The 864,909-nt window shown below is 41.7% G+C and overlaps 10 protein-coding genes and 5 long non-coding RNA genes across 55 annotated transcripts; 9 read left to right on the top strand and 6 right to left on the bottom strand.

Moving 5' to 3' along the window:
- Positions 1-16,030: 16,030 nt before the first annotated feature.
- Positions 16,031-80,502, bottom strand: LOC309339379. 2 transcript variants are annotated; one of them, XR_014155266.1, is made up of 8 exons: positions 80,335-80,502; positions 79,959-80,050; positions 78,439-78,570; positions 29,309-29,418; positions 25,178-25,359; positions 21,771-21,873; positions 21,425-21,588; positions 16,031-17,702 (listed from the first exon to the last, which is right to left on the bottom strand). It is a non-coding gene; the product is annotated as an uncharacterized lncRNA (long non-coding RNA). The 2 variants fall into 2 exon arrangements; XR_014155267.1 differs by lacking the exon at positions 79,959-80,050.
- An 11,296-nt stretch (positions 80,503-91,798) lies between these two features.
- PRIM2 (DNA primase subunit 2) lies at positions 91,799-156,036 on the bottom strand. The gene is given in 16 exon segments (XM_081857054.1): positions 91,799-92,718; positions 97,245-97,313; positions 105,616-105,698; positions 107,493-107,619; positions 113,686-113,871; positions 115,158-115,230; positions 116,583-116,650; positions 138,747-138,884; positions 139,758-139,853; positions 145,127-145,247; positions 147,527-147,606; positions 148,668-148,771; positions 149,063-149,231; positions 155,551-155,699; positions 155,702-155,779; positions 155,782-156,036. Coding segments are annotated over 16 exon segments (2,022 nt in total). The 5' UTR covers positions 156,035-156,036; the 3' UTR covers positions 91,799-92,490.
- Positions 155,678-169,977, top strand: RAB23 (RAB23, member RAS oncogene family). Of its 2 annotated transcripts, none has more exons than XM_081857453.1 (7): positions 155,678-155,803; positions 159,340-159,553; positions 160,652-160,737; positions 161,914-162,070; positions 163,572-163,654; positions 165,058-165,150; positions 166,315-169,977. In XM_081857453.1, exons 2-7 carry the CDS (start codon positions 159,399-159,401, stop codon positions 166,452-166,454), a joined length of 714 nt encoding a protein of 237 aa, XP_081713579.1. In that variant the 5' UTR covers positions 155,678-155,803; positions 159,340-159,398; the 3' UTR covers positions 166,455-169,977. The 2 variants fall into 2 exon arrangements, with proteins under 2 accessions (XP_081713579.1, XP_081713580.1); XM_081857454.1 differs by lacking the exon at positions 155,678-155,803 and adding an exon at positions 156,028-156,150.
- A 799-nt stretch (positions 169,978-170,776) lies between these two features.
- Positions 170,777-177,651, bottom strand: BAG2 (BAG cochaperone 2). Of its 2 annotated transcripts, none has more exons than XM_081857460.1 (3): positions 177,386-177,651; positions 172,588-172,697; positions 170,777-171,979 (listed from the first exon to the last, which is right to left on the bottom strand). In XM_081857460.1, exons 1-3 carry the CDS (start codon positions 177,550-177,552, stop codon positions 171,579-171,581), a joined length of 678 nt encoding a protein of 225 aa, XP_081713586.1. In that variant the 5' UTR covers positions 177,553-177,651; the 3' UTR covers positions 170,777-171,578. The 2 variants fall into 2 exon arrangements, with proteins under 2 accessions (XP_081713586.1, XP_081713587.1); XM_081857461.1 differs by lacking the exon at positions 177,386-177,651 and adding an exon at positions 176,059-176,232.
- A 3,947-nt stretch (positions 177,652-181,598) lies between these two features.
- LOC309339504 lies at positions 181,599-182,689 on the top strand. Its single transcript, XR_014155422.1, has 2 exons — positions 181,599-182,051; positions 182,084-182,689. It is a non-coding gene; the product is annotated as an uncharacterized lncRNA (long non-coding RNA).
- A 306-nt stretch (positions 182,690-182,995) lies between these two features.
- ZNF451 (zinc finger protein 451) lies at positions 182,996-235,911 on the bottom strand. Of its 4 annotated transcripts, none has more exons than XM_081856880.1 (15): positions 235,876-235,911; positions 203,532-203,618; positions 200,921-200,995; positions 198,412-198,537; positions 196,418-196,529; positions 194,984-195,134; positions 194,575-194,701; positions 194,068-194,221; positions 192,179-192,326; positions 188,500-190,151; positions 187,498-187,635; positions 186,365-186,495; positions 185,900-186,086; positions 184,062-184,127; positions 182,996-183,157 (listed from the first exon to the last, which is right to left on the bottom strand). In XM_081856880.1, the coding sequence occupies exons 2-15, from the start codon at positions 203,613-203,615 to the stop codon at positions 183,099-183,101; spliced, it is 3,210 nt and encodes a 1,069-aa protein (XP_081713006.1). In that variant the 5' UTR covers positions 203,616-203,618; positions 235,876-235,911; the 3' UTR covers positions 182,996-183,098. The 4 variants fall into 4 exon arrangements, with proteins under 4 accessions (XP_081713006.1, XP_081713008.1, XP_081713005.1 ...); XM_081856882.1 differs by lacking the exon at positions 235,876-235,911 and adding an exon at positions 206,376-206,537; XM_081856879.1 differs by lacking the exon at positions 235,876-235,911 and adding an exon at positions 206,155-206,305.
- On the top strand, positions 202,773-203,714 carry LOC309339395. The gene is made up of 2 exons (XR_014155296.1): positions 202,773-202,955; positions 203,573-203,714. It is a non-coding gene; the product is annotated as an uncharacterized lncRNA (long non-coding RNA).
- LOC309339319 (uncharacterized protein) lies at positions 209,273-219,762 on the top strand. The gene is made up of 4 exons (XM_081857535.1): positions 209,273-209,480; positions 209,897-210,097; positions 215,348-215,430; positions 218,693-219,762. The coding sequence occupies exons 2-4, from the start codon at positions 209,940-209,942 to the stop codon at positions 218,896-218,898; spliced, it is 447 nt and encodes a 148-aa protein (XP_081713661.1). The 5' UTR covers positions 209,273-209,480; positions 209,897-209,939; the 3' UTR covers positions 218,899-219,762.
- On the top strand, positions 220,481-533,798 carry DST (dystonin). 33 transcript variants are annotated; one of them, XM_081856627.1, is made up of 104 exons: positions 220,481-220,785; positions 221,320-221,354; positions 240,841-241,029; positions 248,590-248,797; positions 307,183-307,244; positions 320,758-320,847; positions 321,327-321,425; positions 326,346-326,423; positions 330,175-330,267; positions 345,451-345,617; positions 359,484-359,596; positions 359,707-359,813; positions 360,940-361,059; positions 362,153-362,248; positions 362,335-362,462; positions 366,522-366,615; positions 368,632-368,786; positions 371,322-371,784; positions 371,891-372,019; positions 372,191-372,268; positions 372,365-372,526; positions 372,630-372,734; positions 374,926-375,021; positions 375,902-376,027; positions 376,928-377,080; positions 377,351-377,505; positions 377,683-377,809; positions 378,461-378,644; positions 381,165-381,322; positions 382,310-382,488; positions 382,807-382,945; positions 384,015-384,208; positions 387,109-387,271; positions 387,737-387,820; positions 389,301-389,408; positions 390,793-390,891; positions 400,755-400,889; positions 405,268-405,356; positions 405,831-405,966; positions 407,070-412,748; positions 413,051-413,185; positions 414,111-414,326; positions 415,272-415,418; positions 416,251-416,484; positions 417,933-418,085; positions 420,961-421,194; positions 421,991-422,275; positions 423,061-423,606; positions 425,639-425,815; positions 428,067-428,190; positions 431,699-431,907; positions 432,855-433,172; positions 433,349-433,515; positions 434,666-434,822; positions 435,630-435,753; positions 440,294-440,362; positions 441,634-441,869; positions 442,197-442,326; positions 443,074-443,273; positions 444,631-445,126; positions 446,304-447,778; positions 463,784-463,945; positions 465,013-465,183; positions 467,631-467,797; positions 468,206-468,365; positions 468,595-468,921; positions 469,167-469,251; positions 471,877-472,118; positions 472,698-472,904; positions 475,957-476,076; positions 476,222-476,329; positions 477,170-477,388; positions 479,243-479,446; positions 480,483-480,714; positions 480,810-481,036; positions 482,789-482,911; positions 483,415-483,516; positions 487,726-487,827; positions 490,704-490,877; positions 492,619-492,774; positions 494,636-494,833; positions 495,560-495,688; positions 497,087-497,257; positions 499,068-499,223; positions 499,483-499,689; positions 501,367-501,486; positions 505,680-505,849; positions 506,887-507,046; positions 508,043-508,237; positions 509,402-509,530; positions 512,835-512,978; positions 513,641-513,829; positions 514,958-515,087; positions 515,398-515,561; positions 516,225-516,387; positions 516,530-516,684; positions 517,099-517,173; positions 518,306-518,323; positions 525,095-525,212; positions 528,102-528,170; positions 528,967-529,166; positions 529,613-529,723; positions 531,846-531,969; positions 532,743-533,798. In XM_081856627.1, exons 1-104 carry the CDS (start codon positions 220,605-220,607, stop codon positions 533,006-533,008), a joined length of 23,637 nt encoding a protein of 7,878 aa, XP_081712753.1. In that variant the 5' UTR covers positions 220,481-220,604; the 3' UTR covers positions 533,009-533,798. The 33 variants fall into 33 exon arrangements, with proteins under 33 accessions (XP_081712753.1, XP_081712754.1, XP_081712737.1 ...); XM_081856628.1 differs by having other exon boundaries at positions 221,320-221,381; positions 321,327-321,362; XM_081856611.1 differs by having other exon boundaries at positions 221,320-221,381; positions 413,054-413,185.
- Positions 236,023-248,102, bottom strand: LOC309339419. Its single transcript, XR_014155325.1, has 3 exons — positions 247,960-248,102; positions 240,808-240,924; positions 236,023-236,272 (listed from the first exon to the last, which is right to left on the bottom strand). It is a non-coding gene; the product is annotated as an uncharacterized lncRNA (long non-coding RNA).
- Positions 396,206-400,668, top strand: LOC309339143 (desmoplakin-like). Its single transcript, XM_081857121.1, has one exon. It carries the CDS (start codon positions 397,261-397,263, stop codon positions 399,073-399,075), a length of 1,815 nt encoding a protein of 604 aa, XP_081713247.1. The 5' UTR covers positions 396,206-397,260; the 3' UTR covers positions 399,076-400,668.
- Positions 443,319-458,225, bottom strand: LOC309339398. Of its 2 annotated transcripts, XR_014155300.1 has the most exons (4): positions 457,541-458,225; positions 455,026-455,152; positions 454,399-454,596; positions 443,319-443,400 (listed from the first exon to the last, which is right to left on the bottom strand). It is a non-coding gene; the product is annotated as an uncharacterized lncRNA (long non-coding RNA). The 2 variants fall into 2 exon arrangements; XR_014155301.1 differs by lacking the exon at positions 443,319-443,400 and having other exon boundaries at positions 454,009-454,596.
- A 23,615-nt stretch (positions 533,799-557,413) lies between the features above and the next one.
- COL21A1 (collagen type XXI alpha 1 chain) lies at positions 557,414-670,530 on the top strand. Its single transcript, XM_081857570.1, has 30 exons — positions 557,414-557,503; positions 602,463-602,588; positions 606,628-607,179; positions 612,449-612,617; positions 612,766-612,982; positions 613,949-614,122; positions 614,991-615,068; positions 616,258-616,266; positions 616,952-617,035; positions 619,784-619,846; positions 628,851-628,904; positions 629,012-629,065; positions 630,326-630,379; positions 631,932-631,985; positions 633,409-633,462; positions 633,555-633,608; positions 637,637-637,690; positions 649,295-649,339; positions 649,721-649,774; positions 653,735-653,788; positions 655,547-655,600; positions 656,909-656,980; positions 658,239-658,274; positions 659,509-659,553; positions 659,953-659,985; positions 663,426-663,572; positions 663,670-663,724; positions 664,554-664,754; positions 667,856-667,933; positions 669,167-670,530. The coding sequence occupies exons 2-30, from the start codon at positions 602,501-602,503 to the stop codon at positions 669,352-669,354; spliced, it is 2,874 nt and encodes a 957-aa protein (XP_081713696.1). The 5' UTR covers positions 557,414-557,503; positions 602,463-602,500; the 3' UTR covers positions 669,355-670,530.
- Positions 670,531-714,548: 44,018 nt separating this feature from the next.
- BMP5 (bone morphogenetic protein 5) lies at positions 714,549-769,494 on the top strand. Of its 2 annotated transcripts, XM_081857253.1 has the most exons (8): positions 714,549-715,189; positions 715,455-715,822; positions 741,213-741,405; positions 745,396-745,544; positions 759,825-760,022; positions 762,989-763,065; positions 764,003-764,113; positions 767,742-769,494. In XM_081857253.1, the coding sequence occupies exons 1-8, from the start codon at positions 715,179-715,181 to the stop codon at positions 767,889-767,891; spliced, it is 1,257 nt and encodes a 418-aa protein (XP_081713379.1). In that variant the 5' UTR covers positions 714,549-715,178; the 3' UTR covers positions 767,892-769,494. The 2 variants fall into 2 exon arrangements, with proteins under 2 accessions (XP_081713379.1, XP_081713378.1); XM_081857252.1 differs by having other exon boundaries at positions 714,549-715,822.
- A 39,273-nt stretch (positions 769,495-808,767) lies between these two features.
- On the top strand, positions 808,768-864,683 carry HMGCLL1 (3-hydroxy-3-methylglutaryl-CoA lyase like 1). Its single transcript, XM_081857288.1, has 9 exons — positions 808,768-809,006; positions 817,877-817,954; positions 818,513-818,620; positions 825,706-825,801; positions 828,164-828,312; positions 837,983-838,046; positions 841,609-841,797; positions 857,001-857,126; positions 862,565-864,683. Exons 1-9 carry the CDS (start codon positions 808,890-808,892, stop codon positions 862,664-862,666), a joined length of 1,029 nt encoding a protein of 342 aa, XP_081713414.1. The 5' UTR covers positions 808,768-808,889; the 3' UTR covers positions 862,667-864,683.
- Positions 864,684-864,909: the final 226 nt, after the last annotated feature.

Raw genomic sequence — 864,909 nt, 5'->3', positions numbered from 1 at the left:
GGGAAACAAGAACTATGAAAATAATGAAATTTCAATGTACCACTAAACCATAACATGTGTAATGCCATAAACAGCCATTAAATACTTCCCAGTCCATTTCTTTTTATCTCCGTCATCTCTTATCTGTCAATTATTCCTAAGGATCTTTTCTTCTCTTGCTAAGCCTAAGGAAGCAAATTTAATTTGAGTGACTTCTTCCCTGTTATCTCTAAAATGACTGATGGCATTTTTAGATTTAGTAGAAGTTTTATAGCATAACAAAGAAATTAAAATGCAACCATTCTTTCTAAAACTACATTAGCCATTTTAGTTTTCATGGGGATTGGTGCCTTGTTAGCCATCATCAAGTGGTATAATTAGAAGTTAAATAAACACATTTAACATGGGGTAAGTATTTAGCATGGGGTAAGCATGTCAACTTTGTCCTCACATGGTTGTTCCCGTCATCCTCCAAATTATAGAGACTGATCTTCTGAAGCAAAAAGACTTCTGTCCTAAGGGAGACTTCCTACATGTTTTAGAATCCTGGGAAACCAGGATTCTAAAATGTTCAGGGAAACTCCTTGAGCGCAGAAAGATCACCCTATCAAAGGGTAGAGCTTGTGTGCTCATCCCCACTGCTCCACCAAGTGTTTATTTACCATATTTTTTTCCGTGTATAAGACGTCCCCATGTATAAGACGACCCCTATGTTTCTGAACCCAAAATTAAGAAATCAATATTTCTTGAGCTTATTATTATTATTATTTGCTTTTTTTTGCAGAGGTCAGTCTTCAATTGTTGAGGTTTTGAGAGGGAAGTTAGCCAAAGTTATTGAGCTTTCTGGAAGGAGGTTGCAACCAATCGCCCACCCGCCCACTGCTGCCAATCACCCACTCACCACAGCCCCCCCCCTCTGCATTCACTATCCGTGTATAAGACGACCCCCAATTTTTGCCTTTTTTAATAGCAAAAAACATCGTCTTACACACGGAAAAATACAGTAACTTATAGTAGTAACATCTGAAGTTTTTCAACTATCGAGAAAACACTTGAGTTCCTACTGCAACTCCTAATATGAAAGCAGTTTGTAAGCCTAAAACTTATTCTAGCAGGAGTATTTTCGTATGGAACAGTGTATATCCTAATCAGAAATGGTTTTCCACTTTCAAACTCTGCTATCCACTAAAAAAGGAAGGAAATTTAAAGGCTGTGGCAGTTCAGCTGCAAATATATTTGGAATGTAATATCAGTACTGAGAAATTCCAGATGAGGTTCCAATGACCTTTGGAATAGACAACACAGTTGTCAGAATGATGGATGATAAACTGATGTTAGATCTAGGACCGCTGGTTGTTTTAGTCACTCTGGACTTGTATAGCAGCATTTGATACAATTGACTATAGGAGGCTGGTTAGGCAGCTGGCTGTTGCTTCTGCTGTGTCAAGAACTGCCAAACTGGTCATCTCAGTCATAAAAGTGAAGTCACCTGGTAATGGTGGACAAGTTATGTATCATCTTTAAGTTAAGTTGAAACTGGCATCCATCAAGGTTCCATTCTATTACCCACATTATTTGGCATTTATACAAACATACCCTTGGGCATGTAATGGCTAAATGTAGGGATGAGTGCCATTTTATAGGCTAATTATGCACATAGTTAAGTCATTGCACAAGTGGTGGCACTTCCGCCTCTTCTCTGGAAGCAATCCTGAATGAAAACAAGCCACTAACACGTCAAAGCTACCTTGTACTGAGCACAATTTATTCACTCAGTCAGAAGGAGGCTGAGGTGCTGCTAGTAAGGCAATGTAGCAAGTAATGGGGTTGTCTTCTACATCCATGAGCCCTGCATGTTGAAGAGGTCCAAGCGTAGCTAGTGAATTTCGGCGCAATCTTTGCTTCAGAAATGTACAGGCTCACAATATAAATTCATATTTGTCATAGACTGACCTTAATACTGTTCTGTCTGGGAGCGTGAGGAACAGAAAACACTGGGAGGCATTCTCTAGCTACAGCTACCTGTAGCAGCTGTCAAAAATGATAGCTGCATGAGACTCAGACAGCCTTTAGTACATGTGCTGCTTGATTTAGAAGCTATGTTGTAAACCAAATTACCACTACTGGGGTGTGTTTTTATAATGAAAATGCTCTGCGTCTGTCAATAAGAGTTCCCATTAAAGGTTAGGCCACATAGCTTCTATGTTGTTGTCTTTTATTAGTCTGATGTTAAGTGATCCAAATTGCTTTCCCTGCCCCACCTAGCAAAAAGAAAAGTACTGAAATGGGGAAGGACTGGGAAATTATATCCTCAATTAAGGAATGAATAAAGAAAAACTATGGGTCTGTGCAATAATTGTTGGAGAGGCTGGGGGTGGGGAATCTCCTAGCAGAATTAGCACAATGGTGATTGCTACAAAGCACATTAAATTTTGGTCAGATTTTATAGCATCCACACTACATTAAGAAGCTTCAGGGAGACTCCTGGGGACATTTAGAGACTGACTGAAAAGGGGCAATCTCAGGGCTTTTTCTCAGCCAGAACTCACCGGGACTCAGTTCCGGCACCTCTCAGATGGGTGCCATTGCCATTATAAGGGAATGAGGGAGGTGTTCATGATGAGTTTGGGCACCTCTTTTTCTATAAAAATAGCACTGGGCAACCTCATGGAAATAATTAGCCCCTTGTCTGGTTACAACAGTTCTTTACAGAGGGAGAGGGGGCTGAGCAGAGGGGTACAGTCGGCACAAGACCAAGGGTGTCTGGGAGGTAGCCGTCATAATTACATTTATATACCCTTCATGGATCACTGCTTTGTAGTGGCGAAGGGGCTTGAATAACTCAGAGAGGCTATGAGCTATACCGTGCAGCACCACCCAAGATGGATATGTCATAGTGGAGAGTTTTGACTAAATGTGATCCACCTGGAGCAGGAACTGGCAAGCCACTCCAGTATCCCTGCCAAGAAAACTCCATGGACTAAGACAACAAGCATATAAAAGTTACGACGCTGGAAGATGAGCCCCTCAGGTCGGAAGGTGTCCAACATGCTACTGAGGAAGAACAAAGGACAAGTACAAGTAGATTCAGAGCTGATGAAGCGGCTGGGCCAAAGCCAAAAGGACGCTCAGTTGCGGATATGCCTGGAAGCGAAAGAAAAGTCCAATGCTGTAAAGAAAAATATTGCATAGGAGCCTGGAATGTAAGAACCATGAACCTTGGTAAGCTGGATGTGGTCAAAAATGAGATGGCAAGAATAAATATTGACATTCAGGGCATCAGTGAACTAAAATGGACGGGAATGGGGGAATTCAGTTCGGATGACCATCATATCTACTACTGTGGGCAAGAATCCTGTAAAAGAAATGGAGTGGCCCTCATAGTCAACAAAAGAGTGGCGAAAGCTGTACTAGGATGCAATCTCAAAAATGACAGAATGATCTTGATACGAATCCAAGGCAGGCCTTTTAACATCACAGTAATCCAAGTTTATGCACCAACTACCGGTGCTGAAGAAACTGAAATTGACCAGTTCTATGAAGACTTACAACACCTTCTAGAAATGACACCAAAGAAGGATGTTCTTCTCATTATAGTGGATTGGAATGCTAAGGTAGGGAGTCAAGAAATAAAAGGAACAACTGGCAAGTTTGGCCTTGGAGTTCAAAACTAAGCAGGGCAAAGGCTAATAGAGTTCTGTCTGCAACACCAAAATTTGACGCACACACACCACACCTCTCTCGCTGCATTCTAAAGAATAGTTGCAGCATCCCCTGCGGTGCCCCCAAGATTGTGGGGGTGGGACTTCTTGGCAAGTCCACACAAGCTTCATATTAACTCACTGTTTATTAGTGTAAACATGTTCCTTACTTTGATTCTATAAAATCTGCAGGTTGACAATTACATTTTAGAACAAAATTAAATGTACCAAAACCCCTGAGAGGACTTGGGTGTTTTAAATGATACTAGGACTATGAAAGTATTTTGGATGTTGTTATATCTCTGGACAGCATCTTAAAAAGCAGAGACATTACCTTGCCAACAAAGGTTCATATAGTTAAAGCTATGGTTTTCCCAGTAGTGATGTATGGAAGTGAGAGCTGGACCATAAAGAAGGCTGATCGCCGAAGAATTGATGCTTCTGAATTATGGTGCTGGAGGAGACTCATGGACTACAAGGAAATCAGCTCTGAGTGCTCACTGGAATGACAGATCCTGAAGCTGAGGCTTTAATACTTTGGCCACCTCATGAGAAGAGAAGACTCCCTGGAAAAGACCCTGATGCTGGGAAAGATTGAGGGCACAAGGAGAAGGGGACAACACAGGAAGAGATGGTCGGACAGTGTTCTCAAAGCTACCAGCATGAGTTTGACCAAACTGCAGGAGGCAGTGGAAGACAGGAGTGCCTGGCGTGCTCTGGTCCATGGGGTCATGAAGAGTCGGACACGACTAAACAACTAAACAACAACAATCATGTTTTCTCCAAAGAGCTCAAGGTGACATACACACTTCTGCAACTAGCCACAGATTTGAATCCTGATCCACCATATGCTAATCGAGCACTTTAACCACTGCACCACATTGGCTGTAGTCTATAAACTTGATGGTGCAGCTATCCTGCCTCTGCTGAATCCTGTAATTTGAATAATTTAATATTGAGAGAGAGAATAAAACATTAGGTTTATCAACGGAGGAGAAACAGTCACATAGAACCACCTTTGCTCAATCCACTTAAAATGGGGGGTGGGGGGATATTGTGCTGCTAGCATTTTACATGTAGTTATTTCTGGTAGAAGGGTATCAGAACCACTTTTCAGGTTCTATATGAAAAATTAATGGTCCCAGTAATATACCCTAAATGTTAAATGATCTATTTTCCTCCTAATAAAAATTCAGATTGCTTGGCATTGCAATTTAAAGCTAGGTTTCATGTGTTTCCTTCTTACATATACATTCTGGTTATATTCTCCTCCCTACAAAATCAGACCCCAAAATGCATGTGCAAAATGCTTTTCCATTTCCCCTCAGCATAGCTGTCAACTTTTCCCTTTTCTTGCGAGGAATCCTATTCGGAATAAGGGAATTTCCGTTAAAAAAAGGGAAACGTTAACAGCTATGCTCCTCAGGCCCTTTAGTAACAAAACAGAACAAGATATATCTCTTCACTGTAACCTTATTCCTTTGTGAGTCTTCAACATGCTTACACCTACTAGAAGTCACCACAACAACAGAGAGCAGCAGAGGTGAGTTGTTGAAAGTAAAGATTTCTCTTCCAGTCAACTGGATGCTCCCTGGTAATTATTAATGCAATCCTCAAAAGTTTTTTTAAAAAGAAAATAGTTCAAAAAGGTAAGAAGCAAAAAAAAAAAAAAAAAAAGTTGAGTAAAACATTAGGAGAAAAATCAGATCAGTTAAAGAGATTGTGAGTATCAGCAAAGTAGTAGAAACTGAAGCCCCCACTGATCTGTTATCTGTTGCAAGCTTTTTCTTGAGGGCTATCTGGATATATATTGGTGAGACAGAAATGAATAAACAAACTACATATTACAAGCAAATGTGTGTAATGAATTTTATAGCTACTTTGGAGCAGGTGATTTGGATAAATGAGAGGTGTGGAAATGCTTAACATTTTGTCCTCCCAGCACCTCTCTGTTCCAAACTATATGACTGTATTCAAGCATATTATTGGGCCACAAGTGTGGCCCTATGTTATGAATGAGTCTGTTGAAAAACACTTATTATCTTAAGAATTTGGAGCAGGGGCAGGGGCAGGGGCAGTGGGAGTTAGCTCTATGCCTTAGTTAGAAAATGGTTTTAGAAAAAGCATGTGGTGGTTTTAATTTGACCCTCAGATAGCATAATACATGGAATGGGAGCTGCATTTGTACCTTCAAAATGGCTATTCCCTCCCTCTTCTTAAATACTGCAGCATTTTCTTCTTAAAGCAAATAAGGAGAGGGCATGCTTCCTACTCTACGCAACTGTACACTAATAGATTATTATGTCAGCAACAGCACAATCCTGTAGATGTCTACCTGGGAGTAAATCTCATTGAGTTCAATGGGGGTTGCTCCCAGGTAAGTGGGCATATCAAATAGGATTGCAACCTATGAGTTAGAGTGGCAACTAATGAGATTAAATGGACTTTGCAAAAGGCAGTATAATTGTTGCCAGGCTTTAGGAGAGTGTGTTAATTGATAATAATGAACTACCTCAGCCAAAGTGAGTCAGCAGCACAAATGGATGATCCATAGTTCATTTGCTTCAGGGTGGTTGTTTTCTTTAAAAAAAATTGAAATGGGCTAGTCAAAGTGATTTATTTGTCTAACTTGAGATGGTTGAAAAGGCTAATTCCAATTTATGGACTACACCTATTTTGATCAAACTATGCCTTCAGGCCGGTGCATAGGTATTATGTTGCACAATTCCTTCCACCTCCTGCACAAAATTATAAATTGTACTACATTCTAAGCAACAGCAATTATATTTCCTTATGGGTGAACCATACAGCAAGCACATTCACATCTTAATATTTAATCTAATCCATTTCATAGCCACCTATTCCCACCTGTCAACTCAGCAGTTCTTGCTGGTCTGCTCTAACAGACATCTTCATATATCATATTTTTCAACAATTCACAGATAGATAGATAGATAGATGATAGATAAACGAATTGTAACACCTCAGTTCCCGAACTATGAATCACTGTCCACAACATGACATCGCTGAAGGCTCTACGCAACATTTTGGATACTGTGTTTTTATTCTGCACCCCGTGTTTCACCCCTTTAAAAGCTAGAAGGAGATTTACTCATTTGGGTAAAGATAAAATAGGAAAACACATCTGTCCATTGTTCAAAATATACCTCAGCAACTGTGCCCTCAGCTGCACTAGACATTTAAAGTAGTATCATACCACTTTAACAACCATGGCTTCCCCTCAAGAATCCTGTAGTTTGTTATGCATGCTGAGTCTTGCTGGAAGACCCTGTCTGTGACATAATAAATAAATAAAGAAATAAATTAGGTGTCGCCTAACCAGAAAAAAGGTGCCGGAATTCACCATGAACACCTCCCTTGTTCTCTTAGAATGGCAATGGTGCCCACCTGAGAGCTGCTAGAATTGAGTTCCAGAGAGTTCCGACAGAAAAAAGCCCTGCTCCCAATTCTTCTTAACAAACTACATTTCCCATGATTCTTTGGGTGTGAGCCATGACTGGTATAATACTGCTTTAAATATATAGTGCAGATAGGGCCTGTCTCTGTGTAAAACGGGAGGTTCTGCCCTGCACAGGGCATCATAGTTCATCAGTGAACTTTAGAGATGGTGTGTCTGCTCCTCACTGCCAAGATTTAACTTCTAGACCAGCCTTCTTCAACCTGATGCCCTCCTTATGTTTTTTGGGCTACAATTCTAATCACCCACAGCTAGCCTGGGCTGGAGGGCACCAGTTTCAGGAATTAAGGTTTAGAAAACCATAGGAACAGGTGAGGGAGCTGGAACACAAACCCTGAAGACTAACAACTCTAGTAGGAACCCATGCTAAAGAAACAGCAAAAACTAGTGTGATAATTTACTGTGCACAGATACTGGGAAGCAGAGACTGTTCCTGACAAACAGGACTAATTGACAACCGTCATTTTAAACCATCAACTTAACACATAGGAGTGAGAACCTGTAGTGTGTGTGTGTGTGTGTGTGTGTGTGTAGAAACCAGCCAGCCATATTCTAATCCAAGCTACAATGCTGCACCTAATGAAGCTCAAGCATTTTTATGGCCCTCATTCTGGTAGCCAAGATCCTACTTTCAGCCATAGAACCTTCCAGAGGGAAAATAATTTATCCCTCCAAATCTCTAGCTCAAACCCTGGCTCACTTTGAAGTGAGCGTTGGGGAGTGTTTCTTTTTCATGTATTTTCCTTCTTTAGAGTAAAACAGCTGCTATATGTGGATTTGTATTTTTGGCTGATAAAATTCAAGTGGAGTGGGGAATGTGAGAAGAAAACCCGCTGCTTTGCTCCTAACTCATTCACAAGCTTTGCCCCATTGTTCTTGTCGTCGTGGTGGCTCCTGAGAATGAGCCCCGCAAATTAGGTACAGGGGATTCCTTATATGGGCCCGACATAGGTTTGAAATGCATACCTTCTTCCAACGTCTAGTTTTCACGTTTTCACTGTCACATTGTTTCTCAAACACTGGGCCTTGAGCCACTTTCAAGTGGGCCTCAGTGCCACTGCCTGCCCGGTGCCTTCTTACTTCCCCACCCTGCCCCCAAAGCTGTGCCCTAGTTTCTTGGTTGGACTGATGCCAGTGCCATGGATGCTGAGTACAGCTAGCCAGGAGGCAAAAAAGCTTAGAGGAAGGAGTAGGAAGGTCTCCCTCCTCTGAGAGGGAAATGGCCAGAGCAGATGTTGAAGGAATCAGAACCTGAGAAAAAAGGATCATTATTTATTTATTTACTGAAATAAATGCTGAAATACTGAAAAACTGCAGATGAGAGAGGAAATTTTAAAGGAACGGGGAATAGGGATGAGAAAACAAAATAAAACTGGCATTTGGCAGTGTGGGGATAAGGTAAAAGTTGAGTATGAAAGGAGAATGGGAACAAGAAACTAGGAACCAAAAATATATAATAAATATATATATAATAAATATATATATGAAAAATAGATAAGAAAAATATATAAGAAATATATATAAGAAATACACACACACACACACACACACACATGAGAAAATGTCTTAGAGTCTGTGAAACAGTCAATTCTGCCTAAAATGGGGAAGGTGAGTCACAATACCTCCACAGCAAATGTCTGTACTTAATTTGAGGAAAGCTCAGCTGTGGAACCCCTTGCCATGAGGAAAACACTGTGGCAGAGAATTTAGCTATTTCCAAAGATGGATTGGGTACATGGTGTCAGTATTTGCCAACTGTTTATGCCAAACCCAGCCTCCATCTGCAACTGTTTTGTAACTGGTTCTGCCTGCACACCACCATTATGTACTGGTAGATTGCAATAGTTTTCTGTGGGCCTTTTCTGCCATTGTCCTCATTTAGGGAATGCTTTCCCCAGGGAGTCTTGCATGGTGCCATCATTACATATCTTTAGGCACCAAGCAAAAACTTTCATCTGTATCAAGGCCTTTGGCCTTTAACTATTTGTGCCTTTAAGAAGTGGGTGGGATGTTTTTCATATATTTCTTTTTCCTCCTGGTTTTAATGTATCTATGGCAGAAGAGCTGTTTGTCTGTTTTTTGTTGTAATTTGCAATACAAAGTGAATTACAAATTTATAAAATAGTAATTATTATTATTTCACCCTTCTCAAGTGGGCCAGGGGGCAGAAAGTCGGAGAACCCCTGCATTTACAGAAATGAATACATTGTGCCAAAGCAACCAGCATGCATTAACCTAATAGAGAACTGTATGACGATTCAATATCTGTTATAATGTCTTCATCTGTGGATTAAACACTGAACTACAAAACCAGAGCTACCCAAAAACATTTCACCATGCCCTCCTGGGCCTTTGACAGCTGTTCCAGGCATCAGCCGATGAAAATACTTGTGCACATGATACATATATAAAAGGTTTGCCTACTGAATTCAAGAGATGAAGCTTATTCAAGTCTCAACAGCAGATCAAGCTGGATTTTTTTTTAAAAAATCTGTTGGCAACCTTACTGAAACTCTATAAAGGATGTCAAAGGATGACACAATATGAACTTATTTCCTATTCGGAGATCCATGCATAATCGTGCTTGTTTCCATGAAAACGTGCATGCAATCTGAACCCACAAAGTGGTTCAAATGGGTCTGAACTCTCTTGTGAAATGCATGGAGAAGCCCTCATAGGCAGGGGATCTCCATAGAGTTCCTAGGGTCATAACAATTCTATCCCCATTGAGCAGGGGTAGCCAATGTGGTGTTCTCCAGGTGTTGTTGGGTTACATCAACCCTGACACTTGGGACCATGCTAACTGAGGCTGGTGGGAATTGGAGCCAAATAACATTTGTAGGGCACCATGTTGGCTATCCCTGCCATAGGACTGGGTCTTTCTTGGGAATATAGGCTCACTGTAGCGTAAGGAGAAAGAAATACTAAAAGAATCGAAAGTGAAAAGTGTGTTGGCTGTTAACCTTATTGAGAGTAATGTCATTATGCATGAATTCAACAGTAATGTAATCATGGACCATGGAAAGACATGATTCAATTACAAGGACTCATCTCAGACAAACATCTGGAAGTAGTTTGGTCATTTTCACACCTTTTAGTGGCTCGGCTCATCCTTTCCATCCAGATCCAAAATGATACCAAATTCTTTAGGCATATAATTTTCCCCCTGAAAAGATTAAATAGAGCAGGGAAGTATAGGTGGCTTGCTATTCTAATCTACAAGTTAGTTGTATAAAAACAGATAATTAGTACAGATAATTCATAGCTAAAGAGCTGGTTCTGCTGTGGGTCCAGAAGCCTAAACAGAACGCACATTTGTACTGAACATATTGTCCACTTGCTCACACCAATGGCTGTGGAAGTCTGTCATTGCACCAGTCTATCTTCCAGCAACCTTATTCAGGTAGGATGCTACCATTACATCCTGCATGGCAGATCCTTCACTGAACAATTGGGGTGGGGGTGGGGGGTTGAGATCAAAGTAAAATTACAGAACAGAATGCATTTTAACATACGTGAACCATAGAACAGAGGCAGGAGTAACAAAATGTTTCCAGAAAGCAAACCGTGCTTTCTGATGTGAAGAAGGATAAAGAGGTGGCTATTTTATTGAAAAACTGAAAGGAGTATGTCACAACTTTTGAGAAATATTAAATAGTCCAACATTAATAAGCTTAAGGATTAATTCTCCTAACAAAGATGGACATAATTCAATAAGGGCCTGTTGTTAGATTTGGTCTAGTGTCACTGAATGCAGTGCCTAATGAGGATTGGTGGGGGGGTGGAAAGCAGCCTGATTTTGAAGGAAGAATTGTGTCACATTAAAGTAACTATGTCATGCTGAGGTTTTAAACAACTGGAGAGCATAAATCCCACTGTGTGATTTTTATTTTTTACCTTCTGTGCTAGCCTTAACAAAACTTCCCAGCATATTCCCCACCCCCCCTTTACCAAGCAGTTTAATTTTTCAATTTGAAGAGCTATTGGTATAAAGTACGCCTCATTAGCTTGTGGGAGGTAGCCGGTCTTCATTAATTCAGTTCTTCTCACTTCATTTGCTTTGCACACAGTCATAATTAGCTTCAAAATAACTTGGGTAACTTCGATAGATTTACTGCTACAATTTTACTCTGCGGTCCCGCTTTGCCTCCTGTTGTTCCAATGTTTTCCATAAAAAGTGAAGGTGGGGGATTAAAACGGCAAAGATAGCTGTAGAGAGTCATTTAGTGCTGTGCTCTTGAAAAGGGCAACATTCTGCCTTTATCCTTCAAGAGCTCCACAAATGCGATCAAGTAATACTTTGTGTTTGATCCACCTTGTGGCACATAGATAAATGTTCCTCACACTTACAGAACCACAATCTATGTTCTCTTATGCTTGCATGTGATAATAGGAGCCTCTTCTCAACTCCCCCCAGCCGCCCTGCTTCCCAAAAGGCATGGCGTCAGACTGGCATGTGGGATATCGTGCATCAGGGCTGCCCAGATTCTTTCCTCTCTCACCTCCGCTGTTTCATTTCCCCCAGTGAGAGACGACACACCAGAAGTCATTTGTGGTGCTGATATCACACAAATAATCTCTAATGGGCTTAGACAGTAACATAGGAAGCTGCCTTATATTGAGTCAGACCATTTGTCTGACTCAGTATAAGGCAGATACATAGGGGTTATCATATTTTATCTTCACAACAAAGCTGTGAGCTGGCTGTGTAACTGCCCTCTCATCCACCCCAATCCCTGAGTGGTCTTCATTATGAATGGGGCTTCAAACACAGTTTTCCTGGTCCAAACCATACACACTAACCATTGCACCGTATTGCTGCTCATTGCCATTCAACTTCACCACGTAATCTAAAAACAAGCCCAAACCTCAGACAAAGCTTTGGCATGTTCTTTTGGAACCAAGGCTGCACATTTCTGCAAACAGCAGCAGTTGATTGGCTAATTAATTCTTCTGAAGAATTCTTCTGAAGAATTCTTCTGAAGAATTCTTCTTCTGACGAAAGCTCATACCTAGAAAAAACTTAGTTGGTCTCTAAGGTGCTACTAGACTATTTTTTTAAAAAAAAACTTTTTAAATTATTTCGACTTCGTCAGACCAACACAGCTACCTACCTGAAAGTAGGCTGGCTGTGAGGGAATAACAGTATATTATATAAGATTTTATGTAATGCGGCAACATGTACCATGGTATAGTTCTGAAGGGCAGGCATGCTCAGAAGAAATGCTGTCAACATGCCCAACATAATAATAATAATATTTATACCACACCCATCTGGCTAGGTTTCCCCAGCCACTCTGTGCAGCTTACAGAATATATATAAAACATAATAATAAACTCATGCTTCAAACCGCTGTTTTCATGATCGTGTGCATTTAAAAAGGACAGTTAATTAGTTTCCCTCCTTGGTAAATACATTCTTCTGTGACCGGAACCCTAATGTGTGTTGTGTGATTTTTTTTGCTGGAAATCCCTGTGTTTGTCAGGAATACATGGTGTCATTCAGATGTTGTCTGAGTCCAGTGCTGAACAGCACGACCAATTGTCAGGGATGGTAGAAGTTGTAATATGATAATCTGGACGGCACCGTGTTGGCTGCCCCTGCTATAATATATCCCAAGAGATGACCTATTGCTAGTATTACGAAAAGTTATTTCCAGAAAATAATCCCTACAATAATTGTATGATTTCACACTTTGGCCAAATAATCCGTGGCTACTTTATCTCCAACAGAGCAAACTATCTTTACCCACCTGCATGCCCCTTCTTCACAGTCATTATAAAGTATCTGGGTAAGTAATAGAATACTATTGAGACAATTTCAACAAGTGGAATAGAAGAAAGGAAGGATGGAACCACAGGCAAAGTCTGAAGAGGAGGAGTCCACCTCCATCATCACCTTATAATTGGAAAACATTTATTTTTTTTGACTGTTCACAGATAAGCAGGGAGCACAGCTACTAGTTTATGACTTACAGGTCCTAGACAATTCAGTGTATTTTGTGCAAAAATAAGGCATTCAGATATGCCAACAGCTTGGGAAAGGGATAGTGACAATAAAGGAGAAATTATCTGCTTAGAATTTACAAGCACGTGGGTAAGAATCATAACTTTGTAGAGTTGGAAGAGACTCGAAGGGTCATCTAGTCCAAACCCTTGCCATGTAGGATGAGACTGTTGAGATACTAGGCAATATTCAACTAAGTTTTACTCAGAGTAAGTCCATTAGTCATGTCCATGCATTTAAATGGGTCTACTCTGAGTAACACTGAACTGAACACCAACCACTATGCTGAGACAATGGAATAACTTATGAATCACTTTAGTTCCAACTGCCTAATTCCTTGCTTCAATCAGGAAGGCTCTGATTTCAGCGGCTCATTATCCTGCTACAATAAGCTGACTTTAAAGGAGCAGTTGAACAACATTCTCCCATTTATGACTTCTGCAGCCTGTCTGCCAAGCACAGATCCAACAACCAACCTGAAATAATACAAATTTCTTTCAAATAAATTGTGCTTTACATGTGCATGCACATCCACACGCATCCAGACATTTCATTTTTCTTAGAAATAATACAGCTGCACAAATCTGGATAAAGCATCTCACTGTGACAGATGGAGCTGAGCAAAACAATTCACAATGAATATTTCCCCCCACAAATACATTTTCTGCTGCTGGCTTGCTCACAAGCTGATCTTAGCAATCTTTTTCTGTGACCCCACAAGCCATTTTACTTCCTCTGATGTCCATGAAACCAAGTTCCCTTAAATCCTAGCTTACATAGTTTGTCTGCATGGTACACCTAATCAAGAATGGATACTTGATGCATCAGATTAAAATGGGCAAAGGCGCACCTGACTGTAGCTTCCAGGTGAAAAGCTGAGTTCAGAAGCATCCCCCAACTGTGAACTTATTTCTTCAAGGATTCCTATTCCAGAGTCCATCTGTTTCCAGGCAAGCACCTCTATCTTGTCTGGATTAGGTTTCAATTTATTAGTTCTCATCTAGCCCACTACCACTTTCAGGCACCAATTCAGAACACCAACAGCTAGTAGATGAAAATAGCACATCACAATCCTTGGAGAATCTTTCTCAGTTTTCCCCCCTGTAGGTTTTAAATCACATGGGACACAAGACTGAACCCAGAGAAATATCATAACCAATGGACCTGGGGAAGAACAAAAGTCCCCCCAACTTCAGCTTCTGAAACCAACTCCCAAGAAGGACTGGAAGCGTCTTAATATGGTACTCTCTTAATCCCATTCCTACCAGATGGTCCAGGATGATACCATGGTTGATGGTAATGAGTTCTGCTAAGAAGTCCCAAAAAAACCAACAGAGATGTACTCCCACTATCAAGCTTCTGGTATAGATTCTCACAGCAACTGAAGCGGTCTCAGTGTCAAAGTCAGTGACTTAAAACTGGATGAATGAGTCAATATCAAGGGTGAGGAACCACCAGGCCATACAGTTGGTCCATATGGCTGTTTTTGGTCAGCCATGCCCACCAAACACTCACCTGACATATGATGTTAGGTGTGGGACAGGTAAAGCCTGTTTCAGACAGCCACAGCCAGGGCTGTCTTTAGCAGATGTGGTGCCAGGGTACTAATATCCACCCAGTGCCCCCAAATTACCATGGATAGTGTTGGGGTGGCCATAGCTGCGCACTGCCAGCCATCCGGTGGGGGGTGCAACTCTCCCCCATGCCGGTGCGGGAGAGCGATCCCCGCAGAGGCTTGGGAGTGAAGTTGCACCCCTCCCAAGCCTCCGTGGGAGGAAAGCGGTCGCCGCAGAGGCTTGGGAGGGAAGCTGCATGCCCACCAGCTATATGGTTGGCAGGGCACAGCTTCCATCCTAAGACTCTGTGGGGATCACTCTCCTCTCAAGGAGGCTTGGGAGGGAAGCTGCATGACCACCAGCCTTATGGTTGGCGGGGCGCAGCTGGCAGGGGTGCAGGGAAAGGGGAGGTCGCCGGCAAAGCTGCGCAGCTCCCCCACTTGCTGGGGTGCCCCTGAAAGGCTGGCACCCTGGTGCAACGCACCACTAAGCCCTATGGGAAAGACAGCTCTGGCCACAGCTTCCAAGGAATAATCAGGAGTGCACAGTTTAGAGTGTACTTACAACTGTTCCTTTGCAATAATGCATGCATTCAGAGCTGTTTACAGTACTCCCAAGGTTCAATCCTGCCAGGTGGTGCAGAAGAATACCATGGTTAATGGCATCACCAGCTGCCAATATGTTCAGAACTAATAGGATTGCACTGATCTGCTCCAGTTCCTGGCATAGAGCATTGACCAAGGTGACCAAAGCAAGTCACCACTTTTCAATCACCGTACCCCAAAATGGTACATTTGAGACTGCCCCCATTCCATAACTGAGTCCTAACATCTGATCAGGATTTGGGCCATAGCATCTAGTAATTGTTCAAGGGTAACAAATAAATGGGACACAGGTGGCGCTGTGGGTAAAACCTCAGTGCCTAGGACTTGCCGATCGTATGGTCGGCGGTTCGAATCCCCGCGGCGGGGTGAGCTCCCATCTTTCAGTCCCAGCTCCTGCCCACCTAGCAGTTTGAAAGCACCCCTAAGTGCAAGTAGATAAATAGGTACCGCTTTATAGCGGGAAGGTAAACGGCGTTTCCGTGTGCTGCACTGGTGCTGGCTCGCCAGAGCAACTTCGTCACGCTGGCCACGTGACCTGGAAGTGTCTGCGGACAGCGCTGGCTCCCGGCATCTTAAGTGAGATGAGCGCACAACCCTAGAGTCGGACACGACTGGCCCGTACGGGCAGGGGTACCTTTACCTTTACCTAACAAATAAATAGTGCACCTTTTAAGAAAACCAAGTGCTAGTTTCCAAATTCCACAAGAAAGAGTCCCCATTTTCAAGTCTGGAGGAGTTAACAAGTTTAGTCATATGCCCCACTTGAGTGTGAAAATAAGAAGTGGCTCATCACAGGAAGCCTTTTAAATTTTTTGCTATCTTGCCACTTCCTGATTCTTTCTGACGCCCAGGGAGAGCCAAAATATCTGCAGAGTAACTACACAAAGTAGTAGCTGGACACAACAGGGAAGTTTCCCCTTTGCAGTTTGTACATCTGTATTTTCAGAGCATCTTTATCTGTGAAACGCATTTCTACTTGGCTGAATGTTGGGAGCTCAATGGGTTGAAAACTAAAGATAGATAGATAGATGATAGATAGATAGATAGATGCGCGCCCGATGCTTTGAGAAGTCTGAGAATCCATCTGCCGTGCAGCTACAAAGCTGTAGGATGCATTCTTTGCCAGAACCATGGCTTTGTGAATGCTTTATCAGCCATGCTCATAACAAAGATGACTCTTGCCTGCTTTGCTTGCTTGTGAAAACATACCGTTAGCATTCTTTTGCAATGACACAACTGATTCTGCGGATGAATTTTGCAGCAAAAAGAAAAGAAAAAGCCCTAGCTCCTTTTGATTTTCACCTTAAAACCTAACTGCAAAGTAATTAACTTCACAGCAGTTGCCATTTGGCAAAGCAATGCCGTGTATAGAATGAAATATTCATTAATAATTGACTCTACAAAAACTGTAGTTATACTATGTTCAGCCAATTTAATAGCTCACAGCTATAAGGATGTAGAGGGTAAAGATCTTTGTGTGACACCGCCCCCAACCCCTGGAAAAAAAAAAGCACTTTCAGTCTGTTCGGCTTTGAGAGTTGGGTTTTGTGCAAAAGTGCTGAAGTAAAATTTGAAAGACTCTTCTACAATGAAGACATAAAAGGGTGAATATGGGAAATGGAGCCAGAGGCTGCTGGGATTTTTTTTTTTACACACATCACTACTTACCTCTGAAGAGAAGATGATTGATAATATTCTCCAAATCCAAGTAATTTATTTTTACTTTGAAGGTGTACATTGAGAACAGTCAGTGAGAAATCAAATTCTAGCAGGTCTGGATGGGTGGGTGTGGAAGAATGCATTATAAGTAACAAAATCTGATAGCATCCTATGATGGAATATCCAATTAAGCAATTCTAACTGTGCATCGAATCAAGGCCTTTGTTTCTGCAGTAAAGCTCAGGTCTTATCCTTTTACTGTTGTCTCTCCACAGGGCTCTCTAATTGAATTTACTCTTTCTTAACGAGAAGCAAATTTAATGCTCTTTACAATGCCTGGTTGATCGTGATGCGGCTGCCCATTCTCTCCACCCCCACTCCCGCCCCTCCCAGTTTGCATGCATCAAAACCTGCTAAGTGATTTTTGTCTGAATGCAAAGGCAAAGCTCAAAGGAGTTCCTGTCTAGCATCCTACCTTTCATCTGCAAAATGTCTCAAAATACTTTTTTTTGTGCAGAAAAGGAAACAAAAAACGGAGGAGGATGTTTCCTTCCAAGGTGATGATTTGCCACTGTGCCTTCGCAGCTTTGATGGCTATGGTGCCAACGTCAACTGCTTCCTCCGGGGGGGGGGGGGCAAGGAAAAACTCAGGTGTCGATTTTTATTTATTTTTATTTTCAGTGATGATAGCATGTGAGAACCAAAGGATGAAAACACCTAATTGGAAAAACAAATAAAAGGAAACTGGCGGAGTATGGCTTCAGTAAAACAGCTGGAATGTTCACATATTCATCTGCCTTGTTCCCAAGAAACAAAGCAATGCTTTTATTTATCACTAAAAACCATGCATAAAAATATAATAACTACTATTTTTGGTCAGCCATCTGTATCCTGATACCCCCACCCAGGTCCCTCCAGATGTTTTGGGTTACAACTCCCATCGGCCACTATGAGCAGGCCCAATGGTCAAGGGTGGTGGTGGTTGGAATCCCAAACATCTGGAAGGTTGGAGAGGTAGCTCTCCTTGTGAGGGCACCAACATGGCATCCTCCAAACATTGTGGACTATCATTGTCATGGATTGCCTGGGGCTGTTGGATGTTACAGTTCACAACATCTGGAAAGGACTCCATTAGCTACCCCTGCTCCAGTCGGTTATCCATACTCTTCCCACAGTTGCCTGCCCTTTCACAAGATCATCATTCTCCTTTCTATGACCATCCTGTGACCAGAAATCATGCTATATTCAACATAAAGCAAATCATAATGGCAAGTGGGAGAAAGCTGGCTAGGTCCTCCTAGGTCCTAGGTCCTCCATTACTGAAAGTAATGAGGCACAGATAGGAAGCTCCTTTAAAAAGGGGGGGGGCGCACAGCAATTTTTAATCAAGTTATGTTGTTCTTTAACCCACAATTTTATACCTAAAAGGTAAAGGGACCCCTGACCGTTAGGTCCAGTCGTGACCGACTCTGGAGTTGCGGCGCTCATCTTGCTTTATTGGCCGAGGGAGCCGGCATACAGCTTCCGGGTCATGTGGCCAGCATGACTAAGCCACTTCTGGCGAACCAGAGCAGCGCACGGAAACGCTGTTTACCTTCCTGCCGGAGCGGTACCTATTTATCTACTTGCACTTTGACATGCTTTCAAACTGCTAGGTTGGCAGGAGCAGGGACCGAGCAACGGGAGCTCACCCTGTGGCAGGGATTCGAACCACCGACCTTCTGATCGGCAAGCCCTAGGCTCTGTGGTTTAACCCACAGCACCACCCTCATCCCAATTTTATACCTACTACATGCTTAATCAAAGGTCACTTCCACACCATACAATTGAAGTGTATTAACCATCTTTTTCCTCTCCAAAGAATCTTGGCAACAGTAGTTTACGCTTCGCAGATCTACAACTCCCAGCACCTTAACAAACTACAGTTCCCAGCATTCTTTGGAGGAAGTCATGTGTTTAAAACATATGGTGTGTATGTGACAAAGTTACATGAATCAGGAGTATACAGCAGTTTAATGAAAAACACATGTGTTAATTCATCCTTAGGCAAATCCAAATGGGTTATATTTCTCCACAGGCATGAGGAGAAACACACACACACATTTTAACAAACAACAATGAAAATGCAGTATCTGACAGCGAAAGCATAAACATCAATTTCAGCAGTACAAAGCATTTTCATATAACTTTGGAGCCATATAAATACCTACATGGCTGGTTAGTTCTCCAGTATTAAATATAAATGTACAGAATCATCTACAATTCAAATCTCATGGGAGAAAGCCTATGAATGAAAGAAACCATCCAGAGACGGAGGGGGGGGGAGAAAGCCTTTGATTTCAACAAAGCATTACAAATAACTTGGGGGCAGAAATGACCCTCTGGAATTTTTAAAGAATACAGGCAGGTGGGCTAGAGTGGTTCACCAAACCCATAAAGTATGACCAATTATCTCACATAGTATCCTTTCAGGGTTGAAGAAGATAGGGAACTTCAGGGTGCCAGTGCCTACAGGCTATGCTGTTAACAGGGCAAAATACAAAAAAGGTGATACTCCAACATCAGGTCCAGCCACCAAGGTCGTTTACGGTTTAAAATCTTCACACAAACAAATGGTACAAAATATTCAGGCTAACTCCAGAATTGATGGCTCTGATCCCTGGCCTGGGTTTGTTCTCTTCCACCTTTCCTCAGAGAAGTTTCAGGGAAGATGGGTGAGGAACTGCCCCTACAGTTCTCTCAGACCACTGATGGTCCCTTTACAAGTTGATTGTTATTTATGGACACTTCCATAAATAAGAATTTGAAAAACAAATACAGAGGCTTTGTGTGTCCGAGATCAAGACATGTGGCCACATTCGGCCAAGTATGATGAGCTGTTCACTTTTTTTTTTTTTTTTTTGTAAATGTCACTATGGTCATTACTGACCAGCAATTAAATCTCGCCACACAATGAGGCAATCAAAAGAGCTTACCTAGTGTGCATCCACTTCAGAAAATAGCTGGATACTGAACCAAAGTGGGCCACTTTGGAAGTACCCAGACTTGCTCCAAAATGAAGTGGGATTTGTCCAAAGTGGTCCAAAACAAAGCAAGCTGCTCCAAAGCATCATGGACATTTTGGAAGGGTATTTGTATCCTTCCACTCAGTTCTCCTGACTGATCCAGCCCCTCACTGGCTGCCAAATGTACAAATGAGCAGGTGTGTCTGTGATGGACTACCTGTTGGCAGCAGGCAGCAGAAGGTCCCCAAACAGGGTGTTTGCACGGCAGGGAGGTTGTTTTGCTGAGTTGGCCTGGCATCTTCTGAATTCCAAGCTGTCACATAATGGCATTGGGCCCGATCTGGGTCTGAATGATGCACCTGCCCTGTCCCACACCTTTCGCCACAGCTGCCACGAGCAGCAGGGCTGCAGATGCAGCAGTGGCACCACCAAACCCTGCCCCTACTTGCATTTAAGTTCAGTGTTGAATATTTTGTTGGTCTGTGTCTCAATGAATAATAGTGTAATATAGAGCTATTCTGTATATTGGTCCAAGTACTACTTTAGTGCACACTTCCAAATTTTTATAAATAAAATGTTGTCTACTCCATCAAGAACGCAGCAGGAATGTGAAACTCGTGCTGTGGATTGGGGTGTGTGGGTGGTTGTGTGGGTGTGTGGGTGTGGATGGAATTAGATACTCATTGATCCACATTACAGTCAAGGAGGGGCCATACAAAGCTTCAGAAAAGTGAACCAAGGCCCCACTTTAGATGTGAAGTCTAATCCAAAGTGTTTGGAATCAAGCATCTCCTTGTCTGTAACACTAAATCACTTTCTAAAGCAATAAGTAAATAAATTCTGTCCACACTCATATCACATATCCTGTGCTATGGGCAGTTCATGTACCTGGGAACCAGACAGGTCTGTTGTCCAGTTATAACACCTGAAGGCCCCACATGCCAATCAGCTGTGCAAAGTTTTGTTTAGTAATCAAAGCAGGAGTTACTCCAAAGGGGGGGGGGACAACAACAGGAAGTCAACACAGCTTTTCAGCGGCACTTGACATGAATAGCTGAAAGGAACCCGCAACAGGAAGAATCTGTTCAAAGTAGTGTTGAACAAAGCCAAAAGGAAAGGCGATGATTCAAATTCTAATGTGACCTTGTCACAAGAGTAAGCATTTTTGCAATGAAATCACCCCAAATGGAGATTTAGGATCATTTCCTTATCAGCATGTTGCCTGACCTTCCTTTTGGCTGGTTTCTGACTATTCGTGCATGAAGTCAAATGCGACTAAAGCCATTACAAAGCACTGAGACTGCACTGCCTGGCTCATTAGCTAAAATTGCAACCCAGCCACTACAAAAGCCTATCCAGCAGCTCAGATCCAAGAGGGGGACCTTTTTAACAACAAAAGGAATTGACTTGGCTAAATAGTGAAATAATACTTACTCAGCATTGGCCAAAAAAGGGGCTGTTTCTGGCATGAGTCGTCTTTTTTTTTTTTTTTTTAAATATTACGGTTCATAATTCTCCTTTGTGGAACCTAAGCCATCTGAGTAAATTATCCTTCTGAGGAATTCTGCATGATAATTATTTGATAGGATATCAAAGATCTGGAATAAAGGAAGATCACACTTTAAGCGACTTCTTTTCTGAAACCTTTCAAAGACTTCAGTGACCTTTTATCTCAGCATTCTTACCGCTGTCAAGGTTTGATCTTACAGTCACTGCAAGCAAAGTTCCCTCGGTTTCACAGAGATGTCATTGTCAATACATCAATCTTATGCCCACTCACCTGGGAGCAGGCGCCATTGAACTCAACAGCAGTAGACATGGGTAGGGTTACAACCAGATGTCTGGCTGACATCTGGAGAGATTGTGGAAACCAACAACATTTTCTAAATGGAAAGAGATGGAGCAAAAGTTAGTTGACTGAGAGAAAATAAATAAAGTAAACTAAAACATAGCTTCACACCTACCAACCAGGACTGGCCCAGAGGAGATACTGAGTGCATTCCTTAGCTATACAAATCTCTTGGGTAGCAAACCACTTTGGGGAAGAAGCAGAAGCAGATTGGCCGTTCATCAGCTGGGTTGATATTTACCAGGGAAATGAAGGTTATTTCTCTTTGAGTCCGTTTCAGTCCCCCAACCTGGAATTAGTGTCCATTTCCCTAATATAAGAAAGCTTTGCAATGGAGAATCAATACTTTGCAACAAAGCAGCTCAGACTGAGAGTTTATAATGGAAGCTGGAGGTTTCCTTCCTGGTTCTCTGCAGGGCCTTGATAAAGGCAGGTGCTTACATGTGCCTCTCCCATGTTCCGAATAGCTGCACATGCAGCAACTGGGCATTTCACTGGTGGCCCTGAAGCTTCTGTGTAGCTCACCATCCCTTCAGTTCCTGTGGTCCTGGAGGTGATGGGAGAGACAGGGGGACGTGTCAGACAGGAATCCAGGTAATATGTAAGGAGACCTCTGATTCTGCAGGAGAGATTGTGATTATGAGGACACCTTTCCTTTAAGTAGCTCAAGGTGGCATCCATAGTTATCCTCCTCCTCCTTCTCCATATATTATCATCAAAACAACCCTGTGAGCTATGTTAGGTTAAGAGACAGTGACTAGCCCAAGGTTAGCCAGTAAGTCTCATGGCTGAGTGAGGATGCAAACCCTGGTTTCCCAGGTCCCAGTCCAACACTCTAAACACTACACTAAACTGGCTATTCAGAGCTGCTGGCACAGTGGAGATCTTCTCCAAAGAATCCCCTGGTTCCATATCTGGGCATGGCTGAACCCTGACAAGCAGATGCCTGAAACAGGGACTATTCTGCTTTGAGCCTCAATATTTAGAACAGTCTCATCAGGAAGGACCTCTTGGCCTAACTGCTGCTTGCTTTCAGATTGGCGATTAATAATGTTTTGTTTCAGTGAGACTTTGCAGAAATTTCTTTAAAAGTTGATTTCATGCTGCTTCTGCCTTTAAGCAGGAATTCTAATATGTTTGCATCAATGTGCATTGTCTTATCTTTCTGGGTTGTAAACTGCCATTAATCTTTTGTATAAAGTTAGGATATGCATTTTGACAGATAAATAAATACATATTTGGAAGAAGGCGTCTTCTGAGCCTCAAAAAGATTCAAATATATAGTGCAATTCTCTAAGTGCAAGTTGAAAACCCAAGTTGAAGTTATCAGACATCTAGTCTCTTTCAGAACCTCTGATGTCCAGTTTCGCTATCAAGCCACAATTTCAGCTGGGCTTCAACTGATCAAACCTATTTGGAATGCCAAGCTTCAACCATGGAATATGTGATATAGAATATATGTGTGGGAAACATATATAATTATTATATTGGAAAGTGAACCTTTGAACAAATGCAGAACTCGTTTTCTCTCACCACTGTATATCCATATATAAACTTGGGAAGCTGCCTAAACCTTTTCCATACCTAAAATATTGTTGACGCCGACTACAGGGTTTCAGACAGGAAATTTTTCTTAGCCATTATCTTGAGATGCCTGGGGCTGAATGTGGAACCCATTTTTTCATGAAAAGCATATGCTCTGGCTCTGCGCTACAGTCCATCTCTGCACTGGAAATATGCATGTGGGATTAGAGGCAATTAGATTCATGTCAGGAACTGTGACATGTGTTATGTACTGAAGTTCTCATCCTGGGCCAGCAGGGGGATACTGTAGATAGTTTTCACTCAGGTCCACATATGCAAATAAGGGATTGAAAATGACGTTCAGAAAATGGTTACTGTTGCATTCTAGTGGAGCTCTGTATAAGCAGGCTGGCTGAACCCTTCAGTTCAGTTCTGTTCTGGCCTGTGAATAAAAACAAGAGCTGTTTGAAGAATCGCTGTGTTGTCTGATATGTTCACCCACAACTTAACAACATGCAAGAAATGCAATCCTTGTGCCATGTGCCAGGGGCGGGCAGGAAGAGAAGTGAGCAGAGCAAAGGACATAAATGTTACAGTAGGGTAGTTTCTACACATGCCCCAGTCTATTCCTCCACCCACAGAAGCAGGAAGAATTATCAGAGTTCCAGGGCACATTCATTCCAGATTGGCAAAAACACTCCAGGAGGACGAGGAGCAGGGCCTGTGGGGGTGTGACTTGTGGAGAACGGACGTGGCCTGGGGACAGATCTGAGGTTCAGATAGTGGGGTCTGGAGGGCCACATCTCCCCACCAGATGTGAGATTCCCCATCCCTGCGGTAGAGCATTCTCACAACATTGGGTGAGTTAAATCTGTGCATGACTAAAGCTATGCTGCAATAGTAAACCTCCAGTTCTACACAGGCTTACATACCTTCCTCATGGAGTGTTTCCTGCACATCAGTATGTTCAAGGTTGAGACCTCCCATCTGATTTCGCCCTTAGTTTCAAATAAATATGTCTCTGCAGGCTGCTGCAGCTCCCTTTTATTCAAGCAAAATACAGCCCAGTGCCAACACCTTTCCAAAGTTTCAAAGCAAATTATATATATATATATATATATATATATATATATATATATAGTATTTTTAAAACACCTTTTCACTTGAGCGGTTGCTGGGAACAAATGTCGGCTCCCAGCATGCAGGCTGGATGGTAAAATGACAAGGCCCAGGGTGCTGATTTACTGTTCTCACAGCCATCTTTTCCAACTGATTTATGGCAGTGCAGTGGAAAAGCCTTTGTAAGAAGTCAATTCACCTTAACAAGTAAAAATCACCCATCTGCCAGTTGATAAAGTGAGAATGAGCAGGGGAAAGGAAGAGCCTTAAGTTGTTATTGTTTTAAAGGCTAATATAGGGACATCTGAAAGGTTACGTTCTGTGGTCTGTACTAGATGTATCCCATCACATTACTTTAGTCAACCCAAAACTCTAATTGACTTAAATGAAGCCTGCATTTCAGGTAAGCTGCCAGATAATTCACTCTCAGCAAATACAAACTGCCTTTCAAAATTTCACATATTTCCCTTTTGTGAGAACCTTGGTTCCCCTCCAGATACTGAGCACGAGGAGATCAGAGCAGAAGTACTGTACGGGTCATATAAAAAATGCCAACTTTAAGAATGTCAGGCTGCTGTAGAATCCACAAGATGCAGCAAATTGTACTGTATTGTTGTTGGCATCCGTCTGTCTCGGGAGATGATGGAGCAGTGTGCCTTTTGGGGTAAATTTAATCTGTTGGAGAGTTATAGTACCTGCTCTGACTGTAGAGACTGATATGGGAGAGACATGTTTTGTTGCAGCTGGGGCAGATGAAGGCATCCAGTTATGCTGCTGCAGATACACCGGGGCGTTTATTCTCTCTGCACTCCTTCGCAGCAGTCATTTCTCCTCTGGTAATGTATCATATAGCCACAAGGAAATAAGCTGTGCTTTCCTTAGCAAAACAACAACAATCACAGAATAAACAAAAATAAGGGTAAAATGCTCAATAAGAAGTTACAAACATAGCAATAGATATTTAATATTCAATAAAATCCAAACTACAAACACATATTTATAAAGCATTCCTACACTCTATTTATAAAGCACATGCCAATTGAAAACAGGTGCTCCTTGGCCAGACTTGTTTCAGCTTTTAGCCTTCATCAGTGGCCAAGTATAGATGATCTACTACAAAATTAATAAAAGTAATAATGGTTAGTACCTCTGATAGGGGGGAAACTATCTATAAATCTGTAAATTACTGTATGATAGTAACACCCGCCCTTAGGCTTTTGAGTAATAAATTCCTAACTATGCCATGAATGAAACTCATCCAGATGCAGGGTTCTATCAATCCCACACAAGAAATAAAAATACACATTCTTGAATTACAGAGATAATATATAATGTTTTGCTCTACATCCAGGTATGTCTGCCAGTAGTTCCAGTGTTTAAGTATGGCTCCCTGTATTGGGCCATTATACCTGTCAAAAGTCAATGGCACCAACTTCCAAGGTTCTCACTGTTCCCCACCCCTTAGGTTTAAACTATTTTTCCGTTCCATCCTCCTAACCTTATACATGGTTTCAAAATTCTTCTTCTAGGGTATTGACAGGTCTGAAGTTGTCCAAATATAATTTTAGACAGTTTAGCAAAATTGAATATTCCCAAACGATCAGCCTAAGTAGGAATTGCAATACTTTCATATGTCTTATGAAGGAGGAAAGGGGAATATAAAAATGAAGGCTTTTCCCAATGTCTTAAACAACTGATGTTAAAATGTCATTGCATGATGAGGCTGGCGCCCTACAGTGATTGACTAGGGCAGCATTCGAAGGGGTCAACAAGCCTGCTGCCACAGGAGATAAAAAGTGCAACATATGAAAATGACCAAAGACCACTGAGATATTATTTAAAGTTCCATTCACAGAAGTCTCTGTCTGATTTCATCAAGGGCATGCATTAAACTAGTAGGGTTTTTTCACCTGTTAATTTTCACTGAAAATAAGTTTTCCATTCTGACATTGGAGGGGGGAGAGGTATATACTTCAAATGTTTTTACAATGTATTTTCCCCCCATTGTGCGCTGCAGGAAAGTCTTATGTGGAGCTGACTGTCAGTTCCCTAGCAGCCTTCTTGTTTTATGAGGTCTGTGCCATAAATATCCCACAAATGTAGAAAGAGTATCCCCTCTTCTGTAGGATTAGTTCACAGACAGGCCTTGCTAGGCTACAGTTCAGCTTTTCCATGATAACCATTGGATTTATGGCCTAGTCCTCTTCTCAGGTCACATCCACACATACGTTTAAAGCACATTTAACACACATTCAAAAGTACATGCCTTTCTACAAAAAATGCTGGTAACTGTGGTTTGTTAAGGGTATTGGGAATTCTAGTTCCATGAGGGGTTAATGGCAGTTTCCAGAATTCTATGGGGGAAGCCATGGAATCATAGAGATGGAAGGAACCCTGAGGGTCATCTGGTCCAACCCCCAGCAATGCAGGAATCTCCAATAAAGCATTCATGACAGATGGCCATCCAACTTCTGCTTAAAAACCTCCATTGAGGGAAAGTCTACCACCTTCTAAGGGAGTCTGTTCCACTGTCGAACTGCTCTTACTGTCAGAAAGTTCTTCCAAATGTTCAATAGGAATCTTCTTTCTTGTAACTTGAATCAGGTCTCCTGCACCATTCAGTGCAGAAGAAAACAAGCTTGCTCCATCTTCCATGTGACAGCCCTTTAGATATTGGAAGATGGCTATTGTATCTTCTCTCAGTTTCCTCTTATCCCAGCTAAACATGCCCAACTCCCTCAACTGTTCCTCAGAAGGCTTGGTTCCCAGATCCTTAATCATCCTGGTCACTGTCCTTGACACATGTTCCAGCTTGTCAATATCCTTCTTAAACCGTGGCACCCAGAACTGGACACAGGTGTGGTCTGGCCAAGGAAGAATGGAATGGGACTATTACTTCCTTTGAGCTGGACACCATGCTTCCGCTGATGTAGCCTAGAATAGCATTAGCTTTCTACTGCAGTTTCATCACACTGTTGCAGCAAAAAAAATGCTAATGCTATAATCATATGCCTTTAAATGTGCATTAGATGTGCTTTTAAAGTATGCTGTAGATGTAACCTCAGATTAGTAGCCAAACATGTAGCAAAATAATTTGACAGGCCCAGATTAATTGCAATGCAAAACCAAAGGAATTTCAGCAACCGTGTTATGCTTCCGCCCGGCTCACTTTCTCGCCATTTAAACAACCTCCTACTTCAAATCCATATTAACTATAAGTGGTTAGATATTGTTTCATTCCTTTTCAGAGCACATGCGACAATATTCATTCTTCTCTCCATTGTTGCATTCTGTGACATGAGCCAAAAGGAAGATCGAAACTCAGCAGCTCTGTGTCAAGGTGCACAGAGTATGAGAGCAAAAAGCAGAAACTCTTCTGCTTCCCTTGAGTTCAAAATAAGTGAATTCCCTCATTCTTCTCTGCTTGAGATTTGTTCCTGAACACCCACAGCACTATTCCAATGCATTTGCACCAAAAATAAAAGCTTTTATTTATTCTCACCTTCAGCAGAGCAAAGAACATGAAAGAGCTATTTAGATAAAAACTAAAAAGCCTACTAAGAATATTTGTGTTACCAGAGAGATAACAGATACACTTCAAAGTTCTATTCCATGCCATATATATTTTCTATTATTGGGCTCTATGTAACTGTGCAAGCATGCTTACATAGAACAGGAGGGAATCCATCACTTAATACTAATTACACAATATATGGAAGATTTCTACCATCAGCTATCTAACGATTACTGTGCATTCAATAACTTTTATTTGATTAACTCCCTTGGCTGTAAATGGGACTTATTGCTCCTCTGTTGGGCACAAATGTTATAATTTGGAGAATAACATATTGCAGTCCAAAGTATCACTGGGTTTGTTCCCTTTGAGATATCTCAGGCAGACTAATGATTTTCATTTCAGATTTTCATTTCAGTCTCTACTTTTCATTGCTATGAGGCTTTTGTGGCAACCACAAAATGCTAACCAAAGCAAAATGCAGTTTTAATACTGGGTGAATCAAATATAACAAGGCCTGGAAGGTATACAGTTTTGAAAAATCATGCTATTAGGGGAGCCTCAGCAAATTATAAAATAATGCATTTGTGAGTAAACCTATACTTTTTTTCATCCTTCAGCCTCTGGTTGCACTACAAAACAACTTCTGAGGTGGTAGAGTTTTTTTGTTTTTTGTTTACTTAAACAAACATAATTATTTATTCTTTAATGGTGTAAAAACAGCCTATGAAGGAAGAACTGGGCCAAATTCCTTATCTACCTGTGGAAAGAAGAGGTAAGACCAGCTTATTGTTTCTGCCCCCACCCCACCACACAAGACACACTGCATCTTTGCCAAATGAAATATACTCCGAGTCCTGCAGTGATTTCATGCTCTTTATTGCAGCTTGTAAAACAGTGATTGAATTTCCCCCCAAAACCTCAGGCTTTTATATACATTATTTACACAATGAGTCCCATCTGATTGGCTGATTCAGCTTCCCTCCTGGAGCCTGATTGGTCTTCTCCTGCAGGCCAATCAGTTGTAGCATTCTACGATCCTACCAGCCTAACAGGCTGATTAACTTCCTCCTAGAGCCTGATTGGTCTTCTCCTGCAAGCCAATCAGTTGCTGCATTCTAGGATCCTACCTGCCTATTGTTCTAGGCTCCAAGCTTAGTACATAACACCAACCCTAATTACAATGGTAATTCCAGACCTCTCTGTGGTAGGAATTCAAACACATGCCAGAAATTAAGATCAATAATTTAGTATGATATCATTCATATAATATTTTTATAACAATTCTCTTGGTTGATTTTTACAAACTCACTTTTCATCACTGATCTCCATCTTAAATTCCTTCTCCCAGTTTTCTTTTAATTGGCTATATATGTTTGTGCATTTCTCCACCAAGATTTTATACACTTTGGAGATCAGATCCTTTTGTCCAAATAGAAAAAGAAAAGAAAAAGAAAAAAACTTTCACATATTGTTAGATCTCTACTTATCTTGTGACATTTTTTTTATTTAACACAATTTATAGGCTATTTATTTATTCTAAATCTAAGTTTACCTAAAACACTATAAAATACTTACTCAAAAATACAAAAAACACACAACAAACTTTAAAAACAAGTAGACATAATAAAACAATCAGAATACAGATAAAATCAGCAAAATTTAAAAATATGGCTGGCTAGGAACGTTTGCTGAAACAATTCAGTGTTTAGCAGGCATTGAACAGTCGAGGGCACTGGGACTGCCACCCTAAAAAAATTATTTCTGACAAGCTATATATACTATATATAACGTCTAATTTGTATATATGGCGGGGGGAGACTTAATGGTTGTGTTTTTTCACCTATCTGATCATATAATAAAATGATCCCATGTGATAGAAAATCCTTATATTTAGCAAATCTATATTTAAAACAACTAGAATAACCGCTTAGTTATGTTGCGGACCAGAAACACCCATTATTAACAGGAGCCAGTGGAGGGATGATCGGAGCTGTTGTCCAGATTTCCATCCCTATTTTGGGAGGTTCACCAATGCCAGGTTCAAAATGGGAAAACACAGCTTCTGAGAGGAAATTAAGCAGCTGCATATGTTCCTGTCCATTCCCCCATCCCTATCTCAGTCATCTAACATCCCACAACCTGATGCAAATGGTCAGAGCTCCTCCAGGTATGTAAAGAACAAGCAGGGTAGGAAGGTGGATGTCAAGATCAAGGAGGTAATGGGCTGGGGAAACTATATCCATCTTATATTTTGCCACATTTGGGATATTTAGAGGTGCCTATAAACATTATCCTGCTTTGAATCCAAAATCCTAGCCTGTTGAAATTTTGTGTGTTTGTGTGTGTGTGTGTGTGTGTGTGTGTGTGTATGTGATTTCACAGAAGCATTCATCTCTTGGGGGGGGGGCTCTGTCCTTTTAATAACTTCTGCTTGCTGGTTTCATTCTCTCCTTCAAATGTGTTTTCTAACTCTAACCAAGGAAGGCCAGGTGACCTATACACAGCAATTTCACCTATACAAACAGGAGATATAAAATGTTGACATAGCAATATCACAGGTGTCAATAACTGTGTCAGGCAACTGAGTCACAAGTTAAATCTAACAAGATTTATCTTTATAATGAAAACATGCACAACTACTGCATCACTCAGTAAGGCCAAATTCCATCCCGTTCCTGTTTCCTGTGCTGTCTGTCATACTTTATCTCTCAGCAAGAAGTGTTCCAATGCTATTGTTTATGGGTGTTACTATATCTAATAACCACACTTAGGCAACCTATGGACTTTTGGCAATCTAGGAGAGCACTGGGCATCTTTCTTTCAGTTGAGAAAATGTCACCCTGACAAACTAGAATATCTAAAGTTGGTGAGAGATAGGCATGTCTGGCGCACCAGTGATAAGTCAGATCAGGCACTACTGAGGGCCTCAGGTCCAGAAGGGCCCTTCATTTGCCTGATCTGCCTGTTTACTCACCACCTGGCCTGGGTGATGATGTGTGGGTACCATTTGGAAGTCCAACTCAACCTCCACCCACAGATGTCATGTAACCATCCACCTCCACTGTCCATCTCCATGCTGCCTTGCATGGAGGCCAAAGGCTTCTCGGAGCAAAGCATTCTGAACAAGGAGTCTATATCAGTTTGACTTCTTTTGGTCAAGATGAAAGACTTTACCTCTAGCCACTAATAACTTCGGGTTGAATGTTGTAAAATACATACTATTAATTTCCATTTTCATCAGCTGTCGTGTGACCCAGCAAACAAAAAAGCAGAGGGATAGCTGGCACTTGAAGTCTTATGACTGAAATACGCTTCAAAGATAGTTTTTTCAAAAAAATTTTTAAAAAACATGCAGGTCCTGTTATCCAAACACAATGAATTCTCAGGAAATCATTTATTAGTTAAGCGTTCACATAGCAAATCAGCAATTTCCAGTGATTCCTACGAGGAAATTTCAAATGTGTTTGCGACCATGGAATTTTGACTCCAAAACAATGGAAAAACCCGGGAGAACCCAGGAAATGAAAGCTTGCAAAAGCAAATAAATAAAGAAAAAACGGTTCTCTATTTGTCCAATCTCTCCCTCTTCCTTCCAGCTCCTTCCTACCATGGTTTTCAGAGAAGCGGCTGCGGCTGACCAGCAAAACACAAAAAGCAAGGCTTGTTTAAGGTTGCTTACTTGTTTACAGTGGGGGGAAAAGGATAACAGGTGGTTAAGTCCAGTCCAAGGCAACTATGGGGTGCGGCCCTCATGTTGCTTCAGGCCGAGGGAGCCAGCTGTTTGTCCACAGACAGCTTTCTGGGTGATGTGGCCAGCATGAATAAACCGCTTCTGGTGCAAAGGACCACCGTGATGGAAGCCAGAGCGCACGGAAATGCTGTTTACCTTCCCACCACAGCAGTACCTATTTATCTACCAGCGCTGGTATGCTTCTGAACTGCTAGGTTGGCAGGAGCTGGGACAGAGCAATGGGAGCTCACCCCGTCTGTGGATTCAAACCACTGACCTTCCGATTGGCAAGCCCAAGAGGCTCAGTGGTTTAGACCACAGTGCCACCCGGTACCTGCGTGTAGTTGTTTCTATATTTCCCAGTGTAAAACAGTTTAAGGAAACATATTCTAAATTAGATAGTATATTAATTAGAGGTGTGTCACCACATTCTGTCATCAGCAACATAGTGAATCATTTGCATGTAAAGTTCACTGTCTATAAGGGTGAAACCTAAGACCAGACTTTCAAAAAACTGTCTTCCTTTCACATGAAGCCACAGGCAGATGCCTTAGATTATCTAGCTGTTTTTCCATCATAGATATGCTTTCATTGTTCCTGCATAATACTTGTGCAAGTGTCCATCTGCATAGTCAATAAACCAACACACATTTTTTCTTTTCTTCTCAGATTGCCAAACCACAGTCCTAAAAGTATACTGAAAAGTCATTTAGCCCAATCATATGAATCATTGCAGGGTCCACTGTAGCTAAACCATGTCAGCCAGTGATGTTCAGCCTCATCTTAAAAACATCAAAAGCTGATTTTAAAATTCCCCAGGTAAGCTTGTCCCATTGGTCAACTTGTATCACTGCTGAGAATTTCTTATATAATCTAATCTAAATCTGCCTTCCAGCAGGGAAAATCTCCGGCTTCCTTCTGGTAGGCTGCTGTAGAAGCTATAGAGAGCAATTATTCTCCATCTTATTTGAGGCAATCTGAGTATCTGGGGGTTTTTCACCAAAAATATACCCACCAGTCAACATTTCTCTACTTTATAATCAAAAATAAATCAATGTGCAATCACAACTTATTGCAAAACTTTTCTGATATGGAAAGGAAAATAAAAATAAAAATCAGTAACCATAAAATAAGAATGGTTTCCCCAGATATCCAGGTCACACTAACTTGGCCTTATTACCCTGATCCCTATTGTCCTCGCTCTCAATAAGCCCCATGTTTCTGCATTCTGTAGTCACTGACTCCTGAATTCTTTAGCACCTGTGGGTGTGATGCATCAAATCCTGCTGATTACAATTCATTCCATTTGGACAAATTATACAGTATTCATTGGCTGTTCTTTTTCCTGTCTGTGAAATAGAGGCACATTAACAGTGAAATCCTAAGCTCACTTACTAGAGAGCAACCTCCAATTAGCTTAGTGAGGCTTACTTCTGAGTAAGCAAGCTTAGGCTGTCACTGTACTTGTCATTTTGAACTGCTTGTTAAAACATGGTGTAGCCATCCTCTCTCGTTTTGTCATTTATTGACGAGTTCAGCTTATTTTCTTCTGTCTACTTCCCCCCACTTCTACAGCATACTCGCAGAACATATTTGTCACATGCCAAGCATCCTCTGCTGACTCCAATTCCTTCTGTGGATTTTCTACATTGCTGGCATTTTCCTCCCTATTAATAAGTCATTTCGTATATGGAGAGACTTGTATGATAGCCTGATTTCTAGAAAGCATTTTATATATGCAAAGAAAATTGGGTTCTTCATGGCCTTGTCAAACAACATGGAGCTCAAGCTGAACAAAGACTTGCTTAACATTTCTATCCTACTTTCTGCTAATGTTACTTGACCTTTCTGGAGCTAAATCTAAGGTCCTATTTGACATTGTCTTTCTACTCCGTCAGCCTGGGCCTTCAGTGCTGTCAGTCATTCAGAGCTCCTTGACTCCCTCTTCTCTTTGGGCTTTAATTGACAACATCCTCTTTTCCGACTATCTAGCTTCTCTTTATTTCTACCATTTTCTAGTAATCCTACAAAGCTCTGTCCTTCAGCTCTTGTTTTTCTCCTGAGTACCCACATTCACATTCATGGATTTAACTATCAACTTTGAAAAATAATAGATACATCAGCAAGTGCCCTTTTCCTATCAAGTTGGCATAATCCCAAGACATTTAGGAATATAAAGAAAAGCCAGCCGGGAGCTCTGAACAACAATTCTTTTCTGTGCGCTTGCAATAAATGCAGGCACTGAATAGATGCAAAATAGTAGGCAGGTGTTCCGAAGTAGGAAGAGACAATAGAATCACTGGGGAACATTCAACATGATAAAACATTTATACCAGGGGGAGCCAATGTGGTGGCCTCCAGATATTTTTGGACTACAAGTCCCTTCATCCCCGATCATAGGTCATGTTGTGGCTAATGGCCAATTGGCTGTGGCTAATAGGAGATCGAGTCCAACAACATCTAGAGTGTGCATGTGGGTGTGCCGTGTGATCCTCCCTGACATTAGTCACCTACAGTGCTGGAGCAGATGGAGGACTTGTTAATGATGCCAACTGCAACTCACTGTTGGATGACTGAGAGTTGCCCTTGGTACATTTTTCTGCTTTGCTGATTCCTGGAGGTATGCAAGCAAGGCTCACCAAAACTATTTAGAAGCTGATCACCCAAGCAATTCAGAATCTTATAGAGTGCTTTGCCTAGTGAGTCCTTGATTATAGCAATTGCCTAAAGCTTTTTGTATGCATTTGGTTTGAAGTAATCTGAAAATACCAAGCATTTATATGAGAACATAAATGCAAGACAGAGTATTTATTCATTATTCAGTACAGTGGTACCTTCTCATTACAAACTTAATTAGTTCCGGAAGTCCATTCTTAACCTAAAACTGTTCTTAACCTGAGGTACCACTTTAGCTAAAGGGGCCTCCCGCTGCTGCCAATGCGCAATTTCTGTTCTCATCCTGGGGCAAAGTTCTTAACCTGAGGTACTACTTCCGGGTTAGTGGAGTCTGTAACCCCAAGTGGTTGTAACCCGAGGTGTTTGTAACCCAAGGTACAACTGTATTCAGGTCTTTCAAATAAAAATTGAAAGACTTCTGTGTTTACCAACTCTCTTTAATTAAATTAAGACACAGCAGCTTGGTTCAAAAAGAACCACTTGATCAAACCATAGTCATGTATTGAAGCTGGTTTGCAATCCTAGGTTTAGAGGGCAAGTACAAACCAGAATTTATCAGTTTGGATGCAACTAACTGAAGCAGAGCATAGGATAAGAGGCAGGCATAGGGCTCCTTTTCATTGTATCAAACTATACCACCCCTAAGCCACTGTGGTTCCTAGCAGTTGGTGTTCAATAGCATACTGCCATGGATCATTTAAATATATTTTGCATGTTACTTTTATGTGATGTAGAACAAGTTCTAGATTGGTTCAACATGAGGAGTCCATGGGCTAACAATGTTACTCCAAAGCCAGGCCATGTCATTTCTCAGAGAGGGTAGATGTAACGCCAAGGTAATTGCATTTTACTCTTTCATGTGAGCTGACTTGAGGTTCCTTCTAGTTCAAAAAGCACATATAAATCAGAACAATAAGTAACCTCAAAAAGATGCAAGCCCTGCCTAAAACAGTATTGCAAAACTTCTGCGGAGACGGGACTAGAGGAGGTGAAGAGAATTAACCAATTTCTCTCTTTTTGAGAACCTTGGGTAATTTACATAGCAAAGCACAGCTGTTCAGTGCAAACCTCTTTATCCTGAATGCATCTTAAGAAAACTGTAGCAATACATCAATGTTGTGTCCACCTAATACTAATGGAAGAAGTACAAATCATCAATTATATATGATTTACTGCATAAATCATAAAACTACTGAGACTCAGAGAGTATTTTTGAACAGGAAATCTGTTCTCTATTAAAGCAATGTTCTTTCCCTAGATAAAAGCAGACAGAAGACCCTTACTGAGATCATGGAGAGTAGCTGCATCAAGTCAGAATAGGTAGCATCGAGCTAAAAATATACATAAATAAATTTCATATGTTCAAAATCAGAACTGCTACAATTTGTGAAATTGCTTCGGTTTCCTTAGATAAATGTGATTTTTAAAGTGACGAAGGTTGCAATCCTATGGTCCTTATGAGGGCATGCCAGGGGCCATATGCTTCATTTAATTCCCCTTCTCAAGGGTGGATAAAGAGGATCAAACTTCATTTGTGTCTTCTCCATGAGCCTGCAGAAAGCTGCAGAGGCTGGGAGAGACCCCCTGTCTGTCTAAATCCTGGGCAGCTGCTGCCAGCCAGTGCAGAAAATAGTTGGTTAGATGGACCAAGGGCCTGAGTCAGTATAAGGTAGCTTCCTATGTTCTTACATTAGTGCAGGTTTCAGAATATGAAATCATAAAAACTCATTATTCCATGTATGTTTGAAATTTGATTGTGTGCTCTCTTTCCCTAAGATAGTTTAAAATGAAAACTGCTAACCTTCAAAATAAATAATATATAGAAACATAAGATGCAAATCACCCAATCTTGAATGATATATGAAATTGATAAATGAAATCAGATCCACTTTTCATTCAAAGGTAACCAACCCTAGAAATGTCCTTCTGAAATCAAATCGAGTAGCGTTTCGAAGTGGAAAGTTGGTCTATTTTCTGATAAGTATGTTATCAGAAAAACAAGCTAAGTATATCTTGTTTCCCCCCCAAAAAATAACATATGAAGAAAACTTAACCAATATGGGTTTGATACAAGGACTGCAGAGGTCATTGTAAGCTCCACATGTAGGCATGTAATGTACACTTATCAAAATAGCTGATCTCTATATGGCAATTAATCAGTCCATCAGTCATCACAAAGATGTGACTGAATAGGCATATGGCCTTACCTTAGGGCAGATTGCCAATGCTGAGACATGGGTTGCTTTCAGCTATGTGACTGTGATGCTATGATCTGCATCACACTGAAAACTATAGAATAAGGAAGAAGCAACAAATTGATGTGGAATATTACAAGACATCTGCCTGAAACCTTTAAAACATAATGATTATACTATAAAAATTGGCCATTCTAGCTAGGTCTGGTGGGAGCTGGAAGTCCCATAAGATTACCCTTCCTTGGCTTAGACATCAGAAACACAGACTGGTTCTATACAGTCTTCTTGGATAGCATGTTTTCTGTGCTTAACTGCCAGCAAATAGGGTTTGTGGTTTACTTGTAGTTTGGAAATGTGTTCCTTTAACTATAATCTGTTTCTTTGGCAGTGTCAGCGTATTTCATTTACTTCTACTCATAGCATTTTGTGCTGTTGTGGGGGGGAGGGAAACAAATATGCAATGCAGGAGTCAAAATAAAACTCACTCTCTCTTGTTAAATCTGATGTAATTCCTTTGCTTTGACATAGCAGCTAGTGCTTCCTAGGTTTCCAAAGATTCTGCAATGAATAAAGCAACATAGACAGGGATTATATATTACACAGCAGCACATATCGTGCTCCAATTCACTAATAGTTATGCCACCAAGGCAGGCTGGTAAGTAGCAAGTGCTTATTGCCCAGTAACACCAAGTGTGGCTGGACAGACAAATATATTGCATTTGTAAAATAAAAATTTTAAAAATTGGAATATGGCAAATGCACATTGTTTATTGGAAACAGGAACCACCAGTAGCTTAGGTCCAAGATACTACTTTATTCATTACGCACTACAGTGTAATGAGGTGTTTACAGACTGGCCTGCGCAGGTGTATAACTGTATATAGAAAGTGTCAAATCTCACTGTAATTTATCTTCTCTGTTGATGAGATGTGGCATGCAATTTTGTACACTGACAGCTCAGTTAGCTAAATGTCATTGGCCTGCATAAAAATTGAAACAAGAAGGGTTAACACCCACAATATCAATCACTTGCGTTTCTGCAAGGCGATGGCTCATATGCATACTTCACTTCTGCTTTACCAATGTGAACATGCCAAGGAAAGAAATAATGAGCAAACAGGGATGCAACCTCCAGAGACTGAATTGTCTGATGGATAGATAGATAGCTAGATAGCTAGATAGATGATAAATAGATGTGGACTTAACCCACAAAAAATAAGTGGAACTCTGATAACAGAGTTAGAATTGTGCTCTCCACTCCACAGGAGGAAAAAAAACACCCAGCTGTGATTACCAATATAACATTCATGCTATCACTTAACATCAAACCTAATAATACCAGAATATTTTTTTAAAACACTTTTGGAATGGAGTATTTTCCATTATATCTGCAATTACAATCCATCTCCTTTCTCCAATTCCTGCCTTATCTTTGGACACAGAATTAGGCTCCACCCTGCACCACAGAGAACTGGTAGGCTTCTGACTGATTGCATGATTAGCGATAGCTCACCAATGGAAGAACCAGATTGAAATAACACTGAATATAGCAGAATGCAATTATCACTAATAGGGAGAATCTCAGCAATAAAAATGACTATTTCCCCCAAAATGCTATTTTTATTCCAAATGATCCCAATACTTAATGATACATGATGTCTGAAAGACTGGCGAAAAGATCTGTCTATGTTTATTTGGAGGGAGAAGAAACCTAGGATAAAACACAAGATTCTCATTGATATAAAAGATAGAGGAGGTTTTGCACTTCCAGACTTAGAATTGTATTTCGAAGGTGCCTGCTTGTGTCGGATAAAATAATGTGTAAAGCTTCGCTGATTAAAACTAACACCTCAAGTAAGGACTTTAGTTATTTAAAAGATTTGTAGGGTTCAGGTATGCTGAATCAGAGTATCCAGTCTCCAACACAGAGAGAGGTTGATAATCTCTTGCTAGTTCATATGGCAGACTGATGTTGATGAAGTTGTACAACACCGGCATGGTTGACCAGGCTGGCACCCTGCAGTGATTGCCCATGGCAGTATTTTGAGGGGTCGACATAGCAGTTGCAACAGATGAAAGGTGCATGTGGCATAAGGACACATCAAGGACTTCAAGGTGAATGACTGATGTTTTGTTTAAATATGCAATCACATGGCCTTGGTCTGTGGCAATTTTTTACACAGCAATCTGAGCATCATCTCACCAGCAATGCATGTTGGTCTGCAGAATTTTTGAGTGGGTGGGTGTAATTTAAATGTATGGTATATACACAGCTAGGAGCACCCCTTGTACAGCCAGCTAGCCAGTTTCCTCTGTAAGTCTCACATGCAATAAAGTTGCCAGTTGGGTATGCAATGCACCTCTGTCTGACTTCCTCTTCGTGATACTTAATACACATTACTCCACTGCTGGAACACCACACAATATACTGCAATATCATAACTAGGTACTGGACAGTCCATGTATTGCCTAAAGCACCAAGAAAAAAATACTGCTAGCCTGTTTTACAGTGTCTTTGAATTTTGCTTGTTCCTGATTCACTTCACAGCTAGCAAGTGTCTCCATGCTGAATTTGAAATGGTTTACGAATGTAACATAACAGCAAAATAACTGGGGAGGGGGATAAACCAAACCAACAACAACAGAGCAACAAGTAGGAATCAAAAGCACCTTATTATGTATAATTCTCACACAAGTCCTCTGTAATTGTAGACACCAAACCTGAAGGACACTCTTGAATATCCTTTTCACAGCTCTTGCGGTAAACAGAGGCTTCCCCTTGTTATTACAATGCAGCTCCATTTGTTATTATTCCCTGTTCATGTGAAATCTAAAAGCCAACAGGGGAATTTAGAAAGACAAATGTGACATTCAGGAAGAAAATCCAATGTAATTTTATTTGGGGAGTTTCTCGCATAATGCATTCAACTCCCCAGGTACATCAAGTAATTTAGACAGAAGATGTAAGTAAATTCTAACAAATGTACAGGTACTTTCGAAAACGGGTGCTTTCATGCCATATCCCCAGGTTTTATTATTAGCATGACTCTTGTCCTAATTGCAGGGTATAAAAACAAGGCATGCCATAGACCTGCTGAGGAGCAGCGTAGTGCCTACAGGCTGCATTATAAGGGCAGGCCTTCACATTTGTGCAACATGTGATCTTTTTATCACTCTCCTGGCAATGGGGGGGGGGGAATCAGTAGTAAATCAATTAAAAGTGTTAGCGCTATTGGCAGGCTAACAAGTAAATACTGACAGTGTGGTAAATTGAAAAAGCTCCTCCTGGCATGAAAGTGAGAGCGATGGCGTAATTTAAGGGTAGCAGGAGGTTGAAAGCCACAGTACAAAGAGACCAGGGTAGAGTTGCCATTTGTGCAGAGTTTAACAGGATGTTAATTGTGCATTAAGAGTACATAAATAGGCAGGAGCGTGACAGGGGCATTTTGTTCTTGAAACAAAGAACAACCTCCACTGCAGAGTTGGAAAGAAGGACGGGATGGATGCCAGGATGTTCTCTTTTAGATAAGGTGGGATTCTATAGCATCTTAGACTTAAGAAAGACTTAAGAAATCTGGGGCAAAAGCAAGTATCCTGGCAGAGGCATCTGTTACTAGAAGAGAAAGTATATGTTCCAGTGACTTATTCCAACTGGAGTGCCAAAATAAGACATATGAAGGTGCTAAGGAAAGACTTTTGGCCGAAACTCACAGGGCAGTCTTCAGATGATAAGTTGCTACTTTCAGGAACCAACATGAGGCTGGCATCTCCTTTTACTCTTCTGGTCACTGTTGGCCACAGAATGCCAGGCTAGATTACAGAATCATAGAGTTGGGCTGGACTTCAGAGGTAATCTAGGCCATCCTCTTGCCAACGTAGGAAGTCCACGTCTACAGCATCTTCAGAAAGAATCCCTGATACACCTTTGCTTTGAGCCGAAAGCATTCTCTCTGTGTTCTTGATTCACCAAGCAGCATTCTTTCACTTTACTCTTCCTGTTCTAGTAAGTTAACTAGAAAGTTAAAGCAGGATAAAGCAAACCTGTAGGTGAGTCATTATGTCTCTCCCTCCTCAGACCAAATAAATAAAGTAAGAAGAATATTGCATTTTGTTACATTCAACCTATTTATCTACTTGCACTGGTATGCTTTCGAATGGCTAGGTTGGCCGAAGCTGGGACAGAGCAATGGGAGCTCACCCCGTCATGGGGATTCAAACTGCCGACATTCCGATTGGCAAGCCCAAGAGGCTCAGTGGTTAGACCACAGTGCCAACTTTGTCCATTACAACCTCTATGGATAGTGATGTGCTATGAGTTGGGGAGGAAATGAAGGCTATCCAGCATACTGGTATTCACAATTCCTAACATCATGTATTTTCAGAATAAGATTCATTCAGGCTGCTTTGCCCTCTGAATTATAGGCTCTCCTTCACTCTAATGTGTTGTGCTTCTCAGTTGCTGGCAAGTTGGCAAGTGACTATATCATTATTTCTTTAAACATAAGCAACAAAGTCCTGTTACTAGAGCCAGCAATTACCAGTGAATCACATTGTTTGAATTCACTGTTAATTGAAGTCTTGCCATCTGCTATTGCACGGAATAGGATGGGATACCTTCTTAGAACCAATTCCAACATAATATGAGAAGTGTATGCGGTGAATTTATGAAGCAATCCCATGAGAACATATAGGTGAAAAGATGACCCTGAGATAGATTAAGCTTTTCTGGGGGGTGGCTTAAAAAGCAATATCTTAGTTTCTTGTTGGAGCTTGCTCATAGGATTATGCCTGGCAAGTTACAAGAACAGATAGTCTGTGTGTGCATATTCATAGAATCATTGCAAAGAATTATTGTTTGAGTTAAATCAATAGCCTTGAGACCATTTGGTGGAAACAGAGCAGACAAATTTCACAAGCAACCAAACAATAATAGCCAAATTTTCCAAAAAGTGTGCTGCACGTAAAATCCAAAAATTGTGCCACTGTAGTATGCACTTATGCTACAGAGAAAGAGAGAAACCGGTGCCTACATGTAGTTTTGCTTCCAGCCTGCTAAGCCCAAGAGTAGACAGATTTGTGGCATGGAGTGCAAACAGAAGGGTGCCCCTGAAGATATGCTTTAATTAAGTGCATGCATTCCAACATTTGACAGATGAAAACAGGAGTATCTCTGTGCCTGAGTCTAGGAACAGAGTCTAGCCGTCCAGTGGAAAGCCTGTTGCCTAATGGTGGGTCCACACAATCCAGACTCAAATGAACCAGAAGCAAAAAGTATATATTAAAACTGCAGGCAAGCTCAGGCCTCTAGGTAAGAAATGCTTGTGAGACATACCACCGAGGACAAAGACATGTAACATATATAAATGCAACTCTTGAGTTAGAACCAAAGTCCAGGTTCAAAGTGCCCAAAACATAGGAGATAAAACTGGCAATGCTCAGAACCCTAAGTCCTAAATAGATAGCACATCTAAACACCATCCACCCCCAAAATAGACAAAGGAATCAGACAACCTGCACCCCACCCATAATTAAAATAAATAAATAGGGAGGAACAGGGTGCCAAGGATATTGTGCTGCCCACAGCATTCTGGAATTCCAAGTCCATGAGCTATTTTCCTTCTTTTACTCTGTTTTGACTTGAGTCTCCAGGCAGAAAGACTTTGAATCCCTAATCTCAATGCCTGGTAGTCATTTCATCCAATCATAGTGCTATGAGTTAGGATGGCTAAACTGTATACATGAGACCCCTTCAAATTCCTGGATCCAGAACAGATTCAGTTCCTGAAATAGTCAGGCTAGCTTCCTGGTGAGGTAATGGCCCTCTAAGTAAGGGCCATTAAGGTAACAAAGGAAGTGGCTCTGTACCAGTTGTAAAATGGGTGGGGTGCCCTCCCTCAACTCACTGGTAGTTAGAGAGACAAAGGCCAGAGTTGAGAGGTGAGTTATGTGAGCTAGAAGGTGCGTGCTGGGCAGCTGGAGACAGCACGATGCCTGATTTCTGTTGGAATCCAAAGCCTCTTGGGGTGTTAATGCTGTGAACCCCCTCCCTTCATTGTAGACTCAGGTTGTGTATATGTGAAACCCTGGAATCTCACACCATTCAAAGATTGGGGTGACAAGCAACAATGCAAATGTGTGAGATGCAGACAGGCAATAGTATTCACTGAAATTAACAACAATACTCCTGATTAACTGGTTAGTCCAGTTAATCAGGACAGCTGAAGGGTAAACCATCTTATGACCCTGGTGCAGCTGCCCAGCTGTGCTACTTATGGCACACATGCCACACACCGACCATGTGACAGTTGCATCTTACACACACTAGTTCCGTATCTCACCAATCAATTCAGTACAGAGACACCAAAACTAAACACAAGCTCTATTCAGGCATTAGGCTTGAACAGGGAATGTAAACACAAGGAAGGGTGTAGAGTGACATTCTGTGCATGCAAGCCCTCTCCCCATGTCCCCACATGCAATGGCCTTTATGCACTCCACCCTTAAGTTTCTTGCATCGAGCTAGAAAGGTCCCAAGGGATCTTCTAAATGCACTTGGGTGAAAACATTTAAAAGCTTCCTTTGACCTTCCTACTCAATGTGGAAAGGCATGGGAAACTGGGTGTGCAAAGGTATGCTGGGGGTGACCGGCATGCAGACACTTACATACAGCCCTACTTACATACTCTAGTCAAACACAGCACCTGAATAAGGGAACAGATATGAACAGTAAATACCTATCTAGCTATAGGGTGCTATGATGCTTTGGGCTAGCACCCTGGAAGAGGCAGCTAGCATCTCATCAGCAGGGACGCTGTGGTTCTGTAAGTACATTAACATACATTTGACTATTTGCAACTGCTACATTTCTGCTGATGTCCTATCACAACTGTCACCACTTCTGGCAAATTGTTGCTTCCTGCTGTCTCTGAAGAGAGAGACTTTGCTTGTTCAAAATGGCCCTCCTCTGCCCCTTACAGGCCTAATACTAGCATTGCTACTGCCATGTATGGATATCTCAGCATCACGATTAGCCTAAATAAATGCACACGCGCACATTTACAAACACAGACACATAGTATCTTCCAAGGCGTCTATGAATTGCATTGCTAGATCCATTATTCAACAGCAAACACAATGGAGTACCCTTCATTTCCATAGTAATTATGTAAATGAGTTCACCTTTGTAGCAATCTGTGTAAAGTTTATGGAAATCATCCACAGTTGAGTTATAGGATGTCCTTGAAACTGCAGGATATGGGGAGATACGTATGTACAGGAGGAGGGCAGCCACTTTGGGTCTTAGCCTCACTTGTCCTCTACGGTTGCTCAGCAACTTCCATTTATGGAATCTCAGGGAGCACACCGTGCTTAGAGATTTTTGAAATATTAAGCGGTGCATAAGTGCTTTTAAATAAGAGAGTGCACAATCATGTATTTCAGAGAACAGGTGTCTGAATCCCTTGCAACAACTGAGCAAGAACAGCACATTACTGTGCAACAAAATTATTACATGGTGTAGCCCTTAGTCCACCTCATTCACTCACCCTCAGTACAATACCTAAAACAATTCTTTAGCCGTTCGTCTTGTCTGTTTATCAAAAGCACTTTTCTGTGTTTGAAAGGACTGGGAGCATCTGCTCACTGCGATCCACTTTGCTTGTCACCAGCCCACAATATTTTAAAAAGATTATTAATCAATCATTAAACAGTAAACAAAAGCATGTGGCAAAATGGTGGGAGGGCAGTGATCATTTAGCTCATGGTGCCATGGCTCTCTGCTTCGGATAGCAATCACTCAGGTGGCCAGATGGCATAACACTGCTGCTACTGCTGCTGACATAAGCACAATGAACTGTGCAAGGGCATACGGAGGTATAAATACTCCAGTACTGTTTAAGTGGGATGGTGGCAGACTAGCCACGGTCTTCCCATATTCCACTCCTGGATATGAATTCATCTGACTGGAAGGAATTAGTTTATTTTGAATTTGTCATTGGAGGCTTTCCTAAATTCAGACTAACCATGCCTGCCTACAAAAAAGCAAAGATCACATCTAATGGCAGCCTTGCCTGAACAAGTGCTACCAGATTAATAAAAAGAAAGACCACAAGGTTCCACCGCCTTCCCGAAAGGTCCTGAACAATAGGACCTGTGCTCTCAGCTGTTCTCAGGGAAGGAACAGTTTGACCAAATAGATGCCAGGATTACAATGATTACAAAGGAGTGAGAATTAAAAAAAAAACAAAAACAAAAAACTGCATAATAATAAAGGCTTGACAAACAATTATGGGCAAAAGGGGTGACATTCAGTCCCAGCTAAAGACCTGGAAACGGGTGGTGCTGTGGTCTAAACCACTGAGCCTTGGGCTTGCCAATCAGAAGGTCAGAGGTTTGAATCCCCGTGACTGGGTGAGCTCCCGTTGCTCGATCCCTGCTCCTGCCAACCTAGCAGTTCAAAAGCACATCAAAGTGCAAGTAGATAAATAGGTACCACTCCGGCGAGAAGGTAAACGGCGTTTCCGTGCGCTGCTCTGGTTTCACCAGAAGTGGCTTAGTCATGCTGGCCACATGACCCAGAAAAACTGTCTGCGAACAAACGTAGGCTCCCTCGGCCAGTAAAGCAAGATGAGCACCGCAACCCCAGAGTTGTTCGCAACTGGACTTAACTGTCAGGGGTCTCTTTACCTTTACCTTTAAAGACCTGAAAGACTTCTTCTGATCAGCCGATGCACAAGATAAGGTGGACATGGCGGAGAAAAGCTGCTGATAGCAGAGGTGACATGCCTAAAGTGAGATTTGAGCCTTGGATTTGCAGATTGAGTCTAACTATCATATTACATGCCTCCACTAAAACATACACCAAAAGTCCTACAAATTTACATCAACCAAGAGTTAGAGTTAGCAACCTTCAAAAAACAGACGTGGAACTTTCTCCACCCTATACTTTTGTTTTCTGCTTGGAACTTCAACATTATTTCTAATGAGTCCCCCAGGATCTGAAAGCAATACTTATTGATTAAGGGTAGTTACACAGGAAAGTCATTAATTCTTGACTGTTAGTGAAAGAACATGTATATGCAACTTTACACTTTTATGGCTTATTAAATATTCTAAATTGGGGATGGGGGGAAATTAAAGGCGAATCTACCTATACTTGAATACCACAACCATCATTTAAAATTTATACTTCTCTGAATTTTGCAATGCAATTTTCTATATACAAAAATATACATAAAAATATGGATATTAGTGAAAATAATGTACAAAATGCATTATATATGGGGAAATTGCTTTGTAAACATGTAAATTAGGCAAAAATTGCATACAAAAATACTATATTAGGAATTTGCCATTTAAATGGCGAATAATTTTCATGGGTACCTTTTAAAAATGCAAATGGCCATGGAAATGTAGGGAATTAGATTTAACATTAGAAAAATAAGAAACTGAGAGAAATAAATTTATATATTCACTGATTCCTACTCCCACTTCATACCCTTTAAACATCAAACCACAGGAATTTGATTTTTTTTTTTTTTTAGATGACAACTCTATAAGTAATTTGTACTATAGATCAAATGTAATCTGGAGAGAAGAGGGGAGAAGAGGGCACATAAAAGTAAACTTAAACTTTTGTTTTATCACACACAAAAGTCTTTTGCTCACCCCTATTGATTTTAGCCTGATCAAATGGGAAATAAATCTTTAAAAAAAACAAGAACCCACCCATGGCTGTCTTTTCAGTCTCTCAGATCTTTTGAGAAGTGGGAAGGCCCTTAAAACTTAAAAGTGTTGTTTTATCGTTCGTACATCTCTCCATTCCCCCTCCCACACCCCAGTATCGTGGAGACTGGAGGGAAGAGTTATCAGAAAAAGGAAAGACAAAGCAGTCTGATTTTTCAACACATCTGTGGAGTTAAATCAAGGCAAGCTTGAAGACGTTGACAGAAATAGCAGGAAGAAGCCTTGTCATGGCAGTTCAGTCTTTTCATTTTTGCACCATGGTAGAAATACACACAGGGTGGTACCAGAAAGTCCAGAAGCCCCATTCTTTCTTCAGTGACACAAAAGAGAAAAGGCATGGAAGCTGGGGAGGGGGGAGGAACCAGCTGGCAGAAGACTTACACACATAAGATTGTGCCAATGTCAAAACAACTGGACAAGTCTTGCCTCTCCTTATCTTATTGCATTTGACACAGAGGAGAAATTAAGTCTTCAGACCAAAGGAGAATATACCCATGTGATGATTGGGATAATCATTTGGATAATCAATGATTGGGATAATCACTGATGGATCTCCAGAAATGCCCATTTTAACAATCAGATGTGCTCATTTAGTGCTTTCAGCCTCTAAATGATACTAGGCAACAACGGCCTCTTGCCTATCTAGTTTTATTATTTCTGTATATAGTGCCAGTTAGAATTCCTGCTCCATGATTGCAGTCATGGGATTTTTGTCTATCACATGACGATGTATGTTTTGACTCCACAGTGGGAAGTGACGGAGACAGGATGTTTGTGTTACTGTGTTCTGTGAAGTGGGATTATTGTCCTTTATTCTTTTTCTCTTTGCTGTCTGATGCTAGAGAGGGGGAGCTATGTTACAGTGCTCTGTGTGTGTTTATATGTAAATAAAGTAGATTAGCCAAAATGCTGAGCTGCTGAGGTCTGTTACGCAAGCTGTGAAGACTCTGCCGATGTCTGCTGGCCGAAGTGTGCCGATGTCTGTTGGTATCGGTTGCTGTGATGTTCAGGCAGAAGAAAGCTTTTGAAGCTCCCGAACGAACGACCAGGAGGGAGAGAACATGCCAGTCAGGCATGTGTCTCTGTCAGGGTCCTACTTGAGTGTAGGATGAGCTCCTGACAGTACCATCAGTATCCCCAGTGCTTACCATGAAGTGTAGCAAACAAAAAGGACACATTACTCACCTGAGCGGCTTTACAATCCAAACTTCAACATGGAAAAGCAGAGGGAGCATGAGGAAAACAAGGGATGATGATGAACAAATGCACTGGTATCTACATAGGATGTAATACCTGATATACATCTACTTGGAGCCAAGTCCCGTTGAACAAAATAAGGCCACGTTCACACCACACAGTTAAAGCACTATGATTCTACTTTAAACAGCCATGACCTTCCTCAAAGGATTCTGGAACTGTAGTTTGTTAAAGGTGCTAAACATTGTTAGGAGCCCCTTATTCCCCTCCTAGAGCTACAATTCTCAGAGCTGCCTGTAAAGAGGGATTGACTGTTATACCACTCTAGGAATTGTAGGAAGGGATGAGGAAGGGCATGAGAAGCCCAGGTAGATATTTGAAGCAGAGAACCATATAGTCTGAGAAACGAAGAGGCAAATGAACTACCTGTTTAATACTGAACTACAGTACTGAATCAGATGTATGGAAAGCTTCTATGTAGAAAAAGCCCAGGGGAAACCTAGCAAACAAAATGTTACTCCTATGAGAAAGATTAGGAGGACATCTAAGCTGCTTTTACCTCAGGCCAAAACAAAACATTTCAACTGAAGGCACCACAGGGCATGTCAACCAATCCCACACTTTCATATTCACCATCTCTCTCAGGTAATTGTATGCTGAAACAAATTGTACAAGCTCATATAAAAACTGTGAAAGGAAACAGATAAGAGAAAGAAAAACAGTGGCACCTATAATATACTTCCCTAGAAAAGTACCCAGGAAAAAAGCAGCTATTCCTTCTTCCTGTCATTGTTGTCCTTAAATGCTGATTTTAATAGGTTTTTTTATGGTCTTTCTCACAGCGAGCACTAAAAGAAAAATGTGCTGCATTGAACAGCACACAAAAACACACCTAAGGCCAGAGACAGCTTTTTAAATGTTCATCTCTCTAGTGTCCAGCTAAATAATAGTAAAAAATGTAAAGGACCCCATGACGGTAAAGTCCAGTCAAAGGCAACTATGGGTTATGGCGCTCATCTTGCTTTCAGGCTGAGGGAGCCGGCATTTGTCCGCTGACAGCTTTCCAAGTCATGTGGCCAGCATGACTAAACAGCTTCTGGTGCAAAAGAACACCGTGATGGAAGCCAGAGTGCAAGGAAACACCATTTACCTTCCTGCCACAGCGGTACCTATTTATCTACTAGCGCTGGTATGCTTTTGAACTGCTAGGTTGGCAGGAGCTGGGACAGAGCAACGAGAGCTTACTCCGTTTCAGGGATTCAAACTGGTGACCTTCCAATCAGCATTTTTTTCAGAATAAATCCATTGAAGTTAAGGAACATGACCAAGTTAGGTCTGTTTATGTCAACAGGTCTACTTTAAGTAAAACTTAGTTGAACACCATCCTCTTATTTTTTTCAACAGAAGTACCCTTGTTATGGAACCTCATTCCCAAAAAGGCTCCTCGACTTTTCAATGTTTCAGCAAGCTGTCCAAAGCTATATTATTACAGTGGTTCCTTGGCTTAAGAACAGCTTAGTTTATGAACAACTTGGATTAAGAATGCTGCAAACCCAGAAGTAGGTGTTTTGGTTTGTGAACTTTGTCTTGGAATAAGAACATGTTCCGCTTCCTGTTGAGTGTGTTCCATTTGTAAATTGAGTCCCCTGATGCAATGGGAAAGCATGCCTTGGTTTAAGAATGCTTTGGTTTAAGAATGGACTTCCGGAACGAATTAAGTTTGTAAAACAAGGTACCACTGTATTATTATTATTATTATTATTATTATTATTATTATTATTATTATTATTCCTCAAGGTTTTGGAGGTGGAAAATAGGTAAATGCTTTAAAAATAATATTGGCCACCTGCTATATTTTAATTGTGGTTTAGATTTATTGTATTTCCCTACCATTTGTCTTTGTTTAAATTGTGTGGCTTTTTTATTGCACTGTTTATTTCCCCCCACATTGCCTTAAGGACCAGTTTGGTCCAAAAGTGCCACAGAAATTTAACACATCAATGAGACGCTCAAACAAAGCCAGTTGACTGCGCTGCAGGGCCTTAAGCTGCACAAGTAACCAGAATGACACAGCATTTTAAAATTGACTGGGTCACCAGCTGTGCTACTAGGAGGCTGGGCACACTGTAAAACCTGTGCAGAAGCGTATTACACTGTGATGTGCAGCGGGGGAGCCAGAAAAGACAGCCAGGGAAGGAAGACGCTGAGGCATCCAACAGAGAGAAGGAGCTCCCTCCCTATCATTAATGGCTTTTATCATTCTAGCCACTTTGGGGTGGGGGGGGAGGGAAGGAGAGAGGAGGCAAGTAAGAAGAAGAGGGCGCAGTGTCAGATCTGTGTCCAAAGTACTCCACTAGGGTAGAAAAATCACAGTCCATCAGTAAATTTAGTCCAACATGGATTGGCCTCTCAAACTTATTCCTGCATCCCAGAGTGGTCCATACACTGTTCAGTCATACATGAACAGTGCTAGGGGGACTCCTCCCAGCCAGTTGCTCCTGTATTACAGCTGCATAGATCTGCAGTAACTTCAAGTGGACATAAAAACCAGATTGATATGTTAATTGCTGGACATCAGTGTTTTCTGAGGCCTTTACTTACAAGACGGTATTTCTCACATGAGCACAGAAATCGGTGTTTAGTCTCAGGCTTGGCAGCAGAAAAAGCCTCAGCTTCCCAGGGTCATAACAGAAAATTTGGTGTCAAGATAAATACATAGCTTTTGCAGAAATAAGACATTGAGCAGACACTTCAGGCAGACAATCTCAGCTGAGTTTCAAAGGAACTTATGCTCTTCGGTTCAGTCTGAAAGCCTTTATACAACTAACAGGCAATTCCTAAGTGAATCACACAAGCCGTCTTAAACTGCTAGATTCTCACAATATGCACTCTGGTTGTTTATTTACAATTTGTGGTTTTTTTAAAAAAATGAATGCTTTAGTTAAATTTCTTATTAGGCAGTTTTTCAAAGACTGTTAAAACTTATTATTCAAAACTGAATTTTCTCTAGAACAATCCTGCACCTCTTTTGATCCACCAAGACAAATGCAAGCTAAATATCGCCAAATATCCTGGCTTTGCTACCTTTCTGTGACTACAAAACCAGGTGAGCTGTCAAGCTTTGCACAAGGCAGAATATATTGCTGTTGTGCTCAGCTTGCTGGGATACAAACTGTGCAGGCCTGATTCAGGCAGAGGTTTTCAAACATTTTATCTCCAGAGGATGCTTTCCACAGATCCTCTGTGAGTCACAGAAGATTCAGAGGCATATTTTAAGACAGAGACTCTACTTTACACAGCAGGTTGGCCAAACCACCTGGAGCCCCACTGAGAAGATAGAGGTTTCTATGGAATATTGGACAGCAGGACAGGTAACATAGTATTTGGTATGAACAGAACTGCAGAAGAATAGAACCAGCACTGATTGTAATGAATAAAAGTTGAAACAGAAATCACTGTCTTCCTACATCTGGGAATTCAAACTTTCTCAAGTAAAGCATAGTCCCACCCTAAGAAATCAAGAATATTTTCTGCAGAGGAGAAAAATAGTTTTAAAAGTAACTCACCTTTCATGTAGTGAGATATATTATTTATCATAACAAGGATTTTTTGTGTACATATATGAAATATGATAAATATCATCATATCAAATAGGATAAGTATCAACATTAACTATGTGGGCTGCATAATCTTAATCCTTGGAGGGTTTAGCACATAAACATGAATTCCCTGGTGTGTGGTTTATTCATTTGTTTGCAGATTTACAACAGAAAGCTTCCAAAGCAATAAAATGAAGTAAGATCAAATATAAAATACAAAAAAATTACAAACTCAGTAAACTAAAGGCAATAAAACAATTGCTACAATTATACAGTTATTATTCTATAAAATGCCTGGGTCACACTTCAGGGAAAGCCTTCCTGGTAAAGGCTGTTATAACCAACTTCTGAAATCGAAACCATCCTGCCACTGTATTTCATATCCCCTTAGTCCTTTTTTACTCAAAACCAGGAAAACTGAAATGGCCAATATATATAACATTATCCACTCTTCACAATGGTCCTTTCCTGATATAGTGCAGTTATTCTTTCAACACGCACAATCATGCTGTACCCTCAGTGCTTTCAAGGACATTTCTGGCAGCAGAATTGGCCTTTAAATGACTGTTTAGATTGCAGGCTATTTGCCTGAGATCACAGCTTTACCCATGGTGCATGCTGTCATACGTGAAATGCTTTAGTTGTCTTTGCATAACTCAAAAAGTTTGCCTGCTGGCTATTCCTAGCAAAGAGTACACTGCAATATTCTTATTACCCTCAAAACTGGTAGGATTGGTGGGGCAGTCAATACCTACCCATCTTGGACATAAGCCTGAGGGGGGTGTATTGACTTGCTGTGATTATAGTGTGACTTTTCTTGTCAAGAACATCAAGGTTGCTTTGCTCCATGCTGTCTGGTTATTCTGCAATGGTAAATATATGCACCTAGTAAGAATTGGCATTTCAGTTTATTCTTCTTAGAGACTTAGCCAAGAAAGACAGGAATTAAAATTTTGTGCGTGGTTTATTTTATAATCCTACGTCAGCTCTTGGAAACTGGATTTTATGGCAGCAATCTACCAGCTACCAGTTAGGGATAACTTTACTATGAAGTAGCATAAATGAGATTCCAATAGGGGACCATTTTTGCTGCCTCAACTTATTTTTTTTTTTCTCTCTCTCTCTCTCTCTCTCTCTCACGCACACACACACACACACACACACACACATGCACTGCGACTCAACCTCACCACCCCAAATTTGGTGCATAAACACTGTTGGACCAATGTTTTTCAACTAGCCCACACACACATGAGTCTCATAGGAGCCTTTCCCTATGCAACAGTGGTAGCTGTGAGAATACTAGAGCCATGTGGCTGTGTCTAGTTGTCCCCACCCATGTATTTTCAGTATTTCTTCCTGTGGCCACTTTGGATTGCAACATGTGAAACTGTCTTCCATGCTCTCAAGGGGACTACAGAGTTGTAGTTTTCGAAGGGTGTATTGTGGGGGAGAGTCAGCAGCACAGCCCGGTATGGCATCTTAGCAAGCTATACACTGGATCCAGAGCTGGGACCAGCAGACATTTTCTTGCAAACAGGACAGAGCAAAACATCACTGCCCTGCTTGTCATTTATAGTTGCACTTTTCACTGCAGGGGCATAATCTGCTGGTTTCATTTCAGCAATAAAAGCTGATTAAATTATGTTATTATGCAAAGCCTGCATGCCGACTGGACTCCCATCTATAGTATATATACTGTGGTAAGGAAACTTTACCAGTCTTAGTTCTTCCATTGTGATGCATGGGTTTACAAATACAGTTGTACCTTGGAAGTCAAACAGCCTACTTCTCAAATGTTTTGGCTCTCGAACGCAGCAAACCCAGAAGTGATTGTTACGGTTTGCAAACAATTTTTGGAAGCCGAACATCCGTTGGGGCTTCCGCGGCTTCCGGTTGGCTGCAGGACCTTCCTGCAGCCAATCAGAAGCCGTGCTTTGGTTTTTGAATGTTTTCAAAGTCAAATGGACTAACGGAATGGATTCTGTTCAACTTCCAAGGTACGACTGTATCCCAAATATTTTTAGTTATTAGATCAAATGTAATTTACACTTCATGGTCCCAGTAGCATATTCCATAGTAAACTCCAGCTCTTAAATATAACTCTGCAGAGTAGGAGCTTATATGGGAATTATGCTGACTCCTTGTTTCTTTTGTATTCATTTTACTTTTCTGCTGATAAACTCATTAGGAAGGAAGGAAGGAAGGATCAAATTGAGGCTTTCTGTTGCAACTTTCCATACTGTTCATTATTCTGTAAATTGGAATAGCAATCCTTGTTGAAAAGAAATTAGTGGTGTTCAACATTATGAATTTCCTGAGAGCCTTTAATAGAACGCTACAATTGCTGCAGGTGGTTAGGCCAAAATAATATGGATTATTTCATAATTTTTAAAGTCCCTTTGCAACATTCCAGTGGATGATTCAGCGCTGAGAGTGGGTACAGAACAAATACAATCAGTAACAGAGTATGTCCCCTTTCGACCCTATATTCTGTAGCTACAGCTGTTCTCTTTTGACCCATGATGAAATAATGCACCACCAGGCTACTTGGGTCCGTTGTGCACAAAACAATCAGTGTGTGTGTGTGTTTTCCTACAGAAAGAGCAATATAGTCTTTAAGTGCAAAGAGCACATAAGCCATAGTTAATTGAGCACATAACGATTCCTGAGCCATAAGGTTAAGTATAAAAAAATAATAATACAAAGACAAACAAATCCCAGACAGTGCATGACTTATATTAACTGATGCAATACCCTGTTCAGTATTTCCTTGGGATGAAAGAATGCCAGGAAGTGAAGTGTAGCAAATAATGCAATATGCTACATGAAACAGGAGTGGGTGCTTTAATTTGATAAAGTACACTTGCAACAGCAGGCATCCTTTCCAGTGAGCAAAATAGCTAGCACAGAATTAATACATGAAACTGAAAACAATTGGCTTTACACAAGCACTACAGTACTACAAATAATAATTCTGCATGGAGGTGTCCATTTCTGCACTGAACTTTGGGATATGTTTTCTTTGTTTTTGTTTTCCTAGTACTGTAATGAGAATGAGAGAGAGAGAATCATAGAGAATAAGGACATCACCTCTCCCTCACTATACCAGAAGTCCTTTTGTGTACAAGACAAGGCTTAGTGCAGCTGGGAGAGCATCATCATGCTGTGGTTAGCCTCACTCATGTGCTCCCAGGCCTGCAGCATACCAAAGGAGTACGTACTGCTATTATTGAACTAGAGTACTGCTACAATGAACTCTGCTCATTGTATCAGAGGAAGCTGAACATGGGAGATGGGTGCAGTGCAGTTCAGGAACACCACCAGTCGTGCTATGCCAACTTTCCTTTTAACTTCTACAAGAGGTCCCAGAACCCGTCCAAACTGAACAAACCCTGAGCCCATTCCAGAACTGCTTCCACCCTGATTAGAACCCATAATTCTGTCCCAGATCCTGGATGGGCTAAAACCTCACCCTATCCCTAGGAAGAATACACATTTTCTATAAAATTAACGCATAATATTATTACATTTATCATATCTACATTTTCTCTCAAGCTACTGATTCTACATGGAATCTAATACGCATTATCCCACCCTTTTGGCATTGTTCACTTAGCTGCAAGATGAAACTAATTAGACATGCTTCTCAGAAATATTGCAATAAATTAACTGGAGCCTGCCTTCAGGTTGTGTAGAGCAACTAAGCATCTTCTGACAAACGGCATACTAATTTATTAATTTCAGTACACACACACCTTTGAACTTAGAAAAGACAACAACATCTTCTTAAAATTAAGAAAGATAGCCACAACAATTATTGAAACATAAACATTAGAAATTAGTGCCTCATCTGTCCAGATGCATGTTGCTTATTCACTTAACTTTCAAACCATGATTGAAGGAGGATCTGTGCTAGAGAGGATGTAAACTGAAAGGGACATTTTTTCACATGTGATGGGAATGTGAGAACAGTTTACTAAATTACATTTAATTTACCATCCAGAGTACTGTACAGGAATTATCTCCCTCCCCAGTTTTCTATATTGTATCAGTGGAGTAGCACTCAGCTCTAGCTTCTCTCTTCTTGGTGATTCTTGGCAGCAATAATAAACTAGCTGTGATAATGCAACTGACAGGCATTTGTTGTTGTTGTGGTTGTTGTTCTGTAAATAGCCATAGGGGAGCCTGAATAGCATTGGGACCACAACGAGTGAGGAGAGAAAATTTAATATTTCTCCACCACCACTCTCCAGGGTCCCAATGAAAATCCCTCCCCTGACTGCTGTTTGCCTCAAGAAGGAAGCCTCCATTGGTGCCTGGAAACAAAGAGAAGGAAAGGATTCTGATTTCATAGTAAAGCACTTTCTCCTGCCCCACTACTCACAGCTAAAAATTAATCCCCATTCAAGAATTCAGCTAACCTATAATTAATATGCTAACTGAGGTTAACGTATTATCATTCTCTGTACTGAATGATCCCACTTCTGAGCACATGCTCAATGAAGAATGCTTACAAATGCTTACATATTATCAACCCCATAAGCAGTATCAATGTCCCATCTATCTTACTTGTGCTTTCTGCTTACTATCAGCAAGCAACCTTCCTTTTTTATGGAGTGGTACAGATTACGATTACCAAGAAACGAAACAAATAACAGTTGAACCACTCCATCAAAGTGTACAGTGTTTTAGCTGATACAGCTGTAGCACCAATAACAACAGCAGCAACAACAAAAATGCGATAGGGCCTGCAACTGGAGCAAAATGTATTTGCAAGACAATACCCAGCCTCCTGCATGCTAAAGTACTCACTTGAAGCAGATAACGGGTGTGCATGATTATTGCTTGGAGCATGTCACTGGTGAGAAGGTATTACTGGGACCTCAACCCTAGATAGTAATTGAAAATGCCTGACTCATTCATAGTCTCCTTTGAGAGAGCCCAGCTGTGATATGCGTTCCAGTTATGCCCTTCGGAGCCAAGTCATTCTTCTCATTAGCTTCTCTAAACACCACCTGCCCTTGCTGAGAAATTATTCTGGAACAACCAAAACCGAAAAGTATCATGTGGAAAACTCTGGTTTAAAGGGTAGAGAAAAGCGGTAAGTGTGAGAAAAGCTAGTGGCATTTCACAGCAGGATTATTTATTTATTTATTTATTTATTTATTTATTTATTTATTATTTGTTGTTGTTGTTGTTGCTATTACTACGACTACGACTACTATTGCTATTACATGCTTGCCATCCTGTCGTCTACTACCAGCTGAAACCCGACACAGTAGAAACAAACAGGTCATATAGTCAATTGCGTTCGCAGGACACTTTGAAGACCACCACAATAATAGATGAATAAAGTCTTTCCCAGAGCAGAAGCAAACCTCAGTGGGGTTTTTCTTGCACTGCACAGGAAAAAGGAAAGTGTTGCTAGCTTATTTCATGCCACTGATACATTCTGCACAGTGTCTCAATGCTCCCGAACAATGGTTTCTCTTTTCTTACTTCAAATCACACATTCATACAGAAAACAGCTACACCAGAGTTAAGTTGTAAGTCAAGTGGCCTACCAGTTGGCACAAAGTAAGAAATATAGGGATGTACAAAGAACAAGGAACTCAAAAAAAAACAACCACCACCAACCCAGTAGCCTGGAATACAACTAAATTTAGAATGACCGCTTTTCCCACATCACCTCAGTAAGAACTGTGGCATCACCTTCCAGCTATATATAATTGTATAATTATAAAACTTTATATAATTGTAGCTCTCTGTCTTCATTCCAACGTGAGAGCAATTATTGTCTGAGAGGAAGTTTGTGAAAGATATGTTTAAAAATAAGCTGAAAGGAATAATCAAGGGATTATATAAAATCAAAGTAAGCAAAGGATATTAGAACAAATAACATTTAGAGCAGTGGGTTACCTCATACGTTTCCAGGCGCATGCAAATAAAATGCTGCTTTGAACAACTCAGGAGCAGTTGTGGTATAGTACTTGGGATGAACCTTGTTGACTGGCCACTTCATCCACCAAAGTAACATATTGCCATTTGTAAGTAAACAAAAATGCATGTGGTCTCACAGTGCCACCAGTACCACATTCTCCCCTCCTCCCATTATTTGTTTTCATTCGTTTCCCCCCCAAAAATGAAACTCAGAGTAACTTACAACAAATGAACATTAACAAGGATAAAACACAAAAATATACAATTTTAAAAAAAAAAATTAAAATAGACCCAACTCTTCCCCACCTTGCTAAATTTATGTTCCAAAGGCTTAGGTGAATAATATTGTTTTTGCCTCACAATGGTGCCTCCCTGGGGAGAGCATTCCATAAACAGGAGGCCACCACTCAGAGGGGGAACATGGAGTGAGAAGTAACTTTCTACTCAGTTGCATTCTTCTGTGGAACTATACTTAGTGATCTAGTTATTGAGCCAATTCCAAAAATAAATGTGAAGGTGGAGACATGCAACTTATGAACCTCCATTATCAAAGGGAATATATCTGTGAACATTAATGAGGGACAAAAATCAGGGGAGGGCTATTGCCTTCATGTCTTGGTTGCTGCCAGAATACAGTGGTACCTCGGGTTAAGTACTTAATTCGTTCCGGAGGTCCGTTCTAACCTGAAACTGTTCTTAACCTGAAGCACCACTTTAGCTAATGGGGCCTCCTGCTGCCGCTGTGCCACCGCTGCACGATTTCTGTTCTCATCCTGAAGCAAAGTTCTTAACACAGGTAATATTTCTGGGTTAGTGGAGTCTGTAACCTGAAGCATATGTAACCTGAAGTGTATGTAACCCAAGGTACCACTGTAATGTGTCCGGCGACTGCTGGAAAACAGGATGTTGGATTAAGATGGGCTCTTTCTCTGAGGCAGTAAAGGCCACGCTTATGTGCTCTCTGAAAGTTAATGTCACTTTAACTTTTGCAGACACTGGGGTTACCAAATTAACACTGCAATGCTATCTGTAAAATATTCTTCCTGCAAAGAAAAGAGGCATCTTTCCATTGCCTGTTCTATCCCTATCAACTGATAGAAATGCAAAGTTAAACAACAGAACCCTCCTTTAATTTCACAGTCTGTGATTCCTTCATGAAACTTTTAAAGATCAATTATGTCCTATCAGTGTTGGATCCAGGCTGAACTAAGTGATTTATGCATAAATAGCCTCAACACACTACCCTACTGTAGATTGAGTAACTTATCTATATTAAATGTGAACTCAAAGGATTGTTATTTTTGGCACTGTTTAAACCTTCGTAGTTTCTGCCCATTTTTCTTTCCAACATCCTACAGTTTCTTCCATTAAAGGCAGGTCGTAATATATGGCAGATGTGTGGTATTGTGAGACTTTCATAAAGAAAATGTGGCTAGAATCAATCTCTTTAATGATGGGACCACTGCTACCTGATGGGGTTAGTGAGGTAAGAGAAGAGAAGAGGATGAAACTGCATTTTCTAAACCAGGCTCTGGTCACAATACTGAACTCAAGATCCACTTGCTTATTAAGAGGATGTAGGATTTGGCAGAAGGCATGCTACATTGGCATAATTCAGGATACGCCTCCACTAAGAAAGGAACACTGGTGGGGCGGCTAAAACAGGGTGGAGTTGTGGGCAGAAGAGGTGAGGGGCACACCTAGTACATCCCTTGCTGTTCACGACTGGGGATGGCCAACATGATACCCTCCAGATGTTGATGGACTACAACTCCCATCACCCCTGACCCCTGATCACGTGGGCTGGGCTGATGGGAGTTGGAGTTCAACATGTGAAGAGCCACAGGTTTCCCTCTCATGCTGTAGGCTTTCTCAGGCACAGTCTTTCACATTATATACTATCCAATCCCTGATTTTGACTATGTCTAAGGCTGTGCAACTTTACACCAGAGCCAAACCCAACACAATAAATTTCTCCCTAAATGACTTCAGGTAAAGGAGGGGATTACATCAACAACCTCTCCACCCACGTCACCATGACAGGGCATAAGACAAAATGTAATTCAACACCTCACTCACCACACACCACCACTAGTATATAAACTCCTCACAGTCAACCATAGCTCAGTATGATAGTGTTGCAGTAACCAGATATGAAAAGGGGTTACCGTATTTTTTGCTCCATAAGACTCACTTTTTCCCTCCTAAAAAGTAAGGGGGAATGTGTGTGCGTCTTATGGAGTGAATGCAGGCTGTGCAGCTATCCCAGAAGCCAGAACAGCAAGAGGGATCGCTGCTTTCACTGCACAGTGATCCTTCTTGCTGTTCTGGCTTCTGAGATTCATAATATTTTTTTTCTTGTTTTCCTCCTACAAAAACTAGGTGCGTCTTGTGGTCTGGTGCGTCTTATAGAGCGAAAAATATGGTAATTTCCTTCATGAGTGTAAATCACCCCGTGGTTGAACTAATTGCAAGTGCAATTCAGCCAAGCCAGTTGCCATGGTAACAACCTTGTGCCCCGACTATATCTGTGATTCAAGCAAGTTCGCTCAGGGTGAGTGACTGTTAGCCTGCAGTTAGTACGTCAGTTAGCCATTCAGTGCTACTTGTCCAGTGTTATGTCTTGAATTGCTGAACTTATTTAGAGCAGCAATGTACTTGTAAGTATCTGAATACAGTGGAACCTTGGTTTTTGAACGTATTCTGTTCCGGAAGACTGTTCGACTTCCGAAACGTTCAAAAACCGAAAACTGAAAGTGGAAGCCTCAATACAATAGGGAAACTCAAAACAGAAGCCATGTAGCACGTTTGACTTCCAAAAATTGTTCAAAAACCGGAGCAGTTACTTCCGGGTTTTCAGCGTTCAAAAGCCGAAACGTATGACTATGGATGTGTTTGACAACCGAGGTTCCAATGCAAAAACCTACAAGCTGTATATATCTACATCAAGAACTGCTTTACTGAACCTTATCTTCTGCAACAGTAAACTATCTGAACCTTTCTCTGCTTCTGTGTGGTGACTGGTATAGAGAGCAACTTCCACTGTGTGGGTATCTCACCTGAAATTCCAAATTAATAGGGGATCTGTTCTACCTCTATGCTACCCTTCAATAAAGCAACAAGGCAATAAAACAATAACAGTGTATAACAATAACAACATAAAATATCCTTAAGACACACAAGATCAGCAGATGACGAACAATTTCAAATTGAGCAACTCATTACAGTTCACACACACACACACACACACACACACACACACAGAGTAGAGGGTGTGTCAACATAGAATTTTGTTAGGCAATCTCCTACTTAAAAGGTTATTGGGAACCAGTCCAAATAATTTTGTATCTCTTTATTTCATGTGTAACAAGGTCCACATAGAAGCTGAAGCTGTTTGTCTGAACAGATCTGATGGGGAGCAGTTTCCCCTGCAATCACAAATCTGCCTTGCCTCTTGTGCTACAGCCCATCTTATATGAATTCTATTCATAGTGTAGAGCAATGGCTATGATTCACAAACTGTTTACTTGTGAATAATCCTTTCTGAAATCAAAACATATATTCATAAATATTTGCAGTGCTGAAGGAGAAGAAAAAACATTAAGTATTTTTTCCCCTTTGCCATTGTCAGTCCTAACTCAAAGCAGCACACAGTAGAAGGAAAAACCTTAAGCAACGTAGAGAAATCGCATTAAAGCCAAGACGGATTGGGAAACAGCTAGCTAGCCAACAACCAGCACTGTACGACATCTACATTCTTAAATCCTCCTAGAACTTAGCCCTGCTGTCATCCAGTGGCATAAATGACTTGAAGTATATCTCTAAAATCCTTGTGTAGAGACAAATCAGATTACCGAGAATGTACTGCTGGAGCACACAGCAGCAATAAGCTTACTGTTCATCTCCCCCTATTATCTGCAAGCACAAGGAGAAGCAGAAACAGCATAGCAGCAATGAATAAAGCCACTCAGGAAGAGATGCAAAGTGGATAATGCCACCAGCTTTTAGGTGAGGTCACTGGTGACAGAAAGGCAAAAAAATAATTCCATTGCCATCAGACACCGGCCCTTATTCCTTGCCACAAGTTTTCACGCAGAGTGAAAATACACATCTGCGTTACTACTTGTTATTTTATTTGGTCCATATTCTAGTTCATTATTGCCTAGGCTAGCTGCCTCTCCAGAATTTTGGACAGATCTGTTTTCCCTGGTGTACCTGGAGATGCCTAGGATTAAACCAGATTTTTAAATTTTTATTATTGTATGCAAAGTATCTGTTCTGCCACAGTGACAGGTTCATTGCTCCCATTTTATTTCACTCAGTTCTTCCATCTAAACAGTTGTATCACTAGCACACATGACGCTTTATAGCAGGGAGCCTTCTTGTCTTTGTAAAGGAATAGAACACTAACCACCTCCTGAGGATTAAAAAAGAAAAAGAAAACTTTTAAACCCCTGAATTGAAAGGACCTCTGGGCCAGCTGCTTGGCTGCTGCAGGCAGCAAAAGATTTGGTGCTATTGAATCACAATCTACTGTGGCTGAGGGAGGCAGCAAGGGAAATGCCAAACTTGCAAGCTGATACCGCAAGTTGCTGAAACATCCCTTTGCAGGTCTTTCATATCAACTCCCTCCTTCCCTCACACATTGAGAAAATTATAGCTAAATTAAGTACTGTAGATCAGTTTTTTTTTTAAAAAAAATGCTTATTACATATATTATATTAACTTTATCTTAACTGGCATGTTGACCCTGGAAGGAATTGTGTATTTTAATTATGTGTGCTTACACTAATTGATTTTACACTCGGGAAGCAACACAGAAGCCACCTTGGTAATTAAAGTGTGTGTGTGTGTGTGTGTGTGTGTGTGTGTGTGTGTAAATAAATAAATAAATGTTTACAACAAAGTATTATGGATGTGGTACATAGTTCCCCATTCCCAAAATGGAACATATACAGTGATAGCTCGGGTTACATACGCTTCAGGTTACAGACTCTGCTAACCCAGAAATAGTGCTTCAGGTTAAGAACTTTGCTTCAGGATAAGAACAGAAATCGGGCTCCAGCGGCATGTCAGCAGCAGGAGGCCCCATTAGCTAAAGTGGTGCTTCAGGTTAAGAACGGATCTCCGGAACGAATTAAGTACTTAACCTGAGGTACCACTGTACTTGTGGAAAATTGTAAATAGACTGTGCCTAGGTGCAAGATGCATATTTGCTTAGTGACCATTTTAACTGCTAGTAGCACTAGAAATTTGTAGGCAGCAGGCACAGAGGGGGCAAAATGCATTTCTGGGTAGGCAACCTATGTGCCACATTAGTTCCCAAAAGAGAAATAGATAAGTAAGAATGTGAGTGACCGGCCCAAATGCGTGGGAATCTGAACCCTGGTCTCTCAGGTCGTAGTCAGACACCCTGTCCATTACATAAAACAACAGATTTGTAGAACCGGTGATGAAATCTATACTTTTACCCAACTTCTTGGTAAAAAAAAAATACCAGGGGTATTTCAAGTTCAAATCTTTCATCGTTGTGAGCAAACCAAAATGATAATTACAGCTTCAGAATAGCAATAGCGCATTGTGGGAGGAGCTTCATGACTCATTAACAATGGACATTCTGCTTATGTAATGTTGGAAGGAAGGGTCTGAACTCTTAACTGCTCCTGTATTTGAGGATTTGTTCATTTGGTTTCCCTCACCAATCAGTGTCAATCTCAGCAACAGTGGGAGGCCTTTGCCCCTTCCTGTGCTATCTGAACTTTGCAATCATAAGCTGGCTGCAGCAACCTTTGCATTTTTCTTACCATGGTGCATTTGAGCAGCCAGAGCTTAAATAAAGAATGTGAAGTAGGGAAACTTGTGTTTTGCTGAGCCTGCATTAAAGTCCTCCTATGTAATCAATCTACTTTTGTGTGCCTCAGTAACTTTGCTTTTCTCCAGCATTCCAAATTCATATTTCCCCCCTCACTCTCTCTTTATTTGCTCTGTATCTTTTGGCTTTAATAACAGCACATTTTTAATCTTTCCACTATCCCATTTTGTGAGGGCTGTTTAAAAATCAAGTAAACCTATTGTTAACCTGTGGACTCCATTGGTCACCAGTTCTGAGGACTCTCTCATTCTGCCTGTAAGAGACTTTACAAAACTGATGACTCTCCTATGTTTATTACACGGAGGGTTAGAGTCACTGAGTTAAGATCCAGATGGAGAAATATGAAGGTATCCATAGCAAGTCAGAAGAGAGGAGAGGAGGAGGAGGAAGAAAGCATTTAGCAGAAGCAGTGGCAAACTTTGAGCTTTAAAATTTCAGCAGTGCCCTGTGCAATGCCAAAATTGGCTGCCAACCTCTCACCTTCCACTGTTTGTCATTGTTGCAGTGTCCCCTACAATGCCTTCTTGACTCGGTGCCCAGTGCAAGTGAACCAGTCACTCTCCCCTAAATCCACCTCTGAACACAAGTAGGAGAAGAGAAAGGAAAATGAAAGTTCATGCTACCACAAAGGGCTGTATCAGCTCCACAGTGGGTGACACGTAACTTCACTATCTGATATATATTTCCAGTGCCTGTTGATATTGCATTAGAGTAGAATTGTGAGAACTAAAATAAAAATAATTATTAGGAAGTGGTTTCTCTCCCACTTTCTTTTCAAAAGCAAGGAACTTACACACACACACACACACACACACACACACACACACACACACACCCTTTGTGGTGTGGTCAGGCATTTTAGATTTAATGCAGAAAATAGTGCTTTTAGTCCATATTGTGTGGAACCATCATTTTAATTCAGTTTCCAACACATCATGGGACAGGAATTTATTTTCAGTGCTAAAATGTCCAGTTATGGAGCCAGCCTAAGCTTTTGCTTTTCAAATTGCTAAGGTAGAAAGGTTTTTAGAATGAATGTAGCTTTTGCTCCGTTTGCTAATTACACACATACACTTACATTGTATACTTTATTACTGAAAATTGTGTTCTTACTACGCTGCATACCACATTGAACAAGCATCAAAGAATGAGCTAGAAACTTAATCAATAAAGCAGAAAACATTCCCATCAAACAGATGTCCAGGTTCACAGAGTCCTTTATAGCTGTCAGTAGAAGGTGTCTGCAGACCAGAGACCTCCCTAATGCCAACCATCAAAATTACTCACACAGTAGCAACTTCAATTTAAGCTCCTATTTTTATTATAAGGTTAAGTGGGGAAACTGCAGCTTCGCTACGGTTAAGTACAACCATTTATTCAGTAGTTTGATCTATACACGATTCTCATACGCACAGGTGATCCTTTTACAAAGGACAAGTTCTTGAAATGATGTCACTCTTATACAATTAAACCGTGCATTTCACAACATGTCTCCCCCTCCCCTCCTTAAAATTTTAATGCTGTCTGTTGTATGCATAATATTATTTCGTTGTGTTAAGATGTCGGTGTTTCTTCTATTTAGATCTGTAAGCCACTCTAACTGGATGGAAAAGATGCAGAACACAAGTGATATATTATATAATTGATAAACAAAACCTCTGGTAAATGCCACTTATATATATATATATATTGTTACTGACCAACCCACCTCTACTGAGTGGTGCACGAGATTGCAAGGGGTCTTGGCACTTAACTAGGGTCTGTGTTCCTTTGGGGGAACACAAGGCACAGTGGAGTATGCAGTGTCTTTGAAATATGATTTATTTACACATATCGATTTTCACAGCATTCACATCTCAGAGGGAGCCCGTCCTTCACAGCAGCCCAGCATTAGATTCTCCCCCTCCTTCCCCAACCTCTAAATTTCCAAAGGATACATCCCCCCTCCCATGTGATATCCCCTTCCCAACTCTTCTATTTACCCCATGCTTAGGCAGAGTGTCAACAACTGGCCATTGTCCGGTAATTACACCATGGTGGCCCGCTTCTCCAGGCGATTTCCTGCTTTAGCCTGCATTTTAAATCTAACGCCTTGCATCTTTCCTTCAATACTTCAAATACTATCTAAATTCTACCATTTATTCATTTCTAACATTCCCCAACTTTAGCAGTTATGGGTGCCCTTGCACTCCTAAACTCTGTTACCCTAGATCTGCAATATTATATTGCCAAGCTCCCACTGCACCTTTGGTGCCAAAATACTCCTTTCATTTCTATACCACTTCATATTTTAAAGAAACATCGCAAAGTGGTTTATGACACATTGAAACATCAAATAAAACTTGATTTATATTGCTGCCCCATAGCAGGAGAAAGACAGTGTGGTGCAGTGGTTAGAGCAGGCTTCCTCGACCTCGGCCCTCCAGAAGTTTTTGGCCTACAACTCCCATGATCCCTAGCTAGCAGGACCAGTGGTCAGGGATGATGGGAATTGTGGTTTCAAAATATCTGGAGGGCCGAGGTTAAGGAAGCCTGGTTTAGGGTCAGACTAGGACCTGGGAGATCTGGGTTTAATTACTGGACTAACGCTTCAGCCAGCTGGCTGAATATGCCACCTTATTTAAAACACTCCCTATACATATAATATTAGCACACCAGGAGGAAGGTTCTAGGGTAGCCTTCTCCTGGCATGTTAATTTTTCTGTGTGCAGAGGGGCTTGCTTAAGACACACACACACAAACTATGGAACAAAGTATTCAAATACAGTGGTGCCTCGCAAGACGAAAAGAATCTGTTCCGCGAGTCTCTTCGTCTAGCGGTTTTTTCGTCTTGCGAAGCAAGCCCATTGACGGCTTAGCAGATTAGCGCTATTAGTGGTTTAGCGGCTTTTAGCGGCTTAGCGGATAAGCGGCTTAGAAAAAGGGGGGGGAACCGCAGGAACTCGCAAGACATTTTCGTCTTGCGAAGCAAGCCCATAGGAAATTCGTTTTGCGAAGCACCTCCAAAATGGAAAACTCTTTTGTCTAGCGAGTTTTCCGTCTTGCGAGGCATTCGTCTTGCGGGGCACCACTGTATTAAAACTTCCCAACCTGCTCTCACAAATAGCATAGTCCTATCAAATTTGTTTGCTGGTCATGTGTTTCAGCAATAAAGTTTTTTATGTAGACATGCCCTTAAGAGCAGATTTGGTAAATGCAGAGTGGGAAAAAGCATTGCTGCTCCCAGAACTAAGTTCCAGCCCTAGTTCAACAGAGCAATAAAGAAATTCCTGTATCGCCTGCCAATGAATTAAGTTAAAGTCTGTACTGAGCACAGTTAAGAGGCACCAGAAACAAGCAAAAAAAATGGCTGTTAAGTTTTAAGAACGTAACAGAGTTCTCTGCTACCCAGCCAACTGTGCTGCAGTGAATGAGGCAGCCACCCTCCCACCCTGGCTGTTCTTCCCCAAAAGGGTGGGCTTCTTTGTCCTCAGATCCCATCCCTGCAAACAGATCCAGCACTTCTGGCTCTAATGCCAGCTCCACTGCCCAGTTTTGTGAAGCGAGACACTTAATCCCTCCACCACTGTAATAAAGAACCCATCAAATACAGCCTGGCACATTCAAAGCACTGCACAGAGTATTTTATTTGCCTCTGCACTGCCATCTAGTGTACTACTGAAAAGCACTGAAGATTTCAAGAACCAACAATCATTTAAAAAATATATATTTCTGAGCTGTCAGGAGATTAGAAGTTTCTTTTCACTGATTTTCTCTTTGTAAGGAGTTGGGAATCTTCAGCCTTGCAGGTGTCATTGGAGTGTTGGCTCCAGACAATGCTACAAAATACCTAATGTTATGTTCCGTTATTGAAGAAGACCCAGTGGTGATTTGTGCAGCCTGAAAGCTTGAAATCATACACACACACACACACACACACACACACACACTACTTTGCCAGTGTCATAACAGCCATTTCTATGCAGGGTCGGGAAGCAAACCTCCCATCTTGAAAAGTTCCAAGATGGCGGCACGTTCATACGCTGTGGCTCTGAGCTCCCAATACCTCACCTACTCACCCACTCACTTGTATATAGAATCATAGAATTATAGAGCTGGAACAGACCCCAAAGATCACCTGGCCCAACTGCCTGCAATGCAGGAATATGCAGCTGTCCCTTACGGGGATCAAACCTGCAACCTTGGTGTTATCAGAACCACGCTCTAACCAACTGAGCTATCCAGACTCTTTAGCATACACACCATGTTAAAACTAGAGAGTTGGGTATAACCCTTTCAGGACACTGCTACTTAAATTCAGAAAGTCCTATCACTCTTCAGATAAACAGTTCCTCTTCAAATGGTCCCTGCACAAAGCAAAGGCAAAAACAAAACAAAAAAAACCCTCACCCCTGATTTGTCATTCTATATTTCTGATGTTGGTCTGTGTTTGGAGTAGGGAGGAAGAGTTTATGTAAAAGCGGACTAACGTTGAGAAAGAAGGAGGGCTTTACATTTGCGTTTGAGGTCTGTGGATTCACTGATTTTCCTTCAACCTCTAAAATGCTTCAAATGTATTTTATATGTAATTCCTTTACCATATGCTGCATGTGTCTGTGAGACTTGCCCTGCAGCCTACAGCATGGTTCATTTTCTTGAGCTATCTGCTCTATGTAGACTTCTAGTTCTGTCTTTCTGATTGTAGCAGAGTTGTAGACCAGATTGTGTCATGATCTGGGGGCAGGAGGAGGGGGCCGATAACATATGAAGGTGGTTTTGCTTAATGCCAAAGGACTTTAAAAGAAGATACAACACTATGCAGATTAGGTGAATAAACACACTTTTGTGCTAGGTTCTGAACCTCCTAGAAAATCACAGAGCTCTGCTCACCTACCAACATTTTTTTATTTCAAGTGTTAGTAATCTTCTAGTCAGCTTATCCTGCTATATGCCCTTACTTTGCAAAACAATACTATATACTCTAGTACTTTATGAATACATATAAATCCCATCCAAGATTTGTCTCTACTGGTGGAGCACTTTCTCCTCCTACTATTACAGTGGTACCTCGGGTTAAGTACTTAATTCGTTCCGGAGGTCCATCCTTAACCTGAAACTGTTCTTAACCTGAAGCACCACTTTAGTTAGCTAATGGGGCCTCCTGCTGCTGCCACGCTGCCGGAGCATGATTTCTGTTCTTATCCTGAAGCAAAGTTCTTAACCTGAAGCACTATTTCTGGGTTAGCAGAGTCTGTAACCTGAAGCATATGTAACCTGAAGCATATGTAACCCGAGGTACCACTGTACTTTAGACCCAAATTTATCATGCCATATACATCTGCTCAGCAGCGAGTTGTGTGGGGAGAGACCACATTGCCTATGAGAAACTGGACTATGCCTTTGCTAATTGAGAGAGCCCCTTCAGGCATTTGTTCACTGTTAGAAAGTCTGAAATCTTTAGCAAAGAAAATCCATGATTATTCCACAGACTACGTGGAAGGTGCGAGCAATGGTTACCTAAAGGAGATGTGGGGAACTTGCAGCCCTCCAGGTGTTTTCTGGATTCCAGCTTCCATCATCCCCAGTCAACATGGGTAATAGTCAGAGATGATCGGAGCTGGAGTTCAGCAACATATAGAGATTGGACAGTCACCTCTAAGGGATGCTGTAGTATTCGGTTAATCCTATTCCTGTATCACAGGAGGTTACATTAGAGGACCTTTGGGGTCTCCTTGCAATGCTATGCTTCTTTGCTGACATGTTTTTCTTATACAATGGTACCTCAGGTTACAGACGCTTCAGGTTACAGATTCCGCTAACCCAGAAATAGTACCTCAGGTTAAGAACTTTACCTCAGGATGAGAACAGAAATTGTGTGGCGGAGGCGTGGGAGGCCCCATTAGCTAAAGTGGTACCTCAGGTTAAGAACAGTTTTCGGTTAAGAACGGACCTCCAGAACGAATTAAGTTCTTAACCCGAGGTACCACTGTAGTTCCATCCTATATACCAGGTTTGCAGGTGGGATGTGGGGCTAAATATATGAGCACACAGCTTCCTGGGGATGAACTCGTCATTCTTCCCTCTAATAGCATTGATTTCCTATTCATTCTCACTATTGAAGAAAAAGAGGGAACGGTAAATAAGAGAATAAATGCTACTTCTACATTGGCACACAGTGATGAGTGGTCCGATAAAACATGAATGAAAAGCAAAGAGATTCTATTTTTAGAAAAACAGTAGCCAGCATGCCAAAGTGACTGCACTTAACTTAGGAAGTTCAGATTCTCCTTTGCTTTGTCCCACAGTGCACTGCGGCCATCAGCTTGTGACACAAGACCCATAAGCAGCCAGCAAGTCTTTGTTCCTCACTTCCAGGCCAGGAGAGGACATAGATCCATTCTGGAGACAGAATTCCAGGGACTCACTGACTTGGTGAACGGGCAAAGTGTCAACACTCATAGCAGCTTATTAATAATTTGTGTTGTTTTGGTGCTTGTTTTACAGATCTAGAAACTAACGGAAATAAGCTTCCACGTTTTTTAAAAATTGATTTTTTTTCCCCCATACGGAGAAAGGTTTGAAAATGCTAGTTGCATGTCCACACATGCACAAACAGTCCCACTTCACAACATTCAAGTTATTGGCATTACACAAACAGTTGTAGTCCAGCAATACAGACTCCCCAACCCTATTTTAAAGAGAAATTAGTTTCATGACTTGCCTGTCATCAAATATTAGTCATGATAGTTGAATTAAACCTTTCTGTACAGAAGCAATACCCCTCTGAAGATCAAATGCTGGAAATCAACTACAGAGATTTTCCATTGTAGTAAGTGCATCTAAGTTATACTGTATGATAAACAAAGAATGCCCAGAACCTTTGTCCCTTGTTTATGAGCTTCTAAAGACATCTGGCTGGCTTAAACTGCCCTAGAGTCATATTGCAAAAGGGTCAGAAGGCACAGTTTGGTCACCCCTATACTATAAAGCTGATCAAGGCAAATACATGTAAAACAAGGTGAAGACAGCTACATTTTTTTTGTTCATTTTGCCTGGCACAGTTTCAAAATAATTTTTAGCACCCAGGAAGAAAGGGGCATTGGCAAGATAAACCTGTGATTGTATATAATGCTAGAGCCCCCAAATAGCGGGAGAAAGAAAAATTAAAATACTATACCTTTTCTTGGGGAAAATATTAACTTTCATGTCTCAGAAGGAAACTTCTAGTTTTAGAAGAGTCCCGAAAAACTTAATAATGAGTTTTTTGAATGTACAGGGAGAGTCTTTTACAGACAGATATATGTTTTGAAGTCTGGCAGAATTCCCACCCCCCGCAGTACTAACTGTGAAGAAATTCTTAACAAACACTTCTTCGTTCCATAATAAAACAAAGAAAATCTTAAAAGGCTGCAAAAACCCAAGGCAAATTTCTATCTTTCTTTTTTTGCTTTATTGAACCCAGCTGAAAATCTATTTGGATAAGTGGTGCAGAAGCCAATTGTTTCTCTTTTTTAATAAAGTAATTGCCTTCCCAACCTTCTGAACAGTTGTTGCTAGTTACTTGTCATAAATTGTTTGTTCTCTGTGAAGACATCTTAATGGGATTTTTGAGTTGTGATAAATAAATAAAAAATGTTCCGACGAGGACTGAAGTATTTTTTGGCCTGCATAACAGCCAGAGCACTGTTATAGTCATGTTTTGCGAGTATTACCTCAGCGGTTCCCCAAGCTAGATTGTTGTGAAGTAGACGGACAATGAGGCTCAGTCTGTGTCTGATGTAGGGGCTGGCCCAAGACATTTTGGCACCTGAAGAGGACACCAAAATGGCATCCTCCCTCCCCACCAGGGAAGATGGGGTAAGGGAAGATCTACATCAGGAACAAAGGGGGGGACAAAGATCAGCATGGGGATCTGCTGCCTCGCTGGATCGTGGTGCCTGAGGCAGTCGTCTCACTTGTCTCATGGGTGGATCGGCCCTGAGACCAGGGTGGGAAACCATTTTTCTCGGGGGCATTCACACCGGTAGTGGGAAGAACTAGAGGTAAAAGTGTTGGGGACTTAATAATTCAGAATAAAGTCTGTCTTGTTTCAGTCTTCAACATATCGACCTTGGGATTAGAATATACCAGCCCTATGCATGACTACTCTGAAGTAAGCTCCAACAAAGAGGACTTTTTCTTTTTCTTTAGTACAACAGACCAATACACCTACTGTTCTGGAAAGCAAATAAAATTCCTTTCTGATTTAAGTGTCCTGCACACAGACAAGTATTTCAACTTACACTGTTAATTTATTTTATTTTAATTTATTAGATTTATACACCGCCTCTCATCATAAGATCTCAGGGTAGTTCACAGAATAAATAAAAAGGTAAAGGGACCCCTGACCATTAGGTCCAGTCGTGACCGACTCTAGGGTTGCGGCACACATCTCACTTTATTGGCCGAGGGAGCCAGTGTACAGCTTCCGGGTCATGTGGCCAGCATGACTAAGCCACTTCTGGCGAACCAGAGCAGCGCACGGAAATGCCGTTTACCTTCCCGCCGAAGCGGTACCTATTTATTTACTTGCACTGGCATGCTTTCAAACTGCTAGGTTGGAAGCTGGGACCAAGCAATGGGAGCTCACCCCATCGCGGGGATTCGAACCGCCGAGCTTCTGATCAGCAATTCCTAGGCTCTGTGGTTTAACCCACAGCGCCACCCGCGTCCCTAAATACAGGATTAAAAACAAGTAAATAATTAAAAACAAAACAGCAAAACAGGAGTTTTTGGCTTGGCTGGTTAGTATATTTGGGTGTTCCTGGTGCTGTTAAATCTGTGTTTTCTGTATTATTTAAGTTTTGTTTTGAAGTATTAACTCAAGACACCTCAAACCTTGGAAAATCAGCAAATAAAAGCCTTTCATAATACTTCCTTGGTTATATTCAGTACAAAAGGCATCAATGTAAAATATCCTACCACTGGGTGTGGAAGTAATAGAAGCATGATTGAAGACTGATATATAAACATATATTGAAATCAAACATTTTTATACTCAGAAATCATGACGACAATATTAAAATAATAATTGTTTCTATTTAACATTCAGGGAGCCAGATGTTCAAATTCATTTCTTTACCAGCAGGCTTTCCTGCATACATTCTTATAACAGGGAGATGAGAATGTAAGTTGGGTAGTGAATGTGCATGCATAGCAACTGACCACAGGCCACTAGGCAGAGCTGACCCCAAGAGGAACATCTCCTTCTGAAATGAGTGGATGCAACAACCTTTTCTTTACCTGGAGAAGGCTCTGGTGGACAACACTGCAGGGATGCAATGGTGGAGGCAAAAAAGTAACCTCCTTGCCACCAACACTAGAGTAGACTTTAAAACTTTATTTTCCCCATAAACATTCTAAAATACATGTTACGAGTCAGTTCTGGCCTATGAAACCAATAATCAAATTGTCCGATAATCAGTACCACTTGGGAGGCTCTGAAACAGAAATGCTTTATCAACTCGGGAGGAAAAATCACCTGCTTCCAAAAGGGAAACACTAAGATGTTTGCTTCCACTTGTACAAAGGGCAAAGATATTGGACCATAAAACCGTGACATTTTAGGTATCCCACCAAAAATCCATTTTAGATCATTTTTAGATTAGTTCACCATTCCATCTGAAGTTAACTCTAAACAGGAGCGAGATGAAAAATAAACTGTCTTATGCTGCTAAACTAGTTTGACTGGAAATCAACAAATGCTGGCCCCAGATGAAGAAGTAGTTTTAGAGACCTGTGTTTTATACGTATTAAAAAATAGAATTTAATGAACTGTTTCTCAAGACAGCTTCAAACCAATCCATAGTCCTCAAACCATTCTTAATCCCATCTCTAGCCAAGGTGCAAACACCTTTCCAAAAGCCTTCGCTTAAGCTGGAGGTGGTCCTACGTGGGTGATACCAACACGGATGTGCCTCTATAGCTAGTTTTATTGTTTTTCTTTCCCTTGTTGAGCCTGCTTTGCTTGAACCCTGATTGGAGCTCAATTAACTCTGACTGCCTCCGCTGTCAGTTTACTGGTAATCAGTGTTTGACCAATCAGATTAATTTATTTCCAACAGTGATTGTCTGCTATTAACCAAGTCCCTTGCATTTACTACCTGATGCCATTTGAGTTGGGTAGGGGACCTACATTTTCTGCAATTCATTTACTTGGCCCCTGCTTAATTACCTGTGTTTTGAGCCATAAAGATTACCTGAAACCTGCCTCATTGATTAATAGACATGGCACCAATGCGGCCACATTGCCCCAAACAATTCAGTGCATCTTTCATGACTGCAGATTTACCCATAAAAAAGGAAACATTTTGTAGTGGGATATATATATATATATATATATATATATATATATATATATATATGAATGAGACAATACTTTAATCAAATAACCAGATGGTGAACATCCTCACAGCATGAATAAAAAGCTGTCACGTTAAGTGATCTACGTCACAGGGGCCTTCTATTACTACTACTTTTGATCCACAGGCTCCTGCAACAGTAAAAAGCATGTTTGAAGTCAGAGTTTCTTTTGCTGTGGGAAAATAAGAGGTCTGAATTATTTAGCATACAAGACTGAAAGGGGAGCAGTGCAAAAGGCCAGCAAATGAGATCAATTACAATATTAAGCTGCAACACAAGCTGTCAAGGATCCCTCGTCCCTGGGGGCATGAATAAATCCGGTGGTCTCTTAGTTCATCAGGAATAAAGCTGCCTATGGTGTTGCTCTCCCGTTCTCACACCTAAATGCAGTGCTAGAAATAATCAAAAAGCGCAGGCAGTCATATTATAAAAAAGATGTATGTCTCCCCCACAGTTTGAACACTTAATTCTGATCAAATGGTATTTCCTAAAAATGAGGGGCTTCAACAACATGGCCTTTCTGGACAAAGCCCCCTCTATGTATTCTAAGTCACTCTTGTATGAATGAAATTGGCATTCCCCTTTCTGTTGTAGGATTCAATTTTCAGAGAGAAACAATAGAGGAGGAATTCAACATCTCGCTCTTCTGATTGTTCCAAGAGGGCAAGCGTTTTTGACTTGCCAGGCAGCATGACCTCCCCCCCCCCCCATGAACTATGGAGGGGATGTCCTCCTGATCCCCTCCACAGCCAATTTTAGGAGTCCGGGGGTGGGGGAGAAAGAAGTGAAGAGCCCTGTTGCACAAGCAGCAATATTTGCACAAAGCTTCCGTTGACAGAATTCTACATTTGAATCTCCAGCTATGGAAATTATCATCATCATCGTCATCATTAACCAGCCCTTCACCCTAAGGTCCCAGAGAAGGTCACAACATCAAAACACAATATTGAAAACAGTTTAAAACACCTTAAAATCACAGATTGTGAGGTTTTATACACAGAATGTAATTGTTCCAACCAAATCAAACTTTACTGGCATGTCTTGCATCAAACACCTGCTTACATCCAAGCTGCTTGAATGCTCTGGGACTCTGGTTTGTTTGTTTTAAGCCTGACTAATTGTATGCAAAATTGTATGCAGAAATATACATGTGTTGTACATTTAAAAGGAGTGTACACCATGTGGTACTATATTTCTGCAGCAGAATGTATAAATATCTGTTTAAGAAATCTGGTGTGTATATGCATCTAATATGGATAAATGTGCATATGATGTTATACTGATAATAATACGTGCCTAATAAAGTGTATAAAATGCAGAATTCAAGCACACTTTCAATGAAATTAGTAAAATAAAATATGCTTCTGACCAAGATCAAGGAGTGAGATGAGCAGGCTGGATCCATCAGCCCAGGAGCACTGTAGACAGATCAGTGTCAAGGACACTGTCCTGAGCAACAGTCTAGGCTCCGACTCAAGAGGGACCAGTCCAATCCATCCATCGAACATCAATGAAGGGCAATCCAGTAGCAAAGTCTGAGAAAGTATGGCCAGCCCTGAGCTCTTGAGCCTAGTGCCTCTGTGAGTTTTATGAATTGGCATGCTGCTCTTAAAAAAAACCCGAAAACTTAATTGTGTTTGTTGCTTGTAATCACCGTAATTTGAATATATTTTCATGCGAGTAAAAACAACAGCTCTAAAGGAAAACAAATCAAAGCATAGATGATGCTTGCATGCATTATAACAGGGCACCCTCAAATAAGAGACATTCCTTCCTGTATGAGACAGAAAGGGTAACGCCTTTTAAGACGGTGCTTTCCATCTATGCCAGGGTTTTTCTGGATGGTTGGCAACAGTGAGAACGGTATGCCTTGCCCAGGGTTTATCGCACGATGGGGGCTCTGTGTCCCTCTAGATTTTGCTGGACTACTGCTCCCATCATCCCCTGACCACTGAGTCATGCTGGCTATAGTTAAGGGGACTTGGATTCCAACAACATATGGATGGTCACAGGTTCGCTGCCCATGCTTTAGTGGGTTTTTGCTGATCCTTTAACCTTACAGCCAGTTGCAAATGTAGACTGGTATAGCTAAGCATCGGAAAAGATGTCAGCATGAGGAAAAAGTGTAGGTTTTATCACCTAAATTTCACCTTGAAGTGTTTAACTTTTCAAAACAATAAAAGTACAGATGGAGCTGATCTTTTTGTACAGCACAGCATAAGGCCAGTGCTCTGGGAAGAAGAAAGGATAACTTGCACTCAATACAGATCAATATTCAACTGAACAATAAAAAGGGGGGAAACTGTAAAGGGGGGGAGAGTGTGACATTTTACAGCATCAAATAAGTTAGCTGTAGAACAGTGGATATCGGTGGAAGAGTGATGTTGTAACCCACTACTCAAACTAGAAAGGTCACAGAATAGCTGTAGAGAATATTCAAGGGGAACCTTGATTAATTATACTAATTAGGCATACTGAAAATCCTAATTTAATATAAATATAAATAAATCGAGCCATAAAGCACTCTCTTTTTCAATTTTGAACTACTTTGCTTAGGGAATGTGAAAGCCCTATTGTTTCTAAATTGCGATTAAAAGCCTCAGAGGAATGAGGGAACTGATAAACCCTTGGACAGAGAGGAAAAAGTGGAATATCCTTGTGGAAGGTTTCCCAATCACAAATACTAAACATTAGCTGCTTTAGTTTTTCTGGAATTCTTAAGAGTGGCTGCTGACAATGCTATTCATTTGATCTGTGCCCTAATTCAGCACTGTTTTTAAAATAATAAAAACACAATATGAAGAGATTCCCACACAGCCCCAGGGGGGGAAATTTGGAAATGTAAGAAACGTACAAACAGTAACACCTTGACATGCACAAAAAGCTGTAATCCCCCACACACATATTCAGTGGGGCTCACTTGAGGGTAGGCACACATGTGTAAGACTTGCAGGAAGGAACACTGGTGCAGCCAAACCCTGGGAATGACTGATGGACCACATCATAATTACCCTTTCATGTCTGGTAGATTTTCTTGTGAATCATCCAATATTGTTCATAGACAGACGAAGGAATACAGCTTAGGGAGTCATTCATCTGACAGATTTACGGGACATTCTCCTCTCTGGTGTGTAAGTGGAAAGCCAGACCTGTTTTCTGCTTCTCTGTTCATTTTAAGTTAAACTGTTATAATTCTCATTCACAAAGGAATAATAGCTTCTCATGCTTTGCTTAAAATGCATCCGCGCAAGGGAGCGGGTGAAGGAAGCAGCACAGCTACCAATATCATAGCACAGGGCGGCTCCATTATCACCCTCAATGCACACCACTTTGCACTAGCCTATGTACAAGAGATTTTCATTGATTTGTCACTGAATACTCCCAGGAGCCCAATGAACGCACATATATTGTAACCATATGTTTCAGGCTTGCCCTTGGTTGGATAGCAAGTGACATTTTTCCTGTGCAAGCTTTGGAATACAGACACACACACACACACACACACACACACACACACACACACACTGTAGATGTCTCAAAGCCATAAATTGATTTAAAGTAATTGACTGAGATGGTCTCTGTCATTAAGGAAAGGTGTGCTCTGCATATGTAGTCAGCCATAAACTAATGACATGTAAACACCTTTTTTTTTTTAAAACACTGCAATGGTAATATGCTATGAAATAGTGACTCTGTTATTATGACAAAGGAACAGAAGCAATGCATGTAAAGTAATTCTCTTTGAAACCATTTTACTTTGCTAATTAATTCCCACATCTTTGATCCTGCACTTTCTAAATCCAGAAAAAGGCAGAGATTTGCAGATCATGGGCAAGTATCTGAATTTATTCTGTTACAGTCTGAAAAGCTGATCTCTTTTTCCTGTTGCATCAAATGTCATATCAAAAACTTGGATAAGCAGAGCAAAGCCACTGGAATTTCTTAACTCACTGAAATACATTAACGTTTCTCTTTACCCTTTATAGTTTTTTTGATGCAAACAGTATCAAGTTTCTTTTCCTAAGACTGTACCAATTCAGATGGGAGGCGAGGCTGGTGTTTACTGCTCACCAAGGTAGTAAATTTGTATGTGGACTGTACTTTAGACTGCAAATTAGACCTCTTCTCCAAAGCATTCATTTTCTGTATATATGTATGTTTTTCTGAGGAAGCATTTCAGACTTTGAGCTTCCATCTGCAGTCTGAAGTGATAAAGCAACCTGATTTCACTGTCCAAATAGAAATGGTTATCCAAATCTTTCACTAGTCCAATGTGGCATCTGTGGCTGCAAGATCATGCTAGTGTACATCACTCTCTCCCAGAAAATAAATATAGATGCATAAGAGCTAGCTCTGAGGGCCTTCTAGCATTACCCTCACTGCAAGAAGTGAGGTTATAGGGAACCTGGCAGAGGGCCTCCTTGGTAGTGCTACCCACCCTGTAGAATGCCCTCCCATCAGATGTCAAGGAGATAAATAACTATACAACCTTTAGAAGACATCTGAAGGCAGCCCTGGATCAGGTAGTTTTTTAATGTGCAATGTTTTATTATGTTTTTATATATGCTGGAACCCACCCAGAGTAGCTGGGGCAACCCAGTAAGATGAGCAGGGTACAAATATTTGATGTTGTTGTTGTTGTTGTTGTTGTAATGCTGCCTTATACCGAGTTAAACCATTAGTTATCTAGCTCAGTATTGACTGGCAGCAATACCCAACATCTTGTGAATGCAAAGCATATGTTCTGCCAATGAGCTATGACCCTTCCCTAGATATACCCCCCAAAATGTTCATGTTGCCATAGACAAAACAAAATGTAATATGGCATGCCTGCTGGTGGTGAGGCAAAACACTAGCAGATTCAACATAAACCAAGCACAAACTTGTACATGCCACAATCGACTGGGGTCCTCAGCATTTAGTATATTACTGAACACCTTGCCTAGAGCAAGTGACCCAGATTCTAAATTGTACATCCTCTCTAGGCAGGATAGAAAATGATTCTGTTCAAGATAGGACATTTAATTCTATGCAAGGACTTTAAAATAAATAAGTAATAACACTCTCAATGTAAGATGGAAAAAGGTGACTTTTTTTTTTTACCTCCATCTCCTCCAGCTGAGAATCTGTTTTGGAACGAAAGAAGACGCTGTCAAAGGAGATCACTGATGCTCACACAAAAGTTTGCCAGTGTGCACAGGAATTGCTATCCTGCAGAGTCAAAATTGCATTGTTCTGGAAAATATAGGGCAGCAATATTAAAGCAGCTCACCTGGAAACAGCATATCTGGATGTAGCCTGGATACTAGCTAGAGAGTACTTCAACCTTCCTCTAAGAGGGTCACATGAACCATTTTAGGTGGTGATAAGTGCACTGATCAAATGCCATTTAGAGATTTCTCCGCTCCCACCTCCCGGCACACTGTGATATGGTGGCAACTTATCATTTCACGATCGCGTTTTACCATGCCACCCACCCAACCCATATTCCAGATACTTCTTTTGGCAATGCAAGTCAAAGCCTGCTGTGTTGTTGTTTTTTAATTTAAAAAAAAAACCACACAGGCAGAGAGAAAGCTCTCTGCAGTTAGCCATAATAGTTCTCATCACCTAAAAAGAGCTAGATAGCTAAGATCTGAGAAATGCATTTCAAAACAAGCATACCAAGGGCCTATTTGTTTATTAGACTAGAGGCTGTCCCCCACCCACCTGCTCTGCTTGCCAGCCCTGCCATCGCTCCTTCGCTTACACCTCTGTTAACACATTTTATGTTCCAAGCCTCACAGTTCACCACAACACCCACCTTATTTTAAAGGGAGGAGGAGGATGGAGCATAGTTTGCCTGAGAGTGTAATGGCGGCCTAGTGTCAAGGCTCTGCTTACCCACAGGACAACTAAAAGATAAATGGCCCCAAACTATCTTTTTTCACCACAACAATTGCTAAGAGAGCACATTTCTGGAACTCTGCTAAAATCCCTAGGTTTCTGAGTTTTCTGACAGTGAATTTCCAACCCAGCCAAGGCGGCAGGCAGAGGCCTCCTGAGTATCCAACAAAGAGTTGCATACAATACTCGGGAATAATTTACCATTGGTTTGATCCTTTATTGGACAGAGTCACTAAGAAACCTTGAATGGTTCATTATTAAGGTAGCAAATAATATAGAACAAAACAGTAAAGAATCTGCATTGTTTTACATGGGATTTGGTGGGTGAAACAAGTGGCGAAGAGAGTATGGGAATAGTGTTCCTTCTCTCAAGACAGTGGTTCCCAGAAGTATTCCAAGGTAAAATGACACATTTATCTTTGTTTAGGGCTCACCCACCCACATCTGGCACCACTTTTGGTGCCTCACTGCCCCTGTACTACTTCCTGCCAACCTAGCAGTTCGAAAGAACGCCAGTGCAAGTAGATAAAATAGGTACTGCTGGGGCAGGAAGGTAAATGGCGTTTCTGCACGCTCTGGTTTCCGCCACTGTGTCCTGTAGCGGTTTAGTCATGCTGGCCACATGCCCCTGAAAGCTGTCTGCAGACAAACGCCAGCTCCCTTGGCCTGAAAGTGGTGATGAGCGCCACACCCCATAGTCGCCTTTGACTGGACTTAACCATCCAGGGGTCCTTTACCTTTTTTTACTTTACTGCTTCTTAAGCTTGCAACTCCCAGTGGCACTAATGCACACCCAATTGCATACGTACATGCATGCTCGAGGTTGATCCTGTGGAAGATGGATTTGAGGATTAAATTTGTAGATTTAGCTCTAAACCTCCTACCCCACATTGTGTGGGAGAGATACAAAAGTAATCTGACTGCGAAGCCTTTTTAGCAGAGTAAAGCGATTACAAGTTTTGCAGCTTATTAAAGGTAAGGAATTAGGCAATTGCAACCTTCTACCCCTTTCATTTGTGGCCCACTGACCTCCCCCCTCTTCACCCCCAGTGCAGAGAACGAACTACACGTTTTTAGTGAAATAAATAAAGGGGGGGAGGGGAGTTTGCTTACATTTTGAGGCAGGAAGCAAATATAGCAAGGTAGTGTGCATAAAAATACTTCTAAGTTACAGTAAAATAAAAGTTGGTAGTCTTGGCTAACATGGCTGAAGACGATGGTGAAGAGTGCCTTCCTCACAGGCAGAAGGACTTAAAAAGTTTTGCTGCCTTTGTTACACAGTTCTTGACTAGAGGTGGCAAAGGAAGTGACCTCACAGAGTCCTCTCTAGGAAGTTCAAGAATTCTCTGTGTACTAGTCATGCGTTTAGCTAAGCAAAACATGTGTTTGTGATTTTGGCTGCAAACCTCACAGATCTAAGTATCAGAATGTATCTGTAGTGGGACCTGTGCTTTTAAAGTTCTTCCTAAACAATCTGGAAATAGGGGTGAGCAGTGACTTTGCCAAATATGTTGATGACGTCAAATTGCTGAAGGTGGTAAAAATGTAAGGGGTTTGTGAGGAGCTATAAAAGGAGCTTACCCTAAAACTAGTGAGGTTGCCATATTTCAAAAGGTAAGATTCCTGACACCCACAAAGAGTGAGCTTTTTGTGCTTTTTTTTCAGGAAACCGCCAAAATTGTTGAGCTTTTTTGGTGGAACAAACCCAAATTCTTTGGGAGGAAAACCCAAAATAGTGATGTTAATCTTTTGGAGCTGTTTCCGCCGCATTGACATACATCCAGGTTTCCCCGAAAACCAGGACATGTCAGGAATTTTCCTGACGTATGGAAAGCCTAAAACTGGAAAATGCAATTTAATGATATAAAGAAGTGTAAAGTGAGGCACTTGCAGCAAAAATATTAATGACATATGTGCCAATGGGATTTGAAATGGCAGGAATCTGGTGGATGTTGGCGTAGTGTTTGGTAGCTGAAAAAAGAATGAATCCCATGTTAGAGATAATTAGGAGAGGGATTGAAAATAAAACTGCCAGAACCACCATTCTGTTATACAAATAAATGGTGCAGCCACACTTGGATACTGTGTACAGATTCTGGTTGCTGCACCTCCAAAAAGAATACTACTGAGCTGCAAATGGTGCAGAAATAAAGGCAACTGAAATGATAAAGGGGTTGCAACTCCCCTATGGGGAAAGGTTGCAATATTTGGGACTTTTCAGTTCAGGGGGTGGGGGAAATCAATTTCTTGTTTCTTTTCCCTTTGATTTCATTGTTAAAGATTCTCTCTATGCAATGTAGAGAACATGAGAAGGAATAATTAAAATGAATGTGCCCCTGTGTGTCTGCAGAGTTGCCTTCCTTGACAATGGACACCTTCCAGGCAGACCTGAGTCCTCCCACTACCTCTCATTTTGGCAATTAACATGGATTTTAGGCACCCGGATGACAAGTTTACAGGATATGTTTAGCATACAATTTTAAAGAAAACGAGGCTCCTGCAAGAAAGCAAATCACAGCTGAGAAACATTTCATTGCTCAGCTTTTCCTCTGCTTCCAAATTTAAGATTTCTATTTCACTTCCCATTATATAGCATCCAGTATTGCTGAATACAAAACAAAAGGGATAGGAACACATACATACACCAAAAGAAAAAAAAGGGGGGGGGGAGCTTGCATATAGCAATCTTGAAGGCCAACATCTGACCACCACTTATCAAAGCATCAACCCAATGGGGCTTAATGATAGCAATACAGAAATATTACAGAGAGCAGAGGCCAATTGCTTCACTTTCATTCTGGAACAATTTGCAAATATTAGACATTGCATTTCACTTGCACTTGAAGCTTTCACATCTTCAATAAATAAAGAACATCGCAGCTAAGAAATCCCCCCTGCCTTTTTCCCCTTTTGTAAAACACTGTAATTTCGACGTAAGGAAAAGAATTGTGTGGCCATTTGGAAGCGGGCCATTGTATAAAGCTGTTAGCTTTCCCTGCAGCCCATCAAATTGCATGCTGCCCTAGAAAAAGTGTTTAACATTGAGCCAGTCCCGTATTATCTCCTGCTTTCAAAGGCAGATGCTGAACTGGAATCATTTGTCAAACATTAAGAGACTCAGTTAAACTATCAGACGTCAAGGGCTTCCTTACAATGTCAGCACAATATGTTCCTTTTTTTAAACACACACAGTCTTTGCAATAAAGTTAAGGTGTTCATTGTGTATGCACTGGAGTGTCATGACCCATCTACGACATTTGTAAAAAGATTTGTTTGCATTTGAAAGCGGTGGGGGGAGGGAGGGCTGGCCATAAGGAATAATTGCTCTTCAGAGAGAACAGCCCACTGAACTTCAGAAGGGCAGCACCTGATATCCTTCAGCTTGGCCGATTTTTCTGTCTTACATGCATACCAACATCTTGCGGGATTCCTAGAACAGGTGGTTCATCATGGGCTCTGGGAATTAAACTGTTCGGTGGGAGGCAGATGTCTTAATGAAACACAACTGAGTATAATGCAAAAGACCTCAGAGGTGCATCCCCTTGGGCCAATGTTGGATGCATATGGCCAACATTTTGACCTAGTAATATGGTGCAAACAGGGCCCCAAGAACATTAGAGCCCTTCTGGGTCACACCAAAGGCTGATCTAAGTCCAGCATGCTGTTCTTATAGTGGTAAGCCACATGCCTATGGGAAGCTCACAAGCAGGACCTGAAAATGCAACACTGCTCTCCTCACTTGTGATACTCAGCAGCTGGTATCCTGACGCATACTGCTCCCAACAGTGGAGGTAGCAGATTTTCATTAAATGCACAACATGGTTCTGTTGCTGAAGGTAAGAAGGTCTGACTCTGTAAAGCTTTCTGGGTGGGAATCACATGACAGTTCTCTGAAGTTGAAAGCATAGACTTGGATCCAAAAGTGTTTTGCATGAGCAGAAAGGCTGTTCCTCTAGTGCAGGCAACCATATCACATTCTTCCAGGTTCCCCATCTCGTCCTCAGCAGTGGCTTTTGGAGGACACAGGAGACTGTAGTCATGGGGAGGAATTGAGTGAACTCCACCACAAGTAGATAGATATAGATAGAGATAGAGATAGAGATAGAGATAGAGATAGAGATAGAGATAGAGATAGAGATAGAGATAGAGATAGAGATAGAGATAGAGATAGAGATAGAGATAGAGATAGAGATAGAGACAGAGATATAGATATAGATATAGATGATATAGATATGGTCATCCAGTTCTGTAGGTTTTTGTCTACTTGAACAGAGAAGCTTCAGCTATGAAGGACACATACTGGCTACAGGGCACCAAGCCAATGTGCACAGGCATCAGTGTGCACCCCACCCCCGGTGTCCCCAAAATGTTTGCATAAATATCCTACAAAATTGACAATGCATGATAGACTCTTTGATCTTTCTGCTTAGTTCCTGTTTGCATTGGTTCAGCCTCACCGATATTGAATATGCCCCTTAAAACATACACACGTTTCACTGGATGCCAGGATTGGGCAGCCACCCTCCCTTCAATTCTGAGCCGAGGAGAGGAGCAAAGAGCTGCTCTCTTTGAGCAAACACAGCAGTGGTTGATGTAGATGCCTTTTTTGTGTTACACCACCCCAACTGCGGCAGCCATTTTGTGAGTGGTGCCCACAGCACTCCAATTCCAATGGTGCCCCTGAACCCAAAAAGATTGGTATCTCCTAGAGTGCCTGTGTGATCATCAACACTCATTTTCTCCCTCCCTCCCACCCCCAGCAATTTTGCAGTTGGTGTGTGTGCATTAGGGGTGGGGATAGGGTAAGGCAAAGCATAAATAGGCACATAAACAAATGTATGTTGCTTTAAGAATGTAGGCTTTGTTTCACAAGGTAGAAAGTCTGCCAAATGCAGAAAGGGAGAAGCGGTACTGAAGGAGTGGGTTTCTGTGTAGCAAGTTTAAAACTGACTCAACCCTCCCCCTTTTGTTCTTTCAAAAGAGAGCACTTTTAAATGCGTAAAACTGTTGAGCAAAACCATAATAAGGACACAACTGCATAAACAGTTCTGTCCTTTATCAGGACAGGCAAGGGATGGCCTTGGCTCCCCAGGGGAACAATGAAAACACATCAAGAATTTTATCTTATGTGCTGACCACAAAATATGCGCAAGACCAATGTCCGGGGAAAACGCCAAAAGCGTGTTCCCGGAGATTATGACGTCTTCCCAGATAAGAGTAGAAAGAGGAAGATCCTTTTATGGTCAGAAGTACAGGAAGGAAGATCCTTTTATGGTTGAGAGTACCAGAGCAGGAACATATGTGATGTCAACCTGCGTATACTAGTTGACGTGGCTGGGGAAGCGGGAGAGGATGCCTGGAGGATATATATACTGCATGAAACTTGTCATTTCTTTGTACTTGCTGTGGACTCACCACGCAGGTGCCTTCTGCTATCCGGAGAGCAGAATAAACTCTTTCTTTGAAGCAACCTCGGTGTCATTTTGACTTCCTTCCTCCTGTCCCGGAGCAACGCAGACCCAATCGGTGAACTCCAGTAAGGCTACAGTACAGCATATTGGGAGCCTGTCGAATACAAGCCACAAAGCTCAGCTTCTCTTAGGGATGACAAACTGGCTGGGAATACTTTTTAACATTTCACATCCTCTGAGGAGGAGCTGAGGGTGAAGAGCGTAGAAGCATAACATATATTTTACTGGACTAATGTCATTGGCAGTTTGGGATGGGGGGGGGTGAGCGGAGCGGAGCTCATTCAGAAAGGTTCGAGCAAGGTTGTGAGAATGATGGGCAAACTGATTCCAAGACAGACACAGAATCCAGAAGGGAGAGGGCAGAGCAAGTCACTGGACAGCCAAGGCAACACAACAATTGACCCAAAAGCAAAGAGCAGGCAAGGAATCCCTGTTCGTCCTCCCAGCAGCTTCTTCCATGTGCATTAATGTTCCACTGACACTGAGACCAAAACAAAAAACCACCACCAAATGATGACTGTGTACATTACTGTGTGGGGAATTGCAGGCATTAGAGAAGCATTCCAAATGCAGTAATTTCCCCTGTGCCATACCACCGTAATCAATGAACGTGCTCAAGAAAACACAGATTCTAACTTTTTCAGGTTTTAAGTGCAGTTTTCAAGCGTTTCTTCTTCTTTTCCCCCTGAAACTAAGAACAAAAACAAAAATATGGCTCAAAGCTGGTTCCGGATTTCTTCATTTTGGTACCTAATAAAATGTTGTCAGTAGGGATTGGGGGGTGGGGCGTTCATTCATCTTATTCAAGAGGAAAAGCTGCTTCTTGCTGTATGCAGGCAAGCAGAAGTTAAACACACTTTCTTCGGTTGGAGGGAGCCTGTGCTGTACTCAGGTTTCTAATTACAGCGGCTGGTTTACATCTATAATACAGTACAGGAATTCGCCCCCTCGGTGGCCAATTCAAGATGACACATTCCACTAAACTGCAGCTTGGCATCTCAAACCAGTTCACAGGCGGCTGGCTGCTTAAAATTGCTGACCCCAAGCTACTTTTCTCCTTAATCGATAAAAGACAAATATCTTTTATTCTCAAGGAAGAAAGCAGCTTTGGGGGTGTGTGGAAAGAAATGGGTTAAATAGTCTCTTTCATCCACACACACCAAGTCTTCAGCTCAAACTGAAGCCATCCAGTTACTTTCCATGGTAAAATAAAACCATGAGAGAAGGCCTAACATGGTACTGTTCCTAATGGGTGGTGCCAGCCTTGAGGGCAGTGGAGGCCGGTGGCACCTAGGTGGTCACTTGGGTGAGACTTTGCCTGAAAGAGGGGCCTCCCCTGCTTCAGGCATTCATTTTCATCAACCCTCCCACAGATGAGAACACAGAATCCAAGGGGAGCTCCAGACTATATTCTGAGGGACGGATTCAAATGCAGAAGGAACATTTAGGTTTCAGGAATTATAACGGAGCAAAGCACTCGGTTGCCCCAACACAACAAATTCCAAAAGATCAGACTTTTTTTGCGGTTTGGTTAAGTGACAGGGAAATGTGTGGGGAAAACAAGAGGTGGACAAATGACTAACTGGAAAATGTACAAACGCCCCTCAAGCAAATCAGGACACATGGCCACTGTCCTGTAAGCTCCCCACAATCAATCAGTAGGAATGCTCAGCTAGCTAGAATCTCACCTCCATGTAAACTTTGTGTGCAAGCAAATCAGGATGAATGTCCCAAGTGCCTGGCAGCAAATTTCTTCTTAGAAAGCTTGCCCGCGCCATCCAAACTAAGCACTGCAGAGGATGAAGCAGCTTGTGAACCAAGAATCCATTTAAGCACATTCTGATTTTTAACTAAAATCTAAATGAAGAAAATAAATCAGCCAGCAACGAGATGTGCAAGTTAGGAGAACCACCAAAATGTCAATACTGAGCTTTGTTCTTCCAGGAGGGGCAATTAATCTCCTCCTCTAAAAACATGTCCCTCTAACAATAATGGAGAAAATTCTATTGTAATCTCTCTCTCTCAGTAAACTGCAGAGGTGACTGCAAGTTGCTGTAACTGGACTTAGCCTCCAAAAGGAGAAACCATTTGCAGCACAAAAGAACCAAGAGGGGAAATTGCACTGAAGCTACTGGAAATACCCCAGTTCCTGCACTGATGTAACAGTTCTAATTCAAGAGGTTGAGATGGCACTGCTTCCCTTTATCTTCTTTTCATACTACAAATGTCAAGGGTGCTTCAGCCGATGGTGGTTCTCCAGCCACCCATACAATTGACAGAGAATGCTGATCTTTTTTAAAAAAGTTATTAAAAATCGAGAACACTCAAAGAACGCCATTTACAACGAAGAGCACATTCTATATGGTAACATGTCAGTTTCAGCCCGCTTATGTCCCCAGCAAAATAGAGCCTTGCCTTTTCCAGGGGTGGTTCCTGCACTCCTGGATGTGTGCTTTGTTCTCACTAGTTTGGCACGATTAGATTTCTCACAGCAGAACAACAATCCCTCCAGGATCACAGCAGCTGTTTGGAGCGGTACAATCGGCAATTTCAGGGCAAGGCTGAAAAGTTGTTGCTATCAGAAGTTTCAAAATAGCATAATAGTAGCGGGAAGTGCACACCAAACACTTTAAGGAGCTCAGGCAAAATTGGCCAAATCGCACTCCCCATTCATCAAAGCTCCTGTAGTTTTCCATTAGGAAAAGATGGATGATGATGAATGTTGTGCAAACCCATTACATGCTGTTCAGGCCCTTTCCACCAGAGGGATCTGTGCTGACTTCATAGGAAAATGCAATATCTGTTTAAAGCGGGGGGGGGGGGGGGGGGGAGAGAGAGACCTTTTCCAGTTCCAATAATTACAGTACACATGGGGGACTGATCAGGGAAAGTTAGACACAGAATGCACTGGGATTTAAGTTCACAGCCATTTCTGGATAGCACCCATTATGAATATTCTGCCGCTGAAGCGCTGAAAGACATACTTTATGCAATTAACTACACTCAGAAGTTTAGAGCTAGCCTTTCCCTGTGGATCTGTGCTAAATCCAACAAATTTGAACTTCTGTTGTATAGCTTGTGGAGCTGCCTGGGCAACTTCCTAGACTCTACATAACAGAGCAGGGATAGGGAACCTCTATTGGCACCTTGTGGGTTAGCTCTGGCAGGGTGAGAGGACCACTCACCTGCCAGTCACATGCAATCATTAAGGTGTCACTTGACTGGCAGGTTCACTGTCCCCACCGACCTGTCATAATCCTAGGGTTCCCAAGCACCCTGCAGCCACTTGGGAACCACAGAGCAAGGGGCAAAAAACACAGGACTAGAAAAGTGATTCTTCTTCCACCACCACCCCACCCCGAATCAGCTGGTGGGAATGGGAGAAAGAAGCCTGTGTTTTCCAAGCATTTGGTTGTGCATGGGAGGAACCCACTTGTCACTGATGTTTGCAAAAAACAAAACACCTCGGGGCTGCTTGCTTTGGCTGCATGCTCCTGCACAACTGGATTTCACACATGCACACACTCATCAGATGAAAAGCAGGAGTTAAAATCCTGTTTTGGCTGCAAGCACCAGCTCCCTCACGGGAATAGGCAACTGCGGCCAAAGTAAAACTGATATGTGCCCTCCCACCCATCAGCTGACACTACACATGATGCCAACTGATTTACAGGTGTCCATGGTTTGGGGGAAGACAGCCTCATGGGCCAAGTTGGACCTCTTGGTGGGCCAAGATTGGTCCTCGGGCCAGAAGTTCTCCACCCCTATTGTAGAGTAAGATTCTGCCACAATTTTGTGTGGCAATCTTTTTTTTCCCCAGCCCAAGAATTTCATTCCTTTCTGGGTGATCTTCTGAGAGCCACATGTCAGCAGTGTGTGTGGCCAGAGGTAAAGGAGCAGAATAACACACAATCCCACATCCCTCTGAATCTTTTATTCTCCCTCTTGAAGAACCAAGAGGCATTATCAGAATTCAAAGACTCATTCCAGCTAGGCAAAAATGCTTGTGGCCTGAGACAATTCCAGGGAAGCATGGGGCCTGGGGAGCATTCCAGGGGCCAGACACAGAACCCTAAAGGGTCACATTCGGCTCTGAAGCCTGAGCTCCCCCTGCCTTTAATCAACTGAATCCTAGCTTATGGTTTCGATGCTGCTTTTTACATGTTTGAAAAGTTCAGCTATTTTTATTCTGTTTTGACTTTGCAGAAGGGGCGCAGAGCACTGTGGGAAACTTGCTTGAAAGGCAATTGTTAATAACTTTTAAAAAAAGATATTGTTAAAAATAGCATTCGACTGACAATTAACCAGGAGTATAATGCTGCAGTTCGTTAATTTGTGGTGTGTTATAATTGTTTTTGTTGTTGTCTACAACCCAGAATGAGAGAGAGAGAGAGAGAGAGAGAGAGAGAGAGAGAATATGCAACAGCCTAATGTCAACACATCCACCCTTGTTATATCTTGGCTTATAAGCAGTAGAAATAAATTCCAGGTGGAACTTTTGTCTTCAAGGCAAGGGGTGGAGCTGGATGGGGAGTGACAGCCTCAGAGGATCGGTCAACGCTCCAGAGTTGCAGCCCAGACTTACCTATCAACCGATCGGCATTCTGTTGTAGGTAAGAAGTGCCAAGCAAGCCTTCTCTCGGGAGCAATTAACCTCAGGCTCTTCTATTTCCCCAAACACTGTTCTTCTAGTATCTCTCCTTCAGCTAATGGCTGCACAAGCATGAAATGTTAAGAGCCCAGACAAAAGGTAATGCCATTCCCAGCGTAACCATAGCAGTTCCTCTTCAGCCGCCCGGCTGAAGTACAGCCAAAGACAAAAGATGCTCCTAAGGCAGCTCGTCAACAGAAAAGCTGAAAACACGACAAGCCTTATCATCCCACTGTTTTCCTACTACATAGGCATCAAGGATGAGGAACAAGTGAGCTAACTACTCGAAGAGACAGCCAGGCAGCCCAAACCGTTCTCTAAAATTAGAAATTCTGTCAAGCATCTGGAGCTGTAGGAGTTTTGATTTTACAGGGACCAGAGGATGAGAAACAAGAAAGCCAACACTTTGAAGAATTGGACTTGCTTAACATGGCATTGAATTAAATATGGCAAGTGTTAAATGCAGTGTGGTACTGCAAGAAAAGTAGTTTTTACACGAATGAAAGGGGACAGGCCCCTGCCCAAAGAACTTACACTGTAGAATTCGACAGTAGAGCATCCCGTGTCAGAAATAAGCTTCAAAATCAAACATAACAATAAACAGCTTAAAACCTTAAGACATCGACAGCAACCAAAACATACAAGATCCTCTATACATCTTACCTTTCCTCAAAGGCCTGAGCAACGAGATACACCTGCACCTCCCCGTTGCCATAAGTGGATTTGCGGCTTCTGTTGCTTTTAGGGAAGCATCATCATTGTGCTGCCTTATGATTGGTGGGAGTCAGAGGTGTTTCCCTTGTAGTTGTGAGTGTCATTGTGTTCTGTGAACATAAGAATAGCCTGATAGATCAGGCCATTGGCCCATCTAGTCCAGCATCCTGTTCTCACAGTAGCCAACCAGATGCCTGTGGGAATCCTGCAAGGAGAACATGAGTACAAGAGCACTCTGCTATGGTTTCCAGCAACTGGTACCTGGAGTGATTTTTCCCCCTTTGGTGCTTCAAGTATATACGATGCTAATAGGAGTTTCACCAACACAGCAGTGTTGCAAGTGACCAACTAGCATAATGGGGCCAAGGACAATATGGGGACATCCCTAACTGAAGGATTGCAGTCCAAATTAATAGATTTTCTTAAGATGTGTGTACTTTACGCTAAAGGGTAAAAGGTAAAGGGACCCCTGACCATTAGGTCTAGTCGTGACCGACTCTGGGGTTGCGGCACTCATCTCGCTTTATTGGCTGAGGGAGCCATGTGGCCAGCATGACTAAGCCGCTTCTGGTGAACCAGAGCAGCACACAGAAATGCCGTTTACCTTCCCGCCAGAGCGGTACCTATTTATCTACTTGCACTTTGACGTGCTTTCGAACTGCTAGGTTGCCAGGAGCAGGGACCAAGCAACAGGAGCTCACCCCGTTACGGGGATTCGAACTGCCGACCCACAGCGCCACCCGCGTCCCTATTACACTAAAGGGAAAGGGTAACTAAAAGGAGAATGATAAAGGACTCAGGCAGAGGGTACACAGAAGGGGGTTAATTCTATTAAGTTTGCCTACCAAATCCACACTTTCTGAAGCAATTTGTGAACACAGCCATCCTTCAGAATCCAAATTTAGCAATGCAGTTCTCCAGCCGAATAATGTGCACACGAACATTTAACTTGGGTAAAGTGTGTATAAAAAATGAACACATTAGTGAAAGCAACATACAAAATGTAGGAAACGAAACCATTCTAACTAAACTTAAGAATGGAAACAGAAGAAACCAAAATTGGTGGATTTGGTCATCCCTAATAGAAGATCACACACCCTTGTTTGACTGAGCTTAACTACCAGCCCAAGTGAGCTGCAGTAGACTTTGGAGTTGCTGTACATGATGAGTCCTCTTACCGTAGTTCCTGTCTTTTCTGAGTGGCAGTAACAACTGCAGCTTAAACCAGGACTTCACCCAGCCTACCTATGTTGGGCCCAGCTAGAAGCGGATATGAGAACTGAAAAATAACAGCAGTATCAAAACATAACAGGCCTAATGAGTTCTATAAATAAGCAAAATAAGCCAAATTTTGCATTAAGAAACAAAGAAAAATCTGTACGATATGTTGTAAGAAAGTATTAGAAAGCACGTTAAAAGTAAGGTAATAATTAAAAGTACATTCAAAATCATAAATGTCAACTATATGGGGAAATGATGGGAAGTCCACAATTCTTTTATCATTTTATTTTATTTTGATATATGTTATTTTATTTTATGTAATATTATTTTATTTTAGCTTAGCTGAAATCTAAGCAGAATTTGAAGTTTAAATTAACATCTTATAGAAATTCAACTTAATAATTTTTTTTCTTTGTATTTATGTGTATGTGTGAAGTTAAATTTGTAATGCTATTAATGAATTTCAATAAAGGAGATGAAAGCAAAAAAAAAAAAAAGCGCTCTGGCTCAAATTCAGTTCTCTTTTTACACTCTCTGATTTTTTTATTAAACAATTTGTTCTGTCAAAATACACAGACACAGAAATTGTCCCTCCATGAAGCTGAGAGGCGATGGAAGCCCATGATGTGAATGGATGTGAAGCTCTTCATTTTAATTATGGTGGCTATGACCAATCCACCCATTTAAGTGTAAATATATTTGGCACTATGCAGTTAAAACCTAGTTTCATTTTCAAACAGCAGTCTTTGCTACTTCAGATCACAGCAAGACAGCTTTTGTATATTTCTACAAGCCATTCATAACCTGTTATGAATTGCATGTAATGCTATCTAGCAGTTATCACCTAAAAACCGGAAGCAATGCATCCACTCATCTACATTTCAGAATCCGCTTTATTAAGAAAAATAGAGAAGGAAATAAGCTGCATGGTAACAGAGAGCTCAGGGAGGAGGTGGGAGGTTTAGCAACACAGAGGGCTTTGCTCACAGAAATGGAAATGAACCGTCGTTCGATCTTGCCAACGACGTTGCAGTTTTCTTTTCAAAACTGATGCACAAGCTGGATGCTTGACAATGTGTTTTCCTTTTTTCTGTTTAAGGCAGCATTCAAGAGGCCTATGTATACCATGATGCCAGTTCCTGACCGTCAAAAGAGCTACTTCAAAATACAGAGATGGTAAAAAGTATGTTGCAGAATGGAAACAGATGCTTCTTAATCTTCAGCAAAGTAGTCATCGAGTCCCTCCAGTTCCATTTCCTCTGTTGCATTTACAGAAGAGGAAGTGGAGGTTTTATTTATACTTGTCTGGTTGCTGTGCTTTGGTTGGGAGCTTTCGGGCTGCCTTTGTTCTTTCTTGATATCCTTGATGCCACCGAGTAGCTGCTGACTCTCTGCAAAATACTGATTTGGGTGGTTCAAAGAAAACCCAGTATCATTGACCTGTGCAAAAAAAGAAGAAGGGAAAAACATGTTCTGTCACTGTACTTCACACACCCTTGAGTTGAAATGCACACTAAAATTTTCACTTTGTTCAAGCTTTGAGATAGCCAGCGTTGAGAGGAAAGCTATACATTAGTTCAGCCTCCGTGAAACATTGCTCGATAAAAGCTGCTAAGAGCCAAAACATGTTTTGATACTCAGTTTCCCTGTCTTGTTGCAACAGCAACCTAAGAGGACAGGTTTGTTTGTTGTTGTTTTTTAAGAGACAAATACACAGGCCACAATCCGAAGGGTCAATTGCATAATAAACTGCAGGTAATGCTGAAGTTTCAGTTAGCTTTTTGGCTATGGGAGCCACAAACATTCATTCCAGCTGTAAATAAAACAACAAGTATTTGCTCAGGTGAAGTAGCACACCAATGAAAGAAAAAGGAAAATTCCTAACTGCACACTCACAGCATAAGCCTATGCATGTCTACTCAAAAGTAAGTCCCACTGGAATCAATGTGTCCTACTCCCAGGTAAGAGGATATAAGGTTGTAGAGTGGCACATCCAGAGAATGGCCCGTTAAGAGAACAACTGCTCTCAGTGTTAGGCTTGCATCGTCTTTCTACTCAATTGTATTTGAGCATGTCCAGGTTCAAATTCTACACTTCTGTGTGGGGAGACAAGTAAATCGCTGATAGTTTTACAGATCAAAACAGAGAATTCTTACCAACAAGTCAAATGTGGAAGCCGTTGCAAACATCAGAGCCACCAAAATCTCACGGAAATAAATCTATCTTCAGAACAGATTTTACACACACACAAAAACACACACATTCAAACTATGATTAAATTAGCTATCATTAAAGGCAAGCCCTAGCTGTTTTATTCAGAGAAGGCTACTTCCTCTGTGGAGAACGTATTTTCAAAATTTCAAAATATATATATTTTTTTTAAAAAAATTCACTGCATTTCCGAATAGCTTCCTTTGAAACCTCTTGGTGATTTAACAAGTAGCAATAAAAATAAACTTCTGTTTATAACATGCTGCATAAAGCATTAGTGCTAAGATATTAAGTAAAAGCTCTACTTTAAAGATGACGGGTGCTTGGGGGTTTTTTTGGGTGCGGGAACGAAGTTTGCTAATGTATCCTACATACTTTTCAAAAACATTTTGACCTTAATTCCTCTCGAAAGAAAAACCTGAAAAGACATTTAGTTTTAAATGGCTCCTTCCCCCTGCCCTAGTCTAGCTGAGGTAGGAGGGAGGGAGGCCCCACATCATTTATCGTGCCCTGTAAAAAAAACACAAAAAACACAGCAAAGCTTGTAATCTAAACTGACATGAGGTAAAGGACACTGGATTTAAAAACAAGTCTCTCTATTTCATCTGCTCTGTATTTCATCTACTAAGGCCTCAAATCTTTTCTCAGATTCTGATCATTCTAAGCAGTGTCCTTCCATAACACAAAGCCTGGGTTCCTTTTGGTGTCGTATTGTGTGGTTTTACTAAGGATCTGAAGCAATGGTGTTGAACCTGTGCGTTCTTGGGGTTTTAATCAAGAAGCTACAAAGTGGCAAGTGATAATGAGGCAAGCTGCTATTACAAAAAAATACACAACACAAAAAATACAAAGCCATATGGAATTATTTCAGATACTGTATGCTGCCTTGCTATTTACACGCTTTCTCTCTTTCTAACTTGCTCTTAACTAAATTTTGACCACCAAGAAATAAAAAAAGCAAATCAATCCTTTTGTCTATAAACATAAACAAGATGCATATTTCCTGGAAAAGGAAAGCCATTAGAAAGACAACAATAACCACAATATCAAATGCATTGGTCTTTGCAAAGCTACATTTGCAAGTGGCAGTTTCCTTTTAGCCAGGGATATAAGCATTGCCCATTTAAACGGAGCCGCTCTAATTATATTGCTTGCAACCAAATGAGCTTGACAGCTTAGTAAAAAAAAAATGCTTCAGCACATCTGTTTTATTATCCTTATTAATAATATTGGCTCAGCCAAATCACTCATGATAGCAAAACATTTGTAGCTATCAAAGCACAAAGAGCACATTTATTTAGATATAAAAAGGCGCCAGTTTATTAGTTAGGACAAAGAAATAATTGACACACAAACAAACAAAAACCTGAATGGGAACAATTCCAGCAGTTTGCCATAAGTAAGAATAACAATTCATTCCCTCCATTTGCCCCTATGAAAACTATGAATCTATTGGTCTCTGTGACTCAGAGGGCTCTAGAATTGCAATGCCACCAATATCTTTTCCTTAACCATGGACTAAACTATAAATTTAATCACTTATATTTTGTGTTGGTTATATAATTGTTCTGTCTCCTTTTAAGAACACCATATTGTTATAGCTGTAACAATACAACTGATAACTTAAGTATTTTTCCTTACAGTCTGACTTTTGGGGCTCAATTTTAAGATTTTGGCACCAGAAAGTAATTTCATTATATTTAAATAAAACTTGAAGTTCAATGTGGCACCAACACTCCCAATTTCTCGATACATTTCTAAGTAAAATAATAATATGCAAGTACAGTGGTGCCTCGCAAGACGAAATTAATCCGTTCCACGAGTCTCTTCGTCTTGCGGTTTTTTCATCTTGCGAAGCACGGCTATTAGCGGCTTAGCGGCTATTAGCGGCTTAGCGGCTATTAACGGCTTAGCAGCTTTAAGAAAAAGGAAACAAACTCGCAAGAACTCGCAAGACGTTTTGTCTTGCGAAGCAAGCCCATAGGGAAATTTGTCTTGCGAAGCACCTCAAAAAACTGAAAACTCTTTCGTCTAGCGAGTTTTTCGTCTTGCGAGGCATTCGTCTTGCAGAGCACCACTGTAACAAAGAATATCTTCTACATTAGAAAGCGTAACCTTGAATTTCAATGCTTTGCTCAGCATTCTTCTATATTTAAATTCATTTTTTCCTCTTACTGTATTCATAAATATTTTCATTCATCACCAAGGGCGACATATGACTGATTGGTTTTTGTGGGACAGGGCAACAGAAAAAGCCATCAAATTCTGGCATCCAGTGGACAGGAAGATGTAGCAGCATGTTTAGAATGTCTTCCTTTTCAGTAAGACCAAAAATAGCAGGTCTAATCAGGCCCATGGGCTAGAGGTTCCCTACAACTGCTCTACGTGGATGAACTGACCATGGTTCAAATGCAAATGCAAAACCTACCAAGAAAGGCAGCAAACCTAAATCCAAAATGGCCTCCAAAATGTTTGCTAACAAGGACAGCACTATTATCGAGATAGCAATTGGGGGTGGGGTGGGACTAACATACACACACACACACACACACACACACACACACACACCACCCTTTCATGGAGGACAAGGCTATTAGTGATTACAAGTCATGATGGCTTTATGGTACCCTCCAGGTTCAGATACAGGAAGCCTCTGAATACCAGTTGCTATGGGAGGACGATTGCCATTATGCCCTGTTTGTGAGCTTCCTAAGAAACAGCTTGTAAGCCACTGTGGAGAACAGGATGTAGGATTATATAAGTCTTTGGTATTGCCCAGCAAGATGGAGAAGTTATTAGGTTTTTCACAATATGTTCTGCATCTTTAACATACAGAAATAAACTGATCAGAAACATATTCAAAGGCCCTTGCCCCCGGGGCAAATGGAGACAGACAAACACGTGAAATCATCCCATTTTATAGTTTCTCCCAATTGATGGGAAAGGGGCAGAGACAACTATCCAATCAAAAGCAGGGAAATGGTGTGCAGGGTTTTTACCCCTTAGTTGGAGATGGGCCCTTGCTACTTGTCCTTCAATAGAAATAGGAAGAGAGGTGCAAATTACAAGTAACTCCCCTTGGTTATGGTCAGGCAAATTGGAAACACCACTATGGACATTTGAGAGGAGGTGTATGACTTTTAAAATATGTAAACAGATATGTAATATGTAAATAGATATGGGGTTTTTTTTTTCTTCAGTCTATGTGGAATAATGCAAACCACTCTAAATATACAAGAACTGGAATTAAGACATGTGGATTGATGGTGTCTTTGGACAAAGGTGGAGTTTGGGTGCGGGGGGGAGAAAGGTTTTCTGTTAGCAATATATTTAATCAATCTTTATGTACTTTTTTTAATGCAACTTGGAACTGTGTCTTCTTCCATCCTGTAAGAGGGAAAAACTGGAAGGAAAAAATGTAGAAATCAAGTGTTATTGCTTTATCTACATTTCGTTTGCTAGGACCAGTGAAACACCACTCCATAAATGTAAACAGTTTTGCTACAAAATAAAACAGCATAACCTCATAACATATTTGTTGATTATGTATGCACTAAACAGTTAGCAAATGCGGAGTGTCAATCCATACATGAAATGAAAGACATCTGCTATATACTCATTAACTCAGCGTAATTAACAAGGATGGTGGCACGTGGTGAATGTGAACAGAATGTCTGAAGTTTCGCACAGGGTTTCTGCCACCAGTCTTTCCAATAATGAGACACATTATCGCCTGATAAATAAGAACCACTTACATCATGGGTCAGCTCAAAGTACTTCTGACAGGCCAACTGATAGTGCATGCCCTTCACCAGTTCCAAAATCTAGAAAAAGGAAAGTGATCGATATATTTAAAGGGTCTTTAAAACAGCTGAAATGTTCTGCAATGTGAACATATGACCTTTACAATTTATGGCAGGGTTTGACGTAATACAAGAATCTGTAGTCTTATAAGATACAATGTTGCTGACATTTTCCTCCCACTTAGAATTGAAGTCAGATTATCCATAGACAGAGAAGAGGTTCTGCCTTCTCAACCAGAAATCAACAGTTTTACTTCACAAATGACATAGAAAAATGAGGAACGATGTGTACTGTCAGAACATATTGCGCTGCAAAATCTCTTGCATTATTTCAAATAAGTATCCACCATTTGAGCAACTGAAATATGAACTAATCAAGTATGCGGCTATAATTTATTTTGGATAAAACTTGCTCAGATGTGTACAACAACTGTGCTCCCAACTACAAATTGTGGTGGAAGTAATTCAGAAAAGAAGTTGCAGAAAGCACTACATTTCTACCCTCTCTAAGATCAGCTCTCAAAGTTAAGTTGTTTCTAGCAATGCTCCTCAGAACACGAAAGGGAAATCATCTGTTTTGAATTCCTATTAGAAACATCTCTCTATCTCTTGTAAATACAATTTGCTTTCCAATTCTACCTCATGTAATCTCTTCTGTCCTGCATAAAACATTCATTCTTATCAGCAGAATGCAACACCATTTGAAAATTTAAGTTGTCTGTCATTTTCCCCCTCTGCTGCTATATAATTAAACTGTATATTCCCTGCTTATCAAGCTCAGGAAACCGCTGGAACTGAGAGATAGCCTCAGCCGAGAGAAAATTCTTGAGAAATGCAAATTCACACTCCTTTTCAAAAGGCTGACCTTTCCATGTCAAGCACAGAAATAAACTCCAGCACAAATCCCTACTGCCCTCATTATTGGAGGATGCCTTATAGTTATTGACAGATGTACAAATATTTGCTGAATATATCAAGCTACAATGCTGCCAAAGAAGTGCTTACTGGGTTTGTTTTGCTGCTACAAGTGCAACTGATTAAATGTCTGCCTTTCTTGTCATATCCTGTTACATATGTTGTGAAAAACAAATCAACTTGCCAGAAGAGGCTAAAGTCTGGCACCGTCTATGTGCTTTTGAAATGGAACAGATAATAAAATGTAATATATAAAAAACTTGGCTTTGCTAATTAAAAGTGTTAATGCTGCTTTGAATGATACTGAAATGGTACCCAGCAGCAGCACATTTTGTATCAGTGCATCAAGTTTATGTAGTACATTTGATGATGTAAAAAACTTATTTTGGCTAAAGGATGGATGGATGGAACAGCACCTTTTGCTTTTTGTGGAATATTGTATTAAAATAACACTGATCAATTCCAATAAAACTTGTAGAGTGTTGCATGCTTACATCAGTTACATCTGAGAAGAAAAACTGAGCAGGGATGCTGTCAAATAACTGAATCATTGAATGCACTGCCAAAGCTTCAAATATCTGTGACACAGCCTCTCTGTAAGTAAGCACAAGTGTCTGGAGGTCTAACATTAACACTACAGTCGTACCTTGGAAGTTGAATGGAATCCGTTCTGGAAGTCGGTTCGACTTCCAAAATGTTTAGAAACCAAAGTGCGGCTTCTGATTGGCTGCAGGAAACTCCTGCAGCCAATCGGAAGCCCCGTCGGACATTCGGCTTCCAAAAATAGTTCGCAAACCAGAACAGTCACTTCCGGGTTTGTGGCATTCGGGAGCCAAAATGTTCAAGAACTAAGCTGTTCGAAAACCAAAGTATGACTGTACTTCTATTTTCATAGCTGATATATGGGGACCATACCTTGTCAAAACGATCATGCCAAGCTTGGCATCTGACCAACCCTTCTTGTTGCCGCAGATACCCAGAAAAGGCCAGACCCCAAACCATTCCATTACAGCTGTACCTGTCTCGCCAGAGTGGTGCATGCTCTAGTTATCTCTCGCTTGGACTATTGCAATGCACTCTATGTGGGGCTACCTTTGAAGGTGACCCGGAAACTACATCCAGAATGCAGCAGCTAGACTGGTGACTGGGAGCGGCCGCTGAGGCCAGATAACACCGGTCTTGAAAGACCTACACTGACTCCCAGTACGTTTCCAAGCACAATTCAAAGTGCTCCAGTATACCTGAAGGAGCGTCTCCATCCCCATCATTCTCTCGGACACTGAGGTCCAGCGCCAAGGGCCTTCTGGCTGTTCCCTCACTGCGAGATGCCAAGTTACAGGGAACCAGGCAGAAGGCCTTCTCGGTAGTGGCGCCCGCCCTGTGGAACGCCCTCCCACCAGATGTCAAAGAGAAAAACAACTACCAGACTTTTAGAAGACATCTGAAGGCAGCCCTGTTCAGGGAAGCTTTTAATGTTTAATAGACTATTGTATTTTAATATTCTGTTGGAAGCCACCCAGAGTGGCTGGGGAAACCCAGCCAGACAGGCAGGGTATAAATAATAAATTATCGTTATTATTATTATTATTATTATTATTATTATTATTATTATTATTATTAAACAGGTGGCGATCAGTGCTTATCTTCTAGGAAAGAAAGGTGCTGACACTCAGCATGAAGTTGTTATAGTAAGTGCCACACTTAAAACCAGCGCTTTTCTCCTAGAAGAAAAGGTGCCTACCTTTGAGTACCCACAGAAGAAAGCACTGCTGGTGATCATAGTATTCATTATTTCTATTTATTAAATTTGTATGCTCCCCTTCACCTGTAGATCTCAGGCTGGTGCGCATCATAAAATTACAATATTAAAAAACACCACACAGCATACATAGTAAAAATAAGAACGAAAACAAACCAATAATCCCCCCCCCTCCCACAACACATTTAAAAGGGCATTGGATGTCAATCAGTCAAAGGCCTGGATGAAGCGGAACATTTCTGCCTGGCACCTAAAGGTGTATAATGAAGACTCCAGGCAACCCTAACTGGGGAGAGCATTCCACAAATGGGGAGCCACTGCAGAAAAGGCTTGTTCTCATGTTGCCGGACCTCTCATGGAGGAGGCACATTAAGAAGGGCCTCAGAGGATGAATGTGGGGTCCGGGTAGGTTCATAAACAGCAGGACAGTTGGGCCATTCTGTATAAGGAGAGGGTCTAGATTGGTGTTTATTGGCTTAAGGGTCAAAGCAGGGATTGGGTTCAATGGTTGACCAATAATATTAAAAACGATACCAAAAATACTGTGCCCATACTCACACCATGAATGTATGAGGGTTCCTCTCTTGTTACAATCCTGGCAGCATTGGGATGAAGTCACACAGGTGATACGAAATTTAAGCTATAGTCCCAAGTGGCATGGGGCTTGTTTTACGTGTAGTACGTTTTGTTTGGTTTTACCAAGAGCAGCCCACTCACTCCTTTCCATCTGCTTTAGATGCCAACTCAGATGCTCAAGAGAATTTAAAATATAAAAATCAGCCTGGGAGGACACTGTTAGGAAATCCCCCCAACCCTCCAAAAAAAAGAGAAAGAAAAGAATACAGGATGCTGCTTTGCATGTGCAAATCCTTAAAGGGCTCTTTGCCTAGCAGCCTGGGACACCATCCTCAGCGCAAAATGATTGCCAGGTTTCCCCAGTCCCCTTAGTAAGCATCACAGCATAGGCCGAGTTCCCTGTGGAAGATTTAACCATGAAATTGGAAACCTCTCTAGCCAAACAAAACTTTTGTGATTACTGGCTTAGCTATGCAACAACCCTGAATCCTACCAAGGTTCATGTGCTTTTCATAATTAACACTGGTCAGCAATGCTTTGAAATGTGCCTAATCCCATGGCCCAATTTTGTTGCAATGGCAGCTATGATTCTGGGAATCCCCAGGTGTAGGAAGTGTGGTGACAGATATTCACACTGCAGGGTGGAACAAACTGGTCTTCAATCCTCCGAAAAAGATTTGACAGCTGACCTGTTAAATGTTGCCTTTTATTTAATCACTGTATGATGCATTCTAGCCAAGGAAACTGTCTGTACCCAAGCAAATATAAAACCACTTTTAATTTGTTGGCAAATGAAAATAATGCTATAAATCCCACCCACCCCGTCCCTTTACTTTCTGAAGCATTGCATATTATTTCTCTTGTAGCAAAGGAAGCCAAGGCTCCTGTACCTTTAACAACTGCTGAGAAATTTGGCAAGTGCATCTTGTCAAGGAAGGAGAAAAGATACACGTACTAAAATTGTCTCTTCTAAAAAGCTAACAGAAGTGCTGGAACCCTCACCTTTCCATTACTTGAGAGACTATTAAACAGTTCCTTAGCGCTGTAACTCAAAAGATATTGAGATCAGATGACGGGGCACTGCTGTCACACACAAGCTTAAAATAGTTAATTGGCTTCACCTTCCTAATCACTGATATTTTCGGGTACGCAAGGTCAGTTTGAAGCCATTTTCAAATAAAATAGTTACTTCTGTTCTTAAAAGACTCAATCTTTCCAGCAAAGAATTTGTTGCATTTTATCTATTTCTAACCTTCATTTTTATTTCAAAGGTGACTTAAAATGTGATTGAGGTGCAGCTACTGGAACATGCTTAGCAATATTCCCCTAGTTCCAGGTCAATTCTGCAACACCTCAGCTTATTCTCTTAGGGCTTTGCAAAAACCTTCGTTTATTTGCTTATGTGAAGCAAACCGCTAGTATCTTTCTTTGTGCATTTTATTTCTAACATTTAACATGAAAAATCTACAGGAGCTCCACTTTTGATAGCCTATAGGGATTCAACTCAATTTTTTACAAAAAAAAAACCCCACCCCAAAATAAACTCATTTCTGACAAGCACTGAACAAAATTTATACATGCCTGGCTTCACACTCCAAAGGTACATAAAGGAAATAGAAGTTTTGGAGCTTAGTTTTAGAGCAAGTGTTGTGAAATACTACATTACTCCATAGTCAAAGATACTAAAATAGCTCTCCTGCAAATAAACCTGTAACCTTACCCAACCCCCAAAGATCTGCTTTTCAAGCTCCTTCTGGCAGCAAGAATCATGAGGTCAATGAAATGTAGAGAAAGTATCATAGCTTCTTATACGGACTGAATTAATAAAATCTGGGTAATTATATTTACTTAGAAACCTCAATGTGTTCAATCAGACTTACTTCCTATAAAGGCAGGCATAGGCAAACTCGGCCCTCCATGTTTTGGGACTACAACTCCCATCATCCCTGGGCACTGGTCCTGTTAGCTAGGGATGATAGGAGTTGTAGTCCCAAAACATCTGGAGGGCTGAGTTTGCCTATGCCTGTTATAAGGCACTTTTAGGAGGCCCATAAACAGCATTAGTTAACACAGAATTGTTGTGCCTGTTGAGAGTCTAAGTATTCGCACTTGCTTTGCATCACACACACACTACTTGCACATATTATATGTACAATTTATATTTATATTACAAATATATTATATGTACAATACTTGTACATTTTATACATACGTATATTACTTATCTGCAATATGCACATATTACATATTATCAAGTTGGTATACAATAAGCTTGCCATGTATAAATATTTTTTATAAAGACTTATAGAGAAAACCAACAAGGAGACTTGCTGACAGCTGCAGAACTTTCTTTTTTGCAGAAAGAATGCTGCAAAAAAAGTCAATCAGTAATTCAAAGCAATAGTAGCAGAGAAATATGAGTCAACATTATTTTTTTTAGGTACGTTGAAGCGAGGCGACATATATTCCAATGTATGGGAATTCAACGTAGCACTATGACAATTGTTCTGTCAGCGCAAACACCAAACCTGTATTTAGGGGGCAAGCCCTGTTACATTAGCAATTATTTAGCAGGACTAATTAGCTGAATCTATCAGTGTAGCTTTCTTGTGCTTAGTTTAGGGGGCTGCACTTTTTTCGGATGTTTTAGGGTTACCTTGAAGAAGAAGTTTCAGCTAACCTAACTGGGTTCATTTGGAAGCGAAGAAATTTGAAGGTTTTCTACAGAATATGTACAAGATTATTCTAGCATTTCATTAGCAGCTGTTAATGCCAACCACCGTAGTTAATGACTTGAACCACCCAAAAGAACTAGATATACACCAACACTGGATATTTTTATTTGACTACTAGAAATTATCTTATCTCGAACTACAACTGTTGCTTACTGTGATGAAACTTGGCCTACAATGTGGAATCTCAGGAAAATACTTGTCAAGCCAAATTGTCTATATCCTGGAGAAACCTAGCATGAAAATGGGCTGGATGCAAGCAAATTGCTATCACTGCCAGTGTGAGAGAACTTAAAACATTTAAACGTCTTAAATGTTTCATGCAGAAATGCTTTCCTGACAAACTGTGGCACTCGGCATTAAGTCAAAAGACAAACAGGCCACCCACTCACTTTAAAGCAATTTACATCTCTTATATGCAACTACTGTGTAAAAAGACCGAGAAATTATTAGTTTATAAGGTAAAGCTGCAAAGGAATATGAGCTTCATCACTTTATCCCCAGGAACATTTACATACTTGGGAACAGATCTGAAAAGTAACCCACTCCAACGCTCATGCCTAGATTCAATTCTTCCAGCCACCATGGGCTGTGGCCAAGGTCCTCAGAGGAAGTGAAGGTAGCAGCCAGACATCTCTCCATCACACCCTCATCTATCTTCAGCTGAGGATTCACTCCTTAGAAGCATTCTGTTTGTTTTGCATTTTAATTGCTGTTTGCATTGGGATCTGAAGTACTGACAGCCGCTTATAGAAGCCAAGGTTTTTGGCTGAAAAGCAGCTATACGATATAATAAACAAAAGACATATCAGAGTTAGCTCACAAAACTATGAACATATTCAACAGGGGAATCCCTGACCCTAATTTCCTACTGTACAGAATTGAATAGTTAAAGTGAAGTATTTCCTCTGGATGAAAGCAGCTGATCCAGAGATTAATGCAAAGTTTTGGGGCACAAAATCCAAAGAGTCAGATTTTCCCGCACTGTGATATCAGCATTTTGCTTCTAATACATACAGAAGCAATATAGTTTAGGAAAGGTTGCAGCAGTTGTGAGAATCAAAACACCCTGATGGCAAGCCTTAGAGAAGTATACTGATAAATCTCACAGCCTTCTGGGTTTACATGACTGGGTGCTGCTGGAAATTAGATCAACACTGCAATTTTAAAATGAAACAAGAGCTCCTTGAATTAAGCATGGTTTAGGGCAGTGGTTTTCAAGCAGTATGTCGGGATGGTCAGGGGTGCCATGGGCAACACTGGTCTCTGTCCTTCTTTCCTTCCCTCCCTCCTCTGATGCCCTCTTGTGTCTCTACCTCCCAAAGGCTTGCACGGCTGTAAGAAGCAATAGCAGTAATGGTCCCGCTCTATTCTGCTTTGGTCAGACCACAACTGAAGTACTGCATCCAGTTTGGGGTGCCACAATTTAAGAAGAATATTGACAAGCTGGAACGTGTGCAAAAGAGGCCAACTAAGATGATCAAGGGTCTGGAAACCAAGCCCTGTGAGGAACAGTTGAGGAAGTTTGGTATGTTTAGCCTGATAAAGAGGAGATTAAGAGGAGATATGCTATCCATCTTCAAATAACTAAAGAGCTGTCATTACATGGAGAATGTAGCAAACTTGTTTTCTCCTGCTCCGGAACTAATAATAATAATAATAATAATAATAATAATAATAATAATAATAATTTATGTATACCCCACCCATCTGGCTGCTCTGGGTGGCTTACAGCACATAAAAATGCTAGTAACTGAACCAATGGATACAAGTTACAAGAAAGGAGATTCCGACTAAATATCAGGAAGTACTTTCTGACAGTAAGAGTTGTCTGACAGGGAAATGGACTCCCTCAGAAGGTGGTGGAATCTCCTTCCTTGGAAGTTTTTAAGCAGAGGTTGGATGGCCATCTGTCATGGATGCTTTAGTTGAGATTCCTGCATTGCAGGAGGTTGGACTAGATGATCCTTAGGGTCAATTCCAACTCTACGATTCTATGGTTCTATGGTTCTAAGCTGCAGTAAACCAGACTGCTCAACGTCCTTGATAAAATACAAGGGGGGGGGATGGATTACAGTAATTAGTTTTTCATTACTGTAATCCATCCCCCCCCCCTTGTATTTTATCAAGGACGTTGATAAAACTATCAATCTGCTTGTCAGCATTGTGAAAAGAACACTTTGGGGGTGGGGGAGAACATCATTGAAGCAAATACTACAACCTGATTTAAAAGGCATTTTGCATGCATTGTCAGTCACATATTATACATCAGTATTAAACTAAACTGAAAGGAAATGCCTGGTGCCACATTGCTGCTGTAACTGAAGAAAATATTCCCTACCTGAGCAATCCCAGAGGGAGGGATTTTATATGACTGCAGCTTCTGCTTCAGCAGCTCAGGATCACTGTGACGGAATGGGCACCCTAACAACAAAGAAGAGAGGCAAGCACACAAACAAGACTATTTACTCAGAAGTTAGTACAACAGCACACTTGAGAGCCTGGCTAAGCAGTCCTTAATTGTCTAGCAGCAGCTTATTAATACAAAAGCTAATTGCCCATGTGTGCAATAGCTTTACGCTTCTTCCAAACGGCTAGTTCACTATATGGTATCATAGCACTAATAGGCACAAAAGTTATATAATGTGTTACAGAAAAGTAGGCCAAGATTCTTATTCACTTGAACAGAAAACTGCTTTAATTAGGTTCCACACTAAATGAGTTTGAAAATTCACCCAAATATTATAGTATAGCTATAATACAAACAGAAAAAGCTGCATGAGTTTAGCTGTAACAATTAATTTTAAAAAACCCACAGATAACATGTGAGCTATATTATTAAACAGCATGAGAATGTCAACTTGAGGGTCAATTGGGGGGGGCAGGGAGGGAGAGAAATGCTGCTTACGAAAATAATTATGCTGTAGTGTTTGCATCTAAGTGTATTTTATTTCATTGATTTCACTGGGCCTAACTACAGTGGTTTAATACCCAAGTATTGTAGCTTAGCTAGTATACGAAATAACAGCCACAGTTAAATTACTGGTGGTTAAATCACCAGGTACATTTTAAGTAAATGCATAATCATTAGTGTGTAAAGAGATCTCATTTTTATTGCATGTCCTTAGTTTTTCAAAAGAATTGTCTCCTGAACAATGCAGTACTCTGTCTGGAGGTGTCCAAGCTGCGCATTCCAACATAAATGGCATTGCAGAATATGCATTGCAATTAAGATGGAGCTAGGGAATTGTTTATTTACCTTCTTTACCACACAGAAAGTGCGCTCTCTCTCTCTCTCTCTCACACACACACACCTTCACTTTAACACAATTAACAAGGAACCTTCCACACAGAAGATCCATACTTTAGGGTATTGGACTTAATTGACTGGGAAGAATTGGAGGTGAGAGTAAACAAGTCTCCGTAATTGGCTGGTGACTTCTCTTGGAGCAGATTTCCCACCAGCCACTGTCCAGGAGCGGGGAAGGGGGGATGTCTCTTAATTTGACCTTGTCTACCAATTTTAAGGTCCCATTCCTCCAAAAGAGTCCCAGAGACCTTTGTGTGTGCAGAGACTGGGGGCAACATTATTATTTTTAAATGAAACCAAAGGTTTCTGTGGAACATTACTTTGCTGTTACATTACTTTTGATTCCTGCTTAAGAGGGAAAGCTGAATATGTGTAAAGAAACCTGTTTCAATGCCAAGTAACTTTTAGGCAAGTCATAGAAATATGCTGCTTACCCAATTAGTGTTTTATTCTAGGGAGATCATAAGATTTGAAATATTTCATACTATCCCAGAGAGTGTTAAGCTATTAGAAAAAGCCTATAATTTATTACTGTTTTAGAGCAAAGCAAGAGCATTGATTGCAAGCAAAGCAAAAGCACTGAGGAACTTTGTTGTTTGTCGAGAGACATGTTTTTTTGGGGGGGCTGGGGAATAGAAAAGCAGCAGCAGAACCAAGAAGAGAAATAAAAAACTAAACAGCTTGGTGGATTTCATGTTGAAACCCTGCTGAATGAATCTCTCTTGCTTGACCTAGTTCTGTAATAAGACAAATCACCAGAAGAGTAACCGCACACTAGGCTTGACAGTGATGACTGCCATAAGCCACAGAAAACTAGCTTCTGCCAGTAATACGGCCAGCCAATCAGCTGGCTTCCAAAGCAGTTTGGGTTTCCATGCATTGTGAACATGTCAGGTGCAAGCACTTACCGTGATAATCCCCTTGGCCTGGTGGGTTGGACATTATAATTTTCATGCAGCTGAATGGAGTATAGTCAGTTCTCTTGCCTTCTTTTCCATAGGAATGTCGGATGCTGTAAGCATATCCTTTGTCAAACTAAATAGAAATAAAAATTGGGTGGTGTCAAGAGATTTCAGCTACTACAAAGGATGAAACAATGGGATTTTATAATAAATAATAATAATAATAATTTTTTATTTATACCCCGCCCTCCCCAGCCAAGGCCGGGCTCAGAGCGGCTTACAAGCAATAATAAAAACAAGATGAATGTTTACAACTTAAAAACAAAAATAAAATACAACATTAAAATAATGGAACATTAAAATATTAAAATGTAGCCTCATCGCAGGAGAAGGAAAAGAAAAAAGAAAGAGAGGGAGGGAGGGAATCAAATTGGCTCCAAGCCAAAGGCCAGGCGGAACAACTCTGTCTTACAGGCCCTGCGGAAAGAAATCAGATCCTGCAGGGCCCTGGTCTCATGAGGCAGAGCGTTCCACCAGGCCGGAGCCAGAGTTGAAAAGGCCCTGGCTCTGGTTGAAGCCAATCTAACTTCCTTAGGGCCCGGGACCACTAGGGTGTTGCTATTTATGGACCTTGAGGCTCTCCGTGGGGCATACCAGGAGAGGCGGTCCCGTAGGTACGAGGGTCCTAGGCCGTGAAGGGCTTTAAAAGTCAAAAGCAGCACCTTAAATCTGACCCTGTACTCCACCAGGAGCCAGTGCAGCTTGAAAAGCACTGGGTGAATATGCTCCCATGGCAGAGACCCCGTGAGGAGCCTCGCTGCAGCATTCTGTACCCGCTGGAGTTTCTGGGACAGCTTCAAGGGCAGCCCTGCGTAGAGCGAATTACAGTAGTCAAGCCTGGAGATGACCGTCACATGGATCACTGTGGCCAGGTTGGGGCGGGAAAGGTAAGGGACCAACTGCTTGATGCGGCAAAGGTGCAAAAATGTCGCCTTGGCTGTTGCTGTAACTTGCGCCTCCATGGAAAGGTTGAGTGGTTGTATTTGATTATATCTCCTTGCTAAGCAATTTTAAAGTTAAAATTGAAACGATGTTATCAGCCAGCCATGTTGTAGCAGTTACAGAAGACTCTTTTCATGGCACGATAGGACTTGGAAATCATTTCTGAGTATGGCAAGTTGGTCCTGCAGATTTATTCCTCAATTTTCTACAATAATTACCTCTTCTGCTGGGCTTATTAAAAATAATCAAATTAATCAAAGCTAAACTGACAGCCAATTTGAGAACAAGCTTTTAAAACATTATAACTCTTACTCACAAACTGTGAGTTTTTAAAGTCTAAGCTCAGGGCAATCCAGAAGGACCGCTGTACCAAAATGACTGTTGCAACGGAGAGGCAGGTATGAACTTCAACCTAAAAGTGCACAAATATTTTAATGCAAAGCAAACAAATAATTGTTGAGCAATGGTGGGCTATGGGATAATCAATGTAAGTCTGCATTAGTCACACTGAAAAAACAGGTCAGAAGATTGGTGCTTTTTAAAAAATAATCATGCCATAGACATGATTGACTCCTGTCACATCCACATCAAAAGCCAATCACAGGAGAGATGGGTAAAGGACCACATAGCCTATTTTTAGCAGCTAGTGTTAGACATTTTGGACACCTTCTGCTTGCCACTAGAGATAAGAGAGGAATTTGGTTTGATTAGCATCTTAATGCAAAGCTACCCAATTAACACTCCCAGCAACAATGCATGAACCAAAAGGATATTATCCTTCAATAATTAAGCACATGCCACTAACAATCCAATTCTGAAAGTAAAATAAATCCCCACTGCTTCTCCTAAAAATATAAAGAAAGGGTTTTGCCATCTTGTTCAACTCTCATTATTCTTTCCTACCAGCACAACAGTTCAGTCCAAGGAAGAGGGAACAGGCCCTTCAAGGATCAGATTGGCTGCTACGTCAATCATGCAGTTAATGAACCTGTCTATCAAACTGACAGACAGGACATCTCAAAATACTAACAGCCCATGACACAAACCATCTACTCAAACCTTGCTACACCAGCACCTATTTTTCGACTGCATTTCCATGATACAGAGGTTTTACATGAGGCAGAAGATGGAGTGTTCTAAAGAACTTTGCTTTATTCTATAGTTAACTAAGAGGTGAAAATGGTGCAATGGCTTTTATATTTAATGGCATATTTTACAATACATGTTCTTTCTCTAAGCAAAACAGTGGGAGAAGAAAGTGAACAAATCACACAGAATTTTCAAAAAATCATGGTACTTGCATTAAAATACTTTGTAGACTGCCTCACAGCCTAGTTCTTACAGAGAGCAACTATTCAAATTTTGGAAATGAAAATTATACCTCTCAAGCAATTAATCAACAGAACAGTGGTGCCTCTCACTACCTTAAATCAGATGAATATCAGATACACATGGCAGAAAATTCTAATTAATTCTGATGGAAATGCTTTATTGCTTTAAATGGCAGTTTCCACAGTGTGCATTCAAACACACATTCGGATACATGCAATGTTTGTTACAAACTATTCAGAAGGGAACATACAGCAGTGTGCTTTGTTATGTAAGACAAGGAAAACTGATATTTTCATAACAGACACTTTTTCTTTAAAGTAATTGAACTCAGGCTACAATGACACAATTATAAGCTTGCAAAACAGGCATTAATAAAAATTACAATGTTATCTATGTAATATTTCAGATATCTAGCAGCAATAAAAGTTGGCATTCTAGATTAAGGGTATGAAAATGTTACATTTCAGGAAATACATAACATTATGAATAACTTTTGACACACATTTGTGCTTAAATCAAATCTGATATTTTCTGGAAATACTTTAAGTTTGCAAAAGTGCGAGTTCAAGACTGGACAAGAGGCTGACAGACTAATTAGCCAAACATCTTGAAAAGGATAAGACTCCAATGGAATAATAAGAGTATTAAGGGCAGAGTCAAATGGATACATCAATGAAGGGTGACATCTCAAAATGAAATACAAAGAAAAAACAAGGAAGTTTCCTATCTTGCTCTTTGGTACTTTGAAACCAACAGTTAAAGCAGAAAAAAAGACTGCAGTCTGTATTAATTTTAGCACAACTAAATTTTGTAACAAATGACTTGCACCTGAGAGAAAACCCTGCATTTCATTTATTTGAAGTTACATACCTCAATAAGGCATTTAAATAATCCAGTATTTTCATATTCTACAGAAGTGTATTGTGCTGACATCATATAATTGCCTGGGGGAACTAAGCTTTATTCAAAACTGTGTTCCGCCAAGACCATTAAGTTCACCAACTGATAGGACATCTTAGAAACACAACATAAAATCTGATCTGCCACTATTCCTCTAGTTTACTTAACCTTGGTGTGCACCAACGAGCTGATAACTAATTTAAGACCTGAGAAAAAAAAGAAATTTCAGAGGGAAATGCAGAGAGGCATGATTTAGTTTAATATGCATCTACATTAGCTACAGGGCATAATTAAAAGTACATCACTTCTTTAAATCTACATAATTATATCCCAAAGACATTCTCATTAGTATCTTCTACTTTGCAGCTAAACCAGAAGAGGCCTCAGGTCTGCAAGGTCAGACTTCTTTATTTTAAATGTAATAATATAATGTTGAAAATAAAACGGCTGATGCAAAGTGGTGAGGCTGGCCTTTATCATCTATGCATTATTATTGTGAACACAAGAATTCCCAGACATCCATAAAAAAATAATCAAGTAGCCGAAATCTGGTTTTAAAAAAAGCTGAAATCAATCACTGATTAATGATCAGGGCTAATTCTGAATATATGAAGCAAACTGACTAGCTTTATTAATTTATGCATTATTTCATGGTAATAGAACTGCAATATTTATTCAAAATAATTTTCTTTAACCAGCAACTTGGCTCTTAATTCCGTTAACAGATGGATGTTCTAGTTCCAACAGTACAAAACAATCCTTCATATTAATTACTGCATCGTCCTGAGAGTAAGTATGCAATACAAAGACAAAGGGAGGTGTCTTTTGAGTCAAATGCCTACAGACTAAAAACTGCTATGACCAATTCCACAATCTGCGGTATGGTCTAAAGGCTCTTAATGTGAAACATGATTAGAGCTACACTCACTTGACCTAGTCCCTGGTATCTGGAATCAAGGGAAATAACCTCCACTTACTAAGCTTGCTCCCAGAGTTAATTGAAAGCTTCTACCAAACTGAAAGCTATGTTGTAATAGGAAGCCTTTTTGAACAGGGGTGGATCACTTGTCTTGTGGACTGCATGACCATCGGGGTATTTATGAATGGTTGCAGCAGAAAAGTGACACGGCGAATGAGGAACACTTATTCCACACCATCAAAATTCTTTCCCGAAGCTGAAAAATATTTATCAAAAACCTTGGTATAGAATATGCCAAAAATAAAATACAACAAACAATATTTCTACTTAAACTAATGTATATAATCAGGGGCAACCATTTCATTTTAACAACTGACCTATCTGAAACATAATTTAATCAAACCGATGCTTTAATCAAACACATGACTTGCTAGACTCTTGGCGACTTGTGCAAAGAGGAACGATCTGTTCCATCGAAATTTAAATACTAATTGCCATTCTAGGGTATTGTGGATTATTCTTCCTCTTTCCATAAATTTCACAGTAATAAAAATTAGCACTTTGGATATGCAGTACATTTAAAAGCTTAAGGAGAAAGAAAGCAGCTTTATATAAGGTGCCCCAAATTTCAGGGGTGGTGGTGGCAGGGGTAGGTTTAGTGAGTAGAGGGACTGACCACCACCTGGGATGGAGGCCTAGCTGTTTGGTCCCTGCTTCCAGTTTCAAACCTCCCATTCTTTCGGAAGTCTCTTAGAAGCCAATCCCGCACCTGGTGTTGGGCCAAAGAGACAAACTGATGATGCTGCTGGTTTATTGACCCCTCTGCTGACCAGCAACATCCCTGGCCAAGCTGGCTGGAGTGGTCTATGGCATGGTGTTGGAGAACAGCACTATTATAGGCACCACGTAACGCTCATTCTGCGTTGTTTTCTAAGCATGGCAGCATTTAAACTTTGGAAGTCCCTGTCTATTTTTGGCACCGGCTTAAAGCATGCCTTTAGGAGGCACTGGAAATGTAAAAGAAAAACCGGTGCACATTGGCATGCAGTTGCTACTGCACCACAATATAGCATTTGTGTAGAAGACCTCCTTCTATGCCTTTCTGGCATTAGCATCAAGGCTCAGAGAAACGGCAAGATGATCTGTTCTCTTATCCCATGACTTCTACATATACTTAGAAGCCTTTTGCAAAGGACTTTGAGTGCCTGTCGGATTTCCCCTGTTTTACATGCTTCTCAGCACTCTCAAGAATTCCAAAGAATCTGCTCTTCTTGGTGGCAAATTGTTGTTCTGCAAAACTTTTTATTCAGTACAGTAGTCCTTTAGGGACTACTGGTATCTGTGCAGGGGCCTCAGGACTGTGAAAGTCAGCTCTGACCACTCCAACCTGGCTTTCCCACGCAACTTGGGAATGACAGGGCCTGCTTGCATGGTTCTACACCCCTTTCCAAGCACACATTTTATAATGCCCAAAGTGGGTATGTAAGTTTAAACAGACTTTCTACCCAATTATGAAGCACAGACAGGCCTATATGGCCTTTCCTCCCTCCCTGGGGTCCCCATCAATCCCTCTTTTAAAATTAGTGTTATGTTGGCTACCTTTCAGTTGGTAAGGAGACAGAACAAGGACTTCATTCAACCATCCTCTAAACAGAAATAGTTTGGAAAATATTAAGGTTAAGGACTGGAGGACAATGTATGGAAATATTTGTAGTGGAACTTGGTCCTTTTATTGATTTTGAAAGCAAATATTGATATCACTATATATAAGTGTTTATCAATATTGTAAGTAAGTTTTCTGACTTCCTTCTGTGATTTCTGCAAACAACAAAGTTAGGCAATATAAATGTATGCTGAGAGCAGAGTTGAGATGTATATCCGCTGTGAGGAAAGGATGGGAAAGCAGGTGTTTTTTGCTATTGCTATTTATGTTAGACTTGTTTTAGTCTAAGCAGCTGTCCACAGTGCACATGGACGTCTGCAGACTTCGCAAATGTTCAAAGAGAACTATTAAGAACTGAATGGTGCTCCAAACAAGTAATTTACCTTGTCTGCATCCACTTTTCCTCTGATGAATTCAGATTTCCAGAACTGTAGAGCTTGTTCTAGTGTTAAACCGATGCCTTTTAGGAACAAACCATATTGCATACGGCCTCCATGACGGAGATGATGGTTATCACGCAGAGCTTTGTGCAGTTGGCGCATGCAGGGAGGAAATGATTTAACAGAAAGCTGCAACAGGAAAACATATTATTGAATAGATTGACTTACAGGCTGCATTTTGATCACCAATTAAATCTATTTAGAAAGGTGAACAGCTTGAGGAGAGAAGGATATGCAGGGGCTATAGGGACTATGCGTAAATCTATTTTACGACTTCAATATGCCTGTAAGCATTTGAATCTAATATTTTGTTCTATACAAGAGAAAAGAATAAATGCAGCACAGAAATACAGTTATTAAAAAAAGAAATGGTCTTTACTAATTCTAGCCAAAAGCATTAATCAGTATGGTTAATTAGGTACCAGTTAAAAATATGGATTCTGATTGTATATTAATAGTGGTTTTGTTCTCACCCCCCCAAAAAAAAGTATACTCTACTTGATGGCATTGATATCATTTATAGGTATATCTTGAATTTGTTTAAAACATTTTATACTGCCCTTCATCCTATCACAATTTAGGTCAGTGTATAACAGGCTTACCCAACCTGGTGCTGTTGAACTACAACTCCCATCATTCCTGACAACTGGCTATGCTGGTTGGAGCTGATGGGAATTGCAGTGCAAGCGATCTGGAGGGCACTGTGCCGGGGAAGGCTGGTGCATTAACAGATACAGAAAAACAGCAGAGCAGGGGTCAGATAATGCATTTAAAACAGATTTAAATATTTTCAGATACATTGCTGGATGAACTTTAATTAAGTTTATTTTCCCAACTATTACTTGCTTTCATTTCTTGGATACGATATGCCCACTATAATAATAATCATAATCATAATCAGCAGTACAGGCAGTGACCATTTTGCCCACATCTAACTGACATGTGGGCATGGAAGCGCGGGTCATTTTGGACCTGCAAGAGGACAGAATTGGGACAGAACAGGGCAGGCTTATACGTGTGTGGGGGCCAGGAACAGAGCCCCCCCCCTGTAAAATGGTCATTGCCTGTATTAAGCTACCGTATTTGGTTAACAATAAGGTGTTAATAGTTACAGCAAACCTCTAGACCGACTCCTTTATATCACTTTTAAAAAGCAAACAGGACTTCTATGCCACTGGTTTCCTTGAGGATAAATATATTGGAACGGATTCAAATGAGGTTAGTTGTGCATTAGTGCATCACTGATTTCATGTTAATCATAACCTTGTCTCATTGATTTCAACAGGACTAATGCATGGCCAACTTCCTCTGGATCCAACCTGTTATTATACGTAAAGGGCAGTCAGTTTCTTCACACAAACTGCATGCTGGACAAGGGCAATACGGGGTACAGTTTAAAAGCATAAAATACTCACAGTGTCAATCTGTTCTAATGAAATTTTCCCAATGTTTCTTTCAATGCTGTAATCTGGACCAACATATGCATGACTGTGGGGTAGAGACGAAAGAAAGTTTTTTATGGTATATGAAATCTTCAACAATTCACTTCTTGTTACAATGGGAACTTAAATACACAATTGTTTTTATGGATTTTAGGAGGAAATCATTCCAACGTAACAATTCAGCAAATATGACTTGAATACACTAAAGCACTTTGAAACTTTTTTTTATCCAACACAGTTCTGACATTTCACCACACGAGCACTTTGACAGATTTATTTTGTGGCATTTCTTCCTGAGAAACAAGATCAGAATCATAGTCTGGGATGAACATTATGTTCCAAGTATGAGCAAAATACCTGAAACTTGTCAAAGCAGCTGCCCAAAGAAAGTAGTTCTAGACTTCAGTTCTAGATCCTTTATATTTTTCACATTAAAGGAACTGCTAGTAAAAGTGTGTCTTCTTAAAATTTATCAGAAAATTGTGACAACATTTCTATTGAAATACTACAGAGCTCCATGAGGAGACAACCCCAGAAAGTAATAAAATCATGATTGTGGTTTTAAAAAGGGTCTGAGGGAAGGAGAATATTCTGCATGAATTTCAAGTGCAGTCATACCTCATGTTAAGTCGCTTCATGTTATGCTCTTTCAGGTTACGTCCCACGGCGACCCGGAAGTACCAGAAAGGGTTACTTCTGGGTTTTGCCACTTGCGCATGCACAAAAGTGCAAAATGACGTCATGCGCATGCGCAGAAGCGTCAAATTGCAACCCACACGTGTGCAGACGCGCCGCTGCGGGTTGCGCTCTTTTCATGTTGCAAACGGGCCTCCGGAACAGATCCCGTTCGCAATCAGAGGTACCACTGTAGACGGGCTCTTTTTCCCCCCAAAGGACAAAACATGTTTGTTTGTTTGAAATCTAACCTAAGGGATGAGCTTGATGTGTTGACTGAGATGGCGCAGGTGAAATCATGGTAAGAACAGCAGCTCTCTACTACCCACTTGAACCTACCATCTGCAGTGAAAGAAGCTGAGTTTGAGAAGGGAGGGTCCACATGGCTCTCCTGTTCAAATCTCTGGGGAAGTGCAAGGAACAGCCCCTCAATGGGCTGGTTGGGCCCTTTTACTTTTTTTCTTCTGGCACAGACAGGTCCACAAGTTAGCAGTCAGAATGCCAGTGGTCCCACCTGCAATGTAGCACTGCTTAGGAGCTTCGCCATTAAGGCAAATCTTAAAGAGTTGCTTGCTGTAGGCTGCAGTAGCAGCTGCCTGGGCACACCTCAGGGGGATGCTCCATACCTATTCACCATCCGCAACCATTTCCTGCTGCTCACTGGACCACCCAGTAATACTGCTCCCCGAGAACTATTATAGGAAAAATATACTGATACATTACCTGAGATGACTGAGCAGAGGCTGGAGTCTCTCATCTGTTTGTACAATGGGCAATGACCGTGCTGTGAGCTAAAAGGGATTGGGGAGGGGTGGGGAAACAAGTCACAAAGAGCCAATGAAATGCTGCTCTCTTTTTTTTTTAAGTACAAACTACAGTTACTAATAATGCAAATAAAATTAACTTATTCACCCAAAAACTTATTCTTCAAAAAAACCACTGGAACGTTTGTTGTCTCTCACACAATCACACTCTCTTGTTGAGTCAAATCTCCAGAAACCAACAACTCTTCTTTCAGCTTTCTCAAAGATGTCCATTTGTTTATCATCTTTCTACCTCTTCCTATTAAGCTTATAATTTTATCAGCCTTCCACATAAGCTTTAAATCTATTGATTCAATCTATTATTAGATCAACGCAATGTCGTTATTTCAACAAGTTCTTCTCCAGACCCATTAACCATTGCATTTAAACTATTTAAGTTCTGTTGATGGGAAGTAGCATTAATCCACTCCTCTGCCAAATCCACTCCTGATGAAGAGCAGAGGAAATCAATGTTTCAGTAACTGTTTCCACAGAAGGCTCCACTACGAGCTCTCCGTATAGTTAAGTCTTACAAAACAGATTCCTTTCCATCAATTACAGTTGTTTCCTTAGATGAACATCTTATTTTTCTTCTGTGCTGCTGAAGCATATTAGCTAAGGTTTAGCCACGGATCGAGGAAGTGCCCAGTTCAAACCTAACTTCTGCCACTAAATACAGGTAGGTAGCTGTGTTGGTCTGCCATAGTTGAAACAAAATATTAAAAAAATCCTTCCAGTAGCACCTTAGAGACCAACTAAGTTTGTCATTGGTATGAGCTTTTCTGTGCATGGTGTCCAATGAAGTGTGTTTGTTTCTGCCACTAAAATCAACAAATGGCTTTAGATAAGCCATTTTCAGACTCAAGTCTTGCTGGACCACCTCTAATACGGACCTAACAGTATCAACCTACCTTAAAGGGCTGCTACAAGGATTATAAGGTAATATATTTAATTTATTTGCCACTTACTAGAACAAAAGTGCTCCCAGCTACTTACTACTGACAGTCTAAAGTATTAATTAAGAATACCAGTAAAAACAAGTTACATTGAAAAAAAGGAAGAAAAAATGTTAGTAATTCTAAAATATCTGTGCTTGCTAAAATCGCACGTCAAAATTACATCCTTGGGTATGTAATAATACTCATCATCATGCCTAGCAATGTCAGTGAGTAACTTATACCTCCTTTACCCACTGGCTGCTTCTCATTCAGTCTTCATGGTCTCTCACACACATACCTTCCCAGCATCCATCTCTGCCTGCCTAACAATGGGAAACCCTCATGGCTGCCTCAAGCCTACATCAGATTGGAGGAGAGGAATGGAAAAGGGACTCCGAGAACATAAACCCTTTAACAGAGGCTCTCCATGAATGTTGAACATTCTAAGCGTTAAGCATTATTACACTAATCTCAGTTATTCACCCATCTTGCAGTTCGTTGTGCAAATTATTGTTGTTGTTAGCCATAACAAGCAGGAAAGGACGGAGCAGGGAATTCTACTTCACTGTCTTTGGAAAAGCTAACAACCGCCTCCCATTCATACTGTTTCATTCTCCAGATCATACGCTAAGCCCATCTCTGGATATTGCTCCCTAGACAAGTATGATGATTCAGTTGCCAAAGTATGAGAGCAGGGAAGCAACACAGGACGTTTGCACCACATACAGAAACATGAAGCTGCCTTCTAGGGAGTCAAATAATTTGTACATCCAGCTCTGGACTGTCTAGTCCGACTGTCAGCAGCTCCCTAAGGTATGAAGAAGAGCTTTCTTTCCCAGTCTGCTGCCCAAAGATCTTTTAAACAGAAATGCCAGGTACTGGACTGAGGACCTTACATTATGCATGCAAAGCATGCGTCCTACGCCTATGTTTTGGTCATCCCATATGTTCAGAGAACTGGGAGGGAAAGAGGGATTTCTACAGCTGTGAAAAATACCTAGGCAGCTACTTTAAACTTGATCAGAAACTAGCTTGACGGGTGTCAGGGATGCTATAGTAGTCCATTTCCTGCATTAGCAGAGGGCTGGACTAGACAATCTTTGAGGTCCTTTGCAGTTCCATGACTTTTAGGGTTCTATAATAGATAAGATTCCAAAATAGAGATTATAATCAGCAAAACCATAAATGATACGGTTAAATCTGTGCGCCACCAAAAAGATGAAGAAAATGTATATTGTTTTTAACAATCACATCTTTATTTCCATGCAATACCTTTTTGTAAGAAAATAACACAGGTACTCATGCTTAGGTATTGGCACATAATTGCATATCTATTAGGAGCTCCTTCCAACTCATCGCTGCTCTAAAGATAGATCTGGGACATGCATTTGATTGATTGGCTTTCAATGTAAGTATTTCATGCTTTTTGGTGCAGTGATAGCACCAAAAAGTCTGGTTTGATTAATAACCAGACAAGCAACGCACAAGCTTAAAGCAGCGGTCACCATCTTTTACGATTGACAATTCTATGCTTTATTATGGATTTTCTTCCAAAGAGAAGCAAAAATGTAGTATGTTGTAACAACATTCCACAATTTTGCATTGTTCATACCAAGAGAATACTCGTCTGAATTATAAGGGTCACAGAGTTTCACCTTATCATCACCAAACAGCAGCATCTTGTTGAATGTAACATGTGAACACCTCTATAATTGGAACAGATCCATGTTGGAGGTCAAAGGCTGCTACTAGGCTAGTTTGGACCTTAAACTGGGGAGATACAGATTCAACCAGGACTCTTATTGAGAGACACTGGCCCAGTCATTATCTCAAGTCTCATGTAAACTGCAGGATTGTTGCAAGGATTAAACAGTGGGAAGGAAAACAATCACATACACCTGTCTGAACTCCTGGGAGGAACAATGGTGTGTGTGTGTGTGTGTGTGTGTGTGTGTGTGTAATGTCTACTTATTCCTCATATCAGAAAGTCTAATAGGCAAGTTACTGGTAAGTCTTGTTTTACACAATATGTTAGATCGGGGGTAGGAGAGGCAAAAAAATTCAATAAAAAAGGACCAGTATACTGAATCTCTAATACAGCACACACAATTTTATTTATTTAATTAATTAATTACTTTTATATACTGCCCTTCATCAGAGGGTCATAGGGCAGTTTACAGTATAAAAACACAAAAATACATAATGTATCATCAGACAAAACAATATAACAGTATAACAATATTATATATATACTGAATGCAATAAACAGGATTTCATTCAATATATAGGATTGCACTGTCAATGATGCTTTGCCTAGGTACTGTATTTGGTAGTTAACATAACAGCAGTTTTATATAATGTAAGAACTATGCTTGCAAACAGCATCTCTTTTAACACAGCACAATTCCTGCTCCGGGCTTACATTTATATGCACACATACCCATACTTTTTCTGGGTTGTTAATATGTAATTCCAAATAGGTCACGTTGAGTACAGCTGTATGGTGTGTACTACCGAAAGCGATTGATCAAGAAACAACCACTTCGCTAATGTTGCAGCAAAATGTCACAATGCAAATGTTATGCAGCCAGGGAAATCAATATTAGACCAGTGTTTGCATGCTGGTATGTTGCCACAACTAGACAGCTGACATTTCAATGCTGATCAATTTTGAAAAAAGTTTGGTTTTAACCTTTAACACATTGCAATTCTGAAGAAATACTCAAAGTATGCAATCTTAGCAAAGATGTAGTTATTATATTTTAGCACTATGGACATCCAGAGACACTTTTAAAAAACACCTATCAAAAGCACTAATTTCATGTGAAGAATTAGCTCCCCCACCCCATTAACAGCTATCCAGCATTTCTTCACGTTAAAATATATCAGGTGGTTGCTTACCACTGAGTATTCGCATGGATTTCTATCCCTGGGGGGTGGGGGGTTTGCAAGAAAACATTTTGTGATAGATTTCTTGTATTTGGAGCCTGCCCTTTTCCGTAGAAAAAAATCAAAGCAAGTAATAAAGAGCAATACAGTGGTACCTCGGGTTACATACGCTTCAGGTTACACACTCCGCTAACCCAGAAATATTACCTCGGGTTAAGAACTTTGCTTCAGGATGAGAACAGAAATCATGCTCTGGTGGCGCGGCGGCAGCAGGAGGCCCCATTAGCTAAAGTGGTGCTTCAGGTTAAGAACAGTTTCAGGTTAAGAACGGACCTCCGGAACAAATTAAATACTTAACCCGAGGTACCACTGTACACAAAGAGGTCAACCAAGGAAACCCACAGAAAGGACCTTGAGCTCCCCCATCCCACCCTACACACCACAAAGCTTCAACAGTTTAAGAGAGGAGAGGCCATGAGCCAAAGAAGGAAACATTCTTACAAATAGGAATGAGCATATAAAAGTAGCTTTGCTTGCTGTTTTTTGCCACACTGCTTCATGGCACTGTTTAGAAAGCAAAGCTCTGTCTGCACATATTGTTTGATCCTGCCTACATGTGCCCCTTGGGGACGCGGGTGGCGCTGTGGGTTAAACCACAGAGCCTAGAACTTGCCGATCAGAAGGTTGGCAGTTCAAATCCCTGCGACTGGGTGAGCTCCCGTTGCTCGGTCCCTGCTCCTGCCAACCTAGCAGTTCGAAAGCACGTCAAAGTACAAGTAGATAAATAGGTACCCCTCTGGCAGGAAGGTAAATGGCATTTCCGTGTGCTGCTCTGGTTCGCCAGAAGTGGCTTAGTCATGCTGGCCACATGACCCGGAAGCTGTATGCCGGCTCCCTCGGCCAGTAAAGCGAGATGAGTGCCGCAATCCCAGAGTCGGTCACAACTGGACCTAATGTTCAGGGGTCCCTTTACCTTTACATGTGCCCCTTCTTTGATCTCCCCCATTACGTTGGGAAAATTAATCACTTGATATCTTTTGCAAATCCCATGTCTCATTTGTTTCAACACAACGTACTTGCACAGTACTTCATACATTAAGCACCAGGGGGTTGGGCCATTTCTAGTAGGTTACTATCATTAGATGGAAAATGCTCTCCGCAAGAGAATCATCTCATAGCTTAACATTTGAGAGAGAAATAGGGCACGCAACAAAATGTTACGGTGGATTCCCAAGTGGATGAGCACAACTGTAGCATATCTGATAGCGAAGGTTTCTCCCCATTGCTAGGTCAGATGGCCATGTTGTGCTAGATGAAAAAGTGAAGGGGGTTTGTTGGGAGATGCCAGAGAAGGGAAAGGTGCTAGCATTAGAAAGGAGTAATCTGTAGGCCCTTGAATATATATAATGGGCAGTGTGATACACTAAGCAGGTTATAAGTCAAGAATACTTTGATTTAGGATGCAACCCCCATGCAGAGTAGGTCTTATTTCCAAGTAAACATGGGTAGGTTTAGGTTGCACATTTGATATTAAGCCTGACTGCATCAACTGTTACTCCAAATGCTAAAGCGTTTAAGTTTGGATGTAAAACATTCCACTTCACTGTTCAATGATGATTCATGAAATAAATCAATAAAAGAAGCTATTTCAGTTTTCCCTCGGGTCATAATCTCACACACATTTTCAGGTCACACTGAACTAAGTTGACCCACGTTATGTTCGGGCTGCGAGGTAAATTTTCAGAATCTAGGCCTTCTTTTAATTCAACTTACAAGCCTCTACTTTACCTCCTTGCCAATCAGGAAATCTTCAACATTGGCCTGCAGTCCCCAAAGGCTTTTGGGGGAGGGGTTGTTGTTTACGACATTCTTTCTCTCTCAGGGAGCTCTCTAACCCACATCATCACTCCATGTGCATGCTTGCATGTGCCCTTGATTTACTTTGCAATTTAACATTTCAATCTGGTAGTTTTTAGTCAGGAGAGTTCTTTAAAGTGTTGATTCTTTAAACTATTTTAACCTAAAGAGAAATGTGCAGGAACACTCCCCTCTTACCAGATCTTTATATGACTGTCATATTCCTAAAGTGAGGAGTGGGAAGCACAAGTTACCTTAAAATGTGCATCTCAACCAGTCTTTCACTGACTGGCATGGCTAGAAGATACAGCACAACCCTTTGGGCCTTGGTGCCATATTATGACAACATTATAGCTCAAGGTCTTCCAGAATTTAAACAGTGGTGTGCTATTATATACAACCTTAGCGGTTTTAAAATTCTCAGCTCCAGTGGGAGGAACTGAAAGAGCAGTGGGCACAGTTCAATGCATACAATGGGGCTTTCCCACCACTTCCTGTTGCAACCCTTAGTTCCCCCACCCCCCACGGTCACTCCTAAATATTTCAGGCCGTCTGCAACAGTGTAGAATATGGAGAAGCAGGCAAGACGATGGGCTGAACTGGTGGAAGCTGGGTGGGCCTCTCTTTGCTTGAGTGGAAGCACATTTCACTCATGTAAGGGGTTTTCTGCTACATCTTACTCTGCACTAGAACACAGCTGCTACTGAAAACCCAGCTGACTGGGTCGGCGATAGCAGAGAGGGAAGGCTAAACAAAGCTCTCTTAGTGGCTAGGTAAAGGTAAAGGCACCCCTGACCATTAGGTCCAGTAGTGGCCGACTCTGGGGTTGGGGCGCTCATCTCGTTTTATTGGCCGAGGGAGCTGGCGTACAGTTTTCCAGGTCATGTGGCCAGCATAACTAAGCCACTTCTGGCGAACCAGAGCAGCGCACGGAAACGCTGTTTACCTTCCCGCTGGAGCAGTACCTATTTATGTACTTGCACTTTGACGTGCTTTTGAACTGCTAGGTTGGCAGGAGCAGGGACCGAGCAACAGGAGCTCACCCCGTCGCGGGGATTCGAACTGCCGACCTTCTGATCAGCAAGTCCTAGGCTGTGGTTTAACCCATAGCGCCACCCGCATCCCTTCTTAGTGGCTATAACAGCTGGGAAAAAATGTTACACAGTTGTGTAGGTGCTGCAGTCACCTGAAGTCCTTTGCCACCTGAAGGCTTATTGATGGTCCAGAATGGCCCTGTAACCACCTTGGTTCTTGAATTTAATCTGTTCTGGGAGTCTGCTCGACACCCAAAATGGTTCAAAAACCCAAGGCCCAGCTTCCGATTGGCTGCAGGAGCTTCCTGCACTCAATCGGAAGCCGTGGAAGGTGTGTCAGACGTTTGGCTTGTGAAAAATGTTTCCAAACACTTACTTCTGGGTTTGCAGCATTCTGGAGCCGATTTGTTCGGGAGCCAAGCCGTTTGAATACCAAGGTACCATTATATTAAAGAAAACCAATTTGCTTCTGCGACTTTTCCTATTATAATGTCCTCTTTTCCCCTCAATTGTTATGTACGCCACCAATTTTTCTTCTTCAGTTGCAGCAATCCTAAGTGACTTCCAAACAAGTATAAACAATGTAGCAACACAACTCCTTCCTCTTCCAGAAGCCTTTTAAAAATGTTGTGATATTTAAAAACTAAACAAGAATTGAAATCCATAGATGGTGACTGTACTCATTAAAGCGTGTTTGAAAGCTTTTGAGTGCAGTTTGTCACAACTTTTTAGCGCTTTTTGTACTAAACGCACCACTTGCGTGATGGACAGTGAAGCAACACAATTTCCATTTAATTGATTTAAATAAGGCTGAATAAATCTTCACCTTTATGTGACAAGCAGTCAAGACTGACAAGTGATGGTAGGCAGGTAAAAGTAAATGAACAGAAGTCTGAATTGCCCTTGCCATTTATCTTGGTCTTATGTGTCGTAAATCCAGTTTGGGAGAGAGACATTCTGAATTTCACTATTCAAGCACTAAATGAAACTGTCTCCTTCAAAATGATAGTTCCACTACAGCAGTGATACATATCCCCGTTTTAATTAACCTAATGGTCTATTCACCCACCATACTTGGAGGCCTATTTCATTACCCTAAATTAACATTTTCTTTCCATTAAACATCAGATAAAAGATACCAATTGCATGCCTGGTTTACAATACATTCAATCAGTAGCATTCCTTTGCTTAGTGGTAGCAACGTAAAAAAAGAATAGAAGTACCAAAATACACGTTGACCAGATTACTAATAAAGAAGACTATAAGTAATAAGACACAGATATTACACTCTTATACTTCAGAACACCTGTTCATTAGCTAACCCAATATGGCCCTAGATCCTTTGTTGATACTCTAAACTTTTTCTAACTTTGGTGACATTGACAGAGTAAAAGTGTCACCCAAAGTACCTATTGGCTCTTGAGTTATTGTTTAAGAAGGATAAAACTGAACTTGTTTTAAAGGTCTAGGGTTTTCACAGCATTATCCTCTCACCAGATCCACTACCTCACAATGTGATACGCTTTCCAAATCCTACAGTTGGATGAAAAACGACCCAAGGATGCATCTTCTTTTTCTCCTCCTCTTTGTCTTTATTGCTCCCCCCCAAATATCTACTGTTCTTTTCCACTGATAAGTTTCCACCAGAGATACAGCTGATATGTACCAAATAAAGCACTTTTTTGGCGGTAGTTATGGAATGCCCTCATGGGGAAGGCCTGATAGGCTCCTTCCCTTCCAAGTTTTACACACTGTAAAGACTTTTCTTCTCAGGCCTGCGTTTGATTCATGTTCTCTCTCCTAACTTCATTAATTATTATTATTATTATTATTATTATTATTATTATTATTATGTGCTTTACTGCTGCTTTGGTTTTATTCGTTTTCTTACTTTTTTGTATTTGCACTCCTGTTTTTACTCTATGCTGCTTTGCATTTTTATGTAGAAAAGCAGAATACAAATAACATGAAACTAGTTACCGGTAAGTAAGTTTCCTTGCAGGAGATGTAACAATACAGAATTAAATCCAGCAATGTCTGCTAATGGAATGAACACCATTAAGAGAATGGGCTCTTCCCCTCACCCCACAGTTCCCTACACCAATAGTAGAAACTCAGGTATATAAGCTAGGCACCTAATGGCACCTTAAATTAGGGTTACAGTCACCAAAACGGAATGTCTAGTTGACATTTTTGGGCAAGGCAGGTCTAAAGACTTATTTTTCAAATGGTGGGCTGACTGTGATTGATTCTCAGTTAAACGACAATCTTGAGATAGGTTAAGAGCTTTGACAACTTAAATAAGGAAAGTCACTTGATCCAGGGACAGTCCACATATATATTAGCCTATTCTGACCTCTTTTTCTTAATGCTGACTACTCCTGCTCAGGCTGCACAGAAAAAGCATTTTGGTTTCAGAAATTCATTCCAATTTCAGAAATTCATTCTGATAAAATATAACTGGTGGAATTCTACAGGATGGGGTCTTAGTGTGTGAAAACAGTCCAGATCCAATGATCTTCTTCAGGCATGCACCTCCATATGCTGGAGATCTCAGGAGCCATCCTGGCACCAGGCATCTTCACCTGGTTGCAAGTAGTCAAAAGCAAGGTGCAAAATGAGCCTGGCACCTGGCTAATTTTTAACACTGCCCCACACACAGCCCTAATCTGCTCTGAGGGACACTTGGAAGAGCAGGTTTGCAGGGGAGCTACAGTGGAGAGAAAGCAAAGCCTGCTCACACAACAATGGGTGTCAGCCATGGAAGACAGCTTCAATAATGTAAGAGGTACATGAATAACAGGCTTGTGTTTTAGAAGTTATGAGAGCAAAATGTAGTTCTTGGGAGATGCTGAAAAAGGAGGCGTGACAGGAGCTGTCAACTCCGTGGGTGCAGGAAAATGTAAGATGGCCCATGACCCAGATGGAAGGACCATCTCAGACAAACAAAAGGTACACAATTTTTGTACAGCTTCATATTCACATTTTCCATAAGCATGACAATAAAAAGATCTTCCAAACATGTCAGAGATCTTAAATCATTTTTTTTCCTGATGACTGAAAACCCACTGTACCAGTGTTGAATAAAAAGAGCTTGCTAAACAGTCTGAAGAACAAAGCCAAGAGCCATTTATTTCAACTTCCTAGACCTAAAAAGTTCCCTCACATAGAAAAGTAAGCTTAAATTATGCTAGAGCTACAAATTAGACATATTCTTGGAAATCAGAGAAGTAATTCTGTCTCTGTGCGTAAGTTATGAGACTAACCAAGGTGCTAACTCACTTGATATAGTTCAAGAAATGATTATTACAACCCAGTAAGTAATTTGTCTCTTTGCAGTAGGATGCAATAAGGCCATTTCTCTTGTATATATTTTTTAAAAAGGCCAGAAAAGACAAGGATTGCCAGCCCTCTTAATTTCATTTATAATCTGCTTCAAGGAATGGACTTTTTAAATTAAACACCAGAAAAGAGATATTTAGAATAGGCATTAGAGTAATTTGTCATGAGGAACATTAAAAGATTATTGGTTTTATAACATCTTATATCACTGATACCAAGAAATTAAGTCACTCATTACAGTACAGCAGATGTGTACTTTTGGTATTTGCAAAGTCTTTACTAAGTAATTTACCATAACCCAGTCATGTCCATGCAAACTGTGCAGCACAATCCTATGCCTATTTACTCAGAAGTCCCACAAAGGTGCATATGATGGCAGCCTTCAAAATATTATTTAAAACATTCTCTAGCCACTCCATAAAGTGCTTTTAATTTGAGTGTCTAGAAACCTCCGAAATAGTCAAATTAAAATACAGGGAGAAATACAAGAGATAATGGCTACATTCACATGTAACACCAAACCAGGGTTTAGCACTGCATAGGCATGCCTATATAAGCCTGAGAGAAGCATTGGGGGGGGGGTCACACATTCCCCCCTCCCACACAACTTAGGAGAAAGTCAGAGTTTAATTTCACTTTTACAGAATCCCAATTTACTGTTGCATTTGAACCAACCAGGGATCCTGATTTAAAACAAACTCTGGTACGTTTTTATAAGCTGGCTTGCTATGAACACTTGAGTTTGTTTTAAACCAAGTATCATGCTCCAGTGAGTCTCCTGAGAGGCTAGAGCCCCAAATCCTAAGGAGATTTAAGCCTCTTAGCAAAACACTCACCAAACAGGGCAGGGTTACAGGTGCAGCACCATCAAAACAAACCATGTTCAAGCATGGAGAATCAGTCTAGCTCTAAAGTGTGATCCAGAGACAAACAGTCCAAGGTCAGTATGACAGGGAGCTCAGACAAGGTACAGTGGTACATCGGGTTAAGAACTTAATTTGTTCTGGAGGTCCGTTCTTAACCTCAGGTACCACTTTAGCTAATGAGGCCTCCCACCGCGCGATTTCTATTCTCAAAGTTCTTAACCCGAGGTACTATTTCTGGGTTAGTGGAGTCTGTAACCTGAAGCGCCTGTAACCTGAAATGTCTGTAACCCGAGGTACCACTGTACAACATAGCAAGGAGGGAGAACAAGGAGCCAGAGACCTGTGTTGTTTCCAGCAACCAGGCGGTTCAGGATACGTTTGCCTCCTAGACCATACTCAAACCACAGCTACTGGTAGTGAAGGACTTTCAGAGATTGTTAACTCACAACAACCCCTTACTCATGACCTTTGCGAAGAATCTGGGTATGTAGACATGTTATATATTGTAACTTTTCAGCCCGGACAGATCCAAGGGTTCTTTAGCAGGTCTCCTCCTGCAAGGGATCCTCAACACTGGTTCCAGGGAACGCTGCCTGCTTCAAGGTCTCCAACCTATAGGGTGCCTGGTTCATCATCTGAAGACTCCATGTGGGCTAAACATGACACAAAGCCACTCTGCCTAAGTCTTCCTCCAGGCAACGGGGAGGAGGAGAGTTAAACACTCGGGGTTATTCTGACAGTGTTAAATCATGCTTCACTGTTACATGAAAACATGGATATTGAGAAATGTCCAGGCAAAAGGAATAAATGGAATGTTTATACCACACCCGGGAGACTTGAGAGAGATCGTATGTTGGCAGCACTCTTAAGAGAAATCCAATGGGACACATCACTCCATTGCAAAATCAGGAGAGACTTCTCGCCTATTGGGAATATTCAGGCCTGCAGTCTAATTCAAGCAACTACCTCAAGTAAAGAATTCCCAGACCGAGTGAAAAATACTTGTTTTTGTTGTTCAGCAAAGACCTGGATTCCCAGATCAGCATCCAGCAAATACAAGGCAAGAACAACTACAGTGGTACCTTGGGTTAAGTACTTAATTCGTTCCAGAGGTCCGTTCTTAACCTGAAACTGTTTTTAACCTGAAGCACCACTTTAGCTAATGGGGCCTTCTGCTGCCACCGCAGCACGATTTCTGTTCTCATCCTGAAGCAAAGTTCTTAACCCGAGGTACTATTTCTGGGTTAGAGGAGTCTGTAACCTGAAGCGTATGTAACCTAAAGCATATGTAACCCGAGGTATCACTGTACTAATAGTCCAAGGGACTGCACAGAGATATTTCTGCCTTTTTAAAGAAAAGCCCCTAACAGGAACTCCATGCACCACTTGACAAACTATTTTTGAAACTATAATGAAATTTCCTAATAGCTTTCACAGTACGGTGCAAAGAGTCACTGCTAGGCAAAATGGAGTCAAAAGCTCTGTGGATACACAACCCCGGTCTTTGCATACCATTAAAGGTACACTTTGGTTGACAGCCACTCTACACATATGCACATAATACAATCTTCAATGATGGGATGAAGAAGCCAGTTTATATCCCTAAGTTTACGTTACTGAACCAACAGCAGATCAGCCACTGAGTTCTGGCAGACAAGTAAACCTTCTCTTCCCAGTAATAGTTTGCATCTAGTAATAAAGAAACTTGACAAAATTGAAAATATGCTTCTCATTGTCATTCTGCATAACTAAGGTTAGAGGAGGAAGTGGGGGCAGGAGGAACAGAGGCATGCTGCAAAACAGAAATTAATTTAACGTTTTAAAATTGCTATGCTGGAGGTTCACCTTTAGAACAAAGTAGCTCTCAAGCAGTAAAGCTTTAAGTAGCAGAATCCACTCGTGCAATATTACATACAAAGCCTTCTATAAAGCCTCTTTCAATAGCATGGCTGTTTCTCAATAATAGGAAAGCCTTGAAAATGAGAGGAGAAATCACTTGCACACCTCCCATATTGGCTCTAATATATATATTTTTTTGCATTCAGTAACATCAAATACACAAAGCACTAGTAAATCACTGAACCAATGTAGTGTAAAATATAACCGAGGTACTTCCATTTACATGACATTAGAATGGAAATAGGATGATATAAAAGTGTACAAACATCAATTCTTTAAGCAGAGCATGATTTAGAACAAAATTGACTTGGCTAAAGAAAATAGTCCCGTCCCCGTCCCCCCCAATATAAGAATTCTGGTTTCATTTCACAAACCCATTTACCTGCTCTCTTTGATCTCTCTTGAAAGGTACTTAACTGACAGTTTCATGTCAGGATTTTAATAATATCTGTATGCTAGAAGCAATTGCAAAATTAACCTAAGGAACATGATCTTGGAAAAGTTGAAGAGATAATGGCAAGGGGAGAAAAAGTTTTGAAACTGAGAGCTACTGCAGTTAGACAAAGGAAGTTGTAGCAGCAGCAGCAGTAACTGTGATGAGCCTCTAGATTCTAGAACCTCATCACAGTTATTGCTGCAGAGCCTTGAATAAAAGACCATTTCCCTAAAACCAATTTGTGGAATGGCACAAGTAGCAGGCTACTTACTACAAGCTCAAAAAGTATTGTGTGGCTGAGGGGCCTGAAGACATTCAATAGCCAATTTTACAACGCAATCCTATATTCACCTACTTTAAGTCCTATTTAGTTCAATCAGCTTACTTCCAGGTAAGTAGGTGCAGGCTTGTATACAGTTTTTTGCCTTACTCAGAGTAAATCCACCGAAATTAAGGAACATGGCTATCTTAGGTTTATAAATTTCAACGGGTCTATTTTGAACATTTGATGGATTTTTGTTTGTGGTACCTAACAAGAGCCTCTTTTGCTATTCAGGATGGTAATTAATCTCCGCTTTTGAAACCAAAGCAAACTAACACTATAGGAAAACTGAAACACTGAACTGCTCTTTTTATTTTCAAGTTGTATGAATTATTCAAGATGTATGAATTAATGCTAAAATGTGTTTCTTCCCTAACAAGACACTCTTTTCATAGTGGCACATTTATACTAAGTGTGAATATTGCCTAGTTCACAAAGTCTTCTAAAGATTGGTACAAAGGGATCTAGAACCTTCCACCCAGAACTCTAAGGGCTATTTTTGCTTCATTTTACCCTTTGGGAATTACATGTTCCTGCTTCTCAGAATGTCAAAGCACATCTTAATATAACCCCAAACAAAGTCCCCCCCCCCCACTTTAGACATGCTTTTATAGCAAATGTGCTGCCCTCCAAATGTTGAACTCCATTGCCATTGGCCATGTTGGCTGAGTGTTAGAACCATAGAAACTTAAGAGCTGGAAGGGACCCTGAGGGTCATCTAGTCCAACCCCCTGCAATGCAGGAATCTCAGCTAAAGCATCCATGACAAATGACCATCCAACCTCTGCTTAAAAACCTCTCAGGAAGGAGAGTCCACCACCTCTCATGGGAGTCTGTTCCACTAACAAGATTTCCACTACAACATCTACCGGGCACCACTTTTACTATCCCTGCATGGAGTGTTTATTTTCCTTCTAACTTTTCTATCTTACCTTGCAATGAGAAATAATGAAGTGCCTATGTATATTGCTGCGATGTTATGGCAACCCCCTCCCCACAACTCCAGTTCCGACCCCTTCTTTCAGTGGTTTCACTTCAGTAAATCGTCAAAACTTTACCACTAAGTTTAGATTTTGAAACTGAACCAGTACGAAGCTAAAACAGACAATAAAAAAGCCCAAAGAGTTATGCGGCAAACAAAAGTACTTTGTCCTTTTTAACAACTTGCCATCTGTGAACATTTTTACCAGTTAAAAATAGATGGTTAACTCAAATGAATCCATTGGAATTGGAATACGTTGTGCACAACAGATGGCTTGTTTATACAACAGTTCTGGGGAACATATTTGTTACAGCTTCTTCTTGGTTGTTTCTTGCGCCTATAGTCCAACAAAATATCTGAAACACCTCATCATTGCTATATTAGCTCTTTAACCACCAGGGGGGTGAGGGATGGGAAGCCCGAAGGCAATGAGAATCTAGAACATATGGTTGCAGCCTTTAGGATGTCACAAAAGGCTATGCTTCAGCAACTTGAATGTGTGTTTTACAAAAGACATAAAGCACCATTTCTACTGCTGCAGCACAAGAGAAAAAATACTGCTGATTTTTGGGTGTGAAGGTCATTTTATCAGATCTCCATCTTTGCTTTTTAAATACATTGCATTTTAATATATTTAGATATGTATTTCAATATATTGTATTGTATTCAATTTCAATTGCTGTAAGCCTCCCTGAGTAGTGGGTTGGCACCAGAAGGAAAGGGTAGCATGTGTGTGAATCTTAAAATAAACCACCTTTTCATTTTAGCAAAAATCTAGTACTAGGAGATCTATTACTTATCCCATATTTGCTAACAGGTAAATTTTGAAATAAGCGTGAGAGATGCATCAGTATCTCTGATAAAACTTAAAGAAATATACAACACCAACAAGGTCACAAAACTGGCCTTGTATTTAAGCACTCACTGGCATCAAAGAATTGCACACAGGCAAGTGAATGAGCTGGTGGAAGAAGATTGGAGGGATCCATCCCTTCTCCATGCCTTGTGGAAACTAAAGGGGTTGCCATAGGAGAGAAGTCCCCTGAAAAGAAATGTACAGGATGCTGAAGAAGGATGAAATTGTGAGTCTACTAGTATTGGGATAGGAGAGCGGGGGGGGGGGGCAATCACATCTGGCAACCAATGCCAGTTTCAGATAGTAGATGGATAAAGGTAGAGGGACCCCTGACCATTAGGTCCAGTCGTGACTGACTCTGGGGTTGCGGCGCTCATCTCGCTTTATTGGCCGAGGGAGCCGGTGTACAGTTTCCGAGTCATGTGGCCAGCATGACTAAGCCGCTTTCAGACCAGCGCACGGAAACGCCGTTTACCTTCCCGCCACAGCGGTACCTATTTATTTACTTGCACTTTGACGTGTTTTCAAACTGCTAGGTTGGCAGGAGCAGGGACCGAGTAACGGGAGCTCACCCCGTCGTGGGGATTTGAACCGCCAACCTTCTGATCGGAAAGTCCTAGGCTCTGTGGTTTAACCCACAGTAGATGGATAGATAAGTGTAAAAAGTCCAGGACACAAATTCTCAGAGCCCTCTAGTGGCTATGGTGGCTCATCTACCAGAAGTAATGTATTTAGCGTTAACTCTGGAAGCGTATACTTGATCTAACCAAACTAAGCCTCCGAGAGCAAAATATACATCAGTTTTATTAATGTATCATTAAGGCTAATTGCATGCTGTCATCTGCCAGGAGAAGTAAATGCAAACTGATATACTATTGCTAGCAATCGAGATCAAATGAAACTTAGACCTTCCATTTTCCAGCTCAATTCCTATGCACTGAAATACTACAGGGATCCATATAAGCCCTGAATTCTTGGTTCACGGCGGTGACGAAGAATAAACTTGTGGGATTACATCACCACAGTGATTCTCGGTCTACTTGAGTTCCTGGGCCAAACCCTTGAAACTCAAAACACACCATAATAAGATAAACATTACTTTCCTTCAAACAATTCCCATACATTCCCAGCCAGCATGCAATTGATTCTCACTTCTACTGGATTCTAACAGCATCACTATGTGAAAAACAGCACACTAAAACCTTATTGGAGTTCAACACAAAGCGATAAGGCATCAGAGACACAACAGCCTGAATTATGAATATGCAGCTTGTACTTAAAGCACTCTCAATCAGAGGGGAGGGGCACTCATAATTTCCAGATGTGGCCAGAACCACAGCTGGTTCCCAGTGAAGGAATCCAGGAGAAGGGGAAAGTCTGGGTAGAAATGACCACAAATGCTTATGGGTAATTTCGGTCCATCTTTGAGTGCCTTCTCTGTAAAAACAACAATTCTCCTCTAAACCTATTTTGACTTTGTTTTGACTTATTCACTGGCAGAAGCATACCTCAGACAATGGCCTTGCAAGAAATAATATTTATGCACTTCACTGCACAGTGACTGAAACTGTTAAAAAATATTTCAGGAAAATATTGCAAGTACCTTGAACTCACAAGCAATGCCAGACATCTTCTAACTGCTCTGTAGTATCACAAATGGGAAAAAATAATAAATGGCACAGAAATAATAGAAAGGCATTAAACGAAATTATACTAAAATGAAAGCACTTTTCTGCTGCACTTCAGCACGAAGCATCCAGAGGACAAAGTCATTTTAATCATGTTTTATACTGCACTGTCAAAGTTATTACCTTACTAACCTTGTATATGCATATTATAAAAATCATCCATTTATGTTACAGTGAATTACTTTGGGTTAACACTCAAAACTCAATACCTGAAACGAATCTCAAGTGACAAGACCTTCATTAATCATAATTTTCTGATATTAATGCCACAACACAAAGCCTTCTTCTTCACAGTTTGAAACTTCAGGTGATCAAATATTATTGAACACCATCTGTATCAAATTGCATACTCCCTCTCTCATTCCCAAACAGAAATTACTGCTAGGAGCTACATGAAAAATGGTGTTTACAGATTTGAGTAGTGGAGGAAAGGTGAATCCTTGACCAAAAGGTGTAAAGAAGCATGGTTCCATATGTAGCATTTCCACCTATAAGCATCAAAACTAGAAGGCTGATCCCTTCCCACTTGGCGCAACAGAAATACACTTGTGAATATCTCCACCCCCCTCCAGCCCCATCACATGGCCTCAAAGTCTGTTCTGGATGGGTCTCCAACCTTCCAGAGCACATTTATTTTTTAGAAGGTGGGGCAGGGAAACTGAAGCTGCAAACTGGGGGAGAAAGAGAAGCCCCACTGAACAAGCAGACACCTGCTCTGCTTGCGTAATGGAGCTCATCCAGAGACTTTTGAATCATTTTGTCTGGATGGATCAGAACAACCACTCAATGAGTTAATCAGCTCCCAGCTCCATGTTATAATCAGGAAGCGAGAGTGCCAACCAAACTGAAATCTATTCTGGAATTTAAATCCAAACATTCTAGAAGTATATATTATACATCAAAATATTTTTGCATAATGCAGGCTATGAAGCTTTCTGGAATGAACACAAACATGTTAACCAGTGGCAACTGTCCCTCCCTGTGGATGACACACACCCATTCATAAAACAAAGATATTGTCTTATCTTCAAGATCCCAATGAGAAAGGAAAGGGACCAACCTTCCCTTCCTGCCCACTTCACCCAATACTTCAAATTATCTGTCAATGTAAATATGTAGAGCAATGGTGTAAATAAATGCAAGGTCAGATTGGGCAGTGTATCTAGAAAGAAGTGCGAAGTGTTTTCTTGAACTTCTTTTTCTTGCCTCTCGAGACACTGACGGATGCCAAAGAAAACAACAATACCTTTGAGGGACTAGGAAAGTTATGGTACCAGAACAGATCTGCACAACTTACGACAACCCCTAGATATGATTTCTGCTCCTGAAAAAGACCTTTTCAAAACAGTATTTCAACCACTTTTTGAATCAGAGCCCAGCTTAACCATGGATTTTCACCAGGGGTTTAACCCATGACTTTGGTGCCCCTCCCTCAAAAAACCCTATGTTTTCCAATGACTATGCCACCTTTCCCCATGACCCGATTCTTGTTCCTGACCTTCTGCTGTACCTCCAAAATGCAGCATTAGGTGCAGTACAACTTTCTGCTATCCTCCCCATCTCCATGCTTGGGAAGGGGAAGCAAGATTCCATTTTACGTAATGTGGAAACATGCCTCTGCTCACCCCTCCAGGGAGGGCAAACACCAACAAGCATGAAGTCAAGTCATCGCACCTTCCTCTCCCCAGCCCAAGTCAGAGTGCAGTGGGGAGGCACATTTGGTTCTTGATTTGGCTCTGCACTGAACAGGTGCTCCAAGTGCCCCCAACAGCAAAAGATGTGCTAAAACCTCTTTGGTTTAAGGCTTCTTCTCAGCTATGGGAAAACCCCTCCCCTGCAGCTGGTCACCCTCCACAGAAGATGGCAAGAGAACTTGTCATTTCAGCTGTGGTGAGCAGAACTGTGGACCCATGAATTTAAAATATCCCTTCACACTTAGTCTGCATGGTGCATTATCATGGTGGCACCAGAAGCGGTTTAGTCATGCTGGCCACATGACTCTGAAATTTGTATGTGGACAAACACCGGCTCCCTCGGCCTGAAAGTGAGATGAGCGCCGCAACCCCATAGTCGCCTTTTGTTATGTACTGAAGTTCTCACCCTGGGCCAGCAGGGGGATACTGTAGATAGTTTTCACTCAGGTCCACATATGCAAATACGGGATTGAAAGTGACATTCAGTGATTGGATAGTTACAGAAAGTGGTTACTGTTGCGTTGTAGTGGAGCTCTATATAAGCAGGCTGGCTGAACCCTTCAATTCAGTTCTGTTCTGGCCTGTGAATAAACAAGAGCTGTTTGAAGAATCGCTGTGTCGTCTGATATGTTCACCCACAACTTAACACTTTTGACTGGACTTAACAGTCCAGGGGTCCTTTACCTTTACCTTTTGTAGCATAGGCTTGGTGGTCAGAACACACATAGCACCCTGTGGCCTCAGTTTAGCACACTGAACAATCATTTTATCAATATATTAAAAAGCTTCTTAATTGGAGCTTATCCGCATTTAGTTGCATCTGATAAAATCAACTTTAAAACCAAACTATCCAAACTTTAGCTACCGTGAAATGTTTCCCAAACCTAAATAAATAAACATTCAAAATAATGATTGCAGGTTACACTGCAAAATCTTAAAGTGAAAGTTCATAAGGATTTCTGTAGTCTCCAAGAACGGTTTTATTATACAAAACTGCAAAAAAATAAAAAAAAAACCTTTACAAGTACGAAAGAAGCTATTTCAGTGTTCTGCTGTCTCCTAGCAACTAGGATCTGCTGGTGTCTTCTCATCACAAGTAGGCCATTTGTATAAAATCTGTTGTGTTTCGGGGCAGTCATGTGTCAAGCAAAGCAATGGTATGCACAGCAAGAAGCTTCCAGCGATAAATAAAATAGCAATGATAGTATTTTTATTAGGAACCTAAGAAGCTGTCTTACACCAAATCAGACCATTGGTCCATCTAGCGCCATATTCTCAACACTGACTAGCAACAGCTCTCCAAGGTTTCAGGCTGGGAACATACACAAACCTAGAAGGAAATTCAGAGGACTGAACTTGAGGCCTCCTGCTTACTGAGTAGATGCTCTACCACCAAGCAACAGACCTTCCCCAAACAGGTAATGCAACACTGAAGAAAGGTTATTCAGTTCGATCACAAAATAAGCTGGAGCAGAATCATGCTACTTAACAGAAACAGGAGGGGTCAGTGGAAATGCCATCTGTGCAACAGCACCAACCGACCCAAACCATTTGCATGTTATCTGTACAAATAACCTTGTAAAAACCTTGCAAAACTACAGGCGTCCCAGTTCACGTCTCAGCCTTTTAAGTCGCTGTGATACACTAGCGCTGTAAAAAACATCAAGTCTTATGCCTGAAGGAACGAGTTAATTCTGAAGCACAAAGAAACCTTGGCCATGAGCAGAGAAACAAAGAATAAGATCCTCTTCAAAGCCACTTCCATTAATGCAGACACAGGAGAACCGTTATATTGATTTGAACTTTCCACTATAGCTCCTTATGTTTCAGAAACTATCTCACCTACTTCTTACAGTGTTTGGAATTTCTTTTTTAAAAGCTATTAATACATGATGAACAAGCAAGAAAGTGGCTAAGCTGCAGAAACTACTTTTTTAAAGGTTAAATGCTAGCAATCATTAATATATGATGGCTTGAAAAACTGCACTTAAAAAAAGACAGAAGCAGTCAAATTTGCAGATGATAGAAAGATGGGAAGGACCAGCTGAAAATTGGACAACTAGGATAATGGCAAAATGAAAACTCTGGACGAACTGTGGACTGCAACTCTCTCCTACATGAAGATTACAGAATTAATGACCAGATAGCCAACACTTTTGAGAATGGCAAACTAAGCAAGAGTCAACACTGATGTGTCACAGAAATAGCAGATTTCATTTTTTTTACTTGTAGTAACAACCATGTTTTCAAGACACACACAAAAAACAGTTATACTCAGCATCACTCCAACCTTGGTTAGAAGTTCTGGACACTACATTTCAGGATTGCATTAATAAGTTGTTGTTGGCATCCGTCTGTCTCAAGAGACGATGGAATGAGCCTCTGGGGATGAAGTCAAACAGCTGCATCAGCAGCACTAAAGTGACTTGTCCAGATGAGAACTATACGGATTTTTATTTTTTTAAAGAGTGTGCTGGCAACAAATCCTTCCCCAAGCAACAATATTTATTCTGTCTCTAAGAGTAATACAGCTGACTGAATAGCAAGCAAGTTGAAAAACAAGCATCACTATTTAGTATTACAGTGGTACCTCGGGTTAAGAACTTAATTCGTTTCGGAGGTCCGTTCTTAACCTGAAACTGTTCTTAACCTGAGGTACCACTTTAGCTAATGGGGCCTCCCACCACCGCCGCGTGATTTCCGTTCTCATCCTGAGGTAAAGTTCTAAACCCGAGATACTACTTCCGGGTTAGCGGAGTCTGTAACCTGAAGTATCTGCAACCCAAAGTGTCTGTAACCCGAAGTACCACTGTATTGTTATTTATTAAATTTGTATACCGCCCTATACCTGCAAGTCTCAGGGTGGTTCACAGAATAAAATTACAATATAAAAATATATATATTTCTGCCCCTGTTCCTCTACCTGTTCCTAACATTATTCTGAAGTTTGCTGAAATGGAGCAAGCGGAAAACTGCTTGTCGATAAGAATTGCCGTATAAAACCACTGTGTATTACTAATGCCATCTCAAGCAGAAAGGCTCCAATTTTACAATGTACAGTAAGGTGAAGTCTTACATAATGAGAATGAGAAGCTTTTTAAAAAAAAGAAAGAAAGAAAAAAAGCCGAAGCAGTTGAAGTACTTCTCAAATCCTGAAAGACAAATCCCCATGCCCTATCCCAATCACCTTTCGCAGGCTGAATGGAATGTTACCATTTATAAAAATGAAAACCGAAAAGGGAGTGTAAAACACAGAGCAAATTAGGAAGAAAAATACTTACTGCCAGGGCTTTTGACAGTTTGGTTCTGTAATTGTTCAGAACAATGGTAACAAAATCTTGCTGAGGTACATAGGCATAGCCGCCATGCAGGTAAACTTTTCTCACACGGACTAAATCCACAGCATCACAGAAAGGAACCTGAAAGACAGAAATGGCAGATGTAATCTCTGAAAGGGACAAGCTAGGCCATTTTTGATAAACACCTCTATTTATTTTTTCTGTGCACACTCACTGGTCCTGAGAAGCCTAAGGTGAAACAAGAGTGCTTCCAAGTCTAAATTTGGGAAGATTTCTTTAGCAATCATTTCACAGAAATTACTTTCCTTCTGGGTATAATGGGTGAAATTCAACTTAGCACTAAGGAGATTGCTTGCCTTCTTCCTCCCGATTCACATGTTGTTCTGGAAGTTCTCTCAAGCCTCTAGAGTGGATCTGAGGGAGGTACGAGGGGCACAGGAGGAAAGACCCATTGCATTAGGAGGAACCCTTGTGCCAGCTTCTACTAAGAGAACAGCGTAGTTGAATGCAGCCCAGTATTTGTTTTACCCAACTTCCACCCAGGGAAATACATCATCTGCTTAACTGCATAGATATTTGCAGTGTAGGATTACTATATACACTGGCAAATCATTTCCTTTAAGGCAAGTCATATACATAAGAACTGTAGGCAGAAGCAATTAGAAAATGAAGTAGTAACACTATTCGCCCAAATGGGTTGGGAAATTGAGGTTATGAGAATGAAAATATAGTGGTACCTTGGGTTACAGACGCTTCAGGTTACAGACTCCGCTAACCCAGAAATAGTACTTGGGGTTGAAAACTTTGCTTCAGGATGAGAACAGAAATCGCACGACGGCGTGGCGGCAGCGGGAGGCCCCATTAGCTAAAGTGGTACCTCAGGTTAAGAACAGTTTCAGGTTAAGAACGAATTAAGTTCTTAACCCGAGGTACCACTGTACAGATTTTTTTATTTATACAAAATGCTGCCACCACCTCAGCCTGCTCACTTACCTTATAAAAGACAAACTCTTCTATTTTAACGCCACCCAAACCAGGAGTTGAGTTTCGCAGCTTCTCTCCAATGTTCACCTTTTCGGATTTTGGAATCTAAAACAAAAGTCATTGACTTTGAAAATCACTGAAAACATAATGTTACAATGTTAAAATAAATGAGGCATCTAAGCTAAGCCTTGCAAAAATGTGGAACTCAGGTGTACTATTAAAGGAAAAGGAATACAAAAGAATGACAAAGGAAGACTCATCCGAATGAGGTAGTAACTATTTGAATTAGTTCCAAAAATGGAACTAGCATTAAGAAGTTGTGTTCTATTTCCCTCCCCCCTTCAACATCCTCTATCCTCAAAACTAAGCCTTTGAGTAGTAAAAGCAGAAACCGAGTCTACCTTCCCATGGTTCCCATGGTTTTACAATAAGGAGCCTTATGCACCATTAAGCAAGCTGAATGGAATAGAGCCCCATAAGGAAGGCCTTTAGAAGTTCTTCCATAGTTGCTTCCCAAGGCTCCTGGATATTCCACAATTAGCAGTCCTGCCATCACCCCAAAATCATTTCAACCAACCCAACATCATAAGAAGATATGTTTAAGATCTTCAGACGATGCCCTGTTGACTGTGCTGCAGCCTAAGGAACTCTACCTTGTGATAGCACAGAGGTGAATATTCTCCACACTGGCATCTTTTTTTCGTGGAATAAATTCCCCTCACCCCCACCGCCAATACCTGCAGGTGAGGTTTCCATCATTTATTAAAACTCAGCTTTTCACTCAAGCATTGCCTGACCATCGATACCAGTTTTAAACTGCCTTCTAGAGCGTCTTGATAGTTGGATAAGTTATTTTGAAATGAAGCACTTTCCAAAGAAAAACAAGAAACTAGCATGGACACCAACTTTCTTTTTAAATGTTCCAACAAATTTCAAGAACCTGGTGTCTAAAATCCTAATAATAATTCTTGTAATTAAACTCATAATTTTGTTTTCTAATCACATTTCCATTTTTGTAGGGCTGCAAGCTTAAATCAACTAATTGGTGCAGACTACGACTAAACCATTAATCTAGGATTAGACGTTTCTCACCATCATTCAATGGGGATGTTAATTATAGTACTTCAGGGCCTCTCTTTATTGCCCATGACATTTCTAGGGCTGCTTGGACAACTGTCACTATTACTCTTTATCATTCGTCTTCCTTCTAATTAACATTTATTTCCCCCATCCTTTAAAATTCACTGGGGGTTGGTAAATGCTTACAGAGAGGAGCCCCAAGAGGAATGGCGGGCTAGCAGCCACCACTGTTGGTGAGCAGAGTTCAAATGGAAGGTTGCTAGGCAGCTCACAAATGAAGCTGCGTATTGGGCTGCAGCGGGTGGCAAACAAGGGGAAGGTGATTGTCATTCCTTTCAACCCCTGCCTGTTTGCTTGCTTTTTAAAAGAAACAAGCCAAAAGGGAATGAAGACATGGCTGCAGTATGCTGGGCAGGTAGCAACTGCCACCGCTGATGAATCAAAAAGTGAAGTCCAATGGCCCTTAATGAATCTTATGGCCCTTGGTTAGTCAGCAGAGCGTAATAAAGATAAGATGAAGCATTGCAAAACGTAGACCACTAAGATTGCTTCCAGAAGGTTGGTGGCTTAAGCCCATGCAGGGATAGATGCGGGTAGGATTTTTGCATTGCAAGGAGCAGGACCAGTTTTTGGGTCCCTTCCAACTTACAATTTTGTGATTCTGTGTGATTCTTTTTTACCTGGACTCCATCTTCAAGATATGCTGTAAGCTGTGCAGAGTGGTTGGGGAAACCCAACCAGATGGGTGGGGTATTAATAATAACTATTATTATTATTATTATTATTAAGATCAAAAACTTTCTTCTTTGGCTTTCTGGCCTATGTTTTCCCATGGGAATCAATAGAACTCAATAGAACTCAATTTAGTTTCTGGGCTGGGAACTGGTTCACCACAAGAGGTTTAAGGCAACTCCTTTTCTATGCCTCTGGCTGGGCTTGCCCAACCTGTCTGCAACACCTGGCCAAAAAAATATGGGTAGGGAATCTTGCTGAAAATAAAGTTTTCTAGCTCAAGTTCCCACTGAATTGCTGGAAGTGAATACTAACAGCTGCCATTTTTAGAAATGTATTATGTAGACACTAATCTCCAAAACAAAAGCAAAAAAACCCACCATCATAAAAACCAAGTGGTTTTGATCCAACTACTGGAATTCAAATAGGTTAGAAGCCACGCTTCAGCTAGGCAAATCAAAGCACAGGAGATACCAGGCACTTTAAGCTTTTAATTAACTGCTGTCAAAGCACAGTTACCCTTTTGTTGCTTTCACAGAAAGTCAAGAACATTCCATTCACTGAGATGCTGAATTATCAGTGTGCACTTATATCCCTCTACTGCTCAATTAGAAAGGTTTGAAAGTGAAATAAAATGAAAGATGACTGCTCTTTTCAGAACTATTCAGTGATAAAAACAGGAAACTGAAGAACTGCCATTTGCACTACTTAACAAACCTCTCCAAAGACTTTTTGTTGAAAATCACAACAAAATCAAAGAGCAGCTACCTGGGGAAAAACTGAACTTTACTGACTTCTGCTACCCACCCTTATTTTTTGGCACAGCCGGCCGGTAACTGCATTGTAGAGCATTAGCTCCTCCATCTGACTATTCCAGGACACCATTTTTCCTCCCTCGATAGCGCACTGCAATGTACTCTTAACAAAAATTTTGTGTGTGTGTGTGCGCGCGCTTAAATACAGGTGTATTTAAATACAAATTCAGGAGTCAGTAAAGTTCAAGCAGTGGACTGCCTTATGGAAGACATCCAGTCAATAATATCTCAGAAACAATATTAGTATGAACAGAACTATAAACTTCAGTTGTACTGTACCTTGCCATTTTCACTAGCTACAATCATAACTGCAAAAGTTTTAAAATGAAAAAAGGAGTATCCATGTTTAATAACAACAACAACAAAAATAGTATTTTTAAGTCTAGTTAACGGTCTAGGGTCAGTCAAACCACAAGCAGCCAACAGCCTTCCTGGAGTGCTGAAACACTCTGAAGCACTTCTAGGAACTGAAAGTGGATTGGCAAAAAGGTGGGAAAAGGAGCAAGATAACCTTTTGACACCTTGTGCATTTAGGCTCGGTGGCAACCCATGCAGGCAGTGGGAAAGGCTTCCTTCCCCTTTTCTCACCTTTATTGAACAAGTCTAAAAAGTTTAAAAGAAAGGTTAGAAAATGGGAAGGGTCCCTTCCCCATTGCCTGGTAAAAAGAGAGAGGGAATTAGTCTCTCTTCTGTTGAGTGAAAGAGAAAGGGGCCCATTTTCCCTCCATTTCTTAGTTAAGTCCGGGTAGGCCCTTAGAGAGCACCTTGTCTGGGTTGCTCTGAAAATAGTGATACTACAAATACTGTTCCAGCTTCCCAGGATGCAACTCAAAAAGATAAACTGCAATACGGTTTCTACTACCCCAAAGGGTTTTTTAAAAAATGAATGTATTCCGCCATTTGTCAAAGGATTTGAACTGAAGGCTCTCACATATTGTTTATCGGGTTGGTTGCTGTTGGGAGGGTTAACCTTTCCTTAAGAAACACAAGTATAACCAAAGAGAAACCTTCGTACAGATCTTGTTAACCTTCACCATTCCCTTGTACAATTCTGTAGCAACTTTGTCAGCCAAACTGACCTTCGCAAACTTCATTTTAACCCATCCCCTTGACACAACCTTTCTCAAGTGCTTTTTTGGGGGTGGGGAATGATTTCTACTTGGGGAGGAATTCAACGGTTTGCTTTGTTGACCATTCCATCAGTCTCCCTGCATGCTGCTCAGGGGGCTCTGCTGACACACCCCCTGAACTAATTGGGCTTGCAGGAAGAAGAGCCCCACTGAACAAGCTGAAGTCCTTGTTCAGGCTTCCACTGATAGGACTCATGAGCTAAATCTCACCCTTAGTATGCAAGGATCAGGTGTTAGAGTACAGGCTAATTCACACGTCACACTAAGCCAAACCATGGCCTAGTGCTAACACATGACCATACAGGCAGCAGCCACTTTGCTCCTCCCCAGTCCTTTCTTACTATCGTGCCATGCTGAGCTAAGCCAAGGTTTGGCTTAGTGTGACATCCCAAATTGGGCTTGTGGATAAGCTCACTCCTCATTGAGTACAAGCTGTGTGATGTGGCTGGACCCAACTGCCATCAACTCTTTTAAAAATAATAATAATAATTTTTTAATTGGTTTTCTTTTTTAAAGCACAAAATATAGCAACTTTTCGCATACATATCAAATACATTTCCCTCCATCCCTTCAACTGGTTTTCCAATTTCCAGTAAATTGTATGTGTATTTTAACTGTCAGTTTCTGTCCTTCTATTTATATCGAGTCCCTTTTTGTCCATAGTCAGATACCATTTTTACATTACGTTACAAGATTTATTTCAGTCTTCGCATTTTTACATTGACCTTTCAAATACTCAATAAATTTACTCCATTCTCTTTGGAATTTCTGGTCGCCCTGGTTCCGGATCCTAACAGTCAATTTGGCTAACTCCGCATAGTCCATCATCTTCATCTGCCACTCCTAACTGCCATCAACTCTTGACCACTGGTCATGATGGCTGGAGATGCTGGAAGCTGGAGTCCAGTCAAGTCCATAAGGCCAGAGGTCCCCCCACCCCTAATCTAAACTATCTCCAAGACACCCATCACTCCTGTAAAATGATGGCAGCCTGTCAATGTGGTACACACACTAATCAGTAAAATTAATTAATTAGGTGCATCATCTCTATCATTCCCTTCACAGGTTAAGATTATGAATTAGGTATATCATCTCTACCATTCCCTTCATAGGTGTCGCCTATTAGCGCAGATTTTTTCAGTGAGAGCATTACATCTTAAGAAAAATACATCTAGTAAATTCAAAAACCCCAGATAAAGCTGTTGACAGTGTGTATTTTACAACCTAACATGAATGTGTTTTTCACCCAAAAACAAAGCTTGCCCGTAGAAATGAGTCAATCTGTTTGGGATGCATCTTCATAGATGGAACATCAGTTTGTAAAACTCAGAGCCAGAATATGGATTTGGACAGCTGTATAGCATTTGGTCTGCGTACTACATAGTCACATCTTTCCTGCTGTCGTATCAGGAAGAACCATACTCAAGATCCTCAGAAAAGCAATATAAGATTACTTATGAGGCATGGCTGGAGATCAAGTGGCTTTCTACTGACAAGCACAGCAGCCCAAACATGCATTATGGTCAAAAAGGAATGGCGGGGGTGAGATTACAAACTTTGTTCAGATATTAAGCATTTCAACACTACCACGTACACCGTAATTCAAAGTTGTGAAACTTACAACAACATATGACAAGCTGACATTTTCAAGGAACTTTTTAGTCAATTCTCCACTTAGCTGAGTGAATCTGTAGCGGAAAAGATCCATTTCTTGCTGGATAAACCACCGCCTAAGCTCCTCCCTGCGATGGAACATGAAACACGTGTTTTAATTGTTTTTAAAAACACATAACCACAGTTCTCTACATAGTTTTCCTTTGAAAGTCAAATGAACAAAAATGTAACCTGAAATCTTCCTACAACATTCCAATTTCTACTTTTGGATCAGCGTTTCCTATATAATTTATTTCTTAACAAAATAGTTTTCATTGCTCTTTATTATGCTATTTGCTTCTGTTACGTTCTTTTACCTGGACAAAAGAAGTCTCTTCCACTCCATAATGAGTGGCTCCTACAACATTTGAGAACATCCAAGCGCATGTTCACTTAGAATGGTGGCAGTGTGTGTGTGTGTGTGTTAAAAAGTCTTGTGGCTGTGGTTGGCCAGGTCAGGCACTGGCTGAGGGATCCATGGATGTTCATGAGTTCCTCACTAGCCTGACCCAGCTGCATCACTACTCACTGACTTCCACAATGGACCCCTGGGTTAACCACTGCTACACTGGTTGGGTGCTGGTGCAGCTTTTAAATAGCATATTCATATATACTGAATATATATATAGAGAGAGAGAGCACGCACACAAGTTGGGTAAATTAATACAGCAGCAACCACCAAGGATATATGGTTTGTTCCTATTCAAAAGTGGCATCAGTGCCCACCCATCACTAAAATGCTGTTCAGATGCAGCTCTAGGAAGAGAAGAAAAAGAAGAGGAGGAGTTTGGATTTGATATCCCGCTTTATCACTACCCAAAGGAGTCTCAAAGCGGCTAACATTCTCCTTTCCCTTCCTCCCCCACAACAAACACTCTGTGAGGTGAGTGGGGCTGAGAGACTTCAGAGAAGTGTGACTAGCCCAAGGTCACCCAGCAGCTGCATGTGGAGGAGCGGGGACACGAACCCGGTTCACCAGATTACAAGTCTACCGGTTTTAACCACTACACCACAGGGATGTGCCGCTGTTGTTCCTGCAGCAATGGTGACAGCAGAAAAAATACTGCACAGTTGTGGCTGGGTTGGGAAGGGGGGTGTTTAAGCAGCGTGTGTGGAAATTTAGCAAAGACTCCATGGGTTCTGAAAAACGTAAGAGGGCAATGTGTTCTGACAGAGCAAAGAGATAAGAGATAAAAGAGATAAAAAGACATCAGCAATGCTTCTCTTCTAAGCTCTCCTGTTGTTGAGATGCCCTTGGCTCATGCCACGCGCAGAAACTTTGATATGTTGAGAACTGTACATTTTAGAAAACTGGAAAATAGTGAGGGGCCGGGGAGAGAAAAACCCTGGAAAATATTTGTGAATAAAAGCAGTGACAATGCAAGCTTTTGCCTCTTGGTGGCACTATTGGACTACTAAAATCCAGCTTTATTTTTCATTACCATCATGCCACCAGATTCACTGAAAAATAATGTCCAAAGTTACCTCACCAACTTGATACAGGATGAGACAGGATATGTGGCTTTTAAAATAAAGATCATTTTAATGCTTTTAAATAAAGACTTCAAACTTTTGCAGAAAAGTCCAAGGCTAATGCAGCTAACATCATTTAAAATATAATAAACTTGCATCTTAAAAGACCTAGATGGTCACTGATTAAACTGGAAATGGTTACCTGCTTCCTAGAAAGAGTCTCTTTAAGAAGTCTGAATGCCTCCCTCTTTATAATAGTTTTCAGTATTTAATTGTAACACCATATTAACGGGTAAGTTTATTTTATTGATAAGTTGTGTTGCTGTTTTTTTCCTTAAAAGGCACACACACAACACTATACAAATATATGTCCTTTTTAACACACTGCAATTTACACTTACCTCTCCCCACAAGCAATGCCGAGAAACAGGCTCAATTCAGACAGCTCAACAAGTCATGGCTTTCGCTAACAATAATTTAGAACCCAACTCATGGTGTGAACTTCCAAATGAACAAGAAAACCATGGTTTGGATTTGCTTATCTGCTTGGTTTTCCAGTCTTTTAACGTTCAGGTTCCTAAGCTTACTCCCTTCTCCATGGTGCACCTGCCTCCGGAGATGAAGTGATAGCTTTAATTATAGCTTGTTAATTTGGACAACATGCCAAACCATTGTGAATCATTCGTAACAATAATTGGATGGGATGTTTCAACTCGGCCATTATGATTTTCATTCTGAAATTAGCAGTGTTTCCCAAATAAGATTAATCCTAAAAGATCTTGGAATGTGGATCAACAAATGGTTAAAAATACACTTTCTCAAATCTTAAAACCCACAACATGATGTTTGTGCTTATTACATTCAATTAAACAGCAACTGGACAAACAATACCTACGACTGGCAGTAGGCAAGGCGCAATATGAAATGAGAAATGTGATCTTTCCTTCTTGCATCATAATCCTCTTCAGCCAAAGCCTAAATTACAAAAAAGCATGTTAAGAACAATCATATAATATACTGTAACAACCACAAAAAATACTTTAATATAAATAACTTTTAAAATAAATAGACTTGCAGCACAATCTTATGCATATCTACTTAGAAGTAAGTCCACTGAGTTTACATCCAGGCATAAGGATTGCTACCTCAATTCTACAGGTCAGTAGTGGGCACATTGCAGGCTTCCGGAATCTATGCTGGGGTTTTTTACTACCAGCCAAGATCCATCAACTTGATCAGGGACAAAATCACGGCCAGATGCAAAATTACAGGAAAGCATACAAGGCATTCTTCATTATGGGACATAGCTTTAGAACGCTCTGCCCAGAAAGATTTATTCCTTCGCCTTTGTCACTTGAATTTCAGTAGGCATTTCATCTGTTTGATACTATCTGGCTTTTTCAACATCTGATTTTTTTTTCCTTCAACCGAGATTTTTATCTGCCACTCTGCCCATTTCATTTTATTTAGTATGTTATTTCTATGTTATCACTTTTTATATGCAAGTTATTAGACACCTTTGGTGGTCTTTTGTACAGGAAAGCCTATACTGGACATCAAGAGCATCTCCACCCCCATTGTTCACCCCACTGAGGTCCAGCACCGAGGGCCTTCTGGTGGTTCCCTCACTGCGAGAAGTGAGGTTACAGGGAACCAGGCTGAGGGCCTTCTCGGTAGTGGTGCCTGCCCTGCGGAATGCCCTCCCATCAGATGTCAAGGAAATAAGCAACTATCTGACTTTTAGAAGACATCTGAAGGCAACCCTGTATCAGGAAATTTTTTATGTGTTGTAAGCTGTCCAGAGTGGCTAGGGAAACCAAATCAGATGGGCGAGGTATAAATAATAAAAGATTAATATTATCATCATCACCACCACCACCATCATACATGTCACGGGCAAGGGGCCCCTGAAAGACCTAGTGCAACCATTTTAATCTACCAACACTACTATATCTCTAAAATTATTTCTTCCAGTGGCCACAACTACACAGAAATATAAAGTTTATACTCAGTGTTAATTATTCAGTTTTACTTACCTTGTACGGAAATTTAAGAGCCCGAATTTCGGATGCCAGCTTTCTATTATAATCATCTGAACCTTTCACATAACTGACACCCAAGTTCTCTACTACTTTGAGTACTGCAAAGAACAAGACAACGACAGATTTGAAATGTAGCACTGAGTATCTAAGATGTGTCTGAAAACACATATCTGAAAAATGGTTGGGGGGAAATAATTTGTCAACTGATTATAACAAACTTACATAAAAGTATAACTGATAGCCATACTGAAAATAACTCTTTAATGTCTTAACTCTATGATCCTGAAAATGTTGAGGGTGAGTAAGTGTCACATAAGAAAATTTCACAGAAACACATAATCAACCATTCTGAAAATTCAAGGTTTGTTCTAGTCTACACGTTTACTCACATTTGAGTCTGTCCACAGCAAAACTTTCAAATTCTATTAGAGATATATTTTCAGTGGGAGGCTGCAGGTAGAACTGAAGGCTAAGAGGGTATTGATCCTGTCTACCAGCCACCACCTTCAACAACTTCCGTCTGCTGCTTCCAGAAAACAGCATTTTCTCCCTGTAAACCTGTAAGAGGACAAACAGAATCACAGCAGTTTAGGATATAACTAAACAGTAATAAAAGCTGGTCCAAATGTTAACCACACTTCAGAACACAGATTCCAATGGTACACTAAAAAAAACAACACTTTCTTTTATTTATTTTAGGTCTATAGACAAAGTCAGAAGAATTTCAAGATTCAATATTTAAAGATGTATTAGCTGCATCACGTGCACTGATTGCAGGTTGTGGTGGGAGAGGCAGAAGCAAGATAACATATACAGTGGTACCTCGGGTTAAGTACTTAATTCGTTCTGGAGGTCCGTTCTTAACCTGAAACTGTTCTTAACCTGAAGCACCACTTTAGCTAATGGGGCGTCCCGCTACTGCCGCGCCACCGTAGCACAATTTCTGTTCTCATCCTGAAGCAAAGTTCTTAACCCAAGGTATTATGTCTGGGTTAGTGGAGTCTGTAACCTGAAGCGTATGTAACCTGAAGTGTATGTAACCCGAGGTACCAGTGTAGATCAGAGGCAGGAGGACCATGGACTGGATTTAGACTACAATCCTTATGCGTACCTGCCTCAGAGTAAATCCCACAAAGAAGTCAATGCGGCTTGCTTCCTTTTTTATAATTTTTTTTTATTTCGACAAAGTAACAGTCGTAAATAAATAAGAATAAAAACGTGACCCCACCCCTGATACCATTCCACTGTAACTAATCCAACCTCCCAAAAATTCAACATTTCTTGCGATGGTTTGACCCCTTTTATGTTTTAACAGTGCAAATTCTACAGACAACTTCCCTATCTCCTCAAAATCATTCCCCCTGCATATTCCGCGCCTTACCTTAATAGCACATGTTAATTTATCATTAATAGCTACATCCCAGGCTTACTTCTGAGTAAATGCGCTCAGAAGTGAACTGTTGGGGCCTGGGGACACTGGGCGAAAAAAAAATCGAAGAGGGGGAGCGAAAGAGATAAATAATCCTCTCGCACACATACATACCAGAAACCCGCACCTCCAAAGCCACCTGCCACTCACCGCGCGGCCCCTTCAGATCAACACCCAGCAGAACCCAATTTCCCGCGCGAAAAGAAACGCTCGTCCCGCCCCCCGCCCTGACGTCGCCGCCTCGCTTCTTTCCTTCTTCCGCTCGTTCTGATACCGCCCCTCTGAGCTCGCTCCTTCCGCCGGCTTCCCGTGGTTGCCATGGAGGCGGCGACGCCCCGCCTTTTTTTTTTTTTTACTCCTTCACTTCCGGAGCCGGAAGTAGGAGGAACACATCTCCGTCCCGCGGAGAAAAGGCCGCTCTACCCTGTCTTTCAACCCCTTATTCGGCCAAAGCCGTAGAGATAAAGCAAACGCGAGAGTCCAAGCGCAGCTACCGAAGTCCGGTTTCCTAGCGCCACAGCTCCGGCGTCTGAAGATGTGGAGGTGGCATGGTCACTTCCGGCACAATTCGGCCCGCGTTCCGTGTCCATTTTTCCCCGTCTCTCTCTTCTGCCTGCCCTTTCCCCGACCCGAAAAAGATGCAAGCTTGTGCTCCGATTTCTTGTCTTTTTGCGTGCGGAGAGAGACGGGGGGAGGGGGAAAATGTTAATTATTAGCCCAGAGCATCACCTTTGACATCTCCGTAAAAGGCTTGAGTCCTCCGAAGTCACTTAAAAGAGGCTGCAGACATTGCTCTTTTCCAGCATCCAAATTTTATGCGTCTTTAGCTGTTTCTATTTTAGTTGTAAGCCGCCTCGAGTCCAGTTAGGGGGGAAAGGCGGGATATAAATAAATACAATAAAATATAACAATTTATGTTGTCTTCATGTAACATTTTTATAACTGCATTTTTGTAATATTTTGTTTAAGCTGTCAATAATTGTTTAACATCGTTTACAATTGTTGCTTCGGTTTTTTGTACGCAGCTTAGCAATATTTTTAATACATTAAGCAGTACAGAAATTAGATAAGCAAGCAAGTGACAAGCCAAACGTATGAGTGGTATGGCTTCTGCAACATCCACAGTCCCACTGCTTGCACTGGGGAAGAAAAAAAATCCTCTTTCCAGCATTTGGATTGGATCTGTCTGGATTGAATCCATTATCTTCATGGATAGCAAGCAGCAGGGCAGGTTCAAGATCCAGTGGAGGGACCCCTCCACCTCATTACAAAAAAAGAGGCCATGTCTGTAACTATTGCAAGTGAAAACAAGCATGCAAGAGAAGAGCATGCTCCCATCCTATTACCAACCTGATGGTCAGTGCATCTGACTCAAATCACTATATTTAAGATGCTGACAAAAGGCCCAGAATACCTTCAGGATTATATGAAATTGGAACTGGCAGAAGGATGGGGGAAGAGACTGAGCGAGCGTTAATTTCTGAATTAATAGAACTGGGAACAGAAGATTCATACTGACAGATGGTCTTTAATAAATCATTAACTAAAGTGTTTTACTGCATTTTGAATATCTTCTTGTATACAGTGTAGGTAGGCTGTATTCTTAATGCGGGAATGTAGGCACAAGGTTGCTCAGTGCATAATGCCATCTGGTATTATACTTTGCAAATTTGTAGCGAGTGTATCCTTGTTGATTTTTATTTAAGTGTGCATTTAATGGGTTTTAACACAAAGGGGCAGGAGCACTATTCTCATTTTCAGCTTGTTACCTTTCCTCCTCTCCCAGAAATCAAGAGACTCCTATGGCTGTGTAACAGTTTTTACTCTGCTGTAGCAGCAGAAAACTCTGGTGAAAATCAGGCTGCTTGACAAATTACAGTTCTACTCACTGCTTGAAATAGTATTTTGGGAACAGGCACATACTGTAACCTGAGATTATTGTCTTTAGATAGGAAAATATCTTCTCTGCTTCAATCAATAGAAATAATTACACTGTGAAACGGTAAAATCAGCAATGATTAAGTGGGCGCAAGATGTAGGTCATGATATTATGTTTGCTGACTGGGAACAGTTATGGACCACCGGCATGAAATTTACGGCATGTTCTGCCTTGAAAGAAAACATAATGAAAATGATCTATAGGTGGTACATGACCCCAGTCAAGCTGGCTAAGATCTATCATCTGCCTGACAATAAATGTTGGAAATGTAAAGAGTCTGAAGGAACCTTTTATCACCTTTGGTGGACCTGCCCAAAGATTAAGGCCTACTGGGAAATGATCTATAATGAAATTAAGAAAGTCCTTAAGTGGACATTTCCTAAGAAACCAGAGGCCTTTCTCTTGGGTATGGTGGGCCAATTGGTATCAAAGAAGGATAGGACTTTTTTTATGTACGCCACTACAGCAGCAAGAATACTACTAGCAAAGTATTGGAAGTTGCAAGAACTACCCACTCTGGAAGAATGGCAAACGAAGGTGATTGAATATATGGGACTGGCAGAGATGACCGGCAGAATCCGTGACCAGAGGAAGGAGGCGGTGGAGGAGGACTGGAAGAAATTTAAAGTGTATCTTGAGAATTGTTGTCAAATTAAGGACTGAAAAGATGTCGAGGGGTAAGAAATAAAGATTTACAGCTGTAAACTATAAACCATAGGGAAGAAGTTTTAAGGAGGTGATATGTAAAAATTGACTGAAGGGTTGCTAGAGAGAATTGTGAAATAAGGGTGCAGAACAGGAGAGGTATGGGGAAGTCTTCAAGTTTGTATGATTTGTGTTTTTTCTTTTCTTTTATGTTGTATTGTTATTTTTTCTTGTTATGTTTATGTTGTTATGTTTATGTTGTGAAAACTTAATAAAAATTATTATAAAAAAAAAAGAAATAATTACACTGGATATGCAGAAGTTAATTACTACTGCTAAAAAATTAAGCAAGTCCTGTTCTCTCTGGAATTCCCTTCATATAACTGATATTGCATATGAGTCATGGAAGTACTCTCCAGTGCACAAGCTCAATAATTACTGTTTGAAGTAATTGCAGTTGCACATAGCTAGGTTAACACTAATGACCTTTTTCCAATTGTAATAATAGCAAATGTATTCATTTTTAATAAATAGTGCCATGTGTACAAAGATCTTTTTTATCATGAAATAAATAGATCAAATGCTCCCCCCCAACACTAATGACCCCGCTTCAGAATTAGAATTAGTCCTCTTCTGTGGCAACTGTGTACCGTCAAGTTCTCATACAATAATTTTGAATAATGCTTTTTATTATAATTATATATCAAAACACAACGGTGCTGCCCCCTCCCTACTAGTGTGGCTTCCTTACCAGTTCCTATTGCCAAACTCTGTGTAGGTCCTGGGACATACAGTGAAATTGGCTGTAAGTAGGCAGAGTCTCTGGAGCTCCATCACAGTGGCATTCAAGTTTGTTCCACACAGCAGTGAACCTTGGTGGTCTAACCACAACCCCAGTTTGCCAAGTCTCCATCATGTCCTTGCTGCCCTAGCAGAAGGGGATATCAGAGGTGGAAACAGTTCTCTGGCTTCGCCCTCAGCCCATTTCTTGTTCTTGGCTTCCTTTTCCATCTGCTCCCTTCACACATGGTGGCTACTACAGTGTGCCAGCATGAATAAGGCACCAAGTTTGAACTCAGCTGGGAGGACAGTGCATGGACCCTGGCCTACTTCATGGCAGGAACTCCAACCACTCGTAGCCCCTCAAAGGCCAGCTGTTGCCTACGTTTTGAGGCTAGGAGGAATTCTGAGCATCTCCCACAGGAACCCACAACTGCATCAATGGCATTAAAAATAATAATCAATGGCATTAAAAAATGGCTACAGAAGCCCCTTCATTTCTAGGCAGGGTGAGTTACTTTAGCTGTGTGCTGCTTTAAGGCGAAGCAACACTGCGGCTGGCAAAAATTCGCACATCTACCTAAGTTCTCTGATGTTGTCTTTTCTTCTTTGAAAAGGGAAAGTAATTTTTGGTGGTCTTTTTATGTAGGAGGGCAGATGTTGAACACAATAGTGCTTTCATAATGCAAAAAGGAATCCACTATATCAGTCGACACCTGAAATGGTTATTATGCAATGGCATTAAAAGCTAAATAAATTATGATAAACCAGCATTGTGGTCAACAGAGAATGAATGCCACAGTTTGGATGGAAGGAATGTTATCTGCATTTTTTTTTTTCATTTTTGCTACTATATTTGACTTTCACAAAAATGCCCAGATATGTTTCAGTTTGAATGCAACATGAGAAGCTTTTTTATTTCTTTGTGTGACCTGCCACTGGATTTGAATCCTGGCATACATGGTTACCAGGCAATGTCTTTATACATTGCGTGCATATGCTTCCCCAAGTTCCTCGAACAAACTTCTGACATAATATCGACCAGTTATGTAACATCTAAAACCTAAAGGCTAAAAGCAATGGTTGCAATCCCTGTTTGCATCTGCTCCAGCACTTGTCTGCCCATCCTACTTTCAGATTCTAAAACCATAAAGGGCCTCACAATTCAATTCTGCGCATAAGGAGCTCTATCCTAAGCACCCTGGAGCAAAGCTGGGTAACTCCAGCAACTCCAAACTGTGAATCTGATTTTCAAGGGGAATGCAACTAAATCCATATACGGTATGCTAACACACTATACCTAGTTCAACCCTTCTGTCTTTCCAGGAATTAATTTCAGTTTGTTTACCTCCATCCAGTCCATCATTGACCCCAGACCCCTATTCAGAATCTCTCCCCCCCTTCCCAATTTGTGAGGGTAAGGAGAAATAGAGCACATAACCAATGACAACCACCTCTGCACCTCCATACTTTCCTAGCAGCTTCATGCACAAGGTCAAACCCTGCAGGACACCATAGTTAGGCCAAAGAACAAGGTGTGTAATAGGAGACCTGTAAATGCATATAACAATACTGTACCTGCAATGAATTGCTTGCTCCTCCAAACAATCACCCCCCTTACCTCTGACAACTAATCTGTAATGGAAGTCAGTCACACTGAACTCCGTAATCTTTCACCCCAAAAGCATGATGTTTTCAGAAGTCCAGCTAAGTGAGGATTTGAACTCTCATCTTCTTGGCTGAAGTAACAAGGCTTTAAACCAGTGGGGATGCCCGGCCCCTGGTTAGGACCCACAGATCCTTCATTCTTGCCTTAACCCTTCTATTGCCCTAAAACCCGCAACCCTATACGCACTTACCTGGGAGTAAGTCCTGGTGGACTTACACCTCGGTAGGCGTGCACAGAATTGCACTGTAAAACCCTTGATCCTTACTAGGATGGGCGGAGGGGAGAGTTATTGGCGCCCTGGGCGCTGTAGCAAGCGAAACCACCACCATGCAAGGGCTTGCTGCTACCTAGGCGCCAACCGCGCTTGTTTAGGAGCAATAATACCCCGTTCATCTCCGCGGGGTTTTTTTCCTACGTCAGCCTGGGCTTGCATAAGGATCTGGTTGCACATCCAGGACGGAGAGCCGCCAGGCCAGGGCGCTTCGCCTGCTTCGCCCGGGCCGAGCTGCTGGTGGCGGGGGCTGCTGCTCCTCGTCGCATGTGGCGTTTCTCCTCCTCCTCCTTTCCTCCTCCTCTTGCAATCTCCCACCCGGGCCAGCAAGGCTGTTCCCGCCCACCGAGAGCAGAAGCGGGCGGCGGAGCCGGGGACTCGGCGCTTGCTCGGGGCGGTAAGCGCCTCTCGCCTCTGGAGGAAAGCGGAGCCCGGGAAGGGCGGCGGCCCGGGATGTGTTTGCCATTGGGAGGAGGTGGCGGGTGGCGGGGAGAAGCCGGGATGATGGTGATGGGCGTAAGCTGCTGGGAAGGGCCGGCCCTCCGCTTCTCCCGGCTGCCCGTCGCCGTGGAGGCGCCTTCCACGCGCGCTGCCGCCGGTTAGCGAGGCGCCGCTGCTGGAGTGGCATCGGGGAGCCGGCCGGCCAGAGCCTGCGGCCCCGGGCGGGAAGCTGTGAAGCGGGCTGGCTGCTGTGGGAAGGCAGGAGCCGGGCGCCTCCGCCACCGGGGCTGCCTGGAGGTGCTGGTAAGGTCGTGGAGGGAACGGCCTGCGCAGGCGACTTGGTGTTGGCTTGGGAGGCTGCAGGGAGAGAGGTGGAGCGGCCGAGGCGCGCAGCCTGTGCGTAATGTGCGCGCGTGTGTGGTTGGAATTGCAAAAATGTCCCGTCCCCCCACCCCGGTCCGAGTCTCCGAGCGAGCCTTTCTCCCTGCCTGAACTCTCCGCCCTCTATTATTATTATTATTTACATTTGTGTACATTTCCTCCAGAGAGCTCAGGATGGCAAATCTTGGTTATCCTTTTCCCCATTTTAACCGTCACAACAAACCTGTGGGGTAGGTTTGGGCTAGGAGACGGGGACTGACCAAGCAAGGTGAGCTTCATGACAGAGTGAGGCTCGTCTGACTCCACTACACCCGCTTCCCTTGACAGAAACAATGTTCTTTCAGCTGGGTAAAGGTAAAGGGACCCCTGACCGGTAGGTCCAGTCAGGGACGACTCTGGGGTTGCAGTGCTCTGCTGGCCGAGGGAGCCAATATATGTCCACAGACATTTTTCCAGGTCATGTGGCCAGCATCACTAAGCCGCTTCTGGCGAACCAGAGCAGCACACAGAAATGCCGTTTACCTTCCTGCCAGAGTGGTACCTATTTATCTACTTGCACTTTGATGTGCTTTCGAACTGCTAGGTTGGCAGGATTCAGCTGGGTACCTACCCTATAAAAGGTTATTACAATTATTTATTAAATTGGTATACCATCCTCAGATGGTGGAGAAGCTGAAACCGGCTTCAAAATCCTTGGCTATGAGCTCACATTTCAGAGAGTTGTGATGACATGGCACTCAGCACGTACTCTGGGTTTCTGATATTTTTATTGCTCTCCGATGGTCCAAGACAGAGTTCTCAGTCAGATTTATACTTTGTCCTTCCACATTGCGGAGATTTTGCAACCACGGGGTGTCCTGCATTACGAAGCAGGCCCTTGTAGTTATATTGCTTGAAGTTCTGCACTTATGTGCCTGCCTTCATGTACCTGTCACTTGGCAGGCCTAGTATACTCCTTATCTTAGATGGTGATGCTGTGCATTTTGTCTGAATAGCTAACTGCTCTGTTAGTTACGTTTAGGGTGAGACTTGCTACATACAAAATGATGTCCTATGAAAACCACTTGTCTGATATATTTGTTAAGTGTCAGGATGGCTTCTTTTTTTGAAGAATACTAAAAGCCATGTGAACAGGTCTGTAAAAACGAGTTACCCTGAATCTAATATGTAAATGTTGCTTGGGGGAGTGGTAACTCAAGGTGGAGGTACCAACAAGTTTAGGGACCCTGTGGTACAATCACTGATCTGAGCTGGGCTGTACAGTGGTACCTCGGGTTAAGTACTTAATTCGTTCCAGAGGTCCATTCTTAACCTGAAATTGTTCTTAACCTGAAGCATCACTTTAGCTAATAGGGCCAGGCCGCCGGAACACGATTTCTGTTCTCATCCTGAAGCAAAGTTCTTAACCCGAAGTAATATTTCTGGGTTAGCGGAGTCTGTAACCTGAAGCGTATGTAACCCGAGGTACCACTGTACATGCTTAGTCTGCTGCAGTGGCTGTATGTCTTGGAGGGCCTTGCAGAATTCAGGTGTGCAAATTTACAAAATCCTCCAGAAGTGACCTCCGGTCTTAGAATCATAGAATCATAGAGTTGGAAGAGACCACAAGGGCCATCGAGTCCAACCCCCTGCCAAGCAGGAAACACCATCAGAGCACTCCTGACATATGGTTGTCAAGCCTCTGCTTAAATACCTCCAAAGAAGGAGACTCCACCACACTCCTTGGCAGCAAATTCCACTGTCGAACAGTTTACAAATTCTTCACCAGGTGACTTCCTCAAGCAGTGACTATTGTATACTGCACCATTGGCCAGTTGAGCCCAAGCCCCACATACTGCATATACAGTCACACTAGTATTGCACATTCCTGGTGGTGAGTTAGGGGGCTTCAGAAATACAATGAAGACATGCTCTGGTGAATGCTACATGTCACAGCCCCAGGTGGAGCTACCACCTTTGGAAATGTCTTGGTGTCCCATTGTTCCTCTCCCCCCTCTAATTATGGCCTCTAATTAACAGTGTAATGTCAGAATAGTTGCTCACCTAGGGAACTTATATAAGGCCAACCCAGAGAACAGATACTCTAATTATATTAGGAGTAGAATTTGACCTGGCAGGCTGCTTCCCATGGCAGCCAATGTGTATGATGTAGGAAGGAGCTGAATAGTTTTTTGTGTGTAGTTTTTTCTCTCTGTGTGTCTGTGTGTGTTGGAGATTTATGAGATGAACTTGTGGCTGGAAGGAACATTACACAGGGTGGGGAAGGAAACAAGCAACAGATCATACTGAATGGAATGAGGCTAAATCCTCAGAGAGTTTGCACACTGACATCTGACTTAAACCTGGGTGTGTGTATCTTTGGAAAGGCGCTGGTGTAGACATGAAATGCCTCGGAAACAGCAGCCTCGGGTAGCAATTAAGACGTGAAGGGACTGTAGTGTGATAATGTGCAGCCGTAAGATATGTATTGCTGCCGACATTGTAATTCTGAAACAATTAGAGTAACTCTCTTTCAGTTGTTGTATTTGTATGGGCTACTTAACCAATCTTGATTTTACCCTCTTTTCAAATAAGAAACAAATACTTTATGGGGCACTGTTAAGAGGATAAATTTCTGTTGTGCATGTCTCGTAAGAAAACAAGCCACCCTACTTAAAAGAGCACTTGTCGTAACTTGTTACAATTCAAATAGGTATTTTTTAAACTTTCGCTTTCATTTTTTTCATACAGTACTGTTGGCCTTGGAATTTGAGAGTTAATGATGGTGTTAGGTTGATGCAGCTTGGTAAGAGCAATGAGCTAGAAAGAATAGACATTCTGTATGCATCTTCCTCCTCAGGCAGCAAAATTCTGCAGCAGGGTCTTTGGGCATGTGTTAGTATCTGATGCAATTGACCCTGACTATCCTAGTTGTCCTTGGGTTCAAGGTGTATGTGCTGACACTGAATAGTCAACTTGAGTGCATTCAGCTGTACAGTAAGATATTATGCCTTGGGGAAAAGACAAAGACAGGGTCTACAAGCCACTTATCTCCCGTATACACTGTAGATCATAGAAGCTGGAATCTTTGATAGTACTATCTTTAATAGTATTTTTACTCTTTCTCTTCAGATACGGGGAAGATCTAGCTAAGACTGTGAAGTAATTGCAGACTTTGGGGATTTGCCAAGATGTTGGAGGAAGATCTGGAAGTGGCCATCAAAGTGGTGGTGGTTGGAAACGGAGCTGTTGGGAAGTCCAGTATGATCCAGAGATATTGCAAAGGAATTTTCACGAAAGATTACAAGAAAACTATTGGAGTTGATTTCCTGGAAAGAGAAATGCAGTATGTGTTTTAATATATGGGGGCACAGTTCCTTCTTGCCACTCTTTGTATGTCTCTCTCTCCCTCCCTCCCTGTGTGTAATGCTTTTTGTAAGGGCTGAGCTAATGTTTTCTTGGAGAAAAGTGTTGTGACACTATTCTTCCTTTCTTTAACAGAGCTGAAAGTGAGGCATTTATATGCTAATTGTATTCTGCAGACTTCCCATAGAAGTGCCACATTTGCAGACTTGAATAATAAATGCAAAAAAATGCACACAGACTGTGTAAAAGACCAGCCCTTTTAAGGAAAGGTCTCATTTGTCAGATGAGATAGAAATTCAGTTGTGTGAATGAGTGAAAAAGTGGGGAACATTTCTGACAGGGAATAGCAGTATGTTATATAGGGGACAAGAACATCACAGTAAAAGTAAGCTGGAATTTTAAAATTTCACTGACACACAGTAGTGAAGTCATTTTCACAAAGTAAGAGGGGGAAAGTAAGATGCAGGATGGTTTTCAGTTGAAATCAAGCCAGTATTGTGTAGCAGTTACAGCAGTTATTTCTCAACCTTAGGTCCCCATATGCTGTTAAACTGCTGTTCCCATCATCCCTAGTCAGTATGGTTCGTTGTGGGGTGAGGGAAGTTGTAGTCCCACAGCCTTGGGTCTCCATATAATGATAAACTACAGCTCCTGTCATCCTTAATAATCAGCCATTCTGCTTGGTAATAATGGCGATTGTAGTCAAACCAGAATCTGGGGACCTAAGGTTTGACAGGCTGTGTTGGATTAGAACTCAGGAAACCTGGGTTCAATCTCCATTCAGCCATGAAGCCTACTAGGTTACCTTTGGCCAGTCACACTCTTTTCATTCTCACATACCATGCAGGGTTGTTGTGAGATAAAAGGCAAGGGGCAAGAGCTATTGTGATAAAAAAAAAATTGAAATTTTTAGAAAAGGCATAAATAATTTGCAAGGAAGTAGGATGGATTTAGGTGTTCCTGAAAAGATGTGGGGTATAAATGCTACTGCCACAAATGTACTTTAAATAACAAATTTATTTTGCCTTTCATAGTATGATTAAATATTGAGAATGTATGCTGGTGTGTTTTTTTTAAGGGTCAACAATGAAGATGTCCGACTGATGCTGTGGGACACAGCAGGTCAAGAAGAATTTGATGCAATTACGAAAGCTTATTACAGAGGTAAATAGAATTACTAGCATACTGATATGTCCTATAGGAAACTGGCCATGGTTCTAGGCTGTGTTACTTTTGATGTCTCCTAAACAACGTGCATTGTTAGATTCCAGCCAGAGAGGATAAGAGGAGATGATCAGTTTTAATTGTGAAACTTTTTAAGGTGGTTTTCCACATGGTAGCTATAAAGAAAGAAAGTCTGGTGTATTAAAGGCAGCCCTTAATAAAATAAAATTTAAGAACCACTCGTCTAGTTCCTTCTGCACACCTATTTTGTTCATCCACACCTATTTTTATTTTATTTTTTGTATTCCACCTCTCCAAAGTTTGACAGGGATTAATTAAAATTAAAACATAAAACAATATAACTGCACAAAGAAGCAAGTAATATCCTTTAAAGTAAAGCCAGGACTACTTCAAAACTTGAAATAGCTGAGTCTGGCATATTGCCCTTTGAAAATTAATGTAGAAAAGGCCCAACATATTTGATGCTGCCATAAATATTTAAGCTATGGGGTAAAGTCTACAATGTTAATTACACTGTTTTGATAACTGACATTCCAGCTAAATGAGAGAGGACCAATTCATTGGCATATCTCAGGTGTGACCTAGCAGGTATACTCTACAACCCCAGCATCTAAGAACTTTGGCTAAGGCATAGACTATTGGGTTTCATTAAGTACACAATGTTTCGTACTGCTTACAGTACAGGAGTGACTGATCAGAATTCAGGTAAAATGCTTGCCAGTGTATATACTATTACCTTCCATTCACTGTCGGCAGTGGGGAGCTAGATAGAATATCACAAGTAACTAGTTCTTATAATAACAAGCAGTGGTGTTTTTTGTTCAGATCCAAGTATTTGACTCCTGATAAGGGGCTCATTACATGGTTCTTTTGAAAGTGTAGTATAAACAACCCTAAAGCGTGATTTTGATAACTAAGACACCTGTTTACTGTGCAGCCCTTAAGACCTGAGTCAAATGTAAGAACAAAGTCTTTGGGACAATAAGCCATGTTTACTCTGGTATAAGTCCCACTGTGCTCAACACAAACTACCTGGAAAATGCTTGCTTTATTTGAATAAAGTAGGAAGAAACAGTCCTGTTCCAGCTTCTTAATAGGTTTGATGTGGTTAACCAAATTTATCAAAAAAAAAAGGTGCTTAATTGTGACTTTTAGGAGCCCAAGCGTGCGTGCTTGTGTTTTCGACTGTGGACAGAGAGTCTTTTGAAGCAATCCCTACTTGGAAGGAGAAAGTAGTATCTGAAGTCGGAGACATCCCTACAGTGCTTGTTCAGAATAAAATTGACCTCCTAGATGAATCTTGTATAAAGAAGTAAGTGCTGTTGCCATGCTTCATGAAATCAGTTTTCAAATCGCTTAAATGACTTTGTAACGGTCACACAAAAATGCAAACAATTCAAAGAAGCGGCAAGTATTCAGTTTGATAATGGGCATGGATATGTATGGTCCGTTGCTAGCTACCAGCATGCGGGCCACAAACTAAACAAATATAGCTACATGTAACTAAAATACATAGTAAAACAATCTCATCCAAACAACAAAGCACCAATAATTAAAATGTATAATAAACAAGCCCATTAAAACAACATAATAATTAAAGCAGGATTTAGAGAGTATGTAGTGAGTACAAATGCAAATGAGGTGTATAGTTAGGTGTTGGTTAACTCTCCCCATCCCACTGGCCCCTGCAATCTTATCGCTCCTGTTCTAACTCCAGTGGTTATTTTTCTTGTACTGGAAGTGAGCGTGGCTTGGGCAGGCTGGGGGGTTAAGAGGAGTAGCTCAGCACCTCTAGTCCATTCCCAATTCCACTTTAAAATAATTCGTGCCCCGTTCTCCAGTTCACACACTGGTAGGAAAGACCTGTGTCTCACGACATGGGCCTGGCACTCTAGGGTAAGGTTTGGCCACAGGCTGTATTGAAATGAATGGCTCGTTTCCAAGCAGTGACTTTTAAGTCCGGAATACCTATTAAACTTGGGTGGTGTAGGGGTTTGAGTGTCAGACAAGGGCTTGGATGATGAGGGTTGAAAATCCCCACTCAACCATGAAGCTCACTGAGTGACTTTGGGACATTCACTGTCTCTCAGCCAAACCCTCTCCACAGGCTTATTTTGGGGAGTGCCCCTCTGAGCTCCTTGGATGAAAGATGGAATATAAATTTAATAAACAAATGAAGGAGATTTAGTTTAACCTGGTTTATGTATGCAAGAATTATGTTTTCCCTGTTATGGCAGATAACAGATGAACTCTGAATATCTTGATTGATTGCATATATTTCATAAGGTGCTGTGATGGTTTATAACAGGCTACTGTATATACAGTGGACGCTCAGGTTGCGAACATGATCCGTGTGGGAAGCACGTTTGCAACCCGCAGCATTCACAACCCGCAGCACCACGTGTGCACACTCGCCGCGTGTGCTCGTGTGATTCGGCGCTTCTGTGCATGTGCAAAGCGTGATTTAGTGCTTCTGCGCATGCGCAAGCACCAAAACTCAGAAGTAACCTATTCTGGTACTTCCGGGTTCGGCATGGTGCGCAATCCAAAGTGTCTGTACAGGTATGACTGTAGTTTTAGTTACGTTTGCCCGCCCACCATCTGTTAGCTCCACCTCTTCAGTCCTTGTAGCAAATAAACCTAAAGCTACAATATTGTCAACAGCAATCATCTGCTGCTCTTGCATACAGTTACCTTTCAGTAATCTAATCTACTATTGATTAAATATAATCTAAATTAATTGTGTCTGTTGTACTGGGGGGTGGGTGTGGAAAGAACCAGTGTCTGAAACAATTTTCTGCTCCGGTAAACAGTGAAGAAGCAGAAGCGTTGGCAAAAAAGCTAAAATTAAGATTCTACCGAGCATCTGTAAAGGAGGACCTAAACGTAACAGAAGGTAAGAGTTCGCTGTAACTTTTCCAGAAGGGAATTTCAAATGTTGTCTGCTTATTTCAGTGATGGCCAAACTTGGCCCTCCAACTGTTTTTGGGACTACAATTCCCATCATCCCTGACCACTGGTCCTGTTAGCTAGGGATGATGGGAGTTGTAATCCCAAAACAGTCGGAGGGCCAAGTTTGGCCACCACTGGCTTATTTTCTTATTTTCCAACACTAATGTCAAGCCTAGTTCTCACTGAAGTGATCAACCTGTATCAATGCTTGTCTGCAACACCTAATTTTTAAGATACAGGGAATCTCTTGTGGATGGACTGAAGAGCATTTGGTCATGCAAATCTCCATTTGCAGTCTAAAGTGGTACATCCCAGTGTTTGCCACTTCAGTGAGAGCTAGGCCCAAGTAAAGTAACTTCTCAAGCTAAATTCAAATTTCAAAGGGAATGATTGAAAAACTAAGAGCTCTAAGGCTGGCAGCAGAGATGTATGGGAGCTACCATACCTTGGTAGTAGAGCACAGGCTATGCAGGCAGAGGGTCCCTGATATTGCCAGGTAAGTGTAGGAAAGACTCCTGTCTGACACCATTGGTGTGACTTGATAAAAGGCAGCTATTTACATTCCTATAATCATGATGAAAAAGAGATTGGTTTTAATGTCGTAAAGCAGGGTTGGGCAGCTTGTTCAGCACAGAACAAACTGGGTGTACATATTTAGCTGTAGGTCATTCTTATAAATATACCAGGTGTTGGTTGTCCAAATTGTTCTGAAGTGGTTTTTTTTCAAATCAGCCCTTGACAAATAAGGTGCTAGCTTAATAATAATAATAATAATAATAATAATAATAATAATAATTTATACATACATACATACCCTGCCCATCTGGCTGGGTTTCCCCAGCCACTCTGGGCAGCTTCCAGCAGAATATTAAAATGCAATGATTCATCAGATATTAAAAGCTGCCCTAAACAGGGCTGCCTTCAGTTGTCTTCTAAAAGTCCAATGGTTTTTTATTTCTTTGACATCTGATGGGAGGGTGTTCCACAGGGCGGGCACCGATATCAGTGCTACCGATAAGGCACTGTGCCTGGTTCCCTGTAACTTGACTTCTCGCAGTGAGGGAATCACCAGAAGGCCCTTGGCGCTGGACCTCAGTGTCCGGGTAGAACGATGGGGGTAGAGACGCTCCTTCAGGTATACATGTGATTCATCCTGACCTGCAATATGTGTCTTATCTTGCATGTGACCACCTTCGGAGACATTTATGTGGTTGGATTTTTCTTTTTCTATGGTCGGTAGGAGTTTTGTTACTTTGAAATCAGACCTGGATTAGTAGCTAGAATATGTAAAACTATGCTTGTCTCTTTTTCTTAATGCCTGAAAGTTTCTTTATATATATTCTGCAGTTTTTAAGTATTTGGCTGAGAAGTATCTTCAAAAACTCAAACAAAGAATAGTTGAAGATCCAGAAGTAGTACACACAAGTAGTAACAAAATTGGTATGTATGCCGCCAGACAGTATTGCCTGCTGATAAAATGTACTGTTAACTATGGGGTGCCTGTTCTGTTCCTAGTGCATATCAATGAAAGTGAAATAAATAAAAAACACTTAATTTGCCAAATACCTGTAGGGAAAATGTGCTCTGTGTGTGTAGCTATGATTTCTATTCTAGAATGTCAAACTACGGTACTAATGACACGAGGGCATTTCAGCCACTTTTCTTAAAATCTTGTGCACTGAAGTTATGCAAAGAATGGACAGTGCAGAATTCCCTGCATATTGACATTGTTTGAAAATATATAGCTGCCATTAATGGTAATTATGCCGGCGAAGATGTACAAGAGATGGCTGTTTTTGTTTTGTTTTGTTTTTAAAGAAAAAACTGGCACCTGATGAAAATAGCTTTGTAAACTGTCGTTTGTACATAGACACTGAACTTTTGTATGTAGCTCTTCTTTAAAGTATTTCACAGTCGGTTCAACTCTGCTCCCCCCCCCCACCTTCGCCATTTCTTGTGTCTAAAAGTAAGATTTGTTGTGGCAGGGTTATGCCTCTGCTGTGCTTTAGTTGCCAAGTGATGAGTGTGAGTGCCAATGTCCAATAACTGAGGGTGAAATTCAACATAGCATTAACTGGAGTATGTGAGAAACGAGCTTTCCTCGCACAATGGGACTCCCGGCCCTGCACCCCCTAAACTTGGGGCTTCCCCTGACCCTTTAAGGGGAGAAGAGAAAGGAAGGAAATTCCATTGCATGAGCAGATCTCATTCCAAGCAACAACTTAGTTGAATCCTGCCCTTAGGTTTCGTCTTTCCCCCCCCTTTTTTTTTTGCAAAAAGATATATTAAAGAATTGACAGTAGCATACATTAATTTTATTTAATTGTCTCTGGGATCTCGGCTTATAAAGTCATTATTTGATCAGGCACACATTTCTAAAATGGAAAAACTAAGGATAAATTGTGCATTATCCATGCTTTTACATTAAGTTGTATTTCTTTCTATCTATCTATCATCTATCTATCTATCTATCTGTATATAGGACACATCTCACAATGTTCAAGATGCTTACAATTAAAATTTTTAAATCTCTCATATATTTCAAAGATGGTCAGTTTGCATGTATGTAACTCCGTTTTTGTGCCTGTGCTTGATTTCAAATAGGTGTTTTCAACACAGCAGGTGGAAGTCATTCTGGGCAGAATTCTAACTTGCTTAATGGTGGTGATGTCATCAACCTAAGGCCAAACAAACAAAGGACCAAGAAAAACAGAAGCCCTTTTAGCAACTGCAGCATTCCCTAACACTCCCGCATAGAGAAGAAAAGATGGTCTGACACAGCTCCTCGGCTGAAACCCATAAGGGACACAACTGGCTGTAGAGGTGTTTTACCAGTGCTTTAGCAGATGTTGCACGCATTGGATCTTGCATTGATAGTGGATATTCCTGTTGCAATCAATTATTATCAGTACATAATGAGACCCCCGGCAGCACAAAAATAGAACCGTTGCCCCCATGCATTTGTTTTACATTCAATAGGACAACTTTCCAGGCGAAAGATGTGTTGTATTAAAATATACAATAGGTTTCACTTTATTAAAAAGAAAAAGAAAAAGTTCAGCTGAAATGCTTAAGTATTGGTACCGTTCAAGAGAAAATGCCTTTTCCTACTTATTTGACCACATAGCTCAGTTGGGATTAATAGTTTGTTAAACTACCCTATGCACATTCTGGCAATATTGGCGGTGCAATATTTATATAGCTTATGAATTCTAGCTGCAATGTGTGTATATAAAAACTTGGTCAGAGATTCAGGATAATAAATCAGGTACTGGGCCCAATGATAGGTTCCTGATAATTTCTGAACTGGCATCCTAAAGATGACTTTCATTTAAAAAAAAATTGGAACAAACCTTTCCCAAATAGTGTTGTGCATGCTTACATTCTCCCTACTCTGTGGGCCTTAACTTTTCTTTTAAAAAATGGTACGGTGCCAAAGGCAAATACTTCTGCTGCTACACCTAGATGTTTTAGTTAATTTAGTGTCATATGTATATACATATATATTCTAAATTTTAATGAGGCAAGCAGGTGATAAATGGTACAGCCTGGTAGTTCTATTTTCAATCAGCTCTGTTTTTGAAAAAATAGAACCCTATAGCTTATATATTAATGGAAAAACATGGCAAAATATAGAGATTTTTTATCAAAGTGCTTTTGAGGACTCTTTCTAGTGCTTGTTGTAATATCTATTGAGCATCCCAGGTTCAGGGTAATAAGCCCCCCCCCCTTTTTTTTTGTTACTTTAAATACACACTTGTTCTTAATCATGCCGTTGTGGCTCTTATGCATAGTCTTAGAGCAAGACCTTCCAGGTTCATGGGACATGCTTTAAATAAACATGCATAGGATTAAATTGTTGGCCCATTAATGGTGTACCCCAGTAAAGTGGGTTGGAGCCAGAGCTAAGAGTACATATTGGGACTTGGGGAAAACTGACTTCCACATCCCTTCCTCTCCACAACAACCCCCCTGAACATGGTCCACTAACTTTTTGGAAGCTGAATGTGATAGGGTTATGAAGGCTCTCTCTGTGAATTCTCCCTCAGCACTCCTATGTCACAGCCCACCCCATTCATCAGGATGGCAGCATTTTCAGGGCACTTGGATTGAGGGCATTAGTTGTTTTTAAAAAATCTCAAGCTGCAAGATCATTGGTAAAACTTTAACCCTAGTTTTCTTTGTTGAAGCATGCATTTATAAGATTGCTTTCTGTTTACATGTTGTTTAATATTTCTACAGTATTTCTGTAACTAAGTTCTGTCACTACCAAATTACTCTGATTCTAAACTTTGGATATTAGTAGCTGAGGAACGTAATTATATCCAAGGGTGAATAACATGACCTGGAGCTCTGGCAGCTGAATTGTACAGTTCTTTGAATATTGATCTCGTTTCATGAATGTTACTTTTCAGCTACCCGATAGATTTAAAACTATATCCATCAACCTTGAAATATTGCATTGTCCGTCCTAAGAGAACATCCCACAGTAAGTGTTATATTTTGAGAGAGGGCTTCTGAAATTCCATGAACATGCATATGCTAAAACTAACATACTTTTTTCTTCGATGGGAGTCTTTGCCTAGCTATCGAGTAACATGGAATGAAAAGTATATAGTTATACATACATAATGAATAGCATAGGATTCCTTTTGCTTTCATAACCGTTCCCATTGCTGGCAATGAGTTGGGCATTGCAGTAATCAATCCCTTACTTCATTATGAATTGTTGGATTAAGTACCTTATTTTTAAAACAAGTGCATTTACTCACTGGATGGCTGTAGATGTATGGGTCCAAACTGTATTAAGTCTTGCTTTGTTTTGACAAATGCAAGAGCATATCAACAAGTTACCAATTGTCCACTGTAAACTCAATCTTACTTAAGTATCTATGGCTCTGTGTGCACATTATTTTTATATGAAAATTTTTACATTAAACTAGTAGCCTTACATGTTTTGTACTTGTGAACAGAAGGAATCTGATCTCAGTGATTTTTTTACTTGTTTGCCTTTGTATAAAATAGTGCAAATGTAATGTGTGTTTATAACATGTACTTGTGCTGCTGTACGTTGAGGTTTGAGCGCATACTGTTTTCAGAATTTAAAGCTTGAGTCGAGTGCCTTTAGTAGGCTAAAAATTGATAACTGACCATCCTAGATATCTCTAGGATATCTTTTCTTAACGCCAGAAAATTATTACAGAAGTCATCTGTAATGCATTTCCAATGTAGATGTATTAAGTATAGAAGGAAGATGCACTACCAGTCATTTTTGTATCATGTTCAACTATGAGTCCTGTTGGCAGAAGCCCTGCACCAGGATTTCTGTTTGCACAAGGGGGTTCCCCCACTTTTCCTCCCCGCATGCACCCCAGAGCAGCACATAAGAGAAGGAATTGTTCCATCTGGCAAGCCAACATACTTGCACTGAGGAATCAGTCAGTGTTGAATTCCTGCCTAATGAGCAACTGCGTTAATTGAAAGTCATTGCTAGATGTCTAAGCGAGAAGACTTTTCATGCAAAAAACAACAACTTTGCATATGTTGCTAAATGTATGGGTAACACTGCCAGCTTTGATAGTTGTGATAGCTGGCCCATTTTGAAGGAGGGAAGTTGCGCTGTTAACCAGCTATCTACCTTGCTCTTTGTCTACAGTCCCAGGCTAGAAAACATCATTTTTCATGCAGCGCTGGATACTGGAAGTGTATCTCTCTCTGCTTGTTCCTTTATATGCACAAAATAGACTCCATTGGTATTGTCTGTGTGCCAAAGCCTATTTCCATACCCCTGTGCCCCTTAGGTGAATTGGAACCTAAGGATTTTAACCGAAAGCTGATTTTCCATAAAACTGGCATGCAGTCAACTGGTATTTACTAACATTCTTTTCCTAAATCATAATATGCCTTGGATACAATGCAGTGTCTGCCGGGCATTCACCTATTCTCAAATTTTTAAAGGTGCCAGTTATGTTGTAGTGTGCCTGATTCTGACTTATGTTTCAAGTCTTAACTATTGTAGGATAACAAAAGTGACTGGTATTCTGTCTGTTTACTGCATTTATTAATAAGTTGTAGGCAGATTTTCATTTTTTAAAAAAACAGAAAACCTCCAGAGCTGTTTACAGTAGTAAAAACTATGCTAATGAAGTAATAAACATCCCTCAAACAGCAAAATATCATTGCAGTGTTGGAATTATTAAATCAGCATCAGTGGACAAGGGAAATGTCTAAGTGAGGAAGTATGTTTTAAATAAACATTTGAAACAATTGCGCCTGCTATATTGCAGAGGGGAGCTTGTTCTAAGGGGCCTGCCTCTGTTGTTCCCAGGTGGAGTTCCACTGGTCATAGCATAGCCCTTTAATGGTACTTCTCTCACATTATGATGCATCAACCTCCCCCCAGACCCACCTGCATAACCCTAGGCATCTGGCTTGAATGAGCCATGGTGAATAATGGTCAAAAAACATATTGTGATTGGACTACACAAGCATCTTGTCCATGTTTGTAAGATGAACAAAACTGAAACTGCTGCCACCAAGCCAGGCATTGGACACCTCACCTGGACCTGGAAATAATGGCAGGACTCAAGTTCCTATGAAGGCAAGCCATATGCACCTAGCATTGTCACAGCAGGTTTCCGAGAGTTCCACCATCTCATTTGCAGTGGTAGATGCCAATAAACCCCACTGGATGGGCAGGTCAAAGATGCATTGGAGGCGACTATGCAACCTTCATTGCTTCCACAACAACATGGTGCACAGCACATGTTTGGTCAGCTTCACAGTGAGTCTTAACTCCATTTGTGCACCAGCTATCATTTGACCTTCCTCACTACCCAGAGCGTTGCAGAAAACTGGGAAGCAATTTCCACAGCCATAACAGAGATGTAGCAACTGGCAACCAAATTGATACCTACACGTTAAGATTTCTGAGCAGGTAGAATAATAGAGGGAGTGTGACTAGAATATAAAGTTTCTCACAATTTGCCTTGGTCCAGCAATTTGTAGCTCTATAGATAAAAAATAATAATATAACCTTTACAAAAAAAAAAAAAGGCTATGGAAGTGTTTACAGTGTAGAGTGCAATCTACTTTTATTAATTTTCAGCAAGAAAAAAGTGCACATCGTTTTCTTTGCATCTACTGCAGCAATCCGCTTACCCCAGAATCCTCTCCCTATGCAATGTTCATTTACCTGCCGTGTGTGTGTGTGTGAGAGAGAGAGAGAGAGAGAGAGGGAAGGAAGTGTGCGATGTGACATTTTTGCAGATGATGGTAGACACTGAAGCTTTCTAGAGAACAGAGCAAAACAGGGCTTGAGGAGCTTCTGGAATTCAGCAGCAGATATTTTTTATAACAGAGGTATCAAAATACTAAAACAGTTAACTGTATGGGAGCAAACCAAATACAGCTTATGAAAAGTTAAATCATTGGCACATCATCAGATGCCTACATTTTAATACTGATATCAAATATGGCTATAGCTACCTATTTTAATATATCCAGGACGCTACTATTCCCCACACAGAGTAAAATAGGCTGGGTAACTCTGGGGGAAGAAAAGCAATGGATTGAAAACTGCTTGGTGTTCATGTGCTTCTACAGTCCTATAGCTGCTTAATCCTGTATCTGCCGCAGAGTGAGGAAGCGCTTCATATGAGTCCATTTTTTAATTGGTAGTCGTCTCACTGAGGGTAAAGTAAGGGAATTTTGCCAAGCTTCTTCCCTTTTAGCTATGCCTCTGTGCTCTGAACGCCCAAGAGTTGGTTTAAGGGCTACATAGACATGCAAGGTCTATGTAGTGTTGCTTTTTTTTATTCTTCAAATTCCAGGGAAGCAGCAATTCTTTGATTTATTTGATTTCGCTTTTAATCTTTCCCGTTGTTGCAGAGGTGCCTTGCGGTGGATTTCTGGTGCTCCAACAGCATGATGGATTTTTCAGAGTTTTCTATGTTTCTGAGAAGAGTCTCTAGCCGTCTTTTGATTTTCTTCTGATCTTCTATCGCACATCCAATTACAACAGACTGGAATTTTTGGTTAACAGGTCCAGCAGGCACCTCAGATGTACAAGCACCATAAAGCGACATTAAGCGGCTCTTGGAGTCTTCCAAATCATCCAATAGTTTGCCAACTATTTCATCGATCATCCGTGTGGCATGTAATAGGGACTCTTGCTGCTGGGGATTTCGGATGGTTTCTACTGAAACCTCCACCGTGAGGGTTCTGCCCATCAAACGTTTAGCAGTCAGACTGAGTTCTTCTCTTTCACCTGCATTTTGAAAGTGAAAACGTTTTGGATTTAAAGCTTTACATCAAACCAATGTGCTGTACTAAGTTAGAAAAGTCAAGCTAAACTAGTAGTATTATTTGTATAATTGCCTCTTCTACCGCACGACATAGAAGCTGGGAGTGCAGTCATAGTTCTAGTGGGCTTGCAGAGAAATTTTCTCTCTTAGGAGAGGATTTTGACTTGGCCAATATTGCAGCTATCCAAGCAAAATAACAAGTGTTTCACCTATCAGGCGAAGGGGCTCAAACATTGTATGGTGTGTTTTCCAAGAATGTGAAATTATGAGTTTTATGAATGGTATACAGCTAGTGTCGCTCCACAGATGGAAGGCACCCATTAACAATAACAGTGAAGGGAATAATTTTGGGTGATTTCTCCTGCCTCACTGCAACCTTCTATTCCTCACCCCAATAGGACTGGGATATCCACACGCCCATGGCACTTTGGAGTGAATTTTGGGAGCTACAGGGAGTAAGGGAAATTGCAAAAATAGCCTCCTTCCACCAATTGGCTACTACCCTATACGGTAAATCTTTTTTTCATTTGCCCAAAGTGAGTGAGTGATTCAAGAACTGCTGGACTCTTACCTTCACTAATGTTCCTCATATCCTGGCTGTTTTGTATGCCATGAATCATTTCTAGAAGTGATTCCTTTTCCTGCTCCATTGAAGATGCTGTATCGCGCAAAGCTTCAACCCTGGGAAGAGGAAAAACCAAATAGGAAGAGAGTTTGTAAACAATCAAATGTTACCCCTAGTGACGTTCTCTAGCAAATAACTGAAAATAATTGCTCATTCATGGCAGTACCAATTCATTTTACAGTGGTACTTCAGGTTAAGTACTTAATTCGTTCTGGAGGTCTGTTCTTAACCTGAAACTGTTCTTAACCTGAGGCACCACTTTAGCTAATGGGGCCTCCCGCTGCCACCGTGCCGCCAGAGCACGATTTCTGTTCTTATCCTGAAGCAATGTTCTTAACCTGAAGCACTATTTCTGGGTTAGCAGAGTCGGTAACATGAAGCATATGTAACCTGAAGCATATGTAACCCGAGGTACCACTGTACATTTAGAGTAGATAACTAAATTACTTGTGCTGCCCATATTTTTTCCTACCATGCAAATAAGGGCGGAAGAAGGCCATTGCTACTGAGAAAATGGCACAGTGAAGAGATTGATCCGCTTGTGGAAATTGCTGCTTTGGCCTTTTTGAATGGAATTCAACTATTCACACACACACACACACACACACACACACCTGCAATTGTGTTCCTGCAGGAAGGTTTAAAAACATTTTCTTGAAATTGATTTGGGGTTTGCTTTATTGTGGAACGAGGGCCAATTGGGGTAATCTCTCTCAGAAAAGTGATGCGGGGAAGGGGTTTAAACATGGCATGGTTCTTTTATAAAACCTTTGAGACTGCTGCTCATGGATCTGCTGAGTCATGTCTGTTCGATCCTCTGTTTCAGCTTCAGGAGAAGTGATGTATTCAGTCATGAATGTCTACAGAAAGACATTTGCGCTAGAAAAACTCACAGTGTTATGAGAACTGTGTTCCCTGCTCTACAATGTATGAAGAGCTTTTATGGGTCAAATCAATGCTGTGCTTGGTGTGTGTGTGTGTGTGTGTGTGTTTAACTGCCATGCCCACTGTTACATTCATTCACATATCTCATTAGAAATCCCATTAAAATATTCAAAACCAACCTTACCAGCAGGACTAGAATTCCTAAAAGTATGGTTTTCTGCTTCTACAGAAGTAACTTGTTATGTTGGAGTTAAAATTAATTTCACTATCTTGCCGATCACCTACATTCATTCTACACCGACAGTATGGTTGTGTTATCTCAGTGGAGTTTTATGTTTGAAAACAGAGAAGTCCGTATTGTTTTACACCTGTCTTTTTCCAAACTAAGGTAACAGAAAAGCCTTGAGCTTAGTTCTGTGTTTGCCTAGTGCCTCTTCAAACTGCTGATGGGTGCGCACATGATGGGGTGCTTTTTCGTACAAAACAATTATTCATTAATTAATAATATTACATTTATATCCCACCTTTCCTCCAAAGAGCTCAAGATTCCTCTCCAACCCATTTTATGCTCACAACTACCCTGTGAGGTAGGTTAGACTGAGAGACACTGACTGGTCCAAGGACACCTAATGAGCTGCTTTCTGCTCACAGAAAATTAGCGTAGTGGAAAGAAAATTAGGCTAGAACTCCTCTCAGATCTCTAGCTCTGTGTGCAGGGTTTGTTCTGTCAGGAAGAGTGTTTTATCAAGCGTGCAGCCACCTCGTTGAACGCTAGGCCTCCATCAACTAGCTGAACTTCCACAGCCAAACTGTTTACCTCGGCCCAGTCCAGTTCTAGGATATCCTCTCTTATTTTTCTAAGCTCTCTAGCTTCCTTTTTTGGAGATGGAATATATGTTATGAAAGGCAACAGCAGGAGCAGCAAGCTATTTCAGCTTCAGCAGGATTTGAAGGAGATAGCTTTAATGCTCTAATGTAGTATAAGATAGTTTTCTATTTCTACTAAGCAGCAAACTAGTACTGTAGCATTGTCTCTTATTCAACAGGTTACAGCTCTGGCGGGGTTTGTTTGTTTGCTACCAGTGCCTTTAGCAGCAAGCTAACGATGCAAAAATTAAGTATGTGAACCCTTCACTTTATCACAGGAAAAGCTTCCTCGGCTAAGTTCCTTCAGGTCACACACTTTTTAAGGCCCGAAATAGGACAGCTGGGGCGGGGAGGGGGGAGGCTTAATTGTGTGCCCTCGTTTGTTCCCAGGTTTTATTTTGTAGAGTCTATTTTTAAAAGGTGTCCTGTGAATTCTTCAAATGGTAAGAGCTTATTTCCCACCACCTATGCACACACCTGGATGTTAGCAATCAGGCAACTCAACTGTGTGGCTTAAGCTCTGGGGAATGGAAAAGGATTGATAATGTTTCTGATATAAATATTTCCCTGCCTTAAGGAAGTGGAGATGGGATGGAAGGTTCTCATTTTGAATCATATATTCCTGACAAATTAAAACCCTAAGCATATTTAGCATTGAGCAAATCCCATTGAACCGAGTGGGGCTTAGAATCCTTAGGGCCCAGGCATTGCCAACAAAAAAAAAGGTGCTCAGACTCCATATGGTTTGTGGAATGACAGCTGGGGCTCCCAGGTCCCTCCTAGTTTGGAACTATATATAGGCCTCTCCCACCATGGCACCTGTGTACGTCACTCATAAAGCTGGACCATCTTGCAGCAGCAAATTTCTTCCTCATTCTTACACAGATACTGAGGAAAAGTGTGAGGCAGCTGCAACCGGCTATGAAGTTAAAATGCCCCAACATCCTGCACGAGGTTGTAGCTCTTGGAGCTACACATGCACTCAGTTACCGAAGCATAAAATAATTGCTTGCATGAGGGGAAAAGCCATTTCAAAATAAACATGTATGTACATATATCCAATCATATAGCACTATTCAGATAAAGCGACCAGGAGCAGCAAACAAATATTTAAAACAAACATTTAAATATTCAAATCAGCCATCAATCATATCTGTAAAACTCAATAAAAAAGGAACAGCAGGGAATAACAAAGGTCACACTGAACTAAAACAGTTGAGAAAACACAGAAGAAAAGAGCCTAAGCAACTTTTGTTTATTTTATTTGTTTATTTTATTTTGACAAAGTAATAATCATATATAAATAAGAATAAAAATAGCATTTTTTAAATCTGTTGCTGAAATGACATTAGAGAGAGAGAGAATTCCAAAGTTGGGGTGACGCAAATGAAAAGGCTCCATCACAGTCCACCTCACTTCTGCATACAAAGGGGACTCAGTGATGAGGACTCAAGGGAAGATATTAATAAACAAGGATGTATTTGTCGTCTTCAAGGTACCCTGATTCCAAGCTATTTAAACTTTAAAACTGAATCCTGAAATGAACCAGGGGAAATGTGTTTCTATACATCCAGTTTCACTTAATGTTCTATTATTAACCGTATTCTGTTAACAGCCCCACGGACAGCGAGCACCTTGCAGTAAGTTGCAGTAATATGTTATCACCTCCATTCCCTTTGATATATGGCAGCAGAAGACCCATATCTTCCGCAGCCTCCTATCTGACCTAACCAACTCTCCTGCATGCACCACCAGAGCACCTCATCAGATGTCGAGGAGTCCTTAGATTCAAATGGCAACTCAGCTAACAATTCCCTGCGAAAGCTTTCAGCAAATCACTTCCAATCAACCTCTGTTATTATACATCCTGATCACTGGCCAGGATGGGGGTAATAGGTAAATCACCCCATCAAGAGCACTGATTTCAAAATGCTGGCTTCTATTTAAGCAACAAGGCCTTGTTTTTAAAGTAGGAAAGTATCTTGTATGTGTGTATTAGCAACTATAGGACCTCTCCCCAATTAGTAATGACAAAGGTCAAAGTGCCTTCTGGTGGACCCAGTCTTACACAGATAGGTCCCCTCAGGCATATCCAGCAGTTGTGCATGGGGGGGGGGGCAGAGAGATGGCATTTTAATTCTTCACAGTGCCCCAGAGTGCCAAACTCATGTCACTCTGGAAAATATAAATGGTGGCTTGCAGTGACATGCTGGGTGAGCCCTGACAGCTGCCCCAGGGTGTCAGGTGCTGATGCCTGCATTCAACTTAACATGTCTCTTGACACAATACACAGATATTAAAATGCACACAAGAGGTTTGGCGACAGAAGCACCCTTCACATATTAGGCTGAAAGTGGGAGAGCAGGACTGGGTGATCCATCTCACCTCAACTTTCATAAATTCAGCTCAAGGAGAACAAATATTCTCCTCTTCCCCCCGACCCCAACGTCAACCTTGCTTTTCCAACTGCAGAGAAAAAAATAAATTTAAAAGTAATAATCCTATGTGCAAAGGATCTAAAGACATAATGGCTAGCAGTAAGAATGGCACACACGATCCTGTGCCCCCCTCATTCCAGTCAGTATGTGAAAAGTGCTAGGATTTCAGACATCACTTTGGATTGCGAAGGAATAATCGCTGCTTTCCCATGCCTGACACCACTGAAACCATACCTGAACAACAAAAGGAAATCTAGATAGATTAGTCAACATCCCTCGCACGGGGCTTAACAGGGCGCCTGGCAAGCAACAAAAGCCAGCCCCATAAGGAAACCCTTCAAAAGGAAGAACCCCAACGGGGAGAAGAAGTCGTCATACTATGATTTGACTCTGCTTTTTAATGCCCATTGCAGGAGAGCAGTTCTCTCCCTCTCTCTGCCTCCCTACTTTTTGCAAAGCTGCTAAACTCCATCCCTCTCTCTCTCTATATATCAAGCCAAGCCAAGCCAGACCACTGTCCGCCCCGTTCCCTAGCCGAGCCCGGCGGGTGTTACCTCCTCTCCAGCTGGTCCAGGCACTCGAGCAGGCGGCTGGATCGGTCCGCCATGGAGGTGGAGCGGAAGAAGCGGCCCCGCAGCTGCCCCCCACCCGCTTGCTGCTGGCCGCCGGCTTCGGCGACGCTGGAGTTGCTCCTGGAGCTGCTGAGCTTGGCCTGAGCCATGGCGGGCCGCGAGAGCCAAGACGTCGCTGCCTCCACCGCCCGGTGCTCTGCTTCCCTGCCCGCCGCTTGCCTGGAGAGCGTCCCCGCAGGCAGGCAGGCAGGCAGGCAGGCAGGCAGGCAGGCAGGGACTGCAGCAGGGCTGACACCCGACGCGCCGCCCCCTCCCTTAGGAGAAGAGGGGCCCACCCCGCCCCTGCCCGCAGGAAGCGCTCTGCACATGTTCAGAGGCGCTGCCGCCTCCCGGAACCCATCGCATTCTATCCTTGCTTGCTGGTCGCCGCACTGGAAACGGGGTCTGTGGCTTAAGCTGCGCCCTAGGGGTGAGGGGAGCCCAGTGGTGTGTCATTCGTATTTGTTTAAATGAAGCCCTTTAAAGATAATTCCAGCCTTGGTGAGAGAGGTGGCTCCAAATGAATGCCTTAGCAGAAGGGTCATTTGTCTTCGTAATGGGCAAAGGGACCTTGTGTTGGATCAGCAACCCTCCTCCTTCCCGCCCTCTTTCGCGCCTTGCAGTGGGAGCGTCATGGGGCGCCATCCCTGCTTCCCATTAAGGACATGCTTCTCGGTGCTTTCCTTTCGCAGCTCAGCTAAACGTGTCCCTCTTGCTGAGAAAGTGGCTAACCTTTTTTCTCTCCATCATCCTGACGCATATCCTAAAGTGGAGAGGCTGTAGGGTTTTTTTTATTTTTAAGGGGGGGGGGGCACTGCAGTCCCTGCAGTCTCTTGAGCTGGAGCCAAAAGTTTGACAGCAACTTTACTCCCATTAACTGTACTGCAGTTGTTTCTCAACTCTTTCCCCTCCTCTTCCTTAAAAAAAGAAAAGGCAAATGGGGGGGGGGAGAGAACCCCCTGAAGATTTATTACAAACTTCAGCAGGACCAAAGCAATTTTAAAAAATATATGTATTTTAAACAAAACACAAAACCTTACATTAAAAACACATGACACAATGAAAAGGACCTAAAGGCAAGGCCACAGATAAAAGTCTGCTGTATAGTTTCAGGGTACAAAGTAAATTACACTGACAGGAGCCAGAATCTAGTACTAAAAGGGTTTTAGACTTAATTCAAGAATTTGGTCAAGTGGCAGGATTTAAATTGAACAAGTTAAAAACTAAGGTTTTAGAGAAAAATTTAACATTAATTGAAAAAGAAAGGTTTCAGAATGAGACTGGTTTGACTGTGGTTAAGAAAGTGAAATATTTGGGGATTAATATGACAGCAAAAAATGTGAACTTATTTAAAGATAATTATGAAAAATGTTGGACGGAAGTGAAAAAAGATCTAGAAACCTGGTCAAATTTGAAACTTTCCTTGTTGGGTCGAATTGCAGTTATAAAGATGAATGTATTGCCTAGAATGTTGTTTTTGTTTCAAACATTGCAAATTGTGGACAAGATGGACTGTTTCAAGAAGTGGCAGAAAGATATTTCTAGATTTGTCTGGCAGGGCAAGAAGCCCAGAATAAAATTTAAGATATTAACTGATGTAAAGGAAAGGGGTGGATTTGCCCTGCCAGACCTAAAACTCTATTATGAATCAGCAGCATTCTGCTGGTTGAAAGACTGGCTGCTTCTTGAGAACACAGACATTTTGGACCTAGAAGGATTTAATAACACTTTTGGGTGGCATGCATATTTGTGGTATGACAAGGTTAAAGTACATAAAGCATTTAAGAACCATATTGTCAGGAAAGCATTGTTTAATGTTTGGATAAGATACAAAGACTTATTGGAAAATAAAACCCCAAGGTGGTTGTCACCAATGGAAGCAAAAGCTTTTAAAAGACTCAGTATGGAGTACAAATTTCATTAAGATTAATCTGCTTTCAAAATATTCCTTTTATTTATCAACCTACCTCTTAAACATGAAGCTGCTCCTGCAAGATGGCAGAAAACAATACTAAGCATTACTCAGTTCAGTGTGGGAAACTCCACGAGTAACAAAAAGGAATTTGAAGCGGGTGCAGGAGTTGACTGGCATTGGTAGGATTCTTTCTGATAAAGCAACTACAGCAGAACAGGAAGAAATCCAGGTAAATTTAGCTAACCTCTTGTAGTTTCGAAATAATGACAAACACGCAGCTGTCCCATACAGGGATTGAACCTGCAACCTTGGTATGGTTCTTGGCTGTTTTTATTACTTGGAGTAACATTGAACGTTTCCTGAGAAGGGTACTTGTGTAAAAGGTATATATAAAAAAACATGCCACCATACTCGTTTTGGCTGGTGTGAAAAGAACAGAAAGCAAGCTAGCAGCAACTAAGTGAATGGAGTGTTTTGAGGACCATCCTACATATTGCGCTCATCAGAAACATTTTGAGAGATGAATGTGCCCTCGCTGCATATCAACCTTGCAATTCATCCTACAGAAGCTACAAGATCACTCCCCCCCACAGCCTAAATTTCTAATCATGTCATTAATTTTTGGGCTAAAAACTGGAAGAAACAGACCAATGTTTACAAAACTTCCTGAACTGGTTTGCTTTGAGAAATCTTTTACTCCGACAACTTGATGAGTAACTCTGTACAACCTTATCTTATGTACAGATTCACACCCCGTATGTGCATGAGTACATGTGAAGGAGACTTCATGTGATGATCTGCACCTTTGGTAGAGCCTCAGCATCTTTGGAGAGGCTTGCATAGGCTTCTTCGCTGAAGATATCCACCACTGGGGCTGCTCCTCAGTCACCATGTGAAAAGGCTGCCATACCAAGTTTAGCATATATTGCAGGATTTAAAACAGATTTGTTGATTATCATAGAACTGATTACTGAACCAGATCTTTGCTCTTCCTACAATATAGTACGTTGCAAATTTCCTAAGAGCGTTCCGCACTGGAGTCAAAAGGTGGGAAATGGGAATCCTGCTGCCTCTCCCTCTAATGCATGAATACCATGAACAAGCAACAGATTCTTCGTACTTTGGGCTGCTCCTTTGAAATGAGGGTTTTTTGTTTCGCCTTAGAATTCCGAGGATGAAAAGTGTGTTAAGCACACCAAGTGCATTTGATCTCTTCCTGAAGAACAGATAGCCAGCATGCATATAAGAATTAAAGGTAAGGCGACCCCTGACCATTAGGTCCAGTCGTAGCCGACTCTGGGGTTGCGGCACTCATCTCGCTTTTCTGGCTGAGGGTGCCGGTGTACAGCTTCCAGGTCATGTGGCCAGCATGACTAAGCCGCTTCTGGTGAACCAGAGCAGCGCACGGAAACACTGTTTACCTTCCCACCGGAGTGGTACCTATTTATTTACTTGTACTTTGACGTTCTTTCAAACTGCTAGGTTGGCAGCAGCAGGGACCGAGCAATGGGAGCTCACCCCGTCACAGGGATTCGAACCGCCGACCTTCTGATTGGCAAGTCCTAGGCTCTGTGGTTTAACCCACAGCGCCACCCGCGAATTGCAGCCCACCAACCTCTGGCTGGGAGGCGACCACCAAACTTTACCGAAGTGCCATTGTCATGGAAGTTATATACTGTATCCAAGAGCTGTTTCTGCTTTAACCAGTGTAGACTCCAAGAAACATGCCAATATTATCGTCAACAGATTAGGAGTAAAAATTGTATGTTGTGATTTTTGAAGGAAGTTGTATTATAATCCATTCTCCTAATAAAGAGCTTCAAAACAGGATCCAACTGGCAGCCTAGTACATCAGCTTGGTGGCAGCATGGCCTGCAGCTTATCGAGGGAGCCCGTAGCTAACTGGCTAGCTACAGAGGAATGCAGAAGTGGGAATAGGGAAAGTTATTCACCAGGAATAGTACAAGCTACTACTGTTCCAGATCCAACAGCCCAGAAAAGTGATCCTTACCAAACCAAGGCATAACCCTTTCAACCTTAAAGAGATAGGAAACTGTTATGAGACATTCTGAGCACCTTCATTAATAAATGTTCAAGTTTTCCCATTAGAGTGTAGGTTAAAGGTAAAGGGACCCCTGACAGTTGCGAACAACTCTGGGGTTGCGGCGCTCATCCCACTTTACAAGCCTCGGGAGCCATTGTTTGTCCATTCTGCAGTTTTTCCGGGTCATGTGGCCAGCATGACTAATCCGCTTCTGGTGCAACAGAACACCAACACCAGAGCAGTGCATGGAAACACTCTTTACCTTCCCGTCGGAGAGGTACCTATTAATCTACTTGCAGTTTTTGGCGTGCTTTCAAACTGCTAGGTTGGCAGGAGCTGGGACCGAGCAATGGAAGCTCACCCCGTCACAGGGATTCAAACCACCAACCTTTTGATCAGCAAGCCCAAGGCTCAGTGGTTTAGACCACAGCGCCACCCACATCCCCTACAGAGTGTAGGTTACATACTTCTAAAGGTAGGTCACTTTTTTTTAGGTGGGAACCTAGGAAACTAATGAAAACAGTGTGCCTCTATATGGAATACCTTCTTAGCAAGGGTGAGCCTTCCCAATCAGGATAATTTACTAAAGGTTCCTGACATTTTTTAAATGTATTCATGGGTTGATATATAGTGTGTGTGTGTGTGTGTGTGTGTGTGTGTGTGTGTGTGTGTGTGTTCGCAGTTTACTGCCGCAACACAAAGTTAGATGGTCACTCCAAAGCAGTCTTTCAAGAAGCCTGCACTAGAAACAGTGATTTAAAATTACCACCTTTTGCATTCAACACGTCTATGCATGAGTCAAATGGCATTTGACTGAAATGAGGACATACTGCAAAAAGTAACCAATATTTTAATTATGCACAAACGCAAAATTATGTTCCAAAAAATAACCACAATAAATTAACCATGTAGGAATGTAGAAAGGGTTTGCCTTTCTGAATTAAGATGATTTAAAACATGAGGGGGGGGGGAGAAAATAATTTGCTGTACTATTAGTAAGGCAGGAAGCATAATATATACCTATAGCCCAGTCAGTTTGGTGCCACGTTCGCTCTCAAAATATATAAAGTTCATACAAAGATAAAGGTGAAAGAAAATAACTAGGTCCTCAAACTTTTGTTTCACTTCTTAAAGTCACAGTGGAGACCCATCACAAGTTTGCCAGAGCACTGGAGATTGCAGTACTACTTAATTTTCCCCTTAAGGTAAGACAGTAAAAGAAAATGAGGATTCAGTACGTATCTGTTGCAATGTTTATGCTAGAAATGCATGTACAACAGGAAAGAAACATTAACATCCAAAAATGAAAGCCAGGGAGAGGAAGAGAAAGAATAAAACAAAAAAGGCAAGCCTAGTTTACAAATCAGATAGTTTTAAGAAACTAAAGCTTAAGCCATCCTGTCACACAGTGGAACTACGTTTTTGAGCCTCTTAAATATGCTGTTCCATACCACACCGGTATACTGCATATCACCGAGACAAATATGTGGGATAATTGAAATCCAGTTAAGGGTACTCAAGTTCCATTGCAGTTTATGATGCTTAGATGTGTCAGTAGAGCTCAGTTCTTAAAGTGCATTGAGACTGTGAAATGTTAACCTGTACTTTTTTTTTTAATCGTTGTAATAGAACAAACAAATTTCAACTACTTGGGAGCCAGCTTAGATGTTTTTTCGTGCACTGATACCAAGCCATCTTCACATCTCTTCCAAGCTTCGCTTGATGGCCTCTTGAAAAGCTGCATCTTCCTCTGCATCTGCATTAAAGAAGCAGGACTTAAAATTGCAAAACAAATGCATAGCTGAAATACTGACTCAAGCAAGAAATGGCTACCGCTTCCTAATCAGCGGTTGCAGAAAGGTCAGGTCCTGGGTCCGTCTAGCTCAGTTGTGGTTACAAACTGACTGCAGTGGCTCCTCCAGGGTTTCACAAAGGAGTCTCCCCCAAATTTACGTTGAGAAGGCAGCAACTGACCCTGGAAACTTCTGCATGCAAACCAAGTGCTCTACCACTTTTATTCGTTTATTTATTTATTAAATTTGTATGCCGCCATGTAGATCTCAGACACCACCAAGCTATGCTCCTTCCTAAAGCAAGTTCTAACTTTTGTAAATGTTTGTTCACATAGCTGGCAGCTACCAGATGTTAGCCTCTGGGGGTATGCGGGATGGCTAGCAGGCACAAATGGTTTATACAACCTGTATAAAACAGTATCTCCTCCGCTAGGAACTATACACAAGGCTGTCACAATGTGCACGATCCCAACAGCTATAGAAAGACAGCTCACACCATTGCGGGGGGCCACATATATGCCCCCCCCACAAAGCTGCTAGTACATACAACCATTGCCTCCATAAGATCCTCGGTTGTATCATGACTCTGCCAACAACCCGGCTCACTCCTCTGAAGGCCAGCATGCAAGCACTGTATTAACTGGACCTAAATCCATGTCTCAAATGGTAAGCAAAGGCCCATTTTATGGATAGTCCTTTCTCTTGCTATAGCCACTTTTCTCTGTCACAGTGCCTGTACAGGAATATGCACATATGGTGGGGAAAAATGCTTTCTAGGCTCTTCCCTTGTTTGATAATATTGCCAAATCTAATTTTCTACGGCCACTTCATCTCTTGAATAAGCATCTTGTAGCGAAATTAACATACCGTTTTGGTCCTTTGTTACTTCTGAAACCTGCTCCACTGCCATTCGAGTATCTACCACTTCATTTTCTGTAAAAAGACAACACAGAACTAACTATGCAATACCACAGCTCTCACAACTAGCTTTCCTCTTCAGAGTTTTGTTGATTGCTAAAACCTGGCTGTCATAACTTTTCCTTCCTCGCTTCAATACCCAGTACCCTCAAACAGTGTGCAACATATAACCAAAACAGAGGTTTATCTTCACACCCACACTGAGCTAGTTTAGCAATATGGATGGTAAAGAAATTGGGAATGCATTCCCATTAGTGCAATGTCCTTTGAAAGCCACCATTCAACTTGATTTCCATGTAGTTAAAGAACATGAGATCCATGCCAACACTCAACTGCAAGTTCATATTATTTTACAGAACTGAACATGCCACAAAATAGATGAAACCGGCATGTGGCTTTCATACTTTAACCCCCATAACAATTGCACAGAACGGAAAACAGGGAGGACTCAAGTTATAAGCTTTTCAACAACAGTGATGCATTTTGACAAAGTACATCAACACCAGAGATGTATATCATAAAGAGACCCCTGAACCCTCTAAAATCTCAATTCAAGATATTCTGTACAGGCAGGACTAGCATAATTTGATCTCTAGGGTGCTGCACCTGAACTCAAAAAAATTGTTTAAATGAAGCTCCTGTTGGCTTTGTGTGAACCATAACTAAATTCCTAAACATAAGATCTTGCAGTGCACACCTTTAGACTTTTCCTTTGCAGGTTAGGAATGAGCTATGCTGCAGCAACTTCCATGCTGCAACAGGGGGATGCAACTGTCTTGACTTTCCACTGATCTTCCAAGACAAAACTGCTTCAGAACAAGTGATTAAATAATAAGGAGCATCAAAGACAATGTTGAGGTTGGTGTGCCACTGCTTCAAATCTAAAATGAGGCAAGTGACTTATTTTGCACAGTAAGCCATTGTAGGAAGAAGCGGGATTAGCTCTAGCTCCTAAATTTACCCCGACCTCAGGAACCGTTTCTCAGAGTAAAATATGAGCCAAAATCTTACGCGTTATGTAACGAATTGTGAACTTTGCATTGGTTTGCTCTGCATAGCAATACCCAAAGCCCAACAACCATCTGGTGCTTCAGAAGTGCTGTGCAAAGTACATTGAAATTCCTGTGCTCAGAACTTTCCAAGTGCCAAGTAGAGGGCTTTCAAAGCCCTTGTGCTGTGCCTTCTACAGCAATGGCAACATGATGTTTGTCGAATATTGGGAAGCACTGCACTGTGACGGGTGCCAATCACAGGACGTCATCGTGTCACATGATTTGACTGGCAGGTGAGGGGTCCAGTACACCTGTCCATGATGACTCGCCAGTAGTGGGGCAAGATAAAAGATCTGGCCTGCTGGGTCAAAAGCCTTCCCCATCCCTGTCATAGGCTGTTCCTTACACAGAGCATAAACACATTGCTCACTAACGGGCTTTATATTCTTTATTTTGCCTCCATTACTCTTTTTCTTCCTAGTGGCTGGCCCATACTGTAGAGCCCCTGCAAACTAGTTCAACTAAACTAAGTTACAAGTGGACTTTAGAATGATTTTAGAATGTTGTATTATTTTACTGTTGTTAGCCACTCTGAGCCCGGCTTCGGCTGGGGAGGGCGGAATATAAATAATATTTTATTTTATTATTTTTTATTATGTGATCTATTGATGGGGAATTATTCTTAAAGCAGTACAGTACGTAAACAGGTTGCCTCTCCTCACCTCAATCCTGGAAGTAGCTTCCACCAGGCAATGCATACCTAGGCTGTATATATAAATGTATTAGAAAGGATACCTTTGGCTGTATCAGAAATGCTGTTCAATAAGGCATACATCATATCGGCATCAATCTTATGAGGATCTAGAATGCGAGTTGTCCGCTGAGTCATCTTAAGCTGATCCTCAAGCTCTAGAAAGCTTTTGTCTCCCGAAAGAATAGTGAAAGGAATATGCTTTGGTAGATGCTCATCCAGGCGGCCCACCTATGGAACAAAACATGAATTATGCGAGGCAGAGAGACAATGGGCATACAATTTCTTTAGTGAGAGGATTTCAGATTGTGTAGGTAGACAAGATTGAACATTCTAAAACACATTGTTGTGTATGTGTTTTTTTACAATCAAGAGGTATATACGTTTTATGAAAAAAAAAATTATATATTTGCACTGTGATAGGATTCTTGGTGAATGCCAGCAACTGACACCCTAACGCAAAATATTTCCTTTGCATCTTATCACAGCACAGGTGCGTGAAAACTTACATGCACACAGATTGCAAAGTCAGCAGCCTCTCTCCTTGTACCACAGTGTGGATGGAGGAAGAAACACCCGATCTTGTTAAGGTAGTTAAAAATCTTGCAGTTCACAGGTGGCTTCCAGTTGTTGTGCCCACCTAAGCAGTAAACCAGAAGACAGCCACTGTTAAGAAATTCGAGGGACTAGACAAGGGAATAGACAGCTACTTTTTAAAAGTGTGTGTGTGTATATATATATAAAAACCAAACCCTGTGAAATACTAATTATGTTTCTGAGAAGCGGGTAATCTAAATTGCACATGGTTGATATATGCAATGTACATGCTCCAGCTTTGTAACTTTTGCTAATTTGTGCGCCAAAACATGCTCCCATAGTAATGGGCAAAGGACTGAGCTACGCCTAACATCATAAAAGGTGGTCGATCCTCATTTCAACTGTTTTCAGGTAGACATCACTTACAACATTTTTACTACAGTTATACCTTGGGATGAATACGCTTCGGTTTAAGCATTTTCGGGTTGCACTCTGCGGTGACCCAGAAGTAACGGAGCGCGTTACTTCTGGGTTTTGCCGCGCGCGCAGACCATCAAAATGACGTCACGTGCATGCGCAGAAGCGCCAAAACGTGACCTGCACACGCGCAGACACAGGTTACGTTTGCTTCGGGATGCGAATGGGGCTCCGGAATGGATCCCGTTTGCATCCCGAGGTACCACTGTAAATGCAGACAAATGCAGCATCCAGTGGGTGTTAAACTGATACCTAAATTAACACAATGTGGGGGACCATTGGATCTGTGCTGGGAAGTGGTTCAACAGACAAGGTGCTGCTATTAAGGTGACCCTGCTGTGTGCAGGGACCTCTTGAATCATACGCATTGGAGGGGTTATAGCAAACAGGGCGTCCGCCACAGATCTCAAGAACTTGGGTTTGACCGATTCTGGGGGAAGCACTTCAAGTACATGTCAACTATGTCCTTCAGGGCTTAATACCCCAGTATTAGCACACCTTGCCTGAAATAGGAATGCTATATGCCATGAACTTGTGTAAATGTATGCTGCTACATTTGTAGATTACCTGACTCACATGTGCTATACAGTATGCATCAAGGGAAAGTTTGCACTGCCGAGTTCCTTACCTTGAAAACCCCAGATAAAAGTTCCTTGGTTAAGGGTAGCAGGCAACTGATGGAAAAGGTTTCCCCAGTTATCCAAATCCATCATAATAATATGAGTCATGGTACACAAGTAATCAAGATCAGGTAGATCTTTGTCATCTAGATAGTCGGGTGGAAGGGAAGAAGGAGGAAGCATAACAAACATTATACGGATTCCTCAGCTGTAGAAATCTGTACTTCAGAAAAATTCAAAACAAAGCACATCAAATTCTTTAAAAATTCATTGCAATTTAAGTAATTCATACATACTCAATAGGGTACCACCTTCAGCAAATTTATACTAACTTCAACATTTTTCATTATGAGGTTCTGCTTGCTTTTATGCAGCTTGCATTTGGATTTAGATGATTACTTACCCAAACGTAATTGTAAACAGTGAGGAGGAATACAGACAGACACAGAAGGGCTCTCAGGTGCTGGGGAAATTATTTACAAAACAATGCCATGATGAAAGTCTACTGAAAAAATGAATTTCCACACAGCGCCTGAGATTTTACTGTCCTGTAGCCATTTCACAATTACAGTATCAACAAACGCATTCTTTTCCTTCAAAAACAACTACCAAAAATCTCCTAAGCCTTTCTTATTCACATGGCTAGAAAAATTGTCATTGATGACGTAGAATGGGTGAAAGACTAAATACGTGTACCACTATGGAAACAATTATATAAGCAGAGTTTGCCGAGGCTATGAAATACTACATGTTCAGTTTAACCAAGGGCTCGCCAACATTTCTGTTTCCCCCCACCCAGAAAACCTGTGGTTTACTGCTGAATCAAACCAAACAGCAATCGGGTTTTGTGAGCGACAAGTGGAAAACCTCCTGGACCCGTGCTTTCCAGGCACAGGGCAAGCAAATTGTTGACAAGCCCCAGCTGTTCTGCAAGGTTCTCTCAGCAGCCATATTTGTTTGGGCAGCCATATTTGTTTGGGCATCCAAAGTATACCATGGTTTCTACCTACCTACGCCAAACCCTTCAGAATGTGGCTTCTTAACTTGCTCCTTGGGTAGCTCTCCTGGCCACCTCTTCTCTGAAGCACTTGCTGCAGTCTTGTCTTCCGAAAGCATTAAGTTTTCAGGCTTTTTGTCTACACAGGATCCACCGGGGGAAATCTGGAAGACGTCACTTCCTGCTTGAGTTGGGGCTAGCTGGGGCTTTTGTGGAAAGCAGTGCTTGCTGTGAAAGTGCTGGTGGGCAACTCCAATATCGTTGAAGTTTTTGTTGCATGCTCCACACCTCACAATGTACAATTCTTGGTCAGGTTTTTGCTCCGAGTGTGTCATGAGATGAGCCATCACGTCAGGAAAGCTCTGCACTGTTGAGGAGCACAAGGTGCAACGGAACCACAAGTTGCCCTTCTCCAGCAAGGCCTTCTGACACCTCTTGTAATCTGCCTTCCTGTTCTCTTTGCTAAAGTATTTCTCCCGACAACCACAGTTCAGACGATTGCTCTCTTCTACTATTTCGGTACTCTTGATCGATGTCCCCGCTTCCTCAGACACGCATATGTAATCTGTGCTATGGAAGCCCTTGAAGTGAAGCAAGAACTCCTCCTCGGCGTCAAAAAACAGGTCGCCACAAAAGCCACAGAAGTATTTGACCTTTATGACACCGTTATGCTTATCCTGACAGTGTCGATGGAAAGTTTCGTTCTTCCGGAATGTCATTTTGCACAAGTCACAGCTGTACCTGTGGAAGTGGTGGCTCTCTAATGACACACAGTGCTGCTTCACGCTGTCTTCAGAGTCAAAGAGCTCCTCGCACATGCAGCACTGCCATTGGTGAGACGTTGACACATCCATGGGGCTCGAAGGTGGAGACTGCTCCATAGGGCTAGGAGTTCGGTCTTTCTGTTCAAGTGAACTACCGTACAGTGCACCAGAAGATGCTGTAGCATCCTCAGCTGTAGCATCCTCAGCACCAGCACCAGCAGCAGCAGCAGCAGCATCCTCACGGTAAAAGCTGTGCACACCATGATATTCTGTCACATGGGCCTTAACGTCATCTACTTTCTGAAGAGCTACACTGCAGACCTGACACCAGAAGACGAAATTAGTCAAGTGAGCTCCTCCATGGAACCGGCTCATGTGCAAACGGATGACGCTTGCATTTTCCGCAAGCTTGCCGCACACTGCACATTTGCGGCAGATTCTGTTCTCGGAAAAAATGTGGTTTTCTACCAGCTCCTCAGAAGGAAATGCCAGCTCACACTGACACACCCAGGTTTTGATGGCTGGAGCACTGCTAACCTCTTGGCTTCTGCCTTCCGAATCCTTTATTCGTTTTGAAACTGTTTTCCTCTCATCACCAACGGATTCAATCGAGTCCGAAGGTCTCTTCAGAGGAGAAGATTTTAAAAAGCTGCTATTCTTCTGTAGATGAGAGGCACTTTTATTCCTTTCATTGACATGGCATACTGTCAAGATGGATTCTTCCATCGTGGTGAATACTTTAACCTTGTGTAGGGTTTTGGAAATATGCTGACGGATATGGGTGTCATTGATAAACAGCTCGCTACAGGTGTGACAGAAACCTTTGGCTTTAAATACTTCAGCGACTTGGCAGATGCGCTTCTTTGACAGAGTCACTGGGCCAGCATCACGACAACGAGTTCTAAAATGGGAAAGGACATTGTAATACCTACTTAGCTGTGCATTACCAAAAATCAAAAAATCAGTATGGTCTAAAAAACACCATTCTGTTAGGGTGTGAAACCTAAGACGCTGGCAAGTTAGCAACGTCATGTGACTTTAAGTAGTCAAGCTCGTTAAGTTGTTAAGTTGCTCAGTATATAAAGAGTGTTTGTTTTCTCTGCCTGTGGGGCGTGAAGCAAAAATGTCTGAAAGCTCCGGAGGTGTTTCTGTTATCTTTCTGCAATAAACCTGTCTTTGGAAAGACAGGCTTCCCTGTGTCGTTATTTCTTTGCTGCTGAGACTCTGAAGCTTGTACTGCAACGAGAATCTCTGCACTGGACTTAATTAATGCTCTGCAAAGAGAACTGTTGCTGGTTGCGCAGCGGAAGCGTTTACTGGACCAGTACACAAACTCTCTTACATTCACACGCTAAACATTATTTTTGGATATTTGCTTAGTTGGGCCCAGATAAGTTTCCAAGGTTAGCAGCCTTCCAAACAAACAGGGGATGAATGACACTAGGCCACTGCCAGTCATTGCGTCCTAAATCTGCCCCAGATACCAGACAGAGCCCTTTAAAACCAAGGCTGGCAGCTGGTAGAAGCACAGGATTCTGTCTTCTCAGCCCAGGGGTAAGGGGTATCTTAGGCCCTTCAGGCTTCACTACCTGGCCCCTGGGACTCTCCCCAGGCCACATGCCTGACCAGCAGTGCTTCAGACCCTACTGGGGTGTTTTTGCCCCGCTTGAATGTGTCATTGAACTCTGATCAGGCCTCTTGGTTGCCTGGCTAGAGAAGGATGTGTGAGCGTGGGTAGGAACAAGTTCACTGTACAAGCGTAATGCTTGATATCCATTCATCTGCTCACTTTTGCCTCTGGCTCCACTTGCTATTGGCATGTTGCCTCGAGAAGGGAAGGTTGCTCTTGGGCTGAAAGATTCCCTACCTCTTTTCTAGGCCTTTAAGGACAGGAATGTGCAGATAACAACTTAGGGACATTGCTATTTTCCCAGCAGCGAAGACAGTTCAGCACTACAGTTAACATTATTTATCTTATTTATTAAATTTGTGTGCCGTCCTTCACCTGTAGATCTCAGGGATGGTTCGCAACATAAAAATACTATATATGTGTGTGTGTGTGTGTGTGTGTTGTGTGTGTGTATGTATGTATGTATGTATGTGTGTATATATATATATGTGTGTGTGTGTATATATATAGATATATGTATGTGTGTGTGTGTATACACACACGCAAAACAAAAAGCAAACCAATAACATCCTCTCCCACAACACATTCAGAAGGGAATCAGATGTCAATCAGCCAAAGGCCCGGGAGAAGAGAAATATTTTTTGCCTGATGCCTAAAGATATGTAATGAAGGCACCAGGCAACACTCCCTGGGGAGAGCATTCTACAAGTGGGAAGCCACAATAGAAAGGCCTGTTTTTATGTTGCTGCTCCCCAGACCTCTCACTGAGGAGGCACACGAAGAAGGGCCTCAGATGATGACCTCAGGGTCTGGGTAGGCTCATATGGAGAAAGGTGGTCCTTGAGGTCTTGAGCCGTTTAAGGCTTTATATGTCAAAACCAGCACTCTGAACTGGGCCCAGAAACTAATGGCAGCCAGTGCAGTCAGGCCAGGGCTGATGTAATGTGCTCAAACCAGTGAGCAACCTGGCCGCCAAATTCTGCACCGGCTGAAGTTTCCCAACCATCTTCAGAGGCAGCCCTACATATGACATGTTGCAGTGATCTAACCTGGAGGTTACCAGAGCATAGGCGACAGTAGTTAGGCTGTCCCTGTCCAGCTGGGCCATCAGCCAAAGTTGATGGAAGGGACTCTGGGCCACTGAGGCCACTTTTTTAGTCTTCGTTCCCATGTTTAACATGCATGGAGAAAGAGCGCATACATGTCAGAACTGAAAGTAGGCTTGTTGCCCAACAAATGTTTAAAGGAGAAACAGAGAAAGGAGTCCCATTCTACAAGCAGGAAGGCTCTCAACAGACCTGAAGTGTGCTGTTAGCTCCACATGAGAACGCAACACCTGATGGCAGGATGTGCACTTCACTTGGAACGGGATTTCTTTGCACAAGGCGATCAGAAGATTCTTTGCATAAGTTGGGAATGGCAAAGGTTGTGGTTGTGTTGCTTTATCTGCAACGGAATGCACAGAGTTATTTGTATCACTGAGTCAGAAAGGACTAGACATTATTCACTTCCCAAAAGGAAGGCCACCCACATGCTGGTGTCCCCCTCCTCCAACGTAGACACAAGTGCAGCACCAGAGAAGGGTGGCGCACAGCAAGCATGGCCCGGTGGCATCTAGGCCACATCACACTCGAGCACTGATGCTCCACCAATCCTAACCATCTGCAGACTAGAGTTGGGAATCCAACAACATAGATTCTAATGGCCACAGGTTGCCCGTCCCTTGACTTAAGGGTTTGTTGCAACCTGTTGTCCATTTCCAGTCAGTCAACATACAAAACTTACTTCGAGGGACAACTAGGTGGTACAAGGAAAAGAATCAAAGGTTACAAATGAGTCAAGTAAGAGAATCATGTCAACCATGCACCAAGACCAGGAAGTTAAGAACAAGCTAACAAACACCACTTGGTTCCTGAGAAATGTCACACACTCAAGAGTCAAATCTGAGCATTTTTCAGAAGTGTTGTGTCAGGGAACTGCCATCGGAGCTTCAGGTGGTGGAGGGGCTCCAGGATGCTAGGAGACCCTCGGATGCTGAGGAGGGAACCAGCAGGGGGAGAGGGAGAGTTTCAGAGGAAGCCGAGTCGGAGGAACGGCTCCGAGACGCTTCCAGTGAGAACAGCGGGGAGAGCTCAGGACCTCCCCTTGGGACGCCTACTCTACGCAGGAAGCTGTCACGTAGAGAATCAAGGCGTAGAGTTTCTGTCAAAGAACTCTTATGTTGGAAGAAATTCCGGAAACGCCCACTGACGGATTCTGCCAGCGATTAAGGCAGCCATGCACCGATGGCTCCGCGGAGAGGGGGAGTTTTGAAACTGACTACAAAACTCTGAGAGTCTAAGCGCTTACGCACAAGCAGCCCCATATCTCATTACATGTTGCAAGAGTGATGTTTTTGGTCCTACTATGCTGAGACTGGTCAGGACAGGCGTGCAGGGACAGTTTTTTTTAAGCTGTTTAGTTACTTTGAACTCGTTTCAAAATTTTTTAGCTGCCAGGAAGAAGGGCAAAACTAATATACTTTGATATAACCTGAGAAACCAAATTACAGAAAGGCACCCATCATATGGCTGTACCCAGAAATATCCTAAATTTTAAGCAGTACCATATATATTTTATGGACCTTGCATACTAGAGGGAACAATACCATACACCTCAGCCACGCTATAGAGGACAGTCATTGCTCCGGGAAAAAATCTTTCCCTGGCAACATTCTCAATATATATATATTTCCTTATTTTATCAGACTAGTAAAAGTAGCTAAATCAAATTGTGCTGTTCTATATATTAGCTTCAGGTTCTTTTCTGTCCAACATAAGCCACATTATGTTTTACATTTTTGTTATCTTGCATAAGCAACACAGGAAATTGTTTATAACCTTGAAAGTCTTATCTGACCTGCCAAATCTTTTTACTTGAAATATTCAGGAAGGACAAAACCCATCTTAGCTTACAGAGTCTGGGAAGAATTTGCATCGGTGGCAATGCACAAGGAAGTGGGGAATGAAGGCATTCTAGAAAGCAGATTCAGCATACTTGGCATGGAGCTAAGGACACTTCCTTAAAGTAACATTATCATCTTGATCAGTGATGTAAATTTCAATGTATTTTACCACATTCTCCCTCAAACCATGCAGTATCCAGTCATTTCAGATGGAAAAATATATACATTTCAAAAGAGACATACCACTGAATTTAAAAGCCTGAGAGAAGTGATTCTTTTCAGACATATGCTGCAGACACTCATCTCTCATGCTAAAAAGGAGAAAGCAACATGGACATGCAAAGCACTGAATATGCTGAGGAGGGTATTTCTTTTCATGGCCATCACCTTCACTTGCCTTGAGGGGGTGGGAAGAAACAAAACAATAACTCAGTTTTAGACAAACAGATAACGTTTGTTTTCCAACATTATGAAGAACATTTTCTATAAGATGCTATGGAAATTTGCTCTTAATACTAAAAGCATATCTCAAAATATATCAACTAATACCTGCTCCATTTATGAGCCACAACCACCTACAAGCAGCAGATTTTTCCCCCCTCTGGATTTGAAAAAATATCAAAAGCCAAACCTGAGCAGTAAAATCCCTGCAAAGATTCGCGTACGAGTTTATGAAATGGGACTCTTCTCAGGGGAAATATTTTTTTTCCTGCTACTTTTGTGAAAATATGCATTTCCTTAAATTCTTGCCTTAGAAGAAACGTGCTCATTATATAGCTGAGACGTGGGGAATCTTCTGTTGCAGACTATGCAGGCAAATGCATCAGCTGGACATCCATGTAGTGTAATTGATGGATCGCATGGAGAATGATCAAACCTAAGGAAATAAATTTGCAGGATTAAATAATAGATATGAATGATAAGAAAACCTTTAGAGGTTGCCCATTACAACAGGTTTAGGAAAAAAAACATGTTTACTAAAACATATGTGAAGTCTGAATATACTTGCAAAACTGAACATTTCCTGGCATCTAGAAGCATAAAATTTCTGCAGAGCAACTATCAGTGCACTGCACATTTGAGACTACCTGTAAGATTCCGTGTCCCATGTTCAGGCAGTCTAGCAACCTATTTCCTGATCAAACTAAAAAACTCGTACCTCTGAAGGTGGCCCAGGAGAAGATGCCTGTTGTCAAATTTTCTGTAGCAATGCATTATTGGGCATAAAATGGATTTACTGTCAGATTGTATTTGGTCTGATCTCTGAGGTAATGCTCTCCTTCCAGAGTTTACAGTGCCTGGCTTGAGACCTATAACGTAAAACAAAAATACTTAATACATCATGTAATTGATGCTCGAAGACAGGTTAGAAAATAGATGTATTTGTCACACCGCTTCTTTTGTTTAAAACGCATGAGACTGACTATACTGCCCTCACTAAAGCTTTCCCTCGTTTCTCATCCAGCACAAAACTCGACTTGTGAATATGTGAACCTCAAGGAAAGAACACAGCAACACACCCATTCTTGACACTGGGCTAAGAGGAGGCCTGCCACCCCAATCCAAGGGAATCTGCCGGCACAGATGAATGAGGTGAGTGGTGGCTGAGTGGTTCACGTAAGATGTGGCTATGAATGCCTCATGGTGACATCCTGGAGAGCCCGGTCACAGCAAGTGAAGTAATTCTGCATTCTTAGCTTGGCTTGTTCCACATGATGAAACTTACCAGAGCTAAGACAGACTAGGGTGGGTAGGCAGGACTACACAGGGGAAAGAGGCTCTGAAGAACAAGCCTGCCAACACACACACACACACACACACCTCAGCCCTGCTGCTAACAATTCTTTAGCTGAAGACACAGTGAGTGGAGCTTGGGCTCCTCATCTGCAGTGCTTCGCACATCCAGAAAGTGCTATGTAAGTATTTAGCTGCCCCAGGCTCTTCTAGGAGGAAAGATAGGACATACCGTATTTTTTGCTCTATAAGACGCACCAGACCACAAGACGCACCTAGTTTTTGGAGGAGGAAAACAAGAAAAAAAATATTCTGAATCTCAGAAGCCAGAACAGCAAGAGGGATCGCTGCACAGCGAAAGCAGCAATCCCTCTTGCTGTTCTGGCTTCTGGGATAGCTGCGCAGCCTGCATTCGCTCCATAAGACGCATACACATTTCCCCTTACTTTTTAGGAGGGAAAAAGTGAGTCTTATAGAGCAAAAAATACAGTATTTCTTAATATATCAAATGTACTAAGCTACAGCATCTCCTTAAAGCAGTGATGGGGAACTTGCAACTCTCCAGTTGTTGGGCAATAACTTCCGCTATCCCCAGCCAGAATAGGCAACAGTCAGGGAGACAATGGGAACTGCAGTCTAGCAACAGCTAGAGAGCCAAAACTTCCCCATCACTGTATGGAAGAAAAGGCTGAAGCTCAAACACCTCCCATGTTTCTCCTGTGAAGGCTACCCGTACCTTGCTGACTCCTCTACATGTGTCTGAAAGGGAGAAGCGACCGACTGTAACTAAGGTAGAACTATTCACCCGGAAGAACTGTGCATCCCTCTGAATGGTGAAACAACGGTACCAATACATTACCTGGCATTTTCAGCCACTGGTTCACGCACTGCCTTGCTGCTTCTGTGTCACTATGTCCCTGGATAAATTCCAGCTCTTGCAGTCCGTGAGCATGTTGCAAATCCAGTTTTTCCTAATGGTACCAGCAGTCGGAAGATAGTGTGTGCAATTAGTTGCACTGATTTACCGCCAATACGAAAAGCATATATACACATACAAGCTCAAAGCATTCGCTGTACTGACTGGCAGTGGCTCTCCAGAGTTTCAGACAAGGTGCCTCTCTCAGCCCCACCTAGAGATGCCCAAGACTGTATCTGGCACTTTCTGCATGGAAAGCAGATCCACCACTGAACTACAGCGTTGCCAGTTCCTCAACAAGGTACTGTATTTTTCTGTGTATAACATGCCCCCGTGTATAAGACAACCCCTATTTTGGGGGGATTCCAAATTAAGAAAATGGGGGGGTTGCCCACAGTTGTTGAACTTTTTTGGGGGATGGTTTGTGATAATCGCTCACCCACCTGACCAACGCTGCCAGTCACACACATCGACAAAGCCAACAATTGTCTGCCTGCTCGCCGCCAACTGCCCGCCATATTGATGCAGCGGCAGCCAATCAACAGCAGCCCTTGACACAGCCACCAATCACCCTCCAAATCACCGCTTACAATCTCCTGCTCGCGGCTGCAATCAAACGCTCGTCCCCCCTCTGCACTATCCGTGTATAGGACAACCCCCAATTTGGAACATTATTTTTTTTTTAAATAAAAAAACATCAACAGCATCTTATACATGGAAAACTATGGTATATGTTTTGTACTCCTTGAATGCTCTTTTTATAACAATCTTAGAAACAACTACATCCACCCATTGTTAAGATCACAGAAGGGAAGGCCATCTCTTGCAAAGACCTGTTTTGTTTTGTCTGATGTAAAGAAGTATTATACATCCTTCGGAACACCCGCATTTCTTACTAAGGCTCTACAAACTCATGTAACAAAATCTGAAGGGGGGCATGGGAAATAATTTGTCCTCTAAAGGTTGGGTAGTAGCATTATTATTATTATTATTATTATTATTATTATTATTATTATTATTAGTGTAATGGCTGTTTGCAAAAACACAGTAAACTAAATTGAACTGAACTGAACTACTTCTTTGGTCCAGGCTTAAAATCACAGTTTGGCCTCTGCAGTTATTTGTGAGATGAGTAGTTTTACGTATTATAACCACTATCTATTTGCAGAATCCCCAATAGCCTGTGCTGGCTGAATTTCAATTGTTAGAGAGGGGTCAACACTTGTTTGCCAGAACCTGACCCTAGAACAATAAGTCATTTGGAAAAGGCTACCTTAACAGGCTAGGAAGCCTGCATGCTCTATTTACCACAATGATTAACAGCAAAAAAACATGGACAGATTTACCCGAGGCAAACGGATACAGTCATATATTCCTAAGCATGCCAACTTCCCATCTCTAAAGCCTCAGGCTTCATAGGTGCAGAGGAAATGCTGGAAAACAGGACCAGAAGGTCCACCCTCATTAGCGCTTTCTGCCACAGCCATCACGACCGCACATGAACCATAGCATGTGGTCATTAAAATAATAAAAAAGAGTAACTGATCCAAGTGACTATAAAGTTTCAGAAAGAGTAGAGCACTGAGGGAAACGTGGAAGAGCACAACCTGGCAATGTACTACATAAACAAATGTACAGTAGTTACTGAGAGGCTAAACTCATGGGAAGGACTAATGAGTACCGGTGGACACAATGTTCTAGACTGGACACAATGGCAGTATGAAACCAGGTTCAAGGATTAATGAGGGAGGGTGCTTACCAAGATATTTTGGAACCAGAAGAGAAAAATCTAGCTGGAAACATTACCCAACATAGGCCATTTAATCTTTTTTAAAAAACAAACAAGCTCTGCTTTGGAAATAACAGCTGAAGCCAAACAGTGGTTTGAAACCTAGATGATAATCCCTCGCTGTTTTTTGTAAAAATAAAAATCATACCTTGAAAGCTTTATTTTTCTCTTCTTTCAGTTGTTTCTCTACCTCTACATGGCGTGCCAAGCGGTCTAGTGTGGAAGCAACCTTTTCCTTCTGGTAATCGACGTAGTCTTTGCGTTTTGCATTTACCTACAAATGAAGAGAAGTTCTCCCATATTACCATCTGCCACAAACTGCCAGACAATTCAATAGCAACATCTTTTCATCCACTACAAAGGGCTGGGGGTGGGGGCAATTATTTCAGTCTGCCGCCATTTGGAGCTTGGGATAAGTGTCTTGGGGGAAATGCATGCTTAAAAGCATCTGAGGCTCAGAGGCATTTTCTAGACACCAGTCAAGAGAACTCTTCAAAGCCCTCAGTAAGAGGATGCATACTTTAAGACCATTGCTACACCATCTTCTAACAGACGCAAAAATGGGTTCAGATATTATTATTATTTAAAAAAAAAAAAACTCTCATTGCACTATTTTTTAAAAAGTATTTATATGCTGTGTTCTGTACTGTTCACATGGCACCTGTCAGGAATACTGGTTTCTTCAACCTCTATATAAAGTGAGGTTTATACAAACACAGGTTTACGGCATCTATGCTTCTTTAACTTTCAGATGCCATTAATTAAGTCACAATGCTTTCGAAAACCTCCTAGCAGCTGTTATAAGTGGTTTAGGTGTAAGATGGATGCAAGCATTAGAGACAGTATGACCATTTAATTAAGACAGCTGATTTATTAGAGGGTGTGTGTGTGTGTGTGTGTGTGTGTGTGTGTACACACATAGAGAGAGAGAGAAATATTGGGATCTTAACAGTGTTTGTTGACAATTTCTGAAGATTCAACAAACACCTTTGCTGACATCAGCTTCTAAGTGGCTTTAACCTCAAGCCAAATTGCCTAAACTTCCACCCCAGCCAAATGCTCTCACAACCCAGTACTATTACTGAGGACAATCCCTAAAACTCCTCTGGTTGTATTCTTGGCTGCTTGGACAGTTTAACCAACTATTAAAATCCACACGAGTTGTGATCTTCTGGTAAGATCTATCCAGAGGACAGCCTTTTACACCAACTCAAGACACTGGCTCCCTTCCTCTGAAAGGTATTAATAACACAGCATAAATATCCAGTTCCACCCTCAGTTTTTCTTTAGTCAGAATAAATCTAGCTGATCCAGGCCCAGCCTAATAAATTCTCAAAGTGATCATCTGTCTCTCAGAAACTTACATCTGCCATCTGAAGGAAGCCCGCTGTTTTCCTTCAGCCCTTCTTTACTTGGGCTTCCCCAGCTTCTGAGGTTTTACTCCTAGGCAGATGACAACTTACCCTTACATCACAAAAGCTGTTGCTTAATGCTTTGTTCCCTCAGATGTTGAGGAGGTTAAGGATGTCATACTCAACTTAGTTGCTATGTGTCAGAAGGCTCAAGTACGATGCAATGTAAACTGCACAGCATTGTTAGGTGTTTGAGGGATGGGCCTGATTTAACAACAGCCACTAAGTGTACTTCACAACACCAGTTGCCGGTGACGCTGCTGGCACAGGTTCAGTACTGAATTAGACATCATGGTTGGGATTCAGCTAATGAGTCCTGTCAGTAGAAAGTGTAGGCTTTCTACTCGCTCATCCCTAGTTTTTCCAGGGGTCTGGAGAACCCCCAAACAATGTACCAGGGGAGGGGAGAATAATTCTTTAGCAAAAGGTTGCCAAGGATAAAAACATTCACAAGGATAAAAATCCATTCACAAGGGTTCAATACAAGCCATCAAAGACCCACATGGAATAAACGTATAAAAACAAAAAGCACAGAGAATGCAAGAAGCTGCCCTTAGTTTCCTCAGGATCTGCAGCTTGAATTTAAATACTGTTTAAAAATTGGATACAATACAGACATATAAAATATTTGTAGTGGTGATAAAGGAACATTTTTTCCAAGCCTTTGCTTCAAATCTTCCAAGTGAGCAGCTAGCTACCAGCAAGAAAGTCTTTTTGGAGACGGCCCCCTGCTTACAGAATACCTTCCCAGACAACCTTATCTGGCACCTACACTATGATAATTTATGCACCAGGTAGATTTCCATGTTGTCTCAAGCCTTCTTATCGCAATCTACTGGATGCTTCAGTTTTTACATCAGTTTTTTTCCTTGCTGTGGTTTATGCTGGTTTTAATTGTTTCAGCTGTTGTGTTCCATTCTGATCTTACATAGAGGGGGTTGTTTTTTTGTGTTGTTGGGCTTTCTGCTTTTGTAAGTTATTTAGCTTTTAGTGTTTTTACTTCAAGTTTAAGTTTGTGTTTCATTGCTTCTGTAAACTCCCCAGAGAATTGGTTAGATGTGCAGTATACAAATATAACAGGTTAAGAATAATAAAATCATCTCAAGAGCTCTTTTTATAGATAAAATAAGAATATATTTGAACCATATGTACTCCCTTTCAAGTGATACAAACTTAGACAGACAGAATGGAGTAATTCCAAAGAAAACTCTTGTCCAACAATTTTAAACGGCAGGGAACACTCACATTAGAAGAACTGCTACCGTCTTCGTCACTGCTGCTAAGTTCAATGCAGTCTAAGACTGGTCTCAACACAGCTTCCTATGGAAGAGAAAACACAGAATCACAGAATTATAAGGTGGAAGGGACCTAGAGGGTCATCTAGTCCAACCCACTGCAATGCAGGAATCTTGCCCACAGCTATCCCTGGATGGGCTTGAACCACCAACCTTCTGGTTAACAGCCAGACCCACTGAAGATAATGTGTTTACCTTTAACAGTGCCCCCCCGCCCTTCTACACATGTCTGCAAAAGTTACAAGATCTAGGAACACAACAAATTGATTGTATATTCAGAAGCATTGCGTTTATAAGTATTATTATTATTCTTGCCCAATTCAGATTATCATTTGTTGCCATACACAACTGAACAAAGTCCAGCTCTAAAACAGACTGCCTACTAACAGACGGTGGCGAAACATCCAACAATCCAGTAACGCTCTTCTGTTGATGGAAGCCCACCTTCAGAGAAGGACCCAGGCAACAAGTCCTTTATCTCTAGGAACTGCCAATTCAAAACAGGCAGTGGGGAAAACAAAAGAGGGACGGAAGGAAGGGGGAAAATGACATTTATTAATTATATGCATTTACAGATAACCAATCACCCCAGGTGATCCATTACGTGATGGCTAGTGTTCAGCTAGTCAAACTGAAGTGTGTCACAGAACAACATTACCAACACTTCCACCAACATTAACATTTTTGCTTTGGGCAGGGGGGAGGCTGAACCACCAAGAGAGATAAGAGAAATTATTTTCATGTAATTGTTAGAATTCCTGCTCCGTAATTGCAGTCATGGGATTGTTGTCTATCACATGACGGTATATGTTTTGACTCCACAGAGTGGGAAGTGATGGAGGAAGGATGTTTGTGTTACTGTGTTCTGTGAAGTGGGATTATTGTCCTTTGTTCTTTTTGCTGTCTGATGCTAGAGAGAGAGGGAGCCCTGTTGCAGTGCTCCGTGTGTGTTTATATGTAAATAGATTAGCCCAAATGCTGAGTTGCTGAGGTCTGTTACGCAAGTTGTGCAAACTCTGTGGATCCTTAAGTGTGCCGATGTCTGTTGGCATTGGTCGCTGTGATGTTCGGGCTGAAGAAAGCTTATAAAGCTCCCGAACGATCGACCAGGAGGGAGGGAACATGCCAGTCGGGCATGTGTCTCTGCCAGGGTCCTACTCGAGTATAGGCTGAACTCCTAACAGTAATGGCTCTCACCGGTAAGCCTTCCCACCGTGGCTTTTTACATGAAGAGCCAATTTGGTGTAACAGATCTGGACTATGACTGGGGAGACCCAGGTTAAAATTCCCACTTAATCACTAAGCTCCCCAGGTGATCTTAGACCAGTCACTATCTAAGCTCTAGTGCATCTCATAAGGTTGCTACACAGATTTAAGCGGGGGAAAGCAAAATAAAAACTTAAAATTAAAGTACTAACAGAAGGGAACTTTATAAATTGCTTAGCCTTTGTACAAGAAGGAACACATGCCACACACTTTTTCAGAATTCCTCATGTTTTCCTAATGGGAAAAAACAACACATATGGACATGGGTCACAAAAATAAATTTATCTGTATTTGGGCACTGAAGGACTCTGAATGCACTGCCACATAATTCAGGTTAACTATAAAACGAGACACATGAAACAGATTTATAAGGACATCTCATTTTTCCCCACATTCCTCGGATATGTGGACAGTGTGCTAAAAAAAAGTTTAGTTTCAAATCCTTTGTACTTTATTTTAAAGATTCACACCCTACCTATCAAATTATCTCCAAAACAATTCAGAACAGATAAAAGCCTTATATCACCATACCTAGCAGCCCTCTGGCCAGTGTTAAAGGCCAGCCTGTTCTTTGGTCTGCTTGTACTCTGCAGTCCCAGGCCACTGACAGTTGGAGCAGAGTGTTCTGCCTGGTAGGGAGGGGGAAGCAAGTTCTCTGCTGCTTTGGCCAATGCCTGGGGCTACATTGGTTTCCCTCACAATAGCATTCTTCATGGAAGGTATCACAACACATTTTGATTCATTATTTTACATATTTACTAATTATAGACTACTTTTCAGACATAGCTCTCCAGGATCAGGTTGGGGTAACCAACAATGTGCTCTCCAGATATTGTGGGCTGGAAACATTTGCACGGTCCCAATAAGCCATAGTTTGACTTGTCGTGATGTGAAAACCAGGCCATTATCTCAACTGCTTTGAGTTATGGATTTAACTGAATAACTTCTTCTGTCCGCCTGATGTTTCTTTACACCATTTCCCTCTTCTCTCTATGAGTTCAATTGCCACAAGCATTCCTTATCTCCTTGTTGGGCATTTCAAGGGTTGAAAAAAAGTATTTTAATTTACAAGCTTATACAATGCACATCCAAGGAGTTGCCTGTGTCTGTAGAAACCACTATCCGTTTAGTTTCCAAAATGATATGCACTCAATTGCCCAAGTTTGCTATTAGAGGGAACTATGGTGTTGCTTATAGATTTAAAATAGATATTGTTTACATGCCGGTTTTGTAACTAGGTTTGTAATGGCTTTTAGTCAAATATAATGAATGATTGATTGATACTGTTTACATACCCCAACAAACTCAACGTCATCTTCACTTTCCTCTTGTTCAGACGATGCATTCTCAGCTCTTTTAGAAGACACAAGACACTCCATTATCTGAAAAGGGAAGGGAGAGGAAAACACCTTTACATGTCAGCAATTTGCATAATGATGCAATAAATCAGACCCATCGCTTTGACACTTTATTATTAATAGTGACTGTAGAGAATCTCATATACATGATGCTAAGAAACAGAGTACAAATAATTTATTAAAAAGTTTAATATCAATATTTTGCTTTATATCAATAGCCTGTATTTTGAGCAGAGAACTAAAATAAAATGATAAGTTACTTATATGCTACCTAATTATCAAAGTCTCTAATTATCATAACAAAGGGCAACAAGCTACACTATGAGAAAACGCTGCAAACATATTTTGGTTTTGAAGATTACAGGCATATTTTGCAACAAGTTCTTGAAAGAATAATAGTGCGTTAGTAGTGGATTTATTCTGCTTTGTTAGTTGTTCTGTGATGCTTCCCCAATACTTTAACATTATTTCTGTTCAGGGAGACTATAGTGCAGCTACAGTATGTAACTTTTCTCAATCTCAGGTATGTCTTTTATATTATACCAATTTTTTGGGAGGGGGAATAGAGGGGCTGCTAATAAATGTCTTCTATATTGTATACAGGCTCTCTATATCAATGTTTCATTTAAAAAATCTGGATGATGTCCATGGGGAGCTCTGATTTTACCAAAGCCACAAAGGTTATCCATCAATGATGCATCCTGGCATCTCTGCTTTTCAACTTATATATAAATGATGTGGTTGCACAACTGTCTGGCTTTCACTGTTGCCCCTGGAAAAAGGGTACTGTGTGTGATAAAAAATATGTCACCCCTTCTATACACAGGGGACACAATACTGATGTCTTTAACCCTGATCGGGTCATATCTCCTTCAGCCTTTTGGTAATTACTGTAAAAATGAAGATCTGCAGCCTATCAAAAGACCAAACTGATTGACCTCACAAACATATGCAGCCGTTAGATGAGGTGAAAATTGAGCAAGTACTGTACAGTACAGTGGTACCTCAGGTTACATACGCTTCAGGTTACATACGCTTCAGGTTACAGACTCCGCTAACCCAGAAATATTACCTCGGGTTAAGAACTTTGCTTCAGGATGAGAACAGAAATTGTGCTCCAGTGGTGCGGCAGCAGCAGGAGGCCCCATTAGCTAAAGTGGTGCTTCAGGTTAAGAACAGTTGCAGGTTAAGAACAGACCTCCGGAACAAATTAAGTACTTAACCCAAGGTACCACTGTACTCTGTTTCAGATATTTGGTGGTGCCGCTTTCTCAAACAGAAAACGGGACACACCTTCCTTGTAGAGTTTGCTAAGCGGAAAGTGAACAGGATTAGTTTCATTCCTATGGGCGACATTAGGCTTTTCTGAACTAGCATGAGACTCTTATTCTCAGAGTGGTGGGTTCGAGCCCTACATTGGGCAAAACATTCCAGCATTGAAGGGTTCGATTAGATGACCCCTGTGGCCCTTTCTATTTGTAAAAAGTTTTAAACAGAGATTGATATCTCTCTTCAGATGGACAGAGCAACTGCATCAATCTCTGAAATTGCACCATTGTATAAGAATCTTCTATACACGCTTTCTATACTACCTTGCTATTTTAAAGATCTGCAGAAAGAGTGAAAGGATGGCCTTTACTGGAGTCCAGTTAAATCTAATGCCTTCAGCTGTTTTAGGAAGGTTCAGAAATATGCCATACTCTGAAAACACCTGTCCCTGTGGTTTAAACCAGGTTGAATATCTCACATATTATGTACCTTATATACGGCATATAGAGGACAATACTTAGTACAAATTTTAGGGAGAGGCCTGCCCGTGAGTCTGCAACTTATCTACTGGGTTGAGAAGATATAAAATGTGCAGTCTTGACCATTGTATATATTTGCAGTAACTCATGAGGATAAAATTGGTAAAAGGGTATGCTGTGCCATAGAATCGTGGAGATACAGAATTTTATGTTTGTGTTACATTTCAGTTAGGTTTTACATAGTTTTATTCAGATATATTCATGTTAGCGTTGCATTTTAGTATTTGTTAAAGGGTATTTGTTAAAGGAAGTTTTCCTCGACCTTTTAAAAGGGCCACGCTATGATCCAACAAGCAATTTTAGCATTGTAAGCTTGTTTATGATGTAACTTATCTTTAACTCAAGAATTAAACTTCTACTGAGGTCAAACATTCGCTTTGCAGTAGGGTCTGAAGACTAGATGCAAATAAAACACATCTGAACAGAACGGGATATATGCACCGATTGCACCTGAAGCAGACCACCACGAAACCTTTGCATGAGCGAACAGTACTAAAAGCGGACTCATCTATGGCCCAGCGCGGGAAGCATGAACCAGGAAGCACAAACCACGAACGTGCCATTTAGAAAAGGACATCTAGAGGGGACGCTAAAAAAAGATACATTATCTGACTGGGGGGGGGGGGGGAATAGCAGCGGTGACCCAAGGAAATGCTCCAAGTGGGGAGTTATCCGAGTAGCAAGAATATCAGCGAACCAAGGAAACGGTTAGTCAGGAAAACACCACGTTTTCGGGACTAGCATTTTCTGACCCGCGAGGGCTCACTGAAAGAACCGCAGTACTAGGGTGGGTGGCTATGCAAAAGGCCTCCATTCAATGCAACGAAAGCCGACGATGCAAGTGTGGGGAAGAGGCGATTTGCAGGAGAGGGAACAGGCCGGAGCGGCAGCAGGAGGGGCGGGTTACCGAGGGGCAGCCCCAGTGCGCGCAATGCTCACCATCAGGGCACGCGATGACGCCGGCGACGCCTACCTTGCACGCCCGGGCATGCCCAGGCAAGCGACTTGGAGGAAGAGGGCAGGCGCTTCGGAGATCCTCCGCAGACGAGAGGCAGCCCCGCGAACGCCTCCTCGCGCTCTCCAACCGAGCATCTGCGCGGGAACTAGCCCATCGCGCGCACCCTTCCTCCCGGCTTCAAACTTTTGCTGGGGGGGCGGGGCGGGGCGGGGCGGGGCTGGGTCGCGAAAGGGCTGCTGGGAATTGTAGTCCGCTGGTGCTGGTTGGGTGCAGACTCTGAGGATCAGCTGACGACGTGACGCTTGGAATGGTTTCCTCTGGAAAATACTGTACAGATATTCTGGGAGAGTATCCATGCAGAACTGCAAAAAATGCTAAAGATCTCTTTCAATAAAAAACCAGAGGCCTACCTCCTGGGAATAACAGATTTGGATATTCCGCAAAAGAGGAAGGGTATATTTTTATATGCGACCGCAGTAGCAAGAGTTCTGATCGCGGCAAAATGGAAGAGTAATGAAATCCCCTCTATACAAGATTGGATCCAAAAGCTGACAGAATATGCCGAATTAGATGGTCTATCAGAAAAAATAAAGAATAAATCAAAACAGGAATTTGTTTCAAAATGGGAGGTTTTCAAAGAATATCTGAAAAATAAATATAGTAGTTTAAATTCTGTTGCAGCATTCGGGGAACTTCAGTAATAGTTGCAAGGTAGATATAATAAATTAGATATATTAAGAAAAAGTTTAATTATGATAAAAGTGTGTATTGGATAAAAGTAATATCAAATCGAAATATGGAATAGACAGGAGGTCGGGTCTTTAGTGTTAAGACCAATATATGTTTTATTGTTTGCCCAGAAAATTATGTGCCTATGGTTATTCCTGTGTGTAATTTGGTATTTGTGTTTTTGTTTTTTTCCCTTGCTGTATCAATAAAAATCTTTTAAAAAAATAATAATTAATGGTTTCCTCTGCTGTTGCAATAGCAGCGTTTCCCTCCCCTGAAGGAAGCGCCTACTAATCGCCCTAAAGCATAAAGGAGGCTTGCCATCTTGTACAGTATCTTGAACTAAGGGATTTCTTAAGGGCATGAGCTTTTAAGTGCGGTCATCAAAGCCGGTGCACGAAGCGGCAGGAAAAGGAGGGTGGCGCTTCACCTGATGAAGTGGACTCGATGCGTTTGCGAAAGTTTGCCATGCTGTAATCAATTTCTGATACAGGCTCGGGTTAAGGACCTAAGGCTAATAGGAATTCATAACCTTGGGCTAGTCACAGTCTCTAAGCCTAACCTACCTCGCAGGGTTGTGGTGAAGTTGCAATGAAGAGGGGAACCATTTGAGCTCCTTAGAGGAAAGGGGCGGGAATGGATGAAATAATAATAGTATGTCTGCATATTTGCATTGGGGTTTGTGTGTGTGTGCCATGCAACTAAAAATCGGAAAGTCCTCAGATTGTTAGAATTTAAACAAGTGTATGAGAAGATAGAATCCGCAAACAAAAATATCTCACTATATTCGTGTGCGCGCACAGATAGCCTTTTTTTCTGGCTTTGACTACGTACTACAGTGCTGAAAAAAATGTCATTCCTTCAAAATGTCATTCCTTCAATGGGCTCAAGATGGCGCACATAGAAATATTTTCCTCCCTGCACCTCTCCTCATTAAAGGGTTTGGGACCAGGTTATCTTAAAGATTGCCTGCATCCGTAGCAGGTTCGCAATACCCTAAGATCTACGTTGAAGACCCAGTTGAGGTGTCCATGAGGAAACCTATTAGGCTGCTGGGTACAAAAAAATGGGGTTTTCTTTGCAGTTGCCTCTCCTGCTTATGCAATTCAGTCATGGGAAAAGTTATGCAGATGCTCTCTCTGATCTCAAACAAATTTTGAAGGCATATATTTGGAGTTTTAATTGTGATTCTGGATACTGCGAGCAATTTGCACAGGGCTGGTTTTAGTAAGTTTTGACTTACTAAAATGGAATTTAAATGGAATGGTGTTTTTATTGTCATGTTAATTCTTTTGATGTGTCTTATTTATACACTGCTTGGTGAGGCAATTGTCCTAAAAAGTGATAGAGGAGTCTCTTAAATGAATGAATATCCTCATAACAACAACCTTGTAAGAAGCCTTGTGGCAGAAGTGGAAAACTAAAGACTATGGGTTTATTTGCTGCCCTATAGTTAATGCATCATTGAATAAGTGTTTAAGGTTCCTCAAACTTCCATATTTTTGCTCTTATTGACTGAAACTACTGTCTTTCTGGAAACTGAATTCAGTGCCATCATTTTTGTGACATGCGTGGATATTTGTGTACTTAACAAGCTTTAGGCAAAATGGAAACCAGTAAAGGAAGACTTCTATCCACTACGGGACATTTTTAAACATATAAAGTATGGGGGAATTCCCCCCCCCCACTCGTGAATCTTTCCCACCCTGTGATTTCAGCAAGTGCCCTTTTAATTCTGTTTGGCCATTATTATTATTATTATTATTATTATTATTATTATTATTATTATTATTATTTCACTAAATGTAAAACAAACAAAACACGAAGATTGAGACCCTGTTCCAGTTCTTTGCTAGACACTGCCATTTAGGATTTTTCATCCTTTAAGGAAACCTGTGCTTGTGTAACTCCTTGATTAGACTTGTTTCTGTAAGGAGATTCATTTAAGTTTTCAAGCTCTTCTCTGCAGATTGGGCTGAGGAGAAGGGCAGACAAAGGTTTTTTTCCCCTTTCTTTCTGGGTTTTGGAAGCCATCTTGACTAACAGCTGCAGGACTGGAGTACAGGCCTACCTCATTATTTTAAAGAATGAACCCTACCCACCGCAAGTTGTAGTTATGGTATATTGGGGTCTTTCAAATCCACAAGGAGGAAGGAGCATATTAAAAAAACAAACACCTGTGAACCTTTGTAATTAGAATTTCTATACTATAATAGAACTGTGAGTTAGGCTGCCCTGCTGAGAATCTTCCCTGGCCATCTTGCCTTTTAGGGTAGAAAGATTGGAGACAAATGTGTGAGGGAAGGGATCATGTACAACCCCTTCAAGAGATAAATGGAGCAAAATAAAAATGTGGCTGTAAGCTGCATTGAATCCCTGTCAGAGGAAAAGGTGGGGGTTAATAATAATAATAAATAAAAATACTTGAGAGAATGGTCTGAGAGTAAATCCTATTGAAATCAGTAGGACTTGCTACTGAGTAAAAATGCTTAGGATTGCAGTGTAAGGCTGTGTAGTCTTTACCCAATTCCCTGGGAGTAAGCTCCGTTGAATACAACAGGACTTAAGTCTGAGTAGACACATAAAGGCTTGCAGCGTAAGGCTCAATTTACAATAAATGAATAAACACACCGCATGTTTCCTAAAATGGCTACTGAAGCATTGCAATTAAAGAATTTAAAGTGGATTGGTTGCATTTCCCTTCAGCATTATAGGAAGGGATTCGTATGTCAGCTTCACTTCCTTCATTTGGTGCAGGTATTTTATTTTCAGTGTAAACAGGACTCCATCTTTGTACCTATACACAGAAAAAGAGACAGACAGAGGAATGGTTCCTGTTTCCAAAAAGGAATGAAGGCTGAGGGGTCTGATCTCTCCACCACTTTTAATTGTTCTATGAGACGTGGAGGGGAGGAAAAAGGAAAACCAGGGTATTCTAGGATCAAATCAGAAACTGGGATGGCTGCTGTAATTCTGGACTGTCCCTCGAAAATTGGGATTCTTGGAAGGTATGTTCTCCTCACATTAGGCCCGTAATACATTGTGAGGAACTTCAAGTTGAGATGTAGTGAGTAATCCTATGTAGTGAGTAAGACCTATTGCAGTCGTTAAGAGTCGTCAACAGGCTCATCACAGCTATCTGCCAATCACCCATTCCCACCACCCTTCTGAGTAATACCCCTCCCCACCTTCTCACTATATAGAAGGGTCTGGAAACTTCTGTTTCAGTGTATCTGAAGAACTGTGCATGCACACGAAAGCTCATACCAAGAACTGACTTAGTTGGTCTTTAAGGTGCTACTGGAAGGAATTTGTTTTGTTTTGACTATGGCAGACCAACACGGCTACCTATCTGTAACCAAAATCATCTAGTGGGGTTTATGACTGAGTTGGCCATAATTTGACTCTTATCCTGTACTTAAGATTGACTTTCAGTTAAAAAAAACCCTCACAGATATTATAGCCAGAAAGACATGAATCTTGGGGAGTCAATGCCAGGCAGTACTGAGCTAAATGGAGTAATCACCTTGTTCTGTTTAAGGTAGTGGCTTCAGTATTAGGTAGTTTCATATAGTCATATTTTAACTTAAAACCATTGTATGTATGTAAGTTCCAGTTATTCCAATGCATTACGGTCATAAGTTGAATTGCTGAAACAGTTGTCACATTAATGTGGATTGTAGAAAGGAATATAAAAGTGTTTGTTTGTTTGAAAAAACTGCCTATTCCAGAATAGCCCTTTACTGAGGTATATGAAAATTGTTTCATAGATTCATGGCTTCTAGCCTTTTGCTATTTTTTTACAAAGTAAATAACTGGGTTGGCATTGCTTGCTGGACTATGTAATTTACTTCTAATTGTCAGAAGGCTTTGCTTTTGTAACATACTGTACTTCTGATGGAAAAATACAAAAAGCAGTGCATGATAAGTTTTGAAAATTCAGTTCACCAAGTCATGTTTGGTGAAACTGGAAGATCATAAGACACAGCTGGACCCAAGGGCTTCACTAGAGATTATCAATTATTCTTTCTAGGATAGTTATGCATGCATACTGAAAGAAAATAATGAACTGGTGTAGTTATGGAGCAATTGATATGTCCTCTCTCTTTTTTTTCTTTTCAGTCCTTTAATTTTACAGACTAAACATGCTCAGATTACTTTACCTCCATGCTGAGAAAAACATCAGCCAACAGTGTATGTGGAAAACCACACAAGTATAATCATTATCTGTGTCATGAACACTGTCCAGTAAAGCAACACATAACCATACTTCAATTTGCAATGCTTCAGAGGCAAGAATAAAATCCTGCCTTGTTGTGGGAATGTGTTGTTATTTTTCAACTGCTGGGGATTAAAGTTCAGTTTTTGTTACACTTGAAATACAGTACGTACTCAAAAATATTTTTGACCTTAATACATAAAAATGTTAAAATGCAAATTCTGCATCCCTGCTTTTCTGGTTGGTGTCATTATCTAGATTAGTCATTAGGTGGCCCTGCACTTAATTTTGCTACTCTGTTCTTGTTGAGGCCAAAGTTCTTGCCTAACTTGTATACCCTCTTAAATTTCCTATGACACCACCCACAGAAAGGTGTGCTTGTGCCTTCAACAATGTAGGTGAATCCCAGAAATGCTTGAATCACGCCACTTTGTCATAGAGTTAATTTCTCAACCAAGAGACACTCTGAGGATTTAAATTCCTCCACTGAACATTGCCAACAGCTCCTTATTGTTGCTGTCACCATTGTTCTGTTGGCAGGTTTGCTCTGTTTTGGCTTCTTTTAAACAGCCTGTGAACATAGACTCAAGAAATACAGACTCAAAATTTCTTTTCCAGCCTTTTAATAACATTTTAGTTTAATATCTATAGTAAATTGCAGAATTAATTAAAAAATAGCATAAGCAAATAACCACATGCAGCTAATGATAATTATAATAGTAATGGAAATAATTAATTAGTAAATAAAAAGGAAGAGAAGAGAAAGCGAGAACAAAAATACATTTAAGTATTTATTGTTCATTTAAATAGTCCAATCCAATATTTAACAAACCTATATAAGATTGAATATTATCTTTTATGTTATTACAACAATAAACGCCTTCCATTTCCCATAAATAATTCACTATTAAATTGCCTGCTTTCCCTCACCCTGATTATATTAATTTAACCATATTTCCTACTTTTCACATTCTCATAATCCATCTATGTGGCTGCCAACAAATTAGTTTTCATTTCTATATCCCCTGGCAATTCCAAATCATTTATATTTTCTAAAGATGCCTAAGGCTAGGTAAGTTACGGAACAATCTTCCTCAAAGAGGCATTCAAGACAAAATCAGTGATGTTTTAGGTCAGATAAGGGGAACTTGTGGCTCCATATACTCTTGAACTAGAGGTTCCATACACCCTGACCACTGGCCATGCTTGCAGATATGTACAGTGGTATCTCGGGTTAAGAACTTAATTTGTTCTGGAGGTCCGTTCTTAATCTAAAACTGTTCTTAAGCTGAGGTACCACTTTAGCTAATGGGGCCTCCCGCTGCCGCTGCGTGATTTCTGTTCTCATCCTGAAGCAAAGTTAACCCGAGGTACTGTTTCTGTGCTAGCGGAGTCAGTAACCTGAAGCATCTGTAACCTGAAGCGTCTGTAACCCGAGGTACCACTGTAAACCTGTCCTTAAAATCATTTCCAAGTTAGCTTCATCATCCCCCGGTCTATTCCACTCACACATTTTTGTCAGTGACTTTGGTAGTTGAGGACCAGACAACCATGTTGCACCTTCACTATATGTGAGGTAGAGCTTCTACACAAAAGCCAGTTAACCTCTGAGTAACCAGTTGCTGTTGGAGGGCTGCCTCCTTCATGCCCTGTGTGTGGACTTCTAGGAGCATCTGGCATTCCCTGTGTTGGACTAAACAGCTGGTTTCTTCTAACAATCTCTGTGTTGAAAGAGAGGACTGAAATAATGTGGAAAGGACTTCAGTGTGATCAAGCATTAGTGTGATGGTTTGGAGAGGGGACATGGCCTAGGGAGTTCCCACTGGCCAGATAGGGTGGCTGGAGGACCACATATAGCCCCTTGACTTGAGGTTTCCTACTTGTGGTCTAGAAGACCACTGTCTGCTGTAAGAGGAAGAGAATAGGCAAAATTGCTATTCATTTTCATACTTGTGCAAGTGCACCCATGTGGAATGTGGTCACAGAAGCAGATGTGAATTGCTCATCTGTAAAGCTGAGCAATTTTCTTCTGTCTTGCACCAGAGCAATACACATTCATGCAAGCACTCATTACTGCTCTCCTTCCTTCCTTGTTCCAGGGTAAAGTTCCAGTTTGTAGACTCTAATAACCCTTTTGGAATTTTATTTTTAAACCCAATATTGTACAGTACATAAATATGCTTCTGTGCTATATAAACAAAAGTTTTTTTGTCTGCTAGAAATGGGAATGTAAATACGTATCTTGAAATCCAGTTGACATCTGCTTGCTTGCCCACAAATGACTGTGACCTGACCTTATCCTAGAAGGAGTCATAGCCATGTGCGCATAATGTGCTGGGTGGAGATCTGGTGACTCCTCGTCTTGTTGCTAGTTTTCTGGGCTTCTCAGAGCGGTAGATAAAAGTGTTCTGAGCACTAAAAGAACACAACTGATAAATAAACCAGAAAACAGTTTTATAACTTGCTCTTAATTCAGGTTTCACAGCACTGAAGCTTAATTACATTTTAGGGCAATTCATCACATTTTCACAGTGCAATCCTATACATGTTTGCTCAGAAACAAACCTCTATGTTGATTGGGATTACTCCCAGTAAAAGTGCATCATATAGCAGATCCCACACCCCAAACCAAAATCCTATTCATTTATGTCCTTTCTTAATACTACTGTGTTTTTAATTGTATTTTCCTTCCCACCATAGCAATTTATACTTTACAGGCATTATTCCATCAATCCGCACCCTATTTAGAACCTAAAGGTATATTGTCCTTTATTTGTGTTAGCAACAACAACAAAACAATAAACATTTAGGAAATTATTTTTCACTTAATATATATATAAATATCACACATACATACACACAGAACATTAAATGGACTACAGCAGACTCTAGAATGTCTGAGATTGTTTTTGTTGCATGTTTGTTTAGCTTGCACTTTGTCCAGCATGCTTATTAATAATATGCAAGGAGCCACAATTTGATATAATTAGTTGGTTGTCTATATTATTGGGGGGGGGGGGCTACCTTCTTCATCTGTTAGGATTTCATACCTGCATAGCACACCATACAATCAAGGAAATACCAGTGTTTCTGTTCCTTCTATACAAGTAGCTTTCCCGCCTTTATGGAGATAAAGTGAAGAAGGAGTTTAATTTTTAAAGCATGCAACCCAATGAAGGGTGCATCACTTGTGACGCTTTATTTGTGATCACCGCTGCACTTGACTGATGGCAACTTCCACTTTAGATTTATACATAATACTACATTTAAAAGGACTTGTAACCTTGTGATGACTAGAGTTAGCATGATATATGTTCACTTTGATTTGAAGCCATAGAAGACATGTGATGCTTCCTGGCAATATTAGATTTGATTTCTATATGATATGACACACCCATGAGCAGTTGAGGTGAAACCTTAATTCTATTCAACCTCATAACAAAAGAGCTTGATTTGAGCCTTCACTCCAATGCTTATGGACCTTTTGGAATATGCACAATAGATAATGTTATGAGAATCAACTTGATGTACTTTCTCCTTTCATTTTATGTATCAAGTGAATCCTTAATACAGTGCTTGTTAAAGTATCCCTGGCCCACTGCACACACCAATTAAAACCCAACCATTAAATAGTCTATCTGCAATAAAATCCCCCATGTCGAATCAATTGCCAACCAGTTTTTGAGTTTCTAAAAAGATTAGCCAGGAGAAATTGATGTAGACACTCAACGCCTAAGTCTCTTTGGTTCAGAATCTTGTACTCAGCCTGTTTGAAAAAAAAAAAGTTCAGCGGAAGGCAGTGCTTAATTACCAAGGAACATGCAGTGATAATAGTATGCTATGCAAACTGCAACAACCTCTCTGTGCTTCTGGACAGAAGTCAAGAACCTACATGGCTGCTCTATGGGTGTTTGTATGGTGCCAATGAACCTGCTGCTTGTGCGGAGGCTGAGGTGAAAAGCAGTGCTGGCAATGGGACAGCGATGCTTCTGAAGGCTTAGAACAGCTTTTGCTCTCCCCCCCCCTCTCTTTTTGCCAGATTGAAGACGTGGAATAAAATGGATGCAAAATCAAGGACGTGGAATAAAATGGAAGCAAAATCAAGGATGTGGAATGAAACGGGTACACGCCTTTCTTTCCTTCTTATGTGTTTCCCATTATGAATGACTTTGGCTTTCCCCTCACTTCTATTGGTGCTCCGTTCCCTGTAATCTATTGTGACAAACCACTGGCCCTTAGGATAATACCTACCTGTCTTATGGCATCTTCCCTAGTGAGTGATTTAAAAGGGATGGAAGGATGGAACAAAATGTCTGAGATGCAGGAAAAGGACAAGCTGGGAAGCATTGCCTGTCAAGCCAGCCCATCCTTCACACATACACAGATAGGAATGGAAACTGACCAAAGAGCACCTGAAGGGTTTCTGTATCTCTATATTGGATTATGTTCTTTTCCAAAACAAATAAAAGAGAGGGATTTCTTATAACATCATAAAAAGGCAAAAAACCTCTGTGCATATGAGGGCCTTGCAGATCATGTTTTTTATGAAACTTCTGCAAAATAGGTGTTTTACACTATCACTTTCTGTCATAGATTAGTGTTTTATTTCAATAGATTAGTTTTGTGTGTGTGTGTGTATATATATGTATATATATGTGTTTCATGTATCTTAGCTACAAGTTTTGTTGTATACTGCTTCGAGAGTTATTTGATTAAGGATCAGAGTCAAAAAGTGCACTACAACCACAGAACCACCTTAGGGACGTATTACCTTGGCTTAATGTGACCTACCTATGTGTTTCCAGTCTCAAACTTGATATGTTGCTTTAAAACCTTAAAAGGCTTGAGACCTGGATATGTGAGACACTACCTCTCCCCCATCCCACCCATATGTACTCTCCTTGGCACTCCATTCACCATCAGGTGTTGCTTCAGGTGCCTCTGCCAAAAGAAGCGCAACAGACAGACCCTTTGTGGGAGTGGCCTCTGTATTGCAGTACTTGAATGCCCTGTAGCTATAAACAGCACACAAAAAACTTTTCTTTTTAGCTAACCTAGTTGATGAGCTGGTGCAGTTATTGCCTAGCGCTTTTAATTTTCTGGCTCCACACTCTTGATTGCTGAATCCTTGTCAATTGTTTATATTTGTTGATTTTATATGTACCGGTAAGTTGGTTCAGATTTTGTTTTATACAATGTATTTTTTTTTTAACCTATGGATAGTTAGCCACTCTGGAGTGTCCTCAGACAAAAATGGTGCGGGTATACAATTTTAAAATGAATACATGCCTTAGTTTGTTTTTTTGTTTGTTTTATGTCAGCTTTAATGTAAATAAGTTGCTTTGAGTTACTTTTTGGGTGGCGGGGACCCACAAAAACCTATTAAGTTAACCCAGTAAGTTTAATAAGTAATAAAACACAATCCACTTTTTAAAACAGGGAGGAGGGGGAACCCCAGGCCAAACACAGACCTCCATTCTTCTCTATCAGGCATTCATAACTCTCCCCAGGCCACACTCCTTGCCCTCATGCCATACCCCTCACTGCTTTGCACCTTCCTTGAATTTTTGTGCCTGGCTAGAATATGTCATTGAACTCTTAAAATGTGCCTTTCATGCCCAGATAGAAGTTATATGGGGTGTACAAACACACTGTACAAACATACTGTACAGTACAAAAGTAAAATTCACATTAATTGCTGTGCCCAATTTTGCAGCTGGCCCCACCCACCGCAGCCATTTACCTTCATTCTCTGAAATACACGTTTTAGTTGACACAACTCATCATTCCAAAAATTTAGTATAAATACCAATTGTATGCAGGTAAATCTTTTACAACTTCTCATCTTCCAATATAATCAAAGATGGGAGAGAAAGAGAACGGAAAAGTCACTTGATCCTGCAATATATTGCAGCAAAGCACTGCAGGAAGGCAGAGTACAGGAGGCAGACATAATCTGCCTCACCTTGAAGAAATGGCAATCGTATTAACCATCTCAGAGGGATATTCACACATTCACAGAGAGTGACTGCAGTATGCTGCGGTGTTCAGAAACCTTGTATTTGTCACATCATGCAATGTACCCTTAATGTATCTTCAGAAACCAAGCCATAAATCCACAATGTGAGATATACCAGTGACCATTTATAATACAATCCTGCTGCAACATACTAGGTGAAACAGCCGAGCTGTGTAAAATGCTAGGTGACTGAACAGCACTATTCTGTACACATCTACTCAGAAGCAGGTGCAACTGAATTCAAAGGGGCTTACCTGCAGGTAGGTGTAGGAGTAAGATTGCTAAGGCTGCAATCTTAAATACACTTATAAAGGAGTGAACCCTACTAAACATAGTGGACCTCAATTCTGTGCAAAAGTGCACTGAATTGTATCAAATGCTACAGTCTCTCCCTCCCCACTAACTTGCAATGAACTTCCACTGAGCAATGTGACATGTAACTTGTCCGTAAATGTGCACAGGAACAGGGTGCAATGCAGGTACTACCAACAAGAAGTAAGAGTTATTTAGCTCTAGCATTTCAATCCAAATATACTTGACTGCTATTGTATGTAATACTGTTTCCTAATCTACTTTGATATGGAGTTATGTGCTATAAATATGTACTGTCTGCAGCATAAACACACTTTGTATTTGCTCTGTCCCTATCAGATAAAAAAATGAAACTGGGGTTGCACAGCAGGTTTTATTATTTCTAAGGACTTACAAATAGATGCTTCCCTATGTATATGTGGCCACGAAGTCAGTGAAAAACCCAACAACCCCGATTATCAAACCACAAAGTAGGGATCAAATGGACAAAAAAAATATTTCTGTGTTGCATTTTCTTGTCAGCAAGGATATGGCAAAATCTGTAATATCTAAAATATATTTGCTGTTGAGAAACTTATGAGGAAAGAACAATTGCATCATAAATATTCCATCACATATGACCCATTCAAGGGTGGTGGCAGCTGCTAGTAGATTCAGGAAGTTGCAATTCCCTACAGGATGATAGTGTAGCAGCAAGATAAAGCGTAACATGTCTGATGTTGCTGCAGCAACAAGGGAGAACTAGGAACTTCCCCTGTCAGTACGGTATTTAAAATTGCCTAAATATGAATATTACTGATCTTTATCAAGCATGCAGTGTGTGTCACTATGTGGAAATACTGTAACATAAATGGGTCCTGCAACAAAATGTTGCAGCTTTAAATTCTGCTGTTCCATTCCTCCTTTCTGTTCTTCTCCCTTTCTGATAGTATTTCAAGGCCAATGAGCATGCTTAATCCTCATTGGGCTGTTGCAGTGTTCCCTCCCTCTCTGTCTGTGTGCTTCCCCCCTAAATGGTGTTTGTTTGTTTTTTGTTTTTTTGCACTTCTGCAGATCTTGGGAGTTCCTTCAAGCCTGCTGGCAACTCCTTGAGCATGGGTGGTGCTGTTAACTACATAAGCAGTAGCACTCCACACCTGAACCTCAGAAACAGGAGGGACAATTCTTTGCTAGGGACACCTATAAAGGCTCTTTTGCACCCAGAGCTTTTTGACAGGAAGCTGCAACCTGAGCCTGAAGCCAAAAGAAACAGTGCCTGACAAACACTTTGCTCATGATGTGCCATAACCCAAATCACCTCTTCACGAAACTGGGTCTTAAATAGTATGTCCTGCCTTTGAGCTGTAAAAGCAGGCTTGCAGGCCAAAATCCTGTTAACTGGCACGATCACGAAGAGCCATTATATAAGGAAGAGCCATTCCTTAATAAACTGACAGCTTGGTGCCCTTGCAAGGCAAGCAAGCCCCTCTGATCATAGTGGGGCTTACGCGAGATTGCACTGCCAAATCCACAAACAGGCTCAAGCATATAGGCACTGCGTTTTTAACGGCGCACGCCTACCCAGAAGCACGTTCCCTTCAACTCAATTTATCCTCGGAATTCTGGAAGGATCACAGGCTAAAAATCAGCTCGACTTCCAAATGCATCCTAAGAGAAGAGACGCCTGCCTGCCTCTCCACACGTGCAACGTTTAGAGCCCTGGGGAGCAAAAAAGCATGACGTTCATTTGCCAAATCACTGAACTTGAAGGGAGGAAATGTCCACCTGATTCTTCCCCTGCCTGACTCTCCGCTTGCCCTTGCTTCCCAGCTCCTCGCCGCCGTTGCCTCCTTTTCAGAAGCTGCAAGATCTGCAGGGGGGGGGGAGGGAGGGAATCGCCTCTCTTAATCCTCGAAGAAGTGAACAGCAGCAAACCGGGGAGGGCAGCGGATCAGGATGACTGCGACGACGTGCCTGCCCAGCTCAGCCTCTTTCGCCAAGTCTGCTCGCTCGCCTGCTGCGGTGGATGATGCCTTCCTCTCAAGACCCAGCAGTGATCCTCTCCTCCAGCAGCAAGGCTGCCTCTCCCCTTGCTCGCACCTTAAAGCAGCCATTTTTCACTCTGCAGCAGCCTGTGATGTCATCAACCCCCGGGCAGCCAAGTTCTGCTCCCCCCCCAGCACCGCAACACCCCCCCCCACAAATCCCCCTCACTCGTGACAGCCAGTAGTAACAGCAGCAGCAGCAGCAGGAGCGGCGGTGGCGGCAGCAAACTTTAGGAATCGCCCCTTTCTTTCTCTCCTCCCTCCCCTTCTGCAAATCGGTTTCCTGATGGGCAGCGGCGGCGGCAGCAGCCATCTATCCTCCGCCTCAGCAGCGTTCTTGCTACAGGGCATGGCTGAGATGCAAGAGCTGGAGGCGCACAGCAGCAATACCGGGCTGCAAAATCAGCTCCGGAGGGGTGCCCTCTCCCTGTCTCCAGGCAGGACTGCAGCTTAGGTGTTGTTGCTGCTGCTGCTGCTGCTGCTGCTGATCCATCTGCACTTGCTCTGTCCCTCTCTCCCTCTCTCTCTCCCCCTCTCCCTCACGCGTGGAAGGAAAAAAAAAGCAAAGCAAAGCCAGAGGAAAAAAAATCCCCTGCTGTGTGAGCTGCTGCTGCTGTTGCTGCCGCCTTCTTGTCTGCTGAGTCATGGATTGAGGGTCCCTCTCTCCTCGCGGAAATCACTGACACGTCTCAGAACTGGGTCTGCTGCAGCCATTGAGGAGCCCTGATTCCGGGGCCACAAGGACCAAGCCAGGATGATGCTCCTCCTCCTCCTGCTCCAGCCGTCTACATAGGCAAGCTTGCCCTTTGCAGCGTTTTCTCGCCAAGGCTCCTGTCCTTCCTCCAGGCTCATTCGTCCTCAGCAGCTTTTCCTTAACAACACTCCCCCCACCTCAAATTCTCCCTGGAAAAGAAAGCAACCCCCCAACATACTCTTGAACCATGATCGCCGCCGCTTTTTTAGTTCTGCTGAGACCTTACAGCATCCAATGTGCCCTCTTCTTGCTTCTTCTGCTGCTGGGCACCGTCGCCACGATTTTATTCTTCTGCTGCTGGCACCGCAAGCTCCAGAAAGGGAGGCATCCGATCAAATCGGTCTTTTCCGGGCGCTCAAGGAGCCGAGGTAAGAGACGCAGTGCCTGGCTGGCTGGCAGCCTTTTGCCAAAGGGGGACGGAGGAATCCAGCTTCTTCAGAGGGAAGGAGGGAGCATGGGGAGGGAAAGGGAATCCCCCGTCGCCTGCCCAAGCTGTGATAGTTAACGACTTGCTGCTAATGGGAGAGCTCGCCCACTCTCCGGATCTCCCCGGATTATTTGGGGGGAAAGGGCTTTTAAGAGACTGCGGCAGCCTAGTCTCCACCCCATCCCTTAACGAGATCATAAGATGCTGGGTGGGAACCCCTCTCGCTGCTCAAGTACGTTAGAACTTTCCCATCCAACTTCTAGAGAGGAGGAGGGAGAATTAAGATATACATGATGGCTTCTCAACACAGAGACTTCACATCATTTCAGTGGTGCCTGTAGTGATGAGGATTAGCAAGAATAGGAACACTGAGCAGGCAGACGTGTACAAGAACTTAAATTACTTTGAAGTGCAGACAGATGCAGTTCTGCCTTTTTTTAAAACAACAACACACAATTCTCCTTTTCATTTCCAGATGCTGCAATGAGAAGCCACCACTTTCGCTCCGAGGTAATTTATTTAGCGCGCAATCTAAAGGTCAGAACAAGTTTTGTTACCAAAATATAAATCACTGAATATCTGTCTATATATAAGAGCACTTGCCGCTTTAAAATAAAAGTTTTGCAATGTTTTGTATTCATTGAACATACCATTTCGCTTAAATGGTTGCATAGCCTAATGCATTTGTTTAATGCTGTTTTCTTGTTAACTAATACAGTATATTGATTCTTTCAGTACCTGTGTCTGTAAGAATGGCTTTATATTAGAAGATAATTCAATAAATGCAGCTATTAATAGTAGCAACATGGAGGCAAAAGGGTTGGCATCACATCCATGCCTAAATCAGCTTTTGCTTGTTTCATCATCAGTCATTAGCTATATATTGCCACCCTACAGTTTTGAGTTTCAAACTTCATGTGAAAACTCAAGTAAAAGGAGCACTGAAAATGTTTAAGGAACTAGTACTAACTGTTTGTAAGAAAGAGGATTGGTAGCCTTTCTATTTATGGCTGCCACCATGCCAAAATTATAGAGGGTCTCCAAGCTTTCAATGACCACTTGATTTCAGAAAGTTTTTTTCTTTTGCTAAGGAGGAGCAAGGAATGGAGACAATTCTACAGTCTGTCTCCTTTGTTCATTTTCTGTTAATACTTCTTGCATTAAAAATAAAATAAAAAAACTTAGTCATTCCAGGCTTCCTGCTACAGATTTAAGGAAGCAGAGCACATCTAATCTTCTCACAACCTCTCAAGGTTATTTGGTGCTTCTGGCACTTAATAATTCTTTTTTCCAGTGATTTATTTTTCTTTTTGCATTTGTACATTTAAGAACATCCTTTCAAAGCAATCTGCTGGGGGATCCTATTCTAGAGGGACCTCTCCTTTGTAGAACTGCCCCTTTCTTATACAAGAATGTTCAAGGACAATTGATTCTCTATTAAAATTGCCCCCAAATCCCACTAGAAAATTAAAACATTTATCAAGTAACTTTTTTCCTCTGTGTAAAGTGACTGATTTGCATATCTAAAGCTAAATCTGGAGATTTGAGTTGGGGCTTCATTTAACATTTTCAGTTCAATTATTAATAGTTAAATAACAACTCATTTCTTTCATGCAGCCCAGTCCTAGGCATGTTTACTCAGAAGTAAATTCCAATGCATTCTTACTTCCTGGTAAATGCACTAGCCTCACAGCCTGTGATAATAAGCACATTAACCCTCTGTTTTAAATGGGATTTAGTCCCATTCAAGTGTGGCTACACTTCCAGCCTTACCTTCTTAACGTACCGTCTTAGCCACACTTCCTTGGGAGCAAGGTCTGTTGGACTTATGCCTGAGTAAACATACATAGGATTGGGTTGCACAGGATCAGTCTGCTAAAAGTTAAGCACAAATCCCATTCATTTCAGTGGTAGAGCTAATCAACTGAGGGAATTTCCCCCATTGAAATCAGTGGGACTGAAATGTATTTTGACTGGCTGGGTCTTAGTACCAGCAATTTGATGTAGTCCTATTGATCACTAATGATCAATAAGTGATGTGAAATGTTCAGAGGTGCTGGACTGCGCTGACCTTACTGCCCCTAAGCCACCCACCTGCAGGGCAGCCCACCCACGAGACAGTGTGAGACAACTGCCTCAGGTGGCAAGATCCACAGGGGCAGCAGATCCAGCCTCTAAGGAATGCAGCAGCTGTGGTGTGCTCCTTGGAGGCCGGATCTGCCGCCTCCTGGGAACCAGTTGGTGAATAGGAGAGGCTGGTGCTCTTCTCCCACCCTTGTTCCCGATGTAGATCTTCATTCCCCCCCCCCTTGTACCTGATGTAGATCTTCACTCACCCCTTCTCCCCGGGTGGTGGGGTGGGTGGCACCATTTTGTCCTTTGCCTCAGGCGCTTGGGCTGGTCCCACCCACCTGCCAGGAAGCTAGCTTGTTTCCTCTGCCCCTCCTCACAAGCCACTTCTGGAGAGGCAACGTCTAATATGCGAATTTCCAGAGGACGTCTTGCCCTGCTTTGCTGAACCTTACATTTCCATATGTAATTTGTTGTATGTAGAGGATACGGTTCTATGCACAGCTACTTATAACTAAGCCCTCGCAGAACTCGTGACTTACTTTTGCTTAAATTTTTATAGCAAGGGTTTTTTTCCAGCCCAAGGGTCCCATTCCTTTCTGGACAACCTTCTATGGGCAGAACAGCAATTTTTTACCTTTATACAGGTAGGCTGGATTTCACACACACTCAGAACTGCCCCCCCCATTCTCCATTGAGGCAAGCAAGAGGCATTATCAGAGTTCAAGGACCCATTCCAGCCAGGAGAAAACAGTGGGGGGGGGTGAAGCAGGACCAGTGAGGGGTGTGGCTTGGGGAGCATTCTGGGGGCCTGATGGAGAGGTCAGGAGGGCCGCATTCACCCTGAGGTTCCCCACTCATGTTTCAGAATTGGACTACTAGGGATACACTAACAAAAGGACATGGAAACTTATGGCATTGCTAATTTATATTATTAAATCAAAAGTCAGGCTGATTCTGCCTTATCTCAAATTAACTGACTTGGAACACAGAGGCTTCCACATTGTCACTTCTAAGGAGTGGGTTTATTTAATGTTTAATTGCTTTACTTTAAAGTGTGCATAACATTATTTTCCTACATTGAAAGTCCTTGAATAATTGAGCAGCTTTTTTTAAAAAAAACCCTTTCAACAAAAAAGCACATTCAATTTTTACTAATCCTGTCACCACCTTCTTTATTCAAAATTAATAATTTTGCAATCACACACAGATATTCTATATCCGTACGTCAGTGTTTCTGCTGTTCTATTGTTTAGCTGTACCATAGTCTGCATTTTTATATTTTATTGTCAAGTGTTGGTTTTTATTGGCGATTATAAGCTGGTTTGCATGGGAAGTTCCTCAAAAAAGCAGAGTATCTAGGAAACAACATGGTGGTTTTGAGCATTAACTATTAATCATTTGAATTTTATCATGTATCACATGCATATATTTAATGGATTCTCATCTCCAAAGGATAATAATCAATATTACAAAACTACTGGCAAATGTTGAATGATGAGGGTTTTGTTATAATAAGAAAATTAGTATTAGAGTCCAAAGTCCATTCCTTTCAGTGGAATAAGTGAACTGGGCACCACACCCTTTATGACCTCATAGGTTATGATGTCACCTGGAGGCCACAATTTTGAAATTACAAACTTCCTCCCCTTCCCTGCTGGCACCGGGAGGCAGCAGAACAGGATGGAAAATCTATTTTAGTGAGGCGTGGGTTAAGATGTTGGATCTCCAGGCCTTCCTTGCTTATCCAAGTGGCTTTTTAAGGAAAGCTAGTTGCTGGCCAGGACCATAATGTCTGTTCTGGCTCTTACAGCCAAATAACCACAGTCAAAATTGTACTCTGCATGATGTTTGATGTACTGTAGTCAATTGTGAGTGAGTCAGTTAGCGCTCGTTTCTTTTTTAGTGGAACTTGCTTCCTGATAAATTTGCTTGGGGTTTCTGCTTTAGCCTATAGTTTCCAAATATCAGGTATTACAAGATCTGGTAATTTCAGTGGGATGTGGTCTTTTTAGAAGGACCGGGCACCAGCCATGACTTTCTTTGATGTCTAGTTATGATTTTCCTTAAACTGATAAGCTAAACTTTGAAACTGCTGCAGCAGCACAATTCTCAGGAAAGGTAAGCTGCTTGAAGATTGCAGCCTTAGGCTATAATGCTGCACACAGGGCTGCTCAAATCCCATTGACTTCAGTGGGATTTAAAAGCAGTCGAATTGTGTATGGGAGGGCAGCTGTAGGCGGTTGGGAGTACAAGTCCCATTGACTTTCAATGAGACTTAGCTTCCTAAGTGCCTTGGGAAATAGATTTTTCAAAGGAAAGAATTGCAAATGAGGCCAACTCCCCCTCCTCCAGCTTTTACAATGGTTGAAATGTATGCATCTGTGTAAACATAATTAGAACTCAATATCCAGCGCAAAATTCTGAGGCTCCCATAAGATAAGAGTTGCCCATGATGCTGGTTTGAACATGGATGCAGCAGAGCACATACTGCTGTTTAAACACACACACACACATGTCCAGTGAAGTGATTAAACATCCCTTAGCACCATATATCATACCACGGAGTATTCAAGATGACATCAAGAAGATGGCACTCATCAATCAAAGGTTGCATGGAGGTGTGCTTGTCTTGAATTGACTATGAGGAGTAAATGAAATGGCTAAGGGAAACCAGTAAAAGGCCTCTAGGTCATTTATAGCCTGCCATGGTTTTCTATTGTACACTTCTGGCTCTCAGTCAAATAAACCTGTTGAATCCAATCAATGATTAGGGGTGTGCACAGACCCCCGATCCACCCTGTGGCCCAGATTGGGTAGATTTCATCCTGTGATGTCCTAATTCAGTAGCGGAGGTAGCTGGGCACGGTGGGGGCGGTCCGCACCAGGAGGGAGGGCATAGGGCACCATAGGTATCTTTAGGGACAGCACGAGACTCTGCAGTGCAGCACACTGGCTGTTGTGTGTTGGGGGTTGTAATTCTGGGCAGCAGGGGTGCTTGCGGTCAGCAAGGTGGTTCCTGGGCATTTCGGGGGGGGGCACAGCTTAAATCGAGCCTACCAAGTGGCAATGGCGACGGCGAAGAGGGCCTTCTTCACCGCCTCCATTGCATCTGCAGAAAACAATAGCAGGAGACTTTTTCAGGTGGTTCGCAATCTATCAGAACCACCTGTACCACCGGGGCCTGGTAGGGACCCCAAGATCTCCTGCAATGCTTTTGCAAAGTTTTTTGCAGATAAAATCGCTCAGATTCAGAAGGAGGTAGACTCCACCGTGGGAGCAGGGCCAGGGCGGGAGAGTGCTAGAGTTCTGTCTGGTCCTGTTACATGGGATCAATTCCAATCTGTTACCTCCGAGGATGTGGACAGGCTGCTTGGACGAGTGAAACCGACCACCTGTCTCTTTGATCCTTGCCCATCCTGGCTGATAAAAGCGAGCCGGGAAGGGCTGGGCGATGGGATCTGCGGGGTGGTGAATGCTTCCCTCTGTGAGGGAGCCTTCCCAGACCCGCTGAAAGAGGCGGTCATTAAACCGCTTCTTAAAAAAACATCTTTAGACCCAGCCAATTTGGCCAACTATCGCCCAGTCTCAAATCTGCCATTCTTGGGCAAGGTGATTGAGCGGGTGGTTGCTGAACAACTCCAAGCACGCCTGGAAGAAACGGACCATTTGGATCCCTTCCAATCGGGATTCAGGCCTCACCATGGGACTGAAACTGCCTTGGTCGCGCTGGTTGATGATCTCCGGCGGGCTAGGGACAAAGGTGAGAGCTGTTTCCTAGTTCTGCTGGATCTCTCAGCGGCCTTTGACACCATCGACCATAACATCCTTCTGGACCGTCTAGAGGGGCTGGGAGCTGGGGGCACTGTTATACAGTGGTTCCGCTCCTTCCTCCTGGGCCGTGTCCAGAAGGTGGTGGGGGGGGTGAGTGTTCAGACCCCTGGGCTCTCACTTGTGGGGTGCCTCAGGGTTCTGTCCTCTCCCCCATGCTTTTTAATATCTATATGAAGCCGCTGGGAGAGATCATCAGGGGGTTTGGACTGGGCGTTCATCAGTATGCAGATGACACCCAGCTCTACCTCTCCTTTAAATCAGAACCAGTGAAGGCGGTGAAGGTCCTGTGTGAGTGCCTGGAGGCGGTTGGAGGTTGGATGGCGGCTAACAGATTGAGGTTGAATCCTGACAAGACAGAAGTACTGTTTTTGGGGGACAGGAGGCGGGCAGGTGTGGAGGATTCCCTGGTCCTGAATGGGGTAACTGTGCCCCTGAAGGACCAGGTGCGCAGCCTGGGAGTCATTTTGGACTCACAGCTGTCCATGGAGGCGCAGATTAACTCTGTGTCCAGGGCAGCTGTCTACCAGCTCCACCTGGTACGCAGGCTAAGACCCTACCTCCCCGCGGACTGTCTCGCCAGAGTGGTGCATGCTCTAGTTATCTCACGCTTGGACTACTGCAATGCGCTCTACGTGGGGCTACCTTTGAAGGTGACCCGGAAACTGCAATTAATCCAGAATGCGGCAGCTAGACTGGTGACTGGGAGTGGCCGCCGGGACCACATAACACCGGTTCTGAGAGATCTGCATTGGCTCCCAGTACGTTTCCGAGCACGATTCAAAGTGTTGGTGCTGACCTTTAAAGCCCTAAACGGCCTCGGTCCTGTATACCTGAAGGAGCGTCTCCACCCCCATCGTTCAGCCCGGACACTGAGATCCAGCGCCGAGGGCCTTCTGGCGGTTCCCTCATTGCGAGAAGTGAGGCTACAGGGAACCAGACAGAGGGCCTTCTCGGTAGTGGCGCCCGCCCTGTGGAACGCCCTCCCATCAGATGTCAAAGAGATAAAGAATTACCTGACGTTCAGAAGACATCTTAAGGCAGCCCTGTTCAGGGATGTTTTTAATATGTAATGCTGTATTGTTTTTAATACTGATTGGGAGCCGCCCAGAGTGGCTGGGGAAACTCAGCCAGATGGGCGGGGTATAAATAATAAATTATTATTATTATTATTATTATTATAAATCGGTAGCTGCCCTAAACAAAGCTCAACAACTTTGGTCCAACTTTGGGGGTTGGTACGCCTGAATCCATCCCCAAGGTAATTTTAAAATCCTATTTTAATACATTTGATTTTGAAAAGGGCCAAGGAGTTGTACCAGTACTCTGCAGGATTGGACCCTACCAGCTGTTAAGTGGGAGGACGCATTCCTGTTGAGTTCTGGTCACTGCTCCATTGCTAGTCGTTTCCCTGCACATGAAGGAAAACGCTTGTGAAGGAGGAGGACCCAGCACACTGCAGAGGCTCAGATTCTCCTGTCTATCAAGTGGTCAGCAGGAGGGTTTGATCCTGTGAGGTACTGCTTCACAAGTGGCGTTTCTGCATGAAAGCCCCTTACAAAGCAGCACCTACACCTGCAAGATTGATGTGGAGTGCAGGCATTGATCTTGTGGGGTAGGGTGAAAGCCACGGTGTTAGGTCTGCCTCCTCTTGGGAAGAGGCACCCACCAGTTGGGTAGGACTTGACCCTTTTCCTGTGGTTTTCCCACCTTGCCCTCCTCTCCTTTCTCTCCTGCCCCCTGACAGCCACAGATCGTTCTGGGCCTATCAAACCTGACTCGCAGTGGCTTGTGCCTGTCCCTTCCTGACTCGCCCAAAGTCCTCCTAATATGTCTGATTTGGCTTGGGGATTTGGCCTTGGCTGAATCTGGTGCACAGCTCTGACAGTGATAAGGTGTGGAGGGCAACCAGAGATCTAGTATCACAAACCTTGAGCACATTGTATGACTGCATAAGCATTATCCTAACTTAATCAGAGTCTGCTCTGTTAAAGTCAGCAATCCATGGACTCAAACAGCAGCAGGACAAAGAAGCTTGTGTGCAAATTTTTTCCTCAGACAAGGTCCTGGCACTGCTGACTTTATCAGTGTCCATGATACTGCTTATTATATATCTAATGATTAGTACAATGTAGCACAATGCAAACACAATTCATCAAACTAAATTGGCCAATGTTTGATTACCACCAAAGCCCCTATATATACTGGAACTAAATTCAAATGGTCTTCTATGTTGCATAATTAGCAAAATGATGCAATCAGTAGGTCTTAGCCATGAGCCTGGGAACATCAGAGTTGCTTGGTTTGGGTGCATGGTTTAGTGCCTGAGCTTTAAAACAGTAAGTAACAAGTGGCGCCTGAAACAAAATATTACAGTGCAGAGTGTTCCTGTTCAGGATTTCCATTCCCCTCCCTTCACAACAGACACTTTCAATCAAGCATTCAGTGGCCTCTCATCACACTCATTCCTCACTGAGCTGTTTTGGGGTTCCACCTCCTGCAAGAGCAGTTAAACCCTCCCTTAATGGGTGGGTATGAATTGGGTGGAGGTATCCCTCTGCTGAGCTCTGCTGGCTAAGCATCACTCTGCTGGCATGGCCACTCAGCTAGATGAGTGTCCCATTGATGGGATGCCCACTGACAACAGGCATCAGGGCCCCCAAAATGGGGAATTCTGGAGGCGAGGAGGGGCTGAACAGGTCTGGTCCCATTGCTGTCAAGCAACAGCACCAGTCTTGATCATGCCCCCACCCAACCTCTGCTATTACTGCTTGGCCCTACCACTCTGCAAAGGCCCACTGGCTGAATCTGGATTGAGTCCCAAGTGTTATTTTTCCAAAAATATTTTTTGTACCTCTGTAAACTTTGTGGTTGTCCCAAAGCCTGTTGATGCCTTCTTCTTGATAATGCCATTTTGAAGAACTGATTTCACCGTGGATATATAGTATGATGGTGGTGGTGGTGATATTATTATTATTATTATCATCATCATCATCATCTTCATTAGTGACAACCACCATAATTTCTATGATCTTACATTGTATGTCTTTCCCCAAGGAGAAGTCAGAACCAGATCCCCTACCTTTGGCTTGGAGGGAAAACAGTTTCTATGCAGGATTGAGCCACAGCACCTCCCCTTTTAGAAATTAGGATTTGGGTGTGAATTCATGTAACATACACTTGAAAAGGATTGTAAGGAAGTTGTGTTATAAATTAAGTATTGGTATTCTTAAAGTGACTGCCCTACAGATATATATTACCTATTTGAATTGCTTTAATCTACTACTTTGGAAGTTACTTGATTATATCCATAGTGAAAAACTCTTCTGGAGCTGCTAACCTCTTTGGGAACCAAACTAACTTCTAAAGTGTGATCCCAGTTCATAGGTCACTAGACAGCCATTAATCTCTCAGTGAACATGTGGGGGGGTGATGTGCGAAAACAGGCTTTTTAATAAACTCAGATCAAGCCATAGAAGATCTGATCCTACATCCCGTGCAAAACTGTCAATACATTTCAACTGGATTTATTATTCAAAGGGAGAGAAGTGTTCCGTTTTGTAGCCTAAAACATTTTGTACCATACAGCAGTGCCCAAGATGAGTTATTCGTGGCAATTGACCTGGTTCAGCTGTCACTTAAGGGCTTTTTGATTTAGCAGAATTGCTAGTGACAGGATTTTGCTCCCTGCGTAATGGAACCAAATTTGTATTTATTATTATCCTGCTTGCAGGGAGATGACTGCGCATATTTAGTTTTATACTGAAGAAATGCATTTTGGTAGCATTTGCATTTCACAGACTTTACATCTGCTGCTTAGCCTGCTGAAAAGTTACTGTCACTACAGGAGATGACATTTATGTATTCAGTTGTCATGTAGATAAGATGCTTATGCATGTCTGGTGCAAAAAATAGGTCACCCGGGGAAGCAAACGGAAATAAAAAAAAATCCTATTGGTAATGTTGATAACAGAAAACTCCAACTGCTGAATGTTTAGCTCAATATATTCTTCCCCACAACCTCTTCATTTTTGACAAACATTTCCTTCTTGCCTCGTACAAAAAAGCCATCTTCCGTGTGTGACCCATTATCACAGTCAACCCACTTTCTGCTTAACAGGCCAACCAGCTAAAAATATCATTCTTGTTGCCACTATAGAATGATAATGAATAGCCTTGGAAGTCTTCTGCTATAATTCAGTAGAAGAATCCCAGGGTTATTTATAAGCTTCTGAGTGTACGACTAACTCAGATGAAAAGGAAAATCAGAAAAGCCTCTAAGCTGAATTTATAGTTCTGTGTCTGATTTGGGGAAAGTGCATTCAAGGAGAGACACAGACAAATGCAAGCTTCTGTCTATTCAAAGGATTTATTTTTTCAGTAGATGGAATCAATTGTATTTGGACACATTTCTGCCTTAGGGTGTTGGAAATGCATTCCATTAAGCACGGAAGGTTCAAGGAACAAGGTCAAGGGAGGAAATGTTTTTGAATATGAAAATATAAGGTTTCCCTGCAATAATTAGAATAAATCCTGCTGTAGGTAGGAATTAATGTGTAATATAGAGAAGTACTGTATTCTCAGTCCCACATAAAGTTTTATCTCTTATGATGGACATAATTTCAGCTAGTGATGCTGTGCAAATGGCTAGCAAGATACCAAGATGGAGTGGGGAATCTGTGAACTTGGAGATGTTTCTGGAATTTTAACACCCAGCCACTTTGACTAATGGTCAGGGGTGATGGGAGCTGTTGTCCAGCAGTATCTAGAGGTTCACAGGTTCCCCATCCTGACACATGGATTAAATTTAAAATACAAGAAATAATTGTTTTGTCAATTGGTCATTCACTTTAGCTCTTATGGTAGATGTGATTGGAAACGGCTAGCAAGGGAGAGAGAGAGAGTTAGAAACAAATAAAAAGGGAGATGGAAATAGTAATGGACTGATAGATAGAAATGTATAAAAATATATATGAGAGAGAGAACTAGATAGATATAGAGAAAGTGTGTTCCTTACATTACAAAAACTTTTCAATAGGAACTTAGCCTGCATTGAAGACCAGTCAGACCATCTGGTAAGCAGTTGGTGGAAACATGCACAAAATTGCGCAGAGAATGGTGCTTCTTTCTCCCAACTCAAGCAAAATGGGGGGGGGGGTACCTTTTTATAGCTCTGCAAGCTTATATGCAGTGATGATATAGGCTTAGTGTATCTTTTGTGAACAAGGATTGCCTGCCTCTGCAGATAGGGGAGTTCACTTTCTGTGCAGATGGCATAATCCAGAAACTTGACACAAATGTTTTAAGGATCTGTGAACTGAAGGGGAGTAATGACTCAAGTGCCTTCAATGCTACAGGAACTGCCTAAAACTGACACAACAGACAGATACTCTATCCCTCCCCCCCCCCCCCCGCAAATTGCGTCTCTGTCTTGGTTTATCACTCCAGCACAGTCTCTACTTACACACAGCAGTTATCTTCACAATTACTGTCTGGATAAAGGCAGAAAATATTAAAGCTGGCCTCCCTTGGCAATGATTGAGCAGGGGACAGAGAAAACATTCAAACAGATGATTGTTGGAGATCTGGTATAGTAGAGTGAGCAAGGCTGCAATCCTATATCTCCCCCCACCCCAAATCAACAACTCTGTGAGGTAAAGTAGAGAGTTAGGTACTGACTGAAGGTCATCCAGTGGGCTTCCTGGATAAGAGGGGGGAATTGGAATTTGGGTCTGCTTAATCCTAATCTGAAGGGATGCCAGGGGCACTGTGAGTTAAACCACAGAGCCTAGGACTTGCCGATCAGAAGTTCGAAAGCACGTCAGAGTGCAAGTAGATAAATAGGTACCGCTTTGGCAGGAAGGTAAATGGCATTTCCGTGCGCTGCTCTGGTTCACCAGAAGCGGCTTAGTCATGCTGGCCACATGACCCGGAAGCTGTACGCCGGCTCCCTCGGCCAATAAAGCGAGATGAGCCCCGCAACCCCAGAGTCGGCCACAACTGGACCTAATGGTCAGGGCTCCCTTTACCTTTACTAATCCTAATCTAGTACTCTTTTACTAATAGAACACTGTGCTCCTGAGCCATGGCACTATGCTACTCTTATTGGGGGGGAAACCCATAGCCGTATTTATGATGCATTGTTGCATGCCGAGTCAAAGGAAAACCAATCTACAAAACAGAACTAATACCCAATAGTGTTCATCTTCTTTAGGTTCTGCATTGATTGTTGATATCCTGTTCATTCAGACAGCTACTATATAGTACAGTGCTGGGAAGCAGCATACCTCCTTCGAAATGGTTTTCTCATCAGACCTTGTGACCCTGACGTCCTCACAGTGAAATCCACTGAGAGCAGAGCACTAATGGGGAAACAATGTTGAATCATAGTTCAATTAATGCATTATGTCACTGATGCTTTGGCCTTGGCTAATGGGCGCTGGAAGAGCGTATATCCCCTAGCGGGTTATATCTGAACCTCAACCATCTTTCGTTATGAGATGCTGAATCTTTGCTTTCCCTTTCTCTTGAAGTTGGCACAGGTTGCTCCCGGAAGAACGATAAGATTGCTATATGGCAGAGGTAGCCCAGGCAGGACCCTTAGCAAGACTGTTCTCCCTCCACTCAGCTGCACTGATTTATGCAATGGTGGCAAAAAAGGGAGAAAAATAAATTTAAAACATAGCACTATAGTGCACAGAGAGGTTTGTGCATGTCTCCTGTATGTGTGTGTGTGTGAGAGAGAGAGAGAGAGTGTACGAGATAGGCATACCCCTTTATTTGGGAATGTTCAGGGTGGCAGGAGAGGATATTTTGTTTACTAATATCCTTCCTAACTTGCACTAGCAAGTTCCTTATGTAGCAGAGTTACATTCCCCTTCTCACACACAGTAGAAAGCTGGTTGCAGGCTCGTTAGAACCCCTTACTATTATGCAATTCAGTCTGCCTCAGATTGAATTGTACGTTCCTGGTAAATTCACTTGAATCCCTCTTAAAAGAATAAAAACACCACAATCCTATTCATAGTCAACAAAAAGTAAGTTTACTCACGTTAAGGCAGTACACAGTATCAATCCTGAAGGCAGGCTTAAAGACTTAAAGTTGCAAATAGCAACATGTGGATTTACCCCATATGGGGGGCAATCCCTGTGCTGCTGTTGACTGCAAGCCAACAGAGCAGTCCTAGCTGGAAGTAGATGAAACAAGAAAGAGAAAAAAGGGAGGGAGTGCTGCGTGACCTGTCCTTTTGTTACCTGGACAGGTAAAGTCACACCCACCTCTGGTCACATGCAAGGGGAAGGATGCTCCAGGTCAGGAGGAACAGGAGGTTTCGACTGGCTGGAGTCGGAGCAAACATTCCCTTGCATGTCCACTCTAGCATTACAAGGAATGTTGTACTTGTCTGCTACCTGTGGATCACATCCCACACTTTATAGCCACAGTCACCACTGGCATGGGGTCCCAGGAGGATGTGGTCCTCGGACTTTGGTTCACTACTTCTGCCGTATGATGTTGCATTAAGCAGTCTGCATCAGGGAAGAGGTGGTTTTTCATTCAGAGCAGTGGTGGGAAACCTTTGGCCCTCCAGATGTTGTGCAATTCCCATCATCCCCAACCACTGGCCATTCAGCAACATCTGGAGAGCCAAAGCCAGTCACAGAGGGAGCATACAGTCTGTTCTAGCACCTCAAGACTCTACTGTCCCCATTCTTATCTCTTTTGGCTATAATTGGAAGCAGAGGCTTAATTAAGATGGATTGGGAATGCCAGTTATATTTGCTGAATTTAGTATAGGGCAGGGTTAGGATGTGATTAACTGTGGAACCAAAGGGCTAACCTTTGTGCAGGAGAAGCTAATCCCCTTGCAACAGCACTGTGCTGGGAGAACCTATAGTTGCCAACATTCTCCTTTCTATATAGCTATTAAAGTCACAGAATTCCCCAGCCTGAGGAATGCTGAGCTATGGAACTCCTTGCCACAAGGAAAACACTGTGGCAAAGAATTTACCAACTAGAGATGGGTTAGAGCTCAGCAGAAAATGTTATCAGGAATTTCCAAGTAATTATGCCAAACTCTGCCTCCATCTGCCACCATTTTGTGACTAGAAGGCCTCAGTCATTTTTAGCTGTCTCAAATTTTTAGTGCTACCTGCACTCCTTTGCAGGTATATTCTCCAGTAATGTATGTATACTCAGTAGTGAAAACTTTGTTAATGAATTTTTAAAAGTGCTTATCAGATGTTAATATTACAAATCCTCAAAATGGGAGACAGCCAAAATCCTTGCTTAAACAGCCACTCAGACAACCTTAACTTTGGCCTGTAATACGAGCTATAAAAAAGGTAACTCCTCAGATATTATCAAGGTTGTCAAAAGCATGTTTTAGATGTAAGCTAACTTAATTTTGTAGAAAAGTTGTCTTTTTATTAAAGTGTTACGTCTGACAGTTTTAGGATTAGCCAAACTTTGCATTTATGGAAAAAATGAAGCATTGTTATTTTGCTGTCCATAAAGTTTGGACTTTGGTTCTTTAATTATTTTAATAGCAATTCTGTAATAATTCCAATAGTCTTTCAGTAGTCAGTAAATGAAGGCCCGTGCAATTTGTGTACTATATATAAATATGCACAGGCATTGCCAATAACCTTTAAAAAAAGAAACAATGAACTATTGTGTCTTCCAAAATTGTGTTCAAAACAATAGAAAAATTGTTGCAATGCTTAGATTCATATGCAACTTTTAGCTGCTAGACTGGGTAATCTGAGGTAGAGTTGAAAAATAAAAATACTATGTTAGAGGAACAGGCTATACAATAACTGGTAACTTGCTAGTATTTTTTATTTTGCTTCTTTTGGAAGAATTAGAATAATATATTTGGAAAGAAAAATGTGTCCATGAGAGAAACAAAAGACATAGTGCCTGTTCTCTGTCTGTTGGTCAGAAATAATTCATGTGGAGAATACCAGTTTTAGAGAATATTAAGTTAGACATTTCCCCCCTATGCTGCCTTTTGAAAAAAAGGCATTTCAAAAATATTTCCTTTTCCTTTGATTCACTCACAGTGTGGGGGCTTGGGACTAGGTTTACTTGCAAGTGGTATCATTTGTGCAAACAATACACTTCGCTTACCTTATCTACATGACAGAATTTCCCCGGGGAACTTGTGGAGATATAGTTCTCTAGTGGGTGAGCTAGAAAATTCTAACAAATTATTTTCACCACCCTCACTAAACCACAATTCCCAGGATTGTTTGGCAGACGCCATGACAGGTAAACTAGTATAAAACTAATAGGTGTTTATTATAATGTAATCGTACATTACATTATAATGTTTTGCTAGTTCATATATTTAGAATCTTCTCAGCTGTAGTTTCTATCCATGGGACTCTTCCCATATAAAGCTGTAAGAGGTTTGCTTACTTCTGGATATTTGTGATTGCTGAGTTTCTAGTTGGCAGATGCTGTGCCTAATACAGTACTCCTTTTGGTTGATGGTGGTCCTTTTGGAGACAAAACAGCACCATTCCTGCAGAAGAGAGAGGTATCAGCAGGTTTGGGGAGCCCCAAGGTTTGTAGAAGTAAAAAAAGAAAAAAAGTTTAGAAATAAGAGCTGGGCATAATGTCATTTATGTATGTATTCAATACATGTCCACCTTTTAAAAATCCTAGAGAAATGTGCTGTCCACACCTATGACCAGCATACCTCTGTTTCTGACTAGAATGACTTGTGGGGGAACAAATTGGCTGTACCAAAACCTCATTTTTGTTTTCAAAATGCAGGGATATTCTAGAGTAGAGTAACATGACTCAGCATGCTTTAGAAAAACCGAAAGGGTGGCATCAGAACTCTTCATGTTGAAAAACCAAAACAAAGTAAGGCAGCTTTGGGTTGGAAGTAGACCATTTAAACTAAACTATATTAGCAGGCATTCTGCAGAATTATTCGGACCCTGTATTGACTTTAAATATAACGTTTTCCACCTAGGCTTATACCTTGCCAAAGCCAGTGACTGAAATAATGCATGATCCTCAAATTTAAATTATTCTGTGTTAAGGTAACATTGATTCAGTTCAAAGAGGCTGGGATTCTTTCAGACAGTGAAATCAAGCTCCACTTCCTAAAACTTGAGGCAGTATAGATATGCACTGTAGTTTTTGAAAATCAAAACTTAGAGAAATTAGTAATCATTTCCAGTCTTGCAGCCAGCCCATAAAATCTCTAGTTGCAGCCTAATTTGATTAGAAGCAACCCTCACGATATTTCTAAAATGCAGAAAAGGTTGTGTTGGAAAAGATACTGGCTTTAGAGTTAAGATGGAAATACACTGGCATCTGGCACTATGATAATCTCATACTCAAATTCTCAGGGATAGAATGTGTATTTTCTTGAACTGAGCCAGAAACTAAGATCAGTTTTGTTTCCATATAAATAGCAGGTGGAAACATGAGTGTAGGGGGGCAGCTCCCCCTAAATAAGTAAAAATAAATACAAATCAATACAAATCTGAGGTTCTGCCCCCCAAAACAAAAGCCTGCGCCCTAACAAAAATCGTGGCTACGCCCATGGATGGAAATGTTAGAAATTTAGCTTTATACTGATGTTAGTTTGGGCCTTGGTTATAGATGTTGCTTTTAATATGTAAATAGGTATTTTAAAAATAGAAGCATAAAGATGGGTGTCCCTATTTTACACTCTTGCAGTGCAATCCTATACATGATTACTCAGAAATAAGTCCCATTGTGCTCAGCAATACTTACTGCTGGATTGAAACCTTAGGTTCATGGTAGGGGCTTTCATGAGCCCAGTGTGATTCTTTTTCTTGGAACAGCTGGTCCTTGTTCCACATGGCAAGTACTTTGGTACCTGGTCTCAGGTTCAAAGCAGTTTGCTATGTAGCATGGGAGCAAGGTAGCTGAGCTGCTATTCAAAGGTTCAAAGAGTTAGTTTAATTGGATCCTGTCATAATTTTATGTGAATTTTGGTACATTGCAGCAGAATGCAAACACAGCATTTTACAGATATAGAATTTGCTTCCAGGAAAATTTCTCTTTTGTGGGTACTTGCATAGCTTCATGTTCTGCATTTTATTCAGTTGAATCAAGCATCACGTATCTCTTGCTATTTCAGGCTGTGGTTTAAGTAGTTTGTGTTGTGCAAGAGAAAATCCCTTACAGGAGGTCAGAGCTTCCTTTTGATGTTTCCTAGTGCCAAAGAGGCGAATTTTTGCTCAGCTCAAAAAGCAACTTGTCCTTTCAGTAGTTGGAGTACTAAAAACATGTTTTTCAAAAAGCTCTTTTTGTGCAGATAGGTCTCCTATGCATGTATATATGACTTAAGGGTGTTTCAAGACATCTGCTTTTCCCAGCTACAGTAGTGCTTTTGTAGGTAACTGACATTCTGATATGCAAGTATTCACATGCTGGGTGACAGCTGTGCCAACCCCTGGGTGGATTACTGCTAGTCAAAAAGTTACTAGCTGGATCAGCACCCATGTCAGGGGACAGCAACCATTGTATTAAAGCTCCTCTGTGTGGTTTTTCCCGTTTTGCTTCCGGGTTTGTGACTACTGCTGTGGGGAGATCTGACATATGATACCTCAAGGCTACACCCTACGGATTGGTGTACCACCTATGCTACACTGATTACAGGCACTAATTGTGGATAATTATGTACAGGCATGTCTGCGTAAATTAATAGTTTTGCAGCACAGATTGATACAGAAATAAGCTCCACAGAGGTTAAGGCAACCTTCTGCCAGGCAAGTGTGTTTAGGACTGCAGCCATAATTTTGCATATCTTAAATTTTTACTATTTAGGGTTCTGCAGTACAAGCTGCAACTGGTGAGAAAGGTATCCTATGTTGTTGAGTACATGGCACATATTGCTGTTCCACTTGCCTATAACAAGCCCTAACCATCCTTGCTGCTGTAAATCACCAACATAATGTGATGGTTTTAGAGAAACAATGCCAGTGTAATTGTTCTTAGGATATGACAGCTTTTTCCCCCTCTTCAGACATATACATGCACACCCAAATCATCTTGCATTAAAAAAATATTGTTATTATTTATTGCACTTATTAGTTTCTTTTTTTTAAAAAAAGTAACTCAAAGTGATTTACAAAATAGTACAAATATTAGAACCAGTATAAAGCTAAAACAAAATAAAAACATGAAAAACAGGCAGATCTATCACATTCTACCCATAGAAAGAGGCCACAGATATCTAAAATTCTTCAAATGAAGGGCCAAAATCCTGGGCAAAAAGAAATGTTCTTGCCTGGTGTCTACAAGTAGATAGTGAAGATACCAGGCATGCTTCTCTGGGGACAGCATTCTATATGTGGGTTGCTACCACTGAAAAGGTCTGTTCTCATGTCGCTACCCTTAGGGCCTCCCTCAGAGGGGATATACAGAGAAGGGCCTCAGATACCAAATTCAGGGTCTAGGTTGCTTCATGTGAGGAGAGGCAGTCCTTGAGAGATGGGAGTCCTGAGCCACAAATGCTCATAGGCTTCATCAAGAGTGTTGGCATATTAGCTTTGATGGCTGCTGCTGTCGTAACTCAGCGGCTGCTAGACAACATTGAGCAGCCTGCTGTACTAGCGTTCGGATCCTGTGTTTTTCTGATGCAATTACAGGCCATTTCTATGTCTGCATCATCTCAAACCTATTGCTGAAGCCATCGTTTTCCATTCAGGCAGAAAATTCACTACACAAATGAGTCAGGGCATAAACATTTAGGATCCAATATACTGTACCGAGTTAGCTGGGAGTAAACCCCATTAAACTGAATGGGACTTAGGTTTGTGTAAACATGTACAGAGTTGTCCTGTAAGTAGGCTAAAGTCAATTGCATTATGCTGTTAGCTTGCTTCATCCTCATGTGTACTACTCACTTGAAACCAGGACCTTATTCCTCGTAGCACATCATAATCCTATCCAATTGTGAAGTCATAAGTAGAAGATTATGACTTTGAGTGAAGAGCAAGAGTCAGCATTAGAAGCAGATGAAGTCTTAAAGCTACAACGATCTTTCCCGTTGTCATATATATTTGTCCACTAAGAAATGGGAAGTCCACACCTGTATAATTTTCTGTGTTACAGTATTTAAAGCACAGTACTTTGCCAATTATTTTCTGAGGGACATCCATTCATTTTTTAAAATGAAAATAGTAAATTGTTAGCCTGGAAACTTGGAGGCTAAATTATTCCTTAAAGATTCATCCACACACTTAAATCCCTCTTTGGCACGTATCTCTAAGCACTTTGAGAGCTGCTTAGCTACTTACAGATGCTCTGTCTGATGTTCTATCTCAGGGGTAGGGAACCTCAGGTCCAAATGCCAAATATGGCCATCTACCCCCCTCTAGCCCTTCTTTGCACCCTGAGTGAGTGTTTTTGCCTGGCTGGAATAATGCTTTTTGCTTGTCTGGATGTAGGATATAGAGGGGTGTCTGAGTATATTCAGGCTCATCTACTCAGTAGTGACAAGGTATAATTTATATTTGTTGCTGTGCCCATTTTTGCCTACCTATGGCATGTCGCTTTGGAAGGTTGTCTAGAAAGGAATGTGTCCCTTTACTTTTCTTTCCCATTAGGAATTTCCTTACTAACATTCATCCGAGTGAAATGATGCTTAAAAATAAATAATTCAATTACAGTCCTACCTTGGTTGTTAAACACCTTGGTACTTGTCTGTTTTGGCTCCTGAACACCGCAAAGTGTTCCAGTTAGCGAACATATTTAGGAAGCCGAATGCCCAACGCGGCTTCCGTGGCTTCCGTTTGAGTGCAGGAAGCTCCTGCAGCCAATCGGAAGCCGCGCCTTGGTTTTTGGACGTTTTTGGAAGTCAGATGGACTTCCAGAAAGTATTCCGTTGGACAACCAAAGTACGACTGTACATGAAAAGAAACAGCTTGAAAAGGGGGAAATAAAGGGTTTAATGAGAATACTTGTCAGTAATTTGCCAATATTTAAAATGCTGATAGAACCAATAGTTCTACCTTGTATAAATAATATTTCTGTGACATAGAAGAGCAGAAGAAGCATCACACACACCCTATTAACATACTTTCGTGTTTTTTCTGACAGGGTTTTAGACCAAGTCCCCGCCACATTAGAAGACGTGTCGTGCCTCGCCTTGAAGAAACGCAGCCCCTGGTAGAAGTGCATCAGCTGAGTGAGCAGGAAACATCGGTTAAGAAAAGGAAGATCAAGAAAAGCAGCAGAGTCCAGCCAGAATTCTACCATTCTGTTCAAGTCACACCAACTCGAAAGCCAGTAAGTTTTCTTTCCGTTCTCAGTGCAGTGATCTTCAAAATACATTGTGCAGACTGCAGTTAGCCTGGATCTGTCAGATTTAGGCAGTGCAGGAATAAGAAGCCCTAAACCTGATAGCATCTCAGGTTGGATCCTCTTCCCAGCAACATGCAGTCTTGGAACCCTACAGCTAAGTCCCTGTGGCAGCAGAGTAGGTCAGTGAAACAGGGGAGGCATCAGAGAGGTGCATTCCAGGATAAACAGGTGCCCCCAGTTCCCTGTACAAAAGCCAGGCTGCCAATATGTGCATGCACGGACATAGGAAGCTGCCTTATATTGAGTCAGACGGTCAGTCCACCTAGCTCTACACTTGCTGAGGGAAGGCAGACCAAAAAAGTGGAGGCATTTTTCAAGAATGATAAAAGTGAAAATAAAACAAAGAGGTCTTGGGGGCGGTTAGCTCAGCTCTAGGCGTTACACTGCACTGGATTAGCAGTTTAGTTTCATTTTCAAATTGAGATTAGCAATTCAAAATAAAAAAAAGATAAACTTTCGAGAAAGAAAGGATGTTTTTATGAAGGCTTGTAAAGAGCCACTCACCTCCTTACCTGCTGTGAATAGGATCTGCTAGACTAGTTAAGCATTCTGTTTCCCACAGAGGCAAGCCAGCTAGATGCTCTATTTTGTTTTTTATCCATTTTTCAATATCCCTTTAAAAAATTCTGTTCTCATCCCACTGGCCTCTGCTGGGGATAAAGAAACCCTGACCTTGCATGGAAAGAACTATTGATTAGCTACCCCTGATTGCCAGCACAAGGAGCAAAGTAAACTGAGATGTCGAATGAAGGGTCTAACAATATGAAATCTGTGCAAATAGCTTTCATGCGCTACAGACAAGGGTCAGCTGAGTCACTCCAGTGCTGCACAGCTTGTGACTGAAGGGGCACAACAGTGAAATGAAACACGCAGGTGGTAATCTTATTGTGTACGTCAGTGCTTTTTAGTCATCCTTCCTTGACACTTTACGTAAAACATGCTGTTAAGACCTGGTTTATGAGAGCAGGGTCCTTGGACATTGTCAAATGCCTCAAATTATATTTTTGTGTGTGGGACTGCTGCAGCAACCAGCAATTTTTTTAATATCGTAAACTCCTTTAAATTGGGCCAGAATCTTGCTTCCTAAATTCCATGTGCCAAAACCTTGCTTCCCGAAGGCCATGCATTGTGCATGTGGTATAAGAAATATATATAAAAAGCTTGAGATTCAGTCTGAATTTTCATTCCTTTTATTTTAATTTAGTACTCCTTTTTTGTGTGGGGGGGGGTAGTTTTTAAAATGTAGGATTTAGAAACTCCTTTACTTTATAACACCTATATGGAAACCAACATCTAGTTAAATTTGCTGTTTTACAAGAACAAATCAGTTATCCCTTGTCTCCCCACCACACACCTATCCTTATAGCAACATTTATGTAGGTTGCAATCCAAAAGCCCTTTTACACTAGGTTGTGGAGGGGGGAGTTGGACTGGGTGGCAATGTCCTTTCACCCAGCCCTCTCAGCCTCTGCCAGCAAAGAGCTCTCTATTCTGTCTGCAGAATGTGTGTGCAGGTTGTGAAATATCTGCAGGTGATAGTGCTCCTGTTGTGATCCTCCTTAGATCAGGCCGTGATCTTCTGGTGGCTTCCAGAAGAGTTTGGATTTGATATCCCGCTTTATCACTACCTGAAGGAGTCTCAAAGCGGCTAACATTCTCCTTTCCCTTCCTCCCCCACAACAAACACTCTGTGAGGTGAGTGGGGCTGAGAGACTTCAGAGAAGTGGGACTAGCCCAAGGTCACCCAGCAGCTGCATGTGGAGGAGCGGAGACGCGAACCCGGTTCACCAGATTACGAGTCCACCGCTCTTAACCACTACACCACACACCAAACCACCAGTTGAAGACCAGTGGTGTAGGCAGTGCTGAGTCAGATTGACTGTAGGTCTGACTTTATATAAGGCAACTCCCTCTGTTCCTCCATGAGTAGCAGATACTTTCCGGTAGTGTAGGAACAACAGAGTACAAAAATCAAACATCAGCTAAGCGCCTACTGTTATGATGATTCTTCATCACATACTCAACAAGTCTTTGTCTCATAAATGCAAAAAGCTTGGAGCTCAGTCACAGATGTTTCCCTTTCCTGCATAACTCCTTGAAGTAATGGGTGGATAGTATAATATTCTATTATGTCACGTAAACAGTTTCTATCAAAACAGGAAGAGGAGCCCTTTATATTTAGTCACAATATACAGTAACCATGCATATAAACGATTTTACAGACAAAAATACTCTAGGGCCTAATTGTTGGAAATGTTCTTTCTCAGTGTTGAACTTTGAACTATTATTATTCAACAAATGGAAATGTTTTCAGGACTAATTTCATATTTTGTAACAATTTTTCACCACAATTTAAAAAGTGGTGGTGGTGGGGGAAATCAAGATTAAATATGTGAAGCCCAGTTTTCAGGAAAGTCTTTAGCATGTACTTTGGAGTATTGAGTAATGAAAATGATGTTACTAAAAATCAGTAAATGATAAATACATTTTGCTTCCTGAAACATTCAACTATAGAACCCTACATAATAAATATTTCTTTTTAGGAGAATGGAGAATAACTGGAGAAAAACAATTTATTAGTTTTCCTCCTGTATTCAAAATAAGGGGTTATGAGACGGTTTGCTTCATATACAGTTAGGAGGACACTTTCAGATATCTCTCTCTTTCTTTATACTTGGAAATATCACTGATGTAGACATTAGATTACTTATTAACTTCTGAAAACCTGACTGATCCCTCAACTTCTTTCTTTCTGAAAGCAAACTAGCTCAACTTAGTAACAAAACAGGAAAACAAATAACGGTGATTCCACTGAAAATCAGTGGTTGTCATGCTACCTGGCTTTTGTCTTCTGGGTTTCTGGGGGTTTTCCTGTTGTTGTTCTGTCTCTCACAGCTACATTAAGCCTACCATTACAATTATGGACTGGTCATTTCTTCGTCAGAGGGCAAACAGGCAAATTTAGCAGGGGATCAAATACTTTCCCCCCTCACTGTATTTAAATGTAAGAGACATTCAGTGATAGTTATTAAAAATATAACATGAGAGATACTACACTTACTACTCCTTAACTGGGGTGCTAACTCTTTTCAGATGAAGAATTATGGAATGAGCTGGACCAGCCATTTGCATAATGATCCAATAAATAAATATTCAATGAAAAGTATTTTATGCAGACATGACTCTAGGCTTCTGTAGCTTAACAGCTGTTTTACTATAGTCTTTTATTTCTCTGTTCAGCTTTCTAGCCACCAGAGGATGTTGTTTGTACTAAAGAATAAATAGCTGAGGTCAGATATATCCAGTAGAGGGAAGTGGTACACCAGCTACTGCAATATACTATCAGTTCTGTTCATTCCTGGATTTCTTTAATCTTTTCATGTATTCCTCTTGTCTGAATGATTTATTGCTGAGTCTGAAAATAAGCCCCGTGGTGCCATGATCAAAGCTGTGATGCTATCTTTATTTTGCCTTGAAATGATGAAAATGTACAATATTATGATTAGGGAATGGAAATGAATATTTAAGATTAGTATAGGAAATAAGTGACATTTACAGCTGAGCCCTTAAAATCCTAAACCTAATACACAAACACACATACATGCGTGCCAAAACTCAGCTGAAAATGCTTAATAAATTTGACAACGAAATAGAAAGGAATATGCAGAGGGAAAGAACTACAAAAAGAAAACATCTACACAATGTCTACCAAGATGATAAGGTATTTTATTTTAACAATCCATATAATTAAAAAAAGGATAGTGGAACTATATACAGTACAATAGTCTTAATAGTCTATAAATACCAGGAATATTTATAAAAATACAAATTTGTTACTATCATTATTATAGTATTAATAGCTTCTAAAAATAATATGGATCCTCCCATGCTGTGGTTTCTCCCACCATGTTTTCTATTTCATTTCAGAGGAAAAGGTTTTTGGTAGAGGCTCTCCAGTTTGTTTTTAGGAACATCAAACTAAATCTATTAATGGGTTTCTATGGAGCCATCTCAACATAACTTGCCTTTCCCCTCCCTTCCCTAGAGGTTGTTTGGCAGACAAGTTCCTTTAGTTTCCTTGCATATGAGCCAGGAGAGGAAATTCCTAAGTCATCTAATTCCTATGTTACATTTTGAATACTGAAACCCCATGCAAGATGGCCCAATAGTATCACAGAATAAAGCATAAATTCCATTTATTTCTTGTACGGCATTTAATGACTACTAAGACTATTACTACTTCTGATTTATTTATTTAATTTTAAGTGTGGGAGACACACCTGTGGCCGACAATATGTTGTTGGACCACATCTACTGTCATCTCTGACTTGGCAATGCTAGCTGGGGCTGCTGGGAACGGAACTGGAGTCCAATATCATCTAGAGGGTCACTGGTTCCTCACTAAATATTACAAATTTCTACAGCCCATGAAGCAGTCATAACAGATTATAAATGCAGCTTACTAAATTTAAAACAATAAAATCCCATAAAGCCACTGCTGAAACTAATTTAAAAAAAGAGAGAGTAACTTTGTTCATCAAAAGCCTGGCCAAGCAAAACTGTCATAAATTGACCTCTAATGTGTGGGTGTCGAACAAATATTTCTAGATTGCATGTTCTGTTTTGTGATTAGGGCATGATCATGGAAAAAGGCCTTAGCTCTAGTTTTCAGCCACCTAACATTTGAAAGCAGATCTTCTGAAGACAATAATAATAATTTTATTATTTATATCCCACCCATCTGGCTGGGTTTTCCCAGCCACTCTGGGCGGCTTCCGGTACCTTTCAAACATAATAAAACGTCAAACATTAAAACTACCTGATACAGGGCTGCCTTCAGATGTCTTCTAAAAGTTGTGTAGTTCTTTATCTCCTTGACATCTGATGGGGAGGGTGTTCCACAGGGAGGACACCACTGCCAAGAAGGCCCTCTGCCTGGTTCCCTATAACTTCACTTCTTACAGTGAGAAACTCTCCAAGTGTCCCTGTTTTCCCGGGACATCCCTGATTTAGAGGAGCTGTCCCGGTTTCTGATTCAATCTCAATCTCAAAATGTCCTGCTTTTCCTTAGGATGTCCCAATTTTCATTGGAGAAATGTTGGAGGGTATGGAGTTATTTGACTCCTGAGCTGTCTGAAGGCAATCCTGTACATGGAAGGGTTGCTTTTTAAAAATGTTTAATGTTTTATGATGTTTATATATATTTGTTAGAAGCTGCCCAGAGTGGCTGGAACAACCCAGTAAGATGTGTGGGGTATAAATTGCAAAATCATCATTATGGAATGTGATGTCCCTATTTTCATCAGAGAAATACTGGAGGGCATGCAGTAAGGGAACCACCAGAAGACCCTAGGAGGAAGACCTCAGTGTTCGGGCTGAACAATGGGGGTGGAGACGCTCCTTCATGTATACTGGGCTGAGGGCCTTTAGGGCTTTAAAGATCAGTACCAACACTTTTGAATTGTGCTCAGAAACATACTGGAAGCCAATGTAGGTCTTTCAGGACCAGTGTTATATGGTCTCGGCAGCCACTCCCAGTCACCAGTCTAGCTGCCTCATTCTGGATTAATTGTAGTTTCCAAGTCACCTTCAAAGGTAGCCCCACGTAGAGCGAGTTGCATGTAGATTAGTCCAAGCAGGAGATAACCAGAGCATGCACCACTCAGGTGAGACAGTCTGCAGGCAAGCATGGCCTCAGCTGGTGTACTAGATGGAACTGGTAGACTGCATCCCTGCACACAGAATTGACCTGTACCTTCATGGACAGCCATCAGTCCAAAATGATTCCCAGACTGCGCACCTGGTCCTTCAGGGGCACAGTTACCCATTCAGGACCAGGGGGTCCCCCCTCACATGCTCACCCCACCCCTGGTCCCCCCAAAACAGTACTTCTGTCTCATCAGGATTAAACCTCAATCCATTAGTCACCAACCATCCTCCAACCACCTCCAGGCACTCACACAGGACATTCACTGCCTTCACTGGTTCTGATTTAAATGAAAGGTAGAGCTAGGTATAATATTAGAGAAGGTGAACCTGTATGGTAAATATTGTTTTAGCCCTTTTAATTGGCTTTACTGCACTGTATAATTTCTGTTGTGGCTTCCTATTAGGTCATCATTTTATGATGATGTCAGGGTAAGCCGTCATGCTGCAAAAGCTGTTTGAAAGGGGAAATACATAGATGTGATAGACATTTTCTAGCCATTTAAGAAATAGCTGCTATTTAGAGAATTTATATTGCAAACCATACTGGGAAGAACAACACAGGATCAGTAATCATATATCTCAAGCTTGGTACTTCTAAGATGACACAGCAGCCGCCGCCAAGATGACACAGCACAGGGGACCTGGAAGTAGCCTCTCTTTGATCGGCAAATGTAGGCATTGTTTGCCTATCAGGTGACAACACATATCAGCGCCTCATAGTCACTTGTTTTGAAACTGATCCCCAAATAAAAAAATTCAGTTTGTCTCTCAGCCCTTGTCAGAGGGCTCTCCCCCCCCCCCATTTCCACAGTTCTTTGTGCCTGCACTGCATCATTTCTTGTTTACATTCCTGGCTGGCTGGTTTGGAGCCCGTGGGCAGCTGCTGCTACCTGCTCTGGCGACTGGAAAGTCTCTCGTCCAGCCTTTAAGGACAGTGTGTTTACTGAAGCGGCCTCTCGCCCAGTGAGCTTGTGCAACCCGCCCTTTGTGCTTTCCCTTGAGGAAAAGAGCAAATCTACATTTCCTGTCTCCCAAAGTCAGAGCGCTTTAGGAAGCCGGGAGCCCTCCAAACAAAACTGGGGAGCTCCGGAAAGAAGTTGATCCACCACACAAGGAAGGAAGAAGGAAAAAGAAAGAGAGACTTACCAGGGTGTGGTTTCAGGAATATGAGCGCAACAGCAAAGCCCCAGCATCCTGGGTTTGCGATGGGGGTTGAATTTTCCTCACCCCACATTAATGATTGAACCAGCAGCCTAGGGGTGGTACATCTTTTCTTTTGCCTGGTGGGGGAGCCAAATGCTATTGATTTGTAGCCGGGAAGCGTGCTCTCTTTTTTTCAAAATCCATCTCTTCCCTGCTCCCCCCTCCTTTCTGGCTTTATTGTTGGGCAACTCCAGAGGAGCATTGTAAGCTGGTTGCCAGAACGCCAGGCCACTCGTCTCCTTGCCTAAATCTTTCCACATATGGGTTTTCACTAAGCCACCTCTCCAGATCTACCTGTGTGTTGCCGCTGTCTGTGAGATTTAAATACACGAGCAGCAATATAGACAACAATGGTGAGCAAGCTATTCATTCGTGTATTAAAAATATAGATGTATCGACTGATCGGTGGGGTGGGAGGGAGGGAGGTTTCAGTTCCATCTGTTTCTACTGATTTTCCTAGAGGGCGATCTAAACAGCAAAAGGATGCATTGCTTTATTTTGAGAGCAAAAATTGATTCTCTAGTCTCAGGTTTTTATTTTGCTTTTAATCTTCTTCCCCCCACCCTTCTCTAGAGCTCAGGAAACGCTTCCTACAGATGCTCCATGTCATCCTCTGCGGATTTTTCAGACGACGATGATTTCAGCCAGAAATCTGGTTCCCTGTCCCCGGCTCCGGGTGACACCCTGCCCTGGAACCTACCTAAACATGAGAGATCCAAGAGGAAAATTCAAGGAGGCTCTGTGTTGGATCCAGCTGAGAGAGCTGTGCTCAGAATCGCCGGTAAGACCAGGATGGAAATACATCGGAGATGGGGGGGGGGGAGAGAGGGAGGGAGGGGGAGAGAGAGAGAGACTTGCATAGTACAGTAACTGTGCTCACGTGTCCATATTATTGTGGGTTTATTTGTGTATTACAGAGAGCATAAACTGAGAGCCTTGTTTATTGCTTCTGTTATTTGCGTTTTTAAAAGCACACACACGAAACTCATGGTCCTCCATGCTGTATTTTCTAGTGTTGGTAGTGACTAAGCTATTTGGCCTTGTATTTTTTTCTGGCTGGGTGGATTACTGCATGTGTATGGAAGAAAATGCAGCTGCAATACATGCAGGTGCGGGTGTTAAAATTGCATTGGAGGGTTGTGTAAGAGTGAAGAATATGACCATTTCGTATGGTGTATGTAGCATAGCAAGGCTGCTGGTGAGATACAGGAACTTGAAGCATGCTTTAGGAAGGGTGCCATCCTCTGTACCCAGCAGTAAATGCACTTACTTCTGAGTAAACGTACAGAGCGAGGTTTGTTTGTTTTTTATAATGGCTGGGTTTGCTTGAAAGTTGCTGAACTGATGTGGGATCAGCAGAAGTCGGGATTCTCTGACTGGTCTTGTTGTGTTTGACGCTAGCAGGGGTCACCGGGCTCCTGAATAATATAGGAGAGGCCCTGCTGGATGCTTTGTATAAGACAGAAGAGCATTTGATCTTCATTGGTTTTGAAATAGGTCAGGGAGTTTGCTTGGCCAACCCGGCTGCAAATTGAGAAGGAAGAGTAATATGATCCGGGAGAGAAAACGCGGTGGTTGTTGTGTCAGTGCTATTCGTAAAACCTCTCACAGGAATGAAAGCAGCAGCTCGTACATGCAGATACAGAGCAGTTGTTTTGCAAAGACAAATCTACTTTGCAGCACTCGCTAATGGGGTACGCTGGGAAGGGGCCACTTCAGACTGGCTATTTTATTTATCAGAAAAGGGGGGGGGACCGGGCTCACACCAGTGTGGAAGCCCCACCCGGGAAGTTCTGCTGTCTTAGCCCAAGATATATGGGTGGCCTGAGACTGTATGTGGTGTGAACAAAATGCACTTTGCACATGCACACGCGTCCACCCACAGTTTAGGGCTGAGCTTTGGGAAACGCTTCCGGTGCTTGCCACCATGACTGGACGAAGCCGGCGGGGACGCGGTGGCGCATTTTGGAGCCCTCCCTCCTCGCTGCTCCTGTCTTGGCGATCGCGGGAGCCGGGTTTTCGCCCGAGAGTTGTGCGCGTCTGCTTTCTGTGTTCGTGCGTGTTTGGTGCCTGGTTGCAGCTGGCGCTAAGGGAATCGCCGCATGATGCAGATCGAATCCTATTCCCATAGCAATCGAGCCGAACCCTTCTCCACTAGATTCTCAGTAACACCGTGCGGGGCGCAGAGGGTAGGATGGTTAAAAATGACAACGGGGAGCAGAACCTGAGACCGGCCGCGCCACGTGCCCCCGCTCGGAAGTGATTGCGCCGTTTCCTCCCGTTCAGCCCCCCCCCTTTTTTTGCTGCATGTCGCCTGTTTTGGTGTTGGGAGAGAAGGGGTGGGGGCATGGAAAAGCCCCACTTGCCTCATCTCTAAGACACTACAGAGAGAGAGAGGGAGGAAGGGAGGGTGTGGGGCGAGGCAGAAAGGACCCATCCCGGTCTGCTGCGAGGCCGGAATGAAAAGGCTGGGTCGGCGAGCAAGCGGAGCGGGGAACAAAACACACACACATACATATATATATATATATATATATGTATGCCTGGCGCGCACGCGCAGCGATGGCTGCCGGCGGCAACAAAAACAGGGTGACCGGCGGTGACACCTGCAGCGACGGAGCGCCGCCCCTTGGCCTCTCGCCACCCCCCAGCTCTGGCGCAGTTGACTCTTGTTGCCCTTCGCCAGGCAGCCGAAAGCGCGCCGAAGGGGAGGAGGAATGGGGCACCGGTAGTGGCCACTCCATTCCTGCTGAGGAGCCTTCTTTCTGGGATGGGGAGGGATAGGGGGAGCGGTGGGGCTTTGCGTCGCCGCCACCCCCCGGCCCTTCCTTGGGAAGCCAAGAGCTGTTCCTAGCGGCAGTGGCAACGTGCAACGCGCGTCTGCAGAGCGGGAGGAGGCTCTCCTCTCGCAGGTGATCCCGCCGCCGCTGCCGCTGCTGCAATGAGGCTGTCTGGGCTCGGAAAGCGCCGGCTATGGGGGCGAAAGCCCCTTTGAGACGAAACCGCGGCCAAGCAGCCTCCTTGCTTTATTGTGCAGACAAAGCCGAGCAGGGAGTGGGGAGCGCAGCCAGGGAAGGCTATTCAGGAAGGTCACCAGACCAAGTGTTGGGGCGGAAGCCTCTCCTCCAACAAGGAGACAACCTCCAGAGCGGGAGCAGCCGCGTTGTAAGGGTCCGTTGTTGCTGCAGAAGCAGCAACAAAGGGACTTGTGGCACCTTGAAAAGTCAGATTTCGTGGGCTGAAAGCCCGGTCCAGAAGGGGAACAGAGAGTACTGTACCTCCTTCCAATGAAGTTGTAGCCTTCGAAAATGAGAGAGGGGGCGCGATTTCGAAAGCGCGGTCACTCTACAATGTGTGGGGCAATTTAGGGGAGGGGAGAAGAAAGGGTCAACGGTAAAGGGGCTACTTTACAAAAGCTTCCCCCCCCAAGCCAAGAACCTGGTGTCAAACGCTTGAACCGCATGGAGCAACGCAGGTTAATAAAGCTCACCAACACAGCCACGAGCTAGCTGGGAACCGCTAGCTTGCAGCCCTGCATAACACGATGAAGCCGGGTCGATTGTAGTATTTTCCGTGAGTTTCCACTCCAGACCAGCAGAAACTCTCGAAACATAAGAATCGCAGCGAAGGGCCGGCGCTGATTTCAGGGGTGCTTTTTGATAGGACTTACTATAAAGGGGGACTTCAAAGGGAGAGCTCCGCAAAGCCCCTTACTTTTTAAAAGGTTAAATCGATCTTGCACACACACTGACTTGACAGCAAGCCCCATTGAACTCAGTGGCACTTACTTCTGAGTAGGCACGCGTATGGTGGCACTGTGATTTCCCCCGCCCCCAGGAAAAGAGTGTGTTCCCGGCAGTTGAGGTAGACAAACGATTTACAGCGCAACTCTACGCGTCGTTTGCTCAGAAATGCAATGCTCCCGGTTGGCTCGCTCTCCGCTGGGTGCATAGGATTGCCTGAAAAAAGCAGGAGGGAAGGAGGCGAAAAGGTCCCGCGACTGAAAGGAGAATTTGGGAAGGGGGTGGGCGCGAAGACCCAGGAGCCCGTCCTAAGGGAGGGGAGGAAAGAAAAGCAGCCGGCGCCGGAGGTCACCTCCAGGGCCGGGTCTGTGGCATCCATGCCTTGCCTCCTTCCTCCGGTTCTCTTTCTCCGGCTGCTAGCTGGGAGCGCAGAGATTTGCTGCTAATGAAATCCGAGAGGGAGGAAGCCCTTTCTATTGGAGGGACACACGTGCTCCCACACCGCTCGGGGAGGGGGCAGGGGCGTTTCCTCGGACAGCTTGCACGGCAACAGCCCCCTCCCTCCCTCCAGCCTTTTTGTGCCGCTCCCCAAGGCTGCCTCGCTGCCCGGCTCCTTGGAGGGAACTGATCAAGGCAGTGTCAAAAACTTCAACCATGGCTGGTTATCTCTCCCCTGCTGCTCACTTCTATACGGAGGAACAGGAGTACCTGCAGGCTTATGAAGATGTGCTGGAGAGATACAAAGGTACAGTGAAGCTTAAGTTGTGCCCCGGGGTAACCCGGGAGAGGGATTTACCGGTTGCAGTGCTGATGATCTGGAGCTTTGCCTTAAAATAGCTACTGGTGGCTGCGGTGGAACAGGTGGCAGAATCAGGTCCCTAAGACGTTTGGCTATTCAAGCCCATTAAATGGGGCTGTTAAAAGACAGTATGCAGGCAGGGGAGGGGTATAGGAATGCATTGAAGTCCGTTGTATTATTGGGGGGGGGGCACTTATCCTGAAGCAAGGCTTTCTTTCTCTCTCTCCTGTTAAAGCGCTTTCCTCTCTGGGTGTGAGAATGCTGCTGATACCTCAATGAGATTACTGTATTCTAAGACCCTGCTGCCTGATGTTTTTGTGTAGGGCAAGATGTTTCACTCTTCATTTTGCGGCATAGGGCTACATTCTGGATTGCTAAGAAACGACAGCAAAATATGGCTTGGAATATTTTGTTTCAAATAGCAGCTCAAAAATAAAAAAGACGCATCAAAACTATTTCCTTTGCAGTATATATCTGTGCTGAGAATTCCATCCTGTTACGTCTCTCTGTCAACTGCTGTTAGGAGGATGACTTTGCATCTAGGCTAGGAGAACAGTATGAGGCCTTTACCTCTATTTACTCAATGGAGACAGAAGTTTCTAGCCTCCATAAAATCCCAGTGGCTTCTTGTATCACATTAAAAATAAGTTTTATTATTATCTTATCGTGGGTGATATGGAAATGTACCTAAATCAGATTAGGCATCCATTTGGAATAAGGATTTCTTCATAGTAATGACTACAGCAGTTAGTAACTATTGAATGTATTTGTAGCTATAGCTTGGTTTTTACTGTGAAATCCAACATTTTGGCCACGAAATATATGTTGCATGTTTGCCACTTACTGTTGTTTGAGGAACAAGAGGATGTTATGAATTAGTGTTGGTCTTATTTGCATAATTATTTGATTTAAATATTTGAAGTGATAACATGTCCCAGAGTTGACAATGTTTTAGCTGATCTGTACCTGGGTTTTAATGGGGATGGCATAGTTACAATTCTTTTTATTTAATAATCTCATTCATTTCCACCTTTGGCGTTACAGAAAAATACCTTGCAATGTGATATTGCAGATTCTGTCTTATCCAGTTATTGTAGCTTGCACTGAATCTGCCTTGCTTATAATTTATGTATCATTAAAAGGAATTTAATGATTCTTTTGTGTCAATAGCCAATTGCATAATTGCAGCTATGGAGCATGTGCAATGTCCAGCAGTTAAAAAGCAACTATTAGCTGAGGCAACTATTAGCTGAGAACTGGTAGGCTGCCTTAAAGATGCTTATAGAAAGGAAGAAGAACAATTCTATTGTTGTGGCACTTCATTACAAGTACTTTTAAAATAAAATTATTGGCTATTTTTAAGACTGCTGGGATGAAGCTTTAAATCAAACCCGCTCTGCATTACCTATTTCTTCTAAACTTACACTACTACGCTTGCTTATTTTTTAAGGTTTCCTTCCAACTCCAACCAATTTTCAGTAATGCCCAAATTCATAAAAATACTCCATGCCTGACCTCTTTTCAGTTATTCTAATTTTTCTAGGTTTATGTTTTTAGGACCTGTGTTGACAGGATTGACACCCTGTGTAGTCTAACCATGTTCATTTGCATGTTTACTTAGAAGTAAGGATTCATTGTTTTCAATGAGACCTATCGCCAGATAAATTTGTATAGGATTCCAGTCTTGGTTGTGTAATCATAGTCCTATGGAAATGTGGAGTAGCCTTTAAACCCCCCAGTCTTGGAAAGCTTGAAACTGAGACTTGAACATACGCCAAGACACCATAGTGGACACAAGCTCTTGGCACATATCCACTACATGTCTAGAAATGCACCTTTTTTCTTCATGTTTACTATGAGAAACATTGCTGGAGCTTGCTGGTCCTGATGCAGCTGTAGTCATAGCAAACCAGTCACGCTGTAACCCTGCTTTGCGGACCCTAAATACACATTATAATTAATATCAAAAGGCACATCCAACCAGTTCAATAGGAACTGGGTGAGTATTACAGTGTAGTTGGTTATATGTACCCCAATGCACAGTCACACTGGATTTGGTAGTCTGGGCTCCAGATGTCCACTTGCACTGGGTCCAACCTAGTGTACCCAGTCTGTACACTGTGAAGTTGCTCTTAGATTTGAAAATTACCTGCTTTTATTTATCTGGATGTGCTCTGAAGGTGTTGCGATGTCCAAGGGGTACTTGGACTAGGTGCATTAAATCTGAAATGTGAAATACAACAGAAGTTTTATGGTTATAGCATTGGAAAGAGCAAGAAGTATCTAATCCAAATCTCAGTATATCACATTCAGTTTCTTTTTCCTTATGCCTGGCCTGCATAGCTCTTCAATTACTTTATTTGAGGACTTCTGAAGTGTTATATCCAGTCGCTGGGAAAAGAAACAACCTTTTGGACTTGTCACAGAGTATGGAAAAACTGGCAAATTCATTGCAGAATAATATGTCCTTAAGCCAGTTAAGCTTTCCCATCAGAATATCAGTAGTATGACTTCACTACAGTGGCTTATCCTGATGACTTGTTTATGGGAGCTGATCTAATCTGAAAAGAATGACTACAATATATGCGGGGAATAGGGAGTGACATTTTGCATAGCTAGGGAATAAAGCCACGCTTGTGCTAACTTTCCTCATCAAATATTATATGCAGCTTCTGCATTGCAAGATGTAATCAGTTTTCTAAATTCCAACATTTCCCCCTTGGTTACAAAACACTCTTGGTTATTATCAGGGTGCCAAGTTATCTATGGCCCAGCTGTTGAATACTGTAACTAGCAGAGTCAGCTGTAGAAAATTCATTGCCGGTCTTGTGGGTGGGAATCACATGATGCTATGTATGATTAGTAGATCACAAGTGTTTTATTTAAAAACTTGTATATTAAAAAAGTATAAATTAGATCAATATTTTACCAAGGCAGGCAAATAAGATTTTGGATCAGCAACTTAGTTTAAGAGGCATCCACTGTGTGCAAACACATGCCTGTTAAGCATATCTCTAGCTGTGACCATAAATAAAGAAATGGCAACTGCTCAGCAAATATGAGAGCACAGAAGAGTTGTGAGCTACTGGAGAAGAGAGATGTGTTCTAATTTGTGCATAAGACTGAGCTATTTGTTTTTGATTATTGTCTTGATCCTTTTGAAACTTCCATACACAGAAAATTTCTAAAGCTCTCAAATGCACTAACTCAGCTGATACAGAAATAATTATGAATGCAACCACTTATTCATGGATGAAAATCGCTTCTTTGTTGTTGTTTTTGCTCCTTCAGAAATGATCCACTGAGCTGCTTTCTGTGCGATGAAATGTCTTTTATATTATAAATCTGTGACTTTAATTTTGTTTGTGATCTAACATGAAAGTCACTGGCCAAGACTATACATACCTCGTGGTGTTCAACAAAGTCTTACTCAAAGTAAACTTATTGAAATTAATGGATTTAGCTTTGTCATGTTCATTGATTTCAGATAATACTCTTGAGTAAAACTTAGCTGAATACCAGCCAACACAATGTAACAAAATAATGTTGGAATACATTTCACTTAGTATCCCATTGATCTCAGCTAATAGAAGACCGTTGGCAAATCCTATTTGGGAAGTATACCCCTGTGAAAATGAGTAGACATGCATTTTTTAAAAGAATAAATATAATGCATTTGCTGTACCCAATTCCCATTCATACTGTCTTACTATATATACGCCTTACTATATGCACACCATCAGAGTAGTTTTTGTGCGCGTGAAATACATGCTACCGTCGTACGTTGGCTCTCGAACGCCTTGGTGTGCTCGTACGTTTCGGCTCCCAAAAGCCGCAAACCCGGAAGTGTTCCAGTTTGCAAACTTTCTTTGGAAGCCTAATGTCCTATGCGGCTTCCGATTGAGTGCAGGAAGCTCCTGCAGCCAATTGGAAGCTGTGCCTTGGTTTTCGAACGCTTTTGGAAGTTGAACGGACTTCCAGAATGGATTCCATTTGAGAACCAAGGTACAACTGTATAGGTAAACTGTATCAACCCACATGCCCCAATGTTGTTATTTTTACTTGTAACTTAACACTTTCATGTGCATTCCCAGGAAATAAACCATAGAAAGAAGCTACACTTGCTTGCTAATGGTGCCTGTGAATGAGCTAGGTAAAGACCTTTTAAATGAATCTCTTGAAATCCTGACTCATGGAGTTTGACAGGCCATTTATTCACTTTTCTGCACTCTATTCTGCCAGTAGCATACAAGCCTTTCTGCTCTAGAGTTTTTGTTGGGTGCTTTAACTTGCTAACTGTTAGAATGTTTGTGAGAAAGTTCCATGACATCACAGCCTCTCAACCAATGGCTATTTTTGTGCAAATACATGTATTCTGTCCTTGAATTTGACACTACATTGACATCCATGGTCTGAAATGTGTTTATGATCTTAGTCTTAGCTACTGTGTCATTTCAATCATAATAACATTTTTTTAGATAATGGGAAAAGTGTAATTGGCAGTGTAGATTTTTCTGGTTTATTGGTTATTTCCCCCAAAATTGCTTTATAAACGGTTCTGCTCACAGACTAGCAAATGTTAGTAGTGACAAAAATGCATTTCATTGTTTTAGGTGGGACAGCAGGTCACAGCTGACTTCTGCTGAATCACTGTGCTTTTCAGCTCTATTTTATTCCTCACAGGTGGTTAACTTGAATTCTAATAAAGGGACACTCAGAATTAATTCAGTGACTAGAAATATCCTAACCTCTTAAATTCATTTTATTGTAATAATAATAATAAAGCAAAACATCTGGTTAAAAATTTAATGCATAAATTATACATTGGTCTGCAAGCTTTAATATTGTCACAACGTAGTGACTAAAACTTTAATTGCTGGATTTATCCTCCATTAGTACCTGGAGTTTTCAAAGAAACGGAGGTTCCTAAAGCCTTTCATGCTTTTTAAGTATTATATTGATGTACAAGTTAAAGATAGCTGTTCCTTCCAATGAACAATTTTTGCTTACTCAAGTATATGTTCTTTTAAGTACCCTTAAAAGACATTGTCCCCCTCCTTCATGGATCTAAAGATGGTTGATATTTTGTACTAGGTAGATGTAGTTTCATATAATAAATAAATTTGGCAAGCCCTGGGTTCAAATTATAGCTCAGCTGCGACTGCTTGATCCCTCAACTCCACATCTCCATTTGCAGTAACAGCATGATCATATTGGCCTCTCTTATATGGTTGTTATGAGGATTACTCAGATGCTTTTCCATTGCTTTGAGTGTTAGGAAAAGCACTGCATATGTAATTATTTGAATAATGATTTTTAAGTCAATCCTAATTGTACTGATTTTAAATGTGTATTGTGCAGTGAACCATAGTATTTAATTGAAATGCATACCTTTCTGGTTTATATAGATTAAAAGTGACATAAATACTGATCATTAAGATAGCTATTTGATCTCCCACTTCCAAATTATTTTCTCACTACTTAAACGGTTTGTTAAAATTTACTATAAGGGTAACACTAGGTTGTTGTTGTTGTTGTTGTTGTTGTTGTTGTTGTTGTTTACTCATGTCTGACTCTTCGTGACCCCATGGACCAGAACACGCCAGGCACTCCTGTCTTCAACTGCCTCCCGCAGTTTGGTCAAACTCATGCTGGTAGCTTTGAGAACACTGTCCAACCATCTCTGTTGGACATCCCTGTCGTCCCCTTCTCCTTGTGCCCTCCATCTTTCCCAACATCAGGGTCTTTTCCAGGGAGTCTTCTCTTCTCATGAGGTGGCCAAAGTATTGGAGTCTCAGCTTCAGGATCTGTCCTTCCAGTGAGCACTCAGGGCTGATTTCCTTAAGAATGGATAGGTTTACCTATCACTGATTTGGACATGCGCCCGTATCTAAAATGCCAGCAGCCAGGTTAAATTTGTGCATAGTTACAATGCCAAGTGAGGCAGGAAAAAGCAGTCTCATGCTGTCTTCTGTATAGCTTAGCCACAGCCCAAAGAGTGCAGAAGTGTATCTTGTCTGTCCCTTTTCATCCCCCCTGCCAAAATAGATACGTTCTTAAAGTCACAGAATCACAAGGCATTAGAGACAGAAAAGAACAAGTTCAGAAAGCCCGTCATTCTTTTGCCAAAGCTGGATTTCATTCCATAATTGTTATGTAATTAATGTAATATAAAACATTGTTTACATTAGTTTTATGATGAGCCAGAAAAGGACAGCTTTTGGACATCACTTTTCAGTCAGTACTACTGAAAGAAAAAGCTGGTAACTGGTGCCACCTCTCACGACAGTGACAGGTACGAAGACACATCTTAAACATGATTTCAACCTTGCAATGTGCCGTTTCCCTGGCGAAAGTAGCAGTTCCACTGTTACCGATAAGCTGTGTTCAGCTGGAACTCTGTACATGTTGTGATACTCTTTAGCTTTTGAAAATGGAAAAAAATGAATTAATTGGGCATTTACTTATTTATTTATTCATTAGCACACCACTTAAAATTAATTCCAATCTTCCTTAGTATTAAGGCTGCCTACTTTCTCCACCTATCAAGGAATCTGTGTGCTTCACCTAGCGATGTAGATAGACCTGGGTAACATTGTAGCTCTGGAAATACAAAAGCTATCTGCTATTGTCATCTTTCCTCTTTCAAATTGGTCTTGGTACAACCAGATTGCTGCATAGCAACCAATCTTTCGTGGCATTTTCTGATAATTTCTGTTGGCTTAATAAAAGAATTACCTTAATAATGGATTTTGTCTCCAACCCATTTAAACTGGCTGTGCCTGCTTCCCACTGTGTAGTGAAGAACATACATCCTACTTACCCTGCATGTTTTGGCCCTACCCAAAAGTAAATAGGCAGTACATGTGTAGGACCAGGCTGTGGAGTTACCTGGTTGCCGTATTTGCCCACAGACACATTGGGCTGGTTTGTAGGTTTTGCCTATCTCACAGCAATTGTCACAACTTGCTGGCAGTAAAAGGCATTGGGTTGGATCCTTAGTGTAGTCAGATGGGGTAGGGAGGAGCCTTACCCACCCCTCCAGATGAAAGTATCAGGGTACCCCAATAAAGAGGTCCAAGGGAAAGGATTCTGTCCATATCCCCAGATGGGAGCTAACAGGCATAGAACTCCCCAGGTGGCGTCCTAGAAGGGTCACCTGTATTTGATGTGCATCATGTGGGGATCCTTAACCCAGGGTTGACCCTTATGAAATACATCAGCCAGCAATTGGCCATACCCAATGCCTATGCCAAAACCCACTGACAGCCGTAATAAAAAATGTGGCCATTTCGAGCCCAGAGTGTTGTCATGTCATTTATTGTTTCCTGTGCCCTTATTCCAGCGACCTCAGGCTCAGTGTTACTGAGTCTGCAAAATGAGTGCAACATTTGCTGCAGCTTGCTCTCCTAGTGCTAAAGCGTAATTGTTATTATGCAAAAAAACTGCCCATTATCCCTGCACTATACAGTGGTACCTCTGGATGCAAATGGGATCCATTCCGGAGCCCCGTTCGCATCCAGAAGCGAACACAACCCGCATCCGTGCATCTGTGCGCGTGGGGGTTGCGATTCGCTGCTTCCACGCATGCCCGTGACGTCATTTTGACTGTCTGCACATGCGCAAGCAGCAAAACCCAGAAGTAACGCGCTCCGTTACTTCCGGGTCGCCGCAGCACGCAACCTGAAAATACTTATCCTGAAGCTACTTCAACCTGAGGTATGACTGTATTGGAATGATCAGTTTTTAGTTTGCCTAACTTTCAGCCACAGATAGGTAGCCGTGTTGGTCTGCCATGGTCAAAACAAAATAAAAAAAATTCCTTCCAGTAGCACCTTAAAGACCAACTGAGTTAGTTCTAGGTATGAGCTTTCGTGTGCATGCACACTTCTTCAGATACACTGAAACAGAAGTCACCGGACCTTTCTATGGTGAGGTTGATGGACTTCCATTTCATGCGGCTCAATGTGGTGCCTTCCATAGTTCCAGTTACAGATAGGTAGCCGTGTTGGTCTGCCATGGTCAAAACAAAATAAAAAAATTCCTTCCAGTAGCACCTTAAAGACCAACTGAGTTAGTTCTAGGTATGACTATAGGATTAAGTAACCGCTTAGAAATAAAATGTTACATTGAAAGTTAAAAATGTGCATCATGATTCAGCTAGAATTAAGCACTTAACTTAATTGTAGTTAAGACCGGTTGAAATCAATGGGAGAATGAAGAATGTGTTTAACCCTCTTCCCTTAAATCAATGGGACATATAGTAGTTATTCCTGTTTGCTTAAAGCAAGACCTGTACCTATAATACCTTTAATGTTCTTGGAGCTAAGTGTGCTTTTAAGAACTGCTGTTCAGAAGAACATTCTGTAAATGTCAGATACGAATGCAGCCTTATTGCATGCCTGAAATATTTCTTGAAAGACAACGCCTTGATTTTCTGACATTCAAGTAAATATTCCATGTGATGAATTATCACAATCAAATTTCAAAAGGATAATAATACTTGTGCATTTTAAAGTAAGTTAAAATATTGAAGAAGTGATTTTAAAGTGTCCTCACCCTGCATTTTCTTGCTGTCAAATGCGATATAGTGTTGCTGTTGTACAAGTAAAATTATGTATGTAAACTTCATACGCATAAAGTTTTGGGATACCAATATCGCTGAGGTTGGATTGTGGCATACCATGTACAATATCTGCACCCAAGAATCCTTTCAGACTCTATCCAGTCCAATGATGCATAGTGAATAATCTTCTAGGATAAGGGCTCCTCCCTTCTTGAATGAGCTCTCATCTTGGAGAGCTTAATATTAAGCTTTTAAAATCAATAAACACCAGATCTGTAGTGGGTGATGTTGTTACAATCAAAATGGGCTTGATTCAGTGAATACTTGCAAGCCAAGTGAGCATGCAGAGATGCCTTGTCTTCTTGAGATTTATTCCAGTGTGCAACACAGCTCTCGGTTTGCAAAGAGATGCATGCATGGACTGAATCTGCTCATAGATATTTTGCTGCTTGAAACAAGATATTGAGGTACATGTCTGGAACTGGATTTACACATGGGTAATAAACACCCTTCTGCCATTTGCAGCAGCGAACTTAGCAGCAGGACAATGATCCCTGCTATATCTGTTTATACTTCATTAGTATGCTTCCAGGAAAAGTAAATTTCTCATTACTGAGGTACTTTAAAGTGCAAAAAAACTGTAAGTAGAACTATGATCTGGAACATAATCTTAAATGTGGACTGGACTGCACAAGATATTCATGGAACATAACATGGACAAAACTGCTGATTCAAATGTACAGTGAGTCAAAACAAGCAAGCCTAGACCTTGAGACCTACATCTCAAGTTTCACATATCAGTTCATTACATGGGACAGAAGCTTCTTTGCTCTGAGTTGAACTAGCAGTACAGTACTGAGTTATCTGTCGATTCCAACATTTTTTACCACTGGAACTAAAATTAGTCGTGTTCTGCTTCCCTCTCTATCAGAAGCTGGCAGAAGTATGTGTGGCAGGGTGTCTCTCTCTCTCTCTCTGTGGTTTTATAGTATACAAACCATACAAAATTGAAACTCATACACAAATGACTAAAGGAGTGAAAGCACTGTGTAACCATTATTATTATTGACAATAATTTATATAGCCCCACAAAGTGCAAGAAAATAATGTATAGAACTACAATAGAAGTGAGGAGACTTCCATTACCTTTGCTCTGTTCTGCACTGTCATCATAGCCCCTCGTGATGATCACTTTGTAGAGTAAAAATAGCTAAAATGATGACAAATGCCCATAGCAGACACAGCCCTGAGAAGAATAATCCACCCCGCAAAGATCTCCTGTGACAATCGTAGCGAAACAAATGTTAGATGGGTCTATTTTCAGGCAGAGCGCCCACAGACTTCGGTGATGGTAACCGCAAGATAGGACTGCAGGATTAGTGTTCAGATTCTTCTGTAGTTAAACAATTTCATACGGGAGATAAAGCGATTCACCATGCTAAAATTTAGAAAGCTTAGTACAGCTTCATCTGTCTGAAGATACTTGGTGGGATTAGAGATGAGAATTCCTTGTTTGGGGGTGCAGGGACACACGCACGCACAGAGGGAAAATATTTAAAAAGTTTTTTTCTCATTTTCCACAGCCACTCACTAATATTTGATTATGGCACATTGTAACTTAGGGGAAATACTGGAAAAACCACCGCCACTGCCCTCACATAAAATATATTTGGTGTCAAAATGATAGTGTTCTCCTTTCACCACATCCACCCAAATTAAGAGGTTTTCCTCTTTTAAAAAAAGTTTCTTCTGTTTCAGCTTGATAAAATGCAGTTTATAATCTGTTTCTAAGCCCACATTGTTCCTTTTATGTTTACCACAATGTCAGTAATTTCTATTTTCATATTTCATTCCCCCTACTATACTTGTCAAATAGTAAAGACATGATTGGGTACTGTAGAGTACAGCAGTATGCACTCTGTCTCTAATGGGTATATTTAGTAATTTTTTGTTTGTACTAAACATTTTATTTTTTATTTTTTGTTCAGTTTGGTATTCTTATAAAATAAAAAAGGATTTTTTTAAAAGATGGGAAACTTGTTGCATTAATAAGTCACAGAGTACTGCATATATTCCAATGGCCAAATGCCTAGCATCATGCAAACCCATGGCATCATAGTGTTATGTGAGAACCAGACCACTGAGAGACTGTGCATTATACATACACTGAACTCACTGACCTGGTTGTTCAGGTTTTGGAGTCAGTTCAAGGTTCAGGAACTTGCTTTCTGCCATACCCCCCCCTGCTTTGTCCCCTTTCCCTGCACTAGCCCCTTTCCTGGGTTTCTCGCCTAGCTTTGACCAGAATGGACATTTATTTAGGGAGGGGGAGAACCCTTAGGTAGACTCAATGCAGCTTTCATTGCAGCAAAATACAATTATGGATGCAAGATGTTTCTGGTATAAATTGTGACATTCGAACTCACACTCTTTCTAGAGCTCCACATGCCCTTTTGCAGTGTCTCTTGTGACGATCACCAGTTTCCTTGGGTTTTGCTTGAGGCATCTACAGACTCCCATTTGGCAATTTCAAGTGAGTGTATGGTTGTTATATCATGAATCATAAAGACCTTGAGGATCTCCATTGCCACGACAACTGCAGCAGATGGGTGGAATCAATAGATAGCATTCAAACGCTCCCTAAATTCCCAGTGCCTAGAAGAAGCTCCCTTTTGTGCATCAGTCACTTCAGATGGAGTTGAGGCTGGCTGGGAGAGTTAGATCTGTTGCTGAAATCTCTGTCAGATGAGCGTAGATAGCAATCCCTTGCAATTAAGATGTAGACTTCCAACACCGACTTGTTGGCTTTGAAGGCAGGAAATATTTTTCTGTATTGGCAATGAGCTACTCTTGCAAGTGAAATAAAACTGCAACCCTGAAGGCCCTGGATTAGGGATGCTAAATCCTACCTTATTGCCTCTGTGATAGGCAGTAAATCGTTGCTATAAAGCTGTCAAGTAGCACATTTAAGTTGATCAGGACAAAACAGGGGCAATTGGCTATTTCTGCTTCCCCACAGCATCACGTCTATCCATCTCTTGCCTCATCTGTACTTTTGCCATCTGAGCTCATGTAGAAGCTTTGGCTATTGACCCCTGCTTTTGCCTGGCTTGCTTGTATGTATTTCTAGTGTGCCTCTACATTCCAGTGCTTTGTTTGCATTGACGTTAGATTCTTGGCAGCCTCAAGCATAGTGATTCTGAAATATTCCATTCCAACCTGGCCCTTGCATCAAGTCAGAGGTGTTGGCATGCTGTCTTGTTTTTGTGATGGTTTAAGTGCAAAGGGAGAGGACTGAAGCCAGTTGCAATGTTCTAGTGTGGTAGCCTCACACATGCGAATAGTGTTTCCGCAGCCCCCACAGCCTCGCATGCCATAGCAGATAGTGGGAGTCCTGTGTGCATGCTGCGTTCTGGGTCACAGGGACTGTGGGATTGCAATTCAGCTGAATAGTTAATAGTTACTTTATGTATTGAGACCCTCTTCATGCATTTTTAAAGACTACATTAGCATGTTGAAACAATGCGTAGCTTATGTTTTGACATTTAGAGTGTGAAGCTGTGGTTTTGTTTTGTTTTTTTAAAAATAGTAACCATGTAATGCCCAAGGGTGCATACGAAATGCATTTTTTTGAAATAGGGAGTAGCTCTCTTTCTCTCTCCTTGTTTTTTATATTGATTTGCTGTCAAAATCCAGATGTGAGATTTGCAAGAAAAGCAGTAGGATTCAACTGTCTGGATCTGGTGGGATTATTATTAAAAATGCTACTATAGTGTAAGCTTTAGAGGCAGACATGGCTGGTTTTGAGCATTGTATTTAAAACATTTGGGGGGAGGGGTAGACTCTCTTCTTGCAAACTAAATTCTGCATAAATCCACAACAATCTCTTTCCTCTCTTTTCTGTGAACTAGAGTGGCCAGTTGGCCATTTAACTCAGTATTGTTGACAATGAAATCCTGGAAAGCCATTTTGAATCAGAGGGGTCATTTTGGACAGGGGACATTCCCAGCTCTAACAGGACATGCTAAGGAATGAACCTGGAGCCTTTTTGCATGCAGAACAAGTGAGGAGACTTAAGATGGTATAATTACACCAGAATTTAACTGATCCTTCCTTGGTGAAATTAAACAATGTAGGAATCAATCTTAAAATCTGCAGGTTTTCTGACTCTATACTGTACATTGACACTGGTGGATAATTTAATACTGTTGCTTTAGACAGTTGAATGTCTAGTCCCATTTGCATCTGGAAAGTAGTGACTTGCCCGGAATGACTTTCACTCACCCATTAATCTTAGTATGGCCCTAAAATATGGAATAGGACAGATGGAATAGCACAGAACGAACAGGGGCCACATGGGTCTCCAGGCAGACAGTTGTAAGACTGCTTGTGTGTGTTTTCTCTCATGAGTTGTAAAAACAGCCCCAACAAGCAGAGCATGGATACGATTTCTACACTGCTATCCTTTTTCCTAACTCAGGACCTTTTCAGACATTATAATCTCTGTAGAATCAACACTTGTTGGCGGCAGGGGGGATTGGAATTGAGGTAGCAGTCTCCATCCTTAATCTGCACACTTTGATCAGCTCTGTAGTCACAGAGCCTGCGTGTATTTAAGTTGTGTATGCATAGGGTTGTACCCAGTGAAGCTGTCACATTCATGCAAGGACTTCAGTTTGTACAATGGAGTTTCCACTCACTTACCTTGCCTTGCAAACCCACCACACACCCCAGATTTGCTCTGGAAGGATGAGGGAAACTCCAGAGCAGATTTGGGGTGTGTACATGGGGAAAGTAGAAAGAGGGAAACTTCAGCTGCACAAGTGAAAGTTCATATATGAACAGGATGACTTGGTTTGCTACAACTCATAGGCCCTTAAGGAAGCTCATCATAGTAACAGAGAGCTTTAAGGAAGAAATTGAACTGTTAGAAAAAGGTAGTAACTATATTAGCACATTCTCCTGCCTGCTCTTCAATACTCTGTGTATATATTTGCAAATAAACATATGATAAGAGCACCATAAATGTCCACTTTTTCCTCCAAAAGAACCTGAAGCTGTAAGCGGCTCTTTCTCAAATTTCCTACCAATCATTAAAGTTGGGAGCATGAATTGACGCATTCACTAAGTTCATCTAGCTTAAATCATACTCTTTATACATAACCCAAAATTTTAAAAGTTGGCTGTAGTCCTCTGGCTCTTACGATTGCCATCATCTTTCCTGTAAGAGGTCCTTCTGTGCTAGGCAAAAATTTGTACCCAGGAGACTTTTAACAAATGCAGCTTATTCTAGCATGCATCTGCAGTGGCAGAAAATGGTGCATCTATTTAACACACCTATTGCACTTTGCAACATATACTTGTCAACAATCTAAAATGATTTATTGTTCCCCATACTGGACTGCAGAACCTCTTTTAGGTTAACTGGCTACTTTAACCAGGCTAGGAAGGCGTTAGCAAGACTGTTGAATTTGTTCACCTGGCCAGAGAGGCTTGGAACAATAGCATGCAGGATGAGAAAGAAGTTGATCCCTGTCCGTTCATAGAATTGTTAAGCAAAACATCTTCCCAAGATGAGTCAGCTCTTCCAAAGTCAACAACATCAAGAACTGCTGCAGTAGCGGGAAAAGCTCTTTAAATAATAGGAGGCCAGAAATCTGAAGTTGATACAAGAGCACTTAAGCAAAGAGCAGTTGAATAAATGAAGTCTGTAGGTAACTGCAGCTCTCTGATCCACTTGGAAGCTCAAGGAGAGGTAGCAATTTGCAAGTAATAAGGAAGTGCTAATTGCTAAAAGCACTACCCCTGTAGCATTAGAACTGTCATAGACCTATCCCTCTAATTAAAAAGGATATTTCCCAGTTGTGTTCTACTTTGTATTCAGTAGGCTTTCCAGCCCTGTGCTCTTGCTCTGAAGCCCTTAACTATGAGAAGTACTGCTGGAAAGGCCTGTGTTGTTTGTGAAATTATTCAGAATGCGGAAGAAATGTATAATTAATTTTGTTAACATCAGAGACGGGCAACCCATGGCCCTCCAGAAATTGTTAGACTCTGGCTCCCATCAGCACCAGCCAGCATGGATGATAGTCAGGGATGATGGGAATTGTAGTTCAACAGCACTTGGAGGATCACAGGTTCCCCATCCCTGACTTACATTGTATTTCCTTTCCAACAATGGGACCTTGTTGTTCCATTATTTACACAGAAACTCTGTGGGTGCCTCTGTTCCTCAAGGGTTCCTCAAGGAAGGTCACCAGGTCTTTCAATCATATGATATCAACATTATCCTTTATAAAATGCATTTGACTAGCATAATTGCTTATAACCTTTTGGGGGCAGTGCTTGCTTTTAGGATTTTGGTATTCAGTATTTGCTTTAGATGTGTTTTATGTTAATAAGCTGCCACAAGAGTTTGATTCCAAGCCAAAATGTGGGGGGTATAAATTACGCTAATGAAATAATAGATTGCCATGCGAGATCAAATAACGGGTCCATGCAGTCCAACATTCTGTCACTAATGTTCATGATCCAAGCTGATGAAAAAGGCACGGTGAATATATAGTTGTCTCCGCCTGTTAGTCATTAGTACAGGGTAATTAAAGGTAGAGGGACCCGTGACAGTTACCGTAAGTCCAGTTGCGGATGACTCTGGGGTTCGGTGCTCATCTCACTTTACTGGCTGAGGGAGCTGGCGTTTGTCCGCAGACAGTTTTTCTGGGTCATGTGGCCAGCATGACTAAGCTGCTTCTGGCGAAACCAGAGCAGCGCACGGAAACGCCGTTTACCTTCCCGTTGGAGCAGTACCTATTTATCTACTTACACTCTGACGTGCTTTTGAACCGCTAGGTTGGCAGGAGCAGGGACCGAGCAACGGGAGCTCATCCCTTCATGGGGATTTGAACCGCTGATCCTGATCAGCAAGCCCAAGGGGCTCAGTGGTTTAGACCACAGCAACACCCGCGTCCTAGACAGGGTAATTAGAAACCTTCTAACCAGTGATGTTGAGTTGGAGGATTTTCCGAAAATGTTTCTGCTACTCTAAAGCAATAGAGAGTAGATTATGATGTTTATTTGATTTACATTTAGTAAACAAAGCGTATCATGGTTGTTGTTGCTTTACCTGTTATATAAGTGTATATAACATTTCCCCAATAAATAACTTAACTGAAATATTTGGCTAAAGTGAAAAAACAATAAGAACAACATGCACTTGGGGTGGTTAAATGTTTTATACTCAAACAAATACAAAGCTTTATGTGGAAGTTATTTTATTGGGAATGCTTATATGATTGTTTTAAGACTTGTTTGTTCAGTAGTATACTCTTTCCTTACACTATTTAAATTAAAGAGGGAATGAAGGCACTGCAAACTGTTAGCATACTAATGTGTTGGAAGTGTTTTTGCTTCCTAAGTCATCTGAAAAAAGGTAATTCCAGTTTTGCTAGATTTAACTAGCACTTGTCTTTATTCAGTTTCCAGTTTCTGAATTTTGTTCATTGTGTTAATCCATTGGAAGTTACTAATTAGTTTTATTGCCAACAAAGGTCCGTATACTTAAAGCCATGGTTTTCCCAGTAGTGATGTATGGAAGTGAGAGCTGGACCATCAAGAAGGCTGATCGCCGAAGAATTGATGCTTTTGGATTATGGTGCTGGAGGAGACTCTTGAGAGTCCCATGGACTGCAAGAAGATCAAACGTATCCATTCTTAAGGAAATCAGCCCTGAGTGCTCACTGGAAGGACAGATCGTGAAGCTGAGGCTCCAATTCTTTGGCCACCTCATGAGAAGAGAAGACTCCCTGGAAAAGACCCTGATGTTGGGAAAGATGGAGGGCACAAGGAGAAGGGGACGAAAGAAGACGAGATGGTTGGACAGTGTTCTCGAAGCTACAAACATGAGTCTGACCAAACTGCGGGAGGCAGTGGAAGACAGGAGTGCCTGGCGTGCTCTGGTCCATGGGGTCATGAAGAGTCAGACACGACTAAACGACTAAACAACAACAACAATTAGTTTTATAAAAGAATGCATTTTGAAAAATGGACACTGCAATTTTCTGTTGCACATCACTGGGTCGTATCCAAGGGAGGCATAAAATGATTCTTTTAGCAAAAGTCAGGGCACCATTTTTTTGCCAATCCTTCGTAACTACTGAAATTCTGTGTGCTGTGGAAGTGAGTAAGAAGGATAAGTGGAAACTAGCTGCAAGTGGAAGTGCTTGCTTCTAAGGCAGGGGTCAGCAAACTTTTTCAGCAGGGGGCCGGTCCACTGTCCCTCAGACCTTGTTGAGGGCTGGACTATATTTTGGGGAGGGGAAATGAACAAATTCCTATGCCCCACAAATAACCCAGCGATGCATTTTAAATAAAAGCACACATTCTACTCATGTAAAAACACGCTGATTCCCAGACCGTCCACGGGCCTAATTTAGAAGGTGATTGAGCTGGATCCAGCCCCTGGGCCTTAGTTTGCCTACCCATGTTCTAAGGCAAAGCCACCATTGAACACAACCCACTGTGTTCAACCTGTAATCCTGGAAGCGCTCATCATCAATATTTAAACATTTCCCAGCTGCTGTAGTGCGGGCATTGAGACAAATGATTTCAATCTGCCATATGCTAGTTATTGGTAAAAATTAGCGACAATGGGAACTGCAAGGATTCCTGAAGCATCTAATGGACATTGAAATAAAATATATCTGACATTTCGTATTTCCACTTGAATTATGCATGTCTTAACAACAACTATAGTTCTGATGAGAGGGGAAAGGGTCAAAGCGCTGTTAAAACATTGATAAAGTTAGTATATATACTAAATTTCTATTCAACCCTTCCTCCCAGGGAGGCAACAAGGCAAGTGGCAAAGCAATGCAATTAACAATAACAAGAAAACTTTGGAAACGTCTTGAAATGTAAAAAAAAGTTTAAAATCATTAAATGTTACTGCATTATTTTTTTTTGCCTCTGCTCTTTTATCTTTAAAGGTATGAAGTGTTGCTCATCACTTCACCTTCATGCCAGAAAAGCTTCACATGCTGCATTTCTGTGCATTAGATATTGCTGTAGCTTGGGCATCTGTCAGGGGCTATGGAACAAAATCAGTAAAATAAATAAAATAGCAATAATGCATTTGCTGTATAGTTTGATTATGCACCAACAAGCATTTGAGGCAGAAGCAACTGAATGAATGTTGCAAGCTGTGAACGTATCATGTGTCAGTTGTTGGATTGCTTTACATCTAATGCAGAAGCTGCTTGAGGAGTCAGTGGACAGCAAGTGTGAGAGAAGTAACTGCTCACAGTTTGGGTCTAATGACATGTAGCTTATATATGGTAACTCTTTATGGTAGTAACTTAATTTGGGACACAGAAGTAAGATCTGCATCATCCAGCTATGTACCCCCAACAGCCATTTTAAATGTACATTACAAGTGTTCCATAAGATAAGCTCTATAATTAATTTGGGCATATTTGTTAAATGAGAGGTAACAGAGTAACTAGATAAAATAAAACACACATATCCAGTCATAACAAGGAGCTTGGGAAACACAAGAGATGCCTTGGTTTTCTTCCTTAATCTTAGCATCTTTGGACTTGATTAAATGACACTTGAAGCGGTAGAATAAGATGTGTGAAAGAGCACGGATGAAATTTGTTTGAGTGAAAGATATAGCGGTACCTCGGGTTAAGTACTTAATTCGTTCTGGAGGTCCGTTCTTAACCTGAAACTGTTCTTAACCTGAAGCACTACTTTAGCTAATGGGGCCTCCTGTTGCCGCTGGAGCACGATTTCTTTTCTCATCCTGAAGCAAAGTTCTTAACCTAAAGCACTATTTCTGGTTTAGCACAGTCTGTAACCTGAAGCATATGTAATCTGAAGCATATGTAACCTGAGGTACCACTGTACAGTGGTGCCCCGCAAGACGAATGCCTCACAAGACGAAAAACTCGCTAGACGAAAGAGTTTGCCGTTTTTTTAGTCGTTCCGCAAGACGAATTTCCCTATGGGCTTGCTTTGCAAGACGAAACGTCTTGCGAGTTCTTGCGAGTTTCCCCCCTTTTTTTTAAAGCCGCTAATAGCCGTGCTTCGTAAGACGAAAAAACCGCAAGACGAAGAGACTCGCGGAACGGATTAATTTCGTCTTGCGAGGCACCACTGTAGTTCTAAATAGATGCAGTGCTACACTTTTGGAAGATATATACAGTGGTACCTTGGTTTACAACCATAATCTGTTCTGGAGGTCCAGTTGTAAACCAAAACAGGTTGTAACCCAAGGCGCACTTTTGCCAATGGGGCCTCCAAAAATAAATATGGGTTGTAATCCAAAAAAGGGCACGGGTTTGACGGGGTTGTAATCCAAAACGGTTGCAAAGCAAGGTACCACTATACATGGAAGCAGAGGTTCAAAAGAGAAGAATGCATGTTAGATGGCTAGTAAAACAGAGATGCAAATAAAAAACGTGATGCGTTACACCTGAGCTTAGAGTGCCATGCCTCAGGAAAGGAAGGCAGACCATATTTGAGTATGTTTCATGTTAGGGTTTACAGAGAGGATTAATTAGGGTTTAATCAGGGTTTACAGAGAGCATTCTGTGCTTGCTCCTACTCCTTTCCCTGTCTTCAGCATTATGTGGTGGTTGCCTATCTGTGTTTACACTAAACAAGTAAAGCAGCCAGTGTTACTTGCCTAGTCTGCTGCTGTGCCTTCAATAGCAACTTGCTCTGTAGATAATAGGAGATGGTACTTCATGCTGTGAATAGTTTTGTCTGATATCTGAAAAGCGTTCTGCTGTTAAAGGAGATGCAGGCTAGGGTGTGTGTTTCTAGTTCTTTGGTAATTCTGGAACTCTAGATCACTCTGAAACTTAGTTGTAGAAATTTTAGTTGTACAGATGAGGGGATTCTAATAAGCATAATATTTCCCCCCTCCTTCTTTCTGTACACCAATCTGCACTGCTGAAATCCCCTTTACCACACAGAATGGAACTGTCTCTCTTAATTTGCTTTGAGCAGCATTATACTGTATTACTCACCGGCTCTCACCAGTTTAAGGGCTGGTGAAAATCTTAGCATCTCTCCAGTTGTGATGCCTTGGAAAGAAAGGGAGCAGAATGTATTTGGAGCAAATGGTATCATGAGCTACTTAATAGTATTTAGCTCACAGGATGGCGGTCATGGAACAGTAGAATAGATAGAGACCAGATGTCTACACAATTCATCACCCCAGATTCAGGAATCTAAAGAGTCGGACTCCAGAGACGGGATGATAAATTTAGAGCTGAAGAAGTAGCAGATGTCCATTAAGCATCTAGTTATTTATTACAGAAATATTGTATATAAGAGGAAGCAAATGGTCGTCATCATCATTTGAACACCTGGCCTCTGCTCTTGAAACCTCAGAAAATGATCTTTTGGATCTTCTTCCAAAGGGGAACTAGTCAGTAGTTTCCATTTTCTCATTTGCTTTTATAGTTGCTGTTTAATTGTCCATCATCTTTGCACAGCCTGCTTCAAACGCCTTCATTTTTTCCTTAGATTCGGTTTCTGGCAGATGATCCTATAGGTTGTCAGGCAGTCAGCCAGGATGCACACAAAAGTGTTATTATTTCGGGTCCCCCCCCCCCCGCTTTCTCACTGCTATTTGGAAAGTTAGAAAAGAGGTATAAATCTTTCTGGCTACGTCAGATTCTCTCCTTTGGAACATATCCCATCCTCCTGAATTAGGTTTCCTTTTCTCATCATTATACAGTATTATCCATTTTAGTTCCTTATAAACAACCTCTCTGCAGTAAGTCAGATATTCACTGCTATTAGCCATGTACCCATGGAATGCCGTGTGCAGGATAGCAGATAAGAGGTGGCCCTTCTTACTTCTCCCTTTTTTTGTTTGTGTGTGGTTGCCCCTGATGCATATGCATTCTCCCTAGCGTATTCCCACTCATTTACACTGCCATGGACCATGTAATGTGCATTGCCCATACTTTACACAGTGCTGCTTTTGCACAAGCAGTTAGAATTTAGACATGCTAAATCCCCCAATTTAGTAGAAGGTGAGGCAGCCACAGCCTTCCCATTTTACTAGCCCTGGGGGTCCAATCATCCTATCTTCCACCCTGCTGTGGTTAGAATTGTCAATAGAACAGAAGAAACCAGATTGGCTGGAGGTTTGCTGTGTGGCTTTGGGGCTATTTAGGGATGTAGGAAGTGGTCTTCTGTTGAGTGAGGACCATCAGTGCTGCATTCTCAGCATTGCCTTTGCTGGCTAGCAGTTGCTCTCTTGGATGTTGGGCAGGAGTCTTTCACAGCCCTACCTGCACCTGGACCTTTTGCATGTAGAGCATGTTCTCCCCCCTCTCCCAAAACACACACAGAGAGGCCAGTTCCCTATTTTTGTTAAAGCGAGAAGTAGGAAACAATAAATAAATAAATAAATAAATAAATCCAAACAAACAAACACGAACAATAAATAATAAACAAACAAACAAATCTGCTTTTCACATTTCAGCAGACCTCCAAAAAAATAAATAAATGCTGAACCTCAGCTCCAACTCGATATCAGAATTTTTATTTTATTTATATAGTTGGCTACCCTATCTTTAGCGAGCAGAAGAACTCCAGGTTGCAACCCTGCAGCAATGGCTGGTTTTTTATTTCCACAATTTGCCCCAGAAGCATTTACAACAATATGGTGTGTTTTTTTAAAAAACAAATCATGCAAATTGTTGTGCGTATGCAAAATATAAGGACAATAGACTGCCTGGTATCGTTTAACAGACTTCTTCAGCCTGTTGTGCTCTAGCAGTGCTGGCTGGGGGTAATGGGAGTTGTAGTCCAAAACATCTGGGAGGTATCGAGGAAGGATAATTTAAGATAATCTAGTAAAAGGGCAAAAATAAAGTAAAATGGGGAAACTGCACAGGGTTTTGAAAATGGACTGCCATGGGAAACTACAGTGTGAGTGACATTGCTCAGACACTTGCTCATGGTTTCTGACTTGCTAAACAGCAGTAGACCTTTTAGCAACCTGTCATGTGTAATTTAAGATGACGCTCAGTCAGCAATCAAGCAAGCAAGCAGTAATGTGGCCTGTACTTGGCTCCAGTTCGAGCTGGTAGCTGGCATTCATTTTTTAAACGTATTATTGCTATTATTATAAGCAGTTCAATTAAAAGTTGTCAGCAGCAGCTCTCACACTGTTTATATATCTGAAGTGTCTGCTTGACAGGCGACAGGCACCCCAATGAATAAACTCCCTTTTGGAATTCTGGAGAAATGAAAGAAGCAAACGGTCAGACTCTGTTTTGTGTAAAATTAGAAGCCAAATATTTACTTAAATATTGCCTATAAAAATGCTGCTGAAAGACTGCAGTGCTAGACTGTGTTAGATTGCACCAAGTTACTGGCAGAACAACCACAGAGGCATTACTGGCAGCATTGAAGATGCAACACATCACTTAATAGACACTGAGTGCCTGATTGTCATCGTATTTTTAAGTTGGGTATGGCCTTGCTTGCTTCCTGTAAAGCCATTGCAAGCAGGAGCTGATTCTTGTTTGTGCATGTATGTGTAGATGTATCTCATGAGAGAGAAGGCTGGAGCAGGGGGAGAAGTTGAAGAAATGACAAATACCACACCCCGAGTCACCTCCACTTAAGCCTTAACAACCTTCAGGTTTCAAACTGTGACACATGCAGCACAGTCCTAAGCATATCAACTCACGAATAAGCCCCACTCAGTACATTGGAGATTATTCTCTGCTTAGTTTGTTTAGGATTGCAGCCCTATGTGTAGTTTTGACACCAATCAGTTATGTCAGAGCTCTTGCATTAGGGATCAGCAACTGGACACCTTAAGAGTAAGCCAAGCTTCGTGAAAAGCACCAAATAGCTCCTCCTACCTCACTTCCACCCCAGGGAGGCATGAGGAGAGAATGGTGGCAGTAGGACTTAATCCGGTAGTTCACAGGAGTTGGTAGCAGGTGAGCATCCCACCATTCTCAAAGGGACCTTCTTGATGGCTGACCCAGAGCTATGTACCTTTTAAAGGCACCATTAAATGGAGGATGCAAGGTACTTTGTTTTAACCTTACTTTGCTACTGCAGGAGCCCAGTTGGTTGCTGATCTCCTCAGCGCACAATCCTATACATGTATACTCAGAAACCCTGTTTTTTTTATACCTGTCCCTCGCAGATCACTGCCTTTTGGGGGATAGTTAAAGTCCATTGATTTCAATGGGTGTATTTTGAATGAAACCCAATATTATTTATTAGTAATCTTACACAGAAAGTCCCGATGTGATATACAACACTAATGTAAAACGAAATTTACATTAAAATACAAACAAATGAAATATGTTTTATTTTTATTTTATTTTATTTTATGATGTGGCTAACTTCACTGTACAATCCCAGTATCAAATACTGATATGAAGCTCTTGTGTTTTCTTTATTCATATACAGCAAGCTTCTCTCATTGGGGGTGGGGAAGCATTTTGATGTTTAGAATCTAGGTATAGGATGTACTGTGAAAAAAAAAAAGCAGTCTTACGAGGAGCAGTGAACAGGCAGACCAAAAATAAAAATAAAAATAAGGGCATAGGGAGAGAAGTAAAATGTATGTCTTGAGCATTGCAAAAAGAAAAAAAGATATTGGGGATTACACTGAGAAATAGTTATTTTGTTCAAATAACTCTGTGGCTAGAGACGTAGCTGCTGGGAAATAAACATCATATACTTGATAAGAGGAACAAGAAGTAAGCACACTCAGCAGAGTACTGTATTGTAGTGTACTCCCATTGACTTCAACACTTGTTCTGGGACTAAAGATGCCTCCACTGTAGCTTTCCACCAGAGGTGCTCACACTATAGCTTTTCCAGCTGGCAATATGAAAAAAATTACATTAATTCATGCTTCATTACAAAGCAGGGCTGGGGACTCTGTTGTCCTCCATATGGGACTGCAGCTCCCATAATCCCTGAGCATTGGACATACCAACAGAGAATGATGGGAGTTTGATCTGAAGGGGCACATGTTCCGCTGCTCTGCTTCAAGGGGTGGTTGAGATATGGATTAGCAAGTCTGTGCCCAGGCACAGAAGTATGGGGCAGTTGGGGGGGGGGTGTGGCAGGAATATAGACATGATTCCTGTTTTTGTTTTTTCTTTGAACTAAGTTGTTCTACATTTTATACCTGATGAAGACATCCCTGTGCGGATATGGGTTTCAAGGAGCTTCCATATGGCAATTACAATGTGCAGACTGGCCCTGGAGCATTTTAAAATCAACCCAGGGAAGCTGCTTGCAGGTAGGAATGAGCTCATCTAGTATTCTTGGAAGATGTCCTAGGTTTAAATTGATGCAAGACGGAAAAGTCATGGCATCTGGAAATTCATATACGGCTTATTACAACAGGTCTCATCTCTGGTAGCTGATTTATGCTCCATCTATGGTTCAGTAATGAAAGTCCTATAGAATCAATAGCCATTTTCATTATTGCTCTATTTTTAACAACTGCAGATGCAATGTGCAACATTATCTTCCAATCTCAGTACTGTGGTGCTCAGTGCTGAGATGGGAAGATAAAGCCCCTGCCTGCTGTTTAGAGATAAAGCTCTCTGCTTGCTCTTTTAGAGAGGTAATATCTCAGTGCTGTGGTGGCTGACCCCATGCAGTTGTGGGGGGAAGACTGGAAACATACCGTATTTTTCGCCCCAGCAGCTGTGCGAAGCCCGGGCGCGCTGAGGCTTCCTAATTCAGGCAGCTCTGTGCAACCCTCTGGAACCCGGCGCAGCTTGGCGCCGGGCTCCAGAGGGTCGCGCAGAGCTGCGCGGACCCCGGGAGGGCAGGCAGCTCTGCGCGACCGTCCGGAGCCCGGCGTGGCTTCACGCCGGGCTCCGGAGGGTTGCACAGAGCTTCCTGAAGCCTGGAGAGCGAGAGCCTCTTGCTCTCCAGGCTTCAGCGAAAGCCTGTATTCGCCCCATAGGACGCACCCACATTTCCCCTTCATTTTTGGAGGGGAAAAATTGCGTCCTATAGGGCGAAAAATACGGTAAACTTAAAGCTATTGGTGGGAGTCACCCAGAAGCAGCCTTCCCTAGCCTGGTGCTCTCCAAATGTTTTTGACTACAACTGGTGAGGCAGGTATCACTACCATTTTACAGGGGATAAATGAATGCATATGGATACGTTGGTACAAATTTTGATGCCTACCTGTGAAACAATGTGTTTTCGTTTGTTTCTAAAGATCAGAAAAGGTTGCCTAATAGCTCTGTGGTGAAGCTGGGATTTGAGTATCCTAAGTCCCAAACAATTACTCCATCCTTAAGGTCACACAGCTGGCTATATCTTACAATATACTATCAGCTTTGTATTATCACATGGATATGCAAGTATGGATTTTTATAGTTGCCTATGAAATGCTGTCCTCCATCCCTTCCCATCACAATGAAAGAGTTCAGAGGAGGAGATAGTAATGAGCACACTTACTCTGGAATGTCTGGGGGTTGTTAGCTGGACATTCCTGCTGAATTTTGGATCTGGCTTGGCTTCCTGTATTAAGAGATCCAGGGTTGTTTGACCTTCAGACTATGGTATAAAAACTATTCTCTTAATTCTAGGCTTTTTTCCAAAGGGATACGGACAGCTTATATTTGAGTAAATGTTAAAGTATATACCATAGTGAACTCTTCTTTCTCGTTATCCTTGCTGTGTTTAATTTTGGAATTCTTTCAGTATTCACCGGGAGTGGTGTTTGATGTTATTGTTTGCAAAACTCCTGAATTCTATCTTAAGATATTATAAACTGCAGACCTTATGAGCAACTGCACTACTCTCAGTCTCACCCTTTTTCATCTTTCCTTTGAATTTTGTTTAACATCCTGCGTGATTAAGAGTTCTAGAACTCAAATGCTTTCTCACTATTTTTTTTACTTTAAAATACCGTATTTTTCGGCCCATAGGACGCACCGGCCCATAGGATGCACCAAGTTTTTTTGGGGGGGGGGGAATAAAGAAAAAAAATTTATTTCCCCCCCAGACGCTTGTGGGGCCGGCAGCAGAGAGAAGCGCTCTTCTCCCCACCGCCCGCCTGCAGACCAGGTCCGGGGACAGCGGGAAGACATGCTGCGCCTCCCAGCTGTCCCCGGAGCTTGCGGGGCTGGCAGCGGGGATAAGCGCTCTTCTCCCCGCCGCCCGCCTGCAGACCAGGTCCGGGGACAGCGGGAATACGCGCTGCGCCTCCCAGCTGTCCCCAGAGCTTGCGGGGCAGGCAGCGGGGAGAAGCGCTTTTCTCCCCGTCGCCTGCCGGCAGACCAGGTCCAGGGACAGCAGGAAGACGCGCTGCGCCTTCCCGCTGTCCCCGGAGCTTGCAGGGTTGGCGGCGGGGAGAAGCACGCGTCTCCCCGCCGTCAGCCTCCAAACCACAGCGGGAGACAGCGGGATGGCGGCGTTCCGCCTCCCCGCTCTCCCCCGACCTTGTGGGGCTGGCGCTGCGGCTCTCCTGAAGCCTGGAGAGCGAGAGGGGTCGGTGCGCACCGACCCCTCTCGCTCTCCAGGCTTCAGCGAAAGCCTGCATTCGCCCCATAGGACGCACACACATTTCCCCTTCATTTTTGGAGGGGAAAAAGTGCGTCCTATAGGGCAAAAAATACGGTACCTAAAAATGCATAAAACTGGTATTGTACTATGGTACTTTGGGTTCTGGATTGTTATTAATGAATGACCATATTTGTTAATGGAAACCTGCAAATATCTCTATCTATCTATCTATCTATCTATCATCATCATCATCTATCTATCATCTATCTATCATCTATCTATCTATCTATCTATCTATCTATCTATCTATCTATCATCATCATCATATACCGCACACACACTTTTTCAGAGGTGACTGGTATGAGCAACAATACAAATAATGCAATACAAATAATGAGCCCTCATCTCTACATGCAGTGAGATTAGGAGTAAGCTACCATCCTTACTCCCCCAGGCACAGAAGTCAATTCCCAAGCAAGGAGATCATTTTTCTGAATTTCCCTGAAAGCCAGAACATGTTTAGGTTTTAACTGATTTGTGATTTTATTGTTTTGATCTTATTGTATTTTGGATTATTTTATTGTAAGCCATTTTGATTATAAGATTTTAATAGAAAAGTCGGGTGTAATTATAAACTAAATTTGTGTGGAAATGTGTTTTCAGATACTTTGATCATCCCTCTCTCAGATTATCAGTATTGTTTGAGACCATCACTGACATACAGTATGTCCCCAGAAATAAATGAATGTGGAAAACGTTGGGCTTACTTCAATAGTTTAATTAGGTTTCAGACTGAAAAATGGCATGCATTTATTCCCATTTCCAAAGATGTACTTTTTGAATATTTTTACACATTACCTAATTTTATTTGGTTGCAATTGGAGCATTAATATTAGCTTTTAGTATTAAGTAGCAGACGTGATTGCTGTTTAAGGCTCACATAAGTAGACTTCATGCAGCTGTTATGTGTGGGATTTGGGGAGACGATATCCATCACATCATCAGGGACCACATGTCCCAGAAAACCAGGAATACCCGAGTGTAATAAACAGTACAAATATATGTCCTTGACTGCAAAGCTACTTGTAGTTGCTTAGATTCCTTCAGGCTCTTTTGGGAGATGCTAAGTTTTTCGTACTGGTAGCTGGTTGAGTCCTGTCTCAAGAGTTTTGTGAGAGTGTCAACAAGCATATACATAGAGATGATGTGGTTGACGTACTGTGCTTTTGACAAAGTATCTCACCAAAGACTCCTGAGCAATCTTAGCAGTCAAGGAATAAGAGGAGAACTCTTACGGACCACAAATGGTTTATGTTGCAGGAAGCAAAGGGTAGGAATAAATGGACAGTTCTCTGAATGGAGAGATCATAGATCGTAGTATGATGTAGAAAGTTAAGTCCTCTAAGGATCAGTTTTGGGACCTGTGCTTTTGAACTTACTGATAAACAATCTTGAGCTTGAGATGTCCCAAGTTTGCTGATGATACTAAATTGTTCTGGGTCATTAACAAAAAAAGAGATTGTTAAGAGCTCTGAAAAGGACCTCTCCAAACTTAGTGAATGGGTGGTGAGATGGAAAAAGCAATTCAGTGTAAGCAAGTGTACAGTGATGCATGTCAGGGCAAAACAATCTTAATTTCACATACACACACTCATGCGTTCTGAACTAGAGGTGACTGAACAGGAATGAGACCAGGGGGTCATAGCAGAGATAGCAGGCTGAAGATGTCAACCCAGTTTGTGGCAGCTGTGGGAAAAGGCAGATTCCATACTAGGGATCGTTAGGAAAGGAATTGAAAATAAAACTGCCAGCATCATAATGCTATTATACAAATCTATGGAGCAATCTGCATTTGGAATACTGTATACAGTTCTGGTTGCTGCATCACAGAAAGAATATTGTAGAGTTGGAAAAGATTGAGAAAAGGGCAACCAAAATGATCAAGGGAATGGAGAAAGGTTGCAGTATTTGGGATTTTTTTTTAGTGTAGAGAAAAGGTGAACAAGAAATGAAATGATAGAAGTTTATAAAATTATGCATGGAGAAAGTGGATAGGGAAGAGTGTCCCGTCCCCCATAATACTAAAACACGTGGGCATCCAATGAAGCTGAAGGTTGGAAGATCCAGGACAGAAAAATGAAAGTGCTTCTTCACGCAGTGAAGAAACTACCTCTCACAGGTAGTGATGGCCACCAACATAGATGGCTTTAAAAGAGGATTAAACAAATTCAAGGAGGAGAGGGTTGTTGAAGCCCACAACAGTCAGATGCAATAATGCTTCTGAAAACCACATGAATGAAAACACAGGAGGGGAGAGCGCTCTTGTGCTCAAACCCTGCTTGTAAGTTTCCTGCATGCATCTGGTTGGCTACTTTGACAACATGCAGAAATCAAGATAGGGCTGTGCCATTTTCTGTGATTGCCCCATGTTTTCTGCTTTGGGTAGCTCTACCCTAAAAGAGATGCAGGTGGCGCTGTGGGTTAAGCCACAGAGCTTAGGACTTGCTGATCAGAAGGTTGGCGGTTCAAATCCCCGCGACGGGGTGAGCTCCCGTTGCTCGGTCCCTGCTCCTGCCAACCTAGCAGTTTGAAAGCACGTCAAAATGCAAGTAGATAAATAGGTACCACTCTGGCAGGAAGGTAAACGGCATTTCTGTGTGCTTCTCTGGTTCACCAGAAGTGGCTTAGTCATGCTGGTGACATGACCCGGAAGCTGTATGCCGGCTCCCTCGGCCAATAAAGTGAGATGAGCACCGCAACCCCAGAGTCGGCCACGACTGGACCTAATGGTTAGGGGTCCCTTTACCTTTACCTTTACCCTGATATTTCTAGGTTTGACCTACAAGTTAGGTAAATAACAGTGAGAAATTATTACAATAAATATACATGGTGTAAATTAATATGAACCCAAGCATATTTAAGCAGTGATATTGGATACTATTTGTTAGAATGCCATATAAAATTTGAATGTTAAATCCACAGGGTTGACAAATACTTGCACTAACTAAATAAGAATAATATTTGTTTCTGTTGTGCTAAGGAAGAATTTTTAAAATGTGTTTTGTAAACAGAATCGGTGTTGGATTACCATGGATTATTCAACTAATGAAAATTCCTTTAGGCTGTAGCCTAACGTTAATCCCATTCCCACTGGAATTCCATGGGCAGTTTGCCATGCTTTCAGGGGAAGTATGACCTGTGTTTATCAAAGTTTTCCTTAAGTCCACATAAGTGACTCTGTCAGTTCAATGTGGCAGTGCACTTGTATTTGCGTCAGCTAAAAATATACTCTTTGCTTGGACAGGGATTCATTTTTAAAAAAAGAAAAGAAGAAAAGTTGGCAGCCATGCTTCTAGTAATCAATCCCTGTGCCTGAAATAGATTACTTGCTTGATGTGAGCGAATCTGAACCTGTGACTTTTAGTCTGTCTCCATCACAGTCTCTACGTGCTTTTGAGGCATGGTTTAGAAGGGCCATGTTTCATATTCACACAACAGATTAATGATTGTGATGTATTCTTACATAGACTAGGGCCCGCTCTGTCAAGACGCATGAAGTGCGGCTTGCAGTTGACATGCCATGTACACACCCAAATACAGAGGCAGGGTGTGTGTGTAAGCAGTGTGGCCCAAAGGCCATGCAATGAAACCTACCAAGCTAGGTCTGTGATACTTCTATGCAAAGCCAAAATGTACACAGAATCAGTAATTGGTGATATGCCAATTTAATACCTGGACCAGGAAAGAAGCCCATGATCCTGCTTAAATTTAAAATGAAGAGAATCAAACTTGCTGATAAATTATGAATTGGCAGTTCAGCACTGCAGCTTCTGTTTAAGGTTGGTGTTTTTTCCTTTTTTTATTTTTAAGTATAGTGATATGGAGGTCAGCTGGAGGAGAGTGTCCTTAGAGACTGAAATGTTATCTCAATGGGATCTGAATGTTGCCGGTTTTAAAAACCAGATATTCCTGCACCCATTTATTCTCTTGCTTAGAGACTGATTTCTTTGTCCTATATAGGGCATTGTTGGCAGCTGAAGACACTTTGGCAGGTGAGTAAGGTTGGAATCCTAAATGGACTTCCTCGGGCGTTAGTCCCACCATACTCACAGAGACATAATTCTGAGTATAAATGTATATAGAAGTCTTCTGAAAACCCTGATAGTAGCTTGATGTACAAAAAATCAGCAGCTGAGTTAACATGGAGATAAAATAATCACTAGCTGATGTTTGTATAAAGAATGGTAAAAGATGCAGCAGCGTTGAGTAGTTCAGAAGTTTGCAGTCCTACAGTTCACACACTTTTAAAAATCATGTTATTGTCAGCCACATGTCACCATATCTAAAATTTGACTCAAGGCTACTTTGTTTTGAACACTAGAAATTTTATTTATGGAAGCTTTAAATATTTGAAATGCATAACATTCATCTTTTCTTACTATAATTTTACTGTGGTGGAATAATTCATATTTTACAATAAAATGAATGTACCGATTTTTCGTCCCATAGGGCGCACTGGCCCATAGGACGCACCTAGTTTTTTGGGGGGGAAATAAAGGAATTTTCCCCCCTTTATTTCCCCCCCAAAACCAGGTCGGGGAATCCAAACCAGGTCGGGGAACAGCGGGATGGCGGCGCTCCGCCTCCCCGCTGACCCCCAAGTTTGTGGGCTGCAGGCTGCTGCCTGCAAGCCTTGCGAGCCCACAGGAACTCCCACCAGGCTTGCAAGGCTTGCGGATAGCTTCCTGAAGCCTGGAGAACGAGAGGGGTCGGTGCGCACCGACCCCTCTCGCTTTCCAGGCTTCAGCGAAAGCCTGCATTCGCCCCATAGGACGCACACACATTTCCCCTTCATTTTTGGAGGGGAAAAAGTGCGTCCTATAGGGCGGAAAATACGGTAAATAGTTTATTTCCTTCGCCTTTCCCATAATGGTTTAAGTTTTAAGTTTGTGGAAACGGAAGATTATTATAAGTAGTTTATGCCCCTACTGAAACGTTAAAATATTAAGAGTAACATATGCCTTGCTTATATTATTAGTTCTTCTGAAACAACAATAAAATCCATTTGTCAGATTGGTTGTATAATCACAGCATGAAGACAAGGTCAATTTATCTGAAAGAAGGGAAGAAAATTGACATTTAGGAGCACTTGTTTGCTTTTTCTTTTGGGGATAACTGACTGATCAAGTAATGGCACAAAATGGAAAGAGAGGATTGTATGCTTGTTGCTCCACAAAAAAAGAATGGAAAACGCCCAGACAAACACAAATGACACCCACACTACGACTCCAAACCCCAGCAGCATAGTTGTTTTTGGGTATGTGCAGAACTGTATTGAGTTCTCAGTTTGAGCACACAGTGACCTGTGTGTGACCTAAAAAAGCCCCAGAAGGAGGAGGGACCACTAGGGGCACATCAGAAGATGGCTGACAATAACATCTCTCCGACCCACACGAGGTAAATTGGAGGCTGTGATGGGAGTAAATAGCCTCCTTACTGTTGGAATTCAGGCTCGGTCAGAGGGATGTGCCTATCTGCAGGCACCGGCTGAATTCCTTTGACCTCTCTCCGGCGAGGTCCGTTCCGGCGATTTTCCTCAGGCTGTGAGAAAAACACACCAACTGCTTCTCCTCCTCCTCCTCCTCCCTGCATATCCCCAGGGAGGGGAATCAGACACAGACAGAAATGTTTCTACATTCTTTATTCCTGTCTATAGCAGTCATACAGTCAAAGATGTCAGCTCTCTTCAACAAAACAGAGAGAAACTCCAAACTCCACCCATGTACATCCTGTACAGGTCATATGACACACACTGAGCTCATATCCTGTGCTCAATAAGGATGGACTGCCCCTTTGTTTCCATGGCAGCAGTCACACACATCCTGACTGGCTTTACAGCCACTAGCAGCTGTCTGAGCTGTTTGAGCCTTTGCTTGCTGCAGCATTGCTGCTTTAGAATAACATACTCCCCCTAAAGTATCAATGCGTGCTGCGAGCAAAGCGTCATCTAGAGAAGAAAACAAACAGTTGTTATACTTATAACACTCCTCTGTTGTTTCAGTTCCACCCTTGGAACTACCCGCCACTGGTTTTACCAATGTACCTCTCTGGTTGTGTGTCTTCCAAGGAATGAGTGCATCTGCATTACCTTGGTTAACAACTCTTTGTTGTGCCTTTGTCTCTGACTCAGACACAGCTTCAATTTGACCTTGGTCATTTACAATAGCAACAGCTAGGTTAGCAAACTCCTTTGAATACCTCTTGGGTGGTACACCCTTCGTTGCTCTCTCAGACCTACGTAAGAAGTGCTGCTCTTCTATGCTTTCTGGTTCAGCCTTTGGACTCACTGGTGAACCAGTACCAATTGTAAACAGTGGTTCGTCTTCCTCTTCTGTGGGTCTAGTCATTACGTGATATTTCCTCTCAATTACTGTGACAACTGAGCTGTCTGAGCTATCGCTGTCATCAGTACTACTGAACTCAACAAAATCAACATCATCATCATCATCATCAGAATCATCATTACCTGTGGGAAATGTGTGAACTATCACTCTCTCCTGTTCAGGAGCACTCTCTAGAAATTTTGTGAGAATCACCTTACCAGATTCAGACAAAATTACTCTGTAGAGACCCTTTTCATAACCCACAAAAATGCCTCTGGCATTCTTTACTCCACCCGGAGCTTCTGTCCTCACATGAGACCCAAAAACCTTGAAATGGGCAACAGAAGGTTTTCTGTGGAACAGTTTCTCAAAAGGAGAACTTCCCAACTCTTTTGAAAACTTTCTCAACCACGTATAACAATATGACGTTAGCGATTCAGCCCAGTACTCATGTGGCAGATGTGAACTAAGCAATTGCGCTTCCATTCCCTTTTGCAATTCTTTGTTCACCCTAACACAGACACATCTGTTCCAAGCTTCTTCTGAAGCTGCAATTTTGTGTCTTATCCCTTTCTTCTTCAGGAACCTCTGGAAATCCTGTAAAAGAAAAATTGGCTTCTCATCTGTGCAAAGACAATCTATGTCAGCATCATGCATATTTTTAACCTTGTCACAAAACTCTTTAAACCTTTCTAAGGCTTCTTTCGGTCTTTCCAAAAGATAAATCCAGACAAAACCTGTAAAAGAACCAACACATATTAGGTAATACTTTGCATTTCCTCTAGATGGTGCTAAAGGACCAATCACATCAGCATACACCCGCTGAAATGCCTTGTCGACCCTCGAGGTGACCTGGTTGGCGTTCTTCTTGGATACACCTGCAAAAGAAATCATGTTAGAATCACAAGAATTACAATCCATGTAATCACTTTGATCAAAAGTCAACAAATATAGTCCATCTTTCTCTTTGGCAGAAAGATACAACTCTCCATCTTTGTAGATCTCGCAGTGTTGATCATCATAGGACAGTTTTAGTCCCTTCTTGGCAATCTGCGATACGCTGAGCAGATTGTACTTCAACTCTGGAACCAAATAAACATTGTTTATAGTCAAGTTCTGACTTTTAAGATACACAGTCCCAATTCCGGTGGCTTCCAGCTCTTGACCGTTGGCTTGTTGTACAACGAAGCTTTGCTTCTTAAACGACGAAAACAAATCCCTACGATGGGTCATGTGAAATGTCGCTCCCGTGTCTATGATAAAAACGTTCTCCACATCTGGCTTGGTTCCTTTCGACATCAAAGCCTTTGCAGGCTTCGTCTGTGACTTGGTATGACTTCTGCCTGACGCCTCAGACTTCGTGGAGCTTCCCTTGGCTCCCTTGTTCTGACGTGGCTTCCTGCAGTACTGCTGAAGATGCCCAGTCTGTCCACAATTGAAGCATTGGACAACGTTCATAGCTACGGCATTTTCTCCAGTAGCTGTAGCAGTGGGGGTGTCAGAACTCCGTTCTTGTCTCCCCCTGTCCTTCACTTCCAGGGCGGCAAGTCTGTCATGTTCACAAAGAACCACGGCAAAGACCCTCTCTGACGTTAGATCTTGCGCTGGGAGAGACCCCAGCTGACTGGCAACTGTTTTGTAAGTCCGATTCAGACTGTTGATGACCATGAAGCAAAACACTTCCTCCTGCAGACGGAAATTGCGTTCCACCATCTGTTGACGCAGAAATTTCATTTCCGTCAGGTGCGCTTGAACATCTCCATCAGGCGCAAGCCTCAGGTTGGTCAGCTTCTCAAAATACAGCAACGCTGAAGAACCTGCATCTCTCAGATGTGTCCTTCTCAGCGTGTCCCAAACATCTTTCGCGTGCTGTAAATCTTGTATATGGATAAGCTCAGAGTCTGACACGCACAGAATTATAGCAGTTCTGGCCTTCACATCCTGTGACTCCCAAGCACGCGTTGGTGCTGCTGGGATGGGGTTCTCAATCACCCCAAACAGTCTCTGATTCTGCAGCAGGGCCTTCATCTTAATAGACCAAGATGCGTAATTGTCACTGGTCAAAAGGGGCGGAGAAGGCAGGGCTCCCCCCTTCTTAGCATCCATTTTGAGTCCTTGCATTGACTCTCAAACACAAGCCTCTAAAATCCAATAGCTGGCTTGTTTACACTCTGTGCACCTGGCAGCTTTAACGCTGGCTGCTTGCAGAGTCGTTTTCAAGAGTTTTTTTCTAAGGGCCTAGTCAAAACTAACTTGTTTTCGCCTCTCCGAGGCATTGTGTGACTTACAGCCCTTATCTTGAAACTGGCCTGTGTTGCTAAGCAACTGCATTCTTTTCCTTGGACAGGAAAACCACAGGAATGTTTGGAATGCAGAGTTCTCCTCTCTCGGAGCTGTTTTTCCCAAACGCGGCTCCCTCGAAGCAGAGAATGAATCAATCTGCATTCACACTTCTAAGCCCGAAAATCTCATACCTGGGCTCCGTTGCTTGGCTTTCAGCTTCTTCTGGTCAGCTCCTGGCTGCAGAGAATCAGCCCCATTTCAGGCTTCCATGGAGAGGGATGAAAACAGCAGGTCTGCCACTCCTTGATGCAGAGGTCGATGGATCGAAGAAACCATCTGGCTCTTGCTACCACTGTTGGAATTCAGGCTCGGTCAGAGGGATGTGCCTATCTGCAGGCACCGGCTGAATTCCTTTGACGTCCCTCCGGCGAGGTCCGTTCCGGCGATTTTCCTCAGGCTGTGAGAAAAACACACCAACTGCTTCTCCTCCTCCTCCTCCTCCCTGCATATCCCCAGGGAGGGGAATCAGACACAGACAGAAATGTTTCTACATTCTTTATTCCTGTCTATAGCAGTCATACAGTCAAAGATGTCAGCTCTCTTCAACAAAACAGAGAGAAACTCCAAACTCCACCCATGTACATCCTGTACAGGTCATATGACACACACTGAGCTCATATCCTGTGCTCAATAAGGATGGACTGCCCCTTTGTTTCCATGGCAGCAGTCACACACATCCTGACTGGCTTTACAGCCACTAGCAGCTGTCTGAGCTGTTTGAGCCTTTGCTTGCTGCAGCATTGCTGCTTTAGAATAACACTTACCCCCCCCCCCAGGATTGTGGTGGGGGACTGCCCTTGCCTGCTGTGCCCTATACCACCCCCAAATTTGTGGGGATGGGGGCACTAGGCACAATGCCCTCCTGTGGGATTTCGGCGCTCCTGGATGCCGTCTCTGATCCACGCCACTAGCTGCAAGAACTTCAAAAGAAACAATTTGGATGAAGCGAATGCACATATCTCAAGGAAGAAGGGGGAGTAAAGACTGCTAACAGAAGAGATCTCTGATAAAACAAGACGAGTCGGAGGAACAAGTATAAATCATGAGAAGATACGCCAAGACTCGGTATGGCAAAGGGACTGATGGGGGAGGGGAAAAAAACCTTTCCTTTCTTTCCTTTATGTGATTAAACAAGAATCCCCCCCCCTTCACAAGTCAGAAATGCCGTTTTAAGGACTTAAGCTGTGGATTTAAGGCTGTGTGGAGATAAACTTTCGAACCAAAGCATGTTTTAAGAAGTGCGTGGAATGTATAAGGGCTTTGGAATGACGCAGTTAAAAATTCCGTCGCCATATTGGGAAGTTCTGTCGGAGGACTTAAGTCTGAGAGGAGAAATAGAGAAATAGAGCTGTTTTTATATTGTGGGTGAAATTCCTCAGTGGGACTTAAGAACGACAGTTCTGTAATTAATGATGGAAAGAGTGCTGTTATCTATGAAGGTGATGATATATGGAAACCATCTCGATTTGAGGATTGGAGGAACGGAAAAATTCACACAGGATTATTATTGGTGTTTATCGGCTTAAGGAGACTATCAGAAGAGATCATAAAGAAAAAAGAGAAAATATATGAACAAGATGTGATGTGGAAACAGCAAGATAAGACTGGATAGAATTATGAACTTTGTTTGGACTGATTTGGACATTAACGCAGTGGCAAGAAGATGATCAGAATCCCCCTTCGGATCTTGAAATATGGGTTCCCTCAACAAAATTTAAAATTCGGCTTTGTAATTCGGAATTTATGTGATGTGATTTGATTTGATTTGATTGGCCAGTTAATAATTTTTTTTTTTATTATTTTAAAAAAAGCCCCAGAAGAGTTATCCTGGGACTTGCTGCCTGCATAAACAAGTGGCATTGATTTACAGGGGTAGCAACTAAACTGGGTGTCACTGATTCTGCAAGCAGGTCCCGCTCAGTTATAGCCAATTTAGAAAGTTGACTCAATGACATACCCTAGGTAATACAATATGTCTTAATAGTGTGGAACATGTCCCACTGAGTTAAAGCCAGTTTAGAAAGTAGAATCAAGGGCATATGTTAGGGAAGACATTAGGTCCTAATAGTATGGGCCTCTAATTGTAAAGGCTCCTTAACAGCAGTTCTGGTAAAGGCTGTCCTCCTCAGTCACCCTTACTCTTTTACCTTTACTTGTGTCTGGTAAACAAGGCTAACTAATGCCAAGGGTGCCTAATATGTGTTCGCAATTGTCATCCATTCGTTGTCACTAATGAATTTATGAAATTCTTCCATGAAAGATGAAATAGAAAAAAATTCTGCCCCATATGACTGATGGTGACACAATTCACTCACTTGTCTCCACTCATCAAATCTAGATGGTATTTAGTGCCATTTTCCATGTGTCTAGAAAACAAAAATTGTAACCCTGTTAACACAGAGAATCACAGGAGTTTTGTTTGTAATTTCACATGATGAAATTTGGAGTGGTATCCTGGCATATAGTTATTCCTCCCATTTAAAATTTAGTGCAAATCTTTCAATAGCTGTCTCAGTTCTGTATTCTACTGTCCTCTGATCATCAGAAAAGTAAGAGGACTCAGTGTGATTTCCGGTTATAGGCCAGCATCCAGCACTAATTTAGATACTGATGGAAATAAATAAGCTTAAGTATGACTAACATTGTGTTAGATCAAGACAGTAACGCTTCTTACAGCACAATATAGCCTAAGTTAGCTTCCTGAAGTCCCATTTATTAATGTTTTGTCGGCAGACACCATAGTTGTGTAGGACAAGAATACTTTCAGTGTGAACCAAAATAAATTAAATCCAAAGATTTAACATGGTTTTAGGCTGTAGCAGTTTCCGTCTGTATGTGCTCTTTGTATCAGTTTGACATCCAGAAAGTCCTTTTGTTTATTTTTCTACATTTCTTTGTTGCTGAGCAGAATCTTTTGATTGTTCTTCTTCCAACTTCACCAACAAAGGATGGCAGTGTGTTTGTTGGATATTAGTGCAATAGGAATAATAAAATGTGTGTTTGTGGTGTAAACATCAGCTGATGCATTTATATGTCCAGTGACTGGGACTTTTGACTTAATTAACTATTGGTTTGTTTAACTACTCCCTTAGGAGTAGTTGCCTTTTCGCATATTGGCATATAGGAGACCAGGCAAAGAAAAATTCTTGACTTACTGATTCATTATAAATACAGAGTGGTAGTATTATGGTCTTTTCACTCAGTGTTATTTACTTGAAATCTTTGACTACTTAGATATATTGTATTCATGTATTTCCTTTCTTCTGTCATGGAACAAAAAGATGGGATATGTGGGATAACTAGCTTTATATAACCAATAACTTTAAGTCTAATTAGTGGTGCAGCAATAAAACTGCTAGCACATTTCCAAAGCTAAGCAGGGTCCACTATGATTTCAGATTGGATGGGGAGCCGTGTGTTGAGATTCCTGCATTGCAGGGAGTTCTGCTGGACTTTCAGGGTCCCTTCCAATCAACTCTATGATTCTATGAAGGGATTAATGCCATAGAGTAAGCTGTCCTGCCAGACTTAGGCTTGAGAGACTTACCTTGAAAGGAAGGTAATCAAGGCTGTTATTCACCTTCAGTCTACCAGAGAAGCTCAACATGTGACAAGGTTCTGAGCTGGTTGTTGCAGCTTAGACCACATGGCTCTAACAAGCCTTTCTTGTGTTCCTTTACCAATAATTTAGAAACTTTCACCACTGTAACTAAGCCAGGTTTTACTGCCTGTTCTTTCTGACTGATGTATGGAAAAGCACACAGACCTTTAGTATTTTTTTCCTGGAAAGATGGTCATTTCAGACCCCAAGCAAGCCAACAAAAGGCACTTAGTGATGTTCAAAGAGAACGTGGCAAACTTAACAGTGAGAGCATCCACATTTGTACATCGAACCATACCTCCATTTTCCATCTTATGAGATTCAACATCCTTTGTAATGAATTGGCAAGAAGATAGGGATGCAGCTGGAAAGATTCTGTGCTCAGAGAATCGCATGTGGGGAGACCCACACATGCACACACAAAGTTTCAAAGAGCTATAATTTGGCTGCAAACAACTGTTGCGGTTTTTAATCAGAAAGTTGTTGAATCACTTGATGTCTCTCTTGTGCAGTAAGAACCAGATCTAACAAGCAGAGAAATTCAATTGAAAATAAGTGGATTCCTTTCTGACTGTTGTTTTCAAAGCCCCTGTGTTCCTCTGATATTTACACTTCTCTGACTCCTTCAAGTCCATGGCTGCCGCAAGCCTTTGGTAACAGGAGGGAAGAGAGCAAATCTGATTGTATCAAGGAAAGAAGGATGTGAGCAAATACAAGAGGATGCCATTGAGGGTTATTGCACTTGAGGAATTTTGTTTAGAGAATATTGTAGTCATATAACAGTTATGTAGGAGGAGGAGCTTGCCAGTGTCAGAAGTTCATTACAGGAATTTAAAGCTGAAAAACTATCAATCAGTTGTTTTAAAATAACTTACCAAATACCCCTACAGTCTATTTTATGGCACTTGTTAGACCCCTATTAACACATTCTCTAAGCATAGCTGTAAAGGTTTCTAAGGGGTTGCTCGTGGGTAAGCAGGCAACTATCTCCCTGGCTGGGTGCGAACACCTGGCCTGACTGCCTAAGTAAACCTTATCTGTCCGGACGCTACTCACCCATGGCTGATTCAGTCGCTGGCAGAATCCATCAGTGGGCCTTTCTTAAACTTCTTCCAGCAAAGAAGCTCCTTGACGCCTAGTTTCCGCCTACCCTCTCTGCGCGAAAGCCTTCTGCGCAAGGAGGGCGTGGGCAACGGAGGACCCCTACTCTCCCCGCTGGTCCCAGGCAAGGAGTCATGGGACCGCCTCGCTGCTTCCCCCATCTACCCCCCTTCTCCTGGTGCTACGCTGATTCTCTTCCCCAGAAGATGGGCTGCTTCTCGCGATCCCTGGACGCTCTCTGGAATCCCTCTGGCTTTTGCTCTCTCCCTCCGGCACTGATGGCAGTTCCCTGACAATAGCACATTAGGTTTAAATACATACATACACACACACACACACACACACACACTAAAAATACACAACAAGGCATAAAATCCAAGTAGACATCATCATCATCTTAAGTGTTTCCACCATTAATATACTGTGTAAAGATCATTTAGGGCAGAGATAAGACTGCTTTTACTATTTCAGCACAATTAGTATTTATTTGCCTAAAACTACAAAGAAGGCAACATCAATTAAAGCAAAGCTGCAGATATTCCCCATTATGGTTGGTGTGGGAGTTGTCATCCTCACAAATTTATTTCTTTGAAAAAAAAAAAAGTTTTTCCAATGTTGCCAGTGGATACAAAATATCTTTTTAGTCATGGGCCTTTTACTCACTACAGAAGCCTAATCTCGTTGATCCTGAGAAACCTACTTACACATTAAACAATTGTTTTGATGCAATGCCTCTGCAGTACAGTACAGGACAGTAATATGGTTTATGATAACTATGCTGCTCAGTCATTGGTAAAATCTGTTCCAAGTAATCTTTAGCATTTCCAAGAAATGAAAGAGAGACAAGTTGCCAGATAGCCGCTGCTAATTCCTATTTATCCTATGTTTCTTTCTCTTCCCTGTTATGATACCAATTTATCCTAATTTTATTTACCCCTCATCATGTAGCTTCTCGTAAGTCTTAAAGCTTTAAGATACTTACTTTGTAGAACACCACTTTTGGCAGTAATGTCTGGCTCATACAGGTGAACTTGCAGCTTATTTTCACTATGTAGACTCTTCTGTAAGCAGTAGCCAGAACAATTTCAGTCACTATCGTAGCATTATTTTCACCCACTTCATTATCCAAAATGTCTACTGGGAGTTATATTCCCATACACGAGGAGGGGTGTGTGAAGAAAATGTGTCTTGTTCACATGTGAATTGTCTCTCTAGAAAAAATAAGTGTTATATTACTAACAGGCAATAGTCTAGAGGATGATAATAGCTAGATTCACGTGGTACAAATCCATTCCTTTTTCACTACTGACAATATATAGGATGCTTCACACTATAGAGATGCAAATTTGTACAGAACCCTTCAGTACTTGCCACTTCTGTATTTCAGTGCTGAATTGATCCATGGGATTGTGGAACCATTGACAGAGGCAAATCAGTTACATCTGCCAAAAATAAGTAAGAATTGTAAAATAACTAAGTGGTTAGATATGCTGTCTTGCAAAGTAAGCTGTCAGAACTTTCATGGCTGCACTTGCTTTGCCAGAAGCTACTGAATGCAGTCATTATGCTCCAGAAAGGAAGAAGAGAATGCAGACCCTAAATAAAAGATTGCTGCAAGGCTAAGACCTCTAGTGATTTTCTGCAGCTGTTTCATTCCAGTTGATCTCATTGAAAGGTCCAACAAAAGGAAGGGCAGCAGAATAGAGAACATAATACAGAATGATTCAACCAGAACCCTTTTTTCCTTTTTCTTTCAGCCCACACATTCTCCTTGAATTCTGTTTTCTAAGCACTGCACCTAAAGCCCAGTGGGTGGACAGCAAGCTTTCATTCACCCACTCTTTTAAAATACTGTTCAAACTTCAAGAGAAACAACTTGTTTGGTTTGAGAGGCTGGTATATGGATTGCGGTTTAACATTCGTCTTATCTTATCGCTAGGGTTGCAGTTCCTGATCTTGAGAAGCACAATAGTACTGCCTTTCTCCTTCTTTTAGATGCAATGATTTGGCAGTCCATACACTTCCTTCGTTTGTTGTGGTACTGTACAGAACTCAGCCTCACATATTACAACAGGTTGCAGAGGCAGGTGGATTCTTGTTGCATGGTAGTATGAAGCCAGACCATTTCTGGGTTTTGTCATGGAAATGTTAAAGGAATTTTAAAGGAAATGTTGAATTTGGGTGTGGTAATCTCTTTTCTCTTCTAATGAAATTTTCTGAAAAGGGCCACAAGGCACAGAAAATGTTCATTGTTACGGTGGTCAGGGTGTATGTAGTCTGTAGTACAATTCTGTGCAGTATGCATGCAAATACACATTGCTCCCCCTCCTTGCATTCCCAGTGTACAATCTGGAGATGTACCCTTGCCTTTTAAACACCTTGATGCAGCAAAGATACGTAAGCCTTAGCTTCTTTGACTTGTTCCTCCCCAGACCCCATCATTGACCCATTGGTGATGTTATCACCTAGCCTTGGGTGGAAGCATTGTAGCTCATGCATAAGGTTGCAGATTCAAACTCTGGCATCTTTAGGTAGTTCAGCATTTGGAAGTGCCCTGTGACTATGGCGATCCTTCCTGTTTGCCCTACCTGCTTTGAACCATATGCCTCTATGTTCTTACAGCCTGTAGAATACGTGAAACATTGGAACCTGTCAATGACAGGGTATACTGAACAGGAATGTGAAGCTGTGCCTCCTTATCTCCAGTTGCACTAGAGAATTTAAAGGAACAGTGGTGATCTCTCTCTCTCTGGGTTGTAACCTGGCAAATCAAACATGCCTCCCCACATGTAGTTTGGTCAGTGAGGGTCTGGGGTGAAGGGCAGGTTTTTCCTCAAGCACAACAACTCTCTGAAGCACTATGCTCTAATTTCTTTCCTAAGAGCACATTGCAACCATTCACTTAATTGAGAGCCAGTAAAGAGCTCCAGTCAGAATCACTATGCTCAGGTATCCCGGACACTGATATTTAAGCTTACTCATTTCTTCCTCATTCTTGTTCATGCCAAGAGTGTATTGGGACCTGTTCTTTATATATGCTGGTTAACTCCATGCAGTCCGAAAGCAGGGAGACATCTGTTGCATACACAGAAGTCTGTTGTGTGAGCAGGGATACAGCTTCAATATGGAATTTATTAATTTTGCTTGATGTGCAGCTTTTGTTGGCAGAAAAGAGGAAACTCATTATTGAGGTGCTTTCCAAACAAAGCTTCTCCATGGGGAGATGGCAGGGGAAGGGGAAATGCTTGGTTCTCCTGTAAAATATGGTTGTATATGTTAAGCTTTAGGTATTCAGTCCTTTTGTCTCAAACAGCTTTAAACAGCCTAACTGTAGACTTCACCTCTTGAAACCCTGTAGACAGTCTCAAAGATTAGAACAGTGAATATAGCATGACCGCCCTTCTCTATGCGACTGTTCAGAATAATGCCGGAAGAAACTTTTAAAAACACAGCTGTAGAGAGGGCTGGTGCCCACTTAGTAGTGGAGAAAATACATGCCTGAAATACCTTTCTTGGAAGAGCATATGCCGGCTCCTGGCATTTGCCAAATAAGCCCTGTTTATGTTGGTAGCAGTTGACTCTGGTGCTTGAGTTGAGGTTAGGCTGTAATTTGAGAGGAGCCCATATGTTTAAATAGAAAGGGTAGATATTTGTGGTTTTTGTTACTTTAGTTAGTCTTTCTACTTTCCAGTGAATGTTCTTAATCCAGTGCACACTTTTAATGTTACATCAGCTGTCATTTTAGACATTTCGCAAATCAGAGTAATCTGTGACCTAGTTGCTTTTTTCTTTCTTATTCGACCAGACTACGCTTTCCATCATCATTGTCTTATTTGTCATGCTGGTTGGGGCTGATGGGACTTGTATTCCAAGCAGTCTGAAGGGCACCAGGTTGTGGAAGTCTGATAAAGATGTTGAGCAGGAGAAAAGGCTACAGTGCACCCTATGACTTATAATAGGGAAGGTGCTGGAATGATTAGGAAAAATCACCCACCCCTACATTTTAGAACTACCAGAACTGAGGCCTGGTCTTCCCATGAAGCAAATGAGATGGTAGCATGGAGAGCATCAGAATCTCACATTTTTAATACTTACTTTTAGCACTCTGCTAAAAAGAAAGCCAATACAACAGTTAAGGGGGTGGGCTGGAACTTTTCTCCACGATTAGCTAGTTTTCTGCTGAGAACTTTTCACTTTTCTTTTGGGGACGAGAGAGAAATCAAAAGTAATATGCTCTCCCTGTACTCCAAAGTGCCACAGTCTTTCGTACCACCTCAGTCAGTTGCATGTGTAGTTTTAGCTTGAGTGAAATCACTTAAAGGAGGGGCAGTGAATGTCCATTGAATGATATAATGGGCATATGTCTGCTGAGGATAAAAATCAGTATTAATATGTTGGGCCTATATTACACATTAGGTTGGAAACAGGGGAAATATGACAATCCTAGCTGGAATTCTGCACATTCCCCCACCCTTCTAATTAGGTAGGGCAAATCTTTCAGTATGACTGTAAGAAGGATATACCAGAAAAAGCACCCAGTCTATATAAAGATAAAACTAAAAATTGTAACTCTTGCAATAGTTGTGTTTTGAAATACAATGTAAAAGACCATTATCTGGCTGGCTGTAGCAGGCATGTGATTGCTAATGTTTACTTAAAAAGGGGAGTGTGATGGGATAATGAGCTGCTTGTGCGTAAAAGCTTGATCCCTCTGGGGTTTGGCTGGTCATCCAAACCGATGCACTAACGGAGCCCCCAAAGCATGACTCCGTCAGTCGCTGGTAGAATCTGACAGTGGGCGTCTACGGAATTTACGCCAACATAAAAGCTGTTTGACAGACATGCGCTTTCGTGACTCTCTGCGTGACAGTTTCCGGCAAAGGGTGGGCGTTCCCAACGGGGGTCCCGTTACCTCTCCACTACTCTCACTGGAAGCATCCCAGAGCCTCCCCTCCGCTGTGACTCCTGCACTCCCCCTGCTGGTTCCCTCTTCTGCTGCAGATTCTCTCCTATTCTCCTGGAGCCTGTCCACCACCTGTCTCTCCGATGGCAGTTCCCTGACATCCACCTCCCCCCCAGGGCCCCCTTCACCCCCTCCCGCCTCCTCTCCCACTGGCGGTGAGGGCGGAAAGCCCCTGAAGGAACTCTCCTCGTCGTCCGAGGATTCTAACACTTCCAGCCACGGCGTACCGTCTCTCTCCCCGTCTTCCTCTTCTTCGTCGGAGTCGGCTTCTTCACCCACCCCTGACTCTGGGAACCCTTCAAACTCCCCTTCCTCATCGGTGGTCCCAAAGTGTTCCCTTCTAAATCGAGCCACGGGTTGCGGTTTTCTAGGGAAACGCTGATGAAATGTTTCTATTAAAACCTCGTCATTGACTACCTCTGCTGGTACCCAAGTGTTTTCCGACTCTGCTTCCCCCTCCCATTCTACCAGATATTCCACCTGATTCCCCTTCCACCTGGAATCAATGATTCCTGCCACGTTCATGTCGCGCTCTCTCTCTTCTATCACGGGCGTTTGGGTGGCCTCTCTCTCACGCTCCCCCCACTCGCGTCCCTCTCGGTACGGCGACAGTAATGACCTGTGAAATACTGGGTGTAATTTCATGTGACTGGGCAGCCTGAGTTTGAATGCCACTGGGTTGACCTGCTGTGTGACCTCAAAGGGTCCCAATCTTTTGGGCCTCAATTTCTTACTCCCGCCCTTGAACGGTAGCCCTTGGGTGGACAACCACACCCGGTCCCCCACCCTTATAGTTTCACCCTCCCTCCTATTTCTGTCTGCTTGCTTCTTATATTCTTCCTTGGCTTTCTCTAAGTTAAGTTGAAGCTGACGGTGGATCGCCTCCATCTCTTCAAAAAAATATTCCGCCGCCGGCACGCTCCACCTCTCCCCTCCCTCTCCTGGGAATGCCCGGGGGTGACACCCATAATTTGCCAGGAAGGGACTCATCCCTGTGGACACGTTCTCCGCGTTGTTGTAGGCAAATTCTGCTAGAGGTAACTTATCCACCCAATCATTTTCTCTGTCTTTTACATAACACCTCAGGTATTGTTGTAAAACCCCATTTGCCCTTTCCGCTTGCCCATTGGTTTCTGGGTGCCGGGCAGTTGAGAAATTGAGTTCTACGTGCAGTAAGCTCATAAGTTTCCTCCAGAACCTGGAAGTAAATTGTTTCCCTCTGTCGCTCAAAACCCTCAAGGGGGCGCCATGCAACTTAAAAATATGTTCTACAAACAACTTGGCGGTTTCCTCCGCTGTGACTGCATGTGAACAGGCTATAAAATGACACATCTTGGTTAATTGATCTACCACCACCATGACAGCTGTTTTGCCTTTGGATTTTGGAAGGTCCGTCATAAAATCTATGGATACTGCCTCCCATGGCCTTTCGGGCGTGGGTAAGGGTTGTAATAGCCCCGCTGGCGCCACCCTCTCTCCTTTCGCTCGCTGGCACCTGTCGCAACCCCTGACATATTCCCGTACGTCCTCCCTCACCTTGGGCCACCAAAACTCCCTGGTAACCAACCACATGGTTTTGTGCTGTCCAAAATGTCCCGCTGTGGGGCTGTCATGCAACTGCTTGAGTACTCTGCCCCTCAGTTCCCCGTCGGGTATGTACAGTGCCCCTTTGTAATACAACGCCCCGTTCTTTTCTTCGAACCCCCCTGTGTTCTCCTCTGTCCTCCGGAGCTCTCTGAGTTTCTCTTGGGCGTATTCATCGTTCTCCGTACCCTCTATCAGTTCCCTCTGCCCCACCAATGCCGCCCCACACACCCAGCGGTCTTCAGGGATTACATGCCTTGCCTCAGGCGCTCCCTCCCCCTCTAAGTACTCAGGTTTCCTGGAAAGAGCGTCCGCCCTCACATTCTCGGAGCCGGGCACGTAACGAATCTCAAAGTGGAATTTGGAGAACTCCTGGGCCCATCTCACTTGTCTCTGGTTCAGCACTCGGGCTGTTCTCCAGTATTCCAGATTTTTGTGGTCAGTTCGGACTTGAACCTTGTGCTGCGCCCCAATCAGTAAGTGCCGCCATTTCCGGAATGCTTCATGAATGGCGAGCAGTTCTCGGTCGTACACTGTGTAGTTCCTCTCGGATTTGTTCAACTTCCGCGAGAAGAATGCACACGGTCTCCATTCAGACGTATCTTTTCCCGGCTGGAGAAGAACGGCCCCCACCGCTCGGTCTGACGCGTCAGTCTCCACTCTCATTGGTTGTTGTAGATCCACGTGCAAAAGTTGCTCTTCCGACGCAAACGCCTGCTTTAAGCGTTCGAACGCCCTCTGCGCTTCTCCCGTCCAAACAAATTTCTTTTTGCTACTAAGACAATCCGTGATGGGCGCTGTTAAATGGGCAAAGTTTTTGATGAACTTCCTATAGAAGTTTCCGAAGCCCAGGAACCTTTGCACGTCCTTCTTGGTCTTTGGTGTTTTCCATTCCAGTACCGCTTGAACCTTGCTGGGATCCATGGCCAATCCCTTGTCAGACAACCGGTACCCCAGGAATTCCACCTCCTTGGTATGAAACTGACACTTCTCCAGTTTCACCCACAGCCGGTTTTCTCGCAGCTTGCTCAGTACCTCTCTTACATCTCGCACATGCTGCTCCTCGTTGTCTGAGTACACCAGGACGTCATCTAAGAACGCTACGCAGTTCTTGTAGAGCAGTGGCCCCAGGACGTGATTCATGAATGATTGAAAACAGGCGGAGCCCGCTTGTAATGCGAAAGGCATAACCAAGTACTCAAAGGCCCCCAAGGGGGTGAACATAGTGGTCTTCCACTCATCCCCCTTTCTCACACGTATCAAGTTATATGCCCCCCTAAGGTCCAGCTTGGTAAAAATTTTCCCTTTTCTCACCCGTGTTAGAATGTCATCAATTCTGGGCATAGGGAAAGTCACTGGTTCTGACACTGCATTTAGGGCCCTGAAATCACATACAAGCCTGGGCTTGCCCGTGTTTTTTTTGTCCACAAAGAACACTGGGCTGCCCCCCACCGCTCGTGACTCTCTGATGAAACCTCGCTTGAGATTCTTGTCAATGAACTCCCTTAACTCCTGCATCTCACTGTCTGACATTGCATACAGCTTGCCCACTGGCAATTGTGCTCCTGGGAGTAAGGTAATTTGACAATCAAAGGGTCTGTGCGGGGGCAGCTTATCTGCTTCTTTTTCGCTGAATACGTCAATCAAGTCAGCGTATTGTGGTGGCACCCTCCCCTTGTCCATCATTTCCATCCCTGCTAGAGTGGCCCTGGCGCCTGCCTGAGCCTCTCCCTCCTTGCAGTGTTCTAGGCAATGTGCTGATCCAAAGGAAACCACTCTCTGATGCCAGCCTACTAGCGGATCGTGTAGCGCCAGCCAGCTCATACCCAAGATAATAGGAGCTCCTCCCAAGGTGGCTACGTTAAATGCTATCAGTTCGGTGTGTCGTGCCACCCTCATTATCATTGGTACAGTCTGTTGGCTCACTTCTCCTCCCAACAGCTCCCTCCCATCAATCGTGGTAACCTGCAAAGGCTTACTCAATGGGATAGTCTGTATCTGGTGTGCAGCTGCAAACTCTTTGCTCATGAAATTACATGAGCTACCTGAATCCAATAGCGCCTTTATCTTCAGTGGGTGTCCGTTTGCCAGTTCCAGCAACACCTCTATCACAAGCGCTGGTCTTGGAGGTTCCGGCGTGGGCACATTCATTACTCCCTGGCCTGGCTGCTGTGCCCTGATGTTGGCAACCAGGCGTTGGCTTTTACTTGCTCCGTGATTTCTTCTTCCTCCTTCCCCCCAACAGTTCCCGCCATCCCTTGCCATTCCTTCCTTTGCGGACAGACTCTGGCAAAGTGCCCTGGCTGTTGGCAGAGATAGCATCTCTTGCCGCTCTTTCCCTCCTTCTTCCGCCCTTCACTGGTGTTTGAAACTGCGCACGCGCGCGCACTGTTCCAAGTTCCATCGGCTCTGCTGGCGGGAAAGGCTGCTCCGGAATCTCTGGAATGCGGAAGTCCTTCCAACGTTCCCCCTTTCCTTCCCGCTTTTCCATAGCTCTAGCTTCCTGGCGTGCCCCAATGGACAGCGCTGATTTAGTCAGCTGATCCATAGACTCCGCCCTAGGCGCCCGGGAAAGTTCATCTTTCACTGCCGGAGAGAGACCTTCTTCAAACAGCATTTGAATAGGTTCACTAGCAAGGTCCCACCCAAGTCTATGAATCAGCATGGTGAACTCAGTCCAGTACTCACGTACAGATCGGCTCCCCTGTTTACACGCCATTAACTGCCTGCGCACCACTCCCTGCTCGATCTCGCTGGAAAACATCAAGTCCATGGCGCGGAAAAACTTCATTGTGTCCTTTAAGATTTCATTATTGGCTGCCATCAGGGGCCGAACCCAGTCCCTCGCCCCTCCCTCTAGATGGCCAATCACGTACGCCACTCTAGAGTTCTCGTCGGGGAAGTCATCAAACAGCAGATTGAGAGCATATTGCATCTCTGTCCTAAAGGCTTGATAGTTCCGGGGATCCCCCCCAAATTTCTGCACCAGTCCAGGCACCCGTCTGGCAAGTGGGGTGGTCTTCCCCTTATCTGCATCTTGAGCCCTCCTCTCCTCGAGCCTCGCCGTTTGCAGTGCCAGCTGGACCTCCAACGCCCTGTACCTTTGTTCCAGGCTTGGATCTGCCCCGGCTCCTGCTCCCCCGGTTCCGGCTGGTTCGCTCATGATGCCTTCTGCTTGCACAAGCTGCTTTCAAAGACTGTCAGATTGCTGTGATGGGATAATGAGCTGCTTGTGCATAAAAGCTTGATCCCTCTGGGGTTTGGCTGGTCATCCAAACCGATGCACTAACGGAGCCCCCAAAGCATGACTCCGTCAGTCGCTGGTAGAATCTGACAGTGGGCGTCTACGGAATTTGCGCCAACATAAAAGCTGTTTGACAGACATGCGCTTTCGTGACTCTCTGCGTGACAGTTTCCGGCGAAGGGTGGGCGTTCCCAACGGGGGTCCCGTTACCTCTCCACTACTCTCACTGGAAGCATCCCAGAGCCTCCCCTCCGCTGTGACTCCTGCACTCCCCCTGCTGGTTCCCTCTTCTGCTGCAGATTCTCTCCTATTCTCCTGGAGCCTGTCCACCACCTGTCTCTCCGATGGCAGTTCCCTGACAGGGAGTTCCTACTTTCCCCCCTTCTATCAGAAGGAGCCATTCTGTCAACAAAGGTATTTCATTTTCTACACACACACACAAACAAACACACACACGCAAAAGGAAAAACTAGTTTATAGCCTGAAGTTGAAGAGTTTAAGAAAATTAACAGCACCTCACTCCCCTGGAATGATGGGACAGCCCCCTACATGTAAGCAGGAATGGAATACAAAATTGGTGGAACTAATGTGCTGTACGGGTTAGTACAAACTGTGCCATGTTTTATGCTTGTTTTACCAGTTTTGCTTTGGAAAGAAAATGCGCAAAACTAGTCTTTGGAATTGCAAACATATTTTGCTTTCTTGTGGATTAGTTCAGTTATCCGAGGTGTTTTTTTTAAAAAAAACTTTGTTTTCCAAAGCTTCTGGTTTGAAAGACTTGCTGTAAAAGGCTCTGAACTTTAGTCCTGTTGTTTGTGAATGTGCTGGACACTGTCAAAGTTATATGTTTACAACTTGGTTTTTATGTGTCTACATCTGACTTTACTCCCTTTTACTGCTTGTAATCATAGTAAATTTGCGAAGCATTAATGCATGGTTACCTTCCAAGTTCCAGTATTCTCCCAAAGTAAGGATATTATATATTGTGAGATCCAGTCTTTTTGCATTCTGGCCATATTTTCTGGTAGGGCTTTAGTTGGAATTATGGTGGTAAGTAGACATTTGGTTAACAGAGCAATCCTTTACATGCATACACGGAAGTAAGTCCCACTGTGTTCAGTGAAGCTTACTCTAAATAAGTGTGTGCCTAGGATTTACAGCCCAAAGTGTCCTAGCGTGCTCCAAAGACCCAAAATAATGTCTTTGGCTGGTATCCAACATTATTTAATAAATAAAAAATGCTGCAGTGTTTTGTTTTGTTTTGTTTGTTATTGTGTTTTGTATTTCTGTGTTGTTATATTGTAAGATGCCTGGTGATCCTTGGATGAAGGGTGGTATATAAATTAAACAAAAAAACTGTAAAACTTCAAGTCCATTTATTTCTGTGGATCTATTCTGTGACTATCACTATTAGCTTTTTACTGTTGTCATGGCAGTGCTGTTCTAAGTATAACACAATTGCAGTAAGAGGCTTACAGGAGTGGGTGCTAGGAGCCGGTCATCAATAACTCAATAAGAATTCAGTGAAATTAACTCTTTGTTCAAAGAGACAAGACAGCTCAGGAGGCCAGGCCTAGAGAGCACAGCAACTCTTCCCAGTAGAACTTAACCCTATGAGGCAGTTGTGAAGACTGAAGGTCCCTGCCTTCCCACAGCTCCCTAAGTCTCCTCCTCCCCTGGTTGGTTCCCAAGCAATCTGAGACTCTGTTGTCTTGCCTGTCTTTGCTCCACTCTCTTCATACCCCTTCTGGTTCTGGAAGACCAAATGGGAGGGGAGCTAGTCACAGCAGGAAGGGGAAACACCCTGGCTTCTTCATCCATCTCTGCCAAGGCCTCTCCAGCCTCTGCTTCTGCCTCTGCTTCTGGACCACTCTCTGCCACAGAGGCTTCCTGCTCACTAAGCCCTGTTACCTCTTCAGCTTCTGATACCTCCTCCTCCCAGTCTACTTCCTCTTCTCCCTCTGACCACTCATTGTTGTCCCACCACTAATACCCTGGCTCTGGTCCTTCTTCCCTTGGGGGTTCCCCAGCTGGTGCCTCCTATCACTCATCAGCAACTAGCAAGTTCAAAACGGAGGCATATATTAAAACTGAAATTGGAATACAGTGGTGCCCCGCAAGACGAACGCCTCGCAAGACGGAAAACCCGCTAGACGAAAGGGTTTTCTGTTTTGGAGGCGCTTCGCAAAACGAATTTCCCAATGGGCTTGCTTCGCAAAACGAAAATGTCTTGTGAGTTCCTGCGGGGTTTTTCCCCTCCCCCCCCTTTTCCTAAGCCCTAAGCTGATCCGCTGATAAGCCGCTTAACAGCTGATCGCTAAAAGCCGCTAAACCGCTAATAGCGTTAATCCGCTAAGCTGTCAATGGGCTTGCTTCGCAAGACGAAAAAACTGCTATACGAAGAGCCTCACGGAACGGATTAATTTCGTCTTGCGAGGCACCACTGTAAATGGCATAAGCTGGAAGAATCAAAATTTATTTTTACAGCAAATGTTAATATGACTTCTAATATCAAAAACATTTGAGGACTGAGTGAAAATGGCGCTTCTTTTATCTTTTCTTTGTTTGAGGGTAGTGTAATGGGAAGATTTTTTTAACAGATTTTTTTCCAGTGTGAAGTTGATGAAATTCTCCAAAAAAATATTGAGAAAGGGACTTAATATTAGAAATGCCAGCAGCACGGGCTCTTTCCACTTGCTTTTGGTTTTTGCTGCAGTAGCAAGCAACAGCGGTGGCAATGTAGCAGGCTTCCTTTGTTGGTGGCCTAGCCGCCAATATGTATCCCCCACAATGCCCCATACATTGCATAATTCCAGGGCCAAGTGGGGGAGGGGAATAGCTGCTTCTACCAGATAATAATAGTATTACTACTGAGAATGTTTACAGATATTCTGTTTTAAAAAACCACCTTTTTCTCCTGGAGGAGTTTCAAAAATAAAAATTCATTACCTGGTTTTCACAGGCATTTCAGCTCTGTTCTAAAAAATACTTTTGCTTCCCCTTCGTTCTTGAGTTATTCTGTCATCCTGCGCATTGCCTTTCCCAACACAGCAGTGCTTGCTTACCTTGTGAAATAGAGGACAAGAGGAAAAATTTATACATGTGTTGCGATCATCTTAATTAAAATGGAAAAACCTACTCCTTTGCTTCTTTGTCTTCGTTATGTCCAGAGAGACATTGCATACCTTAAAGGTTAGCATCAATTAAGCCTTACTCTGTTAGCAAATCCAGGAAAGGGGGAATCTGCAGATGAGGCAACTCCCACTTGTCCCTCTCCCTTTGTCCTCCCAGAGTCCACTCCTGCTCTGAAATCCTGCTTGTAACAGCAAGCTGGAGGAGGAAGATAATAGGATTTAGAAGGGCAGGGGGTTACGACCGCCTCCTCTCCCAACTGATCAGCAGGTTTAAAAGAAGAGGGGGAATCTTTGGGTTACAGCCTGACAGCCCTACTGGAGATGTTGATTGGTTTCCAAAGTTGCATAGAATTAAAATTCACAGAACTGCTCCATATTTTAGGGATATGTGGAGGTGTTTATGGCTGTCTGTTCTGGCAACTGATCCCATTCACTTTAGAGCTATATTCTTCCACTTTCAATCCCAGGACACACCTTTAGCCCAAACATTCATTTAGGGACCCACTTCCTTTTCTTAGCCCATATAGTTGTATTTCAGTAATTCTGCTGAGATCAGTTTGTGACCTGGTAGTGAGTCCCAACCCACCAACTGAAAGCCAGCGTTTTAGAGGCAGGGGGCAGCAAGACCTGCAAATGGACATGAGTGCTGAAACTGTCCACAAACGTAACCTTCTGGTGTCCTGTAAGCACCTAAAGAAAGTGAACACTGCTTAACAGACAGCAAGTGGGAAAGAGCAGTATGGAAGAATAAAGTGAGTTTGGGACCAGGTGTGAAATGTGGACTGGTGAAAATTAGCAGCTTAAGAGAGTTTTGTGCACTTGTGTTTGTGGTATAATGCCCTAAGCTTTTGACAGGAGCTGGGTGGATGGAGGCTATCATTGCAATATTTCATTTACGTTTAATTGGGCTGAGAAGCAAAGTTGTAGTCAGAGTGCAATTCTGATCTCCTAAGCCACAAGTAGCCTCAGGAGAGGTTACCTTAAGTGAAGGTGACCCACCCTGTTCCCTTTGTGAACGTGCACATTTTGTTCCTTAGCAGAGGTCCTGCTTTGTGTCTGTTCACCCTCTGTTGGTTTGTTAGATGGGTATGTGAGATTGGACTTTCAAAAAATATATGTATTTTTTTCATTTTTGAAACATGGACATGCATACCAGACAAATCCACACCCCCCCACTAGAACTGCACAACAAATGGCGATATAAAATATTGACTCTTTTCTAATGTCCTCTTTTTTCAGTTTATAAGTCCTCACCATAATGTTCCATGGGCATATGACAGTAGACGCAACCAATCAGTCCTGCTAATATATGCAAAAAAGCAATACCAACCTTCACTAATAGTCTTTTTCCTTTTTTGGCTTCTGCTCACCTTCACCCAAGCCATCAGTTTATCCATCAGAACAACATGCCGCAATCTCCCATACTTCTCCCAACATGCGTGTTCCATTCAGTCGCCGCACCTCATCTGTAGGGCAGCAAGGTGGCTTACCAAGTCCTTTCAGCATATGGCTAAGACCATTTTGTTGATGGTTGCAAGCTGGCAGTGTTGCAAAAGTATCTCAACAATGTTTTTTGGGGGAGGTGAGAAGTTTGGGTCTTTTTATTATTTTTGTATTTGTATTTTATTGTTTATGCTGTTTGCCGCCTTGAGTATCCGAAGAGATAGAAAAGGATAGACATTATTTTAATAATATACAAATCAGGGATAACCACTGTGGTGCTCTTCAGATGTTGTTAAACTACAGGCTGCATCATCTCTAACCATTGACTGTGCCAACTTAGGCTTGATGGGCTTTGGAGTCCAACAACATCTGGAACGCAGCATGTTGACAAGCCCTGATATAAATAATCTGGAATGTGTATTTGTTGGTATCCTTCTCTGTAGAACACAGTGCCCCTCCCTATTTAATCAATTTTTTTCTTTTAAAAAAAAATCTGTTTAAATTAGTTTTCAGCATTTTTGGTTCTTAATTTCACCTCCTCTCTCCTGTTCGACTTTGTAAGTGGTTCTCTTGTAGTTTGTTGTAACAGATGTTTCAAACCAGCGTGCGATGATTAATTGAATCGTCACCTTATCTTTTCAAGCAGTGTGAAATTTTTTAACATAACACTCCCAGACGTTAGTAAGTACTATTTTTAGAATTAATGCAATCTCTTTTTTTCCCTCCTCAGATGAGCGGGACAAAGTACAAAAGAAAACATTCACAAAATGGATAAACCAGCACCTTATGAAGGTCAGTTCACAAGCATGCTTAATGGGATCATAATATCTGTGTAGCTGCGTAGCAATCCTGTGAGTGTAAACTTGGCATGGTTTTCCACTGAATATCCTATAGACATTTCCTTTGTTTGTTTGTTTGTTTGTTTTTCTTTAAATGATAGAAAAGTCATGCTTTGTGTCTGCAACTATTTCTTGGTGCTAATGGATGAATGGTCTTAATCATAGTGGTCCAATCCTAAGCATGTTTACTTGGAAGCAAATTCCACTGATTTTGTTAGTAGGATTTACTTCTTCATAAGTATTTTTAGGTTTCCAAACCTAAGTGTGTGAATACAGTGGTACCTTGGTTTAAGAACAGCCCAATTTATGAACAACTTGGATTAAGACCGCTGCAAACCCAGAAGTAGGTGTTTTGGTTTGTGAACTTTGCCTTGGAATAAGAACATGTTCCGCTTCCTATTGAGTGTGTTCCGTTTGTAAATTGAGTCCTCCTCTGCTATGGAAAAGCATGCCTTGGTTTAAAAACACTTTGGTTTAAGAACCGACTTCCAGAATGGATTAAGTTTGTAAACCTCTGGTTATGAACTTGATCAGTTCCGGAGGTCTGTTTGTAACCAGAAACCGCTCATAACATGAAGCACGCTTTTGCTAATTGATGGCTGCCGTGCTGCCGGAGCGCAACTTCCACTCGCATCCCGGGGCAAAGTTTGCAACAAGGGGCATCTACTTCCAGGTTAGCGGAGCGTGTAACCCGAAGCATTTGTAAGGGGAGCGGTACGCAACACAAGGTACCACTGTATGAGATATGTTGTAGGTGATTTGTTTTAACATCAGAGAAGAAGAGAACTGTTTCATTTGAAGCACTCTCTGGGGCTACCATGCCTCCTTATTGGGGCTACTGTTTATACGAAGACTCTGCATCTAAAGATTCCTTTTTCGGGGCTGTGACAGTGTGAGGTAGTCAAAGGGAAGAGTAAGTGAGGGAGAAGAAGAGATATCGCCACCTGAATGCTCCTCCAGTGCTGATGTCTTAGCCTTAGACTGCATTGAGCAGTGCAGTAGACACCATGTGTGGCGACAGCTTATTATGTTCCTTAAATCTGAATTGTGAATCCTGCAAGCAAAGCGTGCTCATAGGTTTTTAGGCAGCTGTTGCAATGACTGCAGTGTTTTGCCTGGCCTTTGCAAACACAAAGCTTACTATTGTTGTTAGCCGCCCTGAGCCCGGCTTTGGCTGGGGAGGGCGGGATATAAATAAAATTTATTATTATTATTATTATTATTATTATTATTATTATGTGTGTGGATAAGTGCCTCCCTTGTTTCTGGAGGGTACTGTTCCACACTACGGGGAAGTAAGGGTGTTAGAGCAATACGGTTCAGACAGTGCACATTATTCACATATATATTATTTGGCCACTCTTCCCCTGCTTACTTGGCTGGGGTACTCTGCCCTGGAACCCCCAGCTGTTGGAGCAGAGTGTGGGTTGATATTAGATGTATCTGCCTGAATTCCTGAGGCACAGTTATTAGTAGGGTTCTCCGAGGACCCTAGTGCAAACAGTGTAAGCAGTATATGCAGGGTCTTCACTACATAATAGGAGAACAAGACAGTAATGAGGGTGGGGGTGGAGCAACAGCAAGCACAGAGTAAGAATTAGATAAAGCCAAATATACTTTTCTGTATTGATGCATTGTAGCACGCTAACATATTTATAGGAAACAGAAAAACACAACTTTAACAGTGCAATGTTATATATGCCTACTCAGAAGTAAGTCATACTTGGTTCATTGGGACTTACTCCTAGGTGCCATATATACTTGTGTATAAGCTGACTTTTTCAGCACATTTTTAATGCTGAAAAAGCCCCCCTCGGCTTATACTCAAGTGAGGGTATAACAGGCTGCTGTTGGCGGCGGAGGAGAAAGGAGCAGCCCAAAAGCAGCCATTTTGGGCTGCTTGTTCTTCCTCCGTCCCTGCCGCCACCAGCCTCTGCTTCTCCGCAGCACCCTAGGTAGGCAGGGGGACGGGAGGGGCTGGGTGGGGAGAGAGAAGCCCCCTTTGCTGTGCGCGCGCACACACATGCACTCCGGCCCACCAGGAGGTTTGTGGTGTAGTGAACTGGCTTATACTCAAGTCAATAAGCTTTCCCAGGTTTTTTTTTGGTAAAAGTAGATGCCTCAGCTTATATTCAGGACGGCTTATGCTCGAGTATATACGGTAAGTATGTAGATGATTGCAACATAATAGCATGGCCCCAACCATGTCCACTGAGAATTAAGTCCTGTTGATTTCACAGGGGAGGTAAGATTGCAGCCTAAGTGTGCTTGCACTAGAGAGCAGTGAACTCTGGAACAATTCCATCCCCGTTTTATGGTTTCTAGAGGTGAAATGGTATTCCATGTCCCAAAACTGTGGGTCAATGAGTAAGGCAGAAAACTATATATGGTAGCATTCAAATTAATGATGTTAAAGTAAATTAATTATTCCTCCGGATTAATAACTTAACAGGCTAATATTGTTAATATATTAATTCATTCTCTTTGGTATGGATTGTTTGCAATTAACACTTGATTAGCATAAACTTTGATTAATATTTTATTATTTGTCCTTGCAAGGTATTAACATGCAGGGTTATTTTACCAGCTAAAACCAGCTGAAGGCTTTAAAATTAATTGATACATTATTCAGCAAGCTGTTTCTTGTTATCTGTACAATATTGCTGTATGCAGATTAGGGTTTGAAAAAATATTGGCTTGTTCCCCGCTTCAATTGTGAACTGTGCCATTTATCCTGAGGGGAGTGATTGGATCTTATACTAGCCCACATGCAGAAAATTGTAGAGATTGGCCAGTATTTATTATGCCACATACAGTGCCCCCCCCATTATTTCCCCTCATTTATAATTTGTGGTTACAGTTGTGACTTTTTGCAAATGAGGACAAAAAAGGTGTCCAAGTAAACAAGCCACCATTTTTTTTATTTGTATAGTAGTTTTGATCTTTAACAATACTTGCTCTAACAGTAATATGTAGCAGCAATCGTGAAAGTACAGCGTCCATAAAGTGATAATGAGTTCTGTTTGTTTTTTTAAAAAACCAACCAACCCAATAATACTGTTGAGCTTTTTAAAATCAAATTTGAAGCCTTCTCTGTCCACTTTTAAGCAAAGATAATGTTATGGATTGCCCATGCAATATGTAGCTTAGACCTCAAAGCAGTCTATGGTTATAAACTGACAGAAATGTAAAGTGATACCAAAGTTAATGCTAACTGCGGAAGGAAGAGGGAGGTGCTCATGAGCCCATGAAGCCCTCCCAATCTCCTAACCATTGCTGCATCACACAGTCTTACCTCTGAATTGGGTCATTGATCCCATATTTCAGTACAGAGTTTAAGGCTATTATTTGGGGCTATTTTGAGCCTTGTCATCCAGAGATGAATCAATACAGATGCCCAAACTACCATGAAGTAAGCTCTCTCACCATGCAGTAGAAATATTTTTACCACTCCTCATGAGGTTAAAACTGACATGCAGCACTCAATGGACGTGCTGCACAAATATATGAGGGTTATTTCTCAACCTGGCATCCCCCCTTCCTTCCACTGCATTCTGTCACAGGATCTCACCCAGGGTCCAATGAGGTAAAGAAATCCACATCCAGTTATGATAGCTGTCTCTTTATGGTTCTGCTTCCTGAGTCTTCCAAGGGAAAACCTGTCCTCCATTGCTGTTTTCCCAGTACTCAGGTTGGGTTTCAAAGCCAGTATTTATATCGGATTCTCTCTTGGCTGTGGATTTTATCCAACTCAGTCATACCCAGTGTAAAAAGGTAAAGGGACCCCTGATCGTTAGGTTCAGTCATGGCCGACTCTCGGGTTGCGGCGCTCATCTCGCTTTATTGGCCGAGGGAGCTGGCGTACAGCTTCCGGGTCATGTGGCCAGCATGTCTAAGCCGCTTCTGGTGAACCAGAGCAGCGCACAGAAACGCCGTTTACCTTCCCGCCGGAGCGGTACCTGTTTATCTACTTGCACTTTGACATGCTTTTGAACTGCTAGGTTGGCAAGAGCTGGGACCGAGCAACGGGAGCTCACCCCATCGCGGGGATTCGAACCGCCGACCTTCTGATCAGCAAGCCCTAGGCTCTGTGGTTTAACCCACAGCACCACCTGCGTCCCTCATATCCAGTGTAGACCTACTGAAATCAAGGGACTTAAAGTTAGTCATGACCCAGTGTGATTCCATGGTCATCTGGGGTGTACTAACGCCGACCAGAGAAACTTCAAACCCAACCCACAGTCTCACACAGTTATTGGCATTTTAAAAGGCTCTCTCTGTTTTGGTTGTTGCAAATGTTATTTCAGGAGGGAGCAGAAGTGTACCTCTTCATCAGTTCTGTAGTCCTTTAAAAAGCGGGTAAGGGAAAAGCTGGGCCTTTCCCTCAAAATAATCCCCCACGTCATAAAAAAAGTTTTATCTTCCTGAAGCAAAGTGCACCTTCCTGTGTTTTGAAAAAAATAAATAAAATAAAAGCGGGGGGGGGGGGAGGAGCAGGCACACCAGCAGCTTTTCCCTACACCAAAATTCCTCCCCTATACTCTGAGGCTTCAATCTCCATTAATTTGATTGTAAGCTGTATTACTTCTAGGAGGCTTGGTACAGAGAGTGGAAATGACACTTGGGGGCTCTTTTTGACTTAGCTATTTTATGCTTCTAGGATTCCTTTAATCAGTGTGCTCTTTTCTGTGGCGAGGTTTTTGGTTGTTGTTTTTTAAAAACCTGTTCCAATCTTAATTATTGTGTGTGCCTGAAGCCAGAATAAAACATGAAAGCCTTTCTAATGTGCATTCTGGATTTATTTATTTATCTACTCATTTCTAGCATTTTGGAATAAGACTGTTTCAGAGCAGTAAAATCAGTTCCACAAGCCTGCCTTTGAACCCAATGATCGTATCACATTCCCTACAGTTGCTGATGTCTTCAGCTATTCAGTACACTAATTATGCATGACTAAGGGAATTGGGGGGCATTTATGAAATATACAGGCAGTTAAGGCACACATCTGTGCTGGCTAGAAATTACTATTATTGGTTGAAATGAGGTTTCATATAGCATGATTATGATTTTGTTAAATAAAATATTTAATAAAATATCCTTGGAGATGGGAGTGAATGTAAGCCCATGGTTATTTAATAATTAGGCACCAATGGAACTATTCCATCTCATCTACAGAAAGGAATAGTAATACATGAGACTTTGGAGTATTGTGCCAGAATATGTACAAAAGAAATAAACAGTGCTGTCAGAATGCCTGGAAATAATGCAGATGATTTTGCACTTAATGTGTCACCTGGGGGATGTAGTACAAAACACGAGAAGGTCTGTGCTGCAAACTCAGATGTATGGTGATAAACACCACATAATTCCTAAACGGATACTTTATATGGCATGACAGAAGAGTGTTTGTGGTAGTTTGGGGGGGGGGAGAGGGAGTGTTACTGGAAGTGACAAACCCAAGTAAACAAGTGAAATGGAATTATAATTTCAGACAGCACAGTGACAGGTTTTAGAGGTCAGTAAGAAGGAAGAGCATTGAACTGTCAGCACTAAGTATGATCTGGGTGATATGCAAATGCCAAAGAAGTTTTATTCGGGAACTTTGGTTGAAAGGTGGTTTAAAATATGTTGTTGTTGAAAGATCCTTGCAATCGAGAACTTTCTACTACAATGTAATTTCAAAGCAACTGAATTTGTAGGAATTATTTAGAGAACATTTGTCAAACATCTTTGAGGTAGCAATAGATACCATTAACTTAAACCTGGGGGTATAGTCATACATATGGTGGGCAGAATTTAATCTTGCCACTGGGCAGCTGCTGCTGCTGCTGCTGCTGCTTCTTCTTCTTCTTCTTCTTCTTCTTCTTCTTCTTCTTCTTCTTCTTTCATCACTTGTAGCCAAGTAAGATTGTCTTTCATGAACATGGTCTTAACAGTGAGTTTGTAAGTGACCGTGGTGGTCAATTCTGGATCCACACAACCTTCCACCGTGGGGGCATAGCTTTCCAGGTGGGAATTGATCAAGGTGAAGGTTTGCCAAACGTACCCTCCTCTTAGCATGTTTCTCTCTTTTGTCCTGAGTTGGAGTGCCTTCAACGTCCATGACACCTTCATGGGGAGATTGCCATCTGCAACACAGGACAAATAGCCCTTTGTGGGGTGGGAGGTCTCTGTGTAGCTCCTCTATCCTCATATAGACATTCCTCTCTGCACAGTGCTGGTTGCCATTTTTTTGTACTCTGGAAGAAGTTGACAAGAAAAAGAAAAAGAAAGTGAATAGATGTTAAAAGATACTGTGAAAAAAGAACAGCCTCATTGTGTTTAGCTTCCCAACTTTTCTGCCTCTTTTGTTGAGAAACAGAATTGATGCCTGTTTTAGCACCTAACTGCTTTTGACAAGAAGACTGAACAAGAGTGAGAGAATAGCGCCATCTGCACAAAGGTCCTTGTATCATGTAGCTGCTATTACATGGACTAACAATGTAATACTTGGGGAACCATACACAGTTTGGGTATGTTGCCATAGGAGTCGCTTAGCAGCTTAACTCAGATGCAAATTTTCTTTGGGGTAGGAGGAGTCAGAAAGATTTACCTTGTAAACAAGAAGACAAATCTGAATAAAAATATGCAATGTTTTAAAATGCAGCAGCGTCCCTCCAAGAGGCAACATATATTGAGAGTTTCAGAAAGGATCAAAGGAAACACTGCCAAGACAGGGAGGACACGGCCATGTGCCCTCCTGCTGTGGCTTGTTCTTGCCTCGGGTCTTAGATAGCAACAGAACACAGCAGGGACCCCAGATGTGGTATCACTCAATTAAAATGGAAGCTAAAAGGTGCTTTGGGAAGCCTTTCAAGTGCACACACCAGCTAGAGCTACAAGTTAGTATTTATCTGGCAACCAGAAGGATATGTTATAGAAAGAAGAAAACAGGGGAGGAGTTGCTGTGTTTTCCTTATCATGTGTGATCCCTCTCCTCCTATGGGTATATATTAATAATGCACTCAGGCTCTCTTTTCCATTTCCAGTGCTAACTGACAAAGTCCAGAAAATGTTGACACCCCACATTATAAAATCTGTGAAAGAGGAGAGAGGGACAGTCCTCATTCCTATAAAAGGGAACTCTATGGCTTTCCAGATGTTGGAAGCAGTGGTCCAGTGGTAAGGGATGATGGATTTGGAGTCCAGCAACATCTGGAGCGACACAGCTTCTATGCTATAGGGACACTTCTTACTCCTCAACAGAATTTTATCTAGTGACAAAATAGAAGTAAAAGATTTTCATACTCCTTCAGCATAACTTCTGTACAGGCAGAGCCACTTACAGTCAGTTGAAAAAGGATATTGTCCTGGTTGGCACTATAGAAATAATAATCAGAATCCTGCTGATAACTGGTGCATAAGATGTATGCATGTACATGCTTACATGCATTCATATATGTAAACCAATCATATATATAAGCACTTTCTATTTTAGGGAGACTTTTTTAAATGGCTTTGCCTTTTGGGGCGCTCTGCATGTTGACCGTAGAATTCCTTGACATTGCAAAGGGTTCTGGGGTGTTTTCTTGGTTTGTGCATTACCAGCTTGACCATTGAGGAATTCCTGAGATCTCCAATGATCTCCAATGAATACTGCTTATAAGCCAGCAATTCAATCCATTGTTTTCCTGGAAATAGGAGATGGGGCAGGCTAGGCAATCATCTCTCCGAGGAGCCGCCAGTACTCAGCCCAGGTCTCTTGGACCAGTTTTGGTCTTCACACAAATGCCTGAGGATGAAGGAAATGTATACGGCACCTGCATCAACCACATTCAGATGTTTCTTCTTTTTTTAGAAATCTCAGTTATGCTGTGGTCAGCTCAAGTGTCATTGAAACTGGCCAAGGCAGAAGAATAGTGAGGTCAGTGAACAGACAGAAGCATGCCAGGAGCCATATAAGCACATGGGCAGGCAAAGTCTATATTTACAGTGTGCAAAGTAGACATTGGGAGCAGGATTATTTAGAGGTGAACAATATAGGAATGATGGCATTCCGGGTGGGGGTGTTGCTTTGTTTTTCAATTGGTATATCACACTAAATCCAGATTATTTTTTATAAAATGTTGTGTAGGGTAAACTAGGTATTTGAAACAAATACAGTGGTACCTTGGGTTAAGAACTTAATTCGTTCTGGAGGTCCGTTCTTAACCTGAAACTGTTCTTAACCTGAGGTACCACTTTAGCTAATGGGGCCTCCTACTGCCGCCACACATTTCTGTTCTCCTCCTGAAGCAAAGTTCTTAACCCAAGGTACTATTTTTGGGTTAGCGGAGTCTGTAACCTGAAACATCTGTAACCTGAAGCATCTGTAACCCGAGGTACCACTGTAGTATGGTGTAGTGGTTAAAGTGTTTGGTTAGGTCCTAGGACACCAGAGGTCAAATCCCCACTTAGCCGTGAAGTTCACTGGGTTACCTTGGATGGTGGTGGTGGTTGTTGTTGTTACTACTACTACTGCCTTGGGCCAGGCACCCTCTATCAGCCTGGCCTACATCATAGAATTATTGAGATGAAACCGTGGAGAGAGGCGCAGAGAAACATGTATTCCACCACGAGCTCCTTGTAGAAAAGATGGTAAAGGTAAAGGGACCCCTGACCATTAGGTCCAGTCGTGGGCGACTCTGGGGTTGCGGCACTCATCTCGCTTTATTGGCCGAGGGAGCCGGCATACAGCTTCCGGGTCATGTGCCAGCATGACTAAACTGCTTCTGGCAAACCAGAGCAGTGCACAGAAACACTGTTTACCTTCCCGCCGGAGCGGTACCTATTTATCTACTTGCACTTTGATGCGCTTTCCAACTGCTAGGTTGGCAGGAGCAGGGACCGAGCAATGGGAGCTCACCCCGTCCCGGGGATTCGAACCGCCGACCTTCTGATTGGCAAGTCCTAGGCTCTGTGGTTTAACCCACAGCGCCACCCGCGTCAGAAAAGATGGTATATAAATGTAATTGATCAATCTACGTCTAATTTACTCCGTGGAAAATATGGGTGGGGGAGGGAGAAGAAACACCCCCCAGTATGCTCAAAAACTATATTTCTTGCTTAGTGAACTCACCCAATTCTGTGAACTGCCATTATTGTTTTATGTACCATTTTAGCTGGTTAAATGCTTCTGCTTTAATCTTGGCAAACACTCTTTTTGCCTTTCCTCCAGTTATGGAATTAAATGACAGTCTCTCTCTTCTCCCCTTCCCCAAGGCTGGCTGGCATTCTTGTTCCAGCTAAGCTGCCAAGCCTCCCACACCCAGCTGTGCTATGAATGTTGCCCAAGTCTGCCTGCCTGAGGCAGCACATAGCTTAGTTCCCAGATTCTCACAGTAAATCGTGGAGGATCTAACAAATTCCCGCAGCCTGCCCTGGAGATCCCAGGGATTTCACTGGCAGCTTAGTTGCCAAGCTTGCTTTGCCTTCCAGTTCAAATCGGTATGCATGCTGAGTCTGAAACGAAACGTTAAGAAGCAGCAATAAAGTATTTTTGCACATATGTGTCCAATAGGCATTAGCATATGAATACGCATTATCGATTTAGTGGCCTTTAAAACCAAATTATTCATCTATATTTGGGTGGCAATAAAACTTCTGTTCACATTTTGGAAAACTTGAAGAGAAAACCAAGAGAGGAATTTGTCTGAAGTATGAGAGAAGGCAAAGGATTGCCAATCTTTTCTTGCCCAGAAAATTGCCAGAGAGGAAAGCCACAGAGGGGGTGGGGTGGGGTGAGGCATCATTAATTGTGAGGGGAAGAACCACATTCCAAATATGCAAATATGCTTTGACTTTACTCATTTGCTTTGTGGGCAAAGTGTACTTGGTATATTTTGGCTCTTTTTTCCCAGCCTTTTAGCTCAATTTCTATCACACATACCTTTTCTATTGTGTAGCCTGCCCACTTTTAGATTTGATAGATTTGTCCTTAACATCTCAGTTTGAAAGTGAGTGCATGCTGAGTGGGCTTTTCATTTTGTGGTTTTGACATCCAACATGAATGGGCCTCGGGGAGGTCACAGAACCTGGGCAGCTGCTAGGGCCAACTTCCTGGGGCCTGACTTTAGTGTGATTGGTCTTTCCTGGTGGTCTCTCTGTTTTTACTGGCCTGGATCATCCACGGCAGTGTGTGGGGCTGCAAACAGGCTTGTAACCTGAAGTGGGATTGTGTAGAGGGAGCAGTTTTACAAACTGGTCCCTCCTCCACATGGGTCTATAAGATGGGTACACAAACTACGGCCCGGGGGCTGGATCCGGCCCAGTTGCCTTCTAAATCCGGCCCACGGATGGTCTGGGAATCAGCCTGCTTTTACATGAGTACAATGTGTGCTTTTATTTAAAATGCATCTCTGGGTTAATTGTGGGGCATAGGAATTCGTTCATTATTATTTTTCAAAATATAGTCCGGCCCCCCACAAGGTCTGAGGGACAGTGGACCGGCCCCCTGCTGAAAAAGTTTGCTGACCCCGGTCTATAATGTATACTGCTTCTTTGATTTCCACACTTGATATGCCCCCTCCCCCTTTTAGCTGTCCGCTGAGAGCCTGAACTAGACTGGCGCTTGTCTTTGGGTATTGATTATTTAAAAAAACAGCTCCTATTGATAAACATCTTTGTTACTTTGGTCTTCAATTATTGCTTAGTGTGTAGTATCTAAAACATCTTCTTTTCACAACCCTCTTTGAATTCTGACAGTTTAGAAGCCAAAATACACACTTGGAGAATACTGCTAAGACTTTTATACCCCCCATCACATAGTTACCTGAACAAATAAACAGCTCCAACTCCAAACTGTAAACTATTAGGGCAATTAGACAAACAATTCCAAACTATACTTGATAATGCTTCAGTATGCACAGTATAGTTATCTGGAAAATAAGATTGCTTTGTAGGAAATTATCAAAATAGGTGGCTGTTTGGTTTGGGTGGATAGATACTGCATATTCATTAGGTTATTATCAGGAGTAATCATTATTCAATGAGATTCAAATTGCCAAGGGGTTGTCACAGTTAATTTAAGATATCCCACTCCTCTTTTTTTTTTAGTAAAAAATGCAAATAGAAAATATATTTTAGCTTGCTGGCCTATAATAAATTGGTTTTAAATGTTATTCACAACATTTTAATTCAATATAATCTGTAACTCTGAGCCCAATCTGCAGTTTCCCCAACCAATAGAATTTATGCTTTGTCTGGATTAAATTTCAGTGTGTTTTCCTTTTCACAGTCTCCAGATAATGGTTCAGGGTTTCCACTGCCTCCTTAGGATCAGATGAAAATGAGAGAAAGAGAGATTGATGGGTGGTATCAGTATACAGACGACCCCTTGGCTCCAAAATATAGATGACCCCAGCCAAAACTGCCTCTGTCAGTTAACCTACGCAGCAAGCGTAGACAGCATGCCAGCTCTGTGATGCTCCTTCATTCCCTTTTAATTTAACACAGGTATTTTGGGGGGCAGTTCCTTTGAAACGCAGCTTCTTCTGGAACCCACAATAAACGTAAACAGAAGGACAAGAAATTAAATAATACTAATTTGCATTTACTGTAAGAGCCCTGTGGTTGAGGGAGCTGTAGAAATTATCGTCAGGGGTAATTAGGGAGCTTGTTCTGATTTATTATCAACACAATCATAATGTACTTCTGATACTATTATTCCCCGTTAAAATGCTAACTCGGTTTGTAACATCGTTTACAAACTCACATAATCATTAAAAGAACACACCTTTGTGCAGAGGTGGTGTGCTTCCAAGCTGTCTTGGGAGATGGTTCGCGCTCTCTCTTTTTGGAAACGCACATTTGAGAATCTTCCCTTCCATTCCAAATATGCAGTACAAAACCACATCTTGGCAGATTTGAGCAGCTGCTTTGGAGGGTCCTCCCTACTTTCAACATACATATATCTATTAATGTGCACACATTTTAATAATTAAGGCATTTGCTGGCAGATGTCCCCTCTTAATGGGAATGCAGTGAGTAGCAATTTAGGCAATTTTATAAATATACGTTTCCACACCACCTATGAAGTATAGAGCTATTTATTTTAGATACCACAAATCAGAATATTCAGAGCTACTGTTTATATAATAATAATAATAATCATTATTCAACCAGATTCATATATGGGTTTCACTTCTGCGGTACATTAGTTACTGATGCATGTTGCGTTAAATGGACCGTGTGTGTTGGATGATTCACAGGGCCATGTTTCAAGGATGTGGTTCCCACTGAATTAGACCAGCCTTCCCTCAAGTAGTGTCCTCCAGATGTTTTAGACTTCAGTTTCCACCAGCCCTGGCCAACATGGCCATTTTTGGCATTATATGCAGTTCTTTTGTTTCTTAAAAAATGTTTAGAGGTACTCTCATTTTCCTACTCATATTGAAATACTGCCCCTCAATGAGGGCAAACTTAGATTCAAAAAATGTTTAGGGGTATGCGCACCTCTGCGTCCCCCCAGAAAAAAACACTGATTTTATATGTCTGTCTGTCTGTCTGTCTGTCTGTCTGTCTTTCTGTGTGTGTGTGTGTGTGTGTGTGTGTGTGTGTGTGTGTGTGTTGTTTTCTCCCATAGCTTTTCATTTTCTTACTCGTAAAGTCTTTATGGAATAAAATGCCAAATTATAGGTGGTGATGGGGAGATACTTCTGCTAACTGGGGTTGAGCTCACTAAGCATTTATGCACTCTGCTGAACAGCCTTACTAATTTATCACTCTCAGGGCCAGTGCAAGACATACTGTTGGCTGAAACAAAGCCACCATCACATCCCCGTGCATCACCCACATGCACTGACCTCTTCCTGCGCACGTGTGCTGAGATTCTCCAGGACCTCCTATGTAACAATGCCTCATTTTGAGGAAGGAGCCTCTGAAACACAGGTCCCTTCCAGAGTGAGACATTGCAGTTGAGGCTGCAGAGCTACTTTGCCACGCTGGCAACAGATACGTTTTGAAGTTGGAGAGTAGTAATTAGGATTTTAGACTTTAAAGTTTCACAATTTGCTCCAGTTACACTGTGAACTTGTTTGGTGTGGCAAAACAGCAAGGCGCTCTTCAATGCTGCCTTACCCAGAATGCCTTGCTCCAAGACAAGACCTTTCTCAGAGCAAGGAGTCATGGCATGAGTGCCACCAGATAGCCCTGTGGGAATGCTGCTGACCTCATTGCTGCAGTGGCAAAGCAGTGGCAGAAGCCCCAGTGTGGTAAATAGCAGTGGATTGCCAGGATTAGGGTTCAGAAATTCTCTGCCCTTCCCATTGCAGCAGCTGAGACAGAGGTGGCTAAGCCTGAGGCTGCAATCTTTGATGTATTCTTATCAGGGCATAAGCCCCATTTAACTCGATGGAACTTGCTTTGAAGTAAATATGCATAGGTTTCGGCTGCACCTCTGCTTGAAAGAGACAGCATCTTAACTTCTGTATTTCATTTTTCTCCTTTAGGTTCGCAAGCATGTGAATGACCTCTATGAAGACCTGAGAGATGGACATAACTTGATTTCTCTTTTAGAAGTTCTTTCAGGAGACACCCTGGTAAGCTTTCAAATCTTTTTCAACAGCCTTAGGCCTCAATGCGGTTGCAGATTCAATTGACCTTTGTTGTTGGGGTTTCTCTCTTAATTCATTGTTTCCATAACTGGGGGAACTAAGAGCAAGTTTCAGAACAGACTACTGAATAGTTCTGAATAGCTTAGCAATATTGTTTGCTATTGTAAGACTTCTTATTATGACCTTTTCTTTTCTATCTTCACATTTAATAAAAGTAATCTGGCAAATGTTGGATGCTAAATATTATTTCTCATTTTTATACTGCAATCTGCAAATAATAACGGGGGCGGAACGTTCCCACCTGTAATTGTCTAACATTTCCTTCTGGTGTCATTTTCTTTTCTCGTGAGCATTACTTTCCTTGCTCGGCACTTGTTCCCTTCATTATATTCTTCTGTTCATATTCTACTCTTCATTTGTGGTCTGTCTTTGCTGTCCTGTCTCCTGTCTGTTATATTCATTAGCCAAGGGAGCGAGATTTTTTGAAGACCTTACGGTTGGTGAGTTCAACAGAAGCATGCGCGTATGAACAGCATGAGGATGAGGAGGATGAGGATAAGGGGGTAGGTGCCGACCCCCATAACTCTACTAATGTAGTATTTGAAGAGTGGTGACTGCTAACTTGGAAGTAACTTGTTAGTTTGGTGCTGTGCAGTAGTTTTATTAGAAAGAATTGATTGGGAAACTGGAATTGTGGGGAATGTGTCTAATGTAGAATAATACTAGCAGTGCTAATGATTTTGGGCAATCCATCAGGACCCTCTGAAACGACTGCAAATGTTAACAGAAAGCCTTTTGCCCAGCTCCCTTTCTGCTGCTGGCGGATTTTCCTTTTTTATCAATCTGGCTCGAAATGGCAGCAATTTAACGTATTTTGTTTCTTTCCTTGCAGCAATAATCATTTATGCTACAACTATGCAGCTAAATGCTCTTAAAGAGGCTCGAACGATGCCACACATTTAGTGAAGCAATTCGTAATTGTATATGTCAACGTGGTTGTGTTACATGACTGGCAACCTGATCTGCAGCCCTTTGAAGCTGGAACAATAAATGTTCCATGTCCCAAGGAGCTTTCAATGAAATTGTCAGTAGTTGGGTAGACAACCAATAGAAGGGGGGGAAACAGAGAGAGAGAAATACATCAAGGGGGGGAATGTGATCAAATGCAGTTTGTCCGGAGGAGTTCAGTTGGTTTTGTGGATTGCTTAACTCATTGGCTGAATATGTAATAACTTTTCCCAAATAGATGTAGTATAGAAATAGCTGAAAGATAGTTGAATGATGCTTCACTAAGTAAATATGTTCCCTTTTCACAGGATTTATTTTTTATAGCAGCAAATGCTGAGGTAGCATTTTTAATGATGCCTTTTGTCTTCCAGATGCGAAATAATCTACTTATAAACAGTACGGCAATGCATTAAGTATTGATTTGTCCCAAAGGGGTTGCGTCATTTTTACAAGAAACTGGCTTTTTTTTATTATTATACTAAAGTCAAGGTCCTTTTGAGATCACTTCTGTTCCTAGATGCACAGATATGTGTTGCCCATGTTCCATACTTATGAAACCTTTGGGTATTTTACCAAGGGTCCGGAAAAAAAAAATCTCAAAACCATCCTGGCTTTATTATGTGTTGAGATATTACAAGGGAAATATCTTTTGTTCTTTCACTTTCTGAAAAGCTTAGATTTATTTATTTGGCTATTTTATATTCTGCATTCAAACCATTTCCCAAATTCTGTGTGTGTGTGTGTGTGTCTGTGCGCGCATTCCATTCATTAGCACTTAAGGCTGCAATCCTATGCTTACCTGAGGCTAAGTCCCATTGAACTCAGCGAAGTTTAATTCTCATACTTTAAAAAGGCACATTTGGGCAGCATCCTTGAAGCACTTACTCCAGAATAGCTTGTTGTAAGGAATGCTGCCTTTGGCAGTGCTTCACTTTCTACGTCCCCAGGATGAATACTTTTGGATAGCACCACATAATGCTAACCACATAATGATTTGGTTGAGAGGCTTGGATGCTGAGTTTTCTTCTGCTGATGAGAGTGTCTTATGAACAGAATTCTATTCATTGGATGATCCTGGCAGCAGAACAGACGGGGTTGGGTGGGGGCAACAGTTACTGATCCCTCACCTGCTACTCCTTGTGTACCCTGATACTCCAGAGTAGCGGGAGGGAGGGAGAACTGCAGGGGGAGGGGGTATTGGTGAAAACTTGCCAGTGGAATTTTCCACTTGATTGAAAATCTTTGATTCGCAAAAGGGATACGTAGTCTCCAAGCTACAGGAATCAATGGAGTTATGCACGTTTGTGCCTTACAGATGTTACGGCTCTCCAGCTACAATGCTCAGTTAATGTAAAGTCCAGAACATGAGCGATATAATGTCATTTCAGTTGGTTTATGCCTTCTGCTGGGCAGCCAGGTCTCAAACTCTTTACTATGCCAGTGGTGCAGGAGTTCCTTTTTAATGCCGCTGCTTCTGGAAGTAGAGGTGAAATCACTATGGGGAGGAACTGTGAGCTTTTCCCATGTGGCCCAGGGTATCTCTCATTATGTGAGAACAAACTGCATTGAAGCAGCTTCTGCACTTCTGGTATAACATGAGCACCGAGTCCATGAAAATTTGTGATTGTGTAGTTGCCTTCCACCAGTGCCATGACAGCACTGAAATTTGGGGGCTTGGGCAAATCTAGGGCCTGCCTCAGCACTTGGTATCATTGGACAGTTGCCAGGGTCCATTGCTGATGCTTTTAACACCCCCTCCCTTTAAACATTTTTAAGAGGAGCACCACATGTCTGGGTGTATTCATTTTCATTTCCCACAATGCCCTTCTAAAACACCTTTACGTGGGAAGTTAAAACGGCACCTTAACCCATATGTCCATGCTCCTTGGAGCACTGCTTGGCATGCAGTTGCTGCCTGTCACCCCCAGATTTGCCCCAGAGCAGCTCCCAAGAGAAGGACCTCCCCCACTAAGTAAACTTTTGCTTAGGGGCTCCTCAAACCTGGATCTGCCCCAGATTCAGGCCCCAGGCAAACCCGTAACAGCAGTGAAATGCAAGCTTCACTGCAAATCTCTGACTAAACAGATGCACCATCAGCAGTAGTGGACAGCATGGTGGAACTCTATGATTTATGTGACCTCTGGTTGTTTGCCTCACTACTGCTTGCTGGGAGGTGGATGAGCAGGGGCAGGTGGTGGCAAGGATGGCATAGAGCATGGTACATTTTCATTGTGCCAACCTCGCCTCACCCCTCTCTGCTGCGCTACTATGCTGTCCGCTACTGACTACAAACAAGAGACTCCCAAGAGATGAGGGTTGCTGTTGGCTTATCATTGGTCTTCCGTCTTTTTTTCCTTTTTGCTTGGTTTTATCAACAGCGTATGTGTGTCTCCAGACCATTTACTGGGCTGTGGCTTATGGGGGAATGGCTCTCAATACCCAGAGCTGTAGGACAGAGCCTAAAGCTCCATGAAAAGGAGGACTCATTGGTTCTTGGTCTTTCTGAAAGCACATGAGAAGCAAATAGCTGGTCCTCTTGGGCTGTGGGTATTGGGGAGCAACTGCCAGTGCTCAGTAGCAGGGAGAGGAGCTTGTTATTGCCTTGGGTAGAAAGCAGCTTGAGGGCTCTTGCAGTCATATATGCAGATAAGTCCTTGTTTTCTTGGCTGAGGAAATACTCATTGCTGAGCTGTAGAAGTTGCTGTGGTGTAGCATGCTTCAGTCCATTACTGCAAAGGTTTGTGGAAAATCTAAAGTCAGGAAGAAGGCATTATTTTTGGGGGAATTATACAGTCACATAAATGTTTACTTCCCTCCACCCCATAGCTGTTCCTTGATAGCTAGCGAATGATTCCTTTTCTGGTGTAATTCTTCCTCTTTGTGATTTTACACTAACTGCTTGCCTTCTGCCATATTATCATCAATCTGCTATATATAATTTGTTTTCCTTGGTAACTTGTGTAGCTTTATCCATGCATGTTGCGTTTTGTAAGCATTTCTAAGGAATAGTTTGTAATTTTCTGAGATAACCCTTGAAATTCTACTAAAAAAGAGAAAAAAGGATGGGAATCATTTTTAAAGAACTTACTCCAGTGTATACTTGCTGCTAATATAGACAGTATGCAGATTGTATATCTTTCTTGAAAAATCGATGTGCTTTTCTAGTTCTGATGCAACACTTTTTATGCACGAATATTTCCTAGAAACTGACCATGTGGACCACTTCACGCATCATGTATGTTTTAAATGTACACCTAAAAATGCAAAATGTGAATGTGGCAAAACATGTGTTTACAGATCAAACTGGTACACTTGTCAGCCGCATTGGATCAAATTCTGCATAATGTGTGAAATGATTCTTAGGCTTTACCCTGTACGTTACGTAGAGGAAAAATAAATAATAGGATGCATTGCAAATAAAAATACATGGTATATTCTACTGGTGCTTAGTAAAATGCACTCTATTAACCAAGAATGTGCCCCTTGCTACATTCCTGGTGCATCCTAACAAGCACTACTGTTCCTTTAAACTCCATTCATTTCAGTGATGTCATAGCAGAAGCATTTGGACAATTGTCACAAAAGGGTGTGATCCAGAGATGTATGTTACAGTTGAAATCACTTGCTATATTCTGATGCTAGCCTTTAGGGCTAGCTTTTATTCCTCCAGTTATTGCTGCGCTCCCAACTACCATCAGCCTGAGCCAGTGCAGCAAGTGGTCTGGGATGATAGGAGTTGTAGTACAGCACAGCAACAACTGGAAGTTAGTCACTCATGTTCTAAAACCTTGTCAAAGAACACTGGTGAGAATGTGGATGGTGGGCACATGTCATCTGGATCCTAATTTGTGCTTTCTAACAGCTAATAGAAGGCATGCATCCAGCCCAAGTGAAGCATTGTTAAGGACCATTGATTTCCATGGGAAAGAAGTTTAACTCTCCTGTTGTCATTAAGGGGCCTTTACAGTGCTTCACTTCGGCTAAACTGTGCCCAAAAGTAGATCACACCTGCGCCACAAGGTAAGTTTTACAGCAGCATTGTGATGTTATCTTCTAAATAAATAACCCTCCATATGCATCCCACAACATCCCCAAGTATGCTCCGTAGGGTTGGGTGATCATATTTAGAGGGATGCAATGAAGAAGGGCTTAGAACCCTCCATTGCGCAAGTGGAAATCCTTGTGCTGATGAGATGTTCACATATGGGTTCTACATTAAAGCCTACTTTATTGTGTCCAAATGAATAAAAAGAGACTACAGGGGTGAAGACAGGGCCTCTTTAACATTTAAAGCAGTGTGGTTTTATCCAGAGTCATTAGGTTTTAAATAAACTTTTTCACATACCCCCCAAATATTCTGACATGAATGTTTTAGAACTTTTTAAAAATGTCGATCATTCTAAAGGAGTATTACTTGCCTTGTAAGTCACATTTGTTGTATAGAAAGCCTCACAGTCTTCATTTTCTGTTTTTAGCCCAGAGAGAAAGGTCGGATGCGTTTTCACAGACTGCAGAATGTACAAATTGCACTTGATTATTTGAAAAGACGGCAGGTAAGATACCACAATTAACTAACCTAGTTAAAAGTTAGAAAGGTGGGATAGCTCAGTCGGTAGAGCATGAGACTATTAATCTCAGTGTAGTGGGTTTGTGCCTCACATTGGGTAAAAAGATTCCTGCATTGTAGGAGGTTGGACTAGATGACCCCTGTGGGCCCTTTCAACTCTCTATGGAAACATACTAATTATTGACAAAGGAAAAATTACAGTTTGTATTTTTATGCTGTTTGTTGATTTTTTTAAAAAAATAAGATTTCTTAGCCATGTTATTTGGACTGAACCAGAGAAGTGGGGTTGATTGATACCCTCATTGGCAGATCCTAAGAAATAGAAGAGTATATATCTTTTTTTTAAAAAAAATCTCATGAACTACAGTATTCATCTCTCCAAGTCAACAGATACACTCACCTTGTTTTCCAATTTCCCCCCCTCTGCCGAAGCAAAAGAAAATCAAAACTGCTAATGTTCCTGAATTGCATGTCCCCTGGGGGCGAAAGAGAGAAAGTGTATCAGAACAATAGCATTCTGATTGATTTAGCATACTTGTGCCCATCAGATCTCGAGGCAGAAAGATGGGACATGTCCATGCATCATTCCCAGTGGATTGCGCTATTTGTGCTAGAACACAGCCTACAGTCGAGTCTTGCTATGTATTCATTTCATCCACATCTTTCCCCATTGCAACCCATTACTACCTGTGCTCTGGCAGCTCTGATGGGGACCGATGAAGGTCAAAACCAGATGGAATAAATGGGCAAGCAATAGGGACTGCTTCCAGTAATATAAGCAGTTATGATCTGGGTCCTGCATTTGTGATATAGAAGATTTAAGCAGCTGCATTCTTACATGTTAGGGCTACATCTAGGGAGGCTTGAGGAATTCATTATTGGCAAAACAATGTGAGCTGACCTGATTGGCATCTCCCAGACTAATGTGTGCATCAGAATGGAGTTGTTGCTTTGATTTTTCACTGTAAGTTTTATTCTGCGGCTCTCAGCTCAAAATATGCACCAAAAATGTAAATAAAAAAAGTATTTTAAAATAAATTACTTTTATGCATCTGTATTTTGTGAGAAAATAATATTTAATGTTTTGGTGAATTTTCATGCAGTATTTTTTTAAATCTGCAAATTAATGTAGAATTGAAATAGAATGGATTTATGAATGAATACATGCATTAATTGACACAGGCTGGCTATAAACTGATCCATCAACCCCTGGCTAGCATCTGATCTTATTTTGGCTGCAAAAAATTGGATACACAATTTGTTGGTTACCTGGTCCAAATGTGCTTTTTCCTCTGGTTCTGCTGCTGCCACTCTGCTATGAATCTAGAACAATCGTGAGGAACCTGTAGCCGTCCAGATGTTACTGAACTTCAACTCCCATCAGCCCCAACAGTCTTAGCTCATGGGCAGGGATGATGGGCGTTGTAGCAACATCTGGAGGACCAAAAGTTCCTCAAACCTACCCTAGAAACTTTGGCTTCAGCTTGTGATTTCTCTAGAGCAAGATAGACCATGAGCCAGGGTTTGATGTACTACTAAGCCAAGCCATGGCTTAACTCAAGCATCCATAAACTTAGCCCTCCAGCTGTTTTGGGACTACAGTTCCCATCATCCCTGACCACTGGTGCTGTTAGCTAGGGATGATGGGAGTTGTAGTCCCAAAACATCTTGAGGGCCGAGTATGGGGATGCCTGAGCCTTAACTCATAACAGTACAGCAGCGGCAGGACTGGAGGAGGAGCGAAGAGGCCACAGTCTTCTTTCCAGGAACCCACATGTTTGTGCTAAGTAATTGGCTTTTTAAAATTTACTTAAATCGTATCCATACCTTTATAGACCTATTAATTTCTAGGGATCTTTGAGGGTTTTCTCTTCTCTTCATTTCATGTACTGCAGCCTCCCTCCCCTTTTCTTTAGGTAGAAAACCCCATAGCAAAATATATTATGCCATTTTGTTAGAAAAGAACAACTTCTTTTACATCTTAGAGATTTATAATTAGGCTTTCCATCTTTCTTAATTGCTTTAAGTGTAGAGTATATTTCTTGTGAAATGTAGTTTTAATAATATGAACAGGTCGGAAAACAACAGGATGCTTGAGTTTAACTGGCTACTAAACAATATCCCCAAATACATTTTTATCAGGATAAGCACCACATACCTCTCTTTAACCAGAGTATTCTTATTCCAACTTAATAAGCAAATAATTGTGTGACAGCAGCATTATAATAGGGCTCCCAAAATACATTGAAAGTATTGCATAAATTAGGAGATATAGAAGTCTCAAATACAACTGAAGTTTATTCCAAAACTGCAGGACTATTATATTGTTAAATAGTCAGTGTGTGTGCTGCTTTTTGAATAGTTGAAGAGCTGTTAGGATAATAAAAATATTACTGCTGCTGTTGGTGCTACTAGTGTAAATATTAATGCAATTTGCTTTCTTTTGTTTTAATTGGCCAGGCTCTCCCTTACAGGCTTTTTTATGCAGCTAAACACTTCCCAGTATAGAGTAGGGGAAGTAGCTGTAGCCTAGGAAAGCTTAATGTGATGTGATCCTGGACAGAATCCAAGATCCTCCATGTTTTCTCTTTGCTATTTCCCTGTGCTTTTGTGTTAGGAAGACTGTCCATTCCTTCTTAGCCATCTAAGCTTGAACAGAAATTGGCAGAAGAGTGTGTACTCAGACACAGGGAGGCAATCTTTTGCTTTGCCTGAAAAGCATCAAGAGGAGAAACCAAAATTGGAAATGCAGCCCACTATGTTTATTATTATGTTTATTATTGAGAATGCAAGTATTCTTTATTGCAATCACGCAGAAGAGTCAGAAGGAATGTTTTTATCTCCAGTTGTTTAACTATCTACTAGCAGTAACAATAATAATAATGTTGTTTAGTCGTTTAGTCGTGTCCGACTCTTCGTGACCCCATGGACCAGAGCATGCCAGGCACTCCTGTCTTCCACTGCCTCCCGCAGTTTGGTCAGACTCATGCTGGTAGCTTCAAGAACACTGTCCAACCATCTCATCCTCTGTCGTCCCCTTCTCCTTGTGCCTTCCATCTTTCCCAACATCAGGGTCTTTTCCAGGGAGTCTTCTCTTCCCATGAGGTAGCCAAAGTATTGGAGCCTCAGGTTCACGATCTGTCCTTCCAGTGAGCACTCAGGGCTGATTTCCTTAAGAATGGAGAGGTTTGATCTTCTTGCAGTCCATGGGACTCTCAAGAGTCTCCTCCAGCACCGTAATTCAAAAGCATCAGTTCTTTGGCGATCAGCCTTCTTTATGGTCCACCTGGAGCAGGAACCGGCAAGCCACTCCAGTATCCCTGCCAAGAAAACTCCATGGACAAAGACAACAGGCATAATAACAATAATAATTTATTATTTATACCCCACCCATCTGGCCGAGTCTCCCCAGCCACTCTGGGTGGCTCCCAATCAAGTATTAAAAACAGTACAGCGTTAAATATTAAAAACTTCCCTAAACAGGGCTGCCTTAAGATGCCTTCTGAATGTCAGGTAGTTGTTTATCTCTTTGACATCTGATGTCAAACTATGTTCTGCCTCCACAGCCAAGGTTTCTGGAAACCTCAGGAAGTAAGAGTGTTCTTGCGCTCAAGTCCTGTTTGCCTGTTTTCCATCTGGTTGGCCCCTGTGAAAGCAGAATGTGGGACTAATGGGCCCTAGATCTGATCCAGCAGGCTCATTCTATGTTCTTATAGTTCTTTTCCTCCTCTCGACAGGTGAAACTGGTGAACATTAGGAACGATGACATTACGGACGGGAATCCCAAATTGACTTTGGGATTGATATGGACCATAATTTTGCACTTTCAGGTAAGATGACTAGTCAGTTTCAGTGCACTTCCAATTTGAAACTCCTCCCCTTGTCAGATGTGATTGGATAGGGATGCTATCTGTGGGTGCTACTACTGTTGCCTCCTTCAGTAACTTACCTTGAAGCTCCAGGAGGAAACAGGCAGTAGTGGGTTCTATTCCCCAGTAGACCAGAGCTCTCCAAACTCTGCGTTGCCACATGTTAGTGTGTCTGTTGCAGCGTTCAGACGTGTTGCACGAACACTCCCTGCACTCCTCCCAGGGCTGAAAAGGGGTTAGTAAGTTTAACCCTCTGTTTGCTAGTAACCAAATTACTGTGTCATGATATGATGCATGTCTAAATAGTGTGTCACCAACATGAAAAGTTTGGAAAGCTCTGCGCTAGACCAGGCATAGGCAAACTTGGCCCTCAAGATGTTTTGGGACTACAACTCCCATGATCCCTAGCTAACAGGACCAGTGGTCAGGGATGATGGGAATTGTAGCCTCAAAAAAATTTGGAGGGCTAAGTTTGCCTATGCCTGCCCTAGACCCTTGTGGAGCACCCTTCCCCATTGGGGATGGGAGTGGGACTTAATGGTCTTAGAACCCCTCATGAGAAATTATAATAGTTTCATAGAATAGTTTCATAGAATCGTGGAGTTGGAAGGGACCCATTGACACTGTGGATGTCATTTCCATCATGTGTTTGAAAATTTAATGTCTCTGTTTTCAGTTCACAGTGTCCTTTCTACAGGTCAGTTGCATTTGCTATAAGACATTGCTATCATAGGCCATTCATTTTATTTGTATGCCGCTTTCCCATACAAATCATGTTTAAAGCAGCTTGCGACAAAGGAAGCAATATACCATCTTTTTCCGTGTATAAGACGCCCCCGTGTATAAGACGCCCCCTGTTTTTTGGGACTCAAAATCAAGAAAATGCACTATGCACTATCTGTGTATAAGACGACCCCTTATTTTAAACTTCAGAAATTTAGGAAAAAATATAGTCTTACACATGGAAAAATACGGTATTTCAAAATCAAACAGTGCAAAAAGAATTTTCTAAGAACATAGCAAAACTACATAGTAGCAACTATAACAACATATAAAAAAGCAACATTTCAGAACTATAAATATAACAAATAACAATATAATATAACAACTTAACAATAACAAAAATAACAAGGGAGCTTTACAGTTTCACCTTCGTCCTAGAAACACCCCACCGAAAGTCCCTCTCCTATACCTGCATCTTGTGATCATTGAAAAGATATACTCACCACAGTAAATTATTTGTGTTGTCAAAACATAGAACCCTCCACAAATTCCATGCAATAGAATGAGAAATCATTACCCTCTCTCTCCCCCTCCCCTCCCTTTCCCTCCAACCGCATGTCTATGAAGAACACTCTATGAATTGAAAGTGGAGACGCTATAAGTGCTTTGTTGTCAAACAATATTTTTTTTTAAATAAAAATCAGTAATAAAAAGAAACTTTTTAAAAAAAGAATAGAATGTGCTGGAATATTGGGTATTTATCAACTTGAACTCTGTTGATTACAAATTTTGTTTAATTTGGCAACTCATCTCCGGCAAGGAGGGGAAATAAGATTTTTCTGAATGGCTGTGAAGTGTTTCTTTGAAAACCCTGAAGCCATTTCGGCTAGAGCTCTTGTACTTAAGCCAATAAAGTCCTGTCCAGCTTTATTTCATACAGTTTATTTTAAGCAGTTTGTATTCTGTCTAGTTATTCTGTCTTTATTTAAACTTTTAATACGTTCTACAGCATATTACAAGTGTGCTCAGCAGTTGTTGTTGTTTATAAAAGAGCTGTTATTTCTTGTTGTAAATGTTGAGTGTGTTGGTTATGGTTGATCACACTAGATGGCACTAGAATTATGGTACTGACTGTACTTAAAGAATTTCTGTAATGTATCCTTCTGGTTCTTATGATATGCAACACTGGTATTGTTGCTTCTCGACTTCAGTGCTTGAGAGTTGCATCTTGTTTGTAAATTCTGTGGCCCATGTGATTCTTAATCAACATTTACCATAAATACCATGTCATTAGGAACTGTGGTGCAGAATTTTAAATGTTATCTGCCATTTAAGAATAGGCAGAGCATTTAAAGCTATGCTGTTCGCATTTATTTGTACTTTGATTTAGAAATTTCAAAAGCAGCACCTACTTGGAGAACTTACATATATTCCTAATTACAAAATCTAAGCAGGAATAGTTAGATGTGCAAATAGTGAAAGGTTTATGGAACAGAAATCGGTATGAAGCGCATGAATTTATCCTGAGCGATTGTTCCTGTATCATTGCTGCTTTCGGGAACCATTTGGATTTTAATTGATGATTCTAATTCCCACCTGGATTCCACACACTCATGAGCAGGTTATGAATTCTTTTACTATCAGTAAGCCAACTTGTGTGTGTTTTCAGCATGCTAGCAAAGCCACTAAGGTACCTCCTTCCTAGTTACAGTTGCTTATGATTGAAAAACAGTGTTATTATGCATGAGGTCATTCAAATATTGCATGAGAGTAAGTAGTACTTTTGCTTTCAATGATGCTTCTCTGATAATGTATATATGAACTTTTGGATGTCACACACCCTAAATGACCTTTGGAATCTGAAAACCTCATTTAATTACAACAGATTGAATTGCATTTCTGCTTTCCCTGCAGTATTAGAACCTTCTCTTGTATTATTGATGTTTTAAATCCAAATTCAGCATTCCCCAACCTGATGTCCTCCACATGCTTGAACTACAACTCCCACAATCCTTGATCATGTGGCCATGCAGGCTGGGGCTGATGGGAGTTTTAGTTCAAAGCATCTACAGGGCATCAGACTGGAGAAAGCCATCCTAAGCTATAGGATGTCTTCTGAAGGGAGGCAAGGCCTATTTGGCTCCCTCAGTTTTTGTGGCAAAAACCTGTGAGGTGACAAAAACATAACAAACAAACCCAACCCCCACACCCTTTGTTTCAGCAAGCATTTGGCTTTATATAAACTGGAATTAGTTTTTTGTTTTTTAGGCTGTCCTGTTCATTTTCCTTTATTTTTCCTTTTATTTACTTATTTCGTTATGAACCAAAATGGAGTTAAAACTGGGTTTTTTTAAAAATGTATGTAGGTATTTGTCCTAAGCTGAAGAAGCTACATCTGCAGAGCAATTAATCATAATAATAACAGCATAGTGAATTAGGATAAACATTATTTTGATCCATTATCTACTCATGTTGTATGTGGTGAAACATAACCCTGTTTTTCCCCCTCCTTTCCAAATCACCATAATATACTTATGCAGTTATTTATTTATTGCAGAAGTCACTAACAAAATATTGAGGGGTTTTTGTTTTTTGAGCCAGGCCCACATCACAACAGTTAAGTTGTCCACACAACCACTAACATCACAAAACTAAGTTCATGCTGTAATGTGGGGTACTCAAACCTCCTTTTGAGCACAAAGTCCACTACAAATTTCATTTAGTTGCTTCTGAGAAGCAATGTGTCTTTTCAAGGGTAGCTCTTCTGTTTATTTCCCCAAGGGAGCATGTGTACAAGCTACCACATGCTCGAGATGTAAAAATTTATCTCAATAAAATGTTCTTGGAGCCCCCCTGCAGTGGAGAGAGACATTTTTCACCACTGCTTCACCTGTAAATGCTTGATGCTGCAGGAATTAATCCCTTAAAGCAGAACCAGCTGGCTTTCCTGCACATTAAGTGAGTTGTTTTATCTTGGGAATACAAAAGATGTTGAGACTGGGAAAGGGGTACCACACCATTAGTGCAGCAGGGCTCTTAAAAGCTTATTCTCTTGTTAGGGCCTGCTACTGGCTGTGTAGCAGCATGTGGTTGGGTAGAAACATCTTCCTCTGAAGCATACCTCTGGACTGTCTCCAGACATTGAAACCTTTCTCCAACTTTTAATCTGCTCATGATTTAAAACCGGCAGGCAAGAGGTCAATGACTGATCCTCTCGGAGATCTAAACACGGAGTTATTTAATGTCTGCAATTTAATCCGTAGCTATAGGAGGTAAACAGTTACCCTTTTCTTTGTGGCTCCTATTAGATATATTATGGACTGTCATTTGTAATAAGAGAGCTTTTAAAGGCCATGTTCTCTTTTTTATATTTATCCATTAAAAAAAATTGATTACTTTGTCTGATATGCCCCCCTTGTTGTGGATAAAATGTTCCCGCTTGGTCTTTTCAGCTGAATTTCACAGCCAGGTTAAGATTGGGTTAACTGCATGTGCAGCAGTTAATGGAAGTACATACCTGGCAAGCAGCTCCATCCCATCAATGCTTCAGCTGCTGCAGCACACGCAGGAGCTTGTGATAAAAAATGACTATAGCAAATTCCTGTGTGAGCCAAATGTTCTAGGAAGCCAGTGTGGTGTATTGTCAGACCAGGACCTGGGAGATCAGGGTTAAAATCCCCACTCAGTCATGAAGTTCACTGCGTGACCTTGGGCCAGTCACATCCTCTTAACCTATCAAGGTTATTGTAGGGATTAACTAAGGAGGGGAAGGGTGAACCATGTACTCCTTGGAGGAAAAGGTGGGATATAAATGCAAAAAATAAGCTCTTCTGCTTACCTGCTTAAGAAAGTGCGTAGTGTCTGGGGCCTGCCATAGTATTAAATCTTTTCCCGCTTCCCTTGTGGAATGATTGCAAAATGATGTAATGGCACACCGTAGGAGATAACTGAGTGTTTCTGGCAGACTTGTCTTTACCGCATCGTGATGTCACCTCGCATTAATGATTTTAGATGGAATAGCAGACGTGCCCAGGAAGGCCTCAAGCCAGCGTTTGTTCTGGGCCTTCACTTTTCCCCTGAGGAGGACTGATTAAAATGACACAGGCTAGGTGATGGTGAAACTTGGAAGCCTTCTTCTTTACATGATAGTGGGAAATCGCATTTCATGGTACAAAATACTGGTAGCATGGAGAGAGACTTGCTCAGAGAACACACTTAAGTTATAAGGCAAGACATGGGGCAAGTGAGAGTTACACCTGGCACTGAGTGCCTGGCCATGATTGGCTCACCACAGGAAGGAAGCAGTCATGCAGCAAACTTTAAGTAGCACCTGGGGTACCATGTTTGTTTGCCCTAAGGAGCTGTGGAGACCTTTGACTCTGCAGAAGTTACTGAGCTACAAGTGCTATCAGCTCCGGCAAGATGACCAATGGCCAGAGATGGTGGGAGTTTTAGTTCAGCAACATCTGGAGGACTAAAGGTACCTCATACCTGACCTAAAGGTACTGTGGCCAATGCCACATTGCTACCTCTAGCTTTTCCTGCCTGTATCTGTGGCAAATTAAGTTGACCAAAAAATCCACAGCGAGCACGGCTTGTGGTTTGGAACACCACTGTTCAGTCCAAAGAGGAGGACTTTGTGGTGTAAGCCCCAAATCAGATGGCTAGCAATGGCCACTCAGGATTCACATGGGATTCCATATACAGTGGTACCTCGGGTTACATATGCTTCAGGTTACATACGCTTCAGGTTAAAGACTCCGCTAATCCAGAAATAGTGCTTCAAGTTAAGAACTTTGCTTCAGGATTAGAACAGAAATTGTGCTCCGGCGGTGTGGCAGCAGCAGGAGGTCCCATTAGCTAAAATGGTGCTTCAGGTTAAGAACAGTTTCAGGTTAAGTACGGACCTCCGGAACGAATTAAATACTTAACCCGGGGTACCACTGTAGGGACTTGTTTGCTGCAACAATGTGTGGCACATCTTAATTCCTGCTGCCGATAATTAAGGCTGCGGTTCTGACCCCACTCATCTCAGAGAAAGCCCCAATGAATTCAGTAGGTCTTACTTCTGAGTAGGGATGGTTAGGGTTGCTTTGTAATTCTAGGTAGAATTGTAAAAAAATATAAATATATAGACTCGTTGGAGGAGAGAAAACAAAAACTTTCCTGCTGAAACCAAAGAAGCTTATAAGATTATACCCTAGTACCAAGTAATCCCCAGTTTGCAAGAATTTTATTCATAGCTTTCTACATAAATTCACCCACTGTGTTTTAGTTTTCTTCGCTTTTCCTGCTATTCAAAGATCTCCAGCTAAATATCAATTTATGGGGCATGTTGCTCTCACTTGCAGGTGCTTGGACCATGGTCAAATGTTTAAGTCTATTAATTTCTGGTATTTTCTTAGTAGTTAGTCTGGAGCATTGACCTGGAAAGAGTAATCTTATATTTTCCCGTGTATTCTTCGTAACCAGATTTTTAAAAACTGACTTCGAAAGGAACATATTTCTTGCCTTGTTGGTGTTGGCTCTCTATCTGTAGTGCTGGTTTAGGGCTTTGTTTTATTGTATTACTTTCTCTTTCAGTTGTCAGGCATATAAAGTCACATCTGCACGAGGCTTTTCTGTTTCTGATAGATGCTATGTCATCGGTGCAAAAAGGCCATTGGCATTACAGTTTAATGCTGAGGCAGTGATGTTTGCTTAAGAGGATTGGTGTCCAGAAATAAGCCTCAGTGTCTAATCAGACACAGGCCCTGCCTGGGCACAATGCCACAACATTTATTGCGTATGCATTTCTCATAAGCAAAATGGCTACGTCCTGAGGACCGGGAGTTCAGCCTGAAAGATATTAGGGATATAAGCTGGAGGTTTTAGCTCAATCTGAAAATGATTTCTGCTCATGTAAACTTAGTAAAATTACAGAGTCTGTGTGGCTTTGATACACTCTGAGCCAAATGGGGAATGTCTGTGGATGTGTGAGGGCTGACAAAGACGAACAGTGTTTGGATCCAGCCAGAGCTCCCTTAAGTCCTGCAAAACATTCCCCAGGAAGAAAATACTTCAGGAGGAAATCAAGAAGGAAACAAGCTGAAGATGAGAGAGAGCCAGAGAAGACTAAGGAAAGTGAGGGGAAAATTCAATTCAAAGCAAATCGTTCTAAAGAGACAGCAACAGCAACTCATCCCGGGGAGCTGGCAATTCATGAGTCCGTTATACAGAAGGCTCTGCTGGACAGAACTGATCTGATTGTGAGTACCGATGTTAACACTGATCTTGTTAAAGCAAAACTGGTGAGTGGGGCAAGCTGTGATTCAAGCAGTGGGAATGGTGCTTGTGCTAAAGGCAGAAGAGCTAGTAAGTCTGAAGAAAAAGAGAGACTGTTAACTGAAGATCTGGAAAAGAGTCCCAAAAAACGCAAGCCCAGTTGCAGCACACAGGACAAGAAATCTTCTCACAACGGGATCCAAGGAGAATTCACATTCCAGAAAAACAGGGGAGTAAATTTTGAAAAGGAATCTGGCTCAAATTGTGTGCTAAACAAGCAGTGTGAAGAAAATGCACTATCCAAGGCTCTTTCTGGAATCGCTGATGATTCCCCCAAATGGGAAAACAGTTATAACCGGCATCCGGCTAAACTTCAAAATCAAACCCACCTGCAGCAAGGATTTCCGAAATCTGTGTCTCTGCCTCTTTCCCAGGAAAATGAAGCTCATAGCATTTTACCAAACAGGAGCAAGGTAAATATACCGTAGCGCTAGAATAGTATATAGTTTTCAAAAATATATATATATTAAAATCCTTGAGCAATATTTGATTTTTGCATGCTGGGTATTTCATAACTACTTCATAACTACTGTGTATCTGAAGAAGTGTGCATGCACACGAAAGCTCATACCAAGAACTGACTTAGTTGGTCTTTAAGGTGCTACTGGAAGGAATTTGTTTTGTTTTGACTATGGCAGACCAACACGGCTACCTATCTGTTACTTCAATAACTGTTGCTGAACTCCTGTTGGTTTTGAGGTTAGCTGCTCTTGCATTGAAAAATAACTTTATAAATTAAAATAAAAAACACAGACCCCCCCCAATGAATGATTTTTCAGAAGAGTTAATTTTAAAATGTTTGTACCCGTTGTACCTAGCATGTGTTTCAGTTAATTTTTGCCATCCAGTTTGTCTACTGGATATAACATTTTGAGTAAGGCGCCAAATAAGTTGCAACATATGGCCATTCTCTAGTGTGTATCCGCAGACTATGTTGCTGTCATCATTTCCATAAAACTAGCCCTAGCGATAGTGATAATGGGCAGGGCTTGCTATCGTAAGTAGGCGGGATCTAAGAGGTACATTCAATACATGGCTCAGATATATAAGGTGGGAACTTGCCACTTTTCACATTACTGCGCTTCTTGCTTCCACATGGAATGCTGTGTTAAGGATACAACATGCAACCATTCAATTGTATATGATTTGAATGAGTGAAATTCCCCCAGTTCTTGAAATGAGAAACAAGCTGTCTCTGTCGCTGGTTAAGGTACACACTGATGTATACATTTTTTTTGTAAGCTACGATCTACCTAAACCCATTATTAATAATTATTATTTTCTGTTTTGTTTTTCAAAATCACTAGGACCTATGTATTCATAAAGGCATAAATCTTTCTTAATTTAAAATGAGAGATGTTTAGCCACATAAGGTGTCTGGTTCATTCAGTTTGGTTTGTGAAATCCTCTGTCTACACCTGTATTACTCTTTGGCCTCCATGTTGCCTTGGATTTTTGAACCATGATCCATTCCTTACTTCTCCAAATTTCACTTGGATATCAATTTCTCCCTTGCTCATACTGTATAACTTTTCCTTTACCAAGGTCATGGATGTGTCCCACCCACCCCCAGCTTGCCCCCTTTCCCCCCTTGACACTTTTCATTTTCAGCTCCTTTTCTCCTCCTTCCCTAACTCTGATTCCTTCATTTCTCTTACACCTTCATCCTTAGATTCTGGCACCTTAGCCCACTGCTGGTGCTGTCTTCTTTCTTGAATCCACCCTGCCCTTGGCAAGAGCCGCTCACCCAGTGGGGCGGAACCACAGCAATAGCCTCCCAAATGTGGTGTTGGTGCCACATACTAGGAGGGGTAGGGACAAGATGGCAGTGAGTTTGGGAATGTGTGGACACAGTGGTGGAGTTCATGGCTTTTGGGCCTCCTGCCTCAGTTCCACTGTTTGCTCCCATTCAAGTTCCCAGCTTTCTGCAGCTCTGATTCTTTCTTTGCTGAAAGCTCATGGACCCACTTATGCTGCTGGGTGTTTCCACTCTTCGAAAAGGCTTTTGTCTTATTGTTTTTGTAGGAGAGCTGATCTTAGCAAACATGATCTTGTTTTATTTATTTATTAAATAGAAGAACTGCTCAATTTGCAGCTGTCCCGAGTCCTCTGATATAGAAAACTCTACCTCTTAGTCCCAGGCATTTGTGACCGGGCCATAATAATTCAGTGGTCTGGTTCACACATAAGTTGTGATTTGTTTAGCAAATCTTAAATTATTCCAAGTAGTCCCACAGATGATTACACAAACCATGGCTTGTTTCTCTGAAGTTTGTTTAGTTTCCCAGCTCCTTTTGTCTCATGCCTTTGTAGTTTGTTGACTGTTCGGTACCGTAGTGAAGAAAGCGTGTTGGGTTTGCATATAACACCAAGCCATAGTTAAAACAACCCAAGGATAATAAGCCAGCAACAAACCATGGCTTCAAATCATGGTTTGTTGGCAGTAAACAAGCCATAGTTAAGCCAGTGGGAAGAGTTTATACATAACACTAAGCCATGGTTTAATAAGCTATAGTTTAGTTAGCCATGGCTTAGTATTTTGTGTGAAGTGGCAAGGGGAATGCATTGTGTACAGTGGTACCTCTAGTTATGAATTTAATTTGTTCCGGAGGTCCGTTCTTAACCTGAAACTGTTCTTAAGTAGAGGCGTGCTTTTGCTAATGGCGCCTCTTGCTGCCACTGCGCCGCTGGCACACGATTTCCGTTCTCATCCTGGGGCAAAGTTCTCAATTCGAGGTAACTCTTCCAGGTTAGCGGAGTTTGTAACCTGAAGCGTTTGTAACCTGAGGCGTTTGTAACTTGAGGTACCACTGTACATTGATCAGAAGTATGCAGAGCTTCACCAGGCATGAACCATTAGCATTGTCAGCAGGTTCCAGTTGGAGCTGAACCCTGGCTCAAATTCTAGCTAGGGTTTGAAGTAGCAACCAGTGCCTCTTTTATAACATCCAGGTTGGTTCTCATACATTTATTGCCCGGCTTAACCTATATTCAGACTATCTCTGAGTGATTGTACAATCATGTCAGCTTCTGTTATCAGCATACACAGCACTTTATTGCAAATGTGGAAAGGGTGTCTCTGTTTGCCCTCCTGCCTCAGAATACATAATCCAGGGCAGAGTATAAAATTGGCTGATTATTGCTGTTGATATAAGGTGTAAGATGTGGCACTTCTGAAGAGAGCCCTTCACGCAAACCTTTGGGTTGTATGCGCTAGCCTCATGATCACACGTATAGTCACATGCACTCTAGATTTCCATGTGAAAAGTCTGATTACTTGAAGTAGCTTATAAGGCATTATACTATTAAAGACAAGCTGGTTTCCTTTTCAATTTGCTGTTAGGCCAAGTTGCTGAGTACGTTAGGCGTCTGGTAATTTGAATGAATAAAGAATGAGGCAAAAAAGAAAGAAAAAAGGATCACACCAACAGCAGAATTAATTTACAATTTTATTATTACTTTTGAATTTAAGGAGTTGGAGAGGGGAGGGATTTAGCTCAGGCAGTACTATTCATCAGACCAAAAGTAGGGACTTTATTTTTTTTTTAAAAAAAGGTTATAGTATGACTAACCAATGTCTGTTAAATCCTTGATGGACAGATTTGCTTCCCTCCTTTCCTTTCCACTGTGAATTTTGTTCTGGTGTCAGGGATCAGAAAGGAAGCAAAAAAGACATGGCCATTTTTTCTCTTCTCCACAACACCTCCAAGCTTGGCCTGGAGCCTAGCGCAAATAAATAAGATGGAGAAGGGAAAGGGTCATGGCTTCCCTCAACCTGGTGTAGTGTGGGTCTTCCCCCATTTTGCATCTGCTCTGTTGCCTCACTGAGGTAGAAAACCTGTGTCTGGCTGTTTGGGCTTCACAGGGTTACATGTTTCTTTGTCCAGCAAGAAGAGAAAAGAAATTCTCAGGTGTCAGGAAGAAGACTGGGGTAGAAATGTTTCCCCTGAGGTCTTTGTGTAGAAAGGGGGGGGGGGCGTGTGTGTGTGTGTGCGCGCGCAACCCAGAAGCAGGTTTCCTCAGGATTTTTAGGGCTCACTCCACTGTCTTGAGGATTGGGCCCTCCTGCCAACTCTCAAAAGTGGACACGGATTTGCATAACATGTCCATGTGCTTTGTGTCATATGCAAATCCGTGTCCACTTTTGCAGGCTAAGGGCCCATTAATAAATCTGTAGCCACACAGGTAATAAAATGTTTCACTTTTGGTTTCAATGGGAAATGTCATGTTCATTGAATTTAATGGGAATTAGAAGAGGTCCTGATCCTGCAGCACGATCCTATGCATATTTATTTACTCAGAGGTTAAATTCCTCTGTGTTCAATAGGGATGGCTGCTGGATCAGTGTATATAGGATTGCAGCCCTAAAGTTTGAGAAACAATGATTTTTCTGTATACTTTTTGGTTCTTTTCAATAATCTTTTCACTTCAATTCTATATAAAGAGAATGAACTTATGCTGATTACTGAATCTCTATGTGATAATTACTAATTAGTGAGTTGCAAGGGATTACCGTATTTTTTGCCCCATTGGGTGCACTGACCCATAGGACGCACCTAGGCTTTTGGGGGGGGGGGATAAAGAAAAAAAAAAATTTTCCCCCCAGGCGTGGGGCTGGGGCGGGGGAAGCTCAGGCTTCCCCCGACCCCAGCCCCCAGAACAGGCAGCTCTCCGCAAGCCTTGGGAGACCGGTGCAACTTCCCGCCGGGCTCCCACGCCTTGCGGATATCTGCCTGAAGCCCAAACCAGGTCGGGGGACAGCAGGATGGCGGCGTTCCGCCTCCCTGCTATCCCCCGAACTTGTGGGGCTGGCGGCAGGGAGAAGCGCGCTTCTCCCCACCGCCAGCCTCAAAACCAGGTCAGGGAACCGAAGCCCGGGCCGCGCTGTGCAGTGCGCCCCAGGCTTCGAGATGCAGGCTGCTATCTGCAAGCCTAGGGAGCCCAACGGGAACTTCCGCGGGCTCCCAAGGCTTGCGGAGAGCTTCCTGAAGCCTGGAGAGCGAGAGGGGTCGGTGCACACCAACCCCTCTCGCTCTCCAGGCTTCAGGAAGCTATCTGCAAGCCTTGCAAGCCCGGCGGGAGTTGCCGCGGGCTCACAAGGCTTGCAGGCAGCAGCCTGCAGCCCTGGCGAGCGTCCGCAAGCCTTGCGCGCCCGGTGGGAGGTCCTGCCGGGCGCGCGAGGCTTGGGGCGGCAGCCTGCCGCCTGAAGCACAGGGAGCCCTCCGGAGGGCTCCCCGTGCTTCGGGCGAGCATCCGCAAGCCTTGCGAGGCTTGGGGTGGCAGCCTGCAGCACGTGGAGCCCTCCGGAGGGTGCCCCGTGCTTCGGGCAGGTGTGCGCAAGGCTTGGGGCGGCAGCCGCGGCTGGGGGGGGGGAATAATTTTTTTTATTCATTCCCCCCCAAAAAAACGCAAGCTCCGGGGACAGCTGGGAGGCGCAGCGCGTCTTCCCGCTGTCCCCGGACCTGGTCTGAAGGCGGGGAGAAGAGCGCTTCTCCCCACTGTCGGCCCCACAAGCGCCTGGGGGGGAAATAAATTTTTTCCCCTTTATTTCCCCCCAAAAAAACTTGGTGCGTCCTATGGGCCGATGCGTCCTATGGGGCGAAAAATACGGTATTTTCTTTTTCTAACTGTAGTGATGTGCATCTAGCTTTTGAAATTATCGTTTGTATCTTAAATGGGCCCATTAATGTAAACGAGTAATTCTTTGAAATTTGGTTTTCTGATCCTGAAAGTTTCTAAAACAGCATTTCTAATTCATGATATTTCATTATTCACACCACTCCCTGTCTTCCACTTTCATTTGAGCCACATTGTAAGGTTGTCAGACAGACTCAGGCAATGCTCCTAGGCACTCTGTAGCATCTCAAGCTGCAGTGAGTGATAAGTTGTTCAGACAAATTGCTGAGGAGCCAGGCTAGAGACAACAGCTATAATTTGAGGCCAGGTGGGAGCTTATTGATGCCTCATGTCATCTGATCCTGCTCGCCATCTGCAGAGGTGGCACTTTAGGGAAGCAGAGATTAGGCTGGCAGTTTTCCTCTGCCTGCAAAGTGCCTTGATGGTATCAGGGAATAAAATGTCTGAGCCTGCCTTCATAGCCACCCAGTCTGAGACCCTAACACCACACAGACTTTCTGGTGGGCCATTTACATTTATCCGATTTTCTTCTCTATATGTTGCTAAAACTGTGGAGATAGGAGCTTGAAGGAAGGTTGGGGCTCTAGAGTTGTCAAATAATAAAAAAAATACCCCTTAGTTTATTCATTAAACCAGGATTTTATTTTATTTTCAAGTCATTTTCTTGACTATAGCAATACTTCTGCAAATGGTGTTTTGCGATATGTTGGTATATAAGTGAGAACAATTGTAACTCACATACTCATTTCAGATCTTCAGTTGAGCTGAAAACAAGAGCATTTAGCAACCGCTGTTTAAAATAGGACTTTGTTCTTGGTTTTGTATCCTAGCTGGTACATGCCATTTGCATGAGTCATGATGGATATAACTGACACTTGGAGATTGTTCTGCTGCCTGCAAATAGTCACTTATGGGAAATGGAATCTGAAGTGCTGTTTCCGATATACACAGTTGTTGAAACTGTGGGTGAAAGGTCTAGAGTCCACTTGGAATCTCCTGTGCTGTAAAAATTACTCTGCACTTCCTTCCACGCTTGAAATAGTCCATAACATTTTAAGTGGGGTGCAAGGGAGGGAAGCATAATTTAAATAAAATAAAGAAAAATTAACAGAAGAAAATTTAGGCTGGTTCTCCTCCCCACCAAAATGCATACCTGGCCCTTCTGGTTGACACCAGCATTTTAATAAACTCTCCCAAATAACATGGCACATGTTTTATTTGCTGTATATGATGGGTCTGGATATTTTGTCATGCATAGAAACTGAGACGACTAGGAAAGATACTTGGCATAATTGCCCTTAAATGTACCAGAACAAAGTAGCTCCTTAAGGGAGAGAGATCATGTCGACACGCCTCTAATTTGGGGTTGGGATTGATGTTTCAGTTTCCCATGGTTCACGTGGCTGACAGGGCCAGGCATGAGACCAGCATAGGCCTTGCAGTCTGCATAGCTGTCTTCCTTTGAATGGGGCCTTGCTAGGAGTGTGAAAAACTGGCTTCCAGAACTACAGCCAGGTCCAAATGTGCTGTTCCTGACAGTTCTGCTGTGTACTGTGTAAAATACAATTTGTGAGGGGAGAGGGGAAGCAGGGAGTGGGAGAAGGCATTTCTCGTGAACAAGCAGCCATCTAATTACATTTTTCTATGCATTTGTAAAGACAACACATCAGAGAGAAGGTGCTTATGCTACCCCCCCAACCTGTTGGCCATCCACTTACAGAAATACTTTGATGTGCTTTCATTTTCAAACAAGCAATCCCCATGTGCATTATTTGCACTCAGCTGTGTATCTGAGTATCACTGGTTCCAGAGTTCCAGCCATCTAGAAATTAATGGGATTTTCCCAGCTGCCTTCTGAAGGTTCAGTGAAAACCTTGATGGTGGCACTGGCCGATTCTAGTTTCTTAAACAGAAGACTTCAAGAAAATTGCTCCCTAGCTTGATCAGACATTTCCTTTTTACTTATTGATGAAGTTGTCACTATTTCTATTCCCATTGCCTCATACAGGATCACTTGCTGAGTGCGTCCCTTGTTATCTTCTTCCGTTGGCCATCCATTGTTTGCTATTATGCTCTGTTTCGTTTCTCTTCATTGCCCTCTTTTAAATTTAGGATCCTTGGAGAAGGATTTTATTGTGCCCCCCACCACTCTGTAATGTCCTGTACTTCCTGTGTGGAGGCGTCAGACTCGGTTCCGTGCACTCGTGATGGGAGAGGCCAGCCAGGGACATGCTTGAATTAGTGGAACTGGGATTCATGCCAAGTTATCTGTGCCACTTTGGGACTTTGCCCAAAAGAGCCAGGGCTGTGATTGAGCTCCCTACCCCCCACCCCATAATAATGATGGACCATAATGAGATGGGTGGGGGAGGGTTTGAGGCACTACTGATATTTGATGGCATTCTTAATAGTGATCTTAATCTATTTTAATTTGGCTGTTTTTATTTTATTTTGATACAGATTTCTGACATCCATGTTACTGGAGAGTCAGAGGACATGTCTGCTAAAGAGAGATTGCTCCTGTGGACACAGCAGACAACTGAGGGTTATGCTGGTATTCGTTGTGAAAATTTCACTACCTGCTGGCGAGATGGGAAATTATTTAATGCCATCATTCATAAATACAGGTAAGCACACACTTGTTTAGATTTTGTAAAGAGTGCTTATGGAAATAACCTGAGTAAAAAGACCGTATGTATCAAGGGCCCTATCTCTTACAATATGTCCTGCTGCTTTCTGTTGGTTGGAGTCCTACAGTTTTTTGACTGCTTGCTTCGCAGCTGATTGGACGATGCTGTTCCTTCTAAACCAGGGATGGTCAGCTTCTTAAGCATTGGAGGCTCAGACTGCCTGGGAAATCAGACTTCCTGGGCCTTGATATAGTTGTCCAAACTGCTGTCAAAAAGAGCACTCATGTAGCTTTACAATAGCCAGGGAATAGATACAAGATTTTGTTTCTGTAGGGACTGCAGGAAAACAACAACATAATATGGAATTGGGCACAGAAGTTTATTTCTCGAAAAACTCAGTTTTTATTTTTAAAAACTTCCTGCCCTTTGAAGATATGCTTGAAAATGCTTGTTAAATATCTGCTGAAATCTTGGAATCCAGAAAACAGACTGAGCGTATGGTCCATAGTTGGGTACAATGAGGCATATGTGCACTGGAAAGTTCCTTGCCGCTCCTGATCTAGTAAAGCCAAGGCAAATTATGTGAAATGAAAAATCAATCATGAAGAGAAATGATGCAATACGCTTTCTCTGACCAGAGATTTTGTTTTTCTCAGCACAGAATTTGGGTTGCTTAGATGCGCTCTCTCTTTCTATATATATGAGAGAGACAGGAATAACACACAGCTTATGGGAAAAGAACATTCCCTTGCAGCGCTGAACTTAGTTGCTGTTTCCTCATCAGATGACAGGATCTAACAGAGATCATGTTCCCAGAAGAGAGAAATTTTAAGATACCGGTAGCCTGCCCAGCATGAGGAACTGAATGAGTATGTGCTTTATGTTGCTATCATGTGTAGAAGGGGCAGGATAGGTTAAAGGTGTCAGCTTGTGTGGATGCCTATGTTACTTCCTGTCTGCCTCTTGTAAACACGGCAGTGGAACATAGTGGTTTGGAGAACTGCAAGACTTCCATACTCTGCTGCTCCAGAAACAGGACACTTAATTATAGATGGATTTGAACTACAGTGGTACCTCAGGTTACATATGCTTCAGGTTACATACACTTCAGGTTACAGACTCCGCTAACCCAGAAATAGTGCTTCAGGTTAAGAACTTTGCTTCAGGATAAGAACAGAAATTGTGCTCCTGCGGTGTGGCAGCAGCAGGAGGCCCCATTAGCTAAAGTGGTGCTTCAGGTTAAGAACAGACCTCCGGAACGAATTAAATACTTAACCTGAGGTACCACTGTATAGACTATGAAAAACAGCTACATTTGGGTTACATAAGTATTAAATGAAATATACGTTGGACCCAGCAATGTTGGAACTGGGTTGCCAACAATGGGAAGTCACCGCGAGGAAAGCAGTTGAGGTTGCTTGGGGATGTTTATGCACACTAGTATTCCAGTCCTGATCTTGCAAGATCTTTTGAGGTATGTAGCAGCCAATCAGAAATGGTGTTAGAACAGGGGTAGGCAACATAAGGCTCGTGGGCTGGATTGCCAACAATGGGAAGTCACCACGAGGAAAACAGTTAAGGTTGCTTGGGGATATTTATGCCTTCTCAATCAATCTGGCCCACGGATGGTCCGGGAATCAGCGTGTTTTTACATGAGTAGAATGTGTCCCTTTATTTAAAATGCATCTCTGGGTTATTTGTGGGACATAGGAATCGGTTCATTATTTTTTTCAAAATATAGTCCGGCCCACCACATGGTCTGAGGGACGGTGGACCGGCCCATGGCTGAAAAAGATTGCTGATCCCTGTGTTAGAACCAGGGAGTGAAGCAGGGAGAGTGATTGTACAATAAACTCTAGCTATACTTTGAGAGACTGAGAGAGGTGTCTTGCCCTGTGTGACATGTGATGAACTCCAAGTCCCCGAGTTCTGTAGTTCGTGGCCGGTTTTCCTTCTTCAAAGGAGCTACAAGATGTGGCAGCCAACTGGAACAAGTGTCATAGTAATTAGGGGCATTGAGATCTATCTCTGGGATAGTGGGACACAGTGGTGCTGTTAGAATTTGCAGCCCTAGAATATCCATGTGTAAATGTGTTAGGCCTCTGGTTCCCAGACAATAGGCTCCAGAGACAGATCTTTCAGCCCCTCCTTGTTTTCATGTATAATGCATTACTTAGCCTTTTTGGCGTGTTGGGGAGGAAGCTGCATGTAATAGACAGCAGCATTCCAAGTCAGTGAATCAGAGAGGTTTGCTTTGGGAGTGGAATTCGAAAAAGTAGTGTGAGAATGAGAGAAAAGGACAAAGATGGAGAGGCTTCTCAGCTGTTTAAAGACCTACGAGTGTTTTTTGTTGTTCACGTGTTATAAGGATTATTGACTAATAAAATAATGGCTCTTTATTATGTAATTCTTCAACAACATTGTACAAGAAGAATTGTGTCTGCCTGTTCCATGTACCTGAAGTAGAACAGCTCTCTGAATATCTTTTGGGGGTCTTCATGACATATGCTTCTCAAGAAGATCTGGGAGAGTGTTTCTTTGTTTTTTGTTGCTTTCTTTCCACTAACTGCACATAGGAATAAATAATCTGTACTTGCTTTCTAAGTGCTGTCTCCCTCTTGTGTTAGCTCATGCTCATTTCACCACAGTGGCGTAGCGTGGGGGGTGCAGGGGGGGCCGGCCGCACCGGGCGCAACATCTGGGGTTAGGGCAAATCCACGGGTTAGGGGGCGCAAATCCACGGGTTAGGGGGCGCAAATCCACGGGTTAGGGGGCGCAAATTACTTGCCTTGCCCCGGGTGCTGACAACCCACGCTACGCCACTGTTTCACCACCCCAGGTAACTGAGCAGTTGCCTTGTGATGGAGATTCACACGGATCTCAAACAGCCATGCCTATAACCTACATTAAGGCAGGGCAAACACATCAGAAGGTGAGTGAGAAGGTCACAGTGAGAGACATAAACCAGCAGAGAGAGGGAAGAGATGGGGAGAGGCAAGGCTAGGGAGGGCACAACGCAAGCAAATGCATATTTAGACTTCATTTAAATTGTGCATGGGCACTAAGGAGTCCTTGTGCAGCAGAGGTCAAGATGTTTTGTGTACATTGCAAAGGTGCATATGTGAGATGTAATTATAAAAGGGTCCTTTGTCTTGTTCAACCAACATGCATTTCCCCACTTTATTTTCCTACTGCTCACTCATTTCATACAATCTGGTGAATGCCAATAAATTGGATTATCTGGTAGCAGCCAGGAGGACAGAAATTTGGGGAGGAGGTGTGCATAGGAAAATCGTTCCTATAACAGAGACCTTAGTGAAGAGCGCACCTGGACTATTGTGTACTGTTCTTGGCATAACATTATAGGAAGGATATTGAAAAGGTTGGGAATTATTACCCAGAAGGGCAAATAAATGGTAAAGATATTTACTGGCTGCATCTCTGAACAGATGCTAGGATAGGTTTACTATTACATTAGAAAGGGAATGTTAAGAGCCCAATTCAGTGCCTTTTGAAAGTGCTAGGAAGGCTTCCTTTGACTTGAATGGGCTATTTAAAAGCTTTAGCGGTATGAGGAGGTGTGGAACAGTAGCCCTCCCTACAAAGAACAGGAAGAAAAGCCAACAAAAGGCCATATGCAGAAGCAGAAATTTAGCCCTGCAGATGATTTCATGCAACAGACACAGCCATGTGAGTTGCCAGATGTTTACAAATGTGGCAGAAGAACAGGAAAAGAATTCTAGGTGGGGAAAGTTTTCAAAAGTCTGAACCCTCCTTCAAGGCAAACCAGCCATATGCAGCGGAGCTTTGGTTTGGAACTTCTGTTTCATGCCAGGCTGCAGGACAAATGCTGGCACACGCCGTACCATAGTGATGTTCAAACATGTTGCAGGCGATCAGGATCTAACTTGAGTACATTCCTTGAGGATAGGAGAAGCGGTGATGCCAACATCTGCCACAACTTGTTGACTGCCTCCAGCTACAAATCAGAAAGAAACAAAACATTACTAAGTGTCAAGCCTTGGATTGCTATGAGATGCGTTTGAAAGGAAGACAAAAGATTTTTATTTAGTTTCTGCTTGCCATTTTCTAAAGAATAGCTTACCATTGCCTTATCTTTTGAAGGGAAAATAAAAGCTCTACTAAGAGGGGGGAGAAGGAAGGAATGTGGTAAGCCTCATTTTATTGAATAGAGACGTTTTGTGAGGACCCTACATGCCTTGGCTACAATGAAGCCCTCAAGACTAAGGATTTTCAGACTGAGAAAGAGAACTAAGCTTCCAGGTTGAGTCAAATGTCTTTAATTTACTCTACAGGCATACTTTTCCATAGTGGATCTTAGCACTAAATCACTTTATATATTTACACTTAAAGAAATGGAGCCTAAGCCAGCAATCGCTACGCATGTTTAACATCCGTTGGATCATGCCACATTTCAGAATGCTAAGGTGTCTGAAACTTTATTAATAATTGTGCAGGCCATTTCATTCTAATGTTTCTTAGGCTTAAGCACAAGCAAAATATTATATTAGGGTGGCCTGTGCCATGCCTCTGATTCTTTCAGATCTTATTAAGCTAGGTTCATTTAGTACTTTGAAGAGGGATTAGGGTGCATTGCCTTGCCAAAGTGGCAGATCTTTCCTTCTGGTGCTGCATTGTGGAATTTTGGGAAGATGCCACTACCCTTTAGATGGAGAAAATTTTGAGACATCCCCTTTTCTTAAAGCGCAGTAGCTGTATAGCTCAGATACCGTACCGGTTGGAAGTTGTTCTTTTCCATTTTTTTTTATTCCCCCCCCCCCAAAAAAAATTAACAAACAAATAAACAAACATAAATCTCAACCATATTTAAACCAAACTTAGTAACTTTGTTAAATGACTTCCTCGTATCCCCCTGGTTGAATTTCAGTCGATATCATTCTAACGGTTTTCCAAAACCAATATTCTTATAAAATTAACTTAATCACTTAAGATCTTTCTTTCTTTCAAATTCCGCATTAAACATATTAATTCATCATATTACCTATTTCAATCCTAAGCCTATCTGTTTTTTGTAAACATCTCCAATTAATTTAACTTAACATATTTAACTAAATAGTCTTTAAATTTCGTCCATTCTTCCTGGTACTCCTCCTCCTTCTGGTCGCAGACTCTTCCGGTCAGATTGGCCAGCTCCGAAAAATCCATCATTTTCATCTGCCAATACCTGTTGGAAGTTATTAATTAATTTTACTTCTCCACAAATGTTAATTTGTTCATTCAAACCTAGCTGGGGACAAGGCTTAGAAGGAATAAATCCTGGTGGTTACATTCCTTCAGTTCCAGTGTCCCCCACCCCCCAAAAAAAGTTCATTCAGCTCTTTGATTGCATGACTCCCTTTTTCTTAGCATAGGAAAGCTGTGCTATATTTCCCTTTCAAGGCAGTCATTGCCTAATTGTCCAAGTGGTTTTTTAACTTCACAGTGATAAAATACTGTGCCCATCAGGGCAAAAATTTGAATTTGAAGTGTGCTGAGATTTCTTTACTACTATCTTAAGCAAACTTACTTTGTCACCATCTTCCATTCCTTATGTTGCTGTATGTGTGAACAGTTGGTGAGAGATCTAAACTGGGGGTTAGAATTTTGAGAGGACTTTGTTGATAAGATTTTTCATTACTTATTTACTTACTCTGAGTAAATATACCCTGCTAATCAATCAAATGATTCTCAATGTGAATTACAGTACAAACAGCAGGTTGTAATAATACAAAAACAAAGCCAAAACTGTTTCTTTACACACATACAGAGAGAGAGAGAGCACAGCAGTAGCACCAGTCCTTAGTCCTTTGGCCTATATAGCTTTGCTAGAGCATGGGACGCGGGTGGCGATGTGGGTTAAACCACAGAGCCTAGGACTTGCCGATCAGAAGGTTGGCAGTTCGAATCCCTGCGACGGGGTGAGCTCCTGTTGCTTGGTCCCTGCTCCTGCCAACCTAGCAGTTCGAAAGCACGTCAAAGTGCAAGTAGATAAATAGGTACCGCTTCGGCGGGAAAGCAACGGCATTTCCATGCACTGCTCTGGTTCACCACAAGCGGCTTAGTCATGCTGGCCACATGACCTGGGAGCTGTACGCCGGCTCCCTTGGCCAATAAAGTGAGATGAGCACCGCAACCCCAGAGTTGGGTCCCTTTACCTTTACCTTAGAGCATAGTCTTCCTTTGGTTCTGCAGCCCCAGAACAACAGGCAGGGAGGGAGAAGCTGCTCCTTTCTCTGCTGGATGGATGGGGCCAGGTTGGCCTTGCACTTGCTGCAGTGTTATTTCTACAAGGCTATGGATGCAGCCTCCCAGTGGCCCTGAGTTTCCAAGCAGTAGAGGCTGGAATGTGCTTCCCATTCAACTCTGCTTCCAAGGCAACGTGGATAGATTATATGGATGGAATTCTTTATCACGCTCTTCCAGTTATTCTCTCTGAGCAAGCATTTGAGCTTGCCAAATGGAACATTCCCCTCTTTTCTCTCCCCCTGTGTTTTTCTAGGGATTATTCTGCCTCCAGCACGCACGTCCCCGCCAATTTGGGGGGAGAGGAGGGGGAAAGCCCCATTGTTCAAGTGGAAGTCCTTGCACAGGGCTTCTGTTGATGGGGCTCATTAGGTGAATCCTGTACATAAAAATATTTTCTAGAGAACAGATTAGCTGGATCTTTCCCGTTGTGTTTAGTGAATGTGAAGATATGAAGGAGAAAGTCCTTCTGCTAGATCAGGGGTCGGCAAGGCTTACCGGGCATAGGCCGGATCACTCCTGCGGAGATCTTCCGTGAGCAGGGCTGGCGCAGCACGACGCCGGAAATCGCATCTGTGCGTCTGTGGAACTGGAAATCTCTTCTGCGCATGCCCAGATGCCGAAAATGGCGCCTGCGCAGAAGCGATTTTCGGTATATGGGCATGCGCAGAAGCGATTTCCAGTGCCACAGACTTGCGCAGCCGCAATTTCCGGCATCTGGGCATGTGCAGAAGTGATTTCCGGAGCCACGGAAGAGAGGCACTGCGTTGTGCCACGCCGCTTTAGCGAATCGCGCGGGGGCTCACCAAGCAGGTGGCTCGGTTTGGGGGCAGCTCGTGGGCTGGTTAAACGGTCTCCGTGGGCTCCTTCTGGTCCATGGGCCGCAGGTTGGGGACCCCTGTGCTAGATGGAGGAAGAAGCCACCACTGCTGTGAAATAATAGCTAAGAGTGTGAATGAAGGGTCTGAAATTTATTCTGTTCAGATCTTCTTGTTTATCAGTAGGCTAGCTGACTTCAGGCAGGCCAAAGTTTGCTCAGCTCCACCCACAACCCCAGTCTGCATTATGGCAATGATCAAGCAGGCCTAACTTACAGTTAATGTTTAAAGGGTTACTGAGGAAATGTATGCACTTGGCTTTGAACAATTGAAATGCACTCTTATTTCCTCATGAATGAGGTATAGTCACTAATAAGGCTAAAGGTGGGTTGTGGAAGTGAGGTAATATGTCAAAATGCAAAGGTGCACACCAAATTGAGCTAAACTTGCATCTAAAGCATTTAATATGTCAACCCTGACTTTTGCATAATTTATTTCATTTTAGACTGAATATGGTCTAATGGAATCACAACAGTTTCTGTAAGTGAAGCCTTTTCAATGAGAAGGTGTGACAGGCGTTGTCTAAATCAGAAATCTTTCCATTCCTTCTTCAGTCACGTGCATTATTTTTAATGAGCAGCACATGTCCTGGCGTGGTCTATGATGGCTTTTAGCAATTCCCTCGTGCAGAGAAATGTATGGCTGTCTCACGCACCTGTCCATTATTATCCTTTATGAGTATGGAGGCTAGGAATTTTTCATATGTGCATGCATTACCTAATTACAGCAATTAAAAAAACAAACAAGATTATACTTGGGTGTTCACTTAATTTTACACTTCCAGCCCTGGCTCCTCTGCTGATAGATAGTAATACTCACAGAATATGAGACCTACCTTTATGTGGACTAAGAAATATCACCATACCATTTGTTTTTCTTCAGTCAAAGATTAATCACACAGCATTCTAAGCACAGCATTAAACCTGCTTCTTGGGAGATTAAAACTGTTTTGGCTAATTGCCTGTCCCGAAAACGCTTGTGCATATTTACTGCTTAAAGGCAGCTTTTTTTCTTTTTTCTTTTTTTTTTGAACTGAATAGCATCAGTCATGCATTGTTGCTCATGTGTTTATTGTACCAATTCCTTGGATCTAACTGTTGGCAAGCAAATGTGAGGCCAATTCATATGGCTGTATGAATTGGCCTTTATTTTTGCCTGCTTGGTAGTCATGCCCAAGTCTAGATAACGTTATTATGTCATCATAATCACCCTGACCAGGTATCATAATCCCATGGTTACAACTAGAGTTGTATACATTTTGTTTGAAAAATACTGTGGGGCCAGGAAGTGGAGCAGAGTATAACCTAGAGAAGTCGAGCGGTTTGGGGTAGAGAAGATGGAATCACGAAGGTACGTTGTAGAGCATTTTCTGGGTGAATCTGGCAAGTGATAGGATTGAGTCTGACAGAATCTAGGGCAGGTATGGGGAATATGTGGCAATCCAGTTGTTGTATTCCCAAATTCCACCACCGCCGCCCCCCCCCCCAGCATGGCCAGTGTTCAAGGATTACAGGAATATTATACAACAGCATCTAGAGGGCCACAGGTTCCCCAAATCCAATCTTGAGTTTACTCGCTTTTCAAGAATTAATTAACAGTGACCTGCAGCAGCATAATTTTACTGTTAAGGCGGTTTGTTATGCCCCTTAAACCCAATTAAGACATACTTTGTGGGGTGCAGTGTTTTGAAGTGCTGCTTCTGAATATTCTGGACTATATGCCTGCAAATCTGTGATGGTGAAACTTTAGTTCAGAGCTTTCTAAACTTTTCATGTTGGTGTTGCACTTTTTAGACATGCATCACTTTGTGAAATGGTAATTCAGTTTTACTAGCAAACCGGAGGCTAAACTAACCCCTTATAATATATATGGACACACGTCGCGTGACACACCTACACACCACAGCCAACACAATAACGTGTTGTGACTCACAGTTTGGAAAGCTCTGCTTTAATGGAAGTTATAAGAAGATAAGAGGAGACATGGCAGCACCATCCTGCTTCCTACAGTGGCCAACAAAACACACCTGGGAAGGTCAGAGCATAGCTTGAAGACAATAACCTCTGTTGCTCACCAGCAACTGGTTTTCTGTAGCCCACTGCCTAAGAACTTGGGAGTTCCATATAGCCATCATGGCTAGCATCTCATTCAAAAACTATCTAAGCTTGTGGCCAGTACCACGTATTGGTAAATTCAATACATCAGATATGTCTTGTGTGAAGAATTACTTTATTTTTTTCCCCATCCTACAATTGCTGCCCGTAAGTTTCATTTGTTGAAGTGGCAGAAAAACTTATTTCTATATGGTTGTATGAATTATCCCCCCCCCCCCTTTTGGTCTCTGATTGTCATGTCCAAGCATCCACCAAGTGTGAGATGAGGTCATAATCACCCTGCCCAGATACCATAATCCCATAGGCACAACTAGGGTTGTTAACCAAAAAATAGTTTGATACCAGCAGGTGGAACCAGGGCAGAACCTGAAGAAGTTTAGCTGTTTGAGGTAGACACAGAATGGAATTGGTAAGGTAAAGTGTACAGCCAAGGGCATTGTCTGGGTGTAATCATTGTCTGGTTATGAGGTTGATGGTTTTTTTCTAGCAGCTAGTACAGGTTACCTGGTAGAAAATAATGGTCAGAGCAATAAAATACCAGCTGGTTTGCAAACCCAGTCGCAACCCTAATTTAAACAGGTTGGGCTGCTTGAGAATATTCTGGGGTTATATGCCAGCAAATCCGTGATGGTCAAACTCTGTAAACATCCCCAGCTTTTTTTCCTGCTGTGGTTGTCCTGTGTTTGCTGTGAATTTGTCCTTAGATTTGTGATCCAGCTGTTAATCTATTGTAATTCTCCCTTATTTTTTATGTGAATTTGGGTTTGTATATGCACAGAATGTGTACCTTTCTTTCTGAACAACTCCCTCTTACAGTGCTATATTGTAAGTGGCTTATTAAATTTGAGGGAGTTTAGAAGTAGCACCCAGGTTTGGGAGAAGCTGCACTTCAGGGTGGGGGAATGAAAAATATGAGAATTTTTTAGCCTGGTTTGCACATCATAACAAAGCAAACCACAGTTTACCGGAACTGTACAAAAATAGGTTACTCCTGGAGAAGAACTTGCAGTTGCAGTGCTTTTCTTTTTAGCTTGGTGCAGCACAGCAGCTAAGACATGTTTTCCGATCCCAGACATGAGTTAAGCTTTTCTCTTCCTTAACCACAAGACCAGAAGAAACATGTTATATATTTATAGAAACAGGGCCTTAAGTTTGCTTGCTTATGTGCATAAGAAATTTTGTGCCTCCTTTGCACAGCAACCTCTAGCTTGGTTCTGCCGCAAGACCATTGTTTTATTTTATTGTTAGATGTGTTGCAGTTTTACAACCTCCACCCCCCCCCCCTTTGTAGTACATTCTAAGCAAAATCTTGTAAGAACAAAATATATTTAGGGAGCACCACTGATTTGTGCAGCTCTGTTCTCTGGTGTCTGTCTTAAAGTTGCATTATATCCTCTGTTTTTGTGCCTGGATCTTCTATAGCTCATGCACACATACTTCTGTGCGTTGAAATGTTGTTGCCCAGTTTCATTTCCATCCCCTTCTGTTTTTTTTTTTTTTTTTATAAATATTTATTAAAGTTTTTAAATATAAATGCACAAATACTAAACAATCTTACTTCTATCACAGACATAATTTCATCACTTCTTTGGACTCCCTCGCGTCTCCCGCTCCCATTTACATCGTTAAAAGTTTTTTCCAAACAAATTATCAACTTGTTTACAATCTCATGTCCACACATTCAAATATGATCTAGCACTTCTTCCAAAAAATTTTATATTTTCTTTAGTCTCACTTATCGTCAAATTTCAAATCTAATTTAGTGGTGGCCAATTTTTTATAATCTAGCATCCTTTTTAACATTCAACCAAATTACAATGTTTTTGTAAATACTTCTTGAATTTCTCCCAGTCTTCCTCCATCTTCTCTTCTCCCAGGTCACGGATTCTGCCAGTCATCTCGGCCAGTTGCATATAGTCCATCAGTTGCATCTGCCACTCTTCCAGTGTGGGTAGATCTTGAGTTTTCCAGTTTTTTGCGATGAGTATCCTTGCTGCCGTTGTTGCATACATAAAGAATGTTCGGTCCTTCTTTAACACCTTCTGGCCGACAATACCCATTTCCATCCCCTTCTGCTCCCCTTCTGCTCCATTAGATTCCACTACGGAAGGCCTCCCAAACGTCAGGGGTGGCTTTTTGGAGTGGGGAGAACAAGGGTGATTATGGAAAGCAGCCTAAAAAATCTCAGAGAATATCTGAAAGAGTTTTCTGTGCTGCCCATCATAATTAAATTAATTAACACATTATCTCCATATTGTTTAGAGGTCTGACAGAAGAAGGTCCTTTTCAGAAGTAAAAAGGGAAAAAAAACACATCATGTATTTGGAAAGTGAGCGGTTTATTTTGGGTGTGGTGCATGTAGTGCTGAGAATTTTTCAAGTGAATTATTCTCTCTCTTTCTGAGTTATTCGTGTGTTTCCTTCGGTGGCAAATACCCAGCTTCTCTGAAATCCCTGCCATAGAATGACTCACAGTGTTATGACTAAAGGCTGGGTCATTTATCCCTTGAGGCACACTGTAGAGTATAATATTCCTATTATATGCATGATGTCACAATTTGAAAGATTTTAGAATTTGCACAAGGTAGCATTTTTCTGTAAACGTTGAATATGGGGATATATATACATACACATATGTACTCAGGCTTGGTGCAGACATAGTGCCAGTGATAGCTTGGTTTCAATCTCTTGTTTAAGAACTATGTTAAAAGCTGCTTGGCAAAGCATTTTTTAGAATTGCTTTAACCAACTTTTACTGAGAGTGGTTACCTCTGGTGCATATGCAATGCTGCACCATGAGTAAGAAATATTAGTTTGAAATCTGTGACAAGTACTTAACGGTACCTTTGCAGTTAATAGCATTATTTTGTTGTGAAGAAAATCCAATCTTGCCCCCTCTTGGATGAAAACTTTGTTAGCTGCCCGTTTTCAGCCAGATAATTGTTGCTTCTGTTTTGTTGTTTTTTCTTTTCCCATGAACAGGCAAGGCTTGCATAACAACTTGCCCTTTCTTGTCCTGAAAAGCCAGCAGCTGAACAGGCATCATTTTGTGTTTTTCATCTCACGTTTTGCTTCATTACTATCGGCATGTATGAAATGTCGTGGATATCAGCAAAATGAAAACAGCAGGCATATGCTTTCAGTTATAAATGTTGTTGTTTTTCCAATTCACTTAGTATATGCTATGATGTGAAATCCTCCTTAATCTTTCCTCTGCATTACTGTGACATAAAATATTAGTGCTTTTCAAGTTCACTCTTCTAACAATTCTTTGTAGTTCTTTGTGTGCATATTAAATCTGTAGAAAATGTTACTGTTTTTCCTTTTCAGTTGAAGGAATTAATTTCACTTTAGACAATAACTTTAGACTGAAGTCATGGGCATAGCTTATCGATATTAAAGTCCTGAGTTTTTGTTGCATCTTTTGCTTGAAATCCATCTTCTGTTTTAAGGAATTGGAATAGGTCTTCTACACAAAGGGAAACTTGACAAAACGTGAACCCAAAATTGGGGAGCAAAATAAATTCAGGTTTACTCTGTGAATAATTTCAATGGTCGCTAGAATTTGTACCGTATCTCATTAATTCTGTCAGCAGGGAAATGAATAAGTCCTTTTGTCCCCTGTTGTTCCCTGAAATTACCTGTTTACTTACCTCTTTTTATGTTCACTTCTCTTTCTTAACATCAAGTACTTTATTTTGCCGCTTAAAAAGTAATTGTATATAATATCATCTACACTGATGCACCATCTCTTAGGTAATGATTGAATTATGGGTCACATTTTCATTCAGATAGAGTACTGCATCTACTTCTGCTTTGCAGGGTCTACTAGGTGCTCACTGGAGACACTATACATCCTTAGGTTTTTCTTAATTTTCTGGTTGCTGCTGCTGCTATGCTACTTATACCACTGGGGATGGGCTTTGCTGAGTCAGTCTAGCCAGACATCAGTCTTTAAAGAATTTAAAGCCTTATAGTGCTATTGATGGAGTAACTGATTGAGAGGTGGTATTAATGGACCTTGTCAAAATTGAGAGATGCAGACAGTATGTGGACCTCTAGAAGAGATGTTCCTCTAATCGTGAATGTTAAAAAGAGACTGTGTGAAGACCAGACAATGTAAGATCTAAGGAATAATTTAACTTTTGGTCCAGCGTTATACAGACCTCGTGGAAGTAAGCTGCTGGACTAGATGGGTCATTGGCATGATCCAGCGGCCTTCTCTTATGTTATTATTGAGGGCAGTTAGCCCAACCCTTTACAGGATCTCAACACATTTAACTCCCTTTCATTTCATAAAATATCCCCATGAGATTTGCCCTATCCCTAGCAGAGAGATGAGACTGCACAGTTAGGGTTTAGAAAAGAACTGAAATGACTCTGATCAAGGTATCCACTATTTTTCGCAAATAATATGATTTGAGGGAAAATTCCTTCCTGAAGCTGAATATTGAAACAGGTTGCATCCTAGGTACGGAGGAAAAACCCCTCTTCTAACTCAACGAAAGAGTCATATCCTTCATAAATGCATCCATTGAAATTAATGAAGATCTTACCTACCACAATATTTTCCAAAATCAAACTTAAATGATTGTTTTTGTCTTGCAGGCCGGACCTGATAGACATGAATACCGTTGCTGTTCAAAGCAACCTTGCAAATTTAGAGCATGCTTTTTTTGTAGCAGAAAAACTTGGTGTTGCCAGACTTCTGGACCCCGAAGGTGAGTTAGTGAATGGGATCCTTAGTAGATCGTAGCATCAGACTGCATTGGAATTGTAACACTCTAATGTATGTATGGTAGACATTAGCTGTGTCGTGTCTTTTTTTTAGATGTTGATGTCTCCTCGCCTGATGAGAAGTCAGTAATCACTTATGTGTCATCACTTTATGATGCATTTCCCAAAGTACCAGAAGGTGGTGAAGGCATCAGTGCACATGTAAGTAAGATATTAGCAATTATAAACTATGTTAACATACAAAACAAGCTTGTCATGGAGAAGGGTTAATTTCACTGGCAATTGAAAAGAAAAGAGGATATTATCTGATTGTTGGGATTTGGACATTCGAATCTGGCTTGGTAGTATGTGAGTAGTCTGTGCAGCTGATTTTACAATTGTGTCACCTTTTGTCGGTCATGTGCCTCCATCAGAAATCTGACCACCACATTCTGCACCAGCTGGAGCTCCAAAACCAGGCTCAAGGGAAGCCCTACATAGACTCCATTGCAATCGCGCCCTGAGGTTACCAAGTACATAGACTACAGTGGTCAAACTATCCCAGGCTAGGAACCGCCACAACTGGTCGATGTGATAAAGCTAAGGTGTTGCAGTGGGTCAGTGTATCCGGCTGTTAAACCACCGGATGGTGGTTTGAGCCTACCCAGGGACAGTTGTGGGCCGGATTCCTGTATCTTAGGGAGTTGGAATAGCTGACCTTTTGATTCTATGGTAAAAGGCACACCTAGTCACATGGGACACTTGTGTCTCTAGTGATAGAGATCTATCCAGGAGTACTTATTCACTTCTCCTTTAGAGGGAGTGTGACTCTGTCCAGAATGAGCATGTTGCCCCATCTCTTAGACATGGGACCTACGCACCCAAAGGACAGTTTATTGACCCCAAAACACAGGTGCCAGTGGGCCACGGAGCACTGCCATGGTTGGTAGGGGCATGAAATGAATAGAAGCAAAGGAGAAATTACGGCTGGGCCCAAACATTGTATTCAGTGCAGCGATGGGAAGGAGATGGATATACAGATAAGGGAGTTATGAAGAACTGGGGGTTGTGGGACCAAGAGCTAAAGAAGCATATGGCTGATGTAGAATCTGAATACTAAGAGTTGCAAAGAAAGTGGATTGCGCTAGTTTTGAATTGTGGGCTTGTTCTATCGCTGCAGCATTATGAGCAGGGAACTCAGTAGGAGCACGAAGGGCCAAGAGAGGGAGATGGCTATAGGAGTCACTATCCTATTCTGAGTTGGCGTAGCGGCCCGTCAGATCTGTTGCTGTAGGCTTCCAGTGCTACAAAATGCTTTGATAGAACTTTATTCCTACTTGTTTGCTAGGATGTTGAAGTCAAGTGGGTTGAATACCAGAATATGGTGAACTACCTCATCCAGTGGATCAGGCACCATGCCACGATGATGACTGACAGAGCGTTTCCAAACAATCCTGTGGAACTCAAGGTAATGTTTACATTATCAAGATACAGAATAAGGTGCATTCTGTATTAATTCTTTTAGAGGGATCACCTACCTATTTAGAGGATGATTTACAAACTCCTATACAAATTAGCAACAGCCTACTCATATTCCCTTGTGTGCCACTGCTGGAGCACATAATATTGGGCTCAAAAATTCTCGACTCTTTCCCTCAGATGCAGCCTCTCTCCTGTCCAGCTACAGCACTGATTCTTAGTCCAACATCACTTATAACTAGGAAACAATCCATACATTCAGAAGAAAAGCATTGGTAGGGCTTTCTTGGGAGTGTGGGTGGTAGTGCAAGTTGCATAATTGAATGCTTCCCAGAATAAAAACATTCTGTTGATGGGAAGCTAGCATGTCAGAAAGAAGGCTACGCCTTCTATTGGTCATGTTAGTTTTATTAATTAAATGTATATATCCCCCTTCTTCCTAGAGGAGCTCAAATAAAGTGTGCCATAAACAGAGTTTTTACACAATGGGTAGTCAACAATACAGCTATCTTCTGACCTTGTAGATTTTGACCCTCAGTCACCCCATGCAGGTAAAAAGCTCGCCAGGTCTTGGCTAGTTACACATTGTGGCCTTTGGGTTCCTAGAAATTTGGGAAGAAGACACAGTCCAGTTGTACAGCTCCCATGTCAGTATTGAGCAGCACAGGGGATTCCCCTGGCTTGGAGGCACTGGGATAAAATTTTAACTGAGGTTGCGTGAACCATTGCCCCATCTAACTCAAAGTTTGGGGTATGCACTGTTAAGTCACATTCTGAAGAAAGAAATTGAACAGAATTCTTTGCCAACTGCTGTTTTCTGGATTGAAACCATGAATGCCAGTGCTCGGGACAGTCAGTATTACATTTGAATTTAAGGCATGCGGATGCCAAGTCAAGGTTGAATTAGGCACTTGACAGTTTAATTCTCCTCTTCCCATTTTAAATCTAAGAAGGGGTTTGATTAGGATAGTGAGTAAACCCACACAAACTGGTTCCACACTTATGGGCATGAAAAGTTTTTCAAAAGCTTCAGTAGACCAACAATTCTGACATGACAGCAATGCTTGTTTGTTTTTCTTTAGGCACTTTATAACCAATATTTACAATTTAAAGAAACAGAAATTCCACCAAAGGAGATAGAGAAATCAAAAATCAAACACCTATATAAATTACTGGAGGTAAGCCATTTTTTTTTAATGTATTTTCGAATGCTGGTCTTGTTTCCTTTTATCTTGGCTTTATGTAATCATTCCTTGTTTTGAAGGTTTGGATAGAATTTGGGCGTATCAAGCTTCCTCAAGGTTACCACCCAAATGACATAGAGAAAGAGTGGGGGAAGCTAATTATTGCTATGTTGGAAAGAGAAAAAACACTTCGACCAGAAGTTGAAAGGTATGTTGGTATTTTTGTTTTACAAGCTTGCTTCTCTGCCTGCTCGTTTGAAAATGGCCAGTGCGGTATTTTGCAAAATGGACAAGGGCACTTTTATTAGAATACTTAAAATCAACTTTAGGTACATTGGCAAGTTAGGATCTGATTTGATAGGCTCAACCATTTATTATAAGAAATCCATCCAAACCTAAGCTTAATTTTATTACTAGGGTCTGCACCCCTGCTTGCTCTGCTTGCCAGCCCCACTGCCACTTTCCCCCCATTAACTTCCAAATCCACACAGCTGCTAAGCTTCCTATTCACCTTCCCAACCCCATTTCTGGAGCCAATTTTTTTCTTCTCTTCTGCAGTCCCTCTTGGCACGCCTCTTTTCACCTTTGCCCCCATGCCCATGTCTCCTCTCACCCTTTTGTGCAAGCCCCCTTGCACACAAAGTACCCCCCCAATAATCTCCTGCATTTCCTCTTCCCACACATTACTGCTAAGCACCCTTTCCACCTTCTGGACAACTATGAAGCCAGTGTCCTCTCCTGCTCTGCAGATTCTTTCATGCCCCTGTTTACCTCTTCGCCCCATTCCGATGCCTCCTATTCCCTTCTTTTTTTTGCAGCTTCTTGTGCATTCCCATTTTCACCTTCACTCTGTTTTTTTCTTCCACCCTCTTTCTGTTTTTCAGTTCTTCTTTGCGCACAGATCAGCCCCCCAACATAGCCATGCCCTCTCTGAATTCCTATTCTGCAGTCCCTTTGCACATACCCACACCACTTTCACCTTCACCTTCTTTTTCCTCCATCCTTTTTTCAACTCTCACTTGCACACAGACTACCTCTCTTTCCGTGTCTCTTTCTCTCTTATTTGACAGCCCTTTTTGCACACACGACCCATCATGATATATGTTGCTGTATCTTTAGATGAGTAGATTAATAAGAGCAATCCTATCAACTATTGAGATCAGATGCCTTCACTGTACTCTTTTCGGCGCCTGCTGAAAACATGGTTGTTCAGACAAGCTTACCCAGATGCGTAGAAAGTTGAGGTGATTTTGATCCATTTTAGTATTTTGCATGTTTTAAAGTTTGGGCGTGAGTTTTGATTTTCTTGTTTTATATTTTTGTAAACCGTTTTGAGGCTTTTTGCAATCAAGCAGTGCATACATTTTACGAAATTAAATAAATAAATAAACTTGTTTTGTTAGGCAGCCTTTCTCAGCCTTAGGTCTCTACATTGTTGGACTACAACTCCCATCATTCCTAACCACCATGAGCAGTGTTCAGGGATGATGGTAGTTGTAGTTCAAGAACATCTGAGGACCGAAAGTTGAGAAAGGCTGAGTTAGAGGATGCTAAGTTCAGTTGGTGGGTGTTGTACATACATATATGTGTGTTTTCTGGAAATAAAAAGCATTTCTTAATTACTACATTGAATCTGGAACTTCATGTTAAAGATAGCATGGTTGCAGGAGTGAAATGCATGACAGTAAGATTGCGCTTTGTAATATTTGAGGGTTCCGCATCCTTCCTTCCTTCCTTCCTATCTATCTATCTATCTATCTATCTATCTATCTATCTATCTATATCTGTCTATCATCTCTATCATCTATCTATCACATGAGGCAATGGAGGAATGGAAGAGGGAGAAGGTTGCAAGTTCATTTCCCCCCCTTTCAGTAACCTTCTAGCTCTGTTCTAACAACCATAGAGGTTTGAGTAAAGTGGTTGTGGAGAGACACTGAGATGACAATTGTGGATTTAAACCAGGCATAGGCAAACTCGGCCCTCCAGATGTTTTGAGACTACAGTTCCCATCATCCCTGACCATTGGTCCTGTTAGCTAAGGATGATGGGAGTTGTAGTCCCAAAACAGCTGGAGGGCTGAGTTTGCCTATGCCTGATTTAAACTATGGTAGAGGTTTAAGTAAAGCAAGCTTTTGTAGTAGGAGCTAAGCAGGGCTTTGCTCACGAGGATTTGCTGTGCAAGGGGTGAAAGCAACATGGGAATGAAAGAACTAAGCCCTTCCCATCTCTTCTCAGTTGCAGCTTTCATCCTCCACTTGCTTTACAGAGGTTTCAGTGGTGATGGAGAGAAGAAGGACTTGCACTTAAGAAAGATGAGGCTGTGTGTTAAGAGAACTGTATTTGCCTTTGTGTGTGGGAGAGGATAAAATGCCAGTCCCTAAGAGTAGGGATCTAGTCTTATAAATGATGGAGGATGTGCATGTATGCTCTACTTGCTAAGTCAATTTCAATTATAAATGGGCTTCCCAAATGATCAACTGCTTCCCATTGTTCATATAAGCAGTTTGGGATCCCATTTTCCAAATGGTTTTTCGTTGTGATAAAGCCCTTTCATGGTGACTTGAACACAATTGTTTTCACATTATATAAATATTAGGTCTCTTTCACAAATCTTCTTGACCTCACAAAAGTAGTGCTGAAGTCAATAGATAGGGAGCTGACATGTCACAGGATCATATAGCAGTAAGTTCGTAGTATACTTTAATACAGACATGGATCACAGGCACCCATGCACCCGGAGTTAACACGTGTAGTTACATGCTATTCAGCAGTCAGTATGATTTTTTTCCGCCAAGCATGCAAGGGCCAAATAGCAAGCCAGCACAGTCTTTTAAGGAAAAGCTCAACTTGTTTATAGCTTCAAGCAGCAATGGCGTGATATGGGTGGGGTTTTATAGAACATGAAATGATTGAATAATAGGAGTAAGAGAAGATAGTGTGCAGGCATCATCCTTGAGGATCAACAGAGGAAGATCCCAGCTGCTCATTTACCATTTGAAACAAGAATAAGAATTGAGATTTTCTGTGAGCTGAAAGCTAAAGAATGCCATTGGATTTCATTTTTGACATTAACATGATTACTGATTGCCAGGATGAGGTAAAATACATATACCAACTTTGGCAAACATTCTGAATTACACACCCACACCCACACCCACCCACACCCCATAGTGATGAAACAGTCCAAATAATTGATTCACTGTCACATTTTAAACCACAGTATCTCCATTAAATTCAACAAAGTGGCATCAATATGGCAAGGCAGGCACTAATTTTCCTATTTAGAAGATAAATATTAATCTTAATATTTTGAATTGATTTTTTTAAATTAATTAATGCATGTTGTATGTACTTAAAGTGAACAAACCACACATACTTAATTTTAGTTCTTTCCAACGAGGGCTATGTATAGTTTTAAGAGGGACACAGCCAGAGCATAAGCTTTAATACTGTTTATAGCAAATGTCTAGACTGCTGTGTATGGGGCCAATGCATGTTTTGGGAGCAGTATTTCTGAAGCAACATTTCTGAAGCAAAGTGGGTATGGACCTGGATGAGAAACTACTGAAAAACCTATGCTAAGTGTAGGGAGACTAAAGGTTGTGAAACTGTTGAAGGGGAGTTCCCTTCCCACTCCTCAAATTGTTTAGTTTGTTGAAATTGGATGAGACTTACATAAAATATTTGGCATCCCTCTTTCCGAGTGAACACCCTAATCATTCTGATTAGTCCATACTTGCACAGGCAATTCAAGCTACAGAAGCCAAGCCCACATTGGCATATATAGCTGAAGGCGAAGTCTTCTGAAGAGGAATGAGAATGTTACTTGCAGGGCTTTGAATATGCATGCTGAGACCTATTTAAGGATGCAGAGCTTGGTTTTTGTCCTTAAAGCCATCTAGTCGCTGGAAGCTGTATGTTTTTGCAGGCATTTTGTCTTCTCGACTTTTTAAATGACCAGCGGGATAGCTTTCTGGCTGTAAAAAAATGAATGCGAACAGTTACGGCTACCACAGCAGTGACTCTGTATTTAGTAACAGCACTAGCACCCGGACCAGCATTGATTCCAATGAAAACTTCTTGTCTGTTAACTGTGGTCCAACCCTTGTTAATTCTTGTATAAGCTTTGGCAATGGTCCCAAGGAAGGAACCAGGTAAGTGCTGGTATTATTCTGCAGAATGTGGTGCGTTTTTATCTGGTAGCAGAATCGAGATGTTAATGACCAGCCCCATGTGATTTGTCTTAACTTCTGACTTCTTTTAGGTTAGAAATGCTGCAGCAGATTGCAAACAGAATTCAGCGAGACAGCCTGGGCTGCGAAGACAAACTAATGCTTGCTCGAAATGCTGTGCAATCAGTAAGTGTATTTGGATAGCTAGTTTCTTGTCTCTTTATCTGTATAAAAAAGCCCCAGCATAGACCACTGGATAAAGGGGTGGAGTTGAAGCTGCAAAATCTGGATTAAAATTCTTGCACAGACATGTACTTCCTGGGTGACCAGTACCAAATCACCATCTGTTGGCTTGATGTCTTCTGTTTGTATAACTGGAATTACCACAATGTCTCTTGGAATTATGAGGACAAGAAGAATACCTCTTTGTTGGTTGGCAGGGGCTAGAACATACTGGGATATCCTAGAAAAGCATGCAAATTATTTCCTCAGTCGTGTAAAATGGAGGTGGAAGCTGATGTTAATAAGTGGCAGACAAAATGGACAGGCTTAAAGAATGTTAAATGTTTTAAATTCATATACTTGTTGGATTCCAAGGTGGTTTGTTTTTAGGGTGGAGAATGTATGTTCACAGCCTCACTTGAGAATAGGATCTGTTTCCACCCTGCAAATGCTAAGGGTGGAGACAATTCTTAGAAAGAAGACAGATGCTATAATTTTGCAAGCAAGGTTTGTGAAAATGATTAAAAGTGCATGTATGCTTTTAGGCAATATTCTCCAAGTCCAAGGTTTTAGAGGGGTCGGTCTGTAAATCCAGGAGTTCTCTGTTCCTTACAGTATCCAAGAATTGGATGGTGTGTTTTTTATAGAGTTTGTAAGAATGTGGTCGTCTGCGTGGAAATGTCATGCGGCAGGTTAATCAAGCTTGTGGTTGTGGTGGAGGACGACTTACAATTTCTAGAACGGGTGCAAAGGTTATGTCCCAAACAATGCTGCCTATGGCTTAGACCCTAGGATTTTACTTGAAGATATGAAAAAGGAACTCCACAACCCTGTCATGATATAATTTTATCCAGCTACCACCTTGCAGTTAAAGACATCTACCTCTTGATAGCCAAGTTATAATACCATTTAAAAGCCACCAGCAAATCTCCTATCACTCCTTTCCTCCAGCCTCCAAACCTACAAAATGCTATCAGTCCTTTGTTACATTATTGTGACTCCAACCATTGCATCAGCTGTAGTTATCTTAGGGCAAATGCCATCAGCAAAAACAGACTGTCTGGCGAACCTGTTCAGTAAAAAAGAATATTGCCTGCAAGTCTTTGCAATGTCGTATGTTAGAAAGGTGTGTAGCAAGGCAACTACACATTTGTAACCATTTTTGAAAGCACTTCAGCCATAACAAAGAGAAAGCTTAATCAACCTTTTGGAAGGCATTTTAATTTAGAAAGTTGCAACCACTCAGAATGGGAAATTTTTCCAACAGAAAAGAAGTCTGATCCAGGGACACTTGAAGTCTTGCACTTTGCTGTAAATTCTCTCGATTCACATCATTCTTTAAGACTATCACCTTATTTTCCAATGACTGACTTGAAAACTAGTGGTGTTAACTGATGAAAGCAAAAGCTAAAATGTTTAATATTTTAAGTGTCACAATCTTCACACACACACACACACACACACACACACACACACACACACAGAGCGCACAATGGGTTAAGGAAGTGGCAGGTTATGGGTTTTTACACATGAACGTTGGTTTAGCTGTCTAAATATCATTGTCACCTTATTTTGCTACACACACTGGACGAAGCATGCTGTTTTATGTATATATAAAAATGTGGATTGCTATCCAAAAAAACCCAAGTTCTGGGAGGTATCTGACTGTCATACTCAGATTAGATCCATTGAAACAATGGACTAACTTAAGTCTGCTGATCTTAATGAGTTTATTCTGAATATGATTTAGTTGGTCATCACCGTGATAATGTGACTTTCACCTTGGGTTTATCTTACCATGTATGTTAATCCACAGATAAACATTGTAAAGCATGTCTGAATAAAGATAACTATTGTAAACTATTGTAACTATTATAATTTTCAGAATATGATAATGGTACAAAATATTCCTTGTATATTATATAAAGTTTCTTCTCCAGTTAAATGCATGATTAAATTCAATTTGTATTTTTAACACAGGATGCAAAGCGATTAGAATCAGGTCTGCAGTTCCAGAATGAAGCTGAGATCGCAGGTTATCTACTTGAATGTGAGAATCTGCTGCGTCAACAAGTCTTGGATGCCCAGATTCTTATTGATGGAAAATATTATCAGGCAGATCAGCTGGTCCAGAGGTTTGTGCATTTATGTTATGTAGAAATATGAGCTTATGTGAATATATGCTTAAGAATTTATTCTCTAGCCCATGAAAGCCCCTTTTCTTTCTTTTTTTGATGCAGAGTAAGCTGTGTAGGCAGATGACAATACTTAGTTGTAACAAGCTCTACCCTCACCTGAGTTATATATTTTTCTTTTCTTTTACTAGTTTATTTTGGGGTTTTTTTTCCTTTTCAGAATTGAAAATTAATGAGATGATGCTATTATGCTATTGATAAATTAAATAACATGTAAAAAGAAAGAAATCGGAGCATTCATCTTACTTCCTATCAGTAGCTATGCAAAAGCATAATGAAGGCTGCAGCTGGTAATATCTGCAATTTTAACAGAAATACACGAAAAGTAAAAGTATGCCCACATACACCAGAAATTTCAGTCTCCCAGATGTAACTAAAATTGTCCTGAACTAGATAACTTAAATGGCATGGCAACATGGCAAAACCTTTTTCCTCTGTAGATTGTGGCTTGGCTGCCTGGACGGCTTATTGGATTTTGCAAGCATCTCTGACATGTAGTGTATGTCTAAGCTTTATTTTCATTTTCGCTTAACTGTAGCTTGCCATGTTGTCCAACCTGAACTGCAGCTAAGCTTAAATCCAGCTAGTGGAAACAAGCCAATTTCAAACCACACATTTTTTTCCCCCCTAGCCATAGTTAAGATTAACCACAGTTTGGTCACACACTAAACTGCAGTTAATCCAAAACTGGAAGTGGAAGCTTCCAGTCTGCTATTCATGACCAAGCTGGAAAGAAGAGAGAAAAGGGAGAGTGCATAAGCCCAGGGGGAGACTAGCCTTGTTATCGTGGAACAGCAGCCCATGGTTTAGCATTATGTTTCAATATAGCCATAGTGTGCAACTTCTTAGTACACTAGCATGATCTCCTATATCCTATATCCTTGGCTATATTTATACAGTGCTGATGCTTTGAGATATTGCCAGTTGTTCTCCCCACACCCCACATTAATATCTATGCACATAAATGATTGTCAAACACAGGCATTTAAGTATCTGTCTCTTTAAAGTGGTGTAGTGGTTAAGAACGGTAGACTTGTAATCTGGTGAACCGGGTTCGCGTCTCCGCTCCTCCACATGCAGCTGCTGGGTGACCTTGGGCTAGTCACACTTCTCTGAAGTCTCTCAGCCCCGCTCACCTCACAGTGTTTGTTGTGGGAGAGGAAGGGAAAGGAGAATGTTAGCCGCTTTGAGACTCCTTCGGGTAGTGATAAAGCGGGATATCAAATCCAAACTACTACTACTACTACTACTACTACTCTTCTTCTTCTTCTTCTTCTTCTTCTTCTTCTTCTTCTTCTTCTTCTTCTTCTTCTTCCTGCTAATGCACAGAAAAAACTTTTCCAAAGCTGAATTTTCTCTGAATTTGTCCCATTGAGCTCAATGTGATCGAGCAAGTTTTTACACTTCTTTGGTCCATCTGCTCCCACGGATACATTCATATGAAAAAATGTATTGTAGAAACTGCATTCCCCAAAGATACAGCCCATGGGTTGAGGCGAGGCAGTTGCAGATCAGGTGGCAGATCTGGGGCCTGAGGAGTGCGCTGTGCCCCTACCTCTGCCACTGCCATGCCCCTACGGCTGGTGCGTGCTGCTGCAGTGGCTGTCTTTCCTGCTGCTGTTTGTTAAGGTTGCTGTGAAGTAGGTGCACTTAGAGCAAAGGGCCTAACTTGGCAACAATGGCAGCAGTGTAGGGCATGCCCAGCAGTGGGGTGTGTGACAGCAGTGTGGTATGCCCATGGAGGAAGAGGAGGGGGCATGGCATGCCCGTGGCAGAGGAGGTTGAGGGGCGGTGGTTGTTTGTTTGGGGTTGGTTTTTTTTTGCCTCAAGCACCAATACCTCCTGGGTCAGCCCTGACACCCACAGCTTCTCTGGGAAGAGTGTTGCTACTGTTATAGACTGAGCACTTTCCATCTTGATTGTGGAAATCACTACTGATTGAGGAGGATCCATAAAGAATCCAGTGCACAACAGATATTCTTTTTGTGCCAAGTTTACAGAGATGCTTGGGAAGCATCACACAGAGACAAAATGGATCCCTTCAATTTTCTCTTACCTTATTATAGTTGTGTTTGGGGCTACAGTTGTTACAACAGTACTGTGTATTACTTTAATCCTTACATTCTATTCTTAAAGAGAAGGATGAGTTTGATCCTGTCTCTGCCTTTCCCAGAGGCACTACTTTTCATTATGATGGCTTTATTATGCCCAGACACACACTATTACTTGGCACATTACCATCTAGCTCCATTTCACTTTAAAATTCCTAATATATCTATCAGTTTATCACCAAGGTTTACTGGAATGTGTGGATTGAACTCTTAATAAACAACCCCCTCCTTTTTTATTTTACACAAAATACAAGATAGTTTCATTATTTTTTGTTTTTGAAATGATGGGAATTCATGAAAATCCCAAGACGATATCCAGATCTTTTCACTTCTATAGTAAATGCTTTTCTGGTTTTTGAAACAGGGTTGCAAAACTGCGAGATGACCTTATGGCCTTAAGAGCAGAGTGCTCCTCAATATACAGCAAGGGGAGGACACTGACTACAGAACAGACCAAGATGATGATATCAGGAATAACACAAAGCTTAAACTCAGGATTTGCACCAAACTTCAGCCCCAGCTTAAACTCTGGACTGAGCCAGGGCTTATCACCCTCCTTGACATCATCGAGTCTAACATCAGGTTTATCATCGGGTCTTTCTTCAAGAATGACTCCAGCCATCACCCCAGCATACACCCCAGGTTTCCCACCACAGTTAATTCAAAGCTACATAACAGGAGTTGACACGGGTGCACTGCAATCACTCAAATTGATGCAGATCCGAAAACCTCTGATGAAATCGGCATTTATCGATCAGAATTTAACAGAGGAGGAAGTCAACATGAAGTTTGTTCAGGATCTTCTCAGATGGGTAGATGAAATGCAGGTAACATCTTTACATGTACATTTTTTTAAAAAAATTCGGTCTGTGCTTGATCATTTTCCTCACGCGCTTGAGGGCTCGACTTTCATTTTCAACTTCTGCTTTCAAGGTGCAACTTGATCGAGCTGAATGGGGTTCGGATTTGCCAAGCGTTGAAAGCCATTTAGAAAATCACAAGAATGTCCACAAAGCTATTGAAGAATTTGAGTCAAGCCTTAAAGAAGCAAAAATCAGTGAGGTACAGCTTTTTTGGGGAGGAGTGTTGTGGTTATATTAAGTGTGCAGGGATTTTGTATATTAAGCAGCATATAAAAATTAGGAATATCCCCCACACATACACATGTGTGCAATGTGCTTCATTTTAAATATATATATATATATATACTTTGAACCAATTTGTTCTTTACAGATCCAGATGACTGCTCCCCTTAAACTCAGCTATGCAGACAAATTGCACAAACTGGAGAGCCAATATGCAAAACTCTTGGTAAGATTGCAGTCCCACCTTTTATTTGGATGCCACTTTGATGACAAAAGGTTTAAAGTAAAAAAAATATGGATTTCTTTTACTATCTTTTTCAAGAACACCTCAAGAAATCAGGAAAGACACCTTGATACCCTTCACAATTTTGTATCTCGCGCTACCAGAGAACTCATATGGTTGAATGAGAAAGAAGAGGAGGAGGTTGCATATGACTGGAGTGAGAGAAATACAAATATAGCACGGAAAAAGGACTACCATGCAGTAAGCATTGTTAAAATAGTCAAAAATAAGTATTGAATGTGACCTTTCCCCCCCCCTTTTTTTTCTCCTGGCTTCTAAAGCTAATTGTCTTTTTATTTGGAAGGAACTGATGAGAGAACTTGATCAGAAGGAAGAAATTATCAAATCTGTTCAGGAAATAGCAGAACAATTGTTATTTGAAAACCACCCTGCAAGGCTAACTATTGAGGTAGGTTGTTAAGCATAACTTAGAAATAGAAACAGAGTCTCTCAAGGCTCTTTTTATGGGCTGTTGAAACAGAATATAGACTTGTTTTCTGGGTGCAGTCTGTAATCCCCATGCTTCATTTCCAGAAAATGTTCAGTAAAATAAGACTATTTGATTTCACAGTCAGGCTCTACATAGACATGTCATAAACCCACTGCCCAACTGTACAGCGGGGAGAGGGTTATTGGTTGGTTGGCTTTCCTCTTGTTTTTGATCATGTATTTTGTACTTTTATATTGAAGTGTGGTATACTGTGCAACATTAATAATAATAATAATAATAATAATAATAATAATAATAATAATAATACTGGAAAAATGAGAAATTGACAGAAACTGAAACAGACAGATTCATCAATCCCTACGTGCATTTGTTGCAGTGTATTGTAGTTCACAAAAGCTTATGTCAGAACAAATGTGTTTATCTTTAAAGTGCAACAGCATACACTTAATTTTGACATGACATGACAATGACATGAAATAAATGGGACCACAACAAAATGTAGCATTTGTGGAGGGCTGCTATTCCAAGGGCTAGCCAGCCAGACATTCTTGCCAGTTCCAGTGTCCAGCCAGCCTACCATACCCTGTTGCAAGATACTCCATTACTTTCCATTCCTATCCTTCTCCTTGGCCCCATCCCAGATTTCTGTTGTTAATGCTTTTGTCCATCAGATGCTCAGCCTTAGACACTTTACTGAGAGCTATGTTACATCAGTTCCCATCAATATTCCAGTGAGGCTGAGTTTTGTAACCTGTGACAGGGCAGTGGTTCTGTGTTTTCATTTGACAGGGAACTTCTGGGCCTTTCTTACGTGCAAAGGTTTCATTGCTTCCATTTAAGGTGTGAAGTTGAGGCACTTGCTGTTGCTCATAAACTCCAGATATTGTTTGGACATTGAATTTATTTCAGACTGGCATCATGTTGTGTGCCTACACAGTGTGACTTGATTCTAGTCCAAAATGCATCAAACGTCCAAACAACACCTGGAAATTTATGAGTGCTTCTGTTTTGGTTTTAAAATGCATGCTAACTGCCACAGGTGCCTTCAGACTTCCAAATGTGATCACGCGGTTGTCAGTTAGGAAACTAGGTTGTGTACAAAGCAGATAGTCATGCAGGGTTTGTGCTCTGAAGCAATAAGGCTTTTATGCAAGCAGATAAGCTCTATGATATTTCCAGGCTATTAAGCAGTACTGTTGGGGCTGATGTTGGAGGGGGTGTTTCTATGTAAATTAATACTAGATATATCCTATTGGTATCTCTTTAAAAGTTTGTATTTATAGACTAATTCAGACTGCATTCAGATGTCACAATGCACCATCATTTATCTAGAGAAGGAACTAGCTGGAACAAATCTTGGACCCACACACTTCCTCTTCCACCTCTGGTGCAGCTGTGAGGAGATTGGAAACTTTCTCTTTTGATTAACCACAATTTAATCTGATGTCTGAGCCCTAGACGGAAGTTAACTTTTAACTATGGTTTGATGAAATAAGGTAGCTTGATGACTCCATGGTTTGTGCTCGACTTGTTTCAAACAAGCCATAGGAAAGCTTAGCTCCAGGTGGAACGTCAAGCTGCAAGTAATCAAAAAAAGAAGCGAAAGCTTTCAGAAACCTTCTTGCAGGTGCAGCAGAGGGGGGGAGCATGTGAGTCTGAGTCTTTACGGTGGCTTGTTTTCATAATGATAGAACAGATCAATTTCACTATCTGTAGGGTATTTAGCAAATTGAGTTGAAATGCGTCTTCTAACAGAGAACAAGGCACCCACTGGTTTCCATGGGAGATGCTTGAGGAGAATTCTAAATCTACAGTATTTAGAGCAGCCTCTGCTGGCCAACAATATTACTGTTCTACCATAGCAGGGATAGAACAAATACTGCATTCAAGAAATTCAAGTTATAAATGACAGTTATTTTAATAAGTAAATTGTTCAGAGAGTTTTATTGCTTTTTGTAGAGAACTTGATATTTTGAGAGGCTGGTGTGATTTCTTTTCCTACTGTTATAACAAGTCGAAGGCATTTGAGTAGGAAAATTGGTCAGGGCAGGGGCTTCAATTCCTCAAATCTCCCCCCCCCCTTTCCTCATTTGAATTGCTTCTGTTGCACAGCGAAACATGACTTGTTTCCTCTGCTTGTATCCCTAAGGCCTACCGAGCTGCAATGCAAACACAGTGGAGCTGGATTTTGCAGCTTTGCCAATGTGTTGAACAGCATCTGAGAGAAAACACTGCATATTTTGAGGTACGTAACACATGGGTATTATTGTAGAGTAACCACAGATTTAACTCTTAACAGCAGCATTAAGAAAAAGATTTTTAAATGCTTTTTTGTGCCAAATAATAGCATATTGACCCTGCAATAAATCTAAACCAGAATTTTCACATTTCACAGGACTTCCTATTTTACTGCTGCAGATGTCTGTAAAAAGTGCTGTGTTGTTTTTATTATGAGTTTTGTTGCATATTTTTTCAGAGTGGATGTGAACTAAAGGGCTTAAGCTACTTTTTTTCACACCAATATTTTCATGTGGTTCAAATGGGCCAAGAAATTGAGTAACCTTTCCCACTTGATTTTGGAAGCAATTATTATTTTGCTGCATGTTCTGAATTCTCTATTCAAACAATACAAACCACACCACAATCATCAATGAGGAAAAACATCTGTGAGTGGCGGGAGAGGGACAGGAAGGGGAAGAAGAAACTTACCCAGGTTGCGCTGGAAAGAAAGTCCCTGTACAGGAATTATTATTTTTCCCAACTGCAAAGAAGTAATGCATATACAGATCATTAAAAGGGTACCCAGTTAACTTCATAAGTATCTAGGCATTGCAGAGTGTTGTAAGCAGCAAGTTTGAAGGCAGAGAGAGTTGTTAACTTTGCAGCCCAGTGGGTAAAGAGGACTGGTGGTTTTATCCCCTTTGGTACTGGAGACCCTGGGGTGAACGGGCTCATTTAGTTTTCTAATTGATTTTAGAAACTTATGTCTCCTTTATCTAATAAGAAAGTATACCACACTTTTGGATTATCAGCCTGGGCTTCAGACTGCTGTACTGACTACTCTCTTGAGGACAGAGCTTGCAATGGTGTGTTTTTTAAATCAAAAGGTGTTTTTTTCATTCTAGTTTTTCAATGACGCCAAAGAGGCCATAGATTACTTGAAGAATTTAAGAGATGCTGTTCATCGAAAATACAGCTGTGATAGGTCCAGCAGTATTCATAAACTGGAAGATCTGATCCAAGAGTCAATGGTAGGTATCATCCATACATACTCAGCTAAAGCCATTTGTGCTCTGCTAGCAGAGTACTAAAGGTAGACAGTGAACCCAAAAGTAAAGGAAGTCTCATCACAAATTGTTCTTTCTTAAGGGGAACTAATCTTATCACCATTGTTTTCACAATTCTAGCTTCAAAAATAATAGTTCAAGAAGCTCATTATCTTAAACAATGTCAGTGAAATATATGGATGAGATGTTTCTCATAATTCCTGATGACCATTTTTGGCAGTATTCTGTACCTTTCTGTTTCCACCGCTGAAGAAGAGCAGTAATTGCAGCTCTTGGCTGATTTGGGGCTTTTGGACAACCTATAGACTGGCTTTTAGTGTCAACAGATTGCACAGTGGCCACAAGCCAGTAAACTGATTAGGACATGCCCAGATATAGAAACTATCCTGTTCTTTTTATTATTATTATTAGTCACTGGCTAACAGCCAGGGAACATCTTCAGCTTGCAGAGCATGAAGTTACATAAAATAAAAATTTAATCCTCTTCACAAACAGAATCTTAGGTCAGGGACATGAATTTTTACCACTATTTCTCAATGTGATTGGTAAGCAGTGCACAGGAATTAAGCTCTGCCCCTCATAGCCCTTACTATTGAAAATGGGACATAAATGGCTGCCCCCAACTATTTCGTGGTGAATTACACAAATGGACCATCGCCGTCTAGGGCTGTTGACCTAATAAACAGTGGTGGTTAGAGAGTACTAATAGCACCATAGATACCATTCTGGTTTATGTGAACAATGCTTTGTAAGATACCACAAATAGCAGAAAATATATTTTAAGTTTCAAAGAAGAACACATTTAATTTGCAGCTGCTTCTAATGTTTCCCCTCCTCTTGTTTTCTTTATAAATTGGCTTTTAGGAAGAGAAAGAACAGCTCCTGCAGTACAAGAACACAGTGGCTGGCCTTGTGGGGAGAGCAAAGACAATAGTTCAGCTGAAGCCGAGGAATCCAGATAATCCACTGAAAACATCCATCCCAATCAAAGCCATCTGTGACTATAGACAAATTGAGGTTGGAACCTTAGATTTCTTCAAATCAATTATGGGCAGTTAATGAAGACAGTTAATGGCATGTTCTTGGAATTCTCTTCCCTACCAAACGAAACAAGTCCCTGCCTTCCCAATTGGGGCTTAAGTTGTTGGGTCCTGCCCACCCCCCCCAGCCCCCAGTTTTGCTCCCCTGTCACTTTCCTAGTGGCACATGTTCAAGGGAGTGTGCTGTAAGAACAATATAAGAATATTACGCTGATTCAGATTTTCTGATCTTTCTGTTGAAAACCAGATAACCATTTACAGAGATGATGAATGTGTACTGGCAAGCAACTCCCATCGGGCAAAATGGAAAGTGATTAGTCCAAGCGGTAATGAGGCCATGGTTCCCTCCGTCTGTTTTACTGTTCCTCCACCCAACAAAGAAGCAATAGACACTGCAAACAGGTAAGCGCTGGCATAGCGTGCACACAACATGGAAATCCTTATTGATCTTATTTGCCTTCCAGGAGCTTTTCTATGCACAGCGTACAGGAAATTTATAACATGTACCCTTTTGACTGCCACTTGACAAATCATTAATTTAGACTCTGTCATTCCCCACCCCCTCTTTGTGCATTTCAGAATTGAACAGCAATATCAGAATGTCCTGGCCCTGTGGCATGAATCACATGTAAACATGAAGAGCGTGGTCTCCTGGCACTATTTGACAAATGAAATTGAAACTGTTCGAGCCAGTAATGTTGCTTCGGTAAGTTCTGTGCCTGTTCCAGCACTCATAACAAAACATACCTAGCTTAATATTCCATGATTTGGAAGCAGTTATCTATAGTGGCTAAAGCTGAGTGTAGCCACACACAGTTCCCGAATATTTGGTTCTGTAACGTGCCGTATTCCTGTGTTATATCTGTGCAACAACAGTTTGCTGCTTGCATCCAGAAGCTACAAACCTCCCTTTATATCATGATAGGCTAAGATTGTGGGAATCTCCATGTTTTCCATAGTAGGCATCATTGCTGAAGGTATGTCAGTGTTGTATTGGTGTTTCTTATACTAAGCACTTAAAATGTGCATATGTCAATGTCTGTAAACACCCAGCATATGTTGTCTGGTCTCATTGGAGTGTCCAGGACATTTATGTGGGTTTTTAACTTGTATGTATTTGAAAGTTGCTGTATGCATTTCATTGAAATGAGTCATTGCAATTGACTTTTCTTCTAGTTACTAAAGAGCAGTTCCTCTACAGGCATCTTCCAATGTGTTGCCCTCACAAAGCAACATGTGTATTACCTTTTTGGAACATTAAAACACTGCCTAAAGAAACTGACAAAACAGTATGTGGTTTATAAAATGGCGTCCAGCGTTAGGAAGACTTTAATTACCCCTCCTGATTATTTCCTAGATAAAGACACTCTTGCCAGGTGAACACCAGCAGGTTTTAAGCAACTTGCAGTCCCGCTTTGATGACTTCCTTGAAGACAGCCAGGAGTCCAAAGCCTTTTCAGTTGCTGACATTGCTCAGCTGGAAAGGGAGGTGAATGTGTGCAAGCAGTACTACCAAGAGCTCCTTAAGTCTGCAGAGAGAGGTAAATATAGCACATCAACTGTGCAGAAGTCTCCCATACAAGATGCTTATGATATTGACCACCCTTTCAATGTTACATGTGTGAACTATACTTCTGTGGCTCTTTCACGGCGGTGCTCATTTCAGAAGCAGAGAGGGAGATAGATACCAGTGGAAGACGTGAGTTGGGAAAGTCCAAAGGCTCATTCTTTTTTACAGTGTCAAATGGAAAAAATGAGCAGCTTGCATGAGTATTTGTTATTTTTTTCTACAGTTGCTGCTGCAGTGTTCTCAAAACAGACACACTCTTTGGCATGTATGCTTTTGGCATGCATATGTAGTACATGTCAGCAATTACATAGGTCTAACAGGGAAGTTCTTAATATGTAATGCTGTACTGTTTTTAACACTTGATTGGGAACTGCCCAGAGTGGCTGGGGAAACTCAGCCAGATGGGCGGGGTATAAATAAATTGTTATTATTATTATTATTATTATTATTATTATTATTAACAACAACAGTGAGCACTCAGAGTCAGTTCAGACATTAAGATGTTGCTTTTCAAATAGCAGAAGAGGAAGTGCGATATTCTGTGTCCCACGTCCCACATGGTATAGGTCAGCTGACTGTAACTCTCTATACTTGTTTTGTGTCTGTTTGAAATCAGTGAGCTGTCATTAACACAGATGCTCCTGAGAAAATCACTTATGAAATGGGAAGGAAAAAGAAGAGCTGATCTCCCCATGACTCCCCTTCTGTTTGTTTTGTTGTTCATAACACACAGAACTGATTCAAATATTGAAATGTTATATTGCAGATAAAAGAACTTGTGCCCCTGCATAATTGCTGAAAATGTAATGTGCATTTTCTGGCACACAGTCTAAGATCTCAATTGGGTTCCTAAAATGAGCTGGTAATAATTTGTGTGAGTAAATAGAACAATTATTTTGGCAGGTTGCACAATAAGAGGAAGAACATCTGTTACTGTTACACACAAATGTACAAGGAACATATTTTCCCTGTCAAAATAAAATACCAGGAGTATCATACCACATCACTTACATTTGTTTACTAACTCTCCTTAAAAAATAAATAAATCTGCAAGTATGTCATAAATGGACCCTATATCCTTTGGAAAAACAGTAAGAGTATCTGCTTAAAAAAAAGTCTTTGAAGTTCTTCCTTGCTGTTGTAGATATTCCATCTCCATTCTGAAAATATATGATATCACTGAGCTTTAAATGCTTCCATAAAGCTGAATAGATGTATTATATTATGCATTCAGGCTGATGCTGATATAGAAAGGAATGCAATAACAGATGAAAGCTGATTAAAGTAAATATATAAGTATGGAGCAGAGATATACTGTGCTCGACTGTGTATCTGGAGAAAATGATAAGGGACTCATTTCTATAGATTTAATACCATCTTATTATGAAATCATCTCTGGACGAACCATAAACAATCCAATTAATCACTGTGCATACACAAATGGGATGATAATACCTATGACTAAAGTGATGTGCATATTAGTTTTTGGGGGGATGCCCATATATAGACATGATGATGATGATACATGGCAAGTAAGAAGCTGATTTTGTGTCCTGCTGTTATGATGCTTACATTTCTCCACTTGAGAAGATGCTCAAGGTGACCTCAATTTGTGAACTTCCACATCTCCCCTTGGGGAGAAAATCTATTTGAAATGGGGAGGCGGGTGGTTTGCTAGATTTGTTTATGCTTGTTATTGCAAATTTACAGAGGTACTTTTGAAATATGATTGGCTGGGGAAATTGTGGGTCTAAATTAACAGCAATCTGAAAATTTTCAAATACATTCAAACTTGTTACTAAAATAGATTTTTTGGGGGTAAAGAGCATTCTTTACTGGCTTTTGACCAATTTGAATGGTGAAACGCCACAGAGTGGGCAATATTCTGCCGGTTTAAAATGTATATTATTTTATGGAAAGGTGGTTTTTATATTATTTATTTATTGAATTTATATACTGCCCTACACCTGCAGGTCTCAGTATACGTGGAGTGTAAGTTTCAGTTTCTGTATATTTTAATAGTTGTAGCAAACATATTAGCTTTAAAAAAGAGAGAGATAGAGAGCCATGGAAACAAGAATTTGAAGACATGTTTCCTTTTCTCCCTACATTGTTAGCACATTCCTTTCTCCTCTTGACCACTTCCCATTAAAGTTAATTGCACATTTCCTTTAGATGAAGCAGAGACACTGCAGACAAGTTACAGATAGGTAGCCGTGTTGGTCTGCCATAGTCAAAACAAAAAATTCCTTCCAGTAGCACCTTAAAGACCAACTAAGTTAGTTCTAGGTATGAGCTTTCGTGTGCATGCACACGAAAGCTCATACCTAGAACTAACTTAGTTGGTCTTTAAGGTGCTACTGGAAGGAATTTTTTGTTTTGACTGCAGACAAGGTTATAGCACTGTGACTTTAGAATATCTGTTGTGTGGTGGCAGAAGAACATTAAATATACTTGGTCTTACTTGCATTCTTCCATTTCCTTCCAACAGAGGAGCATGAAGAATCCATTTACAACCTATACATCTCAGAAGTTCGAAATATGAGACTTCGTTTGGAGAATTGTGAAGATCGTTTGATTAGGCAGATTCGAACCCCACTGGAGAGAGATGACTTACATGAAAGTGTATTTCGGATCTCTGAACAAGAGGTGAGTCTTCTGAGCTTCTCTGTGGGCTCTCCAAAGCTCATGAAATGTAACAGTCGTGTAATGATGAGCTCATAAAGAGCTTATTCAGAAGGGACTGCTACAATTACCTGCATGGCTGCATCTACAAATTAAAACGAGTAATGTGCACTTGTAGAGCTAATTAAAGTGAAGTAAACATTTGAGCCACCAGTTGGTTTGGGGGCAGTCTGTTTACAAATGCCTTCATTTATTGGTTTTTTGAAGATAAAAGTGAGCAAGGATCTTATCAAAGAAGTCTTTTGGTTTTGTGTGGCAGTGGTTACGACTTTGGAGTTCTAGCTTGGATTAACTAGTTTTGCTTTTACTGGCTTGAACCCTAGCTAGTCCTCAGCAAATGGAAGGGCAAACAAACAATGGAAGGACACAACCCCCCTACACTAAGAATAGGTAATAGAATGAAAGAATGATATCCCCATCTCTCTCCCCACCTCCCCTTTCCCCCAACAGCAAGATGTCTATGACAAAAATGTCTCTCAACAAACGTAAACGAACTGTGAAAAAGACAAAGAATTGAAAGTGGAGACAATAGATGCACCGTTCACTGTTTATCTGTTTGTTTTGTAACACAAAAACCCCAATAAAAAGTAATTTAGAAAAATGGAAGGGCTCATTTCAATTTCAGAAGCATAACTGTCAACTTTTCCCTTTTCTTGTAAGGAATCCTATTTGGAATAAGAGAATTTCCCTTGAAAAAGGGAAACGTTGACAGCTATGTTCAGAAGGAACTGAGATTCAGTGGAGGTTCCCCACAGGGGTACAAAGGCAGGGCAGTTTTTGTGATTTCCTCTTTCCCCTGTAGCCTCTCATGCTGCTCCAAAGGGTCCTATAACCCTTTGCTCATATTATCTTCTATAGTGTTAGTGTTTCTTGACCTAAGGATGCTTATTATGATTGTTTGAGAACTGCTGCTTGCTATGGGAGAAAAACATTTCATCTTTGGTTCTGTAGAAACTGAAGAAGGATTTGGATCGACTCAAGGAGGACTTGGAAACAATCACAGACAAATGCGATGATTTTTTCAGTCAAGCTGCTGGTTCGCCCTCAGTTCCTACTCTGCGGTCGGAGCTTAACCTTGTAATTCAAAATATGAATCAGGTTTACTCCATGTCTTCCATTTACATAGAAAAGTAAGTAAGCCATCAAGTCATTCACATTTTGTAACACTTTTTCATCATCATCATTTGATAGGATGATGTAGCGTGTGCTTGGAGGGGAAGCTGAGTATATTCACAGTTTTGAATATTTTGTTGAATTGAATAATAGATACAGAATTTCATATGGCCACCTTGAAAGTGTTTATAAAGTTGAAAGGCCAGAAATAAATTTGCACAAACAAACAAATAGAAGAATGATCTTAGTCGTATAGTCTTCATGTACTAAAACAAGTTTTAAAACTTTAGAACTATTTGGAAATTATGAATGACAATTGATCCCTTTTGTTTCAGGTTAAAAACTATAAATTTGGTGCTGAAAAACACTCAAGGAGCTGAAGCACTGGTAAAACTCTATGAGACTAAACTATGTGAGGAAGAACCATTAACTGCTGACAAGAGCAATATTGAGAACCTTATGGCTACGTTGAAGGTATTCTTATGATGTACAGAAAAATAATAATGAGAAATAGGTGTGCTTTTAAGTAATATATATATCCTATGGTTTTCAGAAACTGGTATTCAGAAGCATTACTGTCTCTGACCTTGGAGACAGAGCATTGCCATCAATAGGCTTCTCTTCCATGAATTTGTCTAAACTTCCTGTATCCAAGTTGGTGGCCCTCATTGCTTCCTGTGGGAGCAAATTCGATAGTTTAACAAGGTAGTACTTTAGAAGAAGTACTTTATTTTATCTGTCTTGAATCACCTGCCTTCTGTTTGGCCTTAAGAAGAATGAAAATGAAGTAACATGAGTGGCATTGAGATGTGGCCAGTTGACTGGTCAAATATTGAGAATTAGAATGAATGTTGATTATTATGTCATTTCCCAGTAACACTTAGCTAAGAGCTGAGCTGCATATTACACCATCTTGTGGAAAGAAGACCAGAAGTTTAGAATCCTGAGGTTTCCCTCGCATCCCTATAGGGCAGGGATTAGGAACCTGTCCTCCTCCCGATGTTGCTGGACTCGTAACTCTCATCAGCCTCAGCCTGCATGGCCAATGGTCAGGGATGATGATGGGTGTTATAGTCCAACAACATTTGGAGGTTCTTTATCCCTGTTATAGGCAACAAAAGATGGAGGATCCTGAAGCAGTCACTGGTCCCTTTCCTTCCCATATGGTTCTTCAGAAAAGAAAAACACAGCCAAATTATACGAGGAAAGAATGCAGCCTTTTCCCTTCCTTCTTATGCAGCTAATTTTCCTTAGCTGCTGAGAAGAGGAAGACCAGGGAAGATTAGCCGCATGAGAGATAATCTTAGCTATGCTTATAATTAGCAAAGTATTCCTCTTCGTTATAGTTACAGAAGCAGTAATGGTGCAAATACAAAACCATTTTTTATAGCATTTCACTGAAAATTCGGGTGCTTTGTTTGTTTCCTGCATGGATACCCTATTACTAATTAGTAATATGATGCATTAGTTAGTAATGATGCATATTGATTTGAAACAGCAGCATTAGGATCTGTATTGAGATGTCACATGTTTTGTGTACCAGCAATGGAGATCTGAGGTTGATGTAAAAAGAGAAGTATTCCATGCTCTAGAAGACGAACTCCAGAAAGCTAAAGCAATTAGTGATCAGATGTTTAAAACACACAAGGAACGTGATCTCGACTTTGACTGGCACAAAGAGAAAGCAGATCAGCTGACTGAGAGATGGCAGAATGTTCATTCTCAGATTGAGAACAGGTTAGTACTCCTACTTTCTTTTCAGAAACTTCAGAGTGAAACCTTTCTTTTGGTGCGTGTGGGGTTACCTTATGCTGGTCTTGGAGTTTTGGCAGAGTGTCTAAATGTTAATTTTAGGTGTTTTCAGGTAATTTCCTTCAGGAAGTCTCAACCATCATGTATAGCATAACTGAGGAGAGAAAGAAATAAAGAAGATAAAACTTCTCTGGTTTGGTCATGCCCATTTTGACAGGAGGGCGGGTGCTGCTTTCTTGAGACTTCTTCCAAAACAGCTCCCATAACATATATATGAAGGAACACTGAGCAGTGAATATGGTTCCTTCATGCACACGCAAGGCCGTCCCTAGGGAAGTGTGTGGAGCCGGACAAATCTTACTGTTTGGGCTCCTTGTTGCCTTCACCTACCCCCTGCCTGGCCCAGTAGTGGCCGTGGCTCCTCTTCAGTCTCCCTGTGGAGAGTCGCCATTTAATATGTGGAGAAACCAGCTGCTGATTCACCAAGCATGTGGAAGTGTTCCTGTTTTACACTGAATTCCACCATTGTACAAATCCATCCAACTGCTACCAGTGCATTGACAGTAAACTTACACATTGCATATGAAAAAACCCTCAGTAAACACATTTCTCTGCATCTCCTCCTAAGGCTTACTTTTTGTTGTTTTGCAGCTGCTGTTAGTAGCAATAGTCTCTCCCCTCCGCCCGCCCCCCCACCGCTTGATTTTTTTTCTTTCTTTTGCTGCGTCTTTAGTATTGGCACTGGGATTCTTTGCCTCCACCTCCCTGCTTTTCTCTAAGAGCGAAGGAGATGGAGAGCTTTTCCTGGTGGGCAAGAGGCTGCAGGGCCAACTAGGCTCATGGCTGTCACCTCCGTGTGGACCCCTCAGTGGCCCTGCCAGGCACATGTTACTGCTGCGATGTGGAAAGAAGCCACAGGGAAGCAACTTTCACACTGTGGCTTCTGCAAGATACATACTGCACGTCTGTGATTCCCTTGGTTCAATCCTTGCTATCTTCAGGAAAGCATGCCTGTCTTAGAAGCACTGTGTGGGTAGTCTTCTGTCCTGACAGTTTAAGGTACCCTTATTTATGGCAAATGAGAATGCTCCTGCGTGCTTGTGAGATAAACATGAAGCAAATGCTGCCTATCTCGGACAGCTTAATTGACTGTGCTGGCAGTTCATCATCAACACTTAGGCACTCTGAGCACAAGAGGTAACAGATTTTGTGTCGACTGCCACTTGTAACTGTAAACAGACTGTTCCCTACAAATGTTCACCCTCCTGTTATATATATATATAATAAAAATAAAACCCTGGCTAGTTATCAGTATAATTTTTCTTCAGCTGTATAAAACTTAGCCATTTTAACTATTGCCCAAATTATTTACTAATTGCTACTCACAGAACAAGAGGGGCCATAGAGAGGTATGGAGATGTGGGTTCTACTACCCCACAGCCTCAGCCAGCCCAGGCCAAGCCGGAAGGTTGGTGAAGGAGCGTTTGCTTTTGCTTTTTCTTCTTCCTGCTGCACCAGTATCAGGCTGGCCCAGGCTGGGGAAATGGACTGAGGTAGGACTGAGCAGGTCCATGGCCCCAGCTCTCAAAATGCTCTGTTTCAGTGTCTTACACTGGGTACTGCTGTTGGGAGCACTGATGGCAACAGTATTTCCACTGCCTCACTTTCCATAGTTTCAGCTTTCTGTGGGGGTGTCCCAAGTGGTAGACAACAGTGGACAGGGGAATCCCTTCAATCTTAACCCCCTCCAGCACCACAGGTCAGTTTTTAGGATTGCAGTTATCGTAATTACCACATAATGTTTCGCTTTCCTTCTTCTCTTTCTCCCTCAAGCTTGAAAACTGCAGGGAAAAAAGTTTATTATTATTATTATTATTATTATTATTATTATTATTATTATTCCTGTAGATTGCAAGGCCCTTTTCTATAAAGACTTTTGTAATAGACTAGGTACCTGTTTTTCCCTAACGACCATGGATTTAGTCAGCATATGAAGAATTGGGTATTTATTCTAAAGTGAGTCTTTTCTCCACATTCTAATCCTGAGGTTTTGCAACTGAGGAATACTGTTTCAGGACATGGAACGTGACTGCTCCATTTTTCCTTTTGTTTTTTAAGCTTCTGCTGAATTCTACATAACTTCCCTCTAGTGGTCACCCTGAGTAGCTTTTTATGTCTAAAATACACTGGTACATGTAAGCATCCTTGTCTGAATCTGGAGGTTATCGTGGCAGGGGATTCACTTATTTTTCAATGCCTGGCATTTGAAATGAGGAACTTGTAGATAGAGACAGAGAGAGACAAAACCCTTTGAAATAAGGAACACAGGGTGTTCCATCTGGCTTCCTATAAAGATGAAGGGATGTTTGATAGAGAGATAGAAGGCTGCCTGGAGCTTTATGAACCTAGGAATGTGTGTTCTTTGGCATGTATTCCTCAGAACTAATACATTTCTTGATAACTGTGAGCTCCTCAAAAAAGGCATGGAAATTAAAAAGAACTCAGAGAGTTCCTTTTTTATGAAATTGGCAAAGCCTTTCATTCTGAAGGTTTGCAGGAGAAACCCTGAGAAAAGGACTTCTAGCTGAATGATGCCTTCTGACAGCCAGCTGTTTATGAAGTGGTGTAGCCTAGCACTGAGCTACAAACCAGGAATTTCTAATTTCACCTTTGCCCTGAACTTACTGTGTAGCCTTAGGCAATCTCTGTTCTGTTTCAGACTTAGCATCCACCCCAAAGATCTTTATTATGCGGGGAATAATAATACTGACTTGCCCTTACAAGGTTATTGTAAGGTTGCTGGTGGTGATGATAGTTAGTTCTTTATTGTCATTGCTACTAGTTTGTTCTTCCTCACTGAAACAGCTTGCTTTTTACTCAACCAGGTTGCGTGACTTAGAAGCTATCAATAAATCCCTAAAGTACTACAGGGATACATATGGTGCCCTGGATAACTGGATCAAGCAAGTCGAAGAAACTCAGCAGAGGTTCCAGGAAAACCCACCTCAAAACAGTAAAGCTCTGGCCAAACAGCTAAACCAGCAAAAGGTAAACGCTTGATCGATTGATTTAATTTGTTTATATGCCACCTTTCTGTAGTGAGCTGATAACAAATATCCACTTATAACATGCAGGTTTTGTTCTAGGGCTTAGATGTAAAGAATTAATAACTAACCTAAAGACAGCCAGTTTCAGTTCAGCTCATAAGAATTTTTCCCTTTTAAGCAGTGTACTGGATATACCTCTGTATCTTACATTATTAATAATCTAGTATGTTTCTGCATATGTTGGTTGAGGGGCAACGTCCCCCCCTTCCATTTTTCTTGTAGAGCCAAAGGTAATTTATAAAGAGGACCACAGGGAAACAGCCTTTCACGTTTTTATACATAAACACAACTTTCACGTTTTCAGTCTAGTATGTTTTAAAAACAAGTAGAACACTAGCCTTTAGGATGGGGAAAGTTGCATAGGTTGATACTGTTAGATACTAAAATTCTCTTGTTTATTTTACAGATGCTAGTGTCGGAAATAGAGACGAAACAAAACAAGCTAGATGAATGCCAGAAGCACTCAGAGCAGTATTCAGCTGCAGTAAAGGTAAAACTATAACTTCTGTGCACAATCATTATTCTTTTTTAATTCTTTGTGGAAATGTGAGCATTGCTCAGCATCCAGAATGACGACAGTGATGCTGCTGCTCCTGCACCTGGAAGTCTGGCTATGGAAATGTGGAAGCTGCCGTGTCTTCTGAGAGATACACTTTACACATTGCTTCACATGTTGCTGTTACTGCCACAGCTGCTGCTCCAATCCACATTATTAGGCTGCATTGTGTCAGTGGGCGCTGGCAGCAGTAGTGGGCTGGGGTGGCGGCTCTCAGCTGACCTCTAGCATAGGGAATCCGGTGCTCCTTCCAGTGCATTTGCAAAATGCTGACTTTGCTGCCACCTCACCTCACCTTGCCCCTCTACCTTGTAGTGGCGCTGTGGTCTAAACCACTGAGCCTCTTAGGCTTGCCGATCAGAAGGTCGGCGGTTCAAATCCCTGTGACGGGGTGGGCTCCCATTGCTCTGTTCCAGCTCCTGCCAACCTAGCAGTTTGAAAGCATGCCAGTGCAAGTAGATAAATATGTACCTTTGCGGTGGGAAGGTAAAAGGCGTTTCTGTGCACTCTAGTTTCCATCACAGTGTTCCGTTGCGCCAGAAGCAGTTTAGTCATGCTGGTCACATGACCTGAAAAAGCTGTCTGTGGACACACACCAGCTCCCTCGGTCTGAAAGTGAGATGAACGCTGCACCCCATAGTTGCCTTTGACTGGACTTAGCCATCATGGGAGCCTTTACCTTTTTTTATCTTAAACTGCAGCAGCACCACGGACCAGAGGTCAGGTGAACAGTGCCACCCCACCACCCATCCTCTCCTGTGCTGCCGGGTGTAGTCTGTAATCAGACAATCCAACCTACCCACTTGAGTGGCAGCTTTACCTGTCACCAAAGCAACAGAGAAAAGCCAAGAGAAATCTCCTGTAGTCCTGTTCAGCTGTGTGCAGGCATTCTTCCTATCTCTACCTCTGTTTCCAGAGTGACAGGTTTTGTATGGAAAACCATCAATGAAACCTGCCAGTTGAGCTGAGGGAAGTTGCTGTTTCCCAGTCCAGTTATAATGTGAGTTCCATAGCAGCTGCATTGTCTTCTTTTACACTCCAGCTTCACTGCCCTAGTGTCACAAGATATCCAGGATATCTTCTGGTGACTGTCAGCTGACAGGAGGTAATCTTTCCCTCCCAATACCTTGCATCCCCTCCCCTTCAAAATCTGTTCTGGAAGGTGTTCCCCACCTTCCAACTGTCCAGATCTAGAGGGTGATCTAGAACTGTCCAGATCGTATGCTATAGGGGGATTGCCTACAATTGCCCCCTTCCCAGTTCTCCTGACAGATTCCCTTCTGTCAGCAGACCAGTCGCCATTGGATATCACCCATAGTCTTTAGTACTCAGATGAATTTATGCAGCACTTGAAAGACTCCTAGTGTGGAACAAGTAGCTTACAGGTTTACCTATTTCCATTTATTTTCTACAGGACTACGAGTTGCAAACGATGACATACAGAGCCATGGTTGACTCCCAGCAAAAATCTCCAGTGAAACGCCGAAGAATGCAGAGCTCCTCTGATTTCATTATCCAAGAGGTAGTTGGACGTGCCTTAATATTATAATGCTTTATAATGACCCACATTCCACTTCTGCATTGTGAAAGCTTTTGAGCTACATTCATGAAATACTTTCAGTCTAAATATACAAAGCTAGTAATTGATCATGTTACACCCTGCTGCTTCATTTTGGGTGCAGCTAGTCTGGCTACAGCTACTATATCCAGTCAGAGAGCCCAATGTGGCAAACCTTAGTCATCTGACGTTGCCAGGGTTACATAGATTAGTTTACCACATTATTCCAGGGTATAGTTTCACCACTTTCCATATCATCAACTTCAGTGTAATGTGCAAATGTACAGTGGACTGTGGCCAGTGCCTGTGATTCAGAAGAGAGGTGGTTGCTCAGAGGTAGAGTACATGATTTGCATGAAGAAGGTTCCCGGTTCAACTACTGGCATCTCTAGCAAGAGGAATCACAGGTTGCATGACAAGGAACATCTGGTGGATGATACTTTGGAGAGCTTTTACTCATCAGCATAGATAGTACCAAACTGGCTGGAACAGTTGGTCTGATTCGGTATAAGGTAGATTAATGTGTTCAAAAGAGTTAATAAGGATTTGTAAACAAAAAACCCGAAAACACTGCAATTTAGAAGTTCAGTGTAGGTAGGGAGTTCTTTAGAGTTAAAGGATCTAAAGAACTTAGATTAAAATGTGGATACTGGTGACCATAGGGTAAAAGTACAACAAACTGGCCAGCGTTTGGAACCTATCCCTGGCTGTTAATGAAATGAGGATGCAAATAGACATTTCTTTGTTCAAGAGTTTGCAAGCTCCTCCATCAGCAAGATAGAGATTAAGTGCAATCGAGACTGAATATAATCGCAGACTCTGTGAATGATAGCCAGAACACAAAGAGTTACAGAATGATATATGAAGGGTTACGTTCCTTTATATGGCTGTAACCCTCATGTCTTTTTGGGACCCTGAAGCATCCTTTTCTAATATAACATACTGAATGATGTCCCTGCCCTGCTTCATACAGAAAAATGTGTTGGGATTCATTGCATTCAATAATTCATAAAATAAATGATTTAAGGCATGAGGGGTTAGGAGGTTAATCCCATGATGAATTTGCTCCTTCATCTTTCATTCTTAAGAGCACCTCCACATCTGCTCCCTCCAAAGCAGACAGAAGTCAACTCCTCTCAACACTCTGTTTGTTACACTGATTCTTCTAAGAATCTGTTGGACTCAGGGTCATCTTTCTAATGTGTTTTGTATATTATGATTTAGGAAGACGCAGTGCATTTTTATTTTAGAAATCATATTGTAACTTTATTTGTTCTATATAAAAGTAAATAAATTTAAGACACTCCATTTCAGCACGAATCAGGACTGTTCCTCTGTTTCATTGCAGTTTATGGACTTACGAACACGCTACACAGCTTTGGTGACCTTGATGACTCAGTATATAAAGTTTGCTGGTGACTCTCTCAAAAGGCTGGAGGAGGAAGAGGTAAGTCAGCAGATAACTTTCAAAGGGATGGTAAAACCACTATGACAGCTATACTTTTTTAAGTATAAGGATAGATGATGTGAACTCCTTATGTACTCTCTAGATATAAAATGAAGGTTGACATCACGTATCTAGTGAACACCAAGACTGACCTGAAATTATCCGCTCTCATTGTCCTTACTATTTTTACTACTTTAGTTTGCTAAAATTCTATTGCAGGATATTGGTTCTATATGAGAATTTCCCTAAGGTACTGATAAACTTGTAAAATACCTTTATATTTATTGGCTCATAAGCTCTCTCACACTGCCGTGCTTTCAACTTAGCAGTTGGATTTTATAGTAGTCTAAGTAGTGATGACAGGATGGACAGGATTGGAAAGTATAGCGAAGGGAGGCATCTGCATGCAAGCAAAGATATTTCAGTAGTTCCTGTGATGTATAGTATTGAACAAGACCAATTCAGAAAAGAGTTTTCTATTCAGTCTGCAAATAAAAATGGCAGGCAGGCAAAGCTGCCAGTGGAGGCAGTGCATGTTGCTGATGAAAGGGAGGAGAAATTTAAATGGTCTATTTCACTGAAGGAGAGAGCAAGAGTACATGGAAAAACTAATTCCGAGCCTGTCTGAAGGCAGGACATTATCCCACGGGAATCAGCCCAATTGAACAACCCACTTGCCCTTCAGAAAGGTTGCACCCTGAGAACCTGAATAAAGGCTTTGAAAAATATTCTCACAGAGTACTGATAAAAGTGGAAGAGAATAGCCTAACAGCTGAATTGTTAGCAATTGTTGCAAAACTGCCCTAAGCAATTTAAAACCAAGGAAGGAGTCAGTAAGACAGTGCAGCAACAATTAAAACATGTGTCCTTCTGATAGGTGAATACTAATACATTACATAATATGTCTCTAGATAGCAGCAATTTTAGAACAGCTACCCCACAAGAAAGACTGTACATGCTCCAAGGAAAATAAATGTTGAAGGCCAAGGAAGCACAACTTGTTTCTGTGCTGTTTCAAAGGTTTACACAGTAGAAAACACAGTTATACAGCATAGTCTAAAAGTGTATGAACTAAATTATGGTATGATGCAAAGCAACATCAACCAAAATATGAATTCAGTATTGTTACATTATTAAAATAAATAGTGATGTAGTGCTGGCCAGTTCCTGAAGCAAAGTAATTTTGAGGAAGGATAATTTGGACATGAACCAAGAAAGGAAAAAATTGAAGATACCCTTTCTTGCAATCTGCTAACGCTGAGAGTTTGACACAGAATGTTGTCTGTGGTTTGACCACTCTATTCACTGGTGTTCACAAAGAAAATGTAGAGATGGAAGTGGATATGTTTTAAAAAAAAGGAAGGATTTTTTTCTAGCTGAGTCAGTGCTGCATAAAGATGTACATGACCATTCATAGCTACTCGAAGAAGACAAAAATCCTAAACTGAGAGAGGATGTCAGGAGAACAAAGTATGGAAACACAGGAAACGAACAGCCAGTTTTTGAATCAAGAATGTGCAGAGAAAGCATAGGCCAAAAGGAAGAAATAAAAAAGAAAGAGGTACATAGTTATAGTAAAAATCAGAGGCAATCATAATGAATATAATAGTATTATAGCAATAAATACAACTTCAAAATCATTCCTAATCATCACTTGAAACTTAAATATGTCTTTGTGTGGTGGGAAAATTGATTTAAAACTGATTCAATGGAGTTGCAATATTTAAACAAACTGCTAAGCTGTTGATTTGCATAATCATTCCTTTTATTCATTTATGTAGCAACATCAGCTACAGAAACCTCCCAGCTGACAACTTGCTTTGCGATCAGGATTAGTGGGCGGGGAGATAATTAAATTATTACATTTTAATGATCTTTAGCATTGGTGTTTCCAAGTATCTTGTGGTTTGTGTTATATACCAGTAGATGTCGCATTTATTGGTGTAATGGGGCATCTACTGGAAAATAAAATCTCATTTAACAGCAATATTTAGAAAGAATTAAATTCAACCCAGAAGGAAATAAAGCTGCCTTTGCATTAGTATGTCTTGGTGAGTTAATGATACTGTAACGTTGTGCTAGTCTTTTGTTAAAAGAAAGAGCATTATGTTCAGAGCCTGAATAACTATTGTTGAAGGACATGGCTAATTAAATGTGGTTTCTTGCTAATTGTATCATGTTTTACACTAAAACGCTCTCCTCTTCTTATTCAACTAACCATCAAATGAGGAAGTGCTTTTTTCTTGCATGGTGTGTTTTGCTGAGAAGTTGCTCTGTAGCTTTTAAGCAAGGACTCATGCAAGTGAGCTTCTGGGCATCACATTCAACCTATGAAACAACTCTTATCCTGAAAGCAAAGGGATTCTTCTTGAGGACTTCAGCTGGTGGATTCCTTCATGCAGCTTTCTCTTTACTCTAACTAACGGTCCCTTTCTGATGGTGACAGTGGTGGTGGGAATCCCTCAGTCTGTGCTGCTGACATGCTGTAGTTGAAGTTTGTAAGTATTTGCAACTGTGCATTTTAACATTACAACATTACCTAACGTTTTAAAAGAATGGATTTCAATGTTTCTTGTTACCTTATCTTTTTTTTGGCAGATCCTGAAGAATAAGGAGGCACTAGTACGTGGTGAATATTCTGATCTGGAGCAGCAGCAAAAAGAAATAATGAGTGAGAACAGAAAACTTATGGAGAGGATAAACGAGCTTGAGGAGATGTTGGATGAGTTGAGGAAACAGAAGTTCCAGTTGGAAGTAGAACTTCCAAAAGCAAAGGCCGATGCAGAGAAAGAAATGAAGAAGCAGCAGACAAAAATGGAGGAGATTTCTCTCCAGAAAGCCAAGGCTGAGCAAGAAGCAAAGCGCTATCGCATGGAACTAGAGGATGCTCTTAAAGAGAAAGAAGACGCAGAGCAGGAGTTGGAGCGTGTGAAGCAGCTCGCTTTGAAGACTGAGGCTCAGAGAAGTATGGTTGAGGAAAAGTTCAGAGCTTTCAGAATGCAGCTAGAGGAAACTGCTGTGGCTAGAGATGCTCTTGAAGATAAGTTAAGAAGGAAGGACACCAGTCTTCAAGATTTAGAGCAGCAAAAGAAAGCACTGATGGAGGAGCTGAGGAAGAAGACTGCTGAAGAAGAGAAGCTTGTGAAACTCATTAAGGAAATGGAACAAGACATGGAGTTTCAAGGTAGTCTGGTGAAAAGCAAGTGCAGAGAAAAGGAAATAACTGAAGTCAGAAGGCAAATTACTATAATAGGACAAGAAACTCTGTTGCCAACAGGTTCAGACATTTTCAGAGAAAAGCAAGAACTGAAAAACATTGAGGAATTCCAGCAACTGGTGGATGAGCTAACATTTGCCAACAAAAAGTCCGAGAAAACCATCAAAGACCTAAAATATGAACTGTGTGAACTTGAACTGCAGAATGCGTCTGCTGAAGAAAAGGCTCGCTTACTAAAAGAAAAACTGGATGATGCCAATAATTCTCTCAGGCGCCTTAAAGTAGAGCTGGATCAGAAAGAGCTGGTAGAGCAAGGATACTTGGAGCAGCTGAAGGAGCTTGACAGGCAGCTGCAGAAAACCACAGGCAAAGCTGAAGAGGTAATGCAAGAAGCCATGGATCTGAAGAAAATAAATATGAAGTATCAAGAAGAGCTGAGGTCACTTCAGAAGGAAAAGGCACTGTTAAAGATGGAGCTGGAGGAGTTGGCTAGGACACACACACACACTGGGATTACTATTCAGCAATTGCATTCCCAAATCACTTCTCTTCAGCAAGAAAAAATGGCAGCTGAACATAGAACTGTTTCATGCAGAGGGGAAACAACCAGCCTACAAGAACAGTTAAAAAAAATGCAGGAACAATTCCTTCAAAAGACAAGAGAAGAAAAAGAAAACCAGCTGAAGATTCAAAGACTGAAGGATGATTTAGCAGATAGCAATCACTTAGTGGAAAAGTTAAAACAGAAGGTTGAAGAGCTTTCTAGATGGAACAGCGAGACCAAAATAATGATGACTGAAGTCCGGACCGATTCAGAGAAGATAATTCTTGAAAGACAAATTATTGACAGAAAAAATGATGAATTAAAAGCCCTGGCTGAAGGTTTCAAAGAGCAACTACGTATCACAAACGAACAACTGCACAAACAGATAATACTTGAGCAGGAGCACTTGGATCACATCAAGAGATTAGAAGATGAGCTAATAAAAGCAAAAGAATTAGCTGGTGAATTTAAGCAGAAATGTGACAGGGACAATGCTTATAACATGAATGCAGAGATGGAAATAAGAAACCTACGTACTCAGATGAGCACATTCACTATGGAAATGAAGATGAACGAGCAGAAGGTCCAGCAGCAGCAGTCCCATATTCATGAGCTCAATAGCAAGATGAAGAAGCTGCAAGATGACTTGCATCAGAAGACCTTGGAGGAACAAATGGCGCGCCAAAATGTGGCTTTACTTCAGGAAGAATCAATTGCGTTCAAGCATTCTGCAGAAGAGTTTAGGAAGAAATTTGAAAAACTCTTGGAAACTCACAACATAGCGGAAAATGACATATCTGGTATCAGGATGGAATGCATCACCCTGCAGCAAGAAAACCACATGGCTCAAGACAACATTAGAATGTATAAACTTCAAATTGAAGACCTGCAAGACAGACTTCAGAAATCCCGTGAGCAGCTTCAGCAAGGCAAGCATGCAGAAATGGAGTATGTGCAGAAATACCGCAAAATGGAAGAAGAGTTGCAAATGCAGAGGCGGACAGTAGAGAACTTGAAGCACCAAATAGACCTGCAGAAAAGAGATCACGGCAATCAGCTGCGTTGGTTTCAGAATGAGATCAACAAAAGGAACATCCAGTTAGACTTTGGGTGGAAGGGAAATGGGTTTAGTTACTTGGGAGACACTTCCCCAAGAGATTTTGAACATATTAACCTCTGTACGACCACATCTCCTTTATTAAGAAGGAGACACCTAAGTGGCTCAAGTTGCAAATCTGAACCGCTGGTTGCACAGAAGTTGCAAACAGTTGCCACTGATTCATTGCAACGAGAGAAGCCATTCCAGTTGTCCGGAGTAACCCACCAACTGGAAAATGGAATAAGTCAACAGTCCTATGCCGAATATGTTTCCCAGACAAGCACAGAGTTTGAGATAACGGTTGATAAGAGCAACCCTATCACAAGAATTTCAGAAATAGATAAATTGAGAGACGGCAAACTCCTCAGTTCCAGGCTTGAAGAGAGTTATGAAGTGGGCTTAGGGAAGCGCCTGCATCCATTGGAGGTACATGGCACATTTGATGGCATTTGATATGGCTTGGATGTTGCTGTTACAGTTTTCTGTTCTCCTGTAATCTTCCTTGCTTTTCTGTTCTATGTTTCATCTTATTTGATACCAAACACTTTCTTACATCTGGCATGCATCAGTCCACCTTATAACCCCAAGACATTTGTGCAGGTGCAGATGTTGCTTGCATGTGTGGAAGCAAAAGTTTCACCCACCAACACCCACTGAAATATTCCCCCTTTATTTAAAAGAGGGGGCCCTACATACCGAAGAGCACACTTCTCTGCAAAATGGTGTGTGCCGGATAAAAGCAGCAGGCAGAATGATGTGTCTTTGCACCATTCTCTGCCCACAGTTGTCCCCACACCCTATGATTTCAACAAGACATGAGGTGAAGCCAAAAAGTGCAGTTCTAACCTTAAAAGCTCGCCATCCAACTGCTGAATGATTATTTGTGGCCTACAGAAGTCCAAGAGCTCTCTTTAGATTTGTACTGCACATACAACAGGCCTGGCTTCCTAGAATGAAGAAAGAAATTCACAAATCCAAGTTGTTCACATCCGCATTAGATTTTTTAAAGTGGCACTTGGAGCAAGAAGGTGCAGTCTCTCATTTCTCCCAAAGGAGCGACCCTGTTTAGGGTTCTCTCAGCAGTTCCCTCCAAACTGGCCATTCCACTCTTCCCACGCTGTGTTTTGTTTTTCTTTTCCAGCTGCACTCTGTATTCCATAGCTACTGAGCATGCTCTGAGCATTGTCTCCTTTGAGGGTTTGTTTGGTTTTGCCCCCTTAGGTTTTAATATATAGTGCTTCTGTGAATCTTGGGGATTTCCTGCCTTCATTCACCACCTGAGTTTGCAATTAGAAGGGTGATGATATTGCTAAGAGATAGTTTCTCTTTTTACACTTTGCTGTCATTCCATCCCACTTTCCTTCTCAAACCAAATTCCATATTGCCAGGGTTAATAAAGTTTGCTGATTCTTAGTGTTTGCTGTTCATATTCTGCATCTCTCCCCCTCTCCCTGTTTATGGGCTAGATTAATAACTTGATGCTATTTTCTAAGTACAGTATCCTTCATTATGTCAAACAATTCCTATTTACAGAATCTCCAAAATGAAGATTTATCAAAGATCAGTGACATCTTAGAGGAAAAGCAAGCCAAGGAGGTTGCTCTGATCCCCTCTGAATATGATAATATCAAATTTCAAGGTCTCCGGCATGATGTAACTGCCAAGCAGTTGATTGAAGTTAAACTTCTAGACCTGAGCACAGCTGAACAGCTTCATTCAGGAAAGAAGGCCATTGCTGAGGTTCAAAAAAATCTTGAGAATTTTTTGACTAAGCCTACTGCAATAGCTGGGTTGTATATTGAATCTAGTAAAGGGAAGGTCTCATTTGCTTCTGCAGCTAAGCAGAGAATAATTGAAAAAGCATCCATATTAGCACTGCTTGAAGCCCAGGCCGCCACTGGTTTTATCATTGACCCCACAGCAGGTCAGAAATACTCTGTTGATGATTCAGTTGCCAAGGGACTTGTAGATCATGAATACAAAAGCAGGCTTCTTGAGGCAGAAAAGGCAGTTTTAGGATATCTATTTTCTGGGAAAAAGCTGTCTGTTTATCAAGCAATTGAAACCAGAATCCTTGAAAGGCAGAAAGGCAAAAGTTTTATTGAAGCTCAGATAGCAAGTGGAGGTATTATTGACCCTGTGAGAAGTGTCCGTGTGTGTCCTGAAGTTGCGGTCCAGCTGGGCTTGCTGAACAACACCGTTCTGAAATTTATATATGAACATTCCAGTAATAAAAAAGTCTTCCAGAATCCAAATAATAGGCAAGCCATGTATTATAATGATTTGCTGAAGCTGTGTTTACTTGATATCGGAAGCAAATGCTTCCTGCTCCCTGTTGGGGAGAGAAAAATAACCACTCCATCTGCAGAAAAAATTCATAAAATATCTGTGGTAGATATTACAACTGGAGCAGAAATGACCTCCTATGAGGCTTATAAGAAGTCCCTGATAGACAAAAGTACCTACCTCCAGCTGTCAGGGCAAGAATTTCAGTGGAAAGAATCCACATGCTTTGATCAGCATGGAAATTCTTACCTTGTGCTGACAGACCTAAAAACTGGAATGCAGTTCAACATTGACGAGGCATTAACTGATGGCAAAGTTGATAGAATGCTGGTCAGTCAATACAAGGAAGGGCAAATCACAGCCAGCGAGCTTGCGGATGTTTTGCTGAGCAATTCTAAACCGCGCACAGATGTCAACAGCCCCATTGCTGGTGTCTGGCTGCCCGAGACAAATGAGAGAATGCCTCTTCTGAAAGCTGCTCGCAAAAACCTAGTGGAGAGAACCACAGCACTGAGGTGCCTTGAAGCACAAGCAAGTACGGGAGGTATAATTGATCCCTTTACTGGGAAGAGATATAGTGTGGCAGAGGCCTTGCAAAGGGAGCTGATTGATGAGGCGTCTGCTAAGCACATCCAGCAGTGTGAACTGGTCTTTACTGGGATTATTCACCCTGTAACAAACAGTGTCTTGTCAGCCGTTGAAGCAATGAATACAAATGTCCTAGAGAAAGAAATGGGCACTCGCTGCCTAGAGTATCAACATCTGACTGGTGGATTGATAGATCCCAAGTCTCATTGCAGATTATCGATGGAAGAAGCTATTAAAAGGGGCATTATTGATGCCGTCACTGCTACAAAGATGAAAAATGACAAATTCTACTTAAAAGGTATTATGTGTCCCAAGACAAAGAAGAAATTGACGTATAAAGAAGCCCTTGATAATGCAGTTTTTGACTGCCACACAGGGCTACGATTGCTAGAAGCAGCTGAGCTCATTTCCTCAGGAATTTCTAGTCTGTATTTTTCCTCACAGTCATAATTTAACAATGGAAGTTATTAAATTGGCCTGCAGTAATTTAAACCATCTGGCTCAGGGAAATGATTCCCTATGATTTAATTGGGTTGTAAAATAGGGTTCCTGGCTGATTTCTAAGCAGAACAAAGCATTTTGAGTTTGCTTATGTATAGTTTTCAGCGTACAGTAGATTTAACGTTGCTCCATGCTTGTAATTATGATGCACAATTTGATAAGAGTTAAGCACTTCTATGCCCCATTGATTTTGGTGGAAATTTAAGCTAATGCTTTAGTTCTCCTTGAAATCATTAGGACCTGAATGTACTTAAAACTATCCCTGAATTGTTCCTCTATGCTGTATAAATGGTATTAGCAGCTTGCTAACTGGGATCATTGTGGTAGCAATGTGTTGCAGAGTTGTTGTTGTTTTTGCCATTCCAGCTGCTCTTGGGAAATTTTCAGAAGTGAAACAATATGCCCTGTTGCATTGATATCAGTGTATGATGCAATACTGTCCTGCAAAATAAAAAAAAATCTAGAGTTGGAAGGGACCACAAGTGTCATCTAGTCGAACCCCCTGCAATGCAGGAATATTTTGCCCAACGTGGGGCTCAGACCCATGACTCTGAGGTTAAGAGTCTCATGCTCCACTGACTGCGCTATCTCCATTGATTCAGCCAAAGTTAAACAGGGAGCTAAGTATGTAAACCCTCCCATTGAAGTCAATGGCACTTAAATATTTGTGTAGAACTTAATATGCAATATCATAAATAGATTTGACAGGATGCTTGCTTGCCGGTGCAAAGTTTACTGTGGTGTGGGTTCTGTCATAAAGACTGGATATTCTTCTAACGGCATGTTTACATGGAAGCAAGCCTCTCTGTGTTAGGTGGCGGTTACGCCTTTGTAACAGCACAGTGCTCCCCATGTCTACTCAGAAGAAAGTCCTGCTGAATTTAATGGGTTGTAGTCCTTAAGTGGGGATAGTATTGCAGCCCAAGTTACATGGAGATAAGATTCTCAGTGACACTGGAAATTTCAGAGAAAATGATAGACTTCTGTTACATGATTATTATTTTTCTGGTTTTCCTTCTACTACATGATTCTTTACATTAAAAAAAACACCATATTAAACTTAAACCTGAAATCGGCAATAAAGTTGGCTACAAAATTAGTAATTTTCCTTCTCAGGAGAAACATGTAAGATGCTATGTTAATTGCACAGGATTGAAGTATGTTATTGAATTTCATTGTCTTCTTCAACAACATGATAATCTAGAACTGGGTGTACATCTAATGCAAAGGCTGAGATTTAGAGTGTTTTTCCTGGCAAACCCTTGCTTAGATTTGGCTTGTGCAGTGGTGGCTGGGAGGTTTCTGTAATGTGAGTTCCATCATCTATGTATATGAATGTGTTTATATGTATCATAATGGCTATCTTAGTTTTTTCAGATGTTTGAATTAATTACTTCAATTACTTTTTTATTATTGTTTACCTTTTTTTAAAAAAAAAAAACATGCATAAGAATGACTGTGGTAATGGGGATAAAAAAGAAAGAAAGTAAAAATAAAGCTCATTATCTGGCATCTTCCACAATAAAATTTTTGACGGTGTAACTGTTTTTCGGGTTGGCTGTAACCTTAATATACCTACAATTTTAAATATATATATATATATATTTGCAATGCACATTGTTCATCAGAAGTCAGTGGAAGAGGAGAAGAAAGAACACGTCGAAAAAGCTGGGGACTTACTGAAATGGGTTTCAAACATCACCAAGAGCCTCGGCAAAGGCGGAGGAGAAAAGTCTGAAAAAGCAGATTCTCCTAAGAAACAGGTATTAAAACACTGCTTGAGAATAGATGCTACCAGATGCATGACACAGTGTTGTTTTGTCTTTAAAGTGCCAAATGTGGCACAAGAACATTTCATTGTATTCAGCTTATATTTTACTCAAAGAAAACCCATTGAACTTCCTGGACCTAAGTTAGTCATGCCTATTGATATCAATGGGTCTGCTCTGAGTAGGGCTGGCATTGGATACAACCTTCACTTTAAAGTGCTTAAGAACAAATATAATTTACATACTAGTGTTTTTATTTAAATTCACCAGACTACATAACTGATACATGGGTGTTTTTTCCTGAAAGACTACATTCAAGACAAAAAGGAGAAACAGTGTTTGGACAATAATATTCCTTACTTATGATGGGAAATGATAATACCTTCATTCCTTTCCCACCAGGTGTTCCTGGCTAGTCCTCTGGATGTTAATATGGAGGTGTAATTTTTTTATAAGTTACAGGAGTTGTCAACCTTTGAGGCCCATTCAGAATTCATAGAGTGTGTACTATGGGTATGATCCATTTGGTTTTTTAATCTCTTCCAGGTCAGCACATGCTAACCCCCCCCCCAAGTTCTTTTACATGGGTTCTAGGTAAAAGTTTGTCTGGTAGAATAGAAACAATCCTCTTGAATTTGCATGAGTTTACATGGGATGCTGCCCACAAAAACCTATCAGATTAAAGCTTACCGTAATAGACTATATTAAAAATCACAAATCTGGCCTTTGCTAATATCACAGAAATCTGGATCCAAAGCACTGCTCTTCATATATTTTCACAGTTTTTACAGAGGATCACAGCAAAACTATCAGAGTAGACGAAGAGGTGGCACACGATTTAGTGATGGTTTAGCAGGGATCTCCTGCAGTCGGCAGCCACAAAGCTCTGTTGTTTGCATCCATCACAAATGGCACCATATCCATGATTTTCATGGTTTAGTCAATGGCAACAGATGTGACATGTGATTTGATGGTGGTTAGGTAGGAGAAATTTAAAAACAGTTTGGAAGGGATCATTCCCTCACTTCCTGACTCCTGTAGCCTCCCCACTTTTTCCCACTGGCCACTTCCATTTTCTTTCTTTCTTTGTCATCCCCGTTTCCCACCTAATCAGGGGCTGAACTGAGCCTGTAGAACTAAACAGAGGAAATGGGAAAGAGCAGCGGCGTAGCGTGGGTTGTCAGCACCCAGGGCAAGTAATTTGCGCCCCTAACCTGCCGCCGCTGCCAGCTTCTTCTTGCTGCTGCTTGGGCTGGGGTATTTACGGTAAGGTAGCCACGGCGGTGGCGGTGGGTCCGTGTCAGGTGATCTGAGGCGAGTTGCCGCTGGCGCTGCTGCCCAAACGACGCCGCTTGCCCGGAGGAGGAGGAGGGCAGAGAGGCGAGGAAAATGCAACATGGCCCAGCAGCTGCAGCAGCAGCGGCGGCGGGGCGGCTGTGAGGAGGGGCTGCGTGGCGCGCCCTCCGCGGCCAGCGCTGAGAGCCGCTGCCTGCCAGACGCCTTCAGCCCGGAGGCGCGCACAGCTCGTCGGTTCCGCGAGACATGGGGCTCTGCTACAGCCTGCGCCCGAGGCTCTTCGGCGACTCCGGAGGCGGCGAGCGCGCCCCCCCCCAGATGTTGCGCCCGGTGCGGCCGGCCCCCCCTGCACTCCCCACGCTACGCCACTGGGAAAGAGAATGACTCTTCTTGTTTCCTCCTTCAACTCCATTGATGTTTCAAGAGGGAACCTCATGATGAAGGGGGCAGTGAGACAGGGTGTGTATCAGATTCTTCATGGGCACAAGGGGGCATTCTCAAGGCCACCACTACCTTGGAAACTCCAGGGACCTCATAAAACCCAATGATTATAGGCCCAAATCACATTGCTTTCCCCAATTTATTAGGGAGTATCAATCACACAATTTAAGTTTATTATATTTTACCCTACACACACACACACCCCATTTCCAAATGTTACACTGTATTCAAAGAAGGGGTGGAGGTGGGGGGGATATTGGAGGCTGAGTAGAACCTGAAATCTCACATCCGCCAAGCACGTAAGAGTAACTCCCGAACCAAACCCATGAAATCTGCAGTCCTGTACCAGCAAGTAATTTGAAGAACTTAAATGATACAATATTTTACTGGTCCCATTGCATGATACCGAGAAACTCTTCAGTCTTTCATACTTGTGTTGTGCCTAATATAACTGGAAATGCATGTGTCCACATGCATATTAAACACATGGAGAAAATGCTACACATGACATTACTCAGCGTAGTTTGTCCTTGAGTGCAAGCTGCTGCTTCCAAAAAATGCCAGGACAATCGGTGGGCAATCTAGATCTGGAACCCTGGCTGTGGGTGGAGTTTAATCTGTTGCCCCTCCTATGTTCCTGATTTTGGGGGACCCCCAGTATGTGGAATTTGCATTGGAGGAAAAGATCTCCCATTGTTACGGACAGATGTCCCCCCCCCCCCTGCAAATTGCAGACACATGGTAAGATCCAAATCATGGTCCCAGCATGAGGCAAAAGGTTAAATACTGCTCCCCCCATCCACCTCACCACGGTCCCATTCTGAATTGGGCTTCCTGTCCTGGCAATTTGTGAAAGAAAAAGTTGCAGACAAGTACAAACTGCCTCGTAAATTGACACGTATCTTTTGGTGCATTTAATTGTATGATTTCCAGAGAAAATCAGCACCATACAACGAAACACTTTTATATTTTCATTAGAAAAGCCCTTGCTTGCAGCTTTTTATAGATACAAAAAAGCCACTTACTGAAATCCGCCTCATTGTCATAACATACAGTGACCAAGAAGCAGTTTTAAACCCCTGGGTTTGCATTCCCTCTTAACCATTAGGTTAAAATGGGCCACCTGTATCACACGGCAGTCTTTTTCTTTCTCTCTAGTTCCTGTAAATTGTGGCTTACCCAGTATGCTAAATAGCAATTGTAAGGGGAGTATCTTGAATATCTGTATCCATTGTAGGATAGAGTAGCTCCAAGGTGCAGAGATTGTGTGCACCAGCAGAACATTTTCACGTGACTTCTGTGAGCAGTTATTGGGTGGTGCTCACAATGAGTAAGACTTCCTTCTTCCGGTACTCGGAACAATTTTGGAATTATTACAACAAAGTGACTGTTGCATTTTAATTTAGTATATGAAAGCATGGTTCCATGCCCTGTATCCATATACTATGTACCCCATGTAGCACTTTAAAGAAAGAAATCTGAAATAGACTAGACCAGAATTGATCTGATTAGTTTCACTTCTGTCAGTTTCAGCTCTGGTTAGAGTTGGCAAGCTATAACTTTTATCCTTGATTTATGGAGAGTTGCATTTAATATTGTTTGAGAACTCCTGGTTTGGAAATACTTGAGAATAAAAGATCAGTATCCTGGGTAACTATACCATTCACATAAAATCCACAAAGGAAGTTAAGTGAGGTAGTTGATTTAACTTATTAAAATACTGAAAACGATAGCTTGGAAATTGCATAGACATCTTTGGTTGCAAGACATCCTATGAGGGAGTAATGTCAGAGCATTTGACTTCACGCATCAAGGCTGTTCTTAATCTAGTAGCTGATTACAAGTTGTCTAAAGCAACTTGGTAAGCATTTGGTCCTCCCATATGTTCCTTACTACAACCTCCACTATCCATGGCCATTAGCCATTCCTACTGGAGCTGATGGGAGTTGCAGTTCAGCAACATCTGGCCGGAAACAAAGACCAGAACAGCTTAGACAAAAGTTTTGAAGAAGGTCATCTAACAAATGTTTTTTAGTAGTGGGTGTCCATATTTATACCCGAAGTTAATTACGGTTCTCGTGTTCCCAGTAATCTATAAACACAACCTTAGTGTTTCATAACCAAGCATGTATTTATGGCTCATTAATAAGGGACAAGTTGGCTAAAAATGGATTTGAAATATAGGCTATTGCTGTTATTAAAGAGACATTGGGTTGTAGCTGATGCTGCTGTCACACGTGTTCAAAAGACTTCCCTTTGTACAATAGACTATTTTGTGTTTTTATCTTGTATTTTCATACTGTGAACTGCCCTGAGATCTATGGATGGAGGGTGGTATACAAAAGGATAAATAGACTTGCCACCCCCTTTCCCCTGCAACTCCCTGTACACCCTCAAAATCTGTTTCAGAGGGTTGGGGGACCATGCAAGGTGAGGAAAGGGAAGTCTGCTTGCACAAGCAGAACACTGTTCATACATCGCTGGATATCACCCATTATGCCCTTGATAATGTTCCTGAAATACTCACTCCTTTCTCATCTTTTTGCTTTATCTTTTATGTACATTTCTTACCCCCACCCCTTTTTAATTTTATTTCTAGAATGGAGTTGTGAACATATTTTGCTCCTTTTTTCAGATATCTTCTGACGAACTGTTAACCAAGAAAGAACAGATATCAGAAGCTTTGCAAACAACACAGACGTTTTTAGCGAAACATGGTGATAAGTAGGTTCATTGGGATTATTGCATTTTAAAATTAGTCATGCCCTTTCAGAATTTGTGTTGAGGACGAGTTTCAGCCATTCCATATATAAAATCAGTATGCAGGCAGCAGATATCCTCTAGCTTCAGGAGTTCTTATACGAAATCTGAAACAATGGGGTATGGGTGGGTACTGCCCCTTCTACCTTATAAATGGCACCTTACTTAATTCAACTAAAGCAGTTTGCATTAATTAATGGTGGTACTAATAATTGCACAGCTTGTTACCAGTGTATCCCTGGGAATAACTGCCCATATGACTTGCCACCACTGTCAAGTTAACAGCTTACAAAGTAAACCTTGTCTCCAGGTCTGCTGGAACATATCTTCATAGCATGATGTTGAATTCCACCCTGTATGTTTATTTCTTGAGAGAACAACTAATGTTTAGAAATTGCTAGCACTTCCATTCACATATTCTATTCCCCCTCCCAAAAGAATGACAGATGAAGAGAAAAATGAAATGGAAAACCACGTGAGGTCCCTGCAAGAAGGTTATAAACTGTTGTCCAGTGAAGATTTGAAGCAGTTGCAGCAGGAACAAGATGCAGATAATGAAAACGTGGATGAAAAGGTAGTCAACAGTTTGAGTTATGTTGCTGGCTATAGTATATATGCTTTTCTGAATCTGATCCATTGCATGGTTTTGGAATTCTGTATGAATACTAAAATCAAAAACCTGCACCAAATTGTGTGTATCACACAAACAAAATCAGAACTAAAAGAATGACAGCTTTCGATCGGTTTGTGGAATTAGAATTATAGCTGAATGTCTATAAACGGACAAGTGGAAAGTTGTACATGGACAGGCTTTTATACCTTGTGTCTTGCATGAACTAAGAGCATAGAATCATACATCACTTAACCCTTCTTTTTAAAAGCCATACTTTGAATTCTGTCAAACGTCTGTACTTCAGAAACATGACACCACGTGGAAGTTCCATAGCCTCTCTACTCTTCTATATGCTCTCCGATAAGTATTTCAGGAAGTATGCCATATTTCCGAAGTTCATTAAATTTCAACTGGGTACATCGTTTGGAGTTTATAGTCACATTAACTGTGAGATAATACTTTAAGATCTATTACATTTCGCACTGCCTTTGGAAGGCATTACAAAATGCCTGGGAGTATATGCAAAGGAAGACTATTCTGCACATACTTCTTAAATGTTGTTCCTAATGGATGACTTTTAATACAGCACAGCTGCAGTGCATTTAAGTAGCTACAATACTTGATCCTTATGTGTTTGGGTGTCTATGTAAAAGTGCTGTATGCTGTAAACATGAATAGCATGTGTGTTTTTGTACCACATACTGTTTTCTCAATATATGCTAACTTCTCACAAAGCACATAGATAGCATGACAGTTTGCCTTTCAGGTACGTGTCTTTTTTGCTCACTATGCGATCATCTACTATTTTATCTTCCACTAACCCTCTTGATGTATGCAGAGCATAGGCTTTTGGTTTACCGATGCATGTTGTGTTTCAATCTTTTATCACACCGTGTGCTGTTGAATCACTGACATCACTTCTGCATTGAACTGCTAACATTCACAGTTTGGGTGGAACTCTGGTAAGTAAGTGACTTTATATTGTACATATATTAAAATTCAAAGTATTAATCATTTACCATTCATAAAATGCTGACAATTCATATTTTTATACTCACTTTTAGGAGGATAAAGTCATAGCTGGCATTATTGATCAAACAACTGGAGAGATGTTTTCAGTCTTGCAGTCAATTTATAAAGGCCTTATTGACTATGACACCGGAATTCACTTACTTCAGAGCCAGCTCATTTTATCAGATATAATTTCACCAGCCCTGGGAAGAAGTTTTGACCTTGAAGAAGCCAAAGCCCATGAACTTGTCGATGACCAAGCTGTATTGCAACTACAAGGTTTACAGCATGCTAAAATGGTCATTTCAGAATTGCAATCAGCAGCACTCCCAGTTGTAGCTGCTTTGGAACAGGGTTTAATTTCAGAACCTCTTGCTATTAAAATTCTTGAGATTCAGCTTTCCAGAGGACACCTAATGATACCAGCCACGGGAGAACAGCTGTCTTTGCACAGAGCTTTTCAGAAAAATCTGATCTCTGCAGCGTTATATACTAAACTCCTGGAAAGACGTGACATGAGCAAAGACCTTATTGACCCCAACACTGCAGAGAAGATAACCCTCGAGGAATTACTTGAAAGAACTGTAGTACATAGAGAAACAGGCTTGAGGCTCTTGGCTGTGACCCCTCAAGAAAGAGGCAAAATAACACTAAAATGTGGAAGGAAGATAACTATTTTGAGAGCAGCTCATGAAGGACTCATAGAGAGGGAGACCATGTTCAGGCTCTTAGGTGCCCAGCTGCTTTCTGGTGGCATAATTCATCCTGATACAGGACACAGAATGACTGTTGAAGAAGCAATGAGAGAAGGGGTTATTGACCAGGATGCTGCTTGTGCTATTTTGACTCATCAGCTTCAGACAGGTGGGATCTTGTGTCAAAATTCATCAAAACGTTTGTCTGTAGATGAAGCTGTGCAGTGCAACCTGATCTCTTCTAGTAGTGCCTTGCTGGTACTACAGGCACAACGAGGCTTCATTGGACTCATCTGGCCACATAGTGGGGAAATATTTCCTGTATCTACATCTTTGCATCAAGGCATGATCACTAATGAGCAGGCCTGCAAAATTCTAAAGGGGCGGCAAAAAATAGCAGCACTCTATATTCCAGAAACTTGTGAAGTGATCAGCCTGGATGATGCAGCCCAGCAGGGAGTCATAGAAAGCAACACTTCATCAATTTTGAATAGTGTTACCCTACCTGATGAAATGCCTAATGTGGAAGATATACCATTGCCTTTGAAAAAAGCTGCAAGATGGCTCTCGTCTTGTGAACTCCAGGCATCCAACCAACATGCTGATGGAAAGGATGTAAACACTTCTGGCACCAGTGAGCCCATACCTTGCCACTCAGAACAAACTCAAAAGCTATTCATGTCTTACCTAATGATAAATAGTTGTATGGATGCGAACACCGGTCAGAGGCTTTTGTTGCATTGTGGTGACTTAAATGAAACAGTCAACCTGTTAATGGATGGCAGTCGTTCTGAAAATAATACAAATGAGACTGAAGGGCAATTGTGTTTAAACACAAAAGCACAACATATTGAGCAACAGCCCAAAGGGGCAATGTTTAGTGATATCACTAGCAATGTTTCAGAACAAGATACAAGTATTCAAAATATGTCCAGCAGCAATAAGAGGGAGGCATTTTGTAAAGATCACCAGAATGACGTAGTCTCAGGGAGAAATGGTTTTCATATTGTGGGTGGTGCTTCAGAGCAGTCAGAACGTGTCACGAATAGATCTGGAAAGGAAATCAATCAAGGTCAAAATCTTGAAAAAGAAAATGCACTTGGAAGTTTACTGAAACTTCCAGAACAAGTGCCAGTGGAAGTGTTTGAAAATTTAACTGACCAAGCAAATGGTGAAAATGGTGAAATGAAAGCATGTCTTTCAAACTGTTCAGAAGGACACCTTCCTCCAATAGTAAATGAAGATAATATTTGCATAGTAGAGGGGGAGAACATTAAGGGGAGTGAAAATGACTCCCCAGGCATCTTCAATAGTGTTTTGGATGCAAATTATTCTTCAGCTGTTAAAAAAGATGAGAAAGCTCAAGCGAACACTAACGTTTCACATCTCATGGACAACAGCCCGCAAAAAAGCATGCCTCAGGTTTTGCAGATTGAAGAAGGCATTATGCTAATGAAGAACGATGAGGTGAAAGATGAGGTAAAAGATGACTTTCAGGATAGTTTATACACTAGTATAGAACCTGACCAAAAATGTTTAAATGAACGCACTAAGAAAGAATTAGAGACTTGTAATGAGAGTGGGGTATTGCAAGCGGAAACGAATGTCACCCCAGTATTGCATAACAATGATGATAGGAATGGCAAGTTGCCATTAGAAGACCACTCCATAATGCATGGTGCATGTCTTCATATGAATGATAGGCCACCACGAGAAGACGTTACAAATAGCTATGGCAATTCACAATTGGAAGACCATGCTAATACATTTGCTGGCTGTCTATTGGAAAATTACACCAGCATGCAAGATCAATTACCATTGGAAACTAGAGTGCATACACATGACAGTCAGTTACTGGAAGATTGCACCAATAACTATAGCATGTCAGTCCTAGAAAATACTTCTAATGGTGATTCACTTCTGGAAGACACCGTAAATTTGATCCATGGATTATTACAGGAAGAACAGACTGAAAGTGGGCAACCTGTAGAAAATCAGATGAATATCAGTGATGGAGAACAACCCATAGATAAGGCTAATATATGTAGTGTATCTTTGCTTGATGACCATACCAGTTCTGATGGCATTGCACTGTTGGAATATCATACTGAAGATAAATATATTGGACCAATTCAGAGAAACGGTGCTATTACTCATGCTGGATGTCCACTCAAGGATTCCATTGATACAAATGCTGGGCTCCCAGTAGGAGTCACTACTGACACTCTTGATGGATCATCCATTAAAATCAATACTGATAGTGAGTCCACATCACCTCTGGAAGTCAGTACTAGTATGAAGCATGATGAACCACCTGTGAATGACAGCAAGTCAACATTTGAATGTGGCTCGCTAGTTCTGGAAGGCAATAACAGCAAGCAATCTGAGCTGTTGCCTAAAAGACAACATGGTACTCAGTCAGAAGATCCTTGTGATCCAACTCAACATAAAGATTGCAGTGAAGCCTGTGATGCTCCACAAATTGATCATAACAATGGTACAGTTTATAGCTCAGACAGAATAAACAAGGGTGACTCCTCTGTTGCTAAAGAAGATGCTACTCCAGAACTCGTCCACAGTGCAGTAGCTATCAATGGAGTAGCAGATAAGCTGCAAGAAAAAGCAAAATCTTCCACGGGCAACCTAAGTAAGGAAGAAGAATGCATTCTGTGCTTTAGTGAAACAAGTGACTCTGATACACTTGAAATTATAAATATGGCAGCATTCAATGCAAGGCTACTAGGCACAATTCTAGAAGACAAGGCAGAAAGCAGTAGAGATATAGAAGATAATGGTCAGAAAAAAGAAAGGGAAGAAAGTGAAGAGATTGACAGCTCCCTGGAAAAGTTGGATGAAGCTAAAATGCAAAGAGGTGAGCACAAGGGCATTAAAATGAAAGACGATGACTCTGAGAGTGAACATGAAAGCATATGTATGGATGACAGTGATGATGATGGCAGTAGCAATAGTGATGATAATGGCAGTAGCGATAATGGTGACAGTGACAGTGGGGATGATTTTGAAGGTTATGATTATGTGGATTTTGATTATGATACTTATGATGAGACAGATTATGAAGATGAAGAGGTATTGGAAATGCATTACTCTCAGTGCCATGATAAAAACATTGGGGTCCAGGTGTCTGCACTTTCAGAGGCAACAGGAAACAATGGTTTACGGTGCCCTGAAAGCTACAGTGCTGATGAATATCAAAATTTAGCTGATGTTGTTAAAGAAAACATTCAGGACCTACCATGTAAAAGTAAAGAGGGAAGCCAGCAAGAAACAGAACAGGCTTCTGACCCTTTCATGCAAGACAATCTTGCATTACAGAACAGTCAAACCTCCCAATTAAGCTTAAGCAATGGTGCAACATCAGAAGACGCAATTGGAACAGAAAATATTAGTGCCAAGTCTGATATACCTTCTCAAAGAAACTTACATGCTGAACACAGGGAAGCTAAAATTCTTGATGATATATCAATGCCATGTTTGAATTGTGAGAAAAGACAAGAAGTAGATAATGGAAAACAAGCATCTACCAGTATGCCACATAGTCAAGTAGAAATTGGTGTGCTGAAACAAAATAAAAATGGAGTGTGCATTCTGAAGGAAGATCATATCCAGGAATCAAGTGGAAGCCTTAGGGAGCCTCATTCATCAGTTATTAAAAATGGTTATGAAATTACTGCCTCATATGATGGAAAAATAAGTATTGATCAAACTTCAAATAAGCCCACATTGGTTACAGACTCCAATGACATTGCTAAAGATGAATCAGTGGACTATGTAGAGGGGTTTGACCTCTCTACATATTTAAAGCAAAGTGCGAAAGATATAATGGCCAAGGATATCTTGGCGATGAGAGAGAATGGTTCATCTTGCCTAAAGGAAGGTGAAAGAGACAGTGAAGAGAATAGAGAGGAGCTTGTGGTATCAGGAAGTGGAAACTGCGAAGGAAAACAGCACCTAAAAGAATTGCACCCCAAACAACAGCTTTTTCCTGCATCAGTTGTATCAGAGCCTACAAGAGATAAAGTTAGCAAAGAGGCTAGTGCTCATTCCAAGGTGTATCATGATGAAAGCTACAGATGTGACTTCAACAATATGGAGCATGTTGAAGCTATTGGAAAAGTAGGGAGCAAGGCTGATGAAACAGCTTCTGGAGAAGATCCATGGGTAATTGGATCTTCTTCTAGTACTTTAGGCACCAGAGATGATAGCCAGAATAGCTCTGAGCAGAAAGCACATGAAGCAGTGGTCACTCAAAACAGTAGTGTGGGGAAGCCTGCAGAAGATGACATTCTAGACCATGAGCCTACTTTCTCTCAAAATGGCATCCAGACAAAAATGCGACAATCACTAAAAGATGTGATGCTTTCTAATTCTGCCCCAGTCAATGATCAGGAAGTTGTTTTTTCTGAAGTGCCTCCTACATTACCTGAAAGCTTAACAAAAATACTTAAAGGAAAAATAAAAGATGTTTACTGCAAGCAGGAAGAGGAACCTTTAAGTTATATTGGCACAAAAGCTTTAATGCAAAATTTACTTAAAATGGTTGATAGCACACACTGGGAAAACGAGGACCCTACCAAATCTGATGTCCAGCATACAAGTGAGGATACTAGAAGTGCCTCAATGGCTGCTTCGTTGTGCATACATGCAAACGAACCTACTTCTACCCCACCTATTTGGCTTGATAATAGAAGTCCTGATCTCCTCCTTGATATACTGAAACAAGACCACTGCAGTCAAAGAAATGAGAGCACCCGTGAGACAATGGACATGAAAGCCCAGACAGAAAGAGAGCAGGAGAAAAACGCTTCTCAGCATGACCATGCCTTTCCCATCTCAAGAGAAACTACAAGTTCATCGGGATTAGAAGCAGAAACTGCTGGAGAGAGTACTGAAGCATGCAGTAAGGCTCTTGGTTTGAAAGGATACCCTCCGCCTGAGAAGCCATACCAGCAACCAAAATGCTTCTCTGAAACCTTGGAAACAGAGGAATCTGGACCAAGACCTGATTCAAAGAGCATGGTGAGTAGCAACTTACAATTTTTGTCTTAAGCAAAGACACGTAAAACAAATGAAAAACATCTTTGGTTCATTTTGGTGCTTGCGCTTGTTAGCATAATCAAAACATGGCACCTATATCGCCTATCACAAGGAATTGAATGTCCCCTGGTTAACATCATAGTAGAATCACAGATGAACATTTAAATTGCATCTCCAGGCATTTGTTTTTAAAAACACACACCCTCCTTTTTGTTTTTAAAAGTGTTTTTCTGCTACTGTGTTGATAAGTTCTAGTTACACTAAAATGACAATAATATTTTCAGAAGCAATGCTCTTGGTACTTGGAGAATATGAGGAGACATTTGACAGTGGTTCAAGATATGAAATTTCTCTTGGATGATCTGCAGCCCATCAGTAATGACCTCGAAGACCTAAAAATACAACTTGAGCAGTTAGAGGTAAGCTTCTTATCTGTACATAGAAGGCGAGGTTAAATAGTGAGGTCAAATGTCATTATTACTAAGTCTCTTTATATGCTGATCTTCCATGCAAAATAATATATTCAAGGTAGCTCATAAGACCCTCAAAACACAAGTCATCAGAATAAGAGTATAATTAAATATGTATTATCTTTCATAAATATGCTAAATCTATTTGACAAATCATTAAAAATATACTTAACGCTAGCCAGTGATCATCACCCTACATTTCTCTCACCCAAAGGCACAGAAATGTGCACCCATTTGTCATCTAATACAAATCAATGGAACAGCACACTCTTGAGTCCTTTCCCCACTGATCCCATTTACGGGCTTGGGCTACACATTACACTCTCTCCATAGGTGATTCCCTCTCTATGGTGCGTGCATTTTGTAGTCCATTCCTGCTAATTTGTAGGAGGAAGAGAGAAGAGAGCATGATGAGCCTGGCCACAATGTCTAAAGTTAAGGTATCCATGGATAGATGGATGCTGAGATGAAGGAAAGGGGTGGTGCAGCAGTGGTGGGAGGAAGAGCTATTGCCGTAGTATGGAAAATTATATGAGCAGTGTGACAGGTGAGTGGGGAATGAGAGATAGCAAAATAAAGAGATGTGTATCTTGGGTTAATTTATCTCATTTGTGTGGCCATTTCCCAAGGTTCTCAGGGCAATTCTACGTGGGGTGACCCCATTTTATTCTTGCATCAGCCCTGTGAGGTGGCTAGTGACTTGTTGAGTGCCCATGAATATCATGACTGGCTGGGGATTTCAGGTCTCCCAGCCATCTCTAGGAATAATGGTACTTCTCCCTAAAATGCAAAGTTTCTTTTTCTGTCTTGCACGCAGTGCTACTAATTTTAGGCAAGACCTTAATGCACCTCATCTGTATTTATTTTTTTGTAGTCATTTGAAGCAGGGCTTGCTGGCTTTGCTGTTACTCTGCGAAAAGATATGAAGTTAGCAGAAGAGTTTCTAAAATTTCAGCACAAGGATGTTCCCAGAGCACAGCTTGTGGATCTAAAAGAAAGCTATGAATGTTTGGAGAAGGATTTCTTTGGGGTCTGCGAAATGTCTTCAAATCGAGCAAAGCAAATAGTCTTGGCAGTAGACTCTGAAATGGTAGGTTCATAGCCCACATCTATTTTACTTCTATAGATTTTTAACCTATCCAACTCCAAACTTAGATTTAGTTCAACCATTTTAAACAAAACCAAGTGTAAAATGCAAAAAAGTATTGTAAAATGGTTTTGCATACGTGGTGACAAATTTATAGCCTGATACTAGCTAGCTGAAACCCATGCTCTAAAAGTTTGTTCACAATGAATGATCACTTGCAGCACAATTCTGTGCGTGCCTTCTGTGTTCATTGGGGCTTATTTGTAGGAAAGTGTGTGTAGGATTGCAGTTGCATTCCTTCTGAATCACAGTGAATACAAAAACTTGTGCATCCTTTGATTGCTTGAACATCAAATGATGATGTGCATGTGTGATTCAGTGATCATAGATCAGCACCGCAGACAAGAGCTTTCTAAAACAATTCATTTTAATGTTTTCATGTTCAGTTGTGTATCATCCATTGATTGTGGTGGTGGTGGTAGTAGTAGTAGACTTATAACCCACCCTGCACTAAATGATCTCAGAGCACGTTACAAAAATACCAACCTAAATTGATAAGCATGTGTACATGAATTTGTTCTTAGTCTCATTATTTAGTGAGTTTTGAAAGAAAAGGAGTTCCATTATTGTGAAATGGTAACTGGGATTGGAAAGAATTTGCTCTCTCCTAAAGAATTTTTGTTTGATAAGTGATACAAACCCTTTTGCCCATTGTTGAAGTGTCAGAATTAAATAGACTTTGCGTATGCAAATGGTATCGTCAGCAAAGTGTTCTTGTAGATCTAAAATATGCCACATGTATATAGTGGAAAAAGTATCTTCTTATTTTTCCAATTATGTCAGTAGCTTTGTTTCACTGTCATCTAACTGAAATCTTTTGGTTTGGTTTTCATTTTAGTTTGGTTTAGATGTTGTCGGATAAATATCTTATTTGAACTACTTTTCTAGGCTAAACTTTCAGTGCTTCATCAGAAACATCTAGTCAAGCTTCAGGAGTTTACAGGTTGGATTGAGGAGAAGAGTGAAATAATGAATAATTTCAAAGTGGATACATGTGATATAGAAGATGTGAAGCAAAGGTTTCAGTTACTCAAGGCATGTATCACTTGGTGCCTAATCTGTCAGTGACTGTTAACTTCTAGATATGATGTTTTGTAGGTGATCTCCACTCTGATTCATACTAGTTACTGATAACCTACATGTTCAAAAGTAGTGGTGGTTTGGGTGATTATTGTTAGTTCAGATAGGTAGTCAGGTTTTGGGCAAGTAACACTCCTATAGTTTTAACAGAATGGTTACAGAAGTTCTAAATCTCAATAGTAGAAAGTAATTCTTCCTTGAGGTTGGTGCTAGGCTCAGCATCAGAAAATGCTGTCAGTAAGTTTATGATTTAACTCATTATCAGTCACATATTTTGCATATATGTCCACCAAGACTGTAGCAAACACAGCCTCAGTGTAATTCCCTTCAGTGCAATGATTCAAAAATAAAGGGTGGTGTCAGCAGAAGACTTGAACAACAACTTCTGCTGACACAATGGGGTTTCCCCCCTCTCCTCCCCAACATTACACTTAACATTATGTAGATCTGATGTTGCGAGTCAATGAATTTGAGGAATGCTCAACAAACCTAAACATCTAGTAATATTCTTTAATAGATTCTGGATTATGAACTGATACAGAGTGAATTCCAGATCAGATATTTGAATGATTTAAAAAAATCAGTGAGTGAGCTTAACCTTTTATTAAATGATAGGGCAGGCTTCCTCAGTCTGGTGATAGATGATTTGTAACAATTCTTATTGGCCCAATAACCATGGTGACTGAGACTTATGGAAGCTGCATGCCAAAACATCTTGAGAGCACCAGGTTGGGAAAAGCTGTTGCAGGGTTTTTTATGCTAACTATTTTTATTACTTAATTTGCAGGACCTGGAAAAAGAGTTTGAATGTACAAAAATGCAGTTGGAATCCACAGCACTTGATATTCAGTTCTTCATTTCTGAGCATGCTCAAGATCTTTCCCCAAACCAGAGCAAGCAGCTCTTGAGGCTCTTGAATACCACACAGAAGCGCTTCCAGGAAATGCAAGAGACAATAAGATCCCAAGTCGACCATTTTGAAACTCTCTTACAGACAGAACAAGTTCTTGTTGACCAGAAGGTTTGCTTCTGTGTGTGATTGTGTGCTTAGCATGACACCGAACCCAAGTGGAGACGTGACAAAATGTTGAAGTGCAGAAATTGTACTCTAGCTGAGATCGAAAGCAAAAGAATCCACTGTACCTATCCTTCAGAATTCTAGAGCCACATGATAAATGTTTGAGGGACCAGTTGTGTGCTTCCTTCAACAGCAAGTTTTGTTTCAACAGCAATATATAGAAATGATAAAATGCTTTACCCAACAGTGGGTAATGATTTGACTTTGACTTTAAAGCTGAGTCATAAATAAACTAATAAAGCTGAGGCAGCAGACCTGGGACTGCACATTAGACTTTGGGTATCTGTTGAAGAAGGATGCTTTGTCATCTAGTTCAGGAATCTAACCAGCTCCCTGTCCCAGGAAGCAACAATGGATGCTTCTGTGATTTGGGGGAATCACTCTGCCACTTGCGTGCTGCCCTTTTGTGGGTGAAATAGCCACAGGTGCTTGTTCTGCATTGAGGGCATTCTAAGAGGTCTGGTCACTCTAGCACAGGTGTGGGGAACCTTTGGCCTCCAGATATTGATGAACTAAAACTGCTGGAGTTCAGCAACATCTGGAGGGCCAAAGGTTCCCTACATCTGCTCTAGTGTATAGAAGGTAATGTACTCAAGAGCATTGGGAATTTGTCAGCAGTAGGGCTAACAGGGAAAAAGAAGAAGCAGAGTTCTACAGTAAGAGCTGTTTGACAGTGGAACAAACTCCTTTGGGAGGTTGTGGACTCTCCTTCCTTGGAGGTTTTTAAACAGAGGTTTAGTTGAGATTCCTGCATGGCAGGGGGTAGGACTAGATGTTCCTTGTGGTCCCTTCCAAACTCTGTGATTCTATTAGTCTGCAAGCACCGAACAAGATTAACTTTGAAGGACAATTTCTTTTTTAATCAGTTGAGGGAGAAGGGAGAGTCTTCAGGCCAGGAAATGCAGGATTTTAAAAATATACTTAATAGGGGTGAAAGTGCCGTTAAGAACAGTGAGTGCCATTGCATGTCTGCTTCTGTATTGCTTAAAACACAATAGCATTTTATATGCGGGTAATATTACATGTACCAACTGATCTAACACATAGTTTTCGACTAACCTTTGTTTTGCCATCCCCTTTTCAGAATTAATACCTGTCTGTTACAGGTTTAAAGCCATTCAGAGATTTGGATTTTCACACGCATAATGCATGGCCAGACTTCTGCTGGGCGGTTCCATCCAAAACCTGGTCTCTTTACTTACAGCATTTGTGAGGTTTATCTCATACCTTCTATATTCAGCTTCTTTAAACTGTGTGCACCTGCTATCATGTTTACAGCATACTCTCAGAAATAGTGTCTGGTGAAAGCTTTGAAATTTGGTTGTTTGAACATTAACCTCTATGAGAGCCTCTGAGCATTTCTATTCAGGTTTCTTCTTATTCTAAATTAGGACTTGGCAGACCAGCACCAGGATTTCACAGAAAAATTACAGGATATATGCGACCTTCTCACACAGACGGAAAACCAGCTGATCGGCCACAAAGAAGCACTTGCTATTGAAGATACCAAGGCAGAGTTGCAGCAATACCAGACCAAACAAGAGGTACAATGCTTGACTAATTGGCAGCAGCAGAGCCAGACTGCAATCCTTACAAATCACATTGGAGTTACTTGTAAATATTTCTGAGTAAATTGCGCTTGGGAGCATTTTGCAAGCCCTGTAAATATATTTTGGACCAGCTGTTTGCACCTCACCCAAAGTCCAGTTGAGTTTATAGTGTGAAAGTTGGTAGGTCATCAATGAGGTGCTAGCAATATCCCTTGTGTACCCTTCCAGCAGTGCCCCTTATGTAGCCTGCACAAACATCTTGGAATGGCTCTCAGGAATGTGGGGCAAAATGAATCCGCTGAACAGCAGAAGAGGAGAGCTAAAATCATCCCTAGTTTAGAGGTTTGTTAGTATGCTTATGCAAAATTGTTAGATATCGCCCTTCATTTCCTCAATTCCAAAGCATTATAAATGAGTTAAAATCACCAAAACAAACAAAAAAATGTTCCTGCAAAAACCCTACAATTTTATTTATTCGTTTTTATTTATTTAACAAGATTTCTATACCACCTTATCAGCAAAAATCTCCTAAGTGGCTCACAAAAAAACATTAATTAAAACATACTGACGAAATCAAACTTTAAAAACAAATTGACACCAAATTTATCAAAATACAGCCAGCGGCTTTAAAACAGGTATTCTTCATGGATTTTTTTTTTAAAAAAAACCTTTGTGTCTGTTTCTATATATTTTATTAACTTCTTTAAGTGAATCCTTTTTGGAGCGGAAGGATGTGAAACAGTTTTGGGGTATTAAAAAAAGAATACTTAAAAAACATAAACAAGCAGTTCCAGTCAATATTCTCAGCCTCTGTAAAGAAGTACCTCTTTGCGTTTGGCTTCCAAATGCTCCAATTCATGCAGTTTTTTGTTTATGCCAGTAAACGGTTCAGGCGAATGTTCACTGCTTAAGTGATACAAGGAGCTAAGTCAGTTGATTCATTTAGTTATTTAGTTATTTTATTGTTATTTATTTATTTATTTTGCCCTCTCAGTTAAACAACCATCACGGCAAGCTTGCAAGTGATTGAAATAACAATTCCTTACACAACCCATCAGCTTCATGTCCCTTGGATGGAGTCAGAGTTTGCTTCCTTTCTGACCTGAAGTTCCTGGATAATTAGCAGTTGGAGCCAAGTGTTCTTTCTTGCAGGGAGAGGGAGAAGCAAATGCCCCACAGCTGCCCCATTTCAGGCTTTTGCATAATGTCAGGGTGGACTTCCCTTGTGGTGGTGTCCCTCCTGTGGCGGGCGGAGGCAGGAGATGAAGCCTTCCAGAAGCCCTTTGTTCCCTGGTCAGTGGCAAAGGCCAGAGTGTGTTTACCTTGACTTCCCAGGGCATCTTGTGATGACGTGAGCCATGCAGTTAGATGTGATGCATGTGTCAGTTTGACCGGTCCATTAGATTTCTAAAACATGCAGAGAATTGTGTATACAGTGGTACCTCGGGTTACATACGCTTCAGGTTACAGACTCTGCTAACCCAGAAATAGTACCTCAGGTTAAGAACTTTGCTTCAGGATAAGAACAGAAATCGTGCTCCGGCGGCGCGGCGGCAGCAGGAGGCCCCATTAGCTAAAGTGGTGCTTCAGGTTAAGAACAGTTTCAGGTTAAGAATGGACCTCCAGAACGAATTAAATACTTAACCCGAGGTACCACTGTATTAGCTTTTTGCAGTGCAAGACGTTAGTAAACAAAATTATTTCTGAATAATTCCAAAAGGTTAAACTTGCTAGCTTGTGCTGTGGTGGCAGGGCCATCTAGTATGCTTGGCTGCTGGAGGCAAAGGACAAGATAGCAAACATAAACACACACACACCATTCCACGTACAGATGCCAACCAGATTAGCAGTTGAATCATACTTCAACTGTGCCAGTGAGATGGCATTCTCCTATTAGAGGTTACCGCTCACACACTTGCACTGCGCTTTTCTGCTAGTGTAGCGGCACCTCGGTAAAACCACTTCTTACTGTTTGTAGCAGAGTTTTCCCCGGAGGCAGAGGACAAGAACAAGAGTCATACTCAGATTCACAGTCAAGAGCTTTTTATTGCTTGGCTGGTTGCACAAGCATTTCTGTTACTATTATATACAAGCTATTTCTTTCTTTATCTCTCCAGCATGGTATAATCTCAGTCCAGTAATTAACAATCCCGACACAGCAAAACTCACAGTATCAGCAGCACACATTGTCTTACTTCCAACCTTGTTGGCAGCTTGCGTGCTGACAGCGTGTGTGTGTGTGTGTGCGTGCGCTTTTGTCGTGCTGAAATTGCAGCCTGCAACTTCCTCCCTTTACTTGCACCTCTAGCTGACACCAGTCAAGCCTAGAGTGCCACTTCTACACACTAAAGTAAATTCTGGAACCCTCTTTAAAGCTTCCAGGAACTTTTATCTGTTTCTTTAAGAATGTTTTCCTAACATCTCCACCATACCTTCGGTCAGCAGGCTAGCTTGGGGATACAGGGCAGGCCCTGTGGCACATGCTACCTTGTCCTCCCACAGAGGGGGATGCCCGAGTGGCTCAAATGGAATGATATTGTGTAATATGAAAGATCTACCCTCTGCATCTGCTGCTTGAGGCGACTGCCTCACATTGCCTCATGGTAGGGTTGGCCCCTGAGTAGTGTGTCAGTTAGCTTCTAATTATCAGGGAAGAAGTTGTGTTTCAGGAAGTTCCACTCTTTTCCAGTATGGAGCAGAGGTCTCAATCTCAGGCTTGTAGAAATTTAGCAATTGTTACTCTCTTGTTGCCATTTTCATGAAACGTGAAGGCAAATCCAGCGTGTACCTTAGAAAAGGGGCTTTCAAAGTGAAAAATAAATGGATAACTCTTCCTTCTGATTTTTTTATTGTTGATTCCACCCCCCAGGAGCTACAGAAAGATATGCAAGCAAATACACAGGCACTGGCAGAAATTGTGAAAAATACGGAGATGTTTTTGAAAGAAAATGGAGAAAAGCTGCGACAAGAAGACAAGACTGCTCTTGAAAAGAAGCTTAATGAAGCCAAGACCAAGTGTTTGCTGCTTAGCCAGAAGGCAGAGGAGTCCAGGAAACAGCTGGATAAAGCTGTGACAACAGCTATTAAGCAAGAAACAGAAAAGGTTCTTTGGCAGCCATTTAATATTTATTTTAAAATGGCTCATTGCTATAATTTTTCCTTGCATGTGAATGCTGACCATCCCAGACAATGTCTGACAATGTTTGTGAATGTCTGAAAACTCAAGGAATTGATTGTCAGTATTATTATTATTATTATTATTATTATTATTATTATTATTATTATTTCACTGTGTGTATTAAATGTAGGGAAATGCATTTATCTATTTTCAGACATTCACCAAATGCATCTGGAATTGTCAGTATTTGCTTCCCCAAAGAAAGGAACATATAGAGCAATTCAGTGTAGCACTCAGTAGATAGTTGCTTCAGCAAAAACAGTTCTGCTTGCCAGATGTCCCCCCCCCCCCCCGTATTCTGTTCTGAGGGTTCTCCCAACTGCCCCTAGCCATTTTTTTCCTTTTTGGGGGGCAGAGTGCAGAGAAGGAAAGTCCCATTGCACTAGCTAAAATCCTTGTGCAGACTTTCACTAATGTGAATGTGGCCTGTAAACATCTGGTTCCATAAGTCTTTCCTCCCAATGGAGGATCCTTTAAACAATAGCCATACCACGGAATAATAATTCATTTTAGTTTTTCCTCATTTTTCCTAAGCATACAGAAGTGCAGGCACACTGCATCATTCTGCAGATGTTTGCACACGACCAGTAGGAGAAAAAGTCCCATTAATTCCCTCCCCCCCAAAAATGTGTTAGTATACTCTTGTTTGCAGTATCACGAATATCTGCATTTGAACTTTTCATGACTGCATAAGATTTGAGCTTGAACTTTAATTGTGCAGGTTGCAGCTAGAGAACAGCTAGAGGAGAGTAAAACCACAATAGAGAACCTTCTGGACTGGTTGTCAAAGGTCGACAAGGATGCTGAACATGGGGGCAAGAAAGACAAGCCAGCAATTAAACAGAATGGCAACCATTTCCAAGAAGGAGAGGTGGAAGAGTTGGCTGGAGAAGACGATGAAGTCAATGGCAACTTGATGGAAATCCAACAACAGAATGAAACACACGTGGATGGACAACTGAAGCCCTCAGAAGATAATCTCAACATGCAATATCAGAAAGCCAAGGTACTACAGGTGTATAATACTAATTGCTTTATCAATTCACACTTATCCTGGAAAAGAAATGAGGGTTGATATAAACCCACCTCATGTGCTGTGGAGCCAGCATTGCCAGCTGTTGTGGTGGCCTTGAAAAGGTACAAAGCAAAAGCCAAGTGCAGCCAGGAGACATAATCTGGTCCACCTCCAGATCTCTGCTTTTCATACCAAGGAATCTCTAGAACGATTTTGTGGGAGGTGATTTCACCACCTCTCACTGCACTACAAGCCTCAGAGCATATTTATTTCCTAACTCTTATCTAATGAACCAATAGAACATTTTCATCTCTAGCTTCTGTGTTGAAAATGCTCAAAGCTGTGGAAAATAAAGGCAGGCCAAAGTAGGAAGTATTGACAAGCACACCCAAACAGCCCAGCCTTAGCACATCTTACATCCACTGGAATGCCAGTGGCCGCACACAGCTCCCTTTAAGCACAAGGTCTCTCTCAAAAGCCTCAGTGTTCTGGATAGCTCCATGCAGGCACGTCCATGCATAAATGGAACTACCCCTAACATGAAGCCATTGAAGAAGCCTTTGTGTGTGTATTGGGATATTTTAATGCTGGTGATTTGTTCTTGCGATTGGGAAGTAGGAATGTAGTTGGTTGGTACATCTGCAGCACACAGCATTTTGATTTGTTTAATGTTTCTGAACCATCGTTAAGTACATTTCCTAAGTATCGGACACATTACAGATTGCACTGCTAATTATATATGTATGTTTTGATTCCCTGCCGCTTTCCCCACCCAGGCTCAGCATGAGAAAATTATTTCCCAGCAGCAAGCTGTCATAATAGCTACACAGTCAACCCAAGCCCTGCTTGAGAAGCAAGGACATCATCTTTCTCCAGAGGAAAAGGAGAAGATTCAAAGGAATATGAAGGAACTGAAGGTGCAGTATGAAACTGCCTTAGCGGAGTCGGAGCAGAAGCTGAAGTTGACCCGCTCTTTGCAGGAGGAGCTTGAGAAGTTTGATGCAGACTATGGCGAGTTTGAAAGCTGGCTCCAGCAGGGAGAACAAGAGCTTGATAACCTGGAGACAGGTGCATCAGACTTTAATGGGATTATCATCAAACTGAAAAGGCAGAAGAGTTTTTCGGAAGATGTCATTTCTCACAAAGGGGACTTGCGGTACATCACCATTTCTGGACAGAGAGTATTGGATGCTGCTAAATCGTGTAATAAAAGAGAAGGTGTCAAATACGACAAGGACGGTATTGATACTTCTTCAACTTACATTGAGGTACAGAATAAGCTGGATAGTGCAACTGGTCGCTTCAAATCGCTCTACTCAAAGGTAAATTGAGTGTTAATTCATGTGGAATGTGTGTCCATGGGATAAACCTTTTAGTTCTCCTAACTGTTACATGAAATTAAAAGCAGAGTGCTTTCTGTAGAGGAGGAGCCTGTCTAAGGGTATTTTGTTGCTGCATCTCTCTGTATCTTATGTTTTCCCTGTATCAGGCAAAATGTATAACTGAATTGAGGAAGCAGGATTAGGGTTTAGGTTTCTCCCTTTCACTCTTAGTTTGTGAGTTTCTACAGTCTCTTGTTCCCACTTTTTGTTGTTACTCACTTCATTTTTATCTTACGCTTTCTCCCTGAGCTCAGGGTGGCAAGCATAGTCTCCACCCCCACCCCACCCCAGTTTATTCTCACAAGCTGTAAAGTAGGTTAGGCTGTGAGTGAGTGGGACTGGCCCAGGGTCACCCACTGAGCTTCATGGCTAAGCAGGGATTTCAGCCAGATTCTCTCCTGTCCTAGCCTGACATTCCCATGCATCACTTGGGAGCATTGACAAGCCAATTTACAGTGGAACCAGATATGATCCTAAAATCACATTCAAAACCTGGATATAATCGGTTCTCACAATGAATTTGTGAGTGTAACTGCTGTCATGTTAATTACGCTTGGAAGTATTCCTCATCATCCCTAAACCATGTTTATATCTGAACCAAATCTTGCAGCGCAATTCATTGCATGCGTCTTCAGAAGGAAGTCCCGTTGTGTTTAATGGAACTTGCTCCCTAGTAAGTTTGCTTAGGATTGCAGCTTTAATGTTAGTGTACTGGCTTTATTTAATGATATATGGTGGGGGTGGTGTTATGTGAAATACTAAATTGCCCTATATATTTTTCTGTATTGTACAATATTTGATCTTTTCAGGGAATCCCATTTGTTTTCTTACCATTGAAGCTTTTAAACGTGTGCTCTGAGACAACTTAGAACTGAATTTGGTCTCTGTAGCTATTTAAACAGCCCTTTTCGTGTGTTAAAAAGAGTGTCTTTAAGTGCCTGAACACATGAATGCAGAAAGTGGGTGGGAGCAGGGACACACACACACACACACACTCCATCCCCAATGTCCTCAGTTGTTGAGCTTTCCTGTGATGTGCTAATAAGCATTCTGCAGGTGACTTCTACTCATGTTCACCAGAATCCAAGTAGAACTCTTATAAAGAGTTGAACTCTGATAAAGCAGTGTCCTCAGTTGCATGGAGGAGTCTTTTTGTGTGCAAGTGAGCAGAAGTAGAAGCCCCTGGCACACTTCCTCTGTGCAACGTGGAAGGCTGGGGACTGCAGTAGTCTGATGTATGTGAGGACATTGGGGAGTGGGGCTTGTGTCTGCACCCCTGTCCACACATTTAACAGTCCACATGTTCAGGTGAATGCCTGAACACCCCTAAGGCAGCAGTCTGATTGCTTCACTATGTGCCCAAAGCACAAATCAAAGCTTTGCCACTCAGGTGACATTCTGTGGTGGTGTGGTAATCAGAAATCTGGGTGATGCCATAAGATTACCACGTAGCCACAGGTTCAGCTCTTGCCACAAGTCAGGTAGCTTCCACTTATTTTGTTCATTTAACTCAAACTTCTAAAACTGAGGTCTCAGGATATACAAACTTCCAGGTTATGATTTTGTCTGCAAATCCTACTTGTCTGGCTTTTCAAATTTGACCACTAGATGGAGCCAGTTGCAATAAAAACCTTTCACATGAATGTCAGAAGTTAGTGAGGAGGGAAATTTAAACAAAAGCCTTGATTCGCGCAACACACTCTAAGCCAAACCTTTGCTTTGCTTGATGCAGTGCGGCAGGAAAGGGGTTTGGTTTAGGGTGTCAGACAAAGCAGGCTTGTGTGTGCTTTCCATGTTCAGCCGTTACTGGAGCAGTATGAAAAGGCATTGTTATCGCTGCATAAATATCTTGCAGTACGAGCTAAGCAGAGTATGTTTTCAAATCACATAAGTCTTTTAGCTAGTAATATATACAAATGCTTTAAAGTATATTTCCATTCTTGAATACCATTTTCTCTCTGTGCACTTCTAGTGCAGTATCCTTGGAAATAACCTCAAAGATCTGGTAGATAAATACCAGAATTATGAGGACACCTCATCTGGGCTTCTGACAGGACTTCAGGCCTCTGAAGAAGCTGTGAATAAACAGTTGTCTGAGGCAGTTGCTGTAGATCCAAAAAATCTCCAGAGACAACTGGAAGAAACCAAGGTAAACCAAGTGAAAAAATACCCAGAGCTGTTGTATTTTAAGAAAAAGCAGTTTATATAATAAAGGAAGGCCATGTTCCCCTTTGGTGCATGTGTGTTTGGCGGAGGGGGGGGGTAACATTAGTTGAACATGTCAGATAGAGAAAATAATAATGCTGATTGTTACAAGGGAAACCTGGAAGTGTCCTGTCAATGACACTTTTTTGATCATTATCTCTTTGGCTTGTTCATGGGACCCCAAGTGCTTATTGAACATTGTGGCTATATGTCAGGGGTCCCAAACCTTTTTGAGCCTGGGTTCATATTTGGAAAGCTAAGGAACAATTGTGGGCCAAAACATCCATCTTACATGGTGCCGGGGGGGGGGGGGACCCACCACTCACACTTGGATCTGATCCAACCACCACACAAATAAAACGGAAAAAAGTGTAAGCAATCCCCCAACCCACCCCCCAAAAACCCTCTCAACAAAACCCAGTAAATTCAGAAAGGACATTGAAAGGGCAAGTGGCCTCATCAGGGACCAACAGTGTCTGTCTAAGAGAACCAGAAGTAGAATCAGGACAATGTATATGTTTTTTTCTCCTTTTTAACCTCACCACACCCCTACAAGGTAGATTATATTGAGAGATAACAAGTGACTCAATATAACCTAGAGGATATCATAGTTTAGCATGGTGCTTTTTTTCTAGACAAAAAGGTGTCAGAATACACCTCCCTCAGAAGGCCCACCCCAGAGCCCAAAGAGGACCTCTTTGGACTTGTGGGGGGTGTCTCCTCATGAGCCAGAGGCTTGTTGAGGATGCTTATCGGAGGTGAGTCTTCCTCGCCTCAGCTGAGCAGCTTAATGAGTCCCTGCCCCCACCTCTCTGGCTCTCATGAGCAATGGGGCTTGCTCAGCTGAGGTGCAGCTTTCCCACATGTTAGCTGGCAGGGGAAAGAGACTCAGCAAAGCCTCTATGCGCCTCCGGCTCTCAAGGAAACCCTTTCTGGAGCATGAAGCAGACGTCCCCTTCAGGCTCTGGGGAGAGTCTCCTAATGAGCCAGAGGTGTAGCGGGGCTTTGCTGAGGCTGGTCTGATTCCTCCCCACCCTCCCAGAGCCCAGCTAAGAGGTGCCGGAACAGCGTTCCAGAATGTTCTGACTGAAAAAAGGCATAGTTTAAGCAAAGATTTGGCCTCGGGCTCCTCGGTCCAAGCCCAGCACTCCTACTCAGAGTCACTACATCACGCTGGCAATGGGGGGGGGGATCACAAGTCAAGTGCAGTGGTACCTCGGGTTACAAACACTTTGGGTTATAGACTCCACTAACCCAGAAGTAGTACCTCAGGTTAAGAACTTTACCTCATGATGAGAACAGAAATCATGCAGCCACGGCAACGGCATCAGTGGTAGGCCCCATTAGCTAAAGTTGTACCTTAGGTTAAGAATGGTTTCAAGTTAAGAACGGACCTCCAGAACCAATTGAGTTCTTAACCAGAGGTACCACTGTATTTGTGTGGAGAGAGGAAACAACAACAACATGGACACTTCTTCATAAGAAGTTTTTTTTGTTTTTTTAAAAAAGAAAACTGGATTAAGGTAGATGAAACATTCTCTTTATCAGGAGGTCTTTCCTCCAAATCCTCCTGGTTCCCGACAAATGTTATCTCTTGTGACATAAAGCAGAAGTAGCGCTATAGGCAGAACAGAGAGGGCTCTCCATCTGCAGCCTGCCCACTTTACCACCCCAAAGGCCGACTGACATCACAGATTGTGTTTTTAATGACAAAACTCTCTTCCCATGGATGGGTAACTGCTTTTATGTGACAGGGAAGCTCTGTTTATGGCAGTTGGTTAGGAGAGCCTGATTTTTTTTTTAATGAAATGCTTATCAGAGTGGTAGCCAAGTTGCAATTTTAATGTATAGCATGAAAAGAATAGTCATTGCGTTAGTCCCATTGTAGTAAGCAGGAGCTATGCAAAAAAAGGGCAATAAGCAAAATATCTTGGGCTGCAATTTGCGTTTGCTCGTGTCAAGATAAGAAGTGCCTATTTTGGATCAGCTCATGGTTTCATTTAGTGTACCTTTCTATCATCCCGAGTAGCCAACTGGATTCTGCTCAGAAGTTCCCCAGCAGAGCAAGATATGTATTGTCATCTGTATGATGTTTAATGGTGTCTACCAAACCGATCTTACTGTTATTGTGTGCCTGTGTGTACATAAACACACGTTAGCAAGCAGTAGAATTGAAAAATTGTACATTTTTACAGGTGCTTCAGGGGCAGGTGTCCGGTCACCAGGTTGCTGTAGAGAAACTGAAAAAAGCTGCCGAAGTGCTTTTTGACACCAGAGGAGAGTTACTGCCAGACAAAGATGAAATCCAGAATACCCTGGGTAAGATGAGTAACTGTGTTCTCCATTTCCTTCTTCCATTGCTCATATTTGTAGACTGGAGAAGATACTAAGTGGTGGTTGCCTCCTGGCCTCCTACAACTCAGCTATTTTTACCATTATTATTTTTTAAGGCGAAGGGCATAATTCACTGAATCAGGTGGAGCAGTTGTTTAGCTCTCAGCCCATGAAAATCAGCAGGACTTAGTAGTGCTCAGGTTTGGCTGGGTCATGTCCCTATAATGTAGCGCCAAACCGTACATGACAGTGACAGGCCCATGTCTAAATGCAGGTCTGCTCCAGTCGCATGTTACAAATGGGATGAGTGAGCCATTTTCAAGGGCAAAAAGGTGGAGGGGAGATGTGTTGAAGTTGCTTACGTGAGACTCCCAGTAGCCTTCCCGTGAGGCACTGATCAGGTTTCCACCTGCTTAGCTTCAATAGCTTCAGGTGATCCTAGGGCAGCATTGGGGTACCTGGGCCCTCCAGGTGCCATCGAATTCCAGCTCCCATCAGTCCCACCCAGTGGTCAGGGATGATGGGCATTGTGGTCCAGCAACATTTGGAGGACCACGGGTTCCCCATGTCCGTTCTAGGACATTTATGAAGCACTTGGGTTTATCAGAACTTAGACCACATGACAAATGGCTTTTGAAACTTGCAGAACTTTCCAAATCCATTAGTGACAAGTCATAGTGTTGGTGTCGGTGGTAGTGTGTCCTGTTGCTCCAAGGCAAAAAGTCACCTTGTGCACATGGAAGCCCCAAAGTCATTGTGGAAATAAGTTTCAATGTAACTACCGTAGCACTAATCATATGTAAACATTTATAGTTAAGAGTAATATCGCTTTCCAGTTCATCACATCTATATTTCTTTATACAAGTATTTATTTACCACTATACCATTTTTAAAAAAATCAAATTAGTTTACTATACACACACAAACACACACACACATTAAAAAGTTAAGATCAGAGGTCATCAACTATCTATTATTCAAAGGCCAGCATAGGCATTAACTGTGCATGTTCAGAATTTGTTTTCCTGTTTCAAGCCGGAAAAGAATTAGGGGAAATGACACACAGTTCAGTGATATTTCTACTTGTAATAATAATCAAATATGCTGAAACAGTGAAACTGTTACCAAGAAGTGCAGAGGTAATGACGGGTTAAACTAAACTTTGGATTCAGGGGTGATCTTGTGGTTTCAGTGAGTTAAAAAGACACACATCCTAAGAGTCTGGAGAAGAGGATATCTGAGCTGATTGAGGTTTCTTTTAAAATTATAACTGTTCTGCCCTAGCAGCCATATGAGATTACTGGAATATGTATAAAGGCCTGCAAGAGAAAGCTGGCTATGCAGACTTAAGCCTTTAATTCCCTGGTTCCAACCGTCAAGTATGCGAAGTCCATCTGTTTAACATCCTGCTGTTACAAGTTAATGTATTAAAATATTGCAATACCTCTTTTCATACTCATGCCTGGCACTGCTTAACCTGCTAAATTTTTGGTGGTTTGTTTTTCAGTGCTCCGTCTGATATTTTTCTAGCTGCTTTTCTAGCTAGATATTTGATGAATAAAGAATGTGTAAAAAAAAAAGCGGGAAACACGACACTACATAATTTCTGGGGAACCCCCCCCCATTTCAGATTCCCTCACCAGCTACACCCCTTCCTCGCTTTGCACCCTCCTTGAGGATAGAAAAGCGTATGGGAGTGTGTGTAGAGACTAGCCTATTGTACAAAGACAAAATTTACATTCATTACTCTGCCTGCTTTTGCCTCTGTTACAGCGCACCACTGGCATGTTGTCCCTGGAAACTTGCCCAGAAAATAATGCTGCCCACAGGCTGAAAAGGGTTCCCCATTTCTGCTGTAAAGAATAAAAGCCAGGTTGTATTTACCTGGCTTGGAGATGTAGGGTAGTTCTGAGCAACTGATAGAATTGTCCCCTTTATGAGACAGTGATAATCAGTTGCTAAAACCAATCAGCAGGAAAAACAGATGAAATCCTTCTTTTGTAGAATATTGCCCTTTGACTTTGGGCCTCAGCAGTCTTTTGAGACATTTGCTTTTTATATAACCTCTCTCTTTTAGATATTTTGTAATCTGCCTTTTTAAAACCTGTGTCAAGCCACCTGAATCGATTTAACTGTTCTATCCAACTGTTTTATCCACAAGCCCGTCTTCTGTGGGCATGCACTTCAGGCATAGAAGGAATCACATGTTCCCAACTCCCTTGTAAAAGGGAACTACGTGTTCCCAACCCTTTGTTGTTCTCAGAGTCGAATATGTCTGACTCCAGTCAGCATACTGATGAAGAATCCATAGTACGCTCTCAGAAAAAAATAACTTTTATCTATGGGTCCCCTATGCTGTGAACTTTTAAGGTTCAGTTTCTAAGGTACAGTTTCACTTGAGAGAACCTCAAATAGAAAATTCTGCATCCTTCTGGGGCTGCTCAGAGAGCCAAGCATTGTTCGCTACTGTGTGCGGCTTGTGTTAACTGGCCTCTTTCCTATATTGTGTGCTGTGCTCCTTGTCACAGCTAGTTATTGGTCATATTGGCTAGCTGTTTGCAAATACTAAATTCTGAAGAATACTCCTTAGGCAAATCTTGAGGTGTGGATTGGGAAAGTGAGTTAGAAGAACCTTTTTGGGGGTGGGGACTGTTCCTTAAGAGGAGAGAGAGTGTGTTATTTCCCAGGAGTGTTCCAGAACATGTGGGATACAGGCAGCTACAGGGATTATTTTTAAAAAGTTGAAACTGGGAGGGGGGGGAGACACCCCCACCACTTTGTCTAGTTGCCTGTCCTGCTCCAAAACTTAGGGGGAATTTCTCCTGCCTGTTTTCAAAGGGATTATGTTTTCAACTTTCTATCTTGTGCATGGTTGAAAGAAGCTTGGCCGAAAATAGCGACCCAGCAATACTTTGAATGTGTGTTTTACATGCAAAGTATTGCTTTGCTGGTATTTTTGGCTAACCTTTCAGCGTTAAGGCTCTTGTAAAATTGACACTTGCGTAGATAAGAGAATATTGTCAGGTGCAGCTTTTCAAACTCCTGCTGCAGTGTGCCAAGGCAAGCTACACTTTACAGATTAGCTTCTCTTCTTCCCCAATAACTTGTTTAAGGTACAGGAGCTATCTTTGATGTATTACAAAATTTGAGGTTCAGTTCCATCGACTCCAGTCATAGGGTGTTAGGGAGCAGCGTTGGCAAAGACTTGTGCCTGAGACCCCGTAATGCTGTTCCCAATTGCAGTAAATTATGTTGTGTTAGCCCTGGGGTAGTGAACCTGTGGCCCTCCAGATGTTGTTTGATTCCAATTTCAGCCCCCGTGGCCAATGGTACCAGGGTGATGGGAATTTTTTTCCAACCACATCTGGGTGGCTATGGGTTCCCCATCCCTGATTTAGCTGGACTATTGGCATAACTCTGCCAAAGGCAGTTGCTTGTATTCTAAAATGGTTGTTAACTTATAAACTATCCTTTATCTACTTGTTTCTTTCAGATACTATTGTGGATAAGTATAATCACTTATCCAAAGCAGTGAATGACCGGAATGAGAAACTTCAGATCACTCTGACACGTTCATTAAGCGTCCAGGATGGATTGGATGAAATGCTTGATTGGATGAATGGTGTTGAGAAGAGTCTTGAGGAGCAAGGTCAAGTGCCTTTGAATTCTTCTGTAATTCAGGATGTCATTAGTAAAAGTATGGTGAGTTAGTTTTTAGCAGAGCAAATTTTCCTCCTAATGCCAGGAACTTAAAGCTCAAAGTGGGGGCAGGGGAAATCAAGATACTGAAAATAGGTTTTCATTAATACATTCAGGTATCTGAAGAAAATTCAGTCTTAAAACAGCATTTCATTAGAGTGCATCTAGACGGTGACTTTCTCTAGTGCGCATAGTGCATTTGTGGGTGAGATGCATACTAATATTGTATGTTCGTATGCCAGACAACCCAAAAGTGCATGTCAGCTGTCCCAGTCTCTGTGCAGACTGCCACAAATCCAAAAATACTACCAGGGTCAGCACAGGGGGCTGCACAAAACCATTGGTCATCACTTCTGCAGCTATTGAGTAATGACTACCTTTTCTAAGAATAGCAATAAACAAATCTGTCTCTTTTAATTTCATATTTTTCCAATAAGTTCCGTTTGTTACATTTCTGCGTCAGTTCGATTTTTTTTAACAAAGTCATCACAACAGTTCATTAGCATTTTTGTGTGCCTTTCTCCTAAATGTACACATATATGTGTCCAATTTTGCCCAGTATACACGTTTTTGTAGGCAATTTTTGCCTGTTATGCAGTTTTGTGTGCTACATTCATTAAATTTTTATAAATATTTCATGCTAATATACGCAGTTTTGTATAGTTTTTTTTAGTTTGAGAACTGTATTGGTAAATTTGGAGACTTGCAAAGGATAGCTGTGCTTTTGCTTCACATATTCTTTCATGCTCACCTTTAAATGCAGTTCAAGTTTCTTCCGCATCTTTATCTTCGGGGTTCTTCCTCATTGCCACTTCTTGTTTGTGGATTCCATTGCTTTAGAAACTGACTACAGGAAGTGCAGTTATTTACATCAGCTTGCAATCACTTCATTCACATAGAGATGCACCCATGAGTATGGCTGTCTTCTCAGACTTATCTATTTATCCCAGGCTCTAGAACAAGACATTGTGGGTCGGCAAAGTAGCCTAAATGCCATGAAAGAAAAGTTGAACAAATTCATGGAAACAACAGACCCTTCCACTGCATCCTCTTTACAAGCTAAAATGAACGAACTTTCTCAGCGGTTTTGTGAAGCAAATAATAAACACAGGAAAAAACTTGAAAAGTTGGAGGGATTGAAGACTAAAGTGGAGCTGTTTGAGTGCCTCACTGATAAACTCCAGTCATTCTTGGACAAGAAAACTCAGGCCCTCGGCGAGGCTGACATCCCAGGAAAAGACGTTACTGAGATGTCCTTATATGTGCAGGTACTGTAGATTTTTACTGATGTGAGCCCTACATAGCCCCTTACTGAGCAATACAATGGCTGGCGTAACTATGCCACCCACAATTATAAGAGAACCTGCTGAGTCCAAGGGATAAATTTTGAACACCGTGCAGTGTGTTCAGGTGTGAAGCAATTACTTTCTTGTCCATTTTAAAGGAAACCAACACTGAACTGATGGAGCAGAAAAAAGATCTTGAAAATTTGCAACACCTCATTGAAGAACTCTCTCCTCATGCTCTTCCTGGAGACAGGTCATTAGTGTTAGAAAAAGTAAATGCCTTGTCAAAGAAATTCAAGGAAATGGAAGAGACTATACGAGAAAAGTGAGTATAATCATCAAATTTTAGAATAGTGTGTGCTGGTGGTGGAGGTGATGAAAATAATCAGGGTTGTCAATGAGTAAATAATTTCTGCTGATTATCTGTCTTGTGACTGATTTATTTTTACTTAATTACAATAGTTTCCATGTGCATATTTCAAACACTTCATTATAGGTGCCTTTTTGAGGTAACTTAGAATTTGATAAATAAAATATCCCACTTAATACTAGAAGTTAATCTTTAATATTCCCCCCATAGTGTACAGCAGAATCAAAATAGGCTCAGCAAAGAAATGCATGCCTTGAACTTGTAATCTTGCCAATTCATCAGTCAATCAACCAACCAACCAACTAAAGGGTTACCAATTACACATATTAAATGCAACTATAAAAGTGAGAGTTCCAAATAATGTGATGCACAGACCTATAAGATGGTTGTGGTGTGTTTTGCAGTTTCATAAAGTGAAGGAGAAGTTACTTGCTTGTAACAATATTGCAGAATTAAGAAACACTCATCACGCTAAGCCAAACCATAGCTTTGCATAGATGCACAAGTGTGTGGACTCCTAGAGAAGAGAACCCAACCACCATACTCATTTCTAGTTCTTTTGCTGCTTGCACCATGCTGAGCTGAGCCATAGTTTGGTGCGACATGTTTTCCAGACCTGAGCTTATTGTTACAGCTCATAGTTTGTCTGGAGAAAACTAAATCATGAGTCCAATTCTAGATGATATGATAAGCAAATATGTGGCTTAGCTCAGCATGGCACAGGGAGGAGTGAAGTGGCTAGGATTTCATCTCCAGGAACTTGTGTGTTTGCACCAACCAGACAACAGTAAAAATACAGTAATAATATATAAGGAAATGCCACTAGTTGGGCTGAGATCTAAAGGGCCAGGTGTGATGGTTTGCATGTACATTGTGACAAGCCCCTATTAGTCCATCAAGACTCTCACTTTGGAGCAGCATTTGAAATGTGAGATGTGGTATGAGGGGCTGAAGTCTGAAAGGAGTGCTTTCAGTCCCAGCTATACATACTGGTTGTTAATACAGCCCATATTATAGTTTTATCTAGAAGAAGGATTTGCCTACATTATCCCGAGAACAAGGAGTCTGCCTCTCCCATATCCCTTCCTTGTTTTCAATTGTGCAGAGAAGAGGATGTGTCCTCTTGCCAAAAGCAGATGGATGAGTTCAATCTTCATGTAGAATCTTTGAAGAAATGGGTAGATGAGATGACGGAAAGAATTCCAGCTATCCAGCCCTCTTTGAACGTGGAGAATTTAAACAAACATTTGCAGAACACCAAGGTGAGAGACTTCTTATCATTTCTGACAATAATTTCATTAATTGGATTTGTATGTCAGTTGATCTGTCAACTGATTGTGTTCTTTTGGTCTCAAAGAATTAAGTAGGAACGCTGTAGATCTTTTGAATTATATCTTTCATTGGTATTCAACTGGGTTTTACTCAGTGTAGATCCATGGAAATTAATGACTAAGTTAGGTCCGTTATTTCAATGGGTGTACATCTAGTAAAACTTAGTTGACCACTGACCATAATGACACAGCTCCAAGGGACAAACGATGCACTTGCAAGAACTTACCAACTCACTTCAAAGCAAAAGACACCTCTGTGTGTGCAAAAGGATGTATGTGCGCAGCCGCACGCATTAGTGAATAGGGAAATTCTTGCAAGTGCGGAGAACTTGGCTTTCAACTAATTGCTAGACTGAGACAGATACCTTTGGTTCCATTTTTTAGCTAGGTTTTTTAGGTTTCAACACAAACTATTGCTGTATATGATTCAAATTTTATAAGAAGAAACTGGGCATGGTTTAAATATGAGTAAAGTACTTACAGTATTTTAGTACCAGTACATCTTCCCAGCCCTATTTCGTTTGAGAGTTCTGCTATCTCACTTTTTAAAAAATGTTCACTCCAGTTTTTGGGTCATAAATGAGAAATGGCAGGGCACAGTTTGATGATAGAGCAAGTGGGATGTGTGGCATGATGAGATAATTTCTGGCCATGTCCAGCCCATCTAGAGTGGAATGTTTTTTGTTACGCTTACAAATATAGTCAGTAGTTGAAAATAACATCTTGTTCATTTCTTAGCATTTGGAGGAGGAATGGAGTTCGAAGGCACCTGACATTCAGAAAATGATTAGCAGAGGAACAGCATTATGCAACCTAATTAGTGCTGTGACTTCCCCTGCAAGGTCAAGGGGAGTAAAATCAGGTATGTTCAATGGACATTTCTACATATTTAAAAGTACATGTGAATGAAACTAAATAGCTAATACAGAACACACACACACACACACACGTCTTTATTAGCTCCCTAGATCAATAGTTGGGGAAACATGCCAGATTGCTTGATAGACATGAATTTTAAGGTTATCATTATCATTTCAATATTTGGCAGTACATTAGGTCACAGGTGGTATAAGAAAAGCCTGAGCCATTGGTACACAGCTTGAACCCATGACCCTGAGATTCAGAGTTTCATGCTGTACCGACTGAGCTATTTCAGTTTAGAAAAATACTTCTCTCTGTCACTCAATAGCATTTTTCTGTTTTCTTCACACAAGGGCCCTATTACTTGATTGTTCTTGCTTCTTGCTTCGAACATAGCTGAATAAGCTTTTAAAGTTATTTTTAACCTCTCTTGCAAACCTGACTTCATTCTGAGCTTTGGCCTGCCTGACCTCCTTGCAACTGTTGGATACTTGTATCTACCCTTCCTTTGTGATTTCTCCTTTCTTCCATTTATAATACATTCCCTTCGTACATCTCAGCTAATCTGTCAGCTCCTTATGCAGCCACACCAGTTTCTTTAGCTACCTCCTGCTTTTCTTTCTTGTTGGAATTATTGGCATTTGGGCCTTTAATATTTCACCTATAATAAACTCCCATCTATCTGGGGCTCACTTATCTTTTGAATATTTCTGACCATGGGATTTCTCCCAGTAGCTCCTTAAACTTTTTGAAATTGAGCTTCTTAAAGTCCAGAGTGCATCTCTTGACTACACTCAGCTTTCCCTTCTCCTCTGTATCATGAAACCAGGAGGGCATGATCACTTCCTCTTAGGTTTCTGAGTATTTCCACCTTTTTGATCAGCTCCTCCCTGTTGGTGAGGACCAGGTCCAATATAGATGACCCTCTTGTTGCTTCTTCTACCTTTTGGGAAATGAAATGGTCAGAGAGCCAATTGTGGGATTTGTTGGACCTTAAATTCTTGGCTAAGGGACGCGGGTGGTGCTGTGGGTTAAACCACAGAGCCTAGCACTTGCCGATCAGAAGATCGGCAGTTCGAATCCCCGCGACGGGGTGAGCTCCCGTTGCTCGGTCCCTGCTCCTGCCAACCTAGCAGTTCGAAAGAACGTCAAAGTGCAAGTAGATAAATAGGTACCGCTCTGGTGGGAAGGTAAACGGCGTTTCCGTGCGCTACTTTGGTTCGCCAGAAGCGGCTTAGTCATGCTGGCCACATGACCCGGAAGCTGTACGCCGGCTCCCTCGGCCAGTAAAGTGAGATGGGCGTCGCAACCCCAGAGTCGGTCACGACTGGACCTAATGGTCAGGGGTCCCTTTACCTTTACCTAAATTCTTGGCAGAGTTTGAGTTCCAACAGATATTGGGGTAGTTGAAGTCTCCCATGACTACTATATCTTTCCTTTTTGAATGTTTGACAATCAGCTCTAGGAAGGCTTCATCCAAGTCTTCAGTCCAAAGTCACTGCTGTTCCTTCTCCTACCATTTTTACCCATATAGTCTCATGGATCTCTTCACAAGTGTACACTTCTTTTACATGTAATGCTATTTCTCCCCCTTCTTGTTTGATCTATTCCTTTTGAATGAGTCATACCCCTCAATTCCTTCATTCCAGTCTCATTCCACCAGGTTCCAGTAATGCCTATTAGATAATATTTGCCATCCTGTATTCTGAGCTCAAGTTTTTCTTGCTTGTTTCCCGTACTCTGTGCATTTGTATAGAGAAAACTGAAACCATGAGTCATTTTTTGGCACACTGCTGCCTCTGTCCTCTGTAGAGAGTCACCTGATACCACCACACAATTCCCTCTTCTTTGGGGAGGAGCATGAATTGTTTTGTATGCTGTACCTTCTACTACCACCTCAGTGTGTTCTGAGGTCTGCAACCACTGTACTTGCTCCTCTGGCTGAGAATTTCCAAACCTCTTCATCTTATGATTAAAATTCTGCCTCCAGTCCCTTCTTAGAGTGTTCCCAGATGCTAGCTTTCCATGCTCCTGACTCAGCTCTCAATGCACAGTTCAGAGTTCAGGTAGTGTCCTGTGAAAATGCAGGTAGCATGAGTACCATATGACCCATGCAGGTTGTGCCACTTCCTGCTAGCTGTATGGGTTATCGGAACAGCATAGACTGAAAACCTCGGTTTGTGTGCACTTTGGAGATCAGATCCTCTTTTTCAAAAAGAAGTGTAGCTTATCCTCCTAAATCAGAACAATTTCCATTTTTTAGTATGGACTAATGAATCCAGCAGTAAAGGGCAACTAAATTCAGGGCAAGTACTGCTCTAATTTAGAAAATTTATATGCTGCTTGTTCAAAAAAAATAAAATAAAAAAGCAAATCATGTGTCTGGAGAGGCTTCCTACAACAGAAAAGTTTTCAGTAGGTACATAAAACAGTATTGTGAAGGAACCTGCTTAATGCCAACAGACAGAGAGTTTCAGAAGACAAGTGCTGCTATGCTAAAGGAATGACTTCTCTCAAATGTGGAATGAACATTGTGTGGCACTTGTAAATGTGAAGTAAGCAAATAGGCACATTTGGTGTAGGGCAATTCTTTAAGTATACTGGTCTCAAGTTGTTAAGCCGCAGACAGTAATTTTTAGTATTCGTACCAACAGAACTTTGTGTACTTGAAATAATGTTATTTTAAAAGGGTAAAATATCTGTTCAGAATTTGTTTACTAAATGTGTTAATCATTTCTTTATTGGGTTCATTATGAGTGAGTTCAAGTACCCTGAGTTTTGTGCCAATGATAAATGTTTCCCTCATGGGAAATATAGAAAAGTCTCAGTATCTTAGTATGTGAACATCTCACTTACTTGGCTGACTTACTTGCTCTCACCATTTCCCAGCTGCCATTAGGCTAGCACTCACTTTCCAGCTGGTGGTGAGGGGTGAATGCTTGGCCTTCTCCAAGGCAACCATTAATTCTACTCCATTAAATAATCATCTTCAGGCTCTCTACTTACATAGACATACAGTAGATTCTACTTAGCGCTCTTATTCCCTTCATAAATAATGGGTACTCATGAAATTGCCTGTGGAACAGCTAAAAGGGGGGCAGGGTTTTTGAAGTTAATTTCACAGTGTGGAAAATCTGTAAACACAAAACAAAGTTTTACACCAAAATTTAACTTTGGAAACCCTCTCATTCCGCATTTTGTCTGTTCTAAATCAGTGTACCACAAATGTTTTGGGGTCTTTGTTCCACAATGCATGGAATCACAGAACTGCAATTACATGGAATATTGTGAGCTGATGACTTAAGGCATGTTTCATTCAAGATTTTAGACATGGGTACTGATAACAGCTCAGAACAAGTTCTGTATATACCAATTCAGTTATGCTGGGTACAAATATGTATTATATTTTGCTTTAAAATGTTTAGAACAGGCAATCTGCAATCAGAGAGTGATTGGGCTCCAAATTCCAAGCTGCAAATAATGGATACATGTGGCTTTCACAATTAGTCTGCAGCAGTGTTATTTTATGCTTAGGACAGCTTCTCACAGAAGGCTTTGTACACAAGTATTTCTGCCAAAGTTATAATGTCATGATGATATTAGCATGTATCTTTATGTTTACAGTTATGACAGCACTTGGGTTGAGCTGATTTGGGACTGATTTTGTAAAAATATCCTTAAAATTTTGTTGTTATGAAGATCCCACTTATAACTAGTCTACTCTTAAACCACTAAGACCAGTGTGACACACATAATAGTCTTAGACCTTGGTTTTACATTATTGTTGAAAATCTCTCTCTCAGTATGCAGTATACAAATATTTTTATAAATAAGAATAAAAAAAAGAATTGGCTTCAACACACTGCTTATCCATTAACTCACTGGGTGCTTTAGGCAAGTCATGCTATGACTGCATTCACATGTCACACTAAACCATAATTTACCATAACATAAATGAGCCTAGGTGAGCCTTGTTCTCACATGCTCCCCTTTCTCCACAATTTATTGTATTGTCTGGACCTAAACATTTGGTTAGCATTAACTATGAGTGATGGTATCTGAACATTACCCCCCATGGAGCAAATAGCATCTTCAATGGGGGTGATTTTCATGGGGAAAATGGCACTGGGGAAAGGGTTAAACCATTACTTCCTAGCACCATGATTCCAGTGAGACACACATATCTCCGAGGCTGTTCTTCTAAATGCAGTGGGAGAGCTGTTCACCTGCCTATGCTACATCTAGTTTGGCCCTTAAATTGGTTTGAAATGGGATCAAATACTTCCATAGTGTCTGAACAATGAGGGAAGAACCCAACATTGCATTATGGTGATTGCTCCATCAGGACAAGCTTGCCAGATGGAATGATCCCTCCTCTCCCCTGCTTACTGTTCCAGGGATTCTCTTGACCTGCCCTGAGCCAGTTGGGGAACATGTGTGGGGGAGACTCCATAATACAAGTGGAAGTCCTTGCTCGGGGCTTCTGCTGACTGAATTCCTTAGTTGAATCCTGCTCTAAATCTCTAATCTCTCTCTTTCAGCTGTAAGCGGAACAGTATTAAATGGTGAAGGAGCAGCTACAGATACCCAGGGATTCCTAACAAACAAAGGTGACTAATAATGGCTCACCTAAATACATAAATCTTGTGAGCAAGCATAAGATGTTTATAATTTGTCCCATTTTAATAGAATTTTCTAAATAACAGTCAAGACCCCCTATTTAGCTGGAGTCTTCTACACTTTGACATATATATGTATATGTCTATGTATATGCATGCATCCGCTTAATTCAACTTCTGTCTGGTTTCAGTGGGTGAACTAGTGATTGTGGTTAATTGAGAGCCAAGACAAGATAAGCAGTTATTTCTTGGCTTTTTAATCCATTAAGAAGTAATCATGAGTAGCAACAGTAGCAAGGTTGTTATCTCTACTAGGTGGAGTTCACTGTTTTTAAGAAGTGACTTGACTATCAAGTGACCCAAGATAACATATGAATATAAGAAGCTGCTTATACTGGAGAGCCAAAGTAGATGTGACATTGGAGATATGTGGAGTCTCTCACACCATTCATTTGAACTTTACTTCAGCTAAAAGGGAGGAGGGAAGCAGCGGGGTGTGTGTGTGTGATGTTCATTGAAAAAGGACAGATTCCCCCTTTCCTACTAACTATTCCAGTCCAATTTGGAGTTCCACAGCTGTCCTTAAGGGGAAAATAAAAGATACTCCATGTATCTCCCATTTTGCCTCTACTTTGGCCTTGAGTTAGAACATTGCAACCATCCAAACAGGGGTGGAATTCAGAAAGGCCCCAAACAGACTAACCTCTTATATTATTGTGTTTGGCCTGCCTAGCTGTTATCATCCTGAGCCTCATTCTTGAATCTTTTGCATGTGTTAACAGAAAACAACAGCAGTATATATTTAAAATTAACAGGCATGGTTTTTAAGGTTTGTTTTAATCAAAAATTAGCATGCACACATCGTACTCTAACAGGCTCTGGAACACCTTGGTTTTCCTAAGAAATCAGATGTTGAAATTAGGATGGTGATAACTAGCTGTGTTCCAAAACCCTTAAATTAGAAACCAAAATAATGCTTGTCTTCATGCAGAATTTTCTTTCAGAAGTCCTTATACAATACAGTATTTCTGTACAAAAGAATTAAAAAATCCACTTTCATCAGCCTGGTAACTGGTTCATTCTTAATCTACTCATATTGGGGTATCAGCTTTGTAAGAAAGAAATGACTGTAACCAATTATTCTGCTTATTATTTCATGGAAGGATTAAAAACTTTTAATGTATAGTATTTGCATCCTTTCTTGCTGTCACGACTGGTAAAATAATAATAAAAATAACAATGTATGTCCACCTCTCTTGCAGAAGTGACCACTGTCCAACACAACATGTCAACTGTAAGCCATAGTTATGATGATTTGGGAGCTGTACTGAAGGAAAAAAGATCGGAACTGGAATCCACTCTTTCAAATATGCAAAACATTCAAAGAGAATCAAATTCAATGATGGAATGGTTACAGAATATGGACACTGCTGCAGCCAAATGGGAAGCAACTCTTATTGACAATGAGGCTGTTAAAGAGCACGTCGATCAACACAAGGTAGTTTCTGTCTCCCCCTCTGTTCAAAACTATCAATTAAGCATAATTAATTTTTAAAGTGAGCTTCCTGTTCATATTAATGGACAGGGTCTGTTTAATAATATATGTAACAGTACAGCAATATATTAGCACTTTGCACTGATTCCTTATGGAAACACCATTAAAAATGTCTTATCAGGCATAGGATCAGAAGTTAGATTGCATACCTGTGATAAAATGTATCAGAGCTGCCTAAACAGATTAAGAGATCATCTCAATGAATCACCGCTTCTGCCAAACACTTTGGTTTTTATGTATTCTCAAGACTACAATGTTCATTCTTCATAGCTATTTGAAACAGAATTGAAACAGAATGAGAATAAAGTGCAAGAACTGAAGGATAGAGTGACAGAGCTATTGGAGAAGAACCCAGACTCTCCTGAGGCACCGAAATGGAAACAGATGTTGGATAAAATAGGTATGGCAAGTTTTATTCTGCAGTGTAGGAGAAGGACAACAATCTAACATTTGGCAAAACAAACCACAGATTGAATGTCTGTGAGCTTTGGAGAGAAGCATTGCACCTCATCCACATGACATACTAGAAACCTCTTCTGGACATGCTTTTGTTCATACATGACTACTGGCTTATGAGGTTTGGTCTATCCTATCAGATCTTATATTTTAAAAGGCACTGGCCACAGCCACATGTCAGAATAAAACAGCTCATGGGAACTATAATCTATCATCCATGGCTTAACGTTGCGTCCAACCCAGGGATCTTGGTTTGCTTAACTCAAACAAACCACAATTCGGAAGTCAAGCATAAACCTTGGCTTTTCATTGTGGTTTGTTTGGACTGAAACAAACGCACCGTTATATAATACTAAGCCAGGGCTTGTGGTTTGTTCCTCCCACTTGCAAAATCAGAATCCCCAGCTTGGCATTTGAAAACAAGCCCTGCTTTTCGTTTGCCAAAGCTTGTTCTCGGTTTCTTGATTGTGGCCTGTGTGAGCAAACCAAACCAAGATCCCCAGGTTGGGTGTAAAGTTAAGCCCAGGGATCATGGTTTGTTCCTCCCCCTTGTTCTAGTAGAGAAGTACAGCAGGAACCATCTGCATGTCCACAGCAAACCACTGCCATTGTTTATTTGTTTGACTATTTCAAGTTAAATTACTACGATTATCATGCAATTTTACAAAATATTCCATTCATTTTTTCACAGATTCCAAATGGAGGGAACTCAGCCAGGTAACAGCTGACAGACAGAAAAAACTGGAAGAGTCATCAAATTACCTGACCCAGTTCCAGGCAACCGAGGCTCAGTTAAAACAGTGGCTGGTAGAAAAAGAATTAATGGTCAGCGTGCTTGGACCACTGTCAATTGACCCAAATATGTTGAACACGCAGAAGCAGCAAGTTCAGGTGAACATTTGGTCCCATTGCATATTATTTGCATATTATTTGTTTGCTTGTGCTTCCTGGATTGAAAACACTGCTATTGTAGACCCATCACCAATTTGGTTTATCCTTTTTTTGGTGGAGTGTAGTTCTGAAAACAAATATGAAAGCACCAAACAACAATCAGTTTTCTAAAAAATAAATAAAAATGGAACTAATAATGTTAATAATGACAAAAAAGGGCTTCTGTGTGGTGAGAGAAGTGCAGCTAGAGGTTAAAGTTTTCAGCAGGGGAAAATGAATGGCAGCGCCTTTCTTCTATGACTCTGTGCATATATAAGCAAGTATCAATCACACGTGAATTACAAAATATTCCACACTCACGACCAGTATAGGTATTGGAAAGGAAATATGGAGTCTCACTGTCATCTTTCCCTCCTAATGCTGTTGCATGGTATGTGATGACACTTGGAAGTGTAGTAGGAGGTGCTTAATCTTTGCCCACTCACTGATTCTTCCTTCCAAATATTCCCACATAAGTGTATAATTTCCCCCTTCAGCACACACCGGCTTCCAAAATCAGGAGTTAGCTTTGACTGGGGGAAACAACAACCTGGATTTGTTTGCCTTTTGCAGAGGAGAATGAGGACATGTGGGAGAGGTTGAGCACCCCTACCCACCACTCCTCCCCACCCAGTACCCACCCCTACCCACTTCCCATTATTTTGACAGACATGGGACCGGAAGCATTCATTTGATGGTCTTCTGCTCTTAGAACTGTCTTCTAAGAAGTTTTCTTCTTCTTTTAGAAGTCAAGCAGGAAAGCTAACAACTAGACATAGTAAACCCTTGGAGCAGTGATCTGTATGGGCTTGTTTGGCCCTCAACATTCATGGTTCCATAAATTGCAGTGAAACGAACATGTGCACTTTAATTGAGAAGTATTGTTTGAGGTGATGTCCGATGAGATTAAAACCACGGTGACTGCTTCATCCACACGTGTCAATGCTCAGGTTGATTCATTTAACATGTGTCTCAAAGCAGGAGACTGGGGCATGCAGATCAGGTGTTTTCCAAGGTGCCTCTTTATCCTTAGTGATAGTATATGCATGGTGGAGTTCACGCAGGGTGCACCTGCTCTTCCACATCATGGGTTGCAGTACTGGATCAGCAGGTTGTCTGAACCAGCCGTAAGGGATAAATATGAATATATTAACCTACCTTAAAGCTATACTGGCAGAATGAATTTATTTTTACGACAAAGAGCTACCGGTATTTCATGTACTCATCAGCCTAGGATGCTACACTAGGTAAATGGCTAGTAACAGTTTGTGATATCTGTGTTTCCTTACACTTTCCTGAAATTACTTTCTCACATCAGATTCTGCTCAATGAGTTTGACACTCGAAAACCCCAATATGAGCAGCTGAACACAGCTGGACAAGGGATAATGAAGAGACCAGGTGAACACCCACCTTCTCACGAAATGGTGAAGCAGCAACTGGCCGCTGTGGCGCAGAAATGGGATGGCTTAACAGGACAGCTGAGTGACCGATGCAACCGAATCGACCAAGCCATTGTTAAAAGCACAGAATATCAAAGCTGCCTGAAAAGCCTTTCTGAGAAGCTTAGTGTCTTGGATGATAAACTCAACAGCAGCCTGGCTATAAGTACAGACCCTGATTCTGTGAAGCGGCAACTGGAAGTGGCCAGAGAAGTGAAAGAAGAAATTGAACAGGAAATGCCAAAGAGAAAGGCTGCTCAAGCTCTGTGCAAGGAATTGTCCGCACTGGTGGCAGAAGATTACTTGAAAGCTGAACTAGCTAGGCAATTGGATGGTATCTTAAAACCCTTTCATGATATGGAACAAAAAGCAGGTTTGTTATCATCATCATCATCATTTTTTATTTGTATGTCACCTTTCCACAGTTAAAAAAACAATGCTCAAGGCGGCTTACAGCATGACAAGATTTACATAATTAGAAAAGTCATAAACAATAAATAAACCACATCAAATGAGATGAGATGATATTGAGGGCCTAGATTCTATGAATGGGTGGGTGAGAATAGCTGCATATTTCTAGACTATGCCAGTTATTTGAATTTTTTAAGGTATCAAATGACATGTGATTGACAGTAGATTGTATATGTATTTACCATATGTATTTACATATTGTATATGTATTTACACATTGTAAATTAATGCTTCTATGTGAAATTTATGTAGGGAAAATACATATATTTCTCCAACCTTTATGTATTTGTCTTGACCATGCCACAGTTTCAGATAGGCTTAGGGTTCATCCACACTTCTATATGCCCCTGGAGAAATTGGCGGTTTAGTGCTGAATCAGAGCACACGGCAAAACCTGATTGCTATTTGTTCCGTTTAGCACTAAAGGGCGGGTTTTCCAGGGGAAAGTGACAGGGCAAAGCCGCTTGGACCCGTGCTTTCCAGGCAAGGAAACTGAATTAGCTAGGCAAGCAGAAAACTGCTTGGACCTGTGCTTTCTAGGCACAGGACAAGTATGGATGAGCCCTTCCTTTGGGGAGGGTGTGTTTCAGACTCAACAAGGGAGTCCCAACAGGAGTTCTGTAATCTTGTAACAGGACTGGCAGTGATCTTTGGAAGCATTTTATCTCAATGACTGTTGAGGGATTACTGCAAGCTTTACTGTTCATAGTGCATGTTGTTTATGTTTGTGATGTTTAAAGTGGCACTAGTGATCATACTATCCTGGTTACCTGATTAGTTCCCCACCCTCAAGAATCCCTTGTTGTCAAGGGATTATTATTATTATCCAAGGGGTTATTATTTTAGGCTGCAATACTATTATTTTCCAATCTGGTGGTCTTCAATAAACTCATCAGCTAACAAGCTCCAATGAAGAATAATGTTTAATAAAACATCTCAAATTGCAATAGGGTGCATTTTCCTATAACATAATGTTTCTTTGATTAAATTAAAATCAACCAAAATCCTAGTTAGAAGCCACTCAAAGACACGGATTTTAAGAACTTTTGTTTGTTTGTTTGTTTGTTTGTCTTCTGCAGGCAATCACATTGAGCAACTTCAGTCAACTTACGTTAGTTCTCATCAGTTCCAGCAAATGTCTAAGGACTTTCAGGCCTGGTTGGACAAAAAGAAGGAAGAACAGAATCAGCCTTGTCCCATCTCTACCAAGCTGGAGTCTCTGTGGACATTAATTGATGATCAGAAAGAGTTCAAGGCTGCCTTGTCTGACCAGACTGGTTCTTATGAAAAAATCATCGCAGAAGGCGAAAGTTTACTCCAGAAGACTCAGGGAGCGGAAAAGGCTGAGCTGCAGGCCCAGCTGAACTTGCTCAGAGGTAACTGGGATGAAATGAACAAGCAAGTTAAAGAAAGGCAAGATAAATTAAATGATTGTTTGGAAAAAGCCCTTAGATACAGAGAGCATGTAGAAAACCTACAACCCTGGATAGCGAAATGCCAAAGCAATATCTCTCAAATAGAAATGAGCATAGATCCTGCTCGACTAGAGAATTCCATCACTCAGGTGAAGAGCTGGCAGAAGGACCTAGACAAACACCAAGGGTTGGTGGAGCTATTATGTAATGCAGCTGAAACATTACTCAGTGCCTGTCAGACAGACAAAGACATTATTGAAGAGGAGAAGACACTGCTGATCCAGAACATGGATATAGTCACAGAACAACTGCATGCTAAGAGAGATGGTCTGGAAAAGATGTCTCAGAGACTGAAAGAGTTTCAAGAGTCATCAAAGGATGTTGAAGAGCAGCTGAAGAATGTCAGAGAACAGCTGGAAACACACGATTCTCTCAAACCCCAGACTTACAGTAACAAACACTTGACGATTATGCAGGCTCAGCAGAAAACACTCCAGGCTGTGAAGGCTCAAGTGGACCTTACAAAAAAGCTTGCCCAAGAACTGGTGGCAGATGCTTCAGATTCATCAGGTGTCTCTGACCTCTTGTTGCAGGCAGAAACATTAGAAGAAGAATTCAGCACCATCAGTCAGCAGGTTGAAGATAAATGTTCATTCCTGGAGACTAAACTCCAGGGAATTGGCCATTTCCAAAACAGCATCCGAGAGATGTTTTCTCAGTTTGCAGAGTTCGACGATGAATTGGACAGCATGGATTCTGTGGGTAGGGATCTTGTCACACTGCAGTCACAGCGAAAGGATATAAAAACTTTCCTGAAAAAGTTGGAGGAACTCATAACCAGTAATGAAAATGCAAATAATACCTGCAAAATGATGCTAGCAAATGAAGCTGAAGCTTCTCCAGATCTTGCAGGTATAAAAAGGGACTTGGAGGCTTTAAATAAGCAGTGCAACAAGTTGCTAGATAGAGCAAAAGCCAGAGATGAACAGATTGAAGGGACTATTAGCCGCGTTGAAGAGTTCTACAGTAAACTAAAGGGGTTTTCTAAACTGCTTGGGGAAGTTGAAGAGCATGAAGAGTCCCAGGGGTCTGTTGGAATGGAAATTGAGACGATAAATCAGCAGCTGAACGTATTTAAGGTAAGAAGGACCTTTCTGAGTTTTTAGAATTCTGTATTGTAAAATGAAAACTAACTGTAAGAATATTGTGACGCGAGCTCCTTAGTAGTCTAGACCCCCAAGGAAAAGTGATTGGGTTGGCCTTCCTTTTTCAGCTTATAGATCATGTGTTGTAAGCCAGTCAGTTTCTTAAGAATTGCGTTCAAAGTCATTTTTCATGTTTCCCAACAGAGGGTGCTTTTTGCCTATTTTAAGACGAGTGAGATCTAACATAACATACATCCCACCCAATGCATTCCCGTCTTGAGATCTAAAGCTTTATTAATAAGCAAGTTTTGTTTGTTTGTTTGTTTATGAATTCAAATGCTTCCTCTAATTTCAACGGATAAACATAATTGCTGCAAAATAGTTACATCATAACATTTTTATTTGCCTTGTAATGAATAAGACTTAAGTTGTCCAACAGGAAGTGATATCACATGCTCCTTTGGTTTGGGGGTCCTTGGAATTTACAAGTAATTTGAGGGTTGTGGTCTGAAGTTGTATGAAGTGTTCTCAGCTCAGTGTTCTCATGAAGCAATTTAGAAACTGAGAAGATGGTCTTCTCTTTGGTCAAAAGTTATTAGAGAAGCATTCTTAAGTTGTTTTAAAACAGAATGTCCTGCATTTTGCTTTGAAGATCTCCAGCAAAGCTGAGCTTCTTGTGTTCTCCTCTCCTCTCCTCTCCCACAGCTGACATTATTAATGGTAATTTTAAAACTGGCTGGGTGCAAATAGACTAAATCATGGTTCCATTCAAGCACGCAGAAGGGTTGTCAACTGCAGCTTTTGTTATTCTAGAGCAAGGCTTCCCAAACTTGGATCTCCAGCTATTGTTAAACTACAATTCCTATCATCCCTGACCACCAATCCTGCTAGCTAGAGATGATGGGAACTATAGTCCAACAACAGCTAGAGACCCAAGTTTGGGAAACACTGCCCTAGAGCTTAACTAACACAGTTCAATTTACTAAAAAAGTTGGGATTCTTTAAGAATCTTTATATTTCCTTTGCTTCCCATTGTTACTATACTGCCCGGCTGAGGAAGCTCAGCGCTTCTGTGGCAAGAGAGCCTTCTCAATGAACAGATTGCTGAATGATGGGATAGAATGAGGGCAGAAGCAGCCCTGAACTTTCCCCACCTCCACACCCTTTCAGAATATAGCCATAATCTTTCCCAGAGAGCAAGACAAAGCACAATGAACACAGCCTCCAGCATCCCACGCCCCAGAGGCATTGCACAGGCATGCAGGAAGAAATAGATCCTGCTCTGAGTAGTGTGTTTATATCAAACAATTCCAAATAAAAGACAATGGGGAGAGGAACTGAAGAAGCTGCAATTCAACTGTCTTCTCTGACAGCTGGTGCTTATATATGTATTAGCAGCAGATATTTATTTCATTTACTATGTGCACCATATGAAGAGCCAGCCCTCCTGTGACAGAGTGAAGGTGAGGTCAAGCAGAGTCCTGGGCGAGGTCCAAAAAGGCTGAGATTAGCTTTCATTCCTGGGGGTTGTCCCAAGAGTCATGACCTGGGATCATGCCAGGCATTATGCAGTCAAGAGGTTTCATCCAAACATGGTTCCCAGGATCAAGAAAAGTACTGATCAATCAGTCAGGGCAAAACAAAGAAGTGTGGAGGTGAGCTAAGGCAAGGGCAACAGGCCACTGGCTGTGCATTTGTTCTGCTGAAGCATAGTTCTGGTTTCTGTCTTGTAACCCCGGCCCTCATCCAAGAAAGCTGTCTGGCAGAATTTATTTTAATATCCAGTGTGCCTAAGATAAACTCAGTGGCTGAAAGCAAAAAAACAACCCTGCTTTGGGCACTAGGTGTTAACTTCTATGCCATAATGAACTTTCATTTCCTAAGATGGCACAGAAGGGAAGCACAACACTAGGTCCTCTTGCCTGCTCAACACCAGAATCAGTAGAATAAAGGCATATAAAGGCCTGAGCAAATGAGACATCATTTACCTGGCATACAAAAAATAACAGAAGGAGCCCTTCTGAGCCAAAGATAGGGCTCCCCTGATGAAAAAGCCCTCTTTCAGGTTATCAGACAATAGGACCTGAAGAGATATAACAGTGGGCAGTGGAAGAAACCACTTTTTAAGGTACACTTGCTTCCAAGATGGGTTTTTTAAACTTGAAAGTCATAAAAAGTACTTAAAGGATTGCTTTTTCCTATGTATTTCCTTCAGTGTGACCAAGCAACGTCAGAGGTCTTGCTTTGCATTTCCCCAACAGCAGATATGCAGTGGGTGAGAACAATGAACAGGGCAATATCAGTTACGGCACCAGTGCTCTGGACTGCCCTCCCCAGGAAAGCATGTCTGGACCCACCATTGCGTACATTTCACAAGCTCTTTAAGAGCTCTTTTGCAAACCCTGTGATGGCTCTTAGCAGATCTCTCTGCTACTGTGATGATAGTGGTTGTGCTACTACCATTTGTTTTTCTATATTGTTTTACTGCCTTTCTTTTCTTTTATGGCTTTCCTTGCCATATAACAATGCAAGGTATCCCCCAGATAAATATGGGATGAGCAGACGTTTGAGAATTTCCCCTGTCTTTCTCCACCACATCCTTGAAAGGGGATCAATGATATCCCTGAGGAGCTGTAGTCTATGCAATCTACTGGCCTGTTCAGGCTTTCTTTTTGTAATTTGCAGTAAGAATTGGAACAATTATGTTACCTCTTTGGGTAAAGTTTGTAATTATTACTTCATTTTATAATGTATATGGAAGTTAGAACAAGAGACAAAAAATAAAATATGAAAAACAAAACTATAAAATAGGAATGTAGAATGAGTTAAAATAACAAAGTAAAGACTTTCAACTTTACCAGATCATCTATAGTTGCAGATTTGCCAGGCACGTGACAAAGGTTGTCTTGAAAATTATGGTGCCGCGGTATATGTCATAAAGCAATGCCAAATCATATCAAAAGTGTAAGATTTGGGCTGTTTTCTCTTGAGTTGCAGTTACTATTCATGCTGTCAAGATCATATATAAGACTAGTTCTTTTGACAATATATATTTACATTGGTATCATCAAAAATATTCAGTAACATTAATTTTGGACAACAAACAATATTTTCTTTAGTGATATTTATCATTTCTCTCAAAATTAAATTAAATTTTGCACCAACTGACATTCCCGTTATAAATGATAATATGTGCCAAGTTTATTGCAAACCCTCTAACAGTCAGGTGATATAGAATAAAATATTTTTGACATTTGCAAAGGCTTGCAACACCATCTGTATAACATTTTAAAGTTTTCCCTAAGGAAAACAGAAACAGATTTTTAGGGTCATGATGCCCAGGTTTTATTCCAGTCCTTGGGAATAATTTGTGTGCCAATATCCAGTTCCCATATCTTGTTAAGGGGTGACATAGATCCATAAGTTACATTGAGCAACGTAGAGTACAGTTTAGAAACTAATCCTTTCTCCCCTCTACCCATTGTGCTTAATAATTTTTCAGATGGTGTTAAGGGTCTTAGAGCTTGTGTTTTTACATGTTCTTTTAAAAATAAAACTATGAATTTAATTAAAATAAATCCACTTTGTGTTAAGATAAGCCTTCTTTCTCTCTGACAGTTTTCAAAATTTTTTCTTAATGTTGCAAGTAAACGCTGCACTTTTTGGGTTTAGACTGCAACAAGCTCTTTCTGTGTCTGATTGTGTTTTGGGAACTTCTGACTTGGAGAACTGGTGTTTCAATACGTGTGTGTGTATTGGGATAAAGGTAAAGGTAAAGGGACCCCTGACCATTAGGTCCAGTTGTGGCCAACTCTGGGGTTGCGGCGCTCATCTCGCTTTATTGGCCGAGGGAGCCAGCGTACAGCTTCCGGGACATGTGGCCAGCATGACTAAGCTGTTTCTGACGAACCAGAGCAGTGCACAGAAACACCGTTTACCTTCCCACCGGAGTGGTACCTATTTATCTACTTGCATTTTTGACGTGCTTTCGAACTACTAAGTTGGCAGGAGCAGGGACCAAGCAATGGGAGCTCACCCCGTCACGGGGATTCGAACCGCCGACCTTCTGATCGGCAAGTCCTAGGCTCTGTGGTTTAACCCACAGTGCCACCCGCATCCCCTGTATTGGGGTACTGTATATTTATTTATTATTTATTACATTGTATATCCCACCTTGCCTCCAAAGAGATCAAGGCAGCATAAAGCTCCCCCCCCTCCATTACCCTCACAACAGCCCTGTAGGCTAGCCTGAGAACTGGTGACTAGCCCAAGGTCACCCAGTGAGCTTCATGACCAAGTGGGGATTTGAAGCTTGTTCTCCCATGGCCTAGCATGACACTCTGATTTATTTGTTTATTTATGAAAACACTCAGCATGTTCATTCCATGTACATTTTATCTAGAACATCTTTGGGTTGTATTCACTTAGTCATGCTTAGAGTAGACCCACTGGAAATGAACGGGACTTAAATCAGTTCTAAAGCCCTGTTGATTTCAATGGATCTACTCGTAAGCACGACTCAGTCTGGATCCAATTTGCTTGGCAGAATGTGTTCATCCCATGCAACAATGCATTTTGGCAACAGTTGCACACAGAGCTTCACAAATCCCTGTTGTTGGACTACATAGATTAGTCTCTTTCTTTGTCTTTAGCATCCGATTCAGGTTATGTGAGGGCAACTTGAATGGGTTTACTAGCACACTTCTGAAGCTCCTTTCAGAAGGACCTCTCTATTTCTTGAAGATATGCACCTATGTTTGCAAAAAGAAGAAAAACAGAGCTTTGTATTATTATTTCTATGAACCATTCTATGAATGGTTACAATGGGGGGGGGGACCAAGGGCTAAAATGTTTTGATTTGAAAGATAGCTAAATTGATCTTTTAATCTACTCCTTAACGATACCTGATGGGTATTTTTATATGTTTTATTACAAATACTGTGTGTTTTAAATTTTGTTTTCCCTCTCTGATTATTTTTTTGGGGGGGTTATTGGGTTGTTCTTGTGTTTATTTTGATTATGTATTTTGTGTTTTTATATTGTGATTTTATCCCTGAGACCTGTGGGTATAGGGCGTTTGTTTAATTAATTAATTAATTAATTAATTATATCATTCCTAATAATCTGTATTATCTATTTTTATATATTTAAATGAGTTTTAAACCATGCTTCATTTACAAATAAGAATATGAAAAGTGGTTCACATTATCCACTTTATCCATTAATAAGCCAACAGTCAACCACAAAAGTGCGGGCTTCTTTCAGACAGTGACCTGGTTTTCACGCCACACTAAGACAAACCACGTCTTAGTGCAAGTGTGCAGCTCCCGGAGAGGAGATAATGGTCATCTTGCTGCTCCACATTTTTTTTGCTGCTGCACCAGACTGAGCTAAACCATGGTTTGACTTAGCCTGTCATCTTAATTTGGGCTTGTGGCATGTCTCTCTCCAGCATAATCATGATCTGTAACCAAGGTGTTTCCTGTGGACGACCACCATTTGAGGCAGAGACCTAGCTTTTTGGTCTCCATTCCTTGTTTTAGCAGTAGTCTCCAGTGAGGGGTTGAGGGTATGTGTATTGCTGTTGTCCATAAATGCACCATCTCCTGGGACACGCTATCAGAGGGTCTGTACCTGGTGCTTGGCCAAAGAAGCAGACTGGGGATGCTGCTGGTCTATCAACTACCCTGTTGCCCAGCAGCATGCTTGATCAAGCTAGTCAAGGTAGTCTCTGGACTACTTCAATATCCATTAGAGGCTGCCACTGTATTGGCTGAACTCAAGACTTAAGGCCTTCATTACAACCATGCAGCTCTCTCAAATGGTCATTGGTCCAACGGAGACACCCTTGATGGTAGTCTTTGCCCCAAATGACCTGAGGGATGGACTGAGGTTGGGTGTGGAAGTGCACTGCTTTGTCATGGTCCGATCATTTCCTGGTATAGTTTAGATTGGTAGCAACAATTTCCTGACTGGGAGTTGCCATTAGAAGTTTTGCGGCCAGGTACCATAAGTATGCTGGTGTCACTCAGCCATAACATCTGAATTAGGAGCAGTTGTGCATGCCTTGGAACAGTGCCTGGACCCAGTTTTAGCTTATTGATGTTTTTACTTGTTTTGAATGTTATAAATACTTGTTTTTAGTGATTTTTTTTTTACTGTTATTGTTACTGGTTTATTCTTTTTGTAAACCGCTCTGAGGTTTTATTATGATCAGTGGTATATAAATGTTGTGAAATAAACAAACGAATATACAACATGACGTGCAAAGCAGACCACTAAGTAATAGTAAAGTAATAAAGGTCAAGTGGTAGTCCCAAGCTCATTGGAGGAAGGGAATAGCAAATTGGAATTGCGACTAGTGACTCTGCTTTGAAATCATTACCAAGAACGGTGGTCCATAAGCATATATTTTTACAATTAACAGTAGTCAGTCCACTTTTAACGAGTATTGCTTTTGGGTAGCTGAGAAGAAGATTGTCTGCTTGTAGTTCTTATATCTTATCTATCGGTATTTACATAAAGAAAAGAGGATTTTGTTTTGTATTCAGAAATCCTACCCAAGAACAAATCTTCCAGTGTTTCCAATCAAAGCTACATTTTCAGTTACTTACAGTAGCTGGCATATTGTATTTCATGGTGTTTCTCTTTCATTCTCTCACTTTCATTCAGTTTTATTGTAGACCTTTGTGCTTTAAAGAAAGTACGCATTGAATGAACGTGGGCAAAAGAAAAATTCAGCAGATGAACTTGCTTTACTTGGGTTACACCATGCCCGTTTCCTCACAAAGAGCCAACCAGCTAAGATGATCCTGAAAAACAAAAGCCCTTGTTTAGTTTGTATTTTGCTGAACATTTTAATGAGCTACTTCATGCTAGGGTGGGGTTGTGGGGACGCAGCATTCAATCTCTGCCACGTAATTACAATCCTTGAAATGTCTGCAAAATATTTCAGCCATAAACCTGCTACACTCTTTATTTATTCTTTTATTTATTAAAGCACATGGAATTTATGTCAGTTTCTATCACTGAATGGCTCATTAAATCCCCTCCCCCATTTAGACCATTACTAGATGCGGAAAGGGTCGTTTCAGTATATTTCCAGTGTTCAGATATATGTCAAGAGGTTCCTTCTAATTGCGCTTCATAGGAGCTCTGGGCCTGGATGAATATTCCAGTTGATGAGCTTGAACTAATATTTAAATTGGTTTAGGTTGGTGTCGTAGATGGTGGCCTCTTACCTTGTTGATTGAATCAGTGCAATGTGTTAAGTCTTCCCTGAAGTATGTGGTTTCTTCACAGGCGCCTTCAAAAGTAAAATTATATTTTGTTGCTGCATCAACTTCAATATTTGCATCTGTTTTGCAGCTTAAATATAAAATTAAAAAAGAATAATAATTTATTATCACTACATTAAAGAAAAAACTCAACATACATTTGGGGTGGCTACCTGCATACAGACCTTATCCTTTGTCCAGAGCCCTCTGTATATTCTAATGCTCACATGGAGCTCCTTTACAGATGGTCTTCCCCATTCTTTTAAATGGAAGGAGTAGCTGCGTGTTCAGGTGCTGCCTTGGACATGTACAGTGCCTGTTCAACAAATCCATGCTCAGCTGACTATAAATACATTCTGGGTTGGGAGTGACAGACTTCCTTCAAAGGAGGGTCTTAAGGTTCATTGTCATTCCAGTACTGACCCATTTTGCTGCTTGAAGCAGAGCCCAGATAGTGTCTCCTGCCCCCCATCCAGGGCCACTGCTTTGAAAACACTTGCTGCACTTTATTTGGGAATATCCTTCGTGGCACACAATAAGATTTAGTTTGGAGTAGTGAATATGTATGACAGTGGACTGTCAGAAACTTCATTCCTATCTTCAACTATCCCTTCTTATAGTGCTGCCTTCCCAAGGGAGTGGATCCTTTTCTGCTGTAGTTTTTGTATATGGTTTGTTGTGACTGCATCTTGTGGTATGAAACATTGTCTTTTTAGTGGGACATGATGGTTGTTAACAACGTGGGCATTTTTATATGTAGATATGCTGGTATACATATGGCAAATAAATTAACAATACACCAGCTTTAAGAAATGAGCTGCTCTCCTTGCTCTGTATTATTTTTACTCTCTTCAGTGCTTTAGCTATTTATTTTATTAAAAATATAATATGCCTTCCATCTAAAGAGATCCAGAAACAAATAAGTAAAACCACTCATGCTATTACCTCAATAGAGTGCGGTTTTTAGGAGTACTGGGTGAAATTTCTGAAAAGTTGCAGCACTTCTTTGCATGTTAGGATTTGCAGTTGTCTGAGAGCTAGGAAGTGTAAAAAAATATCAAGCAAATCCCTTTTCATTGGATTAACTGGATTGTGAATGAAGAATGCATTCTGTAGTCATTCAGAGAGACCAATTTGCTGGCTAAATCCCTAATTATAGAATATAATGTACATGTGTTACAAATATAGAGTGAAGGATGCAATCCTATGGAGATTTTTCATGGGGCTTGCTAAGAAGTAAGATCTGGCTGTTAATTAAAATTGATTTATGGTGATGGTGGAAAGTAATTCAATTTGATTGAATTCTTATTATACAGCTGGTTAGTTTAGTTTAAAATGCTACATACCATTAAAAGTGACCATCCACTATATTCAGATTCCTGTTAATCTGCATGATTTGTAAGTACTGGATTATTATTTTTGTTATGAAGCAGAAAAAGTGCAGTTTGTCAGTGTTTTAGAAGGGTCCTGGGTAGTCTGGTCCCTATTTGTATGGTGTCAGGTTACCCGGTTAAGCAATATGTACTAAATTTTTGACATTTTGAACTAATTAGCACCGGTTTTTCCATTCTGCTTGTGAGCCACCACCCACCCACCCTCTTTTCCTCCAGAATTACAGAGCACAGACTCCGATATGCAGGAGTGCTGCAGACAGGAACTTGCTCCTTTGTGCACCTCCCCCTGAAAAGGCTCAGCCTCGTTCAGAGACAAGACAAACAGTAAAAGTGAAAGATGGCTAAGTAAAGTCATGTGGGGCAGGAAGCGTAAGGGGGAAGAGCTAAGAGGTCAGGCACCTCCTAATGCTCGGTTGGAATAATACTCAGGGAACGAATGCGATAGGAGCAGATGTTGCCTAAAGAATAGCAAAGGGCGTTTCTTTTAAGCTCACTATTGGGAGGGATGCCTGTCAGACCATAAGAAACCAGGGAGAGCCGGAAAGCTTATCAGCTGCGCTGGGCAGGACATGTGAGCGTTTATTGTTGTGAGCTCTTTTTAATGCCTTCTTCGCTACAGCTGCGCTTCAAGACGGAGATGAAAACAGTGACCACGCTCTTTTAGCCACCGTTTATGCAAAAAAAGAAAAAAAAAGAAAAAAAGTCCTGCTGAATTTAAACAGAATGTGAATCTGTTGTGCCTTTGTGCCGGAGTGGAGGAAGAAACGCTCTAGTTTCCTGCTGTGTTGCCTTAAAACAGGACAACAACTTTCAAGGAATGTGTTCTGCGAGTGAAACTGGGGGGAAAGTTTCTTTTTCTACTAATTCTGTTCCGTTGCTTTTTTGTATTATTATTTCATTGGTCTGGCTCCTCAGAAAACTGTTGTGTTTCCCATGGAACTTCTGAACGCGCCACAGAGAAGCTTTAAGGAAGCAAGGAATAAACTGCCTTTTGAATCGAGGTTATTTATAGCTGCTGCCAAAAAAGGGGGAGAAAGCTTCTTCTTTTATTATTATTATTATTATTATTACAACTCTGGATATACCTTTGTTTTTCCTGAAGCCTTTCTCTGTGCCTTGGTCTCCACAGTCCACAGCTCTTCTGGTTTGTTTTTCTTCAAAAGCGTCCACAACATGGCTTATTTATAAAGGAGATGGAATTCTGCAAGCCATTTAAATGGATTACAGTTAATCTGTCACCTCCTGAATATAGCGTGCTGCCTGCTATAATGCTGATTCATTTTGAAGACTTAATCTGGAGATTTAAGACACACATTTTGACCTAAAAATTGAAATGGAATGCTATGTGGGAAGTTCTGAGTCTTTTGAGCCACTTAAAGATTTTCCTGAGGTTTGGGGGTTTGTACATTTTGTTGATGTCTTTGTGCATTGAGTTAGTATTTTAAAATATTAAAAGGTGTGGGGGTTTTTTGTTTCCCCTCTCCCCACCCCCTTAAGCTCAAGCACTTTATATTTTAGGGGCAGGGGGAGAAATGTTTTAAATCACAGCCAGGTAAACTTACACAGATGCACTGATTACGACCTTAACCGCCTCATAAATTATTTCCTGTGTTTTAGTATGTAAGCATCTTTCTGCTGAGGGCAAGTTTACTGTACTTTTTAAAAACTGCTTTTCTATTACTTTATTTTAATTTTTACTTTATGTGTGTTGCGTGTCTCCAATAAGATAGCCTAGCAGCAGTGCTAGACCTGTTAATTCCTGCAGAAATGGGGAAGCCGCTGAGCAGGCCAGACTGTTTACGCCAGAATCCTCCTTGTGTAGGAAAAGGTGATGAAGAAGAAGAGGATATAAATATTGAGGACTGTTATGTTCCCCAGAGGTCAATCTATGACACAGTGCGGCTGAATGAACAGATTGACTCAGGTTCTAAAGGCAGCCTCTCCTCCAGGCATTTCTCAGATCGGACTTTGCCGTATAGTCATAGAACACTGGACCTTAGTACATTGTGCTCCAATGGTGCCCTCTCCTCTTCTAGTGTCTTTGAACTCAGAGGACGGGAAGCCAATAAGCTAGATGAAAAAATGATCTTTGATGCCCTTAAGCTGAACAGTGACATCATTCGAACAGCTGGCTTGCCCAAAGCAAAGTATCACACAGAAAAGAAAGAACATAGGAGATCCTGGAGGATGCTTGTTCCACCAAACTTTGCAGACTATGCAAATAAAAGTGAGTGTTCACTTGCTGGGACTGTTGATGTGTCCGACTTAGCAGCAACAGGCCAGGTCAAATGTGGGACTAGTTCTCTAACTTCCGAAGAAGACGACTCTGGTCTGTGCAGTCCTCCAGCAGAAAGAGAAGAAAAACAAGATGTGCTAGAAGGGGAACAAACTCAATTTAGGAGCATATCTTCCATAGACGATAATCAGTTTGTAGGTAAATTTGGATCATTTTCTCCTATCATTTCTAGTAGTGAACATCAAATTTCATTGCTTACCTCCAGAAGTGCCCCTACCAGTGGACACTGTCAAGTAAAATTGCAGAATGCTTCACATATAGAGCAAGACCCTTTCTGGAACTATGAGGGCAACCAAGGGGAAGGAGATGGACGTTGCAGTCCACTGACATATTTGAAAGAAGACCTCTTAGCACATCCCCAATGGCTCCTGGATGGTGAGAGGGAACATGATTTCACTTTAGACAAAGAGGAAGTGAGGAACAGCGCTAAAGTTAATGAGCCATTAGACACCCAAGACAGGATGATTGAAAAGGACCTCCTGGATATTGCAACTCAGGATATAGATATTTATGATGATGATGCAGCTTTACATGCTAGTGAAACGGACTTAGTAAAATATGTGATTTTGCATGAAACTGAGGAAAGTAATATGGCCCATACAAGTGCAATAGAATTGTCCTGTCAGGCTTTAGAGGCTAATAATACCACATGCTGTCAAAAAGCAAATCCAATCAGCGCTGAATTCAGCTTTTGGACTACAGGCATGCAAATAGAACAAACCTTGGATACAGTGTGCAATGGCATGTTGTCTTATAAGGTAATTCCAAACTTAAATGCATTCTTTTCATGCTGCAGGGTGGGTTATTTTTTAAATATTTTTTTTAAATTTTTCTTCTGTAATTGCATCATGAATGCTTATGTTTAGATTTTGCTAATCTACCCAAAGAATTCCTTTAGAATCATTTGCCCAACAAGTTATTAGAAGGCAGAAATTGGCGAGATGGTCACTTCAGTAAATTGATTAAGGGCAGTTTGTGACAGGGTTGATTGCTTCCAGCTGTTTGGTTGCATGGCTATTTATTGTCCAGATGGTGCCTGTTACCCTTTATTTGGAATGCTTCCACTAGGCATTGATGTTCAGCACCCCCTCCTCCCCTCCCCTCAAATTATGTTTCAAGCAGCCAATGCCATTCAAGGGCAGATAGGCCTTCCCTATTCAGATTTAACCAGATTTCAGCTGCAGCCATATACTGTACACACTTTCATGGGAGTAAGGCCCATGAAACCCGATGGGCATGCTTCTTCTGAGTTGACACGTATAGGATTGCACCGTTCATCATAAAGGTATACACAACGATGCTCAGATTGCTGCGGTTTCCAAAGTACACAGATTAAAGGCTTGTTGCACGTACTGAAATTATTTCCTTGCATCTTCATGCCAAAAAGTAGTCCTAAAGTTGTAGGGGATTTTTTTTACAAGGGATCTTGTAACATTTACTGAGCGGTGAATGAAGTAAGGAAGTAGAAAACAGCTTTGTAATAAGCATGGGGAGCTTGTGAAGTCTTTAATTTAATTTTGTTCTTTTTGTTTTTGGTCACTCTGATCTGGTTGTGTCTTGAGTTATTTTAGGACTTGTTGCTAAGCTGTTCTGGCAAACTCTAGCCTCAAGTCCTACTTTTGTGAGTAGGTATGTGTATCTAAACAACAAATCAAGGGGAACAACTCAGTTTGGATTGCTATGGAATTATCTTAAAAATACTGTATATGAACATCTGAAATAGAAGAGAGTTGGATTGAAGTACTGAATTACTAGTTCCATGGGCCTAAACTGGAGCAGGACTTGTGTTTCTCACACAGCAACCTCAAACACAGGAAGCTTCTTTTGAAAGAGAGGGGAATTTCAAAAGTAGTTTATGGAACCTGGGGTGTGTACATGTGCCTGCCTGTTTGATTGCCAAAGATACTACTGAGCTAACACTTGGGTATGTGTAAATTAGCTTTTGCATCCCAGCCCTTGTTTATTTCTCTAAAGTAAAGAGAACTTGCCCATATTATATATTATTTTGTGGGAAAGGTAAGACCTGTTTGCTGTTTTCAACTACTTGGTTCCTCAGAACTCTGCTTTAACAAATCCCACAATGTCCTGCAAATAGGTAGTGCTATTGAGTGCATCAAAAACAGCATTGTGTGTGTATGTGTGTGTGTGTGTGTGTGTGTGTGTGTGTGTGTTCCTGGTTGCTACTATGTAACACACCACTGTGTCTGAGGATTATTGCATGTAGTGTCAAATGTGTGTGAGCTGTCCATGTTCGGACTTAAGTTCCTTGCTGCCTCTGCGAAACCCCCTTCTCCCGGTTATTTGTGTGGATTCAAGGCCTTGAGGAGAGATGGGTCACACACTGTCCTGTGTGTCAAATGTGCTTGCTGTCTGTTGAAGTGCTGGCCGCTGTTATGACGTAAACTTAGGTGTGAAAATGTGCTGTTTGCAGACTATCCTAGAAAATCTGGGTTTCTTACACTATGTACATAGCAAGTTTCTGCTTTCCTATTAGTGTTGTGCTTGACCATTTTGGTGTACAATTTATGTATCCCAACTTGGGGAGGCTTCTTATCATTTTTGTTTTCAATTATGTGAGCATAAAAATTACTTAAAGCTGATATTGAGGTACATCAACTATAAACACGCTTTATTTTCAGACTGTTCTAGGAATTTGGGTGTCCTGGGCTACTTGAGTGTCTAGCTTCATAGGTTCTGAGAAATAACTTTAGCCATACTGAGGTACACTTGTAGTATCCCCATAACATTGCTTGTATTCAGGGAATGATATTACTAGTGGCAGCTGAAATATATATTCAGGATGTGGACTATATTTGCTAGTAAAGCTATAATAATAAAGCTCAGTACAGTATTGCAGTACAATGGCTTCACAATATTTTGCTGACTATAGTGAAATTGCTGCCAAGGGACAGTGTCTTAGTAGTAGTAGAAGAAGAAGAAAAAGAAGATTTGGGGGGAGGGGAGGGAGTATTTCAAAGGTAAGAAGCTTTAAGACCACAGTTTGTATAGCCTGGGTTCATAACCCACCAACAGCATTTGATGCCTGTGGAATATTTTCTGTCACTAGCCTTTGCAAGTCCTCAAATGAACATCACTTAGGTTGGTGGGTTGAGTTAACCTGCATTATGATATCATTGTGTGAAGCATGCTTGAATTTCTTGCCAATGAAGACCACCTGGGAAATAAAGGGACATGGTCCCCACTGTTTTTCAGTATCTTCTAAAACAATATAACCATTACTAGTCTTATCTAGAAGGTGAATGCTGGTGTAGTTCCTTAGTCACATGATCAGCTCATTCCCCCAGGCCATTCCTGAGGTCCAGGCTCACCATACTATAGTGGCCCCCAAATCGTTGGATAGCGCTTGCATTTCTCCATTGTGCAGTTAGGACTGGGGCAGGTCCCTTCCTGCATGTGCCCAGCATCTCACTGCTCACTTGGTCTGTAGGAGCCACGTTGCCCAACACCAGCTCCTCCTATTAGAACTAAGAGCACTGCATCATCCTTAAATGGCTATGCAAATCATTATGCACCACAGAAACATATGCTGAGCATATTCAGATGATTAATTTCCTCAACAAACTTTAAGCATTTCCCTTGTCCACCAACAAACTTTCCCTTGTCCTCAACAAACTTTAAGCATTTCCCTTGTATCTGAAGAAGTGTGCATGCACACAAAAGCTCATACCAAGAACTGACTTAGTTGGTCTTTAAGGTGCTACTGGAAGGAATTTGTTTTGTTTTGACTATGGCAGACCAACACGGCTACCTATCTGTAACCCTTGTCCACCGTTACTACTCATACTTTCAAACTCTACTATATAGACTCTGGGCACTGTGTATTTGGTCTTTCAGAAAGGGTTTGACAAAGTACTTCACAACAGACTCCTTAGTAAGCTTAATTGTGGAATAAAAGGAGAGGTCCTCCTACTGTTCTGCAATTAATTAAGGAACAGGAAGCAGACAGTAGGAATAAATGGGCAGTTCTCCCAATTAAGGGATCAGCATTGGGACATGGACTTTTAAACTTGATTATAAATTATAAAAGTGATCAGCATCGTAGCTGAGGTTGCTGATGGTACCAAGTTGTTCAGGGTGGTTAGAACAAAAAGATTGCAAGGAAATCCAAAGTGATCTATCCAAATTGGCTGAATCATACTAGTACCCAGGACCATTGTATGAAGCTAAATGTTGGAAGATTCAGGACAGTACTGAAGAAAGAACTTCTTCATGCAGTGAATAGTGGCAAAGAAGTAGTGGTGACCATTACTGTGATTGTCTTAAAAAAAGAAATAGACAAATTCACCGAAGATAGAGCTGTCAGTGGCTGCTAGCTATGATGTCTATGCTCTCTGTTGGAAGAAGTATGCTTCTGTACGCCAGAGTCACAAGTCCTTTTTGCTCTCAAGTCCTGCTTTCAAGCTTCCTACAGGCATCTGGTTGGCCACTGTGAGAAAAAGATGTTGGTCTAGATGGGCATTTGGCATGATCCATCAGGGCTCTTATGTTTTTATGGGCTACTTGTGTCTGCTGGCCATACGCAAAGGATAACTGTTTGCACAGAGTTGCATAGCCCCAAGAAGAATGGGCTATTGTGAACAGATATCTGAACAATTACTACCCACAATATGTCATCCTCTTTAGTTTGACATAGGTGTCCACAACGTGTACCTTTTGCTTTAAATATTGTTTGAGCATCTATATTAGGAAGATTCAGTATGGGGCACTATGTTTGTCTCTTCCTTTTAAATACAGTGCTTGGTTTTTTTTTATGTAATAGCAGTTTCTTAACTCCTGTTTGGGTTAATGTGTATATAATTTACTCTGAGTTGTTTTGTGTTTACAACATTAAGAGCAATTTTACATGTACACTCTGTAGCTAAATACTGTCTTTCAACACTATGTTCATGACATGCTGTGTGATTTTACTACTGATATCTGCTCTGGTCGTTACTTATGCTCAGCATGTTCCAGACTTAATAATCTAAATGTGCCTTTGCCTTTCTTTCTTTCTTTTCCTTTTGATCTGAAGGTATTCGAGAAGGAAAAGATTGAACCACTGCAGGTTAAGCAACAGGAGGTAAATTGGTTGGGTCAAGGCCTTATTCAGAGTGCTGCTAAAAATGCTAGTACTGATAACCTTGAGCGTGATCTTGAGGATGTTAACACAAGATGGAAAACTCTCAACAAAAAGGTATGTTAGTTGTATTTGCACTGTTGTTTACCTTTTTAGTTTGCTGTTGTTTTTGTTTTGCTCTTATTTCTGATTTTCACTACAAAGTAGTACTATACATTATTGTAGTAGACTGCATAATAAAATGCACAAAATCCCCAGTCCAGAACTCCATGTGTGCTCTGGTGCTTATGTAGAGCTCCTACAGAAGCAGACTACCCTTTGTCACATGGGTACCCTGTCATTTTAATGTCCATGGAAAGAAACCTGTAGAAAGTCAAAAGCCTAAAGGAAATAGAGGATTGCAAAACATAATTCATGGTGCTTTCTGTGTCATGCTGATTGAAACAAAATGCCTACTCAACTGTCTTCAGCCCTGTTTAGGGAAGTTTTTAATAACTGATGTTTCAATGTATTTTTAATCTTTCGTTGGAAGCTGCCCAGAGTGGCTGGGGAAACCCAGCCAGATGGGCGGGGTATAAATAAAAAATTATATTATATTATATTATATTATATTATATTATATTATATTATATTATATTATATTATATTAATTATATTATATTATATTATATTATATTATATTATATTATATTATATTATATTATATTATATTATATTATATTATATTATATTATATTATATTATATTATATTATATTATATTATATTATATTATATTATATTATATTATATTTCCAAATAAAGATGCATGCATTCAAGAGGCACATGAAGTACTTAGGCTTCCCTGGGGATTATCCCTAGGCAGGTCTACCTCACACTTTGTTCACCTATGACCTACTGCTACAAAACATTGTATTGTTCATACCTGTATTAAGACAATTTTAATTATTTGCCGAAGTGCACAGAATGTCACTCAAGTCAGTGAAGAGCTTCATAGTTTAGGAGTTGCTAGCCTTAAATTGTTCTTATTTTCCCTAGGGGTTGTTTGATTGACTGGGAAGATGGAAAGAGGTATTGTGGGAAAAGGATAATATTTACAATGTTTTGTTTTGTTTTGTTTTGTTTTGTTTTGTTTTGTTTTGTTTTGTTTTGTTTTGTTTTGTTTTGTTTTGTTTTGTTTGTTAGGTTGCTCAAAGAGCAGCCCAGTTGCAAGAGGCACTGCTCCACTGTGGGAGGTTTCAAGATGCTGTCGAATCTATCCTTAGCTGGCTTATTGACACAGAAGACCTTGTGGCTAATCAGAAGCCTCCATCTGCTGAGTTCAAAGTTGTGAAGGCCCAAATACAGGAGCAGAAAGTGAGTGGAAGTTATTTATCTATCTTTAGATTAATTATATTTTCTCTGTCACCTGCTCAGTGGGGTATTTTAAACTGTTTTTAAAGCTGTGTGTTAATGTTGTAACCCACCCGGGGCCTTAGGATGAATAGTGGGCAATTAATAACAGTAATAACATGTGACGGCCTGGATAACAGTGTGGCTGAGTGTGTATTAGACGTGCGCTATAAGAGGTGCAATTGCAAAAGAACCTGAAAAAAAATACCTTTCCATAGTCTCTGTCATCCCATCACTTAGGATGGTTGTCATGGATGCTTCTGTGGGGGATGTGTTTGGCTTTTTTCAGGGGAAGGGCAAATTTTCTCAACCCAATCTGTGAAATTCTCTTTAAAGATTTGCCCTTTGATACTTTCATTTTGGAATTCTCCACTCATTTTAACAGAGGCATCCAGACTGTAGCATATTAGTGGGACAGGATCTGTTAGTCCTGCCTTTTACTTGTATGGCTCGGATTCAGTGGTAGACAGCGGGTTTTCCTGGGGGAAAGTGGCTAGGCAAGCAGAAGTGTGGGATGAGCCCTAAATTGCTTTGGTTCATTCAATGAGAAAAGTGACCAAGAAATATAACAAATAGTTGGTATGTAAATTTATATCCAGCTCTTCTTTCACCATGGAACTCAATGGTGTTCCCAGGCAGCCTCCCATCCAGGCATTGATTGCATCCTTTGTCCGGGGAAATGTGGTTTTCTTCACTTCTTTGGGAAATGTGGGGAGCTGGTGCAGACTGGGAGGGACAGATGCCATGTATAGCACAAACAATCATTTCATTGGACCAGTTTTCTGTATATATTGCAAGGAAAACTCTGGAATATCTGTGCTGGTTCTTGGCATCATTTCATGCACGTGTACATTTCACTGGATGCACATCAAAAACAATTATTTCAAGGATCAAAAGCAATCTGATGTTTGAAAAGACATCACTGATATTGTGAAAAGGGGCAGGGGGAAGAACATTGTAGAGCTACTCCCTTAAGTTGAAATAAAGTTCAAAATTTTGTCAGGGCTTCAATCCTCCTTCATCATTTTGACAACCCTCCACCCCACCCCTTCTCAGCTAATCTCTTTTTCCCATATATGCCATTCAGTGTGGATTTATACGAGTTGCCTATACATATGGGTTAGCAAGGGATGAAATCTGTACCTGATGTCAGCTTCTGCTCCACCCCTTACTTCCTGACTTCCGTCTCTAGAGTTTTGTAGAATCTGTTTTGATTTAGGGTAACATCTTGGTGTGCCTGTATCTTCAGTTAATAATGTCAAACACCCCTGCTTCAGATTGTTCAACAATTGTTTGTAACACAGTTGCTGATGGATTGTTAGACCCTCACTTAAAAAAAGGGGGGGGGGAGAAGGTTCATATTAAATATTGAATTGGCAGTTGTGGAGTAAATACAGCACAACAAACTCTGTAAACCAGATCCATAATTACTTTCCTGTTCAAAATAAATGTATGAGCAAGGGAAGAGCAGGTCACAGCATGCACAGCATCAGAGAGAAGTTGTGCTCTCTGAGCAGTCTTAACAAAAGGCAGTAGGAGAGAGAAGGGGGGATTTTTGGCTGAAACATAGAAGGCAACCCTCAGGGAAGAGCACTGCATGAAGCTTAGTGAATAAAGTCCTCAGGTTGTCTGGCCAAAGTGAGTATCCAAAGTTGCAGCTGCGCGCAACATAATAATCTCCAAAATGATCATATGTTTGTACTGAAAATTTGGGACAGAATCCAGAGAATGTTATAACATGTTTGATTCCCTATTAAAATAATTTGGTCTTAGGCGCATCATTAAGCCCTGAATTGTGTTCATCTTATTGAATGCGGCCACAAGTGTTTCGAAAGGTGAGCACTATATAAACAAACAGATATTTCTCTGGATTGCAGTGGATAGTTGCAAACATCACCAGCGTATTGAAAAGATGGGGAGGGTTCTTAGGTGAAGTGCAAAATTTCCCATCTTTTCTTTTTCCAAAATGGAAAAGCTTCCCCAAAAGTTCCCAGCACTGTCATGTGTTATAAAATGTCCCACTTGATTCCCCCCTCTCCCTTCACATGTCAACATCATACCTCATATAAGTCATATATATCTGTAGCCCTTCCAGAGCTTCCAGGATAGCATTGAAAAGAAATCTGAATGAAAACATTTGGAAGGATGCTAGACCTTTACAACTGATGCTAAGATTGGCACAGTTTGCTCGCTCTCATAATGAAATTACTTATTTATGCAATTTATGGCACTTGCATTGTAATACTGCTGGCACCCTCACAATTTCCTGCCATCTCAGAAAATTGTTCCCTTAAGCCTGCCTCTTTTTGCCAGTAAACAAGACCTTGAAGAATCTGCCTCCTAATCTTTTTACAGCCTTGTAGTGAACAGTCATTTCCTGGCAATTTGATTTTTGATTATTTTGTCTCCAGCTTCTCCAGAGATTGCTGGATGACCGCAGACCCACTGTTGAACTAATCAAGCGTGAAGGGGAGAAAATTGCAGAGTCAGCAGAGCCCGCTGATAAAGAGAAGATCTTGAAACAGCTGAGCCTCCTGGATAGCAGATGGGATGCACTGCTTGATAAAGCAGAAACAAGGTACCTGAAATGTTTGCATTCACTTAGGGGTACAGTAGGGTGTACTCCTTGATACAGCATTAGAAACTAATGTGGAGCTATAGCAACATTTTCATCCAGTTTCAGATTCGCATTTGAAGCTAAATGAGAAAATGGCTCTGAGTATATTACAAGTTTTATTTTTAGAAATTTCAGTGAAATAATATCGGGAAATCAGTATCACATAATCACCCGTTCTTGTAGTAAAGTGGATGTCTCCCATAATCTTCCATTTATGGGAACTACTTTTAGGTGTAGTTCAGAGATTTTCAAAGTAATTCATTGAACATAATTAAACCGAAGTAGTTCTTTCCAAGCGCTGGTTTTAACTTTTTAGTATTTCATACATCCCTCATGCCACAAAATGTGCTTTGTTTTCACATATTGTAGGAATCGTCAGTTGGAAGGTATCTCAGCTGTAGCACAGCAATTCCATGAAACTTTAGAACCACTGGTTGAGTGGCTAACCATCACTGAAAAGAAGCTTTCAAATTCAGAACCCATTGGAACACAGGCTTCCAAACTACAACAGCAGATTTCTCAACATAAAGTAAGATCTTAATGTGCCTTTCATTGCGGCAATTATTTTATGATTTGTAAACCAAAAGTGGAGTATTCCCCCCAACACATTTTTTTATTACTTTGTTTATATTCTTCTTTTACCATCAAAGTTATATTCTTTTGGTTGTTCTTGAGTTGTCTTCATATTTGGTTTTATGGTTTCTTTTGTTTGCTTGTTTTTCTTTTCTTTTTCTTACTACTTTGAAAACTTCATTTAGGCCTTTGAGGAAGACATCGCCACTCGCAACAAAAATTTGGAGCAAGCTATTAATATTGGTCAGGCTTTAAAGGCATTGAGCTCCAAGGAAGATAAGGAAATGGTGCAGGAGAAACTAGATTCTTCAGAAGCCCAATACATTGAGATTCGAGAGAAAAGTGGCAGTAGAGCTCAGCTTCTACAGCAAGCCTATTGCAATGCTCAGATTTTTGGAGAGGATGAAGTTGAATTGATGAATTGGCTGAATGAAGTACATGAGAAACTGAGCAAACTGGCAGTCCAAGACTACAATACTGACTTGCTTGTGAAACAACAAACTGAAATGCTGGTATTTCCATTTATTTTCTGTTGATTTTATTTTACCATTTTAAGCACTATTTCATATTCTCATTTTTTTGTATTGTTATAGTCGTTTAATTCTGTATCCTATTCATTTATTTTTAAGCCTTTATCCTCCCCGCACCCTGCTCCAATTCTCACTCTGAGAGAATAAGTGGCTGCTTATAGACTTTCAGCTTTATAGATTTTAAATGATGACTTCTCTGATGATAAAAGCATTCTGAAATTTTCTAGGCTCTCCAAGAAGAGATTCTGCTCAGAAAGCAAAATGTTGATCAGGCTATACAAAATGGTTTGGAGCTTCTCAAACAAACAACAGGTGAGAAAGCCATGAGGAAATTAATGATTTATGACAACAAAGACAAGTAAAATAGAAACTTTTGGGGGCTCACTGACTCCTACTGGAACCTTTTTAAAGCTTTTTTTAAAAAAAAAAAACAAAACTTTTTTGTTCATAAGTAATGGGATAAGTAATTATGGGTGCAGTGTGTAATAACATTTCACACCGTAATACTATACCTGTCCACTCAGAGGTAAGCATGGCTGAGCTCAGCAGAGCTTACTCCCAGGTATGTGAAAAGAAAGCAGTAATGAGAGTTGGTGTAGCATAGTGGTGAGAGCATGAGTTGGGAGTCCTCAGTTCAAATTTAACCACAGCCATGAACTTCCTAGGTGACATTAGGCAAACCATTAACTCAGCCTCAGCCTTCCTGCTGTAATATTCTACTGGTCTACTGTGCAGAGCTATTGGGAAAATTTAGGGCTGATAGAAAATTTCTCAGAAGAAAATTTCTTAACATACGTTTGAACACTTGGAGAATTTCACTCTGCTGCTGGGGACTATATGGTGAAATAGCCTTCCATATTTCATCCATTTTGAGCACACACTGGATCCAGTTTTAATATTGTTGTGGGGAGCAATAGTCTCTGCTCCTTCCCATTCTCCTCTCTTAGTCCATTGCTTCCTTGATCAGCCGAGAGGCCATGGGGTAAGGTGATGTCATGAGCCAGCACAAGTGGTTAGCTGCTACTGTTCTGGAGTGGAGCGTTTTCAAAATCCCGGGGCAATACTGCAGGTACTGACCCAGTGTTTTTTGGCATGAGCTCAGGACTATGGCTAGTGATCCCGCAGTGAAGGTAAGAGTTGTTGTCCCATAGAACAGAAACTTCAATTTGGGAAAGGGAGAGAATGTGAAAAAATGCTACCAGCCCTTGACAGAGCATATTTTCCTGCTGAAAATTGGGACTACAAATCCCAGAATGCCTTACAGGAAACTAACTTTTCATGTGTCGTTTCTGTCAGGGAGAGGGAAGGCCTTATCCTTTATGGAAATGGCATATAGATCATTGCTTTGCCTCTGGAAATTATTTCTCTTAGAGTTCCCATTCCAGGTCTCATCACGAAATGTTCTGCTAGGGACAAGACCCCCAAATTTTGGGGAGTCTTAGGGTTCAGGGATTTGTAAATGAAGTACAGTGGAGGGTGGTAAAGAAGCTTCTTAAAATTTTGAACTTAACACTAAAAGCGGCTTGATACTTTTTTTATAGTATTCAGTTGAAACTCTTGAAAAGTTTGGACACCTTTTGGAGCAAACAACAGTGTGATCATTCACTCCTAACTTGAATATGCATGGTTCTGGAAGAATTTGATTATAGTTTGAATAGTTCCTGATTTTATGATTTTTGAGTAGCACTTCAGCATTTTAAAGCAGTTTGTAATGTGTGGTATCATGATGCATGTCCATTTGGATCTCAGCCAGTAGATGTAAAGAAGGAGTAAATAGACTGCTTAAACAGCTGTATAGAAGAATGTTGTAGTAAATGTTTAAAAAAGAGTTTTTTTAAAAAATGGACTGAGTAATTAGTCTACCTATTGCTGTGAGAGAGGCTGCTTTCCCCACAGTGGACCTAGTACTGTGGGAAAGTTGCATTCCAATTGCACACAGCATGTCTGGCTTGTAGACCAACATCTTCTAAATTTTCCAGTCTCTAACTCCATGAACTCTCCAAGATATACATAGTTTGGGGCTGGGAAGAAGGGAGGGAGGAGAGAAGGAGATGAATTACAGAATTAGAACCTGAATTGTTCACTGAAAGGTAAACATATAGTATAACGAACAGTGCAGTTTCAATTCTGACTTTTACTCTCTGTATAACGGCAATTGCATGGACATAGCCACTCAAAGAGGAAAATGTTCTTAATTGTAATTAGCGCTGTCAGTTGATTCATTACCTGCCTTATTTTAATGGATTAAATTTAATTACTGTACATACAACAAAATCTCAATATTTCATGTATATTGGAGAAAAGACATAGTTGGTTTTTTTTTTTAAGATATAGTCAAATAAAGTTGTCATGCGGTGTTAGAAGGAAAGGCCATCCATCTGCTCCTTAGCTTGGAATGCTAGCACGTTATTCCCATATTCAGAGAGACCGATTCTGAACTTCAGAGCAGGCAAAACCCTGAGCCATGAATACTGAGCTCTGCCTACCATACTGCCTGTCACCTACTCAGAAGTCATTAGGGCTCCCAGCTTGTACTGATGACTTAATTGGCGTGAGCCAGTGCATAGAACAGGGATAGGGAGTCCAGATGCTGTTGGACTCCATCTCCCATCAGAGCCAGCCAATAATCATGCAAAGATGGGAGTTGTGGTCCAACAACATCTGGATGGCCACAGTTTCCTCATTCCTGACCTAGAGAATCCTGATTGGCTGAGGCTTGACCTAGATTTATTTTGGTGGAGCCCAATCTAAAATAAGACAGGGATGGGGTGGGGTGGGCTAAAGTTGCATGTGCACAGCGAAGCTTCCATGCTTAGAAGGAAAACTAGCTTGATCAGGATGAAATATTTGTTCTATTTTCACCTGTGGACTTAAACACTAAAAACATCCTGGTCGCTTTAGATGATTAGTGTGTTAAATACCCCTTTCACATTGCAGGTGATGAAGTTGTCATAATTCAAGATAAATTGGAAGGCATTAAAACAAGGTACAAGGACATAACGAAGCTGAGTTCTGATGTGTCCAAGACTTTAGAACAGGCTCTACAGCTTTCTGGTCAGCTGCAGTCAGCTCATGAGAAACTCTGCACTTGGCTGGATAAAGTTGAGGTGGAATTACAGTCGTATGAAGCGCAGGTCCCCAAAGGTGAAGAGTTAAGTCAAGCGCAAGAAAGACAAAAGGTGAGCGTAAAATGCTGTGTTTGCTTGTGGACAGCCTTCCGGGGGCCACATGCCAGTGGGTGGAGCAACAAGCGTGACACTTCCCTTTGTAAAGCTACACAGAAGTTGGGACATTTTTGCATATATTTACACCTCATGCACATCCCTTCACCAGCTAAGCAAGAAGCAGCATCATATTTCAAGAATGCATTTCAGAGTAGGGGAGGGAGGTGGAGAGAGAGAGAGATGGGGTATTGTTCTTTTGCACTATCACCTTTTATTAGTTTAGAGGTATGTGCCAGCATCATGTAGGTAGGTCCTTTGTTTATTTATTTATATTGATAGTGTGAGAGGTTAGGGGGTCCCAAGCATGATTGTAACAAAAGCAAAGGTAGCCAAGTTGAAAAGAGCGATGTTTATAGCTTTGGCTTGCAGCTGTAGCATTTCAACTATGTACTCTTAAACTAAATAAAAAAAACTGAAGATGGGAGAAGGAGAAAACCAAAAAAGCCCCATGAGTGGAACCTTTGAGCTGTGCAGATTTTGTTTCTGTGCCAATGTGTTATTTTTAATTTGTTTACCTTAAATATTCCTTTTTAGGCACTGCAAAAAGAAGCAAAAGATAATAAAAGTTTACTGGACACTCTTAACGAAGTCAGCAGTGCTTTGCTTGAACTGGTGCCATGGAGAGCAAGGGAAGGGATAGACAAAATGATCACAGAAGACAACGAACGGTACAGATTAGTGAGCGACACTATAACTCAGAAAGTGGAAGAAATTGATGCTGCCATTTTCAGATCGCAGCAGGTAAAAATGTCCCTAATTCTCATTTCAGTCTATGTGTGATAGGGAAAAAAATATGTATATTTATCTGTTCTAGGAATACATCCAGGTGTATATCTGGGAATCCTTAACAAAATAAAAGGCTGCTGTTCATATTATTGGCACATGCATGCTACATCTTTGCAAGAACTGGGGCCAAACTTGAAAAGAGCTTGGTCATAGTTGTCAGACATGAGTCCTAGACCAAAGCAAATCCAGTCATTGTTGTAGCCATCTGTCTTCTAGTTGACACAGAAATTACAGATCAGTCTCATACTGAGAGGCATTACGAGTGGCATCATGCAGTGATCTCAGTGGGAATTTCAGTACAGAAAGAATTGTAAACTCAAACCCTGTAACTTATTATTTATGCTGCTATGTAGGTCATATATCAGCTTGTGTAAATGAATGGTTGAAGTAAAGATGTGTACAGTAGCCAGTGGATGCAGTTTTGCAGGAAATATAAACATTATTTGCAGTTGTGGGCAGCATTAAAATGGGCTTAATATACACATCAGTGTTTTGTTCGAAGGTTTTCTTTTTCTTTTTTAGAGCTTCTAATTTGTTGGCCCTTTAATTTAGTATGACTCAGTTTATATGCCTCTCTTTCAAAACAGAATGTTCAGGCCAAAAGTACCTTCTCTGATTATAAATGTGAGATGACAGCAAATGTTTGTGGCTTGTTTCAAATAGATTAAACTGTGATAAAGAATTACTCATGAAAAACATGGAGAAACCTCAGCCCACGTAACTTGCTATTCAGTCATGATTCATAATTAAAGAATAAGATATGACAGCTTATCCATTAAATTTCACCTTCAGTTGGAAGTGACTCTGTCACCACAAACATGTAAATTATCAACTTTCTCAAGCAGCTTAATAGGATTATTTCTTGTTCAACCAGCATATGTTGAAAGCATCAGACATAATGAAGAATTCTGATGACCTCCAAAGGTCGCATGTGCTCCCACCATCATGAGTGGGTCCAATAAAAGTTATCCACCTTATCAGTTTCTCTACCGCTTTCTTTTAGGAACATGATTCACATTGAAACTTGTTGTGTATATTTATTTGTCTGTTTAAACTAGACCATTCAAGTATTGTGCTTCACGAGCATACCATTGCTCTACAGTAGACTTCTCTAACTTGGTGCCCTCAATATAATTTGGACTCCAGATCGCAGCAGCCCCAGTTAGTATGGCCAGTGATGGAAACTGTATTTCAAAGCGTTTGGAAAGAACCAGGATGGGGAAGGCTCTCAAAGTTCTCCAAAGCTCTTGAGTTCAGTTGAGAACTGGTCGGTGAGCCCAGGGGAAAAAACAAAGTTGAGGATGGAACATTTGCATATGACAGCAGTGCCTAGTGGGATAATAGACCCTGGCTTCCCTTCCCCTGCGCCATCCACATGTTGAAGGGGAAGGTCTTAAATGAGGAGTCTGCTTTGTGTGTAGGCTCTGCCTCTGTCAGAACCCTTTGTGATCAGGGTGCTAATATAGGTTTATGCAGTGGGCTCTCTTTTCTTTGGAACCTTCTCCCAGAGTGTGGAAGTCAGGGTACAGCCAGTAGTATTGTCATGGTGGGGGAAACTCAGTGGGCATGAACTTGCTCTCTTCTCCCATGCATGTTCGGAAAATGATATTTGAAAGAAATCCACTAGTGGTCTCTGAAAGGATAAGATTTTCGGGGGGGGGGGGATATGTGTATTCTATAGATACTCACGACTTGCGTTCGCACAACTGGACTGTCAACTTCTACCAAGAAGCAATTCCTAGTTTGCTGCCCATTGATTTTAATGCCATTGATCTAGTCTAACTAAAAAATAATCTCTCTATTGAGGCAGGGAAATAATCTTAAAGATGGACAAGAGCAAGAGGTGTTTAAAGAAAAGCAAGTATTAATATTACCTTTGATGTTTGTGAGAATTTTGACAGAGAATTCTGGTTGAAGTATAAAGTATAATGTGGCTCTGACATTTCCTGCTTTCTCTTTGTAACACTTCTGAAATAAGCTGATTTTGATATACTCCTCAGTGTCACAGAGAGCCCTAGAATTTATTAAAATAAGAATAAACTGTGTGGGTATTATAAGAAGCTGCATTATGTTCAATCACAGCAACGAGTCACCTAGCCTCACACTCTTAACTACTAGCACTGATTCCAGGATGCTGTACTGCTGACCTGAAAGTCATTATTCTTCAACAAAATAACTTCAAAGGGAAACTTTAGCAAGCAGCTGCTGAACAAAAATTAATCAGCAAGCTTGAAGCTACTTGTTTCAATTTCATTCAAGGTGAAGTTTTTTTCTCCTATTACATTAAATTATCATAGCAAAGGGAGGAAAATTATATTGTTGCATATAATTTGTGAATGATCACTGTGTTTATTTCGTATACTTTTGAGCTTTGCACAGAGACATCGCACTTGCTGTTCAAAGATATTTGGCCCACTGCTTACAATCTTTACCTTTCTGACTCTGTAAGTGTTTGACAAATGCCACTGAAGCATGTTGCACTATTCTGCCTTGCCTTATCTGCCCTTTAAGAATACCCAGATTTCTCTCATCCTCCATCATATCTCTTAAGTGAAGAGGCCACATCTCCTTTTCCAGGTCTAAATGCACAAACTGTGGAAAGCTTATGGTCTAGCAGGGAAGTTAACGGGCACTATCTTGTTGCCATTGACACCTTGATCGCTTCATCCTCTATCCCCTCCTGAAGGTGTTGCAACACACGTTCTTAGCTATGTGCAACTCCCTTAGCATTGCAGCTTAAAATACCCACCATTCTAGAACTGGCCTAGAGGCAGCTTTGCAATTTAGGGTTTTACTGGTTCTGATATCCAAAATATAAACAGGTTCTCATAAACTTGGGGCTGTGTAAATGTAACCAGTGCAGTCTTACCACTGAGCTATGATCCCCACCTCTCAATTTTACCAAATGTCTTTTCTGAAATATCTTTTCCATTTAAATCCTCTACCTATCCAGTTGGAGTTATTTGTTTTATGAATTGCTGTTTTATTTTTTCTGTGTTTTCTTTAGTTTGATCAAGCAGCCGACACTGAATTAGCCTGGGTTGAGGAAACAGAAAATAAACTGATGTCTCTGGGTGACATTAGGCTTGAACGTGACCAGACCATTGCTCAGCTACAAGTTCAAAAGGTGAACAAATGTGATTCCATCTGTAATGCAATAATTAATGGCCATTACTTTTTCTGCCATGATTTAATTTTCAAACCATTATAGTGCAGGCTTTTGCTCTATGTCCTCATATTCCTAATACCAGAGTATTGTATTATGTAATTAGGCATTTACCATGGAGATTTTGAAACACAAGGATACAATAGAAGAGCTTGTTGCATCTGGGGATGAGATTATGAAGACATGCACGGAAGAGGACAAACAAACCATGAAGGTAATGGAGCATGACTTGCACTTGCTTACCAATAACTTTGAAAATCTGCACGCATAAGGGATTCCTAAGCCATGTTGCTGGAGCCACTAAGATTATGTAAGAGGGGCTGAAATGTGCCTTGAAAGCTTAAGCTGCCTCGAGTTGGCTGCATCATGCAGCGCATGGTTAAACTATGGAACTTGCAGGAGGCAGTGATGGCCTCTAACTTGCATGGCTTTAAAAGAGGATTAGACAAATTCATAGAGGATAAAGCTATCAATGGCTTTTAGCCATAATGGCTATGCTCTGCGCAGTTGGAGGCAGCGATGCTTCTGAATACCAGTTGCTGGAAACCAGAGGAGGGGAAAGTGCTCTTGTGCTTGAATCTTGCATGCTGGTTTTCCACAGGTCATTGTGAGAATAGGATGGGGGACTAGATCTACCATTGGCCTGATCCAGCAGGTTCATCTTATGTTCTTAAAACTTACTTGAAATGCCTGTTGAAATTTTAAAAGGATTGGATTGGATTGGATTGATCTTTATTACGGCCATTGGCCCGTTACATGACAGTTTCCCATACCAACATATTATACTTAGACCTCCAGAGGTCTTCAGTAGACACTCAAAATTCAACTGGAAAGAGGGCCTGCCTGATATCAACCAGGAAGGAGTTCCATAGAATTGGACCCAGAATGCTGAATCCATAACTCCTTGGTGGATATGCCTTCCCCAAGCACCTGCCTACTTGCCCCCTAAGGAGCTAAAAGATTGCCCACCGTGTTATATAGCAAGACTAGTCACCTGCCACAATGTAAATTTCTCCAACCAAATGCTGGTGTTTGTTGGTAATTTCTTTAATAGAAGAAGCTGGAAGACCTCTTGCAGAAGTATAATACACTCTGTCAAATGAACTCTAAGAGGAATCTGCAGCTTGAAAGAGCTCAGTCTCTAGCCAGTCAGTTCTGGGAGACTTATGAAGAGATTTGGCCATGGCTAACGGAAACAAAAACAGTAATATCACAGCTTCCAGCACCAGCTCTTGAATATGAAACCCTAAAGCAACAACAAGAAGAGCACCGGGTAAGTTTGCAGTCGTCTTACAAAATGCTGTTAATTGCAAAGGTCAACAGAAGTGTAGCTCTCTCTTTAGCATGTCACATTCACCAAACCAACCAATATCAGATTTTACATATTTTTTACTCGCTGTTAACAACAACAATTCAAAATCCATTTTTTATGAAACAAAATTTTACTATTTTAATATAACCACAAGTTTAAGATTATTCTCAAGGCAGAGCAGTCATTGTGAAAAGCGGATTAGTGAATTAATTCACTAATTAATTCTATTATTTATTTATTTATTTATTTATTTTATTACATTTTTTTAAAGGAATGAAAATGTTGAACAGTATCCAAAATAGTTGGAATGCAAAGCAAGCTGTGGTGTTCCCTAAGGGGAAAAAAAATCAAAAATCCACAGTTGGGAAACACCTTAATTTGGACCAGCCAAAATATCACAATCTTTTGAGTTCTCCAGAACTCTTAATCAGTCAGGATGTTATGCAAAGCAGAGAATAGGGGAAAGGGGGCAGGGGACAGCAACAAACAACAAAAATGGTTGCAGCCACTATGTCTGCCTTTAGATTCAGTTTTAAGAGAGATTGCAGGCTGGATTGGATTAGGTGCTGCAGACTCAGTCTGTATCCAGGATTTTGGGGAAAGAGGTGATGGCTGACCCAAATTTTGGAAACATAAAATCCAGCAGTTACAGTGGTGCCCCGCAAGACGAACGCCTCGCAAGACGGAAAACCCGCTAGACGAAAGGGTTTTCCGTTTTGGAGGCGCTTCACTAAACGAATTTCTCTATGGGGTTGCTTCGCAAGACGAAAAAATCTTGCGAGTTCCCGCGGGGTTTTTTCGCTCCCCCCCCCTTTCCTAAGCCGCTAAGCCGCTTATCAGCTGTTCCGCTGATAAGCCGCCTCTCAGCTGATCGCTAAAAGCCGCTAGACCGCTAATAGCGCTAATCTGCTAAGCCGCCAATGGGCTTGCTTCGCAAGACGAAAAAACCGCTAGATGAAGAGAATCGCGGAACGGATTAATTTCGTCTTACGAGGCACCACTGTACTCAGTTCTGCCTCCAGCCTTAACAAACGACAGAGGTTCCTGATTAGGCAGAGTGCAGCAATAAAGAGAAACATGGCTGTCTTCATATTAGCAAAGTTGGAGATTAATTATAGAGAGTGTTCTGGGTAGAAAATTCAGCTAAAGTCTTATTGAGTAGTAGTGAAGGCACACTGAATACAACAGAAACTGGAGACAAACAAAAGAAAAAGTACCCAGAAGCACCTTCTAAAAGTGAACTTTAAAACTGTAACAGTTTGTTCCGTTAAGTTATGCTTTAAAAGGAGCTGAACAAAGTGCAACAGTGTGTTGCTTCCATTTTAAAGCACAGCATTTTCTTCAAGTCTCAAAAATATTGGATGATCTTAATATGATTCCTTGATGTAACCTTGGAGGTTTGATTTGCTTGCTTTTGTTACAGCACTCGAGCCCTAGCGAGCTATTTATAATCATATTTAAACAATTTGGCATCTTCTGGAATGCCATTACTTAATAAATCATTTAGAGTGCCGGACAACTGGCTGAATACTTTTGACTAGTTATATTGTTTTGCTTCCCAGATTCTGTGCTTTTAAATATCTTGGTTGACTAAAATGCTGTTTTTCTAGTATAAAGGAAACATTATATGCTTAGAGCTGAAAACACAACAATAAGGCTAAATGGATATATCCAGTATGAGTTATACTTTGTCTTAGCATGCAGATGGGATTGTTTATTTAGACCACCTTGCCAGCTGAACGTGTTGGACGCACAGACAGCTGGAATGTGGCGATGTAAGGGTTAGATACTGATAAGTGTTTTGCTTTGCTATAGCAACTGCGAGAGTTGATTGCTGAACACAAGCCTCATATAGATAAGATGAATAAAACTGGACCTCAGCTTCTGGAGTTGAGCCCGCGAGAAGGTTTTTCAATCCAAGAGAAGTATGTAGCAGCTGATGCCCTTTATAGTCGAATTAAAGAAGATGTCAAAAAGCGAGCTCAGGCATTGGACGAAGCCATTTCTCAGTCTACCCAGGTAACATTATTTATTAGAAGAGCAATTAGATTCCAACTGCAGGATGTTGTTATCTTAAATCAATAGACTTTAGGTACATAGTGGACTTGCCAAGAGACTACGTCACCAAATATGTGAATACCCCCATCATTGCACATAAATTTGCTCTTCCTATCTGTTAAAGAATTAAGGGCATTGTATTTTCGTGAATCAAACCTTCCCCGTGTGCCATCAAGTTCCTTGAAGGAAAGGCATGATTAAAAAATGGAAATATTCTTATTCTATTTGGGAATTACAAAATTGTTTTTCCCTGAATAATAGGGCCAGTATCCTACATAATAGTGATTTGTTCATGCATGCACACAATCAAAGAGGCGAATTGGTGTCAAGACAGCCCAGGGTTTCTCCTGGTGTCTTTGCCAAAAATAGTGGTGGTGGGACAGTGACTGACTGTCGGTCAGACTAGGCATGAAGCAACTTCCAACTTTCCAATGTAATGCTACTGCATTATAGTTTTCTGACCTGACCTACCTAGGAGCTAGATGCTTACGTTCATACCATGTCTATTAATCACTGCCACATAATGTTAACAGTAATTAACCAATGCAGTAGGATATTTATTAGAAAAAACTTATTAATAATGTGAATTGCTGACATTTTTTAAACGACATAACACATTGTGGCTAAGGATAGGTGAAAGTAAAAATGTGTTATTCCCTCTGTGTTCTAAAACCATGTTCAGGAAACTGTTAATACATGGTATTAATACATGGTGATGATGAGACAGTTAACAATTGGTCTGTACTGTAAAGCTGCCTAGTTCACTAACAAGCAGATATGATTTGGACACCTTGATTGGGAAGCATAAATTTTGCTTAAACTAAGATCATAAATCTGTTGAGAAAGACAAAAAATGTCTCAAAAATAGTTAAGGATGCTTTAAGCATGTTCATTCAGCTATAACTGGGTTTTTTCTGGTTTGACCCAATTCCTTTTAAATGTTACTAATCTGTAACTCACCCAGTCTTCTCTCCCTCCTCCCCATTTGTCTGCATAGTTCCATGACAAGATAGATTCGACCACTGAGAGCCTAGAACGCATTGTTGAACGTTTGAGGCAACCGCCTTCCATCTCAGCTGAGGTTGAGAAGATTAAAGAACAGATCGGTGAAAATAAGAACGTGTCTGTCGACCTTGAAAAACTTCAGCCAGTCTATGAAACCCTCAAGCAGCGCGGGGAGGAGATGATTGCCCGTTCGGAAGGCGCTGATAAGGACATATCTGCTAAAGGTAGACTTCAGAATTTTACATTTCAAAATAAATGCATGAACAAGTTTCCACAAGCAGAACTTTATATACCTGCCCGTGTATATTTTGCTTCCTAGTGGTTCAGGATAAGTTGGATCAAATGGTCTTTATGTGGGAAGACATCCATACCCTGGCTGAAGAAAGGGAGGCCAAATTGCTTGATGCAATGGAATTAGCAGAGAAGTTCTGGTGTGATCACATGGCTCTCATAGCCACTATTAAGGATACGCAGGATTTTATCAGAGAACTAGAAGGAGCTGGAATTGATCCTTCAGTGGTAAAGCAACAGCAAGAAGCAGCAGAGGTAGGTGAAATGTAACTGTTGGGCTTAGACTACTGTCCTGCTCCCATATATTTCTTAGCAATCATCTATAAGCGTGTTGGTGGTTTGGACTATATTGTTATGCTATGTTTAGTGGAAATTCCTTTACAAATCATCATGGCTGGTTCAGATGTAACAGGAAACCATTGTTTCCAGCTATGTGAATGGGCCACACTGAACCACCTCCTCCCGTCTCCAGTGCAAGGTTCTTCACAGCTCATTCACATTGTGGGAACTCCTAATTACCCATTATATATGGACAGGACTAGATATAGAGTCCAGCACCATCTGTGTGGATTTATTTTGCTTCTTTAAGAAACATAAATCCCTGTGTGTAACAAATGCATAGCTACAGGTAATCATGGCCTGCATTTTTTTTTGCCTTCCTGCACTAGTCAGTAATGCCCTTTTTTCTCTTCAGAGTCTATGCACTGCTAAAAGAAAAGACTTGCATGGGGAAAAATGCATTTGAAGTAATAATGAAAGGTGATGGCTGTGTTCTACTTCCTATGTCAAAGGCAGTTTGCCTCTGAATATCAGCTCCTGGGTATCACAAGTGCTGTTGTGCACAGGTCCTTGTGGGCATCTGGTTGACCACTGTGAGAACATGGTGCTGGACTAGATAAGCCTTTGGCCTCAACCCAGCGTTCTTTCTAATGACTATTGTGTCCTTATAAGCCATTTAATGATGATTCAAGCATTGGGCCGGATTCAGTTAACCCAGTTTGTTTATGGAAGCCAGCACAATAACTTCTACTAGCTCAATAGAGATTCACCCCTCTTCTCCCCCTTCACCGCAAATCTGCTCTGGAGGGTCAGGGGAACCCCCAGAACAGCATGGAGAGGGAGGAAAAGGGAGATAGTTGCATCTGACAAGCAGAAATGCCTTTGCTGATGGAATATTGGCATAGTGTGATGTTGAATTCCACCCATTGAGTGGGGGGGGAAATCATGCATTAATCACCCTTAAAAGACCATCCGTTCTCACCCAGGTCAATCTCCCTCCCAACTTGGTGTTCAAATGACTGCACAAGTTTGATCTTTTGGTTTACGTTTCTAATAGGCACTCACATCCCCAGTATTGCCTGTTGAAGTGAGAGACTTTCCTAAGTCATTTGTGATTTGCTGTGGTAGGATGTGTGTGGGATAAAGTGGAAGAGAGGGAATAAAATAATCTCACTGCCATTGGACATGCCTAAAACAGCTCTGGTTTCCAACCTTTATTCACAAAAGTCATAAACATTCATTACAGGGAAATAATAGCAGCCTGGGACCATGTGACATTGAGACATTGCATTTTTATTTGATAATATTCAGAAGCAAGACCTACTAATTTGTTTAAAAGGAGGCTAGTATTCACCTTATTTTCTTAGCATTATGGTGTAATTTTCCCACACTGTATGGCTACAGTGTTAGCTTATTGAATTTGAAAGCTGTTTTTCTAAGCAGGTGGATATGTCAGTCCCTGTAATGTTCTGGATACAGAGGAATTGTTAAGCTCCTGCCACAACAACCATCTGCTCAATGGGTGAAGAAAAACCTACTCTTAAACTCCCTCCTTCATGTTGTCATCTTCTTTATAAATCAATATATTTTTAAAATTTAAGGTCAGCATGGCCTTATGCTATGCTAGTTAAACACTAATGAATAGCAAATAATGTTTGCCACTCTGAATTAATCTTAAATATTAAATTTAATTTATGGAAAGTTTAACATTTTGTTTCTCTTTTCTAGACCATTAAAGAAGAGATAGATGGGTTACAAGAAGACTTAGATGTAGTGGTAAGCCTTGGCTCTGAACTGATAGCAGCATGTGGAGAACCTGACAAACCATTAGTCAACAAGAGCATAGATGAGGTATGAGTCATGTAATTGTTTGGCATTTTATGCCCATATGAAATGGATAGAAAGGTGTTTCATTTTTTTTAACTGATGTATGGTGCCTAATTTAAATACTTGGCAAACAAACAGGGTTCTTTGGGGAGTCAAAAGTAAAATTCACCACACCGGCTTCTGGTTTGATTTTGAAACCTTCAAGGCACTTTGCAGAACTGAAATAAACCTATGAAGCTCATAGTTTAACTTGCACTGATAAGTGGAACCATCCACATATTTAACTATGGTATGGTAATAAGCCACCAAAAACTTGGGTGGATGGAATCCTGGTCCTTGATAGAGACATATCCACCTAGATTTAGTGATGTTCCTTGCTCTTATTATAATATTAGGGAAGCTCTTGCATAATTTTTATATTGCAGATAGAGAAACCTTAATCTAATGTCAATCCTAAATTTTAATATATAGGTTATAGACATTGCCTTCCAGTTTTTTATTCAACTGAATCTCCATTTAAAATGCAGCTAAATTCTGCTTGGGATGCTTTAAACAAAGCATGGAAAGAACGTGTTGACAAGCTTGAGGAAGCAATGCAAGCGGCTGTTCAGTATCAAGATGGATTGCAGGTAAGGTTATTTTAATCTTTAAAATTTACAAGCATTATCTAATATTATTTTTTTCTTTTTTAAGGGTAACATTTTTAATCAGCCAGAGACCCCTGATTTGATTCTGAATTGTTGGTCAAGAACAATTGAAAATGTTGGTTTTCATTTAACCTATAAAGCACTTAACGGTTGTATACTATTATGACCTCATCTTCATCCTCCTGCAAGTTCTTTGATCGTCAACTTTTGAATTTGCTTGGGAACAGCACCCCAAATTTTTCTATTACTATACCAAGTTTGTATGATGAGGAATTCTCAGGCAAAATGCAAGCCTATATTCTTCTTTCTGGCAGCACAAGACAACCTGGTTGTTCGGGCTGGCTTTTGGTGGAATTGGGTATTTTAATTTGATGTTAGTGGATATTCTGTTGGTTTTACTGATCCTGATTTTATAATAATGTTGCATTCCCCTAAAACGGAGGTTGGGGGAACCTGTTGTCCTCCAGATGTTGTTGAACTTCACTTCTCATCAGTGCCAGCCAACACTCAAGGATTATGAGAACTGTAGTCCCAGTAACACCTGGAGGGCCCCAGGTTCTCCATCTCTGCCCTAAAACACAGGGTGGGGCAGCTAAATTTCTAAATGAGCAATAAATAAATATGTATATTAGAGCATGAACCATCCAAAGTTATGGGTCATGCAATGTGCTACATTATGCATGTTATGGGTCATGCAATGTGCTACATTGGAGATGTGTGATTGGATCTCCTAGCATATTATTCTTCTCCTAAAAGTGTGTGTGTGTGTGTGTGTGTGTGTGAGAGAGAGAGAGAGAGAGAGAGAGAGAGAGAGAGAGAGAGAACACCACAGCACAGGGGACATTTTTAAAATTAACCCCCCTCCCCTTTTTTCTTTCCACCCTGAGCTGCTGTAGAAGGAAAATCATATGGGCATGATACTGACCTATGCATAGATATTTTTCCTTGTGACTAGTTCAGATGTAGAGACAAATCTTGGTTTGCTGTTACGTGTACCAGGGCAGTCATCAAACTCACATGTTTTCCCCTCTTCCATTTCCCTCCCCTTTATGCATTGGAGGAGCAAATGTAAAGCTTTAGTTGTGGTTTGCAACAAACGGGTTAGCGCAAATTATTAAATGCTGGTTTGGATGCCTCACGTTCTCAGATTTTGATGGAAGAGGAAACTATGGTTTGTTACAAACCGGTAATGAAAGTTTCACATTTCTACCACTTCATGTTTGAAGTGGGGGAAAGGAGATGAGGAGCACATGATCCTGAGACTTGCTGGTCATTCACATAATGAAAAACCATGACTTTTTGTTGTATCTGTTCAAGACCTATATGCCAGTAAAATGAGGATGCATCAGTAGATCAAGAGAACCTCCGCTGAAAGAGTTTGGTCACTATGATACATTTAGCTCAGACAAAATGTGAGATGGTGACATTCAAACCAAAAGGGGGGGGTAAGCTTTTTTTGGCAAGGTCCTTTGTAGTTTGGACAAAAGATTCACTTGGTAGATTCTATACATTTTAATTTGCTGGTATGTCATGGTAGTTGACATGAAATTTGTCTCCAATAGAAGCATGTCTATAACTGAATATCTTCACATTTTATGGCTGCTAGCTTCCTAACCATCTATTGATAAGGTTCAGGTTATAGTTCAGGTACACTGGGTGTGTAATAGGAGTGCTAAAATTAGCTGATGATTTTTCAAGCGTGTTTTTTAAAAGAAAAGTGGTTAAACAGTGCTAGGAATAGAAATGTTAAAAGTAGTTTATCTAAATTTTTAACATATCTTTTTTCCTCACCACTGTACAATATAAGCATTACATGTCGGTTTTTGACCAACAGATCAATTGTAGAAAGATTACTAATTGCTTATTTCAATAAAGATAGCTTTTCCATATCACAAGGTTTGAAGGTCAATTTTATAGCATTTACCTATGTGATTGTAACTGATCCTATAACCAGGTTTTAATCTGAACATATTCCTGTTGATTTGTTGTTGTTGTTGTTAGAATTTATGTACCGCCCCATACCTCTGGATCTCAGGGTAGTTCACAGAACAAAATCAAAATATAAAACCACAAAATAATATAATCAAAATAAAAACGACAACCCAATAACCCCCTCCCCAAAGAACCACATTTTAAAAGGGCTTGGATGTTAATTAAATCAAACAAAGGCCTGGTTAAAAAGGAACGTTTTTGCCTGGCACCTAAAATGTGTATAATGAAGGCGCCAGGCGAACCTCCCTGGGGAGAGCATTCCACAGATGGGGTGCCACTGCAGAGAAGGCCTGTTCTCATGTTGCCATCCATAACTTATCTGATGGTGATTTGATTCTATTCAGTGAGCAACATCCCACATATTCCAAAATTATCATATTTTATCACTGGCCTTGCTAAATTTTATCTGCTCAGCAGATCTTTGGATCATTTGTAAATTGTAAATGAGGTTCCTGTTTCACTGCTTTGGATCACATACATTGTTTTAAAGACAGAATAACTAACTACCTGTTGGAACAAGGATGAAGACCCTCATGCCTGGGCAGGGGAGACCAAATAAGCCCTCTAGCCCTCTCTGCCTGGCCCTTTGCACTCACCCCAGGCCACCTACCTTCAACTGTACCCACTTCCCCCAGGTCACAGTCAACCTTACTTTATACCCACTTTGAGTGTTTTTGCCTGGCTGGATTATGTTCTTGAACTCTGATAGTGCCTCTTAGTAACCTGGATGAGAGTATGGAGTGGAGTGTGTAAGTGTGTGTAGAATCAAGCCTGCTATATGAAGGTAAACTGTACATTAGTTGCTTTACCCACTTTGCCTCTGGGCTTGTTCACTATTGTGGACTATAGTCTGGAAAAAGGGTTCCCCATCTCTGCATTAGAAACTGCATTGCATGTTGGACCGTGGTAAAATGTTAAGAGGCAGGACAACATCGTAACATCATGCCCAATTACTTTTTAGACTCTGTTTTTTTTATTTAAAAAGACTGTATTTGACCAGAGGGTCCCAGCAATGCTTATTTCTATATTTCAGCTTTCTTGGCTTTAATTCCTAACCTAAAAGCCATCAGTTTCTTAGTCTTTATCCTGCATTGTCTCCAGTATGACATTATGCCAGAAGACACTTGCAGAAGCAGTGTGCGCTCCAAAAAGATGTGGATATTTCCCACCAAATGGAACTAAGCAGGCTAGTTCCTAGATTTTATTGGGGTAGGAGAGGTGCTCTTTGATATATTGACATGCACATGTATGCATGCTCTTAAATGGAATACCTGCTGCCAAATTGGAGGTGAAGTGTGAACACAACTGCTCAGGCATAGCTGATGCATGATCCCCGGTAGTAGTTCACACCTCATTAATGGGGAGTGAAGTGGCCTTTGCTATCCAATGTTATGAAATGTCCTTGAATATTATGAAAATCTAGCTCCCTCTGCTGCATTTTTACCCATCTTGAGTCATAGATATGGCACCGGAAGAGTGTTTGAATATCACCCTCTGAGCTTCCTCTAAAGACCTTCAGATATCTTGAGAATTTTAATAAATGATTTGACTCATACATTCCAGAAGTATAGCCAGATCACACTATCTGTTACCTCAAAAACAACAAAAAGATTTGTGGCACTTTAAAGACTAACAGCTCAATTCTAGGCATGACCCAATGAAACTTATTCGCAGGTAGGTATTAGAGGATTGCAACAAATACGTGACAATAATTTGGTTAGTTCTTAAGATGCCACAAGATTCTCCGTTGATGCCCCAATTGTAGGTTTTATGGGGATAAAAATATGTGACAACTCTTATATTCAGAAATGGAGAAGTGTACAAAAAGTTATCACAGTGGAAAAACCCAGCAGAAATACTTTGAACAGGCAACAACTGTTTTGTGTGGGGGTTATGTTCCTGACCCCCGTGCACATCAGTGGAGTGTGCATAAGCCCACTTTGCCCCATTATGCCTCTGCCCCCCCTTCAGGTCATGTCCAGGTTGTGGTGATGCGCATGTTCACAGTTATGCACATATTAGACAAGCATGAAACAGTTGTTGCCTGTAATACAGTTTTATTCAGTAGCAAATATACAGTACTTAGTAGCATTCACAGATCAATTATTATTATGTTGCACCTACTATGAGGCTATGCTATAGCATTACTTGGACTACTATTTTACCTGATTTTCTTATTCTTATTCAATATGTTTACAGGCCATATTTGACTGGGTGGATATCGCTGGTAGTAAATTAGCTGCGATGTCACCAGTTGGAACAGACCTAGAAACAGTAAAACAACAGACAGAAGAAATGAAGGTATGAAACAGTAACTTCTTATGAATGTACATCTTTCTGTTAGTGTTAGTGTTCCAAATCGCTTTGCATTCAGTCTGTAACAAAAAGTAAATTATTTTCGTATGGGCATGTTGTTTAAAAATCTACAGCCTTTCTGAGTCTGAAAGTAATATGACATCAGTTTCCTCTCCGAGTTAATTGTGGATTTTTTTCAAGAGCGGTTATTTTTTCATCACTGCATCAATTACTTTTACGACACCCAGCTTCCCTTTTAGAATGTGCACAAGTTCCTGCAAAGCCTGTCATTCTTCATACCATGGATTAGTCCTAAACATTCATAGATCTCTTCATTTCCACCGCAGCCCACTGGACTATAAAGCAAAATCCCCAGCCAACTCTAAAAGCAATATTTGGAATGGAAATATGACTCATTCTTTTCATAATACCTGGATGCTGCTGTGTGCTTTGCACAGGAAGCAGAGATGGTATAGGATATCCTGTTTTAGGGCACAGGATTAGACTGGATGAATCCACTCCAGCCCTGTTATTGTACGTGGAAAGCAGGGCTTGAATATGTTGGGAAATTAAACAGGAAATGTAACAGCCAATATTTAAGCCCTGTCTCTCAGCAGGGGTTGAAGATTGAAAATTAGGGTTAAGAAATTACTTCTAAAAATGAAAGTGGGGATTAAGAGATCATCAAAACAGGGCAGAGTGGTGATGGTGACGCATCATCTTGACCCAGGGGTATACAGTAACAGGGGCGAGGGGGAAGCCCTTCTACATTTCTCACTTCTCTCTTATTGAATCAGTGTGTATCTTTGGTAAAAGATGTTAGGCTAGATAGGGAATAGGATTTTGTGAATGGATCACAGCAGGGAGGCTTCAGGGAGTGTTGGCTGGCCGCCCAATGACTTACAGAGTGTGCTGAGGGCAGAAAGAAGTTATTGATGAATCCTTCTTCCTTGGATCTTCAACAAGCTTCGGGTGTGCAAAGGATTCCCTTCCTCTTCTGTGCTTGGCTCATCTGGTTTTGCATAGCTGCTCTTGGTCTGTGGGTCCCTGTACTTAACAGGTTTAACAGCCTTCTCAATAAGCATGCTTTTAAAGAAATGCCTTTTGACAAAAGAGAAAGCATTTGTTAACATCAACCACTGATATTCAAAACTCATGATATAGAGTTTGTCTTTTCCACAACCAAAATTAATATCGGATAAAAAAAATTCTCCGTTGGGTTGTTTTTCTTCCTCCATGCCTTTTGAAAACACTGTAGGGATATTTTGAATAAGGATGTATTATGGACATGTCCACATGGGCATCTGCCTTGAGCTCTATGCTGCTGTGTGCATTTGGAAACCGGGATATGACCCCTGGAACGGCTGTTGCCATTTCCTCTAAGGCTAGCAACGTTCCTCTAGCAACAGAAATTCTGTGTATCCCATAAGTCATGCAGTTGGTGGGGAAACTAATGTCGCTCGAGCACATTCTCACATTGGCGATTGGTTGCTGAAGTGTCATTCTTCCACATCTCTGCATTTATTTATAATTACATCTAATTCAGAAATGTGAAGATGTTAACAAAAGGCATGCCCAGAACTGTGACATGTAAAAATACAAGGGATAGTGTCAGGGAACTGCCATTGGTTCAGGAGGGAGAGAGGAAAAGCCGAATGGATTACAGAGAGCCTCCAAGGATCGTGGGAAGCAGCTCCTCCTCAGCAGAGGAGAGTAACCACGTCTCCAGTGGAGAGGAGCTGCAGGGCTCAGAGGAGGTGAGGCGGAGCCAGGACACCTTGCCTGGGCAAAGCAGGGAGGAGAGGGGTCCTCCGTTACCCACGCCCTCCTTGCGCAGTAAGCTTCCGCACAGAGAGGGGAGGCGCAGACTGGGCATCAAGAAATTGCTTTGCTGGGGAAAGTTTAAGGACCGCCCACTCACAGCTTCTGCCAGTGAATGAGCCAGCCACGGGAGATTGGCGCTCTGGACAGATAAAGTTTATTTTTGAAGCTAAAGCAAGGCTTTACAGCCGAGCAGGCAGGTATTTGCCTGCTTGCTCTCGAGCAACCACTTGGAACCTTTACAGATAGACTCTTCTGGATTCAGCTAATTTATTTATTACATTGATTAGTTACTCCATAACCACATGAGTGTCAAACAATTAAAAGAATTTAAAGTATAAATTTAATAAAACATGAAATAACACTACCAAAAATTGTAGAAAACAACAGCCATGCCAGAGCAGACTGGGTCAACAGTCAGGTTAATATAACAACAAACAAGAGAGAGCCACAAAATATTGTTGTACAGGTAAAACTATATCCTAACCCTCAATGAATGCAGACAGTAATATCTCTCTCTCTGTGTGTGTGCATTGTCGCAGCCAACAAGCTGTGTTTCTCACCTCTCTTTCCAATGCCATACTGCTTACCAAGAGGGGTAGGGTGAACGCAACAAGAGCTCAACATGGCACAGGAGCAGTGGTGGACCCAGTCTGATGCTCCCACTGCTATACTCACACCTGTTGCCTTGGCTCTGCTACTATCCCTCTTGGTAAGCAGCAGCAATGGATGGCATTGGGAAGACAGGAAACAAACACTCAGGTGCAACAGCTGCTACTGCATGCACATGCGCACACGCACACACACAAACTGATTTTTAAATTTGTTTTAAAAGTTCCTGCTTTTGCATGCTGGATGCGTTTTCTTTTCCGGTGCAAGAGTGAAGCGTGCCTTCTGTGTTAATTTGGAGAAAACACATGCCTTGGTTATTGGAAATCCAGAGGCAGAAATATCCGGTGTGACCTATTTGGCAATTTTGAAATAAGGACAGAGCATCCTACTAAGCACTCTTCTCTGGGTGATATTCATTGTTGACTTATTGTCTTCCTTGGTTTCCACAGCAATTTAAGAAAGAAGCCTATCAGCAGCAGATTGAAATGGAACGGCTGAACCACCAAGCAGAGCTGTTGTTGAAGAAGGTGACAGAGGAGAGTGATAAGCACACCGTACAAGACCCCTTGTCTGAACTTAAGCTGTTGTGGGAAAGTCTGGAGGATAAAATTGTTAGCCGCCAGGTAAATGGGAACTAAAAGGGTAATATTCTGCCTTATGTTGCCATGAAATGCATGTTCTCTGACACTCGTGCTCTGAAATTTCAATAGCAACAGTTTCAACATGGAAACTCACTTGTGTGTCAAAGTTTATTACGTGAGCTAGGGAAGGAGTTCTCAAAACTGTGGCTTTTCATTCAGGTAATCCATATCAGGTTGGCATCAAATACTCATAATACTTTTTAACAGTTTTTTTATTTATTATTTTCAGTTAACATATTGCATCGTATTTTTAGTGTAGTACAATTTGAATTGATTGAAATGCAAATTGTAATACAGCAAAATACAATACATTGGAAATAACTTTCTGACAGTAAGAGCTGTTCAACAATGAAACGGACTCCCTCAGAAGGTGGTGGACTCTCCTTCCTTGGAGGTTTTTAAACAGAGGTTGGATGGCCCTCTGTCATGGATGCTTTAGCTGAGATTCCTGATTTGCACAAGGTTGGACTAGATGACCCTTAGGTTCCCTTCCACCTCTACAGCAATAAAAAGGCAATAAAAATGTCACTTAGAATCATACAGCATCTAGCGTGTTACATTACAGTTGCTATAACAGACAGAAAAATCATGGAATGGCCCACCAAGGCCATCAACATTTTTTAGAGGTCATGCGGGGAAGAGGGATTGGAAACCCTGAGCTTAGGGGATTTTCTGCACTGCTATGGAAATGCAATGCAAACTTTAAATTGGGCTATATTTTAGGCTAGCATGGTCAAAATCTTCCGATCCACAAATTGAGCCACTACAGAAGAGCAATTTGACCCAAGGAGACAGCTGCCACATGGAGCAGTTTCCAATAAGCTTCCAGGCAGCAGATGTTTCCTGCAAATCAGGCTGTTGTTGTTGTAGCTATGAAGCTAGAAGCTGTACACCATAGTTATTTTTATTTATTTCTATGGGTTCACCAAAGTGCATTAGCAAAAAATATGCTAGTCCCTGCCCCAAGCAGATGGCAGGAGAACATATTCCAGTGTGTTTAGGGTCAGTGGTTTATTGTAAGTTGCTACACCACAATATTACATCAGACATATGAGGTACATGGGGAGAGATTGTTGGGTTTCGATGGTGGAGCTCCATCTTCAAATTCTGACCCAAACACGAAGCTCAGTAGTTGGTGTTGAGCAACTCTGTCTCTTTGACTAACTATCCAAGTTCCTTGGATGATAAAATGATGCCTTTTATATCACAGCTCATCCTAGGATGGATTTCTAAAAATAAATAATTGCAAAAGAACTTTAGCTTTGTGTCATCTGCCTAAAATTGTTTTCAGATAATGTTGCTGCATTCAAGCGCATTACATAAAATTTAGATGGCATATCTTATTCCAGGAGCAGTTGGTGACAAGGGGGAGGGGGCGGCGCTTTGCCTTTGGCATCCTGGGAGTGGGGTCGCTCCTGCTCACCAAGAGGGTGCAGGACAAGGTGGTGGGGAGGTTGAGTGTTGGGTGGACATGTTGGTGGGAGTGCTAGGTAGGCTCTGCTGTTCAACCTGCACAGTGTCAAACTGCTGGCTGCCTCACCTCTCAATAGTTGGCAGCGACTCCACTGCCAGGAGGCCAGGTGCATGGTGACGCACCTCCTCGCTGACCACTCTTGCCTTATTGCAACCATTCATTTGAGGTTTGATGCAACTAAGGACATTTTAAGTCGCTTGCGGCCTTAACATAAAGTAATAATTCCATCCATTCCCCCTTTTTTTACAGCATAAGCTGGAAGGCGCTTTGTTGGCTTTGGGGCAGTTCCAACATGCCCTGGATGAGTTGCTCGCATGGCTCACCCATACAGAGGACCTGCTGAATGAACAGAAACCTGTGGGTGGTGACCCCAAGGCTATTGAAATTGAGCTGGCCAAACATCATGTACGTAACTGAGAATTCTGAGATTCACTGTTTTAGATATATCTGGATCCTTTTTATGGCAACATTTGCAAAGAGCATTTTCGTACATCACCAAATCATGATTTCAAAGGATCAAGCCCAAAGATAAATTTGTATTACAAAACTTAATTGCTAACATACAGATATTGCTGTTTTCTCCCTTTTTTACGTTTCCCAGTCATGGATGGTTCAGAACATCTCATTGGTAAAAACAACAACGTATTCTTGGCAAAGCATCACATACCTGTCGTGGCTTAATAAATGAATTGCAGGTACAGAAAGGGTTCAGCAAACACTCACTCTTAGGTACTTCCTGCTCATTTAAGTCTTCCATGCTAGAGAGTACTTCCTCTTTGATCATCAAAAAATTCAGGAACTTGGCAAGCAGTTGCCATTGTCCTAAAAGAGTGGAGGGGAGAAAAAGTGGCACCTGTTTCTGTAATAGAAGTTTGACTTTTTCAAATTGATGGACATTTATTTAAAACAATGAATAATAAATCTTTTTCCATGTTCGACTTGTAACACAGAAGTGAGAGTGTATTCAAACATAGTTCTCACTTCACTAAATCACATCATACACAGTAAGTTTCCCTTTCCTGCACTATGAAGACCATTACGGTGATATAATTTCATTTCTCTTACCCCAAATCTGAATGTTACACATAGGATCAATCCACTTAATGATTCCTGCAACAAACATCCATTTCCGTTATTTTCATATGGCAAATTCTCTTTATTTGCCCATTGGCTTAAATACCATTTTCTTCAAACTCCCTACAAATGTTTCTCTTGATTTGGCAGCCATCCCTGGGATGCAATGTCCATTCTCACAGGGTTTGGCATATAGGAAGATTTGGATAGCTTGGCATAACTTTATGAAGAAATTAGCAGAATGTCACATAACACCCCTGAACCCATATACTTTGAGCCTTGATGCACTCCCCATGCTTTGGCCACTTAGCCATACTTAGAAGTCCTAAATAGGAGGAGCTATCCATGGGGACAGGCAATTGCACCTCTCGACTGAACCATAATCCTCAAACTCAGAGCTTTCATTTTTTTAAATAGCAGGTTTCTATAATGAATAGGATAATAGGAGGAGCATAATAGGAGACGAAATATGTGGACAGTATTCTACTACATGGAGAGAAATTAGGCTGCTCCCCCACCTTCATTGTTGGCTGCCAACCAAGATGGCTTTAAAATAGGATTAGAAAAAAATGCATGGAGAAGAGGCCTATCGATTGCTACTAACCATGAACAATATGCCTGCACAATTGAAGTCATCAGTGCTTCGGAATACCAGTTGCTGGAAAGCACAGGATATTGGGAGTGTTCTCATGCTCAGGTCCTGCTTGTGCATTTCCCAGAAGCATTTGGTTGGCCACTGTGAAAACAGGATGCTGGACTAGATGCCCACCCCCCCCAAAAAATAATTCTTGTGAATGCCCATGCCTCCTAGTTAAGTTAATGGGATGCTATCATGTCTGGATTCCCTTTGTATCAACCATTACAGTAATGTTGTAAGAAATACTTTCCTATTAGGAGAGTATAAACAGTTATGATAGTAAAGAAAAATGGTCATAGCTTCTTTTATAAATAGAGCACACTAAAATATGTAATGATTTTTTGGTAGTAAAGATAATGCTGTTAGGTCAGGGATAATTGTAAACTATTAATGATAGCCCCATTCCCTTGAGGCAGACTCTGAATCCTGTATGTGCTATTCTTAAATACTGTCTGCAAAGTTTTTTACTGATATTATTATGTTGCTACTTTAGTACAACTGAGTGAAATTAGCATTTTTAAAATACGGCGAGGCATGACATGTTTGTAACTGCAGGTGCTGCAAAATGATGTCTTGGCTCACCAGTCCACTGTGGAAACAGTTAAGAAAGCAGGAAATGACCTTATTCAGTCAAGTGCTGTTGAAGAAGCGAGCAATCTGCAAAGCAAGCTGGAACTTCTGAATCAGCGATGGCAAAATGTCTTGGAAAAAACAGAAAAGAGGAAGCTGCAGCTGGACAGTGCTTTGATCCAGGTGTGTATGAGAAACTGAACAAAAGGGAAATAAACTTGCATTGAATTAATATATTTGAGCACATTTCAGCCAAGGTTAGGTTCTTTTACAGTCCTACTGATTTCCACAGGAGAATTGGGAACCCAGTTAGTTAGCTCTCTGTCACTGAAATTGTAGGACTCAGAAATGGATAACTTTGGCTGGATTGTACCCTTGGAGAACTAGCAATAATTTGAAGTATCAAGCTATAGATCATAACTATCACTGAGCCTGAGTTTGTGTGCTTAAGTACCCATTTGTACAGCAGTTTTTCTCTGTCTGTGCCTAACTGTACTGTAATTAATATTTGCAGTCGTATTTACTGTATGGATGATTTTAGAAAATGCATTTAAAATTGGAATTATTTGAAATTTCAAATAAAATTATCAAACACCCACATCTATATATCTCCATTAAAAGTTTCATACAATTGATGAAATGTTTGTGGGTCCCTCCTTCCTTCCTTCCTTCCTTCCTTCCTTCCTTCCTTCCTCCTTCTTTCTTTCACATTTTACCCTGTTTCATTATACGGACAACAATTTGCAGTTTTTACTCCAGAGGATATCTCTGGTTTAGTAGCATTTCTTTTTAGAGGTTTTTTTTTCTTAAGTCTGATTTCATAGGCTCAACATTTACAACCCCTTAGCTGATGTAGCATGTTAGGTTATTGAAATATGTTCTGAAATGCTGTGGTGATGTATCGCTTAGGCCCAAGGTTTCCATGGTGAAGTTGAAGATCTGCAACAATGGCTGACAGAAACGGAGCGTCAGCTTTTGGCATCGAAACCAGTTGGTGGTTTACCAGAGACTGCAAGAGAACAGCTTAATATCCATATGGTAAGGATCTCAATATTGCAGATGGTCCCAATTTGGAAGCTAAACTTTTGTGGCCGTTTGTAGTGAAACATTTGCAAAGTGAAATGCCTGTAAGTTTTAATGAGAACACTCTCTTATTTTTTTGGTAATTTACTAAGTAGCAAAACTGATTGAGCAGTACATGTGTATGTCTGAGCAGTTCTCAGCATTATTTTACGGGGAAGAAAAAGACTTTAAGGGTATCGTTGATGACTCTGTTACTCAGCTATAAAGTTTAGCTGAGTACTAGAGTCATCAAGAATACCCTTAAAGTCTTTTTCTTCCCCGTAAAATAATGCTGAGAACTGCTCAGACAGTTGAATTTTTATTTTTTCCTTTTCTGTATATCCTCATCTTTAAACCAGATTGTTTTTGAATTTACTTGCAGTCTCAAATTTGAGAGCTTATTCTATTGTTCCTTAGCTTTTGTTAGAACATTTTTTAAAAAGCTAGCCAATGATTGCAGAACATTCTCCATTTATTATTTCCTGCCTCATCAATACAACTCATGTTACCAGTACACAGAGGCAAAGACTACTCTAAGTTACCAGACAGCACAATGGTGTTCTTCTTTTCAGTGTCTGAATGAAGTAGTTCAGAGCCAAAACCTCATTAACAGTTGCCTGCCCTCTTGTACTTAGAATATAAGATTAAGTTCTTAACTGCAACTAGGTTCAGATTTAGGTTGTCATTCAGTGGTGCTGCAAGCATGTGCAGCATTGCAACCAAGGTCTGGAATGTAAAGAAATGGCACTCACATGTGGGAGAGAGCTTTTCTACTTCCTTCTTAAATGAAACAGCTTTTAAATAGAACAGCCAGCCCCAGGCAAACCAGGCACACAAACTGCCTTTCTTTGCACCCCAGCCTTGGTGTATATTTCTTAGAAAAGCTAACTTAGACGATAAGTACATATTTGACGGAGATGCAAAGCGCAGCTGGTGGGTTTTTCTGTATGCAGCTTCACAATCTTCTGTGGTTATGCCTTTGATCAGCTTTGATCACCATTGCCTGGTAAGATGGTTCATTTCACGCAGAAATTTAAGGGCACAGGCCAAAGCTTATGACTGTCACACACACAAGTAGTAAATCAGATTTTACTGGGCTATTTCTTGTGTTCTGAACAGCCCTTGTTTTAGCCTCTCTTTTGAACCTGGAGAGGGAAGGGAGAAGTGGCATATCCATGCCCCTGGAAATAAGTTGTGGGCTGCAGACTGCCCAGGCCTGGAAATGCACAGTGGCACCTCCTTTGTTCAACTCACATTAACTCCCCAAAATATAGCTAGCATGTTTAAAGTAATATGTGAAACTTTTAAGGGGGTATCATTTTCGAATAAATGTTTATGCATTAACGATTTGCAATACTTTCCCTCTTTGTTTAGGAACTCTGTGCTGCCTTTGAAGCTAAAGAAGAAACATACAAGTGTCTGATGCAAAAGGGCCTACAGATGCTTGCAAGATGCCTAGAGACTATTGAAACAAATGTTGAGCAGGACATAAATAATCTTAAAGAGAAATGGGAATCGGTGGAAACAAAGCTGAGTGAAAGAAAAGTATGTTGCATATCGAACATGGGGATATTCTCTGAAATGTGTCTTAATATTAGAATATTGCAAATACAGAATTTTCCTTTTAGCAGGCGCTAGGGATCCATGCAATTAAACCTGTAAATGATGTCACACACCATGATTCATCTGGAAAAGCTGATCAATAAATTACATGGCAGCAGACCAATGTTTGTAAATGAAAACACCCCCTATTGTAGTCTATAGGTCGCAGACCTAAGGAATGAATAAATCCTTTCTACCCACCCAGTCCATCATCCTGTCAGCTTGGAACTGATGCTTTAATTTTATTGCTGGCATTTGAACATAGCAGTTCTTAAAAGTTTTAAGTGATGAGGCCTCTCTCATGCCCTCTGGGAGGCGACCTCATATTCCTGGATAAGCATCTTACTCATAGCTATGGTTTTCCATGGGGGTGGACATTCTTTTGTAAAAAAATAAAAATAAAAAAATAGTCCAAACATAGATAAACAGTTTACTCTGAGCCAGACTATAAATTACATCTTGAAACAGCTGAAATACAAATGTGTTCATAAGAAACAGAAATGATTAAACAAACAAATGAAGCCATTCTTGGAAAAAGGAGTATTTGCATTCTCATATAATGTAAATTTAAAGGATTGTTTCAATTGTATTAGATGGCCTGGGCCAGCAAAACCTTTGGGTAGTCAGTACGGTTACATATGATATTGTGGACAAACCATGTTGACACCCAACACATTATATTCTTCAGCTGTATGAGAAAGGGGCTCAGTTCACATTATATCACTAAACCATTGTTTAGCATTGGGGGATAAGTCACAGCTAGCCTCAGACTAGCCTCTAGACACATCAAAGAAGTGTTTCAGTTAAATGCGTTGTAAATTTAAACAGGGGAAACAGGTAGAGAAAAACGGGACTCCACAGCACCATCTGGTAGACACTGTTATATCACATATACAATCTAGCTGAGTCCTTGTTCACTCCCCTCTCCTCCAGTGCAGCCCTGAGGGGAAGATCGAAAGCTTCCACTTCTGTTTTGGATAAACCACTGTTTAGCACTGCATCTGAACCATAAACTGCATAAACAAGACAGCTTATTAAACTATGGCTCCCCCCCCTTCATTTCAGCAAGCCATAGTTAAGATTAAACACATGGGTTTGGATGCTATGAAAGGCTATAGTTAATAAATAAAAATGAAACCTATTGAATTTCTCCTTCTGATTGTGCCATAGTGGGGAGGACAGGAGCTTAAGACTTACTCTCATAACATCTGAAACAGCAGTAGTCTATATGGTGGAAGAGAGGGGGGTAGCTTCTGTTCTGCACAAAGACTTGCCAGCCCCAAAGTTGTCTGAACTAGACCTGCATTCGGCAAAAAAGGATAGTCTCCACAGTGCAAATTATCTTCCTAATCCTTCATGCAATGCAACTGCATATTATCCCCTTTTCATGCAAGCAGAATCAAAGCTGAAATGATGTTCCTGGATTACTGTCTGAATACTTGTAAGGCTCATCATTTAGCACTGTGGCAGGAATCTGTATGTGGCATTGGATGCTCTTCTACCTGCTCAGTCCTTGTAGGTTCTCTGTTTTGTCAGTTTCTGCTGAAATATTTTTAGAAATATATTTCTTTGTATGCCGTTTAAATATTCAGAGCATACCAGTATTAAACTGGGGGGGGGGGGTAGGCAAGAGGACAAGAGTAGCCTTTTTCCAAATTACATTCAGACATGATTTGGTTTATTTCTCTATAAAGTTTATATGGTTTCTAGTATAAACTGTCCACTGCTGCTAATTTATGGTGTGTTCTTACAGATCAAACTGGAAGAAGCTCTCAATTTGGCAATGGAGTTCCACAACTCACTGCAGGACTTCATCAACTGGCTTACTCAAGCTGAGCAAACCTTGACAGTAGCTTCTCGGCCAAGTCTTATCTTGGATACTGTCTTATTTCAAATTGATGAACACAAGGTATGTACAGAAACAACAACAGATGTGCAACTTTCTTCTTCCCGTTGCTTGGACCCACAGGCTGGCTGGCTTGTATTAATGTTTAAAACAAGCCAGCACCATTAAAATCCAAAGACGTTTTACAGTTTTTTAAAGTGACATTTTATAGTGTCTCTGACCAATAAAGCAGTGCATAACACCATCAGTTCTTAGGTATATATCTGCTTGCTAGAAGACTCTGAAGCTTTTCAAATACTATCTTTTTTCTTTCTTTCACAAGGTCTTTGCCAATGAAGTGAATGCCCACCGTGACCAGATTATTGAGCTGGACAAAACTGGAACACATTTGAAATACTTCAGCCAGAAACAGGACGTTGTCCTCATTAAAAATCTGCTGATCAGTGTCCAGAGTAGATGGGAAAAAGTAGTTCAGCGCTTAGTGGAAAGAGGAAGAGCTTTGGATGATGCAAGGAAGCGTGCCAAGCAGGTAATGTGGCAAGTCTTCCATAACAATTTGAGCGTAACCTTGCTGTAACTAAACCCATGTTTAAATGAACAGTGTGATGACTTTAAGTCATCTGAAGGAAACTGGAATATTAGATCAACAGGTTTGGCAAGTAGTGGGAACCAGAATGGCTGTTTCTTCAGGCCAGACACCAAAAGTGAAAGTAGAATCTTTACTTTCCAACCAAGCAACAGAGTGGTATATGGATGTAGTGTTCCTGTTTTGCATGGGAAGTTCATCCTTATTTTATTTTTCACAATCATCTTCATTAATCCACCATTTTCTGAAACAAATTGCAACCTCTCTACATGGGTGCTTCTAGCCTTCTCAACATTTTTGTAGTGTCAACTTAGGCTGAGGCTCATTATCAAAGGGATATGACTGTGTAGGGATCATGTCATTTCAGGGTTCTATGTATGTGTAGAGGAGGTGGATGAAAATCAGAGCCCATATTTTGGTGGGACAGAGAGATGGCTACATGAGGCAGGCAACTCAAACTTTTGATTATGTGTGTTAGTTTTTCATGTGGGCTGCAGTTGTCATGTGTGCTATTTTTAAACAAAACAACATCCCATATAAAAAATAAGGAAGTACTGTCTCTGCATGATTGCAATACCCTCAAAACAACACTTTATCATATGTGTGAATCATCCCAACAAGATAGTGTGTCTAAGGAAAGAGTGGCAAACCCATGGATCACATGGGACCCATGAGGCTATGTCAGGCAACTTACTTGCCCCCAGAAAATTTGGGACCTCTTCCTCCACTTAATAGCAAAGGTGCCTCTTCTCCTTCTGCTGTGATGCCAGAGGTAGGACACTGAACTCAAGAGAGACAGAAGCACTTCCTTCTGTTTCCTGAGCTCCAGGTCCTGCTTTCAATGTTTCCTTGCCAAAAGGAGAAGAGGCACATTGGCAGGGTAACTGGGGGCCTCTTGTTCTCATTCCATCCCTGGGCTAGGAGGAAAGGATCCCCTCTTCCTAGTCCAGCACTGATGTTGGCAGAAAAACAGTATGCATGTTCTATTGACCTCTAGGTATGTTGTGTGTATGTATAGTGTATGTTTCTACATGTGGGTGCATGGGTGGCAGCATGTTATTTGCATTTGTGCTGAGCGTATGTGGCCCTTGAAGGGTTCAGCAACCCTCAGAGTGGCCCTTGGGCCAGAAAGGACCACTCCTGGTCAAGTAGATATGTCACTGTGTCAATAGAGGTTGGGAGTCTTGGATTTTCCCAGCATGGGGCTTGAACCTTATACTCTGCTGACTGAGCAATCCCAGAGAAATTTCAAATAATTTGCATCACTCTAAAAGGGAAATTGTCCTTTGGTCCAACATTTATTTGTGTGAGTCCAGTCTGGATTGCCTGGCTTTTAATATTGTGGGCCTTATTCAACTAAGTTGTTGCACCAGTGGAAGCCAGCACCCTGAGTTCTGCCAATGCAACTTGGCTTCCCGTCCTCGCCTACCCTGCACCCTCCCCATTTAAATTAGTAGACATGACTGACTTAGACCCATTAATTTCAGTGCATACACTCTGAGTGAAACCTAACTGAATGCAACCCTTAATATTTTTTCAAAGCTAAATGTGCGTTGAATGTTTTGAATGCATAATCTATGCCTATCAATGTATGTAATTGAAAATCTTGCTTTTCCACAGTTCCATGAAGCCTGGAACAAACTTACTGAATGGCTGGATGATTCAGAAAAGACTCTGGATGCAGAGCTTGAAATTGCAAATGATCCAGACAAAATTAAGATGCAGCTTGCCCAGCATAAGGTGAGTCACTGGTAATGGAATGTAGAGGCTGTCCAATCAGACGGCAGGAAAGCCAGTGAACCAAGCACTGTGTAATTAGCAGGAGGAGGGAGATTTATTGGTCACTAGGTTGGAATGTTTGCCACCATCAAATTCAAACACTGGCAGTTTTCCAGCTTGTAAAATAAATAGAAGCTGGGAGGTTTCTCTGCAGGGTTCCATCTTCTGAAACTACATGTGGAAAGGAAAAGCACAATAATAAAGAATCATAGGACGAAGATATAGGGCACTATGCTATTTTTTCCTGTGTGCAATGTTATAGGACAATAGGATCTGCTAGAGTTTAACTACACTCAAGACGGGCTCAGAGATTGTGTGGATCACCATTTGTAACATGTTTTTTTTAAAAAAAAACAAAAAACAACCCAGCTTATCTCAAAAAAATAAGCAAAGTACAGTTTGATGGACAAATCCTTAATCGCTTTAGTGAAACAATTCCCCACCACCACTTGGAAATGCATTAGATGCAGTGGGGCTGTCAACAACACAAATGAACGTTGCAGAAGGAAAAAAGAGAGTTTTTCTGTTAAGGGTCCACAGCTGTCAAGCGCCTTTCCATAAATCTGGTGATGTGCAGATGAAAAGTAATCTTTAAAACCTGGGCCTCTTCTGAATGGATATAGGGAAAGGGACACGCTGTGCACAGGGATTATATGCTCCGCAAAACTACTTGTATGCTGAAGTTCAAGAATTACTGTTACTTTGGTCTGCCTAGTACTCTCAATATCTTGGTTGTCAATCGCATTTTAGCACCTTACTCTTAAAAAAGCAAAACACTCTTTCTTAATGCTTTGTTTGCTTTGCACATCCACTGCTAGTTTTTGTCGTTGTTGTTGTTGTTTTGCCTTCCACTGTGTTTCTTGTTAGGAGGTTTGATCCTTTTGTAAGAAACCATTGTTTCCATGTGGCAGCATCTATACTTTCGAACTCCCTGTCTGCCTGCATCAGGCAGGTACCTTTACTGTACTCTTTCTGCCATCCCTTAAAACGGGCTTCCTCAAACTCGGCCCTCCCAGATATTTTTGGCCTACAACTCCCAAGATCCTTAGCTAGCAGGACCAGTGGCCAGGGATGATGGGAATTGTAGTCTCAAAACATCTGGAGTTTAAGGAAGCCTGCCTCAAAACATTTTTGTTTAGGCAAGCCTATCCAGAAAGGTAGATGTGTGTTTTAGCCTCTTTTACCTATCTCTAATTCTTAATTGGGACGCGGGTGGCGCTGTGGGTTAAACCACAGAGCCTAGGGCTTGCTGATCAGAAGGTCGGCAGTTCGAATCCCAGCGACGGAGTGAGCTCCCATCGCTCAGTCCCTGCTCCTGCCAACCTAGCAGTTCAAAAGCACGTCAAAGTGCAAGTAGATAAATAGGTACTGCTCTGGTGGGAAGGTAATCGGTGTTTCCGTGCGCTGCTCTGGTTCACCAGAAGCGGCTTAGTCATGCTGGCCACATGACCCAGAAGCTGTACACCGGCTCCCTCAGCCAGTAAAGCAAGATGAGCGCCGCAACCCCAGAGTCATCCGCGACTAGACCTAATGGTCAGGGGTCCCTTTACCTTTAATTCTTATTTATTGTTTTTGCTGTTTTTATTGATATTTTTAATATTCCTTGTTTTATTACAATCAAACAGTGTGTGAATAAAATTGACTGTTGAGGCCTTTGAATTAGCTTTCAGCACTTTCCCCTTCATTATACACAGTTTACTGAGTCCTAGTGCCAAAGACTCTATATGGATGTACAGGGTGTTAAAACTTGTCTTGACTAGATGAATGGATAAGATCATTACTATAAATAAAAGATAACGCGCAAGTAGATTCATATCAACCAGCAGCTCTGCTTAATTATGATAATTATGATAATTATGATAATTAATTATCAGCCTTTTCTGAACACCAGAAGCTGCCTTATACCAAACTGGATGTGATTTCACACAGATTTCACACAGGAATATTCTATACCTGGAGGTGTCAGGAACTGAACCTTCTATATGCATAGGATGGGTCTTACCACTGATCTGCAGACCTCGCCCCTGATCAGATGATAATCCCATCAGTATGTGCATTCTGGAAGGATTTTGAGTTTTAAAAGAGCTCAGAATGGCCACCAGTCTACTTCTGGGACTGGATTTTTACACTCAGCTGGCAACTAGTATGTTTAGAAATGGGTCTTTTGTGGGAAAACATTTTTAGAAATTCAAATTTTCATGTTGTTTTTAAATTCAAAAATGCAGATTAATTCAGAAAAGGAGTGGAATGGATTTATGAATGCACATTTGGTAAACTGACACACACTGGAAACATACTGACTTGTCCACCTCTATTAACCTCTCATTCCCCCAATACATGGACAGTCATAAAATAGCCTCAAAAAATCCTAGCTACTCCTCTTAGCAAATATTTGTATGTTGCATGCCTTTGGTTGCTGTATGTTTTCAATCTTCCTTTTATAAAGTAAACCATTGAGCCATTGTTGAAGGTTTTAATGCTTTTAGTATCTAAGGCTAAAGACCGTAGACTAGGCTCTATTTGATATATGGAATAACTTGGCTTCGTTCTTTGGGAGTTTTCAAGAAATGAAGATTCTAAAAATGAGCTGTCTCATATTTGTTACATATTGCCAAAGATTTGAAGGAGTATTCTTTGGCTTTTTATCAGTCCCCAACCACCACCAAGCTCTTTGCATGTTATATTTAGAAGTCAGTGAAGAAAGAATGGGCCGTGTAGTTTGTCTTAATCCCTTTTTCAAGGATTTTTTTTTAAAAAAAGAATATTGATATATTTTAAGGCAGGGGTATCCTTCAAAAAATTGCTGGACTACACACCCATCATCCCTGACCATTTGTCATGTTGGCTGGGGCTATTGGAGGTCCAAATCATATTTAGGTCACCACATCAGCTACCCCCTCCCCATTTTTAGGTTAATATGCACCTCATTACAAGTCAACCTCCATTTACTTTACAGAAGTGACATTGGTAGGATAAATCTTTTTTATTCAATGACTGTAATTGCTTGTGAGTTTCATTCTAGAGAATATTTGTAAATGATATAGCCACCAAAGAATTCACAAAATTGAGTCTTGCGTTTCTACTGACCAACATTTCTTTGGCAGATTCCTTATTTGTGCCTTCTTGCAAAAGCATGATAGATGTACATCTTGATAATCTTAGCACAGCCCTACTCCAGAGAAAATAGCAATACAGAAATAATCAAGCATTTTATTGTTTACATGGGGGGCACTCACTCTCTGTAGTATTTAGCATTTAATACTTTGTTAAGTAGTGTACTGAATGCAAGTTAACCTAAGGTTTGTCATGTTCCTTTTTTAATGGTAAAGAATGGAATAATATTTTCCAGTGTAGCTTCTTTATTCTAGTCCATAAGTCAGTAAATCTAAGGTATTGGGTTTCAGATGATTTAACATGAACTTCTACATTGATTTGAATGCTAGTGATTTGGTGTAAATGCTTTGTAGAAGACAGTCCAAACTTGTGGACTATCACTTCAAGCTGAGCACCAATGCCTTGCTACCATTTCTCTTGCATAACTTATTTTAATTGCTCAATTAAAGTCATTTGATTGATAGTCTTATTGATCCCAGGGACACGAGGTATATTCTGGAATAAATGCCAGCGGGTTCTGGAATCTAAATATCCCGGTGACATTTCATGATATTTCCTTGCTAAATGTAGTTTGTATGAAAATCTCATTCATTGTGTTTGGCCCTGTTCACACATCTGATAAATCATAGATAATGATTGACCATGAACATGCCTAGCTGGGCTGTTTATTTCCTCCCTACTAATACACAGAAGACTCAAACCCTGATCCTTTGCTTTGGGATCATGCTTTATTTCACTGTCAACAAGCCATGACTGCTAAGCCAAAAGCGGAGCTTTGCTAGAAATTGTGGTTTGTTGGGAGAGAAACAAACCACGATCCCTGGTTCAGATGTAACACTAAGCCAGGGATCGTAGCTGATTCATTTCCTCTGCACATGAGATGGGAAGAGTGAAGTGGGCATAATTCAGCCATGCATTATAAGCCATGCTTTATGGATTACCATGATGCGTGAGTGTGGTCTTCGTCTCCAAACGGCACAAAATACGTTGTGTAGGTTATGTGTGTTGTGCGCTTCATATTGAGTCTCTTTCTTGAACAGGAGTTCCAGAAGGCTCTTGGAGCTAAACATTCTGTGTATGACACTACAAATAGAAGTGGACGTGCTTTGAAAGAAAAAACTTCCCTAGCTGATGACAATCTGAAACTGGATGATATGCTGAGTGAACTCAGAGACAAATGGGATACAGTATGTGGGAAATCTGTAGAAAGGTAAGACAAAAACGCTTTGCATCTTACTTAAAAGAGGCTCTGTAAAGCAGTAGCTAGGTCACTGTCTCCTTTTCATCCCATTTTCCTTTCCCCAGCTGGTCTTCAGTGAATGTCCCTGGTCAGAATAAAATTATGAGTGTCTCACTTTGAGCAGAGGATGTAGGTTCTTGGCTCCACTTCCCCATCCCTTAGAGTGTTTAAGACTGTGTACCCATTATTCGCTTAAGATTAAGCTGATTGGGGAGGGGAGAAGGCATCAGAAATGCAGCATTTAATAAGGAATGGCAGGCTAGATAAAGGATAGGTGTGGATTATCTCTAGCATCATGTGTACACTGTTTCTCAAACCAGCATTGGAAATGCACTGGATGCAGAGTAAATGGGAGCCAAAATCTCAGAATAAGCCAGCTGCAGAATAGGTATTGGTTTGTTCTTCCAAGGGTTTCTGGAGGCAGAGGAGACCCATTTCGTATTCAGCGAAAGTCTCTGGGGTGGTTTAGAGCTCCATTTCAGAAGAGTCCTGTGAAATGGAAAGTGCATGGTCCATCTCCTACGCACTTTTCTTTATGTTGTATATTCCTTTAGTTCTAGGTTTGAGCTCAAATCTTGTCTCCTGAATATATGAACAATATATTCATTTGGCTCCTCCACTTGGTCTTGATAGAGAGGTGTATAAAGCCAGAACATTTTGTTTTGTTTATTGTTACCTCTGAAAACTCCCCCAGCCCAGTTGGAAGAGAGGAAGGGGTGGTGGTAAAACTGGAAGAGCATGTAGCCCCTAGAATAGCGACTGATTGGAGGCAGGGCGAGGGGTCTAGGAAGTAGGAACTAGTAGTTGGCAAGATAGAAGCAGAAATGTCGTCACTGTGGAGAGGCTGTAAATGAAGGAAGCTGCAGGAGGTAGGAGGAATTCTAAAAGACCTAGATTTATGGTGTTAGAGTCATATTGCTGAGTGCATGGGCATAGGGTGCATGTAGATCTGCAATCACTCCCCCCTCCCTTTTTTTCACTGTGTCTGTCTTGTTTTCCCACTTCAGACAAAACAAACTGGAAGAAGCGCTGCTGTTTTCTGGGCAATTTACTGATGCTCTTCAGGCTCTCATAGATTGGCTGTACAAAGTGGAACCGCAGCTGGCCGAAGATCAGCCTGTGCACGGAGACATTGATTTAGTGATGAACTTAATAGATAATCACAAAGTAATGGCCACAAAATTACAGTCATTTTCATATTATTTTGAATCAAGCTGTTCAAAGCATTTTGAGTAAATGCCTTTTGGGTCAATTTGTAACTTTTAAGAAAGATTGATGAGCCCATTCAATAGGTTAAAAACCTTGGCCTGTGGTATAAAAACTGGCTGGAGAGGGAAAAGAGCTTGCTGACTGCAACGATCAAGATTTATCTGAAACTTGCCTTCAATGCTAAAGTTGATCTGCTACATTTTTCTTCATGCAGATTTTAATTTGGATTATTAGAACTAAAAACACTCTTGAAAGTTTCTCAGAAACAGTGGGTAATAGCATTAGCAGCCTTAGCTTTTTAGTCCAATCCATTTATAAGAGATGCAGAAACTACTGCTCACATGTTCCACCATCTGCAAGGGCTGCCCCTTGTCTTTTAAAGGAAGCAAGAGATTTGTGGGCACATGCTTTTGCACATATTGAACTGCTGACACAAAAAGAAACTGTCTCAGCAAAATATTGCAGAAGATGTGGAGCCCTGGATCAGAGTGTAGGAGTATAAGAGAGGCAGGGAGAGTGAAGGAGCCCCATGTTATCAAAGCTTGCACTAGTTTTCAGTTCCTTGTGTGCCTAGAGATTCCTAGTGAAAGTTTCAGGGGTTTTCAATATGTTGTCTTCTTTTTTAATTGGCAGTGTTCACGTGATCCGACATTGCATAAGGAAGATATTGTTGACCTAATGGTTTCTTTCGGAATATATGTAGAACTACTGATTTGTAAGAAGTGAGGGGGACATTCAAATACGGTAGAGTAGCAAGGATTGAATAAAACAAAGCCAGACAGGGGGATGAAGATATTTACGGGACTCACATTACAAAACAAAATAATGTTCAGTTAAGTTTAATTTCTTTAAAAATTAAGTCTATAAAAATGAACTTTCTCCATAGTTGTGATAGCTGTGTTATTCTGTTATTTGGGGAAATAATAGAAGGAACCATTTATTTCCTTTTCTTAGGCCTTCCAGAAGGAACTGGGAAAAAGGACAGGCAGCGTCCAGGCACTGAAACGCTCTGCTCGTGAACTGATAGAAGGTAGTCGTGATGACTCCTCCTGGGTTAAGGTCCAAATGCAGGAGCTGGGCACTCGGTGGGAGACGGTGTGTGCATTGTCCGTCTCCAAGCAAACACGACTGGAACAAGCCCTCCACCAGGTGAAGAATGAACCAATTACACTTATTTCAATCAGATGCAGCCTATGCATGGGTTGGGATTGCAATTATTGCGTATATTGCCGCATAGGAAGCGATGAGACAAGGAGGGCCTCGTCTGTGCCATGCCTGTGCCACCAGGTTCTGCATAAGTTAAGGAGTCCACAGTGAAGCAATGGATAGATAAGCACAAAGCAGCTTTTATGCAAAAGACATTAAAGTTGAAACAGGAGTCCTGATTGCTAATTGCAGCTGTTTCACCAGGCCATGTCAATGGAGTGGTGCTCTTGACTAGACTGAATTGCAAATAGCCTGCCCTACAGGAAACCTTTTAAAAAGTTATTGAATCATGAGGAGAAAGATAGGCCGGTGCTACATTTTTTTTTACTTCATTCTGTTTTTCCTTTGTAGAGAGTTACATGTGCAGAAGCCTTGCTGCTTTCATATACTAAAAAATATAGGGAAAATAATTTCAAAACAATTTCCAAACTCCTCCAGACACACCTGAGGGAGAATAATGTGGTGGTTATGGGCATTGTCCATTAGGTATCTGCAGTAAGTGCACACATAGATACCGCACTAACTCATGTTGCGCCACTTGAAGCTGGAGGCTCAGCCTTTTTCTGACACTTCTTAAAGCACTACCAAAATCTGAAAAACCATTTTGATCAAAGACCATTGCAAGACACACACACACACACACAATGAAAGGCTGTAACTGGCAGCGACAACTCTATAGTGATACTGCTTTCAGCTCTTCTATATACAGTCTCAGTTAGCTCCCCCCACTCCACAGAGTAATTAACATCATTCACTAGCATGACTCCACCTGATAATTTGTCAGTGTGAAGGCAGGTTGCTCTGAATTCCACTTTCACATATGCTATCAATCATATATTTAAAAGCGTGCACAAACAGGCCTATGGGCTTTATTAAATCCTTTTTTAAAAGCATGTGACATTTTTACAGCCATGATATCAGAGTGCTGTATGTCAGATTCCTTAATGGAAAGTTAATGTACCTCCATTGCTGAATGATAAACGATTCCACCAATCTGGGCACAGGTTCATTGTTCATGGTAGGAATCCAACATTGTACTCTTTCAGTCCAGATCCCTTTTACAGCATTCTCTCCCCCCCCCTTTCTTTTCCACTTTCATTTATACAGGCGGAAGAATTCCACTCAGTTGTGCACGTTCTTCTGGAATGGCTGGCTGAGGCTGAACAGGCCCTTCGTTTCCATGGCAATCTCCCAGATGATGAAGAGTCTCTGCGTACTCTAATAGATCAGCATCGGGTGAGTGAGATAATTGAGACAGTGCTGGCTCTTGAGACTAGATTTATGAAAAGGTTGGAATAAAATAAAACTATTTATGACTTATTTGTATCTGGCAATGAAAATTAGTTTCTTTCCTAGAAATAAGGGCTCGTGGAAAACTTTTGATGGGTAATTGATAACTCAATCAGCTAAAGCACCTTAAAATCAGTATACTTACTTTAAATGTTTCCTTCCCAAACCATAATACAATTCTTGATATTCATAGCAACACAGTTATTAAACTGCAGTAGAACCTCTCCTACCCCTTGAAGTCTGGCATAGACCATGTCCCAGGCCATCAATCCTCTCTATCGCAAGAAGTCAGATTCAGCAGAATTCTTGTAGCAAATTCATTCTCTTCCTATTACTCCCAGTCTTTACATACATACTTTGTAGGCCACTTTCCCAGTGGGTTGAGCCTTCTCTTCCAGAAAAGAAAAAAATGCTAGCAGGAAAGACTTCAGGACAAAGGCATAAGAAGGTGGATAATTGGCTAAATATTTATAGTGCCCGTCATACAGGTCAGGTGGTAAGAATGAAGCCATTATACCCCTCTGTTGAACAAGGCCTGCAAAATTTATGACCCATCAGGCTAGCACACCACTAGCAGTTCATTTATAGTGCAAGACATGCAGAAGGTGCAGATCATTACTTGTTTACACTAGTCTAGGAAAGATCTGCATGCTAAGGGAGATTGTGATTATGGTAAATGAAGTGGAGTAGGGAAATTCGCAGTGAAACAACATCATCATGTCATGTGGTCTGTTTTACTATGTATTTTTGAGATGTGTAGCTGCTGCTTTTGTCTCTTGTAACATGTAGTTCTTCCCATAGTTTTACCACTTTCAGTTGGATTGTCATTCCCCACTCCCAACCCACTTTCTCCCCCCCCCACCTTCTTTTCTCTTTTCTTTTGTTTTGGTAACGGTCTACACTATGAGTCAGGCCATTTGTGCAGTTACTCCTCCAGCTCCACCATTCCCCCCCCCCCAGCTAGTCTTTATGTATCTGTTACCATACAATGAGATCATTGAAAGGCTGCCAGACACAATGGTAATGAAGAAGAGAATATCTTGTTTACTGTCATTCCCTCTGAACAGGCTCCAGATGGTTCTCTTTGGATTTTCTCTCACCAAAGAAAAGGCAAATTCTCTCTCTCTCTCCCTCTCCCTCTCTCCCTCTCCCTCTCCCTCTCCCTCTCTCTCTTTCTCATTCTCCCTCTCCCTCTCTCTCTTTCTCATTCTCTCTCTCTCTCTCTCATTCTCTCTCACTCACTCTCTCATTCTCTCTCTCTCTCTCTCTCTCTCTCTCTCCTCACACGCACAGTTCTCTAGGCAAAGCAAGCAATACGTAAACACAGGATAACAACGTACAATAACGGCAGCTAAAATGTAAACCACACTTTAAAAATTTACAAGCTGTAGAAGTTGTGAGTGAAGACGCATTTTAATACAATGTGAAGTTTGGAGTATCTTCAAACATACTTTTATCTAAACCTAAATATATCGCATACTTTAGTTCTGCTGCTTTCCCCCTTGTTTTTGTGAAGGAAATGTCTAATAGGAATCTTTTTGTGTACCACCCTACTCTGGTGGGGCTACTTGATTGCCGGTCTATCAAGGAAGGCATTTCAGCCCTTTATTTTATATTGAAAAGCTCAGTTTCACAACCAATTACCCTTTAAAAAAAAATGCACTTGCTTTAATAGAGGTTAGGTCTCCCAGATAATTTAGATTTTACCTCTCCTTGTGGGCTTTGGGGCTGATAGGCACAGTGGGTAAATGCATTAAACTAGGTATGAATGGAAAGACATTTATGCTCTTGCTCTCTCTACCCTAGTCCACCTCCTACACCACTCAAAAGTCTCATAAATCTTTTCTCTTGTAAAAATGTTATATATCCTTAATTCACTTTCTGATTTTCCCTATCAGCATAGGATGACTTAGGGCCTATAACTTACAATGTGGACACTAAAAACAACAACAATAAAATATAGAAGATAGTCTAAAACAACAGCAGAGAACACAGCAGCCAAAATATCCAGGAGCGCTCAAAACCTGATTAAAAGGGAAAAATAATAACTTTGCATATCCCAGCAGAGGAATTTCGGCGGGGCGGGGGGGGGGGGAACCATCACAGTAAAGGCTGTATTGTGTTTTTTCACCTTACAAATAGAAGGGCATTTGTGGGAGATCTGAATTCTCAGGCATCTTTGAGATGAGCATTTCAAACAAAATTTTCAAGAAGAGGACTGTTCTTTTGTTATCTGAACCCCAGTGAAAATGGGCCACAGACGCTTGCATCCCCTATTCCTTATCCACAGGAAGCAGGAAACAAGTGCAGCAGGGAAGTTGGCATTAGTTTGTAACCCAGATAGATAGGTCCTGATTTCTTCCTGGTTCAGGGCGCCATCCTCCCACATGTGGGGCTTTGTGGAGCAGCAAGGCCACTGCCATATCCGTAAGTCCTGCTACTCAGGGTGACGATACTGGAAGATGCGTGGAGGGTAAAGGATGTTCGGGTCCAGTCCAGACCTGATGCTGTCACACAATAGCAGTGAAACTGGCTTGGGATCCAGTGAATCTCAAGTCAGCACAGCCCTGCCCACTCCCTCCATTAGGACCCCCCACTGTCCCTGGATGATTCAGCAGGCAGCAGGAGGCTGTCTCAGCCAGGAGAGCTGAGTGAAGGGACACTCTTGCCTGATCCAACACACAGTCTGGCCTAAAGGAGGTTTTGATAGCTCAGTAGGTCGGTTGCTTCTGCAGTCGACATGTTAGCATCCTGTAGTCCAAGAATTCAGTGAATGGTCCCTAGAGGTCTGCATCAATATATGCTGGCCCAGTTATACAACTGAGCAGAGGTGCTCTGAGTAGAGAGTGTGGTTTGATTAAATAATCAATCCACTGGGTTTCCTGAAACATGTCCAAAAGTAATTAACTTGCTATGACATCTAAGTAGTGCTATCTCACAAAGTTGTGTGTGTGTGTGTGTGTGCGTGCACATAAATATTGCAGTATTGAATTGCAGACTCCAGCATGCATTTTGTCTCTTCAATTAGCCCTTAGTCTACAGTGGATCTTAAAACATTCTTAATAAGTAAATCACTTTCCTCATGCTTTGCTTCTCTTCTTCCTTCCCTGCCACTGGATCAATTCAGATGCCGAGTGATTCAGTGTAGGCATCTGCGCTTTTTGGCTAAACCAGCAAAGTCTGAAATCACTTGGATTTTACCTTTGAAGCACTGCCAGCACCTAATTGAAATCACTGTTTTTTGCCTTAGGAATTCATGAGAAAACTGGAAGAAAAAAAGGCTGAGCTAACGAAAGCCACAGGTATGGGAGAAGCCATCCTGGCTATCTGCCACCCAGACTCCATCACTACCATCAAGCACTGGATAACAATCATCAGAGCAAGGTTTGAAGAGGTCAGTCCATCTCTAGCAGGTTCTCTCTGGTAATAATAATCAGTCTTTGATAGCTTGGAACACAACTGACAATTAGCAAGGCACTTATATTGTGAGGAAACGATCCAGCTGTCGAGAGCAAAATGTTTAACATACTCATGCTGTCATGTGTAATAGGCTGGTTTTGGCTCTTCCTTTGCAAACGTCTCTTGAGGAAGAAGTAAAACACTCCCCAGATCAGTTCATGTTCAAGATAATCACAATGAATTAGAAGTTAAGCTTTGAAAAAGGGATAGGGAACCTGTGGTTCTACAGACATTGTTGGACTCCAACTCCCATCAGCACCAACCACTATGGTCATTTGTCAAGGATTAAGGAGTATTGTGTGATAATTCTCAAAATGTTACCACATACTAAATATCCAATCGTTAAACCCAGCAGTGCTTTCCAACACTTCTGTGCTGCTAGAAACCTTTGGATCACAGTAAAAAGGCAGTGACTTTTCTTTTTGTACTTCTCTTCATGGGGTGCAAAGAGTTCCATCTTCTACTCACAGAGCTCACTAATGTGGTTGCTCAGCAGTCCTTTGATAATTCAGCCAAATTTGTTCATGTGAAAGTAATGGAGCACCCAAAGCCCTGGGTTGTGTGAATGTGAATATCATGCATAGTTTTCTTTTCAAGGTGTTAGCATGGGCAAAGCAACATCAGCAGAGATTGGCAGGGGCCCTGGCTGCACTTATTGCTAATCAAGAGCTGTTGGAAGCATTATTGACCTGGTTGCAGTGGGCAGAGACGACACTTAGTGAAAAAGACAAGGAAGTCATTCCTCAGGAGATTGATGATGTTAAGGCACTCATAGCTGAGCATCAGGTAAGAGGGCCGTTGCTATGATTATGATCAAACTAGTCAGCTTCAATGTACTTATGTGCATATGCATATTCTGGAAGTTCAGGTGGAACAGAGGTTTTTAAATAAACAATTAAAAAAACATGCTTTGGCCAAGGGTTCTGGTTCACGTAGCCTTCTGTTTTTATTTATGTTGTTTTATTGTATTGTACGGCATTGTTCTGGTAAAAGGTGAAGAAAGGCAATATTAAGGAAAACTGCTCTGTTCTTGTACACAGTAAACCAGTGCACCAATTCACCGTGCAAATGATTTCTCCTTTAAAATAAAGAGACAGAACAGCAAAGAAAAAGAAATTGAAAACAATAAATAAGCTGGACTGTAACATAATACTGTATTGCTTGTGTTCAACTTTACATTCTACAATATGCCTTAGAATTGTTCTGGGACCACATAGTTCCTTCATAAAGTCAAAGTTGAGTATTTTCCTTGTTGGTAAGCCAGTTAGGAGAACTTTGTCATTACTATTTGGGACATGAGATCAATATCCTTATTGTGGGAGAAACATGCACTTTGGAACACTTGGATGTTGGTGGAAGTGCTTTCTTTTAATCTGAGCATGTAGCTCAAGAAGCCACAGCCCATATTGTTGTTCTCATCCATGTGCTCATGGCAGACAAGGTACCGTATTTTTTGCTCTGTAAGACGCACCAGACCACAAGACGCACCTAGTTTTTGGAGGAGGAAAACAAGAAAAAAAATATTCTGAATCTCAGATGCCAGAACAGCAAGAGGGATCACTGCGTAGTGAAAGCAGCAATCCCTCTTGCTGTTCTGGCTTCTGGGATAGCTGCGCAGCCTGCATTCTCTCCATAAGACGCACACACATTTCCCCTTTTTGGGAGGAATAAAGTGAGTCTTATAGAGCAAAAAATACGGTAGTTGTGCAGGCATTCAGCTGTTAGCAAGGAGATGCTGTATCCAATGTAGATGCTAATCTAGATATGAGAGAAATCAGCATGTGAAGTAGGAGTTCTGTGCATACATGGGAGATCCCACAGCCATCTGGATCAGAACCTTTGTACCCCCAAACAGGGTATGTTGCAAATTATTGTTGTGCATTGTTAGCCAAAGCAACCACCCTTTAATTGCAGACATTCATGGAGGAAATGACTAGAAAACAGCCTGATGTGGATAAGGTTACTAAGACGCATAAAAGGAAAGCAGCTGAATCTGGTCCAATTCATTCTCATATTCCTGTACTGGATAAAGGAAGAGGAGGAAGTAAGTAATGATCTCACATATATATATGTGGTATCACATATATCATTGCCTTTAGTCATTAACTGATTATTTAAAAGCTGTCAGAATTTAACTTACTATTTCTAATTTATGAAGTGGACAGGATTGTCTACAGGGTCAGGAACCTGTGGCCCTAAAGCCAAACCTACCTTTCTGTTAGATGCCACCTGGAATCACAGGCATGTTAGGCCTCTCCCTTCTTCCTATAGAAACAGGCATGTATGCTGTGTTACCTTTTGTTTACACTGCCTTGAGAAGCAGAAGTACAGTACATTTTTCTGTATTTTAACAGGAAAGCGTTCCCCAACACCAAGCATGTATCCCTCAGGTGCACAGGCTCAGATTGAAACCAAGAATCCACGGGTGAACCTCTTGGTCAGCAAATGGCAGCAAGTCTGGCTTCTGGCTCTGGAAAGAAGAAGGAAACTTAATGATGCTTTAGACCGATTAGAAGAGGTCAGTAAACAGCAGATTTGTTTGCTATAACTAAGCCTTGGTTCATGTCTTATTGGCCACTCCTCTTCATATGGTGGAGGACCAGGAAGATACCCTTCCTTTGACAGGCAGAAGTAGCTTATGTGTTGGTCAGTGCGTACCAACACCCAATTATGTGAAAGCCCTGCTCGTGCACCATTATTATTATTATTATTCACTTTTATTACAAAGGTAATTCAAAGTGATTTACATTAACTATATCTAAAGCAATTTACATTAATTATGTTAATTTCTCCCTTGCTTTTTTGTGACGGAGATATATCACATAAGCAGACATCAGCATGGAGTGCCATTGGTGTTGTGTAGACATAATATTGGGATGTATGCTCCTTCTGCTTTCCCTGTACTCCCTTCAGAACAAATTCACCACTTTCCTTGTTAGAGTTTGCCATGGTTTAGAGTTACTTGAATGGTGATCATAGTGATGATTAAAGATTTGTAAGCCCCCTTCATACTTTAGTTTCAAAAAAGGGGAATGGGGTTTGGGGGAGGGCAAGGGAAAGACTCCTAAGGTTGACTTCCAGTTTGCACATTAACATCTGCTCTGAACTTTAGCATCATGATTATATGTATATCTCACAAGACAGTTCACCTCTTTTTTTCCATTTTTCCTTTTGTCTCAAGCTGAAAGAATTTGCCAACTTTGATTTTGATATTTGGCGGAAGAAGTATATGCGTTGGATGAACCATAAGAAATCTCGAGTCATGGACTTCTTTAGGAGGATAGATAAAGATCAGGATGGAAAGATAACCAGACAGGAATTTATTGATGGGATTCTTTCTTCAAGTAAGTTTTGAAGCAAAGTTCGATCATTTGCATATTACATTTAATTCCTCAGAGTTTTGGAATGCTAGTAAGTCATCAGTTTCCCGAAAGGTTATTGGTAAGAGTTGTTCATTTTAACTTGAACTGTTATTTTCATCTGCAGAATTTCCTACTAGTCGATTGGAAATGAGTGCAGTAGCGGATATCTTTGACAGAGATGGTGATGGCTATATTGACTACTATGAGTTTGTAGCAGCACTTCATCCGAACAAAGATGCATACAAGCCTCTGACAGATGCTGACAAAATTGAAGATGAGGTGCTCTTCTCCCTTCCCCCCTCCCCCTCCCCGCCCCTCAGCCTCTTTCTTAAAGTATCTTTCTCTGGAATTGCATGTTGAACTTATACAGTGGTACCTCGGTTTACGAACAGCCCTGTTTATGAACTATTCAGTTTACAAACTCTGCAAAACCAGAAGTAGTGTTCCAGTTTGTGAACTTTACCTCAGTCTACAAACGGAAGCCGAACAGTAGAAGGGCACTGGCAGCGGGAGGCCTCATTAGGGAAAGCGCACCTCAGTTTAAGAACAGATTTGGTTTAAGAACGGACTTCAGGAACGGATTAAGTTCGTAAACCGAGGTACCACTGTAGTCCCATTGTTTTCTTGACCTGATTGCACAATTTACCATAAATGGCAATTAATATGATTTGCTTCTGATTGTTGTTTTGACAGGTGACAAGGCAGGTAGCAAAATGTAAATGCGCAAAGCGATTCCAAGTGGAGCAGATTGGTGATAACAAGTACAGAGTAAGTATAGAAAACAGTCATGTTATCTGTTGGATTTAGACTCCCCTATTCTGCAAAGGAGTAATTTAACTAAATTAATAATCTAGTGTGAATTTGATGTCTTTTCTCTTTTTAAAAAACAACACCATCATTATCATCGTTTTGGACCCTATTGCATTTTTCACCAGCCACAGTGCATAAAGTGAGATGCCGCTGTTGCGTCACCCTCTTGGTTACAGGTGCTATCGCTCTCTGGGGTGAGGTGGCAACAGAGTAGTCGTGGTAGGTGCAGATGATTGCGCCCCTGTGGCCACCACTGTTGTCAACCCAGTGGTCTCCTGCCCTCATCTCTTCTCTGGCCCCCCATCGCATCCCAGCAAGCGGCAGCACCACTGCAGCCAACAGGGTACCGCAGTGGCAGGACCCCACCTCATGCACCACAGCTGTTCTTTAATCACCCCATCTGATCTTTTAGCTTGTGATTGAAGAAGAAAAGCTAGTATTATACCACCGAAGTCACAATAAATCTTTTCTTGCATTGGAATTGTAAATAACTTTCCAAAGGAGCCTGGGTTTTGATGAAACTTCCAAGTGTTAGAGCTTAATTCCTGTTACAAATATTCCATGCGTGCACCAAGTTATACCTACAGCTTTCAAGGTTTTATAGTGGAACATTCATTAACTTCCGAATTAGAATTATTATTATTTTTCCAACAGAGCAAACAGTTGGGAGTGTATTTGAATAAAGTTGTACTCTGTCATCACCATCCTGTCTTTTCTTTTTGTTTGATTTTGATTTCATTGAAGCATGCTTTCCTTTCTCTAGATAGAAAATGTGCCAGAAAAACCAGCAAGTAGATATCAAGGGGGGATCTACCAAATTGTCGCCCCCTTCTTTCATTTCAATTCAGCAATATCAATTTCCATGGAGAATTTGGCGGAAGGAAATCAGATTATACAGCAAGCAATAGATAGGTGTCATAGGAGTCAGGTCTGACAGCATTAACAGCCCAGACAGCTGATGTTATCAGCACATCTCTAAGCTACATACTAAATTGGAAGATTTAGAATGTGTATGTGCTGTTAGAGTGTGTTCTAGAGGATTTCCTGTTACACTAATTATGTCTTTCTCCCATTTTCCATCTCTTGTCAGTTCTTCCTGGGAAATCAGGTATAAACAGTGGAATGTGTTATGGAGTTCCTAATATTCTTTTAATATGTCGTCATTTCAGCTTGCAGTGGTTTGTCCTCCCCTCCCCTTTCACCCTAAGCTAATTCATTGTTGGTCAGCTACGATGCCTCTCTGGAAGTGCTTAACTGGTTTTCTTGTTTTGGGAATTGCCTTTTTGCCTGCTGCTGCCTCATTAATGAGATTACTTTTAAGGGAACCAGATAATAGACTGCATTAATTGTTAGTGCAAATGCCTTTGGGCATTCTTCCTGTGGTTTACACACTGGAATTGCTGTTAAGATTTTACTGTGATTCATATATGGAGTATCCTTTAAATTTCCATGCTGCATTCCACTGTAAGATGATCCAGGACCTTGCACTTTTTAAAGCTTTTGCCAAAAACAAAAAGGGACATTCAATTAGAAATTGAATAGGGAAATTGCATTTCTATAAATACCATCACTGCAAATTGGGCACCATGCAGACTGCATCCCAGGTAAAGACTGCCTATTTCTGTTTTGTTTCGTGTGCAGTCCATCATTCTTCTTGCTTCTTAGAGGTTAGTACAGTGGAACCTCGGTTGTTGAATGCCTCCGTTGTCATACATTTCTGCTTCCGAACGCCGAAAACCTGGAAGTAACTGCTCCGGTTTTTGAACGATTTTCGGAAGCTGAACGTGCTATGCGGCTTCCGTTTTGAGTTTCCCTATTGTATTGAGGGTTCAGTTTTCGGTTTTCGAACGTTTTGGACGTCGAATGGTCTTCTGGAACGGATTATGTTCGAAAACCGAGGTTCTGCTGTGTCATCCTTTCTTAGAATCTATTCCCTGTGAAACCTAATAGTAAAGGAAGATTATATAGATTTTTAGAATGAGATTACTCAACATTATGCAGTGTAAAAAAATCCCATTTGTGATTTAAAGTTTCACCTACTCTGACATGAGTACAATAAACTAAATTTTCCTTCTCATGCCATCCATGCTAATACATTATATAATCTTAACTTTTCCCTTTGTTTAGCCCACTTTGCTCCCAATTCTAAAGCCACTCTCATTTTGCATGATACGATGTTCTTGATTTCCTAGATGATGTAGTGAAGGGAGTTTGTTCTCCTGCTTTCTTCAGGAGGGTGGGTGTGGCTTTGCCTCAGCACCATTAAATGAATGAGACAGGAAGCACTGGAGCTGCAAGTGGCAATGTTGAAGCATTGTGCCGTCTGGAAAATGGGGAGAGAAATGTTCCACTCCCAAATGGGAGTTGGGGGACTGGGGCAGGTTGCTTACTCCTGACCGCAGCAGAGTGACACCTGAGATTAGGGATCATTTGGCACAACAGTAGTAGAAGTTAATTACCTAAATGAGCTTGGGGAAAGAAGAACTGGGGGGGTGGTGGTAAGCGCCCCAAAATATCATAATGGTGACAGATGGGGTTTCCCAAAACAAGATTTCCCAGGAAATCTCCCCAGACTTATTCAGGAGCTGCCATATACAATGGAACGCATTCCCACCCTCCACCCCCAAAGGACCATCAGAAAATACAGTTGGTGCAGCATAAAATCTTGTGAGTAAAAAAAGAAAGAAAGAAAATCTTCAGCCACTAATTACTTTATGTATTTTCGATTTGTTAACTTTATATGCTTTCCTCTTGTTTGGTTCCCAAAAGTAACATGCCTTTCCCCCTTTGCTTAAGCTGTGTTTCAGTAAGGTACATGAAAAATTAATCTCAGTTACATGATTTGGCTGTAAAACAAGTAGTGCTTACCTTAGCTTTTTTCCAAGGATGAAATCCGGCATTTTATTCTAGTGTGATCTTTGGGAAGAACTCCCCATAGGTACCCACATGAAGAATCTGGTCTTACATATCACAATAATCTGAGCTAAGAAGTGCTGAATCCCTCGTGACTATTTTTTTCTTCCAGGCAGCAGGGTGGCTCTGAGATCCTACCTGTAATGGAGGATTAGTTGGAGGTGGACAAGATATTTGGATGTGTTGGATTGATAATATGGAAGAGTGAGGTCTTTTGCATTGGTTGGGATTTAAAGGTTGTAACCCTGCAGACTGCCAGTGCACTTTTCAGATTTCACAGTACAGTTAGAAGTGAGGCAGCCATGGCTTGTCCCGCCCTTTCTCCCCTGGTCCTGTTGTCCTTCCCTTCCTCCACTTGCTGTAATGGTCAGGCCTGCAGGTGTGCTGTGCAGCAGTTTGGGGTGAATCCCAATGGTAGGAAAAGAAAAGAGCAGAACACGTTCCTATTACACTGGGAAATGTAAATGAGGAGAGAAGCAGGTTTGAGATATTTCCCCCCTGCAGCCAACCCTCCTTTAAATCTGCTGCACAGGGTTGGACCCTCCATGGCAGATTTAGTGAGACGGGGGGGGGGTCTGCAGCGGGGAAGGGGGAAATATCCCAAACCTGCTTCTCTCCTCATTCTGCTGATGGAAACCTTACTGCCAGCTGAGTCAGGTCTCTCAGTTACAGTCTGACAACATCAGCTACGATTCATAGCCTTTTTGCAATGGTAGTGTAAGGCTTCCACTGGAATTATTGGAGACACTTTATGTATTAGTGATTTAACACTAATGTCATGGAAAGGAGATTTGAAATGTGCATATAAAGAGTGAAGGAGAAACTCAGGTGGCCATCCTTATACTACATTTTAGTACCCTATTGGCCTGGGTCAGATCATTCTATAGCAGCTTATTGAACTAAAGTATGCATGAGCCTTGTTGCCCATACACTCTGTCCTCGCATTGCTCTTCCCTCCTCTCTTCTCTGCATGCTGCAATAATCCTTCAGTTAAACATACTTTCCCACTACGTCCAAACTGGGAAGCTATGGCTGCAATGTTCAGAACAAGCTAGAATCTTAAACCAGCTTCAGACCATAGTTTAAGATCCTGGGTTGTTCTGAACATTGTTAACCATAGTTTCCCATTTTGGACATAACAGGAAATTATGGTTAATTGAAGACTTATTGGCTTATTGCAGTATTTTAAAGAGGGAAGCGTCTGTGTGCTCTGCCAGAAGGCTCATTCATATCTCAGATTAAGGCTAAACATGTTGCCCCAAATGCAAACATGTGTTTACATTCATGGATTGGGAGAAGTAGGCTTTAAGCCACTTGAATGAGCCTGAAAATTATGCTATAATGGTGCAGAGATTTTCACCATGTGTACTAATATACGAAGCAACAGAGTGTAATGAGTCCTTTAGATCACCAACGAATTTTGCTAAGGCTCCAGAATATTTGGGAGGGGAATCAGTTGTTTTTCTTTCTTTATTTCACATTTCAGTAAGTGATTGTTTACTTGTACATATTAAAGGGCCCTCAGACTTGGTGTGTGGTGTGTGCGCTGTAACATTTGGAAAGAATGTTGTTTGAGCACCCCTTTTCAGGTACTTTCTGCATAACTGGCACATTAATGCTTTAAAACCAAAACCAGTTATAAAACCAATGTGGAGAGAGGAAATATGTGTTAAAAGGGAGTACGTCTGGAATGCATGTTACATTCAAAGAGCGGAGCTATGCTTTCAAACTACTTGCATAAGAACATGTGAACAGGCTATAAGAGACCTAAGGGATTTTGCAGCATTTCCAGATCACTAAATTGAAGGACCAGCATTTACGTACTTCCTAAAACTTTGCTTTTGACAAAGTACAGCAGAAGTACAATTTTGCACACTTGTTCTCCTTAGACCAGTGGTGGCGAACCTATGGCACGCGTGCCAGAGTGGGCACTCAGAACCCTCTCTGATAGCATGCGCGCAAGATGGCATGCAGGGCCATTACTGGGGGCTGGCAAAGGGACAGCCGCTCCCCCCATGCCATTGCGGGTGGGAAACGCTCCCTAAGGTGGTTGGCAGATGTGCAGCTCCCCCTCCCCCCCCTCCCACCAATTTGGGCAGGAAATGCTCCCTAGAGTGCACGCTGCCCACAGTAGCATGGGGGAGAGTTGTGTGCTAGCCAACCAGCTCCCCCCCCCAAAAAATGCTGCAATTTAAGACAGACAGGGTGCTGGGTAAGGAAGCATGGAGACAGTGGGTTGTGATGGTGTGGGTTTGGATCCGAAGCAGGTTTGGATTTTTATTTTGGCGGGGAGCGACAGCTCAGCTAGCCATCGATTAACAGAAGGGTCTGTCTCTTACCCCTGAGGACAAACAGCAGGCTCGGGCTGTGCTGCTGTTTTCAAGATCCAAGATGCAGAGCGGGGTGGGGGTGGAGAAGGAGCCTGCCAGGGAGCCTCCCATGCCAGGGAGGGGAGCGCTACGCTGGGCCACGCTTGTGCAAAGCAAAACACACGGAAGAGGGGGCAGCTTTGCAATGTGCCACATCGGGATGCTTCTGCCTGGCTTTTGCATAAGCCTGATTTCCCTGCCTTTCCCTCCTCCTTTTTTTGAACTCAGAAGGAGGTTGCTCTTTCTCCTGTTCTGGAGAGTGCAGACCGGGTGGGGAAGAGGGAGAGCCAGTGAGAGGGTGGGTGAGGTGTAGAAGGAGTGAATGTTATGAAGAGCGGCTGAGAGAAGTGAAGGGGGTGGAGGCGAGCTGCTCCTTGAAGACACCTCACAACAGGAGACCTTGGTGCCTGCATGCTGCGAAACCAGTGAGCCTCAGTTCTCTTTCCTGCCCACCCCAACATAGCAACTCCAGCTTCCCTGATGAAAGGGTCAGTCGCTTGCCAGCTGCGGGTTTCCCCAAGTCCCATGCTGAGTCCTCTGTCTGTCTCTGTCTCTCTGTTTCCTTTCTGCTTCTCTCTTGTTCTCCGATGCACAGGAGAGAAGCGCCAAAGGGGCCACAGAGAGAGAAACAGACAGACATCTATACACATCCACACACCCACATGCAGGGAAAGTATTCTGAGTGCGCTCTGCCTAACAGCCTGCTTCGCAACACACACAAGTGCTGAGGCTGCTGGGTTGCCAGTAACAAAAAGAGCAAATAATAATAATAATAATAATAATAATAATAATAATATTATATTAATAATACCCCATCCATCTGGCTGGGTTTATTTATTTATTTATATTTATTTGTATGCGTGCATGCAGAAAATCATTATTATCCCATATTAAATCGCCGTGTTGGCACTTTGCGATAAATAAGTGGGTTTTGGGTTGCAGTTTGGGCACTCAGTCTCTAAAAGGTTCGCCACCACTGCCTTAGATCCTTGGAGCTCCTGCCCCCACCATGCGAGGGTTTTTTTGTTTGCCCCCCCCAACTCTAAACTGATACTTGTGCTAGTGAAGCTGCATATTTGCAACTGAAAATTACCACATCATTAAAGTTGGGGAGACTATCCTTCTGGAAGGAGATGTGAGCTCTAGCATTGGGGAGAGGGAGTCTGCAGCCTTCAAGCTGTTGTTTTTTTAGGTGTTTTTTTACAAATATAAAGTATTCACAGAATTGCAGCATTATTACTTTGAGTTCAAAGGATAGTCTTGCTGGTGCTGGCCTGTTATTGGTTTACTTTAAAATGCTGCGTGTTGGGGTAGTATAATGGAGTTCAGCCAGCATCTAACAAAATAAGAAAAATGAAACTTAAAAGAATAAAATAGACAGTAAAAACATTTACTGGAAAAGTGGAGACATGCCACTAATGATTCAATAGCTACCTAATTTATGACACTCAAACCCTTGGCCATCCAATGAGGCTGAATGTTGGAGGATTCAGGGCTGATAAAAGAAAGTTACTTCTTCATGCAACTCATAAACTGTGGAACTTACTCCCACAGGAGGCAGCGATAGTTTACCAACCCAGATGGATTTAAAAGAGGATTGGACAAATTCATGGAGGAGAGGGCTGTTTAAGGCTGCTAGCCATGATGGCTATGTCCTGCCTCCACAGTTGGAGGCAGCAATGATTATGAAAACCAGTTGCTGCAAACCACAGGAGGGGAGAGTGCTCTTGTACTTGAATTCTACTTGTGGGTTTCCTGCAAGCACGTTGTTTGGCCACTGTAAGAGCAGGATGGCCTAGATGGGCCATTGCCCTAATCCAGCTTATTCTTTCTTACTTCTCACACTGGCTATAGAAATACACATAATGTGTGGGTGAATGGTCACAAAATGCTAAAAAAAATAGCACCCCTTGAAGAAGGGCATCCCTGAAGAAAGATAACTGGATCCCTCATAAAAACTCTTTTTGTTACATGATACAACACTTGCCTAGAAAAGCCCTTAGTGGCTATTCTAAGGGGCAGCTTTCCAGAAGGCAAGAGGGTGAAAAAGAAATTCTGAAATAACAATAAAAGTTTGTTTTTCTGACTTATTCAGTGGTCATCACTGTAATATTTGTTCTGTGGATCAGTGTCCTCATAATGATGTCTAATCCATATTTTGATGGAAATATTCTTATCATTTTTTCAAGGAGAGATCAGTGAAGGTTTTAGTATTGACAGTACAATTCCATGATACAATAGCTTCCTGTATTACATGACTAATTTTTCTCCTTTGAAAAGATCTGAGAAACATCCATGTGGCTCTCAAGAATCGGGGGGGGGGGGGCAATCAAACCTAGCAGCATTATACCCTTGTGTGCTCTGCCTCCCTCCCCTTCCCCACCAATCTCATTGCTACCTTTTGGGTTAATGCAGTTGCATTCAACTTAAAAACAACCTTTACCATATGCATAATGCAAAACTCTTTGGTGATTTTTCTACTAATGATTTAGGAGCTTATTGTGCGTGGCTAATTTTAACCCTCTTGGCTTGGAGCGCACTGTGCTGTTTAGAACTTGTAGGAAACCTTGAGCTTGATTTCCTGTCTTCCTGCACAGTTTGGTGACTCCCAGCAACTCCGTCTTGTCCGCATTCTGCGGAGCACTGTTATGGTTCGAGTTGGAGGCGGATGGATGGCACTTGATGAGTTCTTAGTGAAAAATGATCCTTGCAGAGGTATGTAGGAAGACTTCTTTACATATGACTATTAAACCCATTAATAGTGTATATTAAACTGCTGTCATGGATTAACTAGGGTAGAAGAGGTTAGAAGGATGAAATGTAAACTGTATAAATCCCTGGTTTAGTTAAACACTGATTCATATGCCCTACTTATATACATCTTGCTATTTTTAAGGGCTACCTACTGAAGATACTGTAGACCAGAGCTTTCCAAACTCTTTGTCGCGACACGTTAATGTGTTGGCTGCAGTGTGTAGGTGTGTCACACAAACGCTCCCCACGCTCCTCCCAGAGCTGGAAAGGGGTTAGTTTAACCTCTGGTTTGCTAGTAAAACTGAATTACTGTGTCGTGGAATGATGCAAAACTGAATTACTGTTCCGAAATGATGCATGTTTAAAAAGTGTCTCACCAACATGAAAAGTTTGGAAAGCTCTGCTGTATACTCTGGCTATGCATTGCATTCACCATGTGAGAGCTTGACTTGCAAGGAATTTCTTTGGCTCTCTCACACCAACAGAATGAAAAGCTGTCAGGAACGCAGAAACCACACATACAGGAAAGGAGGAAGTGCTGGTTTCCCTTTCCTGTCCATTGGTTATCTCCCCTTTTCTCTGTTGTTAGCTAATTTTCCCTCAGAGTTGGGAGGGGGGAAGAGCAGAAACTGTGGTGGGACCACTCTTATGGTGAGTGTAACATGTAGCCTGGCTCATGGTGAACAGCTGGAGGGGAAAATGGCTCACTGGTTTGTGGCCTAGATCTTCCAAGGATTCTAATCTATTGAGCCCAGATTTGTAAGCAGATTTCACTGTAGCATCTTAACAGCCTTATAAGCCTAAAACCTGATTCACAGAAGAGGGTAGCCTGGGTTTAGTTGAAATCATTTCTGGGTCCTAGGTCTGCGTGCTGTGTGTGTTGATAGAATGCAGTAGGCATGGGATTGGTTGGGCTAGGCTCACCAAGAGGTGAAGTGAAGCAATCACTTTGGGGGGCAAAATTCCAGAAGTTCAGTGGAAATGGTAAGTAAAATAGTGACTACTTGCTAATCCCAGAGGGAATAATATAAAGGGCATCACCCAGTTTTATGTTGTGAATGTACAAAGGAATGTTAAGATGGGGTGGTGAACGTAGTGTTGTATTTCTCAAAAATGAAAAGTAGCTACAGAAAACATTATTGGGCATATATTAGATTATTTTTCTCTGTAGTTAAAACTGTGAATTCTATACGTAATGCTGCAAGTTCAGACTGAAAAGTAAACATTGTGGTGGTATACATGCTTCTTTGGGCTATATATTTCTTTTTCCTAATGCTTACTTATCCAGCCACCATTTTATCAGATACAATTGAAACTACAATTTAAAATTCCTTCTGTTTAGTAAAGGATCATATGACTGGATGTTATCTGTAGTGTTGAAAAAAAGAGTGAACTGTGCCTCAGGTGGAAAACTTGCTTCAATTCTGTTTTAATTACATTATGCTTGAGTCACATTTTACATTCCTGCTGTACAGGAATACATGAGATAGTTACACAGCCTACATTGATCCACCTGATTCCATCATCCCATCTCATACTCTACTCTGAAGAATCTTAACAGGACAAAAGTGGAATGTAGCATTCTGACTGAATATAATTGACTCCTATAATAACACATTACATGTGCTATTTTATTCCTACATTGTGAGATGCCTACAATCCACCCATGTTCCACCTAAGTCAGGTGAACAGTACTTGATTTGACATATTGTTGCTGCTTTTAAAAAACAACAACAGCTGGTATCTCCAGCTGATAATCACCAAGCTTCCCGTTACAGGAATTGGGTTCTTCAACACCAGTGTATACAAATATGGAAGATGTGATGGCTGCTACTGTAGTTTATGCCTTTCCCTTCCTCCTCCCGCACAACTACGAGGAGGCATTAACTTCTGTTTTAAATTAACCACAGCTTTTTATCATCTGGATCTGGACAAAATGTGGTTAATCTTAACCACTTATTTAAATAAGCCAACTTCAGACCATAGTTTAAGAAGATGACTTGTTTCAATAAACCATAGTTAAGGTTAATTTGGACATCTAGGTTTGGACATCATGCAAAACTGTAGTTGCTTAAAGCGGAAGCAGAAGCTTCTTATCCTTTCTCACGGTCACACCAGAGGAGGACAAGGCAGGGGAGAAGTCCAGAGCTCACTACAGCTCATCACTAACATAAACCATGGTTTAGCGTTATGTGTAAATTGAGTCAATATGGAGAGATTTTTTTTTTTCTGAAACAGGTTTTCAGCAAGGATAGTTCATTTGTGATTTTCAGTATTACTGAATATGAGTCTGAATTTTTTTGTTTTCCATTTGTGGGGTACTTCACCCACAAAATCCCTTTCAAAGGGCAACATAATTTCAGAGATAAACCTGTCTCAAAAGGATGGAACGTAAGATTGCATTCTTCATCAGATTTGCCATGGAAACACTAGCTCTTATGTGGAAACTAAATCATATACAAACCTGTTGGGTGTCTTAATGGTGACTAGGTTTCATTCTATTAAAGCACTGTGTGATATGTTGTGTCCTCATTTCATGCAATCTTAAGAAGTATGAAGATAGAACATCCCTTTTTGAAGATGGCAAAGAAACTACTTGCTTTCTTTTTTTTACCTACATGATGACATTGGGACTGTCTGCAGCTGAGCTTACACCAAGAGTGGTTTCTTTTGCTGAAGAAAACTCCACGATCTTGCTTAGGAACACTTAGCGAGAACTTTAAATCACTTAAGATCTGTCCTTGGCCTGCAGCTTTGAATCTTCTTGCATATGCAACTGCTGTAATTGATTTCTTCTCCTGCTAACAATTTTCTTTTAATATGACCCATATCCTGTGTCATTTTTTCTAGTTCATCATCATGGGAGTAAAATGTTACGTTCGGAATCAAACTCTTCAATTACCACTCAGCCTACTATAGGTTGGCAAACCCCTCTCTTTGTCTCTCCTGTTCTTAATGTTCTTTTCCATTTCCTACCCACTCTGCTTTGATATATACAAATATATATTTAACACAACGCTTCACGTTTCACATTTTTTAGCCTTAACACTTATTGCACTGGCTGGTGCTTGAGAGCTTGCTTCTAAATTTCCTTTGACACGCTCGGAAAGAGTGTTTCAAAAGCAATTGCCATTAAGACAGAGAAAACCAAATGCTAACCTGTTCACGCATCTGAACCTTGTGGGAAGTTCTCACCTTTGCCTCTATACCTGCGTTTGTCTGTGCCCAGCATCCCATCACTTCTTTACAGTTTGGGAGTTTCTGTTTGTCATTGCATGTTGCCCAACTGCATTACTATATAGCTTAGAATTAATATGGTTTTATGCTTTTCTCTCCATGTTTATTCATCGTAGCCAGCATCTGTTTCTGAATCATCCAAACAGTGGTAGCATTAGTCAAATGGGTCTTCAGGTTGAGTCTGTGCATTGGTAACCAAATAGCATGTTGAGCCATTCCATTATCATGCTGATTTATGTTGACAGCAGTTCATCTCTGCTAGCATAAAATGTTAAATGCGCAGTTCATCTTTTGCTAGCGTAAAATGTTAGATGCGCATATTCTGCAAATGAACTTTTTTTGTCTCAAACAAATGCATTACTCACTAATGTGTTTGAATTGTTTGGCCTGTTTGTTTAGCTCTAGCAAAGCCAGCGATATGGACAGGCAGCCGGGGAAATAATCAGACTTCTCAATTTCTCTCTTTCGCATCCTCTAGCTAAAGGGAGGACGAACATGGAGCTACGTGAGAAATTTATTTTGGCAGATGGAGCTAGCCAAAGCATGGCTGCCTTCCGACAAAGGGGACGCAGATCACGACCTTCTTCAAGGGGTGCTTCACCCAACAGATCCATGTCTGTGTCAAATCCACCTGCTCAAGGAGCTCCAACATCAGCTCTTGCTGCCAGCACACCCAAGGTATGACTGGAGTGGTGCAGATGAAATTTAATGCAGTTAATAAAATCAGGCCAAGCTTGCTACAGTTCGCCATAATGCTACCCTAAAACAAATAGGGGAGATATTGGTTATTTTATTTTTCAAAGAAAGCTAACAAAAATTTTTTATTGTTTCCTCCCTTACAATTGCAGCGGTCGTGCAAGCCTGGGAAAAAACATGTAAGCTAATTAGAAAAGTGGAAAAAAACAATAATGAAAAAACCATTAACCCACCATTGCATTTTAAAAAGCACACATACATTCTCTTTTGTATAGAATGCTTGTCAACTGTTCCTGCTTTGTTTTGGTGTTATTTTGTTTTTGACTTTTACTGTGAGATTCAGTATTCATAATCTGAATATTCCTCTCCATGACATTGTTTTCCATCGCCTGTTCTTCACCCTTGTGATTTGCCATTGTTCCATACAGACACCCCATCATTTAACACGCAACTATGGTAAACCATGGTTGATAAACAGCAAAACATCATCTCCTTGTAAACCTCCAGAGTGCTCTGAATATCAAGTGTCATCCACAGAGGTACAGTAATGGATGGATATTCTAGTCTAACATTCACTAAAACTATCCTGTTAGCTAACATTCACTACAGTTCCTTGCCCAGCTATGCTGTACCTTCCTTACATATTAATGCACTCCGTTTGTTTTCAATCTTCTATCCAACAATTTTACTTTCTCTCTTTTTAAATCTATAAATTGATCAGTCATTTGAGTTTGTTTGGGTCTTGATGAGCATGTCTTTAAATTCTATATAACGATGGTCAAACTAGGAATCAGCACTGTACATGTGGAGTCTAAGATATTTATAACTGAAATCATCTAGTTTGCTCTAGATAAGCAGTTAGATAAATATGAGATCCTGGTGCATTACCATTCTGCCTAATGAAAAGTTATGTGAAATGCAAGAAGTTTCAGATTGCTGCACTAACATTAAGTCAGTCCAATATTATTTTACCTAATAGTATGCCATTGGTGTTCTGGCTCTGTTTGACCCCATTTAGTACTTAGGCCTCTCAGAGCTAAGCACACCAAAATCAATAAACTAAAACACTTTCTATTCCATGCTGAACTATGGCCTGAGTTTAGTTTCAAGCCCATCCCTTCCCAACAGCTCAGAGCAAGAAATGGCATTAAAATAGAAACTATAAATACTATGCCTAGGAAACCTAGATAAAATTGTGAGATTGCATTGCAACTATCCCATATCTGCTTTACTCTGGCCATTAAAAATGAGTGAAAATAAAAATATCTTAGAGTGTATCTGGCTCGGTCCTCCAAGAGAAAGAAGTTCCATATATCTCAAGGAGCCACCAAGAATGTCTCACTTCGTGCCCTCATGGTACAAACACGCATTAAAATTAATTATCTGGTGATTGTGGAACACTGCGTAGGTGGCAGCCACCAGAATATTTAGGATCTGAAGTATCTTTCAGTGCCAATACTGGGGAAACAACCCAAGCTATAATTTCTCAGTTCTCATAGGGAAATGGTTGTTTGTTTAGAACAAGGGAATATTGAGAACTGAAATACATAAAAGATTGAAAGAGTCTACTATGGATTAAGGAGCCAAAGATTAAATCAGTAGACTGTCTCCTGCTGACATAATACTGCTGTCTTCTCACATAATACAAAATTATATTAGGGTATGCAGTACATCAATGGTTAGCCCTGAGAAGAATGTGTTATTACTGCTCTTGCTTGTGGCGGCTACCACTTCTGCTACTTTCCCTCCAGCTTTTTCTACAACTAACTTCTGAGATTTTTGTATGGCTTTGCTTACTAGGTAGCGAAACACCTACTTAGCTATCCTTCCCATAAAATACATTTATTACATGTACAGAATTATTACTCCTAAATATCCACAGGATTTAAAACACAATATAGAATATGAATTTCTGACAGTTTCTAATATTATGCTTTCTTTTTCTCCATACTTCAGCAGATAGCATAGCCTCAATGTAAACTTCCTATTTGCATTTAGCTATTAGTAGCAAACCAAAGAAGTGTCAGCGCAGCAATTTAATTGTCCTCCCTGGTCAGAATTAATTCCATATTGCCTTGATGACTAAACAGTGATCCTTCAGACTAGTCACACTGGTGCATTTTTCAGAAGCATAGGCATGTTGCAGAAAAAATAGCAAAATGTCTTGTCATAGAGTAAACTCATGATTTTGTAGTTTAGAGTTGACTTCATCAGATACATGAAGTGTGATCCTAAGTTGGCAGGTATATTACATCTTGACATGTAAATATAAAAAGCCATTCTTTTTGTTTGTTTGTTTGTATGTTCGTTTATACAATGTCATCAGTGTACAAAGCACCTTACCAAGTTATGTAAGCAAAACCAGACAGGTTCTTGCTCTCAAGAAGTTTATAAACTAAAATTTGATAACTGGGAAACATTGAGGGAGGGAAGGAAGAGATACAGTGACAGGTAAAGTGCTTTACATACTAGATATTATTACCATTTGGTTCCCTTTCCAACTCATTAACTAAATATTCCTATGTCATCACTTTTTGGAATAGCTTTTTCTTTGCCATGCATGTTCCGAAGAAGGTGATATGGATGGAGTCCTAAATTCAGCTCTTGTTTGTTGCAGAACATAATGGGTTTGTTTCATTCAGTTCTCCTTGTGTCCTACAGGGGACTCCAATACAAGGGAGTAAACTTAGATTGCCAGGATATCTGTCTGGGAAGGGTTTCCATTCTGGAGAAGACAGCAGCCTCATTTCAACAGCAGCTACAAGAGTCAGGGCACATTTTGCAGGTGAGCACTGGAGAGCTTGGAATAAATGTCTCTGGGATGCTAGTACCTAATACAAAGAGTCAAAAGTAGACTACTGCATGTACACACATTGCGTTGGATCTGCTTCTTTGGGAGGCTGAAATGTGGCAGATCCTGCTTTGAATCAAGGCCTTGGTACTGATGAAATTCTGGTTCACTGAAGGTGGGATGTAAAATTGGAACTGCATATTGATATCATGTCTAACTTGTGAGTTTCATGATACCAGAGCAGAAGAAGCTAGAGTGAAAAGTTCCACTTGTGATACAAAGCACTTTAAAAGGGAAATAATTGGCATTGAAAACAGTAGATTGCTTTGACTCATATCCACCAGCTGCACATAACAGAGGGGCTCTGATGTACCCATGTAGGATTGAAACAGGGCATACTTGATGTGCCCAGTGGGTAGCATCCAGAACGTCCCTGCTGAATGTGATGAAAGGACCATCCAGTCCAGCATCATGTTTTCACAATGGCCAATCAGGATGGGAAGCCCACAATCAGGATGTGAGTGTAGCAGCAGCCTCCTTACCAGTGAAACCCAACCACTAGTGTTCAGAGATAGAAGCTGCCATGACCAGTAGCTACGGTTAGCTTTATCCTCTGGTTTGTAATGAAAGAGCAGCACTCGCTTGAGTAGACTTCTGGATGCCTATAATGGAGCACCATGAAGCTCTTGATGATGCCAGTACAAAATCAGCCTTCGTTATCCCTGCTCACTCTAATTGCAATGGGTGTATTTCTCCTCCTCATGCAGACACCAGAAAAACACCAAGCAGACCTGGAAGTCGAGCAGGAAGCAAGGCTGGCAGCAGAGCAAGCAGCCGCCGGGGCAGTGACGCATCTGATTTTGACATTTCAGAAATTCAGTCTGTGTGCTCAGATGTATCAGAGACTGTTCATACCCCAATTAGGCCAACACCCCGACCCAATTCTCGCTCAGCATCTGGAAAACCTTCCAAAATTCCAACTCCACAAAGAAAGTCGCCGGCCAGCAAATTAGACAAGTCCTCCAAGAGATAGTGTGGTCGGTTCTGTCAAGACCACCTTTTTCCTGTGCATTAAATATTTAAGTTTTTAAGATGTAAAATATTCTGTAGAAATTATTGTGAAATATTACGAGAGTTGGATTTTTAATTTTGCAGATGGCCTTATTTGTGTATTTGTCTTGTTTATTTTATGTGTATGATTTTTGTCAAATTTTGTTTCGTTTATGCCATATCATATGTGAAAAGGAGAAAGTTTTTTTTTCAATGTAACTAACGGTTGTTTGCAGTAATGTGTAGAGAGATCACTAAAAGCAATTACTGAATGTACAATTGTCTTTGTGTCCTAAGTCAACAAGGCCTGTCACTTCATCATTAGATTTACAGTAAAGGATACCTCATAACTTTGTCTTAAGACAAATGAAAAAGACAACAGTCAACATTATGCATTTTGAACTAACGCAGTGGACTCGAAGAGGCATGTGGCAGGGATACTAAGAAACAGAAGACACAGTTCATACTGCAGTTAATCAAACATTATCCTACAGAGAATTCAGTTACTTAAAGAGCACTTGCCAGTACTTCAGTACTCCAATATTTTGCAGCATTTTCTGTGCCATTGCTTTAAAGGCCAGACACCATCTGGAATCTAGAATTATTACACTTGTATCAGAATGCCAGTATAATCTGCATTCACGTCAGCGTGAGGTTTTCTTTTGCTTGAGTGGATGATAGCACTGTATCATTGGACTCATTTTATATCAAAGCAGTTTTGCTTGCAGAAAGAAAAGGGAAAAAAAATTATGAAATAAAGCTTGTCCCTTCTCTTTGTTGCTACTGTATTCCTTATATCCCATGGAGGTGTGTGTTCTGTGTCAACTTTACTTCGTACATGATTTGCAAGATTCAGATCATTACTTTCAGAACAACCCTTATTTTTTCCCATTTCTCCATCACATTTCATGCAATCATTGGATTCCTTCAGTATACCAATTTTTGCACGTCATAAGGCACAATACACCATTCATGCCTTCAACAAGAATTCCATACTGTTGACTGGTGAATAAAATAATACTGAGTGAATCAGTGTGGAGAAAGACTAGATGAATTGAGGCAGAGCATGGTTTCATTTGCAAGCAGAAAAAATGCACTAGGAAACATCTACATTTCTTCCATGGAATTCTGGTAATTGTATCTCTTCAAGAGACTACAAATCTCCAGTCTTTAAAAAATGGTATGTTTCCATGGTTTTGAGGGAAAACTGTGAGAGTTAAGCTCCCATTTCACACACATCCAGTGGTGCAGGAGTGGGTCCCAAGTAGAGCAATCCCATACAGTGGTACATTGGTTCTCAAACTTAATCCATTCTAGAAGTCTGTTCCAAAACCAAAGTGTTCCAAAACCAAGGCGCGCTTTCCCATAGACAGTAATGCAAAACAGATTAATCCATTCCAGATTAATCCATTCTTTTAAAAACAACCCCTAAAACGGCAATTTAACATGAATTTTACTATCTAACGAGACCACTGATCCATAAAATGAAAGCAATAATCAATGTACTGTACTATAAAATAAATAAGACAGTATTGTAGATGATAAAAATTAAAATTATTATTTTTTCTTACCTGCACTGATGTTAGTCATTGTTTGGATGGGGGGAGTGCTTTTATCCATTTCCACAGTGACACAATCAGTAGCTAAACTGGGTTCCACACAGTCACAAAAACAAATTAACCAAAAAAGCCTAAAAAACAAAAAATGCAAAATAAATAGCAAAACCAAAAGCGCCAATCTTAATCCGTTCTGGAAGTCCATTTGACTTCCAAAATGTTCAAAAACCAAGGCGCGGCTTCTGATGGGTGCAGGCACCCCGGAAACAATAGCCGACAACCACATAGGACGTTCGGCTTCCAAAAAAGATTTGAAAACCAGAACACTTCCAGGTTTTCGGCGTTTGGGAACCAAGGTACTACTGTATTACATGGGTCAGTGTAGTGTTGCAGTTAGAGTCAGACTGGGACCTGGAAGTCCCAGGTTCAGTTCTCTACTTGGCCATGAAGCTAATTGGGAGATCTTGGGCCAATCCGTTTCTCTCAGCCTAGCTTACCAGTTTGTGGTGATAAAATAGGGGAACAGAGAACCATGTGCACCACCCTGGGTTCCTTGGAGGAAACGTCAGAGATATAAATGTATGCGTTTGCTTATTTAACCACATAGGCTGGATCAACAACCACTGCAAGGAATACAAGGTCAAACAGGATTACAAATTATTTATATTGTGAAGGGGTGAAGAACAGTTCTTGATTATTTTTATTACAGGTTTAAAAAAGATACTTTTACTCCTCAGTATTGACCCACTTTCCCCTCTGCTTTTATTACATTACATATTTCCCTTACACTTATGAAATGACAGAGTCTTATGGACTCCCGCTGCTAAGCATTCCTATAGCACTTTTATTTTTAAAGTGCTTTCAAAATCTTTAAAGATTTAGATTTAAAGTTGGGTTGTAAATTAGGTTGCTCTTGCTGTTGTTTCCCATTTATACATGGGAGAGTGAGGCTGATTTGCTCAAGATCACACAACCATTATGGCAGAGGGACTTTAACTCAGCCTTTCTGGATCCATGTTCTTCATCTTGGTCCCAGGAACTCCCAGCAATATTGCAGCAGGGCACAGAGAGTGGTAAAAATTAGGTGTGATCATTCTATATTACACTTAATACCTCTGAGAATATTTGCTTCTAACACCAGAACACAATGCTTTCCGCAGCAGAAATGCCTATTTTTGGTTTTGGATACATTCTCATTATTTTTGTGTGCCTTTTACTTCTTTGGAGCATATGTGTTTAAATTAGAGATTTAATACTCCATTTGGATTTTGCCTAGCAGCAAAATAACAAGCCATACTTGCCACTAAACAGATGGTTACTTGTGGTTCCTGAACTACTGATGAACTTGGTAAGCTTTAAATGGCTTTGTTTTCCTTGTCAAAGTTAGTCTGAGCAACTGCCCACAATTCCAGTACTGGCAAAGCATGAGAGGTGCTCATTTGTGAGATACTAATTATTCTTTATTCTAATAATCCTCAGAAGGATTCATAGTTTGACTACAACTTGTGGGTTTGACTAGTTCAATGGATTGGTTTTTGGGGGCCCTTGCAGAAGTACATTTTATGGTGCATTCATTATGATATGTGATCATTATGTTATCGGAGCAGTCATACACAGTCCCACTTTCGATATTGTTTGCACCTGCAAGGGTTTGGAGGCAGTCACGCTTTCCATTTCCAATCAGTGTGTATCCCTTAACTTCCTGCTAAAATCCTGTAACTTTCTCTACCACAGATATTCTGGTTTATTTTTTGTCGTGCTATAGCTTTTCCAGACAGTAATAATGTGGTAGCATTGGAGCAGCATTGCAGAACCAAACTAAAGCAGAATAAATTCACCTCTAATGCTCTATTACAGTGCCAAGAACATGTTGCAGAATAAGCCCACAATAAAATAGTCTACAAGGTCCCTTACTCAGTTCTTACTGAAGCATGCATGGCATGGCCTATACAGTTTCTTTTTACAATATAGTGGTTTGTGAAATATTGGTGTCACCTCTGCTCATATCGCAGGCAAGGATATGCAACAAAGGGGGGGGTACCTCAGTTTGATCATATTTGTATACTGTTCCCATTTAATGTGGAGATCTGAACCACTTAACACATTACAATTTACTGTCATAGAGATCATGTTATTCCAGGCAAATCAGGGAACTTGTATTACGAAAAACACTTGCAGCCCACTTTTGCACATTGCAGTGAAAATGTGCTTTCATATCCAGAAATTTTCTACGTGCCAGTATGTTGTTTATAATGAAGCACACATTTGATCTGCTTGCCTTTTTAAAAGTCTCACCCAATCCTCAAGGGCAGCTGCATTAGAACTGAAATTAATGGCTGCCTTTAAGTCAAAAGAAGTTACATCCGCGCCACTTAGTCATTTGTCCATTGTTCTAGCTGGTAAGTTATTCTGTTCTCTTTATTTAAGGTGCTTAAATTAACACCGTATTAACACTGTTGAAAAAACGTAGTTTGCTTTATTCTAACATGGCAGTCAAAAGAATGCCTGGCCAGAGAGAGGCTTTATTTTACAGAGAAACAATGAAGTGCAGTGATAAGAAACTAACTTTCATTAAATGTGACCTTTATAACTCTGGACATTATTTCTGCTTCTAATATTTATTTGACACAGTCCAAGAGTGAAAATGCAAAGCAGTTTCACCAATATGATCCCTAAATATTTCAGAGTGTGGCCTGGCAAATCACCAGAAAACTGTAGGCCTCTGAATGTGGTGCCCTCCTAGTCAGCCTCGGTTTACCTCAGAAATGCTTTGATGATTTTTTGCGCTTCCAGCAAACGACTATAACAAACACGATTCTGTTTTCATGCCTTTCATGGTGGAAATGTCCCAAATTTGATTTTCATTTGTAATGCCTCATCCTTACGTCTGGCCATTTTCACTAAATCCTGCTGCAGGTTATATGTTGAGAAATGAATGGCAAATAGGGCATTTTGAAGTGTCAGCATTTTTTTTACAATCGTTAAGAAGAGTTCAGGTTTTCTTATTACATCTTTGATTCTGGCTGAGGCAGAAATAGCCTTTGAAATGAATTTTCAGAGGCTTCTGTGTATTGTCATGAGTAAATGCAAGAAGTGAAGTGACAAGTGAAGAAGCAAAAATAAATATACGTTAATCAAGCCTCTTCAAACCAAAGAGAAGCACTTGTGCAGTTCATACTTCTAAACTGAGGTGATCTTGGAATGCGGAGATGACATTGTACTTCCCCCTCTAGCTTTCTCACAAGCCAAAAATTGTGATATTAATGGGAAAACTTTTCTTTAAACTAAATAGCTGTTTGCGTGTCGAGACCCCAAAGCCACCCCTTTCTTTAGACTAAATAACTGTTTATTGCAGCTTTTGAGCAAAACACAATCTATAGAAGGAGTTAAAATAAGGGGGGTGAAAGGATATATGGGAGATGGGTTAAGGTGTTTTCATCATACAGTAGTACCTCGGGTTAAGAACTTAATTCGTTCTGGAGGTCCGTTCTTAACCAGAAACTGTTCTTAACCTGAGGTACCACTTTAGCTAATGGGGTCTCCCGCTGCCGCCGCGCGATTTCTGTTCTTATCCTGAAGCAAAGTTCTTAACCCAAGGTACTACTTCTGGGTTAGCAGAGTCTGTAACCTGAAGCGTCTGTAACCTGAAGCGTCTGTAACCCGAGGTACCACTGTATAAGTTGTTGGAAATATGAATATACCAAACTGTCAGTTGTGATGCATAGAACATAATAGAAGGTGCCCAAATGTTCTCAGTTTTGTACGGAAGGTGATGGCTGCTCCTTCCATTATTGAAGCACCATGCATTTGTCTATCCATCATGCATGCATGACCCAATGGTGAATTTCGAGTAGGGGGAACATAATTCGACCAATTGTAGAGAGGTTGCTAGTACTCAAGACATATTCACACCATACGTTTAAAGCACTCTGCCCCCACTTTAAACAGTCATGGCTTCCCCAAAGAATTCTGTGAGCTATCATTCATTAAGGGTGCTGAGAGTTGCTGAGAGATCCCCCTAGTCCCTTCACAGAGCTACAATTTACAGAGTTTCCATAGAAGAAGTGTGGATTGTTAAACTACTGTGGGGAATTGTAGCTCTAAATGAATATCAGGACTTCATCCAAAAGGGGGCTTACAGCTGGGCAGCTCCACATTACGTGGTAAGGGGACCTGATTTCTGTCTCGCATGCTGTCACCTGGGGGTTGGATATAACTATTTGCAGCAGAGCCTCTGTGGTCTCCAGTAAGTCTGGAACACTAGTTTTTTCCTTGATGAGACATACCCTTAGTTCAAAGGAGGCATTCATGGAGAAGAACCACTGATATAAACAGGCTGATGGCCCTGCTGAGTACAGTAACCCAGTCAGATCTTCCAGGAGCTCTGGCAACATAGATGCTGGCTAGGCAGTCATTTCAAAAGTGCATGTGACGTGTTTTTAAGTTGGGAGAAACTGCCAATTGTAATTTTTTCTTTTAATGCATGAAATAATTTGAATTCATCCTCCCTATCCAAAGGTTGGTTGAATATCATAACCTGCCAAGGCCTAACACAGAAAGGCTTATTTTTAAAATCTGAGCTGTGTCATAAAGTGAGTCTGCTCTGACTCCAGTGATGAGTGCCTGTCCGGTGTATTGAGCGATGCCTGGTGAATCTCAGGAAGAAAGGTGGAGCATGACCTGGGGGCAAAGGGCTGGATGTTTCCCATCTCTGATTTAAATGATCTCTCTCCCCCCCACCCACCCCGTTTCTAACATTGCTTAGCATGGCACCCTAATTCAGCCTCCTTTCATGATAATCCAAATGACTGCAGAAATCTATTCCCTCATCATGTCCTTTAATTATTATTTTTGTGTGTGAGAATAGCTGGTTGCCATTTGGATTGGCCTCACTTTTTTGTTAGTTGTAAGCTTATGTAAAGAGCCTTTTACTCTTTGTACTAAACTACTTCAAAGAACAGTGGTACCTTGGTTCTCGAACTTAATCCGTTCCAGGAGTCCATTCGACTCCCGAAACAGTTCGAAAACCAAGACGCGGCTTCCAATTGGCTGTAGAAGCTTCCTGCACTCAGTTGGAAGCTATGGAAGCTGCTTTGGACATCCAGCTTCTGAAAAACATTTGCAAACCGGAACACTCGCTTTCTGGTTTGTGGTGTTCGGGAGCCTATTTGTTTGGGAGCCAAGCCATTTGAGTACCAAGGTACCACTGTAGTTAACACATAAGCTGTGTACACATTACCATTTACTGTGGCTCCAGAGCACTCTCACTGCTGATATTTGAAGCCAAGCACGTACATTAGCCACAGTCCATATCTATCCTGAGTTTTCTTGAGATATATTGCTGTTTATTGCACTTTCCCCCAAACTGGCTTCCATCTGATTTGAAAAAGTAAGCTGCAGTAAAGCTGAGCTGTGTGCATTAGAAACACATGTTGTGCATGTACAAATGATAACACATGTGCAGACGACAGCTTAACTGAGCAAGGGTTCGGAGGGGTTGAAGATGTGGAGAAACCAAACAGGTAATGCTCATCAGGGGAAGACATTCCGCTCCCTCCCTGGTGTGTACAACAATGTAAAAATGCAGTGAGAGGGAAACAACTGTGCTGAGTTTTAAACTGCTAATGTGTACGTAGCCAATGCCATCGTCTATCAACATGCTGTTTTTCAGCATGAAACCTCAGCATGCGTCTGGCTGAAAGTCTAAACATTCAGAACTCTGCTTTTTCCCATCAGAGCTATAAATAGCTGGCACATGAATTTGTTTTATACTTGGCGGTCAGCAGTCTGATGATAGCGAAGGAGAAAAAACCCTCATCAGAACACTGAGCACCAAAGAAATGCAGCCCATTCAAGTCCATTTTTATTTCCTCCTTGGTTTTTACAGTTTGTTTTGTTTTTATTGGGTTTGGCCAATCTCTGCTAGAAAAAGAGCAATGCTTAGATGAAGTTCTGCTCATAAACTCGGGAAAAAGTTCAGCAGAAATGACTGAGGTTCCTTTCCAAATTTCATGATGCACAGGAATATATATGGTGGAAGAAAGAAGCTGTCTTGCACAAGCGATAAATCTCATCAGGGTTGCCTGAATAAAAGGACATGACTTTCGGAGGCCCAGAGGGAAAGCTTCTTTTAGGTTCTCCCTATGGGAAAAAAGCTGGAGACACCATCTGCTGACAATGTCATTTGCATAACCATAATTCCCCAGTGTGCACCAGATGGCATTTTGTTAGCCACGTTTGTTTGGACACAATGTTCAATTTTGTTTGGTTAACCTTTAGGGAGTTGGACAGTTTTCCCATAGTTAAGGGATTTTGTGCAAAGGTAAGTTACCCCAACCCACAAGGCATTCTGTTGCAAAGTGCTTATGATTGTTTTTCAGGAAGCCTGGCTAGCATTTCGACAGTGGAACAGGATTAGAATTAGTCACTTGGTTCATGTTGGATGGACACATTACATTTTTGCAGTATTTGGTCTGGGGTTATTTCACACCCAAGGTGTCAACTCCCTGTGATGTTAGTGACAGATTCATTGTTCTGACCCAGCCAGTATTTCAGAATGCCCCTGGTTTAGCCACTGATAAGCCTATGCCAGGTCTTATACTAGGCTGGGAAGACAAGGTGGTGTCTAGAATAGGAGCTGGAAATAAGCCCAAACATTGTAAGTCTCTTCAGATCATTAGGCATCCAGATTCTTTTTTCCAAGAGAGTCCTAGGCCCTCTGATTACAACACTCACCTCAGAATATCATAGGGAAGTTTTTAATATCTAATGCTGCATTGTTTTTAATACTTGATTGGGAGCCACCCAGGGTGGCTGGGGAAACTCAGCCAGATGGGCGGGGTATAAATAATAAATGTTGTTGTTGTTGTTGTTGTTGTTGTTGTTGTTGTTGTTGTTGTTGTTGTTGTTGTAGCAATGCTTGTTTATTAACTGATTCCCCCTGCTGCTGCAGCTGCTGCCCTTAGCAGGAAAATTATAGACATCTCCATCTTTCAGTAATGTCCATTGAGTGAATGGAAGACAAAACTGGGTAAACAGAGCCTTCCAGTGCCTCTACACAAGTCTCAGTTTTGCATGCCAAGACCACATCTAAATTGAGGGTGATTTCTAACTTACTCTGGACCAACCTGCCATTGACCAACAGACCAAAGCGCTGACTGACAGGCTCCACTAAATTCTGACTATCAATGGGGAAACCAGAGGGTGGGAGCGCTCAAATATAACTCACCCTCTTTCTACTCTCCACAACACTCTGTCCACCTGTGCAACACCTTCTTTTTCCTGGAAGTAATGGAAGTAATGTCACCATGGAAATAATTGTTCACCATCACCTGTCTTCCTCTGGACCAAAAACATCATTTCTGTTCTATACAGAACACCCACCTATTGGGGACTAAGTGCACAGAATACAAAAACAAAATCAAATAGGAGAGGAAAAAATGTTGATTCTAACACTGCAGTTAAGGGAATAAACGAACAACAACAAAATGTGCTAAGATCTAAAGTGCTTATAATTTTAAAGGGCTTATATTTAAAGTGCTAATGTATAACATATAAGAGAAAATATTGAGAGAGAAAGCGGTGAGTGCTAATAGATCTACAATCAAGTTATGATATTTCACCCCATCCTCCTCCCAGCCTAACCTTACTATACAAATCAGCCATCTCCATCTGGCTACCACCCAGGTCAGCACACTTCTTCTCCCTGGTTCTCACCCAGGACGTTAATCTCCAGTAAGGTAAAGGTAAAGGTACCCCTGACCATTAGGTCCAGTCGTGACTGACTCTGGGGTTGCGGCGCTCATCTCGCTTTACTGGCCGAGGGAACCAGCGTACAGCTTCCAGGTGATGTGGCCAGCATGACTAAGCCACTTCTGGCGAACCAGAGCAGCGCACGGAAACACCGTTTACCTTCCCGCCAGAGCGGTACCTATTTATCTACTTGCACTTCATTTTTTTGAACTGCTAGGTAGGCAGGAGCAGGGACTGAGAAACGGGAGCTCACCCTGTCACAGGGATTCGAACCGCCTATGGTGGGACTGTTGAATGTGTACAAAGGTCTGGTTGGTTTCGTGAGTCAGGATGTTGCCGGCCTGGTGTATCATGTGAACCAGTCCACACATGAGGGGAGGAACACCTGACACTACAGCAAAGAAGATTCTTGTTGTCTGCCATGATGGAATTCCTCTGTTCAGGACAGACATGCTCAATCTGACATCTTGCTTTTCCCTGCCAAGGAAAACATTGGCCTCTCTGAGCCTTGAGTTACAAGGAACAAGTTAGAGGAGCTAAATTAATGGCACCTCCTGTTTTCTCTTCTACTTATTAGAACCACGACAACAAAATATGCAAATAAAGAACATGTTATAGCTGTCTCCATAGCACTGACATAAAGAGACAGAGAGAGAGGAAGATATCTCCCTCTGCCTTCTGCTCCTCTAATTCAGAAATCTAGCATTTAGCACAAGGATGAGAAAAGTCACATCCAAATAAGGTAAGATGGAAAAACTTTGGCACAGCCCGCAACAGAAAGTCTGAAATGTAATGTGGGGTAATCTATAGAAACATGAAGAGAAGTTTGTGCATCAAAGGGAAAAGATATAAATCAGAAGCTTGCTCTGGAACAAACAAATAGAGTTAAATAAGCCAAGGATAATAATAACAAAGGTTCTGGAAAGTCATTTTGGAGAATTAGATGAAAAGCAGAATAGTCAGAAGTGGGGACTTCAGGGCCTTGGTCAGAATTCCAGTATTAGATACAAAGGAGAGCTAGACACCAGATTCATCCAGAAAAGGTGAAAGAAAATGGTGTGCAGGAATCTAGCTTTCTTTGTACAATCAAATGGCTGGTATACTCTACCTTAGAGCAGTCACTATGTACATTTAAGCGTTTGAACAGAATATATTTTTGAGTTGCCGTTTTTGCTTGTTCATTTACATGTTTGCTTTTATGGCATTTCTATCCCACTTAACCTTATGGTTTAAGGTCAGGAATATTGTAAAAATAAGAACAAATGACACTAAATCAATTTTATATAAATATAAAATTAAAATAATCATTAAAATAACCAGTGTTAAAACACTATACAAATGCAAGTGAATTAGAGCCCCAAAGATATGGGCACACACATGGTCATTCCAAGGATGGAGCAGCATTGCAAAGAAGGCTCTTTCATGTACTGCCACACACCCCTGTTGGTGGAATCACAAGTAGGACCTCCCCTGCAGAACTTCATGCACAGCATAGGAGGAGATAGATTTCACATGTATAATAATATTGATAGTATGAAGGAAATAAACACAGAGAAGGAATGATTCACGTGTGCAGCCAATGATACTCATCTGGTTCCCATTTAATGTGATGGATGCATCTGAGGAGATACACATAAGTTTGGGACAGATGAATCCATGGATTTGGGTTTCTCTATTTTTCCATAATTCTTCATGAGTTTGAAATATGTTGTTTTTTTTTTTTAAAAAAAGTCCTCATGAACATTCACCAGCATTTTAGGGCAAATTTCCCCTGAGTTCAGCATGATCCTCCACATTGTGTGTCCCAGAGCAACCTCACTCAATGTGAACAAAGCAAAGCTACAATACAGTATTTGCTGCTCCTTTCAGTCCCAGTTTTTATTTTCATTGGCAGCTTTACATGCTTTGCCATGGGAAAAGTTTACACCATTCCTATTCAATAGATGTGGAAGAAAACCTTACAGATGTCAAGCACTGTTTTGAAATGTATTCAGCTTGTTGCAAGCATTCTGTATGGACCATCCTTCTTTTAACTTTCCCACTGGCCTGTCAGCTGCTCTACAAATGTTTTGCCACTGTCTTAAATGATGGTTTTTTTAGAAGGAACATGCATGCTTTCTCTCTAAAGGAATAGCCACACAATACAGGAGTCTCCTGCTCATGTATTGCCTTAGGTGATTCGGGACCATGCATAAACAATCACTTATGGGTGCATATGGGGATGAAAGGCATCTAGTACAATCCACACACAACACCACTGTTTGAATGTGGATGTGAATTCTTATTTGGGCTATTCTAGATGCAAAAAAATTGCTGACTGCAGCTACATTTGGTGTTTTGAATATTGCCCATCCAACTAATCCAAATTTTGCATTGAAAAGAATGCTGAATACTCTTATACTGCACAATTCTACTTCTGCTGCCCAGTAGCCTCTCTAACTACTAGATTGCCTGGCTAAATACTTTCTGAGTCTGGTATTTCAGCAGTCATTGCCATGCATTTTCACATATATCTTTGCAGTAATAAGGAATAGGAACTTTATTTTTTTTAAAGGGAAATGAAATTCTTGGGATGCTGAAGCCATTGTGTGTGTGCTGTTTATGTTCCCACTTCCATGTTGAAAATTATTCAGGATACAACAGAGCTTTGAGAATGAAAAGGCAAGGATCATTTTTCTGCTTGAGTAGTATATTTTTTTGTGTCCTGTGAATATGACCTTTTCTTTGTGTAATGGAAGAAACTGATGTAATGGTGCTACATCTAGTACAATGAAGTGCATTGGGATCAGAGCCAGCAGAATATTTCCTTCCAGCGTCTGCTTCTCCAATCAGCTTAATTATGAGCAATTGTTTGGGTTGTTCTGCAAAGAAATATTAGAGAATGGAAAAAAGAAGCATACCTCAAACCATTATTTTGCAACTGATTCATGCTTTGGCAGGAACCACAAAATTTTCTGCTTTACAGCTCTGTGATAGTATCGTTGTGGATCAGCCTTGCCATATAAGCACAAATCCACCCTTTATTTTGACAAGGTTCTAGTCAAGGCATTTGAAAAATGAAGAAATCACATGAGCCATTGGCTGGATTTCTTTACTAATCACAGGCATCCTCATCTCCAAGAGATCCAAGACTTGCTATTGTTAGCACCTCCAACATTCAGCTGCCATGCCCAATTTTAGTGATGATCTTTCCCTCCCTCCTCCTAGACTTTAACAAAAAAATCTCATTAGTGTCTGCCTGGAGAGCAAGCCGCTTGTTGTGAAAAGGAGTTAGAAGAACAGTTGCTGGCATATAGCAATTGCTTACTACTTTTTTGAAACTTGTAGCCTAAATTGAACAAAAGTATTTCCTCCATGCTCTGCATGTGACTTTTTCTCTACAGGTTTAAGGTAGAGAAGCACATTCTCACCCCATGGAATTGCCAAGGAGTGAATAGGAAAACCTCTGAAGATATGTTAACAGCTTGTTTGTTTTAAAGCACTTTTATTGTCTTCTCTCACAATGTCTTGTCCTTCTCACAGATGTTCAAGAAATAAAAAGAACTACATTCATAACCAATGAACCAAACAATATCTCATATGTGTTTTGAGTTCCAAGAGAGCAATTACACATTTACAGGGTTTCATCATATCTAAGATCACACTGAGGAAAGTATATGTCATAAAGATCTTTCCAAAAGAGACATTACAGCCAGGTATATTGCCAGATATGCCAGACTTGATTTGCAGGTCACCTTGTAAAAAAAGATCCTTTTGACACAAATTCAATAAAGGAATGGCAAATCGCAAAAGACTCTGGTGTTCTTCAGTTGATTTGTCTCTCTCTCTCTCTCTCACACACACACGCACCCCCCCCCCCATGACTGCTATGTTGCACAACAAGTGGTCTAAGAACAGATCTTGGTGTGTTTTCTATTGGCTCCCTAGAACAAAATGTGTTGCTGACACTATATAAACTGTCAGTTAATAGTCTTAATGATGTACCTTAGGATCCCTCAAATTTCCTCAGATGTTTTGGCTGAAGAGAGCCCACTATTGATTCTGATTTTGTTTTTGGCTGAAAGGACGATAGCCTTTAGGTTCGCATTTTTGGGAGGTTTGCCTTTGGCAAACTGAATTGACATTCTCCCTGGTTCCTGCTTAAGCCCCCTCACAGCAGATTTTCTGCCTTTGGACCTGGTTCAATGAGGTCATTGTGGCCCATTTCAAGGAGAAAAGAAACTTAAAAGTGCCCTTTGTCCCTGGCACTGTATTTTACTGTCCAGGCCTATGTATGCCCACCTGGAACCAAGTCTCATTGAGTTCAATGGTATTTCCTCTCAGGTAAAGTGTTCCTTTGATAGAGAAGTCCCCTAGCTGAAATTAAATCTAGCCTTTATATGAGGAAATGCGAGATGAATCATGTGAGAGCCGGAGGCATAGCTGTGCCAGAAGACGGAAGAAAAAAAAAGAGTTTGTAGGCTTTGGCAAAGGACTCTGATAACTGGGTTTGATGCTATATCAAGCCCTAGATAATTGCTAATTGAAAAGTTGCTGGCCATAGAGCTGTTCATATTTTGAGAGTGTATTTTGAAAATAATATGCTGGGAATTGATGAGCAGCTGCACATAAGAGACTTCCACTGCTTAATAAGAAAATATATCCCACTGCAATATTGTGCCAACAAGGACAAGAGTGTTCCTTGCAAAGCTGTCTTGCAAAAACTCTTAGCTAAAGGATATTATACAGTTTCATAATCCTTTACTCGGGTGTAGTTATTCCTTGCAGTGGGTTGTTCGAGTCACACAGCAGAGAGGCTCCTTGCCCTCTGAATATAGAAGCTGGTTGGTGTTTATTCTAAGATTATTCATCTAGAGCCTTTTTTATTGATGCTTGTGAGAAGGCAAGGGGAAATGTCTCTCTTCCCCCCCCCCCACATCCCTGCTCCTCTCAGAACAGAAGAGGCTCCACCTAATGCTGAAAAGAATTAGCTTTAAAACCTACTGCCTGGAGCTGCTTTTGAGATGAAGATTTGTGGGCAGTTTGACCTGCCTGCAATTTCTGGGGTTCTATTTGGAGGTTTTGTTGACTTGGTCGTAGACTAAAATAGCAGCTGGCGTACAAATATTTGGCAATTGAGGTCTTCTCTGTTAGAACGCTGGGTTTTGTCCAGACGGCATTCTCCTGTATGTCGGCTGCTTCTAGCGTGCACCAGTAAACCTACAGTTGTTAACTATGAAGGCTGTGACCTATACCTTTTTAAGATGAAACAGCTGAAGCCTGGTAGAGTATGGCAAATGTATTTGGTGCAACTCATGGCATCTCCACTTAAAAGGCTCTCAGGCAGCATAGCTGACAGGGACCTCTGCTTTAATTTGCCAAATCTTTACGTCCTGTGCTTTTAAAGTCACTTCAAACCATGGGTTATGAATCAGACTAGCTTAAACAGACCACAGTTAGCACTTAAGCACAAAGCCTGGTGCCCATGACATGGCAAGCTGACATTAAGGAAAAGGAAAACCAAATCCTTTCAAAATCTTCCTCATGACCATGCAGGAGGATTGCTGAGAAGGAGGGGAAGAGGCATATTCCTGCTTTTGTACATCGGGCTAAATCATGGCTTAGCATGATCTGAAAACATGGCCATAGAAAAGCAGTATATCAGGGCAAAATCAAGGATAGAAACATTTCCCCTTGACACCTATTGCAGGTATTTTATTTTTTGTTTGGGCTCCCAACTGAATCTCACCTACTATGTGAGAGAACCAATTCATATAGTTCTCACTGTTTAGGTACATAGAATTGTAGAATTGTAGAACTGTAAAGCTGGAAGGAACCCTCTAGAATGTTTTGTTATATTATGGTATTCCTAGCACATAGTCCATTGAATGAGTACTACTTGGCAAAACCTTACAAACAATTCACACCAAAGAGTCTCTTCTCTTTGTGAGCCCCCCCCCCAAAAGTGCTTTGGTGTTTTCACATTATTTTTTGAGGTGGGTTGCTGTTCTTTTGCTTCCCCAGAAACTTTTCCCATTTGCACGGAGCTCCTCTGTTTCTTTCAATGGCGATTTGAAGTTGAGCAGTGGGGGCTTCATTTCCAAAAACTGGTGGGAACCAAGCATCTGTCTCCCCACTGCGTTGCCAAGGGTGAATTTGGTGATGAGAAACAGTTTCAGTGCATAGAATGAACAGGCAGGGCAGGGGGCAATAATGCAAACATCCTTTATTTATGCATATTCCATTTATTTAGATTTTTTTCCTCCGCTTTACAACTAGCTGAAGTCCTCAAGGCAGCTAATGACATTTATAAAACACAAGAGATGCACCAAGGACTGGGAGCTCAAAAAACAGCCACACTGTTCCTTCCCTCAGGGCAGTTAATGACAGTTGGCCCTGGGTGGGGGAAGGGGCGGGATCAGCCTAACGATTTTCCACCTTCCCTGACTCCTTTATGTCATTACTTTTGTATAATTTCCTACTACATTATGCGTTACTGTCCCCACAGAAATCTGCTGGAAATCCTGTTTCCTGGACAGTAGGAAAAAAACATGTTTGACAAGGAGTTGTTGTTTTTTTTTTTTAAGGGCTATAAAACATGTGGCAAGCTTTTGGTTGGACCTCATTTCCCTCACTTTAAGAACAAGTGAGATCTCATGGGCGGGGCGGGCGACATTGATAGATAAGGATAATGATCTCTGAGGAAATGTGTTCTCTGGGAGCCCACATCCTCCTCTAGAGCCCAGGCTGAAACAACACAAAGGAAATGTACCCTGAGGAGAGGGGTGGTAGCCAAGGATGAGAGTCAAAACCACACATTTATACTGAACATGTAGTTCGGCAGTTGTGTTTTCTTTCAACAGCTGGGGGGAAGGATCAGGGCCACAGAGAGGAGTTTGATCCTTTCCACTCTGCTCTGGCCCCAGTGAAAACTACCCTCCTTGCTGCAATTTGCCTCAGGGGGGGAAGCTGACATTGTTCTCTTCTTTTAGGTCTCAGGCTGAAGGAAGGTGAGGACAGGTGACCTCACCTAGGCCCGAAGTCACCCCCCACCAAAGCAGGCTCAAAGCTTCTCAGAGCTTTTCAAAATCATTTTTCTCAGCAGCTAAAAGGCATTAGCTAAACATCAGAAACATTCCACTTGCTGTAACTAAAAAGATTGCAACAAAGGTAGGGAACACAGTCCATTGTTTCTCAGGCCTTTCTGATGCCTTCTGGCCTTGCTAAAGAACCACATTGCAACTTACTTTCTGTCCAGGAACCATGCCAGAACAAGAGATTGAAACATATCTGAACACTCTGAAACCCCTTTCCTGGGAAGGGTGCCAAGAGTCCAATAGTCCCAAGACAGCTTTCTGTTCATGCTCAGTGGAACTCATGGGGCAGGACTCTGGAAGGAGGAGAAAGGGGGAGGGATCTGGAATGGGTATATATGCTTGTGCACATGATTGTGAACTCGTGCATGCTTTTTGTGACTTATCACACTTGCTCCTTCCACCAGTTCATGGATGGTAGAAATAAAAGCCTTTTCTCCAAAACTATTCCTTGAGTGTCTGTTGACTCCCACTTCCCTTTCCCAGGCGCAATATTTTTCCCACCCGAGGGCAAAGCCTCATAAGGCTACAAGGCTGCCAGGAAGCATGGGGCAAACACTGTTGTCTAACTCCCAGCACCAAGGATCAAGTCTTTTCTTCTCTGTATCTGAGGAATAAGGAATCAAAGTCATGCTGTGCCTGCAAGATTGCTCAGCAATGGATATAAACCCCTGCTGAGTGAGCAGCAAGATTTCCTCAAGAGAACATTTTTAAAATTAGCATTTGGGTGCTCCTATACCCTGCCACAAATGAAATATTGATGTCATTTATAAAGAATGCCACAAGTCTCACTGCAGAACTATTTGCACAGAAACCATTGCAGTTTATAAGGGGAAATCTCTACTTTTATCATTACAACCAGTTTAGGAACACCACAAACCAGAATAAATTGTTCCAATCTGACTGTGTTTGTGTCCTGGCCCTCCCCGTCTGATGGAGAACTTGAACTCACAACCCTATTTCTGCCAAAGGCTTTAATGTGTGGATAAGGCAAGCTACAATTTACAAGGGTAAGCAGGTTTATGACAGACTAAATGCAGGGCTAGGTGCGAGCTCAGACGTTGAGCCAACAAGCGCCACTCTGCAGTTTACTTTTGAAGGAAGGAAGGGTGCCCAGGGTGGGCAGCTGAAGTCCTGAGACTGGGCAAAAAAAGGCATCCATTTGAGTGGGTTGGCTATACTAAATTTGATTGCTCTGTGCTGGCATCTCCATGGAGATGGAGGCAGGGTTACTCTCAACCGCCTCTCCAGAGGGAGAAGGCTTGTGAGTGACAGGAGGTGGCACAAAAGGCAAACAAAAGGCGTATTTGGAAGGAGAGTGCTGGGACCCTCTTCTGCTAGCTCACTTGAGCCTTCCCTGGGGTCTAACTCTCCACCCTTACCCCCTGCCAGAAGACTGGTTTCCTCCTGAGGGATCAGACACCTCTTGAGACCTGGAATCATCAACCTGCAGCCAACTGGGTCCCTCCAATACAAATTCTTAGAGTTCCTCCTATTCTTTTTCTGTGACACCTCAAAGGAGTTTGAGACTCAAGGGAAAGCCAGCTACATTTAAATATGTTGCAATGCCATTAGTTTCAATGGGACAGATTTAAGCACACACTTAACATTCCAATATAAATTAATAAGCTGGGTTTGGGTTCAATAACACCCCTATTAATGAATCCATTGCCCATTATCCCAATATGGTCTTTTCGCAAATATGTAATACTTTGATGCCCTCTAATGGGCTACTATTAAAAAGCATCCTGGGGGGAAAAAATCATCTGACTTTTTAAAAACAAAACAAAACGAAAACCCTGTGGTGTCCAGGCAACTTTCTTTAACAGTGCGCACACACGGAAAAGTTGTTTCACAAGCTCAGCTCTGTCCTCTCCCATGTCGGCAGAAACATGCCTTTGTGTATGTGTAAAAAGCAAACTGTTTCTACTTGTGTGTGGGTATGTGTGTAAGCTATGCAGAGTTCTGATTCATGCAGGCAAAGAGGATGCCACTCCAGCCTGCAAGTCTCAGCTCTCAAGCATAACTAATTCTCTTCAAATGTGCATTGCCGTCAAATGGCGGCAGGCAATACTGGTTGTATTAAGATTGTTTTCAAGTGTACATATCTCTGGACCAAGCCGTTATTCTGTTTACCATAGCTTCTGTCAGGGCCGTCTTTATACAGGGGTGCAAGGGGTGCAGGGCACCCAGGCGCCGAATTCTGGTGGGTGCCAAAAGTATATCTACTGTATACCAGTCCCTCTTGATTGGCGGCAGCGAAAAGCAATGGAATGAAAGTTCCTGCCCCCCTCCTCTGTAGCGTCAAATATTCCTGATGAGTCAGGAAACAAAAGCAGTTATTTCTGCTGTGTCGTCGTTACTGGTGAGTGATTTCCCTCCCCCTGAAAAAGCTCAACAACTGAGTTTGCACCCACCCCCCCAAAAAATTGGGGGCAGCTGAACTAAATTTGGGGACGCTGGGTGGATCTTTGCACCCCATCAATGCATATGCTAAAGATGGCCCTGGCTTCTGTAGTCCAACTCTTTAAATGTGAATAATCATTGGCCAAGATTTTGACATGTTTTCTAATATTGCTACTGTCTCTGAAATCAAATAAGAAGAACACTGTCCAACTTGCAGTGACCAATATTACAGAAATATACTTTCTCTATCAGCATGCCTGATTCACCAGTCAGGCAGTCAGAAACCAAGTTGCATAAATCAGCAGGCTTTTTCATATAGACTTCATCCCCAAACTGGTAATCGTTCTTTATTATCTCCATTTCATTCTTCTCTGATTCAGCTGCAGATAACTCTTAATAATAAGACTGAGATCGTATCAAGTTATGTTTGGTCAGAGGTGTTCAGAAGACATTATGTTTTCTAGACAAAAATACCCACTCGTAATGAAGGGCTTAAGAAAAGCAAAGTGTCATTGGGAATACAGAGGCCTCCTTTCATTGATTATGGGTCAAAGTGGCTGGTGGTGATTGATGAAACAAAGGGGATTGATAAAGCAGTAATGGTAGAAAGTGACATGCGTTGTGGAATGGGACTGTTTTGAACAGAGTTGCATGGAATAAAAGAGTTGTTTATCACGTTGCTCCCAGGGATGTCTGGCAGCAGCTACTCTTACATGTGGTGTACTACCGGGGCTTTTCAACTTTTGAACAATGGATGAAAAGGAGATGCCTTCATCTTTTCAGGTATTGAGATCAGATGTTTTCTTCCTGAAAAGTACTTGTGATTAAAGCTGCAAACCCTTAATCCAAAGGGGAGTCTAACAGTTTAAGCTTAGAACCAAACCTCGGGGGGGGGGTGTCTTTAAAAGTTGCCCACAAGGCAGCATATCATCAGTTACTCTGAGGGTCTCCACAAGTTATCAGTGGCTGCCATTTGCAATTCTCTTGCTATTACACACACACACACATTCTGAACAGTAAAAATGAGCACATTTGATCTCACACAGCTTACAATGCTATCTCTGAGGAAATGCACAAAAGTTGCACTGTGCCTGGAATGCCTTCCCTCCTACCATGGGATCTTTATCTTGGACCTAGTGAGTGCTTATCAATTCTAACACTCTTTCACTCACAGCCATTTGCTGTAACAAGGGTTTACTTTGTGGATGAAACTGAAATTTTCATACAAGTTTGGGCTCAACATTGACTGCTAGTGTCGAACCACTAACTGTACAACAGGCATAGGCAAACTCTGCCCTCCAGATGTTTTGGGACTACAACTCCCATCATCCCTAGCTAATAGGTCAGGGATGATGGGAGTTGTAGTCCCAAAACATCTGGAGAGCAGAGTTTGCCTATGCCTGCTCTACAATAGCCCCATCAGTTTCAATGTTGTTTCTAGAGGTGGGTTGACCAGTTAATTTTGGTTTCTCTCCGTTTCTCACTTTTTCCAATCTGAGGTTCAGTTGTCCACATTTCCCAATCAGTTGTGTCCTCATAAAAATTAATCTGCAAATTCATACGAATTTCTCCTAACATCTTCATTTTGATATGCAATTATGCCTTACATGATGCATGTTTGTATGTTATTTTCATTAATATATGCATTTTTGTGCACATTACTTTGCTGGAGAACTGCATGGCATAATTCAGAGAAGCGCACATTTTGAAGAATGCCTAAGTTTCATTTTGCATATGGTTTCAGGAAGGACAAATGAAGTTGCTTCACCTTAAATATGAGCTGAATTGAATTTCTTCTCCATCCCTAGCACACTTTAGTTCCAAGTTAGCTAGCATAAGACCAATTAATTTGGATCCTTCATACTAATTTACACACCTATTGTTTCATTTACTAGGCTTGCACAATGTTAGGATGGAGCAGGAAGTACTCATAGGGTCATGGAGGATGGCAAGGGGATGGAGGTCAGTGCACAGGAACCAGAGCAGTAGGACCCATCACCAGAGGGGCCTCTGTCTCTACCAACATGGTGGGCTCTGAGACATAGGGAGCAGCAAGAGTTCTAGGAGGCTGAGGCAGACAAAGGCCCACAGCCCATCTCCCTAGCTGGCCAGGTGGGGCTCGCTAGCTCTGGGAGGAGGGGTGTGATTCCTCAGCTGGATTAGGCTTGAAACAGGTGAGGGTCACATGCCTCATCAAGCCCAGGTGCTGCCATCAGCAGGCAAAGTACAAAAGGGAAGTAGAGCTCAACTGCCCATGTTGATGGACCTTGTCTTGATGAGAATGTGCTAGAACCTCTACAGGACTGTGCTTTTGGTTTGATTCTGGACTGTGTTCTGACTGCTGGACTTCAGACTTGATTACTTGAATTGACCCTGGACTTTGTCTCCTGGCCTTTGGACTTTGCTTGTGTGGCTTGACACCCAGACGTTGGACTAGACATACTGACTTGCTGCTAGGTAGGTCAGGGGTTCTGAACAATTGTTCAACCAGGCTTTTTCAGGGGTGCATTTTCAGGGGCGTATTATCATTTAAATAACATTGTACACCTACATGTGTCTGCCTGTGACAGTTAGCTCAGACTTCAGGCTTTTGGACCTATTGCCAGAGAAACATGGCCAAGTCCAGCCTTGCACCATAGCTGTGTTTTACCTATATACCTAGGCAAACAGATGGATTTTGCATCCCTAGAACTACCAAATAATGCAGAGTTCCACTCCCTTGGACACACTAAAATTGTTTGGCTTTGCCTGAGGTAAAAAAACAGCAACGTCAGAGAAAGAGAGTGACTAATTTTATTTTTGGTGTTGTTAAAGTGAGTGGTTGTATCAGAAGCTCTTTAAATTACCTGTTTGCCCATCCTTGTAACAAAGATGTCACATTTGTATGGAAAAAAGAGTTCATGGGGAAGGGATATTGACAATGCATGGCTCTCAGCAAGGACTTCCCAGACCCTTTATTTGGGAAGCATTTCTCCCAACTGGGGCTGAATTGTAGCACACATAGAGCAAAAAGGAAGTTTTCTAAATGAGCCTGAACAGTGAACTACCTCAGGCCATCTGTGGCTCTAATTTCTGCCCAGCACCCATGCAGACATGGTCTGATAGCCCACCTGAATGTTTCTGATATTTCTACTGGGCCAGTTCTGCTTTTCCTTTTCCTTTTGCTTCAGCTGGGCATGATCCCCCTCCCCTATTTTTTGTGGTTTTAAATGTTTGCTACCTTCAAAAGTATTGCTGCTTGAAACACCATCCTTCAATACAAAACCAAATGGAACACTGATTTAAATTATTATGCATTTTGTATTTCCGCTGCTGATATATCCTTAAATTTATAATCTCTGCAATATGTCTCCTCTTTAAGAAATTGCTCTATTGACATGTGTGTAAAGAATCAATGTTTCTTATAAAATTTTGCAGTGAGGTTAACTATTGATCTAGGATTAATCCTTAATTAATTTCAAAGACAGCAACAGTAGGAGGTGGAATGACCTATTGAAGCGTGTTTCACTTAGAATTGCCAACTGACTTTTTTTTTAATAGAGCAAGTAAAAAACCAGCTAAGTCAGCATATTTATATATACGCTAGCCTGCAGAGTGCTGGATGATAACACTGGGCTGATTAGATGTCTTGATTTTAAGCAACTAATTAGATTAATTGCACAATGATGAAATATAAAAGAAACACACACATATCACAGCATTGTACAAGTTTTTACTAAAAAAAGGTAGCATGAAATAAGGTGCTGCTCTAAGTAATACAATGTTTTATTTTAGGGGGTCAACTTAGATTCAGCAGCATTTAGTTCAACCCCCTGAAATGCTGAAGTACATTTTTTAAAAAGGAAAACCAGAACCTAAGGTGACAAAACCCCCACAAAAACCCACGTTCAAATAAGACCATGAAATATTGTATCCCTTATTGAGGAGGAGAATGGACTACTAAGGGGGAGAAGGGGAAATGGAATAGAGTATCCTGGAAATAGGCATGGCTCGTTGACTGGAATAAAGGTAAAAGGTAAAGGACCCTTGGATGATTAAGTCAGTCAAAGGTGACTATGGGGTTGCGGCGCTCATCTCGCTTTCAGGCTGAGGGAGCTGGTGTTTGTCCACAGACAGCTTTCTGGGTCATGTGGCCAGCATGACTAAACTGCTTCTGGCACAACAGAACACAGTGACAGAAACCAGAGCGCACAGAAACACCATTCACCTTCCTGCCACAGCAGTACTTATTTATCTACATGCACTGGTGTGCTTTTGAACCGCTAGGTTGGCAGGAGCTGGGACACAGCAATGGGAGCTCACTCGGTTGCAGGGATTCGAACCGCCGACCTTCCAACTGGCAAGCCCAAGAGGTTCAGTGGTTTAGACCACAGCACCATATTGAACAGAACATCACACTGCTACACGCAAAGGGGATGACAATGGGTATCTTCTCCCAAAAGTTGACTATTGTATCAAATCCTCTAATTGCATGAGGTTTTTAGCCTCTACTCAACCCAACATGCATTGCATTGCATTGTTGTGGAGTTTTGGACTACAACTACTTTCTCAGTCAAATTAGATCAGACATTGATTGAAAATTATGTTTAATAGTGAACACATTTTTTTAAAAAAGCACAGATTAATATCAAACTTAATATACATCAATTGTCACTGTTGCTAAGAATTTATGCTGGTATATCAATATTGGCTCAAGGCTCCAGTGTAGAAATCCTGTGATGCTGCTGTGTTGCCCTAATTCATTGTGACTTATGGCAGACACCACCCTAAACAGCTATGCAACTCACCCAGAAAAGTGTTTCAGAAAACACCATTTAATTCTGATTTATTAGTTAATCTACCACACAAGTTAATCAGTTTCATGTTTTACGCTTCAGTGATGCTGTAATTGTGCAAGTCTAGCCTTGTTCCAAACAAGACCAGCAACTTCTGTAGCATTACCTGACATGATAACGAAACAGAACATTTTTAGTATCCATTGTAAGGCAGTAATTATATAGATTTCAAAAATTACCACTCGCCCTCCTTTACAAGGATCCTCATAGATCAGGATAGTGGTGGAGAACAAGAATGTATTACTCATTTTTGTTTATATTTCCAAAGTGAGTATTCTCCCTGCCGCTTTTTACTGCACTGTCCCAAGAGAGAGCTTGTGTGTAACTTGAAATCTCGGAATGTCAGCCATGGCCTCTTGATAGCCTCATTAATCAAGTGCTTGCCACACTTCATCTTGCAGATGTTACAGAGCTGGACTAACACCCTGAATGCCGACTCAGTGACATAGTTTTAATACCTATTCCCTCGCTCCCTGTGGTAATCCAGTTTGGAGAAGGGCTCTATGTGACTTCCAAGAAGAAATAATCTACCTTCCTGGGTTATTTTTAGAACCACAGTCTGATTTGGGGAAGTCCCACCAGCCCACAATGCCCCATCTCCTCTTAACCTCTCAGAGGATTCTTTTTGGAAGTTGCATGCAGGGGTGAAGATGAGCATGAGAAACATGTCTTCCAGGAACGTCCACAAACTAACTGAAATTTGGGTCCAATTGTTGATTAATGGCATCAATACCAACCAGTATTATTAACTATGCATTGAATCTCCTTTTAGGTGCATCTGTTCAGTGTTAAACAATGAAAGTTCCAGTCCTTGTTCCTCTGATGAGTCTCTAGAGTGCTTCATTGTCTGAAGAAGGTATGTGGATATCCTCTACTGGAGATATATAATCATTGCAAACCAGCTTTTGTCTGCACCAAGTATTTTTTTAACCTGTCCTTTGATGACTTCTTGCTGTGGATCCAGTTTGCATCTGAGCTCCCAAAATTAAAAACAGCTGGCGTTCTTCTTGAGCAGCAACTCACTTCTGAGACATGTCCTGATGCATAGTGGGGGAATTGAAAGAAAACTAGAGCTTCCATTTAGTTATACAGTGCTCAAAACACATCTCATTCATTAGGCCTGAATACAGGTCAGTGTCATGAGTCAGAATTTTATTTCACTAGATTTAGAACAGAAGACTAAGGTTCTTGGTCCTCATTGACCCATATAAAAAAAGATCAAGAGCTGGAATTCAAAGTAGGGCTTGCCTGATGGAATGATGACCCCCTCTCTCCTCCTCACATATGTTGTGTTCTGGAGATTTCTCCTGATGCCCGGAGCAAATTGAGGAGAGTGGGGAAAGCCACATTGCAGTAGTGGGTGTCCTGGCGCTGGTTTATGCTAATGCAACTATTTAGTTGAATCTGGTCCAAGGTTTGAAGGCTGCATGGTATGGCTTCAATTAAGTTTCGTAGATTCCTTCTTAAAAAGTCCAGAGTGTCCTGGTCTGGAGTTCTGTGTACTCAGAAGTGCTCAATGTGCATGTAAACCTGCCAGTTAGCTCAGCACTGTCAGTTCCAACACAGCTTGCTGTATTCACACTCTACATTATTAGGTGCACAGATATAACATCCTAAGTGTGCACCTAAAGAAACATTGCGTGGAGAGGCATTTAGGGTGGACTACATATCCTGTCTCTATTGTGTATCTTCAAAGTCCAGCTGCTGCTTTTTCTTTGCAAAAAGGGTGGTAGGTAGGAACAGTTCTCAGCAGAGAGCAGCAGATGGGAGGGGCAGGGGTATCAACTTGAATAAAATATTGGGGGCATGCCCATCAACTTTGGGGGCCTTGGCCCCCTCAAATATTTTATGGGGAGAGTAGAGCCCATAGGAATTAACTCCTATGGAGAAGGGAATCCTTCCACCTTCCCACACCCACCACTCCCTCCTAATTTCCCCATACTAGTAATTTTTCTCTCTCCCCATCACCTGAATCTGTTAACTGGGGCTTGGGAAAATCTTCTGGGAGTGACAGCAAGAGACAGAAGGGAATGGCTGAGGGATAAGGAACCTGTTGCCCTTCAGATCTTGTTGTATTCCAAATCTCATTGGCCCCAGCTAGCAAGGACAATAGTCAGGAGTGATAGGGGCTATATTCTAACGATATCTGAATGGCCAGGGGTTCCCCACCCCTGGATTAAGCACTCTCCTTTCCCCCCACTGCTTCTCCACTGAAAGCTATTCCCTCTACTCCCCTGCTTTGCAAGGGAGAAAGTCTGGGCTTTGAAGAGATGCAGTGGAGGAAGTACATGCTGTTCTGCATTAAACCCACCCAAAAATGTGAGCAAGAATTTGGTGCTGTGTTTTGGTTTATCCACTCCCTTCCTTCAGGACTCAGCACAACTTGTGCACAAGCTGGGGACCTTACAAGTGCTATATTAGAGGATCTGAAGTTGAGGTGTTATCAACTCTTAAAATTATACCAGTTTCAGGGCCTTTTTGTAAAACTGGGATTTCACTATGGGGCCAATTGAGTCAAATGAATGGTAATCTTGACTTGGTGCTCAGCCTTTCCTGGCTCACAGCATTGTTTAAATTACCAGTCTTTCCTTGCACTTATGGCTTGAAGTGGCTTTATTTGAGCAAAAGGGAAAGCAGACTAGAACTGGGAGAGGGGGGAATGATAAATGGTGCCCATGTTGTGCACACGTGTGTTCCCTTTACTGCAGTCCAATAAATGTCCTGATAACTTACAACAGAGCCACAGGGTCACACATCTGTTAATTAAAGCTTTCCATCTGCACCATCTGATGATCATTGAGCCTGATCCGTCTCACTCATGCAAAACACCCATCATTTATCAGTAGACTTTTAGTGTGCATGAATACAAAATTCACAATTAATCCATCTATGAGAAGCTTGTCCGCTGTCTGTCTGGGGCTATTAGTTTGCAACTTCATTAATGGAGTCTTCTGTGGATCAACCCATTCATTGCATGGCTGCATTCTACCACAAGTATGAGGATTTTTGGCCTCATCTCCATATATGACAGGAGATAGGTAGGTCTGGATTGCAGCTACAAAATAGGGGGGGGGGGTCTCTCTCCCCATCTCCTTTCCCCCTCAAACCCTGGTTTCTGTTTTCCTTTGGCTAGGATTCTAAATACTTTTGCTGGTTAAAGGGATTTGTATTTCTGCCTGGCCTTTTGCCATCATCCAATAGACCATATATATTTGGTCCTACACTTGTTTTTAGTGGCATGGCAGAACAGTAAGGTCTGTATAAATCAGGTGTGAAGTTTCAAAGGAACATGGTGAGAGTTTATCCCTTGCTCCATTGTACTGTTATTGGATAGAGGGGTTGGAGAGAATGGTGTCTGAGGAAAAATGTAGACTGCATAGTTCTAGTTACAGGTAGGTAGCCGTGTTGGTCTGCCATAGTCGAAACAAAATAAAAAATAAAAAAAATCCTTCCAGTAGCACCTTAGAGACCAACTAAGTTTGTAATAGGTATGAGCTTTCGTGTGCTTCTGGAAGGAATTTTTTTGTTTGTTTGTTTCAACTGCATAAAAAGGTAAAGGGGACCCCTGACCATTAGCTTCAGTCGTGACCGACGCTGGGGTTGCGGCGCTCATCTCACTTTACTGGCCAAGGGAGCCGGCGTAGAGCTTCTGGGTCATGTGGCCAGCATGACTAGGCCACTTCTGGCGAACCAGAGCAGCGCACAGAAATACCGTTTACCTTCCCACCAGAGTGGTACCTATTTATCTACTTGCACTTTGACGTGCTTTTGAACTGCTAGGTTGGCAGGAGCAGGGACTGAGCAATGGGAGCTCACCCCGTCGCGGGGATTCAAACCGCCGACCTTCTGATCGGCAAGTCCTAGGCTCTGTGGTTTAACCCACAGTGCCACCTGCGTTAACTGCTTTCCATTTAAAGCACACACACTTTCCATTTAAAGCACATCCCACCCACCCACCCAAGAGAATCATAGTACCTCCACAGAGCTACATTTCCCTGGAGCCTTAAACTACAGTTCCTAGGATTCTTTGGGGAAAGTAATGCGCTTTAAATGGATGGCGTGTATGCTTTAAAAGTGTGGGTATGTTGTGAAGATCTACATATGTGTGGGAATGTATATTAATGCCTGCATCTATTACTGGACCACTGTAATTGCTTTTTGTGTTTCTGATACGGTCCATAGTGAACAACTCCAGATAGCATGTACATAATACATTGTCCAGCCAATGAATGTCAAACTGGTTGAGTGTTAAAACCTTTACTGATATTCACTGAACTTGGCAAATATAACCCTGGCCAGATACTAAACAGTTCAGAGACATACATGTCATGAAAAATTACAGGGTTGCTGCAGAAATTAGCATTCCTGTGCCAAAATCCCGCCCCCCCATAAAAAGCAGTAATACTTAACTGCCATTAACTTGTGACCTCACTTCACTGTGTGTTTCTTCATACTTGCTCTACATAATAGGCTGCTGATGAAGGGAGAAAGGATTCATATAAGATTATGGACACAGAATCGGGGTTAGTACATTTATAGAGAGGATTTGGAGAACCCAACAGGGGGTGCTGGTTTGGGAGGCAACTCTGTGCTTTCCATAACATGTCGCTTTGCAGTATGAAACATGAATAAAAAGTAATAAAGACCATGTGTGTGTATGTGTGATCCTGAGAGAAATTCTGCCTTTCAGAGGCAAACCAGTGGTCCAAAGTGCTTAATGTGTACCCTACCTGGAAAGAAATGTTCCCACTTACACAACCAAGTTACCAAAACATTATACAAATATAACTTGAATGTATTGATAAAGCATTTCTGATAAACTATATTGATATAACTTGAATGGATTATTGATCATGTTCACGTCACACTGAAGATGGGTACAAGCAGTCTCTACAAATACACTGTACAAATGGGTTTTTTGTGAGTGTACGCTAGTTGATTTTTTTCTTCAGCTCACCTATTGCATACACAGGTTACACTGGTACATGAACGGTACGCTATTTGTGAACACCCCTTACTTTTAACAAAAGCAAACTTGAGTCTCATTTACCAAACTAACGGTGATTTTGAGAATTTGTACTGTAGTTCCTTTCATCCAGATGGAATTTATTCAGGTGGTATTCCTTCAGAATGTTCCATCATAATTACCTTTAAGATGTCAGCACATGCGCGCGCGCACACACACACACAACCTATGGCACTGGTGGCAAGTTAATGACTCTGAAGGCGATGCCAAAATAAGCAGAACATAAGAAAACCAGAACATAAGAAAACCATGGATGCTCTGTATGCCTTGCTTGATAGCAGTCCCATAAGCGGGGCGTTCACCAACATTGGCCAGATTTTCAGTGGTTCGTGGCACAAATAGGCTTTTAGTCTGACTGCTGGAGATAATGTGCAGTTATTGATTGTCATGAGATTAGTGCCAGTTCCAGGGAAGGAAGAGGCTGGTGTTTACTGAAATGGATGCTCTTCAATTGGAGAAAGGTCCATTGATGAATCTGACATTTTGGTAAGTAGGGTTTTTGAGTTCAAGTAATAGTTAATATAATCATCTCTTGGGGGTGGGGAAAAAGCCATCTGGGAAGGCTAGCACACCTTGATAGAGTTTATTGATTTTCTTTTAATCAATTTTCTTAATAGGTTTACAGCTGCAGCTCTTGCTATCTTTGGGAATCCATCCCACATATTATTTATGCTTTGTAAAACGTGGCATAGACAAGCCCATTCCTATTGCATTATTAATTTCCCTAAGTGTTTTATGCTGTGATCTTTCTCAGGAGGGTGTTTCCTGTTCGTTAGCTATCCTTTATGCTACAATCTGTAGCTAAAAGAGAACAGTCTCAGCCCTCGTTATCTTACTGAATTGGAGCCCCCTCTTGTGGTGATAATACAGCTCTAAAAACCTTGATGAGAAATATTTAGGTCTGGCCTGCATAGAGTAAGCATGTGGACTGATTAGGGCCCCCTACTGACTGTGGGACAAGAAGCTACGGAACAACTGATTGGTTCAAAATTGGAAAAGGAGTACAACAAGGCTGTATATTGTCTCCCTGTTTATTTAACTTATATGCAGAATTCATCATGCAAAAGGCTGGGCTGGATGAATCCCAAGCCGGAATTAAGATTGCCGGAAGAAATGTCAACAACCTCAGATATGCAGATGACACAACCTTGATGGCAGAAAGTAAGGAGGAATTAAAGAACCTTTTAATGAGGGTGAAAGAGCAGAGCGCAAAATATGGTCTGAAGCTCAACATAAAAAAAACTAAGATCATGGCACCTGGTCCCATCACCTCCTGGCAAACAGAAGGGGAAGAAATGGAGGCAGTGAGAGATTTTACTTTCTTGGGCTCCTTGATCACTGCAGATGGTGACAGCAGTCACGAAATTAAAAGATGCCTGCTTCTTGGGAGAAAAGCAATGACAAACCTAGAAAGCATCTTAAAAAGCAGAGACATCACCTTGCTGCATAGCTGTCAACTTTCAGATTTGAAAATAAGGGATCAGCAGCCTCACCTGTCCCGGGGACAGTCTATGGGATATCTAACAATCCGGGATAGCAGCAGGAAGCAGCGGGAAGCGGCGCTGGAATAAGGGAATTTCCTGCAAAAAAAGGGAAGGTTGACAGCTATGACTTGCTGACAAAGGTCCGTATAGTTAAAGCTATGGTTTTCCCACTAGTGATATATGAAAGTGAGAGCTGGACCATAAAGAAGGCTAATCACTGAAGAATTGATGCTTTTGAATTATGGTGCTGGAGGAGACTCTTGAGAGTGCCATGGACTGCAAAAAGATCAAACCTATACATTCTTAAGGAAATCAGCCCTAAGTGCTCACTAGAAGGACAGATCCTGAAGCTGAGGCTCCAATTCTTTGGCCACCTCATGAGAAGAGAAGACTCCCTGGAAAAGACCCTGATGTTAGGAAAGATGGAGGGCACAAGGAGAAGGGGACGATAGAGGACAAGATGGTTGGACAGTGTTCTCAAAGCTATGAACATGAGTTTGACCAAGCTGCGGGAGGCAGTGGAAGACGTGCCTGGCATGCTCTGGTCCATTGGTCACGAAGAGTCGGACATGACTAAATGACTAAACAACAATAACAACTGACTGTTTTGTGCTTATTGTTCAGTTTCTGTTAATTGATTCTCATGAAAACTTGCAGATTCTGGCTTCACACAATTAACTCAAGGCAGTGTCAATTTACTCTTGGCAGAAAGCCAAGGTCTGCTTGACCTAGAAACTACTCACTCCGATTGGTTAACGACCAGCACTCAACTCTGTTATCTAGGAATGCTAGTACGTTTGGGGTGTGGTGTGTTAGGAGTAGGAGTGCTGTGTAAGGTTGAGAGAGAGAGAGAAAGAAAGGATTTATTTTACTTTGTTTTGTATGCAGAAACTCTGCTGGTTTCTTTTTCCTTTTAATAAATCCTGTAAATAGTTATTCTGAGTCTAGCTGACTAGTCATTTCCACCTCAACCAGCTTCTTCGCTGTGCAGGAAAACTCTGCTACGTTTGGGCTAAAGCCATTAGAGCTATGCCTGACACTTCAAAGTTCCAAGAGGTTATGGGTATTGTGCTGCCAGCCTGAGTTGTGGTGGTGTCAGCATCAACGGTGTTGGTTCCAGTAGTTCCGGAAGTTTTTGTTCCTGTTGGTGCAGCAGATGGACACTGGTTGGTTCCTGACTGTTGTGAGCTGGTGACGCAGTGGACACAAGGACAACAGTTGCAGCGTGTGAGTGCTGGGTTGCTGTGGTTCCTGTTCTCTCTCTCGGTGGTCGTGAGTAGCTGGTTCCGGGTTCCAGGGACATCGCTCTCAAGATGGCCTCTCAACCAGTTCAGATGGCTTTTGAGCGTCTGAATGACTCCAATTACTTGCTGTGGTCGGAACGCATGCAGGCAGTGCTGCAGAGGGATCGTCTCTGGCAAGTGGTGAGTAAGTTTCCTGCGAAGCCTGATGATGAAGACCTCGATAAAGACCAAAGAGCAAGGGCCACAATTGTTTTGGGGCTAGAAGATTCCCAGTTGCCGTATGTGAGGGGAATCAAGACAGCTAGAGGTGTGTGGCAAGCACTTAAAGAACTTCATGTGCGTGAGACAGCGGTTTCCAAGCTGTTCATTCGCAGGGCATTGTACAAGGCAATGTTACAGCCTGGGGTTACAATGCAGGAACACCTACACAATTTACAGTTAAAGTTTGCTGCTCTACAGGAAAGAGACTGTGCGTTAGACCAGCAGGAGAAGGTGGCTATTATTTTGAGTTCTCTCCCGGAAAGCTGGGATAATTTAGTTTTGTCTCTAGAAGGCATACAGGAGCATGATTTATCAGTCAGTTACGTTACTGGGCGTTTGATTGAAGAATGGCAGAAGAGGCAAGAAAGGTCGTTTGCTGCAGAGGCTTCTACAGGCAGGCGGTTTGAAAGGAGTTCTCATGCCGTGCCAGAGTTGAAGCAAAAGCAGCGTACCAGTGAGGAGTCAGCGTTTGCTGTTAGGCGTTGTTTCCGATGTGGGTCTTCGGCGCATCTAAAACGGCAATGTCCAGAGTTGGTCAAGTCTCAGTGGCCGGTGCAAGAGCAGAGACGAGATCAGCAGCAGCAGCAGCAGCGTAAAAAGAAATTCTTCAAACGAAAACAGTCGGCTCAGCTGGTGACCGCCGAGGTCAAGATTGCTGATGAGAAACAAACTGTCTGGGTGGTCGATTCGGGCGCGTCTCGGCACATCGTAAATTCAGATGAATTGTTTGTTTCCAAGAACTCAGCACAGCGCAGCCAGGTAGCCCTAGCAGACGGAAGTACTTCCGAAGTGATTTCGGGGGGTGCAGTTTTTGTTCCTTGTCTTCGTGAATGCCTGCAAAATGTACTTTGTGTGCCTTCATTAAGGAGCAATCTGATGTCTGTAGATTGTTTGCTAAAAGCTGGGTTTAAAGTGTATTTTGAAGGAGACAGTTGCATTATTAAGAAGGCTGGTGAGATTTTAGGCACTGCTAAGTCAGAGGGAGGCTTGTTTTGGCTTAAAGCAGGATCTCAAGTTGCAGCAGTAGTCAGTAAATCTCAGCCTGCAGTGAATAACAAAGCTATACATGACAACTGTGTGCACTTATTGCATAGGAAAATGGGGCATGCTTGCTGGAAAAGTGTACTAAAAATGTCTGAATTGGCTGATGGGGGTAATTTAAAGAGTTGTAACAAGTACCTTGATTGTAATGTCTGTAAAAAGGTTAAAACCCACAGAGTCTCTTACCCCAGAAGTGACAGAGTTAGTGAGTCACCGCTACAGCTGGTTCACATGGACGTAATTGGTCCATTTGCTGTAAGCAGGGGTGGATCGCGTTTTTCATTAACAATTGTGGATGACGCCACACGTTACTCTTGGGTTTTTCCCATGAAGAATAAGGGTGACGTGTTCACTAAGTTTAAAGGCTGGGTGGCATCTGTGGAAAGATTTCTGTCCATTAAACTCAGAAGGATTCAGACGGACAGAGGTGGCAAATTTATGTCAAATGCTTTTAGAGATTGGTTACAAAAGCGTGGCATTGGGCATAGAAAAACGAACGCTTTTTCCCCAGAGGAGAATGGCGTTGCAGAGCGAAAACACAGATCTTTACAAAATATGATGTTTGCCATGCTTGATGATGCTGATTTGCCCATGTCTTATTGGGGGGAGAGCATGCTCACCGCGTGTTATCTCCAAAATAGGCTCTTTCATCAAACAATAGGTACAACCCCGTACTTTAAATTGTTTCAGAAAAAACCCAAAATTGACCATTTGCATGTGTTTGGATCAAAAGCCTGGGTACTAATTCCAAAACAAATGAGAAAGAAGGGAGATCCTAAGACCAAACAGTTAGTGTTTGTGGGTTACCAGGAGCTGGGAAAAGGTTTCCGCTTTGCTGAAGGGACAAATGGCATTGTGATCTCCAGGAATGCCAGTTTTTGTGAACATAGTGGCTGGGAGAGACTACATGCCAATACTGAGGTTTGGTTTGAACCTTCCCAGGAGCTTCATGACTCTGAAGGTAAATATAGAGAATCAGAGTCTGAGGGGGAGGAAAGTTCAGATAAGAGCTCTCAAGAAAGTGGAATTAGCCAGAGACCAGTTGCTACGCAACAAAAGAGAGGTCGTAGTTCTGAGGAGGAAAGTGGGTCAGAAGAAAAATTTTCTCCCAGAAGATCTAAAAGACAAAACAAAGGAGTGCCTCCGGTGCGTTTTTCTCCAGATACTGCAAACGTGTTTAGTGTAATTGCAGAGCCCAAGAGTTTTCAGGAGGTGTTAAAGTTACCAAAAGAGGAGGCAGAGCTCTGGAAACAGGCAGTGATCAAGAGTTTTGTCTGATTTATGTAGATGATGTATTGTATGCTTGCAAAACAGATAAACAAACTAAAAGGTTTGCCAAGCAATTGTCCAGCAAGTTCAAAATGAAGGACTTAGGCCCGGTTAGAACATATCTAGGGTTGGAAGTGTGCTGGGCCCAAGATGGCAGCTGCCTAATTAGTCAGCAGAACAAAGTTAAACAACTACTGACTACATACAGGATGCAGGATTGCAAAGGGGCAGTGGTGCCTATGGATCCAGGTTTCATAAAAACACTTCATATAGATGAGAGTCCTGAATTTGAACATCCTGATATATATCATTCTGCAATTGGAAGTTTATTGTATCTAGCACAGTGGTCCAGACCTGATATTAGCTATGCAGTAGGCATATTGAGTAGATTGGTCTCAAAACCCACACTAAATGCCTGGAAAGGGGTAAAACAAGTTCTGAGATACCTCAAACAGACAATTGGCTATATGTTACAATTAAATTCTTCAGAGGATGAAATGTTGAGTTGCTTCTGTGACAGTGACTGGGGAAATTTGCCAGATAGAAAATCTGTCACAGGACTAGTCATAATGGTCGGTGGAGCTTTAATCAGCTGGCGGTCACGCAAACAAGACGTTGTAAGTGTGTCATCAACAGAATCCGAGTACGCCGCATTGAGTGAATTGTGCAACGAGGTGATTTATTTCAAGCATTTGTTAGCAGATTTAAATGTAAATTGTGGAGAACCAGTACGAGTTTACATTGATAATCAGGCTTGTATAACCTTAAGTAAAACAGAGGGTTTCAAATCACGTTCCAAACATATCTCTGTAAAATACCAAAATGTACGTTGCTGTGTACAAGACAATATAATCACATGTACTTATGTACCAAGTGAAGAAAATGTAGCAGATGTATTAACTAAACCATTGGCAAAGATAAAGAACAAGCAAATGTGCAAGGGTTTAGGTTTGCTGGAAAAACAATCTCCTACATAGGTGTTATTTGATGTTAATTGTCCAGCAGAATCTGTGAGGGGGTGTTCAGTTTCTGTTAATTGATTCTCATGAAAACTTGCAGATTCTGGCTTCACACAATTAACTCAAGGCAGTGTCAATTTACTCTTGGCAGAAAGCCAAGGTCTGCTTGACCTAGAAACTACTCACTCCGATTGGTTAACGACCAGCACTCAACTCTGTTATCTAGGAATGCTAGTACGTTTGGGGTGTGGTGTGTTAGGAGTAGGAGTGCTGTGTAAGGTTGAGAGAGAGAGAGAAAGAAAGGATTTATTTTACTTTGTTTTGTATGCAGAAACTCTGCTGGTTTCTTTTTCCTTTTAATAAATCCTGTAAATAGTTATTCTGAGTCTAGCTGACTAGTCATTTCCACCTCAACCAGCTTCTTCGCTGTGCAGGAAAACTCTGCTACGTTTGGGCTAAAGCCATTAGAGCTATGCCTGACACTTCAAAGTTCCAAGACTTATTTGGGGACTTTCCAAACATGTGTTGTTTGCAGTCTATTCTTGGCTTTTTCTGGGAATATCTGGAGCCCACACTGGACCATCAACAGCAGGGGGTGGGTTGGAGAAAGCCTGCATTGTATTCAGTGCTGCTTTCCCTCTCCTTGGATTCAAAGGCATGTAGTGAGATACTTGCTTATTATTTATTCTCTCTGTTCCCCTCATGCACCCCATATCACCACCAGATATGCTCTGCAGGGTTGGGGGAATACTATAACAGATTTAAGGGATGCACGGGGGAGGAGAGGGGGAGAATGTTTCATTGCACAAGGAGAATATTTGCCTGAACACTTCATTGAATTCCACCCTTAGAATTAAGCACAGTAAACCATAATTGCTGAAAATAAGCCAAATGCATCTCCTTTCTGGGAAACTGCCCAAAGCAGTATCCAGGAACATCAAGATTACCAAGCAGCTTGAAAGGCCACTGATCATCTTGTCACCAGGTGGTTGGTGTCAGGTTTCCACCGGCTTACAACCACTTCTTGGATTGACTTGCATCTAGATTCATACCTGGCTCCTCTGTGTGCATGTAGGCTGTGCAGCACCTTCACTGCATCTTGACTAATGCCATTCAAAACAACCATAGTTGCTTCTATCACAAGCTTGTGGAACCTGTGGTCCTGCTGAACTATGACATTGACTGTACTTGCTGTGGCTGCTGGAAGAAGTTGGACTTCAACAGCATCTGGAGGACTGCAGATTCCCAACTTCTGTTGCAGCACCTGTTTTATAACTTGTCCTCCTGTCTGCCATGGGAAACAAAGCATGCATCACTTGCTCTTCCACTTTGCCTCATTTCAGCATAACAGGATGTGAACCAGCCAACCTGCAGCTTCAGAGTTATTTTGCTAAATTCATTTGTGGATATATTGTGGGAGAGAGGGACATTAGTACCTATTAAAGAAGTTTCTGAATTATAGGAGGACAATTAAAGGATGACCCCACTTTCTTGGGGTCTTACACATATTTATTATCAACTGTCTCTACCTTAACTCACCCAGAAGCCACATCTCATGATATACTCTTGAAACACTTTAGGTCCCTTCAGACATTACTCATGTGAAAGTGGGGCATGCATAGGATGGTAAGTGGGACTGCTCTTCCTTACAGATATCTTCAGCTGAGAGGCCTATTTGTATGTGCTCAACAGTGATCATGTAGTGCCCAAGATGACATGGATGCCTGTGTGTGTGTGTGTGTGTGTGTGAGAGAGAGAGAGAGAGAGAGAGAGAGAGAGATAGCACGCACTGTACAGATAATTCACAAGAACAAAAAGCATTTTATTCTTGACCCCAGCCCTAAGAAGCATTCATGGAATCCACTAATGGCTCCCACAGCAGCCTAACTGAAATGAAGTGTGTAGCATTGGTGTGTGTGTGTGTGTGTGTGTGTGTGTGTGTGTGTGTGTGTGTGTTTTACCGACATTGTTATGCAATTCCAAGATCTCTTAACTTTGAAGAGAACCATGCAAAGCCATTTTAAACTGCGTTCAAACAAAGTACAATGCATCCCTGAGAGACACTTTTTACAGATGTTCTTTGTTCCAAATGCTCCACAGATATGAAAAATTATTCCTCAATGTTTATTCTGCTACATCATGTCAGTAGTTAAAATTGTTTTCTGTGCTCACAGTTTCAAAAGAAACTTTGCAGACCGGGGTGGGGGGTGGGGGCGGTGGTCATTAAGTCTTAGGTCTGTTTCACCCATTAGGAGACAGCAAGCCTGGGGTTGCCATCATGCATGTACATACTTTCAGCAGGGAGTGGCACCCAATCCCCGCTACCTAACAAATGCATGTGTAGGTTAATGCGCATGTTTCAAAAGATTTGTCGAATTCACACTTTATGCTCTACCTTATATCTTAAAATATAATCTTGAAACATACTGGGTACATACCTAAAATGTGTTAACTGTGAAACAGCCCTCAGAGCATATTGACAAGAGGAATGTAAAGTTGCCTTAAATGTATGGAGAGAAAAATTGCACAGCCAGAAATATTTCACTTTGTATGTATGGGTTATCCCTTGTCTTATTTTTCAGGGTGAAAAGGCTTCTCTGGAGCAGATAGCTCACATGGTCAGAAAGGCCCATGGGTAATACAGTCAAACCTAGGTTCCCGAATGCTGAAAACCTGGAAGTAACTGCTCTGGGTTTTGAACGATTTTCAGAAGCCAAATGTGCTATGTGGCTTCCGTTTTCAGTTTCCCTATTGTATTGAGGCTTCCACTTTCAGTTTTCAGTTGTCGAATGTTTCAGAAGTTGAACAGTCTTCCGGAATGGATTACATTCAACAACCGAGGTTTGACTGTACTGGCAAAATGTTAATTTTGAAACACTTTCTATAAGCTAAGTATTTGCCATTTCTAACAATTCGTTGAGATGGGTGGGATTGATCAAATTTGTCATAATCTGGCATTCAAGACTTGATTTTACTGCACTACAGCTCCAAACACCCCTGACCGCTGGCCATGCTGGCTGGGGCTCATTTGAGTTGGAGTCCAACAACATTTAGAGGGCCACAGGTTCCCAATCAGTTTTATTTGGGTAGCTGTAAAGTAGAATAGTACCTGAACGACACCTACTCCCATATCAATCTGCTGGAATGTTCACATGGAAGCCTGCCTCTGCGTGCTTCATTTTCTTAGGTGAAGTGGGTGGCTATCAGAGAAGGAACCTTCTCAGCAGTCCCTCACTTGTTGAACCCTTTCCTTTCCTTTATCTGGCACTGAATCTGCTGGCTTTTAGGTCCCAGGTAAAAAACATTTCATTTGTCCAGGCTTTTCATGGCTTCTTGGTGTCTTTTGATGACTCCTGTGGTTTTACTGGTGTTTTAAATCCATGTTGTGCTCTTTTAGTGCACTTTTATTGTTAGCTGGATTTTACTGTTATTAAGGGCAATGTTCTAGGTCTCATAAAGAGACAACCAGAAACCAATGAAATATAGCAAAATGTGTTTATTGAGACGGTTTTATTTTGAATGGCCAACGGCCATAATCGTACCATGCGTGTTTAGTTTAAACTGGCTATTGTTGTTGATACAGAAAAAATCAATAAAACATTTTGGGAGGAATTCAACATCACTTTTCTGCTTGTTCTGTCAGAGCAAGCATTTCAGCTTGACAGAGGGAATGATCCCCCTCTCCTCCCCCTGTGTGCTGTTTTGGGGGTTCTCCCTACCCCCTGCCAATTTTGGGGATGCAGGGACAGAATGTGGGGAAGAGAGGGGAAAGCACCATTTTGCAGGCAGAAGTCCTTGCACAGTTCACAAAACCATCTTGCCCATTTATTCTATTTTTTAATGAGCAATTAAGTAGCAAGTATACAGTGGTACCTCAGGTTAAGTACTTAATTTGTTCCCGAGGTCCGTTCTTAACCTGAAACGGTTCTTAACCTGAAGTACCACTTTAGCTAATGGGGCCTTCTGCTGCCACTGCGCCGCCACTGCGTGATTTCTGTTCTCATCCTGAAGCAAAGTTCTTAACCCGAGGTAATATTTCTGGGTTAGCGGAGTCTGTAACCTGAAGCGTATGTAACCTGAGGTACCACTGTACTAAGAATCAAAACTTCCTTTTACCGGGCCATATAGGGCTACTTGGATATGCTGGATTTAAGTTATGTGAAAATACTTTTAATGAATGCATTTTAGTTTTGGCTTCAGAATGGAAGACTTAAGGAGAACAAAGGTCTTGTCCACACTTCCACTTATCCTGTGCCCAGAAAACACATGTCTGAACGGTTTTCTGCTTGTCCCATGCTTTCTAGGTCAGACTGGTTTAAGAGGGTACCTGGGATCTAGAGGAACTCCAGGTTTCTGCACAACAGGTTGTTCACTCAGTTCTTTCCTAGTGCTGACTAAAAATCTGTTATAGCTTTGGAAGAGCTAGTCTCATAGGGAGAGGCTGGAGGAGATTGTCACAGAAGAAGAATGTGCCCTGTTTCCTTTTAACGTGAAAATCCTTGTAATACAGTTGCATGCCACTCTTTAATTTGGAAGTAATTTAGCTTCCTGCAACTGCTTGTGGAAATCTGTACATGATTAAAAGGCTTGTAATCCTCTCACTCCCTGTCTCACTCGTGACAAGGGATTTCACATAATGACAACGTGTTCACTAAGGCTTCTCATGCAGTTACTTATAGCGAACACGTTCAATTAAAGTGCAAGAGTAAGAAGAATTATACTTTAGTTTCAAACAACTTTTTTTTAACCATCCAAGGTCTTATAAGAGAGCTTGAGGGGTGGAAAAACTACAGCTTGGTATAATTTTTGACAGCTCTACTGTTTCAAAATACTAACTTGTATTTGACACCATGTAAGCATATTAGGCACAGTCATTTCACTTAACCTTTTCCTGTCCGAAGAACAGCTGCATTTATTTTTCTTGTTCCCTTGTGTTGTGTCTTTCCCCCTCTGTTGTTCCTCCCTCTGCAGAATGCTAAATTTTTGAGTTCCTCATGGCAGGAACCTCCTTTTCCTGTATTACTCTGTAAAGCACTTTATACATAAACAGTGAATAAAACAAACAAAGCAGATCAGGATAGGTGCAGGGAACCTTGATCTCTTTGTCATCTGAAAGTCACTCTTATGCCACCGCACCCCACTAAGTCCAGAAGCACTACAGTTAAACAGGCCATTTTGATCTTGAGTGGCAAATTAGCCCCCATTTGTGAGTAATCTACTTATTACCTCTTTGTGATTACAGTGGTACCTCAGGTTACATACACTTCAGGTTACATACACTTCAGGTTACAGACTCCGCTAACCCAGAAATAGTGCTTCAGGTTAAGAATTTTGCTTCAGGATGAGAACAGAAATCGGGCTCCGGCAGTGCGGCAGCAGCAGGAGGCCCTATTAGCTAAAGTGGTGCTTCAGGTTAAGAACAGTTTCAGGTTAAGTACGGACCTCCGGAACGAATTAAGTACTTAACCTGAGGTACCACTGTATATGGTTTCACTGATTTTTTCCCCTAGACAATGCTTGACAACACTAAGTTTGATAACCTTAGCAAGACCTCAGTTCCTTGATGCATTTGCTGAGGCAGCTCATATTTACGTTTATGCTGGGTCAGCCTGACTTCACAGGTAATGCGTAAGCCTCCTTGGTGTGTTCATTGTATGACAGAGGCATCATGTGATTAAAGCAGAGCAAGCAGGCACTACTGGCCCCACCCCCTTGCACACAGCTGGCCCTGCCATGGATGTCTGCAGTGAAGAAGAAGCCTATCCATGAACAGAGGTTTGTGCATGGGCTTTCATTCAGTTTGGGCACTGCACAATCATGCTTAGGCTTTTCCACAGCAGACATTCATGCAAACACATGTGGACATTCAGGGCCAGCTGTGTGCCTTGGTAGAAGATCCCAGCAGCATGGCCATATTCCCTGGCCATCATTGTGAGATGCCCCCTCCACGTGATTCAAAAGGGAAGGAGCTAGAAGTCAGCTAACAAGATGAAAGCAAAACAAATTCCTTCCAGTAGCACCTAAGACCAACTAAGTCAGTTCTTGGTATGAGCTTTCGTGTGCATGAACACTTCTTCAGATACCTTCTTCAGATACTTCTTCAGGTGCTACTGGAAGGAATTTGTTTTGTTTTGACTATGGCAGACCAACACGGCTACCTATCTGTAAGATGAAAGCAGTTAAATAAGGTAAACGTTTTGTGAAGAGCACTTTTCTTCAGGGTACCGTAACAATGTCAATGAATTCTTAGCTAATTCCATCCTAGAATTTTCAAATGGGAAGAAAAGGATACTGAGATACAGCTCTCCATATGAACTTATCCACTGTGGGGCAGCACAAGATTATAAATGCTGCAGCAGTAGCAGTATTTTCCCTGAGTTTTTCTAAGTATTCCTTCTCCTTCATAACACAGAGACACACCAAAATAGAACCCCTTCATTTGTGTATCTGTGAAAAGCTTATGCAATTAACAGCCCTTGATACTGTGGTAAGTTAGTGTAACACGTGCAAACATTTATCAAGCTATTTCTGAAACTATGCAAGTTTGTCTATTCAATAGGTATGCAAAGTTTTAATTCTCCATTCCTCTTTCCTTTTTCCAAATGGGCACTTGACTGCAGCTCCCACATTATTCATTGCTGCTGTTGAATTTTGTATTATGGGAAGATGCAAAATAATCAATTAGTGTAATTAGTGACCCAATATCAGATGGGCCAAACATGTTTTTGTTATTACTTATCAAAACACAGAAATCTGATGTCGGCTAGTGCTAGCTGGAGTTCTCTCAATCTACAATAAGCACGCACACTCAAACTGAGCTTTAATCATTACCCGCCCCCGCCTTTCCCCCAATGGCATGTTACTGATTAGGAATCTGATATTTGAGACTGTGATTTAGAGGACAGTGCTCAGCATTGCACCTCAACTTAGACAACCTCTGAAATTCAGCAGCCCCTTCTCCTTGCTATCTTGTTCAAACACCCTAACTCTGAACAGCTTTGTTTACCTGTACAGTGGTACCTCGGGTTACAGACGCTTCAGGATACAGACTCCGCTAACCCAGAAATAGTACCTCGGATTAAGAACTTTGCTTCAGGATGAGAACAGAAATTGCGCGGCCGTGGGAGGCCCCATTTACTAAAGTGGTACCTCAGGTTAAGAACAGTTTCAGGTTAAGAATGGACCTCCAGAACCGATTGAGTTAATTAAGTTCTTAACCCGAGGTACCACTGTAGTGGTATCAGTAGGTAGCCAAGTTTGACTAGTTGTCTGATAACCTAGAAAGAACCACCTTTAAATTAAAAAAAAAAAAGTGCAGAAGTATCAGTGGTTTAGCTCTGCTAATATCGGTGAGCTGTACTGAAAAGGGGAAGCGTTTGGAGGCACTTTTTGGCTTCCCCATAATCTCTTCCTTCCCCCTTTTCCACTTATGGAATTATCTCCTCCTAAATTTCTCCATGGATGTTTGCTTAGAATTACTAGAAAGCAGCAAGTTGGCATCTGCCGCTAGAAAGGCAACTCTTTTTCTTCCTTTGAAAGCATGCACATTTTAGTCACTCAAAGGAACAAGCATGTCTTTCAATGAAGTAGGTCTTGTTTTACCTACAGAAGGCTTGGCAGGAGGAAATCCAAAGTCTTTCTGGACATTTGCTGGCAGCACAGAAGTGAGGACAGAGGGGTTTTTTATTATTACTCTTTCCTCCTTGTTGGGAGTAATGAGAAGGAAATAGGAGGGAGAAATTCATGTCTAGAGCTGGCACAACTTCTCCCACAATTGGGGGCATATTGGGTGATTGTAAAGGTACTGGATCCAAGCATTTTCCTGGTTCTCCTCTAACCCCCCTGCAACCACTCTGACCCCACCTTCCTTTGACCCTGTTGATGTCGGAGCTCTGAATTTGGTAGCGCCAGGGCTGTGGAAGTTGCTCAGTTAGGGGTGTGTATGTGTGTGTCCCAATATCGGATCATCTTCTTGCAAATTGGAGCTCTCATGTAAACCTTAGAAAAGATGATATGATGTATTTTACAGCCCTTGGGAGACCCTCTCTTGCATGTTTTCTTTAATTCAGTCTTACGTTTTAGATTATTTTTAATGTGTTATTTGTTTTTTAAATGTTATGCCTGGAGTTCTCCAGTGCTCTAGCAGTAGTTAAAAAAAATAAACAAAACAAATCTGAAATGTGTATTTTAAAATTCCAATCTCCTTGAGTTATTTATTTCAAAGTTGCCTATCTGCAGGCATGCACCAGTGTTCTAGCACAGACCCCAATTCTCTGTAAGAAAAGTTTACACTTCGTTTGAACGTTTCAGAATTTAAACACCTTGCTTGAGTGCTGCTATACTCCAGCATTTAACAAAAAAGACTCAAAGGAGTGACCATGTTTTTCTACTGGAATCCCCTCCCCCCCCCCAATTTTCCATTATTCTAAAATTCTTAATTCTTGCTAGAGGACAGCTGGGGCAGAGCCCAGTGTGAAGCTATCCACTTTTCCCTACAATGAACATTGTAAAAAAATTGTGTATCATGATGTGTCTTGTTCAAAGAGCCAATGCACAGTTGGGACCATCTGTTGTTTTGTTTTTTTAAGTGTCCATTGGTAGATTTTAAGACTGATGAACACCCCACAGGTATTCAGAAATATGATTAAGGTTCCTCTGCCCAATCTTCGAATGAGGGGCTTTTTTGTGACATGTGGAATGGTAGTAGGCCACTTTGGGCAGGTGTATAATACTTTCCAGTTCCCTAGAACATCTTGGGCTGATCTTGGAAAATGGTGCCTAGAGCTGGTTTTGTTACATATAAGGAGCAGCATGTGTTGGTGGAGTGACTGGCCAAGAAACAAACAAACAAGCTCAAGGGAGTTAATGTGAGCAAAAATACTAGGGATGGGAAGAATTCCCCTTTATTTTTACAGCTATTTCTCACCTCCCAACACACTGGCCTTACACTCTGAGAGGTGGTTTCACTTGGCAGAATTCCTATTGGAATTCTCACCCACACTTGGAATAATTGTGAATCAATTAGCATTTAAAAGCTTCTTTTGTTGTTGCCTTAAATGAAAAGTTGAATTCCTAGCAGGAGAAGGATTAACCTTTTCCTTCCCATATCCAGGCATGATGGGGGAGAGCAATTACCCCCAGTCTGGACTGTCTCTGTCAAACTTAAGGTTGTGCTAGGCTTACTAAGGCTCAGCTCCTGAACCTGCATTTAGTACCAGAACTTAGCCATGAGATGTAATAAAGAAGGCTGTTTCGGAACATGCTGAAAGTGCCTTTGTTTTCATTAGGGAGAAGTGTAAACAATCTAGAACTTCAGTAGCAACTGTGCTCCCACCCTTAATCTATGCCCCCTACACCCACCCACCCACCCACCCACCAGATATGTACACCTTGACATCATGGACCAAGCCTCTTCCATTTCCTGGGTTGCAAAAATCTCCCTAGCCCAACACCTTCATGCCTTTTGCTCCTGCTTGGTTCAGGATTGTACCAGTCCAGCTGTTTTGTTCTGAATTGTTTAGAGCTAAAGGAGAGAAACTGAGATCCATTGGTGGTGGGATGGCAACAAAGGCGGAAAACAGCCCCTCCCCCCTGCCACCAACACCACTGGCCACCACTGGCTTTCCTCTTCCCGGGGTGGACAAGGAAGCAGGTCTTTCTACAGAAGCTTACATTTTCCCCTGCTACGGCCGCTCTTGGCAGCGGCAGGGTAGGGGGCAAAAGTGCAGATCTTTGCCTCCTAGGGCAAAATGTGTAGATTTGACACTGAAGCTGGCTACAGCTCCCATAATCCTTGACCATTGGCCATGCTTTGCAAGAGGTGGTTCTAGTTATAGGCCAAAACATCTGGCATACACCAGGTTGGGAGAAGGCTGTGCTAAACAGTGGCACTCTTGACCTGTTTCTTATGCTCCTCTTCTGCCAAGGAGCTCATGGTGGGATATGTGATGATCCACCCTCCCTCCATTTTTAAACCTCATAATCCTGTGTGGATGGGATAAGTTGAGAGATGGGTGATTGACTCAAGGTTACCATGTAGGCTTTGCGGCTGAGTGGTGATTTGAAACTGGATCTTCCCAGTCCTGCTTCAACACTCTAATCACTACACCACACTGCATTTCCTAGCAACAAAATAAAATATAAGAGATAAGCATAAATTTCCCTTTTGTTTGCTTAAGTTTTCATTATGGGAAAAATATTATAGGGCTAAATTAAAAGCAGCAGTTTTCTCTTCTGGAGCAGTAGCACAGTGGTTTGGAACATTACGGACTGGGGGTTCTAATCCTGCTGGGTGGTGCTCCCCCCCCCCCCCAGCTCTATGCCCTTTCCACAGTTAACATTTTAATACAATTTAAACTTAATATGTATGTTGCCAAACGTTGTCATTTTCTCCAGATGTTAATTATATTCAATGGAAACATTTGGAGAAAATGTCAAGTTTTGTAGGCAGCAGGATCAAAATGTAGGTTTCTTTGCTTGGCAGAACAACACATAAGCAAATAAGGAGAGGCGGGCTGGATCCGGCCAAGGGCCCAGTTAGTCCCGCCGCCTGTCTCCAACAGTGACCATAAGTTAATTATGCATCGTGTGTAGAAGTTGTTTATTTTGTCTGCCCTGGAACTACTGCCAGTCAAATTAGTTGGGAGACCCAAAGCTCTGGGAGAAGGAGAGAGAATTTATCTTCATCTGATTTCATCACATCATTTGGTGATTTTTACAAGCCTTTATCAGAGCTCTCTCCCCAATCCCACAGTGTCATTTCTCCACCCCCGCAATGCCCAAATGCTTTAGCAGTAAGTGGGTAGGGCAGGGATAAGAGAGAAGGCTGCATGGTAGGGAGGAAAAAAGCTTTTAAGGTGGATTTTGATGTGGGTTAAACCACAGAGCCTAGGACTTGCTGATCAGAAGGTTGGCGGTTCGAATCCCCACAACGGGGTGAGCTCCCGTTGCTCGGTCTCTGCTCCTGCCAACCTAGCAGTTCGAAAGCACATCAAAGTGCAAGTAGATCAATAGGTACCGCTCTGGTAGGAAGGTAAACGGGGTTTCCGTGCGCTGCTCTGGTTCACCAGAAGCGGCTTAGTCATGCTGACCACATGACCCGGAAGCTGTACACCGGCTCCCTCGGTCAGTAAAGCGAGATGAGCGCGCAACCCCAGAGTCTTCTGCGACTGGACCTAGTGGTCAGGGGTCCCTTTACCTTTACCTTTTGTTTATAGATGAGCATATACACTACATGCATACACTTTTGCACTAAGTAAATAACACTTCAAGTCCATAGGTGATGCAAACAGCTGCTGCATATGATTAAATTAGTACCCACTGTGCAATCTAACTGTGCAGCTTCCAAAAATGCAGCAGCCTCTGGGTTGTGTGGCAGATTTGATCCAGCAGTGCAATGGGAAAAGGTAGAGTGCTGCTTTCTCCCTGGCTCAGCCTTTCTATTTACCACGGTTTAAAGAGGAAGCATCTGAATGCAGCCAGACCCAACCCAGTTTCACTGGGGAGATCAATCCAATCTGAGAGAGGAAACTGACCTTTATTTAGATTTGCAGGTCTCTGCCAAGGTTTCCATAAAAGTTTGCCCGAGATGTGGAACTAGTTGTTCCACATGGCTTTATAGGGTCATGGGCTAATGGACAGGATAGCTTTGATTTATTCCCACCAGAAATGTTCCCAAATAATTTTTTCCCCTGGAAAATTGATCAATTTAACAAAGGCATATACTTCTTCAAAATTGTCTCCATGTTTATTTATTTCTTTTTAAAAAGAAAAAAGCAGTATAGTGCAGGGGAGGCATCCTGCCCTATCCCTCTTTTCAGCTCCAGTCTCATTATAACTGCTTATTTTGTGCAGTTACAATTTTATTGTGGAAATATCCTTTTATCTTGGAAATATCACCGAATTAAAGACCATCAAAAAATTGCTTGCCACACAGCTGGACATGCAAAATTAGTCCTGAAGCATGTGACATGTGACACATACATAGCCTAAAGTTAAGTTCCACTGCGTTCAGTAGGACTTACTCATTAGGATAAGTGTGTTTGGAATTGCACTGTTAAGCAAGTTGAAGCCCAGTTCATACGGTCAGGAGAATGAAACTGGTCAAGTGGTAATGTTTCCCCCTAGGCAGAAAACATTGAGGCAGAAGATTAGGTGACTGAATATTTGGATATTCTTCCTAACAGTAGAAGGGATATCTCCCTGAACATAGAAAAATGGAATGTCAGGGAAAAGGCTAGCCTGAACCCCTTCTGCTATTTTTCTGCACACAAGATGGTTTCCCCCCCAAACTCAACCATACAAATTCGACGTGCAGCCTGGCTGTGGGTGCTATCAAGGAAAAGATTCACCACTTGATTCTTCTGTTTGTACAAACAGGCATTGAGATGAGTTGCATGCTAATAGGGGCTAGCAAACCCTTAGGATTAGTCTGCGGAAGGAGATCAAGTCCTGCAGGGCCCTAGTCTCATGGGACAGAGCATCTAAAGGCAGCCCTGTATAGAGAAGTTTTAAATGTTTGATGTTTTACTGTGTGTGATGTCTTAATTTGCTGGAAGCTGCCCATAGTGGCTGGGGCAACCCAGTCAGATAGAAATAATTTATGATGATGATGATGATGATGATGATGATGATGATGATGATGACGACGACTGACCCTATTGCCAGTCAGATAGAAATAATTTATGATGATGATGATGATGATGACTGACCCTATTGCACCATCACAATCATTAAGTAGAGTTGCCATACATCCGGAACTTTCCTGACATTGCTGGTATTCAGCCCCCTTAAGCAGCGTCTGGGAAAATCTGGACGTATGGCAGCCATGTCGGTAGTGTAGATTTTGGTGATTTTCATTAAAAATAGCTCAAAAACTTTGGAGAGAGAGAAAAAAAGCTCAGCTCCAGATTTTCACTTTTTGAAATATGGCAAGACGTTGGCAGAGCACCACAAGTTGTGAGATTGTGTTGGTGCTGCAGTCCAGAGAGGCAGAAGCACTTGCATCTAACCAGCAGATGCATTTGCCAGCACAGCAGGTCACAGGATCAGACCATTAGACTAATCTTCTCAATGTTTCTTTAGCAGTAAAGCAATTTTCTCTAAAGTGAAAGGGGATACTCTTCAGGGCAAAGGAAACAATAAGTTCCAAAGGGCCTTAAAAGCCTTTAAATGGATAAATAAAACAAGAGAGAGCCTGGGAACAGTTGTAACTTTTCTGGATTCAGGCCATTTGGCTAGTAGTATGTGGAACAGCCTGTTGGATTTAAAAACGATCACATGGTTAGATATTGTTTCTTACTATTACAGTAATTGCACACAAGCTGCAAGTAATAATTGGTGTGGAAAGCCAGTTTTTAGTTAGGAAAGAGTTCTGCAGCGAGAAACGTTTTTGCAGCTATTTCCCCCTCCTCTTTCCATATACAGCAAGTGAAGACAGTTGAAACCATGTTGTTATTTCAGAAAGTGAAAGAAGACCTCGCCACCACTTTCTTCCAATGGGATTTGTGTCCATGCCATCAGTGAAGGACAGAACACTGGGGCAAATACTGCTCATCATCTGTCCAAACACTGGCGATGAAAGGTCCAGTTTCAATTAAACAGGATAAAAAAGGAGCATGTGGATCCACAGACATTCAAAGAACCAAATTCGAATAGCAGCAATCATTTCCCACTAGAATTCTGGCTATCTTTATGGCAAGTAACTACCAGGACTGCTATATGTAAGGCTTAGAAAAGTGGCAAAATGTATAGAACAGAACAAAAGAATTGTTGGAGGTGTAAAGAAGGGGAAGGTACATTTTATCATATGTAGTGGGGTTGTAAGATTATTTTAAAAATTTGGGAAATGATCTACAATGAACTAAAAAAATGTTTAAAATAACATTTGTTAAAAAACCAGAAGCTTTTTTTGTTAGGTATTTTAGGACAGGAGTTGTCGAAAGAAAAAAGGACATTATTCATGTATGCTACAACAGCGGCAAGAAAATAGCTCAAAATTGGAAGATCGGAGAAGTACCATCAAAAGCACAATGGCAACATAATATTGATATAACATAACATAACATAACATAATATTGTATATAAACAGCAGAATGTATCATCTGATGTATTAAACCAGAAATGGTAGTTGAGGGAAGTCAACAGGGAGGGGGGAAATTGGAAAATGTATGTTTAACAATAATATTGGATATTTGTTTTGAGAAAAGAAAATAATTATTTTTTTTTAAAAAAAGGAAATAAAAAGAAAGGAACGCATTGTCTGCTGGCTAAGCAGCAAGAATATTCCAAAGAACAATTAGAACAATAGGAAAGCAGAATATGTTCCAACACAGAATTAACCATTTGAAAGACTTCATAATAATTATGCCTTATAATGCTAATATCATAATGTGGTCCTTTAAGTGTAGCCATGGACACGCTATCTCTCTCATATAGTTATTAGTTCCACCAGCTCTTTGGGTCAAAAAATTCAATATGCTATCATTTGTTTTTGAGTGTCTTTTAACTCTGGCTCAGCGACTTGGCAAATGTATTACTGAGCTGGTGAGCTGGACAGAGGTTACTAAACTTTGTTTTGGTAATCCTAGGATTCAAGTAGCCTTCTCTAGTTTGCTCCTGAAATGTTGGCTCCCAGATCCTGCTGCATCCATCATATTGCAGATCTAACTTCTCAGCTCTCCTGTCTTCCAACAGTGAAATTTGACAAAAAATACAGGACAGACAGACAAAAATGTGGCAAAGTTCCAGCTCTCTGATGCCTTCATACAATGTGGAGTGGGGCCTAATGATTTCATGTGGTATGGTGTGTGTGGATTGTCTTTTTAAATTATGGGAATCCTGAATAATGCATTAACACTATCTGTGGTCCTCAAGGAAGCATCAGTGCAGCAGCTTTCAGGCTATTGATTTAGCACTGTACAGTCATTCTATACTGGAAATCCAGAATGCATACAACAGGGGAAAAACTCATTCTTTCAAAACACACAGCCAGTTATGTAGATGGCATGGGCAGTGCTGATGCCTGGCTGTGTATGCAAGGCGATGGTTGGGAGAACCAAGATGCTTATACAGGACTGGGCCAACCCATTACCATCACTGTTGTGTTTGTGAACTGCAGCTTTCAAAAGTGCAGAACCTCTGTGTGGATGGTTCTATGAAACCCAAGTAATGGATGCATGTCATTATTTAGCACCCATCTTGGGTTCTTAGCCTTGCCTTGCTCTGTGTTTGTGTTACCGAAATTGATTATAACAAACCGACTAGGTCATCTGCATGCAAATTCTTCCGAAAATTCAATTACTCCATTGTTTGTAAAGGTATGTGATGGTAGTTTGTAGATTTACAGGGAGAATATGCTCTCTCTTGCAAGGTACTTACTCTGTCCTTGGACTATAGCAGGGATGGGGCACCTCAGGCTCAGGGGCCAAATGTGATCCTTCAGGAATCTCCATACCCATGCTCCTCCCCAAACCTTCTTTCCATTCTGTAAGTCTTTCCCTTCTACCATTTCAGATTGTTTCTCCACCACCTCCCACTCTTTCATGCATCATGTTTTTAGATGCACCCCCTCCTTTTTAAAGAGCACAAAATGTAATGTGACTGTGACAAATGTGACAGAAAAAAAATGTGTTCATAAAGCTGTGTTCATTTAAGAGCTGGGATTGGCTGCTGTTGTATTGAGCCCCCATGTTGTTGTTTTGTCATGATGTGTGAATCCGAGCTTGGTTTGTCGCTCTGCCATGCAAGGTAACTGTTTAGCTTGAACTTCATGGGGGCTGCTGCCCCCCAGCTCTTTTGACTATTCACACTGAGTTTCCCCACTGAATTCCCTGTCCGCCTTTTTAAACACCCCTCTTGCAGGTGAGCAGCTAGTCACCTTCTCTATCTTTTCAAGCTCTGCATCAAATCTTCCATATAAGTGCCTATAAAACCATTTTACTTTAGAGTCATACAGTGTGCGAACCTATGTCTCATCTTTTTATATCCCCAAGGTTAAAACACCTGGAATTTCCATTTTCCAGATGATGTCTTTTTATATGAATCTTCTACATTCTGCAAACTTAATGGCATTTTTTGTACATTCTGGACAATGATACTTTCCCCCAGTCACTGAATTCCTAATGTTTCTCAAAATCAATTGATTTTCAAAAACTTAATGTGGCATTAAGATGTTGACATATGTGTTTCAATCCTTTATTTTACACTTACTTGGGACTCAGCACTGTTCAATTCAGTGGGGCTTCTTTCTGAGTAGATATAAAGAGAATTGACTGTTAAAATGTAATTTGCAAATATTGGCAGTCTAAAATTCCCCCTGGCACATCAGCCAGCACATGAGATATAATTTGGTTGGCAATGATTCAATCCTTGTAGTTGGATCTAAGTACTCTCTCAGATTTCCAATTCGAACACTATCCAGTAAATCCCTAGGATTGAATAATGTGTCTTGAGTAATAAATGCTCATAGAGAAATAATGGAGCTTAGCTTTTGCTTGCATCTGCCCTACGTCATAAAAAGTTGATCCAGCAAGGAATTTGCCTCAGTGTTTATGCTTTGTTTTCTCTTAATGCATATTGCACTGACCTTGGATGCAAATCAGTTTGGATGCTGAACTCTTACTGATGTCGGTGGGATACAGGCAGCCTAAATGTATGCAGGATGCCACAGAATGTATGCCACAGAAAGGGGCCTCTCTAGGACACATGGGCAAACCCTCTTCTCTAGAAAAATGGCTTGAATCCTAGGCTGCGGCATTCAAAAAAGTAGGACCTTCTTGGGGTATAAATGCTGTGAACCTCATTTGTGAACACCTTCATTTAGGTCTTCCTTCAGGCTATCAGTACTGGAAATTCCAAAGGTGGCATTTTGGCTTGCCTGCCCATCTGATGGGTGGAATAGGGAGTTCCAGGCTAGAGGAATGCATTACTCTAGGAACGGATGCCACCAGAGCTGCTTTAGGTTGAATGTAGGGCAAACAATGTCCTGTCCAACCACCTTGCCCTAGCACAGCAGTCTGGGCCTTTGGATTGCAGACCTGCTCCCTAGAAAGCATGTATAGAATTGCAGCCTTTATGTACTGTTTTAAATCTGAATCAGACGCCCAGCTTTATTTTTAGATGATAGCAATTTAATTTTACATTACAGCTTCTTCCACAAGAGTTTTCTGTCCAAATACGTTTGGCCATCAACCAAAAGCAGTTGTTGAATCACAAGAAACTTTCCATCTAGCCACGAAACTTTTAACTTAGAGAAAGAAATACAATATTTCCATACCCAAGTAAAATAATTAAATATGATATGTCAAGTGGGCTTGCTGAGGCAAATCCTGAACACAGACAAATAAGCCAGTTTAACAAGTATTGTAATCAGATTTTTATTCTTCATTTAAACTGGAGGCCCTTCAATAACATCTGCCTAAGTCCCACCAGCCCAAGATTTATGGGAGTTGTAGTCCAGCAACAGAGGGCCAGAGGTTCCCCATCACTGATTGCATTGGCATGGGCAAAGTTATGTAGAAGTTTCAAGCTTATATCAGTGGAACTGGCATCTATGGGCTAGTTTGGACAATGATCTGGCTAACTGCATGGAATCTCCGCCATCTCTCACCTCTTCCTTACTGAGTTTACCCGCGCACAGGCATACTTGGGACCCCTCCTTTTTACTGCGCATTCATGCTAACGTTTGCTCATGATGTTATCAGGATGGTCATACACGATCCGACTTCCAATGCTATTTGCACCTGCAAGTTTTGGGTTGCATACTGCTTCATTTCCAATCAGTGCATATCCTGCAACTTCCCGCTGTTATTCCGTAACTTTTCATAACCCAGATTTGTGTGTGTGTGTGTGTGTGTGTGTGTGTGTGTGTGTGCGCGCGCGCGCGCGCGCTGTTGTTTTTTGGTCCTGCTTTGCGATACGGCCCCTGTGGAAAGCATCAATGTTGTGGAATAATTAGCGAAGCATTGCAGAATAACTAATAAAGCCAATGGCCCCCACCCACCCAGTCAGCAATTTATCTGCATGAAATTCATTCTTCACAAGTGCTCCGTCCGCCCCGCCCCCAGCAGTCTTACCAACATTCTCTCGCATCCTTTTCTTCCTCCCGCCCGGCTACTTTCCTCATATTACAGTTTCTCCACGTGGAGGCGCAGCGTAGATGGCAGAAAAGCCTCCTCCCTCTCCCCCCTCCCTCTAGGGCTCCTTATCTCCCAGGCTCCGCCTCCACCCACCTCCTGCGAAGTGCCTAGCAAGAAAATTTCTGCGTTAAGTTGCAGAGAGGCTCAGCAGGCTGTAAGCTGTTGGATACACAAGGGGGCAAAAAGAAACACGTTATCTGGATCCCCCCCTTTTATTTTGGAAGAGAAGGCTCCCACTTGAACTGCTTTCTTTTTGCCTTTGTACACATAATACATCATTCTTATCTCAGCTTGGATCTATCAGCAAACTCTTTGCAGTCAGTCCGCAGCTGCATCTGCCGCTACTCTGTGCACTCTAAAGCAGGTAGGAGATCCCTTGCAGCCTGGGTTTTTTTGCAAACTGTGAAATTAAAGGTGTCCTTTTTATTCATTTGCCTAATCAGTTAAATGTAAATACTGCAAACTGCATGCTAGGAGACTGTTGCCGAAGTAGAATAGCAAAGTTTGTTGCCTTTCCAGAAAAGGACAAACATCACATATTTTCCTCCTCTTGGCATCTTGTTTCCTTTCTTTCCTATGTTCTTTTTTCCCCTTGGATGGGGCATTTATTCCTAAGTAATTGCGCAAACGAGTGAAGCCTCTGCTGAATCTGTGTTTTCAGACCGGGAACTGTGTTTGGGTGGGTATGTCAGTGATAACGAGTTTCTTTGAACTCTCTGGTGCCGTGCTTTAGACTAACAAAACGCAGGAATGCAATAAGAGCGTTCGGTGAAAGCTGAAATTTGGAACACTTTGCGCTTCCACGGATTCTCTGCCATCAGCACGGACTCTCTGCCCCCTGTTTCTTGTTTGTAAAGTGTAGGGACTTTACTCAAAAGGCTGTTTTAAAGATGAATGAGTGCAGCTTTGCTCAAACCTGAGATATATAAATAGTTACTGTGGACATTTAACTGCATAGCAGTCTACAGGGTGATGGGAGAAGTACCTTTCTGTATTTCAAGGCTGACATCTCGCCTATTATGTGGGGAAATCACTGACTCCTTAAATGTGCAGCTGTTTATCTCCTAACAGAGGGGATACTGAGGCAAAGTTGAAGGGTAGTGTCTAAATGGAGTTGACCAATATGTGTGAAACTTGCAAGTACTCTTGACAATGGTATTCATTTTCAAACAGTGAACACAGTGGGAACACAATGAGTTACTGAAGTCCATATATCATGGTGTGTTCTTAATATGAATTTTGTTTGCCAAAATATGAAAAAGTTTCCCAGCTCATTGGCACAAGTGCCTGATTAACACAAACAAGCAGCCACATAGTGATTGCTTGAGGTTTGAAATCCAAACTTTATGGCAACTGATTCATGTGGGAAGCCATTTGTGTGTGGCAGCATGCCAGGTGGATGTTTGCCCTGTGGATTTTGCCATCCCACTGTAGACTGTCAAAAATGATTTGTGGTGGCAAATTATCAGATCTGTGCAATGTGTGGTTATATAGATTGCTGCACAAATCAGTGTCCATGTGGTTTGGATTTCAAGAGACCTCCCCTGCATTGCTGCGTTGCTTAAGTTGATGTATAGACTAACAAGCTTTTGGAAGACCAAAAAAAGACTTCTGTGTTCCTCTGATCCCAATGATGTAAGGAGAGTTGTTTTCATGCGGGGTAAGGAGACCAGTTTGGGCTAGATGGCTGATTTATTCCTGTATTCTAAACTAGAATGTAGTCCCTTGATACAGTGCTTGGGTTTTTCTCAGGTACTTTGCAAATTGTAAATATAGCAAGCTGGGAGTAGCTTTCTTCTGAATATGATTATTGGTTGAGGGAGCAATGGTGGTGGAAGGATCACTGCAGATACAACATGGTAATGGGTGGGGTTTGTGCGGTTGTGGGTATTTTAAACAATTCCCATCCCCATACTATTATATTCAGTCCTATATAGTACTGAAGCATTAGACTAGGGGGAACTGCTGCTCTCTCCTCTTATCAAGGCAAAATGGTTCAGTATCTTCTAGAAGAGCCCTTCTGGATCAGACCAAAGGCCTATCTGGTCCAGCTTCTTGTTTCACACAGTGGCCAGCCAGATGCTTTGGGGATCTCAAAATCAGGACACGAGGGTAACTACCTGTTCCACCCTTATTCTCCGTCCACTAGTATTCAGAGGCAAATTAACCTGCATTAATTTGTTGAAACCCGTTTTAAAGCCATCCAAATTGGCGGATCCACACCTGCTTCACGGATTGGTTGTAAGGGGAAATTGGGAGGGAGAGAACCATGTATGCTACAACTTTGAGCTGCTTAGAGAAGGGGTGGGATATAAATACAATCAATCAATCTAATGAACAAACAGGGAGCTGCTCCACCCCCTGATAATTTTGGTTGTCCTTTTCTGTGCCCTTTCCAGTTCTTATGACGTCTACAGTTGGCAAGCAGATCTGTGCACAGTACTCCACGTGTGGGTGCGCCTTTGTCTCTCTCAGGGTGCCCCCAGACTATGCAGAAACCTCAAACCTTGTCTGTGGATGGTCACATGTTGAATCTTACGAGTTATGTGGGACGCGGGTGGCGCTGTGGTCTAAACCAGTGTTTCCCAACCTTGGGCCTCCAGATGTTTTTGGCCTGCAACTCCCATCATCCCTAGCTAGCAAGACCAGTGGTCAGGGATGATGGGAATTGTAGTTCAAAAACAGCTGGAGGCCCAAGGTTGGGAAACACTGGTCTAAACCACTGAGCCTCTTGGGCTTGCCGATCAGAAGGTTGGCAGTTCGAATCTGTTCAACAGGGTGAGCTCCTGTTGTTCTTTCCCAGCTCCTGCCAACCTAGCAGTTCGAAAGCACACCAGCACGAGTAGATAAATAGGTACTGCTGCGGCAGGAAGTTAAGTGGTGTTTCCGTGTGCTCTGGCACTCATCGTGGTCCTCCGTGCACCAGAAGCGGTTTAGTTATGCTGGTTACATGACCCGGAAAGCTGTCTGTGGACAAATGCTGGCTCCCTTGGCCTGAAAAGCGAGATGAGTACTGCACCCCATAGTTATCTTTGACTGGACTTAACCATCCAGGGTGCTTTACCTTTACCTTATGGGTTATGACTGGGTATCTACTTTACCTTTAAATGATTGGTAATGATTATTATGCAGTTCAAAAATGCCAGCATTCATAAGGCTATACAAGTTTGGCACCACTGGTGACACCATTCCTCAGAAAAGAGCTGTAATGGCATGCTGGAGAAATGCACATGTATCAATTTATAAAGCCCCTATAGTTGTGCACAAATCACTTTCCCAGAACCGACATCAACACTGGGAGAGCTTTATAAAATGATATACATCAGGGCCTACTGGTGCTGCTGATCCCTGCCCCAGGCAGCTATGAACCATCATTTTAAATTTCCCCTGGTGCCCTACAGTCCCTAACGAAACATTACTCCAGTGCATTGTGAGAATCTTAAATGACAATTTGTAAACGTATGACAGGTAAGCTTGCAGCCAGGTTGGCATTAATGATGTAGGAAGGGGCCCATGGAAGGCATTGAGTTGGGGGCCCCTTCAAATCATGCGCCAGAGTTGTAGAGTGTTGTAGAGTGCTGGAGGTTGTACATCTGATGATTGTCAGTGTGTTTGTGTTGGAACCAGGGAACTTGGCAAAGAGGAGGAACTGAAGCAGAGGATGAGCTGACATTCTCAACAGAGAGAAAGATCAAAGGAACATAGTGAAATTTGATGGACATGGAGAAAGCCAGGAACTCATTTCTTCTCTCCATCACATACACCAGTCTTTGCCAATCTGGTGCATTCCAGATGTTTTGGACTACATCTTTCATCAGCTCTTCCCAGCTTGGCCAGTTGTCAAGGATGATGGGAGTTGTAGCCTATCCCCTAGTGGTGCTTCCTGCCCTGACCGCTACCAGACTTTAAACCTAGTTCCTAGATCTCAAATATAGTTGTAAAAATGACTGAAACTCAACCATGGAATGAAAAAAGGTCACTGGATAACTGTGCTGGGTCAACAGCATATTTCTGCACCATCTGGAAAATCCTGGCTCAGGAGTTCCCTTGGCTGCTTGCCTTGCAAAAGTATATGGAATCCTGGCAAACTTGTATGCAGTTTTGTAACAAGTAGATTTGGACTGAGCAGGACACTTATGGCTATAGCGTTCAGAGGAAAATTGTATTGGCAGGGTCGGGGCAAGATGACCTAATGGGTTTGTTTCAAAATTGTGCCCTAAGATCTTGGATTGCAAGATGTTTAAAAACAAGAAAGTTATTGAAAGTTTTCACGCTGTAAAACAACCTGCCAACCTAGCAGTTCGAAAGCACATCAAAGTGCAAGTAGATAAACAGGTACCGCTCCGGCGGGAAGGTAAATGGCATTTCCGTGCGCTGCTCTGGCTCAGTCAGGCTGGCCACATGGCCCGGAAGCTGTACGCTGGCTCCCTCGGCCAGTAAAGTGAGATGAGTGCCGCAACGCCAGAGTTGTTTGCGACTTGACCTAATGGTCAGGGGTCCCTTTACCTTTTTTAACATCTATGCTGGGCAAGTGATTCCTGCAATGCAGGGGGTTGGACTAGATGACTCTCGTGGTCCCTTCCAACTCTACAATTCTATGCCTCTATGAAATAAAATTCATTGTGGGCTATGGATGAATATTTCATCCTGGAGTTTTTTGGCTTCTGGCGCAGAGTCACTCCCTTAGTTACCTTAAAAACCCACACTTAGCCTGGCTATTCCAGGAATTTGAATCCTTGCTTAGATTTTAACACTCGCTGGATCCAGGGTTTAGGCATACAGCCAACATTTCCAAAAACTCTTAACAGTATAGAACAGGGTGGTCCAACTTTTTATACCACGTGGGCCGCAATAGTACTTCAACAGGGAACCTGGCGGTTGCCGCGTAGAGTTTTTAAAAAACTGGGCAATGGTGCGCTGCCCGCCCGTGACTCCCGAGGCTTGCCCAATCTCCTGCCCCCTTCCCCCTTTGTTTTGACAGATCACGGGAGGCTCGGGAGTCACGGGTGGGCGACCGTTGCCCAAGAGGGGCGGAAGGCACGTGGTTTCTCTGCCAGGCAAGGTACAAAGCACTTCTTTTGCACCCTGTGAAACAAAAATGCATAGTTTTTTTTTAAAAAAACTGGGCAACGGCCACCCGCCCGCGACTCCTGAGCCTCCCCCGATCAGTCAAAACAAAGGGGGAAGGAGATCTGTACCGCCGGACATCCCCAGTTCCCCTTCGGCAGTGGCGGCGGCAGTCAGCAGCCCAGAGCCAGCCTGGTAGCACAGTTGGCTCTGGCTGGCTTCAGGAGCTGCTCGCTGCCGTGGCGCCCACCATTTTTCCTCTCCAGAAGTCCCCATATGATGTGTCTTGTGTGCAACACATCATATGGGGACTTCTGGAGAGGAAAAATGGCGGGTGCCACGGCAGCAGGCAGCGAGCAGCTCCTGAAGCCAGCCAGAGCCAACTGTGCTACCAGGCTGGCTCTGAGCTGCTGAGGCTACCGCTGCCACGTTTTCTGGGGACAGATTTGCAAATCTGGGGACTGTCCCCGGGAACCGGGGATGTCTGGTAACCCTAGCAGAGTGGCTGGGGAAACCCAGCCAGATGGGCGGGCTATAAATAATAAATTATTATTATTATTATTATTATTATTATTGAGTTATTGGTTAATGCAAACTATGTTGGTATTAAATATTGGTTAATATAATATTGGTTAATACAAAGTAAGTTGGGAATTTTTTTTTCTTTAGAATTTCTGTGGGTAGCATCCAATGATGTTTGCCCTGTGATGGAAGCAATCTGCTAATGAAACAAGGGAGAGAATGTGCTAAATTGCTTCTAAATATTTTCTAGCTCTACAAATCTGGATTGTATAAACTGGTATATTTTCCTTTGTAGGGGTGAAATAGCTGAAAGTGGGGGGAGTGATTCTTATTTGGAAAATGGTGTGAAGGAAAAGGGTCTACCACTTAGGCCACCTTCAAATCTGATGCACCAGCAGCTTTATTGTGTGCTTTAAAAAAAAAAACCCAAAGAAGGGGGAAAGGGAAATCATGGAACTGGGTGCAATGTTTAGCTTCACTTAGTGAACGTAGAAGACAAAAGAAGGAAAAGTAATAATATAAAGCTGGCCAGGCATGATTTTCTGTAGCTGCATGCAGAGTACCAAATTATAAAGCTTTAGTACTGTAAGATCAAAGACTTCATGAAAAGTCTTTTTTGTTTTGGACATCTTACAAGAAACATTCCAATTTGGTTCACAAATAGTATAAAAACTATTGCAGAGCAAATGATGCACAAGAATAGAGTTTCTTAATACCAGGCATCCACATATGCTGCTGTTATGTTGCACATATTTGGCAGTTGATGTTAACTTGTATTTCCTTTACTCATGACTTCCTTAAAAAAACAGATTTGGAAGAACACCGACTTCTTATAGGCCTGTTATAACAGATTTTCCAAGATAGAACAGCCATTTTTTGATCATGAAATTCTAACTACATTTAACATTCATTTTCATATTCTTAGTTGTGGCTCTCTACTACGCTTACTGCAAAGTGCACGATTCGTAACTATTTGTAAATAGCAATGATGTTTTAGGTTCCATGGAGATACACACAATGAGCTTTGCCATGTAGTCTTACGGTTAAGACTCAGATGCAAGTCACACTTTCTTGGGTGGGCTTTCTTCCATGACTGCAACCTCAATGGCCTGCAGAAAGCAGCCACTGAACATAAATTTACCTTGTCTTAGCAAAGAAAATGTAGACATTGCCATTGATTATATAATCTGAAACCGTTCACCCATCAGTTTCTTGCAGATGTAGGGCACTCGATGGCAGTAGAAGTGACCATGTACTCATGTTGAAGTTGCTTTCCCCAGGAAGTTCGCCAAGCCCTGCAGCCTGTAGCTCTAAGGCAGCATCAGAAATAATAATAATAATAATAATAATAATAATAATAATAATAATAATAATAATAATTTATTATTTATACCCTGCCCATCTGGCTGGTCTTCCCCAGCCACTCTGGGCAGCTTCCAAAAAATAAAATAAAAATAAAATAAAATAAAATACTGTAATACATCAAACATTAAAAGCTTCCCTAAACAGGGCTGCCTTCAGATGTCTTCTAAAAGTCTGGTAGTTCTTGTTCTCTTTGACATCTGGTGGGAGGGCATTCCACAGGGAGGGCGCCATACCGGGAAGGCCCTCTGCCTGGTTCACTGTAACTTGGCTTCTTGCAGGGAACCGCCAGAAGGCCCTCGGTGCTGGACCTCAGTGTCCGGGTAGAACGATGGGGGTGGAGATGCTCCTTCAGATATACTGGACTGAGGCTGTTTAGGGCTTTAAAGGTCAGCACCAACACTTTGAATTGTGCTCGGAAACGTACTGGGAGCCAATGTAGGTCTTTCAAGACCAGTGTTATGTGGTCTCAGTGGCCGCTCCCACCAGTCTAGCTGCCGCGTTCTGGATTAGTTGTAGTTTCCGGGTCACCTTCAAAGATAGCCCCACGTAGAGCGCATTGCAGTAGTCCAAGCGGGAGATAACCAGAGCATTCACCACCCTGGTGAGGCAGTCCGCAGGCAGGTAGGGTCTCAGCCTGCGTACCAGATGGAGCTGGTAAACAGCTGCCCTGGACACAGAATTGACCTGTGCCTCCATGGACAGCTGTGAGTCCAAAATGACTCCCAAGCTGCGCACCTGGTCCTTCAGGGGCACAGTTACCCCATTCAAGACCAGGGAGTCCTCCACACCAGCCCGCCTCCTGTCCCCCCAAAACAGTACTTCTTCCTTGTCAGGATTCAACCTCAATCTGTTAGCCACCATCCATCCTCCTGTAGTTGCAGAGAATCGTGTCTAGAATCAGCACTGAAGGAAAGTGAAAAGCTGTTTGAAAGTTGCAAGATACTTTGGTCTTTTACATAAATTAGTACGAGTTGGCACCATAGATTCCAATGTAATATATGTGCCTCCTGCGGTTTTAATAAGGAACTCCACCCATTTTTTTCCTCTCTCAGCAGAATTTAAATGAGCTCCAAAAATGTGTATGAAAATGCACTTGCCACCTTTAGTAATGTCAGATTTCTGGCATGACAAGTGTTCTCTGTTCCTCTCAGGTTTCCAGAACATTGTGTATTCGCAGTCACAAAGCTGTCATTCTAACACTGTAGAAAGTTAGGGATTTACATGAGGAGTCACTGCATCTCTGTACAGGCCCAGAGCCGTGGAGGGGCCAGCTGAGGGCACAGGCACTCCAAGTGGTCCACTAGCAGCCTTCACCTTCAGGACCCCAACTGTATGCATTGGGCCAGCAGGCAGGAACTGCTGCTGTGCCAGCCTCTTCCTTCCACAGACTGAGAGCATCCATTGAGGCTGTCCCTGGGACTCAAAGGCAGCATGAAACCCATGGGGTAATGCAGCCACCTGGCTCTAATGTGCCGGCCACTCACCCGTCTGCACTCCTCCCTTCTAGGTCTCTGGAGTAGTAGCTAGAACTTTTAAATGGGAGCCTCACAGTTCCCATATGCAGGGCCCACCCACTATCAGATTACCCAACATGCAATGTGATAAGCTTTACTTTGTTCTTGAGAGCTTCCATCAGTGTGGCTGAAAGTAGTGACAGCCCCTTTTAGTGAGTAAGCCATTTGAAAGCACAATGCTAACTAGGTCTACTCAGACAGGGGGCTTCAAAGCCCTAAAGTTGAAGCAGAGGGTCACTTGTTGGGGAGAAATGGTGACAGGTGCTTCTCTTATTCGTTGGTTGTTTCTTGCAAATTTACCCCTCAACAGCTTTTGAACCCCCCATACTAGCTATACTAGTATGTCAGGCTTCCTCAACCTCAGCCCTCCAGATGTTTTGAGACTACAATTCCCATCATCCCTGACCACTGGTCCTGCTAGCTAGGGATACTAGCATAATGCTTATCAGATGGCAGGAATGTACTACCCGGTATATGGAAATGTGGCCTTAAATGTTCAGGATTGAGTTTTAGCTCCATGTTCCTTTCTCCAGCTGTCTTTCTGCCATGCGCCTCCCATCTTAGTTCTGCTTCTCCTTTCTCTGTTTTGTGGCAACTTCCAACTTTCCAGTATGTATCCCTAAGGTTTGGGGTCTTTCCAATGCTGCTTATATTCAACCGGAGCTTCCAGGGATTGAACTTGGTACCTTTGTCATGCAAAGTATATACTCTGCCATTGAGCTTTGCTTCTTCCTCCTCAAAACAAAATGCATACACTTCAATTTTAGTGTGCCTTTGTGTTGAAGGCAGCCATTTCTAAGCATGCCTCTTGCTTAAAACAATGCCCACAGTGTGAAGAAAGTGTATTTTCAGCTCTCTTGAATCTGTGCCCATTCCCTCTCATTGATTAGCATGTTTTATTTTTGTTAGATTAATTTATGAAGGGAGAGCGCTGTGGAATCGCACGTTCCTTGACAGAGAAAAAAATAACATCTATGTTCTCTTTTTCATAGGCTGTATGAAATCATGGTTTCCAGGGAAAACCATTGACTTAACTGGTTGTTAACAGCCAACATCCTGAGCTTGCAATTCTGGCATGTTACGCAATTCATTCACCCTACAGCGTACATGTTTTTCAGTAAATCAAGCATATCAAGTCAAGGATCTCCTATGTTGTGGTTAAGACTCCCCCCCCCCGGCCCCCTTTCCACCCTCTTAATGACTAATGACTAATTTCATTCTAGCACAATGTAATCTTAAAATGGGTCGACTTTAGCAGGCGGGATCACTTGCCAGAACAAACTGCGTTTAGCAGGACAGACCTTCTGTGTTGCTTCAAACACTAGCGCACAACAAGAACTTCCTCTGTTGTAGACAAGGAGTCTGTTGGTTCAGTGGCCTCGATTGAATCATATCAAAAATAAGCTCTGTCTCGTCCAGAGTTGTTGGTTTTTTTTTTTTTTAAAAAAAACATTTCAATGAATGATTCCACCAATCCAAAACGTTACTACCAACTCATCCATACACTTTGTCTTATGCAATGGAATGCAGCTATCCCTGAAGATGTATGCAAAACTATGACTTATCAGTATTCCTGTATCAAACCTGAAGCAACACTATGACTATGGTACTAATTGAAGGGGTGCTGGTATGAGTTCTGTTGTTCCAGTATTTGTTCACTCCTTGCTATTTTGATTTCTTGTCTTTTCTATTTGCACATCACCATAAATAGATGTATCCCTATGTGCTGGGTGCCAAAATTAGACAGTGCTCTCTGTGTGTGTGTGTGTGTGTGTGTGTTCCTTATGCTGTAAATATGCATGGGTTTTTATTGTCCAGTGAGGTGAACGAAGTTGTTGGCATCAGTTTATCTCAAGAGGCAATGGAGTGTGCCCCTTAGAGTGAAGTCAACCCGCTAGAGAATCACAGCGCCTGCTGTAGCTGCAGAGACCCGTAACTTGTAACTGCTGCCTCCCATGTTGTTTTCGCTGTATTAGCAGCACCAAAGTGAGCTCTCTGTGGTGCAAGTCTGGGCATTGTGTATGAAGGTCCTAGGCGGTATATCAGAAATAAGATAATTCTAGATCTGTTTCCTTCTTTCATTTTCTATTGCAGTCATTTTTAGGTTTTTGTGTTTAAGCCAAATGTGAGAGCTGATTGTGAGAGCTGTTCATGTCACAGTGCAACATGAGAAAAGTGTTAAGTTTCTCTTGGGACACAGGCTAATCTAAATGACCTTTAACATGTTTTTGGAAGATTGGAAAAAGGTTGAGCTCATGCTGCTTCGGCATTAAACTTGGGAAGATTATTTAGCAAAAGGACACTAAGGAACTGAAGTACAATACTTTTTAAAGCTCCCGTGAACCAGTTGGATACAAAAGGCTCAAGCTGGAAGGAGTGAATTAGACATCATGTGGAAGCCAAGGAGAGACTCTGGTTTCAGTACGTGTTTCATGGATGTGGGCTCTTTTGAGTTCCATTATTCATAACTGGGGGGATTTTCTGTGGTTTCTGTTTTGTTTCAGGGGCGTTTGTGTGTTAGGGCAGATTTACCCTCAATGTTCTTGCAAGCTCCACATAGTTTTCTTCTGCTGATACTTAGATGTGCACCAGGATTTGGGAGGAGGGCGATCGGATGTCCTATTCTTGGAGGAACTTCTCGCTGTAATGTTTATGCTTCTGTCAGGACAATTTAGTGTAGTGATGTTGCTGAAATTTTAATCAGCTGGTTCAGTCTATGGATTTATCCAGGTCATAATGGTCAAGTGTTTTGCAAATTGACTGGCATTCCTCCAGAAGTTTTATCCAGTTTGGAATGTTACATGAGATCTATGCATGCACAGTTAGCATTCAGAAGAGCAAGTGCCCCAAAGATAGAAGTTATTTAATATTAAGCCTTTTTCTTGATGACCCTCTTGGGTGGCTCATTATGAATTCCATGACCTGACAAAGCAGTCTTTAGTTTGGTGAGTATCTTCTTTAGTGAATTATCTTGATTGCTTCTTGCTGCAAATGTTTGATGTGCTTGTGGTCCCTTCCTTTCCAGATCTAAAACCCCTTCATTTTACTTAAGGGTGTTTGTAGGGGGAGGGGAGTCGAATTTCTAGATAGCTCCCCATGATGGCAGGTGAAACTAAACTATAATTTCTCAGGAACAGTACAATAACGTAGATGCATGCAGCACTATGAATGTATTTGCTAACATTGTACCTGGGACTCTTGAGAGCAAAAACTCAAAAACATATCAGCAGAGAAAGCTCATAAAATACAAAGTTAATTCAGAATTGTTTTGCGGGGAATTTGCCTATCACTTATTTAGGACTGAATCAGTATGTTTCAAATTATCAATGTATAGCTTCTGTGGTAGATTCTTTCAACTACAGTGGTATCTTGGGTTACATACGCTTCAGGTTACAGACTCCGCTAACCCAGAAATAGTACCTCGGGTTAAGAACTTTGCTTCAGGATGAGAACAGAAATCGTGCGGTGGCAGCGTGGCAGGCCCCTTTAGCTAAAGTGGTACCTCAGGTTAAGAACAGTTTCAGGTTAAGAACGGACCTCCGAAACAAATTAAGTTCTTAACCCGAGGTACCACTGTAGTGGTATCAGTAGGTAGCCAAGTTTGACTGGTTGTCTGATAACCTAACTTTAGAAAGAACTACCTTTAGAAAGAACTAGCTGTACAGTGGTACCTCTGGTTATGTACTTAATTCGTTACGGAGGTCCTTTCTTAACCTGAAACTGTTCTTAACCTGAAGCACCACTTTAGCTAATGGGGCCTCCCGCTGCTGCTGCGCTGCCGCCGCGCAATTTATGTTCTCATCCTGAAGCAAAGTTCTTAACCCGAGGTACTATCTCTGGATTAGCGGAGTCTATAACCTGAAACATATGTAACTCGAGGTACCACTGTATTGTCTTCTGGGAGATGCTTTATCTAGAACTCTCATTTTTAAATAGGCTTCTCGTGTGAGGGATGTCTTAGAATCATAGGGCAAAGCATGATGGCTGTAAGAACAAATGCAAGAGCAGAGTTCCTCAACAGTCCTCTCTCCGCTGTCACTCCCGTTTTAACTATCAGCAAAACTGGTGTTCTGATAATCATGATGCTGTTGTCATAGGTTTTACTCAGTTAGGCTGCTGTGCTGCTGCAGTCCTTAGTGAATCCCATTCCACACTTACAGCGCGATCATTAGCAAGTTCACTTGGAACAGTCCTATTGAACTCACCGTATTAGCTGTGCTTCAGATTGCAACCTTGGATGGTCTAAACCAGCCTCCCACAAACTGGTGCTGACCATGCATTATGGATTGCAAATCTCCTCAGCCACAGCAAGCATGGCCGATAGTCAAGGATGATGGTTGTTGCAGTTGGGAACATTTAGAAGAAAGCAATGGAAGAGTGGTCTAAACGACTCCTTAGTTTAGAAGTATATAAATTTTGGTATCATAATTTTCTAAATGGAACATAGGCCCTGGGGTAGGTGGCATTTTAACACCTCATTCTGTGCTGTTTTTCCTTTCTAACCCACATACCTGCAGTGCTGTTTTCCCCAACAGAGAAAAATAATATAAATACCCACAGCAAGCCTGTCTTCTTCCTCAGTCAGTCTGCTAATAGCAGCTTATAGGGTTGAGAGTGAACTCAGATATGGGTTTGGGTCAGATTGGATGGTATCCCTTGTCCACTCAAAACTGCAGCAGTCTTGTTAGCTGCTTTAAAGTAAAGAAACAAAATGCTGATCAAGCTTCTCTGGCCTCATGTTCTTAAATGTTACAGGTATAATTTTTTTAGAGTTCTCTCTTGTTACATAGGGGACGTGGGTGGCGCTGTGGGTAAAACCTCAGCGCCTAGGACTTGCCGATTGCATGGTCGGCGGTTTGAATCCCCATGGCGGGGTGAGCTCCCATCGTTCGGTCCCAGCTCCTGCCCACCTAGCAGTTCGAAAGCACCCTTAAGTGTAAGTAGATAAATAGGTACCACTTTATAGTGGGAAGGTAAACGGCGTTTCCGTGTGCTGCGCTGGTGCTGGCTCGCCAGAGCAGCTTCGTCACGCTGGCCACGTGACCCGGAAGTGTCTGTGGACAGCGCTGGCTCCCGGCCTCTAGAGTGAGATGAGCGCACAACCCTAGAGTCTGTCAAGACTAGCCCGTATGGGCAGGGGTACCTTTACCTTTACCTTTACCTTGTTACATAAATAGCAGGAACTTGGTTTGAGTGGAAATAAACGTTGCATGTAGGTTTTGTTACTATTCCCTTTCATATAGTCCCAAGTCAGCAGTGAAATATCCAAAAGTTGTTCATAGAGAGAAGTTTTTTTTAAAGTTGGACCATGATGGATTTCATATAATTGTATACAAATGTAACACTACGCCAATATATGTTGGCTTGCTATCAGAGACTATGTGCAGGATTGGAGCCTAAATGTGCAAGTTAAACAAACAACAAAATGCAGTCCCCTTTGCACGCCCAAACTGGCTAAGGCTATAATCCTGTATGAAGTTTAGGCTGCTTAAATCTCATTAAAGTCTGGGAGTAAAACAATGCAAGTTTGTGCGAAATTGCACGCTAAGGCCTGGTTCAAATAACAATGACTATTGCTTATTGAGAATCTTGCTCTAAGTCCCAGCACTCTTTTATTCACACATTAGCTTTAGCACTTCTATTTTCCTTTGTTTAAATTACATTTGAACAACAACAACAAAAATGGGTTAAAGATTCAATCTAAACTTAGTGGTGCGAGCAGGATGAAGGGCCTGATTCTTGCTCCAGCTCCAGTTTGGCATAGAAATTGGGACTGGAAAGAGCCTGATGTTAGCTGTCCGTGGCTGTGAGACCACCTTGAGATCCTGCAGATCCCAGGACAGTGCAGCCCCACCCTCTCCCTTCGAGCGCCCATTCTGACTAGTGGGCCTCCTATTCACTTTCAAGTTTGATGGCTGGCTGGAAGCCAGTTTGACTGGCAGAGCTGAGCAGGGTGTAAGGGCTGGATTGCTTTGCAAACATTGACTTACAAACTAGGTTATGGAATCAGCACAAGGCTGAGATTAAATCACACTTTCCCAGTTTGGACGTACAGGAAACTTTAAATAAACCATACCACAAGTGCCAAAGCCTGTATATCCGGGGATCTTAGTTGGCTCCAAATATGCAAGTTGAACCCCCACCCCCCAATTTGGCACATTTTATTTATTTAGAATGTTGTTGTTCTGTATAGTACCTATTAAATTCACAGAAGTGTACAGAAACATGAGACTCATGCACACATGTTAAAACCAACATATAAACATAACGAAATATATGCATGACAAAAACAACAACAACCCAGGCAGCTAAAAGCAGAATCAAATATAGTTCCCAAAATCATATTCCCAGTCTGTAATGCTCGCACAAATAGGAAAAGCTTCACCTAAAAATCTTGTCATGCTGGTGCTAGCCGTGGCACTCTGGGGTGCCAGCACAGAGAAGGCCCCCTCATTTGTACCTCCATTAAAGAGGAGAGTTGGAGCAGAACCTTAACCATTGTTTACTGTATTTGCACCTTCTGTTTTCCTTTCCTGTGCTCTATAAAACTTTATTTTGCTCACTGTTCTAATAAAACCCTGGCAACCCTTGTACTGGTGTTTGTGAAGCCAAGGGCTTGTTGAAGTTGAGGTTTCCATCTGCTGGATGGCTGTATGCATGTTAATGGCAAATCAATGGCATTCTTTTCATTGTACTTCCCTGGCTGCTCTTTGCAAAGGAAATAGCTATTGGTTTCCATAGACTTGCAGCTCCGAGGATGCTTGCAAATGCCAGACTAGAGCTTGGCATCCTTGAAGCAGGTTCTCAGATTTTATGCAGCTCTTTGAGAAGTTTCATAACAGGTCACCGGCATGCCACTTGCGCAGCAGTCTCTGTATGGACAGTTATGCCTTTCTGGAAAACCCAGTAGGAATTCATCATAGAGCAGTGTTTCTATAATAAACATTTGAAGGAGGAGGAGGAGCCATAAGCATGCTGCTCCTTGCAAGCAGTTTTATCCCCTCTTCCATGCAGCTTGGGTGTGCCATCTGGGTATACTTTGGGACTTTGCCAGGGCCGAAGTCTTAGTGGGCGAGCACTAGCACAATACTCTAGTAGACTGAACCCACTGTAGTGAATTTCTGACTCTTATATCCTCAGTGGCAGAGAAGCCATGTGGGCCAGATATGGTGAACTTGTGGGCCTCCAGAGTTTGTTGAGTTGCACCTCCCATCACACCTAACCATGCTGGCTGGAACAAATGAGTGTTAGCTACCAAAAACATCTGGAGGGGCCCAGCTGCCCCACCCCTGATGTACACTTTAGTTTCTTGCATAAGTGCTGGTTTTGACCTATAAAGCCTTAAATGGCTCAGTACTATAATGCTTGAAGGACTGCCTCTCCCCAGGTAAGCCATCCCAGACCCCACGTCTGAGCTCCTTCATGTGCCTTCTTCACATGAAGTCTGGAGGCCGGCAACACAAGAATGGGCCTTCTCTATAGTGGCTCCCCATTTGTTGAATGCTCTCTCCAAACTCTTCATTACAGACTTTTAGGCACTAGGCTAAAATGTTCCTCTTCAATCAGGCTTTTGGCTGGTTAATATTCTACATTCTTCTAAATTTGTCTGTGGGGCGGGGGGCGTTATTGTTTTGCTGTTTTGTTTTACTTATTTACTTGTTTTTATTCAACATTTTATTCTGTGAACTGTCCTGAGATCTTATGATGAATGACGGTATATAAATCTAATAAATAAGTAAAATAAATAATTTTGAACTCTCAGAAATGTATTATACATTTTAGCGCTATTCATTTCGCTCAGCGCCATTAAAGTCATGAAATGCACACAGTAGGACTAGTTAGAAAACTATAGAAAGCCAAAACAGTTCAGATATGTTGCATCTGTATTTTAATGCAATTATAATAAGGTAACTTTTCTTTTCCCAGTTTATTTTAGGATTTGAAGTGCTGGAAATACTGTATACATGGCAAAGAACATAAAGTTTCTTCAGGCATTTTTAATGTTGTTGCTGCGTGATTACATATCGGCTGAAGATGGTGATGTAAGATCAAGTAAGAATCAACTTTATTTGCTAACCATGGCTGTTTAATAAATTGTGGAGGCATCTCTAATGGTCCCCATTTTCTCTCCTCCATGAGGTTCCTTCTTTCATTAAAATAATGTGTAAGCAATTTTTCATTGTAATGTTTCATTTAAAATATTTTAATGCGCTTGATAATATCTTTGGAGATAGATTTGCATACCTTATAAATGTACTTTTAGGACTATATTAAGGTACTATATTTAAGCTACATAGCATGACAGTTCAAAAGTGACAAGTTCAGACTTCTTCCACAGGAAGGTAATGTTGGTTTTGTACAGCTTGGATCAGAGATCTTTACAAACCAAAGGTCCATCTGCATTATATATTTAAAACAGTATCATACTACTTAAAACAGTTGTGGCTTCCCTGAAAGAATCATGAGAAGTATAGTGTGCTATTCCTTTCACAGAGCTACAATTCCCAGAGTTCCCAGGGAATAGGGAGTTTATTGTTAAACCACTCTGGAAATTGTAGCTCTTGTGTGGGCAATATGATTCTTTGCCCGGGGGGGCGGGGGGCGGGGAGAGGACCAAGACTGTTCAAAGTGGCTTGATGCAGTTTTAAATGTATAGTGCAAATAAGTCTTTACATTAATTCCCTAGCTTCTCTGGCCCCAGAACAACATTACAGTCTTTTCCTGGGTCTGCAGTACTGTTCTATCTTGGGTCCTTTTTACACTTGGTCTAGTTTAGACATCATCTTCCCTGTGGGGGAGGAAAGGGGAGAGAGTATTTGGGTGCATGGCAGGACTATGGCACCTGAATCAAGTCTTTATGTTGTTTTATGTATAACTTAACCTTTTATTTAAAAGGAGCATATACCTAAAATGTAAAGAGCAAGTTCACCAAGCCGGTGTTCTAAAATATATGTCTCACAAATGGAACCTGCAACAAAATGTTTTGTGTTCTGGCCAATCAGCTGTTCCCCTTTCCACGATAATTTATTCTTTCCCCTGTAAGTTATTTTCTGCCTTACATGTCACTCGGCAGTCTGTGGCAAATGAGCATGCCCAGTGTTCATTGGACTGTTTTGGGTCCCCCGCTTTTGTTTTCCACCCTAAATAATTTTTTTGTATTTCTTCAAATCCTCCAAGCATGCTTATACGTCCTTCTTGTGTTTAGGTAGCACTGTTTTGAGGTCTGGAATTGACCTTGGATGGCCTTGGCATGTGTGCTTTGTGACAAAGCTAAAGTATTTTTGGTTTTTTGGTTTGTTTGTTTTTTGCTGAGCAATATGCAGCCCATTTTTATTTTTATTTTAGCTACCCTCAATGAACTCTAAATCATCTCAGAGAAAATTATATTGAATGATGTTGTGGGGAAGCGATGTGGCAGGCTTGAGGTTATTTAACAGTACATTGAAGCTAAGCTGTACTCTGTTTTATACATTATAACTGGTTGAAGCCAGCAATAAAAATTGTGGAATTCAGGTTCACTAGTAAGTTATCTTCAAGGGATAGGTCTGTATTTCCCTGTAGGATTATTTTTCTTTACAGTAGGATTTTTTTATTTACAGTCGCTCAAAAGATTTAAACCTCAGACACACAAATGGTTGATTGATTTAAAAAGATCTATAGACCACCCTTTAATGTAAATATTTCCAAAGTAGCTTACAAGTTTTTTTAAAAAATAAGATGTATATGACCAAAGTAAAATAAAAGAATAGTAGATAAAAACATTGCAAAAAAATGGAAAAGCCTGGAAATTTTTTTAAAAAGTATTTGCTTAGCACCAATGAGATGTCAGAATGGGTACTATGCAAGTCTCCCTGTGGAGAACATTCACAAGCAAGATGCTACCACTGATTAAGCCTCCCCCCCCCCCATTGTCAGTTGCTTCACCTCATACACAATATGTACCTGAAGAAGGGCGTCCAAATATAACTTTAGTGCAGGGGTAGCAAAATCCAGGTACTGTACTTTGGACTATGTATTCCATTCGCTTCAGCCAGCATGGTCAATGATCAGTGTTGATAGGAGTTGTAGTCCACTCTGCTGCACATTGGCTGCTGTCCAGCAGCTGTTGAGACACCCTCAACATCTAGATGGGAAATGCCTTTGCATATGAAGAGTGTTTTCCATTGACAGAAGAAAAGCAAGAAAACCCACATAGGTACCAGTCTCTGGATCACTGGCCATGTCTTTTGACTTAATTCAGGTGAAGCAATCAACTAAGTATGTCATGCTGAGTGATCAGTGTAGTGGATACAATAAAATGAAGGCACAGGAAAGATATTTCTAGGATGTGTGTTAATCTGGTGCACTTTTGAATTTAGTTAAATACTGTGTGGTTAGACACAACCAGATGTGGTTAGGTGTGACCATTTACGGATGATGTCTGAGAGCTTGTGGTTTCTCTCCAGTGCATTATGATAACCACAAACCACTCTGCAGAGTTTTGAATGGTTTAAAGCACTCCCTATGTACGATGGAAAAGCAATGCGTACTGCTGTATTTTGCCCTCACTCAAATGACTACCACATCTGTTTGAAAGTTCTCGTTTCTCGATGTAATAGCCCAGCAATATATACCACATCAGAAAATTGTAAATGTATGTGACAAATTATATACCAACAATTAAAAAGCAATGAAGGTCTAGTAAAACACACACGCACACAAAATCCAACCACCTGAGGCATGGCTTGCAAGCAGAAAATACCTATAGACACAGAAACTTGCAGGTGGCTCCATCATCCGTTTTTAGGCTACTGTTTCTTTCCTATTCCCTGCCAAAACCATTGCAAAAAAAAAAAAAAAATTTGAAGCCCAAATCCATTGGAAAATCACTAGATGGAAATGGGAAAATATTAGCTCAATGCACATCTTTCGGAAAGGCTCATAATACTCAGGTGATGAGACCACAAACAGGAAGCACAGGCTCCAACTCAAAGAAAGCTGGTTTTCCTTAAATCCGGCTGAACCTTTTGTAGTCATGAAATATGTAAGGCCTGTTAATTTTGGTGAGAAATGCAGCACAATCCTGTGCATGTTAACTGCACTGGGGCTGTGGGGGAGGCACTTGTTGCCTCTGCCCAGGGTTGTCCACACCACAACTGCCTCAAGGGCATCTTCTGGGGCTTTAGGAATGGAGTGCATGTATTCCCTGCCATTTCTGCCCTTTAGTCATGAGCATCTCGTAGGGTGCTTTCAGTGAACTGTCCTTTGGCATCTCCCTGTGTGTGCCATTCTTTAGGGGTGTGCGGCTGGTGGCAGCAGCCTGTGCGGATGTTTGAGGTGATTGTCAGTGGTGCGATGTGTCAGTGGTACAGAGTGTGCTTCACATGTGTTTGTCTATCTGGTTGTGCTGTTTTGCGCTGTTCCTGCTTGTGACAGTGCAGTTGGTGCGGTGAGTGTGCCTTCTGGTGCGTGGCATGCAGTGCCTGCTGTCTGGCTGCTGTGGTGATTGTCTATAGGGATGCCATGTGCACTCTGTCCCCTGTTTATCTTCATGCTTACACTTGCAGTTTTGAGCTGCTTCCCATGAGCTGTCTTTGAGCATTATCGCAGTCCATATACACCTGTTAAGGGCACTTGTGGACTCTCCTCTGTGCACAAAAAAGGTGGCTGCAGTTCCCATAGTAATGCTGGCTGAGCTGGCTCTGTGTTTTGCTGGCTCCTTTTCTCTCTGCTGGGCTGGAGCCAGCTCATCTGGTATTTACCCCTCCCTGGGGCTCCTGAACAGAGTTTGGATCTAGCATACTTCACCAGTTTATTTTAAGACAACGTAATTTATGACAGCTCCCCCTATTTAGGATTTCTCTGCCGATTAGTTGAATTCAGTACCCACTGAAATCAGTGGAGCTTAAGTCATGAATAACTCCCCCCCATTGATTTAAGTGGAACTTAACTTCAATTAACTTTGTTTCGATCCCACCCAATCGTGGCATAAATGTTTGCAAAAATATCATGCCCTTGACCCTTGAAGATAGAACACTGAGATTACATTCAATACAGATTACTGAATTTGATTTCTGTTTTTCTCTCTCTCTCCTCTCTCTCCATTTTTAAGGTTGTCGAACTGCCCCAACAGATCTAGTGTTCATATTGGATGGCTCCTGGAGTGTTGGCCCAGAAAACTTTGAAATAGTCAAAAGGTGGCTTGTCAATATTACAAGTAACTTTGACATTGGACCAAAGTTCATTCAAGTTGGAGTAGTTCAGTACAGTGATTATCCTGTGCTTGAAATCCCACTTGGGTCTCATGATTCAAATGAAAACCTCGTCAGAGGAATGGAATACATACAGTACTTGGGTGGAAATACAAGAACAGGGAAAGCCATTCAGTTTGCAATCGATCACCTATTTGCCAAATCCGCAAGGTTCCTTACAAAAATCGCAGTGGTACTTACCGACGGAAAGTCACAAGATGACGTCAAAGAAGTGGCAGCTGAAGCAAGAAAAAACAAGATCACTCTGTTTGCCATTGGAGTTGGGTCAGAAACCGAAGAGGATGAACTAAGAGCCATTGCCAACAAGCCCTCGTCAACATATGTGTTCTATGTTGAAGATTATATTGCAATATCCAGAATAAGAGAAGTCATAAAGCAGAAACTCTGTGAAGGTAAATATTAATGCCTTTCTGCAGAGTCATTAACCTCTTTTTCCTTTAAGGAGTATGATGTGCTGTAGTGGTATGCTGGCCTCACTTATTTTAGTACTTGGTTGTATAGGATGCTGCCATACCATCAGGCAGGCCATCACTCCCTCTAGCTCAGGGGTGGGGCATCTCTGGCCCTTGGGTGTAATTAGGCCACCAGACCTCCCCATTTGACTCAGGAGGCCATTTTAGCCAAGCCACGCCTACCAGTTGTATAGCTGTTATCAGGTAAAGATGCAACTGGGCTGAAAGGAGGTTTGAAGACACTATCAGTTAGCGGCTTGGTGGCATCTATAGAGCCCTTTGCCCATGTGTGAGCAAAACTGAGTCACCTGACATCATTGTGACATCATGTGATTGATGGGGTGGGGGTGATATACTGACGCAACAGCTGGATCCAGTTCTCTACCCCGACTTTCTCTCCACTGACTGCCAGGAGCTTTCCAGGGTTTCAGAAATGGGCCTTTTCTAGGATTTACGTATATCCTTCCACTCAGTGGGAGATGTATGGATGTGCCTGCTGCCCCATTATGTGTACAGGATAATTGATGGTCTGTGAGCTGTCTGTTAAAAATCAGAACCCTAATAGTCTTAGAGAAGTTCTTGATGTATGGATCAGAATTTTTTTGTTTTATTTCTGACAAAGGGCAGATATAATTTGATTAATGCCACTCAGTAGATCTGAACAAGGAACCATTGTGTACAGCAGAAGGACACACAGGTTTGGTATGAAAGAGAAACGCGTTTGCATGAGAAGTGAGGAAATGAAGCTCACTGCCAAGGCAGACTTTGTAATCATCGCATCTGGCAATTCCCAAGTCTAGACTAGTGGTTAAGAATATGAAACTTTTGCTGGCTGACCTTCCCCAAGTCTTTGCAGCAGCCTTAGCGGTGAACTGATGACTATAGGGGGTTATTGGGTTGTTGTTTTTATATTGACTATATTTGTTGTGGTTTTATATTTTGATATTGTTCTGTGCCCTGAGACCTCCAGGTTATAGGGCAGTATATAAATTCAATAAATAATAATACTAAATAAATAATATGGCTTGGCCATTGTGAGTGGAGAGGCCCAAGAGGGACTGGTGACTTGATTGAGTGTGGAAACCACTGGTATGGTCAGAAACTATCGTCTTCAGTTGGTTCAGAAACTGAAAAGGCTGAGATGGGAGCAAGCTCTCCTCAACACAACACAATGTTCCTCATCCTAAGCAGAATCTACCTGTGCTTGTGGTAGGGTTGTGCGCCTACTTACCTTGTCATGGTTTTGTTTTAGTCTAGCTTTCCATGCTTTTGTAGTATCATGCATCAGCAGAAAGCAACTGCAGGGCTTGACCTTTTCTGACCCTGCCAGTGGAATGACTGAATCAGGGATGAGGAACCTGTGCCTCTCCTGATGTTGTTGGACCACAGCTCCTATCATTCCTGACTATTGGCCATGCAGGCTGGGGCTGATGAGAGTTGAAGTCCAACAACACCCAGAGGCTCCTGGGTTTCCCATCCAGTTGTGTTACTGAAAAATCTTTCTCTCCCTCCACGTACTCTCTCTTTGCAGGGAGGTTGTGTGTAGCTACTCTACCACAAAGTTGTTTTTGCAATGTTCCTCAGAACCTTTCACGCCCACCCCTCTTGCACTTTCCCTATGCTTCAAAAGTTGCTGGCAAAGGATACTTGGGGCTGTTTCAGAGACATTCAAAATATTCCCCACATAATGTGCTGCAGCTATCCCTGGCAATGCAGAGACTACCCTCTGGGATTTTAAAATAAACTATATGACATAGCTGTGTTTCAGGCTTGATGCGAGATGAAATTTAAGCCCTAGCACTTGAAGTCTGCTCTCTTTCTATGTTTTGAAAAGAGAAGATCCTGGGTAGGATCCAAAGGTTCTGTTCCATTCATGGAAAGAGTCTTCTGTGACTTGAAAGTTGCCTTCGGATCCAGACCCCTGACGTGTAATGTACCCACTGCAATGCATAAGATTTCAGAAGGTTCTCTGAATATTTATTATAATTTTTAAAAATCCTTTAAACAAGTCAGAAACAGTGCTGTTCCTAAAGGTGCTGGCACTTTGCACACTTAACAGAAATAAATCCATGACTGCAATTCTCTCCAGCATTGCCAAAAAGGAACAAGATGAGTCAAGGCAGCTGTTCATCCATGATGGATGCACCATTTGTTTGTTCTTTTAAGGGTAAACTGAGCCCTTTAAAAGGGTGAAATGAGCCATAGAGAGGGCCCAGCTTGGACTGGGCTGTGGTGGAAAGGGATTAACCTAGTGGTAGCGAAGTGATGCTCTTCAGATGTAGTCCAACTACACTATAACTCCCAGCTCCAGCTAGCATGGCCAATGGAGAGGACATACCATTAACTACCCCTGGGTTAACCCTTTTCCTTAGCTGCTGTTTTCTGATCAGAGTCACTCTCCCAGAACTGCTGTTTGCCTCGTGGGGCAAAATACATATGTACTGTGTGGCTTCCTTCCCCAGCTCTGATCTGAATTCCACTTTCTAGCTACACTTATCGTAGGAGCATACGCTACAGGAGATCTGATCAAGGCCCTCCTCACCTTTGTATCTAGTTGTGCCTCAGTGTCAACTCTTTAGGTCAGGACTTCTTCTCCACATATTTCTTGCTTCTTCCACTCTTTAAAGAACCATGAATATGGATGGTGCAATCATTTGTTGTTTTACGATGATGATGATGATGATAATAATTATAAAGATAATGCTAATAATAACAATTTTATAATATTTCTTTTATTTATGGGTCAGGAACTAACAACCATCAAATCCATGTATGCCTTCTGTTAACCCCCATGTGACTTGCTACTTCCATTGTAATTGAATGTAGAAACTGGATTTGTTTTACTTAGTAAGATGAAAATAAAATATCAAGATTCTTAAGTAATAGCAGAACTACATTCTGAACCTTGCAGCTGTGTTCTGATGTCACAGATGTTTAAAAAATGGTTTGCGGTGTACAAACTGTACTGGTGTCTTTATTAATCAGATACCTTATGATTATTTGTACTTTCTGATTTAAGTAGATGTTTGCTTTCATGTATAATTGTAAGCATTCCATTGTCATTGCCTAATACGTTACTGTACAATGACATATTTGGGAACAGATTATCTGCCCTTAAATTCATGTCTCTCAACAGGAATTGAGATTAAAAACCCATTTCCCCAACCAGTTCCAGAGATATGATTGTTGGTCTTGCTGACTGCTGAACTGTCATTACCATGATGAGAAGGAGTTTGATAATGGCATATATGCAGAAATTTAGGGTGGGGGGCTGGGTTTAGTATTTCCTGGCAAGGGCATGACAAAACTCAGTTCTGAATTCATTCCCAGGTCTCATGTGATTGCTTGCACTCATGGCACCAGTGGCTTCCAGTAGGAACAGCAACTACCATTCTGGAGCTAGTTGTGAAAATGGGTGGCTGGTCAACACACAACGAAAGAGTGGGTTGCCTATTTTTGTATCTGAAACAAGACTCATTTTATGCAGTGCTTTGAATGTGTGCATCTTAGCAAAGCATGCTACAAAATCATCATTAGTTCCACATCTTCATTTCTCCATTCCCTAAAGTCTTAAAAACAGAGCTTTCGCCATAAATTCTGTGTCAGTGCAAAGAAAAGTTGGCACATTCCTACTTTTTAAAATTCCTTTTTAACATTGTACCTTAAGTGCCCAGTATTGTATTTTGTGTTATTTTTTAAGTAGCATTCAGCCAGCTACAATTTTTTTCATATCACATTCTTTTAGAATGAAATTCATTTCCAGTCTGTAGCAGTCTTGGTGAATGCAAAGAAGTCAAAACACAGCTCGTTGAATGCAAGTAGTTTGTAGTTTGCTTGACTCTGGGTCTGGCCCTTGATTTTTTGTAGGGTCTGCTTCAGTGGGGCTTCAGTGGATAATCCTTATTATATCAGGAGGGACTGTAGAATGAAGGGCAACCAGCACAAAAGGTTAGAATGGATCCTTAGGACAGGAGCAACAGAGAGGAGTTAGTAGTGTCTGGCACAAGGTCTGCCTCTTTTTGGCTTGCCAATAGCTCTAGAAGGGAAAGTGTAAACAGTGGTCTAGTTCAGGTATATTATCAAACCATGGTTTCCTGTTATGAGAGAGAGCTGTGGCAAGCTTTGGCACACCACCCTACATTCTCCTTTCTATCTTCAAGTATGAGCAGAGCAGACTGAAAGCTGTAATTTTTATAGTATTACCTTCAAACTAAGGAATCCCAAGTTTGTCAATGAAGCATAGTAAGATTAAACTACAGATTCCTGAATTTGGACATAACAGAAGACTGCAGTTTATTATAAAACAAAAGTGGAAGTTTTTAGTGTCCTCTTCTTGCAGAAAGAGCAGAGAGAGAAGTGCATAAACTTGAGGCTCACCGCAGCTCATAAAGCTAAAGCAAGGTTTGGTGCATTTCAAATTTAATGACTTTGTGTTTCTCAGTCCCTTCACAGCAGCAAAGTATGTCCTGCTGAAACAAACTGTTGCACTATCTTGATATCCCTCCACGTTGGTGGCCCCTTGCATGTTCACACAGAACTTCTCTCAGATAGTTGTGGTGCAGGTAGCTGCCCACATGTGTGGCTGCATATATGAAAACTTAAGAGTACCATAAAATGCTTTTGAGCATCAAAACTATACAGGGGTGGTCAATGACAATTGCAGTCCGAAAGACTTGATATTTCACATAGGAAAAAATATGATCATAGTTCACATTTATGCCAGAGGTGGGAAACTTTAGGTCGAAGGGTTGAATATGAGCCTCCACACCCCTCTGTCTGGTCCACAGGACTCGACCCAAGCCACATCCTCCCAGACCTCCCAGATCTCTCAGGGTGCCCTCCTGTTGGAATTTTAGCTGGCTAGAAATGTCCTCTTGAACTGTGATTCTACTTCTTCCTTGCATGGAGAGTGGTATGTATCTGTCTACATCTACTGGTGTCATACCCATCACTGGGGTGCTTCCTAGAAGGTTGAAAATACGTTTATTATCTCTGATTTACATAGCACACTAAAGTCAATGGTGAGCTTCTTATTAAGTTTTCCAAAGGATGCTTTGAGCTGGACTCTCAGTTCAAACAACACAATAATTTAATTACAGTACTTGTGCACCAGCCTAATGGTATAAAATCGCACCTCATGCTTTCAAAGTTATACATCGGTTACTACATCCATGAATTAAACATGGTATGTATTTTGGTTGCTTTTCAGAATCAGTTTGCCCAACAAGAATTCCTGTGGCATCACGAGATGAAAAAGGATTTGATATACTTCTAGGTTTAGGTGTGAAGAAAAAGGTGAAAAAGAGAATCCAGATTCCATCTACCAATGCGAAAGCTTATGAAGTAACCTCGCGTATTGACTTGTCAGAATTGACAAGGTACAGGTTTTTTTTTGTTTGGTTTTTTAAAAAGTTTATATCCTTTTAAATTAAAATAAGACTTCCTTATAATGGACTAGATAATTGTTTAAGAATTAGGAATTCAGAGTGTATGTTCTTCTAATTTTTTTAAAAAATTGCTTTCTAGGAATGTCTTTCCAGAAGGCCTTCCTCCATCATATGTGTTTGTATCCACTCAGAGGTTTAAAGTCAGAAAAACATGGGATTTGTGGAGGATTTTAAGCCTGGATGGAAGGCCACAAATAGCTGTTACTGTAAATGGAGAAGACAGAACGCTGTCATTTACTACAACAAGCCTAGTAAATGATACGCAGGTTGTTACTTTTACTGCACCCCGTGTGAAGGTAAAGAAGACATCACTCATGTGTTGATATATCTGTTATCCATATTGTGATTTTGAACGTGAAGTGATCCAGTGTTTCACTGTTCATTATAACAAAGCATCAGAGATGATTCTCATTTTTTGAAGTTAGTGCTTGAATACGGATCTCTGAGGACAAAACGTTCATTCCTCTTTGTCACGTCTGAACGGCATGCCACATAAAATGTGGCCTGTGTTCCTTTAGAAAACTTAAGAAGTAGACCCAGAAACCACCTTTTGGTGGCACGTCCCTGCTCATGTTGTACAATGTGATTCCATTGTAGCACTGTTTGGGAAAACCTGTAATCTGAAATGGTGCAGTACTAGCTGTGCCGTTATCTTTCCCACACAAACCAAATTAAGCAATTAGTGTTTATATATAGATCGATTTATAGATGCCATCTGCAAAGTGTGTGTGTGTGTGTGCATGTGTATTACACAAGCAAACACACACAGAGGTTGCTCTTCTATTTTGTTATTCTATTTTGTTACTCACTTACGGACTCATTGTTAAAACCGTGTTTATGGAAGACAATCTTACTCGGCTATGAGTGATTGCCAAAGATACACCCCTTTCTATGCCTTTGGTATAGGAAAGTATGATAGAAATACAAAAATGGATACGTAATCTCTATAAAGAAGATGGATATCAATGTTATGCCTAGCTATCTTCTAGAGAAGTGCAAGCTGGACAGATGAAGCTTGGCATGGTTATAACTCACCTACATGTAATAATGGGAAAATCCAAAAAGAATTTTGGGTTTTTTCCCAGTCTGATTTAATTATTAGGCCATTTCTTTAAGTTGTTATAGTAGATAATGCACTTTAGTGGTTGAGCCCTTAATTCAGACTGGTGGTAGCAAGTTTTGAAACTTGTATTAGTTTATGTCTTTACATTTATGGACATGAATGTTGAATATATATTTACAATTCTCTCCCTTTTTTCTAGATGTTGTTTGATGAAGGCTGGCATCAAATCCGTCTCTTAGTAACAGAAGCAGATGTTACGTTGTATATAGATGACCAAGAAACTGAAATAAAGCCATTGCGTCCTGTTTTAGGGATCTATATCAGTGGAGTAACTCAAATTGGAAAATATTCTGGGAAGGAGGAGACTGTACAGGTATGTATGCTCAGAATACTACATTTGTGGAGTGCAGTTACACCGACCCAATGTTTAGATTTAAGCCTGATCCTAAGGATGATTATTTGGAACAAGTTCAATTAAGTTTAGTGAATAAGGGTGAACAGATGGAAAACAAAAGCAGATGAACATTAACAAACAATAAGCCTGTTGTATGTTTGGTAGCTCAAACCATGGTGTGGATTCTTAACTATGGTTAGCATAAACCATTATTTAGTGAGATGTCAGGACCAAACCAGTATTTGCCTTGAATGTTTTTGAAGAACAGAATAACCAGTGTGAATTGTTTGCACAAGGGGAATATAAGAGTTGTAAGCAGCTGTTTCCCTTTTGCATTCATTGACCTTGGTGTCATTACAGAGGACTTGGTGTACAATAAGTAAATGCATAAACTACCAATGTGTGAGTCTGAACTGTTTTTAAGGAACTTTCAGCACTTTCTGCCCACGTTTGCATTCTGCTACACAAATATAAGCACAACCTGCCCTTTTACAAGTAATTCCTTAGCTGTTATGAAATGGATTTTAGAATATAAGATGTTCCAAGAGATTATGGATGTTATTTCTGATTATGAATGACCTTTATATGTTTCTAATTTGTAAAATAGTGCTGTAAATCAGTATGAATAAGACAGAATAAGTTATTTCCCCTTGGACCATCTGAGGCTCAAGATATTTGGTTGGAGTGCTCATGAGTATGAATGGAGGGTTCTGTCAATTTCGATTCTATCTGTTTCTCCTTTTTCCACTCTTAAATCCAATTCTCCCCATTTCTGCAGCAATCTGTTATTTTTAATTAAAAGCATCAAAAATGGGTATCTAATGAGTTCATAATCTTCATGTTATAGTTTGATGTCCAAAAGTTAAGGATCTACTGTGACCCAGAACAAAATAACCGAGAAACAGCCTGTGAGATCCCTGGATTTGTGAGTATGATAGGATTTATTTATTTTTGGTAAAGCTTGTTTTTCATTTTCATAAAAAACAAACGAAACCATATCATAGTGGGAAGGACAGTTCTCCTATTAAGAGAGTTCTTTATCTATCTCTCTCAAATAAAAGAAAGAAAGAAAGAAAGAAAGAAAGAAAGAAAGAAAGAACGCTTGAGCTATAATTGTGTTACCTGTCTAAGATTTTTTTTTTTTTAAAAAAAAACACACTTCTAACTGTCAGCCTTCAAATTCCTTCAGGACAGAATTTTCTGCAAAATGTGTTTTGGAGAAATTGTTGTTTACCATTAGAGGTTGTTACAGAAGTCTCTCTATGCTAGGGAGACACTGGTAACATGTGACATAGTGTAATTAAAAGGGTCACAGGGGGTGATGCTATGGGTTAAACCACAGAGCCTAAGACTTGCCGATCAGAAGGTCGGCAGTTCGAATCCCCACGATGGGGTGAGCTCCCGTTGCTCAGTTCCTGCTCCTGCCAACCTAGCAGTTTGAAAGCACGTCAAAGTGCAAGTAGATAAACAGGTACCGCTCCGGCGGGAAGGTAAACGGCATTTCTGTGCGCTGCTCTGGTTCACCAGAAGCAGCTTAGTCATGCTGGCCACATGACCAGGAAGCTGTACGCCGGTTTCCTCGGCCAATAAAGCGAGATGAGCGCCGCAACCCCAGAGTCGGCCACGACTGGACCTAATGGTCAGGGATCCCTTTACCTTTACTTTACAACTATATGGGATGTGGATGGCGCTGTGGGTTAAACCACAGAGCCTAGGGTTTGCCAATCAGAAGGTTGGTGGTTCAAATCCCCTCAACGGGGTTACCTCCCATTTGCTGTGTCCCAGCTCCTGCCAACCTAGCAGTTTAAAAGCATGCAGTGCAAGTAGATAAATAGGTACCTCTCCAGCTGGAAGGTAAACGGCGTTTCCGTGCACTGCTCTGGTTCACCAGAAGCGGATTAGTCATGCTGGCCACATGACCCAGAAGCTATACGCTGGCTCCCTCGGCCAGTAAAGCAAGATGAGCGCCTCAACCCCGGAGTCGTATGCGACTGGACCTAATGGTCAGGAGTCCCTTTACCTTTACAACTATATATGCTTTGATTTTAACAACTTCTGCAGGCTTTCTAAATTCTTGAACTGATTTTGTTTATTTATTTATTTATTTATTCCAGAATGGAGAGGTAGGCAAAAACATGCCTATTCATATGGACTTTAAGGTAGTATTTAGTATCACCCTCACCCTTGCTTCCTTTGTTAATACATCACCAGGTAAGAGCATGCTGTTTGTCTGGGATAGTGAGGATATTTTTGTAAACATTTTTTTTTCCTGTTTTCAGCTTTTGTGCTCAGTGAACAATATGTGCAACCTTTTTTTGTGGGGGAGTGTTAAATTATTTTGGACTGAATTTGGCATGCAATTTATATGCTATTTTTTACATGGGTAGTGGCATTTAGTTCTCACATTGTTGAATCTCTTTTATATAGTCTGCTTTGTCATAGAAGGAATATGCTTAACATTTAAGAAAATATATGCACTTAGAGAGCTAAACCATGAGCCCAGGTTTAGATGGCATGCTATTCCAGCAGCAAAATGGGGAGAGAGGAGAAAAGCAGTCACATTCTCCTCTCCGGGAGCCTGAACATTTGCTTGTTCCATACTATGGAATAGTTCAGCTTAGAATTACCTGTGAACTGGGCCACTCTCTGACTTCCTCATCATACATTGGTATCATGAAATCACTGTCAAGCCAACATGGTAGATTTCAGCAGGGATTTCAGGGGTGAAGGACTTTGTGGAGTAGGTTGTTAATAAGCATAAAGTTGGTTTGGTGTGCACAATTGAAAATTGTTTTTGGTTTTTGGTAGTGCATGAATGGACCAAGCGATGTAGGATCTACACCACCTCCTTGTATATGCCCTCCAGGAAAACAAGGACCACCAGGCCCCAAAGTGAGTGGAGCTTTTCATAATGTATAGTTGCTTTCATTATGTTTAACTCTGCGGCCATAACATAAATTATGATCATAATGCCTTATTTATATGCCCCCTTCTAGTTTAAAGGCCCAAAGCGGAAATTGCATTTATTATTTCTTAGTTTACAGTTTTATATACTGCTTTTCAGGTTGACCTTACAAATCTGTTTACATAAGATCATTACAACAATAAGTGCCAAGTTAAAAAGAAGTTAAAATAGAATGGGAAAGAGAATGGCTGTTTAGAAGAAGCTGTTACTGTTGCTATCAGTTCCTCTTAGCTAGGGGTCAGTTGGGGAGAGTGCATGTACCCTTGACCATTGGCCATGCTGGCTGAGCTTGGTTGGAGCTGGAGTTCTACAACATCTGGAGCGACAGCTTGTTGACTTTCCTTAGAATAAGATTTGTTACAGTTTCTGGAATCTAAGTGTGTATTAGGAGTGGAGGTGGGAGAATAAAATGAACTGCATGCTTCATAAAATGAACTGCATGCTTCATTTAGAAATAAAATGAACTGCATGCTTCATTTGGGCCATCGTCAGCTAGACAGAGATCTTAAGTATAGCTTTTAAATGTAATGGGTTATTATAATAATGTTGGATTAGGTAAAGGTAAAGGTACCCCTGCCTGTACGGGCCAGTCTTGCCAGACTCTAGGGTTGTGCGATCATCTCACTCTATAGGCCGGGAGCCAGCGCTGTCCGCAGACACTTCCGGGTCACGTGGCCAGCGTGACAAGCTGCATCTGGCGAGCCAGCGCAGCACATGGAACGCCGTTTACCTTCCCGCTAGAAAGTGGTCCCTATTTACCGGGGGTGCTTTCGAACTGCTAGGTTGGCAGGCGCTGGGACCGAACGACGGGAGCGCACCCCGCCGCAGGGATTCGAACCGCCGACCATGCGATCAGCAAGTCCTAGGCGTTGAGGTTTTACCCACAGCGCCACCCGCATCCCTACCAATGTTGGATTAGAACGTAGCAATTATCTCGTTATTTGGTTTCTGCATAGTACTAAGACTTAATGCAGCTGCAAAATTAAGGCCAAGCATCTTTGCCCAGGTTTTGGACCACACAGTTGTAGCTGAAGACATGGCCCCTGGCAGACCCCACCATCTTCAGTTTTTCACCCAATGTTCTCTTGTAATGGATGTTCTGACACTCTTAAATACTCTAGAAGACAATGATCTCAACTCAGCCAACTCCCTGAGTCTCCACTTGAACATCTTCTCTTCAGAACATGTTTATGTAGTTATGCATGTTATAAAAGTCTGTAACATCTTAAATATGAAGCAGAAGAACATATCTTGTGAAAACAGAACCGCAACCAGTGAGGATGTATTGCGCTGAGAGATTAAGGACTGTATTTTAAAGGCCAACTGTTGCATGAAATATTTCTGGGCTTCCCTCCAAGTTTTTATGACTTTGAAAGTATAATTTCCTGAAGTGCCAAAATATGGATGAACAGCAAATGGGTGCATTCACTTGCAACCCACCACCCCATCTTGGCAACATGTGATCAGGTTCTCTTGTGGCTGAAAGGCCCTTGTGGGAAATATTAGACATGGTGTTAGTCATGTGGGTACAGTTAACGTGCAAATGTTTACAAATGTAAATGTCAGCCTCAGGGAGGCTCAAGCTTGCCATTGTCCCTATCAATTCCACCACCCCATCCCTAGTTTATATTTACATTGGCAGGGAAGTCTCTTTTGGCACCAATGTAAATAGCACCTTCAGAGGTGATTTATGTTGGGGCCATAATGGAATGGGTTAAACTCCCCATTCCTATATCCCGTGGTCTTTCTTCTGCTTGGGCCCCTTTGCAGTGGTAATTAGTAGTTTGAAAAAAATGTACTGCTTTAATCCACACAATTAACATTAGCTACAATTAACATTAGCTTGGCCCTCCATGAATGAACAACAGAGGGAGATAGGAGGTGGTTGGTTAGGGGTTATACCTGCCTAAGCTGCACCAGGCAAATGAATGGGCAGGCTTATTTCATTTTCCAGAAGAAGCATGAATGGCTGATGTTAGATGAGGTAACCCTTTGGGGAAACACACACATGCACAGAGAAGGCAAGATGGCCACACCAATTCCGCTGTAGTTTCCGTGCAGATCTATGGGTTGTGAGTTTCACACAAAGCAGAAAATTTGTGCGTCAGAATTTACTATGTCAGAATAGAGTGAGGCAAAACAACCTTTCCTCCCTGCACTATTTATGAGGAGGTTTCAGAAGGGACAAGAGGAAAAAGGACATATTTCCCTTCACACTCTCCAGAAACCTCCCCCATATTTATATATAAACCCTGGAAGAGTTAGGGGGATATGTACTATAATGTTAAACTCCTCTTCTCCATGTTATTTCAGAAGTGGAAAAGATATATTTTCTACTGTATAACTTTCCCAGGAGAAACACCCACTCCTTCCACCCGTGGAAGCAATAAAGAGTTTAGTTTCAGGGCTGACAACTAGCCCTGAACCACGAGCCCTTTACCACTTTATAGGGCAGTGTGTGAAGGTTTCAGAAGAGCTGGGGGGAGGGCACCCACTTCCTTCCTTTGTCCTCATCTTAAACCACCTCCTTCCTTTCAGGAACCCTGTACAAGGCTCCTGTTTAGGTTGATTGAAACTCTGAGTAGCATCTGTTAGAGGCGGGGGTATTGTGCAGCATTTAGTTGCTGCAACCTTCTCAGTTCTGTTCTGTTCTAATATGTTTGTTTTCTCCCTAGGGGGATCCTGGACAACCTGGGAATCATGGCTATCCTGGAGAACCTGGTCGAGATGGTAAGCCTGTGAGTACTAAAAACTTAGTCATCTATAGTAACTTTAATGCAAAACTGACATTAGAATTGTATCAGAACATTATTAAGGGTGGCAAATGCTCATTATTAACATCAGGATCACGAGTAAGGGGTGACAGTTGGAATTCCCAATCAAGGAGGATTCAGGGAAGATCCATACCTTTTATTGAAAAAGCCACGGAAGTAATATGTAAATGCTACCCTTTCCTTTAAATTTATAATTTACTGGGGTTTTTTGTGCAGCAATTTCTAATCTTACAGTCGGGCGTCATAAATTGTTAATTGTTATTGTGGAAGGGGCATAGAATGTCAACAAGGATATATAATCCAAGTTTCAGAAACTGAAATGATGGCAAGTTAGGATTAGTTTTGTCTTTTCTTTAAAATAGTTTCAGCCATTAAAAAACAACAAAAAAGAGTTCTGAATGCTGTGCTCGCTCAGTTCTGATGTGATATCTTCACAATAGCATTATGAGTGCAAGCTGCAGCGAGCCCTCGTTCACATGGCTGATTTTTGTTAAGAAAGAGTAGAAGGAAGAGGAATGCAGCTAATTGCTCACTAGCTAGTCTAATGGCTTCCTCCTTGGGGTAAAACAATATGTAACTGTATCCCACCCAAAAAGAAATAAGAAATGTAATATCTTGTTCCTGTTAGTTCTTGCAAAAATGTGGATGGATGGTTATCATTAGTACTGCGAATAAGTCTGCAGTGCCCATACTCACCCTGGGAATAAGCTTCTCTGCACATAACTTCTGAATAGACATTTATAGTACTGTGTTGTGAAAGTGTTAGAAGGTAGGCTTTAAAAGGTTCAAATGAGTTCAGTTACTTTACCAGGCAATTAAAGTAAGGGCAAATTAAAATGTTGAAGCAGAAGTTTGGGTCTTTTCCCAAAACCATTCATCTCCTTTTGACTTTGGTAATAATGAATTCAAAGAATTTGGTTTTAATTCTTATGGGCCTTTAGAAGGTTTCCAGAAATCTCAAGAAAATGAGCTCCAAGTTAAGCAATGTGGCCTTTATTATTGTTAATGCCACTTAAGGCATTTGGTTCTTGCCCAGAATGTATGAGGCCTGTGATTTTTTATTTTTTGCATTTCACATTCTATTTCTGGTAAGGAGTCTTTTGATGGTGGTGGTTGTATATTTGGTTTTCTGTATCAGCTCTGTATGGAAAATCTTAAACAAATCCTTGCTGGAAACTCTGTAAATCTGAGGAACATTGCCAATTACTTGGAGAACTCCATGTTGCACTTTATAAAATGTCCAAATTTCTTATTTTGGTTGCTTAGTTACATTTTGGCCATGTTCGTAGGTATAACAGATGGTTGAGATTATTGTGGTGGTTCCCTTTGGATGCTGACACAATGCTAGTATGAAGAGCAGTAATACCAAAAATACACTTCTTTCCACATACTGGAAGATTATATTAGGGAAGAGTCCAGTAATTTCAATAAGCAATACTGGAGCCATGTTCAAAGAGAACTCCTAGTTGCAGAACCTGGGAGCAATTTAAAGAACTCTTTTCATGGGTTCATTTTGAACCCTTCAGATAAATTATAAATCTACCATTTCAACAAAATGCTAAAATGCTCTAGGACAAAAAGAAGAAGCAACTTCTAATGTAGCACAAATTATTTCTTACTGTTTGCAGCAATCGCTTTCTTAGTTAATTATCAAGTAATCCCTTGATAATTATGACCACGCAAGCAAGGGTAATTGGAAACAACAACAACAACAAAAAAAACAACAGAGCATTGTAGCCCTCCACTGTACATGAGTGGAGCTGTGCCAGCTAGCTAACATCTGGCCAGAATATTCCTGACTAACACATGAGATAGATAGTGTGTAGGTAGTATATTATTGAACGGAGGCCATCCTTTGAGTTTCCTTTGCCTTTAGGAGTTTGGCAGGTGGTGACCAGTGAAAGAGCTTTTTTGGTTGTGATACCCTGTACATGAAGTGCACTCTCTAGAGAAACTTGGGTGTTGTCAATTTTGATGTCTTTTCTGTACCATATACTGTAAGAAGAACATTGTCCAGGCTTTCCACTATGCATTGTATGTGGTTTTCAGTGATCTCTTGTTGTGCTGGAGAGGTAAGTACCGTACCTAATCCTGCAGCTCAGTGCACTAAAATGTGGATTAGCATGACATCCAAGCATGGGCATTGTGAACAATTTCATTGCACTTATGCAAATAGATTTCCTGTCTATTTTATGTAGGCTTCTCCTTTTGCAATTGGATTTATCTGGCCACTATACCAGGAAGGAAATGTAATTTTCCACAACAAAACAAGCTGCTTGCAGCAGGTTTGGATTAGCACAACTCCCCTTTTCATTGTGTTACCAAGTTTTTTGTACTTCTCAGGATTGTTGTGTTCTTGATCAAGCAAATATAAGCTATATTTTAGGTTTTATATGATTAATCGTGATCTAACATAATAATAATAATAATTTATTATTTATACCCCACCCATCTGGCTGGGTTTCCCCAGCCACTCTGGGCGGCTTCCAATAGAATATTAAAATACAATAACCTATTAAACATTAAAAACTTCCCTAAACAGGGCTGCCTTCAGATGTCTGCTAAAAGTCTGGTAGTTGTTTTTCTCTTTGACATCTGGTGGGAGGGTGTTCCACAGGGCGGGTGCCACTACCGAGAAGGCCCTCTGCCTGGTTCCCTGTAACTTGGCTTCTTGCAGCGAAGGAACCGCCAGAAGGCCCTCAGCACTGGACCTCAGTGTCCAGAAAGAACGATGGGGGTGGAGCCGCTCCTTCAGGTATACATTGCTGTATGCAACTACCTACTTCCATTCAGTCTCTTTCCCCCCTCACTAACAGAGAAAAGATACTGCTAACAAAGACTACCATAATTTAATACTGTATCTCAGATGTGATAAGACAGCCTTCTGCTATCAGTGGTGACAGCCTACATTTTTTAAAGAGAAATCCACATCTTTGCTGTAGCATTTGATTCTAGCTTGTGACATATATTCCCAGTACTGATATAAATAATAGCATAATGAACCATGGAGGAAAAATAAAATCATTTTTGTAGTCTTGTAATGTGCCAGATATATATATATATATATATATATATATATATGTGTGTGTGTGTGTGTGTGTGTGTGTGTATGTGTATGTGTGTGTGTGTGTGTATATATATATATATATATATATATATATATATATATATATATATATCTTCCTCAGATGTCAAGTTGGTCGTTTTCCCAAGTGTAGAAAAGTTTTAGGAAAAATGATAGAAAGTTAGGGTAGTAAGAAATAGTAATGGAAACGTCAGAACACTCGAATATTGCCTTGATCTACCTAAAGTTAGTGATGACTGAGGTTGCAATCCTTACCTCCTCAACTGCAGGGCTTTGCAGAACCACCACTGCATCCACAGCCCATCTGCTCATGGTGGCCACAGCAGAAGATGATGGTGGCAGGATGATCAAGCTCATCACTGCACCAGCTGCTGGTTGGCATAGCAATGGAGTCTGGACTGAGCCTGATGCTGGCCTGTGATGACTGTGAGACTGGCTGGGGATCCTAGACTGGCTCAGCCCCTCCACACCTTTGAAACACCCCATTTTGGGGCTATCCTCTGAGCTCCACCGGTACAAGTACCACCACTGAGTTTCCTGGTTCTAGTTGGGAGTAACTGCTGAAGTTGAAGTCAAGTTCAAACCTAGATTTCTTAGCTTGTGTTTGATCATGATAGGCTGAGGAGAGTGAAGTCTTCATTTCACTCTTTCCCAGCCAACATTCCATATACAAATTTCTGCTTTTGTCAATTTGTTTGCAGTGCAATAATTCCACTGGATCCCTCCCCTGCAAGACACACATATTGGAGTGAAATTTGGTACACATGTTTGGGGCCCAGTTCTAATACCATCTTAGTCTCCATACACATTTTTAAAGAAGATGAAAAAATGCAAAATACTGGACAATGCAATATCTCTTATTTCAAATATGAACATTTAACACAACATAATGCACTAGCTCCCTTGAAGATTAAGAAAGGAACTGGAAAGTTAGTGTTGTGTATTCAGGTCAGCATTCTGCATGGTAAGAACCTCTTCTCAATCAGCAAATGGTTTAATGGTGGAAGAGCCAAGCAACATCTGAAGTGCAGCCTTTCAAATCCTGTGCTTTGCTAATTTTAAAATCAAATCCCTACAGGAAAAAATATAAATAAAGTTCAGGTAGTTTGTAATTGCACAGAGAAGTTTGCTACATAGGTAGAGAAAAAGAGAGCCAGTAGTACGGGTTGTGCGCAAGTTCATGCACAAGATACTGACATCTGCTTATAGAGCGGTACAAGCATAGGCTTGTGTTGCCAGGCTTAGTGGATTGCCACATGCCCACACAGTTATACTCCAGGCTGCAATATTATGTTCACTTACTAGGGTGTAAGTGCCACTGACCTCAGTGCTTTTGAGTAAACATGGTTAGAAGATTGCACTGTTGATTCCACTGATTTCAGTAAACTGGTTTTTTGGGGGGTGTTTTTTTTAAAAAACAGACCTTTCTATGAGTCAGTCATTACATGTAGGCTGAAATCCTAAACAAACTTAGGCACAATGAACTCGATGATCGCATGAGTCATGACTCGTAGGCTGTAGTCCCAAGCACACACTGAACTCAGTGGAATTTACTTTTAAGTGTTATTATTTTTTGAATAATTGGGGCTGTAAAACACAGATCACTCGTCTGAGTAGATCACATAGCCAGAATAGAAAGGGCTATATGAAAGGACTAAAATGTAGCCAGAAAAATCCCCCTCCCCTTAAGCTGTGTGATGTTAGATGCCTCTCCTGATGAGGCTTTACAGAAGTTCTAATAAAAGTATACAGGCCATGTGCCATAAAACTTTAAATATGATGGAATATTCCACTGAATTAGAGACATTTTATTTTCATGCATGCAGAACTAACTTCCCATGGGTAATGTATGCTCAGAGAGACATGTGACTGGCAAACCATGGATGTAATCAGCAGCAATTCCCAATGTGAGAGTCTGTGTGGAGAAGACTGGTGTGGAGGGGAAAATGTATAGTGTGTAAACTTGTACTCAGATTTTGGTAATTTGGAACTCAGGACATCACGTGGACTCAACTGTGCATTCCTTTTCTTGTGTACATTGATTTCCCATGTCAGTAGCCAAGAATATAAGCAAAAGCAAAATATATGCTGGATCTCATACCAAAAGTCTGTCTATTCCAGCAGCTTATTTTCCATTGTGGTCAACCATATGTTTTTGGGAAGCCCTCAAAGCAGGTCATTTTTCAGTGTTGTTCCCGAGTAACTGGTGTTCAGAGCCATGGTGTCCCTGTCCCTGGAATCAGCAGATAGCTGTCACGACCAGTTGCCATTAATAGCCTTAGCCTTAGTGGATTTGTCCCTGTTTAAAATCATCTGAGTTGGCTGCTGTCACCCACTGTTTGGAAGTGAATGCCATACCTTAACTATGTGCAGTTTGAATCAAGGAAATGGTACTAGAAATGGGGGCAATGAAATCCCAGTCTAACTCCCCCCCCTCACCTAAAAAACCTCCCACAGGAGATTTGATTAGGGAATTGCCTGATATATCTCTGTTTCACTGAATTGTGCATAATTATATTACGATTATGACCATTGGTTTTGCAGTGATTGAATGTAGAAATTAAAGTGATTTTTTTTAAAAAAATGGCAGAAATAGAAAGTACTTTTTTTATCTAATTTTAAAAAAATATATATATTTTATTTCTAAATTTTATAATCACAATAATTCATAAATTCAATGTTTTTCCAATCAAGAACAAAAAACAAACAAACAACGTAGACTCCCCCCCTCCCCTCCCCTGGATTCTAATCTTTTCCCACAAAATTTCTTGCATCTCATTTTATCTCAAAATTCTTTGTTTTTCCCTCTTGTTCATCTTAATTTCCAATTATTAGATTACATAAATGTTATATCAAACCTGCTAACACTTTAATATATTTACAGTGGTCTTTTATAATCTATAAATCTCTTCCATTCCTGCTCAAACTTTTTCTCATGCTGATCTCTGATCTTCGCGGTCATCTTTGCCATTTCGGCATAGTCCATCATCTTAATTATCCATTCTTCTTTTGTTGGTATCTTCTCCTGTTTCCAATTCAGGGCTAGCAACATCCTTGTGGCTGTTGTCGCATACATAAATAACGTTTTTAGGTCTCTAGGTTTTTCAACCCCTGTTAGTCCAAGTAAAAAGGCTTCTAGTTTTTTAGGGAAAGTTATCTTAAACATCTTTTTCAATTCATTATACTGTACATCATTTCCCAGAAGTCTTTTACTTTTCTACAGGACCACCACATGTGGTAAAAAGTACCTTCCTTTTCCTTACATTTCTAACACACATTAGCTTTTCATCTAAAATTTAAGGCTATCTTGAAAGTCATATACTTTAAAGGTCAGGTGTAAATGTTGTAAATGAACTAATTTGCCTTATTTATTTATCAGAATAGTACTATCAGCATAAAAATATGTTAGGTGTTTCAATATAAATGAGAGTTTCATTGACTGATTGACTGATTGATTGGTTGGTCCTGCTTAGATTCCTTGCTATAGCAAACCTGTTTCCTATTCCACAGCTTGCTTAAGTATGTCAGATAGAAAGTGTGATATGGTCACTGGAAAAAGAGGACAGTATTTTTGTTTTTTAAAAATACAAAACCAGTATATTCTGTTGCAGCTCTTATATGGAGGAAGCACAGGGGAAATTATTCTTGACATGCCTACTGGAAAATAAGGTATCCAAACTGAGAGGGGGGAAATGAGAAGAATTTGTCCTCCGGAAGAGATGTGCACCAACATCCCATATTGCATCCTTTTCTGGAATTTTATTATAATATTTATTCTTCCTTCATAGTGTCCAGTTAAGTGCTGTGCAACTTAAAACTGACCTGGCAGAGCTAGCTTTACTGAGATATCCAGATGCAGACTCTACACGTGGAGCATTGTTGCTGACCTTCTTAAAAGAATATCAAATGTTTCACCTAATAAAGTACTTTTTTCTTCTTCTGGTGGTGCCAGCATTTCCTTGAACAAAGAGCTGCAGGATATTGTTACTGACTTTCTGTCCAACAATTTTGTGCTTCTCTCCCTGTTAAGGACCTAAAGAGGAATCTTCTTCACACTGTGTACTTTGTATAAAAGCCAGATACATTAACACCATTTTAAGGCTTAAAAAAAACAAACAAAAAACCCCTCATCTTATCTTCATTGTCTTCTGTACATATGGCCCATCTTAGCACACCACTATTGGCTGCGTTTTAGGCTCCCACTTAGATGCTGTCTGAGATAGCCCAAAGAGAATTCCTCAAGTGCCTTATGGAGGCATTCCTTCCACAAATTTTACAAGCAAGGAATTCGTTTAGAGAATGATGGCCCTCTACATCTTCATTAAATTAGTTAGTATTGGGTATGGCTTTCCTACATTTTGTTGCAAGAATTATAGGCATTAATCAGTACCTGGTCTCTGTGGCACCATGTGATCTTTACTTGTACAGGTCAAGCTTGGACAGGTGGTGGTGGTGGTGACCCTTTGTTTTGGTCAGGGGTGGGGTAACTGTGGCTCTTCAGATGCCACCAGAGTATAACACCCATGATCCCTTACCACTGACCATGCTGGCTGGGACTGATGGAAGTTGGAATTCAAAATCAGGAGTGGCCACAGGCTGCTTTAGGTTGAAAACTGAAAGGGATTACCAGCCATTTTTAAGCTAGATCTTTTCTGTCTTGTCAGACATTTTGGACCACATGGTGAATGGAGCTCTTATGTCTAATGCTTGATCTGTGTGGTTGGCTGTTGTTTGTTTGCTTATTTGTTTAATGTGGACATTTCTGTCACTGGCCTGTTATAATTTATTTTCTTGACAATATTCATCGGTTTCCAAAGGATAGTAGTGAACAACAAACCATTTTCAAAACAGGTTCTGATAGCAGTAGCAAAAACATCAAGACTGCAGTTCTAACCCCACATTTACTTAGGAGTAAGTATATTGAATTCATTGGGACTAGTACGAATACTGATTATTTGAGTAGCCGAAGCCATTACAAGAAATAAAATACAATCAATTAAACAGTTGAAATAATGATTTAAACCAGGCATTCTGCAATGGGACTTGCTTTTGAGGAGAGATAGTTAGGCTTGCACTGCAGGTTTGTACATTCAGTGACCATGAAGCTACTGAAATGCCTTTGGCAAATCCATTAACGCTCCTTATTTCTCTGGAAAAATGAGACCAATAATGCCATATACATACAATTACAAACAGCTGCTGCAAGGATGAATTAAGTATGGATTGTGGCATGTTCTGTATACTAATTAAGATATGAATGAAAATTTGCTACAGATAATTGGTAATAATAAGTTTGGTCACCAAAGAGATATTTGTGGCAGCCTTCTACACCAGTGTTGCCACAGTTTCTACAGTGGGGATGGGCAACTCTTTGAGGTGAGGGGACGAGAACTGTACACAGTATTCCAAATGCAGTCATGTAATAGACTTGTATGGTATTGTGATATTGGCAGTTTTATTTTCTATTTCCTAATCATCCGTAGCATGGAATTTGCCTTTTTCACAGCTGCTGCCTCATACTGGCTTAACATCTTCATTGAGCTATTTACCACAACAACCCCAAGGTCTTGTTCTGGATCTGTCACCTCCAGTTCAGACTCCATGAATGTAGATGTGAAATTCAGACCCCCCCCCCCAAAATCATAGTTTTGCACTGCATTACATTTGCCATTTCACTACCCATTCACAAAATTTGGAGAGGTCGTTTTGAAGCTCTTTGCAATCTCTTTGTATTTTAACAACTGAATGCTTTAGTATTGTCAGCAAGCTTGGCCCTCTCAAGTCCTAAGGGCTTAATCCAGTTGCAACGGGTTTTACATCTGAATTGCAGAAGTATTGCTTTTAAAGTACACTTTGGTGTAATGTTTGGGTTTCTCTTCTTAGGGCTACCAAGGAGTAACAGGGACTCCAGGGATTCCAGGATCCCCAGGGATTCAAGTAAGTTCACGGCACCTTTTTATAGTTCTAAAGTGAAGTCCTTATAAAGAGGTTAAATGAATTATAACTATAAATAACATTAGTAATATGTAATTGTTCCTTACTAGGGGCCACGAGGCCTTCCAGGTGTGAAAGGTGAAGCTGGGTCAGATGGGGCAAAGGTAAGCCAAGTTTTGATAGCTGTAGTTTCTGTACATTAACACAACACCTTTATGAATAACTATATATTTAGAATGTTCCAAAGATGAACTTACAGCTGCCACATTATAACTACTTACATGACTATTCATATATGCCTTTTTGTAGATAATAATACTTCTGGAAGAATTGTGCGTTTGCTAAAAAATTATTCTGCATTTCTTTTCAAATCAGTTCCATCTTCCACCCTTGCTTGATTTGCTTTGGTTTTTTCCTATGTTCCAAATTTCCATGGGTTCACGGGATATTCAGCCAATCACACATGGAACTTTCATTACATCTGTATGCTTAGATGTATTTTTGAATGCATTTAATTAGTAAGCAATGTTTCTAAAAGCTTGGCGTACTAAAAAGTTACGATCTTGGTGTGTGAGGCTTCTGGGTGTAGCTGCGCTCATGCCAAAGTGGGTGTGATTTTATTGGCTAGATTTCAGCTCTTTTTTTATAAACATAATTCTACATGTGTGGAAAATTCAGATGCTTCAGCTTTCTGACATGTCTTTTTCCTGGAAATGTAGCATACTTTTGTATGACATGGAATCCTTCTAACCATCCTTTTATATAGTTCTTGTTCATCTACAGAAGTATGTAAAAAATCATTGACTGAACCAAATTCCAGTGAGCTCTTCAGTGTGCACATAGAGCTCCCAATGATCACATGATTCTCTATAATGTTAAAGGGAACTTAGCATGCATAGTGAAGAGGTATGCTTGGAAATGTCTCCTAACATTTGGGGCAAATGAGGGAACCCATGAGTGTTTGGGCTCCTTCCTAAATATTAGTGCTTCTAGCTGTGCCATGAGCCTTTAAATCAGATGCTTAAATTCTTCATTCCATGTGAGGTAGGCAGCCATTATGATTTAGCTCAATAACACCTGTAAAATTCATGTCTGAACTGAAACTTGAAGTCAGGTTTCCTGAGTTGAACCTCATATCCTTAATCCAATGAGTGGGAGCAGCTGTTGGGAGAACTTCTTCCTCAGTGAAGTTTAGTGAAATGATCCCTTCAATTTCTATATCCACAAATGGAACAGAGGATTTTAAGAGGAGAATTTGCATACATCTCTGGTTGTTACCAGATTCAGGCTGCAATTCTCTACCCACTGAATTCAATGGAGCAAAGGTCCTCTACTTGCTCAAGGTGTGGTGCCTTTGGGTGGCTTATATTCTTCTGCTCTTTTCCTTATCTTGTCTCATGGTTCCTTTTACCTCCTTTTTCTAGGGTGAACGTGGACTTCCAGGTTTCCCTGGATTGCATGGGATGCCAGCATCTAAGGTTCAAACCAAATGCTTCTTGTAAAAATTGGTAGGATGTTAAAAAGTATCAAGGGATGTTGAAAAGAAAAAAATGGTGCCTAGTAGCTCGTTCAATGAAAATGTAAATGGTGCAATTATTTCATCCAAGAACTTTTAGCTTCATTTATTTTCAATTAGTGTAGGCAGGCAGCTATACTTACTTAGGATGATAATCTTTTATCTACTATTTTCTATCACAGGGGCCGTGACACGGTGCTAAGCAGACAATTCTTTAGTATACACCCCACCCTGGCCAAGGAAAATGGCATTCTCATTTAATTTATCTAGAGTGTTTTAAACTACTTTTTAAATACTGTAATTTAAATAGTTTTAACTGAAAATAATAATAGATGGCATATGAAAAACTATGGCTGTGAGCACATGCAATGCTAATCAATAGTTTAGTGTCATGTGAATGAGCAACACTGTAGTCTCCTGCCCCTCTTTTCCTTCTTTGTAACCAGAAGGAGGATTTAGTGGTATTTAGATTCACTGGATTAGTGTTAGATTTGAACCAGGGGTTCTGTTTTAAAAAGAACTCTGGTAAGTTTTATAGCACATCAGCTTCAAACCATGGTTTACAAAGCGGTCTTGTTAAACTAACCACACTTCATTTGAAACCAGGACCCTTTGCTGGAACATAATGACAAACTGATGTCCTGTGAAACTGAAGGTAGAGGCTAACAAAGTTGGTTTCCTGGCCACACAGGAAGAAGAGAGAAAAGGGGAGTGCAGGGGCTTGATGTTTTGCTTGGGCTTGTCCACAGAACCATGGTTTAGTGTAACATGTAGATATGTTGTCCAATGTCAGTTCAAAACCTGTCTTTTGTTATATATTCCTCAGATAGCCTTGTACTTTAGTATACTTCTGATAACCTACGACATGCAATTGTTTGAAATTTTGCTTAGGCATTTGTTTGAAATTTAGCTTTTCTATATTGAACTTGCTATAAATTGTTACCAGTGGATTTTCATACAGTGAAAGACCATGGGTTTTCATTTCTCCCTGCCATTCAGTTATTTGGTTGAGGTGCAGAGCTGCTTCCCCAGTACCAGGCATTGCTGCTGTTTACTGGGGCAGTATAGGGACAGAGTAGGGTTGAAGCAAGGTTGGGGCTGTGTTGAGTGCACCAGCAGCAATGCCAGATTGGTTCTGCTGGTATGCCTGAGCAGCTCTAACCTAGCTGCCACCCTGAGCTTATCCCACCAAGCAGCAGTGATGTTGGTATTTTAGAGGGCAGCTGTGTGGCACCGTCCCATCATGTGGCCATTCTGACTCCAAGGTGGTGAAGGCAGACTTGCATTCTATAAGGTGGTGGCTTGAACATATATTTGCTGCAGTCTTAGGCGCTGGTTTCCAGGCAGCAAATGTGTATTCAAACCACATCCAAATCACTTAAATTGTTGCCTATCTCACTGATTCCCAGTGAGATATGTGGGAATCAGTGAGATATGTGGGAATCAGTGTCCTGAACAGTATAAGTTGTTTTCTTAAATCAAAATGATTTCTGTATGCACATTCTTTAATCCAGGGTGACAGGGGACCTAAAGGAGACCAAGGGCTACCAGGAATTTATGGGAAAAAGGCAAGTATAAATTTAATATTTAAATTTGTATTGCTGGTAGAGATGCAGGCAAAGTTCCCTGAGCTCAGCATTGCATACAAGCTTTGGGGTTCAGGAAGGCTTCCAAAGGAGAGCTGAATGTCACTAGCTCCCAAATTCCTTCCTCCCACCTGCCCTGCCAGCTCTCCTTAACCCCACCCCAACCCCACCCCAACTAGCCCCACAATCTTCGCAACATGTTCCTTCCTTCTGTGCTTTGCACAGGGAGAGGGAAGTTCTGTCCCCCTACCCCCAGTGCTCTGGCTACATCTCTTCATGGCTAGCAGGACTTCACCCTGGTGCCCTGCTGTGCTGTGATCTGTCCTGGTCTTTGCTTTAGAACAATGGCTGCAAATGTGGCATCCACCCAAATGCTTAGAAAGTTGAGGTAATTTTAATCTGCTTTAGTATTTCAACTTTTGTATGTTTTTAAGAATGGTTGTAATTTTTTCTTGCTTTTATTATTGTACCTTTTTGTGGGCCACTTTGAAGTTTTTCGGGTTGTTGTTTTTACAATCAAACAATGTATAAACTTTGTGAAATGAAATGAAATAAACTCCTACTAGCCTCAGCCAACATCACCAATATTTAGGGGTAATAGGAGTCCAGCAGGATTTGGAAGGCACCATTTTGGCCAGACCTTGGTCTAGAAGACGTTGGCTGAGGCTTTCTTTCCCCCGCAGTGGTTATGTTCAGTGTAGTCCTAATGCCACAGTCCTGTCAGTGCAAGGATTTCTCCCTCTCTCCTTGTTTCACGTGCTTGCTAAATCTCTTCCCACAACCCCCCCAGAGCAGATTTAGGGAGGTGTGGGGTGTGTATGGGGAAAGAGGTTGGAAATTCTTTTGTGTTAGGGCTAACTCTTGTACCAGCACAAAAGGTTGGTAGAATACCCCCCTGTGCCTTTCAAACAACCTCCTTCTCTGTTACTGTCCTACGCCTGGAGTACTTGTGGCATGTTTAAATCTCTCATTTTTGTGATTGCTCTGGAATTAGCAGGATGATGGTCCTTTCTCTTGTGATGGAGGGCAGAGCGTGCAATGATGTGTTCCTTTCACCTTTTCCCCCTGGTGACTCCCACCTTAGCCTTGGCAGGAGCTCTGTATTCTCCAGTGAAAGGCTGCCAGGCCTAAAATCACTCCAGATATTCTATACACCAAACACACCCTACGTGCCATTCAGCTGTAGAGTGTAAGTGCTCCAGGTTTATGAACAATGGGACAATAATCTATCCTGCCACGGTCATTCTAGGAACTGATGAGCTGACTTCCCCTCACTGCATGTGTATGGATGTTGTGTCATGGATTAATCACTCTGGAATTGCCTCAGGTTGTGATGACACACAGGCTTACTTTGCTTAAACAATACAGTTGCCTTGCTTATTGCCTTCTTTTATTCTTTTGACAGGGTGCAAAAGGAGAAAGGGGTACAGCAGGGTTTCCTGGAATGCCTGGGAGGCCTGTAAGTTTCATGTTGTTGCTTTCCCTTTTCCTTTTGATGGTTCTCTCTCATTACATAATGTGAATAATAGCATCTTCACTATATTGTCACAGGGAAATCCTGGGAGCAGCGGGAAAGACGGCCTACCTGGAAATCCAGGTTTTAAGGTATTTGAAATATTGAATCTATTCAAATGCAATAGGACAAATACCTTGTACTGAGAATGAACTTGCATTAAGAATCTGTGAGCTTGTGCTTGAGCTCCCTGTGTTTTATTATTTGTTTATTACAATTTTTATCCCATTTTTCAGGTGCATATTTTCTCCCCAAAGAGCTCTCATCAGTCACACAGGCTTACAGACTAAAAAGACAAGGCAAATAAGGGAAAGGGAGTTAGTGGGGAAAGACAGAGGAGGGAGGTAAATTTGGCAGTGCTGGAATGCATTTGCTTTTCAAGCAGTCATTCCTATTCGCATTCCCTATAGTCATTCATATTCTTCCTCTGCTGGTGTTCTGGTTTGGATAGAAGCAAAGCAGCTACCCCCAGCGTTTAGTCTTTTGGCCAAAGTCCCCTTCTCTTCACTTCTGCAACCCCAAGGCAATTGGCAGAGGAGAGGATGAAAAGATTTAGCACACATGCCCCATGCAAAGAGCTAGCAAAGATGTCTACCAGGAAAAAAGAAAAGAAGAAAGGAAGCACAGTGTTTACTTAGTCCCAGGAGAGGTTGTCTGGGATCTCCCTTGCTAAGGAAAGCCTTAGTGGAGTAGCCTCCCTGGAGCTGGGGAGGAAATTGATTGCAGGCAGGCATGGTTTTTTTCATAAAGCAGCCTGGTTGTTTCATTGCCTGTAGCCAGACATTATATTAGAGAAGGGGATAGATGCAAAACATTTGTGAAACTTCCTGGGTCCTGTTAACTCCTGCATGCCCAGCTCATTAGTTCTCTTGAGACAGCTTGCACCCATGAAAGAAAGCAAGTAGAATGATCCTACAGGTTGTATGTGGGGGAGGGAGGGAAGGGAGCTTGTATTTATTTGAGGGTATGTGTGCATGCCTGTGTTTCAGTGGTTACCCTGTTGAAGCTGCAGCCTAATCAAAGAGCAATACAACTCAGGACCAGGTTACTTGAGAGGCTGCCTCATCCCTTGAATACACAGTAGGACACTGTGTTCTGCAGGAGAGCTTCCCCTGCTAGTTCCAAAGAGATCAGAGGCCCCTGCATAGTAACTTGGAGAATTTTCAGGGTGGCTGCCCCCGTTTCGTGGAACAGCATTCTGGTTAAGATATGACAGGCACTCACTATCTGAACTTTCTGGTCAGGCTAAGACAAACACCCTCTATTTGCACTTCCTGGAAACAATTGAAGACATTATCTGTGCTGTTTTTAACTATTTTTATGCTGTTTTTATATTGCATACATTGCCTTGAGACATATATGTGGAAGGTAAAGTAAAGGTAAAGGGACCCCTGACCTTTAGGTCCAGTTGTGACCGATTCTGGGGTTGCGGCGCTCATCTCGCTTTATTAGCCGAGGGAGCCGGCATACAGCTTCCGGGTCATGTGTCCCGCATGACTAAGCTGCTTCTGGCGAACCAGAGCAGCACACGGAAACTCTGTTTACCTTCCTGCCGGAGTGGTACCTATTTATCTATTTGCACTTTGACGTGCTTTCGAACTGCTAGGTTGGCAGGAGCAGGGACCGAGCAACGGGAACTCACCCCGTCACGGGGATTCAAACCGCCGACATTCTGATCGGCAAATCCTAGGCTCTGTGGTTTAACGCGCAGCGCCACCCATGTCCCTATGTGGAAGGTAATTAATAACTAATAATAATGAAATGTATGTGAGAAGGAGGACTGAAGTCATATGCAGTTACTTGCATTTCATTTACCTTTTAAATGCTGCCATTGGTGCTGCCCCCGTACCAAAGCTTTCTTTGTTGCTGCAGCAGAGGCTCTTGTAGTTACCCCTGTTCCTGTAAACTCAACACATGTACAGTCCTCATGGATGCTTTTTCTTCATGGGTGGTGCTGGTTTGGCTGCATAACCAACAGCACTCAGTAGCTTAAGATGAGAAATAGAGGGAATAGGGAGAATGTATTGGATTGTCATCTGAATGGTTTTTCCTGCTGGTGATGTGGGCGCAGTGCATTCTTTTAAAACTGTATGTCTTTATGAAAAGCATTACATTCTCAAGTCACTCTTTGATAACAGGTAGATACAGAAAAGGAAGAGTTTTCTGCTCATTTTCTTTAAGCTATAAAAGCAGTAGTCTCTTATTTCTGCTGGAGTAAAATGTTGTCAGCTTGCCTTTGAACATCTGCTCTCCATAAAACACCACTTTACTTTGGGCTTTATTGTAATCAAAATCAGAGGATTTTTACAAGCATCTTTGGAGATTTCTGCTGGAGCCTTCCTTATTTTCTTAGAAAAATTCAGAAACAGATTTATTCTTGGAAACAGTAAGAAATACTTTGCTGCACACCAAACCCATCCTTTCTACAATTTGGCCTCTGTGTGGTCACACACATGGGGATCCTCTTCTGTGGAATGATCCAAAATGCAACCCTTCTTTGTGAAATGGGTGAGTTTTTCTCCCCTGTCTCTTTCCATTGATTCTAGAAATGCTGCAAAAAAAATAGATTCAGCCAGCCTCACCCTTCTTACTGCAGACAGATCTGCATCAGGCATGATTTGCAAATCTCTGAATCATGGTTGCCGAGTTTCAAAGCTATAGCTAAATCAAGCCTGCACAAGATGTTCCCTATTGTTTCCCCATAACTGCTATGCTTCTTATGGCAACCAGTGCTCTATTTTTATCATGCTGGCTCTTTGGTAACTATAGTTAACAAATTATGAACCACAATTGAGATCATGCACTCCCATTCCACAGCTCCTTCCCCTTGCAGAAGGAAGAACACATCCAGTCCTTAACCACAGCTAAGCAATTAGTCATTCAGCACCAGTGCTAACCATGGTTAAGGCTAGCTAGGATTTCCCCTCACAGTAGTATCTGAAATGTAATTTAAACTGCAGATTTGAATTCTGGGTGAAAGGGAACTGGACAGCCTTAATGTTGGCACTGACAGTGCTTAACCATGGTTTAAGGGGAAGGAGTGTATCTACTTTGGGGATGGGTGAGGGCAGATCACAGCATTTCTGAGACTGGCTCCTGGTTTCTTAATTGTCAGGGAGTCACTGTTAATTTGCACCATCCCTTCTTGTTCAGAGGTGAGTCAAGCTGTGGTTGCAAAGGAAGGATCTCACTTGGTAATTCAAGCCGGGGCTACACTTTCCTTAAATTCAAGCCACAATTCAGTTTTATCCTCACAACCCTGTCAGTTATGTTTAGTGTGAGAGATGGTGACTGATCCACTCTCAGCTTTATCGCTGAGTGGGGATTTTAGCATGGGTCTCCTCAGCCCTTGTCCGACAACCTAACCACTGTACCCCAGTCTCCCTTACAATGGATATCAGTGACTTAAGGGCTCTGCAGTATGAACCATCACAGCTAATGAACCATCACAGCTAGCAGACAGAAAGACAGCCAGGCTTTTAACAGGTTCCCTAAAAAGAAGAGGTTTGGCAGCATTATGCCCAGAGTTAGTTTTACTGCCAAGGCTGCCAAGTCAGCCTTTCAAATCAGTTTGTTTAGATTTGAATAAATATGTCGAAGTACGAGCAAGGCAACCTTCTTCCTTCGTTCTCATGTTCAAAGAAAAATAGTGACTGGTGCAGTCACAATTCCAAAAAAATAATGAGGGTTTACATCTAAAGGACCATGTCTGCATATGTGTGTTTCTGAAATTTGAGTAAAGCAGCCACTTAGCCTGTATTGGATGCCATTCCCAGAGGGTTCTCTGACATTCAGGAGCAGCTCTTCAGGGTGGGGAGGATGAGAGGCTGTAGTAGGGAGGAGCTTTAAGATATGACTAGTAGTCTGAAGACACCTCTTTGGATCTCGTGCAATGTCTGCAACTCAGATGAGTGCAGGAGGATAACCGAAACAATGGCTTGGGGCAGTGGGAAGCTATTCATGGTGATGTAATACTTTTCCAGCAGATTTTGCTCATTTCCTCTATATTGGCTGAAGAAAGTGCATGTCCTTTTATGAAATAAAGCCCTGCACTGAAAGGCAAACATTTTAACCAGTTAATATTTTGAACTAATTTTAACTGTTTGTCATCAATATTAAGGGAGAAGCTGGACAACCAGGTTCTGCAGGACTAGAAGGACGACGGGGAGAGCCTGTAAGTCCACCCCAATGTTTTATTCTTCAGTTATATTTTGCACTGATATTTTGTTACAGTTTTGCAGGGGTTCTACATTTTTCTTGGAAATATATGTTTTTAGAGGTCTGGTGTCAAGGAAGTTTGAGTCCAGTTTGCTCTATTATACTGATGAGTAGATCAGGCTTACCCATGAACCAGACCTCCTCAAAATAGTGGCTCACATGCATACATACATGCTTAGAATCAGGGAACAGTGGGACCTACTTCTGAGTAAATAAACAGAGGTTTGCATTGCATTTCTATGTAGACCTCAGTGTAAGGATCTCACAGTGTGATGAGCAGAGATGGAAGGGATCTGTCATTTTTGGTTCTCTCCATTTCTCATTTTTCCAATCTTAAATTCAGTTCTCCATATTTTGGTAGCAATTTGCAGAAACACATATTTTTTAAAAGCCCCACCAGCATTTTTGTGTGAATTTATTTTAACAAGCACATTTTTATGCAGTTTTGTATTTTTGCAAGCAATTTCTCCTAATATAATTCATTTTTTTATGTTCTTTTCGCTAATATAGGCATCTTTGTGCAATGACTGTATTTGGCTTCTTCTCATATTATTCTGGAAAGTACAAATTCAATAGATTCAGCTTTAAATGTGAACTGAATTGAATCCACCCCCCATTCTCTAGTGATAAGAGAAAGTGGTTCTCTGAATTCACTTGCTGACATACATAACCAGAGTGCACCTGCGCTTGGGAAAAATAAATTCTGAGGCTGCACTTCAAATTAAGATTCTGCCAATGTGAGTGACCTCATAGTTACTAGGATGCATAAACATTGGATGAGCAAGAGAACTGGAACTTGCTTCTTCTGATCAGCAGTCTCTGTGTCCTAGATAATGACTACTAAATATATAACAAAAAAGTTGAATTAACTGTATTGCCCACTCCGCCTATAATTCAAAATGATATATGTGTTTAAATGTTAGGTTGTTTCAAACACTTAGATTTACAGTTATTCTTGGGAACGAACATCAGAGAAATTATTATGTAGTTACAGTGGTCTGAAACTAGTGTACAGTGAGGATAAAAACTGGGTCAGTAGAAACATATGATACCTTTCCATGTCCAAAATCTCTGCTAGTAGGAGATGCTTGAGGAACATGCCTGGACCGCTGTCTGCATTTTTGTTCATTGTGCTGACTTCAGCCATGTTTGGTGCCAGGAAAATCAATGTTTGTATTCCCTATAAACAAACAATGTTATTCTTCTGCCAGTGAAATTTGGATGCAAATTGTTTAAGTCCTTAAAATTTAGGTCTGTGTTTTATTATCCACTAGCCCCTTTGAGTCTGTAAGAAGGTAGAATATAAATCCAAAAATATAACCAGGTAGGTAAGTTGCCATGTGATTTTCAGATCTTCTTTCTTATATTTGAACTTGCAAAATAACAGATGCATTGGAATACAATTTCTGATGTAAGTGGAAACTATGGTTTCTCACTACATGAATGTGCATTCCTCCTCTTGGATGCATGCAAGGCGGAGACCAGAGGCTTTCATTTCCACAGTTCTCTGTGACATCTAAAACTGAACTGTGGTTAATGAGAACAAGCCTGGACCTAACCATTGCTTTCCATTATGTCTGAACTGGGCCTGTGATTTGTTCATTATTATGCTTGATGGTAAAAGACTAAATATTTTAGTAATCTGAGAAACAGTGATGTGTGTGATCTGGACAGAAATTTGTGTTCCGGAATATGATGGTAAAGCCCAACAACCAAGGATATGCATTTGAGTGGGTCACACAGTATATTTTTTAATAAAGCAAACCTCAAAATATATCCAGAGGCAGACTTTGGAATTTTGAGGCCCACGGGATATCCCATGATACATTCAGTCCATTAATCACTTGATCTGCTGAGAGTTTCTCTAGGGAAATATGCTTTGCATATGATTAGAAATGGACAGATTGTCTATTTCTGATCCATTTCAGTTTCATGTATGTTCATTGATAACTCAATTCTTGTTTTCCCATGAATCGATGAGCTTTTTTTAAAACAACACAAACCCTCACATAATTCCTAATAAATATTCATTAATTTCAGCTGTTCAGTGTTAGCCAAAGACATTACCGTATTAAGACAAGACTGATTACAGCTTGTCATTGAGTCTAGCCATCTCATTCAACTGAAGTCAGAATGGGTGCAGCACTTGTTCTGGATCGGGAACCTCGTAAATTCTATTTAGAAAGGGTGGCAGATGTTAAAAAGAAGAGACATCCATCCTTATATCATTCTAGCTGTCCTCCAGAACGTAGGGCTACTCTACAAAGATGGCTTAAAAGTAGCGGGCGATGTTTCGCTACCTTGAGTTACTGTGAATTCCTTGAGAAAATTGTATCCCATGGTAGCTTTCTTGGATTGATATACCCCTTGGAGGAGTTCTGTAGAGGAGCAACCTGGGTATCTTTTTGCATGTTCACTGAAACCCTGTTCATGCATTTTTGCATGGACTTGTGCAGAGAGTCCAATCTCCAACTTCTTTGGTTATGGCAGCTTTACCCCCAACCACCCAGGGTTCCAAACCATGAAGGGAAGTCTAAATGTATTCAGCTGAATGCACCTAGATTCCCTATTCAAACCTTCCTGCTCTACACATGAATGCACGGGTGGAGCCAGCATGCACTGGGTCTCTCAACATGGTGAATCCCTTTTCCTCCATGAGTGCAGCCTTTAGGGAAGCTAATTCCTTGATATTTGCCCAGACCCAGACTATAGGCTTGATGAGCGGTTTTTTTTTTTTTTTTTTTAATTTTAAAGGATGATTGCAACAAATACTTAAACAATCTTAGCTGTGATCATTTGGAATGATTAATGTTTTCATTTTTCAGACAAACCTAATGGCTATGAATTCAACAGAGAGTTAGGAACTCCTAATCTCATTGATTGTGCTCAGTTATTCTGTTACACTAGGAATGTATTTCATAATTCTTTTGGCAAGGAATTTGTTTTACAACATATATGTAGCTCTGAACTTCCTATGCACTGGAATAATTTATAGGGAGAGAAAGAAAGGAAGAGAAAGAAAAGGTGCTGTGTCTGGTTTTCAGGAAGCAAATGGAGATGAAAGAGAATATAACTTTTTTACACAATTTTATATTTTAAAAATACGTAATGCACGCTGTGGGCTTCTTTTAAAATCTGGTTTCTTCTCACTTAATTTCCTTTTTGAATGCACTTCTAATTCTATTTGTGATTATTTTACTGTAGTCAAATGTTTTATCTAGCCAGGCATTGCATAATTTTACTTGACTTTCTTCTCTTTTCTTTTACGTTCCTAGTTGTTTCCACATGTATAAGATGTTTGAGAATGATGCAGTCTAGCCATAAATGAGGAACAGAAGCCCACTCAGCCAAAGCACTGCATGGTTTCTTTGGAATGCTTTCCAGCTACTTCTATCTTGTCTCAGCTTCCTGCCTCCTTTGTCTTTTTCCTCAAGCCTACCCTAACTTCACTTGCTCCTTCTCTTGCCTTTTCTGCATCCTTCCTTCAATCTTCTCTCTGGCCTTTCCCATTACATTAGCTTCTCTTTGTTTTCTCAGTAGTCCTCCTGCTCCTGTGTGGGGTTTAAATTGCAAATGTGTGTATGTGTATGCACATACGCACAGAGGGACGAAGCCTCCACCAAACACTATATACCTCTCTTTCCTATGCACAAATCTGCTCATAATTGCAGACAGCACAGTGTGGCTAATGGTAGCCACATTTAAAGCCATATGGTGGAATTAAAAGCATGTTACCTGAGGGTAACTCTTCAGGACTGAATCCAGTGTCTTGTTCCACTCATGAATGGGGCTCTCCTGTCTTCTGCACCGTCCACTCTCTGTGAATCTGCTCCGATGTGTCCCCCAATCATCTAAAGCAGATGTTGGGGGGCTTATAGGGAGGGCATGGGGGTAGGAGAGGAAGAGGAAGTCCAGAAGTGCGAATGGAATTCCATTGGATACAATGCTAAGACTGCTGGGCCATTGGTTGGACTGTGCCCAAGTTTTTTTAATGGCTAATTCTTCCAGTGCAGAAGAGAACTGAGTAAGAAAGTTTGAAGAGCAGCAGACTAGACATGTCATCAATAGTAGTGATAGCAGATGAAGGGATTGGTGTTAAGATATAGCTAACAACAAGAGCAGGTATGGTGGTCTGAGTACTAGCCAAGGAAAGATTTTAAGGATATTTATTTTCTCCAAAGACTCTTTAAGTTTTTGAACAGAGATCAGATACATAAAATGGCACGTTTGAGTTTCTGTTTAAAAGTGGTGTTTATCCCTGTTGCTCTTGCAGAAAACTTCTGTACAGAGAAAAGAAAGATATATTGGAGATGTGTGTCCTGTTGAATAGGGTTAATTCTACAAAGGACTTCCCCAATGGCTATTTTCCCCTTAAGCCAGTGAATCATGAATTATTCCATACAATTTATTCTAACACTCCCAGAGAGTGGCACTTTTCCCATTTGTAGTGCTTCCAAAGATCCTGTTTCCCTTGGTGGTTTAACAATTGCATGAAAAATCTGTTTTGTATTAGCGTTTGATTAGAGACAGGCATTCCTTATCATTTCAGTTAATGCAACCCTTGCAAAATTTGTATTTTTTAATGACACGGATTGAATTTAACAAGTTTTGTGGCAAGGCCTAAAAGATAGGCCTGATCTTTTGATCACCCAGAAATATTACCCTGACAATTAAGGTAACGTCTGCCTTTCTAATCAACCACATACAGTACATTGGCTGTTAACTTACTTGGGCTATGAATCTGTGTGTTGCATGTAAAGATTTCGTTTAGTGGCTTTCTAAAACAATTCCAGAACTCAGGATGGTTTAAGTGTGAAGCAAACTCTTAAAAGGGGTTTTGAATGCCTTTCTTGAACATCTTCCTTTGGGCCCAAGCCAGCCCTGTCACTTAAAATGAATGCAAGTTAGGAAAGAGAGTAAACTATACCCGGAAAGCAAAGGAAAAACCCAATTTTGTAGGCCCTTCTGGGGTTGAACAGACATTAAGTAGCCTTTGCAGCTGCTGGTAAGTGATATTTGAATAGGAAAACAAGGCTGATGGGAAACTACTTTTATTTTAGCAGCCTCTAAATTGTGCAGGGCATTTCTCAATGTTCCATATATTAATCATTAACTTTACTATGCTTGCTTCGGAGATTCACCCAGATATTCCAGATGTGTCATTTATTGGTGAGTCATAGGAAAGTGGCTGAATTCAGAGAGGCTTGATCCAGATACCTCTCTAACTGGGGCTGCTCTGCCAAAAAAAATTAGGATAAAGCCTAATTCCCATAGGTGATAATAGGCTGCAGCATTTCTTCTGCTCGTTTCCAGGGCTTGCTTCATTCTGCCTTCTTGCCATCTTATTTGCCCTTATCAGAGATAGTCAACTTGGTGCCCTCCAGATGTTGGACTACAATCTGCCACAACCGATGTTGGCAGTGGTTGTAGTTTCCTACCATCTGGAGGGGCGCCATATTGGCTTCAGAACAAATGCCAGATGTGTATTGTTCAAGAATGACTGACTGAATGCCTTGCCTAGTGCCCATGTGAAACTCCCTTCAGGAGATAATCCCCTCTCTAAGGCAACCTTTGTCAGGCCTCCAATAGAGCTATTTCTCCAATTCCCACAGGCGGCCCATGTGCCACCTGCACGCACAAATCTGTGGATTTAGGACACTGATCAAACACTAATATTAGAAGTGGAACAGGACAAGACATTTCTGACCTGCTCCTAAAATTATTAGGTACCAATAATTTCAACAACTACAATATAGATAAATGAGGATCCTTTACTAGGGGTAGAGTTGGCACACCAGTCAGTTGACCTGTCAAATATAATTTGGCTGTGGCCACCCACTGTCAAGAATTCCATGAAGCCAAGAATACTATGTGTAGGTGGTGGTGGACTAGCTGTGACAAGCATCTCTATGGTGTCATTAGTTAGCAAGGGCAGGAGTGAGACTAGTTTGTGTCCAGGAACAGTGGCTGGTGGTGCCATACCAAGCATGGCAGCATGGCAAAGGTTCTTCTACTGGGGCTTTGCTTTTACCTCAGGCATCTCCACAAACAAGCACAGAAACAGTCACCACTGGGAAGGTCACACTAGCAAGGGCCACCCATACTGTTTTGAATCTGACTTCTATTTATTTAAATAACTGTTATCCCTAGTTTTATTTCTGTTTAAAGTTCTTCTTTAAAATAAACAGTTGTAACTATAGGCTGACCTGGATATTCCTCAATAAAAGTCAAATAGAGTAGGTGTTGAGTACACTGTTTGTATTTACAGAAACATTTACCTAACATTGTAGTAATTCATTCTGATTTTTTCGAAACTTGGTTTCATTGTTTCACAGTAGCTGCTAATTTGATTTTTTTGAAAATAGCATCAGTATAAAAACTGTTGGTGGTTGAAGTATCTCTGCTTGTTTTGTTCTTGTCAGTGGCGTAGCGTGGGTTGTCAGCACCCGGGGCAAGGCAAGTAATTTGCGCCCCCTAACCCATGGATTTGCGCCCCCTAACCCGTGGATTTGCGCCCCCTAACCCTAACCCCCAGATGTTGCGCCTGGTGCGGCCGGCCCCCCCTGCACCCCCCACGCTACGCCACTGGTTCTTGTAATGTTCATGCTTTAAAAATACTGGTTCATTATTTGATAATGGGCCAGTCAAATATCCAATACTACATAGGGATTATTCATTTAACCTACACAGTTTTAGGTGGGAGGCGGGGTAGGAAGAGGGAAGAGCCCCCTGTTGCAGGATCATGTCCATCACTGGATCTCTCTGCCCATTTTCTCAGTGTCTTTCACAACCCGTTTAAGGCTCACCCCACAGTTTGAGAGCTCATGCTATGTTTGAAACTTTCATTGTTGATCTTCTTGCCAAATGTTCCATAGTCTGGTTATTCTCCTGCCAGCCTTCTGTGTATCAAGGAAGAGATATTGTGTAACTAGGAAATTTAATTTTGAAGGAAAAAGTAAATGTGTCTGGCCTGTTAATAAAATCCATCCAGATGATGACTGATTCTTCCATCACTTGTTCTTCATACAAATGTTTATACCAACAGAATCAGCCTTCTTTGCGCATTATCCAAATGGGGATATTGAGGAGGGCAGTGGGAACAAACATATTGGTTTTGCCCCCTTCCACCTTGCATCTTTGTTAGTTGCTGAATCATGGAAGATACGTAACTATAGGCAGGCGGGGAGCTGGTTGTATCCATGGAAGATCCCTACACATTTTGGAACATTCCACAAACTGGAATGATGAAAGTGGGATGGAGGGGTCAGAGGTTTTGTCCCTGGTGATTCTCTTCATGTCTTTACTTCTCCACTTGGATACTTCCTTGAAGTGGGCTACATAGAAGATACAAAAAGGACAACTTGTTTCGGTGTGTGTGACCTCACTTTTTGAAGGTGAATTTCACTATTTTGCTGTTGCTGCTGGTGACCCCGCATTTATCCAAAACCAGCTATCAGAATTACAATAATTCCTCAGAAAACTAAAGCTAATGAATGAATGAAAAACACTTGGGTTTAAGCCTATTGGCTATGACCCCACCTAAAATCAAAATAATGTAAGTCACGTTTAATACCATGTTGTGGTGTTCATGGATTACAGGATATTGGGGCAGGTCAATTTTAGGAGAATGTTGGAACTATGAAAAACCTTGAATTAAGAAAATGAAAAATCTCTGTTGCTCTTTTTGTCCATGTAGTGGTGAATCAGCCAGAAAATACTTATGGATTAATTTACAAAGTGTTGCCTGGGCCTCATTTTTTAGAACATCTTACTTGGGTTTGTTCAGTCTTCACTGGCTACCAGATAATTTGTGAATTCAGTTCATGGCACTGGCTTTTAAATCTAATGCTCTGGTTTGAGTCCAAGCTTTTTTTGAAGGAACTCCTTTTTCCTCATGAGTCTGCCAAGACCCTGCCTGCTCCTTTGCCACCAGAAACCTGGTCTCTTAAAATGCAGAACAGGGAATTTTTGGTTGTGGAACCCAGATTGTGGATCTTCTTGCCCAGGAGCAGATGGCATGATGGAGCTCTGCTGCTCTCCTGACCTCCCTCTGGCACAGTCACTTCTGCATCTGGCAGGAGCACTGAGTTGGCTTGATTGGCAGTTTTGCACTGTGCCAGCCTTGCCATTGCCTCTGCCCTCTGCCCTCTGCCTGGTATGCTGCAGTGAATTAGCCAGAGGACAGTCAGATGGGCAGCACAGTTCCACCCCACTGTCCACTGTTGTCCTTACCTCAGCAGGTCCCGATTGGCTTTTTGTGATTATGTTAAGAACTTGTTTTTCATTTTTGCCAAGCCTTGGGTTGGTTTAAGATTTTCATCCAGGGCTACTGTTAGTTATTTTTAGTTGTTTTTGGTTTAAAGGTCTGTTACTGTTTATTATTTTCACATTGTGTTACATTTTTTAACTTGGTTATGAGGTGCTTTGGGGCCCCATGGAGGGCTGAAAGGCAGGATATATTTTGTTGAAGAAAAATATAAATTGAAAATGTACAATGGGGGAGAAATGGAGAGTCCTGGGCCCTTCAGTATAACATGTAGATGGGCCTGTTGATGTACTGTTGTTGGTTGTGTTTATTTGTCCTGTATCAGTCATGCTCTCTGTAAGAATAATTGCTGTAGCATTGATTCTGTGTTTGCTTACCATACCCCCCCCCAATCTTACCACCACGTTCCTACAACTGATGAAGTGGACTCTAGTCCATGAAAGCTTGTTGCATAATACAGTTTGTTAGCCTTTAATGTGCCACATGGCTTTTGTTGATTTTTGTTTGCTTTTTACTTTTTATTTTTTACTTTGCTCTGAAGCGCATTTTAGTTTTCTTTTCTTTCCCTGGCAAAGGCAGCTAGACAAAATGTGTTTTCACCTTACTTAGCTCAATTCATGGGCATGAAGCCCAGTTGCTATTGTATTTGGAAGAGTCAACATCAAGAAATTCTGCACCACGCCGAGATTTCTTGAATTGCGGGAGTTCCCAGCTTCAATTTATATTTCGAACTCATAGTTTCATATAATGCTTTGCAGCATCTCTCTGCAGTAATTGGTTTGTTTGTTTGTTTATATTTAGCCTGCAACATTTCGGGTGGAATTCAGTGTTGCACTGTTCCATTCGTTACACCTGTGCAAACATTCTAGCTTGCCAGACAAAATGATATCTCTCCTCCCCCCCACTATGTTCTGGGGGGTGCTCTCAAAAAAGCCAATTTTGGGGGGGGGGGACCCAGAGGTCCATGCACAGGGCTTCTGCTGATGGGCTGGTTAGGTCAAACTCTGCCTTTTGCATTTGGGTCCAGTCCAGAAAGGATAGCCTGTTCAAAGAACCAGTTTGCCATTCCAGATTGAACCTTCGTATACATTACTGTGCTTGACGTGCTGAAAAGTCCACAACTCAGCACTAGGGGATGTGTATGTTAATCACTCTGGTTTAGTTTCCATCCATACAATAGACACAGTAGTGACCTACCTCACAGGGTTGTGAGGGTCAACACAATAGAAACTGGGAAATGCTTTGCAAATTTGCTCTAGAAACGATTCTCAATGCTTGTAGCAATCTATCCATGTTGCCAATATATAACAATACAGATATTTGAATCTCCCCCTCCCCAAAAAAGTTGTGCTGTTGACGGTGTAGGTCTTTGCTCATGTTGTTCCATAGCCAAATGTCAAAACTCTCACTAGTAGCGTCATTCCAATCCTGTTAGGTCTTGCTACTAACTTCTGAATACAGTGCTTGTTGCTGCTGAGGTCGGTGAGGCTTGCTCCCTCTTCAGTGTGCTTAAAATTACAGACATTTGAAAAGCCATTTCCCTCAGTGTTTTTATAATTACCACCTAATGGGATAGGCTATGTCCAGGTCACAAGATCAACATGTGCCCTTCCAGTACAGGACAATTCTTGGCAAGCAGGTCACGTGACACGTTCACAACAAGCAGGATCAGTTTTGCGTGTTGTCATTTCAACAGGGCTTTGTGGTAATGATAGCAGCTTCCGCTTGTCAGTCAGTCAGTTTTATTGCACATAGCCAAAGGCTGCCACAATGTACACGGAATCATTCAACAATTAAAAGAAAATCTACTGGATTGATACAGAAAACTTAAAACATTTATATTATCAAGACGTTACCTACTCTAAACAGAGCTATAAAAGTACCTTAATATACAGGTTAAGACAATAAACAATAAAATTTATAGGCTAAAATTATCACATGGCTGCTAATATATTAAAAAATAATGTTAATTAATACAATGTACAATTATATTCAGAGTTTGGTGATAAAGCTAGAATATAGCTTGATGTAGATAGGGTCAAATTAATTCATCACCTTTACAGTTGGTGGCTACCTTGGCTATATAATTTGCTCTAATTTTCCTAGCGGCAGTTGCAAAGAGTGTTACACACCAGGTCACATACTTATCTGTGTCTGCAAGGAGATATAAAACAAGCCATGTGACCGGCTCACTTGTGGCCTGATCCAAATTATGGTAGCTGCCATGTGTCTTGGTGGTCATTTGAGTGAGTCACTAGAAATACAGTGTGGGGAGATAGTTCAGGGCAATATTGCCAAACCAAAAAGAAGCATTATAATCAGGTAGTAGAGACACTGAGTACTTTTCTCAGTATTCCCCTGCCAGTGTTCTTTGGTGTAGGAGGGAAGGGTCACAACGCATCCCCCAGCTACAGTGGGGGTGGGAAATGGGAATGAAAATGAAAATCCTCACAGGAGCAAGACAGGAATAACTGTCTTGTTTCTCAGAAATTTTCCAAATAGAAAAGTAAAAGATGACTAACCTAGCCACAACCGGAGCTTCAGATAAACCAGCTGTTTTTTAGATTTATTTTTTTAAAAAATATATTCTCCTCCAGGCCAGTATTTCAAAAAATGAAAAGGAAGTTTCATACAAAAAAACAAGAAGCTTACTGGTAGCGGGCTTTCTGAAACCAAGAAAACAAACAAAGTGCCATATACACAGAGATAAAACATTCATAAAATAAAATCCAATATAGCATTTGATAGAAGTGATATTTAATGCCAAAGGACTGAACCAATTTTAAAGTGGGTAGTATAACTTGATAGGTTAGAAGCAGAAGATACAAACTGTTCAGCAAAGTAAAGTCTAGGCAAGAATATTAATACACCTGTAGCTGGTGATGCGGAAATTAGAGATTTCAAATGCTATATTCTATATGCATTGTCAATCATTCTGGGCTGCTTCGTATGTACACAGTTCAAGAATCTTGTCAATTCACTGAGTGAGTTTGTACCCTGCCTTCTCATCATAAGGAGCAATGTGCAAAGTTGTCAGGATGCACAAGTTTATGATCAAGTGTGATTTTTCTGCTTGAAAATTGTGATGGACTAAGCAAATTTTGGGGTGCATACACACACAAATGTATCTTGCACCTCATGTTGCCTCATATGCATGATGGAAGGTGTGTGTTTGCCTGTTTCCATACCCGTATCTATGGGAACCCTGCACAGTAAATGTGTAAGCAGCCCGAAGTGACAACCTTAAATAATGTTGCTTCATTAACTTTCAAAATGTTTCAACTTCTTTTCAAGGGAATGCCTGGGATCCCTGGAGTTCAAGGAATAAAGGGAGAAAAGGTATTCATATATAAAATTATAATACAGCAATTTTTACACACACGCACGCACACACACACATATATTCTGTGACTGCATAAACTCTTTGGGTGGGGTCCCTGATGCCCCTTTCACTGATGGAAGACATCTGTCAATGGATGGGGAGGGCAAGATCCCTGAAACAGCAGGCAAGGTGTTGGGGGGAGGAGAGATTGTGCTGATATAACAATCTCCTTAGCACTATGCTGAATTCTAGCTCTTACCAGGGATACAGTCTAGTTTATATCCTTTAGTTTTAAAAGGTAATCATGGGTTGCCGCTGGTGTAGATGTAAAATGGGGTATTCTTTGGAATTCATATTACAAATACTGAATTTATTTGAAATTTGTTATTGCATTTTAGGGTGAAATTGGACCACCAGGACATGAAGGAACTAAAGGATCACCAGGGACACCTGTATGTCTGTGGTATTGTATTTTAACAGTTTTTTTTAAATTAAAAAATAGAATTATGGAATCAATAAGTTCATAAGACTGAATTAAGCAAAGGGACAAATGTACAGTATGGACTTGATAATCAAATCGACTTCGTTGATCATATTACTGCAGAAAATACAAACAATATTCTGTTTGTTAAAAAAAAAAAGTCTAGTGTTACAGTCCATTGAATATAACTGCACTAAATCAAGCCTCAAGAATTAGAAACTTCAGGTCAATACTGTAAGCACACCATTCTGAATTGTATTACATTTACGGTGAGTATTGTGTGTAAACTTCCCCTAAAAAGGGTAAGCTGTCTGGTATCCCAAAGATCCTTCGAAAGGCTTGCGTGTGAGCTTTCAAGAGGACAAATGTCACCCATTTATTTGGGAACTTGAAAGCGATTGTTTCCAGTTTATTAAGCTCTTTTATAACTACGAGGCGCCTCTGTTCTGATCTGGTAATAACTTCCACAAATGATCTCTTTTCCAGAGTGGATGGTATTAATTTTCAGCAGATGCTAGGCCTCATCAGTGTAGTTCAGAACTGATGGCAAGTGGTGCATCTTTCATTTTGTTGGTGGAGATGGTTTTGGAGGAGCTGGAGCTTTAGTCAGCTTTACAACTTGTGAATATGACTTCTGTTTGAATTACTCATACGATAGACTTAATCAGCTGAAACCTTGATATATATAATATGGCACTAAGAGATTGCTGTTGCGAGTATTGGAGACAGTGGCCTGGCGCAGACATCTTGCTGGCCACCTCCCAGCCTTGGTCAGCAGATGGAGCTGGGAAGCGTGCTGTGTGTGTGTTTATATGCTCTCTCTTCCGCTTGAAAATCACTCCAAGTCTTCTTTGCTTAGAGTTATATTGTTATGCATTATATTTGCACTGCTCCTAGCTCTCACCGGGGATGCCGTCTACTTCATATCCTTTAGTTTTAGAAGGTAATTGTGGGTTGTCACTGGTGTAGATGTAAGGAGGAGAAAATTCATGAAAGAAGAGGGGCAGGAGAGCAAGCTTGTGAGCTTGTGGCATGCTCCTAATCTCCTCATGTATTTAGGTTGCTAGCATTAACTCTGCACCAAGCCAATAAGGAAGCCAAATGGAGTGTAGGCTCTTGTGTGTGCTCTGGAGCACAAACAGGAACTTTGCATCAGAATGACAAAATTAGTTCACACGTGGATTGGAATTAAATTCTGCTCACAATTGTGGAAAGCTATGAGAAACAACCTAAGGCTTGCAAATTTATCCATCCATCCATCCATTCATCCTGCAACTCTTTCCATATAACATTGTCCATGCATGTTGCAGCAACTTGCCTGTCAACTTTTATTTTCCTGGAGAAAAATAGGAACAGTTTTCAGTAGTAAATAACGCTGAAGTCATGTATGTAGGCTGTTATGAGTTGGTGGAGGGTGGCAGACCCCTCTAATCTCTGGATCCAACAAAGGTTAAAAGCTAATCAAGACTTCTAATTCTGGGAAATAGCCAAGCTAGCTTCCTGGTGAGGTGATGGGGGATTAAGTAGGAAGGGAGATGGGTGGGGGCCCTTTCCTCAACAGATGAAGTCAGTTGCAGAATTTAAAGTAGCAGTGATGTGAGCCAGTGGAAAGGCAGTAAACTGGATTAAGAGTCAGAGAGCAATGTTTGATGTCTGTTTGAATCCAAGGCTGTGGCAATGGGAGATGCTGTGAACCCCTCCATCGCAGGCTCAGGTTGTATTAATGCATAAATAAGCCAAATATCATAGAGACACTCTGCCATGCCTTATTCCCAAAGGAAACACAAACCCCGGGTAAGCTGCTGGAAACAATCCCTGGAATCTCACACTGCTTGGAGATTGGGGTAGCATGCAACATGGACCTTAAATATCCCACAAGTTTTATATATTTTTTATTGTTAGTAATTGCTGTCTGAAAGCTTTGCATTGCCTGTGTTCCAGGTTTAGATCTGCCCTGTGCTGTTTTGTTCCAATATAATTTCTATTTTCCTAATGTCTTAACTGACAGCTATTCTGGTTCCTATAATTTTGTGGGATTCATTTCCTGGAGGATTCATTACTATTTTTATTACCAATTTAATTACCAAACCATTTCATTTAATTACCAGTTTATTCCCATTTTATTCTGTCTCTATTTCCCTTTTAAACATAGATGTACTCTCAATGCATGGAATATTTGAATATTGTGAGTGCCACAAAGGAAAATTGACCAAAATATAGAGTTGGTTTTTCCTTCTATTAGTCACACAGTTTGTTCCAGAAAAGAACAGATGGAAATCCTGTTGACAGTTTATATGTAATACATTAGGGAAATTCAGTAATAAATTATTATTAAGTAACAATTATCCTCATTATGGTTGCCAGTTTCAATAATTTATTGATTTATCTGCCACAATATTGGAAAAGGAAGCAGTGATGGCTAAATTATTTTGTTTTTACTCAAGTGGAAGCCTTACATATGAAATCTATTAAGTGATGAAACAACAATTTAATACATTTTATCTTATTTATTAAATTGTTGTTTCATCACTTAAGATTTCATACGTAAGGTTTCCACATACTCTGCAAGTAAAAGGTTTTTAGTAAAGTAGAATTTTCTCTTTAAAAAGTATAGAGAGCTACCTCTTATGACCTTGCAAAACTCACAGGGAGATCCTTATTTCAATTCCTTGTACTTCAGTTGTGTGATAGAAGGCAGAAGTGCTCAACACCTACTTAGCCACTGTCTTGACCCAAAAGGAAAGCAGTGCCCAGCCTGGGGATAACAGAATAAATGATGCAAGGAGGGAACTGCAGCCCAAGATAGCAAGAGGTGGTAAAGGAACACCTTGCTACTTTAAACAAAACTCATATCTCCAGGGACTGATGAGCTGCACGCAAAGATACTAAAGGAGCTTGCAGATGTAATCTCAGAGCCTCTTTCTATAATCTTTGAGAGGTCCCTGCAGACTGGAGGTGTGCACATATTGTCTCCATCTTTTTTTAAAAAAGGGGGGAGGGGAGAAGACCCAGGTAACTTCAGACCAGTCAGCTTGACATTAATACTAGGAAAGGTTCTGGAACAAATTGAACAATCTGTGAGCATGTGTTACTCAAAAACAAGTCATGTGAGACGAAACTCATCCCCCGCCCCCCGATAGAGTTACAAACTTGCTGGATCAGGGGAATGCTGTGGATGTAGTGTATATTGATTTCTGTGAGGCTTTTGACAAAATCCCCCATGATATGCTTGCGAGTAAGTGGGTAAAATGTGAGCTGTATGAGGTAACTGTTAGGTGGATTTGTAGATGGTTGACTGACCGAACCCAGAGTGTGCTTACTAATGGTTCCTCATCATCCTGGAAACAGGGGACAAGTAGGGTGCTGCAGGGTTCTGCCCTGGGCCCATTGTTGTTCATTGTCTTTATAAACAGCTTGAATGAAGGAATTGAGATGATGTGCATCAAATTTGCAAATGACACCAAACTGGGAGGGGTAGAAGATAGAATCGAGATTCAAAATGACCTTAACAGATTGCAGAACTGGGGCCAAACTAACAGAATAAAATACAATAGAGACAAATGTTAGATCCTGCATTTAGGCAGAAAGAACCAGCTGCACAAATATAAGATGAGGGACACCTGGCTTACTAGTAGTACATATGGAAAAGACCTAGGGGTCTTAGTGGACCACAAGCTTAACACGAGTCAACAGTGTGATGCAGCAGCTAAAAAAGCTAACACTGTTCTAGGCTGCATCAACAGAAGCCAAGTGTTCCAGTCAAGGGAAGCACCTCTCTATTCTGCCTCTACAATTCTATGATTCTATGAAGTATATGCTTAATTCTGTCCCTAAATTTTAAGATCAAGACACAGCTTGCATATCTATTAAGATTTGACTGGGCAGGCTCTCCCTCTGATATTTACTGGAGACTTTTATTTCTGTTACTTAGGGTCTTCCTGGACCTGAAGGATCATTGGGTTTACCTGGAGGGCCTGGGCCGAAGGTATGCTGTATGCCTCTAGGCTGAATGTTTAATGCCTTGGGATTTTAGCTTTTGCAGACATCAATTTTAAGAACGTGAGAGGGAATTAAAACATATAAGGAGCTCTATATGCTGTGTAAGCATATTGAGCTTAGTCTTTGGGAACAAAGTTCTGGAAAACGTGGCGACATCAGTAAATTAATGTGAGAAACGAATGCTTCTTTGGACACTTTATTGTAGCTTACGGTGGAAACAATAGAAAAATCCTTCCCACATTAATTGCATGAAGGGCTCCATGCACAAAAAGGGGTTGCGAGGCCTCACTTCTAGCCATACCCTTGAGGTCACATGACTCCTTGGTGCTGCCTCCTGATGTCCACATATTAATCATGTACAGCCCAGCTGACACAATCTGCAAAGGGAAGCTTGTCTGATCAGGGTACCAGCTCCTGGGCTGTCTGTGGTTTTCCCAAATCAGCATCTATGTTCATTTCCATGACCAGTAGCAGTTGGTGGCATGGTTGGCTTACCATTGCTCACCTGGCTTCCCAGTGCTGAGCTTTGCTGCCGGTTACTGAGAGCACTCGAGAAGAGGTGGCAAGGAGGCAACAGATTGGCTTAAACACTTTGCTTACATTCTTCTGAGCTCCCCATCACCTCAGTTGCTTGTCTCCCTAACTGGCAGTGACACTCAGTGTTGGGAAGCCAGGTGAGCAGCCCCACCTTGCTAGCCACTACTGGCCATGATGACCCAGGAATGGTGACATGGCGGAAGATTCTGATGAGAACAAAATTCAGGCTGTTTTCTCAGGGGAAGAACCACCAAGTACATTTTAGAGGTCCTTCTGATCAGAAGACAAAACCCTGCCATCATCCTCTGCTCAGATGATAAATTCTCTGTCGTACTTTTGTCTCCCTAGCCTCATATTGTCAAGGACTGAAAAATGAGGCAAGGGCCCATTAACCTATAGGCAGTTCCTCCAGGTAGACAGACAGCCTCTACCACATTCCAGGCCTTGTCGACCTATATAAGGCTTCAATTTTGTCTGGCTCCCTGCTGAGGAAGAGAATATTTCCGCCACCAGGTAGCTCTTTGAGCTCTTCAAGATCCTGATATTCTCTGTCCTCTATTTCCCCCTCCTTCCTATTCTTTCTGAAAAGAAAAGTTAATAACTTTTTAAAACAAAAGACTACAAATAATGAATTACCAACACATAAGAGAAATCCCCAGAATTAAAATAAAACAGTTCTATTTACTATTTAGTTGGCTAGTTTAACATGACATTGCCTATATCCCTTGCGAGCCTCAAACTCCCACAGAACTGGATAGTGGGTGGGACTAGGAAACCACATGACTTTGGGTCATGGCATGGGGCTTGCTGACTCTCACAGTATGTGAGCCCCCTTTTATTAATTAATGTGTGAACTTTGGCTATTCATTCTTCATTCTCTCACACACAAATGTACTCAGTCACACATATTCAAACCACTCAGTTCTCACCATTTTGCTACATTTTTTTGCTGTTGGAGATTTCCAAAAGGACCTAGCTCCACAACCATGTTAAAATGAATTGTGTCACTGTTCAGCCTTATTATACGTGGGGGAAGTAGAACTACTTAACAGTTCAGAATTCAAAAGCTTCAAATTTCTGCCTAGTTTCAGCCACAGTTTGACAGGTATTTTTTTTTCTTGTAAGTTAACTGTTTATGTAGGTGGTTCTCTTCCCAAGTGACTTCAATGGTTGCTTCATCAACCTGTCAAAATCATTATATTCACAGGGTGGCAAAGGTGAACAAGGGCCGCAAGGGAAATCAGGAGTGCCAGGTATTAAGGTAAATGTGGCTAAGATTCAATTTGTAATGATATCATCTTTGTGTTGAGAGCATCAATATAATGTTGTTCCGTACGAAAACTCAACTAGTGACTAATAGAAAAATTAACATTCTTGGTCTAAATCACAATATAAGCCTGCCCAGATTAGTTGATGAACTAACTTTCATGTAGTAGTTGGGAACTTGATCCATGGATTACACTATGATTGTGATCCAGTGGCTTATCCTTCCAGGCATGAAAGAGGAGGAGGGGAGAGCACAGGAACCCATGGTATGGTGTAGCTTGTGCTCAAAGCCAGAAACCATGGTTTCCTGCGTTGGTCCATTTCACATTTAACTGTAAGCCAAACAAACAAATGTGTGGGTTGTTGGAGAAAAGATCACCTCTGTTTTGCTCTTCCTCCAGACCTGCTGCTGTTGAGATCAGCCATTGTTTGGTTTAGCACAGGGGTCAGCAACCCGCCGCTCCGGAGCCGCATGTGGCTCTTTGTCGCGGCTCCGGGGCGGATACTAGCGAGGGGAAGAGGCCCATTTTGTGCCCCGACACTCCTCACTGTTTTAAATGTCGCAATGGTTTTGCGGCTCCCAGTTTTTTTTCCTTCGGTCCAAGTGGCTCTTTTTGTCTTAAAGGTTGCAGACCCCTGGTTTAGCATTACATCTCAACCTGACCTCATGGAATGAGACAATCCATGAGCCTTGGTTCAGACATAATATTAAGCCAAACCATAGCTTAGCTCACAAACGGCATGGTAGCAGCAGGAACAGAGGAGTAACAAAGTGGCTGTTATCTTTTCTCCAGCAATCCACATATTTGCTTGCTTGTGCCAATACATGGTAACTGGGTCTATGTCTTAACAGTCCTTTGTTCTGACATGTATAAACACCTATTCAGTCAATCAACATGGTTGTCTGTGTTGTTGTTGTTTTTTTAAAAGAAAGATTGCAAAACAGGTTATCTTTACAAATGTGTATTTCCAAACCACTCTTTGCTGAGACATCCCAAATGTGGAGGCTGGAGTTATATACGTAGGGGAGAATAAGAAGACGAAGGAGGTACAGAACCCTTCCTTCGCTCACCAATGGGCAGAGCTGCTCATAAATGGATTATGAAAAATAGTTCAATGTCTTTGTAAAATAGTTCAATGTTTTTCTTAATTTAGATTAGTATTTTCAGTGGCTTAAGAAAAGCTTAACAGCAAAGCAAAATATTGGTGATTTTTCTTTGGTACATATAGGATGGTTAAAGCAATGCATACTTTAATCATTCATTATATAATCTCAGATTTATAGAGCTGTTGTATTATTCAGGGAGAACAAGGGAGACCAGGTACTTCAGGCGAACCAGGCTATCCCGGGATACCTGGCACACGGGGTTTAAAGGTATGTCTGCTGCTGTTTAAAACACTGTGATATATGGAATAACTGCTAAGTGGTTTGTGTTTTACAAGCACCCTGATAAGAGTAATGCATGGTAATTACCTTTACCTTATGAGAACTAGATAACAATTACCCCCATTCAGGATCACAATTTCTGAGTCTGTTGCCAGTTTCCATGCTTGTTCTGCTAACTTGTATTAATGAAAAATAGACACAATCCTAACTATACCTCTTACTCTCTGGCAATACACTTCCTTAGTTCCTGTCAGTTCTTTCAAAAGAAGATACAAGAACAATCAAGGACTGGATTATATATGGTTTATAATCAAAGACTGTGAGATACATGCCAGTGGGTTAATTTTCACAGTTTATTTTATTATAGATTTATTTCATAAAATTTATACACTGCTTGATTGTGTGTGTGGGGGGGGGGGACCCTTTACCTTTACAAAAGGTAAAGCAGTAAAATCAAGGAAAATTTACAACCATAGTTCAAAAGATACAAAATACTAAAACAGATTAAAATTACCTCAACATTCTAAGCATCTGGGTAGACATGTCTAAACAATAATGATTTTCATTCAAATTAATTTAAGTTTATCCGTGCTAAAGAAATGAAATAGGGACCACAGACAATTAAAATAAAAGTTTTTCTTTATTATATAACAGCTAGTAAAATTAAATGAAATATTTAGAAAACATAACTTTTTGGGGAGGGAGGACAATGACAGCATTATGCTTTTCCCCCAATTTTATAAATGATACATGTGTTTTACTATCTACAATATTACTGACATTTTGTGTTTTACTCTTATTCATACTTTTTTTAAAAAATATTGACCCATAGAAATCAGTGCATTAAGAGGACAAGGATCAAAGAGAAGCACAATTGATTATTATTTTATCACAAAGAAACAGATAGAGGGGAAATTACTGACTGAGATTCTAGATGAAAGTTGTCCATTCTTGGACAGTTGGATTAGTGAGACTTCTAGTGGCCATTATGTGCATGAGATTGCACAGTGCCTTGCCACAAACATAAACACACTTACATTAAGATTTCTGTTCTCATTTTCTATCACAGGGATCTTGTGTAGTTGGAAAAAGCCTCTGTGTCTGACAGTTTGATGTTTTGTGACTCTAGTGTAGTTACATATATTATTACTTATATATTATACTTGTGTGTTGCTTTTATTTCACCTGTGTTCATAATCATTGTAACTTACATTTCAATAGAAGTTGTTTTTTCTCTTATTTTCAGGGAGATAAAGGAAACATTGGGGAAAGAGGCATCCAGGTATAAACTTTTCAACAGTTAAAATAACTTGGAATGCCTGCTCGCTGTAGATAGTTCACTCTATATGGCATTAATATTTTTAAATGAAAATAATTACTCTTAAAAAAATGTCAGAGCATGGTATGTCCCACAGACCAAGCAGTAGCCAATGTGGTGTCCTCCATATGTTCTTGGATTCAAACTCCCATCAGCTCCTCAGCTATAATGACCAATAGTGAGGGATGATGGGAGTTGTGCTTCAGCAACATCTGGAGGGCAGCATGTTCGGTACTCCTGCCACAGATCACATCAAGCATGCTGAATTTTCCTCAGCATCATGGTGCAGTCATGGTGTTTGAATAAACCTCGATATAAGTAGTCCAAACCCTGATCTAAAGGATTAACCATATCAATCTGAAAATGAAAAGTTACGATCTTATTACAGTAATATTTTTTAACTTAAAAAATGGACGGAAACATAATTCTTTAATAACCCAGCTAGGTTTGGGTTGATTTCTAAAGGAGAAATTAAGCCGCTACTACTCAAAACAAAATTTAGTTCCTAAAGGCAGTTGAGTAAAACAGGCAATTTATCTTCACCTTCATGGAATATTTGACCATTGTAAAATAACAGAAGATTGACTGAAGGACATGCCAATTCTTGATCAATGTAATGTTTTGTATGTGGTGCTGCCTTTCAAGACCAAAATATGTCATATACAGAGCTATTTTTCTAGGAAAAGAGGTGCCAGAACTCACCATGAACACCTCCCTTGTTCTCTTATAATAGCAATGGAGCCCACCTGAGAGGTACAGGAACTGAGTTCCTGTGAGTTCCCCTTGAAAAAAAGCCACACATATCTTCAGTTTGCAATTCAAACAACTGGTTTTCATCTCTAAAGCACTAAAGCCTAGTTCCAGGACATCTGAAGGATGCTTGCCCCAAGATTACTCTGCCTATCTGCTTGATGGCATCAGAGAGTATTTTACCAGTCTTTCCACCTTTGGCAGTGAGGTTTGTGGAAAAAAGAGACTTTTTTTGTGGTGGTGATACATCTCCTTGGAGATGATAACACCTTTACATTTCTGATGTGTTGGTTGTTGTTTTCTACAGATAGTGGATGTATTGTATGATTTTGGCTTGTCAATTGCCAGCTGTTTTGAAGTATTGGGGGAAGGGGCATGTTAATAAATGCAAACCACACACTTTTTCATATAATTAAAATAATTATTTTGTAATGCCTCTTTTTTAAAGGGTCAGAAGGGAGAAAGTGGCAGATCAGGTACTGCAGGCCAGAAGGTAAAACTTTTTTCCTTTTGAAAAGAATTGACAAAAATTGCCTCATTACCTTCCTTTAGCAAAAGCACCTTCTGAGCAGAGTAATACTAATAGATCTGGAGCCAAACAGGGCACATATCTCTGAAATAGGGTGCCCTTCTTTCCTCTTCCTTTAAAATTACAGAGTGAGTTTGGGGAAAATGTTTTGAGCCCTTAGATAACAGCATCAATAAATATTACATATCACTAGATGCTTGGCTAGCATGAAGCTGTGTTTTGGAGGGTATTTCTCTAGCATATGACATTTTAATACAATATTTATTTTTTATATAGTTTAGCCTTATGTTTGTAGATTTGAAACAGCATAGCAATAACTCAGCATCCGTTTATTAATATCTTCTGAAATTGTGATTCCTAAAGGGCGACACAGGATTAACTGGAGTTGAAGGACAGGTATGTGTTTGTGTTGCTGTTTTATATGCCCCAACATCTGCTCTCCCTGTCTCTTTGACTGCTTCATTTTAGCATACATTTTGTGCTGGCTGTTGGTTTTAATTTCGTTGTTAAAAATACTTTTGAGTGCTTTTTTTAAAAAAGCCAATAAAAAAGCAAGATACATGCTTTCAATAAATAATAAATATGTTGCCAGGTCACAGCCTCTACTTTTCAGTATTATTATTTGATTGTTATTTACGATGATTTTGAATAGTTTTTGATAATTTATCATTTGTATGCTGTGTAAGTGAATATAATATATCTGAAGGCTGTTTCAGATGGTATAATTCACATGTGCTCTGTGTTTTGCCTTTGTTTAATCTGCCCTCAGAAATATGTTCAGAACAAAAGGGATTTTTAATTTTTTTTATCAACTTAAGGATGTGTAGGGCGAGGGAAGCTTTAACATTTTATAGAATTCATCAGGTAGAATGGAAAGGAAAAAAATGTTCAGCTATGTGCCAAGCATGGTGACTTCCAATTGATTGCAGAATGTTCACATTTAAAAGTTGAGAAACACATTCCTGATAGTGGGACATTGTAGACATAGCAGAAAGTAAGTGAAAAATACTAGATTTCAACAACTTTACTAACAATCCTTGTAGCCGGAAGTTAGTCAGCACCTAACGTTAATGGTGATATCCAACTAAGTCATACTCAGAGTAGATCTATTGAAATCTATGGGGTTAAGTCCATGTTCGTTATTGTCTGTAAGGTTGGAGTTAAGCGCATGTAATGAGGCTGGTGGAAGCTGATTTCCCTTTTTCTATGCTCCCCACAACAGCTTTCCTGGCATTTGAAAATGCTCCACTGAGGGTCAGAGGACCCTCTTGAATGGGTGGTTTGTGCTGCTGGGGATTGAAAAGGGATTCTTCCAATATCAGCTGGAGACACCTTCCGTGACTGGAGCTTCCATTCATGGCAATTGCATCCCCCTTTCTTTTAAGTTCACAGCAGCCTTGCAATGTAGGCTAGGCTGAGAGACAGCACTGGACATCTAGGGAATGGCATAGTAGGCTTTAAACTTAGTCTGATGCTGTGTATACTCTTAAATAAATATATCCTGTGCATTATTAAGTTATGGTTTTATTTGCAGATTTTATGTCAATATTTTTTGTTGCAACTTTTTAAATATGCAGGAATCTTTTAATGCGCAGTTCTGTTTTGTTTTCAAGTCAGTAACAAGTTTAGCATTTTTAAAAAATGCATCTCTTTTTGTCTCGGCCAAATGGTAAAGGGTCACTAAGAAAGGTCACGGACAGGATGTTGCTAGCTATTAAAAGCCAAATAAACACTTCTGAAAAATATACTTTCAGTAAGCTTGTTGGCAAATTCTACAAGCTGTTAGTTTTCATTTACAAGCCTCACAGTAAAAACTCTTCTTTTTGGATATAAATACAGTAGTTCTAAGACTTTTCCACACTGGCAAATGAACAGTAAAGAGGACAAAGACTGTTGGCCAGTACCAGAAAGATAACAGAATCTGTTATTATTACTGTGGTTTTTGTTTCTGCAGAAAGGTTTAAACTGTGTTAAATTTGTTTTGCCCTTTGTTATTTATGGATGCTGCACAGGGGACCAAAACGCTGACAGTCAGGGTATAAATTGCCTCCATAAATAAATAGCACTCATTTTAATAGCGAACACAGATGGTGAGTGCTGACAGGATTGCAAACAAAGTGGGAGACTTTGGATGAATCGGCATGTTCAGAAAAACTTGCAAAAGTACAAGGAAGCTTTTTTCAAAAAAACAAACAAACCAGAAACAGAAACAAGAGTCTAATGAAGACCCGAGCATGCTCAGTAACAGTGGCATATATGGGGAAACAGAGAATGTGAGGGGTTGGAAGAGTAGAATCACTTGTTTTCAGGGAATGACCGACTGGAACCCTGAACAGAAGCACTCCTTGTAGAAGGAAGAACATACCAAAACATTTTTTGAATGCAGGCACCACTTGTGTATACATACATTTGCATGGCTTACATCCATTTGATAAACAGTCAGTGCCAAGGGGGCTAAACTAACTAATCTGTAAGGGGCTACACTGGCCTGGTTCTCACATTACTCTTATCTGTGGTTTACTGAACCGCCTTTAACCCAAATTTGCATCTGGGGACCCATATCTTCTTTTTACCATACAATTGTATGGTGGTAGTGCTGCTATTGTCACCCACTTTAGATTAGACTATGACCCTGCAGTGGTCTCGACCTACTAGCTGAAGACCAAAGATTAATTTGAACATCTGAACCTAGCCCAGCAGCTTTGCTGTGGTTTAGTATAGTAGCCATGACAAACCACACTCATAAACGATTATTTGTTTTTGGTTAATAAACCTTGGCTTACGTTAACCATGACTTAGCATTGTAAGCAAATTAGTCCACTGTGTACAAGTACCTCTTCCTCAGAGCTTTTTTTAAAATGTTCTTAATGTCTCCTAAGATGCTCTTCAAATAACCACCAGGTGTCTTATAAGCAAAAAGTCTGTATAAGGTCTGCCAACCTATTCCTGTCACATCTGTGGCTTTGCATTATTCCATTTGGCTAGAAAATTGAAATGGGGTTATTATACCCAGCTAATAAGATATATTTGAATAATATAAAAGCTATAAAAAGCCATAGCAAAACAAAATACAGAGGTTGGGAATGTTGTAATGATTATAGAATCTAATCCATTGTGACTGAAGTGGCTTTGGCTTTATTTTTAAAAATTGTAGAACTCATTGTAGGTCACAGTCCAGCATAGAAGTTAAGCACATTTTGAGCCTGTGGAAAAACAATGAGCTTAAACACAGGCAACTCACTTTGATGAGGCTTTGTGGCTTTAATTATTCCCCCTTTATTAACATAACTTCATTTAGTAATGTCCCCTGGACACGATTAATTATCTCAGTGGTTTTCCTTTCACAGCACCTGTGCCTCTGGGTTTTAATCTTTTCCAGCTTCCATGACAGGCTAGGTGGTCTCCTGTGGTTACTTTAATTGGCACATCATGAAAAGAGTCCACAGGGATTGTAGAGAAAACAATCCATTTTCTTGTTCTTGCACCATTCAGGAATGTTTAACATTGACTTAGTGTACCCTTCCTCAACCTGGTGCCCTCCAGCTGTTGTTGGGCTCTCAACTCCTATCAGTCACCCCCATTATATCCCATTGGACAGGAATGATGGGAATTGTAGCCCAAAACATCTAGAAGGAACAAGGCTGCGGGAAGCTGGACAAGTATATGAAATGGTTTCATTGGGATTTCGATGTTACTGCATACACAATTAGAGAAACTTGCTAATATTTTTTTTCTTTTTTGTTCATTCATATTATAGCATGCATTAAAAAAAATGAAAACATGCTCACCCTGAGTTGTCAGGTGTTTGCTATTGCAGTTATTACCTTTGATTTCAGAAAGGCGAGAAAGGAGATCCTGGCATGAGTGGCTTCACTGGGCAGAAGGGAGAACCAGGAGTTACTGGTTTGATTGGCCCACCAGGCCCAAGAGGAGGACAAGGAGAGAGGGGATCTCCAGGAACTCCAGGGGCAGATGGAAAACCTGTATGTATGCCGCCTGAGATGACTTTTTTCATGCTGACCAATTTCTTTTCAAAAACGAGCCCATGTCACCTTTTTAATGCTTCTCTGTTCAATTTAGGGAAGAGGCTTTTCTGAAGAATTTATTCGGCAAGTTTGTGCAGACGTGCTGAGAAGTGAGTCCCCTTATTGATTCACAGTGCTGCACTGTAGTCACCTTGCTGGGATGCACCTCTGTGAGCTTTAGGACATGTGCCTAAATTTCCTACAATGGGGTGGAGAATCTTTCTGGCCCAGTGAGCCAGATCTTTATCTCCCTGCATACCACCCTTGGGGGCCAATCTTGACAGGTGCTTGGCACATATCAAAGTTGATCTGTAGGCGTAAGGGGAGATAGTTGAAAGGGCTTGCTCAGCCCTGTGCACAAGGCTTCTCAAATGCCTGAAAACCAGCTGATGAGTGTTTGGGAAGCCCTGCATGCAAAGTTGAGCAAGCTTTTGGCAAGTGCCAAGTGTAGGGGTAGCAAGGTTTTTGCACAGGGTTTGGGAAGCAGGGTTTGGCAGTTCCTGCAAATCTCCTTTTGTTCAAGCCCTGCTTGAAGTCATCATATATGACTTCAGGGATAGAGCAGGTGAGTGTGGCTTGCCTGGAAGAGCATTGCAGGCCAAGTGGGGAGACCAGGTTGGCCAAATCTGGCCTGTGAACTAGAGGTTCTCCACCCCTGCTCTACAGTGTGCAGAGATTTAAAGGGAATACATGTTGGGGCATGACACAGTCAAAACTAAGGAAATTTAAATATGACTGATCTCAAGGGGTGAGCATGTGCATAAATCTCCCACTGTACTAAGTGGAGCTTTTTTAATTACTTGGCATAACAAGATCTCAATTTGACCAAGATACAATAATATTTTCAAACAATTTGATTTGGTTTGGGGTTTGGTTAGCTTTGTGTATTGATGGTGAAGATCCCTTTGGTCTAAGCATTTTTATCTGAATTCCCCTTAGCCCAGTTGCCTACAATACTTCAGAATGGGAGGCTACAACACTGTGATCACTGCCAGTCTCGTGGCCCTTCCCCAGGGCCTCCTGGTCCACCAGGCCCACCTGGCCAAGAAGGTCCTCGAGGATTTCCTGGCTTGCCAGGAAATGATGGTGTTCCGGGCCTGACAGGAGCTCCTGGGCGTCACGGATCACATGGACCAAAAGGTAATTGTCTGTATGCCTCATGAAACAAAATTCTCTTTCCAGCCTAGAGATCTGTACTGAATAGGAATTGAACTGGAGGGTGTGAAAAACTTGAGCTTGCACATTGTCAGTCAGTAGGGGCAACATGCTTAGTCACAGGCAATCCATAGAGCCTCCAGGTTTCATTATCTCTCCATTCTCAATCTGGCTCCTCTTCTTCTCTTATTAAAAAACTCAAAGGGATTGAAGCTGCCTTATACTAAGTTCATCTAACTCAGTGTGGTCTACACTGGTGGGCAGTGGCTCTCTAGGGTTTCAGAAGGAGAATTTTTTGTTATTGCCCACACTTTAATGGAACTAACCATGAAATAAGTCTGTAATACGATTGCTATTCTATAGCTTGATCCTATGCTTGGAAGTATATCTCGCTGTCTCAGTGGAGCTGAAACCCAAATAAGTATGCATATTTGGAAAGCTACCTGCAGAGGGATTTAGGGCCTTTGAATTATAATCTTCACCATACTGTCTTCACATCAGGCACAATGAATCAGCAAGTTTCTACAGAGCTGCTGCTTTAAACATTCTGATTGTCTTTTACTAAAGACAGTGTCTATTTTAGTGAAGGAATATCTTACCCTCCACCTAACCAACTGCTAAAAGAAATGTAGATTATTTTGTTTGCCCCCTCCCCCAAAATACGTTCCATGAACCAAAAATTGTGGTGAAATGGTTGCACATAGCTCTGCTTACCATTAGTAGGAGGATTACATTAACACTTTAATTTGAAGTGCATGAAGGTTTACATTTCCGAATCCTGTTCCTTTCATAGTTCGATCCTATCATATCCATTAGGATACTAGGAGGAAGGTCTAAATCAAGAGAAATGAAAGTGTTACTATCTTTTAAACTGTCACAGCTTGGGCTTTGTTCGTTTGCCCATTTTATTGACAGGTGAATTGATCAAATAAAGAAATAGTGCTTCTGTAACATTGCTTCAGGCATTGTCTGCTGTTGTGTGTGTATTCATTTGAACTGTACAGTTTCATATGTACAGTTTTTCTAGGACATTGGCGGCTAAACTTTTTTTGGCTCAGGGACCACATGAACTCCTCCTGAGGGTCACATGGCAGCAATGAGTGTGGCTGAATGTAGGTGTGACCACACCCCACGCTCCTACTTGAACACATGCACACCCAGCTAGGCAGCCAGTTCTTTATGCTAATCAGCTGAGAAAGAGGGATGTATCATTCCCCTCTATTTGTCACATCATGATCAGGGTGCTGGGCTCTACATACCCCAGCGTTGTGTCTGTTTTAAATATATCTATATGTAATTATTTGTTGCTACTGCCACCAAATTTGGTGGGATCAGGGGAGGAAGGAAAAAAAATGCTTTGGTAGGCTGGATGAGGCCCCAAACTGGGGGTTCTAAGGGAAATTTGGGGACAGATTCATTCTCCCCCTGCCCTGTTAATCTTTATTCCACCTACTTGAGGAATTGGGTGCATATGTTTTAAGCTGGAAAACCTGGGAAATCTGCCACTTACCCCATGAGAGCTCTTTTCTTCATTAGCCAAGAGAGAGCAATTATGTGGAAAGTATATTTGATGAAAGCAAAACCACTAGAAGCTATATTTTTAATCTGTTTAAAGAGGTACTATAAACGTCTGAACCAAACCAAACCATGAACAACCAAAAACAAAACCCAACACCATTAAAACAGCCCAACCCTATCAAGGAACAAATTTTTACATATGTCTACTCAGAAGTAAACCCCAGAGTGCAGTGGGGCTTACTCTGAAGCAAGTGGGTGTAGGGCATGCATCCCCAAACTTGGCCCTCCAGATGTTTTGGGACTATAACTCCCATCATCCCTAGCTAACAGGACCAGTGGCCAGGGATGATGGGAATTGTAGTCGCAAAACATCTGGAGGGCCGAGTTTGGGGCTGCCTGGTGTAGGGTTACAGCCTGTATATTATATTAGATTCTAGTAGAGGCCTACTTACCTTTTATATGAAATATTCCCCAAGAGTACTGAGATTCTTATGCAGCAATAACAATGTTCTTATTCAGTAGCTGTCATTTTTCTCAAAGTTTTATGTACCAATGTGCTAATTGTGTTCTTAAAACTTGAACCTTCTTCTCCAATGGTCATTACATGAACTGAGTACTTTTTCAGTTATTATTGTTGCCTTTCTTTTCTACTTTTACAGTTTTTAAAATGTAATATATCCATGAACCACTAGATAATTTTAAGCACATCATTAATTGAAGTATGTGGTCTGAAAACATAAACAGTAATTACAATGTGCAGTGTGGATACAATTTTGTCTGTTTCACATTTCAGAATTTTTATCTGATGATCATCTGTCTTCAGTGCATGTGAAATTTTTCACACCACTTATGATCTTAGCCTCTTTCATCATGATAGTTATTTTATTTATTGTGTTTATATTCTGCTCTATCAGAACTGTTTCCTTCATTTGATCCTCACGACAATCCTGTGAGGCAGGTTATGACTGAGTGTGAGCCCAGGGTCACCCATTGAGCTTCCAGTTGGGATTTTCACTTCAGTCTCCTGAGTCCTAGGGCACAATTATATCATATGTCGCCTCTCTAATTCTGCCTTTCTATCCTTAAAAAAAAGTACCATATACTCCTGATGCATGTTGACACACTTTGTTCCTGAATTAAAATTGGAGGCACACTTGATTTTTACAGGGCCAAAGGATATTTTTATAATGTGAAACTTACCAGCACTCAGAAAAGCCCATCACTCCATTTCTGCAGAAATTACTGATTTTGGCACATCTCTGATTGGCAGGAGGTGACACCAGAACAGTGACTCAGGCAGACCTATGGACAGCCTCCTCTGAGGCTGCAGAATTCTGATGCATGTTTGCATGCAAAGTGGTTCAATGGTCAAATCACACCCAATGCAGAAAAGCAGCATAATTTTCCCTTCAGAATCTAATTAGATGGAGGCAGGGTGATAGTGTTCAGTCATGCCAAAATAGGAACTCTGAGCTTATGGGAATTTTTTTCCCCCAGTACACCGGTATGTCTTAGTGCACACTTTGGGAACTACTGACAATATGTATTTTATGTCTGGCACTTTACAGGACTACCAGGAAAAAATGGAGCTAAAGGAAGCCAAGGAGTTGGGGTCCCTGGGATGCAAGGACCTCCAGGACCTCCAGGTATTGTTTGGAGAAGCCAGAAAGCTTTGGAGCTAACGTGCTCTAAGATTGCACTTCTTAGCTGACCCTTTCAAAGAGTCACTTACGTTGGCTTTAGTGGGACTTTTCCACAGAAGCAGCCATAAGTACTGTGGCTTGGAATTTAAAAATCAAATCAGTAGATCATCTTAATGCATCTACATAGCTGGTTGTTCCTCAGGGAAAAGCTGGGATGAATTTTAAGTAGGCACCTTAGTACCAGTATTGTAGCTGCTTTCCTGATTATCATTGGGAGGGTAATCCAGGGGGCAGGTGCTGCCACATTAAAGGCCCTGGTCTTAGTGGGCACAAGGCTTGGAAGCTTATGGCACTATGAAAGGTATCCTGCCCGAGGATCAAAGTGACTAGGCTGGAGTAAACAAGCTAAGGTGCTTCCAGAGGTAACTATGTCCCAAGTTGGACAGGTTTCCACATAGAGGCATAGTACTGTAGAGTTGGAAAGGGACCCCAAAGGTCATCTCATCAAAACCCCTGCAGTGCCTCTTGGCAACCAGTGCTGCTCTTTCAGCACAGGTTTTATGTACTGTCAGTAGGGCAATCCCTTCTTTCTGCAGCATTCTGCACTAGCTACAGTGCCCAGGCTAACCTTAAGGAAAGCTCCACATAAGGTTGCATTGCAGTAATCCAGTAAAAAACCAGTGCCTCAACTACCAAAGTTAAACTATCCCAATTCAGAAACAACCGGAGCTACCACAGTGGTCAAAGCTTGCAGAATACACAATGAAGCTACCTGGGCCTCCGGTGACAAAGAGGAAACCAGGAGCATTCCCAAGCTACATATCTGCTCCTCAAGGAGCAGTGTAACCCCATCCAAGGCAGGCTGCTGGTCTATTTATCTGATCTGGGAACTGCTCACAAACATTGTCTTACCAGGATTCCATCTCACTTTATTGATGCACATCAAGTCCACTGCTGCACCTTAGCAGAGCTCCAGTTCTTTTTGCTCAGGGATGATGGACATCAGCTTTCTGGAAGATGCTCCTGTGCCACTACTAGGGCTGCCTGGGTGGCACAGACTCCTCTCTTACTGCAACAACCAAGGCACTTTCATGTGTTATTCACGTCAGCGCCTTTAAACCTAAAAAAGTAAATACTTAATCAGGCAGGGTGGATCATGCTAGAAATCTTTAACAAATTGTAATACCTTATCGGCACTAAACACACTCCATGTATATATTTCATTTATTGTTAAAGGTCCTGAAGGTCCACCTGGCATAAGTAAAGAAGGATATCGTGGAGAACCTGGGAAGCCAGGTAAAGATGGAGACCGTGGAAATCCTGGAAATCCTGGACAAACTGGACCACCTGGCATCTGTGACCCGTCTTTATGCTTTAGTGTAATTGTAGGAAGAGATCCGTTTAGAAAAGGACCAAACTATTAATTTGGGATGTGTTAGTGGCAGACTAGACCTGGTGCTTGTCTTCAACAATCTTTCAAGTCTCAGGAAGATGACTGGCAATAATCCTCTTTCCCAGAAACTAAAGTACCTCTGATGTGTAATGTAATATGGCAAAATATTCCATATTAAATTCAAGACTCTAAATATGTGTTGGGCCTATGGGCTGATCAAATAACATGCTCCCCCATCCAGTTAAGCTTAGTTATCACTGTACATTTAAATACAATGAAACCACATAGTTGTCTTTTATTTAAATCCCATTGCTATCAGTCATGACTAGCTTTATCTGGATTGGAGAGTGAATTTTAACTGAATGATACTGTTGAAGTCCATTGGCAACACTGCTGGAAGCCGGATTGGGTCCTCGATGTTTCATGATCAGCTGTATACCACTGTGAAGTATTTTCTACCCAGCCTAAATATGCAGCATCTGAATTTTAATGGAACATGGCTGGTTTTTATTTTGTTTGTCGATTTCATCCATTTGTGTATGTTTCATATTTTTCTGGTTAACAGTTTTCTTTTGAAAAATGTATGAATCCAAGTCTTTTTTTTTAATAAAAAACAACAACCCCCATGTTGTCCTCAAAATAACCATGCAACTATCCAATTATACATTTCCATCTACAAGTAAAGAAACCTCCAGAGGCACCTTAAAAAACTTTAAAATGCATTTTTTATATATAAAAAAGGTTTCTAATTATATTATGGCCAGTTTTTTTTATCATACTGTTGCACAACCAAGCTTAACCATATTTAATTTTTTTCAGCTGACTATAGAACTGGGTGTTTTTGCTATGCTCCATAGGACTGCGGTTGTCAAACAAAAGTTTACAAGCTGTGCTTTATGCTTACTACATAACTACAGTGTTCTTTATGCTGCTTCTTTGTACATTTTAATTAAGGCATTTCTGTGTTTATTTTGTAAAACAAGATGCAATCAAGAAGCACTGCTGGCATCCTAATAAATTCAGTTGTACAATTTCTATCCGAAGTTGACGCTATTTTAAGCTTTAACGCAGAAAGTCTTTTATTGCACCTATGCAAAGCTTTATAACTGGCCTTTTGTTGTTGTTGTTTTCTGTCATTATTAATATGCTTGACATTCAAGGTAAATTTTTTTTAAAAGATTTTGTGGTAATAAAAGCAATTTTTCCACTTGTTGAGTTGAGTTTTTATTATTCGTGTGAATTATGTTCTACAGAACATTATTCGCCCAACTGCATACCAACAAGATAAAGGCAACAATGTCCAAATTGGACAGCATTCTGCTCACACAAGGCCTGATTCCCCCTGGTAGAAACAACAAACACTGGTAACATTAAAATCGCAGACCACGCCCCAGTAGGCGCTACCCTCAGGAGAGGAAGCACAAACTACCCCCATCATGGTCCTTCAGCCCCATCCTAACCACAAACCAACTAGCTAAAAAGAGTCTCTTCAAAAGTACTTTATGGACAATGATGTGGGTGACATACCCCCCCCCCCGGGACACAATGAAAGCCGTCATCAGATGAGCCTGCATAAAGGAGAGGGCATCCCTTAAAAAACAAAGCTCCTCAAAAATGGGTAAATTAGAACAACAAATTACAACCATCTTATCAAACTACAAGCAGGAGCCAAAAAGCTGCTTAAACTCATAGAACGAAAAGGAAGGGAAATTGACTCTCTAGAACAATGATTAACATCCTATACTCTAAACAACACTTTTACAAATATGGAGGGAAGAACTCCAGTCTATTAGCAAACAGATGCAGGAAAAAATAACTCAAAACAAGAATACATTGCGTCACTAAAAAAAGACCGTAACATAACATTCTCTGCCAAAATAAATAACCTCAGAATTTGCTGAATTTTACTCCAATCTGTACACCTCCCGCAACCCACCTGAACATCCCCACAACAGCATACCCATTTCTCTAGAACAAACTAAAGAAAATCCCCACAACACTGAACAGGTTCACACAGTCCATGCTTAAATCATGGAAGGGAAAAGTAGGCAAATTATCGCAATGGCTATCCCCAACCCCATCCCCACTAACCCCCCTGGCCTATCGCCCACTATTCCAACATGTAGCACAAAACCTCCAGATAAAAACCTGGCAAACCAAAGGTCTACACCAGGGGTCACCAAGGTTTATCTTGCCTGGGTCAGATCGGTCCCGCAGAGATCCCTCTGTGGGCCGGATCACGCACTCCCCCGATTTTCTCCCCGCCGCCCGCCTGCAGACCAGGCAGCTCCCAGCTGTCCCCAGAGCTTGTGGAGCAGGCAGCGGGGAGAAGCGCTCTTCTCCCCGCCGCCTGCCTGCAGACCAGGTCCGGGGACAGCGGGAAGACGCGCTGCGCCTCCCCGCTGTCCCCGGAGCTTGCGGGGCTGGCGGCGGGGAGAAGCACGCGTCTCCCCGCCGTCAGCCTCCAAACCACATCGGGAGACAGTGGGATGCCGGTGTTCCGCCTCCCCGCTGTCCCCCCGACCTTGTGGGGCTGGCGCTGCGGCTCTCCTGAAGACCCCTCTCGCTCTCCAGGCTTCAGCGAAAGCCTGCATTTGCCCCATAGGACGCACACACATTTCCCCTTCATTTTTGGAGGGGAAAAAGTGCGTCCTATAGGGCGAAAAATATGGTACATGCCATCTTAAACAATCCATCAGTAAAATCAGCAGCCACTAGGCCCTTGACCACCTTTGAAAACCTCCCGACAGTAGGGGGACACAATATACAAAATGCTGCTCCAAAATCCCACAGACCCCCTTGACAAAGCAGGTAGTAAGTCTGCAGAAATACAGAGAAAGGTTGTGTGAAGTGGGGAGAGTCCTTTAAAGAAGATGGGCAGATGGTGGGGGGAATTGAAGAAGAGAGGAACCAGAGAGAAAGGGGAGTTGTAGATAAACTGCACATAGCCTAGAAACAGGAGTAGAAATACGCTATGAGCAAGAAAAAGCTGTACAGGCAATGGAAGACTGATTGCTGCAAAGGAGCTGTTTCCATAGAACCAGGGGACCATTTTGTCTGTGGGCTTCAAGTCTGTAATTACAGATTTGTCAAACACTGAAAGTACGATTATTCAGTCCGATTAATATTTTTAAATGGGTTTCTGACAGGTGCTATTTAATACTGATTGAGAATGTTATTGGTGCAGTTAGTTTGGTTAAAAATGCATAATTATTTTTTAAATTTTCATCGTAATTGCCACTTCGAATGCAAATTTATAGAATACGCAGTGAAGAATCCAGTTGAATCAAGCTCTGGAGCTGTCCAGATATTATGCTTTTCTCAATTCTGTTTCTTAAAATGTAAATCCTGCATTTTCAAATGTCAGTGTCTGGATGCGTTTTTCTTTTTCTGACCAGAGAATAAAAGGTACTTGGCATAGATCCTTTGTGCTCCTTCATATGTGATATCCAGCAGATGGCAGCAGTTGTTCCCAATAATAGCAGTTGGGGGATTTTGCAGAGGAAACTGATACAGGCTCTGATCCAGTTTACGAGCACATACCAGATTGGGGCCTGCAGCTAACTTGCTCTTTCCCCTCTGAATAGCCTGCCATTTTTAATATAGGTGTGCTAATCATAACAAAAATAGGTTGGTCTTGGTGATCTTATTTGTGTGCAGACGGGCACATAGGCGCCGACTCCATGGGGCTTGAGGGGGCCCGAGCCCCCTCAAAAATTCGTTTGGGGGGGCTCCGCCCCCCCAATAATCTCCAGCGCTCCTCCAGCAGAGCGCCATCGCCGCCCCTCCCCCAGCCCAAAATGCACAGGGAGGCGCGGGCTGCATGCCTCCTGCCCTCCCTCCCGAGCAAAAGCTCCACCCAATTTCCTTTGGAGCTGATTAATAGGCGCAGCACGCTCTCCCCTATTCGCTCACGAGGAGGCGGCGCCACTTTATTTGCATATTCATGAGCTTATTTATTATTCATGAGCTTTCCCGGGCCCCCCCAATATTTTTTATAAGTCCGCGTCCCTGGACGGGCATATCCATTAAACAGAACTGCATGATTGCAAACTTGCAGCAATCAGTACACGAATAATGAAGCCTATCCTTCTTCTTGCCATACTATCAACCTCACTACACAAAAACACAATGCGAAAGGCCAGTGGTAGTATAATGTTGTTGCACAGATACTAGCATTCCATGACGATCACTAAAAACAACACTCAGGCTGTGTAAAACGCAATCCATACGAGCCAATTGCTCAACGAGCCAATACAAACCACAACAAAAAAGACATGCAAAGGAATGTTAACGTTGCAAATTGTGCTAGCTTTGTACATGCCAACCATTTATTGGCTTTCATAATGTCTGAGTTGCAACTTAATATGGGCTGTTGAACTGACAATTGTAATTGTGGACTAATTACAATTACAAATGTCCTAATAATTGCACAGACTGATCTTTCCACTGCTTAGCAATGTAGGGTTTTCTTTCCTGGCAGAAAGCTCTTCTGCGTAGCAATATCAGTCATTAAACTTGCTTTCTTCACTGTAGAGTTCATGAGGAATTGGTTTTTCCTGTATTTGGTGGGTAATTGCATGCCTTCAGGGAGTGTGGTATTGAGTTAAAAGCAGTGACTTTTCAATAGAAGAGTCATCCATTTGCTGACATTTATTTGACTGTTATCAATGTAAATCATACTGTGGGTAGTAGACCCAAAGAAATAAATAAACTAGTAATTTAAGTTGATTGATTTCACTGGCCTGATCTTGAGTATAATTAATGTGGAACACCACTCTTTATGTATAATTTTTCCCTCTGTACTTCTAAAAAGTATTTATTTCATTAAATTTCAAAGCATTTATCTGGAATGCTTCAGCCTGTAATTGCCTTGGATTTTAATATTCTGAAGCAAAACATCCTTTAAAAAGATCAGCACAAAACAAAGAAACACCAAATAACTAAAAGTTCTATTTATGTCCATCATTTCTGGACTCCAAAAGGAACATTCCAATGGCAACCACAGCAAAACCATAAATTCAGAAACAGTATTGTGCTTTTTGCCGTTTAGCTTAAACCACATAAATTTTATGCAAAAAAAAAAAGGAGATTTGAATGAAGGTTCAATTTTTATTCATATGTTTGGACCAAATATTTCTGATGTAACCAAAAGCTTATGGTTATTCTACATATCAGGGGCACACAGCAGCCAAAGTTAAGCAGTTTTAGGTGCAATCCGTTACACATTTACTTGGTAGTAAGTCTCATTGAGAAATCTTGCCTGCAAAATAGTGGAAGAAAGCAATTTTGGTATCTATTCCCCACTTCACAATAGGCTGCTATGTCCACTAAAAATCTGATCCAAAGGGTTCAGATGGGAGGTGGTGGTGGAGACTTAAGGGGGGAGAAATCAGGGGGGGGGGAAATCTTGCCCGCCCCCCTTCAAGCACTAGGTGCATCCCAAGTAGAACTTAAGCACATTTATTCCCCTTGAAAATAAAACTGGAACATACAAAGTCCAGCCCTGCTCACGGTGGGTATTGAACCTGAGACCTTCTGTAGGCAAAACATGGTCTGTCACTGAGCTGTGTTCTTTCCCCAAGGGACTACGTAGAGGAGGAACTAAGATCAAGCTTGAACATTGTAATACTAAGGAGCTGGGTGTTTTGTCTTCAGTACGCCCTTGGAATAGGCTTCTGATGCAGAGATTACTTGGCAGCTTGTAGACATACGTCTTTGTGTACATGATGCTGACAGAGCTTAATCTGAGTGACAGCTCAGTGTGGCTCAGCCTGGAAATCTGTTTCTCTGTGCCAGATTTGAGAACTCATTTCATGCATGTGCCGATGGTCTTTTTCAGAGAATATCTCATGGTTCTTTATTTTCTACAGTTTATAAGCCTACCTTTTACAGGGCGGGTTGCAATGTAAGTACCAACGTAACCCACAATAAGAAATATATAAAATATCAGATGCAAAAAAAAGAGGTTGTATCCAGTGAGGTCATTCTGTCTGAGCAAAGACTTCCAAGTCCCTCCCCCCAAGTCCTTTCTTTGCAAGCCTCCTGCACCCCCCCATCTGTTCCAGAGAGCTGTGGCAAAGGGCCTAGTGGAGGACGGTTATACCACTTTCTAAGAGATCTGAAGCAGCCTTCAGCCAGTGTAAACAATACTGACCAATGGTCTGACTCAGAATAAGAGTGTTCCAATGTATGAAAAAAAAGCAAAGTACCGTGAAGATTATTTTAACGAGGATAGGAATCTTGCAAGGTAAATACCATCTGGAATTGGTATTTGCAGACATGGAGATTTGAGTCAAATCCTTACCAACAGTAGGAACATGCTCTTATTTCTACCAAAAACAACAACAAACCAAAACAAACAAGCAAACCCCTTTGTAGGTTTCACCATCTTTTCCACTGGTAACAATGTGGCACCAGTTTTGCTTTGGGGCTTTCCTAAATTTTAAATAAGTATTAATTTGTGATGAGAGTAGTCATTCACTTGGCCTGAAGAACTTGGCCCCTTAGATAGCAAAGGATGAAGGAAAATAGCTCTACTGAGTGCTAGGAAATAACTGGCATCTAGGAACAGGGTCTGGACAATCGGGCAAGAAATCAGAAGGATCCCAGCACAACACTATCTAATATCTTGGTTGGAAATTGGCAGTAAAAACAAAAAGTTCCTAAGTAGTGTTTGCTTTTTTAGAAAAGCCAAATATGACTTTTTATACATCCTTCCAGTAGTTTCACATTTATTTCTCAGAAAATGGGAGAGGGCAATCATTGAGAAGATGATAAAAAGTATAGTGGCATAGTGATAAATGCTCAAAATTTACATCAGATGTGAAACAGACTGCTTTCACATTTCCACATTCTCATTTTTTGAAAAAGATCACCTTACTTGATCCTTTACTGTAGCAAAACTGATGCTGCTTAATGACTCTATTAGCCTTATGATGATAAACCTTTATGAGCAACTTGCACAAGAGCAAATTAATGTAGTGTACAAGCCACTGACTGCAGCAAGAGAGAAAGACAGCCATAAAACAGAACCAAATCATTGCAAAAATATGAATATGTATATTATTTAGACTAGAAACCAAATATTAAGCTAATGTAACTAAAAAATAGGCTCAAGGACATACGAAATACAGTAATGATTGCTGATGTAGGAATGCTTTGGGGATTTTATTTTTGTGAATTTTGATACACACTGACCTGATCTGCCCCACCTAGAAGGTGGATTCAAATTATGCAATTCTCTGAATGTTGTGACATAGTTGTGACCTTTAAAAAAGCCTCAAAAGACATTGACAATTGTGTGTTTTGAAAGAAAATATGTTCAAATACTGTAATGGCCTGATAAGCCTCACTTTCCCCCCAAATTCTGACCGTGAAAAGTTAAAGTGTGGCTTATATTCTTGACCTTATGGTATGCAACCAGGAGTGTGGGGCAAATAGTGCTAGGAGCATGGCAAAGCGGTGCCCGCCTCTCCACCAAGGCCGGGAAGGAAGAGAGCGAGGAAGGGCCAAGGCCTCTGGCAACGCAGTGCAACCCCTCCCCCACCCAGTATGCAGCCAGGAACAGGGAGGAATGAAGTGGCTTATATTCAGATATTTATTCTTTTTTTCCCTTCCCCCTCCTCCAATTTTAAAGGTGTGGCTTATATTCGGGCCAATACAATATATGTTTGTTTGTGTGTGTTTTCCTCTTAAGAGCTGTCCCTACGGCTGCTGCAAAAGAGTATTCTAGTTTCTAAGAGACTTTGGTGTTGAGCAAATTCTCAGGACCCATCTTGGCAAGAATTCACTTCTCTGAGCTCCTCTTTGGCCTGATCAAAGCGACGTAGCATTCTAAAATGGCAGACTGGGTTGTCCCAAGTCAGCCTGCAGATGCAGGTGCCACTTTTAAATGTTCACTCCCAGCCAAAATTCTCTGCTAGGTAAAACAAAGCTTTAGATGGAGAGAGATTTTAGCTCATCGCACTCCTAGCGGTGTTAGTTTTGTAGCTGGTGGAGAGCTTCATTTTCAACAAAAATAAAGATCAGCATTAGATGTTTTCCCACCACCATTTCTGAAATGATGCCATTTATTTCTACAACATCATTATGTTATTGTTTCATTTCTCGTGCTCTGCCTTATTCTGCAGCATGTGTAGACCAGGACTTTATTCCTCATTTTTCTGATGAAGGAACTGATTCCTTTTTAAGTTACAATACAGCATACCTTTACGCAGAGGGTAACGTCCAAATGGGTCTCTCTGTGAACAGCATGGACTTTTGCTTATACAGTAGTACAGGTTTGCGGTCCTCCTCTTCTCCTTCCCTTCTTCTCCCCACCCACAGCCAACCACATGGACCCCCAATCTTCTCCAGATTGTGAGACACTCTGAAACAGAACTGAGGGGCACAGAAGGTTTCAGCAGATAGGCAAGGAAGGGAAGTGTTATTGTGTGAGTGGATGTGTGCCCTTGCATCTACCTAGATTCCTCCCCTCCCTATTGTTTTCTTGTTTGGCTAAACTTTCTTTGCCATTCATTGCCAGTATGTGGGTAGCAATCAATTCTGCCAGCATGGCGCACCTTGTCTTCTGAAAGTTTCAGGTCCCAAGTTGTAAACTTCACTCTAGAGACAAAATAATTGCTGACAAATACCTGTAGATAATGGATGGTATTCAACTGACATCCCTCTGCTAAGAGAAGGAACTGTGAAGGAGGCATATTTTGGTGAGGTGATCTCCCCCAACCTACTTCAAAGGAGATGGGGAAGGAATAGGAGGCGTTTTAAAAATTGCCCCCTTTCCTTCCACCAGATATATGGAATATACTGCAAAATTCCTTCAAGTCTTACCTGACATCTACTAGAATATTAGTTCCCAAATCTCAAACATTGACAGCAAATGTTCGCTGGTAGCAGAAAGTGCACATCAGCTGAACTGCCAATTTGTCAGGTAAAGAAATTTCGGGACTGGAAGAAACTTGGCTTCAATTTCCAGGAGAAATATTTGGATCTGCTACAATTTATGAAAGCGTAACAAAATGTTCTTCCGTGCACAATGCTTTAAACAAACATTTCAACAAATCATTATCAGTTATGGGATCCCGGGGGCAGTAAGGCATAAAGCGTTGACAAATTAAAATATATTTTGCCTAGTTGTTATGATGGCAGGAATTATTTTCTGGGAACTGGTGATGTTTCAATGTGCGCATAAGAAAAAACAATTTCATGTGTGAGGTTCTTAAGTTGTGAAACAGGAGTCTATCTAGCTTTCCTCTGAAGGTTAATGCAATACTGTTTATTGGCTTTCTCACATTTCTCATCTCACATTTATCAAAACAGGAGCAATATTTATGTAACAGTTTTAGGTTTGCAAAGTGCTTTACCATTTGCAACATCTCTGATGGGATACAATGGCATGGCAGGAGTTTTCGGGGAAGGCGGTGGGGAAGGCAGGAAGGCAAGAAAACAAATAATTTACTGCTCATGCCAAATAATAGATTCCAATTACACATTGCACCATTTTGGAAACCACAGCTGGCTTTGGGGGCAGGGGAGCGGCCACTGGCCAGGGTTAGCTGGTGCTTCTGAAATGAATAAGTAATAAAAATGAAACAATCATAGCCTAGATGTCATCCTGTGCTTTTGATGTGCCTAATGCAATTAGACAAACTGTTAGCACATTTACTGTTAAGAGATAAAATGTGACGTGTCTTCAATTTATGACATTGCTAAAGTCATCTATGGAAAATATCCATGGACCACAATGAAGCGGGGGGTGGGATAGATTTATTGCTTAAAGATGTTCTCTTTTAGACTTTTAAGGAGAACTTGGAGGATAATACTAGTATTTTACACTTGATGTGGATTTGCGGAACACAGGAGTTTCCAAGTGTTCCATGGAGAAAACGTTGTTTACTCTTTTTCAGCAGGGAGCAACAATAACTCCAGCAGGAATAAATAACACAAAACATCTTTACAGGAGGAACATTGGAGTTATTTCAACATAAAGACTGTTAACTTCACTTCCAAACACCATCTGGACTAATCGTATCCATTCTGGACTAATTGTATAATTCAAAGATTTGAATATAAAGTTTATTAACTTCAATCCAAAGCCTTGGTATATAGTACTGCAGCTATAAAATTGCTAGTAAATTTACAAAGCTAAGCAGGGTCCAGTATGGTTTCAAATTGGATTGGGCACCACATATTGAGATTCCAGGGTTGGACTAGATGGCCCTTGGGGTCCCTTCCAATTCCATGATTCTATAGCCCTTTTTTAAAACTTGCAAACAGTCTGAAATTCTTACAACAAGATTTTCATTCAGAAATTCTTAACAAACACACCAAGGAAGGCTAGTTTTATCTTCATGTTATAGATTGGGGTGGTTAGTCTATGTCTCTTCATATCTTGTTGGACTGCAGCTTCCACAATTCCTGACAATAGGTGATGGTAGCTGGGTCTGATGGGAGTTGGAGTCCAACAATGTTCAGAGGACCATGCATCCCCATCCTTATTACATATGGCAACAAGGGGAGTTTTGACCTAAGGTCACTCACATTCTACAACTGGCAAAGCAACCCTAGCTTGTGGCTGGGGGAAAGCAGAGTGGTGAATCAACTGCATCATCTGAGGAACTGCTAGCTCTGGAAGAAGGGATTGAACTCAATCGAAAGGCAACCCTAAAATCCTAATCTCCCCCAGTGAAATATACTCGGAGTTGAGTGTTGATTTCATGCTCTTTATTTCAGCTCATGGTCATCAGTGAGTGAGTGAGTTTCCCCCCAAAACCTCTGGCTATACAGTATATACATTATTTACACAATGGGTCCTGTGTGATTGACTGATTCAACTCCCCTTCTGGAGCCCGATTGAGCTACTCCTGCAGGCCAATCAGGTTGCTGATTCACTTCCTCCTGGAGCTGGATTGGGCGGCTCCTGCAGACCAATCAAGTTGCTGCCTTCTAGGATCCTACTTGCCTATTGTTCTAGGAACCAAGCTCAGTACATAACACCCAGCTTTTAACTTCTGGGGGATTCTGATTACACTCTAAACTAAGATTTGGGATGCAGGATTCCAGGCTTAGATTTAAGAACATACACATGTTGGAAGTGCAACAGCAGAGATCATTCTATGTGAGATTTAAGGGTTAATTGTGTTAAAGCCAGAAGGGGAATGGTTGGAGTTGTAGCTTAGCAACCAGGCAGAGTGGCATGATCTTCACTGAACTAGCACATGCCCCTATTGGATGTGTTCATCCCTAACTCTAGGTCATTTATAAACAAGTTTAAAAGCCCAGGCCCCAAGGCCGATCCTTGGGGGACTCTTCTTTCAACCTCCCTCCATCGGGGGAACTGCTCATTTAATTCTTCCATCTACCTCCAGTTTCTTTACTGGTTCCTGATCTACATGAAGACCTTGCCTCTTATTCCATGACTGCTATGCTTGCACAGGAGCCTTCAGGGAAGTACCATGCTGAACGCTGTTCACACATTGTACCTCACACATTGTTTCAAGGCATCTCAGACTAGGTCTTTTACCTCATGTCACGTGGAAAAGACAGTTCCCATCACTTTCCTGAGTCTTCTGGCAGAGGACTTGGAGGAGAGGAAGAATCAGCCTCTCAGAAGGCTGGGCTTTGTAGACATTCAAAGCAGAATAATATCTTGGTACTTCAGTGTGTATGCAAAGCCTAGTGAGAAGTGAGGGGCTGCCCCCTCCCTCATTCCATTGTCTTCTGTGTTTGCCAGAGGACTCTGGGAAATGGTGGCCACAAATAATGGCTGGCTAAGGCCACTGGGTATTCTGATCCTTGGCCAATCACTATATATGCCCCAAAGGCCCTTAATAAAACCCACAGTTTTCTCTCATGCATACCTGGATGTTTTCAGTTACACAACCCCTTTTTTATATGCCATCTAATTGTTTACAGAGGCTTAAGGTTTTATCCAGGTTTTTCTTTATAGCTGTCAAGGCTAGAAGCCTCATTTTAATTGTTGTTGACATTCTTATTACCCTCTTGCAAACCTCCCCATTTACTGCTTTCATACCACCCTAGTGCAAAACAAGGAACAGGAGGGGAAATAAGTAATCATTGGCATCTCTGAGTAGTGCAAGATGCCAAAAGGTTTACTGCTAATGGTAAATGTTATAGTCTGTTTCGGAATTAAATGAAAGTATTTGGATTATTGTGAATCCGCTTTTCAGCAGAAGGTTATGATCTGTGTAATGAAAAGCCCATAAATGAATGAAAGTCAGTTAAATCACACAGAGACTACTATAGGGGTCTTCTATTGTAGTGTATTGCCTCCTCCTGGCTTTCCATACATGGGACTGCTGAATTACCTGTTTGGCAGGGTGGGCTTAGTTTCAGTTCTGCATTATAAGGAGAAATCTGCTACATGGTTTGTTCTCTACGTAAACAGTTATGCATCCTATATGGTTTTGACCTATAAAGCTTTAAACAGCTCAGGACCGCCGCACCTCAAGGACTGCCTCTCCCCATATGAACCAACCTGGACCTTGCGATCATCATCTGAGGCACTTCTTCTATAAATACTTTGAGAAGATAGTGGGAGTAAGTCTATTGAATCCAATACAGTGGTACCTTGGGTTAAGAACTTAATTCGTTCTGGAGGTCTGTTTTTAACCTGAAACTGTTCTTAACCTGAAGCATCACTTTAGCTAATGGGGCCTCCTGCTGCCGCCGCACCACCAGAGCACGATTTCTGTTCTCATCCTGAAGCAAAGTTCTTAACCTGAGGTACTATCTCTGGGTTAGCGGAGTCTGTAACCTGAAGCGTATGTAACCCGAGGTCCCACTGTAATGTATACTTCTCAATAGCCACACATAGAGCTGCATGGTTAGTATTTTTAAATAGGAAATTCATAATCTCCCAGCCTGACATAACCTCATAGGGCAGTGGTTACAACGATAACATGTAATAAGACCATCCTGCGAATGCTGCCCTCATTATTGACAGGAGGACGAATGTGGGAAATAACCACTGAGAGATCAAGCAACAATAACAGGGTTGCACTCCCCCTATACTTTTCCCAATAAAGATCTTCCATCAGGGTGACCAAGGCCAATTCAACCCCCAAACCAGGTCCAAACCTGTAATAGAATGTGTGGAATATCTCATCCAATGGCACCTTCCTTCTGTGCCACGATTCGTGGCTAGTCGTGTGGCAAGAGCAGACTTTCTATAGTCAGGAAACCTGAATGGAACTGACAGCTGCACAAATGTGAGAGTAGCAATTGCCCCTTTAACTGCCCACTGACATTTATACTGTGATGCTATGTATGTCTACCCTAAGCAGAAATAAGCATCACTGAGCTCACTGGGATTTACTCCCAGGCAAGTGTTTACAGCAGGGATAGGGAACCACCATCCAACTTCTCCCCTTCATGGATCACTGCCTTGCCGTGGCGAAGGGGCTTGAATAACTCAGAGAAGCTATGAACTATGCTGTGCAAGGCCACCCAAGATGGACAGGTCATAGTGGAGAGTTTTGACCAAACGTGATCCACCTGGAGGAGGAACCGGCAAGCCACTCCAGTATCCCTGCCAAGAAAACTCCATGGACAAAGACAACAGGCATATAAAAGTTATGACCCTGGAAGATGAGCCCCTCAGGTTGGAAGGCGTCCAACATGCTACTGGGGAAGAGCGGAGGACAAGTACAAGTAGATTCAGAGCTGATGAAGCGGCTGGGCCAAAGCCAAAAGGACGCTCAGTTGCGGATATGCCTGGAAGCGAAAGGAAAGTCCAATGCTGTAAAGAAAAATACTGCATAGGAACCTGGAATGTAAGAACTATGAACCTTGGTAAGTTGGATGTGGTCAAAAATGAGATGGCAAGAATAAATATTGACATCTTGGGCATCAGTGAACTAAAATGGATGGGAATGGGTGAATTCAATTTGGATGACTATCATATCTACTACTGTGGGCAAGAATCCCGTAAAAGAAATGGTGTGGCCTTCATAGTCAACAAAAGAGTGGCGAAAGCTATACTGTGATGCAATCTCAAAAATGATAGAATGATCTCGATATGAATCCAAGGCAGACCTTTTAACATCACAGTAATCCAAGTTTATGCACCAACCCCTGTTGCTGAAGAAACTGAAATTGACCAGTTCTATGAAGACTTACAACACCTTATAGAAATGACACCAAAGAAGGATGTTCTTCTCATTATAGGGGATTGGAATGCTAAAGTTGGGAGTCAAGAGATAAAAGGAACAACTGGCAAGTTTGGCCTTGGAGTTCAAAACGAAGCAGGGCAAAGGCTAATAGAGTTCTGCCAAGAGAACAAGCTGGTCATCACAAACACTCTTTTCCAACAACACAAGAGACGACTCTACACATGGACATCACCAGATGGGCAGCATCGAAATCAGATTGATTATATTCTCTGCAGCCAAAGATGGAGAAGCTCTATACAGTCAGCAAAAACAAGACCTGGAGCTGACTGTGGCTCAGATCATCAGCTTCTTATAGCAAAATTCAAGCTTAAACTGAAGAAAGTAGGAAAAACCACTGGGCCGGTAAGATACAATCTAAGTCAAATCCCTTATGAATATACAGTGGAAGTGAGGAACAGGTTTAAGGATTTAGATTTGGTGGACAGAGTGCCTGAAGAACTATGTACTGCTTGTAACATTATACAGGAGGCAGCAACTAAAACCATCCCAATGAAAAGGAAATGCAAGAAAGCAAAGTGGCTGTCTAACGAGGCCTTACAAATAGTGGGGGAGAGAAGGCAAGCAAAATGCGAGGGAGACAGTGAAAGATACAGGAAATTGAATGCAGATTTCCAAAAAATAGCAAGGAGAGACAAGAAGGCCTTCTTAAACGAGCAATGCAAAGAAATAGAGGAAAACAATAGAATGGGAAAAACCAGAGATCTGTTCAAGAAAATTGGAGATATGAAAGGAACATTTCATACAAAGATTACCATAATAAAAGACAAAAGTGGAAAGGACCTAACAGAAGCAGAAGACATCAAGAAGAGGTGGCAAGAATACACAGTGGAATTATACAAGAAAGATATGGATGTATCGTACACCCCAGATAGTGTGGTTGCTGACCTTGAGCCAGACATACTGGAGAGTGAAGTCAAATGGGCCTTAGAAAGCACTGCTAATAACAAGGCCAGTGGAAGTGATGATATTCCAGCTGAGCTATTTAAAATTTTAAATGATGATGCTGTTAAGGTGCTACACTCGAATATGCCAGCAAATTTGGAAAACTCAGCAGTGGCCAGAGGATTGGAGAAGATCAGTCTACATCCCAATCCCAAAGAAGGGCAGTGCCAAAGAATGCTCCAATTACCGCACAATTGCACTCATTTCACATGCTAGCAAGGTTATGCTTAAAATTCTACAAGGCAGGCTTAAGCAGTATGTGGACCGAGAACTCCCAGAAGTGCAAGCTGAATTTCAAAGGGGCAGAGGAACCAGAGACCAAATTGCAAACATGCGCTGGATTATGGAGAAAGCTAGAGAGTTCCAGAAAGACATCTACTTCTGCTTCATTGACTATGCAAAAGCCTTTGACTGTGTCGACCACAGCAAACTATGGCAAGTTCTTAAAGAAATGGGAGTGCCTGATCACCTCATCTGTCTCCTGAGAAATCTCTATGTGGGACAAGAAGCTACAGTTAGAACTGGATATGGAACAACTGATTGGTTCAAAATTGGGAAAGGAGTACGACAAGGCTGTATTTTGTCTCTCTGTTTATTTAACTTATATGCAGAATTCATCATGCGAAAGGCTGGGCTGGATGAATCCCTAGCCGGAATTAAGATTGCTGGAAGAAATATCAACAACCTCAGATATGCAGATGACACAACCTTGATGGCAGAAAGTGAGGAGGAATTAAAGAACCTTTTATTGAGGGTGAAAGAGGAGAGCGCAAAATATGGTCTGAAGCTCAACATCAAAAAAACGAAGATCATAGCCACTGGTCCCATCACCTCCTGGCAAATAGAAGGGGAAGAAATGGAGGCAGTGAGAGATTTTACTTTCTTGGGCTCCATGAACACTGCAGATGGTGACAGCAGTCACGAAATTAAAAGACGCCTGCTCCTTGGGAGAAAGGCGATGGCAAACCTAGACAGCATATTAAAAAGCAGAGACATCACCTTGCCAACAAAGGTCCATATAGTTAAAGCCATGGTTTTCCCACTAGTAATGTATGGAAGTGAGAGCTGGACCATAAAGAAGGCTGATCACCGAAGAATTGATGCTTTTGAATTATGGTGCTGGAGGAGACTCTTGAGAGTCCCATGGACTGCAAGAAGATCAAACGCATCCATTCTTAAGGAAATTAGCCCTGGGTGCTCACTGGAAGGACAGATCCTGAAGCTGAGGCTCCAATACTTTGGCCACCTCATGAGAAGAGAAGACTACCTGGGAAAGACCCTGATGTTGGGAAAGATGGAGGGCACAAGGAGAAGGGGACGACAGAGGACGAGATGGTTGGGCAGTGTTCTCGAAGCTACGAACATGAATCTGACCAAGCTGCGGGAGGCAGTGGAAGACAGGAGTGCCTGGCGTGCTCTGGTCCATGGGGTCACGAAGAGTCGGACATGACTAAACGACTAAACAACAAAACCCAACTTCTATCATCTCTAATGGCCAAGCTGGCCTGGATGATGTTAGTTGAAAAGCAAGAAGATCTGGAGGACCATAGGCTGCCATCCCTAGAGCAGAGAACTGATGTCCTGGCTAGGAAACGTCCCTTGTCCTGTCCCCATCTGAAAGCCAAGAAACCTTGCACATGATTTCTTAAACATCTCTGTCAATGAAACAAGCATCAATTTCCATGCTTGCATTCAGGGATGCCTCAAAACATCGTTGATGAATTATACATCCTTTCCATTTTGGTACATATCAAGTAGTTTTACAGTCCAAAGAAGAGCCGTTCAGATTCAGAGCTCTTTGGTTTGCTTGAGAGCCTTAAATGGAAGTACAGTGGTACCTCGGGTTAAGTACTTAATTCATTCCGGAGGTCCGTTCTTAACCGGAAACAGTTCTTAACCTGAAGCACCACTTTAGCTAATGGGGCCTCCTGCTGCCGCCACACCGCCAGAGCACAATTTCTGTTCTCATCCTGAAGCAAAGTTCTTAACCTGAAGCACTATTTCTGGGTTAGTGGAGTGTGTAACCTGAAGTGTATGTAACCTGAGGTACCACTGTAGTAGATCAGGCAAGGAACGCAACAATGACTTTGCTTCCTATGCACTCGTTTCAGCACATAGTATGCTACTGTGTACTAAACACACCTCAGCTTGTAGAAGCAACAGAGGCAACATTTTAAAAAAACATTTGGATGCTCGCGAACTTGTACCCTGTCCCACCCCACTGCGCTGCATTGTTAAAAGAGCCTGATAAATGCAGAGCTTTCTGTTCAATTATAGCATTCCTCTCCACAGTCCTGTACAATAACACCTAATAGCATTACTTTGCCTTTCCAGTTCTAATCAGAATTTGACAGGGCATCCAAATCACTGCCTATTGCATCATGCAAATGCTCAGCTTAAAGCCTTTGAAAGGTCAGAGTACAGAATTCACAGAAAATAATATTCTGCAGATGAAAATCTTTCAGCCAACTCAAGTTTTCTCTGGAATGACCGTTATGGCAGCATACTTGGTTCTAATTAAAAAGCTTGCCCTGTATATCCAAGCTGAAGCATATCTTTAATATATACCCTAAAGCAGTGCTTGTTTTTTTCTAGAAAAATAGGTGCCAGTACTCACCATGAAGTAGTTACAGCAAGTGCCATACTTTTTAACAACAGAAAGGTGCAGTTACTGCGTACCCTGAAAAAAGCACTGCCTTAAAGGTATAACAATGGCTCCTAGCAAAGGAGTTTCCCATTTTGCTTTGCCTGTTTACAGCACAGTGTCGTGTTTTAACATTAGGCAGAAGAAATAAGTTTCCAAAAGCAAGGGCCTTAGCAACAAGCAAGAAGATGCCTTTGGGCAGCCAGGACATGTGGCAGTTCTATTAAAGTGTGGAGGTTTCAAGACAGACTCCTTCAACATCAGCCGCACACAGAAGCTGTTTAATTTTGCCTCAGCTGCACGTTTTTTTTTCTTTTTCCAATTCAACACACTGCACAAATAATTTGGCAGAAGAGGAGTTGATTCCTGGAATTTAACGTTCTTGGAACAATATACGTTCGAGCAACTTTCTAGCTTTTTATCAATATGTTTGAACAATTAGGAAGAAAAGAAACCACAGAAGTAGTGGAGATGTCAAAATGAAATTGGAGACGGGCGAAGCCATCCAAGAGAATTCTGTGGAATATTCCACGGAGGCCATATTGCATGGAATTTGGAGGCTGCCTGGTTGTCATGAACTGGCAGGACAACGGGAAGGAGGAAGGGGATTCTGGCGAGGGGTGTAGCCGGGACAGGGACACACCAGGGCAAGCAGAGGATATGGAGAGGCTGGTGTCGGAAGTACTCACAGGGTGACAGAGGATGACAATCAGGAACCAGAGCAGCAGGACCAGTCACCAGAGCCAGAGAGGCCCCTGTCTCCACAAACATGGTGGGCTCTGAGGCACAGGGAGCAGCAGGAGTGGTACTCTAGGAGGCTGAGGCAGACAAAGGCCCACAGCCCATCTCCCTAGCTGGCCAGGTGGGGCTCGCTAGCTCTGGGAGGAGGGGTGTGATTCCTCAGCTGGATTAGACTTGAAACAGGTGAGGGTCACATGCCTCATCAAGCCCAGGTGCTGCCATCAGCAGGCAAAGTACAAAAGGGAAGTAGAGCTCAACTGCCCATGTTGATGGAGCTCAGCTTGGATGCTGTAGGATCTCTGTGGGACCATGCTTCAGTTTGGACACATGGATCAATCCTGGACCTGGGACTTGGCTTGTCACCAGGTAGGCCAGGGGTTCAGGACACCTCTATATCCCACCTCCCCTTCCTCTGCTGTTTCCCACCTTTGAACTGTAAGCTCCATGGGGCACAGACCTAACCTACTGTACTCTGCAAAAGCACCATGCGCGCTGAGTGTAACAACAATATTGGCAGTGCTGAAGCTTGCTAGAGAAGGTTGACAAAGCACTTTGTTCTAGATGGTGTTTTCACCTCTGCACAGAACCTGGTGGGGCAGGGGGAAAGAACTGGAGCTGTAAGTTGGTGTGTGCTAGGCATATTACTCTCCCCCACCCCACTGATATTGGTTTCAATGAGGCCTTGTGCAGGAGATGTTCTCGATCTCAGCTTCCCCTTTATGCCAATGTTTGGATGAGTTTAATTCACCCAGACAGAACTGGGGCTGAACTGTATTTAAAGTTAATTCCAAGTTTAAGTGAATTAAATTTCAGCTAATTCTAAAGTTAATTTGCTTTTGTTATCCCCCCAATATATATATCAGCAAAACCTTAAACAAATTCTCCATCCCACTGTTGTTGCCACCACCACCACCATAATTATTTTATTTGTATGCTGCCTTTTCATAGTTAAAACCATGGTTAAGGCGGTTTACAAAGCTGCGTATAATTTACATTTACAAAATTACAGACATAACAGAAGTCGAGTTGGGTGGGACCCCAATGGTCATCTAGTCCAACCCCCTGCAATGCAGGAATCATAAGAAATAAAACACATTGAAAAGTACACAACCAAACTGAAAAATTTCCATGTAAGTCATAAGATATAAAAGAAATACTCTTCTCATAAATAATGGGACAGGTAACAGATACATAGAGATGTTTAGGAAGTTGGAAGAACTTATATCTCCCTCTTGTGGATTTTCATGAGTCGGTTCCTGTGTCCTTATGTGACTGAGCTGTTTTGGGAGGGGGTGTCAAAAGCTGAAGATCAAAACCAAAGTGGGAAGGCGGAACAAACTCTGGAGGTGTTAATGGCAAGAAGACTGGAAATTTAACTGTAGCTGCTAAGGAAAGCCCTTGGCAGTGCTGAGAGAGGCAGTGTGGGATCTTTCTTATTCAGTCGACTATGTGGGAGGCTGGCAAGGAGAGTTGTGCAGATAAACTGAAGAGGCTGGAAGGACGCTGGAAAAAGTGTTAAGACTATGAACAAAAGAGGTGGCTATGCTTAGTCGAAAGAAGAGACAATTAAGAGGCAATATGACAGCAATCTCCAGACATTTCAAAGGCTGCTGCTGTTGGAGCAAATTTGTTTTCTCTTGCCCCATAGGGCAGAACTTCAAATGGCAAGCCATAAAAAATTTGACTGAATATTAGGAAGAACTTTCTGATGGTACAAACCTTGTAGAGAAATGCTAATGCTAATGCTAATGATAATGATAATGATAATAATTTTTATTTATATCCTGCCCTCCCCAGCCGAAGCTGGGCTCAGAGCGGCTAACAACAATAAAATGATAGCAACATTCTAAAATCATTTCATTATAAAATCAGTTCAAATCTGATTAATGGCAGACAACCTTGTACAGACAACCTTGGTGGGTGATGGGTTCTTATACTTTGAAGGTTTCTAAGCAAAGGTTGGCTGGTTGTAGGAGTGGGCCTCCTGGACCAGCAAAGGGTTGAACTTTCAGGTACCTTCCAGGTCTTAGGTCAATGGCTAGCAGATAAACTACAAGGCAGATTGGGAAATGGGAGCTCAGGGGTGGGGCGACTGGTGTTGTCCTTCAGCAACTCCGCCAGTCACATTATCTGAAAAATCATACCAGGAGTCATCTGCTGTGCAGATCATTTATCTAGAAATAAATAACAGCGCCCATGAAAATGCCCAATGGCTCTCATGTTTAGTGCAAAGTGAGACATTTCTTTCACCCCTGAAACTGACTTCTGCTAAATACAGTATTGTAAAGAAAGCACTGCCCTCTAGTGTTCAAACTTGGTTTAACGCTTCTGTTTTACTCCTGAAAGGAAGAATACCTTCCCTGTTGAATACAGTGGTACCTCGGGTTACTGACGCTTCAGGGTACAGACTCCGCTAACCCAGAAATAGTACCTCGGGTTAAGAACTTTACCTCAGGATGAGAACAGAAATCGCACGGCGGTGGTGCGGCGATGGCAGGAGGTCCCATTAGCTAAAGTGGTACCTCAGGTTAAGAACAGTTTCAGGTTAAGAACGGATCTCCAGAATGAATTAAGTTCATAACTAGAGGAACCACTGTACATATAATTCCCCATGCTTCCTTGCGGCATGTAGTTTCCATGGTGGGTGATGCACATTGAGAATGGTAGGGCAGAAGAAAAGGAGGACGACAGCAGCAGGAGGAGCCAGAGCCAGTGATAGGTGTTTCCATCTTGTTTAGGCTTGTTTAGGCCATACATGAAAATGCCCAATGGCTCTCATGAGAGAAATTCCTGACATACATACATGAGAGAAATTCCTGACATGTCCTGTTTTTCGGGTGTAAAAATGGCGGGGTGTGCCGAATTGGCTGAATGGCAAGGAAAACCCAGATGTATGGCAGTATGCTGGAAAAAGAAGCAGAAACAGCTCAAGAAACTTAAAATCACTATATTCGGGTTAGCTTTCCCCAGTTTGGGTTTGTCATCCTTTGCAGAGTCCCTGTTTCCTAGTATAGGTTAGTATAGGTTTCAGCCTGGTTAGCTCAGTTTGTTAGAGCGTTGTGCTGCTAATGCCAAGGTTGCAGGTTCGATTACCGTATGGGACAGCTGCAGATTCCTGCACTGGAAGGGGGTTGGACTAGATGGCCATTGGGGTTCCTGGTCCAACTCTACAATTCTGTGGTTCTGTGACTGGAATGGAGGCAGGCAGCAGTTCCATGGCATATAAAAGGAAACCCACACGTAGTGGAATTCTCTATAAGAGGCCAGTTGTCCTAGCATGCATTTTGTTCTGGTGCAGGCTTCACAGTTCTGGGCCATTCACCTACACTTGGTACACTCTAATTTAAGGAAATAAACACTATGAAATTGCCATCTAGAGAATAACAAGCAAATCAGCCCCAATGATTGTCTGGGAAACCACCCTATCCCCCCCTTTAAATAAATGCATCCCCTCTCTACAAATTAAATCAGCGGCAGCTCCATCAGATTTGGCAGGCAATCTCTTTTCCTGGGACTACTTTCCATTTCCCTTTTTTCTGGTGCAGCAACATACAAGGTGAACGGGTCAGACTCTTGTCCTACTAATGACTGATAGTGCTTTGTTTGACTCAACATAATCACTTCCTTGGTTGTCTCTGGTCTTGGCACACATTTGTGATGACCTTTCTCCATGTTGTGTGGAAATTCCTCCATGGTCATTGTATGCCGTGACTTGGTGTCCTTTATTCTAAATTGGCATTATCTGGTTGAAAGCTTATTTGAAAAGAGGTTTATCTGCAGAAACGGCTTTCTTGCGTGTGGACCTCAAACTCCCTGCCCAGCATGTGCTGCTGCTGCCTGCCGTACCTAGCGCCTCTTTGGTCACTGCAAATGGAGCCGTTGCATGCTGAGGCTAGAAAATACAGGATTTCCACTTGATCTAAACCCAGACCCTAGCTCAACGGTAGACAATCTGCTTTGAATGTAGAAGGCCTCAGGTTCAACTCTCAACACATCTTGCTTGAATCACTGGAGAGCTACAGCCAGCCAGTAGACTCAGTAGGAGGTAGCTTCCAATAATAATAATAATTTATTTATACCCCGCCCATCTGGCTGGGTTTCCCCAGCCACTCTGTGCAGCTTCCAACAGAATATTAAAATACAATAGTCTATTAAACATTAAAAGCTTCCCTTAGCAGGGATGCCTTCAGATGTCTTCTAAAAATCTGGCAGTTGTTTTTCTCTTTGACATCTGGTGGGAGGGTGTCCTGTTCCACAGGACAGGTGCCACTACCAAGAAGGCCCTCTGTCTGGTTCCCTGTAACTTGGCTTCTCGCAGCGAGGGAACCGCCAGAAGGCCCTCGGCATGATGCTCCTCCTCCAGGGTGAAGGAGGAGAGGAATCTAGAGAAGCATGAAACAAGGCAGAGCCTGAAGCAGAAGGAGCTCCAAGCAGCTGCCTTGTCCATCCTTGTCCATGTGAGGCGGGGACCAAAGAGACCCCGATGTTAGAGGTCTGTCATCTGGCTCTTGGAGAGGCTACAGGGACAGCTGCTGAAGGAAGATGGTCCATTTTTTGTTCATCTATATCCTCCTCGCCTTCCCACTGTTGGGATATGAGTACTACGCAGCTGCAAACTAGCAGCTCGATGTTTACATCACATGATGGCCCTGACCGTGGGACAGGATGTTCAAGGGAATTCACAGGGGTTTGTTCTTTGTGTAATATGAGACCTTCCTGTTGCTTTTGTGAAGGAAGTCTCTTTCAGTTGCTCGGAGAAGTCTGAGTGAACGGACCTGTTTTTGTACAGTTGTAAAGTCAGAAATAAAGTAGAGATGTAATAGACTTTCTATCTTCTTTCTCCTGCTGGTATGCAAGGGGAAGGGGGTGTGCACCTTTCACACAGGGAGGTGTTGCCTATCAAGATCTTCCTGGACTGCCGGGATGCCAGCCAGGGTAGATCACTGGCAAACAAGCCCCTGGAGCCTGGGAGAGGGGCCAGCCTCTCCCGAGGGGGCTAGTTTTCCAACACCCACCAGGCAGATTGATGGAACTCCTGCCTGGGCTCTTTCGCTTTTGCTTCTTTCTGGAAAGCTTTGATGGTTGCTCTGTTGCTAACTTGGCTTAATGGCAACACCATGGCAGGAGGGAAGCCATCTTGTTAGGTTCAGCTGCAATTGCATCCAGTGGAGCTATTCCAGGTGCTGAATTATGTAGTTAATCTCTGCCTAAAGTTTCAGTTGTTGTCTGCCCCTAGTGACAATTTTGCCATCTGATTTACAGAGATAACTGTTTGCATTTGGCTATTGATCTTAATACAAAACTAAAGTTTGAGATACAATAGGTTCAATCTTCCCGTTTCATACGGGACAATTTCATTAACTTAGCATATTCTATTGATTTTTATTTTTTAAAAAATAACAGGTTGCTGCTGTTATTTATTTATTAACTTTATTAGACACTTGGAGGAGTTGCAAAAGTTGGGTGCTCATGAAGCACATATTTTAACTGTTATCTTTTCTCCTCACCTCCTGTTTTTTGTGTATAAAACCAGAACTGATGCAGATACAATATATCTTTTTAGCTGTGGGCAACAATTTCAAGTGATGGAGGTTAATACGTATTAATTTGTGTTTGTTGCCGTGGAATATTCAGAGATGATTCTCTGACTGTATGGAGCTGTTTTTATCTTTGCTTTAAATGAAAACGTTTTTTTCTTATGAAAAGAAAAGAGTTTGAAAACCTTCAGAGAAACCTGCAAAGAAACATCTTGAATGACACAGTAGGCCTGATGAGGCCTGGTCCCTGTGCTTTGAGGTGAAGCCTGCTGTTTGGAGGAGAAAAACTCAGATTGCTGATATTCCCTGATAAGATAGTCTTTCTTGCTTTCCTCCTTTGTCACAAATAGTGCCCACCTACCTGCCCCCACACCCTTCTCCAAACTACCATCTAGTAGCCCTTTCAATTTCAGCTGCCTGCTTTCAAAGGCAGATAGTAACCAGATATCTCTCAGGATAGCTGTGCAGAATGCTCACCTGACAGTAACCTCAAGGGGTTGTTTGAAACCTGACTGCTCCAGGAAACAGCAGCTGTGACGTGTGTTGCAGCAGCAAGACAGACACTCAGCAACATTCGTTTCAAGTGCTGGTCTGGTCTTTGTCTCCGCTTTGGGATTAGATAGAGCTCAGCAGATAGGCAACAGACGCACAGTGTTTAAGCAAGGGAGAAAATGCTTACGGGGGGCGGGGGGGGGGGACAAGTGAGCTGCTATAAATCTTATAAATGAATGATAAATAATACAGAGTAGTGCAACTGGCTGCCTTAACTCCCATCTCAATCCCTTAAACAAGCATTATGTGAGCTGTTTATCCTTATGATCCTGTCTTATTTGGGTGCTGAGAATATACATGTATGGCAATTTCAGACCTTAACGTAGGGTTTGGAACACATTACTGTACAGCAGGGCAGGGGTGAGTTTGTGGTTCTTCAAATGTTGCTGCACTACAGCTCCCATAATCCCTGACTGTTAGTCATGCTGGCTGAGGCTAATAGGGAATTGCAGTCCAACAATTATTGTGTCCAGTAATATTTGGAGAGCGAATGGATTGCATTAACACAAGAGCAGGGGGTTTATGTCCCATTCAAAACAATGGGAATGAAAGCAGCAGTGGCTAACTTGCTCCACTGATTTCAGTAAGAGCACAGCCGCCTTCAGTCTGCCTGTTCCTTGAATGCATGGGGTATGTACAAAGTGGCACACATTGCCCCCCCCCGGCACCCATGAGCCTGCTTCTCCCACCCCAAACTCCATGCAAAAACAACCCCTGTACAGTTCCCTTGTACATACATAGAGACTTTGATGTGGCTGGGAATCCTGAATCGTTAGCAGTGGTGCCAACAAGCCTTATGCCACTTCCCACACCAGTTGCCCAGTGAAGATAATTCTGAATGGATGGGGCTTGAGTCGTGGCTAACTTTATCTAGAATATGGAGAGTCTGTATCATATGTTGCAATATCAGGAGGAACTCTGTGTTGTGCTATTGTGGTAGTTCTGTCAGCAGAATGTTTCTGTTGGCTGGACAGAACAATCTCCCCCCAGAGCCAATTGGTGGGGAGGGGGCATGGGTGTGTGGAAAGACCCATTGCACCATTGTGACTTGTTGTGCTGGCCCCAGCTAGTGCAACTGTTTAGCTGAATCCAGCCCTCGAACTTTGGCAGTCATACCTTGCTTTCATTTTGTTTGTTTTTATCCACATCCCTTTTAGTGCATTAAGTCTTCTCTTCTTCCTCTGCTCCTGTATCTGAAACCTAGTTTTCCATTTTCCTCACTCCCATCTGCCTTAAACTGCAAATGTGGAGGTTGCTTGTCAATGTATGTGTGTCATACATTGTCATGTATGTGTGTGTGTGTGTGTGTGTGTGTGTGTGTATATATATATATATATGGGGGGGGTTATCCACAACAACAAAGAAAAAATGTTGCACTTAGCATGCAAACACGCACAAGGTTCTCAAGAATCAAGTACTACAAATGAGTGATCACTAGATGGCAGAAAATGCTTAAGGCAAGGACACTAAAAAATTATTTTTCTGCTCTTCTATTGCTGCAAATCCAATTGTGTATTTGAAAAGCATGTTAGAGCCTCAGCAGTGGAGTTTTTTTAAAAAAACACAAAATACCTGTATTGTTTTCATAACAGAAACAGATAAAATGCATATAACAATCTGGCTAGGGAGTCATGTCACATATATCACATCACGCCACAGTAATAGAAAACATGTTATTATACATTATCTTCCAGTTGCATTATCCCAAGATGTCTGTTCATAGCTTGCCATGTGTGGCTGGAGGTTTGATTTGCCCAGGTTTCTTTTTATATATAAAAAAATCCGTGTGTTATAAAGCACTCAAATCATCAGTATTTGCTCATCACTCTGTAGCTCTTAAAGGCTTTTCCTCAGCTTTTCTGCTAGAGCACCATTATCGTTTTGTGATCCAAATCTAGATTTCTTTCCCCAGTTTTAAGCTGTGATTTGCCTAGCTGCCCCCATCATGAATGGTAACATACCTTTATCAGCTACACTGGCCATCAAAGAGAAAAAAAGCTAACTCCTCACCCCACCCCAATCCATCCTATATGAATGAGGTCTGGGCACTCAGCTCAACTCCTTTGCTTCATGGGACCAGCAGGGGGAGCTGTTGACTGGCAACAGCCAGCAAGGGAAGACCGCCTCCATCATAGGGAGAGAAAGCTTCAGTTCCTCAGTCTCTTAGAGGACATCTTGTTTAGTAGCCAGAAGCAAAAGTGCAAAATAGCAGGACTAAGGATGAGGGCAGGAAATGCCACATAAATAAATATTGGCACCGTATTCAGCCAGCAGGACACCCACCCCGATTTAAAATTATGTAAAAGATAAACAGCAAAATCATGACAATAAAAACGGCAGCTAAAAATAAATAAATTGCATCAATATACCATTGCCACCCATTGCCAGTATGTCCAAAAGTTCAGGTCAAAATGCAGCCCGAGGCAAACCCTCCACAAGACCCACAACATCCTGCTTGGTGTTCTTCCTGAGCACATTTGTCTGACAGGAAAGTGTCATGAACAGCCACCATCCCTCCTGCTTGCCTAGAAGAGGTTTTCTGTGTGCAGAACCCCCTGACGTTTGCATGGCACAAATGGAGCCCACTGCTGTGCAAAAGTAAAAGTCGCAATGGTTCCTCTAGCCACTTTTTATTCTGACCATCGCTGGCTTGTGTCAGGGATGGACTTTGGTCTTTCAAGTTTCAGTGGTGCCCTCTGTGAGGCCGAAATTTGGTGCTTGCTCCCCGCCATGTCTCACCCTCCATTCTACAGAATTCACAATGTCATCGTTGTGACGCCTAGGCTCAGTGCCCAGTGCATCAGAATCATTTGCACTGCCATAAATCCACCTGTGCTTTTTTTAGTCCTTGGAAGGTGATGAGGAAACGTGACTCCCCATCCCTGGTCTAGGATGCTGTGAAGGATGCCAAATGGTGACTGGATTGCACTACTGCGTGTCACTTGCCGTGGGCATAGAATCTTAGGCAAAGGGGAAATGAGCCAGTGTGGTGTAGTGGTTAAGAGCAGTAGACTTGTAATCTGGTGAACCGGGTTCGTGTCTCTGCTCCTCCACATGCAGCTGCTGGGTGACCTTGGGCCGGTCACACTTCTCTGAAGTCTCTCAGCCCCACTCACCTCACAGAGTGTTTGTTGTGGGGGAGGAAGGGAAAGGAGAATGTTAGTTGGTTTGAGACTCCTTCAGGTACCGGTAGTGATAAAGCGGGATATCAAATCTAAACTCCTCTTCTTCCTGCCACTGCTTCAGTCCTGATAACCTGTTGAAATAATTTCTCCTCCTCAACAAATTCATTGGTACAGTTCACACAATTACTCTGCTCACAAATACTGCAGACAAGTTCATGAGGCCATTTGTGCGCGCGCGCTCTCTCTCTCTCTCTCTCTCTCTCTCTCTGTGTGTGTGTGTGTGTGTGTTTGAATCATTGACTTACATTCATTGAATTTTACATACATTTTACATTTACAAGAGCAAAACAGAAACAGGAAAACAAATCAGCCCCTCAACATTCCCCCCCCCCCGCCCTGTTTAGCTCAACTAATTATTGGGACACCTCGCTATCTTGGCATTACTTTTTAAAATGCCCCTTGCAAAATACAGCATTAAAATGTGAGAGCTGCAAGCGAGAAATTATGCTGCCCTGCATTTGTGTGTGATAGCGAAGCAAGTATGTTTAAAAGCAAATCGTTAGACACACAGAGGCAAGGGTTTAAAACCTCTGAAGTGCTATTGCCTTATTGGAGGCTGATGGGGAAATTAAAACCCAGCGAGGAGTTTTTCTACCATGTAACCAAGAGGCAAATTGCCAGTGTGGACTTGAGACATCATGTCACAGACATGGAGGTGCTATTTCCCCTCCATGTGGCAATGATGCTAACAGACTCGGGGCGATGTGGCTATTCTTGCTCACTGCAATACCAAAGAGGGAATTAGAAATGGGGAGAGAGGAATTCACCAGCGTGTGAACCAGGGCAGGAGAGAGAGAGGTGGGGGAGAAAGGAATTTCCTAATTTCCACTCTTTGGAATGTCCTCACCTCCAAAGTAAAGCTGGCACAGACTTCCTTAAGCTTTCAGCGTCAACTGATGGTGCACCAATTCATCCAGGTTTATACTGCATGGAGGGAGTAGGGAACCTCTTTCAGGCGAAAGCCTGCATTTGCCTCTGGGCCACCTTCTGTGGAGGCTGGGGCCATAGCTGTCAACTTTCCCCCTTTTTTAAAGGGAAATTCCCTTATTCCGAATAGGATTCCTCGCAAGAAAAGGGAAAAGTTGACAGCTGTGGTTGGAGCCAGAGGCAAAAGTAAAGGGAGGCAAAAGGAATGTAAATGTTAGCCTTCCACAGTAGGCTAGTTTCTACACACACACACACACACACACACACACACACACACTTCTTGATTGTCCATCCAGCAAAAAGGCAGGGTTCAAGGACACATGCCAGCCAGGCAAAAACACTGAGGGGGGTGCAATGCAGAGGCAGAGGGGTGTGGCCTCAGGAAGCTTCTGAGGGCCAGATACAAAGCCCTCCTGGAGGGCTGCATTTGGCCCCAGGGGCTGAAACTTCCCATCCCTACAGTATAGGTTTCTGTTACCCACTTTCATTGTTAAATGAAAGGGTTCATTTAACTTTCATTGTTAAATGAAAGGCTTCATTTAACAATGAACCCTTTCTGACACAAAGAACTTTCTGACAGTAAGAGCTGTTTAACAGAGGAATGGACTCCCTCGGAAGGTGGTGGACTCTCCTTCCTTCAAAGTTTCTAAGCAGAGGTTGGATGGGAACTCTGGGAATTGTAGCTCTCTGAGAAATAGGGAGTCTCCAGACAACTCTCAGCACCCTTAACAGACTGTACTTCCCAGGGTTATTTGTGGGAAGCCATGGCTGTTTAAAGAAGCACGATGCTATACTGTGCAGATGAGGGTTAAGTTCAGTTTAACTCACTGGAACTTCTGAAGAGATATGGTTAGAGTTGCACTTTTATTCTCTGCTTTAGTGAAGCCAGGAACTAAAGACGCTCAACAAATTAAGGCATCTTGATCAAATCGGATCTAATGATTCAAGTGTATTTACCGGACTGGACTGGATAGCAAAACAAACGGAGTTGGAACAACCTGCTTGCCTGCCTGCTTAGCATTTCATGACAATGCTGGGAACGAGTTCACAACTACATTTACGATGAGAGAGAAAGTCCTCTTGCTAATAAGTAATCAACCACCTGGGAGGATATAAAGCTAAAATGAATCGTGTCTATGGAGGCGGCACAAAGCTGCCAAGTCGGAAGATTTAATCCAAATAAAACATTACAGTGGTCTCAGGTGAGAGCATCCGCCGGCCTTTTGACTTTATTAGGGGGAACTGAAAAGCTCAGAGTTGTTTCCAATAATAAAGCTCAATTTAGCTGGCTAAATTAAAGCTAAACTAATCTCCTTTCCCCAAAGCGCGCTTGAGCAAGTGGAGGAAAAGCCATTATGACTCAGTAGGAGGAAGCGGCTGGCTCCCGCCTAAGCTCAACTCTTGTCGTAGTGCGGGGTGCAGGATCTTTGTCATCCCAAGGGCCACATTGCCCTCTGGCCAACCTAACAGGGGCCACATGCCATTGGCGGCTGGGTGGAGCAACACATGCACATTTTACATATAGAACGTAGCCTATTTTTGATATTTTTGATACCCTTTCCTATCCTTTGTCTAGGCAATTGAGTGGCATTATCAGATTTCAAGTAAGCATTCCAGCACTGTGTGCCTGCTCAGTCTCCTTTTCCAGGTGCTAACTGTTGATGGGCAACTTCAAGCCCTGCCCCCACCATTCCGCCTCCTTAGTGTTCTTTATTTTGAAAGCAGACTTGGATTAGTCAGCCCTTCAAATTGAGGGCTGCTGCAAACAGAAGTCGTATGCAAAGCGGGACACACAGCCACCTTCCATGCCATGACTCCAGGCTCTCAAGATTTTTTGAAGTGTGCCTCTCTTGGTGACAAGATTTATTGTATATGTCAGTGTATACGTTTTCAAAAACTGTGGGCAATCCAGTTGGAATTAGTGTGTTTATTTTATTGTGCTTTGTTCCGTTATTCTAGACCCAGAAGTGTAATTCCCAGCATGTAATTGTAGCCATCTGTTGTGTTTTAAAGCCATTCTATCCAAATAGTCAAGCTGTCGTGGGAGCAGCTTCTAAAAACAATGGTAATGCAAATTTACTGCGCATATATTTGGGGACTAAATAACATTGTTTCGTGTGCTATATTTGGTTGTTTTCACCCATCCATGAATTTGCCTTGTCAGGCAAATTTGCTCAAGGCTGCATAGCTTCCATGACAAGTCTGAAGTTTCCCCCCTTGGTCCATGATCCCACATATACTGATGGGTTCAGCCTGAAGTTTTGCATGTCTGCAATCTTAATTTGGGTGGTATTTTGTGTGGGTTTTTTGCCATTGCTGTGGGAAGATGATTACTTGGTCAAGGCAAAGGTCATGAGAGCTTTAGAGGTCATGAGAGCAGGTTAAACAACACATCCCTGGAACCTAATGTTGTGACGTGGGGTTTGTGATTTCAGCTCTCTTGACATAATATGCTGGAGACAGTTCTCTAGTAACACTTCTTTATTAAAGCAACAAGACTAAGACTTGAGGAGGGGAGAGCTACATTTATAGGGAGAGGGAACTAGCTAGAAAGGATACATTTTGGAGGGAACAATATCAGGCAATCACAGTCCTGCCTTTTGGAGGAAACCAATAAGACAGAGGATCCAAATACAGCAGCTTAAATGAACCAATAGTAGCTGTACCCTCTGGAACCAAAAGGCAGTTACTTTACCCTAATGCAAATACAGACAATAATAATACAGATATAAAATCCTTTGACTCAATACACAACACCTAATGTATCTAGTTGATATCCCAAAATGTCATGGAGGACATATCAGCCATTTTCACTGGACTTCCTATCTGTAGTCTGGTTGGTTACTGAAACTGACTGTTGCAGCCTCTTGATATAATTACTCTTCCAACGCTCTCTCTCTGGTTTCTTCATTGTTTATCAAGGGCAATAATGTTACAAAGGAAGATAGCTTAAGCACAACTGGCAGAAGACTTAAGCAGAGTTCAACTAAACACAGCTTAAAGTCCACAGTGGTGGACATTTGCCTTTTGCATTGCGTCAGCAAAGTGTTGTCTAGCAGCTTAGCATTAGCTTTTTCATATGGTTACAGGGATTATTACATTCCTTCTTGGACCGCTGTGATCAATTTGCTAAACATTTCTCCCTAAAATTACACGGGTTCAGTCTAACATTGCAACCACTGTTTGTGCAGGACCGGTAGAAATGCCTGTTGCATTTTCATGTCAGACCTTAGGGTTCTGTTTTAGTTTCTGGTTTTCAAAAACACAGATAAGATTGTGGGAGGTATGAGTATCGGTTCTCTCACTTGCCCTTTGGACTTCTGGTTCCTCTCCTGTCCAGCCTCCTGTGCTTCCCCCAGATCTACTCCAGAGGGGTCCCCAACTTCTGGGGGTGCAGAGGGAGCTGCAGGACTGAAGAAAAGGAAGCATGAATGGACTTTGGCTTGTACTTCATTGGATCTCACACTAAAACCCATAATACAGTGGAACAGGGAAAGATGCCAGTAGTGGTAAATAATAGCTTCCTTCAATTCTGCATTTCCCCTATGCTAAAAATACAGGTGACTTGGTGAATCATAGGCCAGTTTTAAAGGTCTGGGTGTAGGTTTCTAAGGCAAGCAGTCTGGTACTAGCTTAGTGACGCTGCATTCTTTGAACAGTTTTTTTTCCCCCATACATGATTTTTATTGTTTTTAAATCATAACAAATGAAAAATAAAACAATTTACATCTTATTATCACAGATTCCTTTCTTTGAGACTTCCTTCAACTTCCCCTCGAATCATCCGTGCCCTTATTTAACAAATTCACACAAATCCTAGTTTATATTGACATTATTTTCTCTTTCCTTCTTTTTCTCTTTAGACAATATTCCAACCTTTTCACAGAGCCTTTTTAAACCCAACTAGAGTTATCTGACCCTCACTTATATTATCCAGATACTCCACAAATTTCCCCCAGTCATCAATGAACCTTTGGTCTTTTAAATATCTAATTTTCCCCGTCAATCTGTCCATCTCCGCGTAGTCTAACAGTTTTGCTCTCCATTCCTCAAGCGTCGGTATGTTCTGTTGTTTCCAATTTTGAGCTAGTAGGACCCTTGCGGCATTCTTTGAACAGTTTTTGTGTGGGTAGCCTGCAATAAGTCTTTATTAAGCCGAGACCTACAGTCCTCGTGTCATTATAGATCTGCACTGCCAGTCTCCCAAACAGCTGCCTCACTGTAGTCCTGGCCTGCAAAAATCTCCATGGGTTTTATTCCGCCCTCTATTTTTGACCTTATATTTACTTCCTCCGTCAGCTTGCTTTCTCTGTTCTTCCAATCTTCTCTTCTCTTCCTGGAGATCTCCCCCTTGGTTGGTTGTGGTCTTTCACTTACATTGCATCATCTGTCAGGAACTGTCTGAATGAGTGAGTCACTTCCACATTTCAAATCTCACCTAAACATGTCTTTTCTCTTGGGTAAAGCATCCAAAAGGAGGGGTTTCAGCTTATATACATATATTTCGTAGGCCTGTTCTAAGCATCTAACTTTAGAAGGAATCACTGCTGAGTCCAAGCTTAGGAGAAGCCTGAAAAACCCCCTGTAATTAGGCTGTTGAATTGCTAGTAATATTAACTGTTCCTCTACACTTTTATTTTCTGTTCTGAATTAAAGTACTTTGGTTTCTGATAACTCACATGCTGCTAAGTAGATCTGAAGCTCCCCATTGAGTGTACTGGACATTTTTGTGGCAAACCTGCATTTGTCGTTGTTGTTTCCTGCCCTTCACCGGGAGGTCCTAAGACGGGTTATAACAATTTAAAATCCATAAATTAGAAACAATTAAAAGAAATTACAGGCATGGGAATAGGGTGGGTCCTGAAAAGCACATGCCTCAAAAGTCAAAGATCAGGGTGAAGAGAAGCATCTTCAGCATTCACCAAAAGCTATGTTGTGAAGATGCCGGACCCACTTCTGTGGGGAGGGAATTCCACAGCTTAGGGGCTGCCACAGAGAATGCCCTTATGGTTATGGTTGCAATTTGTTACTATCGCCTTCTGTGGGACTTTTCTTTCCACAGTATCTGGCTACATATCCACATCTGCCGCAAGGAGCCAAACTGATGCACAATGCAAGTACCAACCGTTTTTCATGCATTTGATTGGCGTGTGACCACTGATGTACATGCCATTTTTTGTTCCGGAAGTGGGCAGAATGGAGTGGGATGGGCTTATGCACACTTCACCAATGCTCATGATGACGCAGAGCACAACCCTTGTGCAAGCAGGGGGTTGCCTGTAGCTTCAACTTTAAAAGAGCTCTGTTTAAAATGATGCTTCAGTGGTACGTGACTCTAGTTAAACTATACCAGGGGGTATTGGAAGCACTATTTGACTAGGGGTACTAACCAGTGGGCTTATTTTGCCTGTTGAGGCTTGAAAAAAATGATTATGTATATTAAACTTCTTGTCTATTATGCAATATCACCAGCTTATTCAAGACCCCTATCATATCAAATATTTCTTTAAGTAATTGTATCTGCCACTGCTTGCCTGGTTGGGCATGGGGCAGGGCGTCAGTAAGCTTGAGTTGTGCAGGAACCAGCACAACAACTCCCCCTTTCCTCCCCAGTGTGCCCCTGCACCGCTAAATGGTCTCTGAGAGGTTTGGAGAGCTGCTTTCCCCCAGAACAACATGCAGAGGGAGGAGAAGGGAGATCATGTTATCTGGCAAGCAGAAATCCTTGTCCTGAGAGAATAGACATATTAGTGCAACAGAAGAGAAGGATGTAGATAAACATTGAATATATACCCTGTCCAAGTAGAAATGAGAACATACTATTTTAACAAACTCTGTATTCTATATGTGAACATAGCAGTTATGTGAACATAAGTCCAATGGAAATGGATCAATGATATGGGTAAGTGTGTGCTCTTGAAATTAGTCATTGCAGAAATCACAAAATACAGCAGTTATGCCCCATGCAAATAATTTGTAAAACCAAAAGGTGGCAGCATTCCATGCAATATTGTCAATGATTCCTGTTATATATGACTCCAAACGCATTTGGTGATTTTCATTCAAATTGAATGCAATCGGGCGGCCCTGTGTCATTTTTAAAATATGGAGCATTGTCCTCTAGTGGAGGGTTGTCTGAGAGACAGTCCTTTACATTGTAAGATGCCCTATATTAGAAGGGTTGCCTGGCCCAAGTCCAGTTCAAAAACAAAGCGCCACAACGAGGGAAAGCAGGGACTGTGACCACTTTGCCCACCAACAGTTAGCAGCTGGGCAGCAGACGTGAGATATAGTCTGGTTAGGCTTCTCCACAGGTTTCCTGGTCACCATCGCCCACCCAACGGTGAGCTATATTGTATTTCTATTTAAATTATTATTTCTTAATTTACATCTACACATACAAATGAACATATGCAAATTTGCCACAAAGCGGCTTCCTCTTTCTCAGTGATGCATTTGCCTCTGTCATATATCCTCCGAAAGCACGCGATGCCCTGAAAAAGGAATATCTATTTTTATCTATTAGCTACTTATATTAGCAGAGTAATATGAACCTCAGCTGAGGGAAATGTTGGGCAAATGACATATCTGAAAAGGACAGCTGATAATTAGCTGTGAGAGGCTCTCCAAAGGCTCAGTTTGCTCAAAATGTCTAAGCAGGAATGACCACTTAAGGCAAGAGTTTCTTTTTTTCTTTTTTACAAGAGCGTCCTGGCAAAAGGGGGCAGCATAATAGTCAATTATGACAAACAAAATCCAGGTTTCTGAATTAAAACACAAAGTCGCGGGCTCTGCTGCGGAGCCTGTAATAAGTTATGTCTTGAGAAGACTGTAATTAGACTGGCGCCTGCTGCTGCTGCCATAGTAAAGTCTGTCACCATTTTCACCATAAAGCCCATTTTTAAGCAATTTATAATGTAACCGTTCTTTTTATATATATATATATTAAAAAATCATAATGGGCTGAAGCTTGGCGGTGGGAAGTCTGAGACCCAGAAAAGGTTGTTTGTTTGTTTACATTTCTAGCCTGGCTGGTTCCAAGGCCCTGTGGCATGTAGCAAATTTCAAGACCATCCTGGGGTATGAAAATAAGTAAATAGTGGCCCCGAGATCCCTCTCTTTCTGTGAGCAACTAATTGCATGTAATAACGAATAGCTTTAGGGCAGGGGATGCCCATTGAGAGGAACAGGGAGACAGTCCAGTGAGGCCTGGATTAGCTTCGCTGCCAGTCTGGGGCGCGTCTCCCAAATTAGCTACCCACACATTGTAGCCATTCTCTGTGTGGTTCCTTTGATGTGGCTCCTTTGCATATGTGTCTCAGACTTAGCTTCATGTTAAAGGGTTGCCTTTTCTCTCACGTACCTGTCCAGACTTTAAGCTGTTCCCCAGAGGGTGCCACTGCCAGGTGAGGTGTGACAGGTGGCCACAGGTTCTCAGTGGTGGCACCTCTGCGAGATGCCATCCCCAGGCAGACTCGCCTGGTGCTGAGGGGACAACATAGACACCCTTTTTATTTCCCCAGGCCTTTTAGCACACTAAAAAACAAACAAAACCAAAACCCTCTGCTCTTGAGTTTTATTTGTTTCTGCATTGGCTTGTATGGTTAGTTATATACTATGATCTTTTTTTTTTTTTTTTGCTAAGCCAGTTTATGAACTTTTTTTGTCATAGGGCAGCTTACAAATGTCAACAACAAACATTCAGTGGACTTGTTCAAATTTGACTGTTGTTTTGCTCTCAAATCACTTTCCCTCTGTTCACATTAGATCAGAATATTCTACACCCGCTACTGTTTGAATTTGCATAGGGGTTCCCACTTGTATTTGTTTCCTTCTTAAATATTTGTTACAGGAAGATTGAAAAGGAGCTGCTTAAGCCCTTCATAGCATTTATATTAATTGCACCCTGGATGGCAGTGGCAAACACACACCCCCACACCCCCACACCCCCACACACCAGCAACCTGGAGAATGTCTGAGATTTTCCTGAGATTAGAGAGCTGGTTGCAAAGGGTATGGCATAGAGCATGGGTAGGCAAACTAAGGCCCGGGGGCTGGATCCGGCCCAATTGCCTTCTAAATCAGGCCCGCAGACAGTCGGGGAATCAGCGTGCTTTTACAGGAATAGAATGTGTTCTTTTATTTAAAATGCATCTCTGGGTTATTTGTAGAGCATAGGAATGCATTCATATATTTCCCCCCAAATATAGTCCGGCTCCCCACAAGGTCTGAGGGACAGTGGACAGGCCCCCTGCTGAAAAAGTTTGCTGACCCCTGGCATAGAGCCATGGCAGAGATATTATCTTCAGCTTCGAATATAGGATTGGCTTAGGGTAAAGGCCATGCAACACGGAACTTGTTTGCTGTTTAAGAGTTAGCAATCCGATCTTGCCATGTCAGAAGGGAAGAAGACTGCAGGAGCATGAGGCATGCTTCTGCTCTCTCAACCATTGCACCTGAAATGTGTGTATATTAGTCGTGTACTGAACATGGAAGGGAACCATTTCTTTAAAGCACAACAGCACAGATGCTACAAGGCATGCAGTTGTCAGTAAAGGAAACCAATAGGCTGTGTGCATGTGTGAAGAGGGGAAAGGCTGTCGGCAGCAGAGCGTCGTATGCAGAAGGTCCTAGGTTCATTCCCCAGCATCTGCAAATAGGTTTGGGAGAGATTCCTGCTTGATACCCTGGAAATCAGTGTAGACAATACTGAACTAGATAGATCAGTGGTCTGATTCCGTACAAGGCAGACTCCTGTGTCCCTATGAATACTAGCATTTTCAATTTGTAAGAGAATCAAGTTTATTTAAGGGGAAAGTCAATAATATGATCAGGGCATTTGCTCTGTGTCTCTTTTTCCTTTTCCTTCTCCTGTAAATCATGACGGAACCCCAAGCAGATCTGAAAAACTAGGGAGTGACTCTTTGAGAGAGAAATAAGGACAGCAGTGGAGCAAAACAGATGTGCTTGAGGAAATTGTATAGCCAAGGAACAATGAGTTTAACAGGTACTATTCTGCAGCTGGAGCTCAATAAAACACTTTAGTAGGTAAGCCAAATATCAAAATTTAAAGGAGTGCTCTTCGCTGCTACTTGCAAATGCTTTCTGCAGCCAAATGTTTTACATTTGCCACTGTGCAATTCTTGCACTAATCATAGCCTTAATATAAACCAAAGAGGATTTCTGGAGTCTCTTTTGGTATCCAAACTTACAAACCACAGTGGTATGGTGATGGATTGTGTCATTAATTGTGTGAGATGGAGGGTCAAATGGTAGCAATGAACACTAAAGACAGAGCATAATGATTTTTCCTATGAATCATCAAATTTCAGAAAACCATGTCCACTGTAAACAAATGCGGGTGTTCCTCCTCCCTGCATTAGGTTTCCCAGCATTTAAAAATATTCTGCTTTATCAGGGGAGAGAGTAAGCATGTGTTCTAGTGATATTTATACAGCTTCACAAGTGAAGGAGAAGAGGCTCACAAATGACTGGGCAGTTTAGCTAGAAGAATGATCTTTTGTGTCTGAATTGGCAGAAAGAGGGGTTTATGTCACTCCAGGTAGAAGGAGGCAAGTTGATTTTGCTTCTTTCTCCTAGCATAGCAAAATGCACACCTGGGCACTTCAGCTCCAGCTAGATTTTATAGAGGCATCATATTTATATATTAAATTCACACTTGTTTCTACTGTCTCTGGTTAGGACTCTTTTAGCTTGAATGACATGTTAATTTCCACATTATATTTGAACTTTCAAATGATACAAAAGCCACTTCCAGAAATATAGCAGAACGCACTACAAGTTTTTTAGGGACGTGGGTGGCACTGTGGGTTAAACCACAGAACCCAGGACTTGCTGATCAGAAGGTCGGCGGTTCGAATCCCCGTGACGGGGTGAGCTCCTGTTGCTCGGTCCCTGCTCCTGCCAACCTAGCAGTTTGAAAGCAAATCAAAGTGCAAGTAGATAAATAGGTACCGCTCCAGCGGGAAGGTAAACGGCGTTTCCGTGCACTGCTCTGGTTCGCCAGAAGCGGCTTAGTCATGACCTGGAAGCTGTACACCAGCTCCCTCGGCTAATATAGCGAGAGGAGTGCTGCAACCCCAGAGTCGGCCACGACTGGACCTAATGGTCAGGGGTCCCTTTACCTTTATCTTTACCACAAGTTTAGTACTCATTTCTCTGTTATTTGCTTTCGGGGGGGGGTATTGTTTGCAAATCATACAGAAATGAGTGCTAAACTTACACTAAGCTCCACTATATTTCCAGAAGTGGCCTTTGCATCATGTGAAAGCTCAAATGTAATGTGGAAATTAATGGTTAGGGAAACATCAGGAAAATGGAATAAACTTCTGTGTAAATGCAACATAAGTGCTTCTGACCTGATCCTACTCTTTCAGTACCTTTGAAAATGTTCTGCGAAAGTAAGTTTTGAATGTAACACATGCAAATTAAAAATATGTTCCCTAAATCAATGTGTGTCTTCAACAAAGCAAGTTAAACCCTTGGATAAGAATATATTATAATCCACGTTTACAACTCCTTATCAAATCATGGAATATTGCATCTGACCAATTCTTGTCTCATTGTAAGTCACCAATTTCATGCAGTCAGTGATCACTTTCTAAAAGATAAAGATGTTTAGGATTGCAGACCTGCATGCCTCATTTACGGACCTACAAACTCCGCTTTCCTGTCCTAGAAGACAGGGGAATTTACAGATTTACTGGTGGGGGAAAGATAATCTGCACATTCTCATGTTCCAGAAGGGTAGCTATGTCAGTCTGTTGCAGAGAAAAATGGGTTTTGTAGTACCCTTTAAAAGCTAACATGTTTATTACAATATAAGCATTTGTAGACTGTGAACTCGGCTACATTAGTTTTTTAAAAAAGTTTTTAATGTGTCATAACACTGTGACACCATATGGGCTGTAGAGTTCAATCCTCCAGCAACATGTTTTCCCATTGTGACCTTTACAATACGTTTCCCTGAAACGTTTTTTTTTTTTTTAATGTGTCTAGATCCAACCTCTAGCCTACTTTGTCAGGTGCATATGGCAAAGTGGGCTGTGTAACACACAAAATATATTCTGCTGTAAATCTGTTAATCTTAAAGTGCTATGTATTTGTTGCATGTTCTCTGAGGCATTCTTCCTTATTAGTAGATCAGTTGTCCCAGTGAATAGCTTTAGAAATGGTTCCTCAGCAGAGCAATGTTGATCCCTACCTCAACAAAACACCTCTGGATGTTATGTCTCAGTCTCTAGGAATGTTTACTCTCTCCCCGTGCTCTTGTTTTGGTGCCTTCATTGTCATTTCTCTGCAAAAAGTACTTCCACTTTACGAGCCTTTACTAAAACCAAGAGATGAGTTCATTAACAGAACTTTTTTCAATCTTCTCAGGAGGACACAGTTGCTCATATGTGGCATAAAGATTCCGGCAGTCCTTATCTGACACTTGATTGCTTCTGTGTTGCAACTTTGGACATGATAGAAGCTTGGTAGGATACATGCCTGTATGAATCTACACTAAAGGATCTACATTGACTCCCAGTACATTTTCAAGCACAACTGAAAGTGTTGGTGCTAACCTTTAAAGCCCTAAATGGCCCTGGCCCAGTATACCTAAAGGAGCGTCTCCATCCCCATTGTTCAGTCCAGACACTGAGGTCCAGCTCCAAGGGCCTTCTGGTGGTTCCCTCACTGCGAGAAGTGAAATTACAGGGAGTCAGGAAGAGGGCCTTCTCGGTAGTGGCGCCCTCCCTGTGGAACACATTCCCATCAGATGTCAAGGAGATAAATAATTATACAGCTTTTAGAAGACCTTTGAAAGCAGTCCTGTATTGGGAGCTTTTTAATGTTTGGTGTTTTGCCATGTTATACAGTGGTACCACGGGTTAAGTACTTAATTTGTTCCGAAGGTCCGTTCTTAACCTGAAACTGTTCTTAACCTGAAGCACCACTTTAGCTAATGGGGCCTTCTGCTGCCACCGCGCCGCCGGAGCACAATTTCTCTTCTGATCCTGAAGCAAAGTTCTTAGCCTGAGGTACTATTTCTGGGTTAGCGGAGTCTGTAACCTGAAGCCTCTGTAACCTGAAGCATATGTAACTCAAGGTACCACTGTATGTGTTGGAAGCTGCCCAGAGTGGCTGGGGCAACCCAGCCACATGGGTGGGGTATAAATACCACCACCACCACCATCTCTTTTATTCCTCTGCCTTACCCTGTGGAAATAGATTTGATAAACATCTGTCACGAAAGTTGTATTAATAACTAGGTATTGAAAAAGAAGTGATGGACCTTCAAGTAAACATGGTTAGATCTGAACTGGCCAGGCTTTCCATGCATGTTCATGCATCTTTGGTCTTTACTTGCTGTGTAAATTTGTTGTATCATTTTCACGTGCTTTTTCTTGGACAAGCAAGAGCAGCTTCCAGTATTGTTCTTCCCCCATTAAAGAGCTGATCGGGTTGGTACGAATGAAATCCAGATGCTGCGAGATGCTTAGCAGCGAAGTGGGTGGTGTTCGAAACAGGGTTTGTATGTGTGTATTGCATCTGTGTCTCTGTGAAATGAAATCAAAGCAGCTAATTAGATTAAATAAGAATTTTCCTTCTTTTTTTGCTAGACATCAGATAGTTCAGTATCTTTCTGGAAAGGTAATATTCTTGCAATATTTTTTCCTTTTCCTTCCTTTTTCTTTCTTCTCCACAATAACCAAATGGAGCATTCATGTTCAGAGGCAGCACAACTCTGAATATCAATTTTGATGGGCCAAAAAGAGGGCTACCACATACATGCCCCGCATGTGGACTTCCCACTAGACTTACAGTGGGTAATAGGCTGCTGCTGAGAAGCAGCAAGATTTTGCTTACGTGGTTATTAGTGGGTTGTAAGCTGGACCATAAAGAAGGCTGATCGCTGAAGAATTGAATTATGCTTTTGAATTATGGTGCTGGAGGAGACTCTTGAGAGTCCCATGGACTGCAAGAAGATCAAACCGATCCACTGTTAAGGAAATCAGCCCTGAGTGCTCACTGGAAGGACAAATCGTGAAACTGAGACTCCAATACTTTGGCCACCACATGAGAAGAGAAGACTCCCTGGAAAAGACCCTGATGTTGGGAAAGATTGAGGGCACAAGGAGAAGGGGACAACAGAGGACGAGATGGTTGGACAGTGTTCTTGAAGCATGAGTTTGACCAAACTGCGGGAGGCAGTGGAAGACAGGAGTGCCTGGTGTGCTCTGGTCCATGGGGTCATGAAGAGTCGGACATGACTAAATGACTAAACAACAACAACATTAGACCTAGGCTGCATTCTTAACCTCACTTAGCTGGGAGTAATCCCCAGTGAATTCCATAGGTCTTCCTCCCCTCGCTCAGTAGACATGTTTGGAATTGTGCTTGTGGGACACAACTTTAAGACCACTTAACAACTTTAACAACTTTAAGACCACTGATTTTAATAGGTCTACTTGAAGGAAGTCTAATGCAACACCATGTGCCCAAGGAAACCTCTCCCCCACCCCAATTTTTCATTAAATTGAAATTTAAGGCAGCAGATCATGTTCTTTGAAGAAGCTGAAAAAAGGGGGAAACACTTTTAGTTTTATTCTTATGCTTTTATATTCCACCATTTGGGGAAACTTTCATTGCACGTTAGCTTATAAACACCAGTGCCGGCCTGTGAACAACATACTTAAACTACAAACGATAATACAATCCATGATGTGAACAAATCCAAAACAGACAGCAAGAAATACGAACAGGGCAATCCAAGCCCCTTGTGAGCAGGGATGGATAGGGTAAAGGTGTTCCTGTGCTCAGCCTGGCCGGCTCTGCCCGCCTTTCACAAGCCACCACCTGCAGACAGGTGCCAGTGGTACTTCATTGGTGCAAAGCTTTCCCTTCCTCCCACCAAATGTGTGTTTGTGGGGGGCAGGGGGGAGGTTGCTGGTGCTAGTGGTGGCAGCTAGAGAAATCCCATGGAATGGCGCTTGCCAGAGATAGGACAGGGCTGATCTAGTTAGGATCGGCTGGCCCTTGAACAAACCCCGGTGCCTTCACATGAGATGGCATTGTGCCCAGTCCAGGCCTGTTTGCTGCCTGCCTCAACTTCCTGTCCCAGCTCTCTGTCCCAGCTGGCTTGGCTGCTCCATAAAGTTCTGCTGGGCTGGGAAAGATCCCATTCTTACTTATTGAGAATGTTTCTTGGATGCCTTTCGTCCAAAGATTACCTGGCGGTGTGCAGAAGTGTGAATAAAATGAATTCACAAAACATATACAAACATTTAAAAGCAACAAATAAGCATAATAAAATACAAGAAGCCAAACCCCGCCCCCAAAGGAATTGAATATAGAACACAGCCATAAATTCAAAAGGTGTTTGGTTTACATCACAGGTCTTTCATGTGCCCATTGAAGTCAGAACGTAACTTTCATTTCAAGGAAAGCATCTCAATTTTTCCTCATTTTTGTTTTTTTAAGCTTAGTGTTTTTATTTATAAGATTGAAATCTCAGCTTCTGACTTCTAAGAAGATACGCGGCATAATCATATGTAACTCAGATGTTTTGAAACAAGTTACTCTTGTTAGTTAGACCAGCCAAGCTGATCAGCAGCTGCTAGGAGGTCAGGTCAAACTTATGTTTATACTGTAAACTGAGGCCAGTAGTTCCTTTTAAATGATCCTAGGGCTTGCATGTACTCCATGGGACCTCTGCCCCACCCCACCCCCCGCCTGTCTTTGAGCAGAAGACCCCATGCCACATCACAAGCTGCAGCAATGCTCCCAGGGATCCTAAGCAGTTTGCTAAACTCTCATGCTCCTCTACAAATGTCTGCCCCCATTTGAACAGCCTTGCCACTTTCCATTCCTTTGCAGGAACATTCTCTGGGCTGGTGATCACCAGATGTTTCCAACTCCCAGCTCCCATCATCCCTGACCATGCTGGCTGTGGCTGATGGGACTTGGAGTCCAGCCATATCAGGAGGAGATCCAGTTGGAAAAGATTGCACTGTAGAGCTCTTCTTTGGGATGTCTTCGTCTTCAAGGGTTTTGTGGGGATGAGGTGATGTTGTTATTTATTGGGTCGATTATTATTAATACAGAGATTGTACATTCTTGGTTCTTTAGAACTGTCTGCAGCCTCTTATGACTCCAACCTCTTTTTTATTTTGGATACTTTATACTATATTGCCCAAATCCAGAGATTTCTTCCTTTTATCAGCTGATAACTGAAGCCCCCATGTGTTTTTCCATTCAGTTAAATGAAGTGTGTAATTCGGTGGATGGAAACAGATGCATACTTCCAATATCTCCTTCCGCTGAAGCGGAAGGGCAGATCTATTCAGGCAGGAGCAAAGGCTGAACTGACACAAGCAGGCTCATCATCTAAGGACTGCAACACTTTGTGATGACTTCCACACATGCAATAGTAATGACAGATCAAACACTACAAACAGAAAATCATTAACTTCAATAGAAGAAGCTCACACAGTCAGCTGTGACTTAGCAGTGGTTGAGCAACTGACTGGAGAAACATTGAATGATATATATGTGGGTGTGACTTAGCCCTAAACCTTTCCATTCTGCCAAATGAAGTTTTTTTGTATAACCCGGAGGTCTGCATATGTCTCCAGAGGGAAGTTCATTGTATTGATGAGATACCTTCCTTTCTTTTGAAATTTGTGAAGCAGAAAAATGAAACAAATAATTTAGCAAACTTATGTATTTATACGTTTGTATTTATTTATTTGACTTGACAAGAATCTTTAGAAATTCAAGATGCTATTAATACGTAATGACAAAGAAACTGATTATTTGTTAAATGTCCAACACATTGCTTCCAACACCTGGTGAATAATTTCTAATTTATCATTCTAAAATGCATTTCAGCTAAGTAGAAAAGAATGCAACTTTCTTTATTTGAAAGGGGTACAACCTGACCAAAGTTAAGCACGTTTAAGCATATTAAGCATATTAATTCCAGCTACTTTCTGTATGGCTTCAACATGTTTTTCAGTCTCCACAATCTCAGGTTGTTTTTAGAGTGCTTGACTTTGTTGAATCGTGCTCTTCCAAATTAACAAACACACATCCAGCACTCAAAGTCTTTGCCCAACAATATCAATGGAATTTTAAAGTACTTAACTTTTGGTGCATCGTGCCATAATTATTACAAGGAGAGAGGTGAGTTGTGTTTTTTTAAAAAAAGTTTTTTCATATATTATGCTAATCAATATGATAAAAAATATAATCCTGTGGACCAAGGATTTTGAAAACATTTCACATGTGCCACACACACAACTATTTTCATTGATATTTGGTGCCACACTCCTTTTGAAGAGGTCATTATCTCGCCCTCTTAGAGGCAGGACTGTAATCTGAAGGGGGGGGGGGAATAGCTTTGTCTGGTAACAGAAGGGTTAAGCCATTTCCCCCCTCACTTTGCCCGTTTCAAATTACAATGAGAAGCCTCTTCTCTCCCAGCAGGGTTGTGCTTACATTAGCTTTTAGATCTCTCTTGAAGGGAGCTGCTATGTTTTTGCCTGCTAGAGGTGGAAATAACAGTTAAGGAACTCAAAGGGTGGATTTTCAGCAGGGTCTCTCTCTCTTCCCCCCTTCCCTGAATGAATTCAGGGAAAGGCCTTTTAAATGTTTGGTACATGTTTCAGATTTGCTGGACATTAAGGAGAGAACTTAGGATGTTAATGGTCTCAGCTGATTATTAGGGGGGAGGGGGAATTAGATGTTACACCACCAAGCTGCAGCTCAGACCAGGAAAGAATGAAAGGTGGGAGAAGAGTCTTAAGCAGTTAATTGAGTTGAAAACATTGCAGGAGAAGACTGCTCTGAGAATGCCTGTGTGACTGAAGATGGTCTGTCGTTTAATAGAACCACATTCCCCAAAACTGGTTCTTTACGGTTCTTTACAGGAATGCCTGCATCAACTAATCAAGTTCTGGTCCTCTGCTCCATCAATGCAGGAAAAACAGTAACAACAGTGGAAAATTGGAAGTCCGAATTTCAGCTTTCTTAGAAAGAACTGCGCCCCGACACATCCTGTAATATTTAAATAAGTGGAGAAATAAAACCAGCAAGATGTTGTGCTCAGAAATGACAACGTTGACATGAAGAATAGGTAATTTACAGTTCACCTCTCTTTTTTTTGCCCCCCTACCCCCCAGACACCAGGAAAGCAGACCTCATAAGAAAAAGTAGAAGGTGGAAGAAAGGGATTGCTTTTTTGTTGTTTTTATTTATTTTGCATATTGATATATATAGAAAAATATGGACCAAACTGTGCTCAAAGCTCTGGTGAGCTTACTCTGGAATTGTTGGATTCTAATGGGTTCTGTGAAGGCGGGCATAGCAGACAATCACGTCCACTCCAGTTTCATTTACAGGAGATTGCGGAACCATGAGAGAAGAGAGATCCAGAGAGAAATTCTCTCCATCCTGGGTTTGCCTCACAGACCCAGGCCATTTTCACCTGGAAAGCAAGCTTCCTCAGCACCCCTCTTCATGCTCGACCTCTACAATGCCATGACAAATGAAGAAGATACTGAAGAACTGGAGTATTCGCTCAGGGGATCACTTGGCGGAGAGAGCAAAGGGCTGAGGAAGGGGTACCCAGCATCTCCAAATGGATACTCTCGGAGAATACACGTATCTCGCACAACTCCGCTGACTACACGGAGCCCTCCCTTAGCTAGCCTGCATGATACCAACTTTCTGAATGATGCAGATATGGTCATGAGCTTTGTCAATTTAGGTATGTTGCTTTCTTTCTTTCTTTCTTTCTGATACGTTCCTCTGTGTTTGACAAGCTAGGAGCCAGGACCTAGAAGCTGGCTTCTGTCATGGCCAAATTGGTCCCTGGAAGGTGTATTAATAATGCAAGCTGATGTTGAGCTAATGCTAAAACAGGCTACATTGTAGGTGGTCATGGGGTGTGTAGGTTTCTCTCACTGTTTATGTTAAAGTCAGTTTTTATAATTCTCCTCTCTCGACTTCTTTCCTTGATGTAATGAAGTTGTGTAGCCTTAGGCTAGTAGCAAGGGTTTTTATTTTGTGTGGCTTTTTTTGGTAAAATCTTTTTAAAAATAAGCACGTGAGTTGGCGGATTATGCACCACAAAACAAAACTTAAAGGAATAGGAAGTTGAAGCGTGTTATTTGAAAGTTATAGAATTGTGTGGGAGAAGAAGCAAAAGGATGGACAGTTTGGAAGATAAGTTTTAGTTGTTTCAGAGATTATAGATAGTGATTCAGCCTTACCTTGTGCAGCTTTACTTGGACATAACTACTGTGGACATAACTAGTGTGGGTTATTATTATTCTCTAGTAATTGTGCATAAGATTGCAGCCTTAAAAAGATTTCACATCTCTTGAGATTTTTGTTGCTTTTCCTATCTAAGAGGAAGATCTGTGGTGAATATTCTTGTATTGTGAGATGCACTGCCTTTCCTTCGTCGTTATTTTATAGCCACAGTTCTCATATTCATCTAAGTCTGGGAGGCCCCCCCCATGCATATTTGAAAAATATTAATTCTATAATATTTAGAATCAGAAACATAATGAATGGAGCATGTTTTAGAGTCTTCAGTTTTTGAGTATATGATTCAGGGAGGAATATAATTACAATAAACTGCATAATGAAATAATGATCCACATGCCCACCTTATAATAGAAAAGGTCAGTTTAAGAATGTTGTTACTATGCAATTGTTTACCAGTTTGCCAGTTTTCAGTTCAAGGGGGGAAATATCTTGCATATGCTGTTCTCTGGTAAGGAGTGTGTGTTCAGCTCTTCAAAATAACCACAACAACATTATTTCCCTTAGTATACAGCTATTCTTTCCAGCATATGACCTGAAATATCTTGCAATGGCTGTGTCTTGTAAATAGCATCTTCTGAATTTTTATTCGCTATAGTGAAGTTACTCCAGTCCTCAGTTGCTAGTACCTTATGTCCTAGAAAGCACCAAATGACAAAGTTCAGCTGCTATAAGAATAACAATCTTTTGCCAGTTCTTTGCTAGCAGAAAGCTGATTTCAAATCTCTTTGAAAATGTACTATTGTGTGCTTTTTAAGGCAATTGCAGTCCGGATTTTTGTTTGTTTTTGTAAGTATAACTATCCCTCTGGAGTTTCATTTCTCGCATTCCTTTCAAATGTTGTCCTACTGTTACCTTTGCTTTGCCCTTATCTGTAGCTTGATTTAACTCCTGTGCCCAAAGTAAAGTTGAAATGGCTATATAGACCCACGCATATTTGCTAAGGGAAGCCAAGGATTCCAAAAAGTACCAAGCAAGTGTTTAAATTTATGCTTTTTAACAGAGATCCTTGATGGAGGCAGATTGACGTATCACTTCGTATTCGTTTGCTCTGACTTGTGTCAGGACTGAACTCCACTGGTTCAAACAGGATCATTCAGTTAATGAATGTGCTATTAAGGAAATACAGTACCTACATCCCCTACGCCCGAATTCTTCATAGATCTTCAGGGGTTAGAGATTAGGCAGAACACAGACAAAACTGTTACAAGATTTTCTTTGCGGACTATTGTTTTTCTTATGAGTTAGATTCCCACCGACCCCCTCCCTAGATCGTTATTGCTTATATCCTACTTCTTTGGAAGCACTTTAAGAAGCAGCTGCATATCAGAGTCTTTTTATGGAATCTGGAATGGAAGGCTTTTTTTTTTCTTGTGGTTACTATGTGCAGACATTATTGAATTTCAAGCTTTATTAGGTTTCTATGAGCTGGCCCATAGTACGCTACAGTTCTTCACCCCTCTGTAGTTGTGCGTTATGTAGCTTCTAAAGCATTTCCAACTTTGCGACATTTATTTCAAAATATCAGTGCATAACGTGAGCTAACTAAACCTTTTGATTTTAAATAGCCTAATTTCGTTGCCATACAATTAAATTATGCTGCAATCCTATACCCCACCTACCTGGGAGTAGGCAGCATGAAATGCCGTGGGACTTTTCTTCTAAGAAGACATGTATAGAATTGCAGGGTTAATCCCTTCATGTAGGCAACTATCTTCTATTATTTATTTGAAAACCATCAGGCAATCTGGGTTAAGGTGTAAAAGGGGAAAGATGGGAGCGACAAATGGGCAGTCCTTATTTTCACTCCGCAAGATTTGTTTTACAAAATAATCGAAGTTCTTTGTGACTGGAAGTATCACTGAAGTTCTTTGTGATTCGAGCTATCAGTCAGTTGCAATCAAATTGCTCTGTTTTGGAAGGAGCTGACCGTGTTTAAGTGGAGGGCTATTATCAAATTACAGTACATTAATCCCCCATGAGGTGATAAAAGAATTTGCATAAATCATTGCATTGCCAACTGTAACTGTTAAAAAACCCATATGCTAAAAATAACAAACGTGAAGTGCTAAGTCTTAGAAATGCTGTTTTCTGTGAGCTTGAGGTAATAAAATTAGTCTGGAGGGACACGTGTACGTACTATGAGGCATTCCCGCCCCCCCCCCTTGAGGAACAAAAGGTGGTCATAATAATTATTCTGACAGAATAATTTTTGATAATGTTTGCATGTTTTGCTAATGAAATTTAGAAGTGCCTGAGGGGTTATTGAAATGCTAATTTTGAAATCAAGCTAGAGGGGAAAACGAAGTAATCGGCAATTAAGATGATGTCTGCCTTTTCATCATCTCTGAATCCTGATTTCTTCTTAAGAAGTGCAAATGTATACTTTTTTAAAATTTGTGTTTTATTTTCTGCTAGTAGTATTCTCATTTATGTTTTTAATAATGTAACCTCTCATTCTGCTCTTCCCTTTCAGCTGATGTTTGTAACACTGAAATTGTCACCAAAAACCCTTTAAATTTATTGAGAAATAATTAACTTCAGTATTCTAGTACTCAGAGACAACCAGGACACCTTACTTAACAAAGATAGGTAAATCCATGCCTTTGTTACTATTGCCGTTATCTGATTATGGTAGACAAAAGCTAACAATAGTTTTACCTCATAGTGCCCAGCATCTCCTCTAAAAGGATCTCCTATAGATTGAAATAAAAACTTGCCAACATTTGGAAATTTGTTTCCATTTTTAGCTTACATTTATTCATTAAAATTCATGTCAGATACGGAATCTGGTTGTTTTCATACCCCACCACTTTTTCCGTTGTGTTTAAAAGCTGAACTGTATAACTGGCATGGGATTTTGATAACACGCCCACCCCCCTGCTGTCAGGCAGGAAGGTAAGATACAACATTCTGGAAGGAGTTTTCAAAATCTGTACTAATGTGTGATTCAATCCTGGTTGGAAATGTTGATGATTATAATAATTGTACTTAAGCACAGTTCTGTTCAGTGATTCACTGGTGAAATAAAAAGGTTGTCTAATGCCTCACTCCCAGGTGATCATTGGAGCTTTGTCTAAGACTAAGTGGATTGCCAACATAAAACTATCTACTCAGATAGACCTCAACGGATCACTGGGGTTGGGGAACTAAGTTACCTTTTTATTTTACAAATGAGTTGTTGAATAGTGGAAGGCTCTTTACATTCTGTATATTACTTTCAATGAGACTCCCATGAGAGTGAAATAAATACAGGCAGTGGATGATTGATGCTTGGCATATTGTTCCCACGGATAATTCCAAATTCAGTAGACACTATGATTGTACTTATCCTCAATTTTCTTTTTATTTACCAATACTGTCAAGCTGTAGGTCTGAGGATTGAAAAGCAAGGAAGTATTTTATTAGGGTAGTATTCCACTAAGTTTTATTCAGAGTACACCTACTGAAATTAATATCCATTAATTTTAATGGATCTACTCTGATTAGAAATTTGTTGAATACCACCCTTAGTTAGATTCCACTGTAGATTTTCTGTATCAAATTCTTGAATGATCCCCCCTCCCCCATTACAAGCAGCAGGAATAAGCTGAAGAATGGGAGTTTTTAATTCATCTTTTTCATCTTATCAACTACTATTATTTATATACCTCTCCATAGTTCAAAGAAATTTCTGAAAGGTTTACACACATGTATACAGTGGTATCTCAGGTTAAGTACTTAATTCGTTCCGGAGGTCCGTACTAACTGGGAATGCCTCATAGTACACGTGTCCCTGAAGCATCACTTTAACTAATGAGGCTTCCTGCTGCCACCGCGCCGCCGGAGCACGATTTCTGTTCTCATCCTGAAGCAAAGTTCTTAACCTGAAGCACTATTTCTGGGTTAGCGAAGTCTGTAAAAGTCTGTAACCTGAAGCGTATGTAACCTGAAGCGTATGTAACCTGAAGTGTATGTAACCTGAGGTACCACTGTATATCACTAAGGAAGGACCAGGATCCTGAAAAGCATTGCAGAAACGCTAGGATTTACACATCTTGTACAAATTGAGGGCCAATTCATAGGGTTTTGCGGCTAAGTTGCCCCACTTCAGATTAGCAGGGTTCTCTTATCTTAATGAGGAAAAAATGTGACGTTTGGGCTATGCATGGAAACAGCCAGTTTTATATACCACTGTAACTGCCAGTAAAATTGGCAGCTACTGCTAGGTGTGGGATTTTTTTTCCGTTTTGAAAGAAGCAAGCATTTCCACAAGCAAGCAAACAAACCTCTGTTTTCTCCAGTACTCATAACATTCTGATTTATGCTCATGGTAGCATAACACCTGTTGCCTCTCTTTCAGTTTTCCACAAAAACATGTTTGCCACAAACTTGGCCAACTCAGGTGTGTTGGTGGGAAGTATTGTCATACTAACTTGGAAAACCTGTAAAAAATGTATTCTCTTTATTTGAAATGAAACCAAGTTAAATAGCATGTTTCTCTTACCTGGCAGTGCTCTCCCACATTTCTGATTTTGCCCCTCACCCCCATTTGCTAGTTAAGTATTATATTCACATAAAGAGGTCAGTCAGAAAGGTCATGAATGATTTTGAAAATTTTGTACAGAAAACAGGCAATTCACATTAATGAATGAGTTCTGAAATAGATATATATGTGTGTGTGTGTTATGTGTACAGTTAGGACATTTACTCTAACTGTTCTGAAGTAATTGATCCAGCAGTGTTTTGAAAACATATATTTTATTTTGTTTTTCCTCGTGGATTTGAAAGAGACTCAGCATCTTGGTTTGCCAGAAAAATATGAAAGAAATCACCAATAACCCAAGAGAAACTGATGTAGCAGATGGCTGGGAGTGTATGGTGAAGGGACATACATATGTGTAAAAATATGTACTGTTATTAATAGTTTTGCCATTAGGAAGGAGACTGATACAGTTCCGCTTGTTTTTTCAGTATCAGTTGCTTTTTCAGACTAAACACAGACTTTGGGTGGGAAGCTGTGGGTTTAGGTACAATACATGTCTTACTAGGGAAAAACACACTCATGCACATAGAAAACCTCATAGCAACCGTGAATAGCAATTAAAGTCATCCATAATAACACCTCTTGGTTGTTGATGCAACCTTTTGTTTCCTGGAAAACCATGTGGTGTGTAATATTCCTAACCAGCATGCCGGTTCCTACACAAAGACCTCTGTGACAGCTATCCCTGGCTATAATGAATAATAAGGCAGGCTATTAGGTATTTGCCGTGTGAGGAAAGTGCTTGCATGAAGAATGACTCTGTAGCAGTGAGGTGGTGATTCTTTCCCTGCTTCCCAGGCTGCTCTTGCAAACTCTTCCAAAGAAACCTTTGGTTGGCTGGTTGATAGGCCGTGCTTAACTACATGGCTCCATTAGCACTATACATTTAATGCAGTAATGTCTTCCCCCAAAGACCCCTGGGAAGTGTGGCTTGTTAAGGGTTCTGGGAGTTGTCACAGATCTACAGTTCCTTGGGAAGAGAAGAAAAAGAAGAGTTTGGATTTGATATCCCACTTTATCACTACCCGAAGGAGTCTCAAAGCGGCTAACATTCTCCTTTCTCTTCCTCCCCCACAACAAACACTCTGTGAGGTGAGTGGGGCTGAGAGACTTCAAAGAAGTGTGGCTAGTCCAAGGTCACCCAGCAGCTGCATGTGGAGGAGCGGAGACCCGAACCCGGTTCACCAGATTACGAGACTACCGCTCTTAACCCCTACACCACACTCTGTTAAACCACTCACTGCGATTTGTAGCTCTGTGAGGGAAATCGGCTCCCTTAGCAACTCTCAGCACCCATAACAAACTACAGTCCCCGGGATTCTGTAAATATAAAACATTAACACAACAGAGCTGAACAACAAGATCAAAGCCCATAATACTATAGAAGATCTAGGATTTAAAACTGTTGATTGGTGCTCTTCGTGGAATGCCATCCAGAATCCATGGTAGATGTGGGATTTGAACTTGAATTCCAGGTACATCTAAAATACTAGCTACTGCAACATAAGATCAAGTAGGATGCAGTTTGTGGACCAGTCCACACATGCTACTGGTTTTCACCCTAACTATCCTGTTGCATGTAAAATATTCAGAGCCTTCTCAGAAAGAATTGTGGTGGAGATGGTGTGAGATTCTTTGAAAGTGAAATTTGTGGTGTGTGTTCTGCAGTGTGCAAGTCACACTCACGAGTGACTACGTGAGGGTGGATTTATGAATATGTAAATCACATATCTATAGTAGCTATATTTCTACCATGGAAACACTGATAGGGATACAATTTGGATAAGCCCTGCAATTGTGTTATTTTTCTGTAATCCTTCTGTGGTTACTCATTCTTACAAATGTGCTCCCAAGTGACAGAATCAAGATACCACTACAGGAAATTAGTTTTCAGTAATTGAATTTCATGGTGTGTGTTTTTTACTTGCATTATGCAGCAGGCGAGACAACATAGGTTGTGGTAATGTTTCTGTGTAACTAGTGATTGTGTGAACTTGCCTTTAGCGTGCAGCAATGCTTGCAAAGTTTGACCTAAAAGCAGGGGTGGAAGGAAGCAATGATATCCATTTCAACCTGTATTCTTCACAGCCAGCACTTTTTCTGTAGTGCTACAGTTTTATTACCACCAAATAATAATATTTTCTCTGTCCAGCATTTAATGCAAGTTACATAACTTATGTAACTTTCACCTTACATTCATTTCAATGAAAAGGAAATGCCAGAACAACGTAAAAAAATAGTTCTTATTTACATGTTGCTTGCAGACTAAAAACAACATAGTAGCTGATTTTTGCAGACTTAAAAACAATGTAACTTGATTATATTCACTTAAGTGATTTCCTTTCCTGCCCACAGAGAAGCACATGAACTACAGCAATTTCTATTGCACTTCATTTCCCATTTTTTGTTGGAATTCTCTGACTTCCTTACCTAAAAGTAGTAGTAGTAGCAATAATATAATTTTGTATGCTGCCCATCTGACTGGGTTTCCTCACCCACTCTGGGTAGCTCCCAACAGAATACTAAAGCACAATAAAACATTAAAAACTTCCCATACAGAGCTGCCTTCAGAAAACTGGTGGGCAGTGGGATAGCATGAGGGTGGTACATTGGGAAAAATATTCTAGGAAAAATGAAAACTGAAATAAACAATAAAATATGACAGTATGTTAAAAAGAGAGCAGCCGGCGGGGGGGGGGGGGGGAGGAGATATCACAGCTTTAGTACCAGAGGGAGGGATCCGAATTGCTGAGGCCTCTTTAAAGTACAGCAACCACCTCAGTTCCAGAAGCAAATCCTTTCATCCCAGCAAAGTAAAACACACGCACCAAAAGACCCCATCCCACCTCAGTATGTGTGCATGCAGGGAGTACACAGAGCAGCTACTAATGCTTCTGGCCATAAATAACATAGTAGCTAGCTTTCTAAAAACCACAGGTTAAAGGATGAGGGCTGCCATGACGCACACAGAGAGGCTGAGATCAGAAGAGAAGCAAAAAAGGAGGTCAGTCAAAACAATGAATCCCCTTGTTCAGAGTCATATTTATGAGTGCTTCATTGCACCTAAAGTTCATATTTTATTGGCTAGGCCATGGGGTTTCCCCATTTGCTCATCTCTTAAAATAACACCCCTGGCTAAAGATTCCTATAAAACACATGAGTGCTATAGCAGGCAAAACCTGTCAGTCCTGACAACCGGTTAGTTTGTTTTGGTGGAGTGGTGTTGGAGGGACTTTCAATTTTTGCCCTGAAGATTGAGATGTTTTCTGTGCAAAGTTGACCGTAGGGCGTTTCACGTTCAGTCCTCGTTTTGAGACACACATTTCTTAAACATTGTTTGTTTGCAGGCTATTAGTCTAAGTTTAATCTCTCTGTTTGGTAACCCACCTTGTAGTTTGAAGAAAGTGTGGTGTGTAATAAGCAACCCATGGAAAAACAAAAAACAAAATCTATGCTTCCATCATGAAAAAGATGCCACCAAAATCCAACGGGCAAATATTCGTGCTGTTTCTATGGTGTTTAGAATGCTTCTGTTCTCTTGGCTGAGGCTAAAGGTAGGTCATAGCTCAGTGGTGGAGAATGTTCTTTTTCTGCAGAAGGTTCCTGATTCAGTTGCCAGCATCTCCAGGTAGCACTGCCAGTTAGTGTAGGCCAGGGCTTTTTCCCCCAGGGGGAACTCACTGGAACTGAGTTCCAGCACCTCTCAGGTGGATGCCATTGCCATTCTAAGAGAAAGAGGTGAATTCCAGCACCTTTCCCCTGCAAGAAAAATAGCAGGGGTGTAGACAATACTGAGCTAGACCGAACAAAGGATACAGCAGCTCCCTATTTTCCCTATATTATGCTGTTTCTTTTCCCCACTTCCTTCTTTGTCCTTATAGTTCCCAGTCCTGTTTGCTTACTGTCACTCACAACACACAGTTGTTCTGTTTCCATTCATCTGTGCAGTCCTCACGTTGGACATACCAAATATTTACATACCGGTACGTCATCCTGGCCAATAGAATTAAAACAGTAGACTGGACAAAAGTGGCCAAGGAACTGTACTGTGGTGGCAAAGGGAAAATAGAGAAAGGGCAATGAGAAGAATATGCAGTGAAACAATATGGAAAACTGGGAGCTGCCTTTCAACATAATAAGACAAAACATGTAAGTTTAGTCTCAGCCTTGCCAAGAAATTCCACCCAAATAATTTGTACAACACTCCGTTTCTGCCCAAACCCGACTTCTTATTTATAAACAAAATATATGCTTCTGTCCAGCTGGACAATGTTAGGAGTTAAGTGCCCTTCTTATTGGAGGAGCCAACACATTTTGGAGACCCTGTTCCCCAAACAGAAAGACTAGATTCAGTGTCTATAAAATCCCCAAGAGTAACCTATTTCTGCTTATGAGCAACTGAAATGGAATGTATCCTTCAATAGTTAAAATTTATTGCTTGTGTTTCAATTATATATTCTTCCAAAGCATCTTTAAAAGGGGATTTTAATGGATTGTTTTAATTCATTGTCTTGATTCACAGAATTCTGCATGCCATATTTTAGAGTACGGTAGCAGAATCTATGGCCTTCTGTACGTTGTTGGGTTTCAACTCCTGACAGCCCCAGCCAGCATGACCAATGGTCAAGAATGATGAGAGTTGTTGTAGCCCAACAACTTATGGAGGGCTTCAGGTTCCCTGATCCTGGTTATGAGAATCAGGTTTGAGCCATGGGCTGTTGTATGTCCTCCTCCCCTCCCTCCTGCATAGGTTTGAACTATTGCCTTTTCAGCCCTAACACTAGTTTCTCATGATACCTGACTCTGCAGATGACACAATTCATTCCAAATCAAAGATTGCACTCCCAATTCCAACCATGGATTCTGCCTGTGTTTTGGAGGGAATCGCTTAGCATAATTTGCCAAGTTGGATGTCATGGCAAACCATGGTTAGTGCTAAATTGGAAATGGGAACACATCAGTCCATTGTCTGGGGGAATCTACTGACTTCAGCCTATATATGTGTTTTAATTACTTAAAGTAATATAATATTCTGCTCAACAGCGCAACAAAAATGTGATTCTGGGGTTTCTAAGTATTGCGCAAGTGTCATGTTTGTGGTGGACAAAGTTAGTGCTACTACAAGTGAATACAGAGTATGCAAAAGGTATAATGCAGTACAGTGGTACCTCTGGTTAAGTACTTAATTCATTCTGGAGGTCCATTCTTAACCTGAAACTGTTCTTAACCTGAAGCACCACTAGCTAATGGGGCCTCGTGATGCTGCCGTGCTGCCGGAGCACGGTTTCTGTTCTCATCCTGAAGCAAAGTTCTTAACCCGAGGTACTATTTCTGGCTTAGCGGAGTCTGTAACCTGAAGCGTATGTAACCCGAGGTACCACTGTATAGCTATCTGTTACACACTAGACCTTTAAAGTACATTCCCGCTCCCTCCCAAGAATTATGGGAACTGTAGTTTACCTCTCACATAGCTACAATTCCCAGCATCCTTAGCAAACTACGGTTTGCACTTTTAATGTGCTTTAAAGATCTGGTGTGTTTGCAGCCTTAAAGTACAATCATATGCCTGGTTACTTGGAAGTCCCATTGTGTTAAATGTGGCTTGCTCTCTAGGATATGTGTTTAGGATTGCAGCCTTTATGTATTTAATCAGGAAGGCAAAATATAGCATACTAAATTTATGAAAACTGAATTGCCTAAAATGAAATTGCTTTTTATTTTAAAGTTGCTTTAAAAAACCAAAACAAAAGCAAAAACCAATACTGTGGATTCATTTCAGCCCTGGCATTTGCGTGATTCCTTGCTCGGGCCAATTTTTATCTGCTGACCATCTGACCCCTGTTGTTAATTTTACTTAATTGCATCCTGTTTTAATGTTTTGCAATGAGGATGAAAGTTCTTAAAGCCTTATGGAGAGGATATGAAGGCTAATAATAGCGAATGTTGTAATAAAGCCCAGTCTCATGAGGTTATTTCTTTAGTCTGATGGGTAGCATAGTAGTTTCAAGATCTTAAAGTAAGGTGAAACTCTGAATCAAGTTCTTTTTGAAGAGGGAGATTGTCTTCATATTGTGAAAAAAGGCTTTCTTGTTTGCTTTTTGGGAGTTGGAACGCTCTCCAAAAGCATTATTTGGGATGTTGCCCCTTTGAATAATCAGTAACAGCACTTGAGTGCAGATAGGGTTGATCTGAGACTTCACAAGAAGCAGTGGCGTAGCGTGGGGGGTGCAGGGGGTGCCGGCCGCACCGGGCGCAACATCTGGGGGGTAGGGTTAGGGGGCGCAAATTACTTGCCTTGCCCCGGGTGCTGACAACCCACGCTACGCCACTGACAAGAAGCATCCATCTGGAACATAGCAAACTGTTTACATCGGGTCAAACTATCTGATCACCTAGTCCAATGTTGTCCACTTTGACTGGCAGCAGTTCTTTAGGGTTTCAGGCTGAGGTCTTTTCACATCATGTCAGATGGGTGGGGTACAAATAATAAAATTATTATTATTGTAGTTATTATTATGTGCTCTTTGATCCTTTTAAATTTTAAAATACAGTCGTACCTTCATTTTCAAACAGCTTATTTCTTGAACGTTTTGGCTCCCGAACGCCACAAACACAGAAGTGACTGTTCTGGTTCTGGGAAGCCAAATGTCCAACCGGGCTTCTGCAGCTTATGATTGGCTGCAGGAGCTTCCTGCAGCCAATCAGAAGCCGCACTTTGGTTTCCAAGTGTTTTGGAAGTCGAATGGACTTCCGGAACAGATTCTGCTTGACTTCCAAGGTACAACTGTAACTGGAGATGCCAGAATCCAGACCTGGGCTCCAGTACATGCAACATGTGTGTTCTGCCACAAAACAGTGGCACAACTCTCTGATTCTAAGTAAGTCCAGGATGTATTGTCTGACTGAAGATACGGGCTTATGTGTGTGTCTTTGGCTTCAAGTCGTTTGTGCTTTGACCAAATGAATAAAAATGGTAATGTTGTGCACCTCTAAGACCTGGATGCTGGTAAATACGTTTACTTGAAAGCAAGCCCTGCTCATTTCAATAGAAATTATTTATATATATCCATTTCACATAGCTGAAACAATGTGCATTCTGCTCTAGGAAGATCTAAAAATGTCAGTCCCATGTGTTTTTGGTTTACAGTCTGTTTACATAATACGCGAGTGATGCTTCTCTCAAGGGGGCAAGTGTCCCTTACATGTTATATAAACACAGTGTAAAGTGAAACCACGTGGTGGAAATTTTCAAACCTTCTCAATGTAGCCGTAGTCATGGAAGCAGCAGCAAGCACATGGCTTCAGCTGTGAAAAAAAGGAGTTTTAAGCATGCTCAAGATCAGTCCTAAAGATCTCCATGTCCTTATGTAAAACCAAAACATCCAAAGCATTTTTAAAAAAGGGATTAGTATGTATGTTACTTTGTACTTGGTATGGGGTGAGGGGAAACTCTTAAGAGTGATATGAAAGGGTGACACATTTCCATTCAAAATGTGTGCACATTCTTCACTTTTAAAAAACTGTTTTACATACAGGCAAGACTCCTAAGCAACATCACACAACTATAGTCATCTGAGGATTGGTGTTTACTAATTCAAATGTATGTGTTAATTAGCTGTAGATTGCAAGAATGTGTAGGGGGGGAATTTCCCCTAATTCTAATGATCAAGGTACTATTTTCTGGATTGATCATCCCACCATTGTTACAAAACAATAAACAAACGACTGCTGCCATTCTTAAAATATGATGGCACTTCCTTTAGAACTGAAGTATTGTACAGAAAGGGGTGCCTACTTTTTTGAAACTTTGTCAGGGATGGGGCATCTGAGGCTGGAAATCCAATTCCCAGCAGCACCAGTCGACACAGCATATGGTTAGGGATAATGGGAGTTGTCAGGGCTGGACAACTTTAGACACCCTAAGCACTCCAGGCATCAGCTTCTGCAGAGGATTTAGGGGGCCTGACAGGACATTGTGAGGAGCCAGGGGGAGGAGCTGAACACTCTCTGAAAATTGAGGGGACCCGACCCCCCTAAAAATACATTGGGAGGGGGGCAAAACTGCCCCAGTTCCTAGGAGCTGGCATCTATGCTAAGCACTTAAAAAGATTTTGGGACACACACACACACACAGGCACGCAAAATAATAAACCATAAAACGAAACTTTGTTTTTCAAAATGAAACAACATCTACAGTAAGTTAGAAAATAATGTTTATTTTTGTATATTTGTATAAATATTTATTTTTGTTCAGCTGCACCAAATGGCACATGGTAAATTTGGCACATAGCTGTCAACGTTTCCCTTTTTTTAAAGGGAAATTCCCTTATTCCGAATAGGATTCCTTGCAAGAAAAGGGAAAAGTTGACAGCTATGATCTGGCAGTGGAAAATTTTGGTGGTGCCCCCTTCCCTTGATACCCTAAGCATGTGCTTATTTTGCTTAATGGTTAATCAAGCCCTGGGTTTCCCATCTGTTTTATGCTGATCTTCTGAAGGAGGCAAAAGTCCTTGAGAACAAGAAGTGCTTCTTAAAATTAATGTAGAAGAGTTTGGATTTGATATCCCGCTTTATCACTACCCTAAGGAGTCTCAAAGCAGCTAACATTCTCCTTTCCCTTCCTCCCCCACAACAAACACTCTGTGAGGTGAGTGGGGCTGAGAGACTTCAAAGAAGTGTGACTAGCCCAAGGTCACCCAGCAGCTGCCTGTGGAGGAGCGGGGAATTGAACCCAGTTCACCAGATTACGAGACTACCGCTCTTAACCACTACACCATGCTGGCTCTCTTTGTGTCCATCCTTGTTGGCCTTGGCTATTTTCTTCTTAACATGCCCTGATATATTCTATTAGCTTCAAAACCAGTGAACACTGGATCACTGGAGGGCGCCTGATACTGAGTCAGATCATTGGTTCAACCAGCATATTGTCTACACTTGACTAGCCGTGGCTCTCCAGAGTTTCAAAATTTCTCTTCCAGCCTTGCGCAGAACTCCCAGGGATTAAACCTGGGACCTTGCACCAGATGCTCAGCCACTGAGCTGTAGTCTTTTCACAAATGGTCCACACAAATTTTCAAATTGACACATACCTGATTCAGAAATTGTGTGACTGTTTTTTCTAGCTGAATGGAAGTCAAATGCTCTGGTGAGGTAGTGCATAAGTAAGAGCAGACCTTGGTTATGAAAAAATTCAAGGAAAATGAGTTATGAGTATTATTGGAATCAGTGCTTTGCAAAGAACCTGACACATTCAATAGCAGTGAAGATTTCTGAGCCTTCATTGTATCTGGGTGGGGGGTGTCAAGCAGATTTTTATTTTTTTGTGTATTTCACTAATCTCCAGGCTGATTTGAACTGACATGCTCACTTGTAGGTTTTTTTGAAAACTCTGCTATTAATGGGTCTTTCTTTTTTGCTACTGAACAAAAGTAAAGTCAAGTAGAAAACAGTAGACTGTAACCAAAGCAACATAACGTGAACTTGATTTTCCTCTTATTTTTCAACCTTAGCAGGCTGAATAATTTATTTGACTTATACGCAATTATAGACTTACCTTACCCTTTTACTAATCAGGAACAGTATAGCAGAAGCTGGCTCCCTAACAGGACATGATTTAAATGTGGAAAATTTGACTTCCCAACTTGAAACAGGAGCTTAGTGTATTCCGATCCATACCTGAATGATATTAATTTCTCTTAGTTTTCCTTACTGAAAAGGTAGTGTTAGCGTCATTCTTTAGAGGGCTCTCTGTTTTGAGGGAGGGAAATTAGTATTACAGTCTGAGTGTACCATACTTTGTGTATTTATGACCTAGGGAACTAGTTTGTGATCTAAAGGCTTTTATTTAATTAAATTTCAAATGTAAAATTGACTCGGATCCCACAGCAAATCAAGTCTAAGGACTGGCAAGATCTGGCTGCAAGACTTTAGGTCTGAACAATCTAGAAGCTAATATTTTTAGATCTATTTAAATTTGTGAAGTAAGTGTTCTTGCAAAGTTGGCAAATGAGCTGAGCTGTCTTGGAAGTATGTTGCTAAGATCTGGCAAATCGGCACCTGAAAAGTTTATAATAATTGCCAGTGGTGTTTACTTTTTTATTATGGAGAAACAGAACAGTACAAAGCTAACATGACCCCTCAGATTTCAGCACAGGAACAAGTGGGATTAGTCTGAAAACTGGCTATCTTCTGAGAATTGAAGTTTTGACGGATCTGGGTTTTGGTGGCAGAATGAGATCCAGAATTACACCCTCAAATGCATTCCCGCCCCAGAGCACAGCAATGCTTTGCGAAAGGCCCCCAATTTAACATTAACATAAGGAAAGCTGAATTCTGCTGACTGGGAAGAATTATAAGAAGAAACTACACATGATGTTAATGATGTGAGTAGCAATCAGGAAGGAAATGAGGTGCATCAGATGAAGATGATTGCCCTTGGAAGCACAGCACCTAGGGAAGCAAGGTTTAAGTCCTGCAGTATTGATTTAAAAATCTCACACTGTCCTGCTAAGAAGGACTAAACCTTTTCCCTGTCATGCTTCATTCCTGAGGACACTCCACTCCACAACAGGTACAGTGGTGCCTCGCAAGACGAAAATAATCCGTTCCGCGAGTCTCTTCGTCTAGCGGTTTTTTCGTCTTGCGAAGCATCCCTATTAGCGGATTAGCGCGCTTAGCGGCTTAGCGGCTTGGAAAAAGGGGGGGGGAGGGAAAAAAACTCGCAAGACTCGCAAGACTCGCAAGACGTTTTCGTCTTGCGAAGTAAGCCCATAGGGAAATTCGTCTTGTGAAGCGCCTCGAAAAACGGAAAACCCTTTCGTCTAGCGGGTTTTTCGTCTTGCGAGGCATTCGTCTTGCGGGGCACCACTGTATTTACCGGTAAGTATTTTAAGAACCTTCAATGTGATTGCTAATCCTGTTACATGTAACAGGGTGAATCATTTTTACTTCCTGGTCTAGAGGATGCATACCCTCCAACATTTCTCCGATGAAAATAGGGATGTCCTGTTCCATAATAATAGTAATAATAATACCCCACCTGTCTGTCTGGGTTGCCCCAGCCACTCTGGGCAGCTTCTAACATATATGAAAACATAATAAAACATTAAACATTTAAAAACTTCCCTTGGGTGTCTTCTAAAGATTGTATAATTACTTATCTCCTTGGCTTGGGGGGTTGTATAACTCCACACCCTCCAACATTCTCTGATGAAAACAGGGACTCCCTAAGGAAAAGCGGGACGTTCTGGGATCAGATCAGAAACTGGGATGGCTTCTGTAAATCCAGGACTGTCCCTGGAATATAGGGACACTTAGAGGGTCTGGAGGATGATGAGGGGGTGGGGAGGTTACTAAGACACATCCTTTTTTTGCAGATCACCATACAGTGGTACCTCGGGTTAAGTACTTAATTCGTTCCAGAGGTCTGTACTTAACCTGAAACTGTTCTTAACCTGAAGCACCACTTTAGCTAATGGGGCCTCCTGCTGCTGCCGTGCCGCCAGAGCACGATTTCTGTTCTCATCCTGAAGCAAAGTTTTTAACCCGAGGTAATACTTCTGGGTTAGCGGAGTCTGTAACCTGAAGTGTATGTAACCCGAGGTACCACTGTACACAGGAACATATGCAGAGTGGGCAGGTGTTAGGGTAGTCCAGGATTATTCATCTAGGACGTCAAAAAAATCTTTGTGTCTGTATCATACAGAGCAAAGTAGTCATATGAAAAATGAAAATGAAACCAAAGCCAGCCACGGAAGTGATGGGGTCTGCTCTGTAAAATTTTATGAATGTGAAATATTCTGAAATAAAGCACACTGCTGTATTGCTATGGATCAGCTACATTCTAGAACAGATGGACCCAGTGGATTCCTGAACTGCAACTCCTGCTGTTACTTATAGTGGCTGGAGCTGATAGAAGTTGTAGGCCAACTGTCAGTATATGGAAACATCACCGCTGCAGACAGCCAGATTGTTGACATCACATGATGCGCCTATCTGTGGGAAAGAAGAATTTCCCCGGACGTTCACAGACTGGATAAGTCTTTGTGAAGAGTGTAATTTGAAACCTTCCGACTGCGCAGGAAGTTTGTCAGACGTGCTAGAAGATCTGAACTGAAAGGACGTATTTTTCTGTAGTGCTGTAATGTCAGGAATAAACATCATGTAAATAGATTTCTGACTTATTTTCTTTCCCCTGCGGAAGCAGGAGGAGGGTGTGTGCATTTTACCCACGCTTGGGAAAATGTCGCCTATCAAAATCTCCCTGGTCTGTCTGGATATCAGCCAGAGGAGGTTATCGGTAAGCAAGCTCAGAGGACAGTGAGAGGGGCCAGCCTCTATGGAGGGGGCTTGCACCAACAACATCAGGAGGGCTCCATGCTGGGATTACTTGAGAGTTTTGTAGATTAGTACTCTAGGACAAAGATCCATGGACCACCAAGTGGTTTGCAAGAGTCTGTGGCATGTCTGTAAAAATGATAACGGAATTTAAGTGGTCCATGGGAAGAAATGTTTAGGAACCACTGACTAATGCTGTATAATTCTGCAATATGGATGCTTTTTGATCTTGAGACACATAACATCATAATATAGCAGCTAAATATATTAATTAGTCTACAAAGGAATGGACAGAGTTCAGCAGGCTCTAAGAAATATCTATAAATATCTAGCTTTGTAGTCTCTGTGTTACAGTACTAATATTTTCCTTGATTTCTGGTTTCCAGACATCTTATCAAGCCAATCCATTCATTCTTTTTAAAAGTTCTGATGCTGGTAAGGATCAGACTAGCGTAAGGAAAGACAAGGTGTCATTTCCCCCACTTAAAATCAACAACTGTAATGCCTTCCAGAATTTAATAATTAGGGAGGCAGCTGCAACGTCGCGCTTGTTTTGCCTTGCAAAACATCTACATATGACTTGGAAAGTAAAAGGAAATTATAAATGGAATGAATAACACATGTTTACAAATTAACTTTTCATCGAAACCTTGCTTTATGGGGTGATATGGTTTCCTTGATTGAAATACATTGTTGTTTTCACATGGGTGATTTTAAATGGGGGCTTTAAAAATTGCGAAAAGTAAAGGAAAGACACTGAGAACACTCTTTAATAAAGGCAAGTTTAGGGTTAAATGGTTTACAGAAGTACAGGCCTAAATCATATGCTTGTTGGAGTCTGTACTGGTGGATTTATAGATATGCACATTATGTGCAAAATTAGGGCTCTCTGCATTTGACAGCCCCCCAAGTTATTAGTATACAGTGGTACCTCGGGTTAAGAACTTAATTCGTTCTGGAGGTCCGTACTTAACCTGAAACTGTTCTTAACCTGAAGCACCACTTTAGCTAATGGGGCCTCCCGCTGCTGCCACGCGATTTCTGTTCTCATCCTGAAGCAAAGTTCTTAACCCAAGGTACTATTTCTGGGTTAGTGGAGTCTGTAACCTGAAGTGTCCGTAACCTGAAGTGTCTGTAACCCGAGGTACCACTGTACATTGCTCATTGAGAGGATACCTTTGGGTACAATGATTTACCATGGTTGAATTCTAGTATTTTAGTTTGTTGCACTGTTTCCACTCATCATTTCTCCTATTCCCTGATTAAAGTCACTGGAGGCTGCTCCATTAGGATGGGGTTGCCAGCTCAGTGCCTGCAAAGGCCTTGGTTGAAACCCCAGAACAGGGATGCCAGATTCTGAGCTTGCTTTCTTTCTTTTTTAGTATGTCTCTTGCCCTTCTAGAAAGAAAATTATGAAGCATAATGCACAGGTACCCTTCTAAGCAATTTCTGTTAAATGAGCCAGCCTGGCTGCTCCTGCCTTTCAGTGTCTTTAGCCAATGAGTGAAATCAGAGCTGTGATTGATAAGTGTGTTGTTTGGACACCGGGCAATAGGAATCCCTTGGATTTATAATTGTGTAAGTGGAGTAATTTCACTGGAGCCTGTGGCATCAGGGACCCCAGACTTCAAGTTTTCATTTAAAGAGGAAAAAAAGTCCCTAGTTCTTCTGGAAAGAAAGTTAGGAAACATAATGTTCAGGCAACCTTCTAAGCTTGGGGGCAACAAACCCAACACAAGCAGAGGGATGAGTATAATGTTTTTTCTGGCTCTGCAGCACAGAACCCGTGATGGAGATGGAAAGAAGATCCATCCTCTTCTGGATTCACCTACTTACAACTCCAGTTGGCTATGATGCTGATTCCTCCACTCATTTCTGGAGGGAAGGATTTATGATGCTGATTCCTCCACTCATTTCTGGAAGGAAGGATTTGTCTGAGCAGTTGTCATGGGACAAAGATGGAGAGGAGATGATGGATGGGTGCCACCTCTTTGGTTTTAGGAAGGATGTCAGGGTGTGGGAAGTGTTGAGGCCATTCCACCTCCCCTCCTTTGGCTGCCCATGGCAGGGCTTTCTGAAAAGAGGGGAGCTAAAGATGTCCTGTAAATGTTTGCCTTCTCTTTGCTTTGCTGCCCACAGGCCTCATGGAAGAAGAAGCAGGTAGCGGCTCTCTGCATGGGGGAGTTTCAGGGGGAAGTGTGCGCGTTTGTGTAACAGTGGAGGAAGAAGTGCAGGATCCATCCATTTCCTGCTCTATTTGCTTTGCTGCCTGTCAGCCACATGGAACAGTGGGTAGGCTTTTAAAGAAGTGTATGTATGTTAGGGTGGGAACTAAAATTGCGATAGTCATCTGTTGCTCATTTTGCTGCCTGCCAGCCATGTGACATGCAGCTGCTTGAAAGTGTGTATGTAGGAACAAATGTTGTAGTGCTTGTTTGCTGTTATGGAGCAGATAATTATGGTTTCTAGTTAGGGATCCAATAGGGTTTTTTTGTTTCGTTTTTGTTTTGTTGCTTTCCCCAAGAAGACCCACAGTTTATTGCTGAAGCGGAACAAATGTCAATCCACAGACAACCCAAATGATGTTTGTTCCAGTTCAGCAGTGAACCACAGGTTTTACCAGGCAACCCACCCCCGCCCCAATCTTGTACCCCTGGCTAGAAATCACAGGACAAATGGGCTATCAGTTGACTATGAGGGCGAGTGGAAAATATGGTAACTTTCCTGTTCCTGTTGCATGCTGTACAGCTGGGATGATTCCAGAACTGTTCAATGCAGTGGCAGGGAACTCAATGTAAAGGCATCATAATCACCATCACATTTCCCCTGACTGTTCCCAGTTTTGTTTTGTGGGGGGAGCCCAGTGCTGAGGAACCACCACCTCCTTTTTCTGAAGTTGTTGTTTTGTGGGGAGCAAGCCCGGCACCATCGTCATTATCACCTTTCCCCAAATTGTTCCCAGGTTGTTTGAAGAATGAGGAGCACAGTGCAAAGGCAGAAACATTATTATCATTTCCTCATACACACCTAATTTTGATATAGCCACATTTATTTGGGTCAGTGTTTCACAAACTGAGGTCTCCCGTTGTTTTTGGACTACAATTCCCATCATCTCTGACCACTGGTCCTGCTAGCTAGGGATGATGGGAGTTGTAGTCCAAAAACAGCTAGAGACTCAAGTTTTGGAAACACTGATTTTGGTCAATCAATAGGACCCCTCGAAAAAGTTGTACACAAGGCCCATAGACCAGAAATACATCACCATGTCTGCAGATGAGTCTCTGCCAAGGACCAAATTGTTAGGTCTATTTCTTTTCAGGGCAGGGAGGAGTGTGGGGTTCACAGTGCTTGCAATAGGAGCACCTAGTGCTTTGACCTTGGTTTTAGTAGCTAAGGAAACCTGCACGGAAGTAGCAGAGATTGAGAGTTCTAGGGGTCATTTTGTTTAGTTGCTCCTTATCTATAATGTGTCTGAATATTTTAAAACTCTATGAACCAATTTAGCCTTAGGCTCTAAAAGAAATCGAAAATATAATGTAATCTTAAAGATAATAAAATACACTTTTCCAGATAGATGAGTGTGCAAGAAAATTCATTTCTCCCTAGCTCTAGTAATTTTGGAAACTGAGCAGTTAAAGCTTTTGATACCCCTTTCAAAAGATTAGGTAAGATTAGCCCTGCAAAAGAAGATAATAGCATAAATATAGATTTTGCAACACTGAATATATATATTACACATTTATGTTTTAAAAAGCCCAATGAAAGATTAACATCTAATTTTAAGGAAAAAAGTAAGGGGGGAAATAGGGAAACAAGGAAAGTAATAGGTGTGCAAAACTAGGGGAAAATACTACTTAAAGCTACTTCCAGATGAATCCACACTTTGTGGGCAGTATATTGAGAGAGGGTGATTATTAAGATACGTTATGAAGCTCCATCCAATACCCACATAGTCCTCAGGATCTGCAGTTCCCCATAGCACACACACATAAATTGTGCAACATGTAAAGTCTTTTTGAGCCAGTTATCAACTGTGATGTTTGTTTCTAATTTCTGTTCGGAGCAAAGGGATGCGAACAAAAACAGACACTGATTCCTACATACGTGCATTTTAGAAGTTGTGGTCCGACCAGAATGAGATGGAGATCATGTTTTTACCATTTGTCCTAGCTCTGACAATTTGGTATGATTCGTTCAGCATTGACTTGCTCTTGGCGCTGCATTTCTGGAACTAGTGTGACTTTGCTTTCAGAGTAATCCACGTTCAACTGATCCAGGTTGCAGCCAAATTGTCTTGCTGGCAGGCGGAGGGGCATGTAAACAGAACCTCTCTTGTGGCAGATCAGGAAACTGACCCCTATGGACTCTGGCTGACCCACACTAGAACCACCTGCAGCTGGAGGCAACACTGTTATGGGACTGTGGCACACACACACAGCCCCAAGTTTATGGCTTGGATTATGTGGGTTATTCCTAGGGGGCTAATATGTGAATACTTCCACCTTGGACAAGGGATTAGATTTGGTGGCCTCTTGCTCCTTTCATAGCTTTGTAATTCAATGAGTTCAAATATTGGCAGCATGGTGCATAATATATTCAAGCAATCACAGCTCATATATTTTTGATTTAAAGTGCCTGAAGAAAAAAATAATACATGTAGTCCTTCATTACGATCTAATTCCCTTTTCTACTTTGTGGAAGTTCTTTCTTTCTCATGCATCACTTAGGATTCCTGAAGAAGAATCAAAGACGTGTGGGTGAGAGCAGGTTGAAGGTGGGAGATAGAGAAAGGGACAGAGAGCTGTTTGATGTTTCTGTCTGTTCCCAGTAACACAATAACTAATTCCTGGGGCCTCTGCCCTTTGAGTGTGTAGGAACCAGAGTCCTTGCATTTATCTGAGACTTATCTGTCACCTACCACATTTGATATCTCCAGCCTCTGCTTTTAATTATCATTCATCAGAAAGAGCACTCAGTAATTTCAAGAGGAAACTCTTGAGACCTTTGACCTGAGCTTGTCAGATAACCCAAAGTATTCACTGAAGATAAACTATCATTTCATTGGGTTCAAGATGTAAACATGTGCACTTTGTTCTGTGTCAGCTTACAGTAACCTCCGTCACCTAGAGGTGGTTGGTACAGACTGGTTTACTTTTCTGCTTCTGCAGAGAATATAGTGAGTCAGGTTCAGCCATCCCCTATCACATAATATTTAATAGATTTAAGAGTCATATAAAGCTGTCCTAACAGAAAGCAGGAGACATTTGTAAAGTGTTAGAGCTATTATGCATGTGAATTAATTTCAGGTCTTGCTCACGATTGCATTTTCAGATTTAAAAAAAAAACCATATATAACAACATAATAATACCTGACACATTAAAAGCTTCCCTATACAAGGCTGCCTTCAGGTGTCTTCTAAAGCTTATACTGTAAGTGTTTTAAAATTCCTGGTTTTATTTCCTACTTTAATTTTCCCCAGTAACTTGTTTTTTCATGTTTGTTTGTTTTATGGCATTTTAAATGAATATTTGAGACTCTGGTAAACCTGCTTAGAGGCCTTTTGTTCTAGTAAGTGACATTTGAATTTTGTTGACTGAAATAAATAATAAAAAATAAATAGGCAGCAGCCTATTGTTCTCATCTGCCTCCTTCCTCATTCTGTCCTCACAAGGCATCATTTGAACAGGAAATATTGATATGAGTTGGAGGCAGGTAGCTCTGCACGCTGCTCCCAACACCCACATCCCCTGCCTGGTCAGCCCCACACATTCTTGTGTTGAACAGGGAAGATCTGAAGGGGGCTTCTACCAACTTTCAGTTGAATGCAAGTAGAAAATCTGTGTGATTGGGAAACGGGCTTTCTCAGATTTCCTGATTATGCATGCTTGTGTTCAATCAAATGCATGCAAGGAGTCCTCTTCAGCCCTACCCAGCTCAAGATATAGGAAGGTTGGAAACATAGGGCAGGACTCAAATACAAAAGCTTTGCAGGTGAGGCTGGTGCACAAAGCTCTGTGCTTCCTACTCATGTTAATAGTTCCTGTTCAGCTCTAATACCTGAACAGGGTTAAAGAGAAGGCTCTGCTGCAGCTGTCTGAACACGGTTATCTCTCCCTGATGTCCCCTGAAAACTTGAAAAGAATCAAGGATTGATTGCCACACCAGGAGGCTTCCCTTTGAACAGCACATAGCCCCCAAAATATTGAGAATTCTGCTGTATTTGTTGTTGGAACCATTAGCTATATGCAATACTGAAAGACCAACGAAAGGACTTGGCACCAGTTTTACTCATAAAACATGATGTGCTCCGTTTCCTTGAACACATTGAAAAGCATTTCAGTGCTAATGTAACAACGTTTTAATTTCACTAAGACAGTTCTGCAGCTTCTTAAGAGACATTTAAGTGTGGTTGCGTCTTTGTAAAGAGGGCAAGTTTATCTTGGTACATTTTCCTCCCTTCAGTTTCGCAGCCTGAAATATAGTTCCCAAATCAGGTGTTTCCTGCTTCTTTTCTCTCACATTCCCTATCTTATGACAGCAGGATAACCTATTTATACGTGTCTGTTGAAGTTTCTTGTTAGCAATAAAATCAAACCCTTTAAAAAATATTTCAACCCAAGTGCCCTATTACGGGTCCTAGTATAGGTTATTTAGCCCAGAAGCTTAAGATTCCTTGTCATGTTGAAAAAAAGTTAACATCCTTAATGGATGGCCGAATTTATTTATGGCTTAGCTATTCTGAACAGCATAAAGCCAAAATTATTGCCTGACTTGCATAGTAATGGCAAAATAAACTAAAACATCAAGGAATGGTTTTTAAAATTATTATTAAAGAGTATTAGGAAGATATTTGGAGGTGTTTATGCTTAATGGGGTGTGTGTGTGATTTGACTGCTAAACATAGTGTTTGTGTGCATTAGTTTCTTTTGACTTCCAAGTGTATCTTTAACGAAACCTAACACCCCAGCCCAAATCCAAGATCCACCAGGGTGAGCAAGTTTGGAATAGGCAGAACTTTGGCTTTCCCAGCTGAGCCAGGGATCAGCTGGGCTATGCCAATGTAAGTCACACAACCTGCTTTAGCAGAAGCTATGCTGGCTCAGCTGGTGGAACCTACTCTGGTGTAAGTTCCCCCAAAGGCGTTCCAGGGACATGGCAGGGATGGGATGGAACAAGAAGAGTCTTATACCTATTCCAAACCTCTTTCATCTCATTCACATGACCTGGGAACCTGATGGAATATATGTTGGTAAAAAGAGGGTACAATAAAACTCTGTTTTAAAGGTTTGTTTCCCTTTTACCAAGCTTGGATTAGCTCAGGTGGCAGTAGTCACACTTCTGAATGGTGTCTGGAATAGGGGGAACTTACACCAACTTAACTTAAAACCAGCATTAAGTTCCACTGGCTTCATATCCTTTGGATTGCTCTGCTAATCTGGAGTCAGGCATCCTGGTCCAGCCGAGCAAATCCCCATGAGAACAGACTTCTCCTACGCACTCAGTCAATGCAAATGCACATCTGGGTGTAAATTAGTCTTTTGCCCTGTTATAGAATTATGCCTTAGCTGGCTTCTTCTTTTCTTCATTCTCAGATGCTGCCTTCAGTAATACACACCAAGATAATCAGCAAATAATTCCTACATGTATACAGAGCAAAACCAAACTCATTGCCTTAGTTCTTCGGTAACTTTTTATTTGCCCCACATTTTTAGGCCATATATTTTTGTCATATTTCTTGATCTCCCTTCAGCTTTCTGCCTGCTGAAATGTTGAGTGCAATCACCATGGGCTTTCCTCTTTGACCTAATGACACTTCACTTGTATAATTCAGGAGTTGTGGTTTGGCTGTTAGTATAATTTCCCGTTGCCCTCTTTGTTTATGTTTTAAAGAATGTACAATGAATCCTGAATTAACTATGGGGTATGCATTTTTTTTTTTACCCTTTCATTGTTTTATTTTCACAGTTGAAAGGGACAAGGACTTTTCCCACCAACGAAGGCATTACAAAGAATTTCGATTTGACTTGACTCAGATCCCTCACGGAGAGGCAGTGACGGCGGCTGAATTCCGGATTTACAAGGATCGAAGTTACAGTCGATTTGAAAATGAAACTATTAAGATTAGCATTTATCAGATAATCAAGGAGTATCCAAACAGGTGCCTTCTTTTTCAAATTATTTTTCCATTTGCAGCAACAAGAGAGTTGAATCTCTACTTTATGCACCTGGGATGTATGCAAGTGCGGCAGTGACCTGCTTCAGTTGACATGGAAAGCCAAACTATGGCTTATGAGGACCTGATGAATGTGTGAGCTCCTGAAAAGGAGTGTGACTCCACCCCCTTCAATCTCAAACCTTTATTGGCATATTGATAATGTGATAAGCAGTACAGGGAGTCCAGTGGCTATTTTTGCTCCTGCGCTGCACTGATCCAGGCCAAGGTTTGACTTAGCATACCATCTAAATTCTAAACCCTGCCTCATGGTGAACCTCTCCCCTCATTTTATATGTAATTTTGCCTAATGTAATATACACATTTTTATCATTTTCTCTAACATAATGCTGTTTTGACCACCATATGCATTTTTATTTAACACACATTATTCAGCTGGAGAACTGCATTGCAAAATTCTGCAAAGTGCGAATTTAGAGCAGTAGCTATATTTCAGTTTCTGTATTGTTTCAGAAAGTGAGAATTGGTTAGGTCTGCCTTTCAATATGAACTGAATCAAATTCATTCCCTATCCCTACTATTTGTTTACTCCTGAGCAAGCTCTTCTATGCTTAGTGGTGCTTACTCACAGGTAAGTGTGGATAGAATTGCAGCCTAAGTGTCAGAATTTCGGTTGCGTTTATTTATCTGCACACATTCCAGCAGAGGAATACTTCCATTCCTTAAATCCTAAGAACACAAACTAGGGATTACATTCCCCTGAACACAGTGGGACTTAATTCTAACTAAACATACATAGGATTGTGCTGCATGAGGCAAGTAAACCAGGGTGGAAGTGAAGGGTTGCCCTTTCCTCCTGAATAATGTTTTGCTTTAGAATTTCATAGTGGTATGTGGCCGACCTCGTAAGACATCAGAACCCTAGATCATGACCTGGTATCATTTCAACATAAACCACTGACAAGGCTTGTTTCATGGCTAGGAGATAGCTGCTGGCAATTTGACTCAAAGGCAAATCAGATAACACATTTGTCACATTTTGATCCTGCACCTGCTGGTGCAGACTATCTCAGGAAACGTCTGCTTACAGAATCCTGTTTATGGGTACAGTGGCTGTGCAACCTATTCACAATATATCTGAGCATTACTTATCATACTAACTGGAACTGTCAACATCAGCGACTCAACATAAATATTCAGTTCTGCTCTGTAAGTCACACTCTGTAAGTCACACTCTGCCAAGGGGCCATGCCATTCTTCATGTTCATCTGGAATAGTAAACATACTTATGAATGGAAAAATAAAAAAGGTATACTTATGAATGGAAAAATAAAAAAAGGTATTACCTGTGAATTTTCCTTTAAGATCCCTTACCTGGACAGATTTCCATCCCACCTGTCACTGGCATTTCTTGGATCATGGCAGTGTTTTCACGTTAATGAAATAGTTTTTTCCTCAGCTCGTTATGATTCTCCTCAGCATTTTCATACTTGTTGTAGTATGTTGTGGTCAGCAGCTCAGCATGCTTGTTTGGAGTGGCAAATTTTATTCCAGGAGTGGCACTGGAGGAAGGGGTATCTCTTTCCTCATATGCCCTTTTAAAAATCATAATTACTCCCAACATGGGATGTATATACAATACTGGCTTAAAACACAGCTAGGTTATTCTTCAGGACACTGCAGGATAGATATGGATCATGGCTAACCTTGTGTGGACACCAGTTCCCAAACTAGGAGTAGGAGTGCACAGGGTGAAGAATAAATTGAGGTATGCGTTCCCAAGTGTGTGTGTTTGTGTGTGCCTGCATGCATGTGAATGCAGGTACCCCAAAAATTCATCTTTAGAAGGGTGAGTCTGATCACTAGAACTACCTCCTGAAATGACTATGCATGAGAAAGGACTAAGCACTCTTCACCCTGTGCAGCCAGAAATCTAGTAAAAATACATGCATACAGAAAACAATCAATCATACATGCATACAGAAAACAATCAATCAGGAGATTGTGGCATCATGTGGAACTTGAGCCCTCACTGAGGTGGTAACTGAACTGTACTGCTTTCAACAGTAGTTGAGGGAGGGCACACATTATTTAATGCTTCACACAGAAACGCTCCCTGCACTTAGAAAACAAGCATGTTTATGGGATGGCTAGGCTACAAGCTTGAGATGCTAGGTGTTTATGAGGAGCATGTGATACCCCTCCTCCAATCTGTAGCCTGAGGTGGGATAGCCCAAGCACAGGTTTCTCACCTCATTAAAAAAAATAGGCCTAAATCACCACAGAACTTTGCATTTTTCTCCCAGGGGTGTGTGCTCAGAACTTAAAGCTTCTGTGCATAATCGTGGGAATAAATAGAAGCTGGTGCTATGGCATTTCATTTGCCCTTTAGAAGGGGATGCTAGGCTTTCTGTGAAGTATGAAGGGGAAAGTTCAACCCAGCTCTTAACACTTATTCTTTTGTACCTCTGCACAGTGTGTAGTTTCATTTAAGCCCTGGAGAAAGTCCATGTGAGCCTAGCAAGTGCCTTTTACATCATACCCACACAGCCTGGCAAGTTTGGAAAAATAGGTTATATAGATCTGGATTCAAAACAGAGCCGTGGTTCCTAATACCAGCATGTCTGTTTTCAGCCTCTACCTGGAGTCTTTTTCTCCTAGTGGTTGGAAGCTTGAACAACCCATCTGTTGTACTGCTGCCCAGGGAGGGTGCCAGAAGGAAAATTCACAGGTATCCAATTTTCCAATTTCATCATGTAAATGATTAGTTAAGTTAACCGTTATGGATGAGCAAATGTAGGAATTACATGCACAATTTAAATGGCTAGTTTTGAAAAACACACATTGCCCTGAAATATGAATACGACAAGCCAAGTTTAATTTAACTGCAACAAGGGATATACTATATGGCTCAACTCTTATTTATTTTTACAGAACCAAGAGCTACATTTACTTTCTTAATCTAAACACTGTATAAGACTTTTGTGTGTGAGTGGAATAGCTTGTTGGGCATATTAAGCCATGAATGAACTTTTAAGATTAGATTTGCCACATCCACGCTCCTCACCATAAGTAATTTTTAATGCAAATATTCCATTAGTAAGAAGTGGGCAAAGTGATGATCTTTAGGTTTGGTGTTTCCAGAAATATCTGTGAGCTATAGAGCTAAAACATCTAAACTACTGACCGAGTTTGGAAAAGGTTTTGCTGTTGAGGCTCTAATGTCTACAAGTCCTATCTAGATTAATTGACCTGATTTTCAGTGTGGTTTTCATTGGACCCCACAGTAAACCAAATAAATATATAACTTTTCTCCTAATAATCATTGGGAGGGGGGAACTGCTCAAAATACCATTGGCATGTTCAAAAGCCTGATGCGTGTAGGGCTTTTCTGTTATTTTCTATGGATTGTGTCCAATGACATCCTTTGTGCACCGACAGAAGGCTCTTTGATCCAGCAGAGGTTTCCAGCAGTGTAACAGGGAAGGAGGCAAGTTTGATTGATTCGTCCCTCCACCTGCATATGGTTCTGAAGGGTCCCTCAATAATCATGGAACTGATGAGGGAGGGGACATGTGTGGAAATGCAGAAGGAGTGAGAAAATTGCCTCCATTTCACTGATAGAAGCCTCTGCTCGATCAAAGATAGATGTTTCATGTACAAACTGAAATTCTTCATTGCATATATATTACATGGAACTAGCAGAGCACAGCTAACAGACACAATACAGAAAAGATTTCCCTTAAGAGAAATGAAGAGTGTTTATGAATCACCGACGACAACTAAGATTGAAGTTCTCTGGTTTGTGGACCACAGCCTTTATTTCCAAAAGAAATGTCAGTGATGTCATCCACCCATTTTCAGCATTGCTGTTGCAATGCCAGGACAAATGCTTTACTGGCAGAAGCAAAGTCTAAATCCAAGACATAATTTACTTTTAATTTCTAAATGTTATCTCTTTATTTTCTAAACTAGGGACGCAGACCTGTTTCTGTTAGATACAAGACGGGCTCAAGCATTTGACGTTGGCTGGCTTGTGTTTGACATCACCGTGACCAGCAATCACTGGGTGATTAATCCACAGAATAATTTAGGATTGCAGCTCTGTGCAGAAATGATGGATGGTAAGCTACATTTACATAACTCATTCCAAAATAGATATTTTTCTTTCATTTTTTTGGTGGTTTTCCTGTCGTTTACGCACTTGTGGGATGCTCTACATTTTAGAATGTGTGAAAGACTCTGTAAACATAATTCATGTGACTCCACGTGGGAATCTGACTGACATGTGTAACCACTTACCATACAGATCCTTTGCATCATGTATTACTGTGCCAAAGCAGCACATTTCTGGTGATGACTGACAGTGGTGTTATGAAGCTGGTGTTATATGTAGCATAGATCCCAAGCCAGCAACTGATTTTGTTGGGTGGCCACTCTAAGGTGCTGGAGGGACAAGACCTATCCTTGACCTTCTACTCCTGCACAGCAGCCAGCTAGCAAGTTTCATTTCTATAATCAGGCCTCCTTCCACAGATCTCTTTGCTCTCTTTCTTGGGGCAGAGGATGGGGAAGACTGCAGCTATTAGAAGGCCAGGTTTTATACTGGGGCTTCCAGTTACTGACTCCCTTATGAACTATACTATATTTACCTGGGCAGAATAGATATCTATGCTGCATAAGGTCCATGAATTATACAAATTTTATGGACTCTATAACCTCTTGTCCTGTGATTTTTTTTACAATCCTCCATGTGAAGGTCCAATGGCCACATGACAAGGAAACCCTACTGGGCTTAACAGCAACTTTCTCTCTCTCTCTTCCTCTTGGTCCAGATCATGAGCAACTTGCAATGTGCAAGGAGGGAGGGCTGATTGGGAATAATGGAAATGCACACAGAGCTCTTAATGGCCGAAGTAAGCTGGACTGATTCTTCTGGTAATGGGGAAATACTGCATTTATTTTACTTACTGATGTAAGGTCTGCAAGCATTGTTTAAAATTTGCCTACAATTTGCCACCCTGGACTCCTTTGGGCGAAAGGGTGGAATAAAAATTAAATATATAATTAAAGAGGCAATGCGTTAGAAGGAATGACCTGACAACACCCTCGGCATTGGGGTTAGAGAGCCAGTGTGGTGTAGTGGTTAAGAGCGGTAGTCTCGTAATCTGGTGAACCGGGTTCGCGTCTCCGCTCCTCCACATGCAGCTGCTGGGTGACCTTGGGCTAGTCACACTTCTCTGAAGTCTCTCAGCCTCACTCACCTCACAGAGTGTTTGTTGTGGGGGAGGAAGGGAAAGGAGAATGTTAGCTGCTTTGAGACTCCTTAGGGTAGTGATAAAGCGGGATATCAAATCCAAACTCTTCTTCTCTTCTTCTTAGAGAGACAGAGTATCAGAGATTGTTACAATCTATATGTCTGGATTACAAGATTGGATAGAAAATGTGTATATCAGAAATGCAAAAAAAAAAATGCTAATCAATTTTTGTGAAGACTTTTTTATTTTTTAATTCATAAGCTGATGTGGAACCTTGGAAAACTGAACTTAAGGCTGTAAAAAATGGGAAATAGAGAGAAAACAAAACGACTGATTTTTCCATGCTGGTGGTAGTTTTGTCTAACCCAGCAGTTCATTGGCACATAATATATTGGATAAAAGATATTACAGTAACCTTGGAGATGGTGAACAAAATGCAGTAGCTCTTTCACCAGTACAACCACAGCTTTTTAAACCCTGAACTCGACAGAACTCAGTTCCAGCACCTCTCAGATGGGCACCATTGCCATTATAAGGGAGGCGTTCATATTGAGCTCCAGCACCTCTTTTTTAAAAAAATAGAAAAATAGCACTGAGTACAACATTGCAAGTCATGGTGTTTTCACTGATGCAGGGAACACATGCAGAATGTCCTACTTTTGCTGCAATTCAGACATGCACTTGCATAAGTCTCCTGTCTGGGCAGTGGCTCTGATTAGTGCAGGATTATGGCAGTGCAACTGAATTCATGTAAACAGGGGTCCTTTGCCTATATAAGTAAGTATAAATTTAGGTTTGCCATTTGTCTGGAGTTTCCTGGACACAGGCAGGATTCGGCCGTCAGAAACAGTGTCCGGGCACAAATCACTTAAATGTCAGAAGTGCAAATTTTTTAAATATCTCAAAAACTTCTCCTTGCCAAAAAGAAAGTTCACTTATTGAAATACGGCAGCCCTAATTAATCAATTACAAAGAAAGGTAATGGCTCAAAGCCCAAATAAACTCCAATAGGCTAGCTAGGAATAAGGTCAGTATAATATGTTAGTATAGATACTACCAAAGGAGTAAAATGATTGCATTGCCAGAACACAAACTGAAAACTCTATTTTTGGTTTTGGTGCTACCATTGGAAATCCTGACGGTTCAAATTAAATTAATAGACATAAGAAAACCTCAGTAAAGAGGGAAAAAATGTACTGTTGACTTTGGTCCAATGCACACAGCAATTGGGCCTGCGCTTGCTGCTTAAAAACTTCTGAGCAGGTTAATTGTGCTTTATAACATGATCAGAAAAGATAATTAAAACTCACATATGGAAATCGCTTGATCCTGTTGTGGCCGGTGACCCCAGGCAACTGACAAGAAGCTGAACCAGACAGGCATTTTTGTGAGCCACCACAGATACAGTGGTCCTGTGAAAGGGCCTTTGGAACAACAACAACAACAACAACAACAACATTCCATCAGTTTTACCTAATCTTTAAATGAAATTTCAAGCAATTGAAGTGTCCATTCATGCAAAAAGGAAACAGAAGCAGATTCCACTGAAATATATCTGATGTGGTGCTGGAGGGCTTTTGGTGCTAGTTTTTGTAGTCTTTTGAGCATAGAGAAATGTGGGTGATATGATCTAGTATGCAAATGGGCATGCACTCTGCTCTGAATGTAGGCTTTACCACACACCCAGATCACTGGTTAGCTTGTCTCATACCGTTGACAAAAGCCAGGGACTGCCTCTTCCAGTTGTAACATTGTCTGTGTAACCTAGATTTCAGCCCCATCACTTTTGCTGTGAGCTTTGGTCCTTAAGTCTTGTTGAATTAGAACAAATTCCTTATGGCTTTCCTTTGGGATTGTGGCTCTTAACTGTAAATCCTTTGTTATACTAGGAGAAGGAAAGAAAAATATGTGGTATGAAATAACCATATATTGAGAACATCTATTCTATGGGAAAATGTCTGGTTGTTATAGTTCATGTTTCTCCCCCGATAATGCTGAGAAAAGTACAAAAGGCCACATGGCATTGGAATCCATTTTTAAAAAATGATATTTTGTATCATAAGCATCATTTCTGAATGAAATGTAGCTGATTTTCTGCTAAAACCACATTTTATATTGAATTGTAGGTCCAAAGAGCAACAAAACACATATGGAAGCTGTCAACATACAATTTAGTTTCCCCAGGGCTGCAGTAAATTAAGAAAGGATCATGTTGTTGTTGTTTTAATTCTCCTTTCTAATGTCTGCCTATCTCTTTCCAATAATCCACTGGGTACCTTGAAGTTTACATTCTAGGCTTTTGGTGACTGAAAACATTTATGGTCTTAAAGGAGAGTTGATGACTCTTACACTGATACAAGACATGAGAGGCAAGTTACTGAATTTCAGTATAAAATGTATGTAGCTTCAGAAAACTTTTTTTTTTTTTGCGGGGACAGGAGAAATATCTTGCACTCCTTTCTCGTATACACAGAACATTCTTTAAGATTTTTGACATCCTGTGTATCAGCACCTGTGTTTGATACATAAAATAGAACAAAAGAAACTGAAGTCTGCTTTTGTGGTTTACGTTTTTTTGAGGTTGTAAGGAAACAACATGCTTCTGCTGAAAAGCAATATGTATTTTTATTATTATTTATTTAATTTGTATAGTGCCCGTCATCTAAAGATCACAGGGCGATTCACAACATAAAAATACAAAATAAGAACACAAAATACACAATAAAACAAAAACAAACCAATTTTCCCTCTCCCACAAGCACATTTTAAAGTCCGTAGAATTTTAATCAGCCCATGGCTTTATTACAGAGAAACGTTTTTTGCCTGGTGCCTGAAGATATGTAATGAAGGTGTCAGGTGAGTCTCCCTGGGGAGAGCATTACACAAGTGGGGAGCCACACAGAAAAGGCCCACTCTGGTGTTGCCACTATCCAGACCTTTTGTGGAGAAGGCACATGAAGAAGGGCTTCAGCTGATGATCACAGGGTCCAGGTCGGTTCAATATGTAGGATGAAATTCATCGAAATATTATGTTTGTTTTTAAGTCTAGAGCTGTAAGGTTTATGAAGATGTGGATCAGTCCAGGGGTTCCCAAACTATGTTCCTTCATTCATGGCATGTCTGCAAAATGGAAATTAAAAACCATCTAGGATTTAGCACCGTGCGTTACAGTTCCTGCAACAGGCAGAAAAATCATTGAGTTGTCTGCCAAGATCCCTAGCAATTATCAAGTGGGAAAGAAAAGTTTAGGAACCATTGGATTAATCCATTCCAGTGTTAGCTAATGGGTTGGTTTTAATGGGTGAGGCTAAAGGCCAAAGTAGATGAGTCAATGGAGAACTGTGATTGGATCACCATCTCTTTGATTTCTTGTTAAAAGCCACTGTGGGACCACTGGGGCAGGTGGCTAGTCTTTCTCCTCTACCCATCATTTTTCTTGATGAAAATCACTTTTCCTTCCTGAAGGTGCTGTTTGATCTGTTAGGAAAATATCTGTAGGTGTTACCTGCGGGGGCAAATAACAACTTTAAGAGGAGAATTTTTCACTAGGAAATTGGTGGGGGGACAGATCTTCCTTCCCATTGCTTCCATAGCTGTATTTATTTTCTCAGTCTCGGTCCCAATCTCTCTCTCTCTCTCTCTCTCTCTCTCTCTCTCTCTCTCCAAACATTTAAAGTAACAGGAGATCTGATTACAGATTTCAATCATCTAATTTGGGAGGCATCTAATCTGAGAGTTTTACAGTGTAAGAATTGTCCCAAGGGAATGCTGATGTTGTGAGTTTTCAGTTTTGTTTGTCCCCTCTCATTTGATGCTTATCACACAAAGTAATTGAAATGCTATACAGCACATTGTACATTCTGGCGTCTAGGCCTAGTTCTGTTTTATTTCTGGGTTTTCTATTTATGCAAGCCTGTTCCTGAATGCTATTATTTAATCTCTTGTTTGAAATAGTTTCTTAAATACCAGTGTGTTTCCCCCTATGGAGTCTATTCACAGTAGCCCATCAAGTTTGCATTGTGTATTTCCCATTTATTATAAATAGCAAATTTTCTCTGCAGCCCTGCTGAATATACGTCTTATTCAGTGTATAAAAGAGATTGTAAACATTTTGGGACATGATTCAGATGCTGCTGGGCTCCACTGATGTATAGCACAGAACACAACTCTCAATTATGCAGTGTAACAAATGATTGAGGACGTTTTTGGCTTGGTTTAATACACATCAGAAAGTGTTAGTGTGATCAATGGGAGACTGGGCTGATACAGAATCACTTTAATACAGAAGATAACTGTCATTTAGATATAAAAAGAGGTACATTTGTTTGAAAAATCACTGTCCTTTCCGTTCCTTTAATGAAGTCATTTATTAAGGATTCCTGTTTACTTTCCATGCTATCATCTTTTTGTGTTCATTACAAATGAGTCAAACTGGGATAAAAAGCAACACTCCTACACACTATTCAGAGCTGGAACTGTATTAAATTGGAATGGTGGGTCAAGTATTTCATGAGCACATTTTCTACAATGATTACAACATTTTTCTCTTTTTTAAATAATCTGTCAGGCCGCACTGAAAGAATGTGTAAAACATTCCCCTGAAATAGTCATAAATCTTTCAAGAGGTTTGCCTTAAAGTGCTTTTCAGATATCATTTTCAGCATGTACAGATAAACCCGAAAGCAACTCTGTCAAATTAATTCTACTAATTCTGACCTTAGCCATGAGATGGATTTTTATTTTTTAAAACCATTTGGCTACAGTTCAGTCTTAAGAATGTAGCTCTTTTGACTTTCATTTTTAATGCCAAACAAATGAATTTTAAAGATGGGTTCCCATTCACTATAAGCAGTGGGAAGGAGAAATGAGCCTTTCGTTTATGCACCCCTGACCCTGATCCCATGTAGGAAATAGTATGAGATGAGGTGTAAAGGCCCATATAACTTCCCCACCATGATCTACCCCCACCCTTTGTGGTGGACAGGTTGCATGGCACAGCTTACACATATACGTGCATCCCACCGTGGCGCCCATTTGCACTATACAGTGGTACCTCGGGTTAAGAACTTAATTTGTTCTGGAGGTCCGTTCTTAACCTGAAACTGTTCTTAACCTGATACCACTTTAGCTAATGGGGCCTCCTGCTGCTGCCGTGCTGCCAGAGCACGATTTCTGTTCTCATCCTGAAGTAAAGTTCTTAACCCGAGGTACTATTTCTGGGTTAGCAGAGTCTGTAACCTGAAGTGTCTGTAACCTGAGGTAGGTAAAGGTAAAGGTACCCCTGCCCGTACGGGCCAGTCTTGCCAGACTCTGGGGTTGGTGCGCCCATCTCACTCAAGAGGCCGGGGGCCAGCGCTGTCCGGAGACACTTCCGGGTCACGTGGCCAGCGTGACGGTACCACTGTACATTTTTAAAAGTACTAAACCACTTTAAACAGTCATGGCTTCCCTCAAAGAATCTTGGGAGCTGTAGGTTGTTAAGGTTACTACGGGTTCTTAGGAGGTCCCTATTCTCTTTACAGAGCTACAATTCCCAGAATTCCCAACCGAGAAGGGAGTTTGACTGTTAAACCATTCTGCGAACATGAGCTCTGTCAGGGGACCAGCGGTCTCCTAACAACTCTCTGCATGGTTTAGCAGTTAGGAGAATGGAAGTCCCAGTGGCAGCCACACATATTTCTAACTAGTTAATAGCCTGTGATATTTAACAAATGGGGTGGAAAGTGTTGGTGGGAGAAGGCTTCCTTCACCTCCTGGTCCTTCACTCTCACATTCCCAGCTTTCCCACTCAGCCCCTTTGTTCTCAACATCTCTCTCCCCTCCCCTGCTAAAGGTGAGATGGAGCAGCTGGTGATGCAATTTCTTTGTCCTCCAAAGCATATTTCAGGTGGAGGAAAAGATGAGGCAGTTTGGGACTGGGCAACAGGCTTCTGCCACACAGTAGAGGAGCTGGCTTGCAGAAGGCTGAGGAGTGGGAATCAATCTGTTTCTGCATTGAAATGTGCATTTGAGTCCATAGTTGTGCAATTCTAAAACGTTTTTCTATCAAAAATTTTAAATACATTGGTACTTTGGTTTAAGAACAGCTTAGTTTATGAACAACTTGGATTAAGAACGCTGCATACCTGGAAGTAGGTGTTTTGGTTTGTGAACTTTGCCTTGGAATAAGAACATGTTTCACTTCCTGTTGAGTGTGTTCCATTTGTAAAGTGAGTCCCCTCTGCTATGGGAAAGAATGCCTTGGTTTAAGAACGGACTTCTGGAATGGATTAAATTCATAAACCAAGATACCACTGTATAATTGTTAAATTCTCTCTCTTAGTTGAGAACTGTGTTGGAACATTCAGAGGGCTGGACTATATGGCCCTTGGGGTCCCTTCCAACTCTACTAATCTATGATTCCATGTGTGTGAAAGATGCTGAATAACCAAGTTCCAACACATATGTGGATTCTGGACAGTGCAGATAAGACCAGCTTGCATTGGAATTCACCAGCAATCCAGTGTCCCTAGAGACACGTCTCAAATGTGTTCCCTCCTTCCTTCCCTCCTCCTGCAGCCAACATTTGGGTTGGGGTATGTGAAACATTTGAAATTGCATTGCTGCCTCTCCAAGGTTGGGTCCTGGGTCACCGACATATCCCTTTCCTCCTCCCCTGAACTGCTTGCCTTCCTCCTGTTTCTTATTACTCCATAACAAAGATTATATGAAAAGATTATTCTGGCATGATAATTATTTGTGCTAATGCATCAATGAAAATGGTTTCTTTGGGCAACGTCAGACTTACAAAGGTCTAAGCAGCATGTCAGTTTGAGCTCTTTTATAATCTCTGAAGAAAGATTTACAGATTGAGGTGGGGAGTTTTCCTTGCAAATTCCCGAAACGTATTTTCTTTACGCATCAATGGGCAAAATTAAATATAGTGTGTAACGAGACTAAATGAAATAAATTGGGTTTGGAGTGGAATTAAATTAGTAGTGTCAGCTTGGCCTTTCCCCCCCTTTTTCTTTTGCTAGCCAAATGTTTTGAAAAGCTATAGCTACCTTCAAGTTGTAGAAAGTATTGGTGAAAAATGACAAGGAATTTCCTTCCATGCAAATGCACTTGTAATTTGCAATTCAAAAACCCCTTATAGCAGCTTATGGTTTTCTTAAGAATCAGATGGATAAAGAAAGTTCATTTTGCCTGTCAAGCCAACAGCTTAAAAAATAATTAGAGCTGTGTTGAGCCTTTCAGAGGTACAGTCAAACCTTGGTTGTCGAACGTAATCTGTTCTGGAAGACTGTTTGACAACCAAGGTGCAGCTTCCTATTGGTTGCAAGAGCTTCTTGCACTCAAGCAGAAGCCGTGTCAGACGTTCGGGAGCCGAAACGTTAAAAAACGGAGCAGTCCAAGAACCGAGGTTTGACTGTAGTGGGATTTGAGTGGAGAACAGTGGGAAGAAAAATTAACCTTCGGACTGGTGAAAGTTTTAAAATTTGGGAAGGCAGAGGAGCTTATCGGTAAAGATGAGGGTGGACAGCATCTTTTCTTAAAACCACAGAGCACTTGCAGTTAGTGGCTAGCCAGGCCACCATGTTCCTTTCCCATTAGCCCTTCTCTTGGTTGCCACAACATCATGAAGTGGTGCTGTTCTAGATGCATTGTTTGTGAAGGAGAAGTTGGGGGTCCCCCTTCCGACCCCTCTGAGAATGTCGCCAGAAATGTGGTCTTGTTGGTGATGCTGCAAAACTGAGAGGGCATTCTTCACCCAGCAGTTAGAATAAATTTGTGCACCTATCAAGAGAAAATAAATAAATTCATACCCCATGTTTATAAATGGCCTTATTGGGACAAGTAAATAAGTTCTAACATATTTCACAACTGCATGACACTATCCCAGACCTTGCAGTGCAGGGGAAGAAGAGGAGGAGGAGGAGGAGTTTGGATTTGATATCCCGCTTTCTCACTATCCAAAGAAGTCTCAAAGCAGCTAACAATCTCCTTTCCCTTCCTCCCCCACAACAAACACTCTGTGAGGTGAGTGGGGCTGAGAGACTTCAGAGAAGTGTGACTAGCCCAAGGTCTCCCAGCAGCTGCATGTGGAGGAGCGGAGACGCGAACCCGGTTCACCAGATTACGAGTCTACAGCTCTTAACCACTACACCACGCTGGCTCTCTGGGACAGGCTGGGACACGCTGGGACAGGCGGGTGTCAGAACACTGCCTGGGGGAGCATGTCACTGCCTCTCCCCCTCTCCCCAGATATGTGTTGCTGTCCAGAACACATAGAGCATTTACTGCATCTCAGCCCAGTGGTGTAGCATGGGGGCGGGGGCACAGCGGTGATTGCCCTGGGCGTAAAATTGTTAGGGTTGCAAAACTTCAGCACCTTGTGCTGCCTCAATACAGCTGTGTGCTTCTGTCACTGGGCTCTGTTGAGAACAACTTCTCCATGTGAACCAGGAAGTGACCTCTCTAGACAACAGAATGACTCTTCTTATATCTGTGCTGTGATCTCCTGGGTGATGTGAATATGTACTCCATCTGTTTCCCATCCATCCACTGCCACTGTGTGGCAACCCCATGCTATGCCACTGTCTCAGCCACAGCATTCCAGGCATCAGGGTGGGAAGGAGAAAGAGGAGAGCAGATCACTGTCAGAGCAGCAGCCAAAGAAGTAAGAAGGTGGGCATTTTTTTTGAGCAAGTGGATGAGTGAGAATGAGTTCTCTGCATTAGCATCTAGACTGGAAAGAAACAAAATTAAGAGCCGTAATGCCTGCCTTGCATTTAAGGTAAATCATTACAAGTTGCTGTTTTTTATGCTTAGCCAAAGCAATATGAACTTTAGCAACGCGATCACAAGTTTTGGAAAGCTTATGCAATTCTGTAGTGGGTGACTAATTGCAGTATCCCTCTCCACAGTGGCCATGGCAACTCAGTGTAAAACCGGGTAATTAGGTCTACTGATTTCAGAGTGTGATGCACGCATGATTTAGCCATCAATGCAGAAGCTAGTTAAATAAGGCAATATTGTACTCATTTACCTGAGAATGAACCCCACCCTCAGTGGGGATTTATTTTTGCCTAGACACACATAGACTTGTGCTCTAAAGTTTCTTGGGCATAACCTGTCATCTCCTGCCATTGTGACCAAACACAATTTTGGCATCTTTCAAACAGCTAGTAGTTTGGGATGAGTTTCTTAAAAGAGATGATTTGATCAGGGTTGCTTTTGAAAGAAAGAATTTTCATTACCTGTGGAATTTCGCTACCAGAAACGCACATGGAGTTGTGTGCCAGAAACTCATCGACCCCCCCTCCCCCCCCCGTACACAAGGCCCTTGTTTTCCACACTTCATATATGCCTTCCAATGTGTGGGGAGGGCTCTTCAGACATGGGAAAGGCTGGATTGCAGCAATGACTCATCTGCTTTTTCGGACACTGTCTAGTGGAAATCTACAAACGAAACACATAGGGTTTTTTGTCAATTAGAATCCCAAAATGGTGGTACATGTGATTCCTGTATGTGCTTCCCGGATCTATGTTACATGCATTATTTTTATCTGAGCAAGCTGAATTTGATTAAAATTATTAGCAAGCATTCCATAATCAGATGACTTAAGCACACTGACTGATTTATACACACTGATGGCTACTTTAGACCCACCCAGGTGCCTCAGGCAAGCCCCATTCGGTTTAACATTTTCTCTTTGAATAGCAGGCTCATGATCACAAACCTCTGGTTCGAAAGAGGTTTGCTATGTGGCATGAGGGTCTGCTGCTGAGAAAACACAAGCCCCAAACTCCCTTGGGTGCATGGAACTAGTTGCATGGTTGTTTGGATCCTGGCCATAATAAATAAGCTGAGCCTTCAGTTATGAAACCACTAATTTTGTAGTAGTTTTGAGACCAATGGGGCAATTCTGAATTAAGTGCTTTGATGATTGTAACATGCTTTTTTCTCCAGAATTATCAACTTGTATAATGCTAAATTTACTTACGTGGAGCTATGTTGAATGGTAGTCATTGGGAGTTTACTGCCGAGCAAACCTTTTGAAATATAAATGATTATTTATTGGTTTTTTAATGTAGAAAAATAGAAGTGCTGAGCCATAATTCTATGGTGAGGGGTGGGGAAAACTGTTTCTCGCAGCTTACCTTGGCTGTTCAAAAGATCAAGTAAACAGCAGATAGAGAGTCACATAAATTGCCTCTGTGTTCAAAGGGTATTTGGGCTTAGACTAATTTTTAAGAGTATCTCTGTATATCTTGAGGACTTAAGTAAACCTTAGCTTGTGGCATCTTAATAGTCATCTCACTGCTGAAATCTAAAAAGAAACCAACAGGAAACTTAATAATATTAAACATTATTTTAAAGGGAGTTCACTTTGGTTTTGAAGGTTTAAACCCCCCCCCCCCACTTTTGCTTCTCACACAAAAAACACTTTTGTAAATTCAGAAAACTTAGGTTGTGAGAAGCAAAAGTGTGTGTGTGTGTAGGGGGTGATCCTTCAAAACCAAAGTGAACTCCCTTTAAAATAATGTCTCACACATACCTTTATAGTATTCAGGACATATACATCTAATAGATTTCCTGAAATGTCTGCCAGTAAGATATTAATTTTTTATAGGTAAAATAAAATTATTGAAAGTCCTTGCAACAAAACAGAGAGCCTTGTCAGAAGGACTCCGAGAAAAAGGAAGGTAAATGTGGAACGCTGTGGTTTGGTCCAGGTTGTAATAATCTGTAAAAGGTTTTCCAGATCCGACTTGCTAAAGACTTTCACATTCAACAATGAATTGCACTATATTATTTCACAATCATTTAAATGAAATTAGAAATTGAACAAATACATATTTTCCTTTCCAGACTCTCCCCCTCCATGAAGCAGCAATTATTTCATATATATTTTTACATAATATGTGGCCACTCCATTCCGCTCCCGAATTGCTTAACTTTCTCAGTTCTCCTTTTTTCACCTTTGCTGGTTTCTCTGTCACTGGAAACATCTTAAAGCAATTTAAAGTGCTACACCTGAATAAACATGTTGTAAAAGTGTTTATGTATTGAAGTGGGTCAGTTCAAGGTACGGTATTTGGCTGCGACTTCTAATTTCTCTTTTTTACTGCAAAAGGGCTGCCAGGAGGAGGAAGTCTGAGCTGAATTAATACATTTGTTACAGTGGAAGTAGAATGGAAACTGCCTTAACCACAAATCAAACTGCCTCTTTCATTTACGCCAATGATAGAAGTTTTTCTAAGAAATATAGACCCTGGCAGAGAGCCACTGTAAGTTTGCCTTTAAAAGGGAAGCCTATATGCTTATTTGTTTAAGGCTTACTCCTATGACTATTAGTAAGTTCTTTCTCAAGCGAGATTGAGTTTAATGGCATGATACATTTGCAAGGCAGATGCTTCTTTCTCAGAGGATTTTAACCATTTCCCATCTCCTACTTTGCTATAGATCAGAGGGACGTTGCTGCCAACCAGGCTAGCAATTCAGAATTTCTTTTACTATTTTAAGGAATTTTGTACGCTTTCCCCTTGTACAGCTGCATAGCTTCACATGACACTGTCTCGGTTTCTGGCGGAACGAAGGGTTCTGCATAATACGTGGAGACACAAAGGTGTTCGGGCTGCCAAAATAAATTCTGTTAAGAGCTGGGGGCTTATTTGTTCGAAATTCATATGGATGCAGCTTTAGTGACTAGCTCCCCCCTCTTTTTTTTCATTTTCAACGCCTTCTTCCAACACTCCTCCACCCCCGGTTGCCCCGGAGGGTCAGAGTCTATAATCTAGTGTAGTGCTCAGTCCTGACTGAACAAATATTATAGAGAAATATGTACATCCCCTGGGAGTAAAACTAGAGTCAATCATGTACATATTTCAACCTCTATTATATATTATTCCTTGAAAGACTGAAGCCTCAGCTGTACCTATACTTAAGGCTTTTGGTGAAATTTGAGTAATGCTTTGAAATTATTTATGACTCGAAGTATAAATATGTAGGATGCCTGCCTTTCTCTTTCGTATTGATTTGTGTCGAGTATACAGGATTCCCCATCTGCCATTCTTGTTTTTTTAAATTAAGAGGATAGTGGCTTCAAAAAAAAAAGTTGACTACTTTGCCATCACAGTGTGGGATTCTAATACACACAATATTCTCTTCTAGCACTACACCATTTTCAAAATAGATGAGGCTATTCTATGTACGTCTAGCATATCTGCCTTTCACATTACATTTCAGTGGATGGAGCCTGATGAAGTGGACAAGGGGTGTTTGCAATGATGTGAATAACAACATCTTCCCTTCTCCCTCCTGGCTTATTAAAAGCTTGCTGAGGTGGTACAACCAGGTGGATCCAAGCTGTGGTCAATGTATCCTTGTGGGAGGGAGCGGTGATGCTACCACACCTGAGGAAAAAATAATCAAGCCTGGGCCCATTGGTTTGAGACAATGGTCCCTTTTGGGGGAAAGGTTGTGGCTCAACAGTTGCAAATACTTTGGGATGAAACTGATTGCCTTGACCTGTTTCAATTGAGGTTCAGGCCTGGTTATCTTTGTCATCTTGGGTGACCTTTATCGGGAGAAGGACAGAGGGAATGCAAGCCCATTATTCTTACTTGATCTCTCAGTAGCTTTTGATACTATTGATCAGGGTATCCTCTTGAGCCAGCTCTGTGAGTTGGGCATTGGGATTACTGTTTTACAGTGCTTCTGGTCCTCTCTGGGGTCAAATTCAGGAAAAAAAATTGGGGAGTATTTCTGTGGGGTGCTGTGAGGTACTGCCGGGTACTATTTCATCCCTGATGCCATTTAACATCTCCATGAAGCCATCCAGGGTGGTTTCTGGGAGATTTGAGGTGAAGTGCCATCAGTACACTAATGATACACAACTCTGTTCCTCATAAGTGCTGGACCAGTGCCTGGAGTCAGAGGGGGGCTGGATCAGGGCCAACAAACTGACTGTGGTTGCTGGCAAGATGGAGGCACTGTGTGTAGGCAGCCTACTCTAGATAGCTGTTACGCAGTGCTACTTTGAATACAGCAGAATAATAATAATAATGTTCCAGAGTTATTATTCTAACATTGCTCCTTCACCAATTGGCTTAGCTTATTCTGTGTTTTGGTAAATATGCTTATGTTGATGTATTTTGCAGGTAGGAGTATCAATGTGAAATCTGCTGGCCTTATAGGACGGCATGGACCTCAGTCAAAACAGCCATTCATGGTTGCTTTCTTCAAAGCAAGCGAAGTCCTTTTTCGATCTGTCCGAGCTGCCAACAACAAAAAGAAAAATCAGAACCGCAACAAATCCAGCACTCCGCAAGATTCCTCAAGAATGCAGAGTGTTGGGGGTAAGACAAAGAATGCATAATATCTACAGAACATGTAGAGAACACACAGAACATGTAAACGACACACCCCAGAAAGAATGAGAAGCACAAAGGTCATGTTCACATGTCATGGTAAGCCATAAACCATGGTTTACCACAATTAGCAGATTGTTCCATCTTTCCTCCTCCTGGTTTGTGTTTGGAGGGAAAACCTACAATCCTGAACCTGGGTTTGTAGTTTGTTTTGCTCCAAACACAAGATCGCATGTAGCACGATTGGTAATTGGTTTACTGACCATGATTCGTTGCAGTGAAACAACCGACATTCCCAGGTTTGCACGTAACAGTAAGCGAGAGTTGTGGCTTTACCCACCCAGTACAAGCCAGACGGAGACATATAGACCTCTCAGGCACCAGTGATTGTGCAGTCAAACCCATTACTTTAAACCAGGGGTGCATTGCTTTCCATAGAAGCCAGTGGGGTTTAATCACAGAAGTCAATAGAGTTTAACCAGCCTAAGTGTTACTCTTAGGTTTCTCTTTTCTCCCTCATACAATGCAATTAGTTTCCCCAACTTCCATGATGTTGTTCTGTTACCGATATTGCAGTCATGTTTTTTAAATGAACAGAAGTAGCTCTTTCACTGAGTCAAATATTCATTCAAAAGCTGTATTTTAACAGTGTAAATTTCACCCTAAATACAGACTTCCATTGAGAAACAAAAGCCTAACTTGTTCTGTTTATTGATGTGGGACATGCTTAATAGTGCAATTCTATACATGTCCTGTCAGACATGCGGTACTTACTCATAGGTAAATGTGCACATGACTGCAGCCCAGATGTGTAATAACTTAATTAAACATGCAATAATCCTTGGTATATAGACAAACTCAATCCCATCTCAAATATTTGCTGCTCGCCAATGGATACATTTAGGAGTTTTTATATCCGATTTCCTTGTTCTCCCTTCAAAGTATTTTTCTACTAAACCTAATTCCAGTTCCTAAATTATTTGGGTATAAAGTTCATTCAGCCACAATATCCCATGATTTTGATTCCTAGCAGAATAAGCACATGGACCTTGAATCCCTAGTCAGTGAAATTGGATCTTTGGCACCAGATTCTGTATAGTAATGTCACCCTAGCCACTTACCATGCAATGTAATATTGCATCCCACATTTGTCTCTACTAACATGCAGAAATGTAAGGAAGGAATATGGATTTAATTTAGGGAAATTTTTTTGCATTCTAAATAAGTGTGCGATCAAATTCTCCCCCGCCTTCCCCCTATGATAGGATATTGAATGCCTAGTTTCACATCAAGTGTGCTGAGGCTTTTTTTCATATCTGGGCAGCACTCATCTGTTATGAAAATGCTAAAAACAATTTTAACACTGTGGAGATGGAGAAAGCTGAAATGATACTTTTACATATATTAGAGGGGTTTGGGTTTTGTTTGTTTTTTTGAATAAAAATTCACACAGAGCTCACGGGGAGATGGGGACTTCCAAAAAGCTGGTGAGTACATTTTTGTGTTTCTAGTCTAACTCCCCCCCCCCCAAAAAAGCGGCCAGCAAATACAGCACATTTTTCTCTCTCCCCATCCTCTGTGCAAGATTAATAGACAGGCCTATTCAGGAAAAACTCTTGAGCAGAAATCAAGGAAGGGAAGCCCCTCAAAGTAGACAGAATTACTCTTATAATGGTAGAAATGCTGTAATGATGAACATTAAGATGCCAAAACAGAATCAGTAACCAAGTAGATGTTAACATGGTTGGGCACAAAATATGCATTGCCATTCTTAGAAAATCAGTTCACGAGGTAGTCTTTCCTTGATCTGTCTTCTTATTATAAAAAGTAAGCTAGAGACTTAAAACACTCTTTTGACTATGAACATTCTGGAAAACTGAAATCAGTAGAAGTGGAAGGTATGTAACATTTTATACCCATTTCTCTTAACGGTCAAGGTTATTAACGCATTGTAAATATGGGGAAATTACAGCAATATTAGCACTACAGGTATGGTGCAGGACACACAGAACAGACTGGAACAGCCAGAAGGGTTTGATAATAATGTTTTCACTGTATTAAATGCCAATAGACTCAACTATATGAGTAGCTAGGGAGGCTTGTCAACAAAGATACATGATGTTGATGAAGAGCCTATAGTTCTTTCTATTGTATTGCGGTTTGCATCATGAAAACTGCCCTATGTCTGTGTGCCTTGATCACAATGAAACTTTTTGCAGGTTGATGAAAATCCATCATGCTGCTTGCTTTTTGGCAAGGGGATATAATTAGCTACTGTTTTTTAAAATAAAACAGGCATGCAATTACAATTATATTATTATCATATCATAGCTGGTTATGGCAGCAGTCAATGCCTTGCCAGACAGCAAGGTACTGCCCATCAGGTGGGGCCTCTGATTGGCCCATTTGAAGCTGGCATTCTGGCGGGAAGTCCTGCCAACTGGGGGAATTCCCAAATGGCTGGCAAACACGTGCAAGCTAATTGCTGGGATGGCAGAGAGTGAGGGGCCGCAACCGCCACCCACCTGAAAAGGGTGAATGCCCATAACTGACATACTTTAGTGGCAGGTTTATTTAGTTGCTATTATACTCCCACCCAATGATGCCTTTGCAACTGAGCCTCTTGCCTGCCCCGGGTTTTGAGGGGAAATGAGGCTGTAATCTTACATCTACTTACCTGGGAGGAAGCTCCATTGAACTCAGTGAGATGTACTTCTGAATAGACATGTATGGGAGTCTGCTGTTAATATAATTCTTTTAAAGCTCCTCTGCTAATATTATGGTAGTCAGTAATAGCAGGAGTCAGCATGACATGCAATTGCCTGAAACACTTCATATATAAAAAGCAGGTTTCCTGCTATTTACTCATATCAAGATGTTTGTAATATCTAAGGAGGAAATAATGAATGCTTTGAACCATAGAAGTATTTATACGTTTTATTTCCTTTCTGCAGATTATAACACAAGTGAGCAGAAACAAGCCTGTAAAAAACATGAACTGTACGTGAGCTTCAGAGACCTAGGCTGGCAGGTAGGGGCAATGATCAATCCTATTTTAGACAGCAAAAAAGAATAATAATGGCAACTGGTGCTTAGGATTCAGGAGGAGGGATGTTAAACATGAATCTTTGCAACAAATCTTGAAATTCAGTCTATAACTCATTCCGTAGTAATTATGCTGGTTTTGGTGAGCTGCTAAAGGAAGGTATCTGATCAATTTTCAGGTAATCTAGTTTTCCCAGATTAATAAATATTGTTTCATGGAAAATTGATATGCCAACAATTTAGAGACAGGAAAGTAGTGTTGGACCTCACTCTGTCAGCAGTGTCCCTTGTTTATCTCTAATAGTTTCAAAGCAAGGGTTCTGTTGCTCTGCTAGCTTCCCAACACCAGTGTGGTATTGCTGGACCAAGCTGTCTGCTACCTTGCCCCCCCCTTTCAGGAATTGACAGCAATGGGCAGCTAGAAGAGCAGAAGATCGCCAGTACAATGCTTTGCAGCAACGGTGGAATATTTGTAAAGTTCACACATATTAATCCACTGACATCTACCCAGGACCTGGAAGAGCCGGGACCATTACTGTATACCAGGGATGTCCAACAGGTTGATTGCAATCTACCGGTCAATTGCGGGTCATCCTTGGTCGATCACGTGATCCTAATCGATCCCCCCCTGCAACAACTTTGGGTCTTCCTCTCCCCAAAAAGCTCAACAGCTTTGGTCATTACAATGGGTAGATCACTGCCAATTTTTTAATTTTTTTTTGTGGGAGTAGATCGCAGTCTCTTGGGAGTTGGATATCCCTGCTGTATACATTTCTGGGTGGAATTCAATATTCATTTTTGTTTGATTCCCCCCCCCCCCCATTTGGCACCTCAACTTCCTTAAAGTATCTCTCTTACCTGCAAACTACAGATCATTTTAGATTGGAAGTACTGAGTTTGTACTTTGTTTGTTTGTTGCGTAGGATTGGATTATAGCTCCAGAGGGTTACGCTGCCTTTTATTGTGATGGAGAATGCTCCTTTCCTCTCAATGCACACATGAATGCAACAAATCATGCCATAGTGCAGACTCTGGTACGTATGCCTCCCTAAATGTAACGAGTGCCATTCAGGAAAAGAGGTGGAATTATGTCTGAATTGAACCAATGGAATGTAAATACATTATCTCATAGATATCAGCTGCTTGCATCAGTCTTTCTCCGGAGACAATGGAAGTGTGTGCCTTCAGGGGTAAAGTCAAACTGTTGGAACTTGCAGTGCCTGCTGTGGCTGTAGATGCCAATCAAGTTCTGCTTATTACTTGTAACTGCAAGACTCCCTTCTCAGCCTCACTGATGCTGTCTAAAGGGAAAAAAGCAAAACATTTGGCACTGGATACCAGCGGGGCTTTGCTTAAGTGTACTTAAGTGTAAGAATATTATTTGGGAGACAGCATCCTCTACACACACACACACACACACACACACACACACACACACACACAGGTTTTCTGGGCTTGCCCTTTCTTTATGTCTTCCCCTGCTTCAGCAGTTTTCAATACAAAGGCAAGAAAATATCCAGAAACCTCTTTACTTAACATTATATTCCAAGCAGATTAATATTTAAAACAAACCACATAATCATATTTCTGTAAGAAACCCTGAAGCACTGTTATACAGTAACATTCCCATGATATTTTAAAATTTTGACTCGGTCATTCATTTTCAGGACCAAAAAAATGTACCTGCATTCCCCCCCCCCCCAACTGCAGAGCTGATAACACTTTTAGTGGGTGGATCTATTTAGAACTAGAGAAAAGGGATCAAAGGGAAAAGATTACTCTCTTCCACAGCACCTTGTTCCAGCACAACCCAGCTTGATTTTAAACTTGCAAGAAAAAAGTGTCCCGAGATCTGATCATTAATATCTTGCCTCACCTGTTGTTTGTCCCTCCAGCTGTCATCTTCCAATTTATATGTACAGTGGTACCTCGGGTTAAGAACTTAATTCGTTCCGGAGGTCCGTTCTTAACCTGAAGCACCACTTTAGCTAATAGGGCCTCCTGCTGCCCCTGCACCGCCGCTGCACAATTTCTGTTCTCATCCTGAAGCAAAGTTCTTAACCTGAGGTAATATTTCTGGGTTAGCGGAGTCTGTAACCTGAAGCGTATGTAACCCGAGGTACCACTGTACATGCAAAAGTCTGGCATGTTCTACTTCAAATTAGGAATGTTAGAATTCAGTGTAGGGTGCAGTTTGGTGAACTAATTGCTCATGCATACAACTTGTAATAAAGTCCTTTCCACTGTGATCACATTACTCCAATAAGGGTCAGCCTTTTGTTTTCGGCAATTAGTCCTTGGGATTCCTACATGGCAGACTGGCTTATTGTAGCCAGTGTTTTCTAGCATACTTACTGCATGGGAGTTGGGCTCCAAGACTGTAGCAAACAGACACCTCTATGCTGACAATGTCAATAAGTATCTTTCCTCTATTAGGACACTTGCTGTGAAACAATCAAAAAAGGGTCTTGTGATGATAGGCATTTCCAATTTTAAAAATATTTAAAGACATTTACTGTTCATTTCCTTCTACCTAAGTGAAGGTTTCAACCAGGCTGTTCCCAATGAGGTTTGTAGCTTTCCAAGAAAAGTTTTATTAACCACATTTTGAAAAAAACAACAACCAGCAGCTTAACTTTCTCAGACACTACAGCTGAATCAGGCTACACATGGTTAATGCATGCCTTTGGGATGTATTTGGCTTATTTGAACTTGGAAATTCCTGAGTCGATTGTGTGTGTGTGTGTGTATACACACATACAAAAAAAATTATGTGAAATGTGACGCATTAAAGTAATTTCTTTCTAACCTTATGCCAGCAGTGGCTATTAGATGTGAGCACCTAGTATGATGACTGCAGAATGTGCAAAATCTAGAAATATTATTTATTTAGGTTAGAAACAGAGGAATAATTTCAAGGCAAAAGGGTTACACTCAGGAATGCGAATTTTCCCAGCTTGTAATGCCTAAGTGCATTCATTAACTTTGGCAGTATTACTGCTGACCACTATTCTTGTTAATCTGTTCCATCTTCAAATGAGAAAGAGGCAAGAAATGATAAAATGAGAATTGTGCTTCCCCTTGCCTCCCAAAGTGAAAAGCCTGTGATAGTTCCACAGTCCCTACAAAATTAAACTAGACACACACATACCCAACAGTTTCATTTTATTTATTAAACAACCTTAGGAAATGCATGTGCATTTTATTTCTACTAAACACTGTGTGTGTGTGTGTGTGTGTGTGTGTGTGTGTGTTTAAAGGATTTATGATTGTTCGAAAAGATCTCTCCCTGGTAAACGATCTCTTTGTGGTAACAGTTATATAAAAGCTGTTTCCCGATTGCCTGTTCTGTGTTCTCTGGCAAAGACTACAGACTTATATCACTGCTGGGCAGATGGCTATAACAGATTTTAACAGTCTTACCAAACAAACGAAACTTATTACTGCTGAAGTTTTTATCCTGGCTTTAATACTCTTTTGTCCTTCCTATTACAACTCCCTTCTCTACGGCCTCCTTGCTTCCCAACTCACCCAACATGTGCAGAATATTATTCCTAACTTGCTTTCAAGTACAAAAGACCCTGTATTTTCCCTCAGTCTCCAATGTTTCCACTACCTTTCCCATTCATTTCAGGAAGCTGTTCAGCATTGCCTTCCATATGGTTATCCAAGCCCATTTCATGGAATGGCCTCCTCTAGTCTCTTCCCTGCTCCTTCCAAAAAGCAATCACATATGCTGTGGTTTCACCCCACCCTTGCCACCGCTACTGGAGCACCGTAACATACTTACATTGGCTGGAATCCTGAGTTTGCTCCTGCTGGCTGGCAGAACCTTTGAGTTGAGCTCCATTCACTGGTGCCCGCTATGGCTGAAGGAGAAATCAGTGGAATTTAAGTACAACCATTGCCAACTTGTTGCATTAACTGCAATGGAATCTAAGTTCAACTAACTTAGTCTAGCCCTAACCCAAATCCAATGAAGTTGTTCCATTAGCACAAGGAGCTCCACTTGCACAGTGGGACTTCCAACCCCCCTTTTCTCCACACCTAGCCCCAGAGCAGATTTGAGGGTGAATGGGGGACTCATGGGGAGAAGAGAGGGATGGGTTTTTCTGTAGTGCAAATCCATGACCAACTGGGAAACCTTTATGGGATACAATCCAATGTACCTACTGTATGTCAACGCAAGCAGAAAGTATGGATATAACTCTACAGTCGTACCTTGGATCTCAAATGCTTTGGCTCACGAACAAATCGGCTCCCAAACAATCGAAACCTGGAAGTGATTGTTCCATTTTTCGAGTGTTTTTTTTTTTTTTTTAACCCAAACATCCGACGAGACTTCTGATTGGCTTCCTGCGGCCAATCGGAAGCTGCTCTTTGGTTTCCAAATGTTTTGGAAGTGAGACAGACTTCCGGAATGGATTCCATTCGACTTTCAAGGTATGACTGTACAAGTAAAGCCTTAGTTTGACTACGGCTGGATCTAGACACATAAAAAAAAACGTTCAGTTAAATGCATTGTAAACTTCATACGGGGAAATCCCACTGGCGAAAAAGGGACTCCACAGCGCCATCTGGTGTCACAGTGTTATAACCCATATAATGCACTTTATCTTTATGAATGTAGCTGAGTCCTACTTGTCTCTCTGTCTTTTCCAGGTCCATTTGATGTTCCCAGATCATGTCCCTAAGCCTTGCTGTGCCCCAACGAAACTGAATGCAATCTCTGTGCTCTATTTTGATGACAGTTCAAATGTTATTTTGAAAAAGTACAGAAACATGGTAGTGCGATCATGTGGTTGCCACTAGAATCGGTTTGTAAAAAAGAAGATTCTCAAGAATATCTTTTTTCCTTAATTATAGTAAAGGTGATAGAATGCCTTTTTTAAGGAAACGAGGACCTTAAACAACTTATTCCAGTTTATGCCATTTTTCATTCATGTACAGTATTATGTACATAGTAGCATTAATTTATTTAAAGCTATATAGTTTCTTTTGTATGAATGATATTGCAAACGCTTTATTATATTAGTATGTACTAGAATATTGAAGGCAGATTTTCAGCTAATCATGCTGAGATTTATTTCATTTTTTTTAAAAAAGCCTTTGTATAGTTCTCTCTCTTTAACTCAGAAACCCCAGAACTCCCGTGACTGTTTTATATTGTTAAAGGAAATTGAATACATTTGGCTACATTGTGCCAATGAAAACTCTGGCGGGCTATTTATTTAGAAAAGGCACTGAGGAAAGGCTGAAAGAGAGAGAGAGAGAGAGAGAAAATGCTTAGCTAAAAACAATTCTCCTTTTAGAAGTTCTACTCCATTAGATAAAGAAAAACGCTGAACCGTGTTTAAATAAATAAATGGCAGTTTAAATGCAGGGGCTGAAAGATTGCACATAATTGTCAAAGCTATTTTCTTTAGCAGAAGGAGTGTAACCATAGGAGCTATGTTACCTCTATTTGCTTGTGGGGTTGCAAATTTTTCTGAAGTCATTAAGCTTTTGGGGGTTGCTTGTTGCCTGGGTCCATAGCTTTTGAAGTTAGAGGAGCAGGGCAGGGTGGAATGTAGAAGAACAACCTTCTTACCTCAAGTAAATGCTATTGGTCTATTAAACTATAACGCTACTGCGATGGATTTGTTTGTGTTTATCGACCAAAACAAAACACATGAGCCAGTGAGTGAGTTAATGAAATGGAGAATAAGCAGAGAATAACCCCCCTGCCCCAAATGCCCTCAAACCAGTCCTCAAAGAGCATTATTTAAGTTAAGAAGAATGCTCATTTACTTATTTCTTGGATTACTTAATCTCACCTTCAAGCATTATTTAATAGGATTTGTGTCTGTGATGGGGAAGTGAGGGTGCACACTGTTGCAGAAAAATGCGGTCAGCTGTATGGCGTTTCAGAAAAATTACTTTATCTCACTTACAAATAACATTTATTCCTGTTTTTAAAATATCTTTCAAAAAATCTGTTGAAATACTAAACAATTACTTCTGTTAGAGTTCTTTTTGACAACCCCCCTCCCATTCCAGCTGCTTTTAACTGTTTTTAATTTACCACAAAGCCTTACTTAGTTAAACAGTTCATGTACTGTAATGCATTTTAATATAGGTATCTTTTATGACTTGCTGTTTTGAAGAGAAATCATGAAGGTTAAAATTAATCTGAGAAGCATTTAAAAAGGAAATGGATTTGCCTGTGATTTAGATAGATTAAAGGTTGTGGTTATTTGGAACTGAATTTATTTTAAATAAAGTTTGAAAAGTGTATTTTGGGTACATTAAGTAATATATTTTTGAATAAAGGTGTACCATTTTGAGTGTATGAAATTGAAGATTATATTATTCTTTGAAATGTTCTGTTGAAATACAAGTCTATATTTTAAGATCTAATAAATCTGAAACCTTTGCTTGCTCTGCCATGACTTTTTTCTTTCTTGGCTATATTATATGGAAAACTTGCTGAACAGGAATAACCCATTATTATCCAGAGTTGGCTCCTTCTGGCCAGCAAAGGAGCTTCCATTCATGGAAGGAGAGTTCCACTTACGGAATGCATCCTTCTGAGTGTAGAACAGAATTTTTGGATTGACTCCATAGTTACTTAAGTTTTCAAACTGAGTACATCTGCTCAGGAAGAATATAAACAACACATTGACAGAAGTGCAAATGTTACAAAGCATCAAGGTTCTGCAGTTCCAACCCACCATTACAATTGCATCATCAGTGAAAAGATATTGTAAACAAGGAAAAACAAAAACCAAACCACCCCCCTCTCCTTATGCATTGCTACCATTGCTTCTGTTTAGGGGAAAAAGGAAACTGGCACGAGAATTTTCACATGCTCCAAAGGCTTGTATTTGCTATACGCTACTGGGACTTTAGTTGCACATGCGTCCAAGCATACCTCTTTCTCACAGTAGCTAATAAAACACTTTCCATGTGTCTGTCAATTTGAAAAATACTTGTATAACATTTCCTTGCAAGTCAATGGCCAAGGTCATTACACTTTCATTCAAGATTCTTAAAGAGAGTTTTCTTGGTCCAGTTTTAATTAGTTTAAACTTTCTGGCTCCTGAGAGACCACAGTGGATTCCTGATTATATTCCCAAAGCAGCTAACTAAATATGAAACAAACTACAGGAAACGATGTCTTGCTGCTACAAGAGCTAATTGCAGTTTAATAGGCAAGTACTAATCTACTTGATTCAATTTACTTTGGAGCCCATCATTTTGTAACCCTTTTGGAAGCTACTAGTTTGTCTTAAATAGAACTAAATTTCAAGAAAATTAAATCCCTTGCATTTCTTGAGGCAGTTGATGTAAGAAGCTAGAAACGGCGCTGCAAAGAGTAAATAAAAAAACTCTCATGAGCGTGTCATAATTCCTCATGAAAAGTAATACCAAATTAGCAATCTTCTCCTTTCAAACAAAAATAAAGGCAAACTTACACAAATTGAGTAGCTCCTATGCACTCAGTACCATATTCTATGGGCAAATTTTACTCTCTCTGTTTTAAATTGTCTCATTATCCTTGGGGCAGCGACCTATTTTCTCCATTTTGTATTCTGTGAAGTATTATTATTACTATTATTATTACAGATATCACCGTCCATTTATGATACATTTGTATTCTGAATATTTGTATAGTAACAATATGTTTTAAGTGCAACGAGGGGGAGAATGCAAATATTTGATTCCATAAATAGCCAAACAGGCTTAAGGCTGGAGGGCACATAAAGTCATCATATCTCAAGTAGAACTAACAGCATAATGACTTTATAACAAGGAATCTTATTTAGGGTTATTAAACAATGGAGCAATCCAAACCCTTGATCTGCCATTGTAAGTGGTGTTTGGATGCAGTGGCTGTTTGGCTATGCCAGTGGGAGACCTCCACTGCTGCAGAAGACCCTGCTATGCCTACTGAAAGTGTAGGTGGAAGCTCATACCAGCAGTCACCAGGAGATCCCTGAATTGGGGTGTTTCAGAGGGCAGAGAGTGGATGGAGCTGGTGTATCCAATGATTTGCTGGATTTTAATGTGGTGGTCTATGTTATGTGGTCTGTGCTTGCCTGAGCTTGAGTCTGGACTAAGGATTCTGAGCCCCTGTGTTCTGATTTGATACATGATATCCAATCACAGAACATTTCAGGATTTGGGCCACTGCCATTGGCCAATTAAACTCTGAGTTATGATTCGCAACTTGGGAGTTTAGACAGCCAATCATGCTGAAAGTGGGAGTGGCCCAGGCCTTCAGAAATGTATATAAGCAGTTTGCTGCATTGTCCAATTCTGTTAGTTCAGTAAAGATTTTTGCTGTTATCACTATGTCTTGCTTCGTGGGAACCCCCCTACACTTCAGTCTACCTTGCATTTATAGGCCCAGTCCAGATGTCTCTGCTATGTCAGGCTGGAGCCAGTGCGAGTGGTGGCTCCAACTGCTCCACTCAGACCCAGTCCTCCCACTTGAGATTTAGGGTTGCTGTCTTAGTTAAGTGGGCCGCCACCCTTACTCTTCATTTCCCCCAATCTCCTGCATCCACAATAGAACCCAGCGTTGTTCTCCAACGTCCACTATGATGTTGGGAGGGCAGCTCTGCAGCTCTACACCACAAGACAGAGAAGTGAGAAGTGGTATTGCTGCTAATAGCAAGTCTCGCCTTTCAAAAATGTTCCTCCCACTGGAGAAATCTGATGAATTCCCCATCCCAGTTTCTCTGCCCAGAAATAGTGTGGGGAATTCGGAGAGGAGCACAGCTAGCCTTTGTGTGCCATCCATTTTTGTTGCGGTGTTGTGTTATTAAATAACAGGATGTTTGTTTATCTCCAAAGCTCACTTGCTGTCCACTGTGCATGTTATCTGCTTTATTATTTAAGGCTAACAGCTCTCCTAGGGATAGCTTTTGCACAGACCCTGTTCAGGAAATAGAACACAGATACTGCCTGCCAAGTTGGTCACTTTTTTCCCTTTTTCAGGTGTGGCTTAGAAGAATCTGTTTTCTTACTTTTTCTCTCTCCCTTTAGACCTATTAGGGAAGTTGGCTTGGGTTTGCCATCCCTAGTAGGAGCTGGCTGACTTGGACATGCTCTGTACTCATATGTTACAATTACTATGTATGTACCAAAGCATTAAACACTTGCAATGTAACATGGCTAACTTCAAGCTCTTTGGAAGAAAGGAGGGATAAAAATTCAATAATCAATACAAGCAGTAAAACAGCTGAATAAAATAACTGAAACAAAGGCCTGGTATTGAGTGTCTGACTTGGAGGTGCCACCTCACGCCAAAGATTGAGGGGCCTGACATTGCACATGCGCCACATTTCGTGGTTGGGAGGCTACATGTGGCAAGTACCCCACGCGGAGTGGTGCCGCGCACTGAGCTGAGCACTGAGTGCTGAGCCGCTTCAGTGGATGACAGCTCCTCTCTTGTGCTTGGCCTCCTCTGCCCCCTCAACATTGAAGAAGCCCAAAACAGTTTCGCCCACATGAGGCGGCACTCTTTGTCTGACTCCTACCTTATCAATAATGAGGAAGTACCGTATTTTTCCGTGTATAACACACCCCTGTTTATAAGACGCCCCCTATTTTTAAGAAAATGGGGGGAAATGGCCCAGAGGTGTTGAGCTTTTTTGGGGGAGGATTGCCCATAGTTGTGGAGCTGACAATCACTCGCACTGCAGAAGCCCACAAGCGTCTGCCCGCTCGCAAGCAGCAGCCAGCAAATGCACGCCCAATTGCCACAGCCACCAATCCCCCACCAAATCGCCACTGACAAGCTGCAGGTCACAGCTGGAACCAGTCTCCCCATCCCCCCAATGCACTAAAAACCTTGTCTTATACACGGAAAAGTTCAGTATTTCTTCAGGCATCTACAGGCACTGTTTGTTGCAATCCTAAGGACGCCTGCCAGGGAATAAGCTCCAGTGAGCTCAGTGGGTGACTTGTAATCACACTTAAGTTGTTATGCTTCTTCCTTCATTGAAATCCATACACATTGGCTTGGCTTGCACAATATGGCAAGCCAAACTATGTCTTACAATGGCTGACCCCAAGAGAAGAACTCACACCTGCTTTTCTCTCTTCCCCCAATCAAACCTTGATTACAGATCCTGGTTATCATCCTTGGGCAAGAAACCTAGACTTGGACAATGAGATGCTGGGCCAAACCTTGGCTTGGCTGCCACAATGCACTGAGTTAAAATGGCCACAGAAGAGCAAGGGAGCTTGGGAACCAGCACACTTGTGTCTTCATGCTAAGCCATGGTTTGGCTTAGCTCTATGTATGAATGGGGCCAGTCACATCATATGTAAGTTTCACAGACTGGAGGCGTGTCAAAATGGTTAGAGGCCTTTAGGAAATCTTTCGCCTTTAGGAAATACAACTTGTGTACACCTAGTCCCCCAAAAAATATTGATTACAAAAAATAACTGGAAATGGAATGATTGTTTCTTACCCCGCTCTCTCAAAATGGAGGAGTCAAGGAGCTGAAATGTTGTACACACCTAGCCCAACATAGCCTGACTGCTAGACAAGTCTGAAAATGGGGCATCCTTACCTCTCTCCCTTGAAACTGGGAACAGAAAATATACCCCCAAATGACTTAGCTACCTCCAGTTCAGCTAGAAAGCTGAAATTTACACTAAGCAGCTGATTAGTAGAACAGTCTGAAATTGAAACAGTTTTACATTGAGGACATGGTCTTTGCTTCATAATGGAGGACACTATTCTAGCACAGGGCAAGTGAAAGCATGTGTGGGACAGAACATTGGCCCTTCTGTTGCCTGTTCATATACTCAAATCAACCAAAGTTGGAGTTTTAATTAGATCCAGAAAATGACTGTCTATGGTATCAGAGTGCACCGTAGGCTTACTAATGCAGCAAATAAGAGTGTCTGTGTACTCAGTGAGGTAATGTGTGTATGCTCATGGATATACACACATCACTTTGCAGCAGGGGTGGGCTGGCTTAGGTGGTCTGCCCCCCCCCAATCCCCATGGTCCACCAATATGTTTTAAACCATGGGCTGGGAAACTTTTTCAGCTTGAGGGTCATATTCCCTTTTGAGCAACCTTTGGGGGGCTGCATACCAGTACTAGCGGGTAGGCCTGAGTAAAAAAAAAAGTTTTGTGTGTGCATTTTTCCTTTCTACAGTAGACAACATCCCAGCACTGAAGAAGTCAGAATTTTGACATCCCCCACACCCCCGCTCCATCCTCTATCTGGACAGGCAATAGGCACCATCATAGTAAAAAAGGACACACTATAATGGCGCTGTGGCCTAAACCACTGAACCTAGGGCTTGCCGATCAGAAGGTCGGTGGTTCAAATCTCCATGACTGGGTGAGCTCCCGTTGCTCGGTCCCAACTCCTGCCAACCTAGCAGTTCGAAAGCACGTCAAAGTGCAAGTAGATAAATAGGTCCCACTCCGGCGGGAAGGTAAATGGTGTTCCCGTGCTCTGCTCTGGTTTCACCAGAAGCAGCTTAGTCATGCTGGCCACATGACCCGGAAAAACTGTCTGCAGACAAACGTCGGCTCCCTCGGCCAGTAAAGCGAGATGAGCACCACAACCCCAGAGTCGTTTGCGACTGGACTTAACTGTCAGGGTTCCTTTACCTTTACCTTTTTATAGTGGGGCAAAAGCACTTGTGGGCAGGGTGGAGGATAGCCAATAAAGGGGTGTGGTATGTGAAACAGCTGTGACACAGGGAGAGCCCCCAGAGACTTGGAGGGCAGCATATGGCTTTTAGCTCTGACGTTCCCCATCCCTTTTTAAAATGCACACACCAAGAGTGCATGCTCAGGATCCCTAAACATTATGCCTTAATTAGTTTATGGTTATCTGGCCATGGACATAGAAAGTGCTTTGCCAACCGAGGTCTACCTGAACTGGCATTCTCTGAATGCTTGGGGGCCATTGCTGCTTTCCCTCCAACCAGAACCACTTCCTGAAACAGTGGTATGCAGGCTGGTGAAGAGAGTCTCAGGATCAACTTTGATGTGCTCCTTTGGACACACTCTTCATTGCAGAATGGTTGGCTGAGGCACCAGGCTACTGAACAGAACGAGAGACCTGTTCCCAGGGCTGGGTCCTTGCTTCTTTACATTAGCCCTTTTCGGATGTTGTACGAATGCATGGAGGTGGTGGGAGTGGGATCGGGTGCATCCAATTTCACCACCTATGATGGGGTGAACCCTGCTTCGTAATGGCTAGAAACAGAACTGAACTAATTATCTGGCATCAGTCCCAATGTTTGAAAATCCAAATAGGAGTCCTACATCGACCGCATAGGGAATCTCTGGGTTTTGGGGAGGAGACAGTGTGGGACAGCAGTAATTGAAGGAGAACAAGAGGGAATTAAAAGAAGCACAAGGAGTTCACAATCCACATTAAGTCAAGGACAGGCTTTTGGTTTTGGTGCTACTGTCTTACTGGTTGGCTTTGTCCCTATATGTCTTTGAAATATACTTGGCAGGTAAGAAAGAGGTTTAGTTCCTGCATGTTGTTATGACCAGTTGATAAATCAGTTGACTAGATGATTGAATCATTGCTAGCAGATGAGAGTTGACATTTGCATCCATTATCAAAAAATAAATAAATCTAGACTTAGGCACATAATTAAAGTGCTAGGAAAGCTTCCATTTTCTCCTGCCTTTTCCTTTTTCTTTTCCTTTATTTCCCACCCCCTCTCTGATTCATTATTGTTTGAAATTTGCTGAATATTACAGTACATTTACAATGTGCAACATATGGACACTGATAAACTCATAACAAGAGTGATATAAATGACTGTGGAAAGCTCTGCAGAGCTTAGGTATGGAGACATGAACATCTGTGTCCAGCTGTGCAGCAGCTATTCCTGACTTACATGGATAAACCCAGGTTGGGCAGAGATGGTAATTATTTTTGTTGTTGATGGAAGATCAAAGGTTACTCTCAGGAAGTAAGGAGAAGGGGCATGGTATCTAATGAAAAGATTTATATAGTACATAATTTAGCTTACGGTTTGCACATTAACCTAGTGCTAATGCATGTAGATGACAGCAGAAATGTAAACACCTTGGTGCCAATTAATTATAATTGGTGAAAAGCAAGTTCATCTGTTCGTCTCGACCCTCTTAAGAATCTGCAGCAGCTGCTGCTGCAGTTTCATATCACACATTTGGAAAGGCTGGAAACTCAGATGATTTCTGCCTGGCTTCATCCGCAAACTAAAATCACTTCCTCCCTTTTAAATATGAAATGTTTGCTTTTCAAAAGCTGCAATCAGGAGCAGAAGGGACAACAACACAGGGAAACACCGACCAACTATTTCTCTGAAGGAGTCGAATTTAGAGAACTGGTAATATGTAGAAATCATTTATAAATTATTTTTCATAATTGAGTGTACTATGACCTCATGGTCAGTAGATGAGAGGTAATGTTTACTTCTCCACAGTTTCCTGATACCAGGCCAGGATTCCATGAAATGACTTTCTCATATTTCCAGATCCTTAGCTGGACTCATATATACAAATGATGTTTTTCCCCCAGTCTTAAAGGTTCTTCAGTGTTATATTTTTATTTACTTTTGAAAAAAAAAAAAGATTGTGTAAGCAAGGCAGAACTAAGTGCTGCATGAAAGAGGAATTGTTACAACATCCGTGAAAACATCCCCATTAATAACCATCCACACACGCAGCCCCGTAACAAATACGATGATAAAAAGAAAGAATGTAGTTGCTTGGAATGGAGAACTTAGGCATAAACTGTTTTTCTTTAATACAGTTGCCAATGCTTTGCAGTTGTTGCTGTTATCAACAAAAACAAGGAGGGAAAAGTATGTGTCCCAGACTGGCCTTTCTGTTCATGGAAGGACTAATAGTATTAAAGGATCATAGAATTTTAGAGCTGGAAGGGACCAAGAGGGTCACCTACCCATGACCCTGAGATTAAGAGCCTTGTGCTTTCACTGACTGAGCTATCCTACCTTCTACTGATAGAAGATACCACCATATAGTGAAGTCTCCCTGCTAGAGGAAGGAGTGAGGATGATTCTTTTTGCCAACTCCCCCTGTAACCTCCAGCATCACATCTCAGGTGTCCCCCCAACCCTCCAGATAATTTTATTTTTTCTTGGGTGAGGGCACAGTTGACTACAGGTGAAGAGGGATTTGGCATAAAGCTTATCTCCTGCCTTTGGGAGAAGAGTTCCATTGATAGGTAGTTCAGATTCAGTCTGAAATGTCTTTGCTTCCCATCTGAACAATGAATTCTGAAGGATAGTAAGAAAACACTCGTTTCAACACTACTGTTTGCACCAGGCACATAAAGGGCAGAGTGAGAAGGGAAAAGCAGGTTGGGCCCCAGGTGAGGGCTGTTTAAATGGCCAGGGAGCGGACCCAAGGGAAGCCTTCCTGCTCCACCTCCTGGCCCAGCCCGTGTCCGAGCCTGCATCCCCATTTGCCAATCTGGGATGCAGGCTAGGATCTGGCTTCTGATAGGTGGTGCAGGCGCTACATTCACCCCCCCATCTTGATGGGACTCTGATGATGGGGTTCCCTCATTGGGTCCATGAAGGAGCTTCTGCTGTCCCGCATCACCGCTGCACCAGAAAGGGTGTCCGGACTTGTCACCTTTGCCCTAGACGTGACCCATCCCCCTCTCCCAGTTATGTGTTAGGGTTAGAGAATCCACATATATCTGTCAGTCAAAATGCTCCACAATGTAAAGAAAACAACCCCAGACACAGAAGTACAAGCATCCTATTTTATTTGTTGTTTGCCCACTTTTCAAAATGACCCTAGCCTGTTTCTTGCGTCTGAACCCTGGGCTAATGTTTTTTAGCAGAATGGACTATGGAGAGAGAGAGTGTGTGTGTACTTGGGAAGGTCTCCCTCTATTTCCCCATCTCATCTAGTCTTACAGTACAAATTCCTTGGCTGGCCACCGGACCAAGTCAGCATCCATCTAACCATGTTCTGAGACACCTAGGTCAGTATTCTGGTGGTGACACTGTCCACTCTTTTACCTGATCTCCCTTTTATCAGAAATGCCAGAGATTGAACCTGGGTTCTTCTGCATGCAAAGGATGTGCTCTATCACTATGGTCCCAACACTTGGAAAATGTTGAAGGTGCTCTTGAGATAAAGTCGTATTAGGGCAGGGGTGAACAACCTTTCTTGCCCCCGAGGGCCAGAAGGCAGCAGTGGGTGGTTCCTGAGAGCCACAGACAATGGATGTGGGTGTGGCCTTCGCTAATGCTGGTTGGAGTAAGTAAACACCCACACAGTCAACAGGCACACATTTAAGCTGCATAGTGATCACTGAGGGGAATTAAGGCCTGCACCCCAGCTATCCTGATGTTCAAATGGATAATGTTTTTGTGCCACTATTAACAATGCAAAGACAGTTATTCAGGCTGCACCTGGATCATTGCTGGGAAATGGAAGCTTTAATCTCTTCCTTCCTAAACTGCTGTTTCAAGGCAACATCGGAACAGTCAATGATCTTTTCTCTACTGCCCGGCTAATGTCTTATCAGCTTGGAAGTTAGGGAAAATAATAACTTCTCAGGTCTTGGTGGGCCACCCAGAAAGAAGCCGAGGGCTGCCCATGACCTGGCTACTGCCCACACATATGAGGGGAAATCAGTAAAAGAGAAGCTGGATTGAAGACAGGAAGTTATCAGTACAGAAGATGCTCTGTTGGTGGTATTCACTGGAGGGGAGATGGAAGGAATGGAAGTAGTCGAATGTGGCAGTTTCTTGGGGAAGAGAGTTGGGCCAGGGCAAAAGCAAAGTACTGTTGTCTTCTCGGTGCCTACTGAGAAACTATACAGGAAAATATAGTCAATATGACAAGAAACTTGCATTCCCTGCCTCATAATCACATTGATTGGCATTTTATTCTGTGGGTGGATGAACTGGTCAGATCATGGACCTCCCAATACAGTACAGTGATTTCATGCAGGAGCCCACATCTGCACATAGAGCTCCTACATCTTAAAGACCTAAGTCTCCTGTGCAACACAATGTACTCATGAATAAGGACCCTCCATTGAAGCAAAAAGACCACTGATGCAAGAGTTCGATGCAGCATCAGAACAGAACAAGGACTGACCTTTCAATGTGGACATGTGGGAACTGTGCCCAAGCAGCCAAAAATGTTAAAATGACCATTCAGCTGAATATGTTTCAATTCTCAAACTCCTTTCACTGAATGGATTTCAAGTAATGCGGACACACCACCAAGTGTAGAATCAAATTCATCTAGCAACAAAGTTTATTTTTCTATTCCCCTAAGCTATGTGAAAACTTCAAGTCTTGACATATTTCCCCCTATACAGCTGTCAGGGGTCTGTTAATGAAGTCTATCATTATTCAGGAATGTTTATGGTCATTGGCCTTTAAGCTGGGTTCATCAAAGGGCAGTACATGGTTGGTGGTTTAAACACACACACACACACACACACACACACACACACACACCATTTTACAACTGAGACATTCCTGTATTTTATTGATTTACTTTACCCTTTGACTAGTTATATTGACTATTCCCTAATTTCAATGGCTATAGACAAGGGCTGCCACTAACCAAAGGTAATACATGCCTAAATTAACTTTGAACTTTAATTCCATTGATTTTTTTTTACTACCACCGAGATTCACTAAATTTACTCTGGATTGCACCTACATAAATAACATTCTAAACAGGAGATTATACCTCTCATGTGAGCAGAACTCAGGGTCATCCAGTTAAGCTGACCAGCTGTAGGTTCAGGAAAGCGACAAGGAAGGACCCCCCCCCAGTGCCTAATTAACTGATTAGTGCAAAATGTGTCTGATTGATTGCATTCATTAGCTTTAGAAGGCTTTTGCTAAAAAAACCCAAAACAACTTCTACCTCTTGTAGAAGTAGCCACCCAATTTGTGGTATTGTATCTAAAAAGGTTTATCAAGCAGTAAAAGAATATACAACCCAAGCCCTTTCGCCACAATAAAGTAATATCGCATACTGGGAAAGATGTGTCTGTGGCCCTAGCATGATTGAGGACCCATTGATAGCAAGACCAGGGGCCCTTATGCTTTTTTACTTTACATATCTTTCTTTCTTTCTGAAATGATAAATGGGCAAATCACACAATCCCAGGCCTAGTTACATGGATGATACATTGGCCTTGCAAAAAAGACTGAAACCATGGAACCTATGACAAAATTGTAAAAATTACCGTTGTCTCTGTTTTTAGAGAAAACAGCTTTTTCTTCTCCCCCCCCGTTTTTTTTTTTTTTTTTACCCTCTTGACTGTGGAGAAACCTTTGACAAACACAGCCCCCATTTATTTTTAATGCATGCCCAGAGTATCTTGGATTGCAAAGAAAACAAATGGTGCGGTTTTATATGAGGCACAGCTCTATGTTTTATGAGTGTGATAAGAAAGAGGCAATTGTAATTCTTTGGGCATGAAACGAGGGAAGGGAAACGTAAGCTAAAAACTGAGGGCCAGGGAGCTCACAGAAGGCAAAGGAGGCATGCTTAAATAATCATTCGGAAAACTTATGTGGTACACAGGGAAGAATGGATAAGCTTAGGAACCAGAACATGATTACAAATGACAAAGCTGACACCGTGTTGAATGAAGAGCTTTCTTCTTCCTCACAGAAGGATGCTAATGGGATATTAAATGTTGTGTGGAGTGCTTGAGAAGAAGCAAGTTTGATGGGACTGGTTGGATTTAGCATGCCTCATCTTACACCAGGTAAACAGGCGTTCTATGCTGCCCAACCCTGCCCCTCCTGCCTCATAAACAACTTTTAACCCAGCCTTGAAGAGTCAAACTAAGGCTCCAACTGCACTATCTAGTTAACACTATCATACCACTAAACAGTCATGGCTTCCCCCAAGGAATTCTGGGAAGTGTCATTTTGTAAGACTGCTGAGAGTTGTTAGGAGACCCCTATTCCCCTCATAGGGCTACAATTCCCAGAGTTCCTTGGAAGAAGGATCAAATGTTAAACCCCACTGAGAGTTGTATAGTGCAACAGGTAGGCAATCTCACTTTTCTTGTGCACTGGGAGCCCACATGTGTGAATACATAGGCTCCTATGCAAACATTTTGAACATGTGAGCAGTGTCAAACCTGTGCTTGTCATCAGTTTGCCTACTGATTTCTGTAGCTCCAGATGCAGCTAAAAATAGCTGAAATAATTCTCTGCAGACCATACCCTCCAACATTTCTCCAATGAAAATAGTAAAATTATCATTATGGAATGGAACGTCCCTATTTATACCCCACACATCTTACTGGGTTGCCCCAGCCACTCTGGGCAGCTACCAACATACATAAAAACAATGAAACATGAAACATGAAGGATTGCCTTCAGACAGTTTGGGGGGGGTGGCAGATAACTCCATACCCTCCAATATTTCTCCAATGAAAATAGGGACATCCTAAGGAAAAGTGGGACATTCTGTCATCAAATGAGAAACCGGGACGGCTTCTCTAAATCAGGGATGTCCCTGGAAAATAGGGACATTTGGAGGGTCTGCAGATCTCCCCTCAACAGAGGGGGGGCGCTTTGAGAGTTGAACTGCCCTTGGATGTTTGGGGGATTGTGGCAGACTCTAAGCTGTGGAATTCTCTCCCCACAGATGTCTGTTTGTCACCTTCATTGTACAGCTTTTGCCACATGCTCAAGCTTTACCCTGGCCTTTGACTCTATAGTATGTATATCTCTGCACATCATTTTTTGTTTTATTTTTAAAATTTTGTTTTATTTTTAAAATAAAAAAAAAGTGATTACAAAAGAAATAAAATATTTCATCTATATACACACCGTATTTTCCCGTCTATAAGATGCCCCCATGTATAAGACGCTCCCTATTTTGGGGGACTCAGATTTAAGAAAATGGCCTCGGCACTATCCATGTGTAAGACGCCTCCTAATTTTTGACATAATTTATTAGGGAAAAAACCTAGTCTTATACACGAAAAAATACGGTACTTTCATAATACCATACAAACAGTCAATTATGATTTAAGAAGCATTATATGACTTGTTTGATGTCCTTGGTTACTGCTTTTCTCTTGTAAGCAGAATGTCAAATTATATGAGTGAAAGTAATATATAAAGTCAAACATAGTTTTGGGATTTTACATTATAATAAACAACCCCCATTTTTAAGTGTTTGTTTGGCACACGGGGCACGTGTACTTCAATAACTCTAATAATATGTAAGCTTTGCCAACAATGCTATATCCCATATGTTTTTATTCTGTTATAAACTGGTTTGTCGGATTTCCAATTTCTTGCGACTACTAGTATGCGTACTGTGATTGCAACTGTTGCAATTTCCAAAACTTCCCCCTTTACCCCTGGCCTACCTGGTGGCAAGTCAATAAGTCAAGTCTCCAGTCCAGTGTCAATCCACTTGTCCAAGGTCCAAACTGAGGCATGGTCCCACAGAAATCCTGCAGCATGCAAGCTGAGTCCATCAACAGGAGCAGTTGAGCAGGCCCAGCACCTCAGCTTTTGCATGCTGATTACAGCACCTGGGCTTGATGAGGCATGAGACCCTCACCTGTTCCAAGCCTACTCCAGTTAAGGAATCACACCCCTCCTCCCAGAGCTAGCGAGCCCCACCTGGCCAGCTAGGGAGATGGGCTGTTGGCCTTTGTCTGCCTCAGCCTCCTAGAACTCTTGCTGCTCCCTATGCTTCAGAGTCTGCTCTGTTCATGGAGACAGGGGCCCCTATGGCGCGGGCAATGGATCCTGCTGCTTTGGTTCCTGTGCACTGACCCCCATCCCCTCATCATCCTCTGTCACCCTGTGAGTACTTCCTACACACCAGCCTCTCCTGGAGAGCCAGCGTGGTGTAGTGGTTAAGAGCAGTATACTAGTAATCTGGGGAACCGGGTTCGCATCTCTGCTCCTCCACATGCAGCTGCTGGGTGACCTTGGGCTAGTCACACTTCTCTGAAGTCTCTCAGCCCCACTCACCTCACAGAGTGTTTGTTGTGGGGGAGGAAGGGAAAGGAGATTGTTAGCTGCTTTGAGACTCCTTAGGGTAGTGATAAAGCGGGATATCAAATCCAAACTCCTCCTCCTCCTCTTCTTCCCCATCCTCTGCTTGCCCTGGTGTGTCCCAGACTCAGCTACACCCCTCGCCGGGGATCCCCTTTCCTCCTCCCCATTGTCCTGACAGTTCACGACATAACCCAATAAAGTATGCTGGGACTGATGACTGCAAATTGTTTTAACCAATTTTAATAATGCGTTTTCACATTGTTGTAACCTGTGCTTGGACCTTATGGTGAAAGACAGGTAAGAAATCTAAATGATGATGTTGACGACAACAACAACAAAGGGACAAGAGAAGAATTGGCTCTATTTCCCCTCCTGGTCAGTTGGCAACCCGGGCAGTCCCCGTCCCCCCCCCCCTTTACATTTCTACGTTGAATGTTGAGAATGGCACTTTAGAAAACCAACACTGGGCAGATTACATCTGAAGAAATCCTGATGGGTTTCACCAATCATTGACAGGCTTTGTCAGGTTTCAGGCTTAAATTACTATCAGTGGCAGCTCTGAGTGTCCCATTTAAAAGGGTGGCCACAATGGCAATGCTGACAGACTCTAAATAGGGCACTGCTAGAGAGCCAACTCTAATTCCGCGGTATTAATTAGCTGAAATGGAAAAGGAAGGGAAATTAGTTCAAGTTCAGCGATTGCTTGTTACAATTTGTAAAAGAGCTCTCCGCCGCGGAGATATGGGAAATAATGCCACGCTAAAAGTTTTGTGGGAAACAAAGGTTCTCAGTGTGCTAATTTTACTTTGGTGACAAAGCTCAGTTTCAGGTTCTTCTTGCTAGCTACCCACCCACTTTCTTTTCCTTCATCACCTCAGATTTAGAAATGGGGGAGTTACAATTACAGCCCTTTGTCTCCCTTGTTAGATCTCTTTATCCCCTAGAAGTGAAGCATTTCCCCGCATTGTGGACAGGAGAATTGACTCTAAAGCAATCCTTTATGCTGCTCCTTTCATGGTTATGATTTGCTTCCTCTTTGTTGTTCGTTTGAGAAGCCCTAGGCTGAACTTTTCTCCTCAGGGCAAATTACACAGCTGAAGGAGAAACAGACAGACAAAAGGGGTGGTGGGGGTGGTGGGGCTCTCAACTGTTATTGGTACTTTTTGCCTTTATTGAAATCTGGTATTGATGACACAGCAAAAGGGGGGCGACACATCTTTCTCTGTGCTATAATATTCTTATAAATGTGTGTGTGCGTGTGTGTGTACTTTCTTTATGCAATTTTAGTAACTTTTATACACACATTGTACAGTATCCATCATTTATCTCTTTTCTTAAGACTTCCCAATCCATCTCTCTGTGGCATTATAGGGAAATCATGATCTGCTGTATATCTTTCACCCATTATCATTTCAAGTCTTCCTTTTTTGATGTTATCGGCTGCTTATATGTTAACTCCTACTTGTAGGTTAAATTGTATATTATACCCTCCTAGACAATCTCCACAACACCTCCGCTCTTATAAAATATTTATAAACAGCTTCATTTTTTAAAAATTATCTAAGTGGCTTACAAATAAAAAGTACAACGTAAAACCAATAAAACAGCAATATAAAAACAGATAAAACAGGAATTTGAGTATTAAAATGGACAAAACAGGGTCCAAAATTATGGGTCATTGAAAATCTGTTTACAGTGGTACCTCGGGTTACATACGCTTCAGGTTACATACGCTTCAGGTTACAGACTCTGCTAACCCAGAAATAGTACCTTGGGTTAAGAACTTTGCTTCAGGATGAGAACAGAAATCATGTTCTGGCATCGCGGTGGTGGTGGGAGGCCTCATTACCTAAAGTGGTCTCCAGGTTAAGAACAGTATCAGGTTAAGAATGGACCTCCGGAACGAATTAAGTACTTAACCCGAGGTACCACTTCCTTCCAGTAGCACCTTAAAGACCAACTAAGTCAGTTCTTGATACCAAGAACTGACTTAGTTCTTCATACCAAGAACTGACTTAGTTGGTCTTTAAGGTGCTACTGGAAGGAATTTGTTTTGTTTTGACTATGGCAGACCAACACGGCTACCTATCTGTAACCGAGGTACCACTGTATAGGCATTTTTACTCAAGTGGTTCAGCTGTTTCCAGACTTGCGAATAAGGAGTTGGGCATCAGCAACCAAAGTCACCTATTCTTCCAGTGACAGGTTTGAATTGTGGAGTACTCCTAGTCTACATATCTGGTTGTTGTTTTTTAAGGGGAAATGCAACCCATCCCCAAACAGGCCATTTCCCCAGTTTCCAGACATGAGAACTCTCACTTATCAGGATTTAATTTCTTAATCCCCATCCAGCTCATCACTACCCTCAGGAACTGGTTTAACACCTGTAAGGCCTCAGATGGAACAGAGGGAATAGAGAGAGAGGGTGAGCTGTGCTGATGACTCCATATCTTTGGATCACAGCTCCCAGTGGTTTCATATACGTGGTTCAACATATCTACATGTTGACCAGCATGGGAAACAAGGTGGACATTTGTAGGACCCCACAACTGCCTGGAGTGTTACTCTCTGGTAGCAAGCCTGGACCCTGTATCAAACATATCTTCCAACCCTCTGAGCTGCTTCAGAAAGACACCATGGTCAACTGTGTCAAAATTCATTAAGGGCCCAAGGAAGTCATCTTCAAGAGGAGCTGATTCACTGCCTCTTTTAAGATGGTGAGCATCACTCCCTGCCATAATGAGGCATTAACCATTCCCTGGGTCCACCCAGTCAATCCCTCCTTGAAAGATTTACATTGTCTTCTGCAACTAGTGCAGTTTTTTAAAGTTGCATCCACTGTTACACTTCCTTTGTGTTCTTTGCTATGGGGGACACTCCTCTGCAACCTGGGAGTTCCACAACAAACAGTTGCATCTTTAATCAGTTCAACTTCAGAGACTCAACTCACTGGAGATAATGGCCTTTTCATCTTAACACAATCTATGTAATGACAGTGTACCAGTCTAAGCATCTACTAATAGTGTCATTAGGTTAGGTATTTGCCTTGGGATTTTACTATTGCAGAGTTCCATTCTGGCATTTCCCCATAGCTCTGGCTAGAAATCTTCTTCGGCTATGATTGTTTTCTTCTCCACCCTCCCCTCCAACCATCTTCACGTCCTGGGCAAGACTGCATGAGCAAATACACTACATTGTAGTAACCCACCAAACCTGATTGTGTAAATATTTACCATTAACAGTATGATGAATTCCCTTCCGACTTCCAGTGTTTTCATTAGAATAGAGGTTCAAATGCCCACAGTTAAGATGACTTGGGTTTGTTTGTGCAGCCTACCTGCACAGGAAATGTCTTACATGTAATTATTTCCTTGGTTTGGTGTATTTTAGTTAGCTGGAAATGTAGATGTTGTGATACAGGGGCACGGGTGTCTGTAGGAGGTCAATAATTAGTCTTGGGAATGTTTATAGCAATGTCATCCATGGAACTCAAGCCTGGCTTCTTAATGACTTAATGTTGCTCCAAGTACATGGTTGTGCAACGCTATTAAAAAATGGCATTGGAACCCGCGTCGTTTCAAGATTCTCCTCACAAATTGGTTCTATTTTCCTTTTTTCAAAATGCTCTATACCAGTGCACTAACTCTTCATGATCTGTAACACAGAAATGCAAGTAACGTTAATGCCCTGAAATGTAGTGGATACTGGATTGGATTGTGAAGACCCCTTACAAAGAGATAGAGGTCACTACTTTGTACCTAGAGCAGGGGCCAGCAACCTTTTTCAGCTGTGGACCAGTCTACCGTCCCTTAGACCATGTGGTGGGCCGGACTATATTTTGAAAAAAAAAAAAATGAACGGATTCCTATGCCCCACAAATAACCCAGAGATGCATTTTAAATAAAAGCACACATTTTACTCATGTAAAAACACCAGGCAGGCCCCACAAATAACCCAGAGATGCATTTTAAATAAAAGGACACATTCTACTCATGTAAAAACACGCTGATTCCCGGACCCTCCGTGGGCCAGATTGAGAATCCAGCCCACAGGCCATAGGTTGCCTACCCCTGACCTAGAATATGCTCTTTCTCTGTATTTGCCTGCCTTTCAATGTGCAACGAGTGGCTCAGAGACTTTTAGTGGTGGTTGGTAGACTATGGAACTTCTTCCTGAGTGAGGCTCACTTGGCCTCTGCAGTAAATAGCTTTTAGAAAGTGCTAAAAGGTAAAGGTAAAGGTACCCCTGCCCGTACGGGCCAGTCTTGACAGACTCTGGGGTTGTGCGCCCATCTCACTTAAGAGGCCAGGGGCCAGCGCTGTCCGAAGACACTTCCAGGTCACGTGGCCAGCGTGACAAAGCTGCATCTGGCAAGCCAGAGCCGCACACGGAAACGCCGTTTACCTTCCCGCTGGTAAGCGGTCCCTATTTATCTACTTGCACCTGGAGGTGCTTTCGAACTGCTAGGTTGGCAGGCGCTGGGACCGAGCAGCGGGAGCGCACCCCGCCGCAGGGATTCGAACCGCCGACCTTTCGATCGGCAAGTCCTAGGCGCTGAGGCTTTAACCCACAGCGCCACCTGCGTCCCTAGAAAGTGCTATAACCATGATATTCAGATGGGAATATAGGGCTGTCGTTTTATGCCCTTGTTCAGTTCTTTTGCTTTATTGCTGCTTCTACTGCAATTGTATTCTCTTTTATTATTTGCCCACCCTTTGGAACAAAGACATAAGATAGCCTATCGGATTAAAGACGACAGCTTCATTTAATGCATAACCATCTGCAGGAAAGACTAGCATATTAGCTATACCTAACAGAATCCTACCAAATGCAGGCCCCCTTTAAACTTAAGGACAGAGTTGGGAAGACCTCCCACTGTCTAACAACACCACTCCTCCATCCCATTTCTGATACATTCCTTCTTCTCCACCTTGAAAACTCCTTGGGACCTTGAGCATTTGTTTCATTTTGCCCTGCTGGTGCAATACCATGACTGAGTGGGGCTGGTGAAAAGATACACCACCCTTCTATTCATGAAGGGCTTGCAGGGCCGGGTTGATGTCAGATTAGCCTTTTATGTTAAAGGGAAATCAAAGCAGGCAGCATTAAGTGGCTCACAGTGTAGTTTTTTAACAGGGGGAAAAGTTAATAGGAACGTGAACAACAGATGAAGGTATGTGGGCAGGACATTGTTGGTGGGAGCATTGAGGGGAACAGCATGGAAGCCAGGACGCCTGAATAAACATTCCCAGAAATGTAATAAAGAAGCCCTGTTATAATAATGTTTATGGGTTTGTTTGGTCCAAAGGACTTTGTGCAGTGCTGCTGACAAGCTCCACACTGATGCTAGTCCAGGAAAATGTCTCGGGGGCAGATTGACCAATTAACTAACATTGTGTGTTTTTTTCTGAGTGAGCACCTGAAAGGAAAGATGGCTCAATAATTCAAGCACTGGCCTAAATCTGCACTAAGCCTACACCGTGCTGGGGCTGATGCAAGTTGTAGTCCAAAGGACCATGAGGGCACAAGGCTGCGTAATGCTGATAATACTTTGGATGGGGGGAGGGAAATGTGTTTCCAATGTGAATTAAAGGTATTCTTTCTTCTTCTTTGGCGATCACTCATAGCCAAGTAAGATTGTCTTCCATGAACACAGTTTTAACAGTGATTCCATAAGTGGCAGTGGAGGCCAATTCTGGATCCACACGTCCTTCCACAGTGGGGACATAGATTTCTGGGTGGAAGTTGATCACGGTGAGGGTTTGCCAAGTGTGCCTTCCTCTTAGCACATTTCTCCCTTTCATCCTGAGTTTGAGCATCTTCAAAGCCCATGACACCTTTTGTTAAGGCTGTTCTGCAATTGGAGCACACACAGGCCAGTGTTTCCCAGTTGTCAGTGTTTACCTTACTTTTTTAAGATTTGCCCTGAGAGAGTCTTTAAACCTCTTTTGTTGACCACCATCATTATGCTTTCCATTTTTTAAAGTTTGGAATAGAGTAGTTGCTTTGGAAAACGATAAGCAAGCATCCACACAACATGACCAGTCCAACGAAGTTGATGTTGAAGAATCATTGCTTCAACACTGGTGATCTTTGCTTCTTCCAGTACACTGACATTAGTTCGCCTGTCTTCCCAAGTGATGTGATTTGCCTTCAGTTATTAGTTCTACCAATGGATTTCTGGTTAGGACGTTTTGGGACAAGCTAGACACAAAGTTAAAAGCAACCCACAAATTGCCAGTGTGGGTGGAGACGGAAGTATAGATTTGCAAAAGGATGGGATTGAATGGGAAGGGAAAAAACTTTACAATTTTCTAGTGGGGTTGCCCTGACACAGCCCTTAGCAGGGAGCAAAGGGTGAAAGCTCCCTCTCCTAAGAAGCTAGGGTTCCAGACCTGATCAGACTCTTGTACATCACCTTGTGTTTCTTGGGGGAAAAGGTGGGATATAAACGCAATGAATGAACGAACGAATGAATTTCATATTCATAAATTTCCCCAAACAAATTTGAAATCACACTAGTGCATTCTCTACATATGTCAGGCAACAGGATTGCTATAAATAGTCACCTTGGACTCTGGTGGAGAATTTCTAAGCTTTCAAATGGACTGAAATCCAGTGGACTCGTGAATTCAGAATATACAGTGATTTTATTAATGATTTGCATGACTGTAGTGCCAAAAGGAAGAGAGGATTGAAAGAAGTAGCAATACAAAAGCAAATCTTACCCAAATGCTTTACTGGCAGGCATGTCCATCAGTCACAATCTTTGGGGAGCAGGTTTCACCAGGAACAGCCTTAATTATTTGAAAATATCTTACAGGCATGACCTTTACTTATGTTTCTGAGTCAGGCTGACTAACACCAGCACTAGCTACTTCCACTTTGGAATGGAATCAGCATGAGCCTCTTTGTTGCCCTCAAGATTTATATTTCTGTGCTGGGCACAAGAAAATCCCCCAGGCTCTATTTGGAAGATAGGCTCTTGCAAGTTACTATACATGTCTGGACACCCTCCTTCAGGGTGTGTGTGTGTGTGTGTGTGTGTGTGTGTGTGTGTGTGTGTCTGTGTGTACACACACACCACATCTGGATACCAATGTTATTCATTTTCCAGAAAGGGTTAGGAACAACTGCTGAAGCAGGCATGGAACAGGTTTGCATGGGAATTGTCATATAACACATTGTAAACTTTGGTAGCTAGCTGTTGGGATGTTTCAAGACGATGGAAAGATGGGATGTGTGAGATGAGTGCTTTGCAAGAGGCACAGGAAGGAGGGAGTGAAGCAGCATTCACCCAAAAAACCGGCCATGAAATGCAATTACAATCCTAGACACCCTAGACTGAATCCTTCCAAAAGCAAAGGATCCTGCCCTGAGAAATGCTTACTGCAGTGCAAATTGCCTATAAAATAAATGCTCAGATTGTGATGGCATTTGTGAAATTATGACGTTTCCATGTAAGTTCATATTTTAGTAGTGGAGGGGCGAGCTATTTTCAGCTTGATTTGGAATTAGGCTGCAATTATGAGCATTGTTGGAGAAGGTATGGGTGGCAGTTTTTTAAAATATAATAATAATAATAATAATAATAATAATAATAATAATAATAATATGGTCCATAATCTTTGGTGCATGCACATTTTCATGATGCCACTTCGGAATTGTAGTGCAGGGACTCTGTGGGCTGGGTGTGGTGATCCCTTAGCATCACTCATTTTTAAATCCCACCTCCCCAAATAAAAGGCCCTTTCCAGCATTACTTGCAAGAAGATGCAAACAAATTAGACAGTTGGGGTTTTCTAAGTTTCTCGCTTTTCCATCCTTATATTTAGTTCTCCACATTTCCACACCAATCGTCATTGTAGATTTTTCCTAATAAGCACATTTTTGTGTGTAGTTTGACTAATATACACATTTCCCCCGGAAGCAATTTCCTGTAATATGCAGTTTTGTATATATTTGTTTTTATCAATATATACATTTTCCTGCACATTTCCTCCTTTCTCAGTATATGCTCTCTTTTTTTTTGTACATAGTGTTTGGTTGGAGAACTTCATTACAAAATTCAGAGAAGTGTGAATTCCAAATTACAGCTGGGTTTCAATTTGCATAACGGTTTGAGAGGGGCAGATTAGGAAGTCCCTCATTAAGATGCAAATAAAAATTGAATCTCAAACATTGAATCCAAAATAATACTATACAAAAAAAAAAAAGGAACATACAAAAAAATAATAATTTTTGTTATGATTCTGCATTGAAAATAAAAAAATTCTAAAAAAAAAATAATTGAATCTCTTCTCCATCACTACTTGCAAGAAAACATTCCATGTGACTCAAGGGGTAGCGGGAGGGCTGCATTGCTGGCCATATCCGTGGCATCATGCGGCTTACCTGTGTTGATCGTGGACGTCTGCAGAGGGGAAGCCTAACCGTGAAGGATTGCAGCTCCCATGGTAGCCTACAAACATAGAGGTCTACTTGTGTAGGCTTCCCCACACTCAATGCACACACATTGTATGGCTTTCCCAGCCCCACTCCTGATGCCCATGCATTGAGTGTCAACAAGGATTAAAGGTAAAGGTAAAGGGTCCAGTCGTGGCTGACTCTGGGGTTGCAGCGCTCATCTTGCTTTATTGGCCGAGGGAGCCGGCGTACAGCTTCCGGGTCATGTGGCCAGCATGACTAAGCCGCTTCTGGCAAACCAGAGCAGCACGCGGAAACACCGTTTACCTTCCCGCCAGAGCGGTACCTATTTATCTACTTTGATGTGCTTTCGAACTGCTAGGTTGGCAGGAGCAGGGACCGAGCAATGGGAGCTCACCCCGTCACGGGGATTTGAACCACCGACCTTCTGATTGGCAAGTCCTAGGCTCTGTGGTTTAGCCCACAGCGCCACCCGCGTCCCTCAAGAAGGATTAGGAGCAGTTTAAAGCACCAGGTGCAGCAGCAACTACCATGCAGGAGAAGTCACAGGTGGCTGGTATGCGCCCTATCAGCCAAGGGTATCTCAGCTCAAGACGAGGTGTGGTCATGCTGTTGCTCCAATGGTCCAGTTCAGGGGAGTAGATGCCTAGCTAGCTATGTAGCAGGAGTGGCGAGTATGCCCTGTGCACCTTGGGCGGATGCTGTAATTGAGTTCTTTGCTAATAAAGAATTAAACTACCACCTGTTCATTCTCCTTGGGCTGGGTGTGCTCAGGACACCCAGGGCAAGAGGTTTTGGGAGCTACTTACCTAGTGTTTCTCCACTATACCATTTCGCCACCTTAAATTTTTCTCCTGATTTCAATGTTGGGGTTGGCCAGCTCCAAAGTGGTGGGGATGCCGAGGGTGTTCTCCTATGCCTCTGCCTTTTCTGTACCTGGGTCCCCGTGAAGAGTTACTTTTTGCAAGGAAGATTCAAAAGGGAAATTTAACTTAATTGCACAAACCCTTGAAATAAAATCTTAATAAGATAGTTTGAAGAATGTCACTGCTGGTGCTCACATTACTCTTGCCTTATTTCAGGGTTTATTATACTTGGGGAAAAATATTGAAGGCTCTCCGTTTTTCAAAGCAGTGGCAGCTCAAATGGATGTGTTTTGCAATGTTTTATTACCCATTACTGAACAGATTCAATTAGGACTTTTGAGGTAGTAGTATTACACTTGCAGATGGTTTTTTTTAAAACTACTGATTGGCATGATGGAGGGGCAGAGGGAAAATGTCTTTACATATTACGATCTTTTCCATGACTAACAAGAATTTAACTCTGTTAAAAACTCTTCCAGAGCAAATGTTTCTGTTCATATACCTTTCTCAAAGGAAATGTTTCAAAGGTATAAAAAAATTAATCATAAATGTTTCCAAGGTATATAAAAAAAAATTAATCATAAAGTCTTTTTTTTAAAGAAAAGAAAAGAAACAAGAAATCCTATGAAGGAACAAGAGCATTTTCCCACTGAAACATGGTTGACTGTTGAAAATACCAACAGTCCGAGTGGTGTACAGAAAAATAATGGGAGGGGGAGTCAAAGCAATGTATTGGTTTGTTTGTTTGTTTAATATTTTAAAAACCCTAAGCAGCAACCAAACATAATAACGTTCATCAATATCATTAAAACAAATATACAGCGTAAAACAAGTAAAACAGTGATATAAAAACATATTTTTAAAAACCCCAAATAAGAACAGGAATTCAGGGAATTCAAATGAAGAATAATCATATCCTCATTACACAAACTTTGTTATTTACACACACATCATATTAATTATAGCCACCCTCCATAGACAGAAAAACATTTGTAAGTATAGGAACGTGGTTACTTTGCACATCAGCCCGTCGGCTGCCTGCATTTATCTTTAATTAAAAGCAATGGTGGGCCCACGCAGATGTTGAAAGGGCTCGTTCTGAGCCGCGTGTTGACATCAGATGAATAAGGGAGGCCACCTGATAGCTCCACTCTTTGGTGTTTCAGATGATTTGCATTCCTGTGGCCTGTTGCTCGGCATGATCACTCTCAGCACTTCACAGCCCCCATGAGCTGTTTAATATCATGGATACCTTCCAGTCATGCAGGCCATCTCCTCCGCGAACATCGGGGCGCATGGAAGAAATGCCGGTCGCATTTCCAGGACAAAAGGGTGATGTTTTCACTTAATTTGTGCCGCATCAAAGAGAAGGGGAAATGCTTTATATGAAAGGCCTGGATTAAGATAAAATAAATAAATAAGCCTAAGAGCATTAAACCAGACCTATTCCTCTTCCCTTTCCCTGCCCCAGAAAGATAGGGCTTGTTTGAACCCTAACATGGATAATACAAGTCAGGCTGAAAGTTGCTCTCTGTGCCATTCCAAACTAACAAGAGTGTTTTGACATTTGCCAATAGCATGTCTACACATGGAGATTTGCGACTGGATTTAATAAGGGCCTGGGAGGAGGTGTCATGTTCTTTGGTGTTCTAGCACCCCATGGAAAATAAAAAAATAGATAGATAGATAGATAGATAGATAGATAGATAGATATAGATGATAGATAGATAGGTAAAGGTAAAGGTACCCCTGACCATTAGGTCCAGTTGTGACTGGGGTTGCGGCACTCATCTCGCTTTATTGGCCGAGGGAGCCGGCGTACAGCTTCCGGGTCATGTGGCCAGCTTGACTAAGCCGCTTCTGGCGGACCAGAGTAGCACACGGAAACGCTGTTTACCTTCCTGCCAGAGCGGTACCTATTTATCTACTTGCACTTTGATGTGCTTTTGAACTGCTAGGTGGGCAGGAGCAGGGACCGAGCAACGGGAGCTCACCCCATCGCGGGGATTCGAACCGCCGACCTTCTGATCAGCAAGTCCTAGGCTCTGTGGTTTAACCCACAGCGCCACCTGTGTCCCTAGATAGATAGATAGATAGATAGGACTCACTTTTAGAGGAATTGTAGCATTTGTGTCCTGTGGCCAAGATGGTGTCAGCTTTGGCTGTCACCAGTGGTGAAGAACATACCCTCAAACATTTCTCGGATGAAAAGCGGAACGTCCTATTCCATCATCACTATCGTCCTATTTTTATTATTTATACCCCGCCCATCTGACTAGGTTGCCCCAGCCACTCTGGGCAGCTTCCAGCAAATTAAAACGTCAAACATTAAAAAAACTTCTGTATACAAGGCTGCCTTCAGACGTCTTCTGATGTTGTATAGTTACTTATCGCCTTGGCTCTAAACCTTCCAACATTTCTCTGATGAAAATGGTGACGTCTTAAGGAAAAGGAGGAGATTCCAGGATCAAATCAGAAACTGGGACAGCTTCTGTAAATCTGGGACTGTCCCTGGAAAATAGGGACATTTGGAGGGTCTGGTAGGCGCCATAGTAGGGATATTCCTGTCTGCCAATGTAGCAGTACCTGTGGCAGTCTGTGATAAGGCAGCCATTCATGCCTTTTAGAAGCAAGTCCCATGCAACACTTAAGATCCATTGATGCAAGGATACTTATTGGCCTACCAGGTGGCATTCTACTTCTTTGTAGAAAAATAATAATAATTCAAGCTCCGTGATGTTAAATGTGAATTTGAGCTTTTTGCAGAGCGCCATTTGTTTCTTAGAGAATGCTGCATGGCTTTGCCATTAAACTCTGTAGCGACTGCTGCTGCATCCAAGTATATCAACTAATAAATAAGTCCCAAGCGCAAAGTCAATGCAAAAGCCACACTGTGGCATTCCCCCACCCCCACCCCCAGCATGTGGAAACCATTTGCATTTATGTACTTTTACTTACATAAAAAGGAAGTTATTAGCATTGTTCTGAAAGTGATTTTTCTTTCATAGGAAACTGGCAGAAAACAAACACATTGCATCTTGCGAATGTACTTCTCGAAATATCTTTTAATGGGTGTGACGCTGAAGACTTCCAAATGGACTGCATGTGGAGAGCAGCGGAACTCTTTCAGAAATGCTCGTGCTACAACTGGCTAAATGCTGGCCCCAGATCTCTTCCATTATACTAACTGTGCTACAAAAGAGGTAGCCAAGGTGATGCCCTCCAGATGATTTGGACTACAACTCCCATCATGCTTGGCCATTGGCCATGCTGGATGGGGCTGATGGGGTTGGAGTCCAACAACTTCTGGAGAGCATTGTGTTGGCCGCCACCTGCTATAGGGATTTGGGTGCACACCATTGACTAATTGTCACTCAAGCTAAAGCTTTCCTTCTCCATTGCCGGTGAAGCTGTAGAATCCCTAGGTGTCTGGAAGTGGTGATGGGACAAATAAGAGCTAATGAAATAGAAATAAAATCCAGATGAGAATGAGATGTTGATGGTGGATCTGGAAGCAGCGGTACAGCCTGTTCTGGAAGTAGCTCTGCATTCTCTACCTCCTGCATTCTCCCCCTTCTTCTTTAATATCTTCCAGGGAGGGTAGACTGTTTGTTGCCTCTTTTTAAGATGCCTGAAAGGTTGACTCTAAGTCCAAGGCCTTCTCTGCTGTTGCACCTTTTCTTTGGAATTCCCTTCCCAGGGAAGTCTGCCTTTTGTTTATGGAAAGAAACCACACTTACAAGCGCCAACCTTTTCACGAAAACCTTTGTTCTCCTGAGGGAGTATTAAGGATTTCTCCTTTTGTTTTTCTTATTTGGGCCCCTCCAGGCACCCTTCTTTTTGTGTGTGTGTACATTCATGACAATTTTTACTCCTTATAGTATCAGTGATGTTATTATTCCATCATTTCGTTTATATCACACCTTTCCTCCAAGCGGCTCAAGGTGGAATATATGATTCTCCCTCTCTGCATTTAATCCCCACAACAACCCTGTGAGACAGGTTAGGCTGAGAGGCAGGGACTGAGCCAAGGTCACCCAGTGAGTTTTATGGATGAGCGGGGATTTCAACCCTGGTCTCCCAAGTCCTCTAACCATTACACTACACTGGCTAAAGCAGGGCTTCCCAAACTTGAGTTTCCAGCTGTTTGGGGACTACAACTCCTGTCATTCCTAGCTAGCAGGATGAGTGGTCAGGGATGATGGGAATTGTAGTCCAAAAACAGCTGGAGACCCAAGTTTGGGAAACCAAGATCATGGGTTCTGTGTGTGTGTGTGTGTGTGAGAGAGAGAGAGAGAGAGAGAGGGAGGGAGGGAGGGAGGGAGGGAGTCCAGTTTATGGGAGAGCATTCATGATCTTGCACTGTCCTTGCAAAATGATTCTTTGTGTGAGAGCCATATGCGTGAGATTTGGAACAAAGGGGTGCATATGTGTTGGGAGAAAAGGAAGCCCAAGCAGATACTTGAGTTGATTTACAGTGCAATCATAACTGTGTCTATTCAGAAGTAATTCTGGAGCTTATACCCAGATAAACGGGATTTGGATTGCAGCCTTATACTCCTTTTGCCCTATATGTCTTCATCTTACCTGAAATCAATATCGCACAAATCTCTTGTCGTATTATGAGAACAGCTTGCATCGCCCCAGGAATCTGGATTGACTCTGGATGAGATTAAGAATCGTGGTGAAGAGCAAGCACAAGTCAGAACCAGCGAATGAGAAAGCAACTCCCATGATGCACTTGTAACATATTTCTTTATTTTTTATTATTAAAATTTTACACTGCCTTTCCTCCCAAAGGAGTGCAGGGTGGCAAACAAGTAGTGACAAAACAATTTAAAAAAATATTTAAAATAATTGCAAATACCATGATGCTGACTAGGAAGGATCTCAACTTAAAAGGCTTCTTGAAAGAGGAAGGTCTTCATATCATTCTCATTCATATCAACTGGGTCTGAGTCTGAAACAGGGATGATGAGGAACATGGCACCCTCCAGAGGTTGCTCGACTCCATCTCCCACCAGTCCAAGCCAGCATGTACCTAAGTGGCCTGAGGTGATAGGTGTTCAACAACAACTGGTGGATTTCAGCCCCCACCCTGACTGCAGCCCTGATCTAAATAACCTAGACGTTAACGCTGTGATCCTGTGAACATTTAACCGCGTGAGCATAACTTGCTTCTGAATAAAAGTGAGCAAGATTGGGTTTCACGACCTTTCTCTTGCCTTCTCACTCTACAGAGAGGACAAATGGTTCAGAAAAATTTCCGGAGAAAGGAAAAGATTTTACAATCTTCAAAGGCACAAGGTATGAACAACTCATCAAAATTCTGCAGCCATAAGGGTTATTTCCCAACACAGTGAGGCAGTCTGTTCTCATTAAAGATCAATGTTGATATATTATTTTTTTTAAAGCAAGTACGGTATATAGGTGCAAATTTTCCAGTTCCTTTGCTCTACCCTGCTTCATTTGCAGTAGTAACCATGAACAGAGCGAAGTGTGTTCTTAAATAGGGTGGAATTCTGAACTCAGGTATTTTATTAAAAAAAAAAAATTAGGCCTATATACATAATATGCACTGTGAAATGAGAGAGGGGGGGGTGTTAGTTGAGGGAAAGCTTCGATTTGATTTTTGACTACTATTTTGAGTAAGCCGCGAAATGTGACTAATAAAAGGAGACACTATGATATACTGCTAAAACACTTCCAGATGAGATCATAACAGTCAGTAAGAAATACTGGTTTTGAGTTGGGGGGCCAGGGACAGAAGGAATGTTCATATGCCATGCTGTTCATGTGGGAGACTTGAAAAAGAGTTGGAATGGTATGGAGGAAGGAAATTGAGGTGTGGGGGAACTGGGAAATTCTGTTACTTTCCCTACCAATAAAAGTCCTATGAAACCAGCGGGCCTTTCAGGTTGTGGCACAGACTCCCACTTTGTGCCAACATGAGAGTTATTTTCCGCCTTTAAGTCTCCTGCACTTTTTCAGCGATTTCAAAGGTATCCCATTACACAGTAAAGAAATTAGCGAAGGCTTGAGAAGGAGCACTCTTTCATAATTTTGTACTCTTATGCTGAGTGGGTACAAGAAATGGTAGAGTGTCCTCAGGGCTATGGTTTGCCTTTCTAATTTCCCCCCTCTGGTATATGTATATTGACAAATTGTGATTTATGTGGCTGAGTGTTTGTGGATATATGTTTACTCGAATTAGCACAATAGGCCGTGGCGACTATACGGGGCGGGGGGGGGAATCTTATCTGGAAATCGAAGTTTAGTTTGTTTGATACAGCGAACCGGGATTAAACTTTTTGTTTAATCCCCTGACACATCTACCCAATGGCTTTTTTCTTTTTTTAAAAAAGAAAGTGTAGTAGGTACCTTCCTGGTTAATCTACAACAGGAGTCGCCAATGTGCCTGCAACAACATCCACAAAAGGTCTCAGTAAGTATTCCCTCAAAAATCCACCGTATAGGCATAGCTGTCAACTTACAGATTTGAAATTAAGGGACCAGCAGCCTTGAAAATAAGGGACCAGCAGCCAAAATAAGGGATTTTAGTCAACCAGTTAAAAGGGACCAGATAATTTTGGAGAGCAGCGCCGGTTTTTAGCCCTTCGTTTCCAGAGGTTGCTGCTCAAGACACCAGCCGATGAAACACTGCAATTAAATAACTACAAGCAGCAACCACTTTTTGCACAAAACAAAGTCCAAGCTACGAAGGTGCTGCTGCAGTTCTGTATCTTTTCTCTCGTGCTCCATCTGCAGCTCTCAATTCCATCATGTGGGGTGGGAGGAGGAGGGGGGGAAATAGCGCCCGAAGTGAACCTGCAGATCAGACCATCTATGCTAGTCTACCACTACAAATCTATGGGAGAAGCGCTTGCGGTCCTTCCCTTGTAGCCCTTGGAACACCTGCCCGTGCCTCCGCCTCCTCTTCTTCCTCCTCTCTCTGAACTGCTTTCTCTATGGTTGCCCTCACTCTCCTCTCAAGGCTCCTCATCAATTCATAGACCATGCCAGGCTGCCCGTCTCATCCGGGTCCTTTGGTGGCGCAGCCACAGTATGGCCTAGCGGGAGCGGGAGCGGTGGTGACGGGCAGAGTGGAGGCCCCAGGCAGAGACGCCCAGTTCAGCGGCCACGAGGAGGATGGTGGCAGAAGGGCCCAAGGCTCCCACCAGTCCTGGTGGAGAGGGGTTCCCGGGGGCCCGAGGCTGGTGAGAGGAGGCTGGAGGGGGACGGGCCGGGCAGCCAAGCAACACAGTTGGAGCCTCCCTCCTCCCTGGCCGGCAGGGAGGGAGGGAGAGGAGCTGCTTCCTTTGAAACCCGGGAAATTTAAGGGACATCCATCAATAAGGGACAGCAGCGGGACATGGCGCTGGGATAAGGGACTGTCCCTCCAAATAAGGGATGCTTGACAGCTATGCGTATAGGAGAGACTGTTTGCTCTTCCTACTTGCTCCTGCTTGGACTGACTCAACCTCTACGACACTGCACAGTGGATGCCAGGTGGGAATACCCACCCTCCCATTCTGAACATTCAGCTCCATCCATACCTTGTTGCTCTGTTTTCTGGTTTAACAAGCATGCCAGTTTTCTTGTTGATGGGGGAATGTGTAGTCCTCTAGGTGTTGTTAGACTCCAGGTCCTGTTGACCCCTGACCCATTGCTAATAGTCAGGAATGATGGGAACTTCACATCAGGAATGACGTGAAGGCCGCAGGTTCCCCACCCCTTGAAATAAATAGAATTCTCCCACTTAATAAATATAAACATTAATATGACACCATATGCACCAGAGTTAGTATTTTAGCAGTGTAGCAGCAAGTCTTCAGTCCTGTTGCCAGCATTATTTCAACATGGTGCAGCCCTCCTGATCAGGGTTTTCAAAGTTTATATCTCTGCAGGAAAGTTCCCTGTATCTCCTTTCACCGCAGGTGGGTCTGTCAAACATAAATAATGTCGCCAGGACAAATCCTGTCAAATATCTCTGTCTTGCAGCCTTGTTTCTTTTTATTAAATTTGTTAAGCAGTTCATCAAGTTGCTTCCCAAGCCTCCTTCTCTGTTATTGGACTGTATTTTTAAAATATGATTCGGTGTTGTCTGCAAGAGTAATGAGAAAAAGGCTTTGGGGACCTAATGTGGATCTGTGGCCCCTCTTTCACTCACATTCTCAGCAGATGGATTAGGCATGTGTTGCTTTAAAAACCGTCCCCAAAGGCAACATCTTTTTGCTTCGGGGCTGGAAATATGAATCCGTACTCTTGGAATCTAGATCATCAAGTATTTAGCTTCCAGTTGAGTGTAACAGCTTCGGCTTATGAGACCAGCTGTGGAAGGCCAGAAAGCAATTGTATGTACCTTAATACTGAATTAGATACACAACCTATGCAAGCTATAGTTATATTATTCAAACGAAAAACAAGCAATGCTGGTCATCAGAGAGAGGCTGAACACTTTCTTTCTGCTGTTATTCTAATCATTCTGCCCTACCCCAGACATTTGTGTGGTATTAATGGCAACCTAAGATGGGCTCTGATATAAGTGGGATGCTTAGAGAGGAGCAGGAAGTCCCAGCTCCTATGGGGCTGCATGGGCCTTAGAGTCAGCCTACATCTCAGTCTGCTGCCCAAGTGGTGTGAAGCTGCCTTCTGCATGGTGAATACAACCACAACCAAGCCAGGGGATGCTACATCCAGGATCAAAAACAGCATGCCTCTGAATACCAATGTAGGGAGCAATAGCAGGAGAACGGTAGTTTGCCCTGCACAGAGCTACAATTCCCATCACCCTTAACAAACTACAGTTACCAGAATTCTTTGGGGGGGGAGTCATGTGCTTCAAATGTGCTTCAAATGTATGGTGTATATGCAGCCTTTGATTTGATTCAGCAAAGCTTTTGTGTGGATTTTAGCCTACTGTCACACAACTGGCTTATTGAGCACTCATCCTGATTGTCAGCTATTTACTGAGCCTTCATCCCAAGTTTTGTTTGCAGAATGGTTGCAAGCAGTTGTCCCACACTTCCCAGTGTGCTTTCCCATCACTTTCCTTGTTGCAAAAAGTCAATGGGGGGGAGTGTTTTTGTGTGTGTGGGAGTGTGTGTCTTGCACAAGTGTGGCAAATTCACTTGAATGACTTGACCTGAAATTGCTTGTATGTGATTGAATCCCACCTGAAAATAGGGACTGCCTGGAAGCAACTTATGATGGAAGATCATGAAGAAGAGAGTGAGAATCCTCAAGTCTTTGTTTTCTGTTCTTTGGAATATTTCTCCAGCTTTAGCCCTCCTTGGCAGATATCTGGAAGAGATATTTGTTTTACCATGGGCACAAATCTTTCAAATTGATTAAATCCTGTTACTGTGACTCATTCTGTTACCATGACTCAGCCATGGCTCTCCCTTATTTGCCTTTCTTCTTGCTGCAGAGTGTTTTCAGGCTACCATTCCTTGTGATGTTGACAATATTTTGCAGTGCATTGGTTGGGCTCGATACCTTAAAAACAGATGGTCCAGCAAGGGGAATGGAGAACTTTCCCATCTGAGACTGGAACCTCAAGCCTTGACGCACGAATGCAGAAATTGGTTCTGTTGATTACAGTGGGATTAAGATCAACAGCAGTCTCAAGATCCAAACTGTCTTGGAATCTGTGGTAAAAAAAAAAATCCCAAGGATGTTCCAGCTGGCTGCAGAGCTCATGGCTCCATCTCAGGGCCACCACACCAATTTTCAGGGTAAGATGAGGAGAGATGACAATATGCTGAGAACTATTTCCCACCCCCACCCCCCAAGATGGGACAATCAGACAGCAGCTTTTTCCACACAACTATGTAGCGCACACCTTGGACTTGCCATGTGCTCAGGGCTGATTTTGGACTGGTGTAGATAAGCTGTCAGTTTAAAAGAAATGTGTTGAACATTGTGGCCATAAGGCTCTACAGCAATAACAATTCATTCCCATGACTGAACTCAAAATGTGGGAAGGGTTGATCTGCATGCCTAACTATGAATCAGACACAGCTATGCCAAGAATCTGGGAATGCTTCGGAATATTCATTAGATGGGTATAAATCCTTCTCACATTATGATTTCAACCATGGGAATAAGTTGTGGGAGCTTGGAAGTTGAGACTTAGGAAGCCGGAATCTCTCTCTCTTCCCCCCGCCTCCAAACTGCAGGAGATGTGGGCGGAAGTCCCTGTTGCTGTTAGCAAAAGCGAGAGATAATGAAACATAACATGATAATTGGTGGGAAGATGTGAGTCCTCAGTTACTGGACACAGCAACTGCATGCAAGTAAAATATTAAGAGTAACATGCAACAGTAGCTTTCCAAATAGGAAAGTGTGGGAAATAATGAGATAGATAGGAGAAGCTGCTTAGGAAGAATGGAGCAAAGCAAAGGAGAAAAAAGGCTTGCCAACAAAAGAGAAAACCCAGTAGGCACGCCAGCACAACAGCATAGTCACTATTTTGCCTGCAAGCTTACAGCACGGTCCTAAGCACATCTACTCAGAAGTCCCACTAAGCTCAATGGGACTTGGGGTGTGATTCAGACCTCCCCCTTGCCCTCTACTGTTGGGACTTTATGGATTGGCTGGGCCGTTGTAGATTCAGAGGCCTGCCACTCACAGTGGTGGGAGTGTGAGATTGCTGTGCCAACTTCATCATGTCCAAATTAGTCACAATCCCATCCGGCAACAGCACTGAGACTGGTTTGGGATCCAACAGATCTTAGACTTGCTCAGACCCTGCCTCCAACCTCTGGAATGCCCCATTTCTGGACCTTCCATGGCTACCAGTGCTGAGGATCCCACCACCACCACTTCTGCCAACCCATTCAGTGGGTGGAATGAGGAGTGCGCACTGACAGAGCAGTGGCCAGCAGGAGGCCAGCTTAGCCAATCATAGTTATGTCCAGTCCAAGCCCCAACCCACCCTAATTTGGTGTAAGGGGTTTTGAGTTGCTCTATGAGCTCCTAGCCAGCACATTGAAGTACCTCCTCCATTATGTCTTGTGGAGCACATAAAAGATGTATTGACTCTGAAAACAGGAATGCAAAGCATGAATGGCGAATTGAATAAAATCTTGGCCCTGTTATCTTACATTCTGTTTATGGCAGTGTTCAATAACCAGATGTTTCATGCAAAAAAATCAAAAACAAAACCCAAACTCTGCCTGTAGGGGAAAAAAATATCAAATTAATCGTCCATAGCGTGAGTCCCTTTAACCCTTGTCAGCTTGTGATTGGTTTATTTCCTGAAGCATGGAAGTTCATATCCCTTGTATATATTTAAAATCCTTTGTAATATACCCCTAGATATTTTCATTATTTATATTATGGGCAGCTTTACTCTGCATACGATGCTGCTCTGTCTTGTAAACCTTCATCTTCTGAAACCTTCTTCAGGTGAATTGCACATTGTGCACAAATTAAATTAAGTACAGTTGTATGAAAAAGTGATATACTTAATCTGAACACTGATTTTTTAAAAAAAACACACCATGCACACTCATATTTTACTTATTTGTCATGATTCCATGTGTTAGGAGTCAAAGGAATTACTTGCTTTGTTAACTGTATGGGAATATAATTTGCAGTTTGTTTTCAAAAGCTGAATCACTGTTTTCAGATATCATTCCTCTGGCAATGTGTTTTCAATTATCTCCCACCCCTTTCCTCTCAGACTAACCACACAACTTATTTTAACAAGTCATACTAATTTTCTCAGGAAGATGCTTTCTTTAAAAGAACTCTATTCTCCATTCCCAGTAAAGTGGCTGGTTTGAGATACAATGTACCATTTATTTCAAAAGCAAGTATTAAGTTAAAATGCTCCATTTTTTGAGTCATGAAAAGTACAGATCACTGCTGTTACACCAAAAATATTTAAGAGATTCTAAAGATTCCATAAACACGACCATTCTGTAAATATACTTTATTTCACATGCATACAATATTCTTCAGCAATGGATTGACCATGTGTGACTGAAGGCTTCATTATTCTGGGCAAGAATACATTGGTGAAGCTAATCCCTTATCCTGCAGCAACCGCCTCTCCTCTATTGTCTTTTCAGTGGCTGACAAAGACGTTCTCTTTCAACAAGCCTTCTAAGTGTTAAAAAAACAAAACAAAACTCAGTTGGTATCTGTATAGATTTTACGTTGTTTTAAATTGTGTGTGTGTGTGCAATTGTTTTTAAATTGTTTTTACACATGCAAATACGTTAACTGTTTTTGTATGTACAACAGCGCTATATAAGTTTTGAATGTGTTATGAATCACTTTGGGATACCTCATGGGAAGTGATTTATACATGAAAAAAATAAGCTTCCACCAGCCCTGTGAAAGATACCAAGGAAGGATACCAAGCCAATGTTTAGCCCAGTATTGTCGAAACTGATTGAGGAGGCTTTCCCAGCCCTGTGTAGCATCATTAACCCTTCACCTACTAGGCTACCATTGTCTCCCCTTGCAAAGGGCATGGATGAACTGGCCCCCAAACAACTGTGCTGAATTGCCCACTCCAAGGTTAAGAAAACGAGCCCTGCTGGATCAGGCCAAAGGCCCATCTGGTCCAATACTGTGTTCTCACAGCAGCTAACTAGATGACCACAGGAAGCCCATAAGCAGAAACCGAGAGCAGCAGAGCTCTCTTTACCTGTGACTCCCAGAACTTAGAAGCATACCTCTTCTGACAGTGGAGGTGGAACATTGTAGCTAATAACAATTTATAGTCTTATTTTCCATGAATTTGCCCAGTCCTCTTTCCAGCTGCTTCTACCCCAATAATGCAACCACCTGCGCACCCTGGAAAGCTTCTCTGGTGGGTCAAGGAATCCTCACAAATGACAGATGGGACACAGGGGGCTGCTGGGTGAGGGAAAATTACCAGATTCAGACTTGGATCAAATCTATGCTTCCAGGTGCCATAAGAAAGCTGCAGAGATAGTGTAGGATAGTGCGCACCCCGGAAATGATCTCTTTCAGCTTCTGCCTTCTGGAAAGAAGGTACAAGGTTATAAAGACTAGGACTAGCCGCCTGAGAAACAGTTTCTATCCAAATGCGATTTTGGTTTTAAACGCAGTGTAAGGTAGTCTCTATGGCAGTATATTGTAGTTAATTATGGGGTATCAGAGTTTTTAGGGGGTTAACAAGGCTGGGATAGCTGGGATGACAGGATTGTTGGTTTTTGAATGTCTGATGTAATTTTTTCCATTTCTTTGTTCTGTATGGGACAATAACAATAAAGATTATCGTATCATATCGTAAGATAAGGAAATCCCTGGAATGCAAGTTTCCCATTCCTTCCCCCAGCAGTTCCCCATGGTCCACACTCCATTCCACACGGTTCCGGCAGTGGGCTGGCATTTTGGGGAGTCATGGATAGGAAACTTTCCTTCCACAAGCTGCCTTAATCTATCTGACTTTAGGAGCCTAACTGATGTGTAGGAACTAGCAGGATGTGATGTGCAATGTCCTCACAACAAACGGAGTTTCCTTACATGGACATCATGTGGTGTGGAGATGGGGGAAACTAACAAAAACTCCCTAGATAAAGAAAACTAGACGTAAGGGACAAAGCATTTTTTCTTCCTGACAGGCTTGCTTTCTATGAGTAGTTGAAGACTCAAGTAGAGAAGTGTCTCAGATTGTGGAAAGCTACTTTCCTATAACTGTGGGCTCTTAGGTGCTGCTATAAAGACAAAAAAGAGCGGAAGCCTACGTATCAACATCTGGGTGGGGTCTCTTTGGAGAAGATCTGATGTGAATGCCAGGTGTCCATCAGGCACAAGTTGGAGCCTGAGTTTGGCAACTGACAGCTGTTAGTCACCCTTAAAAGAATCCTGTCTCGGAACTGCACTGTAGCTAACAGGAGAACCACCGATTTACTGTCATGACTTGCAAGATGTGTTCAAGTGCTGTCTTCTCGTTCCCATCAATTCAGATCAGCCAGACATAACATATGTGAGAAATTATTTACATTTTTTTGCTCCAATAAAACAGAGATGATGATGATAGCTGTGCTCTCCCTAGAGGTCCCATGAAGCATTGGTGAGCTCCATTGTTTTCTCTTTTTCCTACAAGGCTGGACTTTGTTACCCTCGCAATGCTTGCCAAAATCCTATGGCTTATTTTTGTTGCTTGAGACTGACCATATGTAGCTTTGATCCCTGCTTAGTAGGTACCTTGGCCACTTGCCAATTTTGGCATCTAACTCCCTTATTTGATTCTTTTCCCACTGTCATCAGCCACCCTGCCCCTTCACACACCCCAGGGCTTTACTTTGTTTTTTGATATAACAGTGCTTGCAAACAATAAATCTATTTTTACCCTGCTGTTCTTGGCTAGAAGCTAGCAACAGAGAGAGTAAAAATCCCACTGTTTTGATCATCCTGCTTGTAATGATTGCATGACAAAACTTCTACATCCAGCTTAAGTAATATTTCTGTAATAAATAAATAAAAATCATGCTGTCTAGAATAATTCAGGAAATCGTACACTACATTGTTTAACACACACATGCTGTTCTTATTTAATATAATTCATCACATTTTAATGAGTTGGATCCAGGCATAGCTGCATTTAGAGTAAACCCATTGACAGCAATTGGGGCATAAGTTAGTCAAGACTTGTGACTAACTTAAGCATTTATATCTATGCTTGTGTATACACATGCACACAAAAAACATCTTAAAACCATTGACAAGAAAGTGTTCCAAATACTATGATGTATTCCAGAGACATTGTTGTTGTTTAGTCGTTTACTCGTGTCCGACTCTTCATGACCCCATGGACCAGAGCACACCAGGCACTCCTGTCTTCCACTGCCTCCCGCAGTTTGGTCAAACTCATTCTGGTAGCTTCGAGAACACTGTCCAACCATCTCATCCTCTGTTGTCCCCTTCTCCTTGTGCCCCCCATCCTTCCCAACATCAGGGTCTTTTCCAGGGAGTCTTCTCTTCTCATGAGGTGGCCAAAGCATTGGAGCCTCAGCTTCAGGATCTGTCCTTCCAGTGAGCACTCAGGGCTGATTTCCTTAAGAATGGATAGGTTTTATCTTCTTGCAGTCCATGGGACTCTCAAGAGTCTCCTCCAGCACAATAATTCAAAAGCATCAATTCTTCGGCGATCAGCCTTCTTTATGGTCCAGCCCTCACTTCCATACATCACTACTGGGAAAACCATAGCTTTAACTATACAAACCCATGTCGGCAAGGTGATGTCTCTGCTTTTTAAGATGCTGTCCAGAGCTATAACAACATCCAAAAACACTTTCATAGTCCTAGTATCATTTAAAACATCCAAGTCCTCTCAGGTGTTTTGGTACATTTAATTTTGTTTTAAAATGTAATTGTCAACCTGCAGATTTTATAGAATCAAAGTAAGGAACATGTTTACACTAATAAACAGCGAGTTAATATGAAGGTCGGGTGGACTTGCCAAGAAGTAGAAGTCTACCCCCACAATTTTGGGGGCACCGCAGGGGACGCTGCAACTATTCTTTAGAATGGAGCGAGAGAGGTGTGGTGTGCGTGCGTCGAATTTCAGTGTTGCAGAGTGTGCCGCTGAAATTTGAGAGCTCAAGGTTCGCCACTGACATTACCCTTCCTTAGAAATCACATCCTGCTCTTGAACTCAGTGCCAGTCTTTGAAACACCAAAGACCTGCTGCCATCCAACTCTGAAGCAGATAGGCCAAGGGGCAGCGTTCTGCGATACAGTATCAGTCCTGATGCACAGGCACTCTTAGCGTGCTCAAAAAAATCCCTGCTTTTTTGATATCCCCTGCTCCCAGATCACAGCTCTCTCACTATGAAAGTGCTCCAAAGTTAAGTCTTAGTGAGCCCTGCTGGAAATTTTATACTCTTAAGTCATGTCTTTTTGGTCCTTATCGCTTCTCTCTTCTCGTAGTTCTTAATGGCGTGAGCAGCGCTTAAAGAGGCTCTGTGACCGCCACCTACTGGAACAGGAACTAAATATTGCTTAAACAGACTCCCCACCACCACATATACTGCGCGCACCCTCTGTCTGCTCCAGTTTAAAATTCAGAACGGTTGCAACCTTCCTTACTAGACGGCAATCTAAGGAATGAGTCCCACCTAACTCTGCATGGCATGATCCAGCTATTCGTCAACCCCTCGCGGCTTCCGCGGTGGAGAGCGCAGCCTGGCCCTCTCTCTTGCCTTTTCTGGGATGCGCTTATCCCCCAGCTGCGTTACCTGGCGAAGGATGCTGAGGCTGCCTGAGCATCCGCAGCATCAGCATCACGACGCCGACCCAGCGAACTCCCGGCAGCCCCTCTCGGCCAATGAGCGCCGCAGCTGGCGACGGCGACTCCTCGGATTGGTTGAGGCGGGCGCGCTGCCTCCGCTCTCTCCGGGCCTCGGTTCCGGCTCGGGTCTCTGTGCGGCGACAGCAGCGGCGATGGCTGGCCGCGGCCGCGGGGGGAGGAGACGGCGCTGCGGGCGACCTTGAGGAAGCAGCGGCCATGGGCAACATGCCGTCGGCGCTGAAGCACTGCCTCAGCTACCAGCATCTCCTCAAGGAGCAGCTGTGGATCGGAGAAGCGGCGCCGCAGCCCACGGCGCTGCAGCATCCCGGGCAGGTACCTGAGCGCCACGCAGGGACGGGGTCGGCGGTGATGTAGGGCAGCAGGTGCCCTCACCTCTCCACCTCTGCCTCTTAGGGGGACCCACCCGATCCCTGACCATGACCACCACCGGGTTAGTGGGAAAGCCCCCTTGGATGGTTTAGGCCCCCGTCAAGTGGGTGGGGGTCCCTACTTACTTTGGACTTGGAGGTGCCTCCTCTATATTACATACATACATATAATTAAATTTCCACAAATGTCACATAAGATTGCATAATACATTTTTCTTTTGTTTTATTGACTTCCCATCCCATTTTCCATGGTGGTTTTTTTTTTATCCACCCTGTCTTCATGCTTTAATATCATAACCATTATACAATAATCTCTCATTCTTTCTGTTGCTCATTGTTCAAATCCTGCGTGTGAATTCATCATACTATAATATTTGTTTAAATAGTCTGAAAAGGCTTCCATTCTTCCATAAAACAGACATCATTAAGTTCTCTTGTTTTAGCTGTTAGTTTTGCTTTCAAACACTCACCTGTGCTTTCCCTCTGGGCAGTGCAGTTGTTGAAACTGCTCTCCCTTGGATCGCATGGTAGCTTCTTGCTTTGCCATCCAGTAAGGGTGAGGAAGCAGAGTTGGAAGTGGCCACTTGCTGCCCATCTGATCACTTGCCAGTCTCTCTGGGCAGCAGCAGCTTGAATTGGGGACCAGCAGGTCCAGTCTTCACTGGTGTGCCACCAAGACAGAGAGATTGAGATGAGCAAGCAAGCAGAGGCAGCAACCATAACCACTGCACCCCTTGCCTTCTGGGTCAGGTGTGGGGAACTTGTGGCTGTCCAGATGTTGTGGGCCTCCAGCTCCCATCAGCCACAGCCAGCATGACCATATGTCAGGAATTAGGGGAGATGTAGTATGGCAAGATCTGGAGGGCATCAGGTTGGCACATGCACCTGTCAAAATCTCTAATGCAGTTTCCCAAGTGCAAGCTGGATGTGAGGCATTTGAAGGTAAATGGGCATAGTTTGGGAAAAATGGACTCACAGGCCAAATTGGGACTTGTGCCAGGCCAGATTTGGCCTATAGGCCAGAGGTCACTACTCTTGTTTGATAGCTAGCCCTCTTTTGAGTTGAGCAGGACCATGTATCCCAAAGCAGTCAGGAAGCCACACTTCCTGACTCATCTCTGAGAGACAACTATAATTTATACTTTCCTTTTATCTCTTGCACTGTGCAGGTAGCTAAAGCCCAGGGTAGTCATTATCCACCCTGCCCCCGGTGTGTTGTCACCTCTTATAATGTCAGTAAAGCCACTTTGACAGCTCCCCCCACAAATTAGCTAATGGGACAGGATTGCCATATGGTGTGGATCATTATTTCTGCCTTATTGAATATTCTTCAATATGAACTTTGTGATATAGGAAACATCTGTTGAAAAATCCAAGCCTCCGGTTACAAAGGTCTAACCCTTGGGTGGGCAGAAGTGCATAGCTTTTGGGATTGGAAACATTTGAGTTGTGTAGAAAGGGGTATATCGACTGACATAAAGTTGCAAAAAACTTTACCCCAAAGCCCTCTCCCTTTTCACAAGCAGATACAAAACAAAACCCCAAAGCCCTCTCCCTTTTCACAAGCATATATAAGGCAGCAGGTATGCACTGGCTAGGTATAAGGTAACGGTAAAGGGACTCCCGAACATTAGGTCCAGTCGTGACCGACTCTGGGGTTGTGGCGCTAATCTCGCTTTATTGGCCGAGGGAGCCGGCGTACAGCTTCCGGGTCATGTGGCCAGCATGACTAAGCCACTTCTGGCAAACCAGAGCAGCATGCGGAAACACCGTTTACCTTCACGCCGGAGCGGTACCTATTCATCTACTTTGACGTGCTTTCGAACTGCTAGGTTGGCAGGAGCAGGGACCGAACAACGGGAGCTCACCCCGTCTTGGGGATTTGAACCGCCGACCTTCTGATCGGCAAGTCCTAGGCTCTGTGGTTTAACCCACAGCGCCACCTGCGTCCCATGGCTAGGTATAGAGAGGATGTTTTTAAGGTTGAGAGCCAATCCAGGTAAGATGGAGACACTGTTAGTGGGTGGTTTCCTAGACTGGATGGATGAGAAATTGCCTGCTCTTGATGGAGTTACACTCCCTCTGAAGGAGTGGGCACGTAGCTTGGGGGTACTTGTGGATTCTTTGCTGTTGTTTGAGGCTCAAGTGGCTTCAGTGGTGCAGACTCCACAAAAAAGAGAATTTAGAGAACATTATGCAAAGTGACTTTTCTGGAGGGACAGAAAGTGAGGAAAAGAATAATCTAGAAATATTATCAGAAAAAAATGTATTTTGGACATTATGGCTTGGCTGTGTAATGGACTGTTTTGACACACATTGAGTCTTTACATTTTTAGGGTACCTTTAAAGCACTTTAGAGGCACAGCATATATAGATATATAGACTGTGTGTGTGTGAACTTGCCCTTAGAAGATCTGCAGAAGGTTTTCTTTGGTACACAAGGAAGTAAAACAGAGATAAGCCATGCTCTAAACATCAGAGGAAAATCTGCTTCCTCTTATGTACACATTCCTGATGAGTTTCAGTCCTTGGAGGACTTTAATTTTCCAAATTAAGTAGTTTCCAAATTGGTAAATATCCCTTGGAGCGTTCTATTATTTCAGAAGTGTTTTGATCTAATGGATTTTAGAAGCCATTATTACTTCTGGTAATCAGTTTATTACCATTAGATGTCCTTAAAAAGTATGGTTTTAATTTTAAGGTTGCTAAGAGTCTTAGATCTTTGGAACCATTTTATTGCTGTGTATTTTCCATCATGTTTTCATTCTCAGGCTGGCTACTTGCTATCTGTTTATGTCCCCACATATTTATTTTTCTCTTTCTCTTCCTGTGTATACTCTTGTAGTACTTCCATCATTGTTACTGTTGTTGGTCCATCCCATGCTCAGCCTTTCCTGAGCCAGGTGGAATGTGTGTCATCCTCATGCTAGTGACACCACCATCTGAATCCATAAATGACTAATTTCTGTGATTTTTTTAAAAATAGACATTGAATAGCTAGGGGGACAAGATGGAACCTTGCAGAAACCCACTGGAAAAGTTCCATGGGGCTGAGCAGAAGTCCCTTAACACTACTTTCTGGGAGTGGTCTTGTAGGAAGGAGCCGAACCACTGTAACCCAATGTCCCTGTCTAGAAACTCACAGTGCTGCTCTGTATGGACCCCATAGTCAATGCTACTGAAAGTTGTGGGGAGATCTAGGAGAATCAACAGGGTGACACATTCTCCCATTTATTTCCCGATAATGGTAATCAGGGTGACCAAGTGGTGTGTCAGTGCTGAAGCCAGATGGAAATGGGTCTACGTAACTGCTGCATCCAGGATCATCTACTGCTGGCTGTCCACCACTCTCTCAATCACTTTGCCCAGGAAAGGGACATTCATGGTAGGGTAGTAGTTGTCCATTTACCCCAGAGGCCAAGGAAGGGGCAGCACTACCCCTCCTGCAATGAGGCAATAATCGCTTCCTTGACCCACCCCCTTGACCTTACAAGCCGTGATGGGCAAAGGTGATAGGACCAGAAGCAGCCATCTTGTACCAAGTCAGACATTTGGACCATCTAGTTCAGTATTGTCTACTTGGATTGGCAACGGTTCTCCAGGGCTTCTGGCAGCCTTGCCTGTGGATGCCAGGGATTGGACCTGCAACCTTCTGCATGCAAAGCAGATGCTGTACCTTGAGCGATGGTCCTTCCCCATGAGGTGGATCTTCTGTTGATTTCCTTGAATGCCAGATCTCACATCCCAGGAAGTGATTAGCAGGCAGCTGCTTGTGCTTGTTTGTATCTGCATGTGGGTGTCTCAAGTTTGTTTGCTTTATTCACTTACAGTTGGGATAAGTTTAAAGAAGGCTGTAATTCAATGATTAAAGGTCACTGGCATTTTTCTGTTACAAACCTCTATTTTCATCAATTTATAACTAAGCATGCGTGTGTATGTGTGGAGGGGAATGTTTTCATGGAAGTATTTGGCAAACAACATGATCACAGGCCCTGGTAGTGCTTTTCTCTCTTGCTCAAATGAGGTAGCAGAGGGTATGGAACTGAAATTTACTTTCCGATTTACATGGCAGTACTTTTTTTATTTTGGGGGGAGGGTGGGAATGGCTGGTTTTACAAGCTGTTTGTTCTTCTTTGGCAACACCTGATAAATGGAAAATGCTTGAGGCTCTTAGGCTTTCATGTAAACTGTTTCCTTGTTGATATTCAACATAATTTAGCCATAGTGCTCACTTCACTTCACAGAGTTAATACCTAATTCAATAACCAGTCATTATCTTTAATCATCAGACATGCATTTTTGCCGGATCAAATTTAGGAAGAAATGTTACATTGACAGTCCATCAGACAACAGCTTTGTGCAGAAACTGCCAAATTAAGACCTTTTCTTAAAAGAAATTTCCTCTAGCTTTTAATTTTCATATTTAAATTCTGGCTTAAGTTTAAATGCGATTTTTAAAATTTAAGTTCTGGTTGACAGGAGTGATTTTTCCTCAGGTTTGTTCTCTACTTTTGCCAATTGCACATTTTGATGTTTATGTATTTAAATTTTGAGTGCCGCTTTGAGCTTTTCAAGGAACAGAGGTTATTTAATATTGTGTAAGAAATTCCTGCTATTCTGATCCTACATGCACTAGTCTGTTACACCCCGGTTTCCTGAGCAGTGAGAAGTTCAGGGGCAGCACAGCAAGATTAGAGGTTGTCTTCAATCTAGAACTTGAGTAGACCCATTAAATTAATGGAACTAGAAGAAGAAGAAGAAGAGTTTGGATTTGATATCCCACTTTATCACTACCCGAAGGAGTCTCAAAGCGGCTAACATTCTCCTTTCCCTTCCTCCCCCAAAACAAACACTCTGTGAGGTGAGTGGGGCTGAGAGACTTCAGAGAAGTGTGACTAGCCCAAGGTCACCCAGCAGCTGCATGTGGAGAAGCGGAGACGCGAACCCGGTTCACCAGATTACGAGACTACCGCTCTTAACCACTACACCACACTGGCTCCACCATTTTGATTCCACTGCAGATCCACTCCATTTAAGAATATCCAACACACATTAAAAGCACATGAATTCCTCTAATGAATTCTGGGAACTGTATTTGCTTCTCAGAGGGCTCTAGTTCTTAGCACCATTAAACTACAGTTCCCATAATTCTTTACAGTCATGTGCTTTAAATGTCCATTAGATATACAGCATGTGTTGTGTAGTGGTTAAGAGCGGTAGTCTCGTAATCCTGGGGAACCGGGTTCGCGTCTCCGCTCCTCCACATGCAGCTGCTGGGTGACCTTGGGCCAGTCACACTTCTGTGAAGTCTCTCAGCCCCACTCACCTCACAGAGTGTTTGTTGTGGGGGAGGAAGGGAACGGAGAATGTTAGCCGCTTTGAGACTCCTTAAAGGGAGTGAAAGGCGGGATATCAAATCCAAACTCTTCTTCTTCTTCTTCTTGTTTCTCAGTGGGTCTACTCTGGGTAGGACTACCATTGGATACAACCATTGGATGAGAGAATATTGGATATATTTTTTATTTATAGGTTGTAGTCTAGCAGCATCTGGAATGCATCACATTGGTGACCCCCTACAATATGCAATAACATGTTCCTGACCTTTGACTCCACTTGTACACGCAGGTTTACGGGTGTGTGCCTGTGCCAGTCAATGTGACAAGATTTGGCTCATAACGGTTGAAAATTATTATGACAATAAAAGCTTTATGCACGTTTCAAACGCATCCTGTTTAAGGTATGATACGTTTAGCACACTTCAGATCCTCTTGCTTCTTTCACAGATGTGTTTATATCACGAATGTGGCATTTGCCTTGTAAGCGCAATTATCTGATAATCATGGAAAACCTCAAAATGCAATGCCCTTTTGTCAGGAGGGCTTCCACTTATAAGAAAAAGCACTTTCTGAAAGGGGTGGGAGATGTTATTTAGCAGATGTGAAAGTTTTGCCTTTATATTTAAATAAAATAGGTTTATGTTCTCCGCAAGTGTGGGCCTAGCTTGGTCCAAGGAAGGTTTAGCCTGCCAGATGCCGTATGTGATCAGAGATGTTGTACAGCTGTTTCCCATTTCTTTTTACACCGCTCACATAAATGCATAGTAACTGTACTGGATTTTTTAAAAAACTGTACTTTAGCAGTCATTGAAGGATGTTACTACATGGGATTTAATTTAACTTGCAAAGCAGTTTGTGGCAAGGGAAGTGACACCCACGATGGTGGATGCGAGAGATATACCCAAAGGCACAGCATTGTGAGGCTCATTTCCCCTTCAGATTCTAGAGAGAAAAATTTAAGACACCTGCCCCTCCCACCCCCCACCCCCCAGTGTGAGCCATGTCAAAATATGTGCCTTGGGTAAACAATGATGCATTTCGCTGTGCACATTTCGAGTTCCAGTTGTGGAAGATTTTGCAGTCAAACCTAACAGTGCATGCGTATGCTTTTTTAGTAAATGAAGGGGGTTAAGGATCATAGAGCTGTGAATTGCTAAAGAAGGCTAGGTCATGCTCCCTCACTTTTGGGGAGGTAGGAAGTAAGGCTTCTTTTCTTTTCTTTTCTTTTCTTTTCTTTTCTTTTCTTTTCTTTTCTTTTCTTTTCTTTTCTTTTCTTTTCTTTTCTTTTCTTTTCTTTTCTTTTCTTTTCCCTTCTTTTCCTTTCCTTTCCTTTCCTTTCCTTTCCTTTCCTTTCCTTTCCTTTCCTTTCCTTTCCTTTCCTTTCCTTTCCTTTCCTTTCCTTTCCCTTCTCTTCTCTTCTCTTCTCTTCTCTTCTCTCTCTCTCTCTCTCTCTCTCTCTCCCCCTCCCCCCCTCTTCACTTTAAACCACGTAACTGAGCAGACATCTGAGGCTGGGGCTCCAGACTCAGACCACATATTTGAGACCAACTAATGTATTTTGTAACCAGGAGCACCTTCCCTGTGTTGTTACTGCTGTAGGGTTGAACAATGCTCTGATTATTGTAAGTAAAGCATTTAAACTTACTTAAGGTTGTGGTCTATTCACTCGGAGAAGGGTAGAGGTGGGGGAGCACATTTGAGAGCACTTAATACTGGGACATTTTGAGCTCCAGCAACCTAAATTTTCAGCACTTTGCAAACTCTGCACATATTTCTGTTTTAAACTCTGCTGGGGGTTTTTTCCGCTAGAGAGTAAGTCTCTTTTGAATTTCAGGCAGTCAGCAGTTTATTCTTTTGTAGTTTCCCACACACGTGGGACTTCAGGATTAACTAATATTCCCCGGTTATTTCCCAACGCTTGTCAATGTCCTCTCCTACAGAAATAAGTTCCTGACTCCTACCCAGGCACCTGTCCTGCAAGTCTTGTCTTCTGTCTGCACAAATCTTCCCCTCCTCATTGATACTTCCATGGTTAATTGGGACTTAATGAAATGAAGGTCATAGTTAAGAAGGCATAGACCTTTTAAATGGCTAGAGCTTCAGATATTGAAGCAAGAACCTTGTTTCACCATGCTGCAGCAACTTTTTGAATTCTTTGGATAGCCTTATTAGTCAAATCTGAAATCTTTACTTGTCATAGGCCCATCTTCGTTTTCTTTCTGAATTTCCCAAGTTTTAGTTTCTCTCTCCCCCACCCCTTCCCAATTGGCTTCTGTCTAAGGCAGGGTTTCCCAAACTTCAGTCTCCAGCTGTTTTTGGACTACAACTCCCATCATCCCTAGGTAGCAGGACCAGTGGTCAGGGATGATGGGGATTGTAGTCCAAAAACAGCTGAAGACCCAAGTTTGGGAAACTCTGATATAAGGCAAGCTGTGATCCTCCAGATGTCCCTGGACTACAACTTCCCGCATTGACTGCTGTCTGGGGCTTATGGGACATAATCTGAAGGACATCAAGTTCTGAACCTCTGGTCTAAGGCCATGGTTGAAAATGGGTTTTTTTCTGAAGGGACGTTTAAGGAAAGGAATGATAGTGGGGTGTTAATGGCCAACCCCCACTTCTCAAAGTAGCCTGCCAACAAGACAAATGGTCATAGGCAAGCATCCCCTCTAGATTGGTAACTCTGGAGCAGATTTGCCACAGGTGCTGCCAGTCACCAAGCCTTAGGTACACAGAAGCTGCCTTGCAGAGGTAGACCATTGGTCCATCTAGCTCACTGTTGTCTACATTGGCTGGCAACATCTTTCCAAAGTTTCAGATAGGGGTCTCTAACAGGAGATACCAGGGATTGAACCTGGGGCATTCTGCATGCAAAGCAGTTGGTTTTAGATAGGAATAATAATAATAATAATAATAATAATAATAAGAAGAAGAAGAAGAAGAAGAAGAAGAAGAAGAAGAAGAAGTAGTTCACAAATATATGTTTTGGCTGTGTAAACTTTATTTTTGGAGGAGGTATGATCTATCACATGTTTCCTGACAAATATCTACTCTTTAATCCTAACACTGTGGGAACACCTTGTGGTTATTATTGGTGGTTTGAAAAGCACTCTGCACATATTCTGAGAAATTTTTCTTTTTTATAACTTGCCCACTCCTGGACTCATCCCTAGTACCTCAGGTTACATACGCTTCAGGTTACATATGCTTCAGGTTACAGACTCCGCTAACCCAGAAATAGTGCTTCAGGTTAAGAACTTTGCTTCAGGATAAGAACAGAAATCGGGCTCCGGTGGTGCGGCGGCAGCAGGAGGCCCCATTAGCTAAAGTGGTGCTTCAGGTTAAGAACAGTTTCAGGTTAAGAACAGACCTCCGGAACGAATTCAGTACTTGAAACAAAACTCTTTGGGGCAGTGCCCCAGAGTGGGAGCCCTAGCACAAATTATCTTTTATTTATTTACACACTTTTCTGTTTCAGGAACTGCTCACAAGTGGATTTCCCGAATTTGTTAAAATAGTAGAAGTCGGGCCTAGAGATGGATTGCAGAATGAAAAGGTAAGTGGACAATGTGAGTTGAAGTGCTGAGTTACACATGAAAGCCAGGAAGTTTAAAGCATGAAATGGATCTTCTGAAATACGTATGACTGAAGTGCTTCAGTGTGTGCATGAACTTTGGTTTCAAATGCACACAAACACATGTGTAGTTAATTGATTATGGAGGGCTTTAATATCTTTCTACAGCATTTCTACAGCAGGCGGGGGGAAGCTGTAGTCAGGAGCAATTGGCAGGCAGCAGGGGCCACCACAGACCTGGCTTCCCAGCACATTCATTGTTACCATGTACCTGGATGTTGCGAGGGCAGCGTGGGAACAAAGTTGGGGGCAGGGGCACTGCTGGTGTGCTCACATTGCCCTGACCTCCCCACCTCCCTGTCATACTCATATCCCTGTAGGTGTGCCAATTTGCTTTTGCCTGAAAAAAAATAGCACCCGTCTGCAGTATCTGCCATTTTTATTTTAGAGTGTTAAAAATACCTGTTATTGTTGTTCAAAACGCTTTTGCCACATGCTACATTTTGTACCAATACCGGTCTCCCCCTTACTTTCCCACAGGTTATAGTCCCTACAGATGTCAAAATTGAATTCATCAACCGACTTTCCAAAACAGGCTTGCCTGTCATAGAAGTGACGAGCTTTGTTTCTTCGAAATGGGTACCTCAGGTAGGTAAATTGAAAAATGCATCGTACAGAAGGATCCAGCATTTTTATGCTATGTAGGTTTCCCATAGCAGGAATGTCTTTCTGAACCATCACCCCCCTATACCTTATGCCTTATACCTGCTAGTCACCTCCCACCTGACTTTGCCCTGCCTTGTCCACACTTGGCACTCAGGACAGAGGAACGTAGCAGCTGCTTTATGCCAAGTCAGAAGAAGAAGAAGAAGAAGAAGAAGAAGAAGAAGAAGAAGAAGGGGAGTTTGAATTTGATATCCCACTTTATCACTACCCGAAGGAGTCTCAAAGTGGCTAACATTCTCCTTTCCCTTCCTCCCCCACAACAAACACTCTGTGAGGTGAGTGGGGCAGAGAGACTTCAGAGAAGTGTGACTAGCCCAAGGTCTCCCAGCAGCTGCATGTGGAGGAGCGGAGACACGAACCCGGTTCACCAGATTACGAGTCCACTGCTCTTAACCGCTACACCACACTGGCTCAATTGGTCCATCATTACGTGCAGTGTAAATTAATAACACGGACTCTTCTTCGGTAAAAGAATGAAAGCTTTACTGAGTTAAAATGAACTTGTTTGCAAATAACAGCATGGTGAACAGAAGATTAAACTAGCTTCAGAGCATACACGGAGTTATTGAGTCACACATTACGCATCAACAGTCTCCACTGAGCACAAGCTTCACAGAGCACAGGATCCACCACTCACAGACACACAGACTGAGTCTGCCTGCAAGAAGATACAGTCAAACCTCATTCTGCATCTGCTTCCACTTGCGTCCACTTCAGCGAACATCCACAGCAAACCCAGAAGTACCAGAACGGGTTACTTCCAGGTTTGCTGCTTGCGCATGCACAGTAGTGCTAAATCGCGCTTCGATGTGCATCATTTTCGGCTTGTGGGCAGGCCTCCGGAATGGATCCCGTCCGCAAAACGAGGTTTGACTGTACTTATACAGAGAATGAGTCATCCTCAAGATGAGTCACAGTGATTCAGCATGCTAAATGATTCTGCAGCTTTTCAGCATTTCACAACATTTCTAGACTCCTTTACTGCTTCCGCTCTCAAATACCTTTGTCACATGACACATCAAGCTCAGTCTTGTTTACGCTGACCAGCAGTGGTCCTTTAGCATTCTACATGGGAGTGTCTCCCAGCTCTACCTGCAGTTGATGGGCATTAAACTCAGGGTCTTCTGCTGGCAAGACACCACTGTTGTCATTCCATATTTCTACGTGGAGCCTCTAGTGCTCAGTTGATGTCAAATCTGACATTTTACTATTGTAGCAACAAGGGAGCAGAGCCTGGTTTAAATCAGCTGGCCCAATGAGTTGGAATAAGAATTAAACGTTCATTCAGTGGAGGTGCAAAAGCAATCAGCCACTGTGGATATCAAATCCATCTGTCTTCAGTAAGCTTATAATAGCAAGTAATTGACCAAAGTGATCCTCAATATACCAAAAGCCTTCATTTATTTCGGACAATTTCCTGGACTGAATGGGACTTGGCAGCCCTTTCCGTATCAATAATGTTAATTGGGTGAAACAGAAATATTCCTGGTGTTGCACTTTGCTGGGAAGAGCCTAGTATTAGTAGTGTGTGTCATGCCCCAGAGAGATTCTGTGTTAGTTTCCTGTCCTCACTCCTCATGAGATTAATCTATAGAGTAAATGTTGATTTTTATCATAAAGTTACCAAGCAATGAATGGCCTTTGAGATAGGTAGGCCTGTGTCTGTTAACTATATTAGGATCCCAGAATGGGTTTGAATTTAGGTAGTTTGTTGGTGAAGATTGTGGCCTGAATTTGGTGTCTTAGTTACTTAATTGGCGCAGTTTGACAGCTGCGTCAGTCAATGCAGAGCTAAAATGCAAGCTGCACCTGTACTCCAACTCTTTCCTCACTGTGCCAAATTTGAAGAAAAAGAGACTTTAAAATTTTGTATGTAAAGCTACCAGGGCAATTTGCCTTTCAGATGGAAATGCCTACATCTGTCTTTCTAATAATGAAGGCTTTGCAGACCACCAGTTTTTCACTACACTGATGGAGCTTGAACTTTTATTACTGCAAAGGTGTCTCTGGTGTGTTGCTCCCATGAGGGATATTCTACCTACCCAAATATTCCTAAAATGGGGAAAATATATGGGAGTTCCATGAGTTCCATTTCCTGGCATACAGTTAGGTCAGTTGCTCTACTCTTAAAACTTTAATACAGAACTTGGTTTGGACCAAACAATGCCACAGTCCAAATGGGGATGACTAGCAGGCCTAAATAGTCCTGCAGAATAGAAGTTATCTACCGCTGCTTTAATAAAAAGCCCGAATAATCTTCAAAACCCAGACACAACATGAAAGTGGGCAGGTGGGGGTGGCGGTAAAGCAAGTGGTTACTTTGTCCCATCTAAAAGATACTTCTAAGTATCTTCTAAGATACTTCTTCCTGACCTCAGATGCAGGAAGCTATAGCTGACAAGGCCAAGGAAGTCCTACTGAAAGCAGAGAATATGACAGATCCTGCCCCTTGAGCTCTTCTCCAGCCCCAGACTTCGCAGCAACTAAGCAGACCTCTGAAAGCATATTAGTGATTTTAGCTGATGCCCTGGTAATCTATTTTAAATTAAAAGAACTCATCTCAGTGCCCTCCTGCCTGAGATGAAAGCCACCTTAAAAGAGACAGCTGCTGCTGCTGCTGCTGCAGACTGCACTCTAGAGCTCAATCTAACTTTTCAGAATGGAGGCCAAGAACGGCAAATATCAGGTGAAAGTTGGACCTGGAGAGTTTAAGTTGATCCAAAACATTTTGGGTTTTTTTTTTTTGCATTTTAGGGGGTTGAGGGAGGGAGAACAGGATCTGGAATCATTCTTGTTCACCTGGTTATTTAAACCTATGCCGCCAGAAGATGGATAGAGTGCCGCTTGTAGAAAAAGCCCCACCCCGTTAAGCCAAACCAGTGTCTACAGGGCTCTGTTGCGAAATTATAACATGATTGCACAAAGGAGGACATTCTCAGCAACTGGTTTCCTTTCATGAGGTTCCCATCCAAGTAGTTCAAGATTTATTGCCTAATACCCTGAACTGCAAACAATGGATGAAACCAATCACTGGGAAGCCTAACGGGAGGAACAGCTGGTGAAGAGCAGATCAGGCCGCTCTGGGCAGCGCAGGAGGGGCCATGCAGCGTTGTCAGACGTTTGCAATGAGGGATCATGGGGCTGGCAAGCCCCTTGACCCCTCCAGCTATAAAGCATGATGACTCAGAACAGTTCAGGAGAAAATCTGGTCTTAGCTTGAAATCTTGGTTGTATGCAGTGCTTAAAACAGTTTTCAGCAGGCATAGGCAGACTTGGCCCTCCAGATGTTTTGGGACTACAATTCCTATCACCCCTGACCACTGGTCCTGTTTGCTAGGGATCATGGGAGTTGTAGTCCCAAAACATCTGGAGGGCTGAGTTTGCCAATGCCTGGTTTTCAGGAAGAGTTAATCAACCCCCGCAGCACACATGCAGTGGTCCCAGTCAACATCACCACCCCTTCACTATTTGAAAGGGGGCGCGGGCGCAGGATTGCATGCTCTCCAACATGTACAGGTCAAAAACCGGGATGCACGTTTTCCAGGCCATGCTCCTGGGTGAGTGACCCATGCAAGACCACGGCCAAAGCACTTTTTCGGGGCAAGATTGTGGTGCCCAAAATGACCACCATGCTCTTGCGTGACAAAACGGGGTGTTTTCCCGGGACAGTTGAGGGGTATGGCATTGTATTCATGCATCTCTGTCATAATGTATAGTTTGGCCCACACAAAGGAGGGAAATCTGCCAAACCTGGTGAACTGTCTTGCTATCTTATGTTCCCCATATTTTCCTAGAAGCTCACACTAAAAACTCTGTCTAGCTCACTACGCTAGAATAAATTACTCCAGCTCATGTTGTACTCCATCTTTCCCCAACCTGGTGCCCTCCAGCTGTTTTTTGACTACAGGTCCCACTTTTCCAGATCATTGGCTACACTGGCAGGGGCTGTTGGGTGTTGGAGTCCACAAACATCTGGAGGGCACCAAGTCAGGGAAAGCTGAATCAGAACAGAGGACAAGGTTGTTCCTTCAAGGAATATCTACAATCTAAAGCAACCATATACCTCCCTTTTCACCCCCCCCCCGATTTTTTATTTTTTGGAAATGTGTTTTTCATTTCTTCCTTTTCCTGTGAGCCCTTTTGGGTAGCAAATTTGGCCTGGGCTTTTTTGGATGTTGGGAGAGGGGATTTTATTCCCATTTCAAGCCTGAGTGTTTTGTTTGAATGGCTTAGTTGATATTTAGATTACATTCTGTTTATATGCCATGACCATGTTAACTTGGAGATGGAGTTCAAAATTCTTAGCGCACTTTATTTTCTCTGGTCCTGAGAATAGATTGACTAGTTATGTTTCCATCTCCTTTCTGTCTGTCTGCCTTGCATTTTAAAGCCCTTTTACCATTTCCCTGCTAATGTTTTGTTTGGCAGAGACCTTCTGACTAGAAAAAGCCAGAAGAAGTAGAAAAAAAATTTCTGCAGTAGCAAAGGTGCCATCTAAAACAGGATCCCACACCTATAATCGAAATCGCCAAGAATGATAAAGGGCTGCCATTGAAAGGCTTATTGCTTAAGTATCCTGTTGCACTTTGAAAGTTAATTGCTTAAATGTTAAAAGTACATGTTAAAGTAAGACTCTGCTTACAAGGAAAATATTGAGGGGACAAATACATTATATAAACCTTATTTGCAATGATTAAGTTTCATGGAGCTTGAATTGCACCTTCACTTTAGCCTGTTAATTGTATTTTCAGTTAATGCTGTAAAAAGTGCAGGATTTTGTCACATTGGTGTACCATTACGTTAACTATTTGGTTTCAAAGGTTTTCCTTAGCCTAGGAAGTGTGGGCAACATTCTTTGTTTAATTAAGGGATTAAAGGTTTGGGAAGAAGAAGGCAGGGTTCATTTCTGTGATTATTTACTTACCCCACTTCAGTCTTGGAATGCAAGTAGATACCCTGCCAGGTAGCAATAATATAATACCAATCCTATAACGCATTGTTGTTGTTTAGTCGTTTAGTCGTGTCCGATTCTTCGTGACCCCATGGACCAGAGCACGCCAGGCACGCCTGTCTTCCACTGCCTCCCGCAGCTTGGTCAGACTCATGTTTGTCGCTTCAAGAACACTGTCCAACCATCTCGTCCTCTGTCGTCCCCTTCTCCTTGTGCCCTCCATCTTTCCCAACATCAGGGTCTTTTCCAGGGAGTCTTCTCTTCTCATGAGGTGGCCAAAGTATTGGAGCCTCAGCTTCATGATCTGTCCTTCCAGTGAGCACCCAGGGCTGATTTCCTTAAGAATGGATGTGTTTGATCTTCTTGCAGTCCATGGGACTCTCAAGAGTCTCCTCCAGCACCATAATTCAAAAGCATTAATTCTTCGGCGATCAGCCTTCTTTATGGTCCAGCTCTCACTTCCATACATTACTACTGGGAAAACCATGGCTTTAACTATACGGATCTTTGTTGGCAAGGTGATGTCTCTGCTTTTTAAAATGTTGTCTAGGTTTGCCATCGCCTTTCTCCCAAGGAGCAGGCGTCTTTTAATTTCATGACTGCTGTCACCATCTGCAGTGATCATGGAGCCCAAGAAAGTAAAATCTCTCACTGCCTCCAATTCTTCCCCTTCTATTTGCCAGGAGGTGATGGGACCAGTGGCCATGATCTTCGTTTTTTTGATGTTGAGCTTCAGACCATATAAAGCATTAGAAATATTTAAAACAACAGGAACAGTGCAATCCTATACACTGCTCCTCAGAAGTAAGCTCTGTTGAATCCGATACAACTAAGGCTGTGTATATATGATGCCTTCAAAACACACTTTAAGCACATTCCTCTCCACCCCCTCAAATAATTCTGGGCATTGTGGTTTGTTAAGGGTTGCTGGGACTTGTAACTCTGTGAGGGATAAACTACAATGCCCATAATTCTTGGAGGGTCGGAATAAGCTTTATAGTGTGTTTGCAGCCCTGCTTTCAAATAAGTGCACATAGGATTGTAGCCTGGAAATATTAGGTTACAAGGGTTCTATAGGCTGGGGGGGGGGGGGGAACAAACCAGGAATGAGAAATCACCTAGTGCCACAGGGATAAAATGTAAAGGTTTTTATGCAATGTAAAAGCAGTTATTGAGTTGAATCCAGGACACCCCCCCCCCAATGATTGAAAATCTACCCATGGGATGCTCCACTGAAGGAGGGGGGCAGGTGTATGAGTGTGTATTTAAAAATCGGGGTTTTCTACAGAAATGGTAAATCCAGATTAAATAGGACATAATATGGGGTGGCATTTTGATGAGGATAATGCCATGAGCCTTTTAAAATGCCACATTTATTCACCTCCCTACAAGGACGAAACTGCAAAGGCATCAGCTTCTCTGAGCACACAATACGCTGCTGTGTAGAAGTGCCCAAATAGTAGTAGTAGTAGTAGTAGTAGTAGTATAAAAATAGCATGCATAATCTTTCCTCGCCCATGGCTTTGAAATACAAAAAAAAAGACTAGATGATGCCATTAAATAAGCTATTTTATTCCTTAAAAAAAAATTCTTAAAAAATTAAAAAATGCTATTGTTTTCATGCTAAACATAGGTACCCAGAGATCCAAACAATTCAGTCCTTTGCATAAAGCAGCCTTTCTCAACCTGTGGGTCCCCAGATGTTGTTGAACTACAACTCCCATCACCCCTAGCTAGCAAGGCCAGAGCTCAGGGATGATGGGAGTTGTAGTCCAACAACACCTGCGGACCCACAGGTTGAGAACCGCTGGCATAAAGGGAAGGGGCAACATTGGACATGAAAGTTCAGTCCATTTTGGTGCAAAGATCACTTCTATGTGACTTCTTGTGAAATGAACAAAGTTTTACTTTATTGATATTTAATTGCATCCAGTCCTGTGTTGCTACGTCATTTTTTAAAAAAACCCAGTTCAGTTACCTTGTCAGTAACCAATGAATAAGTATCTGATACTGTCATATGACTTTAAGAAACTAAAGCTACATTTTGTCTTTTAAGATGGCTGATCACACAGAAGTCATGAGAGGAATAGAATGCTATCCTGGAGTCCGTTATCCAGTCCTTACCCCTAATCTTCAAGGCTTCCATTCTGCTGTACGTACACTGCATGGCTTTATCTTTCAGTGAAGCTCCAGGGTCTTAAACATATTTAGCTATTTTTATCAGAAGTCAAGATTGCATGATCTAACCCTATCCGTGGCATAAATTAGGCTACAAGAGGTCTGGAGGGTGCCAGCATTAGAGCAGGCCTTCTCTGTGGTGGCTCCCTGCTTGTGGAATGCTCTCCCCAGGGAGGCTTGCCTGGTGCCTTCACTTAGGTGCCAGGCAAAAACTTTTCTCTGTAACAGGCCTTCAACCTGATAGAACATTCTGTGCTCTTTAAAGAGTGTTTGTGGGAGTGGGGCTTATTGGTTTGCTTTTCTTCTTGGTTTATTATGTATTTTGTGTTCTCAGTTTGCATTTTTATGTTGTGGACTGCCCTGTGATCTTCAAATGAAGGGCAGTATACAAATTGAAGAAACAAACAAAGAGAAATAAATAAGCACAATCAGAAATCTATGCTAAATTTCACATGAACAACTTCAACTCAGTACATAACAACAACTTTTGCTGAATAACAAGTGGGGTCTGCAACAAAACATGGCTGTGTTGAGTGCTGCTGTTCAGGATTCCAGCAACTCAGTTGCACACATCCCTTTCCATTTCTTTGCTACCAGCAATGCATGGTCTCTGAACATATTCAGTCCTCACTGGGCTGTTTTTGGAGTCCCTTTCCTAAAAACAGATTTGTAGCTCTTCAGGGTTTCTTCAATCCTATTTGTGGATGTTGTGCCTTTGGCTATATCTGTGTGATCCTGAAACAAAAGGTGAGGAAGAAATTAGTTTCAGTTTGCATTCAAATACTAATCTTTCTAATTCACTCTTCTTACAACAACATGTGAGCTGAAACACAGCTGCTTGTCAAAGTTTGCACTTCCCTGAATTTTGAGGTGCAGTTCTGCAACTGAAAAAATGTTTAAGAATGCATAAAATAAAGGGGACGTGTGCATATATTAGTAAAAAACAATAATGCATAAATGCATTCTATTAGAGCAGGCATAGGCAAACTCGGCTCTCCAGATGTTTTGGGACTACAACTCCCATCATCCCTAGCTAACAGCACCAGTGGTCAGGGATGATGGGAATTGTAGTCTCAAAACATCTGGAGGGCCGAGTTTGCCTATGCCTCTATTAGAGGGAATGGCTTATAAAATTACATATATTGGGCAAAATTGCATACAAAAATGTGTAAATCAGGAGAAATGCACAATAAAATGCTGACAATTTCTAATGAGGACAACATGGAAACTGATGTGTAAATGTGGAACTTATTTGGAGACTGGACAAATGAGAAACTGAGAGAAATTGAAATTGACAGAATTTCCCACCCCTGGCGTGGGAAGACTTGAATTGGTAATAGAGGGAATGAGGTCAACTACACTTTCTAAGTTGACATTATGGTTTCTGGTGTCTTCTTAAAAATGAAATGCCCCAAAACAATCTGTTACACCTCATCTCTGCTTTCCACCTGCATTTGACAGCATTCCGTGATTTAGGCACAGGTAGGAGTGTTTACAGAAAACAGGACCATCTTATTTCTAGAAGTCTTCTTTAGTAGGGTTGCCATACATCCAGAATTTTCCAGACCTGGCTGGTATTCTGGATATATGGCAGCCCCTGCCAGTAGTGTACATTTTGGTAATTTTCATTAGTAAAACTACAAAAGCTCAACAACTTTTGTGTCCAGATTTTCACTTTTTGAAATATGGCAACCCCAGCTTTAGAGGAGAAGAGAGGTTTAATTCACATAAACAGTTAAGGCTTTTCTGTGAGCCCCGTAGTGACTGTGCAAAGTGCATGGCCTTCTGCCTCAAAACCTTCACTTGTTTCCATGTGGGAAACTCATCATCTAGAGGACTCCCATTTATTTCAATGACACAGGTTTGCTCGAAAGGACATTGAGATAATTTTAGGGCCGGTGCCTCACTTGTGCTTTCGTAACTCATTTTAAACATGTGGAGAAAGAGGCTTTCTGTAAAGCGAAATCAGTGTTGCTTCCCGGAGTGATCATTAGGATAATAGCGTCATGAACCAACAGAGGCAATGAGTTTAGTTTATTACAGCTGCAGTGCAAATGCACGTATCCAGGAGAGTAAATCCCATGCAACACAGTGGGACTTGCTTTGAAGTAAACAAACAAGCATGGCGTGACACCAGTTGAAGTCATTTTCCATTTGAATCAATGGGAATGATTTCTTCTGGACTAAACTTTGTTACCTAATGCCTCAGATGGTAGGCTTACTGCTAAACATAGCATGCAAAAAGAAAGAAAGATGTAAAGTTATTTACTGGGGAAGGGGGAATAAACAAAACCCAACCACATTTGTTCTGTTTTTTGGTCCTGTTTGATTTTTAGATTGCTGCTGGTGCAACAGAAGTGTCCGTCTTTGGTGCAGCTTCCGAGTCTTTCAGCAAAATGAATATTAACTGCAGCATTAACGAAAGCATGGAAAGATTTGAAGACGTCGTGAAGTCTGCCAGGAAGATGGACATTCCAGTGCGAGGGTAAGATAAAAAACGGAAAAGGCCGTGTTTGACCAAGCTAGCAAATTTGTGAAAGCTGCCTATAAGTTCATGATGTTGAGAAGTTTTTTTTAGAAACAGAAACGGACTGTGGCACATATGATGGAGGGAACAGAGGAAGGACTCGCTTGCTGTGTTCAATTCAGGAGTGGCCAGCGGGGTGAGGGTGGCAGGTGGCTAGGCCACAGCTGGACTGGCACACAGCTGGTAGAGCCAGATGGGCTCTGCTGGTATGTCTGAACAGCCCGGATCTCGCCATCTGTAATCACACCATCCACATCAGAGACAGATTTAGGTCCGGTTCACTTGAGCTAAAGGTCTAGTAAGTGCTGGGCTTGGAGAAGGAGCGTTGAGGGCTCTGACTGGGTCCTAGAGTCCTCAACGCTCCTTCCCAAAGCCTAGTTGGCACTTGCCCAGCTTTGGGAAAGAGGCAGGAGGGCTCTCTCTCTCTCTCTCTCTCTCTGTGTGTGTGTGTGTCAAATTTTGGCCTTGGAGTCTTATAACAAAGATCGGGGCCCATCCAGAAAAGCCCCTGTAGTGCTGCTGCTGTGGGGTGTGTGTTCTTCCGTGGTGCAGCCCCACCACACTGCTGTTCCGGGGTTTAATTCCATAGCCTCAAAAAGCGTGTGTTTAGGATTGTAGCTCCAATTATTTCACTTTGCCACCCAACCTCTCTATGCAACAAATTCAAATTGCAAGAAAGGAGACTCCAACTAAATATCAGGAAGAGTTTTCTGGCAGTCAGAGCTGTCCGACAGTGGAACTGACTCCCTCAGGAGGTCATGGACCTTGGATGCTTTAGCTGAGATTCCTGCATTGCAGGGGGTTGGACTAGATGACCCTCGGGGTCCCCTCCAACTCTACAATTCTATGATTCTATGAAATGCCCAAGCTTTGTGTTGCCCCAACAGTATTTTTTGGAAATTTGTTTCAGATGTGGAAGAGGAAGGGGGGTGAGGGCTATTGTCACCCCCTCTTTATTGTGTCAGTAATCTGTTGCCAATAGGTGGAATAAGTGAAGGGGAAAGGAATGAGGGCAGTGGCTTTCGTCCTTTTAATTTGTGTTCCACAGCAACATGAAAAGGAAAAAGCTTTGCCGCTGCTGTCATAAGAAATGCCCGGTGGCGTTCCCATTTGCCACGTAACGGCCCATTGGGAGCGATGCAAAAAGAAAAAGAAAAAAAAGAGCTACTTTCAGAAATAATTTTAAAGGTTTCAGTTTTGGTTTTCTGTTTTCACTGGCAACCTGATGTGTATGTAGAAAGCGTAAATCAACGGCAGTGGGTGAAATTAATGGAAAATGTACTTGAAAACTTCGCTGAGAACTTAAGCTTCACTCTGTTGTTGTGTTGCTACAGCTGGAGCAGCATTTACTAAATCATCACAGAAAGCGCTCTATGTTGCCCGCTGTCGCACTAAAATATTTAAGTATTTACTGGAAGAATTCAAGGGCTCATTTTAAAAAGAAAGGAAGGAAGCTGGTATGTTCCCTTAGTACTTTTACTGATTAGTTTTCTAATTAAGTAATTATCAAATACCTTTACTACTACCTTAATTCTATTAATTCCACGAATAAATTTCTATGTATACAGACTCCATGATTTTACAGGGACACATCCAATGAAGTTGATTAGAAGTAGATTCAAGAAGTAGAGTAGACACTCCCCCAAGGCCCTGGTGAGGGAATCGTGACATCGGCGTCCTGTCCTGGTGGTTTTGCCTACCTCATATCAGTCGTCACAACTGGTTGGGCATTGTGGCAATCCTTGTCTTGGATGGAGGGTAGGTTGTAGTCTCTGCCTGCCCCTCCAAGTGCTGGGGTATTGCGTTAAAGGGGTGTGGGGTGTGTGTGTTGCCATGTCCTCATGCCCAGCTGGGGACCAGGGCCAATGACATCCCCCCAGACGGTGGTCCCTGCAAGGGTCACCCTATTTGATGTAAGTCTTAGGAACTTCCGGAAGGCAGGCTGGTAGTGTTTTGATTGCCCCATGCCCAAGCCAAACCTCTTTCATCTGTATCCAAGAAAGTTGTGGCCTGTTTCGATCCAAACCAGTCTCCGTGGTATTTTAATTCTCTGTGGCGTTGGGGACTGGGGAGCACAATACCTGGACCTGCAATGCATATTTAATGGACAGTATTCACTGCAGCAGGGACGCAGTTGGCGCTGTGGGTTAAACCACAGAGCTTAGGACATGCCGATCAGAAGGTCGGCGGTTTGAATCCCTGCGACGGGGTGAGCTCCTGTTGCTCAGTCCCAGCTCCTGCCAACCTAGCAGTTCGAAAGCACATCAAAGTGCAAGTAGATAAATAGGTACCGCTCCGGCAGGAAGGTAAACGGCATTTCCGTGCACTGCTCTGGTTCGCCAGAAGCTGCTTAGTCCTGCTGGCTACATGACCTGGAAGCTGTACGCCAGCAACCTCGGCCAATAAATTGAGATGAGCGCGACAACCCCAGAGTCGGCCACGACTGGACCTAATGGTCAGGGGTCCCTTTACCCTTTACCTTTATTCACTGCAGCAAGAAATGGTGGTGACCAATAGCTTAGATAGCTTAGAAACAGGAACGAGGAAACTGTGGTCCTCAAGATGTTGTTGAGACTACAGTCACATCCAGTTAAAGCACTCTTATATCACTTTAACGGTCATGGCTTTCCCCAAAGAATCTTGGGGAACTGTAGTTCGGTGAGGGGTCTCCAAACAACAAACTCCAAACTACAATTCCCAGGATTCTTTGGGGGGCGCCATGACTGTTAAAGTGGCATGATAGTGCTATAAATTTCTGGTGTAGATGTCTGAGGTACAACTTCCATTATCCTTGGCCATAGATTCTGCCGGCTGCGGCTGATGGCAATTGGAATCATCTGGAGGAACAGCATCTGGTTTCTTCCCTTAAAATGTGTTTTAGGAAAATCATAGAAAATAGATCTATCAACAGCTATTGTTTGCCATTGTTATATGGAGCCTCTACATTCAAAGTCATTATACCTCCATGGTTATACCCATTGCCCAGGAGCAGCAGCAGCAGGAGGAGGAGATGGCTGTTGCCTTCATGCCCTGCTTCTGATAGCTCAGTTGGTTAGAGTGTGATGCTAATAACACCAAGGTTGCAGGTTCGATCCCTGCATGGGACAACTTCATATTCCTGCATTGCAGAGGGTTGGGCTAAATGACCTACAGGATCCCTTCCAACTTGACAATTATATGAATGTTCTATGAATGAACTTCATAAAAAGACACTAATTGGCTATTGTGAGCTGTGATTCAGAGGGGCTGTTCTCTACGTTATTAACATTTGGGAACATTCCATCAGATTCTTCTAATAGCATCTATTAGATGACAATAGATGCTGTTAGAAGAATCTGATGAGTGTAGCTGCTCCTATTAAATTGCATTTAAGTCTCTCAGTTTGAGATATTGCTGTTCAGAGGTATAATTCAGAATGTGCACAAAAACCCAAGTATACTTTTGGATTCATTAAATACCAACCAGGGTCATTCCCTGTAGAAGACTGCATGTTATTGGAGTCAGTCGCTTATGAGTATTATTATTATTATTAGGAAATGTGCATGTAATAAATAGAGAAAAGGTTAAGTAAATATATTGCAGTTAGGCAGGGGCCGGGACGGTGCAGGTGGATAAAATGTTATAGTTTGGTAAATTCAATTGCCTGCTTAGCCAGGAAACTCCCTGGGTGGTCTTGGCAAGTAACTGCATCTCTCTGTCTAATCTGTTTCACTCGCAGCATGATGAAGGGGAAATGGCTTAAGAATTGTAAAGCACAATTTCTGGTTTTTGTAAATACGTTTACTGATTGCTAGGATGCTTTCCATAGCTCCTTGATGGTTCCCACCCCACTCCTTCGGGTTCATGAGATTCACTTCCTGTCTGTTTAGAGTAGAGCACAGAAAAGATGTTTGAGGACAGATGCCAAAGAGCTGGTTATTCCCTACTGAAGCCAACCTGCTTTAGAACAAAGGCTGAAAGAGTTTTTCTAGATAAGATGCCCATAATATGAAAATGGAGCATATTGCAGAGCTCAGGTTATCCCGGCCAGATAAAGGATGATACTTCTGGGGTGCCTATGATGACTTTCTGGTCTCTGATCCAACCGTCCAGTAGAAAGCCTGCCAGAAATCATCATCATCATCATCATCATCATCATCATCATCATCTGAGGACTGCATTCCAGCAGTGGCTGAAGCCAGAGGCAAAAAAATGTGTGAAGCAACAAATGTAAACTTTACTTTTGTGCAGTAGGCTAGTTTCAACACACCCCCACAGCATCTCTGAATCCTCCACCCAAGCAAACAACAAACTCTAACAGAGCGCAGCCAGGCAAAAACACTTGAGGAGGGGTGTCAATGGCCAGGGATGATGGGACTTTTAGTCCAGCAAAATCTGGACTCCTGCATGTCCCCCTTCCCTGTTTGAGATGACTGGGCCAAGATTCAGTTTTAAGAGTCTTTTATACTTACATTGACTTTGAAACGCTGCTTTGTAATGCAAGTTCCGATGTCTTTTAAAACCAGCTGGTTCTTGTTGTTAAAAACAGATACATAACTGTAGCTGAAGATTTAAGAAATCTGCTTGATATTTTTAATTGCTATTTATCTATCTTGGAATAAACAAGGAAGCCCCCATGCTCACTGGAACATGAGATTTTCTTGTTGAGTTATTAAGAGTGCAATCCTCTAGGATTTGGATTTGGAAGATCTTGAGGCTTCCCAGCTCAGCTTGGGGAAGCCCCTTAATCCCAGCATAGCTGGAGATAGCTCTGCCAATGAAACTTAAGCCAGTGAAACCTATACCAGCAGCATAAGTCCTCGAAAGCGATGTGGCATGGAGAGGCAAGAAGAGATACATAACTATTCCAAACTCTCTTTAACTTGACCATGTGACCCAGGTCCAAGACCATGTGACTCAGGCCCACAACTAGCAGCCCTGCTTGTCACTTGGGATCTAGTTTTAATTTCTATGGTACTTTATTCTATCTCTGCCATTCTTCATTTTCTTTTGTCTTCCCCACATTTCTTCTTTCTGACAAGACAAAACAAAGCAAAGCAAAGCAAAGCAAAGCAAAGCAAAGCAAAGCAAAGCAAAGCAAAGCAAAGCAAAGCAAAGCAAAGCAAAGCAAAGCAAAGCAAAGCAAAGCAAAGCAAAGCAAAGCAAAACAAAACAAAACAAAACCCTAAACTAAAAAGAAAACTGTGTTGCCATTAGTGTAACCCACCTTAGGTCAAGATTCACACTCACACCATACATTTGACATTCAAAATACATTTAAGGCACATGGCTTCTCCCAAAGAATCATGGAGAATGAAGCTGTCTTATGGTGCTGGGAATTGTAGCTCTGACAGGGGTACACTACAGTTCCCAGGATTCTTTTCAGGGGTGAGCAATGACTTTTAAATGTCCTTTAAATGGATGGTGTGGATGTTACCAAGAAGTGATCCACTTGTGGTTCACACAAATGATTTTACTTCATTTACTTACAGTAAAATTCAACCCCCCCCCCTATTTCTAGAACTCACTGTGGCATGAAATGGAATGGAATCCAATGAAAATATGTAACATCAAGTCTGCCTAAGGGAAACCAAAGTTATTTGCATCTCTTTAGCAACTATGAGATATTTTTAGGTCAAATAAATGGTTACTCATAATGGCTACAATCCAGCAAACATTCACTGATGCTTGAAGGCCAATGAAATCCAAAGGATTTAAGAGCTTCTTTAAATATTTTGTTGCAGTTAGTAATATCTCACTTTTGGTGCAGCTGATTGAAGAGGTAGAGCAAAAAAGCAGTAGGCAGACTTATTTTTAAAAAAATTCTTAAGCACTCATTCATTTAGATAGATTTCAGGATTGTGCACAATAATAATAATGTTAACATAACAATAAAAGCAAAATGTAACCCATCGTAAGACATTAGAAACAAAAAAAGCAGCATCTTATTGTCGGTTGTGATATTAGGATGCTGGACTAGATAGACAATTGGCCCAATACAGCAAGCTTTCCTTGTGTTTTTATGTTCTTATTATTTCAGTATTAATAATGGTAATTATTAATGTTATTCATATAGTGCAATCTATGTGCTGAGTACTTTGCAAAGAACAGATTTGAAACGGACTCTTGGCAATCCAGAGTCCTTGATTTTGACTTTGATTAGGAGAGTTTGCCTGAGTATTCTAGCCCTTTACAAGTCACATTTCTCTCTTCCCAATTCTCAGCATTTTTAGCAACCATTTGGCTGCTTTTTAAAATATGGCTTCCTCCATGGATACGTCAACTGCTATATTTAAGAATTTGCTTTGGGGATAGATCCCTTGTTCTTCTGACATAAACTTCCAATGCAATTGAATCACCCTGCAATGAACAGTGTAAATTACATGCAAACATACAATGTAATAATAAACAGGAAGCAGGCAGCATCTGTGTCTATAGCAAGAGTCTCAGAGGGCTTTTTGCATTCAGCTGTGCTAGCAGCTCTCTCTCTCTCTCTCTCTGGTTTTGTAACCATCTCGGACAGATTCCTACAAGAGGCTGGCTCCTGTGCAGAGCTGAGTTTCTGCTTGGATTGATTGCACTTTTGCCGAATGCTGATGGTGATAAATTGCACAGCTACCCTCAGCTGCAAGCATCCTCCCTACAAGTTCTCCTTCCAAGTCCCACATCACAATAAAAGCATCATTTTCTGTCCCAGTTGTTTCCGAATGAAGAAGACTAGCAACAGCTTCATTTCCCTTCCCTTCAGGGCATCTGAGATCATCCCTTTAAAATGATGAAGACCTTTTCATTTGCCAATTAATGCACAAATTTAGCCGATGTGCACTTTGATACTGGAGGAGGGAGGAAAGGGCTTGCTTGTATTATCAAAGGGAGTTTTATCTAGTTTCATCTCATCCTTTTTACGGAAGGCAAAATGGACACAATTAATACAGATGCTAGCAAGATGTTGTCCAAGATTGTTTGTAAGTTAGCTCTTCATTATGCCCTTCATTTCTACTGTAGTCAAAAAAAGAATACTGTTGGTGCATTATAACACATGTCAGGACTTTCTGTAAGATCCCAAAATAAGTTTTCAATGTGGGGGTGATTTTCCACGTGGGGGAAGGCTGTTCTGATTGTTGCCTTCCATTCTTATAAACTTGGGATCCTTTCCAACTCTACAATTCTGTGATTCTAAAGTGATAAAATATTTTGGCTTCGCCTTTCAGACTCAAGATATAACTGTTTAATGGCTAGAAAAGAATGGGGGAAGTGGGGAGGCGAATAACTAATACGTCTTAAGAGTCCTACATTATAATGACACCACGCTTACAAATTCCTTCCTCATCATTCATATGAGGAATATAGTGCCTTCGCTGTATTGCTTTTGGCGCCTGTGAAAAACATTTTAATTTTGCAAGGATAAGTCTTTTTCAAAATGGCTGAATTCTTTTTATATTTTTTCATGTAACTTGTTTTCAATGTTTGTTTTTAAGTAGTATTTTTGTTAAACGAAAAGAAAGGCCCAAACTGGGTGCTTTTCCCGCTGCTTCCCCATCTGCCTTTAAAAGTTGGTTTGGTGAGTTGCGGAACCTTCCAGAACAACTTGGGGGTGGTGATGCTGGGGTCTGCAAGGGAATGGGAGAATCAGTGTGTGGGGTGGGGAATTCCCGCCTTCAGCAGCGGCCTCTATGAGGTCACATTCACGTCATACATTTAAAAAGCTCTTTATGCCACTTAAAAGCCATAGCTGTTCATAAGAACTATAGTTTGTTTAGGGTACTGTCTTTGCAGGCCTACAATACCCAGCACTCCTAAAAAGAAACTAAAATTCCCAGGATTCTCCATGATCATTAGAGTGATACAAGAGTGCTTTAAATGGCAGGGCAAGTCTGGATCTAATCCCTATTCTACATTTTTATAAAAACACAAAGCCCCCAACAATGTTAATAGTTACAGATCTGATCAGTACCCAGCTAATTTAAGTGAGGAAAAGTCAGCAGCAAATATAGGAGGTGTTAAGTTGTGGGTGAACATATCAGAAGACACAGCGATTCTTCAAACAGCTCTTGTTTATTCACAGGCCAGAACAGAACTGAACTGAAGGGTTCAGCCAGCCTGCTTATACAGAGCTCCACTAGAACGCAACAGTAAACATTTTCTGTAACTATCCAATCACTGAACGTCACTTTCAATCCCTTATTTGCATACGTGGACCTGAGTGAAAACTATCTACAGTATCCCCCTGCTGGCCCAGGGTGAGAACTTCAGTACATAACAGGAGGGACATATGTTTAAGAGGCTCACAATTGCAGTAAGGGGCGCAGTCGTGAAGAGACACTTATTAGCCCATTTTGGGCGATTAATTTACTTGCATGCAGTGAAACCTACCCTTGCTGACACATCACCTTTGGCCAGTTTACAGCCTTCTGTAAATTTGCAGGTGACGGTCTGAAGCAGGGAATCTCCTCTAGTCATGGAGACTATCAATGTGGTTTTGAACCCTGCAATGGAGAAGTCTATGGAGAAAATGGAAAGTGAAACTTGGGGTGGAGTTACTAAGAATTAATATGTGCCTCTGTTTCCATGGGAGATAGCTGGGAATGCTCACTGCTGGAGTGTGGCCCCCAGCAGCTTCTCAGTAGGACAATGTGGCCCTTGGTATGAAAAAAGTATTAATTTCTAAAGTTTACTGCTTGTAACTTGGTCAAAATTATCATGTGCTTGATTGTGCCCAATATTCTTGTGCTAGAATGCTCAGTTAAAACTTGTTTCCTATTGCGTGTTCAGACCTTTAAACCTTTCCCTTAAATAAATTCAGACAAGACTCAAATTTTGGTTTGGTTTTTGGCAGAATTTAGGCCACAACTTTATCGATTACAGCACGTGAGTGGTTGCATAGGCTCTGGTTCGACTAGCTACCTGCACCGTTGCAGGTAGCGCTGACCCAGGGCACCAGCATAGGTCAGCCTAGAGTGAACACCTGAGGTAAGTGAAAAGCCGGGGAACAGACTGTTCACTCCCCAGATGCTCTCCTGGACTCAGGCACAGGCACAACCCCCTTTCACGGATTGACCAAACCATTGAGTCCCTGGATTCCTTTAACAGAATACCCTTCATATAGGGATGATGAGAGCGTTCTCCCATCCCTATGACCTGAACCAGGCCTATCCGCAACCTTACAAGTTGTGACGATTTGCTATGTGGCAGGTGAAACCCAAATGGCAACAGCCAATCAGCCAAGTGGGGGAAATTCCTGCCGTGCCCCTGTTCCAACGACAGACGACACACAACGGCATAGCAAGGTCAAGCGCAAAGTCCTAAAAGTAGGGAGAGGTGGGCGGGTGCTCTGATGCACGCACTGAAAGAGGAAACTCTGGGTCACGTGCATAGGTATATATAGGTCCTGTGATCCGCTTAGCCTGTGTCCCGTGGGCCTGATTAAATCCAGCATCAAGGGACCTACCAATTGGGTGTTGTGGCTATCCAGTCATCCCCACCCACAACACAGGGTTTGGTTGCAGGTCTCACCGCAACACGTGCCCTCTTTAAGGGAGGACCCGAGTACTTCCTGTCTTAATTGTTGATCCTAGTATTTGAAGAATGCTTCTGGTGGGGCACCGATGTGTGCATATTACCAATGCGTCTGTATTCTTTTTTCGTTTAGGTATGTGTCTTGTGCGTTGGGGTGCCCTTACGAAGGAAATATTGAGCCAGCAAAAGTTGCGGAAGTAAGTCACTTAATAACAAAAACAAACAGCCCAGAAATCTTTACTTCCCTGGGGATCTGTTTTCTTGTGAAGGGAAAGCACTGGTGACTTGAGGGCTTTTTATTTGCACAGGTTTTTCTTATTCTCATTTTTGTATGATTTTATTGGATTATATAGAGAACAGACAGACAAAATAAAAATCCAACATAAAATATCCCCATATCAAAACAGGAGAACTCGGAGCATTAGCAGAAATAATGCCCACTGAGCATGGAATAGGAATCTCCACAGTTCTAATCTGTAAAATAATAATAATAATAATAATAATAATAATAATAATTATTATTATTATTATTATTATTATTATTATTATTATTATTATTATTATTATTTATACCCCGCCCTTCCCGGCCAGAGCCAGGCTCAGGGCGGCTAACACAAGTAAAATTACAGTATAAACATAATAGGGGGGAAAAACCAATTTAAAATACAGGTAAAAATGCAATTTAAAATGCAGCCTCATTTTAAAAGTAGCTCATAGATCAAAACCATAAGGGTAGGGAAACATAAGGGTCAGACTAAGTCTAAACCAAAGGCCAGGTGGAAATAGCATCAGTTTCTCACATCACAGTGAAAAGCAGACCTCTCACCACTTTTACACCCCAGCTGCACATTCAGTTCTCTGCATCTCCTCCCTCATTGCAGTTCTTAATTGTCTCTCTCCTGCTCCTGCCCATGCATACAGACTGTGTCATAGCTAGTGGCCACCAGCATTTTGTGGTCATTAGAACTATAGAATAACCACCACCTTTGGCTAACCAACTGATCGAGGAAGCAGTCAGGTTACACAATAGATTTTAAATTCTTCACTTGATAGCATTACTCATACCTGCAGCATGTGCTATGAAACACTTCTGCACAACCCAAGACTTCAGATCAAAGTTGAAAATTTCTAAGAAACTGTTGGCCTATTTTGGGTGTGTGTACATGTTGTTGGCTCATCACTTGATAACTGTAGCATCAAGTGATGGCTTACATGTATAAAAACACCATTGGAACTTGGAGTTATCTCATGACAGAGTTTTCATCCTACCTGGCACCCACCTTAATGAAATACTTCTCAGTACCTCTCACAGCGCTGTCAAATGATGTACAGGTACCTCAATATTTAAATCAGCCCTTTAATAGTAGAGGTAAGATAGGTCAAATGTGGGTAAGCAGGAAATAAATAAATAAATAAATAAATAAATAAATAAATAATAAAATAAAAATAAAAATAAAAAAAAATAAAAATAAAAAAATAAGAAGAAGAAGAAGAAGAAGAAGAAGCAGCAGCTCCTAGCCACGTTGCAAAAATCCAGGAATAATGTTTTCTTTTTCTCTGTTATTGCCATTACAGTGCTAGAGTTTGTTTCCACTTACAGTAGTTTCCCCCCTCAAAAATCTTCCATTTTATCCTGCCTCTTAGCCCTGAGTATCTGTTTACATGGAGTTTATCACGGTACTTCTCCCAGAGCAGATACAACTTTCATTTATTAAGAATAGCAATTTTCTGATTCAGTTGGTTTTCCCGTCAAGCTGCGTGTGACATATGTTTAGATATATTGATGGTGACAGGTTTAGCTGTGCTGTTCCCATATTTCCTATTGCAAAACCATATTGGAGTCTGTTCTCCGAAAGACCTTGATATGATGCTCAGGCCAAGTTCCCGCACCCCCCACCCCCTTGTCAATAAAGCCCCTTTCAGCATTTCAGCAGGAATGCAACTCCTCATTTTGATTCCACAAATATCCTCTGTTTTTCTATCTAAGGCCTTCTTCTACAGAAGATTTGTCAGATTTTGTTCTCATTATCATCATTATGAGCACCTTAATTTTGAAAAGTGGCATACAAGTTGCATAACATAACAATAATAAATAGTATAATAATAAATAATACTATTAGTAGGCCTTGGAAAGTTATGAACAATCTCCCCCTTCCCGAGATTCAGCAGAAATTGTATACAGTATGCCTGATTTTTCCTGGGTAAGTCATGGAATAGTTATGCTGAACTAAAAGAAATAGCCATGGGATTCACATCCTCTTTGCAGACTTTTAAATCTTGCTTGTGTCATTTATCTTCTGGCCTTTAGATTAAGCATATAATCATGCGGGACACCAGGGACTAGCAGCTTTGCACCCTGTCAACTTTTATCACACTCGTCCCACCAGCAAAAGCCATTATTATTGTTGGTATTTTACCAATTTAGCACTTGTCATCCATCTGTAGCCGCTTCTTGTATCTCGTCTGCACTTGGGGACCATGGTGCAGTCGGCAATAAAGTGCAATAGGAAAAAGTGTAGGACATCCATTGAATCAAAAGTATGTGGCAAAAGCGTTATACATTGCAAATTCCAAGTGACATTATATGGCCTGTTAAGAAATATATAGGTGTTTTCAGTGTCTAGGAAGAAAGGGGTAGGTTCAGGGAATTCATGGTTCCACAGCCTGCTCTTGAATGCTTAATAGTTAATAGCTGGCTCCGCCTTGTAAAATTTCTAAAAAGCTGAATGGTATATTATGTCTTGGAGGACACTATATTTTTAGTGGGCTTTTCTCCTGCACTTGTATGCTGGACCCAGGTAGGATAAGGATGCAGGCCTGAATGCAGTAAATGCAGAGAGAAAACCCCAGTCCTGCTGCTTTGAGCTAAACAGCCAGAGTGAAAATTGGATCGCTTCCAGGAACACTTGGTTAACGCTTCCAGGAACACTTGGTTAAAACCAGCTTTTAACACTGGTTAAAAGCTTCTGATAGGTGACTGCACTCTTGCTTTCAAGTGCTAGACAATGCTCATGCCACCTGGGCCTAGGATGCCAGCACAGAGAAATACCTTTCAGGTGCGTCCAAAGCACCCTTCATTCTACATTTGCCTCTCTGAATTTTTTCTGTAAATATATATTACTTTTCAGATTCCCAAACACACGTAGGCAAAAAGGGGGGGGGGAGATAGTGCATGTAATCCACATGCAACAGAAATTCTCTTTGACTTTCATGGACGTATTAAGCAGGCAAATAAATGCCAGGTGTTCGTTTCACTGTGAATTTGTTTAATTCATTGAAAACACCTGGCACTCTTAAGTTAATGTTCAACAAAAGAACTTAATTCTGAAAGGCTTGAAAATCAGAAAAAGAATACAGCCCTGTGCAGAGAGGCATAGCCTGAAAAATCCCAGAGCAGAAGATGTTCTAGAACAGCCTTCCCTAACCTGGTGCCCTCCAGACATTGCTGAACTACAACTCCCATCAGCCCTAGCCAGAATGGGTAATAGTCAGGGATGAAGGGAACTGTAGTCCAATAACATTCAGAGGTCACCAGGCTGGGGAAGGCTGTTCTAGAAAGGATAGGAAAGGACCACCTGTTGAAAACAGGCCCCCTCAGGATTAATGCAGGAAAACACAAAAAGGAGATGACCAGGATCCTAGTGTTAGTCTTTTCCGTTTCTCAGAAATTATTCAGCGGTAAAAGTCACTTGAAACTGCTTTCTCCTTTCCCTGTTCTTCTTTTGCTTATGTTTGGTTCTCCTACCATTCCCTCCCCAGGTCTCCAAACGGCTATACAGCATGGGTTGCTATGAGATATCCCTTGGAGACACCATAGGCGTGGGGACTCCTGGCAGCATGAAGCGCATGCTGGAATCTGTTATGATGGAGCTCCCTGTGGCGGCAATTGCAGTGCATTGCCATGACACGTACGGCCAGGCTTTAGCCAATATCCTCACAGCGATGCAGGTAAGGTCCAGTCTCTGGTCTCATCCAAATACAGTTTTCTCGGCACTAGCCTCATTCACCCTTGCATCTACGTAGGCTCCAAAAGGAGAAGAAGAGCATGCATGGGCATATGCAAGGTTCCTCACTCCCTTATAGCAGGAGTGAGCAGCTTCTCTGGGACTAAGGACTGGTTTGCATAAGCTCCAGAGCAGAACGGGAGCCTCTTGGGCATGGCTGTTCCCATGCTAGGGAGATGCTCATTGGTAGACCGTGTGCTTTGAATGCTCCCAGATTCAATCCCAGGTAGAGGATCAGGTAGCAGTTGATGGAAAAGAGCTCTGCCTTGGATCTTGGATAGTGGCTGCTGTCAGTCGGTGTTAGAGTCGGACTATTGGTCCATCTAGCTTGGTGTTATCTCCACAGACTGCTAATGACTTTTCAGGATTTCAGACAAGCTTATCTCCTTGCCCTGCCTGAAGATGCAGTGTGTTGAATCTGGATCTTCTGCATGCATCGCAGATGCTCTGCCACTGTACTAGGCTGGGTGCCCCTGTGCTGCAACTCACTGTAAGGCAATTTTAAATGCTCATAAGCCACCGTACTGCTGCCCCACCCATGTGATCAGTTTTCCCCCAAGGTTACCTAGATAGGCAGGGGTGTAGCTGTACCACAGTGACTCTCTCATTGCTGATGTTAATGTATGATCTGGGTTGGGTCCAGGCCAGGTGTAAGTCATGAGCTGAGGATCACATGATATAGCTTAAAGCGAGTCGCACATTTCTGCACTGCATCCATCTGCGGGTGGCTGTCATTGATGGGCACGCTTTACATATTTGTCCACAATCTTCTTTGAAAACAAGGAGTTCAGTTGCACATGTACAAAAGTATATAATGGGAAAAGATCACAAACGTGGACAGAAATGGATAGAACAGCATGGGCCAGTGCAAAATCAAAATATAGCAACCTGTGAATTATTATGCATATAATATGGACTATTTGATTTGTTTATGCCTTTCTGTGTGTTTCTTCACTTTATACCCTACCAAGCATCTTGCACCCAAACATTGTAAATGAATCTGTAGCCAAGTTGGCTGCAGTCTAGTGGCTTGGGTGCTCTGCATGGGATTGATTGTACTGTTAGACTCTTAACAGTTCAAGAGTAACCCAGCCATCTAGCAACAAATATAGAAGTTTCTTCAGTACCACTCTGCATCATATCATAATATATTGCTTCTTTAAGTGCTATTTCCAAGGCTTTAGGAAAAGTGGAAATTGGAAATGTCCTCAGGAAAATATTTTTTCCTGGTCCCAGCTGGTGACTACTGAATTGTCGTATTGAAAACCTGCTGCATGATGAATTGCCCGAGCTTTACTCTATGAAAACTCACTAATATATTAGACATGCTTCCTTTTAGGCAGAGTGCTGTTAAATTATAATTCCAAATGAAACGATGGGGACGTGGGTTTTATTCTGACATTTGCTACTGACTGCAACAGTCAGAGTCCGACGCTAACTAGTTTCAAAGTGCACATTTGTGGTGCCTCTTAACTTAGAAAGACAGGAATTAATCTGTATGTGGATAAAGGAGACTTAAAAACAAAAAAACCCCAAAGCCTGTAGAATTCATTAACTGGGATACTCCAAGCATTTTCCCTAACAGAACCGCATTTCTTTCTGAAGATCTTAGCTCTGTTCTATAATTTTTCATAGCAACATGTTAAAAAAATAAATGCAGGATATTGTAGCCCTCTTAAGATGTTCATGAACACATGAGGGGAAAGGTATATAGTGGAGCAGGGGCCATATGTCAACGCTGCCCCCTCCAGTGCCAGTCTTGACATGTTCAGCACAGAAATCTGATGGGAACTGGCTGAATATGCTTAGCGGTCTTCCTGCAACTGGGACATTGAACCTGAGACCTTTTGCATCCCAAGGACGTTCTCTACCACTGAGCTACAGCCCTTCCCCCAAAGACTTCGAAGTGTGTTCAGCCATGTGTGCTTAGAAGACCTTCCAGCTCAATGTGGGAAGGTCAGTGTGGAGTGGATTCACCCGACACACCCAGAAGCATAGGGGGGTCAAGGGCTGGCACATACTCCCCCTCTCCCATGTACAGGCTGAATTCCCAAAGAGGTCTTATGTGTGTTGTTTTCTGGCAGTGTGACTGCAGTACTGTTGATGAACAACTATGAAAGGCAATTTGCATCGTGCTATCTATGGCCGAGCCAAAATGTGGCAGTGGGGAATCCTAGATGCCCGTTTATTGAGCTGCAATGTCTAAATTGTGAGGGAATGGAACCTTCCAGAATACCTGTCCTAAACAGCCTAGGTTTGGAGATTGAGGTGGATGGGTAGGGAGAGAGATAGATGATAGATAGATGATAGATGATAGATAGATAGATAGATAGATAGATAGATAGATAGATAGATATATGAGATTGACTGTGAGGCAATCCAAAAACTGACCTTGAAAACAGGAGTTGTGTATAGTAAAGGAAGCTGCGGACCAGTAGAAAACTGAGTGGATGATGCTCCTACAAAATAGGAGTCAAGCGGGAAAGTCCCCAGAGGCAAGATAGCTATAAGTAGAAGAATGAGAATGCAGTAATCTAAGAAATGAAACCTGAAAGAGGATAAGCAGGACTGGGAGAGACCAGAAAAGACTGAGAGAAAGAAAGAGAAGAATGAGCTGGCCCCAACCGAAGTATTATTTACACTTTCCTGCATCCCTTGAATTGGACCAATAGATTATGCTGCCTGGATATTGCCTTTGAGCTTCTATATTGAAATGTTGCTTCATTATAAGATACTGCTTACTTTCAGCTACTGCTGTAGCTAATTCAGTGGCTGGGAATAAAACACATTTCTCAATTAGCACACAGAGAAAGTTCATTTGTACTAGCAGTGAGTGGGATTGGGGGAGATGAGGCTAAATTGTAGGTGGCGCCAGAGGATATTTATGAACCAGAAGTTCCAGGTTCCTTGATCCCTGTTGGCATTGCCTCTAGGCAGGCAGGGCCAACAGGGAATGGCAGCAGGAGGAAAGGATGAGCACCAGAATAAATCAGGGAACCTTGAAATCCCAAGGACAGTGGGAGCCAGTGCTGCTGATCGAATTTACAGGCCCCTGAACACATGTCAGTAAATGAATGAGCCCTTTGGTCCCTGGAGCGCATAGATATGGGAACTGACAGCAGATTCCCAGGGACAGGGAGCATCACTGAAAGGCCATTTGTCATGTGTGTATAATATACATAGGTATATACATAGATGGATACATACCGTATTGCTGGGACTAGGAATACAATGTGGGTACCTAGAAATGCAGGGAACCTAAAGAAAATGGGAAAAAATGGAAAGGCAAAAGTCAGTCCTCCAATTTTTCAAAACAGGATTGTAGGACGTGGGGCACATTACAACTTTGCACTTGGACTGACAAAATTATACTTTCTCTGGAGTTGAACAATGCACGCTTCTGAAAAGCTAGAGTAAACAGCTTTTCCCTCCCTCTCTCCCTCCCTCCCTCCCTCCCTTCCTTCTGTCCATCCGTCTGTTCTTTCTTTCTTTCTTTCTTTCTTTCTTTCTTTCTTTCTTTCATTGGAGAGGTGAAATGGTAGACAAGAAAGGGTTGTGACTTTAAAAGGGGCTCCCTTAGTTGTATGTGTTTGCCTGCAATGTACCTGCATAAACTCTAAGCTTTGGGTAGGGTATGTATACAGTCGGGCTTTACATGTCTGTAAAAATTGTTGACCCCTGCCTGAGTAAATTTAACATCTTTATTTAGCAGGAGAAATAAACTAGCATAACAATGAGAAGTATAAAGACAATTCCTGTAAAGACAATTCCTGGATGAATGAAAGCAGAGCAACATTCTGTCTCCTATTATTTAGCGAACTGTAGGCTGTAATATTCTTGTACCAGTTCTCTCGATTGCTGCTGTCCTCTTCTGCTCAGCATGTTTGTGCCCGCTATTTTGTTTTCTGTTCTGGCAGCGATAGTACTCAGCCTCCAACCCTCCCCCCCTCAAATAACAATACTTTGATGGTATTTGCTGAGGAAAACTTTCCATCATTCAGTTGTGCCCTACTCCAAATGATATTGGACGAAGTCACTGAATCTGCATAAGAAACTACCTAAGAGGTTTTATAAGGGTTGTTCTAACGAAAGAGTAAGTAGTGAAAGATGGCTGGCTGCTTAGCCAAAACATTCAAAGGTTAAGATCACAGTGCTCAAGCCATTTACCCTGAAGAGGCATTGCTAAAATAAAAATAAAAAAGATTTCTCCAGAGGAAGTAGTTTGAAGCCTGATCTAATTGTTGATGCCACTGAAAGGAATAAATGCCAGGCATCAAATTGGGATATGATGTCTTTCTAAATAGTGTGTTTTTGGTGCAAATGAAAAAAGCATATGAAGGAATGTTTCAAAACAATAAGATTTTAAACAGAAGTATGGCTAAGTCTTTGCTTGGTGGCTGAAACTTGGCTGAACCCAGAAACTGGGATATTAAAATATCAGACTATAGAATTTATAGAAGTGACAAAGTCAGCAAGAAGGAGGAGGCGTGGCTGGCTGTTTGAGTAAAAAGAGTGCTTTGAGTAAAACTGCATGTGTAGACTGGATAACATGTCAAAGGCAATGTGCAATGGCAAACCATTATTTATAGGAAACTGTGCGACCTCCAAGGGAGAAGGAAACAATCTGGACCAACAAGATGTATAACCGATACTAGTTGCTCCTACCATGACCGGTATTGTTACTGCTTCTACCATAACAACTCAACATTACATTTGGATTTAACAACTTGCTGGAGGCTTGTACACAGCCCAAAATGGCATAGTTTCTGCCCTGATACTCAGGGCGCTTCCAGGCTACCTGTTTATTGGCCATTAATCCTGATCTTCTTGCAGGGGGATTTGACAACATCGGGTATATATTATGATTTGTTTGTGGGTTATGACTGTCACTGTGTAGGCCAATTTAGGAACATTTTTTTCAACCCAGATGCAGTGTTCACACATGATTGGCTGGTTTTCTTAGCCAAAGTGCTGGTGATCATCCACACTCAACACATGTAGAATACCAACATCTTATATTAGTAGAATCAGCAGAGATGATCCACTGCACCAGTGGTAGGTCAAAAGATTTATGACATTCTTCAAGTTGCAGCTCCTAGTTCAGTGCTTAACAGTTGCAGCTGAGAGCAACGTCAAGAAATGCTCTAAGGTAGAATCCACACAAACTGTACCAGGACATCATTCAAAAGACCTGCATTAGGACCTTGGAGCTAATGTAGAAGGGGGCAACTGGTGAGGATTTTGGGAGAAGGATGATAAAGGAGTGGTAGTATTCATGTAGAGAGATCTGTATCGCTGGCACCTTTTTATACTCTCTGTCTCATTCATAGGTGTCATTTAATATATGTTGTGTTGACTTCATAAAATAAAAGTGGATTATTTGATGAAAATGTGATAACCATTTATTGGGATTTGGTGGCATCTTCTGCATTCACAAACCAAGTTAGGAGAAACAATTGTATATACTTGTTAAGATACACACACACACACACACACACACACACGGCTTGGTCTTCTGAATTCTATATGGAAAATTGCCAAATATGTAGTGAGCATTCTGTGCTTTGATTTTTCAGAGTGTTGTACTAGAAATCTTAATCTTAAGGATTAGACAAGAATAATAAACAAATTTTGTTAAGTGGCTGAAATAAATAAAAATTGTAAATATAAAAAAAAGGTGGTGGAAGATTCAGTCTCCAGTTCCCAGATTCTATTTCTTAAACATATGTCTTACAGAACCATGGAAAATGAAGATAAGATTTCCAATTTTCCATGTATTTAACAGGGGGTGGGGAAGTAGACTAGCATGAGAAACAATGGAGTCCAGATATTTTTGGATCCCCATTACTTATATGGCCAATATATCCTTCAGGAAGCAGAGTGAATTTTGGAGGAAAACAGTAAGTGTAACAGAACTTACTTTATAAATAGACACAGGTTTTTTTTCAGTCCAGCAATTCCCCAAACCTGCATCTTCTGGAAAACCATATCAATAGCACATGGTGCTTAGTCTGATGCTACATATAGAATTGAATCATGGCATTCTTGCCTTTTATGGTTGTCGGGTGTGTCTAGGAGCCTCTATGTGTCCTCTCCACAGCAGCTAACAGCAACATTGGGGGTGGTGGTGTTAGATTAAGAGAATGGCACAGGATAATTTGGAAGCCCCCTGTCACGTCACTGGTCTATCTAGCTCAATATTCCAAACTTGGGTCTTCGGCTGTTTTTGGACTACAACTCCAATCATCCTAAACTAGCAGAACCAGAGGTCAGAAATGATGGGAATTGTAATCCAAATACTGTTGGAGACCCAAGTTTGGGATCCCTTGGTCTACACTGACTGGCAGTAGTTCTCCAGGGTTTCAGGAAGGAGTCTCATAACAACTTGCAGCCCCCTTAAGAAACTACAGCTCCCAGAATTCTTTGGGGGAAACCATGGCTGTTTAAAGTGGTGTCATAGATCTTGAAATGGATGGTGCAAATGTGCCCTTAGTTCAGAACCTCAGTGATCTTTCCCTAGAGTTGTTCTTATTCTGGAAATAAGCATTACTCAAGAATATATAACAAATGGCCCACAGGGAGTTGCAGCGTCAACCAGGGATAAAATCTATGCAGTGTTTACAGAGTTGTGTAAAATTCAGAAGCCTTAATTTCAATGAAGAAAAGGGGAAGGATGAGGGATGGATTTGGGCCTACCACTTTATATGGCTCTTTTGCCTCTGGTTTCCTCTGGGCTTTATTAAATTGATTTCTCCTGGAGGTAATTTGTATTTCAGGCTTTTTAATTAAATATGTAACTCCTCCACTGTGAATTTTTCAGCTCTTCATAGCCAGTCAGCATCATCTGTCATATATATCACTGCCTTTCTGTTAGCACGAGGAATCGCTTTTGCCTTCTCAGGAGTCTTGTGTTGTTTTTGAAAAGCATTTTACACCTCATAAGTTGTCAGAGGAGGGCTTCTATATTTGGAAATCATTTGTAGCTCTCAGCACATGTCACTCAGGTTGGTCTTATACCTAGCTGGTTGCTCAGGTCAGATACGAAGAAGAAGCATCCATCATTTGTCCTATCTCAGGACCATCACCATGTCATTTCTGCTTTCTTCATGAAATTTGGAAATGCTTTGAATACACTTTATTGTTTTTGTTTAGGCCATACTCTGAGCACCCCATTCTAGGAAAAAATCCCCTCATTTTAAAGTCTTATTCTTCATACATCTGGCATTCTAAACTCCCCCCGCTTTAAACACAGAAAGAAAGGGGGGGGGGACTCTTCTGGGCTCTTTGCCTCTTAGATTCTCCTCAATGTGCCAAAGTGGTGACCAAAACTACATACAATATCCCATCTGAGGCCCATTCAGCTTCAAGTTAAAGTGCAGCTCAGCTGTATAAAAACTTTTAGTAGGATCCATGTCATACAAGATGAGTTGTTAAGCCTTAATTTTATGTGTGCATTATCATGTTTTCTGCTTACACTTTGGCTCTGATGGCTTCCTCAAATCACCCTTTTCCCTTAACATTGACCGCTTTAATGCATAAGCGAAGTGGGGATTAGGCTGGTAGTTCCACAGGAAAATGGAAAATATAACAAACAGATGCCTCGTCTCCTTTAATTCTATCATTCACTGCTGTTTTCCTGGCGCCTTTCTTAATATGTGTGTGTGTACACTAAGTGTACAATTGTTATCCATGTGCTACACAAACTCTAGGTACCTTTTCTCAAGGCAGAGCTCCGGTACGAGATGGATGAATCTCTCAATTTTGTTTTCTCCCACTTCCCATTTTTCCAGTCTTAATTTCAGTTCTTCATGTTTCCACATCAGTGTGCATTTTTAAAAAGTCCTCATGAAAACTCGCCAGAGTTTTAGTGCCAATATCTCCTGATATAAACATTTTTATATGCCATGATACGCAAATGTGATGTGCACATTTGCGGAAGTACAAATCGAGAAGCATAACCGGTTCACATATTGTTTCAGGAACTGTGAACTAGGGAGTTTCATATTAAAATGTGAACCAGATTTCTTCGCCGTCCCTAGCTCTGGTTGAAGGAAACATGGCACTTAGAGTGCCCCTACCACAATATTCCTTCTGGGGATATGGGTGGTGCTGTGGTCTAAACCACTGAGCCTCTTGGGCTTGCCGATCGGAAGGTCGGTGGTTCAAATCCCCACAATGGAGTGAGCTCCCGTTGCTTTGTTCCAGCTCCTGTCAATCTAGCAGTTTGAAAGCACACCAGTACAAGTAGATAAACAGGTACCGCTCCAGCGGGAAGGTAAACAGCATTTCCGTGTGCTCTGGTTTCCATCATGGTGTCCCGTTGTGCCAGAAGTGGTTTAGTCCTGCTGGCCACATGACCCGGAAAGCTGTCTGTGGACAAACGCCGGCTCCCTCGGCCTGAAAACAAGATGAGTGCTGCAACCCCATAGTCGCCTTTGACTGGACTTACCCATCCAGGGGTCCTTTGCCTTTACCTTACCTTATTCCTTCTGGGGAAATGTCATTTTGCTTCCCCCACCTCTTTACTCCATTGTTTAGTTCCAAGAGTTGGCTATATTGGAATAAGGTTGTGTGAGTGTTGTAGACCTCTATTGGATATGATGATGTTTACTAGTGAGAAGCACCAAAACTCAAGTCCTATCCTCCAGTGCCTTGTTATTATTTAATTATAACCTTTATAAAGTTTTAAAAAATGTATATATTTAAAGTGCTTTAGGCTGCAATCTTACTGGAGGTAAGACTCACTAAACTCATGTAGACTTCTGAGCAGACAGGTGCAGGATGATGCTGTTAGGGACTGATCACTCCTGCAATTTTACTCCAAGGCAGACATGCTCCTATGGCCCAGCCTTGCCTGGGCTGATTGGAGTTGTGGTCTAAAATATTTGGAGGGCACCCGGTTGGTGAATGTTGATATAGCCCTTAAAGAAGCCAACAAACAGAAGTGGACAGCATCATCAAGGCTTCCTCTTTCCTTAGCAGTTCCTCAACATGTTATGGCAATTTCCTTTTTTTTAATTTTAAAGATTCGATGATGATGATGATGAAAGTATTCTGCAGTAGGCCTATCTATTCTATAACTAGGGTACCTTTGTTTTGCTACGTGGGATCTGATGCTGGATTCACAGTAGTGCAAGTATAGCACTAGAAGAAAAGGGAAAAAGCAGATTGTTGTGTGGAAAGGGCCCCCTGACGCTGTTTTAATAGCCACCCTCCCACGCAATCGCAGCAGTAGCCTCTTTATAGATCTCCTTTTATCATCTTACTGTGCCTTTTTTAACTTGACTGCTTAAATTACTATGTTAAGAGCTGGTATCCTCCAGTTCCAAAGGGATCAGGGCTAGACTCTCTCTCTTTCTCCCTCTCCATCTCTCCCTCTTTGGGTCAGAAACAGACACTTTTTTTCTGGACTAGAAGAAAATTTCTTCCAAATGCTGTGAACAAGGCCTTTCCCAAAAGTTTCATAGATTTATGGAATCAAACTCCTTGCTTTTTATTTTAATTTTTTAAAAGGAAGTGCTTAGAAAAAAATTCTTTACAGTGTGGGTGCTTTATTAGTTGTAGTAATCAGTTGGTATTCGTATGCTTGTACAATAAATTAAATTAGGGCTGCCATATGTCCAGATTTCAAAGGCAGAAATGATGTCCAGGGAATTTGCGAAATAGGGTGCTTTGCCCTGGAAAAATCAGGCGTCCATTGAAAAATCGTGTTTTTTTGGTGTTTTTGAAAAAAAAAAAAAGGAAGAAGAAGAAGAAGAAGAAGAAGAAGAAGAAGAAGAAGCAGCAGCAGCAGCAGCAGCTCTACAGTTCCCAAGCCTCTCTCTGTGAATATTGAATAAAAAGCAGGTGGCAATGAGTTTTCCTTGTCTTATCCGTTCCTGGCAACCTGCCTTGGGGGTTGGTTCCTCTGCCTCCTGACAACATCAGTGAAGGGCAAACCAACTGGTGCAGCTATAGAAAATATGTTAGGAATTGTCCATCTGAGGCCCCAGGTAATTAGAGGCTAGTCTGTGGAGATTGACAGGGTAAATCACCAGCGAATGTTTACACAACAAAACATACGCCCAGTACAATATCCTAGGCTGATGTTACTGAAACCAGTGTCCGGAAATGTACAGTGGAAATAAGACCTGGTACCTTTCGGGTGCCAAGGCAAACATCAATTACAGCACAGTGTGAGAGGAGTCATAAGAAATACTACCGCGTATCAGTAGTTCAACAAAGTCAGCACTTTTGTGTAATTGCAGGGGAAAGGGCTGCAAAACATTACGGATCTCAGCAAGAAACGACCCTTTATACTTTAAAACCGATCCTTGATAAAACAATGCTGGGGTCATGAGAAGGCTACTTTGCCAATTTTGCTCTCACCGTGGGATCCGCGGACATCTGGCTGAGCTGCGGAAGCTGGAAAACGTCTTTAATATTCTCCTGACAGTAAAAATGGACATGTGGAAAACATTCTAACCTGTTAATCTGTGGTGCTCCTGAAAAAAAAAGGGGGGAAAGAAATAAGGAGGGAGGCGGAAGGGACATTTGGCTTTATACTTTGTGATGATGAATAGAATGTCTCCAGGTCCAGCTGTAAATAAGTTAATGGCACTGGAAAGGAGACGGTCGTCTCTGTTTCCCCAAATGGAGCTGAAAATGAGAGTGCACCTGCGTAGCTCTCCTGCTGCAATAAATGCCAGGAGTTGCATTTAGTCTGGCCAGATAGCTGGACAGCTTTATTTTTATCCTTGTAAAATGAATGAAAGAAAGAAAAGATTAGTGAAGGTTGTTTGCAATGTTTTAGGTCTTCCGCACTGACACTGTCTGATGGATTGAGGCTACCACTCCCTCCCTTTTGGGCCCTCAAGATCAACCTTTTCCAACCAGGCGTAGTTGAACTACAACTCCCATCTTCCCTAGCTAGCAGGATCAGGGATGATGGGAGTTGTAGTCCAACAACATCTGGGGACCCAAGCTAAAGAAAGGCTGCTGTTGATCGTAAGACTAAAATGTGGTTAAGATGTGGAAGTCACTGTTTCACATTCATAGCTTGTACAGTAGAACCTCGACTTACCACCATCCCTACTCATGAACAATTCGACTCGTGACCGCAGCAAACCCGGAAGTGGTTTGCCACGATTCACGCATGCGCAGAAGTGGCTTCTGCCGTCTGCACATGCGCAGAACGGTGCTTCTACCAGCGACCAGGATCGACTCACGAACGGACCTCTGGAACGGATTCCGTACGTGAGTAGAGGTTCCACTGTTTATGATACAAGGTTCATTTTGGTCCCTTAGCCTCAGGTGACATTGATCCTTGGTAAGTTCTGATGAAGTGAAAACCTGAACCAGAGAGACATAAAAATATCTGCACTAACGTGCTGATGTACTCTTCATACTGTCTTAGTATTTATTCTTTGTATAACATTTTATTTTATTTTATTGTTTATCACATAAATAAAGAGTGGTGGGGTTTTTTCTCTGCAATGTGCTTCCAAATAATCTCTACCTAAAAACAATGTAGAAAAAGAACCAGAAAAGATGCATTTATGGATTAGCTGAAAACACAGGGTCTAAGCCATGAGTTGTATTGCTTTAACATCTGTCTGTTCCACAGTGAAGGTTTACCAGAATATATCTTGGAGTCGTTGGTGCAGTTTTTTATTGCTGGATAAATAATCCAGAAGAACTTTTAGTACGATAACGCTGTGAATGTTGAAGGTGGCCTTGTCCAAACACCTGCAACCAAGACTGGATCTTCAGGGCAAGGTTGCACATCTAGACATTCCTAAAAGGAAAAATAAGGTTCTTTTCAGCTGTTGCCTTGAGACACTGGATGGAAGCCCCCATAAAAAGCAGGCCAATTAATATGGGGAGAGGGGAAGGAAATGTAACATTTCTTTTAGCTTTTAGGCTAAAACATGGGTAGGCAAACTATGGTCTGGGGGCTGGATCCGGCCCAATCGCCTTCTAAATCCGGCCCGTGGACGGTCCGAGAATCAGCATGTTTTTACATGAGTAGAATGTTTCCTTTTATTTAAAATGCATCTCTGTGTTATTTGTGGGGCATAGGAACTTGTTCATTACTTTTTTTCAAAATATAGTCCGGCCCCCCACAAGGTCTGAGGGACAGTGGACTGGCATCCTGCTGTAAAGGTTTGCTGACCCCTGGGCTAAAACGACAAAGTGTTGTGGGGCTAAGATTCTGCTGCCAGGTTTTACTCTGTTTTGGGGACTTTGCTGTGAGAAGTCTGGACTTTTAAAGCTGTCCCATTAGTTTGAATGGGGATTGCTTAACACTCGGTCTGAACTGAATGGGACTCAAGCAGGCATAAACTTTGGAAAGGTTTTACCCTTTGTTTTGTAGGAATTTGTAAAAACTTTTGCTTATAACAGCTTCATGAATAGAGCCAGTTATTGCCATTTTAAAATGGGGTGCAGTTCTAAGCCATCCAATGATGAAAGACCCAAGTTACACCCCATACATTTAAAGCACATGATTTCCCCCCAAAGATTCCTGAGACGTGCAGTCTATCTAACACTGACCTACAATTCCCAGCACCCTTAACAAATTACCCAGAATTCCTTGGTGAGGGAAATAATGTGCTTTACATGTGTTTTCAACTTCTGGTGTGTATGCAGACTAGATCCCAATCTCAACAGTTGCACCCTTTTCATTTAATACTTAATTTAGTGGCTGGTAACACGTTCCTTTTGGTGGGGCAGAGCAGGTTTTGCAGCGCTTCACACATTGCATTTACTATCGGTACTACATGTTTCAAGATTGAGTCAAAGTGAAACACTTCTCAGTGTGTTGATTTGAAGAACAAAATGATTTGTTGTGGGCGGGCAAGTAGGGGGGAGAGGAAGATGGCCAATGCCACAAAAGCCCCACCCCACGGCAGCCATGTTTTCTGCGTGTGACAGCCATCTTATTCACAAAAACAGAGTGATGTCCATCTCTCTACATTTCCCTCAGTATCAGGGCACTTGAATTCTGGGTCACTGTGGGAAAATTCAAGACTGCGGTCAGATGTCATTCAACATTGGAACAACTGGGGAGAAGGGAGGATACGTTGTTAAATATGAAAAACTGGCCCAGGGCCTGCATCACTGATGGGGGCTATTGATAGGAGACGACCCCTGAATGTGACATTTTGCCACCGGCCCTCTTGATCTTGGTTCAGTCCTGCTGAAAATTATAGCATTTGTCTGGAGCTGAGAAATGTAGAACTCCGCATGTTTTACATCTAGATCTATATACCTATATCTAAACACACAGAGAGATGCAACAAAATGTGGAATTTTGAGGCTCGTGAAACTCACGTAACTATAACATTCTGTATTGTAGAAAGCACTGGCTCTTAGATAGGGTTGCCATATTTCAAACAGTGAAAATCTGGGCGGCAATAAATAAATAAATGCCATTTTTTTGAACTATTTTAAAGGGAAATCAGCAAAAATGGCACTGCCAACATGGGCTGCCATTCATCCGGGTTTTCCTGGATATTTGACAGAGACCGCAGCATTCCGGATATATGTCTGGGAAATTTAGGACATATGGCAAGCTTACATTTAAGCTGCCATTTTTATGCCCTTAGAAGTGGCACATTCCCCCCTCTGCTAGTTTGAACATCCTATCTTCAAAAAACCCAATGCTGAATAATGGGGACATCTTACTGTCCACTTAGCTAGCAGCTTAAACAGAAAAAGTTGTCCAGTTATCAGTAGCACAAACAGAAAATGGCACATCTTGAGGCAACAGTGACTCCAAGTGGTCAGTGAAGGAACAGTTTTCATCTTGTTTTTCTTTTTTAACAAAGCGTCATAGCAAAATAAGTTATTCACATCATGCATATCCACCTTATTTTTTATTGTAAGTTGTTTTAATCAGCTTTTAACATTGTGTTTAAATGTTGTGACCTGCCCTGGGACCTTAGGGTGAAAGGCAGTTAATAAAGAATAATAATTTAGATTTAATTTATTGTACCGTGTCCCAAAACCACAGTCCATGCATGGGAAGTCCAGTATGAACTCCATAAGCATTTCAATTTGGGTGTCTTTGCATGCCAAAATGTGGAAGTAATTAAACACCAGGCAGGCCAGAATACAGCCCAGGCTGCACTTGGCTTGCTGACTCCAAGCTATTCAGACCAGTGGGGTGTATGTGTTTAATTGTTAGCTTCAAATGAAAGTTCAAATTACACTGTCTGCAGATATTTGAAGGAGCCCACACAATGATTAAGCTGAAACTGAGTGCCAAAAAATCCATTTTGCTTGATTGCAGTGGGGGAAACATGCCAAATGCAAGAGAAGATGGATGCAGATGACTGGGATGATCTGTTTGAGAAACACTTGGAAAATTATTTTCATCTATGATCAAAAGCTTGAAACCTCTGTTCTGTCCACAGCTGCAATTCATAGCATATATATATGAACACTGAGGTTCCAGTGATTGCTTTCCACCTAGTGGATGGTTCCTTCCCCGCTTTTCAACACATCAGCTTAAGCTACTGGTTCTCCAGAGCTTATTGATATCATCATCATCATCATTTGGATTCCTTACCCATCTCTTTCATCCTATGGTCACACAGCAGGTTGTGGTAGTAAAAGAATGTACAAATATGTTTCAAAAATTATGATTTTTTAAAAAATGGTAGGTTCAAATATACAGTCATACCTTGCATCCCAAATGCCTTGGTACTCAGATGTTTTGGCTCCCGAATGCCACAAGCCCGGATGTGAGTGTTCTGGTTTGCAAACATTCTTTGGAACCTGAACATCCAAAGGGGCTTCCGTGGCTTCCGATTGGCTGCAGGAGCTTCCTGCAGCCAATCAGAAGCCGTGCTTTGGTTTCTGAACGTTTTGGAAGTTGAACGGACTACCAGAATGGATTCCGTCCAAGGTACAACTGTATAACAAAGCAGGAATGTGTTAACCTTCCCAGATAACTCAAATTATTGTCTAAAATAAGCCACAATAAAACACAAGTTTAAATGTAGAATAGAAAATGAAGAGAAATTGCCCGAAAATGCAGAAAATGCTCTCTATGTGTGTTGGCCTTCTTCTTCTTCTTCTTCTTCTTCTTCTTCTTTTTGGGTTCAGCCCACTCCAATGAGCATATTCAATTGATAATTATTGCTTTTGATTGTTTTTCAGATGGGAGTTCATGTTGTGGATTCTGCTGCTGCCGGCTTAGGAGGTTGCCCCTATGCGAAAGGTGCCACAGGCAATGTAGCCACAGAAGACGTGCTATATATGCTGAATGGCCTGGGAATCAATACGGTAAGCTGTTTTTCATGTACCTCTTAAACTTTTGCAGATTTCTTAAAACTATGGATTGGAAGTCTTGCTCGCTATGTTGATTTCAGTACATACACAAGCAACTGGGCATATCGGAATGAATCATGCTGATGCATTTTGGGGAAATGTCAGACCATTTAGCTTGCTTTTGATCCTGTCGAAAGGATGACTTTGCAAGCATTTGTTACGAGAAAATAAGCTTGCTTGGAATCCTATTGCTGCCAGCGGAAAGCCTCCTATCTGTATTGAGCGGCTGCCATAGGAACCTATTCTCTGTTGGTAGTTAGATATGCTGCTTTCTAACAATGGTTGTCGGCTAGCATTCACAGAGTAGCTACTATGTGCATTGCTTTTTTTTCTGGGGGTATGCAGGGGTATGCATACCTCTAAACATTTTGTGAATCGGACTTCCGGGTTGACGCGATCGGATTAATGGCGGATTCCCTCCGAGCTCCGGGGGGAATCGGCTCCGCTGAGAACGGGTCTTGCCGCGCCGGCGACGCGGGGACCCTTAGAAACCACAGGTGCGGATACCTGTGGACCTGGTGACTCGGTGGGCACCTTAAGCGCCCTCCTCGACAGTCAAAGAGCCTTTTTAAAGGCTGCGGAGAAGGTACGAGGAGTGGCGTGGTGCTGAGAGTAGACCGCTACCTCAGTGGAGTGAAGCCGCAAGCCATGGCCGGAGAGCGTCAACTTTCTTCCCGAAATTTGGACCGAAAGTAAACACCCCGTGAGTAAAGGAAATTCGATCTTTAAAAGAAATTTTATCCCTAATCTGGCGACCGGGGGGGACGTGCTAAAGGGAAGTCCGCACCCCCCCTCATACAGACAATTTAAAGCAAGGAGCGAAAGCCTAAGATCAGAGAGGAATAATCTCGTGTCTTTCGGAGATTGACAGAGACTTTATCAATTTACGTGAACAAGTCGTGTTTTTTTTTCTGAGCTGTGCTGGAGGAAAGAGGAGAGTTTCAGAAAATTTCTGTGTAAACCCCCCCCCCCCGAACCCGGGAGTACCCTGTAACAGCCTAGCACGAAAGAACAGAGTTTTGACAGCTGTCAAGTGAGCTGTCAAACGGCAGGACTAAGAGAACTGTATTACTTTATATCTTTTGGATTTACAAAGTGTTATATTCAACTAGAAGTGGTTGGAAACAAAGTAAATAACGAGCTAAAAAGACTGTTGGTACAGAACTTTAACAATGGCAATCCCTCTAGAGGGGACTGGAGACATTACAATGGCTGCAGAAGGAAAACTACTAGCAGAAATAGAAAGAGCCTTCTTTCTCGTGGGAACTTTACAAGAGCAAGCTATGATTATGGATAAACAGTTGATGACCTTGATCTCTAAGACAAGTAATCCTGCTGATGGAAGGAAGGAATTGACTCTGGAAGATTCTGCAGCTGAACCAGAAAAGATATCTTTGGAGTTGGAGGAAAAACAGGTCGAAGGGAAGAAAGTACAGTTGTTAAACTTCTTACAGGACTCTTTGCAGCCAAGGAACAGAGAAGCCCTTTGGACTACAAGTCATGGAGAGAGAGAAGCAAGGGAGGAAGCCGCTGGACACAATAAAAGATGGGAAATTAAAAAAATAAAGAAATACAACTGGGGCTTCCTCCTCTTTTCTGGAATTGATGACTTGGGACTTTGGGGACCTTTGGCAGAACCTTGGCACCAAGTCCTTCTAATTAGGATTGATCTGAGAAAGGATGAAGAGACCTCCTGAGACTTGAAGACCAATAAAATGGATTACCAACAGAACAGGCAGGGAGAGACTGAAATAGACTTAAAGGCCTCTGACGTGAGAAATCCGGGCTAGGGATTTTAGAAGAGGACAGTTATTTTGGAAGGGACAGATACCTGGGCAGGGAGGGAAGGGGAAAAAGTAGAATTTTAAATTTTAGGATTTTTGAGTCTTTTTTTTTTATAATGTTGATTCATATTTTAATTAAAAAAAGGGTAATTTTTGGTATAAGAATTTTGATTGATCTTAGAATAAGGATCTAATGTATATAAGTAAAAGATTATTGAATTGGGCCTAACAAAAAGAATCAAATTTAAACATAATAAGAATAGGATTGGGGAAGGAAATAAGAACTTGCTGAATTTAATATGGAAATTGGGATGTATGGGGGGGGGGCGGGGGGAAGTCAGGGAAAGAGGGTTATGAAAGCAAAGATATGAAACCATTTATATGTTTGTGTGTGTGTTGTCATAAAATGTGAAAATCCAATAAATTTAAAAAAAATAAAATAAATAAACATTTTGTGAATCTAAGTTTGGCCTCATTGAGGGGCAGTATTTCAATATGAGTAGGAAAATGAGAGTACCCCTAAACATATTTTAAAGAAAAAAAGTACTGGGAATGTATATGTGAACACACACTGGACTCTGGAGTACATGGGTGAAAATGGCAAAAATGTGAGCAGGTGAAGCTGCCTTATATAGAATCAGACCATTGGTATTTGTAGTTCTGTACTGTTGACTTCACCTTGCAATGGAAGTCTGCCAGTGTGGTGCAGTGGTTAAGAGCAGTAGACTCGTAATCTGGTGAACCGGGTTCGCGTCTCCGCTCCTCCACATGCAGCTGCTGGGTGACCTTGGGCTAGTCACACTTCTTTGAAGTCTCTCAGCCTCACTCACCTCACAGAGTGTTCGTTGTGGGGGAGGAAGGGAAAGGAGAATGTTAGCCGCTTTGAGACTCCTTAAAGGGAGTGAAAGGCGAGATATCAAATCCAAACTCTTCTTCTTCTTCTTCTTCTTCTTCTTCTTCTTCTTCTTCTTCTTCTTCAGTCATGAATCAAATAATAGGGAGGAAGGTAGGAGGCCCTTGATTGGGAACAAGTCTTGCGATCCCATAGACTTTTAAGAAGAGAAGAAGAAGAGTTTGGATTTGATATCCCGACAATAGTTGTCCCTCCATCCCTCCCAATAATTTATTTTAAGCACCACCTGCAACCATTCAATTACCTGGATGTGTTAGAGATAAAAATTTGATTTCCCCCCTATAAATAGTTTACCGCTGAGTTGCTTCTCTTGTGCTTCTTATGCGCATGGAACAACACTGGATGCTTCTTAGCCGACCAAGATGTGGATTCATTAAGGTTCTCTTTGGGCATCCTCCTGGCTGCGTTAGAACTTGCTTATCCATGAGTTGCCCATGCAATGGCTGGAAAAACATTTAAATGATTCAGACATGTGAGCATGGCCACTCACATGGGTCTTTCCCCTGGAACTGATTCCTCCGGAACACTGACAGCCCCATGGAAAAGGCATGTGAAATCAGCTCTCATTCTTTGGTTTATTTCATCTTTCTCCCCGTCTCGTGTATTGTTGTTATTATCAACGAATCACTTCCCACAAGGCATCTCAAAGCGGTTAGCAATACGTATATAAAAGCACCACGTATCTAAAAACAGTTAAAACAATTGCACATATTAAAACAAATTCAAAGCAAATGCAAAAAACAATCACAAATTAAACAAGCCACAACAAAATGAACGAATGAAATCAGTTTCAAATCCTCTACTACAGATACCGTATGGGGTATCAATCTCCACTTAGAAGGCTTGCTGAAAAAGGAAAGTCTTCAACAAGCTCCCAAATAACAATATGTAAATAAAGATATGACTTTGCATACATGTCCAGCCAATATATTCAGGATGGGGATACACACCCATGTTTGTCCCTTCAAAATAAAAGAACCCCCATTCAAAAAACCCAAAGCACCAGTTCCCCAAACAACTACTAGTACTAGATCTGAGAGTTCTGAGAATTTATCATTTTCATGTCCTGTAGCATTTCTCTCTTGACAGCAGGCAGCACTTACAAATCCTGAATGTTGCCTCATGTTTACCTTTGATCTGTTCTATCTCCTCGCTTCCTCTCACCACTATGTTCCTGTTCTTGCTTTGTTGACTGAAGTCGGTTTGAGAGGGACACAATGAACGAAATGCTTTTTGAATTCCTGCCAGCGTTTTCCAATGGGCTCTGCTCATTGGGGTGATGGCTAATGCCTGTTTTAGAAAGGCATTAAAAATGATTCGTTGAGGTGTCAGTTAGCTGAAGGAAATCTGAAATGTTGAGAACATCTGCAGGCAGAGTGTGCGGTGCTCCAAAGGTCAGTTTGGTCTCACAGATCTATAACATCTGGGGATATTTGTCAGGAGGCAAAAATATGATTTGAGGTGGCTTAAGTTCTTTCCCAACCCTGTCAAATTTGTGTACCAAAATCAACAGGGTTCAGAAATAGTATTTGGTATTGTTACACTTCAAACTGAAGCACATGTTATCTATTTGAATGATTTATAAACCTCTCCTCATTGTTCACACAACCCCAGAGCAAGAGACATTAAAATACAATAAAACAATATTTCATTTAAACACAGCTTTAATGTAGAAAACAGACAATATTCTAGCAACATAACTACATTATCCAAGCAAGAGGCACTACTTGAGTCAAATGCTTGGGTGGGCAGCTGTGTTTTTACTGTTATCACGACTCCCATCAGTGTTTTGGTGCTGTTTGCACCTGAGAGGAGAGGGCATTCCAAAGTCAGGGTGATCCTACGGAGGTGTCAGGCGTCAGAGGTTCCAACCCCCCAAGCAGGTAGCCAGGAACGGATAAGACATGGAAAGTTCTTACCAATGCTATTTATTCAATATTCACAGAGAGAGGCTTAGAAATGCAGCCTCCTGAAGTAATGGTGTTGCCCTGAGTGAGTCTCCACCTCCTCCCTCTCTCCCTTCATGCGTCATCACTATGGATGCTGGAAAATGCCCTCTGCCTCTGAGCTCTCTGCTCTCCTACTTTCAATGCCTGCCGGCTTCTGGGAGAGGGGGAGTTTGGAATGCTTTCTAAAGACACTGTGTCCATCAGCTGTTCCCCCTCTGGTGCTTCTTCTTCCTCCTCTCCCATTATTTCCCATCTTTCCCCCTCATCTGCCTCTGATCTGTGACCTCCCTCAAACCCCTGTTGTAATTCTGAACTGTCTTCTTCTTCTCTGGAAGGGTCAGGCTGAGGAGGTGGTCTCCACTATTCTTCCTCTGCCCAGTTCCTGACAGGAGGATGCCTTATCATGAGTTGCTACACAGCATATCTCAGAAAATTGTGACACTATGAGAAGACAATCCCTTCATGATTTCAAAGTTTCCCAGATTTTTAGAGTGTTTACCACACACTTAAGCACAGTTACTTAGAAATGAGCTCATCAGTTTCAGTGATATTCATCTCCGAGTGTAAGTGTGCATGGAATACCAACTTAAATCCGAATTAAGTAGGTTGCATTTTGGATTCTCTGAACAGCTCACCCATCTTAGTCTTAGGGTAGAGTTTGCTAATAACCCCATATGCACACACACACACAAATAATTAGAATGAATTAATAGGCATAAAATCTCTGTCTGTTTGTCTCTTTTTTAGGGTGTGAATCTTTACAAAGTTATGGAAGCCGGTCACTTCATCTGCACTGCCTTGAACAAGCAAACAAATTCTAAAGTTGCGCAAGCATCTTTCAGTAGCTGAACTGTAAAGTTAACTATTTGTCTGTCAATATGCATTACCTTGTTTATAGCTGCATAAGGTAAACCTATAGCATACGACAAATCAAACCATTTCGGGGTGGGGGTGGGGTGAAGAATAGTCGTTGTATGTCCATGGTGGCAGAAAATTTAAGATCACAGTGTAAGTTCCTGGTCACCTGGGCCTGGTCACCTGACAAAACCCTCTCCGTATTTTCTCTGGGCCTCTGGAGATTTCCCGGCTACAAGCGCAAGGCCTCTGTGAATTGGATCATGCTCCCGAAGTGATGTTAACACTCTGTCCATGGGGCCACCTCAAGGAAGTGTTTGGGAGGTCAGTAAAGACAAGCACGTTGGTTTCCAGGAGTGAGGAGGAAAATTCAAATGCCTGTGTATTTATCTGAGCACCCCTTGAGTTTCTTGCAGAGAGGAACACAAAAGCCAATGTCAGACGTGCTCATCTTTAAGAAGCCACAGGTTTGCTTCCACAATTGTGTAGGTGGGTTGTTTCTGGTGTCATCCTGTTTTAAGACATGCACCCTGACCAAGAAAGGTAGAAAGCTTTGACTAAATAGCCTTTGTTTGAGAGACTCATAAGCTTCTTCTAAGACAAGATTAATGGCAGCTCTGAGCATGTAAGGATCGTATTTCATAAGGAATATCCCCCATGCTTTAATGCCAGCTCCAGGTTTTGCGGGGCCCTTGGGTGAGACACTTAGTGGGGGAGCACTCCTCTTCCGCCAATATTGTCACCAACTGCTCCTCCTCCTTCTCCTTGTCCTCTCCCTTGGTGCCATCGGCTTGCTTGTCAGGCAGAGAGCCAATAAGGATGCAAGAAGTGGCAGCTGCTCCTCCCCTTTATCAGCACAGCAAGTTTTTGCTTGCTTGCTCCCTCTGGGCTGAGGGAAAAGGTGGGTAAATTAGCAGTTTCCAATGGCCAAAAGGGGGAGCAGGTTGAAACACCTCTTTTTGGTAAACCCTCTTCTGGGTTATGGTTGTTCGGCAGGGGCCCAGGCTGTGCTGAACCTTGATAGCAGCTGTGACCATGCCCAGTATGGCGATTTTGATTATGTATGTATGTATGTATGTATGTATGTATGTATGTATTGTGATAGCGACACAGGAAAGCACAGCCTGTCAGGAACAGAATGACCAGCAGTGGAACTGTGTGTGCGCTACATATTTATAAAGCTGACTGCCAGGCCAGCAGTCATGTACTTTAAAACAATTTGGACACTCTTTGAAAATTGATGTTGACTTTGCCTTGGATGGGCAAAAGCAAGGGAGTTTGTTGAGTTGAAATTTAGCTTGGCGGGTCGCAAGTTGCACTACCTTCAACTGTTATTTCAATCCACGTTGGACGCAAACTGACTTCAGAGTTCTAAAGATAGCAAGTATATTCTTACATCTTAATCAAGCCAAATTTTTTTTAGTGTTGTATAAATATTTGCAGCCGTCAATGAGGTCCATCGTTGTGTGTGGTCTTGCTGTTGTACATTTTATTACTCCAGATTACCTCTTTTCATTTGCCAAGTCAATTACGCTGCGAGCAGGGAGCCAAACCCGGATTTGCTATGAGTAGCATTTTTGCAGTGTTTTACTATAGTTGACATCTGTTAAGTATATGAATGACTTTATCTTGTTCCAAGAATTTGTAGGGGATGGCAGCCTGCCATGTTTTGCAAATTTATGGCGCCCTCCTATAGTTGTTACATACACTAAATTCATTGCAATCTGTTTTTCTTTCTTGCTGTCCAATTTCCATCTTTTCGGTAGGAGACTACAGGGCTGGTATGCAAGCTTATTGAAATAATGGAAGTTGCACGGTAGCTGTGTTCATTGGATCACTCCATTGTACAATTCAGGCCAAACTAGATGTTATGTTAGTCACATAATTTGCAGTTGTGCAATGTTAATTTCAGCCACAACTTGGATTGGAAATGTGGGGTAACTTTAACCCTTTGCACCCACTACGGCTCCCCATCAGCTGCTATTTGCCACCTGCCTTGAGCAAACAAAAATGTCCCCACAGGACTTTTTTTTTGCTGGGGGGGGGGGAAATTTGCATTTATGCACATTGTAGGTGATATCCAACAAGGTCATATTCATAGAGTAGACCCATTAAAACCACAATGGACTTCAGTCCACTGATTTCAGTGAGTCTACTCTGCGACTAACAATGGCTGCTAATCTGTCATTTTTACCTAGCATAAATCCACTGTTGGGTCAAGAAAGTGCCTCTTAACT

This window comes from Podarcis erhardii, assembly GCF_964252035.2.
Source record: "Podarcis erhardii genome assembly, chromosome: 3".
In the NCBI taxonomy this organism is placed as follows: Eukaryota; Metazoa; Chordata; class Lepidosauria; order Squamata; family Lacertidae; genus Podarcis; species Podarcis erhardii.
This window is presented reverse-complemented; position numbering and strand designations above follow the sequence as displayed.

Bases quoted from the DNA above. Each gene is read 5' to 3' on its own strand.
- RAB23 (XM_081857453.1), top strand. From the start codon at position 159,399: ATGTTGGAGGAAGATCTGGAAGTGGCCATCAAAGTGGTGGTGGTTGGA. The intron at 162,071-163,571 runs GTAAGTGCTGTT...TCCGGTAAACAG, and splicing joins GATGAATCTTGTATAAAGAA to TGAAGAAGCAGAAGCGTTGG. The intron at 165,151-166,314 runs GTATGTATGCCG...GATTTCAAATAG, and splicing joins CACAAGTAGTAACAAAATTG to GTGTTTTCAACACAGCAGGT.
- BAG2 (XM_081857460.1), bottom strand. From the start codon at position 177,552: ATGGCTCAGGCCAAGCTCAGCAGCTCCAGGAGCAACTCCAGCGTCGCC. The intron at 172,698-177,385 runs GTAACACCCGCC...TCCTCTTCCCAG, and splicing joins CTGGACCAGCTGGAGAGGAG to GGTTGAAGCTTTGCGCGATA. The intron at 171,980-172,587 runs GTAAGAGTCCAG...TTCAAAATGCAG, and splicing joins TATGAGGAACATTAGTGAAG to GTGAAAGAGAAGAACTCAGT.
- ZNF451 (XM_081856880.1), bottom strand. From the start codon at position 203,615: ATGGAGTGTCTTGTGTCTTCTAAAAGAGCTGAGAATGCATCGTCTGAA. The intron at 196,530-198,411 runs GTATGATTTTTA...TGGTACCATTAG, and splicing joins AGAAAAATAAAGCTTTCAAG to GAAAAACTGGATTTGCAACA. The intron at 190,152-192,178 runs GTCTGTTGAGAG...TTCCCATTTTAG, and splicing joins GAGCTAACAGCACACTTCAG to AACTCGTTGTCGTGATGCTG.
- LOC309339319 (XM_081857535.1), top strand. From the start codon at position 209,940: ATGAAGGCTGAGGGGTCTGATCTCTCCACCACTTTTAATTGTTCTATG. The intron at 210,098-215,347 runs GTATGTTCTCCT...TCTTTTTGCCAG, and splicing joins AAAATTGGGATTCTTGGAAG to ATTGAAGACGTGGAATAAAA. The intron at 215,431-218,692 runs GTACACGCCTTT...GCACTTCTGCAG, and splicing joins AAGGATGTGGAATGAAACGG to ATCTTGGGAGTTCCTTCAAG.
- DST (XM_081856600.1), top strand. From the start codon at position 220,605: ATGATCGCCGCCGCTTTTTTAGTTCTGCTGAGACCTTACAGCATCCAA. The intron at 384,209-387,108 runs GTTAGTACTCCT...TTACTCAACCAG, and splicing joins CATTCTCAGATTGAGAACAG to GTTGCGTGACTTAGAAGCTA. The intron at 463,946-465,012 runs GTATGTTAGTTG...TTTGTTTGTTAG, and splicing joins GGAAAACTCTCAACAAAAAG to GTTGCTCAAAGAGCAGCCCA.
- LOC309339143 (XM_081857121.1), top strand. From the start codon at position 397,261: ATGTCAAACAATTCCTATTTACAGAATCTCCAAAATGAAGATTTATCA.
- COL21A1 (XM_081857570.1), top strand. From the start codon at position 602,501: ATGGCAAAGAACATAAAGTTTCTTCAGGCATTTTTAATGTTGTTGCTG. The intron at 649,775-653,734 runs GTATGTCTGTGG...TCTGTTACTTAG, and splicing joins AAGGATCACCAGGGACACCT to GGTCTTCCTGGACCTGAAGG. The intron at 656,981-658,238 runs GTATGTCTGCTG...TCTTATTTTCAG, and splicing joins CTGGCACACGGGGTTTAAAG to GGAGATAAAGGAAACATTGG.
- BMP5 (XM_081857252.1), top strand. From the start codon at position 715,339: ATGGACCAAACTGTGCTCAAAGCTCTGGTGAGCTTACTCTGGAATTGT. The intron at 715,823-741,212 runs GTATGTTGCTTT...TTATTTTCACAG, and splicing joins CATGAGCTTTGTCAATTTAG to TTGAAAGGGACAAGGACTTT. The intron at 745,545-759,824 runs GTAAGCTACATT...TGTATTTTGCAG, and splicing joins CTGTGCAGAAATGATGGATG to GTAGGAGTATCAATGTGAAA.
- HMGCLL1 (XM_081857288.1), top strand. From the start codon at position 808,890: ATGGGCAACATGCCGTCGGCGCTGAAGCACTGCCTCAGCTACCAGCAT. The intron at 818,621-825,705 runs GTAGGTAAATTG...TTGTCTTTTAAG, and splicing joins CTTCGAAATGGGTACCTCAG to ATGGCTGATCACACAGAAGT. The intron at 828,313-837,982 runs GTAAGATAAAAA...TTTTTCGTTTAG, and splicing joins ATGGACATTCCAGTGCGAGG to GTATGTGTCTTGTGCGTTGG.